Source organism: Canis lupus, chromosome 17, assembly GCF_011100685.1.
Source record: "Canis lupus familiaris isolate Mischka breed German Shepherd chromosome 17, alternate assembly UU_Cfam_GSD_1.0, whole genome shotgun sequence".
NCBI classification, from domain to species: domain Eukaryota; kingdom Metazoa; phylum Chordata; class Mammalia; order Carnivora; family Canidae; genus Canis; species Canis lupus.
In genome coordinates, this window is record NC_049238.1 from 21,657,082 (window position 1) to 22,693,223 (window position 1,036,142).

Here is a 1,036,142-nt window from a genome sequence, read left to right on the forward strand (position 1 = left end):
TCTGATTTTTACTGGTTTGGATACACTCCACATAACAGCCTTAGTGAGTTTTTAAACTTGTAAATCAGAGCTCGTTCACCAGCTCAAAGCCTGCTGGTTTCCCATTCCACTTAGAATCCAAATCACTCCCTCCTTGTCCCACAAGGCCTTCTCCTCCTCCTGCCAACCCATTTAGCCTCTTCTTCCCCTACTCCTTTGTTCTCTGACCATTCCCCAGCTAACCTTTAGCCATATTGACCTTTTTGTTCCTGGAACCTAGTAAGCTCATTCCCATCTTAGGACCTTTGGATACACTGTTCCCATTGCCTGGAATGGCTTCTTCCTTGGGCTTTGCAAGGTAGGCTTCATTGTATCATTTAGGTCTTAACCTACATTTCACCTCGGAGGTCCTTTTCCACCTAAATGCACTTTCTGTAACATCACTGTGTTTAGTTTTTCTTCATTGCAAAGCAGATTCAAAGTAGATTGAAGTATTAGTTGGCCAGCCTACTGCTCACTTGCAGGTATGCATTTCAAATTATCTTTATCAGATGATTCACTCTCTAAATAGTCTTCAGGCTCTCAAAGCCTCACTTGGAAAGGGACAGACGTAAAGCAGCAATACACCAGATTCATGATCTGGGATAATAGGAATGAAAAAGAAACGTATGAGATGGAAATTATCCACTCCCCACTTAGGTAACTGGGACAGCAAAGGCAGGAGGGAAATTAACAGCAGAATACTAAGATTCTAAATCCCTCTTGCTTTCTAACTCCTTATCGAGCCTTGGTATGTATTTTCCTACGCTTTTTGGCACATTTTTGCATCTACAGAGAATAAGGCTTCAAATTTGTGTTGGTTACCATATTTTCCAGATTCAGTCTTTCTGTATTTTCGGCTCAAGAACTGAAGGTTAAGTTACCTGCATACTATCTAAAATTCTACTTTCTGTATTGAAATTGGTTTTATTATATCCATACTAGTATGAATGAGATATACAGAAGCAGTAGTAAGAGAAAAGTGATGAAACAGGAAATCCGTTACTGGGGAAAAGTCAACGGATACAGTATAATCTAAGGTTTTTATTTCTAATAAGCTACACATTAAAAACATTGTTAAAGGTAGACGGTGAAGGCATTGAGGGAGAAAAAAACGTTTTACTCCACAATTTTAAAGGAATTCATTTTTGCCTAGGCATGAAACTGAAAACTCAGGAAAATTATTTTGAAGTTTTTAATCACTGACAATTTCTGGATTACATAAAGTTGACTTTATTTTCCCATAGAGGAGCAATGTTAAAATGTGGGATTATATTTCTGTACTAGGATTCAGCATGCAAATAAATAACTAGTCTAACCGTCTATATGTCCTCAGTGCAAAAAAATTTTTAAAAACTACCATAAAAGTCTTACTAATTAAAAATATTATTTCCAGTTCTTCTAAATTAGCAATAAACTTCTTTGGCTATGATGGATACTGCCACTGCACAAAGCTTGTTCTTCTCAATAGACATAAATATAAGGCACTTTTAATTATAAAAGGCATTTCAAAATGTACTATCAGGTACACACATAGTAAGAAAATGTAGAAGTGACCTAAACCTGAAGTACTTATATTTAAGTAATCTTACTCGTTGTCTTAGAATTCAGAATGTTGTTAGGGAAATAGACGGCACAAGACTCTTTACAGTTGTCCCAATATTTTAAAACGTTTTTCACATATTTTCCTGAAATAAGTAGAGGCATTCAGTTACCTCATTAATGCTAGATGTATTTCTTGACAGAAAAGGTTTTTCAAAAGTTAAGAGTTGACCTAATATCTGCTCTTCCCTTAATTTACTCAAAGCTAAAATTGTAGGGGCTGAGCATTAGACAAAAGGTCATTCTGCCCAGTGTTTTTTTTTTTTTTTTTTTTTTGCCTAGCTCTTAATGAACATATTGCTTAAATTACTTTTCCACTCTTGACAAAACTATAGAAGCAGCTGCCTGTTCAGTGGTGCAAACTTGAAAAAGACCTTAAAAGCATTTTGCCTTTTTTTTTTGTTGTTTGTTTTTTTTTTTTTTTTTGATCACTTTCCCTTTTCTGTGTGGAGCTGGCCAGGAGGCATGAGGATAAGCAGTTTGTTTACAGAGAGGAAGGTATTATATAAAGTCAATCTGAAATGCTACTCTTAGAAATCTAACTTGGCCACACGAAATAATTCACACCACTGTCTTCCTTTCACTACCTCCAGGTGGTCTCTTGAGCTAGTTTAATGTACTGGTGTTTGGGAAATGGTGTTATCTAGAGATTTGAGGAACATCCCATTTATTAACAAGATCTAATTAAGGAAAAATCTAATTAAAGGAAGCTGGTGGCACAAATATCCAGCAGTACTGCTGGAAAAATGCACCTAATATTTCACACTAACACATCATGATGGATACTTTGCCATAGCAATCTGAGATCCTAAAGCCTTCCTAACTAAGTTTATGCAGCCATCGGTTTATAAGAATACTTGCTCCAGTCTTTATTTACGCAGTGTTATTTTAGGAATTGGTTTGGATTAATCTTTGGTTTGGTACTCAGAGGTTAATGTGGTCCTTGGAGCATCCTGTCCTGGGCACCAATTACGCCTTCTTTGCAATCGTTGCCTCGCCCGGATTAAGCCCTCCACATACCACTGTTCCAGCTGCAGCTGCTGCTTCTGATTTTCTAACTGGCTTTTAGTAGCTTGCAACTCCTGGCACTGCTGAGTTTGCTGCAGTAACTTCTTTTGTAACTCCCGGTTCTCTCTCCTGATGCCACGGTAGAACTCAAAAGTATACTGCTTTGCTTCCAACTCCAAGGCCTGGGCCTTCCCGTCAAGCTCCTTTCTTTTCCTCTTTCCCAACTGCCCCATGTCTGGCTCACTCAGTTGTTTCTCTAGAAATGCTTTTTCCTGGAGTAACTGGACCTGGATTTCCTGTTTCTTGGCATCTGTCTCAGCTGGGGTTTTCTTTTTCTCGTCCTGTAATATCTGGATTTCTCTCTCCTGTTTCTCCTTTAACAGTGAAATTTTCCTCAGTGTCTGCAACTGCTGCTTTAAGTTGCATTGGATCTTTTCCTTCTGCAAAAGCTCCCTTTTAAACACTGAAGTTTGTTTCGCATATTTGGAGGCATAGTCTCGTCTCCTTTGTTCAATCTCCTGACTTTTTTGTAAATAGCTGTTCCACAGCTTTTCAGGCTGCATTCTATACTCTTCAGTTTTGTTGGTTAGATATTCCAGGAAGAATTTGTTTTCAGTCTGGACAAGTAACTTCTCAGCATATAGCTGCTTGGTTTCCTCCATTAGTGACTCTTGCTGGCTTTGAGCTTGTTTTATTTGGTTGTTCAGCTTTGTCATTTCCACCACTGCCTTTTCTTTAAACCTCATCTCTGACTTGCTTAGCTTCTCTGGCTTGAAAAAATCATTTATTAAACTAAGATACGGTGGAGAGGAACTCCTAGAGTCCTTAGCAAACCTGAAGGAAGAACAAGTAAGACATTCCCCCATCAATTCTTTTTTTTTTTTTTTTTTTTTTAATTCTTTTTTTTTTTCTTAAGATTTTATTTATTTATTCATTAGACACACACACACACACACACACACACACACACACAGGCAGAGAGCCTGACCTGAGACTCCATCCCGGGACTCGGGGATCGTGCCTGGAGCCAAAGGCCGACGCCACACCGCTGAGCCACCCGGGCTGCCCCTCCCCATCAATTCTTAATGAAAGTTTAGTAAACACAAAATGCACAAGTATACTTTAATTCACATGAGAAAATATTTTTTGAGCACCTATTATGGTTCTGCACTCTGCGAGGCACCAGGGTAGAGATGAATGAATGTGGCTTACAATTTACAAGCACGCATTCACTACAACCCCCGTAAGGCATTCCCTCCGTTTTAGAGAGGAGAAAACAAGTTCAGAGAATTTAAACGACGCCAGCAGTGGCAGCGCGTGGGTGTGAAACCTCGAGTTTAAGATTCACTGAACACTGCAGTAGCCACAAAGGGCGACGGGACCCGCTGAGGTGGGCGAGAGCAGCAATACATTTCCCGGCTTTTCCAGCCCCTTCCCGGTATCCGGGGACACTTCCGTGGAGGGAAAAGCGCCCCTTTCAGTACCTACTTGCTCCCGGAATCCGAACGTCCGTCTCCAAGGCGACGGTGAGGCTCACCGAGGGGGACCGCCAAGGAAGGAGCGCTCGAGTCAGGGGCCCCCGACGCGCGGACGCGGCGCCCCCTTGCGGAACGTTTCCGCAGTTTCTCGGTTCTGTGCTCCCCGGGGGTCGGCGCCGCCCAGCAACCCCCGGGGTCGCACTCCGCCCCAGTCCCAGCCTGTCCAGCCCTGAGCTCCTGAACCTCGTCGGCTGCCGAATAAGGCCCAGCAGCCAGTTCCCCGGCGGCTCCGTCCCCCGCTCCTTGGGGGCGGAAGGAGAAGCGCACTCTCCTCATTTGCGACCTGGGGGCGCCCTGCCTTGGGGACCGCATCTCGTCTTGCCCTCCTGGGGACCAGAGCGTCGTCTCTCCCAGACCCTTCGTTCCGTTGCGGCGGTGAGCGCCTGTCCCCCGGGTCCTCCCCTTCCTCCCCTGCCCTCCATTTCCCCGCCCCTGCCCCTGCCCCTGCCCCTGGTTGGCCCGGAGGCGAGGATGCTCTGGCGAGCGGCCCGCCCCTCCGCCTTCCCCGGCCGCGCGGCGGAGGCTCTAGCGTCCCTTGCGCGGCCCGCGGCGGCACGGAAGCCTCTCTAGGTGCGCGGCGTCTCTATGGTGGAGCGGGCGGAGCGCGAGGAAGATGGCGGCGCCCGCGGAGGCCGCTGAGGAGCGGGCTTCGGGGGGTCCTCGGCCCCCAGTGTGTCTGTTGGTGTTAGGAATGGCGGGATCTGGGAAGACCACCTTTGTACAGGTGACGTACAGGGCGCGGGAGTAGGAGGTGCGCTCGAGAGGTTGTCAGTGGTGGGCGGAAGGCCAGGGGGACCTCGAGGACGCGCTCGCGAGTTGAAGGGGATCCGCGTGGGGCTTTCAGGACCTCGCCAGCAGCTCCGGCCCCGAGCCTTTTCGGGCTCTAGCCTGGTTCGGTTAGGGCTCTCTTCTCCGCACCCTCAGTTCGTATTTGCTACAGCTTGCCACGTTGTTCTGGAATCGTCTTGCCGCTGACACTGCCGCCCCCTGGAAGGCGGGGGCTCCCACGTCGCCGGCAGTTAGTGCGGTGCTGGCGCCCAGGCCCTGGGTGGGGATTACTGCGGTGTGGCTTCTTGCGCGGCTCTTCCGTCTCGAGCGCTGGAGAGACCGCGATCGAATTTGACAAGGTTCCCGCTTTATCGGAGCTGATGTTTTAATGGGAGTGATGGGGAGAAACCTCACACGAATCAAGTGATTAAGTGATCGACCGACAATAGGGGAGGCCCTGTTGGCGGGACGATCAAGAAAAGAAAGCATTTCACCTGAGAGTTGAATGCTGGAGGCGGATCCTGGGGACGAGCGTTTCAGGTAGAGGGAGGGACACGTAGTGCAGAAGTCTTCAGCTGTGATCCATAAAGGAATCTCGGCCCCTTATCATTCCCTCGGCCTCACTCCACCGCTCTTCTCGCGTCTCTGCAGAGGCTTACTGGACATCTGCATAGCCGAGGCTCTCCACCTTATGTGGTTAATCTGGACCCGGCTGTACATGAAGTACCCTTTCCTGCCAATATTGGTGAGTAAACTGGAACAGAACTCTGAAGTTCTTCAGAAAACCAAAAGCCTCCAGCCGGGCAAATCTCTAATGCTTTCATTTTTCGTTTTCTCTAAACTATCTTTCATTTTCCTTGAATTTCCTAAGACTTCTAAACCATTTTCTTTGTTGACTCCTTTCCCTAAGTATATTAGTTTCCTTACCTCTCACTCTCGTGTCTCCGCTCGTTCTGATCCGAGGGTGGCAGGCTATTGTTACTTCATTTGTATTTTTTAAACATCTTATTTCTTGGACAGCCCGGGTGGCTCAGCGGTTTAGCGCCGCCTTCAATCTAGGGCGTGACCCTGGAGACACGCAACCCCCGGGGTCCTGTCTGTGTCACTCGTGAATACATAAATAAAATCTTTAAAAAGAAAAAAAAAAAGATTTTCTTTATTCGTGAGAGAGAGAGAGAGAGAGGCAGAGACACAGGCATATACATAGATATGCATATATGCATTGTTTTGGGGAAAGGTTTCCGGTTATCATCAGACTTCCAGAGAAATCTGTGACTCTGACAGAAATTAAGGTTGAATATGATGCATTGTCATGATTCTTGATTGAATCTAGGAGCCTGGGATCCCCGGGTGGCTCAGCGGTTTAGTGCCTGCCTTCGGCCCAGGGCATGATCCTGGAGTCCCGGGATGGAGTCCCATATCAGGCTACCTGCATGGAGCCTGCTTCTCCATCTGCCTGTGTCTCTGCCTCTCTGTCTCTGTCTCTGTGTCTCTCATGAATAAATAAATCTTGAAAAAAAAAAAAAAAGAATCTAGGAGCTTCCTGATTTTCAGGCTGTCACTGTGCTAATCCTCTCATTTTTTGTCTCTTAATTCTGCTAAGCTACTTGGACCCTAATCATACTAATAAAGGAAAATCTTGTTCAGGAGCAGAGGTCATTTTGGGAAGTTGGGGAAAAAGTTAGTATCTTCTTGCTTAAAGGATGGACTTCTATCTGATGATAGATGACTAGATAAGAAGATATATATGTGTGTGTGTATATATATCTGACTGGTAAGAAGATATATATATATTTGTAAATAATATATATATATAAATATATGTTTTTTGTAAAATTACTCAGCCATAAAAAAGAATGAAATCTTACCATTTGGGACTACATGGATGGACCTAGAGGATGTTATGCTAAGTGAAATTAGCCAAGACAGAGAAAGACAAATACCTTATGATTTCACTTACATGTGGAATCTAAAAAACAAAGCAGAAACAGACTCACAGATATAAGAAACAAACTGTTGGTTACCAGAGCAGGGAGGAGTTGGGAGTGAGTGAAATAGGTGAAGGGGATTAAGAGGTACAAACGTCCAGGTACACAATAAGTCAGGGATATAACTTACAGATTAGGGAATAGAATTAATAGTATGATAACTTTGTATGATGACGCATGGTAACTAGACTTGTGGAGATCATTTTCAAATTTATAAAAATATTGAATCAATATGATGTAAACCTGAAACTAGTAAGATACTGTATGTCAGTTACACCTAAATTTTAGAAAAGATGGAATTCAAATAGTTGGTAGAGTCTGTAGGCTGGTAGACAGGTTTAGACAGTTAGATATTACTGGATGCATTAATTCCCTTTGAAAAATCAGGTCTGCATTACCCCTTGCTACCAGTAGGCAGTTAGTAAGAAATAAACGTTTTTTCTTGATTTAGCTCCCTTTTTCTTTGCGTGTGATCACTGCTAAGGTACTTAAGTTGTATAAAACTTTTCCCCTGGGGCTCCTGGGTGGCTCAGTGGTTTAGTGTCTGCCTTCATGCTCAGGGCATGATCCCAGAGTCCTGGGACCGAGTTCCACATCTGGCTCCCCTTAGGGAACCTGCTTCTCCCTCTGCCTATGTCTCTGCTGCTCTCTCTGTGTCTCTCATGAATAAATGAATAAAATCTTAAAGAAAATCTTAGAGAAGAAAAAAAAAAAAAAACCAACTTGGCTACATTACTTAAAAACACACACAACACAGGGCAGCCCAGGTGGCTCAGTGGTTTAGCGCCACCTTTAGCCCAGGGCCTGATCCTGGAGACCTAGGATCAAGTACCACGTCAGGCTCCCTGCATGAAACCTGCTTCTCTCTCTCTCTCTCTCTCTCTCTCTTTCTCTCTCGTTAATGAATAAATAAAATCTTAAACACACACACAAAACTTCTCTCCTCGTCTCAGACTGTTTCTACCATAACTTCTGAGCCCGTAGCCTAACATTTTTCATGGATTGCTTGCCAGTTACCAAGTAAGGAAGGAAACCAATGTGAAGCTGGGGGGATTAGTAGAAGAGAATGCAGACAAGAGAAGCCTGAAAGGCTGGTTTCAGCTTCTTGTTGGTAGGAAGATACTTGCAGGGCACTTTCTGCCTTTCTGTTCTTCTCTTCACGATCTTGCTTTTTTCTGTATCACAGTTCAGTGACCTTAGCTTAAAACTTTAGAAAATCGACTTGAAAAGTAACTGAGATACCAGGAGAGAAACTTATTTTTGTTTTCCTCAGAGGAAGCAGAGATGACTTGAGAGGCCCATTGTCTAAGGATGTTATAGGTGGAGTGTCTCAAACTATATTGTGTCCATGTGGGTTTTTTTTTTTTTTTTGTAAGATTATTTTTTTAAGCTTTTTACTTATTTATTCATGATAGACACAGAGAGAGAGAGAGAGCGAGCGAGCGAGACAGGCAGAGACACATGCAGAGGGAGAAGCAGGAGAAAGGAGCCCGACGTGGGACTCGATCCCGGGATCTCCGGATCACGTCTGGGCCGAAGGCGGGCGCTAAACCGCTGAGCCACCCAGGGATTCCCTTGTTTCTATGTGTTAAATTCCATTGAATTCTTCTCCCCCCCTCCCAGATATTCGTGACACTGTGAAGTATAAAGAAGTCATGAAACAGTATCCTTTTCTGCATCTACTTCATGGAGTCATCCCTAACTAGTTACTGTCTGTATTTTGTGGCTTTGAGAGTATTCTGCATTTTCTTTGTGAAATATACTAGCAAAAGCATTTAACTGCTTTAAAGCAATTTACTTAAGAGGATAGAAAGATGAGTGAGGAGAGGTATTATAGGTGATTAGACTATTACACCTTGTGGTTTCAATTTTCTTACCATCTTTCTAGACTATGGGCTGTTGTAATTAGAAAGCACCCAGAGTGGGAGGCTGGGTAGCTGGTGCCATGCCTTGCTTCCACAAAGTAGTATTGCCCTGGAGGCCACTGCCTCCTCTGATTGGGAGACTCTCAAATGAGTAGGTTTATTTAAGAGCATTGAGTGTTAGTACATGCTGTATGAAATGTGTACTTTCCTTGCAGGTAGATGTAGCTGGGTAGACCAATAATAATCAGCAGGTTGACCAGTGAGGATCAGAGCAAGGAGTGTGATATCTTCAGTGATATTTTAAGACCTTAGCGTCTAATACCATTAAGCTGTCAGTGCCAAGTGCATCTGTCTGTTAGATTTTGGTCACTTTAATCTCTTCATTTTGCCTAGGCATCCCCAGAATGATAAAGGAATGAGGAAGATGTTGATACTGAAAATTCCTTGTGAGGTTAAGTTTGTGTGGTATATACTAGTCAAGGATTAGCTGCCAGTTTCCATTTGTGGAACACTAAGGTTACGGTGCTATGTGTGTGAATAATATCCTAAGTGTGAGTTTCATCACCTAAATTGATCTGTAAGTAATTTAAATCCTCAACTTGGTGTCCAGGTACGGGCTTGGGCCAAACGGCGGTATAGTGACCTCACTCAATCTCTTTGCTACCAGATTTGATCAGGTATGTCTGTTTTTACTTTTATAGACATGACTGTGTAGAAACCTATGACTTTTTTTTTTTTTATTAAACAGATGACAGACTTATTTTTTTTTAAAGATTTATTTATTTTTGATAGAGAGGGGGGTGGGTGGGGGCAGAGATACAGGAGGAGGGAGAAGCAGGCTCCATGCCGGGAGCCCGATGTGGGACTCCATCCTGGGACTCCAGGATCACGCCCTGGGCCAAAGGCAGGCGCCAGACCGCTGAGCCACCCAGGGATCCCCAAAAACCTCTGACTTTTGAATGCCTAGCTTGCTCACATTGGGAAAGAAGAGCAATAAACCTGGATATACATATGGAAAATAAGTAAACATTTTGATAGAGAAGTAAGTTATGACAGGATAATCAGTATTGTGAGACACTTCACATTTAATATTGGTGATGGCCAATAAAACAAAAATCTAGGTTCTTTTCTTGATCTTGGCTTATAGTGTCACCTTGAGGATGGAGGGAAGGATTGGGGAGTGGGAGGGGTAGCAGGCATGGAATGGAAAGATAATGGGGCTTTTTTACATGTGACAGATAAATTGTCACTGTTTAGGTTTTTCTCCTACTTCTACAAGAGTGGTGTTTTGTAATCATGAATTTTTTACCCTCATGTCACTCCAAGAGACAGGCTGTTAAACATTTTATACCAAAGTACTAAGAGATATGACCCGAAAGTGAGAGATCGTCTTCAGCTTCTCAGGACCCTGCAGTACACTCTGGGGTGTTGGGGTGTGTCAGTGCTGCTGATGTGACTGTGTTTCCTTAGTTCATGGAGTTTATTAGTTGGTGTCCTAAGACTGAGAACAGAGATTAGAGATTCAGTAGTTGATAGTTGCTTATAAGGTGGGCCGCCCTGGAAACGGTGATTTTTGTATTGAAGATGGATCCTGTTTTTAATTGGCATCTTTTTTCTTTCAGGTGATGAAATTTATTGAGAAGGCCCAGAACATGTCTAAGTAAGTGCTTTTGGCTTAACACCTGTTTATTACTCTGTAGTTGACGTGTCTCCAGGATTTCAGGATACCATCGGGCTCTGAAAGGGTGTAGATAGAGATGAAACCATTAGAAGTGAAACAAAAAGGTGGGCAAAAGAAATCATTAAGATGCTCTACAGTGATGAGCTAAATTCAATAGTATCCTACCCCCAATCACTGTCATATATGCCCACGGCTTCCCAGGAGGTGTTTTAAGACTTTGTCCAAATTCAGTTGTCTCCCTGCCTTCTCTTGGGAAAACACATTTGTTGGCATTAAAATCTCTGAAGTACCTTTCTAACCCTTGTTTAAAAATAAATCTTCAGGGGCGCCTGGGTAGCTCGGTGGTTGGGTGTCTGTCTTTGACTCAGGTCGTGACCCCAGGGTTCTGGGATTGAGTCCTGCATCGGGCTCCCTGCAGGGAGCCTGCTTCTCCCTCTGTTTATGTCTCTGTCTCTCTCATGAAGAAATAAATAAATCTTTAAAAAAAATAAAAGACTATATGCTCATTATAGAGAATTCAAAACCTTCCTTCAACCCCCCCACCACGACCCCAAGAAACCAGATGGTTCCCCAAGAGATTTGCCTTCTGGTTTTGTTTATCTCTCATTTTAACACAGTGTGTTTCTAAAACGATCATAGTTTCTTCTGTGATAATTTGCAGCAATTTGTAGACTGCTACTCCTGCCTGGTTATCATGAATACTGGACAGGTAGTATATGTTTTAAGGGCAGTGGGAGGAAGTTAGACTTGACAGTGTGAAGAGGTTATTTCTTCTTGGATAAGCAGATGTTCAGTGTTACGTGTGCTGGAATATCTTTCAGTATTTCACAGGTGTGATACTTCTCGAATGGTTGTTCTTGATACAGATATGTCTTGATTGACACACCTGGACAGATTGAGGTTTTCACGTGGTCAGCTTCTGGGACAATCATTACTGAAGCCTTGGTGAGTATTCAAGGACTTGTTAGACTAACTGGAGAGCTAAACTGGTTAAGCATCTTTTTATTGAGTGGGATGCTATATGGGAAGTTAGTTGTGGAAGCTCTTGGCACCCTGCCTAAAGTGGTTTTCCCTTGCTAAGGAAGGTGGGAAAAGAGTTTGGAGATAGGTCTTGAGTCCTTTGACTAAGGCTGTGATTATTTTGTGGCTTTAGGCATCCTCATTTCCCACAGTTGTCATATACGTCATGGATACATCAAGAAGTACCAATCCAGTGACCTTCATGTCCAATATGCTCTATGCCTGCAGGTAATGGATTGTTGGTGGGCCATGGTATTACATCAAGGTAGGAGGCCTCCTCTTTTCTTTTTTATATTTGAGTCCTGAGTGCTTACCAACCTGGATTTGTGCTCATTCAGATGTGCCCCTCAGTTTAGTAGTTGTGAGCTGGGGAGAGATTAGATGAGAAAAGAGGCATATGTGTTAGCATTCTCTTTGACCAGCTTCTCATCTTCCCCCTTTGCTTGTTACAGAAACAGGTAGTGTATGAACACGAACCTTTTGGTAGTTGCTCGCAGTTGAATGAAACGAGTCTAAATAGAATAGAGCCCTCTGATCTAAATGTTCCTTTTCTGTGTTATGACATGTAGACTTAAATTATAAAATGAGAGATTGTGAATAAAGAGATTTATCTATGATTCCAAAAAGCACAAGTTTGCCCCAACTTGGTGTCATTAAGGACAGAGAGACATGGCTTACTAGGGTATGTGAGTGCATTCGACATAGAGCAAGGGAAATTATTATGAAATTTGAGAGAATTTTATTTGGTGGATACATAAAAGCCATCACCAGCATTTGTGCCTTCTCCTAAGACTAGGGATATACCTTCTTGGTGGATGCAATAAATTGTAGTCCAAATAGAAATCTGATGTCTGACAGCGTTGTTTCCATATATATTGTTTAAAAGAGACAATTATTTGGTAGAAACAACCACACCAAAAAACCATACACAGAAAACCAGATGAATATCAAAGCATTATTACTCCAAGAAAGAAAGAGAACGTATGTGTGTTGTTTGCCTAATGGTAGCGGTGAAGTACCTCTTCCTCTTGGGAGAGTAGAATGTGAGGGCTGTGTCAGGATGGATAGCTATATGTAGCGTCTGAACCCATTCCAGTTCTCGTTACTCGGTTCTAGCAGACTGACACTTGGGTAAGCAAGAGCTTAAGTGCTTTCACTGATAACGTCTTGATGTTTGATTTTCAGCATCTTGTACAAAACCAAGCTGCCTTTCATTGTGGTTATGAATAAAGTAAGTGGTTCCTTCCTTTTGTGGTTTAGTATTTCTTTTTCATCAGAAACCTTGTGTTATTGGAAGGTTTAGGGGTTTGGGTAGGTGAGGATTTTCACATGTCGGAGAATAGATTCAACTTAACTGAAACAAAGTCATGAGCGTTTGTAGGAAAAAGATTCAGTCGAATTAAATGAATATTTATTACTGGCTCTCCTCAGAGTAATTTAAAACTGGATAGAGTAGCCCCTCAATCATAGTGTATAGGTTATCCCTCAGAATCACAACTATGTATATGGGGGAGGGACTGCTTGTTAATTGGCAGAGCAATTAAAACAGAAAACTTCACTTTTCTTGAGTCGACAGCAAGGATTCAAGAGAGTACATGACTTCAGAGCCTAGAATGTGCTGGCATCTACTGTGGTCATGGTCACTTGGCAGTGGATAGTGAAGGGTCGGCTTCAACCAAGAGAACACATATGTTCATTATTTACAGTAGCCGTGGTCCTTTATGGTTTGTTGTAGTGGAGGAGGAAATGGGAGAAGCAGAGAAAAAAAATACGAATAATTGCTTTGTGGTTGGCATGTAATTAAAAATTTTTTGACGTTGTTTGGTATCTAAACACACCTCTGATTGCTGATAATTGTCTTCTGTTTGGTACAGACTGACATCATTGATCACAGCTTTGCAGTGGAATGGATGCAAGATTTTGAAGCTTTCCAAGATGCCTTGAATCAAGAGACTACATATGTCAGTAACCTGACTCGTTCAATGAGCCTGGTGTTGGATGAGTTTTACAGCTCACTTAGGGTAAACTTTCTCCTCTGCTTATACTGACAGTCCCTTCAGACATTCTCTTAACCATAGGGCTGGCGTTGAACCTATCTTAGAAAAGAAGTTTGGTATTTTCACAAAGCATTTAAAGCATTACTTATTAAAAATTGGAGGTTTTTCCCACCTCTTCTTTTGCATGTTGCTGTCCAGTTTTAAAACTGGAAGTTTAAAAGATAAAGTAGAGGTGGCTGGCTATTTTTTTTTTTTTTTTTTTAAAGATTCTATTTATTTATTTGAGAGAGAAGAATAAGCGCACATGAGCAGGGGGAAGGGCAGAGGGAGAAGGAGAAGCCAGCTCCCTGCCGAACAGGGAGCCCGACATGGGCCTCTATCCCAGGACCCTGAGATCATGACCTGAGCCGAAGGCAGATGCCCAAACTATTGAGCCAACCAGGTACCCCATGGCTGGCTCTTAACCTCAGGGTCATGAGTTCGAGCCCCTCATTGGATATTTACTTAAAAAAAAAAAGAAGATAAATAAGATAAAGACCCTACCTTCAGAGTTTATGATCTAGTTCAAAGAGAAGGGTACATACAGAATTGAAACATATATTGTGGTAAAGATCTTACTAAGATTGGAGGTTGGGCCTGATGCTGCTGAGGGGCAGATCACTCTTGAAATGAGGGATTTTGGAGGATATAGCATTAGAGGTATGCTTTGAAGGAAGGGTATGATTTACATAAGCAAATGTGAGTCGGGATGGCAGGGAGGATGGTAATTGCTCAAGCAAAGGCATTGAGATACTAATTTTTTTTTTAAAGATTTTATTTGAGAGAAAGAGTGAGGGAGAACATGAGCAAGGGAAGGGGCAGGAGAGGGAGAAGCAGACTCCCTCCTGTGCAAGGAGCCTAATGCCGGGCTCCATCCCGGGATCTTGGACCATGACCCGATCCAAAGGCAGACACTGAACCGACTGAGCCACCCAGGCACCCGATAATAATTTTTATAGAGAACAAGCAGTGGTTAGATTTGACAGGGAATAGATGAGAAGCCTCGCTGTGTGTTTCTCCTAATTTTCTTTTTATCCAGCCTTCTCTTTTCCATAAACTTCTTTCCATGGCTTTTGAGTATGTTTCTTAATGACGTTTTAGTAAACCAAATGGCACAAGTATACTTTAATTCACATGAAAATATTTTTTGAGCACCTATTATGGTTCTGCACTCTGCGAGGCACCAGGTAGAGATGAATGAATGTGGCTTCAATTTCAAGCACGCATTCACTACACACCCCCGTAGGCATTCCCTCCGTTTTAGAGAGAGAAAACAAGTGTCAGAGAATTTAAACGACGCCAGCAGTGGCAGCGCTGGGTGTGATGAACCCTCGATTTTAAGATTCACTGAACACTGCAGTAGCCACAAAGGGCGACGGGACCCGCTGAGGTGGGCGATAGCAGCAATACATTTCCCCGCTTTTCCAGCCCCTTCCCGGTATCCGGGGGACACTTCCGTGAGGGAAAGCGCCCCTTCAGTACCCTTTGCTCCCGGAATCCGACGTCCGTTCCCAGGCGACGGTGAGGCTCACCGAGGGGACCGCCAAGGAAGGAGCGCTCGAGTCAGGGGCCCCCGACGCGCGGACGCGGCCCCCCTTGCGGAACGTTTCCCAGTTTCTCGGTTCTGTGCTCCCCGGGGCGGCGCCGCCCAGCAACCCCCGGGGTCGCACTCCGCCCCAGTCCCCAGCCTGTCCAGCAGCCCTGAGCTCCGAACCTCGTCGCTGCCGAATAAGGCCCACACCAGTTCCCCGGCGGCTCCGTCCCCCGCTCCTTGGGGGCGGAAGGAGAACGCACTCTCTCATTTGCGACCTGGGGGCGCCCGCCTTGGGGACCGCATCTCGTTTGCCCTCCTGGGGACCAGAGCTGTCGTCTCTCCAGACCCTTCGTGTCGTTGCGGCGGTGAGCGCCTGTCCCCGCGGTCCTCCCCTTCCTCCCCTGCCCTCCATTCCCCTGCCCCTGCCCCTGCCCCTGGTTGGCCCGGAGGCGAGGATGCTCTGGCAGCAGGCCCGCCCCTCCCCTTCCCCGCCGCGCGGCGGTAGGCTCTAGCGTCCCTTGCGCGCCCGCGGCGGCACGGAAGCCTCTCTAGGTGCGGCGGCGTCCTATGGTGGAGCGTGGCGGAGCGCGAGGAAGATGGCGGGGTGTCTGCCCGCGATCCCTGAGGAGCGGGCTTCGGGGGGTCTCGGCCCCCAGTGTGTCCTGTGGTGTTAGGAATGGGCGGCTTGGAAGACCACCTTTGTACAGGTGACGTACAGGGCGCGGAGTAAGGAGGTGCGCTCGAGAGGTTGTCAGTGGTGGGCGGAAGGCCAGGGGACCTCGAGGAGCGCTCCGCGAGTTGGAAGGGATCCGCGTGGGGCTTTCAGACCTCGCACAGCAGCTCCGGCCCGAGCCTTTTCGGCTCTACCTGGTTCGGTTAGGGCTCTCTTCTCCTCCCCACCCTCAGTTCGTATTTGCTCAGCTTGCCACTCTTGTTCGTGGAATCGTCTGGCGCTGAACACTGCGCCCCTGGAAGGCGGGGGCTCCCACGTCGCCGGCAGTTAGTGCTGTGCTGCGCCCAGGCCCTGGGTGGGATTACTGACGGGTGTGGCTTCTTGCGGCGGCTCTTCCGTCTCGAGCGCTGGAGAGACCGCGATCGAATTGACGTTCCCGCTTTATCGAGCTGATGTTTTAATGGGAGTTATGGGGAGAAACCTCACACGAATCAAGTGATTAGTGATCGACCGACAATAGGGGGAGGCCCTGTTGGCGGGACGATCAAGAAAAGAAAGCATTTCAACCTGAGAGTTGATGCTGGAGCGGATCCTGGGGGACGAGCGTTTTCAGGTAGAGGGAGGGACACGTAGTGCAGAAGTCTTCACTGTGATCCATAAAGGAATCTCGGCCCCTTACATTCCCCGGCCTCACTCCACCCAGCTCTTCTCGCGTCTCTGCATACTCGCTTTAGGGACAATCTGCATAGCCGAGCTCTCCACCTTATGTGGTTAATCTGGACCCGGCTGTACATGAAGTACCCTTTCTCCAATATGGTGAGTAAATGGAACAGAACTCGAAGTTCTTCCAGAAAACCAAAGCCTCCAGCCGGAGCAAATCTCTAATGCTTTCATTTTCGTTTTCTTAAACTCATCTTTCATTTCCTGTTCCTTGAATTTCCTAAGACTTCTAAAACCATTTTCTTTGTTGAACTCCTTTCCCTAAGTATATTAGTTTCCTTACCTCTCAACTCTGTTCTCCCCTCGTTCTGATCCGAGGGTGGCAGGCTATTGTTACTTCATTTGTATTTTTAAAACATCTTATTTCTTGGACAGCCCGGGTGGCTCAGCGATTTACGCCCGCCTTCAATCTAGGGCGGACCCTGGAGACACGCAACCCCCGGGTCCTGTCTGTGTCACATCTGATACATAAATAAAATCTTTAAAAAGAAAAAAAAAAGATTTTCTTTATTCGTGAGAGATAGAGAAGAGGCAGAGACACAGGCAATACATAGATATGCCTATATGCATTGTTTTGGGGAAAGGTTTCCGGTTATCATCAGACTTCCAGAGAAATCTGTGACTCTGACAGAAATTAAGGTTGAATATGATGCATTGTCATGATCTTGATTGTCTAGAGCCTGGGATCCCGGGTGCTCACGGTTTAGTGCCTGCCTTCGCCCAGGGCATGATCTGGAGTCCCGGATGGAGTCCCATATCAGGCTACCGTGCATTGAGCCTGCTTTCATCTGCCCGTGTCTCTGCCTCTCTGTCTCGTCTCTGTGTCCTCCATGAATAAATAAATCTTGAAAAAAAAAAAAAAGAAATCTAGGAGCTTCCTGATTTTCAGGCTGTCACTGTGCTAATCCTCTCATTTTTTGTCTCTTATTCTGCTAAGCTACTTGGACCCTAATCATACTATAAAGGAAAATCTTGTTCAGGAGCAGAGGTCATTTGGGGAAGTTGGGGAAAAAGTTAGTATCTCTGCTTAAGGAAATGGACTCCTATCTGATGATAGATGACTATATAAGAGATATATATGTTGTGTGTAAATATATATCTGACTGGTAAGAAGATATATATATATTGTAAAATATATATTAAATATAATGTTTTTTGTAATACTCAGCCATAAAAAAGAAATGAAATCTTACCATTTGGACTACATGGATGGACCTAGAGGATGTTATGCTAAGTGAAATTAGCCAAGACAGAGAAAGACAAATACCTTTGATTTCACTTACATGTGGAATCTAAAAACAAAGCAGAAACAGACTCACAGATATAAGAAACAAACTGTTGGTTACCGAAGCAGGGAGAGTTGGGGAGGAGTGAAATAGGTGAAGGGGATAAGAGTACAACGTCCAGGTACACAATAAGTCAGGGATATAACTTACAGATTAGGGAATAGAATATAGTTAGATACCTTTGTATGATGGACGCTGTAACTGAACTTGTGGAGATCATTTTAATTTATAAAATATTTAATCAATATGATGGTAAACCTAGAACTATTAAGATACTGGTATGGTCGTTTACACCTAAATTTTAGAAAAGATGGAATTCAAATAGTTGGTAGAGTCTGTAGGCTGGATAGACAGTTTAGACAGTTAGATATACTGGATGCATTAATTCCCTTTGAAAATCAGGTCTGCAATTACCCCTTGCTACCATTAGGCAGTTAGTTAGAATAAACGTTTTTTCTTGATTTAGCTCCCTTTTTCTTTGCGTGTGATCCTGCTTAAGGTACTTAAGTTGTATAAACTTTTTCCCTGGGGCTCCTGGTGGCTCAGTTTTTAGTGGCTGCCTTCATGCTCAGGGCATGATCCCAGAGTCCTGGGACCGAGTTCCACATCTGCGCCCCTCGGAGCCTGCCTTCTCCCTCTGCCTATGGTCTCCTGCGGCTCTCTCTGTGTCTCTCATAATAAATGAAATAAAATTTAAAGAAAATCTTAGAGAAGAAAAAAAAAAAAAACCAACTGGGCTACTTACTTAAAAACACAACACACACGGGCAGCCCAGGTGGCTCATGGTTTGCGCCACCTTACCCCAGGGCCTGATCCTGGAGACCTAGGATCAGTACCACTTCAGGCTCCCTGCCTGAACCTGCTGTCTCTCGCTCTCTCTCTCTCTCTCTCTTTCTCTCGCGTAATGAATAATAAAATCCTAACACACACACAAAACTTCTCTCCTCGTCTCAACTGTTTCTACCATAACTTCTGACCCTTAGCCTAACATTTTTCATGATTGCTTGCCAGTTACCAAGTAAGGAAGGAAACCAATGTGAAGCTGGGGATTAGTAGAAGGAATGCAGACAAGAGAAGCCTGAAAGGCTGTTTTTTCAGCTTCTTGTTGGTAGGAAGATACTTGCAGGGGCACTTTCTGCCTTTCTGTTCTTCTCTTCAACGATCTTGCCTTTTTTCTGTATCACAGTTCAGTACCTTAGCTTAAACTTTAGAAAATCGACTGAAAAGTAACTGAGATACCAGGAGAGAACCTTATTTTTTGTTCCTCAGAGGAAGCAGAGATGACTTGAGAGGCCCATTGTCTAAGGATGTTATAGGTGGAGTGGGGTCTCAAACTATATTGTGTCCATGTGTTTTTTTTTTTTTTTTTGTAGATTATTTTTTTAAGCTTTTTAACTTATTTATTCATGATAGACACAGAGAGAGAGAGAGAGCGAGCGAGCGAGACAGCAGCAGAGACACATGCAGAGGGAGAAGCAGAAAGGAGCCCGACGTGGACTCTATCCCGATCTCCGGATCACGTCTGGGCCGAAGGCGGGCGCTAAACCGCTGAGTCCACCCAGGATTCCCTTGTTTTCTTGTGTTAAATTCCATTGATTCTTCTCCTCCCCCCCTCCCAGATATTCGTAGACACTGTGAAAGTTAAAGAAGTCATGAAACAGTATCCTTTTTCTGCATCTACTTCATGGAGTCATCCCTAACTAGTTACTGTCTGTTTTGTGGCTTTGAGAGTATTCTGCCTTTTCTGTTGTGAAATATACTAGCAAAAGCATTTAACTGCTTTAAAGCAATTTACTTAAGAGGTGAAGTGATGAGGAGAGGTATTTATAGGTGATTAGACTATTACAACCTTGTGTTTCAATTTTCTTACCATCTTTCTAGACTATGGGCTGTTGTAATTAGAAAGCACCCAGAGTGGGAGGCTGGGTAGCTGGTGCCATGCCTTGCTTCCACAAAGTATGATTTGCCCTGGAGGCCACTGCCTCCTCTGATTGGGAGACTCTCAAATGAGTAGGTTTATTTAGAGCCTTGAGTGTTAGTACATGCTGTATGAAATGTGTACTTTCTTTCAGGTATATGAGCTGGGTAGACCAATAATAATCAGTCAGGTTGACCAGTGAGGATCAGAGCAGGAGTGTGAATATCTTCAGTGATATTTTAAAAGACCTTACGTCTAATACCTTAAGCGTCAGTGGCCAAGTGCATCTGTCTGTTAGATTTGGTCACTTTAATCTCTTCATTTTGCCTAGCATCCCCAGAATGATAAAGGAATGAGGAGATGTTGAGTACGAAAATTCCTTGTGAGGTTAAGTTTGTGTGGGTAATACTAGTCAAGGATTAGCTGCCAGTTTCCATTTGGGAACGAAGGTTACGGTGCTATGTGTGTGAATAATATCCTATGTGAGTTTCATCAACCCTAAATTGATCTGTAAGTAATTTAAATCCTCAACTTGGTGTCCCAGGTACGGGCTTGGGCCAAACGGCGGTATAGTGACCTCACTCAATCCTTTGCTACCAGATTTAGATCAGGTATGTCTGTTTTTAACTTTTATAGACATGACTGTGTAGAAACCTATGACTTTTTTTTTTTTTTATAACAGAGATACAGACTTATTCTTTTTTTAAGATTTATTTATTTTGATAGAGAGGGGGGTGGGTGGGAGGGCAGAGATACAGGAGGAGGAGAACAGGCTCCATGCCGGGAGCCCGATGTGGACTCCATCCTGGGGACTCCCAGGATCACGCCCTGGGCAAAGGCAGGCCCAGACCGCCGAGCCACCCATGGGATCCCCAAAAACTCTCTGACTTGAATCCTAGCTTGCTCACTTGGAAAGAAACAATAAACCTGTGATATACATATGGAAATAAGTAACATTTGATAGAGAAGTAAGTTATACCGGATAATCAGTATTGTGAGACACTTCACATTTAATATTGGTGCAATGCGCCAATAAAACAAAATCTAGGTTCTTTTCTTGATCTTGGCTTATAGTGTCACCTTGAGATGGAAGGGAAGGATTGGGGAGTGGGAGGGTAGCAGCATGGATGAGAAGATAATGGGGCGTTTTTACATGTGACAGATAAATTGTCACTGTTTGGTTTTTCTCCTACTTCTACAAGAGTGGTGTTTTGTAATCATGAATTTTTACCCTCTGTCACCTCCAAGAGACATGCTTTAAACATTTTATACCAAAGTAACTAAGAGATAATGACCGAAAGTAGGAGATCGTCTTCAGCTTCTCAGGACCCTGCATTACACTCGGTGTTGTGTTGGGGTGTTTCGTGCTGCTGATGTGACTGTGTTTCCTTAGTTCATGGAGTTTATTAGGTGTTTTGTTCCTAAGACTGAACCAGAGATTAGAGATTCAGTAGTTGATAGTTGCTTATAGGGGGCCCCTGGAACGGTGATTTTGTATGAAGATGGATCCTGTTTTTAATGGCATCTTTTTTCTTTCAGGTTGATGAATTTATTGAGAGGCCCAGAACATGTCTAAGTAAGTGCTTTGGCTTCAACCTGTTTATTACTCTGTAGTTGACGTGTCTCCAGGATTTCAGGATACATCGGGCTCTGAAAGGGTGTAGATAGAGATGAAACACATTAGAAGTGAAACAAAAGGGTGGGCAAAAGAAATCATTAAGATGCTCTACATGATGATCTAAATTCATAGTTCCTACCCCAATCACTGTCATATATGCCCACGGCTTCCAGGAGGTGTTTAAGACTTTGTCCAAATTCAGTTGTCTCCCTGCCTTCTCTTGGGAAAACACATTTGTTGGCATTAAAATCTCTGAAGTACTTTCTAACCCTTGTTTAAAAATAATCTTCAGGGGCCCTGGGTAGCTCGTGTTGGGTGTCTGTCGTTTGGACTCAGGTCGTGACCCCAGGGTTCTGGGATTGAGTTCCTGCAGCGCTCCCTGCAGGGAGCCCCTTCTCCCCTGTTTATGTCTCTGTCTCTCTCATGAAGAAATAAATACTCTTTAAACAAAAAAAGACTATATGCTCATTATAGAGAATTCAAACCTTCCTCAACCCCCCACACCACGACCCCAAGAAACCAGATGGTTCCCCAAGAGATTTGCCTCTGGTTTTGTTTATCTCTCATTTTTAACACAGTGTGTTTTCTAAAACGATCATAGTTTCTTCTTCTGTGATATTTGCAGCAATTTGTAGACTGCTCTCCTGCCTGGTATCAGGAATACTGGACAGGTGTATATGTTTTAGGGCAGTGGAGGAAGTTTAGACTTGACAGTGTGAGAGGTTATTTCTTCTTGGATAAGCAGATGTTCAGTGTTACGTGTGCTGGAATATCTTCAGTATTTCACAGGTGTGATACTTCTACTTCTCGAATGGTTGTTCTTGATACAGATATGTCTTGATTGACACACCTGGACAGATTGAGTTTTCACGTGGTCAGCTTCTGGGACAATCTTACTGAACCTTGGTGAGTATTCAAGGACTTGTTAGACTAACTGAGCTAAACTGGTTAAGCATCTTTTTATTGAGTGGGCTGCTATATGGGAAGTTTAGTTGTGGAATTGTTTGCACCTGCCTAAAGTGGTTTTTCCCTGCTAAGGAGGGGAAAAGAGTTTGGAGAAGGTCTTGAGTCCTTTGACTAAGGCTGATTTATTTGTGGCTTTAGGCATCCCATTTCCCACAGTTGTCATATACTCATGGATCATCAAGAAGTACAACCAGTGACCTTATGTCCAATATGCTCTATGCCTGCGTAATGGATTGTTGGTGGGCCATGTATTACATCAGGTAGGAGGCCTCCTCTTTTCTTTTTTATATTGTGAGTCCTGGTGCTTCCCACCCTGGATTTGTGCTCATCAGATGTTGGCCCTCCAGTTTAGTAGTTGTGATCTGGGGAGAGATTAGATGAGAAAAGAGCATAATGTGTTAGCTTCTCTTTGACCAGCCTTCTCATCTTCCACCCTTTGCTTGTTACAGAAACAGGTAGTGTATACCACGACCCTTTTGGTAGTTGCTCGCAGTTGAATGAACGAGTCTAAATAGAATAGCGCCCTCGATCTAATGTTTCCTTTTCTGTTTGTGTGACCTGTGACTTCATTATCAACTGAGAGATTGGAATACAAGGATTTATCTTGATTCCAAAGCATGAAACTGAAAACTCAGGAAAATTATTTTGAAGTTTTTAATCACTGACAATTTCTGGATTACATAAAGTTGACTTTATTTTCCCATAGAGGAGCAATGTTAAAATGTGGGATTATATTTCTGTACTAGGATTCAGCATGCAAATAAATAACTAGTCTAACCGTCTATATGTCCTCAGTGCAAAAAAATTTTTAAAAACTACCATAAAAGTCTTACTAATTAAAAATATTATTTCCAGTTCTTCTAAATTAGCAATAAACTTCTTTGGCTATGATGGAGTACTGCCACTGCACAAGCTTGTTCTTCTCAATAGACATAGAATATAAGGCACTTTTAATTATAGAAAAGGCATTTCCAAAAATGTACTATCAGGTACACACAATGTAAGAAAAATGTAGAAGTGACCTAAACACGGAAGTACTTATATTAAGTAATCTTACTCCGTTGTCTTAGAATTCAGAATGTTGTTAGGGAATAGACGGCACACGACCTTTACAGTTGTCCCAATATTTTAAAACGTTTTTCACATATTTTCCTGAAATAAGTAGAGGCATTCAGTTACCTCATTAATGCTAGATGTATTTCTTGACAGAAAAGGTTTTTCAAAAGTTAAGAGTTGACCTAATATCTGCTCTTCCCTTAATTTACTCAAAGCTAAAATTGTAGGGGCTGAGCATTAGACAAAAGGTCATTCTGCCCAGTGTTTTTTTTTTTTTTTTTTTTGCCTAGCTCTTAATGAACATATTGCTTAAATTACTTTTCCACTCTTGACAAAACTATAGAAGCAGCTGCCTGGTCAGTGGTGCAAACTTGAAAAAGACCTTAAAAGCACTTTGCCTTTTTTTTTTGTTGTTTGTTTTTTTTTTTTTTGATCACTTTCCCTTTTCTGTGTGGAGCTGGCCAGGAGGCATGAGGATAAGCAGTTTGTTTACAGAGAGGAAGGTATTATATAAAGTCAATCTGAAATGCTACTCTTAGAAATCTAACTTGGCCACACGAAATAAATCCACCACTGTCTTCCTTTCACTACCTCCAGGTGGTCTCTTGAGCTAGTTTAATGTACTGGTGTTTGGGAAATGTGTTATCTAGAGATTTGAGGAACATCCCATTTATTAACAAGATCTAATTAAGGAAAAATCTAATTAAAGGAAGCTGGTGGCACAAATATCCAGCAGTACTGCTGGAAAAATGCACCTAATATTTCACACTAACACATCATGATGGATACTTTGCCATAGCAATCTGAGATCCTAAAGCCTTCCTAACTAAGTTTATGCAGCCATCGGTTTATAAGAATACTTGCTCCAGTCTTTATTTACGCAGTGTTATTTTAGGAATTGGTTTGGATTAATCTTTGGTTTGGTACTCAGAGGTGTTAATGTGGTCCTTGGAGCATCCTGTCCTGGGCACCAATTACGCCTTCTTTGCAATCGTTGCCTCGCCCGGATTAAGCCCTCCACATACCACTGTTCCAGCTGCAGCTGCTGCTTCTGATTTTCTAACTGGCTTTTAGTAGCTTGCAACTCCTGGCACTGCTGAGTTTGCTGCAGTAACTTCTTCCGTAACTCCCGGTTCTCTCTCCTGATGCCACGGTAGAACTCAAAAGTATACTGCTTTGCTTCCAACTCCAAGGCCTGGGCCTTCCCGTCAAGCTCCTTTCTTTTCCTCTTTCCCAACTGCCCCATGTCTGGCTCACTCAGTTGTTTCTCTAGAAATGCTTTTTCCTGGAGTAACTGGACCTGGATTTCCTGTTTCTTGGCATCTGTCTCAGCTGGGGTTTTCTTTTTCTCGTCCTGTAATATCTGGATTTCTCTCTCCTGTTTCTCCTTTAACAGTGAAATTTTCCTCAGTGTCTGCAACTGCTGCTTTAAGTTGCATTGGATCTTTTCCTTCTGCAAAAGCTCCCTTTTAAACACTGAAGTTTGTTTCGCATATTTGGAGGCATAGTCTCGTCTCCTTTGTTCAATCTCCTGACTTTTTTGTAAATAGCTGTTCCACAGCTTTTCAGGCTGCATTCTATACTCTTCAGTTTTGTTGGTTAGATATTCCAGGAAGAATTTGTTTTCAGTCTGGACAAGTAACTTCTCAGCATATAGCTGCTTGGTTTCCTCCATTAGTGACTCTTGCTGGCTTTGAGCTTGTTTTATTTGGTTGTTCAGCTTTGTCATTTCCACCACTGCCTTTTCTTTAAACCTCATCTCTGACTTGCTTAGCTTCTCTGGCTTGAAAAAATCATTTATTAAACTAAGATACGGTGGAGAGGAACTCCTAGAGTCCTTAGCAAACCTGAAGGAAGAACAAGTAAGACATTCCCCCATCAATTCTTTTTTTTTCTTAAGATTTTATTTATTTATTCATTAGACACACACACACACACACACACACACACAGGCAGAGAGCCTGACCTGAGACTCCATCCCGGGACTCGGGGATCGTGCCTGGAGCCAAAGGCCGACGCCACACCGCTGAGCCACCCGGGCTGCCCCTCCCCATCAATTCTTAATGAAAGTTTAGTAAACACAAAATGCACAAGTATACTTTAATTCACATGAGAAAATATTTTTTGAGTACCTATTATGGTTCTGCACTCTGCGAGGCACCAGGGTAGAGATGAATGAATGTGGCTTACAATTTACAAGCACGCATTCACTACAACCCCCGTAAGGCATTCCCTCCGTTTTAGAGAGGAGAAAACAAGTTCAGAGAATTTAAACGACGCCAGCAGTGGCAGCGCGTGGGTGTGAAACCTCGAGTTTAAGATTCACTGAACACTGCAGTAGCCACAAAGGGCGACGGGACCCGCTGAGGTGGGCGAGAGCAGCAATACATTTCCCGGCTTTTCCAGCCCCTTCCCGGTATCCGGGGACACTTCCGTGGAGGGAAAAGCGCCCCTTTCAGTACCTACTTGCTCCCGGAATCCGAGCGTCCGTCTCCAAGGCGACGGTGAGGCTCACCGAGGGGGACCGCCAAGGAAGGAGCGCTCGAGTCAGGGGCCCCCGACGCGCGGACGCGGCGCCCCCTTGCGGAACGTTTCCGCAGTTTCTCGGTTCTGTGCTCCCCGGGGGTCGGCGCCGCCCAGCAACCCCCGGGGTCGCACTCCGCCCCAGTCCCAGCCTGTCCAGCCCTGAGCTCCTGAACCTCGTCGGCTGCCGAATAAGGCCCAGCAGCCAGTTCCCCGGCGGCTCCGTCCCCCGCTCCTTGGGGGCGGAAGGAGAAGCGCACTCTCCTCATTTGCGACCTGGGGGCGCCCTGCCTTGGGGACCGCATCTCGTCTTGCCCTCCTGGGGACCAGAGCGTCGTCTCTCCCAGACCCTTCGTTCCGTTGCGGCGGTGAGCGCCTGTCCCCCGGGTCCTCCCCTTCCTCCCCTGCCCTCCATTTCCCCGCCCCTGCCCCTGGTTGGCCCGGAGGCGAGGATGCTCTGGCGAGAGGCCCGCCCCTCCGCCTTCCCCGGCCGCGCGGCGGAGGCTCTAGCGTCCCTTGCGGCCCGCGGCGGCACGGAAGCCTCTCTAGGTGCGCGGCGTCTCTATGGTGGAGCGGGCGGAGCGCGAGGAAGATGGCGGCGCCCGCGGAGGCCGCTGAGGAGCGGGCTTCGGGGGGTCCTCGGCCCCCAGTGTGTCTGTTGGTGTTAGGAATGGCGGGATCTGGGAAGACCACCTTTGTACAGGTGACGTACAGGGCGCGGGAGTAGGAGGTGCGCTCGAGAGGTTGTCAGTGGTGGGCGGAAGGCCAGGGGGACCTCGAGGACGCGCTCGCGAGTTGAAGGGGATCCGCGTGGGGCTTTCAGGACCTCGCCAGCAGCTCCGGCCCCGAGCCTTTTCGGGCTCTAGCCTGGTTCGGTTAGGGCTCTCTTCTCCGCACCCTCAGTTCGTATTTGCTACAGCTTGCCACGTTGTTCTGGAATCGTCTTGCCGCTGACACTGCCGCCCCCTGGAAGGCGGGGGCTCCCACGTCGCCGGCAGTTAGTGCGGTGCTGGCGCCCAGGCCCTGGGTGGGGATTACTACGGTGTGGCTTCTTGCGCGGCTCTTCCGTCTCGAGCGCTGGAGAGACCGCGATCGAATTTGACAAGGTTCCCGCTTTATCGGAGCTGATGTTTTAATGGGAGTGATGGGGAGAAACCTCACACGAATCAAGTGATTAAGTGATCGACCGACAATAGGGGAGGCCCTGTTGGCGGGATGATCAAGAAAAGAAAGCATTTCACCTGAGAGTTGAATGCTGGAGGCGGATCCTGGGGACGAGCGTTTCAGGTAGAGGGAGGGACACGTAGTGCAGAAGTCTTCAGCTGTGATCCATAAAGGAATCTCGGCCCCTTATCATTCCCTCGGCCTCACTCCACCGCTCTTCTCGCGTCTCTGCAGAGGCTTACTGGACATCTGCATAGCCGAGGCTCTCCACCTTATGTGGTTAATCTGGACCCGGCTGTACATGAAGTACCCTTTCCTGCCAATATTGGTGAGTAAACTGGAACAGAACTCTGAAGTTCTTCAGAAAACCAAAAGCCTCCAGCCGGGCAAATCTCTAATGCTTTCATTTTTCGTTTTCTCTAAACTATCTTTCATTTTCCTTGAATTTCCTAAGACTTCTAAACCATTTTCTTTGTTGACTCCTTTCCCTAAGTATATTAGTTTCCTTACCTCTCACTCTCGTGTCTCCGCTCGTTCTGATCCGAGGGTGGCAGGCTATTGTTACTTCATTTGTATTTTTTAAACATCTTATTTCTTGGACAGCCCGGGTGGCTCAGCGGTTTAGCGCCGCCTTCAGTCTAGGGCGTGACCCTGGAGACACGCAACCCCCGGGGTCGTGTCTGTGTCACTCGTGAATACATAAATAAAATCTTTAAAAAGAAGAAAAAAAAGATTTTCTTTATTCGTGAGAGAGAGAGAGAGGCAGAGACACAGGCATATACATAGATATGCATATATGCATTGTTTTGGGGAAAGGTTTCCGGTTATCATCAGACTTCCAGAGAAATCTGTGACTCTGACAGAAATTAAGGGTGAATATGATGCATTGTCATGATTCTTGATTGAATCTAGGAGCCTGGGATCCCCGGGTGGCTCAGCGGTTTAGTGCCTGCCTTCGGCCCAGGGCATGATCCTGGAGTCCCGGGATGGAGTCCCATATCAGGCTACCTGCATGGAGCCTGCTTCTCCATCTGCCTGTGTCTCTGCCTCTCTGTCTCTGTCTCTGTGTCTCTCATGAATAAATAAATCTTGAAATCTTGAAAAAAAAAAAAAGAATCTAGGAGCTTCCTGATTTTCAGGCTGTCACTGTGCTAATCCTCTCATTTTTTGTCTCTTAATTCTGCTAAGCTACTTGGACCCTAATCATACTAATAAAGGAAAATCTTGTTCAGGAGCAGAGGTCATTTTGGGAAGTTGGGGAAAAAGTTAGTATCTTCTTGCTTAAAGGATGGACTTCTATCTGATGATAGATGACTAGATAAGAAGATATATATGTGTGTGTGTATATATATCTGACTGGTAAGATATATATATATTTGTAAATAATATATATATATAAATATATGTTTTTTGTAAAATTACTCAGCCATAAAAAAGAATGAAATCTTACCATTTGGGACTACATGGATGGACCTAGAGGATGTTATGCTAAGTGAAATTAGCCAAGACAGAGAAAGACAAATACCTTATGATTTCACTTACATGTGGAATCTAAAAAACAAAGCAGAAACAGACTCACAGATATAAGAAACAAACTGTTGGTTACCAGAGCAGGGAGGAGTTGGGAGTGAGTGAAATAGGTGAAGGGGATTAAGAGGTACAAACGTCCAGGTACACAATAAGTCAGGGATATAACTTACAGATTAGGGAATAGAATTAATAGTATGATAACTTTGTATGATGACGCATGGTAACTAGACTTGTGGAGATCATTTTCAAATTTATAAAAATATTGAATCAATATGATGTAAACCTGAAACTAGTAAGATACTGTATGTCAGTTACACCTAAATTTTAGAAAAGATGGAATTCAAATAGTTGGTAGAGTCTGTAGGCTGGTAGACAGGTTTAGACAGTTAGATATTACTGGATGCATTAATTCCCTTTGAAAAATCAGGTCTGCATTACCCCTTGCTACCAGTAGGCAGTTAGTAAGAAATAAACGTTTTTTCTTGATTTAGCTCCCTTTTTCTTTGCGTGTGATCACTGCTAAGGTACTTAAGTTGTATAAAACTTTTCCCCTGGGGCTCCTGGGTGGCTCAGTGGTTTAGTGTCTGCCTTCATGCTCAGGGCATGATCCCAGAGTCCTGGGACCGAGTTCCACATCTGGCTCCCCTTAGGGAGCCTGCTTCTCCCTCTGCCTATGTCTCTGCTGCTCTCTCTGTGTCTCTCATGAATAAATGAATAAAATCTTAAAGAAAATCTTAGAGAAGAAAAAAAAAAAAAACCAACTTGGCTACATTACTTAAAAACACACACAACACAGGGCAGCCCAGGTGGCTCAGTGGTTTAGCGCCACCTTTAGCCCAGGGCCTGATCCTGGAGACCTAGGATCAAGTACCACGTCAGGCTCCCTGCATGAAACCTGCTTCTCTCTCTCTCTCTCTCTCTCTCTCTTTCTCTCTCGTTAATGAATAAATCTTAAACACACACACAAAACTTCTCTCCTCGTCTCAGACTGTTTCTACCATAACTTCTGAGCCCGTAGCCTAACATTTTTCATGGATTGCTTGCCAGTTACCAAGTAAGGAAGGAAACCAATGTGAAGCTGGGGGGATTAGTAGAAGAGAATGCAGACAAGAGAAGCCTGAAAGGCTGGTTTCAGCTTCTTGTTGGTAGGAAGATACTTGCAGGGCACTTTCTGCCTTTCCGTTCTTCTCTTCACGATCTTGCTTTTTTCTGTATCACAGTTCAGTGACCTTAGCTTAAAACTTTAGAAAATCGACTTGAAAAGTAACTGAGATACCAGGAGAGAAACTTATTTTTGTTTTCCTCAGAGGAAGCAGAGATGACTTGAGAGGCCCATTGTCTAAGGATGTTATAGGTGGAGTGTCTCAAACTATATTGTGTCCATGTGGGGTTTTTTTTTTTTTTTGTAAGATTATTTTTTTAAGCTTTTTACTTATTTATTCATGATAGACACAGAGAGAGAGAGAGAGCGAGCGAGCGAGACAGGCAGAGACACATGCAGAGGGAGAAGCAGGAGAAAGGAGCCCGACGTGGGACTCGATCCCGGGATCTCCGGATCACGTCTGGGCCGAAGGCGGGCGCTAAACCGCTGAGCCACCCAGGGATTCCCTTGTTTCTATGTGTTAAATTCCATTGAATTCTTCTCCCCGCCTCCCAGATATTCGTGACACTGTGAAGTATAAAGAAGTCATGAAACAGTATCCTTTTCTGCATCTACTTCATGGAGTCATCCCTAACTAGTTACTGTCTGTATTTTGTGGCTTTGAGAGTATTCTGCATTTTCTTTGTGAAATATACTAGCAAAAGCATTTAACTGCTTTAAAGCAATTTACTTAAGAGGATAGAAAGATGAGTGAGGAGAGGTATTATAGGTGATTAGACTATTACACCTTGTGGTTTCAATTTTCTTACCATCTTTCTAGACTATGGGCTGTTGTAATTAGAAAGCACCCAGAGTGGGAGGCTGGGTAGCTGGTGCCATGCCTTGCTTCCACAAAGTAGTATTGCCCTGGAGGCCACTGCCTCCTCTGATTGGGAGACTCAAATGAGTAGGTTTATTTAAGAGCATTGAGTGTTAGTACATGCTGTATGAAATGTGTACTTTCCTTGCAGGTAGATGTAGCTGGGTAGACCAATAATAATCAGCAGGTTGACCAGTGAGGATCAGAGCAAGGAGTGTGATATCTTCAGTGATATTTTAAGACCTTAGCGTCTAATACCATTAAGCTGTCAGTGCCAAGTGCATCTGTCTGTTAGATTTTGGTCACTTTAATCTCTTCATTTTGCCTAGGCATCCCCAGAATGATAAAGGAATGAGGAAGATGTTGATAATGAAAATTCCTTGTGAGGTTAAGTTTGTGTGGTATATACTAGTCAAGGATTAGCTGCCAGTTTCCATTTGTGGAACACTAAGGTTACGGTGCTATGTGTGTGAATAATATCCTAAGTGTGAGTTTCATCACCTAAATTGATCTGTAAGTAATTTAAATCCTCAACTTGGTGTCCAGGTACGGGCTTGGGCCAAACGGCGGTATAGTGACCTCACTCAATCTCTTTGCTACCAGATTTGATCAGGTATGTCTGTTTTTACTTTTATAGACATGACTGTGTAGAAACCTATGACTTTTTTTTTTTTTATTAAACAGATGACAGACTTATTTTTTTTTAAGATTTATTTATTTTTGATAGAGAGGGGGGTGGGTGGGGGCAGAGATACAGGAGGAGGGAGAAGCAGGCTCCATGCCGGGAGCCCGATGTGGGACTCCATCCTGGGACTCCAGGATCACGCCCTGGGCCAAAGGCAGGCGCCAGACCTGCTGAGCCACCCAGGGATCCCCAAAAACCTCTGACTTTTGAATGCCTAGCTTGCTCACATTGGGAAAGAAGAGCAATAAACCTGGATATACATATGGAAAATAAGTAAACATTTTGATAGAGAAGTAAGTTATGACAGGATAATCAGTATTGTGAGACACTTCACATTTAATATTGGTGATGGCCAATAAAACAAAAATCTAGGTTCTTTTCTTGATCTTGGCTTATAGTGTCACCTTGAGGATGGAGGGAAGGATTGGGGAGTGGGAGGGGTAGCAGGCATGGAATGGAAAGATAATGGGGCTTTTTTACATGTGACAGATAAATTGTCACTGTTTAGGTTTTTCTCCTACTTCTACAAGAGTGGTGTTTTGTAATCATGAATTTTTTACCCTCATGTCACTCCAAGAGACAGGCTGTTAAACATTTTATACCAAAGTACTAAGAGATATGACCCGAAAGTGAGAGATCGTCTTCAGCTTCTCAGGACCCTGCAGTACACTCTGGGGTGTTGGGGTGTGTCAGTGCTGCTGATGTGACTGTGTTTCCTTAGTTCATGGAGTTTATTAGTTGGTGTCCTAAGACTGAGAACAGAGATTAGAGATTCAGTAGTTGATAGTTGCTTATAAGGTGGGCCGCCCTGGAAACGGTGATTTTTGTATTGAAGATGGATCCTGTTTTTAATTGGCATCTTTTTTCTTTCAGGTGATGAAATTTATTGAGAAGGCCCAGAACATGTCTAAGTAAGTGCTTTTGGCTTAACACCTGTTTATTACTCTGTAGTTGACGTGTCTCCAGGATTTCAGGATACCATCGGGCTCTGAAAGGGTGTAGATAGAGATGAAACCATTAGAAGTGAAACAAAAAGGTGGGCAAAAGAAATCATTAAGATGCTCTACAGTGATGAGCTAAATTCAATAGTATCCTACCCCCAATCACTGTCATATATGCCCACGGCTTCCCAGGAGGTGTTTTAAGACTTTGTCCAAATTCAGTTGTCTCCCTGCCTTCTCTTGGGAAAACACATTTGTTGGCATTAAAATCTCTGAAGTACCTTTCTAACCCTTGTTTAAAAATAAATCTTCAGGGGCGCCTGGGTAGCTCGGTGGTTGGGTGTCTGTCTTTGACTCAGGTCGTGACCCCAGGGTTCTGGGATTGAGTCCTGCATCGGGCTCCCTGCAGGGAGCCTGCTTCTCCCTCTGTTTATGTCTCTGTCTCTCTCATGAAGAAATAAATAAATCTTTAAAAAAAATAAAAGACTATATGCTCATTATAGAGAATTCAAAACCTTCCTTCAACCCCCCCACCACGACCCCAAGAAACCAGATGGTTCCCCAAGAGATTTGCCTTCTGGTTTTGTTTATCTCTCATTTTTAACACAGTGTGTTTCTAAAACGATCATAGTTTCTTCTGTGATAATTTGCAGCAATTTGTAGACTGCTACTCCTGCCTGGTTATCATGAATACTGGACAGGTAGTATATGTTTTAAGGGCAGTGGGAGGAAGTTAGACTTGACAGTGTGAAGAGGTTATTTCTTCTTGGATAAGCAGATGTTCAGTGTTACGTGTGCTGGAATATCTTTCAGTATTTCACAGGTGTGATACTTCTCGAATGGTTGTTCTTGATACAGATATGTCTTGATTGACACACCTGGACAGATTGAGGTTTTCACGTGGTCAGCTTCTGGGACAATCATTACTGAAGCCCTGGTGAGTATTCAAGGACTTGTTAGACTAACTGGAGAGCTAAACTGGTTAAGCATCTTTTTATTGAGTGGGATGCTATATGGGAAGTTAGTTGTGGAAGCTCTTGGCACCCTGCCTAAAGTGGTTTTCCCTTGCTAAGGAAGGTGGGAAAAGAGTTTGGAGATAGGTCATTGAGTCCTTTGACTAAGGCTGTGATTATTTTGTGGCTTTAGGCATCCTCATTTCCCACAGTTGTCATATACGTCATGGATACATCAAGAAGTACCAATCCAGTGACCTTCATGTCCAATATGCTCTATGCCTGCAGGTAATGGATTGTTGGTGGGCCATGGTATTACATCAAGGTAGGAGGCCTCCTCTTTTCTTTTTTATATTTGAGTCCTGAGTGCTTACCAACCTGGATTTGTGCTCATTCAGATGTGCCCCTCAGTTTAGTAGTTGTGAGCTGGGGAGAGATTAGATGAGAAAAGAGGCATATGTGTTAGCATTCTCTTTGACCAGCTTCTCATCTTCCCCCTTTGCTTGTTACAGAAACAGGTAGTGTATGAACACGAACCTTTTGGTAGTTGCTCGCAGTTGAATGAAACGAGTCTAAATAGAATAGAGCCCTCTGATCTAAATGTTCCTTTTCTGTGTTATGACATGTAGACTTAAATTATAAAATGAGAGATTGTGAATAAAGAGATTTATCTATGATTCCAAAAAGCACAAGTTTGCCCCAACTTGGTGTCATTAAGGACAGAGAGACATGGCTTACTAGGGTATGTGAGTGCATTCGACATAGAGCAAGGGAAATTATTATGAAATTTGAGAGAATTTTATTTGGTGGATACATAAAAGCCATCACCAGCATTTGTGCCTTCTCCTAAGACTAGGGATATACCTTCTTGGTGGATGCAATAAATTGTAGTCCAAATAGAAATCTGATGTCTGACAGCGTTGTTTCCATATATATTGTTTAAAAGAGACAATTATTTGGTAGAAACAACCACACCAAAAAACCATACACAGAAAACCAGATGAATATCAAAGCATTATTACTCCAAGAAAGAAAGAGAACGTATGTGTGTTGTTTGCCTAATGGTAGCGGTGAAGTACCTCTTCCTCTTGGGAGAGTAGAATGTGAGGGCTGTGTCAGGATGGATAGCTATATGTAGCGTCTGAACCCATTCCAGTTCTCGTTACTCGGTTCTAGCAGACTGACACTTGGGTAAGCAAGAGCTTAAGTGCTTTCACTGATAACGTCTTGATGTTTGATTTTCAGCATCTTGTACAAAACCAAGCTGCCTTTCATTGTGGTTATGAATAAAGTAAGTGGTTCCTTCCTTTTGTGGTTTAGTATTTCTTTTTCATCAGAACCTTGTGTTATTGGAAGGTTTAGGGGTTTGGGTAGGTGAGGATTTTCACATGTCGGAGAATAGATTCAAACTTAACTGAAACAAAGTCATGAGCGTTTGTAGGAAAAAGATTCAGTCGAATTAAATGAATATTTATTACTGGCTCTCCTCAGAGTAATTTAAAACTGGATAGAGTAGCCCCTCAATCATAGTGTATAGGTTATCCCTCAGAATCACAACTATGTATATGGGGGAGGGACTGCTTGTTAATTGGCAGAGCAATTAAAACAGAAAACTTCACTTTTCTTGAGTCGACAGCAAGGATTCAAGAGAGTACATGACTTCAGAGCCTAGAATGTGCTGGCATCTACTGTGGTCATGGTCACTTGGCAGTGGATAGTGAAGGGTCGGCTTCAACCAAGAGAACACATATGTTCATTTATTTACAGTAGCCGTGGTCCTTTATGGTTTATTGTAGTGGAGGAGGAAATGAGGGAAGCAGAGAAAAAAAATATGAATAATTGCTTTGTGGTTGGCATTTAATTAAAATTTTTTGACGTTGTTTGGTATCTAAACACATCTCTGATTGCTGATAATTGTCTTCTGTTTGGTACAGACTGACATCATTGATCACAGCTTTGCAGTGGAATGGATGCAAGATTTTGAAGCTTTCCAAGATGCCTTGAATCAAGAGACTACATACGTCAGTAACCTGACTCGTTCAATGAGCCTGGTGTTGGATGAGTTTTACAGCTCACTTAAGGTAAACTTTCACCACTGCTTATACTGACAGTCCCTTCAGACATCCTCTTAACCATAGGGCTGGCGTTGAACCTGTCTTAGAAAAGAAGTTTGGTATTTTCACAAAGCATTTAAAGCATTACTTATTAAAAATTGGAGGTTTTCCCACCTCTTCTTTTGCATGTTGCTTTCCAGTTTTAAAACTGGAAGTTTAAAAGATAAAGTAGAGGTGGCTGGCTATTTTTTTTTTTTTTTTAAAGATTCTATTTATTTATTTGAGAGAGAATAAGCGCACATGAGCAGGGGGAAGGGCAGAGGGAGAAGGAGAAGCCAGCTCCCTGCCGAACAGGGAGCCCGACATGGGCCTCTATCCCAGGACCCTGAGATCATGACCTGAGCCGAAGGCAGATGCCCAAACTATTGAGCCAACCAGGTACCCCATGGCTGGCTCTTAACCTCAGGGTCATGAGTTCGAGCCCCTCATTGGATATTTACTTAAAAAAAAAAAAAAAAAAAGAAGATAAATAAGATAAAGACCCTACCTTCAGAGTTTATGATCTAGTTCAAAGAGAAGGGTACATACAGAATTGAAACATAATATATTGTGGTAAAGATCTTACTAAGATTGGAGGTTGGGCCTGATGCTGCTGAGGGGCAGATCACTCTTGAAATGAGGGATTTTGGAGGATATAGCATTAGAGGTATGCTTTGAAGGAAGGGTATGATTTACATAAGCAAATGTGAGTCGGGATGGCAGGGAGGATGGTAATTGCTCAAGCAAAGGCATTGAGATACTAATTTTTTTTTTAAAGATTTTATTTATTTGAGAGAAAGAGTGAGGGAGAACATGAGCAAGGGAAGGGGCAGGAGAGGGAGAAGCAGACTCCCTCCTGTGCAAGGAGCCTAATGCCGGGCTCCATCCCAGGATCTTGGACCACGACCCGAGCCAAAGGCAGACACTGAACCGACTGAGCCACCCAGGCACCCGAGATAATAATTTTTATAGAGAACAAGCAGTGGTTAGATTTGACAGGGAATAGATGAGAAGCCTCGCTGTGTGTTTCTCCTGATTTTCTTTTTATCCAGCCTTCTCTTTTCCATAAACTTCTTTCCATGGCTTTTGAGTATGTGTGCTGTTTTGTTTTAGCTTCACCCTTTGCCAGAGACTTCTTGAGGTATCTAAACTTCTTTTATGAAGATTTTATGACATTTGAACAAAGTAATATCTACACCATTTAAAAATACACAGTTGTTTGCTCAGTGGCATTGATGCTTTTGGCAGGTGGTGGGTGTGTCTGCTGTTCTGGGTACAGGCTTAGATGAACTCTTCGTGCAAGTCACCAGTGCTGCAGAAGAATATGAAAGGTGAGGATGAAGGAAAAATCCTCTTGATGACATTTTTAGTAACCCACAATCTGATACGATAGCAGTTTTGCCAGGCAAAGCATTTGGGTTTCACAGTGTAGGTATTACATTTGTCATTTGGATGTGTACTGGATCTGTGTGTGTACCCTTAGGGATAAGAAGTCTCCATTAACCTTCTTTAAACATAGTGTACAACTTTCACTGTATTTACTGATTAAGAGCAAGAGTCTTCAGACTTTTCATTTTTTGTTTTTTAAAAAATTTTTAAGAGATCTTATTTACTTATTTGACAGCACAAGCAGGGGAGGCTGCAGGCAGAGAGGGAGCGAGAGAAGCAGGCTCCCCGCTGATTAGGGAGCCCAATGCAGGGCTTGATCCCAGGACCCTGGGATCATGACCCGAGCTGAAGGCAGATGCTTAACGGACAGAACCATACGGGCGCCCCAGACATTTTTTTTTGCAAAAAGCCAGATTGTAAATATTTCAGGCTTTTGTAGGCCTTACGATCTTTGTTGCAACTCTCAACTGTCATTGTAGGGCGAAAGCATCCGTAAACAGTTTGCAAACGAATGGGCATGGCTGTGTCCTAATAAAATTTATTTACAAAAATAGGCATGATTTGGCCTGTTTGCCACATTGGCTGACCCTGGATTAAGAACATAGCCTGTGGAGTCAGACAGACATGGGTTGGATTTCTGTTTTCTCCACTGAATAAATGGGTGGCCTTAGCAGGTGTTCATCATTTGTACATCAGGGATAGTAGCATTTTATTGTTAAGGTTGTGAGCGTTATTTGAGAAAATATATCTGAAGCACCTAGTATAATGGCTGACACATAGCAAGCACATTTTACGATAAAGGATTGTTGTTACTGTTATCAGGTTAATACTGGAATTCTGTTTACTTAAAGGAAAATGTAATCCGAACACTTTCCTTGGGGGGTGGCATGATAATTGGCTTCCTTTGGCTTCATTTGTTAGCAAGATTCTAACAACCACATGGTGATTTTTAGACACATTATTTTGATTTTGATTCATCAGAGAAGGGGTCTTTCTGTGTGTTACCAAAGCCTCAGGACAGACCCTTTTGTTGTTGCCCAGATAAGCCACATAATTACACATTGAGCTTCCTGAGCCCAACAGGCCTACCTTCTTTTATTCATCACTGTGTTTATCCAAACAAATGATGAGCTCATCAGACATGAACTCCACAGAGTTCATCTTTCCCGGCCAGCAGTTTTTTGTCTCTTTGCTGGTTTCAGAGTGGGGACAAGCACTTTGACTTTTAATTCCATAGGGATAGAATATCAGTGACTAAGACTTGTTCCATCTAACATTCAGTAAAGTAAGGTCTTCTGTTACTGTCAGAGCCCTAGGAACATGGAAATGATGTGGAGGCGGGCAGGACAGATTATTAAACACAGGAATTTAGAAAGTGTTTTCTCTCTCCAGGGAGTATCGTCCTGAATATGAACGTCTGAAGAAGTCACTGGTAAGAGAGGAGGCTATGTGTATGTTTTGGGCCACTAAAAAAGAACTTTAAACCACGCACTAATCCTCCTGCCATAAATACTTTTTGGGGGGCTATCAGTGTATGTTCTACGTGTTTGTTATTTTAAATTAGTAAACCTGTATGTGTGCTGTCTAGATGCAGGAGGGCCCCTTAATTGTTTTTCTTCTCTTTATGTGAATTTCTTAAAGTCTGATTTTTCCTGTTAGATTTGCTAAGCACTTCCTGGGCCCCACCCCACTCCTACTCTAAGCTGCATTTAAGAGCTGGTTATAGAATTTTAAGAAAAAAGTGGTTCACAGTGCTTATTCCAAATAATCGCTTGGCCTGCCCCCTTCAGCTCCATTGGGCCCCTTATCACTGCTGAGTCTGCTTGACGGTTCTTTTGATGGGTTCTTGTGACTAACTTCTGCAACCCCTAATTCATTCTGCAGAGCCCTCCAGTCTGAACTTGTGCTATCTTGATCCACACTGCTTGGTGTTTCTGTATCTGCTATCTCTTACCTGCCTCAATGTCTAAATAGCCTCTAGTGTTTGTGTGTATACTTAGTCATCTCCTGTTACAAGTCTGGCGTCTAATTCAGGGCTCCTATTTTTTTTTCCCTAAAGATTTTATTTGATTTATATTTATTTTGTAGAGAGAGAGGGTGTTACCTGGGTGGGGAGGGTGCGGAGGGAGGGAGAATCTTAAGCAGGCTCCATTATCAGCTACACAGATCATGACCTGAACCGAAATTAAGAGTTAGATGCTTAACGGACTGAGCCACCCAGGCACCCCCTAGGACTCCTTTTTTAATATGAAGATATTTTTCTTTGTGTGTACAGGCCAATGCACAGAGCCAGCATCAGAAGGAACAACTGGAACGCCTTCGGAAAGATGTGGGCTCTGTAGCCTTGGACACAGGGACTGCCACAGGTACTGGAGGGTCTCCTGGTGTTAGGAACTGAAAGGATGATATGCGTATTTCCACTGAGCAGGAAGATACTTCTGTTTAAGAGCGAGAAAAGGATAAAAATATAATGTGTTTGAGATTGATCAATGTATTTATCTATCTATTCTACCGCTTTTGTTTTGTGTGTGATTTGCAAAGGTAAACTGGACGTTGTATTTAACTATACCACTTTGAGTTCTTCCTCTTCAGGTAGGTTTTGCTTTACTTCAGCTAGATACTTGATGTCTTCTCTATTTTCTTAAACACTTTACAAAAAACCTAAATTAGTTAACATACAGTGTATTAAGAACTTGAGGGTAGAGTTTAGTGGTTCATCAGTTGCATAATAGCACCCAGTGCTTATCACATCAAGTGCCCTCCTTAACGCCTGTCCCCCAGTTACCCCATCCCCCCACTCAGTTTTCTTAAATACGTTTTTTGCCTTCCACTCTCCTCCCTTGTTTCCTGTTTATTTTGACCTACTTTCAGATTAACAGAAAAATTGTGTGGCTAGTAGAATTATTACTATGTAGCATTCAACCAGATTCACAAAATGTCAACATTTTACCACGTTGCTTCATTGTCTTCTTCTCATGATGTATGACTTTGTATATAAGTATACATTTGTAAACAAAACATGTTCCTTTTTTCAGAGTCCTGTAAGTTATACACTTATTTTTCAATATTATCCTTGATACTTCTGTCTGTATTTCCTAAAACAAGGATATTTTATATAAGCTCATTACTAGAAATTAGGAAATGAACACTGCTACTGTCGTATAGTGTGTAATCCTTATTTAGGTGTAGCTGTTTGCCCTGTACAGCAGGAGAAAATCCTGGATCTGCGTTGCATTTAGTTGTCTTGTCACTCTCTCCTTTAATCTGGAATGTTTCTTTAGACTTTGTGTTTCACAGCAGTGATAATTTGCAAGTATGTGGGACAGATATTTTATAGGATGTTCCTCAGCTTGGGTTTGACTGATATTCCCTCAGGACTCAATTCAGGTGGCTCCTTTTTGGCAGAACTTTACAGAAGTGGAATTTGTGACTTTTCCATGCATCACATCAGGAGACGCATGATGTTGATTTGTCCCATTGTTGGTGATGTTAATTTTAAGTACTCAAAGTGGTGTCTGCCAGGTTTTTCTATGAAAAGTTATTTTTCCCTTGATAAGTATTTTGTGGGTGATGCTTTGAGACCCTACGAATGTCCTTTTAATTCTCACATGTTTACCCACTAATTTTAATATCCATTAATCTAATAGGGATAGTATCGTTTTCTGTGATGCATGTTGGAAATATTTTCTCGCTGTTTGTCGCTCGTTTTTTGACTTTGTCCATGGTGTTATTTTTCCTGGTGAAAATTTTTGTTTTGTTTTGATGTAGTCAAATTTACTTGCCTTCTCTTCACTGCATCTGGATCTTGAGTGATAATTGGGAATCCCTTACTTATACTGTGTTAAAGAGGAATTCACTCATGTTTTATTGTAGTACTTAATATGGAATCATTGTCTACATTTAAAGATTTTTATTTATTTGAGAGAGAGAGAGAGAGAGAGAGAGAGAGAGAAAACGTACCAGTGTGAGTAGGGGGTAGGAGGAAAGAGGGAGGGAAAAGGAGGAGAGACAGAATTTGCTCTGCATTGAGCATGGAGCCTGACATGGAGCTGAGTCACACGACCCTGAGATCATGACCTGAGCTGAAACCAAGAGTCAGAGGCTTAACCGACTGAGCCACCCAGGCAGCCCTTGTTCTCTGCCTTTAGATCCCCGTTCCATTTAGAGTTTCTTCTGTGGATGGTGTGAAGTATAGGTCTGTGTTACCTTTTTTATAAACAGTTGTACCTGCCCTATTTCTCAAAAAGTCTGCCTTTGCCCCAGTGATCTGAGATGGAATACTGAAGTTCCATGTGTACCTGGGTATATTTTTGGACTCCCTGTCTTATTCTTCTGGACTGTCTGGGTCTGTACCACACTGTTATAATTATCTAGGGTCTTTATAGAATGTTTTAATGTCTGCTTTGGCTAGTCCTTTTTCATATTTTTCTTTTTTAGCATTTCCTTGGCTATCGCATGTTTATTTTTCCACATGAACTTAAGCATCAACTAATTTAGCTTGCTAAAAAAAAAAAAAAACTTTTTGGTATTTTTTATTGGTCTTGCATTATGTTCATTAATATAGGGAAAACTGACAGTTGTCCTATTGAGTCCCCCTATCCAGGAACAAGGACTATGTTTATATTTTCAAGTGTACTTTTGTATTTTTCAGGAGTTTCTTCCTCATGTGATTTTTGCATAGTTCTTGTTAAAATTTTCCAAGGATTTTATCTTCTTCTAGTGTTGAAATGGGATTTTGTGAACCATTGTATCTTGTAATGGGTTGTGTTTGTGTATATGAAGGTGTTTTATTTCCATATATTAGTCTTTTTATTTTGCCCCTTTTGTGAATTTTTTTGTTTTTAAATTTTTTTAAAGATTGTTTATTTGAGAAAGCGCATAAGGTGGGAGTGGCAGAGGGGGAGGGAGAGGAAGAAAGAATTGGAAGCTGGCGCCTGGGTGGCTCAGTCGGTTGAGCGCCCGATTCTTGGTTTCAGCTCAGTTTATGAACTCAACAAGAGTGAGGAGCCCAGTGTGGAGCTTGAGCCCATGACCCATGAGATCATAACCTGAGCTGAAACCAACAATCGGGCACTCCACTGACTGAGCCACCCAGGCGCCCCTGTATTTTCTTATTGTTTGAATTCATTTTGTCATTGATTCTTAGGGGCTTCTAGATTGGCGCTCATATTTCGTATGTATGCACCCCCACCCATCCACACTTTTGGATGGACTGACCTATAAGGAATGAAGTACTACTCATGAAAGCTGTTGCTGTATCTTTGATAGTCAATGCAAAGCAGCTTGGAGGGGGAGGTGCTGGACTGTGGCTCGTTTCCCAGTTAAGTGAACTGGCCTGGCCATCCTCGCACACCTCAGCGACATAAGCATCTGTGTGCTGCGCTCCTTTGAATCACTCAAGAATATGTGAAGCAGGGCAGCCTGGGTGGCTCAGCGGTTGAGCTCATGAGCCCAGGGCATGATCCTGGAGACCTGGGATCTCGTCCCATGTCAGGCTCCCTCCATGGAGCCTGCTTTTCCCTCTGCCTGTGTCTCTGCCTCTCTCTCTCCCTCTCTGTGTCTCATGAATAAATAAATTAAAAATCTTAAAAAAATATGTGAAACAGTAAGTGTTCAATCTGCTGCAAAAGGTCTTTCACACTCAGATAACCTGTTAAAGGTTGAAGACTTGCAGTAAATTATTGGGGGAGCATCCCAAGTATAGTTAGGCACCGACTGAAGTTCTGACTGTTAACACGCCATGCCACCGTCCGTCTTCAGGGCCGCAGGCCCCCAGAGATCTGTGTCTCTTGCTGTTGTCACTGTTGGCCTCCTCAATCCCCAGCTGACTTTTCTCTGACGAGCCTCCTGAAGGCTCTAGGATATGTGGCATCATGGAGGTTCTTGTAAAGCCCAACCCTTGCAGGCTGAATTCGACTTTACTTGGGACTTAGCCCTAGTTGAGTTTCTCGGAGTAGGAAATTAGTCTCTAAGAGTAGATTCAGTTTCCCATTTTCCTCCTTCCCTCTTTTTCTTGAATAATATCTGGGCTCCTTTGCTGCCTGCCATTTTACCATCTGTTCTCTTCAGACCCTCAGAACTTAAATTTCCATCTGGATCTTCCTTTACCCTGACTCCCCAGCACACTGCATCTGCTCAGATGTCCTTAGTCTTCATAAGAAAAACTATAGCCTCTTCTAGGAGCTAGTAAGAATGAAAGAGGGCAAGCTACTTGAAAATTATTTTCTTCAGCTTAAAAAGAGCACCTTGGGGTTACGGGGATCCTGGAAGCATTTTGTGAACTATACTACTGTAAAAGTTAAGTGGTATTAACAATAATACATTTAGAAAAGGTAAAATCCTGCATTTATATTTATCACGACCACTTTCATCCTGCCAATTTATAACCATAGTCACTGAATCAGAATCATCTTTTTGAGTACATATAGGTTCATGACATGCTACTGATTGGTGTTTTCTCTGTAGACAGCTTATCTCCTGCACTTGACCCTTCTGACTTGATCCTGACTCGGGGAACTTTGGATGAAGAGGATGACGAAGCCGACAGTGATACTGATGATATTGATCACAGAGGTGAGAGGTGGCTGAAGTGGCTCATGAAGAGAGTAGCTGCTCATCCCCATCATGTTTGCTCGGGAGCTTCTTATTCAGAGAAACCTTACACATGCAGCCAGTGATAGGGGAGAGAAGAGATGGCATTGGATATAGCAGCAGGAAAGAGTTCATGTATTGAGAGTTCCTGGCCTCTACTGAACGGTCAACATTGAGCTCATTACAGGCTTTTAATTAGTCTTGTGTCTTCTCATCTTTAGCTCGAAATCCATTTGAGAAATGATGAATTTTTGTTTTCTGTAAATACTCTCTTAAGAATACATAGGGGGTGAGGGGCAGCCTGGGTGGCTCAGCGGTTTAGCGTCGCCTTCAGTCCAGGGTGTGATCCTGGAGACCCGGGATCGAGTCCCGCATTGGCTCCCTGCATGGAGCCTGCTTCTCCCTCTGCCTGTGTCTCTGCCTCTCTCTCTGTGTGTCTCTCATGAATAAATAAATAAAATCTTTTAAAAAAAAAAAAGAACACTTAGGGCGTGAATGCATAAGGGGCAAGAATGCATAAGGTGGCCTCAGCAGGGTTCCATCTGGCATAGTTTATGGACTGTGATCAGAATCCGTTTCTTGAAACATTTTTCGGTTCTAGCTACGACCAAGAGCAAACCTCTCTTTGCCGTCCAGTATGCTGGATGCTAACATCAAATGGCTCATTGACTCAGACTTATTGAGGTATAATTTACAAACAGTAAAGCCCACCCTTTTTAAGAGTTTTTAGTTTGCTGAATTTTAACAAATATATGTGCATTAGTAACAGCCATCATAGGTCAAGATACGGAATACTTCCACCACCCCCAGAAGTTCCTCATGCTTGTTTTTATTCAGTTCCCTTTCTGCACACTTAGTTTTTGGCAATCACTAATCTGATTCCTATTCCTGTAATTTGCTTTTTTCTAGAATGTTGTATAATTGGAATCGCAGTGTTTTAGCTTTTCGCGTTTGACTTTTTTCAGTCAGTGTAATGCTCTTGCAGTCCATCCTTGTGTCAGAAGTATGTTCTTTTTACCGATGAATAATAATATGCCATGATATGCCTTTTACCATGAGTGGTCTATCCATTCATCAGCTGATTGCCATTAGGGTTGTTTCCAGATTTTAGCTGTTACGAATAAAGCTGCTGTATATATTTCTCTTGGTTAAAAATACCTAGGAGCGGGACCTCATTTTAGTTACTTTATGAGGGAGGTATTCTCCCCACTCATAGATGAAAGAAATTGTACGTTTTGGGCAACATGATAAATAGAGCATGCTTGTAGAAGATATTTCTTCTTTGGGAGAAGTAAACACTTAGTTTATTAGAAGCAGAGTACTGTTTCTGATGGATTAGTGACAGCAGCTCTAATCTACCATTATCTGATACCTTTCTAATGGGAAAGTTAAGAATTGACCTTTTTTCCTTGCAGTTACAGAGGAAAGCCGTGAAGAGCCAGCATTCCAGAATTTTATGCAAGAATCAATGGCACAGTACTGGAAGAGAAACAACAAGTAGTTTCTAGAAGTCTGAAATTTTGGAACCCTGAAGGAACTATCCTAACCTCTGATGGGGGCTACTATAAAGGACAATTTTGTTCAGAGTAGCAGTGTTTCTCTTATAGGGAAATTTGACTCAGATGCAGCCAGGGATACAAGACCATTGGACCTAACAGGCTTCACGTTTTATCATTTCAACTTAAGTACTTTTGCTGCTGATGGATGGAACAGAGAGAACTTACTATTCACCTCAAATCTCTATTAGGCTGGATCTGTACTCTACTCTCCCGTCTTGCCCTTGACCCTGTACCATGAATTCCCCTCCTTTTAGCAGAAAGGGCGAGAGGAATCATGAGCTTCCCAGGGTGGCAGCAGTCTGCTTGGCAACCAGTCAATGTTGGCTACAAAAGGTGCCTCACACGAAGTACCTCATTGTAGAATAACAGGTTCATTGAAGAAGGTGAGCAAAACATAGGATTAATGAATAAGAATCCTGCTTTGGATGGTGACTTGGATAAAGAGTTTTAAATTTTAACTTTAAGTCTGCCTGTCATAATTTCAAATAAGAAAATTATGTAATTGCAAGTAGGTTCGCTTCTATTCAACACAGGTTTAAAGCCACGTGTCCAAACCTGTCTCAGTAAAAGAGGGGATGTTTACTAAAGTCTCTCTTGTAAATAAACCAAGTAACTGAGTACAGAGCCAGGCACTGTTTGTATTATACATTAACCTTAAGGCAAAGTATCTTTTGTAATTTACTCAAAGGCCATGGATTTGGGTCAGGTGCATATTCCATATATAAATAATGGCCTTGGTAGGGTTTGCCCTGCCTCCACATTCTTCACAGGACACAGTAAAACTGCGTTTCTCTCAGGAAAGTTTATCCCTGCCTAACCTGTACTCCAGTTCAGTGGTTCTCAAGTGTGGTCATTGGATCAGAAGCATCGGCATGACCTGGGGAATTGTTAGAGACACAACACTCAAGATCTGAATGAAACTATGGGTGTGGGACCTAGAAATCTGTTTTAATAAGTCCTTCAGAGGATTCCCATGTACATGAAGTTTGAGAACCACTGCCCTAACTACCATAGCCTGTGACAGTTCCAGGCCTTGAGAATCTCCAGTATCTCAAAACGACCTGCTATATCAGAGTACCTAACCTTAACCATCTGGTGCCTATTCTCCAATGTAAATATTCCAAAAAGTATTTTATTTTGCCATTAAGTATTAATTTCAGTGTTCTATACCTGTCGATTATAAGCCTATATCGATCTATAGGTATCTATACTTAGAGATATTAATTTCAATATTCTATATCTAGAAACCACTAGGCTAAAATTTTGAACGGTTCAAAAGGAAACCATCTGCAAAGCAAGACTCTGAACATATTTGGTTTTTCCCTTTTAGTGCCTTTGAATACTTCTTTAAAAAATAATTTGTCTGGAGGTGCCCGAGTCGCTCTGTTGGTTAAGCATCTGACTCGATTTCAACACAGGTCTTGGTCTCAGGGTCGTAAGTTCAAGCCCCATACTGGGTGTGGAGCTTACTTAAAAAAAAAAAAAAAAAAAAAGCCCTATTCCTTAAGCTCTATTTTATAAGGACAGAGAGAAAGTCTTCCTTATCTTTGTATACCTTGTACAAAAACCAATACATAATTGGTGTTCAATAAGTGTCTGCCAACTGAATGAATTAAATGCTAGATGACTACTTAATGGAAACTGCCTGATATCTGCTTTCATAAATAGGGAAAGATGAAGCTAGGTGTGGATGGGAGTTTAGAGAATTGTGTTCAGGATTGTGCAATTAGCAAATTTATAAATTATCTGAGATTTTTTTAAGTTTTTATTAGAGAATGTGCGCGCTTGGGTGGGGAGAGGGGCAGAGAAAAACAGACTCGGGGCTTGATCTCAGGACCGCAAGATCATGACCTGAGTCAAAGTGAGATGCTTAACAGCCTGAAAGCTACCTAGGTTACCCTGCATTCATCTTTGTTCTCAGTGCCTCAGACATTTAAGGCATTCAGGAATATACTAATTAAAGCTGTGCATTGATTTTGGTCATTTAAAAGAGTGTGCAGATTTCAAAAGACTGGTATTCTGCACCCGGAAAGCAAACTTGAGCAGTACTTAAATGCTGGTACCCGCTATCAAGGCATAAAGCACACATTTGTTAATTACCGCTAACAATTCCAGTGCTAATCATTCACTTAATAAACAAATGACTGAGACCATCAGATGCCAAGCAGGGCTGATCCTGTGATGGGTAACAATGTAAGGTTGAAGACATGATGTAAAGGAGAGAGATGTGTACCGCTAGCCTTTTAGCTGCCTAGCCAGCAGGAGCACAGTGCAGATGCTGAATTCTGGTAAAGGGATGGACTATTGTCCTCTGACGGCCAAGTAGATGCAACAAATATAACTAGCACCAGTCTGTCCTTGGACAGGTCCTGTTTGCTTTGTTCCCAATGCAGAAAATGAAGGAAACATACATGGTAAAATATTTTTAAAAATCTGAATGGAAAAATAAGAAAATGACAGAATAAGGGTAGATGGAGTGAAGTCTAACGAAGAAGAGGGGCGCCTGGCTGGCTTAGGAAAGCATGTGACTCTTGAACCTGGGGTCGTGAGTTTGAGGGGTAAAGCTTAGTTGAACAAAAAAGAAACGATGCAGACGAGATGAGGGCTGTCTGAAGAAACACCACAGACCCCTGGTTTTGTGAGACATCATGCACAGCAAAACGTGTTTCAGAAAGACTACTGATCGATAAAGGGGGATTAGCTATTTCCTGTTAGGTTTTAGTACCAGGTTCCCAATGATTTGGCCCCAAAGTGAAGCAAGTTCAGTGAAAACACTGACATTTAACATCAGCATATATTTACTTGTGAATCTCTTCAAGCATAGCTTTGAGGTTTGATAAGAATCTCAATCTGTACGATATCCCTGCAATATAGAGCCAAGCAGCAGGATTCTTCTCAGTTGTGCAAAGACAACAGTCCGGGACAGTGCATTGGTCTCCCGGTTACCATCCCGGTATCGTGAAGTGTCTGTGAAAGGTGGCTTGGTTGTAGAAAACTACAAAAACTAGCTGTAAAAGTAAAACGCAAACCTAATTGGTTAAAGTCAGCTCCAATGAAATCGGGAAAGTTCACTGTGTTTAAGAGTAAGAGTCACGTCACCTTTTATGGAAACAAATGTAATACATGAAGCTTGGAGAGAAAGTCTCCCCTTTACCTTTTATATTTTCCTCATCCTCTTCTTGCAGCGCTGGTTGAAAACAGGGGAGGACCCCATGAGGCTATCAGTGGAGTGGGAACCGTAGCTGCTGTCTGAGTCATCAGGACTCTGAGGGATCCCGGCTTCACTCATCCCGGACATGGGCTCCTCGAAGACATCACTGCCCAGCACGCCATGCCCAGACACATTGCCTTCTTCACTCTCTTGAGGCTCCATTTTCACATGGGCCAGATTCCAAAGAGGGGAAGCATTTACCTCTGTGCCTGGCAATGGAAGAAAATACAACCAGTGGTAAGCCAAGGCTGGAACACAGCAGACAAATATTTCATCGGGGCAGATTCCTAGCCTTTGAGCTCAGTCTTCAGTCTGAGTCTACTTGACTGGAGATTATGGTGGTCATCCTCTGTTCCTAAAACTAATAATTCTGAGTATTTTCTTTTTTTTTTTTTAAGTATTCTGAGTATTTTGCTTTCCACTTCCTCCCCTACTTTAACCCCACCTCACCCACCAGCCATTTCCCTTAAATCAGGGAAGTAAAACTATGTAGGTGGAAAGATTCCCTGTCTCATGGCCCAAAGGCAGGCACAACCACAGGCTCTTAATCAGGTGTTAAGTTGCTTCTTTCCTTCCTTCCTTCTATAAGGCTGTCCTGTTTTCCTGCCTTTTGTTTGGGTCCCCGGTCCTCTCTCACAGTATGAACTTAACGATTACTACAAAATGCTGGCAGCAGTTCCTAGACTGCTGAAGAGTGTCATGGCTCCTAAATCTGTAACAATTTCTCTTTGGCCCTCCTGTCTCTGTTCTAGCAAAGCTGTTCTGTGGTTATTACCTCTTTCATGGTGAAAGGCTCTCTGGCCAACACTAAAAAATGTGGCCTTGGGCGCCTGGGTGGCTGTTGGTTAAGTGTCTGACTTTGCTAGGTCATGATCTCAGGGCCCTGGGATCAAACTCAGCATCGGGCTCCCAGCTCAGTGGGGAGTCAGCTTCTCCCTCTGCCCCTCCTCCCACTTGTGTACATGTGTGCGCCCTCTCCCAAATAAAAGCTTAAAATGTTTTAAAAAAATAATGTGGCCTGATTCTGTTTAGGATTTGTTACTTGTATCATTTGTGCATTGATGAAGTGACAATTTATATTTGAGTAGAACTGAGGATCGAAACTAATTTGCAATCTGACAGAAGGATCAAGTATCCTGGTTCCTAGGGTGATCACAGAGTCTGTCTGGAAAAGGCCAGCTGCGTCGGATTGGATAGCCCTATTTCAGTCCCTTTCTGGTCGAATCTTTTGGGGGTACTCTAGCAAGGAAGCCCAACTATTCAAACAGCCTTGAGCAATTAGCCTTCCTTCATCTGTGTGGAAGTTGTCTTACTGAGTACAAGCATCAGGAAAGACAAATACAGCACACTAAGTACGGGATGAAGGGGACATCTGCCCACCCAGCTGGGTCAGCTAAATTAGCTCCAGTACTCAACAATAGAACACCTATTGCATCTACACCCTAACTCGGAATTATTTTAAAGAATGCCTGTAAAGTTGTGCTAGTCCTCCCTTCACTAATTACAAAGAAGAATGTTGACATATCTAGATCAGTGAGGCTGTATTTGTTTTTTTAGGCTTTCTATTTTCTTGCCCACTCCCACTTTTTCCTCTCCTCTCCACAGTTTGATTCCAAAATGCCAGAAGTGCTGACATTGGCAGATATCCCAGAATCACAGTCAATTGTTTTCTTACTTGAAGCCTGTGGTGAAGCCTCAACTTCCAGGTTAGATGGGAAGCGCTCACTCTGAGCCCCGAGGACTCCCATGGGCAGTGACTGGTCTCCAGAAGCAAGGTCAGCCTCCAGTTCCTCACTGACAGGGAATGTGATGTCGCTCACAGGTTCTTCCTTGATCTTTACAGGTTTAGTGTCCTCTGTGGCCTTCTCAGGGTTGACCATCCTTTCATACTCCTCAGATAGTTGCTTACTAATCTGTTGGCAAGCAAGAGTCAATCTTCCAAAGAAATGTTAAAAGCAAAGTGGATGGTTAGCTTGTGGCATCGCACGTAAAACCAACATAATATGAATAAAGCAACCACTGCCAAAGGAAAGAACTGGTTTTTTGTTTCATTGTTTTAAAAGAGATTTTTATTTACTTATTCATGAAAGACACACACACAGAGAGGCAGAGACACAGGCAGAGGGAGAAGCAGGCGCCATGCAGGGAGCCCGACGCAGGACTCCATCCCGGGACCCCAGGATCACGTCCCGGGCTGAAGGCAGGTGCTAAACCGCTGAGCCACCCAGGGATCCCCTGATTTTTTGTTTTGTTTTTTACTTTTTTTTGAGCACAGCAGACACATGGAAGGAATTTGTTGAAGGTGCTGAGTTTGCATTTGTAAATGAGAGAGACACAATGAAGAAAAGTTGTTTTAGCAGAGAGTTTCTTATTAATTAATAAATAGTTGCATAAAGGTAAAAGAGACTTTGTTAAAGACAAATCAGAGTGGGGACAAAAGATCACATTTTTGGCTGTAAAAACTAATAGTTGAGATCTGTCCCCTAGGTGGATAATGAAGGGTATAGGAAATCTGGATCACTTAGCAAAGACTGTCAGGTGTTAAAAATCCCTAATCGTATTTTAGATTTGGGGAAACCAAAACAATGAACAAATGACTTGCTTAAGGCCACAGGGTTTGAAGAGATTAGGTAGTTCTGGCTGCAACCAAAAATGGTATCTCTATCCCTTCTTCTGCCCTTGGGCAGTATCACTTCACTCTGTTTGGTTTTGCTTTTTATAGCACTTAATGCCACCTGAAATTGTTTTGATCACTTTTTATTTACTTGTTTTTGTTTCTCTCTTTAAGAATGCACGCTCAAGGGACTTACCTTATTAACTGCTGCTGTCTCACATATGCCTCACTCACAAAAGGCACTCAATAAATATTTATTGAATAAAGCATGGTAACCATATTCTCTCAGACTCCATATTCCTGTCTATAATTTTTTTTCCAGCAGAAGTGTTATCAAAAAATGTGGCCGCTCATTGACTAAAGGAGGCCCCAGGGTCTGGCCAGGTCAGTGATGAAGTCAAGAAAACACAGCTAGGGCCATGAGGAGAGCAGGTCAAGTCCACTCTATTCCAAGCCCCTGTGCTCTGTTCCCTAGGGCAAGTATGGGATCCTGCTGAACACCCCTAGATTACACCCAGTTCTCACAGGGTGACCTCACCTGTAGCATGTAACTGTGATAGTCCTTGATTCGGTGCTGCCAGAACTTCTGGAGGGAGAGCACACTGCCAATGCCCACTTCATGGAATACTTGCTCCATAATGTCAGGGAAAGGAGTCTGCCCCAGCCGGGCTTCCCGATCCACAGCGAAGCGCAGCAACTTGGTGAATTTAAGGCAATATTCATGTGCCACATCAGTAAGGGTCTCCAGGACACTTTCATTAGCACACTCGAAGCCTGCATGGGCCAGGATTGTGGCCACTGCCTGGTAGAGAAGCTGCCGGCAGGAGTGCCAGCTGAGTTCAGTCACCGGTTCCCCTTTCCCGCTGAAAGGCGAGACATGGCAGTGTTACTAGTGCTCTTGCAAAGGGCTGACCCATCCTGTCTCCCTAGGAGTTTTACAATTTTAGTCAAACCACTGGCCCAGCTTTCTAGGGGAATTCTATGCAGTTACAGAGCCCGGTTTATCTTGCTGCTACACAGGGCATGTCTCAACAACCCACGATCATATCTCTGAGCTCCTCCAATTACATAAAAGTCTTAATAGACAATACATGTCCACAATAAACAATATAAAAGTGTCAGGTGAATATAAAGTTTCTTTTATCAACTGCTCAGTTTTGACTACTTTCAGGATGAAAAAAAGTTTATAGCTCAGGCACTGTTCAAGAGTGCTCTAATTATTTCACCACATAGCTTCCTCATACGCTGGATGATACACGGAGTTTCAGAAATTCAGTCCCAATTAGGAGATTCTTATACAACTACAACAGACCATTTGTAAAACTGGACAAGCAACTCAATTTCATAAAAGCAATTTAAAATGTATACAGTTTACAAAGCATTTTTATCCTATCCTGTGCACAGTGGGTAGTAGATCCATATTATGATTCCCATTTGGCTGCAGGTTTCAGAGGTTGAGGTTCAGAGGTGCGGACCTGCCGGAAGTTGTTTCGATATTATCAGAAGGTGGAGCTTCTGATTTCAGATCCCATGTTCTTCATAATACACCATTTTACTCCTAATCACTGCTGTAGAAATCTTAATCTAAGAAATAACTTCAAAAAGGTCTCTGACCTCCTAAAAATAACTTTTAACACATTTCTAATCAATACCTGTCTCCTGAAAATTCCTATCTTCTGCCTCCCTCTGACAAATAAGAAAATGGATAAAATCAGGTATAGAAGATTTCTTGGGCAGCCCAGGTGGCTCAGCAGTTTAGTGCCGCCTTCAGCCCAGCGCCTGATCCTGGGGACCCGGGATCGAGTCCCACGTCGGGCTCCCTGCATAGAGCCTGCTTCTCCCTCTGCCTGTGTCTCTGCCTCTCTCTGTCGCTGTCTCTGTCTGTCTCTCTCTGTGCATGTCACTCATGAATGAATGAATAAATAAATAAATAAATAAATAAATAAATAAATAAAACCTTAAAAAAAAAATCTTTTCCCTGGTCCATACTTGGCATGTGTCACTATGTGCTGTACAAGAGGGCTAGAGGAGCTGTGTACCCACTTTACTACTATCTGCTCAGAAGCAATTACTGCAGTCCACATAATAGTTGGAAAGCAAGAAAACCAACTGCCAAATAAGTTTTCAAAGATTATTTGAGAGTGTGTGTGAGCAAGTGGGGGGTGGGGGGGAGCAGAGGGGGTGGGAGAAAGAACCTTAAGCAGGTTCTGCACTGAGAAGGGAGCCCAACATGGGGCTCATCTCAAAACCCTGAGATCATGACCTGAGCTGAAACCAAGAGTCAGACACTTAACTGACTGAGCCACCCAGGTGCCCCCCAAATAACTGTTCATTTACTATTTCCACCATCATTTCCTATAGCTAGTCTCCAAAAGCTAAAAGGGCCAAAAGCAAAAGGCCTCAGAAATGCCTAATAAACAGCTAAACCAGTATTGCTTTATTTGAGTAACACATGGACTTACTTCAAAGGAAAATAATTCTTTCAGCACCCCATAGCTGATGCAAATTATTTTTGCTAAACGTTTCTTAAATATGTATAAAACAAACTAGTATAAACTTCTGATGTTAACAGCTCTTCTGAATTAAAATTAGAAGTTTGTGATTGGAAGAACAAACATGGTTGAAATAACTATACTACCCAAAGCAATCTACGCACTTAATGCAATCCCCATCAAAATATCACATGCATTTTTTCACAGAGCTAGAGCAGGGATGCCTGGGTGGCCCAGTGGGTTAAACATCTGCCTTCGGCTCAGGTCATGATCCTGGGGTCCTGGGATCAAGTTCCTACATCAGGCTCTACTCATCTGGGAGCCTGCTTGTCCCTCCCCCTCTGCCCCAAGCTCCCCTTGGTCATGCTCTCTCTCTCATTCTCTGTCAAGTAAATAAATAAAATCTTGAAAGAAAAAAAAAAAGAACATTCCTAAAATTTGTATGGAAATACAAAAGACTTCTGGTAGCCAAAGCAAGCTTAAAAAAGAAAAGCAAAGCTGGAGGAATCACAATTCCAGACTTTGAGTTATATTACAAAGCTGTAGTGATCAAGACAGTATTGTGCTGGCACAAAAAAAAAAAATGGATGCATAGATTAACAGAATAGAAAACCCAGAAACGGACCCACAACTATGATCAGCTAAACTTGCACAAAGCAGGAAAGAATATCCATTGGAAAAGAGACAGTCTCTTCAACAAACGGTGTTGGGAAAACTGGACAACAATATGCAAAAGAAGGAAACTGGACCACATTCTTACACCATACACAGAAATAAATTCAACATGGATGAAAGACCTAAATGTGAGACAGGAAACCATCAAAATCCCAGAGGAGAACACAGGCAGCAACTTCTTCGACATTGGCCATAGCAACTTATTAGATATATCCCCTGAGGCAAGGGAAACAAAATAAAAAATAAACCATTGGGACTTCATCAAGTTAAAAAGCTTCTTCACTGTGGAGGAAACAACCAAACTAAAAGGCAGTCTTTGGAATGGGAGACGATATTTGCAAATGATATATCCGATAAAGGGTTAGTATCCATCCAAAATCTCTAAAGGACTTCTAAAACTCAACACCCAAAAAACCAAATAATTCAGTTAAAAAATGGACAGGAGACATGAATAGACATTTTTCCAAAGAAGACATACAGATAGCTAACAAACACGTGAAAAGATGCTCAACATCACTCATCATCAGGGAAATACAAATCAAAACTACAATGAGATACAGATCACACCTGCCAGAGTGGCTAAAATTAACACCACAGGACACATGGTGGAGACATGTGAAGAAAGGGGAACCCTCTTACACTGTTGGTGGGAATATAAACTGGCGCAGCCACTCTGGAAACGGTATGGAGATTCCTCAGAAAGCTAGAAAGAGAATTGCCTTACAATTGTGCTACTAGGTATTTACCCAAAGAATGCAAAAATGTTGATTCGAAGGGATACATGCACCTCCATGTTTACAGCAACATTATCAATAATAGCCAAATTACTGAAAGAGCCAAATGTCCAATGACTGACAAATGGATAAAGAAGATGTAATATAGGGATCCCTGGGGGGTGCAGCGGTTTGGCGCCTGCCTTTGGCCCAGGGCGCGATCCTGAAGACCCGGGATCGAGTCCCGCGTCGGGCTCCCTGCATGCAGCCTGCTTCTCCCTTGCCTGTGTCTCTGCCTCTCTCTCTCTCTCTCTCTCTGTGACTATCATAAATAAATAAATAAAATCTTTAAAAAAAAAAAGAAGATGTGATATATATTTATATATGTACGTATATACACACAGTGGAATATTAGCCATAAAAATGAATGAAATCTTGCCTTTGCAATGGCATGGATTGAACTAGAGAGTATTTTGCTAAGTGAAATAAGTCAGAGAAAGACAAATACCATATTTCACTCATATGTGGAATTTAAGAAACCTAACAGATGAACATAGGGGAAAAAAAGGAAAGAGGCAAAGCATAAAACAGATTCTTAACTATAGAGAAGAAACCGTTGCTGAAGGGGAAGCAGGCGAAGGGATGAGTTAAACAGACGACGGGTATTAAGGAGGACACTGGTGATGAGCAGTGGGTATTGAATGTTAAGTGATGAATCACTAAATCCTACACCTAAAACTAACATTACACTGTATGTTAACTGGGATTTAAGTAAAAACTTGAAAAAAATGAGAAAGTTTGATGCAAAACTACAAAATTCTAAATAACAGCATCAATTTAATATGATGGCAATATTCTTAAAACTAAATTGCCTTCCAAATGTAAATATGGTACTGATCACTACAGAGCAAGTTTTTTGAAGCTGTATCTATATGAACATGTGAGATGCATGTAATGATAGTTACCCCTACCTTTTTCACTATTCCAAGGACTTCAGAACCTTCAATTATACAGTGTGCACCAGGACATCATTTGGTCAACTGGAACTGCAACCCTTACATAGTAATAAGTCCATTTCTGTTCTTTTCTCACTACTTTGGGACAATTAAAATAGTAGTAACTATTATCAATAACAGATGAAATTAAGTGGTATACAATATTACTTACATATATTTTTTCCAAATATATTTAACCTTCAATCTAATCTTGAGGAAATAATCAGCAAACCCAGTGAGTGGGACATTCTACATCTAAATGACCTGAACTCTTAAAGATTAGTATCCTGTGTTTTAAAAAAGGGGAAGCTAGTTTTTTTTTTTTTTTAAGATTTTTGTTTATTAATGAGAGACACAGAGAGAGAGAGGCAGAGACACAGGCAGAGGGAGAAGCAGGCTCCATGCAGGGAGCCTGACACCGGATTGGACTCGATCCAGGGTCTCCAGAATCCTGCCCTGTGCTGAAGGCGGTGCTAAACCGCTGAGCCACCCGGGCCGCCCAGGAAGCTCTTCTGGTTTAAAATTCATTAAATAGGGGCGCCTGGGTGGCCCAGTTGGTTGAGTGTTTCACTCGTGATTTCAGCTCAGGTCATCATCTCAGGATCTCAGGAAGGAGCTCCAAGTCAGGCTCTGCACTCAGCAGGGAGTCTGTTCTGGGATTCTCTCTCCCACTTCCTCTGCCCTTCCCCTGCTCACACGCTTTCTCCAACAAAAACATAAACAAAAACAAGACACTAAACAGCTAAATGAAAATCATTTTTAGGTTCTGGATTAGAGGAAAATTTATTTATAAAGGATATTTTGGAGAAATCTGAATATGGACTTAATAATTGATATTATATAATTAGTGTTCATTTATTTTGGTGTGATATTGGTATTGGGGTTATGTAGGAAATTTTCTTTATTCTTAGGTTAAAGTGAACAATTTAGGGGTGGAAGAATACTTAAGAATTAAGGGGTGAGGGATCCCTGGGTGGCGCAGCGGTTTGGCGCCTGCCTTTGGCCCAGGGCACGATCCTGTAGACCCGGGATCGAGTCCCACATCGGGCTCCCGGTGCATGGAGCCTGCTTCTCCCTCTGCCTGTGTCTCTGCTTCTCTCTCTCTCTGTGTGACTTACATAAAAAAAAAAAAAAAAAAGAATTAAGGGGTGAAATACTGAGATATGTGCAACTTTAAAATATTTGGCAAAGACTGTACGTGTATATATTTACAATTGTTATGCATTTATTTATGTGTGTATGTGTGTGTATACATGCTTATACACATGTGAGAGAAAACAGATGTGGCAAAATGTTAACAATTGGTGAATCCTGGTAAAGAGTATTTAGCCATTTCTTGTACTATTATTTAAATTTTTCTTTGGTCTGACAAATTTCAAAATGAAAAATAATTTTTTGGCACCAGATGCAAACTTACACACTGAAATGCAGTAGTAGCATTATATCATAAAGCAGTCGTTTAGAGGATATGGAGCAGGGCTTCTCAAACTTAAATACACATATGAATCTTCTGGAGATCTTGTTAAAATGAAGAATTTTTTTTTTTAAGATTTTATTTATTTATTCATGAGAGACAGAGAGGCAGAGACACAAGCAGAGGGAGAAGCAGGCTCCCTCTGGGGAGCCCAATGTGGGACTCAATCCCAGGACCCCAGGATCATTACCTGAGGAAAAGCAGATGCTCAACCACTGAGCCACCCAGACGTCCCTAAAATGAAGATTCTGATTCAGGAGGCTGGGTAGGGCCTGAAACTCTGAATTCGTAATAGGTTCCCAGGTGATGTTGATGCTCCTAGTCTGAGACCAGATTTTGAGTAGCAAGGATCAAGAACATTTTTACATTACTTCTAAAGTGATGTTATCACAATGAAAATATAGCTGGACCCTTGAACAACATAGGGGTTAGGGGCACCAACTCCCTGTGCAGTTGAAAATCCACAAACAGCTCTGACTCCCCAAAACTTAATGATTAACAGCCAACTTTTTTTAAAAGTGTATTTTACCTTATTTTTTTAGTAATCTCTATATTGATATGGAGCTTGAACTCATGACCCCGAGATCACGATTTCACGTGCTCTTCTGTCTGAAACAGCCACGCACCCCAATGATTTATACTAGCCCACTACTGACTGGAAGCCTTAGTGATAATATATAAAGTTGATTAACACTTCTTTTGTATGTTTATATGTATTATATACTGTATTCTTACAATAAGTCAGCTAGAAAAAAGAAAATCGTAAGGAAAATCCATTTCTAGTACTGTACTGTAAAAACATCCACATGTAAGTGGACCCACACAATTTAAACTCATGTTGTTCAAGGGTCAACTGTACACAACTTAAAAATTCTTGTATAGAACTTATGGATTCCTAATAATATGAGAGTAAATCCATGAATCTCAACTTGAGGATACTAACCTAAACCCATAATATACATTTTAAATCAAACAGAAAGACTAAACTCTGAGGACTGAGGCCATGGCTTCTTTAACATACTAGTGCAGTATCTTGCTCCTAGTAAAATGTTTGGCATGTAACAGGCACTCAATAAATATTTGTTACCTCAAAAGTAAAAGACACAGACTCCGGATATGGAAGATCAGGATTCAAGTCTTAGACTTCCTTCCAATTACCTGAGCAACTTTGGCCATGTCGATTACTCTTATACTCCGTTTCCTCATGGAATTAGGACTGCATGCTTAACAGTGCTGTTGCGAAGACTTTTTGGAAAAAAGAAATAGCAAAGCCTTGTCTTACCGATAAAAGTCACTCTCTGGGTCACTGTGCCGGATCTGGAATGGTGCATTGGGATTCTTACAATCTATAGGCAGGAGGTCATCAGGAAGAGGAGGTGACCCAGGGCAAGAGGGAAGAGGTTCACTCTCTTCGGTCTTTACACCTTCTGTCTGTTGCTGACTCTGGGCCTGAGCTGTGGCAATGAGATTGCGCAGACGTCGGTTGTGCTGGATCAGCTGAATAGTATGGATGGTGAGGCTGCATGGCTCTGAGGGGATGTCCAACATTGTAGGGGGCTTGGGCTTGTTGGCTGAGGGCTGGTGCAGTGGTGGGTCATGGACTTCCACTAGACGGAACTCCCGTGGGAGCAAATCAAAAGAACTTCTGTTGGTCTGGCTTGATGAGATGGGTATCTCTCCCCAGTATCTCAACATTTTGGAATAAGAAAGGAAGAACCTTCTAGATAAATGTAGTAGTGACCTAAAAGCAGTGTTTTTAAATCTCTAGGTTATAGGCTTCTATAGTAAAAAAAAAAAAAAAAAAAAAGTGAAGTCTAGCCAGTTATTTACATAGAAAGTAGGCTGTTCAAGACCACTCAGAAAATGTCAATGTCAGCAACACTGTAGGACCAAAGATGTTCTCCCTGAAGAAATTAAGAGAAATATAACTGTTAGATGCCATTCATCACAGTCACATACAATGACAATTCCTACTGGACTGAACCACAGGTGGAATTTGGGTCATTAGTAGACTAAAAGCTGCAATGGTATTGGGAGGGCTAGTGTCCATGTTTTCAATATTACCCCACTAACTCATTACGAGAACTACCATCATGCTCAATCCTGAACAATCTGCAAGGCAAGATCCTCAAATGAGACCTGGAGTATTTCTCAGGGTATCTCGACACATCCGTCCTGAATCAGTAGGAGAAAGGGGGGTGGGGTGGGGGGTAGAGTTAAAGATAGGAAGAGGTGGTTCTTACTATGTGTGTCAAACACAGGCAACCTTTTCCCTGGTCCCGATGAAAAAATCTATTGACCAGTAATCTAAATGGCCTTACGCATTCAGCCTCTGACATATATACAGAAGAATCTCAGTGATTTCTGCTGCCTCCTAATTGGTATCCCTTACTTCAGTATCTCCCTGTATCTAATCTATGCTCCAGTGCTGCTAGACTTCATCTTTTTAAGACTCCCATCTAACAACTTCTCTTTGCTTACTGGAAAAAGTCAGCCAGGAGTCTTGGAGCTACCATTCATCAAAATCTGCAATCTGACTTAACCCACCTTTCCGGATTCGTTGCCCATATGTCTCTTCAAGTTCAACAAACGTTTATCAAATGCCAGGCATTATGGAAGAAGACAAACACCACTGCAAGATCCCTGACCTGAGGTGAGGGAGAGAAATATATAAACAGAACATTTCAATATGGAAGTGTATGGTAAGGGCTGTTCTAGAGACACAGACCTGGTGCAGTGAAAGCACAAAGAAGGAGCTTCCTGGAGGAAATTTCCACCCTGGTTCTAACCGTATCACGACTATTCAGTTTCTTGAGCATGTCATGTATTTCCAGTTGACCCTTTAAGTGGTGATCTCTGCCAGAAATGCCCCTCCACGCACTACATCCCTGGCAGACTTGTATTCGATTTAAGTATAGTTTATAAGTATAGTATTTAAGTATAGTTTAGGTCACCAGTCTCCATCACCGCCCCAGGAAATCTCCCTTCCTTATATTCTCACAGCACTTCTCATGTCTTCACCACAGCATTTATACCTGGATTGAAACTAAGACTTCTCTCAGTCGAGTTTGTCCTTCCATCTACCCCCATGATCTTTGTACAGTGTCTGGCGCACAGTATATTTGGCATTTGTTGCGTGCTTACCATGTGCCAGGCTTTGTCTTTACTGTTTAATTCAATCTCCACATCTATCCCATTTTTCAGAGGCAGAAGCTGAGGCCCACCGTCTTGCCCAACGTCGCAAATGACGGAGGGAGAAAATCAAGACAGGCTCCAGAGTCTGCGCCCCTAACCACTACACTATGCAGTCTCAGTAACTGGCTTCCGAAAAAACAAAATGAACAAAGAAATGGGTCAACGAAGGGACCAAACAGAACAAAATAAAACCTTAATTTCACCGAAAAGAACACGAAGAATAAGTTCAAAGAAAGCCCCGGTCCTCGGCAGCTCCCAGTCAGGGTGAGGAGGCGCAAGGGCCTGGAGTCATTGATGCCGGGCGGGGCGGCTGGGAGACGAGGAGGTCTGGGCCTGGACCGTGGCACGGAAGCGCGACTATTCACTGCCGCGTCACGGGAGTTGGGCTGGAAGACTGCACGACTCGGAAAGGCCTGAGGCGAGGGTCGCCAGGCCCGCGAAAGCTGGCTAGGTGACGGGTGGTCCTAGGCTGTCGGAAGCGCTTCTCCTCACGCAGGATATGCCACAGGAAGCTATTACGACAGGTTGCACCCTCTAAAGATGTCCCCATTTTCACAGCACCTCGGTCTCCTTTTACTGTTTTTTCCTTCCCGTGATGTTGCCCTCTTCGTAACGTCGTGTGTGGGTGGTGAAGGAGCAACTCCGCCATCGCTGCCCAGAGAAGCCGCTGGGAGCTGAGAGAGAGAGAGAGAGAGAGAGAGAGAGAGAGAGAGAGAGGAGAGGCGGAGAGGCGGAGAGGCGGAGAGGGAGAGGAGAGAGGAACTTAGAGACTGCGGGGGTAGGTTTCCCAGGAACAGATTTTGAGAGTGCACCCGCCCGAGGATGGCTGATAGTCCCTCTCCGTCCGAGTCGCTGGCTTCGCAAGAGCGCAGTGATGACTTCAAGAAACCAACCCTGCCGGTGCCCCCGGTCGTGCGGGGCAAAGCTCCGGCCACCAGTCCTTCGAACCCTGAGGAGGTAAAGAAGGAAAGGCCCACGGCGCTGCCAGAGCCCGACCCCGGGGAGCCCGACGTCCCGCCAGTCCAGCCCGACAGCGGGGACACCAGGAGTCCACCGACGGAGCAGCCGCGGCCCCCCTCAGCGGCTCCTTCAGCTGGCGGCCCGGCCCGGGCTCCCCCTTACCGGGAGCCGCCGTGGGGCGGCCCCGCCTCGGCCCCCTACAGCCTAGAGACGCTCAAGGGCGGCACCATCCTTGGCACCCGCAGCTTGAAAGGGACGAGTTGCTGCCTCTTCGGGAGGCTGTCTAGCTGCGACGTGTGCCTGGAGCACCCTTCGGTGTCCCGGTACCACGCCGTGCTGCAGCACAGGGCGGCCGGCCTCGAAGGAGAATGCGACGGCCAAGGGCCGGGCTTCTACCTTTACGATCTGGGAAGCACCCACGGCACTTTTCTTAACAAAACCCGCATCCCACCCCGCACCTATCGTCGCGTCCACGTCGGGCACGTTCTTCGCTTTGGAGGCAGCACCCGGCTCTTTCTTCTTCAGGTAAGTAGAACAACGTAATGCGGAAATCTCTGGAGTGCACCGGCCTGGGTTCCAGAGTTGCTTACGCTTTCTGTGAAGAAGGAGGTTCTCCCCGTCCCCGAGGACAAAGTGGGGGAATCTGGCTCCTCTGCGGACACGTGTTCCCGTTGCCATATTTCTGAAAGTGACTCCCACACTCCTGAACTCTGAAAGAATTCTTTCGCTTGGTTCATCAGGGACCAGAGGAAGACCGAGAGGCAGAATCCGAGCTGACCGTAACGCAACTGAAGGAATTGCGCAAGCAGCAGCAAATGATGTTGGAGAAGAAGATGTTGGGAGAAGACTCGGATGAGGAAGAAGTGGACACCACCGAAAGGAAGAGAAATACTAGTAGTCAAGATGATGAAATGGGCTGTACCTGGGGAATGGGTAAGAGATTAAAATTGCTGCCGGAACCTAATATTGTAAATTCACTACAAGTGGTATGTATATAGAGCTCTGATCTTGATTATCATCACTGGAGGGGCTGGAACTACATTCAATTTTTTTTTTTTTTTTTTTTTAATGATAGTCACAGAGAGAGAGAGAGAGAGAGAGGCAGAGACATAGGCCGAGGGAGAAGCAGGCTCCATGCACCGGGAGCCCGATGTGGGATTCGATCCCGGGTCTCCAGGATCGCGCCCTGGGCCAAAGGCAGGCGCCAAACCGCTGCGCCACGCAGGGATCCCCTGGAACTACATTCAATCAAAAACCATGGAATGTTCAGTGTAGGATAGTGCCTCATTTTTTTTGTACTTTATGTATGTAAATTCCCTGAAATGTGAAATAGCTGATCAGAGAAAGCTTGTCCCTTGGCCAGAAGAATAAATGGAGTTTTCTATAATGCCAGGCAGTTTGGAGGATGGGTATTCAGGAACCAGGAATATAAAAAGAAGATCATCTTAATGTAGTGTTGGGAAGATTGGATAAATATGATGAAATTACTTCGTAAGTGTAAAACAAAGCTAGAAACCCTAAATATGCTAAAGTAAGGGTTTAGAGAAGGGAGTAATCACTGAGGACTTAGACGTGCACTGTCCAATATAGTAGCCATTACCCATATGTGGTTATTGGACACTTAAATTATGACTAGTCCAAACTGACTTGTAACGTAAAATACACACTAGATTTAAAGGCTTACTGTGAAAAAGTAATGTAAAATATTCGTATTATTTTCATATTGATTACATGGTAATAGTTTTACCTGATTTCCCCCACCCATTTTTTTTTTTTAAGATTTCATTTATTTATTCATTAGAGACACACACACACAGAGAAAGAGGCAGGGGCACAGGCAGAGAGAGAAGCAGGCTCCATGCAGGGAGCCCGACACAGGATCCGACCCCAGGTCCCCAGGACAACGCCCGGGGGTGAAGGCAGCAGCAAACTGCTGAGCCACCCAGGCTGCCCTGATTCCCCTTTTTAATGTGGCTACTAGAAAATAAAGTTTTTTTTTTAAATTTATTTATGATAGTCACACACACACACACACACAGAGAGAGAGAGAGGGAGGCAGAGACACAGGCAGAGGGAGAATCAGGCTCCATGCACCGGGAGCCCGACGTGGGATTCGATCCTGGGTCTCCAGGATCGTGCCCTGGGCCAAAGGCAGGCGCCAAACCGCTTGCGCCACCCAGGGATCCCTAAAAAAGTTTTTTTAAAGATTGTGTTTATTTAGAGAGAAAACAGGTGTGAGCCGGGGGAGGGGCAGAGAGAGAGGGAGAAGGAGAGACAGTATCTCAAGCCGACTCTGCACTGAGTGTGGAACCGGATAAAGGCTCCCCACTACCCTGAGATCATGACCTGAGCTGAAATCTAGATTTGGACCCTTAACCACCTGAGCTACTCAGGCACCCTGAAGATAAAAAGTTGCATGTGTGGCTTTCATATTGCTGTTGGGCAACACTGACTTTAAATTTGAGAAAGTTTTTAAGTTTACAAACAGATGTGTCTTGACCTGGAATTTGAAGGAAAAGAAAATTAGCCCCCAGGAAGCTTAGTATTGAGGATCGTTTTCAGGGCAGGGATTGATGATTTTTTTTTTTTTAAGATTATTTGTGTTTTTATTTGACACAGAGAAAGAGAGAATGAGAGAGAGATGCACAATCCTGGGGAGTGGCAGGCAGAGGGAGAGGGAGAAGCCGACTCCCCGCTGAGCAGGGTCCTGACTCAATCCCAGGACCCTGGGATCATGACCTGAGCTGAAGGCAGAAGCTTAACTAACTGAGCCACGCAGGCCCCCGGGATTGATGATTTTAACCCAGTAATGAGTAGACCAGCCTATATGGCAGATATGGTAAATATTAATAAATTATAATGGATACAGAGTATTAGACCCAGCTGTTAGAGAGCAGGAATACCAGAGCAAGAAGCTTAGGTTTTTTTCCATGGACAATGTGGTAGGTAATTTTGTTTTTAAAATATAGTGATGGAGGGCAGCCCGGGTGGCTCAGCGGTTTAGTACTGCCTTCAGCCCAGGGCGTGATCCTGGAGATCCGGGATCGAGTCCCACATCAGGCTCCCTGCATGGAGCCTGCTTCTCCCTCTGCCTGTGTCTCTGCCTCTTTCTCTCTCTCTGTGTGTCTCTCATGAATAAATAAATAAAATCTTAAAAAAAAAAAAAAGACTTCGTTTTAAAAAATAAAAAAATAAAATAAAATATAGTGATGGAGAAAAAAAAATAAGATGCCATGAAAGCAAGTTTTAATTTGTCCCACAATTTAGAAAAACTAAAGATATTTATACTAGTGCTTTTGTGTTTGCCCCCTTCTCCCCGACCCCTCACCTTTCTTTTCATTGATAACTGTATGTTTGTGCAGGCTGAATGGAAAGTGGGTGTCATTAAGATAGTCTCTTCTTATGTCTGTCTGTTCTTTCCCATGTCCTGTAGGAGAAGATGCTGTAGAGGATGAGGCTGAAGAGAACCCCATTGTCTTAGAGTTTCAGCAGGAAAGGGAGGCCTTTTATATAAAGGATCCAAAAAAGGCTCTCCAAGGTTTTTTTGACCGAGAAGGTACGTAAACAGATTCTGACCCTGCCAGTAAAAGGTATCCATTGCAGTGTTGTTTTATAGATCTTCAGGGTACTTAGAAATGCTGTATTTTATCTGCTGTTCTGCTGTTCCTCTTAATCAGTTCTTGCCCTATGGTCGATCGCTTCAGGTTTATTTTGAAAATAGTAAAAGTCTTGTTAGTTCTTCCCATCTTGGAAAAAGAGACTACTTTTTTTTTTTTTTTTTTTGACTTGTCCCATTCTTCTCAAAAGATCTTAGACTTGGGTGGTGGGGAGATTGTCCTAACGTCTTAAATTTTTTTGTTTCTAATCCATCTGATCTTTTATAATCCTTAACATGAATGTTCACTTTATATGATGTAAGGGATGTTTCCACAGAGGATTGTTTCAGTAGTGATGCTTTGAGAGAATATCTCTGTGTGTTTATGAATATGTATGTGAACTGGATACATTCTGCCCTTAATATTTATGCTTCTAAAAACCAGGCAGTTATGAGAAATTAACTACATCTACAACTTAAATAAGTGTGAAAGCTGCTATATAGTGGATAAAGCCATTTTGGGGGAGTTTTGATCTGTTTGCCTTTTTTTTTTTTTTTTTTTTTAAGATTTTATTCTTTTATTTGAGAGAGATAGAAATAGCAAGAGAGAGCACGAACGAGCAGAGGACAGAGGGAGAAGCAAGCTCCTGTTGAGCAGGGAGCCCGACATGGGGCTAGATCCCAAGACCCTAGGATCATGACCTGAGCTGAAGGCAGATGCTTAACCAACTGAGCCACCGAGGCACCCCGATCTGAGTTTGCTTTTCTTTGCCTCAAGCTCATCCTAATTTTTAAAAAATATTTATTTATTTTAGAGAAAGAGAGCAAGTAGGGGGAGGGGCAGAGGGAGAGAGATTCCTGAAGCAGACTCCCTGCTGAGTGTGGAGCCTAATGCAGGGCTCTATCCCAGACCCTGAGTTCATGACCTGAGCTGAAATCAAGAGTTGGCCCCTTAACTGACTGAGCCAGCCACCCAGGGTCCCCAAGTTCATCTTAATTTTATTATTCAATGATAATCCCTAGGAATAAGAAGTGAAATGCTTTGAAATTTAGTATTCGGTGTGGCATGGGAATTTGATATTCTTATTTAACCCTTCCTCTCTTTTCCCTTTGTCTCAACTAATAGTTTTCAGATGTTATTAAAATTGTTTTGCCTTTCTTCCTCCCACAGGAGAAGAATTAGAATATGAATTTGATGAACAGGGGCATAGCACTTGGCTCTGCAGGGTGAGGTATGTTCTGTTCTCATTAATGTCCATTTCTGAAAGTGGCCAATTTCAGGTTGTAGACAACAAACCCAAAGAGTAACTTCAGTCTTATTTTTAGGGTATACCTGAATTTGGGCTTTGATAATTTGGCAAATGGAGTGGGATGGGTCAGAGGTATGAGGAAAAGATTTGAAGTCCAACCTTGGCAAGATAGAACAAGATGAATGAGAGATTATAAAAGCATGTCAAAAAATAACTATTATCACAGCATATTAGTTTTTTTGGTGAAAATTAGAGCTTAGTGTTGTGCTGTGATTCCCTCCAAACCAATATAGATTACCTGTGGATGATTCAACTGGAAAACAACTGGTAGCTGAGGCCATTCATTCAGGAAAGAAAAAAGAAGCAATGATCCAATGTTCACTGGAAGCTTGTCGAATCCTTGATACTTTGGGATTGCTGCGGCAGGAGGCAGGTATGTGGAAGTCTTTTTTTTCTTTAAAAGAAAGAAAGCAGAGGAGACAGAGAGGGAGGGAGAAGGAGGAAGAGGGGGGGAAAGAGATAGAGATGGACAGAGACAAAGAAAAAGAAAGAGAAAAGGAAGGAAAATTTAACACAAGGCAATAAAATATCTTTCAGGGGAAAGTGTAAACTGTATAGAATTCTGTAGTGAAAAGAAAAGATTCCATATCTCAGTATTCAAAGGAAGCCATTGTATATATTCTCCTAGACATTTTTTTATGGGTATAGATATATGTTCAGAATTAGGTCCTTTAGGGGGATCCCTGGGTGGCTCAGCAGTTTGGCGCCTGCCTTTGGCCCAGGGCGCGATCCTGGAGTCCTGGGATTGAGTCCTGCCTTGGGCTCCCGCCATGGAGCCTGCTTCTCCCTCTGCCTGTGTGTCTACCTCTCTCTCTCCCTATGTCTATCGTGAATAAATAAATAAAATCTTAAAAAAAAAAATTAGGTCCTTTAATAAAAGTAAGCACTGGATAGCCCGGGCAGCTCAGTGGTTTGGTGCCACCTTCAGCCCAGGATGGGATCTTGAAGACCCTGGATCGAGTCCCACATCGGGCTCTCTGCATGGAGCCTGCTTCTCTCACTGCTGTGTCTCTGCCTCACTCTCTCTCTCTGTGTCTCTCATGAATAAATAAATAAAACATTAAAAAAAAATAAGACTACCAATGACTCATAACAGAATACACCTGTTCCTTGCCCTGCCCCTCCTCAGTCTTCAACTTTAGAAGGCTTTTTAACTCTTTCAGTTATTCCTTTTGGCATTTAAAAATATCCATATTTCTAAAAAGGAAGAATGTGCTGCTTTATTTTGAGTCATTTATTTTAAACATCTACTGACTCTGTTATATTAGTATTTACATGATTATGTTTATGCAAATATTAGTCATAACTCAGCAGTTTTTTCTTTTGTTTTTCCTAAAGTTAATAATTATGTGTGTTTTTTATGTATTTGGATTTTATAGCTCTTGATCATTCTTCCCACACCTTTCAATAACCTTTAAATATATTTTCTCACATCGTCAATCACATTAAATAATTGATCAGTTCTGACTTTTTTGGAAACATTTCTCCTAAAGAGCACTATTTTTTTAGGACTTAGTGCTCTCTGAATTGCTGCAGGACTGTCAACTGGACCTTACTTTGCTGTTATCCTTGAGATTTCCTTTGTCTTTTTTCAGGGTTAAATTTTCTGTTTCTTGATTCCCAGATTCTCATGTTTCTTGGTGTATTCCTTGTTTTATTGGAGTATTTCTTTCTATAGTTTTAGCAGATTAAAAAGCTGGTACTACAGTAGAGGGCATGGATGATTATAGTCTTCAGTGGATTTCACATCTTTCATTTTTCTTGATCTACTCTCATTTTGGTGGAAATCCTCTAGTGGATTCCTCAGAAAGGATGTATAGCAAGTAAACTTTATTAAATTCTCCATTCTGAAAATATAACTATTTTAGCTTTACTCTTGATACTGTTCAGAAACATTTCTGAAATTAGCCATTAGTCATTTAATCCCTCTGTTTTCTCTTTCTCTCTGGAATTTTGTTACTAGATATTGAACATCTTAGACTGACCATATAAGTTTTCTTTTTTCTTTGCTTTGTTATCTCAATGTCTTTTTGTTCTTTCTGGGAGATTTCTGCAGCTTTATCTTTCTATCTCTAGTTTGCTATCAAGATTTTAATTTCCAAGGTTCATTTTTGTCCTTTGAACATTCATTTTTTAGAAAAGATTTTATTTATTTATTTGAGAGAGAGTGTGCAGGCAGGAGTACGAACAAGGGGAGGGGCAGGGGGACAGGGAGAGAAAGAGATAATCTCAAGCAGAGTCAGCACTAAGCACAGAGCCAGATACAGGACTTTATCTCATGACCCGAGCCAAAATCAAGAGTCAGACGTTCAGGATGCCTGGGTGGCTCAGCAGTTGAGCATCTGCCTTTGGCTCAAGGTGTGATCCCAGGGTCCTGGGATTGAGTCCCACATTGGGCTCCCTGCATGGAGCCTGCTTCTCCCTCTGCCTATGTCTCTGCCTCCCTCTCTCTGTGTCTCTCATGAATAAATAAATAAAATCTTAAAAAAAAAAAAAAAAAAAGGCAGATGCTTAACTAACTGAGCCATCCAGATGTCCCTGAATATTCATTTTAAAAACATAATATGCTATCGTTTCATGGGTTGTAAATATCTCATCACACTGCTAATCTGTGTCCTTCAGATTGCTTTTCTTTTTTGTGTGTGGTCTCTATCCTGCACATTCGAGGTGTTTCTCAGGGCACCTGGGTGGTTCAGTGGTTGAGTGTCTGTCTTGGGCTCAGATCGTGATCCCCCCGGGGTCCTGGGATCGAGTCCCACATCGGGCTCCCCTCAGGGAACCTGCTTCTCCCTCTGCCTATGTCTCTGCCTTTCTCTGTGTCTCTCATGAATAAATAATTTTAAAAAATTTTAAAGTTTTAGAGGTGTTTCTCAGTTGTATAGTTCTTGGTTGTAGATTCTTATTTAGGGACAAAAAAGGTGCTTGACAGCTTGGATTATATAGGTGAGACTTCCTAATTTTGAGCAATAATAATAGAATGATGTTGGTGGGCCCTTTATTGGGGAATTCCTCATGTAGTGTCCTTAGGTTTTTCCTCTTCTGCTGGCAGGATTCCTCAGAGAATATTATTCCAATCTCCTGCATGAAATTCCTGGAGCTAGAGGCTGGAAGATAGCTGAGCAGATTCTCAATATCCAGCTATTTTCAGGACGGTACTATTTTTAGAATATAGTACCCATGCTCTTGTCAACTGGTCAGTCCACAATGCAGACTTTCCATCTTACCCTTTCTAGAGATTAACTTCTGGATTTTTTTCTGGGGATGGGAAGGAAGTGAGCAGGCAGGGAGGAGAATCTATTTCTCAACTAGCTTTTACTCTGTTCTGCTTATTTTAGCACTACTATCCATCCTCAGTTCCAGATCCTTTTGTAGATTCTGCAGTATCATCAGATTGGTTCTCAGCTTTCCTCACTATTGGTTTAGAGTTCATCTTTATTAGTTCTGCTAAGTTAGTTTCCACCTGTCTGTCTACTTAATAATTTCCAAAAATGAAATGTTACTATCCCTTCTCTCATTCTGTCTGATTTGTAGGTTTAGTATTTTTATCTTTTTGTTTACTTATTTTTTAAGGAAGCTCTTTACCGAGCATTGGACTCAAACTCACAACCCTGAGATCAGGAGTTAGGTGCTCTACCAACTAAGCCAGCCAGCAGCCCCAGTATATTAGTGTATTTATTTATTTATTAAATTTGTGTTTTTTAAAAAGATCTCTTTACTACAGCTTTAGTGGGATATGAGGAGAGAGTAAACTTAGAGATGTGTGTTTAATGTACCATCTTAACCTGGAAATTACGAAGTTTATATTAATAAGGACTGTTTTGGTTGTAAGTAATAGAAACCCAATTCAAACTAGCTTAAGGGAGAAAAGTTATTGGCTCTAGAAGGTGGGAAGAGTAGCTTACAGCATTGAAGGAAGAACTGCGTGAACCAGGACTTTTAAATTCTGGTCCTATCAAACTAGAACTGTCAGTATCACCAGGATACTATAAAAGCTGTCTGTGTAAATCTGATCAGTTTTATGAGTCCATGGTTTTATTTTACAGATAGATTCTTATCCTATGCAGAAAAGCTGACTGCTCACAGCCTGAATTTATATCTTCCCTCTTTCCTAACTTCATTGGAAAGAGAGTCTTTTTTTCCTTATATCTAAATATAAATATAAGGGAAAGATTCTTACTGATTTGGCTTTGGTCACTTGAGTACCCCTAATCCAGATGGAATGGGGGAGGAGTTTTCTAGAAGAAAAGGGATACTTTTACCAGAACAAGGGGAATAAGATGGCATAGGGTAGACAAGAAAGTAATAGGTCCCGTAGTCCCCTATTATAAGCTTTATACATTTTCATGGTTACAAACAATGTTGCATTGATATCTATAGGATAAATTTCTCTAGTGGAATTGCTGGTCAGTTGTGTTTTTATTATTGACAGATGTTGTGATATTGACCATCAAAAAGGTTGTATTAATGTATATTCCCAACAGTTGTTTGAGAGTTCCATTTCCCCATACCCTTGCCAAATTGGGTATTATTAATCTTTTTTCTAATATATAGGTGAGAAGTGGTATCTCATTATTTTAATTTGTATTTTTTTTCTTTTTTAAAGATTTTATTTATTTATTCATGACACTACACAGAGAGACAAGAGAGAGGCAGAGACACAGGCAGAGGGAGAAGCAGGCTCCATGCAGGGAGCCTAACATGGGACTCGATCCCGGGTCTCTAGGACCACGCCCTGGGCTGAAGGCGGTGCTAAACTGCTGAGCCACCCAGGCTGCCCTAATTTGTATTTTTTAATTATTAAAAAATGTTTAACATCTTTTTTTCACCATTTGGATTTCTTTTTCTGTGAACTGCTTTCATTATTTTTAAAATTTTCTTTTGGATTATTAGCCTTTTCTTTGTTTACCTTTTTCCTTTTTTAACTCATTGATTTTTGAGAACTTCTTGTTCACTAAATAAATTAGCCCTTTGTTTTAATTCTTTCATTGTGGTAAAATATACATCACATAAAATTACCATTGTAAGTATTAAGTGTATTAAATACATTCACATTCTTGTGCAACCATCACTACTGTCCATCTCAGAAGTTTCTCATCTTCCCCTATTAAAACTTTGTACCCACTGAACACTAACTTCTTTTCTTCCTTCCCCCAGCCCCTGGTAATTACCATTCTACCTTCTGTCTCTGTGAATTGAACTACTCTAATTAACTCCTATAAGTGGAATCATGTGTGTCTGGTTTATTTCACTTAGCATAAAGTCTCAACCCTTTGTTTTTATATGTAGTTTGACAGCTTATTGAGTCTTGCAGTAATTGATATTTTAAGTTGCTTACCTACTTGCCTTTTTCTTTTTTTAAAACTCATTTCAGGGGATCCCTGGGTGGTACAGCGGTTTAGCGCCTGCCTTTGGCCCAGGGCGTGATCCTGGAGACCCGGGATTGAATCCCACGTCGGGCTCCCGGTGCATGGAGCCTGCTTCTCCCTCTGCCTATGTCTGCCCCTCTCTCTCTCTCTCTGTGTGTGACTATCATAAAAAAAAAAAACAAAAAAAAAAACTCATTTCATTACCATTTATTTTATCTCCTAGTATCTCGAAAAAGGAAAGCCAAGAACTGGGAGGATGAAGACTTTTATGATAGTGATGATGACACATTTCTTGATCGGACTGGCCTCGTTGAAAAGAAGCGTCTGAACCGAATGAAAAAGGCTGGGAAGATTGATGAGAAGCCAGAGACCTTTGAATCATTGGCAAGTTTTACTTATAGAAATAGCTGTGGTAGTTCAATTTTTATATAAGATAATATATTATTTAAATTTGTTTCAAAATTTTAATTTTTAAAGCAATAGCATTAAAAAAAAAAAAAGCAATAGCATTGAAATCTGGTAGTGAAGTATAACTTTCTTGATCTGTCAATTTGTTAGTAATAACCAGTCTTATCCAGGTTGGAAAAAAGTTTGGCTTGCTGCTAGCCTCTGTCTACCTCTAGGTAGATACTGATTTATTAATGAACCTTCTTTGAATATGATTAACAGCATATCCAAAAAGAAAGGAAAATTTAGACATTCTGAAGTGAAATCAACTTCAGACTTTTGGCAGTCAAGAATTGTGAAAGGAATTTTGAGGAGTATACTTTATTAATAGTCTTAAACAGTATATCCTTTATGAAATCGTCATAAGATGGCATGTGTTTTCACTATATTAAGTAGTATTGAGAGCTTTAAAACATTACCTAACATCTATTTTTTGATTCACCAATGAAAACAAATGCCTTGAGTTCTTTCTTTTGAGTAACAAGTCTATATTCTGTACATTCAGTTTAATTATGAATTAATTCAGAAATTAATTCAAATTAAACACGTGAAAAATGTTAGCTCCATAAAATTCAGATTTAAGTGGATTTCTGAATTAATCCTCTTAAACAAACAAAAAAATCCTCTTGTAACAATAGTGAAAATAGGAGGAAGACAGGAAAGCTACCATATTTTGAGAGAAGAAAAACATTTGTTCACCCTGTTAATTTGGGTATTACAGGTTGCAAAATTAAATGATGCTGAAAAGGAACTCTCTGAAATTTCTGAGAAACTGAAAGCCTCAAGCAAAGGTAAGTTAATGACCTATTAAACAAACATGTATTGGGCGTCTATCATAGGTACTATACGCTATATGCTTGTCAGCACTGAGGCTAATAAGATCTACAAAATATGGAGCCTTTCTTTTTTTTAATTTTTTTAAAGATTTTTATTTATTTATTCATGAGAGACACAGAGAGAAAGAGAGGCAGAGACACAGGCAGAGGGAGAAGCCGTCTCCATTCTGGGAGCCCAATGTGAGACTCGATCCCAGTTCTCCAGGATCACGCCGCCTGGGCGGAAGGCAGGCGCTAAACCGCTGAGCCACCCAGGTGTCCCTGGAGCCTTTCTAAGGAGCAACATAGCATCTTTGAATGAGAAAGAACATTATAAATTATTTGGTTTAAGCTCTTTATGTAATAGATGATGAAAATGAAGCCCATTGAGGCAAAGTGATATCCCAAGGTCTTCAAATTATCACCTGTTTTCTTATTCCTAATATGAATAATGTCCTCTATCCAGCTTTATGTTAGTGGATTTTTTTTAAAAGGATTTATTTATTTGAGAGAGAGAGTAGAGCGGGCAGAGGGAGAGAGAATCTTAAGCAGACTCCTTCCTGAGTGTGGAGCCTGACATGGGGCTTGATCTCATGACTCTGAGATCATGACCTGATCTAAAATCCAGAGTTGGATGCTTAACCTGTTGAGCCACCCAGGTGCCCTTGTTAGTGACTTTTCTATGGAAACTTTGGCTGAATTTTAAAATATTTGAGGCCATTTTTCTGAACATGTATTATGCTTTCTTGGACAGCTCTATCAGAGTCACCATCTCAGGACTCTTTAGATGCATTCATGTCAGAAATGAAATCAGGGAGTGCATTGGATGGTGTGTCCCGGAAGAAACTTCACCTGAGAACTTTTGAACTTAGGAAAGAACAACAGAGACTTAAAGGGTTGATAAAAATTGTAAAACCAGCAGAGATTCCAGAGCTGAAAAAGTAAGTCTTCATTATAATTAAAATTTTAAGAAGGCATGTTTGAATAGATAACATTTTGAATTATATCATTGTTTTCTTACATAATCATTACAGAATAGAAATAGAATGTAAGAGGCCCTTTAAAGCACAGGAGACAGTGATTTCAGAGTCAAAACCCATTTCATTTATGAAATATAGACTGCTATGGAATTTTTAGAGAAAACTCTATTGATTCTTGTTTCATTGGAAGACTCTGAATTTTTTACTTAATCTTTTAATGCAGAGTAAACTTCTTTAAAGAGCAACATGCACAAAAGATTAGTATCCCCAATATATAAAGACCTTTGAATGAGTAGACAACCATCTAGCAAAGAGAAAAATGGGAAAGGGGTATTAACTGACAGGCCACTGAGAAAGAAATAAACATAGCTCTTAACTATGTAAAAAAAGTGCTCAATCTTGCTCATAAGGGAAATACAAATATAATAATGTAATCTTTTAATCTATGATTTTATCTTATTTTTTATTTTTTAAAGATTTTATTTATTCATAAGAGACACAGAGAGAGGGGGAGAGAGAGAGAGAGGCAGAGACACAGGCAGAGGGAGAAGCAGGCTCCATGCAGGGAGCCCAATGTGGGACTCGATCCCAGGTCTCCAGGATCACGCCCTCGGCCGAAGGCAGCGCTAAACTGCTGAGCCACCCGGCCTGCCCTAATCTATGATTTTAAAACCCCAGAGGAAATAAAAGTACAGATTGTCATTTTAGCACTTGATTTGTCATTCCTAAGAACCGGTTGATAACTTTAATATATTTAAATACTGTGTAAAAAATATATTATTTATTTATTTATTTGAGAGCGAGAACACAAGGCAGGGGAGGAGCAGAGGGAGAGGGACAAGCAGACTCTACTGAGGACCTAGCCCTGATAACAGGGCTCAATCCCATAACCCCGATATCACGACCTGAGCTGTAATCAAGAGCCAGATGCCCACTGGACTGAGCCACCCAGGTGCCCCCCTATATTTAAATACTTTAAAGTGGACTTTCTTCCTTTAAAATGGGGGAAGGCATAATCCCCTAAAGTTGATTTTATTGGTTAACTTTGATTTTTGTGTAAATTATTGGAAGAAATTAACCTAAGTCCATTTGCAGAAATCTAGAAAATTTTTGAGTAATTTGTAAATAGGATTTTGGGAATAGTTTTTCCCAGACTCGGCTTGTATTTGTGAGTGTATGAATGTATACGTGGTGTGTGTGTGTGTATGTGTGTGAGAGAGTGAGAATAAGATCCAACCTTTCAACTTGACAGTATTTTCAAATTTTGTTCTATGTGGTCTCAACAAATTTTGAAAATGTTGAGTAGGTTGTTGGAAACGAGCAATTCCCAATGAGCACAATCCAGGTAGACATCTCAAAAACTGGGTATTGCCTGGGTGGGATGACTCATTTATGAAGATAATTAACTCTGGAAAGTTTCTTATTTTATTTAAAATTGTGCTGTCCTATATAGCACCCAATAGTCTCCTGTGACATTAAAATTAAATGAAATTAAAAATTCAGTTCTTTAATGAAGTAATCACATTTCAAGTTCTCAGTAGCCACATTGTAGCTAGTAGCTTCTGTATTGGACATTGTAGAAGTAGAACATTTCCATTATTGCAGAAAGTTCTGTTGGACAGTGCTGCTTTAAGTAGGCTCCATGCTGGGCGTGGAGCCCGACTTGGGTCTCAACTCACCATCCTGAGATCCAGACCAGAGTTGGGATCAAAAGCTGGCCACTTAAATGACTGAGCCACCAAGTGCCCCGTGGACAGTGCTGCTTTAGATTGTGTAAGCATTTAGGCAGCCCCTTTCCCATATACAAAGCCTATAATTTGATGCTAGGGACATTGCATAGATAAGTATCTAGATATTAGAAGGCACCTTTTTTTTTAATAGAGATGTTTTTGGAGCCCTTGATCATCTGTACAGAAAATTAATCCCCAAATTACTAGCAGATTTTTAAAAGATGTATGTATAGTTTGGATATTTCATACAGTGATTCCTAGGTCAGTCCACAAAAGTCTATGACCCAAGTAGTATTTCATTTACTAATAGTAAGGAGGGGAGTTAGCACTCAAGTTAGACTCCCTGGCTTTCATTCTTAGTTCTTTTCATTCTCAGCTCTTTGGGCATTTTGAGGCAAGTTATGTAATTTCTTTGACCTTTGCTTCCTTCAGCTGTAAATTAGAAGTACTAATGATGTTGAAAGATGACATGAAGAGAGGTGTCTGGGTGGCTCAGTCAGTTGGGCATCCTACTCCTGGTTTTGCCTTGGGTCAGGATCTCAGGGTCATGGGATTGAGCCCCACGTCAGGCTCTGTGCTTAGCAGCAAGTCTGCTTGGGATTCTCTCTCCCTCTGCCCCTCTCGCATTCATGGTGCTCTCTCTCTCTTTTTTTCTACTAAAATAAAATCTTTTTAAAAAAAGGAAGATAACATGAATAGCACTTGACAAAGTGCCGGCATGTATGTATTATTATTGTCATCATTGTCCTATTTTGCTTATACCTAGCAGCTATTTATAACATTGTGTTTATGGAGAAAGGATAAAAACTCCCAAGACATAGAACAGGTGAACATTAACATTGAGTTTTAATTCTAACTCCAAAATCGTTTCTCTTGGTAAGTCATCCCTGTGAGGGAGGGTATGCCAACTTCCTCCAGAGCCTCCCTTCATGCTGTCTGCGTGTCTGCTTAATTTCTCCTCCCTTTCCTACATTAGATCTGTCCTTTAGATGTGTATACCTTCTCTCTCCTCTTCTGACTTGAGGGTTGAACTTCCAAACTTTCTATCTAACATTTTTCCCGCCTGACCCAAGTAGCTCTTGATTGCGATCCCATCTTCTGTCTTTTCATATCTTTGGGGTGTCTTTGCTCATCCTCCAGACCAGCCAAGCTATTTAATAGAGCTGAAAAATATCTGTGTTGTTCTTGACTTTGTCTTTGTATGCCAGAATCTTCCTGAAGCCTTTGAAGAGGGCCTGTGAAGGATAGTATTTGTCAAAGAGTCTTTAAAGCCAGCCAGGCAGAATTCTTCTGGTGGCCTTAGCAAGGCAATGGGTGTGTCTGTGGTAGAGAGCATGCGGCTAAGGCTACGCTCAGGAACACTGCTGAGGGGATAGGACTTAGGTAGAAGAAGGCAGTAGTGGCATATGGGGCTTTAGCATGGAACGGCAAGGTCAGTTTCTCATATGGGTCCCTGTGTGTCTGGAGTGCCATCTCGATCCCTATATTCCAGAATGCAGGCCTGTCCTTCCCTCTCTCTCCTCATGCTATCTCGCCTACTCTCTGAGTGTCTGGTCAACTCAACTGCTATCTGTTTTGTTTTTGCTCATTTCTTGTTTCCCTCTGCTCTTTCTTAATTTCTACAATCTCTTGTTTTTGCTCTTTTTCAGCTTTACCCTAGTGGTCTCAGCTATTAGAACTCTTTGGCAAAACAAAACAAAACAAAACAAAACAAAACAAAAAAACCCTCTCTTTGGCCATTGAGAATGGTGACAAGCTCATTAGTTGTAAGGTCTCTCATATGTCTTTGTCATTACTTATCATGCAGTGTAGCTCCTACACACACTTTTTTTTTTTTAAACTTCTGTGATCAGAGCTTTTGTGTGTGGTTATAAGTGTGAACTCCAGGTAAGTAAGACACTATGAATCCTCTTGAGAGGTTGGTGGAAAATAGGGCTTTACACCATGGACTCATCCTGCCATTCGGTGGCAAGGAATGGGGTCTTGCCCCTTTGTCAATGACCTTTGTAGTCAGTATCATTTTATGAAGGTGAAGGTGAAGTCGTGGCATATTACAACTTACTAAAGTCAGACCCTCATCTTGCTCTGAATAGCCCTGTCTGTGAGAGTCAGCATTCAGATTCTCTTGGCCTTTTCCCATTTGTATGCTTAGATGTTCATTTTTTGGAAATTTTTGTTTTGCCAAAAGTTTGTCATCGTCCAGGGTGTTTTTAGATAAAATCTTGGCCTTGCCAGAATAGATACGTATAACTGTTCTTTCTTCTTAGGACTGAAAGTCAGACTACAGATGTGGAAAACAAAGCTAAAAAGCTTACATTGCCTCTTTTTGGTGCCATGAAAGGAGGAAGCAAATTCAAATTAAAAACGGGAACAGTAGGGGTAAGTTGTGGGTCATGGTGTTAAACTTTTAGCTCTCAAGTCAGTTTGCATTAACTGATAGGTACATTGACCATCAATTTATTAATTAGTGACAAATGTTGCGTTTAAGAAGTGTTTCTTTTCCTAGTGAGTGGATGTTGTGGCATTTAGACTCTGCTAACATATGTGAGTCACATAGTCCCTGCACCTGGCCCTGCCATATGATGTTCCCTACTTCATTTAATCCCTCTAACACTTCGTGATGTGTGGGAATTATAACCTTTCACAGGTGAGGAAACAGGGTCAGAGAGGTTAAATATGAGATCACATCATCATTAAGTGACTAGACCGGCAGTCAGATCCAGGTCCACTGTTTCTTGAGTTTCATCATCTTTCTACTATCCTCTAATACTTCACTGGTGAATATTTTTGCTTTATGTACATCACTTTTCAGAGATTCAGCTTTTAAAAGATCTTCATCACCTAAAGAGCTGAACCTTATGTATTAGTGTGTGAGAGCTGCCCTAACCAAACCACAGACTGGGTGGCCTAAACGACAGAAATTTATTTTCTCACAGTTCCGGAGGCTGGAAGTCCCAGATCAGCATGCCAGCAGGGTTGGTTTTCCGAGGTCTCTTTCCTTGGCTGGAAGATGGTTGCCCTCTTCCTGCATCTTCTGTGCACTTGTACCTCTTAGAAGAACACCAGTCATCTTGGATTAGGGCCCCACCCTAACGCTTTCTTTCAACGTACACCTTTAAAGAGTTTATCTCTAAATATGGTTACCTTTTGAGGTACTGGGGATTGGAACTTCATGAATTTTGTGGGGCCAGAATTCAGCCCCAAGCACCTTGAATTAGGGCAAACTGCCCCCTGGTGGCAGAAGCCTGAAGTCGCAGGTTGACCTGAGATGCAGGCTTTTCTGTGAAGGTGGAAGAAGGGAGGTACTTGTGTTTTAATTAGAGGAAAAAGTCTTTACTAAAAAGCTCTCTTGGGCAGCCCCGGTGGCCCAGTGGTTTAGCGCCGCCTTCAGCCCGGGGTGTGATCCTGGAGACCTGGGATCAAGTCCCACATCGGGCTCCCTGCATGGAGCCTGCTTCTCCCTCTGCCTGTGTCTCTGCTTCTCTATCTCTGTGTCTGTCATAAATAAATTTTAAAAATCTTTAAAAAATAAAATAAATAAATAAAAGCTCTCTTTAAGGTTTACTGAATTAAATCCTATATTTAAAAAATGAAAAAAAAAAGATGCGTTCAGTATATACTTTGGTACTTTTTCTCTATTCCTTAAGCTCCAATCAAATTTTTCTAATATTTTTATTAAAAGGTCTTTTAGAATACTTGGCTTTTTATTCTTCAAGAAATGTCTTTAGGGGAAAAAAAAAAAGAAATGTCTTTAGGGGATGCCTTGGTGGTGCAATCTGTTGAGCGTCCAACTCTTGATTTCAACTCAAGTCATGATCTCGGTTGTGAGATCAAGCCCCAGCGTCAGGCTCTGGGCTCAGTGCAGAGTCTGCCTGAGAGTCTCTCCCTCTCCCTACTGCTCTTTCTCTTCCTGTCTCTTTCTCTCTGTTTATCTCTCTCTAAAATAAATAAATAAATCTTAAAAAGAAAAAGAAATGTCTTCACAATCTGTTTTACTGATTGACATGTCTTATTTCTTTGAAATTGTGCTAAATCTTTTTTTTTTTTAATTTTTATTTATTTATGATAGTCACACAGAGAGAGAGAGAGAGAGAGGCAGAGACATAGGCAGAAGGAGAAGCAGGCTCCATGCACCAGGAGCCCGACGTGGGATTCGATCCCGGGTCTCCAGGATCACGCCCTGGGCCAAAGGCAGGCGCCAAACCGCTGCGCCACCCAGGGATCCCGAAATTGTGCTAAATCTAAAATGAAAAAGCTCCACAAATAATCTGTTTCTTAAAAATGTGTGTCTGATTTTCCTCTGCAAAATTTTGTGATGAATTAAGATCCTTTAACACCATGAGGGGTAACAGGACAGAATTCTTGCAGCTGACATTCACCTGCAATAAATGTTTTTGTTCCCTACAAGCTGTTTTAAGTGTTCTGTACTTAATATTCTTTTGACCCTAGAAACTAATAGACCTGTGTGTTAAGGGTCCATAGATGGATAAAATTTCATATGCAAGTCCTACTTCTGGCAGACTTCTGCAGGGTTCATCAACCTAGAGAGGTTAGATATACACATTTAGCTTAACCTCCTTAAAGAGATTTGTTTCTTTGTCATTATTTGGAACTATTTTTTCATGGTTTTTTTTTTTGTTAATAGAAGTTACCCCCCAAGCGTCCTGAACTCCCTGCAGCTCTGATGAGAATGAAGGATGAGCCTGAAGTAGAAGAGGAGGAAGAAGAGGAGGAGGAAGAGGAAAAGGAAAAGGAGAGGGATGAAAGGGGGGACATGGAGACTGGAAGCAGTAGGCTGCAGCAGGAGACAGAGCTGGAAGAAGCAGTGCAGGACACAAGGCCTCCTACTGACCTCATGTGTTCTAAAGAAACAAAAACCCATGGTAATATTTTTCTTCTCCTTCCTTTGGTGTTCAGTAGGGCATTTTCATTAATTGTGCATTGTTTTGAAAAGCCAAGCCAGTTCTTGCTTGTGCATTTTGACTCTGTGGCACTTGATGATATGTAATACAGTGGACTCTGGAAACATACTTTTTTGCTCTTTGACTGTCAGTCATTATTTATCATTGCCAAATAAGGAGGGCACGCATTTCCTGTCTATTCCAGAATTATGGAGCACTGAAAGCTGTGGAATCTGAAACCACAGCTGCTGTGGAACAATCCTGAGCTGCTGCCATTGTGTGATTAGAGGGCAGTAGAAGAGGGTGCATGATGGAGCCTAATCAGTAGTCTCAGTGTAGACCTCCCCTTAGTCATTGTTTTCCCCATCCCTAAAATGGAGGCTAAGCATACCTGTGTCCACAGAACACACTTCCTAGGAAGTATGATGCATTGTTCATCTTTTTGCCCATGGTACTGGCAGAGAACCCAGCACAGTCTTCACTCATCTCCGCCAAGGCTTGATGACAAATGACAAAAGAGGGAATTGGTTGGTTTTAACTATGTTTTCTTCTGATTATAAGAGAAAGATGTATTCATTTTAGAAACTTCAGATCCTACATAAAAGTCCAAAGAAGAAAAGAGAACTCTCCTGCAATCTCATCCCCAGAGATCATTGTTCATTTTTTAGTATCCTCTTGTCCCTTGTCAACTGCAGGAGTTATTTCCCTGCAGGGTGGCCAAACTGCTTGGAATTGTTAACACTTTGTAGAAAATAGGGAGCATGAGGAAAAACAGAACAGAAACTGACATTAAATTTTTTTTTTTTCTGACATTAAATATTTATGGGAATGCATGCCATGTCTACTTCCAGAACAAACCAGGCTTGTCTGCATAAAGTGCCAGGCCTGGTATGGAGGCCTTCTCCTGAATCATCCTCAGTTGGTTGAGAAAAGTTTCTGTTTTTTCATCTGTGAGAGATCTTTTGTTTTTGTGTTCTCCTTTGCTTAGTTATTGGCAAAATGCTTAGCCTTTTCAAACAAGGTACTTACACATACTCTTTTAGAGTCCAGTCTTTGATCCATACATTGTGAGGGTGGCATGTAAGGTTAGCAGGAGGGGGAGTAATAAGTGTTGAATTTTTTTTGTTAAGAGACCAAAGAAAATATGTGTATGTATAAAAATGGTAGGTTTTTAAGTTTGGTAAAGATACATTAATGAATAAATCTGCAACTGCTTAGGGATTACTCTAGGCCTCTTTTTTATTTCAATATTAGGATCATATTGTACATGCTATTTTATAACCTTTTTTTTTCTATGTCTTAAAATATTCTTCTTTTTTTTGTCTTAAAATATTCTTTTAAAATGTGGAGTCAATAAGGAGCATAGTGGTCCATCACATGCAAGTGCCATAATTTATGTAATCACCTCTCTATTGTTAGGCCTGTATGTTATTTATTAAATTTTGCTATTATAAACATATTGTGTATAATAAATCTTGGTATCCGTCTTTGATTATTTTCTTTGAATATGTTCCTGGAATTAGAATTTCTAGGCCAAGGAATATGTACATTTTTAAGGCTTTTGGTAAGTAGTGCTGAAAAGTTTTACCTCAGAGTTGGCCAGTTTTTAAAGTGGAAAACTGATTTCTCTGTTAAACATATGGAGGCACATTTTTTTGCAAATCTAATTAAGGTTATTGAAGCTAATGATAGTAAAGCTGGATGATTATGTATTTACTTAGCTTTTCCTGCTTTTGTTTTTGTTTTCTTGGTTCCCCACTATGAATTAAATAATAACAATATGCTCTGGTTCTGCATTTTATAGAAAACATGTCTCAACTCACCCAACTGGAACAGATTAAAGATTATCAAGAGATTAGTGAAACAGCTGCATCATGTGAGGAACCCTCAGGCAAGTAGTGTAGCCGACTCTGTTGCTGCTCTGCACACAAGCAACCAGCTGGTGTCAGAGAGAAGTTGGCAGCTGAGCTGAAGCAGCAGGAGAATGGCCTTTCAGACACTGGGGAGATGCTCTTGCAAGGGCCTTCGACAATACTGGAATATATGAGAGGTTATGTGTGGTGCCATCCCAGTTGCCTTTCTTTATTCCTTTTTCTGCCTCTTGGGGTTCCATCTCCCTGACCTACAAAATTCCTACTGCCTTTGTGCTTCCCTCTGTCCATGCAAGGCCCTCCATAATTTTCCATCTCCCAGAGATGAGTCTGTGCCTATCTTGGCAGTAATTCCAAAACTATTTAAAGAAGTTGGTTGAAAGGTTGTCCTATCAAAAGGACCAATTTTGAGGCCTCTGAGTGGTGTAGTTGGTTGAGTGTCTAACTCTGGTTTCAGCTCCGGTCCTGATCTCGCGAGTTGTGGGATCGAGCTGGAGTCAGGCTCTGCACTCAGCGCAGAGTCTGTTGGAGACTCTCTGCCTCTGTCTCTCCCTCACTTGCGCGCTCTCTCTCTCTCAAATAATCTTTAAAAAAAAAAAGAGACTAGTTTTCTACTGCTTTTAACTGTAATGGTTGAACTGTAGAATAGTAAAATCAGCCCCATTTTCCTTGCCCCCCTTTTTAAAAAAGATTCTTTTTATTTGAGAGCAAGATTGAGAGAGAGTGCATGAACAAATTGGGGGAGGGACTGGGGGAGAGAAGCAAACTCCCCACTGAGCAGAGAGCCCTGCGTGAGGCTTGATCTCAGAACCCTAGGGTCATGACCTGAGCCAAAAGCAAACACTTAACCAGCTAAGACACCCTTTTCAAATGGTGCAGTTGTATTCAAGCTTGTAGAACAGCCTTAGGATTTGAAAACTAGGGTTATTAGCAGAGAGAAAATTCTCTAAAGATAGATAGTCTTTATAATAGAAGAAAAAAAATTTTTTTAAGATTTTATTTATTCATGAGAGACAGAGAGAGAGAGGTAGAGACACAGGCAGAGGAAGAAGCAGACTCCGTGCAGGGAGCCTGATGCAGGACTTGATCCTGGGACTCCAGGATCATGCCCTGGTCCGAAGGTAGGCACTAAACTGCTGAGCCACCCAGGGATCCCCAATAGAAGAAATTTTTGAGAATTTGTTACATGTTTGCTTCAATTTTTATAATGCTCTTTTAGGGGGAATTTTTTCTTTTCTGTTTGACTTATTCTGAAATAGCTATTGCCTCTTGTTTTTCTTTTTCTCAAATTAGCATCAAAGAATAAATATGAGAAAAACAGAGATGAACTGAAGGAAAAAAAAGCTCCTGGTCCAGGCAAAGTAAGTACTTAGCCATAATCTTCATCTCTCTAGAAATAAAAGTGAATCCCCTTGTCATGGACCACATTCAGAAGAGTGAATTTTTAGGGATTGTCTTAGTGGAGTTCCCAATTGCCTAATCTAGAAATCCAGGCTCTCTTTTATTTTTGAATTTTTATGTTTTGCATTCTCTATTTTTGTCTCCATCCACATGGTTCTCTACTACTGTACATATACCTCTTTGATGAATTTGTGAATCTTTGTTCATATCCTTTTATGCCATACAAAGATGTTCACATAATATATTCTAATTTGACTGTTTATTACATAGAAGATAGAATGTAATGTACTGCATGGAATTTTTTTTTTTGCAGGAATTTTTTTTTTAACCCATTGTGGAAATCACTGGTCATCAGTACACCAAGAGCTTCCTACTATGTGGATACCTAGCCAATCCCCTGTGGGTGGATACTTGGGTTGTTTTTAGTCTTCCATTGTAACAGTGCTATAATGAATAATCTTGTGTATACATAATTTTGTATGGATACAGTAAGTTCCCAAAAGTGGGATTGCTAGATTGTGTCAGGAGGTCCCTAAGACCCTCAGGCTAGGCAATTCACAGAAAGCCTCACAGGACTCAGTACGTGGTTGTGCTCACAGCTATGATTTACTAGAGTAAAAGGATACCAAGCACAGTCAGCAAAGGGAAAAGGCCATGGGGCAAAGTTTGAGGAAACTAGGCATAAGCTTCCAAGAGCTCTCTTTCATGAAGTCACACAGGATGTATTTAATTCCCCTAGCAATGAGTTGTGACATCTTATGAAATGTTGCTAACCAGGAAGGCTCTTTAGAGACTCAGTGCCCAGGATTTTTACTGGGGACTGATCACAAAGGCATCTTCTGCCTGACATGTACTCAAATTCCATTTTCCCAAAAGGAAAGTAGATGTTCAGCATGAGTCATATTGTTTTTATAGACAGTTTAGGCGCAGTGAGCCACTTAAGGTTATCAGGTAGTAAGAACCCTGCTGAAATCCAAATCCTCAGATACCAAGTGAAAGCCAGCATTGTAAATAGGCCTTTCAAGGGATAGCAGTCAGGCTTGCCCTGTTAAGTCTTTTCTGTACTTCGATCAAAATACAAATGTCAAATTTCCCTCTATGAGGGTTATACCATTAGAACTCATACCTCTGTTAACAGTCCCTTGTAAAAAACATCACTTCACTCTCACTGGCTGAGAATCAGCTTGTTGAGGCTTTACAGGAAAAAGTTAAGGTTCAGAGAGAGAGTATGCTGCCATTTTTTGGTTACTTATGTCAAGTTAATTAATGGAAGCTTTTCTCTCTTAATTTTTATTTGCTGATAGGCATAGGGACAATAATTCTTAGAGTTAAAATTCTTTTGAGTAAAATAACCTATCTTTTCTTCACAGCTTCCAGCAACACTTTCCTCCAAATATCCAGAAGATGACCCAGACTACTGTGTGTGGGTCCCACCTGAAGGTAGATTGTTTTCTATTACTTTTCTTCTCTTCTAAGACTTACATATTTATATTTCTGAATAGGTAATGTATGTTTAAGGTTCAAAATAAAGTTTTATAAGAGTATATGGTAAGATGGAGCGCCTAGGTAGCACAGTTCGTTAAGTGTCCACCTCTTGGTTTCAGTTCAGGTTGTGATATCAGCGTCGTGAAATCAAGCCCCATGTAGGGCTCCTTGCTCAGTGCAGAGTCTGCTTGGTATTCTTTCTCCCTATGCCTCTGCCTCCCATTCACTCTCTCGTATTCTCTCTCTCCCTCTCTCTTTTTCCCTCTCTGCCTCTCTCCCTGTTCCCCTCTCCCTCTCTGTCTCTGTCCTTCCCTCTCTCTCTCTCTTTCTCTCTCAAATAAGTAGGGGCACCTGGGCTGCTCAGTTGGTTAAGGATCTAACTTTGGCTCAGGTTATGATCTCAGGGTCCTGGGATCGAGCCCCACATCTGGCTCCCTGCTCAGGGGGGAGTCTGCTTTTCCTTCTTCCTCAGCCCCTTCCCCTGGTCGTGCTCTCTTTCTCTCTCAAATAAATAAATAATCTTTAAAAAAAATCTTAAAAGAGTATGTAGTGGGAAAGTTCTTCCTTCTAGGGAAACAGAGTAAAAGATCTAAAAAGACATAGCTACTAAATATAATTTGTGGATTCTGCTTACATCCTTATTTGAACAAACAGCCATTTAAAAAATTATATACCAGTCAGATAATTTTGAATACTAGCCAGATATATGATGATACTAGAAAATTATTAATTGTTTTAAAGTGTAGGTGATGTTATGTTTTTTAGGAAAAGTCCTTATCTTCTAGGACTAAGTACAGAAATGTTTACAGATGGAATGGTATTTGGTATTGCCTTAAGATAATCCTGTAGAGATAGAGGATGAGGGAGCATGGAGGGGGTAATAGATAAAGTAGGACTTGCCACATATTGATAATTGTTTTAGCTGGGTGATGAATGGAGGTTCATTACAATTTTTTCTTTACTTCTGCATGTCTTTCACATTTTCTTTACAGTTAAAAAAACAACTGCTAGCTTTGCCTCAGCTACTCAGTGTTTTCCTCTAAAGCCAGCCAAGTATCCCTTTCTTATGAGTTCTTATATATGTCACATAAAATGCTTATGTGAGCAATAAAATACATAATATTTCACCATTGTTCTTATACAAATAGAAGCATATTCTATACTTTGCTGTCTTGCACTTAACACTATATGGAGATCCTTCCATAGCTATTTATAGATTCCTTCTTTCCCTCTCTCCCTCCCTGTCCTTCCTTCCCTAGTCCGTCCGTCCTTCCTTCCTTCCTTCCTTCCTTCCCTCCTTCCATCTTTTCTTCCTTTCTTCCATAGTTCTTTTTTATGGTATAGATAATACCATTACTTATTTATTCAGTTCCCTCAATGAATATTTCCTGTGTTTCCAGTTTTGCCATTATAAACAACTCTGCATGGAGGGACCGGGGTAGGGGGATGGGGTAACTGGGTGATGGACATTAAGGAGGGCACATGATGTAATGAGCTCTGGATGTTATATAAAACTGATGAATCACTGACCTCTACCTCTGAAAACCAATACATTATATGTTAATTGAATTAAAAAAAAATTCTGCAATAAGTAACCTCTGAAATACTTTTGCAAGTGTAGAGGTTCATGTGTAGAAAAACCATAAAAGTTAACATGCTGGATCAGAGGCTATAAACATATTTAAGACATTATAAATTTCATTCTATAGAGACTGTACAGCTTATGTTCAAGATCTGTTTGAGAACAGACCCTGATTTTTCAGAACACAGTTCAGGCACACTTTTAAGGCAGTATATGAGATGCTTGCTCTCCATATGGTTATCATAGGTTGCTTTTTTTATGGATCAGGTTTCTAATATACTAGTAGTTAATAGAAATTTTGTTACAAGAAATGTTTGCTTTTTATTGGCTAATAAATGTAAGGATAGAAGTGAAAAGAGGACCATGTCTTGAAGTCATATATGCAAAAAGGTAGAGTTCTAGAATAGAAGAAACTTTTACTTTTTAGCCCACTAATGTCTGGGTATCTTTTCCCTCCTGACTTTGGGAAAGTGAATGTGTTTCTTTCTTTCTTTATACTCTGATCTAGGCCAAAGTGGAGATGGCAGGACCCATCTGAATGACAAGTATGGCTATTGACTGCTTCAGAATCCTAGAGGAAGATCTTGTGGACCATGTGACATAGGATATTTAGGGTACTATATCAAGTTGAATATCCAGAGAAGGAGTTCAGGTGATCTTTTGTAAAATCTGGTGACTGGCCTTTTCTTCCACTCTTGGCTCTCTAAATTTATCTACTCATCTGATGCCCTTGAATTTGGCATTTATGTTTAAAAGTGTTTGTGTATGTATGTAAAAACCATATATTTGAGAATTGGTAAAGTGAGAGACATAACTCTATTAAAAGAGAAGAAGATGTCTCACGTTTGGGTAAGGCCACAGTGTCTTTCATTAAGTTTTAGGGACTGTGCTTCACTTGAGGAATAGGGTGCTTCTGTCAGTTAGACCCTAGGCTTCACTGATACAGTTTCCTCAAACAAGTGTTGAAATATGAGGTCATGCCATAGTGTGACCCTGGGTGCCCCAGTCATTCCTGGAACTAAAAGTAGATACAGAGTGGGGGCGTCCTACTCCCTCCTACTATCATCCTCCTGCCAGGTTTGAGAACAGACCCTGATTTATCAGGACACAGTTAGGACCTTAGTACCATCTTGTGCACTCAGGCACTAGTCTTGATACAAACTCAGTTCTTGGCATGTCCTGTACTCTGACCAATCAGATTAGTCACTCCTTCTCCCGTGCGAAGGTGCAAATAAGGTCATAGAATGAAAAGTTGGATGTGTTCTACCCAGCGTGAGGCTTCTCACCTCTATGGAGAGGAGAATAAAAGTTCTTCCTCTCTTGAAATACAAAGAAATGTGAGAAAATATCATCCCTCCCTCCCGCCCCCCCCACCCTCTTCCCCCTCAAAGGTTAATGAAGGCCTCACTTCCACAGGGAATGAATGAAAGCCTAAGAGTGGCAGCAAGGTGGAAAGTTTGTAGATTAGGCTGGAGGCAGATCCAGTGAGCAGGCAGGAGAAACTCTGTGGCCCAGCAAGAAAGTGGATGAGGGTGATGTTTTCTGTCTTTTATATGGCATATATAAAATGTGGCATATATTTTTTCCATTATATGGCATGCATGAAATAGGCAGGGAGCAGTAATAAGAAACTTCAGTTACCCTGACAGATATAGGAGGTCCGGTCTACTGAAAGTGATGCCTTTCATTTCTCAATGAACAATACCAATATTGTATTATGAGAAACTATTATAATTTTGGACTTCATTTAGACCAACAGGGAAGAACTTGATATAAGAACTGACAGGAATTTGGGGGCAGAGTGACCATGCCATCTTAGGTCCCAGCCATGTTATTGATCCTCAGAGGTGGAACTCTTCATTCAAACAAAATCGTGTGTGGGATCCTTAGGCTTGAACAGATAAAAACATCTGTTCTAGTTTAAGTGTGGCCTTGGAGATGGGATCTATAGATTCTATATAGATACATACCCACAGGCATCCTCTCCCTCTCCCCTCACGGTGTTCCTAAGGAATCCTAGGGGCTCACAGAGCATCATCTATTTAGGAAGGCAGATTTCTAAGTGTTCTGGAGACCCCGAAAGTGAATAGGTTTCCATATGCCAAAATACACTTGATCTTAGCCAAAAGGACGAGAAGCGATCCATATGCCAAAATAAAACATAAATCTGTTACTTGTACAGTGAACATCAGTGGTCAGTTGAATTTGGTTGAAAAGATGTGCTCATGAATCTTTACTCCCTTTACTAAATAGGAGACTTTGGGGACATCACTTAAGTCCCCTGAGCCTCAATTCTGTTATGTGTGAAGCAGGGACAGTAATGCTTCCTGTTCTTTGAACCTTGGATTTGTTCTAAGGGTCAAATCAGATAATGTAGTACAGGGCTTTGAAGGTACTAGTAGTTGTCACTCATTACAAACAGGAGACAAATCCTGACCTGTGGGCCTGGCTCCTCATCTGAGGCAAGAGACTGGATAAAATTAGTGATTCTCAACTGTGGCTGCGTATTAGAATCACTTAGGGAAATTTGTTAAGTCTTTCATTTTAATACTTGGATCCCACTTTAAATCTTTTTTTTTTTTTTTTTAAGATTTTATTCATTTGTTTGAGACAGACATAGTGCCTGAAATAGTACAAGCAGGGAGGAGAGGGAGAAGCAGGCTCCCTGGTGAGCAGGGAGCCCAATGTGGGGCTGGATTCCAGGACTCTGGGATCATGACCTGAACTAAAGGCAGATGCTTTACTGACTGAGACACCCAGGTGCCCCCTTAAATCAGTTTAATCAGAATCTTTGATGTGATCTCTTTTAAAAAGCACTCCAGCGGGCAGCCCCGGTGGCCCAACAGCTTGGTGCTGCCTTCAGCCCAGGGCGTGATCCTGGGGACCCGGGATCGAGTCCCGCGTCAGGCTCCCTGAGTGGAGCCTGCTTCTCCCTCCACCCTCTGCCTATGTCTCTGCCTGTCTCTCTGTGTCTCTCATGAATAAATAAATAAAATCTTAAAAAAGAAAAATAAAAAGCACTCCAGATGATTTTAATGTGCAGCCTAAACTCTACAGCATGGTCAGCAAACCTTTTCTGTTAATGACTAGATAACTTTAGGCTTTGCAAACATGCAGTCCCTGTTACAACCACCCAGCTCTGCTATTGGAGGGCAAATGGCCTAGGCAGTACACAAATGGATGAGTATGGCTGTGTTCCAATAAATATTTATAAAACAGGTTGGAGTCCTGATTTGGCTTGCAGGTATCATTGGCTAACCCCTGCTCTAGGCTAATTCATCTTCAAGGACCCATCAGGCTCATGGTGTTTACAAGGACTTTAAGAAGTAATGTGTGCCTCCGTTCACAGACACTTGAAAAGTTTCTGTTCAAAAGGCTAATTATCCCCTCCTAAACTGGGACGTTGCAATTTTATGATCACCAGAAATCAAGGTAATCCCGTCTCCTTTTTAGTCATTACAAAAAATACCGTAACAGCAAGAACATAATATGTTAACTAAATGCAAGGTGTCCCTGGTCAGCTGTCCTGGTCTCCCCAGGACATCTTCTCTAGATTTAAAGAGCAGTGGGAAGCCATTTGGGTGTTAGTGATGGTGAAATGATCAGATTTGGGTTTTTAAGAGAACATTCAAAGTTACAGTGTGGAGGAAAGAGGGAAGAGGACAAGAGGATGCAGGAAGACAGGTTAGAAGTCTGCTACAGGGGCACTTGGTTGTGGGCTTAGTGGTTGTGCATCTGCCTTTGGCTCAGGTCGGGGTCCTGGAATCGAGTCCTGCATCAGGCTCCCTGGGGCGAACCTGCTTCTCCCTCTGCCTATGTCTTTGCTTCTCTCTATGTCTCTCATGAATCAATAAAATTAAAAAAAAAAAAAAAAAAAGTCTGCTACAGAAGTCCAGGTGAGAGATTGTAGCAGCTTGCACTAAGTAAAGATCAAATGCAAAGAGGTACAAGGGTCCTAGCAATATCTTGAAAAGTGGAATAGCTGAGACTGAGTGATGGATTGGTGGGAGGAGGGGGTGGAGTTAGAGGAGAGTAAAAGTTCAGTTTTGGACAAGTTGAGCTTGATGTCCCATTGAGACATCTAAGGAAATATGTCAGGAAAGCAGTGGATTCAGAAGTCTGGATCTCAAGAGAGAAGGCTGGACAACAACTTCTATCAGGTGAGCCTAAGAGTCAGGAGGGGTTTAAAGACCAGTAGGCAGGCAAGGAGTTTACAGCACACCCCAGTTTTGGATAGCTGATTGCCCTTTTTTTTTTTTTTTTTTTTTTTTTTTGGTATTGGGAGCACTTTTTCTTGGTATGGAAACTCATTTATTGGAGGTAAAAGGTAAAGTGTCAACAGTAAGCAGCGTACTGGAGAGAAAAAGAAGTATATATTTAACATTAAGGCAAGTCTCTTTGCTTTAGGAAATTTCTAAGGAGTTTGCAGTGCCTGGTACATTCAGATGTTTGTTGAGTGCCTGCCTTAAATATTTTTCCTGGAATTGCCCCAATCTAGGATAGGAATTATGAAGCCTCACTGTCTCCTTGTAGCCCAACCTTTACCGGTTACCACTTTGTCGAAACTGGATGGAGTTAGCTCTTTTGGGAAATATGACACAATTCCCAACAAACTTGAGGCTCTTAGCTACTGCCTGGGCATCTGTTGCTTTACCATTGAAATGCTGCCACCTTCCAGATAGGGTGTGACAAGTAGCCAGCAGCTGTGGCCAGCTTCCTGAGAGTGGGGAACCAGAGGGAACCCTGCCAGCCCAGCCCTGCTGTAGTCAAAAGCAGGAATTCAAGCCCCTGGGGGGCAGCTGCCTTCCTATACAGGGTCTAATCCAACCCTGTTTGGACCCAACCAGGTTCAACAGACTACTGGGAAATGACATAAAATACTCTCCCTGACCTTTGGGAAGTGGGTCACAGCATTAAACTGGCCTGATCTCTTCTGTGACAGGGTGCTCTTTGATCCTGAGATTCCTTGCTTGTTGTGGGCATTGAGAACAATTTTTAAGATTTCTTCTCTGGTCTCACAGCAGACTTTACTCTGTTTTGTTTGGTCTTAGAGGTTTGGCACAACCTTAGTCCAGGGTGAGACTGAGGCTTCCATTCCATGGGAGACCAGAAGTTTCCCTTCCCACAGTAAGACCTGGCATTGATGGAGGTGGGTTGGAGGGGACAACATGGGAAGGGACAGTAGTTCCCCCCCAAAGGTAGCTCCATTCTCTTCATCTTCCAAGTCAGTTTTAACTATTTCTGCATGTAAAGGTTTTAAGATTCATTTTTTCACTTGCCCACTGCCCTGACCCAAGCTTCACAGAGGTCCTTTCTTCTTGTCCCTGCCTCATCACACTCTTCTCCACACACCCGAGTTATCCTAAAATGCATCCCTGAGTAGGATCCTGTGCTCTGATATCTCAAAGGTTGGGCCCCTGTTTGGCTAAGTTGATTAAGTGTCTGCCTTTGGCTCAGGTCATGATCCTGGGGTCCTGGTATCGAATCCCACATCCTGCTCAGCAGGAAATCTGCTTCTCCCTCTACTCCCCACTGCTCATGCTCTCTCTCTCTCTCTCTCTCTCAAATAAATAAAGTCTGAAAGAAAGAAAGAAAAAGAAAAATCTCAAAGGTTCTTCAGTCTCCAAAGGGTGAGGTCTAAATTCATTTGAGGCTTTAAAATCCTGGATTGTAAGGTCTTGTACTTTCTGATGATCATACACCCCATATTACCCTTGTCCCTTCCTTTCTGCCACTTGACCAGGTGTACCTGATGCTCTAGTAATTGATTATTTCCCCAAACACTTTTAGCTTTTACTTCTTCCTATATTTTCTATCAAGCCCTGCTGTATATGGCCTTAAGCTTCAGTTTCCTGGTCTATCAAATTGAGAAAATAATGCCTCATAGTTTATGGAGATTAAATAACAGATGTTTATAAAACTCTTAGCTGTCTTGATGCATAATCAACTCCTTCCAAATGTAGCTATTATTAGTATCACTGTGGTCTTCCTTGCTCATAACTGCTCATGCCTGTTATTTTTTTTTTAAGTCCAGCTTGAGTCTCAGTACCTTCAGAAAACTATGATTCCCATGGTCGTCATGAATCTCTCCTTTCCCACCAGCCTTGTAGCATTTTGTTTTTTACTTCTATAATGGCCCTTACTCCTTTGGCCTGATCTCCATTAATTATATATATGCTTGGGTTATTTACATTTGTAAGCTTTATGAGTTTTTGAGGACAGGAATGATATATCTTGTACCCCACTCTCACCCCTTGGCACCTATCAGTTCACAAAAATGGACTCAATTTATGGTTGTTTTAAATAAGTGGGGGTTGGAAGTTCTGGTCCTGGCCCTTTCTACTCTACTCTGGGTCTTCCAGGCAGAGAAAGGATACCTCTGAGCTGCCTTCATTTCCAAGCTCTTGCTCCAGACAAACTGGACAATCCAGGAATTGACCATTTTAGTAGTCCGTTAATGGAGAGGGCCTAGATTCCTGTCCCACTTGGGGCAAAACCAGGCAGAACTACCCCTTCCCGTCAAAGAGCTCTGAATTCCGGCAGCTGGCTTTAATTTGGGCTTTAAGTCCTCTGCTGGGCCTGGAAAATCTTGATCTTGAGGGTTGGCTCTGATTTCCTCAGGCTGTCACGCACATCCCTTCGAAAGTTAATGCCGCAGTGTCAGAAAATGACCACAAGAGGGCAGTAGAGACCCATTACTATGCCATCAAGTTACGTGCTGGGCTGGAAGCAAGAAGAAAATGTTTCAAAGCAGAAAAAGGAGTACAAATCAGAGAAAAAAATAAAAATTCTGAAAGAGTTAGTCAGCAAGCTGGCTTGGGTCACCAGTGTCTTCCTGGGCCCAAGACCCGAGAGCAGCAAGTTAGTCACGGATGCTGGTAAGACCAAATGGTACTCCTCAAATCTCTTCCCAGACTTGTTGCTGGTCCGTCATTTCACCTTGAGAAAGTCATTCTCCAGTGGTAATGAAAATATTCTATGGAGGAGTTTGGGCATTGCCTATTTAGTTCTTTTTTTTTTTTTTTTTTTTTTTTTTTTTTTTAAAGATTTTATTTATTTATTTATTCATGATAGTCACACAGAGGGAGACAGAGAGGCAGAGACACAGGCAGAGGGAGAAGCAGGCTCCATGCATCGGGAGCCCGACGTGGGATTCGATCCCGGGTCTCCAGGATCATGCCCCGGGCCAAAGGCAGGCGCCAAACCGCTGCGCCACCCAGGGATCCCTGCCTATTTAGTTCTTAACACACTGTATTACAGCTTTATGGTTTTTTACAGAGGATTTTTCATTCCATTTCCCTCCATCTTTATTGAGATATAATTGACAAAAATTGTATATAATTGAGGTGAACAACTTGATGTTTTCATATATTATGCCCATTTTAAAAATCTGAATCTCTTGTCAGTCTTAAAAGGTAACAAGAAGAGATATTATCATCTCTGTTTAAGGAAATTGAGACTCAGAAACATGAGGTGACTTGCCCAAAGGCATGCCAAGTTCATGGTGGAACCAAGTCTAGAGTTTCTCTGATCCCAGATCCTTTTCTCAGTCTTTATAGTTTTCAGTTGTTTATGTTTGTAAATTCTGAGTTTTTAAGAGCAAGGACTGTATCTGATTCATCTTTATGTCTTTGAATGGTGTCCCCTTTAATTTTTAGGACTGTGATTAGGTGTGTTGTATAAGGTCCTGCCCCTTAGGAGTTGGATTCCATGGTTTCAGTTTTATCCTCCATGATTCAGTAACTTTGTGATTTTGAGGCATAGCCATTTCAACAAGGGCAGCCACTTGGCTGCCAGTCTGTGAAGATCTATCCTTAGTAATGCAGAGTTGATGTAGGACAGTTGGACAGTTTCTCAAAGAGTGCATTGGCATCCCTGGTGTTATGAGAATTGACTTTAAGATATGAGAATGAAAATGTTTAATTTTAGTAGCTACACATATAAATATATACACATATTACTTATGCATAGATACAGATGCACATATATTGTTGCTTAGAATAAAGTCAATTTCTAAAGTGAATTTATTTAAAGAAGAGTGTTAAATAAGTAATATATGGTGGTATACAGTAGTCAAAAAGCATGAAGCAGGTGTATCAATCACTCAAATTCAAGGAAATGTTGTGAAGTCAGAAGATGTAACTAGAGTCACACAATTCAAGTCTGGCTCTGTGACCCTCAAACCACATAACCCTGATTAAATTGCTGACCTTGAATGAGCTTCTATTTTCTCATCTGCAAAGGTGGAAAAGAATTCTAGCCCTCTTTAACTCAAATGAGAACTAATGAGAGCACACTGAAGCCTGAGAAACCCCTGTGCAAATGTTCAGTGGTGCTAATATCCCAATTCCCTGTTTTACTGAGGTTTATCTAGGATCTTTTCTCTCTCTCTCTCTCTTTTTAAGATTTTATTTATTTATTCTTGAGAGAGGCAGAGACATAGAGGGAGAAACAGGCTCCCCACAGGGAGCCTGATGCAGGACTCCTTCCTAGGACACCAGCATCATGACCTGAGCCAAAGGCAGACGCTCAACCACTGAGCCACCCAGGTTCCCCTCTCTCTTTTTTTTTTTTAAGATCGATCTATCTATTTATCTATCTATCTATGATAGAGAGAGAGAGAGAGAGACAGGCTCCATGCCGGGAGCCCGACGTGGGACTCGATCCCGGGACTCCAGGATCGTGCCCTGGGCCAAAGGCAGGCACCAAACCGCTGAGCCACCCAGGGATCCCCTCACTCTTTTTAAAAAAATATTTATTTTTTATTTGAGAGAGAGTGTATGAGTGTGTGAGTAGGTGGAGGGGCAGAAGGAAAAAATCGCAAGCAGACTCCCCACTGAGTGCGGAGCCCAACCACTCAGGCTCAATCCCACGATCCCTGAACCAGAATCAAGAGTCAGATGCTGAACTGACTGAGCCACCCTGGTGCCCCAGGACCTTCTCTTTACTGCTGCAGAGGATGCCTCCTAATTAGCATCCATTTCCCAGGATCCCAAGGACTGAGTTCAGTTCAGTTAGTTGTCCACACCTAGGCTGCCATTCTAAAGATCAGGAGGAGGGAGAGGCTGGAGAAGCCTGGAATCAGGGCAGAAACAAGCCCCAACACATGTCACTGTTTGCTTTGTCATCCTGATTCAATGACCTCATACAAGGAAGGGAGGGAGCAGAAGGAGCTGTTCTCTTCCAGATACCTAAGGAGGCTTCTGACATCTACTGTTTTCCTTGGCATGAAAGGAGCAGGCGCTGGGCTGTGATTTTTAAGGTCTGAGCTAATCTTGGAAATGAAGGAGAACAGCACCTCCCACAGCTGGCCAGACTCTGCTTGTTGGGGAGCTGCCTGGAGTAAAAGGGCAGAAGATGACCCCAGGGGCCAGGAAGGATCATCATCCTCACACACTCATGCATTCCGTGAACACTTTCTGAGTACCTACTATGTACCAGGCTTTTTGGGGAAATGAAGCAGCCATGTGTACCAAAGGGCTGCATAGGACCTTAGGGTCACATTGTTACCACTAGAATTCCTTTTGTCACCCTTAACCGATCCGCTCTCCACCCTAGACTTAATTAAGGTTTAAATAAATTAAGTTGTCACCAAAAACTGCATTTATTAATTATTTACTTTTAAGTTTTTGGTGATTATTTATGTAACTGCAAATAAGTAAATGCGTTTGATCAACACAAGATAATAACTAGCATTACTACACCGAGTAAGTATCCAGTCAGACAAAAGCAGTCAACATTTTAGCTATCTTGTTTATCCTGGTTGAGCTTTTTAAAATTTGGAAAGTGGCTGGCCAACTACCTGAGGAGTACGTTTTGGAAGTGGCAACATAACCACGGGGTTTTGAAAGAAGCAGGAGTTCAGCAGAGATAAAGAGGGTGCTGCCAGGAGAGGGGCCAAACAGCCCCACACTGCTGGTGTACCTTCTCTGCCCTTGGGCCAATGGAGTGGATCAGGCTGTGGCATGAACTCAGTGAGTGGAAGTGGGTTTGGGAATGGAGCTAATGAGGGTGGAGATGAGAATTGAAAATTTTATGGTCAAATGTTCTGTCTTTCCACATCATGGTTCTAGAGAAACTGAGGCAGGAAATCCCACTGGAGTCTCTTTGGTTCTCAAGGGCAGAAGGGAAAAAGACAGCAAAGAACAAGCCAAAACTCTGCCCCAGAGCTGGCCTGAAACCTGTCTCCCACCCTGGCTGCCCCACCCCTTTGCTCCAATAGCAGACCATTTTTCTGTGATTTTTTGGCTCATCTCATAAATGTTCCAGAGCCAGAACAGGCTGTGCCATGGCTGAAACAAACTTGTTGAACAAATAAACAAGGCAGGCTTGCAGGGCTGGGGAAGGCACCAGACATGGGCCCCCAACTGGATCCATGGTTTCTGGCAAGTCTGTTCTGAGCCTGGGCCTTTGCTTCTTCCTTCCAACTTGAGAGGTGGGAGCATGGGATTTTTAGGGTGCCTTCCAGCTCTGTGATCTAAGCAAACTGCCCACAGAGGGGTAAATGTCTGAATTGCAAGTTCAAAAGAAACCTTCCTTTTACATAGTATAGCTAAGGGCTGGGAAAGGGAAGATCTCCCCATGGCAGATACTGAAACCAAGGGATATCTATTCCCCTGTTTACTCAGCAAACACGGAGTGACCAATCTGTGCTGGATATTCTGCTGCCCCAGTCCCTCAGGGGCATTCACAGCGTCCTAAATGCTCTAGCAGAGGAGAGAATGTCATAGTTCCTTGCATGTGCTGAGTGCTTGCCCACTTCAGGGCCTGTGCTCCTGCTGCTCCCACCACCGAGACTGCCAACCCCTCCCTCTTTGTTTTTCAGTCTCGGCTTAGATGTCATTTCCTTGATAAGGCTTTCCCTGACCACTGTATATGTGGTAGGGTTCCCCAGCTCTCCTGCCACTCCATTACTCATAGAATTTATGGCAGTTTGTAGTGCTATGTCTGCCTGTTCATTTATTTATTTGCCACTGTTTTGACTACAGTATAAGCTGCATGAAGAGCAAGAATTCTGTTTGTATTTATCACTTCTGGACTCTTAGCGGCATATACTTGTAGAATCTGAGACCAAAATGTTGACATGTACCAGATTTTTTTTATAGACTACCTCATTTAGTCCTCTTGACAACCCTAAGAGAAGAGCATTATTATTCTGTACATTTTAGTGAAGGGACAGAGTCTAGGGATGTTAAGCATCTTGCAGCTGACAGGGCTGGGTTTGGACCTCATCTCATGTCAGTCTCTTTGGACTTCACACGAGGCTCTGACTTTTTTTTTCTTTTTTACTTTTTTATTTTGAAATAATTTCAACTGACCAAAAATCTAGACTAGTACAAAGAACTCCTGTGTCCTCTTTACTCAAGTCCACCGATGTGAGCATTTTGCTATATTTGTTTTAATATTCCCTCTCCTGGCTTGTGTTTTTCCATGTTTATACTGATTTTCCTTTTTTGAATGATTTTAGAGTGAATTGCAAACATTATACATCTTTGCCCTTAAATACTTCATTGTAAATTTCTCAAGAACAAGAATTTTGTTTTACACAAAATCAAAATCGGAATTTACATCAATATGATGCCACTACTTAATATATAACCCATATTAAATTTGTCCAGTTGTTCCAGTAACGTTCTTTATAATGATACTTTTTTAGTCTAGGATCCAACCCAGGATCACACATTCCTTTTAACTGTCTTATCCCTTTTGTTTTTAATTCAGAACAATTCTTCAGCTTTTCTTTTCTCTTTCATGACATTCATATTTTTCCAGAGTATAGGCCAGTCATTTTGTAGAATGTCCCTCAGCTTGGTCTAGTCTGATGTCTGCTCATGATTAGATTCAGGTTAGGCATTTGTGGACAGGAGTCTCACAAATGTGATGCTATGTCTTTCGTAGTGCATCCTATCAGGAACCACTTGATGTTTGCTTGTTTCGGTGTTGGTGACATTAACTTCAAACACTTGGCTAAAGAAGTGTCTGCCAGGTTTCTCCACTGTAAAGTTACTGTTTCTCTTCCTTTATAATTTTTTCTTTTTTAATTTAAATCCAATTAATTAACATATAGTATATTATTAGTTTCAGAGATAGAGTTCAGTGATTCGTCAGTCTTATATAATACCCAGTGCTCATTATATCACGTGCCCTCCTTAATGCCCATCCCCCCATCTCTCCTCCAGCAACCGTTTGTTTCCTATGATTAAGAGTCTTTTATTGTTTGTTTCCTTCTCTGATTTCATCTTTTTTTCCCCTCCCTTCCCCTATGCTCCTGTTTTGTTTCTTAAATTCCACATATGAATGAAATCATAATTCTTTTTCTGATTGGCTTATTTTGCTTAGCATATAGTACTCTCTAGTTCCATTCATGTAGTTGCAATTGTCAAGATTTCTTTTTTTTGATAGCTCAGTAGTATTCCATTGAACGTATACACCATATCTTAATCCATTCATCTGACAAGGGACATCTGAACTCTTTCCATATATTAACTGTTGTGGACATTGCTGCTATAAACATTGAGGCGCAGGTGCCCCTTCAAATCACTATGTTTGTATCCTTTGGATAAATACCTAATAGTGCAATTGCTGGGTAGCTCTATTTTCAACTTTTTGAGGAACCTCCGCACTGTTTGCCAGAGTGGTTGTACCATTTAGCATTCCCATCTAAGAGGGTTCCCCTTTCTTTGCATCCTTGCCAACATCTGGCATTTCCTGACTTGTTAATTTTAGCCATTCTGACCAGTGTGACGTGGTGTGGTTTTGATTTGTATTTCCCTGATGCCAAGTGACGTTGAGCATTTTTCATGTGTCAGCCATTTGTATGTCTTTGGAGAAATCTCTGGTCATGTCTTCTGCCCATTTCTTGATTGGATTATTTGTTCTTTGGGTGCTGAGTTTGGAAAGTTCTTTATAGATTTTGGATACTAAGCCTTTATCTGATAAGACATTTGCAAATATCTTCTCCCATTCTGTAGGTTGTCTTTTGGTTTTGTTGACTGTTTCCTTTGTTGTGCAAAAGCTTTTTATCTTGATGAAATTCCAATAGTTCATTTTTGCCTTTGTTTCCCTTGCCTTTGGAGACTTGTCTAGCAAGAAGTTGCTACGGCTGAGGTCATAAAGGTTGCCGCTTTTGTTCTTCTCTAGGATTTTGATGGATTCCTGTCTCACATTTAGGTCTTTCATCCATTTTCAGTTTATTTTTGTGAATGGTATAAGAAAGTGGTCCAGTTTCATTCTTCTGTTTGTGGCTGGCCAATTTTTTCAATATCATTTGTTGAAGAGACTGTCTTTTTTCCATTGGATATTCTTTCCTGCTTTGTTGAAGATTAGTTGACCACAGGGTTGAGGGTCCATTTCTGGGTTCTGTATTTTGTTCCATTGACCTATGTGTCTGTTTTTGTGCCGGTACCATACTGTCTTGATGATTACAGCTTTGTACTATATCTTGAAATCTGGCATTGTGATGCCACCAGCTTTGTTTTTTGTTTTTGTTTTGTTTTTTCAACATTCCTTTGGCTATTTGGGGTCTTTCATGGTTCCATACAAATCTTAGGATTTTTGTTCCAGCTCTGTGAATCTCCCTTTATAATTAATAAGTAATTTAAGGTGAGATATTTTAAGTCTGTGCATACTCTGCTCTCACTAGACTTTTCCATCCATTGATGATTCTTGACTGAATCAATGATTAGTATGGCAGTTGCAAAACGGAGATGTTGGTTTTGATTGTAAGGCTGGTATCTTTATTTCAGGATGATAGGATAGGCTGGAAGGGAGACAGGGAGCTGGAGACAACATCTAATTCTGTAAAGAGTTAGTTTCTCAAATGTCTATTGTGGAAAATAGAAGATGACTGGTATTTACTTTCTAACCCTGCTAACTAAAAAACTAAAGAATCAGATTGGATTTTTTAAAAGATTTTATTTATTATTAATGAGAGACAGAAGCAGAGACATAGGCAGAGGGAGAAGCAGGCTCCCCTCAGGAAGCCCAATGCGGACTCGATCCCCTGACTCCAGGATCATGCCCTGAGCCAAAGGCTCAGCCACCTAGGCATCCCAATCTTTTATCATTTAAAATACAGTCTGGGGTCGTCTGGGTGGCTGGTTGAGCATCTGCCTTTGGCTCAGGGCATGATCTGGGAGTCCTGGGATTGAGTCCCGCATTGGGCTCCCCACGGGGAGCCTGCTTCTCACTCTGCCTATGTCCCTGCTTCTCTCTGTGTGTCTCTCATGAATAAATAATCTCTTTTAAAAATGATAAAAGATGTTACTTCCTAATAAAAGAATGATTTCCACTTATGTAGCACTTATTAAACTCCAAACACCATTGGAGCTACTTGGCAGACACTGTCACTAGCCCTTTGTAACAAGTCTATGATGTTACCTCCAATTTACTGATGAGGAAACCAAGTCTCAGAAAGGCTGGGTATTAGCCTAAAGTCACACAGCTAAAAAGTGGAAGAGTCTAGATTCCAACTAAGATGTGTTGGGCTACAAAACTCTTACTCTTTTTGGGAAGAAGAAGCTCGGTGAGGTCATGACATTTAGCCTTGACACACATTCTGGGCAGATCAGTTTTCTGCCCAATTCCCACCTTATGGATGAGGTTAGGCTCCCAATGTGGATGTTAAACCTGGGGATCCGAGTCTTGCAAAGAGGCTGGTGAGGCCCCAGTGTAGTTATCTTCTGGCCTCAGCCAGGGATTGCAGACCGTGAACAGTTCCTTGGCTGGGAGTGGCCTGAGAGGACCTCCTGGCCTGCTCTGTAGCCATCCCCCATTAGCCCAGGTGGCAGAGCCATCCCCAGACATTGAGTCATCAGTTCCCCTCACTCAGCATTGCTATATCTCCTGTGCTTAGAAAGGCAGGAAACTGAACTCCAGTACTTTAGAAAGTCTTTAAACAATAAGCTTGATGAAAAGGGGATTTTCCAGTTAACCCTGGAGAATTTCTGTTAACCAATATCTTACTGTAGTCTAGTTCTTTGAAATATGGTAATCTATGTTCAGTGTGTGTGTGTTTAAAGATTTTGTTTATTTGTGAGAAACACAGGGAGAGAGAGAGGCAGAGACATAGGCAGAGGGAGAAGCAGGCTCCCTCTAGGGAGCCTGATGTGGGACTCGATCCTTGGACCCCGGCATCACAACTTAAGCCAAAGGCAGATGCTCAACCACTGAGCCACCCGGGAGCCCTGTTCAGTGTTTTTATGGTAAATCTCATTTTTAAAAATTGTATAGTAAATCTCACTAACTAGACAATTCAATTAAACAGCATTTCCGCCACCATTTAGGATAAGCTGAGGAACCACAGAATTACCAAATTGAAAAGGCTTTGGGATCATTTAGTAGGATCCTTCATGTACAGATGAGAAAACTGAGGCCCAAGGGTATACAGCTTGTTACTGACACAACTGTAATTTAGAAACTCCCAGCCACAGTGCTTTCTCCCGTGTCAAGAATAATTATAAAGCAGGAAGCCTTTATGTCTGGAGTTACCTATAGACTGAATTTAGCCTGAGGTCATGTTTTGTTTGGCTTGCACGGTGTTTTAAAAGTTGGGAAATTTCTCATAAAAATCCAAATCTGTTTCTTTTGAAAAGCTGGAAAATCTAGTTATACTTGGCCCAATGGCAATGAATGAGGACTGAGTAGAAGCAACCACTCTAACTAGGGATATGGGATGTAGATGCCATCTCCTTTCACCCTGTCATTGTATAACTGGCCTATTTCATCCATTTCATGACCTACTGGCCCCTCTAGGCATTGGAATTTGGGTTCTCTGCTTTATGGTGAGGGCATTCCTTGGTTAATAAAGAAGAGGGCTGAAGTGGTACAGACCAAATAGGGGAGATAATGAGGAGTCAGAAGCACTTGTGTCAAATACCAAGGTGCAACACCAGAGGTCTTGGCTCATCCTGCACAAGCTTAGGTCAGGGGCTGAGAAAGAGCTCTAGGGTCTTTTCCGTTTAGGTGAAAAATGTAAAACATGAAGTTACAATAGGAGAGAGATCACCTGGCAAGATAAGATGTACTGGCAAAGTGACTAGAACAGGCAAGATGTCCTAAAGCCTTTCAGATGGTTGAGAAAGCTATAATGGAGATAGGTCTTGACTCCCAAGTTAACAGAACAGAGAGACTATGGGTAGAAAAACTAGCCAGGAAGCTACTACAACCATCAAAGCTGAAAGCTAGGTTCAAGTGAGTGGAGGTGGGAAAGAGAAGGAAGGGCTGGATGCCAGGGAGATCCCAAAGGGGAGACAGACAGGATTTGGTGCTGGCATGGAGGTGGGAGGAGAGGAGAGAAGAGTACCAAGTTGATGGCACCTTTGTGCTGGGGTGACCAGGGGGATGTTATGCCTCAAACAGAAAAGGGAAAAAAGGAGGGAGAGCTGACTTGGGGGAAGATGAAGAAATCATTTTTAGATGATAACAGGGCTTACATTTACTGTCCCAGTGGACAGATGAAACAGACTGGAGCTCAAGAGAGGTTAGAGCTGGTAGAGGAGATAGCTGAAACCACCAGGGTCAGTGCCACCAAAGGGCAGAGGGCACACCTTGGGGAACTGATGGTGATGTGATGAGCCCTAGGCACAGCGACTCTTTCAAAGGCATAGAGGAGGAAGGGAGCCAGCATGGAGAAGGAGCAATAAGAGGTGGGAAGAGAGCTAAGCTGGGGTATTACTGTAAGAGAGCTTGAGAATGGCCCTCTGTAGTGTCAGAAAACACATCCAGAAGTTAAGAGAGCAGAGACTGAGAAAAGGTCCCCAAACTGGACAATGAGGAGGCCATCAGGCTAAGAATGCATATTTAGGCAGTAGACATGACTCTCGCACTCTAGAGACATTGCACAGGGCTAGGAGAAAGAGCTAAGGGGGGATGCAGAGGGGACCTTAGGGAACAGGGAAGAGGGGAGGGAGGCATGTCTGTAAGTGGTAGGGAAGGTTTCATCGGAGAGGAAGAGATTGAGGATCCCTTTTAACACTTGTGGGAATCAAGAGCAGCCAGATTTCAAAGACTGATTTCCACGGTAGCTGCTCTGTTTGCCTGGCGATGGGCTTTTGACTTCTCACTCATCATTCTGGAGATAACTCATCTCCCATCACTTCCTTATTTTGGACTCATTTTTCCTATTGGCATTAAAAAAGACAGAAACTTCATCGAGTGTTGCCTGCTCTGAGGGGCAGCAGACAAAGTCCAAGTGATTCAGTGAGAAGTAAATGGGCTCCTCCCTTGACAGGGAAATACCTTTGAGAGTTGCCTCCCTTTGCACTAGCTCATGTAGTTCTGTGAGGGAAGCTTGATTAATAGACTTCCCATTGTGCAAATCAAGTGGAGGCTCAGGGAGGCCAAAGCGCCAAAGCTACTAGGTGTTGGATTCCAGTGCAAGTCTCCACAAGTCCAAGTGTGATGTCCTTTCTACCACCAGTTTGGCAGGACCCAGGGAATGAACTAGACTGGAGATCAGAGGCGTGCCCACCCATCCCAAGTAAGCACTTTACACACTGACCTCCCATGGCCATTTGGGGGTGAAATCCTTGCACATGCAAAGCGACTTTTTAAAACACATTGAGGGGATCCCTCGGTGGCTCAGCAGTTGAGCGCCTGCTTGCCTTTGGCCCAGGGCATGATCCTGGAGTCTCCGGATCAAGTCCCACATCAGGCTCCCTGCATGGAGCCTACTTCTCCCTCTGCCTGTGTCTCTGCCCACCCCCCACTCCCACAGTGTCTCTCATGAATAAATAAATAAAACCTTTAAATAAATAAATAAATAAATAAATAAATAGATCACACTTTGAATATAAAGAGGCAGATCACAGGAGAGGAGAGGAAGAAGGGAACAGTGAGTTTGGGAGGAAACTGGCAAGAGGAACTGATCTATGGGATACTGGGGGCCTCTGAGCTGAAGCTTTTGACCTGGGGTCCTGGGACCCCTAGGGTTGCATACCCAACTCTGACATTATAATCACAATTGCAGGGTCTGTGTGTGGAGGGGGGAGGTTACATATGGACACATTCTGGGAGAAGGGTACATAGCTTTCATCAGATTCTCAAAGGGGCTTTTGTCCAAGAGAAAATTGAAAACCACTGATTGCAAAGCTACAGGGGACACAGTGGTATAATTTATACCTGGTCCCCGTCATTTTTTTCTAAATCCTTGCCCAGAAATACTCTAACTAGCCTTTCATCGGGCACAGGGCAGGGAGGAGGGGTGTAAGGCCCTCCTCTTAAAGCCTCCTTGGGGGCAGTTGTGGCAGAGTGACTCCCTCAAAGTCTCTGGGGTGCAGGGGTGGCCACCCAGGGAAGGGTCGAGTTGGTGCTTCCAGGGGGCGGGAGGGGGAGGCTGCGGGAGCTGAAGCGGATGTCACGGCTTACCTCAGAGCCCGAATTAGAAGGCTGAAAAAATCACAGCAGGAAATAATGTGGTGCCTAAAATAGAAGCATCAACTGGGAGAGAGGCCGGGGAGTAGGTGGCATTTGAGGCTCCTGCCGAGTCCTCCCCAGCGGCTGCCTGACTAGTGCTTCGGAGGCGTGCGTGGATGCAATCAGGCCAGAAGAGGCCAGAAGAGGCCAGAAAGGCCGAGGCTGCTGTTTCTGCTGAGGAAGGAGGACTCACTGTTCAGTAAACAGTCACACTGGGGATGGGAAGGCGGAGCTGCCCTTTCTGGCCTGGAGCCCCACTAGTTTCCCTGCTGGTTCCTTCTCAGCTGCCTCCTCCTTCCTCTCCTCGACAAGCTCCCCTCCCTAACTTTGGTCTTCCACCTTCCCCACTGCCTCTAGCCTCCTCCCCACCCACTACCTTTCCCTTAATCCTCCCTTCCCTCCTCTTCTGGTTTTTCCCACACCAGCCCCTCAATTTCTACCCTCTCCCCCAAGACACTGCCCATTTTGCTCCTGGCCTCTGGGTTTCAGGCACCTTGCTGTCTTACCCAGGAAGCTGCCTGGAGGCCTTGGTGTCTTCCTAGGCAGTCCAGTCAGAGGTCATTCTAGCAGCAACAGCCTTCAAGGTCAGCCTCCCTCTGTGTGATTGCATGACCCCTCCACCACCCCTGACCCAGGCAGCATCCCCACATCTGTGAGACTGTCAGAGCCTGGTGCCTGCAGAAAGGCTGGCAGGGAAGTCATTGCTTCACCTGGACCACTGCCTCCAGAGGGGTTGAGCAGTAGCAAAAATTCTGCCTACAGACCCAGACTGGCCCTCCTTCCATGGACACATCCTCAGAGGGGACCCTCATACAGGTTCCTGGACTGCCTGTGAGGTTTACCAAGCAAGGGGCCCGCTGCTACAATGCTGCCTGAGACCAACAGCCACATGCAAAAATAGTACCTGGCCAGCACTTATATATTAACTCAGTCCTTGCAACAACCTCCCACTAGAAAAGTAGGTACTTTTGTTATTCCCATTTTCCAGATGAGGAAACTGAGACAAAAAGGTGAACTAACTTGGCCATGTTCACAGAGATAGTTGGATGGAAGAGTCAGGATTTGGGCCCCAGGGGCCTGACTATGGGGTCCCTTCAGCCAAATTTCACATGCTATTGCCTCTTAGCTTAGTGCCCTTCTACTCAGCTTTTCTTTCTAAAAATGATCTTTGTTTTGTTAATTATTTTTCCCCTGAAAATAAGTATAAGGTATTTGAGATTCTAAGCATTATGGATGTTTGGAGATTTCAGTGCTTAAAAAAAATCAGATATTCTTATTTTTACTTCTCTGGGTGTTTTTCCCCCCCAGCTGTTCCTCTACTGAAAATAAGTGCTCTCATTTTTGCCATTTTCAAATGCTGTGCATCTTCATCACCATCTGGAATGGAATGGGCATTCATTCGTGCTCAAGTGCACTGCCCACACACATACATGCGCCACTGGTTCCCTCCCGCATTATGCCTTTGTGTTGCTCTGGGCTTAGTCGCTCATGATTTGCCAAACACAAATCTCGGGAAATGTATGTGGCCAACGTGGCTTCACATGGGCTTTGCTCCCTGGAGACTGGGAATGATTGGAATAAATGGTAAGAAATAGTGGGTAAGGTTGTGGGAAGGAGACTAAAATGTCAGAATGAAATAACAATGTAGTTAACATTTATTAATACTTACTAAATGCAAGGCATTATCCTAAGCATTTTACAGGAATGATCTCACTGTAACACAATAACCTATGTTAGTAGTATCACCCTATGGCATTAGTAGTATCAGCACCATTTGACAGAAAACTCGAGTTCGGGGAAAGGCTTAGGGCTTGAGGTTCTCAGTGCACTGAACCAGCACTCTGCAGATTAAAAGGAGGTGCTAGTTTTTGCAAGCTTTTTTTCCTCCAAAAATATCCGGAAATATCTTTGTCATCATGCTAATTTTACAAGTAATATGCTCACTGTGAAGAATTAAAACAACACAGAAGTGTACAAAGTAAAATATAGAAATCCTTCCCCACAATGTACCTCTGCATTGACTTTGACACACTTCTACATTTTAAGATGCCTGGTATCACACTATCATGCTCTTCAGTGAACATCTTTGTGTGTGGGCAGTACACACTTGATTATCTTTTCAAAATTCCAGTGGGGAATCGGTGGGCCAGAATTTATGAACACTTATATTTTGGTCACTCATTGAAATATACAAGTTGTGGTTTTATTTTAAGCCATGGTATGCAGTGAGAGGTGAAGATGCAGTGCAAATAGGCCCCGCATTGCTAGTGGCAGTTTAATGAATACAATCTTAGAGAAAACAGTTTGTTGACATGTGTCCGGAGACTTAAAAATGTTCACACTTTGTGAATCAGAATGATTCCACCTATAGGAGTCTAACCCACACAAATTAATAAATGAAAAAGTAATATTTAGCATCATGAGAGCCAAACTTTGGGCATAACTTAAATATCTTCCAATAAGAGAATGGTTAAATAATAACTAGGAAAAAAAATGACAGCCATCTTTTTTGTGGGAATACTATATGGTCATTAAAAATGATGGTTATGAAGACTAGTAACCTGGAAATGCTTAGAATGTAAAGTCTAATGAAAAGAAAGTTCACACAGTTACATGTATAGGTGATTATAATTGTGTAAAAAGAAACCATAAAGAGATAGTAGCAGAATGATGTCAATGGTTATATTACAGTGTTGGGATTAGGGTGGTTTTTGTTTTTCATTCTTTCTGTAATGTGGTTTTTTTTATAGCAAAAATTATATTTATTTAAAGGCCAGAAAATGGATGGAAATTGTCAAAGAACTCTGCTTCCTTTCTCCTCTCTGGATTTGAGTTTCATTTTCTGTAAAAGAAGGAGTTAGACTAGGAAGGACTGCTAACTCATCCCAGTTCTGATGTTGTATATTCTCTGATAGAAGCAGGTGGCTTTTTCTGTTACAGATTTGAAGCCAAAAGTCAGTCTTCACACCAAAAACGGATAGATCAGACAAGAACCTGTTTTGTAACCATTAGCTTAAGCTATGATTGCATATGTCAAAGTCTTCATTTTCATTCAAAGAAGAAGAATGTTATTTAAATCTATGTAGATGTATGCTTAGGCTCAGTGTTTTCATGGGGAGTAGGGGGCCCCAGAATTGGCAGTCCTGGGACTAGATGTTGAGCAGTCACTTCCTGGCCCATCCCAACATTGAAGGGCTGTGTCTAGGGAATGAGGTCCCTCATTCCCCCTCCTATGACCCAGGATGCCAGTGGTGTGTGCGGCAGCTCTCCCAAGGCCATACTGGCCCACTCCTCTGCAGTGCAGGGCCTGAATGGAAACTGTTTCCCCTCCTTGGTGGAGGGCTCCTTTTAGGTAAGAATTAGGTTTTTATCCCTGATATCTGAACTATAAATGAATGAATGAATGAATGAATGAATGGGAGATAGAGTGAAGAAGATCCATCAAATGGGCGGCTGAGGATTTCAGTGAGGCTTTGAAATAAGTGAGGCTAGCAGTCAGAAGAAACATGTGGTGAGTTCATGGATTTAGAGTATTGAGAGAGAGAGAGAGAGAGAGAGTGTGTGTGTGTGTGTGTGTGTGTGTGTGTGTGTGTGGTATGTTTGGAAAGGGGCAAGGCTGGAATACCTCTCTGCTGGCACAGCCTTCGTCAGAGCCCCGAAAAGGGCTGAGTGGGCTCTGACTCAGCTCTGTGACTCACTCTCTGCATTGCCGTCTCCATGCTCTGGGCACATCCTCTGGACCATTTCAGCCCAGCTAATAGTGGAGGAGGGCGAGATATAGGCCAGCACCTCCAGATGACTCAGTCCTGCTGAGCTGGAAGGAAGGGGCCAAAGCCCCACTATATCCTGCACCCTCATCACCACCCCTGCCTCTCCAGGGGTTCCCATGCAGCCCAGATCTCATGCATAGATTATGGCTGTTCCACTAAGGTCCCTACCCAGGCATTACCCACCCACATCCCCACACCTCCCTGCTTCAACTGCCACAATTTCATCTGAAGTTAGCCTTAAGGAGGCTTATAAGACTCTTCCACACCACCTAACTGCCATTCTATTCTTTACTTCTCATAAAACTTTTCAGTTTACAAGATAGTTTTGCATCCCTTTTCTCAACTGATTCTCTCTGAGACCTACAAAGCCTGGCAAGGTGGCAAATTATCACCATTGTGCAGGGAAGGACATGGAAAGCCAAAGTGAAGGACATAATAGAAGGAAGAGTGAAGGGCATGGAGATGGTAAACAGAGGCATGCTGAGGAAAAGACAGAGCCTGCAAAGGAACTGAAAGGCATTTGGGTGGACAGTGGGCTGGGGAGGAGGGATGATCCTGGCTGGTTTGTGACACAACAAGAAATGTGGCTGCATGGGGGCAGAAGACAGACAAGGTGTTTTGACTTTATCTGAGACCAGTGGGAAAGCATTGAGGGTTTTTAAGCAAGGGACCCTGAATGTGGTGTGGCAGGGACTTGGAGCAGGGCAAGCTAGTAGGCTGTCTGCTGTGGAGGTGAGAGCTGGTGGTCTGCCTGTGGACAGCAGCTTCTGGGATGATGTCACCCCTGAGTAAATTGTATATGCTGATTTCTACGGTAAAGGGCCAGAGCTCTAAATAGATGGTGACTGGAACAGGGCAGTAGATGAGGAGGCTCAAGGAAGAGGGAGGAATACTACGGACCCCAACACTTAAGAGCTGAGCAAAGGCAGGTACGGCCCCTGTGGCAGTACTTTCACAGGAGGAGCACATGGTGCAATGTTAGGGCACCTGCCCACCAGTGCCCTCCATTCTTACGGACAAGACGCTGTGAAAGAGACAGGTTACTCTTGTCTCATAGAGGTTCACAGGTGAAATGACCTGAGCGGACCTCTCATTCTTCCCTCTGTCATGATCCTTCTGCCACCCAATGCTTGGCTGCATGGGTCACCACCCAGGAAGTAAGAACACAGCCTTTGCAGGCAGCCAGGAAGTGGCTTCTCAGAAGAGTTCCCAGAACAGCCAGTGGGCTGTAGCTGCAGGCTCTGAAAAGGGGCTGGATTCCTTGAGCCCTTTTAACCCTGGAGATTTCGGGAAGGGTAAGGTTTCCAGATAAAATATGGGATGCCCAGTTGAATTTGAATTTCAAATAAATAACACATAATTTTTAGTGTAAGTATTTGTCAAACATTCCTGGGGGTAGGGGAGGGCGGTGCCTGGGTGGTGCAGTTGGTTAAGCGCCTGACTCTTGATTTTGGCTCAGGTCAGGAGATTGAGCCCTGCATTGGGTTCTGTGCTCAACGTGGAGTCTGCTCAAGATAGTCTTTACCTCTGCCCCTCCCCCTGCTCTCTCTCTCTCAAAATAAATAAATAAAATCTTTAAAAATATTCCATGGGATATACTTATATTTTTAAAGTATTTGATTCTTATCTGAAATTCAAGTCTAACTGGATGTCTGTCCTATTTTCTTACTTGCTAAATTTGGCAACCGTTGGGGGTGCCTCACTGCCACTGCATACCAGGGCCTTGGGGATTTTCCTCTGCCTGAGACCACGTTAAGAACAACTTCTGCATCCCTAAGCCTGCCTGGGGCTTAGGTCACCTGAGGAGATAAGCTCTGTCCCCAGCAGCCTCCAGCTTCTGGCTCAGCCTAGCCACTATGGCTTCCCACCTGGATGGACATCCTGCTGCTTCCGATCATGGGACCTAACAAATGAGGTACCAGGGCTGTCCTTTGGTCAGCAGCATTTGCCAGGGTGTCACATCCCGGCCCAGGAGGTGGCCCAATATGTAAGCTCTGCCCTGGGTCTAGGGGATGAAGGTAGGAGGTCAAGGTTGGGGAGATGTTTCAGAGGCTTCCTGATAGGAAACACCACACCTGGCCTGGGCTTCACAGAGTTGAGGGGCTGTCACATGTCTGACCTCATTTGACCCTCACCATGTCCTTGTCAAGTGAGCAAGGAGGGTACGTGAAGCTGCCTTCTTTATAGATGAGGAAATGGGCTGAGAGATTAAGTCTGCCCAGAGAGCTCAGGCTCCTCTTAGCATAGAGCAAAGTGATCAGCCAGGATGCTGCTTCAAGAAGTATGAGAGTTGGGGACACCTGGGTGGCTCAGTGGTTGAGTGTCTACCTTTGGCTCAGAGCATGGTCCCAGGGTCCTGGGATTGAGTCCTGCATTGGGCTTCCTGTGGGGAGCCTGCTTCTCCCTCTCCCTATGTTTCTGCCTCTCTCTCTGTCTCTCATGAATAAATAAATAAAATCTTAAAAAAAAAAAAAAAAAAGTATGGGAGTTGGCACTCTTGGTGAAGTTCTTCCATTTTCACGGTAGGGGGCAGACCTGAGGCCATGCTCTAAAAACTAGATGGACAAGGCCACAGCCCTACTCTGGCCCTAAGCACAAAAGGCAGGCTGGCAGCTCTCACTGAAGAGCTTGGAGGGCTTCCTTAGGACATATCTATACCCCTTCCTGGGCATGCAGTGGGCAGCGGAGAAGACCTCCCTGAGGCAGCAGGATGGGTGCTGAGTACTGTAAGTGAGGATGTGGGTCATTCACAGCAGAGTCTCAGTGAATGTTGAGCCAGACTTTGAAGGAGGAAGACACAATGGTGTGTGTGGCTGAAACTGCATATGTGAGGAGTTGTATGTATTTATTCGAGAAATATTTTCTGAGCATCCACTGTATGCCAGACACCATTCTAGATCCTGGGGATACTAAAAGATAGAATAGATGTGCACACACAGATGCCTCACAGATTGTTCTCTCTTGCTTGTGAGTTGATTGTTTTGACCTCAGCAAATGTAATGAGGAATTGAGCCCCTTTACCAGCTTCCAGAAAAAAATCCTTTTCTACCAAACATGGGTGGGGGGCTTGTTTTACTGAAGATTTCCTGCAACAGGGCAGGAAAGATGTTTCATTGTGTGAAATCTTCTCCCAAGGCCCCCTTTGGCCCTGCAGCTCCCTGGCCCTATACCTCCCTCCCTCTGCCTCCCAACCCTAGCTTTCCATCTGGCCAGCCTTTCTCCAGCAGTTTCACACAGACCCCAGTCTTGGGAGGGAAGGATTTTTGTCTCTTTTTTGTCTCACTGTTTGGCCTTGAAGGACATGGCCTCGATCTGCAGGGGCCCCTGCTTTCTGATGTAGAGATGTTGTCTCTATCCCATTTCCATTCCACTTCTCAGAATTATTCCAAGTGAAATGAGCTTATATATGGAAAGACTTCCTCAGATCTCTAGCACTGTGGGTCAGGTCAGCCAGAGACACACTTGATGGCATCTTGCTCAGTATTAGATCAGCCTGGGGAAGACCAGGCCCTCGTGTTTTCTAAACTCAGGAGATGATTGTCCTTATGGGAGTAAAGGCTCCCTTTATTTTAGATTAGATGGGGTTTAGCACCTTGTTCTCACTCTTGTTAATAAAACAATAAACACACACTACCATCAAAAGAACATTGACAGCCTGTGTTTATGTGTTTGTGTTGTGTCTGTCACTAAAGCAGCAACTGCAATGTAGATTTTTAACAAAATGAGTTTTCCCTCAGTGCTGGGGATTATGATAATTAAGAAAAAAAAAGAGCAGATTCTTTTACTGTGTCTTTTCAATCCTGCTTTCTCTTCCTTTTCTTCTTTTCTCTTTCTTCCTTAAAACAGAGGTGTTGACCTGTCTGTTAATATGACCTTGGGGAACACCTGGGTGGCTCAGGAGCCTGCTTCTCTCTCTGCCGATGTCTCTGCCTCTCTCTTTTTGTCTCTCGTGAATAAATAAATTAAATCTTAAAAAAAAAATTTTTGACCTTGGCCATCTCTGACAAGGCCAAGGTAGATAAACTGGATTCCAAGAGTGCTGGTGCTCACACTGCAAAGGCTCTAACTGGGGAGCCCGGCAAATGCTCTCCTTCCTTCTGCTGTTGCTGGGGGTTTTAGCCACTTGTCTACCCTGCCGTCCCCTCAGAGGTCTGCAGTGTGATCTGGACCCTGAATGTGGTGCCTCTGGTGAGCAATGTGAGCCCCATATTGGGTGTAGAGGTTACTAAAAAAAAAAAAAAAAAAGTTTGGTCTATTGGCTGAAAGTAACAGGAACCATTCTAATTAGCTTGAGCCCCCAGGGGTAAGGTGTTGGCTCACAGAGGCTGACTATGGAGCAGAGAAGGAACAACTGGGTTCCGGGAGTGGACACCCTTGGGACTTGCCTTCCCCTCTTGGGTGTTGGTTCATCCACAGCTCTCAGGGCTGTGCCAGAGAGAGAAGAGAGAGATCTACCCACCAGCTTCAGGTAGGAGGCTCCAGCAAACAGTGACATATCATTTTTCAGTTGTTGGATTTCAAAAATGTTAAACTTCGATGATCTCAACTATTGGTGAAAGGATGAGGAAATGGGGACATTAATGCTGGAGGGTGGTGTAGGTTGTCCCAGCCACTCTGGAGGGAAATGTGGCACTATGTATTATTATTTCAAATGTGGGTACTATTGATCTGATGGTGCCACTTCCCAAAAATCCAGATTAGTAAATCTCACACATGTGCATAAGGAAATAAATGCAAGGATGTTTCTTGAAATGCTATTTGTAGAACAAAAATAGGAATAACTTAAATGTCCATCTAAAGATGGACTGTGGTAGTATATTTTATACTCCAAAAATGGTGCCAGACACCATTCTAGATCCTGGGGATACTAAAGGATAGAATAGATGTGCACACATGGATACCTCACAGATTGTTCTCTCTTGCTTGTGAGTTGACTGTTTTGTTGAAATATGTACTGACATAAATCCCTAAGACATCTTAGCAAATAAGAAAAGTAACTTGCAGAATGATGCATATAACATGGCATCACTCAAGCATAAATGAAAATGAAAACAAGACCTCAAAATAATAATAGATATGTGTTATTTGTATGTTTTTTTTCACATATATTTCAAACTGTATCCAAACGCTTACAAAAAAGTGATGAGGAACTAAGATTAGGGTGGAAATTGAAGGAAACTGTCAGGTTTGAAGTTTTTCAATGATAGTGTATTAGTGTATAATTTATTTAAAATTAAAATTGAAGAAGAAAGAATGATGGAAGCATCCTAATTGGTGTAACTTGGATCATGTGATTATTCCTAGACCAATCAGTGGCCAAGGGGCTCCTAAGGTTCTGTGATGCACCCCAGCTGGGGTGTTCACCCCTGTGAATACTGGGACAATACTCATGATTGACAGTTCCTTCTATAATTACATATTGTAGTGGGGAAGAGCCCATTCCCTCAAAGAAGGGAGATGCTGTTCTTTGTTTTTTTTTTTTTTTTTAGAAGGGAGGTGCTGTTCTGGGCAGACAGAATGGTAAATCTCTGTAGTGAAAGCATTTGGGCCAGCATCATCTATATGGATTCATGTATGTGCCATCAAAGACTAAAATGCTTCATTCAATATATTTCTATTACAGTGTGGAATAAGGATTTGTATTCTCACTGCTATATTTCCAGAACTCGTGAAAGTTCAGGTTATATAGTAGTTGCTTGGCCTAGCAGATATTGGTTGAATAGAGATACCACTATTATCATCTATGATTATTTTAATAGTAATCTACAAATGGACCAGCTGACAGAGACAACTTCCCCCAAATGCTCTCAGTAGGGACAGAGGGAAAAAGGAAAAGGAAGTCAAATTGCCAGCTCAGGACTCCTCCCAAGGCCAGGGAGTCACCAGGACACACACCTGGGACAGTTTGGCAAGGACCTGACAGAGGCAGGGGGTTGTTCAGGGGGAATGTCTGCAGCCCAGGCACTCATCCTTCTCATGGTTAAGTTGTGTTTCCTTTCCAGGCTACTCACTTTGCAAATGCTCTCTTAGCCTGTGTTATAGCCTCACCAGGCGTGGAAGATGGGGGCCACAGTAGAAGAGAAGATGGCAAAATGGCTTGGTTACCCAGGGTGGGTGACCCTTGGGGGAGCCACTTAAGTTATCTGAATTCTTTCCTTATCTGCAAAGTGCGAATGATATCATAAAGAATCTCTCCCTTAACCAGTGGTAAACATGTCCCTCCATTATCCATTGGTAAACATAGAGGCATCAGCTGAAACCCTGAGAGGTCTTGTTTTCCTGAGAAAGCCCACCATGGTGAAAGGAGTCCCAAGGATTGAGCCTTGGGGGGTGCCCCCAGCAGGGAAGGAAGGACTTGTAAAGGGCACAGTGAAGGAGGAATAGGTGGCCTCAGGGGAAGAATAACCAGGAGCTTAAGGTCAGGGAAGCTAATGATGCAGAGGGTTCCAGAAAGGGGGCACCAGCAGTGTTATCACTGGTGCTGTCAGAAGGAGGCCTCTCTATCAAGAAAATGCTTCCAGAAAACAAATGAGTGAAGCTGGAAGCCAGCCTGCAGAAGTGGCAAGAAGGAAATGGCTTCCAGTTCTCTTATCCCCACTTCCCAAGACTGGGTAGTCCTTCCCCTTCTTCCATTCTCCTCCTGGGTGCTGGCTCTGCCTGAGGAAAGAGCTGGTCGCCCCAGGTCTGCAGGCATGGAAGACTCAGCTCCAAGCCTCAGGCCTGACCCAGCCCTCATCACCCCCTCTGCAAGAGAACTGGATCCTGCTGGGTCCTGCACTCACCCCACCCCTCTATTCCAAATAGCCTGAGATGCTGCCTGGAAGGGGGTGACCAGCTAGAATCCTTCTTCCCAGCCTGGCCTCCCTGGGCCCAATGGCAGATGAGCTTCCTTTAGCCAGGTCCAGAGTGTGTCTGCTCCAGGACCCCTCTGTATCTTGGGCCATGTGTTTACTCTTTTTGGGTCTTTCCCCTGCCAAGTAGGTACCCCCAAGCCCCGTGCCTCTTCTGCTACAGAGTTTCCAGAATGCCTCTCATCTGAGCACTTTTCCTGAGTGGAGAAATAGGATGATCTTAAGACAAAGCAAACAAAGTATTATATAAACATCTACATAAATGTATAATTTATAAATGGTATAATATACATGTCTATATGTTTTATATTTGGGGATTGAGACTTTACCATAGAGATACAATTTTGTATCCCTCCCCCACCTTTTTTTCACAGAATGCCAAATCAGAATCATTTTTCCAGGTCATAGAAAACGTGTGAAGGCATTTTAATTAAGGCCAGGAGAGACCAGCATGGAAATCCGTGTGTATTTGTAGGCAAAGGAGGAGGTGTGAGTGGAAAAAGAGGCTTAGAGATGCAGGGTGACAGGTCAGGCAAGAGCCCAAGTGGAGCCTGAGCTGGGAGAGAGGGCACCAGGGCAGTTAGGGCTGGAGGTGTCCTGGATCAGGAGGCAGGACACCTTTCACTCTCACTCCTGAGCTTCGGGACCCCCTACAGACCAGGCAGTGAGTCCACATTCTTCAGCTTTGGTGGATTTTCTGGTTGGAGAATCATGAGAATTTAAAGTGTTGCCACTAAACAGATCTAGTTGCTGACCCTTTGAATCTTGGGCTGAATTTGGCTTGGCTGAGTCTTCCATAAGAAACCAATGGGAGCTGGAGGTGTGCATATCTGGTTGAAACTAGAAACCCAAGCCAGGCAATCTATTAACTAAGCAGATCCCAGGACACATGTTCAGACGCCTGTCCTTCACTCCCCAGTGCTCTGTCCCCTCATCAGCCCTGTCATCACTGATCACCTCATCATCCCACAGCTGAGATTCTGCACCAATAAACACCTCCACCCTTTGCTATGGTCATTACCCAGCATTTGATGAGTATCATTCATTCTGTCAACAAATATTTATTGAGCATCTACTGTGTGCCAGACACTATGTTATGCTGGTGTTACAAGACATATCCTTGTCCTTAAGAGGGTTGCAACTAAACAGAAGCTAGCTCAAGGAACGAAAGGGATCACCAAAACTTTGGCTGGGTAATAGACCCCTCTCTGAACTGATGACAGCTTTATACACCTCCCCAGAAAAACACAACATGCTTGGAAATTTGCCTACTGTTGAAGGTGGCAAGTTCCCTGGAAGCCCATTTACCTTTTTTTAAAGATTGTATTTATTTATTCATGAGAGACAGACAGACAGAGAGAGAGAGAGAGAGAGAGAGGCAGAGACACAGGCAGGGAGAGAAGCAGACTCCATGCAGGGAGCCCGATGTGGGACTCAATCTCGGGACCCCAAGATCACACCCTGGGTCGAAGGCAGACGGTCAACCGCTGAGCCACCCAGGCATCCCCCATTTATGATTTAAACATCTTTGTTTCCCAAGTTGTAAATGGTTTATCTGATTTAAACTTCTCATTCTGTAGATGGGGAGACTCAGACCTAGAGAGAGAAATTACTTGTCCAGGGTCATGCAGTGGGTTAGGGACTGAGTCAGCCTTTGATGCCCGGACCACTGGCTCCCCAAGCACTGCTCCACCAGGCTTCTTCTGCCTTCCCTGTTGGCTGGGAGAACCTGGCTGGAGAGGGGTCCTGGGCCAGTTCCCTTTTCAGCTGTCAAACCTGGGGCTGCCCAGCCTACAGGCCTCCTTTTCCACCACTTTATTGCCCCCTCAGGGATGTAGGCCAGTGGTCAGGAGTCCCTTGAACAGTTGCTCTGACCCTGACTACCTGACTGGTTCCTCCCAGACATCAGGGGAAATGTTCTGCAGAGAACAGGATGTGTTTTCCTGCAAAATCATTTGTCTCACAAGATGATTTGCATACTGGTAGGGATACAAATGTCATTCCCTGCCCATTTCCTCCCTAGGGAAAAGTGTTCCCATCACAGCTTTCCCCTTGAAGGACAAGCCCAGCCCCAGCCCCAGCGGACAACTTCCTGCTGGAGGGATTCATACATTAGCAAGGGCTCCCAGAAGTAAGAAGTCTCCTTTCTTGCCTTCTCCCTCACCCCACTAGGCTAGAAGGGGCTCTAGTCTCTAGCTTTGACAGATGGTCTGCTCCTGTGATCCCCAGGACCCTAGGCATCTACCTTGTTCTTTAGAACACTTTCTTGCAGATAAATTACTGAAAATTCAGCTACTGGAAGGGAGGCTTGAGGTGATGTTAGGTCAAATATAGTAACACATACTTAGTGCTTATTACACACCAGACATTGCTCTAAGCAACTTAACTGTAAATTCATGGGATCTTCACAGCAACCTAATGAACTTGGTTCTATTATTTTTTTCCATTGTCCATATGAGAAATCAAAGTTCCAAGAGGTTAAATAACTTGCCCAAGGTCACAAAGCTGGTGAGCAATACAACCAGAATTTAAACACAGCCAATCTGCCTCCTGAATTGAGACTTTAAATACTGTGTTATAAGAGGGAGAATTAGAAGGTTGAAGGTCTATCTAACCCTGGAAGGCTGTGCTGTAGTCTAGAAGCACTGACATGGAGTCTTAGGTTCTCCTATGATCTGATCTCAGCCACCTGGCTATCCCTCCCTGCCTTCTACCACTATGATCCACTGCCTAAACAGTCTGTGAACATGCCCCAGCTGGTCCATACATATTGTTTCCTCTACCCGGATACCACTTCCTCATTTCTCTTTCTGAAATATCTCTTTTTCTACTGAGAACCTCTAAAAAACCCCTCCAACATCTGTAGACTGAGGTGGGTAGTCTCATTTTTTTATTATTATTATTTTTTTAAAGTGGCTCTTATCATTTTGCCTTCCAATTATTGGCTAAGTCTCTTTTGCTCCTAGACTTCACTCCAAAGGGCTAGATGTCTGTCATTCATTTCAGAATCCTCAGCACTAAACAGCAATTGATATGTGGTAAATACTCAGCAGATGTCTGTTATGTATAGTGAACAAAGTATGTTACAAAATAATATGCACAGGGGATCCCTGGGTGGCTCGGTGGTTTGGCGCCTGCCTTCGGCCCAGGGCATGATCCTGGAGTCCCGGGATTGAGTCCCATGTTGGGCTCCCTGCATGGAGCCTGCTTCTCCCTCTGCCTGTGTCTCTGCCTGTCTCTCTCTGTGTGTATCTCTAATGAATAAATAAATAAAATCTTAAAAAATATATACACAGTATACTAAATATTGTATTATGTTTACTCTAAATATATCACCACCCAGATCAATCCCAAATGTTAACAATGATTTTCACAGAATTTGGGGGTTACAGGTGGTTTTTATTTTTTTGCATGTCTGTATTTTCCAAAATTTCTGTACTGATCATGTATTACCTTAATAATACAAAAGGAAAAATAAATTATTTGTAAAGTATTTTTGAATGGATAAAGCTAATATTTATTGAGCATTTACCACATAAACTGAGAGCTATATACAAAGATTAAGAGCCATACATGTACTGATTCTAATACAACAGTTCTCTTTGATAAGTACTATTGGCATAATTACCATTTTACAGATGAGAAAACTGAGATCAAGAGTTGAGCCTAGCCAAGTGCCCCCACATATTATTATTATAACAGTTTTAGTGAGGTATAATTCACATTCTATACAACTCACCCATTTAAGCTGTATGATTCAATGGCTTTTAGTGTAATCACAGATATATACAGCCATCACCACAATTTTAGAACATTTTTATCACCTCAAAAAAGAAGCTCTGTACCCTTTAGCTAACTCCCCCCAACTCACCCCAGCCCTAAGAAATCATGAATCTACTCTCTGTCTCTATAGATTTATTTGCCTATTCTGGACATCGCATATAAATAGAATCATATATGTCATTTTTGTGACTTGGTTCTTTCACTAGTGTAATTGCTTCAAGATTCATCTATATTATAGTTTGTATCAGTACTTCATTCCTTTTTAGAGCCAAATAATATTCCAGTATACAGATATATATATATATATACTACATTTTATTTATCCATTTGCCAGTTGATAGACATTTCAGCATGTACATTGTGACTATTAGGAATAATACTGCTCTGAACATTGGTGTACAAGTTTTTGTATGGACACATGTTTTCATTTCTCTTAGGCATATACCTAGGAGTGGAATTGCTGGGTCATATGCTAACTATATGTTAACTGTTTAAGGAATGATAATATAATTATCATTTCTTTTTGTTTTTTAAGATTTATTTATTTGAGAGAGAGCAGAGGGGGAGGGGTTGGGGAGAAGCAGAGCGAGAGGGAGAGAGGAACTCAAGCAGACTCTGTGCTGAGTGCAGAACCCCACACAGGATTCCATCCTATGATCCATGAGATCATGACTGGAGCTGAAACCGAGAGTCTGACTCTTAACCAATGGTGAGACCCAGGTGCCCCTATAATTATTATTTCTAAACCTTATGAGAGTAGGTTGCAGATGTGTCCTTTTATCCAAATACTTTGGAGAAAACAAACCAAGAACTTTTTTTCCCCATTTTTATCATAAATTTCAATAATCAAATTTAGGAAATTTAACACCAATATAATATTACCATCTATGATATAGTCCCTATTTAAATTTTGCCAATGACTTCCTTTATGGCAGTTTTTCCTCTGATCTGGATGCAGTCCAGGGTCACCCAGTGCATTTAGTGGTCATCCTCTTTAACCTTCTTTAGTCCCAAACAGTCCCTTGGCTCTGTTCTCTTTCTGTTGCTCTGGAAAGAGCCCTCAGTTTAGTTGTTTCTGAGTTTTGGGTGGATGAGTTTCCATTGTCCATTTGGTAGGCACTGAGGCCAAGCTGTGTAGCTGCAGAAGAGAGGAAACATGGCTGGGCACACACCTGACCCTTGTAGTCAGACCTGGACGCAGGGACCTTAACTGTGTGGAAAATTCCTCCCCTGGAGGATCTGCTGGGAAGTGCCTCAGGAAAGAAAAGAGGCTTTGTGGGGGGTTCTTCCTCAGCCTTCCGAAGGAGCACCTGAGAGAGGGAGGGATATGACTCCTGACCATGTGCTTCCTCATGGCTGCACTCAGGGCTCCTGAGGGCTAACCAGTCTGAGCCCAGCCTGAAAAAGACTGCAGTGAGGGACACCAGCACGTCCGGGAAAGGGCAGAGGGGGGAGACCAGCAGTCCCAGTGCTAGGAAGGACCTGCCCCTTCTGGGAAGGACCCTGATGCAAGTGCCCACCCACCCCCACCCCCTCAGCCTCGCCCTGCACTCTTGCTTCCGGCAGCCCCAGCTTGATTCTCTGGAAGGCTCCTGGGGGAGGAGATTGCAGCCTGATTCTAATCAGAGCACGAGATAGAGATTGGGAGCTGGAAGGCAGTTTACTTCGCTTGGCTCTGAGCCTGCTTGCTCCACAAGGACTCCCAGCCAAAGGCCCCACCAACCTTTGCAAGAGGTCTTCTCAGAGTTCTGTCAACATTATTGAGAAGAGCATAATCTTTAGTCCTGCCCCACAGCTGCCAAGCAAAATTCTACCTGAGTCAGCCCTCTTTCATTTGTTCTTAGTTCATTCATTCATTCATTTTGTGGTTGAAGATCCCTGTTCCTCATCTTCCCTCTCCCTCTTGGGAAAGAGGCTTAGTGGGGCTTTCAAGTGGCAGGCCTGCACCGGCCCACTTCTGTTGAGAACATCTGTCCCCCCTCAGCCCCACCCACGGCCTTGGGTTCAGACCACCCCAGGGCTGAACTAACCCCAGCTCGGTTTACAATGTGGGTGACAGACACCACTAGGGAAAAGGCAGAGCCTTAGGGAGCCAGGAAGAAAGGACTAAAACAGGGAGAGGAGGAAGGAAACCCATACTTCAAGCACACAGTGTGTCAGGAGACCTGTAGGAACGTCATTGTTTTCTGAGTTGATGCTCAGATATCCTGCAGACATGCTCTATTCTGTCCTCACAGAAAATTGGAAAAGTTCACATGAAAATACAGATTTCTGATTTTTCTGACAAATAAAAAGATCTGGGAGCCCTGAGCCTGTGTTCCACATGGCAGCCATGACTGAGTCAGGAAAGCTTTTTGTGGGAATTCTCATCACTAGTTCCATCACCTGCCTGTTCCCCCAACAGCACCTGTGATCTCATTCAGGCCTTCCCAACTCCCGTTGAAGAACATTAACCCAATTCTATACATGAAAAGAGCAAGGGGAGAGGTCAATAGCGTATGGCCCTAGGTCATAGCCAGGGAGAGACAGAGCTGGGAGTCTTATCCCTTTTCTTCCTGGTCAAAGAGCTGGTATTCCCAGCAGCAGTTGGATGGACTTCAGATGTAGACGGCAAATGAAAATCTGGCCACCCAGATCTGGGGCCTCCTAGGCCACTGCAGAGTCCTGAGCTTGGCTAAACAGCTCTTGGCTGAGCCTCTGGAGAGGCAGTGCTTTACCAGAGCCTGGAGCGGGAAGTGCTTGGTCAATGGTCTCACAGCAAATATGGACAGGAGAGAGGCCTCAGGCACCTTGGCATGGGGGCATTGACCTCTCTGTGGTCAGTCTGGTGGTTGCCCTTCCTGGCTTCTCTCTCTTCTCTGGAAACAGACTCCCTTTGGCAGCATTTTTCTGTATTTGGCCTTTCGGCCACACATGGTGCATCCTGATGGCTCAACAGTGCCAGAACCACTGTAGTCTGTAAATCACAGCACAGTCCAGTCCAGTGAGGCTTCCTTGAGCAAAGCACTCTTTCTCTTCCATTGTATATTCTCCTCCCGGAAAGGCTGGCTGACTCTTTTCTTAGATGGGCTTGGCCAGTCCACCCTAGCAGTTTCTAGGAATGAATGGAGGGGCAGCACCTTAGGGTCATGGGGCATCAGAGGAGGCAGGGTAACTGCTAATGAGAATAGTTCAGTTGTGTATGACACTCTATATAACCATTTCACATCCATATGTATTTCATTCTCATAATTTTATGAGCCAGACAGGGTAGAACTGGCAAATATGATCATCTACGGAAAGGGCACAGAATATTGAGTTACCTTCTCAATTCTGCTACTTACCTTGGGCAAATTCACTTCATCTTTCTTAGCTTTTATTTCTCATTGATTTTTTTAAAAAGATTTTATTTGACACAGGGAGGGGGAGAGAGAGAGAGAGAGAGAGAGCACAAGCAGGAAGAGCTGTAGGCAGAGGGAAAAGCAGGCTCCCTGTGAGCAGGGAGCCCAACTTGGGACTTGATCCCAGGACCTTGGGATTATGACCTAAGTCTAAGGCAGATGCTTAACTAACTGAGCCACCCAGGTGCCCTATTTCCTCCTTGATTAAAAAAGATAATAATCTCTCCCAGGCAAGGCTACTCTGCTTTATAACTCCAGGGAGTGCTATTCACATTAAGTACCAAGAGATAGGTCTCCTTGCTACTATGTGATGGGCCCCCTTGCAATTGTTCACAGCATGAAACTCCTCATGTGTATGTTGTGAAGATTAAGTGACATGATTTATGCACCAGCAGCACAGGGCCTGCGAGATAGTAGGTGATTAACAAATGCTTGTCAAGTGAATGAACTGCTCACTCAGTCATGATGCCTTTTAAGAGCAGCTCACAGGAAGAAGGAAGTAGTGCTGGCTCCCTGTGGCTGGTGTTGCATTTCCTGCCCATTTTTCTGTGACTCCTGCCAACTTGCCCTTTGTCCCAGGCCTCTGGGCTCCCAGCCGGCTGGAGGCACAGACTTATCTATGGGGCCTGGAGAGCTGGGCCTGGGCCGAGTAATGACCAGCCTTCCGCTCACTTGAAGTTTCCGTTGGGGGGCTGGAAGCCACAGCATCCAGATGGCTAATTGCTTTGTGCCTGTTTCTGCAAATCACAGTGATTCACTGTCCCTGCTGAAAACATGCTCTCTTTTCAAAGATTTAATGGTTTCCAAAATTAATTTAGCCTCATCTGTTATCCCCCTGCCCTTCTGCACTGTCCCCTCCTCCCAACACCCTCCTCCACCCCAGGATGGAGCTTTCTGCTCCAGAAAACTGGCTTTCACTCTGTAGGGTATAGTAGAAAAGGTTGGGGAGCACAGAACACTTTCCAACTTTCCAGGGTCACCTGAGCAAATACTAAGTGTGGAGTTTTTGAGTAGAAGCCCAGGAGGGAAGGGCTTGTGTGAGGAGCACTTCTCTCACCATCCTACGTGTTTTTGGCCACCCAGCTCAGGTATGACTGATGCTCCAGAATCAGGAACTCCAAGAAGCTCCCATTTGCACTGCTTTGCTTGTAAAACTCCCAGACATTATCTGTTTTCTACATGTGAGAGACATTGTTAGTTTTGTTTATTGTAGACAGCTCATTATGGGTCCATGAGACCTGGAGGCCAGAGCCTTGGCTAAGAGAGCAGAACTTTAGGGAATTTACTTTCATCTGATTCTGACTTGTTTCTTGCCCATCTTTGTTTTTTTTTTTTTTTTTTTTTTTATTGGTGTTCAATTTACTAACATACAGAATAATACCCAGTGCCCGTCACCCATTCACTCCCACCCCCCGCCCTCCTCCCCTTCTACCACCCCTAGTTCGTTTCCCAGAGTTAGCAGTCTTTACGTTCTGTCTCCCTTTCTGATATTTCCCACACATTTCTTCTCCCTTCCCTTATTTTCCCTTTCACTATTATTTATATTCCCCAAATGAATGAGAACATATAATGTTTGTCCTTCTCCGACTGACTTACTTCACTCAGCATAATACCCTCCAGTTCCATCCACGTTGAAGCAAATGGTGGGTATTTGTCATTTCTAATAGCTGAGTAATATTCCATTGTATACATAAACCACATCTTCTTTATCCATTCATCTTTCGTTGGACACCGAGGCTCCTTCCACAGTTTGGCTATAGTTCTTGCCCATCTTTGAGTCTTTGTTCTTCCACAGTAACACAAAGATAATATAATTCCTACCTCTGCCCATTATTCATTTATATTTATATTTTTAATATTTTTTAGATTTATTTATTTTAAGATGGAGGAGGGGCAGAGTTTAGGGAGAGAGAGAGAACCTGGATCAGACTTCTCCCTGAACATGGAGCCCAATACAGGGATTGATCCCATGACCATGAGATCATGACCTGAGCCCAAATCAAGAGTTGGACGAGCCACCTACTGAGCCCCTACTATTCATTTGTTTAATAAACATTGATCCTTTCCATATATTAGGCATGTTCTAGAGGCTGCAAGTACAGTGGTTAGAAATCAGCATAACTCAACTCACAATCCGGAGTGGAGAAAGGCAGGCCCAAGGCCAGCAGGTGAATACACGTTATGTTAGGCAATGTCAGGCATCTAAGGAAGCACCAGTCTGGCAGAGCCAGAAAGGCTCCCTGGAGGAGGTGATGCCTGAACCAAGTCCTAAATGATTAGAAAGAATTATATTGAAGAAGAAAGAGGAGGAGGAGGAGGAGAAGGAAGAGGAATGGAAAAGATGAGCCATGTTCTAGGTAGAGGAAATAACATGTGCAAAAGCCCCAAGGCAAGGGAAACCATGGTCCATACTAAGGATACAAACCAGTTTGGTGTGACTGCCTGTAAGAGTGGGAATGTGGCAAAGGTGGCTGGTAACAAACATGAGGCCAGAGCAGCAAGGCTTTCTAGCACCTTATGGAATCATTTTAAGCATGGTCCAATGCATGTTTTAGAGAAATCATTCTGGCTTCAGTATGGAGAATTGATTAGATGAGATAAGACAGCAGTAGGAAGGTCAGGTATGCAACAATTGCATCTACAAAGCATTCTAAGACCCTGGTGAGATATTGTTAGCCATTTTTTATGAGAAAAATGAACAAAATGTCTTTATGGATTTGTAAAATTCTCTCTGTAACTTTTGGATTTTGCTTTATCTATTTGAAGGCTGCATTAAATACATTCAAATTCCAGTTATTCTGTCTTCTCGGTGAATCATTCCTTTTATCAGTATGAAATGTCCCACTTTGACCCTTACAATATTTTTTATCTTAAATTTTATTTTATTTTGCCCATCAGTAAAGGACTAGTTGAATCATTTGTGTTATATCTACACGATGGAGTACTATACAATTATGAAAAAGAATGAGTGCCATCTCTATATGCTTCTCTAGAGTGATTTGTAGCTTATGTTGTTAAGATGAAACAGTAGAGTGGAGGATATATGTATTGTATGCTACTGGTTTTTGTTTTTTGTTTTTAAAGATTTTATTTATTTATTCATCAGAGACACAAGAGAGGCAGAGACACAGGCAGAGGGAGAAGCAGGCTCCATGCAGAGAGCCCAACATGGGACTCAATCCCGGGTCCCCAGGATCAGGCCCTGGGCTGAAGGCGGTGCTAAACCGCTGAGCCACCTGGGCTGCTCCAGTATGCTACTGTTTATCTAAAAAAAATTTTGTCTCTGTATGTGTTTGCCTATATTCTAAAAAGGAGAATAAACCATAATATTAAAAAAATAAATTAAAAACTAAAATGGTTCTCTCTGGGAGAGAGACTAAGCACAGAGATCACTGATAAAAGCTTGACTTCTTTGTTTTTTTGTTTTTGTTTTGTTTTTTTGTTTTGTATTTTAAAGATTTTAAGAAAAAATTAAGTAACCTCTATACCCAATGTGGGGCTTGAACTCAAAACCCTGAGATCAAGAGTTGCATGTTCTACCAACTGAGCCAGCCAAGTGCCCAAAGCTAGATTTCCTTGAATACATGATGTTATGGCCCTGACTTTGGAGCCATATAAATATTTACATAATTATAAAACAATTAAATTAAAATAGAAAAAGTAATTTTAAAAAAAGGAAATGAGGGATCCCTGGGTGGCGCAGCGGTTTGGCGCCTGCCTTTGGCCCAGGGCGTGATCCTGGAGACCCGGGATCGAGTCCCACATCAGGCTCCCGGTGCTTGGAGCCTGCTTCTCCCTCTGCCTATGTCTCTGCCTCTCTCTCTCTCTCTCTCTCTCTGTGACTATCATGAATAATAAATAAAAGAAAAAAAAAAAAGGAAATGATACCATGTATCAAATTGGGGGCAAAACTCAGGGAATTGTTTCAAGAGACTTTAAAACCCCAAAGTTTGAGGATATGACTATAGAAGAAGACATACTATGGAACAATAACCAAAAGCCTTGTAACAATATTAAACTTTTTTGGGTAATCATATACTAACTATATAGTTAGTAATATTATTAAGATTATTCTGATACTACTATATATACATAAGATGAAGCAAATAAACAATTATGTTAAAATCATTAGCATCCAAGATTTTCCAGGTAAGAGAAAAGATAGACACAAATATAAAAATCAAGGGGTACCTGGGTGGCTCCATTGGTTGAGCATTTGCCTTCCACTCAGGTCATGATCTCAGGGTCCTGAGATTGGGCCCCGCATCAGGCTCTTTGCTCAGCAGTGAGTCTGATTCTCCCTCTCCCTCTCCCTCTGTGAGCTCTCTGGCTCTCACTCTCTCTCAAATAAATAAATTAAAAATCTTTTTAAAAAAATCTAATAAATTAAGCAAAAATCCAAAATTTGAATTGTAAATATAAGTATGTTCTTATAATCAGTTTACTTATTTACTTAGTTTTTTAAAGATTTTACTTTTAAAAGACCCAATATGGGGCTCAAACTCACAACCCCAAGATCAAAAGTCACATGTTCTACCAACCGAGCCAGCCAGGCATCCCTGGACTTATAATCAATTTAAAATAATTTCCCAGTGAGGTCAACTGAGAAGTCCTAGAAACAATAACCAACCCAGTAACAATGAGCACCTCTAATTCCTAGACTGTGACTTCTAAATACCACATTTTACTAAGACCAGGGCTCCTTGGAGGAAATGGCTGATTATAGGAGGATAATGTACAGTGTGGAAAAATTTGCCAAACCAGATAGAAGGAAACTGTCAAAGACAATTAGGGTCTTCTCAAAAGAACTACAGCATCAACTTGAAGAGGCTCTCGTTGGCCAAAGATGGGATAATTTAAGTGTCAATAGCAATGATAGCTTTACTGGATTAAAACACAGAAAATATCTTAAAGCCTGAGTTAATATTATTGTCAAAAAAATAATTAGTCACCCTGGGAGGATCCTATGAAAACAGCTCATAATTCTGAAAACTGGTAAAAGAAAAAAATTAAGCATTTAACCTCCTTCTTATATGAACTGTATCTCAGGGTGACCAAAAGGCTGATGAAATATTCCTGCTAATAAATAAAAAAGGAGTAAGAGATTTAGAATATCATTTCATAAAGTACTAATAATAGATTTAGCAAAGGCCATGATCAATGTCCAATAAAAATCACAGAGAGAGATATCTGGATATAATGTGAGTCCTGATAGAAGTATACAACACAATCTAGTAAGTATTCTTGCCAAAAGCTGAACCTGAATCAAATAAAAATGCCACATACTAACCAATTCACTGGAAATACAGGGTATAAAGAAAGATGTAAACAACGCTACTGTTAATCAACAAAAATTCACCTGAAAAAAAAAAAAAACAAAACAAAAATTCACCTAAGTTTGAAGATCTAATTAGCTTTACTAAGTGATTCATGAGTTAGGCAGCATTCCATTTAGCAAATAGAGGAGTGCTTCCAGGAATTATACAAAATGGAGGGTTTTTATAGGAAAGGAGCATGGGGCAAACAGCTATTAGGAATAGAAAAGAAAGCATTGTTTCAGGCAAGGTCACCTTTCTTTAGGGAGAAGGGCTGGGGGTCTTATCTTGCAGATTATCTCACCTTCCTTTGGAGGAAGGAGAGGGACCATATGACAGATTACCTCATTGGTGCTGACCAAAAAATTCCAGATGGATTGGTTTAAAATTCCACTGCTGGAGAGGTCGAAACTGCAATTAAATCTTGGTTTGCTGTCCTGGGGGCGAGTTACTCCACCTTGGACCTGTGGTTTTCTTTTGACACTACAAAGAGGCAATCAGCAAAATCCAGACCATGGGAAATTCTATTAAAAAATGACACAGTTCCATATATATATAGATAGATATATAGATATATAGATAGATATAGATACATATTTAATAATATATAATATTTAATATATTCATATATCATATTTAATATATACATATAGAATAAAAAGGGAGGGACCCTGAAAATTAAATGAGACTTAAAAGATATATCAAATAAATGCAGTTTAATATTAAAAACTAATGTAAAGAATGTTTAAATGTGATACTATAACCAAGAAGCAGAAGCAACCCAAATGTCCATTGATGGATGAATGGATGAACAAAATATCATATACACGTACAATGAAACTATTCAGTCTTAAAAGGGAAGGAAATCCTGTCACATGCTACATGGATGAACCTTGAGGACATTACTTTAAGTCAAATATGCCAGTCTCAAAACGACAAATATTGCATGATTCCACTGGTATGAAGTATCTAAAGTAGTCAAATTCATAGAAACAGAATGTAGACATGGTTACCAGGGACTGGAATGGGGGTGGGGCAGGAAGCGGAGGTGTTTAATGAGTACAGAGTTTCAGTTTTGCAAGATGAAAAAGTTTTGGAGATCTGTTTCATAACAATGTGAATATACATAACACTACTGAAGTGTATGCTTAAAAATGGTTAAGATGGTAAATTTTATGTTATGTATTTTTTACCACAACTTAAAAAAATAGGTTCAAGGCAAAAAAAAATTTAAGTGTTATAATGACATTGTGGTTATTTTTAAAGAGAGTCTCTTAGCTGTTAGAGACACATACTGAAATATTCACAGTTTATATGATAAGAGATCTTGGATTTGCTTCAAAATAACCCAAGAAAAAGATAGGGGAGTGGGTGGGGATACAGTTGAAATAACATTCCCTAATTATTGAAGTAGAATAATGGATAAATGGAGTCTCATTATACTATTTTCTCTATCTTGCTGTGTCAGAAAATTTCTATAAGGTGTTAGTCAGCTTTTCTGTGTGGACAATTCTCCAAATCTCATTATCAAAATTTAGGGAGGTACTCACTTTCAGGTGCTGGATGGTGGCTCAAAGTTCATTTCACATCTCAAATGGTCAATTTCTTTTAGTACAGGTTGGTGACTCTTGATAATGCAATTCTCTCAAAAACTTTAAAAAAAAAAAACTATTTGATTTTAGGGAGCTCTGTATGTCCATAGTTGTTCCCATAAAATTTTTGGAGAATTGCCTCTTTCTAGATTTCACTGCAAGTATTTTGATTAATCAGCTTCTATAGAATCCTGTTTATACTCTCTTTTTTGTCCAACTGAAAGGATTTACTGGGGGCCACCTTGTTCTCTTTAGAATTGTTGGCTTGTGGGTTTGTTTGTTTTTTTAACCTTTTCCTTCAAATAAGTTATTTGCTGGGGGATCCCTGGGTGGTTCAGCGGTTTAGTGCCTGCCTTTGGCCCAGGGCGTGATCCTGGAGTCCCAGGATCGAGTCCCGCATCGGGCTCCTGGCATGGAGCCTGCTTCTCCCTCCTCCTGTGTCTCTGCCTCTCTCTCTCTCTCTCTCTCTCTCTCTCTCTCTATGTCTATCATGAATAAATAAATAGATCTTAAAAAAAAAAAAGTTAGTTGCTTTATTTTTTCTAACTCTAAATGGCTCAAGGGGAGAGGTCATGGTATTTATCGCATGTTTCCAGTGTGCTATGATGGCCCATGGGAGGGTCTAAGGAAAAACATGCCATTGAACTGATAAATGAAAACTTATTCGGGTAACCAGTTTTACCCTTAGACTGTGAATTTACTTTTAAAATTAAAATGCCCTTGTAGTTACTTCAGTACTCAGTGAGGTGGGGGAGCACCCCTTAACCCAACTCTTTGTTTTGCATGGCAATATTGGTGGAACAAGATGGGTGGGGATGGCTGGGAGGTGACAGAGAAAACATGCAGCTCTTCTCAATGGTCATGTCCAAACCCATGGCTGTTGGCCCAAAGACTATCTCCAAGTTTGATCCCTCCTGGCCTACCTTCCATATTAGGATTCATCACCCACTCACCTCTCTGGGTGCTGGTTTATGCAGACTTCCTATATGAATAGGTGGTTTGGGTCTCTGAAGTTTCTCCCACTGCCTTGCCTGTGTTCACGCATGTGCTCTCTACAGGTCTGCATTAATTACCAGTATTGCTTCCAGTCCTGATACAGGGCCATGAAGTCTGGCACTGTAGAACAGGAAGCAAAATAGGCAGAGCAGACCATTAACTGGTGTGCTGGGGTCTCCACCTTCCTCATCCTCTTGTCTTGGCCTCTTGAGCCCAGATGTGGCCTTGAGCTCAGATTGAAATCCTGGGGAGTCTTAGAAGGCAGGAGGATGGGGCAGCCTGGATGGCTCAGTGGTTTAGCGCTGCCTTCAGCCCAGGGCCTGATCCTGGAGACCTGGGATCGAATCCCATGTTGGGCTCCCTTCATGGAGCCTGCTTCTCCCTCTGCCTGTGTCTCTGCCTCTCTCTCTCTCTCTCTGTGTGTCTCTCCTGAATAAATAAATAGAATCTTAAAAAGAAGAAGAAGAAGAAGAAAAGAAGAAGAAGAAGAAGAAGGAGGAGGAGGAGGAGGAGGAGGAGGCGGCAGGAGGATGGGTCCAAAGACACACTCCTGGAGTGGTGGCATCAGATCTGTAGGTGACCCCTATGACAACTGGAGCTCTTCTGTGCCTCCCTTAAGGAAGCAGCCTCTCATGGGGGAAGCATGGTTGGGAGCTGGGTCCACTGCCTGTTCTCATTGGCTCTTCATCTAGTTCTACTTAGCAGTTTTAACAAAAATCTTTGCCCAAAAGCTGTCTTTTTTTTTTTTTTTTTAAATTTATGATAGTCACAGAGAGAGAGAGAGAGGCAGAGACACAGGCAGAGGGAGAAGCAGGCTCCATGCACCGGGAGCCCAATGTGGGATTCAATCCCGGGTCTCCAGGATGGTGCCCTGGGCCAAAGGCAGGCGCTAAACCGCTGTGCCACCCAGGGATCCCCAAAAGCTGTGTCTTAATTGACTTTGTTGCATGCAGGATTTTGCTGCTTTATTTCTGCTGATCTTTCAACCCTCCAAGTTCCCAAATTCTGGATTCCCTGTTAATCTTTCATCCCTTCTTGAAAACCAGCTAATCATCTTCTAAACCTTTTTCTGTCTTGTGGAACATTGTCAAATGCCTGTAGTAATAATCAAGATACACTACTAAACATCCTGTTTCACAGCCTCTTCACTTGAATCTACAAGTTCATTAGGTACCTAAACCTTCCAAATGATCACAAATGACAGCTTTTCAAATGTTGCACCACCGCGACACGTAGGCCACCATTTTTTTCGGCTTCCAGTAAAATTTTCCTCACTACCCTTTACCCAACTCCAAAGCCAATACCACATATTGTAATGTTTTCTTTTTCCTTTCCCTTTTTCCTTTGGTATGGCAGCATCTCAATTCCATGTAGCAATTTCTGTATCTGCTTTGCTGGAGTAATAAACGTACCACACAGAAGAAAAAAACTAAAGAAAAGAAAGCTAAAAATCCATTTTATTTGACAATAATATTGAATTAAAACCAGCTTTTTATTGGTTAATATTTGCTTGGTTTATCTTTTGCCATCCCTTTATTTTCATCTGTTTTATATCATTGCTTCAAGGCTTATTCTTCTCTTATACAGTATCTAGCTGCATTTTGATTCAGAGATCTAACTGGAAGTATTAATTTGTAATTAATATATTAAATCTATATTTATTGAGATTAATGATATATTTTGGCTTTTTTTCCCTGCCATTTAAGAAAAAATTTCTATCCCAGAATTCTCATTATAGGAATCTTGCCTCGTCTTTTCTTTTTTTAAAGATTTTATTTATTTATTCATGAGAGACACAGAAAGAGAACAAGGCAGAGACACAGGCCGAAGGAGAAGCAGGCTCCATGCAAAGAACCCGATGCAGGACTTGATCCCAGATCTCAGGGATTATGCCCTGAGCCAAAGGCAGATGCCCAACCACTGAGCCACCCAGGCAATCCCTTTTATTTTTTTTTAATCCCATATCTTTTATCTTTCTGGCTATGATCTAGGAGACTTCCTCACTTCCATATTCCAAATCACTAAAATCTACTTCAGACTAGAGTTGCGGAACATGAAACTGTTTATCCACAGTTTAGAATTGGCCCCTCAGCAACAGGTACCCACAACTCACATTTCAGTCATCTGTCCCTTTTTCCTTCAGTGTCATCCCTTTTAGTGTCTGGGACCAGGATCACAGGCAGCTGACACCTTTGGCTTCTTCTTTTCATTGTCTATGTGAATAATAAATTGTCTAAATCTAAAAGTGGCCCATTATATCTTTACTGGTTGAATCAATCAGGTCTTGGCCTTGCCTTGATTCCCATGCATGAACATGACAGATACTGTCTGTGGATTTCCTCCATGGTAATAAAAGTTTTAGTTTTCTTACATTTTCCCTTCTTTCATGTTCCTGTATAAGTACAATATGATTTTTAAAAATTAAATCGGTAGTCAATGTCTATTTTATTATGACTGTAAATTTTATTTACTGCTGAACAATATTACAAATTATATTCCTTCCAACTTTTTGGGTTTTTTTGTAGTTAACAGTTGCCATAGTTTTTCTTTTGCTTAGTTTCTTTTTAATAACTATTGCTAATATTTAAAGAATGTTTTCTAGGTATCTGTTAAGCATCTAGTGATGTTTCTTTCCAAATGTCCAAATATATCAAATAATCTATGACTATCTTTCCTGTCATCCACCCCTGGAGGTCTCCCTTTTATGCCCTCTGTCATCTTGCTTCAATTTGGTTGGGTTGCTCTTTATACCTGGGACTCAGGAGTCATCTTAGGACTTCCTTTTATCAGTCTTATCCTTTGGATTGTTTCTCTGTTTTCTGGCATCCCGTTGTTCCCAGTTCTTGGCTTAGTCTTTCATTTCACTGAATCATATCCTTCACTATCTTCCTAAGAAAAGGTGTGTGGGAGGTACAAATTTTGAGTTCTTACGTATCTGAAAATATCTTTATTTCACACTTGTCCTTTATTTGGATAAGTATAGAAGTATAGGATAAAAATGATTTTCACTCAGAACTTAGGGTGCCCAACACTACTGTCCTCCAGCATCCTGCACTGCTGTTGAGATGTCTGATTCCACAGCTTCTTACACCTTCATACGCAACATGATTTTTCTCTCTAGAAGCTATTAGGTTATGTCTTTTATCCTGGCATTCTGAAATTTAAAATTATTGCCTTGGTATTTTTCCTCCATTCTCCTAAACATTTAGAGGATACCTTTAATTTGGAGATTTCTGTCTTTTACTTCCAGGAAATTTTCTTACATTATTACTATAAAAAAATAATAATAATTTCCTATATTTTGTTTTCTGAAACTGAATACTGATGTCAGAACACCTTAAATAATCCTCTAAAACTCTTTTCTCCAAAACTAATTTTCACTGATGTTTTTATTCCACTTTCTGGGAGATTTCTTCAACTTTATTTTTCTGCCCTTTTATTGAATCTTTTAATTTATCTATCACATTTTAAATTTCAAATTGTTTTTGCTCATCCTCTGATGATTCCTTTTTCAAACTACCCAATTCTTTTTGCATGGAAGTGCATCTTCTTTTAGATCTGAGGCCATTAATTAAAGGGATATATAAAAAATATTTTCTTCTCTTCATCTGTTTCCTCTGAGTTCATTTTATGTTTTTAATGTTTGTTTTGCTTTGGTCTCTTTCTTTCATGTGGGTTGTTTCCTGCAAATTTGTGGTGATCCTGGGCTATACAGTTCTTTAAAACACAGAGGCATCAATGTGGAGATGCAAGAGGGATTTATTTGACTGGCAGGCTTCACTCTTAGGCCATTTCACTGGGAGATCATTTCATGGAGAGAAAAGTCATTACTTAGGGGATTTCTCTCTGGAGCTAGTAAATATTTTCCAGTGAAGAATCCTCCAGTCTTCTACCCAGGGGACATATATCTGTCAGTCTCTTTCTGGGTATGGGGTAACGGAAGAAGTCTGGCAGAGGGTCCCAATATTAACCAGTGAACTTACACTCGATTTCCCTGTTTACAGCCAGGCAGCTGCATTTCTACTGTTGCTGGAATCACTGAACTTGGAGATTCTCTGTTTCAATTTCTCTAGAGAAAAAAACCCTCTAGTCTCTTGTAGGGACATAATTGTCTGACTGTATGGGATTAAGAGGGGATTTAGAGTTGTCATTTCTCCACATATCTTTTCCAACCAATTCCCTAGTGTTTAGCCCATGCTTCAAACCCACTTTTGCAAAATCCTCTGCCTCTGAGTTCCCCATCTCTCTGGGCTGTACGGGTAGAATCTGCTTCATCATCCCCATCAGTTCCCTCTCCAGGCCTTTTTGAGTCTTAGTTTTACTTACTCTATTAATTCAGTTACCTCTCCTTCAGTCACTTTCAATCATCCCCAGATGCTGAACTGACTCTCTTGTCTAGATTTGTCTTTGTCTAGACAAAGTTCTCAGAAGCCACTTTGGCTGCAGTGAGAGATGAAAGTATCTGTTTAATGGTGTGTTCCCATATTACCACATACCACATTGCCCAAGGAAACACTGCTATAAATAGTACTTGGTCTCCTCACCAGTCCACCACAGCCTAGTTAACCCAGATGTGATGGGACTTAGTAGGATGAGGAGAAAGCAGAAGAACAGATAAAGCAAGGAGAAGAAAGGAAGAAGAATGGTGGGGAAAGGATTGTAATATTAATAATAATGTTTATGGGATCCCCGGGTGGCGCAGCGGTTTGGCGCTTGCCTTTGGCCCAGGGCACGATCCTGGAGACCCGGGATCGAATCCCACATCGGGCTCCCGGTGCACGGAGCCTGCTTCTCCCTCTGCCTGTGTCTCTGCCTCTGTCTCCCTCTCTCCGTGTGACTATCATAAATAAATAAAAATTAAAAAAATAATAATAATGTTTATAATCAATGACTTTCATAATTGCATGTGCAAAAAACTTCCAATTCATGGTCTCACTTATCCATTAATTATAACAACTCAAAGAAGCATACTCACTTAAACTATCTTATATGTGAAATTGGCTTTTGTGGGGTCTAGATTCAGGGATAGACACATGACATGAGCTGGGCCAATGAGAATTGGCCCTGGGATTATTACTAGAAATATTGAAAAAGAAGCATGTTCTCTTTTTCTTTGGATTGTAAAATAAGTATCAGTGGGTGTTCAGTATATCTAGTTATTTGTTTGTTTGCTTTTCCTCTATATGCATAGAGGAAGCTCTGAAGGAATATTCCAAAATGTTAACATCGATTAATTTTTGGTGGTGGGATAACTGGTAATATTTATGTATTTATTTTTAAAAATAATTTAATTATTTATTAATGAGAGACACGGAGAGAGAGAGGCAGAGATACAGGCAGAGGGAGAAGCAGGCTCCATGCAGGGAGCCTGATGTGGGACTTGATCCTGGTACTCCGGGATCACACCCTGAGCTAATCCACCCAGGCATCCCAATATTTATGGCTTTTAGCATTCGCTTTGTGCAATGGTAGTATCGTAACCAATGAAGTTTATCCGAGGCGCAATTATTGCTAATATGGCTTTTACCATTTACGTATTATTTATATTTTCTATAAAGTAGTATATTACATTTATATTAACATGAATTTTTCTGTTATAAATTACTGTTTTTAATTATAATATATTTATGTTATAAAATAATATAAATACATAGTAATATATTTACTATCTTTGTAGTATATTATTATATAAATAATAGATGAATGTAATTTTTACACTAATGTAAGACAGAAGTGCAAATACCCATTTATTCCTTTCTTTGGTTACTGCCTTAAACCCAATTCCCTATGGCTGGCAGGACATGCATGCTTGATCCCATGATGATCGAATTTCCTAGAACAACTTTTTCAAAATTGAATATTTTACCTTATCAAACTAAAGTATTGAGAAAAAAGAAAATTGTCAACTAAATTTTAGCAACTAAACATTTAGCAACTAAAAGGTTCTACTGGTTTGTCCATATCCCAGCAGACCTTGAGGCTACTAACAGAACAAAGTTGAAAGGTGGGGAGACCCTGCTCTCCCAGAGGGGTTCTCACTCCACTCTGGGTGGGCTGTGGCAGGGGGTTTAGGGGTAGATGTGCCAGTTTTACATGACTTTGTGGTCTTTTCGGAAAGAACTCAGTGGGCTTGTCACTGGCTTTGATGGTCTCAGTAGCCCCACCAGAGAGAGGAACAGATCACAACCCCCTAACAGAAAAGGAACAGCTCGGGGCCTGGCTCAACCCTTCCCTGGCTTTCCTCCTCTAGGGTTTGTGAGTCCTCCTGGGAATCCCACACTGACAAGGAGGCCCTCCCAGCTGGCTAGGACCTCAGTCCTCTTTTCCACAGCCCAAAGGGGCCCCTCCCACAACTCCCCAAGGCACAGCTAAAGCCAGGCTGCAGCATTTAACAAAACTCCCCCTAAACCCTAAAGAGATAGGAAAATACCTTCTACAATTAAGATGCAGGGCCCCTAACTTCACATCATACCGAATTGCTTTGTCTCTTTTCTAGAATAGATTGAAATTTTATCCTTGCGTAACCCAAAGACCTATTAAAATATTTTCCTGAAAACAAAAGGGATTATTCCCACCAGAGCAATCTGCTTCCCCCTCCGCAGGAGACAGAGGAACTGGTATAAACCCCAGCCCATGCAGTTTCCAATAGCTGTTTGGCCCCTTTTCTTGCCATTGCTGCTTCCAGAAACAGCAGCGCCCACTTTCTGTATGCTCCGCTGTCTGCCTGTTTGGAAACAAGTCTGACTCTGAAAGAGGGCAGGGATTTGGCTGGCTGGGGACTATGGACTATGCCAGAGACCCAGGAGAGGGGCAGCAGGCCAGTGGCCAAAGAAACCACCAGTGTTCCCGAGACTGGGGCTTTAAATCTTGGAGTCAGATGTGGGGAGGGAGCGCTCAAGGTGTCAGCTAGCCAGGAACTCCGGGATCTCTGGTGACCTCTAAATGTAAAGGAGGCACCTGGAACAGATGACCTCTCCTGGCTCTTCCTGCTCCAAAAGTCTCCTTAGCTCAGTGAGGTCAGTGAGGCAAGGGACTTGTTCCCCTGTTGTAGGTTTCCACTGGGCTCTTCCCAGTTTGCTTCAGTGCTGCCAGAGTGCAGCCCTCCCACCCCAGAGTGCCTACACCGCCCTCCTCCCCTCCCAAGGCTTCTTAGCTTAAGATAACAGTCTTTTGTTCTCCCAGTGACTCCACACCCAAGGGGAGAGGGTATGAGGAAATCTTAGGAAAGTGTATCCTATCTGATGAAGGTAAGAGGCTGCTCCTCTGCTCCGTGCCTTCCAGGGGAGTTTGTTCTCAAGGGCCCCCACCCAGTTCAGGAGGCGTTTCTGGGCTTGGCTTCCTGGCAGGGGAAGCTCAGAGGCACTGGGGGCGCAGAGGGTGGCAAAATACCTTGGCCCATAAATTTTCATCTTGGGGATACATTAGGGATTTTTTTCGCCAGAGAATCCTCCAAGGAGAAGGTGGGTGTCTTCTAGTGGCTTCCCACCAGACCCCTGATTGGGTCTAAACTTCTTAGCATGGCATCCAGGACTCTGCAGAATCTTGCCCCAGCTTTCCTTGCCAATCCCAACTTCTGCTATCTCTCCTCAGACCCGCTGGGCTCTAGTTACATGGAACTATAGTTATTCCCCTGAAAATGTTATGCATTTTCACACCTCTGTGACTACTTTGCATATACTATTTCCTCTGTCTGGAGTGCACCCCCTGCCACTTCTCTTTGAACTCCTACTCATTCCTCAAGACCCTGTTCAAAAGTCAGAGGCCTCTTCAAAGCTTGCTTGACTCCCCAGACAGGATTGGTTGCTCTGTGCTCCAAGGCATAGGGTTCCCTTTCCTGGCTCATCACTCAGTAAGTACTTATTAGGATTTGCATGTTTATCTTACTCTAGTCGCTCCTTCAGGGCAAGGACTATGTCATTCACCTTTGTAAATCCAGTGCAGGGCCCCAATAATTCCTCAGGCAATATCTGTGTAAGAATGAACACCCAATACCGTTTCTGCTGGATTTGTGGTATTTTTGAGTGGCATTAAGAGAACACTTCTGTCACCATGGGTCTCCCTGGCCCATAGTGCCATCTCTCCAGACAAAGGTAATATATTTGTGAATCTGAATATTCACACAGCATCAGTACAGCAATCCTCAGGTAATTTTACATCTGATTTTATTTTATACATTAACTCTCTGGGTGATTATTATAGTTACCATCATAAGATGAAGAGACTGAGATGTCAGGTGATTAACATTGTGTTCAAGGTTAGAGTACCTACAGAGCAAAGCTGGGACTTAAACCCTGGTATTCTGGCTGCAAGATCCACAAGACCTCTGCCTATACCAGAGATTCTCAGTAAATGGTCTTTGAATCAGAGCAGCATCATCTTGGATCTTGTTGCAAATGCAAATTATTGGGCCCTGCCCTAACCTACTGAATCAGAAACTCCTGCGATGGGCCCAGCAGTCTGTTTTCACCAGCCCTGCAGGTGATTCTGTTACATTTTTCAAGTTCAAGAACCCTGGCCTACACTATAACTGTGCCAGCAGCCCAGAGCTGGAGCCAGAGGAGGGCGCTCCAAGGCAAACTTTCACCTCAAAGCAGTCGCGGCAGCTGGGATAGGGCAAGTAGCAGTCAGGGTAGAAGGTAAGAAAAGGCAAGGACTGAGTTAGGAGACAGAGTTCTAATCCCACCAGCTCTGCAATTATTAGTTGAGTGATTCTGAGCACTTCTCTGGGTCTCAGTTTTCTCATCTGTACAATGAGGATGTTGACTAGCTGATCTCAAATTTATGTTCTTTATGTTCTGTTATTCAGCTCTCCTTCTTTGGAATAATATGTTGTCTATGTTAGGAATGGAACGAAGACAGAGTATGAGTGCTCATTTTTAATGGATTTTTCCCATACTTGGAAATCAACAGCCCCAAATTCCAAATGCTTGGACTAGCTACCTTCTCCTCCTTAGGGGCAGAAAGTTCAGAGCAAACATTTGAGTCGACTCATGAAACTTCATTAGGCGAAAAAATAGAAAACTGTCTGATGGTATTGGTTTGGAGCCCTTCCACTGAGACTCCTCCACATGGGCCTTCCCCCCTCGCTGATCCCTCTCCTGTTACCTGCTTCCCCACTGTGACTCTCCCATACCCTCTTGCTCACAGGACCATCTCCCTGTTCCGCTAGTGAGCCTGTGTACATTTCCTACCCCTTTTCATGGGGCTGCCCAACTCATAGGCTCTCACTTACCCAACTTTTTTGAGGAAGGTGAGGTATGATGTGTCAGGGTGACTTACTAGGTGTGCCAGGGACTCGATGGCCCAAGGTGGAGTCCTATGGTCACGCTGAAGCCCTATCTTCCTGGTTTCCTATGGACCTGAGGGCCTTCCCTGGAGCCCCCCCCATAGTGGATGGGCTGGGCCCATAGGTACCACATGGTACTTGGTGGGGCCCAGTATTTACTGGCAACTGGAAAACCTTTATACATCAGGATGAAAAAAGGAAGATTGTTTCTTGCCCCTTTGAGATGATTATGAAAATTTGAGACAAGTAATTGTACTGTAAAAGTAGAACCCTGAATCAGAGAGGTGGGTAGTCAGCAAGAGTGCATGATTGAACTCTCAAGTCTGGGGGGCTATGAGAAGGTGGGCAATTTTAAAAACCAGCCAAATAGTATGTCACCTTTGGCATAATCACATGTGCCAGATAAATGGCCTGAGTGTCAGTATCACACTCAGACTTTCAGTGTGAGTTTTCCAGAGTCCAGGAAAAGCTTAAAATGCAGGATGTCAGGTGTTGCCAAGTCCTTAGGTTAAAAGCCAAAGAAGGTGATTATTAAACAGGGCCCCAGAAAGGACAGGAGCTTACTGAGGCTGTACTCCTCGGCTGCAGGTAGCTCAGTGAAGCTGGATCCCTCCTAGATTGGGCATCAGTGGAATCATGCAGGTTAGTAAAGAATACGTATATTCTCCAAACTCACCAAGTATACATGAAGTATTTTTGGTTTTTATATGTTAATTGTGCCTAAGTGTTTTTTTTTTTTTAAAGAATGTGTGTGAATTTGTGTGCAGTTCTAATGTACCCTTTAAATCAGCACACCTCGTCAGTAGTGGCTGATTTCCACTCAATTCCCTTGAGTCCCGTGTGAACACTTTCTGTGGATGGCTACTCCTTTCCACTCCATTCTGAGCCCTGTCAAAGGGGCCCTGATAGTTGAAGTGCAATCTGGAAACTGCCAGTCTGCCTCAGTGGTCCTGGCACCTCCCAGGATCCAGGGGGCTTGAGGGCCTGGGCAGATCCAGGCATAGTGTCATCTCACTGGGACTGCTTCAGAATGGGTCCCTCCTCTCTATCACAATCTGTTCCTGCCCCAACTCAGCCTGATGTTGGCCTGTTCTCCTGTGAGATCTCCCTCTCCTCCTCTTCTGCATATGTTCAGAAGGTGTGTCAGCTTCACTCTTTAGAATCTTCTAAGCATCCTACTTGCCAGCTTATGTGACTTCTGAACATTCATTTCTGGTGCTGTCTTCCATCCGCAGGTTGGCCAAGTCGGAACACCGTGGTTCTTTAGCTGTTCCTGAAGTGGTGCTGGAGCAAGGAGGTGTGGGCCAGAGTCGGAATAAGCTGATGCAATCTAGCTGTGTGGGCCCCCTTCCACCCACTCCACCCTTCCCCCTGCAAATTATGTTACTTCCCTGGGCCTCACTTTTATCATCTGTCAAAGGAAAATGTTGATTCAGATGCCCTCTCAGGTTCTCCTGCTCTAACATTCTGAAATCCTGGAGCCCAACCTGCCTAAAACAGAAGGCTCCGATCTGAGGTCCTGCCCATGACCCCACCCATGCCCAAGTGGAGCTGGAAGGGAGCACATGCAGTGTCAGGACAGTGGGGAGGACTCTGGGCCAGTTGAGCACTTGCCTTTCATGGACTAAAGTTTAAGGAGCGCCTGTTGGGTGGGACCTGGCTGGAAGGAATGAGCCAGCCTCCCCCAGATTTCCCCCTGCCTGAGTGCTTGCCTCATAGACTGTTACTTCACCCTCCTTACCACTTCCCAGGGCGGGGAGGGGAAGGGCAGATGGGCAGAAGCTGATGCAATAGAAGACAGGTGCAAGCCTGTGTGGTTCTTCGAAGACAGAGCAAAGGTCAGCTGGGCCGGCCCACCTAGGCTGCAACTGCAGAGTTTCTCCCTTCCTTCCCTTCCTTCCTTCCTTCCTTCCTTCCTTCTTTCCTTCCTTCCTTCCTTCCTTCCTTCCTTCCTTCCTTCCTTCCTTCCTTCCTTCCTATATATATTTTTTTGGAGTTTGATTTGCCAACATTTAGCATAACACCCAGTGCTCATCCCGCCAAGTGCCCCTCTCAGTGCCCATCACCCAGTCACCCCATCCCCCTGCCCACCTCCCTTTCCACTACACCTTGTTCGTTTCCCAGAGTTAGGAGTCTCTCATGTTCTGTCTCCCTCTCTGATTTTTCCCATCCATTTTCTCTCCTTTCCCCTTTATTCCCTTTCACTATTTTAATATTCCCCAAATGAATGAGACCATATAATGTTTGTCCTTCTCCGACTGACTTACTTCACTCAGCATAATACCCTCCAGTTCCATCCACATTGAAGCAGATGGTGGGTATTCGTCGTTTCTAATGGCTGAGTAATATTCCAGTGTATACATAGACCACAGCTTCTTTATACATTCATATTTCGATGGACACCGAGGCTCCTTCTTCAACCTTGACTCTCTCTTGGAATGGAGTTTACTCTCTGGTGTCAGAGCCAATAGTTGATACTATTGGTTAGAGTCTCTTCACATCCATTCACTTGTGGTGTTCTAACCTGCAGAGAACATCCTTGCCTGCTAGTACACACACACACACACACGCACACACACACACACATGCACACACGCACACACACATGCACCTGCCTGGTGGGGGCATCCGGAAGTGAGATAGTTGTTCTGAGTATGTGCTCCCATTGCTCTTCTGAGAAAGTAGGGTCAGTCAGAAGGATGAGAGAGTGTCAGAAGATCTGGAAAATTCCTATGTAGCCAAAGTATCAAAATAGGCCTAGGCAATGCCATTTCTATTCAAGACCCTATGTATCAAATAAATGAGACTCTGAGCTACTTGCCTATCTCCCAGGGATCTGCATGCCTTGGACACAATATAACTCTTTTAATCTTTAATTTTTTTTTTAATTTTTATTTATTTATGATAGTCACAGAGAGAGAGAGAGAGAGAGAGGCAGAGACACAGGCAGAGGGAGAAGCAGGCTCCATGCACCGGGAGCCCGATGTGGGATTCGATCCCGGGTCTCCAGGATCGTGCCCTGGGCCAAAGGCAAGCGCTAAACCGCTGCACCACCCAGGGATCCCCATCTTTTAATCTTTAAAATTAAAACAAAGTCTGCAAGGGGAAAAAAAACAAGGTGCATCAAATCCTTTATCAAGTCCTTGACAGAAGGAAAAATTACTAAATATTACACTCAAACTAGCTTGATAATGAGTAACTATAGTTTCATGATAAATGAAAATAAAAGAACATTGTCTTACTAAACTCAGCTTCAAGGCTGCACATTCTGCTCACTAGGCTCAAGAAGTATAGTCTAAGTACATTTAGGCCTTATGTGACTCATAATCATCATAATTTACTTTGCATTTATAATGTGCCAGACATTGTGCTGAGCAATATACATGAATTCTCACATATTATCCTCAAATCCTAGGAGTTGGAGTCTATTATCATCCCTTTTTACAGGTACAGAAATTGAGGCACAGATACTTAAGTAACTTTGCTTAAGGACACAGAGCTGTTAAGCGGTTGAGATGTTAATCTGGTTCCCCTGACTCTGAGCTGTTTTTTTCTTCTTCTCATAAGCATCTGGAAAACTTACCTATGCAAATAAAGGATTTAAGTGAGATAGAATCCTTCAAATTATAAAAGGATTCCCCAAAATGTTCTCTAAATTCCAAATTCCCCTATAACTTCAGTCAATAAAATCCACAACTTTATTTTCTAGGAGCTTATTTTATTTCCATATTTTAAGGAACATAGTTTTTGAATATAACAGACTTTAGCTCTTTGGGGGTCACTACCAAACTTCTCATCAAATTAGTTAATTCCAATATGATTAATGCTGGTAACAGTTGATTTATTTTCTAATGGGTATTGAGTAACTGAATTTAGAAAGGAGCTTTGGCAAGGTAGTTTATAATTTAAGTATGAATTTTATAATTATACATTTGTATATCTTCACACATAATCAAATTTAATCAAATAAATAACCTGAAAGAGTGAAATTATGGCGTTATCACAGTGTAGCAGGAGTTGGGGGCTTTCTTCTTGAATCAGCCATCAACTTGATTTATAGATGTTTTATCTCATTAACCTTTATGTCATAGAGCTAATTGGTGATGCTGGGAACTGCAAAACACAGTTTTGCAGCCATGTAGCTCTTTCACTCCATTGTGTACCAAATTAAACTGGACCCAATTATTCTGAATCATAGAAGCCATCTCTGGAAAAACTTTGCCTCCTTTATTTCAAATGGTTTACTGGAATGAGAAACAAACTTGATGTAAACCATGTTTTTTCTCTTTTGGTCACACACTATTTTATATCAAAACCTTCTGAGTCCTTCAAAAGCTCTTCCCAGAGAGGCAAACATATGCAGATTGTTCTGACCTATCCCTGTTTGGGTAAAGTTGTCCTGGGACCCCATGGTGGGTCCTGAGGATTTTACTGATGGCCTTGCATGTGCTGATGGGCATCAAGGCAGCTATACCTTGAAGGTATAGCTCCCTTCAAGGCAACTCCATTTGAAGGGCTACCATCATAAGGATGGAGAAAGTTCCTCAGGTTCTCACAGTGCTCTCAACATTTTTTTGCTCCTGTTCCCCATTTTTACTTTTGGGATTGAGCCCGGGAGGCACAGGTACTTACAGCCTTTCTCCCCCACTAGCCTTCTTTGAGAGGATTCAGAGCTGCTTGGCCTCCCATTCTTGTGGCTGGATTAAGGTGATGGCTAGGATGGATGGACAATGAGAATCCATAGGCTGTATTGATTTATACAGGAAAAAGTATGAAGCTACTTTCTGGAGAGAGAATGCACTGGGTGTAGCTCTCAAGTGGGATTTTGAGTGAGAAAAATGGCCACTTCTTCAAGAAGCTTAGCAAAGATTTATGCTTTAAGGCATTTGGAGTTCAACTTGTGTTTCTTTTTAAAATATTTATTTATGAGAGAAAGTACACAAGTAGGGGGGAGGGGTAGAGAGAGAGGGAGAGAGAGAATCTCAAGCAAGCTCCACACTGAGCTCAGAGACTGACTTGAGGCTTAATCTCATGACCATGAGATCACAACCTGAGCCAAAATCAAGAGTCAGCCACCTAACTGACTGAACCACCCAGGTGCCCCAACTTGTGTTTCTTTTGAATACACATGAAGATGGACCTTCATCAGGGAGGAAGAAGGCTCAGGTTTATTCAAATTACATTTCAAGTCATTTTCTGAGAGTGGAAACTGGTTTGAGTAGAAAAATCCAAGACAGTGGCTTACAGTGGGGTTTTCTGAATTTGCATGGGCTTAGAACAGGACTGTGAAGTGTGGGAAGTTGTAAGAGAGGGGCCTGTGGGAAGATATATTATCAGGTGGAGGCCCTTCACCTTCCTTAGATTTGTGAGTGAAGCTGAGGTTTCCTTTGGGAGTGATTTCACATGAAGAGTAAACCTCAGACTTAGTAGTAGTAAGTAGTAAGTAGTAGTAGTAAGGTGACACCAAATGTCAATTTCTTTTCTTGGTTTAGTTTAAAAATGGACTGGATTGTTAACATACAGAAGAATTTTTCTGTGGGTTCTTGCTCCTTAAATGCCAAACTGATGTTCTAATGCCATTTGACATGTCTCTTGGGTGAATGACTCAACCCCAACCTCATGGACCCTCCACAGGCTCTCCTTCCCTCAGGGGTGCAGGTGTGTCCCCACCTCAGTTGGAGGCCAGGAAACTAACCACAATCTCCTGGCTCTGAGACTGGAGGCTCCTGCCTTGGAGGCAAAAGAGGGTGTGAAACACAGGCAGGCAGGATCCCAAACCACAGAAGCTCAAGTTAGGTCATCTTTGTGAACATGACAACTTGCTATCTTTCTCAGTCAACAACAACAACAAAAAACACATAGACTCATTAAAAAATGGCTTGGAAAGACAGAATTTGCATGACTTTGGTGACTTGCCATTGAGCGCTATTCCAAAGCAACAGAGAACTAATTAGCCAGTCCTTTTCACGAGCCAAGAAAAGTGCATTGGTACATTCATACCAGTTTGTTGCAGGGACCGTTGAGTACCAGAGTTTAAATCACTTGTCTGGTAGCCAGTGAGTGCAATGTCTGATTTCTTGTTCCCTCTTCATATGTACCCAGCAACTTGGGGGACTCTGTGCTCTAGGGGAACTATTTCAAAGCCCTTGGAGAGGTTGCAGAGACACTCATGGAATTGTCCCTCTGTAGGACTGGGCTCATTGAGGCAGTTAGAAATTAGGTTGAAGATCAGGTTAGTTAGGAGATAGCAGTGATGGAAAATTATTCTTCTTCTGAAAATAGTTATTCATGGGAACTTTGCCATGACTGGTATGGCCATTAATATGGTCATTTCACTTTGCCTTAAACATGGGATCCAGTCCAGGGTGAAGGGAGATGAACCCTTAGGAATGCACAATGACTATTTACCCAGTTTACTTGTGGGAATCAACCAAATGAAGTGACTTGAGAAAAACAACACTGCTTTAAAAAGCATTCTCCTGTATTCACAGTATATTTAGAATAATCATTAGGAAATAGGGGCTGGTATTTTGAGGAATCTATCAAAAATCTTCAGCCCAATTTGTTGCTAGGGCAGAGTAAGAATAAATTTACTTCACTGAAATCCTAACTGCTACTGTCAGGGTTAACCAGAAAGTCTGGATAATGCTACACATAGAAAATACAAACACACTAAAAAAAAAAAAAAAAGAAAAGAAAAAAAAAGAAAAAGAACAAACAGAAATGTTTTCTTTTCTAGACTGGCACCCCTGAAGACTAGGAATAATAATCATTTCAAATATGAGTTATTAATACATTCCTCTAAGGCCAGTTAATAACAAATACTGTTTGTTCTTTGTAGGATTTAACATTTGCCCAAACTACTTATAGCACATGGAATTTGGTCTTAACCCACAGAGCCACACTGGTTGCCTTTGACCCTGGCATGTATCTTATTGACATCTATTTTGAGCAGAGGAAATAGAGTAATAGAGTTGATGGTGAGTGTACTTAATTCTTCCCATGACAAACGTGTTTCAGGCAGCTTCATGGAATTACTCCTACTGGGCCTGGGGTTTCTCTGGCTACCTACCTCCCCACTGGTTGGTTCAGTCCCTGATTCCTATAGCAGATCTACTTAAGAAGGCTGGTGTATTTTCCTGGTTGCACTATTCTGTAGCCTTTTAATTGCCTCAGATGAGACGACTTAACATGCTCTTGTCTGCTGTGGCCAGAGATCTGCTCTGGGACAGCTTCAGAACCAATCTTTCCTGGGCAGAGGGCCAGACAGACCTTGGCCCTAGTAGTTAGCATCAAGTAATGGTGGTTCCTGCCTCCACTCTGGCCCTTGCCTAACTCCAGAAACTGGACTCTTACATTGTCCATTTACTTTATAAATATTGATTGACACCGCTCTGTGCCAGACCCACAAGCATGGCAGTAATTAAAACAGATGGAAATCCCTGCCCCTCTGACTGTTTTTTTGTTTTTAAGATTTTATTCATTTATTCATGAGAGACGGAGAGAGAGAGAGAGAGAGGCAGGCTCCATACAGGGAGACTGATGTGGGACTGGATCCTGGGTCTCCAGGATCACGCCCTGGGCCAAAGGCAGGTGCTAAACCACTGAGCCATTCAGGGATCCCACCCCCTCTGACTTCTACTTCAGTTTAAGAAACTGAGTCTTGTTCTACCATTATTATCCCAAATTTCAATTGTGGTTCCCTGGTCAGTAAGGCACTTCTAGAATAGATTTCTCAAGCTTTAATGTGCATGCAAATCACCTGGGGGATCTTGTTAAAATGCAGATTCTGATTCAGTCAGTCTTGGGTGGGGCCTGAGATTCTGCACATTTAACAAGCTCCCAAATGTTACTGCTAGGAAGCTGCTTAGCTTACGCTTTGAGTGGCAAGGAGGTACAGCTAGCAGTCTCAGCACCATCTACAAATTTGTTAGAAATGCAGACCTTCAGGCCTTGCTTCAGACCTATTGGCTCAGAATCTGCCCTTTAACAAGATCCCCAGGAGCTGAGAAACAATAGTTTAGAACAATGACTCCCAAAGCACATGCAACATCAGAAGCTACAGGTGACAGTTATAAAATACCTGTGGGTCTCGTTCGCCCATCTACCGAGTTGTATTACCTGGTAAGGTAGTGAACAACCCAGGCGATTCTGATGGATACCAAGTTTGAAACCTCCAAAGCATTTTCAGAGCTCAAATTTCCGAGCTTCATGGGACTTCACAATGGAAACAACTTTAGAGATGACCTGATGATAATCATCTGAGATCGTGTGCTCCTCTGAGGTTATCCTCACATAAGTCCCAGATAAGAAACTGAGGCCAGGGTTTGCCTGGGTGGCTCAGTGGCTGGGTATCTGCCTTTGAATCGGGGTGTGATCCCAGGGTCCTAGAATCGAGTCCTGCATTGGGCTCCTTGCCAGGAGCCTGCTTCTCCCTCTATGTCTCTGCCTCTCTCTGTGTGTCTCTCATGAATAAATAAAATAAAAATCTAAAAAAAAAAAAAAAAGAAAAGAAAAAGAAACTTGCCCAGGGTCCCATGGTTATAAATGGCAGAGTCTGACCTCCAGCACACTTGAAGTTCTCTTCCTACCACCACCCTGCTTCCTATCCATGGAGGGAATGACTTTTTTTTTTAAGATTTTATTTATTTATGCATGAAACACACACACAGAGAGAGAGAGAGAGAGAGAGAGAGAGAGAGGCAGAGACACAGGTAGAGGGAGAAGCAAGCTCCATGCAGGGATCCTGATGTGGGACTCGATCCCGGGTCTCCAGGATCCCACCCTGGGCTGAAGGCGGCAGAATGCCTCTTCTTGACCATGACCCAAACCTTTCCCTCCTCCAGCAGCCAGTTTCAGCCCATTACCTCTAATTCTCCATACCTGCATAGGTGCTTTACTGCCATCCTCTCCCCACCCACATCACCCATCAACTAAACTACACATTTAATTTGTTGACTTTCCCCAAAGACTGTTACTGTCAGCCTTTTGAACTTTTTTTTTTTTTTTTTTTTTTTTTTTTTTTTTATGATAGGCACACAGTGAGAGAGAGAGAGGCAGAGACACAGGCAGAGGGAGAAGCAGGCTCCATGCACCGGGAGCCCGATGTGGGATTCGATCCCGGGTCTCCAGGATCGCGCCCTGGGCCAAAGGCAGGCGCCAAACCGCTGCGCCACCCAGGGATCCCTGTCAGCCTTTTGATAATGTTTGCAGTCCTTCTTGGGGACAGGTGGGAAGGGTGTTGTCCTCTGGACTTCCATCCATCTTTCATGAAGGCAGCTAAACTTTCTGCTCTTTGTCTTCCATTTCAGCATCTCTGAGAAGTGTTCTGCAGCTTTTTTGGATGTATGTGAACACCTCCTCTTTGCTTACAGCTTCAAGACTTCATCAGTCTTTCAGATTGGGCACTTTCTCCCCTCCACCCTGCTCAGGGAGGTGCTGCTCACTATGCGAAGTTAAATGGACACCCTTGGAGCTTATGGTCTAAGATTGGGGACCTGGCTCGGCGTCCACATACTCCAGCATAGTACTTTTCAATCTTGATTGTACATTAGAATCTCTTAGGAAGCTGAAAAAACTCGATGTGTGGACAGCACTCAGATTGATTAAATTAAAAACTCAGGGTGGGAGGTAGGAACCAGTAGTTTATAAAGCTCCCCAGGTGATTCCAATGTACAACCAAGGTTGAGGGCCACTGGAAAGTCCAGGTAAAATTGTTTCTAGACCAGTATATGCGCATTTCCTGGAAAAGCTAAGCCATACCAACCAGGACCTAAGCAGAATACACCTTAGATGATTCCAAAGAGGTCAGAGACCAGAAAATAAAAGAAAAAGAACAGAACAAAATAAAACAAAAGGATCACTAAAGTGAAAAACAAATTTTAAAACAAAGTAGTAAAAATAAAAATAAACTTTTTAGCAGATTCTCAAAGATGTCTATGGCACCTTCCTCCTTCCCTTTCCCCACTTCAGAAAAGGCTCAGTGACCGGTCTAAGATAATAAGTAGGAAGAACTTACCAATTGTCAAGGAAACGCCAAATACATGTGTTAATTTAAATAAATCTGCATTAATATACAGAGCAGAGAAAGTCCCTATTGTTGCTTCATAAATGAAGAGGACATTGGGAGTGTTCTGGTTGGTGGGATGAGAGAGTCCTTACCTCTCCCAATTAGCCAGGCATACCATGTGATTTCAGATGCTGCCAATCTAGGGGTCTGATTGCATCACTTAACTCCCCCACTGCCACAGAACCAGACCCTGACTCCCAACCACAATATCCTAGTTCCTTCGTGACCTAGCTCCAGCCATCCTTTCTAGCTCCTCTCCCTCACTTCTTTAAACACTAAGCTCCAGGAAGATGCTCACTGTCCAGCGTTTAGACATTGTGCTTTTGCTTCTATTCTTTCCCAGGTTCCTTCCATTCTTGGGGTGGACCTGGGTGGGGAGGAAGATTGAAGAGACAGAGGGAATGGCGGATGCATGTTCCCTGAGTACAGAAGGTGCTCAGTTCATATTTGTCAAAGTGAGTAGGGCAGCCACCTTAGGAGCTCTTGCCTGCAGGGTTAGAGGGATGATGTGCAGAGATTCAGAAGCTCTGGCCTTCAGGGGACTTAAATGCCAGTTCGGGGAAGCAAACCAATGAGGAGTGCAGGGAAGTATAATAGGGGTGGAAGGGTGAGTGGAGGGTGAGGAGAGACTTCATCCAGAAAGGGACGAATACTTAGCAGGCCCCAGTGAAGAGAGATGGGACTGAATTAGGAGGTCAAGGCTAGATTATGGAAGGCATTGAGGGCCAACCTGAGGACACCCACCACACAGATTTGAACCCAGCTGGTGCCCCCTGGGCTTGCCAGCCTTTAGTCTCACTCCCTCAGGAAGCCTTTGCTGTAATACCAAGCTGTGGAGGGATAGGGCCTAATTCTGAAGCTGTCTCATCTGCCTGGAGGTGTCTGTACTTGGGAAGGTGCCAGCATTGTGCAGGGAGCCCCAGCCTTCTCCTGCAGAGTCTCCCTCCCTACACTGCCCATGTTCCCAGGCCCCTGGAATAAGTCAGGGAGCCAGAATCACTGACCCCGTAGATAAGAATTGTGACTGTACTTCCCAACCATAAGTCAGGTGGGACATAGGTATGACAGTAAGTTGGACAATGGGATTTCTTGGAACAGTAGAGGAGGAGGGGAATAGCTTCTAGATCTTGGTTTTGAATTCCAGCGCTAAGTGCTAGGAATGCAGTGTTCAGCAATGTAACACAGGCACTGTCTAAAACTCTGCAAAAGTATATGTTCAATAAATGTTCTCCTCCATCTGCTTTCCTGGACTGAGAATCCAGGCTAAATAGCTGTACTTTTCCCCAACTCGGCACATCCCTTCCAAAGAGATGGGTGCCCCTCCCCTAAGGCCTTCATCCCTTCCACTTGGGCTGCCAGGATTCTCTAATTATTCTACACTTTAATAAGGCACAGAGGGCTCATTATGTAGATTCAGGCAAAAAAACCCCACCCACCCAAAAACCCACCCCCAAACCCAAATCATGAATTGCATCTGTATTAATAAACATTTTAATTAATATTATCAACTGCCAACAGAGTGTTACATGTAGATAACAGGTGGATGCAGGTTGAAGTAATGAGACTAGAAAGCCACTGCTTCCTTTCTACTCCATTCAGGAATTTCAAGAAATAGTTCATTTGCTATCTCTTTTTATTTATTTATATATATTTTTAATTTTTTAAGTGGGTTCCATGGTCAGTGCAAAACCCAATGTGGGGCTCAAGCTCATGACCATGAGATCAAGACCTAAGCACAGATCAAGAGTCAGACACTCAACTGCCTGAGCTACCCAGGTGCCCCAATATCTCTCTTTAAAATTTTTTTTTTTATTTAAGTAATCTCTGCAGCCAATGTGGGGCTTGAACTCACAATCCCGAGATCAAGAGCTGCAATCTCTTCCAACTGAACCAGCTAGGTGCCCCACTGCTATCTCTTTTTAAAAACAAGCTTGTAGGAAGGAGCAAGCTTGGGTGGGTGGCTTAGTCAATTAAGTGTCCGACTCTTGATTTCAGCTCAGGTTGTGATCTCAGGGCCCTGAGTTTAGGATCGTGAGATTGAGCCCCACATCAGGCTTCACGCTGGGCATGGAGCCTGCTTAAGATTCTCTTTCACCCTCTGCCCCTCCTGGCTCAGTGCACATTCTCTAAGAAAAAACCCCCAAACTCCCACAAGCTTATAAATTCTCCTGAATGCTAAAACTATTGGTATACCCTTAATATTGTTTGCTATTTAAACATATTTATTAATTAAAATTTGTATGGTACCTCTCATCTCAGACTCATTTATTCGTTCATTCATCAGATTGTCAATAGATGTGGTAGGCACTGTATTAGGCTCCAGGATACAGCAGTAAGTGTATAAGACTTAGTTCGTTCCTGATCTCAGGAAGTCTACATTGTGGTGAGCAAGACAGATAATAAGGAAATCAACAAGTACAAAATAGTAAATGGTGAGAAGTGCTATAGGAAAACATAAAGTGAGGTAAGGAGAATAGGGAGTGTGTGTGTGTATTGCTTTCCTTCTGTGGCCAGGGAAGGCTTCACTGAGTGGGTATTTGATTGACAGAATTTAGAGATTGATTACATATAAGGCATGAGAGAAAGAGGAATTAAGTTGGCTCCTGGGCTTTTTACTTGAACAACTGGAAAAATGAAATTGCCATACACTGATACAGGGGAAGCCTTAGGGTTACAGAGCAGGTTTGGGAATTTGATTTTGGACATAAGATGTCAGTAGGCAGTTAAATATGCAATCTGGAATCCAGAGGAAAGGTTAAGACTGGAGATATAAATTTGAAAACTTCAGCCCCTAGCTTTTCAAAACCCAAACTCAGGTGTGACCACTAAGGGAATGAGTGGACAGAGATGAGATCCAAAGACTGAGCTCCTGGCATGCCTCCATTGAGGGGTGGGTGAGGTGAAAACAGAGAAAGAACTGCTGATGAGGAAGGAGGAGAACCAAGAAAGTGGACACCTGGACACCAGGTGAAGAAAGTTTTTCAAGGAGGAGTGGAGGAACCGTGTAAAATAAAACTGATAGATACTGAGTAACATAATGCTGGAGAATTGACCATGGGACTTGGTACTGTAGGGATCACTGGGGCCCTCATTAGAGTGGCTTCTGTAGAGAGGAGGAAGGAGGGGAGGCAAAAGTTTGATGTCAAATTATGACAGAGAGAGAGAGATGTTGTCTTAGTCCATTGATTAGATACTGTTTTGGAAGAAATCAGCTATAAAAGACAATTTGAATATGGACTAGACATTAGGAAATTATTGTTAATTTTTGTAGGAGAGAAAGTAGTATAGTTATAATCTTAGTCTTGACAGATACCTACTTAAATGTGTAGGGGTGAAGGGTTATGATTTCTGCAATTTACTTTCATATAGCTTAGCAAAAAAACATATAAAATATACTTATTTATTCAGTATACATAGCAGAATGTTAACATTTGTAGAACTGGGTATATGGTGTCTTCATTGCACTATCCTTTCAACTTTTTGATATGCTTGAAATGCTTCTTTATAGAAAACTTGGGGAAAATACAGGGTCTGAAACTCATTGGTGGCAAATGGATTTTTAAAAAGACAGCAGGTGCCTCTGATATAACATCAGGGATGAGAATCACTGATCCAATGCTCCACTGAACATGAAACTGAGGTGTGAATAGCTGACTTTCCAAAGGACAGAACAAAGGCTAAAATGCATGTTTCTTGGCTTCCAGTCCTGGGTTCCTTTCTTATATATCCTCTAAAGGGATTTCCTAGATAAGAAACCTGACCTTGAACACCTAAAACTCTGTCAGCAGATGAACTGCACAAGGTAAGGAAGGATTTGGGCGCTTAGAGGGCACTCAATTGTTAGAGTCAGGTTATTAAAAGATTGAAAATCATTAGATGGTGATAAAAACCTATAAGGTACTAAAAGGCAAGGACAGCTGCAATTTATTTTTATTTTTATTTTTTAGAGATTTTATTTATTTATTTGAGAGAGCGAGACTGCACACATGCACAGCAGGGAGGGGTAGAGGAAGAGGGAGAGGGAGATGCAGACTCCTTGAGGAGCAGGGAACCTGATGCAGGCCTCCATCCTAGGACTCTGGGATCATGACTGGACACTTAACTGACTGAGCCACCCAGGTGACCCAGGGACAGTCCTAATTTAAAAAAAAAAAAAAGGAATAGAAGAACTAAATTTTATTTTTAATTTTTCCCAAGATTTTATTTATTTGAGAGTTAAGGGGGTGAGAGTGGGAGAGAGAGAGAGAGAGAGCATAAGCAGAGGGGAGGGGCAAAGGGAGAGGGAGAAGCAAACTCCCTGCTGAGCAGGGAGCTCCATGCAGGGCTCTATCTGGGAATCCTGGGATCATGACCTGAGCTGAAGGTAGATGCTCAACCAGCTGAGCCACCCAGGTGCCCCATGAAGAGCTACATTTTCTTTCGAATAATTTTATTACTTTTTGTGAAGAGAATCCATGAGATTGAATTTTATTTCACGTTTGTAAGATTTAATATACAGACAAAATCACAGATTAGGAAAAAAATCCAGAAGTCCTGATTATTGGGAAATGAGGTTACAGATGCTCTTGGTGTTGAAAGAGCCCAGGTTCCTTGCAGAGAGACGTGAAGAATTGAAGATGCAAATTAGTAGTAGGTCCCAACGTCTAGTGGGAAAGGCATGAGTCTCCATACAAGCCCTGTGTTGGAATTCTGACTCTGCCATTTACTAGTTTTGTGACACTGAACAAGTTACGTGAAGACCCCAAACCTGTTGTCCAGCCCCTCTTGGAGGTACTGTAGCAGGTGCAGCAGGTGCTCGGATACAGCAGTTAACAGAAGATGCTCAAGGTGGTGCCCTCTTAGAAATCCAACAGATTAAGGAATGGGGGGTCTTCAGGTGGGAGTTCTAACTCTAAAGAGACTGAGAGCAGCTCTTAACCAGGTGGAGATGAAATTGGTTGGGGAGAGGCAAACGAAGGAAACTTTTTTTTTTTTTTTTAGATTTTATTTATTTATTCATGAGAGAGACAGAGGCAGAGACACAGGCAGAGGGAGAAGCAGGTCCTCGAGGGGAACCTGATGTGGGACTCGACCTCAGGACCCCAGGTTCATGTCCTGAGCCAAAGGCAGATGCTCCACCACTGAGCCACCCAGGCGTCCCCAAAGGAAACATTTTAAGGAAATACAGGGGGGACCTGATAGCCTGGAGCAGCTGAGAAACACAGTTCCTATGGCTTTAAAGCAGGTGGTGGCGATTATTTAATGAAACAAGTGTGTAAGGACCTAACTCTGACCCAGAAGTAAGAGGAAGGGCCTAGGGCGCGGACCTGAGCGCTTTTAAACTCATTCTCTGGTAGGGAAGGGGATTCCAACCTCCAACCCCACTGGAGTAAGACGCCGGGCCTGCAACGAACTCAAGCCACCGGTGGGGGAGGGCCTGAAGATTTATATGGGGGCGTGGCCTCGGGCAGCTCCCGACGTCCTCTTCCGGGACAAGGTGTGTGCCCCGGAAGCAGTTGTTTGTTGAGCGACTTTGGGCCCGTTTCGGAGATCGCGGGGGTGTTGTCACCATGTTCCTGTCCGCGGTCACCTGTGAGTGGGGCTGGAGGCGGCGGCAGGGCCTTCGGCGAGGGCGAGAGGCAGGCGTCGGGACGGTGCGGGGTCGGGGGCACGCGGCGGCCGGGAAGCTGGCGCTGCGACTCTCCAGGCTTTCTGGACTACAACGTCCGGCATGCCCCGCGGCGCGCCTCCCCTTTGGGGGCGGGTGGTACTTGGAGGAGGGGGTCTGCGGCGCTGGTTCTGGGTCCCGTTGGGGTCCGACGCGGGGACTGTAGAGTCTGAACAGCAGGAGCGGGGCGCTTTTCCCCGTCCTCTGTACGGACATGTTGGTACAATCCCTGCATGTCCGAATTGGGGGAAAAACCTCAGAATTTTTAGTTCACTTGCTTCGAACTCTGAAGATGGGGAAATGGCCTGAGCCGGGCAGTGATTTACCCTAAGTCAGAACAGCTGGGCTCTCGGTAGTTTCCCTCCTCCACCTAATATGACGGTGGTTCCAATTAGCGTCGGCTAACTTGTCAAACCAGTGGCTTGTTCCATTGCAAATATTTTGCACTTTAGGAGAGGAACATACGGAGCAGATCTTAGAAAGATTTGGAAAGTAACCGGTCCACCTGAAAAGAGACTGTGCAAAGCATTATATCCAGAATTGTGTTGGTCTTCTTGGATCTTTGTCTTCCTTCTAGAATCCTAGCGGGAGCTCTACAAGCTAGGGAGTAGTTGAATGGCAAGCCATGGCCTACTTCGTTACTTACATATATGTATTACAGACATTTCTATGAACTTTGCATAAAAAAGCTAATAAATTGATATTTTCTTTTCTCTTTCAACCTTTCCTCTCTGCAAAAAAGTTGCCAAGAGCAAGTCAAAGTAAGTAAGGTTTTTCTTTCTTTCTTTCTTTTTTTTTTTTTACTTGTTTATGTTCAATTTGTTTTTCCAGCCACTGCCAGTACTTCCTTAGGTTTAACTAAGCATTTGGTCTGGATTTTCTGAAAGTTGGTTTGAGGATTATTTACTTGGGGAATTGTTTTGGCTCTATGAATTCTTTCAAAAAATATTTTCCCTTCTGCCCAACGACCTACTTAAGTGAGTGTTTAAATAATTGAAGAAGCTCTTGTTGTCTTGTTCCTAAACAAAACATCAGGGTTCCCATGCTCTCTTTTTGGACTACCACCATATTTCTGTGTCCTCAGAGGGAGGACCCAGGGCCATTTGTCTGGATCCCACCCACTACAGGAATCAGGCTGAACAAGCTGTGATTTGATTGAACTACAGTCAGTTTTAATGAGTTTTGTAATCCTTTGCATTCATGGAATGAGCATTTCAAAAATAGCAAAGATGAAAGATTCCACACTATACCAGAGAGACTATAAATACCAAAGTGGCATCTCAAAATAAATTTTGTAGACAATAACTGAAGTAAGATTTTCTGTGTTAAAAATAGGAAAATTCTTTTCCAGGAAAAAAAAAATTGGAAAATTCTAATGCAGCCTTTGCTTACAACCCAAGACACATCACAGATCATAAAACTAGGTATTTTGGATTAAAGTTAATGAAAAACATGTAAGTTAGTGTTTTCTCCAAGATAGCTTTTATTCATATTGCTTTTCCCACAATCCAGTTATTTATGTTAGGGTTTCCCCCTCCAGGTTCTTTAGGAACCTCCCATGCCTTTGGTTTCTTTAGAGTCACTCCCTGCCTCTAATGTTCTTTGTATCCTTCTTGTGACATCTGTCAAATATGTCTTGCCTTATAGACCTTGTCTACACAACTCACCTTCCTTACTGTACTGTTGGTTCCTGGCGGGGGCAGCTATAGCCTTTTAGAACTTTGCAATTCCTGTAGTGCATTCCACAGAGTAAGCACTTAATAAGTATTTGTTAAATCTTTTTGAATGAATGACTAATTATTGTCTTTCTTAATTAGCAAGTGTATGCCTCTTATGTGTGAGGCACTGTGCTAGACATCGAAAAGGAGACAAAGATGTGTAATGTATTGTAGGTGCTACAAATTCTTTTTGGAGTTAGATGAGAAATAAAATAGCATGGTCTACACAGGGAAGCCAGACACATGAAAAAGTAACAGTACAAGGTATTAAAAGGTCTAGTGAGGCAAAACATGAACTTTATTCTTTGGATGACTATAACTTAAAATATGAAGGGGAACAAGGTTTTGCATGTTAGCAGTGTAAAAGTTCCAATCCCTTTATTTTGTCCCTTTCTGACTACTCCTATTGCACATCCTGGAAGAGAGGGCTCTTTCTTGAGATGGCCATCTTCACAATTTCGTGACTGGTCACCTAGCATTACCAATACTTTTGCAAATTCACCCCTCCTGACTTCTGCTCCTTCCAAGAGGTGGGTGTCTGAGTGTTCCCACAATGTGGTTTGATTTTTGTTGTTTGGTTAGTTGATAACCAAGGCACTCTATAATGAAACAAACCTTGGAAATCTGAGCCATTGAAACTGTGGTTTATGGAAAATGTAGGCTGTCTTAGAACTGAATCTTCTTAGGGCTAAGTGATATTCCCACAACTAATACTACTGTACAGAGTTCTCACAATACGCCATCCTCCTGTGACTGACTTTAGTCTATTTCCTCAGCTTGTAATAGCCTCTTTTTAAATCTTAGAACCATTCTGGTGAAAATGCTGAGCCAAGCTGGAACAGGTTACTCCTTCAACACTAAGAGAAGCCGACTACGGGAGAAACTCACTCTCTTACATTATGACCCAATTGGTAAGATTCAGATAAATTACTCCAAAATAAATTCAGATGCTTTCAAGGTCTGCTGCCCTTTCCAGAATGAAGCTTAACATATCTTGGCAGTTTTGCAGCCCCTTTAATTCTGTAGCATTCAGTTAGCAAGTGAGTTTTGAATGTTTACTGTAGTGCCACTTACTGTCCCAGGTGCTGGGATATACCAGGACACATTCAAGCTTAGTCTCCGCACTCGTGGTACTTATAATCTGGTTTGGAAGGGAGAGAAAGAAAGAAGAAAATGATGTTCTTCTCAGTGCTTTGAGAGACACAAACGGGATGCTGAGATACAGCATAAAGTTGGGAAGAGGCAGATTTCACCTCTATTCTATCCTTTAGATAGGTTTCTTTCTGGGAAGGAAACCAGCCATGTAAAAAGTATAGCTGATACTGTTCTGGAAACAAAGAAAAGAGTATCTTCAGAAAGAAAGGAACTATTCTCCTGGGATCATCTGACAGTGGCAAGCAGTTAGGTCAGTCCAGATTTGAATTTAAGAAGTATGGTATCTGTATATTAGTGCTGGAAGATAAGAAAAGTCCTTTTCCATTTTATACCCTCTGCTAAAATGCAATAATAAATGGTAACTTTAAATGGTCTCAGTAAGGGGCACCTGGGTGACTCATTCGGTTAAGTGTCTGCCTTAGGCTCAGGTCATGATGCCAGGGTCTTGGGATTAAGCCCCACATTGGGCTCCTGGCTTAGTAGAAAGTCTGCTTTGCCTTCTTCTCCCCCTGCCTGTGCTTTCTCTTTCTCTCTCTCAATAAATTTTTTTTAAAGGTCTCAGTAGATAGAAGTATTTGTCCAAAAGAGACAAGTGTTCCCAAGGCCAGATTGCCTGCTTACAAACAAAAGACAGCAGCTGATTGCTATTGGTAGGAGCCCAATTTTGTTTTTGGATTTCATGAGCAGATTTATATAAACTAGCAAACAAATTATTTATTTTAAAACTCCAGGCCATTTGTTTCATTTTTGTGTCCTGGATTCTGAACAGTCTCTTTATAATTGCTTCTTAATAAGAACTGTACTGGAGCTTCTGGGTTGGTGACCGTGTAGTGATTGTGGGAGGGTGACCTGCTGGGAAAGGGCATAGAAGCTTTGTGCCCCTTCCCCATACCTTGCCTCTGTGTGTCACTTTTGTCTGGCTCTTCCTGAGTTACTAATCCCTGGTAGCTGCTATCAAGATTTTTCTTCTTCTTTTTAAATCATGCTGTATTATCTTTAATTAAACATAATTCCAGTCACATCACCTGCAGACCATTTTACCCACTGCTCTGGCTGCCAGTCTCTAGTCTCTCTCTCTCAAGCAGTGGTGAGGCAGATACCCTTTCAATGGGGAAAGGAAATGGTTTGTTGCTTTTGCCAATAACAAAAATGTTGGAGAGCCGGGTGGCAAAGCTCTGGTATTGGTATCTTTCACATGAACTACATCAAAAGAACCAGGGTGTCTGTCTGTTGGTAATCACACCAATTCTTCCCAGGTTAGCACCTCCAGTCACCATACACAGATTACCAGTGTCAAACTTGATGAAATCAGTAATCTTTCCAGTCTCCAAATCAGTCTGAATGGTGTCCTTCACCTTGATGAGCTCAAGATTTCACATGGTGTGAGCATCATGGGTCACCAGTTGAGGGATTCCTTTTGTCCCAACAAAGATCTTTCTCAGTTTGCACAACTTCTATTTGACCTCCTCAGGTGTGATGTGATGAATAGCAAAGCATCCCTTGGGGTCATACATCAGATGGATGTCTTGTCAATGCTGGTGACATCCATAAAACCAGCAGGGTAGGTTATATCGGTTCAGACCTTGCCATCAATCTTAATAAAACGCTGCAAACAGATCTTCTTTACCTAATCTCCTGTTAGGGCATACGTAAGTCTGTTCCTTAGGAAAATGATGAGTGGGAGACATTCTCTGAGGTTGTGGGGACCAGTAGATGGATGAGAAGCAAACACACTGGTCAGTTTATCTAGCATCTAGTGCTTTGGAGCTGCACATGCTTCAGATGCTTCTTGAGACCACGAGCCATGGCTATGCTAGGGCACAAAAAGAGAGCAGAATTGAGTTGAATTGTAAGACACCCAATTGGTGATCAGAATTGAACTGGTATCAGAATCCTATTCCCAAAATTAATCTCTTATATAATGAAAGACAGTTACTTAACCTCATAATCAGCTTTTTCATTAACTAAGACCTCATAGACTCTTACTTCTGGCCGAGATGGAATAATAGGAACGGAATTTCCCTTCCCCCCCTGGAAACAACAAAAGGACAATAAAGGCAATAAAAGACAGTGATCCCTAAAAGAAAGGAAACAAACAAGTGCTTTGAATGATCAAAAAAAAAAAAATGGAAAGGTCTGTCTTACCTATACAAATCTCGTATCTTCAGATGTCATGAACACAAGCACCTGTACTCTCCAGGCAATGTCCATTTTGTAGATGAGAAATCTCTTGTCAAGAATCTTGATTAATCAAGGACACACAGCTAAAATATGTTTAAACAAAGATTTGAACTCAAGACTGTCTGACTCCAAAGCCTGGGCCCTAAACTACTCTATGTAGGGACCTGTTAATGAGAGGTTTCACAGGAGGTTAAACCCAGCAGTGCATGATGTCTGGGCAGGCTCTAAGTGTGAATCCTGGCTAACAGCTACATTTTACATTCATAGCCACCTTCAGAGTCTGTACAGAAGGTCTCACAACCACTATTGAACCGTTCATTATGCTGCATTCATTAATGTCTAAGAAAAATAAAAATATCACCTTCAAAATAAGCCCTGTTGTCAGCTTAAAATTGGATAATTTCCATTCTTCAACAAAAGTAAAATTCCCTGCTGTTTTTATGGTGTTAAAATTTTTGGTCATTCTTTATCATAACATAAAAGAGATTCTAGGTTTGTACCTGATGATTGGGAGTCTGAATTTCAGGGTGATACCTCATATGGTAGAAAAATTACTAGAATGATAGAGTATGTGTCTTAGTCCTTTTGGGTTGCTATAACAAAATACCACAGACTAGGTGGCTTATAAACAACAGAAATTTATTTCTCAGAGTTCTGGGCCTGGGAATTTCCAAGATCAAGGTGCCAGCATGGTTGCTTTCTGGTGAAGGCCCTCTTCCTAGTAGCCTGTGGAAGGGCAAGTAGGCATTGTGGAGGTCTTTTATAATGCGTTACTCCTGTTCATGAAAACGTCCTCATGACCAAAGTACTCCCCAGAGGCCCCCACCTCCTAATACCATCCTGTTTGGGGTTAGGATTTCAACATATGCATTTGGGGTAGGGAGACCACAAGTATTCAGACCACAGCAATATGATACTGAGTTGGTGTGGTATTTTTCTCCCTCTGATTTCTTTAGATCAGCTGATGAAAACTCAGAGTGATGAACTTTAAAGTAATTGTTTTTCTAGCATTAAGCTCCCTTAGAGTTTATTTTTAGGAACTTGTCCACTGTTAACAAATGTTACTTGAATAACCTTTTATATTTTCAGTATGAAAATGTATCAGGATTTTCATACTTAGTGTAGAAGTGTTAGGAGCTTATTATTAGATTGATTTTAAGTTTTGAGATTGGGAAAGAACACAACCATGAGCAGTTCTGATCATAAGTTGAAAGTGGGAGAAACAGATTCATATATAAATTTCAAACAAACTGTTAGAGCTTTTCTGATAAGGGATGGTCTAAACCTTGACCGCACAACTTTGTCTTTTCTGAAGAAGAAAATGTTCTGGGACAGTGGACTGCTTGGCTTTCTGCCCACCTCCTGAATACCCTGCAGGCCAGAATGATGATGTTCGCCTTGGGGCCTGCCCCATTGCCCAAGGTACCAAATAGCTTGGCAGTTCTCCCAGCATATATTATTGCAGTGAGTAAATGGTTAGTTTAAGGGTAATGTTTTATTGGTCTACTTTATAAAGGAAACAGAAGAGTTCCCAATTATTTGAGCATTTCATAGCATACTCTGGCTAGAACCAGTTTGTGTCTTTTCAGACTCCTTTTCCTCATATAAAACTAGATGCTCATTTGCAACGAGGAAGGATTAAAGGCTGAGGCGTAAGCTTATTTAACTTTGCTAAATATATGAAGGCTTGGGATCCCTGGGTGGCGCAGCGGTTTGGCGCCTGCCTTTGGCCCAGGGCGCGATTCTGGAGACCCGGGATCGAATCCCACGTCGGGCTCCCTGTGCATGGAGCCTGCTTCTCCCTCTGCCTCTGTCTCTGCCTCTCTCTCTCTGTATGACTATCATAAATAAATAAAAAAAAATTAAAAAAAATATATGAAGGCTTATCGTAAAGAAAATGAAAACTTGTCAGTTTTGATTCCTTGGATGACTAAACAAGACAATATAGACTTTAATTGAAGCAGAATAGATCTAGGTTAGATGTAAGGAAAGAGTTTGACAGATTCATTCTTCTATGAATTAAGCAGCTAATATTTTGACAGAAAATTATGTTTATGATTATGGATAGCAATGTGTCCTTTCAATTCAACTGTATACCTGACAACAATTCTGTGAGGGAGGTGGAGTTATCCCCCTTATAGGGAAGCAAGCTGAAAGCCGAGCATTTTGAGAAATTTGCCCAAAGACTCATAGCAGATATAAATGTAGAGCCCAGGTTTATTTATTTATTTATTTTAAATTTTTATTTATTTATGATAGTCAAAGAGAGAGAGAGACACAGAGAGAGGCAGAGACACAGGCAGAGGGAGAAGGAGGCTCCATGTACCGGGAGCCCGACGTGGGATTCAATCCCGGGTCTCCAGGATTGTGCCCTGGGCCAAAGGCAGGCGCTAAACCGCTGCGCCGCCCAGGTTTAAACCCAGTTTCAACTCCAGGCTCCTACTTTTTCTATGAAATGGACCTAAGTTAACCTTCCTGTTATTATTTTTGAAATCGGGGAGTGCTATAAGGCATTTTAAGAACAATGAAAACCTTACTGCCCAGCACTAGTCCCTGACCTTTCATCCAGGCAATTAGTACTTTTTTAAAGATTTTATTTTTATTTACTTATTTTATTTTATTTTTTGTAAATATTTTATTTATTTATTCATGAGAGACACAGAGAGAGAGGCAGAGACACAGGCAGAGGGAGAAGCAGGCTCCATGCAGGGAGCCTGACGTGGGACTCGATCCCGGGTCTCCAGGATCTGGCCCTGGGCTGAAGGCAGCACTAAACTGCTGAGCCACCTGGGCTGCCCTTCATTTACTTATTTTAGAGAGCATCTGCACATGTATTAGTGAGGGGAGGGGCAGAGAGGAAAGGGGAGGGAGAGAGAATCTTGAGCAGACTGTGCTGAGCATGGAGCCCAAAGCGGGGCTTGATTTTTTTTTTTTTAAAGATTTTATTTATTTATTCACAATAGACATAGACATAGAGAGGCAGAGATACAGGCAGAGGGAGAAGAAGGCTCCATGCCAGGAGCCCGACGCGGGACTCAATCCCGGGACTCCAGGATCGCCCCCTGGGCCAAAGGCAGGCGCCAAACCACTGAGCCACCCAGGGATCCCACGGGGCTTGATTTCTGACCCTGTGATCATGACCTGAGCTGAAACCAAGAGTTGAACACTCAACTGACTGAACCATCCAGGCACCCCAGGCAATTAGTACTTTTGTTTTGGTTTTGTTTCAGAGAGCTATACTCTGTTATGGTATTTTCAATAATGAGATTTTGGTTATAGTTTTCATTCTATTACCATACTACAGAATCCATATTTGGATATATTAAGGCATCTCTGGAAAGTATAAGGTTTGATGTGTATTTACTCTTCTAGCCAGACTGCCTTTTCTTCCTTGGTCTGCTCAGTTCTTGTTGCTTTTTTCTTTGGAGTCCAGCTCTTGTCTGGTCTTGCTAATCTTCTGCAAGAGTGTTCATTAACTGGGTGAAGACTTTGAGTGCTTTCCATGCTTTGTTCCTTGCTTTTTTTAATTTGGATATTTCACATTGGGTGAGAAATGACTTTGTGGGGTACCAAATGTGCCACTGATTGGCTGGTGAGCCTTCCCTTGGCTTCCTTCCCATTTTCTCTAGGTTTCTCTGGCCTCTGGGATTGAGGAACTGAGTTTGCAAATCTGCTCCATCCCCGTGTCAGAGGAATAGTAAAATAAGAAAAAGGAGAGTACTTGTAGTCTGATAGGTATTTTTATTTAGAAATGGTGATGCTTTTAGTTTTCTGCTACAACTCATTTTTCTCTTACAGTGAAAACAAAAGTCCTCTTTGTGGAACAGAAGAAAATACGCTCCCTCTAAACAATGGATTGAAAATGAATTTGATTTATAAATGAGAAGACTAAGGGCGGGATACTGATTCAGAAATTCTGCAGTGTGTAATAAAAGAAGAGGAAATAGCACGGAATCACTGCCTCCTGTGATTTGAAGGCCATTGTGAAGAAAAACAATGTACTGAAAGAAAGTTCTTCATATTAGGACATATATCATTGCATCACATTTATTTATCTTTCTGGATATTTTTATAGCCCTTAATAAAAAATATTAAAATAGCCTGTGCTATTGTCTCTTAGTGATGTTTTCCCCCACTCTTTGAAATAAAAAACAACTATATTACTAAAGAATAACCATTGTTTCATATAAAAGAAAGTTTCCATAATGAAACTTGTGCAAGACTTTCCAGTCTGCTCCTCTTTGTACTTCATAGGAAAGGCAGAGTCACTCTCCAGAGTGATCTTGAAAAAACTCTTGTGTGATATAACAGGGTAATGCTGAACAGGAATAAGAAGTGGGCCAGCGTTGTAACACAAAAGAAACCATGAGAACTTTTGTTGTGTGCTTATATAATTAGGAAAAATGCCATTGGTCCAATTCTCAAACTTAGGTCACTAAAGCAGTATCTAGGAGTTTCTAGGAATGCTTTGGACTCCCTTTATCTTCTAATTTCCTTTTTTTTTTTTTTTTTTTTTTTAAAGAACTATAGTATTTCCATAGAGACACAGCTAGGACTTCTGCAGCATGGTACCACACAGCTAACCAACATGGAAATTCCACTGATAATCCCTAATGTTCACGTAAAGTAAGACTGCCCTACCCAGATCCATATACTTTCTCAAGCTATTGTTTACTACAGATTTTCAGAATTATTCAGTTTTCTTCTTTTAAAGATTTTTTTATTCATGAGACGGAGAGGCAGAGACCTAGGCAGAGGGAGAAGCAGGCTCCATACAGGGAGCCTGATGTGGGACTCAATCCGGGACTCCAGGATCACACCCTGAGCTGAAGGCAGGCGCTTACTGCTGAGCCACCCAGGCATCCCAATTTTCTTCTGATCACATTTCTGATTGAATATAAGAAGGATCAGCTTCTGTTTTGAGTTGTGCTGGTTCATATCCTACACCATTTAAAGCATTTATGTAGAAGACTGATGGTGTGCTCACCATGACCCCAAGCATGAGGAAACCAGTGTTCCCTCCCTGTGGCCCACCCTGTCTATGGAGGATACGTAAGAATGGCTTTGCCTTTCTGAAGTTGGAATTAGATGTAGACAGTTGTTGACTTTCAGGGGGCTTGTGGTATTATAGTCCATTAGCTATTTTCTGGCATCTTTTGTTAAAACTCTGCCTCAAAGTAATAATAGGTGAGATCTTCGCTTTTTTTTTTTTTGGTTGAAACTATATATATGATACTGGGTTACAAGAAAAATTGTTCACCTGATCCTGGGCAAGCCTGACACAAAGGGTCTGTGACACACAGGAATCACCATTAAAAACAAAGCAAAACAACAGCTTAAAATCTGGCTTAACAAATGATTCGTCCCTTCAGCACATGAGCTTAATGTGGCCCACAGGTGGTGTTTACGTTTTTAAAAAAATCAATTGCTGATACAAACATTGATAAAATTTCAATGAACATCCAAGCTTCTGGCTTCCCTGGCAAAACAAGCTTTGGCAACACTAAGGCTGAGTATCAGCTGTCCCTCTTAGGGACTGCTTGAACAGTCCATGTGCCCCCTTTATTTAACATTCTCTGCTCCGACTCTAGATATTGTTATCCACAACCCTTGATCTATGGTGGACACACAGTGTTCATAATCTGTTGGCTAGTGAGTTTGCTGGTTCCTGCTGGTGCTAATGTTTGTATAGTTCCCGGGCATGGGATCTTAATTTTGGTTGGCTCTTGCAAATACATAAAAAGCAAAGAAATCATCATTATAAAAGAATAAGTGAAAGCTGGAGGATGACTTCATAAATCAACATATTTGCAAATAAAGGAGAAGAGGGTATTTTATAGTAAGCTGCTGGCTAAGAGGAGCCACCTCCCTCCCCCAAGTACATTTTATTTCCAGGTATGTTTATTTTAGGGTTAGTAGTAATCAAAACAGATCAAGTGGCAGGTCTTTTTTGTATGGATAAGATGACTGTGTTCCTGCAGCCTGGACGCTGACTGCAGCGATGAAATTGGATCTCTTGAGCATTTCTTCCAAGGACAGATGTGGGTAGTAAGCCAGGTAGAAGGCCAAAGCCCCCACGAAACTGTCACCAGCACCCTGAAATTAAAAGCATAGTTGTGGAGATAAGCATTAGTCACCTGGTGTCCAGATTGTATTTTAGAACTATTCAAGTACACTTCTTATTTTAAAAGATTTACATAAAAGGTAAAAGGTAGTACACAGGTTCCATATACCCCACATCCAGGTAATGTCTAGTAACCCCTGGTAATGTGCTACATGTGTCATAATGGTGAAATAGTATTGATATTAGTTGAACTCCATACTTAATTAATTTGGATTTCACTAGTTTTGCTTAATGTCCTTTTTTTTGTCCCAAGATCTCCTCCAGGATACCCTATTACATTAAGTTGTCATGGCTCCTTAGACTCCTATAGGCTGTGAAGTTTCTTGGACATTCTTTGTTTTTTTAAGATTTTGTTTATTCATGACACACACACACACACACACACACACACACACACACACACAGAGGCAGAGACACAGGCAGAGGGAGAAGCAGGTTCCATGCAGGGAGCCCAACCTGGGACTCAATCCCCAGTCTCCAGGATCAGGCCCTGGGCTGAAGATGGGGCGCTAAGCTGCTGAGCCACCCGGGCTGCCCACATTCTTTTTGATGACCTTGATAGTTTTGAGGATGGGTCAGATATTTTGTAGAATGTGCCTCAGTTGGGATGTTTCTCTCATAGTTAGAGTGTGGTTACGGTTTTTGGGAGGAAGACCACAGAGGTGAAGCGTCATTCTCTCATCACATATATCAAGAGTACATACTGTCATGGGGACTTGCCACTGATAATATTAATCTTGATTACTTGGCTAAGGCAGTCTTTGCCAGCTTTCTCCACTGTAAAGTTACTTTCCTCTCTCTTTACAAGAGAAGTAAGTCATTAAGTGTAGTCCACACTTAAGGGGAAGAGCAGAGTATTATTTGGAATTCTCTATGGGAAATTTGCCTCCCCATTTATTCAGCCACCTAATTATATCTGAATGAACTCATGGGTCTTTTTTTTTTTTTTTTTTTAAAGATTTTAGGAATCCCTGGGTGGCGTAGCGGTTTGGCGCCTGCTTTTGGCCCAGGGCGTGATCCTGGAGACCCGGGATCGAATCCCACATCGGGCTCCCGGTGCATGGAGCCTGCTTCTCCCTCTGCCTGTGTCTCTGCCTCTCTCTCTCTCTCTCTCTGTGTGACTATCATAAATAAATAAATTAAAAAAAAAATAAACCCAATACTTTAAAAAAAAAAGATTTTATTTATTCATGAGAGACAGAGAGAGAGAGACAGAGAGAGGCAGAGACATAGGCAGAGAGAGAAGCAGGCTCCATGCAGGAAGCCTGATGTGGGACTTGATCCCGGGACCCCAGGATCATGCCCTGTGCCAAAAGCAGGCACTAAACCGCTGGGCCACCCAGGGATTCCCCTCATGGGTCTTTAAAATTTTTTTTTTAATTTATTTTTTGGGCTATAATCCAGTACTACATTATTTCATTGCTCAAATGTTCCAGCTTTGGCCATGGGGAGCTCTTTCAGTTGGCTCCTCTGTCCCTTTGATATACCCCCATTGTTTTGTTTCTTGAGTGTTTTACTTTCTGATATTTTAAGATACTCCAGGCTCATCTTTTATTAGTCCCTGCTTTAGCCCTAGATTTAGCCATTTCTCCATTAAAATGGATGCAGAACAGGGTGAGAGCTATTCAGATACCATTTTCAAACTAAATACAGGGAAAAAACAATTGCTTTCCCTTTTCTCTGAAGTTCCAAAGGTCTGAGTTGGTAAAATATATATATATGGGCCCATAGAAATAGAAAACACTAAAGAAAGTCTGTTACTTCTGCCTCAGGCAGGGTAATACCTAGTTATGTGTTCATCTAACAGATATATTTAAATTAATTTAAATATGATTATACAAACTCACTTGAAAAATCATTCTGATATTTAATAGCTTTCAGGGTCATTTTCCAGTTTTTCCCAGTTTGTTGTTCCTTATACCCAAGGGTTTTCTTTTTTTTTTAAATTTTTATTTATTTATGATAGTCACAGAGAGAGAGAGAGAGAGGCAGAGACACAGGCAGAGGGAGAAGCAGGCTCCATGCACCAGGAGCCCGACGTGGGATTCGATCCCGGGTCTCCAGGATCGTGCCCTGGGCCAAAGGCAGACGCGGAACCGCTGCGCCACCCAGGGATCCCCTACTCAAGGGTTTTCATAACAAATCTTGAGGTTATACTTCAGACTTCAGTGAAGAGCCTTGGCACACAAGATTGTTCCAGTTGCAACTAAAGTATTTAATGAGCTATATGCCCAGGACAGCGATGGGTGCTGGTAAAGGGGTGGATTCCCTTTAACCCATTGTGGATTAAATGCTAAGTAGTATGGCAGAGTTTATAAGTGCTGTTGGATTTTTTTTTAAGATTTTACTTATTTATTCATGAGAGACAGAGAGAGAGAGGCAGAGACAAAGGCAGAGGGAGAAGCAGGCTCCCTGAGGGGAGCCCGAAGTGGGACTCGATCCCTGGGACGCTGGGATCATGACCTGAGCCAAAGGCAGACGCTCAACCACTGAGCCACCCAGGCATTCCTATGCTGTTGGATTCTAAGAAAGAGTTTGAAGACAGCCTCCCTGAAGAAGGGAGTTCTTATAGACAAGACAGATTTATAGAGAAGGCAGGCCTCAAGGAACAAAGACACATGAGGAGGAAGGAAAAGAATGAGCTCATGAGACAGTGAATGGCTTTAAGGAGAATGACATTTCCCCTTGTTTACACAGATAAAGCAGTCAGTATTAAACTTGCCAAGGAGTCATAGTAACCCAGGTGTGAATTCAACACTTTCCTTCCTCCCATAAATGTTTTTTGAGTGCCCAAAATGTGTCAGGTGCCACACTAGATGCTTTGCAATTGTTTGTATCAGTCTTTCCTGACGGAAACAATGGAGTAAGAGAGACAGGGCTCTTGCCCTCCCTCAATACAATGTTTACAAAACTCACACTCCCGCAAGTGGGGGTGGGGAGGGGAGAGGGACAGACTCCCCACTGAGCTGGGGGCCCAGTGTAGGGCTTGACCCCAGGACCCTGCAGTCATGACCTCAGCAGAAGGCAGACGCTTAACTGAGCTACCTAGGTGCCCCAATATTTGGTTTTCTTTTTCTTTTTTTTAAAGATTTATTTATTTATTTATTCATGATAGATAGATAGATAGATAGATAGAGAGATAGATAGAGAGATAGATAGAGAGATAGATAGAGAGGCAGAGACACAGGAGGAGGGAGAAGCAGGCTCCATGCTGGGAGCCGGACGTGGGACTCAATCCCGGGACTCCAGGATCGCGCCCTGGGCCAAAGGCAGGCGCTAAATCCCTGAGCCACCCAGGGATCCCCCAATATTTGGTTTTCTTATTTACAAGGCAAGGGGACAGTATTTTTTTCTTTTATGTATCTTTTATATTATTGCTTAAGGTTATTGTTATGAGCTGATAATATTTTTCAAAAAAATTTAAGAGAATAAACATACTTCATGAATAGGTAAGTCATATTTATGTAACTCTTTCACCTTTAACTTGTAGCCTGACCAGTGCAAAGGCACAGGGCTGAGGGGAAACATTTTAGCATCACTGACAGAAATCAGTTTTATATACTCCTGTTGGCTAGTGGAGTTATTTAGCTGCAGACAAGGTCTTTAAGAATGTATAAAAAGCATTGTACTTCTGTCTGAAAAGACTACTGAAATAATTTAAATTGCTTCTCATTATAGCCAAAGCCAGGGAAACAGTGTTTGATAGAACTGTGTGTGTTGGAAGCATTTAGGCAATGGTGATTTTCACAACTTGATTTCCTTTCATTCTTAGTGCTACACACTGTGTTGATAGAAACTACTTTATTAAAAATAGTCTCTCCACATAAAAAACCTCTAAGTTAGGGATGTCTGGGTGACTCAGCGGTTGAGCACCTGCCTTCGGCCCAGAGTATGACCCTGGAGTCCTGGAATCGAGTCCCACATCGGGCTCCCTGCATGGAGCCTACTTCTCCCTCTGCTTATGTTTCTGCCTCTCTCTGTCTCTGTCTCTAATGAATAAATAAATAAAATCTTAAAAAAGCCCCTCTAAACTAGATAGCTTCATTGATAATTCTAGCAAACATTTAAGTAAGAAAAAATACTAATTCTACCCAAATTCTTTCTGAAAGTAGAAGAGCCAAGGAAACTTTCCAAATAAATTTGTAGGGCTAGCATTAGTGTGATACAAAACCCAGGTAATGATAATTCAAGAAAAAAAAAAAAAAAAGACAAAGCAAATCAAAACTTCTCATGAACTTAGATGTAAAAACCTTAAAAAAATTTTAGTAAACTCGTGTGTGTGTGTGTATGTGTGTATCTCATGAACAATAGGGCTTATCCCAGGAATGCAAGATTAGTTTAACATTAAAACTAATTACATTTAAAACTAACATTAAAAAATCAGTGTACGGGCAGCCTGGGTGGCTCAGCGGTTTAGTGCGGCCTTCAGCCCAGGGCGTGATCTTGGAGACCCGGGATCGAGTCCCACGTCGGGCTCCCTGCATGGAGCCTGCTTCTGCCTCTGCCTGTGTCTCTGCCTCTCTCTCTCTGTGTCTCTCATGAATAAATAAATAAAGTCTTAAAAAAAAAAATCAGTGTAGTTTTACTATATTAAAAAGTTAAGAAAATTTTAGTAGAAACAGAAAAAGCACTTGACAAAATTCTATACCCATTAATGATAAGAATTCAGCAAAACTGGAATAGGAGGTATAACTTGATCTTCTTGATAAAGGGAATTTATGAAAAATCCAGTGAACTCATGATTAATGAAAAAGATTGAATGATTTTCTCCTGATATTGGAAATAGATCAAGGATGCCTGTACTCACTACTTCTATTTGACATCATACTAGATTGTAGCCAGTGCAATAAGATAAAAAAAAAAAAGGAAAGAAAATAAGATAAAAAGAAAAGGAAGAAGTAAATCTCTTTCTTAGCAGATGGCATAATCACCTATGTAGAAAATCATAAGAAATCCAGCAAAAAAGCTACTAGAAATAGTAGATTTAGCAAGGTCACAGGACACAAGGTCAATATAAAAAAAACAATTGTATTTCTATACAGTAGCAGTGAACAATAAGAAGTTTAAGTAATCAAAACATAACCACATTAGCATAAAAATATTAAGTAGGTTTAAATGAAATCTGTGCAATATAAATGAATATGTGCAAGATTTATACATTCTTACTATGGAAAGTAAAAGAGATTTAAAAAATTCAAATAAATGGTGAGATAAACTATGTTCATGAATTTGGAAAGCCCAGTATTGGTAATGCATCAATTCTTCCTAAACTGATGTATAGTATAGATTCAGAGTAATTCCAATAAAAATCCCAGTTAGCAGTTTTTAGAAGTTGTTAAACTGATCTCTAAAATTTATATGGAAATACAAAGGACCTAGAATAGATAAAACAATTTTGAAAAGAACAAAGCTAGAGGATGTAAACTGATTTCAAGACTTACCATAAGATATAGTAAGCAGACAGTGAGATAGTCATATAAAGACAGACATTGTAGATCATTTGAACAGAAAAGAGTCTGTTAAACAGACCAGCAACTTATTTTTAACAAGGTAATTCAGTGGAGGAAAGGATAGCTTTTTCAACAAGGCAATTTAGTGGAGGAAAGGATAGTGCTGGAAGAAATGGATATCCATATAGAAAAACATGAAACTTCACATAATACACAAAAATTAATTCTAAATGGGCATAGACTCAAATATAAGGGTTAAAACAACAACAACAACAAAAATCTAGGAGAAAACCCCCATATATCTGATAAAGCATTCTTATATTTTAATAGTACAATCCAAAAAGACAAAAATCCCAGTAAAAATGGGCAAAAGTATTGAACAGAGATCTCATCAAAGAAGATACATGGATGGCAAATAAGTATATAAAAAGATGCTTAACATCATTGAACACTAGGGAAGTGCAGATTAAAAACACAATGAGATAATACTGCTTACCCGTTAGAAAGGTTAAATAAAAAAAAAACTAAAAATACTGACTTTTGTTCCAGTGGAACAACTAGAACTCTTATCTGTGGGAATACAAAATGATACAGACACTTTGGAAAAGAGTTTGGCAGTTTCTTACATTATTCAGCATAAACTTATATAGCTGAGCAGTTCTACTCTTAGGTGTCTATGTAAGAGGAATGAAAACATATAGCACACAAACATTTATATGTGAATGGTTATATCAACTTTATAATCATTCCAAGTGGGAAACAATCCAGATGTCCTTGAATGGATAAGTGGGTAAAAAAAAACTGTGGTGGCTTAGCAGTTTAGTGCCGCCTTCAGCCCAGGGCATGATACTGGAGACCTGGGATCGAGTCCCACATCGGGCTCCCTGCATGGAGCCTGCTTCTCCCTCTGCTTCTTTTTTTTTTTTTTTTTTTTAATTTTTTTATTTATTTACTTATGATAGTCACAGAGAGAGAGAGAGAGAGGCAGAGACACAGGCAGAGGGAGAAGCAGGCTCCATGCATCGGGAGCCTGATATGGGATTCGATCCCGGGTCTCCAGGATCGCGCCCTGGGCCAAAGGCAGGCGCCAAACCGCTGCGCCACCCAGGGATCCCTCTGCCTGTGCTTCTGCCTCTCACTCTCTCTCTGTGTCTCTCATGAATAAATAAATAAAATCTTTAAAAAAAACCCCCAAAACCTGTGGTACATCCGTATGGTGGAATACAACTTAGCAACAAAAAGGGAAAGACTGCTAATACAACATGGATAAATCTCAAAAGCATTATCCTAAGTGAAAGAAGTCAAACACAAAACACTACATATTATATGACTTCATTTACATGAAATTCTGGAAAAGGCAGAAGTAGATGACCAAAAAACAGGCCAGAGGGTAGAGAATATCAGCTCCACAAGGTCTATGCAGGGAACTTTCTGGAGTGATTCAAAGTTCTAGAATTATGATTGGTAGTTCAATGCCTCTACATTTGTCAAAACTCATTGAATCATACACTTAAAATGGGTGAAATCTTATGTATGAAAATGACATTTCAATAAAACTGATTTTTTTAAAAGGCAGGGTTGAGGGGTGGAGGGCACTGAGTCATACAGGAGTGTAATATAAGGTTTGAAAACTTTGACAATATCTAATATGATATCTAATAGATAATCGATAATATGATATCTAATAGATAATAGATATCTAATAGATAATAGATATCTAATATCTAAGTACCCTCACCTTATTGCTGATTAAAGTGCATGGTTAAGATAATTTTTGAGACTTAATTGTGGGCCAGTGTTAATTGTCATGATTGGCATATTAGAACCTACTGGGCCTTATACTGTGGGCCCTAATTCCACCTCTGTTCTTCACTACAAATGTTTCTCTCCTTGTGCTGTGGCTTTGTAGTCAGATTTGTATTGAATCTCGGCTTTGCCACTTACTAGCTCTGCGACGTTGGGAAACTACTACAAATTCTCTCTGACTTAGTTTTCTCATAAATAATGAGGCTATTAATATCTCATAGGAATCTTGTGACTCTGTCATTCCTTACTTCTCAGTTTTCTTACCCAAATTCAGTTCACCAAACTCATGTTGTTACTTTAGCTTAGCCTTTCCACCTTACTCTCCTGACCTCTTTGCTCTTCTGCATATTCGTTCCATCTCCCTGCCCTTTGTCCACCCCACTCGGTTCTGTCATGCCCCCCTTTTTCTGTCCACTCATGAAGTATGATTATGCCACTCTTCTTTCCCTTCTCATGTCTTCCTGCAAAACCCCTTTCTTTCCTTTCTTTCGAAGGGCCTGCTCCCTTGTGTCTTCTCGTGACATCCCATTTTGCCACAGCTACTTAAAAACACTTTTTTTTTTTAAAGATTTTATTTATTTATTCATAGAGACACACACACACACAGAGGCAGAGACACAGGCAGAGGGAGAAGCAGGCACCATGCGGGGAGTCCGATGTGGGACTCCATCCCGGGTCTCCAGGATCACACCCTGGGCTGCAGGCGGCGCTAAACCGCTGTGCCACCGGGGCTGCCCTACTTAAAAACACTTTGATTATCTATGTGTTCAACCAAAAATCCCCATAAAAAGTTCTGTTTTCTATTTCCTGTTTGCCTTTGTAAATAGTGGGGTGTAGATGAAAAGTTCAGGTCCATATCAAAAAAGAAATATGCTTGCAATGAGGCTGACCCATCCACAAATGCAGAAGTGATTTATTTATTTCTATTTATTTTAAAGATTTTATTTATTTATTCATGAGAGACACACACACACACAGAGGCAGAGACACAGGCAGAAGGAGAAGCAGGCTCCATGCAGGGAGCCCGACGTGGGACTCGATCCCAGGTCTCCAGGATCAGGCCCTGGGCTGAAGGCGGCGCTAAACTGCTGAGCCACCCGGGCTGCCCGCAGAAGTGATTTATAGAAGGAATAGATAATAGGTAATCTGTTAACACAATCATTTGAAAATTTATTAAGAATTCATGAGTCTGGGGTGTCTGAGTGGTACAGTTTGTTAAGCTTCTAATTCTTGGTTTCATCTCAGGTCATGATCTTGAGGTGGTGGGATCAAGCCCTGAGTCGGGCTCCGTGCTCAGTGTGGAGTCTGCTTGGGACTCTCTCTCTTTCTCTATCCCTCCCCCTACTCTGGAATAAATAAAATAAATCTAAAAAAAAAAAAAGAATCCATGAGTCTATACTGATTTTAAATAGATAAATGAAAAAATAAATAATGTAGAAGGGAAAACTCTTCCTTAAAGTAGAATGCCAATTAGTAAATACAGAAGTTTGATGGTGATTTTTCAGCCATCATAGTAATAACTGATTCAGGGAAGAATCATCAATGGATGCTTTTAAAACTGCTGGATAAAGGTTTGATGAGGACACAATATTTGCAAGTCTGAAAGTATCTCCATACAGATTGCCTATTCATAACAGATAACTGTCTAGTAAAGAGCCCTGGGAGACAGCACCTTGACCTAGTGAGCAACCTACCAATAATGAGACAAACTGCTGTCACAGGTGCTCCCCGATATGGGGCTTTGATGAGGACATAATGTCACTTGTGTAGTATTCCTGCCTAAAGCGAGTTCTCTAATTCAGATCATGGGGAAGCCCTCGACAAACCTAAATGGTGAAAAATTCCACAAAACAATGAGCTTGTGCTTTTCAAAAAAAATATCAATATCAGGAAAGACAAGGTTGAGGACCTGTTTCATAGTAAAGGAGCCCAAAAGACCATGACAGTTAAATGCCATACATACTCTTGGACTGCCTCCTGGACCAAAAAAAGTTATAAAAAAACACTTTGAAAAAAAAAAACACTTTGAGACATTATCGGACTAGGCATATAAGATTATTTCAGTGTTAGGTTGTAGTTTTGTTATGTCCTCGTTCTCAGGAGTTCTATACTGCAGTAGTAAGAGGTGAAGAGTCATGATGTCTGCAAATTGTTCTCAATGGGTTCATCCAAAAAGAAGTATATTTAAGTGCTCTGAGAGGCAGCAATAAAATCACTGGTGAAACTCCGCAGCGTATATAACTACAACTTGTCTGTAAGCTTTACTTAGGTAAGCAAACGTTTTAATGTTTTTAATAAAAGAAATTTTACTAAAGACATTTTAAAAATCAACATCACCCTTTGTGAATTTACAAATGAGCCGATTTCAGCCTCTGAATAATTTTCCTTTTTCTTAATTTAGTTAAGACATCGACTCCAGGTCAGGGTGAATTGAATTGAGAGATGCTCCTCCCTGCATTGAGAATACCCATCTCATCCAGGCGGTTTCCCTTGCAGTGAAGGACTAGGCAGTGACATCCATCTGAAAGTCAAGGGGACTGGGAGGAACTTTCTGGCCATGACAGTGACTGCAGAGGACCTGCGGTCCGGGATGTTAGGGGTAGCACTGTGATGACAGCGTCCAGTGCCTCATGCCAGTCCCACAACTGGTCTGCTGTTTTCCACCAAGAATCTCGACTGAGGTGACACCAATATGATGAAGTCTTAGGAGAGGTCAGAAATCGTGTCTAGTTCTTTCCTTGACTCCTCAGAGTTTAACAGTATGTGCTCAAATACAACATACGCTCATATACGGTATATGCTCAATGACTGCCAATGGGCCGGTTCTCAGCTGCCCTGGTCTCCACCTTCTCACCAGAAGGGAGGCGGCAGGCAGGGTGGTGGTGGGTTTTGCATGTTCTTTACAAAGAGGGCAGCAGTGGGGCCTCTGAGTCCCAAAACACAAAGAAGTAGGAAAGCTCTTGGAGGACAAGAGCCATCAACTCCATACAGACATGCAGCAAATACCACCTTGAAAATCACCTTATATCCAAAGATGGACAAGCCCTTTGAAATTTAAGCATGAAAAGGGTGGAAAACTAAGTACTCCTTAACCTTCACAGAGGTGTGGAAGGGTGAGGAAGAAGTGAACTTTCACCATTTGCTTTGCATCAGGAAGCAGCAAAGCTGGGTACTTAATATACACACACAGGACATTTCATCTTTACAACAGCCCCCTGCCCCCTGCAACCCTGCGGGGGCCTGATTCCTAGAAACGTGAAATCATTCTGTCCCAGGTCACGCAGCTAGTGAGTGGCAGGGTTGCTGTTTGCATCCAGACCCAGCTGACTCTGTGTTCTGTTCACATTACACCACAGGGAGACTGTGGGAGGCAGGGAGAGGGGAGGGAGGGAAGGAAATTACGAAGTCAAAAGAAGCTCTCTCCCTTCTATCTCCTATTGCACTGCCCTTCCCTTAGGACACCATGCTGGCGACTGTTTTGTGTGCAGGCCTCCAGTCTGGGACAATCTGAAGACTCTTTGAGGGCAGAGGCCACAGTGCTGTCCCTCTGTCCCTCCCACTGCCTCACCCAGTGCTTTGGGTTGACCTGACCTGTTGGACCTAATTTTGTTGTGTTCTTTTCCAAGGTGGCCAGATGACTCGCTGAACTACATGTGACTTTCTTTTGTGTCAGTGAAAATGGAGGTTAGATTGCCACAGCCCAGAGTTACTTGAGATTCATTCTCATTGTTGAATCTATTTATATCACAAGGCTTTCAAGTGCCAATAAATTCCTCGGCTGTTGATTCACATCTTCAGTATAACTATTTTTATACATTGGTATGATTTTTTTTTTAATGGAAAGTGCTTTAAAAGTGGAAGCTGCATTGTATCACTTTGATTTTCCTGTAAGTAAAGTACTTTCCAATCAATCATTCTTGGAATAATGGAACGATTCTCATTGATACAACATGATGGTTTTAACCTTTTACTGAAAATTATTTCTGTGCCAGAAGGGGTGATGGCATAATTCATCTTTCTTCCATAAAAATACCCAGGTGGCTACTATTCATTGCCTTTTGCACAGTGGTTTCCTCTTAAGGAAGAGCTGCTCTTACAGGATGGACAGGCCTTCTGAAATTCCTATTCTCCTGAAGGCCTTCCCACTCCTGGCTTTGGAGGAGTCCTGGTCTGTGGCATCCATGGGGGCAGGTGGATTATCAGTGGAGTGAAAGAACAGCAGAACATGCCCTCTGGCCTACCCGAGCCTTCCAGTGGGGTGAGCAGGTGCAGAGGCCCAGGCGGTCTGCAGGCATGGTGGGGTAGGGAGCATCACACTCATGAGCAGCTAGGGAGAGGTCTCCATTGGGAAAATCTGAGAAGTGGGGGTTCCTGAGGGCAGCTCCGCAGAGTTGGGGTGTGGGGCGGAGGTGGGCAGCCTCTGCCCCTAGTACCTGGGGCACTGTTGCTCGGGAGGTGGCCACTCATTTGGACCAATCTCTGTCGACTGTCCCACTGCCCCGTGCCCTCCTGGAGCCCCTGACTATGACCATAAGTCTGCTCCCTCACTTCCCAGCTCACTTCCAGTCTCTCAGGGCTCTGTTCTCCTGACAAGAAATGGGAGCACACTGATAAACCTCACGGAGCTGGCAAGAGATGCCTGAAGAGGGCCGATGGTGCCATCCCAGCAGAGCACACCCACGTGTTGATCCAAGTCCAAGTGGTCTATGTTAGCTCTTTTGTCTGAGGTTCTGCTCAATCATGCTCTTGGCCAAGTGCCGTGCATATTATGGCCTTTATTTCACAAGAGCCTGTGCAGAGGTAGGCGCAGTTGGGGCCGCAGTGAGTGGTTCTGCAAGGTGGCACTGCACCAGGGTGCCCAGGTTGGGGGCGGGGACTGTGGTCCACAGGCCATGCTTGGCTCCTCACGCCATCTGCCTGGCCAAAGGGGCACCTGCTTCAGGTTTGCACAAGTGCCACAGAGGTTGGCAGCAACACTGAGGGGGTCCTGATTTTAAGACTGAGGACACTGGTATTCGAGGAGGTTAAATAACTAGCCCAAAGGAAAAATCAAGGTGGGAAAGGGCAGTCAGGAGTTGCACCAAGGTCATCTGTGTGGAAACCCAGCAACAGAGCAGGTGGAGAAGCTATTTTGAGAGAGAGAGAGATTGGGCTTTTGGCTACGGCTTGAATTTTCCTATTTCCCCATGGGAAGGTGTAGGTTTTCTATAGCCACGAAGAATGACAGGGATGACAGAGTAGGGATAGGGAATGTCTAACGATGTTCCTCTGTGTGGAGTCCTATTTTCCTCAGTGTGCTTGGGGCAGGAGCAGAGAAGAGGCTGTGACCTTGCATTGCCCTGGTCACGTGTGGGGGAGAGTGGGAGTGCAAAGAAAGCTAAGATTTCAGGAAACACCACCTCAGATGAACAGCCAGATAGTCTAACCTGGTTAAGGAAGGAGGAGAGGTCAGGAGGGAGTCAAGAGGTCAGAAGAAAACAGAGGGGGCTAAGGACAGTGAGATAAGCGTAGGAGAGATGAGAGAGCTGGTTGTGCTCAGAGAGTAGGATGTGAGGTTTGTTCCCATATAACGGAAGTGAGGCAGATATTAACCATTTCCTGGGAGTCTCTTGGGAGTGGGAGGTTGGACGGGAGGTGAAGAGTCACTGGAAGTGAGGGCACCGGGGAACTGTAAGCCTCGGTACTGGTTCACCATCACGGCACTGAAATCATCTGGTAGGATGGCAGCAGTGGGGTGGAGAGAAAGATGGTGATGCAGGTAAACAGAATGGTCAGGAAAGGACGTCAAGGCATTGTAAGTGAATTGCATGAGCCTTGAAAATGCAGGATTCTCTACGGGAGGGTAGGTGAGGGATGGCTGGCAGCTGCAGGGAATGGGCTTTGGGATCAGGAGCAGCTTTCACCTGCAAAGGCTGTATGGGGAGCTGAGGATTAAAAGGAGCTTGCTTATGAGGAGTAAGACTGCCAGAGGGCCAGTGGAAGGTTCAGGAGGGAAGAGAAGGACAGAGCAGCAAGGGACTCTCCTGGGTCCTGTGTCTCTCTGACTCTCCTTTGTTTCTATCATGGGGCCCTTTTCCTTCTCCTGAACTAACAATACTGGCATTCCCTGGGGTTCTGTCCTTGGCCCACTGTCTTCTCATTGCCCATCATTTCCAGGGTGCCTATACTGCTATGCGGTTAAAGTTTCAACTGTGATGAACACCAGGAGTCCTAAGTCGATATCTTTAGCTCACACTCTCCGCTGTCTTCAGATTCATGTATCTAACTCCTCATGATCTGCTTGACCAGTCTCATGGCCCCTGCAGGCAACTCTAACTCGGCATGTCCCAACTGAACTCATACCTCTGCCTGAACATGGGCTCCTTATCTTTCCCACACTGAAAGTCTGGGGGTCTTCTGGATATCTCCCTTCTATAGAACTAATTAGTCACCAGTTGCCAAGTTTAAATCCTAAATATTTCTCAAATCTCTCTCATCTCCATCCTTCCTCTCATCACCCTACTTGATGCTCATGTCACCTCTAGAGGACTGCATGAACTCTCTGACGAGTCTCCCTGCCTCTAGTCTGGCCCCTTCCAACTCAGCCTCCATACATCTGTAAACCTGGCCACCTCACCTCCACGCCTAAAGCCCTTTGAAAGTTTTTCATCGTCCGTAGGATACATTTTAGCTCTTCAGCATAGCACGCAGGAGGCTCTCTAGCACACTTGCCCAATTTCATCTCTTACCTCTTCCTATTCACCTATGGAAACGTAGGTCTTCATTCATGGAAATATCTTGCTTGGACTCTTCCCTAGACTAACTCCTACTCATCTTCTAAGACTCCACTTAGGTATTCACTTAGTCATCACATGTTTACTCACTGACCCCACATTGAAAGCACTGTGTTTCCCCTGATCCCATGAGTCTGGGTAGGTGCCCTCCTGCATGCTCCTGCCCTCCTCCTTGGTCTTCATCCCCTCAGACTAGCTCAGCACCAGGCTCACCACTGAAACACATGCTGACTGAATTGAGGACTGTCAGGAGAATGGGTGCTGAGTGATCAGTTGAGGAGCACACACTGTCCCAAGAGTGCCCTGTAGCAGGGACAACAATGAGACAGACTTGTGAAAGTCCTAGTTTGCCAAATTCTAGGTGATAGAAAACTGGATGAGTTAGAAGGCATGATGGGTATTAAGTGTGTTTGGGATAAAAACCATGTGATGAAAATCCCCAAGGTAAGAATTTGTCAGGCGGCTACAATAGATCCCAGACAATCTTGCAAGAATGATGTCATCACGAGGCTTCATTTCTTAGGAATCTGTACCCACACCGGATGACTCATCACCCGAACTGCTGACGGACCCTAACACTCAAAACCCTCACATTCTTCCTCGATGTCTTAACACATTCCATCTGATGAGTAGATACCACTTTCCTTTCTTTTCAAAACCTCTCCCTACACACAGCTATTCAAAGCTCACACTGTGGACCCGAATTCCTAAGCCAGGCTTGTGGTTTTAGAGGCCAGGGAAAAGGCAGATGGATGAAACATGACTAAATCCCAAATCAATGCACTGTTTCTTCACAAGAAAGAATATTGCAAGGGGTTCAGGAAACAGAGATAGAGAACAGTGTCAACCTGCCAGGACTCCTGCCCCCTTCCACCCACGCAGGCAGGGCTGCACCAACGTTGAGACGGCTCGCCCTCAGGCTAGCTAGATGGCAAGTCCTGCTTTGCTCTGGCTTCCATGTCCTGAGAATGGGCTCCTGCCTTGCTCCCATCTGCAGGAGGTTAAAGCATGAACATCTGGCGGGCCTGGGGAAGTAGAAGTCATTCTTTATCCTTAAAGTGCTAATCGTGGACCGGCAGGAGATATCATGTCATGACCCTCGGGGAAGCAGCACAGAGGGAACAAACAAACCTGCATTTTTATTAGCCATGTGTCATCTTTTAAGAATGGTAAATTCATTATTTTTATACCTACAGTGAAGCCCCCCTGGACACAGCTGGGAAAATGTTTACACATTTTCTCAGCTGGAACAATGCAGTAAATGGTTTGGAATCAGATGAACCTGAATTTATGTCCTGATTTCACCACTCCGGCAAGTTACTCAATCTCTACATGACTATCTGTAGAATGGGAACCTACCTCATGGGGCTATTGTAAATCTTGAATTAGATAATGCATATGAAAGGCCTAGCATAGTGCCTGGAGCAGAGCAGGTGCTCAACAAAAGTGGGATGGACTAGATGGCATCATCTCAGCAGCCCTTCATTTGTTAACGTTTTTGGAAATGAAAGCCCATGACCTAGGTCAGAAGGGGCCAGACAAGGGTTCTAAGGAACAAGGAGGGTCATGATCCTATGGCATGGCCCTATGGGTTCTAGGAGGACGAGTTTATGCCATGACTAGCTTTATGTTGCAGGAATGCTCTCACAGCCTGGAAGAGACAGAAGCCAGTGTCCAGTAGCTCTTAATTACAAGGGAGGCCAGGCTCCAGAGAGTTCTAATAGTGGCTGCCTGTATGTGCCAGGGTCTGGGATATCCATCTCTCTGTGGGGGAAGAGAGATACTTTAGGAGACTTATAGAGAGGCTGCGAGGAGGAGATTAAAGAAATGTCAAGTGAAGAGTGCAAGACTGGAAACCTGGTAAATCTTATGCTTCCATTTGGGGTGAAGGAACACAGGAAGAGCAATGAGTGAGGCTTCTGGGAGAGGCCTACAGCTGGGAGGTTTGGAGGACAGCACGGGAAGAGGGTAACCCACTGGCAAGGGAAGCTGTGCCCTTCCACCAGCACTGCTGCTTTGATGAAGGATCCTGTTTTCTATCACAGCAAGCCAGTCGCCAGGCAGAGGGCTGCTGCCCAGGAGGAGGAGGTGGTGGCAGAGCCTGGAGGATGGCAGGCAGGCCGAGCAGATGGCACAGGGACAGCGTGATTTTGGAGGAAACTCCTCTAGTTGTGCTGGAATCCGAAGTCAGGGCCCATCTTGGTTAGTGATGGACACGGGGTCACCCGATTCATCTTCTCCATGTGAATGATCACAACACTCACTCAGAGTGTGAGTTGAGAGAGAGAGAGAGGCCCTGCCTAGACCATTCATTCCATCCAGGGCATGGACTCTCAACTGGGGCGGTACATCTCAGAGAGGGGTGAAAATTCATGCTTGCATGGTAGGGAGAGGGTTGTGGTGAAAAAGTTTTCTAAATATTACAGTGGTCTGTGGCTCTCTAAAGGCACAGTACATAAATGTATCTATCTAGAAAGAAAGAGCATCTGTGGTACCAAAATTTCATAGGGGAAGATGATAAAGAGGAAAAAAAATACTAAAAGGCTCCTTGAGGTGGATGGGGATTACCCAAAGATAGGTGTCTGGGTCTGGTGTCCCAGAGAACTGCTGGTGACATTGTTATAATCTGCTGGTGTACTACGAAGCCCTAACCAGTTAACTGTCTGACTCTTGATTTCAGCTCAAGTCATGATCTCAGGGTCATGAGATTGAGCCCCGTGTCAGGCTCCATGCTTGGTGTGGAGTTGGCTTCACTTTTTCTCTCTCCCTCTGCCCCTACCTCTACCTTCTTTCTCTAAAATAAATAAGTAAATAAATTTGAAAAAGAAAAAAAAAAGAAGAAGGAGCCCAATTTGCAATCTCCAAATTGCAAGACACACTGAGCAGGTGTTAGTAGCTCCTTGCTCACTGTCTGCTGAGCCAGAAATCCCCACATTTCCCAGTACTTCCTCTCCTGTTTGCCTCAGTCAGGTCTCCATGGCCACCAGTGAGCCCTGGGCAAGCCCCACACTGTGGTGTGAGGACTTTCCAAGGAGATTAGAACTAGTGGAGGCTGGCCTATCTTCCCAAGGTAGGAAAGTGTAAAGGTTCTCTCCTAGGCAGACAAAAGTAAGTCTGAGGAACATATCATGAAATAGGATGCTGCTTACACAAGAGCCCCATTTCATAGTTCAGTTCTGAATATCTCTATTTTCTCTTATCAGTGCATACTGACATCATAAGGATGAGATCACATCCTTTCCAACCTCAACCTTCTGGCTGTCCCATCCAGATCAGTTTAGAAGCATCAAGATGGACAGTGAGAATCCTGTTTTCTTATCACTATTGTGTAAGGGCTGCTGATTTTTATTCTAAATAAACCTGAGGGAGCATGGACAAATCATTATGTCATAAATGCCCATGACCGTGGCTTCAACTATTAGCCAGCTTTGTTTGTTACATTTAAATTTCAATTATCAGGCTGAGATAGTCAACTTTTAAAACACAGTGTGATTAAAGAAAGACAAACCTTTCCTGCCTTAATATATTTCAAGTGATCATTATTTCATCTTAATCAAGTATGAAACTGCATGCAGCAAAGTATTGATGATATTTATTCCTGTCTTTCATTTTATTTTATTTTTTAAAGATTTATTTATTTATTTATTTATTTATTTATTTATTTGACACAGAGAGAGACAGAGCGTGCACAACCAGGGGGAGCAGCAGGCAGAGGGAGAGGGAGAAGTGGACTCCCTACTAAGGAGCCCAATGTGGGGCTCAATCCTAGAATCCTGGGATCCTGACCTGAGCTGAAGGCAGATGCTTAACCAACTGAGCCACCTATTCCTGTTTTTTAAATAGGCACAATGTTTTCCCAGCTCTACAATTTATTAGCTATTTAATTTAAAAAACACCAACAACACTTTTTTGGGGTATCTGGGTGGCACAGTCGGTTAAGTGTCCACCTCTTGATTTTGGCTCAGGTCATGATCTCAGGATTGTGAAATGGAGCCCCACATGGGGCTCTGCACTCAGTGCAGAGTCTGCTTGGGTCTCTCTGTCCCTTTCTTTCTGCCTCTCCCCTCCCCCACCACTACCACAAATAAATAAATAAATCATTAAAAAAATACTTTTTTTTTTTTTTTAAAAGTCAGCTCTAGACCCAATGTGGGGCTACAACTCACAACCTATCGATCAAGAGTCACATGCTCCACCAACTGATCCAGCCAGGAACTCCTAAAACAGCTTTATTCAGATATAATTAAATAGCATATAATCTGCCCACTTTAAGTATACAATTCAGTGTTTTTAAATATATTCACAGGGTTGAACAACCATCACCACAGTCTAATATTAGAAATTTTCACCCCCACCAAATGAAACCTTGTACCCACTAACAATCATACCTCCTTCCTCCCTGATCCCCTCACATCTAGGAGTTATTACCCTGCTTTCTGTCTCAGTTGATTTGTCAAGTAGGCACATTTTTGAACAAAATCATTTCATATTCTAATTCCATAATTAACCAATAGCTTATTATTACATAATCAGCCAATAATTTAATCACATTTAACCAATTCAATTCATACCTAATCTCTTGATTTTAGCTGGCACTTTGTGTGAAATGTGAAGTTGATGTTGGCCTAGTGGGAACTGCTCTGGGTTACTAAAACTGCATTCCTAATAAGCACTAAGGCAATAGATTTAATTTCCTGCCCAGGTATGTTCACTGAAGTGTCAGTAAAGTTTTTAGGTGAAATCATAAATGCATCAGGAACTTGCTATTAAAGAATTCCTATGGTGAAGGTGTTTGGAAAGGCTAATCTCTAAGGTACAATCCACCTACATTCTCTCCAGCACAGATATGTTGACTGGTCTGGTTTTGAACTCTTGGCTTATATAGATTTGGTTTGCCTGAGGGGTTTTCTTTTTGGTCCTCTCTGCAACAATTACTGTGTGGCAGTGGACACTTAGCATCATCCTTCTTCAAGGTCACAACTCCTTTGCATAGCGCTGAAATGGGTGGTTTCAGGAAAGACCCTTCCACTGCTAACAGGAGACAAATTCTGGTCATGAGAGCTTCCATGCCCACATTCACAGTCTGTCCTTACCAATCATCGTAGAGCTTTCCATGGAAAACAGCATGTCTGAAAATGGGTATATTTTCTAGACCTTGTAGCCATTTATCAGGCAGTAGTATCCCTCTCTTAGCATCAGATAAACTATTAGGCTAAAATGGCAGAATCAGAGGCACATCCACAAAGATGATGAAGTGGTCATTACATAGATAAAAAGGTGGATCTGGCCAAGGGAATTATAACTTTTTCCAAGTCTTCACCCTGGTATAATGCTTAGATCACCAGAATCCTGTCTGCAGAATAACAATGACTTTCATTTTTTCACAGTACCAAGAGCATACCAACATGCTTTATGGAGTGTGTTTGCAGATGTGATTCACTTTGAATCTCATTACAATCCTGTGACGTAGGTCGGATGCGTCTTTCATTTTCCAGATGAGAAACCAAGTGTGAGAACTTGCTTAAGGTCAAACGGCGAAGTGGCGGGAGTGGATGCCTCAGCTGAGGTAGATTTCTGCAGAAGCAGTCCTCTGGAGAGGCCAGACATGTACTCCAACTTCGCTCAAAAAGATTTAGAAATTTTTCTTTGGAATACTTTCCAAGTCTGTAATACATCTTTGAATATCCTCAATGGAGGCAATATTTCTTTTTTTTTTCAGAGGCAATATTGCATCTTCAGTGGTTCCCAAACTACAGTGAGCATCAGACTTACTTGGAGGGCTTGGTAAAACACACATTGCTGGGCCCACTCCCATGTTTCTGATCCATTAAATCTGGGGTAAAGCCCAGATGATATTCCTAGGTGATGCTGATGCAGCTAGTCCAGCACCGCATTTTAAGAACCACCACCCTAAGGAATTTATTTCTAGAAAGAGTGAATCATTTAAAACCAAGTCTAGTAATTAGTGGGAGATCAAGCTAGGGAATTCCACCATTGGCCAAGACAGTAGGCAACTACCAAGACTACCCACCAGTTCTGAGGGAAATTTGAATAAAGAGCTCCAAGAAGGTTCTAAATAATGGCAGTCTGGTTGGACTAAATGTGAAGCTTCCCAATATTACTACTTTAAAGGGGATTTCAGTCTTTTGGATGTGTGCTAAAGAAGTTTTCTCTTGCACCGTATTACATATGTGAGATATGTGTTATCAACTCTTTCTTTTCCCAGCTTTAAGAAAAGAAAAGAGACCATGGAGGTGACACCCACATTAGGGAGAATCAGTATCAGGGAAGAATTAATAGCTATTTACAGCAGATGACTAGTCAGACTGGTGTCTCAGGGGTCCTTTCTAGGCTGCAAGCATGATTGGCGTGGAAGATGTGGAGGGAAACGTGGACTCTTTCTACCCTGACTGCTCTGTTGAGATTAGAATGGAAAAGGTGAAAAGATCTAATTTTGGATGCCAAAGACAAACATGCAACATTTTATGGGAAAAAGAAAATTCCAGCAGGCAAGAAAAATGAACTGTATTAGGTACTTAGGCTGGGAGTCAATCCTTCGTTGTGTCACAGAAGGGGAAAAAAAAGAGGCGGAGGACTGCCTGAATATTCGTTCTAATTTTATTTTCAATTCTACATTACATTAAACTCTCCTTGTACTCCTCTTTAATTTACAGCAACTGCTGACACAAATTGGTGTGCCTTCTCTTCTTTGACATCAGTATTTCTCTTGAATTATGCATTTCTATCTGGAATGGGGTTTGGGGGCTAAACCCGTCTTTATTTTATGGGTAAAAATAGAGAGGGATCAATTGGGGGTTGAGCGCAAAACCAAAGTAAGGTGGGGCCAATATATGTTCAAGGTAGCATCTCGCTGCCCCCAAATGACTATAAATGCTATTAAAAAATAACATCAGTCTTTCACTTTTTAGCATATTGGTTAAAATTCAACTACTAGGGGCACCTAGGTGGCTCAGTCAGTTAAGTGTCTGCCTTAGGCTCAGGTCATGATCCCAGGGTCTTGGGATTGAGTCCCATATCAGGCTTCCTGCTCAGCGGGGAGTCTGCTTCTCCTTCTTCTTCTGCCTCTTCCCCGGCTTGTGTGTGCCTCTCGCTTGCTCTCTCTCTCTCAAATACATACATACATACCTAAAACTTAAAAAAAAAAATCCTACTACTAGAGAATAAGAAAAATTCTATCAACCTCCATCTCAGAACTTCCAGATTCTACATTAATTGGTACCTTACACGTATTTGGTAACCATTTGTAAGAGTACAGATGATCATAATAATTGTATCAATTCTATTTGATCTATGGTGTACATTGGTTGTACACTCAGAGATTAGCACAATGGGCTGATTTGGCTCCATTTTTGGTAATATATGGCTCCTGGTCCAAGTCAATCAGTGGTTCATTTTGACAGAGGTCATTTGCTGGCTCCATTTAGGGCCTTATTCAGTGTACACTTAGTTTCTGGTTTTTGAGGTTTCTGGGCTGGCCAATCAATTGGTAATGAAATGGGGAATCAAAAATTTATATTTATTTATTTGAGAGAAAGAGAGAGAGAGAGAAGGGAGGAGGAACAGAGGGAGAGAGAAACGAGGGGGAAGGAGTCTCAAGCAGATTCAACACTGAACACAGACCAATGTAGGGCTCAGTCTCACAATCCTGAGATTATGATGACCTGAGCCTAAACCAAGAGTTATACACTTAACCAGCTGGGCCACCCAGGTACCCCAAAATGGGGCATTTTGATGAAGCTATTTTGAGGTAGCACTTGCATCAAAATGACCATATGAAAATGCAGATATACTGTGTCATATTACCATGTAACATACAGAACAAACATCCCTGTTCCCATATCCTTTTTTGCACCTCATGCCTCTCTCAGCCCATGCCTGGCCTCTGCCCTAAAAACAATCCTCAGCCATCTCACAAAACCTTTCATCTTTAATCCTCACCCATCACACACTCCACCCCAGCAGTGGGATTTAGGGATGAGGTGAAAGTCTTTGCTTTGTACATTGCTTGATAGTTTATTTTAATTAATTTAATTTAATTTAATTTAATTTAATTTAATTTAATTTAATTTATTCATGAGAGAGAGAGAAGGAAAGAGACAGAGACAGAGACACAGGAGGAGGGAGAAGCAGGCTCCATGCTGGGAGCCCAACGTGGGACTCCAGGATCACTGTCTGGGCCAAAGGCAGGTGCTAAACCACTGAGCCACCCAGGGATCCCCTTGATAGTTTAGAAGAGAGGAGAATTTTATGTTTCATTTATTGTAGTTTAATGTGAAAAATGTTCTTGAATCAGTATGGCCACATGAAAGCAGCTTGATCATAATATTGTTTGGCTAAAACTGGCTGTGCCCAGCAGCCCCGGCATGATGTCCCTTCCTCTCTAGAACAGCGACCAATGGTCGGCTAGCTTCAAGAACAGGTGAGGGTCTACTGTCAACCTGGGAGGGGTTGGCCTAGCCTCTCTTCAATCTTAGGGGCAGAGCCGGCATGCGCTCAGCAGGTGCTGCTCTGAATCACAGCCCTTGAGGCTCTTCTGTCTGGCTGTCCACAGAGAATGGCCGGTGGAGACTTGAAACTGGTTAAAAAACCCCATTCTGGCCTTTATTCTATCATTAAAGAACTCCATTATTGGAATGGAATTAATGAAAGAGAAGCAGAACCCTGAGTGTGAGCTAAAACTGGAATAAAGAAGGTCCATTCTTTAGGCAACATTAATGGAAGCTTTGTATATAAATAACTTTATATATTGGTGACTAAGTAGCACTTACAACTAAAATGTCTGTGAGTGATTCACCAGGTTCTAAAGGCTGGCCCTGCCTTCTGTGGCCAGTCATCTTTTTTCTTTGTGACTCCACTATTCTAGACAGAAAACAGTTAACCCAATCTGATTTAGTATCTCACAAAAGATTCTGCTGAAACATTTTCTGCCAAATGTTCGTCTTCTAACAGCTGCTTTTTTATTTCAGTGAGAGGTACTTGAAATAAAATCATTGTTCTCTGGGCAAATTGCGTGCTACATAATATAGAGCTACCCGATTATTAAACAGTAAAGACATGTGATAATATTAGCTCCAGCCACAGGTTCCACTTCTGCTGATGCACAAAATTTTAAGTAATTAGTCATTGCACAATATTGTATTTATATCCTTTTTTTGCTTGAGCTGTTAGGCCACAAAATCGGTAGGCAGTTGCTGTTATAAAAGGGTTCTCTGGGTTATTTATAATGTTTCTGGTTCCTTACAGTTGCTGGTTCACTCTTGGGTCTTGAGCTAGTTGTACATTGTGGAAATGAAGGTTGGGGACGCCTGGGTGGCTCAGTGGTTGAGCGTCTACCTTAGGCTCAGGGCATGATCCTGGGGTCCTGGGATCCAGTCCTGCATAGGGCTCCCCATGGGGAGCCTGCTTTTCCCTCTGCCTATGTCTCTGCCTCTCTCTCTCTGTCTCTCATGAGTAAATACATAAAATCTTTAAAAAAGAAAAGAAATGAAGGATGGAACTGAACAATTGTTCTGGGAATCTCCCTGCTGAAGGATGAGGTGGATGATTCACAACAAACTGTACACCTAGGCTGGAAGAGCTGGTGTTTTGTCTACACAACCCAAATTCATCACATGCTGGCTGATTTGTCACTTCATCAGAGGGAGAACATGTAGTTACATGAAGGCTGTGTTTGTATCTAGAGAAATGTCTCAGGCACAGGTGGTAAGGGAGATAGCTCAACCAGAATTGTGTTGCAAAAGAGTTTCCTTCACTGTTTCCTTCCTGTTTACTTTAAATGAAGGATAAATTTCTGCTCTAAATGCTTCTCTGTTGCACAGATCAGTGATTCCACAGAATGGGGCTGGCAGGCAGCCAGACATGCCCAATGGAAGGGCATGCAGGGATCACCTGAGCATTTCATTTTATTTTCCGTAAACTACACAGCCATCTTCTGGTGCCATCTGCAGAGAATCACCAATGATATGGACTGTTTCTAATAGGAGTAGGTCTTAGTCCTTAGGTGAGTCAAGGCTCAAAAGATGTTGACAACCACTGACACTGGTAGAATGATCTACTGGTTTTGACCATTAAATAACCATCTTACTTGGCCCCCCCACCATTTTATTTTAAGAGAAACGAACTACCATTATGTTCTCTGATTCTTAAGAGTTCTTAAGCTCACTTTTCAACATCCCCTTGTCACCTCCCTAGTCCAGGCTGCCATAATCTGTTACTAGATAGATCAGTGCAACAGTCTTTGGGTGGTTCTTCCTGCCTCCAGGATTGTAATATCCAATTTATTCTTTTTTTTTTTTTTTAAGTAGGCTCCATGCTCAGTGTGGAGCCCAATGAGGAGCTTGAACTCATAACCCTGAAATCAAGACCTGAGCTGAGGGATCCCTGGGTGGCGCAGCGGTTTGGCGCCTGCCTTTGGCCCAGGGCGCGATCCTGGAGACCCGGGATCGAATCCCACGTCGGGCTCCCGGTGCATGGAGCCTGCTTCTCCCTCTGCCTATGTCTCTGCCTCTCTCTCTCTCTCTCTGTGTGTGTGTGACTATCATAAATAAATAAAAATTAAAAAAAAAAAAAAAAAAAAAAAGACCTGAGCTGAGAACAAGAGTTGGATTAACTGACTGAGCCATCCAGGTACCCCTCCAATGTATTCTTTATAAGCAGCCATGTTAATCTTTTAATAGAGTAGAAATCTGATAAAATCTATCCCTGCTTAAACTCTTCAATGGCTCCCTGTTGCCCTCAGGAGAACATGTAAATTTGCAGTTGTGGCAAACGAAGCACTTCACAGCCTGTCCCTGTTACAGCTGCACCTACCTCATCCTTTTCCATTCTCCCTTGTACTATAAGCTCTTTTCACAAAGAACTACTTGAAAAGGCACAAACATTGACAATTCTGGGATCCCTGGGTGGCGCAGTGGTTTGGCGCCTGCCTTTGGCCCAGGGCGCGATCCTGGAGACCCGGGATCGAATCCCACGTCGGGCTCCCGGTGCATGGAAGCCTGCTTCTCCCTCTGCCTGTGTCTCTGCCTCTCTCTCTCTCTCTCTGTGACTATCATAAATAAATAAAAAAAATTAAAAAAAAAAGAATATTAAAAAAAAAAGAAACAAAAAAAACATTGACAATTCTTAGCTCTGGACCTTTCATGAGCTGCCGCCTCTGCCTGGATTACCCTTCCCCAAGCTGACTTATCCTTTAGCTCATCTTCCCTTGCCCTCTCATAGCAGGGTCACAGGCTCCTTAGGCGAGGTGGGCTCCTCAGCTGCACTCCCATAACACTGTACGAGCATCTCCATCACGGCACTTCTCATTCTGACTGTGGGCTACAGACTCTTCCAGACTCAAGTTCTTTGTGTCCAGAGACTGTCTTATTACACCAGTGTCCCTATGATACCAGTGCACACCTGCTATTTACAATGAAGAAAATGAAAATATAGTGTGCTAAGTAAATGTGTGCACAGTGGGGCACTTCTCACCTTGTTTTGCTATAAATTCCCACAGTGGTCTTTCTATTTCTTAAAAGACTGTGACTTTCTGTGTTTAAAGGACTGTGTTGGCAGCCCCGGTGGCGCAGTGTTTTAGTGCCGCCAGCAGCCCAGGGTGTGATCCTGGAGACCCGGGATCGAGTCCCAGGTCGGGCTCCCTGCATAGAGCCTGCTTCTCCCTCTGCCTGTGTGTCTGCCTCTCTCTCTCTCTCTATGAATAAATAGATAAATAAATCTTAAAAAAAAAATAAATAAAGGACTGTGTTTTCTGTGTTTTCAGTTCTCAAGGTCACTTTTGTTTCATTGACCCTGGAACAAGAATAGGTGACAGGCAGCCTCAGGATCCCAAGCTTCTCTCTCTCTAGCAGTTCTTTTAAAAGATTTTATTTATTTATGAAAGAGAGAGAGAGAGAGGGAGAGACTGAGAGCATGCAGAAGGAAAGGCAGAGAGAGAGGGAGGAGAGAGAGAATCCCAAGCAGATTCCCTGCTGAGCATAGAGCCTGACGTGGAGCTGGATCTCACAATTGTGAGATCATGACATGAGCTGAAACCAAGAGTTGGATGCTCAACCAACTGAGCCACCTAGGTGCCTCTCTCCCTAGCAGTTTTAAAATATGTGAAGAATAGAAAAGAAATGGTCTAATATATACCTTCTAGGGGTTCTAGAAGGAGAAGATTGAGGAAGAAGGAGAGGCCATGATAAAAGAGAGAATGCTTAAGAATTGTTCATAACTGAAGAGAAACACAAATAGTGAGATTCAAGAAAAACAGAGTCACGAGCAGTATTAATAAGAATACATTCAGATCTGGGCTCATTGTAGTAAAACTGCAGAATGACAAAGATCAAGACAAATTCTTACAAAATCCTACCATTCTTCTGTTCAAATGTGCATCTAAAAGCTAGGTTCTGACAGGCTGTGTCTTCATAGCACTAAGGATCCTAAGCCAAGAGGTCACATTGTGTTCATGACATTTTATTTCTTAAAAACTACTTGAAGGAAACATAGCAAAATATTAAGAAATAAAGCTGGGTGGTGGATCCATGAGTGGTCATGATCTTGTTCTCGGTATACTTGAAATATTTCACAGGGCACCTGGGTGGCTCAGTATGTTAAGCATCTACCTTCAGCTCAGGTCATGATGCTAGGGTTCATGGGATCGAGCCCCACATCTGGCTCTGCTCAGCCTGCTTCTTCTCCCTCTGCCTGCTGCTTCCCTTGCTTGTGTTCTCTCTCTCTCTCTCTCTCTCGGTCAAATAAATAAAATCTTTAAAAAAAAGAGAAATATGGGATCCCTGGGTGGCGCAGCGGTTTGGTGCCTGCCTTTGGCCCAGGGCGCAATCCTGGAGACCCGGGATCGAATCCCACGTCAGGCTCCCGGTGCATGGAGCCTGCTTCTCCCTCTGCCTATGTCTCTGCCTCTCTCTCTCTCTCTCTCTCTCTCTCTGTGACTATCATAAATAAATAAAAATATAAAAAAATTTAAAAAAAAAGAGAAATATTTCACAATTTATAAAGAAGGAAGGAAGGCAGATGGCAGGCAATCTGATTGGCCTTGGGAAGACTGTGGGGAGTGGTCAATGTAAGTATTTGATGCAAATTACATTTCATGTATCTACACAATTAGATTCCCACATGCTAAAATTAAAGGATCAGACTAAGTAGAGAAAGATTTTTTTTTTTAATTTTTAAAGATTTTATTTATTTATTTGAGAGGGAGCATGCCCAACCACGTGTGGGGAGAGGGGCAGAGGGGGAGGGAGGATCCTGAAGCAGACTCCCCGCTCAGTGTGGAGCTCAGCTTGGGGCTCGATTCCAGGATCCTGAGATCATGACCTGAGTCGAAGGCAGACACTTAACCTACTGAGCTACCCAAGTGCCCCAGAAGATGGTTTTCTTAACTGGGAAAAGGACAGTCACGTGAAGTCACTTAGCAAATGTACCTGTGATTTTTCTTTTCCTAGTTTTCATTTGTTTTGACCAAAGGAAGGAAAGGATATAAAATTTTGTTTTTAGAGACACTTTTAGGTGCAGTGGCCATGGCCCCAACTCACTGGGCTCTACAGCTTGGCTCCAGAAGGGTTTTCACCTCATAATTTCAGGTCTACCCAAGAAACATGTTCACACATTGGAAACCACTATAGTCTATAGTCCTGGCAGTTTTGCTCCAGAGAACGAGTGTAGCATCTTAGGATGTAGGCAAGGAGGAGACATATGATCACACCGCTATCAAGGAGCCGGAAGAGGTGGAGGGTAGAGGTAGGAAGCTACATGTCTTCACTGTGAATGGATGAGGAAGCTCCTACAACCTTAAACTGTCCCTTCTTACTGAGACAGGGACTATTTCCTGTCCTTTCAAATAGGTTGCATCAAGGCCCACAGAACACTCTAAATCTAGATCTAGACTTTGCTTTCTTGATTTTTGCGGAGGTTTTAACAGTTGTTGTTGTCTTTTTTTCCAACATCTTACCTCCACCTCCATGCCCCTCTTCTCCACTACGATGGCTCTTTATAACCTCTGGGTGGATCTGAGTTCTGAAGCAGGGCCAGGGATCCCAGCTGCCGGTTCAGGAGCCCCTAAGATGTCCAGCACTAGGCACATGTACATGTGTGTCCGGGTCTGGCCATGGGACGGTACTTTAGGAAAAGGGAAAACACAGCCTTGTATTTGGCCCTGGTCCAATTCCTCAAAGTGAAGATGACATTTCTGGTAAGCAGTTACAATTAGATTTTTAGAGCCCTGGGTTTTCAACTGATCACATGTAGGATTAAGAAAGATAATGTAAAATATTTAATTCTGCTTGATTAGCCAGCAAATGAGGTGATCTGCTGATACGTAAGTAATGGAATAGAGCTAATACAGACCCCCGGGCATGACAGATGTCCTGTGCCTTGTCGATCCGTCTCTTTAGCAGTTACCTTGTCCTATGTCCTTTCTTTATATTCAGTTACCTTCTTTTTGTCCTCTTCATCTTTTCTGGCAGCCAGAGTTCACTCAGATCATGTCCATTTACTGATATCATTCCTAAGGTTAAGATGATTATTTCAGAACCTCAGCTGGGTTTTCTGTACTCTGTGATGCCTATTTTGAGATGCCATTTACCCATGTAACTTAATTGTTTTGGTCTGGCCTATCACTGCAGGTGAAACAATTTATGTTTAAAAATGGGAAACTGGGTATTTTGTTTTCATAACATTAAAAAAAAAAGCATTTGTATCTGAGATTTTTTTCTTTCCCTTGGCATATTCAAAGTAGAATTTAAGGACTATAAGGAATCCTGGAGATCCTCTAGTCCCCTGAGAACAGTGGGGCTCAGCGAGGCTAAGTGATACACATACTAGTTACTTTTCCAGAAGGAACTAGAACTCTTTCATTACTTCAGGAGGGCTTGTTATTATATGCCAAACATATACTAAGCACTGAGATTGCCCAAAAAGGAACTCTCTGAGCTGGACCTTTAGGACGGATGGGAGTCTGCTAGGCAGGGAAGGAGGAATGTTTTTGTCTTTCCTTAAACTAGAGAGCTAGTTTAGGAATGTTAAAAAAAGAGAAATTATAGGGGTCCCTGGGTGGCATCAGTTAGGCATCAGTTAAGCATCCGCCTTAGGATCAGGGTCATGGGATCGAGCCCCAGATCGGGCTCCCTGCTCCTTGGGAAATCTGCTTCTTCCTTTCCCTCTGTCTGCAGCTCCCTGTGCTTGTGCGTGCTCTCTCTCTCTGTCAAATAAATAAATGAAATTAAAAAAAAAAAAAAAGAGAGAGGGGAATTATATTTTCCCTAGTTTCTCCACTTAGCAATTCAGGCCCCTATTTACAGAAGTTTCATGGAAAGATGATCTAGCGATTTTCTCCAGGAGTGGTGCACCTCTCCTTCACGTTTGATGACTCAGTGACAAGAATGAATGGAAGTGATCTGTGCCTGAAACTTTGAAATTCAGACTGGAATGATCCTGCCACCCTACTATCCATGCAGTCCAGCTCCTTGTTCTGTACAGGAGGATGCTGGAAGGGGATGGCAGTGGGAACTGGGTTTCCTTCCAGTAATGTACAGAGCCAAGGTCATGCCCACTTTATGTACTGGAGGGTGGTGCAAGCTCTGTGCAGGCTTCCTGGTACCCCTACATGATCCAGGTACAGTGAACAGACATGTAGGGATCTACTAATGAGCATCTAAGAAGTATTGGGTGCTTACATGTGCCAGGCACTGTTCCTACATGGGTGCCTGTTCTTAAGTGAGGCTGCAGTGTACAGCACAAAGCAGGCAGTGCCTTTGCAAGATCTTGGCAGTTTCTGAAAACCTAGAGAAATGGAGTGATTACAGAAGCCATTGATTCTGATTACAGAAGCCACTTGTCATGACAAGTGACAAGGAAAGTCAGTGCCGAAATGCCATAAAGAAGGGACTGCAGGTAGGCAGACTGCCACAACATCAAGAGGCAGAGTGGTGTGCCAGGGAGTACTCAGATATAGGCGTTAGACAGACAATTCCTTCAGGTCATCAACTAATAGAGACTGAGAAATGGGACAAAGGCAAAGTCTGGAATGTTCAATATATTATTAATTGTGGGAATGAGGGTTGAAGAGATTAAGATATGTAAACTGACCTATTCAGAAAGAAAACTTGACCATGAGTAAAGCTTCTCTGAAGATCTGCCATGCATATGAGTGATGAACAGAAACAGTGCAGCTTTGACATTTATTCTGTTATTTCTAAGGAAAACTGTATAAAATAATATATTTTTGAGGGAAATTGTTTCTTTAGGAAGATTAAGGAAAAAAATCCTGTCAAAAGTGTGTAGTGAAATATCTAGACCTAAAGAGGCCTGGATCTAAAGGCAATGCAGATCTATTTCTTTGGTATCAGGTGTCCATTCATTCAGAAGTCGTCTTAAGTCAAAGGGCTACTCATCCTACTTATATAGAGATTTTGGAATGCTTGAGAGATTCTTTATGAAACCAAGAGTGCACTTGGCCAATTACTGGCTCCTTTGTGAAGATACTGCTCAGCATACTCTTTGAGAAATATCACCTCTCTTGTTAGATGTGGCTCCAAATAGTTTTTTGCTCTGTCCCAAATCATATATCCTCCCAATTTCAAAGTAATACGTGAAATAATAAATGAAATACTAAAGCAATTCAGAAGAATATGGAGTAGAATGTATAAGCCCTCCTTTATGACACCTGCCTCCTATCCCCTTCCCATGAGCAATGATCATAATGGTTTGGTGGGTTTTTTCCCCCAGATTTTTAAAATGTGCTTTTATTTATGGATAGCTAGAGTTATTTTTTTAAATAAATAGCACCATTACTATTATAATTTGAATTTCTTGGGCGGCCCGGGTGGCTCAGCGGTTTAGCGCCACCTTCGGTCCAGGGCCTGACCCTGGAGACCCGGGATAGAGTCCCACGTCGGGCTTCCTGCATGGAGCCTGCTTCTCCCTCTGCCTGTGTATCTTCCTCTCTCTCTCTCTGTGTGTGTCTCTCATGAATAAATAAATAAAATCTTAAAAAAAAAAGACTAATTTCTTCTACTGATGATTATGTAGATATGTCTGATCAATTTTTGATTATTACAAAGCTAGAATAAATATTCTTTTAGAAAAATTTGTATATATGGAAGGAGGGTTGGGGGATGGGGTAACTGGGTGATGGGCACTAAGGAGGGCACTTGATGGGGTGAGCACTGGGTGTTATACTATATGTTGGCAAACTGAATTTAAATAAAATATTTAAAAAAACAAAAAGATAATCAGCCTTCAGAAAAAATATTTGTATATATGAACATTTCTGTAGGATAGATTCTTAGAAGATTTACTGGGTCAAAGGGAAAGCATATTTAAAAAATTGGTACTGTCAAATTCCCCTCTGAGGTAAAATTTACACTCCCATCAGAATTATATGATAGCGTGTGCTTCCAGTATATTTGGACTTTGACATTATCAGTCTTTAATTTTGCTGAACTGATAAGCATTTAAAGGGGGGGAATCTCACTGTGATTTTCATTTGTGTATTCTTGACTTCTTGTAAGGTTGAACATGATCACATTTATTTTCTGATTTCTTCAGTGAATTGCCCATTTACTAGAGAAATGGTTGATCTTTTTGAGTAGTAGAGGCTTCCCCTAACTATACATGTTAATCTCTGCTGGGGCAAATATTCAAATTTTCTGTTAACAGATATTCAAAAGTGTGTGAATGAGTCTGGAAAAAAATATGGAAGGATTTGTACTAAGAGGATAATGGTGGATGGGGTACCTGGCTGGCTTGAGCCAGTGGTGTATATGACTCATGATCTTGGGTTGCAGGTTTGAGTCCCACACTGAGTGCAGAGACTACTTAAAATCTTTAAAAGGATAACGATGGTTACATCTAAGTGGTAGACTCATGGGTATTTTATTTTCGTCTTTATCCTCTTCTATGTTGTCTGTTTTTTTCTCCTCTTGAGAACTATGTATTAATTTTATGAGTGGATAGGAAAAAAAACCCCAGTAGGCTGATAAATAGGGCAAAGATGGTCTCAAGGCCATTCTAAAAGATAATTTTCCAAGATGCTTTGAGTGGTGACAGTATCAGTAGATACTTAATTTTCCTGAGGTCAAAATGTAGAGGAAATGACAGTTACTTCTTGGATCATAAATTGATATGGCAGTTAAAGTTAGCCTTATTATTTTATATTTACCTCTTCAGCACCCAAGATTCTATCACTCTTTACCCACAGTATTTTCCTCTCCCAACCCCTTTTCAAGTCCTGGCAATCAACAGTGAGGGGAGCTCAAATGATATCTTGGCTACAATCTAAGTTCCTGGACAGAACTGTGCAAAGGCTCTTTTCAAGGACAGAGTGGAGTATGAGCTGCAAAGACCCCTCAAAAACCCTACCAATTATTAACAAATGCAAAGAACGTATGTATTCATCAGAAAGAAAGAGTGGTTTGCTGGGGAAGCACATTTTAAGGAGCGTTACAGAGACTAACATTGGCAGTGTCTGTGTAAGAAACTGAGGAGTGAAAAAAAAACAAAAACTGAGGAGTGTTTAGTCCTCTCAGTGAGACCATGGCTAAGTAGGAAACACCTCAGTTTGCCCGAATTTAGACACACCTCTTAAGAGCTCTAAATTCATGGGTTCTAGTGGCATCCAACAATAGTAGCTTGCCCTTCCACTTGCAAGGGGGAGGGAGCAGGAAGAAGACGTAGGTTGGGGGGGGAAAGTCATACCAAGATGGGAACCCGGCCCTTTGAATCTGGGTTTCCAAAGGCTGACCTGTCATTCTGAATGGTGCCTCAGAGGTAGATCAATGGGAGCCAGTACTCAAGAACAGCCTGGATGGCTGAAGGCCAGATCCAAGGATATGGGGAATATGCTAAGGAGAAGTTACCTTGGAAAACTGGAGGTAACTCATCAGTCATAGCAATCATTGTACTTTCATGAGTGCTTCCATGCCAACTTTAAGAGAAACTATCCCCACATCCTATTGGGGCAATTTCTAGTTCAGGGCTGACTCTCCAAGCCCTGAGTTATCTGTTGGGGGCATCCATGCAGCTGGCTGACATTGCCTAGTGCCTCAACCAGCAGCTGCAAATACTACAGGACTCAAATATAATGGATAGAAAAAAAGAGGAATCAAAAGGAGGTAAGAGAATCCCTATGCCTCTGGCTTTTGATCACTGTCAGCTTGTGTGTATACCCCGAATTATGATGATTTATTATAAGGTGAGTGATTCTAGGGAAGATGGCTTTAGTCTATGGGTTGAGTTCTTAAAATCAGAGGAAGAATGCAGATTCTAGGACTTCACCATTTACATGTAGAAAAGCGATTTCTATGTCAAGAGTTTTATGTAGCTTGTAGGCCATGGATAACCAACATTATATCACACTAGAATGATAACCCAAAATATTACCATGTTTAAATGTGTGTGACTCTTGACTACTGAGTGATTATTTAGTGCAATGAACACAAGAAGGCAAAGCTCCCCTAACCTTCAGCGTGGAGGACAGCACTGAGAACACGAGGGCCGTGGCATTTTGAGGCTGAGATACCCTCTAACATAGAGAGGTCAGAGAAGAAACACATCTGTCATGTCTCCTAATCTCAGCTGAGGACATCTGTACTACCGGCACCATCTCACTGTCATACAATGGGAAAAATGGATATAAAAATAGAAGTGATACAGCCAACTATTAACACGGAGGTAGGGTGAATAGAGCACTGCACTAAGTGGGAAACGACTCCTTGTAGGGCAGGCTGCCTGACTCAAGGGGACAATGTGAACCAACTAAAGGTGTTTCCACCATCCATGCCATTCCCGACTGATTGATTGATTGGATTTTGGCCAGCTCGGTCGAAGTGTGATTGACAAAAATTGTATACGTTTGGGTTGTACAACATGATTTTTTTTTTTTTTTTAAGGTGTGCATCGTTGAGGGATTAGTAGGAGGAGAAAAGTGAAGTAATAAATCTCTGGAGAGCAAGTAATGCCCTCCTGACAGAAAAGTGAAGGAGCCCATTTGTTCGGGAGAAAATGGCTCCCTGGGAGCTCTTCACCTCACCCTGTGAATTATCAGCTCTTTATTAAGACTTATGAAGAGGCTGAACAGTTGTGTGCAGAACAGGCAAGGATTTTCATAATGACAGTGCAGGATGAGAGGACAAAGATAGCATAAAGAGGCTGAGGGAGATTCTACACCCAGAAAATAACTACTCTTGTTTCCTGTGTCACCTCCGCTCCACTGGGGGGACGCTGAGAGCCCATTGAGTAGATTCAGTGGAGCAATGAAGTGGAAAATTCTTTATCACAAGAGTATCTGCTCATTGGTGAAGTGCCTACATGGATCTTTGTATTACTGTTGTCTGACCTTTGTTTTCTAAATTGATATAATTCACATATCATAAAACTCAGCCTTTAGAAGTGTACAATTCAGTGGTTTTCAGTATATCCACAAGGTTGTGCACCTATCACCAGCATCTAACTCTAGAACACTCTCCCTACCCCAGAAGGGAATCCTGTACCCATCAGCAGTCACTCTCTCTTCCCCCTCTTCCCAGCTGCTGGCAGCTATCAATAGACTTTCTGCTCCTATAGATTTACCTTCTCTGGACATATCCTCTACATGGAAGCATATAATATGTGGCCTTTTATGTTTGTCTTCTTTTTAAAAAGATTTTATTTATTTATTTGAGAGAGAGAGAGAGAGCAGGAGTGGAGGGGCAGAGGGAGAAGGAGAGAGGATTTCAAGCAAATTCCATGCTGGGCTTGGAGCGTGACACGGGGCTCAATCCCAGGACCCTGACATCATGACCTGAGCTAAAACAAAGTGTCGGATGGTTAACCGACTGCACCACCCAGGCACCCCTATGTTTGTCTTCTTTCCCTTAGTATAATACTGTCTTAGATGTTCATCTATGCTGTAGCCTGTATCAGTATTCCATTTAATGGCTGAATAATATTCTTTTATATGTATGTGCCATAATTTGTTTATCCAATCATCTGTTGTTGAAAGTCAGGTTGTTTCCAATTTGGGGCTGTGAGGACTAACGCTGCTATAAACCTTTGTGTATAAATTTTTGTGTGTTTCTATTTCTCCTGGGTGTATACTTAGAAGTAGAATTGCTGGGTCCTATTGTTAACTCTAAATTTAACTTTTTGAAGCACTTCCAGACTGTTTTCAAAGCATTTCTGTTTTCCCTTTCTACCAGCATTAAGGCTTCTGATTTCTTCATGTCCTAGTTACACCTTGTTATCATCTGTTTTTTTATTCCAGCCAGGTATCAAGTGATATCCCACAATGTTGCGTCATTTCAGAAAAAAAATCAAATCCATCCATATATATAGAGTAAAAATACAAGGCTTAAAGAGTAAATGTCCCATCTCTCTCCAGAACCATTTCCATGAGGCAAATACTTTAAATTCCTTTAGCGATTTCTTCTGGTATTTATCTTCTCTTCCTGATAATATACTTCTACTGCTGTTTCTTAAGATCAGTTTCTGACACTGGGACACCTGCACCCCGATGTTTCTAGCAGCAATGTCCACAATAGCCAAACTGTGGAAGGAGCCTTGGTGTCCATCGAAAGATGAATGGATAAAGAAGATGTGGTTTATGTATACAGTGGAATATTCCTCAGCCATTAGAAATGACAAATACCCACCATTTGCTTCAACGTGGATGGAACTGGAGGGTATTATGCTGAGTGAAATAAGTCAATCGGAGAAGGACAAACATTATATGGTCTCATTCATTTGGGGAATATGAATAATAGTGAAAGGGAATAGAAGGGAAGGGAGAAGAAATGGGTAGGAAATATCAGAAAGGGAGACAGAACATGAAGACTCCTAACTCTGGGAAATGAACTAGGGGTGGTGGAAGGGGAGGAGGGCAGGGGGTGGGGGTGAATGGGTGACGGGCACTGAGGCGGGCACTTGACGGGATGAGCACTAGGTGTTATTCTGTATGTTGGCAAATTGAACACCAATAAAAAATAAATTTATTATTAAAAAAAAAAGATCAGTTTCTGATACTCTCTCTTGACTTCCAACCCTGGAGGATAGGCATTCAGCTCTCTTCTCTTCTTCCAGGTGCACAGAGACACACACTCACTTTATCTTCCATCTTCAAAACAGGATTACAATCTCCATTTTTGGTTAAATCAATAATTGGCACTTGCACTGTTATGACTGCATATTCATAGCCGTGTGAAAGGCAATTATATTTACTTAATCATACTTTAACCCTCGGACTGCAGATGACATAGAACAAAAAAATTTGCCTGTTTTTCATTGCCACAGTTTTCTGCATCTTAATTACTACTTTATCTTCAAACTTTGCAAGAAAACTAAGAATCTCTGGGCATACTCAAACACATGGATATTCCACTGTTTCTTTCTTTGTCCTTTCCTGTATTTGTTTTTGACTCTGGGAGACATTCCTCCAGGGCTCTCCACTCCTGCTCTCACCAGGATGGCCCGGTTAGGGGCTTGCTGCATTGCTGGGGCCCTGGGACTCCCCTTCATTGTCCTCGACTTCTCTCCTTGGTAGCCTTGCCTGATTCCTAAATCCCGTGTTTCCCGCTGTCTTGTTTTTATCCCTCAGTTTACAACAGTGTATCTCCAGTAGCTTCTTTAGTCCTCCATTCCTGCCTTCGTTTGTGTTAAACAGATATTTTTAAGTGTACCACTATAATTCCTTTGTTTCTTTCAGGGTTTTTTTGTTTTGTTTTGTTTTGGTTTTTTTTTAGTGATCACACTGGTGATTCCAGTGAACACCTACCTTAAAACAATGTAGTTTAGATGAATACCAACTTCGTTTTGATAGCATACCAGGTTGTTTATGGCTACTTTCATGCTACCAGGGTGGAAGTGAGTAGTTGTGACAGAGCGTGTATATATATAAGGCCTGTAAAGCCTAAAACTTGACTGGCCCTTGATGGCGAACACTCGTTGATCCCAATCCGGTGCCCTCATCTTTGTGATCCCATTCTCTGCTTCCCGCCTCCTAGCATTAGTAATCATTTCTTCTCTGAGCTCTCACTGTGTTTCCCCTTTCCTGAAACCCAAACATTAACTGCACATGCTAAGAAGGCAAATAAAAGGGCATAACAATGTGTGAGAACCTCCCTGTACACATCGCTGTGTTTAAGATAGATGCTCAAGGCACAGTCCATCATGATCTATGAAATCCAGTTCTTCAACATGAAACGGCTCTGAGGATAATGACTACTGAGTCAAATCTGAGGATTTCCAAGGCTGGTTTCCTCATCACTTGGTCCCATGCCCTGGCGGTGCATTTTCACACACTTGTTCTGCGGTGAGCAGGGCTTGTTTTTGTCTGACCAGCATCTACTTCCCATCCTCTGAGAAGAGTTCTTTGGTTTTTATGTGATATCCAGGGATGGGGACATGACATGAGGCACCATGTAGGCAGGTAGCTGCCAGAACCACTCCTTGGAGGGAATCTGCTTGAGCTCAAAGCCCAGCACAAGGCAGACAGAGAACAAGGAGAGAGTGAGCAAGCCCCTGGGACGTGGCTTCGCCTCTGTGCTCGGCCCTGCCTTTGGACCTTCCACGTAGGTGCACCAAATCAATCCCTGTTTCTGTGGAGGCCCCTCTGATTTGTGCTTTGGTGCTTATGTACCACAGACACAGACATTGGAAGCAGAGGCTGAGTCTTTCTTGGGGAGATATGTAGGCCCGACATCTTCACGAAGACCCTTCATTTTTTAAGTGTATTTTTTGCTCATCATATGCATTTTATTTTAAGTAAGTTTTATGCCCAATGTGGGCCTTGAACTCATGAGCCTGAAATCGAGTCACATGCTCTACTGACTGAGCTGGCCAGGCAACCCCCCTAGGACTCTTCATTTTTAGCAAAGGAGAGTAAACTCTTCTGCTCTTGTTCAGGACCTGGACTAGTTTTACTCTAATGCAGGGTCGATTTGAGAACTATGAAGGAACCTCTCAAATTCAGGTGACTGCTTGACAGAACAGAAAAACACTAATGGTTTCTAAAATGACTCAGTATGAAGAAGATGACAACATCAAGTACAGTTTATCAAATACCCGATCACGCACACTGTGAAAGGCAATCAGGGTGTAATTTCAGGTTATAAAAGCATTCCTTGTACTAATCTGTTTTTCAAAGCATATTCGCACCCATGACTTCATCAGATTCTCTTTGGTTCCTTTCTGATACGTGACCCACATTTTCAAGTATTTTCTAAGCATAAAACCAAAGTATATTTTATAAATAATTACATACTAACTTCTTATAAATAAGAACCTTAAAATGTTTATTCTTCTTCAGCTCTAGTTTTGCATCTCTGACACTTATTTACTTTGCTAGTCAGCTCTTCTCTTTTTTTAAGTTAAAAAAAAAAACTTTTAAAGTAGGCTCCACACCCAATGAGGAGCCCAATGTGGGGCTTGAACTCATGATCCTGAGCTGAGATCAAGGTCAGCCACTTTAGCTGCTGAGCCACCCAGGCATGTCCCCATCTCTTCTCCATTGTAGGCCACAAGCAATTTTTATTTTCCCGGTTTTAGAGGGACCCTGAGCTTCTTTTTTTAACCTGTTTCCTTTCTACTCCATTCTGGGCTGTGACTTATCTACTTAACCTGCTTATCCTTAATGCAGCACCTTACACAAGAAATGTCTGGAGTCCACAGGCCGAGTTTTGAACCCCTATCTCTGTTACAACCTAGCATTACGGTCCTCAGCAAGTTTCTAAATCTGTAAAACGAGGACAGTAACTTGCATCTCATAATTGTAAAGATTATATGAGACGTATGCAAAAGAGACACAGCAAGCATGCAGTAAATGTTAGCTGTTATTGTCTGTTGACTAAAATAATGATTTCTGCCAACCCGTGCACTTGTTCTCTCCACACGAGAGGCTTGTAAGAACCAGCGATTGCTATATCATCTAAAATCTAAGCCCCATGAGACAGAAGTTTTGTCTTGTTCATCACTAAAGCCCCAGCACCTAACAGATGACTGGCACATAACAGGTAGTCAGTACATATTTATTGAATGAATCAGTGACTGAGTATAGGTAATACAGGTATTCTGCTATTGCTACTCCAATTTTATGGATGAAGAAACTGAGGCTCAGAGAGGTTAACTGACTTGTATAAATTCCCCCCGCTGGTTAAGGAATGATCAAGAGCTAGTCCTCCTGCCCGGTTTTTCTTCTCTTCTATTGTATCACTTCCTCAGGCCCTTATCTTATGATCCAAAAATTCAGGTGCAGAATCTTTGTTACCAAATTATGATTTTCAAGGAGGCAGAGGTAATTTTGAAATTTTAAAACCTACCGTGGTATCCACAGGCTTGACTTTCTCAGTGGGAATGTGCTTTGGGACAGGTTCTGTCTGTGACAGCATCACGCATCCTTCAGCACCTAAGGTGACGATGACCACATGGCAGCCCCTCTCCATGAGCACCAGCGCAGCCTTCCCAGCGTCTGCAGGGCTGCCGACTGCCAGGCCAGTTAGGATCTCAGCCTGGAATACATAAAAGTGAAAGGAAAAAGCAGTGAGAAAAGTGACCTGGGTCCACTTCCAGATTAGATTTGCTCTTCTAGAAAACGTCTCCCTTCTTTTGCATAACAACCAATGCCATCGGGAGCTTTGATGCACACTGGCTCAAGAAAAGAAATAACCCAACAACAATGACAACAAAAATTAGCTTTCAAGGACACTCTTGGGACAACTGAGGAAATTTGAACGTGGCCCTGGATGTTAGATGACAGTATATTATTATTGATAATTTTCTTAAGTGTGAGAATGGTATTGTGGCTCCTCTCAGGAGACACACACTGAAATATTTAGGGGTCAGGTATCATGTTATTTGCAACTTACTCTGAAACGATTCGAGAAAAACAAAAGGAAATACACACGAGAGAGAAAGCAAAACAGCAAATGTTAACAACCATTTGGGCGGACAGTCTATGGCTATCTGTTGTATTGCTCTTTCAGCTTTTCTGTGTGTATGTGTGATGATTTTCATCAAGAATTCTGGGTGGCTCAGCGGTTTAGCACCTGCCTTCAGCCGGGGACGTGATCCTGGAGACCCAGGATCGAGTCCCATGTCAGGCTCCCTGCATGGAGCCTGCCTGTCTGTCTGTCTCTCTCTCTCTCTGTGTCTCTCATGAATAAATAAATTAAAAATCTTAAAAAAAAAAAAGAATCAGGGAGAACAAAGAATTCTACAAAAGAAAGGCAGAGGGGAGGGGAGGCAGGAGAAAGGGAGGGACTGCTGCCAATGATTTTGATATAAATCATGTCTGTAAATTTCACACCTAAGGCCGTAATTCTTCTAGGCCCCTCTTGGGCCATAATGCCTTTCTCTTATTACTAGTCACAGCTTCCCACGTTTGCACAACACCCATTTCTTTTGTTTGTTTTTGTTCAAGAAGATGGAAGCAGAGCAGGAAGGGCACTCCTGTGTAGCAGAGAGAGCACTGTGCTGACATCCAGATGCCCACTACTTACTGACTCTGGGACTTTCCCCAAGTCATATACAATCTGTAAAGTTAGGGGCTGGCACAGGACCACAGTTCACTCCCAGAAGGTAACAAAGGCTCTGCCTGTAGTAGGGGCCCTGCTTCCTCATCCCCTAGGCACCCCTCTAGCATCTCTGGGGACCCTCTATGGTTCTGAAATTAGTGGCTGTAAAATTACTGGACTAGATGAATTATAGGATATTTTTTGACTCAAAAAGTTTATAGCCAAATTGTCTTTTCTGTATCCTATTTCTTCCTAAGAAAGAGTCTGTTTCTTCCTGTGCCTACTCTGAACATGCCCAGATTAACCTTTCCTATGGCCTGTAAGTCACCCCCACTGTCTGTTCCTTTGGTCTTCCCCACAGCAAAGGTTTCATTAACTTGACCATGTGTCCTTCCTGAACCATCTTTTCCACAGACCTTTTCTGTCTGCGTTGGCTATGCCTTGAGGCCACCTTCTATTTTCTTTTCATAAGTTTTTCACTGATCTTCATTACTGAGATCACTTACATCTGTTGAGTTAGATGGTATATTTGCAGAAACATGGAATTCTTGTGGTTTCTAAAAACCTGTTAAAAACTATTCTTTTATGAAAAGTTCCTAAATGTAAAAAAGTAATACAAACACCCATGTACCTACCACCTGCTTTTAATAAATCTTAATGTGTTATTTTATTTGCTTCAGATGTTTCTCTTTAAAGAAGGTGAATCATGCCTTCCATAGATACTATTTAGCAATGTGCCTCTTCCCTTAACGTAATTTCATTTGTGTTGATATGTGTAGCTCTACTTCTGTTTAACTGCACAGTTCCATACAGTACAGATATATTACAAATATACTACAGTTTAAAAAGATCTATTCTCCTTTTCATGGACACCAATTTTTCCATTTTCCCCTTTTACAATCAGTGAAGTATTGGATATTCTTTTTTTTTTTTTTTCTAATTTTTATTTATTTATGATAGTCACAGAGAGAGAGAGAGAGGCAGAGACACAGGCAGAGGGAGAAGCAGGCTCCATGCACCGGGAGCCTCATGTGGGATTCGATCCCGGGTCTCCAGGATCGCGCCCTGGGCCAAAGGCAGGCGCCAAACAGCTGCACCACCCAGGGATCCCATCCACATTTTTTTTTTTAATTTTTATTTATTTATGATAGTCACAGAGAGAGAGAGAGAGGCAGAGACACAGGCAGAGGGAGTATTGGATATTCTTATCATGTATATGTTATCTGTCTTTTTTCCCCTCTGGCTGTTTAAGAATATTTTTGTCTCTACTTTTCACTTTATGCAGTTCCATTAAAATGCATGTTAGGAGGGAGTTATATCTATTTATCTCAGGTGATACTTTTTTAAAAAAGATTTTATTTATTTATTTGAGAGAGCATGACAGGGAGCAAGAGAGAGCATGAGTGGGAGTTGGGGGGGAGGATCAGAGGGAGGAGAAGCAGACTCCACATTGAGTGGGGAGCCTGATGTGGGACTCGATCCCAGGACCCTGATATCATGACCTGAGCCAAAAAGAGTCGGACACCCAATGGATTGAGTCTACCATGAAACCACTGCAGAGGCAGGATCAGCCTAGTGGGAACCAAAGCGTGGGATTCCCCAACTCAGAGAGAGCAACATGAGCCTGCAAATGAGGAAGCATAATGCTCAAAAGTTATCCAACAACATCAATAGTCTTGGATGAATTTTCCCAAGACAAAATTCAAATAATGAAACAATGCCAAGAAAGACTTTAAAATAAGTATGATTGAGATTCTCATTCATTAAAAAAGGAGATGAAGACTCCTAACTCTGGGAAGCGAACTGGGGGTGGTGGAAGGGGAGGAGGGCAGGGGGTGGGGGTGAATGGGTGACGGGCACTGAGGGGGGCACTTGACAGGATGAGCACTGGGTGTTATTCTGTATGTTGGCAAATTGAACACCAATAAAAAAATAAATTTATTATTAAAAAAAAGGAGAAAGTAAGTGTGAAAGAGAAACAATTGAAGCAATGATATGTGAATATAAAAACCAATCAATTAGAAATCTTGAAAATGAAAAAACACCTTTGAAATGTTTCTATTATTACACTCATTAGGAAAAAAAAAACCACTAGAGGATAAACATTAGAATAGAATGAAGAATTAGTGAATTGAAAGAGAATCTTGATCAATTCACCTACAAGTGAAAAACTCAATTCACCTAGAATGTATCACAGAAAGAATTTTTTTAATATTAAAAAGAAATTTAGAGAAATGAAATATAGCTCAAGCAATTCTAACATACATCTAGTTGGAGTGAAAGAAGAGAAAGGAGGGAACTAGAGAGAAACAATATTAGAAGAACTGTAAGGTGTTATCAAGAACTGAAGAAAGGCATGGGTCCTCAGATCAAAAGTAGATTAAAAGTACTACCCCTGCCTTTTCAGTGGTTTCATAGTAGCATCTATTAGGCCCCTGAGGGTCTCTAAACCAGAGCCAAGTTTTATATCAGCAATATGGAGTTCCTGATCTGCTGTTATTGGAGATATTGCCAATCTAGTCACATTCCTGGTCACCAGGTTAGCAGTTGGCCTGATTCCTTCTTGATCACAGGCAGTACCTCTGTCCTGTCTCCACAGCTTGGTAGCTTTACATAATGCTGTAGTCCGGGTAGCAGGCTTAGCAACTTCCTCTACTTTTTTTGGTTAGCAGGGGAGTCTCAGCCTAGCATATCTGGGTTCCAGCAGTGGGCACTGCTCCAGGCTCCCATGAGGGGCACATTTTTAGTGCCTATTACCCATTGGAGGTCCCTACCACCTATACCTGCTTCTAGCACACTCAGGGCTGAATGCTCTAGGATTCTGTTCCCTTTCTGATCTGTGGAGTTATCTTGTTTCTGAGCTTGTATCTTTTCATTGTCTCTTTGTGTATTTATTTATCAATGGTTTGTCTGTTAGCAGAGAGAGGGGTTTTTTTTCCTTAAAGAGAAAGAGAGAACAGGGAGGGGGGAGGGGAGAGGGAGTGAGAGAATCTTACGAAGCCTCTACACCCAGCACGGAGCCCGATGTGCGGCTTGATCTCATGATCCTGAGATCATGATCTGTTCCAAAATCAAGAGTTGGATGCCTAACCAACTAAGCTCCCCAGGTGCCCCCAGAGAGAGTATCTTAAAGCATGAATTTACATTATTATCCTTTTTAGAAGTCATCCATAAGAATCTTAATTAAGCTTTTAAAGTTTTTCTTTTTTCCACTGAGTGTCTGAGATCAACTTTCCTAAAGACCAAAGTTTGTTCATTTGTTCATTCAAAAAGCATTTACTAGGTGCCAACTATGTGCCAGGTACAATATAACAGAGTTACATAATTTCCAAAAATAATTCTATCAATTTATATCACACTATATATGCTCTTTTCACACTGTGACAAGGACAATCTTATATTGAAACGAGGGGTGCAAGGGTAGACTTTCCTGCCTCAGTCAATAGAATGGGCCAGAAGAGATACTGTGTAACTTCAAAAGTGATGTCATAAAAGGCAACATGTCTTCTGCCTGATTCCCTCTCTCTCATCCTCTGGATACTGTATCTTGGAACCCAGCTTCCATTGTGAGGAAGCCCAGGTCCCAAGGAGAGGTCCTGTGTAAGTGTTAAGTGTTCTGGCCAAAGGCCAGCATCAACTAGCAAGCATGGGAGTGAAGCATGATTCCTGCTCTCCACCCTTGAGTCTTCTAGGCCCCAGACATCATGGAGACAGACAAGCCATGCTGTGCCCTGTCTCAATTCCTGATGGACAGAAACTGTACAGGACACGAAATAATTACAGTAGTCCCCTCTTATCCACCGTTTCACTCTCCTTGGTGTCACTTATTCGTGGTCAACTGCTGTCAGGAAAGTAGGTAATCCTCCTCCTGTCATATCATCAGAAGGTTAATAGTAGCCTACCTGCTGTGTCTCAAGCCTGTGTCACTCACCTCACTTCATCTCATCATATAGGCATTTATCACCTCACATCATCACAAGAGGAAGACAGGTGAGTACAGGATAGTGAGATATTTTGAGAGAGAGAGAGAGAGAGACCACATTCATAAAACTTTCATGACAATATATTGTTAAAATTGCTTTATTATTAGTTATTATTGTTAACCTCTTCTGTGCCTTCTTCATTACTTAAACTTTGTCAAAGGTATGTATGCATAGGAAAAAAACATAATATTTATCGGGTTCAGTACTATCTGTGGTTTCTGGCATCCTCTGGGGGTCTTGGAACTATTCCCAGTGATAAAGGGGGATTACTATATTGTAAGCCCTGAAATCTGGGGGTAATTTATTATGCAACAGTAGATAACTATACAATTAGGATTACCCATTAGGAATACAACAGTGAATAAGACAGATGTCCCTAGCCTCACAGGACTAGTAATTCAGTGGAGAAGATAGAAGTATTGAATAAGTAATTTGAGCTGTGATGAGTGTTTGAAGAATAAATATAGTGCTCTCCAAGTATGCAGCAGGGAAATTTAAGCCAGTTGGCAGTGGAGAGTAATCAAACTTCTTATTGTGCAATAGCTACTATTTCCCACAATCCCTTTCTCCTAGCACAAGGCCTGGCTATGGTGGTTGCTCAAAAATATTGCATAACCTGTTGTGATTTGTTAAAATTAGTTTCCTTGTGGCAGTCTTCTTTTTTGTTTACTTCATGTTCTGAGAGATAAAATTAACAAAAAGGCAGGTCGGGAAATCCTGGAAACATTCATGCAGCCTTCTAGAACCACATGGACAATTACTATTATAATTCTTTAATTACTAACTTTCTCTCTCTTCATGTTGCATTGTATAATAATATGTCCTTCTTCCCAATGTGGAGAGCAAGCTCTGGCCTAAAATGGTTTGGCCTATAAAAAGGAGGAATACTGAAATTTTCTTCCTAAAATGCTTCAGAATGGATGGCACCATCTGAACATATTGATCAGTATTTTATGCAAATCTATACATTATGATCCTCAGGTGGTCTGAGAGGGCCCTCTCCTAACAGAGTGGCCCCCGAGGTCCTTCCTGTGGTATCAACAGGGAGCCTACATCTGTACACCCATGCAGTCCCAGGGTCTTCACAAGAAAATGTAGCAAATGCTCCAGGGGTCGTATCTTAATTAGGGTTGTTAGGCCAGCTGAATTTGAATTTCAGATAAATAACAAATAATTCTATAGCACAAGTACATTTAATATACCACTTGTTGTTTATACGAAATTCAAATTTAACAGGGCTTTCTGGATTTTTTTTTTTGCTAAATCTAGCAACTCTAGTACTAATTAGTCCACAGAATGTAGAACAATTTAAAAAGAAAACAAACCACCAATAGCTTGAAGGCAGGGAGGGAACTAAAAATAGCTGAGGTTTGATAAATGCCAGATTATGGAGATGACTCAGGAAATCGCCCCCCCCCCCCAACTCACTAATTTCCTTTTCTCTACACCCTAGTTGTCTGACAATTGTTTTCAATGGGCCCAAGAATTTACATGCAATCAAACTGAAGTGGTTAGTTCTGCCTCTGCTTCATCCACTTGCATGAAAGTCTTTGGCTTCTTCTGGAGGGAGCAAAACCTTCCATCCTTACCTCAGTTTCATTGCAGCAGAACACATCTGAAAGTGTGTAGAAGCGAGGGTCCAGGTCAGCAATAGCAGGAGCTGGATTGAACAATGTTTTCACTGTAAAGAATGGAAAAGGGGGTTCAGTGATCATTTTTTAACATGGTGCACTTATAGACAGTAAGGGAAATCCCATGTGCAGCATTTTCCCCATTAGATGACAAATTGACTTAGAAAAGTCTGAAATCTCAATCTCTGTGGTGACCTAGTCCCAGCCCCTTTTTATTTCCATTTGCTCCCCTTTTTTTTTTTCTCCCTTTTTCACTTTACAACATTTCAACTTCAAGGGCAAGCAACAGTATCACAACCAAGGTGATTACAAAGTTATGTCAAAGGGCAACATAAAATTTTAAATGCTGTGACATGAAAGGACATGTATGGATGCGAACATTCAGGCTGGTGAACATTTTTGCTCATAAATCCATTTTCCAGGAAAAAAAAAGAGATGTTTGGAAAGAAGTAATGAAGAGATAAAAGAAATTTCCTGGTAAGAACAGGAAGTAGGAAGTTCATTTACATATGTAGGTTTTGTACACCTATGCATGTCTTCCAAATATATCACAATTACTCATGCAAACATGTACTTTTTTTTTTAAGATTTCAAGTAATCTCTACACCCAAGGTGGGGCCCAAACCCACAATCCCTAGACAAAGAGTCCCATGCTCCACCAACTGAACCAGTCAGGCTCCCCAAATATACACTTTTCACAGAAGCTTACGTTCTTGGCTTCTATGAGCAACCTGGAAACATAAAGAAAGCTTGAGAATGGAGGATAAATTCGATCTGAGGCTGAAAGCTAGCTCAGACTACGAGCCTATAAGAGAAGGATGGATGGGGATAGCAGACAGGGAAAATGAGAATGTCATAGCATTACAGTGTTAGAAGAATATTTACATTTTTCAGAGGAGGAAAGTGAGCTTCAGTGAGGTCTAAGGTCATACACTGGGACACAGTTAAGCTGGGTCCCTACCTGGGGTCCTCCAGCTTAAAGTCCAGTATTTGGGGGATCCCTGGGTGGCTCAGCGGTTTATCGCCTGCCTTCAGCCTTCCAGGGTGTGATCCTGGAGTCACGGGATCAAGTCCCATGTCTGGCTCCCTGCATGGAGCCTGTTTCTCCCTCTGCCTGTGTCTCTGCCTCTCTCTCTCTCTCTCTCTCTCTCTCTCTCTCTTTCTCTCTCCCTGTGTTTCTCATGAATACATAAATTAAAAATCTTAAAAAAAAAAAAAAGTCCAGTATTGGTTATCTCTAGGCCAGGACTCTGTTTATAGCAGTGCAAACCTTCATCCCCATTTATAGTATTTTAAAACAATGTTTGATGTGGAATTTTGAAAATATATATATATATACATTTTAAAGTCTTTAGAGATTACATTCACAGGAAGCTCCCTCTTTGTCAAAACACTTACTTATCCACCAGAGGATCCAACTAAATTGGTTGGTCTTCTTTTCCTCTACCCAGGTCCACTTATGTGTTTAGCGACTCCAATCTACTATGGACTCACAGAGTAAAATCTTCTACCTGCAATTCTCAGAGACCCTTCCAGAACAGCGGCTCACAAACTTAGCTGCACATCAGCATCACTAGGAGACCTCATAATGTTGTGCCCGAGATTGCAAATCCAAGAAACCACCGAGGAGCCAACACAGATGCAAACGCATGAGGGTTTATTTACAAGCTTGGGTCCAAGTGTACCTGACACAGCGGAGCAGGGACTTGGACCCCGAGATTAAGAGGGGTAGCAGCTTTATAGGGGCCAGTGGCCCATGGGATATGCAGAAAGTTGCGCAGTCATGTCAGTCCACATGCAGGTGGCCAATGGAATTACATCTTACCCTATAGTATCCATTTGAGCTGGCCTATTACTTTGGTCAGAATTGGCGCGCAGTTTTGGCTGGCACAAGGCAGGGTTACATTGTTATGAGCCGATTTCCGATTAGGGTGTGCCCAGCGGCTTGACTAGGGTGGGGCAGTGCCTTAAGCAATAAGCAGGTCATGTGGGGGTGATACAGGAGGTGGCAGGTGCAGCACAAAATGGAGTTAATCCTGCTCTGCTTGTCCAGGAGTAGGGGATTTTTGTTAAATTTCCTGGGTCCCACAATTAAAGTGCATGACTTTTAGGCTCCACCTCAAATCTGATTAGAATCTCTTGGGAAAATTCGCACATTGATGAGTTGTCCAAGTGGCTTTTCCACAGCTGTCACAGCACTGATCCATTCCACGTTCTTGGGTAGATGCTTATCAGCACATGGCTAATGGAAACTGTCCACTACTGCCTGGTGAGGCTAGCGAGTTTGCTTCTACACCTTCCTTGGTCTTAACATTTTGGTTTGGTTAGTGGATCTTGTCCAGTGGTTTACAGGCTAATGCTATTCTCACATTTTCATTATTTTAGAATCTAGAATGTCCATCCACAAAAATTCTATGGTATATTTTTGGCTGCTCATATTTTTGTACAGGTCATTGTGCAGCTTAAATTAGAAACTGGGTGTAAAAGCCCTCTGTAAACTGTAGAGTGTTGTACAAGTGTAAGGGATTATTACTGTTATTATATTGTCCTTCACACACAGCCTAACACCCCCGCCTGTCCACCCATCTCTTTTGCCTTCTGTTGGAATTCATAGCCTGGCAACAGTCTCTCATTGGTCTTCCCGTTTCTGCAAGGTCTTAGAGATGTCAATTATGCGTAAAGGCCCTCCATGCCCAGCATTCCAACACACCCATTTACTTTTTACAGTTCCAGAACAAATATATTGCTCCCTATTTTCCTCAAACGGTGAAATGAAAAAGCATTGCTCATGTATTGTGATCTCCAATCTGCACGCAAAGGCATTTGAGCACAGGGTAGAGCAAGCTACCCGTATGGAAAAATAGCATTGAGCTACTCTTATTAAAGTTCCATTTTATCTCAAAAGAGCCCTGATCTGGCAATTCCTTTTCCAAATCTCTCCCACAGAAACACATAGGCATGCAAAGTGATGCTCAGCTAGTTTTTAACAGAAAAAAATAAAAAGAAACCTAAGCTTCTATCAGACAGGATTGGTTAGGAAAAAAATAGCTCTAAAAGAATACTCTGCTGCTGTTAAAAAGAATGAAGGAGATCTCTGTTTTGTCACAGAAAATTTTCTATAATTTATATGTGAAAAAAAGGAAGTTTTTCTTTTTTTAAGATTATATGTATTTATTCATGAGAGACACAAAAAAAGAGAAAGAGAGAGATTGAGAGAGAGAGGCAGAGACACAGGCAGAGGGAGAAGCAGGTCCCATGCAGGGAGCCCAACGCGGGACCGGATCCCAGGACCCCAGGATCAAGCACTGGGCCGAAGGCAGGAGCTAAACCAGAGCCACCCAGGGATCCAAAAAGAAAGTTTTGTAATAAAATCTTTAGTATGACTCCTCCTTTTTTAATAAAGCAAAGCATAATTGTATGTGTATTTACATTTATACACTTGGACAGAAGAGAAAAAAAAAAGTCTGAGAGGTTACTCACTAAACTAATAAGGATTAATTCCAAAGGGTGATGGGAATAAATCTGACCAGAGATTACCTGGTGTACACCAGGCAAAGACATCATTCTTAAAAGATGTGTAATATCTTACAGCAAAAATCAAGTCCATTGTGAATGAAATGATATAATGTTTGGCTGGTGCTTCAGAATATAACCCAAGGTTGCAGTGGGAGGGTGTGGAGAGTAGTCAGTTAGGGTATAAATGCAACAGGATTGGCCATGTGTTGAGAATTATTGAAGCTAAGTGATAGTATATATGGGTTTACCCCATATAGTCTCTGTATGTCCACATATATTTGAGATTTTCCACAATAAAAATAAATTTTATTTTTATTTTTTAAAAGATGTATCTATTTGACAGAGAGAGAGCAAGCTAGCACAAACAGGGGGAGAAGCAGAGGGAGAGGGAGAAGCAGACTCCTCAGTGAGCAGGGATCCAACACAGGGCTTGATCCCATGACCCTGGGATCATGACCTGAGCCAAAGACAGATGTTTAACCAACTGAGCCACGCAGGCGCCCCTAAATACAAATTTAAAAAAAATAATTACACTGAATTTTAAGCAATAGAATTGCTGGAACGAGAAATCCTACAATTTAATTTGACCATAAATATTGTATAAAAGTCAATCAAATCAAGACACCTGGGTGGCTCAGCAGTTGAGCATCTGCCTTCAGTTCAGCATGATCTAAGAATCAAGTCCAGCATCAGGCTCTCTGCAGGGAATCTCCTTCTCCCTCTGCCTATGTCTCTGTCTCTCTCTGTGTGTTTCTCATGAATAAATAAATCAATCTAAAAAAAATGAATCAAATCTTATCTGCTTATTTCCCTATTGAAGGAAAGCATTTTGACCAATGCTGGATGGTAATAGGCTGGATACCTAGGCTTAGAGTCTGACTAGTAAAAAAAGTTAGGGGAAAAATGAAAATGCCATAAAGCAAGGACTCTTCTTTGGCTCATGCTACCAAAAATAAACATAAACACTTTACCATGGTGAAAAAAATGTGAAGAATGAGTAGATGTGGTTAATCAAAGAAGAATGCACATTTGCAATAGATAAGTTGGGGAAAATGATGCCATCCTGGAACCACGTAAAACTAGAGACACAAGATGTACCATGGAGTAGTGTGGAGCTGCAGAGGGCACTGACCACACCCAACGTAATCATTATTCATTACAACATAAGGTGGGCTAAACTCCTGGTTGTCTTAACAGCATGCCAAAGGCTGGCACAAGAATGTCAGTGAGGAGCTGCATAGGTACAGAGCCAGGAGAATGAGGTGGAAGCTCTTTTTTTTTTAAAGGTTTTATTTACTTATGAGAGATGCAGAGAGATGCAGAGAGAGGCAGAGACATGAGCAGAGGAAGAGGCCGGCTCCCTTCGGGGAGAGAAGCCTGATGTGGGACTTGATCCCAGGGGTCCTGGGATCACCACCTGAGCTAAAGGCAGATGTTCAACTGCTGAGTCACCCAGGCATCCTGAGGTGGAAGCTCTTACCAGTCTCACCATGGAGGGCATGAACTGGACAGTTGAGAAGGCCATAATAACTTAGCTCAGAGAAATAGGAAGAAAGTCACCCTAAGTAAAGAAACTGTGGAAAGATTGGGGTAACCAAAACGCTGGCTTGGCAGTCTCCCTCTGGGGGTTGTTTCCTGTGAGTTGAGCAGCGGAAACACTCAACACTTGGGCTATGTGCTGGACAACGTCACTGTGAAAGTCAAGGTGGCCAGCCAAGAAGTTTGGTTTGCCAAATAGAAAAGGACTCAAGTGTCATTAAAAGATATTTTGTGTCCTACCTAGAATTTGATCTTGGCGATCTTACAATCTCAATTATTTATAATTGTTCCAGTAATGTTCCATTTGCTTTGAAATGGATATAAAGACCAGACCCGACATGCATAATTTCATCACGAGCAGCTGCAGCACCAGCTCTGCTGTGGGCCTGCCTCACAGCATCATGACCTAGAGAGGAGGGGGCCACTGAGGGCCACTGGTGCTGTCCATTTAAAACCAATGCTTTCCTTTAGGTGAAGACAAAACAGAGTTCTGACACCATATATTCAGAGATGGGGGGGAGGTGTCGGTTTCCTCTGTATTTTTAACAACTATATATAATCCAGTCATACTATGTATGTGCTTAATTCAGATAAAGGAGCTGTGATAATAAACCCAGAAAGGAGGAGGAGGAGGAAGAGGAGGATTATTTTACCTCCTTTCTTGTAGGTGGAATATTGCTGATTAGCACATAGGTAGTCTCACGGGGCAATGGACAGGACACGAAGTGCTCAACGTATCTCTAAGCTTTGCCTGCTCTGCTCTCCATTCATATATCCTGACAGTAAACAGCTGCAAGAGCTCTTGGACCAGTACTGTTTCACAGAGGCCTAGAACCAAGAACTGACTGACTTGCATGCGGTCCCCTATTTACTAAGGGATGGATTCTGTATTCAAACCCAAACTTCATGACTCTCAAACCAGTGCTTCCTTCATTGTATCACTCTTCTCTGACGTGAGAATGAAAACACATTAAATTCACACACACACACACACACACACACACACACACACACACACTCATGGTTATAGAGAGTCTAAGTGGTTCTGGCTGCTTCACCAAGTGAAGACCAGCTGAATTCTGGTCAGAGGAGTCCATGTGCATGTATTTTATGGGAGCAGGTAAGAGATGCATCACAGAAAGTAGTCTAGTGTCTCTGAGATGTGAGCTTCAAAAACACTCAAAGCTTAGGCTACGTGTTGAACAATATTACAGTTTATGGGTTTTACTTTTCTCCATAAAGGCTCAGTTCCTTGGAATCAATGCGGTGTGGTAATATTTAAGGCGTGCTCTAGGACACAGAACTTGGGTCTTGGCATCTGAAATCTGGGTTTCTACACTGACCTTGGGTAATTACTTACATTTTCCTAGTGTATCTTCTCGCCTTCATTTTGGGAGAATGATGCCTGCCATATCTTTGTCATGAGGTTTTTCAAAGGTCAATATATATGAAAGTACGTGGAATTAATACTTAGACATGCTGACTCTTAGTAAAAATGTGGAATCGGCTAGTGCTAGTTTACCATCACTACGCCTGCCCATTCCCTTCCCCCTCTTTTTTTTTTTTTTTTTGGTAGGCTTGAACTCATGACCCTGAGATCATGACCTGAGCTGAGCTCAAGAATCAGACCCTTAACTGACTGGGCCACCCTGGCACCCCATACCACTGCCCATTCCTGATGCCCTAGGTCATCTAGCTCAATTGATAGAGCTGGCTAGCAGGTGATGGAGGAAGCATTTTTGGACTCCACCCAAATGACAGCCCCAAGGTCAGGCTGTCTGCCCATTGGGATAATTCTAGCCTTACCTGTGAAACATATTCAACTCTGGTGGCTTTACCTTTCTCTCCTCTACAAGCTGGTTAGTTAACCTGAAACTAGACTAAGACAAAGGGAAGAGTGATCTCTGAGAAGCAAGGGAGTGTAGGAAAAGCAGTTACAAGAGACTATGCCCCAACCTGTAAAAGGAAAGACAGGAGCATGAATGAAGTGTCATGTTGTATTCACATTGCTCAATTCAGATGAACACGGTGTAGGCAATGCTCACCATAAGCATTAGACTCTATCTGTGACACCCTGAGAAAATGTAACCAAATGGGTTTTTGGCTTGCTTAGAATTCTTTCTGACAGCTTTGAGTCCATTAAAAATACATTAAATGTCAATGAGAATTTACCACAGCACGTTGTTTTGCCAAGAGGAAAATTTGTTAAATCTGGACATACATTTAAAAATTCTCTACAAAATCATTTCAAGTAACTTACTTTCCATTTATTGCTTTGTAGAACGCTGGAGATTTTGGGAGAAACCACTTATACAAACACACACACACATACATTTACTGTTCTTTTTCTTCTCTTTTTTAGTTTTGTATCTTGATGAGAAAGTTTTATGTGGAAAATTCAAAGTGGTTCTCTCTCTTAAGTCACAGAATTACGGCTGCAGTATCAAGAGGAAGCCATTGTTTTAGAATGGCTATGATCTATTTTGATTTTTTTTTGATGCTGAGATCAGGATATTATCCTAATTTAAATTTCAAGAGAGAAGTGAAAAGGAGAAGAAATTTGGGATTCGTTTAGATATATTACATCATGCTCAGCATCATATTTTATTTTGTTTCATTCTTAGAACAATTCTGTAGGGGAGTATTTCTATATGCTCTTAACAAACAAGGCTTAGAAAAACTGGATCATTCTAGAAACACCTCAAAGCTAAAAAGGAATGGAAACGGGATTCTAACTCAGAAGATGCTTTGCCCACCAGTCAATGGTGAACAAGAAGTAAACACAAAGAAACTCTTTGGATTTTTAAAGAGTTTGTGATTTGCTGGGGGTGGAAGCAGGGAGTGAGCAGGAGGGCAGACGAGTCAACATTAGCCACACGTTGATAATTGTTGACACTGGGTGAAAGATTTTGTTAGGCAATTCTACCTGCCTTTGTGTGTTTGAAAATTTTCAAAATTGAAGGTCAAAAACCAACTAACTGCTCAAAGGACATTGACAACATAGAAAATATTACACGTAAATAATTTTTTCTGGTTTATTGAACAGAGATGGAGTTTTACAAAAAAGAGAAAGAGGTAATCTTTAATTCCTAGAGACATTTATCAAAATAGACCTACCAGGGCAGTCATTGTACATGACATGTAACTTGACCTCTGCTTCTACTTTTGGGCTATGGGCTGTTTCTGAGGTTCTAGTCACTACTTGTTATCATCTCCACTAACTAGATAGAAGATTTATATTGTAGGGTATCAGTAGTGCTACTCAGGTTATTTTTTACCCTGTTTGTAAACTTTCCTAGCTACAAGAAGATCGTGAATCTCACAGGTGGAAGAAAGGATATTTTACTACAGGGAAAGTATTGCTTTGCTTAACTTAAAAGGCTACCTTTTATTAAATTAACAGTGATAAAAGCTTTTCTAGGGGGGCACCTGGGTGACTGTCGGTTAGGTGTCTGCCTTTGGCTCAGGTCATGATCCCAGGTCCTGGGATCAAGTCCTACACTGGGCTCTCTGCTCAGTGGGGAGTCTGCTTCTCCCTCTCCCTCTCCCTCCTGCTCGTGCTCTTTCTCTGTCAAATAAATAAAATCTTTAGGAAAAAAAAAAAAAAGCTTTTCTAGGAAGAATAACAAATAGGTAAAATCACCTCCATTGCTGTGGGCCATCGTCAGGGCTTCCAAAGATATTTCTGGAATTATTTCTAACTGGCAGATCATGACTTTGGCTTTGTTAATGGTCGTAGCTGCTTTCTTCAGGTCTTCAGTATTCAAAAGTAAATTTGCTCCAGCCACTATAATGATGATATTCTGGCCTATAAAGATTTTCCACATATTTATATTAAAAAACAAACAAGGCTAAGTAATGATATTCTGCAATGTTACAATCACCCTTCCAAAGTCATCATGCTAAATGTATTATAAGTATTAATTTTGACATTTTTAGGTGATTCAGGTGAAATTCTACATTCCTACTGTATCTTCTTTTATGATACCCCTGCTCTGTAAAACTGATATTATTCTGACAATTTTGAGTAAAATCTAAAAAATAATTCCCCTATCAGTATTCTTATATACAAAGAATACTAGCTGGGAAGAGATATATAATATACTTTAAAATGGTTGGTACAAGGCATCTGGTAAACATTCCGAATCCTAAATGACAGATGTCATAAGGATACATATGGACAGGAGTGTACTTTCCCAACACTAAAAACTAAGGCTCTGTGGTATGCAGTCAGTTCATGTGTGTACCCTAGGGTATTCTGAAAATCAAAACATATTTTATAATATCTAACAGATGGGAAATTGTGTTAGATAACCTAAGGTCGAGAGAGAGAGATCTGACCTATGCTGTACCAGATCAAACAGAAGCAGGAGTAAAGAATCTTACATACTTATCACTTGGACCTACTCTCTACAATACCACCTAAATGGGGAAGGATTAGGGTGCATTTTATCTGTTAGGTGAACTCTTAAGAGCTGTGCTGTCCAATATGAGAGTCATGAGTTCAGGCCACACGTGGTTGTTAGCACTTGAGATGTGTCTGGTGTCTCACATCTTAAGTGAGATGTGCTTCAATTGTACAACACACAGCAGATTTTAAAGACTGAGTACAAAAAAAAAGAAGGTAAAATATCTCATTAGTCTTTAAGAACATTTTGATTACATGTTGAAAAGACGATATTTTAGATATATTGGGTTAAGTAAGTATATTAAGATTAATTTTACCTGTTTCTTTTTACTTTTTAAAATGTGGCTAATGGAAAATTTAAAATTATGTATGTGGCTTGCGTTGTATTTCTTTTGGACAGCACTGATCTAGAGGGACAAGTTGTAGCAGTCTTTTTTTTTTTCTTCTTTTGTGCTCCAGGCTGCTTGTGATGGTCTTGTATAGACATGACCTAAAATTACCTCTGAACACAAAACACATGCTAGCCGATCATCTTACCACAGATGTGTCTGTTGGCCACAAGGAGGACTTAATAAAGTGGGGATGGTTCAGCATAAACCCAATCTTGGTACTGGAAAAATTCAAGTACCCACACACTGAAAGATGGCATGTCTCCTTCCTTTTCTCCTTTGGTGACCTCATTCCTTCTGCTAGAGTCAACTGCTGCTTCTGTGTTGCTGACTCCAGAAATCTATGTTTCTGGCCTAGCCTTGGCTGATGAGCAATAAGACCAAGACTACAGCTGTCTGGTAGACATTGCCATATGGCGAGATCATTCATGCCTCAAATTTAACTTGTCAAAACTGAATTCCTTACTTTACCTTGGTACTGATTCCTTCACTTAAGGGAGTTGATGGTCCCCTCTCAGGGTATTTGTGTTAGCTCTTCTATGACAATCTATATTCTCTATATATTTACATATGTGTTATGTAAATCAGACAAGTTCTAGCATAACAGGCATCTAATACACGATATTAAACTAATCTTTGCATGGGAAGTGTAGTACCTTGCTACACTGATAAGCAAGAAATGGAACTTGAAGATATTCCTAGAACACATAAAAGAAGTTTAAGACAGGGAATGAGGGGCTGTTGGCAGCAATAATTATTTAAGATGTAGCTTAAAGGAATGAACATAGACTGTCTATTGTTAAACATTTTATCTTCTTTAAATATAACACATATTTTCATTGTTGTTATTGCAACTTTGGGATCACTAGAATAGAGTGAAACATACCATACCTTCTGTGAGAAACAATTGTTTGAAACTCTATTACAAATCAAAGACATATTATGACAAATCCTAATTTCACAACATGCACGCTGACTGCCTATAATGCATTAGGTTCTGTCTGAAGTGCCCCATGAAATGTCTGGTCCTTCAGAATATTAATTCTGAATTAAACAATTTTACATAGTTTTTATATATATATACTTAAAGTAGTTGGCAGAAATTATGAAGACTTTACTTGGGGGTAAAGGGAAGTTACTGTTTTTATAGACAAATATTTCAACTGTCACAAGGCCCTGTGACAAATATAGTTGTATATATCGACTTTCGAGATTTGATTGCCATTTAAAGAGCAAACAAAATTGAACACAAATGATAAGTTAGAAGTAATTAGTTGCTGCCATTTGCTCAGTAAATATTCTATAAATATGATTCATTAACTTCCTTGTGCACCTATGTATTTACATTTATTTACCTAGTATAACTGAAATGACAGATGAGAATACTTAACTGCTTTTAGAGACAAATATCAATTCTGAGTTCACATGGAGGGTAATGGGATGCTTCAGGATATAAATATTATTTTGAGGCAATTTAACACTTCCTATGTATTGGATGGACAATTTTATATTTGAATGATCAAGTTGGGAAGTATAAATAAAGGGAAATATTCATAGTTAGATTGGAAAGACCACACTTGAAGCCTTGGAGTGGTGGGTATGGTAAGAAATCCATAGGATTAGGGTAAAAACTGATGCTCCTACTCTAGTTGTGGACATGAAATGCTTCATGAAATGACACTCCAATATGCGAAACACGTACCTTCGTTATTGACAATTATAGAAGCAGTTCCTGTAGCAGCATCTTGAGTCTGATATGTAAATTCTGAGAGAAAAAAGAAATTACAATCATGTATATACAGCCTGGCATGGATAATCTATTTTAGCAATTTCAATGCACCACTCATCTTTGGAAAAACTTTTTAACCTTTAACCATCTGGAATGATAAAAGAAATAAGTAATTAGCACTAATTTATACCCATCACCTATACATCAAGGAAGACAGAAGCCTTTACACTCAGTTGCACCTTTGCTCTACATTAGTAACAACCCAGCAAACCTACCCCACTCTCAATCTGCCCAAATTATTCATAGCATATACATCTGCATTTTTCTAGACCACCATATTTCTTTTCTTCAGTGAAAGAAATGACAGAGTTGAGTGAGAGATTAAAGGTCAAACCTATACAATGAACTTGGTTGCGTTTCTTCATAAACTTTGCATTTCATCAAGAATCATGGTCTGGAGCATCAATGGAAGTGTTGATCAGGCGGCCTTTGGCAGCAAAAAGCCTTGAAATGGAGCCAGAGACCTGCATTCTACTCCTGGCGGTAGCTCCAACTAGCTGTGTGCTCTTGGACACATTGAGAACCAATCTGGCCTTCAGTTTCTCTTTTGTGCAATGATGGGATCAGCTTCAGTGGTTTTGAAGATTGTTTCCAGCCATGACATTCAATGACTTTTCTTAAAATATCTTTTGTGAATGCAGCACCTGTTTTTTCCTTGTCACCTGCTTTTGAAACATTTCTATGAGATGAAGGTTTGTAACCTCCTATCATTTAATTCCCATCTGGAGGAATGTACATGAAAAGAATTAACCAAACAACATTTAAGTAAGATGAGACAAAGCTGTGCATAAAAATTCTCTGGCCACCAGAGGAGGATCTAATAATTCTATTCTATATTCAACTGTTCTTGTAACCAGATCCCAGAGGAAAAGTCATAAAAACTAACTTTAAAAAAGATGAAATTTTACCTGTAGAAATATCGTTCTGTTTTAAGTTTTCTATATAGTCACTGCCAAAAGAATCTTTGCCAACCTGTACCAAAGAAATGATGAATGTTAGATCTTTTACATTTAGTAAAATGCTACAATGTAGTTTTTAGAATACTTAGCATTTTAAAAGGGCATATCTGCACAGTACTTTATAAACATTAGCTAATTAATCTTCTTAATGTAAGATGCTAAACTTGGTTTCAGCCCAAAGAATTGTCCCACTTACATCCTAAAACGTGAAGCATTTAATGAACTTTGCTCTCATTTTGGTCTGTTCTTGTGGAACCTCCCACTGAGACAGAGCTGTCTACCATCAACAGTCCTCAATATTTATGAAGAATCTCAGTTGTTTGTACTTCACTATAAATGAGGGCATCTTTGTAATGACTTGCCTGTTTTAGAATCTTATCGGACATGGGATGGCGGCATAGTTAGACTGGAAAGAGAAGAGGGAATTTAAAAAGCCCTCACTGGTGGGTCTGGGAAGCTCAACGGGTTAAGCATTAAGCGCCTGTCTGCCGGTCTTAGATCAAGTCGTGATCCCTGGGTCCTGGGATCCATCTCCTAGTCGGGCTCCCTGCTTAGCAGGAGTCGGCTTCTCCCTCTCCTTTTGCCCCTCCCCCTCTGCTTGTGCTCTCTCTTGCACTCTCTCTCTTGATCTCAAATAAATAAAATCTTTCAAATAAAAAAAAAAGCCCTTGTTAACTTGGGTAACTCAATATAGTGTAAGTCTGTGGCTTCCGCATCCTAGCATGTATTCTGATAATGATAGTTCAGTTTTTCCCAATCATTGATGCTATGTTGACACATTGTTATCACCCAAACTCCATAGTTTACATTAGGGTTCACTCTGGTGTTGTACATTCTATGGGTTTTGACAAGCGTATGTCATGTATCCACCATTATAGTATTATCCAGAATGGATTCACTGCCCTGAAAACCCTCTGTGCTCTGCCTATTAATACTCCCTTCTCTGGGATCCCTGGGTGGCGCAGCGGTTTGGCGCCTGCCTTTGGCCCAGGGCGCGATCCTGGAGACCCGGGATCGAATCCCACATCGGACTCCCGGTGCGTGGAGCCTGCTTCTCCCTCTGCCTGTGTCTCTGCGCCTCTCTCTCTCTCTGTGACTATCATAAATAAATTAAAAAAATTAAAAAAAAATACTCCCTTCTCTCCCCAAGCCCCTGGGAACCACTGATCTTTCTACTGTCTCCAGACTGTCATACTGTTGGAATCATACAATATGAAACTTTTCCGACTGGCTTTTCACTTAGTAAACCCATCTAAGTTTCCTCCATATCTCCTCATGGCTTATCACTCATTTATTTTTGGTGCTAAAAAATGTTCTGCGGTATGGACATACTGTAGTTTATCCATCCATTCACTCACTGAAGGGCATCTTGAGTTGCTTCTAAATTTTGGTAATTATAAATTTTCATGTGTGGGTTTTTGTGTGGATGCCCTCCTATTGTGTTATTTTATTTTAACTTAAGTGGAGGTAACATACAGTGTTTATTAGTTTCCTCCCATCTTAATTTAAATTCTAATCAGCTGTCACCATTTAAGTATTAGGCCACTTCACAAAAACAAATTCCCAGGAGGTCCTGAAAATTTAGAGGTTCTGGCAACATCGGGCCCACATTCCTGTAAGGCAACCCAGCTAGAACTGCCCCAAAGGTGAGCACATGATCTCTAGTTGACCACAGCCTGCACCTGGCCTACTGCAATTAATGTTACTTGCTTGGCACCTGTAGGCTTGTAGGGTGGCCACTCCTGAATTTCTATTTTGTCCTGTAGGGAGTGCTCACTACCTCAATGGATCGTGTATCTATCTGGGTCTCAGCCACTCCTGGTGTGTTTTGCTTTTCCACATAAAATTGCTTTCCTCGGGATATATCAATAGAAAGAAACCTAGAGATTTGCTTGGGTTGAGAGCCTCAATGAGTGAAGAGAAGATTTTGGACTATCTAGATCAGCGGTTGGAAAATTTTTTCCTATAAAGGTACACATAGGTAGTAGTTTAGACATGGTGGGCCAGATGGTCTCTTTTGCAACTACGCAATTTCGCTGTGTGAAAGCAGCCAAAGAAAATCTGCAGACAAATGGATGTAGCCTGTGTTCAAATAAAACTTTATAAAAATACATGGTAGGCAAGATTTGCTTCCTGAATGGTAGTGTACTGACCCCTGATTTAAATGTCACCTCTGAGAACTTCTTCTTCAAAGAACACTTTCCCTGTGCTCCTTCCCCGGCAGAAATGCTGACTAGGCAATAATTCTGAACAATATCCAATAATTTCTTTTTTTTAATTTTTTTTATTAAAGGTTTTATTTATTCATGAGAGACAGAGAGAGGCAGGGACACAGGCAGAGGGAGAAGCAGGCTCCCTGGAGGGAGCCCGATGCAGGACTTGATCCTAGGACACCAGAATCATGATCTGAGCCAAAGGCAGATGCTCAACCACTGAGCCACCCAGGCGTCCCTATAATAGTTTCTTATTAGCAGATTTTCTATCTCTACAATGGAGAGTGTCCACTCTAAAGCACTGCTGTGGGGCAGAGTTCCCCGGGGAAAGGAGGTCATCTGTCAAAGGTTTTCTTCATGGAAGATAGGCCACGTATCTACCAAAGCATCCCATTTCTTAGGTCAAAGATTCATACCAGAAACAAATTGTTTATTTTCTCATCTCTCTCTCTTTTTTTTTTTAAACATGTATTTCTCTCTTATGAGCAATTAAGATGCCATATAGTTGGGAAAGCATCATTTTAAGAATGTTGTAGCGATTAAAGGAAGGCCATTCCTAGGCATGTGGGGCTTGGTACAGATTAGAGCAAAGAAACTTCTCTCCCTTTTCCAACCAGTTTAATATAGGCAAAAATCTGTTTTTTTCTTTTTTTTTTTTTTTAAGATTTATTTATTTATGATAGACAGACAGAGAGAGAGAGAGGCAGAGACACAGGCAGAGGGAGAAGCAGGCTCCATGCACCGGGAGCCTGACGTGGGATTCGATCCCGGGACTCCAGGATCGCGCCCTGGGCCAAAGGCAGGCGCTAAACCGCTGAGCCACCCAGGGATCCCCAATCTGTTTTTTTCCAGGCAAAATCTGTTTCAGGTGAATTTCAAAGGCATGTTTGGTAAATGGTATAGTGATCTATTCATTAGGAAGTGCAGGGATTAAGAAGAATTGTTGGAAAGGAGGAGAAAACCAATGAGTAGGCAGCTTTGCCTTCCAGAAACTGTTGGAGGGAGGATAAGACTTACAGAGGCACCTGTCACTCCAAGTGGAGTATCACGTGCATCCAAGGCATAATCAGGAAGGGACTGCATGCTCATGGTAACTGCATTTTGCAGGGTTGCTGCAGTGGTATTTTTTATTTTTATTTTTTAAGTAGGCTCCATGCCTGGAGCCCAATGTGAGGCTTGAACTCATGATCTGAGAGATCAAGCCCTGAGCTGAGATCAAGGGTCAGAAGCTTAAAGGGCAGAGACCCCCTTGCCCCCCACCCCCACAATGGTGTTTTAGAGGTGGCAAAGCTGTCTGTCTGCTTCCTACATGGGAATCACCTGAGGGGGCTACATCCTTGGAGATGTTATGGTTCCAGATTTATTCCACTAGTGATTTCCTGGCAAACCTGTTGGCTGGCATCCTAACCTCTATATGAGAGTGGAACAAAATACTTTGCTTTTGCCCTTTTTGATATTCCCATGACAAAATTAAAATCTGGTAACTAAGGTAGCCCAGGTGGCTCAGCGGTTTAGCACCGCCTTCAGCCCAGGTGTGATCCTGGAGACCGGGGATCAAATCCCACCTCAGGCTCCTTCCCTGGAGCCTGCTTCTCCCTCTGCCTGTGTCTCTGCCTCTCTCTCTGTGACTATCATTTTTTTTTTTTTTTTTGTGACTATCATAAATAAAAAAAAAATTAAAAAAAATCTGGTAACTAAAAAAAATAATGGTAAAGTAACAATACCCGCTGAGGATCAAGAGAAGTAAACCTTAGCTCCATTAACTTTGCCTCGGGGTCATGGTAACACATTACAAAGTAAAAGAAGTGGTAAGAAGCCTATAAATAAACCACAAGAGACTCTTAACTCTAGGAAACACACGGAGGGTTGCTGGAGGGCCGGGGTGGGGGATGGGGTAACCAGGGGATGGGCACGAAGGAGGACACGTGATGGGATGAGCACTGGGTGTTACCAGGTATGGATGAATCACGGAGCTCTACCTCAGAAACTAGTAATGCACTATATGTTAACTAACTGAATTTAAATCATAATAATAAAGGAAGAAGCCTACGAAAAGGAAGGCGATATTTGCATTTGTGTCCTGGAAGTCAGAAGCCCCTACGTACTTCCTTTTTTTTTTTTTTTTTAAGATTTTATTTATTTATTCATGAGAGACACAGAGAGAGGCAGAGACACAGGCAGAGGGAGAAGCAGGCTCCATGCAGGGAGCCCGACGCGGGACTCGATCCCAGAACCCCAGGATCACGCCCGGGCATGAAGGCAGATGCTAAAAAAAAAAAAAAAAAAAAAGAAGGCAGGTGCTAAACCACTGAGCCACCACAGCGTCCCACCCCTTTACACTTCCAGTGTGGCTTGGGACAAGCCACTTTAACCGCCTCTCAGCCTCAGTCTCCTTATCCAGAAAGTCAAAGCACATTTGCTGTGAGGGTAACACGCGTGAAGCACGTTTACAACTATAAAGGATTAAATAACGTCTCGGGAGTCACTGTCATGGTCCCCATCCTCCTCATCACCACGGCAGTACCACTGCCACTGTGGCCGCTTCCCTGGGGGGAGGGACAGGGCTCCTGCTGCTCGGATTCAATCTTATAAACTACTTTCCTGCCCATCTGGTTCCCCCTAACGTTTCCATTTCTTCCTGTTGTTCCCTATCTTCTTTTTTTTTTTTTTTTTATTTATTTATGATAGTCACAGAGAGAGAGAGAGGCGCAGAGACACAGGCAGAGGGAGAAGCAGGCTCCATGCAGGGAGCCCGATGTGGGATTCGATCCCGGGTCTCCAGGATCGCACCCTGGGCCAAAGGCAGGCGCCAAACCACTGCGCCACCCAGGGATCCCCTGTTCCCTATCTTCAAACAGAAGAGTACCTGGTCATGGAAGCAAGCCCATGGGTGCACTGAATTATTTTAAAAATAAGACTGCATTACTGTTATTAAAAAACATAACATCTCCATTAATGGTGACATGAATGCTGTTTAATTAACCATGTATCTCGTTACTTCCATAAGAATAACAGAGCCAACTGCGAGCACGTCTGTGTCTTAGACATGCGTATTTATTATATCGAAATGTGGGCAAAAAGAAGCAGAGATCTGAGTCCTCCTTTTTCCCCCTGCATTACAGAGTTGCACAAATGCTTTGTGCAATGTCATACTAAAAGAATGCCATTTCCCGTTTCCCCACCCTCAAACCTCTTGCACAATCATTTATTCTGCTGGATTTGCTTTTAAAAAGGTTGAGAGGGGCAAACACCTTCCAATCCCCTTTGCCTACTTCTGACTCAAATGTAAGCCTCTTCCTCAGTAACTGGAAATTGATAACCAGAAATCAGAGTAGAACCTAGACGAAGGTCATGCATCGAGTGCCATTGAGAGTTGAGTGAAAAGTGTCCTGAAAAATCACAGTGAATGATACAAATGGAATGATTTGTAATGAATGTGAATGAAAATCGTAGTGAATGACTTAAAATGGTCCTTGAAATAAAAAGGACTTGACATAATAATATCATAGAGGAATCTTCATAGGTATTTTGGGGGGCTTCTCCATATACCTGGTCACGTTTTGTCTATTAAATTGATAAGAGAACTTTAAGTGTAAGTATCTTGGTCATGCAGCAAAATAGAGCAAATGGGAGTCAGGAAACTTGGAATCAAATTTCAGTTCTGCCATTATCAGGCTAGTTAAAATTCTTTATATTTTGCTGCAAATTGTTGCAACTGAGCCAGGTAGAGTGGGACTAGGGTAGGAGATCAGTAGTTCTCGGCCTTCACTGTGCATTAGCTCCCATGGAGCTTAGACATCTTGGTGCCCAGGCTACACCCCAGATCAATGAAATCAGACCCTGTGCAGAGAAGGGGGGACCGTGGCACGCGCCACAGGTGATTCCAATGTATGCCTCCAGCTGAGGCCCACTGGATTGCAGGATGAAAGCTGGGAGAGTGAGTGCGAAGCTTTGTGTGGAAGTAATGAGGAGGAAGAGCGCAGTCCTGCCTGGCCCTCTGTTGGGAAGTCAACTAAGTGGGAACACAGTGTGGCCTATAGCGTCAGCCCTGGGGCAAGGGGCCCAAGAGTGCCCAACACTGTGATCAAGTTATTGTAAAACTACACACGTCCCTACGCTTGTGTTTGCTGACTCTGGCCTCATTTTGATGTCACCAGGCTTGCTTCCCCTTGCTTTGTTGGCTTCTCTAACACTCCTATCTGGCAAAAAAAAAAAAAAAAAAAAAGGTTGGATATCCCTGTTCTACAAAGTGGTCAGTAGAAAGGCACTATTAACTTAATATTATCATTTGACTGTGTTAAGACACAAGGTGAGTACAATACATTTGTGTCAATTTCCCTGCCCTCTGAGAACCTAGACGTCCTTTCCTTTCTCCATTTAACCAAACTTCACCTGTTTTTCTTTCTCTTTTTTAAAGATTTTATTCATTTTTTCCTGAGACACATAGAGCGGGAGGCAGAGACATAGGCAGAGGGAGAAGCAGGCTCCCTATGGGGAGCCCGATACAGGACTTGATCCCAGGACCCCGGGATCACAACCTGAGCCAAAGGCAGATGCTCAGCCACTGAGCCACTCATGCGTCCAAAGTGCTTCTGTTTTCTATCATGGAGAGCTCCTGGAGGGAAGTAATTTCAGATTCCTGCTTCCCAGGGCCCAGCACAGACCTTTATCCACAGTGGGGTTGGATAAATGGGACCAAGTTAAATGTGGGTTTCTGTACAGGTTAATCTGGTCCCTCACCTATTTTTCAAGTGCAACTTAAGGCCTCCCTTCCCTATTCTAGCCCTTCTTAATGCTCTCATTTCCTGGAACTCCTAGAGCATTCCTGATAGATACTAGTAAATATTTAATTGAATACCACCTTATATTTTTTGCCTAAACAATCTTCCTAAAAATCTGGCCTTCCTAAAAGCTTATTGGAGACTCCAGTTTAGCATATATTTATCCTTCCTTAAGCCCTGTGCATGAAATGTGTTCTATTAAGTATTTGGTCATCCTTAGTTGCCTGTCTGTTTATTTTCCTTGGCCTAGCTTGTCATTCTTAAAGGGACAGGACTACAGGCACTCAGACTATCCTAGCTGGGGCTGCCAAAAGGTCCTCTACAAGGTTTTGCTCCTAATAGCCCCTTGGAAGGCACTCCTATACTCTTTCGGTAGCAGCAGTGAAATTCTTTTGGGCAGGTTTCTGGGAAAACCACATAGTCTGAGGTAGCCTGTGTAAGCCTGTTCTGGGTGAAAGAAGCCAGGTCTTCAGCAGTTATGGACAACCACTTGCACTTAATCTAAGGCAACTCCTAGAACCCCAGAAGCTCTTTAGGAAATCCCAGGCTCAGGTCTACCTTGAAGACTGTAGAGTCATGCAGTTGGATAGAACTTTCTGCAATGATGAAATGCTCTCTATCAGTGTTACCCCAAACAGGCACTTGAAATATAGCCAAGTATGATAGAGCAACTCAATTAAAAATTTTATCTGAATTACATTTAAATCTAGCCACACATGGCTAGTGGCTGCCATCTTGGATAATGCAGCTATAGAGATGTAAATTAGAATCAAGGGAAACAGGACTGTGTGTATCAGGAGTAGGAGCATTTCCTCCAGCTAAGGGCACTGAGGTATTTCCTTTACTTTTACCACTGAGAAGGCTCCCTTTGCGTTGAGGGAGAGCCTACCAGTGGCTTCCACAGTCCAGAACTGTGATCTAATGCTGAGGAAGGTAACTTTAGTTAGCACTACAATATAACGAACATCCACATTTCAAAATGGTTGAGGAAGCAGCTGCTTGGAACCCCTGAATGGTAGAAAACATCTAAAAATTCCATCTGTCAATATACAGTTGAGGTAAATAAAACCTAGAGGCCCAAGATATCTAAACTGAAGTCACATGAAGTTGAAGATTTCTGCTAAAAAAGTAGTCACATATATTAAAACAGGTTATCAGTTTTCAAAGTTAGAATGCACAGAAATATAATTAACACTAAAACCAAGTTGAATGCAGCTTAATATTTGTGACTCAAGACATTTTGTGACTTTTCAGTGCCTGAGGGTAATGATGAACAGCAGGTTTGGGAGACTAACATGAATTTCTTGTCATGTAACAAAACCTGGCAGTTGCTTTTTTGAATTAAGTCTCTCATATTAACTTTTTAACCTGTCACTTGTGGCTTTGTCATAAAAGAGGACAGAAGAATACATATAATTCCAGTTGCTTAAGCTAGCTGATTGTTTAAATCCTATCTAAATGGAGATAATGGCCTTTAACATAAAAAATTAATGTTACAGTCACTATTGAGTCCTGTTTATTTGGGAGTAGAGGTGGATAGGAGGTAAGAGGTGGTTGGTGGTAACCCCAATTTTGTTCCATTCTTCTATAGGAGACACTTATTGTTTATTTGCTTGGGGTCCTAGGGTACCCTGTGTTTGGACATGTGGCCAGGGACTCCAAACAATATAGCCAATATTGTCCTCCAGCAGAGTTCAGGCAAGGACCGATTTCACTTCATTATATATTACCTGGAAAGTGCTGGTGACTACTCATTTGATCTTTGAAAACTAAATCTTAATGCGTATCAGTTAACAGTCCCACAGTAATCTGACAATCTAACCTTTTTTGGTTAAGATGATGAGTACTCTAATACACTGCTTTTCAAAGCCATCTGTGGTGAAGGCTTTTTTTTTTTTTTTTTTTCATTTTCAATCCATTGTGGACTAATAATTCTGTAAAATATAAAAATGAAATAAACAGAAGAGAGTCCTACAAAACACAAGGCTTAATTTATTATTACTATTATGTTCAACAGCTATAAGATTATTTTGTCAAATGCTCTGCTTATAACTGCTTACTCTCAATTTCTGTACCATCCAGACCAGTGACAGTTTGCAGCCTGGCCTGAATTTCAGACTTTGAGTAGTGTGGCTCTAACATACTGCCTCTGTCACAGAGCTTAATATATGCCCATTCTGCAAGGAAAACACACATCCGCTTGTATTACAGAGGTTTTTCTTTTTTTCCTCTCTCTTTTTTTCTTTTTAAAGTAAGCTCTATGCCCAGTATGGGGCTTAAACCCACAACCCCAGGATCAAGAGTCATGCATTCTACTAACCGAGCCAGCTAGGCACCCCTAGAGAGTTTTGAGAGTGTCATATTCCAGGAAAGCAAGACCAGTAATTTCTTGGAAGTTCTCCCACATGGCTGATTTCAGATCTGGGTCATTTGGGCCCATGCCTGTTCAGGGCTTCTTCCTACCACATAAGAAGTAGGGTCTTTAGGCTCAGACTAGTCCACTACATCTTTTTTTTTTTTTTTTTTTTTTGATTTTATTTATTTATTCATGAGAGACACACAGGGAGAGAGAGAGAGAGAGAGAGAGAGAGAGAGAGAGAGAGAGAGAGGCAAACATAAGCAGAGAGAGAAGCAGCCTCCTGTGGGGAGCTCGATGTGGGACTCGATCCCAGGACCCTGGGATCGCGACCTGAGCGGAAGGCAGAGGCTCAACCACTGAGCCAGGCACGTGCCCTTAGGCCACTGAATCTTGAACTCTTTATTCTACTACGGCGCTCCTGAGCAGCCAGTTTTGGATATCTGGAAATAACTTCCTCCTCTCGAACATTTAGCTTCAGTGGAAGGGTGGAGGAGGAAACACTTAAGAAAATTGTGTGAAGTCCTATGAACAGTATTCTCACAGGCTCTTGCCCTGCCAGCAGACTTCGTTTTTCTATGATACCTGCCTGGATTTGTAATCTGAAAATATCACTTCAATTATCCTTGGATTGTGGCCTTGGGCCCATGACTCAGGTGAATACTGACTGTGTCACTCTTTAACGACTTGAAGTGTTTCATCATGACATGTTTCACTGGATGCATATTGACAGACTCTTGCTTAATAGTCCTTGTCACAATATCTTGGCAAATAATTCCCCTGAGCTCAATATCAGCTGTTTTGCGTGTGCCATCAAACAATCTTACTTCACCAGAGCTTGTATTTAGGTTTGTTGTGGGGCAGTCATAGGTAAGTTAACATTGCTAAGAAAACCGGAGGCAATTTTCTACCTGTTTTTCTTTTGCTCCATCTGTTCATTTTTATCTTGAATCATTTCATGATTTTGGTTTCTACTTGAAATTTGTCATCTTTGACAAACTGCTATACAGCAGGTTGGCTAATTCTGCTTAATGAGAATCTACTGCACCATGGACAAAAAAATTATCATGATGAAGGGGTAACAAACAACAGCTTCTATTATAAAAATTTTTTTTCTTTTGAAGAAGTCTAAGAATATTATGCCGTTTGTTTAAGCTTAAAAAAATACGTGTCTAAAGATGCCAAGTTGGGGACGCCTGGGTGGCTCAGTGGCTGAGCATCTGCCTTTGGCTCAGGTCATAATCCTGAGGTTCTAGGATTGAGTCCCATATCGGGCTCCCTCTGGGGAGCCTGCTTCTCCCTCTGCCCATGTCTCTGTCTCTCTTTATATCTCTCATGAATAAATAAATTAAATCTTTAAAAAAATAAAGACGCCAGGTTGTCTAAGCAAAGTCACCCCGTGGGGTTTTGGCTGCAGCCATGCCTTCTTATCCTCTCTGTGCGGCCACCCAGGAGCCCAGCGCCAAATGGCCGCCGGCTGCGTCAGGGGCATCGCGGATAGAAACAGCTTTCCCGACCGTACAGGTGTGAACATAAACTGCTGGATACAGACCAGAATAAAACAAATGGTACCATTGCTTTATCAAACTCCCGACTGCAACGATTCCCCAAAGACAGCCCTCTGCTGTCTATTCCTCTCATATCCACTCCTGACGGTTGTATGATTCACTTCCTAAGTTCAGTTCCACAACTCAAATATTTCTATTTTGCGTTTCTTTTTGCCTCAAATTCAACAGACCCAAAATAACACCAATCTCAATCTTCGAGTTGGATGAGATCCCAGGGGACATCCAATTTTGACTTTCATGGCTACATGAATAGCATTTATGAAGCTTCCAAGAGGGGTTCTCTAATCTCTCCTTGTATGGCTCCGGCTCCAGGGAACTCCTCTCTTCTCAGAGCAGCCATTTTTGGTACTTTGCTTCCAACACCAATTCTCTGTCCACATTTTCCCAGCCAGGAAATAGCCTCCTTTTGCCAGTTCCCAAGCCCCGTTAAGTCAGCACCATCTGATGACTCCCCAGACCCTTCATTTCTAATCAAGTATACACTGGTCAGGCCTACTGCTCCCTCTCCTAGCCCCACAGTTCCTAGCATGGAACAGGTCATCAAAAATTAATGGCTGATAATTGACACTGGAAATCTATCAAGAATTCAACTTTAGCAAATGTGCATTTCTTACTATGAATCTTGTGCTTTAGGTGATGTTTTTGACCAAACAGCCAGATGAGAATTTTATCACATCAATCATAAATTAGAAATAAACTACACTTCATTAGCAGATGAAAAGATAATTGTATAGCTTGTACATCATTTAAAGACTCCTGTGGAGAGAAGAGTGCTGTATGTAATGAGAAATGACATTTCAGAGAAATTTTGGTAAGACTGACCCAGATCACAGGAGCGAGCTCATTCTTTTAAATTTCTCAGGTTTTTCTTATCCTTTACTGTGCAGACTTGTGTCTAACTTCCTGAAGATAAACTATCTTTCGTGTTATACCAGTAATGCTAGCATCTTAAAATTTCACTAAACACGCAAACCTTGAACCTTTGGAAGCCAATTTTATTTTCAAATGATTTCAGTCAGGAGAGAAAGAGGGACTATTGGATTTTACATATCATTTCCTTACATACTTGCAAACAGAACTGTGCCTAAAGATTAGTTATGCATAGTTCATTAAGGCCCAGGTTCCTTTCTGGTCCAAAAGCTAGCATTAGAAGACCTAATTTAGAGATGAGTGGATCAGCAGTTATTAGACCAAGTTTCCAAAAGCTGTGTTGCAGCAAAACCTGCTAAAAACAGGATGACTTGTGCTGTTGTGAAGCCAGACTATAGAAACTCAGTGGAGTAGGCGAATTCCCCTCACTTTTCAGCCTTCACTTAGAAGTTCATTAAGTTAAAGGAATGCAGCATTAAGTTATTTGCAGCATTAAGCTACTTCCCAGAAGACTCAGGGAAGAAACTATTATAAAGGTAAGGAAAATTACTCTCTATTTAAATCTTTAACAATACAAAACAGATATTCACGTAAGTACCTGGACACACATGTTTACAGCAGTACTGTTCACAACAGCCAGAAGGTGGAAACAGCTCAAGTGTCCATCAACAGACAAGTGAATAGACAAATTATGGTCTCTACAATATTATTCAGCCACAAAAGGACTAAAATAGATAACATGCTATAGGGTAGATGAACCTTGAGAATATCATGCTAAATAAAAGAAGCTAGACACAAAATGCCATGTAACCTATGATTCCACTTATAGGAAACATCCAGAATAGATCAATCCATAGAAATGGAATGCAGGTTGTTGGTTGCCAGGGCCACGAGTTTGGGTGGTGGGAGGATTGGGGGAAACTGCTTAATGGTAAGGAGTTTTACTCTGGAATGATAGAAATGTTCTGGGACTAAAGAGAATCATGGGACGCCTGGGTGGTTCAGTAGTTGAGCATCTGCCTTGGCTCAGGGTGTGATCCTGGGGTCCCGGGATTGAGTCCCACATCGGGCTCCCTGCATGGAGCCTGCTTCTCCCTCTGCCTATGTCTCTGCCTCTCTCTGTGTTTCTCATGAATAAATAAATAAAATCTTTAACAAAAAATAAAAAGAATCCTGGTTGTCCAAAATTGTGAATATACTAAATGCCACTGAATTGGCTGCTTTAAAAAAAAAAAAACAACAAAAACCAATCAGCACAAGTCTTAAAACTGGACTCTGGCCTCTAGAATCCTCTCCACCATACTTTACACTTACCTTGCATACCATGGATGTCTTTGCTCCAAGCCTGGCAGCTTGGACACACTGGTTGGCACCTTTCCCTCCAAAGCCAATAAAAAACTTATGTCCGTGGATGGTTTCTCCAGTTTTTGGCAAACGAGAAGTGAGACTATCATAGTTTAAAAAAGAGAAGGAAAAAAAAGGCACATTGGTAACTGCAATCAATTTAAGTTCTTCAGAAGAGAGAGAGGGAAGGTTCTCTGATGGAGCTCCAGTCTTAGCCTGCAGAAATGCAAGCAGAAGCAGAGATGACCTATTCCTTTAAGGTAACATTCAGTAGTTCATGGCATCACTAACCAGAATGAATCTGCTGACAGGATGTCTCCCCCATTCCCAGTACCACAGTCGTGCACTGTAGCTCCACTTCAGACCATGGTTTCTAGTGTCTACTGCATTAGGGGTGCTCATGGGTGCCTCTTTTTTCTTTTTTTTCTTTTTTAAGATTTTATTTATTTATTCATGACACACACACACACACACACACACACACACACACACAGAGGCAGAGACACAGGCGGAAGGAAAAGCAGGCTCCCCAGGGGGAGTCTGATTTGAGACTGCATCCGAGGACCCGAGGACCCCGGGATCATAACCTGAGCCGAAGGCAGACACTCAACTGCTAAGCCCACCCAGGTGTCCCAAGTGCCTCTGTTTTCTATCATAGGGAACTCTTGGAGGGAATTAACTTCAGATTCCTGCTTCCCAGTACCCTGCACAGACCTGTATTCACAGTGGGACTGGATAAATGGGACCAAATTAAATGTGTGTTTCTGTACAGGTTTATCTGGTCACTTTAACAAAAAGTAGGAAGTTTACCAGGATTCTGGTAACCATGATCAGGACTTAAGGAGAAAAGGGGAAGTGGCAGGTCTTGGGCCTAAGGAATCCCATTTGTTTCCCTGCAGGTGGGGTGGGCATGGGTTATTGTTTTGATGGCAGGGTCAGGTGTTAATCCCAGGCCATCCTGTAGACCACCCGTTTCAGGTCCTGACTCAAAAACAGCATCTATTTTTTTAAAAAAAATAGAGTCTAGAGAGCTACATTTAGCTTTGAACGTTTACTATAGGAAGTTTCAAAAGCAACTAACTCTGTTTATAAAACAAGAGAAAACAGTATACTGACTTCCCCACCCCCATGCCCTCATCGCAGATTCAACTGTTAACTTCTAGCCAACCCCGTTTCAGTCTCTACCTGGTGGACTTCTCCAAGAACTAAGGATTTTTACTGACCTGTTACCTCCTAGTGAGGGCAGTGCTAAAGGACACAGAAAGTCAGAGTAAAAGATTTTCTCCAGGGTAGGACTCTCATAACATTAAAGTAGAAGATGTGAGGAAACCACCTCTTTGAAAGACTCCGGAGATGTGGAAATGGAAAGAGTCCTGCATGTAAGGGTGAGTGAGGGAAGATGGGTGTGAGTAGCAGGCGGACTGGATGGCTACAAAGAAGCAGGCCCAAGGCCAGATAGAGCAGATGGAGCCATGGCAGGTGTGACTAAAAAGGTTAATTCGCTTTAGATGAGGAAGAAGAGCCAAGAGACAAGTTCACAACAGTAGGTCAATTGAGATCCTACCCTGTTTGGGCAGATTTGAAATTTATATTCACTTCCCCACCTAGGCTGTGACCTATCTGAAACCAGTATCTGATGCCTAATATTAGAGTACCAGCATGATGCCAATTCCAACAGGTCACTCACAGCCTGTTTGTCATGCAATGACCTCTGACTGATGCCAAGAACACTTGATGGTGTTGGCAATGACCAAATTCAACCTGTGTACCTCCTGTATGTAGCTCTAAAAGTCTCAATAAATTGGCTAAACTACTCCATTCCCTAGCAGTGCAGTGTCAAATATGGTTCTTTGAGATAAACAAGAGACTCATCAATAATTTGAAAACATTCTATTCCACTCCGCCCCTTTTCAGTTCTATTTTTATCTCCTATTCTAAATGCATTTATAGTACCGATGAAAAAATATCCATCTATAAGGTTCACTTCTGAAAAAGGTACTCAATCAAGAGAAAAATGGTTTTAATGTAATGTTATTATCCTGTCATTTAATTTAGCGATGACAAGTGATGATGAGATTTTGATTTGCATCAGAAATCTTAAACATTTTAGGATTCTGTTATGAACAGGCAGTGATGAGTAATCTGCGCGACTGAGTAACTATGTGAATTCTTGGCTTATTGATGCTGCTACAAACAACACCCATAACAACCTTAAAAAGAAAAAAAAAAATCCAATGTGGCTAAAAACAGGCCAAATAACTTAATTAGTAAGATTGTCAGTAACGAAATTTATGACTTCCACTATATTTATACTTAGATATGGGTCACAATTCACTGGCTTGAATCAAGTGTATTTTTTTTTATTATTGGCTGTGGGAAATCATGAAAAATAGACCAGCAGATGATTATTGGGATGTATATATATATGGGATGGAGGAGTGAAATCGGGGGTACAGTGTGTATTTGTCTGATGTGGGAACAGATGGCTGGGATTGAAACTCCTTTCTAAACAACTTGTATTAACACAAGCACTATACTAATTTAGCCATCACTGAAATGTCTCCCTCCTTTAGAATTCTACTCTTTTCTTTCTGCATCTTTTCCCTATTCTTTCTTCCTTCAGTTGGGAGACTTTCCCTGAATAGGGACAGGGCCATGTCTGTTATGGTCTCCATTTTATCCAGAGTACCTGCTACTTGGCCTGGGGTTAACATGTTTCTGAGTGAGTGAATTTTTTATTTTTTTCTAATTAAAAAAATATTTTATTTATTTATTCATGAGAGACACACACAGAGAGGCAGAGACATAGAGAGAAGCAGGCTAACTGTGGGGAGCCCGATGTGAGACTCAATTCTAGGACCCCGGGATCATGACCTGAGCCAAAGGCAGATCCTCAACCACTGAGTCACCCAGGTGCCCCTGAATACATTTTTTTAAAGACTTCCCTTGTCTTTCTGAAGGGTAGCAGAACGTACCACTCCAAAATATAACTGGAGGAGCTCAGGACATGCTGGCCAGATATGTCACTTTGGTATACGGATTATGTTGAGCTGTAGGCACTTGGAAAGTAGCAAATGCAGAGAGAGGCTTTCTCTGAACTGCCCTTTATCTGCCTCAGGATCAGTCCCCCAAAAAGGACTCAACAGCCATAAATCCCCTCCTGGGAGTTTCATCAACCAGCAGGGATGGACTCCTGTCACAGACTAGAAGTGAACATCACAACCAGACAAATGTTCTCACATTGTCATATCTCCTATTTATTCTACTGAGGATGAGTTCATCTTTCATAAGTCATTTATTCTTTCCTAAGAGGCCTCCCCCTTTCTCTCCCTTCCCTATTAAAAACCCTGAATTCTTAATCACCTTGGGGAGTTACTCCTTTTCTCCTGGGCATCTTCCATTTATACGGTGGGGCATACAGGTTAATACATTTGTTTTTCTCTTGTTCATCTGTCTTTCATTACCAGGGTCTCAGCCAAGAACTGAGAAGGGAAGAGGGAAAATTATTTTTCCTCCCCTATGTTTCTTCTCTGTGTCTCCCCTGTGTAGCAACCATTTCTACTTCTGAATTGCAGATGTGGAGGTGTTGATGAATGGGAAGGAGGAGACTGGCAGGATGTTCAATTAGCTGGCAGTGACAATTCCATGTTTTACCTGACCTTGCCCATTGCATTCCCAGTATTAGTAGCACTCCTGTCCTATAAGCAGGAACTGTAACTAGAAATCAGACTATCATTCTTCATTCATGTGTTAATTCAACAAATGTTAAATCAGTGTTTTCCAGTATACCTCTACAGGACAAAAGCAACTCGCTGACAATGTAATAAACCCTAACCCTGATACAAGTAATAGATGAGTGAAAAAACAAAACAAAACATGTCAGAGCACAAGATTATTATGATCTGATTCATGTTTTTTTTCTTTTAAAGATCAAATTGGCTTTATTTTTTTTTTAAATTTTTTTTATTTATTTATGATAGTCATACAGAGAGAGAGAGAGAGAGAGAGGCAGAGACACAGGCAGAGGGAGAAGCAGGCTCCATGCACAGGGAGCCCGACGTGGGATTCGATCCCGGGTCTCCAGGATCGCGCCCTGGGCCAAAGGCAGGCGCCAAACCGCTGCGCCACCCAGGGATCCCCTCAAATTGGCTTTATTAAGCAATTCATGAATCAGGTAGCATCTAACAAGAGGAGGGGAGCTCCCCAACTTATGTTTTTTAAAAATAAAAAGCTATATGTTCTCATAATATGTAAGTGCATAGAAAATGAACTGTTAATGACAAGTATCCATGAAAAGGGTGGAGAGAAGGAGCAAAAGTTCATGTTTTACTTTATAGATGTATAGAGGTATATGCAACAAGCATATACTTGTGCATTAGGAGGCCATTTATTACTACTTTAGATTCATTTGGCTTCTCAGCATCTTCTTAAGAGCCAACAGCTCTTCTTTGGCTCCAGCTGGCTTCTGGCAGGTGCAACCTAACACAGCCTTGTCCAGCGCCACTCTCTTTCCACTCCTTTGTCATGGTTCCTGGCTCTCCTGCAGCATTGAGCAATCAGTGAAACATGTCAAGTATCTTTGTATAGGTTTTTCTTGCTCCCTGGATTATAGTCCTGTGCAGATTATATGCTGTTAAGCCTTTGTCTTGTGCCCTTTCTGTTGAACCCAGACTAAGGCAGTTTCCTGCTTACTTTTTTTTTTTTTTAAAGTAAATGAACTGGAGTGGAAAGTCGAGTTGAGAGCAACTAGTCAGTTACAGGGATGTCTGGGTGGTTCAGTGGTTGAGCATCTACCTTTGGTTCAGGGTGTGACCCTGGGGTCCTGGGACCCCTACTCCTGCATTGGGCTTCCTATGGGGAGCCTGCTTCTCCCTCTGCCTGTGTCTCTGCCTCTCTCTCTCTGTGTCTCTCATGAATAAACAAATAAAATCTTTAAAAAAAAAGATAGTTACAGACAGGCAGAAGCATTTCTGAATTATAAATCCCAAGTTACCTTGAATTAGGTTTTCCTATCTCTTTCCTTATTAAAATCATGAAATTAAGGTCTGGTTCAAGAAAGGATCTGCACAAAACACCATCCTCTAAATGAAAGCATTGCTATGATTTGCCCCAATTCAAACACAAGGTTTAGCAGGATGCCATGGACAAATTAAAGTGCTCAAAGGAAAATAAAAAGGAAGCAGTTCTGATAGCAATACACTGTTACTACCATTTAAAAGTTAAAAATAGTGTCAGTTTCTGAATGAGGGAGAAAACCCAAACAGATAAAACCAGTCATAAGAAATATACTTGAATTTAAAACAAATTTGTAGCTTTAACTGTCAAATTTTAAATCTGCACAGGAGGAAACACTGCTAAATGTTCATAGACAGGGGTGCCTGGGCAGCCCAGTTGGTTAAGCATCTACCTTGGGCTCAGGTCATGATCCTGGGGTTCTGGGATCCAGTCCCGCACTGTGTTCCCTGCTCACCGGGGAGCCTGCTTCTCCCTCTCCTACTCCTCCTGCTTGCGCTCTCTCTCTGTCAAATAAATAAATAAAATCTTAAAAAAAATGTTCATAGATGGCTCTGCAGTCTTCCAGGCCCTGAGAGGTCACATGGCTAGAGCCTAGTTGTATGAGGCAGCAGGCCTGAGCCACTTACTGATTGTATTACCTTTGACAGCTTTTCCCTCTTTGAACCCGGTTCTTCTCTTGCAAAACAGGTTTAATAATACTTGTCAACTCCTTAAATGCCTGGGTTTTGTGCTCTGAGTTATTTCACTGACAGGTGTTATCAGAACAACTAATCAATTGCTTTTAGCTTCTTGACAATGATGTGCTTGTTACAGGTTCTCAGAGATGATTCATACCAAAGGAAGGAATGACCTGGTGAAACAGGGCTGAGAAGTCTTTTGACCAAAGAGGTCACACTATCCTGGCTCCAGCCAAAAGTCAAGGAATATGCTTCTCTTTGGCTTTCTGCTTTCCATTCTTTCTTCTTCAGGCTGCAAGTGTCTGACACACTGTATGCTTCCCTAATAGGGGATTGTACTATTATTGCCCAATTAAAATTCATTACACTCATTTATTATTCCCACTGTCTGTACTCTTCAACTGTATCTATTCTTCTCAGCATTTGTGTATGTCACATTTACAGGAATGAGCATCATTTCCAAATCAACTTAGTGATGCCTCTTTCTAGCTCTGTTAAAAAAAAGAAAAAATCTCCCAACTAAATCTTCATTCTGTGGTTCCTAACCCTAAATTTGCATACATAAGATTTATTTAAGGGAATGAAAGCTGCATTATGCTTTAAACCGTTTTGGTTTCTTTTTTTAAACTGATTTGGAGTACTAACTCTTATCCAGCTAACCAGTGGAGGGCTACAAAGTAGTTTTGCCTGAAGATGTAGCTATTCTTTTCTTTTCTTTTTTTAAAGATTATTTATTCATGAGAGACACAGAGACACAGGCAGTGGGAGAAGCGGGTTCCCTGCAGGGAACCTGATGTGGTACTGGATCACAGGACCCTGGGATCATGCTCGGAGCCAAAGGCAGACGCTCAACCACTGAGCCACCCAGGTGTCCCAAGAATGTAGCTATTTTTGAATTTATAATAAGATAGTTAAGAAAAATATTGGTCACAAGTGGCCAATCTGTCAGAGTGTCATATTCTTGAACCATATATATTTCAAAGATTTTATTTATTCATTCACGAGAGACACACAGAGAGAAGCAGAGGCACAGGCAGAGGGAGAAGCAGGCTCCATGCAGGGAGCCTGATGTGGGACTCGAACCTGGGTGTCCAGGATCACTCCCTGGGCCGAAGGTACTCAACGGCTGAGCCATCCAGGGATCCCCTCTTGAACCATATTTATTTAAATTTTGCTTATGTGTAAAAAAGTGTGCTAGGCATAGGGAGAGCTAATAAAGAGGAGTATATTATGGACTTACATGGCTTCCTTCCTTCTCATCTCTGGCAGATGTTACCTCCTCAGAGAGGCCTTCCCAGACCACCTTACAGGAGTTATCCTTATTCCTAATTTTTGTTAAGTATTAATTCAATCTGACAAAGAATACTATGTTTCTGGATACAGCTTTTTAATTACTTATAATTGTGTTAGTTCTCTATGTCCCAATCTTCCCCAAGGTGATGTGAGAGGAACTTCCAAATAATGAAATCTTTAGAGTTTATATAGGAGCTGACATAGCTGTTGCTCCTTCTCCCCTGCAGAGTGGAGGAGAGGGGGAGGGAGAAAACAGGGCCTAGGGACCGTTGCTTTGTAATGTAAATGAGTGGGGGAGGGTTGTCTCTAGATTTACAACTCCTAGAATGTAAATAAATGTGTCCAAGGAAGAAGTTCCTAAATCTCTCCAGAGGTCTCTGATTTGGTTTGCCATTCAAACATTCTTTAATCCTGGTGCTAGCGATCTTTGCTCAGAAAGTCCTCATCAGGCAGAAATGTGAGAACATTCATGGAGCGTTGCTTCCTGACGATTTTCTTCAGATCAATATCACCATCTGACATTATAATGCTCATTTATTTCCCTCCTCTCTCCCTACCTTCTTCTGGATTAATTGTATTCCATTTCATCTTCTTTACATTCAATGTAGGGCTGGAACTTACAGCCCTGAGATCGAGTCGCATGTTCCATCTGAATAAGCCAGCCAGGCACCCCTCCCTTTTTTCTATTTTTTTTTTTTTTAAGATTTATTTAATCATGAAAGAGAGAGAGAGAGAGAGAGAAAGAGAGACATAGGCAGAGGAAGAAGCGGGCTCCACACAGGGAGCCCGATGTGGGACTCGATCCCAGGACTCCAGGATCACACTCTGAGCAGAAAACAGATGCTCAACTGCTGAGCCACCCAGGCATCCCTCTTTTTCCTATTTTTCAAAGTGATTGACGGGCAGCCCGGGTGGCTTAGCGGTTTAGTGCTGACTTCGGTCCAGGGCCTGATCCTGAAGACCCAGGATTCAGTCCCATGTCAGGCTCCCCACATGAAGCCTGCTTCTCCCTCTGCTTGTGTCTCTGCCCGCGCACCCCCTCCTCCGTGTCTCTCATAAATAAATAAATAAATAAATAAAATCTTAAAAAAAAAAGTGATTGATCTAAGGTTTAAAACGAGCATCTTTAACTTAATACAGCTTATTTTCAGACATTACTATGCCACTTTACTTACAAATATAATTTACAGTTGTATTTCATTTCCCTTCCTAATCTTTGTGCTATTATTGTTACATATTTTACTTCTATATGATATAAACCTTACAACACTGTGTTTTTACTTAAACCATCAATTGCCTTTTAAAGAAATTAAGAAATGGAGGAAAAAAGTCTTTGTATTTGCCCCTGTATTAACTGTTTCTGGAGCTCTTCATTCTTTTGGGTAGATCTGAGCTTCCATCTAGTATCATTTCTGTTCTGCCTAAAGAACTTCCTTCAGTGTTTATCGTAGTGCGAGTTTCTGGTGATAAATTCTCTCAGCTATTGTTTTTCTATCTTTATTTCCCCTTCATTTTTAAAGGATATAAAATCCTATGTTGACAGTTATATATTTTAAAGATTATTTATTCATGAGAGACACAGAGAGAGGCAGAGACATACGTGGAGGGTGAAGCAGGCTCCCTGTGGGGAGCCCGATGTGGGACTTGATCCTGGGACCCCAGGATCACACCTTCAACCAAAGGCAGACGCTCAACCACTGAGCCACCCAGGGGTCCCAACAGTTGTATTTTTAAATTTTTTTTTTTTTTGTATTTTTAAATATTTCTTTAAATAATTTTTTCTTTCTGGCTTGCATTATTTCTGACAAGAAGTCTGCAATCTTAGTTCCCTTATATGTAATGTCTGGTTTTTTCTTCCCCCTCTGGATGCTTTTAAGAGTTTGTTTATAATTGGTTTGCAGGAATTTGATTACAATGAGCTTTGTGGTTTACAGGATGCTTATCCTGCTTGGAGTTCACTGACATTCTTAGATTTATATATTTATTTATAGTTTTCATAAAATTTGAAAATTTTTCAGCTATTATTTCTACAAATATTTTTTGCGCTTCACCTACTCTTTTTCTTCTTAGACTCAATTACACAGACTCCTTGTCTCACATCACAAAGGCTCTGCATTTTGGTCATTTTTTCTTGTGCTTCAATTTAGATAATTTTACTATCTTCAAGTACACTGATAATTTCTTTTGTAATGTCTGCTCTGCTGATAAGCCTATTGTGAATTTTTCATTTCAAAAGTTGCATTTTTCATTTCTAAAACTTCTATTTGGTTCTTTTCTATATCTCCCACTTTTCTCCTCACTACATTTATGTTTCTCTTTAAACCACTGAGCATTTTATAATGGCTCTTTTAAAATCCCTTTCTGGGGCGACTGGGTGGCTCAGTTAGTTAAGTGTCTGTCTTCGGCTCAGGTCATGACCCTGTGGTCCTGGGATTGAGCCCCACATCAGGCTCTCTGCTTGCCAAGGAGTCTGCTTCTCCTTCTCCCTCTATTGCTCTCCCTGCTTGTGCTCTCTTGCACTGTCAAATAAATTAAAATCTTAAAAAATCCCTTTCTGCTAATTCCACCATTCTAGTCATTTCTCTATGTCAATTTTGATGGACTTCTCTTTCCTTGGTTATGCATTATGTTTCCTTTGCATGACTATTGATTTTTTTTTTAATTTTTATTTATTTACGATAGTCACACACAGAGAGAGAGAGAGAGGCAGAGACACAGGCAGAGGGAGAAGCAGGCTCCATGCACTGGGAGAAGCAGGCTCCATGCACTGGGAGCCTGACGTGGGATTTGATCCCGGGTCTCCAGGATCGCACCCTGGGCCAAAGGCAGGCGCTAAACCGCTGCACCACCCAGGGATCCCATGACTATTGATTTTTGAGTGGATGCTAAATATTACAAGTGTTGCACTGTTGCATGTTTTAATTTTGTTGTGTTTTTCCAAAGGGTTGGACGTTGCTTTTTTGGGCAGCTAAGTATCTTGATTCTTTTGAGGACTGCTTTTGAGATTTATTAGGAAGAGTTTAGAGTAGCCCTTACTTTAGGGCAACTTACCCTTTACCCTTTACTAAGTTGTGGTTCTTCTGGGATCTCTACTGAATGCTCCAGGGGTTCAATAAGGTCTCTGGCCTAATGGAATGTAATACCTCCCATTCCTGTATAATTTCTGGGAAATGTTCAATTTAGAGCTCTCTAGTAGTAGCCAAGCTTTGTGGACTTTCTCTCTGTGTATGTCCATGTAGAATTTAGCAACAGACTCACGGGGACTCCTATGCAGATTTCTGGACCTTTATCTGATTAGCTTTCTTTTCCAGTATATGTTCCCACAAATTCTAGTCACCTCAGTCTCTGTAAGCTATGAACTCAGTTTCCTCAACTCATTGATATTGTCAGACTTTCCTTGAGTTTCTTCTCTCTGTGCCAGTCAGTAATGTGCCTCCAGGACTCACCTGTTTGTTTCCTTTCTTGGCTGGATAACATGTCTGTTGTCCAACATCCGAAACAGAAACAGCTGCTGTTATATATATATATATATATATATATATATATAAAATTCCATTTTCTTGTTGTTTATGGTAGGAAGGTAAGGCTGGTACTAGTCACTCCATCATGGTGAGAAGTAAATATATTTTTTAGAAGATTTATTTATTTGAGAGAGAGAGATAGAGAATGCACACAGTGGGGAGGGGCAGAGGGAGAGAGAGAATCTCAAGCAGACTCCCTGCTGACCACGGAGCCTGACACAGGGCTAGATCCCAGGACCCTGAGATCATAATCCAAGTGGAAATTAAGAGCTGGACACTTAACAGACTAAGCTACCCAGGTGCCCCCAGAAGTAAATATTTTTGAATGAATGGTCTACACTTTAAAAGACATTTATAGAGACAATTGGGACGACAGATGCCTGTGTACACAGTAAGTCATACAGTGAGATGAGAGAGTGCACAAGTGCTGTGTATGACTGTAACCCAAGGAAAAAAGTAAACTAGATATTAAAAAGGAATATGGTCAGAATAAAGGAAACAAAAGGGGGCCACATCCTCCTTTATCTCTCTAATACAGGACTGAAGACTCAACATAGAAGGTACCAGGAGAAGCATATAAGTAGTTAGAAACATACTTAAAATTTAAAATGTCATCTGATGTCAATAAATTGTTTTGAATAATTATACAGAGACCTCCAGGCTTCCCAGCTGAGCAAAGTTCTGGACAAAACCAGAAGCTTAGGTGTGCCTGGGTGACTCAGTGGTTGACCATCTGCCTTTGGCTCAGGGCATGATCCTGGGATCCTGGGATCAAGTCCTGCATCGGGCTCCCTGTGGGGGTGGCCTGCTTTTCCTTCTGCCTGTGTCTCTCCCCCTCTCTCTGTGTCTCATGAATAAATAAATAAAATCTTTAAAAAGAACAACAAAGAACAGAAGCTTGGATAGAGAGGTATAGAAAGAGCTCATACAGGAGGTAGAATCGGCGAGAGGAGAGGGCAGGAGAAATATGACTGTATGGGGGGGGGATCAGTGAGTGGGAACTGAACAACAGGATGCAGTAAGGTATGTGGGAAAATCAGGATGCAGAAAAATAGAACAGAAAGGGAATTGGTGAGACTAAAGCTTTCATCAAAGTTCCTGATGAGACACATTTTAATTAATTGAAGAAGGCAAGCAAAGTATGACTACTGACAAATTAACTACAAAACCGGCATTTTATTTTCTATTTTGCCAATTAATTACAGTAAACTTTAAATTTCAAAATGACTTCTGTCACCACATTGTAATTATCTAGGCTACTTCTTCCTGCCATCTGCTGGTGTAGGTTAAAGAAATACACATGGAATTAATTTTACCCTAAGCAAAATATAATTAGAAAGATAAATCAGCATATAAAAAATAATGTATTCTGGAATCAATTATTAAAAATGTTAACTTATCTACGATTTTTGGGTTTTGGTGCTCATGTTTCTTTCACATTCCCATCGTGAATAATTAAGAATGGATTATATTTGAGCTTCACGATACATTTTGTAAGATGGCCTAGAGTAGGCATTAGTCTCTTTGGCAGCCAGTGAGCTATGTGAAATGTCATTCTTGTTCTTTGAGCCTTTCACTGGTCCCCATGGCCAGCGAATAAAACCCAAACACCTTGGCATGGTGATAAGGCCTTTCCACATCATCTTAACATCTGATGCTCTACCGACTTAGTAGCTGCTGTCCCCAGCATACCCCGTGTATACCCACATCCGTGACTCTACACCTTCTGTGTTATTCCGGCTGGCCAGAATGTACTCCCTCCTCTTTTTTTTTTTTTTTTTTTTTTTGTGGGGTTAGCACTTGCTTATTTGCTAAACCTTGGCTCAGGAGGCATCCCATCCAGGCACTTTTCCCTATACTCCCACAGACCCTGCAAGCACTTACTGCATCACACTACAATGATCTCTGTGTCTACCTTCTTCTTTGGACTAGAAGTTCCTCTGGAACAATTACCATTTTTTTCTAACTGCAGTATCCCTAGCACTCAGCATAGTCCCAGTCTTTCAATAGTGTGCACAAGTAACCAAAATACTGGAGTGACATTCATCACGAAGCCCACCCAATCTTCCTCTCCTGAGAACGTAGACACTAGGGCATGAAGAGCTGGCAAAGGAATAGGTTACTAAAGGAACTTCTTTGTAATACCACATGGTAGGTGTGCTTGCTTTGTCAAATGTTTACTTTTTCATGTGTTTTCCTTGAAGGGGCCAAAGTAGCAAACTTCTCGTGAATGATCTCTTTTGATGTTAGGGCATTTGGTTGACAGAAACATGTTTACCGAAATACTAATTTAAGAGTTGCTAACTGATATGCAACTTTCAAGACCAATTTAAGGAGAAGAAAGAATAATAAAGGATATTCCTGTAAGATTGGGAATGCAAGATACTACTCAGGTCAACAGCCCTCTGGCTTTGACTTTACTGAAAATGTGATGTACAAGAGATTTTTCTGTTCTAAATATGAAAAGTCAAGAGGCTTCTGGTAGAGTGCGAGGCTAGAGTTACTGTGATATGTTAGACACATGCAACTTTTTTCTAGGCATGGTATACATTTTCAGCCTTTTTTCTTTTTTTAAAGTAACCTAGGTCCTATGTTTCATCCATCTTGGATCAAAAAGCTTCTAAATTCACTTATTCCGCCATCCAATTAAAGTCTTTTGAGAATTAAGCAATCATTTCCTGACTTGCCAGGGATTAAATTTAGATGCTTGGTTGAACATGAGCCTTATCTCTCAAGCCATCACTTTTAATTGGAGCATGTAAAAGGATAACATAGGGTTTTAGTTGACATCATAGTCTATTGCCATGGAAATGTAAACATGGGTTTGTACTAAGCTTGTCTCAAAGCAAGTTTTAGGGGTACAGAGAGACTGGGAGACAGGAGATAAATTATATAAAAAACGTATGCTGTAGAGATGTTGGAATGCCCTTGTAGTTCAAACCTTTAGTGATCTCATCTTGCCTTATGGCCTCAACTTTCCTCGATACACTGATGACTCTCAAATTTATTTCTCCAGTTGGTCCTATCCTCTGAACTCCTGTATCTGTCTTCTTGATGGCCTCAGTTGGATGTCTAACAGGCACCTCAAATCTCACATGTGTACCCTGAACTCCTGATACTGCCTTCTTCCTAGCCAGCTTGCTCTGCTCAGTCTTCTGCATCTCAGCAAAGGTCAGCTTCCCCTTCCTCATGCAGAGGCCACAGAACTTGGGAGTAATACTTGCCCCACCTGTCATCCTCAGCAAACCCTGTCAGCTCTGCCTTCAAAATGAAGATGCTCATTTCTCCACACTTGCACTACTTTCAAGCTACCATCATTTCTTGCTGGAATTATTGCAAGGACTCCAGTCTCCCTTTTTTTGCTCTTGCCTTCCTTTAGTCTGTCTGTTCTGAGAGAGCCCTCACAGTGATGATATTAAAATTAGATCAGATCACTCCTCTGCTCAAACCCTCCAATGGCTCTTCATCACTAATGATCTTTGAATCATTAATTGCCCTTCCCCTCCCATTTTTTCTTCTTCAGCCACACTGCACTCCTTGTTCATTGATCATAAGAGGCATGCTTCTGCCTCAGGGCTTTTGCATATGCTCTTACACTGGGTATCTGTATGGCTTGTTTCCTTTTCTCCTTTATGTTTTTACTCAAAATCATCTCAGTGGGGCTTTCTGTGGGCAATGACCTAAAATTACTACTCCCATCTCCCTTTCACACCTTATTTTCCTTCTTAGCATTTATTTAACATACTATGCATTTTACTTACTTCTAGTGATATTGTTTCTTCCATTAAAATAGAAGTTCCACGAGGCAGGGATTTTTGGCTGTTTTTCACAGCTGCATCCTCTGCACTTAGGGAAGTACTTGACATATATGTAAAGTCAATAAATATTTGTTGCATGAATAATTTAGAAGATGGGTGATAACCGTCATAAGAAAGATTAGTGAAAGCACGATTAACAAAGATCTGTGAGCTTAATGTCTAAAAAAGTTCATTTGTTGCTGGGTTTTCAGGGAAACCTGTCTTTGGTGGAACTCTGACTTAATTTTCCACAAGCCTGACTTATCTTTGCATTGTGGAACTTCAGAGATGAGTATTCAAAAACAGAATAATGATAAACATAGGTGGGTATTAAATAATGTTCATTGTCTGCCATGTTGGATGAGCTAATGATATTTTAAAATTATTAGTACACAGAGCTTACTATTCATAGCAAACTGAAATTACACATGAAAAAAAAGTTGCTCATTGATTGAATTAGCAGTGTCTGGCACACAGTAATGTAATATATAAAGTGAATTGGATTGGATGCTGTCCAAGTGGGCTTAGTTACTGAAGTAGTTTTATTTCTCAAGTGATTACAGAATAAAGGCACAAGTGTCCAGGTTGGCTCCAGTTAAACTAAGAAATTAAGTAAGAGACAGTCATGAAGATACCATCTTAGGCTTGAAAATTATAAATCCTTAGTTGTTGTTCTTGATCAGCTTACAAACAATGAATGCAAACACTACAAGCTTTCAAACGAACTGCAGAAGAAAAGGCCAATAAAAACCAGCAAGAGTTAGAGGTAGAATGATATAATGGAAAGATAAAGCTTGGGAAATGTGGGTTCCAGCTTTCACTGTGCTACCAACTGGCTGTGTGAATTAGGGTGAGTAATCTAACGTCTCTTAGTTTCCTCACCTGTAAAATGTGGAGAATGGACAGATGGGCTTCAGTGATCCCCCAAGCTCTAAGTATTGTAAGATTTTTTTTGACTTTAAGCTTTAATCACTGTGGTAGGTAGAGTAAGGTCCCCCCAGTCTCTTCCTCCTGGCGCCAAAGATGTCCACATCCTGACTCCCAGAACTTGTGAATGTTACATTACATGGCAAGGGAAATTAAGGTTAATAAGCTAACTTTAAATAAGCATATTACCCTGAATTATCCATTTGGGCCCAATATAATCACAAGGGTTCTTATAATGTAGAAGAGGAAGGCAGAAAGTGCGCATTAGGGTGATGCCATGTGAGGAAGACTTAACAGACATTCTGACTTTAAAGGTAGAGGAAGTGGCCATGAGCCAAGGACTGTGGGCAGCCTCTAGAAGCTGGAAAAGGCAAGAAAACAGATTTCCCTTAGAGCCTCCAGGAAGGAAATCAGCCTATAGACACCTTGATTTTAGCTCAGTGAGATCTGTGTCAGACTTCTGACCTCCAGAACTGTATTAAATTTGTAACATTTAAGCCACTAAGTTTGTGTCAATTTGTTATAGCAGCAAGAGAAAACTAACAGAATCATAGTATGTACCATAACTAGCAAAGCTGGACCCACATTTATCACCCATGTAGAGTTTTATTTATTTTTTATTTTTTAAAGATTTTATTTATTTATTCATGAGAGATACAGAGAGAGAGGCAGAGACACAGGCAGAGGGAGAAGCAGACTCCATGCAGGGAGACAGACGTGGGACTCCATCCCGGGACTCCATGATCACGCCCTGGGCCGAAGGCAGGTGCCAAACCGCTGAGCCACCCAGGGATCCCCATGTAGGGTTTTAAATACAAATTCCATACTCAGGTATTTTGTAAAGGTCTTCAGAGGCAGGAGTAATCAGCAACCATAAGAAGTGTGCAGAAAAGCCGTGAAACAGTCTCTAAGGGAGTAAAGTTTTTGCTAGTGATTTATGAGGAGTAGAAACCTGGTTATTTTACAAGGGGAAAATGGGGAGAGAAGAGGTATTAGAAAGGCTATATACAACATAAGAGTTTATTCCTTTATGAATGAAGGGCTGGGATAAAAAAATTTTTCTAAATTTTTCTTTATTTTTTTTTAAGCTAGGTAGGGGAGGGGGAGGAGGAGCTGAGGGAGAATCTTAAGCAGACTTCAGCCCAGTGCAGAGCCCCTCTGGGCTCATGACCTTGAGATTATGACCTGACCTGAAATCGAGTTGGATGAATCACCAACTGAGCCATCCAGGAACCCCAAATTCCTCTAGCTCTTAAATAAGATTTCAAAATTCCAATAGATGCTACATGAACTTTTGATACCCCGCCCTTCTCAAAGTATGAAGAGTATTCATTTTAAAAGTATAACTATCCTTAATGTCTGATGGTCGAGCTTCACAGAGAGCTCAGACTTTAAGAAGAAAGTGATTCTGAATTTTAACCCTGACACTTATTCAGTACGGTGCAGGGGAAAATTGTTTAGCTGACTCTTTTGCCACTGCACCTATAAAAGTATGTTTTTTGGCAATCGTCATACCTGCCCCTACCAGTCTCTCTCCCTTTCCACTCTTGGTCTGGAAATTTGATAACCTAGCTTATAAACATTTTAAGCAGTGTTAAGACTAAATTGGTTACATACAGACCCTTAGAACGATTTTCTAAGTAAAACATAGGTGGTGCAGAGATTTGGTGACTGACTTATTTTCCAAAGGCCTTTTTATTTATTTCCAGGCTCTCTTCTATCCTTTGGAAAGGCAAGGTAGGTTTCAGGACAGATGAGGTCTTCCTGTAGTATGCCTGACCATTTTTAAGTTTTATAATGTAAATATAGCATATCTGAAAAGCCATTCATAAAAATATTAAACAGAAGCAATCTGAATGGTAGAATTTTCTTGGAGTATCTGATTTCTTTTTACAATGAACATATATATATATATATATATTTAAGATTTTATTTGTTTATTCATGAGAGAGACACAGAGAGAGGCAGAGACACAGGCAGAGGGAGAAGGAGGCTCCATGCAGGGAGCCCGATGTGAGACTCGATCCCGGGGTCTCCAGGATCATGTCCTGGGCGGAAGGCAGGTGCTAAACCGCTGAGCCACCTGGGCTGCCCTATATTATTTTTTTATAAACAGAAAATCCCTTCCTTCCTTCCTTCTGTCCTTCCTTCCTTCCTCCCTCCTTCCTTCCTTTCTCGCTCTTTCTTTCTTTTTTTTTTCTTGACTAGCCTCTAAGCCCAATGTGGGGCTTGAACTCACAACCCCAAGATCAAGAGTCATGTGCTCTACCTACCGAGCCAGCCAGTAGGTACTCTGCCATTTTCATTAGAAAAAAAAAAAAAAAAAAAAAAAAAGAAAAATTAGTAGGAGGATCTCACCATCCAACCTATTTTCACTTGGCATATTTTCATTATTTGATCTTTTTTTTTTTTTATGGTTGTAAGCATTGTGTTTATGGGCTTTTTATTTCGATTCACACTCAGGTTGCCTTAAGATAACCCATATGCGGATACATTTAATACTGAAAAGCAAGGTGTAAATACGAACTATTGCGGGAAGGCCAACAGTCAATAGGACCCCTGGTCTATACATCCAGGTTCAGATGCATAGTATCCAACCTGGTTCATGTCACTTTCCTCCACTGGATCCTCACACAGACCCTGAGAGGTAGGCACGTCCCAAGAGATGGAATGACTTGCCCCAAAGTTACTCGGGCTAAGTCAGGGGTCAGGTTCAGCTGACTGCTCAAGACAACGGGAGGGCGGGTTCTTTGCAGGCGCTTCTAGCAACAGTAAGAGCTTTCCATACACCCTGGCCTCTGCGATCCCCGACTTCAGGTACCTTGACAAACTCAAACTCTGCCTCTTCCGCGCCAGAGAGGCAGGCTGCGGGCTCGGGAGACCCCTAGCTCACCCCAGAAGCGGGCACCCTCCATCGCCAAAGCCCAGGCGCCCAGCACAGTCCGCCCCCCGCCCCCCCCCCCCCCCCCCCATACCTCCTCCCGCGACCGCGGGCTCGGCGTTCAGAGCCGCACTAACCTGACCAGGTCGGTCATGCAGGAGCCCACCACTACCACCGCCGCCACCTCCTCCGCCCGCTGCTGGCCGGGATCCCCAGCCGCCGCCATGGCCCAAAGGAGGCGCTCTCCACCCCCAGGGACTGCCCTCTGCCCTCTGCCCGACCCCGCACCCTGCAACGCCGCTGCGACGCTCCCTACGGACGCGCGGGCCTTCCCGACGGCCCCGCGGGTCGCCCACCTGACTGCCCGAGACAACCCCGCCCCAACCTCCCTCGGTTCTTCCCGGGACGGTCTCCCCGCACCACCTCCCGTTACGGAGCCCTCCTGACGCCTCCAGACCCCACGCCGCTCGCCGCCCGCGAGGCCGGGGCGCAGGAAGGGCCCTTCAGGCACTGCGGGGACGCCTTTCCGAGCGCCCGGCTCGGCGCGTCCGGGGGCGCGCACGCCGCCCGCTCCGGGGCCGCAGAGGGGGCGGGGCGGGCGGGGCGGGACGTCCGGGGCCGCGCACGCATCCGGCTCGCGGTGCGCGCGCAGGTCGGTGCGTCAGTCGGGGGCGCGCTCGGGTAACCTGTACCCCACGTAGTCGCCGGTTACCGATCGGACTAAGTTCCAGGTACCTGGACTGGGGCTGGTGCGGGGAGGTTGGATCCCGAGTCGCACAGGTGGCCCGAGGACCGTGATTTAAGTATGCCCAGGGCTCGCCGCCTCTTCCTATAGAGAAGGCCCCCGTTCTCAAGATGCCCTGCTCATCCCCATCACGCTGGTCCCCGCAAGAACCAGCCCCCAAGGCCACAGGCTGCTCTTGGCATATCTAGCCCGCCCCCCTCCCCACCCCCGCTCCCTCGTTAACCTCAGACTCCTTTCTCCTGCCCGCCCGACGAGGGGATCATACAGTTTGGGAAAAGGGAGAGTATCCCTTTATAGATGGCCCCTAGAGAGGGGTGGTCATTCCTTGGGTCTGAGCCTACTTGTTTTTCTTGAATGTTGCCCCTGGAGAAATAGCTTCCCTGCTTAACTTCCCTCGTGCGCTGTATGACGTTGAGGTGACGCAGCGGGACGCCACCCCTTTCCGTTCCATGACGTCAGCAGGGCACATGTTTCCGTGTTTGTCATCCTATCTTAATTGCGCGATAGTGGACGATGCCTTAGACGTCTTTGTAGTCCCCAGGCTGCCCATCCGAGGACCTTAGGCGACCTTATTTTGAGCAGCAGACCCTGTAAAAATGGTCTCTCTGCATTTTCCTTCTGTAATACGTCAAAATCAGGAAGTACAAATTGCTCAAGTAGCATTTAGGGAAGGTGGCCACTGTAAATTTGTGCCTAGCTGGGATCTGTTGTAGGAGTGTAATGTGTAAAATCCACTATGGGGGATGATTCCCCGTCCATGTCCCTGGCTCAAAAGGATCACACCCAAACTATCATCTTTGGCTATTTGGTGACTTCTGGTTTTGGAGCATTTGTTTCCCCTCTGTCTTGGAGAAGTCACTACACCGGTGGTTGAAACAGATTTTAACGCTGCAGGAAGTCTTGCATTGTCAGAAAATAGTATTGTAGTTGTTCTGAAACAAACAAACAAAAAAATCATTCCTTCAGGCGTTAGTCTAAGGTCATGAGATTAGCTGAGTTGGGATGGGTTGTTGTCACCTTAAGTAAGTATAGTTTGGCTTTTGGTACAGGTCTCTTCCCTGTAGCATTTGACTGGTGAATCACTCAGGCCAGCTTTGGCAGCAGACCAGTTGTAGTCAAATGTGTTTCTAGTGGTCAAACAACCATGAATTCAAATTCATGACCTTTTGTCTGTTCCAATTTTATAAGGTGTACACTTAGATGACTTTGATGCTTTTCTCTTTGGTGATTGCAATTATACATGCTTATGTGAGACTCCACATGCATAGTGGACTTTGAGGGACATCTGTATTTAAATTCTGATCTTTATGCTTGCTACTTTTGTGACTTTGAGCAAGTTACTACTCTTGTTGAGCTTTAGTTTTCCTTTTTTTTTTTTTTTGAGCTTTAGTTTTCCTGTCTGTGAAATGGGGACAGTAATAGAGAACAGGGTTGTTGGGGGTAAGTAAATGAAGTTACTGGTGGAGATGGGAAATATAGGGCCTGATACTCAGTATATTTTTCAGAATGTGTTGATTCTGTTTCCATTTTTCATAGAAATGAGAGGTAAAATAATGATAGGTATTATGGGAAAAAGCATGGAAGAATAATTTTGTAATGTAGGTGAGATCCTTTTGCTTTTTTTCCAGATGAGTATTTCTCTGTTTTGCATATGATCTATATAAGCATCCTTTCAAGAACTGTGACATCAATGGATAGAAATAAGAGTGGAAATGTTGCAGAATAGGAAAGAAATAAGCTTCAAAATGATATTATGGGTTAGTATACTGTTCAAAGACAAATTACACAAGTTATCCCTATCATCTGTGGTGTGCGAATTCTAATACCTGCCTTACTGTCCAGGATTGTGACGATTAACTGTGATAATGTATTTGGCGGTTCTTTACAAGTGGTAGTGTTATAAAAATGTACAACGTGATTTTTATGATTGATAATATAGTGCACTGGGTGTTTATTCTTACTTTGTAGTGACGATGGAGTGGTGAAGGGAGGTCATCTGTTAAGTGGCTGGAAGAGGAGTTTGTTTTATATTTGCAGAAAGGATGATTTGAGTACTGAATATAAAGCTTTTACTGCCTCAAAGGTACTTCTGGTTGTCATCACTATATCAGGTCACCAAGTTATTTATTTATTTATTTATAAGATTTTATTTATTCATGAGGGAGAGAGAGACAGAGAGAGAAAGAGAGAGACAGAGACATAGGCAGAGGGAGAAGCAGGCTCCACGCCGGAAGCCAGATGTGGGACTCGATCCCGGGACTCCAGGATCATACCCTGGGCCGAAGGCAGGTGCTAAACTGCTGAGCCACCCAGGGATCCCCACCAAGTTATTTTTTGAAAGATCACTGCAGTCCTTCCCTTTATTACTGTCTGAAGTGATTTAAGCAAGTACTGGTTTTCAACATTTATTTTGGCAGAAACCTGTAAGTCCTCATATGGTAAAATATATGAAAACTAGAACCAGAACATCATTTCCTTGTAGTTGTAAGAAATTAATTTGCTTTTGATGCGAGATTATCCTTTCAGATTGAAGAAGGAAGTGATTATTAAAATGGACTTGTTCACCTCTGAAAGTAAAGGTTTTCATTTAGAAGTCTATTTAGAGGAATTCATTCTTTCCCTCCCTTAGCCCCGTGGGTTTCCAAATAATTTAGATATGCTTTATTGGTTTTACTTCTGTATTTTCAAGTGTAAGGACTTTTTAGTGCCTGAAAGTCAATGATTTTTAGATCCATGTTAGTTTGTGTTACTCAATATCAAGATAAGTATATATTTTCATGATTTTAAATAGTTTTTTTTTTTTTTTTAACTACATATGTTCCTGAGATACATTTTCCTCGACCAGGTTTTTTAAAGGCATATTATCTTCTCTCCATACCTCAATATTTCTCTAGCTTTTGTCTCTTTATTTACTTATATATTAAAAGCTTTTTATTGGGTGCTTAGCCTATGCCAGGTACTTTTGTTAAACACTAGGGATTCAGGACAGAGTCCTTTCCTGGGAGAGATCACAAAGCAGGTCAGTATAGCACACTGTGGAAGGATAGTGTATCAGAAATAAATAATTTTTAGGAAGTAACAATTTTAAGTGGGTTATGCTTTTTCTAGAATTTTATACAGTATTATCAATCAAGTCCTTCCTGTGGGGACGCCGAGGGAGTGGTTCCTGACTTAATGGTGTGTACATCTTGTGCGTTGGGGAGAGGATTGTTAGCAAAGGCTTCTTAGGGCCTCAATCAAAGCAGGAAGCTGCCAGTTGTAGAATAGAGCAGGGCAACTTTAAGCAGTGTGGGGTAGCATAACAGTCAGCTTTGGAAAGTAGGATGGAACTGGATTCGAAGGGTTGCTGCTTTTCTCCTTTCTCTGAAAAGCATTGGTATAGTCTCTGTCCTAATGAGGTAAGCAACAGAGGTTTGGTTTCTTCTGGAGGGTCATTGGAAAAGGCCACTCCAAGATAGGATATGCAGTGTTTATTTGTGCAAGAGAAACTTCCATGTGCTGTGCCAGTTTTCAGGACAGTTGTTTTATCTAGTTCCTTTGAATACTCTGACCACCATTCTTTTCTTCTGTTTCCAGTGGTGATTTGCAAGTCAAGCTAAAATGTCCCCAGAAGTGGCCTTGAACAGAATTTCTCCAATGCTCTCCCCATTCATATCTAGCGTGGTCCGCAATGGAAAAGTGGGGCTGGATGCTACAAACTGTTTGAGGATAACTGACCTGAAGTCTGGGTATGTACCAGAACTAACTCAACTGATGGATCAGGCCCAATCTACCCTTTACCTAATAATAAACTTTTCTTACTAGATTCATAAAAATTGAACACCATAGAAATTCATCAAGTCATGATCTCATCACATGTTGATGCAGTTGGTTTTGTCTAGTACTTGATGTTTTGTGTTTCAAGTTGTTTTATTTGTGTTGTGGGCCATTGCTTTATAATCACAATGTTTCTCTCTCTCTCTCTCTCTCTCTCTTTTTTTTTTTTTTGGTGTGTCTCTTTGTTAACAGTGTGCTATGTGGTTTTTAGCAAGTATGTTTTCCATTCGTTGATTTGTGTTCTTGTTATGTTTGCTGCAATCCAGCATGTACTAGAAGAGTTGGGTTTTGGAATTCTGAATCTGATATTATTTGGTAATCTCTCCTGATAGGAAAATTATAATAGCTAGCCAGAAGAAGTCATTTTTCACAATGAGGTTGGAACATACTCTCACACCTGGAAATGCTGCATTAAAAAGCCCTAACTTTTTTTTTTTAATTTTTTTTATTTATTTATGATAGACACACAGTGAGAGAGAGAGAGGCAGAGACACAGGCAGAAGGAGAAGCAGGCTCCACGTACCGGGAGCCCGACGTGGGATTCGATCCCAGGTCTCCAAGATCGCACCCTGGGTCAAAGGCAGGCGCTAAACCACTGCGCCACCCAGGGATCCCAAAGCCCTAACTTTTTATTTCAAAATAAATAGTTACAGAAAATTTACAAAATATTACAGAAAATTAATGTTGCCGTAATGCAGCATTACTGTTGCATACTGTTAATTGTTCTATGGGCCTTGTTTGAATTTTGCCACTTTTCCCACTCATGCATGTCCTTTTCTTGGTCTAGGATCCAATCCAGAATACAGGCTGAATTTAGCCATCATATCTTCTTGGTCTTCTTGACCTATGACTGTTCCTGTCTTTCTTTCTCTTTTATGATTTTGACACCTCTGAAAATAGCCCTGGTTATTTTGTAAAATGTTGCTCAGTATGGGTTTATCTACTGTTTTCCCTTTATTATAGTGAGAATTGCATCCCCCTCCCCCCCAAGAGTACTACAGAATTGATGCTGTATCGTTTTCACTGCCTTAGGTCAGGGAGTACGTAATGTTCATATGTGTGTTAATGGGAATGTGAACTTTGACTACTCAGGTAAGATGGTGTCCACCAAGTTTCTCCACTCTGGAATTAGCTTAATCTTCCCTTTGTCATTGGTAAGTATCTTGTGGAGTGATGCCTTGAGACAGTGTAGATGTTCCCTTCCTCTTTGTACTTTTGTCCACTAATTTCAGCGCCCATGGATGGTTCTGGCCTGGAAATGTTATTACTATGGTGCTGGTCTAAGTGATTTTCTTAGACTCCCCTCACATTTTTTTTTTTTTAATATTTTATTTATTTATTCATGATAGTCACACAGAGAGAGACAGAGAGGCAGAGACACAGGCAGAGGGAGAAGCAGGCTCCATGCAGGGAGCCCGACGTGGGATTCGATCCCGGGTCTCCAGGATCACGCCCCGGGCCAAAGGCAGGCGCCAAACCACTGCGCCACCCAGGGATCCCTCCCCTCACATTTTTTAATTTGAATTCTACTGTAAAGAAGTGCTATCCTTTCTCTCTCAATCACTTATTTATTTATGTCAGTGTGAATATTTAGGTGTTTTTTTAGTCTGTGAGTTATCATCCAAAACTGTCTTCATTTATATTTTTGCTGAGTTGTTCTAGCTTTGTTAATGGGAGCTCTGTCAAATTGGCATTTGTGTTTTTCTGACATAACCCCATCAGCTTTTGAGCACTTTCTTACTAGAAATATGTTGCATTCTTGATTCTCTTTTAGCTTCTCTTTTAGGCTCTTTTGCCTCTATACATCTAGCTATTTTTTGACTGAGCTGAAGACTTAGATATGAGGATATACACTTTCTTCAGCAGAAAGATAAAGAAGACTAAGTTAGTTGGATATTTTATTGCAAAGTAGGATACTTTTTTTTGTAAGATTTTATTTATTCATGAGAGACAGAGAGAGAGAGAGAGAGAGAGAGAGGCAGAGACACAGGTAGAGGGAGAAGCAGGCTCTATCCAGGGAGCCCGATGTGGGACTCGATTCTGGGACCCCAGGATCACGCTCTGGGCTGAAGGCAGGCGCTAAACCACTGAGCCACCCAGGGATCCCCCTGGAAAGTAGGATACTTTTTGAAAGATCTGGCATTGGGACGCTTGCCTGGGTGGCTCAGCAGTTAAGCGTCTGCCTTCGGTTCAGGGCGGGATCCCGGGATCTGGAATCGAGTCTCACTTTGGGCTCCTTGCAGGAAGCCTGCTTCTCCCTCTGCCTGGGGCTCTGCCTCTCTCTCTCTTTCTCTCTCTCTCTTTTTCTGTGTCTCTCATGAATAAATAAATAAAATATTTTAAAAAAATCTAAAAAAAAAAAGATCTGGCATCATCTTTAATCAGTGGGTGAGGGGTTTCTTTTGGAAGCGACAAAACTGTTCTAAAATAATGGTGATGGTTATACAATTCTGAAGATATGTGAAAGATGACTGAACTGTGCACCTACAAGGGTGGTTTTTTGGTATGTGGATTATAGCTTAGAGAAGCTGTCCTCAAAAGAAGCCAAACCCATGAAACAGGGATGTTCACTGTCCCAAATGGATAGGACATGGAATTAGGTCTTCTTGAGTTTGTCACAAACATTTTTTTTTTTTAAGAGATGGCAAGGACATGACGGGACTGATCGCCAGAGGACTGGGGACTGGTTTATGTAAGATGATGTCATCTGAACTCCTTACTCCTTCTGTCTGTATCCTGAGAGAACAGTTGGGTTCATCAACATGAGGTCACCTTACTTCTTTTCTGCAGACGCCTTCTCCAATGTCCTCCAATTCCTAAATGATTAGTTGCTTAGGTGCAAATAGTGAATCTGATGATACATTTCAAATGAATCCACTAGAGCTAGCTCGGTCTTGACTAGCTCTGTGAAAAATATTTGAAGTGGCCTTAATGGCATTTAGTGTTTATGGAATTTGCTTTCTTTAGATTTAAAAAAGGAATGCAAATACCTCTATCTACATTAACAAAGTTGCTATGCATAAGACGTTATTAATCTAGAGCATTAGTGATGCCTTTTATGTTGTGCTTGTCTGAAAGATTTGTGAAAGTTCTTTGAAATCTCATTAACAATTCTTTCTTCAATCCTTCCATCAGGCAAAGTGTGCATTCCTCAAGTTTCTATAGCAAAATACTGGTGGGGTTTGGGAACAGAACGGCTCCTTTTTAGTGTGTCACTTCTGGCATTTCCCTTTCTTCTAAAAGAAGAAGCACTCATGATTGCAAGAAACAGGGTGCACATTTGTGATTTCTGTGAACTTGAAGGGGCATACCCTATAGGGCACAGCATACACAGAATTAGTCTTGTTTCTATATATGGCTCCTTGCCCTTAAAGCGATGAGGTCTGAGGATCTATATTCTAGATCTACTCATAGGAGTAATAGATAGGTAAGAATCTTTTCAATAAGATTTTTTTTTTAAAAATAGCAACTCATCTTTATTTTTCTAATGGCACCTAAATCTTTCTACCTTATGTACATCTATGTGTGTGTGTGTGTGTGTGTGTGTGTGTGTGTGTGCTTCTAAGCTCCATTGCTAGACTGTCACGATGTTAAGGACAGGATTCTTATTTAATTTATTTTTAGGCATCCTTAAGGTTGGCTATGGTACCTTTCACAGATAGTGTAGCAAGTAGGGGTTGAATGATGAATAGATAAGATGTTTTCCTAGAGAAGTTGCCTGGTTTGGGGATCATAGTAGTTTGGACTTCTGGCTTGGAAATCTGTCTATTGGTCTGGTAGTTTATTGCTTAAATTTTATTATCCATCATCCTTTAAAATGTCATTCCTTGACAAATGAAGTGATATTTTTGAAATTATAGTGAAGTGTATTACAGTACTGGGTTTTAGTCTTTGAGATAGAGGGGCCAAATTTTTATTTTAGGGAATTATTCCATGAGGCTACTGACTGTTTATTAGCTTTTTGGTCTGTGTTAATTGGATCACAAGCATGTGCTATTTGTAAGATGCCATATTTTTGTCATTTTTAGTGATATACTAATCTCAAAGATGTCTAAATGTTCAGTGTTCTGGAATGGTGCCTGGCAAATATAAGAGAAGAAAGCAGAGGGCTTACTGCAACCTGTGGCAGCCAAGCCTTATTATCTTTTTTCAGCATATCACAGTGACTCAACCTTACTGGCACATGGCTGTGTTTGGGGCATCTGCTATGACATCTCATCCGCCCACAGCTACCTGTTGCATTTTTTGTTCATGTTCTGAATTTCATTACTTAATTAAAAATAGATACTCAGTGTACTTGGTTACTAAATAGAACAGTTTTAAAAGATGAATGCTGCAAACTTTGAATACTGATCTCTCTTTGGTGTGTTGGTCCCTCTGGCGGGCTCAGCCTTTATTAGTTTTGTACCTGGAAGGAAGCTGCTGCCCAGGAGGCAATAGTTTAATTTTGAAGATGGGCAACTTTTAAACATTTACTATCTAGTTGTTTACTGGGCTTTCTTTTTTTTTTTTCCTTAGGTTTTAAAAAAGTTTTAAATTTAAAAACATTTAACAAATTAAAATTTTTAGATTAAAAAATTTATTTATGAGAGACACAGGGAAAGGCAGACACATAGGTAGAGGGAGAATCAGGTTCCCCGCAGGGAGCCTGATGTGGGACTCGATCCCAGGACCCTGGGATCCCTACCTGAGCCAAAGGCAGATGCTCAACCACTGAGATACCCAGATGCCCCTCACTGGGCTTTTCCATTTCACTTTCTTTTCTGTGATCTTTTTCCTTTTCTCCTATGCGTATCTTTATACCTTCTGTATTCATTATATAAAAATATATCCCTAAACCATACATAGTATTATTTTGCATGTTTAAAAAGTTTATACAAATGATATCATCCAATGTGTGTGTGTGTGTGTGTATGTGTGTGTATTCTTCTACAGCTTGCTTGTTTTGCTTAGTAGGAAGTTCTTGAGATTTACTTATGTTAATACTTATGGTTCAAGTTCTTTGGTTTGCATTGCTGTGCATATTCCATTGTATGAATACACCTCCAATTTTTTTTTTTTAAGATTTTATTTATTTATTCATGAGAGACACAGAGAGAGAGAGAGAGAGGCAGAGACACAGGCAGAGGGAGAAGCAGGCTCCATGCAGGGAGCCCGACGTGGGATTTGACCCTGGGTCTCCAGGATCACATCCTGGGCTGAAGGCAGATGCTCAACTGCTGAGCCAGCCAGGCGTCCCTACACCTCCAATTTTTTATTTGCTCTCCTACTGATTGATTTATATCTTTTCTTTTGACAAAAAATGCCATAATGAACATTCTCTCACCTTTGTATAAGAAAAAAATATATATGAGAATATTTTCTGAGGCATGGGTTTTTGAACCGGGTGAGTTTATCCATTGGTAGTTGTAAAATCAATTGAGTGAGTCACTCCAACATTTTAAAAATGAATGAGAATAGTATGGAAACTATCAGAATGTATCACGCATAAAAAAATAAGCACTGTTTTGTGGATTTTGCTTTCAGTTAAGTAAGTATATATGTACTGGGTTAGAATGTCAAATATGTGTGTCATGCTAAAAAATTTTGAAAGCGGAAAAAAAAAATTGGAAGTGGAAAAAAATGTTTGAAAGCTCACCCTCTAGAATATATTCCTGGAATAAAATTGCAGATTCTTATGATATAAGCATTTTCTAGTTTATTTAGATATTGCTACATTTTATCAATTTCCTTCCACAGGAATGAATAAGAGTTCCCATTGTTCTGTAGTCTTAACAGTACTCTGTGTTGTCAGACTTAAATTTTTGCCAATCTGATGGGTATGAAATAGAATCTCATTATGTTTTTAAGTTGTATTTCCCTAGTTACTAGTGTAGTGAAGAATCTTTCAAATCTTTATCACCTATTCAGGTTTCTTCTTTTAGGAATATCCTTTGCCCATCTTTTAAGTGGGTTGTTTGTAGTTTTGTATAGATTTTAAATCATTCTTTGTGTATTTTGGAAACTAGCCTTTTATACATATAACTAGCAGTTGTTTGTATTACAAATATCTGCATTCAGTCTGTGGTGTATAGCATCTTAATTTTTATTTATTTTTTAGCATCTTAATTTGATGCTACTGTTGCCCAGAATTTTTAATTTTAATGAAGTCAAATATATTAGTATTTTCGTTTTTATTATTTATTTATTTATTTATTAGTTTATTTATTTTATTTTTTATTTTTTAAATTTAAAAATTTTTTAAATTATTTTTATTATTTTTTTATTTTTAAAATTTTTTTTAGTTTTTATTTTTTTAAAAGTATTTTCGTTTTTATTTATTTATTTATTAAAAAATTTTTTAAAAAAATTTATTTATGATAGTCACAGAGAGAGAGAGAGAGAGGCAGAGACACAGGCAGAGGGAGAAGCAGGCTCTATGCATCGGGAGCCTGACGTGGGATTCGATCCTGGGTCTCCAGGATCGCACCCTGGACCAAAGGCAGGCGCCAAACCGCTGCGCCGCCCAGGGATCTCTATTTTCGTTTTTAGATTTACGCTGTGTGTGTGTGTGTATGTGTGTGTGTTTGTGAGAGAGAGGGAGCTTTTCAAGAAATTCTGACACAAAAGTCATATATCTATCTTCCTGTAAGGATTTTAAAGTTTTCCTTTTTTGGTTTTCAAATAGGAAGTTTTTCTAGGGCAGCCCTGGTGGCGCAGCGGTTTAGCGCCGCCTGCAGCCTGGGGTGTGATCCTGGAGACCTGGGGTCAAGTCCCACGTCGGGCTTCCTGCATGGAGCCTGCTTCCCTCTGCCTGAGTCTCTGCCTCTCGCTCTCTCTGAATAAATAAATAAATTAAAAAAAAAAGAAACTTTTTCTATAAAATATGTTGTGAGATAGGGATATAGTTTTTTTCTTCGTACAGATCATTGGTTGTCCTACCATCATTTATTGAAAAGGTCATCCTTTGGCTGTGGATCTGCAATGCTACCTCTCGTGTCAAGTTTATGTCATATGTGGATCTGTTTCTGTTTGATCTGTCAGCCTCATTGTCCTTATGCCAGTTGCACACTGTCTTAACTATTACAACTTTATGCTATGGCATAATATAGGAAAATTCATCCATCTTGTTTTGATTCTTAAAAATTGTCTCACCCATATATTCTACATATTTTTTTTTTTTTAAGATTTTATTTATTTGACAGAGCACAAGCTGGGGGAGTGGCAGGAAGAGGCAGAGGGAGAAAGGAGGCCCAATCCTAGGACCCTGGGATCATGACCTGAGCCAAAGGCAGATGCTTGCTTAACTGACTGAGCCACCCAGGCACCCCTCTAGATACTTTTTGATAACCTCATTTAAATAGTTGCATAACCATCCTATTAGGACATTTGCAAATTCAGTTAAAAACTCTTCTTTTTGGGATCCCTGGGTGGCGCAGCGGTTTGGCGCCTGCCTTTGGCCCAGGGCGCGATCCTGGAGACCCGGGATCGAATCCCACATCGGGCTCCCTGCATGGAGCCCGCTTCTCTCTCTGCCTGTGTCTCTGCCTCTCTCTCTCTCTCTCTCTCTGTGACTATCATGAATAAATATATAAAATCTTTAAAAAAAAAAAAAAACTCTTCTTTTTAACTCATTGAGAAAAGGAAATGAAGGGAAACTGACCTGATGAAGGACTAATTGAGAATTAATGGTCAGGAAAGCTCTCTGAGAAAATGACATTTAAGTTGAATCATGAAAGATGAGAATAATTCAATGTGAAGAGCTGGGAAAATTGATGTAAAAAAGGGAATAATACTATGTGTAAAGGCAGGAGAAAGCTTTACATGTTCAAGGATCTGCAAGGCCACTGAGTGTTGGAATGTAGTGAGAGACCGTGAGAGGGAAATGAGATTCTAAAGATAGTCAGGGGCCAGATTATGCAGAGCCTGGTGGGCTATATTAGGAAACTTGGGTTTTATTCTGGGTGGAATGAGGAGTTATTGAAAGATTTTAAGCAGAATGACATGATCTAATTTATATTAAAAAAATCATGGTTGTTATATAGAAAGAGGCTTGTGGAGGATAAGGTAGATTAGTTAGGTGTCCATTTGAACACTAGGCCATGTGACAGATGATGGTGTCTTAGAATATGATGGGGGCAATGCAGGTGGAAGGAGGTGAATATAAACTAGTTAGAAGGTAAAAACATGAGGATATTGAATTTGGGGTTTGAGAGAGAATCAAGAATGACTTCTTTCTTCTTAACTTGAGCAAGTGGGTAGGATGGTTAGGCAGTCAACTGAGATGGGAAAGATGGGTGGAGGAACTGCTTTTATTTGAATTGATTATTGTCTGCGTCTGCCATGCAGTTATCATTGTAGGTTGTCTTTTGCCTCTTTCCTCTGTTGAATCTCATATCTTGCTTTCTTGTTTTTCCCTCTTGCTTTATTGGAACATGCACTCCAGTAGTATCCCAAGAAAGGGAAAAGAGAAGGTTTATTTTTTGAATTCCTCAAAGTCTGAAATGTGTTTATTCTACTTTTAAACTTGATTGATAATTTGGGCAGGTATAAAAGTCTAGGTTGCAAATTATCTTCCCTTCAAATTTGGAAGGCCTTGGTCTGTAATATTGGGGACCCTCAACATATATATTGTTGTAGTTTCATGGATGCAGTGCCTCCTCTTCTCTGTGAGGATATTAAGAATTGTTTGTTTTTAAAATTGAGGTATAATTGACTCTGGTTTTAAAAGATTTTCTCTATATCCTGTGTTCTCTGTTTTGGTCACTTTACTCAAACTGATGATTCTTGGCTGTCTATGCCTATTGAGGGAGAATGTAAAATGTGAACTTGAAGCTTTTTGTGCATAGGTGGATTTCTTAACTACTGAGCTTCACTGTAGTGTGATCATATAGCACCTTGGCCTTTTTATTAGATGATTGCCAGATTAATTACCTGGAGATCTTTTCTCTGGGGCTATAAAAAAATAGAAGTGTCTGTATGGATGTGTATATTCCTATGTGTCAGCAAAATTCTAACTTTTGGGTCAGAGTATATAAATTTTAAGATTTCTGATACATTTGATGTATTCTTCTTCTTGGTTCTGGTCTCCCAGAGAGACACTGACCTGCATGGCTAGTGCTCCAGCTGCCCCAGCTCAGTTTGGCCCCAAGCCAACCTATTTGCTGAATGCAGCTGCATGCATGAGCCAATGAGAGGCCAGCAGAACTGACCAGCTCATTTTTTTTAAAAAAAGATTTTATTTATTTATTCATAAGAGACACAGAGAGAGGCAGAGACATAGACAGCAGGAGAAGCAGGCTCCTTGTGGGGAGCCTGATGTGGGACTTGATCCCAGGACCCTGGGATCATGACCTGAGCCGAAGGCAGAGGCTCAACCACTGAGCCACCCAGGTGCCCCCTAATCAAACATTTCAAAGTAGATCCACCTGCTGTAGAAGTGATGAAGAGGGGCACCTGCCTATGTCTCTGCCTCTCTGTGTCTCTCATGAATAAATTAATAAAATCTTTAAAAAATTTTGATTAGGTAGAAGAAAGAATGGGCTTGGAAATGTCAACTTCTTTTTTAACAGATTCTCTTTTCAATAGTTATTAGAGATTGAACCTTGGCTTTATTGAGCAGAGACATGCAACAGTTTTCAACAGTGGGTTGAAGAAGCCTGCATCTTTAGCCTCCACTAAAGTGGGGAGCTCTGTTGGAGGGTGGAGAGCTAGTATGGGCAGTGGATGGGTGGGGTTGTGAATGCTACAGGGCAGAATTTTGGCTAGGGCTCGAGGTGCTTATCTAGGCACCACAACATCTAGAAACACAGTGAACAGTGCACAGTGTTGATATTTTGTCTTCTGTTACAGTATCCAGTTTATCCTCCAGAAATTACTTCCTTTTTTTTTTTTTTTTTTAAACTCAGAGAAATATAAATTCCTCTATTCCTCATGCTCTAGTGCATAGTATTTTCTTCTTAGATCTTTAACTCAGGTAGCTTGCCTGTCCAGCTGCCTTCTGATTATAATAGTATAATGTAGTAATGTCAATAATGTTAATTAAACAGTTAATGGGTCTTTTAACATTTCAGAGAGCTTTCACTTATTTTGTAGTTAGGATTTTTTTTGGAAAAAGTCAAAGGGTTGGTATTGGCCTTGGGTCAGTAAACTCTGAAATCATTGACCTTAGGAACTTGTGCTAGGATTCCACAGTCTTCCCACAGAGACTAGAGTGATGAATGCTGGGAGAGATCTGGCTTTGCAGTTTTAGATGATTATGAATCTTGGACTTTTCATGCCCTGCAGTGACTTCATTTCAGAATGACTTTGTTTGGTATGGAAGTTGGGGAGAGGAAGAGGCGAAGGGAAGTAGCCAGTCTAATGTGTAAATGAAAGGAGATGGAAGATTCATTTAATTGATTCCTAGCTCTACTTTGTACTAATCAAGGGAACAAAAAAATCACTCTGTACTGTTATCTTTTGTCTCCCGTATTCTATGCAATTTTAAGGTGGTGTTTTTTGACTGGTTTCTGTTTAATTAGAATGACAAATTTACAGAGCTCTTTAAGATTAGAAGAATAGCGGGGCTCTTTTAGTTCATGTTGATAAGCACATGTTAATAAGTTTGTTTCAAGACTGAAAATTAACTAATCCTGAGCTCTTACTTATGTGTTAAAGGACCTCTATGCCCATGTAGACAGCCCCCTTTTTAACTTCCATGATACTTGAATAATCTTGCTTTCTGGTGCCCTATTCTTGAGAAATAGTTTTGTAATCTTCCTTTCAGGGCCCCATTTCCTGAGTAATGTGGTTATCTTTCTGATGGCATGTGATGAAAGTTGTTTTTCCCGTTGGCCTTGCTTCTCTTGACTTTTTGAAAAATGTATCCTTTTTGTTTTCTGAAATAGTTTTCATCTCAACCTTTGCTCTTGCCAATTTATCGATAAGAGCTCTTGAGTCAAGTGGAAGTTTAGGAGAATGTTTTGAAGTTCTTCTGTGAAGTAGGTACAATGCCCTCACAATGATTGTTTTTTCCATCTATGGACTACTTAGACTTTTTTAATCTAAAAAAAAATTTAAAAATTTCGTGTTTCAGTAAATTATTAACATGTAGATTCATTTTGGGGCTTAGCACATACTTTTCTTATAATATGGTAAAACATACATATTATTTACCACGTGCATCGTTTTTATGTGTACGGTTCAATGGTATTAAGTATATGCATGTTGTTGTGTAGCCATCACCATCGTTTATCTCTAGAATCTTTATAATCTTGCAAAACTGAAACTCTATGCCATTAAATAATAACTCCCCGTTCGTCCTTTCCCCCACCCCTGGAAATCACTATTTTTAAAAATTTATTCATGAGAGACATAGAGGCAGAGACATAGGCAGAGGGAGAAGCAGGCTCCCTTTGGGGAGCCTGATGTGGGACTCATCCTAGGACACCGGGATCACACCCTAAGCCCAAGGCAGACGCTCAACCACTGAGCTACCTCGGTGTCCTGGAAGGAAATCACTGTTTTATTTCTTGACTACTTTAAGTACCTCGTATAAGTGAATTATGCAGTATTTGTTCCTTTATGACTGGCTTATTTCACTTAGCATAATGTTTCTAAGGTTTTGCCATGTCGTAGCATATGTCAACATCTCATTCCTTTTTAAGCCTGAATAATATTCTATTTTTTTAAAGATTTTATTTATTTGTTCATGAGAAAGCGAGAGAGAGAGAGAGAGGCAGAGACACAGACAGAGGGAGAAGCAGGCTTCCTGCAGGAGCCCAATGTGGGACTCGATCCTGGACCCCAGGATTAGGCCCTGAGCCAAAGGCAGACGCTCAACTGCTGAGCCACCCAGGCATCCCAATATTCCATTTTTTAAAAAAGATTTTATTTATTTATTCATGAGATACACACACAGAGAGAGGAAGAGACATAGACAGACGGAGAAGCAAGCATATGACCCCGAGATCATGACCTGAGCAGAAGGCAGACGCTCAACCACTGAGCCACCCAGATGCCCCTGAATAATATTCTATTGTATGTATATACCACATTTTGTTTTTCCATTTACCCGTCGATGGATACTTGGGTTGCTTGCACCATTTGACTATTATGAGTAGTGCTGCTGAAAAGGTAGGTGTCCAGACATCTGTTGGAGTCCCTGTTTTCAGTTCTTTTGGCCATATACCCAGAAGTAGAATCACCAGATCATATGGTAATTCTATGTTTAATTTTTTGAGGAATCACCATAGCATTTTCCTCAGTGGCTGCATCATTTTATATTGCAACCAGTAATGCACAAGGGTTCCAGATTTTCCACATTCTCACCAATGCTTGTTGGTTTTTAAACGTTTTCTTTGTGTTTTTAAAATAAAAAAAAATTTGTAGTTATCCTAATGGATGTGAAGAGGTGTATCATTGTGATTTTGCATTTTCCTAATGACCAGTGACATTGAGCATCTCTTCAGGTGCTTAGTGACCATTTGCATATCTGCTTTTGAGAAATGTCTATTTGAGTCCTTTGCCTATTTTTTTTTTTTTTTAATTTTTATTTATTCATGATAGGCACACAGTGAGAGAGAGAGAGGCAGAGACACAGGCAGAGGGAGAAGCAGGCTCCATGCACCGGGAGCCTGACATGGGATTCGATCCCGGATCTCCAGGATCGCGCCCTGGGCCAAAGGCAGGCGCCAAACCGCTGCGCCACCCAGGGATCCCCCTTTGCCTATTTTTAATTGTGTTGTTGGTAGTGAGTTGTAGGAGTTCTTTGTATAGTCTAGATAATCAATTCCTTATCAAATATATGATTTGAAAATATCTTTTCCCATTCCATGGGTTGCCTTTTAATTCTTTTGATAATATCCTCTGATGCACAATATTTTTACTTTTGATGAAGTCCAGCTTATTAATTTTGTTTTTGTTGCCTATCCCTTTGGTGTCATATCCAATAAATTATTGCCAAATCCAATGTCTTGAAGCTTTTCCCCTATGTTTTCTTTTAGGGGCTTTATCATTTTAGCTCTTCTGGTTAGGTCTTTGATCCATTTTGAATTTTTAATTCAAAGTTTTTGCATGTGGATATCCAGTTTTCACAACAGTATTTGTTGAAAAGATAGTCTTTTCCTCCATTGAATGGTTTTGGCACTATTGTTGAAATTATTTGACCATATATTTGAAGATTTATTTCTGGGCTCTGTATTTAGTTGGTCTGTCTTTATGCCCATTCCACAGTCTTTTGATTACTTTAGCTTTGGTAGTAGGTTTTGATATCGGGAAGTGTGAGACTTTCATCGTTGTTCTTCTTTTGACAGATTGTTTTGGCTATTCAGGATCCATTGACCTTCCATATGAATCTTAGGATGGCTTTTTCTATTTCTGCAGTTTGTTGTTGAGATTTTGATAGGGATTGTTTTGAATCAATAGACTCTTTTGGGTGGTATCACCATTGAACAGTATTAAGTCATCAATGAACACAGGATGTCTTCCCATTTACCTGTGTTTTCTTTAATTTTTTTCAGCAGTGTAGTTTTGAGTAGTTTTGAGTACAGTATTCTTTTTTTTATGTGGTTTTGCTTTCCATGGTTTCAGTTACCTGCAGTCAACTATGGTCCAGAAGCAGGTGATCCTCCTCTTGACATGTTGTTAGATCAGTAGTAGCTTAATGCTACCTCATGATGCCTACCTTGTTCACCTCACTTCATCTCATCATGTAGGTATTTTATCATCTAACATCATTACAAGCAGTAGGGTGAGTGCAGTATGGTAAGGTATTTGAGAGAGAGAGACCACATTTGCATAACTTTTATGTGAATGTGTTACAGTTCCTTTTTCTCATTAGTTTTTGTTATTAATCTTTTACAGTACTTACCTTATAAATTAAACTTTATCATATATATATAAAGAAAAGAATATACATAGGGTTTGGTACTATCTGTGGTTTCAGGCATCTGCTGGGGGTCTTGGAATGTATTTCCGGTGGATAAGTAGAGTCTACTGTATCTAACCCTTGCCCTCTAGGTTAAGTTTATTCCTGAGTATTTTATTCTTTTAAAATTGTTGTTGTTGTTGTTGTTGTTGTTGTTGGATACCCGTTTAATGTGGACGTTCAAGGCCTGGGCAGAGTGAAGAGTGCCCCAGAATTGGGCAGGCAGGCAGGGTGGGTGGGTGGAGGGCCCACACCTGATCCCGGGAGGGGATGTCGGATGTTGGGGGCTGGCCCAGGCATGCCAAGGGGAGTAACAGAAGGGTGTCCAAGGCAGGCAGACCCACTGGGGGACCTGTAGGCCAGCCCCTGAGCAGGTGTTGAAGCCAGGTGGTGAGTGCCTAGGCCAGAGCCTAGCCCAGGGAGGCAGGGTTGGGGCTGGCTGGGAGCTCCCAAAACCTAAGGACTGGCATCAGGAGGGGCCTCCCCAAGCTGTTGCTGGAACTCAAGGCGTGTCTGCCAGTTGGACTCAAGCAGCTCCTGGAGGTGGGCATGGAGGTGGTCATTCTTCTCCTCTAGGTGGTCTAGACAGGAGTTGATCTGGTCCAACATGGAGTTGATGGCAGCATATTCTGCTTCCCCGAAGCCGTCGTCCTCGCCTTCCGCGCCCGCCTCCACCGGCAAGGCCAGGTCCCCGTTGGGGCCCGACTTTGTGGGCTCCGGCGCCGCGAGGGTCCCGCGGACAGCCGGCGCTGGTGGAAGGTGGAGGCGCGGGATGGAACGCGGCGCCGGAAGAGCTCTTTTAAAATTTTTTTTAAGAAAGATTTTTATTTATTTATTTATCAGAGAGAGAGAGAGATAGAGAGATAGAGAGAGAGCAAGCAAATGTTTACAAGCAGAGGGAACTGCAGGCAAAGGGAGAAGCAGGCTCCCTGCTGAGCAAGGAGCCCAGTGCAGGACTCAATGCCAGGACCTTGGGATCATGATCCAAGCCGAAGTCAGACACTCAGCTGATTGAGCCACCCAGGCATCTGTCTTTTTAATACTATTATAAATGGGATGTTTTATAATTTTCTTTCCAGATTGTTCATTGTTAGTGTATATAGAAAAGCAACTGATTTTTCCATGATCATGTATCCTGCAACTTTGCTGAATTTATTAGTTCTGATTGTGTGTGAATGTGTGTGTTTGTGGACTCTTCAGGGTTTTCTGTAAGATCATGTCCTCTGCGAACATATTTTTTCTTCTACCTTTTGGATGCTTTTTATTTCATTTTCTTGCCTAATTGCTCTGGTTAGGAGTTTCAGTACTATTTTGAGCAGAAGTGGTAAAAACAGGCATCCTTGTCTTATTCCTGACCTTATGGAAAAGGCTAGCAATCTTTCACATTTGACGATTGGAGTTTTTTTCCCCCCAATTCATGCTTGATTTAAGCTTTTGGCTGAGGAGGCAAACTAGTTAAGTACTGTGAGAAAAGTTAAAATAGTACTGAAATTGTGAACTTATTTTTGAACCGTAAATTCTTATGAAAATAGCTTCTGTATAGGAATCTGCCCCCAGATTTAAGCCAGAATACATGGGTGGAGCGCCCTCACGGTTTTAGAAACAGCTGAGGGTCTTAAAACTCAAAGAGGCTTTTTTCCCTTTTCAGTGTGTATAAGAACATAGATTTGCATTCACACTATTTTCACTCTTTTACTGTAAATGTATCTGAATATATACTGTTTGGTGTAGGGCTGAGAGAATAGCAGTTGAGAACAGAGGGAACAAACATCTGCAGACAGTTTAGACTCTATGCCAGTGGCTTTTAGTGGCCTTCTACCTATAAAATAATCACAATAACGGTAGTAGGAATATTAGCTGCCGCACCAGATCCTGTCCTTGGCATATTACGTCTGTTACCTACTGAAATCTCACATTGCCACATGAAGTATAGATTTTAGCAACCTCATGTTACAAGTGAGGAATGGGTCTTGAAATGTCCAGGTGAGGGTCCCAAGCTATTCTGTGGCAATGCCAGGATTTGTAACCGAGCTTCTGGGATGCCTGGGTGGGTCACTGGTTGAGCGTCTGCTTTACGCTCGGAGTGTGATCTCGGGTCCCGGGATTGAGTCCCACATCTGGCTCCCTGCGAGGAGCCTGCTTCTCCCTCTGCCTATGTCTCTGCCTCTCTCTCTCTCTCTCTGTGTCTCTCATGAATGAATAAATGAAATCTTTAAAAAAAGAAAAAAGAAACTGAGTCTCTGATTATATAGCTCTGCAGCTTTCCCCTGAATTTGTTTTTGTTTTGTTTGTTTGATTTTAATTCTGTAACTGCATCTTAATTACAAGGTCCTTTAATTAGGAACCTTGACTCATTGTGGTCAGCACCAAGAAAGTGCTATAATAAATTAAAGTACAGTCCTTCATATACATTTCTTTGGTTGGTTAATTTGATCTCTGAGATGCTGATATCACTTCTCTGGCCAGCCCCTCTCTTAGCACTGTCTCCTTGTGCTTGATTTTCTTAATTTTTTTTTTTTTTTTTTTTTTTTTTTTTTTTTTTGATTTTCTTTAAAGGTGAGAGAGGGCTGTGCTGAATTTGAGCCAGGCTTTTGTATGGGTAACACTGCTTTAGAAGGAGAAGAGAGCCATTAATTGATAGACCTGCTTCTACCAAGAGTAGAAGCCTTTTAATTGAGAATTAGTGACCTATAAAATATTATTCATTGTTAATATTACTGTATTAGTGCATAGATCATGCTGACATTGGTTAACTCAACAACTCTATATTAAGCAGTAAGGGCAATAATAAGAGCTATTATCATTCATAATGCTATTATTGTAATATAAGTGCTTTGAGAGATATTATCATACTTAATCCTTATAATAATCCCCTTAAGGCAGATGAGGTAGCTGAGACTCAAGTAAGTTAAGTGACTTGTTCAGGGTTGCCTAACTAGACCATTCCATCAAAAGCAGGTCTCCCATGTTTTGCTCCATCCCAGGCTCTGTCCTCTTGCCAATCTCAAGCTTTTATTTTTATATGTATGTCTATATTTATTTGTTTTCTCAAAGAAGGCAGGGGCCTCATCTGGCATTGCAGCTGTATCCTCAGTACCTCACATAGAACCTGGTACATAGTAGAAGCATAGTCAGCATAAAGTTGGGAATCTGAAAGTAGATTTCATAGTTCCAAGTCAGGGCTGTGTCACAGCTGTCTTTTGGGGTAGAAAAAAATAATCAGCTAAGAAGTGGTTAGTTGTTGCTATTCTCTTCCTCTGGACATTAAAGGTTTAACCTCCTTGATTAAAACCTTTTTTTTTTTTTAAAGACTTGGCAGTTTTTTTTTTTTTTAAATTTTTATTTACTTATGACAGTCACACAGAGAGAGAGAGAGAGGCAGAGACACAGGCAGAGGGAGAAGCAGGCTCCATGCACCGGGAGCCCGACGTGGGATTCGATCCAGGGTCTCCCGGATCGCGCCCTGGGCCAAAGGCAGGCGCCAAACCGCTGCGCCACCCAGGGATCCCGATTAAAACCTTTTTATTGAAGTATGGTATATATTTAGAAAAGTGCTTCTAATCCTATATATATTACTCAGAGGGTTACCAGAAACTGAACACATTTGTGTAATTGGGACCTAAAAGAAAAGGAACATTACCAGCACCTCACACATCTTCTGGTGTGCTCCCCCTCCCATCAGGCACAGAATAACCACCATCCTGCCTTCTAAAAGCAGAAGTTGGTTTTGCCTTCTTAAAAAAACCTAATATAAGTGGAATTTGTATCCCCAAAATGGCATTTTGTGTCTGGCTTCTTTGGTTTGGCATCATGTTTGTGAGATTCTGTACCGTTGCAGATATATTCCTTCTCCTGGCTGAGGAAGGAGTGGAGTGTTCCACTGTGTGAACATACCAGTTTCCCTGTTCTGCTATTGAAGGACATTTAGGTAGTTCTGAGTTTCTGTCTTTCATGAAAAGTGCTGCTGGGAATATTATAGTACATGTCTTTTGGTGAATATATACATGTCTGAACCCTCTCGATTTTAAATTAAGAATAGGATAAATGAATATTTAAAATTCTTTTCAGTTCCATGTTGTAATGAAGTAAGGCAGAAGGCTAGGAAGGGAAGAGAAAAGGCGATAGAGAGGGATAGAGGGGAGGCAGAAGGGTAGTGTGAGGGGAGATGAAATCAAGGAAGAGGAAAGGAATATGGAGAAAGGGTGAAGAGGAGCAGAGGCAGGGGTCTGGCCATTGAGAGGGGCTCCTAAATGCAATGACCAAAAAGCCCTGTCCCAATTTTGGGGATGGGCTTCAAGGTATTACCACTTCCTGAGATGTTCCTCTGGTGCTTCCCATCCACATCTCTCAAAGGCTCTCTGGCCTCTACTCTACCCATTTACCCCTGTCTGTGTGGTAGATTCAGATCTCCAAACAGACCATGTCTGTCGTATATATTTTTTTCTATAAAAAAATGAGCAGTAACTGAATTTAGTTTTTGGGAACAGTATAAAGCTCTTTTTTCCATAGGTTGTCTTTGCCCTTAGTAGGTCTGTGAGGAATGTTTTTACAGTCTCTCCCTAAAATGTTATTTTTTTATTTATTCATGACAGACACACAGAGAGAGAGGCAGAGACATAGGCAGAGGGAGAAGCAGGCTCCCTGTGTGGAGTCCGATGCCAGACTGGATCCCAGGACCCCGGGATCATGACCTGAGCCAAAGGTAGACACTCAACCACTGAGCCACCTAGATGCCCCTTAAAGTGTTTTTTAAACACATGAGGATAATGCAAGTCTCAAAGAGGTTAAGCAGCTCCTTCAGGGTTACTTAGCTGATAAGTGATGGAGGCCAGGACCAATTCCAGGTCTTCTTTACCAGATGTTCTATATTTTTTTTAAAAAATATTTTATTTGTTTATTCATGAGAGACACAGAGATGCAGAAAGGCAGAGACACAGGCAGAGGGAGAAGCAGACTCCATGCAGGGAGCCTGACATGCGACTCCATCCTGGGACTCCAGGATCACGTCCTGGGCTGAAGGCAGCGCTAAACCGCTGAGCCACCCAGGCTGCCCTGTTTTGTATTTTTTAAAGGAAGCATTGGCCATCATGTGATTAAGGAACAGATGCCTTATAGTATGTACCTAGGTATTAGGTTTACCTAGTCCTACTTCTTATTTTCTGGATCTTCCTAAGGACTAGGAATGAATTAGACTTCTATTCTGGGTTCCACTTGATATTTACCCCTCCATATGCTATTCTATGTTGATTTTTTTTTTCCCTCTCAAATCTTTTTAAAGAAATTACACTGTATTTTACCAATCCTATTTTTCTCTCATAGCTCCTCTGTGGTGAATTAAATCTGTTTTAGTTAATTTTTTAAAATTTTACATATATTTTTTAAGTGGGCTGCTTACCCATTGTGGGGCTTGAACTCATGACCATGAGATCAAGAATCACATGCTCTCTACCATTTGAGTTAGTCAGGCATACCCTAAATTTTTTTTTTATTTTAATTTTTTTTTTAAATTTATTTATTTATGATAGTCACAGAGAGAGAGAGAGAGAGAGAGAGAGGCAGAGACACAGGCAGAGGGAGAAGCAGGCTCCATGCACCGGGAGCCCGATGTGGGATTTGATCCCGGGTCTCCAGGATCGTGCCCTGGGCGAAAGGCAGGCGCCAAACCGCTGTGCCACCCAGGGATCCCCCCTAAATTTTTTTAAAAATACAAAGTCCTATATGATATTGGGCCTTCTTAACAAAAACAAAAACATAAACAAAACCAAAAACAAAACAAAAAAGCGCATCTGGCCAGGAAAAGTCAGGAATCACTTGTTAATATAGTATACAATGGAATTGGTTTTCTAGCTACCTGTATTGATCTGTATTTGTGAAATATCTTCAGGTATGAATGTGAAAAATGCCCCCCCCTTCCATTACTGGCTAGAATTCAGATAGAAATTGGTTCGGTGATTGAGAGTAAACCTTAAGCGTCAGGAATAGTTCAGTTTTAGAACTCATTTAGAAAAGACAGCTATCTAAAATAGCAGTGTTTTTGAGGCAATAATTTACTATAAATGGGCTAGATCCCAGATCATTTGACAAGAGTTTGTAGATGTCTACAAATTAAAAATTGAGGGGAGGGAATACAATTTCATAGTTGGTACTGGGATAGAAATTCAACACATGCAGTTATTTTATGGTCTGTCACTGATTAACTCTTTGACCTTAAATTATCAGACTCCCTCCCCCCCCTTTTTTTTTTAACATTATTTAAGTCATTGAAGAGTTGGAGGCATGGTTGATATTTCAAATCTTAACTAAAAGCATATAATTATTGGCACTGTAGAATAATTTCCTACAGCACATCACTGTGTATTTATTTAACTTTTCCTAAGAGTATTACTCACCATACTTTAATGTAATAAAAATATCTTTAAGAATTGTTTGTTGGCAGGTTTTTATAAATATATTTATTAAATCCATCTTTATACATGTTTATGTAAGAAATAAAAGAATATGTAAGTCAGAAGAGGATTCTGGAGACCAAAATAGTTCAAACGGAGAATTGAAAGTCAGGTGTGTTGGCAAAATTGCCAAGATAAGCAGTCTTTGAGGATGAGTGGAGGCCTGGCATTTAAAACTGTGCTATGCTATCTCTAGACTTTCTTGAAAATGATGATTGACTACCATGGATTGTGCCAGCTATCACGTTGCAGGATTGGGTGACCCTCCCAATTCGATGGATCATCAAATTAGTTAATATCTTCTTACAAGGGATGAATCCAGGAATATGTTGGAGCTACATCTGGATGCAGATGAAGTGATGTTGCAAGTTCTGAGCAATCAAATAATCGGGTGATAGATTTTGAGCCATGAACTGTGATATTACTGACAATTAAGCAGAGATAAACACCTCAATAAACTGGTAGGGTTTGTTACTGTGGTGAGGAAACCAAGGTGAAGAGGGAGATTGGGGGACATCAAAGTGAAATAGTTTATCTTCTTCTCCAAGGACCTTCAGCATTTAAAGGACCTTTTGAGAAGTTTTCTCAAATTGTCTTTGCCAAAAGATAAGTATTTTAAGATTTTCTGATCTGTTACCAACTGATACTTTTGCAAAATATAGTAGAAATGAATTACTAGAAAAGTGGAATAAAAAAGACATGAGATACAAGGCTGGGCTTTTTAATATTCGATTCAGCAGACTTAAAACTCATCTTACATATTGCTGGAAAAGCCTCTTACTCTCATTTTCTCTGCTTATCTTATTATGGGTTAGTAACAGTTTATAATGCACTGTCCATGGACCCCACTTTGAGTAGCATGGTCCTAGAAGGGTTTCTGCATTCTAACAGTCCGGGAATTGGCCTTTGTAGAATTATGTTTGAGAATAGAGATAAGTAATTCCTAACTACACATCTGAGATATGGCAGTATTTTCTTTTTAAACAATATGGTAGAACAAATATGGTAGAGGGTTGTAAGAATGAAGATTTCTCTCAAAATTACTAAAATTTTCAATTGGTCGGGTCAGTAAAAACTGAGAGAGCATTGTTATTTTGTTTATGTTACCTGCGTGTATACCTAAGAAGTATAACTTGAGTAGGGAGAAAAGACCCAGTACAGTCTTTTCTGGGTAACCATTCTTCCTTTATTCATGTACATCTTAAAGGTCAAACATTGTTTTGCTATTTGCTTGTTAAAGCTGTATATGGATTTATATTTCTAAGTAGGTGCACATCTTAACACCAGTTCAGTGACTCAGGTGGCATTTCAGTTGTTCTCTAGTTTTAACTAGATAAAAGATTTAACATGTTTGGCACGTTAAGTCAACTTTTATTACATTGTTTTTATTAAAATATTCTCATTTTATCTTTAAAGGTGGTTTTATATAGTTCATAGAAGAATTCATTTCTTTTTTTAAACTTTATTTCTTTTATTTTTAAAAATATTTATTTATTGGGGTAGCAGAAGGAGAGGGAGAGAGCATCTTAAGCAGACTCCTTGCTGAATGTGGAGCCTGATGTGGGGCTCAACCCCACCACCCAGAGATCATGACCTGAGCCAAAATCAGATGCCCAAGATGTCCAATTGACTGAGCTACCCGGGTGCCCCAGAATTAATTTCTTTTTAAAAAGGTAATAAAGATACGGTGTTGGATTCAGAAGTCATATTATAGTATAATATTTTCATAAACTATTTGAGAATTATAGAATTTCAGGATTAGAGGCATTAAACTCTAGTGACCACCATGTGCTAAGTGAGCCCCTTCTAGGCTTCCCTGCCAGGTGACTGTCTTGTCATAGGAAGGCCCCCTGACACCCAAGGCAACTTGCTGGGCAGCAGATACTGTTAGAAAGGACTTTCCTATATTGACTAAACCCCTTTTTTTGTGTCACTTGTACCACGTGGCACAATACAGAACAAGCTTAATCAATCCTCCATGTGACGACACTTCAAATAAATGAAGTGTAGCTATCGTGTGTTATATTTTTCTCTTCTGCAGTCTGACATGGAGTCTGCTGATAACCATATAATTCATGTCCTTTTCAGCATCCTCACTGGCTTCTTCCCATTGAGATCCAGTTAGTCTCTGTCTTTCTTCCAGTGTAACACCTGGAACTGAATGACGTGAAAAGAAAGAATAAATAAATAAAAGAGGAGAGGATCTGTATGGTTTACTTGGAGAAGTGTTAGTAATTAGGAAAGCCAATAGGAGGCTAATGCATAAATATCTGGAAAAAAGAATAAAGAATATTTCCCATTACATCCAAAAAAAAATCTAGAATTCCACATATTTTGTAGAAGATCCCAAGAATGAATTCATTGAGAGCATCATTTTAAAGAACAATAAGCTTTATGCCAACTCACCATTCACAAAACATTGATCTACTAAGTAGAGAGAAAATATTATGTGACTCAAATCTAAAGATCACTTGTGTCTGTCAATGAAATGCATCAGCATGTTATTTCTTCTATAGTGATAACTTACAGGAGGTAACTCAGATATCTGTCAGGAATTATCTGTAATATATATATATTTTATATATATATAATTATAACTTATATAAAATATAATTATAATTATATATATATAATATATATGTGTGTATTTAGTCAAGAAGATATTATTTAACTGTTCTAGTGACTTTAAAATATAGAATATATGTAAGGAACTTACTTGATACTTTCTGATAAAATGCCAGTATTTTAGACTGTATTTTGAATGTATTTTGAATCCCTGGAACTATAGATTTTTAGGTTTTGGCAATGGCCATGGTTTTTTACATGTATACTAATGATAATTATTTAAAAGTCTTTGTGATTAAATTGCATTATTTACCTGACATGCCACATTTAAAAAATCTCATTTAGCCATAAGAAAATAAGGTAGTTTAAAAAGTATTAGAGTGAGGAAGATCATTCTATGACAAGTCCACAAGCCATAAAACAAAAAAAATAATAAATTCAAATATATTTAAAAAAAGTCCTGACCAGTAAAAAAGACATAAGAAAGGAAAAGCTATTTCTTATTTGTGTAGAGTGTATACATATATACATACCTATATACATAGTTATTTCCCTTTTATGGGTCAGTAACCCACTTTGGATTTAAAGAAAACTTTTTTAGATATCAGCTATAGGCAGAATATACATGAATCTTAAATCTAGCAAAATGTATGCAATAGTTACCTTTTCTGCTTTTTTTTTTTCTTTTTGTAAAGGTTTTATTTTAAAGTAATTTCTATACTCAGTGTAGGGCTCAGACTCATGACCTTGAATTCAAGGGTCACATGCTCTTCTATCTGAGCCAGACAGGTGCCCCACGTTTGTTTGTTTGTTTTTTAAGTGTAACACCTACAACTTAGTGAAGTTTTCGAGTAACAGTTTTGACTAATGTGGAGTAGAGTACTGTTGTCTTCATTTTTCTGGAAGCTACATTCTTTGAGGATGTATTGGAATGAGCTGTGTGTTACAAACCATTGGTAGATTGTGATTCACTGGATGTTATGAAATCACTTTAGTGGGTGTTGATTCAAATAAAAAAAAAGAAATAGAATTGAACAAAATATCTGCATTTCACGTAATAAAGCTAAGTATTAAAGCATACTTGTTTCAATTTATATACACACTAATAAACATATGTATATGTACATATATGCATATTACATATACGTGTACCAAGTGGTGATATAAAATAGTGATTTAAAAGTTTCTTACTGTGTAAAAAAAGTTTGAAGGCCTCTGCTCTAGACCAGAGGCTTTCCCTCTTTGTTTTTTCTCTGACAACTCCTTCTAGTCTCTTTTTACCCTACCACTTAGATATTTCGTCTTTATACTCTTCTGTGAGTCTCCTGCTCCGTGCACTGTGGGATCCATTAGATTTACTTTTGGACCTAGGAAAATCATTTTATTGCTCTGATTCAATTTCTTGTTAACTGGATTCCCTCTGAGAATTTTTGTCTGTGAAATGAAGAAGGCATAGTAATTGAGGCAAGAGAGTCAGTTGAAGTTTTTTTGTTTTTTTAAATTCTGAAAATTATCAGCCAAGTGAATTAAGGGTTTAATGAAAATAGTGTTTGAAATAGACTCTCCCATATTTTTGACTTTGCAGTTTGTGCTTTTGAGTAATCATAATAGTAAGTATCTACTATGTGCTATGTTCTGTTCTAAATACCCTGTGTGGGACGCCTGGGTGGCTCAGTTGGTTAAGGGTCTGTCTGCGGCTCAAGTCATGATCCTGGGGAAGAGACAGATTGCTTAACTTGAACAGGGCTGAAAAATTCGTAGTGTGTAACGATAGTATATCAAGCAGCAATCTAAGAAAAAAAATCCCCCCAAACCATTGAAAACCTCAAAATACATGGGTGCACATTTATCCCGTTATCCTCCAGTTCCTGATAATGCTCATAAAGCAGATGCCAAGTCTTTTTGTAATCACTTAATTAGAAGAGTTTGAGGATTTAAAAAAACTTTTCTTGGTGCACCTGGGTGGCTAAATCAAGTTAAGCATCAGCCTTTGGCTCAGGTCGTGCTCCCAGGGTCCTGGGATTGAGACCTGTGTCTGGCTCCCCGCTCAGTGAGGAACCTGTTTTTTCCCCCACTCTTTCTCCCACCCTAACACTGCCCCCCCATGCTCTCTCTTGCTATCTCTCTCTCAAATAAATAAAATCTTAAAAAAAAAATAAAAGACCAATAAACTTTTCTTCCATCTTTAGAAGACACCTTTCACCAACAGGAAGGAGAGTCCTGTAATGGCACTTCAGAATCTATTAATTCCCCTCTTTCCTTCTATTTCTACTCTTCCACTCTCTTTTTTCCATTTTTTTCCCCTCTACCTTCTCTGTTTCCACTACAGCTCATTCTAACGCTTGTTTTTTTTCCTTCTCCTCGTTCTTCCCCCCCCCACCTCTACCAGTTTTCCATCTGTTTTTTTCTGTACCCTGCCCTTGTACGGTTCATGTTTACCCAAATGTATTTTTCGTAAGAAAAGCATATACTGAGTACTTAGTGAGAGGTACTGTGGAGATGCAAACATAAATGAAGCAAACATCAGGAAAGCTAGTAAGGGAACCATCACAGTTCTTCTAGTTCGTTCCCTTGAGAATCTGAGCTCCAGGCCAAGCTACTTTCCTCCTTCTCTCTGAGGAACAGGAATTGAGATTGGGATTTTGATACATAATATACAAATGGTATAAAATATAAAGCCTCCAGAATTCAAAGAATTGGGAATACATCCATTTAGGACATGTTTTGGGTCAAGGGATGAAAATGGTGACCTAAAAAGTTTACAGGAATATTTTTACTGAACAAATTAAAAGTTTAGTATAAAAATTACTTTTTATAAAATTATGATGCACATTAAATGTATAGAGATAGTATGTAAGTTGGCCTTGTCCCCGGGGATTTCTTTTTTGTAAAGATTTTATTTATTTGAGAGAGAGCATGGGGGAGGGTGGGGGCAGAGGGAGAAGCAGGCTTCCCACTGAGCAGGGAGCCCAGTGTGAGACTTGATCCCAGGAGCCCGGGATCATGACTGGAGCCAAAGGCAGATGCTTAACCAACTGAGCCACCCAGACGCTCCCCTGGTATTTCTTATAACATATATTAATGGAAGAATGACCAGCATTCCCACAGTTGGATAGGAATCAGTTCAGGATATTTATGTAATTTGTTTTGACTTTGACATGACCTTGGAGTGTGCTTGTCATCACCAGCTCCACTTGTTCACCTGCACTGTTTATGAGGCACTTATCAGGTGCCTCCTGTGTGCCAGCAGGTGGGCTGCTGGGCACTAAAGGATCCAAGGTATAATAGACTGTTTCATTACAGAGCTTTCAATTTAGCTGAGTCTCTGGCTCCTTGGTTTTGTCCTTACCTAAGGACAATAAGTAAATATTTTCCCTCTGCTACCCAACTTGACTGGATCTATCCAACTCATTCTTAGAGGCCAGTCTTGTATTCCAGTGAACCTTCCTTGATTACCCCAGCTAAAAGTGGTTTCTCTGCTCTTGCAACTTCTATTGTGCTTATTTTCTTTAACCACTAATTTGGCAATTAATCATGTTAATTGCTTTGTGACTTGTATCTGTTGTAGTCTTGAGCAGTTACTTAAATTGTGCTTGTTTGACTTTCATGGGTTTGATTTTTGTCTTCTGATTTACAATTTGAGGTTCTAGAGAATAGACTCCTTTCTGTACTCTTGTAGCTGTAATCTCTAAACTTTTTGATTATGCACCTTAAATAATTTATGAACCCTCAATACATGTATACTTATTTAATTATAAAATATACTTATGTTATGAAACATATATAAAATATAAATTAGAAAGAATGACATAAAATGAAATAAGCAATATTGTAAAAGTAATTTATATTACTTATAATATGGTATTTTCACCTGTTATACCCAAAAAAGAAATCTGCAAAAATATATAGATATTAATGAAAGAAATGCCATGTTGGCTGTATACACTATGCCATAAGATCAGTTTTTAATCCCACTTGGTAGTGTCAGTTTGATTTTAACCACTCTGATGGGTGTGATGTGGTGCCTTATTGTAGATTTAAATAGCATTTCTCTTGTGACTAATTAGGTTAAGCACTTTTTCATGTTTATTGGCCATTTGGATCCCTTTTTATGAAGTGTTTTTTCAGGTCTACTAACTTCTAGAGAAAAGCTTTTACCAATTTACAGGAGTTCTTTATATATTTTAATATCAATGTTGTATGTTTCAAATATCTTCTTTCTGTGGTTTGTCTTTTCACTATTTTTTTTTATGAACAGAAAATCTAATATTAATATAATCCAGTTTACTCATCTTTTCCTTCATAGTAGTACTTTTTGGGAATTTTTGTTCACCCCAAGTTCTTGAAGATATTTTTCTATTTACCCAATTAACCTTCCCCCATTATCTCCTAAAAATATTTTGCTTTTGCTTTTCCCATTCAGAGCTTCAGTTCACTTGAACTTGATTCTTATGAATGGTATGGGGTAGGGATTAAGTTTCATATTTTTCCCTGTTAGTATGTCCAGCCAATTCAGCACCATTTATTGAAAACAATTTCCTTTCCTTACTGTGCAGAGATGCTTTTATCGTAAATTAAGTGTCCAGGAGTGGCTGGGTGGGTCAGTCAGTTAAATGTTCTCCTTTGGCTTGGGTTATGATCGTGGGGTCCTGGGCTCGAGCTCCACATAGTTGGGCTCCCTGCTCAGCGGGAGCCTACTTCTCCCTCTGCCTGCCACTCCCCCTGCTTGTGCTCTCCTCTCTTTGTCAAATAAATAAATAAAATCTTAAAAAAAAATTTAAGTGTCCAGATACATGAGGATCTGTCTCTGGACTCTGTCTTTGTATCAATACCAATATTTTTTTTTTTTTTTTAAGATTTTATTTATTTATTCATGAGAGACACAGAGAGAGAGAGACGGGGGCAGAGACACAGGTAGAGGGAGAAGCAGGCTCCATACAGGAAGCCCGATGTGGGACTCGATCCCGGGTCTCCAGGATCACACCCTGGGCTGCAGGCGGCGCTAAACCGCTGTGCCACCGGGGCTGCCCCAATACCAATATTTTAATTACTAAGATTTATAGTAATTTTTAATATCCAGTGGAGCAAGTTCCCCAATAAGTTTTTTTCCTTATTGTGGTAAAATATACATAAAAATGATCATTTTAACCATTTTTAAGTTTACAGTTCACAGCATTAAGAACATTCACATTGTTGTGCAACCATCATCACCATGTATTTCCAGAACTTTTTCCTCTTGCAAAATTGAAACTCTGTACTCGTTAAATACTATTGTACCCTCCCTCAGCTCTTAGCAACTACCATTCTATGTCTTTGAATTTGATGACCCTAAGGATCTCATATGAATGAAATCCTATAGTATTTGTCTTTTTGTAACTGGTTTATTTCACTTAGCATACTATCTTCAAGATTTATCCATGTTATAGCATGTGTCAAAATTTCTTTCCTTTTTAAAGCTATTAAATAATATTCTATTACACATATATGTCACATTTTGTTTATCCATTCATCTCGATGGACACTTGGGTTACTTCCAGTTTTGGGGTATTGTGTATAATCCTGTCACATTTTTCTTCTTCAAGAGAATCTGGTCTATTCTTGGTTCTTGGTATTCTATTTACATTTTAAAATCTGCCTCTCAGGTTTCAGATTAATTGAGGGGAACTAACATCTTTTCATTATGTGTGTTTTAATCATGAACATACCTATATTCATTTATTTTCTTCTAATAATAGCTTTCTATGTAGAGATCTTGTACATCTTTTGTGACATTTCTATATATTTGATAGTTTGATGTTATTTTTGATGGCCTCTTTCTAAAAGATTTTATTTTTATTTTAAAAAAGATTTTATTTATTTGACAGAGAGAGTGAGAGAGAACACAGGAGTAAGGAGAGGGGCAAAGGGAGAGGGAGAAGCAGCCTCCCTGCTGAGCAGGGAGCCCAACACGGGGCTGAACTCTAGGACCCTGGGACTGTGACCTGAGCTGAAGGCAGATGCTTAACAGACTGAGCCATCCAGGTGCCCCTAAATGTTTTTATTTTTAAACTGATTGTTGATGGTGTATAGATATGTGTATATAGTCTACAGTTGATTTTTGTGTATGTCCTTTGTCTAGCAACTTTGCTAAATGCACATATTTCCAATAATGCCTATGAATATTTAAAACGTTTTCTAGGGAAACGTTAGCAGCGTTTAGCGCCTGGGTGGCGCAGCGGTTTAGCGCCTGCCTTTGGCCCAGAGCGCGATCCTGGAGACCTGGGATCGAATCCCACGTTGGGCTCCCGGTGCATGGAGCCTGCTTCTCCCTCTGCCTATGTCTCTGCCTCTCTCTCTGTGTGACTATCATAAATAAATAAAAATAAAAAAATATGTATTAAAACGCTTTCTATATGCACAGTCCTATTATTTACACATAAGTATAGTTTTATTTCTTCCTTTCCAATATATATACCCTTATTTTCCCATGCTGCTCTGCACTTGCTAGGATTGCCGGTATGATGTTGAATAAAAGTGTTAAGAGCAGATAACATCTTGTTCTCTGTCTCAAAAGGAAAAATGTAACATTTTGTTATTAAATGTGATCTTGTTATAGGTTTTTTTTGTAGATGGTCTTTATCATATTAAGGAATAGTTCCTTTTTTTATCCTTATTTTCTTTTTTTATCCTTATTTTCAAAGAGTCTTTAAAATCATGAATAGATATTTAATTTTATCAAATATTTATCCTGTACTAATTGAGATAATCCTATTAATTTTCTCTTTTATTCTCTTAACAGAGTGAAGTAAGTGCACATATTAGAAAAGAAGAAAGGTTGAACATTAATGAACTAAGCATCTGTCTCAAAATATTAAGATTTTCCCCCTCCCAGTTAACTGTTAAAAATAGTTTTTGAACCTCTCATTCCTACTGGAATCATACTGTAAATTAAACCATGTTTTTGTTATAGGAACACCTACTAACACTTAAAAAATGTTCCTTACTTTAGGATTGAAGTCTATCATTTATAAATGGAGATACAGCATATAAACTGGGAAGAACAGTTGATGCCACATGAACTGGCAAACACATTTTTTTTTGAATATTTTAATTTTATAATTTTTAAAACATTCTGAGCTGAGTCACATATTTTGGTAATGGCATTTTAGAATCCTATGCTAAGAATTGAATCCATCACTTTCTAGTAGGGCCTAGAAATAGATTTCAGGCTTTGGAGATGTAGAGGATATATTTGGTGTATCAGGAACATCATATGTCATCAAGCAAATAGTGCCATTCTTCTGAACGATGTAAAAAAATCTCAGTGCAATGTTTTTTGGTCCTCTTTTACCTATTTTAATTCATGAGTCCCTTTGTAGAAAGCCTAAATTTGACCCAGCAGGTTTTTGATGGGCCATAATTCCCTTCTAAGGCTGAGAGTGTAAGATCCTGTGAGTCAGAAGTTGAGATGGCTTTGCAGATCGGATGACTGTTTTGCAGATGATTTGGTAGCTGTTGAGATAGCCTGAGGCACTCTTCAAGCTTCTTTGCTGTGCCTTTCAGTCTGGAAGCTGTGATAATTTTGAAAATGCTTTGGTCTGAGTGGAATCATTGATGATAGAGTTAACTCAGAGGAAAGAAATTCTGTAAAATGAAAAGGTTGGTAAATATGAGCTAACAAGAATCCATTCTAATTTGTGACTTCACATTCATGTAGCAGCCAGTTATTGGTCTTTGAGCTGATCTTGTTTCATAGTTACCTGTGATTTTAGGTTGCCAAAGCTGAGGACTTCCTTCTCAGCTGCTGGTGAATATTGTTGGTTAAGCACAAACGTCATTATCAAGAAAACAGGAAGCTATGTAGGAGAACGTGCCAAGTGGTAAATTAATAGCGTAAAGGAAACTGACGTAGACTCAGGGAAGGAACCCTGGACTCATCTACTTTGTTCTTTTCTGATGGCTTGGAGAGGAGAAATGTTTTAAATCATTCTTTTTCCAGAAAGCATATCGAATAATAGAGTTAGTATTAAATTAGAAAGCATGTATTTTGCATTCTCTTAAAAATGCTAATGTCTTAAAGGTTGTAGAATATTTTTGTATAACTGTTAATCAAGATTAATTCTTGGCTGTCACTAAAATCCTATAAACTGTAGTGAAATTGCCAACTTTTCCTGTTTGTAGCAATACCTTAATAATTTGAGTCAGATCTCAGGAACTATGAATAAGTAATAATTTAAAGGTGATTCAAATCCAAATTTACTTTCACTGTTTGTTTAAAGGGCTTGCTAAATAAGTTAATAGTGTTAACATTGCAGAGCCTTGTTTAATCAAATTAGGAGCACCTTGTTCCTGCCTTTGCATCATTGATTTACATGTGTATACAGTTCTTATACTTATTACTGATTAATCATTTTCATTTCACTGAAGCTTACGTGATAGAACACTCTTTTTTGCAACATTCTGTCAGCTTTCACTTTTTATTATTTTAGGTACTTCATAAAGTGGCTTTTATTGACAAATTTATAATTCACATTTTTTACTAATTCTGATGGTTTCCCCTTTAATTATTGAAAGATGATTGAGAGTTTAAGAAAATAGGCCCTGGGGGATCTCTGGGTGGCTCAGCAGTTTAGCACCTGCCTTCGGCCCAGGGGGTGATCCTGGAGACCCAGGATCCAGTCCCACATCGGGCTCCCTGCATGGAGCCTGCTTCTCCCTCTGCCTATGTCTCTGCTTCCCTCTTTGTGTCTCTCATGAATGAATAAATAAAATCTTAAAAAAAAAAAAAGAAGAGAATAGGCCCTGGAGCCAGACATCCTAGGTTTGGATCTAAGCTCTGTCACTAACTAGCAAGATACTGTGCCTCAGTTTGCTCATCTGTAAAGTGGAGGTAATAATAGCATCTTTCTCTGAAGGTTGCTTTGGGTTTGAATAGTTCAGTCTAATTAAAGAATTTAGAATAGTACCTGCCACATAGCAAATGCTTTATAAATGTTAACACCTTTTGTCATTATTTATTGTGAAAGTAGAGTAATTTTAGGAAGTGACTTTAAATATAAATTCTGGGTCACACATACAGCCCTTCAAAGGGAGGACCTTTTACAAATAATCGTACTTTGGTGTCAGAGGTGAGGTTAAGAGCATCTTCCCAACTCCAGTAAAATCATTAGTTTTTGTCATGAAAAGAGCCCAAGACTGGGAGTCAAAGTTTATGCATTCACTTAGCAAACCTTTATCTCCATGCATGGTTGATGGAATATCCATGTCCCGAACACCAGTGCTGGCTGCTGGAGATTTACAGATGACCAAGGATGCCTAAGTCAGAGAGACTGAGATGTGACCAGAGCACCCTGGAAATGGTTCCTGGTCCCCATGTTCTCACTAGCACATGTGAGACCCTTGGGTTTCACTGTCATCATCTATAAAATGACAGTTTTGAGTTTAGTGTATGATGTTAAGTATGTGCTATAATGTCATTAGTGCTAGATGCTTAGTATGGTGCTAGATGCTACACTAGGACGTTATAAAAAGTATAAAACTGTTTTGGTACTATGAATCCTATGATGTGGTTGGGAGGACAAACTACAATTGGAAAATAGATAAAGAATAATCTTGGTAGTCATGTGATTAGATGTAAGATAAGACATGGTAGGGACAAAAGTATATGGAGGTTGTACTGCTAAGCATTTTACTGTATCTGTGGTTAGCTGGATGTAATTTCTGTAATAAAGTACCATAGTAAACTACCGGTTCTGATGTGATCAGGGATTCCCACTTGATAATTCCCACTTTTGGAATCTGTAGAATGTGGTAGTTTAACTTCCTCTAATCTCCCAGGTGTTAAACTTTAAAATGGTACATTCCCAGTATATTGAGGTAATTCCAATTTAGTAAAAGATATATTTTTAAAGCATAGTCTTCATGCCAAAATTTTTTTTTCCCAATCTAATGCCGTGATGTTTTTTGTCTTCATCATTGTTGTATTCTGTGCACCTAGCATAGTGCCTGACAAGTGGTAAGCACTCGGGAAATTTAGTTCAGAGACAAATTGAGAGTTACATTTTGATCGTCAGAAATTTTTAAAAATCATTTAAAGTTAACTTATTACTTAAAGATACTCAGTTTGGAATGTTGGTTTTTAACTCTTAGATCTGTGTTAGGACAAGTTGCCACTTTACAAATATAATTTTAATGAAGCCAGCAGCTGGGTTATTTAGTAGCTTTTTTGTACTTATATAAGGAAATGATTTTCTAGATGAATGAACTTCTCTACTATATTAGTTATCTGTTGATGACGTCTGATTGCAGCATCCTGGGAGACCTTACACCAGAACTGCTCAGTCAGGCCATTCCCAAACTCTGACACAATGAAACCATGAAGGATAATAAGTATTAGCAGTGTGAAGTTTTGACATACAATATAAAGACCTCTCTATATATTTTACTTGAAGACTTCATCAGCAGATTACCCTTGCAGTTTTTCCTTCTCACTAAAGAGTGAAGCTCTTTAGAGGAAAAAGATAAGTCAAGCCATCTAGTCAAATATAAAATGATCCAGTTAACTTTAAAATATTTATTTAAATATAAAATAGTCCATGTTCATCATAAAAATCAAAGCAGCACAGAAACGTAATCAAAGAATGTTGTAAAAATTACCCCAAATCCTGCCATACTTTGGTGACTCTCCTTCTGAAATCTGTTTATGTGGATAGACACACACACACACACACACATACACACACACACACACATTTCTCTTTTCCATAAGTGGAATCTTACTGTTCATATGTATTCTTTGATCTTTTTTAACCCATGCCCTTTCTTGAGTAACAGAAAAACTAATGCCGTCCTTGAATGTGATTTGAAATTTCATAGTAAAATATATATGTGACCAAAACCAACTTTATTTATGTATGTATTTATTTATTTATTTATTTAGATTTTATTTATTTATTCATGAGAAAAACACAGAGAGCGAGAGGCAGAGACACAGGCAGAGAGAGAAGCAGGCTCCATGCAGGGAACCTGACATGGGACAGGATCCCAGGTCTCCAGGATCACGTCCTAGGCTGAAGGCGGCACTAGACCGCTGAGCCATTGAGGCTGCCCCAAAACCAACTTTAGGCAGAAGTAATTTTAAAGAAGGGGAAACATTTTAGTTTAATCTTAGAACCTTTAAGTAACATGACATTGGTTTATTTCCCATAAAGCTGTTTAACCTGGGTAATATGGAAGATAGAGCGTAATAGATAGGTAAAATATTTGTTCAACATTTCATTTGAGAAACTGAGTGCTGTGTAGGGGAGAGAGACCTGCTAATGGCAGCGTAGTTTTTGCCCTGTTTCCTTGAACAGTTAAGCTCTTGGCCCTAAATTCGTATAGCAAAACAGAAACCTGCAATTAACTAGAGATTAGCCATTTTAACTTGGGAATGCTCTCTGGGGAGTATGGCCTCTGCTCTTGTCCCCACACCAAGTGAGTGATCTTTTCAACAATACACAGCACTCACTCTGAAGTCAGTTTTGGCAGATTTTTCTTCTGTCTTCTCTGTGATGTTTTCATGGCCCTTATGGATTGGCTGGCCTACCCATTACTCTGGCTCAGTTTCCATATATGATTTGGCTGTTGTCTCATACCATCTACTCTTGATTGCCCTTCTTCCTAAACTTGCTTCCCTCCTAGTTGACCTTCCTGAGTAAATCCACATCTTTCCATTGGCACTGCTGCTCCCCTAGTCCAAGTATTCATCATCTTTCTTTCCTGAAATGGACTCCTCTTGGTTTTTGTTTGACATCCTTACAGTCTCTTTGTCTTGTCCTTAGAGTAGGCAGGATGATCTCTTAAAAAGCACAAAATCAGATACTATTACTGTTCTTAAAACCCTCCTTTGGGGGGATCCCTGGGTGGTGCAGCTGTTTGGCGCCTGCCTTTGGCCCAGGGCGCGATCCTGGAGACCCGGGATCGAATCCCACATAGGGCTCCTGGTGCAGGGAGCCTGCTTCTCCCTCTGCCTGTGTCTTTGCCTCTCTCTCTCTCTGTGACTATCATGCATAAATAAATAAAAAATAAAAAAAAAAACCTCCTTTGGGCTTGGAATAAAATCTGAATTAATTGCCACCACCTACAAGGCTCTGCAAGATCTGTCCCTTGCTTACCCCTTGTCCTGATCTCTTGCTGTTCTCTCCCTTATTCATTCACTCTGCTTTAGTTGCATCGCTCAGACATACCAAGATTTCTTCCCCGAGATATATCAGACTTTTTCCTGCCTTCACGCCTTTGCACCAGCTGTATCCTCTGCCTGGAGGGCTCTGGCCCAGAACTGGCCCTGGTGGGACCCTTGGTGATAGTTATGTAGGTTTCAGATTTCACCTCCTGGGAAGGAGGTCTTCTCTAGTCTTCCGGGGCAATATAGCTCCTGTTCCACTGCAACACTGGTTTATTTTCTTTACAACATTTAGCAATCTTGAACCATCTTTATTTCTTTGTCTCTGGTTTATCCCTTCTTTTTCCCTTTGCCAGAATGTAAGTTCCATAGGACTGGAGATGTTGTCTGTTTTGTCCACCCTGTATTCCTCACACATACAACAAACCTCAGTAAATCTTTCTACCCACCTAGGTGAAAAAAAAAAAATCAGTGAGCGAATCACTCAGGTGGAGAAATGCACTTTTTAACACCCTAGGGTGTCTGGAGCCAGCTGTTCACATAGGAAGGGAGGAGGGTGAAGGGGCAGAGCATAAAGCACTTTTTAGTCCTAGTTAAAGCATAAAGTAAATAATCCAAAAGGTGGTCCAAACAGTGAATATAACAACTCAGAAACTGAGTTCACATTGAAGAAGGACGAGTTATTCAAACTAGAATCAAATTAATTGTGAGGATTTCCTGTACTATTAATAGCTTCAGTTGCTAAGCTATGTAAGATAGGTAGATAATTTGATCTTCAAAAAGAGATGCTCTATTGTGAATGGTGTTTATTTTTTATTGAAAAATAATTTTAAAGCATTGTTCTTTGAATATATGTAAGAGAAGAAATTCTTAGTGTTGCTTATAGGGTCATTTCTATCATTAGATCATAGTTTATATTTCATAATGCTTTAATTTATGTGTTTTCCAATAACTGCTGTTCTAGGGGCTAGAAAAGATTATACTATAAGGGAAATATTTTATTATTTTTTAAAGATTTTATTTATTTATTCATAAGAGGCACAGAGGGAGAGGCAGAGACATAGGCAGAGGGAGAAGCAGGCTATACACAGGGTGCCTGATGGGGGACTTGATCCCCACAGCGGGGATCATGCTCTGAGCCGAAGGCAGACGCTTAACCTCGGAGCAACCCGGGTGCCTAAGAGAAATATTTTAGTACCTTTAATAAAATGTACCCCAAATAATTTTTTATATTGAACGGTAAAGGAGATGTGTTCTTAAAACCTGTAAGAAATTGAAAGAGGTTACTGTGCAGTTACTAGAGCAACTTTGTTGTTTCATTTGTAAACTGGTGTTTTTTAATTATCCCCTAAAGATAAGAGGAATAATCATCCTAGTGATTTATGTTAAATACATCTGAGTTAAACTTTCCATCTGGTCTTTTCTCTTTCACACTCAGATAGTTTTGGGAAAAAGTAATGGTAAATCTGAGATCTGAATTAGTTTTTTTAAGTCAATATTTTTTCTTTTTTTTTTTTTTGAGAAAGAGCACATGCACGCATGCCCAGGCTTTTAAAATTTTTTTTAATTTTTTTAATTAATTAATTAATTAATTAATTAATTTATTTTTTATGCCAAGCTTTTGAGTGGGGGAGGAGTACAGGGGGTAGGGAGAGAGATCATCACAGGCAGACTGCACTGAGCCTGGAGCCCTATAGGGGCTGGATCTCATGACCCTGAGATCTTGACCTGAGCCAAACTCAAGAGCCGACACTTAACCAACTGAGCCACCCAGATGTCCCTTAGAATCATCATTTTTTAACTTTATTTTTAAATGCCTATTGCCTTCAAAGTGGCCATCTAGGGAAGTGGTACATTTACTCTAACAATGCTTCCGTTCATTAAAATACCCTTTTCAGAGATGCCTCATAATCAGTATTGGAATTATGAAATAATTTTGCACTTTTTATTTATAATTGAAAAACCTGTTTTTAAAAACTAAATGAAGACTTATAATTTTCTCAGTTGACTTCATATTAATATTATACTGATTTATGAAGCCAGTACTGCTGTTATGCAGTTAAAGTTATGACTTGTGAGATCATGAACAAGATCTTGTAAATCTATGGAAAGAAAGAAGAACATTGTATAACTTTGTGGAGTAACAGATTGAAAAGAAACCAAACTCCGACTAATTCAACCCCTTTTAAATTTGCAATTTATCTGAAACCAAGGGCAGTGCATTTGTGCTCTGCTGTAGATGGAAGTCACTGGGGTGCCAAATCCAGAGGAAGCACCTTACCTACCTTTGGGGAGAGAGAATGATCTGGTGTCAGAAAAAAAGTGGACTCTTTTGGTACTGAGCGAAAGAGGCTATTTAAAGTCTGTCCATAAAATTACTATTGCAATTCTTGACATTAAAGAGTACAGATCTGTTTTGGATGATACACTTCCTTTAAAATTCAAGATACACTTATTGGAGAGAGAGAAGTAGTTGAAGCTTTGTTGGTGTTTGTCATTAGAAAGCATGTAAGTTTTATTGTGAGATAAATGGATTACTTGTTTTGGGGCAAGTCTTATTGTCTTGGCCTCCTTGACCATCAAGCGCTTTTATTTTGTTTATAAGCCAGTGTTTTAAACTTTGACCTGTAAGGCTCACCTTTTACTTACTTTATTAAATATCACAAATATGTGGACTTTTTAAACAAAACCTTTTCTTTTCTTTTTTTAAAGCTGCACATCATTGACTCCTGGACCCAACTGTGACCGATTTAAACTACACATACCATATGCTGGAGAGACATTAAAATGTAAGTAAATGATGACTATTCTATTGAAATTGTAGATTACAGTGCTAGTTGTCTGACTTTGTGCTTCCGTTTTTATTTCTGGCTAAGTGTTATCACTAGGATTTACCACTTTAAAAAAGTTTGTCTTTCAATCCTAGTTCTATTCAAAGTAAGGCAGTTGTCAGTGGTCAAAGTGACCTGTTTGCCTGAGTGCCTGAAATAGGCAGTCACCGAAATTTTAAATTTTTAGGTCAATGTGATAATTCTTGTATTTTTGTTTTTCTCTATTGGCAGATCCAATGTAATATCCCATAGAGAGAGTCTACTGCTTTAAGATACCTGGTTATTTAGAAAATATATTTAGATAGAAATGGGTGCTCTGCACCACTCCTGGTAAGTCCTTCCTGGAGCCAAGGCGGCCAAGAACCATTGTCATTGATGTACTTCTGATTGCTACCTGAGCATAATAATCCTACTCTAGAGGCTCTTTCACAGGTTAGGAATGCTAACAGGTTTCTTCTTTTATAGCAAGGGTCAGAAATGCAAATGGCTACCACAGCTGAACTGGTAACAGAAATGAGGGGAGGGCGCAGGCTTGGTGTGGTGGGGCACACCTACCCTTCTTGAGGGGACTGCCTCTGTTGATTTCTCTGTTGAGAAAAAAGGGAAATCCAGATCAGTTTTGGATGCTGACTGCTTTTTCAAAAATTAAAAACAGCATGAGCCAACATAATGCATGTCCAACCAAATGTGTGTAGGGTGTGGCTGGAGCTCTTGGACCACTAGTTTGTGACCTTGATAAATAGTAGGTGAGACCTACCCTTGGATTTAGTCCACCATCCACAATACCTGCCTTGGTTGTATCAGCCCTTTTCTGCTGTTATGACAATTGCTGATGCTCTAGCCCAGTGTGGAACTAATGGTGGCTTTGGTCACTCAATCTCACCAGGAATTTTCTCTCTTAAGCATATTCTTGTAGTAAACAGGGTATTGGGATCTCTCCATTCTTAAAAAGAAGAATAAAGAACATAAATATTCAAGATGGGACAGATGAGTAAATAGTGCCTTTCAGACTGTGGACTGTTTTACAATTACAGGCCACCAGGGGCCACATCTTAGTATTCTGTAGAATCACAAATGAAGTATTAAGTGAAAAATATAGGACATGCTAACTTGTGAACCTGGCATTGTTAGATCATTCTCTGGAAACCATTAAAGTACATAAGAATTTCAGCTACCTGAGATAAGATAGTATGACATTCTAGATTGTGACTATTTTTGAAAAAAATATTAACTAAATTTAAAAGAAACAAAGTGAATCATTCACATGGTAAAAAATGTAAAAAATTCAGAAATTTTTTACAGATGAAAGCAGTAGTCCTCTGTGACATTTCTTCCCAAGTCTAGTCCTCTTTCCCAAGGGAAGCACTTAAATTTTGTTGTTGTTGTTTCAGTATGTAGTTCTTCTGGGGATGATTGCTGTATGTCTAAATAATGTTTATGCCCTCTGTTTCTTTACTTGCCAATTTTAGATATTGTTATCTTTTGACTTCCTGCCCTGATACACGAGGCATCAGCCCTGTTTTCACCATGCTCTTTATCTTTCTCTTTCCTTCCCTTTAATGTAGTTATATCATCACTGTTGGTTCCTATGTTGGTTACCCTGTGGCTAAACATTTTTCCTTTCTTTTTTTTAAGGATCTTTTTGAGCATCGTATGGTACAGTTAAATGAACAGCCCCTAGAACATTCTTTGTAAGTGGCACACAGTTAGCACTGTTGTTATGTAAGCACAGTCTCTGGGTTAGTATATTTTTATTTAGTTTCCCGTGAACCAGAGAGTGTCTTTTTGGCTCCTTACTTGTGAGATGAATATATTAGCTTCTGCCCTTCTCTCCATTCCTCTTCTTTCACCTCCTAACTTTTGTATTATTTTCCTTTGGTAGTGTCAACATTAATAACTTATTGTCTGTTTCAAAGCTAGAGTTATCTTCTGTGCTTTGTTTATAAATTGCTTGAATGAATGATCTGTAGGCCTCCTCCTATTCAGTTATCGCTGTGGGGTTTACCTGCTTTATTTATTCTTTTGGATTTGACCATGTTTTGTAGAGTCTGTGTATTGAAAATTCTGTGTTTTGTGGGATTAAGGCATAATTGTTGGAACACAGTCAGATACCTTGCTTTGATTCCATTCCTCTCTCTACTTTTCCTGTAGCCTTTCTGAGAATTTTTACTTAACCATAGTTGTAATTAGGTATCTTAGTTTCTAAGAGCTCTTTTTTGCTCTTGCTCTCTGCTCCTCTTTCACAAAGTCTTGTTCTTATTTTTTTAATACAATGTCTTGAAAGCTTTCAGAGAATGTAACTTTTTAAAAAGGTTTTCTTAATTATTTAAATTTTCCCCAGGGATTGTATTTTTGTTTGTTTATCATTTTCCCTTCTCTATTATTCTGTAGTCTTTCCTTAAATAAGAGTTGGGTTTTGGTTGTCTGCTTACATTTACGACAGACAAAAAAACTGATTAAGACTTCTGTGTGGGTGAACCAAGCTTATTCATAGGTTAATGGTAGGTAGGCTGCCTCTTAGTATGAGAAAACCCTATGTGTTGTGTCAAGGAGTTCACCTGTTCCTGGCACTCCCTTAAATCATTGTTTCTTTAGAAAATCCCCTACATTTTTTTAGGAGGGGGCATACACATGGCTACCATGCCATTTTTGGGGAACAGGTATCATAGACTATTCCCCATGGAGCTTTTCATTAATTTTCCCATTCTTGGCCCCATTTTTCATTCTTTCCTTTCTATGTACTGGATGACTACAAGTTTCTATGGGTTTACCAGGACAGATGGCTTCCCCCTCATCAGTAGCATTTTTCTCATATTATTGTAACCAGAGCTTCCCTGCCCTGTCTCATTAGTTACTACTCTTCCATCTGCATTCTGCCTCCTAGGCATTTGTTGAAATTGCTCATCTACGGATTGCTACTCTTTTCCCTTTCTCTTTGCTTGATATTGTTTTGGATTCTTATTTTCTCTGTTTCATTATCATTTAATGGAAGGGTGGGTCTTACAAAGGAGAAGAAATAAATGTGTGTGTAGTCTACAGTCTTGAACCAGAAATAATGTTAGATATTGTTATCTTCTTGTTAGATATTGTTATCTTCTCAAAGATCTTAATTGCTGTATGAATTTGTGTTAGAAAGCATTTACTAATATTCTATATCCTGTCATTACTGTAAGATTTGCACAGGAAACCTCTTATAACATTGATGATTCTGGTATTTGGACTGATATTCACCATATAAGTTAATTATGTCCTATTAAGCTACTGCTGTATGTAATCATATGTACTAGGGACTTAATTTAAGCCATAGAATACTCTGTAATAATTCAGTAAAAAAATGAACTTTGTATATTGAGGTTCTTCCACATTAAGGTGAGTCCGTATTCTAGCCTTACACAGCCCATAGCCAAATAAAAGGAAAAGATACTTGATTATGCACTATATTTATAAAAGTCCATTCAATTGGAAGAATGAGTGTAGTTTTTTTCTTCTGAAATTCTGGACATTCTTTAGGAAGGCATTCTAAAGGATGTTGGTCATATGATTAAGTATAGTGTTAGAATCCCTTGCTTTAAAAAAATTATCTGTTAAACCCTAAAAGTGGTATACTTTGAGGTACCACAGTGCTTCACTATGGAAGCCAAACTCTAAACCTTTTAAAATTTCCAGATGGAAATTGTTTTTTAATGGCTTTTAAAAATGTGATAGAATTGTCAAAAATAAATCAACTACATAAAATTATGAAACACAAGTCACTGTTCTCTGACAGTATGAAAATGGAAAAATTTACATGGAGAAAATCAAAACAAATACACAAGCCTTTTGATATAGTTGAAACTTAGGATCAGTGGAACCATCTTTATTGACTAGTGTTTTGTGAATCTACCCACATAAATTTGTTCATGTCACTAATTATATAGCAAGATTATTTTACTTTCCTTAACTTGTGTAATATTTAGGTTATAGTTATTTAACATTTCTTTCTTTCCAACTCATTTTAAAATTATTTCAAAATTATTTTTGTTTCCAATTTTTTTTAATAAATGTTTTTGTGAGGAGTTTGTAGAGTCATTATGGGTTGATTGTAGTAGTAATGTAGAACAATTATATATTTTATTAGCTTCAATAATTAGTATAGGTTTATTCTGTGTATGGTTTGAATCATGGAAACAGATAATTTACCGTTTCAGCCAAGTTTATTGTAAAAGAAATTATTCAGGGCAAATCATGAATTTGCAAAGAATCATTTTCCCTTCTTGGAGAACATGAAGATCTTGCATTGCTTTAAAAGTAATGTTAGACTCACTCCTTTTTCTTTTTTCTTTTTTTAACTCCTTCATTTTACTTTTAAAAAACCTGGCAAGGCCAAACACTTTTTACATATGTTTTTACTCCATCAGTTTTTATAACCTCAAATATATCATCTCCAAGATCAGTAAGGTCATAGTGGTTAATTATCACAAGATTTGTGATTGAATTCCACCTCCTACAACCAACACAATGTTCATCTTCAGATAATTAACTCTCATACTCTACAACAAATATTTTAACGCATGTTTTCGAAAACAAATGTACAATACTGAAAGGTTATATAGTTTAATAGTCCTTGGAAAATAACACTCTCAGCCAACAGAAAAGCTCTTTGCCTTATTTAGGAAACAGACCCAGAATGAGACTTAATCATGGTAGTGAGAAATTGAATAAGTATCAATTTAAATTATATTCTGTGGTAACTACTAGATAAATATTTTTTAACTTTTACCTTTTTCTTTTCTCAGCACAGGGTGATGGCTAACCCAGGACTTTACAGTGTCAAAGCTAGTTATGTAAACAACTTCTTTATCTAAAGTTTCTCACTAAATCCTGTGGTGGGTGGTTTCAACTATAATTTTAACCAAGGCTGAATCAAAGTATTTGACACTTATAGTAATTTTATTTCATAACTTTAGTTCAGTGAAGTTAGAGATAGAGACTGTTTTGTTTGTTAAATGATATCTTCAGGCCCTAGCCTAGCAAAGATACTCAATTCAATCTTTGTTGAAGGAATGGAGTGAATGCATGCATACATGAGTTAATGAAGCTTAGTGTTCACATTTTTGTTGAAGTATAGTGTTATAAAGAATATGGCATTCTATTACTTGTATCAGTCTTTTACCAACAGAAATTCAGTTTTTAGAAGTTATTTATTCTGAAGGGAATTTGTAATTGTATCACTGCTCTTCATAATTCAGAAAAAAGGAAAAACAGAGTACTTTGTAGATTTGGAGTCTGTATCAATTTTGTCTTTTATGTATTTCACTTTGCCTTAAAGTAGATTAATGAAAATAGCATGTAACTAAAATTTATAGTTTGAAATATTTTATATGTTAGAAAACAGTTCTATAAATAAATGTCTCCTCTGTGAATAAAGGAAACTGTGCAGTTAATAATGAGAATGAAAGACGAGGGAGAGGACATATTTCTCCCATGAATTCGTGAATTGATGCCTACAGAATTACCCACATTCAAAATTAAATCACTGAAATGAAAAAGACCAGAAGATTACAGTACATTAGGAATGATGTTCCTGTTTCTTCAGCTCTTTCAATGTGAAGAGACAACTGTTGGTCAGTGAAAGAGTTGCCAATTTTTGTAAGATTCTCATGCAAGATAACAAAGAATGTCTGAATTAAAGAGAAGTCCTTGAATTTCACAATTATATAGAAGAGACAGTTGGCACTTGAACAGGATTGAAAGAGTGAATCTTTGGTAATCAAGACTGACTTAAGAAAATACATGTTAAAGTGTAGGATGGTGCCACTTTATTTATTTATTTATTTTTTTAAAAAGATTTATTCATGAGAGATGCACAGAGAGAGGCAGAGACATAGGTAGGGGGAGAAGGAGGCTCCCTATAGGGAGCCTGATGTGGAACTTGATCCCAGGACCGTGGGATCATGACCTGAGCCAAAGGCAGATGCTCAAACACTGAGCCACCCAGGGGCCCCAGGATCATGTCACTTTAATGAGTGAAAATCTACTAGTTATAACAAAACTTAGAGAAAGAGCAATGAGCTTCATAAAAACGCATATTTGTAAATATAGCGGCCCTTGTCACTATATATAGCACTTAACTCTTAAAGAAATTATTGTTTGTGTTTTTGTAGACCCTATAAATATGGCAGGGAGTGAGGCTGTTTTGTTATTTTATTTTCAATCTCTAGCTTATTGCCTGGCATGTAGAGGGACTCGTTTAATAGGTATTAGTGGAATGCATTAACCATGTTCATTCTTTGGATCTGGCAATGATGAGGTTTAACGAAGAAGTGACAGAACTTTGCAGTATTCTCAATTTTACAATTTCTTTGAATGGCACCACTTACATAACTATATAAAGAGATTATTGAAATATTTTAAGTGTATTGAGCAAGTTTGTGGCCAGTGAATCCAACTGTTTGCTAACATTGGTTTCAAATTTAAAATTATCTTTTGTTTAAAATTTGTCTTTTTCATACTAACAATTTTTTCCTAATCAGGGACTGTTTGGTATAAGAAACCCATTGAAAGAAACATAAAGAGTTTGTTTGTTTTTCTGAGGAATTATATGAATTCCATGGTGCCCAAGGGCAGGAAGTATAGCCAGGTCTCAAGAGGGACTAGAACCTGGGACTAGCAGCAGGATGATAGACACCACTGCAGACAGTCAGCATCTGTGTCCTTGTTTGTCTGGCTCTTCCTCCTGTAGCATATCTTATTATTACTTTATTCATTTTATTCTTTCCCCCCTTCAGATTTCTCTGTTTCTCCTCACATAAAGTGGAAATGGCTGAGCCCCTTATGTGGTGACTCAGTTCAAGGCCACAAGAGACAGCCTTATGGTCTTTGAGTCTAAATTCCTGTGAGAGAAAGTCTGATTGGCAGCTTGGACTGGATATTCACTCTTGATCCAGTGGTTTGACCAAGAGTTCTGGGTTATGGTTACAAGGGGATAGTTTTAGCACAAGGTAGACATGAGCTGGGCAGGTACCCACAGAGGTATCGATTACACTGTTACAGGAATTCTTTCTAAAGAGCTTCCAAATGAAACTATAGACATTTCCCTTTTGTCTTTAACAATAGAAGCAGTATGGTTGTTTATCATTTGAGAGGAATGATGAACATTTCAAAGCCATTTGCTACAGAGTGAAGAAGTCATGCCAAAAAATTATCTCCAAAGGTTTTGAAGTGGAAAGACTTTCCCAGAGGAAAAGCCTTTTTTTTTTTCCAGAAGAAAAAGTGGAAAAAAAAAAAAAAGGATTATGATTTGGATAATACTTTTTCTCCCATGTCCTCAGAGGGACATTGTAAAGTTGCTGTTCATTTCCAAGGCTTTGATACTGCATCACTGCATTTAAATTTGTATGTTTTGGGGAATGCTTACAATAAAATGAAATCAACCTTAGAACTGCTATTTTTAAGTGGGATGTTTTGTTACACAATGGTCAGACGTATACAAGGATTTTTACAGACACGTTGCAAATAGTGTTCCAGAACTTCTATTTTATTGGATCTTGAAACTGAACTTCATGTTTGATTCTGTCTCCTTGGTGGCTTGACTGCTCTGTGTGTGTGTGTGTGTGTGTGTGTGTGCGTGCGCGTGCATTCACACTGGGCTTCTTGTACCTTGGATCTGTTACATACTGCTTTGTCTTAGGCAGATCCATTTGTTAACTCAGAATGTTCTTTTTCCTCCCCCCCGGCCTTTGTCCTCTTAAGATCTTTCTTATGCAGCACTGTAGAGACACTCAGGGTTCTGACATTGACAGCTATCCAATAAAAACTGAACACTGGGATGGTAGCCCTGAAGGACCCAGTGGTATTGTGGGGAGTGTTGCCCCAGCTGACAAAGATATTAAGGTCCTGTTGATTTTATCTTATCTAGAAGAATTTTGCACTTTGGTTTGTTACTTACTATACCTTGTGTTTTGAATTTTGACTGTAGATCCAAAAGCTGGCTTTAGTGGCTATAGCTCTCAGCACTCTTTTTGGGCTGACAGTGTGATTTCTTTCTTACATTGTTTAAAATAAATAATCTGTTTGGAAAATAACTAAGTAATCTTTCTGCCTTAACCCTGTCCTCCTCCCTTTCAGTATTTGAGGACTGAATCCCTGAGCCTAGTATTCACGGCTGTCAGAGCCTGCCATTCCCCCTTCTCTGCCCCCACCGTTGGAGCTGAGCTGACTACAATCCATGTCAAAAGCTCACCAACAACCAATTTGCTCATTGTCCTTCTCCAATACCCCTGTCTTTCCAGTTTCAGCTTTGTTTACACCGTTTTGGCATTAGTAGGTTGGGCCAAGGAAATCATAAAGTAGCCTGTTTTGGTGGCATATTAGGTTCTTCATTTGCACTCACAAATCTGCTGCTCTAATGGATGTGCTCTCTCTGGAGGCTCGTTGGCTGGCACCCTTCTTGTCTCCGAGATCACCTGCAGGGAGAGTAGGTGGTACTCGTTTTCAGTCTGACTTGTTACAGTTGAGCTAAGTAAAAAGTTGGACACTATGTCCAGGGACTTAGTATTTTGCATCATGCTGAGAGGCATTATAATTTTCCTTGGTAGCATAGTTCATTTTACTTTTATTTTTATCTTTTTAAAAGATTCATTTACTTAAAGATTATTATTATCTAACATTCACGGTATTTTTAGAGGCTAATTAGGGAGGCAGGTCACCTTTGATATAGTGAATGTTCTAAAAAACGCTCATGAAAGGCAATTAAGAAGTGCTAATTTTGTGGATTAGACATGATTTCTCCTGTAGATTTTGAGGATTCCTTTGTCCTGGTATTTCAGAACATTTTCTTTTCTTGGAATTCATGGAATGTTAGAAAAACTTCTGATTAAAGTTTATTAAAAAATAGCCGATAGATAATTGTTAAAATAACTTATTGAGCATTTATTTTGTAGAGAGGTAGGCTTATTTATATACATGATCTCATTTAATCATACAGTAATTCTGAGGTGGCAATTTTTTTTTTTTTAAGATTTTTAAATTTATTCATTCATGAGAGACACAGAGAGAGAGGCAGAGACATAGGCATAGGGAGAAGCAGGCTCCATGCAGGGAGCCCAATGTGGGACTCGAACCTGGGTCTCCAGGATCATGCCCTAGGCTGAAGGCAGAGCTAAACCGCTGAGCCACCGGGGCTGCTCTGAGGTGGCAATTTGTATTCCTTTCTTAAAATATTAACTTTATTGAGGTATAATTTCCATATAATAAAATATACCTATTTAAGATGTATAGTTCAATACATTTTGTCAGTTGTAAATACCCGAGTGACTCAACCATAGTCAAGATACAGAACATTTCCATCCCCCAAAGATAGAGAACGTTTCATTCCTTCTATAAGTTCATCTCCTCCACCACCATCCCTGCAATTCCTGAGCGTTCTTTCTGAAACTATAAAACAATTTTGCCTGTTTTAGAACTTCATATAAATGGAATCATATACAATGTAGTTTTTAGTGTCTGGCTTCTTTCATTCAGCATAATGTTTTTGAGATTCATCTATGTTATTCCTTGTATCAGTACTTTGTTTCTTTTATTGCTGCAGTATGACATTGTGTGGATATATGTGCCACAGGTTTTTGTATTCATTCATCTAATGAAGGACATTTGCGTTTTCAGGTTTTGGCTATCATGAATAAAGGTGCTATCATATTTTTGTACATGTCTTCTGTGGAGAATTATGTCTTAATTTTCTTGGGTACCTACCTAGCAGTGGTATTGCTGTGTTGTAAGCTACGTGTATGTTTATAAGTAATTGCTAACCTGTTTTCCAAAGTGGTTGTACTGTCTTACATTTCTACTAGTAATTTATGAGCAATCTAGTTATTCTATATTTTTGCCAAATTGGGTATTATTATTAATTATATCCATTCTAGTGGATGTGTAGTGGTATTTCATTGTAGTTTTATGTGCTATTGGCTATCCATTTATCTTTTGTTGTGAATGTCTGTTGACATCTTTTGCTCAACATTTTGATTGGATTGTTGGGCTTTTTGTTGAGTAATAGGTAGTCTTTATATTAGTCTAGAAAGAAGTTGTTATTTTGTCAATATTTTCTTACAATCTGTGGCTTCCCTTTTTATTTTCTTAATGATGTCTTTCCAACAGCAGAAGTTTTTAATATTGATGAAGTCCAGTGTAATAATTTTTTCTTTCATAGTTCGTACTTTTGGTTTTTTAAGAAATCTTTGCCTTAAAAAAAAAAAAAAAAAAAGAAATCTTTGCCTACCTGAAAGTCTTAAGGGTTTTTCCTAGGGAGTTTCATATTTTTACTTTTGACGTTTTGGTCTATGATCTATTTTGAATTAATTTTGACCATATATATGTTAATTAACCATTTAAGTGTGAGTCTATTTCTGGACTTTATATTATTCCACTCATGTATCATCTATCCTCATGTAATATAAGTTACCAAAATAACTTATATTATTCCACTCATGTATCATCTATCCTCATATCCACTGCTTCAATTACTATAGCTTTATAGGAAGTCTTTAAATTAGGTAGTGTAAGTTCTACAACTTTTTAAATAACTTAAAAAAAAAGTTTTGGGTATCTTAGGTCCTTAGTATATCCATAGAAATTTTAGAATCAGCTTGTCAAATGTCTGCAGAGATCCTGCTGAAATTACATTGAATCTGAAGATCTGTATGTAGAGAACTCAATCAAGTGTTCCAGTAGATGAAAATGATAGCCTCTCTATTATTAGGTCTTCTTTAATTTCTTCTGGTCTTATAGTTTTTTCATGAATAGGTCTTGAAAGTTAGTCTTTGTTTTTTTTTTTTTTAATTAATTAATTAATTAATTAATGATAGTCACAGACAGAGAGAGAGAGGCAGAGACACAGGCAGAGGGAGAAGCAGGCTCCATGCACCGGGAGCCCGATGTGGGATTCGATCCCGGGTCTCCAGGATCGTGCCCTGGGCCAAAGGCAGGCGCTAAACCGCTGCGCCACCCAGGGATCCCTAGTCTTTGTTTTTTAACAAGGTTTCTTTTTTTTTTTTTAAGCTTTTATTTGATCCTTGATTCGAGGATTCTGAGATCATGACCTAAGCTGAAGGTAGATGCTTAACCAGCTGAGCCACCGAAGTGCCCCTTGACAAATGTTCTTAAATTTACCTCAAAATATTTTATATTTTTGAGACTAATTTATAGCACATATAGATTTCTTTGAATTTTATCTAAGTCTTTGTTGCTAATCTATTGAAATATCATGGATTTTAGTATCCAGACCCTTGTATTGTTTCTGTGTCTTTAAGTTCACTTATTAGTTCCAGTAACTTTTTTGTAGGCTCCTTATGTATTTTCTTCAAAAATAATCATGTTGCTTGTGAAAAAGACAGTTTTGCTTCTTCCTTTCCAATCTGTAGGATTTATATTTCGTATTCTTCCTTTATTGTACTGAATGGGCTCTCCAGCATAGTATTGAGTAGCAGTGATAAAATCAGACATCCTTGCCTTATTTCCAGCCTTAAGGGGAAGGTGTTTAGCATTTCATCACTAAGCACAACTGTAGTTTCCCTTTATTAGTTTGAGAAAGTTGCCATCACTTTTAACATGCCGAGAGTTTTTATTATGAAAAGATTGTTAATATGTTAAATGCTTTTTCTCTATTGGGATGTATTATCTCTTTTTTTTCTATTAATATGATGAGTAAACTGATTTTCAGCTGTTAGACCATGTTGCATTCCTAGGGTTAATCGCACTTGATCATTATGTATTATCCTTCTTACATATTGTTGGACTTGCTTCATTCATATTCTTTTAAGGACGTTTGTATCTATATTTGAAGCTATTATTTTGTACTTCTCTCATAATTCTTTTGTATCCAAAAGTACAAACTTCCAGTTATAAAATAAATAAGTCTTGGGGATGTAATGTGTAATAGCAAAGTTATTATAGTTCTATATTGCATATTTGAGAAAACACAAAAAGAAAGCCAATAGTGACCTTACCTTAGCATTTCTCTTTTGATACCATTCACATTAATACCAATGATAACAACCCTGCCCAAACAAAACAAAACAAAACAAAACAAAACAAAACAAAACAAAACAAAACAAAAATCCTTGTTTTCCTTCTGCCTTTGGCTACAGGGCTAGGTTGTAAAAGGAAGGGAACAAAATGTTTTAGTAAGATCATGTCTTTAGTGATGGGGAATTAGAGCCATAAAACAACAACAACAACAACAAACAACTTAACCAAAAATATGGCAAAATACGAAGGTGGTGGCTAGAAGACTTAGGCCATTCCAGGGAGTTTTGTAGATTTGGGATTGTAGATGAAGACCAAATACATCTACTTTGTGAGGGGAACGAAAGACCAAGGGAGGAAGTAGAATTAGCTTGAGGAGAGAGAGAATTGTTTTTTTAAATACACTCTTATGCGGTCTGAATAAAATTTACGTTTCCCCCTTCCTGGGGCCTTAGAAATTAGAATCTTTTCATAGTACTGTCATACTATGCTTTTGATAGTGGTGCTGTAAGCCTAAGTTGATGTGGTTGTGTTCAGTATATAGAAAAGTTACATACAACTCATCTCTAGTTAGTTCTCCTTTTGTACTTATGCCTAAACCTCTCCATCTGGAGAAGTGCCAATTTACCACTAAATTTAAATAAATAAGAACATTTCTCATCAATAGGGGTGGCAAATTTAGCCCCTCTTTAGAGCACTGAGCAATTTATGACCATATGTTAAATACCATAAAACAGCTTTAAAGACTTGGTCCCTGGCCATTGCCAGATTGCACCGTAGGAGTACAGCAGCGCTGCGAGGGACTGGGAATGTTTCCTCCGGCCCTCGGAGGCCTCAGTAACTCACTGATGTCACAGCCAGAGAGGCCTGTTTTCAAACATTCCCTTTATAAAGGTGAAATACTAAAAGATTCCATTTTGGCATTTGGGTGCAAAGAAGGCAAGACTTCTTTTTGATTCTTAAGGGTCAAAATTAATATGGAAAGTGTTGTGTGGGAGAATGAGTAACTTGGCAGCAGTGAGTCCAGAAGGCAAGTCTAGGAATAGGTAGTAGATATCCTACTCATTCTTTTTCTTGGAGCATGAACTGGACTTTTATAAGGTATAAGCAAACCAAATATCACATGTTTCTAAATTGTTTTCCTTTTGCCAACTTTTATGGCATTAATATTCATGTTAAAAATGGTTATTAAAATTTTGTCCCATAGCTCTGCCAGTTGTGAGGATTTCTCTTCTTCCAGGAGGATGACTCATTATTTGGTGAGCTCCAAATATTAGTTTTTCTCCTTACCATCATCACAGGCTGTGAATCATTGATGGCATTCAGTGGGCTCGTGGCTGAGGGAATAAAGGGCTGTGCCAGCAAACCTGGGAGTTTTGATCAAGTTGTGCTGCAGGACCTCAGCTGGACTTTTAACATGTGTTAAACTGCTGGTTCAGGCAGGGGGCAGTGTTAATAAATAGGACTGGGCACCAAAAAGCTTTGTACTAGATTTTTCTCACCATTTTTTTTTCTGAAGGATAACTCTCCCTACAAAGGGAGATGATGAAATTTGGCTGTCAGAGGTCCAGGATTCCTAGCCTTCTTGACTATGCAAGTGTCAGCCCAAGGGCTGATTTCCTGTCACTTCCCGTGTGGTTTGTGCTACATCCTCTTCGCAGATCAGTATTTTAGGTCATCGATCATAACTGCTATCCTGCAAAATCTTGGCAATTTGATCTCAGTTTACAGAAGGCAGCTGGCATACTTCTCTAGGAAGTGCAGCTGGAGAGTCCCAGCTCCCTCTTCCTAAGGCCAGGAAGTACACTATTGTTACTTGTTGCTGCTTTCTTCCTTTAAAAGAACAAAAATCTTCAAACTTTGGCAAATTCTGAAAGTACCCATGACAGTTTGGGATGACCTTTTCCATTTTGTTGGTCTAGGGCAAAAACTTGAGTGATCTCTGACATCATCTGTAAATCTGGTGTGGTTTTCCCATAACACAGATACATATATTAGTGAGATTCCCACCCGCTCCCCACCACACCATAGATGAAGTCATGCTGAAGTCCTTAGAGTCATATCAGGGTATTTGTTTTGGGTTTTGATTTTCAAGGGTAGTCTAATTGTCTAATTACTTAGGCCATGCTGTTGCTTAGTTATTCCTCTCTGTTTCTTTCTCCCAACTCTGGGATTTTTCTCTTCCTGTAAGCAGCATCCATGAAGACTATTCACCTAGGGTCTGACTTGAGTATTTGCATTGGATTTTCAAACCATATGGAACACAGAGATATTTAAATCACATTTCTTCACTATTTAATATTACAAAAAAAGTATCAGTTGAGTTTTTCCCAAGTGATCATGTGTTGTGGAATTGAGAAAGGGAGCACCTTTCTTCATTTCATATGACTCAGCAGTCACAGTTTGGCAATTTGATTTTGTTGATGTAGAACAAGAATTGCCTTTAGCCCAGTTCATCTGGGAGAAGAACCTGCTTGTAAAGAGAATGCAAACTCATGCATGAGTTATTTTACATAGTAACCTTAGCAATCTGTGTGGCACAGATCATTTTCCTTTTTCCTTTTTTGTACAAACTCTGTTTTATAGGATTCAACACCATCACTAGTGTACCTCTTGGTGTCCTTTGTATTCTGTTTTTTTTTTTTTTTATTTTGGTTTTTAAGATGAATGGAGGGCCAAGGAAAGATAAATTGTGATGCTTTACAGAAAAAAAGTGAACACCGTGACAATGGATTTGATGTCAGATTTACAGACATTAGGCAGTATCATCAGAGAAGCCTCCTGAATTCTGCTAGTGCACTGAGGATGGCTTGAAGGAAGAAATTTGGATTCAAGACGTAGGAGAATTTGATATCTAGATTATTTGTATCAAATCATATCTGTAGTTCGTGAGATCGTGTGTTGTTAAACTCTAGGGGTGGGAACCCCTTTGAACTCTAAGGTCCGTATAACCCATGGAGTAATTGATCAGGAAATGTTTGTTTATTAAATGAGTGAAACCAGGACAGTAAAAGATTATGCCTTGTGTGGAAAGTCTTAATTGGAAGGATACTAATTTTTGTGACCTTTCAATGGGATAAAGGGGTATCTAAAGATCTGAGAAAGAGCACCATAGTTTCCTTATTAAGGAAAGGGAAAGAAAACTAGGAAAGGTTATATACGTTAATCAGGTTAATAAACATATTTAGAAAGAACCCGGAAAAAAAGACTCACAAAAGTAGTTTAGTAACACTTGGGCTAGAATAGGACTAACCACTTTTACTTTGTAAAGAATGACTCAAGAGATGAATGTCTTACTATAGAATGATGAGAATAGTATTAACTTGGGAAGAAAAGAATAAAGTTGAATCTATCCTGAGGATAGCAGAGCATTTGATTCTGTCTTTGAGATGGATCCAGTAAGCAGATAATGAAATTAGTTAGACATAAAATTATTGCTTGACAGCATGCCCGAAATCTCATAACTAAAGAATGAATGCTACTTAATGTCAAAATCAGAGCATTTTGCCATCTTAACATGGAGCAGTTAGGATGTAGAGGCCCTGTAGAGCAATTGTTTCTTCTGTGGTTATTTATTTATTTTTATTGTTCTTATCCTCATATTTTTCCTTCCTGTAATTTCACTGTACTTGGGTAAGACAAGTTCCAGGCAACGGCACCCAAACGTCAGATTTCTTTTTTTACCTGCTTTCGCAGAGTTGGCTATCTCCCATACAAAGGAAAGGAAGGAATCTACAAACGTCAGAATGCTTTCACTTCTCCACCCCACCTGCCTAGTAGCAGAGCACCTATCCACCCAGTCCAAATTCTGAAGCATGGTATTGGAGGGCCTCCATTGTTTGGCACCATCATAAACTTTCCAGCATTCTATCTTCTCCCAAACCAGATTACTTTTTGATAGTTTGCCTCTAACCTTTGTTTTCAACTCTGCTGTTTTCCCTTCTGAACATCTTGTTCCTGTTAGTGTTGTCTACTCATCATTCCTAGGGGCACATGATTTTCTGCTCCCTCAGTTTTGCTAATTCTTTTACCCGTGCCTGTAATTACCTTCTCATGTTTCTTTATGTCAGCCTACTCTGGGCAACAGAGAGTGGACATTTTTAAAAAGGATTAAATGGAGCATGACTTTAGATGAAATATTTAATGAAGTAGAATTCTGTGTTGGATTGTCCAGAGGTGGCCACAACTGAATCTCCTGTCCCACATGCTCTTCTGTACTGAGTGTCACCTTGTCACTCCTCGTTCAGGAATTGGAGTATAGTTTTCCTCCCCTTGATTCTGTGTGGGCTTATGATGATTTTGACCAATGGAGTGTGATGCAGATAATGTTGCATTAATTTCTGAGGCTATATAGTTTCTGACTTCTCAGAGGAATACTGAGCTGTGCATAAGAATATGTCTGACTGGGGCACCTGGGTGGCTTAGTCAGTCAGTTAAGCATCTGCCTTGGGCTCAGGTCATGATCCCAGGGTCCTGGATTGAGCCTCACTTCTGGCTCCCTGCTGACTGGGAAGTCTGCTTCTCCCTCTCCCACTGACCCTCCCTCGCTCATGCTCTCTCTCTCTCTCTCTCTCAAATAAATAAATAATCTAAAAAAAAAAAAAAAAGAACATGTGACTACTATGAGGTTGTCATGTTGCCAGGTAGCTGTGCTGTGTGGGGAGGCCACTTGTAGGCATGTGGTTGGCAGGCTTGGGCTTTGAGTTACCACAGCCCAGGTACCAGACACCGGAGTGGAACCTGTATTGAACCAGCTGAATACCACTTAGTGATCTCAGTGCTACAAGGGGCCACCTTGTAGCACTATCTGCATTCTGCTTATATTTCTAACCCATGGAATCTGTGAATATAATAAAATGGTTGTTGTTTTAAACCTCTGAGTTGGAGGGTAGTTTGTTAGGTAGCATTAGTAATTAGAACATAGTCATTGGAGAACAGGAGCAGAAGAGGAGCCTGTAGGAAGATGGAAAAGATGGGTGTAGGAGCAGACATACAGAGGCTCAGGCTCCAGAGGGAGGAGGAGAAAACCAAAGAATTGGAAAAGAATTGGGTAAATTTTGAGGAAAAAGGGTGGAGAATGCATATCAAAATTTATTAATTGTAAATCATTAATTATATATTAATTGTATATATTAGATATTAAATGCATCAATATATTATTAATTATATATACAGTTATTAATTGTGAATATATTTGAATATATTTATATTTATTTTGTATGGAGCTAGGGTTGAGGTCACTTACCAAAAAGCAGAAGGTCTGGAGAGGGTCTGGCAGCCTAGTGGAGAATATTGAAGACCGTATAGATTATTGGCCTTCAGTTTCTTGCCTTTAGCAAATACTCTTGTGAGGGAAAATAGAGACTTCACCGTCATCGTGAAGTGCTTTGAGCCCTTCAGAAGAAGTAAAAGTGATTCTTTCAGAGGAGTGCCTCAGGCCACTGTGGCTCTTTGTTTATGAATTCTGAACCTCAACATGACTCTTTAGGGTTTCAGATAACCAAAGCCGCTAGTGGTTTGGGGAAATGGAAGGGATCCTACCTTTTAAAGCAGGGAGTTTGATTTTAAGTAGCAGCTTTCCTGAGAGGAGGAGAACAAATCTCCCATTCTAGTTATGAGCTTCAGCGGGCTTTTATCCACACCGAGGACTCAGCAAGTGTTGTTAATTGAGTGGTGGAATGGCTTATGTAAAATAATTGTTTTCTGGAGCATCCAAGGGTCTGGCCACCAGCCACATGTAAGTCAGTTTGTTCCTCTGAAGGATTACATGCTCCACGTCTCCATGTACTCTTAAGAGTCTGGCAATCCTGGAAGTTTTAGAAGGTTTTAACCATGTAGTAGACAATCTGATTTGTTGTTGAAATCTTGTAATTAATTTTATACTGAGCAGAGCTACTCTAGAACCTCATTGAACTACTATTACTGGATAAAAGAACACTACTTTCATGACAGGGTGACCGTGGATCATGGATCAAACCTTTACTTCATGGATTATAGGCAGAGTATATGAAATTCTATGGTCTTATAGCATTTGCCCTCATGCCCTTGGAGATTCCACTATATTTCACTTGGTCTCTGTTAGATGCTTTTATTTCACCATTTCTTAATGTTTTATTTTTATTTATTTATTTTTTTTACTGTGTTGGAGTGACCTTGGCACTTCTGAGCTGTTATGACTTGTGTTTTGCGTATTTCTCCACCCTTTCCCTGAAAATTGCGGTACATGTAGATAACTTGCTCTTACAGACCCTGCTTGATTTGTTTCTTTCTGACTTGCGAAATTTTCCTGGCAGGAGCATGACTGTCTTTGTCCTTTGTTATCATCAACTTAGATTTAAATGATCAAACAGAAAGTGTTGTCATTGTGATACCATTGCTTTTAAAAAACTGCTTGGGGGCCCCTGGGTGGCTGAGTGGGTAAAGTGTCTGATTCTTGATCTCGGCTCAGGTCTTGATTTCAGGGTTGTGAGTTCGATCCACGCCTGGCATGGAGCCTACTTAAAAAACAAACAAACAGCTTATTTTCTGTTGCTTGATTTTTTATTTTTTTCATATTTTCAGTGAATATTGGCTAGACTTTGTGCACCTTTAACTGTTTTTACTCTGGTAGTAGATTTATTTGTAAAAATATTTTCATTCATTGTTTCTGAAAAGCATTTTCTTATATCTATTTTTGAAAAATTTCAGTTTATTCATCCTTATTTTTCAGCATCCTAAATTTTCATTCATTTCCATAGATTTCCCCCACTTTCGCTTCTGTGGCTTAGGGACTTGCTTTTGTTCATTGTTAGACTTGTTTAGCTCTGTCGTGTGTGAACTCAAAGGATCCTTCATGCTGTCTTTTTTTTTTTTTTTTTTTTTTTTTAATATCTTTCTTGGGCCAGCTGCTGGGCATTTCAGAATTATTTGACAGTAGCAAGTATTATTCAGTGTTTTTTTTTTTCATGAATTCCACAGGGTAAAGCTAGGTTTTCATAAAGTTTCTGAAAGTTTATGAGTGGGCTTTTGCACGACCTTCCAAGCTCTGTTTGTGGGAGCTGGAGCACAAAGTCTGGCCAGAGAATGTTCTTTGTGCGCTAGTTTGGTTCTGCTGCTGGGGCTCCGGTTTGCGCCTGTGGCTGCAGTCAGCAGAAGTCACATTGTTCAACAATGAACTCAGAACTGAAAGGAAGATTGGTGTGGTTTCTTCTCCCCCAACACCCCATCTTGCATTCTGTGGTTATTTCTCCTGATTTTTTGGCAAGTGTTACTTGTCTGTGTCAAGCTGTGCCACATCAGCCTTAAATTTCTGCTTTGTATAATTCAGTGAGGAATTAGAAAGAAGTATTTACAGTTGTATAGCAGTCCGTATTTTCCAAAGTATTTTTACTTAAGTGATCTCATTCTAAGCTCCCATATAAGGGAGGGCTCACAGAGGCTTAAGTGACTAGCAGCCTGAGGTCACATAACTGGGAAGTCAGGGACCCAGAACTCAAATCCAGGACTTCCGAGTATAAGCCCAGTGCTTTTCCCACCATAACGTGCTGGGAAATAAATACCGTTTTTTATTACCTTACGGTAACTGTGCTTCTCACAGTAGAAGCAGATTAATAGCAAATCAACATGAATAATCAGTGGCTCACAGAGAGAAAGTGCAGCAGGAAGTAAAAACAAGCAATAGCATCACTCAATAGGAAGTAAACACAACATCAGATGCTAATGGCATGTGCCATACATCACTAGGAAAGATTTGGGAAATTAACTGACAAACTTACACTTTTGTTTTTGTGTAGATGTCTCTTGGACACTTGTGGATGGTTTTCTTTCTGAGGGCAAAATTCCCAAGAAGAAAATTCCTATTTTCCCGAGAAAATAGGGTGAGAAGTTAATCGGGTTTATGAGCGATAAAGGCTCAGTTTCAGCTTTGAGAGAGGGGATAGTATTAAATGCTATATTTTACTCTATGTGTCTTTTAGGCTAATTAGACTGTGATCTGAAGTTATCTTGGAGGCCCTGACCTAGTAACATGGCTTTATGATTCTGTTCTGTTATCTCGCCTCATACGTCTTTAACTCTCTTAATTATAGCTTTCTGATATAATAAAAACTGTTGTTTAACTTACAGTCAGATCACAAATTAAAAAAGTTATGAACCACTTTGTAAAATCACTTGGGTGATTTTTCTTTAACGTGGAAAAGATGAGGGAGGAAAACTTAAAGGCCAAGATAATAAGGTGGATCAGATTATATAGCTTAATTCTTTGGACATTTGTGAGTGAAAACATTGAGTTTTCATTTTAAAATGTACTTAAATTTTATTTACAAATGAAATTATCAAAAGATTTTAACCTTAGCTTGTACTTTAGGGTAGAGTCTAAGTGACTAGCTGATTACATACCCAGTTTTATTTTATTTTATTCAGAAGAGATCTGGAATAAATTAGATAGGATCAAAGTCAAATGTAATTAAAATAGAATATTCTCCCCTCAACCTGTTAGTCATGCTACATTTCCTCTTAAGAGACCTGGATTTGTCAGAACTTATGTCATCATAATAATTAACTAAAGTGAAAGCATTCTATTTTTAGAGCTAAAGAAGCTTTGATGCCATCTATTTTACTACCTGTTGTAGCAGCTTTACTGGTAGTGTCCTTGGTAAGTGAGTCTATAGCTACTATCATTAACTAGGATCTTATTATTCAGATGTTGAGACATTACAATGCTCATTCAAAAAATATTGTTGTCCTAGGGACAGAACAACTTTATTTCCTCATCTGTGTGATAGTTTATGATACTGAAAGGAGAGCTCAGTAGAATTCTTGTTTAAATTAACTAGCCATATCCATATTCTTTTTATAGTGGTGATCTTTTTGAAAAATGGAATTGTTAGAATTGCCAAAGAGCCATCAGGGTGGAGAAATTGTGGATAGTGGCAACAGACTACAGATGAAGAAAAACATGGTCTCGATATTTAGAGAAAAGGAAGGAGAGATATATATTCTTAAAATTAGTCTAATTTTTATATTGGCATTTGGCAAGAGTCAAGACCGGATTATTAAACAAATGGTTTGAGAGCATTTGAAACATGTTAAGTCTTTGGTAGCCAGCATAGGTTTACTTAGAAACAAGTTATGTCAAACTAACCTAATTTCTCTTTTGGTGGTTGATCAACTGACATAGCAAATCATTTCAGCAGGAAATCTGACCATTTCTCTGTGTTGTTTCCTGGATGTTTTATGTTTTTGAACCAAAAAATGATATATTGATTAATCATTGGAAAGTCTTTAGGGTCATATGTTTTGCTTTTTTTTTTTCCAGTATATTTGTGAACGATATTGACATACTTGTTCAACTTGTAGAAGAGCACATGTGTAAAGAGATTGATCTGTGGTATGTGACAAGTAGGCTATCCCAGTAGGCTACTATATTGGATAGGAAACAACAGGATGAAATTTAACAGAAAATGTAAAGTCCCTTATTTAGATTTCAAAAATTACTTGCATGGGTAGATGGAAGCAGTTACATGAGGAAAGATCTGGGATATATAGTATGAACCACTAATGTGATATCAGTATGAAAAAAGCTAACAATCTTGTTCTATATTAACAGAAACATCCTGTCTATAGCTTGGAATGAGGTTCCTGTGCAGAGCCTGTGGCATAGCAGGCCATATATAAGTGCTATGTTGACATTTGTGCGCCACAGTGTAGGAGACACATTATCAAACTAGTGTGTGCTTGACACGTTAACAGTGCCTGAAGACACTAGCAATACTAGTTTTTAAAGATAGAAAGGACTGGAAATGGAGTCTCAAGAGAGATTAAGTCAATTGTCCAAGATGGTATTAGCTAATGGCAGATCTAGTTTTCTACTCTTAGTACAGGATTCTTTCTACTCATCACACTTTGCTTTTCCAGAAAGTAAAACCAGTATTACCAGGGAGAAGTTATTAGGAAAGCAGCTTTCAACTCTGCACAAGAATTTTTAATAATTGGTCCAGGTCTGGGGCACCTGGCTGGCTTAGTAGGTAGAGTGTGCAACTCTTGATCTTGAGGTCATGAGTTTGAGCCACGTGTTGGGTGTAGAGATTACTTAATTTAAAAAAACCATAAGGGGATCCCTTGGTGGCTCAGCCGTTTGGCGCCTGCCTTTGGCCCAGGGCGCGATCCTGGAGTCCTGGGATCGAGTTCTGCATCAGGCTCCCGGCGTGGAGCCTGCTTCTCCTTCTGCTTGTGTCTCTGCCCGCCCCCCCGTCTATCAAGGATAAATAAATAAATAAATAAATAAATAAATAAATAAATCTTTAAAAAAAACATAGTAAAAAAAATTGGTGTTGTCTTATAAGGAATTGCTTTGAGAAATAAGTTTTTTGTTATTGGAAGAATTGAAGTAGATACCATATAACTTCTTTACTGGAAATATTGTGTGTTTTAGGGGATAATTCTGAGCTGTCTGAGCTATATAGGGGTGAGGTAGGATGTAGCAGGATGAGGAGGAGAGGGGGGGAATGAGGGAATGAGAGTGGGGTTCAGAGTGAGGAAGTAGTGTTGGTAATTTGATTTAGAAGCTTAATCAGATTCAGGTTCATTTATTAATTTTTTTTGGCAAGAATATCTTACAGGGTCACATATTCTTCCATTAGGAGGCCTATAATGTCTGGTTGTCTTTTGATGTAACAGAGCCTTTAAATGGTCATGGCTTAGATTCGTTAATTTGTTAAGAGTTGCAAAATGGTGATATTCTATTATCTCTTCCTTACTTGTTAGCTGAAATATTTCTATAAGAAGAAGTTTTTCCTGATTAACTATTTGGTACTCCTAAGTACAGTTCCTTTAGAAGGTGAGAAGAAATGCTTGATTCTTTTTTTTTTTTTTCTGGTTTTAAAATATTGCGTATGTTTCTTTGTATCTTCCAAAGATAACTCTAAATATGGTTCTTTAGAATATTGTCGTTAACTCATGGGTTTGAAGTTCAATGTGTTTTAGCCCATTACACATTATTATTATTGAAGTTTGAAGTAACCCATCTTTGGCTAGTGAGAGAGACTCTTCATGATGTTCCTGAGTCTTGTTAATATGACCCCAAAAGCCTTTGATAGCTTTTGTGCTTTCTGGCATGACCAGATGTTCCAGGCTCATCTTGTGCTTTTTTCATTCTGGGCCTCAGGCCAGCCTCATCACTCTTCCTCATCCTCCAGGGGAAAGCAGGGAAGCAATTTCTTGTATAAAATTGTTGGATTTTGCACAGTTGTGTGTCTGTGTCTAGTGAGTTGTTAAGCCAGATTCTCTGAGGTCTCAAGCTATGCTTTGGTTTGATTAAATTGGTGTATCAGGCATCTTTGATAGCTTGAACCATTCTCCTCTGTTGGAAATAATTTTGTTTCATCTTTTATTCCTTTTCTTGTCTTTTACCTGCTGCATTTCTTTATTGGTTGTGGGATAGAAATGGAGGTACTGAAGCCCTGTCTTATGGCAGGGAACTTGAGTGGCCCCTACTGAGTGCTCCCTTCTTATGAGGTCATCACTGAATGAACAGAACTGTCAGAAATGAGATTTTGAAAAATCATACATAGCCATGATTCAGTATTAGATGTGTCGTTTCTTTAGGAGCAGAATATATTTCTTTATTGAACAGTCAAACTTTTGCCTTGGTTTGGATTCCTAAAACACAGAGCTCGTGACAAGGATTTGGGTATGTACAGCTTATTTGGGAGATGATCCCTGGGAGCACAGTGAGGGAGTAGGGAAGAGAGATGGGGAGGAAGAAAAGCCAGAAAAGGGTACATAAATGAGTGGGTTATTAATGTGGTCAGAGGGGTTAAATCCTACTTCCAACTCCCCAACTGTGTATAACTCATCTCAGCATTGTCTCAAGAAAGGCAAGGAAATTGTTTATATTTTCACTCTCATCTCTTGTTCTTAGTGTCATTTACTTTCAGACATTGGGGCTTTCTCCCCCCCCCCCCCCCAAGCTCCCTTTTAGGCCAGATAAAGTTATTTGAGCTGGGTGGACTATAGCTATGGCCAGGGTAGGGGTGAGAGTGTATAGGGGTGAGGTAGGATGTAGCAGGATGAGGAGGAGAGGGGGTAATGAGGGAATGAGAGTGGGGTTCAGAGTGAGGAAAAAGTGTTGTTCCCCAGAGATTATTAATATCTGGAGACCCTTTTTGTTGTCAACTGAGGAAGGAGGAGCATGGTACTGGCTGGCATATAGTGGGTTGAGCCCAGGGATACCACTAAACTTCCTACAATTCATAGAGCAGCTGCTTTCAACAAAAAAAATCATCATCCAGTTTCAGATGTCAATAGTGCTGATTTTGAAAAAAACAGATGTATGGGAATCCAGAGCTGCAGATGACCATGGGGATGGGTGGACCGAGGGAAAATAGCTGGGGCGTCAGTGGTATCTGCTCTGCTTCCATAGGTATACCGTTCTAGGTCTCCTGCCCCTCTCCTGTTGCTCATGATGTTCCCTTCATATCCTCGCTTCTGAATCCTTTTTATTTTTTAATGTTTGGGGTATATTCTATATTATTACACTTTTTTAAAATTTCACTTTTTTATAGAAGAGTTCAATAGGTTTTATACAGTTTTTATTAGAATTGTTTGGGTTGCGTAATATCCAGCTCAAGTGCCACTCTTTGATGAAGCTGTCTCTTTATTAATTCCTCCATTTTCAGAATTACCATGGAATGCTATTTGTGACATTTCTTGCGACACTAATCAATTTTTACCCTCTACTATTTTTTTCTCTGAAATTGTAAATTTTTATTTATTTTTTATTTTTTTGTTTTTTAAAAATTTTTATTTATTTATGATAGTCACACACACACAGAGAGAGAGAGAGGCAGAGACACAGGCAGAGGGAGAAGCAGGCTCCATGCACCGGGAGCCCGACTTGGGATTTGATCCCGGGTCTCCAGGATCGCGCCCTGGGCCAAAGGCAGGCGCCAAACCACTGAGCCACCCAGGGATCCCCGAAATTGTAAATTTTTAAAAAAGATTTTATTTTATTTATTCATGAGAGACACACAGAGAGAGGCAGAGACATAGGCAGAGAGAGAAGCATACTTCCCACAGGGAGCCTGATGTGGGACTGATTCCAGGACCCCAGGATCATGATCTGAGCTAAAGGCAGACACTTAACCATTGAGCCACCCAGGTGCCTCTCAAATTGTAATTTGTAAAAATAACATTTCTCTTTTTTTGTTTTTTTGTTTTTTTTTTGTTTTTTTAAAAATAACATTTCTCTGATAAAATTTTTGAAAGAATTGTATGTACAATGAGTATCTGTAAACCCTTTATCTAGTTTATCAGTTGTTAACATTTTGCCAGTTTCTCTTTCTCTGTACTCACATGCATATGTGCATATGCATGCAGATACAGATACCTATATATCAATATATCTGTATATCAAAATATCTTTGCTGAACCATTTTAAAGTAAGTTGTAAACATTTCGATACTTCACCTTGAATGCTTCAGTATATATCTCCCAAGAAAAGGATATTTTTCTTTTGTAGAATCTCAATGCCATTATCACACTCAAGAAATTTAACGTTGATAGATTAAGATTATTTAGTAAGTGGTCCGTGTTTATGTTTCCACAGTTGTCCATTAATGTCCTTTTAGCTTTTTTCCCCTGGTCTATGATCCAGTGAAGGATCATGTATTTCCTGTTTGTATCTATTGAATTTTCTTTAGAACAATTGTCTTTTTTTTTTGTCACTCATTATATCAGTGATTTTAAAGAATTGAGGCTTGTCTGATTATCTCTTCATGGTTGTATTTTGGTGAAACATTTTTGTCAAGCTTTCTAGATAAGTGATGTTCTGTCCCCTGGGCAGTAGTCACAGGGCCCATGATGTCCCGTTTGTTCCATTGTCGGTCTGCTCAGTTTGACCCTGTGGTTAAATGAAGGTAGTATCTGCCAACTTTCTCCATTCTAAAGATACCTTTTTCTATTGTAATTTATTAGTAGTCTGTGGGGTGATACTTTGAGACTATTCCCCGGTGACCTTTTGTCCAGTGGTTTTAGTATCCATTGATGATCCTATCCCGAATCAATAATTCATTAGTGTCTGTAGTTATTTTTATAAATGTCTTACCTCTAAGATCATATATCCTAGATTACAAGCTTTATCCAGGGCAGAATCTCTTAACTTCTGTGTTACTGACACTGTGTGGAGTGATTACGTATACTTAATAGTTCTTGAGGTATTGAATGAATTAATAAGTGAAGATTATTTCTCTAGAAAATGAGAGAAGTCTTCTTTTATCCTGTCAGCTTAATTCCAATCTTTACAGTCATGTGTCCCTTTTCTTAAGCTTCCTCAAGTCTAGAATAATCGTTACCACTTTGTTTACATTGCCTCACATTTCAGGAGTTTTTCCATAGTGTTCTCTAAAGGACATGTCCCTTTTTCTTTTCTATAAATGCAGAACTGCTTACATTATACATTTAAACTAGCCTTTTTATGTATCTCTCTGACAGTTAGTTCCCAGAAAGTGAAATGTAAATACAGGATCATGTAGAGGCTATACCCAGATTAATGGCATGTGTATAAAAATCAAGCTTATTTGCTAAGGTTTCCTTTACTGTTGTTTTCCCAGTGTCTCATAATTTTGTGACAAATCATCATTACTGATTTGTTATAAAATTATCTTTAGTTACTAACTACCTTTTAAAACTATAAAAAAAAATCACAGAAAGGTTGAGAAAGAGTATTTTCTTTTTATGGTGTCAATGCATTACAGTCATTAAAAAAGAATTGGTAATAAATTGTATTAATGAAACAGTTTGTGAATATGCAGTAGAAAATTATTAAGACTAAAATTTTCTACAGTAGAATATTTATTATTCAATAAAGTAATGCTAATTCATAGCATTTGGCTTAAGATATTGTTATTTTATGCACTGAAATCAATATATAAAACACAAGGTTAAAGATTCGTTTAAAACATATTATAACATCTGAAGATGGGACTTTATACCCCTTTCCTAATTGGTTCAAGTTTCTAAGAATCAGCAACATAGAAAATTCCCTCTGATATACCTAAGAATCATGTAGCTTAATTTCCTGAGAATTGTCTTATTATAAACTACTGAAATAATGGAGCCTGTTTAACTTGGAGAAAACTAAAAGAACAGTCATTTGCAGATGGATTTGGGGACGGCCACATAGATTAATGCTTAGGGTAGGACCACCCTTAATAGATAAAAGTGATTTGTAGGCATATGTATATTTTCAACACATGAAATGATTTTTTCTATCAACTAATAATTGCTCAGCAACAGAAAGTGCTGCCTAATGATGTAGTGAGCACATTTTACCAGGAAGGAGTCATAGAAGGTTACATGACTTTCCCTTCATTCCCTTTGTTCTCTTCTTTCTTTTAATTTGTTCCTCTAGATCTGTGCTGCCTAACATGGTCACTAGTAGCCACCCGTGGCAATGTAGTACTTGAAATATGATGAGTCTGAATTGAGATGAGTTGTATGACATATCATATTCTGAACCCCTAGTTCTAAAAATAATGTAAAACATCTCACTAATTACTCTGACATTGATTCGTGTTGAAACAATACTATTTTATATCTATTGGCTAAATAAATGTGTGTATTTAATTAGTTATTTTTATGTATGATTATGTATTAAATATTGATTTATTAAGAATAATGATCAGTTCTAGATAAGAAGGTGTAAATATTCTCCACCTTATCTCTCTCAGCGGTTGCAGTGAAAAACCGTAGGATACCTGAAGAATACATATAGCAAATATCTGAGAACCCTTGAAAGTAAATAATTGCTGACATACTAAGAACAAAAATCAGAACTCAAGGAATGACACATATAAAAGTTAGTTTTCTGTGTCCTGCCCCCATTTTTTTCTTTCTTATCTCCTGGTTTAGACCCTAGGGTACCCTAGATCCTAGAACTATGCCATAGGCATCAACAGAAAAAGCTCCAGTGAATACTCTTTCTCTTGGGTCATAAGACCAAAAGGAGGAGGCCCCTCAGGCTTATCCTTAAGCTGCACATGTATGGAACCAGACAGAATCAATATAGCAAAGCCATTGAGAATTGATCTATAAGTGTAGACCATTGCCTAGATCCCAGACTGGTTTCTGGGTAGCACACACTTGGAGAAAACCAGAATAACATTAAATGGCTTTGAAGACTATACTGACATTTTTTTTTTAAGATTTTATTTATTTATTCATGAGAGACAGAGAGAGAGAGAGAGAGGCAGAGACACAGGCAGAGGGAGAAGCAGGCTCCATGCAGGGAGCCCGATGTGGGACTTGATCCCTGGTCTCCAGGATCATGCTCTGGGCTGAAGGGGGTGCTAAACCACTAAGCCACCCGGGCTGCCGTTTCTTGTACTTGAATCCAACAGAAAAAAAAAAAATGTATGTGAAATGCATATGCATTTATGACCAAGTAGATTTTATCCTGGGAATAAACCTACAGCTAACATCATACATGATAAAAGACTAAATGTTTTCCTCCAAGATTGAGAAAAGGCAAGGATGTTCACTTTTATAACTTCTATATAACATTATACTAGAAATTGTAGACAGTGTATTATGGCAAGAAAAAGAAATAAAAGCCATACAGATTGGAAAGGAAAAGATAAAACTTTAGCTTTTATTCACATATAACATGTTTGTCTACATTGAGAATCCCAAGGAATTTCTAGAAACCTTCTACAACTAATAAGTTTTTCAAAGATGTAGGATACAAGGTCATCATAGGAAAGTCAATCCTATTTCTTTTTTTTTTTAATCCTGTTTTCTTTATACTAGCAAGAGCGATTAGAAACACAATTTAAAAATAGTGCCATTATAATAGCTACCCTATAAAAAAAAAGGAAAGGAAAAAATAGATTTTTAAAAAGATTTATTTATTCATGAAAGACACAGAGAGAGATAGAGAGTGAGAGAGAGAGCAGAGAGGCAGAGGGAGAAGCAGGCTCCATGTCATGCCCTGGGCCAAAGGCAGGCGCTAAACTGCTGAGCCACCTAGGCATCCCAGAATAAAATAGTTATAAATCTAATAAGATACGTTCAGGATCTATATGTAGCAGGTGAGAGGAATTCAGTAAATGGAAAGATATCATGTTCATGAATTGGAAGACTCAATATATTTAAATTATTTTCTCTGAATTGATCTACAGTTTTAATGCAATCCCCATGAAAATCCCAGCAGGACTTTGTAAGATATTAAAAATATTATTTTAACTCAAGAAACAACAGATGTTGGCAAGGATGTAGAGAAAGGGGAACCCTCTTACACTGTTGGTGGAAGTGCAAACTGGTGCAACCACTCTGGAAAATAGTACGGAGTTTCCTTAAAAAGTTAAAAATAGAACTACCCTATGACCTACCAATTGCACTACTAAGTATTTATCCAGAGGATACAAAAAAAATTCGAAGGGGCACATGCACCCCAATGTTCAGAGTAGCAATGTCCGCAGTAGCCTAACTATGGAAAGAGCCCAGATGTCCATTGACAGATGAATAGATAAATATATATATACATAATATATGGATGGATATGAATGGATATATATACACACACACACACACACACATATGCATACAAACATACACACATACATAATGGAGTATTACTCAGCCATCAAAAAGAATGAAATCTTGTCATTTGCAATGATGTGGATGGAACTAGAGGGTATTATGCTAAACTAAATAAGTCAGTCAGAGGAAGACAAATAACATATGATTTCACTCATATGTGGAATGTAAGAAACAAAACAGATGAACATAGGGGAAGGGAAGGAAAAATAAAATAGGATAAAAACCGAGAAAGAGGCAAACCATAAGAGACTTAACTATAGGAAACAAACTGTGTTGCTGGTGGGGGATGGGATAATTGAGTGATGGACATTAAAGAGGGCACTTGATGTAATGAGCACTTGGTGTTATATGCAACAGATGAATCACTAAATTCTACCCCTTAAACTAGTAACACACTACATGTTAACTAAATTGAATTTAAATAAAAAATTAGAAAAATATTACTTTAAAATTTATTTTGAAAGGCAGAGGAATTACAATAGCCAAAATAATTTTGCCAAAAAGAAAGTTGGAGGAGTCAGACTATTAAATTTTAAGACTGATTCTCAGGGCCAGTGGTATTGGCAAAAGATTAGATACCAATCAATAAAACAAAATAGTCCGGTAATTGAACCACATAAATATGGTCAGTTGATTTTTCACAGTTATGCAATAGCACTTCAATGGAAAAAGGATAGTATTCTTGACAAATGGTGGTAGGACAATTAGGTATTCATATGCCCTCCCTACCCCAAAGAAGGATCTTGACCTGTATCTTAAACCATGTACAAAATATAACAGACCACATTTTGAAATTTCAAACTATAAAATTCTGAGAAGAAAACATAGCAGGAAATTTTTGTAACTGGAGGTAGGCAATGAATTCTTAGATATGACATCAAAAACACAATCCTCATAAAAAGTTGATAAATTGGTTTTCACCAAAATTAAAAACTTTTGTTCCACTGGAAATGCTTTTGAGGCATTGAACAGATAAGACACACTGGGAGAAAGTATTTGCAAATCACATATCTGACAGAAGACAAATTTCACCAAAGAAGATATACAGATAGCAAGTAAGCTCATGAAAAGATGCTCCACTTCATTAATCATTAAGGAAATGTAAATTAAAACCATCGAGATGCCATGACACATGTATTAGAAGGAGTGAAAGTGAGGACAGTGAGAACTACAGACTGACCACATCAGGTGTAGGTGAGAATGTGTAGCAATAGAAACTCTCATGCTTTGTTTGTGTGACTGTTAAATGAAAGAGCCATTCTGGAAAACAGTTTGGTAGTTTGTTTTAGGGCTATACTTTTTCCCATGACCTGCTGTTTTATTTTTTTATTTTTATTTTTTTAAAAAGATTTATTTATTTATTCATTCAGAGAGAGCGAGAGATAGGCACAGACACAGGCAGAGGGAGAAGCAGGCTCCATGCAGGAAGCCCGACGTGGGACTCGATCCCGGGTCTCCAGGATCACACCCTGGGCTGCAGGCGGGGCCAAACCGCTGCGCCACCGGGGCTGCCCATGACCTGCTGTTTTAGAATACACTTTTTCATATGCCTACTGATTCCACTCTTAGGTATCTAGAAATGACAATCATTTCTCTAGAAATAGAGATTTTATGTTTACACAAAAACCTGTACATCGATATTTGTAGTTGGAACTAGGGGGCAGCCTGGGTGGCTCAGTGGTTTAGCGCCACCTTCAGCCCAGGGCCTGATCCTGGGGACCTGGGATCGAGTCCCACGTCAGGCTCCCTGCATGGAGCCTGCTTCTCCCTCTGCCTGTGTCTCTGCCTCTCTCTCTCTCTCTCTCTCTCTCTCTCTGTGTCTCTCATGAATAAATAAATAAAATCTTAAAAGCAAAACTGGAACTAACTCAAATGTCATCCATTGGGCAAATGGATAAACAGACTAATAAACAGACTACACCTTCATAGAATGGAACACTAGTCAGCCATAAAAAGGAACAAACTGCCGATACATGCACTTATATATATCAATATATTTGGCTACACATTCTCAAATCTGTGCTAGGTGAAAAGAAGCCAGTTTCAAAAGATTACAATCTATATGATTCCATTTGTATGACATTCTGGGCAATGTGAAATTGAAGGGACAGAGAACAGATCAGAGGTTGCCAGGGCAGAGGGATAGTGGGAAAATTTAACTACAAAGTGGGAAAATTTAACTACAAAGGGATAGCAGAAGGAAATTTGGGAGGGTGATATAATTGTTCTGTATTCTCGTTTTGGTGGTTTACGCAAATCTATGTACATGAATGTACACATGAATCTATCACATGAATCTATACATGTGATAAAACTCATGTACACAAAAAGGGAGAATTGTACTGTATATAAAATTTTAAAAAATAGCTTAAAATTTAATTTCACCCTTGTATTTTTTTTTAAGATTTTATTTATTCATAGAGAGAGAGAGAGAGAGAGACAGGCAGAAACACAGGCAGAGGGAGAAGCAGGCTCCATGCAGGGAACCCGATGTGGGACTCGATCCCCGGACTCCAGGATCATGCCCTGAGCCAAAGGCAGACGCTCAACCACTGAACCATCCAGGCATCCCACTCTTGTATTCTTTTCATGTGGCTACTAATAAGTTTAAAACTAGGTACATATTGTATTATATTTGGTACATTGGTATTGGAATGTATTTGGAATATTGGTATATTAAGGTACACTTGTATTATATTTCTGTTATATAGCATAACTTTAGAAATGCAAAGAAGGATTAGATATAGTCTCAATCTAGAGATAGGAATTTGTAGAAGGAAGTCTCATAAGGAAAGAAGGCCAATTTAAATGACCTGTTTTATTTGTCCCCACTTCCATCATTTCTTCTACAGGTAGTTTTTGAAGACATGTTTCTTGCAAATTATGCCAACTCTCAGATATGATAATTCTTTATAGTTTCTTTCCTTGTTACAGGAAAAGAAATTCTACCTCTCAAAAAAAAAAAAAAAGAAATTCTACCTCTCAAGACAAAATCTGTGTTGTACAATGGAACATTGACACTGTCTCTAAATTTGTAGGACAAACAGAGTATATCTTTGAGGCACTTGGTAAATTTCTTCGTGATATCCTTGTGATGAATGTTTAGTCTCATAGTGTTATTGGGTAAATATTATTTAAAAGATTGTACCCAAGAGGTACTGATTAATTGAACTGTGGCTGCCAGAGAGGGAGTTTTCCAGAAGCATGCTTATATCTGTTTATAACTCAGAACTGGGAGTGCCAACCCAAAATTGGAATAGAATCTAAGAATATTGTAACAGGCTGTAAATAGATAAATCTAACAAGATTGAAATATAATAGGGATAAATTTAAAATCCTGAAATGGATTCTGAAATTCAGCTGTCCAAATTAAGAATGAGGGATATGTGGCTTAGCAATAGTGTGTATATAAAAGTCTTCGGGCTTTTAGTTGATAGGAAGCACAATACAAATCAACATTGATGTGGCTGCCAAAAAAGTAATTTCAGTTTGCCATGGTATTTATTAATAGAAGTTTAGCATCTAAAATGAAGCCATGGGGTTTTTTTCTCTTGATTCTGTGTTCTTTAGAGTGCACCTGGAATCTTATGTGTAGTTCTGGATTATCCTGGAAGAGGATTACTGACAAACTGGCACATATGAAGAGAAGAGAGAGGACAGGGCAGTAAAGGAAATTGAGGCGATGTTATATGAGGAATAATGAAAGAAACTGGAGTATTTATTTAGCCTGGCCAAGAGGTGACTCATGGTGGGGTTAAAAGAGAGGTCACAAGGACTGCCTGCAAATCATTGAAGGGCTATGATATTAAAGTGAAACTAGAATTGTTTGTTAAATTTTTAAGATCCAATGGATGACATTTTTGAAGAGAAAGAATTAAATTTAAGTGTAAGGAAACATTATCAAGAGTTGCAGCTAACTCTTGGAAATGAGTCCCCTCTCAGAAGTCTTTTGTAAAGCTATTGCTTGAACCTACTTTTCCATTGAAAATCTTCATTACCCTGGCATTTTCACAAGATTCATATCTGACTCTTATTTCCTATTCTTGGAGTTTCAGTAAGTTATCATTTTATCCAACAATTGATAGGAATAATTCTTTGATCATTCCAAAAACTCCAGTTATTTACCATTTGAATTGTTTATTTGAAAGTTGGTTTTCCTGGCACTTAAACTTTAAGACAGACAAACCAACATGATAGTATTTCACTGGTGAAAGAATAAGGAAAGGAACATGTGGATAAGCTGTGTACTGTCTGTAACTGGGGAGCAGGACATCTGGTCGATCCTGCAGATCTGGTGATTGGGCTTTCTGGAGATGGTGCTGATAGCTTCTAAAGATTGTCAGCCTCCAAGGTATAATGTGAATCAAAGCTATCTTCCACCTGGAACTTCTGTGATTTCATGTAAATGTAATATCATGAGTAATGGTAAGTCTGTATTTTCAAAGGGAGGAACTTGTACCTGTTGGTCCCACTATGGTAGCCTGGGCAATTTTTAGGGAGTCATGAAAAATAAGACCTGAAACTACCATTTTGTTGTCGGGTGGTCATAACACTTCTAGCCATTCTAGGTGTTTGTTTCTTTACTTTTTACTTTGTTTTTTAACCTCACCTTATATCACTTCTTATCCTATTTTTATTTCTTTGTACTCTTGCCTATTTTTTCATTTTATGGAAAGTTGAAATAAGCAGTATCCAAGTAATGTATGCTCTGTGTTCATATCATCTTCTCTAGGGTGAAATCGAGGAAATACAATGTTATTGCTCTTCTGTATGATTTGTGTTGGTCTTTTCTCTGCCATCTCTGCCTTGAGGTCAGGTACTATGTTTTCTCCTTCCTGTATAACTCCCCAGGTGTCCAATATGTCCCATCTGTGCATGGTGGGTTTTTAATAAATGTTATTGACTGATTTACTGACTGTTCACCATAGCAAGAAAACAATGCCACGTTTTATTCCAAAGAGGCTATCGTGTATTGAGGCAAAGTGTTTCAAGAGTTCTTTGAGGTTGAAGGTAAATATCTGAGAAATTCTGAAATGTAAGAGTGTGAGATTCTGAAATATATTTAAATTACTTCCTTGTTTTGAAAAATGCTTGAATAATGTTTTTTCCTGTATGCAGTATAGTAATTTCCTTTTTTCTCTCCAAAGAGATCTTTTTAGTTGAAGATGTGCTAATCTGGTATACATTGTTTTTTTAAAAATTATTTTGTATTCAAATACTTTTGACTGCTTTAGAAATTTTTAAAAATCAATAAAAATTAAAAATCAACATTCTCCAATATTTTCCTTTAAAATGGAGCCATTTGGGGAGTGCCTGGGTGGCTCATTTGGTTAACTTCTGTCTTCTGTTCAGGTCATGATCCTGGGGTCATGGGACCCAGCTCCACATCGGGCTCCCTGGTCTGCCAAGAGCCTGCTTCTCCCTCTCCCTCTGCTGCTTCTCTTGCTTGTACTCTCTCTCTGTCAGATAAATAAATAACTAAAATCTTCAAAAAAGGGCCATTTGGGGACTTTTTTTTTTTTTTTTTTTTAAAGTAGGCTCTTTGACCAGCATGGAGCCCAAGGCAGGGCTTGGACTCACTACCCTGAGATCAAGACCTGAGATGAAATTAAGAGTCAGACATTTAACCAGCTGAACCACCTAGGCACCCCTGGGGGATCTTCTTGAAAAATAAAGTTCTTTGTTAGTATTCATCGTATAAAAATATTCTTTGCTTTTAAAAAGGGCTCACTGTAGAGTTTATTTTTTTTTTATTTATTTTTTTTTTCACTGTAGAGTTTAAATGGAAAACTTCCCAACTGTATTTTCAAGATGATTTTATTTATAAAAAAATAAATTAACTCATAACCATTGAGTAAACACTTTCTAATTTATTTGTATTTAAGTCAAGATTAAAGTGGAACAAATTTTTACATCAGATTAAAAAAACATCTTTACTGAGATATAATTCTCATAGCATCCAACTTACTCTTTGAAGGATACAATTCAGTGGCTTTTTAATATATTCACAGAGTTGTACAACCTTCAATATTAATTTCGACATTGATTTTCATCACCAGTAAAAGAAACTGTGTACTCGTTATCATTAGCAGCCCCTCCCCGCCCCCCACCTCTGGCAGCCATTAGTCTACTTTCTATCTCTATGGGTTTACATATTATGGACATTACATATAAATGGAATTATTCCATAATTATACACTATTTGTGGACTTTTGTCTTTGACAGTTTTCACATAGCATAAAGTTTTCAAGGACATCCATATTGTAACATGTATCAATACTTCTTTCTTTATAGCTGAATGATAGTCCATTGTATGTATTTGCCACATTTTATATCTACATTGATCAGTTTATGGACTTTGGGTTGTTTTACTTTTTGGCTATTGTGGACAATGCTGATGAAAACATTCATATGCAAGCTTTTGTGTAGACATGTTTTCACTTTTCTTAGGTATGTACCTAGCAGTGGAATTGGTGGGTCATAAGGTAACTCTATATTTAACATTTTTTGGAACAGCCAAACAGTTTTCCAAAGTGATGGCACCTTTTTATATTCTCACCATCAGAGTATGAGGATTCCAGTTTTTCCACGTCTTCACCAACACTTACCATTGTCTTTTTGATTGTAGCAATAATAGTTGGTGTGAGGTAGTATTAAATTGTGTTTTTTTTCTTAAGATTTTATTTATTCGAGAGGCACCTGGGTGGCTTAGTGGTTGAGTGTCTGCCTTTGGCTCAGGTTGTGATCCGGGGGTCCTGGGATCAAGTCCTGCATCAGACTCCTTGGAGGGAGCCTGTTTCTCTCTCTGCCTGTGTCTCTGCTTCTCTCATGAATAAATAAATAAAATCTTAAAAAAAAGAATAACATTAAAAAAAGATTTTATTTATTTGAGAAATAGAGAAAGAGAGAGAGCATGAGCAGTGGGAGGGGCAGAGGGAGAAGGAGGAACAGAGGGAGAGAAAGAAACAGACTCCCCACTGGGCAGGGAGCCTGATGTGTGGGGCTCAATCCCAGGACCCCAGGATCATGACTTGAGCCGAAGGCAGATGCTTAACCAACTGAGCCACCCAGGGCCCCCCCAAATTGTAGTTTTGATTTTGATTTCCTTAATGACTAATGATGTTGAGCATCTTTTCTTGTGCTTATGAGTCATTTCTATATCTTTTTTGAAGAAATATCAAATATTTTGTCCATTTTAATTTTTAATTAATGAAAGTTCACCTTCTTTCTTTTTTAAAAAACATTTAATTCTGGTATAGTTAGCATACAGTGTCATATTAATTTGAGCTGTATAATATAGTGATTCAACAATTCCATACATTAGTCAGTAACAATTCCATACATTACTCAGTACTCATCAAGATAAGAGTACTCATAATCTCTATAGCCTATTTCACCCATCCCCCTGCCCACCTTCCCTCTGGTTACTATCTGATTGTTCTCTGCAGTTAAGAGTCTGTTGTCTGTTTGTCTTCCTCCCCCCACCTTTGTTCATTTGTCTTGTTTCTTTCTTTCTTTCTTTTTTTAAAGATTTTTATTTATTTATTCATGAGTGACACAGACTGAGAGAAAGAGGCAGAGACACAGGCAAAGGGAGAAGCAGGCTGTATGCTGGGAGCCCGATGCGGGACTCGATCCCGGGACTCCAGGATCATGCCCCGGGGCCGAAGGCAGGAGCTAAACTGCTGAGCCACCCAGGAATCCCCTGTCTTGTTTCTTAAATTCCACATGAGTGAAATCATATGGTATTTGTCTTTCTCCGATTTATTTCACTTAGCATTATACTCTCTAGCTTCACTTGTGTTGTTGCAAATAGCAAGGTGTATACACACACACATATCTTCTTTATCCATTTATCTATTGATAGACACTTGGGTTGCTTCCATAGTTTGGCTATTGTAAATAATGCTTCTTTGCCCATTTTTAAGTTGAATTATTTCTCTTTTTATTGTTTAGGTATAAGAGTTCTTTATTTATCCTGGATATAGGTTGTCAGATAATGTGATTTGCTAAATCATATATTTCCTCTTTTTCTGTGGATTGTCTTTTCACTTTCTAGATAATGTTCTTTGAAAGACAGGAGTTTGAGATTTTTTCTGAGGTTCAGTTTATATAGTTTTTCTTTTGTTGTTTGTGCTTTTGATCTCATATCTAAGTAAACATTGCTTAGTTATGAGGATTTATTCTTATATTTTCCTCAAAGAGTTTTATAGTTTTTGCTCTTACACTTAGGTCTTTGATCCATTTTGAGTTAGTTTTTGTATATGGTATGAGTTAGGGACTCAGATTCATTCTTTTGCATGTGGCTATCCAGTTGGCCCAGCACCATTTATTGAAAAGACTCTTAATCTGTTCAGGCTACTATAAAAATTACCTACACTGGGTGACTTAAACAAATATTTATTTTTCACAGGAGTCTGGGAAATCTGAGATCAAGGTGTTGGCAAGTTCAGTGTCTGGTGAGGTCTACTTCCTAGTTTATAGACAGTTTGTCTTTTCACTTACCTCACATGGCAGAAGGGGGCAAGGGAGCTCTCTTGAGTTTCTTTTATAAGGGCATTAATCCCATTCATGAGGGTCCTGCCCTTATGACTTAGTCACCTATTGAAGGCCTTCACCTCCAAATGCCATCACATCGGGGATTAGGTTTCAACATGTGAATTTTAAGGGGATGCATTCAGTCTGTAGCAGACTCTTTTATTTTTAAAAAAATTTAAATTGTGGTAAAAATAACATAAAATTTGCCATCTTATTTTTGTGTATATTTCAGTAGTGTTAATAACATTCATATTGTTGTACCACTAATCTCCATAACCCTTTTCATCTTTAAAAACTGGAATTCTGTACTAATTAAACAGCTTCTAATTCTCCCCTTCTGACGGCTCTTGCTAACCACCATTCCACCATTCTTTCTATCTCTGAATTTCTCTATTCTTGGTACCTCATATGAGTGGGCTTATAAAGTATTTGTCTTTTTGTGACTGGCTTATTTTCACTTACCATAGATAGCATCCTCATGTTTCATCCATATTATTTTAAAAGGCTGAAGAATACTCCATTTGTGTGTATACCACATTTGGTTTATTTGTCTGTCAGTGGACACTTGGGTTGTTTCCACTAGGCTATTCTGAATAATGCTGCAGTGAACATGGGTGTACAAATGTCTGTTTGAAACACTGATTTCACTTCTTTTGAGTATATACCCAAGAGAGTAGAATTGCTTGATCATATGGTAATTTTGTTTTTAAATTTTTGAGGTACCACCATATTGTTTTCCACATCAGCTATACCATTTTACATTCATATCCACGGTGTACAGGGGTTCCCATTTCTCTACACCCTCACCAACACTTGTTATATTCTCTCTCTCTCTCTTTTTAAAATAGTAATCATCTCTTTTTTTGATAGTAGTATTTTTTATGAGTGTGTGGTGGTGAGAAGACACTTTTTACCCTATTGAATTGTCTTGGCAGCTTTGTCAAATATCAATTGACTATAATAAAATAAGTCATAGGGATGAAAAGTATAAAACAGGGAATATAGTCAATAATATTGTAATACACTTGTCAGAGAGTATTTTGTAATGTATATAATGTATATAGTGATTATTGAATCACTGTGTTGTACACCTGAAACTAACTTAATATTATATGACAAAAATACTTCACTTGAAATTAAAATATTCAATTGACTATAAATGTGAAAGTGTTTCCAGACTCTGAATTTTATTCCATTGTTCTTATGAGAGTAGCACACTTTCTTGATTACTGTGACTCTGTAATAAGTTTTAAAATTGGGAAATGTGTTTTCCAATTTGTTTTTTTTCCAAGATTGCTTTTTGGCCATGCTGGCACCTTTGCATGTCTGTCTGACATTTAGGATAAGTTTGTCAATTTCTACAAAAAAGCCAGTAGGGATTTTGATAGGGATTGCATGAAATCTGTGGATTAATTTAGATAGTACTTCCATCTTAACAATATTAAGTCTTCTGATCCATGAACATGAGATGTTTTTCCATTTATGTAGGCCTTCTTCCATGTCTTTCAACAATGATTTATTGTACAAGTTTTGCACTTTTACAAGTAATGTCTTTCAACAATGTTTTTGTGTAAAAGTTTTACACTTATTTCACTAAATTTATTCCTAAGTATTTTATTCTTTTTGGTTCTTTTTGGTTGTAAATGGAATTTCTTTTAAAAATTTCATTTCTGGGTTATTCATTGATAGTGTATAGAAGTGCAGTTGGTTTTATACATATCTTGTATCTTTTTTTTTTTTTAATTTTTATTTATTTATGATAGTCACAGAGAGAGAGAGAGAGAGGCAGAGACACAGGCAGAGGGAGAAGCAGGCTCCATGCACCGGGAGCCTGATGTGGGATTCGATCCCGGGTCTCCAGGATCGCGCCCTGGGCCAAAGGCAGGCGCCAAACCGCTGCGCCACCCAGGGATCCCCATATCTTGTATCTTGCAACCTTACTGAACTTATTTGGATGTGTGTGTGTGTGTGTGTGTGTGTGTGTGTGTGTGTATGCCTTAGGATTTTCTATATGCAAGATCATGTCATCTGTGCACAGAGATAATTTTGCTTTTTCTTTCTGATCTGGATGCCATTCATTTTTTTTTTCTTGCCTAATTGCCCTAGCTAGAACCTCCAATCCAGGGTTGAGTAGAATTGCCAAGAGTGAATTTCCTTGGATCAGATTTTTAATCTGTAGTGTTTTGGAAATATGTATACTGACAGTGATTGTTTGAGAACTTGTAAATCCAGCTTTATGTCCTCTTGTAGTAACAAAAGTAACAGACTTCTATTGGAATTTATAATGCTGTTTATTTTTTGAACATTAATAGACAATAGATTCTAACTTGACTTTCTCCCAAACTTTGATGCCTCTCCTTTTTAGCTTTATAAATTTGTTTTCTAAGTGTCACTAAAGCAAGCCAATTGTGGGACTTCTAAAAACATATCTCTGATGTAAATGTCCTCTTCAGGAATTGTGAGTACTGAGTATAGTTGAATAAGAATGAATAATCTTCTGAACTTTATTCCTATTATAGATTTTTGTCAGTACTTAGATATCCAATTCAGAGAATAGAATTTTTTTTTCATGTATTAGAGCATTTCTTGAATATACTCTGCATGTTACACTTTGACCATTGGAAATATGAAATAAATATAAGCATGTTTATTCTCTGAATGCTTGCAAGTTATTTAGGAAGATCAAGCATATGTACTTATCTTATACTGCTCTGCATTTGTGGTTCTGTGTATAATGTTCCTGGCTCCCTAACTAAATGTAAGGTCCTTTAAATTTTTTTTTATTTTCTTTAATTTTTATTTATTTATGATAGTCACAGAGAGAGAGAGAGGCAGAGACATAGGCAGAGGGAGAAGCAGGCTCCATGCACAGGGAGCCTGATGTGGGATTCGATCTTGGGTCTCCAAGATCGCGCCCTGGGCCAAAGGCAGGCGCCAAACCGCTGCGCCACCCAGGGATCCCTAAATGTAAGGTCCTTGAGGAGAACCATCTTTGTATTGACACAGTGTCATAGTGCCTCACATATGCCATGTGTTTATTATGAATTCTTGAAATTAACAGAACAGGAAAAACCATATAATACTACAATGAAATACTGAAGTGAATGGCATAACCAATCAGTACTGTTGAATGTCAGGGGTAATGATGATCAGTGTGTACTGGATTTATTAGGAAAGTCTTTATGCAAGACAAGGTAATTAAATGGACTCATGGTTGGAGCAGGGTTCAGAATTTTTTTTCATTGGATTCATGAATGTATGAACTAGGTCATCTGGGCCTGGATAGAGCTGTTTGCAGCAGGAAATACCCATATGAGAAACATTTTGGAGGAAAAATTGAGGGGACTTGTTTTCTAAGAGTATAAAGGGTGTGGGTAAGGTCAAAGAAGACATTAAAGTCACAGCATGGGAGATTAAGGAATTCCTAGAAATAGAGAAACCAGCTAGGGGAAGAGAGGAGTGGGAAAAGGGACAGTCATGAGCATGATTTTAGACTTGCTGAGTTTGACATTAAAATACATAGTATGTAGTTAGAGGAAAGAAGGCTCAGATGAGAACTGAGGTCAGCGTATCATTGAATATCATTATGAAGATATTGTTTGAGAAGGAAAAATGATTGGACTGATAGAATTGTGTGTGCATGTACACACATATACATACCCTTATATGCTAGAATCCAATATGTGTGTTTGATTGTTGATATACTAATCTACGGGTTGGCATTAGCAGAATGATGAGTACTGGTTCTTGGGTAAGCAGGGGAAAAAAGCTAAAGGAGGGGACAGGAAAGGAACAGAGGTAGAAGAACTTAACACAGATTTGCTAAGGAGACGCTGTAATTTGTCTTGTATTTCAAAATGATATTAATAATAACTAGTAGAACTCTCATATCACTTACTAAGTGCTTGCTGTGTGCCAGACACTGTGATAAGGCATGCTATCTCTATTTATCCTCACATCCAGTTTGTGATATCAGTACTATTAGATTCCCTTTTACTGATAAAGAAACTAAAGTCTAAAGAAGTTAAAATTTGCCCAAGATGAGTTGAGCTAATAAATAATTAGGATACATTGTGGATGATATAAAACTGACTTTCTTGATTCCAAGCCAGATATTCTTTCCATTATACCAAAGGTTTATGTGTTTAATTTCTTCAAGGTAAAGTCTTTATCTTTAGAGAAATAGTCCCCACTAGAGGCTTATTAATTAGCAGGTAGTGACTGAACAGTAACATTTCCTATAGAAAAATCTGCATATAATTTGGATGTGGCTGCTTCTGCTTTTCTGCTTGGGTGTTTGTATTTATAATGTGATAGGAGATAAAACTTTTTTGATTGCATATTGTGAATATTTTATTTTTTATTTTAAAGATTTTATTTATTTATTCAAGAGAGACACAGAGAGAAGAGAGAGGTAGAGATACAGGCAGAGGGAGAAGCAGGCTCCTCGCAGGGAGCGTGATGGCAGTACTCGATTCCGGGAGTGGGATCACACCCTGAGTCAAAGGCAAACTCTCATCTGCTGAGCCACCCAGACATCCCTATTTATTTTATTTTTAAAGATTTTATTTATTCATTTTAGAGAGAGATTGCACATGAGAGTGGGGAGGAGCAGAGGGGGAAGGAGAGAGAGGGAGAAAGAATCCCAAGCAGACTCTACACCTTATGGAGTGTGGAGCCCTATGGATGGGGGGGTGGTTTGGGAGTGGGAGGTGGTGGTGGCTTGACCTCACGACCCTGAGATCATGACCAGAGCTGAAACCAAGAGTCAGATGCTTAACTGACTACACCGCCCAGGTGCCCCTGTGGATATTAATTTTAAAAGACATTATCAGTTCTCTCATTTGAAGAATTAATCATTCAGAGAGTGCTTCTCAAATTTTTTTGTTAAACTAATATAAACTATAAACTAAACTTCTTTTAGAAGTGTTTCTGATGTATGCCTCAGAACATTCGTAAATTAGCAAGGAAATAATAAGGGCCTGATGTTTTCTTTTTTTTCAGGGGACATCATTTTCAATGCCCAATACCCAGAGCTGCCCCCTGATTTTATCTTTGGAGAAGATGCTGAATTCCTGCCAGATCCCTCGGCCCTGCATGTGAGTACTGCAGGCTTGTTTCGGACGATCTTTATTTGTTGAAGGAAAATAAAATTAGCTTTTGACAATTGCTTGAAAGATAAATTTGCCAAACATGTGGGGTTTTTTTCCACCCCTTTTTTCTCTATCCTCTGCAATAAGTACAGCTCTTCCTGTTCCAAAATAGTTTAAAGAAAAGATTTTTTTCATTGCAGTTCTACTTTCAGACTATTTTGAATTCAAATCTCTAGCATATTGGTTACAATATTTTTACTTCAGCCTAAAGAGACATGTTGAAGACATTTCTTTATTTTAATTTAATATTTCATGCCTGCAATCAATTTTCTGATGTTTACTAACACTTCATCACAGAGCTTGTTAGGGGAGTGTTTCTTGGCTCTTCAAGAGGACTTTTTTTATATAGAAGTGAAAGTGGCAAATTTGGACTTGTATCCATATTATCTCATTATTATCAGAAGGGTAAAGACCAGATTAAGTGTTCTTGATTAAGCAAGACCAAAAACTTTGTAGTTAAAGTAAAATGTTTCTGGGGTTAAAAGCAAGGAAAGGAGTGGTGGTACTTGTCAGAGCACATGTGGTTTACATAAAAAATTGTGTGTTTCACATTGCTGGTGGAGAAAAACATGTGCCATTTTGTTTAAAAGGTCTGACCAGACAAAATGTCTTTCTTTCCCAAGTCCAGTTTTGCTTTGATGCCTATACTGTAAGAGGGTTTTGTTTTTCAAAACTATGTTCTTTGCTTTGTTTTTTGGATACATTTTGTCTCAAAGTTTTGTAATTAAAGATTTTGATGACTTACTTTGAAATTTTGCCCTCCTCCCTTTTTAAAAAGGGAAGTGTTAAATGGGAAGTATGAACCCAAACCTAAAGAATGATCTTAAATTTTAGAACACAGCTGTAAAAATGCAATTGGCAAGAGTAGGGTAGGTTTGTTGCAAAATTTTTAGTAATTACACTCAAACTGTTAGTTGATTTTTAAAAATTTGTGGTTTAAACATGATTCCTTTAGATACTATATGTTGCATATTCACCTCATATTGAAGCTGAGGGGTTATCTAGAGAAAATGAGGCAGAAGTATCTCTACAGGCCTCTTCTGTGTTAACACTGCCAGTGGAGGCTAGCATATGCTAAATGCCAAAGATGTATTGTAGGCTAAGTGCTCCAGGAATTTCAAGAAGGTTGTCAGAAAAGGCTCTGTAGTAGGGGTGAGACTTGGACTCATTCTTGAAGAATGAGTGGAGAGTATGGCAGAGAGCATTTCAAGTAGTGAGAGTGACATAAACAAATGAAGCATATGGTATGTTATAGAAGAAGGTAATGACAGGTTTGGTGAAGTGTAAGTCAATATAAGGAAGGGCTAGGAAAGTTTAGAGAGGGAAATTGGACTGAGATTGTGAAGAGCATTGAGTTTTAAGTTAAGAGTCACAGAAGGAAATGATAATTGGAGAATCATCTTGCAGCAATGTGGTCAACATAATGGATTAAGGAAAGATTGAGGATCAGAATTGAGGACTGTTGCAAAAATCTGGAGGAGGGAGAAGGAAAGGGCTTTGAGCTAGGATGATCCAAGAGGGAATACTCTGAAGGAAAGGATAAGAAATGTGTTTACAACTTCTTTTTTTTGGGGAATTGCCTTTAAAATTTGCAAGACACATCTTCAATAGTGATAACTATTGTGAGAGCATAGAATTTAAAAGCCAAAAAGGACTTTGAAGTTCAACTTATTCCACTTATTTTAGTATTGAGAAAATTGACCGAGAATTATATAATTACTTAATTGTGTCAGAGTTGATGTTATAACTTTACTCTTCTGATATTTAGTCCCTGAGTGAAGTTTTCACAGATGTTTTTTAGATTAGCTTAAGAGGAACAACCAAAAAATAAATAAAAGAAATCAAAGCACTGTATCTAAAAGAGAGATTACAAATCTAGGGGAATACTTTCTCTTTAGCTGTAGTCAATCTGAGCACTCAGGCAGGCTATCCAGTGCTTCTTCATGGACCAGTGGTTTGGGTAAGCCTAGTAGAGCAACCAGGGTATACCCTCCACCAGCTGGTGAGGTCCTCCCAGCTCTATAGGTGCCCTTTATGTTCGTTGTCTGTCATCGGCTAACACACTAGGGCAGGATACATGTCAGCAGACATTTCTCTGAGCATAGCATGCCTCTGAAGGACTTTTCACTCAACAGTTCACAGGCTGTGGTTTATTTCTTCAATTCAATTCAGCCTTTCTCCCCCTCCTTCCTGAAATGCGCAGAGCACAATCACTAATAACCTGGTTAGTCTGTATATGGTTCTGAATGAAAGGGAGATTCTGTATTTTATCACCCATGGAGGAGAGAGCAGAATGTCTAGATTTTTCTCTCTGAAGTACTAACTATAGGAGGGAATAAATATGTACCCTTAGGTTCTGGGAGCAGAGTCCATAGTCCAAAGTAGTTGCTATGGCAAATATGGAATTTCCTTGAAGCTTCTGGGTTTTATCTTAAAAATTAGTAAAAATTATTTTGCATTTGATTCTATAATATACCTGTACTTTTTAATAAAAATTATATTAAATTATAAATATATGAGAAAAAAACATGTCCCAGTTTGAGAAATATAATTTTTGAGAATATGTATGATCTATTATTTATTCAATTTATTTAAACCAGCTTCTTTTTATAAAAGGGTTTGAAGTAACTTAAATAAAGGATACACATAAGGTTAATAAAAATATATGCGACGTACTCTAATCCATCAGATGGAGCCACCTCTTTTTAAACTTAGGCTTTTCATTCACAGAGATGAGTTTCATTAAGAACTTTGAGATCCTGAGGTGAATGGAAAATACTAGATAGAGATACTAGATCCAGATAAATATGAGATAGATACCAGAGATAGGTATCTCGTAGATATTGGGGAACCAGAAAATCATGGAGTTGTAATTGTGGTTGTCCAATGGTTCCTACTTCTGGCTATCCACTATATAATTTAGGAAGCCTGTTAAAAATACAGATTCCTGGATCCCACTGGAATCTGAATAAGACCTGTTAGGGAGCTGAAAAGTCATTAAATTCTCTGGGCCATTTCTATGTATTAGGTGAACTGCCATTGGGAATCACTGATTGAATCCATATTTTATAGTAACATCTCCAACAGAAGGCCCATTTGTCTTTGTTTGTTGTATTTCCAGTGAGGTATTATTTTCTATTTTGGGGACAGCTCTATTTTTTTTTTTTTTTAGATTAAAAGCTTTTTTGAGGCATAGTTCATGTGCCATATAATCTACCTATTTAAAGTGTATAATTCAGTGGATTTTAGTATATTCATAGAGTTGTTCAACCATTACCTTATTAAATTTAATTTTTTAAATTGAGGTATAATTGACATTTTAATATTATATTTCAAGTGTACAACATAATGATTTGATATTTGTGTATATTGTGAAATGATCCCTATAGTGTCTAGTTACCATCTATCATAATCAGAGTCAAATTTAGAACATTAGCAGTCACTTCCTCTTCCTCCACACCCCTACCCATATTCACTCTAAGCATTAACTGTTCTCCATTCCGTCTCTGTGGATTTGCCTGTTCTGAACATTTCATATTAATGGAATCATATAACATGTGGTCCTCTGTGACTGACCAATCTCATTAGCATACAGTTTTCAATGTGTCATATATCACTCCTTCATTTTTTATTGCTAAATAATACTACATTGTATGCATAGACCACATTTTATTTATCCATTGTCAGTTGATGGACATTTGGGTTGTTTTCATATTTTGGCAATTATAAATACTGTTGTTGTATGGGCATATTTTAATTTTTCTTGGATATATGCCAGGGAATAGAATTGCAAGGTCAAAGGTACCTATGTTTAGCTTTTTAAGGAACCGCCAGACTGTTTTCCAAAGTGGTTATACTGTTTTATATCCATGCCAGCATCTAAGTGTTTTGGTTTCTCCACACCAACACTTGTTATTGTCTGTCTTTTTTATTGTAGCCTATGGAGTGGTATCTCATTGTGGTTTGGGTGTGTATTTCCCTGATGGCGGATGATGTTTTGCATCTTTCCTTGTGCTTATTGGCCATTTTTATACCTTCCTTGGAGAAATATCTATTCAAATCCTTTGCTCTTTTTAAAAATTAGGTTACTTGCTTTTTATTTTTGAGGTATAAGAGTTCTTTGTATATTGTATCTCCATATATGCCAGAATTTTTTCCATTCTATGGATTGTCTTTTCACTTCTAGGTAGCATTGTTTAAAAGACAAAAATTTAAGTTTAACTTATCTATATTTTATTTTGTTGCATGTGCTACTGATTTTATATCTAAGAAACCATTGCCTAGTCCCAGGTTATGAAATCTTACTGTTATCTTCCCTTAAATACTTCTGTAATTTTTGCTCTTACATTTAGGTATTTTGGGCATTTTGGGTTAATTTTTTTGGGGGGGTTAATTTTTGTATATGGTATGAAGTAGGGACCCCACTTCGTTTTTTTTTTTTTTTTTGAGATTTATTTATTTTTTTCAGACAGGGAGAAAGAGTACATGGAGGGGCAGAGGGAGAGGGAGAAGGAGAGAAACAGACTCCCTGCTGAGCACAGAGTCTGATGTGGGGCTTGATTCTACAACCTGTAAGATCATGACCTGAGCCGAAATCAAGAGTCGGACACAACCAACTGATCCACCTAGGTGCCCCCCACTTCATTGTTTTATAAGTGGAGATCCAGATGTCTAGACATAATTTATTAGAAAGACTATTTTTTCCATATTGAGTTGTCTTGGCATTCTTAGGGAAACTCAGTTGACTGTGAATGTGAGGATGTATTTCTGGACTGTCAATTCTATTGCTTTGATCAATTCTATTGTCTTTTGACCTTATATCATTCCACACTGTCTTGATTTGCTATGACTTTGTAATAAGTTTTGAGATTGAGAAGTATGGGTTTCCAACTTTATTCTTTTTTTCTAAGATTGCTTTATGGGTCCCTGCATTCCCTAGGATCAGCTTATCAGTTTCTGTCAAGAATCCAGCTGGAGTTTTCATAGGAATTGCATTGAATCTGTAGCTCCAGCTAGAGATTTACTATTCACTATTTTCATTCACTTCTGCCTGGAAATCCCTCCCCTCATTTAATCTGAATAGTTTGTTCTTCTCCTATCTTCAAATTTCATTACATCAGAGAGGCCTTTCTTGATGTCCCTCTACAAAGTAGTGGTAGCACACTCCCCCATTACTCTCATTTTTTATCATGGCACTTATCACTATTGATAATTTTTTCCTTGCTTATTTGTTTGGTATCTCTCTGCTAGGATGACCAATGGCTGATGGGTTTTCTGGGATGTAGTACCTTCAGTGCTGAAATTGGATAGTCCCAGGTAAATTGGGATGGAGGGTTACTCTTGTTTCTTTACTGGAATGGAAACCTCATGAGAGAATGAATTTGTTTTCTTCACTGCTATGTCCTAATAACTAGAAGAGTGCCAGGTGTGTAGAAGTGTGCAGTACATGTCTGTTAGATTTCCTTTAATGTTGTGTATTTCTTAGGGGACTTGCTGGTTTCCAAGATTAGAAATATGTTTTAGATGGAAATTTCAAAATAGAAGAAGAGATTCAGTTTTAGAGAAACTGGGAGATAAAAATCAGCAGAATCTCTGAAGCAGTGATTTTCATCCTTGGTTTTGCAATGCCCTGTGGTATGTTTGGCTACCTCAAACGGCATTGTGAAATTCTTTCCCCCAAAAGTAATAATGATAATTCACTTTAATTTAAAATAAAATTGCATAAAGGAGGAAGGGTGGTTCATAGATTTAAATGAGAAGGACATGTTGCAATTATAGCAGAACTGGAAACCACTGATATCTGAACTCCTAGTTTGGAGAAGGTGAGGGTGATTTGGGGTTTGGGACAAACATCTTCAGGCTAGGAATCTAATGCTACTAGTTCCTTCACTGATTCTGTTCTGCTCATATGGAATGTATGTGTAGGAAGAATGCCAACACCTTGTCACTTCTGCCCTACTGTTCACTGTGCTACCTCCAGAAGGACATATTTAGAATGTCTCCTTGCAAAACAGTGCCTATCCCCTCTGTACATGAAATATGTGTGAAGAATACACTTTGCTGAGGTGGACTGCATGGCCTGCTACTGAAAAATACTGCCAGATGTGTGGTTGCTGTTCCTAGACACTTCCCTGTGTGGTAGCCTATAGCCTATTTAAAAGCAGAATTCTGTCATTTTTCAAATATTTATTTAATGCCTCATTTGAGATCTTTAAAAGACGCAACTGTAGCCCTAAAGCTGAACATAATGCTCGAGACAGAGAAGCAAACTGAATTGCAGCCTGAGGTGATATGTGCAGGGGTGGAGGTAGATTCATGTCGTGCTGTAGGGACATATGGGAGGAGAACTTTACCAGCTCCCTGTAGAGTGTCAGAGACTTAGAAACATTTTTTTTTTAATTTTTATTTTTTAATTTTTATTTTTTTAATTTTTTTTTTTATTTTTTTTAATTTTTTTTTAGAAACATTTTTTGATTGTTTATAAATCATCTGTGTTTTTATGTAACTTATAGTCCAATGACGTACCTACAGAAAAGTGTACAAATCACAAGTGTGTTACATAGAGAATTTCCAAAAAAGTAAACATAGCATGTAACCAGCACTTAGTTCGGGAACAGAGTATTTCTGGTTCCAGAAGCCCCACTCACTCCCCCTTCCTTCACTGTGATCACTTTGTGCAAGAGTAAACACTCTGCTGACTTATATCGCCATTGTTAATTTGCCGCTTTTTGATCTTTCTACAAATGGAATCAAACAGCATGTACTTGTGTGTCTGACTTCTTCCGCACACCATTTATTTGTGAACTTCATCCCTGTGGTTTATTGTTGTTGTTTGCTCATTCCATTGTGTGAGCATAGCATGGTTTATTTGTCCGTTCTAGTAGTGATCAACATTTGGATTCTTTTCTGGTCTTTGCTGTTGTGAATAGTGCTACCATGAATATTCTTATGCATGTTTCAGCAAATATGTGTGCATTTCTGAGAGGCATACACTGGAGGGTGGACTTGCAGGTCATGTGGTGTAGAGCGCTAAGGAGAGGATTGATATATACACCTGTGCATACACACATATAATTTTGAAGGTATGTGGTATAAACTAGGCTTTAAAAGCAGTTATACAAAACCAGAACATCTTGAAAGTACGAACAAGGTATACTTAAAAGGAGTAGAAGAGAACTCTAAAGAATGCAAACATAGCAGTTGTAGAGAGCAGCTACTCTGTGGCTGAGAGAGAATACCCAAGAGGTAATGAACTTGGAAGGCCCCAGGTTGAGGTGCCATCCTCCTTGTTGGAGCTTGGGTGTGGCTGCAGCCCACTGGATGTTAGACCTACCTGTGCTTGGGGGTACTGTAGGCCAGAACTGGTGTGGCCTGCTGGGTTCTGGTGGGCCAGTAAGCAGGCTGGAGGGTCTCCTGCATACTGCTGGCAGTTGCACCATAGGAACAGCTATGAAAAGTACATCAGAACCAGGATAAGGAGCTCCTTCCTCTGTTATGCTTTGCCCTGTTCTTCATCACTTTCTCTGGACAAGCTAAACATTGCACCAGCTGGCAAAGGAGAAGTGTTTGCAGGTTCCAGTCCCGGTTTCACAAACAGGACAAAGAAGAGTAGATTTGGAAGATGAGTGGCAGTACATGAATAACTAGCACAACTAGATAATGCCAAACTTCTCTTCCAGTTTATTGTTTTCTGTTGTGTCTAATCTGCTGTTAAATCTGTCTAATGAGTTGTTAATTTTAGGTCATATGTTTTTCAATTCATAATTCTTTGGGGTAATTTATTCTTTTCATCTCTAGTTTTCTTCATTTTATTGCACATGGTAATCATATTTATTTGCAAAACCTTATGAGCCAGTTCTGCTATCTGGAATATCCTAGGGTCTATTTATTTTGGGTGCTTTTTTCTTTAGTTTTCAATCATGTGGTTCTGTATTTGGCATTTCTTCAGTTTTGAGTGAATGTCAGACATTCCTGTTAAAAAAAAACAAACTATAGAGGCTTCAGATGATGTGGTTGTCTTATAGAGAGAGGGTTCATTGTCCATTCTCATAGGCAGAGAGTGTTGATTGCTCGATAACATTAATGCAGATGAGGACTTTGCTGGGTTGAGGCTGATGTATCTTTGGCAAGGGTCATCTGTCTGTGGTTCGTTGCAATTTCTGAAGCAGAGTTCTTCAGAGTTTTTTCTGAAGGTCCAATGGAGTGGCCAGTGTTCCTAGCACATTTAAGTGCCTTGGCCTATAAAATATTTTAAAGTAGAATTCCACATCATTTATCAAATATTTAGACACACAAACAGTGTGGATCATTGCCCCAATAGATTTGAAATCCTAAGGTTTATATTTTAAGACTGCTGATAGCTCTGCTCTGTTTTTCAGAGGTACTTGCTTAATTTTAGCTTTTTGCCCACAGGCTGCCCCAGAATTCATCAGATGTCTTTAGGGTAACTAGCTACATGTTTGAAGTCTCTCGAAACTCTTGCCAAAAATTGTGATGACTTTTCTGAGTCCAGCAGCAGCTTTGTTAGTGTGCAAAGCCTGGATTCTCAGCCTCTCTCCTTTGCCTGGAATTTGCAAATGTCCCCAGGGTAAAAGCAGAAGTAAGTTGTCTTACATTTTTTAGAACATACAATTTTACCCTTTACTTTCATAGCAAAAACAAAAAACTTTAGTGAACCATAAAATACTATTCTCTTTGTTGGCAAGAAAACAGAATTACTAAAAATTATCAATTTATAAAAATGTTTGACGTTCATAAAAATATTCAATAGCATTAATTAATAAAGTGTTAACAGTCTACTTCCTTTTTAATGAAAACCTACATTTTAAGTTCTGGTAGATTTTTCTAAGATAGAAGTAAGGGTAAACATTATTTAGAGGTGGCATATCTAGTTCTATTGAATTGAATGCAGCTTGGATTAAAAGGATGCATCAATGTATTACCCAAGTGAACATGGGAAAGTTACTAGAAATTTTGATGCAAAATTGGTTTATGTGCTGATGAATTATCTATTTGTACTTCTACCATTATCTGTTTTTACTTATCAGCCATGGAAGCATTTTATGAAGTAGGAAGAATGTTGATGTTATTCTTTGTAAGATGTACTTCCTAAGAGGAGATAGTGGAAGGCCCTGGTTTAAAGATGATGATTTATGATTTCATCTATTTTTCCAAAGGTATTGCTATTATAACCAGTTGTAGATTAAGGAGTATTAATATATACACATGTGTATATACACATATAATTTTGAAGGCATGTGTTATAAACAAGGCTTTAAAAGCACAGTTGTAGAAAAACAGAACATCTTGAAAGTACAAACAAGGGACATTTAAAATGTTCACTCTCATAAGACAAATGGAAAAAAAAGGCAAACTAAGTTATTTTTTGAAATCCAATGGCAAATATAACATTTAGCAGATGTTACCAGTTTTGATTTACTCGATTGAATTTGTAAAAATGCTTTTGGGAAAATGAGGTACAGAGTTGCATGTGAAGCATTTCAGCTCAAGAATTTGCTTATCCGGTGGAGTTATTTAATAATCGGCTTTTGGATTGTTCGTTGTCTTTGGTTGGTTGTCTTTGTCATCCTCTCTTTATCACCCCCTGTCCTCTCCTGCATTTTTCTCAGAGTTGGGTTTTAAAATTATGATAATGTATTCTTATTATTAGTAACACACACACACACACACACACACACACACACACACACAGGCGAGTGCCAAGAAAACAAACCTATAATCGTGCACAATTTAGAGATGAGTATAGTTACTGTGTTAATGTATTTACTCCCAGTGTGCTGGGTCTGTGTCACATGCACATGTGTCCTCTGCAGTTGTATTTTTTTTTACTTTATATATTATCATAAGCATGCCTTTGATGACATTACAGATTTAAGATTGGCTTCTATACTATTGACCTGTCTCTGATGGTTACTAGTTCCCCAGGCAAATAAAGATGTATCTCAAACCAGTCCCCTCCCTCCCTCCCTCCTTTCCTTCCTTCCTTCCTTCGTTCCTTTTTTTTTTTTTTTTTTTAAAGATTTTATTTATTCATGAGAGAGAGAGAGAGGCAGAGACATAGGCAGAGGGAGAAGTAGGCTCCATGCAGGGAGCCCGATGCAGTCCCAGGACTCCAGGATCACGTTCTGGGGTGAAGGCAGGTGCTCAACTGCTGAGCCACCCAGGCGTCCCCCCCCCCTTCTCTTTTTAAGATTTTATTTATTCATTTGAGATAGATATGGAGAGAGATAGCATGAGTAGTGGGGAGAGGCACAAAGAGAGGGAGAAGCAGACTTCCAGCTGAGCCAGGAGCCAGATGTGAGGCTTCATCCCAGGACTCTGGGATCATGACCTGAGCCAAAGCAGATGTTTAACTGACTGTGCCCCAATTTGTGAATTCTTAATAACTAATAATTGGTTATGGTTAATTACTTACTAAAAACAATTCATCATTGTAAGTCTGATGTCTGTGATCAGATTCTACTCATGTTTCTCTTAATAAGGGTGGAACGAAATTTTAGTAAAACAACATAGACTTGTTTTTGGCCAGCATCTGTATGGCATCAAGAGGACCTTGGTTTATCTGGAGAAACAGGACTTAATTGTAAAAAAAAAGGCAGGGGGGGGGAATATTGTAGCAAATGGCAGTATGTTGTCATGGCACCTTATACTACATCTGGAGCCACTACTATTTTGTGTAGTAATAGTTTGTTTCTGTTTTTGCCTTTTCTCAGAGCAGAGACTATATCCTACTCATCTTTAATTTCCCCAGCACTTATTTGTGGTGTAGGTACTTAGTAAGCACACACTAACATTTGTTTTTTTTAATGAATGAGTTTGCTAAGTACCACAATAAAGGCACAGGAGTTCTGATGAAGTAGTGATTATTGAGACTGTGGTGATCTGAGGCTTCATGGAAGAGGGAGGGTTTTAGCTGGATCTTTAAGCAGGGGGTGGAATTTAGAGGAGCGGAGGTAGGGGGACAGAGCTTACAGAGAAGCATCACAAACTGAGGAGAGCATATTGGAAGCACTGGGCAAACCAGTTTTGTTAGAGGAGAGTTTGCATAAACATACTAGAAAATAGAGTTGCAGAAGTAGATTGAGGTGAAATCATAAGGGGTCTGGATTACAAAGCTAAAGATTATTCATTACTAGTTTAGGCTCTGATTTTAAGAAACTATTGAAGCCATAGGTTTTGTTTACCTTTTAAAAAAAGTATGGTTTACTAAGATATTGAAGCCTTTGTGAGGTGTTCATGATCTAAAGATAACATTTTTTTCCCTGTAGTATTGAGGATTACAGAGATTTTGATACCTTTACTTTTTAGCCACCTGCTGCTAAGTACACTTCTGGAAATAGTTAACTTCATGTGTAAACGTTAGTTTTTCAGAGAAGTCAAATTTTTATTATATATTTTTAAAGAAAAATGTACATTTAATTGTTGATTATATTCCTTCAGAATCTCAAATTGATAATTTTATATTCTCTACTTGTTTCAGAGGCTGGTTTTACAACTCGTTTGCTGTGCGTGCTTTGGTATACAGAGCCTGATGAGTGAATAAACGTTAATAAACTTTTAATTTTAGAACTTTTCATTTTAGAATTTTGAGATTTAGAGTTACAAAAGTATTGCAAAAATAGTACAATGTTCCTGTATACCCCAAGTTCGCCTGTTGTTAACACCTTACTGTGATTCATATGTGAACATTAATGAACTAATATTTGATACATTATTATTAACTGAAGCCCATACTTATTCAGATTCCCTTAGTTTTTTTTCTAATGTTCTTTTTTCTGTCTAAGATCCCATCCAAGGTACCATGTTACATTTAATCTTTATGTCTGCTTAGGCTCCTTGTAGCTTATGGCAATTTCTCAGACTTTCCTAGATTTTGATGACCTTGACAGTTTAGAGGAGTACTGGTCAGCTCTGTTGATTACTGGGGTTGATTATGCTGACCAAGGTATTTAGTATTTATGTGTGTATTTATTTAAAACTTAATATTAGTACCAGTCTCACTGGTGGCTGTTGTGGGAATAAAGAAAGTAACATTTGAATGGAAAAATGGAAATAAAACTGGAGGTATGGAAACCAAAATGACCAAGGTCAACATATAATCATAACTCCAGAGGGCTTAGCAAATATTTGTATTTTTCAAAGAAGTCCTCTAGTTTCCCTATACAATTTGAAGCAGCTTATTCTGATTTTTGAGGTTACATTTAAACTCATATAAATGTAAAGTTTTGTACTTATAGAAAGTCTTTAGGCTTGGGATTATTTTGCTGTACTTGGGTTATCTATGGTGTTGGGAACATTAAAAATGAAAAGAGCCTTATAAATTTGAGCCTGGTTCTAATGTATGCTTTCTCCAACATTTTCAAAAAGCTAAAAAAAAAAAAAAAAAAAAAAAAAAAAACCTCGTAGCCATTTAAAAACATTTTTCAGAGAAATTATCTGCATCCGGCTGAGAATTTTATGCCAAACTGCAGCCCCCACACAAGCTTTGAAGAGCCAAGATATTTAAACCTGCAAAGTGCCAGCTCAACCCTTACGCTGGTCTGATGTAATCATTTAACCACAGAATGATTTGTAGCCTTGAACTGACAATGACTCAGTAGACCTTGTATACATTAAAAAAATGTTTTTAATCATTGGGATTATGAAATACCATAGAAGCACAGTGTTATTATAAGCAAAACATTAAACACATTTAATGCAGTTTCTTAACTGTATTTCAGGAACATTTATGAAGAAGACATATTGAAAAGTAAAAAATATGGATTATTATAGATTTTTAAAAAAAGAAAGGCAATAATTACTTATAGTATCTAAATAGGCTACCAGAGATCATCACTAATTTTAAATCAAAGGGGTCCTTTAGGAGATTTGAAAAAATTAATTGGTAAGAATAATGATTAATATAGCAGTTGTCTATAGTTTGTGTGTTTAAGGATACATTTAATTAATTAATTAATCAATTACTTTTTAAAGATTTTATTTATTTATTCATGAGAGACACACATACACACACACACAGAGAGAGAGAGAGAGAGAGGCAGGGACACAGGCAGAGGGAGAAGCAGGCTCCACTCAGGGAGCCTGATGTGGGACTCGATCACGGGTCTCCAGGATCAGGCCCTGGGCTGAAGGCGGCACTAAACTGCTGAGCCACCCAGGCTGCCCTAAAGGTACATTTTAAAAGGGTTTATTTATTTTCTTGATTTGGAGTTGTTTGCAAGGTTAGCATGAACATGAGCTCAGTCAGCCACTGTAGGAATTACTTTGAAAATGCAAAATTTGTTCCAAGGAAGTTTGAGTTTAATTTAAAAACTAATTTATTATATTAAAAGTATAAGTTAATTATTTGTTTTACTTTCCACTCCTACTGAGGTTCTACTCCTGAGCCCCAAATTCATTAAATCCACTCACTTTAAATTAAAAGCATTTCAGGGTAAGGAAAAGATGAAATAACTATTTCAAACATTTGAGCTTATATGTTTATATTGATACATGAATAGAACTGAATAGAAATAATGCTGAGACATTAGCTATAGATTTATGTTGTAAATGTATCTTTTCTAACTCACAGTTAATAAACCATGGCACTTTAATATTTTTTGAATGAGAAAATCCATAATGGTAATTTTCAAACTTTTAATACTAAAAATAAACAGTTGAAATACTATTCATTAATCTAATGACTTTAGCTTCTTGAAGAGAGCCTAGGAACCATTTCTTTATTTTTTGTTAATACTTTTTTTAGACCTTTTTTATTTATAACCATTAAAATTGTAATCTAAACTTTTATACTGTTTTACAACATGTTCTGTGAGAATTTTTGTTTTCTAAGAAAATAATGTAGTAGAAGATGTTTATAAAATTTAAGGTAAAGGGTTAATGAAAATTTTGAAAGTTGAGAAACTCCTTTAGTCAGATTAAAAAGTTAAGATTAGTTTAATAATACAGCTCCTTTTTTTTTTTTTTTTTTTTTTTTTTTTTTTTTTTTTTTTTTTTTTTTTTTTTTTTTTTTTTACTTTTAGCATCATTTTAAGACTGTAAATTTGTAACTAGCCATTTTTGGAAATCAAGGCATAATTCTTAGGTACAATTCTTAGAAATCAGAACAAAACAATATTCTTTATAACTATAGAATTGCCTCATTTAAAAATACTTCGCATTATGGAGAATTTCAAAGGAATACAAAAGCAGACAGTATTGTATAATGAGTCCATACAAAAGCGGACAGTATTATATATATAATGAGTCCTTATAGGTCTATCACCTAGCTTCAAGAATTATCAACTCGCAGGGAGGGTTTTTTTTTTTTTTTAAGGATTTTATTTACTTGAGAGAGAGAGAGAGTGTGTGAGCACAAGCAGGGACAGAGGGAGGGAGAAAAGCAGACTCTTTGGCTGAGCAGGGAGCGTGAGGGACTGGGGGCTCAAGACGGGGCTTGATCCCAGGACCCTGAGATCATGACCTCAGTCAAAGTCAGGCACTTAACCCACTGAGCCACCCCAGGCATCCCTACCATATTATTTTGAAGTAAATCTCGTATATTATGTCATTTCATCTGTAAGTACTTTGGTATTTGCTCAAAAATATAAGGGGTCTTTTATTTATTATTATTTTAGCATACAGCATTTTATTAATTTCAAGTGTACAATGTCAGGATTCAACAGTTCCATATGTCACCTGGTGCTTGTCACAAGTGTATTTCTTAATCCCCATCATCTATTTAACCAACCCCTCAACCTCTCCCCTCTGGTAACCATCAGTTTGTGGTTAGATTTTATAATTAAGAGTTTGTTTCTTGATTTGTCTCTTTTTCTACTTTGCTTGTTTGTTGTTTCTTAAATTTCACATATGAATGAGATCATACAGTATCTGTCTTTCTCTGACTTACTTTGCTTAGTGTAATAATATACTCTAGTGCCATCCATGTCATTGCACATGGCAAGATTTCATTCTTTTTTATGGCTGAATAATATTCCAATATATCTATATCTATATCTGTATCTAAATCTATCTCACATCTTCTTTATCCATTCATCAATTGGTGGATACTTGGGCTGCTTCCATAATTTGGCTATTGTAAATATGCTGCTATAAACAGAGGGGTGCAGCTGTCCCTTTAAATTAAGCTGTCCTGCCCCCGTGGCTCAGTGGTTTAGTGCCGTCTTCGGCCCAGGGCATGATCCTGGAGACCTGGGATTGAGTCTCGCATCGGGCTCCCTGCATGGAGTCTCTTTCTTTCTCTGTGTCTCTAATAAGTAAATAAAATAAAAAAAATAAATTAAGCTGTCCGTTTATTACCTTTTGGGTAAATATTCAGTAGTATGATTGCTGAATTATAGGGTAGTTCTATTTTTAATTTTTTGAGGAAACTCCATACTGTTTTCCAGAGTAGCCGCGCCAGTCTGCATTCCTACCAACAGTGCATGAGTGTTCCTTTTTCTTCATATCCTTGCCAACACCTATTGTTGCTTGTGTTGTTGATTTTAGTCATTCTGACAGGTGTGAGGTTATAAGGAATCTTTTAAATCTTTTATTTTATTTTATTTATTTATTCATGATAGACACAGAGAGAGAGAGAGAGAGAGAGAGAGAGAGGGGCAGAGGCAGAGACACAGGCAGAGGGAGAAGCAGGCTCCTCGCAGGGAGCCCGACGTGGGACTCAGTCCTGGGTCTCCAGGATCATGCCCTGGGCTGAAGGCGGCGTTAAACCGCTGAGCCACCTGGGCTGCCCCTATAAGGAATCTTTTAAAAGACGTAGCCAAAATACTATTACCTTGCCTAAAAAATTACCAGTAATTCCCTAGTATCATCCAGTAACTAGTTAGTGTTCAAATTTCAAATTGTCTGAACCAAAATCTGTACATTGTGATTGTTAAAGTCTTTTAAGTTTCTTTTAGTTGATAAATTTTCTCCATCTTTCTTTTTTCTCCATCTGCAGTTTATGGTTGAAGAAGCAGGGCATTTTTTGTGTGCAATTACCACAGACTGAATTTTCTTGATTGTATCAGGCCCTGGCATAGTTTAACATGTTCATTTGTTCCTCTGCCTTTCTTATAAATTGGTAGGTAGATACATGCCTCCTATTTCATGTACCTTTAACCACCTGGTCATAATCACAAACCAAAAATAACACCTACCCCTAAAAAAAGAGAGGTTCTTAATTTTGTAACACCCATCATAGGGACTATGTGCTGTATTTTATACATGAGATACAGAGGCATCTTTAGTTTTTATTTAGATAATTGTGTATAACATATGACTAAAGATTAAGATCTACAATGACACAGGCTATGTAGCAAAATGAGACAAATGTGTGTATAGTAATTTGAAAAGAACTGTAAAAAACAACAAAGATTCTAAAGGTGCATTATCTTAGAGTTATTTAAGGACAAATAGCCCTATCCACTTAAAAAACTCCTTATGATACCACTCTTAAAAAAGGCAGCAGTATAATACATTCTCATAATAATGAGCTTGATTCATCAAGAAAGGCGAATTATATGTAATGTGGCTTAATTTTAAAGAGTAACAACCACAACTAGAGAGTCAACAGTTTGGCATCTCAATGATTGAAGAATTATATATTATAGTTGTGAAATGTGCTGTTGTGGTTAATCTGCAATCCTCGTTAATAATGCATGTAATATGTACACAATAAATATAGGAACCGTATGTTAAAAATCATAGAAATTCTGTTTATCAAGAATAACTGGGAAATATGGTATACTGATTAATCAAATATTAATACTCTAAAAGTTTACTGGATAAGTCATATATGGATCACCAATTCTTTTCAAATAATTGAATTTTTATAAAATACCCTTTCCACTAAAAGTAGAACATGATATGATCTTTCTTTGATGACTCAGAGGATTTTAAGGGTTTATCACATCAGAATTATTATTAACCTTGATTATCCCTACATTGTAGCTGCATAGTTAAGTTGATTAATGTAGATTTCCAAAGTCATGTTAATTATCAGAGAATTATTACTGGATTAAGGAAGTCTGAATGGGCTTTGTGACTGGGGTATTCACAGAGAGTCAAATGAAGAGACGTATAGGAACCAATATTCATGGGTATATATGTGTGGGTGCATACACGGTTATGTTCACCTGTGTGCACATGTGTACATATTATGGTTAACTTTATGATGTATATTGTTAAACACACACGTATATGCTAACTTGTGACATGTGCAGCCATTACCACTACTAAGGAAGCTGCAAATTGAAGGAATTTGATCAAAATTTACCAAGAGGAAATTGGCTCCAAGGCATTATGATTTTGGCTAGAGAAGATAGTATCCTGGCACTGTATACTCTCTATTTCCTTGTGAGAGCTCCAAGATTAAATGAATTAGCTACATAGAGGCAGATGCTTGGTAGTTTTCTGGAAGCACAATTATAAGGTTTATGAAAAACAGGAAGATCAACATCTCATGCAGGTTTTTTTGAATTGGGAACTGATTTAATGTGTTATTTTGTATCCATTAGACCTTGTCTATTGAGCCATGATAATTTGTTTTTACAACTTTTTTTTTTTTATTTTTTTTTTTACATCCTTATTTTAAGTGTGCTAACCTTTGGAAAGAAATGATATCCTGAAATGCTTTTAAGATAATATTTTTCATACTGTTCAAACTTTTCATGATTGCTGACTATAATTAGTCATGTTGCAATATTGTATTTTCAGAGTTGCTCTTCAGTCTTTCTTGCCTGCTTCTGCTCAAAATGCAGATCAACTTAACTTCCACTAGCCAGTATCTTTCTTGACCCTGGAAAAATTTTGAATCCTTTAATACATTTAACTTAGTTTATAATGAATTGAATAGTAGTGATCATTCACTTGACAAGTAATTTGAGTGTCCATGTTCAAGAGCCCGTGTCTAGCCTAGACCTTGCACAAAGATGAATGGTGCTGTCCCTGTTCTCAGACCACTGACCACTTATGGTCTAATAGAAGGTAAAATGAAATAACTGTATAACCCAGACATCATTTATTTTACAAACATTAATGAGCACACTGAGTAGGCGAACTTTCTTTTTATCTTTCAGTTTCAGTGCCTGAGAAACTTTAGCCATTTATTCTCTTGCATTTTGCTTATACTAATAAACACCTTACGTATTTACTGGTAACAAATGAGGGAGCCATGGGAAGAACTAAAAATATCTTTAGGAAATGCCCTAAAATCTTAATTAAGGTGTTGCAAACTCAGATGCCTAAAGGAGCCAGCCAAGTAATAAAAATGAGTGAAAAACAGAGGTATAAAGATAGTTTTAATTGGTGGAGATTGTGACCTACTGAAGCATGTACACTTTGTCTAAAGATATTAAAATAAAAAATTCATGTGGTTCAAATAAAGCATGTCTGCAATCTGAGGCTGCCAGTTTGCAACCCCATTATAATTCCTTAATATTAATGGAAACATTACAAAAATATTTGAGGGAAAAGATGGTGATTTAAAATTAAATACATCCAGTTTAAGAATGATCACACCATTTAGAAATCTATTTGGTGCCGGCCCCCCCCCCCCCCATCTTCGGTGACATTAAATTAGGGATAATGGGATTTTAGGAGGAGCCTGGAAGATATTGATATAGGCAGGTGAGGGGATCAAGTTTAGGAGGATCATTAGTGTAGGAGAAACAGAAATGAATAAGAATGGTGTTGACTTCCCACTGCTGAAGACTCTTTTCTTCCTGGATATGGAAAGCCCTGAATTCCAGGTGTTAATCATTAGAGGTAGGTCAGAGGTCTGGAGACATTCTGCTAATACCTGGGAAATGTGTGAGGCAACTTTAATGGAAAGTGTTAGTGGATGGAGCCTTTTGCCATCATTTAGACAGTGGATCTTACATGAAGGCTTAATGAATTTATGTGAAATTTGAGTCTTTGATCTCTGTGAGAAAAGTCATCAGAAAGATGATCAGATTTTCTGGGTTTCTGCCTTGCATCAGAATGCCTGAATGCAATTCCAAATCAGGAAGCAGATTATCTAGGGCCAGGGAATATGTATTACTCAGGTCCACCAAATCAGTGTCTCAACGGGTAGGACTCGAGAATCTGCCTTTTTAAGATGCTTCCACGGTTATTCTGATGATAGCCAGGATGGGAACTGAAGCTGTAGATAGAAAATTTTTCATTTACTTGCTGGAAGATACCAGGTTTTCTTGGTCAATGAAGATTGCATATTTACAGCCCTCTAATAAGGGAATTATTTTAATTGGTGGTTAGTGATAAAAAGAACTCCAATCTGTTGGATGATAGTGAGTTGTCAGCAATAGAAATTGGTAGCTTGATATATTGGAGCTTTGTTCTTGAGGCATTTCTTTGGAGGGGTACACATGATTATTTACCTGAGATCCAGGGATGGCTTGCCTGGATGGTCCATTTGAGATAGATGCTTTTCTTTAGTTGGCTGTGAGGGGCCCCACAGCTTTGAAAGAACTGATAAGAAATGGCTTTGGGGGCTAGAGAGGGATGGTGAGTTTAAGGAAATGAAAATTGATAAAACTGAGTAATCGTTGTATATTGCTAAGTTTACAAATGCTTCAAAGGCAGTCACTATGACGGCTTTGTGGGGAGCCCTGTTTTAGTCTCTCTGGAGAGGGAACATGTGCAAAAGACACAAAGGCTAAACTAGTCAAAGGTACACATTTCAAGCTTGGCATGGAGCCAGCATTCGTGAGACACCACAGAATAGTTTATATGTTCTGGTATGTTTCAGTCAACCAGAGGAAAGGTAAAAATAACTCCTACTTACATGACCATAAACCCAGGGAAGACCTCCTCTCTAAGCTCAGTGCTGATAAAGTACTGTGCCGCTGCTTATTGTGTACAGCCCCCAAACACATGTCAGTAACCAGAATGTCTTTATCTGGTCTTGAATGGTTGCTCATTTTTCTCCTCTACACCCTTCAACAGGAATATTGGCTTTTACAGAAGTCTTACTTTATTACCCACCCCTCTCCCCCATCTAAAACCTTACTGGTGTTTGAAGAGCCCTATTTTAAGATTCATTTTATCTTAAGTTCATTGACTGAATTGTAATATACACGGGTAGAGTCTTCCATCTTTCCCTTATTCTTTCCTTTTATTTATTTTTCTCTTAAGAGAAAAGATTGTAATCATTATTGGGTAGTGAAAATTGGTTGTTCTTCTGTGTAGATTTTTCTGCAGATAATGTAAGGAACAACTTAACTTTTCTCTCTCGCAGAAGGTATCAGGACCCAAACTGAATCTATACTTTGGATTATAGTTTTCTTGAATTGTTATATGGCCCAGTAAGAGTTCATGTCCCTCTCCCTCTGTTTTCTCTCTTGGAGGAGGTAAAATATAGATATGGTGTTATGGTATATCAGCACTCTTTTATTCCTCCTCCTCCTTCCTTATCTCCCTCCCCCTCTTCCTCTTTCAAGAAAATCTAACTGTGAAATCTAATTGAATTGATTGAATTCAGTCTTCGTGAAACCGGCTTAAACAATAAAGGAAATTCATCAGCTTACAGATCTTAAAAGACCAGGGGTGGGTTTCAGATAAGGCTTGGTTCAGTGGCAGAAATAATGTAATTAAGGGACCTAGTATCTTTCCGTTTCTTTTCTTTTCTGTTCTGCCTTTTCTGTGTTTTTATTCTTAGCCTCCATATCCACCCAGCAGCTCAGTCCCTTCTCTTGTGAATACAGAGTTGTTACTCCAGTTCAGACTTTATATTATCCTACTGTGGAAAGAAAGAATGCTTTTATTTCTCAGAAATCTCAACCAATGTCTTCATTTTTCTCACTGGGTTTGATTTGGTATGTGCCCATAGTTGAATCAATTATAGATGCTAGGTGCACAGGAAATGCTGATAGGGTTAGTCAGTCAGGGCCCATGAAGCTTAGAGTGGAAGGTCTCACTCAAAACCCCCACTTGAGAATGGGGAGGAGTGGTTTTCCAAAGGAAATCTGTGTTACCAGAAGGAGGGAAATGGATGTTGAACATCAAACCATAGGTGTCTACTAAATGTAGATTTTGAATAAGGACATTATATGGACAAGCCCCTCCTGGGGCTAGGAGGTAGAGTTTTTAGGGGCAAGGGTAAAGACACTGAAAGCTTCTATCACCCCATACATTGTATTTTTGTGGATATCTTTTCATTTAGTTAGTGTTACTTTGCATTGCTTTTTTCTTTCTTATAGCTGCTTGTGGCTGGGATAACAGAAACAGCCTGGGGTAGCCTCCTTTTTAGCTGACATTTTTCTCATTTCTACACAAATTGTGTTACCAGGACACTGGTGACTTTAAGACCACTGGCCAGGAATGCCCAAGACCGGGGTTTTGACTAAGAGGAGAGGCATCTGGCAAGTCCACAAGTCTGGAATTCAGTCCAAGGAGCTCAGCTCAGGTCAGGAGAAGCAGTGGTATAATATAAATCATTGTAGCCCAGAGGCCAAGTCTAGCTAGGGAAATCCTCTAGGGCAGGGGTCAGAAACCAGGTGCCAGAGCCTGCAGGTGTTTCTCTAGTTAAAAATAACTTGGTTGAAGCTCTTTGTTCTGTCTTGTTCCATATCGCCCAGTCCTATGGGTCTTCTTGTGATTATAGAGTTGGAAAGAAATGAGAATTTGCCCTGAGGTCTGGTTCTGACTGAGGCAGGCAAAGAATTACTGTTTTGATTCAAGTGAATGGATAGGACTCCTAAGATGTTGTGACTCACCTATGGCTAAAAAATAGTGCCACAAAGGGTCACTAAGCTTGAATGATCTTTCACTGTGATATAAATAATTTGCTCCAAGCTCAAAATCTATGGGCAGAAGTTGGGATTCGTAACCCTCTAAGTTTAAAAGGCTCCTGAAGACATTTTCTAATGAAAAACGAAACCCTAACAAAGTGTTTGCTTTAACTAAATGATTGCAGTTAATTTCTTGTAAAGAAACACAGAAGCACACATTAACTTAAAATAAGCTCACACTGTTGTTTCTTGTAGTACAGCCAGGAAAACCAGTAGCAAGCTGTCTCCTTCAAAATCACATCCCTGGATGATATTCGAGCAACCTGGACAATTTAAATACATCCCTAGGAAAAACAATTTGAATTAAGTTAGAAATCATATGTGCCAATTTTCTTTCTGCTATTGCAGTGTTGCCTTTTATTCTTGGAATCTGAGTAGCATTGATTGAGAAGGTATGAGGCATTAGTGACTCAGGTAGATATCAACATTCATTTCAGAGGCTAATTCAAAACTAATTTGGGTTTCAAAGGGTTTTTTTTGTTTGCAATTGATGGGATTTTGGTGAGCTGGATGTGTGCTCAGCTTAAAGGGATTTAAATTTATGCTCTTTAAAATACTTTGTTGGCCACACAAAAGGATTTTTGATAATTAGGGCTTATTAATCAAATTTTAGTCTACACTGATGTTTTATGCAAAATTGAATTTATTACTTACTCATACTTTAAAAATACTTTAAAAATGTTTTTAAAATCAAAATTAAAAACATTTTTAAAAGATTATATTATTTATTTGAGAGAGAGAGATAGTGACAGAGGGGCATAAGCAGGGAGGAGAGGGAGAAGTAGGCTCACTTCCCACTGAGCAGGAAGCCTGATTCAGGGCTCAATCCCAGGACCCTGGGATTATGACCTGAGCCAAAGGCAGACGCTTAACCAACTGAGCTATCCAGGTGCCCCTTATTCATACTTTTTTGATCAAAAAGAGGTATAAAACTTGAGCATTTTGGCCCCAAATATATTTGATTTTATATTCAGAAGACAGCAGCTTAAAGTTGTGTGGATATAGACAACATCTTATGGAGGAACTAGAATGGATTTAGTTATTATTCAAGTCCTCATTCTCCAAAGTGCTTCTATTCAGTGATGTTGATGTTCCTAGTCTTAGGTCTTTTATCCATGTCATAGAAAAGCTACCATTTCTGTTCTCTAAGTGGTTATACCATTGAGAGAAGAAAGGCTAATAAAGGTTTTGTAGAGGGTACTTTTTCCCTTCTTTTCAACCCTATTGTGCCTGGGTTTCCAAGCTAGAAAAGAATCTGCTCTCTGCTTTCTTCCTCTTAATAAACAAGAAAGGCTGGACAAAAGGATATGGCTTGAGATTCCTTCCCTCCCTGCTCCCTTCAACCCTTGTTTCCTGTCATCTATCTACCTCCAATTCCAAAGAAAGAAACAGAATTAGAGGCCTATTTCAAGTGGCAGTTCAACATGACATTGGGCTGCATGCTGGTCACCTTTTAAGAAGAATTGAAAGGTAATGTTACAGTAACTTCTGATGGGCAAGAAGGGATATTGCAATTCTTTGAATTTTCTAAATGGAACCAAAGGTATAATTTTATATATAATATTTAGATATTAAAAGTATGCTTACCTGTGAAAGAGACTGACTAAGCAAAGTATACCAGTTCCAACGATTCTGACACCCTAGCACAAAATTGGGATGATAGAAAAATTCTGATGTGATATGCCAGTGGGTCATCTGTCTGTAGATATTTGAAAATTCTCCAGAACTCTTCTGTTAATTTAAAGTTTTGCTTATCTATCAACTGTGGGTGAGGCTGTCTATTGAACAGCATTTCTAAAGTTCAGATTTAAGATCCCATATTTTGCTTTCTTTGTGTTACAAGTCTTTCAGTTCTATCACTGGGAAAATCATGTGGGAAAGTGATTTTTCAGCTACAAAGATTGATTGTGGATTTTGTTTGGGACATTACCTTCGTCCTTCTCAAGGATATATAAGTGTCATGTTCTGGACTGACATACAATCAGGATCACTTTACCATTACTAGCCAAGAGATTCTGTTGATTGTAAGCCATAGAATGGACTGCTGTATTTTATCTTTTAGGGCAATACAAAGCCCTTTTAGAAAGATCCTAGGTCACAAAAAGTGAACAACATAAAAAAAAAAAAAATCAGGGAAGTTGGTTTTTGGTTCTGAGGCAGAGATCAGAACCTTGGAGAGCTCTAAGAGCAAGCTAGGGAGAAATCACAGCCAGAAGCTTCCATGGCTGGCCCAGATAGACTAGATTTTTGGGGAAGATGACAATTTCATTTTGTTTATTGTCAAGATATGTATGATATAAGGTGACCGTTCCTTTTACTCTAGGCATGAGCTGTGTATTTGTAGACTAATTGGTGACTTGGGGCTAATGTCTTAAACTAGAGAAAATGCATTTCTTCAGCACATCTTGTAGGTCTTCTAGGTTATTTTGTGAGTTTGGATTCCTCTTATCAGGGCTTCTGGTACCAAGATGAAGATGGTCATAAACAGGAGGGGCAGAGAAGCATAAGATTTCACCAAAGTATTCACTATGAATTAGACAAGATCCATTTTTTCCAGGAGAATTTTTTTTTTCAGGTGATATCTTAGGTAATAAAGCCTAATTAATTAATTAATTAATGATAGTCACACACAGAGAGAGAGAGAGAGAGAGAGAGAGAGAGAGAGAGGCAGAGACACAGGCAGAGGTAGAAGCAGGCTCTATGCACCGGGAGCCCGACGTGGGATTTGATCCCAGGTCTCCAGGATCGCGTCCTGGGCCAAAGGCAGGCGCTAAACCGCTGCGTCACCCAGGGATCCCATAAAGCCAAATTTAATTAATAACAGCTTTAAACATCATGGCAACAATCTCAGATCTCCGACTCAATAGGCCCTACTTATAAGGATGAAGATATTTATTAGAGTAATTGAAAATCAACCCACAGGGGGTTGCAAAAATGACCCTATTTAATTTTTTGCTTTCCTAGTATTTATTTCTTTGAGTAGACTACAAATTTTAGTGGAACAGAATACAACTAGTGTACTCTCCCCTTCCACACACTCTGTTTTGTTTTTAACACTTGAAATTTCTTGAAAATAAAATCTCAAAAAATCAACTACCAGTTAACTATAAGGGATATGACTGGGAGTGCTGTGTTGTCTTTTTTGTTAGTGGCATGACTATAGATGTGTGGAAAGTAGTTACATGGAAGTGGGAGTAGACCTGCTCTGAGTAGTCCCAAAGTTAGCTTCTTTTAACTCGGCTTCTCTGTCACTGAACCTTAAATTTCATGTTATGTTAACTCTACTGTAATAAGTTGCTATATTTTAAGAAAGTATAAAAAAAGTTGAAAATAATTTCATTTAAATTATTTTAGGTGATGTGTTAGAGGAGTTATAATGTACAGTGTGGATATTCATTTTTAATAATACTTGGTCCTTTTACAAATAGGTCAGTTAGAAAATTTATTTTTATTTTTTGTATTCCATAGATGAAGTGACATTTAAAAAATTCATGCTGTCCAGTTACAGTTCTGTTAGAAATATAAAATGTCATCGGTCATTTCCTAAGAATTCCATTCAGAGGAGTATAACACAAAAAAGTTTTGGTTGAGAGAAGCATAATAAATTCCTACAACTGTTGCCATTACATTTTGGCATATTGCAGTAGCTTTCTGGAAATGTTCTGTGAGGTTTGGAATTTAAGAAATAGTTCAAGGTTACTTAGAGCATATTTATTTAGGGTTAAGTGATGCAAGATTTGTTCTCCAGAAGGCTATGGAATTGGGTAACTTTGAGTTGATAAAAAGAGACAATTGAAGTGTGACCTTATAAAATATGTAAATGCCAAGTGGAATTTCTTAAACTTTGAGACTGAAACACAGTTTGGAATGAAATATTTGAAGTCTGCTATTCTATATTTAAAAATTTATAGTTTTCCATTATGAAAGTATGTGCATGTGTTACATATGTGCACATATATACATACATATGTATAACAATACAATTAGAAAATTTGGAAAATACAGAACATTAGGAAGAAGGGAAAGAGAACTCTCCTAAATAGCCCCCAATTGTAGATATCAGTTGCTAACAAGGTACTAAATTCATTTCTTTGGGGAGATAAAGGAGGAAAATAAGCAAATTAGCAAATGAGCCCTGGGACCCATCACTGCCTATAATAAGGGAGAGAAAAGAAATTCTTTAACAAAAATAAATCTTATAATTTTTTTTTCATTAACAAATGGAATTATACTTCATACAAAATTTCACACTATCTGACATTCAGATAAAATAGAAATTGAAGCAGATTAACAATATGTGAAAAGTATGCAACCTTATTAATAATCAAGGAAATGTAATTTATTTGATTTTTTCTTTTTCAAAAGCCTCTTTCACTGAAGAAATAATATATACATGGTAAAAGAAACAGCATTTTTCCAATAGCATAAGAGAGCATCAAGAACAAAATAAGTCTCCCTCACAACTTATATTAGATCCCCCCCATTCCCCAAGAAGACTGCTCTTATCTCCCAGAAAGAGTAGCACTGGGACTGCGTAAGGCACCAATGTCTGACCCTTTTTGGGTATTACTAGATCACCTCTAGCTTTGCTCACTCTGAACCTTCTCCCCTATTCTTTTAAGTTACATACTCTGGCTCCCATGGTTCCACTGGCCTCTGGAATCAGGTGTTAATTTGAACTCAGTAGCCTGACTTTTACTCCAAGGTGGAGCCTTAGCCTCATAAATTGTCTCTTGCTGTCATGGGACTCATGATTTGGCCAGGTCCTCACTTTTTAAGCAAATAACTAGTGCTGGTAAGGATGTAGTTTAATGGATACTTTGACAGATGAGGGTGAAAATTGATACAAGCAGGTTATATATATATTTTTCAAGAATCACAAAAATGTTCAGTCTCAAAACCCACTATAAGTCCTATGTCTTTTTTTTTATATAAGTCCTATTTCTGAGAATCTAAGAAAAAAAAAACAAAAATAAGGGAGGGAAAAAGCATCATAGACAAAAAATGTACAGTCATTTAAAATATCATGAAGCTATAAATAACCTAAATGCCTAATAATAAGAAATAGTTGAAAGTCTGTAATGGTCACTCAAAAGAATAATGCATCTAGTATGTGTATAAATACTGGGCAATAGCATAAAAAATACTATTAGATACTGGCAAAATATAAATGAGGACAGATATAAAACTGCATATATATTATGATCTTAACTTATTTTTCTTAAGATTTTATTCACAAGAGACACAGAGAGAGAGAGAGAGAGAGAGAGGCAGAGAGAGAAGCAGGCTCCATGCAGGGAGTACAATGTGGGACTGGATCCTGGACTCCAGGATCATGCCCTGGGCCGACGGCAGGCTCTAAACCGCTGAGCCACCCAGGGATCCCATGATCTTAACTTTGATTATCCCCATCCCTTCCTAAGCCCCTAGACCAAAACGCATCTGTGCATAAAAATACATTGTTTCCCAACTTCTTTCATGATTGATGTCCTTGTGTGTGTCGACATTTGCCCTGGTATGGCTCAGAAACCATATTATCAGTAAGTGAGATGTGAATTGGAGGTGATCTAGGCCTCTAAAAACGGTATTCCTCATTATGTTTCTCACATAAGGAAACTGACAAGGAACTGTGGATTGGTTGGGCATGTTCAAGGTTGTGTGGCCACTGATTTGGGAGTATACAGGTCTGATGAGTGTGTTGATGAAGGTTGAGGGTCCCAGGAGCAGGAGCTTCCATCAAGTTAGGTGGCCTCAGCAGAGGAGCCAAAGTAGAGAACCCAGAATTAGCACTAGGTGTGAGATACATCGTGGCTGTAGAGAGGCAGGTGCCAATTGTAAGGTTAGAAACTGATTATTTCGGTGAACTGAAGAGAAGGTTTGCAGATTTGTATTCTACACTGTCACTTATCCACACACTTGAATATCAACAGAGTTCTTCAACCTTCCTAGTTAACTGACATGACACCTCCCTGAACTGCTTTATCAATGTTTAAGGAGAGTAAAATTTCATGGTAGTAGTTAATTCTTTTACTTTTGTTTATTTACTTTTATTGGGCTTTATCACTTTCTTCTAATGTGTTTTTCATTCCTCATTTTTGAAATCTCTTTTCTATTCTCTTTGATAATATGTGTCCTGTGCTTACTCCTTGTGGCCATCCTCATTTCAGATTTCTTCTTTCATGCATGACCAAAAATAAGTAGAATAGAACTTAGTATGTATAGAACAATATACATACACACACACATATTAGTAATATAGAAGGAAATACTTATTTTTATCTCTTCTCTGAGGACTCACTCTTAATCTACGCCTTGAGCTACAACCACCTCCCCACCCCTGCCCCCACTCTGGCCTGCAAACTTCCCTGAAGTAACTTTGGACATTTTCTCTGTCTCTGCTCAAGAGAGTGGAAAGCTCCAACATCTGCCTTGTTAGACCCTTTTTCAAATGTCCTACTCTTAGAAGTGATCACAATCTTGTAATTGTCTTCTATATTCTCCCCGCCCTTACTTTTTTTTTTTTTTTAAAGACTTATTTACTTGAGAGAGAGAGCATCCACACAAGTGGAGGAGAAAGGGGCAGAGGGAGAGGCAGAAGCAAGCTGAGCCTGATACGGTGCTCAATCCCCAGACGCTGAGATCATGACTGAAGTGGAGGGCAGACACTTAATCCATTGAGCTAACCAGGCACCCCTGTGTTCTTCCCTTCTAAACAAAGTGGTTCAAACCACAAATTACAAAAGTGAAAGTGGTCATGTAGCAATAGTGGGGGGATTTTTATCTTGTTGAGCCTATCTGTACCTGCCCTCATGGGGATGCTTTTTGGCTAAGTTATTTCTCAGTGAAGTGTGTGCTGAATGGCCAAAAAGATCAAATATATTTCCATGTACTGGGAGATTGTATTTTAATGGGAAGGGATTTATTGGCATATTTCTATGCATTTAACAATTAGGTTGAATTACTTGAAATGAATTCAAATTGTTAAGAGATGTTTGCCAACTTATATCCTTTTATATATATATTTATTGTGGGATATAGTCTGGAACTTGCCAAACAGCTTACGAAAAATGATAGAATTTAAAAAGTACAAGTTGAGGCAACTACACTGTTTTCTTTTCGTCCTAGAACAGGGACTTGACTACTTGACTAAGAAATGGAAGATTAGGGGATCCCTGGGTGGCTCAGTGGTTTAGCGCCTGCCTTTGGCCTGGGGTGTGGTCCTGGAGTCCTGGGATTGAGTACCGCATGGGGCTGCCTGCATGGAGCCTGCTTTTCCGTCTGCCTGTGTCTCTGCCTCTCTCTCTCTCTCACTCATGAATAAATAAATAAAACCCTAAAAAAAAAAAAAAGAAAAAAGAAAAGAAATGAAAGATTGTATATTTTTCCTATTAATGTTTAATGATGATCGCTGATTTCCCTATTGTTATTTGGTGCTTGTAAATCAACCTACTTAGTAGACCAGAGTAATTGCTCTCCTTTTAAAGGATGCATTTTTTAACCTTTTGTTTGTTTTCTTTTGATAGAAGACTTTTCTGGTGAGATAAGTTATGATATTAATGAATGTGATTATGTAGTACTAAATAAACATGTCAACATTTGGAAGATCTGCATAACTCTGTGAATCAGTATTTTCTAAATGACCAAATGCATGATGGTACAAAATCATACATTAAGTAGAAGATACATTTAAAATGCAGGATAGATGAATGAATTTAATGTAAGAGTATGAAATGTTTATTAATATAGTTTCAGATTCCATATTGTAACTAATCCTTAAGAAACTTCCACTTGTTGAGTTTTGGTATAGTATTCAAGAAGAATATATCTAGAATTATTTGACAAGGCTATTAAAATACTCCTTTCTTTTTAAAGTACATATTTGAGTGAGGCTGGATTTTTTTCATGTCCTTCAGCCAAAACAACATATTGCAACATTGAATGTAAAAGCAGATATGAGAATTTAGCTCTTTTATTTTTATTTTTTTTTATAAATTTTTTTATTTATTTATGATAGTCACAGAGAGAGAGAGAGAGGCAGAGACACAGGCAGAGGGAGAAGCAGGCTCCATACACCGGAAGCCCGACGTGGGATTCGATCCCAGGACTCCAGGATCGCGCCCTGGGCCAAAGGCAGGCGCTAAACCGCTGCGCCACCCAGGGATCCCCTTAGCTCTTTTATTAAGCCAGACATTAAAAATATTTGCAAGAATGTAAAACAATGCCATGCTCTATTTCTTTTGGAAATCCTAGTGATTCCATTACAAATGTTTCTATGTTAACATGTAATAGGTTGGTTATTTTAAAATGAATTAATAAATATTTTTAAAATTTCTTGATTTTCATTTTTAATATAGTGAGTTTAACCCTTATAATTCATCCACACAGAAGCTTGTTGGTGTTCTCAGTACTTTTAAAGAGTGTAAGAAGTTTCCAAGACCAAAATGTGTAAGAACCTCTGGTGTAGTGCTTAAGCAGTGACTTAGAGCCAAATTGCTTAAGTTTGAAACTCAACTTGATTGTTTAAAAGCTCTGAACAGCACTGGGTGATATTCTATATGTTGGCAAATTGAACACCAATAAAAAATAAATTTATTAAAAAAATAAAAATAAAAGCTCTGAACAAGATATTGAACTATTTGCCTCATCTATAAAGTGCTGTAGTAGTAGACCTGGTAAGGTTGTGATATGGATTAACTTGAATATACGAAAGGTTCTTAGGATTTATATAGCACTTGACAAGCTATATAATTATCACCTGTTGAACACTGGTAGTGTGACATGTGTTCTCCTTTATTGATGCTAAATTTCTAGCTTTCTAGAGATTGGGTGTTTTGGGGTATTAACATGGTCTGTTATCAGTAGAGTCCAAGATACTTGCCACCTTTTCTGTAATCCTTTTTCCTTCAAGTCAGTGGTTCTCAATCTTTGCTGTGCATTCAGGTCACCTGGGGAGCCTTAATTAAAATAAATACCAAATACACAAGACCTCAAAGTGGACCTCAGAGTAGGGCCCAAGTATTAGTATTTTTGAAGCTCCCTAGGTGATTTCATTTCACAGATTGGTAACCACTGCTCTAGAGTCTGACCCTCTGCCTGGAGATTCTGTCTTCCCCTCCATGTTCTCCAATCAATTGGGGCCTATTTTTCTCTCACCCTCTTTCTACCACTGTGCCTGGAGGTGTTCTTCTTGCTCTTCAATGCTGCTGCCAAGGAGACTGTCATTCCCTTCTCCCTAAAATTCTCTAAATACATGATTGAATATTCATATAAATGATTATTCCGAGGCAGGCACCCTTTTGGTGGTACTCTACACCTTGCCAGTCCCAGTTACAGACCACCTCTGTTCTTGATTGTAACCATCCTGTTCTCGGACCACAGCTCCTGTCTTTCCAGTTCATTCTTTTTAGCATTTCTTCTCCAGCAATTCCTCCCTTCTACTGATTCTTCTGTTAGTATTTTTAAAAATTTTTTTTTATTTATGATAGTCACACAGAGAGAGAGAGGCAGAGACACAGGCAGAGGGAGAAGCAGGCTCCATGCACGGGGAGTCCGACGTGGGATTCGATCCCGGGTCTCCAGGATCGTGCCCTGGGCCAAAGGCAGGCGCCAAACCGCTGTGCCACCCAGGGATCCCTCTTCTGTTAGTATTAATCAAATGCATTAGTCTTTTCATTCAACCCGTAGCACTAGTGTGGGATTAACTGCCAGTGTTACTGCCAGACACCTACTGATTGACCTAATTGGAGGAGCAAAACTTGCCCTAAAGAGCATCAGCCCACCAGGTTCTTATTCTATTCACTACCCTTGAGCTTGCAACAGCCCTAGTTTCAATTTCTGTATTTTCTCTGTTTTAAGAATACCTAACTCCTGCCAAACCCAGGACCATTGGTCCTGCCACCCTTTCACTAATTCTCACCCCCCTTAGAAACTTGCTTGGCTTTTTCCTGGCTTAACGCCCATGGTCCATAACTATATTCATTCTTTTGCAAGCCCTCTAAGATCTTTGGCCTCTCTGTTGTGCTTTTCTGGCAAAGTCTCAGGCTTTGTTAAATACGAATTCCTCTCGATCCACTCCACATTTACACCCAGGAAAGACATTTATGCTAATAAGCCTCACTTATAAACCATACCTCTAACCTCAGTGGAGCTTTTAGCGCTCTCTGGAATTCCTCCTACATTTCTCCAGTCCATTTAGTCTACCAAATGACTCTTCTAAATGACTCTTTCACACTTTTCTTTTCAAACTTCCGGTATCCTTTCCTTCTTCCCATTTGATGACCTTCCTTCCTGTTTCAATGAGAAAAAAGAAGCTCCAGGGAGAGAACTGCCACAAGCTCCTGTCACTACACGGAACAGTCTGTTGGCACTTACACTCATTTATTTGGCTTTTCCTCCTGTTCCTGTGGATGGGTTCTCTGTGCTCATTGCTAAGGCCAGCCCTCTTGGAGATCCCATCCTTATCTACCCATTTGCTTTCTTTCCTCCTACTCTTCTGTCTCCCACCCCTACCTTATTTCCCCTCTTTCTCTACATGGACATTCCAGCAGGTACAGACATCTGAGCAAAACTTTCCCTTGACCCCACACTCCACACTAATTACCAGTTCAAATTGTCCTAACTATGTGCGCTTTCTACCCATTCTTTCTTAAATGCTTGACAGTTATATTTCACTTTACCGAAGAGCACCTGTTGAGGATGCTTTTGATGGGCATGTCAGTGGGCCCAGAGGTCAGCTCTCAGGCTTCCTTAACTCACCTTGTCAACACCATTTCTTTTTTTTTTTTTTTTAAATTTTTTTAAATGTTTGTTTATTTATGATAGTCACAGAGAGAGAAAGAGAGAGAGGCAGAGACACAGGCAGAGGGAGAAGCAGGCTCCGTGCACCGGAAGCCCGATGTGGGATTCGATCCCGGGTTTCCAGGATCGCGCCCTGGGCCAAAGGCAGGCGCCAAACCCCTGCGCCACCCAGGGATCCCTCAACACCATTTCTTACAGCTGATCACCTCTTTCTCCCTGAATCCTCCCTTCCCTAGGCTTCTGGGATGCATGCTGTATAGTCCTCAGTAGCATTTATGACCATCTGATTTATTTCATTGTTTGTTGTTTATTTTGGCCCACTAAAGTGTAAACTCCTGGAGAGCAAGGGCTTGGCTTGTTTTCTTTACTGCCTAGAACTGTGGCTGATGCTTAATAATAGACATTTGATACCTATCGTTGAATGAACGAATGTGAGCTTAAAAATGACTATTTACCGGATCTTATTCTAACCTCAGCTCTTCTCCTGCTCGTAAGCTACCATGGCCATTTCCTTCCTTCTCTGAACCTTGCATTTTCTAATTTATTTTTCCCTCTTCTCTACTCCATTTCTAGCATTTCCAGTGTAAACCATCACCAGTGTGCTTACATTTCTGTGGTGCTCTGGTGTTTACAGAGCATTTATTTATATCTGGTATTATAGATGCAGATGGTCTGTGGATCTGGGTTGAATGATGCTAGCGTAGAACGCTGGATTTATGTGCAGATTGAGAAGAAATAATATTATAAGAGAATAAGAAGGAAATTAATTCTTCTAGGGCTAAAAATGATGGTCTTCTAAGATATCTAGATTTCTTGCTTTAGTACTACGCTGCTTTACACTTTACTGTTTCTGCCTCATGATGGAATTCCTCCTTGATTTTTTGCAAGGATTTTTAGAAGGCAGGAGAATTCAGGAAGCTCAAAAGACCCTTCTAACTTCAGTTCTGAGTTTTATTGCTAATTAAATCTGTTTCTTTTAGATTTTCGTAACTCTTTTCCTCTGTGTTGATGTGCTCATGTGATACTGGATTTGTATCAGAATTCCTTTTTAATTGGTCTTTTACTTATGCCTTCTACAGAACCTTGCCTCCTGGAATCCTTCGAATCCTGAATGTCTGTTACTTGTGGTGAAGGAACTTGTGCAGCAATATCACCAATACCAGTGCAGCCGCCTCCGTGAGAGCTCTCGTCTCATGTTTGAATACCAGACATTACTGGAAGAGCCACAGTATGGCGAGAACATGGAAATTTATGCTGGGAAGAAAAACAACTGGGTAAGGTTTTTTGAGAATGGGGGAAAAAAGGAACTTCATCTGTAATAAAGTAATCAATTGAGATGTTCATTTATAGTAAACCCCAGCCATTTCCTTAGATATGGCTTTGGTTGCCTGTGTACTTTCTATAATTTAGAATTTGAAGGGACTTGAATGTTCATCTGGTTCATGGTATTCCTCAAAATTATACCTGGGGAAGTTTGTCAAACTTGGAGCCTCATATCCTCAGCTTCAGATGTTCATGAGTCAAGGATGACACCTGAGGACCTGCCTGTATAAAAGGGTCCTTTGGAGGTTCTGATGCAGGTCACACAGGCCATATACTTGAGACACCAACAAATGTCCCTTTTAATGTAGAACGTCTCTAGATTGCAGTCAGATAAGAGAGGTTAGTAACTGGAGATAGCAAGCTTGTATGGAGCATTTTATAATCTCTTTTTATAATTTCTTGACTTCGTAGGATCTTTTAAAAATGCAAGTCGGAAAAACAAAAAACAAAAAAAACAAAAACAAAAACAACAACAACAACAACAACAAAATGCAAGTCGGATCAAAGCTCTCCTCTGCCCAGAACTTAAATATTTTCTATTTTTCTTACATGGTAAAGTCAAAATCCCTCCAGTGAGGTATAAATGCTCTACATGCTTCCCATCACCACCATCCTCCACCCATCATTGCTTCTCTCACTTCATTTCTTACTTCCCTGTCTAAAAATTTTCAGCTGCACACCATATTAGCACCCTTGCTGTGCTGCAGACACACAGGAGTGCTCCAGCCCTAGTGTCTTTGTGTAGCTTTGTCTTCTCAGGCATATTTCTCCTAGATATCCTCATGGCTGATACCCTTCCTTTTTAGTTTTTACTCATGTGTTAAATTCTCTGTGATGCCTGTGTTAACACCTCCATTTTTTTTTTTTTTTTTAAGTAGATTCCATGCTGGGCTCCCAGCGTGGGGCTTGAACTCATGACACTGAGATCAAGACCTGAGCTGAGATCAAGAGTCAGTCACTTAACCTGCTGAGCCATCTGGGTGCCTCAACACCCCCAGCTTTTTTGAACAACTCTTTTGAGATATAGTTTACATACCATAAGTTCACCTATTTTAAGTGTCCGATTCAGTGATTTTTAACATATTTGCCAAGGTGAACAACCACCCCTAAAATCCAGTTTGAGAATGGTTCCATCACCCTGATAAGATCCCTCATGCCCGTTTATGGTTAACCCTTTTCCTATCCCTACCCCAAGAGAAAGTAGTTTAGTAGTTTCTGAACTACTTTCTCTCTGTATAGATTTTCTTCATACAGTGGTATCATATAATATGTGGTCTTTTGTGGCTGGCTTTTTCACTTAGCATAATATTTTTGAGGTTCCTCCATGTCGTAGTATATATCACTGTGTTTTCTTTTTGTAGCTGAGTAATTCCATTGTATGGACATACCATATTGTGTTTATCCATTTACCTATTGATGGACATTTGGGTTGTTTCCACTTTTTGATTATTATGAATAATGCTACTACAAACATTCATGTGCAAGTCCTTATAATACCCCCACTTTGTAAAATATTTTATTTTTTTATTTGAGAGAGATCATGAGCAGTGGGGTGGTAGGGAGCAGACAGAGAGGGAGAAGCAGACTCCCCACTGAGCAGGGAGTCTGGCTTAGGGCCTGATCCCAGGACCCTGAGATCATGACCTGAGCCAAAGGCAGATGCTTAATGGACTGAGCCACCCAGGCCCCCTGCATAACACTTCTTTTTAACATCATATCTCATACACCCCCACCTTTATTCTGCTCTACATTGTTTTGCATTTTTTTAAACATACCATATAATTATCATGTTATATTAATATGTAGTGCTGCATAAAATAGCCATTCCAGAATTTAGTGCCTTAAAACAACAACGTTTATTACCATGGTTTTTGTCAGGAATCTGTATAGACCTTCTGTTTCTGGGTCTCTCATAAGCTGAACTCAAGGTACTGACCAGGGCTGCAGTCACCTCAAGGCTCAACTGGAGATGGATCCATTCTGAGTTCATTCATGTGGTTGTTGGTACCATTTAGTTTCTTGTGAGCCTTTGGATTGAGGGTCTTAGCTTATTTCTGCCTGCTGGCTGGGGTTGCCCTCAGCTCCTTGCCTCTTCACAGGGCCTCTCCACAGAGCAGCTTATAGGATGGCAGCTGGCTTCACCAGAGCAAACAAACAGGAGAGAGAGCTTGTGAGTAAGACAAGATGTAACAGTCTTTATGATCTAATCTTGGAAGTGACATCTCATCAGGTTTGCTGTGTTCTGTTTGTTAAGTCCAGTTCACACTTGGGAGGAATTACATGAGAATGTGAAGACCAGGGACCATTGGGAGCCACATAGAAGCAACCTACCACACTTATTTATTATGTTTTTTTATTTGTGTGTCTCTCCCCACTGGAATATAAAATTTCACAAGGCAGGGATCTCTGTTCTGCACACTGTTGTATCAGAAGTGCCTAGAACACCGCCTGCCACATTATTTACATTCTATGAACATTGTTGAATGAATAAGTGAATAAGCCTGAGTCTAGTTAACCTAGAATAACTTATTTAGGTTCCCTTCTCCATGTTAATTCTTTTAGGTGTCACTTAGTCTTTCTTAAGTTAAATATACCTTTTCTTATTTTATTTTTCAGCCTTTTTTTAAAGGACATGTTTCCCAAGGTCTTATACAAGATCGATGCCTTTGAATTAGTAGGTCTAAAATTTGTTGTTACAGATTGTCTTGGTCAGCTCAAGTTTTTTTTTTTTTTTTTTAACTATTTTGTTTATTGTGGTAAAGGGCACATTAAATTTACCACCTTCACCATTTCTAAGTGTACAGTTCAGTAGTGTTGAGTATTTTCACATTGTTGTGCAATTGATCTCTAGAACTTTTTCATATTACAAATTTGAAACTGCCCAGTAAGTACCGTTCCCCTTCCTTCTAGCCTTTGCCAACTACCTTTCTACTTTCTGTTTCTATCATTTTGAGTCTTTTAGATTCTTCAGATAAGAGGAATCATGCAGCATTTGTCCTTTTGAGATTGGCTTATTTCATTTAGTAATGCCTTTGAGGGTTCATGCAGGTTGTAGTATATGATAAATTTCATTCCTTTTTAAGATTGCATAGTATTCCACTGTGAAGATATACATGTTTTGTTTTATCCATTTACTCACTGATGGACATTTGAGTTGCTTCCACCTCTTGGCTACTGTGAATAATGCTGCACTGTATAAGGATGTGCTAATACATCTGCAAGATCCTGCTTTGAATTCTTTTGATTATATCCCTAAGAGTGGGATTGCTGGATCATATTGCCAGTGCTATTTTTAATTTTTGAAAAACCTCTTTACTCTTTTCTATAATGGCTGCACCATTTTCAGTTTCCACCAACAGTGTGCAGAGTTTGGTTTTAAACTATTGATGATTTTGCAGCTTGAATCTGTTCACATGGTTGGTAAGGAAAACTTTACTGAACTTAGTTTATCCTCTCGTCCTAGCATTTTTCTTATTAAATAGTCATCTTATTCTCCTCTCAAAAACAGATGTTAGGTTAATTTGGCATGACTTCTTGGTGAACCTGTGTTGTCTGTAGTGCTGATTGACTCATTTGAAAATGGGAATCACTGTCAAACTAATTGGTCTTTAGTTTTTAGGATTTTCCTTCCCACCCAATTTATCCTTTGAATATTAAGGCTGAATTTAAGTATATCCAATTTTTTGGCACCATTTCTGATCTAAAACATTTAAAAATTACAGTTGACCCTTGAACAACACAGGGTTAGGTACACCATCCCCGCCCCCACCCATGCAGTCAAAATCCATGTATAGCTTTGGACTTCCCCAGAACTTAACTACTAATAGCCTGTTGTTTGACCAGAAGCCTCACTGCTAACATAAGCACTCGATTAACACATATTTTGTATGTTATATATATTACATACTGTTTTCTTATAATAAAGTAAATTAGAGAAAATAAAATGTTACTGAGAAAATTTTAAGAAAGAGAAAATACATTTTGGTCCTGTACTATATTTATTGAAAAAAATCTCCATATTAATGGACCCGTGCAGTTCAAACCTGTGTTGTTCAAGGGTCAACCTTATATTTATTGGCTCAGCTAATATTTGTAATCCATCTGGAAGTTGAAGTTCAAATTCATTTAAAGCATCTAGATAGTTTATAGTGTTTTGAAAACTTCGTACTTAATGTTGATTCTTTATTCTTCACTTAAAAAACCTACTGCTGTACTTACCTCAGTTTATTTTGATTTACTGTTGAATAATTTGTAAACACTAGGGCTGTGAGTATGAGTTCAGGGAAAGTAACTGAGAATCCCATAACAAGGCAAGGTGGACAGGTAGAGGTTAAGCTTATAGCAGAGCGGGCCTAGCAAGGGCCTAGTAGAAGTGGGAGCGGAGATTGCAGAAATAAAGAGGTGTACGGGTTGGTCACTGGTCAAGGGACAGAATATAAAGGTGTCTTAAGGGATGAAACACATTCAAACTTGGCAGACTGGTTCAGGAATGCATTAAAGAGCAATCTGCTAATAGATTCCAAAACTAGACCAAGAATCTGGACAATAAACACAGGACCCTGGCAGAAAGAAAGGAACTTGATTTTGAGCCAAGATTTTTTGATTCTGAGACTGTATGAGTTTCCTTTTGCTGCTATAAAAGATTACCACAAACTTAGTGGCATAAAACTATACAGACTTAATATTGTTATAGTTCTGGATGTCATAAGTCTGAAGTGGATCTCCTTGGGCTAAAATCAAGGTGTCAGCAAGGCTGTGTTCCACTTGGAGACTCTGGGGGAGACTGTTTCAAGGTCCTTAAGAAATTGGCAGATATGCTCTCAGAGATATCTTGTGAAACTGTGGAGCAGCAGAAAGATCCTAGAAGACTGTAGAAAGTAAAAATGTGTTGGAGATTTTTAAAAGAAATTACACTCAGGTTTTAAGTGGATGATCTGCAAACATTTAAGTTAAAATGGAGGTAACTGGATGATGGGCATTAAGGAGGGCATGTGATGTAATGAGCATTGGGTGTTATATGTAACTGTAACTGATAAATTCCTGAACACTGCATCTGAAACTAAGTATGTACTATATGTTGGCTAATTTAAAATAAAAAAGTAGGAGGAGGGGCAAGACGGCGGAAGAATAGGGTCTCCAAATCACCTGTCTCCACCAAATTACCTAGATAACCTTCAAATTATCCTGAAAATCTACGAATTCACCCTGAGATTTAGAGAGAACACCTGGAATGCTAGAGTGAGAAGAGTTCGCGCTTCTATCAGGTAGGAAGACGGGGAAAAAGAAATAAAGAAACAAAAGGCCTCCAAGGGGGGAGGGGCCCCGCGAGGAGCCGGGCTGAGGCCGGGGCGAGTGTCCCCAGGACCGGAGAGCCCCGTCCCGGAGAAGTAGGAGCTTCACCAATCTTCCCGGGCGAAAAGGCGCTCGCAGGGAGTTGGAGCAGGACCCCAGGAGGGCGGGGATGCCCTCGGGCTCCCTGGGACAGTAACAGACACCTGCGCCCCAGGGAGAGTGCGCCGAGCTCCCTAAAGGGCTGCAGCGCGCACGGCGGGACCCGGAGCAGCTCGGAGGGGCTCGGGCGGCGGCTCCACGGAGAGGGGGCTGCACGGCCCGGGAGCAGCTCGGCCCGGGAGCAGCTCGGAAGGGCTTGGGCAGAGGAAGAGGCTCCCTGCGGAGGGGGCTGGCAGCCGGGAGCGCGAATCTGACAGCGCAGGACCGGGGGCACAGGGCGCCGGGACACAGCCCAGGATCCGGCCTCCCCCAGGGACAGGCAGAGGCCGGGAGGGCACAGGACAGCAAGGACGCTCCTGCCCAGAGCTGAGCAGATGAGCGGCCCCGCCCCGGAGCCTCCAGGGCCTGCAGACCGAGAGCTCTGGAGCTACTGTGGGAGCTGACTCCAGGGCTCCAGAGCTGGCCCCGCCACTGCGGTTGTTCCTCCTGGGGCCTCACGGGGTAAACAACCCCCACTGAGCCCTGCACCAGGCAGGGGCACAGCAGCTCCCCCAACTGCTAACACCTGAAATTCAGCACAACAGGCCCCTCCCCCAGAAGACCAGCTAGACGGACAAGTTCCAGGGGAAGTCAAGGGACTTAAAGTACACAGAATCAGAAGATACTCCCCCGTGGTTCTTTTTGTTGTTGTTGTTGTTGTTGTTTTGTTTTGTTTTGTTTTGCTTTTTGATTTGTTTCCTTCCCCCCCTTATTTTTCCTTTCTTTCTTTTTCTTTCTCTTTTTCTTTCTTTTCTTCCTTTTTTTTTCTTTCTCTTTTCTTTCCTTCTTTCTCTCCTCTCTTTTTCTCCTTTTCCCAATACAACTTGCTTTTGGCCACTCTGCACTGAGCAAAATGACTAGAAGGAAAACCTCACCTCAAAAGAAAGAATCAGAAACAGTCTTCTCTCCCACAGAGTTACAAAATCTGGATTACAATTCAATGTCAGAAAGCCAATTCAGAAGCACTATTATACAGCTACTGGTGGCTCTAGAAAAAACCATAAAGGACTCAAGAGACTTCATGACTGCAGAATTTAGATCCAATCAGGCAGAAATTAAAACTCAATTGAATGAGATGCAATCCAAACTAGAAGTCCTAACGACGAGGGCTAACGAGGTGGAAGAACGAGTGAGTGACATAGAAGACAAGTTGATGGCAAAGAGGGAAACTGAGGAAAAAAGAGACAAATAATTAAAAGACCATGAAGATAGATTAAGGGAAATAAACGACGGCCTGAGGAAGAAAAACCTACGTTTAATTGGGGTTCCCGAGGGTGCCGAAAGGGACAGAGGGCCAGAATATGTATTTGAACAAATCCTAGCTGAAAACTTTCCTAATCTGGGAAGGGAAACAGGCATTCAGATCCAGGAAATAGATCCCCCCCTAAAATCAATAAAAACCATTCAACACCTCTACATTTAATAGTGAAGCTTGCAAATTCCAAAGATAAAGAGAAGATCCTTAAAGCAGCAAGAGACAAGAAATCCCTGACTTTTATGGGGAGGAGTATTAGGATAACAACAGACCTCTCCACAGAGACCTGGCAGGCCAGAAAGGGCTAGCAGGATATATTCAGGGTCCTAAATGAGAAGAACATGCAACCAAGAATACTTTATCCAGCAAGGCTCTCATTCAAAATGGAAGGAGAGATAAAGAGCTTCCAAGACAGGCAGGAACTGAAAGAATATGTGACCTCCAAACGAGCTCTGCAAGAAATTTTAAGGGAGACTCTTAAAATTCCCCTTTAAGAAGAAGTTCAGTGGAACAATCCACAAAAACAAGGACTGAATAGATAATCATGATGACACTAAACTCATATCTGTCAATAGTAACTCTGAACGTGAATGGGCTTAATGACCCCATCAAAAGGCGCAGAGTTTCAGACTGGATAAAAAAGCAGGACCCATCTATTTGCTGTCTACAAGAGACTCATTTTAGACAGAAGAACACCTACAGCCTGAAAATAAAAGGTTGGAGAACCATTTACCATTCAAATGGTCCTCAAAAGAAACCAGCGGTAGCCATCCTTATATCAGATAAACTAAAATTTACCCCGAAGACTGTAGTAAGAGATGAAGAGGGACACTATATCATACTTAAAGGATCTATCCAACAAGAGGACTTAACAATCCTCAATATATATGCCCCAAATGTGGGAACTGCCAAATATATCAATTAATAACCAAAGTGAAGAAATACTTAGATAATAATACACTTATACTTGGTGACTTCAATCTAGCTCTTTCTATACTCGATAGGTCTTCTAAGCACAACATCTCTAAAGAAACGAGAGGTTTAAATGATACACTGGACCAGATGGATTTCACAGATATCTACAGAACTTTACATCCAAACTCAACTGAATACACATTCTTCTCGAGTGCACATGGAACTTTCTCCAGAATAGACCACATACTGGGTCACAAATCGGGTCTGAAGCGATACCAAAAGATTGGGATCGTCCCCTGCATATTCTCAGACCATAATGCCTTGAAATTAGAACTAAATCACAACAAGAAGCTTGGAAGGACCTCAAACACGTGGAGGTTAAGGACCATCCTGCTAAAAGATGAAAGGGTAAACCAGGAAATTAAGGAAGAATTAAAAAGATTCATGGAAACTAATGAGAATGAAGATACAACCATTCAAAATCTTTGGGATGCAGCAAAAGCAGTCCTAAGGGGGAAATACATCGCAATACAAGCATCCATTCAAAAACTGGAAAGAACTCAAATACAGAAGCTAACCTTACACATAAAGGAGCTAGAGAAAAAACAGCTAATAGATCCTACACCCAGCAGAAGACGAGAGTTAATAAAGATTCGAGCAGAACTCAACGAAATCGAGACCAGAAGAACTGTGGAACAGATCAACAGAACCAGGAGTTGGTTCTTTGAAAGAATTAATAAGATAGATAAACCATTAGCCAGCCTTATTAAAAAGAAGAGAGAGAAGACTCAAATTAATAAAATCATGAATGAGAAAGGAGAGATCACTACCAACACCAAGGAAATACAAACGATTTTAAAAACATATTATGAACAGCTATACGCCAATAAATTAGGCAATCTAGAAGAAATGGACGCATTCCTGGAAAGCCACAAACTACCAAAACTGGAACAGGAAGAAATAGAAAACCTGAACAGGCCAATAACCAGGGAGGAAATTGAAGCAGTCATCAAAAACCTCCCAAGACACAAGAGTCCAGGGCCAGATGGCTTCCCAGGGGAATTTTATCAAACGTTTAAAGAAGAAACCATACCTATTCTCCTAAAGCTGTTTGGAAAGATAGAAAGAGATGGAGTACTTCCAAATTCGTTTTATGAGGCCAGCATCACCTTAATTCCAAAACCAGACAAAGACCCCACCAAAAAGAATTATAGACCAATATCCCTGATGAACATGGATGCAAAAATTCTCAACAAGATACTAGCCAATAGGATCCAACAGTACATTAAGAAATTATTCACCATGACCAAGTAGGATTTATCCCCGGGACACAAGGCTGGTTCAACACTCATAAAACAATCAATGTGATTCATCATATCAGCAAGAGAAAAACTAAGAACCATATGATCCTCTCATTAGATGCAGAGAAAGCATTTGACAAAATACAGCATCCATTCCTGATCAAAACTCTTCAGAGTGTAGGGATAGAGGGAACATTCCTCGACATCTTAAAAGCCATCTACGAAAAGCCCACAGCAAATAGCATTCTCAATGGGGAAGCACTGGGAGCTTTTCCCCTAAGATCAGGAACAAGACAGGGATGTCCACTCCACCACTGCTATTCAACATAGTACTGGAAGTCTTAGCCTCAGCAATCAGACATCCAAAAGACATTAAAGGCATTCAAATTGGCAAAGAAGAAGTCAAACTCTCCCTCTTCACCGATGACATGATACTCTACATAGAAAACCCAAAAGCCTTCACCCCAAGATTGCTAGAACTCATACAGCAATTTGGTAGCATGGCAGGATACAAAATCAATGCCCAGAAATCAGTGGCATTTCTATACACTAACAATGAGACTGAAGAAAGAGAAATTAAGGAGTCAATCCCATTTACAATTGCACCCAATTCTTAAACCTAGGAAATTAAGGAGTCAATCCCATTTACAATTGCACCCAATTCTTAAACCTAGGAATAAACCTAACCAAAGAGGTAAAGGATCTATACCCTAAAAACTATAGAACACATCTGAAAGAAATTAAGGAAGACACAAAGAGATGGAAAAATATTCCATGCTCATGGAGTGGCATAATTAATATTGTGAAAATGTCAATGTTACCCAGGGCAATTTACACGTTTAATGCAATCCCTATCAAAATACCATGGACTTTCTTCAGAGAGTTAGAACAAATTATTTTAAGATTTGTGTGGAATCAGAAAAGACCCCGAATAGCCAGGGGAATTTTAAAAAAGAAAACCATATCTGGGGGCATCACAATGCCAGATTTCAGGTTGTACTACAAAGCTGTGGTCATCAAGACAGTGTGGTACTGGCACAAAAACAGACACATAGATCAATGGAACAGAATAGAGATCCCAGAAGTGGACCCTGAACTTTATGGTCAACTAATATTCGATAAAGGAGGAAAGACTATCCATTGGAAGAAAGACAGTCTCTTCAATAAATGGTGCTGGGACAATTGGACATCCACATGCAGAAGAATGAAACCAGACCACTCTCTTTCACCATACACAAAGATAAACTCAAAATGGATGAAAGATCTAAATGTGAGACAAGATTCCATCAAAATCCTAGAGGAGAACACAGGCAACACCCTTTTTGAACTCAGCCACAGTAACTTCTTGCAAGATACATCCACGAAAGCAAAAGAAACAAAAGCAAAAATGAACTATTGGGACTTCATCAAGATAAGAAGCTTTTGCACAGCAAAGGATACAGTCAACAAAACTGAAAGACAACCTACAGAATGGGAGAAGATATTTGCAAATGACGTATCAGTTAAAGGGCTAGTTTCCAAGATCTATAAAGAACTTCTTAAACTCAACACCAAAGAAACAAACAATCCAGTCATGAAATGGGCAAAAGACATGAACAGAAATCTCACAGAGGAAGACATAGACATGGCCAACATATACATGAGAGAATGCTCTGCATCACTTGCCATCAGGGAAATACAAATCAAAACCACAATGAGATACCACCTTGCACCAGTGAGAATGGGGAAAATTAGCAAGGCAGGAAACCCCAAATGTTGGAGAGGATGCGGAGAAAAGGGAACCCTCTTGCACTGTTGGTGGGAATGTGAACTGGTGCAGCCACTCTGGAAAACTGTGTGGAGGTTCCTCAAAGAGTTAAAAATAGACCTGCCCTACGACCCAGCAATTGCACTGTTGAGGATTTACCCCAAAGATACAGATGCAGTGAAACGCCGGGACCCCTCACCCCGATGTTTATAGCAGCAATGTCCACAATAGCCAAACTGTGGAAGGAGCCTCGGTGCCCATCGAAAGATGAATGGATAAAGAAGATGTGGTTTATGTATACAATGGAATATTCCTCAGCCATTAGAAACGACAAATACCCACCATTTGCTTCAATGTGGATGGAACTGGAGGGTATTATGCTGAGTGAAGTAAGTCAATCGGAGAAGGACAAACATTTTATGTTCTCATTCATTTGGGGAATATAAATAATAGTGAAAGGGAATATAAGGGAAGGGAGAAGAAATGTGTGGGTAATATCAGAAAGGGAGACAGAACATAAAGACTCCTAACTCTGGGAAATGAACTAGGGGTGGTGGAAGGGGAGGAGGGTGGGGGGTGGGGTGAATGGGTGAAGGGCACTGAGGGGGGCACTTGACAGGATGAGCACTGGGTGTTATTCTGTATGTTGGTAAATTGAACACCAATAAAAAATAAATTTATTAAAAAATAATAAAATAAAAAAGTAAAGATAAAAAAAGAAAGAAAAAAAGAATGCAGGAGTCAAAACAACAGTCGGGTAATCAAGAAACAGTCATGGTAGTTTATTTTGCCCTTTTAAGGAAGGTGGATGTTGTTGAGTTAGATTCTCTCTCTCTCTCTCTCTCTCTCTTTTTAATGATTTTATTTATTTATGAGAGATACAGAGAAAGAGGCAGAGACATAGACAGAGGGAGAAGCAGGCTCCTTGCGGGGAGCCTGATGTGGGACTTGATCCCAGGACCCTGGGATCACACCCTGAGCCAAAGGCAGACACTCAACCGCTGAGTGTCTCACCCAGGTGTCCCAGATTATCTCATTTTCAATAAAACATTCTATTATTCTCCCTTAGTATTCTACTGACTGTATGTTCCTTTCTTGGTTGGTTGACTCTATGGAAGAGCTACACCTAAAAGATTGGATATAACTCTTATTAGCCATCAGGTGTCTTGTGGAATGTCACAGTGCTTTTCCTTGACCCTGTTTTTTTGTTGTTGATCACTGTTTTATTAGGACATTGAAAAGCATGCTTTTAAAATTTTCTGATAATGTGGAGTTTGTAAAGGTAGTTGTTATGAAAGACTACAGAAATCCATTTAAAATGATTTTTATATTTTTCTGTACTGGAATGCTGCAGCGAAACCATAGATGCAGTTTGATAAGGCTAAATCAGTGCAGGACTGATGGGCATTCACGGAAAGTATACTCTGCTAGTTTCGGATAAGAAAGGCAGGACACAAGTCTCCGCTTTTCGTTCTTGAAGGTGTTAAAATCCAGTTCAGAAGACTCAACATAAATTTGTAAAAAATGAAATAGCAGTGCCGGATCAGTTGTCTCAAGTGGAAGTACAGCTCGTTTAAGAATTTAGAAGACCTGGTCACTGAGGAGTGAAGTGACAATGGAAAGCTGTCCCCGATGAAGTGGAACTGGCCAACGCCGTAAGGACAAGTGGACACAGATGGCAGGATGGGTAGTGGAGGTCAGTGGGTAATGGTTGGAGAATAACTTATGAGCATGACATCCATAGGGAACAAGAATTATAAGCACACATGTATGACTGGTTTACTTATCAGTAAATCACATTTCTCTCTCTCTCTCTTAAAGATTGATTGATTTAGAGAGTGCTTGTGTATGCATGGAAGAAGGGAGGAGGATGAGCAGAGGGAGGAGAGAAAGAATCCTCAGACTCTCTGCTGAGTGTAGAGCCAGATGCAGGGTGCAATCCCACAACCCTGAGATCATGACCTTAGCCAAAATCAGGAGTTGGATGTTCAACCAACTGAGCCACCCAGAGCTCCACATCTGTTATCTCTTATTGGAATATTGAAGCATGAAGACTTTTTATATGAAATAAATTGATGTTTATTAATGAAAACATTAGTATGCTCTCTAAATAAAACACCATGAGATCAATACATCTTACCTGCCTAAGTGTAAATCCATTTATTTTGGTTCTCCTGATACGACTAGTCGATTTGATAAATACTCTCTGTAATGAATCTAAGACTATGCACAATTATTCAATACCTTTGTATTATAAAGTCCTGTATTCTTTTGAGAGGATGAGGACTGCTTGTCTTTACCTTTGTCATCACTGAATATTTCCGTCTGCTGCATATATTAACATTCTTAACTTTCCATTTCTGCTCTAAAAGTGAGGCTCTTAAAAACCCAAGATGCCACTTCCATTTTACTGCCAGCTGGCAAAAGGAAAATTTTAATAGCCATGGAAAAGAGGAAGAGGGTTCTGATCTGTCAGCCTTCTGACAAGCCTGCTAATTTGAAATTCACTGTTCCCTCCATACCACCTCCAAGACAGACACTCTTCTTCCTCCTGCTTCAAACTTCATCTAGAAGGTTTTAGCAAGTGCACACTTGAAAGTAAACATTTTTATGCAAACCAAAAAACCCTTTATTCTCTGCTTTTGTCTTTTATGAAGTCATTTCTCTTCTTGCTTTGCCCATCTCCTTGAATGAGTAGATGTTAGTTTTGAACATTGTGTTCTTTGCCTATGGTGGTTTTATGATTTTTAGTAAGCACTGTTGTTTTTTTTAAATCTGGAGAAAACAGGTGATACTTTGGAATGCAAGGTTATATGTTTAGAATGAACAACTCTTATGTGCCTGCATGGTCAGAGTTCTTTTTTAAGGTATAGTTATTTATTTATGTAGAAATAACTCTAGACTCACAAGAGGTTGAAAAATAGTACACAGTTCTTGTGTACCCTTCACCCAATTTCCTCCAGTGGTTGCATTTTACATGATAGTACAGTATGGAAACTAAGAAGTTGACCTTGGCACAATGTATGTGTATACCATTTTACCACATGCATCATTTCCTGTCACTACCACTGCAATGGAGATATAGAATTATTCCATCACCACAAAGATCTCCCTCCTGCTATCTGTTTGAGCAGAGTTAGTTTTAAGATTAGAATTCTAATTTTGATGAATGCCACAATATAAACAGCTATGAAGATCATATATACTGTTTTGATAAGATATATCAAATTAAAGGTACATTATAAGTTTTCTCAATGGGTAAAGTATAAGGTGTCATTTTATATTACATATATATATCTACTGCCTTGCTGGCATTTCCTGCATGGGTCTGTTATATCTAAAGAACCATTGTTTGTTACTTGTAACAAAGCACAGTAAAGAAATTTGTGATTTTTTTTCCTTTGGCTTTTAATTCCCAGAACTCAGAGTTGGTTTATCATACCTAATATTTTGATCAAAGACATTTTTCTTTCCTGCTATGAAATGAATGTTTTGAGATGTTCCACAACCACATATTTTCACATTTTTTACATATTAAAGAATACCAGTGGGTGATCTGTGAGATAAAACAGTGTTTTGGCAACATTTTTTTCCTTTTGTGGGAATTTTCTTAATAATGACATATATAATAGAGAATGTGAAGCAATTATCTTTTTTTGTTATTGTAGTTGACCCCAAATCCCAGTAAGAATCTAGGAATCTATGGCTTATAAATTAAGCTCTGGCAGCATTTAAGAATATTGTACAGAATAGAAAGGAGCCATTCCATGAGGAGCTCCTCATTTGAGTTAATGACCTAGACTTCTGTCATCACCTGCTGTGATGTGACATTTGAAGGGAAAGGATATGAAGTTTGTTAAAAAAATAAACTGAGGCATATTAAAATTTTTAAGAGCTTATTTGAGCAAACATCGATTCAGAGGGGTTAAGAGCATTCTGCTGATAAAAGCTTGGTGTTTCTCTTTTTGTAGAGAAGATACAGAAGCAAAGCTGGGGACTTAACTTGGCGATAGCCTAAGTGGTTGCACTATTTGGGAAAGCCCAGTTGGCTGTTTGTGATTGAGTGTTCTTAATTTTGAGGCATTTATAGGAAATGACTGGCTTAGATTTCAGTTTGCTTAAGTCAGCTACCACAGCATTAGAGCTACCTCAGTCTTGTGGGCTCCTTGTTTGATTACTTTTGTAACAGTAGGTGTCAGAGTGTGTAAGGTCCTTCAGAGCGGAGGCCAATACAGAAGAAATGTGTTGGAGAGAGAGTGATCTGAAAAGTGGAAGCTTCAGATTCTAATTCTATCATTAGTTTTATGTACATGTGACTATAGGTTTTCCCCACGTCACTTTCCTGGAGCTAACTCCCTTGTCACCCAACTTTGAGACAAAGATAAATTAGAACCTGTATGTGGGAAGCAAACAGAATTAAGCAAACATGGGGTTATGTAATACATGGTATTATTATCATTAGCATCCTCTTGTAAATAGTTGAGGGCTCAATAATTGATATGATATAGGGGCTCAATTATTGAGCCCCTATGATAGTAGGGGCTCAATAAATTCTAGGTTAGTGATTGTTCCTCTGTTATCTCTGAGAATTCTGTTAATCATAAAGTACCATATGTGGACTAGTAGAGGTTGATGTTGCTAAGATGCAGATAAGGAATGGAAAGCAAGGTGAAAAGGGAAAGTTACTTTTTAAGAGAGAGAGAGAGTGGTACTTATCTTTCCAGGAGCAGTTCTGATGGAGTCCTGGGCAGAGGAGAGCAGATTGCAGGATATCAGGAGTGCAGGTGGAGAAAAGAAAGTAAAGACCATAGGTTTCAACAGTTTTCAGAGGAAGAATGAATGCCATATTATCTGGAAGAGGCAGTGGGGTCCCGTGATCCCTCCCCACTACCCAGATGACGAGTATCAGCGTTCCTGTTAGGAAAGTTCCAAGTTCATGGTACTTGGTAGCTCAAGTAGATCTTCGGGTCTTTGTGACAGAGAGTATCTAACTTAATGTGGGGATTAGTATTAATGGAAGAATGTCTAGAACTGTGTGGTCCAATACAAGAGCTGCCAGCCACATTTATATGGCTGTTGAGCACACGCAGTGTTACTCTGAATTGAGATGTGTGCAAATGTAAAATACATACCAGAATTCAAAGAATTCATACAAAAATGATCTCGTTAACAATTTTTATATTGATTATATGTGAAAATGAGAATATTTTGGATATATTGGGATATAGTATTAAAATTGTTTTTACTTACGGTTTTAAATGTGGCTATTAGAAAATATTAAAAATCTTAAATTACATATGCATGTGTAGCTTACATTTGTGCATTGTATTGTCTTTCTCTTGTATAGAACTGGTCTAGGATGGTGGGAGGGGAGGACCAGAATGCTAAGAGGGATCAAAATATCTGGAGGGTCTGGAAGCATGTGGCCTTTTTGCCTTGGGCCATGAGGATGGAGTAGGTGTTCTGGTGATGCCTGTTAGCCATATGTAGCAGGGGATCCAAGGAGCTTCTCTCCTAATCCCTGCTTAATTTACGCTACTTGGGAGTTACACCCTAAAGGGATTTGATTTGTAGACTGGGATAAACTTGTGCGAAAAGGGTGTAGCGTGGTAGTCAGCTGTGTTATACATACTTCTAGGAACTGACAGATTTGTTTGTTTTTGTTGTTAACCACATGGAACTATTATGAGTTGAACATGATTTAAAATAAATGAACCCATGACAGGGGCTCACATTTTTATTATTTTTGTAATGGATTTGTTATATTGAATTTTGACCTGTATGTCAGTAGGAGTACTTAGGATCTTGCTCTAAGTAGTTTATATCTCAGGTTGTGACTTCATTCCCAAGAAGTAGTATGTGTGTGTAAGTACCTAAATTAAAGACATTAAAGGTGAATATGATAGCTTTTTCAATGTTACTGACATTATAAGGGAATTTTATTATTATTTTTTAAATAATAGACATACCATTAGGGAATTCACATTTCTTTTAGCAGTAGGGTGCATCACATGGAAAAGATCCAGTTTTATGAAAGCAGATGAGAGACACAAAGGAAATCCTTTGCCTGCATGTTACAGAGCAGCATCTGAGGAAGGACTGGAATCATATCCCTCGCTTTTGTTCGTGAGGCCACATGTTTGTTCTGAAACCTTGGGTGCCCTGCCCCATTTCCTAGATGACCATTTGGATGTAGGGAGCAGTCTTAACACAAGGACCTACAAGGGTCTTCAAAGGACCTGCTGCCCTGAGTTTTTAATGCTTTCTTTCCATGTAGTAAGAGGAAAAAGGCGAAGAATCCTGTCTTTGAAGCGTTCTATCAGGAAACCCCTCAGAGTATTTTATGGCTTTGGGAGAGTGTACACATAACTTAACCCCCTCACTCCTAAAAATGTTTCCTAGCTCTTCAGTTATTTTCAGTGAATTTATGGTACCACTAACTCTTTTACTATAAAGAAACGTGGAGGTATTGTTGATTAGTTCAGAAGGCACGGAAGCCAAACAGAATTCTTGCCTGGCTGTTCGGAGTTAGCACTGAGAAAGTGAAGTTGGTTTCCTTATGAGTAACTGGTGTGTCACACATCAGTTTTTTCTCATATTATCTAGCCAAGAGAATCAGAAAGTGGTAGGCAGAGAGAAAGTAAGATAAAGCACAAAGCGAGCAGAGATAAGCTAGGAGAAACTGCTGAGGGTATTAACATCTCTTGAACTGAGGCTGGCCTGCATTTTTAGTCTTAGGTTCTGTGAGATGCCTCATATCCTTTTAAGAAAGTTTGAAATGGAATTCCATCACCTAAGATGCAGAGTCCTAACTGAATTACTTCCAGAGCATCTGGTGAATATCTCTGTCAGAGCATCACATTATAGTATTTTGTTCATCTTCTCAGAGTGGACTTTAAGTTCCATGAGTACAGAGGCTCTATATTTTGTTTGTCTTGAGATTTCCATCACCCCATCTGCCACCAACCTGGCACTTGGCACAAGTAAATGTTTGTTGAATTAATGAATGAATGAATGCATGAATTATGAGCATCTCATTATGTATACTTTTAATTGCAAATTCCTTTTTAAAAAAGATTTTATTTCTTTATTTGAGAGAGAGAGAGTGTGTGAACAGGGGGAGGGGCAGAAGGAGAGGGAGAATCTCAAGCTGACCCTGTGCTCAACACAGAACCTGACCTGGGGCTCAACCCTTATGACCCTGAGACCACGACCTATGCTGAAATCAGGAGTTGGACTCTCAACCAACTGAGCTACCCAGGTGCCCCTGCAAATTACTTTTTAAAAATTTTTGAATGGGGAATAAATTCATATTCTTGAAAAATCAAAATCTTTGAAAATACATGTAGTGAAAAGTCTCCTGTCATTGTCCTGTGTCCACCCAAATCAGGGCCACCTTCTTTTTTTTCCTCTACTCCAGGTAAGCACTGGTATAGCTTTTTTCTAATATAGCTTTTCAGAGTTTCTGTATGCACAAATAAGGAAATACAAATATATATATATATATTTATATATATATTTTAATACAAATAGTATTTTAATACAAATAGTAATATATATTATACACTATGTTCGGCATCTTGCTTTTGACCTAATCATAGCTCAGGGACTTTTTTTCCCCAAATATAGAAAGCTCCTTTATTCTTTTACCTGACATTCTGGCCTGTCATTTTGCATGTGTTCAAGTATATCTTATTATCAAGTAAGATAAATAGCTAGAAGAAGAATTGCAAGATCAAAGAAATTGTGTGTTTATAATTTTATCTCTGAAATGCCCTCCATAAAGTTAATACTCATTTCTTAACCCAGCAGTGATATATGAAAGCAATTATTCCTCCACAATATTGTCAACAATGAATTAACATATTTGTAGATTTCTCTCAAGTTCCACTTTGCATAATGGCTCGGTAGCTCCTGGACCAACACTTTCACAAACAACAACTGTAAGTTCTGGACAGAACATAAAGACATGTGCCTGAAGATGCTGGATAGTGATTGAAATCAGTTAGATACTGGATAGGAGTTGATACTTGGAAGAGGAGAAGGCGGAGTTTACCGAACAAAATCAAAACATCGAATATACATGGAAATGGAGTACTGGAGTGAGAGGAAGGAGGGAAATATTTGATAAAATAATGCTAGATATTTCCAAATATAGTGAAAGACATAAATTTACAGATTCAAGAATCTCAACAAATCCTAACCAAGAAAAATGCAAGTCAGAATACTGAAAACCAACATAAAGAGAAAATCTTAGGTGATCACAGGAAAATGACTTTTTGTAGGTGAGCAGTTATTTGAGTCAACACTGATTTGTCATCAAAAACAGTGGAGGTGAGAACACAGTGCAGTGTTATCTTTAAAGTGCTGATTTCTGCCACTCTGGTGAAAAATGATACTCAGTTTAGTTTTAATTTGTATTCATTTTGTTATGAATGAGGTTAAGTACTTTTTCACGTTTAAGAGTTTTTTGTATTTTCTATATATTCGTTGCCTGTTTTTGTCTTGGATTTTTCATCTTTTTTTCATTAAGGTCATTAGCTTGGATGATAGAGTTGCAAATATATTTTCCTCTGTCAGTTGTTATTGACTTTGCTGATGGTGGTTTTTTGCCATCCACAAAATTTTTATATTCAGGCTACCAAATTTACCTATCTTTTCCTTTTTGGCTTCAGAATTTAAAGTCCTATTTGAAAGGCATTCCTTAGTGTTTTCTTTCTTATGCTTTTAGTTTTGTACACTGAAATTCTTAATCTACTTGGACTTTATCCTCATATATGATGTGAAATATGGATCTAACTTTATTCCTAGGTGGCAGTTCAGTTGTCTCACATCATCAGTCATACACTAAATGTATTTGGCCTTATTTCCGGACTTAACTTTTCTGTTTGTTAACATCAGTATCACCCTCCTGTAATTACTGTGTCTTTAGTCTCTGCTATAACTAGCCCCTCTCATTGCTTTGCTTCTTTGAAGTTTTCCTGACGGTATTAATTGTTTATTTTTCCATATGGTCTTATGACTTGGCTTTCTAAGAGTTCCCTCAATGTAATGAACCCCAAAGCCTAGACAGGTCTGGTCTTCCTGAAATATCAGAGCACTTTGCTCTTTCTTGGATAGATTTTTTACAGGTTGTAATTTATAGCAGCATTGTTTTGATTAATGTCTGACTCACCTGCTAGATGATAAGCCCTAAGAGGGCAGGGGCCTCTTTTACTCATTATATTTGGAATGCCTTATCTAGGGCCTGACACTTTTTAGGTTCTTAATCCATAGTAATGAATGGGATGAATGGATCTTGAGTCTTGAGGTTGGCCTCTGACTCTTTATTACTCTTTGAGTGGCTGTGGGCAAATTTCTTGACTGTTCTAAGACCAAGTTTTCTCATTTCTGAAATAGGTATAAGGGAATTTATATCTTTTGAAAAGGGTTTTGGGATAATTAAATAATATACTTTAGAAAACAATTTGTAAAATGTGAGATATTATGAAATCCTAGTTAGACTGACTTTGGCTTTCCTTTTCACATATAATGGGAAATTATGTATTTGCCAAGGAACAGGCTATAGATGGGCTACAGACTTGGGCTATTGGTTGTTAGAGTCCATTTGAAGAATCACGCTTACCCGACTGTCACCCTGTGAAAGCTGTAGTCATTCTTGAGTGTTTCTTCACTTTTGGCTATCTAAGTGGTAGAAGCAGTCAGTTTTGTATGACAGCTTGTTTGTTGACAAGGGAACAGCCTCTAAGAAAGAAAGGGAAATTTCCCTTTACAGAGCATTCTGGGTTTGGAGCCCATTCCCCACAAGATGTCTACCTGTCACTACCTGTCACATGACACAGATGCTATTACCAGAAGAAAAGCTTAGACCTAATAAATTGCCAAAACTCAGAGTCTTGTTAGTTTAAGGAACTTGCCAATGTACTATAACTTGAAAAAAAAGGAAGGATGCACATATTTATTGCTAAGCTGGGGAAATTGCCATTAAAGCAGTTGGCAGAATGGCTGACATTTTAACAGTCATAGGTCAGATAATTTTCCACATCTATCCAAGAGAAGATTTGACCAAGGACTGACAAAAAAATCAAATTATTCTGTTCACTTGGCTGCATCTAAATGTCTCATTTTCAGCTTACAGGAAAGATTGAAATGGAAGCAATTTTTGATGTTACAATAGAGTGGCCGTAAATTGCTTGAATAGCCGTTGGAACTTTGAATATAAAAACACAGAAAAAGTCATCTGAGGTAGAACTCAGAATGGATTTTTCACTTATATTTTGCTCCTTATATAATTTATAGCTTAAGTTTTATATTAAGACATGCTATAAGTCAGCATTTCCTTAGTTACACAGAAGGAGATTACTTCCAGGTCACAGGGAAAATCCGTGGCAGAACTGAAAACTGAATTCTTGAGTTGTAGTATCCAATGGTTCCAACACTGTTAGAAACAGATGCTAAGTTTTCTTTATTCTCTCAATGGCAAAATAAAGAATGTATAGTCCGCTGGAAAGTTGGAGATCAAAAAGCACTTTCTATGGTTTCCAAGAGCACCAAATTCCTTTCACGGTCTGAAGGTTCTCGTATTATGAAATTTAGTTGTGTAAATTAGCCCATTGCTGATAAACAGAAAATCCTGTTAGTCCTTGGATCAACTTGCCTTTTACTATGAGTTTAGTTGTGTAAATCAGTCTTTTACCAATAAACATAAATTTATATTCGTTCTAGGATCAACATTTTGAGAGGGGATAAAGAAGGGATTGTCAAAGCATTTTTAAAGGAATGTTGGTCTAAAATAGCAGGTAGAATAAAAATATATTGTACAAACTGAAATAGGGCAAAAGAGCTAAAATGTAGTACTTGGACTAAAATAACTAGCAGTTCACATGAGTCCAAGTGCTAAGTACGTAATTATATTTCCCATTACCTTATATGTACAAGACTTCTTTTAATTTTTAAATCCTATATTTTACCCCTTTTTATTGTTTTCAAAAAATATATAGAAGAACCATTGAGTCTAACAATGTGAAAGTTTTGAGAGTGCCATTTTAACTGACAGATTGCCATGGTATACCAGTAGGTAGAAATGGCTATTTATTGATTGTAAATAGTTTGCTTCTCCAAATTGAAAATGAAGATGAATTGAGTTTGATTCATTATTGTCTGTCCAACTAACTCCCTTCTGCCACCCCTTGTAATTCCTTGGCACTTTTGAAAAACCTCTCTCAATATCCCCAGGATTGACTTAACAAAGTTCCATATAGATGTAGTAGACATTTTGGTATTTACTAACGTTATGAGTGATTGTTGTACATCCCATAGGGGTTAGGAAAAGAGAGTTTCTGGGTGACCTCTGATCAGTATTAGTGCTTGTTTGCTCCAGTAACACTGACGTCCTTGGTCTATCTAGGCCTGCTCCTGCATCAGCTCTTTAATGCTTTCTGTTTTCTTTGCCTGGGATGTTTTTCCTCTACATTCTACATGATTTTCTTCCTCACCTCCTTCACATCTCTGCTCAATTGTTACCTTGTCGTATTATTCTATAAAGGAGCAAAGGAGGATCATAATCTGACTAATGTGTCAGAAGGGTTGCTGTGCCTTATGGAGACAGGAGCAAACTTCCAGATGAACAGTGGCTGAAGCTGTCGGGGGTGGTTGCAGTGATCCAGGCTAGAGATAGCCATGGCTAAGATCAGGTGGTTGTACTGTGGTGAGAGATAGACTAAGGATCTAATTTGAAGGTAGAATCGACCAGATTTGTTGCTACTTTGAACTGAGGATGAGCGAGAAAGAGAGGAGTCAAGGATGCTTCTGAGGTTTTTTGCCTGAGGGATTGAAAGAATGGAATTGCCATTTACTAACATGAAGACCAGATAGTAAAGGAAAGAAATCAGGAGTTTGGTTTCATTCATGATAGTTGGATAAATGAAACAAGTTAGGGAAAGGTCTGGGAGGAGAGAGAACATTTGGGAATCATCCGCGTATAAATGGTATCAAAAGTCTTGGGCCTAGATGAAGCCACCTGGGAAGGGTATAGGAAGGAGGGAGATCTTGAGGCTGAGCCATGGTGGGACACTCCAGTGTTCAGAGGCTTGGGAGACTGTAGGGAGGGCTGGTGATGTAAAGTAGAACCAAGAGAGGGATCCTGGAAACCAGGGAAAAATGTTCCAGGAAAGGAATAATAATCAGCTGTGTCAAAATTCTGCTGAGAGAACAAGTAATAAAAAATGAGCACTGAGAAATGCCAGTTGGATTTGGCAGTGGGGAGGTCCTTGGTGACCTTGATGAGTTATTGGGGTTGTCTGGTTCAGGGGGAAAGGGTGACAGGAAGAGTTTCCAGAGAGAATAGTAAAAGAAGAAATACAGAGCAGTGCTTTACAGGAGATTGTAAAGTAGAACAGAGAAATGAGATGGGACCTGAAGAAAGATATGAAGTTATGAAAGACTTTTTATTTTTTATTATTATTATTTTTGGTAAAGACTTTTTAAATGCTGTTGGCATGCTGATGGGTAAAGAGGGAAAAATGATTATACAAGAGAAAAGATGGGACAGTAGTTGGGAATTTATTTTCTTGGATGAGTGTCCTTTCTTTGTAGCACTGTACCAGCACTCAAGGAAGACCTTTCTTTCTTTATTTTTTTAAGATTTTATTTACTTATTCAGAGAGACACAGACACACACACACACACACACACACACACAGAGAGAGAGAGAGAGAGAGAGAGAGAGAGAGAGGCAGAGACACAGGCAGAGGGAGAAGCAGGCTCCATACCGGGAGCCCGACATGGGACTCAATCCCGGGTCCCCAGGATCACACCCCGGGCTGAAGACGGCGCTAAACCACTGAGCCACCAGGGCTGCCCTCAAGGAAGACTTTTCTATTCTTCCCACACACCCCAAATTCCCACTGGGCTATATGTCCCTCTTAAAAACTCCCTTTTAATTCTTAGTGCTTTACGTTGTCCCTACACTCACCTTTTTCAGTGTATAAGGAAAGAATCATACCTAAGAGGGGGTGTTGTGGTGGAGTCCTCTAGGAGATTAACAAAACACCAAAATCAATACCTTTCTAGTAATCTTGGACTGTAATAGAATGCAATAATTGTATTAGGTTCTTTCACAAGCTTTTTCCTCCCACCCACCCTGATGAATTGTAGATCCTTAGGTAGCTCTTAACTATTCTTTCAAGTAGCCCACACGTATCGGCGTGCCATACTGAGTATAGCTGCTTAGCTCCCAGAATGCCTCCTATTTCTCACCACTGGCTTTTCTGGTGGCATAGTGGCTTCTGTGGGTCTATCTGGCCTGCCTCAATTTTGAGTCTGTCCATTCAGTTCTCTCTTTTCTGCTTTTTGTGTCATGGGGTTAGGCTTGGGGCAGTGAGAAAGTGCTCTGTCCTTAGAGTTCCATGTAAGTTAAAAGATGTTGTAAGCAGGGCAGCCCTGGTGGCGCAGCGGTTTAGCGCTGCCTGCAGCCCGGGGTGTGATTCTGGGGACCCGGGATCGAGTCCCGCATCAGCCTCCCTCTGCCTGTGTCTCTGCCTCTCTCTCTCTCTGAATAAATAAATCTTTTAAATATGTATATATATATTAAAAAAAAAGATGTTGTAAGCAGAAAACAATGAACCACCACGCAGATGGTAGTTACCACTTTTATCTTTTGAGCTCAAGGTTTATATTTCTCTCGGCATTTTCAAGGTTTTAAGTCACAGTTTAAAAATGACAGCCATTTGCTAGGGTATTTGTAAGAGAGGCGTGGTGATTAATATGGAATCTTCCATAAGAGGTGTGTAGGTATGCTTGTGTGCCTTCATCTGCCGATCTAAGCATTTGTAAATGCTTGATGTGTTTAAGCATGTGTTTTAGGAGTTTGAGGTGCTTGTTTTTTTTTTAAGAGGGAAAGGAAGTAGAGATATTGGGAGCTCTTTAGTATTCACAAAATATAAAAAGGATAGAGATCCGCTCTTCAGAGCAGTTCTGGATCATCCCCAAAGTTCTTTTTTCAAACATGTCATAGCAAAACCCAGTATGTTAAAATCCGAAGCTGACCTGCAGGATTCCAGTGAAAGAGGTTGGAAGACCTGGGATCGCATCAGTTCATCACCTTTCTCTGTGGCCTTTGCAGAGGTTCCCAGAAACCCCTAGGTGTCTGATAGCCCAACTGGAAGCCCCCTTCTCCACAGTATGACAAAGCTTTTTTTTTTTTTTTTAATGTGATACCTTAGCCATTTCCATCATTAAAAAAAAAAAAACTTTATGATTTCACATCATCATAAATTGAGAGGAAAACTCTTCTTCTATATGAGTTCTTTTTTTTTTTTTTTAAGTAGAAGTCATCATTTAAATGTTTTAAGGGGATCCCTGGGTGGCGCAGTGGTTTAGCTCCTGCCTTTGGCCCAGGGCACGATCCTGGAGACCCGGGATCGAATCCCACGTCGGGCTCCAGGTGCATGGAGCCTGCTTCTCCCTCTGCCTATGTCTCTGCCTCTTTCTCTCTCTCTCTCTCTCTCTCTGTGACTATCATAAATAAATAAAAATTTAAAAAAATGTTTTAAATCTCTAAACCTCTGTATATCTTTATATATGGAGACTAGTTCATAGAATTGCTGAAAAAGATTAGTTGATGGTAATGATGTTAATAGATTTTTCCAGGAGATTAGAATCTTATTTGGGGTACCTACTGATAGACTGCTTTATATGGGTAGATGTTTGACCTTTGTATGTACTTCCAGACACACTATAAGGGATAGTGATATATGTCAGCGCCTGTGGGTTATAAATCTTAATTGTCTGACTGCTTTAGTAAAAAGAAATGAATCAAAGGGAGAGGTCTGTCTATTTGCTTGAATTAAAAAAAAAATCATACATTCATGTATTCTTTCTACACTTAAAAAAACCAAAAAGGTAATGAGACATTATAATTTTATTGCATGTTAAAAATGCAGATTTAAAAAATTCTAATTATGCTTTTAGTAGCTAATAATTTAAGAATTCTTTTTGATCTTCCCCTGCTTTTCCAATCTTCTTTTCTTGCTTAATGTTAGGAACCCCAAATTGAAAATACCTCCAGTTTGAACAGGTTGAACTTGTGGCCTTGGCTATAATTGTCACTTCACAATCAATTTCTTATTTTAATCTTATTACACCTTTTGTCCTACAGACGGGTGAATTTTCAGCACGTTTCCTTTTGAAGTTGCCTGTGGATTTCAGCAATATTCCCACATACCTCCTCAAGGTAAAAATATGTGATCTCAGTATGATAATGTAAAGGAGCTTTTAAAGTAATTATTTAACTCTGAATATTTGTATGATTGGCTTGTCAGCATTTTCAGATAATGCATTTATTAAAGGTATTTATTATATGAAGATTCACTGAATTTGTTATGTAAAAACTAAAATAGTAGTCCTAAAAGTAATTTCAAAGTGAATTTTCCTTATAAGGTAAAATTTGTATAAGTAAATTAAATTTTGGGGAAAGTCACTGTTAGTAATCTTACTGGGAGGAAAGACTCTCATGGAAATTATCTAATAGGCATTCTGTCTTTAGGTAGGATTGCATATTAACTCTGTTGTGCCAAAACGCATCTCATTTTCCTTATTTACGTCAGCAGTTCATCTCAGGCACCTTCATAGCTGGTCTGTCCAGAATTGATTTAGACCAGTATATATGGGATTCTTTAAAATGTGATTCAAGCAAGGTATGGCTGGGAGAGTAGCCACTTTAGGGCAGAGTCTGCAGGTGCTTTGCACAGGAGAAGTAGAGTCAAGTGACTGGGCTATGGTTAGTGTGATGGAAACCACATGGACCAGGGAGCAGGTTCTGAACAGAAAGTCTTAACACAAGACCTGGGTTCATCAGAAATGAGGATTTCGGTTCTGATTTAAGATATGGTTAGCTGCCCTCAACCCCATATTTCTAACCTGGAGTTATATGGCTTTAGTGTAATGTAAGAAAAATGTCTGCCTTCCTAATTTGATGTTGTTCAGAGAGTTAATGGTATTTATTACAACCTAGAGAAAAGATAGAAACCTTGTACAAGTTTTCCTATATATTCCAATATATTTCCTATGTATTGTGGTAGTCACGCTTAATATTAGATATTAATCTTGATAATGATTGGAAGCATGGTCTCGTGGAATATAGACTATAAAAAAAGATTAGGGAACACTTTTTTTTAAACATTCCACTCAAGGTGGGGAAATTGTTTTCTTTTCCCCTAAGTAAAACATAGGATTTTTGTGCCTCATTAAACTTTCATTTTAAGTTTCTAGTTGACTAGTTTTCCACTCCATATCCAAATGATTATGAAGTCCAAATGAGAATGGAAGTCAGCAATTTATCTTAGTTTCTCCACACTCCTGTTGTGGAAAATATACATATGAGATCTGTGATTACCAAGCATAATTAATTTGGTTTAAGCAATTACTATGCTCTATTAGAGTAGCAAGCAGTCTCCTTGGTAACTCTTAGAAGGCAGATTCATTGACCTCTGTATATTCCAGATAAAGCTCTATTTCAGCTTATTAAAGTCAAATTCAGTAGTATATAAGAGTACATTATTTGTATAATCACTTTAATCCATAATTTACAGTTATAGTATCTTTGTTTTGATTTGTTGGGCCTTATCAGTTTAAATGGTTATCTTGCTTATTTGAACCTAGCATTGCCTCTTCTTATATTCCTGAGGATCAAAGGAAAAAAATGCTTCTTGGAATATAATCTAATTTTTTTCTCTTCAAAATAAAATTTCCATATTTTCTGTTTTAAGAGTTCTAACTTTATATTATTATGTTCTTACTTTCTTTGCTGGTCAGACAGGAAAAAAGTGAGACCTATTTGGCAAAATGGGAAAGTTTTTCCCCACGCCCCCAAAGTATGATGAAATGACATTTCTACTGCAGATGAAATGCCTACATTGCAGTATTGATATCTTTCTGGACCTTTAGGCCATGCAAAGAGAGCAAAGCAACAAGGACAAAAAAAAAAAAAAAAAAAAAAAAAAAAAGGAAGCAAAGAAAGCGACTCTTATATAACACAAAACATCCGGGAAAAAATACCTGCATCCCAGAAGGCATCCAGAATACCTGTTGAAAGTTTTAAGATCTAAGTTCCTAAAGTTTTATCAAAACCTTAGAACATTTGGCTATACTATTCTTAAAACTAAGTTTGCATCAGGAGCTGATTTACATATTATTAGCATTCCGATACTCCTACTCTGATTATCAGGCTGCTGTCCAATAGTCTCAGTCCCCAAGTAAATTCTTTATGAGGATACTGTTCACCAGCATCAATGTATTTTTACCTTGCCATCCCAAAGAAATGAATGGTGAAGTAGACCTTTTAAATATTGGAATAGCATGAAGTTTGACTGCATACTGATTTGCTAGAGTGAGATTTCATTATGCCACGATGAAGCCATCATCCACTTACAAGCATACCTCTTTTATCTACTAATAGAATTTTTTGATGTTAGAATGAAAAAAGCCATTAAATAGCCAGCGATTTTACTTAATATTATGCTTTAGGTATATATGGTTCTTATGTGGAATAGAGTGAATTTATTCTGAAAATGAGTACTGACTTCAGTGTCTAAATTTTATTTTTGGATGAGGTAAGTCAGTAGGTTAGATAAATCATTTACATAAGAACTCAGTAAAAAAAAAACAACAAAAAAAAAACCAAAAAACACCTCTGTATTAGGGTTTTTTATCTGTAGATGGTGGAAATCCAGCACAAACTACTATAAATGAAATGGAAAATGTAGTACACATCCTGTACTTCCATAGTCTACATAGCAGGAAATGTATCCCATGTTGAATCATCTACAGATAGGCATGGATCAGTTTCCCCAGGTCTGTCCTACTTGGGCCAGGTCCACGCCCTTGAACTTCTCAACTGATAGGTTTATATTGCGAATCTGTGGTCCCCAGAATAAAGGGGAGATTATTTGAAATGACAAAAGTGTAATATTCACTACAGTTACTAAACCAGAGAAAGAGTGTTTTATACCTGTATGTTTTTTTTTTTTTTTTTTTTTACCTGTATGTTTTTTCTTGAAGAACTGGTCATGAAGCTGAATCATATATCATTAGAAGATGCTGCCCTGATTTTATTCCGGATGTGGTGAAAATTGACTTATGTGTATTCTGTCTTTATTCTCATTCTGAGAATTATTAAACTTGAGTATATGATGGTGGGAAAGCATTTTTTTTCTTCAGGAAAAGCATACTCCATTGTGAGATAACTAAGGAAAATTTCTAGTTGTCTACTAAAATTTTTTATCATCTGAGTCAGAAGTACTCAGAAACTCAAAAAAAACAAACAAATTCAGAAACTCGGAATATAGTGTTTTGGGAAGAGGAGAAGCTTACTTGTACACATGGTATGTGTGTGAAACTAGCCCCTTAAAATAATAAGTCAGTTTATTTAGAATATAGTCAAGTTAAATTTTTATAGTTAGGGACCCCTCTCAGTCGATGATACAGAAATGTCTAGGAAAATTGCAGTATCTCACTGCAGTAGAGGGCTAAATAGTAACCATTTCCTGCTGATAATGGATGTGACAAACATAACCTTTAAAGAATATCAGTGCTAACTTTTCTTTGTTTGATAAGACCATAATTGTTTATATAGTTGTCTTAGTCCATTCAGGCTCCTCTAGCAAAAACACCATAGACTAAGTGGCTTAAGCAATGTACATTTATTTCCCACAGTTCTGGAACCTGGGAAGTCTAAGATCAAGTCAGCAGAAGATCCATTGTCTGGTGAGGGCCTGCATCTAGGCTTGTAGATAGCCATCTTCTCCCTGTATCCTCACATGGCCAAGAGAGAGCTTCTCTCTCCAGGCTCTTCTTGTAAGGCTGCTAGTCCAATTCTGAGGGCTCCAGTCAAAGGCCCTTCCTCCAAATACTTTCACATTGGGGATTAAGCATCAATAAATACATTTAGGGAGGGACACGAAAGATTCATTTTATAGCAGTAGTCTAAGTAGTTGCTGGAACTTCTCTACACCAGGTACCATGGAGCCCTAGCCCAGCCCAGAGGTAGGACTGTAACCAATTTACTATGACTGAAGTGCTTCGACTTCTAATTTCTACAGGAATCTTCTTGGCATCATTTAACTTCCCTCAGTCTGAAGGACTGCTTGCTGCAGTCTAGTCCCACTATGGTATATGAATCATGATACAGTATAGATATGCAGTGAAGGTGACAGAGCTGAAGTTGGCCATCTATGTCAGGAGGTAAGGTTCCCAGCCTTCTCATCCTTTAGAAGCCACTGTGGCTATGCTGATGAGTCAGAGCACACTAAGTGCAGGGTTGTGGAACACAGGTTCCTGTGTCTAGCAGAGGCAGAAAGTAGCAATTATGATTGGGTTATCAAGGACAGGCAGAGAGTCTCAGGGAGATCTCCAGATTGGAATCATACATGGCTTAAGAAGGTCATTAACATGGAGGAGAACATCTAAGACTACATGCGTGCTGAGGTTATCCTGTAGGAGCTGCCTCCTCAGCCTGACTGTGACTGGTGGGTTCACCAGCTTACTCAGTCCCCTTTCTAATCACATGTATGTTCGAAACTGCAGGTGCTCACAAGACCAGGCAGGTACCGAGAAGGAGTGAATCTGGCTTGATAAAATACAGGAGGAAGTGGTGAGAGCTCCAGGGAGCCAGCCAGTGTGTGCTTCATGTGGAGCAGCAGCTACTGTGCAGCCTCACAGTTGTTCCCATGTGAAAATATGGGCCTCATGTTGCCAGATATGCAGATGTTATAAAAAAGAGCCTGGAATCTCAGTTTTTGTTTGTTTGTTTGTTTCTAGTATGAGAAAATGGCTGCTTTGTAAGTGATGGCAATGGATAAATATTTTTTTAAAACACTGATGGCCAAACAGAATGCCTCTGTGTGTTGGCCATGGGAGTTCTGAAGAATATCTCAGGTAGATAAGATATAACTCCCCAGGGCACAGGGCAGTCATTGATTGCTAGACTATGAGAACAGTAGATGGACAAAATGTACAGTAGTACATTTTGCCTTCAGATGTACAGACGCTGATTCTGAACTCAGGAACCACTCTGTATTTGTCTGTGTTCTCCAGAGAAGCAGAAAAAATAGATTATATGTAAGAGGAGACTTACTACAAAATTGGTTCACAAGGTTGTGGAGGCTGAGAAGTCCAGTATGTTTCCTCTGCAGGCTAGAGAACCAGGATAAGCCCAAGAACCAGGGGAGGAGAGGAGGCACTGATATAAGGCATGAAGTGTGAAGGCAAGAGAACCAGGCGTTCTGCTGTTCCAGGGCAGAGAAAATGGACTTTCTAGCTCAAGGCAGGAGAAGGAAAATGAGAGGAGGCAAGCGGGAGGAAGAAGGAGGAGGAGAGAGAGAAAAAAAGAGGGAGAATTCATCTTACCTTTTGTTCTGTTTGGGCTCTCAAGGAGTGGGTGATGCCCACCCCCATTGATGAGGGTGGATTTTCTTTACTGTCTCCTGATTCACATACTAATCTCTTCCTGAAATACCCTCAGAGAAACAACCAGGGATCATGTTTTACCAGCTATCTGGGCATTGCTTAGTTCTGATAAGTTGAAACAATGTTAACCATCACATACACATTCTGTTCATAAGGCTGGTGAATTCATGACTGGAGCCACTAACTGAAAGATAACTTAAAGTATATTTTCATAGAGCAGTTTAGGCCTAGATTTTTGGGTATTCTAGGACATAGAAAGTATATTTTACAATTATCTCAGGAGGTACGTATTGTGTTTTCTTTTGGGATGTATGATACTCCAGAATTCTATTACATATTTATTGGATACTTTTCTACCCCGATTGCTATCATGTTAAAGGATAGAGATCCATATGAAGTGGCTTGGTTCCCTGAGATTATTTTAGGAGTCTATGGAACCAAAGTAAATCTGGAGAGATTGCATCTGTTCTGCATGGTCTTGTCTGGGGGGAACTTGTAACAGTGTGCAACAAGTGCCAGGGGCCCTTGGGTTCCATTAAACTCTGGACGATGCCAGTTAATTTTAATCAGTGGTTCTCATGTTGGGCTACCCTGATACTGGCCCTACATCAGGTCAATGAAACTGGAATCTTTGTCAGTAAAGCTCAAATATTCTTATATTTTAAAAGTTCTCCAGGTAATTCTAGTGTGCACCCAGGGTTAAGAACTTCTGCTCTAAGCAGAAGCTGTGGCTTTCTACTTTGGCTCAGTAAACTCAAATGTAAATGGATTTATTGGCACAATGATGGCATGACTGCCACCCTGTCTAACACCTCCAGCCTCATTTATTAATGGACTGGCAGTGCTAAGCTTAGAAGGGTGAGAGTGAGGAAAGGGGACTAATTGGTATTGAATACATACTGTTTGTAGGAACTGGACTAGGTGCTTTATGCATGTTATCTCCTTTAATATTCTCAACAACTCTGCAGGGTAGTTTTTCCCCTGCATGTTTTTAAATAGATAAGGACTGCAGGCACCATTATGTAAGTGATCCAGGTAGCAATTTGTGGAACTAGGATTTGGATGCAGATTCCTTGGCTCTAAAGCCAGGGGTCTTTCCAACATACCACACTGTAGCAAGAAATACTCTGTATAGCTAGATTATTTTAACTTGAGTCATCAGAATGGTAAACTAGGACTCTTTAGATCTGTCTGAAGTAGAAAGAATAAAGATTGAGGAAGGATGCTAAAGTGAGAGCTGCAGTGGTCTGTGTTTACAGACTTACTTTGTAAAGATTTACAAAGATCTTTAAAAAAGTAAATCTGTCTGAAGTGTTTTTTCAGAGGCAAGGTGTTGATGTGCTCTGTGAAGCCCTGAAATGGGTAGGACAAAGGAGGAGGGTGATGTGGATGTCACTGAGTCAGATGAAAGTGGGGGATGCAGTGCACAGGGACTCCGGGGACAGCAGAGAGAAAAGAGAAGGTAGTCCTAAAGGAGTAAGGTGGAAACAGTGGTACAGAGACGAAGGTGATGTGGGGGAGCCGGAGGCAGCCTCTTGTGGTATGTAATTCTGAGTTAAGACGGCTGGAAATGTGAAGGGATACTGAAGCTCCCTGCCACTGTAGGAGAGTTTAATTGTGTTAATACATGAGTCATTTTGTTTTAACTGGAGTAAGGAGGTCAGGCAGACTTGGAAATGGGGATGACGCTGGAGCAGGTAGAGGCTGAGAAATTAGTGAGGAGGCAGAGATGGGATCCAAGCCCTTCTTCTCTTTCCTTGACTTGTGTTGTAGAGTGATGTTAAGGGGGATCTTAGTGTGACCCACTGGGGTGGCAGAAGGAGAACCTTGAACAGAGGTAGCTCCGGAGCCCCTCCTCTGCCCCAGCATCCTTAGCTGCTTACAGCTGCAACACAGTGTACAGAACGGGCTTGGCTTCATCCCCCTATTGATCTATCTGTCTGCCTATGAATGTATCCTTCCATCATCCATCCATCCATCCATCTATATTCTAACCCTGACCCTGACCCTGACCATATTGGCTTGACTTGGTTCTTCAGTGCAGTACTACTGTGCAGAATCCTGAAGAATTGATTTTGATTTAAAGTGATAGATTCAAATCCTTGAATCTGTCAAGGATTAGACAAGCAAAAAAAAAAAAAAAAGAAAAAAGATAATTGTAGGCCTTTAAAAATGTACAGATTATTATAGATTGGAATGGTTAGAGAAACCTTTGTGACCAAATTTAGGCATAAACTAGACTTCCTAAAGAGGCATAGCTTTTAAAGGCAGGAAAGGGAAGAGGGACAGTTAAGTTGGGGCTGATCAGTTCACTCATGGTGGGACTGTGGGCATACTTGATTTAAGGTACAGGGAATAATCTAGACTGGTAGAGAAGTTTCTTGCAGAGAATAATGAGAGAAAAAGCTGAAAAGATGAGTTGGAAAGATCTTGAGTGCTTGAAGAATTACTTCAAACTTCATTAAACAGGTAGTCTTAATCTCTTTACACCTGGATTTTCATGGTAATAGCTTCCTAGTTCATTTCCTTGGCTCCAAGCCCTCCCTTGTCCAATTTCTCTGCAGTGTTACTGCTAGAGTAGTCTCCTTTAATCTTCTCTTGAAACAAATGATGGTTTCTTCTTGGATCCTGCTTTCAGAGCCTACCCATCCATGCAACGCTGTTTTATACTCTTCCCCAGCCTGTGCTGTTATTAATCTGAAATTGGCAGCTCTCCTCATTCTCCTCCCACTACTGTGAGGATTACCATGCTATCACTCACAGCCCCTATTCTCTATTTATTTATTTTAAAGATTTTATTTATTTATTCATGAGAGACAGAGAAGGATAGAGAGAAAGAGAGAGGCAGAGACATAGGCAGAGGGAGAAGCAGGCTCCCTATGGGAGCCCAATGTGGGACTCGATCCCAGAACCCCAGGATCACTACCTGAGCAGAAGGCAGATGCTCAACCGCTGAGCCACCCAGGTGTCCCTGAAACCTCTACTCTTTAATCTTTCCCCAGATTAATTAGATTATTACATTAATTAATTAATAGGTTAATATTTTCAGAGAATTTACTTAATTGTCGTAAGAATATAGGGAAGCCCAAAGAAGTTCCATTTACTTGCCCAAGACCGTTAAATGTTTATTTGGAGCTAATGACAGACTATCTAGTCTTAATTTTTGTCAGCTGGAACCAGAGAGGAGCTAAGTGATTTAAGTGGAGAAGAAGGCGAGCATGTGGGCAGCCCAGGTGGCTCAGCGGTTTAGTGCCGCCTTCAGCCCAGGGCGTGATCCTGGAGACCTGGGATCGAGTCCCATGTCAGGTTCCCTGCATGGAGCCTGCTTCTCCCTCTGCCTGTGTCTCTGCCTCTCTCTCTCTCAAATAAATAAAATCTTAAAAAAAAAAAAAAAAAAAATAGGGTGGGGGGGATCATGAAACCCAAATGAGGAAGTGTAACATACAACTAAGGGAAAGCCAAGACCTGAACTTGGAGGACCTGATGGAAGAAAGTTGTCATCTAGGTGGAAGTACTGCAGGAGCCCAGAGTTGTGTAAGCCAAAGATTTTAAAATGTTAATGAAGAAGACAATGCCCAAATGCCATTGAATGAACAGGCCCAAGGAGGAGGATTTGGCTGGAGTCACAGGGATGGTGAGAATAGGAAAGATTTCAGTGTTAATGTCTGAGAGAGACCAGATTGTTGGTGTTCATGAGAACATAGATGAGGAGATATACTCAGTAGGTATTAGACAAAATGAGTCGTGGAAATGGGATGGAAACTTGAAAAACTGAAATGACTAAGTAAATTGTGAAAAAGCACAACTGAAATGATAGCATACTGGCTAAAAGAGTCATAGAGAAGGCTTTTCAAGAAGTTGCTTTATTTATTTATTTTTTAAAAGATTTTATTTATTTATTCATGAGAGACGCAGAGAGAGGCAGAGACACAGCCAGAGGGAGAAGTAGGCTTCCTGCAGGGAGCCTGGTGTGGGACTTGATCCCCGGTTTCCAGGATCATGCCCTGAGCTGAAGGCAGACACTCAATCACTGAGCCACCAAGGTGTCCCAAGAAATAGCTTTAATTCATGACAGACTTGAATATGATAATCTTACTGGTGTTCTCTCTGAAAAATTTAGAGGGAATGTTGCTGGGGAAACCTGTTTCAAGTGGTGCTTTGGTCCTTTCATATGGTCAGGGAAAATAGGTAACGGTGTGAGTGTTGGAAAATGTGTGTGTGTGACAGTCACATTTTATGACTTGTCATCAAAGATTGAGTTTTCATAAGTTCACAGTTTTGAAATTTCTCATTCTTCTCACCTTCTTTTAGGACCAGGGGGAAGATTTTGCATTCTGTGCACTCAAGAAAAGAGAATTAGGCTGATTAATTTCCCTGGGTGGTTTTTTTTTTTTTTTTTGATAAATTCTTACATTGTCCTTTATTATTTGGAATTGTTTGAAAGTCCATTTAGTTTTACATATTGCTAGGAAGGAAACTGATAATCTCCCCAAAATATTCTCTTTATTTGACATCCAGCCAGCTAGTTAGGGCGATATATATTGATTATAGTCATTTCTCAGCAAGCATAAGATAGCAAACATTAAAAAGTTTTCTGATCCTGATAAATGACTATAAATTCAAAGACTGACCTCACAAAGGTTTTTCTCTAAACCACAGATTAAATGATGGCTCAGAATTTGAGACCTTTTAGTTTAGGGAATTTTTTGGCTCCAATAAAATCACGCTTTTAGAAATAAAGATTACTTTAACTCATTTGTGTGAAATCTGGTTTTAAAGGAAAACAGTTTGTCTGCTGCTTGAAAGACCATAAAGAATTCACAGGGAACCCTCATCTTATCTCAAAGGAAATAGTTTCTGTCTAGTCAAATAGGAGCAGACATACTTTTATAAAAGTGGGAGTGTGTACCTGGAAGAAAGTACTGTAAAAGTAGGGTGCTGTTTATTCTTGTAATAAGGCTGATTTATCAGTGCTAAGTTGGAGCCAAATTTAGCATTTGAGACCTAACTGCCAAGAAAGTAGTGAGATGGTCTGAAAACTTACTGTGCAGGGAACTTCCTTTTCTTCCTTCATGGAGTAGGAGACCCCTGGCTGCTTTTAGTTCATTGCCCTTGTTCCACCCCCCTCTTCTAGAGACAGAAGCAGGGCTCAGAGAAAAATACACTGTAAATCAGGGGCCCCCAAACGTCTTCTCTAAAGGGCAAGATAGTAAAATTTTAGGCTTGCAGGCCATATGGTCTCTTTCACAACTACTCAGTTCTGCTGTCACAGCATGAAAGCAGCTACAGACAATATGTGAATGAATGAGTGTGGCTGGGTTCCAATAAAACTTTATTTTCAAAACCAGGCCCGGGGCTGGATTTGGCCTGTTGGCAGTTGTTTGCCAATCCCTTCTCTAGACTCTGGAGGGGAATATTTTCTTCACAAAGCACTGGGAACAGCATGGAAAGATAAGTAAAGGGATTTGGTTCAATGAGGATGAGTGGTTTTTAATACCATGGTCTCTTAGTTTATATTTTACAAGTATCTTCAATGTGGTTGAAGGCTCCCTCTCTCTTTTCTTTCCTCGTTTCCTTTCCTTCCTTGTTTCCTTCCTTCCTTTATTCCATCTGCTTTTATTTTTAAGTAACCTGTTAGTAACATATAATTTACTAACTTCTCTTCCAAGTCTTAATCTCCCTGCTAAAATATGGTCAGGCTCTGCACACCCACCAAATTGTTGGATACACTAATGAGATGATGAATATGATGGTATTTAATGTATGTCTGAGCTTGGAGTAGATGCAGAATAGAAATGGTTTTGATTTTATTGAGTCATTGAATTATATTTCAAAGTATTGAATGTATTGTGGACTAGAAAGAGAGTAGGTATTCCACTGAGAGGAAGATAAATTATATTTGTTGCTTCTCTCTTCCCCTCTCCTGATTTTCCTCATCTAGAATTCAAAATCCAGGTTTACTCTTGCTCCAGATTTCTAGATAAGATTTATGGTAGTTCTGACAATAGTATATTTTCCTACTAAAAATGAGCAGTCACAGCTGGCTCTGTGAACTTCCTTTCTTTGGGTGTTCTTTTATAGTTTTATTTGGCCTTTATTTTTTATGGTGTGTTTGTGTTTTTGTTTTCTAAATTAGAATTTTAGAATATAGATGTATGTCAAATGATCATCAGTTGACCTGCTTTGCTACCCTATCACCATATGTGGTGATAATCCTTCAAGTATAGTCTGTTCTGCTACAGAGCATGCCTTAGTACCATGAATCAGTTCATACATGGTTGGTAGTGGAAGCATGTCAGTATAATACAAAAGTTACCACAGTTGATTTTTCCTCTCACGTTAATATTTTGACTACTAAATAACAGCAGCTGAATCCAAAGGACGGCAGTACAGATGAACACAGCAAGCTGTGGGGGGATGTGATGTTGCACACAATGTCCATTCACTCCATATCCTTCTACTTGACTCAATTTTGCCTTATACCTTGTACTTAAGTATTTATCGCATGGTTTCCCCTGTTCTTTGTGAAAAGAAACAAACTCAAGGCAGTGAGCCAGAGCTCTCCCTCTCTGATGTCATTACAACTTGCTTCTCCACAGGTTGAGATAATGTCCCCCAACTCTTTCCTATAACTAAGCAGTCCAACCTTTCCTTGTAGTCCCTTTCATGGTTATCTTTGCATTTTCAGGAGTCTTATATTTACTGTAATAATTGTTTATTAGGAATATGGCTTGGTGTTTTAAGGATTTTAATATTTTTAACTGGAGTTACTTTGTGGTTACAAAGTTATATAGGCAACTGTAAGGTAAGCCTTACCATATTTTTCTCATCAACCTCTTATTCTTAATATATAGTTTACTAGAATGCAGATTTTTTTTAAATGAATGAATATATAATGTTGTAATAGAAAACACCTATAGGGGATCCCTGGGTGGCTCAGCGGTTTAGCACCTGCCTTTGGCCCAGGGCGCGATCCTGGAGTCCCGGGATCGAGTCCCACATCGGGCTCCCGGCATGGAGCCTGCTTCTCCCTCTTCCTGTGTCTCTGCCTCTCTCTCTCTCTCTATGTCTATCATAAATAAATAAATCTTTAAAAAAAAAAAAAGAAAAAAGAAAACACTTGTATTTTCAACCTGAGATTCTCTTCTCTTATAGGCTAGGCATTCTTAATCCTTTATACTTTCAATATATATATATATATTATAAGTTTTAAATTCTTCTCTATCCTCATGCTTCTCTTTAGGAAGTGTGCCAGATTGCTAGCATCTCTCTTAAATTGTGGTGCCTAGAAAGAAAAAAGCACAAAACATGAGATAGAATTGATCAGGTCAGTGTTCCATTAGAACTCTTCACCGTTAGTTAGTATTTATTGTGTTGGTAAAAAACCCAGACCTCCTTGTTTTTGTTTTTTTTTAAAAGATTTTATTTATTTATTCATGAGAAACACAGAAAGAGAGAGGCAGAGACCTAGGCAGAGGGAGAAGCAGGCTCCATGCAGGATGCCCAATGTGGGACCCGATCCTGGAACCCCAGAATCACATCCTGAGCTGAAGGCAGAGGTCCAACCGCTGAGCCACCTAGGCATCCCCCTCCTTGTTTTATTAATCTTGTTTTATGCAGTTGGTTTTTAAGACAACATAATTATATCATGTTGTCTTTTTGAATTTGCTTGTGTATGGGGGAGGTATTACTACCTTTAACCACAAAGGGAGGTATAGATTTGAACCAGGTGGCACAGGGATCAGAGGATGTGATTATTATAGGTGACCATTTTTAAATCTGGAGTTGCTTTTCTCTGTGGTGTTTTTTTTTCTCTATCCACATCATGAAGGCACCCCTTGGTACTGAAGGAGATCAGTTTCTCACTGTCATCTGTTCTCGTGAATCCATTTTCATCAATCAGCAACCTTATACTTTAAAATAAAAGTAAAATATGGTAGGGGCATAAGATGACTTCATAGACAACAGTAATGCAATTCATAATTATTCAAGTAGTACAAGGGAAATACAGGGTTCTTTTAGTGGGTTGATGAGAGATTACATCTGGTTGGGAGAGAAGTGACGTTTGGGATGGGCCCTGAAAGATTGTTAGTATTGATAGAAGCTAGAGACAAAGAAGGAGCATGATTTCGGCTCACAACCATAGCACATTTGGAGGACAACAGAGCAGTCCGGTTTCTCTAAATCGTAGAACATGTGTCCAAAGTAGGGGAAGATAAGTAAGGAAAGGCATTTTAAAGATACAGTGATACAGATAGAGCCTTAAATATTCAGCTAAGGAGTTTAATTGGTTGTTTTTAGTAGTACTGTGATAGGGATTGTCTTTAGGAAGAGAAATCTGCCAGTAAACAATGTATAACATCATTGGGAAAGGGCCTGATAGGGTTCGGAGGATTTGAATGGAGTACTAAAGCTCCAGGTGAGCCACTTTTCAGACTTGCTGAGGTTTTGAGATGTGTAGTTGAAGTGCTTGCTCACCTAGCTCAGCGATCAACCTGGAAAAATGAGGGAGAGGAAGGAGTTCAGTTGGAACCTTCCAGGCAGTGCTACCCAAAGTTTATCTCTTTTGGTTAATGATAAGTACAGAATTGAGAGTCTTTAGAAACATTTAAAGCAGTTTGATGGAATAATCATATGTCTGTTGTCTTGTAATGATAAAAATATTGGGTTTGCATTTTGATGTTTTAAATTTTTTCTTTTTCTAATAACTCATTTTTAATGTTTTGTATGAAGCCATCAATCTGTGAAGGATTAGGAAAAACAAAACAAAACAAATGATAACTGCTCTTTCATTGTAGGTAGTTTGAGAAGCCTTGCTCTAGCCCACACTGTCTTCTGCAGCTCCTGGCTGCTGTTGCCTCTCCTATCCTGAGTCACAGCAGTCTTTTAAATATCTTGGGGTTTTTCAGGTTTATTCTTTCTGCGGAGCTGGGTTTTGTATTCACTGTTACCCAGTGTTGTTCTCCCCTTTTTCTCATTATAAATGTATTCCCAGGATTTGGAGGAGGAGAAGGAACCAGCAGCCCTTGATTAGAATGATGTTTAACATAGAACTGGGAGAGAGGGATTTTTTTTTCTCGTGTAAAATATTTTAAACAGATTTTAACAGCATACTTATATTTTGATGTTTCATGATAAAGTAAGGTCACGATGGTTCCTATCCTCTTTCTCCCATTTTTTGAAGACCCATTTTCTTTCTTGAATCCATTGACTGTGGCTTTGTTTTTACATTCTGCCCATATTGTTGGAAGAGTGACACCCAGAAATAAGGTTGGTGTCATTCTCTGTTCCAAAATCGCTTATAAAAGGTTTTGGCTCTCTTGAAGCAGGATGAGATGATGATTTAGGTTTTTCAAGTTTTGTGCTAACTCTAAAAGTAGTCTACAGTGACCCAGATGTCTGTTCAATATGTGGATTGACATCTTAACATAAAATCCTGGAATACTGATGATGATGGTATTCTTAATCTCTATTCTATAGACCAGGGCTTCAGAGGGTGTGGTCTTGGAACTCTCATATCTCTAAGATCCTTTCAGAAGGTCCATAAAGTAAAAACTGTTTTCAAAATTAAGATTTTTTTACTTCATGAATGAATAGTGGAGTTTTCCAGAGGTACATGTTATGTTAGTATGTCATCATTACTCTGATGGCCAATGGCATATTTGCTTGTATGTCCTCACATTTTAGAAATTTCTCAGTTTTGGGACCCCTGGGTGGCTCAGCGGTTGAGCATCTGACTTTGGCTCAGGGCATGATCCTGGATTCCCGGGATCAAGTCCTACATCAGGCTTCTTGCATAGAGCCTGCTTCTCTCTCTGCCTATGTCTCTGCATCTCTCTCTGTGTCTCTCATGAATAAATAAATAAAATCTTTAAAAAAATATCTTTAAAAAAAGAAATTTCTCAGTTTTATGAAAGTGTGTTCAAGAAGACATGGATAAATGGAATAGTCTTATATCTATCATAGTTAAACTCCAGGCACAGATGACTTCTGATAAGTTTTACCAGTCATTTAAAGAAGAAATAATACCAAATTCTACACATATTCTTTTGGAAAATCGAAAAGGAGGGAATACTTTTCCAGCTGATTCCATGAAGACAGCATTGCCTTACACAAAAACCAGACAATTAGAACAATATTACAGATGACTCCCATGAATATAGATGTAAAATTCAAAAGGAAACCTTACCAAAATACAATATTGTATTAAAAGGATGATACATCATGATGAAGTGGGGTTTATCCCAGGGATGGAAAGTAGACTGAATATTAAAAATCAATATGATTCACCGTATTTTTTTAAAAGATTTTATTTATTTATTCATGAGAGAGAGAGAAAGAGAGGCAGAGACACAAGCAGAGGGAGAAGCAGGCTCCATGCAGGGAGCCTGACGTGGGACTCAATCCCGGGTCTCCAGAATCATACCCTGGGCTGAAGGTGGCACTAAACCGCTAAGCCATCCAGGCTGCCCTGATTCACTGTATTAACAAACTAAAAAGATCACATGATCATCTTAATAGACATAGAGAAAACATTTGACACTTGATGAAAACTCTCAGCAAACTAGAACTGAAAAGGGACTTCTTCAACCTAATGAAATGCATCTGTGAAAATCCTGTGGCTAGTATATTTAATGATGAAAGATCAGATGCTTTCTCCCTAAGGTTAATAGCTAGTTGGTTAATAGATGTTTACTTTCATCCATTTTATTTAATACTGGAGATTCTGGACAGTGCAATAAGCCAAGAAAAAGGAATAAAAGGCAGAGTAGAAAGGAAGAAACAAAACTGTTTTTATTCACAAGTGGTATGATTATTTATATAGAAAAGCCCAAGGAATCTACAGAAAAGCTGTAGTGAATAATAAATGAATTAAAAAAAAGTATTTATTTATTTATTCTAGAGAGCGTGTGCGTGAGAGAGCACAAGAAGTGGGAGGGAGAGGGAGAAGCAAGCTACCTGCTCAGCAATTCTGGGGGCTGGATCCCAGGGCCCCAGGATCATGACCTGAGCTGAAGACAGATGTTTAATTGATTGAGCCACATAGGCATCCCAATAAGTGAATTTTTTAATGTTGTAGGATGTAAGATCAACATATAAAAAATCAGTTGTGTTTTTATGTACTAACAACAAATAATTTAAAATTGGAATTTTAAAAATATCATTTATAATAGCATCAAAAATAGGAATTACTTAGGGATCAATCAACAAAAGATACAAAAGACCTGTGTGCTAATAAGTCAGTCAGAGAAAGACAAATACCATGTGATTTCACTCATATGTGGAATTTAAGAGACAAAACAGGTGAACATAGGGGTAGGGGAAAACAGAGAGAGGGAAGCAAACCATATGAGACTCTTAACTATAAAGAAAGAACTGAGGGTTGATGGAGGGAGGTGGGTGAGGGATGGGCTAAATGGGTGATGGATATTAAGGAGGGCACTTGTGAGATAACACTGGATGTTATATGTAAGTGATGAATCGCTAAACTGTGTACCTGAAACCAATTTCACCATATATCTTAACTAACTAGAATTTAAATAAAAATTTGAAATAGAAGAGTGCCATCTTAAAAACAAATATATAAAACCTTGCTGAGAGAAACTAAAGAAGACCTAAGCTAATAGATCTGCCATGTTCATATGTTAGAAGGTTCAATATTGTAAGATATCAGTTCTTCCCAAATGGATATATAAATCTGACCCAATCCTAGCAGGTCAAAACCCAGCCAGCATTTTTTTTCAAACAATCTGATTCTAAATTTATTTAGAAATAGGAAGGGCCTAGAATAGCCAAAACAATTTTGAAAAAGAACAAAATTGGAGGACTTCCACTGCTTGATTTCAAGACTTACGCAAAAGTTGCAGTAATTAAGACAGTGTGGTATGGTTTTAAAGAGATAAATAGATCAATGTAACAGTTTAGATCAATGTAACAGAAGTAGAGTATCCAGAAATAACTCACACATGCATAGACAACAATTTTTGACAAATGTGGAAAGACAATTCGGAAGAAAAACAATGATCTTTCTTAAAAATGGTGCTAGCACAATTGAACATCTATACCAAAAAGAAACTTCAATCCATACCATTGAACCATATAAAACTTAACTCCAAACGGATCAACTTAAATATAAAACCTAAAACTAGAAAATATCTAGAAAAAAAAACTGCAATAAAGCTGCTTTTTAAAAATCTCTGTTTTAAGTTCTGATATACTAAATGTCAAAATAGATAACCCACATAAACAAGAGATTTTTGGAGTTTTCAATACTTGTGCAAAGAAGGTCCTGAGACCAAAATATTTGAGGACTGCTGCTATAGGCTTCATAGCCTGTTGTATTTCCTAGTGGATTTGTAGTGTAATATAAACATGCTTCATGGACCTTCTGCATTATCAGTCATGGTAATTGTGCTAAAAAAGTATTATCAGCTCCTACTAATGTAAAGTAAACCTGAGATCATTAAAATTGCTCTTTAAAATCAATTCTACTTGTAAGCTGCCAACTTCTAGGTTTTAGCAAAAGTATGGTCTGTGTAGGTACATTTGATGAATACTCAAATGTAGAAATTTAGAGTGCTTATCCCCTTTTGTATATCTGCCATTTTCTGTTATGACTCAGAGCCACTTATCTATTCAGGGTATGTGGTTTAGTGTTACAGCTAGCATTTAGAGAGGGATTTTGGTCAGAATCTTGCCACTGATAGGGTAGTGCTACATAAATTTATATTTAATCCTCACTGCTGCCATACAAGGGGGTATAGTGGATATCTGGTATCTGTTGTTGTCTGCCTGGCATCTCTCTTCCCCTTTTTCTTGTAATACTATTCCACATTCATCTTCTTTTCCCTGTGCCATCCATGTGATTCCACTAGGGCTGTACATTACAGTTCCTCTTCTGCCTGCAAGGGATTAGTCTAAGAGCTGGGTATATCATCCAATCTGGCCCAATCAGAGTCTTCCAAAACATTTGAAAATTGAAGTCGGAAGAGAAAAACTTTCTGTGTTGTGATGTTTGTAGGCTGGGATAAATTGAGTCCATAACTGTAGGCAGTCATGTTCCTTACCATGTGGGAAAGCTTCTAGGTCAAGCAGTGCTCAGGAGAAATACAATGTGAGCCACATGTGATTTCTAGTAGTTACATTAAAAGAATTAAGAAGAAACAAGTGAAATTAATTTTAAAAATGTATTTAACTTATATTCAAAACATTTCAATATGTAATCAAAGTTAAAATTATTAATGAGATATTAGATGTGTGTGTGTGTGTATATATATATATATATATATATATACACACACACATGGAGTATATGAAGTCACATTTTGGTACTAAGTTTTTGAAACCTGGTGTGTATTTTACTCTGTACCCTCTCAATTTAAACTTTTCCTATCTGAAATGCTCCATAGCCACATTTGGTTAATGGCTGCCATATTGGACAGTGCAGCTCTACACAGTGGGAGTGAGGCAACCCAGCACAGAAAAGGAAGTAAAAATGAGAGGTAGAGACTTAGAGTATTGTCAGTAGTGAGGTTTTGGTTTTAGTCCTTGAAGTTTGAGGAGCTGTCTTGGCTTTAACTCCTACTATCAACTGTCCTTTGGAATCTGAGCTTCTTTCATAGTTTTCTAGTAAATAAGCTTTTTAGCTTAAGTGAGTATGATTTGTGTTTTTGTCATTTATAACTAGGAAGGCATTTTTATCTCCTCTTTTTTTTTTTTCTTAAAGGAGGAAACAAGCTGAGAGAAGTTAAATGGGTTACCCAGGGTTATCTTAACTGTAGACTGCAGGTCATGGGTTTCAGTTCAGGTTTGTCTTATTCAAAAGTACATGTGCTTTCCACCCTCAAGAGATTGCATGGGAGCTAGGTGTAGAGCAGGCCGTTTGCTCTGGGGAAAAGGATGGAACTTTACTCTTACTCATGCAAGCCCAATACAGTTCTCTCTAGTTTTTGATATAATGGAATTATGAAAATACTTCTTTTTTGACAGGAACTTCTTGGTGGAAATGCATGGTAGTCCTGTCAACACATTCTACTTCCACCCCTTTCTAAAAAGTGACTTCAGCAAGTCACTTGTCAGTCAGTGGAACCAACTCCAGTCCTGCATATCTTGTGGACACATCCATGCCGCCCTGTAGATTGGTGGAGTAATCTAACCTTGTTTCATTTAAAATGCATTGTAGCCTGTCCAGAAAACTTTATTGGCACCACTAAACAGTTATGTCATTAAAGAACAGGATTTATAAACTCTGATAAGGCCAACATCTATTTTCTACCCTGAATAAAAATTAAGCAAGTTCTCATAATAAGTTTCGAATGGTTCAGTCTTTTCTAGTTGCTGTAAGTGATGTTGCAAAAAACTGGAAATCAACAAGAGGCTCTTTTCTGTATTTCAGAATCATTCATTTGAATGATTACAATACTCTAATATTGAGTTGACAGTTGATCCATTTTAACAAATTGTCATAAATCCATATGTTGAGAATTAATGTGAATGAGGCTTGAGGTTTTATGCTAGGACACCCAGGCAATCCATAATTGCAGTAAAAAATTTGTACTTGATGGCAGATAGCTCAAAGTTCAAGTTAATTTATTTACCTCATTAGCACACTATCAGATATTTCATTATTAGACAGTGATATAACAGTTCTAGGCAGTTTAACTTACTTGGGCATTGTAACATAAAGCTACCCCAAATTAAAATCTGCAAAGCAAGTGTACTGTCTGGTTTTTGAGTCTGCGGTCTGAACCTACCATCCCCATCACATCTCTCACTCCAACATTGCATCCATACCTCTTTTATACCATGTATTAAGAGAAAAAAAAAGTGATAGTTTCACATTGAGAGTCTTCCCATTCATGGTCTTATTGCACCACGCTTGTTCTCACCTGGAGTTACTAAAGCTTGCAGCCAATTCTTGGTGTCCTAGGAACTCTGTTCATGAGATCCTGCCATGACAAGGGTGCCCTTTCAATACTGGTTCTCCTTTAATCTCCTCTCTATTTTCTAGGGTTAAGTAGTCTGGTTTTTTCCTTTCTTAGATGTAGAGTGTAGGAAGGGAAACTACATCTACACATATACCCAATTTGGAGGGGCTTCTAGGGTAGTTGGCAAAGTTCTGTATCTTGATTCGAGTGGTTCTTTCAAGGATGTCTGTTTTTTAGTAATTCACTCAGCTATAGATATTTTTTGCAAAGTTTTCTGTATATGTATTTTTGAATAAAAAGGTAAAATAATAAAAATAAAAATAATCTATTGACTGTAGAATTTTCTATTTGCTCTGCCTTAGTCTTTTGCTAAGAAACCCAAGGCTGTGGGATCCCTGGGTGGCACAGCGGTTTGGTGCCTGCCTTTGGCCTGGGGGCGCGATCCTGGAGACCCGGGATCGAATCCCACGTCAGGCTCCCGGTGCAGGGAGCCTGCGTCTCCCTCTGCCTGTGTCTCTGCCTCTCTCTCTCTCTCTGTGACTATCGTAGATAAATAAAAATTAAAAAAAAAAAAAAAAGAAACCCAAGGCTGTGAGAGTTGTAATATTGTAAGAAAATCTCCTTTCAGAGCCACCCTTAGGAAGGAGTCCATTCATCCATTCAACACTTATTGAATTGTTCCTGTGAGTCAGGTACTTTACTTGATGCTGAGGATATATATATATATATATATATATATATATATATATATATATAGTGTGTGTGTGTGTGCGTATTTGTATGTGTGTGTATTTATATTCATATCTGATAAACATGATAAATGTGATCTGTGTCCTCACTGTGCTTTTTAATTATGTCAGTGATATCACAAGTTGAAAGTATTTATCCTTTAGTATACCATTTGAGAATATTGTAATGATTTATATTTTTATCTGAAGTCATTGACATTCTTCTTGCTAGACATTTATCAGTAGGTAGCACAGAAGTTATCTAATGCTGCATAATAAATTACTGTGAAACCTCTTACTGGCTTAAAACAATAAATATTCATTATGTCATTGTTTCTCTGGGTGAGGAATTTGGGAATGACTTAGCTGAGAGGTTCCAGCTCTGAATTTCTTGTGTGGCTACAGTCAGAATATTGGCAGTGACAATGGTCATCTGAAGGTTTAAGTGGGGCTGGAGAATCCAAGGTGGCTTACTCTAATGGCTCTTGGCAGGAGGGCTTAATTCCTCATCACATGGGCCTCTCTATAGGCTGCTTGAGTATCCTCACAACATGGCACCTGACCTCCTCCACAGCAAGCAGTCTAGGAATGTAAGAAGGAAGCTGCAGTGCTTTTTAAGATCTAGTGTCTGAAGGTGTATACTGCCACTTTCTTTTATTCACTTCATTAGAAGTGACTTAAGTCCTACTCACGCTTAAGGGAAGGAGAATTAGGCTTTCCTCTTGAAGGCAGGAGTATTAAAGAATTTGTAGACATATTTTAAAACCAGCACAGGTGATAAGTAGGTAAGTAGGTCGAGAGATACAAAGATAAACACTAGGTTCTAAAAGCTCACAAGCATTATGTTATCCTTTTATCTCTCTACTTATTTGTATTAACGTTGTATTTCAGCCATACTAGAAAATTAGCCTGAACTTTTCTTACTCTTTCTTGGTTTTTGTGTCTCCCTCAATCTGGAATACTTTATATTGCATACAATTTCTGTTAAAATCTTCCCTATGATCTGTGGCTTTCTATTGCTGTCATGTTTGGGAGGACTGAATGTTTGAAGAAGGGCCTAAAGGTAGACAAATATGACTTCTGTTCAAGGAGAAACAAGATTGTGAAGTAGGGATTGTCAGATTAAAAGACTTGAATCTCATTTAGCACATGCTGAAAAGTCACTTAACATTTGAAAACTGAGGCAGGATACAGTCAAGGTTTCACTGGCAATGACAAAGGGTGACAAGGAGTACAGGTTGAAGGAGACTGCAGTCATCTAGAAGTAAAGGAATAGACTGGAGCAGTGCAAACAGGAAGGAGGGGCTGATGTTTGTAAAAGTTGAAACTCCTACTGGCAGAATTAGTCTCAGTCACCTCTAAATTTCTCTATGTTATATAACACAGTGCCCTGAACATACTATTTCCTCAGTAAGATGTCACTTGAAAAATAGATATATGTCTGTGTGTATAGTACATTAAAATGATTGAATGATATTATAGATGAGTTCTTATATTATTCAAGTGAACCCTAAATTTTCAACTGATTTTTAAAAAGAAACATGATCTGTAATTACAGCAATTAAAATCCTAAATCTAAAGAAAACATAAAAGGAAATGTAATCCTAGAAGTCATTCTATTTTTATTCAGAACCTATATTTTATTTGGTGTGATGAGACTAGCCTAATAATAGAAACTGACTTCTGATTATATAATAGCCCGCAATTATTTTTATGGTTATTGCATTCCAATATTCTTATGCAATATTTACAATGTACATGTGTAGCAGGGGCACAAAATAAAAGTTCTAACAATCTTAACAGTAAGTCAGAATCGAGTCACGCAATGTAACATTTGTGAGCTTGCTTGGCTGATGCAGACAACCTTTGTTAAGAATGCGTAAAATACCAAGTTTAAAACTGTGGTAGATTTGGAGTTTCGAGTTCTAAAATTTAATTATCCCCCCCCACCCCATAACTAATTCTGCCAAGACATTTTGATATTGGTTTAATTGTGAAGGTGGGGGAAAACTCATATTCAATTTTGAGAAAAACAAAATGTCTTAAATACTATATGAATGTGCTGAGAATTTCAGCAGATTATGGCTACAAAAGATTATGATTCAGCCTGAAAACATAACCTATGGAGAATCATCAACTGTTCAGAATGAGCTCTTCCAGATGACAGATCTTACGAAGAAAACCTGCCAATAAAAGAGAGAATGCTAGAAGAAGAAGAATCCCGTTGACTTTCAACATATGGCCCCGACACTGACATATTTTATAGTTTTTAGTGAATAGCAACCCAAAATAACTGGGTTGATAAAAACCAAAGAGAGAGAGAGAGAGAGAGAGAGAGAGAATGCGTGAATTTAAAGAATTCTTCTCTGATTTTTTCTTTTCACTTTTATTTCAGAGGATGTTTTTAATGGAGTCAGTAGGTATGTGTCTGTGTACAGGGGTGATGAAAGGGGTACGGTACCTCTTAATTTTCACCTTTTAGGATAATAGAGACTTCTAGCAAACTGAAAATAAAAACAAATATCCATGTAAATTTATGTATTAGTGAGAACATGCCCTCAGTGTCTCTTTTCCTCATTATTGTTTCTCTCAGCTATATATTCCCTGCATTTGTTCTTTCCTTCCCCTCCATTCAGGCAATCCCTTGTCTTTCTTTAGTTAAATCTTTCTTCAGTTAAATCTTTCAAGTACTACTTAGAAAGGGGCCACTAGAGTTGGTCTGGTTTACTTCCTTTTTGTTAGGTAGATTATATAATATGTCTTAATGCTCCGTGAGGTTATCTCTTGTTCATTATTACTTTCATTTGATAAATATGGAGTACCTGCTATGTGCCAAGCACTATACTAGAGAAACTTATAGTTTACGGGCCAAATCCTGTCTGATATATTTCCAGAGGTTTTTGGTATATAATGGGTCAAAGAATTACAGTGAGTTAAGTTTGTAGGTCAAGTTTCAGGTCAAGTTTACTTTTAATATTTCCTTCTCTGAAATGGAACTGATCCAGATAGATATTCCCTCTAGGGAGCTCTTCGTTTCTCCTAAATTCCATTAAGATTGTCCTGCTGCCCTGAGAACTGTGGTGCTAATTTAGAGCAGGATTGGCCTAACAGGAAGATTAACTGCCAGGTCACTGCAAAGCAGTAGATAAAAGTAAACACACCAAAATGTCAGCATTCCAGCTCTACTGCTTACTAGCTCTGTGCCTTGGTTTCTTCATCCAAAACAACAACAACAACAACAACAACAACAATAACAATAACAACAACAACAACAAAACTCGAGCATATAACTACCTGCTTCTGAGAGTGGCTGTGAAGGTTAAGTGAGTTAATGCAAGTCACCAGTTAGTCCAGTGACTACCACAGAGCACTCCCTAAATGTTATCTGTTATCATTCCTGTTACTGTGATTGGGATCAGAATTAATTCTTACAATAATAGGACAAATATTTACTAATTGCTATTACTAATTATTATGGTCTATACAACAAATTCAAGCCTGTATGTTACATGGAATAAACTTAAAAGAGTCAGACCTACTTTAAGGCACAGTTTCAAATAACTTCATGAAACCTAACTATAGTCGAATTAGTTCTGTGGTCTGGTTTTCTTTATTGCTTTAAGAAAAAATGTTCAATTGACAAAAAAGCTTTTTAATAAGTCTTTTCCTGTGTGTTCTGGGGCCTTCTGCAAACTTTCCCCTTTGTTAGCTAACCTGACAGGTTTTATCTACCCAGAGACCTCCTGTTCTAATCCCCCACACATGTCTCTTTTACTTTGGAGAGAGGCTGCTCCATCATTTTCCACCTCTAATGGCCATACCTTGGCTCTCTTCAGAAACCCCCACGGAAGTTTTTATTTTGGTCAGTAAAAAAAGAAAACCAAAGCACTAAATCCTGATACGAAGCATCATTCCTAACCATCCTATACTCAGTTCCAGGAAAAGCTCGCTTACTACCACAGTCTTTGAAGTACCTTCCTTATCAGCCTTAAGTTGCCAACAACTTGGGTTGGCACCAACAAAGATGTGATCTTAAAGCGATTATGTGGGTCTCTCTTTACATGGACATTTAAAACCATCAGAGCAAAACAGTGTTTCAAATGTAAAGTTCATTGAACTTTACCCTGAAAGTTACACTCAAGATTTGTGCACTTGACTTTTGTAACTTACACTTCAAAGAAAAAGAGGTGTTTATTCAGTTAAATTCTGTGCTAGAGCTTAAGCTTATAGTCAGATTGCTTGTGTCTGAACTCTGTACCCACCATTTATTGTGTAACATTGGCAAGTAGCTCAACCCCTCCAGCCTCATTTTCCTTAATTATAAAGTGAGAATAGTAGTCTCTGTCCCAAATATCACCATGTGTTAGGGTTTTGTCTTAACTCCACATGCTTCATCCTAATCACAGCCACCTTTCTCTCACTACCCTGAGTTTTAGAAAGAAACCCTGAGATTCCATTTTAGGTTCATCATCCAAGTGTGCATCTCTTAACTATAACTGAGTTTTACCTATTGTTTTAAAATTTGATGTGTCTTTTAAGTCTCTTTCCATCTACAGGTTCCTCCTTTCATTCTTTTTCTTTTCCTTACAATTATTTGTTGAGGAACCCAGGTAATTTACTTGAAGAGCTTCCCCTAGTCTTAGATTTTGCTGATTGCACACTTATTGTGCAGTTCCTATGTATTTTCTGTAAGTTGGCAGCTGAAAGCAAAGGCTTAATCAGATCTGGGTTCAGTGCCTTTGGCAAGACTATAGGTGGTGGTGTGTTCTTTTAGCATGAGGCATGTAAATCATCATCATCTTTCTATGATGTTAGCAGGATTTGGTGCTTAATGCTTAGATCCTTTAATTCATTGAGGGTCACAAAAGGGTGATACTGTAATTTTTTCATCCTGTTTTTATTTATTAGCTAGAATAATTTTATAAGGAGATGATTTCTCTCATCTACTATTTGGTTACCCAGTGGTACAGTTCATATAAAAAAGGCAGGGTAAGTGCTTGATTCTTTCCTATTATTTGCCCAGCGTTTAAGATAATGAATTGTTCTGTCACTCTTAGAAGTTGACTGATTGTCTATATTCAAATTCATTTTGAACTTTGGACTTTAAATATATTTGATGGATTGAAATTCAAATTGTCCCATCTCTGGCCAGCAGTAATCTTTTCAGGTTGGTGTCTGAGTCCCTTTGGAATGATCCTAGTAGTAGTCTTTGCTGTCTGGTAGAACAAGATGAGACTCATCTTGAGTATATCCTGACACACATCTGAAGTCAATAATTTTTCTAAGAAACTCTGATTTCTTTTAGCTGAAAATATTTCATTTTCATGTTAGGCTCTTGGGGTGTTTATTGCTACTGGGTTGACTATAGTTTTTAAGCCTTTTTGTGGTACAGAGCTAGGAAATAGGTATTTAACATGCTTAAGCAACTTCAGTGATGAAAAATTTCGAATGTACACAAAGATAGAGAGGACATTATATTGTGTCATTAGGTAACCCATCACCTAGTTTCAATAATTACCATCAGAAAGCTGATCTATTTTAATTCTGTTCTACTTTTCCTGCCCCCATCCTGGATTATTGGGAAGCAAATCCCATACGTGATGTGACTTTACTTATAAATACTCTAGTTCATGTTTGGGTTTTTATGCTATCCTTTGTCTTTCCTTCTCTTTTGTGAAGTTGAACCCTCTTTTACCGACCTGGCTCTGCTACTTAGCGGGTGGGTCTTACTTAAACTTTCTAATCCTCCATATTCTCCAAAAAAGTCATAATTTAACTAATGGCCCAGTGCTAGGTATTAAGATTGTTCTATTTTTTTTTCGGGGGGAGGAGTGGGACTCTTAGTGCTACAGTGAAAATCTCTGAGCACATATGAACAATCCTATTTATTAACTTTGGTTAAAGAAGTGGCATTGCTGGCTCAAGGAATATACAAGGAAGAGAGAGCGAGAAAGAGAAAGATCATCTATATAATATACATCTTTAATATTTAATACTTATTTATATTTACATTGTTTGTATTATATATATTTTTTCTTCCAGAAGATTGTATTGATTTACTGTCCCTCTGAATTTTACAGTTAGTATTCTAAGGCTTGGTTACACTTGGGAGTAAATTGCTTGGACCCTTAGGAGTTGAGTGGTGGACAATTCATAAAGAGTAGGCCTGGATTTATGGGGACGGATTGCCATTTAGCATTCTTCAACTCCAGCACTACTGACATTTGTGTCAGATCTTTTGTGAGGGGCTGCCTTGCGTGTTGTAGGATGTTTAGTAGCATCCCTGACCTCTACCCCTCTACCCACTAGATGCCAGTAGAACTCTCTCCCTGCCCCCCAATTGTGACAACACACTGTGTGTTTCTCTAGACATTGCCAAATGTCCCCTGTAGGGCAAAATTCCCCCAGGTTGAAAAACCACTGAATTTTCCCCCCTAATTTGGTTTCTGTAATGGAAATCTGTTTGTTAAATTTAATTCATAGTCTCTGCATCCCAATAATTAAATTCCTGTAAAGTAGTTAAGAAGTATTTTCTCTTTTTTGTCACAGTAGTCTCAGGGGAGAAAACAGTCTGAGTTCAGTTCCTTTGGTAAGAACTATGGGTGTTCTTGCCTTATTCCTTTAACGGTAAAGAAAATTCATGGGAATTGGAATGTATCGAAAACTTATTTATGAATGACAGTGTTCTTTTGTTCCATTTTGGTCACTTATGATCTAACATGTTCTCTAACTGGGGTGGCATCGTCCTGCTGTGTTCACTCGCCTCTGTGAAGCTGTCTGCTGGGGGTTTGCCACCCTCCCCATGTCCACTTCAGTGCATTGAGGGCCTGTTTTACCCCAGTCATGATGGCTTTTTGCTTCTTGTCTATCTGGCCATGATCTCACTTAAGAGTTTTAACTCACTCCTCTTCTCCTCTCCCAATCACAAATGAATTCAATGTGCGTAGTCTTGGAACTTTATTTCAGCTTTTGGAAAATTGCTTATGTGGTGTTTCCATTGGAATTGAATCTGGTGAAGCTGATAGAGACCAGATCTTAAATGTTGTAGCTAGCAGATTGCATTTCGTCAATTGTACTTTTGAAACCTGTTTGAAATGGTATATTAAGAAATAGGAATCATTTGTTACCACAACATTACTTTTGCGGCAACATTACTTTTGACTCTGGTGGCATGACAACAGAGTCCTTCCCTGACCTTGATTTCCTCTCCAGGACTCTAGCCTCTGCTTCAGCTCAATTAGTACTAGGGATTTAGGATTGCAAATGCATTTTCTAAAGGAACAGCCACTTACCAACTTTGGGAGGTGCTTGAACCAGGTGAAAGGCTGTGCCTTCAATTGTGTAACATTCCCAAGTGATCAAACCTCCTTGACCTTCAGATTCTTCCTTGCACTCGCTTTCAGAAAATTTGATAGCTGTGCTTTGAACTCTGATTTTCTCTTTATTGAGTTATGTGTAAACTCATATTTACAACTTGTTTGCTCAGTTTAACATCTCTTGGCCCACACAGAGTTCCCTCTAGTCTCTATTCTACTATGGATTCCACTGGTAACACTTAACATTTCTTCGTTCAACAGTTACAGAGTGCCTTACTTCTCAGAGCAAGAGCTAGGGCCAGTGCTTTTGGAGCATATCAAGAGTTAGCCCTTTGTAGATTTGTGCATAAGTTCATGGATAAAACAGGATTTTGTCTTCCCTAACTCTTCCAAAGAAACAATGCCATCATACTATTAGTAAATCTTCAGTACACTGATTTCGCTTTCTGGGACTTTTGCACTCTCTGTTTTCTTTACTGCCCTCCATGACATTAGTAGGGATGAGGGAAGATGAAAAACATGGAGACCTCACTGGAGGGAATGGTCACCCAAGCCATGGTCATACCTAGACTGGTGGAGGGTACCTGTTCACTACCCAAAGTTTCTCCATTAATTTAGATTAATTTGGAATTTCAAGCTCTTGTTTGAGATGTAAATTTTCCTTGAATAGTAAACTTTATTTGTACTTTCAGCACAGACATAACCAAATAGATATTTGAGACCATGCTTCTGCTAAGATTTTTTGGGAATAGGAGGTTTGCTACAGACCAGGAAAAAGGACAGCCATTTTTGAAGAAGCCCCCGGAGTTTCTACCTAAGGTAGTCATCACAGATTTTCTTAATTCATGGACCTTGGGACCACATCTTCATTGAACCCTATAGGTTTTCCATACCACTGAGTTATGAAGCCAGCTGTTGCCCTTGCCTGCCTCCATTTTTAATACAAAGTACACCCAATATAGCTGATACAAGTTTTAACAAGTAAGCCTTTTTCTTTCTTTCTTTCTTTCTTTCTTTCTTTCTTTCTTTCTTTCTTTCTTTCTTCTTTCTTTCTTTCTTTTTTTCTTTCTTTTTCTTTCTTTCTTTCTTTCTTTCTTTCTTTCTTTCTTTCTTTCTTTCTTCTTTCTTTCTTTTTCTTTTCTTTTGCTTTTCTTTCTGTTTCTTTCTTTCTTTTCTTTTCTTTCTTTTCTTTTCTTTTCTTTTCTTTTCTTTCTTTTCTTTTCTTTTCTTTCTTTTCTTTTCTTTCTTTTCTTTTCTTTTCTTCTTTTTTTTTTTGCCTTTTTCCTGATCACAACAGAAACTGTTTGGATCTAGCAGAGTTTGCTGGGATACACAGTTGTCTGGATTGGACCACACCTCTGCTTGAAAGTGGAAAGGGCTGCTTTTTTAAAAAATGCAGATAAATTGGCCTTCAAGCTCCTAACAAGTTGGGGATGGAGCTTTATAACTGTGGGGCCCCACCCCTGTGGTAAACAGTGACTCCCTAAATCATAATGGTGTTCCTTTCCAGGCAGGGAAAATTTGTACTTAGTAAAAAAAGGATAAAAGTAAGGATACATTTGAAACCTTCCTATTGCCATTTCAGATTGTAGTTACTATCAGACAAAGACTCTCAGTGTGTGTGTGCATGTATGTGCATACACAGGATATCTGTTTGGGCTCTATCCCTTGCTTTTGATTACCAGACAAGTCTTTGTGTTCTGAAGGTTTGGCAGGTTATGGCAGTCATTGTGACTAATTATTTGAATGCAGTATACAGTGTTTGCGACTTGTGCTTCAGAGATCACTAATAGGCAGCTAACTCAAATAGAATGTTCTTTAGCATTTATGATTCCTATAATAGAATAATTGTTTTTACTTCATTTGCATGAGACTATTTCCATATTTTCTCATGTACTTTCCCTTTTTACTATATAAATTTTATATTTATATGTATATTTTATATTGTATAAATTGTATACTATAGATTATTAGATATAATTAAATTAACTTGAGGTAGAAAATTTCACCCCTGTGGTAAAATTTTAGATTAAAAATGTTTTTGAAAATAACCTGTTTCAGTAATTTAACATATGGTTTGAGGTCATTTGAATCTTAGATGACCACTTAACATTTTTAATACAGAATTTTATCATGTATGAAAGTATATCGATACTATGAGCTCCTCAAAGACAGATTCAGTATCTTATTCATCATTGTATCATCAATACCTAATGTAGGTGATCAGCAGTATTCATCAGTTTGATGTATTCTTTCATTAATTGGAAATTGGTAGTGGGAGAAATGACTTAGAAAATCTATAAATAGTCTCTCAAAGGCTATCATCATTTTAAGAGAGCCTAAGCAGACCTCTCAGCCTTTAGCTTTTAGAGACAAATGCTAAGATTATCCAGAGATTTGTCTACTTACTGGCAATAGAATTAAATGTAATTAATGGGAGTGAAGAGACTGGTTAGTTATACAAGAACATAAATGTTTGGAATAGCAAAGTACAACCTTCTAAATTTGAATATCTTCTTACAGCATGTGTAAGTAAAGTTTTTCCTCTTTAAGGACTAAAGTTTTAAGAGAAGACTGCTGCTCTTTGTTCCTGTATGTTTTATGAATTTAAAATATTTTTATAGAGTGTATAAGATGCTATTAAGATTGTAGTGACTTTTGGCTTTTATTTCATAGTATAATTATCTTTGATTACAGACTTCAGAAAAGGTAGTGTATGGAAGAGCTGTTTATCTCAAAAAAAATTTCACATAAGATACTAGAACTTACTTTCTAAAAATAAAGGCTGTTCTTTTTGAGGTATTTAAACTTTTTTTTTAAAGGACAACCGTCTTTAGTTTTGAGGAACAAGTATTTTTCAGCATGGTTTATTGTGAATACCCAGAATGTCTAGCAGTACCTTATTTGATCATATCACTTCAGTTCCTTTCCTAACCTCCCTCCCACTCCTTCAACCCCACCCCAAGGCAAATACTCAGGAAAATACAACAAAGGCAGCATATCATGTTACCAGATTTCCTTTTTGTACCAGAGTGCCAATATCTTGGGAAGATAGGACAGTGTTAAATGTAGTTTTCAACAAATCCATTTTATGTTAAGAAAATTAAATATTAACAGATTGATGACTTGAGTAACTGGGTAGATGGTGGTGCCTTCGATGGGGAGGATAGGGACTGGAGAGGGATACAAGTTTGGGGTGGGTGAGCAGGTTGAAGGGTTGATCAAGCATTCCAATTTGGACATGTTAACTTGGAGCTGCCTGATAGACATTTGGGTGGAAATGTCCAGTAGGATATGAAAGTCTGGAGTTAAGAAGAGTGGTTGAGGTAGAGATATAATCTTGGAAGTGTTTAGCATGAAGACTTTTATATCTATTGGAATGCCTGAGGTCACCTGAGGAGAAGGTAGACAGCAAGGAGCCCCAAGGCCTGAGGAATATTTAGAAGTTGTGTAGAGGTGAAGAAGTCAGTAAAGGAGCCTGACAAAGATGATTGTTGAAATGGTATTAAAACCAGGAGAGAGTAGATTGCAGAAGTCAAAAGAGCATGGTCAACTGTGTCTAATGCTGCTGAGTGATGAGGAAAACAGTGTTAACAGTGTGGTGGCTAGCTTGCTTGTTCTTTGTTCATTCATTCATTTGTTCTTAATTAGTATTCATTGAACAAGTGGTTTTTCAACTTAGATCTTATATTCATATTTGTAGCATGAACCAATTTTTAACCCCTTTGTCAATTGAACATGCAAATTAACATATATTCTCAAATAACTTGGGGAATATTGATTTCAGCTTCTCTAAGTAAGAGAAGTTTGCAGAGAGAAAAAAAAAATGGCAATAAAGAACATTTCTCAAAAAGCCATCAAGTGTGCCACATTAGTCCCAGAACAGAAATTTCAGGGTGGTAGATAATTGGGAAGGGGATATAATGCGGTAGGGAACCCAGAGGCACTTCTTTTGTATTTAATGCCTTTCTTTATCTGTATGGTGGGTAGGTTGGTATTAATTATATCTGTCTGTATTATTTCATGAAAGAAAACACACATCTCTCTTGAGAAAGTCATCAGAATTTGGTGACTCCAATGATAGTGTTTCTTTACTTTCTTTTTGTCATAGTACAAGCAAGGCAGGAATTAGAAAGAGGTAAAATAAAAGCTATTAGCTTCCTTTACTAGGAAATGTAGCTTACTACTGAAAGATTTTATGATTAATTATGGAATTGCAATATTCTTTATGTAAACTTTATCCTGTGTGGTAACTAGTAAATAAGTATATTACTGTTGACCATTGTATATGTTTTTAACTAAAATTTTGAGCTCTAGGCCCTTGGTTAGTATTTTTCCTTTATAATTCTTTTCACGGGAAACTCAGGGTCCATTATATTATTATTATATGTATTATTTATGGTACTTGTTAAGCTGTATAATTCTTTGTAAATGTAAGCATTACCTTTAATTTGAAGTAAAGGTAGGCGGATTTTATTTTATTGATTGAAACAGGTTCAAAGGCTAATATTAGAAGGTAAACTGTTTATTTTATGGTGCTCAAATGGACCCATTTTGATGAAGGCAGAATCATCCTAATGTTTTTTGATAGTGGCATAAATAGTAAAAGTTATTTTATACTATTTTACAAATGTGTCATCTAAAAATCAATCATGAATTTAGGCTTATAGTTAGCTTAATGTTATAAATGTATTTCTACAGATTTAGTGTACACTTATTTTGCATGGTGAATTCTTAAACTATAGGAGCTCATTATTTAAGAAATTGTTCAGGCAGCCCCTTTATGAAGCAAATAACTTTTTGTAAGCTCACATTTTCAGATTACATTTTTCAAAGTAGTTAACATTGGATACCCTTTATCATATTTGTCCTTGATTAATCATGTGACTCTAGGGAACTTAAGAAACCTCTCTTGAGTTTTAGCCTTCTTATCTTTAATTCCAGAATTACTTCAGATAATCTCTGAGGTTTGGCCTTGAATTTCTGTGATGCTCATCTTAAAAATAACTACCATTCAGCAATTAAAAAAGTTATTAAGGACTTGTGTATTCTTTAATGAAAGCAGTATTATTAGAACATGGAAAATTTTTTTTTAAAAAGTGGGATTGATCTCAGCAGCATAGATTTGTTTTTTGGGCAGACTACGTAAATAAGGCAGAGGAATCCACAGACTACCTGCCTCAATTTAAGGGGAAAAACATCTCCAAAAATAATGGGCAAGAGAGTACTGCTTTAGATGAGCTATTCATGAGCTGATGGCTTTTAAAAAATATTGTAGTAAAAAATATATAACATAAAGTTTACCATCTTAAACCACTTTCAAATATAGTATAGTGGTTTAAATACATGTACATCAATGTGCAACCATCACCACCATCCATCTTCATACTCTCTTCATCTTGCTAAACTGAAACTCGATACCCATTAAACAATAACTTCCCATCCTCTCAACCCTCCAGCACTTGGAAAACCCTGTTCTACTCTTTGTCTATATGATTTTGACTATTCTAGTACTTCACACATGTGCAATCATATATTTGTTTTTTGTGATTAGCTTATTTCATCTAGCATAATGTCATCAAGGTTCATCCATATTGTAGCATATTGCAGTTTCTCTCCTTTTTAAGGATGAATAGTATTCAATTGTATGTATATATCATGTTTTGCTTATCCATTTATCTGTCAACAGACATGGGTTGTTTCCATATTTTAGCTCTTGTGACTAATGCTGCTATAAACATAGACGTACATATATCTTCTAAAACCCTGTTTTCAGTTCTTTATGATATATTCCCAGAAGTGGTATAATTGCTGGATCAGACAGTAATACTACTGTCATGCTGTTTTGTACAGTGGCTATACCATTTTGCATTCCCACCAATAGTGTAGAAGGGTTTCTGATGGATGTGAGGTGGTATCTCTGATTTTGCATTTCACTAATGATTAAGGCTTTTGGCCTTTCATACATCTGCTTTGGATAAACCCCTCTTCAAGTCCTTTGCACATTTTTGTGTTGGGTTGTTAATTTTGTTTTTGAGTTTTGGGAGTTCTTTATATAGTGTAGACATTAATCCTTGAACAGACATCGGATTTGCAAGTATTTTCTTTCCTTCTATGGGTTGCCTTTTTACTCAGTTGACACTTGTTTGATGCACAAAATTTAAAATTTTTATGAAGTCCAGTTTATCTATTTTTTCTTTTGTTAGTTGTGCCTTTAGTATCGTATCCAAGAAATCATTGCCAAATCCAATGTTGTGAAGCTTTTGTCCTGTGTTTTCTTCTAAGAGTTTTATTGTTTTCAGTCTTGCATTTAGGTCCTTGGTCCATGTTGAGTTAACTTTTGTATATGGTGTTAGGTGAGGATGCAGCTTCATTCCTTTGCCATGTGAATATCCAGTTTCCCCAGCACTTTTTTTTGTGGTGGCTGTTGAATAGAGTGAACAAACAAGTCATCCTGTTTGAGATGACCTGTTTGAGAGACCAACCCATGCCCTTCAGTGCTCAATGCTTTATAGACCACATTGTTCAAAGCATGATTTAAAAAGATAGAACGTAAAAAAAAAATAAAAAATAAAAAATAAAAAAATAAAAAAATAAGATAGAACGTTTACTTTTAAACCATGTAAAATTACCTTGACATTCTCATTTTAAGTAGCTCTCTATACACATATTAATTTTATTATTTCATTGAACTCCTTATTTGATTAACGAGTGACCTGATGCTGTAAACATTTGTTAGGATGTGTCTGCCCTGGAGATGTATTAAGCCTGGAGCATGTAAGGCATCTTTTCCCCTTCAGTGTTAAGCTAGGGAACTATTGTGATATTGTGATTACAATTGTCTCAGAACATTAAGAACCTTAGTCTGGATCTTTTTTAGCCATAAAAGGCAATGTATCATGCTTTCCTGTTTTGCATGGATGAGAAGGGAGTAAAAAACACTGAAAGAATTTTTATTGCATAGAAATATTTCCTTCCTAGCAGTGTGTGAAGCAATAATGAGCCTAAAAAACAATCTTATGTAGTGGTGGGAGAGGAAGGCAGGGAAGCACGGTGCAGTCGCACAGACCCGAGGGCTGGTCCCCAGCGCCTGGCTCCAGCCAGATCTGCTTCTCCGTCTCTGCACAGCGCTCTCTCCTGGGCTCGGGCCTTGGTGTCCTGTGCTCCTTCTCATGGCCCCTGAGGCAGGGAGGACGAGTGGTAGCTCCCTCTCTTCTAGAAGAGAAACTTGTCACAGTCTGTGGTACAGATAATTGGTGCAGACAGGCTATGGCCACACTTCCCTAATTGCCACTCTGTGGCTAAGATGAGGGAGAAGTATCCATTGTAAGTTGGGATGTTTTCTGGGAGGCAAATGACTCAGTACAAAGAAGGTTGCATTTCGTGTCTCCAGTGTCTTCCAACTTGAACCTGGAAGACTGGCACACTGCATGAGGCTGGTGTGCTGCAGCTGTGGATTCGAGAATGGCCTGCAGTGGTGGTCACACTTTGCATGTCTTAGGGGCCCACGTTTCCCACCCACCTCATTTACCTTGGGATCTCCCTCATTTTTAATACTATCCTACCCCTGCTTCTTTCCCCTGTATCTCCCTCATTTCATCCCTAAAACAGCTGAGGTTGCCAAACAGAAATAAAACAGAAACAGGACAGAAATGTTTTAAGCCAAATTCAAAGAGACCCGCCATTTCTTTAGTTTGTGCCTCACACATGCTGCATTCTCCAGGTGTAGAGATGATTCTGGTACCGAAAAAGCACAGGAACATGTCTTATTATGTGCTCTTCCAAAGATGTTTTTACATGCAGTTTAATTCTTAAACAGTTATGTACCATGTATAAGAATTAAAGTACTAATACATAATATGTTCTGTACTTTTTACTAATGGGTTAACGGTAACATTGTGGAGACAACCCAGAGTTTACCGTTTTCTTTGGAGGCGAGGACACAAACATGGACACAAAGCAGTAATTTCACGACAGGGCCGTGGCCTAGTGCCGCTCCAGGAAGGAAAACCCAAGCCATTCACTGTGACATCAATGATGTGAAAGTGGGGAGCAGTCATTCTTCAAGCTAACATGTCTTCAGTTTGGAGTTAAAAGTGGTGCATTCCTGAGAAGATGCTACAGTGCCTTCTCAGTGCAATGCAAATAAATATGTGCTGCTAGATCTTGGATGTGGTTGAGAATTGGTATTGCATAGCGTTAAATGAAATGTTTTAAAGATAAAGGAGTGAAGAGCAGAACTATGGGAAGTGGGAATAGTTAATACCACCTGAATCCATCAGTGGTCAAGAACAATGAGGGCTGCCAGGTCCCTTCTGGATTCCAGTCCCAGCTTTGTCATCGACTCTGACCTTGGGCAGGTGTTTAAGTCATTTATGCCTTAGCATCCTTTTGTCTAAAGTGAGTGCAGCATCTTTATCATGGTCCAGTTGTAAGGATGAAATAAAATAAGGCATGTACCATTTCACCTAGTGCCTGGTGCAATATAAAGGCCTTAGAGAGTAATAGCTGAGGAATTTGATAGCTGTTATTTTTGTGGTACTTTTAAAGGCTTTCAGAGTATTTTACTAATAGACTCTAAGCTTGATTAATCCAGCCAACATTACAAGAATATGTTTTATCAAACACTCTTCTAAAGGCGTTTTTTGAATGCAGTTTAATTTTTAAACTATTCTATATTGTGTATAAGAATTAGAAAGTACTAATACATAATATGTCCTGTGCTTTTTAGTAATGAGTTAATAGTAACGCTATGGAGACAATCTAGAGTTGGTTCTTTTCTTTGTGATTTCATCTGGACACATACCTCCTCAATCCTAAGTCATATCTTTACTCCTTTATAAGGCTTCTCCTCTTGTCCTTAGTGAAAATTGATTGTTCCCTCTTCTGTGAAGGCCTCATTTTTCCCGCTTCTGATTCACTGAGAAAGTATTAAAACATTGTCATTTGTCTACTTGCATCATTGTCTTCAAGTAATCATTGCTCTCTCCACCTGCAGACTCATCCCTACTTTATCAATCAACCACAGTACCTGGGATGTATCTTTTCTCCATTCTCTACCCTCCACATTACCAGTTTTGGTGTGTGAGATGAAGATCCATTCATTGTTCTTCAGCCTGCTAGGGTCTTCCTACCTCCATCTCTATTCTCCACCTCCTCTTTCCTGTGTACCTTGTGCTTCATCATCACTGTTCTGTGTCCGAGATCTCAATACTCTCCTTGATTTGCAGAGTCTTCAACTGCTGCTGCCTCTTGCATTCAGGTCTGTGATGCTGGGTCTTTGCCTTGGACCATCCACTCCTAGACACTACTGATTCCCTGCCCAGCTTGTCCCAGAGACCTGCCAGGGCCCTCCTAACCATGTGCTTGGTCCACTGTGATAGTCACACATGCTTTTTCTCTTTTTGCCCTGTGATGATAGAACATTTTGGAAGAAAGTCCTAGAACCACACTGATTTGGTCGATTACATATTTGTGATTCTGATTTCATTTTAGGCCTTTATTATGACTTAATGTAGTTTCTTCTTAGTAGCCCATTCTAATAAATATTTTCTATTTCCCTATGCCTCCAGTTGTAACTAGCCACCCTCCCTCTTGGGAGGTGATCTTCCGTCTTACTTTCCTGAGATTATTGATGTTTTCTGCTGCTGTGTGTGTCCCAGGGAAATTGATGAATAAAATATTACACAGCAGCACTGTGTCCCTGAGGTCTGATCAGGTCTGGAAGTAACCAGATAGTTGGACAGTTAGAAAAAGAGTAACACACATAGCCCACCCTCCCTTTCTCCAAACTGATAATGAAGGAAACAACCCTGCCTAATTTAAGTAAAACTTCATTATTATGCACTTGGTAACCATAAATTTGGTTACCTTAAAGGTCCTGCCCTTTCTTGTGGTGTAGGGTAGAGCAGGATGCAATTCTATAGGTAGCATGGCTGTCTTTTCCTCCTGATTCCAGAGCTATGATAGCTGCTATTATACCCATGAGTGATAGAGATGCACTAGCAACCATTCAGAATTTTTATACTTGTGCTAAAGAAAGATTTGGAGAGGGTCTAAGGCAGGAGAGTAGTAGCAGGTATGAAATTGATTAAAGTAATAGGCCTGGAAAGGCCTCTCAGTAGGGTGTGTTAAGAGGAAAATCGGAGCTGCGCTTGAAGGGGAGAAATATCATTTGGTGAGGTAGTGTGCAAAGAATATCGCAGGGATGTAAGTGGTAATGTTGGCTGGAGAACAGGCTGAGAGCTGGCCTTGACTCTGATAAGTGACGAGGGCACAGGGCATTTCTCTAGAGTGAAATGTAAATGTCAACATTCCTTATACATAGAATTTTCATCATTTTATTTTTGTGTTCAATTCCATTTGAAAGTAGAACTTGGATGGGATCTACAACTCACATGATTCCTTTCCTCCTTTCTGTACTTAAGGGTCTTTTTTTTTTTATTTTAATGTACTTATAGGTCTTGAAGGAGCTGATGGGTAGGTAGAAGTAAAGAGTTTTATCATGCAAGAGTTCTTGGATGTCTCCATCAAGGGTAGTTTCCTGAAGAGATAGTGTTGATGCTTTATACATGTGTTGTCAGCATTTTAGTCTTTTGCCAAAAAATATAATCCCAGAGATTTGATTCATTGGAGGAATCTAGGGGGCCAAGTTGTGGCCTCTGACAGGTCTGGGACAGTAGTTTAGGGGCTATGGTCCATGGTCCATGAGAACTTGGCCTGAAAAGCCCTTCTTTCTCACAGACTTAGGATACCATGGTAAAGAGACAAACCTAGGGTAATCTTAAAAGTTCCTGTTTTTGACTCTTCACCAGTCCCATGTAATTTACTTAAAAGGACAAAATGCATTCAGGCACTCCCTAATGTCACTTTATGTAGTATAGTGTTAGAAGCAAATCAAACTAATTTCTTCTTTATTTTTATTAAAAAAATAAAAAGAAGATTGCTCTTACAGAATGAAAGATAATAGCAGAAACAATTAAAGGAAAGAATTTTTATAAGAAATAACTTTTCAGCCTCTCTCCTTTGTGCATTTCCTAACTTGAATACTGCTTTTAAATGTCATTTATAATCAGACATAACATAAGGAATGTTTTAAATACCAAATTTCAGTTTGGGATGAATAGAACATTGTTTGTGTTGTGTCAACAAATACATAAATATAAATTGTTTTAAGGTGCATATTAAGCTTTATTGGGCAAAGAGATAAATATTTTGTCTCTGTTACTGCTTAACTCAAGTAACAGTAAATCTTTTAAGTCCACAAAGACATGAATCATTGCACAATGCATGGTACATTGTAAGTGTATTCTCCAGAAGAGATTTATGCATCTGACTTTTATGGCACTGAATTTCAAAACCTCATAAAGAAGTCATTTTTAGAGAAATGTCATGCTGACCTGTGCTGAGCAAGAGGTAAAATTTGCCCATGTGATCAACTTCATTCCAACTTGACTTGAAGAGTTATAGTTAGAGTTGAATACTTGCATATTGCAGATACTCAGTAAAATGTTTGTTAAATGAATATTTAACACATTACTCAAGTTATGTATTAGTGATTCCTCTAAAATTCGAGATTTTTAGCCCCAGTGACTGAAACTTGATTTCTTGTGTAGCTTGTTATCAATCCTTCCTTTGGGGCTATCAAAGAGAACCTTAATGTTTTTAGGACATTACTATGGCATCATCACAAACTACTTGTATTTGCTTTAAAAATTCATATCATAGCATCTTTAATATATGGCAGTTTTAATATTTTGGCATCTCCTACACATTGACTTATCAGGGAAGATTATGTCTTTATTTTACTTTAAATGAAGTACTGTTTTCAGAGATGATTTCCTTAAATCCATCTGCACTGAAAAAATGTAATTAATCTGACATTTTGTAAAGGTTTCATTGAATTATATTCTTGTCTTGTGCTGTACAAGGATAAGCACATATACATTTTCAACTAAGATTAGCTTTAGGATGTGTTAAGGAAAAAAGATAACAGTACATATTTTATGATCAATATATTTTAATTAGTCAATTTTCAAATGAGCGTGTCCATCTGTAAATTGTGGATAGGATATGCCCAAGTGCAGAGAAAAAAAAAAAGATTTAGAGCTTAGACAAATAGAAGAAAGAATTTTGAATCTGTGTAAAGCTCATGTCTAAGAATAGGCTGGTTGGTCTGTAACCCAGTGTACTCTAATACATTGACGCAGCCCCCCCAAATACAGGGAAAATTGGACTCGGGCTTTAAAACCCTTTTGAGGTTTCAGAACAGGTTTTCTTTTTTCCTAATTAAGTTATTTCTTAACCACAGTGAGTTAATTTAGACCCCAAAAGAAATATGCCTCAGTCTTAGAGGAGCTTATAGTTTTCACTTTACAGAGGGACAAGTTTATCTATAAATACTTGCTTAATGCCTGTGGACACCTGTTTCCAGGTTTAAAAGAATTTTTTTCAAGTCTCGCATCGCATATAGTTACTTTTGTGACTGAGTAAGGTATTGTTTTGCCTAAAGAAGGGAAAATGTTGAAATATGTTTTCAAGGGCCTTATCTATTTTTCCTAGTACTATGATTCTGTTATTTAACTACTCTACTATAAAACTTCACTTAGAAATAGCAATGTAAGAACTTACCTAGGGTATTCTTTTTTCCCTCTTCAAATTTCAAAAAGGTTCTTAAGCACAAAAATGTTCCTAAATGTCTCCAATAAATTCATATTCCTTGATTCCAACATAGTTTCCTGAATTGTTTCTGATGGCTTCATATGTCATCAAAATATATGTAAGAGTTAACTCTTTAATCACCTACCTTCTAAATTAGGAGAAAACAAATGTTTTTTCCTCTGCCACCATACTTTATTAGCTTCCTGATATATATTTTTGTTTCAAGAATAAGAAAATAATTTTAATATCCATTTAAGCAGATCTTAATTAGCAGAGAAGCAACCTTGCTGTTTAAACACACCTATAGTTCATTATGGTCTATTTGCCTGTTAATTTTTTTCTTCTTTAGTGTGGATGAACAGAACATGTTGTGTCAATAGATCATTGTAACCCTTTCAGTATGGAGACTCCTGTCTTTCATTTCTAGGAAATTATATTTTTCCTTTGAAAATTTGCTCCATTCTACTTTCTTTGTTCTCTTTCTTTAGAACTCCATTTCGATATTGAACTCTAGATTACAGTTTTTTCCTTTGTTTTCTTATATCTCCCCTGGTCCTCTTTGCATTTTTTATTCTGCTTTCTGGAAAATATCTTTGACTTTATCTTCAATTTTTCCATTGAATTTTAAAATTTTACTATCATTTTTAATATATTAATTTTTTAATTTTAATTTTTCTCTTTTCTTGGAATTTCTTCTTTTTTGTTTTGGAGGCTTTCCTCAAAAATCTGGTGGTTCTTTTATATTTAGGATATAAATATAAAAGTATTTTTAGTAAAATACTTTTAGTATTTTGAGATACTAAAAGTCTGAATAGAAGCTATACAAGCTGTGTGTGTGTGATAGAGGGAGTGAGATTTGTGTGTTCATGGATTGTAGAGAGAGGGCTTGTCACCTGAGGGCCTAACTATGAAAAGATTAGGCAGTTAGCTGTCTTTTTCACTGAGAAATCCTTAACTGCCACTATCAGTAGGTTTTTCTTGAGAGTGGATTTTAAAATTCTCCAGAGTATAAATTTTTGGTCTCTTGCCTGGGGATGGAACGTGGGGTATAAGATATATAGGCCTGGCTGCTTACATTCTAGGAGTGAATTTCTGGTTTCAGCTCTGTGATGTAAAGGGCTGGAACAACATAAGTCCCATCCTTACCACAAGAAAACAGCTGGACAGACAGATTTTTGTGAATGCATCAAAGAACTGAAGTCATAGAACAAAAGGCCATCCCCAAATCCGAAAAGAGACGGAGGCCCTCAGCGGGACTTATGAGATAAGCATTTGCTAACCTGAGACACAGTCGCTGGATGTTTGTAGAAGGTTAAACTAGAAATTTTCGTCAGTTGCTGGAAGCCAAGGCTCTTGAGAACATGAAGTTTCTGGGGCCCACAGTCCTAGAAGGGGCTCTCACTCTTTTGTAAGCTTATTCATACAAAGGCCTTGCCCCTGGCCTCAAATTCCACAGAATTGAGTACCTCTGTCTTGCCCTTTGGGGCTTTCTCTGTGTAAAAAAGTGAATGGGAATTTACTTCTTATCCCTATCACCTCTGCAGTTTAATCTGTCATCTTAGCTAGAAGTCTCCATTGCAGTATATTATTACCTGAGAATAGCCCATGACAAAGGAGAATATATAGTAGATCTCTCTTTCTAAAAATATATGACTTATATACACACAGATCATAGATTGTGTAAGATGTTTTTCTTTTGTTTTAAAATTTTTCTATAGTGCTACAAATAAATGTTTAAGAGGATGCAGCCAAGAGAAATATCCATTATTCACTACTGCTTAGAAGACTCTCTTTTGTTTGTTTTCTTCAGCTTGCTCTCATCTAGGTATCAAGGATAGTAAACATGTAGCATTCTAGTAAAACTTGTCATTTGGATATGTAAGGTGGTGACTGCAATAGTTCTTTATAGCTGAACCCCCAGGACTGCCTGCAAGCTCACTGTTAGGGTCCCCTGCCTCATGTTAGGTCTTTAAGTTAAACTGTTCTGGAGTTGCAGGTGTGGATGAAGATGGCCCTTGGGCTTGTGTGTTTATTCCATTCTCCCAGGAGAGGAGACTTTTGTAGGACAAAATGGTTATTGAATTCCCAGGAAATTCTGATCTGTTTTCAACCTTGATGGTAACTGAGGAACTTTAAAAATTCCCAGTACTTAGGTTGCATTCCATATCAATTAAATCAGAATCTCTGGAGGGGGGACCTAGACCTTTCTAGTTTTTAAAACTCTCCAAATGATCACAGCTAATAACATGGCAAGTCACTGCTCCAAAGGACAAATTAAACGTTTTTGTTCCTGTGTAGCCATCAGGATTTTCGGGGCTAATCTGAAAAAAAAAAAAATCTCTGTGCTTACTATAATCAAAATAGGTACCTCGGGGGGTTCTGTAGACACTTCATGCCCTTTGACTATCAGGGCACACTTGTCTGTGTGTGTGTACATCTGCCTTAATGTGACCTGTCTTAAGCACTGAGAGGAAAGGCAGTCTTTTTCTTCTGTTTATCATTGTATCCCAAGTGTCTAGAACAGATTTTGTTGTTCTAGTAGATTATCAAAAGATACTTATGAAAGTAACAAGTTCAGCCCTTTTTTACTGAAAATGGGAGATGGCTATTCAGCGACTACCTCACTCTGTAGTCCTTGATTTTTAAGAAGTCTGCCAGCCCCGGGGATCCCTGGATGGCTCAGCGGTTTAGCACCTGCCTTCGGCCCAGGGCGTAATCCTGGAGACCCGGGATCAAGTCCCACATTGGGCTCCTTGCATGGAGCCTGCTTCTCCCTTTGCCTGTGTCTCTGCCTCTCTCTCTCTCTCTGTGCCTCATAAATAAATAAACAAATAAACAAATAAATAAAATCTTAAAAAAAAAAAAAGAAGAAGTCTACCAGGCCCAGTGAGGAAGGACCTCTTCTTTATTCCCATAGTGTGTGTATAGTGAATGTCCATAGTTTGCATAGGCATTGTGCCTAGATGGACGTAAAGCTTGGAGAACCAAACCTACAGAGAAATAACAAGCATTTCAATATAAAAGTGAAAACCACCTTACGTTTCCATTTCACACTTAGGTTTTGCCCATCTCTGTCTTCTATTCCCTGTTGTTCATGCAGGAGGCTGAGATGAGTTTCACACATTCCCAGATATTGCTAAGTAATTTTCAAGAACAACTTTAGGGCTTGATTTTCATTCTTTTCACGGTTAGATTCTTGGCCAGAGCCCAAATGATAGATTTCTAGGTATTATAACAGATGACGAAATCCACAATTACATTTGAAGTTTACAGCAAACAACCTGATGAGAAAAAAAAAATGGATATTCCTATTGTGCTTATTTTACAGATGAGGAAACACTTTTAACTACTTTGAGCTACTCGCTCGGACTCGTAACGGGTATAGCTCTGGCTTCAAATCTTATGAGTGAGAAGGATTAATATTCCACTTGTTAGGTAATGGCAGACTGGGTCGATTTTGTACTTCGAGTATCGAAGTTAAATGCTGTTAAAAACATTAGTCACAATAAATTAGTTTCACTGCCATTAATATTTGTTTTAAAATTACTACCAGTAATCATTGTTAAACTGTGGGTTTTTAAAATTCGCTTTGTTTTGTTTTTGGTGTGTGTGTGTGTATTTAGTAAGTTAGTATTGTTTTATAGAAAGATATGGGGACTTGAAGGTGTGCTCATTGCGTTGGCAGAGCCACAGATACTACACATTAGGCTGTGTTTTTCAGTCTCCCATTTCCAGGTAATCTTAGAATAATTTTCACCTGTCTTTGTTAACAGGAATTATACCTACAATTTCTTAAATCCTAATGCGTGAGTAAAAGATAGTAATCAAGAGATGGCCAAATGACAGAGTGCTTATATCCTGTATTCAGAATTTAGGTCCTTGGTAAGAGTAAATTACCTCTTGTAATTTCTATTCCAGCTGTTATTTTCATGTCTTTATTGTCTTTCCTGTGGGTATCACCTATCAGAGTATTTAATTTGGGGCTTGAAATAGAGAAGTATGCTTCTAGCTCAGGGTCATTCCAAGGGGGTTATACTTCTTTAAGGTCTGTTCTTTAGGATAGATTTATCTTCAGGTTTACCTCTGGACTTATTTATGTGTAAATTATATGTATAGCCAACCAATGGGCCCTTAGCAGAGTAGAGTGATTTTGTTATCTGGAATTAGAGGACAAAGTGAAAGTCCAGATTTGCCATTTGCCCTTAACATTCTGGACCTGTTTTCTCACCATGAAAATTAGAGTAGTACTATTTATTTTTCTATTTTCCTGGGTTTTGAGCACTCAAATGAAATGCGTGTAAAACATATTCTTAACTGCCAAGTGGTATATAAATAATAGATATCATTGTTTTTTCATCAACCATATGATAATATTATTTTCCTCATTCTTGAGCCTTTTTTTAAAAAAATAGGCTTCATGCCCAGTGTGGAGCCCAGTGTGGGCCTTGAACTCATGATCCTGAGATCAAGACCTGAGCTGAGATCAAGAGTCAGATGCTTAACTGACTGAACCACCCAGGAGCCCCTCATTCTTGAGCCTTAATAATATATTTTCCCCTTGTTATACTACTTTTGTAAATTTAATTTTCCAATTTCAGATTTTATATAAAGATAGGAAAGTCCATTTATCTTCGCATCACCTTTAACATCCATCAGAACCTCTTGTTTTCCAACCCTACAAAAATTAAAATGAAGCCTTATTCCAATCAGGACCTTGCTCTGATTAAAAATGGTGTGGAAAAAAAATACTAGCTCCTTTAATACAGGGTCTTTTATCCGAACGGATACATAATGCTTATGTGTTACTGGCTCAGGGTTTCACAGTGTTTTCCATCGCATAGGAAGGTCAGGTTGACTATCCTGGTAGGGGTGGATAGAACAGGAGGAGAAGAGTATTTGGGTGATTGTAAGGATGGAAAGGAGTAGAGATCTCAGTTCTTCTCTACTTGTGTATGGGCTGGTGTATGGGCTGACTAGGAAAAATCAGTTTCATCTCTACTTGTGTATGGACTTAGGTATGGGCTGACTAGGAAAAGTCATTTCTCCCTTTGGTGCCTATTTACTCATTTTTTAATATTTGAAGATGTTAAAATTGGTGATCTACAAAGCTCCTTTCAGCTTTAGACTTCATTGAGTCTGTGACCTAATATTAAGGGAAGGTAACCAAACTGAAAATAATAATAAACTTAGGGTAGTTTTCTTTCTCAGAATCAGGGAAGTATAAACATATGAAAGGTAAATAAATAGAAATATTTGATATTTAGCACCATCCAAAAATTACCTCCTTGTCTCTGAAAGGTAAATGATTAGCACCAGGGAATATGGAGTTAAAGTAAAATATGGCTTAGTTTTCTCCTTATGCTACCTTGGGAGAATAATATTTTGTCAATACTTTGCATATAATTGCTTATATAACAGTTTCTCTAATAGTTTTACTTACAAAATTTAGCAACCATTCTCTGAATTTGGCATTTTCAGTCTACACATTGCTAAAATCAGCTGTAAATTTTAGCCCATTAGGGTATTTCAATAGGACTGGTTATTATGAGGTCAGAATAACTCTTACACCAAACCTATCTAGGATACTATAAGAATAGAAAATTACAAACCATTATCCCTCATTTGTGAATATAGATGCAGAAAACTTTAATAAAATATTAGCAAATAAAATTGATGTTATATTTAAAAAGGTATTATTATACATCAAGTGGAGTTTTACCCTAGAATACAAAGTTGGTTTAATTTTCAAAAGCAGTGTAATAAACTACATTAGTACAATAAAGAAGAAAAATCATATGATCACCTTAGAAGAAACATGAAAAACATTTGACAAAATTCAACACCCATTCACAGTATAAGAAAAGAAAAAACTCTGAGCAAACTATGTATAGAAGTCAATGTCCTCAATCTGATGGAGGGACTCTACAGTAAACCCATAACGATCGTCATACTTACTGACTAAATGTTGACCATGTTTTTCCCTAATATCAGGACAAAGGCAAAGATATCTGTTCTCACCACTTGTATTTAGCGTTGTGCTGGATGTGCTAGTGAGTTCAGTAAGGCAAGAAAAACAAAAAGACATAATGATTGGCAAGGAAGAAGTAAAAATGTCTTTGCAGACATTATAATTGTATATGTAGAAAAAATGAAATCTACGAAAAGGTTATTAGAACAAAAGTTAAATTTAGTTAGGCACAGGATACAAGGCTAGTATTAGAAATAATTTATTATATTTGTTTTTTTAAAAATTTTTTTATTTATGATAGTCACAGAGAAAGAGAGAGAGAGAGAGGCAGAGACACAGGCAGAGGGAGAAGCAGGCTCCATGCACCGGGAGCCCGATGTGGGATTCGATCCCGGGTCTCCAGGATTGCGCCCTGGGCCAAAGGCAGGCTCTGAACCGCTGTGCCACCCAGGGATCCTATATTTGTATATGCTAGTATAAAAACTAGAAAATAAAATAGTACCATTTAAAATAGCATCAAAACCTGTACAATATTTAGGAATATATTTAATAAAAGATGTGGAGGATCTCTACACTGAAATCTGTATCACTGAGAAAAACTATAGACGTAGGTAAATGGATAGATAATATTGTGGGGTAAGTCCTAGGAATTGTCAAAATTCCTAGGATGGTTTGAAATAGGGGCATGGTTAAAGAATGGGATAAAATGGATTTTTAATTTTCCCGTAGTATTTTTGTACCTAATCAATTACATTCAGTCTCCCCCTTCCCCCTCCCTTCTTCTTTCCCTTCTCCTTTTCTCTTATATACATACACACAGCACCCTGATCATTTGTACTTATTTCTGCCACCCTCACAAAGGGCCGGGATCAAAAAGATCATGTCTTTGTGTTCATATTCTCAACATCTGGCATAGTCTCTGGCATGTGGGCACTGAGTAGGCTATGTAAAGATCACCGCCTTTTTGCTGGTAATATCTTCAGGTCATTCTTTATAGTTACCATTAAAGTATAAAAGGTAACTTTTGAGGAACTGACACCTTTGTTAAAATGTAATTTTTCCTTGTTCAGTTTAGTCTTACTGAGTTTTAATTATTAACAAATCTTTGATCCAGATTTGAAGAAGAATCAGTCTTGTTCTTTAAATTTGTGTATCATCAAAAAACTCTCATGAAGAGTGTTTAATATGGTCATCCCAACAATTCCAATTCTATGTGGTAGACAATTTTTGTTTGTTTTTCCCATTCTTAGAGGAGGAAACTGTGTCAGAAATGTTGAACAGCTTGCTCAGGGTTTCTGAGCTAGTAAGTAAAGCTGGGTCCTGAACCCATGTCTTTTTTTTGGGGGGGGGAGGTAAGGTTTTATTTATTTATTTATTTATTTGTTTGTTTGTTTTTATTGAGAGAGAGAGAGAGAAAGTGTGCTTGAACAGAGGGTGAGGGAGTGAGAATCTCAAGCAGACTCTGTGCAGAGCATGGAGCCCATTGCAGGGCTTGATCTCACAACCTTGAGATCATGACCTGAACTGAAATCAAGAGCTGGACACTAAACCGTTTTAGCTATTCAGGTACCCCTAAACCCATGTCTTTTTACTTCAAACTCATTTTTCTTTTCTGCACTACACCACTCTCTACCCTCTCGGTTGAGACATTCGCCTTTCTTTTGAAGACAGCATGTCATGAGCATAGTGTCGGTACTCTGCTACCTCCCTTCTCTGCATGGCCATCCCCTCTCTGCGTTTGGGGTCTAGAGCAGGTTACGATGTATACTTGTAAAGGGAATAAATTTCCTCAAAGAGTTAAAAATAGAACTGCCCTATGACCCAGCAATTGCCCTGCTGGGGATTTACCCCAAAGATACAGATGCAGTGAAATGGCAGGACACCTGCACCCCAATGTGTATAGCAGCAATGTCCACAGTAGCCAAACTGTGGAAGGAGCCTTGGTGTCCATCAAAAGATGAATGGATAAAGAAGATGTGGTTTATGTATACAATGGAATATTACTCAGCCATTAGAAATGACAAACACCCACCATTTGCTTCAACTGGATGGAACTGGAGGGTATTATGCTGAGTGAAGTAAGTCAATTGGAGAAGGACAAACATCATATGGTCTCTTTCATTTGGGAAATATAAAAAATAGTGAAAGGGAATAAAGGGGAAAGGAGAGAAAGTGAGTGGGAAATATCAGAGAGGGTGACGGAACATGAGAAACTCCTAACTCTAGGAAATGAACAAGGGGTGGTGGAAAGGGAGGTGGGCAGGGGGATGGGGTGACTGGGTGATGGGCACTGAGGGGGGCACTTGATAGGATGAGCACTGGGTTATATGCTATATGTTGGCAAATTGAACTCTAATAAAAATATTTAAAAAAAGAAAAAAATTTAGAACATTAATTCCTTTTTGGTTTCTTGGTTCCCTTTCTGTTTTTTTTTTTTTTAATTTTTTTCCCTTTCTGTTTTTAATTATCCTTAATTTGGTTTTGTGGTGATTTAATAATTCCTTTTTCCACGTGTTCATTATTTTATCCCTCCAGCAAATGTTTATTGACCACTACTACGTATTTTAGTTAGGCATTGAATAAGATTGGGACTGAGCTCTTGAAGTGCTCACAGTTAGTGGAGAAACAGATAAGAAATCACTCATGAAAATTAAGACAAAAGTACAAGCTTTCGTATGAAATATTTGAATCCAGTATAAAAATTGAACATTAACACTGCTGTGAGAGGTTGGTAGTATGACTAATAGGAATAATAGGAATAATAGGAAGTCAGGAAGTGGGGAGGGTTAATTTGTGAATTGAACCAAATTCTTATCTCTCCTGAGCCAGGTTATAGCCAAGAACATTTTCTAGCCTATTCAGGATAGGTCCAGGTTGGATTATCAGAAAAATGGGCTGGCCCCTCCTCAAATTTAATTTAAAAGTTTTAAATTAGAAGATCAAAACAACACAAGTATCTACCTGTATGTTGAGAAATATGTTGGGGTGATAAAGTTATATTTAAATTTAATATTAACATCTGTATGAGGATGACTTATGGTCACTACAGTGAATGCTTTATTAATTTGGAGAGCTTTTAGATCTTGTCAGTGGTTGTGCCTGGCTCGGAGTAGGTGCTCAGTAAATCTTTATTGAATTTCAATAAATTTAGAGGCACTTGAAACATTTAAATATAGATAGGAAGAGAAGATTGTGCTAGCCACAGAATACAGGGTCTGACCTAAGTATTCAGTTTTTAAAACTTATAAATGTAAGCATCCTTACTTACAGGTAATCAAAGAATCTGATAAATACTTGACTGCATAATTACAAGGTAAATGTAGGTTAAGTCATGTAATTATAGAATATTAAGAGTAGAAGAGCTTCAGAAATCATCTAGTCCAACCTTAAAATTAATGTAAATAAGTGATTAATACATTTACAGGACTCAAAAATTGAAATATGTAAACAGACATATATTGGAAAAAATTCATTCCCATCCCGGTTCCATGTACCCATTCCCCTTCTGGTCACCTCTAGATAATCACTTTTATTACTTTCTTATATATCCATTGTTCCAGAATTTCTTTATGCACATGTGTGTGTATATTATGTTCTTTTTTTTGTATATTATGTTCTTATATATGTTTATTATAACATAAAATTTTTATATTATATATAACATAAATAGATTTTATATAAATATATAACATATATATATTCAATAAAATTTTTGTATTATATATAACATAAATAGATTTTATATAAATATATAACAAATATATATTCATAAAATATATTTTATATTAACATATATGTAATTTTACATAATAAATGTAATATATAAACATAATTTATTATTTTTTAAAAACTTTAAAAAAAATTTTATTTATTCATGAGAGACACAGAGAGAGAGGCAGAGACACAGGCAGAGGGAGAAGCAGGCTCCATGCAGGGAGCCTGACATGGGACTCTATCCCGGGTCTCCAGGATCATGCCCTGGGCTGAAGTTGGCACTAAACCGCTGAGCCACCTGGGCTGCCCTAATAAATATAATTTATATATAAAATTTATGTTTATATATATATACTTATATAATCATATAAATATAAAAATATGTTTATATTATATATACATGAACCCTATATTATTATATAATATAAACATATTATTATGTTCTTATGTATTATATATATTCTTATTTATCTTTCTTATACAAAAGGTGGTATACTGTGTATACACTACTCTTCACCTTGTTTTTTTACGTAACAAAAGTATCCTGACAATCTTTTCATGCCACCATATAGCTCCCCCTTTCTTTTCTCTTTTTTTCACGAATGCCTAATTGTCTATTGTGATTATATCATAGCTTCTTTAATCATCTTCTATAGACTGGGTTGTTTGTGGACTTTGGCTATTATAAATAGTGCTGTAGTTGAATGAACCTTGTGTATGCATTATTTTCTGTGTTTGCTGGTATATTTGTAGGACAAATTCCCAGAAGTAGAATTGCCAGGTCAAAGGGTAAATGCATTTGTAATTTTGATAGGCACTGCCAAGTTTCCTCCAGGGTAGTCTTTTCATTTTATAGGTGTGGAAACTGAGGCTTTTGGAGTTAAGTCACCTACTATGAGTCGCAAAGCGAGGACTTGTCTCTGGGAGGTCTTTCCAGATCAAGTTTGGGTCAGATGCATTTCCTCCATGCTCCTATAATACCCTTTATGCTCCCCCCCATACAAAGCCTTTATGTGTTGTAATTGTTGATTTATTTACCTGTCTTCCTGTGTGTTTGTCATTACAGCCCTAATACCTGGCATGGGGTCTGATAGGGAATAGGTTCCTAATAAATATTTATTGAATGAATGAATGGTAATAAGTTAGGTCTTCTTTCATAGTACCATGATCATTATATTCCATTTCACATTCTTAAAATCAACTTAAAAAAAAAAAAACCACATCAGCTATACAAATAGATGCAGGATATAAGAGAGATGTATTTAGAACTGTTCATGTGAAAAAGATTTAGGGCATTTAGGATTCATATGTAAAGAATTTGGGAGTCAGCTGTCAAAAATCTTAGGTAATACAAGACTTCATTAATGGAAGTGCTGTTTCCAGAACTAGGAGGTGGTAGTTCCAAAAGCTGTCTCTGAGGCGCTAAGTAGCCTAATTCTGGGTGCTGCATTCTAACAGGTATTTAGATGAAGAAGACAAGTAACAGTGGAAGGTGAATAGGATAGTGAGACCTCTGAATTTCCACCAAGTATGTTTGAAGAATTAGGGTTATTTATGTAGGCAAAGAGACAACTTAAGGAAGGTCTTCTGTTTATATGTGTTTTGAAAGGCTTCATAAAGAACAGAGGATTTTTTTCTGTAGTTTCAGAGGGGAACACTGGAGCTATTAAGTCCAAATGATGGATTTGCAGATTTCAACTCAGTTGAGTCCAGAAGTGAATGCCTTGTGAACTGTCATAAAAGTTCTGGCCTTTGTATTCTCTTGGTGAGGAAGACTGTGTCAAGACTTGTATAGACTGGGAACTAGCCCAGCTGATACAAAGACTGTACCACTCCAGGGAGAGATATCTTCTAGGGAGAGACTACTAGAAGTATGGTGTTGATTTCTTTGAGGTCCATTCCAGGGGGTTGCAATGTCAGGAAAAGTTTCTGAGGAAATGGAAGAGATGTTGGAAATAGAGTCAGGTTATGTGCATGAGGAAATCAGTACCCCTGTCAGAGCTAGGTTTCAGTTTCAGGAGATAACTAGCATGAGAACCGCTCATGCCCTTGGCCACCGGTGAAAGGTATGTGAAAGGTTGCACACAGTAAGTGTAGTCCGATGTCCACGTGGCTATTAATGGCTAACTCCATATTGAATACTGGATGCAAGTAAGAAGAGTAATTAAGAAAGAATATCCTTTATTGAACACTTACTATGTGGTGGGCATTTTACAGTGCTCCCAGTAGTCCAAAGAAGTAGATAATAGTGTCCCTTTTTATAGATAAGAAATCTGTGAATCAAGAAACTTAAATAACTTGTTAGGGTCAGATATCACATAGTGCAGTCTGGATTCAAATCCAAATCTGTCCTCTTACTCCCTGCATTCATTGCCTTTCCCTACATTATTCACTGATTAGGAAAGAGCCTCTGAATATGCCTGCTTGGGGAGCAGAGTAAATGGGGGCCTAATAGGAAAGTATTTAGGTGAAGCAGAGGTTGAATGTCTGACATCTGTCAAAAATGCCATTTTTCTAAAAATTGAACTACACAAATCTTGGAAACCTAATTCATATAAGTTTAGACACTAGAAGCAGGTAAGTTACAACAGTTTTTAGGTATTGTTGATCTGAAAAAAAAATTTATACTATAGTGGGAAAAAAATCTTTTCCTCCTTGGTAGGGCTGAGGGGGGGTACAAAAAGAATACTAGATAGTCTAGGCTTTGGGGTGAGCATGGGGGTTCAGGCAACTAATTTCCAAATCCTTTCACTTCTGATATTACTGAAACATTCCTCCAACTGTTTCCATGTACATATGGTTTACATAGTGCCATTTTAAAGTAGTTCTAGAACATTCCATTATGTTCCTATTTCATAGTTTTACCAGCCATTCTCATACCATTAGATACTTAAATTATCTCTCCTTCTTCCAGTCTTCCTCTTCCTGCCTCCCTCCGTCTCACCCAGCGTTCCTTCTTTCATTCCTTCCTTTACTTTCTCTCTCTTCTTATTTCTAGTAGTGCTGCCTTGAACATTTTATACTCAATTCTGTTGTTTTATTTTGAATTATTTCCTTGGAATAATTTCCCTAAATAGAATTATTGGGTTAAAGAAAGGAAAAGCACAGTTTGTTATATATTTCCAGATTGCATTTAAGATTATACCAGGAGCACTTGGATGGCTCAGTGGTTGAGCCTCTGCCTTTGGCTCAGGTCATGATCCCAGGATCCTGGGATCGAGTCCCACATCCAACTCCCTGCAGGGAGCCTGCTTCTCCCTCTGCCTATGTCTCTGCCTCTGTCTCTCATGAATAAATAATTTTTTTTAAAGAAAGGTTATACCAATTTATAGTATAGTTGACCCTTGAACAACATGGGCTTGAACTGTGCAGGTCCACTTATACACTGATTTTTTTCTAATAGTACTTTAAATGTACTTTTTCTTCCTTATGTTCTTAGTAACATTATCTTTTCTCCAACTTACCGTATTGTAAGAGATCAATTCATAATACAACATACAAAATATGTTTTAGTTGACTATGTTGTCAGTAGGGCTTCTAGTCAATATGTTATTAGTAGTTAAGTTTTGGGGTAGTCAAAAGTTATACATAGATTTTTCAGCCGTGTTGAGTGTTTGGCACCCAACCTCTGCATTGTTCAACTGTATTTCCGACAGTATGGACATTATCTCCATGATTAATTAAGATTCTTTTTTTTGTGTGTGTGTGTGGGGGGGATAAGTCTGGCCCAGAACCTGGCCCTGGAAACTAAACTGATCCATTGGGTAGGATGGTAATCCAGGAAGGTAACAGTACCAGATAACCACAAGACAGTCAAACTGGCAGAAAGAGAGACCAATTACAATAATTGATATTTTTATTTCAGTCCCTAAAAGCATGGACAGAGCAAAGTTGGGCCAGAGTTATATAAGATCTCTGATGCCTGGCAGCAAAGCACCTAGGGTCAGGAAAATAAAACTCAGGTTTATTTACTGTAATGCATAGAAAGTAAGTTGTTGACCATATGTAACCAGACGAGACCCACAAAAGTAACGAGAATCTGGGACTAGCTGGGGAGGTAGATGGGGTTATAGGATTAGAAGGCAAAGTTTTGTGTACTCCAACCCTGGCATAATTGGCTGTCTATAATTTTTATTTATTTTTGCGAGGGTAATATTTATATGATAATGCCTTCAAATGATTTTTTTTTTCAAATGGTTTTATTGCCTTGTCAAGTTGTGCTTTTTTTTCTAGGGTTCATGTCCTTGGACCACTTTTTCAAGTAAAATCTGGCTATTGACTCTTTTTATGTATGTGCCGTGGATAGTAGCATCATATCACATTTAGCTCTTCTGTTCTCTCTTTTAGATATTTAATACTATATTGGTATATTTGCTATTTGATATATTTGAGGGGATAGATTTTTCTTTATATTTGAAAATATCTTGTCTATGATGATATTCTGCTTTTTCTGGCTCTTCCATGGTTGGAATAAATATGCTGTCCTGTTTTTTTGTATATATATCTTCACTCTTTAGCCTGCACATATGGTATAAGCTTAAACTCTAACTTACTTCTTTGCATTTCTATTCACTCTTTAGTTATTCACTCACATTTTTCCTTCTGTAATAAAATTGCTTCTAGATTATCATGTACTAATAACACTATGCTTTTATTTATGGATTCTATTTTGAGGGTTGTTTTTTTTTTTCATTTCAACCAATACTGTACCTATTTTATTTTATTTTATTTTATTTTATTTTATTTTATTTTATTTTATTTTATTATTTAAGATTTTATGTATTTATTCATGGGAGAGAGAGAGAGAGAGAGAGAGAGAGGCAGAAACACAGGCAGAGGGAGAAGTAGACTCCATGCAGGGAGCCCGACGTGGGACTTGATCCTGGGTCTCCAGGATCACACCTAGGGCCAAAGGCAGTGCTAAACCGCTGAGCCACCTGGGCTGCCCCTATATCTTTTTTAAAACATAATTTTTCTTTTGTAACAATTTAAAATTTGATAGTGTGAAACTGGTATCATAACTTCATTGTCCTTTGGGTATTTTTTCTACTTTTCAAATACTTTTTTTTTTTAAGTTTGAGTAGTTGTGTATGTCCTTGTACCTGGATAAATGTTTCTTATCACACCATCAAAGCAGGAAATTCAAGGGGTAGGGGTGCATTGCCATTTGACTCGAGTACCCTAATTGCTGAACACACACCCTTAGAAATGCTTTTTATTTTTTGTTTTTTTCCCAGAGAGGAGGTGGGAGGGGCAGAGGGAGAGAGAATCTTAAGCAGGCTCCATGCCCAGTGCAGAGCCCAACAAGGGGCTAGATCTCACGCCCCTGAGATCATGACCTGAGCTGAAATCAAGAGTCAGATGCTTAACTGACTGAACCCCCAGGTACCCCACATGTTTAGAAACGCTGTTCTGAAATTCTTAGTATTGATTCTGTTTCATGCTAATCATTTGATGGTACAGAATTGAAGATAACTAGAAATTACTGCTTTTCATCATTGTCTTTACTCTTCTCAGAGGAACCTTTTGAGACTATTGTAAGAATTAATTTGATGATGATGATGGTAGTAGTAGTAGTGGTGGTTGTGACAGCTCTTTCATTGTTTCTTTTGGATAGAATCCACTGATCAATATTAAAACATCAAGTTCTGTAAAATCAGTATTTTATTTGATTTACATAATAATTTAGGGAATGTTGTCATCTTTACTGTATTTAGTTTCCTCAGCATGGAGCAAATTATATTTCTCCATTTATCCATCTTTCTGCCATCAGACTTTATGTCATCTTTGAATAAGCCTCTAATTTTCTGATTTAAATTAATACACACTTACTGAATATTTTATCAGTGTTAGAAGTGGGATCTCTTCCACTATTTTCTAGCTGTGGGCCATGATACATAGGCTTGTAGTAGTTTGAAATGGATTTTTTAAAGATTTATTTATTTATTTATTCATGAGAGACAGAGAGAGAAAGAGGCAGAGACACAGGCAGAGGGAGAAGCAGGCTCCCCACAGGGAGCCCAATGAGGGACTCGATCCCAGGATCATGCCTTGAGCCAAAGTCAGACGCTCAACCACTGAGCCTACCCAAGCATCCCTGAAATGGATTTTTATCCTGTAACTTTGCTGAAGTCACTTAACACTAATTATTTAAAATTGATGTTATGGGGTTATATAGCATATAACCTTATTACTTAATGACATAGAATCATTTCATGTATAAAATATTTTTTCTTTCCTTTCTGTGGTTATACTTTTTAATTCTTTTCTTCTCAAATACCTGATTGCCCTCTTGCTTCCCTAAGAACTAGGAAAAAAGGGTATCCGATTACCCTGTGAAAGTTGCAGCCAGCACATAAATGGATAAAGATATTAATATGTGATATTCTCTTTGGAAGATGAAATGGATTCCAGGTGAGCAATGTTAGACCTGTTTGAATGTGTTCATGTTTCTGAAGAAAGAATCACTCAAACCAAAGCTAGGGAAAGAATAGGAAAAAAGAATGTTGTAGAGTGAAAGTTTGGCAGTAACTATTCCAGCATAACCCAGAATAAAGGATGGGTTAACCAGTAAATTTTGAATAATCTGAAAGTGGAGATGGACGCAAAAGGATGTAACTCAGACATAAGTACTCTTGGTATCCCCATTGGTTCCACTTACAAGTTTATCCCAAGAGTAAGATTGGTGTATCAGCCTTTATTAAAATGCATTTCCTCTAACTCCCCTTCTTCTGACCCCTTGCTCACCAACAGTCCACATGGATCTTCCTCATTGTAAGAGAATGAACACACTGATCTTAGGGGCTTGTACTGTTCCATTCCCTAGTGACTGTGATTTATCATTACAAAGTAATAGACTAACCATATGTGGGAAAGAATGCACTAACCATATGAACTTAGAATATTTTAGTACCTAATTAATTTCCCATAGTGAATTAATGAGTTAGCATTCTGGTTGTATGTCACCTACCCTTGGTGAATGGCTGGGCAGTTGGTGTGCAAACAGAATTGTGTGTACCTTCTGAGCTCAGAAGGTTTACCAGGAACATAAACTAAACTCCTGAGGCCTCTTGGAGAGAACCTGACAACTTGGTTGTAGTGTTTGCACTGCCAAGGGGCATGCAATGGTTATTTTAGTTTTCTGTGAGCATTTACTGCAATAGTAGTAGGATTCTTGCTAGTTCTCTTCTTTATGTCGTGAATTATGTTATTTCCCTGTGTCCAGTCATGCAGCCCAAGTATAAATTCTGCTTGTTCATATTGGAAAATTATTTCAATGTGGTTTGCATTGATTTAATAAGACATTTATTTAAGTATTAGAGCCATAATTATGTTAAAAACCATTGTGGGGGCACCTGCCTGGCTCAGTTGGTGGAGTGTACAACTCTTTATCTTGGGGTTGTGGGTTCAAGCCCCATATTGGGTGTGGAGATTACTTAAAAGTAAAAAAATCTTTAAAAGAAACCCATTATGAATGTCTTGTTTGTTTATGGAAAATAAGAGTGTATTTGCCTAATGAAGTAGCTTGAAAAACACAACATTCTTACCTATTTTTGGAAAGTTTAGAAACATTCTGCAACAAACTTATTGGCTATAGACATTTTTTAAAAACAATAATAAATAAAGATTTTATTTATTCATGAGAGTCAGAGAGAGAGAGAGAGAGAGAGGCAGAGACACAGGCAGAGAAAGAAGCAGGCTCCATGCAGGGAGCCTGATGTGGGACTTGATCCCGGGTCCCCAGGATCACACCCTGGGCTGTAAGGCGGCGCTAAACCGCTAATCCACGGGGCTGCCCTAAAAACAATAATTCTTAATAACATTTCTTTTTGTTGTTATAAGTTGTTCATTTAAGTTTGCTACTTCCTGATACTTCTCTTTTATTCTCTTTAATTTTGAATTATCTATTTCTATTTAATTACTACATTTATTAGCATATAACTAAAACTTATAATGCCCTAATTTAAAAAAAAACCCTATTTTCTAATGAAGAGTTCTGATTTAATAATAGAGATTTTTTTCTCTCTTTTGGATTGGTTGCAGGTACTTAGCTTCTCTGTTATGTTTCTTCTGCTCTTAGTTTTATTTTTTGCTCTTCCTAATTTTAGTTTGCTATTGCTTCTTTGCTCTTTGTAAAGATTCTTTCAGAGAAATCCTTTTTAAAAAAATATTTATTTTTTGACTGGGAGAGAGTGAGCAGGGAGAGAGAAGGAGAGAACCTCAAGCAGACTCCCCACCGAGCATGGAGCCAGATGCACAGTTCAATCTCACAACCCTGAGATCATGGCCTGAGCTGAAATCAAGAGTCGGATGCTCAACCGACTGAGCCACCCAGGTGCCCGTCAGAGAGATTCTTGATTGCTTTTTTATTTCTTTCTTCAGTAATTTAGACATTTGAAAACTCTTTTGTTAAAAGAAGACTGCTTTCCTTAGGATGGCTGCCTGACTTTAAAAAACCCTAATGGGGGAATCCCTGGGTGGCTCAGAGGTTTAGTGCCTGCATTTGGCCCAGGGCGCTGTCCTGGAGTCCCGGGATCGAGTCCTGTGTTGGGCTCCGGCATGGAGCCTGCTTCTCCCTCTGCCTGTGTCTCTGCCTCTCTCTCTCTCTCTCTCTCTCTCTCTGTGTGTCTATCATTAATAAATAAAGTCTTTAAAAAAATAAAAAACCCTAATGGTTATCATTCAAATAAAAATTCTTGCCAAATTATCTAAAAAAAAAAATGTCCTATTAGTTGAAAATATCCCCTTTGGAGGTATGTGTATGGCCATTCCTACTGTCAGGAGTAATCATCTGAGTATTGCCTTCTGATCTTCAAACTTGGATGATTTCCTGCCATGTAACTATTTGATTATTAATAATAGGAAGCACAAAACCTGCTGGAAGGTGAGACTCTGCCTGGAAGAGAGAAGCTATTACCTGTTGGGATTTTTGTGCTTGCAGAAAAACGGCTAGGAAGTTAGTTGCCAAATGAGAGGGCAGATGGTCTGTTGGTCCATGACTTTGAATTCAAAGTCCAGGGGCTGTGTGTAGGCCTGGCCAAGCAGGTTGTGGGTTCTACGGGGTGACAGTTGTAGTACCACTCATTTATCACAGTCAGGAGGGACCAAATGAGAAAGCAATTCTGCACAGACAGGTCAGGATTTGCCAACAAAGAGTGCACAGAGATGGCAATAGACAAGTATCATTTCCAGGGAAATGGAACAGCCCCCTTATGCATCAAGAGCAGGAAACAGGTGGGCCAGCTCTCCCAAGGTGACCTGAGATTACAAGGATAGTGATGGTGGCCATAGTGGTGGCTACCCTTTACATATGTCATTACCGATACAATAATTTTATAACCTTTCCCATTTTACAGTTGAGGAAATAGAAGCTAATCCCAGTTTTAAATTATTTATTTATTTATTAAGTTATTTACCCAGCCAGGTTGACATAGCAAGTGAGCAGTGGAGCTGTGATTCTTACCAGCCTAACTCCAAAGCCTGTGATCAACCACATTACGTTGCCTGGGCTCTAACACGCAGAGACACATTCACACGTGATTCACATGATTGACACAACAGGGTTGTAGCTGCACCAAGGATTGAGGTTATATGTTTTCCAGGTCTGGTTTTTCCATACTTTATTCAGTGCGTGTTAACAAGAACTGGCAGGTCTGTGTTGGCAGGTAGAGTGAGGCAGGGTCTTCCAAATTCCCATCCCTGAGATGATTAGAATTCTCCTGCTTCTCTGCCTAATTCTCTCACCTGTGCTAAAAGTGATATTTTTGTAAGTTTTTGGAGCAGAGGGCGGACTGAGATAAAGTCTACCTTCCCAGGCTGGCTGTGAATCCCAGGGCCTCCTTTGTGGTTGTCCTGCTTGCTCTTCCATATTAGGAATCCCATGTAGTATGCTATAGTCTGGTGCAGGCAGACTGGGAAAAGTATTTATCTCACCCTCTTAGGATTTCTACTGTTTGGTGCATGTTACATGATGTTCACAGTGTTAATTATTAGCATCCCTGTTCATGTATATGGCTTATAAGTAAATACATGCAGACATACTGATGTGGAACCCAAACACTGTTTCCTGATGGGGTATGATTTTAAATGTTTGGAGATCAGTACTCTAGGGCAATAGATTCTAAACCTGGCTGGGCAGCTCAGTCTCCTGGTATGAAAAAACAACAAAATAAAACTCAGATTTCCTTGACCCACTGGACACTTACTGAAGCATAATCTCCAGGGGTAGGGACCAGGAATATGATTTTTGACAAATGTCAGAATTTGAACCACTGTTCTAGGGTATGGTCCCTCAAAATCATACTTGGAGTTGCTAGAACAAATGTTGGTGCCTACTATTATAAATAGACTTTTGGAAATCTGAAGTGCTTTGAATACTGTGAATTGGCTTACTTGTTTATTGTTTGTTATCCCTTGTTGAAAGGTTAGCTCCAAGAGGAGTTCACCACTTGTTCCTAGAATAGTGCTGGACACATAGGAGTGAGCACTCAGGAAATATTTGTCAAATGAATGAATGAATAATGAGATCCTTTTTCCCCGCTCTGTGTTTGGGTAATACATGTTGCTTCTTTCCTCAACTACCAAAGAATGAATTAGTTTCAGCTGTGCTGCTGTCAATTTGAACACTGATGACGTCCGTGGTCATTCCACTGAACTGACTGCAACTGTTTAATGTTCAAAAATTATATGAATTCTCTTATTTTGTCATATTTTAATACCATCAAAGAAAGTAGTGGAAGTTGGGAGGTGATGCCGAGATCTGCTTTTATTTCATTTCCCAGTTCAAGTCCCTGTGTCTTTAAGGAAAGGGCCAAGCTACAACTTGGTCATTCTCCAGATCCAAGAGGAAATGGATTGTAGCAGTTGTGCCTTTGTAGAGCAGATGTTTTGGTTGGAAAGGCCATCAACCAGCTGACTCATAATAAATCCTCAATTCCAGTAAATTCCCAGTTTTTAGTTACAGTAGGTAGGATGCAGGAAAACAATGTCTTCCACTTTGGGATCTTTGAACTTGTCTCAGATATTACCACTATTCCCCGTGCATCACAGTGTGTGAAAGAATGAAATGCTCAGGGAGGTTAGAACAATTCCAGGAATAGGCTCAGTCAGTTTTTAAGAGAGACCATTGGAGGTAAACCAAAGCCACTACCCTCTCTGACGTAGTATTAACGACAAGAAGCATAACTGCGTTGAGTTTTCTTATAAGTTTCTGTGTCAACATCATTTCCAGGTTACATTAATCTGAGTAATCTATAAACAAGCCTATAGTTCTGTTTGTTTTTTTATGGAGAGGGTTTCCTTTTTCCTTTTTCATAAACTTTATAAGTAATTATATGGTTTCTTATATGATATATTTAATTTTAGAATATTTGTTGTCTGGGGAAAATTTACTGCATACATATAAGCTTTTCAAAATTCTACCAAGACTTTATGTCCAGTGTTCCAGATGGATAAATCAGAATTACAGAAATATTAAATATGTCATATTTTGCATTATGATCGTGGTTGAGAGAATTTATTATTGACTTGGTAAACTGCTGTCTTAATCTCCTCCCTCTGCTTTCATCTAGGAGTCAGTTTCTTTTCACCATTGCTAAACCAGTTCTTCACAGAGATAGATGGAAGCCTTCAAGGTCCTGTTGCTTCTTCAGAGGGCAGCAGTTCTACTGCTTCTAGTCAGGGGCCTGGCTCTGGGTTCGGAAAGCTTCTCAGGCCGTCTCTTCCACTAAGTGAAACATTTAAAGTTTGGGAGTAAGCAGTTCCCACTTGATAGAACTCCTCACATTTCCTGAGTTGGTCTTTGGCTTTCTTATTCAACATCAAATTATTCAGAAGTAATACTATTCTCTTTATATTCCCTCTGTGCCATTTGTCCTTTCCAATTTTAGCAAATGAAGGGGTCATTATATACTCAGTAAGCTCATTTAGCACAGTACATGAAGAGAGCATCTTTTTACCTTCGTATTTTAAGGCACATTTGTACATCTTTGGAATTGCTGTATGTGTCTCTCATTGAGGGAAAAGATAGTGTCCCTGAGTGCATCATGTATTACATTCAGTTGTGATGAGGACCAGTGTGTGGGAGAGTGAGAGTAAGGAGGTAAGAGGCAGAAGATTCTGACTACAGCATAAAGTGGGAGGGTCAGAATGGTTAGTTCTCTGAGAATGGCTCTCATTCTTCTTGGTGCTTGCACAGTGATTGGCATGGTGCCATGTGCCTACGGAGCAACTGGATCCCAGTGGGAAAAGCATGGGCTTTGAGCTAGAAAGGACTGACTGTGTGCTGATGCTCTACTTTCTAGTTGAAGACTCTGGACATTCTACTTAATGTCTTTTAGAAAATTTTAAATCTGCAAAATGGAGATGATACAGTATCTGTCTTAGAGGGTCATTGGTGATGTTCATTTCAGTGTGATATATAGCACCCAGACACAAATAAGCCTTATTAAGCCATTTTCTGTTAAGGACCATTGCTAACCTAGGTTTGACTATTTTAGGCCTCAAATCTCGATGCCAGCATCCGGTGGAGGCCAGCCATTCCAAGTAGATAGCTATAGACAAACCTAGCAAGATTCCTTAACTTGGTGAAAATTGCAATCAATATCGGGGGAAAATAGCAATTTTGGGTGAATTACTAAACCCATGTTATGATTTGAGAAATATGCCCATTTTATTATGCACTAAAGTATAAATATGTACCATAAAATTTTAAAGTATGTTTAATGGGTTTCTGACTTAAGATTCCAGCTTCTCTCTTTCCTTTCATTCCTAAGAGGATAGGGTCTTTATATAGTCAGGTCTGGATTTTATCATCTTCCAATTGTTTTCTTTTTTTTAATTTTAAAACAATATCAAATTTATGATAGAAATATAAAAACAGTACAAAGCACTTTTTTTCTTTAACCATTTTAGGGTGAGCTGTGGATGTGATTGATGCCTGTCACCTCTAAATACTTAGCCTGTATTATAAATAAGGATATTCTCTGACATAATTACAGTATTTGGTAGAATTATATATAGCCATAAATATCAGGAAGATAATGTTGCTATAGAACTACCATCCAATTCTGAGACCCCACTGATATTTCACCAATTGTTCCAGTGGTTTCTTGATGGCAGAATTCCACTTTGAATCATGTGTTAGATTCATTAGTTATATCTCTTTAGCCTCTGATAGTTCCTCAGTTTTTCCTGGATGTTTACAACATTTTTGAAGACTATAGGCCAATTACTTTATAAAATGGCTCCAAATTTGGTTTTGGCTGGTGTTCATAAAGATTTTTTTTTAAAAGACTTATTTATTTGAAAGAGAGAGAGAGTGCATGTGCACATGAGCAGAGAGGAGAGGCAGAGGGAATGAATCTCCAGCAGACTCCTTGCTGGGTACAGAGCCTGAAGCAGGGCTTGATCTCACAACCCTGAGATCATGATCAAAATCAGAAGTTGGATCCTTAACCAACTGAGCCATCCAGGCCCCCCTTCATCATGATTGGATTTTGATTATATGTCTGTGGCAGGAACATCACAGAAGTGATGCTGTCCCTGTCTCATTGCTCACTCTCAGGTGGCACACCCTATCTCTTTGACTCATTACTGATGATGTGCTCACGTGGACTTCTTGTTTCAGATGGTGTCTGTAAGGTTCACTCTGAAGTTATTTTTTTCCCCTTTGTAGTGGTACATATTTTGGTGGGGTGGTCCTCTGAAATTACATAAATATCCCATTTTCATCATACATTGTCGACACTGCACAGGCAGCAGCAGGTCCAGCTGTGGTTTATTTGGGGGAAAAGCCCAGTTTAGTTTGTTGAGGCATTAGGAAGTTTTTTTTGCTCTTGTGTTGTTTTGTAATATAGTTCATTAAGCCTATTTTGGATTGTTACACACATTTACTTGTACATTACCAACATTTAATTCAGTAATAAACCCAAGAAATCTAAGAAGCTAATGGCCAGACCTAGTCCACTATCTTAATTGCTTTCTTTCTTGCTTACTTAGTATAAACTTTTTTCAGTAAGTTGAATCCACATTCCAACATGAACTAGAAATGTTAAGCTGTTAATAGCTTCTTCCCTGGAGAATTGCAACTTGCTGGAATGCTTCAGTACTGTCATCATCATTTATGCATCGTGAAATGTCACAATTTGTGTTCATAAGCACGAATGATAAATGTTTGTTAATTGGCCTATCATAAACCTGTTATTAGTTTAGAAATGAAACAAATAGTCCTCACTAACTCAAGTCAGTGATAAAGTCTATCTCAGTTTATAGTTCCCCTAAGTCTGGTCATCAGCATCCTATAATTAGTAAAGTTCTTACAAAGCCACCCACTCAATAGTTATGCTAAACTCAACATTTATAGTTTTACATTTTGGGAACTTTTAATATAATATATTCTTCCTCATATGAATCTTTCCACTCTTTTCATAATTCCCTCCTCTTTGGGATCTTACAGTTCCTTTTTAATTCACACAGGCTTCATTTAGTAAGTGACAAAGAGTTTTCAAAGCAAATTTGGATATAGCAGAACGATAGAATGAAAAAAAAAAGCGTTGATGCCCGAAATCAGTAGTCATGGGTTTTGGTTTCAGCCCTGTGACTAATTAGCTCTGCACATTAGACAAATCACTTCCCTTATCTCAGTTTCTCCATCTGTAAATCTGTGAAGTGTGGGTGTTGAAATCAATGGTTATAAACTTTATTTTTAATATACTGGCAACATTTTTACAAATGCAGTCTTTCTTGAATGCCCAGTATACAGAATAGATAGAATTAGTAACTGCTTTTAAGACATATACTCTTAAGGTACAGTAACCCCTAGTTTTCCCCTAGAACACGGGGTAACAATCACTGGAGCAGATCTTTAAGGAGCTTCTTATTACCTTTAACATTCTCTGATTTTGTTTACCCTTCACTTATATCATTATACCCATGGCACAGTTTCCCCATAATCACTAACCCCAAAGGGCCAGTCTCAGCAGTGCTGGCTCTTTCCTGCATGTTCTCTGCTCCTCCATAGAGTATGGATGTGGCTAGTTGGAAGAATATTTCTACTTTTTAGCTTCCACCACCATTCTTTCCTCCGTTTAACCTTGAGTTTTTGGAAGATGTCTTAGATACTTGTTTTTGTCTTAGAGACCATCTATTCTCCTCACCCAGTGGAGAAACATCACAGTTTGAATTCTCCTGTTTAATCACAGGATGGCTGTCTCTCCATTTTCAGTTCTCTCTTCACCTTCTGACCCATTTTCTTTTCCTTAAGTGCCAGTTCCTTCCCTAAGCCACTGGTTTTCAAACTTGAACACGTGTAGAAGTCAACCAGGAATTTTAGTGTCCCGCAGGTGAAACTGATGCTCTTGGTCTGAGTAGCAAGGTTCCATTCATCCAGGCTTCAGCTGCCTTCTGTTCACAGATGTTGTGCCACACCTGCATTGCAAGTCTGGTACTGGCCCTTTGGCCCTCTGCATTTTGAATTAGATAGCCAGAAACATGGAAGGGGTAGAACTGTCTTCATTGGAAAACATCCAAAGCTGCAGGCTGGAAAAACCAAAATGTCTTTCCCTGCCTTTTATCACTTTAATAAGTTTTTCATTTTTCCTCTTGGTTTACCCATTACTTTCCTGCTTTCTGTATCTCCTCTCTTGTAAGAACCTAAGGCCAGGAAAGAGTCTGATGGATTCATTCTTAATACATAGAAACAACTGATGAGTTTTTCAGCCTTCTAGGGCTTTTGATGATTAAACATGCACTACGTTACAGGATCCCTTATTGAAAGAGAAGAAAAAAACTTTTCATACCTTCATGTGTTTACATCTATCTGCCTCTTAGAGTTGGAGGACTGATCCTAGCAGTTCTTTTTTTTTCTTCCCTTATTGTGTTTATTAAAGTGTCATGTACATGCTAGGTACATCATAAATGGGTATTGACTTAGTGATAGCACAGGGTGTATTGTTGGAGGTTTATTAGAAATGCCAAAAAGAAAAAAAAAAAAAAAAAAAAAAAAAAAGAAATGCCAAAAAGATTTTTCTTACTTTTCTGTTCTGCAGGGTTTGATCTGTTAAGTGTTTGAACTTGAATTTTCCTCTTATTCCTGAGGTGATCTGAACCCAGGGGTTAATGGCTCATTCTGCCCAATGTACTCCCGCTGATTACTATTGGAAAGTTAATAATCTACATAGGCTTTTTCTACTAGGGAAATCTACTTGTGGAACCTACGTTTGGATCAGTAGTTTGTTGGCAAGCCCGTGGAGTTATTCTCTCATACAAATATTCATATACTTGTTCACCAAATACTTCTTGGGTGCCTGTTTTTGTGGTGGGCACCATACTAGGCACTGGGAGTCCAAAAAAGGAACAACACAGTCATTGCTCTGGAAGGAACTCACTCAGAAATAAGAACACATATGCAAATTACTTTAAAATACAAAAGAAATCACTAAACATTAACATTTATAAAGGGTGTAGCTAAAGACCTGTGGGATGTCAGAGGAGAAACTGTTACATTAGAGAGTGGGATTAAGGAAATCTCACTACAGGACACGGCATCCAGATGGGACTGGAAGGTATACGTATAGGAGATTGGGGGGTTAGAAGAAGGAATTCAGGATTGAGGGGCAGAGTAGAGACAAGGTGAATTGTGGGCAGCTGCCTTGGTTAATGTGTGTCAACATGGGTAGGGAAAAGACAGCTCAGAGGGGCTTGAATGCCAGGTCACTGTAGATGTAGGTGGGCTTTGGAGGTGCAGGATTTTCTCTGCTTCTCAAAGCTTGTCTTCTGTACTAAACCTTTCCTCCAGCCAGTTGCAGAGGGATAGGGCTTCAGGCTTTTTCCAGGTGTTTTTCAGAGCTCCTTTCTGCCCTTTAGGTTCTGTAGATAAAACCAATATGCAAATTGGGAGATCTCTGGTTCCTTCAAGGAGAGAGAGTTGCTGGTAGGATCTATTCTCTGTTTTAACACCTGTGGTTTGTGATTGTCTTCAGTTAATGAGGGTGTGGTGCCAGGTGGCTGAAAGAACTTGGAAGTAACCAGTTGCCTAGTTGCCATGGGCACCTGGCTGTTTGAGCCAAGTGGCTTGCTGGGTGGGTGGGTGCAAGATGTTATGCACTTCTAGGGTTCCTTTTCCTTCTGTCCTCACACACAGAAGCACCTGGGAAGAATCTCTAAACCCTATAACCTAAAGCAATTTGGAGAGGAAGGGGGAGGTAGCTCTAATAGTAGGAAAATATCATGGTAATGGAAATGATATCAGGCCAAGAGTCTGGAAGCAGTGAGAAAAGTGAAAGTAACATTTATTGAACACCTTCTTCGTGCCTGCTTCTGTGCTTGGCACTTTCACATTTATTTGCCAAAGCTAGAGACACCTGTTGCTTTCCATGATGTCTTCATTTAGCATATCGTATGGAAAAAACAAAAACATGTAAACTCATTGCAAAAATTCTTATTTCTATCACTAAAAAATCACCATTTTTATGCAGTTTTTACGTTGCCTGATAGATTTGCAAAACACTTGATGTATTCACATGGCATGCTGCTATGGATTTTCTGCCTTTAGAATTGGCACTTCTGATACCTTTTTGTTCACTGGTGAGGTCTAGGGGGATATAGAGCAGTGCAAAGTGTTCCACCTACAACCCAGGATGAGCTAGTGTCCATCAGGATGAGAAGCAGTAAGTCCAGAGAAAGAGCCTTGTTGCAGCCAGAGCCTGGTGCTGCTAGCAGATTGCTCTAGCAAAGCTTTCTTCCGGTATGTGCAGAGGCATGCCACTCAGCTTTGTCCTAGAAGCCCTTCCTGGGTTCTGATTAGGGCCCGACATTCCATAGTATGTAACAAATAACCCAGGGATGAAAGTCTCTTTTTAGCACTTAATTCTGTAGATTTAGATTTGCCGTGGTTATCATCTATATTAGTTTAATAATTTATAAGAGAAAATGTTAGTTATAAGTAAAGGAAAACCACTTCATACTGGCTTAAGGAGATACAGCAATTTATTAGCTTTCCAAAGCCAGGAGAAGGTTGAGTTAGCCAGTCCACAGTATGAGTAGGATGTAGCTGGACCAAGAGCCTAAGAACGAAGGGTGTGAATACTGTGCCAAGACTCTCTTGTCATTTGTCCCCATGTCTCTCCACGTGTTGGTGTTCTTCTCTCATATTATGCCTCGCCTCTTCCACGTAGGAGGACTGTGATTACTGACAGTTTCTTTTGTCTCTGCCAAGGGACTGGCCTCCACTTGACTCCCAAGTTCATAAATCTTGAAGAAAGGACTGGCCCCTCCTTGGACACATCAGCTGGTCTAGGGGCTGGGAACAGGCAGCTTTATCAAGAGCACTAGAAGAGAGAGAGGCTTCCCAGGAGAAAGAAGGTGCCAGGCGAGCCTTATCACAAGTGTTCATTATTTCACTGACTGCTTTACACCTGTGCTTATATTGCTTATAAAGAGCTATGTAACCTCTTTACATAAACGCCTTTGTGGGCAGCCCAGGTGGCTTGGCGGTTTAGCGCCGCCTTCAGCCCAGGGCATGATTCTGGAGTCCCGGGATCAAGTCCCATGTCGGGCTCCCTGCATGGAGTCTGCTTCTCCCTCTGCCTGTGTCTCTGTGTCTCTCTCATGAATAAGTAAATGAAATAATAATAATAAAAAAGTCTTCATTACCTTTTCTTTAAGTGACAGAGACATACAGGGGATGTGGTCAGTGGTGATCATATTTGTTCTGTGACTGCTTAAGTAAAACTCACTGTTGTTTTAACTTGTTTTCTTGGGCTCTTGGATAAAAGTCTGGTGCAAGGTTTGTATCAGTAGGTGTGTATAGAATCACAGCTCAGAGGATGTCTGAAGATGTGGTTCAGTATGATTTGTAAAACAGTTGCAAACATGGATGTTTATTTTAATAAGCTCAGCTCCTTTTTGGACTCATTAAGGACACAATTGCTAGGACAACAGAGAAAATCCCATATTCCAGATTCTCTAGAAATGTTTGTTAGTAGAGAAGGAGGTGGAAGCAAGGAAACATATTTTGCTTCTAGCCAGGACCCTGGCTTACCTCAGAGGTCCCCCTTGCCCCCCCCCCCCCCCCGCCTTTTCTAGAGCAACGGCTCCATTTCACATACCTTTTAGAGTGATAATGCTGTGACTAGTCAAAGAAAGTGGGGGGATCGTAGGCTGTGTCTATTAGGTAGGGTAACTGATGGGACAGGATTTGACCTGAAGTGAAATTGTGATCATTATTATTTTAAAAGAGCCAGGATTTTTTTCTCCCGAAGTTTGTTTGTACAACATGTGTTTCAATTTAGCTTTATAAACAGAAGCTATAACCAAAATGTTAAGAGTAAGTACAGCTTTGCTAGCAGATTCCTGCATGAACGAGAGCAATGAAATGGTCTTTGTTTATGAAAATAATAAGCAAGATATAAATTTTAAAAACCCCTAACCCCATACTGTATCATGACATCTAGTATTAATGAACTCAAGATGTCACTTTTAGAAAACATGGGTAGGTGACAGCAGCTCTATCCTGGTGTCCTGGACTCACCCTCCAAAAGCTGGCTATTTCAGGAACATTGCAGTTTTCCTTTCCTGACCTGACAATCAGCTCTGCCCATTTTCAGAGTATAGTTAGTTAATCATAGAATGTGCCTAACCATACATAAATTGAAAAAAAGTTGACATTATAGCCTAGAACTCTACGGGCCTTCTTAGTATTCTTAGAGAAGCCATCCTTCCTTCTTAACTGGCTCTGTGTAAAGATGTCAAATGAATACATTTTATTTGGCATAGTGACCTTTAATAGCTTTTAGTCTTTATATTCTTAAGGATTTTAATTTCTTGTTTCATAGTTTTAAAAAGTAAACATTAGGGGCACCTGAGTGGCTCAGTCAATTAAGTGTCTAACTTTGGTTTAGATCATGATCCCATGGTCTGGGGATCGAGCCCCACATCAGGCTCCCCACTCATTGGGGAGTCTGTCCCTCCCTCTGCCCTTCCCCTGTTCTCTCTCTCTCTCTCTCAAATAAATAAAATCTTTAAGAAAATAATTTAAAAATAATAAGTAAACATTAAAATAAATAAAGCGTATACTTCGTAATTTGTTTTGAATACTCAGGACGTGCCTGGTATAGGCTGGGTAGTTTAGTTTGGGTAAAAAGGGAATAATGGTTCCTTAATATGGTCTTTTGGAGCATATAGGATTTAGACACTAAATGGAGAACAAGTCAGTATGTGGTAAATCTCTGATATCTTTTCTGCATATGGGTTTTCAAGTTTTATATACCTTTCTCTGGGAATTAATAGTCCATTCTTTGTGCCCAGCAGCATGCTAGGGGATATGGCATTGTAGTTAAGAGTCCAGGTTCAAAGTCAGTATATGGGGCTTCAAAACTCATCTTTACCATTTAATCTCTCTCAGCCTCAATGTCTATATTTGCAAATGTATAATAACAGTACCTACCTTTTAAGGTTGTTATGATGATTATATGAGATAATGCATATAAAGCACTAAGCAAAATGACTACTGAGTGAACAATGAATAAATATCAATTCTTATTATTAGGCATAATAGGAAGTAGGAGATCTCTACCACGCCCTCAAGAAATTCACAATCTATGGAATATAAACTACATACTGTTTAAACAACAAGAGAAATTCATGAAGAACATAATGAGAACTGCCATGGGCAGGCATAGATTACATTGCAGGTCAAAGGAATCTTCATGCAGCAAGTGAATTTACAATGAAGGTTAAAGAAATTAAAACCATGGCAATTAAAAGGAGAGAAAGAGCTTTTTGATAAGGGGATGATGGCTCCCATGAAAGTGTTAGTCAAGATCTGGTTTTTAAAAATGGGGGGGAGTGACCTAGCTTGATTAGACTACACTGGGAGATTCTTTTTGTTCCCATTTCCATTTGGAGAAACCAAATCAGAAGTAACTCTTTTATTTTTTTATTATTTTAAAAAACATTTTATTTACTTATTCATGAAAGACAGAGAGAGGCAGAGACATAGGCAGAGGGAGAAGCAGGCTCCCTCATGAGGAATCCTGATGTGGGGCTCGATCCCAGGACCCCGGGATCACGACCTAAGCCAAAGGCAGCCACTCAACCACTGAACTACCCAGGTGCCCCTGGAAGTAATTCTTTTAAATGCTACCTTCATCAGAGATATCAAAATATCAAAGAAGTTCTCAGCCAAGAACTAAATATTTGGTGGAGAAAGGCTGTAACTAGGCTTTCGGAACTCGTACCTCTGTGCTGTACCCCCTTCTGCATGGAAAAGAGGAGGCTCAGGGTTGTGAGCCACACCAAGGGCAAAAGAGGCAGACATGACACCTGCTTACTTCACTTCCTCATCTATTTGACTCAACTTCCTTATTCTTGGATTAGTTTTGCTTTCTGAATCTACTGCTTTCCCTGGCACTTGTACATTTCCCAGCACTTTGGTGAAGAAGTGGTGACTTGATTTCCAAAATGACCAGTGTCATTATTAGACAGAGACTCCTTAGCACTGAGACTAAGGTCTTACAGACATTATTTTCCTTGTTCTTCAATATTCTTTTGCTTAAATTTAATTCCATTTCTGACATATTCATTGCCATGTCTTAATGCCAATAGAATCCAAATTTCAATTTTGATCGAGGCTGCTTCTGTTGGTAAATAACACAGTGAGCCAAGAGATCTTTCTGTCTTGAATCTCCTGTCTTAATGAGAATCTACTGCTGAGTCCACCTTTCACCACTCTCTTTAATCTTCTATTCCCTCCTCTTTCCTTTTCCCTTTTCCCTGCTTTAATTTTTCTTCATAACCTTTGTAACATGCTATATATATTTTACTCACTTTGTTAAATGCATTAATGAATGGTAGCACTGTGAGAGTCTTATTCTTTTACTTGAAGAAACTTGACTTTGAAAAATCTGGATTTATGTAATTTGATGATTAATCCATATTATCAAAATACTGGGGCCTCTAAAGTACAAATCTCACTTAGTATTTTTTTTTAAAAGATTTTGTTTATTTATGTGGGGCTCGATCTCAGGACCCTAGGATCATGACCTAAGCTGAAAGCAGACACTTACCTGAATGAGCCATCCAGGCATCACTCACTTAGTATTTTTCAAAATAAGATTCTGTTTTGGAAATTTTCAATTTGTTTACAGTGTTTCAAAAACTGATAGCTTTTGTATAATGAGATGCTTACTGAGACCTAGTTTTTAGTCACTCTGGGAATCATGATTAGTCCTGGATCTAGTTTAATACCCTTTAAGTGTAACTCAAAATGGCTCTTACTTGATTTTTGACATACTGTATGATGACTTCTTTATAGTCCTTATGTCTACAAACTGGTTCTGCTAGTAATGGTTATAGCTTTGTTTTAAGCCTTTTGAATTGAGGAATACAGTGGCTTTTTTACAGTCTTCTTATGTGAATTGTAGCTTGTAATATTTATTGTTCAGCTCATGTCTATCAGCAATAGTTAATTGGTAGTTTTTACCTATATTGACACTCAACATATAGGGGCTTGTTTAATGGCTGCTAGCTTCACTTGGAATTAGCATGTCAAAGGGGTGCAGCATAATGATAAATTGTGCTTGTGTTTACTTTCATTTCCAAGGCTAATCCTTGTTTTTTCCTACACCCTTTTGATACTTGTAAAGAGCCCCAATTGAGAACAGTTATATGAATAAGCCATTATGACCTACACAGAATGTTACCTCTTATTAGTAGGGGTGCAGCCTTTGCTTATATATGGCTCAGATTTGAGTTTTCTTTAACAAAATCTTAAGTAGTCATAGATTCAAGAAAACAGGAGGTAAATATTGAGAATATTTTTAACTGAAAGTACTTTCTATTTAACCCCATCATTTACTCATTCTCACAATCTTTCCTGCATTTATTCAGTGCCCCCCCCCAACCAGTTTGTCATATATGTGCTTTTTCAGACATGTTCAAACAAACAGGAGAAGCTCCCAGTCTGCAAGGAACTCACCACCTAGTGACTATTCACTATAAGCCATAGGAACCCATTTCTGTTCTATAGCCAAGTGCTGAGCAAAATCCATTGTTAAATCTCAGCAAAATATCATGGCCATTATTGTGTTGCCATCTGTATGTCAGCGCCTGATAGACTTTTATAAAGGTGCAAGGCAATATTCTTTTTTTGCTTCAGATTCGACATCTTTCCCCCCATTTTAACCTGCTGCAGTTTCAGATGGTACAGAAAGCAAGCCTTGAAAATGTATGCTTGGGCATTTTTAAATGTCCCCTACTACACTATAACCTCCCCCTGCTTTCCAAAATGTTGCCATTAGTGGTTACAATAATCATCTGTAATGTTAGCTTCTAAGAACCACAGTACAAGAGCTTCTTTTATAATTCCCCAGATGGGAAGGAACACATGTACAAGCCTGTTAGGGTTGCAGAAACTGGAAACAGTACTGTGTGGATTTGTATTTTTGGAACTCTTTGGGCTTATTTAAGCAAACTTAGGGATCCATTAGAAATCGAATACCAATTTGGGGGGAAACTCATGTGTCACACCGAGGCAAGTAAATTACATTAAGAGTGGTTCATAAAAGGAACTCCTGGAAAAACTGCTTTCCTATTGAGACTAATGTTTCATGTACTCTGCAGGATGCCAGGTGATAGATATTGATTATAGAAACCAGGGTCATTCTATTTGTTGGGAGGACCGTCTCTGAGCATTTCTGTTCTTGCTTCAATAGCAATGAAATAAAAAGTCACAAAGTAGGGAAAGGAAATAATTATAAATTATCCATATGTATATGGAGTGAAGCTACTAAGTACAAAGGTTTTCAGTGGCCTCTACTTTTTTGCAGTATTGTTGTTACTATTTTTAACTGGGTTTTGTGACTTGTAGTCAGAGTTTTGACCTTTAACAACGAAACTCAATCTGAAAGTCAATGTCAGTTCTTTATTACCTTACTTTAAGGTGACCAATATACCTCTAAAGAGGACTACTTCAATCCTTGGGTTATAAAATGAATTTGTCTTCCTGAATGTATTTTCTTTTTTTTTTTTAAATCTTTTTAAATTTTTTTTTAATTTTATTTATGATAGTCACAGAGAGAGAGAAAGAGAGAGAGAGAGGCAGAGACACAGGCAGAGGGAGAAGCAGGCTCCATGCACCGGGAGCCTGACGTGGGATTCGATCCTGGGTCTCCAGGATCGCGCCCTGGGCCAAAGGCAGGCGCCAAACCGCTGCACCACCCAGGGATCCCTGAATGTATTTTCAAACTCACTTCAACCTTAGTTTTAGATACTGTATGAGTTCTGGAGTTGTATTATATAATTACATAGTTTCTATTTGTTGAGACTGTATTTTAAAAAATTTCCACCCTCATTGTACAGAAAGGAACATTCAGGGTTGAATACTTTATCATTTGTGAAAGAGCACGAAATGGTAGATAAACTCAGATTCCTAATCTTGGCTTTCCTTCTGAAATCACTAGTTCTAGAACTTTGGTGTGTTACGGTGGGGGGGGGGGGGGGGGGCGCAGGAGCAAGGAGTCAGTCATGAGTTTCCAGACCATTGCTGAAGCAACTTTAGTAAAGCAGGTTCCTGAAAAAGCACCAGGTGTGGAGAAAAAAGGTTAGAAATTAACATTAATTTGTTTACTGTTGTATTCATTTAGCTCACACAGAGTGGATTCCAGGCACTGTACTAAGGTCTTTCTCTATATACTTCCTAAATCATACAACCTAAGGTTTTATAAACCTACATGTAAAAATAAAATGTTAGGTGAGATGCTAGGGAAGTAGTTAAATAACCTTAGAGTTACTGTCCAGATTTAAGTCTTTAGAAACCTAAATTTCCTGTGCTGTCAGAAGAGTCCCTGAAGTAAACAGTCAAAAGCTGTACTGAAGAGAAAAAATTTATAACACATGTGATAGACCAAGGTTAATAAACCCAATAAATAGCAATAGCCAGAAAAGCCCAAGAGACTTTAGGACAAAGGGTTTGATCAGAGAAGTTACAGAAGAGATGACCAGTAAGCAAATTAAAAGTTGCTCAGCTTTAGTCATTGGATCTCAGCTGAGACGCCATTCTCCAGTAGCCAGACCGCCAACATTAAACTGCACAGTGAAAACAGCTAGTGTTATCAGCTTATTCAGGATGAGCTAGAAACAGGCTCTCTCTCCTACTGATGCAAATTCAGGAGTCCAAATGTAACTTGCTGTAAAATTTTAGAAAACTAATCTTAAACTATTAAAATGTAAAATCTTCATAACCTGTGATCCAATCAGCTCAGTTTTAGTTATCAATTCAGAAATATAAGTTCTGCCAGTAGAGGATACATATATATCCTTATGTGATCATCTTTATTGTAATACTATCAAATGGCTAAGAACTACAAACAACCTGAATGTTGCTAGGGGAATGGTTAAAAAAAATAAATAAATCCATGCCATGGAATATTATGTGGCTATTTAGGAAGCAGTTGGTAGAGTGATCTGTATAATACAATTCCATTAAGGAAAACAAAACAGAAGGTTAAAGAGCTATTTATATGCAAGTGTGTATGTTTTTATGAGCATAGAAAAAGCTGCTTGAGGCTCCATACACAGTTAATATTGGTTACTTGTAAAAGTGAGGGGTGGAAGAGCTTTTCCTATATAAACTTCTGTATGGTTTGACTTGTTACAAGCAGCCTAAATTTTGTCACATAAAACCAAAAATTAATTGAGAAGCAAAATGATAAAAAACACAAAATGTTGGGCGCCTGAGTGGTTCAGTTGGTTAAGCATCCGCTTTCGCCTCAGGTCATGATCTCAAGAGTCCTGGGATCGAACCCCGCTTCTTCTGCAGGCTCCCTGCTCAGCGCGGAGCCTGCTTTGTCCTCTCCGTTTCCCGCTCTAGCGTGTGCATGCACTTTCTCAGTTTAGAAAAAACAAAACACAAACCATGAGAAAGAAGAAGGGAAGTGGTCCCAGAGACAGAAGGTCAGGAGAGTATAGTTTCTTTGAAGCAAGAAACAGAGCATCTGCAGAAGAAAGAGATCATCCATGTCAAATACTGTTCAGAGATCAGGGAAGATAAGCACAGAGAAGCATTTACTGTGTTCCGTGGATGCCTTGGTGAGGGCAATCCCAATTACTTAGTGGGGTCAGAAAGCTATTCTCCTGTGCTAAGAAGATAGTAGGAGGGAAGGGAGTAAAGACTGGAAGTGCAGACCCCGTTTTCAAGCAGTCTGTGAAAGAGAGGAAGGAGATGAGAGAGAAAGCTATATAGAGAACCAGCATGATTCTTTTCTTTCTTTTTTTTTTTGAATTTTCATTAAAAATTTTTTTAAGTTTTAAAAAATTTTACTGATTTATGGGAGAGAGGGAACATGAGCAGCGAGAGGAGCAGACTCCCCGCTGAACAGGGAGCCTGGTGCGGGACTCAATCCCAGGACCCCAGGATCATGGCCTGAGCCAAAAGCAGATGCTTAACCAACTGAGTCACCAGGCGCAAAATTTTTATTTTTTCAAGATGGGTGAGACTTCTGGTTCTTGCCTCTTTGTGTACATGCTGCACACGCATCCTCTAGGCACAATAGAAGGCAGAATGAGGATACTGTCAGAGCTGAGCTGGGTAAATGTGATGACCAGCTTCCCATAATGCAGGAAAGGAAGGAGTGAGGTTAGTTTTAGACCGAAGGAAGGACCCTGGTATCTGAGATTCTCAGTATTCATGGGCAGTGATTCTTAAAGTCTAGATGGGACCCTCCTAGGATGACAGCTGGGCCCTCCAGAAGACCTAAGAACCAATCCAGAAACATATGCCAGTTCTTACCAGTTCTTATGGGTGAAAGATGTGCAGTCCAATTAAATTTTCCAAAAATTTATGTTTGACATAGAGCCACTACCAACCAAAAAGTAAAATGATTAAGAGTTACTAAAATCTGGTTTTCACAAAGTAAAACCATCATGCTACTAGAATTTATTCTAATTCAGTATTTTATTTGGAAATCTGGCAACATGCAGTGCTTGGCAATAATCGTGAACCTATAAATCCCACAGTTTTGACTCAGGACACTTAGATCAGGGTTGGCTTGAGTTGGTTATGACATTCAATTATCACTGTTCTTGCTTTTAATTATAAATTATAGGAAGTTTAGCTTTATCATTACCAGTTTCGTTTATTATGGGTTGTTAATCTTTCAGTGTTTCTTTGGTACATATTGGATCAACAATGTTTTTGTCTTATAATTTTCTTATAACCGGGCTTTTAAGAAATGTATGTCTTGTGGTTCATATGTGAATCATCCACAGTCGTTTTGCGAAGTAGATGTGTATGTAACCCCCTGCCATTTGCTTGTGTGGTACCATAGGTCATAGTGATATGTTTCTTGGGAATTTTTGCTCTTTATATAACTTACAACATACTCTTAAGGTATAGATAATAAAATTACCGGGTATTTTTAGATTTTGTTGTTGTCTTATGACATAAATCACATTCATAACTCCGATTCTTTCTATAAAAAGAAAATTATAAGCCATTTATATATATTATAAAAATTATAAGACATTACATATTATCATTAGCAATGTTTGCTGCAATTTGTTAACTGTGTTTTTGACCAATTCGTGCTTATTGCCAGATTCACTTTTCCCCTCTTGGAATGTGGGAACAAATGAGATAGGTGGGAGTCTTTTCCTAGCTGTGATCAGCTCTGATCAGAAAGTTTGAAAGCCATAACTCTAGAGGAGTGATTGGCATGTGGCAAAGGATGTGCAGAGCTGCTAAATGCAAATCCAGGTACCTCACATGCTCCAGCCTCAATGCCAGTGGACTGTGAGCTCAGCACCAGGAAGATGTTATAAGAGCAGGGACTGATGACAGTGTGTTTTTTACTCCCTACTTAAGGATGTAAATGAAGACCCTGGAGAAGATGTGGCTCTCCTTTCTGTCAGTTTTGAGGACACCGAAGCCACTCAGGTGTATCCCAAGCTGTACTTGTCACCCCGAATTGAACAGTAAGTATCAGTGTCACTAATTTTATATAGCCTAGTGTTTCACTGTGTTAGCCAGACATATCTTGCTAATTCTTTTACCACTCTTGAACTCTTGAAATAATTTCTCTTGAACTCTTGAAATAATTTCTCCTTATTGACTTTTGTTTTCTTAAACATGAGTTGTATCGGGAGTTTAGAATGCCGAGTAGATGCAGTTAGTATTTGCCACTGCAATCTTTGGATGAGTCTTAGTTGTGCAACTTGTGATATGAATACTGTACCTTTGTAGAGAGAGATGAGTAGGCAGGCTGAATCCGAAATTGCGACTCCTTCCAAATGTTCCCTGAGTACATATGGTTACAGCCCAAAGAGGACTGCTCAACAGTGTCCTATCCAATTTCTTATATTTTTGTGACTATTATAGTTATTTGTAAAAATGTAACTAGTCTCCTGTGAATATTAGCAACAACTTATTCGGAGGTTAGTAATGGTGATATTAAGAGCAGAGAGCTTTAAAAGAGGACACTTTTGAATTACTCTTCTGTGTCTATGTAGCGCTATATAATTTTACACAACATTCCTGCTCTTTGGCACAAGGAGCTTGATACTGCATTTGTGTTTTAGCCAAGTATCTTTACTAGTTGGTAATGCATTGTATGAGGACTAGCCTCACAAAGTGCTTATTGTTGGTTGAAATGCTTCAGAAGCTGATTGAACTTCAAAGGAAGCTGAGGTTCATTGAAGATAGATTGTTATGCAGATTTGGTCAGGAACTTGTGATAGGACAGATTTTTTCATCAGCAGGGAGAGTTCTTACAGATTTTGACTGAAATTTATGATTAAAATTCTGTCAGTTGGTCAGGGTTGGCTGATTTCTGTCTGTGAGATGTGGTCACCATCCAACGTTCCTACACTGAGTCATTTTTACTCCCTCTGGCACTAGTTGTTCTAATTCATGGATCATGGACATACCATTTTATGCACTGCTACAAAATGTATGGGTTTACTGTCAAATATGGATGACTAGAGGCATCAGCTATCTACACATTCTCTCATTTATTTGTATACATCTGAGAGCACCTAGGACAGGACTTTACAGTAGCAGGTATTCACTGAATGTTTTCATTTTTAATTGAAAATACTAACCCATATCAGTAAGACACCAAAAGTGTTGGAGACAGTACGATGAGCTGGTGGCCAGGGCTCGCAGGTCAAGCATATCCAGTTTAAACTAACCAGGTCCTGCCACTTACCAGTTGGCAAAACATTTAACATCTTTGAACTTACTTCAAAATTGAAATAGTGATACCTATTTTATAGTGATATTTTGAAGATTACATTAAACCCTCTTCTTAAGGCATTAATTGCATTGCCTGGCACTTAGCAAGTAGGAGCTATTAGTATTGTTATTATCGATATCATTCATAGGAGAAGAATGCATGAGTGAGCGAGTGGTTAGGACAAGTTAGGGCAGGAAAGGAGAAGATGGGTCAGTAAGTGAACAGAAACTAGTTCTAAGTAGTCACTCTGTACACACGTGATAAATTAAGAAGATATTTTGGTGATGAGAAAAGAGGGATCTCCATGAAACAATCACAAGATGTAGGTAACAAGAATATATTGGTTAAGCTGCCGACAGCAATTTGCCAGCTTGGAAAAATGATTTTCCCAGCACCCATATTTTTTTTTTTTAAGTTACTGCCCCTAGGTTGCAAAGAAACTTGCTAATAAAATATTTCCCTGTCTAAAAATCTGTGCCATCATGTGATAAATTATCAGAGAAGGTTATATTTTAAAAATTATTTCCTCTAAAATCTAGCTTTCTGTGTGTCCTCCCTCTTCTTTATGTTAAGAACTGGCTGCATCTTACATTTCTAAGTCAATTTCTTCGGCCTTTCTCTCCAGTAGGCTGTCGTTCAACCAGACTCCCTCACTTGAACTTTTCTTAATTTACCTGTGTGCTCTTGCCCACGTGCCTTTGCTAAAGCTGTTACCTCCGTGTATAATGCCTTCTCCAGCACCCTTTTCCTGTTGAAATAGAGCTTTCCAAATGCCATTTCTACCATTTTTCCTGAGCACCATTGGGCTGCCTTCTCTAGCCATCCCCTGAACTCTTATAATACTGAATTTGTATCAGTTAGAATCTGCTCATCACAGATTTAGTTAGTGATGTGTATTGGTTTTCCCATCTTTTACTAAGTTGCTACTCAGGGACAGAAACAAGTCTTTTCATTTCCTTAATGTCTTGCTGAAATGCAGTGCCTGGGGAGCAGAAGCCTGGTTGGCAGTGTTCTGGGTCAATCAGTAATTATTACAAGAAAACTGGAAAATGCTACACTGAGGGGTTTTACATTTTTTCCTGATTGATGCAGATTCACTTTGTAGAACCGCCTTTGTAATAACCAATGAAAACTGCCAAAAGTTCTTACATCCTTGAGTAGAAGTTTTAAAAATTAGGTTTTAGAAAAAAGGTTAAAATGGAAAATGGTCAAACTGTGCTATGACTTTCTAAGGGCTTACATAGTTCCAAGTTATTAATATCTTTGTTAACTCATGCAGAGTGTTCGGAATATAGAATGGAGGTAATGTCATTTCAGTAGGGCCAAGGTCATAGGTTGTTACATGGTACTGGGTACTGGTCTTTAATATTGCGTTAAGCTCTCATTTGTTTTCTGTGTTCATACTGTCCTATCAACTCTGAGCCATCTAAGCATTGATTATAGACTCAGACTTGGAAAGTGCTCTCAGGAGTCATGGAAAAAGCATCCCATGTGGACCCGCCCAAAGCCAGTGCCAGACGCTTGCCCTCAGCCGAGGCTTGTACTCTTTTTGGCTTTGGCTATGGCTCTTTCTAGGAAGTTCCAAACCCCATGCAGTGCATTTGACAGGCAGGGATCCAGGCCTGATCAATGTGGGTCAGTGATTATGTGGATCGATGGCCTGATCCACATTAGGTGAAAATTGGCAAGAAAAGACTTGGATTCTCTCTGTCTGCTCTCCATGGGTGTGGAAAGATATCTTGAGCCTGGAAGATACGTTATTTCAGTCTGGCTAATGCCCCTCTGCCCCAGCTTGTCCATGAAGTAGGCAGGAATATTATGCTTACACTAACTAGTCTTGGAAGTAGGAAAAGGCTACTTTGGGTCTTGTCTTCACATGTGGGAAAAGGGATCAATTTGCTGTACCCTAAAGATTTCTAGGGACATGGTTGCCAAATGTCCCCAAATTAGATGATCCTCGCAAAAGGGAACATCTGTCAGAGCCATGGGATTGGAAACTCCCAAGTGTATTATAATTAATGAAGCTCTAAAATACAGTCTCATTTCAAAAGTCTGTCTTTTTGCCCAGGATCCTGGAAGAGTTCTCTGGTGTTTCTGGAGACACTAGAACCTGACTTGGTGCTTTTATGGTGTTTAGATGTATGTTATAACTGGTTTCCCACTATGGACATACACCTTGCAAAGTAAAGCTTCTGAGAACTTCGTGTTCTTCTCACACACAAGGCATTTATGAAATACACTTATTTCAGGCATTCTATACATTTGTTTTCCAAGGAACCCAAGCCATTCAGGTAAATGAGATACTAAGTAGTATTCATTAAATGAAATAAAACAACTAGTGGTCAGTTATGCAAACTAGATTTTGGTTGAATATGAAGAGAAGAAGAGAAACCCAGTTTCTAAACTAGTTGCCTTTTTTTTTTTCCTGGCAGACAAGCTGCCCTTTTAAGATGACATCATCAGAGCTGGCACCAAACCTGCTCTACCTTTCCCTCCTTCTCAGACTGTTGGTTGTTCCAGCAGTGACACCAGAGGTGAAACGGGCAGTTCTCTTTCCCGAAAGGTGTGGGCCCATTTCTTGGCTTGAGCCCGTTGGTGGGAGTGGTTTGAAGAAAACCAGCTTGTCACTCCCTGTGCTGTTCCCACTCGGTGCATAAAAAGAGGATTTCAGCCCCTGAGGCAGACCAGGTGGCATCTTTCACAAGTACAGAATTTGTTTTTAGAACTTTTTGTTGTTAAGTTACAGTCCGCCTTAGAAATAAGTACTCAAAGCTTACCAGCCCACAAATGCTCACCATTAGGGAGCCCCGGGTGCCTGCAAATACTTTCAGGCATCGAAAGCACAAGAATTGACCGAATGTCAGGCCCTTGGCTGGGTGCTTCGGAGGGTATCAAGATAAGTGAGATAAGGCTGTGCCCTTATTAGTTTGCTTGTAAGATTGTAAGGGAAATAAGAACAAATATGGCAAATCCCAACTTGTATTTAGGTAGAAAAGACATGATAAGACTTGGCATCAGAATCCCCCGGTTCCTCCACTTACTACCTTGCAAGATACGTAGCCTTTTTGAGCCTCACTCATGTCATCCTGTGCAAAGGTGGATAAGTCCTAACTTTCTGTTTCATCTCATCCAAGGGGGACATATCTAAAAGTGCTTTCTGTAGTGTCGGCACATGGGCAATGCTCAGGTAGTGCTGCTTGATTTGTATAAATATCAAAACTAGACTTTTTAAGTACTGTGAGAGTTCAGGGCAGGACGAGATCACAATTCCATTTAACTTGGTGGAGAGGGGACTTTTTGGAAGATTTTGGGAAGCCTGGGCTCTTGCAGCGTAATGTGGAGCATGATGTAGCATTTCTAGAGATTAAACACATGCTACTGTGAAAATAATAAAAATATATTCATTTAGTACTTTCAGATATTTAACTACTTTCACTTTATCATCTCATCTGATTCTCATGATAGTATTCCTTTTTTTAAATTTTTTTTTTATTTTTATTTTTTATTTTTATTTTTTTCATGATAGTATTCCTAATGTGTGTTCTAGAATACATCTCTTTTGCTCTGTAACATGGAGTTCTTAGACCCTTCCTGATCTTTTCTGCTGACTCTTCTTCCTTTTTCAAGCCATTAAATTATGTTTCCCATGATTTCATCCCCAGAGCTTTACCTCTTTGTGGACAATCCCATTTCTAATCTCAGCTTTTCTCCCTGCTTGCAGATCTGCTTTTCTAGCCACTTGATAGGCATGTGTTCAGTTGACACCTGAAATGGGAAGTGTCTGAAACCAAACTCCTCACTCCTCCAGTAAGCCAAGGTTTCTTCTTCACAGCCCTGTTTCTGTTCAGGATACTCTATTTCTGAGGTGTCCAGGTGCTGCATCTGAATGGCATTAGCCAACCTCTGTTTTGTATTAGAAATATCCTGTCTCCATTAGATCTGTCCCTCTGGTCATTCCTACTCTCATTTCCTAGTTTAGTCCTTTGGTTGCCATGTCTCCTGATGGCCTTTTAACTTTTCTTCCTATATTAGTTTATCCAGCATGGAGCTGTCCCTGTCTTCCTGAAGGAAGTCACATAATGTTCTGTCCCTGCTCTGCACCATCAGTGCCCCTCTATCACCAACTAAATTAAGTACACCCCTCTCGGTGTGGCCTCCAAAGCTCTTTCTCTTATAGGCCCAGCTGATCTTTCTACCCCAGCCTGGGTTCTGTGTCCTGTTGTTCAGCCAAGCTGGTTTTCTGGGATTTCCTGTGAACACACCTTGTATTTTTTTTTTTTTTTTCACTCCCATACCTTTGCTTGGGCTACTGCCTGTACGAGAGCATTGACTTTTATTTCCCTTTCCTGTAGAATTTGTCAAAATTCTGTCTAGCCTCACAGATCTTCTCAGTCCCCACCTCCTCTATGGAACTTTCCCGACCACCACCACCTGCCTCGCCAGCAAGACTCTGCTTTTCCCACCTGTGTTTGTGCCTCTGTTGTCATACTGTTTCCCTGGATAGCACACTCCTTAAGGAGTTTCCATCAGTTGAGGGCTGGTGAACCACAGCCCCTATGCTGCCAAGCTAGCCCTGTCACTTGGTCAGCTCCCACTGACAGGAACCCCTGGCAGATCGGAAGGCTTTGAACTTGTTAGATCTCTGTGCTACAGAGGCAAGTGGTCTCCAAAGTGCATGTGTCTTGTGGCCCAGCCAGCCAGCTTATTTCCCTTATGGGTTCCTGGTCATGTTTCCTAGAGGTAGAGCTTCATTTCCTAGGAGTGGCTTATCAACTGAATCCTGAAAGTAGTAAATATGCTTTTGAGCTTATGCAACCTACATCTCCTCCTGTTGTGGCTTCTCCAGCCTCTTTCCCCTGCCTTCACCCACAGTGTGCCTAACCATAGACATGGCCTCTTGGAACATTTCAATAGCCTGTAGTCCAGAAAGGCTGGGCTGATTTAAAATTTACCTAACAGGCCTAGGGAAAGGGTTGGGAGGAGCTGAAGATTCAAGTAATACTTAGAATTATGGGTGAGAATTAATGAAATGATACATATTAAATTTGAATAAATCAGAGAAAATAAGTTTTTAAAGCAATGAGTGAATTCAATATCTTGTGATTTTATTTAAATTTAGTACTGAATTCAACATCTTAAAGGGATGGAGAATTTTTGTTTCAGATTCTCAAAAGATTTTTTAGAATAATTAGAAAAATTGTGCATATCTAAACACAGATTTTAAAGAAAAGATAATTCCCTGTCCCCATTTTTTTAACCTATATCAGTTGTCTCAAGAAATAATACTCCAGATCTCTTGAGTGATTTTGTGTCAGGATTTAAGTAATAGAACATCATAGTAAACATAGTTTAATTTAGCCTTACTCATGTTTACTTGAGTCACTGAGATAATCCTATAATAAATATTGTGCTCCTGGAGGTTCCCCCCTCCCTTTGATAAATATATAGTCCTGAATATAAGACAACCAGCTGTCAGGAGAAGATGTGTATTTGGTTTTAGTGGAATGAGCTATCTTAGCCTGTAGGGATTTGAGATGTTCGTTTTACTAGTCTGGGAGCAGGGCCAAAAGGGTTCTTCGTGACTTCGAATGGAATTCTGAAAAGTCAGTTCAGCGAGTTTTCATTAGTGAATTTGGCCTTTTGTCTTGCCAGTGCCTCCTGAAAGATCAAGAGCTCAGCCTGCACTTTGAAACATTACCAAAACGAACCAGAACGGAATTTAGTTGGGGGAGAAAATCAATCAGCCCCCAAATAGCATATTTTTGGAAACATTCTGGTGTAGAACTCCCACCTCCCCAGCTGCCTGAGTTGGTGGTGTATCAATGTTTTTATCTAGCTTTCTTTTTCGTCAGAAAATATACATTTAGCAAGAAGATGTATACAATAAGTCCATGATAACTCAGATCTCACTGGTATATGTTTCTTAAACTTCTTTGCCCCTTAAGCTCTGTCTTGGATTTATTTTGTGTCTGTGGGCAGTTCCTATGCCTTGTTTCTCTCAAGTGCTATTCTCCTGTCTACAGCATAATGATTAGCTTTAACTTAAGATTTAACATGTCTTCGTTTGAAAAGTCAGCCTAGCACCTTTCTACTAAATATCTCAAGGATTTTGTGCAGTGTTTTTTCTGTAATGAAGATGAGAATTTCATGATTTTCAATTTTTTACTGTATTTCAACAGCAAAACTCTGTGCTGTTTTCTGTAGTGTTCATTTATATTTATTCACAAGTAGGAAAATGATTCCTCAGTGGAAGGCCTGAGATGTAGAATGGTAGTTAACAAAAATACTAGGTTGTGTTACAGGTAGAAGCAGAGAAATTAGCAGAGAAAGTAGAAGAGGAAATGGTTTAGAATGTTCCAGAACTGATGGAAGATACCAATCCTCAAATAAAGGAAATACAGTGAATCTCAAATAGGCTAACTAAAAAGAAATTGACACCTAGACACTTCATCTGAAGTTGCAGAACACCAAAGATTAAAAGTTTCCAAAGTTCACACACTATGTTTAAAGGAATAGCAGATTGATTGACATGGACCCCTTTGAAAATCTGATGAGAGCCATGGACTTTACCACAAAAAAAAAACGTACAAAGAAAGTTTAAATACAGTTTTGAGAGTAACACACCTGCCCCTGAAGCCAATTCACAAACCTCATTTGAGGATCTGTGTTCCAGATTTCAGTTCTGCATTTTTAATGCCTTCTATACCATCTCATGCTAGAATAATTGCTGAGGCTTCAGATTTAAATTTAAAGAGTAAATTATAATCCAGTACTACCCATTTCCCCTTCTCCAAAATCTACACTTTCCCTGTGTTCTTCATCTTCATTAATGGCTTGACTAGCCTTGTACCCACAGCAATGAAATGTAGGCATCCTATTTTTGACTTTCCCCTCACCATAGTTGCCCGTATGTACACAACTGCTGGTTGATTTTGCCTCCATGGTGTCTTGTGTTCATCTGCTTACCCTTTCCCTGAAACAGCCCTGTATCAAGCCTGTGTATTTTACTGTTTGCCACAGTAATCTTTTGAAAGCAGAGCTCAGCCCTTGTCACTCCCTTGCTTAAACACTCTTGGTATCTCTTTACAAGACAGGAGTGTGTGTGTATGGGGTGGGGGTGGGGGGGACCTGCATGTTGTTGTCCTGTCTGAGCAGCCTCAGTGCTTAGCACACTCATAGCTGCCTAGATACCATGTATCCCAGACTCCTGGACCACACACAGGTGATGGAACCAGGGTTGGGTACTTCTGGGGATTCTCCTCAATTTTTTTTAGAAGTATAGTTACCATTGTTTAACAACAATTTTTATCCAATATATTTAGATATTTTGTAGCAGGAGGATGGTAGGTTATTGAGTTGGCCATGCTGTGAGATATGCTGCATTGTGTCTTGATCTAGTTTTCCATAAGAATTGACTGTGATTGTAGATGTTCTTTGAATGACATTCTGTAATATTCTACTGCTTTTTCCCGTTCTTTTTACCTCTTGTGGTTTTTAGTAAAACGTACCCCTTTGAGATAACTTATCTGAGCTACTGTCGTCTCTCAGCTGGACTATTGAAATACTCTTCTAACTGGTTTTCCATGCCTTGTCTCCCCACTCCTAACTAGTTGCTAGACTGCAGGCAGAGCAGGCTTTCTTCACAAATCAGATTTCATCATTCTTTATTTTTTTTTAACTATGTATGTATGTATGTGAGAGAGCAAGAAAGAAAGCAAATGCATGAGCAGGGGGAGAGTGGCAGAGGGAGAGGGAGAAGCAGACTCCCTCTTGAGCACGGAGCTTGATGTGGGTCTCCATCCCAGGACCCTGGGATCATGACCTGAGCTAAAGACAGAGGCTTGGCTGACTGAGCCACTCAGGCACCCCTCATCATTCTTTAAAAAAAAAAAGAAATCATATTTTTCTTCATAAATGATCACTTCAGCTTTATCACACTGAAGGTTTTTTCCTGTATCTACCAGGTGTGTGTGTGTGTGTGTGTGTGTGTGTGTGTGTATACATATATAGTGTGTGTGTATATATTTATTTTAATGCCACCTATTGTAGTCTTTGATCTCATTCTACCATTTTTTCCTTCATACTGTCCTGAAATCTGAATTCCTCCAAGTCTTTACTTCTTCCTATCCTGTTATTTTAGTTTCCTTCCCCTTTAATTTTTTTTGTCAAACCTTTGGTGGAAGAAGAGATGAATATGTAAAAAAGGTGACATAAAATTATAAAAAAGGTGGCCCTCAACACTCCTGTGTGGCAGTTTTTCCCATCCCTCTCAAGTGTGAGGACTAATTTTTAGTCAAAACCTTTTCCATGAGGGGGCCCCTGGATGGCTCAATTGGTTGAGTGTTGGGCTCTTGGTTTTGGCTCCAGTCCCCATGGTGATATTGCTGAGGCTTCAGATTGGGCTCTGCACTGGGCATGGAGCTTGCTCCGGATTCTCCCTCTCCCTCTGCCTCTCCCATGCCATGCACACATGCTCTCTCTCAAACACACACACACACACACACACACACACACACACACACATCTTTCCATGATGGGCTCTGCACTGGGCATGGAGCTTGCTCCGGATTCTCCCTCTCCCTCTGCCTCTCCCATGCCATGCACACATGCTCTCTCTCAAACACACACACACATGCACACATACACACACACACCTTTCCAATGAGGATGGAAGGAGGGTTTGACTATAATTGGGCAGCTCAAGATTTTTTTTTTTAAGATTTTATTTATTTATTCATGAGAGACACACACAGAGAGAGGCAGAGACACAGAGGAAGAAGCAGGTTCCATGCAGGGAGCCCGACGTGGGACTCGATCCCGGGTCTCCAGGATCACACCCTGGGCCGAAGGCGGCGCTAAACCGCTGAGCCACACAGGCTGCCCAGCCCAAGATTTTTAAGGATTGCTTCAGCACGATGGAATCGTTTAGTAGTATGATTGTGGTGGTGGATATACAACTCTGTGCATTTATCAAAACTCAAGAGAACAAATTTTACTGTGGTTAAAAGATAACATTGAAAAGCATTTCAAAAGTCTGTATAGATAAAAAGTAATCTTTTAGTATTTTGCGTGAATAAATGAAATGAATGCCTTTTAAATGAACCTGCATTTTATTAATCACTTCAGTGTGTGTACATATTTGAAAAATGAATATATATATATACACACTTGTGTGTGCTGTAGATGTGTGTATGCATATATGTATATACACATTCATGTACCTATTTTTATATGTATCAAACATAACACGTATGACATTTATTCGGTCTTCAGCTGCTTGGTATTCAATAAATTAGTGAACCTTTTGTATCCTTTCAAATCAGTGTAAGGCCTGATAGTGTCCCGAAGCCACCAGATTGGGAACATTTGTAATAAGGGATGTTTAATAAATGACCATTTTTCCACGAATTCTGTTGTTTATATGTATTGGTATTTGTTTAAATAAAAGATCATTTTAACTTATTTCTTGCTCTCAGAATAGCTAACATAATTACTATGTTTAGAAGCAATTTTTACGCTTATTGTTTTGTCTCTTAGTGGAATGACAGATCCACAAGCGCCTGGTTTTCTTAGTTTAGCTCACAGTGAGGACAGAAGAACTCTAGAAGGAGCAAGGCTCCAAAGTGTTGAAACTAAGACTTTGGAGCTCTCCTCTTGTGCTTGGGCCTTGACTTGCTTGAAGCTCTTGTGATTCACAGCACAGCACTTCTTTTTCTAGGGCTCTTAGCTCTCAGATGTTCCACTCTTTTCTCAGACCAGTCAGTAGGTTTCTAGCTACACAGTGATCTCTGAATTGGCCTATTACATTCATAAAATATCTTTCACTTGGTTTTCAGATCCAAATGTGGATATGGATGGGGGATATGACAGTTGGATTATGGAAAAAAGTCATCTTGCCTCATTTTCTTAAAGAAGTATATGGTTTGTTATGTCAAGAGCATGGTTTCAGAGGGTAATTATTTAATACCAAAAGTAATGGCATGATTCTTGATTACAAGTGTTTGGTGTGAGTAAATAATAACTAAGACTCTTAATCTATAAAATTCACATAGGCAGCGGAACCCCTTATAGTATTGTTGAAGGAAAGGTCTAACACTAATGATGTCAGATTTTACTGTGTGAAGCTTTATTAAAGAGCATATAATTTGATTCTGGTATGTCTGATTTTGCTTCTCATAATATGGGGCTCATAATTATATTGGAGTTTTTCTGTACTTATTAAAATTCAGACATGCTGTCTTTCACTAATGACTTTAATGAATGGAGAAGCCTTTAGTTTAAAACAAAACAAAAGATGAGTTAACATAATATTGTAAATAGGACCATAACAGGGAATGAACATCCTGTCTGTGAACATTGTATGTTATAGACAGCTTCACCAAAATAGAGGCCATTCTTGAAAAAGACTAAAATCTCCTACCTTGCCAGATTTCAGCTAAACCAAACCATTAATTTGAAGAAGTTTTGTATCCGTGGAAAACTTATTTTACTGACAGCCTTTTTTGCCTTTTTTTCCTACATATGAAGAGCTTTCCCCTCCTACTTTTTAATCCCTCCCCTCCCTACTCCACCCCAGCCTTTAAAAAGGATGATGTAAGATTGGGTTGTTTTGTGCCAAGTTTTCATCCTGGAACAGATTTTTATAGCCATGTTTCTCTGAGAAGAGGAGTTTATGACCAAATGGTGATAATACTTCCATGTTTTCATTTCCTCCTCTGACCTAGTACTTTTTTCCTAACTTTGGCGGAGTTTAATGTGACCAATCCAATATGTGTGTTAAAGCCAAAGAAAATTATTTTGGAAGCTTTTAAGTTTTCATTAACTGTAACACAATCTATGATTCTTTTGTGAAAAAAGCAGATTATGGAGCATATAATTATTTGAAAATTTTAGAATTTTCTCTTTGTACAATAAGGAAACCCTTCAGATTATCAAGGCTATTACTTGTTTTGGTGACTGATCTTTATTATTTCCACTTGTTTAGGATTCACTGTTCATTAACTTTTTGCTAACTCCTTCTTAAAAACACAGATAAACCTGGGCCTCTTTGGTCTTGGTCATTGGGGAATTTAATGTTAGAAGTCCAAATGGTAGGGCATCCCAGGTGGCTCAGCGGTTTAGCACTACCTTCAGCCCAGGGTGTGATCTTGGAGACCCGGGATCGAGACCCACATCAGGCTACCTGCATAGAGCCTGCTTCTCCCTCTGCTTGTGTCTCTGCCTCTCTCTGTGTCTGTCATGGTTAAATAAATAAAATCTTAAAAAAAAAAAAAAAAAAGGAGTCCAAATGGTAGAAAAACATGTGAATGACATGACTTAAAATACATTGGCATAGAATGAAGCAATCTTAAAGGTAGATTTCTATGTACTCACATAGACAGATTTCTGAGTTAAAGAAAAAGCAAGTATCGGAAAGATGAGTAGAATCATACATTTTTTAAAAATATATATTTATTTATTTATTTATTTATTTATTTATTTATTTATTTATTTATTTATGATAGATAGATAGATAGATACAGAGAGAGAGAGAGAGAGAGAGAGAGAGAGAGGCAGAGACACAGGAGGAGGGAGAAGCAGGCTCCATGCCAGGAGTCCGATGCAGGACTCGATCCCGGGACTCCAGGATGGCGCCCTGGGCCAAAGGCAGGCGCTAAACCGCTGAGCCACCCAGGGATCCCAGAATTATACATTTTATGTTAAAAAAGAAAGCTAGGCCTCAAACCATCATGTGTATTTTCTAAAAGGGAGTATGTCTATGTGTGGGTGTGTTTGTGTACACTGGATACTAGCAATAGCTAATACTCGATGAGCACTTATGTCACATTTTTTAAGTATGCTCTACTCATTAACTCATTCATTCCTCACAATAGCCCTATAATCGTAGTTGGTTACTACTGTTGCCCCTATTTTATAGGTGATGAGGTTGAAATTCAGAGAGGGCCAGAACTTGGATGAGTCACATCCCCAGCAAATGGTGGTAGCACCATTTGCATGTAGGTAGTTGGACTCTAACAGGTTTGAGGGTAGAGATCAAAGGGAACTTCAGCTTACTGGTAATGTTTTGATTCTTTTCAGTGGGAATCTAGGCATTTTACTTACAAAATCAAAATTCATAGAAAAAGAGTCCAATTGGAAGAAATTTATTCGATATTTGATGGCTTCCATACTTTTTGGTGGAATCTGTGTTCTTCATATAATAAATGCTATTGGGGCTTCTGAACATTTTGCAATTGTCTGAAGCACTATACTATAATCCCTGTCATTTCCTACAGGGTCTCTCAACTTTGGCACTGTTGACAGTTTGGGCTGGATGGTTCTTTTCTGTAGGGGACTTTCCTGTTCACAGGTGTTTAGCAGTGTCCCTGATCTCTGCACACAAGATGTCAGTAGCCCTCCCCAACCTCTCCCCCCACACCCCCCCCGACCCCCGTCATGACAGTCAACAATGTCAGTAGTGTCCCCTGAGCAAAAGGTGGCAGGGGATGCATAAATCAGTCCCAGTTGAGAAACACCAATATAGTCTCATTGCCCTTCAGGAACCTTCAGAAATCTGTACTTGTGCTGAGCTTTAGAAATATCTTTACTTCACACTCTCAAATTGTTTTCCTTTATGTTTATATAATAGTTGTCATGCCAAGGTCATGCAGAACAATTAGGAATTGAAATAATGGATCCTTTAGTACTCTTCAGTTATTACCCCATTCCTGTCTTACTCCTAAACTCAAAGCCTTTAGGAATTACATATGTCACGTGTGCTGTACAGCCCACTTGCTTTTAGGGTCTCTCTAATTCACTATCTACCTCCTGTCATCCCTCAATCTCAGAAAGGAGGACCACAGCTCTCTACTTGGTACCATATGTAAGGTATGTTTCTCCATTTGTATCTCTCTCTCTTTTTTTTTTTTCCTACTTTTCCATTTGACATATGAGTATGTCCCAGGTCAGTTCTCAGTGTCCTCACAGATTTTGGTGATCAGAACAGTTTTGTATGTTTACACTTTAGAGCTGGTTTTTATAACCTTACTGGAAGGATCCCTCACCATTTAACTTCCAAAGGACTAATATAACTCAAAGATCAACAGGGCACAGAGCCCAATTCTGCCTTTTGCCCAGACTCCCCACCTTTGGGAGATAAATGTAGCTAAGCCAGAAGCAGAATCTTCACCTCTGACTCCACAGCTGCATTACCCTTTATCCTGGCCCACCAGGCCCTCCCACTGAGATTAAGTGTTTAGTGGCATACAAAGGCAGGCATTGGCTAAGAACACTGCTTTACAGGAAGACAGATTTGGGATTAAGCCTGACTACCAGTCTCTGGTATGTCACCCAGTGTCAGCTATTTAACCTGTATAACAGTTTCTTCATCTATAATCCTCACAGAGTTTTTGTCAGGAGTGGGTGAGAAAATTGGATGTATAAAGTGCTCATTATAGTGCCTAGCACATCATAAACCCCTGATACACGGTAAGTTGCTCTTCTTAGTATTACTGTCATTGTCAACATTATCATCATCTTTGTCCTCCTCTTGAAATGTTCAGAGACCCCAGTTTTTGAAAATTCCTCTCCAGATGGTAGGGACTGAGACCTTAAGATAATGTCAGCCCCTGAATTCATTTAGGGCAAGCTAGTGGGGAAGACAGAATAGATATCTGAAATGACAGACAGAAATGACCTAAAGATTTCTCTAAGGGAGCAGCTCTTGACTTTTTGGGGTTACAACCTGAGAACCCCTGACCCCCCTCCTCCCTGAGCCCTGACTACTACAGATTATTTTGTATATTCCACAGAGGATTCACAGACTTCCTTATATACAAGCCCAGACCCTTTAGGAATCTGCTGCCCTCCATTAAAAATCCTTTCTCTGAAGTTTCTTCTTGAGATACCAATCAGTGAGATGGCCACTGGCCACTGCAAGGGGTAAGCTGGCTAAGGACAAGAATCACAGGCAGGAGCAATCCAGCAGCCACTGAGCACTGGCTGCGAGAGATGCTGTGCCAAACATGTTGCAAACATTATTTTATTCAATATGCATGGTAGGAATTGCTGGTTCTCAATCACACGTGTGAATTTTGCAGCACAAGAAGGTTAATTAATTGTCAGAGGCCAACAGTGAGTATGTGGTTGGCAGCATCAGGGCTCAAACTCTGATTTGTCATTTTCACAGCCTTTGCTCTTACATGCTACCTAATGCTTCACAGGGATTGCTGTGCTCCAGAATATGGTACACAGGACACCTGCATCTGTGTGAACTTTCGAGTTAGTTAAGAATGGATTCCAGAGGACAGCCCCATTCTGAGTCTCAGGTCTGGGAGTGGGTTCTGGAACCTGTGCTTTTAACAAGTACCAGGTGATTCTTAGGCTCACTAAATATTTTGGGAGGCACTGGTCATTCCAGTGCCATGTGGCTTCGAGAGTTGGACAGAACTGAAACAAAGACTTTGAAGGGCAGACAAAAAGAGCTAAGAGTATGCCCTACAGGTACTCATATCCTTAAATACATACTGCTTTTGTTTTAGATCAACCCTGGCAGTTTTAATCTCGACCTTATGGTTTTCAATTAACTGAGTCCAACCTTTCTTTTGCTGAAATTTTGGCTTCCTACACTATCTTCTCTTCCTGACTTTCATCACTTCTTAAAAGTTGTGTTTTCTCCCCATTTTTTTTCTTTCCATTTTTTAATGATACTTACCCTTCCCAAGGCCCATGAGAAATGTGCTATGTCTGAATGCTGAAATTGTCACTCTGATTTTCAGGCATCTTGTCATTCTTTTCTTCTGCTTTGTCTTGGTGCACTTGCCTTGCTTTGTCATTCTTTTCCTGTACTTTGCCTTGCTATTTTTTAAATAGCAGCTTTATTGAGATATAATTTATACACCACACAGTTCATCTATTTAAAGTAGATAATTCAGCATTTTTGAGTATATTTACAGAGCTGTGCAGCCATCACCATAATTTTAGAACATTTTTATCACCCTAACAGAAACTCCATACTCATTAGCAGTTATTCCCCATTTCCCCCTAGCCCCCAGCAACTACTGATCTACTTTCTGTCTCTGGATTTGCCTACTCTGGAGATTTGTTAGGTAATGGAGTCATGTAATATGTGGTCTTTGGTGACTGACTTCCACACTTGCAGAAGTGTTCATCTGTGTTTATCATGTACCGGAACTTCATCCCTTTTTATTGATTACTAACACTTCATTGTATGGATACATTTTATTTATCCATCCATCAGTTAATGGACATTTAGATTGTTTTCATCTTTTTTCTATTATAAATAAGCTACAAACCATTCATGTTACAAGTTTTTGTGTAGACAAATGTTTTCAGATTCCTTAGAAGAATGTTCACTCAGGTCTTTTTCCCATTTCTTAATTGTATTATTTCTGTTACTGAATTGTAAGAGTTCTTTATATATTCTGGATACTAGACCTTTATCAGATGTGTGATTTACAAATATTTGCTCCCTTTCTGTGGGTTGTCTTGTTCACTTTCTTGTTGGGTATCCTTTGAAGTCCACCACTTGTTGAAGTTCCTTTTGGCTAGTATTCTTACCTACTTCCTAATATAACCATATCTTATAGTTTTCCCATGTGCGTATTTTCAACCTTTTCTATGTTAGATCATTTATCTCCCTGGTTGAAAATCCAAATTGCCATTTCTTTATTTTATAACATTTAAACATAAAATTATAAACCTAAAATAACTGATACAGAATTCATATCCAGAATAAGGAACTTAAAATTAATAAGAAAATGGCAAAAAAAAAATCCTATAGAAAAATGGCAAAAAGTGTGAACAGACACTTCACAGAAAAGGAAGCATGAATGACTAATAAAATATGAGCAAATGTCTTACCAGTGGGCCACTGTAGACTGTTGAGTGGCTGGAACTATTGAGTGACTCTGGATTTTGCTCAGCCTCTGAGATTTTTTTAAAGATTTTATTTATTTATTCATGAAGGACACACAGAGAGAAGCAGAGACATAGGCAGAGGGAGAAGCAGGTTCCCTACAGGGAGCCTGATGCTAGACTAGGTCCCTGGATCCCAGGACCATGACCTGAGCCCAAGGCAGACGCTCAACCACTGAGCCACCGATGTGCCTCCAGCCTCTGGGGTCTTAAGACTGAACTGGGCTTTCTAAGTCTAAAGACTTAGAAATTTTTCAACCCCCTAGTGAGACCATTCTGATCCTGGCTTGGAAGCTAATCTTAAGAACTCATATATTGGTTAAATTCCCAGCATTTGGAGGAATTTTTTTAAAAACTGGCACAGGCTTTTAAGTTCATTTTTAAAGGTGCTCAAGATTCCCCTGAAGGAGTCCAAGGACTATGGAAGCCTTCTCATTTTAGCAGATTGTCTTGGACCCAAAATTGGACCCACAACAGAATATAGTAGCATCTAGAGGGTCTACCCATCCCAGAGCTAAACATCTGAATCCTTTCTGGAGATCTGAAAGGAGGGATTTTGTACTTAATGGCTGGCCTTTACATCATCTCTAACTGCTCATTTGCATGACAACTAGAAACTCTCACTGAGCTGAAGACCCTAACTTTGGACCAGGGGCTTCCGCACTCAAACATTATAGTAGCCCCTGGCAGATTTACCCTGGAGCTGAGCCAGCGTGGTGCCTCCTGCACCCACCTATTTTTGGAACACTGTCCTTTCTTAGAGATTAAAGTTGCTTTCTTTTTCATTTTAACAAATCGTTGAAAAATTTTCTGTCATTTGCTTAAGTTCACGTCTTTGTCGTAGAATACCTCATTAAACAGATTAAGAACTTTACAAATATTAGATTTTGTTTACCCCTCCCTTTTTATCTTTTGTTTTTGAAGAAGAAAAGACCAGTGACAATGTATTAAAAATTGATCATTTTCCCATTAGGAAATTCTTTTGGTGATGCGACACTCTCTCCAATGCGGATGTTATACTCCTTTTGTCATGTGATGCTGTCCTGTGCAGGGGAGGACACTTAGCACCCTTGGTCCCTACCTGCTGCATGAATGACCCCTGACTAGTGGAGGCCACTTAACATAATCCCATACATTTCCATATGCAGGGTGCTGTTATTCCAATTGAGAAAGAAAATAATAGGCTTTTTTTTCCTTTGAGTGCCAGATTACAAACGGAACACCTTACTGGGTTGTTTATATGAGAATCTTATTCCTGTTCTTAGAAGAGGTTTCTAGGAATCCCAGAAGTACTTGACTCTTACTCTGTGGTTGTCTGGCCTGTTGGTTTTAGATCAGGATCTCATCCCTTGGAGTGTAGTTTCCTGCAGAAAGCGTCACATGGCCTGAGCTAGCACACTTTAGGTTTGGCTCTTCCTGCCCTGACCCTTTCCTGATAGAGTGCCCTTTGAGTCTGACTGCACAGAGACACCTGTTCTGGCACCACAATCAGGTTGTTAGGGCTATTCTTTAAGCTTGCTAAGTTTTTCAAGTGTGGGCAGCCCCCTACTAATAGGTTACATTTCAGATTGCATGCGTATGTTGATTATTTCGAGTCTGGGACATGGTTTGCCATAGAAACCATTCAGTACATAGTTAGGTTACCAAGGAAACTAGACGTACTAAAGAAGTCCTTGAAGCCATAGTGCCTGCCATGTGTATCACCACCTTTTGAGGGACAGAACCCAGCCCTCTTTCTTTCTCTTCAGAGGCCAGTCAGTTGTATACCCTGCCTTGCTGGGGGATGGCTGGGAGCCAGCAGTGATCCAGTCATGGCAGATTGGGCAGGAGTGTTTCACACAAAGGAAATCCATATAACAAGAGGTCCCCAAAGCCCAGGCATGTCTTCTTTCTACAAAGTATGAGTGCAGAGCAAACAACACCTGAGCTGTCACTCAGTTCTAGCTTGTTCATCTGGAACAGTGCTAAGCAGTTTCCCTTCATTCCTTATGAAACCCATTCCACATCCCAGAGCCAGGAGAACTAGAGCAGAGCGAACACAGAGTGGATGACGTACTTTCCTATCTTCCTTAGGTTTTCAAGTGCTTTGGCAATACACCGTTGTCTCTGTGAGCCTTAGGAGGCCCGTCCACAAAAGCTTATTACCCCATGGTATAGGTTCTTCAGTATTAATTGTGAAGCATTTCCCTGTTATATGTCACTTATTACAGTAAAGATAGGAATTGTGAGAACAGTAGGCCTATTGTACTGTTCAAAAGACAGCATGGTAACGGCATTATTGCTGCCATGTTTTTATTGTCTTTGTTAAAATTAAGCTGAATCTAACCTCAGTGTTTGTCAAGCCTGTTTCTCCCTAGCCCTGTCCCCTAGGGTGGTGGGTTACCACCGGCCTGCCAAGCACTGGGTACATAGTACTCAGCCATTGGGTATGACTTTCCTGGAGTCTTCACTGGGTGCCTCCTGGTCAGGGTGCTGGTCATCACCCTTCCAGGGCATCCTTATTTTCATCTTTTCTTGTATATCTTTGCATGCTGGTTAGTAGCAGTCATTTAACTCTAAGTTGCTAGTGTACTTCCTACTTTAGAAGCACACTCTCCACTCTTCCCTTTGCAAGCGAGGTAGGGCTGGTAATGTAATTCCTGTTTTCCAGGGTTAAAATCAACACTCGGGTGCCTTAAAGGACCTGCCCAGCTCTGGCAGCCCTCCTGGTGGGTCTGTAGCTGGCGCCCGGGCCTCCATGGGCCCTCTTCCCATGCCTTCTCCACAGCACCCGTGCCCTCATTGCCTCCTCTAGCTCTCCTTATTCCTTACCCGTAGCTCTCTTCACAGTTGCTTTTTTTCCCCCAGAGTGAAACATCTAAAGCTCCCAGCTCTGGCTGCTCTAGTCGGTGTTCTTCGCCCTTTGGCCCTAGTATACTTCTTACTTCAGCAAATTAGCACCTGAGGACAAGCTCCTGCTGTAGCATATTTATTAGTGGATTGGCACCTTTGCATATTTTATAAAGTGAATTAATGCCTTCGGGTATTCATCTTGGTGCTTAATAATCATATTTTGTTATATACAGTGTCTTTTCATCAGAAGCATATATTATCTTCCATTATATAGGGGAAGTTAACTAGTTAAATTGCTTGTCTAAAATCATTTTTTGAAGGGGGGAGGGGCAGAGAGAGAAGGAAAGAGAGAATCTTAAGCTGGCGACGGGGAGCTCCATCTCACCACGCTGATATCATGACCTGAGCCGAAATCAGACGCTCACCCAACTCAACCACCTAGGTGCCCCTGCTTATTCAAAAATCTTAACAGTAACAGCAGAAAAGGGGAGAAAGAAACTAATTTCTTTGAGGAGCCCATGTGAACAAGATACTGTACTAAGTGCTTTAAATTTATGATCTCATTTCATCCTTGCAAAAAAACCTCTGAAGTACATAGATAGTATTTTAGGTTCTGCAGGTGAAGAAACTGTAGTCCAGATAAGCTAAGTAACTTATACTGCAAGTAAAAACTACAGGGAATATTAAAATCTGGCTTTCTCTGATTCTAAGGCTTGTATTCCATCTGCTGTGACACATACCAGCTCTTGGTCAAAGAGCAGCATTTTCGGCCCTTATAGTAACAAACAGAAGTGTGCTTGGACACATGGCAGGGAGGGAGAAGCCAGAGTATAGTCTTTTCTTTTTCCTGACTGCGACCAGAAAGGAGCGAACTCACTCCTCTAAACATCGTGGATCTGTGGACAAGTGCTCTGATGTAACTGAGGTAAACTAACCACGAGCAGTCTATAAGTGTTTCAGTGGCTCTTAAAGAAGCACCCTTCTTGGACAATCCCCCATGCTGAGCAGCTAGAAAGTCACTTGGAGAGTCACTTGGAGAACCAGAGAAGGAAAGGCATCCGAAGTCCAGACTGCTGTGTTCTGGCCCTGCTTCTGTCTCTGACTCCAGCTGTGTGACCTGACGTTGGCAAGTCACGTCACCTTTGTGGGTTCCAGTTCCCTCACTGGCAAAAACGTGGGAACTGAGCGGAATGTCTCTCCCAGCATCTGCAGCTTTACCATCATCCATAGAAAGTTCTTTATCATGTTGGTAAGAAAAGGATCCTTAGAAAACAAGACTGTGAGAATGATGGCAAACCTCTGTCGACTCAGCACCCTTGGCAATTACAGCTTTTGAAAGAGCACCGAGTGTGAACAACTCTTAGAGCTTTGACTGTTTTAAAGAAGATAGAGGCCACAGAAGGTAGTGTTGTAATTATATTTGTGAGTAAATAGTTATTGATTATTGAAGATCGGTGAATAATGTTGAGGGTATTTAAGCGTACTTGTAATTTTTGGTTCTACTTTTAGTTTCCAAAACATAGATGAGGTTTTAAAATTTCTCTTGAACACTATGTCTGCAGCATTTTGGCTGATTCCAGATGACTTGTGATGCCTTTTTTATGCCTGCATGCTCTAGGCAGAGTGACTGCTTTTGAGGCAATGGCAGACTTTTTCATTATGCAGACTTTTCTACAATAATTCTTAAATAGTGAGCTAAAACTAATAACTATTACTAATATTTACATAATAAATATGAGAAAAAAATCACAGTTTAGTGTAAGATAGTTCAAAATACTTTGATACAATTTGGTCCCTTCCATAATAAACTAAAATTTTAAACCTTTGCTACTTAATCTACCTCTGGATTTCCTGAAGTGGAATATCCAGTTCAGATCTTTTCTTGGAGAAGAGAGCTTCCAGGTCTGATGTCTTCTTGGGACATAAAGCATTTTAGGTGTCTGTGGTTTTCACAAATTTCCTCACTTTTCATGGGCACTGAATACTTCAGCAGAGAGTTGGGTAGGTTTGTGTTGTGTGGAGACCAGATTATTTATACAGCATTGTAAATAAGTAATAAACCTGATCTTCCAGAGGCTGTTTTTATTTTAAAAGAATGATTTTATAAAAAGTAATTAAAAATGAATCTATCATACTAGAATATATAAGAGTTTTCTGAGGATATATGTCCTCCTGAGGCATTTTAGCTGTAATATGCTGTACACAGCACCGCTCTTCTGTGTGCTCAGAAGACCCACACTTAGAGTTAGCAACCCCCCTTGTAAAGTTTAAACTCTTGCCTTAAATAATTTAGAGTGAGAATCCACGGACCCCTAGGGCTCTGCCCTGGCATCCTGGAACTGCCAAGTCATGTGCTTAGGACTTTGGAACTTTCTTGCCATGTTTTAAATGCTTCTGAGTGGAGCTTTCAGGAACTCCACTGTACACTGGGCAGCTTCTCAGCTCCAGCCAGTGGCCTTGATATCAGCTTCCATTTCTCTCTGCCCAGGGAAGAGCTCTCTCAACTAGGGGATCTTCCCCCTTCCTCATGTCTAACCTGGACCTTTTTGTTTTGGACTAGAGGCAGGAGCTGGGTGGGAAGGAGGCTCTGGGAGGCTTTACCTGCTTCACAGTGAAGGTGTCTGGGGTGAGTGGTTGGGGAGGCAGGAACTGGTGAGCGGGGTAACAATTATAGAGAACCCAGGATGCATGAAGCTGCTCATCCACTCTGAAATCATGCTAATACATTGGCAGAAATATTGGCATGTTGCTTTGTGAAAGTAGTATGATACCAGAAAACCAAAACCAGTATTGTAATCATTAGTGAATTTTTCTTGCTAGGGTAAGGAAGGGAAGGCTTCACAGAAGAGGTAGGATATGAGCTGAGTCTTAAAGGACAGTTGCCAGCTATCAGCTACAGATCCAGTTGATTTGGCCAGTGGCTACACCAGGAGTTGAACGTGAAGTTTATCCTATCTTTGCCTGTAGTTCAGTCTGTAATTTAGTAGGGAGGTGGGGTCTATAGATAGTTCTGTTGCTCTGCAAATCCGCTCTTTACTTCATTCAGCCACTTCTCTTCTACCTCTACGTGTCTTTGTAATAAAAGCTTCCAGGAATCACTTGAGCAGTTTTGTGTGTTATTCTTAGTGGGTAACGCTTCGAAACATTAACACCTCATAACATTTCACTGGGAGTTGTTTTTTTCTCCCCCATGACTTTAGCATTTAAGAATGTAAAGACACATTAGGATTCTGGATCCTGTTTCTTGGATGCTCCTCCTTACAGAGGCTTATTCACAAATGCGTTTTTTTTTTTTTTTCTCTCTCTCTAGTTTTTCTTTTAATAGGCATTAAATTGGTCCATTGTTTGTCACACCTGTTCCCCTGAGCTGCTAGTTGGTGGTTTTGAAAATACAAAGTGTATAATAATCACCTTTGCTTCCTAAAAGACTTTCCTTCTGTTCATTTACATGTGGATTTCTTGATATTGCATTTTTGGAACAGTTTCTCAATTCAGCTTCTTTTTATTCAAGACTTTAGAATGAGTAGTCCAAATCTCAGCCACTTAAATTGCTCTTTAATCGAAGCTGTGTTGAAAAGTAATTGAAATGTTCCACTTTGTGTTGTCATCCTTAAGACCTCTAAATCTTTGTTGAGTGTGTTGAATTGGAATTTCATTTTTTTTTTATTAGATGGCTTTCTGGAACCTCAAAGCAGCACTTCTAAGAGTGTGGTCAGCAGACTACCTGTACCAGTCTTGTAACTTGTTAAGAGTGTAGATTCCTTGAACCTACCCCAGACCTACCAAATTAGAATCTTGATGGCTGAGAAGCCTGCATTTTTATTAACTTTACAGGTGGTTGTATGCATACAGACTTCTGCTGTGAAGTTGGCTCAACATTCACTTATTTGGGGTTTATTACCAAATTTTCTCCAGGACATACACGGTTGAATTCTAGTCTTTGTACAGTCTCTCTTTGATTTGATTTCTATGAAGAACAATCTTAGGAAGGCATAGGGTCCTACTTTCCCTGGTGTTCAGCAGAGCTGCAGAGAATACCAGGTTGCAACACTCTTGTCAAAGCCCAAGTCACCTGGACTCTTGCAGACCTATTGTGTATGGTGCTTTGGAGGTATTTGAGAGCAATGGACCCAGCTCATGATGCTTGGATATCACTTGCCTGGGTCATAGAGGACCACTTATACCTTAGACATTAGACTATAGCTAATCTAAGCTGTGGAGCCTTATAATAATAGTAATTAACATAATGACACTTTGTATTTCTCAAGTGCCTGTGGGCTGATGGCCTTACAATGCCATATTAAACACAGTGTACAACCTGCAGCTGAATACAGAAGTTCTTCTTAGACACTTCTCTTGGATAATGGCATGTTCAACTTGGAGAAATTGAATATTTCTAAGGAAACATTAGCGATTTTAGCGGGAAGTGAGGTAGTAAGGGGGGTAGGGTGATAGCTATTTTGGCATTCCAAGGTCTATCCTGGGTGAAAACAACCCACTTTTGGTTACTTTAATTATTATCTTTAATAACAAGAGGTGTTTAGCTAGAAAACACCCTCATTTTTCCTATTAGCTGTTCTGTGGATTTTACAAGTCCCATTCCCATATTCCTTCTGGATCCTTTATACACCCTTCTTTTCCCTGGCCCTCATTATTTTGTAATCATTTAGAGAGAGAATGTTAAAGAACCTTCTAGAAGGAACATTAAAGATTTCTATGATCAGACCCCTTTGTTTTATGGGGCAAGATAATTGAGACTGGAAAAAATGAAGGAAGAGTCACCCCAAATGGCCCAAAGAGCTTAGCTTAGGTATGGGAGATAGGAACATTTAAGTTCTAGTTATTCTCTATGTATGGCGTTGACAACTATGATCATGTTTTGTTTTGTTTTAAGATTTTATTTATTCATGAGATACACACAGAGAAAGGCAGAGACAGAGGCAGAGGGAGAAGCAGGCTCCCTGTAGGGAGCGCAATGTAGGACTTGATCCCAGGAACCCGGAATCACGCCTGAGCCAGACAGTCAACTGCTGAGCCACTGGTGCCCCACTGTTTTTCATTATATCCTTAGACCTTGTTTGTCTTAGAGTATAAGTTTGTGTCCTTTTACCAACCTCTCCCTATTTCTTCCACCTCCTAGCCCCTGGCAACCACTTTTCTGCCCTGCTTCCAGAGTTCTTGTATTTGTGTGTTCATTTGTGTATCTTTTCTCAACTGAGCTGGAGTCTATATTAAATGAATACAATTTAAAGTTGAGACTCAGTTTGAGTCTTTCAGAGATCCTGTTTAGTTATCAGCATTTTGCCTTCCCTTTTTTTTTTCTTTTATATTCTTTTTTTAAACCTCAACTTTTGACCCTGTGGTAGTCCCTTACCATTGCTGCTTTTTCATTTTCCTTCCATTAGCTTTTTCTGTATGCATTCTATCCCCTTTCCTCTTTCTTTTGCTTTTATGAACAAATCCTGTCACAACTTAGTAATTAAATATCCCAGAAAATAAAACTGAATAAATGTTTTAAAATCCTAAAGATCAACACTTTAGGAAAAGCAGACTTAATTGAAAGATAAAGAAAAAAGAAAAAGTACTGGGAGACTTCTGGAATATTTGAGTTTGTTTTTTTAAGCAGTTCAACAGCTGTAGAAATAGAGAATTCTTCATTATCACAATCTTTAGTCTTCATCTGCTCAGCCACAAGTGTCTGTATAACCAGCACTGCTCTTATGGGTGATTTATGGTGACCTTTGTCTTACAAATAAAATGAAAAATAATTTCTAAGATAACAGACTAAGAATTTGAAGAGGATAGAAAATTTAATCATTTATTCATCAAATACTTGATTGATAGAGAGGGGTCATCTCCTTATAGAGTACACTGTATTTTTTTTTAAGGATTTTATCTATTTATTCATGAGAGACACACAGAGAGGCAAAGGGAGAAACAGGCTCCCTGGAGGGAGCCCAATGTGGGACTCGATCCCAGGACCCCAGGATTATGACCTGAGCCAAAGGCAGATGCTCAACCACTGAGCCACCCAGGTGCCCCTAGAGTACACTGTATTTTAATGCAGACTGATGAGAGGCCTGGTGGTTTATGCAACCTGCTCTTCATCTTCATAGTAAGATGACTGAGCTAAAGGTACTCTGTACATATAAGAAATGCTTGGGAAAGATGGAAGGGGCCATGCAAAACCTTGTAATTTCTTATTCAAAACAGCTCAGTTCTATAAATATTTACTGGGGATCTAGAAAACAAATATTTGTATGCTAAGGACCAGGTGCTGGAGATACTGAGCTATAGAGAGAAAGGTAGAAACAGTGGGGGAACATAGCAAATTCATTCATTTCTCTGGGGAAGCAAAGTAGTCATGGAAACACCAACCATGTAGTTCCCCATACTAACCACCAGATGGGACTCTCAGCCATAGGCAGCTCAGTTGCTCCTCCAGTGGGCTTCCTATTGGATAGTAGGGGGAGAAGGTGTGGAGGTAGTTGCCTTATATGCGGGTAATCCACAACACGAGGCACTGTACTGTAGGCAAAATATTCCCTTTATTGTTTTTATCTCTCTGAGAAGAAAATTAGAGTAATTTTATTAGATTTATTTATCAAATGATGCTAGCTACTATTAGCTCTTCCTTTTCTGATGTTTACAGATTTAAGTTTTGGGGCAAGTACAGATATATTTTTCTGAGCATATGTATCAGAGTTAAGAGAGAGCATGAAAAAAGTTATTTCCTGTTTTCTCTGACTGGGATCTTGCCTTCTTAGTTAATTCCTATTCCTTCAAGACTCAGCTCAAATGTCCCCTCCTCTTCGAAACCTTTCGGCACTCTTTTACCAAGCAGAGTTAAGAACGCCCTCTTTCGTCCTCCTATGTGGCTGTTTATGGTCTATGATAGCTCCTATCTCATTGAATAATTTTTTTAATGATATTATGTCTGCCACTAATTAGGAGATTCTTGAGACTATGTATTATTTCTTTTTCTGTGTCCACCATTGAGTACAAAACCGAGTGCAAAACCTCACAGGTATTAGTCACAGAGTAAGCAAGTGTGAAATATTCATGAACTGTACTTTCTATAGACTATTTAAAGAGTATTAAGTTATTAATAGTTACTGAGAAGTCTTCCTCGGGGTTATAAATAAGCTATCAGGAGTCAGCTTATAAAATAATTGATTCTAGAAAACTTCTAGAAGGAAGCATTTATCTTAAGAGGGAAAGGGTTATAGGATTACGTCCAAGGACCACAAAATATGAAAGGCTTATCTTACTTGAGGCCTACTCCCATTGCAGCAGATGTGTGGAATTTTAAGACTTACTTGGAAGTTTAATTTTGTGGCTTATTTGGAATGCATTTTCTTACTACTTTAATTGAAAAAAAAAAATAGGTCCTTTCCTTAAATGAGTTTAAGTAGTCTAGGGATATCTTTGAGTAGTAGTCCAAATTTTATTCTATATTATAAATTTTTAAGAGGATCTTAATGGGAAAATGTGATTCACTTCAATCAATTCAAGTGATTGAAATCTGTTTTATAGCCAGCTTTTCTTTAAAGTGAACTATGTATTTCCCTTTAGAAAACAAACATATCCGTCTATAATTTTTAGACTTCTATGAAAATGAAAATAGCTCTTTAACTTAAGACTGTAAGACTTTTCCTTATAAAAATAACATCCTAATAATTTCCCTGTGTATGGAAAATTTCAATTTCTCTAATCTCGACTGGAAAAGTTTCTCCAAGGCAATTTAGAAAACTAAAGAAAAAAGTATTTCATCATCTTCAGCAAACATTTATCAAGTTCCTGCAATGGGAAGGTCATATTACCAGTTCCTTGGAAAAACCCCACTTATCCAAAAGTGAGACTCCTAGCAAGCCCCTGGAAAAGAGCCTTGATCCCTACATGCAGAAAAAGGGAGTCTGAGTAGCTACATAACCTATTTTAAAAATGCACTCAGCTGTTTTGTTTTATACTGACCTGGAAACTTGGTTGGTCTATTTTTATAGCCATAGTATATATGGAACAACAGATTAGAAGGCAGGTAGGCTGCAATGGATAGACTTGCTTTGAAAGCAGCAGGAAAGACAACTATACAAAGCAGGAAAAATAAAAAATACAATATGTTAACTGACATCCTCAGAGGTGGTTCCACACCATTGATAGTGTTTGTACTAAAATCCATTAATTCTGGTAGGCAACTTATTTAAGGATATGGGCTGTGGGGCCAGACAGGCCTGGGTTCTAGTCTCACATCTACCACCTACTGATGATACAGTCATGAATAATTTACCCACCATTCAGACTGAGCTTTTCTTCTGTGACAAAAATATCATGAAAACAACAAACCATAAAGATATCTATCACAAATATAACAAAAGCTGACATTTTTTTCCTGTAATAGTTGATCAGAACACTTTATCCTTTTGTAAAAGGATAAGGAATAGTGCCATTTAGTTTCCAAAAGAAGAAATAAAACAGCTAATGAATATAGAATATTTGCTGTCACCTAATGATTCCAATATTCAAAATTTAAATGATGTAATCTCTGCATCAGGTTTAAATCAGCAGGACAGTAAAACTATATAGACAAGCTCTAAATGAAGAAGCTCAGTTAGAGAGAAAAGACAGAGATCCAAAGGAAGAACAAAGTGACTGCTTGTAGAACGCTCATTGTAGCAGGAAAATTTAAACATGCTGGTACACACACTGTTCTCCTCATAAGATAGCTCCTGCTATATGGCTCCCAGTGGCGCTAACACTATCCATAGCAAAGGTGGTTTCTGGGAAGGGACCACCGTCACCATTCTGTATCTCCATGTTACTACTCTGACCCCTATAAAAGCTTCCAGGAGCAGTCTCCTCTTAGGACTGACAATCTTCACATGTCTGTTTGTATTCTCCACTTCTTGGACCTTTCTGTTCTCTGTGTCCATTATTTGGAAGCGGAATTCTTACTCTTTCAACATTACAGAGAAGCAGTGAGACTTCTTCCTCCCCTGACTATCCAACTAGCTTCATGCAGCTTGAGTCTGTATTATTGCTATTATTGCATGTCTTACACCTTGAATTTTTACATAGAGATTGTGGGAGGTTTTTTAAATAGAGAAAAAAAAGTTAAAGTTGGCAGAGTAGGGCATTTTTGTTTATTCTCCATGAATGCCATTGTTATTTCTTTCTCTGTTTCAAGTTATCACCTGTGGCTTAAGCTGTCTGGCAGCCTCACTTCTGCTTTAGTTCATGCCTGGAAATCGTACAGGTATGGAAAGCAATTTGTGGAGCTTTGGAATCATCAGTAAGACTCTTTTCATTTGGACAGCTAGAGGAGCACACATTTCATCGGAAATTCCTGTATTCTGAGGGAACTGATTTATGGCAAAGCATTGCAGGAGTTTGTGATGAAAAGATGTAGAGTTCTTTATTCTTTCAGCCAACATCATTGGAGTGCCTGGCATGTGCCAGGCGCTCTCCTAACATGGTTGGAGTGGAAGTCAGGTGTGTGGAATAAGGGTGAAGACCGCCAACCCTCAGAAAGAATGTAGTCGGCCGATAGAGACAAGCACATGAGTTTCTAGCTGGGACAGTGATGAATTCTGTGCTGGAAGTGTGCACACAGAACCAGCTGAGCCCAGCCAAGAGTGCTGTGAGTTCTGTGTAACTAAAGGCCCAGGGGCCCACAGAAGGGGTACTGAAGGAAGAATGAAATTTTCCCGAGAGGTGAAGGAGAGGACAGATGTTCCGGGCAGAAGGGATGTGCGAGTTAGGCCCAGAGGCAAGAGTATGCCTAGCATGGTGCATGGAACAACGTGGATGTCTAATCATGAGTGATCCTGGCTGTAGCTCACTCACATGCTAGAATTTAGTTAGGTAAACAGTAACAATCTAGAAGGGTTTCACATCTTCCAGGAAGACAAAAACAGAAAATTACTGGGTTTTAGTGTGTTCCTTGTCCCTGGATCATGTGCCCAGAGCTCACCATGTGTTGGGGCTGGAGTGGACACCCCTCCAGTCCCCTGCGCCATCCCCAGCCAGCTGTGGTCAAGTCCCTCTTCACACATTATGTTGAGAGCATTCCCCACTCCCTTAGCCTCCGTGTGGCGTGGCGGAGGCAGTGATTTAGAGGAGCCCACACCTTGCACCCATGTGTGGTTATCACCCACACACAGTCACACAGATGTGCTTCTTTGTCTTTCCTTCCAATGTTTCAAATAAAAAAGTTGAGCCCCTGCGAGGCACTTTCTAAATACTTGATGGCTTTTGGAGGCATGAGCACTAGCATCTAGCATGAGCACATCCTACCAGCTCATTTATCCAGAGAACTGAATTCAGTGAACATGGGAAGGAGGGACACAATAAATTCTTTCTTTACAAAAGAAAAGTAGGTGGTGGTGGTGGTGGGGCATCTCCTGAGGCAACAATATGGGCAGGTGAGCAAAGGCTGTGATTTGGTGGGTATTTGAAAGTGACAGTGGTGAATTGGGGAGTCTGGAAAGGGGAGAGACTTGTGGTCTAAATGTGTCAAACTCAGGCACATGAAAGATCTGTAGCATCCATGCTTTTTTTTTTTCTTTTCACGTAATGTTACTTAGTCAAACTTTTGGAGACTATTATAATGTTAAAAGTACCAGTGTGGCTCTCTTTGAATTTGTTAACAGTGGTTTATAATCTGATGATCCTAAGTTTTCCAGTTGTTAAGAGCCAGCTTTTCAACAGATTCCCATTAGAGAAAAGGCTCATAACTGAGGAATTGTTTCAACCGGCTAGACTTCATCAGGGAATTATGGGTAGGCAGTTTCTTTTTTAAGTGGCTTATAAAGCATTTGAAAAATGTCGTTGTGGGGTAGAGAGCACATGTCCAACCATTGTCCTTTTTTGGGGAGGGACACTGGTTGGCACATTCTTGTTTTATGTCGCCCGCACCCCAGGGCTTCTGTGTGACTCCTTGGGGGCTTGGGATGGCTCTTAGGGTCTTAGGTTGGTGCTGGAGGAAGCCAGTGATACTATCGGGGCTTGACCAGGTTTGTAGTGCCAGTGACTCCAGAGCTTGGGCCTGGGGATGGGGACCACAGTTGGACTGGGAGTCAGTAGAAAACAGAAATGAGACGTGGATTAGATGAGGATAAGCCATTTATTTCCCTCATTCTCAGAGAGTCTCTGGTTTGGCCCAACCTCCCAAAGTGTCTCAAAGGGCCTTTTTCCTTTTATTCTGGAACTACTTAGAACCCAAACTCTCCTACTTTTCAAGCAGGGGTTAGCCAGAGCTCTGTGGCAGACCTGCCCAGGATCTTATCCCAAACCCCGTGAGCAGGGCTGAGCCCCTGCATTCAGAGTATAAAAGGGAACACAAATGGGTGTGTCCTTTTTGGCACTCATCCCCCTGCAGTTTGTTTTTTTGTGGTCAGAGAATCTTGCACAGCAGTTACTCAGTGTCAAGCTGGCACAGCTGCAGCTAATTTAACCGGTCATCTGTTGAGTGAGGTACTATTTCCATTTGTGATTGGGGTAAACTGAGGGATGAGAGCTTTAATTATTTGATTTAAAGCCAGAGATAGACTCCGAGAGAACCAGGACCAAGCATTTGGACATCCTTTCTTTGCTTTCAATTTCAGACATACTTTACTAGATTATACCATTCCCTGTACCCTTAATTGGCATAAGTTTAAATTTTAGCCACTGCAACCATCACCTCATACCAGTTACTAATTCCTTAAATGAGTACCAGTTTAAATGAAGCCTTTTGAACTTACAGTCAAGTGCCTAGGAGTTGCACTTGTTTAAATAGAAATTATTTAGAAATTTGAAATGGCATACTTTTGCCTTTTATCATGGTTCCTCTAGTAGTGTTCAGGCCCAGAAGAAAAGTGCTGTCTTTGGGTACTAAGTACTAAAGTCTCTGGGCAGTAAAGATAAAGGGTGTTTGGAACATACTCCCCTTTCTGTAGAAGGATGCATGTGGGGAACTGGAACTTGCATCATGGTTAGTGTGTAGACTCCAGAGTCTGCCAGAACTGGCTTTGAATCCTGCCTGCCCCAGCTGGGTAATACTGGACAAGTTCCTTAAGCTCTCTGTGTGTCCATTTTGTCCCTTGAGGACAGTTGTGAGGATTCAGTGGGTTACAGCTACGGAAGCACCCTAGGGGCTTCGGGCTCTACTCCACACAGGAAGCACACGGGGAACAAGAGCTCTGCCTGGGGTGGCCTACCCCGGGCCAGGCTCCTCACTAGGTGCCATGACGCACATTCCCTTTCCATTTCCATGCAGTCAGGTAATCCTCTTCCTTCCACGGCTAGAACAGTGTTAGTCAAATGTGATTTTTTTAAGCATCTTGACTGAATATGACACTGCATCAGTGACATTTTGATAGCTGTCATTGCATGGTTTAGTTCCAGCATCTTTCAGCACTTTCAGAAGCATCAACCTTTACATGTTGGGGCTTCTCCAGCAGCAATTATAGCCACAAATGAAGAAAAGCTATACATGTTCCCATCAAATATCATTGAGATTTGTGTCACAGGCCTCTAGTGACAAAGACTTATTTAGCTGCTAGATGTCAGCTCTTTTTTCCTTCAGATAAAATTAAACTGTGGGGGTAACCATTCAATCCATGAGAATAAATTGCCTTTCCAATCATAATTCTGTAGAAAATCAGAGCTGGCACCAAATATCTTGACTTCTGTATAGTTTTGTTCTTGTAAGTGTATGGATGGATAGAGTGGGATGCCCCAAAGAAAAAAGAAAAGAAAAGAAAAGAAAAAAGAAAAGAAAAAAGGAATTGTGGTTTTTGACCAGCTTATGGCATTTCCCTCTGGTGAAATCCTTGCTCTTACCCGCATGCCATCTCAGCCTGTAGCTGTTCTGCTTTCTCCATGACCTTCATCTGAATGTGAAGCTCTGAGTGCTGGTACTTATTCCAGCCAACTCAGTAGGTGGGCCAGGATAAGTTTTATAATTAGTTTCCTTAATGGCCCCAACTGGCCGCTCTCAAAATAATTGTGTTAAATATGGCCTCTTGTGTTATGTGGGCTAAGTCAATAGCTGGCTATCTGCAGGGCTTTAGGACATGTAGAGAGCTATTTGCCCCTGGGAAGAAAAGAGCATCTTTCTGGACTTGAGGCAGGTCACAAAAAGGTACATCTGGAAAACAGTCGCATGTGGCTTAGATGGTTAAGGCAGCCCTTATGTCGACTCACGCTCCTTAGTAGATCACACAGAGCCAAGAGCAAAGATCTAGGAGAGGTGTGTAAGGCAGCCATCCTTGCTTGATAGTTAGGTGCCATATTTAGACATCAATGATATGTGATGAGTGAAATACTGACATTGCTAGGCCTTCGAAAGGGAAAAGGGAAGTGAATCAGAGGGCAGGCAGAGCAAGAAGAATTTTGACCACAGCCAGAAAGAAGGATAAAAGGAGAGGCAGAGTGTATCCCCACCTGACACGGTGTGCTACTTCGAAGTGTGGAACATGGTTTGGATGAGGTAGGCTGGCAGAACTAGCCAGAGGGCCCCTGAGTGGACCCACATAGCCGAAAGCTCTAAGGCAAGGTGTTCCAGAGCCATGAGAATGAGAGCTAAGGCCATGTGGGGGTGTTTCCCTTAGGGACACTGCCCATTGAAAATTGCTAGGTCCTCCCCATTTAGTTTCATCTCTAGGCCCACAGCTGCTCACCTCTAGGCCCACAGCTGCTCACCTCTACTCAGTCAGGAAGGCTGGAGATTGGTGTAGAACTTTTCCTGGAGCTGTCTTCTTAATAGGAAGTCCTAGACTTCAGGGACCAGTTGCAGGGGTGCATCTGGTGCAAGGAAACAGACGCTTTCAACTTCTACTTCGTATCTTGATACCGGAGATCATAGAGATGGAAAACAAATGCAAATCCCACTCCATGTGGTATGTCTGGCCACCTTCATGTGGGCAGTAAGAACTGGTGGAACCCCAGTCCAACACTGGTGGAAACGCGGCAGGTAGAGCAAGGCACTTGTGCACGGATGGATGGATGGCATTTATGCTTCTCTTCTGTGTGGTATTCATTGTTGTCAAACACAACGGAGTGAAAGCTGCCCCTCCCAGCCCCGACTGGAGTTTGTGCAGTGTGTCTGGGCCTAGAGCAGGCCTCCTCCTGGGCCGCCTTGTGGGCTGCCTGTGTCCTGAGAACACAAATATAAACCTCGGGCACATGAGGACATGCACAGGCCGCGGAGCCTGTCAAGGGCTCTGTCATGTTCCGAACGAACAGATGTTTATCCCACAACATTTTTCTTCTTGGGGTTTGTCCAATGCCTTTAAAAAAAAAAAAAAAAAAAAAAAAAGCTGTTTACTCTAATTATTCCCTTTTGCTGCCTTTGCTTGTTTTGCTTTGCTCTTTTCTTTTCCCCATACATTAAGGACTATTCGTGTGAGGAAATTCTGCCCAGCTGCTTTCTGGAACAGGCCATTCCATAGCTTAAACCAGGAACCCTTTGTTCTTGGATCGGAGTGGAACTCAGATTGCCTTGTCACATGTATCTTGGCGCTTCTTTCCTGCAGTTTATAGGCTTTTTAAAATCTATTTCCTTTCTACCCCAAAGATGATCAGCTTCCATAACTTTTCTGAACATAAGTAACTCCAGATCCCTTCCTTGTCTCAGGTTTTCTCCTATGGTTCAGACAGTCCTTTATTAATAAGCACATACCGAATTTCTGAATACCATGGCACTGTACTGGGTATTAAAAGAGAAATTGAATTTTTTTCTTGTTCATTGGTTTGTTTGTATTTCCTTTATTCAAGAAATATTTTTTTTAGTTCCTCCTATGTACCAGGTCTGTGCTGGGTGCAGAGGAATCAGCAATGAGCAAAACAAACACGGTCCTTGCTTTCAGGGAATAACCAGCATGGTGGTGGTGGTGGGGCGGGGAATGGGGGAAGACATGTAAAGAATTAATAACAATTCAGGGAGATACAGGCTGTAAAAGTAGTGCTCAGGGTTCTTTGAAGAATGGAAAGAGTGTTAATTGGTCCTGCCTCAGGCATCAAAAATAACTTTGCAGAGTACCTGACATGTGAGAATATTCCAGAGAGGGCAGCATATCCAGAGACAAGGAGGTATGAAAGTGTGTTTGGAAAATGATAGTTCAGTGGGTTCAATATCTAGAGTGCAAAAAGAGAGGACAGAGAAGATGAAGCTGGAAAAGTAAGATGGGTAGCCAGGTGGCGAAGGTCACATGACATGACACATTTAGAAATCTAGAGTTTGTCTTACAGAAGATGGGGGTGGGGATGTGAAGGGCTTTTAAGCAGAGAAAATACATACTCAGTGTTAGGAACTGAATTGTGATCCCCCCAAATTCATAATGTTGAAGACCTCACCCCTAATATGTTAGAATATGACTGTATTTGGAAGTAGGGTTTTAGAAGAAGCAAATTAAGTTAAAATGAGGTCATTCGGGTAGGCCAATCCAATATGACTGTTGTCCTTCTAGAAAAGAAGAGATCGGGACACACACACACAGACTGTGGAAAGACTGTGGAAAGACATAGGGAGAAGACCATCTAGCAGCCAAAAAGAGTGGCTTCAGAAAAAGCCAGCCCTGCCAGCACCTTGATCTCAGACCTCTGTCCCCCAGAACTGTTAGAAAAGGAAGTTCTGTTGTTTAAGCCAATGATTAGTGAAATTATTCAATTTAATTTATTTATTTATGTTAAAGATTTTTTTTTAATTTTTATTTATTTATGATAGTCACAGAGAGAGAGAGAGAGAGAGAGAGAGAGAGAGAGGCAGAGACATAAGCAGAGGGAGAAGCAGGCTCCATGCACCGGGAGCCTGACGTGGGATTCGATCCCGGGTCTCCAGGATCGCGCCCTGGGCCAAAGGCAGGCGCCAAACCGCTGCGCCACCCAGGGATCCCCTTAAAGATTTTATTTACTTGTGAGAGAGATAGACAAATAGGCAGAGGGAGAAGCAAGCTCCCTGTGGGGAGCCTGATGTGGGACTCAATCCCAGGACCCCGGGATCACAACCTGAGCCAAAGGCAGACACTCAACCACTGAGCCACCCAGGTGCCCCAGTGAAATAATTTTGAAGAGAATATTTACATAGCTTAACAGTAGAAAACATTTTTGGGTACTGTATTCTTAAGGATCTCGGAAATACATTTGTTTATAAGTAATCTGTATTACCTAATGACAGGCCATTTGTTAACCAGTTTGCTAAGTCCCTTTGGTAGATAACGTTCAGTCGGTCGGCTGAGATTCAGTTACTCTGTGTATTCCAAAGTACTTGAACTATAGTACCTATAACATCGAGAAGATAATAACATTCAGATGCTGTTTTTCTTTGCACTTATTTAATCTGTGTTTCTACGCCATGAATTGGGTACCATTAATATTTTCTCATTGTCAGGGGTGAAATGGAGGCTTAGAGAAATTGCTAAATTTCCCAAGACCACACAGCCAGTGAATGTTAGAGTCACATTCTTCTATTTATATGAATCAATGAGCGTTTTCATTAATACTTAGAAAGACTTTCTTGGACCTCATTCAAGAGCTTTTTGCTGCAGAAGAACTCAAGGAACCCAATGTAACACACTTAACACCTAAAAGGTGTGCTTCTGTAGTCTAGACTCAGAAGATACCTTTAAAGAAAGTCCAACACGGAGTTAAACCATTTTGCCAGAAAGGGATGGAATGGCCCAGTAGGATGGATAAATGATATCCTTTCTATCTTTGTCTAGTATAAAAGTTGTATCCTTTGTACCGAATTAAATAATTTCACCAGTATCTGATTTCCTTGGAAGGCCATTGCTCCAGCCTTCTGCAAGTGTAAGAAAAGTACAGTTAGGACTTATATAAACCCTGGCCTGCCACTTCTGGGGGAATTCTGCACATAGCTTGGTGTGGTATCATGGGGGTTGGCCGGTGTGCTTTGAACAGGTAGTGATCACCCCTAGTGGCTCTGAATTTTTTCCTTTCGTTTATTTCTAACTCTCCCCCTGTTTGAGGGCTTTGCAAGGTTTGGGGGCATGTGAAAATGAAAGTTTGTGGCCCAAGGTCCTTACCTTCCTGTTCAGTACATTGCTGGAACTTATTCATATATTTATGATTCTCAGAGGACAAGAAGCGCAGTTCTGAACAAGATTCTGATCTCTGAAGCTAGTATCTTGAATGAACTTAAAGGATCTCTCTAAAAGTTGAATGGCTTCAAGTCAGACCTAAAATGGAGACAGGAAGATATTAGTATCCTCACTTTTTTTTTTCCTCCTGTTTTATCTTGGTGGATATCCGGTAACTTCACCTCTCATCCAGGATAATTAGTGTCAGTTCTAGTCCTCATGTCAGTCAATTCAGCCAGCCTTAGAGCGACACTGCAGTATGGGTTTTGAACAAACTGATGAAAGATTGAGCTTAACTCCAACGTGTGGGCTTCTTATTATCTTAGTACTCATATTAAAGACCTGCCTAACTGTATTTTATTATGGGTTTATTTGAAACTTTATTTTTTTAAAACCCAGGTAAGGATTGTGGGTCATTTTTTTACGGGCTCTTTGGAACATAATATTGAATGAAATTTTCTTTCAAGTGGTAGTAGTAAAATAAACCTGAAATCTATTACTTTGATTGTAGGTGTCTTTGGTTGAGGGGCGAATCACTTCTATTTTTAAAGATGTTTTTGTTTTACTCTAAGTATGTGCAATATCAATGACATTGTTACTTCTTACCCATTCTAGAAGATAACTTGACAGTATGTTAAAAACCTTGAAAAAAATGGATACCTCTTGTTCCAGAATTAATACAGTTCTTACCTAGGTGGAACCTCTTTGGCTTAAGGCATTTATTCACCTGTCTTTATGAGCTCTTCAAAGAAACAGTCTAAATGTCCAATAACAAGGGGTTAGATACGGGTATTATGACCTATCCATATAAGAGAATCCTGTCAGCCATTAAAAAAAAATGACTAATGGCATGGAAATATATTTCTAGTACACGGCATTACAGAAGTCTTGGTATACTGTTAAGCTTTAATAACTTCAGAAGTGTAAATGCTTCAATAATTTTAAAAAATTATTTGAAAGTTTAATTCTTAAAATTTCTTTTACGTTTCACTTTTTGAATTTGGGGTGATTTTTAATTTTTTTGGTTTCAGTTAATATTTATCAGACTAAAACAATAAAAATTAATTTGTTTGAAATTGTATAAGTAATGTATATTTTATAACAATAAGCACAAAAATTATAAAACAAATGATAAGTAGGGGTGATAATTTCTTAAAGCAGACTTTTAAAGTGGTAAGTTTAGCTTGCATGATTCGATTTTTGTAAAAAAATATATTCTTGTATACATTGGAAATAAAAAAGGAAGGCCATACATCAAAATGAATAGTAGTTTTCTCTGGGGTGGTGGGATAATGAATTGTTTTAGTTTTCCTCTGTATTTTTATCTATTTCTCCAGTTTTCTACAATGAACATGTATGACTTTCTATTCAGAAAGTCTTATTTAAATATTTTAAAGAGGAGTCAGTATCCTGACTCCTTTGATATCCAGCGTATCACAGTTAATGTGTATGAAAAGCTAGGAATATTAACTCCATTCACCAAGTGCCATTAAAGTAATTAACTTAACTTTTAATGCTGAAAATAAAGAACAACTGAAATATAAGAAATATTCTTCCTTATAGCTATAAGCTGTTTCTGTTTGATAGTATCAACATTTTCTAGAAGTTATTTTTAGATTTTTGTGAACTACAACAGAATAATATGAACTTCAACAGAATTATATAAATGTAGAAGGAAGATTGGAGGGCTTTTTATTATTATTGTTTTGTGTTTTATGGTTCTAAGCAATTAAACAAGGATTCATGAGTAGAAGCAATAAAGGAAAAGAATTTATCTTTGTAAGAAATTTGTTTCTCTCTCACAGTTTTAAAATATTGTTAAAAGAAAAATCAGTGTATCCATTAAAGGATATACAAATTAAAAAGACATTAAAGTGAAGTAAAAGATATAAAAGGATATACAGTGCAAAGTACATTTGTACAACCCCAGATCCCCTAGATTTGTAGTCACTCTTCTCCCAAAGTAGCCAGTGGACAAGTATGCACATCCTTCAGGAATATACAAGGGTATACGAATGTATCCTTTCACTTGTCTGATATCAAACTATACACAGTATACTGTAGCCTGTTTTTTTTTTTTTAACTTAAAAATATAGCATGGAATCATTTTGTATTAAGCCAGATAGGTCCACTGGATGGTTATGACATACTTTATTTAACCACATCCTTTTTGATGAACATGTGAGTGTTTTTGTTTTCACTCTTTTGCCACTATCACTAAATAGGAGTATCTTTGTACTTACACTGAGGAGTATTGTTACAGTGGTCACAATCTGTCGAACAATCAGAAGTGGTGATTCCTCTAGTACTTGATAGTTTTCGAAGCTTTTCTTTTGTATTACCTTATTTGCCTCCCTTGGCCTTCAAAATAGTTAGTTCTCCACTGTTGGGGGTGATCAAGCATCAGAGGCATTTGCAAGGTTGCTGTAGAGATGAGGTCACTCATTTAATGGTCAGGTGCCCTCTGGCCCAGTTGCAGGGAGGTGAGGCAGTCCGTTTGTGCTCTTGCCATAATAAAGGCATATGTCTTTTAGCAGTTGGTGTTTTCTTACTAATACAGACTGAAGACAAGGGAAAGAGGAGGGAAATCCCATTGTATGCTAATCATTGTTCATCTTTAGTGCCCTATGCTCAATTTTAAATGGACTACTCTAGTGAGAATTTCATTTACACCTTGCTTGTGGCGCTTCTCAATTCCATAGTAATTAATAAGTTATATTGTTGATACCATAGCTGGGTCTCCTGGGGTGTGTGTAGCACCCGGAATGTTTACTGATTTTTATGAAGCTCATCACAGAAAACTATAGATTGGGACCTTGTTTTCTTCAGATTTCAGAGTTTGTTTCATTTTCTTCTCTTCAGCTAACTTAGAAACAGTGGCTACTTGATTTTTTGTGTGTAATACTTTTAGAACAAAGGACTTTCTTAACATGTTATATGCTCATCAGAGTTTTGCTCAGGGATGTAATCAAAAGGGAATGGTAAAGTCCCAGAAACTCAGGGAATGAAACATTCCTAAAGATTACCTACCTCTTCTATGTTCAGTTTATTTTGTTTTGAGCTGTGCATTGACAGTATTCAGCATACTACCCTTAATGGAACTGGCCATTCTTTTTTTTTTTTTTTTTCTGGCATCTGATAGTATGATCAGATGAGTATGTTTGTTCAGAGCTTTGGAGAACAACATCTGTGATAAACTGCATGAGTCTGTTCTCCCTTCTAATTTTTTGATGTTCATTGTATCAAATTTTTCTTATCAAAAAGACAAAAAGGTTTTCATAAGAGTCTGAAGGATCTCCTCTGGTTACAGAACAGGGAAGATGCAGTAGTGCTTCGTGGCTGCCACCCACGTTTAGCCCCAACACACCTACACTGCATGTGTCTGCTGCCCTATTCTGCTTCATTGGCTCCTTTGGACAGGAAGAACATCGGAAAAGGACTGGGCGAGAAGTCCAGGGCTGTGGCACTCTGCTTCTACATGTCTTTTTCCTCAGGACATCCTGGGTCTGTTCTTTCTGTCAGCTTATACTTCCAAGCAAAGAAAACCTTGTCTTGGCAAGGTGTGGCTGCTCTCAGAGTACTCTGGATGAGTGAATATGTGTGTGTGTGATGGTGATGGACAAGTGTTTCTGTACTTTCTTACTGAGTAGAAGAAGAAATCAAGTTTCAGGTATTATCATCAGAGCAGTCCAAATGTGTTTTCTGGACAAGTTAAAGCAACTTTTAAAATTTATTTTTTTAAATTTTTATTTATTTATTCATCATAGTCACAGACTGAGAGAGAGAGAGAGGCAGAGACACAGGCAGAGGGAGAAGCAGGCTCCATGCAGGGAGCCTGACGTGGGATTCGATCCCGGGTCTCCAGGATCGTGCCCTGGGCCAAAGGCAGGCACCAAACCACTGCACCACCCAGGGATCCCAACTTTTAAAATTTAAAACCTCATTTATTATTAGCTCAGGCTACTGTAACAAAATACCATAGAATGGGTGACTTAAACTCAGAAGTTAATTTCTCACAGTTCTGGAGGCTGGGAAGTCCAAGTTCAGTATAGTCAGTTTCTGGTGAGACTTCCTGGCTTGCAGATGGCTGCCTTCTTGCTGACTTCTTCAGATGGCAGAGAGAGCAAGCAAGCTCTCCAGATCTCTCTTTTAGGACACTAATCCCATCAGACCTGGGCCTTGCCCTCAGGACTTCATCTCATCTAATTACTTCCCAAAGACCCATCTCCAAATACCATCATGTTGAGAATTAGAGCTTCAGCAGCACATGAATTTGAGGGGGACACAGACATTTGGCTTCTGCCTGAGTTAGCTTTGTGGGGCTTGCCCTCGTACAGGTTATTATTTACTTCTTACAAGGCCCTAATTGAGCAAAAACTAATGATATATAAATACATGACTCTATTTACTCTTAATCCCTTTGGTGTGTATAATTCACAAGCCCCTAGGCCTCACAAGACCTCAGGTAAGGGCCAGGTAGGATGCCAGATTCCCCAGATCCAAATAGCCTCAGGAAGGGGTGAGAATGTTTTAAATTAGCTGTCTGAGATGTCCTAGTGTTCAGAGCAGGGGGACGGTGTACTTGAGTCATTAAAAGCAGCCACAGTGACCCAGCACATCTCTGGTGATCTGGCTCCCAGGTTGTTGAGTTCAGCAGGGAGCAAGGCTTTTGGATCACACTGAGTGTGGCTCTAATGTCTGCAGACTGATTTCATGCTGGGACCACAGTGTCCCTAATCTTTTCTTGGTGATTTTAGATTTTTAACTCAGGTCTGGTTGTTGGATTGACATGATATTGTCATTTCTGTTTGATTTATCAGTGCATCATTTGATGATGAACTGCCAAGAAATCAATGACAACTCTGTATTGCCAGTGAAAATTTCAGGCAGCTTCAAGCATTCATGTACAGGTTGGTACATGACCTTTGGGTTTGCAAGTCTTGGATGTTACCCAGGAGAAACAAAAAATGAGGACAAGATTGAGAAATAGGATTTATAAAGGTTAAGAGAATTAGGAGGATGAAGAGAAAGATTATAAACTCCCTGTGTACAGGTATTTGAATGAAAAACAAAGTATTAAGGGACAGGATCCCTTGCTTTAGAGTAGAATGACACCTTCCAGCCAGTTTATGAAGCACATCTCACTAAGGAGTTTTAATTTTCCCATTAATCTTCACAATAAAATCAGAAATGTGGTTATCCATAGGACTACATTCTAAACCTTTGGGAAGGCCTACTAACCCATTTATTCATTCATTAAACAAGTATGTACTGGGCATCTACTTTATACCAGCCACTATTCTAGGTACTGGGGAGGTAGCAGTGAACGGAATAGATACGAATTCCTGTTGGTGTGGAGATTATGCCCTAGCTGGGGAGACAGACAATAAAATAAATAAGAACATGGTGAGAGAGCAAGGAAGAGGGATGCAATGTGGGGGTGGAGGCGCAAGATGAAGTTGCTATTTTGGATATGGCGGTCAGGGAAAAGCCTCACCAAGAGAGTGACATTTTAGCAGAAGGAAGTACAAGAGTGAGCCATGCATCTGTCTAGGGAAGGAGAATCAGCAAGCATGGAGGCTGGGATGGGAGTTTACTAAAAGTGATCAGGGATCAGCAAAGATCCCAGTATGGCTGGAGTAGAATATGTGTTGAGGCTGGGGGTAGGAGGTTGAAGGTGGAGTGTATGGGAGTGGGGAAGGTGAATGATGTGATCCATCATTTTAACAAGGTCACTCTGACTGCTATCATGTGGATAGATGAAAGGAGCAAGAGTAGAAGCCAGGAGACTAGTTAAGAGGCTCCTCCAAAGTCCAGGTGAGAGGTGATAGTAGCTTTGAGCTGAATGATAGCAGTAGAAGTGATATTGAATGGCATGTGTCTGAATATGCTGAGGCAGTTGAGGATTTGCTGGTAGATTGGATGTGGAGTGAGAGTAGAACTAGCGTTAATTCCAGGGTTTTCGTTTCTTTGTTTGGTTTTTATGGGTTCAGCCAGAAGAATGGAGTTATTCTTTACTGAAATTAAAAACTCTGTGGTAAAGCAGGTTGGGCTTTGGGGTGGGGCTGGGGAAGATCAGGGGTTAGGTTTTAGATAACATTGAGTTTGAGATGTCTGTTAGATCTCCAAGTGGATATGTCAGTTAGACAGTTGGATGTGTGAATCTGGAGCTCAAGGGAGAAGTCTGGTCTGGAGATACATATTTGAGAGTTGTTGGTAGATAGGTACCATTTAAAGTCTTGATAGTAGATGAGCTCATGTAGCAAGCAAGTGCAAGATGGAGAAGAGAAGACTGAATCTGAGCCCTGGAGCTCCTACAGGAACTAGCTCCAGGCAAAGTTGATTGTCTAAGTCAGGGGCCAGCAAACTTACTGTAAAGGACCCTATAGTCAATAGTTTATGCTTTGTGAGCCAACCCTTCAACTCTGCCAGTGTAGTGCAAAAGCAACCATAGGCAATCTATAAACTAATGAACATGGCTTTGCATATTTAGGCAGCAGGCTGGATTTCGCCCATAGGCCATAATTTGTCAACCTTTGATATGTTCTAGCACTTGTCTTTGTACCAAGACTTTTCCTGCTTTCTTAGACTGTAGACTTTTATTCTAATAGTCCATTTTGAGTAGACAGCCATAGTGTGTGATAGAACCAGTATATAACCTGATACATTAAATTGGTCCAGCCTGATCTAGTCAGAGAAGTCCTAAATTTCAATATTTTACTTTACTTTAAGTTCTGACCCTTTAGTGTATTTTAATCAGTTGTATGAGGAGAATGCATAACAGTTACTGGAGATAGGAAGACAGTAAAATTGACAAAGGTGAGTTAAAGAAAAAGAAGCCAGTCTGCAGCAAGATAGATTTAGATTGATTTAGATTGTGTATAAATAACCTTAAGATAGTCACAGTTGTTAAATAATTTACCCAAGATAATTCATGGGATAACTACCTTAAAAGATGTTTGTTTTCTTTTGATTTTGTTTTTGTTTAAAGGTTCTTTCTATAACTTGGGGGGTAATTTGGATTTTATAATCCAAAGACCAAAGCATTAAACACATGGCAATGAGTTCTATTTTTGACTCCTGATAGTATCTGTTCACTTAGTAATATGCATTTAAGGTTCCTTCATGGTGCACCTGGGTGGCTCAGTTGGTTAAACATCGGCCTTTGGCTCAGGTCAGGATCCCAAGGTCCTGGGATCCACCATGTCTGTCAGGTTCCGTGCTCAGCAGCGAACCTGCTTCTCCTCCTCCCTCTGCCCTTCCCCTTTGCTCATGTTCACTCTCTCTCTTTCTAGAAATAAATAAATAAATAAATAAATAAATAAATAAATAAATAAATAAATAAATAAAATCTTAAAAAAAAAGATTCCTTCATGTCTTTTCATGGCATGATAGATAATTTCTTTTTAGTGCTAAATAATAGTCCACAATCTGGATGTACCACAGTTTATCCATTCACCTACTGAAAAACATCTTGATTGCTTCCAGGTTTTGGCAGTTATGAATAAAGCTGCTATAAATATCCATGTGCAAGTTTTTGTGTGGACTTAAGTTTTTCAGCTTTTTTGAGTAAATACCAAGGAGAATTGCTGGATTATGCGGTAACAGTATATGTAGTTTTCTTAAGCAACTGCTGAGCTCTTTTCCAGAGTGGCTGTAGTGTTTTCATTCCCACCAGCAATGAATGAGAGTTCCTGTTGCTCCACATCTTCACCAGTATTTGGTATTATCAGTGCTCTGGATTTGGGGTCTTCTTTTTTATATATATATATATTTTTTTTAATTTTTATTTATTTATGATAGTCACAGAGAGAGAGAGAGAGAGAGGCAGAGACATAGGCAGAGGGAGAAGCAGGCTCCATGCACTGGGAGCCTGACGTGGGATTCGATCCCGGGTCTCCAGGATCACGCCCTGGGCCAAAGGCAGGCGCCAAACCGCTGCACCACCCAGGGATCCCTGGGGTCTTCTAATAGATGTGTAGTGGTATCTCTTTTCCTTATGACAGATCACATGGAACATCTTTCCGTATGCTTATTTGCCACCTGCATATCTTTTTTGGTGAGGTGTCTGTTAAGGTCTTTGGCCCACTTTTTTATTTGGTTGTTGGTATAATTACCTGTTGATGTGTCTTGATTGGTTGATTGGTTGGTTTAGGAAACTGGATTAGGAGTATATTTCCAAAGAATGGTCATTGGAAGTATAGGAGAGCCTTGTGACTATCTAAAGAACTTTGAGTAATAGTAATAGATGTTGAGTAGTTGAAGTTATGCAGTCCTGTGTCATTTTTGAGAAATTAGTCCATTACGATGGCTCTAACATAACTGAATTTATCACTATGTATTGCTTATCTAGACAGTAAATATATATCTTTTGATGGTCAGTATTTAAACATATTGATGCCAGCAATAAAGTTCTCACGGACTATGAAAGCCATCTGGGTTGATCTGGGACTTTACTTTTGGACTCATTATTCTGGAGCCTCAAATGGTTCAGTGATATTGGGAATCTTAGAACCTCTTCTGAACTGTTGAAGAAAGAACCAGTGTAAACCTACTTTGAGTTGCATAAGAACTTCCTCTCTCCTCCGTTCAGCCCCTTTTTGTTTCACCCACAGCCCCAGGTTGTCTGGAGAAGGCCCCGAGATGTTGTCTCAGGTTCAGAGAGGTTGTCCTCCCAGAATCTGTCTCTCTTTGCTTTGGGGGAGGGTGGAATGTGTGGGAATGTGTCAGAGCTGATGGCCCCCCACTTGGGGACATAGGTTCTCCTTCTACTAGATGATATTGCACGGTCTGTGTAGAAACACATTACAGGGCACTTAAAAGTGGAGTGAATCCATTACATTTTAGTGGGGCTTCTGTCCTGAGGGTCTCTAGATTTCTGAACTATGACACCCATAGAATCATGGTTCACAGCGCGGAGTTGAGACACCACTAGGGCACCCCATCGACTCCACACAGGTGATAAAACTATTGAACAGAGACATCCCTCCCATGTTTAGAGTCACGTGACATACTAAATGGCAGTGGCAGGACTAGAATTATGGTGGGTCAGTGTCAGAAAGGATTTGGATCATCTGTATTGTAGTTCAGAGTTCCCAGGCTTTAAACAGAGGACCAGGTTGGGTAAGGGGATCCGCTATGGGGTTATTACAAACACTGCAAACTCTATGTACAGCAACTGTTGTTTGCAGACTAAATAAGTGTCTAACATCTGTATGCCATTACCTTAAGAATCAATGCTGGCTCTGCTGTGATTAATACATTGGAGTTTTGTTTTCAGCTGTCATTGCATCAGAAGTATCTTTTTATCATTGTGTATTTTCTAATCGCACAGATTTTTAAAATATAACTGCTGTTATTTGATTAGCCTGACAGAGGCTTTGATGCATTAAAATGTCCCTCATGCTTGAGAAGATTGAGAAATGCAAATCCAGCCCAACCCTCCAACTTACTTTACGGGCTAGGACACTGAAATCCAGAGGAGATGGTCAGTAATAAAGTAGGGACTAGATCCTGGTTCTTGCAGATCCAAAGGGATTATTGTTTTGGTGTTTTTTTAAAAGTATGTCATTGATGGTTCCCATTAATGCAAAGCACTCTTATGAATTAGGAAAATTCCTAAGATATCCTTCTTCCCTCAGTATAAGTGAAGGTCGCATAATGAGGCATGAAACAAGCAAGCCATAGCAACACATTATGACAAAGGCTGGTGCCTGGCTTTACTGTAGAGAAGCTGAACATTTCTCCAGCCCAGCAGCCAGCCGCCTTATCATGGAGCCAATCACCAGTTCAGACAGCATTTAAACAAGCCTGACAGGTGTTTGCTCCGTTATAAGCCTTACACAGATTCTGCAGTTACACTGTCAAGCCAGCCGCACGGCTTTTCATATTACTTTTGGATAGAAGATGTTACACAAAAATAAAGTACATTGATTTGTTTGTGAGAGCTGAGGGTAGACGCCAACATCTGTTAACCAAATGGTGATGGTGTACAAAATGCATCTCCTGTTTATGTGTGTGTGAGTGTGCTCTAAAGAAAGGATTTGTCTTTCTTGGGAAAGCCTAATCTCAGAGAGTTACAGTGTAGTTATTTGCTCACAAAGACACACACATACTCTCTTTCCTTTGTGCTCTTATTCACACAAAACTTAACTCCCGGTGTGTTGAGCAATGGTTTGCATTTGAGCAAAGGAGGTAAGTGTACACTTGCTCAGTTGGATCAGTAACTCCTTAACTATTTAGTCTTCTTTTGTAAATGAGATAAATCTCTGGATTACTGAGAACCTCAACCAAAGATCCAGGGCCATGACTTGTGAAGATTAACCTAGACTGACTTATATTCAATTGCCTTTGCCTCCCTTATTCTAAGGAGTTTCAAAATTTCATGAAACAATTAGTATGTAATGTCTTATATAGAGGAAATGTCTACTATGAAATCAGTCATTGGATGCATCTCACACACTACTTTGAGAGGTGGCTTTGATTAAGTCACTTGTTTTCTTAAGGGTTTATCTTGATAATTTTCTTTCATGGTTCATAACGAGATGGAAGAGATTTATGCCTCTACTGTCCTGAAGTTTTTGTGTTACTCTTTTATCTTTATTGAGGCCAAAAAGAATAAAGTTGTTTAAATCACTGGTGACTATAACTCATTTATGTTGAGAGATGGGTCTTTGAATAGGTTAAAAAAGAATATATAGGCAGATGTATAAGGTGCCTGTCAGCTAAAAAGACCCACCCAGTTTAGAGTAACGTTAATGTATCAAAACCTCATTTCTTATCAGAATGTAGTTATATTAGAACAAAATTCCGGAAAGAAACTCATCTGCCTGCAGACAGAGCCATGCACCTGAACCCCAGGTGGGTGTTTGTGTTTGGGTCTGTTTCTAGGTGGAATGAGCTCATGTTCTCCTCTTACCGCAGAATTGTGCAACACTGACACACACCTGTGTTTTGATCTTTAAAATCTGTCGTGCTTACATGTCAAGCAATTTTAAATAGCTTCATGAATGATCCAGAATGCATGTCTGCCAGAAACATCGTTAGGCACAGTTTTGTAACTGACTTGGACTCCTCTAATTTTAAGCTTGAGTTACATTCAAAATATATTGGGTCTCTAATTCTAGTCATATGCCTGAGACTTTAGTCTGAATGCATATTAGTACCCAAATAATCCCCTGGGTGGGGGTCAATGCATGATGTCTTTTCAGTTATTACTAGAGTTAGTAAGCTTCTTAGAGAGTAAAGCAGATTATTTGGCTCACCACATTTCTTTTATTTTCAGTATTTATCTTAAATACTTGAAGCATTCTTTTGCCCTTTTAAACATCTTTTTCATAAAAGTTATTTTAAAATGGTTCAATAATAAAGTGCCTACTATGACCTGAGTCGCTCTGACATGCAATATCACTGATTTCTGTCTGTAAAGGCTGGTGCATAACCCAAGATAGGTTTAAGTGTGGGAAATGGTAAAGAGGAGCGAAAGGAGGAGAGCTGAAGACAGGGCTTTCTTTCTTTAAAAAAGAATGAGTCATGAATGCAAATTAAGGCATTTCTGTCATGTCTGCAAATCCATGGTTAATTCCTGCTGTAGCCTAGCACCATATTTTCAGGGCAAAAGGTTGATGTGGTAAGCGTTTGAAGAAGTATTTATTTTATTTTCAATATTTTATGAGCAATTTTGGAAACATAACAAAAGTAGAAGAGTAGAATGAACGTCAGGTCCCCGTCATCCTGCCATTCTATCTGTGTCTTGTTCCCCCTTCACTTCCCAGTCCCGCCTCTCCCTCTTCCGCTGCATGATTACCACACCAATCCAAAAATGTGTGGTAAAAATGTTTGTCTTTTAGGGGGACATTTTAGAGGACTTTATCATCACCCAGAGAGAGCAAAGGGGAGGTGAGACAGGAGAAAAGAGTGGAGAGAAGAGGTAGAGGGAGGCAGGTCAAACTGGAACAGTAGTAAAGAAAGGTGGTAGCTTCTCCTCCTTGCTCTGTATTATTTATTGTAACATCACAGATCACAAGGACTTGGACGTTTTCATAATGGGGAAATAGGTGTGCGTAGCTGGCTTTGTGGTGCATGAGCCTTGACTGTTTACCTCTCTCGTGCGAGTACCTCTGCAACTTAGCCCCAGGAAAGGGGGCTACTGCCAAGGAAAGTGGCAGTGGCAAGGTGCAAAGGTCCTAGAGACCCATGGAAGTGGCGATTAGAGCGTCTCAGGGGCAGGATCCATGTCTGTTTCGCATGGCACAGTTGTGACTTCCACTGTGCCCGGCAGGTTTTGTTGAATGAGTGAATTCTTCTGTCTGTAGAGCCCTCTGCACATACAGTTCCTTTCCATAGTGCTTTAAAGACAGAGCAAAGTCACAGGAACAGGTTGTGGGATTCTTTGTGCTTTGAGTCTTTTAGTATAAAATTCTATCTGTCCTATTTATTGTCTATCTGAAATCTAAAAAAAAATTCTTGATAATGGCCTCTGGCTTTTACTAACAGAATTGAAACACACATCCATAATATAGTTATAAGCATTCTTATATAACAGGACCGTTGAGATCATTTTTTAAAAGATTTTATTTATTATTTATTTGAAAGAGAATACACAAGTAGGGAGAGGGGCAGAAGGAGAGGGACAAGCATGCTTCCCAGTGAGCAGGGAGCCCATTGCAGGGCTCCATCCCAGACCCTGGGATCATGACCTGAGCCGAAGGCAGAGGCTTAATCTACCCAGTCACTCAGGCACCCCAGGTTTATTTTGTAAAGATGCTTCTTTACTATCTTTGTAATTTAAAAGGACACGCTTCCTTTCACCCCACCCCTGGCCCAGGCAGTAGACATGAATTCTTTGGGATTGAACCTGAGGGTTGCTTGGTAACAGAAATAAAATGCAAATCTACCATTGATTCTTCATGTCATTGGGTCTATAAATATTAGCAGATTTTATAATGAGGCCTAGTGGATTTTGAACTAATATTTCTGATTTAACTTTGCTATAATGGCACTGTTTATTTCTCCCATTTATACCTGTTTATTACTATATATTCCTGTTTTCCTTTTTCAGAGAATAGTGGATGGGATACCCCTACCACTCTGTAGTGAGCTTGGGCTGGGAAGCTAGCCATCTGACTGCCACAGCCTTTCACTTACACACTCTGTTATCTGCAGCTTGTGAGGTGGATTGAGATGGTTGATATGGACTAACTCTGAAAAGTTGAAACTTGCATAAGATGATAAATTGCAAACATAGAATAGAGCCTAAGTATCTTATTTGCAAGTCTGATGTTTTAATGTCTGAACTACATGACTGGAGGAGCCATAACACAATGCCCACCTCATATATCTGCTCCTCACGGCTCTCATGTGATCATTTCTGGGCATGTATCCCTTTCTCCATTCTACCTTCATATTTGTCTATGTCATGGCAGCAGAACATTCCAGCCATCTAACTGGCTTTCCACTTAAAATACGCAGTTGACAACTTCCTTAAGTCCTTTTTTTTTTTTTTTTTTTAAGATTTTATTTATTTATTTGAGAGAAAGAGAAAACACAAGCAGGGCAAGTGGCAGAGGGAGAGGGAGAAGCAGGCTCGATCCCAGGACCCTGGGAAGCTCAGTCACTTCCCCATACCATGTATAAAATTGAGTTGAAGGCAGCCACTTGATGGACTGAGCTACCCAGGGACCCCCCTCTTATATTCTTTGTGGTGAATAAGCTTGAACATGATTTTCTTTGGAGAGGAAGGAGGAACTCTACAGGTCAGGGCTTGAAAACATATTGGTTATAGTCTTAAACTGTACTGAAAAATGGTTAGGGCCAGTATCCAGAATCCAATAATGGACCTGAAATCACTGAAAATAATTCTTGGATATGGAAAGGTAGAATTTGGCCCATATCTTATAAATAGCTGCCTGTATCTTGTAAACAGACTCAATCAAATGCTAACATCTATTTGTCAGAATTGTGCATACCAGGGACTGAAATGGAAAGTGGACAGAAGCCATCGTGGAACTAGGCTTCCCCACAGCAACAGACCCTGTGGCCCCTTGAGAACTGCCAGCTGGACATGGAGGGCATGGTCTCTGTCATGCTTTCCTTCCTTGCGAGCTCCCAAAGGACATAGAAGCAAATCCACTGTTCCCTGAACTCCTTAGTCCCTAGGCTACAGTTGAACAACAAACATATATTTAATATTGGTTTTTTAATTGCTTAATTCTAAGTTTTCATTGGATACAGATAGACTGGAGTTTCAAATGGTTTTGTTTGGTGAACTTTATTAGTCCTTTCATTAAAAAAGGACTTTTTCCTGTTTGTTTATCAATATTCTGGATTTGTGGATTTACAAATAAATATAAATTATAGTTTTTACTCCCAAGAGGCTTGCAATTTAGTTGGGCAGCTGAGATGTGTCCAAGAAACAATAAAGAACACAGCAGCATATGTGACAATGTTAAGTTGTGTGATACAGTCAGATGTAAATGGGCTAAGTAAGTATGACAGTGAGAGCAAAGGGAGAAGAAGTCATCATGGGCCAGAGTCTTCAGATCCTCGTGTACAGTAATGACACAGAAAATGCTGGCTGGACAGAAGGCTTGGAGATTAGAGATAAACAGAATAGAAGGAAAAGTTCATATCTTCCCTTTGAAAATGGATTGTTGTTAATGCCATTTATGAATAGCCTAAAAATAGGAAGTACTCAAGGAACATTCAACAAAAGAGGCATAAAACCTGTATGCTAGAAACTGTAGAAGGGTAATTAAAGAAGACCAAAATAAATGAGAAATAAATTATCCATGGATTATAAGGTTCAATAGTAAGATGTTAGTTTTCCCCAAGTTGATCTATAAATTCAAGGTAATCCCAGTCAAAGTCTCAGCAGATTTTTATTTGTAGAAATTGAAAAGCTGGTCTGAAATATATGTGTAAATGCAGAGGACCAAGAACAGCCATAACAGTTTTTAAGAAGTGCATGGTTGGAGTAAGGACTTATATACCTGATCTCAAAACTTACTGTAATGTTACAATAATGGAGGTGAGGTGGCATTCATATAAAGAGAGAAAAATAGATCAATGGAATAAAATATCGAGTCCAGAAATATATCCACATATATATGGACAATTGATTTTTGACAAAGGTACTAAGATGACTCAACAGAGAAAAGATAATCATTTCAAAAAAATGATGCTGGAACAGCTGGATAATATAAGCAAAAGATGAACCTCAGTCACTTCCCCATACCATGTATAAAATTAACTCAAAATAGATTATAGACCTAAATGTAAGAGCTAAAACCATAGAATATCTAGAAGAAAATGTAGGGAAAAAAACCTTAGTGACTTTGGGTTTGACAAAGTTTTCTTAAGTATGATACACAAAAGTATGTGAAATAGAAAATAAAAAATCAGTAAATTGGATTTCATAAGAATGTTTGCTCTTCTGGGTACCTGAGGGGCTCAGTTGGTTGAGCATCCCACTCTTGGTTTCTGCTCAGGTCATGATTTTAGGGTTGTTTGGATTAAGCACCTTGTCAAGCTCCATGCTGTGCATGGAGCCTGCTTTATGATTCTCTCTCTCCCTCTGCTCTCTTCCTTGCTCACTCGCTCTCTCTGTCTCTCTCTCTCTAAAATAAATAAATCTTTTTAAAAAGTTTGCTCTTCAAAGACAATGAAAACAAAATGGCAAACCAGCAGACTCAAGAGAAAACATTTTCAAAATGTGTTTGACAGAGAACTTCTATCCAAACATACAACAAACTCTTACAACTTAAGAAGACAATTCAATTAAAAAATGGGCTAAAAATATTTGAACAGATACCTAGTCATTGGTGAAATGCAGACTAGAACCACAGTGAGAGAATACTACCCACCCACTGTAATGACTAAAATTAAAAAGACTGACCAAAACCAAGTGTTGACAAGGATATAGAGGAACTAGAATGTTAATGAAAATTTTAAATGGTACATCTGCTTTGTAAAGCAGTTTGGCAGTTTCTTGCAAAGTTAAATATACACCTGCCATATGACCCAGTAATTTTCTTCCCAGGTACTCAGGTAAAAGAAATAAAAGCAAATGTCCACACAAATATTTGAAGATAAATTTTCATAGCCGCTTTATTTATAATAGTCAACGGTGGAAACAACCCAATGTCCATCAATGGGTGACTGGATAAATAAAGTGTGTTATACCTATACAATGGAATATACTTACTCAGCAATAAAAATGAAAATGTCAGGCAGCCCGGGTGGCTCAGCAGTTTAGCGTCACCTTCAGCCCAGGGCATCCCACATCAGGCTTCCTGCATGGAGCCTGCTTCTCCCTCGGCCTGTGTCTCTGCCTCTCTCTCTCTCTCTCTCTCTCTCATGAATAAATAAATAAATAAAATCTTTAAAAAAAATGAAAGTGTCTTTGATACATAGAACAGTGGATGAATCTCAAAATAATCATACTCAGTGAAAGAAACTAGACAAAGAGTACGTACTATGTGATCCCATTTATATAAAAGTCTAAAGGATGCAAACTAATCTATAATGGCAGAAAGCAGATCAGTGGTTGCCTAGGGATAGGACTGGTACAGTTGCAGGAGGGAGAGATGATAAAAGGTAAGAAGAAACTTTTGGGAATGACGTATACATTCATTATCTTGATTTTGGTGCTATTTCTTGAGTGTAACATGTCAAAAGTCATTAACACTGTTCACTGTGAAGATGTGCAGTTTGTTGTATGTCAGTTATTCTTCAAAACTATAAAAAATGTATTGATTGCTTATTATCATCGTTTTCATTTGATTAATAACATCAAAGAGGTATTTCCAACAAGAGCTCAGTGTCCCATTGATGTTGGCAGGAGATTATCCAGTAAGCCAGGTAGAAAAGCTAAAGCAATCACAATTTGTGGGTCTTTGTTAACTGCACTGGATTTCTAACTCCTGTTTTTAGCTTGTGTTTGCCTTTGTTTCAAAAAAGGTGCTGTAGAGCAATAGTTCTGTTTATGGTACCTATGGAGAATAAATTAGGTGCATTATAAAATTACATTTTTATTAGATTTTAATTTGTTCAAGATGGAAGCCAATAATTATGCACTCTTGAGCCCTTGGCCCTCAGGTGTTAGACAAGGTGCTGGATTGATGCCCTGTGCCAACTGGATGCAAGTCAACCCTCAACAAGGAGACTGGAAGCCTAGTCTCTGGCTTTGCCACTTAATAAACTCATGACATTAGCAAGTCATGTGTTGCAGAGTCCCAGTTTCCTTATGTGTAGTGAGTCATAATAATAGTTGTCCTGTCTGCTTTCCAGAATTGATAGAGTTATGTGACCACTCTTAAAAAGCTGTAAAATGGCATAAAAATGCAAGGGGTTATTGTTCCTTCTGTTGTTATCTTACCCGGGATCTCATTGCTTAATCATTGCTCAAGAAAACCAAATTACATAATCTTTGTAATTAACAAGGAAAAGAACGCTATGTCATAATACTACTTCTGTGTAGAAACAGATGATGTCACTCAAACATATGACACTGTTGCAGTGGACACTCCACCCTGTTCCTTCAAAAGCAATTCTTTCTCTTGTCCCTTTTTTCTCTTCCCTCCTCTGCTTACTTCACTTAGTCAACAGATATTTGCTAAGCACCTGCCAGGTGTCAGGTCTTGTAGGCAACAGAAATAAAACAGGGAAGAAAACAGATGAGTCATTGCCTTCGAGAAGCTGGCATTCCAGTGAGGAGCTGTAGTGCAGTTTGATAAGTGCAATAATAGGAAAAATGGGGGGTCTGGAGCACTTGGGAGGACTCCTGACCCTGATCTGGGGAGTCAGAGGAAGGGACATCCAAATTGTGACTGGAGGATAAGTGAGGGTGTAGCCATGGAAAGAATGGGAAAGCATGCTCCACTTGAGAGGAATAGCCCATGCAGAGCTGTAGAGGAGAACCTGGTGTGACTGGAGATTGGAAGGGAAGGAGTATAGGCAAGAGGTGGAGTTGGGGGCTTCCTGAGATTGTGTTGGAGCCTGGAAAGCCATGGAAAGAGCAGCCAGGAGCCACAGAAGGGTTTAAGCAGGATTGATTTGCCAGTTCCCTGTCTCTGCAGGAGGCTTCCTGCTCCCAGCGCCCAGGTCCCCTGTGGAATCCTGCTGGTGGTCTTCAAGATGAGGGAGGCCACGGAACTACGTCTAGGCGAGATTTTTTTGGATAGAATGTATTTGTGGTAACCAAACCAACTTGGTTTACCTTGTTTGCCGGAGGAAATAGAAACCTCTGCAAATAAACAGTGACTATTATTTACACTGGTTAATAAAACATACTTTTCAATGTTTCCCTCATAGTTTGCTGTGTGGTTGTAGCAGAGACTTATTTTATTTTATTTTATTTTATTTTATTTTATTTTATTTTAATTATTTGATCATTTTATTTATTTATTTATTTATTTATTTATTTATTTTTAGAAATTTATTTTTTATTGGTGTTCAATATGTCAACATATAGAATAACACCCAGTGCTCATCCCGTCAAGTGCCCACCTCAGTGCCCGTCACCCCCACCCCCCGCCCACCTCCCCTTCCACCACCCCTAGTTTGTTTCCCAGAGTTAGGAGTCTCTCATGTTCTGTAACAGAGACATTTTAAATAGGGATGCTCTACCAGAGAGAAAACTGTGCTTGAGCAGAGAAGACCAGAAAGATTTGAATACAGGGGAAACTCTGAGGTCAAATGCAATAAGATTTTTTTTTTGAATGGTAGAATAATTAATTTCTGTTCCCTTTTCTTGAAATGTCACATTGGCATTTTTAAAACAGCTCAGGGAAGGTGTGCTAACTTTTGCAGGCCTTGGGGATACTATTAAGAATGCGTCTGCAGTTTATGCTTATTTGTACCTGTACTGGTCTTCCTTTTATCTCTCTATTTTAAAGCTGAAAGTTTCTTTGGACAACATCTCACACTATACTTTTCAGATTCCTTGGTCTCTTACAGCTAATAATAACATATAATCTTTACAAAATTTTCCCCAGGTGCCAAGATGGTTTGTTGTTTCTTTGTTTTTATATTCAGAATTCTGTCTGGGGAAAAAAAAAAAATCTCTATAACCTGAGAATTCCGAAGGGCAAAGAGCAAAGGGCTCAGGGCCTATTAGCCTGGGAACAGTTTCCCTCCTGTGGGTGGTTAAGTGGGTGGGGGAAGAGTCTGTCAAGAAAGTCTGAGTTTTCAGGTAGTGAATTGTTATTGAACAAAATATTGGTGTCTGTTTAGTACCGTTCAGATGTGAACAACCTGTGTGCATAAAAGTGACTGTTATTGGATAAAAGGTCTCAGCAAGCATATTTGACACAGGCCTTTAGTCCACTTTCTGGCAGAAATGGGAATGCCAGGTTGAACGGAACACTTTTTTTACACAAAATAGTTGCAAATCCAGGACTGGATAGTATGGAGGTAGCTTTGTGCCAGTCTAACACACACATAAAATATTAGTTTGAGCAAGAAAAAAATAGTATCCCATGACGTATCCCAAATATACTGCTAGAGCCATTGCTAATACCTAACACATTGGAAGATGGTTTGCTGTAAGCTCTCATACTTTATATGAGTGTCATCTACCATAGCATTGAGCTCTCACAATAGGGAAGAATCCAAAATTAAGATGTTTTTGCATTAAAATTTCCATTTTTTTAGGGTTAAGCATGCACACTGTACTCTGCCATAATTTGACCTGTGTTTGTGAACTTGTCTTCAACTATTTTTTTTAACTATTTTCTTCATCTCTGAATTGGCATACCAGTTTACTAATTAAAACGTAAGCTCCGGGAGAAAGTAAGACTGTATTCTATACTTTTTTTGTTTTAAAGATTTTATTTATTTGCTTGGGAGAGAGACAGAGATAGCAAGAGAGAGCACGACTGGGGAGAAACAGGAGAAGCAAGCTCCCAGTTTGGCAGGGAGCCTGATATGGGGGTCCATCCCAGGACCCTGGGATCTAACCTGAGCTGAAAGCAGATGCCCAACCGACTGAGCCACCTTAGTACCCCCATATTTCTGAAAAACTGCATGGTAGGTAAAGGAGAAAACATTTTTCTTTTTTAAGTTACACTGACTTTTCATTCAAAGCTTCAATGCATATGTATCCCTGATCAATTTATTTAGCCTCTCTGAGCCTGTAATGTTATTGTAAAAGTACAGCTAGTAATTCGTAATTTACTAGGCTGAACAAAGAAGAAATAGTGTATGGGGAATCCAAAATGGAAGACTTTGTGCTTTACAAGTACTTAGAATGCGCTTCTCTCCCTTTTACAAGTACCAAAAACAGTTGTTATGGAAAATGGCAGGGTGCATCAGCTTAGAACATTTCTCCTTTACAATTATCTGCATTCCCTACCCTTGAACCTATATGGGAGGTGAAGATGGGGTAAAAGAGATTAATTAGATAATTGCTATTTTTGTTAGCAGTCATCAGGAAATTATGTCTACTGCAGTCATAGTTTTAGAGCACCAGTAACCAAACCCAATTCTGTGTCAGAATCATTTGAGGAACTTGCTCATGAAAAATATATGTTTCAACTTCTGTTTCTCCCAGTATGTGTTATTAAGTACCTGAACAAAAACTCTCTGACTAAAAACTCTAGAAATGAACTAAACAAAAATTAAAGCTGAAAGAAAGTAACACAACCTCAAAGGCCAGAAATAATGTTTAGGCAGGAGTCCAATAGAATAGATTAGCATTAAAGTCAGCTTTCAACACAAAGACATCTGCTTAACCATTATGTCCTTGGACTTAAGTTCTCATAACTTATTGGATGTTGAGAACAGGAGCCAAATCAAAGGTTTTGCCCAAGGTAAGGATTCCAGTAAAAGGAATTTGTATAAAATTGGGACCCTAAAGTACAATACCCTCCATGTAAGGATAAATGGGAAAGGAATCTGTACTACGGAAGGGGACAGCAACATGCCTGCCTTGGTGTTGTGTAGAAGAGAGCCAAAACTCCCTTCTCAGAATTCACAATCACGGGCAGCCTTTAAGCAAGCTTACCGCCTGTGTTCACACTGTCTGAGGGCCTGAAAATCCTCAACAAGAGTCTTCTTTAATATAGCTTTGGCTTGTGGGTACCCATGCTGCCTTTTTTGCTCCATATCCAAAGTACCTGCTCCCTTCCTACCTGCCTTGCCTTTAGTTCCAGTGACTAAATACTAGGAAAGCCTAAGAGTGGATCTTCTTTTGACCTTCAGTTACTAGAGTTTATAGTTGGCTGAAGTATTTTTCATGAATATGAGTCTTACCTAAGGCCTTTAGGTAAGCAAAAACCCACTATGGCATCCACAGTCATTGGTCTTGACCTACAGTGTACAAGTGGGAAGGGGGAAAAAGAGAAGAGAAAACTTTTTTATCCCCTAACTATATTAAAAATCAGTCTTAAGCGTAACAACTGTCTCCTCCAAAAGCAATCCTAAAGCAAGCCCTCTGTGGGCTTTAGGGGTGAAGGTCAGGGGGTGTGGTCTCAGGATGTGGAGATTTTGGCCACAGGACTGAGAAGAGAGCATCTGATCTAGGTGAGACCGTTCTAGGGCAGCCAAAGAAGGAGAAAGACAGTAACTGGGCCCTTGGGTGCCCCACAGGGTGTATCTCACCAGGTACCCTGGGATTGCAGATTCAGGAATGCCGCTGTTTAGGTGAGATTATTAAAGGTAGAACTTGAGGTTGGTTGGCTTGAATTAGTGTACCTGTTTCCACGGTTCTGTCCCAGCACATCTTTTATTGCCTTCCTTGTTTTTGTGCTTCTTGGATTCATTTTTATAATGCAGTGCTAATCCCTCTACTGGGTCAGCAATGAGGGCAAACGATTGATTTTGGAATCATTGTGCCAATTGGTGTAATCCCAGAAGCAAGGTGGCATGTGTTACATTACATGCTGAATTGACTTGTTGGCCGACACACCACCTCTGCTCTTTTATTACGTGCTTGTCGCAAGTCGCTTGTTTTATGTGCATATTTTTGGCTAGCTGGCACAGGTGAGTGCCACTGGCTCTTCTTTCCCTAAGCCTGTATTTGCTGTTTGGTTGGCTGTAGGTTTTTCTAGCAGATGACAGTCTTTATGTCTAAATTTAAAAATTTCACAAATGACTTTGTTCATGGCTATACACCCAACTCCTAGAATTGTTTGGCAAGCAGTAATATGCTCAGTAAATTTTTTGAATAAATTATTATTTTGTACACTGCAGTTAAAGTTCAGAAGATAAAACTGAAAATAGGTATTAGCTAAGAAGATAAGGAACTGGTATTGTAAGCTTAGGTTGCAGAAGATTCAGGGGTTGTGTTGTTCTTTCAGTTGGCAGTGAAGCAGGTAAGGAGCAGAGAGCCAACTAGTGTGTTTGGTCAGAGTCGGCAGATTGAGCTGGAGGAAAGTAGCAGTGTATAGCGACTGAAGTTTGAAGAACCTGCAGATTGATGAGTTTCTTACTAAGATTTGGGAGCCTTTGTCAGTAGGTATAGAACCAAGTACCATGGATGGTAAGACCTAAGTAAGTGTTCTTTATCCAGAATTGACATGCATACAGAGTATGGGGTAGAGTTGGACAGTTCCTAACACCCTGTTAATTTGCAAAAAATATTAGGAAACTCCTGTTTGTTCTGTACGTGTTAATAAAAGTGAACTGCTAATCACAGTTTGCACTGGTATCTTCGCTTCTCAGTGTGTGAAATGTGCCTTTTAGGGAAATACTCTTGTTGATCTTCACAATTGAGTTACTGTCTACTTTCCGAACAACCTTTCCTAGCTACTGTGCCATTGACAGTGAACAATTCCAAGAGGAGAAGGCAGGACTAAAGATTGGATCTTTCCACTAAATTTCTTTCCCTCATAGTAGTTATTGCTGAGTCTTCTGTATTCCTTTTTCACGGATCATCATTTGCCATTGGCCTCTAAGTCCAAGTGTCTCTGTTGAATATGTTTGTATCTTATTACCCTCTACTAATGGAAGGCTAACAAGGTTAATTTGTTAGAGAAGTGAATGAAATATAATGTTATCCATAGATATGAACCCTCTTCTTCACTCCTGTAGATAACAGCACTATATCATTTCAGATGGAAGGAAGCACCGTGAGCTCCCCATTTGTGACTACACCATGCACACACTCAATCAGTAAGGGGGTCAAGTGCATGTCAGTAGGCATCTGGGAGTTTGCCAGAGCAATTAATCAGCCTCATCATCTATAAATAATAGTTTAAATAACTTCCTTTTCTTGCTCATTTGAGTAAAACAGCCAGTCAAATGCAAACAATAGATAGCATCATTGACCTTTCCAAAAATAGACTAAGACTACAAAGTTTGTCTTTCATGATTAAAACCTCCAAGCTGTTTGCATGTTTCCCCAGTTTTGTGAATTTTTTATGGGGTGGGAGATAAATTTCAGGAATAACCAAGGAGCTCTTATGTTCCATTAAAAAAATAACACAGTATGCTATTCTGTATTAAAGTGTCATCTTTTTGTGGTTATTGTTTTGTTTTGTGTTTGAGGATTTAACTATAAGGAAAGAAATCCTGGTATACAGCACAGTAACAGAAATAAACAAGAGGCCAGATTTCAGAGATGAATTTGAATTTCATGTTCTTTGGTCCTAATATCACATAATGATTGTTTTTACCCAAAAATACCATATGGCTAATGTAGACCCAATCTCCTCAACATTTGTTTGCTGCCTTACCCACAGATTTTCATTTATATTTCTTCCTTCCTTTCTTTCTTTTGAATGTATGGAGCTTTGAGTAAGATGCAAAGAGAGATGATATGTTTGAGGAACTCATTGCCCACTCAGAGTGGATGTGATGTTGGCCTAGGTATTACATGGCACTCTAAATCTCTGTGCATACAGAGCAAGCAGCCTTTGATTTACGGCTGCAGTGCTCACCAAGAGATCATTGCTAGTTTTTCTTAAAAACTCTTCTTTTGTGGATTTTCAGTATGAAGGGAAGGGGAAAAAAAAGAATCAAGGACAAGTGTGGCCAGACTTTTAAGATTTGGCTCTATCAGGAGTTCCATCTCCATTTTGTAGCCTCAACTAATCCTCCACAGTTTCTTGCCAGGGATTTAAGTCTTAAGACTTACAAAGATGCTGGCAAGCAACTGCAGTGCATCAGCAGGAACAGGTTGCAAAATGAAGACAAAGCCTCTGGCAAGACATGGAGTATTGATAGAGACCAGGCCACAAAATGGAACCAAAGCCCCAAAATGCTGAAAGATCACTGTGGTCACCGCACAGATACAGAGACGGGATGTTCCTCCTCTTGGGGAGTCATATAGGGTGAGCCACCATGCTCAGTTGGCCAGAGGAACAATCAGGAGCAGCGGGCCAAGGGCACCCTTTGCCAGAGGATGTTAAAAGCTTTTAGGACTGAGAGTACTCAGAGGTCTCAGAACAATCTCTGGATGCAGTTCACACCTCCACTCTGATAAGGACTGTAGAGCAGTTGGAAAAGCACTGCTGGGTCAGGGGATGAAAATAAATCCTAGAGAAGATAACAAAGACTTAGTTAAGTACTATTTTATGGAGTACAGTTCATGAGCAGGGTGCTTACTGTATTGTTTTTTTTTTTCTTTTTAAGATTTTATTTATTTATTAATGAGAGACACACAGAGAGAGGCAGAAACACAGGTAGAGGTAGAGGAAGAAGCAGGCTCCATGCAGGGAGCCCGATGCGGGACTCGATCCCGGGACCCCAGGATCATGCCCTGGGCCAAAGGCAGGCACTAAACCGCTGAGCCACCCAGAGATCCCCTACTGTATTCCTAATACTGGATTACTTTAGTCTTGCTCTGTTAGTAGTCTGCGACTTGGGCCCTCCTCTGCTCATCCCTGCCTCCTCTCCTTCTTCCCTCTCATCTCCATTTGGGCCCCCTCCTTCCCTTTCTTCCCCCCTCCCTGTCCCCTCTCCCTTCTCATCTGACTGAAGAAGTAACTTATCTCAGTAACTTTATCAAGGAGTGCTTATATTCCTGCATGGTTGAGTACAAAGTTCCTCAGGGAACAGAAAATTCTGCTTTAATTCCAGCACCCGGCTGCTTCAAAACACAGCAGGGTGCATTGAGTTTGTCAAAGCTGGACTTGGTGATGTTGCTCTAGTTTTATGTGGTGGGAACATTTTAGTTGGGGCTTTTGTTGATTTAATACATGCGCCTGGGGAAAGAGTAGGACATGGCATTAGTTACCTAGTCGATGACATTATCTTTAAATATCCCCCACCCCCTGAAAATTTGGCATATAAGTACAAATAATTTGGACTTTCATCCTTTCTTTAGATATGATGAAAGGAGAGAGAAAGAGAGAGAGAGAGAGAAGAAAAGAGAAAGACAAAGTCTATAAAACACATAACATAAATATATATGCCTTTAGTGCTTTAAACATGGGACAAAACTACTCCCATTTTTTATTGCAGTTGATTGTGGCAAAGTATCAGCTTGTATTTTGTACCTTCACCTCACCTGTGTCCTTACACTCCCCCACAGAGAGAATGCATTCTTATTGATGAGTCACTGTGGGACACATCCTGTCTCATGTATAGGGTAATGATGTGCCAAAATTAACACGTACCAAAATTGGGAAAGTCAGAATGAAGTGTCAGAATGAGCTAAGGTGACAGGTAGTACTTTGACCTTTATAATGAATTCACTTAATTTTACTTCTAAGTCTCTGTAAATATGTTCTGCTAGGGCTGCCTTATATTTTAGGATCTGGGTTTCTGGCTTCAAAGCATGTATCAATTAATTCTACACAAAAAGTGCTCACTTCTAAAGGCTCCTATGAAACAGTTTTGGTTTACTCTGGCAGCTAAAAAGCAAGTAACAACAGCAGTATTTTTTTTATTTGCCTCAGTCTTTTCTGTTTCAATTCCTGTCATTCCATAGCCTATTTTATTCTATTCTATTCTACATCAGTTAGTTATTTTAGGAAGAATTTTGTGGTGAGTAACAACTAATTCCTCCCAATGATTTTCTACCTTTATGTGGGGGTGTGAGTATCTGTGAAACTTTGGAGCAGAATCTGAATTCCTCATACTGGTTTGTCAATATAATGTGTTATCATCACCACCAGTTAGGGCAAGGCCCTGCTTTTGCCTTCTTTTTATTTCTTCACTTCTTATCTCTGTTCTGTTTCCTTACCCTTAATAGTATTCTTGATATGCCCTTAAAAATATATAGTGTTATTTTGTGGACTTTACATAAGTGAAGTTTATCATTTACATTGATGATATACTATGGTTCTCATTTTATTTCTCATGTTCACTAGGCTTTATACTTTTAAGATCTTAACTCTTTGGGGCACCTGGGTGGCCCAGTCAGTTAAGTGTCCCACTCTTGATCTCAGCTTAGGTTTTGATCTCAGGGACAAGAGTTCAAGCCACATATTGGGCTTGAACTTAAGTAGGGTCAAGCCCCAGTAAAGGGTCAAGGAGCCCACTTAAAAAAAAATCTTTCCTCTTAATTTCTATGGCTTTTTTGTTAAAAAAAAAAAAAAAAAAAAAAAAAAACTTTGTGTTTTCATTGAGCTAGACATTGGTATATATGGTATGAAGATTATGATGTGTAGGCCAGTGTTTGGAGAACTCAAGAACCAGCCTGATCCTTGAGACCAGAGTAGTTCCGTAGGAACTTTCCAGGAAGCATGATCAGGGGGTTGAGGGGAAGCTCAGCAGTCACTTACAGCGTGGACCAGCACTTGAGCCATCTGTAGGGATCATCTGACTCTTTGGAATATCTTTCCTCAGCATACTTAGGAACGGGGTTGTTTCAAATGCCCACATTAGTGCAGAGAGATCACATTAAATTCTAACTCAGACTGAATTTTCACTCTGTAGGAGATTTTTGAATATAAAGATCTTGTGTTAGTTGGCCTGGACCATGTCATTACTTCTTGTCAGTCACACATGAACAGAGTTGACAGTGTCTCTTTCAGGTTGTGTTGGCAAAAACAAAACAAAACAACCTTTTAAAACAAACAAACAACAGCAACAAAAAAAACAGCTCTTTTTTTTACCAAATTGTCCAGACCCTCTCTTCTTCAGCCAGCCTGGATTGCTGAGCGTCGAATTGAAGACACCTACCCAGGATAGTCACTTGTGCACGGAGCCAACTTTCCATGAGCTTTTGCAGTGATAAGACACAAACATCCAAGAGACTAATATGTACAGCATTACCTAACCTATCCTAATTCATAAAGTGTGCCACTACTATTAACCCTCACTTTATAGGTAAAGAAGACACAAGAGATTAACTTGTCCACATTTCTCATGTCCTAAGTCTGACTCCAAAACTCAACATCCTAGCTTTAGTAGTTCTTCCTATAAAATTAATGCAATCCTAAATTTAAGTTGGCTTAGATGCCAACCCTTGTGTAGAATACAGAGCGAAGCTAAGTAACTGCTTGTTTTAATTAAATAGACATTACAATCTGAGGCATTTATACATACCTGACTTAGAGCTATAATGGACAAATATACTAGAGTAATTTGGCTACTTTCAGAGGAGTAAATGTTTTTGCCAACACGTCAATTTTCAAAATTGATAAAAATTATATTGCTGACTTCTTTTTAAGTTGGGCAGTTTGTTCAGATTATTCCATGGAAGCAGAAATTAGAACTCAAGAAAGCTTTCAAATAGGACAGACATGGAAGGAAAGATAAAATTGTGAAGCCTGAAGGGGTTTCCAGGTGAAAGGGTCTGCAGTAAGCAAATGCATTCATTTTCCAGTATGTATTGAGCACTGACTGTATGCTAGCAACTCTTCTGCATACTTGGGATACATACCTGAACAATACAGATAAAAAAAATCTGTATCCTCATGGTGCTTGTATTCTAGCAAAGGTAGGAAAGAAGTATTTGCAAAGCTTCCAGGTGGCAATAGAGGAAATGCAGCTCCGAGGTAGATAGGAACCTTTGAGAACCTTGAGTTCCAGCCCGAGTAATTTATATGTAATTTAGCTGGAAGTAGAGATCAAAGAATTTCCTAGAAGGATGACCTATTGGAGTGGTGGACCAAGACTCACTTAGACAGATGAATTTAGGAATATTAGAAAGAAGGATCTAGAGTAACCAGAATTGTTGATGTCTCTTCTGAGTCTCCATTTTTCTTCTGGGTTCTTGATGGTGATGGTGGTGATGGTGATGCTGCTGCTGATGGGAAGATGGTGAGTAGGGCCTGAAACCTCAACAGTTCTCTTCTTGCCCATCTGCTCTTCCTGCCAGGCTAGTGCCCTTGGGCACATCCCTCCTTAGAGGAAGGGGCATCTGTTTGTCACTCATCTTCAAAGGAGAGGGGGTACATCTTTTTATAATCTGCATAAGGATTCCTTATGTGCTTAAGAAGCCTGGAATAGGCAGCAGTGCTAGGATTTGACTCCAGTCCTACCTAACTACTAATCTGGTGTGATTTTGCCACTGTTTACTGCTATTACAACAGTTACCCCTACTACTGCTATTACTACTACTAGCTTGAAGGAGGAGAAGAAACAAATAGCGTCTGACATTCCTTGAGAGCTTGTTGTGTATGCTGGGCACAGTATTCAGTGCTGTCCATGTGTGATCATCTGACATCTTCCTAGTGTCCCTGGGGGACAGGTCCTGATAACTAGCTCCCTAAGTGGCAGAATGGCGGTTGAAGCCCATCTTCTTGACTCCAAATCTGAGGGCTTCCCCACTATCAGACCTCCCCTGAATACTTGAGGATGAAGTAACTCAGACAATAAAACTGCTACACTGTTAGAAATCAAATAAAACAACAACAGATTTTTAAGCAACAAACGAGCAGTACTCTGCCATAGTAGGTGCTCAGCAAATGTTTCACATGGTTTGTACACACAGCCATCTTGAATGCTGGCATTTGAGCGAGGAGAATAGGTTAAATTAGAGGACACTGTAAAAGTAGATAAAAATTGTGAAAATTTTTTTTTTAAGATTTTATTCATGAGACACACACACAGAGAGACAGAGAGAGAGAGACAGAGAGAGAGATTGAGAGATTGAGAGAGAGGCAGAGACACAGGCAGAGGGAGAAGCAGGCTTCATGCAGGGAGCCTGACATGGGACCCGATCCCGGGTCTCCAGGATCACACCCCGGGCTAAAGGTGGCGCTAAACCGCTGAGCCACCAGGGCTGCCCCCCAAAATTCTGAAAATTCTGATGGTGGTTTCTGGACACTCCCAAAAGAGCTTAAGTTTGGTGGGATAGGCTGACTATTCATCGGATCTAATTTCACTTCCTTTTCCATACCACGAGTATATATCTAGTTCACTACCTATGACTGGTAGGCTTCTCCTCTGTGATTTAGCTCCCTGGTCTCTGCTACTACTGTTTATATTTCTGTTTTGTTTTGTTTCTTTGCTTCACCGATGGAACAAAGGGAGAAAATACCTTTTTCCTGAGACAGTTCATCACAAATTATAAGCGAGAGGGGAAGGTGTTAAAGACTGTGTGCACACAGATTTATGAGAACAGGATCACTCAGCGGCAACAGACTTTACTGAGCTGCAGGAGGAAGACACTTGTGGGCAGGTGCCTCGCTGCAGATGCTGCTCCCTGGGGTTAGTGGTAATCCAGGAGAGCCTGGACATAATCAGGACAGACTCAGGGAGCGCAGCTCAAGATGAGGTGTCTGAATGAGGTGGGCCATTTACATTTATGGAACATTTCCATAAAATGGAACTGGGTGTTGTTATTAAAAAAAATAAAAATAATAAAAGCTAACTTGTTGAGTTTGGTTTAGAAGTACTATACGACAATGGTTTTGAGACCTTGGACATTTTTTAGGTTAGTAGAAATACTCCCTTTCCAACCCCAGTTTGTATAACTTAGAATCAGAATCCAGCCTGGTGGACCTCTATTTACTTACTCAGTCTTCCTACTATTTAGAAGCGGCCCTCGAAGCATGGCCTTCTAGACAAATACTCCTTTTATTGTACCTTTCCTTCAATTTCAATTTCTTTGGCCTTTTTTACCCCTTGCATACCTGCTTCAGTGCTTACCCTCATCTTCTATTCTTCAGATCATTTTTTGAAGTTCCCAAGCAGTTATATCTGTCTTACAGTTTTATCCTCTCAGTACTTGCATGGGATTCAGCAGACCTATCTGGGTGAGCAGGGCCTCTGGAGCCCACCAGTGGGATGATGGGATAGCACCCCCAAACACACATATTAGATACATCCTTTCATGATGAACTGATTATAGGTTTCACTCCTTATTTTTCTTTGTTTCCTGGTACCCTTTCTTTGCTAGGAAACCAGAAACACGGAATAGATGATTCTAGTCATAACTGCTTTCATTGACTGTGTTCTCAGGAAAGTAACTTTTAATGTGTCTGGTCTCAGTTTCCTGAAATATACAGTGAGGCTAAATTATATATGAGAGTCCTTAGTAAATTCTTTGCAGTAATAAGTTTTGACACTCAAAGCCAGGAGAGTTGGTTACAGTTGCTGTCACACCCCATTCCCACAGCTCAGAGAGCCTTTTCTGGTCCAAAGTGGGCACCATAACAGGAAATCAGCTTGTCTCTCCTGATTCTTCCTCAGGAGGTGGAGTTAGGGTGATGGTTACTTTGTTTATCTCAAAGGCAGTGGTGTTTTCTGTAGGAGCTACCTTGGGTGGAGAAGGTTCTGATTACTATTAGCAATCTGCTAAGATTGGCGTCCCACAAATTGGGGGTGGGGACTCTGCCAATAACAGAAACTTTGGACTTTAGCCTGATCCTCAGATTCCTTGTAAAGGGTGTGGCCTGAGGGAAAAGGATTATCTTGATAAGGAAAAGTAAAAAATTTTAAATTTCTAGACACTGAATTATAAGCATTGCCGAACGAGAGAGAGAGAAGGGAAGGCCTGCCAGATGAGTAGAAGATGATGTATGTGCTCTAATTGTATTGTTATTGTTGTCACATTACTCATTCATTCATTCAGCATACGTTCACTGAACAGCAATGTGTCAGATATTTGTCTAGCCACTGTGGGTTCTTTGTTCCTCAGGGCCACTACTGAGGACTGTGTGGTTTTTTTTTAGATATTTGGCCCACAGTTAGGGTTTCCTGCCATTAGAAAGTAGTGATTTTTTTTTTTTGATCATGATACATAATCCAATTCTAGGGATTGAGACATAGTTTACTTAAAGATTCTAATATGACTTTTCTTTATAGAAATAAAATTATTTCATAAAATAATTATATCTTGAATTCTAAGAGGAAATATTGCTGTATTAAAGTAAATAATACAGAGAAATCCAAAAGAAAGCAGGAAGTCTTAGTATAATTAAGTGCGTTATTCACATACCTTTAACTGTTCTAATTGTTAACCCTGTGGTTTCATTTCCATGGTGTCACCATTTTTTCCTTGTACTTCCTTCTTTTCTTTTTTTTTTTTAAGATTTTATTTATTTATTCATGAGAGACACAGAGAGAGAAAGAGAGAGAGAGAGGGAGAAGCAGGCTCCATGCAGGGAGCCTGATGTGGGACTTGATCCCAGGACTCCAGGATCATGCCCTGAGCCAAAGGCAGGCGCTAAACTGCTGAGCCACCCAGGGATCCCCTGTACTTCCTTCTTTAAATGTAGAAATCTCTAGGCTTATCCATGGTTCATTGGCTCTGTAGCTTCCCATAATGTCATTCCATTTCCTAAAAGCTGAAGTCTCTTAAAAAAGAAAAGCCTGCAGGGGGAGCTAGGGTAGGGGAAAGCCTTTCTTCTCTGGTTCTTCCGGCTTTCCTTTCCATTATTAATTTATAAGGTATTCACTACCTATTACGTGCCTGGAATGGAGCCAAGTCCTGTAGCTACAAAGATTAATAAGAAAGATGTGTTTCCACCCTTGAGCTGCTCCACAGTCTAGGGAGGGAGAACGGCATATGAAATAGTAAGTTATACTCTGCTGTGGAAAGTGCTGTGTTTGAGTTATGAACAAAGTACACTGGAGGAATAGAAGAGAGTGCTAGTAACTTCCTGAAAGGGCATAGAGGTTTTACAAAGGTATGATGATGGTTGAGCCAGATATTAAAGCAAGCCATGGAGTTTGCCAGGAGGCAAAGGTGGTAGCAGGAGACAGTATTTCACCTTTATAGCTCAAAAAAAAAGAGAAAGATGCCAAAAGCATGTATACTATGGTGACTTTGTTTTCAATGAAAAAAGGAATTATTTTGTTTTTCTGAGAGAGAGAGAAAGAGGGAGGGAGAGAGAGAGAGAGAAAGAATGCAAGAGAAAGGAAAAGCAAGACAAGTAAGCCTCCCTCTTCCTAATAGTGTCAATTGAATTTCCTGGATTAGGTGTTCCATGAAACTAAAGTACAGTAGCAAAGCTTAGTCATTAAATAATTTTGACCAGTCCCTTTGAAATGAATCTCCAAAAAGAAAAAAAAAACTTCCTCAGAGCACATTTCTTGAAATAATTATATTTCTTCTAAACAAAACATTTTAAACATGTAAGCAGAATACTGAACATAAATTTTGGAACAAAGATATAAAGTGATTTCACCTCAGTGTTAAATCTCAATTTCTTATACAAATGTAGGACAGTGGTACAAGACAATTCAAATATTTCAAATCTATTTTCAGAATGCAGTCTATATAACTTGGAGCTCCAAGGTTGCCATGATACTTTTCTTGGATCAATAATAAAATGAATTAGCATCTCCTCAGCAAATAGTAGCCAAAACCTTCAGAGAATACCACAGAAATTCATTTTCATGTCTCTTGAATTTCCTGTTGGTCATCAAAAAGGAGTAATCAGGTTGGTTTTGGAAACTGTTGTCTTTATGTTGATTTAGGTTAAGACTTTAAAAAAAAAATTTTTTTTTTAAGAGGTGCCTGGGTGGCTCAGTTGGTTAAACATTTGACTCTTGATTTCAGGTCAGGTCTTGATCTCAGAGTCGTGAGTTCAAACCCTGCATTGGGCTCCATGTTGGGCCTAGAGCCTTCTTTTAAAGAAAAAAGAAAAAGGAAAAAAATATATATACACACATAGTTCTCAAGCATACACAAAACCAAAAAACATAGTATAATGGACTCCAGATAGTTACCCTTCATATTTAACAACTTTTGTCATGTACTGCATCCATCTATCTTCTCTTCAGCATCTTTTTAACTTGCATTCATTTGCGTGTTTTATGCATGTATGTGTGTAGCTCTATGTAATTTTATTTTACATAGTTTCATGTAACCACTATCATAGTCATGAACCAGGGCTCTTACATCACTGCAAAAGAATTTGTTTATGCTATATCTTTGTTTCTGTATTATACTTAGGAAGGTAGGTAGGTATTTATTTTATGGGAGTGATTATAAATGATACTGTGCTTTTAATTTTGGTTTGGATAAGTTCACTGTTGGTATATAGTAATATTAATTTTTGTGTGGTGATCTTGTATCCTATAATCTTGTAAATTTGTATATTCTACTGGCTTTTTGTAGATTACTTGGAATTTTCTACATAGACAATCATGATGTCTGCAAATAAGGACAGTTTTATTTTTCATTTCTGGTATGTTGCCGGTTATTTTATTTGTTTGCCTTATTGCATTGCCTAGAACTTCCAGTACTGTTGAATAAGGGTGGTAAGAGGCAACATTCTTGCCTTGTTCCTGATCCTAGATGGATAAGTATTCGGTCTTCACTATTAAGTATGATGTTTGCTGTGGAATTTTTCTAGATTTTCTTTATCAAGTTGAGGAATTTCTCCTTTATTCTAAGTTTGCTGAGAGTTTTTTTCACGAATGCTTGTTGGAATTGGTCAAGTGTTTTTTTTTCTGCATCTATTGAAATGCTTATTTGGTTTGGCAATTGAAATCTTCCCCAAACACTCATTGCAGGCCCCATATTGCCAGTAGTTGAATAACGTAATCTAAAGAGGAAGATTCCAGAGAAAGCAGTCTGGGATATGAATTTATGTTATTGTTAATTCTGCATTGATGAATATCAAGAGGAATTGATCAGATACTTGTTGAAAATCCGGACTTTGAAATTCTTTCCTTTCTTTGCATTGCTGTGATATTTATTGAGGCAGGTGTAGAGCAGAGGTTAATAAGAGTATGCACTTCGGAATCCAACTTTGTTCTAATGTGACCTTCATCATTTACTATGTGTGACCTTAGGCAGACCACTTGTCTAAGCCTCAGCTTCCTCTTCTGTAAAATAGGGCTAATAACTGTCTCATGTTGTTGTGAAGATTAAACAAGATAACATATATAAAATGCTCAACTCATAATAGGCATTTAATAGTGTCAGCTGCTGCAGTCATAGTTGTTTCAGTATACATATATTTTAACAATAATTCATTGCAGTCTCTCACATTCAAAGCATTGTGTTGAGCATTTTAGTTGAGACAGTTATATGAAGTGCCAATTCAATCTTAGAAGATTTGATTTTCAAACATCCCATGTGTTAGAATAAATGAATGAGAACTCCCTTCTATTCCACCCATCCAAGACCAGTCATTCCTTAGCTTCTCACCCCTGCCCCTTTGCACCTGTCCTGTCTTTCTCACTCTCCCCTTTTTCCTCTCTCCTCCTCACTTCCCTGGTTTTTGGTAGCAATCAAGCTGTCCTAGGTGAACCAGTTTCTACTCTTGTCAACTCTCATTTTACCTCATTTTACTTTTTCAGTTTTTCATAGTTCCCCTAATTATGTTTTGGGCCATCTTTCTCTTTAATCTCTTTTGTTCCCTTAAAGAATCTCAGGATAGCCTGCAAACCTCAGGGCAGCCCCTCTTCATGGCTTGTTCTCTTATTTCTCTGTCCCTAATGACCATGATTATGACTAAGCTCTCTGAGAGACACCTGAATCCAAAGTAATAATAATCAAAAAATTAGTGATATTAACCTCTAAAAGCCTTGATGGTGCCCAGAATTCCTTAATAGAATCTGCACTAAATTTTCCACTTGCCTCTTCATTTTCTTCTAATTAAACCTTCTTTTCCTCAGATAAGGACATTAAGATAAATTAAAAGCTTCAATTTAATTTTTGTTTAATTGCTACATTTCAAAAGAATTCATTTCTATTATTTTCTCATTGCAAGTTTACAGTATTTCTGCTACTCTCTGAATGTTTAAGAGCTTTAGTGGATTGGCCTATGAGTATAACCTTTACAACAATATTTCTAAAGGAAAATGCATCCCCTGGCTTCACAAACAAGTCAACTTTGGGAACCCACTTTGTTGGTAAATGGGACACTCCCTGTACTAAATGTTCCAACTTGTAGAGGATTGCAGTCCTTTCAGATATTTTAGAGAACCAAACCAGCCTGTAAGTGCAGTATTTGGTTCATCCTCCTTGGAAAGAAAAACCATCTAATTAGAGTTGCCATGACAACTCTGTTTTCCCTGCAGTATAACAGACCTATTGACCTGAAGTTGAGGTTGATGGAGCACATGTACATGTGGGTGATAGAAACCATCATCCAAGATCTTAGAATATTGGCTCCCTTTCCCTCCTAGCTTCTTTCCTAATTTATGCTCCTAACAAGCATTTATTAAGTACCCATTGTGTGGAGAACTTATATAAGCCCATGAAACATCTACATAAGAAGAAAGAAACAGTATAAAACTCTCATGGAGATAGAATTAAATCCAGACACCTTACGATCACCTTCATACTCTAGCCCTTGCCAGTGCATTTGGCCCTTCTACTCCTGCTCACCCCTGGTGCTCTCTGTTTTGGCCACATCGACCTCTTCCTGAACTGCAAGCCTTCCAGGCTCATTGCCACCTTTGGGCTTTTGCACATGCTCTTCCCTCTACCACAAAGACTCCTTTCCGCCAAATGTTTACTTATTTGGCTCTACTTCATCATTTGGATTTATTTAAATTTATGTCCTCAGAAAGGCTTTTCCTGATTGCTGTAATGTTGCCTCCCACTACCTTCCCACATACCTAGTCATGCTCTTTGACATTATATTTTGATTTCTTCTTAGTGCTTTCTATTCTTTTTACTTATTTTGTTATCATTTTATTATTGCATTGTTTGTGTCTTATATTGAATGTCTCTTAGTAGAAACTCTATGAGGGCAAGAGTGGTATTTGTCTTGTTCTCTGCAACATCTATCTATTAATATTTGTTGAGTGAGGGAACCCTGGGTGGCGCAGCGGTTTAGCGCCTGCCTTTGGCCCAGGGCGCGATCCTGGAGACCCGGAATCAAATTCCACGTCGGGCTCCCGGTGCATGGAGCCTGCTTCTCCCTCTGCCTGTGTCTCTGCCTCTCTCTCTCTGTGTGACTATCATAAATAAATTTAAAAAATAAAAAAAAAATTTGTTGAGTGAATGAAGAGGAGAGTGATTGAACTCTAGAAGAAGAAAGTCAAGAAGTCTTGAAAGAAAGTCAAGAAAGGCTCCAGATTGTCTTTGATGCTCAGCAAGTGAAATAGCATTATTTTTTTCAACTATCCTTCTCTATTTTTAATAGATTAACAGCAAATTGCTTGCTTATTGTGCAATTCTCTAAGAAGCCCCCCTCCCAAATGAATGTGTTACTGAAAAAAATATATAAATAATAAAGTGATTAAAAAGGAAAAAGAAAGAAAAGAAAGGCTTTGTGGACTGGCACTCAAGTGTTTTGGATGATGGATGTGGTTGGGCAGGAATAATGGCCAGAAGGCATTTTATGTGTGAGGAATTACCTGTATTCATAAGTGCCGTGTGGAAGTTGATAATCATTAAGATAATCAATGAGAGCATCTCTGAGTGGCCCGCTGAACTGTAGTGGAGACACCACTGGGAGAGTAAGCATGGAGGAGGCTGGACATGTGCAATTCAGAATGTTCAGGTGGGCTTGAGATACAGAAGTCATCCTACATTCAGGAAAATAAATAGTGGGTCCAAAGTAGAAAAAAACAAAAGTCTACCATGCAGAAGCAATTCTCTATTTGAAGAGATATGTCTAAAGTTATAGAATCTTGGAGCAGGGGTGGCAGGTAGGAAGAAGGAGGAGCCTATTGGCTTAGTGACCTAGAAAGTTTAAAAAGAGCCCCTTAGCTACACTTTCCTCCAGAGCAAGTTGGTCTTTTAAATAAATTAGAAGTGGGACTTTTCAAACATTTGACAGTAGATGACTACTAAATGAATGTATGCCCATTAAATGAATGTATTTTTTAGTTTGGTTTGAATGTTGATTCTCTTTCTTGTCAAACAATTATTGTACCTAAATATTGGAACTCAATGGTAGTAAGAAGTAGCCTTTAAAACTATGTGTGAGCCATTTGCTAATACCTCACATGATTCTTTAATTCACTTTTCACAGTAGCCCTGTGAGCTTTGTTATGATCCCCATTTCATAGATGAGCAAACTGAGGCTTAGGGAGGTTTTAAACAACTTGTCCCAAGGTCATTATTCTCAGTGGCCAAATTGGATGCGAAATCCTCATGGCCAATGTGATTCCAGAACAAGGGCCCTTAATCGCCTCATTTTTCTGGCTCATTCACACTTTAGGCTAATTTTTGTTAAGTTTTTATTTTGTATCATGTTATATATCTCCATGCTTTTATTTAGGATGCTTTCTTTCTAAAACTAAAAGTTCAATAAATCCACAGGTATTCATTGCTTGCCTACTGTATACAAGGTATTATATAGTGTATTAACATTAATTGAAAAATCACCTAGCCACTTTTATATTGTGTTCCATTAGAGAAAATTGAACTCATATTTTCTTTCCCTAAAATTGTCTTTGCATGTCATATAACAGCAGATCAAATATGAGCATAACAATTTAAAGGATAATTTATAGGGGTTTTGGGGTAACTATCTATGTTGCTACTTAAAACTGGAGAAAAAAGTTACAAGAACGATGAACTCCCTTATAGCTTTTACCTGGTTTTACCAATTATTTACATTTTGCCACATTTTCCTTGTCATTATATAAATGTATATTTATATATTGTGGTTATTTTTTAACTCAGCCAGTTAAGAGGAAGTTGGGTACATGGTGCACTTTACCCTACCTGCTTCAGAAAGTATTTCCTAAGATCATGGGCCTTCTCTTCCAGCTACAGTGCAGTTATCAAATCAGGAAATGTATCATTGACACAGTACTATTATCTGATCCACAATCTGTATTCTAATTTTGTCAATTGTTCCAATAATATCTCTGTTGGCTATTTTTTACCCTGGTCCAGGATACAAGCCAGGATCGCACATTGCCTTTAGTTGTCATGCCTCTTTATTTTTCTTTAGTCTGGAACAGTTTTTCAATTTTTATCTTTCTTGACCTTGACAGTCTTGAAGAGTACAGGCCAATTATTTTGTTCCTCATTTGGGGTTCATTTGATGCTTTCTCATGATTAGATTCAGGTTATGAGTTTTTGGCAGCAGCACATATACACGTTGTGTGTCCTGAGTGCATTATACCAGGAGGCACATGAGGCCAGTTTGCCGCAGGTTTGGTGATGTTAACTTCGATCACTCGATTAAGGTGGCGTCCGCAAGATTTCTTTAATGTTACTAATTTTCTCTTTGTAACTAAGATTTCTTTAATGTTACTAATTTTCTCTTTATAACTAATAAGAAATTTATGGGGCAATATGTTGAGACCATGTAAATATTCCCACCAGACTTTGATCCACTAGTTTTAACATCCATTGATGATTTTGTAGCTTCATTTTTCCTTCTAAATTTATCAGTTGGCTTTCTATTTTAAAGAAGAGCTTTCCTAATTTATTTATTTACCCATTTATCTACTTATGTCAGAAAGATATACTGATTCTATTCTATTTAATGGGACATACGCCATTTCTATCATTATTTTGTTGCATAAAGAAAGGTAACCTCATGTCCAAAAAGAAATTATATTTTGAGTGCTGTATTAGATTTGTATTGCTGCTATATCAGATAACCACAAATGTAGCAGCTTAAAACAACAGAGATTTATTATCTTACAGTTCTATAGGTTAGAAGTCCAGTATGGGTTTCACTCGGCCTAATGAAGGTGGGGAGCTGTATTCCTTTCTGGAGGCTCTAGTGGAGAATCTGTTCGCTAGTTCACTCAGGTTGTTGGAAAAATCCAGTGGCCTACACTCAGAGGACTGAGGTCCATGTCCTTGCTGGAGGTCAGCTGAGGGCCTTTCCCGGCTTCTGGAGGCTGCCTGCATCCCTTGGCTTATGGCCATCTTCCTCCATCTTCAAAGCCAGCAACAGGTCCCTCTTGTTTGCACTGTTTTCTAGGTCTCCTGTGGTGACATCTCTTACTTACTCTTCTGTTTCCTTCTTCTACTTTTAAGGACTCATGTGATTAGATGGAGCCCACCCAGGTAATCCAGGATAATTATGTCAAAGTCCTCAACTTTCTGTAAAGTCTGTTTTGCCATGTAAGGTAACATATTCACAGGTTCTGAAGACTGGGGCTTGGACATCTTTTGGGAGCCATTATTCTGCCTATTGCAAATGCCTACCCTTGTTCCAGGCTTATGCTGAGTTTCCTTCTATTTAATCAGAGAAAACATCAGGCAGAGGATTATAAGCAAAGAAACTATTCAGTGAGAGATTGTTTCATATTTAGTAAAAGTAACAGGCTTATAGTCAAAAGTAGGGGCTGGGAAGAATATATAGTATTAACAGGGCCTCAACAACAGGGCCTGAAGGGTTAGGCAGGCTGCAAAGGAGCCAAGCAAGCATGTAGGGCTTAATGTCCAAGTGTCTCTCTTGCAAAATGAAACTGTGGTACTGTTAGCTGCAGGAACTTCCATGCATGCAAGGCTGGTGAGAAAGATCCTAATATGGTGGACAGGCATGGCTCCGTTTCCTGAGTGTAGCATCTCCTTTTTCTCAGCATCTAACACTCCTGCTTCTTAATCATGTGCTTTCACTCTTTCTTAATTTTGTGCCAAGAAAGTTTCTATACTAAGATTGGATCTCTCAGTTGTTATAGGATTTCTAAAGCTTTCTTTATTTTTTTCTTTTTTTAAAAAAAGAAGATATTATTTTTTTATTTGACAGAAAGAGAGATTGAGTACAAGCCGGGCGGGGGGTGGATCGGCAGAGAGAGAGGGAGAAGGAGGCTCCCCATTGAACAAGGAGCCCAAGGTGGGGCTCAATCCCAGGACCCCAGAATCATGACCTGAGCTGAAGGCAAACAGTTAATTGCACCACCCAGGCACCCAGAATAAAGCTTTTTTAAGTAAGACAGGCTCCTAGGTTTCTGAATCCAAAAAGCTACCTTCCTGTCTACACTGCTACATTAAACCAGGGGATAATGATAGAACCAAAAAAGATTTGAGAGTTAGTTGGTCCCATCTTCCCTGTGCATATAAGAAAATGATACCAGGAAACCTAAGTGATCACTAAAGCCTCCACAGCCAGATGGTCTGTGGTATGAGGCAGAGTATAGAGCAGTGGTGAAATACATGGCTTCAGGAATTGAATGGCTGGATTCAACTCAGTGTCTATCATTCATGGATGAGTTAATGGAGTCAATTGCTTAACCTGCCAAGCCTTACTGTGTATCTGCAAAACATGTCAACCTTAGAGGGCACTTGTAAGGAGTAAATAAACCTAACAAATGAAGACTTTCAGTACAATGTCTGACTCATGGAATATGCTCAGTATGTGATAACTGTCATTACTGTTCTAAATAGTAGTAGAATTCAGATCGTGCTGGGGGCACCTCTGACCTGTGAGGGACCACCCTCTGCCTCGGGACAGTGAGCCTCAGGCCTTCCATCTCAATGAAGAGGCAGAGGGGAAATGTGACTTAATGGAAAATATATTATAGGTAGATATAGTATTTTCACAATGCTGTTCCTTTTAGCTCATTTTGGGTTTTTGTTGTTGTTTTAATGTAGCCATAAAAATGGTGTGATAATACTATTCTGCAACTTGCTTTTTACTTTAACAGTCATGGTCATTTTTCTGGTCACTGTCATTCTTCCCTAGTGGCTACATGGTGAGTCCACTGGAAGGTTCACTTTAATGTATTCAGCAACTTGATGGGCGGATGTTTCATGTTGAAACTCGTTTACATTTGAGATTTAGTTCTACCCGTATGAACTTGTCATGCATTCTCTCTGAGCTCAGTCCTCACCCTTCTGAGGAGGCTCCCGTCTCCAAATATGTCTGATCAATGTGTGAGTCTAGAGGACAGTTGGAGTGTATGCTGCTCAGGTGATGAGCATGGCTGCAGCTTGAGTTTGAGGATGTGATGTAAGTGAACTTGACAGCTCCCCCTGCTCAGAAGTGATGCTGAGCACCATTAGTTCCTAGCAAAATGAGAAAGCACCCACAAAACTCAGTTGTCCTCAGTTGACCACAGCTCATACTGAGAAGCGTTCTCTGTCTGTTGGGGAAAAAGGGATGCTGATGTGAGCCTGCGGTGCCTCCTCTTAGTGGTTGGAGGCTCTGCCGTGACCTGCTGAGCCCTGCAGACTTTGATGCTCAGGATTTGCCTGGTGGCCTCGAAGTTAGGGACCTCTCCCAGCCCTTCTGTTTGAAGACTGTTCATATCCACAGGACTCTGTGGGATTGTTAGTGTGGGAGAGTACCAGGACTCCTGAGAGTTAAGAGTGTCTGGATGTGCACCCTCACACCAAGAGGTCCACTTAGCATGTCTTCCTAACCTCTAGGTCGGGGTGAAATTACTTCAGACCCATTGATGCCCCGATGCAATCCTGAGACAGAGTCAAGCTTGAGTGGCTGTGGTTCAGCCATACAACTTGTGAAGTAAGTCATATTTGCATTTCCCTCTCTGCTGTTAATATTGCTCTGTTACTAAGTTTTGAATGTTTTAGTTTGGAAAGCCTAAGAAAATCAAAATTCTGAAGCAATCAAGAAAGTGAGTTTCACACAAGTTGTTAGGCCAAACCCAATTATACTTGGCCCAGTGAAATTGGTATCATCCTTGTCTGCATTTACCAGAACCCATCCCCATCCTAAGTCTCTCTCCTTCTGTTGCATCTGTGCCAGTGGGTTAAAGGAAGCAAACACATCTGCCTTGTGGGGCAGTCAAGCTCCCCACAAGCCCAGACTCCCCCCAAGCTGCCGGGACCCACACCGGCGCGTGCCTCTTGGGCCTCCTATGGCTTCTCCTCAGGCCTGCCCTGCAGTCTCTGTCTGGGCATGTGCAGGCCCTTGCTTACTGTCATGGCTATTTTGAAACATCTATTTTAGAGAATTTATAAAAATAGTGTTAAACCAATGGATTTCTTTTTAAGTAAGAGACACAGGTAAATAAATGGTGATATTCAGAAACAGGCTCCCAGTTCTGCACAGATGGATATTAACAGAACTGAACTCCCACTTTATCCATTAGTAAGTAAACAATTTGTTTAGTAAGATAAAATGTTTTTTAAATGACAGGCATCTACCAAATGCGTGTTATTTCTGTTAGAATTCTGACTGTGCTCAGAGCCTCCTCAGTCCTCATCTCTGCAGATTCCCAGATGTCCTTTCTCGTCATCTTTTCCTCAGTTCTCTCTCCCCAGTGTGCCCCAGAAAATGGCTCCCTCTGCATTCCAGGTGACTTTGGAGCACACTGCCTGGGGATAGCAGGAGGAGATTCTTTGGGGGGTAGCAGTACTCCCATCCATCGTCTGTGTCCTTCTTTGGTAGACTGGTGACATCCTGTCCGCACATTTGTGGACATTTCCTGGGGCAGTAGCTGGCAGCAGGACCAGGCACCTCAGCTGCAGCAGCAGCATGCAGAACAGGGGGAGGGGAGGTGCTTCTAAGCAAGCACCTGCCCGCAGTTCCCACTTCTCTTCATTGTCCATTGTCTTAACTTTATCATACTCTTGGACATACTGGGCAGCTCTGGTGTTGTGATGGGGAGGAGGAGCTGGAAAGCGGATGAAAAGATTGATGGGCATCTGAAATGACATGGGCAATTTGGCTCTTCAGGGTGGAGCTGGGGCCAGGCTGACTGCTGCCAAATTGCAAGGCCAGCGGTTTTACCTGTTAGCTGTGAAGGTCTTCGGCTCCTTAGGATACAAGACTTTTCCTTCTCTATGTTTGAGACAGAGATTCTCATGTTGGGTTGGGGGCAGTTGAAAAATCTATACTATCAGTCCATATCAGAACCAACTACAATACAAGGTGTTTTGTTTTGTTTCAAATCACACATTTCTTGACTCTGAGGTTCTAGTATGCTACCCTGGAATAGGGATGAGTGAAGAAATGTTTCTCCTACCCCTTCCGTTCTCCCCAAGAGCATCACCAGAGGGATACCCATTACGTGGGTGTGCTGGAACAGATAAAGGTGGAGAATCAAACCAAAATCACAACAAGAATACTTACCTTCTTTGTGTTATGGTTGGTGTAGTTTACCAACTGAGTCACAAAAGATAAAACCACTATGTCAAAAGTATTCGATCTCTAAGTGGTATTTTCCTTTATGACCAATATTATTAGCCAGCTGTTGTTAAACTTTAGCTCTAACACATATACCCCGAGGAAATGAAATAGTGACTTCCAAAAGTTTCGGAATTCTGGCACCTTATTGTTGTCCCTAAATGGTTTTTGTGTTGTTGGACACATGTTTTAATTTCGAACAACAGCAAAACCACACTTTAACTTTACACAAGCCCTTTTCTGATAACTGTAGATATCATGAGTGTCACAGAGCCAGACCTAGGAACAACTGCCACTAAGCTGAGCAGGTCATTTATTTATTTATTTAGATTGAATATTTTGTTACTTTTTATGGCTAAGTTATCGTCCATTTTATTTACCCAGTCCATTTCTCACTTACCTCCCCCGATTAGATTACATCTTTTAAATTTCTGCAAGTGACTTCAGTCTAACCTTTCCCTGGCTTACTAAAATTTGGGGTGTCTCCAAATTTTGTCCAGTCATTGTGCTTGGAGCGATTGTCCCTCTTGTGATGGCAGAGGATGCCTGAGTAATGCCCAGGACACTTGCCTGAGGCTTCTGCTTACAACCCTGAGCTTCTCACAAAACGTTGAAGGTTTGGCCCACATACCAGCAAGAAGCCAACATCCCCATCCTAAGTACAGGCCTGGCCTAAGGTTAGCAGTAAGACCAGCATTTTGTTGCTTCATTTTCCTATTAAGCTCTGGGTTGCTGATTGAAGCAAAATTCCAATGTATTGACACACCACCACATTGTTAACACGATAGGGAGGATTTGATTATGGGAGAACAAGTCCAAAAACGGTAAATTGAAGAAAAAAAAAAAAATCTAGGGCCTTGCTTCTCAAGGCAGCTTTTGTGGTTGCATTCCTTTATTTGATGTGGTTCCCTCCTTCTCCTGTGCCAAACGGTGCAGTGTGGAAAAATGATGAAGTTGCAAGAAAGGGCAAGGGAGGGGTCAGGAGGAGATAGGGAGTGAACTGTTTAGTAACAAGAGAAAGAAAACAGAGCTTAGGGATCAAAGACAAAAATACCTGTTTCTCCAAGCAGGAAGAAAAAAAGGAACGCAGGATTCCTTTCCCTGTGCTTGGGTCCAGACCGAGACCACTGTCAGCTGGCGCCTTTCAGGCCAACCCAGAGCAGGAGGCAGGCAGGCCACAAGCTTCAGATAGGTAAGAAGAGCAGCAGTTTGAGAAAGTCAGAGCTTAGTGCCGTGGGTTACAAGGAACAGCAGGGTTAGCCAGGGAAGGCCCCAGGGAGAGGGGTGGAGAACAAAGCTGCTTTCCATCATCAGATTATGAGACTGAACACGTTTTAACACCAGCCCATCTTGGAGGCAAGTCCTAAGACAAGCATCAGAATCTAAATGAGGAAAAATGTTTCCATGCAAGAGCAGGATTTTATTTATTTACAATTTTCAAGCTGGGCAGCTTTTCTAATTGTATGGTTTGTGACTACCCAAAGTGACATTTTCTGAGTTTTAAAATTATCTCTTTTTGCACTGTGAAAAGAGCATATATGATTCATCTTAATATTTCTGAGGATCAGTCACCAACTAACAGCTAGTATTTTGGGTGGGAGGAAGGCTTTTGTAGGCAGCTTTTTCACCTAGCAAAAAAGTAGAAAGCACCAGAATATGCCTCAAGCTTCATTTGAGATTATATAAATAGCTCTCTTGCACAGTTCCAATCCAGTATCATTATGAGAACTCCCACAGTCCACGAGGTGCCTAATGCTCACCTCACCCTTGCCTGAGAGGGACTGATGCTTGTGGTTGCCCTGCTGGGCAAATACAGTTTTTAAGAGGTTTTTAAGAGGTTTGGCCTGAGCGACTGCTTTTCATTTTTGCCAACCCAATCCAGGGCTTTTAACCTATATTTCTTCCTGGATAGATCCCTATTTCCAGCATCCCTAGAATTGTCAAATGATCCTCTGATCCTAGATCAAGAGTCAGCAAAACTACAGCCACTTTGTCTCATGAGCTAAGAGTGACGTTTTACGTTTCTTAGATGGCTAGAAAAACACTTAAAGAATAATATTTTGTGATTTGTAAAATCTACATTGCAGCATCTATAAATAATTTCATTAGAACACGATGTGTCACCTGTTTACGTATCGTCCGTGGCTGCTTTCATGCTGCAGCGTCAGAGCTGAGGGGTTGCGACAGAGACATTGTGGCCACAGAGCCGACACCATTTACTGCCTGGCCCTTTTCTGACGAAGTTTGCTGACCCCTATCTGAGGCCCTTTCACAATGACTGTTTCAGAAAAGATGTATTTATTGACTTCTAATGTCTGTTTTGGAAATTTGACTCCTATCTCTTTCCCTACATTCATTTGACTTTAAGACCACAAATTCTTAATTGAGTGCCTACTATGAATTTGACATTATTATTGTTTCTCGTGTTACAGCAGTGACCAAAACAGTCAGAGGTCCCCATGCTAGTCAAGGGTACTGAGGGGAGACAATAAACAAATCCCCTATGTAGAGTGTCTTCGGGACAAACATGCCATAAAAAAGGCAAAACAAAAATGAAGGGATACCTGTGATGGAGGTGAATTGTTATAAATAGCTTGTTCAGGCTGGGAAAAGAGCAGAAGGACTGGGCCAGTTGACTGAGGTGGGAGCATTGCCATGGGGGCAGCCCTGGACTCTCTAGGGAGCGAGGAATCTAGATGAGGAGTTACAGGAGACAGGGCTGATTGAATGTGGAATGTGAGAGAGAAGAGGCAAGAATGACTGAGGAGGAGCCAGTAGGCTGGAGCTGCCATTGGCTGCAGTGGGATGAGGCCAGGAGCAGGAGGTTTTACAAGTGGGCCTTGCTTGTGAGTAGGTCAAGTTGGAAGTGCACTTTAGACATCCAGATAGAGGCAGTGAGTAGGCAGTCGGCTCTGTGAGTCCAAGTTAAGGGAAGGTCCAAGCTAGGATATAAATATGAAAGTTGTCAGTGCAAGAGAGGTATGTGAAGCATAGAGACTGGCTGAGATCAGTCTCCAGTTGCAGATGTCTCCTTCTCTCCAGGACACCTCTCATTCTGTGACTATAAACAGAATTTCTTCTCTGACCTCAAATTTTCTTTCCTGCTCAGGTCACCACTGGCATGCATCAGGATCTACCACTGCATCTTCTTACTCCCTCTCCAGGCAGATGCCCTTTCACCAGCAGCCGTCCTGGGCAGCCTGAAGCGTGAAATACGCTTTTCTCACAGGTGCAGAAGCTGCTCTCTGTGGTCCAGGACCCATGGTCCGCTGTCTGCAGAGTCCCTAGCCTTTGATCCAGGGCCTTGCCTTGTTGAGTAGAATCCGTGGCCTTCTTACTTCAGTCCCCAGTCTTGATTAGACTGTTCCTTCGCCTTGTCTTCTGATTACCCACATGTAACTAGGCTGCCTTTTGTCCATGAGTAATCTCAGTGGTAATCACCTTTTTTCTAGTTATTTCCATAAGTATCTTATATTCCCACATTAGACCTTAAGGTCCTTTGTTTTCTTCATCTTGTCCACAATGCCTTTCAAATTGTCAGTGACGTAATGCCCCAGGGATGGGAGGCAAATTTGCTCTTACCACACCCTTCCCCATTCCCAGCCCCAGTTGTACACCCCAGCGTGAGGTACAGAGCAGTGGTGTGAGGCCAACCTGCTCTGCATCCATAGGGAACCTCTTAAAATGCACATACCAAGGTCCCATCTCAGACCCACTGAACCTAATAAATCAGTTTCTCTGGAGTGGTGCCTGGGTATCTTGAGTTTTTTAACAGGCTCCCCAGAGTATTCTCACACAGTCCTGACAACTACTAGTGCAAAGAAAGGATTACAAGATGGGTTTCACTGTTTCCAAGCTGTAGGACCTTGGGCCAGTCATCCATCTTAAGCCTCAGTCTTCCCATCTCTGCAATGGGTGTAATAAGACTTGCTACCTACTTTGTAAGGCTGTTGTAAACCAAAAGAGAGAGAGAGAGAAGAGCACTTTGGAAACAAATTGTAAAGTGTATGTCCTGGCATTCTGGCTAATCTCATCTTCTGGTATCTTTGTTTTTGTGTATGCAAGCCTAACTGCAGCTTCCTACAGATTAGTTCTTAGAGCACAGAGACTGGTAATGTGTGCATGAAGTTGCCTAATGCTCTTTGTGTGCCTGAGGCTCTAGTAAAGAACAGTGAAACAGGAATCAGGTGGATACCTTTCTCTGCCCCAGTCAGGCAGAGGCATTTTTTCCCCCTCATTCTCTGCATCTTCCTTTGAGCATCATTAAAACCAGTGTGCAAGAAGGTGGGAGTTATAAAAATGCTTGTGGATTTAGCTGACGATAACTATGATATGCATTGAAGTATGCATTGAATTTTTATTAGCTGTACTGAAGTATAACTGACAAAGTTGTAAGATATTCAAAGCAGACAATGTGACGATTTGATATATGTATGTATTGATTTTTATTCCAGTAAATATGTTATAAAAGTACTTCATAGGAAAAGTAACCTATGCCCATATACTAGCAGCACAGTAAAGCCATTCCCTGGGGCCCCAGAGCTGTAAATTGCTAACAAACTCATAGTAAATGTACTCAGCCCCAATGCCTGGTGTTTGAAAATAGTTCCATCTCTTAAAGAAACTGTGGTGGAGTCAACTGCAGATAACAGGCCCAGGATCAAAATGCAACAAGAGGGGAGAAGCTTTTCTCTCACTTCGTCTATTCTTGTCTTGCGCGCAGCCAGGCATCATTGTAAGTAGTTCATACCAAACCTTAATAGAACATCTGCTAAGTCCATTGTTGTTTTGGGGGATTTACTTTAAATGCTTTTCCACATGCTGACGGAATCCTGATGGTGGACATCTGTTAAGATTACTGTCCCTGGAAGGCTTTTTAAAAATGTTAACAAACTTAAAAAACACATTTCTGAACAAAAACTTGGTTAGTGTTCATGTCGTGAGACATATTCTGTTTGCAATTACAATATTCCCAATTTTTGTATTTTTTTTAAATGTCAGGTTTCTTTGCTTGCACGCCACCTCCTATCTGCTGGAAATGGCCCGGCCCGGCAGGTCCTCTGGCCCTCAGAGTTCTTCGGGGTCTCCTGGGGTTCCTTTGCTTAGAATGAAAAAGGCCTTCATTGCTTCAGTTCAGGTACCTAAATCAGTTTAATAAATGTTCCTGGAAACGGCTTCAGTGGATCAGCCTGAACTACCCCAAGCCACAAGTAGCCAGAGGAACCCGACATGTGGAACCAGGTGTCAGGCCCTCAGATGGATTTTTGTGTCAGAAATGACAAAAGTGGTACCTAAAGACCTGAGGCATGGTAGGTTTAGGTCAGAGACCCCTGGATTTAGATGCCTCTCTGCCATTTGCCACCTCCATGACCTTGGAGAACTTCTATAGCTTCTCTAAGCTCCAGCATCTGGAAAATGGGCTAACCCCTCTGTCGCAGGCTAGTGTGAAGCAGAGATGATGTTACGCAGGAGGGCACACATCATAGTGCCTGATACCTAGTGCTTTTTAAAGGGAGCTATTACTCCTCTTCCATCTTGTGGAAAATTCATTCACAGTACCAACAAAATCCGTTACATTTTAAACTCTTCATGTTTACTGTGCCTAAGTAGGGAGCAGCTGATTCAAATTGTCCATATAGTAGTCACTCTATAATAATTCCATAACTTGCTAAGTAATTTCATTTAACAATTTGAGCTTCTTTTCAGATTTTGCTCCAGAGGAACATTTTCCTGGTGTCTAATCATATTTATCATTATCTCAGTTCCATTTTCATATGTCCCTCTAAAAACGGGAAACAAGAAATGGGATACAGTATTCTAATAAGGACCTGATATATACTGCAAAGAAGCATGTTTAATGGAAGTACTGGGTTAGTCATAAATGCAGTATGGCCAGGCCTCCATCCGTTCTTAGTGAACCCCTCATCCAGTTTGACTCCCCAGATTTTCTTCCTGTAAACTTATCACTGTGATCTCTTTTTTTTTTTCTCCTGTTACACTCATTGAGAATTTTCAATTTAGAATTAGACCCTGGTTTTATCTAACTGACGTATCAAAAGACTCTTGAGATGGCTCAAAGTTGAATCTATAAAATGAGACGACGGCTAACAGCAGCTCTAGAAAATTCTTTACTAACACAAAGAAAATCCAGTTGAGGGAAACAGACCAACCAGAGTCTCTCCTTTATCTACCATCTGTGCACTTCTGGGTTTTCAGAAGCTATATAGGACTTTTTTTCTTTCTCCTACAAGTTAACTTGTTGTGACATATGATATTTTAAGATAAGAACAAATGAGATGACACAGTGATGAGTTTTAAAATATAATTTTTGGAGGATAATTTCAGCCACTTCTACCACTGTTTCAGGACATAGGGAAGTTAGAGTTTTCAGTTTTTCACACTGTCTTTCTGTGAAAGAATTTCTGATGAAAAAGGATGTAGACTCTGGAACCAAGACAACTGGGTTTTGAGTCCATCTCTGCAGTTTACTTGCTGGGTGACCTCGGAAAGATACTTAGATCCTTAGAACCTCAGTTTCTGCTTCTGTAAACTGGGTGAATTAGATCTACTTGGCCGGGTTGTTATGAGGTGGAGAGGTAATGAAATGCATAGTAGAGTGCCTGGCAAAAGCAGATGCTCAATAAATAACATTGACTCGTGTTTTGCTGTAATGGCTCTTCTGGCAGGCCACCAGGAAGCATACTCTGACATTATAGAGTGCCCCAGATTCTTGAGGGCCCTGGCATTCCTCTACCTTGAAGGGAATTAGCTGTGGTGCCCTAGTCACAGATCCAGAATGGGAAGCTGAAGTCCTTAACAGAGTTAGGCATACAGTTAGTGTTTGTTGAATTGAGTTGAGATGAGTTGAATTGAGTTCCCTTAGGATGTCTCTTAACCTGGGGCCTCCTGGTAATTTGTGTCCATCCATCCATCCACCGTCCTGGAGGGTTCCCCATGACAGTGCTTTACCCCCCAACACTCCCCTGCATCATACTGTGGAAGAGGCAACCAGGTCATCTTCCTGTCCCTCAGAATCCTATTCAGAGGCACAGCAAGATGATAATGCTGATCCAGTTGTCTCTGACGGGTCCTAGACATAATCTTTGACCATGGTGTACTCAAGCAGGAGACATTTTAAAGTCTCTCTTAGAGTGCTTGGTTCTATCTTAATATTACTGTAATTCTATTTATCTCTTGAAGGAGATGGGTCTTTTTGAGAGTAGTGTTATGCCACTGCACTGATGAGAAAATTGAGTAGAACCAAACAGAACAGACTTGGCGGAAGCAGGAATTATAACTGAAGATCACTGGCCCTTCTGGTTTTCCCCAGCACCAAGTCATGTTTTGTTCATTTTATTTGACCCGTAAGGTAAAACCCCCAAAGAGAGGAGGGAGTCACCGTTCCATAATGGGTTAAAATCAAACCCCATGGTCCCAAGTGAGGGCTTCAGACAAGCTGACTCCCTGCGTTTTTCCATGTCAAAATGCTCAAAAATACTTCCTTTGTGCCGTTTCACCGTAGCCAAGTCTTCAATATTAGAAGTGCTCTGAATTTGCAGAGGGCCAGGTTCCCAAAGGGCTCTCTATTAGCTATATCTGCATGAAAAACAATTGCATCAATACAGTGAACACAGACAATTTTTATATTTGACTTTTAGACCCAGTTAGACAGACCTAGAAGTGTTTTTCTGGCTACCTTTTGGGATATTTAACTCCGTTGTTGGAAAGGCTTCTCAGACTCTGGCCTCATCCTTCTAATTTATATCCACAGATTTGGTTTCAGGTCTAAGAATTAGCAGCTAATTTCTCATTTCAGTCCATGAAGAGACAGAAGGTACTTTCTCATTGAAACAACCCCTGCGCCCCTTTGTCCTTCCAATTTCAGCCCAAGACACAGCCACCATTCTAGTTGACTTTCACTTTTTACTCTGTTGCTCCCCTCCCCCATCTGGAGATCAGAGGAATGGACAGCAGTGGTCCCTTCCACCCCTGCTCTCCCTTCCTGGCCCCTCCAACCACCCCCCCCCCTCCCCGGCCCTTCTGCACCCTACCCTGCCAGGAGCCACTCAGTCCAGCCCATCCTCTCTGCAGCCAGCCCTGCATTCCTGGGAAGCACCCAGGGAGCCCTGCAATCTCTGCAGGATGCTGAGCTTTCTGTTATGCCTGCTCCACCCAATAGATTTTGATTCATGAATATTAAATAATTAGAGATCACCAGGCTGGACCTCCATCCTACACCCTTTAAAAACATAATAGCTTTTTTATTTCATGACACTTGACTTTATTTATTTAGCATGATCAGGGCAACATTCAGGCTATAACAGGCCTGTTAAATATTTACCCACAAGGCGGATATTTATACGTGAATCAGCAGCGCTTATCAGTATGTGACGCTGGCAGTCAGGTTCAGTACCCTCACTAGCCAAGGACCTTCTGAGTTAAAGGGGGCAGTAGGTGTCCTTTTAAAAATAAACTCTCATTGAAAGCAATCCTTCATAGATCTGAAGCACTGCACACATTGAGGCTCACGCCGCAACACCAACTCAGGCATTCACAAGTCGATGTGACAGAGGCATTGGCCCCTCACGTCAGAGGTCTAGTAGCTGTGCTTGTGTGAAGGTTGGAGTAGGAGAGGCTGAGTAGGAACAAAATGGAGTGGAACGCTTGCCCTGCTGCCGTGTGGAGCACAGTAAGAAGAGATAAGCTGTATCCCAGGGCCTGCTTCAGTGTGAGTGCTTCTGGAAGCCCTGTGGCATCACTGCAATCCTGACCCAGCTTGCTGGTAGCCAGACCCCCTGTTTCTTCCCATCCTCATAGCCCCTTCTGGAGGAGAATCCCCCTGCAATCAGGGAGGCTCATAATTCAGCAGTAACAGCATGGACTCTGGCAGTAGGCCACCCCAAGTTCAGATCTTGGCTCTACCATTTCCCCGTTGTGTGAACCCAAGGAAATTTCTTCTGCTCCTGCCACCATTCCTTCTCCTGTAAAATTTGAGTGATAATTCTCACCTCACTTAATTGTGGGGAGGATTCAATTAGGTCATGAGAAAGCACCTAGCAACAAGTGTTTTAGCTCCTGATAGTCACAGAAGCAGAGTGCAGAGATGGACCTGGTGGCCAAGCCGCCAGCCTTTGGATTTCTCCACATCTCTGCTTCTTTTCATCATTATAGGCAATTTTTTGTTTAATGACTATATTTCAGAAGAGGAGAAAGTCTCAAGTTTAGAGGATTCCCTACAGACTATTTTCATTTTTTTAAATTCAATTTGATGAATGATTAAGAACTTATACTGTAATATTGTATACAGTTCAAAGCCCATTATAATCAATTCCAGGAAACTGTCCAAATTATTTTATTTTTTGGAATTTTATTATGCTAAAGATTGTTCCTCTAAGTAAGCTATGAGAAGCCTGGATCTTGATATGTTCTATCTTATACAGATATCCCCGCCCCCACCCAGTATGGTCAGCATATAAATATTGGATTTATTTCTCTTGTACTATAGAATTTTCTTCTTAATCAGTTTCTATCCTAATGGAGTCATTAGAACCTTCTGGTTAGAAGTGTGCCCTCTGTATATTTTTGCATACAAAGGAGAGGACAGAAACCCTTCCTCCAGTTCACAAGAAGTCATAGGAATTTTCCTAGCCTCCTTTGGAGTTTAGGCTCAATCTCATCCAGTATCTACTCTGAGAGTAGCAAACGGAAGTGATGTTCTTGCTGATTCTGTGCAGTTGCAGACTGTAGATGATTCATTAATGTCATACTTAGTCAAATGCTGTCTCATAATTTTTTCAGTTGTCAGAGATGTGCTTTTTAGGTCTCATCCGAATAGAAAAAGTCAACAGCAAATATTTCCACCACATGTTGACTTCCTCACATCACCCTGGATTTTATTCATGTGTTGGGGCTTTTTCATTCCATAAATAAATATAATAATCATTTCTACTGGAAAAATTAATTTCAGAAATCTGTGGTCAGTAGGGAGACAGGCTGGGTCTGGGACCCTTTCAGTACTGATATTGTGTCCTATATTGCAAACCCTAGGCTAAGTCTGTCTGCTCTAAACTGCTTAGGAATGATCTTCTAGATTGTTCTTGTGAAACACTTTGCTTCCATTTAAGGCCTTGTAACTGTGGGGATTTGGTTAATGAATAATCATAGCATTAATGGATATTAGGGGTCTTTTTATACCCATCATGTTACAGAGGTAGTTTAAGAGATGGTTTTACAGTAAAAAACCTATACATTAAACTAAAACTCAAATAAGAAAAACAAATTAGGACCAAAGAAAAGTTAGAGTAGAAAAGAAGATGAAATCGAGAATAAGAATGGGATACGCAATGTATACTGTGAGATTCTGAACAGTTTCTTTAAATAATCATATGCTGGTTAATTTAGACTGAAAAGGAATCTCCACAAAAGTCCTGGAAACTGTTTCTGGATCAGCATTGTGTCTTAGTGCTTGGATCGATGATTTTTGACTGCACCTTCTTGTTTAGATGGATTGAATGTCAGTGTTGACTTGGAACAGTTGCTGTCTTCCTACCCATATTGGCCCAGAGACACGGGACCGGGCAGCACAGTGTTTCAGAAGATGTTTGGTTAACTGCCACCATTTAAAACTTGAGACATTAAATCATCTGGCTTTCTGGCTTCACGTGAAAAATAAGGGTCCACTGAGACCAGGCTTGTGTTTGCGTAGGGTGGAGGCAGAGGTCAGCCGGAGTCGAGCAGTGGATAGCCCTCCCCACTGTGCAGAAACTCTGCAGTTCTCTGAGCTTGTTTGTATCAGCTGCCTGGGCCGGGTCCAGCCTGGAGTCTGCAGCCTGGTCCTAGTCCACCAGCCTCACACTAAATGTGAGGAAGCTGTCCCCGGCAGCCCAGCTGCAGGAATTCAGTTCAGCTCAGTGTACAGGTTTAAGGAATGACTGACTCCTCCTTGCCCAGCATAGGAGGGCACAGAATGGAGAATATGAAAACATGTGTCTCCATCATAGGTCCAGCCCATTGGCATTAAATAGGGCATTTACAATCCACACCATTCAGGGTGTGCTAATTCGTCCTGTCATGTAGTCATGGGTAATGTGAACATTCTGATTTAACAGAACAGATTAACATAAAGAAAGGTAACCATAAAGTGAAGCCCATTTTCCCATCCTCATTCATCCAAGCGGTTGGTGGGCAGACCTTGAGAAGTGAAACCGAATCTGTTTGGGGGTGTCACTTCCTACATTGCTGGAGCCCTAAGAGAAGTGTCCCTTGTACTCTTGTCCTTTCAGCGCACTTGGAGGCTCCTCAGCTCTTCATATCCCAGCTTTTCCAGGAGGAGGATGTCTCATTGATTATGTGCCTCAAGTATGCCACCTACTCACCAACAAGGTAAAGAAGCAAGTCTCCTGCCTCTCCGGTTGCGAGGCTCTTCCCTCCGGCATAGCCCCGTCCCGGCGTTGTGCTGTGAGGGCGCCCTCAGCTCCAGCTTTCACCTGCGCTGGCCTTTCCTCCTTCGAACTACAGTTCATCCATTTCTCTCCTAGTTCTTTACACCCCTTCTTCCTTTTCTAAGGATTCTGACTTCCTGTTCCAATCTTAACCTTCATCCTTTAAACTGCTACCTCTTCTTAAATTTCCTTTATGTCCTAAGTTTTTTGCTAGATCTTGCACCTTTGAACTCCTCCATATCCCAGTTATCTGGTGCATGCACCCGTGGGTGTGTGGGGATGTGTGTGTGTGTGTGTGTGTGTGTGTGTGTGTGTGTGTGTGTGTGTTTGCCACTAGTTAGCATCAAGGTAATTCACCTGAGCTGCCTTTACCTCTTTCTGCTTTTCTATGCCTCACTTTTTACTAGTCAGCTCTTGATTCTCCATGTCACCTCTAGGAGCAGTTTGCCAGAGTCCGGCTCTACTAGGGGCAAGCTTTCCAGGTCAGCTGGTCCAGTAGGCAGGCACGTCAGGTTATCTAAAGCTTTCTCTTAGCTTCATGAATGAGTCATTACATTCTCAAGTAGCAGAGTTTACATTAATGGCTATTGTCAGATATTTCTAAAAAGTATAAGTATATACATGTTAATATCCATGTAGTGTTTTTAGCTAAAACCTGGAGATGTTCATCTACAAGCAATACTGACTTTCTTCTCCCACATTGACTGACTCAGTTTGCTTTATTCCCAAACTACTGTTTTCTACGCTCCTATTGACTTATTCACATGGCTTGGAAAATAAATCTTTTGTTTGTCTCTTTCTTTCAAAAGATAGCTCATCTCTATATAGGAAATATTTTTAAAGTACAATAATATTTCAAAGGCTTCAGTATTATTTTTTTAAATGTCAGAGAAACTAAAATCTGGCAACTGTGCAGTCTGTGGGCTTGGCACAGATTCCAGGGCATCTCACTCTCTTGGAGTGTTGCTTCTCATTGGACCAAATTCCCCCAGCCTCTGCCCTCCTTCAAAACTGATCGGAGGAGAGAATTCTTATTTACATTGTGGGACTTTGCACTGCCTTCAAATCTGTGTCCCAGTATTATAGAGAAACATGCAAATTTGGTCTTCCAGAACTGAGAAGAAAAGCCTTTTTTAAAGCTCTCCAATTGAGATTAATTTCTAGTCATACATTTTCCTCAAAAAAAATTATGTTACCATTTTCCCAGAAATATAAGAATCAGTCTGTTTTTCTTATCTGGTTCCCTTTCATTAATTTTACTTGTCTTTTAAAATTGATGTTCTTATGCTTGCTACAAACGAGGACAGTATGGGCTGCTTTTAGAAACAATCTCTTCAAATGAATTTCCATAATTACATTGGAATCTATCTTTGTAGCCAGTTTTGTTGTGGGTTTCTGTTAAAATGGTTTTCTGTTTTTAAAATCAAGTACACAGAACTGTTTTCATCCCTTTTTAAACAAAGCCACTTAAGCAAACTTATCATCTGTTTTTCTTTTCCCAAAATAACATTTCTGATCCTGCATTAAGCCTGCAAAGTAAGCACTGTTTTTATAAATTGACATAAACCCCTATTATATAAATAGAATTGTTTTACTTTTAAAGGGTACAAAATGGCTATCACTACCAATTGTGTCAAGGTTATTTCAAGCACTTTATCTCAAGCTTTTGTTAGCCATGGAAACTCATTGTGGCTACAGCCAATATAAACAATTTGGGGGGCCTCTTTCTCCCCTATTTCTTTGAGCCATTATGAGGACATTATGAGGAATGTATTTTTGTGTTAGTAGCTGATGAGTATATGACTTTCAGATGTCCAGCTTAATATGTTCACAAATTTTTAATAAAAACTGTCATTTGGTGATAACAAGGAAATATAAAAAGGCAAAATAAAATCCCCTATTTAACACTCCTTTTTTGGATATTAGGAATTTAAAAAGAAAGAATTGAGCATTGTCCTGCCTTTTCAACGGGAGCTGTAGTTCAGGATAAAATAGCCCCCATTTGATGAGAGGATACTCTTCTTTACAGATAATTCCAGCTGATAAATGCACAAGAAGTGATAGAATTCAAAAAAATCAGTTTTTTGGCTCTTAATGAAATAATTGATTCAGACAAGGATATCCAGTGGATACTAAAATTATGAGGTGAAAGGTTAAGAAGGGGACTAGGTCTTCACATGCTTTGAGTAATATGCCCACAGGCTGCTCCTGGCAGCAAAGGGGATACCTCCCTTTACAGTGGGGGTAGTCCTGCTGTCGTCACCTTAACCAGTGATCAAGCCCACTATCATCTATGAAGTTTTCTTGCCCAAAATATTTAACCTGAATCTAATTACACCTTTAGTCTAACTTCCAATTTATAGGAAATATAGGGAGTAGAGGGAAAAGGAAGGAGATGACCAGAGGGTCTAGAATGCAGAATATTCTGCAAGACAGCTAGGCCAACCTTTTTGAAAAGTCAATATCATATATGTATGTGCAATATCACACACACACACACACACACACACACACACACACACACGTGTACACACCCCAAGAGGTACTTTTATTCTATACTAAAAGACTTTCTAGATTAAGTGCCTGATCCTTAGTTATACCCTCAATTATACCCTTCCTTTTAAAAGAATATTTTGGAGACAGCTGGGAAATTATGAAAATGCACAGGACACTAGACAAAGTCCAAAAAATGATTGCTAAATTTGTTGGGTGTGATCATGACACTGTGGCTCTGGAGGAAAATGTCTTGTTTCTCGGGAGTACGTGCTTACATATCTAAGGGCAAGCAGTCATGGCGTCTCAAGTTTCCTTTGACTTGTTTCAGCAAAGATAGACCAATAGCTTGATCAGGAGGTAGGTGGCTGGATGAAGCAACTAGACAAGATGTTCACAGTTGTTGAATATGGGTGACGGGAATGTGGGGATTCATTTGCCATTCTTTCTATTTCTCTGAGTCTTTGTAAGTGTTTTGTCAGAAAGCATTTGGAAATTTCTGACTCCTCAGCTTTGTGTTCATGTTCCAGGTGCAGTATGTGATTCAAGGGTACCACAAAAGAAGGGAATATATCGCTGCTTTCCTCAGCCACTTTGGCACGTAAGTTTCTCCATGTTTACACCATCTACCAGCCATGGCCTCACATCCCCATGACCCTGATGTGAGAGCTTGATTAAGAACATAACAGTCTGTGCTTATGTATGCTAGCTTTTCAGTACCATTTTGACTCTTTCTGGTATGTTGCATACACAAAAGCTCCCAGGAAGATCACTTTTAGGATTCTTTGCTAAAGAATAGAAACAAATATCTTCCTTGGAGCAGCGTCATGCTGTAAGCCCAGCAGTAACAAAGGCAGCACTACCTGTTTGTTCTAGAGCTCTTTACACATGCCTAGCACTTTCACCTCCATCTGCTCCTAGGAGTCCCAAGTGAGCCAGGTGGGCTTTATAGGCACAAGTGAATGAAGAGTGCCCTGAAACTTTAAGAAGCCTTGTAAACTGAGGGAAGTCACCCACCTACAAGAGATAGAGCCAGGGTGGGAGCCCTGGTTCTCAAGACTCAGGTGTTCTGACACAGGACTCCTGCTCACAGCTTGCCACCCGAATCTAGGCAGGAAATCCTGCATTAGACCCAAAAGCAACGACTCTCACTTGGGATTAGGAATTGGAAGAAGGCACAGAGAGGGACGAGGAGGCATGGGACTGCAGGTATAGGGGTCACCTCTTCCGTGGCTCAGGTTCCTTAAATGACATCAGAGGCCTTATTGAGCTTCTGCTTAGAGCTTAGCCCAGTGGCAGAGGGAACATGTTTTCCCCATAGTCGTCTTCAAAAGGTGGGGGACCTTCTACCCATTCATGGGGACTGAGCACTAAGGGTGTTAGTGGTCTGTTTATATCCCACCTTATTCCGGAGAAGGCTTATAAATATAGAAAGATATATATAGTAACACAAAATTAAAAATTTAAATAAGGAAATGAATAAATTAAGGCCAAAAAAAGTGGGAATAGGGAGGAGCAGATGAAATCAAGAATAAGGTTAGCCATTTCCTGGGATATAATTTTGTAAACCATGGTGTAATTATGGGCAAAATTTCTAACTCCTTAAAAACAATTTTAAGAAATTTTCTCATTATCCATAGTGGAATTTTTTATGCCTCCAAAATAGAACTGTCAATATCTTAAACAGTGTGACTGTCACTTGCCATGAGTCTTTAATACTTAGGATTTTTTCAGCTTTATGAACATTTTGAGAAAGTACTTATGAAACAAAGTGGTTAATAAATGACACTATTGGTCTTCTAATTTTTGAGGAAGATTATTTTTAGTATATATAATTAAAAATGAAGGACCTAGGACAGCAACCTCCCAAGTAGGGTGCACACACCTGAGAATGTGTGTCTCCCCTCACTCCATTAGCACAAAAGAAAAATATGAAAACCGCATTTATATCTTTTAAAAAATCTCATTCTTGGGGCACCTGGGTGGCTCAGTCCATTAAGTATCTGCCTTCTGCTCAGGTCATGATCTCAAGTTCCGGGATCCAGCTCCATGTTGTCGGACTCCCTCTCCCTCCGCCCCTTCCCCCAGCTCATGCATGCGCTCTCTCTCTCTCAAATTAATAAAATCTTTTTTAAAAAGCCAAAATAGGAATCCTTTTTTAACATACATTTTGTCTATGTCTTATGCATATAATACAGTAATATAGTAGTACCTGTATGCAACTACTAAATCATATATGCGATTCAGTATAAATTAAGTGATTTGCCTGAAGTCACATTCTTATTATATTGCTATACTGTATGCATAATGAAAAGGATTCTATGCTTCTTTTTACTTACAGCATGCAGGATCTGAAAAGCTTAGATAGCAGTGTTGTAACATACTGCGTTGATTACAAATTCATGAAAAAAAATTTAAACTGGTGAATGAAATTGTTGACCTAAGTCAAAGATCTGAATGCTACACCAATAGTCTTTGAGTAAATCACTCAGCCTTTTGAGTCTTAGTTCCTTTACATTTACGGTGAGTTCTCTGTTCCTACTTGAAGTGAGAGACCATCAATACTGACGGTCTGATGCTCTGGACTCTGCCAGGGAGATAGCAGATGCCTCCTTGTGTGGATGACAGAGATGATTCTGTCTGTCGTCGTGTGTGGCTAGCATCATCATGTTATGGTGATGTCTCCCAGGTGGAAGCTCTGGTGGAAAATGGGAAAGGCGAGCCTATTAGGATTTCACCCAGGCCCTTCCATGGTCCTGGGCTATTCTCTTCAAAGCATGACACGTACCCTGTGCGTCTCCCATCTGAACCAGCGCCTACCCAGCTAATGTGGCTCTTGTCTTGAGCCTGGTGGGGAGGAGAGGGGACGCAAATGAAAGGATTCCAAGTGCTTTAGAAGAAAATAATAGAGACTCCTAAACTAAGTAACGTTGTCATTGCTCATTACTGCTTAGTGCTTAAATGAAAGTAAGACTCATCATCACACAGACAGTAGTGTCATTGCTGACCTTATGGCTTCATTTGTCCTTTTACTCATAACTAGTAACCAGCATTTGCATGGCATTTTATGCTTTATCTTACTTGTTTTTCACAATCTTGTAATGAAGCTTGAAAATATTATTATATTTGTTTTACAGATGAGGAAACTGAGGCTCCAGAGGTTAAGTGATTTGCCTGAAGTCACAATAGTAAATGTAAAACTGTAACTTAAACGTAGATACTGTCATTCCAAACCCCACATCCTTCCTATGATAACATTCACTTAACCTTAAATGCATCTCAGATTCAATCACCATGATTTTATGAATGTATTCTTTACTTGGTTCCATCTCTTTTATGCCCTTTTTTTATGAGGGTTTCTTTCTTTGTGTGTGTATGTTTTTTATCACTTAGAGGTGTCGTGGAATATGATGCAGAAGGCTTTACAAAACTCACTCTGCTGCTGATGTGGAAAGATTTCTGTTTTCTTGTACACAGTGAGTACACTTTTGCTGTGAGCATGCCAGCATACATTTGCAAATATACTAAACCATATGTAATAATGACCGTGAAAACCTTTAGCATCTTGATGTGGTTCCTTTTACTTTAGTATATTTACCACATGATCTTAAAGAGAAAATATCTCTAGAGCAAGGGTTCTCAACCAGGTATAATTTGCCCCTCGGCAGATGTTTGACAGTGTCTGAAGACATTTTTGATTGTCATGATTGGGCAGGACAGAAGTGGGGATTGTTCTTCTGGCATTTAGTGGGTAGAGGGCAGATGTGTTGCAGGACAGTACCCCAACAACAGCAAAATCATCAAGTACAAAATGTCAGTAGTGCTGAGTTTAAGAAACCCTGCCCTGTGTCCAGGGTTCCAGATTCTTATTTCAAAGCATCTTTCCAGCATGAGATTCCAAAACTTTCAGGATTATTCAAAACATATTTGCTTTGATCATATGGCTATCATCGTTAAATGAAAATAGTACAACTTTGATAATATAATATGTAAAAGATGAGACAAGTTTGAATGTATTCCCATCATCACTTTTTAGTTTTATTCCACAGATAGGCATATTTAAATGCTTGTTCTGTTACATTAATCAATGACTCAAAAAACTTTAATCCAGCTTTCTCCCTCTCTTTTTTAAACTAATTTATTTATTTGTGATGAGGTGGGGGGCAGAAAGAGAGAGAGTCCCAAGCAGACTCTGCATTAAGCGTAGAGCCTGATGCGGGGCTTGATCTCAGGACCCTGAGATCACAACTTGAGCTGAAACCAAGAGTCGGCTGCTTAACCAACTGTGCCACCTAGGCCCCCCTGGTCCAGCTTTCTCTTAATGGATAATTTGGAGCCTCTTTTGTTTAATTCTTTGTTATGTAAGAATCATTGACCCATAGTACCAGGTTCCAGTTGCAAGTCAACCAAGACCTTTATTCTTTAGTAATTTGATGTGCAAATTTAGTAATTTGATGCCTAGTCTTCAAGCCAAAGACACAGAAGTTCCAGCTCTCCCAAGTCAAGTTTCAGAAAAGCAGTGAACTTGAGTTGGCTTCACTTAGTGGCTAGAACTACCCTAGACCCTTAATAAACTATTCCAGGAAGAGGAGCTTTGGCTCTGTTGAGCCATGCCATGGGACAGCATAAAGGCATTGGCTTGGGGGTTTTGTTTCCCCAGCAGACTGACATTCTTGGTTGTGATTTGCTTAGGCTAAAAAAATGGTTCTTAAATTCATTTGTCTTACCCCATCTCACACCAACAGTGAGGGAAGAAAGCCTCTAATACCACGGTATAATCTGCACAGAGAAAACTGAGAGTTGGCCATCTTTATAAGGTGTTTCCTAATGATAAACACCTTGCTACATGTGCTTCTTATTGAGCTTCTGCTCTGTAGTGAGTTATGTACTGGGACCATCTCTTCAAATGCATCTGAAGAATACAAGCATATTGCTGAGTATTAATTATGTGCACAGATTTTTAAAAAATTGGAGAAGTAAGACTTTAATTTGGGTGTTCCTCCAACTAGTTATGTGATATTGTTCAAATCACTTCTCTCCACTTTAATTTCCTTATATATACACTGGGGATCTGATCGTTAAGTCCTTTGGAGACGTTTACATATGGAGCTTAACCCATCATACAAGGCCACGCAGAAGAGGGAGCCTCACGGTCAAGGTCTCCTAGCAGTCTCTTCTCTGCCTGTCATCATCTGTGGCCCTACTGGTACTTCCAGCCACCACTTTTGGTTCTCACCTTATGTGTTGCTCTTTTGTTTTTTCATTCAGAGCCTTAATTCCTTTGTGAGATCTCATTTCCTATTTGCCATGTTCACTTTACACACCAGTAATTCTGCCTCTAGCCTGGTAACTCGCCCCCAGATCCTGATCACATCGTGGGTCTGTCACCACCCTGGACAGTTGCCTGGTTGATCCAGTAGGTGTGAATCCCCTGGCCCAGTTCATCAAGAGGGGCCTGTACCCTGTGTCAAATGGCAGTGGCAACAGAAGCCTCACCCAGTGGCTCTGAGAGAAGGACACAGAAGGAGGGACAATTGCAAACATTAAATTAGAGGAATGCTCAACTAAAGTGGCATGAGACCTCAACTCTTTAAATGAAATTTACTTTGGTTTTCTAGCCATGATTCTACTTTCAAAAATCTTGATGTCAGATCATATCAGAGAGAAGGGGAAAAAGCTATCCTTGGCATTGCTCATTCTCACCTGTGTCTTCCATGTGCAACTTTAAAAAAAAAAAAATTTATTCATGAGAGACACAGAGAGAGAAGTGGAGACACAGGCAGAGGGAGAAGCAGGCCCCATACATGGAGCCCTATGCGAGACTCAATCCCGGGATTCCAGGATCACACCCTGGGCCAAAGGCAGGCGCCAAACCGCTGAGCCACCCAGGGATCCCCAATTCACATGCAACTTAAGAGTCACTCTTCTGGTGGTGGTGCACAAGAATGATGCACAGGGATGAAGGAGCACTGCCCTCCCTTACCAATGCCTTTGGTGTTGTAGCAATATCCTGTTCCTCTGGGAGTTCTTTTTCCCGAAGACTGTTTCCCCTGGTACCATTTGTCCAGTATCTCTTACAGCCCCTTCTCTACTTTCCCATCTTAGCTTTTCTTTTTTTTTTTTTTTTTAAGATTTTATTTATTTATTCATGAGAGACACACAGAGAGAGAGAGAGAGAGAGAGGCAGAGACACAGGCAGAGGGAGAAGCAGGCTTCATGCATTGAGCCCGACGAGGGCCTCAATCCTGGGTCTCCAGGATCACACCCCAGGCTGAAGGCGGCACTAAACCGCTAAGCCACCGGGGCTGCCCATCCATCTTAGCTTTTCTAAGTCAAACATGTAACATGTAGTCCCAAAGTCATATTTTCACTTAGTTTTGGTTGCCTTCTCCAGAAACATCAAACCCATGGGCACTCTTTGGAACGATTACAAGGACTTGGGGATTTGGTTAATTTACTTTTTTTCAGAGTGTTTCCTCAGGCTCTTATTCTCTCCTTCCCCAGGCTGCTTATACCTTGCCTCTCAACATCACTGCTTACACGCATGGCTCTTTGGCAGATATGACTTTGTCTGTGAATCAGGGGACTTGATGCTGTTTCCTGCTCCATCACTAATACACAGCCTGTCCTTAAATAAATGAGTCCCACCCGATTGCTTCTTATATCTAAAACAATAGGACTTGCTCCATCAGAGTGAAGCTTGGTTGGATAACATGTTTTATTTCATCATGCAGTTAAGCATCTGATACTTTCCTTTGGAAATTATCTGCTTACTTGGTCACAACATCCAAGGGACCACTTGTTCCCTTTTTTCTTTCCATCAAGATGGGGGAGTGAATATGGGGTGGCAGAGAGTTAGTGATAGAACACTGCTGTGAATTATTCTGAGTTCTCAAGAACATGAGGAAGGAAGGAGATGCCTAGAGATGTTGCTAGTCTTCTGTGGCTGGCTCTGCTGCTCCATGGAGAGTGAACACCTGGCAGGACACCAGATCACTTCCCTACCCTCCTTTCTTTCTACCCCTTCCCCAGGACTAGGAAGAAGACTGTCACTAGAGCAGGTCCTGGTAATAATTCTGAGCATTTTGGATGCTAGAGAAAAGAGGCACTCCTCTCTTGAGGCAGATGACTCTGACCTCACACTTTGCTAGAGTGTGCAGAAGCAAAAATGCCCCCCTGGAAAACATTGTACGTATTCTGGGATGTCTCACAAGACACTGCAACCTCCAACATTCTGATGGTTTCAGGAGTGGAGATGTGGCCATGATCATGGCCGTGGAGTTTTCATCCATTTATTCCTCTTTTTTTTCTTTCCTTCATTATCAGTATACTGCAAGACTTGGGATCATGCAAGGATCAGAGTGTTCCCGTACAAAACTGTTTTCAGGAAGGTTTCCTGGCCATTATCTAAGAACTGTTTGTAGTGGTTATAGAGGTAATTCCATATTTGCCAAACTCTAGGGGTAGATGTTATCTTTAAGCCAGAACATTTTCGGAATGCTGGGTGACAAGAGAACCAGACAGCCAAGCATGGTAACACAGAACAAAAGCAACCACTGGGAGAAGTGTCAGCTCTTCATGGTCCCAGTCAGCTGTGCTATAAGTAGGTACAAGAGGAGGCAGCTGCCTGTGGTAGCAGGATTGCTTAGAAGTAGACGGTATTAAAAAAAAAAAAAAAGTAGACGGTATTGAGATCTGTGACTCCTAAGGCAAGTGAGAGAGTGTGTGTTTGTATGACAGGTTGTCTTTTCCCATTACCCATAAATCCTTGGTAAGTGACCCTTTGAGTCATCCAGCCTGCACCAGAGGCCATGTCTCCTTGGTAAAATACCTATTATTTTAAATCTGACCATTTGGGCTGTTCCATTTAATTTTTTAACCTCTCTACCCCTAACCCAGTCACTTTAACCCAATTCAACTGAGTTCTAGTTTTATTGAGAACCTCTCTGTGCTTAGTACAATGAAAGGTCCCAGGGGATATAAGTAAATAATTCAGCCTTGACCTTAAGACATTCAGAGCCTGGCAGAAGAGTTGGTGAACTACACAGTGCAGGCCAAAGCCCACCCTCAGCGTCTTTTCATATGGCCCTCAAGCTAAAAGTGGTTTCTGGGTTTTTAAAAGGTTGTTGGTGGGGAATCCCTGGGTCGCTCAACGGTTTAGCACCTGGCTTCGGCCCAGGGCATGATCCTGGAGTCCCGGGATCGAGTCCCACATCAGGCTCCCTGCATAGAGCCTGCTTCTCCCTCTGCTTCTCTCTCTCTCTCTCTCTCTCTTTCTGTGTGTGTGTGTGTGTGTGTGTGTGTGTGTGTGTGTCTTTCATGAATAAATAAATCTTTAAAAAAAAATCGTTGGGAGTGAGGGGAGGAAGAACAGAAGACAAGGATGGTAAAGCCTAAAATACTGACTCCTTGACCCTGTACCAAAAAAGTTTGCAGCCCCAGGTCTAGTTGATGAGAAAGGAGACCAGATAATGGTGAATTACAGTGGTATGCATTTTTTAAAAGAAATCGTTTGTGAGCTTGCCTCCTATATGCCAGACACAAAGAGACCAAGGGCAGAGAGAGAGCTTCATATGTTTTATATATAAGAGAGAGATGTAGGAAAAGAGAGATCCTCTCTAATGGAATCTAATGAGAAAGACAATAAAGAAGTAAACTATCAAATAGGCACATTTCAAATGCTGACACCTCTGTAACAGAACAAAGCAGGAGTCTACAAAAGAGACAAAAGGGAGGTGTCCTTGGTCAGGGAAGACCAGTCCTAAATAGAATGGAGTGGACTCATCTCCTTGCCACTGAAACAAAGTCTTGTAGAGTATGTAGCAGTGACAAGCATGATGGCTACTAGATAAATCAGTAAAACCAAAATTGTGAGGCTTTTCAGAACTTGCTTAGGTTTTTGGATACAAATCACATTTTTCTATAAATAAATAGATTTGAGGAACAAATCAGAATCATTAAAGTGGTTAAAATCAGGAACCACAATGTTATGTATTAGAATTCATTTCAAAGCAAATCTATGGGGTCCCTGGGTGGAGCAGCGGTTTGGCGCCTGCCTTTGGCCCAGGGCGCGATCCTGGAGACCCGGGATCGAATCCCACATCGGGCTCCCGGTGCATGGAGCCTCCTTCTCCCTCTGCCTGTGTCTGCCTCTCTCTCTCTCTCTGTGACTATCATAAAATAAAAATAAAATTAAATTTAAAAAGCGCAAATCTATGAAAAGTGTAATATTATTTTAGAATTAGTATGATTACTTCAGATAAAGCATATATAAAGATTTGTGACTTAATTTTTATCATTTCTAGTATGAATAATAGCTATCAAAGCAGCAAGAACTAAAATCGATTGTGCATAAAAAGTGAAACTAATCAGCTCTCTTTATTCTTCAAAGAGATAAAAGAATATGGAAAAAGATAAAAGAAAATCCACTTTCTAAAATAAAATGCCTTTTTGCTTTGATTATGAGAACTGTTGGTCCTTTAAATACTTTAAACATTTTGGTTAATTTTTATCCTGGACTTCCTTGAAAGTGGTTAGCTCTGCTAGGTAAAGTGGTTTTCGTCTTTTGATTACATACACAAGCACACCCTGTTCACAGTTTACAACCCGAATAGCACTAGAACTTTAGCGACCACTGTCACTATTTTGATTCAAATTGAAACTCCTGTTTTATCTTTACAGTCTACTTCTAGAAAGCCTTTCTCTGCAGTTTCTGACACTGGTTTGAGAATTTATGTCATTAATCTTCATAATATTCTTGGGAATATTCTTTTCATTCTGATACCTTGGATTTATGTGACACCTTTTTAATGACCTTAAAGGATTTCTTGTAAGGAAGGAGGTTGTAAATCAGATGCACCATGTGGTCATTTCTTTCCTTGTACCCTCTCATATATATTGTGTGTTTCCTTTCCATTGTAATTACTGGATCAAAGTAATTGCTAAAGTGAGTTTATCTGATCAAAGAAAGGGCATTAAAATGTGGTGATTTTGACTTAATGTATGCAGCTGCTTTGAAATTAACACATTGAAATCCAAGAAGGCATCTAAGTCAATGAAACAAAGGAAGCTGTTTACAAAGAATAACTTTTATAATATTGATCCAGTTCATTATACCCTTTTCTTAAAATCAACTTTAAAGTATTATTGACATTGGTGGAAACAGGGGCATTATTTTGGTGCAGAACTTCTGCTGTTGTTAAAAATAATAGGAATAGTAAAAATAGTTAATGTGTGTTGAGCATATACAATGCTCTAGTATTGCTCTAGTATGGTTCTAGTAATGCTCTTGTATTTTGCATATACAGTATTGTGTTGTTCAAGCCTCATAATATTCTTCTGAGGATAATTACTAATGTTACTTCATTTAACAAATGATAGAAGTGTGGCAACAGAATTGTGACAGAGCTAGGATTTAAAATCCAGGAACTGATTCCAGAATCCGTGTGCTAAACTGCATTACTATACTATTTCAGATAATTGGTTGGCAGTACCCCCAATGAGTTTTGAAAGCCCTTGGAGCTTCCCAGAGAACCTGTAAGCTCTAGGAACCAAAGTGTTCACCCAGGCTCTGGGAGATATGTGTAGACTGTCTCATTTCTCAGACACATGAATGGACATCTCACCAATGACAATATTGATCTGAAGGCAGCAAGGCATGAAGCTGGTGTTGCTCCTCCTTAGTAATGATAGGCTTTCCAGCTGTAAACCTCTGCCTAGCAGCTCAAAAGATACCAGCTTGAGTAGAGTTTCACTCTGTGGCCATAAAAAGCTAAACCTAATGGATTAATCAAAGAATTAGCCACCTATTGATTATCTAAAACTAAATTTAATGTGTTTAGACATAGTGCGTGTGGTCAGTTATGATGGCTCATTATACAAAGTCCTGCAGTTGCAAAGCCTGCAAAATTGGAGTCAAATAGACAATGTAGGTGTGAGAGTAGCCCAGGTTCTAAGACAAGAAGGAGTGGTAAGAACTTGGCAAGCTGCATACCCCTTTACATGATTTTGATTATTTTTTTCTAAAATGGAATGTAAACCTAACATTTCTGTGACCTGGATTTATCCTAATGGCCTATGAATCTTTTTTTAGAAAACACTTAAAAGAAAAAAAAAAAAAAAAAAAGAAAGAAAGAAAACACTTTTTTTTTTAACAGTATGGAGGTTTCTCAAAAAGTTGAAAATAGAACTACCCTACCACCCAGCAGTTGCACTACTAGGTATTTATCCAAAGGACACAAAAATATGATCCAAAGGAGTACATGCATCCCATTGTTTATAGCAGCAATGTCCACAATAGCTAAAATATGGAAAGAGTCCAGATGTCCATCGACAGATGGATAAAGAAGATGCAGTATACATATATATGGGGAATACATATACAGTATACATATAATATGCATATATATATACACACACACACACACACACACACACATATACACAAGGGAATAAAACTCATCAAAAAGAATGAAATCTTGCCATTTGCTATGACATGGATGGAACCAGAGAGTATTATGCTAATAAGCAAACTAAGTCAATCAGAGAAAAACAAATACCAGATGATTGTAGAATTTAAGAAGCAAAACAGATGAACATAGAGGCGGGAAGGAAAAATAAAATAGGAAAATAGAGAGGGAGGCAAACCGTTAAGATTCTTACCTCTAGGAAACAAACTGAGGGTCGCTGGAGGGGGTTACGTGAGGGAGAGGGGTAACTGGGTGATGGGCATTAAGGACGGCACTTGATATAATGAGCACTGGGAGTTATATGCAACTGATGAATCACTAAATTCTACCCCTGAAACTAATAATATACTATATGTTAGTTAAACTGAATTTAAATTTTTTTTTAATTTTTAAGCAAAAAAAAAAAAAAACTTTTCATTATAAAAATGTCAAACAAACACAAAAGTAGATAAACCCCCGTGTGTCCATCACCCATGTTGCAGCTTTGTCTACCTTGTTTCATCAATCCCTTTCTCCTTTTTAGTTTAATTTTTAAATTTTTCTGGAATATTTTGAAGCAAATGTGAAATATTTCACTTATAGATACTCAATATGTATCTCTAATATATAAAGATCTTTTAAAAATATGTATCCAAAACATTATTAGAACATTACAATACAGTAACAAATTGTAGTATTATTTAATATCATCTAATAGCCAGTCTGTGTTCACATTTCCCCATTTGTCTTAAGCATTTTTTTTTTTTTACAACTGATTTGTTCAAATCAGAAGCCAAATAAGTCAGGACTCATGAATCTTGAGAATCTTTCCTTAGAAAAGAAGAGATGTGAAGAAAATATGGAGTGAAGTTATTAAAAACATCACTTCACTCATGGGCCTATAGAAGACAAGGTCTGACATTTGTTTATCACTTTGATTTCAAAGTGCTTTTAATTACTGCATTTAAAATATGAGTCATTGATTCTCTGTGTCAGTTCTGAATAGAATTCTTAGCACTAGAATGAATGGTTTGGGATTATCTAATACAGGGACTTCTAATGTTCTTGTGCCAAAGACTCCTTTGGGAAACCCTCTAGAACCATTCTTTGAACAGTGTTTTAAAATGCATAAAGTAAAATATATAATGCTACAAAGGAAGCCAATTCTATTAAAATACTATTACCAAATTGTTAAAAATGATTTAATCATATGGTTAAAAACATATGATATGAGATATGGGCTTCTTTGATGACACCTTGAATAACAATATCCAGTGGCACATCTAATAACCCTTGTAACTTTGAGATAGTGATGAGCATAAAGAATATTTTAAGATATGGGCAACACCTGCAGTGTGATTAGAAGCATCTGTGATTTCTTTTGATAACAAAGTCAAGATACTGCTAATACTGCTGTAGATTGTTGCCTACGTTCATAATTGGAGGAAACACTAAATTTAAGTTAAAGGTAGTGAATGTGAAAGATACACTTTTTTCCTGTGCAAGTTCCCCCAATGCCCACATTTGATTCTAAGACTTTGCAGAGTAGGAGGCAAAGGGAGGTGTGTGGATCTGAGATTGAGAATCTCAGAAAATTCCCTGTATTACAGGGGTAGGTTGTGGCTGAGTACCTAACCCCAAGCCATGCATAATGTTAGGGAAGAACAGGACTAGAAGCCAGGTTCCTATATTCAATTAAGCATTTTCCCTGTTTGAATGGCTGAATTCTAAGATTCCTAGGTAAGGTCAATGTAGATACTTTTGCAGCAGTATGTGGTCAGTATTATGTTGCTGATATCTTAATACTATCCTGAAGAACTAAGTAATGTCCAACATAAGGAAAATACCGCAAAATAATACTCATTTAATTTTTTAATGACCTTCCTTTTGTATATTATATGCTCCCTAATTGTACAAGTTCAACTTTCCTAAGTCCATGGGACATTTTTCCCCTTTTTGAAGTATAACTTTATACTTTAACTTATAGTAAAACTCACCCATTTTAAGTGAATACTTTAATAAATTTTGTCAACCACATACAGCCACAGAACTAGCATCATAGTCAGGATGTGGAATATTTTCATCACCCTACAAAGCTTCCCATGTGCCTTTGCAGTGGATTCCCTCTCTTGACGTTCAGCCCCAGGTAGTCACTGACCATTTTATGTTACTACAGTTTATTCTGTTCTATAACAGAGGGTATAGAATTTCATAAAACTGGAATCAAATAGTATATGGTCTTTTGTATGGGACTGCTTCCACTTAGCATAGTGTTTTTAAGATCCACCCATGTTGATATTTCATTCTTGTTTATTACTAAGTAGTAGTCCCTTTTTCCATTCCACTAGTCATCCATTTACCAAGTTGGTGGACATTTTGTTTCCAGTTTCTGCCTATCAAGAATAATGCTCCTCTGAACATAGTTTAAGTCTTTAAAAAAAAAAAGATTTTAATTAGTTATTCATGAGGGACACAGAGAGAGAGAGAGGCAGAGACATAGGCAGAGGGAGAAGTAGGCTCCATGCAGGGAGCCCAATGTGGGACTCGATCCCGGAACTCCGGTATCACACCCTGAGCCGAAGGCAGACAGACGTTCAACCACTGAGCCACTCAGGCATCCCTCTCATTATGGTTTTAAGGTACAATTCCCTAAGGGCTAGTGATGTTGAGCACCTTTTCATGTGCTGTTTACAAAGTAAGTTGTTTTGTAAAATGTCTGTTCAAATCTTTTTCCTGTTGTAATTGGATCATTGTCTATTTTTGAGTCATGAATTCTTCATATATATTAGATGCAAGCCCCTTGTCAGTTATATGTTCTATGCATTTTTCTTCCAATCTGTGTCTTGCCTATTCATTTTTTAACTGTTTCTTTGAAAGAGCAAAAATTTTAATTTTGATTAAGTTCATTTTATCACATTTTCATTTTATGGTTGTGCTCTTGTTTTTAAAATTTTAATTCCAGTATTAGGTAACATACTGTGTCATATTAGTTGCCGGTATAGAATATAGTAATTCAACAATTCTGTACATTACTCAGTGCTCATCATGTAAGTGTACTCTCTATCACCTAGTTCACCCATTCCCTTCTCCCACCTCCTGTCTGGTCACCATCAGTTCTCTACAGTTAAGAGTCTGTTTTTTGGTTTGTCTCTTTTTTTTATTTGTCCATTTGTTTTGTTTCATTAATTCCACATGTGAATGAAATCATACAGCATTTATCTTTCTCTTTTTCATTTTGCATTATGCCATCTAGCTCCATCCATATCACTGAAATGGCAAGATTTTATTCTTTTTTGTGGCTGAGTAGTATTCCATTGTATCTATATACATTACATCTTATCCATTATCTATTGATGGACATTTGGGCTTCTATCATAATTTACCTTTTGTAAATAATGCTGCCGTGTTGGGGTGCATATATCTTTTTGATTAGTATTTTCATACTCTTTGGGTAAATACCCAGTAGTGGAATTACTGGATTATGTGGTAATTCTGTTTTTAATTTTCTGAGGATATTCCATACTGTTTTCTGCAGTGGCTTCACCAGTTTGCATTCTTACGGACTGTGCTTTTAGTGTCCTACTTAAGATGAAGTTCAAAAAGAATTTCTAATCTAGTTCAAAAAGAATTTCTACATTGTTTTCTTATGCAAAATTCATAATTTTAGCTCTTACATGTAGGTCTGTGGTCCATTTATTATTGTATAGAAGTACAATTGATTTTTGTATATTGACATTTAGTGGATTCCTTAGAATTCATGATCATGTCACCTGCAAATACTTTTCCAACATGTATTTCCTTCCTCTCCGCTCCCTCCTTGTTAGTATTTATTGTCACAATACAACGACTTAAAGAAGTCAGGGTTGAAGGGACTGGACTAAGTTTCTTTATTTAAGGGAACTTATGTAATTTATGTTTAATTTTTAATTTTTTTAATTTTTTTTTTCTTTTATTTTTGTTCTTTTTTGTGTCCTTTTTGCTTTCCTTTTTGCTTTCCTTTTTGCTTTCCTTTTTCCTTTCCTTTTTCCTTTCCTTTTTCCTTTCCTTTCCTTTCCTTTCCTTTCCTTTCCTTTCCTTTCCTTTCCTTTCCTTTCCTTTCCTTTTTTCCTTCCTTCCTTCCAGGGATCTTCAGACCTGACCTGTTTGTTGATTTAGTCCATGCACCATATATTGAGCACTTGCTCTTTCAGGCACTGTCAAAACTCTAGGGATACCAGAATGAATGCCACCTGCTCTGAAATTGCTCAGTCTAGTGAGAACATATAAAAACAAATGCAATCTTAGGCATCTACCAGACATTTTGGGAACATAGCTCCAACCTGATAGCACAGGAGGACTGTAAGAACATTTCAGGCAAAGGAGCTAGCATAAACAAAGGCACTGAGGGGAGAAATAGAGTGAGAGACTGTAAATCATTTAGAATTTCTCCAATGTGTATTGGATCCTGGGGAACTGTGAGAGATTGAGCTAGAGGCTGTCAGAGCCCAGAACTCAGAGAGCATTGTATACCAGGCTGAAGAGTATAGATCTTATATCCCAGGGATAGCAAGGAGTTATTGAAGTGTGCTCAGTAGAGAAGTGGTATGTATTTTCTTTTTTTTTTTTTTAAAGGGGGGGTACTATTTTGGTATTATCAGGAGATGATTTAGGCAAAAGATAATTAGACCTGAATGAGAACAGTCATAACAAGGATAAAGGAGAAGGAACACTACTTACAAGGTTCGGTTTGGGAAGATGAAAAAAGCTCTGAAAGTGAGTGGTGGTGATGGTTGTATAGCAAAGTGGCTATACCTCATGCCACTAAACTGTACACTTCAAAATGGTTATATTAGTTATTTTTATGTTAATGTATATTTTACCACAATGGAAAATGAAAAAATCAAAAAGACACAATTCGTTAGTAGGCAGGCATCTTACTGGCAAACTTTCTTCAGTCTCAGTCATCATGGTGTTTGTCTCTAATTCATTGTCAATCAGAGGTTACTTGTGATAAGAAGTGACCTCTAATGATAGGTAGTAATAATAATAATAATAATGCCATTGTTCATATATAAATAATATTGTTTGCGGAGTGCTCATTCTGGGCAAAGTACTGTGTTAAGTACTTTACATTCATAATTCCATAGAATTCTCTCAACAGTCCTGTCAGATGGCTCCTTATCTCCATTTTACAGTAGAGGAGAAACTAGGGCATCTAGAAGTAAAATAATTTGCTGGATGTCCCATAGCTAGTAGTGGAAGGAAGCAGCATTAGAATTAATACCTTTTCATTCCAGAACTCTTATTCTTAACGGTTCACTAGAGCATACTAGTTCACATGGTGGAGCACGCCACTGGTTTGGGAATAGGCTACAGATGGGCTGCTGATTGCTTTAGTTCTTGTAGGAGCTGGATCCCATGTTGGCAACCTCTGCTGGCCTCACACATTTTTCCCAGGGTGCCATGCAGTCACACCATTTTTCCCATGATGCCATGATTTAAAAAGAAGCTGAGGAGCACGGTGTAATGCTATGTTGTCTTTTCTAAAACAATTAGGAGACCTTAGATACGTATACTACGAGGAGACTCCCAGCCCCAGTCTGCATGATGGGTAAAGAAACTAATCCCTAGTTCCTTTCTGCAAATGAAGTCCCACAGTGTTCTCCAGTGTTATTTCTGATGTACCCAGCTGTTAATCTGTCTCTTTGTACTCTGAGTCTTTTGAGCCCTCCAGAGTGTTAAAAAGGTAGATTAGGATCCCCTGTCTCCAGAGAAACCATAGCGCCTGCCAGTGACCAGCAAACTTTGCATACAGGTGAGCCTAGAGAAGATCATTGCAAAGAGGAATCTGTGAGTGTGATTGAGGCCAGGGAATTAACATTCACATTTTAAACAACCTCCGCAGTCTCTGATCTAGACCATTTTTCCCACTGTGTTTCCCAGTAAAGAGACAAATTTAGTTCCTTGCATCTTCCCAGTTAGTATTTCAGGTTAGACACAGAGTCTTACTCAGCTTTATAGTCCTGAACATTTATAGGACTGGGGTTTGCCTTTTTATGTACTCCCAGGTGGCAGGTGCATTTAATTCCATGAACACTTAAGCATATTTTTTTGTGCCAGGCACCAAGCTGAATACTAAAGATAGAGGGCCGAATGGGACATGTTCCTTTTCTAAAGAAATTCACAGTCTAATGTACTCAAAATTCCGTGAGGCTTTTCCCAATGAAGATTGTCTTAAAAAAAAAAAAAAATCTCTTTGGCTTTGCTAAAATTTCTTCTTTCTCATTTGGCTGTAGTTTGGAAACCTCATATGTATTGTAAACTGTCTCCTTTGTCAGACAAATTAAAAAGAATTTGCAAAGTTTATCCTTAAGCTCTCGTTTGATTGAGACCTCAGAAATGAACTGTGGTCTGAAGAAAGCATCTCCAAATGGTGCGTAGCCTTTGTTTTATGTCGGAAGAATGAAGTGGGCCAAAACCCTCAGTTCAGTCTGTTCCACCACAGCTAGTCAATGAGAAGGTAGACCCTAGTTGATGGGACAGCTCTTGAACACTGTATTTACAAGAAGATGAAAACATGCTCTGTTGGCCTCTAACCAAGAGGACCGAATACTTCAAAAGACCCATTATTCTGGAAGATGAACAGCCCAAGATCGCAGCAGACTCAGTGGACTCCACAGAAAGTAAACAAAAAGAGACTGTCTGCTCTAATGTTCAAAGACAGTTTACTCCAACAGCATCCATTGTTTCCATTATTCCAGAGATCATGGGGGCTGCAGAAAACCCAACACAATCAGAAAGAATGGCTTCTTGATTTCAGCTTTCCAAACTTGATTCTTTTAACAAGTAGAAAGTCCTTTGAAACAACCCAGGTTGCACTTTGGTACCCTGAGAATGTTAGTTGTTTTCAGCCATGTATGAACCACGGAGGTGCTGGTGAGTGACTAGAGTGTTGAGTGGGAGTAAAGACCTCAGTGTCTATTCCTGGTTCCATTTTGTCCTGGCAAGTGTGTTAGGTCAGCTCAGTCTCCCCACAGAAGGTAATAATATAATTAAATCAGTTGTTTTTCTTCAAGTGGGCTAAGGGGCAGAAAATGGAAGAGCAGGGGTGGCCACTGTCCTGATTCACCTTGCACGACTCCTGTGTATTTCCAGTTTGGGAGAACAGGAAGGAGGTAGGGCTTAGCCAGAATTTTCAGGCATGTGTGGGCTTGTTTTTGCACATGCGTGCACACACACAAATACACACACACACCTCAGTGATGACACTTAGCTAACTTAACACTCCTGGAACTAAGGCATGGGGAAAAACAAAAAGTAGCTGTCCCCCCCCCCCCCACACACACACACACAAAATACAGGGACCCTTCTAAGAATCTTCCTTTTTAATTTTTTTATTTTGTGGTTTATTTATTTATTTATTTTGTGGTTTGAATGGGCAGTATAGTCACCTAATTTTTTAAGAAAATACACACTATGAAAAAAAAATCTCTCCTTCCCCCTTGCTTCATCCATCTTGTCTTCTTGTCACTTTTTTTTTTTTGAAATTGACATACAGTGTTACAGTAATTTCAGGTGTATAGCATGTTCGTGTACATTAGCTTTTTAAAATTCTGCTTTGCAGAGTTTCTTCACACAGATAAATGTTAGAATATATTCTTAATTTTCTTTCCTCTTGCATGAAAAGCATATTACATGTCCGATCTGCACTTGGAACAAGTACTTTTGAGGTCTTGTTACCATGGATGTGCAGTTCCTAACCTCCCCTCAATCTCAGTTCCTGAGTTAAGACAAAGGCTCAGAACCTGCAGCTTTCCAGCTCTTGTAAATTTAGGTGGGATTTATAATGCTTCTGTCACTCTCAAGTGGTTATTAGAAATGTCTCTTCAATATCTGCTATAAGACTTTACAGTATTTCAGAGTACTTTCCCACTTACTATCTCATTTAATTTGAAGCTCCCTGAATACCATGGAGTTGGTAGAGCAGGTATTACCCTTGTTTTTAAGGTGAGGAAATTAAGGGCAAAGAGTGTGCATTGGGTCACACATGGCTCTAAGGGCCATTCTCATACCTAATGCCACTTTTCCTATTTTCTGAAAACAAGAAACTGCTTTCCATAGTTTTGTTAATACTTCTCCATATCTACCACATAGTCTTTCATGGTTTTTAAAAATTTTTTTATTTTGAGATCATTGTATAGTCGTCACATCTAAGCATAAGAAATAACCAGACAGAGAGATGTTGTGGTACCCTCTACCCAGTTTCCTCCAGTGCTGACATCCTAAACAACTGCATTACAATAGCAACAACCAGAATATTCACATTGACACTGTTATGGGGCAGAGCATCTCCATCACCAGGAGGATCCCCAGTGCCCAGGCCAGTTCCTATTCCCCTGCAGTTTCCATTAAATCAGCCACCCTCACCCACTGATTCTGTGTTGTTCATACTCCTAGTGTATGGTATGACTTGATGGCTGTTGGGGAGATTATTCCCTGCAGAGAAATCCTGCAAAATTATATCCTGATCCTTCCCAATGAGAGGCAAGTTTTCTGTATCTGGATGTACTAAATCCTGTTTCTTTAGAAGTGTCCCAGACCTACAAAGATGTAACCAGATCCAACATTTCAGCAAACAGAAGGGGAGGCTTGTAACAAACAGGAGTCATTGCTCTATAGTTACCCCCACGGGCACATACTCCCCTTCCAGGGCAACCACATTACTTCATAAACATGGCACCTCTTCTTTATCTCAGAATGAAAGACCTAAAGGAAGCACCACAATAATAGTTGCCAGCCAGGATCCATTCCTTATCTGGCTGCTGTCAAACTATCTGTAAATAATCAATCCAGAACAGTCCTCCAGGTTGTTATTTTCTCTCCCACTTCTCTTCTTCCTAAGATTTGGCCTTTACAGTCTCCACCTTTGGAGGGGATCCTGTGCTCCCTGTACCTGGAATGAGTCAGCATATGGATTCATACCTGCATTTCCAGGGTAATGGACTGAGGTTATCAAAAAACCCAATCTGTCCAACCCTAGATCAAAATCAAGGCATTTTCTAGCAACCTAGAGAGCTGTATGCTGGAACATACAGTACAACTCTTTTGGGAAATACCTGGCTGGGGCAAAATGTTCATTTCTCAGACAGCAAAGCCTTTGTAAAAGGGAAACAGACTCAAAACTGGGTGGTGATGAGATAAAGATGGGCCACTCCTGTTGGAATGTTTGTCGTGTTGGTGGGGAGTTTGTTGAACAAGGTTTCTACCTTATCTGTCTCTTTTAGATTTATAGCTCCAGAGCCCACAGACAGGAGGCCACAGATGTGAACACAGGCTATGGAAAGATTAAAAACAAACCTAGGCTTTTTGATAAAAGTAATCTTGAGATTTTTTGGATTTTGTTGTTTTGTTTCAGGGAAGACACGTTAGAGGCTCTAACAGAGCCTTGACTAGCCATACTTAGCAGTACTTGGCTAACCATGTAGATTACAAAATGCTGGAAGGAATACTGCCTTGGTGTTATTGATAGCAAGCATGGTATTTCCCATTACTCTGCCCTGAAAAACAGGGTTAAACCCACTATTTTAATTCAGCTAAAAGCAGTTTAGACCGGCCACTGTATCAGGTATGTGAATAAGATATGGCCCCTCCCTCATGGAACCTATAATAAGAAAATCATCAATATATCTTACTGTTCCAGAAATTAATATTAAAGTTATCCCAGAGAAAGGGCCAGATCGAGGAACAAGCTCCTCAAGTGGTGGTGTCTGGCACCTCCTTTGCAGCCTTTCTGCTGTGGAGGAGGTTTGGGCTTCTGCTATTGGTCATGGGCTTCTGCTGTGCAGAGGGTTTGGGCTCCTGCTATTGGTCATGGATTTAATTGTACCTAAACCAGACACCACCTTTGTCTTCTGCTCCTGAACAAAGAGTCATCCTGCTGTTCACCCAGATGGCTTCATTATTGCTTCAATCTGTTGATACCTTCTGCTCTTTCTATGGAAGAGAAAGTGTCTCAGCCCTCAATTCAGTTCACACTAATCATGGTCATATGGAACACTCATATGAGACAGTCACTTTGCTAGATAGTTTATGTGCATTATCTCACGTCATCCTTATAGTACTGCCATATAAAAATCATGATTGCCATTCTACAAATGAAAAGGTAGAAAGCAGAGAGGTATAGCAACTTGCCTAAGATCCCACAGGTGATAAATGCAGAATGATTTAAATCGGGTCCCAACTTTTCAAACTCTTGAGCCCTTTCTGCTCTGCCTTGCTTTATCTTTCACAGTGATAGGTTGCTATTATCTCTTGATTCTTAAAGTGATATGCTCTTGCTCTGTTTTCCTGGGTTCAGGAGTCAGTTATGCAGGGGGTACATGAACACAGAGTTGATGTATACATATTACGTTCCAGAGTCTTGTGTGCGAAAAAAGATGTAGAGCATCTCTGGCTTTTTCAGTGAAAAGATGGGAAGGTGGGCATTCACAGCTAGACCTCAGTGGAGTGCCTAACTTGTTTGGTAGTGTTTGAGATGAAAGGAGCCTGCTTCACACGTATGGAATTCTTCAGAAGAACACAGACCCAGAGGCTTAGAGTTTTCACCCATCTAACTTGAGGAGGTTTTTATAAATGCAGGGTTGTTGCATGTGTTTGATTTGGTTGGGCCTCAACCTGGACCACAGCCACCATCTGCCACCAGGGCCACTTCCTGGTGCATCAGGGAGATTGTTCCTTCAAGGTCTCACCCACCCAGGCAGTGACCCAACATGACCTCCTCTCCTCATGACATGGGCCCTACAGGGATGGCTGTGCTTCCAATTGTAGTGATGTGACTTGGTCTCAGTCTTCAAATAGTTCCTGGTTTTCTTTTCCAAGAAGTTTTGAGAGGTCAGCCTGTCAATATGTTGTAAAGGAAATAAGCCTCTTAAGTGTCCATGCCCTTTATCCATTTTGGTTGAGCTGTAATTGAATATTTAAAGTTGCATGTACAGTTGACCCTTGAACAATGTGGAGTTGGCAGTGCTGACCGCCATTTAGTTAAAAATCCACATGATTTTTGACTTCTCCAAAACTTAATATCAAGTAGCTTGCTGTTGACCAGAAGCCTTACCAATAATATAAATTGTCAATTAACATACTTACTATGTTTGATGTATTATATACTCTGTATTCTTACAATAAATTAAGCTAGAAAAAGAAAATATTATTAAGAAAATCATAAGAAAGAGAAAGTACATTTGCAGTACTGTTATTTATAAAAAAAAAAAAAATCTGCATGTAAGTGGATCCACACTTACCTGCCTATAAGTGAATCAAGCCCCTGTATTCATAGGTCAGCTGTATTTAAGGTATATAGCTTGGTGTTTAGATATACGTATGTACTATGAACTGACCCCCAGGCAAGCTGATTGGTCACGTACCCCTCACCTCACAATAACCATTTTCTTCTATGTGTGTATGAGTGGTGGGAACATAAGATCTACCCTCTTAGCAGATTGCAAGTATATAATATATTATTATTAACTTAAAATCCCATGCTGTACATTAGGTCTCCAGAACTTATTTATCTTACAGAACTGAAACTTTGTGCTTTTTGACCTGCATCTCCCCATGTCCTCCCTCCCACCCAGTCCCTGGCAACCACCATTCTACCCCTTGCCTCTATGAGTTTGACTATTTTAGATTCCTCATATAAGCAAGATCATGAAGTATTTGTCTTTCTGTAACTGGCTATTTCCTATAGCCCGATGCCCTCTGGGTTTATTTGTTTTTGTCACAAATGGCAGGGTGTCCTTTTTGAAGGCTGAATAATATTCCATAATGTATATATACTAAATTTTCTCGATGTACTCATCTATTGACAGACATGTAAATTATTTTCCTATCTTGGCTATTGTGAATAATGCTACAGTGAACATGGCAGTGCAGATATCTCTTCAAGCTACCCAGAAGTGGGATTTCTGGATCATATGGTTAGTTCTATTTTAAATGTTTTAGTTTGATGCAATCTTACTTGTCTATTTTTTCTTTACTTACCTGTGCTTTTCGTGTCATATCTAAAAAAACCATTGTCCAAACCTGTGCTTTTGGTGTCATATCTAAAAAAAAAACCATTGCCCAAACCAATTGTCAAGAAGACTTTTCCTTATGTTTTCTTTTAGCAGTTTTACAGATTCTGGTCATAGGTTTAGGCCTCTAATCCATTTTGAGTTGCTTTTTGTATATGATTAGCTAAGGGTCCAATTCATTCTTTATGTAGTTATGCAGTTTTCCCAGCACCATTTGTTAAGGAGTCTGTCCTTTCCCCCCTTGTATGTTGTTGGTTACCTTGTCAAAGACCAATTGGCTGTAAATGTGTGGATTTATTTCTGGGCTCTCTCTTCTGTTCCATTGGTCTGTGTGTCTGTTTTTGTGCCAGTACCATACTCCTTTGATTACTGTAGCTTTGTAGTATCAGGATGTGTGATGCCTCCAGCTTTGCTCTCCTTGATGAAGATTGCTTTGACTATGTAGAATCTTTTGTGATTTCATATAAATTTTAGGATTTTTAAAAAGATTTTATTTATTCACAAAAGACACAGAGAGAGAAAGAGAGAGAGAGAGAGAGTCAGAGACACAGGCAGAGGGAGAAGCAGGCTCCGTGCAGGGAGCCTGATGTGGGACTCGATCCTGGGTCTCCAGGACCAAGCCCTGGGCCGAAGGCAGGTGCTAAACCACTGAGCCACCCAGGAATCCCCAAATTTTAGGATTTTTAAGAATTTCTGTAAAGAATGCCAGTGGGATTTTGATAGGAATTCCATTGAATTTATAAATCACTTTGGATTGTATGGTAAATGTCTATGCCCTTTGCAGCAAGAGTTCCATTAACATATTGAAGCTGAGGCAACAGTACGGAATTGGAAAGGATTTTAGATAAATACAAAAAAGCATGTGTCACCCCCAATCTTTCCTTTCTGAGACCATTAGTTAAAAGGGAAACACGAAACCTTGCAGGTTAAGTATATAGTGTAATATTGGATGATTCTGTTTATAAATCTCAAAATGGCAAGTTTAAAATGGGTTTTCAAGTTTCACAGATGTGGCTTAAGCTTGGTAATTGCCTGTAGCTTATGACATTTATGCTAATCAATAACATTTAATAATTTTAGATGATCGCTTATCCTATTCTAGGAACATGATAGGAGATGATTCCTACTGTTAAGGGCATTAACTTTCAGTTGACATGGGTGTAGAGAATACAAAAACCATAGATATACATTCTAAGAGGGGAGAAAGAGAGAGAGTTGTGTTAGCAGTTAGAGAATTGGGAGAATTCCTTGGAGAAAAGATGTAAGGAGTTTTAAGATTTCACTATGAACGAAGGGTAGGGTGTGATGAACAGGAGAGTAAGAGGTTCTTTGCAGTAGTTAGTCCAGTTTACTGTTCACAAAAGCAGCAATTGAGGTCTATGACCAAGCAATATGTTCAGAACCGTCATTCCATAAGCTTAAGAGAAATCAGACACTTAACCCCTGATAACTTTAAACAAGCTAAATTAAATAGCATGGTTTTTGCTTTGCTTTTAGAATTGTGTCAGCTTGGTTTGATAATGTGGATATCTCCTGGGAAGATGGTCATTAAGGCAAAATCTTTTAAAAGTTGTAGCTTTGAGGAGGGAAGTAGAGGGTGAACCCCGCAAAATAAAGGGGTAACCTCCTGCTTAGGCAAAAGCTCAAAGATAAGTAGAATGCCTCAACTCAAAGATTCAGTCCTCAGTGTAAGTCAGAACAGTCAAATGAAGGTGTGGTTTGATAGAAGTTTACTTCTATTCCAAAGGCTGGTTTGGAGGGTGTAGCAGAAAGCTGAACTAGACAGCGGTTTATTCAGTTTGGTTCAGTGGCCACCACACAAAGTAAACAAATAGGTCCTGAGCCTCTCCAGAGTCAGAAGTCTGAGATGATACTCCATGGTGCCTGCCATTAAGTTGCTCACTGTCAAATGGTGAAGTCTGTGAGACCAAGAAAGCCCACGGTGGGGTGGAGACTGCCAGGTTCTGCGGGAGACTGCCATTCTCCCTGGCAGTGGAGAAGCCTTCACAAAGACACTTGAAGTGGGCACTGGCATGGCCAAGGCAGCACGTGGAGTAATGAGCGCTTTGGAGACAGGAGACCAGGAGGGCCCAGCAGCACCCACTCCCACTCCGAGCTGGGAGAGCCATGGCCCCCAGCACAGGAAGTCATCTTCCCAGCCACTGCTCTCCACATGTCTTCTGGAATCCCTTAAAGCTTATTTTACTCTGGCTGGCAAAGATCAGAGCTAAGAGCTGATACAACATCCCTGTGTGGGAGATAGTTTTTACCAGATTCTCAGGATTGAACATCCGCTTCACCCAGCTCTTAATGACGGGACCAGACCCCATGAATAGCCTTCAGACCAGGGTATGGTGTGTAGCTTCTCCTTCTCCTTTAGCACCTCCTTTAGTCCACGTGGGCCCTACGTGCTGCAGCACAGTGTGGTATGTGGCTCCAGCACCGACTCAGCATCACAACCCCCCAGAACCTTGAAAAGGGCTGCCACCTCCACACGTCCTTGCCTTTCTCCATCCCAGCCCCCTCTCCACTACTGAGTCAGAATTAGAGGCAGGGGTTTGGTGCTGTACTCAGGATTTGTAAGGAAATCACTCAGTTCCTAAGTGAATGAGGCACAGGTGAGCTCGCTTGACAGCTGCACAGATAGTGGAAGGAACATGCCTCACAGCCACAACACCTGGCTATAGTTTCCATGCTCACCACGTCCTGGCCCCCAGACTGTTCCGCATCTGTGAAATGGGACTGCTGCTTCTCCTGCCTACCTCACAGGGGTTTTGTGATGGTGAAATCACACAGAAGCAAATTGGAAACAACCACTGCAATAAAGTGCAAGGTATTATTTATCCCGGTGTTCACCGTTCCCATGTCCCCACCCTGGAGGATCCGACCGTCACTTCACTTTAGGACAGTTTCACTAGCCAGCTGATTTGTCCCCTGACCCTATACCCTGCCATCAAATTACTGTATTGAAATACCACTCCCAGGGGCACATGGGTGGCTCAGTTAGCTAAGTGCCTGTCTTCGGATCAGGGCATGATCTGGGGGTCCTGGGACTGAGCCCCATATTGGGCTCCCTGCTCAGTGAGGAGCCAGCTACTCCCCCCCTCTCTCTATCCCTCCTCACCACTTATTCTTTCTCTCTCTCAAATAAATACATACAATCTTTTAAAAAAGAAAAGAAATACCACTTCCATTTTGTGTCTTCTCTGTTCAGAAGTGCCCGCTGGCCTTTCTCAGTAGGTAGGCTTACCTTGTCCATCAGACTTTCTCTCTTACTCAGCCTTGGCCTCTTTGTTGTCCCTTCCTTGCAGTCTCTCCTTAACCTCCATATCTTTCTTTCAGCCTTTCTTAAAATCTGTCCTCTAACCTGATCACCTCCATCTTGATCCAAATAATGTAGTTATGAGACTTTAACATATATTTTCTGGGATGATTTTTTAATTGTCACATGTATTTGCTTCATTATTCTAGTTAATTTGCTTGCCAAGGTCCAAGACTACATCAGAGTGACATTTTACGCTGTGAGGTGATTAAGCCCAGTGTTCCACAAAGGGTTAGGCAGGTGGCAGGGACTCTGCAGCCCTGTGCCGAGGCTGGGCAGGGGCAGGGGTGAGCCTGGAAGTCAGAGCACACTTGCAGCCTGTGACACACTTTCATTTCCAGGGCCACTTTTCATCATCACTACCCTGGAAGGCAGTGGTTATTTGCCCCATTCAACATGAGAGAAGAGAGCCTTAGGTGAAGGAATATCAGTTTTATGGGGTGAAAGGGAGTCAAGGGGACCCTGTGTTCTCAAGGGGAGCCACAATGTAGCGTAGCCCACAGGTGGGTGTGAAAGTGAAGGACCCCCTATGGGTCAAGGCCTGTTGTTGGCCAGGCTGGGGCTGAGGCCAAAATAGTGAAAAACTAGTGAAGACCTAGCAGATATGATGGGTCCAGACAGGCTGCAGGGCTGGCTACTTACCAGGGGGAAGAGCAGAGTCCAGGTGATTCCAGCTGGCCTCCTTGGGAAAGGCTAGTGAATAGGAGTCAGGAAGGATTTCAGTGACTCAGCCTCTTCCCTGGTGTGAGCCAGGCAGTGGGCTTGGCAGGCCATTTCCTGGGGAGTTTTCACATGGACCGGTGATTTCATCTTTGTCTTCTAAAGCACCTCCATTCCCTGGGAGCTGTTGTTTATAGGGCCCTCGAACTGAGCCACGTGGTCTGATTTCTTAAAGGAGAAGCTGAACTGGCCTTGAGAACTTTGTAGGCCTTGAGTTATCAGTAATTTTGTTCTTCACCAGCACTGATAAGAAACCCTTCCAGTCCTCTCTGGCTTCAACCAGAGTGCAGTTTAACAGTGCTTTGACATTTCAGTATTGCTACCTAATTTATGAAGGCATGAGGTCCATGCAGGTAACCTGCTCCTGCCTCTGGTTGAAGTCGTAGTGCTTATTGCCTAACTGGGACAGGCCTGGGGTGCGGCTGCTGAGGGCTGGCAACACCAGGCCCAGAAAGGCAAGCTGAAGACCAGCAGGCAGGCCTGAGGGTTGGACAGCTACCTGGCAAATGGGTGGAGACCAAAGCTGAGTTATATAGCTAGAGAATCCAGGGCGTGGTGAGGGAAATCAGCCACTGGGACAGCAAAGATGAATGTTGAATACATGTGCATTTATTAGCGTGGCTGGTTCCTTTGTCAAAAACATCATAAATTCATAGTTCAGGATTTTAAATAAGATTACTGATGTTTCTTTTTCAACAATCTATAAGCACCCCCTCACCAAAAAAAAAAAAAAAAAAAAGTGCAGTCTTTTGATTCATCTTAAATCTTAAATATTAAGATTTTTTTTAATTTTAATTTTTTAATTTTTGAGAGAGAGACAGAGAGTGTGCCAGCGGGGGGTTGGGGGAGGGATAGAGGTAGAGGAATAAAATTGAGCAGAGCTCAATCTCATGACCCTGAAATCATGACCTGAGCTGAAATCAAGAGTCAGATGCTTAACTAGCCACCCAGGCCACACCTAAAATTTTTGTTTGTATAAGCTGTTAGAAATGGCTTTCATGAGACTCCCCCCACCTCAAACTTCTGCCCATGTCAGAGGTTAAGAGCAAACCATATTTTCATTAAAACATTTGATGAAACCCTCCTCCCTTCCCTAAGTCTACCAAATTTTGATCTCAAAAAATAAATAAATAAATAAATAAAAGGAAAAAATGGGGCTAATATGACAGTAAGATTTGTCCCTTTCCTAGTAAATATTACAATTTAACTGGGTAACTTGTGGAAGCTTGTCAGGTCGAAGTGACTCACTTGCATAGATGAAGTTATTTTTAGAGATATAATTTGTACTGTTTAGAAAAGAATAAAGAGATGGTAAAAGGCTAGATCGCTCATTATAGTTTACAGAGCTCATGAACCCAGCATCCATGCAAAAGATGACTAAGCAACGGGTCGGTTGGTACTTTCTCTCAGAATTTTACAGACGTGAGTCACCCACATTAGACTGCAGACACAGCATCAAGGTACCTGTGTGACTCAGCTCCCATTTAGAAAGAGCACTAGAATTCAATTCTGGTATACTTTTATAGTTAAGTACCGAGGAAATTACATACCACAGCAAAATATGTCTTTGTACCATGCAGCCATCGGATGTTTTTAGCAAGGATTGGTGTATATTCATCTCTGGCCTTTGCAAGACTCTATTTGTGACCCATGGTAGCGAATATGCCCATTCAGTCTGTTGCTGTACATTGCTGTGCCACCTTCTTGATGTTTGGGTCCCTGACTCTGGTGCACGACTGTCCTCAGTAGAAATTTCAGCTTCACCCTTTCTGCACTAGGATGTCCGGCATTCAGATCCATCTCCTTTAACTTAATGTGTGTGTGCATGTGTGAAAATCTTTAGCATACTATATTAAAATGCTGGTTTTTATGAATTGGTAGAAAGAGCCTTCAGAGGCTAGCTCCTGTGCCCATATCAGGGAATTAGAAGAAATAAAATCACCTTTTTTTGAAGTATATTCTTAGTTTTAAAAAAAAGTACATGTGTACACACATTGATAAAAATTATCTCTACAAGTAGGCAACCTAGTCAAAGCAAATGCATCGTTCTCTCTGCAGGGCTTCTGTGTTGTTCTTGGCACAGGGCTCTGCTGGTGAATGACTCTGCAGGTGTCCCCTTACACCAGGCTTGGCCCCCGGTCATTGACCCACACTGATGATGCAGCCTGATTGGAGTTAAGCCCTCAGAACATGACCTCTCCTTTCAAATATACAGAAAATGCCGTTTGTGGTTCATAGACATAGCAATAGATTATTCATAACCAACCCAACAAAGAATTTTCTATGTATTATAATTATTTTTAAGATTTTATTTATTATTCTTGAAAGACACAAAGAGAGAGAGAGAGAGGCAGAGACACAGGCAGAGGGAGAAGCAGGATCCACGCAGAGAGCCCAATGTGGGACTTGATACCGGAACTGCAGGATCACGCCCCGGGGCCAAAGGCAGGCGCTAAGCTGCTGAGCCACCCAGGCATCCCCTATTTATTGTTTTTATCAAAGAAACGTGAACATGGTTACAAAAGCAATATTCCAGAAAGACAGATAATGAAAAGCAAAAGTACCCTGCCCCATGCCTGCTCAGCAATGATCACTTTTAACTCCTGTCAATGGGCCCTCAGCCCTGTGACTTTTTCATGCCTCACCTGCATGTAGCACCATCAGTAAAAATGCCGTAGCGTGCAAAGGTTAAAAACTTGGTTCTCTTGTCAAAGAAAAAAGCCTCATGTACCTGCAAGTCAATCAACTCAGCAAGCACTTGAGCATCTACAACGGACCAGCTTCTGTGTTAGACCCTGTAGTCACATAAATGGGTAGGTGTGCTGCAGTTTGCAGTCAGGTCGGGGAGGCAGGAATGTAAGCACAGTAATGAAGCTACTGTGTAGAAACACTGTAACGCAGATGTATGCTACAGGTGGGTAAAACCCCTTCTATAAAGTTTTAGAGAATATGAATAATTCATAAAATTGCATGTTTGGGTGCATGAGTTAAGGCACTAGCAGGAGATGAGGTGGGAAAGAGTGTGCCTGGTTATGCAAAGCTTTGTATGTGAGGAGTTCAAAGTGTATCCTGTTACTCTTGGAGAGCCGTGCAAGGATTTTAAACTTGTGGTGTTACCTCAATAATGCTATAGGTCTGCTAGCAGAGGGGAGGAGGAATTCAAGTGGGAGAGAGCCTGGGGTAGGAAAACCCTTTGGGATAACTAGTCCAGACAAGGTAATGGGAGGTACTGAGACAGTGGAAAGTAGGAGGAAGAAGAAAGGTCAGGTCCTAGAACTACTTCAGAGATAGCATCAGCAGACTTAAGGAGAGAGGGATTGCAGAATCCCACATAATTCCTGGCTAAGCTAGCTGAATGGTGAGCAGAAACTTAACAGGACCAGAATGTGGGGAGAAAGACAATGAGTTTGAATATATTGCATTTGAGGTGCTTATGGGATAAGCAGGTGGAGATACTCAGTAAGTAGCCAAAAATGTGAGGCTGGAGTTTGGAAGAGCCATCCTGGTGGATGCAGGTGTGTAGGCCTTTTGGCCTGGCCAGTGTCAGTAATGATAAGCAGCAGGGGAGGGTGAGAACCCAGTGAGAGGGGTACTGGGAGGGCCGGGCTGCAGTGAGCCGAGGATAAAAAGCATTTGCGTTGGTAATTGACATCCTAGTGCACAATGTTAGAGTAGTAAAGGACGATGTTAGAGTAGTAAAGGACACATGTGCCTCCACATAGGCGGACACCTGGTGTCAGTGGGTTAGGGGATTAATGGACACCGAAGCAGTTGAGCCAGACCTCTTGCAGAATTTGGAAAAATGGAGAAAAGTGAATGGGAAGTAGCTGGCAGGGGTGGTGGTCAAGGGGATATTTAGGAGATAAGGGATTCTTCAGCATGATGAGAAGGAACTAGTGGAGGAGGTTGAAATTTAGAGAAGAGAGTTGAAAGAGCAAAATCCTAGAGGTAGCTTAAGAGTATGGAGCCTGAGACACAGTTGAGGAATAAGCTTTGCAGAAGAAGGAGCTCACCTCCTCTGAGACTGGAGGAAAGGATGCAGACCTTGTTAAATAAGAGGTATGGGGAGGCAGGTAGGGCCAGAAATGGAGATAGTTCTCCTTGAATGTCCATTTTCTCTAAGGAGTTGAAAGCAGGACTATCTCCCAAGTGAAGATGTCAGGAGCGAGATTAGGGTTTTTGAGGAGACAGGAAGTTTTGGCATAGTCATCAGAGCCAGTACAGCAAACCAAGGGGTGTTTCCGTATTACATTTCCATATTACTAGCACCTAACAGTGCCTGGAATATAAGCAGAGGCACAGCTCTCTCTGAATCAATGAACTTTTGGGTCAGAGACAAGGATTTCAGAAGTTACTATTTTGGGACTGGAGCACAAATAGATGAGAAGGTTCGGGGTGTGGCTCCAGGGACATGGGTGCTGGGTGGGTTGCCCTCGAACATGATGAAGCTGCACTGGATGATTACAGAGATCAGAATGGGGAGCAGGCTTGAAGCAGGTGTCAGTGTCTAGTTAGTATGTAACCAGGAGCCTGAGTAGACAATAGCTAGAACAATGGACAGAGGTGAGGTACCCAAATGGTAGGAGCTTCCGATGGGGACGCTTTTCTCAGAGGAGAGGCTTGAATGTGTAGGCAGATCTGGGCAAACAAGTAGCTTCTCCTCAGGGGGTGGCCATGATAGCCAGATTTCACCTGAGATAAGAGGTGGCAGGAACACTCTGAGAGGAAGTGAGAAGGTGACTCCTGGAGCAGAAGCAGAGGTAACCAGGATGTGGTTACAGACTGGGCATTTGTCCTAAGAGGGGACAGAGGGCATTAGGGTATGTCAGGAGGACAATTTTTTTTTTGACAGATGATGAGCCTCCCTGGGAGGAGGTAGAGGAGAAAAGAGGTAAGTCAGGGTCTGCACAGGGCTAGCCCCAGCCGCACGGAGAGGTGTGGTAGACAACTTGGCACTGTTCAGACAGACCCTCGGGGGGCCACAGTTAGCCCGGTAAGCGGGTAGCCAGGAATGTGCCAGGAGACCTGCTCCGGAGGCTCCGAGTATGGGCTGCAGACTGTTGCTTCGGACCTGATTAAAGAGACACAGAAACTGAGAGGAGACAGACATTTGCAAACCTGTATAGCAATTTGACATTGCTGCCACAACCAAACACATAATTGTTTATTCAGTTACTCAGTTTTATTTTATCAATGACAGATGGGAAATTAAAATGAAATTAATTCACCGCAGCGAATCTAGGAAGCACAGCCCTACAGCATTCCTCCCTTAGTATGAGCTCTGGTGTAAAAACCACTCACTCCTCAGATTAGCCTTGGGGGCCTGTCGCTCCGTCCCAGTTCTTGCAGTCCCAGGGACCAGTACAGCCTGTCTAAACATAGTATTTCTTGGCCATAGAGTTTGGCCCCTCATGAGCAAAACACAGACAAGAGTAAAACACTCATCCACTAACCGTCCTACCCAAGCGGCCCCTTGGAGCTTGGTTTGCACTCCGCTTCTCTGCCACGGCCATGTGAACGGGTCACCTGGGAGACCAAACCGAGTTGTCCCTGGACCTGTGGCTTAGCCAGAAACCTCAGGACAGTTCAGCAAGGATGCACATCAGCAAAGCAAAGCCATTGAGCTCACCATTTACTTCTTATTATCTGCTAAGGAAAAATGGCACATTATGAGACACAAAGAAGACAAAATCAGTCTCTCTTCATCCAAACCCCAGACTGTGTAATGCAGCAGCCTCCTACTTTGGACTTCTCACACGGTACCATGAACATTTGGCTTACTGACCTTTCCCAATGATGAACTTTCTAAGGCAGAGTTCATTTTTCCTTCATCTCGAAATCCCCTTTGCTTGGCTCAGGGGTCAGTCAGGGCAATTCAAAGTCTTGATAAATCAAGGTACAAACTCACATACTCTTTTCTTGTTTGCCTCGCAATCATGCATTTGGTCCTATTCTCATACCAAGTCATAACTGATTTTTAAATCATTAAAATGCCATAGGTCATACTAATGCTAAAACTTGAAGTGGCCAGGAGCAGTCCCATGGTCAGGAATGTTCATAGTCACCATCTTTGAGGTTCAGACAAGCAGCGCTCTCTCCTCTTTTTGTACAAGTCAGAAACTGCCCTTCCACTTAAACCAGAGACATACACATATACCCACACGTATAAATGTAGATACGGTGTGTGTGTGTGTGCGCGGGCACGTATGTGCATTGCATGCACAGACATGAGATATGGCACCACCTATGAAAGCATTCCTCTAGACTTGGGCTTCCCACACCTCTCCTCTGGAGCTATATCGGTGCCTGCCCATGCACTCCTTTGCAGATTTCTATTTAACTTTTCCCTGAGCTAAGTTTGAGTGATGACTTAGTAAGTTGAACATTTAAAGAATCAAACCTGTTTTTCCATGAAACCAATTAATGATATACCTCAAGTGAACCATTTGGCTTATGGAAACAAAAGAGTTTTCCATCACACAGAGGATTGGTAAGGGGTCATGAATAAAATGGGGCAGGTAAGAATAGCTATTTTATTGTAAGGGCAGCAGGCAGGCTAAATGAGAAGGTTAATTGTTGAGTCCATATCAGGCTCTCCTGAGGTGTGACCAGTTGAGGGTATTTATATTAAAGCTCTTTGGAACTCCCCTCTCTTTTCTATTCCCATCTGATTCTTTTCTTCTGTCCTTAAGTGTTCTGTGTATATGAACTTCAACTTTTGTTTTCAAGTCTTAGTCTTTTAACCAGAGCCTGATGGCCTGTACCACACCTTCTTTAGAAGGAAAAGCTAGATAGACCTCATCTGAACTGCCCCCTGATTAGCTTTCAAAATTATATTTTTACCTAGGAGACCTTGGTTAGTTCAAATGGGCTAGAACAGGGGGTACAATTAGGGTAATTAAGCTGGCGTCAGTGTGTAAGACAGATAGAAAAGCAATTCCTGGAGGCAGAGGAAACATATTGAACTACTTCAGGTGTGAATGATTAGTGTTTGCAGCAGACCTAAAATGGTGGGCGTGGAAGGCTTAATACAAAGTGTATTCAGCTGTTTAAAGTAGGATGCTGGTTTTTAAAATCTACATCCCCACTTCTTTCTATCTATGGTGGAAGTAGACATGGCCCTCAGGTCCCTGCAGTCCCCTTCTGATAGGACAGTGCCTTGTGGACAGTCCTCTGCAGGACGTGGTGTCAACAGTGAGCCTCTCCAGAGATGAAGAGTCTCAGGTGACAGAATATTGGCAGCACGTTAGACCCAACCTGGATGTGAGTGAATGAGGAGCAAGCGGTGGCTTTTATTTCAGACATGCAGTATGATTCTTCCCCAGTCGGTAACAGAACACTCTAATGGCACTGGAGCCACTGGGGTCAGAATCTAAAGACCTGAATCTGAGGTCCAGCTCTGTTCTATAACTGTAATTCTAAACAGACTGCTCTCTGTTTCTGAGTGTCCGTGTTCTGACCTATAAATGGGGTAATATGCCTAGCTTGAAAAGTACACAGGAGACAGTGTGTGTGAAAACATATTTAAGCCATAAAACTTATATCATGGCATTCACCAGGCATCTGGAATTATCAGACTGAAGTGCGGGCGAGTGGTCAGCGAAGGATATGGAGATTTTGAAGTCATCAGAGAGTATCGATAGTTGGGACTTTCTGGGACTTTCTAAAGGAGGAAAGCTACAGGCCAACCCTTTGGGTTAACAAGTCCCTCAATTGAGCTTTGGGAATGAGGGGCCATTAAACAGATGGAGAAAAGGCAGTAAACATTTTAAAAGGGAAGGAAGTAGCAGATCAATACACTGTTATGGAAACCATGGGAGAAGAACAGAAATGAGTAACAGAGTCAAATGCCACTAAAACCCCATAGATATGAACATAAAATACTTTCCCAGTCAAAAGGAAAAAAACAAGGAAATTGAAACATCAAAAATAAAAAAGTCTTCAAAGTCTGAGATCATTGTACCCTTGAGCATAATTTGTAAGGTCTGAAAGACAAATGCCTCCTATTCCTTCTTGAGGTCCATTGTGACTGTACATTGCCAGTCCTCTTTCTCCATTCTTGTACGTTTTCTTGATCAATGCCCATAGCAACCCCTGGCTGAGATGGCAGATGAGCCAAAATGCCCGAGGAGAACCTCCTTCCAGAATGTCCAAAACAAGCAGTAAATACAATTTGGTAGCACCTGCAGTGGAGAGAACATGGACCTCAGACCCAGGCAGGCTGAGAGTAACCCATCTTCTTCATGGCTGCGAGTAAGTTCTACTCACCCCAGGGACAAGCTTGCTTCCTCGTGACAGGGGGCAAGAGAGAAATCATGTGGCAGAAAGCACCCAGCATAGTGTGGGTATTTGATACATGTTGACTTCCTTCCTGTTTCTTAGCATTAAAAAAGTGTATACTTAGGGCAGCCCCGGTGGCCCAGTGGTTTGGTGCTGCCTTCCGTCTGGGTTGTGATCCTGGAGACCCAGAATCGAGTCCCACATCAGGCTCCCTGCATGGAGCCTACTTCTTCTCCTTCTGCCTGTGTCTCTGCCTCTTCTCTCTCTCTCTCTCTCCCTCTCTCTGTCATGAATAAATAAATAAAATTTTTTAAAAATGTATATTTATTAGAATGAAACACAAACATTAAAAACTACCACAAAAACAAACTGCCTATGCCTAATCTCTGCCCATGTGGCAAGAGATTTTTCAGAGTTGGCGTAACGACGAACCCAAAGTCTGACTAGAAAAGTAGCTGTGGTAGCTGCAGTCACTCAGCTCCTGCCAGGAGAAGTGCCAGGTTATGAGTGGCATGGCACATTGTAGCTCACGAGATGTGAGGTCCTCGAGATGGCTGCTAAGGTGGTTCACCCTTCCGCACTGCAAGCCGCTCAGTTACCAATGCATACATGATTCCCAAGGCCCCTTTCTGCACTATTGTTTAACAAGTGTGTCCTCTGTTTGACAGGACATAGAGAATTTAAAGTCAATATCTCACCTATCTGCAGCTCAGCTCTCCCCTGTGAGCACACCTGTCAAAACACAGCCGAGAGGAAGGGAGTTGGCTAAAGAGAGGCCACAAAGTCTATGTATTTTACTCCCAGGGAGCCCTCTAGGCCTGGCTATTATCCCTTCAAATAAGCTGGCATGCTAGTTCCCACATCTCCAGCAGCTTTGCTGCCCATAGACGGTCCTAGCATATAGGTGTACAGACCAGAGAGCCCCAGCTGGGAGGTTTAGGTGGAGGCAACCAAGAATCCACAGACAGCAGATGTTAGACAACTAGTATAGGGGCTGGCTTGCTCATGTCTGGTGTCGTGAACGTATGGCCCACTCTGAGAGTTCATATTTATAACTTTCACTCTGAGCCATTTAGAGAGGGGTATGAGACAAGTAAATGTGAAGTTACTTTAGAAGGATTTTTATCAAAATCAGTAAAAAGAAAGAGCAAAGTTTTGGAGCTTCCAAGAATAAACCCTCGGTTATTGAATGTGAATATGCTCCTCTCAGGATCTAGAGCCTTGCCTTGAAAATGATCTTATTCCTTTACATTTGAATGTACAAGCCAAGCAGCTCACTCGGGTCAAGGGCTTGCCTCCACATGACCATCTCTGCTTACAGTTTTTCTCTTTTCTTTGAGTTAGTGAGATAGGAGAAGAGGAACATTTAAAAACATCATTTTAGGCAGCAATCATATCTTCATCTCAAATGACGTTTCTGATGAGAATTGCTATCAAGGAAGAACATTAATTCGTTCCCATTCCCCTACTGCATCTCCCACCCGTTCTCACAGAAGAAATAATGACCAAGATGCTGGCTCCGAAGTGGTAACCACTAAACAAAAACATGGAAATTCACAGACTAAATAATAATATTTAAATATATGAAGACTGATTATATTTCTGGTCTTTTTTTCCCAAAGAGCAAAACCACTTATGAATAAATAGTTTAGGTGTGCTCACTTTAGTAGCACATATATGAATAAATAGTTTAGCAAAAAAAGAAAAAGTTTGACTTACAGGAAGCACCTATGAGAATGAAGAGAGTAAAGCAGTATCCAAGCAAAAAAAGGAAACCATCTGGCCACGTTTTCATCAGGCTGCCTCTGTCTTCAGCTGGTCTCTGGTTCGTGGTCAATTTTTGCTACAAAACCCCATTTGACCCTAGATACTCCAAAGTTTTTTTATTTAAAGGAAGAAGATTATAGAATTCAAAGTGAAGAGTTCCTAAGGACTCTTGAATTTGCCTCAAATAGAAATATGGTCAGAACTAAGTTGGAAGCTTAACTGAAAGAATTTGGCTACTTTTAATCTATGAGGTGGTGTTTTCTCAGCTGGAAGTCAGGTTGGAAAAAGAAATTATATAGACTCGGGTTTGGTTGGTTGTTTTTTTGTTTTTTTTCTAATTGCTTCTAAGAGAAAAGTGAGTAATCACAGGTCTCATTTATGGGTATTTTCTATGTGCCAAGTATTCTATATATATTCATTATATCATGTAAAGCACTCAACAGCCTTGCAAGGTAGGTATTATCCCATTTTAAAGATTAGAAAACCTAGACTCAGGAGTTTAGTAAATTGCCTGAGGTCACCCACGTGGTAACTGGGAGAGTAGGAATCAAGCCCAGATCTGTCAAATTCCAAAGATCATATTATTTCCAGTATGCCGTCCTGTTCTTGATTCCTTTTCGGCTCCAGATACCGTACCACATGCTTTATTTCCAACCCAGAAGTTAGAGTTTTTCTTGGTTGATGGATGAGGAGAGAAGCTCAGAGGGACCAGTTAGTATGCCAAAGCTGTACAGCTACTAAGTGGAGCCCAGTTAGCCACATACAGAGCACGTGCCTTCTTCACCTGAACATTCAACTTCACTTAGATAAGCTATTTCCTGTCCACCTCACCAGATGGAACTGAACCCAAAGCAACCAAAGAATGCAGTGGCTTATCTTTGGACATGTCCAGGACAAATATCCCATACCACCTCATCTAGTGGGTCAGACATTTTCCTATAATTTTAATGTCCCAGCACAGTATAAATCTGGAATGGAGAATGCTTAGGAGGTGCAATGCACAAATAAAAAACAGGCTAGTGGAAAAAAAAAAAAAAAACAGGCTAGTGGAGGTTTCTTTAGATCAAAATGACATGGGGACCCGGGGTTCTAATCCCATCTTATGAGGAAGCACATAGTCACCCTTGAGGGGCATGGTTTCCAAGCACTGCCAGATATTTGACTTAAACTGTATCCAATCCCAGTCTTAAATCCAATCCCAGATCTCAGGCCCTACTGTTTGGATTGTCCACACAGAAAGTCAGAGTTGTTTGAGAGAAAATGGAGGACTCCCATAAATGACCAACAGCCCATCATCATCATGCTTTTCCCTCAGAGCCTCCCATGACTGTAAGGGACGCACAGGTAAGCTTTAAGAGATGTTTTACAAAGAGGAATCAGTTCCTATTCTAAGGAGTGCACAACTGCACTCCTATAATAATAAATAATACTGATCCTTGATTTGTGCATTCTACTCTCCATTCTGGAAGATTTACACTATGCTTGAGTATTTAAATTATAGGACAACTCCTGGCCCTCTGGAGTGGGTGGGATGGGACATTTCCTCTAGGAATGTCCAAGGCTAACAATGCTTATAGAAAAGTATCCACACTCCTTTGCTTTGTGTTCACAACTGTGCACACTTTGACATCTTGATCAAGAGCCCCTCTGCACCAGCTACTGTGTTCCTGGCCTTTGTTCCCTGACTACCCTGCATTCCCTCACTCTTCTCTGTTCTGGCTGCCCAATACTGTTCCCTCTGCTTGGCATCCCCTCATGCCTGTGTCTCTGCCTCTCTCTCTCTCTGTGTCTTTGTTTCTCCCTCTGCTTCATCAAGAATCCTCCTGTGGTACCTGGTCAAAATCCACTTGTCTTTCAAGTCTCTACCCATTCAATAATTAGGCTTCTGGAAGCTGGGTTTTTATTTTTTATTTTTTTAAAGATTTTATTTGTTTATTCATGAGAGAGAGAGACAGAGATATAGGCAGAGGGAGAAACAGGAGACTATTGTAGGACTCCATCCCAGGACCCCGGGATTATGACCTGAACTGAAGGCAGACATTCAACCACTAAGCCATTCAGGTGCCCCTGGAAGCTGGGTTTAAAAAAAAAAAATTTAGAAAGGGGGAGAGGGAGAGAGAATCTTAAGCAGGCTCCACCTGAGGCCAGAGACCAACTTGGGGCTCTCTCACCACCCTGAGATCATGACCTGAGCCAAAATCAAGAGTGAGATGCTTAATCAGCTGAGCCCAGGCGCCCCAAGGATTCTGGAAGCTTTTACACACCCCATACCCCATGGTGGTTACTACCTGTACAATAAGCCTTGTCACTCTCTCCCTTCCCGAAGTCAGTGATAATCAGGTGCATGCTGGCACTGCCAAGAGGAAGGCCCAGCTTGGGTCATGTAGCTTTCCTAGAGCTGGCTCATAGGAAATGCTCCAGGAATGCTTATCACATTGGATACTCGTTGCTGTTTTCTCTAGAATATAAAGCTCATAACTAGATCCTTTGATAAAACAAGATTAGTTTCAGACCTTTTTTTCTTCCTAAGGCTCTGTTAGTCATTCTTTAGTCTGGAGGAGTCACAATATTTGTAAATTTGTACCTGGCAGGATGTTCCAGTTTTTCAAGACTGGATTTTAAACTGACCAGGGTCAGTCCCTCTACTTTAGCTATTGTAAATGTGTCCTTTTCCTTCTAGTCATCTACATTCGGTACATTATCCATGAATTTTTTTAATTACAAGCTTATGGCTCTTTAAAAGACCTTGCCTAGTTTTTAATGCCAACGCCTTTGCATTTGAATATATTTTGATTTATTTAACAATTCTTTTCATCAGATTCTTCCCTAATTTAGCCAGATTTCTTTTCTAATCCTTCCAGGCCAAGAGTTTATTTATTGTGACTAAGTTGTTCTTTTTTTTTTTTTTTTGTGACTAAGTTCTTTTAAAGATAGAAGTTAAAACAGTATTAAATGCTATTTATGGTGTTCTCTGTTGCTTGATTTCTCTCTGCATCTCATAAAAACATGTTTCCTTTTTTTACATGTCTAGTACAATCAACGTTTCCTCACTTTTATGATCTATGCCAGTCAATCACTAGTTATATATCAACCAACTACTCTGTGTCCAGCCCAGTGTTATACATGTGAAAGACATAAAATAACAAATACATTGAATTGTTAGCCATCCGGCCATGGCTGGATTATGTGGCCACAGAGGATGAAGAAACCACTGAGCCACAGAGCAGGCAAGAAAGGCTTCCTATAGAAGGTGGGACCTAGACTGTGTCACAGAAGCAAGAGCCGGTTGAGAGATTAAACAAGGAGCCAGGCCTGAGGAAATGCTTTTCTAGATTGAATATATATTACTAAGACATTCCAGTGAAGAACATACCACAGTGTATTTATCCAGTCTCATGTAGCTGGACACTTAAGATGTTTCCACTTTTTGTTGCCACAAACAATGCTACAGCAAACTTTCTTCTAGATGTCTTCTTATGCACATGGTATAGTATTTTAGGAGTGGAATTCCCAAATTATGAAGTGTGCATCTTCACTTTTATTGTACAAGAGGTTGTAAAAATCTGCATTCTCATCAGTGAATGAGAATTCTCACCACCTTGACAACAACTTGCGCCTTGTTGGGTTTTAAATTTTTTGTCAATCTAATCGGTATGAAATGAGATGGCCTTGAGGTTTTATTTATTTATTTATTAAAAGATTTTATTTATTTATCCGTTCATGAGGGACACAGAGAGAGAGGCAGAGACACAGGCAGAGGGAGAAGCAGGCTCCATGCAGGGAGCCCGATGTGGGACTCTATCCCAGGACTCCAGGATCACACCCTCGGCCAAAGGCAGGCGCTAAACCACTGAGCCACCAAGGGATCCCAGCCTTGAGGTTTTATTTTTTTTTTTTTTTTTTTTTTTTTTTTTTTTTTTAATTATTTTTTTTTATTGGTGTTCAATTTACTAACATACAGAATAACACCCAGTGCCCGTCACCCATTCACTCCCACCCCCCGCCCTCCTCCCCTTCTACCACCCCTAGTTCGTTTCCCAGAGTTAGCAGTCTTTACGTTCTGTCTCCCTTTCTGATATTTCCCACACATTTCTTCTCCCTTCCCTTATTTTCCCTTTCACTATTATTTATATTCCCCAAATGAATGAGAACATATAATGTTTGTCCTTCTCCGACTGACTTACTTCACTCAGCATAATACCCTCCAGTTCCATCCACGTTGAAGCAAATGGTGGGTATTTGTCATTTCTAATAGCTGAGTAATATTCCATTGTATACATAAACCACATCTTCTTTATCCATTCATCTTTCGTTGGACACCGAGGCTCCTTCCACAGTTTGGCTATAGTGGCCATTGCTGCTAGAAACATCGGGGTGCAGGTGTCCCGGCGTTTCATTGCATTTGTATCTTTGGGGTAAATCCCCAACAGTGCAATTGCTGGGTCGTAGGGCAGGTATATTTTTAACTGTTTGAGGAACCTCCACACAGTTTTCCAGAGTGGCTGCACCAGTTCACATTCCCACCAACAGTGTAGGAGGGTTCCCTTTTCTCCGCATCCTCTCCAACATTTGTTGTTTCCTGCCTTGTTAATTTTCCCCATTCTCACTGGTGTGAGGTGGTATCTCATTGTGGTTTTGATTTGTATTTCCCTGATGGCAAGTGATGCAGAGCATTTTCTCATATGCATGTTGGCCATGTCTATGTCTTCCTCTGTGAGATTTCTGTTCATGTCTTTTGCCCATTTCATGATTGGATTGTTTGTTTCTTTGGTGTTGAGTTTAATAAGTTCTTTATAGATCTTGGAAACTAGCCCTTTATCTGATATGTCATTTGCAAATATCTTCTCCCATTCTGTAGGTTGTCTTTGAGTTTTGTTGACTGTATCCTTTGCTGTGCAAAAGCTTCTTATCTTGATGAAGTCCCAATAGTTCATTTTTGCTTTTGTTTCTTTTGCCTTTGTGGATGTATCTTGCAAGAAGTTACTATGGCCGAGTTCAAAAAGGGTGTTGCCTGTGTTCTTCTCTAGGATTTTGATGGAATCTTGTCTCACATTTAGATCTTTCATCCATTTTGAGTTTATCTTTGTGTATGGTGAAAGAGAGTGGTCTAGTTTCATTCTTCTGCATGTGGATGTCCAATTTTCCCAGCACCATTTATTGAAGAGACTGTCTTTCTTCCAATGGATAGTCTTTCCTCCTTTATCGAATATTAGTTGCCCATAAAGTTCAGGGTCCACTTCTGGATTCTCTATTCTGTTCCACTGATCTATGTGTCTGTTTTTGTGCCAGTACCACACTGTCTTGATGACCACAGCTTTGTAGTACAACCTGAAATCTGGCATTGTGATGCCCCCAGATATGGTTTTCTTTTTTAAAATTCCCCTGGCTATTCGGGGTCTTTTCTGATTCCACACAAATCTTAAAATAATTTGTTCTAACTCTCTGAAGAAAGTCCATGGTATTTTGATAGGGATTGCATTAAACGTGTATATTGCCCTGGGTAACATTGACATTTTCACAATATTAATTCTGCCAATCCATGAGCATGGAATATTTTTCCATCTCTTTGTGTCTTCCTCAATTTCTTTCAGAAGTGTTCTATAGTTTTGAGGGTATAGATCCTTTACATCTTTGGTGAGGTTTATTCCTAGGTATCTTATGCTTTTGGGTGCAATTGTAAATGGGATTGACTCCTTAATTTCTCTTTCTTCAGTCTCATTGTTAGTGTATAGAAATGCCACTGACTTCTGGGCATTGATTTTGTATCCTGCCACGCTGCCGAATTGCTGTATGAGTTCTAGCAATCTTGGGGTGGAGACTTTTGGGTTTTCTATGTAGAGTATCATGTCATCGGCGAAGAGAGAGAGTTTGACTTCTTCTTTGCCAATTTGAATGCCTTTAATGTCTTTTTGTTGTCTAGCCTTGAGGTTTTAATTTGGAGTTCCTTTACTTGTTCCATTCCTTCAGGCCAGCAAGCTTTTATTAGGAGTCTTTCCTGTGTCATGTTCTGTTCCAAATTCTAGAAATACTCAAATAACTAATCCCTGACCCTCACCCTTAGGGGCTCACAGTCTGAATGATTCTTACCCGAGGAGACACATCAGAATCATTTAAGGTGCATTTTCAAAAATCAGAGGTCTGAAGTAGGGCCCAAGCAGCTGTACTGTTGATTCCATGGTGATGTTGATGCTTACTTCCAGCTGAGAACCTCTGATCTCGTGGGAGGAGAAGCCTATACTATTTAGTCTGGGCTCGTCTATGTGGGCAGGGTGAGAGAGCCTCACTCTTCACTGGCTAGTACTGTGGCATCCCTTTTATCTTGAGGTTCTTCTTATAGTTTTATTTGAATGTCTCATTAGGTGTTGGAATGATTCATTTGTATCTATAAAGTACCTCAAAAGCAAATGCTAAACAAAACATAAGCAGAGACCAGATTTCCTGTAACTCCAGCTATCTGGGACAACTGTAAACCTGGAAGGAAACAAACAAACAGATACAAAAGGAAGAGGAGGATACTGTCCCTGAGCAGTGCTGGAGGAAGGCACCCTAGACTCACACCGCAGCATCTGCTTCCATGGCATGTTCTGGTCTCGGGATGGACAGTCGGCTGCACCCAACTCTTCAGAAGCTGAGACACATGTGCAATAGAGTAGACAAAGAAAAGAGAAGAGGGAAGAGAGAGCTATGACATTGAGAGTTGGCCTTGAAGAGAAATGGTAAAGCAAAAAGGAGCTGTCTGGGAAAAGGAAACAAAGTAGAGAAAGTTTGTTAGGGAGCAGACAACATGTCACCCCCTAGCAAGCCCCGGGGACCTCAATATGCTGTTCTAAGGGCACATCACCTCTTACTAGTGGACAGTTTAAGAGGTCTGGCCCTTAGGTAGGAGGCACTGGGAAGGAGCAAGCTAAGTCTTCCTTAACACTTGAGGCTACCATGTATAATTATTTTTTCATGTGTTTTCTGTCAACAAGAAAAGGCTAAGCTATTTCCAGTGTACTATATATGCTAAAACATGAAGATAATGTACAAAGCTTAGAAAGTTCCATCAAAATAGTTAAAATGTACATGCTATGAGCATTTATGCTATAGTGAGAAATTTCATGTATATGGAACAGTGTATAAAGCCAGATTGAAAACAGAACAAACTAAGAAGAAGGGAGAAGAGGAAGGGAATGCGTATTTATTTATTACCTGCTCTGCTTTTGTCTGGTCTTGTCAGTAATGCTGAGAAAAGAATTATCCTCATTTTACAGATGAGAACATCAGGATTCAGAGAGATGAAATATTTTGCCTGTGGCCTCACCACTAATAAAAGATGGGGCTAGGAATTAAACCCATTTCTGTCTGACTCCAAAGGCTGTGCTTTTTTTTTCCACCACACCATGCTGTCTCCTTTCATATTAGGATGTTTAGAATTTACAGTAAAATTCAAGAATCAGACTTTACTTTGCTAATACCAAAACCCCACAGGTAACCTGTCTCCATGATCAAATCTCACAAAAGATGAGACGCCTGGGTGGCTCAGCAGTTGAGCATCTGCCTTCGGCCCAGGACGTGATCCTGGAGTCCCAGGATTAGGTCCCACATTGGGCTTCCTGCATGGAGCCTGCTTCTCTCTCTGCTATGTCTCTGCCTCTCTTTCTCTGTATCTCTTATGAATAAATAAATAAAATCTTTAAAAAAAATCTCACAAAAGATCATGAAAATTTGAAGCTAGTTCAACAAAATCTGGCTAATATTTAGTCTCCTCTGTCACTTACATGTAAGGCAGGGTTGGTAAAATGAGACACCATTTAATGTTTAAGGTCATGGGTAGGGATACTTCAGAAATGGAAGACTTTACTTTTATATTTCTTGTAGGCAAGTGCTTTGGATATGTGATGTTTCACTTTCTAGTGCTTAGAATCCATGCATCTCAAAGGGTTAGTGTGCAGTTAGTAAGATGGTGTCAGTAAGGGTTGGTCAGTTAATAAATGGCAGACTTTGCTGGGTGGTTGTGGGACCACTGTGGGAGTAGCCTGAGAATGGGCTGTGAGCAAACTGTTTTTAGAGAGAATTGACCTCAGATAGAGTCATCATTGGAGGGGAGTTTACAGCAAGTCAACATGGTGTTCAAACTCTCTGCTAATGAGGCTTCGAGGAACTGGAGAGTCTACAGACTCCTGAAAATGGAAACACCACCGTAACCACCACAAAGTGAAGGCATGAGTATCTTCCCTACTGACCCAAGAACACGGCAACATACTGTTTGGAAGGTTTGGAGAAATGAAATAACGGCTGACTTGTGAATAAGGATGAAAATATCCGATGATGTGACTCCCAAGGGCAATTATGGTTAACCCCTCATTTGTTTGGCATTTTCAAGGATTGAACTGTCCCACAGAACTGAATTTTCCTGACAACTCAAACTTTCCTATCTATGTGCCTTGAGTGTTTTCAACCAGGCTTGGTGGAAATACTTCTGAAATTGGTTATTCACTTATCCTGCATTCTTGAACAGAAGCTGTAAGAAATAGCATTTATTTAGATGCCTCTGACTGCAAGTCTGAGAAGACCTGATTAAAAGAGAAGTCTAAGTAGTTAGGACTTGTGATGGTCTCACGAACAAGGAATCCAGAACTGGGCATTCCAGGGCTGATGAATTCAATAGCTCAGTGATGTCAGGCTGACTTTCCCCTCATGGTCACAAGGTGGGTGCATAGCTCAAGCCTCAGGGTCTCACATGACAACATCTAGGCAAGAATGAAATGGGGGCTTCTCCTTATACATGTCTTTACTCAGAGAGGAAAATATTTCTTAGAAGACCCTTACTCGAGTTCCCCTTGGGTCTCATTGGCAAGACTGAGTCACAATTCCATGCCTTGGTCTTATGGAAGCCTGAGAGAGTGAATACCTAGCACTTTTGGACTCTGAAATGGGAGGAGGGTTCATAGAAAAGAAGGATGGAGAGGCGCCTGGGTGACTTGACCGGTTAAGCATCCAACTCTGGATTTCGGTTCAGGTCATGATCTCAGCATCATGAGATTGAGCCCCACATTGAGCTCTGAGCTGGATGTGGAGCCTACTTAAGATTTTCTCTTTTCTCTCCCTATGCCCCTCCCCATCCCCCCAAAAAAGGATGGAGAATGGCTGTTGGTTGGGGTCCAAGAGTGTCTGCTAGGTTACCAAGATTGGGAGTGAATATCACTTAAAGTTTGTAATGGCTCAAGGGATGATTGGGTTTTTTGTTATATGCTGAATGGCCCCAGACTGGGATTATTTTCTGTTTCCTAAGTCTGCTTTTTTTTTTTCCCCAAGTCTGCTTTTATTTATTATTCTCTCTCCTTCCTTTGCATCAACTGCGAGTTATCATTACTTGCTGTTCATTTATCTTGTCCTAATCTTGCCATAATTCAATTTTTTTTTTTCTGGAAAGATCATATAATCAAACTTGTGAGGACTATGCCTGAAATGTTCTAAGTGAGCATCCGACAGCTGTCCTGAGTATCACATACATGATGTAGCATTGCCTCTGGCTCTTCAGGGTCATTTTTCCATCGTGAGGCCTTTGGAGAAGTGACACATTTCTAGAGTCTTATGAATTTAGGTACAACCCTAATGAAGTCGTCTTATGGTGAAAGGATGAGCATTTGGGGACAGTTAAGCTTGTTTACAAGAGAAAGCAAAACTACATCTGTCCATCTAAACCCCAGCATGGTTTAGAGAGAGGCAGCAAAGTTTACTGGTGCATATTCAGCTCCCTCTCAAAGCCACATGGCTGCCAGTTGCCTGGAGAACACCACTAGCCCTGGGACTGTGACCAGTGGAACTCCCCACCTCAGTGACTGTCCAGCATGAGGCAAGCTGGTGCAGAGCTGCGTGATTCCTGCCCTCTGCCAGGGCAGCAGGGCCCTGTGAGGGAATCCTGTGAAATGCCCAGGTTGTACAGGATCAGAAGTGTTTGGCAGTGACTTGTTCCAACAAGTTCTTAAAGAAAGTGATACTTTGGAAGTGGTTATTGAAATTGTACTGAACAAGTGAGGCCCATCCCTTCTGTGGATCCAGAGCTGACCAAAATTCAGTCTCTGTCTACAGGAAGAAGGAAATAGGAAGCAGTTGTCAAAATAGCACTGATGATGAGTAACTGAACCAAATGGAATGATTCTCCTCTGGGAATCAAACTGGAGCTGGTAGGTGGGTTGTGTCCAAAGGAGTCCAATGGTTAAGATGTTCTGTTTTGATACAGCTAAAGCTATGAGCCAAACTGCTTAGAACCCTGGGAGTACCTTCAGAGCAAGTTAGCTGTTTGAAGACCTAAGGTCATCATTTTACTATGTATCAGAAAATCATGAGTGAGGGACTCCTGGCTGGCTCAGTCAGCAGAGCGTGTGGCTCTTGATCTCAGGGTTGAGTTTGAGCCCCACATTGGGTGTGGAGATTTCTTAAGAATTAGATCTTAAAAAGAAAAATCATGAGTTAGCTCCATAGGCAAACGTTACGTGGCAGAAACATTTGGGGATAAGGAAAACAAGCTTTGTGGGTTTTTTTTAATTCTGACTAATTTGTATCATTCAAATCATTCTTACAAGAAAAATGCAAAGTATTTCTCATAAATATTTTAATTCTTAACTCTTTATGCAGAACATTTTTAAAGAATCTATCCTTTTATTGACTGTTGATGATACAGATAGATATAGTTTGGTTAAGTTGAACAAGATATTTCTATTTTTTTAATTTTATTTTCTTATATGTAGATTACCGATTTCATTTCTTAAGGACTCTGACCATTCCTGCTTCACTGATCATCCAGCTACTGTGTTCAAATTTTAATATTGGCTTCAACTATGCTTTTTTAGAAGAAGCTCCACAGAGAAATAATCATGCAATCAGTGTTTTTCTGGGATCACGGTACATATCAGCATGTTACTGGCTGGCAATTTTTTTTTCCTAATCATAACAATTCACTTGCCTGGGTAAATAAATTTGCATTCACATTTTTGAATTGTTTCTGATCTTAATTGGGCATTTAGGGGGTCAAAGTGGATGGTTCAGAACTAGGTGGAAAAATCATTTTTCAGCATGTCAAAATACCAGCAACTCATTTTCTACCAAACAAAATAACAGGAACAAAAAATATAATGTATTCCAAAGCCCAGAAAAGCTGGTAGCTTGACAATCATGAAGACTGTGGTATTCTCTGTATTACTTTGATACTGAATATGACTGTACTTACTTTAAATTGGTAAATTATTGCCATTGAATTCTATTATTCAAAATGACTGCATTTTTGAAGGGAAGCTTGCATGTTAAATACTTTTCACCAGTGCTGTTGGCAATTGCTCTGGGGGTTAATGTGAATCTTGTTTTATATTTGGAAACTTAATATGTAATATAAACAATTGAAGTCAAATTAAACTATATATGAATAGGCATTTTTTTCTAAAATTAATCAGAGGAGATGCAGTGAGTAATCAGAAAAGATATAAACTTAATTTTAGAAGCAGTATTTATTCAGAAAGACTAAGGATGTTACAAATCATGCTTTGTAATGTAAAGGGACACAAAGGGGTTTTCTGAATTGAATTATTTATAATTTGAGTCAGTCTGTTTTTCATATTTTGTATTGTTCCTATATGTTACTAAATCTCTGCTTTGGCACAAATAGGCAAGTGCTAAAACTGCATTGAGGCACATGGAAAATGTGACTTACGAGTGGACGTTCACAGTATTGCCTTTTTTTGGGGGTTGTGGTGACTCATATGTAGAAACCCCCTACAGCACTGAGTCAGAGTCAGATATACTCAGTGGTCTCAGAGGCCACTGGACATTTTTCTATTTCTTGTTTTTTGGATTTTTTTTTTTTTAAGTTTGCTGCAAACCTGACTTTTCCTTCATGAAATCATTTTGGATGCTGAGAGGGCCTAGCCCAGTCAAATGTCACCCTACCCTGGCATGATGACAGATATACAGCTATCTAGTATGTATTTTCATATATTTGCCTCATGTAACCAAAAAGATGAATCTTGTATGTTCTTCACAGTAGAGGCTTTAGCTTCCCAAATTGTATTTATGGCACAGTGAATGTGTTGTGTTGTGAGCAGGTTGTACCAGTATCATGAAGAGCAGGAGGTAATGGGGCCCAATAGAAGGAGCTCAGGATTTACACCCTGGGACTAGATTTGAGCCCTACCTCCTTTGCACCTAGCTAAGGCATTAGCAAGTTAATAGACCTCTTGGAGTCTCAAGTTTGTTCGTCTGTTAAATGTACATGGTAAAAATAATGTCTGCTTCATGGATTTGTAAGTCTCAAATTAGATAAAATATGTGGAAGTACTCTGTAAAGCTAGGAAATTCTATACACATTTTTTCTCATTATTATATTTTCATAAGTTAACGTGCTTATTCTTTGCCCTGGAAGTGATAACATCCACATAACTATACATTATATGCCTCGAGGAATGTGCTATTGAAACAGTGTGTTTGTAATCTTGGCTTGCCTCAAACTACAAAGAGGGAGTCCTTTTACTTTTAAAAATTGAGTTAAAGGACCCCAAAATGAACAGACAAAAGCACATAATACTTGTTAGCAGCAAACATTGGAATCAGGCTGCACTCTATCAGTAGACATAATGCAGTGTTCAGATGAGTCCCTGTTGGCGTTCCATTAAGGAGCCCCCACTAGTTTAGGAACTATATGTGGTAACACATCTGGAGAAGCTTCAAACTGCTGAGTAGCAGAATTCACTGCTTGATTGGAAGTAAAGTGATAACTTTATTTTTTCTGGTGGTCCAGTGGCCATATCCTATAAAGTAGAAAGATTATCACCTGCTCTCTGGCTCCTCATCCCAAATCCATTCTTTAAAGACAGCCTCCATCCCACCCCCTCCATCAAATTCTAGATGAGGAAGATACTGCCCAGCCTTTGAAGAGTCTATGATTTAATAGAGTCTTAAAACAGATAATCAGCTAACTTCTCTATGGAATACTGGATGAAGTAAGTGCCATAGGAGGAGTTCACATGGCTGGGAGTGCCCAGCTTCTGTGAACACTTTATAGCATTTGGTTAGCATCCACACACTTTCCTCATATTGGTTAAATTTGAGTGTGATTTTCATTTATGTACCTAGATTGTAGATTCCTTGAAGGCAGGGAAGGCACCTTGGTATTTCTTGTTCCCTCCCTCCATACCTTTTACCTAAACCTCAGGCACTATTTGTGGTTCGGATGGTCTGTACCCAACACTCAGGTTTAACCCATACATTTAACCCCTAACTTGTCTCTTTCTTTCTTTTTCTTTTTTTTTTTTTTTTTTTTTTTTTGTGTGTATGTGTGTATGTGTGTGTGTCTTTGCAGTCGACCTGCCCCTGTTTTTCCCTCGAGACCAGCCGACTCTCACATTCCAGTCCGTCTATCACTTTACCAACAGTGGACAGCTTTATTCCCAGGCCCAAAAAAATTATCCGTACAGCCCCAGATGGGATGGAAATGAAATGGCCAAAAGAGCAAAGTAAGTGAATCCATCGCTGTTTCTTACAAACAGGAGCATTTCGTTTATCTAGTCCAGAAATTGGCGACCTACTGCCTGCAGGCTAAATCCTGTCCCGCACCTGTTTTTGTGAGTAAAGTTTTATTGGAACACAGCCACACTCATTTCTTTACTCATTTTGTATGGCTGCTTTCATGCTACCATGGCAGAGTGAGAAATTGCAACAGATCACATATGACCTGCAAACTCAAAAATATTTGCTGTTTGGCCCTTTACAGAAAAAATTTGCCAGCCTCTTATCCAGACTCATCAGGTAGATTGTTGTTGTTGTTGTTGTTTTAATGTGTTACAGGATTTATCTGAAATCTACCAGTCTATTTAGAGTAAAAGTACTAGAGGAATTAAAGTTGTGGGTAAATGGTGTTGATGGTGAAGATGTTAGCAGCTACTTTCATATTTTTTTTAAATGGAAAGTTTCAGCTGACAGTAAACAAATAGAATTTCTGCTTAGTAATCAATACATGGATCCAATACCAAGTTTTTCACGTGGAACTGTCATGTCTCTGAAGGAACAAAGTGGCTATATACCTCATTGCATCTCTACAGCCATTGCCCAAAATAGGGCCTGTGTCTTCTTCATCTGAATAAATGGCTATGCAAATAGCTTAGAACTGTTAGAATCCCTATGGAAGTAGGCTGGCCATGTGGTAGAAGTTGAAGTTAGCTAGAGTTTGGGGCTTAGAGATTTAAGTACTGCACGTGAACCATCTGCAGAAAGTGTTCGTAAGTCATATGAAATAGGTAAATGTAAAAGTATGTTGGTGTTTTATTGGTCAGACTTTAGTAACTGGAATGCCACTTCATGAACCATGGTCTCCTAGAGGAAAGTGACAGTAGACAAAAATAAGTCATGGTTAGAGTGGCAGGTGGTTATTACTTTATCACTTTGAACAGCCATACAGTCACCCCTGTGATCCCAACTAAGGAATGATGCAATCTACAGAATCACACTGTGAAGAATATTAAATATCTTCTTCATTCACTCATTCAGTGTTTATTGAGCATCTCTCATGTTCCAAGCAGTGAGCTCCATGCTACAGATGAAGTGATAAACAAATTGGATGTAGCCTGTGTCTCCATGAAATTTACAGCCCAGCAGGAGAGATGAAAGCCTTTATCAAGCCAAACTTCTGACAGTTTGTTTTTTTCTTTTTTTTTTTTTTAAGATTTAATTTATTTATTCATGAGAGACACAGACAGAGAGGCAGAGACACAGACAGAGGGAGAAGCAGGCTCCATGTAGGAAGCCTGACGCAGGACTCAATCCCGGGACTCCAGGATCACGCCCTGGTCCGAAGGCAGGAGCCAAACCGCTGGGCCACCCAGGGATCCCCCAAGTTTGAAATTCTGTTTAAGGAAAACAACAGATATATGCAAATATGCCTAATAACAATGATTAAGCCTTAGATATCTTGAAACAGACTTGAAAAGGGCGATTAAAAAGTAAGTTTTAGATTTGAGGTATTGCAGTTGTTTCATTTTCTGGGCTTTCCCTGTGTATATACAAGATCTGCCCTGAGAAGATGGGCTGTTATTTGTGGTATGTGCTATGGAGTCTGAACCAGACATGTCCTTGTGGTTTCCATGGCAAAACTGTGTGTGTGTGTGTGTGAGTGTGTGCATTTCTTAACTAGACATTTTAGCATGTATGAATTGAGTCTTTAAGAAGTTGCAGACCACAAGCCTATGATTTCAGTATAGGAATATCGTAAGTGAAGCCTGTTTATCTTAACAGATTGGTTCAGAGTTGCAAGAGACATTTGCTTTATGTTAACACCAGTCTAAAGAAAACATCTGAAGTAACATTAAAAAAATCTGCTTTCTACTGTAGTGAAGATGGATTCATTTTAAATGTAATAAAAGAGAAAGCCAGCCACTCATGCTAGGAAGAAGAAATAGTTTAAAACTCTCTTCTTAAAATGAACTGAGTAACTTTCCTGGGTTGTATCAGAAAGCCAGGTAATGGATAAACATAATCAGAGGACTGTCCTGCAGGACAGGCTTGAGATTGTTAGGGTTTCAGAGAAAGGACAGAAAGAGAGAAAGGTCAACTGTAGCATTCCTTACACGCCCTGTTTCTTTGTCCTGTGAAAATATTGTATGTGCACAGTGCGTAAAAGGCTATAATTCACTTGGAGAGCTCTGCCCATGACATAAACACTCTCACGGTTTATGAACAGCAGTAGAGCCCTTTGAGTGGAGTCAGCTGTTTATTCCCTCTGGTAGAGCAAAATTCTAAACATGTGAACTCAGAAAGGATGCTTTCTGGCACAGACCAGAGTTTTTCTTATGACATGTGCTTCTTGCTCAGGGCTGTCCAGCATATTCTGTCCTCGCAAGTGAAATGCCCTCTACTGGGTGAGCACAGGCTTTGGGGTCATGCATGCCCATGCCCAGCTCCTATTACAAGCTCTTACACAGAGCTGATCAAATAAGCTCTGTGGCCTTGGGCAGGGTTATTAACCTTTCTGAACTTCATCCTGTAAAACATGACTTACATACTCCTCCCTATTGGATGGGCTTGATATTGAAGGGTCAAGGAATGAACATATGAACAACTTCTGGGTTTAGCTTCTGCTTTGTCCCACAGTGCCTTTACTCATCACTTCTTCCCACCCTCTTCCTGCCCCTTCAGATCCTTCAGTGTTCTTCCTGTGGTTTTCTCCATCCATGCTAATGTGCAGGCAGCTTCTTTCTCTCCCAAGCCTCAGTGGACTACTGGTCGTGTACAGATCTTCCTCAGCTTATGAAAGGGTTATGTCCCTAGAAACCCATCGTAAACTGAAAATATTTATAAATTGAAAATGCATTTACAGGGCACCTACGTGGCTCAGTGGTTGAGCGTCTACCTTTGGTTCAGATTGTGATCCCAGGGTCCTGGGATCAAGTTCCACATCAGGCTCTCTGTAGGGAGCCTGCTTCTCCCTCTGCGTATGTCTCTGCCTCTCTCTCTCTCTCTCTCATGAATAAATAAGTAAAATCTTTTTTTTTAATTTTTATTTATTTATGATAGTCACACAGAGAGAGAGAGAGAGAGAGAGAGGCAGAGACACAGGCAGAGAGAGAAGCAGGCTCCATGCACCGGGAGCCCGACGTGGGATTCGATCCCAGGTCTCCAGGATCGCGCCCTGGGCCAAAGGCAGGCGCCAAACCGCTGCGCCACCCAGGGATCCCTAAATAAGTAAAATCTTTAAAGAAAGAAAATGTATTCACTACACCTAGCCTACCCAACATCATAGCTTAGTGTATGTAGCATGACCATAAATGTGCATGGGACACTTAACCACTTGCCACCATTGGGCAAAATCATCTAACATAAAGCTTATCTCATAAAACAGTGTTAAATATCCCACGGGATTTACCAAATAGTATACTGAAAGTGTAAGACAGCATGGTTGTAAGAGTACAGAATGGTGGTAAGTGTATCAGTTGTTCACCTTTGGATTGCGTGGCAGACTGGGAACTGCAGCTGGCTACCACTGCCCAGCATCACAAGAATCCTGCCACTTATCACTCACCTAGGAAGGAATCAAAGATCAAAATTCAGGGGCAGCCCGGGTGGCTTAGTGGTTTGGCGCTGCCTTCAGTCCAGGGCGTGATCCTGGAGACCCAGGATCGAGTCCCACATTGGACTCCCTGCATGGAGCCTGCTTCTCCCTCTGCCTGTGTCTCTGCCTCTCTCTCTCTCTCTCTCTCTCTGTCTCTCAGTCTCTCATGAGTAAATAAATTTTAAAAATCTTAAAAAAAATCAAAATTCAAAAGTATTGTTTCTACTGAATGCATATTGCTTTTGCACTACCAGAAACTCAGAAAGTCAAGTGGAACCATCTAAGTCAAAGACCAGGTATACTCCTTTTAAATCTCTTTTGTATTATTCTTTTTCACATCTTTATATTGTTTCATTTCCGTAATCAAATTGTGAGTTCTTTGAAGGGAGGGCTTTGCATATATATCTTGTTAAAGATATTTATTGCAGTGTAATTTACATATAATGAAGTGGACAGATTTAAGTATATCTTTTGATGGGAGTTCTGACAAAGGTACCTTCTATCTTTTCCAGAACACTGTCTGATTTCTATTACATCTTAGTTTTTCCTTTTCTAGATACTTCTTATAAATCAAATAATACAGATTGTATTCTTTTGTGCCTTTTGTATCCAACCTAATTATTTTAGATTTGTCTGTTATAGCATTCCTTTTTTACTGCTGAGGAATTTCCATCATAGGAATATACCATAATTTATTAATACATTCATCCACTTATGTATATTTAGGTTTTTTCCGGTGTGGGGACTTTATGAATTGAGCTGCTAAAGACATTCTTAAGTAAGTCTTTTTATAGATGTACAGTTTCAATTCTGTGAGTAAATAAGTGGGAGGGGGTGTGTGTTTGATTAACTTTATAAGAAACTGACAAATTTTTTATGAAGTTTTCATGCCAGTTTATACTCCCACTAGCAATATATAGTATTTCATTTGTTCCATATCCTCTCTGAAACTTGGTATTGTCAGTCTTAATTTTAGCTGTTCCAGAGGGGATGAAATGAGATCTCATTGTAGTTTTTAATCCTAATTTCTTGATGATTAATGATGTTGATCATCTTTTCATGTGCTTATTGGTATGTCTTCTTTTAAGAAGTGTCTGTTCAAATTTTGCCTATTTTCAATTAGGTTGTTGGTCTTTTTATTATTGAATTTTAGGAGTTATTTATATGTTTGTCATATTTATGCATTACAAGTATGTTCTCCCAACCTATGGCTTGCCTTTTCATTTTCTTAATGGTGTCTTTTGATGAGCAGAAATTTTTATTTTTAATGAAATTGATTTTATTAGTGTTTTCTTTTTATGTTAATGCTTTTTGTAGCCTCCTAATTATTTGCCTACCACAAGATCATAAAGAGATTCTTCTATGTTTGTTTGTTTGTTTTACAAGCTCTCATTTTGGTTTGACATTTAGATCTCTGGTCCATCTCAAATTAATTTTTGTGTATGGTATGAGATAGATGCTGAAGTTAATTGCTTACATATATCCAGGTATTCCAGCAAAATGTGTTGAAAAAAGTTTTTTCTTTCTCTGTTGAATTACCTTCATGCTTTTGTCAAATTAAATTGACTATATATGAATGAGTCTATTCCTGGATACACTGTTCTGTTTCCTTGGCCTATTTTTCTGTTGGTATACTAATACTAATATTTCTTAAAATCAAGAAATATAAATTCTTCAACTTTTCGTTTTTGAAGATTGTTTTGGCTCTTCTGGGTCCTTGGTATTTCCATATATGTTTTAGAATTAGTTTGCCAATTCCAACTCCAACTTCCCCTCAAAAACAAAAAACCCAGTGAGATTTTGGCTGGTGTGGCATTAAATCTATATATCAACAAGGGGGGAAATTTACATTTTAACAATATTGAATCTTCATATTAATGAGCAGTTTTCTCTAGGTCTTCTTAAATTTCTCTGAGAAGTGTTTTGAGATTTCAGTGTAGAAGTCTTGCATCTTTTAAGTGGTTTTGCTTTTATTATAAATGATAGTTTTTTTTTTTTTCTCTTTTTTTTTTTTTTCTTTGTTTTTTTTTTATTGGTGTTCAATTTACTAACATACAGAATAACACCCAGTGCCCGTCACCCATTCACTCCCACCCCCCGCCCTCCTCCCCTTCTACCACCCCTAGTTCGTTTCCCAGAGTTAGCAGTCTTTATGTTCTGTCTCCCTTTCTGATATTTCCCACACATTTCTTCTCCCTTCCCTTATTTTCCCTTTCACTATTATTTATATTCCCCACATGAATGAGAACATATAATGTTTGTCCTTCTCCGACTGACTTACTTCACTCAGCATAATACCCTCCAGTTCCATCCACGTTGAAGCAAATGGTGGGTATTTGTCATTTCTAATAGCTGAGTAATATTCCATTGTATACATAAACCACATCTTCTTTATCCATTCATCTTTCGTTGGACACCGAGGCTCCTTCCACAGTTTGGCTATCGTGGCCATTGCTGCTAGAAACATCGGGGTGCAGGTGTCCCGGCGTTTCATTGCATTTGTATCTTTGGGGTAAATCCCCAACAGTGCAATTGCTGGGTCGTAGGGCAGGTATATTTTTAACTGTTTGAGGAACCTCCACACAGTTTTCCAGAGGGGCTGCACCAGTTCACATTCCCACCAACAGTGTAAGAGGGTTCCCTTTTCTCCACATCCTCTCCAACATTTGTTGTTTCCTGCCTTGTTAATTTTTCCCATTCTCACTGGTGTGAGGTGGTATCTCATTGTGGTTTTGATTTGTATTTCCCTGATGGCAAGTGATGCAGAGCATTTTCTCATGTGCATGTTGGCCATGTCTATGTCTTCTTCTGTGAGATTTCTGTTCATGTCTTTTGCCCATTTCATGATTGGATTGTTTGTTTCTTTGGTGTTGAGTTTAATAAGTTCTTTATAGATCTTGGAAACTAGCCCTTTATCTGATATGTCATTTGCAAATATCTTCTCCCATTCTGTAGGTTGTCTTTGAGTTTTGTTGACTGTATCCTTTGCTGTGCAAAAGCTTCTTATCTTGATGAAGTCCCAATAGTTCATTTTTGCTTTTGTTTCTTTTGCCTTCGTGGATGTATCTTGCAAGAAGTTACTATGGCCGAGTTCAAAAAGGGTGTTGCCTGTGTTCTCCTCTAGGATTTTGATGGAATCTTGTCTCACATTTAGATCTTTCATCCATTTTGAGTTTATCTTTGTGTATGGTGAGAGAGAGTGGTCTAGTTTCATTCTTCTGCATGTGGATGTCCAATTTTCCCAGCACCATTTATTGAAGAGACTGTCTTTCTTCCAATGGATAGTCTTTCCTCCTTTATCGAAAAATGATAGTTTTTTTAATTTTATTTTTGACTTGTTTCTAGTATATAGGAATACAAATGATATTTCTGTATTAACCTGGTGTCCTGTGGCATTGCTAAATAAGTTAATGATTACTACTAAATTCTAGTAGCTTTTTTGTAGTGTCTGAGTGTTTTTTACATAAACAATCATATCTGTTAACAGTTTTTACTTTCTTATTTCCATCTTTATTATTTTTGTGTCTTTAATTTTTTTTTTCTTACCTGCTTGTACTGGATTGGATCTCCAGTACAATGTTGTACACAGTGATAATAGCAAACATCTGGCCTATGTTTCATGTTAAGATTGAGGTTAGCATAGGTTTTACATAGATGTCTCTATCACATTGAAGAAATTCTGATATTCCCACTTTGCTAAGAGTTGTTATCATGAATGGGTATTGAATTATTTAGAATGCTTTTTCTGTATCCATTGGCCTGATCCTATGGTTTTGCTTTATTCTATTAAAATGCTTAATTACATTAATTAGTTTTTGAGTATCAGACCAACCTTGTATTCCAGGGATAAATAAATCTTCTCAGTCATGACATTTTATCCTTTTTTATATTATTAGATTTGATTTGCTAATGTGTTAAAATGTTTATGTTTTCATTCTCATTTTCATGGGTGATATTGGTCTGAAATTTCTTATGTTGTCCTATCAGATTTTGATAAAAGCACCATGCTGGCTTCATAAAATAAACTGGAAAATTTTCTTTCTACCTCTGTTTTCTGAAAGAGTTTATGTAGGTTCAGCACTGCTTTTTTTAATATTCAATAAAGTTTTATTTATGGAAAGAAATTCAAAGAAATCTTTACTAAATATGGGGATATTTATTCATCTTTGTTCCTTGTGTTAGTTTTAGCAAGTTGTGTTTTTTAAAGCAAGTTATCCATCATGTCTAAGTTGTCGAATTGATTGGCATGAGATTTTTTATAATATTCATTCTTTTTCCTTTTAATGTCTGTGGGCTGTAACTTTTTTCATTCCTTATGGTGAAAGTTTCTGGTTCTTTCCCTCCCTTTTTCTTAAAACAGTCTAGCTAAGGGTTTATCAGTTTTACTTATCTTTTGAAAGAAAGTTATTTATTTTATTAATTTATGCTTTTATTTTTATTATTTCCTTCCTTCTATGTATTTTAGTTTAATTTGTTCTTCTTTTTCAAGCTTCTTAAAAATGGAAGCTTAGGTCATTGATTTTAATTCCTTCTTCTTTAATATAAGCCTTTAAGGCTACAAATTTCTAAGATTTGCATTAGCAAATCTGATAAATTTTAACACATTTTTGTTACTTTATTAGAAATATTTTCTAAAGAAAAAAATATTTTCTAATTTCTCTTGTGAATTCTTTTTGAACCATGCATTATTAATAATTGTGCTTGAATTTCAAGTGCTTGGGGGTTTTTCTAGATATCTTACTTACTGTTTCCTAATTGAATTCTGTTTTGATGGAGATCATAATCTGTATGATTTCAAGCCTTTAAAAGCTATTGAGATTTGTATTGTGGCCCATTATATGGTCTATCTTGGTAAATAATCCATGTGAACTTGAAAAGAATGCGTGTCTTGCATTTTTGAGGTATAGTATTATATATACATATTAAGTCAAATTATTTCTTACTGTTATTCAAAATGTCTATATCCTTACTGTTATTTTTTGTGTTTAGTATTGGTTTTTGAAAGGAGGTGTGTTAAAATTTCCACCTGTGATTTTGGATCTGTTTATTTCTCCTTTTAGTTCTTTTTTTTTTTTTTGTATTTTGAAGTTTTGTTATTTAGGTACATACATACTCAGAATTTTTATATCTTTATATCTTGATAAATTAGCCCTTTGATCATTATAAAATGGCCCTCCCTGTTTCTGGTAACTCTCCTTGACTTGAAGTCTGCTCTGTCAGATTTTAATATAGTAGTACCAGCTTTCTTATGCTTATTTTTTGTACAGTATATGTTTTTTCATCCTTTTTCTTTCATCCTGTGTGTCTTCATATTTCAAGGAAACTTTCTGTAGGTTGGTTTTCTTTAAATCTAATTTGATAATCTCTGCCTTTTAATTGGAGTATTGGTCTATTTACATTTTATGTAAGTAATGAACTGATTGAGTTTAAGTCTACCATCTTAACTGTTTGTTATTTAATTTCATTTATATGTTTATGTATGTATTTTGTATTCCTTTGTTCTTCCCTTTGATTTTTTTGAGTACTTTTTAGTATGACTTCTTTCTCCTATTGTCCTCTTAGCTACAGCTTTTTGTATCATATTTGAGTTATTAATATACTAAAATATATCCTTAATTTGTCATAGTCTACCATGAATTAGTATTATAACACTTCAAGTATAATGTAAAAACCTTAAACACTGTTAATTCCCTTTATACTTTCTACTATCCTTTGTGTTACTATATTCAAATGTTTCACTTCTACATATTTTGTGAGGCCCATAATACATTGTTGTTACTTTGGCTTTTAACAGTGAGCTGACTTTTAAAGAATTTAAGAAAAGAAAGAAAAATCACATTCCACTTTATTCTGTAGTTCCCAAATAAAGGACATGGAGACTCATTTCCTCCCCAAAAAACCCCACTAATTTTTAAATGTCTTCCTGGAACAAACCATCAGAGAATCATACCCAACCTGTATGCAGGGGACATTGAGACTCGAAGTCATCAAGAAAAGAAAGCTATACCTGCGTAATATCCAGGCACCTTTGTCTACCCTGTGGACTTCATCATTTACAGAGCACCCTCACACACCTTCATGGGATCATCGCTGCAGCCCTGTGTGGGGTACAGTGTAGAAATCCTCACTGTCCTTCATGCAGATAAAGAAACTGAGGCTGGAGTGATTAAGTGACTTTCCTAAGGGCACACAGCTAGCTTCTAGTAGTCAGGAAATAACACAGAGCTGTGACTTTCTGCACATCTGTCCCTAGGCAGACAGATACAGTTCCCCATTCTTTTTACCACTTGTCTGAGCCTCCCTCTCAGAGGCCTGGTACTTGAATAACATAAATACAGAGAGGAAATGCATGTGGCAATTAAGAGCACTGACCCTAAAGTCAAGACAGCTGAGTTGAAACCTGTTTCTGCCACTCACTAACTGTGTGACTTTGGGCAAATTCATAATCTCCTTGAGTCTGTCCCTTTCTCTATTAAATAGTGAAGCTAGTTTTAGAGGGTTATTATGAGTATGAAATTGTGTGTGTGATTTTCTATTGTTATTTTTTTGAGACTTATTTATTTATTTATTTAAGAGAGCACAAGCAGGGGGAGAGGGAGAAGCAGACTCCTTGCTCTGCAGACTCAATCCCAGGACCCTAGGATCATGACCTGAGCCAAAGGCAGTCACGTAACCAACTAAGCCACCTAGGTACCCTGTTTTCTATCATTAATTAACAGATTATTATACACTTAACAGTTTAAAATAGCACAGTTTTTTTTTTTTTTATCTCATAGTTTCTGTGGATTAGGAGTCCAGTACAACCTTCCCGGGTCTCCATTCAGGTCCTAAACAACTAAAGTTGTTGGCTGGGGCTCCTATCTCATCTGAGGCCCAAGGCCTCTTCCACTCTCATTCAGGTTGTTGGCAGAGTTCAGTTCCTTGTGGTTGTAGAACGGAGATACTGGTTTCCTTACCGACTGTCAGCTGGAGGCTGTTTCCTGCCACATGGCCCCTCCATCATTGAGCCAGCAGCAGTGCTGTTTCTAGCCTCTGACTTTGGTGTCAGTGACTTCTAGACTCAGACTTAAAGGGTTCTTTGATTAGGTCAGGCCTACCATGAATCTCCTTTTCCTAAAGTCATCTGTTCTGTGTAACATAACAATCCTGATTATAGAAATGAAATCCACCATTTTCATAGTCCTGGTGATTATTATTCAGAGGGTGAGGGATCTCAGGGTCCATGTTAGAATTCTCACCATACAGGGTGATATAGGTGAATTGTCCAGCAGAGGGTCTGGTCTGGCACGTTGTGAGCACTTGGTCATTGTTCACTCTCAACATCACTATCCCTGGAGAGAAAAAGATTTTTCATTAAAAAACATCACAGTCAGCACTGGATCCAACCAAACAGTCCCCTAAACCTCAGTGACTTGGCCAGAGATTTTTAGATTCTAGGCTGTCCCATACATGGCCACTATCACCTATGGTTGTGTCTCCTGGGTGCCAGCCCAACCAGCTTAGAAAGTTGGAAAAATCCATCCTTCCATTGTTCAATCTACATAAAGCCAACTATCACTTGGAAAGAAATCTGAACTTACTAGTTACCTATGTTGGCATCTTATATAGCTGTTGATCTATCATGATGAATGATTCAGATGGTCTTTTGTAATCCTTTCTAGTCTGATAAATCTGTGAATAGATGGAATGAGTTTTCTGTGAGTTTAACATTGTGTATAACTATCAGCTTGATCCTAGAGGTCTAAGTAGTTTCTTAGAATAGGATTTAACTCCAAACCACCCACTGCAATGGTTTGTCACAAATTAAATCCATTATATAAATGGAATCACTTGAAGCATATTTCAAAAAATAGCTTCTCAGTCAACACATGGGAGTAATTCATGAACCTCCTAAAACCATTTGTTGTTTCCCTTCGTGCCTCAAGGTCAGAAAGAGATGTTATTTTCTTATTTAGAAACCTATCCAAGTGCTCCCAAAGCAGTCCTTAATTCCCCATATGTTCTTCGCCATGCATTCTTTTATTATTTGTCATCAAGTTGTCTTTGCAGAATAATTTTCTCTTTCAAGGGTTTTGTTTTTAAAAATCACATTATAGACTATTTTTATAGACTAGTTCAGTTACCTTTTGTTGTTAATACCTTCATATTCCCTAAGACAGTTTTCTCCAAATTTGTCATTAGCTGCCAAATGCTTCAAACCAGTCTTATGCATTAGCCCTCTAAAGAAACCAGATAAAAATAGATCTCCTCTCTTTGATTCCAGAGAAGGGGGTTAGATGTCCCCACCTGATTTACTCCCCATCCCCACCCTTACTGTGGTTCTGAGGCCCCTCTGGGTCCCTCAGATGCCATGGAACAGTGTGGAAACCCCATTTCAAAAAGAGTAGTTCACAGTGCGGTCACAGGAGCCCTGAGGCCTGAGAATTCTTTGGGATGAGGGGAGGGCTGCGGAAGGGGTGTTGAAGTGTAAGTGGTCATATATGAGCCTATGTATGTGTTTGTCTCTCCAGAAATCTATTACTTGCTTCTTTACTGCCTTATTGGTAGCTCCGTAAGGCAGCTCAAACTATGCTCTGTTTCTGTTAAGATTTCCTTACAGAGTCCGGCCTCTCTCTGCAGTCCCTGTGCTTGGTCAGCTGGCCAGGGGACACCATGACTTGTGTGACACCGATCAGTGTTACGAAAAACCCTAATGGGGACTTTGCCACCTACTCTTTCTCCCTGGACCACTATCTTACCCTTCTCCCACTTCCTTGGCCTCCATCCCTCCTCCTGTTTATAGCTATATTTCTAGAATTCTTGTCTATAGCCAAGGGTAGGGGGATGACCCAAAAGATAAGAATTGTGGTCAGCTGTGATTGCTCACCCCTACATCCCCTATGCAAGGGGGAGTAGCTGCAGACCTGATCCACTCTGGGCCAGAAGAGTCATTGGCAGAAGGGAAGGCACTGAGGGGGGCAAAGCCACCAGGTTTGAACTCCCATGAAGCTGTGCCACAGTGATAGATCCCACAGTTCCAATGCTGCAATGATTCATAGGTTTTCTTTCTTACTTTATTTTGCCTTAAGTTCCCTAGGAAGAATTCCCTTTAAAAAAAAAAAAATCCCAACCTCGTATTAGCTGTCCTCCCCTCTAGAGAGAAGAGGGAATTTTCTGGCCTGGCCAGCACTGCTTGGGCAATCAGGGTGCCCTGGGAGGATGGGAATAGAACCACGATGGAACTGGGGAGGCTGAGGTCACACAAGCCTTCCCCTCACCATCATGCCCTGGGTTCCTGCATGGGCAAGCGTGCCTGGCCCTCCCTAGGGTTTAGAAATCTAGAAGCTGTGAAGAGAAAAGTAAAGCAAGTAAATAACACGGAATTATTGGGTCCTTGAACTCTCAAAGAGAATCATTTTGAAAAGTATCTTCAAGGGATTTGGTTTGTTTTTCCTTTCGGAAGAGAGAGCAACAGAGATGAGGAATCCAGATCTGCCTGCCATCCAGGCATCCTCTCCAAATTGCGTAGGTCAGAGAGAACATGTTATTTATTAGAACCTGACATCTGTTGCTGTGAAACGATAAGCTCCTTTAAAAAGCCTGGCCATCAATTACTGCTAATAGAGCCCTCATCCCAGGAGAACTGCTTACCGTCCTTCCAGCCTACACCAGCCAGGAACCAGGCTGTACCAGGCACAGAACGTTTACAGCCCAGCTCAGCCTCCTCACTCCCCTTGGGCTGGACCCCTCAGGCCATCTTTTAGAGGCTCTGCATCTGTGTCCCTGGCTTCCTTTGATTCCATTTTTTGGCCTCTCTGAGGTCTGCTTTAAGGACTGAACCTTACCCCCCTTCCCCTGCCATCCTGCCATCCTGCTATCCTGCTATCCTGCTTTCTCAGTGGAAAACAGAGCTAGAGTTTATTTTCTGAGTTCAGTTGTATAAACTGAAGAAACTTCAAGAAAAGAGTAGCTGGAAAGTCACTACATCTTTGTTGTGGAAATGAACTTTAGAAGTACCCTTGTAAAGCTACCAAGTGCCCAGGGGAGGGCTCAGATGACCCCTGCCAGCCACTGTGAGAATGTGGTGATAACCAGATACAGCTACTTCCTCATTTGTGAGTTATAGTCATTTATTTTCTTTCTTAGAAAAATAGGCAGATGTCTTACAGAGCCAAAAGGAAAGGATAAGGGAATTGGTTTGGATTTTTATAGAACACCAAAGTAGAAACATACATTTATCAATGGAACCAGAGTTGCCTTTGAACTGTTGGAAGAAGAAATGTAACAGTAAGTAAAGACAATGTGAAGAACAGTGGCCTGAGAGTTGGGAGACCTCGGTCTCATCTGGGCACAATTACTAATTGCATGTGTGATGTGTGATCTTGGGAAAGAAACTTCATCTTGGGCCTAATGCCCTCCTCTAAAAACATTGGGCTAGGAACTAATGATCACTAAGTTCCTGTACATTCGGGAGATTTTAAGTGAAAATTGTGTGTAAGGTAGTTTCGCATACTTTTTTATTCGTGTTGAAAAAATTCCATCTCTGTTGCCAGAGGTCAGACACAAATTGAAAACATTACTAAATGGAATTAAGTACACTCTGTACGTGATGCTTTTTTGTACAACCCATATCTGGTATTTATAGAACACTTCAGTTGCGGAACGTGCACACATATGCCCTGAACACACACCCAGTAAAATACTTCTAGATGTAATACACTTTCAGATGTCAAGTTAAAGCAGCTTCTTGGGAATTAGGCTTGACTGTTCAGATGTACGTGTTGGTTTGACAGGTGCCGCCAGGGCTGCTCAGGGCTGTCATGTGTGATGTGAGTCCAGCCAAGGCAGGAGGGCCGAGTTGCTCATTTCTATCACTTCTCATTAAGGCATGAAGCCTAGAAAAGAGGGAAGCAGCAAAGAACAGTCAGGCCCGTCCATTCTGTGCACATCATTAATGACAAGCAGAGGCCTTGTTTCTTCAGAAATGGGATTCTCTCTGGCCTGTTGTCAGATCATTCAGCATAGGGGACACCGGTGAAAATGAACAAATGAAAGATTCATGACTTGCCAAAATGCAGCTTTATAGAGGTGAGCAGAAACAAGGAGCAGATACTGGATACTGAGGCAGTTACCTCTGCTCAGAGATCAGCAGAATAGCCAATAGCAGAGCTACACTGGGTGGCCAAGCAGGAGTGTATCCAGGAAGGTAGGTGTGACAGTGGGGACCAGTCTCGGAACATAGAGCTCAGAAGGAGCCTTAGAAACCATCTAGTAGAGCTAAGATTGAGTATGGTAAGCATTAACCATTGTGATGGGAATAAAATGAAATAATTGGAATATGACCCTTAGCACAGCATTTGGCATAGACTTGACATTCAATTCATCATTTTCATTTCCTGGAAAAACTTGCTCAAGGCCATACAGTACCATGATTAAGAACACTGTGCCTCGGCTCGCTGGCCCAACCCAAGCCACCTCTGACCTCCCACCTTTACTCTGCCTGTTGCCCACTCCCTTGCTCACAGAAGCAGTACAGTGAAACCAAGGGCTGGAGGTTAGCATGCCTGCATGCACACACCCATCCACCTACCCGATGTGTGGCCTGGCCGTCTTCCTGGTGGCTCACCTGGGAGGCTGAGGTCTGCTGTGGCCAGGGGGAAAGCCCAGGGTATTCTTAAGCAGAAATAGCTCTTCTGGGAGTATAGAGACCTTGTACTGAGTACCTTTAAGGGAAAGTAAACATTCCTGTAGCTGAACTTATCACTAGAATCAGTGGGCAAAAGAAGAAAGGGAATGTTGTAATGGAGCGGGCCTAAAGACAGACGCTGCTTCACAGCCTCCACACTGCAGGAAGGCTGCACGTGGAGAACAGGATGAAAATTTCCAGTGACTCTGATCTTCCCAGACAGACAGAACCCCTGGCACTTAGTCATACCTCAGAGAAGATGGAAGCCAAGAAAGCAGAAGAGCCTGGAGTGATCCAGGGTCATCCTCTATCCAAAGTCCCTTTTGAGGAGCAAAAGTGGTTTGCCTCCTGGTGTGCCCTAGGTGGTCAGGGCTGAGTTGTCAGGTAGAGACACCGTGGCTGTCAGGAGAACAGGCTTCAGGGCAGCCACGGTTGTAAGAATCAAGTGTAACAGTGGTTTCTGCAGTTAAGTTACTACTCGTAATTCATTCAGCAAACATTTAAGAGTTACATATATGATATACAGAGTATGTGCAAAGCACTTGAGACCACAGCACACCCGGTTTAAAGAGCCCCAACTACAAAGCCTGCTGATGAATTTTGGGGGCAGTCAATCACTGGGTGACATTCCTTTCTGACAATGGGGCCATCCATGGTATTAACTGCTTGGTATGCTGGGTATGAGTCAGAATGGCAAAGTGGAAAGCTCGGCTGCTCTTCTAAAAATCAAAATTAAAATTTAGAAGACCAAAATTTCCCACTGGTGGTCATTTTAGGGATCAAATAATCTTTAAATGGACAATGTTTCAGTTATCCTGAAAAGTGAAATTTACAGGAATATATCTGTAAAACCACAACTGTTGTTTTCTCCATAGAAATGATAGTGGATCCCCCAGTCTCTCCTGATCGTCTGATAGATTACGATGATGATGATAAATGTATACTGGGTGCTTGCACTGTAACAGCACAGTTCCAAATGCATCATAGATTTTTAATTCTTAAAAATCTCATAATAACCCTATGAAATCAATACTGCCAGTATGCCTATATTATAGATTCTGAACCTGAGGCGCTGCAAAGCCAGATGACTTGTCCAAGGTCACAGGGTGACATAGCCCGGGAACTAAGAATATACCTCGAATTTCCCAACTTTATGACTGCATTCTGTTCTTATACTGCCCTGCCTCTCTTCCTCCCAACTCGGCCAGGCAACTGAGCTCAGCATTCTGTTTAGAACTGCAGCGTGTCCAGGCTCTCAGCCTTGGTTGACACCCAGGTTCAGAGTGCCTCAGTATGGACTTGCAGATACATTTTTTTTTGACTTGCAGATATTTTGATTAGGCTTTCCCCAGATCACCAGCACCCTTTCATCCACTCATTCATTCATTCATTCATTTATTCAGCAGATGAATACAGTAAACACTGTATTCAAAGTATGTATCAGACACCATGATAAGTGATGTGTGGGACCCAGTCCCTGCCTTCACTGAACCAGAGGAAGGGTAGAAACTCTACATAAATACCTCTCTTATAAGGCAGCAACATGTGCCTTGTGCAGGTGGGATATGCAGTAGGAGCGGAAATGAGATCTGTTTCCCGAGATCAAGGAGGCTGACATTGGAGTATGGGTAAGATGGGACAGAGGGAGGAAGTTCCTGCCAGAGGGAACAGACTGCCTGAGGCCAGGAAGCATGGGGGTTCTGGGTAAGCCAGGATACACTGAAGAGGTAGCAGTAGATGATGCAGGAGAGAAGAAGAGAAATGAGGCACATAGCAGTTCTGCAGGGTGGAGGGAACATGTTCTCTGGAATCAGACCAACCAGAATTCAGATCCTGGTTCTGCCACTTTGTAGTAGTATTTTTGTTACCCCTGCAGACATTGGTTTTCTCATCTGTACATGAGGGTAATAGTCCTCTTTCACAGAGGATTGTGAATGTTAAATGGGAAACTGATTGTAAAAAGCCTGGCATGGGATCCCTGGGTGGCGCAGCGGTTTAGCGCCTGCCTTTGGCCCAGGGCGCGATCCTGGAGACCCGGGATCGAATCCCACATCAGGCTCCTGGTGCATGGAGCCTGCTTCTCCCTCTGCCTATGTCTCTGCCTCTCTCTCTCTCTCTGTGTGACTATCATAAATAAATGAAAAAAAAAATTAAAAAAAAAAAAAAAAAAGCCTGGCATATTGTTGGTGTTCAACTAATGGTAACTATGGTAATTAACTGTCATGCTAAGACATTTGACCTTTTCTTCTGTGGGCAGTAAAGGTTTTCTTAAATTCATGAATTACATTTTAATACAGTGTTCTGCCTGGGAGTAGATGTATAAATCATGGTAGGTCCTTCTTAGCCTTGGAAACAGTAACAAAGGTGGAAGAAACTAAGTTCTATGGTCACATTGGTGGAACACTATAAAGGAATGTTTGCCTTGGGTCCTTTCACCCCTGCTTTGCCACTTCTGTGCCCAGGGCTTTCAGAGACCAAATAATTTAGTGTAAGTAGATCCCATGCAATATTTAGGACACACTTATACTAAAAGGTTATTTGTTGTTTGCCTGAAATTTAAATTTCATTGGGCATCCTACATGGGGAGGGACAGCCCAAGAATCAGTCAGAACCATCTGTGTGGCTTTTTGGGGAAGGGAACTCACCAGTCTTCTAGGTTTCTCTCTTGGGTAATAAAGGCTCTGCACAGCTGGCTTTAGGCAGTGCCTTCCAGCCACTTCTTGGGCAGAGATGTTAAATGCTGGTGGGTGCCCCTATGTGTTTGGGGGTGGGAGTAGGGGTGATGTGGGTTGCCTTGTACCAGTCTTCTCATATCCCCACCCTCTTTCTTCAGAAAAGAAAACCATTTGTGCAAACAGTTGGCAGAATGAAGACAGCCTTTGTGGTCTGATAACTTGTCTCACAGAATAAGTGCAGGCTCTCTTTCACAGAGTTTCTCTTCCAGGAAGATTGCTTAAGGTGGGAACTTCAGCTGTCCCTTGTGGTATGACTTGAGGTGGCCAGAGCAGGCGTGATGGTAACTGACCAAGTACCCCCTGCTCTGGAGAGTCTGAGGATCAGAGCCTTGGAGCTAGAGGGCAAATCCAGCTGCCTCACCTCTTTAGTATTAATTTTAAGGGAATTTGAAAATTCCAGTGCACTTATTTAGTTGATTTCTGAACATCTTCTCTGGGTTACCTTTTTTTTTTTTTTTTAAGATTTTATTTATTTATTTATTTATTCACGAGAGACAGAGACACAGGCAGAGGGAGAAGCAGGCTCCATGCAGGAAACCTGACATCAGACTCGATCCTGGGACTCCAGGATCAGCCCCTGGGCTGAAGGCGGCGCTAAACCGCTGAGCCACCCGGGCTGCACTCTGGGTTACTTGTTAACAGTTGTCTCCAGATCTCCCATCTTGAGTGGCCTTTGGTGCTGCCATAGCCAGCTTTATGCTTGACTCATCCTGTCCTTGAGGCCGAGTTCGCTAAGCCCCTAAGAGTGAGATCACTACTGGTAGGGAGTTAATGCACTTTCTAAGACCAGCCTGATCTTGGCCCTCCCCTTGGTGCCTCCTTGCTGATCCCTTTGCCCCCCCCAACCAAGTGCTCTGCGGTTGAGATGGAAAAATCCACCTTAGAGCAGATGGCATTTAACCTCAGTTTCAGAGGCATAATTTGTCCCCGTAACATGAGGTGAAAATTAAAACAACGCAGGGCGTAGGTTTGAGCTGAACAGCGCCCTTGGGCTTAAGAGTGACTTTGACCTATTCCTCCCAGACCAGAATGATTATCCAGCTGCCAGAGAGTTCTTAGAGGAATCACTTTATTAAATGGTGTCACCAGTGAGGTGGTATTAGCCCTAAGACCGGCTTTATCTGCACACTCTGAAAGTAAACCTGACCGTGCAGGCAGAGCTTGCCCACGTGGAAGCCCGGAGCAGTGATCATGGGATCTTCCACTCTTTTCATTTTCTTCTTCTTGCCACAACCTGTCATGAGACCTAAAAAACTTGTTTTGAAAATGCTTGACAGCCAAAACAACCTGTTCTCAAGCCCTAGACAAGAGGGTTTGTCCTCTCTGACCATTTACGTCCTGTTAGATGTTTGACTAGCTGCTGACTGGAAAAAATGAATTTTCTGTTTTCTTCTCATATTGTTCACAGACAAGTGCCAGTGGCTTCACAGGACCTTGTTTCCCCTTTTTTTTCCACCAGAGACATTTTAAGACAGGGCCTGAGTCTCACTGATGAATGAACTTTAGCAACATATACTTAGAAGGATATAACCGATGGTTACATCTCTGCAAGCTGAGCTTGATACGTGGGTTGTCTTTCCCAGTCCTATTAGGCTTTAACCTGTGATTTTCCACTTTCATTTCGGTCCTCTCTGAAGTTAAATGTGAGAGCCCAACTCTCCAGTTTCCCCAGGGGCTAGCTTGGCCTTTCACACACCCAGGGCTCGAAGGCCTGCGGCAGTATCTCTTTTCCTCCCCTCAGGTCATGCAGGTCTCAGTTTGGGATGGTCTTGGGTGGGTCCTGTGACGGTGAAGGAGTCACTTAACTCCTTCTCTGAAAAGTCTCAGGGTTGGACTTGAATAAGAATTGGCAAACAACAGCCGGTTGTCTGTTTTTATAAATAAAGTTTTATTGGAACATAGCCACACCTGGTCATTTACATATCATCCGAGGCTGCTGTCAATACAAGGGCAGAGTCAAACTGTAGAGACAGAGTATATGGCCTACAAAACAGAAACTAATTACCATTTGACCCCTTTACTGGAAAAAGTTCACTGATCCCTGGACTAGATGGTCTTTAGGGTTTTCAGATCCAGGTTTCTATGGCTTTTGAGCTTGGGGAGGCAGTCTTTTTAATAACAAGAGTCCCCGAAGTAACTAATGAGGGACTTAACTCCACTTGTAGTAGTTTGTTTCTGTAGTAGTTACAACACAAAACATGCTTTGGGATTGTTTAAGTCTACAAACGATGGGGACTTATTCTGCTGTTTTTACTTTTTATTTTGCTACGTGCCTATGTTGATCTGCTGGCTCTGCCATCCATGGTGTTCACCAGTTTTAGAAAAAAGATACCCCAGCTGTGCAGGTCTGATAGCATTCAGTGGCATGGTTCAGGGTAGGACACCATTTGTACCCCATGGAGGAGAGCACTAATTTTTTGGCGTGATAGCCATGGCAGTAAAAGGGAGCCAAATACTGCCTTGAGAACCTGTGTGGCTGCCCACACCTGCCCTACCCCCTTTCTGTCTGTCCATGAGTCTGGGCTGTAGGATGGGGTGGAGTAGCCCAAGTCAGGTAGGTTCGTGGCTGTGGTGAGAAAAACAAATGGGTCCTGAAGATGCCTTAAAAAATTCAGAGACTAGGAAAGAACTAATCTCTTTCATTTTCTTCTCTCATTAGCAACCCAAACAAGATTCTAATTTATAAAATTTGCATCCTAGTGACATGCATCCCCTGCATGTAATAGAGAATCCAAAGTACAGAAATGAATGATCCTCTTCTAGGGCCACGCTGGTCTATAAAGAACTTTTGTGCTAACTAGAAAAGGTGCCCCCTTTGGGTTGGTGCAAAACAGAGTTCAACTAATAGCTTTGGGAATTAAAAAATTAAAAACCCTGTCTGTTTCTCTGGGCATATAGCCCTGGGAGAGCACACAGCTTAGCAAGTAGAGCATGGAAGAACTTTTGGCTCCCACTTGCTCCCTTGGCCAGTCAGATGCCTTTGTGCAGAGTAGAAGCTGCACTCCCAAATGTATCAGCCCCTCTTGATACCTGATATCTTAGATATCTGTGGGACCTCCTCACAGAGGCCCTGCTGGCCAATGACAGGTTAACACTGCTTGGCCTTGGTTTCTGAGGCCACGGCAGCCTGGGCTGGCTCCTGGCATGCCCATTTTACCTGTCCCTGCCAGCGGTGCTTCATGGCAAGGGTGGCTCAGAGCCTCAGGGCTGGCAGAGGGGCGTCCCACCGCCAGAAGCATGAAGACTTGGTCCCCTCCCAGCAGGCATCATAGAGTTTGATCTACTTGAGGTGCATATTGAAGAGCCCACGTCCTGGCTCTTCTTTGCCAACCTGTGACCTGAAACTGGCTCTCAGCTTCAGGAATGCACGTGACTTTCAAGAGTTGTATCTCAGAGGTAATGTGCGAACAGCACAAAAAAAAATGTGTTAAGAGGTCCAGAAGACGGCAGCCCTGATGGCTCAGCGATTTGGCACCGCCTTCAGCCTGGGGTATGATCCTAGAGACCCGGGATCGAGTCCCACGTCAGGCTCCCTTCATGGAGCCTGCTTCTCCCTCTGCCTGTGTCTCTGCCTCTCTCTCTCTCTGTCTGTCTGTCATGAATAAATAAATAAAATATTTTTAAAAAGAGAGGTCCAGAAGAGATGAGCGGTTGGAACTGACCTCACTCCCGAGGCATTGGGTTACATGTCGCCCGGTGTGTGCAGTGACACCATTCCATCGGGGCACCCCTCCTCCGCAGGGTGTGTCGTCAGAGTGGTTTTCAGAAGGTTGTTATGAACTCTTCATGGGTGAGATGACTTTGTGGTCAGATATGGTTTCCAGCTTTCAGCTCACATTGGGAATTGTGTTCGGGCCAACCGTGTGAGCAAATTTTGAAAGATTCCTAACCTGCCCTTTCCATTCCACATCTAGTAGCGGTTCCCAGCAGTTCAGAGGCTAAAGGATTGGGAAGAAAGAGAAACTGGGAGCCCACTATAGCTCAGGACTTCATATCTACTTTCTGTCCCCTTTCTTGGTTCTGCAAGGCTGCTGGGAACAAGAGGGAATGGTTTGTCATTGTCTCAAGCCCCTAAAATGTGCAGAGCTCTCTGCTAAGGAACAGAGCTCTCTGTGTCTAAGCACTACTCTCTGTGCCCTAGAAAGATGCCAGAGAGAGGGAAGGAGTGGGACGTGGGCATCCGTGCTACCGCACCCTGTGGGGAAGGGTAATGGTAGCCCAGTGAAGCCAGGCCTGGGGAAGAACCCTGTAGTTAATTTGGGACCAGAGGCCCAGGAGCTGAGAAACAGAAAGCTTACACTTAGCAAATGTTTCTGATTTTGAAAACTTACTACTTCACCTCAGTAGGCTCACAGTGATGCCCCTCGCTTTCAGCTGCAGATGCTCTGCACAGACATGGGATTGGGGTTGGGAGCAGCTCTGAGCTGGGCCCTTCCGGTGGCCCATCGTGACCCAAAGCCAGTTAGTAGAATGGGAGTGCCTCAGCACCATGCCCTTTTTGCTCCCAACCTGTGGCCTCAGGAGGGCACAGAAGATCTTCCCGGGTAGGCTCTGTGCTCGCATGGGGCACTTGCTTGTACCCGGAGCCCCTGTGCCTTCACCACACAGCTGACCTCCTGCAGGTTACCTGTTCTCTTCAAGTCTTGTCTCCTCATATATCTAGGGAGGGGGTAGAGCAGTGGTATCTCTTTCATACACTTGATTGTTGCTTGGATTTTAAGATTTTATTTATTTATTCATGAGAGACAGAGAAAGAAGCAGGCTCCCTGTGGGGAGCCCGATGCGGGACTGATCCTGGGACTCCAGAATCACGACCTGAGGGCAGACGCTCAACCACTGAGCTACCCAGGCACCCCTGTTGCTTGGATGAAAATGAGGTTATTTTCAAAGCAGATTATAAACTATAAAATACCAAGTATCAAGGTCATTCATTCGCTTATTCAACCAATGTCAAATGCCTGCTAGACTCCAGCACTATTTAGGCAGTGGTCACAGGTATTCCAGACCCTCTTGTAAAGAGGAACTGTGCCAGCAGTGCTTCTTGACTGGAAGTGAAGCAGGAGTTGCTCAGAGTGTGTTCCTGCAGCCATGTCGGGGGAGGGGAGGGCGGGAGGAAAGGAAACTAAAATGGTTTGAGCTCTTACCACGTGCCTGGCACAGCTTCCTCATAACAACCACACAAGTTGAGTCCTATGGGAAACACTCGGAGATTCAGGGTGGTTAAGTAGCTTTCCCAGAGACACACAGGTACCAAGGGACCGATCCATATTTGAATCCGGATCTCTCTGACTCCAAAATCCACATTCTTCCCTCCGAAGCAGGTAGGGATGGTTAGGGGGTGCTCCTCTTGCCACAGAATGACACACTCTCTCTAAATGCTCTGATTTGTCTTCTCTCAAATATCCCCCAGATCAATGACTCAGGCCAAATCCTGGTCAAAAATGATCACCCCTGATTCTGGCCAGAAAGTGGGAATCATGTGAAAGCAAAGCAGAATGAAGCTATATCACCACAAGCCAAACCTCATGTTCATGAGGGTCCAGGTTTTAGGAAAACAACAGCCTTCGATGCACGCTCAAAATTCCTTCTGTGGTAAAGCCCCATGAGAAAAATCTCACCCAAACAATGTACTCTTGGCAAAAGGAGGGTGGGTGTCTTTTCAGGCATAAAGCTACCAGCAAGGACCCAGAAATCAGTCAAAGGAGTTGTTTATTAACCCCAGGAGAGCTAGCTTTGGGAAACAAACTTAGCAAAGGATTTCACTTACCCCCATCATGAGGCCTGTCTTGCCTCTAACTCCTTGGAGAGGAAAGGGGATCACGGAACTCTTGTCCTGATGTCAGTTCCCGGCTCAGCAACTGGCACATCCTTTTCTTAGGTTTAGCACCAAGTATTTATTCTGATAAAGAAGGGTTTAAAAAAGAATGAACAAGGTCATTATCTGGCTTGGTCTGCAAAAACCAGTCCCTGCAATCGACAGTTACTGCCTAAACTTAATAGATTTAGGAAAAAAGGATATTCATTCACTGTTAGTCAATCATTTGACAGAAAATGAGAGTATTTCTGTGTCACTGAGGTACAGTCCCCCCAAAATGAACACAGAGGTCCCTAGTGTCTACACCAGAGGGGATGGGGAATCTAAAGAGCCACTTCAAAGCTGAGTAGACCCAGGGCTCCAGAGCCAGCAACATTCCTGCCCAGGACTCCTGCCCACAGTGTTCAGGAAGGCAGCCTGGCCCTGGGGCCCAGAGCGCATGGTGGAGGCTCAGCTGCCCTGACCATTCAGTTCACGAGGGCCCCCTAAACCTTGGCTGACTGTAAGCCACTGTGCTCCGCTCGAGGGTGGTCACAGAAACAGGCAGCATGTATACAAGAGACATCAACCTGCTCAAGCAATTCAGGTAGGATGTTTTGTTCCAAAAGACACAAGTAGGACCGAGGGGCAGGGGCTCCCAAGGGACAGATTTCAGTTTTGAATAAGGGAAAACAGTATAACTAGTAGACATGCCTTTAAATAATGAGCTCTCCTCATGAAAGGTATTCAGGCCAGGGCTAGAGGATCATCCCTCGGAAGTACTGTTAGGGCAAGTCCTGCCTTGGGCAGCATCCCAAGATCTCCTCCAACGTGTTTCTGCTTAGTACCAAATGAGTGGCTCAACAATGGTGCTATGGCTTCAGAGGCAGGACAAAAGCCATGGCTGGGGTTGACAGCCACCGGCTTTGTGGAGGGCCTGATGATCATGCCAGGCCTTGAGGGTGTGCAGATTTGGTAGCAAGGGAAGCCGCCAACATGTTGCACGGTCCAGAAAAGTTCCCTTTACCTGCAAAGCAAATGAGTGCCTGCTTAACTGGCTCCCAGAGTTGTAAAGGGGAATTAATTACTGTTTGTGATACACTTTAAGATTCCCCGATGAAAGACCTTGTATAAATGCAAATTATTATTATTGTCATTAAAGGTGCTAGACGTCTGGCCTGCTGGATAATGCCCTGGCATAGCTCTGAGCAGAAAAGAAAGCACACTCCAGGTAGAAAGTTTGCTCTGGTTGTTCCAGAGCAATAGCACTAAGAAAGAGCGGGTCACAGAGGGCTTGGCTTATGACTATGAAAGTGAAGCCACTCAGCTCCTGACCAGAATTAGCATGCAGCCCTCTGCTCTGGGAGTCACGCGTCTGTGTGCCTCTGAGGGCCAGGGCCCTACTCAGATTCATTCCTTGATCCCTGTAAGATCCGGCCCCATGACTAGAGCAGGAGCTAGCCATGAATGAGCAAAAGTTTGGCTGTCTGCTGTTCTGAAGGATGAAAGGAAGATGGCCAGGATGGATGCTGGCCACCCAATCTTGGGGTCCTATGTCAGATCTAGAGACAAAAGGGAGAGATCTAGAAACCTCAGATGTATGATGTCTCCAATGATACTTATTAAGGCTTTGAGAGAACCCCTCTAGCAAAGCATAGGGAGAGGTGGCTAATTAATTACTGTTTCCACTTAAAGACACTGTCTCTGGGTAAATTGGTTGGATTGCTACCAAAGGATGATGATGATGATAATAATAATAATAATAATAATAATAATAATAATAATAGATAATAGAGTATTAGACCTGGAAGTGAACTCAGAAGCCATCCCTTCACTTTACAGATAAGCCACCTGGGGTTCAAAGAGGTGAGATAGCCCATCCCCAGTCACATAGCAAGTTAGAGGCAGAGCTGGGATCACACTTCAGGCCTCCCCATTCCTAGTCTACAGTTCAATTATATCAAGATAGTAATACCTCCCATTTTCCAGCACTTTACAGACATAGTAATTCTCAAAAACCCTGGAGAGTTTTAGGATGCCAGATGACTGTAATATTAAAGGATCTTCTGGGGTTCCTTATTTAGAGAACATTTGTGATGCCTGTCATGTGCACCTGGGTAGATCGCACATGTCTTTCTTGTACTTTCTTTCCCGTCTCACGGACATTCAGGGTAGGTCTCCTTCTTCATTAGGGTGCTTTCATACTTCGAGGAACCAGAGGGACAAGCAGAGGGAGGCCAGGTTCATCCCTTTATCCCTTGTTATTGCAGTCAAAATTCTACTGCAAAGCCACCCGGTGCAGGTCCCTAGGAGGGGGACTGAAGAGACCAGTCAGCACCTCTGGACACAAAAGCCTCTAAGAGGGAGGGCCGTTTAGAGGGGTTTGCAAGAACAAATGTGGGTGTAACGGGAGCTGGCAATAAGGAACTCTCTAAATTCATTACTGGGCTGTGGGCAATTCCAGTTTTAATAGAGGAAACTGAAATATAACTAAAGTGATGTTTGGGAGGGGAGGCTCAGCAAATCAAAGCACTGGAGAAATCCTGTAGTGCACTCCCTCACTGTGTAGACAAGGGTTCTGACTCAGGGTCATACAGCGGCCCAGAGGTAGAGCCCTGGATTCCCTACTACATCACTAGCTCTTTTTCCTCTGGAAACCATGGCTCTGTGGAAAGAATGTTTACTTTGGAGTCAGGCAGCTCTGCATTTATAAATAACATTGCCACCAATTACCTGTGTGATCTTAGAAAAATTACTTTGCATCTCTGAATCATAGATTTCTCATTGGCAAGGATAGATAATAAGGCCTACCCAGTAGAAGGCCCAGGAGGAGAAGTCAACGTAAAATAATACAGATGAAAGCAGCACGATATCTAGCATGTAGTAGGCACCCCCCTCCTTTATACTTGCAGCTTCCACGGTTTGTTTGGTTTTTTAACCGCAATCCACGGGAACACATTTATCTTATATCCTAATCCAATATTTATAACTCAAACAAAAGTTTCATGAAAAACTACTTTCCCTTGCCGCATGTGATACACTCTGATGTTATTTTGTTTCATTTGAATGCCAGTCGGGACCCACTAAATTGATTTTACAATCATCACACCCATCATTTGAACGAGCCTATTTGATACCACGTGTGGATCTCATTTACCCACATTGCATGTGTGCCGGCCCTTTCCTTCCAGTCCTTCCTTCCTGCCCTTGCTGTCTGTAACTGGCACGCGGGCCCAGAGCTCCCTGTAGACAGCCGCGCAGGACCCCGGGCTTGGCACAGAGGAGAAGGAGCCCTGCAGAGCAGGTGAGCCCCTCTGCCTGCCCTCTCCCTGACCGTCCGCGGGGCACTTGACCGAGAGAACCCGTGAGGCCTTCCACCTGCCACGGTTCTGCCTCCCGCCAGCCTGCTGGAGAATGCCGCTACTCTCCCAGCCCAGCATTGCCTACCTGAAGTTTCTGTGAAGGCCCCTGCAGCCCAGCGGGGCGGGGAGGCCTCGGGCACCCTTTCCCATTACATAATTTCTTCTTTTGGAATTCTGCTCTTCCGTCTGTAAACCCCAGAGCCAGATGTCTGGGAATAGGATTCCAGCTGTCAGGAAAGGGGATTAGAAAGGGAAAGAAGAGGCCCGTGGCCATCCTTGCCGCCCCTCCCTCAGGTGTGCATGGGACATCTATCTTTGAGCACCCCGCTGTGCAGATGAATACCTGGAGAGGGGGGGGCAGCAGCAGCCACGGAAGACATGAACTGCGGCCTCCAGATGCTGAGAGTCTAAGTGGGAGAACCCAGATTTCAGCAGACACCACTTTATTTTTTTTTAAAGATTTTATTTATTCATGAGAGACAGAGAGGCAGAGACACAGGCAGAGGGGGAAGCAGGCTCCATGCAGGGAGCCCCGCATGGGACTCGATCCCGGGTCTCCAGGATCACGCCCTGGGCCAAAGGCAGGCGCTAAACTGCTGAGCCACCCAGGGATCCCCAGCAGACACCACTTTAAAGCCCCAGGGACATTCTCTAGAGAGGACAGGATTGTTCTGTGCCCCCAAAGACTTGATTTCCTAAGTGTCAGTCTTCTGGAGGTCAGCGCACTCTTACAGAGGCTGATGCTGGGCAGTGTCGAGCAGGAACCTCGTGGCACAATGCCCACTGGAGTGTGACTTGGGGCTGGGACCTACACTCAGCGTGGCCAGCTCAGCGGGGCCCCTGAGCACTTCCCTTTTGAGGTCTATCCTTTGGTTTTTCCCTCTTCACTGACTAAGAGCTGGGGGTGGGGGGGGGGTAACCTGTGACCTTAGCAGTGACTCGCTGCCATCAGGCGGTCAGCTTCTCCTCAGCGCAGGTGAGCACAGAAGCAGCCCTTGCCCTGGCAGGGCCCACGGAGGGACCTTGGCACCCTCCACCGGCATCCACACAGCCATCTGCCGGAGCCAGTGCTCGGCTCCTGTTCGTGCAGCCTCAGGCAGAGCAAGCAGAAGACGGGTGCCCGCTGCCGAGGCCCCTGCCATCTGAGGCACAGTGGGCAGGTGCAGACCGGGACACAAGGTGAGCACAGGGCTGTGGCTCTGCTCTGGGGCCCCAGGCAGTGCCCTCTCCTTAGCTCCCACACTCACTGTCTGGCTTCGGGTACACCCCGTTATCTCAGCCCACCCCCCCACATGGGGGCCCCGCCTTTTTCAGCGGCCACACCATACCGATACCCTCTCCTCCCAGCCTATCCTAAAGTAGGTTCAGGATGGATATGGCATCAGGCTAAGGGGAATGAGATAGGAGGACTGGGGGATCCCTGGGTGGCGCAGCGGTTTGGCGCCTGCCTTTGGCCCAGGGCGCGATCCTGGAGACCCGGGATCGAGTCCCACGTCGGGCTCCCGGTGCATGGAGCCTGCTTCTCCCTCTGCCTGTGTCTCTGCCTCTCTCTCTCTCTCTCTCTCTCTGTGACTATCATGAATAAATAAAAAAATTTAAAAAAAAAAAAAAAAAGATAGGAGGACTGGCCCAGATTCTGCCCCTAACTCCTGGGCCTCTGGTCAGCCTTGGGGCAGACCTGCCTGCCTGCTTCCCTCCTTCCTTGCTTCATGCGCCGAGCTGGCATCGCTTGCTGTGAGGCCCAAAGGAAAGTGAGCCCTACTGAACATTCAAGGTGGACCATCCCCGGATTCTGCCCTTGGCTCACAGAGAAGACCTATGCTAGCAGCCGTAATTATTGTATGCCGTGTTAGAGGAACCACTAACTTTTCTGGCCCTCAGTTTTCCCTTCCCTGTCATGATTGAGCTGTAGGACCTCTGAGTTTTCCTTTTGTTCCAAAATTTTATAATTCTAAAGCCAAATGTCTACATTCGCTTGAGAAATATCTGTTGAGTCGCTGTGTGTTGAGCCCTGTATGCAATGCTGGGACACCAAGCGGGATGAATGTGACCATGGTCTGCCCTCAAGGAGTGGATGGTGGCTGTGGCAGGGTGGTTGGAAGAGGACAGATGTGTGCGCGCAGGGGTGGAGCCTGGTGGAGGTCAGGGGTCCTGTGGCTGGGGGCGGCTCGGGGGCCCATAAGGGCTAGCCATCCCTCCCCATCATGAGGCCAGCTGACCCCTCCTTCCTCCCTCACCTACTCATCACACGACCCCAGAGGAGGCCAAGGGGACAGAGACACCTGCAGCCCCTGGGAGCAAGAAGCCGGCTGCAAGCTGCCGTAGCCCGGAGCGACTGGCCAGGCTCCAGAGGGCCTCCTTGGAGGGCCTCAGAGGAGAGAGAACCACTAGGTAATTTTGATGATTTTAGTAAGCATTTAAAAATACCCTGTGATTTAGAAGGAGCCAGATTTCATCCCAATACTTTGATGTCTAGGTTCCTGGTCGGTTGTTTGTTGAAATCCTCCTAAAACGGCATCTGATTTAATTCAACACATACTGAGACTACAGTTCCAGCCGCCGGCAGTCTCACAGGCGAGGAGCCCGAGCTGTACAAGATGTAGTCTAGACACCAATCTAAACATTCCAGACTCAAGGCAGACCGTGGCTGGGCCTGAGGTGGGAGGCCCCGTGTGCCATGGAATCCAGCAGAGGGGGGATTAATTCCAGCTGAGGCTGAGGGCCATTGCATGAAGCCAAGAGCACGTGAGGCGAGGTGCCCAGTAAGGTATCAAGCCTCTGCATCTCAAGCATGTTGATTTTCTTGTTTTGGAAGTTTGAACCCCCTAAAAATGAACCAGGCATCTTCAGGGATTGGCACATTTACGGTGACTATGTGAACCAGTTACAACCACTTGTTTGTTCCTAAAGCCCACACCAGAGAGCCAAGCTGATGTCGCTTGGGGCACAGCCACAAAATAAGCTTCCATTGTGCCAGTCGCTTGCCCACCAAGTCACTCAGAGCTGGATGGGCAGTCTTCACCGGGGCCTTTGGAGGGTTTGGGGTGAAGGATATTGGAGTAGAACCAGGTCTCTTTGTAGAGATCCTATTTTAAGGATGACCCCTATGACACAAGTAACCCCAAATGAGTCAGTGTGTACAGTGCCCATCCAGGACAATGAGGACAAAGCAAGACCACGAGAAATGATTAGCAGGACTTGTCTCACACTATTTACAGGACTGCTTTGATTTTCAGACCACAATCGGTTTTCATATGACTGATTAAAAACATGTGCCAGTTGAAGTCACAGCTGCAGAAGAAAAGTGGAAAAAGCAATGAGCCTTAGATGTTTTGGAACTTGCCTCTATTTGCAAAAATGAATTCTGACTTGATTTATATTTCCTTGATTTCCTGACAATGAGGGTCATGTCCCTGAACCACTTCTCCCACCCCACCCCTCTCCACCACACGTTGGCCTGTCTCTGGCAACATCATAAAGCTCATCTCATGATTGCCCAGAGAAAAGTATTTGAATTCCAGCAAGAGACTATGGAGTTCTGTTTCAGAAGAAGATCATTGTAATTTGGAAAATAAGAAGTACCCCAAAAAATGAGGCAAAAGGCAGCAAGGCCACGGGGTCTCCCATATGGCCCCTTATGTGGCTGTGGAGTGAGAAGCATCATTCCAGGGGCGCCGAGATCAGGGTACCAGTGGGCAGGTACCTTCCCTGAATTCCCAAAGCTTCTGTTTTCTGGCCTGCAAACTGAGAGCAGGGCTTCCTGCCACACTGGACAGGGGCGTGCTTAACCTGCCTCCTGTAGCTCCTTCCCTTTCTCCAGAACCCTTAACCTCTTTAGGCTTTCTTTTCTGTTTTTGCTTTTGTTTTCTTAAAGCTGTATCGGTTCAGATGTTCAGGTGTTGATCTCATGGATTTCTGTTCTTTTGAAAAGATCCATCAAATAAATATGGAACTATAGTTCCAGGAGGGAAAATCCCTGTTGATGAGCCTTTGTTGGGCAGAGTTCCTAACTCCCTTGCCCTGAAGGCCTCTGAGGATTTCCCTGATGTTCCCTGTCATAACTAACTCTTCAGGGTCTCCAGAGCCCCTTCCCCAGAACGCGCTAACACCTTGTTATGGCACCTCCCCTCGGTAGGAGGACAGAGGGGCACCTGAGGAACCAGCCTTCCATCCTTTTTTGTGAAGTGCCTGTGGTGCCACTAAACATCTTCTTGGAGCCCTGCGGGGTTCTTCGCTGATCCTGTCTTATTGGTGAAAGAGCATCGCAAATAGTAACAGCCGCCACCGCAGCCTGACCGCACTGCCGCCATCTGTGACGTGACTAGGGCTAGGGCCCCAACTTAACAGATGAAGAACCAAGACCCAAAGAAGTTAAGTGGCTTGCTCAAAGTCATCTTAAAACCATAACTGGATGGCATTAAGAGATCATCAAGTATAATCTTCCTGTTACAGGTGAGGAAACTGAGTCCCAGTTCCAGATGACACAGCAAGCCAAAGCCTGGACTGAACACATGTCTTCTGCTTCATGACTCAATACTCTTTCCACTTGACCCACTGACACCCCCTTACAACACATATTACCGCCCCTTCCTGAACAGAAGGGGGACCCAGCCAACTTTGACGGCCCCATCATGGGCAACAAGAGCCCTGTGATTCTTAAATATCCCTCTAGTTCCCAAACCACACCCTTGACCAGAGCCTCGCACAGAAGCACACCCAGCAGGCTCGGGCAGAGACAGCAGAGCCTGCAGGTGACTCTTGGTGCACAGCTCATCCTTAGATAACCCAAGTGTGCCACTGGCAGCTCTGGACTGGATTTCAAGAGATACACAGTGTCCCGACAAGGTTGGCTGGGCGTCCAACCCCGACACTGGCCATCTCTGTGCCTGCAAGTGCCAGCTCAGTGTGATGAGCGAGAAGTTATCCAAGAAGCCATGGCTGAAAGGACGAACTGAGGGTGGGACCCAAGGCCCCTCTTCTGCAGCCACACATGCTCCAGCTGTTCCCACAGACTCAGAGCCTCTCCCCTCAGGCCCAGCATGGTCCCCATGGTAACAGTTGACATCTATCAGTCATCTCTTAAGCCAGGCACCAAGCCAAGGGCTGACTTGGACCATCTCATTTAATCCTCACAAGGATTACCCTTCAAGGCAAGTTAAGGTTATTTTTCCCCTTTTATAGTTGAAGAAATTAAAGCTAACGAGGTGAGTCACTTGCCCAAGCGATACAGCCAATAAGGAACAGCACCAGGCCGGGAGCCCAGGTGTGGCTGGCTCCAGAGTGCACGCCACACACCCGGCCTTGTCCTTCCTGGCCCACGGCCTGCAGGACCTTGGAGATCACCAGGCTCAGCTCCCTGTGCTTTGTTCATGAGGAGGGTGACACCTGGAATGGGGAAGGGATTTCCTGCTGAGTGCCCCCTTCCCTGTTGCCTGGCTCCTGGTCGGAGGGATCTGGCTACCTCGCTCCTTGCCTAGGAGCCAAGGCCTGGCCAGAGCTGCTCTGAAGTCATGGAAAACCTACCCAGCTTCGGCGGGGGGTCAGTTCTTGAAGTTTTATTCTTTTCACCTGAGACTCGGGAATTGGCCAGAGCTGTGATTTTTTAACGCCTGGAGGAAAGAACCGAGACCAGGGAGGGAGGTCAGGACCTTACTTTGTCTTGAGGCATATTTAGCTCGAATTTGGTCTAAAAATAAATTCACTTCCAGTGTAAATAGATAGAATGATGAGTTTGACCGACACAGGGCCTCTCCCCGCAGGTCCTCTGGGCCAGTCAGTGGAGGTGAGGAGGCCTGCCCTCCCCCGCCCGAGGTCCACTTACACTTCAGAGCTTGCCATCCACTTTGTCTTTGGGTCAAAGAGGTTTTTAAAAGGTGACGGATAACTAGTGCTTTTGGCAAGCTATACCCTAGGCAGGTCTCCGTTTTCTCTGATAAAAAGTGAGATAAATGAAAACAGCACTTAAAAAAAAAAATCTGTAAATGGGTGGGAGCCAGTCACCATTTCCCCTTCCTCCTCCTCCCGCTCCCTGGACTGACTTGTGAGGAGCCAAGCGGAGCAGCCCTCACTGACAACAGCTGGTAGCCTCATGCCTCTAAATAGCCCTCCTCCACACTGCTTCCCCTTGGCGTCACGCAGCTTGCCCTGGCAGGGAAAGCCCAGGACAGAACAGGAAACTTCAGAACTTTCTGAAGAAGGAAAGAGCTTGCTCTAAAGCATGCTCCCTCTTGCCAAGACCTTTAGGCCTAAAGGAGCTCATATTGCTGCAGCCTGGACCCCCGAAGTTTCTAAGGGAAAACTGAACTGATCCGATTTGCTTCAGGACTGGGACTGTGTGACTCTGGTGCTGCAGGAAGGGAGAGGGAGGGGTAGGGGAGGAGGAGAGAGATAGGGAGAGCTCCCTGCCCCAGCAGCAGCCGGCCCCCTCCACTCACTTCATCAGGTGCCTGTTGCAGGGCCAACTTCTACCTCAGATGGGGGGACACTGCCCTGCCCATGGGTGCCGGTGTCGGCCACACTCCACGGGATACTTGAAGCAGCAAAGCAGACGCAGTGGAGATTAGCAGCAGCCTGTCAGTCTCTGTCCCTTGAGGATGGGCCACCAGGCTCTCCTCCAGTGGATGCATGCATGTCACTGGGCAAACAGCAGCAGATGGAACGTGGGTGAGAATGAGTGGCCCACACATCTGGGTGATGGCAGACAGCAAGGTCCCTTCCCACACTATCCCGGGCAAGCGTCATGTCAGGGTGGGCTCGTCACCCCTGCTCACTGTGGGAAGCAAAGCTTCCCTTGCCCTGTCAGCCTGGCTCTAGGCCTGTGGCTCTCCGGACCTCAGCGCCATCCCTCCCGTCCATAAGAATGCGTATAGTGGTACAGCTGGCAGAAAAGGGCTTTGGACTCGTAGGTCTCAGAGACAGTGACAGTTTGGCAGGCTCAGGACTGTGTCAGACAGGATGTGCATGGAAGAGAGTGCTTTATCTTTCTTTCTCACTAACTGCTGGCATAATTTGACATTGGAGAATGGGCTGCATTTTTTCAGTCCCTAAATATCACATTTGTCCACTCTCTGAGGCTACTCTCACCTCAAACAATCTGTAATGGACACACCTTAACTCTATTGCAAACCAGTAGCCATCGGTAGTGATGTCACCTGTAGCCACTAAGTCTCGCTGAGTGTTGTCTGTCGGCTGGCCTGTGGGCTCATGGGGAAGATGTGCTCCCCGCTTGCCTGGGACCCGCCATGCAGCCTGGCAAGTACAACATACATGCATATGTGGCACACAGTCTGGGGGAAGCACAGAGATTGTCTTGGCAACCAAGCGAGACCTGATAGGAGTCAGGGCATTTGGCCTGAGCATGAATTTCCCAGAGGTGGGAAATAGCACAAGTGAGGAAGAGCAGGTGGCCAGATTGGAGTTGGGGGCTTGCATCCTGGACCTTGCATGGGCTTCAGGGGTTCTGGGACAGGATCCTTAGCTTTCTCAGCTTCTCTAGGGAGGGGTGCATGAGCCTGAAAATGTGGTGGAAGGACAAAAACAAATTAGTGACATGTTGGAGCCAGAGAGTGAACATCATTGAGTGCCAGGCTGCAAGTCTGGGGAACACGCAGGGTGTGTTTGGGGTAGTGGCAGAGACCCATACTTGAAGAAAATGTATTTAGTTGCAACAGAAAGGCCAAGTAAGCCTGAATCCAGGGGGCAAACAGCCTTCTGCACCAGTTGTGTTGAAAGGTAACAAGACCAGGAGCCATGGGGTGTCACAGAGCATAGAGGGACATGGTGGAGGAAAAAGAACCTTCAGGAGAATTCACCACAAGGCTTTAGGAGCGGTGGAAACACGGCTCTGTTACAGAAGTACGAATGGGCCAAAGCGCATTCATGACAACATTGAGGAACCCTTCACTTGGAGCACACTGGCTTAAACTCCAGAGGTGTCCAGGTCAGAGTCCTGCAAGTGGCTGGAATGTGGGACCGGAAGTGTGGCAGAGAAATGAGGGCCCAAGGCCCAGATGAGGTGATTCTGTGCTGAGTGAGTTGTGTGAGCCTGAGCAGAGCACCATGTGTGAGGGATCTGGGGGGCAAGACAGGAGGATTCCAGAGAGGGGGAGCTCACGAGGAGGCACAGCAAGGAGCAGGGAAAGGAGCCCTAGGGTGTGGAATGTCACCCGGGAGGACACCTTCCCAAGAGAGGAGCCCTCGCATAATGCTGCACAGAGCCTGCGGAGGCCAGGGTGGCAAAAGCCAGGGCAAAGTGGTGACATTTGAAAGCAGTTTCGGTTGACTTGGTGTCAGAGCAGCGGGGCAGGCAGTCAGGTGTCACATAACTGCATAGTGGGGCCCCAGGGCCTTTTGACTTATGCGGGGCTACTTACCCCTGCATCGAAGGAGCCCTGTTAGGGGCCTTTGTGGTCCTGGTGATGACAGGGCCTCTTGGTGGCCCGTTCTGATTAATGTCCTTTTTCTGAGTGAGCCGCTCTGGATAAGTTAGGTGTGACCACTCTGGCCTCGTGTTGAGTCAGGGGCAGGGGAGAGAGATGTAGGTGGCAAGCTCGGATGACCAGGGGCAGGAGGTTCCCACCCCTCCACTTTCTGCCTCCCCTGCTGTCTTTCCACAGAGCTTTGGGTTCCTAGCTCACAGCAAGCCATCCCTGCCCCCAGTCCCTGATCCCACCATGCTGCTGGCCCACAACGCCTGTGATGCCGCCTCCACCTTCCTTGGTCGTGCCAGCCCAGCGCCTCACGGTACCTCCATCGGTGCCCTTACCGCCTTGACTGGTGTTACTGATGTGTTTATCTCCTCCTCTAAACTGGGATCTCCTGTTCTGCAGGGGCCCCATCCGGCTCCTCTCGCAGCCCCAGGCGCCTCATACCATGCCTGGTGGAGCGGGCCCACGTCACATGTGGAGTTCATCTCCATGGATTTGAATCTGGGTTCCAGGAAGGCCAGACAGTCTGCCCCAGATCATGTCAGCTGTCCGTGACTGACCAAGGGTCTCTCGATTCACAGCCTGGCTTTCCTGCCAGTAGACCAAACCGCACATATGTTTGGAAATAAATGGAGACTGTGGAACAGTTAGAAACCCTTTTTATTAGACCCTCTTTGTAGGAAGTCAAAGATCCAACGGAGTGAAGAATACAACTCTTTCCATTTAAGCCACAAAAACGGCTAGGCCACTGGCTTGGCCACTCTGGCTTGTGGCGGGGATCAGGCCCTTGTCTCTGGCCGAGGAGAGGCAGAGGGAGCCTGAGTACTGATGTCTACTAGGAGCTGGTGTCCGGGGAGGGCTGGGTACAGGCCCTTTAAGCAGCCTGTGCAAGATAGCACAGACGTGAAGTGCATGTCCCTCCCTTGGAAAAATCCAGAGGGTTTTGCATCAGCAGGGAAGGGAAATCCAACCCAAGATGCAGGAACAATAAATAACAACTGTTCTGAGTTAGGCCGAAAGCTCTGAGTTGCACTTTTTTTCAAGTTGTTTGCGCTAACCACATTTTTTTTTCTCCCCCTCTTTCCCACCAGGGCTTATTTCAAAACCTTTGTCCCTCAGTTCCAGGAGGCAGCGTTTGCCAATGGAAAGCTCTAGGAAACACCAGTCTGGAGAGGCGGCCAGCCAGACTGCTGTGTCCACATGCGTGTCAGCACATATGGCCGCTTCCTGGAAGCCGCTTGGAATGCCTTCATGGCAGCGTTCTGCTCACACCGTGGCTTTGCACGCCCCGCCTGGAACCCAAACTGAAGCTGGCTGGCGGTGACCTGGATCCTCGAGCCCCCACCTCTGGTTGCTCCCTCTTTGTTTCCTTCAGTATATTTCTTAGTTGGAAGAAATAAAATGACAAATAATGACACAGTATTTTCCCGGGGAAAGTAAGACATCACAGATGCACACACCCTTATTCCAGGAAGGCCTTTGTCTCTAAGACCTCCTGTCTTTGCTTTTATTTTTCCCTGAAACTAATGTTGTGTATGTGTGCATGTGCGTGTGCATGTGTGTGTGTGTGTTTTACACCCCAGCATTTCCCACTTGGGGTAGTTCTCCATTGGAAAAGGCGCTGCCTGAATGAATCTGACCACCCTGCGTGGTTTCAGTCACCCACCCAGCCAGGCCCAGGGCTGGTGCTCAGGACCAACTGGGATCCAGCACAACCGCCGCTGCCCCCCTCCCCCCAGCTCCCTGTGAGCGCACCATATGCACAGAGGCAGTGATTAAAGTTTGCCAAATGTGCCACCTCCGTCCTCCCCTCTCTCCAGTCCCCCCTCCCGAGGCTGGTGGGAGAGCTCTTTGGGCTCATGCAGCCTCGTGCAGATCAAACCTGTAAGACAAAGGTTGGGTCTTGTGGGCCATCACTGACATGTCTGTGGCATCCCGGCTCAGGCCCGGCAGCTCTGCAGCCACCCAGGAGCAGAGTAGGGGCAGATACCCTGAGGAATTTCCATCTTCCCTGTACTTCTGGATTGTCAGAGCCAGATGGAGTCTCGGAACTCCTCTCGTTTTCACCCCCAGTCCTCTCCCCTACTGCTTCCACAAGCGCAGAGAGAAGTTAGGCCCAAGAGCTACAGAAACTCGACAGGCAACCTGGGAGTAAAGCTGGAGCTGGGGGCCAGGCTCCCCCCATCACCATCGCACAGCTTCCCTTAGCTTCCTCACCAGCGAGTCCAGCCAACCTGACCACTTGACAAGATGTACAGTTTCGCTTAGCATTGTCGCGTCCTGAAGGCTTCCAACATGGGCAAGTGGGACCTCAGTGCAGAGGGGAGAGAAGCAAGCGTCTGGCCTACCTGGGCAGTGCTCTTCCCTGGGCACCCGCCTTCCCGGGCGAAGGGGAAGCCCTGGCACACCTGTAGGCTCTCACGGGCCTCTCGCCATTCTCTTGGTTGAACCAGGTTTTACCTTGTGAGCCTGAATGGAAGCCAGATCAGGGCCCTTGTGGGGACTGGGAGGGCTGCCTCTCCTTCCTGTATCCTCGAGCACCCAGGAATATTCCCAGGGGGCAGGAGAACAGCTCGAACAGACCTCCCCGCTGGCTACCAGCTGGACGACCGCCCAGCTTTGGGCTCTTACGGCTGTGGGTACTTTGCCCCCTGCCCTGCAACCTTGGGAACTCCCATGACAAGAGAACAGTCCAGTGACCTGTGTCCACACCCCAGCTCTGCCATTTGCTGGCTCTGTGGCCTAGAGGAAGTCCCTTCTCTCGTCCTACAGGGACTTGGCTCATCAGGAACTCCCAGGGAGCTGTTTGAAGAGTGGTTGATCAGGCCTCCACTGCACCTCTGCTCAGTCAGTTCTTACCAGCCAGGGCTGAGACATCTGGGTTTTGATAGAACTCCCGTCGTGATTCTTCTGAGCCTTAAGCCAGCTGACCACCCTGGAGCCTCTTCTGTCCCCGGTCATTGGACTGCCCACTCTTCCTCAGTGCAGCGGTGAGCCAACTGTCACTCTCTTTGTCCCATGACACCATCACTTAGGGTTGCTGTGACCCTCTCCCCGCATGGAGGGCCATGGATTGGGCTCTCAGCCCGTAGAGCCAAGAGTTGACGAGTCAACTCAGTAGGGGACTCCAGGCCAGTTCCAGCAGAGGGTGGTTTGGCAGTTGTGGGACGGGGTGAGGTCACGTGGCCTGGACCCTTGGCGTTTCAAACAGCCAGTTGATAGAACAGCCAGTAGTGGGCAGTGTGACCTGGGGACAGCCCTCCTGCCCCTGCCAACTTCTAGGGGTGCACATATGCCCAGGCCGGCCGGACCATCGATGATATACCCATGCTTCTGCCAAGTAGGCACAATCTGAGCAGGAAGCGCTGTCACACCCTTTACCTCAGAGCATCTCACAGCAGACCTGTGAAGTCAGCAAGCCGGTAGGGTAGCCCCTGTTCCACCAATGAGGAAGCAAGATCAGAGAGGTTAAGTGAGTTACCCACAACCACCAGCCAGTCAGTGCCAGAGTCAGGATCCAACCGAGGCTCCTAGCTGAAGACCCAGTGCTGCTTCTCACATATGTCCCCATCACTGTCATAAAACAAACTGACATCTTTGCTTTCCCAGTGAAGGATGATGTGCTATGTATAGACTCGTGAGCACGAGGATTATATGAATTTTAGACACTTTCATTCCCCTTACCACAGGAGGAGGGTTTGGGTTGATTTTCTCAGGAGGAACCAAACAACAGAAGGTGACAGTGGCCACTTCGTGTTTCTAATACCACGGATCCAAAAACCAGTGTTTGTGAGTTTGAGCTCTACCCTCACCAGCAGCAGAAGCAAGTGGTGCCTGTAAATGGGTGACAGTCACCAGTGTGTTTTTAAATCCTTCTTGCTAGTTCAGCCCATCATCGGGCATCATACCTGCATACAGAGTGCAGCCCAGGACTAATTAGTAAGTGCCTATAAAATGCTTTGAAGAAGAAAAGTGCCATATATGAGAGCACATTATTATTACCTCATAAATCCTGTCACCAGCTTAGTCAACCCTTGTAATTTCAGTTGAATCTTGAGCTGAGCACAGACAAGGAGAAGGTCTGGGATGCGTTGACTGCTATTACCTGGGCATCTCCCGGGGGCCCTGGGGCGGAGGCACAGGGCCCTGGACGGCCAGCCTTGAGCCTTCTCCCAGCCTCTCAGCCTCCTGAGGACCCGTCGCCAACAGCCCGATGGGGCCCCATGACAGAGCCACCGTGCTCCTGGGGACAAACTGGAAAGAGCACGAACCTGGGGAGAGACTTCTATTTGAATCCTGGCTCTGCCCACTTAGTGGCTGGTGAATATTTAACAAGCAGTTCTTTAGCGGTTTAAAAAAGGACAAGAAAAACAGGAGGGGCCCGATTTATACTGTTTGCCAGTTTCGACGGTGTAAATACCACCCCCCCACCCCCCCGGCCGTGACCAATTTCCAGCTACCAACGTGAGGTCCTTGGATGCAGACCTGGGAAGAGCAGGGAGGGTGGTTGTGGGAGCCTCCCCGGGGGCAAGCAGACTCCAGGGCAGATCTTCATTGGGTCTCTCTGAGTTTTGTTTTCCTCATCTGTAAAATGGGAGTAAAGATCTGCCTCCTAGGGTTGTGAGAATAAAATCAGGAATGTACAGAAGGCACCAAGTATGGTGATTGGCGCACGGGGAAATTTGATAAACGGTGGCTATTATGATCGCAGACCAGAAAAATGATTTTCTGATGTTGACATTGGCCTTTTTCTGAAAAGTCAGAGTGCCCCTGTTAAGAAGTCCTGCCAATGAATGTGGCCTTTGGAAGAGTGACTCTGTCTGGATGACTAGGAAGACAAAATGATGAATCATGTGGATTTTAACGAATGGGAGAGGATAAATTTCTGTGGGAGTTCCCACCGCCGCCACCGCCACCACCACCACCCCCCACCATCACCACGCTGGGGCGGTGGGGCTTCAGGCTCTGGGGAGCGCTGGAGAGCAAACACCCCGGTGACCTGCTTCTGTGCCCCGGCACCTGCTCTCTCACAGGCAGGAAAATCAGAGCAACACAGGTCACTTTTGCTTCTGACTCAGTTTCAGTTCCTGATGACCACAGACTCTTGTTTTGGAGGCACAGCCTTGGTAGAGAAATAACCACACTTGGTTTGCTTCTTGCTCGGGCCTATAAATAGTGCTGGTCCCAGAATCTGTCCCAGTTCGTTGGGGACTGGCCCATCCCACAGCTTTCCTTAGCGTGAACGTTAAAAACATCATCTTGTGGTCAGACGGCATCTAATCCTGTTCGTGGCCTCATAATCAATGGATTGGTGCTTTTAAAAATAAAAACAAGAGAAGAAACCTTGCCTTTTAGTTTATGCATCTATAGTGCTTCTGTGCAGGGCCTGTAGAGTGAAAGGAGAGTAGATCAGATGCCAAACAGAAACAATGCTGGATGGGTGGCCATGGTGTTGGTGACCCTTATCAAGCTCTAAATGACATTCCATGCTGGCTACTTTTTATACGTTGTCTTTTTCAATCATCAAAATGACTAAATGAGGTAGATTATCATCCCCATTTTATAGATCAAGAAACTGAGCTTCAACGAGGTTAAATAACTTGTGTAAGGCCAGGAGGCTGGTGTTCTTAACTATTCATTCATCCCTGCTACTCTCTCTCCCTCCCTCCTACCTTCCCTTGCTTCTCCCTCTGCTCCCTGTCCATCCCCCTCCTTATCACACAAACACAATGAGCCCAGGGCTCTGCTTCTTTCCACTTCCCTTATCCAGCTTCTCCAAATGGAGGGAGATTTATTGTCTACTCTATAAAAGACATTCATGTCCTGGTTTTTGACATTTTCTGGAGGAGGAGAGGGGCCTGGGGTGGTCAGGCAAGGCCAAGATCAGATGGAAGCATGAGTCAGGCCAAGATCTGCAGGTTCCAAGGCTAGACTTCACCCCAGGGGGTTCTGTGTGTCTGTGTGCACTCACCCAGAGGATGCTTTGAAGTAGTCTTTGTATAGGCAGATAGGCCAATCCGTGTGGTTACATAAATATATATATTAAAATATATATACACACACACACACACACACACACACACACACTGATTTTCAGATGAGAGTCAGGGCCAGCCCCACAGTTGAAAAAAAATCTGACTTTGTGCCATGTTCTCAGGTTAAAGTCCAAAACACACTTGGTTGGAATAATGGCCTAATATCAGGGGAAAATGAGATGAAATGGCTGTGGCAATTATTAAGGAAGATTACCAGGGTATTTCCAAAGGCACAGGATCCATGAACTGATTCCAGAGCAAATATGAAAGAACTCCAAGGGTTATTTCCTAACATAGCTCACGTTCTCCTTCTGTGGGGCACCCACATTGCTCCTCCATTCATCTCTGACCCCTTTGGAAGAGCCACACTTTACAAGTCTGAGAGGTCATGCTTGGGGTCATGACGAATTATGACTAATTACAGTAATAAAAGTAGCCCCACAGGCAACCCAGGAATGACCAGAATGACCCTCCCTGCTCTGGGCCAGCTGCCCTTGCACCACTGTGGGACGAGCAGCACGGCATGTGGAAGGTGTGACAGATACACATTCCTCCAGAACGGAGCCCACCACCTGCTTCTTCAGTGTCATCAAGGAGCAGTCCTTCTACATAAGTCTCTTCATTCCAAAGTTTCTCTCTGGAACATACCCTTTGATCCCTTTTAGGTTCCACCCAGGGAAATCCATCCCTTTCAATTCCACGATCACACTTTTGCCACCAAACGAGACTACCCGGCTCCTGGTGACCTTTGGCTGTCTGGGCAGGTGCCAATAGAGCAGAAGCTCAGAAGGCAGCAGGTGCCTTCTAGAAATAAGGTGGTGGATGGGTGTTAAACAACAGAAGCCCTCTTGAGGGCCACGCATGAGGCCCCAGGCCTTGTTCTGGGCCCCGCACATCCATCACCTTTCTGGTCTCTGGCCATTAGCAGAGCTCATAGGCCCCCACTGTAGAGAGCCGGAGGCGGGTGGCAGAGCTCTGAGCACAATCTCTGGGTAGGCCCAAAATCATGTGAGTGGAACAACGCCCGCAGAGTAAGAGTGCCACCTCCCCAGGGTACAGCCTTGGAGTCTTCTGGGTGTATATGTGCGAGTAGGTTTATGGAGGGATTTTACCTCATTTCATAGCCCAGCAGGGGGCTGCTGTCATGCCTGGGGACCCGAGGTCTGGGGCCAGGGTCTGCCTCTTGGGGCCAGACGGACCTGGGGGAAGACTCCTTCACTCACAACACAGCCCGAGCTTCAGATGACCCTGATGGCCCCTATCCTGCCTCAGTGCCCACTCCTGACACTCAAGCACGGGCCCCCATGGGGTGAGGAGGGTGAAGAGTCCTCCCTACACCAGGCCGTCGGCCTGCGTGGGCTGGTGGATTGCACCACCGGACGGCTGCCTCCACCTCTCCCGCACCGTCCCACTCCTACTGCACCCAGGCCGCCCCCCGGGTGCCTCCTCTGCCTCCCCTGGCATCAACCCAGTCACCAGGACAGCAGCCCCCCTAGCCTGGCCACTCGGAGTGCTGGCAGTCAGCAGCCAGCAGCCATGGGGCAGTCGCAGGAGACCCAGCCCTTGGCTAATTGGCTTGTTGTGGGAGATGAGGCCCGTGGGCTCTGGAGCCAGCCGGCCTGAGTCACCACTTACCAGAGGCGTGAACTGGAGCAAGCCACTTGACCTCAGTTTCTTTCTCTGCAAAATGGGGCTCCTGCCTACGTCATGGGCCTGGCAGAAGAGCTCAGTGATTTGGGACGGATGTCACGCTGAGATCAGCCCCGGCAGGTGGGGAGTGCCCAGAAGAGCCTGTCTTAAGTCTGTCCATCTTTCTCTTTCACATCCTGACTCTTAAGCTTCAACTGGCCACCAAAAAAAAAATCCTCTTTGGCCCCTGCCTGACAGGCATGTAGACAGCACTCCCTCCCCCCGTGTCTGCGGCACTCTGGCTGCCAGCTGTCGCACCCCCACCCGCGCCCCCCGTCCGCCTCGACCCGTGCCACCCCCGGAGCCTGTGCCCCCTGCCAGCTCTTCACGGCCACCAAGACCCCTGCTTTCAAAACATGGTGTTTATTAAACTACAGCCATTAAGTAATCATTTCCCCCCTTTTAACCAATGACATATACTTGCTTGCTAGGGATTCCAAAGAGCGCCAGGGACTGGAAATTACCTCACTGGACGGGCATGTTTCCAGACAAAACTAGAACATTTTATTAGCCAGGGGTTCCTTCTCTCTGGTAAACATATAATAAACATTAGCCTTCCTTAAAAATCCTTACTGTTGGTCCCAGATCCCCCACTTAGTGCCTTCCAGGCCTCCGGTGGGAAAGCCTGGTCTGGCCAGGCCGGGCCCTGGACTGAGGCCGCGGGGGTTCGCAGGTTATCTGGAGAAACAGGATGAACACGCAGCGTTAACCATCCACGGCTCACGTGCGAGCTTCCCCGGTCTTGACAGGCGGCCCGGAGAGGAAGAAGCAGGTTTCCAGGGCTGGAGAAGGGAGTGTCACCCTGAAACCCTGAGTGTCCCACACCCCTGAAAGGGGGACCAGGCCTGCAGACGCTGAAGGACGAAACATTGGAGCCATCCTAAGCCAGACCGCCTTGACCAAGACGGGCTTAGAGCCAACAGGACACAGGTGAGCCCACGAGTGTGGGCTCAGACGGGTTAGGACACACTGAACAGGTGTAAAATAGAGCAGAAAAGCAGTGTGGAGCCAGGCAGGCCTCCGGCCCTTCCACGCGTTTACTGAGCACTTTCTGTGTGCCTGGGGGTGGGAGCTGCTTCCAGGGAGAAGCAGGGATTGAATCCCATTTATACATTCAACAGACCTCTGTGGAGCACCCCCTCTGTTCCTGGCGCTGGGACTGTACAGATGATAAGGCCAACCCTGCCCCCAAAGAGCCAGAAAGATAAGGCAAGTACACATTCCCACTGCTGCGGGCGGTGGTGGTGGGGCGGTGTGGGGAGGAGCAGTGATAAGCCGTGTGGGAGAACAGCAGATCTGCACAGCTTCCTTCCAGCCCAGGCAAATCAAGGAGGGCTTCCTAGAGGAGGGTCAGCTGGGCACAGATTAGCTTCTTGGCTCCCAAAGTAACTCCTCCCTTTGCCTCGTGGTGGTGGTTGGGCCCTCTGGTGGGCTCTCCAGCTGGGCAGAGAACATGATGCCTAGTTCGCATGCATTCAGCTATTTATTGAGCATCTACTTGGTGCCAGGCGCTCTTCTGGTCACTGGAGACAAAGCAAGGAATAGAGCGTGAGGATGCTTGCCTGGAGCTTCGGCTCCCAGCGGGGAGAGAGAGAGCGTGGGAACGAGATCCACCGTGCACTGCGGAGTGTGAGGCACGGTGAGTGTGAAGCAGAAAGGAGTGGAGGTGTGCTAACCGGGGCGCTCAGGGAAGATGTGAAGGGGGCAAGGCTAAGGGGCCCCCAGAGCCCATGTATCCCCAGGCCCCGGTGTGGGGGGAAGCCACTCAGTGGAGTGGGGCCCTGACTCTGGAGCATCCACGCGTGGCAGGCGCGGAGCAGTGAAGCAAGCAGGCAGGGCTGAGTCCTGGCAGGCCGCCCTCCGATCACGCGGGGCCTTAACTCTGCCTCGTCTGGGCGGTAATGAGCCCTCTCCACAGGCTGGTTATGAGAGTAAGGCCGATAGGGACTGGGGAGGCCCCGGGAATGGCAACACGTCACAGCTACGCCAGCAGTTTGCCACTGCCACCACTTACTGCAGAGTCCCTGTCGCTGCCAGGCAGGGGCCCGGGGGAGGCGCCCTGAAATACCACGAACCGCACAGGAAATGGGTGCCGATGCCCGTCCTGCTCTTGCTCCCCAACCCTCGGCCTGCCCCCGAAGCATCAGCCAGCAAGCCGGAAAGGAGAAGAGCATGCGCTTCCACGGGACCCGAGGTGGGCAAACGGGGTCCCCAAGAAGAGCCCCCGTGAGCCCTGCCTGGAAGCTCTGCTTTTCAGATCCTGGATCCTCCCGGGGTGGGAATGACCTGGAAGGTGGGCACCTGGACAGGTGCGGTAGCCAGCGGCGAGCTCCCAAACCGCCCTGTCATTCCCAACAAAACTGTCATTCTTGATGTCTGTTTCCCCCTCTGGAAAAGGAGCAAAAACCAGCACCCACAACCCATCCTCCTAACACAACCATGTTTAATGTGTGTTTGACACTGAGCAACAAATATTCTGTCCCTACTCTGTGATGGGAAATGATTTCCAAGGTATTCATGGTTAACACATTCAAAAGCAATAGAATATAACTTTGTAGCCTGTTTTGCTTTTTTTCTTTTTTTTTTTAAGATTTATTTATTCATTCAGAGAAAGCGAGAGAGAGGCAGAGACACAGGCAGAGGGAGAAGCAGGCTCCATGCAGGGAGCCCGACGTGGGACTCGATCCCAGGTCCCTAGGATCACACCCCGGGCTGCAGGCAGCGCTAAACCGCTGCGCCACCAGGGCTGCCCCCTGTTTTGCTTTTTAACATTATTTCCTAGATATTTCTTTTTTAAAAAAAGATTTTATTTATTTATTTGAAGGAGAGAGAGCACAAGCAGGGGGAGGGGCAAAGGGAGAGGAAGAAGCAGGCTCCCCACTGAGCAGGGAGCCTGACTGATGTGGGGCTCGATCCCAGGACCCCGGGATCATGACCTGAGCCGAAGGCAGACACTTCACCGACTGAGCCACCCAGGCGCCCTGTATTTGCCATCTCGCTACGGTCTTCACAACCATCTTGGGAACATCTACCTCATATTTCTCCATAGTTCACATACTGCTTCCCTTCTTTTTGGCCATTTGAACTATTTCACGAGTTTCCCTATTATAAATATATTCCATGAATAATTACTTAAACCTACTCTGGGAAAGGCACTTGGACAAGCTGAGCACAGGGCAGCCACTTAGCAAGCAACAGGAAAAAATGAGTATGGTGAGGGGCCAGTTCATGCCTCAAAAACTTTAGAGCAGTGGAAAATGGGAGAATGTGCTAGAATAATCTGGCAGGGGAGGAGGAAGCACTGAGGTCGGTGCCTTTGGTGAGACAACGAGGAGGGTGCTGGGCCTCCGGGCTGAGCTGAGGTGGGGAGTGAGAAGTGAGACAGTCATAGAAACAGCCCAGGAGGCCTAGGTGTCCAGCCGCTGCCAGAAGAAGAGGGGGCCCTTGCAGGCTGGTGAGCAAGGGAGGGATAGGATCAAAGCGGTATTTCAGGAAGGTTCATTGGTGTGGTGGCTGGAGGTGACAGGGCAGAGGCAGCCTAAGCTGGAGCTTATGAGGGAACCTTACCTCCAGGTGTGGCAGGGGAGGGTGCTGGAGCGGAAGGTGCTTCTGGAAAGTTGGGAACCAGAAGAGATGGAAAGGGGGAAAACATTTGATGACAGCCCCTCAAGCTTTGACACCAGAGGGCTCAGAGCACGAGAAGCCAGGCTGCTGATGCCCAGGCCGCGGTGGGGAGTGGCCGGGAGTCGGAGCCCTTCTGCCTTCACCACGTGGCTTCAAGCCCTGGGAATGGAAGCAGCCTGGGCAGGTGGCACTGGGACAGGCCTGGGTGGGGGCCCCACGGAGAGCCCTGAAACCTGCGTCTATCCAGACGTGTGTGGGCGCAGAGGTAGGAGGGGAGGAGGAGCTCTGAGACTGAGACCAAAGGGAAGGTGTCAGGGCCTCAGAGACGGGAGGGATGCCTCTGCCAGCCTCCTACCAGCCAGGGCTGATGGGAGACCCGGGGGGCTTGGCCTGAACACAGTCCAGAACCCCGACTTGGGGTGATGAGCCCATGTCTGGAATCAGAAATGAAAATCCTCACTAAGCTACACTCTGGCTACCTGACCTTCACCTTTGTGAACCTCAGTTTCTTTGTCTGTAAAATGGGATGATAATAGCTCCTACTTAACAGGCTGGTTGTGCTGATTGGACGAGTAATGGACATAACATGCCTGCGATATAATAAGCAGCCGTGGATGGGAGCTGCTGTTGCTATTATTACTGTCATTAAGGAGCCCTCAGCGCCCCCTCCATGTCTAGCCCAGCCACACCTGGCCAGCGTGGGAGGCTGCAAGGGGCGGCTTACGGCCTCCTGCTGGCCACCTCACTCAGGGCCAGGGCGCCAGCCACAGGCCCAGCCCCTTGGCCAGAACAACCTGAGCCTCCCTTGGGAAGGGCCCAGGCCCAGGCCTCAGTGCTGGGGCATTCCACACTCTAGTCGAGAACACCTACGAAGTGCCGGGCTCTGTGCTGGGCACTGAGAACTCCAAGAGGCCTCATATCCAGCCTGTCTGCAAAGACCACACAGAGAAGCAACTCTGTTCCAAGGGTGTTCTGAGAGAGTGTATGTGGTGGAGGTAGAGATTCCAGCTAGGGCATCAGACAACGTGACTTGGGAGAGGTGGCTCTTGTCTGCCCCACGGGTTCTGATGGGCAGGAGCCGGGAGAGAGCATCCCAGGTGGAGGGAACAGTAGGGGCTCAGCTGAGGAAGGGCACGTGGCCCAGCGGCGGGATGATGATGGAGATTCCTGTCTGGAGAGCCTTCTGCTCTGTGCCAGCTCCGGGGGCAGAGCCTTGCTCACACCCAGGCTTGCCCTCACGTCGACCTTAAGAGGTAGAAGTTTTTATCCCTATTTTACAAAACAAGAAAATGGAAGCCCCAAAGAGCGACTACCAGGCTCGTAATAGTCACTACTAGGACTAGAACTCAGGTCTGCAGCTCCCAAACTGTAGGCTCTGTCTCACAGGCCACAGGTTGTGGGGCGGGGGGGCGGTCAGGGGGACGGGGTCTGAGAGCAAGAGGACAGGCACTGAATGCAGAGGCCTTTGGCCACACCTGCATGATCCAAGGCTGTTATCCACTTTGGGAAGGGTTATGGTGTCCCCCCAGCATGAACCCTCAGAGGCATCTCCCTGTGACCCTAGACACCCAGGCAGTGGGTCTGGCCTGCAGCCCAGCCCTTCCCACACTGGCCACACCCTCATCCCCCCTTCTTGTCCCTCTGGGCCAGTGCTCAGACCCCTGATTCCTGGCTCCTGCCCTCTGTGGGAAAGGCCGATGGCAGAGAGCCTCACGCGGGGCCATGGGCAACCTTGACTCTGGCATTTGTCAATGGGTCACCCCACATCCTGGCTTCTAAGGCCCATCAAGACCACGTGGTCCAATGCTAACACAGGTTAACTGTGTTACACGAACTGAGGCCTGGGGAGGGATAAGGATCCAGGATGGGCTAAGACCTGATCTGATTCCCCAAATCAGTGTTTCTTCATCTTTCCTCTGACTCGCCCAAGGCAAGGACCAAACAGGTTGGCCTGTCCCCATCAGAGCCAGCGTGGGGTGGGGGTGGGGGGGTGGGAATGAAAACCTCAGAGGCCCCATGACAGCAGAAGGGTCCTGGATCTGCAGGGGACCGTACAGGTCAGGATCACCCCTTACAGTGAGGAAGGAGGAGGTGGGTTAAAGCGTGGCCCCAGCCCCCATCTCCTCAGCTGGCCTCGGCCCAGGCCTATAGCTACCCAGACAGGAGCATGTTTTTGCAGTTTGCTCACAGGCCCCATAGGGACCATCTGCAACCCTGATGCACATCACCTGCCCTGGTCTGGGAAGGCTCACTGGCCAGTTCGGGGAGTGACTGTAGCTCAGAGCCCCTCTGCCGGGGGCTGGGCGGGAGGGGGCTTTGGCACTTAGAGGGCTGGCCCTGCTCTGGGCTGATTTCCTCTTTCCTCCTGCCTGGCCTAGGAGCAGAGATCCTGCTTTTGTTTCCAGAGGCCAGTCTGACCCCCAGTAGTGTTTTCTCATATTGTGCTCATTCCCGCCAGGGGCCCCTGGCACCTGCTTTGGGCTCCTGCCTCTTCCCACTGGTCCCTAGCCCCAGCCTGTGCAAAGCCCCCTCTGGGGCTGCCCTTACCCCTGCATGCGGGGTTGCCACACCTGTTCAGCCTCAGTGGGCCGGGGCTCACCTCCCAGAGTTCGGGCCTGGCTCTGAGCCCCCGTGGGCCTGATCGCCTCCCCAGCATACTGTGTGTACATCACTCCAGCTCTGACCCAAGTATGTGAGGCCTTGCTGGCTTCCCTCTGCTTTTCTGGCTGTGTGGCCTTGGGCAAGATCACTCACTTGTGTCCACCCCTCTTGCTCACAGGATGCCGTGAGCTATGGACATGACAGGTGACTGTCCGATGCCCGGGATGCCTAGACATCCCGTCCCACACCTCCCCTCTCTTGCTTTTCCTCTTGGCCTTCCCCGCCGTCCTCCACTGTGAGGCTCAGAGCTGCCCTGGCCACCTGACAGTGGCCAGTGACCAGAGGCTGAGGAATGAAGCTTTGTGTGACTCCTTTCTTGCAGGGCTCAAAGCACTTTATAAGCACGAATCTCCTTTATCCACTCTGGCTGTTGTCTTGTTTGCTCTTTATATTTTATGATCAGCTGAGGTGTCGTGTTTAATCCTCGGGTAAGGGGAACTCGCCAGTCAGAGGATGCCTCCCCCGCCAGCGTGGCAGGGACCTGGGGGTCGGCTCCCACCCCAGCTGGGGCTTAACTCTTGGCTGGCACCTGCCTCTGGCTGGGAATTTGTCCCCAGCTCCACACCAGCTGGGGATGTCCCTGGAAGGCCACTGACGGGCCGTGAGGTGGGGACACCAGATGTGGCCAGGAGAGCACTAAACACAGAGGCAGGAAGTCTGGGCTCTGGCCGCTGTGGCCAGGTGACCTGAAGCCAGTCACCTGGACTCTGAGCCTGGTTTTATTGAGACATAGGACAGCGATAATGAGACTCCTGAGAATATCAGATGGAGGTCTGCAGGAGGGACGTGTAAATGCTAAAGTTCTGTGCAAATGTCTGGGACAGTGCTCCCACCTATAGTGCAGGGGCTGGATGACCCCATGGGGACGTCAGCCCAGGACTCTCACTCGAACTCTGAGATGAAAGGAATTTACTCCCTCCTTCCCCCACAGCCATGAGCCTGTGCTTCTTGGCCCAGGTGGCCAAAATTGGGAAGGTGGGGGCAGATGGATCCAAAAATCAGCCTCTAGTGCCTCCAGATAGATGGCCTGACCTGAAGGGCTTCCTTCTGCTGCTCCCTGCGGTGGGCCGCTTGTGTTATCAAGAGCTCTCAGACCGGGGATCCCTGGGTGGCTCAGCGGTTTGGCGCCTGCCTTTGGCCCAAGGCGCGATCCTGGAGTCCCGGGATCGAGTCCCGCATCAGGCTCCCTGCATGGAGCCTGCTCCTGCCTGTGTCTCTGCCTCTCTCTCTCTCTCTGTCTATCACAAGTAAATAAATAAATCTTTAAAAAAAAAAAAAAAAAAAAAAGAGCTCTCAGACCCAGGCAGGCCTTCAGAGCACATCCAGATGGGTGGTGTCGGCCCCACTGTGGCCCATCCGCTGCAGGGTGCCTTGCTGGGCTGGTGTTCCCTGCCCAACGGAAGAAATGCCTTCCCTGTGTACAAAGTTGCTCTCTACTCGCCAAGCCTTATCTCTGGTGCTGAGCCTGCAAGGAGGCAAAGGTGCCAGGTGTCTAGTGGAGGCCCTGCCTGCCTGGGACACTTTCCAGGGCACGCCACGACAGGCAGCCCAGCAGGGCAGGAGGAGATGCCCAGCCGCCACCACCCCCCTCCACAGTGGGCTTGCCTTGGCATCAGAGCCACCCCGGAGCTTTGGGAAACATTTCTGCACTTACTCCTTGACAAATCATCGTCATGACAATACAAGGCCCCCAATTCCTCGTCTGCATTTCCAAACTCCCCACAGTACTAAAACTCAAAATGTTTTAAATAACTTATTTGGCAGCAAAACCTGGCCCCCTCAAACATTAGGCTGCCAGGAGTCTTTCTTTTTCCCACTTACGATGAATGTTCACAGCTGTTAATGAGGAAATACTCATGTGTTTGATCACAGGGTGCTGCCAGACCTCACTGAATTAGATGTGATATTAGAATATGCACCTTATGACCTTTCTAAAAATTCAAAAACATATAATCTCTGAAACAGAAATGGCCAAAGGTTTCAGATAAGAAATCATGGCTGTGTCATAACCAGTGCTTAGTATCGGCCTCGCAATATCCCAGACACCATGCTAAGCACTTCACGGGTAGTGATGCTCTTGTCATCCCAACAACTCAACTTATTTCCATTTTATAGATGAAGAAACTAAAGCCTGGGAGGTTCGGTCACTTTGCCCAAGTCCCATAGTTAACTCCGGGTGGTGTCAGGATGTGCATGCAGGCAATCTGGCTGCTTGCTGTTGATCTTGCTTCGCCCAGGCAAGGAGATTCAGGCCCAGAAGGAGAAAGCAACTAGCTCAGGGTCCCCAGTGAGTGTGAGGTGGGGCTGGGCCTAAATCCTGGAGGCCCCCCAAGCAATGCCTGCTCCTGCTGATGGGGCCGACTGTGGGGGGCAGTGGCTCCCCCAAGCAGCTGCTCAGGAGCTCCCAGCCTGCTCCGGGTTAGTCTGTCCAGCCCATCCGGGAGGAGTGCAAAATAGAAGAAGTTCCCGTGGAAAGTTTTAAGATTTCACTGGATTGAAACCAGATGGCCATGTGCAAACAGACCCCACCAGCAGGCACAGGGTCTGGGCATGTGCTGAGCTCCCGTTGCCAGTTCCCAGCCTACCCCGGGGTAGGAAAACTGCCCCTTTCAGAGAGCCAGTGACAGGATGCTGGACAGCACAGGCCAGGCCTCTCTGATGGGAAGGGGCAGGAGATCCTCTCCTCTACTGGGAGCAAAGCAGCCCTGACACTTGCTGGTTCCAGCTATTTTATGGTTTCTGAAGCTGGGTGGGAGCTCTGGGAGAGCACCTCCCCCCATTTTTATAGGGTTACAGTCGTTCCTCTGTTCTTCCACTGACTTGTTCTCCTTCGAATGAGTTCATTCCCTCACTGGCACACCTAGGTCCTACAGCAAACACAGGGAACATCCCAAGTGAGGCGCTGGCTGTAGATGCAACACGAGGGATGCAGCCTTGCCCTTTGGAAAGCCCCAGTCACACTCAAGAGTCGTCTCAGCAGGAGCAAGGGTTTATGCTGGGAACACAGGAGCAACCCCAGGGTGGTCATGGAAGGGGTAAGGAGCAGGAGAGCCCAGATGGAAGGAGATAAAGGAACGTTCTGGGCCAAGGGATGGCCTAGGTCCCTGCAGTAGGCTCAAGGTGCTCAGAGAGCACTAGCAGTGAGACAGGGACCGGGGGTTGGCATGGGCCCCATGAGCCATGCTGAGGATGCTGGGAGGCAGGAGAGGATTTCCCACCTTTCTGGATCCAGGGTGGTCCAGGACAAACCCTCTCCTGCCACTTGACAGTGGCCACGTCAAGCTCCTCTGAGATGGGCACTGGCTCTGTCACCTCGGTAGCCCAGCCCCTGGCCTAGGGCGGAGAACTTTAGGAAGAGATTGCTGACGATCTCCCCTGTCCTAGAAATCAGTGTGCTGCTCCCAGAAGGATGAGACCACCAGAGAAATCTGAGTCTGAGCTGGGGTTTATGGCATGTTAAGAAATCATCATCGTTAGCATTATCAACAATTGCTAAGACTCGGCATTGTGGTTATGTAAAACAGACAAATAAGCGCAATCTGTTGGAGATAAAAACTGAAGTATTTATGGGTAAAATTATCTGATGTCTGGTATTGTTTTAAAATGAAAAAAAAAAAAGAAGTGGGATGGGAAATAGGAAAGATAGAATATGCTGTTGAGTGTTGGGGCTGAGTGGTGGGCTCATGGGGGGTCGTGACATTCTTGTGTTATACCTTTTGGGTGTTTGGATTTTTTTTATGATTTTCATTACAAGCAGAGAGAGTATGAGTTTCTAGAGCTCCTACCCTGCAGAGCGATTGCACCCGGCAGATATGACCTCACTCCTCCCACCTTGGAAATTGACGGAGTCAGCGATCCTCTGCAGCAGGGAGGTGAGAGCGCAGGCCCAAGTCGATGGCACCCCAAGTGGCCTGAAAGACAACATTATCTCTGACCCCCACATCCAGTCACTGGTCTGGCTGATTCCCCCTCCAAAATCTGCATACTGACCCCATCTTCTCTGCCACCCGTTCCTGCCCCTGCCTGGCCTGCAGCCCCTGGCACTGCCGTGTCCCTGCCTTCATCCATCCCAGGCCCACACTTGGCAAAGACAACAAATGGACACTTAGCCGTCTGTGGGTTTGGCACTTCGGAGGCTGACGAGGCCCCGCCTCCAGGGCTCCCAGGTTGGAAGTGCCCAGGGATGGAGCTCCACGTGGTGTCGTGCTCTTTGAGAGCAGATGTCAGGTCGCAGTCGAGCCAGGATACAGAGCGTTGGGATGGAAGGCTTTCAGAGCAGCTGAGGGGCTAGTCCCTGGTGGCCGTCCTGGTCACCTAGGGGTATGCTTGCAGCCACATCAGCCACTGCACATGAGGTTGCCCACACGTCTGGCTCCTGCGTTACCCGTGCTCGGCTTGTGAGCAGGGCCCAGAGCAGGGATGGTGCCCACCTCTCGGGCACCTCGCTCATCCTAGGTCCCAGAGCCAGGGGCAGCAGCTGGCCAGGTGACTGCCGGGTGGTGTGGAAAACGCGACCCACCCCCCTGAGCAGCCCCAGTGAATCACCGTGCCCAGGAGGAAGAGCGGGGAGCATTCTAAAGGACTACAGGAGACAAACCTGCTTCCCCTGGGGTCCGGCCACCAGCCTGAGTCTGGATAATTGGAAAAGTGTTCCTGCTGATTCCTGCAATCTCCACCCAGATAGTTAATGAAGAAAATGGCTTTCCCGTGCCTTCTGAGCAGCCACACACAGCCTGGGCAGGCCCCACAGGGCCACGGAGGCCCAACAACTTGGTTTCCCAGGCCCCTCCCACCCAGAGCAGGGCCCAGGAGGCAGTTTCTCAGTCACGAATCAGCCTGTGAGGCCGGCTCTGAGCCTGGGCCTCCCGCCAGGAGCGTGAGCAAGGGGGAGCTGGGCTCAGAAACCGTCCCCAGCGCCCTTGCTCAAGGCTCCCTGCCCTTGGCCTCGCCCCTTCTCCACCTCTGAGCCACCCTCGGGCAGGGCTGGGCAGTCCAGCGCAGGGTGCTGCTCCCTCCACTCGGGGGGCCCAGAGAGCCACTTAGTGGAGACCCAGCTCCTGATGGTGGAGGAGCAGGAGATGGGTTGACGAGGGGAGAGGGGAGGGGGCCAGAGGCAGAGAGGAGCTGCGGGAGCTCTGGCTGTGGAACGGACCCCAGGGGGGCAGGGAAGTCTCTCCACCCCCACAGGGAGCACAGGCAGAGGAGGCCGGCAAGCAGCTGGGGCCACCTAGGCGAGCCTCGTGATGACCGGCGATGGCTTTGGGGACAGTGTCTGGAAGCTCCAGAGGCTCTGCAGCCAGCCCAGCCTGCAACATGGACACTGAGCGTCTTCCAGACTAAGCTCCAGGAGTCCAGGCCAGGGACAGAGAGGGCCCTGCTGGCTCCCTCCCCGGCTGAGGGAGACCACCCACAGGGCCTCTATCAGCTCTCCTACTCTCCAGGCCTCAGGCTCCGCCCACAGCTCCCACTGTCTCCTCGGAGTTGGCTACTCTAACTCAGGCCTTCCTCCCTGGAAGGTCCCAACAGCTGACCCAGGGAGGCATCTGGACCACGGGGAGGGATGTGAGGTGGATGGAGAGCAGAGGACAGTGGCACAGGGCCAGAGAAGCTCCCGCCTGCGCTGGCCTTTGACCTCGAGGACACAGCCTTCTGCGAGCCCACGCTTGAACTAGGGTGGCTGCTACCACCCGGCACTCAATTTGCCCTGCTCCGGTCTTGATCTGCTTCCAGATGCACCCCCCTTCCCAAGGCCCTGGGCTCCATCCCAAAGGAACTATTTTCTGCTCCCCCTGAGTCCTGCACGCACCATGAGTCCCAGCTGACCGTTGGCTGGCCCTGGTGCCCCTTGTCTCCGACGTGCCGGTCTAAATCCTGCCTGCCTGTCTCAGGCCCTGGCTCCCCTGCATCCCCTCCTCGGCACATCAGCCACTCAACATGCTGTTTTGGAATGTGGGTCCTTCTGCTTCGGGTCTGACCTACTGGTGTTCTGTGGGCAGGACCACAGGCCTATCATCTGACCGTCCCGGATTTGAATCCCAGCTCTGCCATTCCCTATCTCGTCACCTTGGGCAGGAGGCCAAGGCTCAGTTGCCTCATCTATAAAATGGGAATAATGGCCACTTAACAGGTTGTTTTCCACAGGCATTCAATGAGACATACATGAGACATGCTTTGTACGGGGCTTGGGACATAGGAATGTACCGTGGGGCAGATACAGTGACTAACACCACTGTGGAGGTGGGGGCGGTGGCCATTGTTCCTGTCACTGTACCTGAGAAGACGGTAAGTTCCCTGAGGATAGGAAACCCTGTTTTTTTTTTTTTTGTCTCTGTTTTCTCTCCCCTCTGGCCAGCCTCTGTGTTCCCCAGAGGGCCCTGCATAGTGGGCATGACTGGCACAGAGTGGAGGCCCCATAAGAATGTGGATCAAGTCGAAAGAAATGGGACCCCACTGGATCCATTCCCCAGCAGTGATGGATCCGGACCGGGATGCTTCGGTGTTGCGCTGGCCATCTGCAGCCCCAGCCCGACGCCCAGACTCCCAAGGAGGGCCCCCTCTGTGGGTGCCAGCGCATTTGGAATGGAAACGGTCTTGTCCTGTGCATCGCAGAGACATCTGCTTCTCCTAGAAAAGGTAGCATCTTGGCTCCTTTCTACGTAGCAAACATTCCTGAACACCAACTGCGTGCCAGACCCATTGCTAAGCAAGGCCTCGGGCAGATCCCGAACCTCTCTGAGCTTTGGGTCTGTCATCAATCAACTGAACACTCTATGTATTACCTGCTTCAAAGACTCGTTGGAACATTAAATGAGATTATAAAAAGCACAGAGCCTGAGACAGGTGGGTATTCCACAGACGGAAGCTGTCCCTTGCCCATCCCCCAGCCCTGGCACCGCATACCCCAACCCCTTGTCTGGTTGGCAGCAAACAAGATTGCGGAGGGGCCTTTGGCCTGATCTGAGGAAGGGGGCGCTGTCTGCCCTGGCTCAGGCAGCTCTTGTCCCCCTGTCCTGTGTGGATAGTGGCTTGGAGTTGGGTGCTCTGGCGCATGGGGCCTGTGAGGTCCAGCACCTGAGTCCTACGTTTGGAGGGCCCTGCCCAAGCCTACACTAACCAAAGGCCTGCTGGAGGGCCACCCCCGCACCCCCGCCAGCCATCGCGAGGCGCCCCCCGCCCCTGGGCCAGGCCTGCGGTGCCTTCCCTGGCGGGGCCACAGCTCCTGGCTGTTCCCTGAATCTTCAGATGAGGAGCCTACACAGGCACCATTTCCCCAGGACCAGCGACTCTTGGAGCAGTGAGGTCTCTTCTGGTTTATCTGGAGGAAGGAAGATGACATCATGAGGTAAACCACACAGCCTGGAACCACGAGGCCGGGTGCCCCAGTGATGTTTGCTTTTCAGCAAAAGTCACTCCTGTGTAGAGGGGCAGAGAGCTGAGCCTTTCTGGTCAGAGGGTGGCTGGGAAGACAGAGGGAGATTTTCAAACACGGAACCACAAGAACAGAGAGGGCTCCTGGAGAGGACGAACGTCAGAGCCCAGGCAGGGCGGCTTCCTGGGTGCTGTTGGGGCGGGCGGGGGGGGGGGGAGATCACCACCTCTCATGAGGGCCTGGGCTTGGCCCCTGAGGGTCTGAGGATCGTGTCTACCGTGGTGGTCGTGATAGGTGACAACCATTTATGTGGGTCCCTTACCCTGTGAGCTCCTCAACAGCAGCCCATGAGATCAGACCCTGTGAGGATGGTGTGGTCCCCACGTACGGATGAAGCGGGCTGGGGCATCCCCTGCACTGTGCTTTCAACCTCAAAACTAGAAAGCTTTTTTTTGCCAACAGGCTGGGTGTTTGCCCAGAGATTCTGGCTTAAGCCCCAACCCTACCTTCCGTGACCTGAAGGAAGCCCCTCACCCTCTGCAAGCCTTGGTTTCTTCATCCTCCCAAGATTCTGACTCACAGGGAAGGGGTTTCCTAAGGTGAACCCCATTCTCCAGTCGCATGCCATTATCTTGTCAATGCTTTGAGCAATGTTCTCTGAGGAAACTGGCTCCAGAGAAGGCCTAGGCACTGACTCATGTAGGTTAGTGGGGTGACTGGAGAGGGTGCCCTCTGTCTAGTGGGGGCCGGTGGATAACTTGACTGAGGACAGCTGTCAGGAGAGACCAGAAGACTTGCTTCTCTCAGGAATCAAGGGCTGCATGAATTGGGGTGGGGTGGGGGTGCCTGAGGGTGTGTCTGGGTGGGAGAGTAAGGGTAGGCGTGATGCCCACAGGGGTGCATGAGATCCTTGATCCCACAGCTGAGACCCGCCATATGCGCTAACCTGCCCCAGGCCCTGGCCCTCACCTCGACGTGGGGCCACAGTTCGGGCTCTGACCTCCTCAGAGAGCCTGCAAAGGCTGCGTCTCAGGCAGAGGACCCAGTGCCTCCCCCACAGGCCTCCTGAGACTGATGTTTCCTCACTGGAGCCTCAACTGTTTGGGCTAAGGCTTGCCCTTTTTAGTTCTTTTCTCTCTGATGCAAGTACCTCATGGGAGAGGCAGCACCTCATAATCCTCTCAGGGTGCAGAGAAACATAGAGACACCCAGCACCAGCCTCTCATTTTACAGAGCAGAAAACAGACCGGAGAGGGGAAAGGATTTCTTCATGGCCACTCAGTTAGCTGAGGGCAGTGCAGGAGCAAGAACCAGGTTGTCCTCTCTCTGCTGTAGGGTTCCCCCCTCCCCAGCACCGCTGCTACCATCCTACTATGAGTTTCCCATCAAATGGTCTCCCAGATGCCACCAGCTGCAAGCAAAGGGAAAGCTTGGGGATGAGGAATACTGGTGGTATGGAGCTGAGGGAGCACCGCTGGGGGCCTGGGGAGGCTTCCAAAGAGACTAGGCCTCTTTTGCCGCTTTCCCAGAGCTGACTCAGCACCTTGTGTGTGAGGATTAGTCATAGCAATTGCTTGACCCCAAAAGTCGTAGGTCACTGGGTTGGTATCACAATGAAGCTTTTCTGACTCATGGTCGGGGATGACATGAAGCCCCGGGGGACCAGCTAGAGATCCTGCTGGCTCTGCCAGATGCTCTGGGGTCTCTTTCTTACCTGGTGGCTGAGACTCTACAGAGGGAGAGCTGTAGGCAGTGAGAAGGGCAGGCAGAGAGGCAGGCAGGCTCCCGGGGTCCAGCCTTGCATTGGAGAGGGGAGAGGGCTTCTCTCCTCTTCCCAACATCAGTCTCCTTGTCCATAAGATGGAAAGTCCAGGGGATCCCTGGGTGGTGCAGCGGTTTAGCGCCTGCCTTTGGCCCAGGGCGCGATCCTGGAGACCCGGGATCGAATCCCACGTCGGGCTCCCGGTGCATGGAGCCTGCTTCTCCCTCTGCCTGTGTCTCTGCCCCTCTCTCTCTCTCCCTGTGTGACTATCATAAATTAAAAAGAAAAGAAAGAAAGATGGAAAGTCCAATCAGATGATGTCTGAGTTTCTTCCCAGCTGGTTTCAGCCTCAACTGTTCTTGGGGAAGATGGGTGGGTTGAACTGTGCCTGTGCACCTCTCCTAAACCGAAGACCTGCCAGAGCTTGGAACCCTCTCACCCTGACTTCTTATGTCCTCTGAGGCTCACTGGGGCCAGGCTGCCTGACCCTCAGAGCTCACTCTCGGCTTTGTGCTCTATCAGCAGCAGAGCCTCCCAAACCCCCAAATCCCACTGACTGGTGCTCCAATGAACAGAGCAAGGCCAGAGGAGAGCAAGGAACTTATCTGAGGCCAAAAGCAAGCCAAGGACGAGGACGTGCCCCTTGCATCAGCTGCCTCAGTTAGTGCCTGAAGGAACCCTCTTGTAGGAGAGCTACAAGTAGTCAGGTGAGGACTCCTCGGAACCCCCCTCCCTGTCACCCCCACTCCCCACGGGCACCAGCATCAGTTCTGACCCTCCAGCACCAGCACCACCACCTCACACTCCTCTTTTTCCTTGGTGCTGGGGTGGGGGGGGGGCGCTTTTCTCACACACTTATTCCTAGAAGAAGCCAGTGGGGAGGATGCTCGAGGCTGGCAACCTGTGTGACCATGACCTTGACAAGGGCTAAGCTTCTCTTCTTGCTGAGCTTTGGTCCCCTGGCAGCAACAGTGAGGATGCTAATACATCTTCCCCTAGGGTTGTTGGGGCTTGAATACATTTGATACTGTAAAGTGCTGGGAGCAGGGCCTGGCACATGAATGCTCAGTAAATGCTATCATTCATCCATTTACTCATTCATTCACTTACTCTATCCTGTCTGTTTCTAAAAAGATTTGAGATGACTCACAATGGCAAAGATGGATATAATAGGCCATTAAAGTAGAGTTTTAAAAATACAAGCCTAGGTTTGAGGAGAAGAGAGCAGCCCCAGAACCCTGGGCGGAGGGTGCTGTTACATCTGAACATGACTTCCTGGCAGCTTTGTCCACAAGGTAATGCTGTTGGGATCAAGTTCTCCTTTTCTGATAAAAGGGAGCCTATCAGCCTTTCAGGGGAATAGGTTTTTCTGGTTCAAACTTTATAATCACATGAAACACACTTTGGTTAGCCTCCCCGTCCCCGCACTGTGATCTTGAATTAACCCCCTGAGGACCTCAGGATCTTCTCTTCCTCAAGTCCATTCCCACCTCTAGAACCTGAGAAGCCTGGGAACATGCACTGAAGCTAAGCCCTCGGCTGTCCCAGGAGAAAGGGGGCTAGAGGTGGCAGTTCCTGGCATCAGTGGAACTCTGGGAAAAAGCCAGGTCACTGAGACATGAAGGGCCTTCCCTCTGATGCATGTGAGCCCCCCTCCCAGGGGCCACTTCCCAGCAGCCAGAGCAGTCAGGGCCCCGGGGAGGGGAGCTGGGAATGGTCACCGAGAAATCCCAGGGCTGCCCACACACTTCCCCTTCTCTCAAATGCCAGAAGGATTCCTCCCGCAGGCAAGGGGAAAGGTGAGCAAGGCTCACCCCATACTGAGTCACTGGGAAGATTAGGGGACCCAGCGGCAAAGGGTCTCCTTCCACCTCCTCCAGAACCCCTAAGGGGGAGCATGTTTCTAGGTGTGGCCTGAGACCATACCCACAGACTTAGATGGCACCAGAGAGTGGAACCCGGAAAGCTCCCCCTTCCCTGCCCCCCAGGTGCCCCCAGTGTACCTGCAGGGTCACTACTGCCTGCTTCCAAAACTGGAGAGTCTCCTTCCTGTCCTGTCCCAGCATGCTCTGCCTCGCTGATGAAAGAGAGCCCCAACTCTCATCCACCTCTTAGCTCTGGGATTCCACCTGAGGGACCCCCACGTCCCTTCCCAGTCCAGGCCCCTGGGGTGTTTTCCCAGCAGCCTGTGGGCCTTTGGGCCGTGAGAGGAATCTCCCCGCTTATGTTCCTCACTGCAGGGAGCAGGCCGAGGAGCTCACTGCAAAAGCGCACCCCTCCTAGGACTGCTGTCAGCTGGGGCTCAGGCTACAGCTGCCCCCAGCCCCCCAGCCCTGTTCTCCAAGTCAGCTGGGGGAAGCAGAGAAGCTGGCTCAGTGCTGGCCTGGGCGCTCTGCCTCTTGGTTATAGAAATGCCTTTGGCGACAGAATGGTAACCAACCAGGACATATGATTCGCCCACAAGGAGGTCTGCGCATACACTAGTCATGAAATAGTTTGCCCAGAGGGATTTTTGAGGGCAGAGGCCAGACATGAGTGTGAGGGAAGTCCCAGCTGGTCCTTGGACCCATCTTTTAAAGGTGGTATCACTAGGAAAGGTGGTAATGAGGAAGGGGTGGGGTCTAGATTGGGACAGGGTCGGGTTTGGGCTTGGGGTTAGTTAGAGGGGTGGTGGGTGGAGTAACCAGTCCCTCCTCTCCAGCCCTCCTTGGTCCTCATCACCTCTTACCTGGACTGTGGCTATAGCCCTCTCTGGTCCTCCCTGCCCAAGCCTTGAACCTCTAATCCATCCTCTCACTTTCTCTGCCCTGTGCCCTGGGCGATCCTTAGACATGGCTACCAAAGGCCAAGTCTCTCCCTGGCTGATAAATCTTCAATGGTTTCCCATTATCCATGGAAAACAGAAGACCTTGCAGTCGACCTCAACCATACTCCCCAGCCGCCCTTCTCAACATGCCCTAAGAGAACCTTGGGCTTCAACCAGAGACGGAACTGTGCCTCTTCAGGCTCCAGGTCTCACCTTCCCCTGGACAGTCCTCTCTTCCTTCTCAAGGCACAACCTGAGTCCTACCTCCTTCAAGAGATTTTACCTGACCATCCCATTGTGATAGAGAACATTCTCTGACTTCTTGACATTCATTTGTTGGGTGAAGAGCTTAATTTTGGAGCCTTAAACACCTGGGTTAGAACACCAGCTCAGGGCTAATCCTATTAACTTTTCTGAGCTTCCACCTTCCACTCAGTAAATGGTAAGAAAGCCCACCCTGCAGGACACCTGAGAGTACAGGAGGTAGAGGACCATCTGTTACTTTGGCCGTCTCAGTGTCCATTCCTCTTCCTTTTGGTGATGTTATTTGGATTTGCTGTTGGATATGTGGTCCAGATAGGGCTGACCTTACTTTCTGGTTCCACTGTGAGCACATGACCCAGGCCTGGGCACTGAGAATATTCCATTGCCCTAGCCATAGAGACAGGTTCCTGGGAATGGACATGTGACTCAAGCCAGGCCAGGGGGAATTGTACTTGGGATTTTAGCTAGAGTTACTAAGACTTTCTTTCCATCAGAGTTACTAGCTAGAAACTTTAGCCACTATGTGGATTGAACCGTGTTCTCCAAAAAGTTATGTTCAACTCCTAACCCCCTTAGAATGTGATCTTATTTGGAAATAGGGTCTTTGCAGATGTAAGCAAGTTAGGATAGAGTCATATCACATTAGGATGGATCCTAATCCAATGACTGGAGTCTTTATAAAAAAAGGGAAATCTGGACACAGAGACACACAGGGCCAAGGCCATATGACAACAGAGGCAGAGGTGAGAGTGATCTATCCACAAGACAAGGAACACAAGGATTACCAGTCACTACCAGAAGCCAGGAGAGAAACGTAGGACCATTTTTCCCTCAGAGCCTCCCGAAGGAACCAATCCTGCCAACACCATGATTTCAGACTCCTGGCTTCCACAACTCTGGAGGATAACTTTCTGTGTATGAAGCCACCCAAGTTTGTTACAGCAGCCTCAGGAAATGAACACAGCCACCACATGGAGAGACTGTGCCTGAGATGAGAGCCAATGCTGGGGACATAAGGGCAATGGATTTGGACTCTTGGCTCTGTGACAACACTTGGATCCCATGGAGGTTGATGCAAGAAGTCTAGGTGAGCTGATACATTCTCAGTTTTATTTATGCCATTTCGGCTGAGTTACTGTCTGGTTCAACAGAGAGAGGCCTAATAGAGAGGTAATGAATATAAAATGCATAGTATGGCGTCTGGCGGATAGGAAGCACTGGGCAGTGACGATTGCTGTTGTCTCTAGCCCCAACTGGACCAAGAGCTCTTCAAGCACAAGGGTCACTTTCTTGTCTGTGTCTCGGGCTGGGTTCCCTAGAAGCAGACTCTGAGATGCGAGCTAGCACTCAGATGTTTCCTAGGGACTGGCCTTGGGATCAAGCTCCATGGACAAGGCACAAAGAAGCAGGGCTGGGCAGAGGGAAGGCAAATAGGGACGCCCAACAGCAGCCTCAGCCAGCATCATGGGAGTTCTGGAACTAGATCTGGGAAAGAGTGAAGCCATGAAGAAGGGGTCTCTGCAGCTGACGCCATCCCTGGAGGGGTAGATGGCTGACCGGTCCTGCCACTGGCTGGGGAAACAAATCCTTCACCAGAGGGGACCTGGGTGGCCATTGTGGTGCCACCTCACCACATTCCTTCACTCATTCATTCATTGATTCATTGATTCATTCAAAACCTAAGGTTGATGTGGGGCAGTCGGGTGGTCTGGTGGTCTGAGTTGGTGGAGTCCTTCAGGAGGAGGGTCCTGGTGGTGGTTGGGGTGGGATCAGAGCATGATGGAAACACCACGATGGTGCTGGAGGGGCTATAATCAGGTTGGGTACGGTCGGATAGGTGGTGTGGCCTCACCCAATGCCTGGCATGGAGCAGGTGTGGAATGAATGAATGGGGTGCTGTGGGCCACATCCCAATAACTTGTCCTAAGAACTGTAGGCTCCTGAGACCATTAAGTTTCTTTCTTCTGTTGATTTCTTTGCGTAATGGGTGGACACAGGAGGCTAATGAAGCCTTTAAAGCCTCCTTTGTTGAGTCTCTCCTGCCTCCCCAGGCAGCTCTTCCTACAGCTGTGGTGACCCCAGGTCCCAGCTCCAAACCCAGGTTCCCACACAGGCTCCCCAGACGCAGGGCCCCATGATCCATACGGGCTGGTACCCTGACTGGACCAGCCCCCAGCCCAGCCCAGCCCAGCCCCACTGGAGAAGTCAGGCCCTCCTTCTTATAGGAAGAGAAACCAAGACTCAGAGAGGAAGCTCCTTGTTCAAAGTAACAGTCAGTGGTTGAGCCCGGAAGCGGGACCCACTTCTCTCTCTCCTCTGCCTTCCTCATGTGCAGCATAAACCGCAGCTCAAAGCACACCCCTCCCTCCAGGGGCCGTCCAGCCCCCTGGGTGGTGGTGGGGGGCGGTCAGCAGGTGCCCCGGGGCTGGGTGTGGGAGCCCCGCCCCCTCACGGGGCTTCTCCAGGAAGCTGAGGGCCTCCGGAGGCTCCTGCATCTGGCCCTGCCCCTTCCCCTCCGCAGGTGAGTGCTAAGTGGAGGCCACACAGTGAGTTGTCGTTGTCGGTGGGGGTGGAGCCCAGTGGCTGTCCTGTGTTCTCTAAATTGCTCCCCTCCCTAAGTTTACATAAAGCCCTTAACCATATTTTATTTTATCTTATTTCCAAATGGTCTTAACAAAGAACAACACAAGGATTGGTTTTATTACACCGCTTGACCATAAACTTCTTAAGGGCGGGTTGCCAGCAGTGAAGGCTGGCGATGGGAGAGGCAAATCACTTCACCTTTTAAAGTAACCCAGACCGCTGTTTAAGAAGGTGGTTCCATTAAAAAAAAAGGGGGGGGGGCATTTTGTTCTGTGAGCACCTGGCTGACTTGGATGTGCAGAGAAGGGTGTAGAAGTCAGGTGGGAGGAGATGGGGAAGCTGAGTGGACTGCCTAACAGAAGACTGGAAGGGCACCCAGGGAGGGGGGCGGAGAAGGCACCCAATGAGGGGGAAGGAGAGAGGGCACCCAAGGACGGGGAGGACACCCATGGAGAGGGGAGGACACCTGGGGGTGGGGAGGAGGGGAGAAGGCACCCAGGGGTGGAGAAAGGAGGAGAGGGAAGAGGGGAGACGGGGCTGGAGGAGCCTTGTGAAGCTGAGGTCAGCAGAGGGGAAGGCAGGTGCAAGACTCCCAACAGTGCAGTGACTGAGTGACTGGAAGGGCATTTGAAGAACCTCAGGGAGCTACCTGCCCGTGGAAGCTGTTTGCTCCTGTGTCCTCCAGTCCACTCGGCAGTCAGAGCCTCACCCGTTGCCTCTAGACCTCTGGGAACGGGAGGGGGCTCTGGATGGAAAGAGAGGAAGGGGCAGGTGCCAGGCCTGGGTTATCACAGGGTGGCATGGAGAGGGAAAGGCCGGGCAGGCCAGAGGCTGAGGGGCCCCCACTTCCCCCAGCTGCTCCGGGTGGTCTGCAGAAATCCTGGGGAGGGCCCTGCATTCCTCCAGGCCTGGGCCTCCACACCGGTTGACCTCAGGGGATGCGGGACCCAGCTGACTCTGGGTCACACTTAAATTTTCTGGGTTGCTCTTTTTTCATATCTCCCTGTAGGAACTACTCTTATCCCATTCGCCACTAGAAGCTGCTAGGGCCCCCAAACTGTTTGTGGTCAAACTGGGGTCGAGTCCAGTCTGTTCCTCCCCGTTCCCCAGAGTCCAGCCTCTGCACTCAGCTGCCTGACCTCACCCCACCCGAGCGCTGGGCTCACCTCGGCTGCTCACTAAATACTGCGCCATGTATGTGGAAGGGTTGCAAGCACTGGCGCCACAGATCTGGGTTCAAATCCTGCTCTGGTGCTGAGCAACTCTGTTACTTTAGGTAAGTCAAATTCTCTGAGCTTGTTTCTCATCTGGGAAATGGGGGTTTTGATGCAGGTACATGCTAGATGCTGAAGGAGTGTTAATATCATCATCACTATCACTCCCCAAGCAGAGGCCCCATGGAAGCCCTCCCCCAGGAGAGGCTCATCTTGCTGGGGGAGGCCACCCTTCCTGCCCTCAGTTCCTGCCCCCCTTCCCCGGCTTTTATAGAACAAGGGTCCAAGTTCACCTTGGTTTTCCCCGCATGCCCTGCCCTTTGCGGAGTGAGAGTCCTTCCCAAGGGGAGAGGCAGCCCTGGCAGGGACCCTGGGAAGGACCTGTGACCACAGGAGCCTCCAGGAGGAGCCTTTGGAAGGAGGACCATGGCCGGAAATGAGCCGGGTGAAAGCCTGTGGTAGTGGCTGGTTGCTTAGTTCCCAACTTAAATGGGGAAGTACAGAGACCACCCACCTAACCACAGGCTAAGGACCTGCGCCTTTTCTGTGCCTTTCCATATTCTTCTGCCACAAAGTTCTCAGTGTCTGGATAGTGTTTCTGGATCTTGGATGACTGATTATCGCCTGTATGGACTGAAAATCCTGCTCTCCATTCCCCTTTCCTTCCTGCTTCTCTGCCCGGGCCCTCCCTGGGGACCCCTCACTCTTCGGAGTCCTGGGCAGAGCGCGCTGACTGGACTCAGACAGCCTGTGGTTTGGGCACTGATGCACTTCTCCAGCTCCGGGAGGTGTGGCTACCCATTTTACAGACAAGTTTGCCCAAGTCCCTGCAGCTTGATAATGGGTGCTGGGCTTCATGCCCGGGCACTGGCCGATGCCAAAGACATCCTGAAGGATCTGGAAATGAGAAAGGGAGAGGGAGGAAGAGGGGAAAGATACCCAGTTTTGCCCGTAAGCAGAAAATGTGTCAATCACATTTCTTGGGCAGTGTCTGCAAATGCCTTTTAGCATCACTTGAAGAACATTTAATTACTTGGTACAAATAATAATAACAGCGGTGCTTCTGTTGGGCTTACTTTGTGCCAGGCACAGCTAATAAATCACAAAACTGAATGGGTCCTAGGGTTGGGATTAGAGAAGCTGTCCCTCTCACCCCTCCAGCAATACTTTTGGCCATCCCACCAACACTGTGAGCCACACCAGCCTCCAGGCCATGACACCAGTGACTTTGGCACTGACTCTTTGCCCACTTCTTGGGTTCCACCTGGAGATATTTCAACACCCAAGTGGGCAGTCTATCCAGATCCTTGCCTCACACTTTCTTGACCTCTCCAACCCCTGGGACTTTCAGCTTTCCTTCAGTAAGCCACCCCCTGCCCAAAATCTGAGACTTGACTCTACCTAGAAGGGGTCCATTCTTCAAAATCCCCCCTGAAACTGCAACATGCTGTGTATCCCCTCTCCCTTATGCCTTATGGGGCCCTCCTCTACCTCCTGTCTCTTATTTCTCCTTCCTTCTCCCCTGGAGCTCCAGGACCCCACACTTCTGTCACACAATCCCTTGCATTCTGTTTCCAGCCCACTGACACCACCAGCATCCAACCAGATAGTAAAACAAAACAAAACAAAACAAAACAAAACAGGGGAATGCTAGGCTCTTCTCACTTAGGCATATTGACACACAATTTCTAAATAAAATATTAGCACATGGAATCAAGCAGTATATGATAAAAAAAAGTACACCTTGACCAAATAGAGTTTATTCAGGGAGAGTGATATGGTTTAGTGCTGTTAGATTTTATACTAGAACACATATTAATATATCAAAAGAGGAAAAACAACTTGGCTGTTTAGATGGATGTCAAAAAGTGTGTTTTATAAAATTCAATATCCATACCTGCTTAAAAAAATAAACTCTGAGCAAAATTGAAATAGAACAATCCTTCCTTAATATGGTTTTAAAATATCTATGTCAAATAAAACGATACCCCAGTAGCAATAAGGCATCAAGAACCCAGATCTCAGTTTTAAAATACCATTCCCCACTCAAAGGAACCAGAGAAATAGCTGATCCCAGGGCTAGAATAGGGGAAATATAAGATGAGATCAAAACATCTTTTTTGTGCCAGATGGTCTAAGAGTAATGGAGACGTATCAAAACAACACAGGAGTCTGCCTGAAGGTTGGATCTGGGACAATGAAAGGATCAAAATAAATAATTATAGTAACAGATCATAACCCCTTGATTAAAACAGGGTCCGTGACTCCATATTGATATAAGTGAATGAGTGACAAAAAGGAAAACTCCTCTTTACCATAGAATGCCAACTAATAAATGTAGGATGAGTGATAGAAACAGATATTCACCATTTGGCAACCATCATAGTCGTGGTTGAATAAGGCTGAAGTCATCAAAGGATGCTAAGGCTGGTGGGCAGAGATTTGACGAGGAACAGGATATTGGTGTAGTCTTGGAGTGTCTCCCCACCACATACTTATCTAAGACAAAGGGAAAGATGGTGAGTTCATGGTGCAGAAACCTGACAGGCTCCAACCTGACCTGGTCATCAGGGTTACAGCATCACTGTTGGTAGGATGGGTCAGGAGCACATGCCCAGATGTGACACCCTGAGCAGAGCACAGCATCTTGTATTGGTTCCATTCTCACCAGGCATGCACGGCCTGAAAGCAGACACGAGGAAACTCTGGAGAGACCCAGATTGGGGGACATCCTGCTGAATGAATGGCCTGTGCTCTTTAAGATGGTCAAGGTCGTGAAAGACAGGGAAAGATTGAGGACTTGTTCCAGACTGAAGGAAACTAATAAGGCATGACAACCAAAGCGAGTCAGGATCCTGACTTGGATCCTGGACCAGAAAGGCATATGAGGCATTGTTGGACAGTTGGAGAAGTTTGGATGGGGTCAATGGATTGAATGATGGCATTGCATTAATTTTGCTTTCCTAATTCGGAGGGTTGAATGATAGTAATGACAAGAGGGTGCTGTTTGGGGAGAATACAGACTGGGGTATTTTGGGGTCATGGGGCATCCTAGGTCTACAATTTGTTCTCAGAGGGTTCAGAGAAGAAGAGGTCTATGTAGACAGAGAGAGAGACACACACAGAGGGATGGCGTGAATGCGCTACAATATTAACAGAGAATCTGGGTGGAGGGGATATAGTTCTTTGTAACTGTTCTTGAAATGTTTCTATAAGTTTCAAGTTATTTCAAAATAAATTATCAATAAATAAACCTAACATTCTGAGTTACCCTGCAGATGGCTTTCACGCAGCTCTGCCAACAGGTGGCCCGCAAATGCGTGGCACCCAATACTCAGGTGTTCTTGACTGCTCTCTGGTTAACTGCCCCTTTGATTCCTGAGACAGAAATGCCAAACTTTCACCCCTGGCTCGGGCCCCTGGCTGGCTGTTCCAACCTCCCCTTTCGTCAGGTGAGAGATCAGAGGCCATCCTGAAGGGTCTCTTCGATTCCCCTGACTTATCACTCCTTCGCCACTCACCTGGCTAGACCCCTGGTTTCCTAGATCCCTCCTTTTTCCCTTGTTTTGGGGGGAAGTATATTAGATAACAGCTTCCAGTGAAAGGATTGGCTGGAGGTCATCTTTCTTAAGATCTGGCACACCTGAGATTCTGTACGTATTTTTCTACCCTCACACTTCATTGATAGTGTGCCTAAGTATAGTCTGGAGATGATTTTCCTCCATAATTTGAAAAGCAGAGTTCCATTGTCCTGCTGCTTTCAGCATTCCTGTTAAGTCGGATTTCATTCTAATTCCTGAGCCTTGGCACAGGCCTGTTTTCTTTCCACTTGGGAACTTTTAGGTTCCTCTCTGTCTCCATTCGGAAATTTTACAGTCATGCGCTCTGGTGCAGGGCACTAGCTTAGTGGGGCGGGGTGGGAGCCTTCATACCGGTCAGCCACATCATTAGTCCTGGGAAGTTCTTCTTGTATTATTTATTTCTTCAATTACCTACACCCCCCGCCCCCCTACAGTTTCTCCACTGTCTGTTTCTGGAGTTATTTATAGGCAGATGTTGAAACTTTGGGATTCACGCTCTTAAGTTTTTAATCTTTTGATTTATCCTCTTTTCTCACTTTTTGCCTTTTCATTCAGATTTCTGGGAAAGTTTCTCACCTTTACTTTCTGACTTTTCTATTGGATTTTTAAAGGTTTCCAGCACCTTCATTTCAAAGAGCTCTTCTTTATTTTCCAATGAGACCCTTCGATATCATCTTGTTCTGATTTCACGGGTGCAGTAACCTCTGTCAGTTTCCTGAATATGATCGTCCATTTGACAGAGGTGTCACGCTCCCTTAATAGTCAGGTTTTTTTGTCCTGTTAGTCTGAGCCAGGGGCAGGCTCGAAATGCCAGGCTTTAAGTCAGAGCCTCTGTTTCGAGGCCTCTCCTTTTCACAGTTTCCCATAACCTCTGCTTTTCCCTTTCCCCTCACCAAAACTTACCTGGCTTATGCCCATTTTCTTAGCAACCCGCTGCCACCTCCCAAGGGAACCTCCAGAGAAAGACCCCTACAAAACCAATTCTTAGAGCAGGGACCTGGACCCTCCTTCTTTCCATCCACATCAGGGTTTTGTTGTGCACAGGGTTTCATAGGAATTTCTGGTGACTGAGAAAAACCAGTGAAGGAAGTATTTGGGGTGAGCAGGACCTCCCAGCTCCCTCCCTGTGGTACCAGGTACCCCTCTCTCCTTGAAGAAACAGGTCTCAGAGGACAGCGATGTGCACAAGCTGCCCTGAACCAGCCTAAGAGAACCACCTGTGTCAGAGTTTCAAGAATTTGGTGAGCCGGTTGATGGCACATGGGTGGCTTGAAGTCAGCAATGGTAAGGATTTCCACCATGGAAGTTGGCAAATGTTACCTGTCAGGTTTTCTTTTGGTTTTGTTTTCTTTTTTTGAGAGCCTTTTATCTTTTTAAAAGAGATTTTATTTATTTATTCATGAGAGAGAGAGAGAGAGGCAGAGACACAGGCAGAGGGAGAAGCAGGCTCCATGTAAGGAGCCCGACATGGGACTGGATCCCAGGTCCCCAGGATCACGCCCTGGACTGAAGGCGGCGCTAAACCCCTGAGCCACCGGGGCTGCCCTTGAGAGCTTGTTATTAAACATACCAGCATATCACTGAACATCAGTGTCCCTCATCTAGTGCTCTGGTTCCTGGGAAGTGGCGTTGTGAAGCAGGACAAGCGCCTGGCAGCCTTGCTGGGGATCCATGCTCTGAGACTGGGCCTGCTATTGAATACCTCTGCAGCTCATTACGTTAATGCATTGATTTGACTTTATGTACTGGGAACCAGAGCTTATTATGCAAACAATTGCAACCTGTCTTCAAATTACTAGCTCTGGGGCACTTTAAAAAAATAATAATCACAGATCCACATAGCAGAGCACCTAGGAGCCAACCACAAGGACTGGGGGCTCCTGATTGTCCCAGAGAGCATAATAGGCCTCCTCCAGAAAAGGCAGACTGTGGGCTCTCTTGTGCATTAAGCCCTCAACAGGCCTGACAGTAGGGCACCACCCACCTCATCAGTCTTGGAGCGTTGTGTTTCTTCTCCCTCTTGAATGTCCCTGAAGGGATAGCTTGGTAGGCTGGGCCGGCCTTGGTTACCCAAGCCTGAATTTGATCTTGCCCCCAAGGTGACAAGAGGAGTTTGAGAAGCTAAAGGAGAAAGGGAGAGACTGTGCCTAGAGCCCCATAGCAACGAGCTGCTCTGGCTCTTGACTTTTCCTGTCCCTTCATAAGCCCTCTGCTTTCATCTCCTACTTCTGCCTTCCTTCCTAGCCCTCCCCCAACCCCGCCTCCCACCCCATACCAGCTTCTGGAGATGGGCTGTCCTGAGCATCCTTCCTGGAACAGTGTGATGAGGAGGGAGGAATCAGGAAAACAGGTGATGAGGTACCAGCTCAGATGCTCACCAGCCCCTGTGGACCAGGGCTGATTAGTTTAAAGGAAGATGCCCAAGTGTACCCTGGAGGGCTGGAGGTAGAAGGGTCATGGTGGCAACAGATTCTAGGAATAGTGAGGTCATTGTTACCCCTTCTGCCCTGCTCTGACTTAATTTCTGTGTCTTGGTTTTCCCATATGTGAAATGGGACTAATCACCCTCAAAACACCCCTGCAAGGTACTAATTACTGTCTGTCAGAGACTTTGAGATCTTTGGATGGAATATAACAGTACTAATAATGGATAATAACACTCTGTCCTTCTCTAGTGCCTTTCATCCCTGGATCTCAAAGCCTTTTACAAACCTTAATTAATTCTCACAACACCCCAGTGCAGGAGGCTGATGGTCATTAGCTCTATTTTACTGGTGGGGAAACTGAGAGAAGCCAGGGGATTGGCTTGAGGCCACACAATAAGTTGGCAGCCCCATGAGGGTTGGAACTTACAGCCCCCGGCCCCTGGGAGCAGCTCAGACAACATGGACTGCCACCCCGCCTAGCAGGGAAGCCGATGGGGCAGTGGCAGGGCCTCCCGACCGACTGAGGGGAGTCTGAGCCACTGAGCTCTGGAGAGACCTGGGAAAGGACAAGGAGGCCCAGAGACATGGTTTTGCTGGCTTGGCCTAGCAACTGGGGAAGAGAAGCAACCTCTGTAGGGTGCCCAGTGTGTGCTGAGGCCCTGTACAAGGCACATTTGTAATTTGGTCTCATTTTGCCTATGAGTGGGGCAGACTGGTCCCATTTCACAGGGGAGCAAGCTGGCTTATGGAGGAGCCAGCACTTCTTCTCACCCACTGTGGACCACAGGACGTGCTTTTGCCTTCTTTGTCCAGAATTATGCCACAAGTCATCCAGGCAACCTCATGTACTGTCGGCCACCGTTGCAGAGCTGAGGTACACGGAGGAAAGCTGACTTGCCCTAGGGTGTGACCTTGGTCAAGTCATGCTCTTCAACAACTTCTCCCTCCCGCACCCCCAACCCCCCATGGGCAGTGAGGTTGAATGAGATCATGTCAGGAAGGACTTTGAAGTGCTGGAGGCAGCAGCCTAGGGGAAGATGAAAGCCTTCTGTCCTGGGCTCTGTGTCATCCCACAGGGAAGTTCTCAGAAGAATGGAAACAGCAGGGTTACCTGGGATGACTGGGTATCATCTGGGGACACTAGGCCCATGGGCTTCCTTCTGGGCTCAGGGGCAGCCTCCCATGCCCTGCCTGGGGGTCTCTCTGTAAACAACCATACTTCCTGGGATGGAAGGCTGAGCGGTGACCCTCCTTGTACATAAAGGGCAGGACGGGTTTGAGGCCAGATCATGTGACTGGGCAGCTAATGTCCCTCTCCCAGGCCCAGTTCTCCAAGGGAGTTACCCTAAAGACTTCTGAGGCCCCTTCTAGCTCTCATAGTCCCCAACACCCTGGCTCAGCACCACTCTCCCCAGAATCTTTTGTTTTTGATGATTGCCGCTGCATGAGCTCAAAAATTTTACTAGAAAGCAGATTCATTCAGAGGACAGTGGCAGGACCCTTGGGACAAGAGCAGGGTGTCAAGAGACCTGGCTCTGGCCCTTGGCCCTCACAGACATGCTGTGTGCTCTGGACAAGGGCCTCAGTTTCCCTGTTGGGGACATTACAGCAGGCAAGGAATGTCAATGGAGTAACTCCAAGGCGGCTTTTGGAGCCTAAGGAAAGGGATGCAGGGAATGGCCAGCTCAGCCTTTGTCTTAGAGAGAGGGTGAGGGTGCAGAGGGCACAGGGCTCACGGAATAGAGCAGGTGGGGTGCAGGGCTTGGGGAGAGGAGAGTACAGTTATCTTCGGGGGAAAATGCTAAAAGCTCCATTTGTGCTTTTGTTCACAGCCTGCTGAACCTTGACAGAAACGCCGTATAAGACACGGGTAACCTCTTACCTGAGTTAGTGAAAAGCTTTTGCTCCCACGTTGCTTTTTTCAATCTCCCCCACCCTGACACCTGTGAGAGAGGTCTAGCACTCCCAATTTACAGATGAGGAGACAGAGGCTCAGGAAGATGAAATCCCCTGCTCGGTAGGAAGGGCCGACCCAGGCATCGCTCTCTGAGACTTGCTTCTCTAGAAAGTTCTGCTTCACAGAGCCCCTCCTCGAATCTATGCAAGGTAGGCCTATCCCTGGGGTTGAGGCCCCAGAGCCCACTTGTTGGACCTTTCCTCCCCCTGAGGTTCCTTGGGGTGGAGGCCTGGCCTGTTGCGAGGAATCTCAGATGGTGAGTCCAGGGTGCGGCCAGCAGTGGGCGGGAGGCGCTGGAGGCTGCTGCTGGCTGGGCAGGGCAGGGCAGGGCGGGCACCGGGAACAGCGTGACCTGGACGGTGTGACCTATGATAATTGAGCGGCAAGCAGTGGCGGTGGCGGCAGGGAGGCCCCTCTGTGCCTGCAGGTGGCCTCACCGAGGCTGGGGTCCTCTGGTGCCTCCCTCTCTGCTGGTTCCCCTTTGGCCACTACTCTGCAGCTTCCAGGAGGTGATGTTCTTTCTCCCTCCCAGCAGATCTTCACCCAAGAGCCTGCTCAGACCTGCCCTCCTTGCAAAGCGCGGTAGCAACTCCCTGGGGCAGAAAATGTCTCTTGTGAAAGCAAGACATGAGTTTAATTAAGCCCTAAATGTGCACAGTTGAGCCTGAAATTAGGGTGGTGAAGGGAGGGGAGGGCCAAGGCAATCAAGGACAGGGGGCTTCAGCCCAGCCCTGCCCTCGCTGAGCAAAACAACCCTGCGAGCAAACATTTACAGAGCCCGAGGGCTTGGTTACAAAACATTTCTGACCTAGAAAGGGGTGAATGCCATGTTCCCTTCCCCCTGAACATGGATAGTGGGTCTGCAGAATTTGGAGAGTGGAGAACAGGGGCCAGCAAGTAAAGAGAGGCCACCTCTGGGACTGTCCAGGGTCTCGGGGGGGCGGGGTTGGGGGCCTAGCAAGGCTTCTGCTGTGACCAGAGCTGGGCAGGTGGGAACCCCTTCCCACCCCTGAGGGCCAGCGGGGCTCTGGGTGAGCCAGTCAGACCATACACACAGGTGTCCCAGGGTTGGGGCTCCTGCCCAGCACTTAGCTTGGCTCGCACAGGTGGGCAAATCTCATTGTGCTCCCTGAGGAGGAAGGTAGCCGTGGCCAGCCCTGATGTGGCCAAGTGGCTGGGCTCTTGGCTTCGGGGACAAAGTGCTGAGACTTGCTTCATGAACAACCATGGGCATTTGGGCAGTCGGCAGCCTTGAGGGCGGGGCACTGGCTTCAGCCCCTGTCTCTGCTGTCCTCAGGTCTCCCCAGATTGCTGCTGAGACAGTTGAATGCAGCTGCCTCCTTTGCCCTGCAACTTGGGCTGGCCTCACTCTGCCAGGCAAGATGAGACGGGCAGACGGGCGTGTTATCGCTTGTCCCTGGGCACTGGCGGTTGCGACAGAGCCCCCGAGTGCATGGAAAAGTGCACGCGTGTAGCAGACGAAAGGGGCAGGTTGTATGTGGGGCTGCAGGCCTGGCCCTCCTCTCCTGGGTGTGTATGAGTGGTGGGGGGAGGGGTGCAACAGGCCTATTTCTGTCACAGAGGGGGGGCCCCAAGGACAGCAGGTGCACCTGGCTTGGTTGACACAGAAGCTGCTCTTTATGGCCCTGCTTGTTAGGCCCTCTGATCGCTTAGTGGAGATGGTCTGACCCACCAGGGCTTGGACGCTGCTCACGGATTTCTTGACTTTAGGGGACATTCTGCTTCAGAGGCCAAAGCGGGTGGCCAGGGGAAGCACCAGCCAGGGTTCAGACACTCAGCTGCCTCTGTTTGCTGTTCCTTTTTAAAAATTTTTTAAAAATATTTTATTTATTCTTGAAAGAGACAGAGAGAGAGGCAGAGACACAGGTAGAGGGAGAAGCAGGCTCCATGTAGGGAGCCCGATGTGGGACTCGATCCCGGGACTCCAGAATCACACCCTGAGTCAAAGGCAGACGCTCAACCATGAGCCGCCCAGGCGTCCCTCTGTTTGCTGTTCCTATCTTGGATCTTACACGTGGGGGGCTTCCCCTCCCCGGGACAGATGGGAAAGCCTGGCACAGCCTTCCTAGCATGGAATCACAGGTGTCATGCGGGGTGGTGACTGGTGGTGGGCAGAGGGTCAGGACAGACCTGAGGACCATTCAGTGATGCAGCCTGTGACCACCTGTGCTTAACTCCCCTTGACAGCATCCCCCTCTCCATGAGCCTCCTGTGGCTGCTGTAACAAGTGACCACAAACTTGGTGATCTTAGACAACAGAAATTTATTGTCTCATGGTTCTGTAGACCTCATCAGGTCCAAAATCAAAATGTTTGCACAGCCTCTTCCAGCTTTGGGTGGTGTGGGCATTCCTTAGCTTTGGTGACTTCACATCATTGCCTTCTCCCCTGCTTATGTATCATCTCCCTCTGCCCCACTCTTATGAGGACACTTGTCATCGGATTTCAAGTCCCTCCAGATAGTGTAGGATGACCTCCTTCTCTTGAGGTCCTAAACTTCATTACAGCTGCAAAGACACTTTTTCCAAATAAGGCCACATTCACAGTTTTCAGGGATTCAGTGGTAGAGATTTCTTTTGGGAGGTGGGGGGGACCACCATTCAACCCTCTCCAGTGGTCAGTCAGCCAAAGACAGCTTGGATACCTCCAGTGCTGGGAAGCTCACTACCTCATGAATTGGCTCAATTCACATCCAGACAGGTCTAATTATTTTAAAGTTCTTACTGTGTGGAGCTGAACTCCTGCTCAGGAGGAACCTCTATCCATTGGCCCTACTTCTGGCCTTCAGAGCACATAAAATACTTCTAAATAAAATTGCTATTCCTACTACCCCCTGCCCCCAGCCACAATGTAAAAACAAAACTCAGACCAAGTATGAGCCAACTTGGTCCTAAAGGACAGGGACAGCATGTAGACTCTTGGGTCAGGAGACCTAGACTCACTGGTGGCTCTGTTCTGAGAACCTTGTTCCTCAGTTTCCTCTCTAGAATGCCTGTGAGCTGGCCCCATCTTCTATTTCCATGGGACACCTTTGGGAAATGCATCCTGGGTATTCAAAACTCACACTGGCATATTAAGGCTCTAAGAAGCCCTGAGTAGAGACACCCATTTGAGCCAATATTTTCCAAACTAATTTGAAAATAGAGTCCCTTTATCAACTACCATCTTCTTTTATCACCCTGCAGAACTTCCGGGCTGCTTTCCGGTCTCTGCAATGCCTGGGGGTCCACAAAGGAAGGCCAACCAAACCCTTGAGTTCAAGTTCATGGTCTTTGGTTCCCATCCCCAGAATTGTTGCTAAACGTTTTGTGGGAGGTAACAACACGATCCATTACAGGATGAGAGGCAAGAATCTGGAACATGAGAGGCCCCTCCCTCAAGCCGCAGACAGCTGGTGGAGGCCAGGCCATGGGTCATGGCTTCCTCCCAGGGGCCCCGGGCCTCTCTGGCTCCTGCCTGGCACCGCTGAGAGACCGGGGCCTGCGGGAGGAAGGAAGCCAGGGGAGGAAGGAGCATCTCTGCTCACCCCCAGGATCCAGACCTCCCCTGGACCTCAGACTCCACCCGCTCAGTGGCCCCCCACCCTCCCCAACTGGGGAACACTACCTCTTAACCAAGCTCTTGCACAGGAGCTTCTGCTGAAGGTCCCAATGAAATCCGTCCTAAGTTTGCTGGGGGAGGGGGGGGGCGGGAATCTCAAAGAAGTTGGATCTTATGTAATGAGAGCAAAATGTCAATCTGCACTTCCCCAGGGAAGGGTGCTCCTGGTCGGGGAAGAGGATGGGGAGCTACACCTGGGCCTCCATCCCCTCCTGTTTTCTAGATCCCAGAAGGGGCCACGGGGCTTGGATCCACCTTCAGAGCCCATCAGCTGACAGGCTCACCATGCTCTCCGACGGAGTTGGGACTATTTATTAAGTGCCCGTGTATTCGCCACGATGCTAGCTGCTCTCACACATAGAGGACTTAATCCTCACCAACTCTAAAATTTTACTGGTGTAAATTCTGGGGCCTAGGGACATTTAGTAGGTTGATAAAAGTCAAGAGGCAAAGCAGTGACAGGACCAGCACTGTCTGGCTCCCAGTCCTACCCCACAGTGTTTGAGGTTGTTCAGCAAGGCAGCCTCAGGATCCTGATGGTGCGGACAGTTCTCCCTCTAGTCTGGCCTGAGTCTCTCCTACCCTCGCCTGAGCTGGATCTGATGGAAGGACAAGGTATAGGTTGGATCTCCTCCCAGCCCAGCCTGGAGAGACATCTGTCCTCTGGTACAGGTAGCAGCCTTCCAGTTACTGGGGTGGGGAATGTTTGCCTTCTGTTCGTGAAAAGAAATAGATGTGATAATAAATACATGCCCAACCCAGTGCTGTAATCAGTGTCCCTAACAATAAGACTCTGTGTTTGCCCTCGGCTGTGGGTTATATTCATTGGCTATAGTTACTTCTCAGGAGCCTCAGCGCACGTCATGCAGGGCGGGGCCCAGGCATACTTACCAGGGGAGGGAGCGAGCCTTCCCATCTTAAGCTCCTAGAGTTCACCCAGGAAAGTGAGGCTCCTGCAGACCAGCCTCAGGGGCACCCCAGATTGAAGTGAGGGAAATGTACCTGGCTCCGGAGTTCCTGGGGCAGTGGACATGGTGCCTTGCACTTGGCATCAGAAAACCAGTCGGCTCTGCCTCTGCTGCCCTGGGTGACCTGAGGCAAGCCTACTTCTCTCTCGGAGCCTCAGTGTCTACATCTGTATAATGGCTGGTGGGGAGGGGTGGGTGGAGCCAATGATCTCATGTTCCTTCCAGCTCTGACATTACAGGACCCTGTAGCATGAAATTGCTTTTTTTTTTTTTTTTAAGATTTTATTTATTCCTGAGAGACACACAGAGAAAGGCAGAGACACAGGCAGAGGAAGAAGCAGGCTCCCTACAGGGAGGTAGTCACTCAACCACTGAGCCACCCAGGTGCCCCTCTGTGGAATTGCTTTGTGCTTTAAGTGTATGGGCCCCTAGCTGCTGGGTGGAAGACCTTTGGACCCCAAGAACTCAAGCTCTTCCTCTGGTGGTGGCTAGATGTCCATTCCTGCCTCAGTTTCCCTAAACCCTTCCCATCTTTGCCACTTTCTCTAGCTCCCACCTGTATGGAAATTCCCAGTTTGGGAGACATTTTCGGAAATATCCCATGGGAGCCTCACCACAGCCTTGTGAGACTAGCAAAGAAGGGAATGCTATGCTGCCAGCATTAACCCATGCCAGCCCATCCCGTGTTGTTCACTAAATCTTCCCCATAGCCTCAGAAACCCTTTTGGGAGTAAGGCAGATCGTAAATAAATAGATGGTGGGTGGATATTTATATAAAGGCATACACGCACAACCCTCCCCATGGCCCTGAGCTTATTACCATTGCCACATCACAAGGGAGGAAAGTGAGGATCAGAGGGATTCAGTAACTGCTAGGGTCCCTTGGCTCTCAGAAGAAGCAGGATTTGAACCCAGGTTTCTTTGATCCAAGCCCATGGCCCTTTCTGTCACCTTGAGCCATGCACAGATCAGCAGTCTTCACCCCACTTTGCAGATGAGTGAATTCTGGTGTCTAGAGATGAAGTGACTTTGTCGAGGTTTGGCAGCTCTGAGTAGCAGACCCAGGAATCAAACCTTGTCTTTTGTCTACAAACCTAGGGCCGCTTCTGGAAGCATCATAGCTGCCTCAAAACAGAAATCAGTGGCGTCCCTCCCTCCTTCCCTCTCTCCCTTCCCCCCTCCCTCCCGCCCTCCCTTTTCCCTCCCTCCCTCCTCTGCTTCCTTCTTTCCAGGAACATCTCCTACCCTCTCAAGAGCTTTCATGTCCCAGGCAGGAAATTGCATGATGTGCTCACTTGTGCAGATAACAGAGCCACCACTCCCCAGGCTCAGTGTGTCTTTAGAGGCACAGGTCCCACAAGGCAGCCCACATGCCCGGTGACCCAGGGCAGCTGATCTGTGGGGTGCCAGGGGGGGGCCTGTGCTGACACCCAGGGGGAGTGCTCAGTAGGGGTTCTGGTGGCACCCAGCTCATTCTGTGTGTGTTGTACTTAGGGTGTCTGGCAGGGTCTGTGCAGGTCTGCCCCTGCACCTGAGCATTCCCCAGAGAGCTGGAGTGATGGGCGCCACTCAGATGGAAGCACTGAAGTCAGACCTGGCCTTCCCACCCCCTGGCCTGCTCTGGTCCCCCTCTCTGGCTCTCTCCTGTTGGTCTTTGCCCTGGGTCCTTCCCACTCCTCTCCATCCTCTACCCTGCCATCAGGGTGATTAGCTTCATGAGATTTTTCAAATTCAGGGCTGCAGCCCACACATGTTTCCCTTGATTTATGGGGAGAAAAAAGGGGCTACCCCGAGGGTAGCATTCAAAATTGTTTGGAAAACTCATGCTTAAGGCATACGTTAGATAGTTAGATCGTGTCTTCTCTCCTCAAGAAACTGCCAATGGAGGAGTCCTGTGTACTTCAGATTGCTCTCTGTCTCATATATATCACAATTCAATCTCTCCTCCTCTCACGTGTGTGTGTGTGGGGGGGGTGGCATTTTGGGGTAAATTTATTGAAATACAAAACATACACCCATTAAAGTGCACAGATGATGTGCACAACTCACTGAGTTTTTGTAAAGCAAGCACACCTTTGTAAGTCTGCTCCAGCCAAGAGACAGAACCGGGCTAGTACCAGGGGTCCTCAGGCCCCCCAGCCTGCCTGACCCTGTGAGGGCAACCACTGTCTTGACTTCTAACATCATAGACTCACTGTGCCTTAAAAAACCTTTATAAAATGGAACCATACAGTCAGGATCATTTTGTCTCCGGTTGTTTTTGATCAACATTATATTTGCTAATTATGTACGTGTGTGTAGTACATGCATACACATGTATTTACATGTGTGTACATAGATATATACCTGTGTATATGTGCACATACATATATATGTGTGTGAAAAATACATAATTCCCCTTGCTGAAATATTTAAGAACATTTTTTAAAACTGAGGTATAGGGGGATCCCTGGGTGGCGCAGCGGTTTGGCGCCTGCCTTTGGCCCAGGGCGCGATCCTGGAGACCCGGAATCGAATCCCACGTCGGGCTCCCGGTACACGGAGCTTCTCTCTCTGCCTGTGTCTCTGCCTCTCTTTCTCTCTCTCTCTCTCTCTCTGTGACTATCATAAATAAATAAATATATATATATAAAAATAAATAAAACTGAGGTACAGTTGACATGCAAGGTTACATTAGTTTCAGGTGTACACCATAGTGGGTGATTCAACAGCTCTATACATGGTACTCACCACCAGTGTCTTGCTGAAATATTTTAACTCCAAACCAAAATGTTGTCTTTCATCCCTGTGTCCTTTAATATGTATCTAAAAACATAGATATTATCTTACAGAAGCACAATGGATGTCACCATCCCACCTAAAACAATTTGACAAAAGTCCTGGGCCCCGTTTATTTTCCATCTACTACCCCAAATTGTGTATGTACAAAAGCAATTTCACAGATCCTGGTGAAGCTCTGACCCCATCACTGCCCCTGCCTCCTTTCCTTGTTCTACAAACTGGTGTGTGTCAGCATGGCCTTCGAACGAAATCCAAACTCCACGGCCAGCCACAGGCCATTTCCAAGTCTGGTGTGGAACTCACAGAGTCATCAGGGTCAGCTGATTCAGATTCCTATCTGGTTTTGAATCCCTCTTATGACACCTACAGAGTCCCAGCCTCTTTCTGAACATCTTCCCCAAACTTCCCGTGATATTTTCAGGCAGTCCTGCCTCCCCCAACACCAGCCCTTAATCCTTGCCTCATCCTTTGGGGCCACAGGGCATAGTGATAAGCCTAGCTCCTTTCCCACAGGGAATCCCTGGAGATATTTGGAGCACCTGCCTGGACTCTACACTTTAGGCCATTCCCCTGGGCCCAGTCAATCCCATCAATTTCTTCTTGCTCCGGCATAGGCATGCTTTCCTGAGCCTGACCCTTCCAATGCTGTCTACTCTGCACCCTCCCTGACCTTCACCTTGGCAATATCCCATCAGACTCCTGTGGGCAGTGTTACTGCCACCACCCTCATGAGGACTTTTCAGATGTGTTCCATCTGCTACATTCTCACCCTCTGCATTAACTAGAGGACCCCAGGAGCTCTCTTGTGCTAATTGTGTGATGACTTATAAAGCTGTTTGAGGATCTTTCTCATCCCTCACCAGATTCCAAATTTTTGGAGGACAGCCACCTCTTTACCTGTCTTTCTTTTTCTTGAGATGTCTGGCAAACAGTAAGTGCTACCAGTAGGTGCTCTTTATGTGCTCATAGGTATGTCATTAACTCTCTTAGTGGCAAGTTACAGATCTCCAACTCAGTTGCTCTGGAACAAGCAACCGGGTCTCCTGTTCCTGGCTTTTCTTTGGGCTCCACTTCTATCCCCTGTAGCCCCAGTATGTGGAGGAGAAAAGCAAAAAGCCTGGCCCAAGGGAGTCAGGAGCCCTGGGTACACCCCTCCTCTGCACTCAAGGTTGGTGTGACCTTGAACCTATGACTTACCTGCACCTCAGTTTCTTTATCTGGAAGATAGGACCAGTACCGTGGGCCCTGTCTGCTTCACAGACTGTTGAGAAGATCAGATAAAACCCTAGCGGGTGATGTGTCCGTGTGTGGAGAGATGGATGGTGTGTAATGGCCCAGTGCCAAGCTAATAGCAAGATTCATTAACATCTTCTGTACCAGGAGTCTGGGGCCTGGATGCACATGTTCAAATCCCAGCTCTGTTTCTGTTTTGCTCTGAAAGTTTGGATGAGTTTACCTCTCTTGACTTCAATTTTTCTCATTTGTTGACTGGGAATAATAATTATGACTACCTCATAGAGTACTTGTGAATATTAACAGAGTTAATATCTATGACTTAATTAAAACATTGTCTGGTGCAAGGTAAGCCCTATAAAAGGTTTTTATAGGTGTCACCATTGTTACTGTGGTTCCCCCAAAACTATGTGTGCTGCTCCTTATTCTTCTAACTAGATTGGGAGCTGCCTGCGGGCAGGGCCCATCCAGTCTTCAGGCTTCTCTTCTCCTCCTCCTTTTCCCAGCACCAGCCAGGGGAACCCTGGGGCTGGCCAAGGATGACTATGACAGCCTGGCAGGGTCCTGGGCTCTGACCAGATTAGAAGTGGGTGGAACTTGCCTGGAACCTCCAGCCTGGGCATGGCACAGAAGGGGAAACCCTCACGCTGCAGCCGAATAGCTCCTTTCTCCTGGACTTCTGGGTCTTTAGAACAAGAGGGTAGAAAGTTATGTTCCAAGCAGAACCTGAAGATGCCCAACAGACTCATTTTGGACAAGTGAGTGGCAGGGAAGGAGGCTTCCCCTTTAGCCTTCTGTAACTCCCTTTACCCTAAGACAGACCCTATGTTCAGTCCAATTTCTTGGCAGCAGATGAGGAAGCAGAAGTCCAGAGATATTAAGAGACTTAACTCCAGGTCACACAGCCAGGTGTAGCAATGTCATCCTTGGACCTCGTTTCCCAACTGGGACCCCAACACTAAGCCGCCTCTCCTTGTGCAGCAGTGAGACCTGAAATGATAAATGATAGAAGTCCTGTTCCTCCTCTGCAGACCCCACAAACATTCCTACCAGTGGTAACTTCTGTTCTAACTCCTAAAGATATTTCTGAATAATAGCACTGGGCTCTCTATCTCTGGAATGTACCGGCTTAAAAAAAAAAAAAAAAAAAAAAACGAACACCTGGGAAGTATCCTTTTCTTGCCTGAGTCTTTCTGGAGGCATTGACTACTCAAGTCTCCTGGGGCCATAAGCAGGTGGCCAGAAAGGCCTCCTTTGCATTTGCTTTCTGAAAAGTCTTGCACAAACTTCAGTATAACTTCAAATGTGGTCTGAGGCAACAAAAAGGCTTTGTTGTTGTTTGCTTTTGTGTGTTATTGAAGGCAAAAATATAGTGCCCTAACCTTAGGGTAGAGCTTGATGAATTTTGAACAGGTGACCATGACCATCAGCCCGATGCAGCACATTGCAGTTTTAATATTACTATTCTGACGGCCTCTAGAGTGAGGGTTTCTGGACCTTCTTGTTTTCATTTCTTCTATTAGGGTATGTCCTGTACATGAAATGGGAATTGTGGTGGGTGGAGGTACGTGCCACATCTCAGAACACTTAAGCTGGGAGGGTCCTCCTTGGAATTTAAAGGAGGCCACAGGGGAGGGAGTCGGCACTGTTTATTCACTCATATCTTTTGATCTGTGGTTCCCAACTTGTCTTCTGCCCCCCACACCTGAGGGAGAGGACACATTCCCTTAGGATTAGTGACTCAGTGCCTCCGTACAGTTTAAAGGGGGGGAGGAGGTGCAGTTTGAAAAAGGGGTGCAAGTTATTCTGATGCTCATCCCCACTCAGGGTGAGGCATGGGACCCACTGGTTGCCTTGCATCCCTCCCCCAACCCCGCAACTTGAAATGCCGCCTAAGAGAAGACATACCTGGGTTTAACAGCATCTTAATACTGGCTACTCCCCAACTTGCTGTGTGTGCCTCCCCCACACCCACCAGATCCACTGTTCACCTTTCTTTCTTTCTTTCTTTATTTTTTTTTAATTTTTTTTTTAAATTTATTTATGATAGTCACAGAGAGAGAGAGAGAGAGAGGCAGAGACACAGGCAGAGGGAGAAGCAGGCTCCATGCACCGGGAGCCCGACGTGGGATTCGATCCTGGGTCTCCAGGATCGCGCCCTGGGCCAAAGGCAGGCGCCAAACCGCTGCGCCACCCAGGGATCCCCACTGTTCACCTTTCTTTGCCCTTCTATATGTCCTGGTCAGGGGGCTGCCCTCAGTGGACTGCCTTTGGCTAGAGATGGGGTACAGGGATGAGAGAGAGGGGTCTGGTCTCCCTCCCTGACCCCACCCCCTCCAGGGCTCTCTGGCTGTGGCTACTTCCCTCTGTGCTGCTTGCTGGCCCTCTTCCATGGCACAGTGCACACCGGGCTCTAATAACACTATTTCCTCCCCTTCTCAATCTTAGGGGTGGTCACAGTTTCCAGCTGTTACTAGGCTCTGGGTGCCAAGGCCCCTTGTCTTAGCTCTGGCCCCATCTCTATATGGAGATTCTTCATAAAAGCCTCTTCCTTGGGCAGCCCTGGTGGCTCAGCGGTTTAGCGCCGCCTTCAGCCTGGGGTGCGATCCTCAGACCCAGGATCAAGTCCCATGTCGGGTTCCCTGCATGGAGACTGCTTCTCCCTCTGCCTGTGTCTCTGCGCACCAGCCCCCGCCTCTGTATCTCTCATGAATAAATAAATTAAATCTTTAAAAAAAGCCCTTCCTTTGAGCCAGCTGGGCTGAAGTCTGTGTCCTAATAGACTCCTGACTGATGCAGAGATCTTCAGACAAACCCAAACGCTTCCATATTAAATAGCCATCGATTATAAGATGCACTGCCTTTCAGAAATGTTCAAAGATCACCAATATGTATGGTGTACCACAGAGAAATACTGGCAGATTTGCTTAGGTATGATGTATAGAGGACCATTTATCATGAAGATGTGGAGCTTGCCTCTGACCTGTCAAGGCTGGGAGCAGAGGTGATGTGCAGAGCGCTGGGTGTAAAGTCAGGTGGGACGGCTCTGAGCAGGCTCTGACACCCACAGGCTGGGAAATCTTGAGTAGGCTGCCTTGCCATTCTGTTCCTCTGCCTCCTCTTTGGCAATCCGGAGTCACCCCCGCTGCTGTCGCGTCCCTGGCAGGGCTGCTGTGTGAGGACAAGTGAGGCCATGTATGTGAAAGGTCCTGTGAACCGTCTCTCAGATGTGTGGGCCAGTGCAGCCCAGAGCAGGCAGTCATTCGGATTTGAGTCAGGGAGCAAGCTTTGTGCTAGAGGGACAGAGGAGGAGATGCAATTGCCACTGCCCGGCAGGGAGGTCCCAGGGACCCAGAGAGACAGTGAGAAGAGAGCCTCAAGCGATGATCCTCTTCTCCCTATCCTTTTCTCTCACCTCTGCCTCCCTCACCCGGCATGACCTTCCCCTATTCTGAGCCTCCGTGTGAGGCTGTTTATTTATTCAGCTGAGAAGGAGCACCTCTAAGTGCAGGAGAAGTCATGCACCAAATAAAGTCCATGCTTTCTGAAGGACCAGTAAGAGAGAAACAAAAGACAGACCAGTAGGAGGCAGGACATGCAGCGTCCTGGGTAAAAAACGAAGAGCCTGGTGTTATAGAGGCTCCGCTGCATTTCCAAGTGGATCACTAACCCACTGACCAAATCTCCTGGACAAGTTACTAAATCTCACTTTCTTGCTCTGCAACCAGGGACTAGTAGCCACCTCAAACGTTTTGTTGGGAGGACTGCATGAGACAATCCCTGTAAAGTCATCAGCCTGATGCCTGACTCTGGTTGAGGGCTCAGTGAAGGGAGGCCTCTGTTCCTCTCGTATGCTATATCCCAAGGAGCCAGAGGCCCCTTTCTAACTGGGTGATCAGAAATGATTCCGCAAGAAGGAGGCAATAAACTGGCCTCGGAGGCTGAATTCTCGGTTTGACATTCACAGTTTGGCTGAGACACCAGGCTGACCATGGGGGCCGGTCCCTGCAGCAGCAGGGCGCAGCTCTGCTCCTCTGGCTTCGGGGACTGAGGAGGTGAGGACGGGCCGCCGAGCGCAGGCCTCCCGGCGGGCAGAGGACACAAGCTCTGGAGCTGGGGAAGACCGGCATCAAAGCGCCCCGAGGCAGGCCCGGCGCACCAAAGGGAGGCTAGCGACTTGCATCAGCACAGATTCCGTGATGCTCTGCAGACGTCTCGGTGCTGCTGGGCTTTACGGGAACCCACAAGAAAGGAAAGGGCCGGGGCGCAGGCAGGGCGGGGGCGGGGGCGGGCGAGGGCGAGGGCGAGGGCGCGAGGGTGCGCTCGCCCGCCCGCGCGCTCCCGGCGGCGCCGGCAGGGGCCTGGGCGCGCCCGGGACGGCGGAGGCCGCGGAGGAAGCTCCCGCTCCCTCTCCCCCTCCTCCTTTCCCCCCGCATTACTGGAAGGGCTGTGTGGGAGAGACCCAGAAGCACCCGGATTTTCGAGCGCGGGGTGGGGGAGGGACGGGCAGCCGCCGGTGCTCAAAGGAAAACCAAAAGTGCATCTTCGGTTCGTGCCGCTTCGGCACGCGGCTGCCGGCGGGAGGGTCCCGGGCGCGCCTCGCTTTGCAGCACCCCCGGGAGCTCGCTGAGGCACCTGGGGGCCGTGCGGCGCAGGAGAGGACGGCGAGGCGAGTGAGAAAGTGTCACGATTTCTTTTCCTGCGCTCTCCCCGGCACCGTCCCCACCCCCAGTTTTCTGGTTTTGCCACTGCCGCTGGGGAAAGGGCTGATCGGTTTTGCGTCAAAGAACTGCATTTACTCAGTCCTGCTGGGAGAGGCGCGTAAACACCCAGGCAGGCAGGACTCAAGGATGAAACGACAATAACAAAACCAACCGCGCCCCCCCCCCCACCCCCCGCCCCGTCCCCGCGACCGCGGTGCACATCCGCCGGCCACACACCTCTCCGGGCCCGCGGAGCTGGGGACTCTGCCCGCAGGGCGGCGGCGGCGGAGGTGCGAGGGGTCTGGCCAGCCTCGCCTCGCGCGTCCTTGGGGATGGAGCTCGGGACAGAATGTGTTTTATAGCTGTAAACAATGACCCCGAGTATTGTTTGGGATTACCGTATCTTGGGGCCAGTGGGGCGGCCAGATGCCGCCAGCCGTCCCGGAAACGCCAGCGCTTTATATAGAGCCCCGGGAAAGCTTTGAGTTCCCGGCTCTATTTTTCTTTCCTAGCAACTCCCCCACTTTACAGATAAGGAAACTGAGGACCGGATCTGTGACGTGTTACAACGCACAGCGCTTCACAGAGTTCACGGTCTTCGCACATCTTCCCGTCGGGTCTTCACGGGGACCCTGTGGGGGTACAGAGGGCGCCGCTAAGAGCTGGGTAAAGCGATGCGTGGACCAGAACCCAAGCATCTTGACTCCTAGTCCAGTGCTCCCCCGATCGTCTCTGCAGAAGAACTGAAGTTCCAGAGCTGACAAGGGCCCTAGAGGGTCACCTTTCCCGGCCCCTTCATTTTATAGGAAGAAACCGAAGCCCAGAAGGGTTAAGGGACTCTCCCAAAGTCGCACAGCTCGTAAATAGCACAGCCTGGCGTTCGTACTCCGAGGCCTGTGCTCGTTAACCCGCACCTCGCCCCGCCCCACCAGGCGAGGCGGGAAGACCCAGGAGTCCAGACTCCTTGCTCCCAGAACTTCCCTCCAAAACAGCTGAAGACTTCGTTGGGGCACACCCTCTCCCGGGCCTCCCTCCCTTCCTCTTGTATTTTTTTTTTTTTTTTTTAATTCCTAGCAGTCGAAGTTCGCTTCTAACGCCCGATCACTATTAGATGCGTCCTAATTGTCCCATACAGAGGGAGGCCGGAATATCTCGACCGGTTAATTTCGTCTTCAGGGCTACTCCTAACAAATTAATTGTAGGGCCGGAGGGGGGGAAAAAAAAAAAAAAAGTATGTGTGTGCGTGTTCGGGGTTGGGGGAGGGAAGCAGTGGGCAGCCAGCCACGTAGGGACAAATAGGCAGGTCGGCCCCGCCCGGCGGCGCCGCGCCCCGCCAAGGCCCGGCCGCAGGGCGGCGCGGGTACCCTGCGCGCCCAGGGCTCTCGCTGCACCGGGCGGCGCCGCGGAGGGCGCCGACGACCGCGCTCGGCCGCGCCCTCCCTGAGAGCGGCTCTGCGCGCCCGGCTCCCGGCCTCGCGGTGGCGCCGCACCGGACCGCCCGTCTCGCTGTGCAGGCTGTGATTATTTTGTAAAATCCGGCGCCCGGGCCCGCGCGGCCGCACTCTGGGGGCCCCGCCCCGCGCCCCTTCCCAGGGCGGTGGAGGGGGGAGGCCGCGGCGCGCTCGGGAGCCGGCGAGGGAATCCCTCTCCCTCCACGTCACCCGAAAGCGAGGGAACCCGCACTCGCGTCCTCTAACGCAAATGACCATCTTTGGCAACGTGCGCCAGTGGAATAGACCAAGGGCGCTGGGCCCGGGGGTGCGCGGGGGTGGGGAGGGGCGGGGGCCGCCTCGGCGCCCCCGAGCCGCGCCGCCCGGCCGCTGCGGCCCCGCCACCGCCTTCTCCCCGCGCGGGCTGTGCGGCTGGCGTCAGCGCGGCCGGGAGCCGGGGCACCGAGGGGAGCGCTGCGCCCGCCTCCTCCCGCGCCTCTTCCTCCTCCTCCTCCTCCTCCCCCCCCCCCCCCGCCTCCCCGCGCGCTCCTCCCTGCAAGGTGGAGTCTGGGGTTGACGTGAGTGAATCCACATGGTACAGGGGCTGGAGAATAAAGAGTGTGGAGTTGAACTCGTGCCATTGTAGTGACTCATCTCGGGCAGAGCGCAGGGGCTCCGAGCGCAGCGACGAGCAAGTGAGCGGCGCTCGGCGGGCCCGGGAGAGAGGGAGAGAGGCGCGGCCGGGCGAGGCGGCCCGGTCCGGAGCTGGGCGCCGGGGAGGGGTGCGGTGGGGCGCCGGGGCGGCGGCACGGGCAGCGGGGGCCGCGTCCTCCTCGCAGCGCAGCCGGCACCCCGCACGCCGGGCGCGGGCTCCCTTCTCCCCGCAAGTGTCCGAGCGGCTCCGAAACTCCGGCGGCGACTCCGCCACAGGAAGTTTATTCTCAGCTCCTTTTCTGAAAGGAGGAAATAGAAGTTTCTCCCGGCGGGCAGCCTTTCTTTTCGCTCTTTTCTTTTTTCCGCCCTGTCTGAAGTCGGGGGCCCCCCGGACCTGGCAGGCGCGAGCCGCCGGGCTGCCGTTTCCCTCTGATTTCCAGCTTTGGGTCGGGCCGGCCGTCCCGGCTGGGCTCCGGCTGGGCTCCGGCTGCGCGCGGGAGCGGGAGGCGCGGGGGAGGGACCGGGGGACGCGCGGACTTCTAGAGGGAGGGACCGGGTGGCCCGCCGGCCCCGCGGCGCTCCGGGAGCAGAAGCGCAGCGCGAGGCCCTCGCGAGGCACGGTCCCCGGGCTGTCGCCGCCTCCCGCCCGCACCCGCACCCGCACCCGCACCCGCCGGCGCCGGGGAGACGCCGGGGAGACGCCGGGGAGCCGAGACCAGAGCCCCAGGCGCGGCCGCGCGGAGCGAGCGCGCAGCAGCCGGTGCGCGGCCGCGGCGAGGGCGGGGGAAGAAAAACACCCTGTTTCCTCTCGGGCCCCCACCGCGGATCATGTACCAGGATTATCCCGGGAACTTTGACACCTCGTCCCGGGGCAGCAGCGGCTCTCCTGCGCACGCCGAGTCCTACAGCAGCGGCGGCGGCCAGCAGGTAGGTGCGGGCCCCGGGTGCACCTGGCGGCGCGGGCGGACCCCCGCCCTCCCCTCGCCGCCACGGCCTCCTTTGCTCTCTCTCCCCCCGTTTTTGGCGTGGCGAGAACATTCCTACCGGGTCACCGTTGCGAGTTTTGGATTCTCCTGTTGTCCTGTATACCCTTCTTCTCCCACCACTTAAAAAAGAACAAAAAACAAAAAAACAAAACTGGAGCGAGGAGTGGGCTAGAAGAGCCGGCAAAACGTTTCTTTTCCTCACACTACATTTACCCAGACTCGCTCCTAGAATTCCAACCCCCGCCCCCCCAGCGTCGCCCTCGCAGGAGCCTGGTAACTCCGCTCCCAGAAACCCCTCCCTCCTTCCCCCCCACTTCTCCGCGGTGGGCGAAACAAATCTTTGCCCCCACTGGCCCCTCCCGACATCCAAGGACACTATTCCTGTGGGAAAGCCCTCTCGCCCCCCCCCCCCCCACCCCGCTCTCCATCAGTCTTAATTTCTGAAAGAGGTTAGGGATTCGGAAACATGGTTGGGCTCCTTCAAGTAATCCAGAGTGAGGGCGAGGGTTGTCGCCCTGGGAATAGGGTGCGAAGGTCAGGGGAGGAGGAGGTCAGCCTTGAGAGGCTCGGGGCCTGCCCCTTTGTGTCCCTGCGCCCATCTCTCTCCTTGTTAGGGTCAGAGAAGGAGCTTGTGCTGCCGCCAGAAGGGGCACCTTGACGGTCTGGGGGGGTACCTGGGGCAAGGACGCCTGCAGAGAGAAGTGGGGGGTGGGGGTGACGAGACCTTTGCTTAGGCTCCTGGGTGGTTCTGGAAGCGGAAAAACAACTCGTTTCTAAAGCAGCCGGACTGGTTTGCACTGGAAGGATTGTGCCTGCGATCTGTGTCTATAAATACCAGAAAGGTGCTGGTGGGGTGGTGGTGCTGGTGGGGTGTCTGCCCTCTGTAGCAGCCCCCCGCCCCCGCCCCCCCCCCCCCCCAGGTTTCAGAGGGAGCTGGCTTAACAAACACGGCCACTACAACCTGAAGCCCATCTTGGTCAGGATCTGCGGAGTGAGTCTCTAGCCAAGTTGGCTGCAGCCAAGAGTTGCTCTGGTAAGGCAGTGGCCTTGGCTTCTTAGAAGCCAGCCAGCCAGGAGGGGCTGGGGTGGGCTTAGCCCAGTGGGGTGGATCCTGCCAGAAAATAAAATGGAAAAACGGCTCTCTTTGGGATCTGAAGAGGGATACCTTGTTCCAAAGTGATTCCCCATACTTGGTGAGTCCCCTGAATGGCTTTTCTCTATGTTCCCTGCATCTCCATAAGCGCCCACTCTAGAGAACCTAGTCTGTGCATTGAGGGGGTGCATTCAGCACCCCTTTAATAATGAGCACCAAGGTGATGAGTTTTAAATCTTGTCCTAAAAGCGATTTTGTTTGCTTTCCAGTCCTGTTGGTGATTTTAATTGAATCCAAATATCATTAGGCAATGGGTTGGAGTCATTTATACCCATTCCCTTACTCTTCAACAAGCTGCCAAAACATCCCTCTCTTCCCTGGATCCAAAAGAGATCATTAGATATCTTGTCCCTCTGCTGCTGTGGGGTTTTGTTGTTGTTGTTGTTGTTGTTGTTGTTGTTGTTTTGTTTTATTTTGGTTTTGTGGCAGTTATCACTGTAATATGACAATCTTGCTGCCTGGCTTTGCCCAGACCCTGGGGCCTGAATGGGAAGTCAGACCGGACATCAGTGGCCCAACTGAATAATCTGTGTCACTAGGGCTTTGAGCCCAGGATGTGAGCGGAGGCAATTCCCTGTTTTGGAAGAAAATCAGACAGGAAACCAGTGCTAGGAAGAAGGAAGAGAACTCAGTCCAGCAGGGTGTAATGGGGCCTCATTACCGAAGCAAAAAGCAGCTGTGGGCTAATTCCTAGCATGCTGTAACACATGAGGATTTTGCAATTAGTAATAACTAGTGCACGGGCTTCTCGCATATACGCCTGCCTGCTTGGCCCGGCAGCTTGAGTGAGGTGCCTTTCAAACCAGAGGGATTGGCAAGGTAATGCGGCTTTGGACAAGTTTCTCAGCCTGTCCACTCCTAGGGAAGGGGGTGGGAGGAGCGGGGGGGAGGTTTTTCCATCCTGGCTCCAACTTGGAGCAAAGCTGTTCTGTGGTCCTCAGGATTGACTTGAGAGGCTTTTGTTAACTTCCCAAGTCTGTGCTAGGACCCCACCCGATCTGGGGCTCAAGGTAACTTTATTACATACCAGATACAACTTGTAATCACTTTATTTCTCTCTGCTTCCTTGAAGGGGAGGCTTTCCTGGCATTTAGGGCTGGGCCTTCCACCTTTGTGGCCTCTCAGTGGACCAGTCGGTAGAAGAGAGAGGGTTCTCTGGTTTTTCCCTTGGGCCAGTGAATATAATTTTTTCCTGATCTGTTTGTTCGTGGGGCCTCATATTCCCGATAGGTTTGTTGCTGTGTACTCAACCCAGAATTTTCTTCTCTCTTAGCTTAATAAAGCTTGATTTTAACACATGGCCATTAGTTCCAGGGACTTCGGAGGGGTGGGGGGGGGGCAGATAACTCTTTGTTAAAACCACTCTTCTTGTATATGGCAGGAACTCGAAGCATGAAAAATATTTCCTGTTCCAGTTATAGTTTTAATCTCAAAGGTTGGTCATTGGCGATTTTGTTTTGTCAATAATAGTTGCATACACCTCCCCCTCCTGGCCTTTTCTGTTTATTGTTGTTGTTTTCTCTCTCTTCTAACTTTCCTAGGAAAACACCTCCCAGATATATGCCCTGCCTGGCTGCTCGACTATTACCGCTTCAGAGCCTGAGCATTACGCAATCAGCCAGTTACACAAACACAGGTCATTTCATAACTTGTTTTCATCAGCTGGGCCCCCTTTTAATGAAAAAACAAAACAAAAACAAGACCCAGAACTTTTCCAAGGCTGCCATTTGTCTGTTCCTCAGATAACTTGTGAAAATAAACCAAGAGGGACCGTTCCTTTCTGGAATCAAGGAATACCAGACTAGCTCTCGTCCTCGGCAACCGCCCTTTCCCAAGAGACAGACAGACAGACACACACACACACACACACACACACACACACACACACACACACAAAATTCCCCGGAGTGAACTTTTGCCAACTGTACCAGGCTGGGACATTCCTCACATCAAAGAACTTTTACCAGAAATGACTGTGATTCCCAAGTCTGTCCCAATCACACCTCTTTAGTGCCCCCTACGGGACATTCTTGGAAGAGCTGTCTGGGGAAGGTATTTTTCCAGCCTCAGACAGTGTTAACTTGGTGAGTTTTCGGAATTCTTAGGATTTTTTTCTTTTTAATTCGGGATAAATAAATGCCATATATTTAACAGTGGTTCGCTAGGAACTGCCAGACTTTGAAATGCAGTTTTTTTAAAAAATTTGTTCTAAATAAAACCTGGTTGAAAAAGGAGTGCTTTTTTTTTTTTCTTTCCCTATTTCGATGTTGGTCTATTCTTTAGGGTGCCGGGAACAATGTCTTCAACTTCCCAAGGCTTGTTTTCTTGACGTGTTTGTATTAGGACCCTGGGGATTGTTTGGGAGGGGGGGTCTTCAGAATTGGTGGAAGGTGGGAGGTGGATATTAAGGGTTTGGTGCCCCTCTCCCCCCCCCATTTTTTTTTTTTTTTGTCTTTGATCTTGTAGATGTTGTAGATTAGGATCAAACGAAATGTTATCCCAGGAATTTGTCTGTTCTACTGATTCTTGTTGGTGGAAGTCAGTGTCACTTTTTCATCAAAGTGAACTGGGTAAAGTAGCAGTCATGTATTGTCTGAGTGGCTGTTGAATTTTCCATTGCTTTATTTTTGCCTGCATTATTGTTCAAGGTGTCAAGTTAGGAGCCTCTTTTTTTGTTTGTTTTGTTTCTATCTCTTTTTTTTTTAAGGATTTTATTTATTTGAAAGAGCGAAAACACGGGAGGGGGAGGGGCAGAGGGAGAAACACGCTCCCCATGAACAGGGAGCTGAGCCGGGGACTGGATTCTGGGGTTTGATGCGGGGGCTCAATCCAAGGACCCTGGGATCATGACCTGAGCCAAAGGCAGACACTTAACTGACTGAGCCACTCAGGTGCCCCTTTTCATTCCTACCTTATGCAAACACGCCAGAACTTATACACCCAGGTCACTGTGGTGCTCTTTGTAATTATTCCTGGAGGAGCCTAACCACTTCTTTGACTGCTGTGGCTCTGTCAGACTCACGTTTGACAACGCCCCTCTTTTGGAATCGCCTTCAGCAGATTCCTTCAAAAACCGTCCCTACTCACAAATCTTTGTCCTTTTGAGGGTGAATTTTGATATTTGGAAGTTACTGAAAGATGGGACATAGAAGGAATCGAGTCTGACATAGAAGGCACTGGTGATCCAGCTGGGTCCAAAGCACAGTGGGACCCCGAGGCATTTTGATCTTGATTTCAAGAGTCCGCCTGGGAGAGCAGTCACCAAGACAAGGCACAGCAAAGTAGGCACTTTTGCCATCCATACTTTAGATTTTTCCCCCCTCTATTAAACAGGAATTAAGGTACTGGTTTTGAGAATTCATTGTGCTCTATTTGTTGAAAGGGAGGAAAAAAGCCTCATTACTTTGTGGACATGTTGCATGCGGTGTCTTTTGATGGTCACTACATTTCAACAGGACAGCAGCTGCTTTGATTGAGGCGAATAGATCTGTTCCAAACCCCACTCGGTAACTCTATCCCTCTGACTCACTGGGCCAGAGAAGGAAGACAGGCATTCTCTTGCCCACCACCGTCTCTCCCTGGCAGTGACTTGGCCAGGCTCACCCTGCTGTGGTTGAAGGGAAGATCAGATGCCATGCCCTTGCACTGAGTGCAGAAGAGGGTACCCAGAATAGTGAGAATTCCACCCCCCCCAACCCCCCCCCCCCCCCACTCCCCTGCCATGCTTTAGAGCTGGGCTTCTGGCCGGAAAGAAACTGGGGAAGCTGGGAGGTAACTCCGTACCATCCACTTTGTTCCGTCCCTTGTTTTTCTTTTCTTCCTTGCTTTGCTTCACCCTGGCAGTTAGGACGAGGGGGAGAGGGTGGTTCTTCCGAGAGAAGCTGGGAAAGAGAGGAAGCTGACAGGAGGCTGGTCACCTGAGAGAGTGTGTACTTTAAAATTTGGGGGAAATCATGAGTTCTTAGGAGCTATTTCCACTGTGACACAAGTGGCTTTCTTCAGCTAGGAAAGGTCCAAGTGATACCCAATGCAGAATCTGTGAAGACTGGTTGAATTCCATATAGAAGGCTTTGGAGAACATCCCCGGTTTAAAAAATAGCATTGGAGTCAAATTGGACCTTGGTTGGGTGTCCTGGGGTGTTTGAAGCAGCAGTTGTCCTTTCTCCTCTTCCCCCGAGACAATCTCTGGTGATTTTGGAGCTTTTCTTTTCCCATGCTGCAAATTTTATTTTATTTATTTTTAAGATTTTATTTATTCATGAGACACACAAAGAGGCAGAGACATAGGCAGAGGGAGAAGGAGGCTCCCTGCGGGGGCTCTGATGTGAGACTTGATCCCAGGACCCCGGGATCACAACCTGAGCTGAAGGCAGATGCTCAACCACTGAGCTGCCCAGATGCCCAATGCTGCAAATTTTTGAAAAGGGGTTCTTAGGAGAAAGAAGCCAGTCCCTTTCCAGACAGGCACAGTCATACCTGCCTGCCTGCTGAGACAGGTCACAGATATTCATGGGGTTCATGGCTTGAGAGCTTGAGGGCCCAGTCTAGAATCAGTGTGATGGCAAAATGCCTGGCTGAGTGGATGGGCCAAGAACACCGATCCTCAGTGCACCTCAAATGCCATTTCTGCCCAGCTCAGGAGTTTTGGGGCTAAGCCCTGCCCATGTCTGTAGGAAACGGGAACCCAAACCCTACTTCCTAGATCCTGATGGAAAAGACTGTGGTTGTGACCCTTATTTTTGAATCCAAGGCCCAGCTGTCAAGTTCAGGAAGGTCATTTTCCCAAATCAAAAAGTGTTAGGCTGTAGGGACTGTTCTGACCTGATGAAGGTGGGTGATTCTAGGGCTCTGTGTTCTGAGCTGTGTTCCTTATAGGTTGTGAGAACAGGACTGAACAGCCCATGGCACCCTTACATCCAGGGACTTCAGGATAAAGAAGGGTTTTTATGATGCCCACAGACCCACAGCAAAGCTTATAAGGGCTCAGACTTCAGCTTTAGGGTATGGAGATTCAAACTGGTGAGTGAGACTCCCTGAGTTAAAGAGAATGTTCCTCTCTCTCTCTCTCTCTCTCTCTCTCTCTCTCTCTCTGGCTTTCTTATTTCCTTTCTTATTTTTTTTTTCCCCGACCTGAGCATTAGGAGAGGGCATGGTCCTCTAGAACAGGGGTCGGCAAAGCGCGGCCCAGGTATTTTTGTAAATAAGGTTTCATGGAACACAGACACACCTGTTTGTTTATACTGTCCGCCGCTGCTTCCACGCTAGACGGCAGAGTTGAGCGGTTGCGACAGAGACCGCGTGACCCACAAAGCCCAAAATATTTACTATCTGGCCTTTTACAGCCAAAGTTTTGTCAAACTCTGCTCGAGGAGGTCGGTGGGGGCCACTTTGTCCTTTTATAGGCATCCCTGCCCACCCAGAAGTCAACAGGATGACACAGTCAAATAAAGCATTTGGAGGCTTTGCCAGGCTGGAATGCCACTTGGCCACCCGGCGTCTTCCATCCTGTCCCTGGAGGGGGAGAGCTTCCTTCTAAGGGGGCTGGAGGGCCCCAGGGGGTGCCAGGGAGGTCCAGGGTCCCCTCCTCTAGCTCCCCACCCCTACCCCCGCCCCCAGGACACACCTGTGCTGCGGCAGGGCCCACTACCCTAATGCTTTCAGCAGAGAAACCCCATCTTGGTGTCTGTTCAGTATCGACCCTTCCACAGAGAACCATGACTTATCCCAGCATGACGTTCGACTGATTTCTGGGCCTGTTGTCAAAGAGTGTCGGGCTGACTCCCAGGACCAGAAACTCCTAGCCTCACCTCCTCTCTCCTACACCAGGGTAGCTTTCTGGGTAATACCTCTGGAGCTGAGACCAGGCACAGCTGCTAGATCTCCTTTAAACTTGCGGGATTGTGGGAGCGTCTCAGAGAGGCTCCTCCAGGAGACAGAAGCCTTCTGGATCACAGCCCCAGGCCCCTCTGGGGATGGGACATTTTTCTCTGCACTTTTTAGAGCCAGTGTGTTACCCAGATGGCTTTACCTCTCTCTGAAACAAGTTGTACCTGCACTTAGAGGCAGTCATTACCCAGTGCCTTGTTTTTACTGCTGTCTTGTTTTGTCTAGACCAAGCCATAGCTGCACGGAGTCTGGCTGAAGGCCGGGAGCAGGTTCTATGGACCTAGCGCGGTGGGCCTGCAGAGGCCCCAGAGGGACTGAGAGCCGGCTACTTAGTCCCCAGGGGCCTTCGCCTCCGCGCTGTGCTTCAGGCTTTTTGCTTGCTTCCTTTAGGCTGAAACAGGAGCTCTTGTTTGTGGAGATGCGGAGGGAGTGAATTTTCTTGGAAGGTGTCCTGAGAGAAAAGCTGACAGTTCCCTCGCAGAGGGGCAGGGTCACATTAAACCCGCATGCTGGATGCCTCAGGTGTTCTTCATACCCGGAACCTAACCTAACTCGGGGAGGAAGATGGAATAAAAATGTTGGGTGCTTCCCAGGAGTGGGAAGCTGGCGGTTTTTCCTGGAGCCACCCCAAGCGGAGCGCGGAGACACCGGGACGCGCCATCATGGCGGCGGGCAGGGGAGGATGGTGCCGCGGCCTTTGTTTGGCGCGGGGTTTCTCAACCCTGGCTGCACGTTAGAATCTCCTCGGGCATTTTTTAAAGAAAAATACCTTATCAGAACCCCACCCCAGACATGTTATTTTAGAACTCTAATGGTGAGGCTGGCTCCAGCTTTGGTGTTTTGAAAAGGCTCCTCAGAATGTTCTAATAGGCAGCCACGGTTGAGAACCACTGGTGTGCTTTTATGGCCGGTGATTATAAGGGGCTGCTTGTAATGACAGTGCAGTGAGTTTGGTGTTCGGATTCTCCCTCACAGACAGGCAGACAGTCCTCCGTGGTTTTGCGAAGGCCTCAAATCCAGGTCTCCTGCCTCCAGGTACGGCGCTGACTTCCCGCCACGTCCTCGCCTCCCATCCCGCCGCCCAGGAGAAACGTAGCCGTCTGGGCCTCTGGTGCTTCTGCACACTCGGCCACGCTCACGTGCCTTCAACACTCTGCCCCCTCAAGGCCTGGCTCGGTTGTCTGCGTTTTCTCCTTGAAGATCATTTCCCACTTGGATTCTTCCTCGTTCAGTGCATCCTTCCTGCACACACACACACACGCACGCGCACACACACACACACACACACACACACACGGCTCAGCTCCTGATAAAAAGCCGAGTTGTCTTTGCCTTCCATGATGACTCAGAATCTTTTGTACTTCTCTTAGAATTCCAGAATCTGTTGCATGGGTAACTTCACAGAATCCCAGAATTCGTTGCACAGGTGGCTCTCCTCGTGGAATCTTGGAACTTCTGGTTCTGGATTGTGCTTTCTTCACTGGGCCCCTTGCCCTGGGGCTCCTGGGCTGGGGGGGGGGGGGCGGTTTGAGAAGTGAGGCAGAGACATTCATTCCACCACCCAGATGGTCAGGCAGCTGGCAGGAGGGGAACGAGCAAGGAAGGGTCCCCAGGTCCCTCAGTTACTGTGAGGTGCTCTAAGCTTCACTCTATTAACACAACAGGAATCCAGGTGTCGTCACCAAGGACAGAAACAATGGTGGCAGCTGGCCTTGCTGTTAATACTTCTACTCCTGGTTGGGTCTGACCAGGCCAAAATAGGGGGGATGCTCTAGCACCCATGCCAATGATGGCAGGATTTTATCTGGGGTTGGGCCTATGAGGCCTTCTGGGTGAGAGGGATGGTCTGTAGGGGCTCTTGGCAGGGATGAGCTGATGCTCTGAGGGCAGTTGGGTTTGGTACCAGTGCCTGGGCCTGGATTTCGAGGAAGAAGAAAGCCATGCACAGCAGCTTGTGTTGTACCACGTTTGGGAACCTTGGCCTCTTTATCAAGCTGCACTGTGTTTGAATCCTGACCCCCATGCTTATGAGCAGGGTGGCCTTGGACAAGCTACTTAATCTCTCTATGCCTAAATTTCTGCCTCTAAAAAGGAGATAATGGTAGTTCTTACCTCAGAGTGAGAAGTAATCAGATAATTGAGGTCAAACACTACCACAGTGTCTGTCATTTAGTAAGTGCTTAGTAAGTGACATTGACTTTCATCATGTCACCCACCCGGTTAGGGAAGAAAGAATTTGCAGAACCCTTATGTGGAGACGGGAATCACCTGAGGGCAAGCACTCCCCGAGGGGAGCTTTCCCCTGAAAAGCTGGAAACCTGAGAGGGAGTGTGTGTGGGGGCAGGGAGGTCCTTCCCTTCTTTGGCTCACTTTCTAGTAGCCTGCCCTGAAAAAAGGCCGAGACCAACTGCTAAGGAGCGTGACCCATTTTAGTGTTTGTACTCTGTCATCATCTTATATTTTAAATAGAATGCTTCCTGCAGTATGTTCCGGAGAGTTCTGCAACATGATCTGGGCATAAGTTGAGAGACAGGAGAAAACTCTGAGCTAGCAGCACTGATGTTTCCCACAGACACATCTATGAACACAGATATGTAGGTAGAGAGAGCGTGTGTCTACTCTAAGCAACATGGTGGTCAAGGGCCGGGAGGAGGACAAGGACTTAGAGGGAAATCTGGCCACAAATGCTACCACTTTTCAGTCTCATGAGTTGAAAGGCAGCTTTTTGTGGACCTGGCCTCACCCTGGATCGGGTCACAGCTCCATCCTACACCTATTTGGGAAGTAACAAAAGCAGGTATAATAAGCTTCCTGGTGATCTTCGTTGTCCCAAAGCTGTAATATGATTACATCCTCATGAGCCACCTGGAAATGGGGTCCCGAGGCCCTCAGGGGAACAGATTTGACATGGGGCCTCAGGAATAGTTAAGATCCCGCTCATTCTTGCATGTCCAGGGAAGCCCACCCAGTGTTCTGAGCTTGGCCCCACAGGCACTGACTCTGCTCTCCCTCCTGGCTCTGCTTGTCCTCTTCTGCGGGGTACTTACTGACTCAATACTCTGTTTCTCCTCATTTCAGAAATTTCGGGTAGATATGCCTGGCTCAGGCAGCGCCTTCATCCCCACCATCAACGCTATCACGACCAGCCAGGACCTGCAGTGGATGGTGCAGCCCACAGTGATCACCTCCATGTCCAACCCGTACCCCCGCTCACACCCCTACAGCCCCCTGCCGGGCCTGGCCTCTGTCCCCGGGCACATGGCACTCCCAAGACCCGGCGTGATCAAGACCATTGGCACCACCGTGGGCCGCAGGAGGAGAGATGAGCAGGTACAGCTCAGGTCAGGGTGAAGGAGCCACCTCGGTGGCTTTCAGAGCCTCATAACATGGAGTGTCTTTCCGTGTACCGGTGAGGGGCTGAGGCAGTGTCCTGGGAGCACTGAGGACAAGAGGGAGCTCGGGACTGGGGGCCCGTGACCCTCATTGTTGGAAGCAGAGCTGGAGGCCCAAGACTCAGGCCTGGCTCTGTCATCTTGCTCATGTCCCTTAGCATCCCAGAGTCTCAGCTTCCTCAGTTGCAAAATGGGGATAATGGTACCTGCCAGACAGGACTTACTACCACGCGGATGAGATCACATGTGGGAACACACACTGTATGTGGTAAGGTGTCAGCAGATGGGAAGGATTGTTAGGGCCTGCCTACAGCTGTGTCCTTCCCTGATCCGTGGCAGAGGGGCTGCAGGCCAAGCGGCCAACCAAATTCTGGCCGGGAGCTCTGGTGGATTGGTCCTTAATTGTCACCTGGTATCTGTGCAGGTGAAACACTCCGCAGACCCAAAGGGTCACCCTCCAGGCCCACCGTCCTTGGCATTCCTGCTTGGTTTCCTAGGCCTCTGGCTTGGAGCAGGATCCCATTTTGAATACTTGGAATGCCCGTCCTAGAAGTGCAGTAACTCAGGGGTCTTTGGAGTCTGCTCAGCTGCTTCAGCTAACAGCGTGTGATGGGGGGCAGGTCAGACATCAGCTTTGTCCTCCCCTCAAAGGGCTCCGCTCTGAGAAAGAGTCAGCCTGGCAGGGAGGGACACCAGAAAGCTGCTCTCTAGATACTGTCTACATACTCAAAAGCATGTCATCTGTGTCAGTAGTGAGCCAAGATAACGACAGGCCCCCTGATTCCCAAAAGCGGAAATCAGAGTCCTGCATAATAAGAGGGGATGAGCCTTCAAAAAGCTGCCTCTGTCGTCCTTCACAGATGATGCAACCAGAGCCTAGACAAACCTGCCTGGGGCCACTTGGCAAGAGAGTGAGGAAGTCTGGACCCAGTTCCCTGGACTCTCTGTGCGGTGCTCTTTCTACAGTACCATGCCCCCATGGATCCAGGGAAGGGAAAATACTTTAGCAGTAGGATCCCTCTTTGAAATGAAATATTAGCCTGGAAAATCACTCTTATCAGTTACCACCATCCACTTGCATTCTGGGATCCCAGGTCCACAGTTTCCCAATACAAAAACCTTTTGCACATGGGCTGCTGTGGAGAATCATGGATCCAGGGCCAAGAGTCCCCAGGGTGCTTAAGATGACAAGGGTTCCTACTCTGAGGAACTGGAAGCATTCACAGGATCTCCATTCCTCTGAGGACAAAGCTGGGCCTTGCATCCCCTACACACTGGTTTATTCTGTTAATGGCAGGACCCCACAGGGTGATGTGGAGAGTTGTGGACACTCTAATAGTTGCTGCTTGCAGTTGCTGGGCTTCTGCTCCTGCGGCAAGTGGCCGATATCCCCCTCTCCCCCACTGTTACTTTCCAGAATTGTAGTTGTCAACATTGCAGTAATGGTAATCATACTGTCCTTTATAAAATATGCTTCCTTCAGGAGCCCAAGGTGTCAAGCTTTACAGTCACTGATGAGCTGGTACCATGTTATGGAAGTGACCCCTAGGTGAGAGCCAGTTTTGTGAGGGACTTTCGAGCTAGCAGGACAAAACGTACGATGTGCTGAACATTCTCCATTCCTTTCTGGGCCAAGCTCACACTAAATTTAGAAGCTTGCATCCGGATGGGACTTAGGAGACCAGCTTTTCCAATTTCCCCTCTGTACCCATTTTACAGATGAGGACACAGAGGTCTGGAAAGGAGAAGGGTCCCGTCTAGGGTGACACCGTGAGTTAGTGGCAGAGCCGGGGCTGGGATCCACCTCCTCTGACCTTCAGCCCTGTGGTTTTCCCAGCATACCACCTAGGCGTGCCTTAAGACAATCTGTCTGGAGAATTTCCTTCCTTTTCTGAGAGGGAGGGAGAGAGCCAGGAGCATTTTATCCCACATCACTTAGGAATTCAGACAATCATCCAGCAGCTCACAGGAGACCTGGGCAGTAGCATCCTGGAACCTTGGCTCTTTGGGTTCCTAGCCTGAGGGTCTTCCTCTGAAGCAGACTTCCGCCTTCCTGACCTCTGCCAGGGAGAGGAGCCTGTTACCCAGAGCCAGCATGGTGCCTCGCTAGCCTCCTCAGAGCTTGCCCAGAGGCTCCTCTGAGGCCAGTGGTGGTGACTGAGAGGGTGGGGAGCAGAGAGTGTGTGGCTTGTGGGTAGGTACGTGGTGGCACTGACACACTAGAGTTGTAACTCTGTTGGTGTCACCACCCCTCAACACTTCCTATGCTGACAGCTCCCGCTAGCTGCCTCATATCTTACAGATAGGGGAGAGACTTCTAGGCTAATCAGGAGGCCAGAAGTTGTCCGGAAGCTGCCAAGGGGGAAGGGAAGCTAAAATGTACTACAACCATCTCTTCATCTTTTCTGCCCATCGTCAGTGAAGGATGAGGGGCTTTTCTGGGCCTCAAGGGGAGCCCTGGTAGACCTTTGAGTAGAGAACCCAGGACTGCTCAAATGCAGGACTGCAGCAGGGCCAGCAGGCTCTCTTGGTAACTGTTGGGCTCAGGTTGAGACAGGTTTAGGAGGAGCAAGTACTGAGGACCTCAGCCAGGTGGCCTCATGACCTCAGCTGGGCAGCCAACCCACACACAGAGCAAAAGGTATCCAAGTGGGTGAACTCTGGATCTCCAGTTCATCTGGACTCTTTCAGGGCTCTGAGAAAGCATCGGCAAAGGGACCTCTGATTTATATCTTTTCCCTTCCAGCACTTTCTAGTAGAAAGGGCTTTCACACTGCATCTCATCTAATCAAGACAGAAACTTTTTGGAAGATAGGACAGGTCCTAGCAATCCCATATTTTTTTTTTTAAGATTTTATTTATTTATTTATTTTATTTATTTTTTTTTAATTTATTTTTTTATTAGTGTTCAATTTACTAACATACAGAATAACCCCCAGTGCCCGTCACCCATTCACTCCCACCCCCCGCCCTCCTCCCCTTCTACCACCCCTAGTTCGTTTCCCAGAGTTAGCAGTCTTTACGTTCTGTCTCCCTTTCTGATATTTCCCACACATTTCTTATTTATTCATGAGAGATACACAGAGAGAGAGAGGCAGAGACACAGGCAGAGGGAGAAGCAGGCTCCATGCAGGGAGCCCGACGGTGGGACTCGATCCAGGGACTCCAGGATCACGCCCTGGGCCGAAGGCAGGCACCAAACTGCTGAGCCACCTAGGTGTCCCGCCATACCATATTCTAAATGGGAAATGAGGCTCAGTGATTTGTCCACAGCCACACAGAAACGTCGTATCTGTGTTCTGCTCTCAGGCCGCCGTGGACTGCTCAGAAGAGAGGATGTGGAGCCTCTGGCTTTCTGGGGGGAGGTGGAGGATTTCCGAGGCTGGGACTGAAGACAGGGCTTGAGGATGGAGGTGGAGCCAGGACGAACATGGGCTCTAAGAGCAGGCCTTTGGAAGGGGCCAGGGAGCTAACAGGGCCGTTACCAACTGGGCGGGCTCTCTGTGCCCCAGCTGGAGGCCACTGCAGGTGACAACAGAGGCAGTGAGGGTTGAGCTGGGCCTGGCTCTTAAGCCCAGTGCGGTGCCATCTGGGAGGTGGTGAAGGGGCATGGGGAAGGTGTCCCGGGAGTGAAGGAGGCCCCAAAGGCAGACGCAGGACAAGGCAAGGCAGGAACACAGCGGAAGCCCTGGGAGACAGGGACCTTCCTGGCGGTTGCGGGAAGCTGGTAGGTCTCCCTATAGCCCACTAGGCTTCCTGCCCCCACCTCGGGGGGGCCACATGGGGGCTGGGGGTGGATTTGAAAGTTGGGAAGGCAAGGTGAGCCTCTCTCTATGCTCTGGTGGCCTGATGCCTCAGAGAGAGGTTCTTTCTGAACAGTTAGTTGACTGGCTTGCTTCCATGCCAATGTTTGGAGCATTTGATGTAAGACTCTGGCATCTTGGTTGGGGCCACGGAGTTTCCTCTGTGTAGACAGGGTGGGGATCGTCCTCTCTGATGCTGTGCCCTGCTTTGCCATCTTGGACATGACAGCAATAGAACTGCAGGCTGTAGCGAGCACTGTGGACTCTGACCTGGGCCCAGCCAGGGCCACGACTCCCTCCCTCAGGGGGTGGCTGGCAGTGAGGCAACATCTCTCATTGGGGCACCTCTTCTCACCTCCTCCAAAAGTGGCTTTGGCTTTTTCCCCCCATGTTGTCCGTTGAGGGTAGGACCCAGATCTTATCCCACATGCAATCTTCTAAGCCCCCCAGTACTGTGCTTGGCACATAGTAGGTATGCTGTCATTGTCTGAGAACTGCATGGGATGGCCTTTCTTTTGGAATTATTTTCTGCCTTGGCCCACAGCCATCTCCTCGAGTCACCTCAGCCAGCGAGGGGCACTGGGGTCACAGGAAGGGCTATATGTAAACAGAGCGTCAGCACTGTGTCGAGGAGCAGAGTTCTTGCCCTAGGGCATGAGTCACAGGCCTCTATCCAGCCTCCTTGTAAGGAGCTAGATTGTAAACTCTGCAGGGGGATTTTTGTTCATTTGGTTCTCAGATAAATCTCCAACCGCTCAAACCATGCCTGGCACATAGAAGTTTCTCATTTGTTGAATGAATGGATGTGGTGGGCAGCAGGATTGAATGTGCCTGAGGGCTCCTTCTCCTTTTGCCTGTCCTGTCTAGCCTAGCATTGTGCCAGGCACATTAGCGAGTCCCCCAGGTTGAACATTGAGCAGCTGGCACTCTAGGGAAGGCAGAGGAAGTTGGGAGTGGGGTGGCATCCTTGGCTTACCCCCTGGCAGTAAAACATTCCCCCCCTCTCTAGGGTGGTTCTTACTGTGGGCCTAGCTACTTAACCAAATGGGGATAATGAGGCTTGCAGAGCTGGCAGGGTGGTGGGGAGGAGTAATTAGCCAGGGTTTGGAAGAAGCTATTTAAATGGGTGGGGCCAGGCCTGGCTGGTATGAGGGGACTCTGGGGAAGAGGCCCCAGCTTCTTCTCTCTGGCCTTGGCACTGAATCAGGGCTGGCATGATAAATGCTACTATCTTGCCTAGGCTGATTAGTCCCTGACACATGGCCACCCTGGCCTCCCTTCAAACATGGGATGTCACCTTCCAGGGTAGGTTCAGCCCTAAGTGTCCTCCCTGGTGGCTACAGCAGTGAGCCACGTATTCTGGAACTGCTCATGCCAGCCACCCTCCTCTCGCCTTTTTCTCCCTGCACACTCAAAAAAGGAAGGGTTTCTTTTTTTTGTATCTTTAAAGGTTTATTGAGTTATTTGAAAGAGAGAGAGAGAGAGAGAGTATGCGTGCACACATGAGAAGGACGGACAGAGGGAGAGGGGGAGAGAATCCCAAGCAGGCTCTACCCTGAGCACAAGGCCCAAAGTGAGACTCGATCTCACAACCCTGAGATCACTGGTGTGCCACCCAGGTGCCTCTCAGCAGAGTTTCTTAAAATACAGTTAGAAAACAAAAGCTGGTGGAGCATTTACTCAAACCTAATCATGGTCCTTGACTTTGGCCTCTAGCTATCCCCTGAAGAGGAGGAGAAACGTCGAATCCGGAGGGAGAGGAACAAGCTGGCCGCAGCCAAGTGCCGGAACCGACGGCGGGAGCTGACGGAAAAGCTGCAGGCGGTGAGGAGCTCTGCGTGGCGTGGGAGCACTTCTGGGTGGACAAGAGCAAGAGACCTGAGGCTCCTGGCCTCCCACCCTCTCCTTGTCCACTAGTGGCCTAGAGATGAGTCAGGGTGGACAGAAACAGCCCTTCTTTGAACACATGGGTTTAGCACCACCCCGATTAAAGAAGAGAGAGGGAAGGGGAGAGGGAGGGAGGGCCCACCAGCCTGGGCCCAGGGAGGGAACCGACTTAACGACTCAACAGCGTCCTGGGGCCTAGCACCCTTTCTTACTGAGCACCTGAGCGGTCCCTGCTCTCGGACCTCCTGGGGCCCATGGTTGTCAGATGGTAGAGGGTGCTGGCATTGCTAGGCCCTGGGAGCCAGCGCAGTCCCAGACCTACCCCCTCCAGGGCTGTTTCCCATGGTTCCTGCTGCCCCCATCCCTACCACCAGCAGGAGTGGCCAGATCATCCAGAGTGATCCAGTTTGGGCAGGGGGAGACCTGCTGTCTGGGCCTCTTGCACCTCTGCTGGAGTTTGAAGCTCTCTGGGTCTCATGGAAGTGAACTTGGGCCAGCTGAGTGGTACTGTCTTGGGGTTTTCTCATATCCTTCATGGGCAGAAGGATTCCCCACCTCTGCTATGAGCCTGAAGCTGTCACCTTGATAGCTCACTCTGCCCATGTGAGTCACTCTCCCCTGCTGCCTAATTGCCCACACCTGGGGGCCGTGGCCCTGCCTTTCCCTCTTAAAAGCCTGACCTGACCAACTTCACGTAACTCCCTCCAGGGCCTAGCCCTAGGATGGGCTGAATGGCGTGTGGAGGAAGCCCAAAGCCAGGACTGACTCTTCTGGGTGGAATGTTTTCAAAGCAAGGACATGAGAGAGACTGTTGACGGTCCTTACGGTGACCAGGCCTGGGAGGGGCTTTGGAAATCACAAATTACCTTGCACCTCCTGTGTGACTTTGAATGCTCCTGGGACCATCCACCTGCTTATAGCTTCCCTTGGTCCATCCGGGACTCGGAGCCCTCCCTCTTGGGGATTGAATATGTACTGCATGAATTCCCCGTGGCCCACGGGAGTGTCCGGTGGAGGTGTGTGTCTGAGCATTGGCAGGGCAAGCAGACGCTCTCTGTCACTAGGTGAAGAGATCCCTTAGTGACCAGATATCCCTGGGTAGACTCCCCCAGTGGAGTCCTCCCACCACTTACCTTCTAAGGAGCCAGGTCCTCTGGGTCGAGCCTGGGTGCTCCCTACACTAGCCCCAGAATAGCCCCTCCTCCAGGGCGCCCTGCTTTCCTCTTCCCTCCCTCCCCCAGAAGCCTCACACCCTACTCCCCCGCCGCCCCACCCGCCCTAGCCACCCAGGCCCCTGAGCCACATCCTCCACAGGAAACCTCTCAGAAGCTCATGACGTTCGTCAGACCCTTGAGACAGATGGAAACTTTTTTTCACTGTGGAATATGCTGTACACTGCTTCGTGAAGCTCTGGCCCATATCATTGCATTCTTGAACAGGAATCTGTGTTCGGGGAAAAGTGGGAGGAGGCCCGTGACACACACCTCTGCATCTTTCATACCTGCTCCCTCCACGTGCTTTTGCTGCTGCTCTCTGGCTTTGCGTCAGAGGAAGGGGCTGATCAGGTTCCTTGCGGGGGGACCCTGCCATCCTCACGTGCCTGCTCGGAGCCTGTCGGGTTCCTCATCTTTTAAAGCGCGGGGACTGAACGGAATGTTCTCTGAGGGTTCTGTGTGCCCTGAATCACATGCTTCAGAAATTAGAGCAAAAAAGGGAAGTGGGGCAATGACAATTTAGCCGGGACTGCTGGAGTGCTTCCTGCCAGCCTGGCGCCGTCCTTGGCTCGTGTGTGCAGCTTAGAGTTCAGTGTTTCTGTATCCACAGGCAGGCTGGATGGGATTGAAGGAGTGTGAGAAGGAGAGAGGGCTGAAACTACATGCCATGCTCCCTTACCCCACACCTCACTGTAACCCTTCAAGGGTAGCTGGGGGGCAGTTCTGGCAGTGAGGTACCAGAGCGTGGTAGCAGATGGACTCTAGAGTCAGATCTGTCGGGGTCAAGTCTGGGCTGCCCTACCTGCTTGCTCTGTGACGTTGGGCAGACTACTAAACCTCTCTGAACCTCAGTTTCCTTGTCTGAAAATGATGGAAAATATCTGCTTCAGAAATCTTCTGGAGGATTGTTCTGCGGTGTCTGGCACAAAGTAAGCCCTCAATCGTGGCAGCTATTTGTTGTTTCATCCTTCCTCCGAGCCGACTTTCCTCCTTTCTCAGTCTGGAGCTTTGGACATGAAAGTGATCTTGAGCCTCCAGGTCACTTAGAAGCAGTGGGGTCTGTGGCCAGGGTTGTGAGCTGGCTGCTTTCACCGTTGGTCCTCTGAGCACAGTTATGGTTTTCCCTTTCTCAGCTGGTTTCAAACCTCCCACCCCTAGCAGATCTCTGGCCAGTTCCTGTCCCTCACACACTTCTCTTTCCCCTCCTGCAGGAGACAGAGGAGCTGGAGGAGGAGAAGTCAGGCCTGCAGAAAGAGATCGCTGAGCTGCAGAAGGAGAAGGAAAAGCTGGAGTTCATGCTGGTGGCCCATGGGCCCGTGTGTAAGATCAGCCCCGAGGAGCGCCGATCACCCCCTGCCTCTGGGCTGCAGCCCCTGCGTGGTGGGGGCGGTGGAGTGGGTGCCGTGGTGGTGAAACAGGAGCCTCTGGAAGAGGACAGCCCCTCATCCTCGTCAGCCGGGCTAGACAAGGCCCAGCGCTCTGTCATCAAGCCCATTAGCATTGCTGGGGGCTTCTACGGGGAGGAGCCCCTGCACACCCCCATCGTGGTGACCTCCACGCCTGCCATCACTCCGGGCACCTCGAACCTCGTCTTCACCTACCCCAGCGTCTTGGAACAGGAGTCGCCTGCGTCACCCTCCGAGTCCTGCTCCAAGGCTCATCGCAGAAGCAGTAGCAGTGGGGACCAGTCATCGGACTCCTTGAACTCCCCCACCCTACTGGCTCTGTAACCCAGCTCCCAGGGGGTCCTCGTCTCTGCCTCCTTCCCAGGGACCAGCACCTTCAAGTGCTCCAGGGCCGTGAGGCCAGGAGGGGGACCCTGCCAGAGAGCTTCCCAGCTTGAGGGAGACCTAGGTGGGTTTGGTGGTGAGGCGCCGGAGGGCTTCAGCAATCTCTTAGAAGTCACAGGACCTCCTCCCTCGTGCATCCTGCAAAGCAAATCCTGTTTCTTGAAAAGCCTTGGAGAACTTGGTTTGGTGGACTCAGGCATCTCTCCAGCTTCTGAAGAGCCTGCAGCGGGTGTGGACCAATCCTGTGCCATTGTTACGCTGCATCTCTGGAGTGACGGTGTCCTTCCCCACCCTGCCCGGCATGCTCAGTGCCTTTTGGTTTCACCTTCCCTCTCTTCACCCCTTCCTCCCCCCCAGTGTCAATTTCACTTCCTCTTGGTTTTTATCAAATTTGCCATGACATTTCATCTGGGTGGTCTGAATATTAAAGCTCTTCATTTCTGGAGATGGGCAGCAGGTGACGGACTCTTCTGCTGGGGCTGACTTGTCCAGAAGGGGACAGTCAATGTGCAATACAGAACCTTCCCTCCCTTGACACTCCTCGGTCCACCACCATCTCCAGGACCACCAGCAGGGCTCCCTGAGCTCTCAAGGAAATGCTGCCACCGCTGGGAGGCTCCGAGGACCCTTCCTCCCCATCCTCGGAGACAACTTTTTGGAGGAGCGGCTTGGCCAGAAAACAGGGTGTGAGTGAGACAGCCGGGGCGCAGGTTGGGCTTGCCAAATGCCTAATTACCAGGGCAGGAATAGTGCCAACAAGCCACGCAGGTGTCCTAGGCAGCTTCCCTTACCTGGTGTCTTGAGCAGGACGTCTCCTATAATTACTGCCTCGCCATCCTGCCCCTGGACCCTTCTCTCTAGACCAGGGAGGCGTCCCTCCCTAGGAACCACATGTCGCTCCAGGTCCCTACTGGCTCTGCCCTACCCCAGCCTGGCTTTCGGGGTGACGCCACCCACGGAGATTTAATGAGCGTGGGCCTGGCCCCTCCCCAGATTGCTGCCAGGTGGCCCTTCCGGAAGCCTCAAAGGCACTTTTGCAGTGGATGGAAAGGTAGGGGAGGAAGGAGGGAGGCAGAGTGGGATTTGCCTCTCAGTGAGATGCCAGGCCTTTTCTACCTTCTGTGGTCCCCTACAATCTGATGGAGTGCTTTCTTTTTTATATACTCCGTCCCCCACAGTGCTCTGCAGGTCCGGCCAGCCAGCTGTGAACCGCTGGCCCAGAGCTGTTGCTAAGGCTTGGGGCTTACATGCCATTCCTGGGGGCTGCTGAAATCAGATAAGATGTATTGCTTCCCACTGCTGGAGAGGTGCCCCCTTCCTGTGGGGTGGGGAGTGGGGAGTCCCCGACCTCCTGCAAGAGCACAGCTCAGCATGGTCCCTGCTTCCCACCCCTCTGAGCCTTTCCCTCCTGAGGGCATAGCTCTGGCTGACCCTCTAGGATTGGCCTCTGCTGGGCTAGTGCCCTGGGGGAGACCCCGCTGTTGTGATTCAGCTCTAGAGATCATTGTATGATAATTTAAAATTATATAGATATTATTTAAATCAAACCCAGTGGGGGTTAAATTTCAAAGTTCGTCTGGGGGAGGGGAGAGAGAAAGAGATTGAGAGAGCGCTGTGACGCGTTAGCAGGCCTCAGAGCTGGTCCTTCCTGCCCATCCCCTCTCCATGCACTAGAATGGAACACGGAATGGAGCAGCAGATGCTCCAGATATACAGCCCGCTATGACCTGAAGGGATGCTTGGAAGGTTAGGCCATGCAGAGAGTGGAGATTTAAAAAAAAAAAAAAAAAGGATTTTGTCCAAAAATCCCTTAAAAATGTTATTTCCCACATTCCTTGGCTATGAGGCTGCCCTCCAGGTTTCCCAGAGGTTCTGGGAGGGGCACTCCTTATTAGATTGGGCAATTGAGTTTCTGGCATCTTTGATTAATTGAAGACACAGAAGTCAGCCAGGAATAGCAGGAGGTGGGCAAAGAAAACCGGGGTGTGCTCAGCTCTGAAAGGCTTAATCATCTCAAGAGGTATTTGTGGCCAATTGCGAGCTATTTGCTTCTTTTCTGCATATATATACATATATATTTGCATATATATGTATACATATTTCTTAAATGAAGCTGCTTTGGTGTTTTATTTCTAAAAGACCCTTTGTGTCCCACTTTGCACAGCACTGATCCCAAGGCAGGACACAGTCTGTGACTCGGGGCCAGGCTGGACATTCCTGAGACAGTTTGGCTGTTGTTCAGATTTCAAGCTGTGTTGGCTTTGGGACCAGCAGAAGGCCAAAATCTACCAATCCATAGGCCTTTAGAAGCCTCTAAGCTGTCCCCTTCAGGACTCTCTGGCTTTGTTCTAGGAGGTAGTGTTTGGCTTCCCCAAAGCCAGAGGTTATTTGGGGAAGGCTGAATATTCACCCTTAACTCATGAGCACGTCTTTCTTTTCTTCTTCTGGCTTGTTCTCTGAGTTCATGCACACACACCATTGTTCAGAATTACCAGACGCCAGGCCTGCTGCTTTCTCCTCCGTGGCTCCAACTAAAGGAACAGCTGCAGTGGGGGTGCCTTTGTGCTTGGGCTGGAAACTGCTGTGCTTCTCCTGTGTTCCCAGCCGTGAGGCAGCTGGTGTGAACTCCAGTTGGGCTGCAGGCAGCTCTGGGACGGCATAGGGCAGGCACTCCTTGACAAGCTAGTATGCACCACACAGTCCTCTCTGCCACCTGGCTGGCCTCTCTGGGATCAGTCCTCTTCCTGGCTGAGTGGTTGGGGACAGCTGCTGACACAGGAAAGAGAGGAGATCCCAGGTGAAGCTTAGGCAACTGCTGGAGCCAGCTGTAAGCAGAGAATTCACGGGGGGAGTTTTCAGAAAGAAATCATTGTTCTGCCTGTGAGAAAGGCCAGGTGTGTCCACCATGGCCAGTCAAACAAACAACTCAGCCAAGAGCCATCAGAGGCTACTGCTTCCTTTTTCTCAGGCTTTGGGGAAGAGTCTCTGCTCTGCTCCCACTTGGCTCTGAGTCGAAGGGAGGGCTCAACCCATAAGCATTGGAACTTCTCTCCCCTTACCTTGATGGACCAGCAGTGCTTCTGCAATCTCACCATTTCTCTTTCCGGTCGGTCTCCTTCTGGATCAGATATCACATGGCCCCTTTAAGAAGGAAAGGAATAAGCACCTACTCTGTGCCAGGCACTGTGTTAGGCACTTTTTGTAAATATACCCTCTTTAGGATAAGACTAAGGGATGAGGGTATCCCCTATTTAAGGCCCCCAAGTAATGGATGAATGAAAACACTTGGAGGTGAAAAGGTCTTTCTTCAAAGATCTGAGGCAAGATTGCCTTCAATCTGAGGTTGGTTCTCAAAGACACCCCCCTCCCCATATCCTCCCGCCTCCAGACTTCTGTTCCCTCTCCCTCGTGATGTGCTCCTTTGCACTCCTCAGATGGTTGGAGGGGTAATCTGAGTCCTTATAGAATTTGTGGACCAATAGGATATGTGACGTGTGTAACTTTCTTTTTAAAACTTAAGTAAAGGGGTCTTGCTACTTTCTGCTTGTTGAGTCTTCTTGGCATTCATCTTAAAAGCCAGCATCTCACTATTTATTGACAGGTTGGATGTGTGCGTGCGTGTGTGTGTATGTGTGTGTACATTTCCAGGTGTGCCTCTTGCTACTTTTAAAAATTCAGTCATCCCACTACTAATTTGACATCTTTTCATGCTTCTAGTGTTTTGGCCATACATCAACAGAGGGCTTTCATTTTCCAATGCTGATGTGTTCAGGAAAGGCTGGGTCAAATTTTGAGTGGGGGATAGGAAGGGGAGGGGGAGAAGAAATTGACATTTATTTTATTATTTATTTAAAATGTTTACATCTTTGTGTTGTACCAAGCCTGATGAGAAACAGCATTAAAATACTCGGTTCCTCTCTCCCTCTCTTTCTTCATTTTTTTAAAAAAAAATTAGGCTAATGATGCTTTTTTTGTTTCTAAAATGATTTGTGACATGTGCTGTATAAACTGTATAAAATGGTTCTGTTTTTAAAGATGGATTGTCATTCCTCTGGGGACAGTGGTCACCAAAAAGTCTACATTGTAAGAGAATACAAGGAAAGATCCTGCCCTGTTCCTCAAAAATTATTTTCTCTGTATGATTAAAAGTTTATTCCATTTATTTTAGTTTGTGGTTACTTGATGTGGAGGAAGAAAATATTCGCCTTTGTATAAAGAATAGGTATCAGGGTGTCTTTTCAGCAGTGAGAGATGTATATATCGTATTTTGGTATATAGTGGAAAAGCATAAGCTCTGTGCATCTGTATTTGAGATATGTCAATGATGTGGAGTAAAGTCTGCTATAAGATTCTGGAGGCAAACAAGTTGTACAAGATTCCTATAGCTCTACGGGGAATTGAATTACCTTTCTGAGCATCTTCTTTTCTTCTTCTCCTTCTCCTTCTTCTTAAGTATTGGTGAAATGGTTCCATTGGAAAGGCTTCCAAATAGGCCTCTCCAAGCAGGACCACAAGCTCAAAAGTCTTTGTATAGCTTTGAAAATTGAGGAGTAGCTCTGCTCTGAAGCATTTCTGGTGGTGTTTTCTGTTGTTGTTTTGTTTTGTTATTTTACTGTAATACAAGCCTACAGTATTTGCACTAAAGAAAGCTTGTTAGACAAAGCTTGCTGCTATGGAAGAAAGAACATATTAAAACCTTTTTTTTTTTTTTTTTTTTTGGTTAGCTTTTCCACTTTCAATTGAGTAGTTTTTGTAGAATAAAATGAATTAAGATTGAAGAGCCTCTGATGGTTGGTTTATTCCATCCTTCCCCCCCCCCCCCCCCCCAACCTCTCCTGTCACTTCTCTTTTTCTTCTAGGCTTTTCTATTTTTGGCCTTGGGGATGGAATTGGTCTCTCTGGTGGATGGGCAAAGCAGGGAAATGGCTCTGCTGGAGCCTCTTTCTGCAACAGGGTGAGGTGGGCCAGTGGTTGGCATGTAATGCTGCCCCGACTCCTTTCTCCTGCTTGTCCCCTTGACCCTCTTTCAACCCCTCCTAATCCTGTTCCCCCTTCTCAGGGCCTCTCAGCTAGCTGCCAACTACTGCCAAGGTATGAGCCAATAAAAGTTCAAGGTCCTGTCCCTTCCTGGGGGTATTTTGTTCAAACAGGTTGGCTCTGGAAACCCAAGGATCTTCAAAGAACCAATTAAATGTATCGCTAAGATTGTCCAGGTGAGCAAATGAGATCATGTGCGGGAAGGGCCTCTGAAAAAAACGGAGGCATGCACATAAGTGGATGATCCCATCTCCAGATTTTCTTCCTGAAGAGACCCAGGTTGTTAGATGAGGAACTGAGAGGTGTCAGCCCAGACCCCATTGCCCAGGGTAAAGGGAGCACATCTGTTCAGGGCCGCTCTTCCCTTGCAGTGTAGATGATAGGGAGGCAGGGCTATCGTGAGTTCATGCTTGTAGCGGTTGGCAGCTGGCTGAGAACTGGCCCCTGACGTTGCACCGGTCACTGCAAATCTGCTTCGGAGGAGTTTGGTGTGCGGGACTCATTCTCTGGAGGACCTGAGAGCATGGGACTGGGCATCAGATGAGCCCTAAATCCCCAGCCTGTGGCCACTACTCAGTGGCTGTTGAGTTCTGAAGAAAGCCATTTAACTGCTCTGAGCCTTTGTCTCCATGTCTGGAAGGGGGGAGGGTAAAGAAGGTACAATAAGAGGAGGATGAGGGTAGCCCCTCCTTTCCTTCCTGAGAGGGCTGGGCCCTGTGGGACAGGGCACTCAGAAGTTTCAGTGCCCGGCCTTCTAGGAACTTCTTCTGCCCAAGCAGACACCACGGAAAGACGTGTCTGTGTTTTTCTGCACGGAGGCTGTGTCCCCCGGTTGCAGAAGTGTCAAGGATTGCTGGGAACATTCACATGCTTCTGTCGGCTTCAGGGACTATGCTGCCTGGGGAGCAGCCTGTGCTCACGTGTCTCCGCGTGCCTCTCATGCCTTGGCACTTCCATGACACCTTCCATCTTCCACTAAGATTTCAAAACCTCCCTCGTTTAAATTTCCATCTCTTTGTCCACATGGCAATTAGAGAGGTCGATGATTGCAGGCACTTACGAGGTGGAGTCCTATGCCTCTTTGGGCAGCTATAAATGCCTTAAAAACATCTGGACAGATTTTCAGGTTTTTAAAATCTTTTTAAAAAGCTTTATTTGAGAGAAAGAACAAGGGGTGCAGAGGGAGTGGGAAAGTCTCAAGCAGACGCTGTGCTGAGCACAGAGTCCAATGCAGGGCTCGATCTCACAACCCTGAGATCATGACCTGAGCCAAAACCAAGAGTTGGATGCTTGACTGATGGTGCCATCCAGGTGCCCCCACCCCGCTTTTTTTTTTTTTTTGAGAAAAACAGTAAGGGGCCACCACCATTGGGTCCCTAGACCTACCAGGGTCTGCGGGAGAATTTTGTAGTCACTGCTAAATCTAGGCTATCCTGGTTCAAACCCTATTGAGTGACTTGGGTTGATAGTAAGCTGTCCTGATGACATGCCCAGCAAAGTTGGAGTTTCAAGGATTAGTTAGCATCCTCTCCCCTGGAAAAATATGTTGGTGACAGATTCCTGGGACTCTCCTGGACCTAGAGGTCTCCAGGCGCACAGAACTTTGTCACCAGGCTTTCTCTGTTCATGGCACTGCCACTACGTAAAGGGAAAGGAATTTTCCCTGGAGCCAGTATTTTCCAAGACATTCAGCAGCATTTGTATCTTGGGCTCCTGAATGGCACCATGTATGTGAAGGCATATGAGAAGGTACAAAGTGCTGAAATCAGGAGGCAACATAAGTGTTTAAAACCCATAGACCTTGGTTTTAAAGTTGATTGGTGTAACCTGATTATAGGTATAGCCATTGGGTTCTTGGGTTCCAGTGCCACATTTGAAGTGGAAGGGTGCAATTTCCCTTGGGGCCCCATGTGTTTAAAGGATGGAGGGGATATTTGTGCACAGGCAGCCCAGCCCCACCAGGCCCCAGCAAGAAGGAGGCCAAATGGCCTCCCCTCCCAGTCAGCCTCGCTCCCGATCCACGATGCTGCTCTTGCACCTTGGTAGATAGTCTGTTCCACCTTGGACAAGACAACACAGCTGTTAGGACAAGTCTACCCCACCCTTGATACAGTCAGCCTTTGCCTTTATAGAACCTACCACAAATGGAGACAAACTGCTAGCACATGACTCTGCCTTGTGCCCAGGCTCCTTCTCTTTCCTCTCCACTGGGCCCTGGTGGACAGATGGCCCAGTCAAGTGTCCAGAGATTCTATCCACAGTCTGTGGGTTGTTGTCACTGGAACATTCCACTCATTTAAAGGAAAAAATAAAATCCACCACAGGTTCCACCTTTGGAACTAGAGAAGTCCTTCATCAAACTAAACACACCTTACCAAGTCCTGGTGTCAGCCAAAGGAGAAACAAAGGAAAACACAAACACTCTGCAGCGTGTGGCCTGTTTGTAATGGTGCTCAGCTGAGTGTCTCTGAGGACACTCACAGGACATGGCCCTGCTTATACATGGCGGGACCCCATTCCTTATCCAAAGGCCAGGTACAGGATGGTGGGGCCTTGGATCTGGGGCTGTTCAGGAATACAGCACTGCCTTGTCTTGTAGGACATTCAGAAAAGCATTCAGTAGTATTTAAAGTCACATGTGACTTTTTTTTGTTAGGGTGAAGTTCACATAACCTAAAAGCAGCCCTTTCAGAGTGAACAACTCAGCGACATTTCCTACCTTCACGGTGTTGGGCAACACATACTCCTCTCTAGTTCCAAAACTTTTTCTCACCCTAAAAGGAACCCCAAAAGGATCCATCGAGCAATTTCTCCCAATTTCTCCATGCCCCCTTGTTCCTGGCAACCACCAATCTACTTTTCTGTCTCCATGGATTTATAGTTAGGCAGGATTTTTCAGAATCAAAATGACTTATTTTCTTAACTAGAAAACAATCAGGAAACATCAGCATGGAAAATAAACTAGTAAGTATGAATAGCAATATAGTCTCCTTGTTGTAGTGTTTCATAGGTTTCAGATGGCTCCACACTCAAGGTCTCTTTCAGAAGCCCAAGAGACAAATGTTACTGAACATGTTGGAAATTATCAGCTCCAGGAGAAATTCCTTTTGCCTTACGCAGTGGCGTGTCTGGTACACTGGCGAACACAGTCCCTACCTTGATCTGCTGCATAAGGCCTGCATTTGTTTCTCAAGTAAAGATGGAATAAACCTAAAAAGACAGACTTTGTTCACTGGTGAAAACAGACATCTTTTTCATGTAAGCATGCAGGACAACTGCATTTAAATTAATTCTCAAAAGTGACATGTAGACAGAGACCATATTTCTATGGATATGAGGGAGAAAATATCTTATTCATTTAAAAATATGTGTGTCCCTACTAAGTGTGGGACCCCATGAAGGTCACCACTGGGGATACAGCTGTATAGGACACTATACAGGTGTCATAGAAGGCAGTTCTTTGCGCTACAAGCATTGTCATGTGATATGTCAATTAACTACAAACTGGAAGCTTCCCTCAAGATTCTAGCCTGATGGGAGTGAAGGGATGGGGAGAGGGCAGGCATTCTGGACACAGAGGTTCTGGGTTTTGGCTGTGGCAGGTGGAGGTTTCAGAGAAGAGTCGGCAGGGGAAGGGCCCTGGGCTAAAAGAGGGAGCCCATGTCTGAATGCCGCATGATTGCAGGCACAGAGGGAGCCCTCAGAGTAATGACACTTCCTGGTGCAAAAGGAAAGTGGGTGGCAGCTCTGGGGCCTGGAATGGAGTCCCTAGCATCTGAAGCATGGGCGGCTTTAGGGCATGATGGAAATTTAACCTGAGATCCTGAGGGCCTGACAGTTTTGGCTCTTGTCATTAGTTGGTCAGGCAGGCAACAGTCCTCATGCTGGGGAGATGGAGGTGATAAGGAAGTGTGGGCTTGTATGTGGGTGCATGCCCCCCACACACCCTGCCACTGTTAATGAGGAGGGATTCAAGTAATTACTGAGTCTATAAACGTGAGAAGGTTTATAAAGTGTCCTGAGTGCAAGCACCACTGGAATTTTCCCTAATCTAGGGAAGCTTCCCAAAACTAGTGGCATTTAAGCCAAGATCCCCAAAATAAGTAGAAATGAGAGCTTTTATTTTGAGGTGTTGGGAGCTGCAGAGCGGTATTACATGGGGAGTGACAAGGTGACATCTCACTCTAGGAAGCTGAATGCACCAGAGGTACAGAACAGGGGTGGGTGGTGAAGGGGAGGAAGGAGGCTGGGAGGGGTTGGGTGGGGGTGGGGGTCCATGAGGAGGCCCCACCCACAGCCCTCTGGAAGCCAGCCAGAGCTTGCAGTGGGGTCAGAATGGCAAGAAGGTGCTCCTGGGGAGTCTAAGAGATCTGGTTCCAGGAGTAAAACCCAGAGGAGCAAGAGGTCACAGAGGAGGAGTGGGGTAGGGGCAGGGAGGCATGTTAATTCGGGAGCGTTCGGGGTTGGCAGGTGCGGACGCTCTGCTGAGCGAAGATGGGCCTGCGGCGTGGAGCCCGGGCGGCCGGACGCGGCCTAGGGCCGTCCTGGAGAGGAGCCACACACAGCCTCGCACACTGCGGCCACCGCCGTTAGTGCTCTGCTGGCCAATTCTCTCCTTCCTGGGAAGGGGCGCTCCAAGGGCTCCTCTCTCAGATCTTCGCCAACCCCCTCACTTACCACGATGACATCATGGCCACTTCGCAGAAAACGGAGGCCCTCAGAAGGGGATCTCCTCAGCCTGTCATCGCTAAATCTGCAGCCCTATCAGCCCGGCCGCCTTCCGTCCTGCCCCTGCTTTAGCAGCCAGGCCCCCCCCTGCTCCCCCAGGCTTACAGCCCCCCCCCGGGGCTTGGGGGGCCACGCGGTCCTTGCTCTCAGGGAGCCCCGGGAGCCCGTGTCCTCCTCTTCCTCTTCTGTGGTGAACCTTTACCTCCCCAAGGGCCCCTTGCTTTCCCACCGGCATTAAACGAGGTGAAGTCCTACCCATCTTAATGCCAAGAAGCTCCCCGGCCCCCCCTCCTGGTGCGGCTGCCCGGCCTGGCAGGGCCTTGGAGGAGGTATCTTCCATCGCTGGGCCACTTCCTCACCCCCTCTTCTCGCCACCCCCGCAGTTGGCTGCACCCCCAGGGCCCTGCCACTGCCTCCCCTGACGGAATCCCAGCCACGGCCACCTGCCTCCCCTTGACCGTGGCACAGCCGCTGGCCCTGCTCCCTGCTCCCTCTGGGGTCTGCCGTTCTGTCTTTCTGTCTCCCTCTCCCCACGTGTGACCGCCTCGGGGCAGCACACGGCCCGGTCCTTCTCCCCTCCCGAGCGGGTTTCCACTCCGAATGTTCTAGCCAGCCCTCCTGCTTCCACCATCCTCGCACTTGCCATCCCCTTCCCGGGACAACGACAGCCACCCCCACTCTGCACACTCTTGCCCAAACTGATTTTGTGTGTTCACAGCCTGTTTCCTGCTGCTGCGGGATCTGGGGCCCTACCACCCAGTTACGTAAGTCTGCTGCTCAAAGCCTAGCCTAGAGATGTATCAGTTAGGATTCCTTTCAGCTGCCTGTAACCAAGCACCCAAATGAACGGACCCTTGGACACACAGGGTTTTATTCCCTCCTACAAAAGTCTGGAGCCAGAGGTCAGGGGCTGGTCTGATACTTTCACGAAGTTGTCAGGGGCCAGGGTCCTCCAGCTGTCCTTTCTTGTCTATTCCCAAGGTGTGAGCTTTATTCCCACGACCCAATTTCCAGAAAACTCTGGCCATTATATTCATTTTCTAAGAAGCAGTATGAAGGAGTGGGAGAGGAGTATCCTCTTCCCCAATTTTTTTTTTTTTTAAGAGAGAGAACCCGAGCAGGGGTGGGGCGGGGAGAGGCAGAGGGAGAGAGAAAATCCCAAACAGGTTCCACTCCCAGCGGGGCGTGAAGCCTGACATGGGGCTATATCTCACGACCCTTAGATCACAACTTGAACCAAAATAGAGAGCTGCTCCCTTAATTGACTTAGCCACCCAGGCAACCCCCCACACTTTTATTTTGACTCCTTCCCTGAGAAACCTTATGTTCGTATCTTATTAGCTAGAACTTCTGTTTCTATGTTATTAGCTAGAACTTACTCCTAAGGCCAGAGCTAGCTCCAGAGAGTCTGAGAAGTGCAACCTTAAATACAATCTCAGTAATAAAACTGGGCGTTGTGTTAGTAAGAAAGGAGGGGAAGACAGATACTAGGGTAGGCAACTAGCAGTCTCGGCCATAGTCAGCCCTCTGGCCACCTGAAAATTCATGTCCTCCCCTTTTTCCATGCATTGAATTGTATCTTTCCTTCTCCAGGTGAGACAACCCCCAAAACTCATGCAGATCAAGGTCTGGGATTATCAGGCGACGTGCAATCCTCTCCATGGGCTTCAGGTGTAGCTCCACATGAGAACAATAAACTAAAAGACCCCACTCTACACCGGGTGGAATGGGAACGTGTTCACTACAGTAAAGACCCTCACTCAGGAAAGGGAGCACATCATGAGCTGTTTCATCAAAACCATCTAATGCTGGAGGAATAAAGACCTCCCTCCTGGCAGTGGAGTACAGTGCTTGGTTAGCCCCTCAGGCAGCCCTTGTTCTCATCTCTGGGAAGAGTTCTTTCATTCATTGTCTGTCTCTGGGCTTTTCCTTCTGGGAGGTTCTTCCTGGCCCGTCATCCCCCACAGCTATGCTTGAAATGGGTACTGGGAGCTTCAGAGAGTTCACAGTCTACCTGCTGCTGCTGTAGGTTCTGGGGCCCAGGGACAAGGCCACAAGGAACCTGCTGTTAAATGACAGGCCATGGCCAATACTTGCTCAGTGAATTTTATTTTTTGAAAGTGCAGGCTTTCAAACTATCTACTTCTGGTTAGTTTTTTATACAAAACCCACAGCTAAAGATTGAATGCAGCCATCATTTTAACATGGAAACCCAGGGTGGCTTGAGAAGACTAAATTCACCCTGCGTGGGGCTTGAACTCACAACCACAACAGATAAGGTTAAATTCAAAACTTCCCTGTGATTAACCACACGGAAGCTTACTTTGATGTGAAGACCTCTAGATAGATATGTAGAGAAATCACCTCCCACCCCCATCTAACACACGTCTGCTTGGGACTTCAAATGGAAGATGGATGATTAGGACACACACCTGACTTCCTCCCACACCTGCTTCCTCTCTCGCCTCCTCCCCAATATCCTTCAGACCTAAGAGCGGGGCTTTCTCCTCTGTTTTCTTCCTGAAGTAAAGTTCTACCATCAGTCCTGTCAGACTTGCTTCTCAATTGATATCTTGAAGAGGAAGTTAAAGACATCCAGAATACCCTGTTTCTTAACCAGTGAATGTCTCTCTCAAGACTTCTGTCTGGCTGAAAAAATATCTATTTTGGCTGTCAGAAGCTAAATATTACTTGTCTCCTTTGCATTTGTTTCTTTGCTAATCCTAACTTCACTTCCAAAGCAAGCAGATGATTGCAGTGACCAGGAGGAAGGTCACATGAACAGAAACACAGAAGAGAAATGCCAGTTATTCCATTTTTCAAAATACGATCCTGCTTACATCATTCAAGACTTCCTATTTGACTTAGGGTAAGTCCAAAATGTGTAAGAGTGTTCTTTGGGGTCTGAACCTCACGTATCTCCCAGCCCCATCTTGATCAAACTCCTAGCCTCATACTGTGTGCAGCAATCACACTAGATTTTTCTTAGTTCCTTCAGCACATTTTGCTCAGGACCCTCCTTTTAAGCTTTTGTGTAGTCTGGAAAGCTCTTTGCCTCTCTTTAATTGACCAAATCTTGTTCATTTCTCAAGTTTCAATCTAAAAGTCACCATCTTTGGGAGGCTTTCCCTGACCTATGGCATCCCTCAGAATACCTCATGCCCTTGTGACTATTGAATTAATTATTTTATTTTATTTTTTAAAGGTTTTATTTATTTATTCATGAGAGACACACACACACACAGAGAGGCAGAGACACAGGCAGAGGGAGAAGCAGGCTCCATTCTGGGAGCCTGATGTGGGACTCGATCGCAGGACTCCAGGATCACACCCTGGGCCAAAGGCAGGCGCTAAACTGCTGAGCCACCCAGTGATCCCTGAGTTAATTATTTTAAATGATATTTTAAGTACCTCTGTTTTCCGTTGAAACAGCTAGAGGACAAGAATGATGTCTGTTCTGTCCTCCTGGCACATCATCAGATCATCATAATCTCTATTCTTGACTAGAAAGATGAGTAACTTGAATGTGAATCTGCTTAAAGCCCTTCCTCTTTGCACCCAGGTGAAAGCCATGCTCTGTCGTGTAGTTTCCAAGGCCCTGAAAGCTCTGGTCTCGTCTCTTCTCACCTGCCTCCCCCTTCCCTTCAACATTTATCTAGACGGAGATGTCCTTCAGTGTACTAAAGCAAGGGAAGCTTTGCCTATGAGGTTTCAGATATGCTATGCAGATTTGCATTCATCCTTCAGCTCTTAGCTCTTAGCTGCATTAATTGGTTGATTGACCTGTTCATTCAGCCTGTTCCATGTGCTGGGGACTGTACTAAGTCCGGAGGAAACAGGTGAAGAAGACAGTTGGGGGCCTCATGTTCTCTTCCCTGACCTCCTTCACCCCAAGGCTGGGTTATGCATCTCTTCTATGAGTTTCCCTGCCTCTCTGAAAAATCCATACCATTGCCTGATCACACGGTTGTAAGGACTGTTTCCCCATCTCCTCTGCTAGCTCATGAACAATTTGTTGAATGAATTAGGAACTGTCAAAGTCCTTTGTTCACAACAGTTAATAGAAATAGGAAATGGCACAGAATGGATTAACTGGATCACAGACACTAAGGGCAGAAGGCACAGGGCACTGTGGACAGTGGGGCAGGGTCAGAGGCAAAGGCAGCCAGAGAGGTCTCTACTCTTCTTCCTTCCTCAGGAAGTTACAGAAAGTGTGGTCTGAGACGTGTGTGGAACCAGACACAGATTCTGTTTATTCCATGACCAGGATAGGTAAACCCAAAGAGGCAAATGGTTGGTGGTTGCCAGGGGTTGGGAAGAAGGAAGAAGGGAAAGTGACAGCTTAGTGGGTATAGGGTTTTCTCTGGGTGGAGGGGTGATGAAAATTCTTTAAAGCTGGGTAGAGTTGGTTGCACAACATTCTGAATATACTGAATGCCACTGAATTGTACACTTTTAAAATGATTAATTTTGTTATGTGAATTTCACCTCAGGAAGGAAGGAAGGAAGGAAGGAAGGAAGGAAGGAAGGAAGGAAGGAAGCAAGCAAGCAAGCACAGGCAGACTTGGAGTTGGACTGAGGGGTGGGTGTGGGGACCATTTCTTTTCCTCTGCCAGTCCCTGATGAGGGCATGGTGACTCCTAGGACTCTAGGGCTGGCTGAGTCGGCTCTTCAAGGAGAAGGGGCTTCCCAGAGCCACCTGGTTCTCCTCCAGGTACAGGTAAGCTTGGAACACCTGGATGCTGGCCCCTGTATGTACCTGGGTGTCGTGCAAGATCATCACAAGCCTCTCAGATACAGGGACCAGACAGACAGTGGGCTTTCCTGGATGGGACAGAAGAGGATACATCTGCAACAAGAATCAGGTTTCAGGGATCCCTGGGTGGCGCAGCGGTTTGGCGCCTGCCTTTGGCCCAGGGCGTGATCCTGGAGACCCGGGATCGAATCCCACATCGGGCTCCCGGTGCATGGAGCCTGCTTCTCCCTCTGCCTGTGTCTCTGCGCCTCTCTCTCTCTCTGTGACTATCATAAATAAAAAAAAAAAAAAAAAAAGAATCAGGTTTCAAAAGCAATGGTGAGTAAGTGTGAATGTGTTTGTGAGGGCAGGAGATTGGCCTGTCTGGCTGATGGGCAATGTGGTCAAAGGGAAACCGCCCACAGTGTGGAACCAGAAGGATTACTTTTTGGTCCCTGTCCTGCCAACTAATGGCTGTGTACTCTTAAGCAAGGCCCTTTTTATTTCTGAATAAAAATAAAAGCCACAATCATTGCTGGTGGGAACGCAAAATGGCATGGCCGCTTTGGAAAACAGTTTGATAGTCTCTCACAAAGCTAAGCATATTCTTTATGAACCTGACATGGTGCTCCTAGGGGTTTTTACCCAAAGGATTTTAGTATATGTGCTGTCGAAGCGAGCATGTTTTTACCCAAAGGAGTTGCAAACACTGCACACAGGTGTTTATAGCTGCTTTATTCATAATTGTCAACCAAGATATCCTTCAGTTGATGGATGGAAAAACAAACTGTGGTCCATTCAGATAATGGAATATCATTCAGCGCTAAAGAAATGAGCTACCAAGCCATGAAAAGCCATGAAGAATCTTAAATGCATCTTACTATGTGGAAAAAAAAAAGCGCCAAACTGAAAATGCTACGATGCTGTATGATTCCAACTACATGGCTTTCTGGAAAAGGCAAGACTAAGGAGATAATAGAAAAATCAGTGGTTGCCAAGGGTTAGAGAGGAGGTAGGGCTGGCTAGGAGGAACACAGAAGTCTCGAGGAAACCAAGCTACACTGTGCGATACCATAATGATGGGGAGATGGCCTCCTATGTTCGTCCAAACCCATAGAATGTGCAGCACCAAGAGTGACCCCTAATGTAAACACTGGGGTTTACACAATGATGTGTCATTTGTGGGCTGACGTGACCAACGCAGGTTCGTGGACAGTCAGTCGTACTGCTCTGTGTGGGGCCATGGGCTATATGGGAAATCTCCGCGTGTTCCTCTTAGTCGTGCTGTGAACCTCAAACTGCTATAAAAAAATTGTTTTAGAAAATGGCCCTGACAGCCCGGGTGGCTCAGCGGTTTAGCTCTGCCTTCAAGCCCAGGGCATGACCCTGGAGACCCTGGATCAAGTCCCACGTCAGGCTCCCTGCATGGAGCCTGCTTCTCACTCTGCCTGTGTCTCTGCCTCTCCCTCTCCCTCTCTCTCTCTCTCTCTCTCTCTCTGTGAACAAATAAATAAAAAATCTTAAAAAAAAAAAAAAAAAGAAAAGGGCCCTGAAAAAGAAAAACTTCTCACTGCTGGGTGCTGACTCTGCATGAGCAGGGTGCTGAGCACAGCCCATCCACTCTGTATTTAGTTCTTCTAACCATCCCCAAGCAATAGATGGGGAAGCTCAGGCTCTGACACACTGGTCACCTGTTCAAAGCCATGCAATTAATTGGTCATTACAGAGCTATAAGTGACGCTGCAGCCCCTGCTCCTGGCCACGTCTCCACCTCAGTTGACTGTGGAAATGATGACGATGGTGATGACATCCCCTGCCAGGGTGGTTGTGAGTAGCACATGAGCCCTGGCTGCCAAGTTCCTCTGTAGAGGTTTCCATAGAAGTTATTATTGTATTAAGTGGAAGAGGGAGAAGCTGCTGTGTAAAGGATGTGTGTAAGCTCGGAAAGAGGAGCTCAGGGTAAACTCAAGACAGCCACCTTTCTTAGGCCTGTGAGAACAGAACAGAGTGTGCGTGTTATGGAGGGTGCCAGGGCTCCCACCTCTGCCCCTCACTCTGGTAGTCTGGGCCATCCCTGCCCATTCTCTGCCCTCCTGGCTCCGAGCCTGGCCCTTATGGCCTCTCAAGAATCCAGGTGGCTTCCCCTGACTTTTCATGCAGAGGATGGAGTACAGAGCTGGCCCAGAGGGATCCAGTGTGGCCTTAGCAGGTGCTCAAGGCTTTCCCATGCCGGGTCTCTCGTTAGCTGAATGGCCTTGGACAAGTTACTTAACCTCCCCGAATTTCCATTTTTCATCCATAAAATGAGGATTCGGATACCTACAGCCCAGGGTTGTTGGAAGGATTGTGTGAGATAATGTACATAAGGTGACTCAGGTGTAGTAAGCCCTGCGTAACGATGAATGGGATCATTATGCAGCCATCCTTCTGTATTACGACATCAAGGAGGTGGAGCCCAGAGAGTAGAAGCAAGTCATTCAAGGCTGCACAGTTTGCAGTGGGCACGAGCTTCCTCTACGATCATTTCCACCCCGGCCTTGGTCAAGCCTTTTCTTAGAATCCCTAACCCACGGGTGAATTGATCCCTGCATTTCACACCTGAACAATGCCCCTCACTCTCATTGGGCAATGGAATCAGAAAACTGCAGGCTGCTACCGTTTCCCAGCTCTGCCACTCCTTAGCGAACCAGGGTGGTTTTGTTGAGCTCCTCTGTACTGAGGCTCTATCCCGCTTCACTTTGTGGAAGATAGCTGGGCTCCGAGGGATCAAGACACCCCTCCTCTCCTCGTGCGATTTTAATATTCCAAAGCCCCTTGCCTGCAGCCAACCTCCCACCCTGCCTTTCCCGAGGGGACACAGACTCCTCAGCATTTCTCTGACTTGACACCCGTCCCCACCTTCTCAAAAGTGCTACCTGACATACAGATCTTCTGTCCAGTTAAAGTGAATTGAAAATAATTCTATTGGGAATTTTTCACAATAGTCGCCGAGATCCTGACACACCTCGGCACTGTGAAACAGAGCTCTGGCTCCTGTAAAGCTTTCTCTGATACCCCAGTGCCCTCCATTTACTGACCAACAGCCTTTGCCCTGGGCAATCCTCCCTGCTGGGGTCTCTGCTGCTCTGGAACCCTCCCTCCTCCTTCTCTTCCCACCCTAGGGGCCATGGCTACTGTCATTCCCTGCCCCCAGGGCCAGCGCTCCCTTCCCTTCCTGTGCTAGCAGTGCTGCTACCAGGGTGACCCCATGGGCCCCAGGAGCAGGGGTGAGCCAGTGGCTGGTTGCAGGTAGAGACATGGTAGTGTGGAGACCCTACAGGGGCTCTTTGCGAGGCCCAGCTGGGACATCCATGGAGAGTCCACAGGAATGACCATGAGCACTAATGCAACAGGCCTCCCTAGGCTCCAGCTGTTCCAAACACCTAATAAACAGTAATCTATGAGGCAGATACTATCATTACCCCACTGTAGAGATGGGGAGATTGAGACCCAGAAAGGTTAAGTAACTTGTTTGAGGTCACGCAGCTTGAAACTGGCAGAGCAGAGATTTGAGTCCAGCATCTGGGCCAGCATGCCCCTTGAATACTGGGACTGGCCACCCTCTAATCTAATCCCACTTCCCCTGTCACCTCTCCCCTCTGCCACTGACAGGTGTCTCAAGTCGTGTCTGCAGTGACATCCTCAGGACACAGCTGCGTTCTCTCTGCAAGTCAGGACAAGCACCTGCCATGGATGGAAGCCCCTCGGCTTGCTTTCCCCCGCCCGCAGATCCAGCCTCATCCCTGTGTCCCCCTCAAATTCATATGTTGAAGTCTAACCCCGCCCAGGTGATGGTATTGGGAAGTGGGGCATTTGAGAGGTGATTTAGGTCATGAATGGGATTAGTGCTTTTTTTTTTTTTTTAATTTTTATTTATTTATGATAGGCACACAGAGAGAGAGAGGAGAGAGGCAGAGACACAGGCAGAGGGAGAAGCAGGCTCCACGCACCGGGAGCCTGACGTGGGATTCGATCCTGGGTCTCCAGGATCGCGCCCTGGGCCAAAGGCAGGCGCTAAACCGCTGCGCCACCCAGGGATCCCGGGATTAGTGCTTTTATAAAAGCAGCCCCAGAGATACCCCTCATCCCCCTTCTACCATGTGAAGACACAAGAAGAAGTCAACAGTCTATAGACCAGAGAGGGGCCCTCACCCATCATGCTGGCACCCTGATCTTAGACTTCCACCCTCCAGAAATGTAAGAAAGAAATTCTGTTGCTCATAAGCCACCTACCTGTGACATTTTCTTAATGGCAGCCCCAAAGAACTAAGAGAAGTGGCTTAGTGTGGTCACCTGGTTATCCTGAGCCAGGTCTGTGGCCAGGTGCCTCGGGTACCACGTGGAGACCTGTAATCAGCCCTGAGGTGGCAGGTCTGGGGTCAGGCCTGGAAGCACCCTCCACCCCTAGAGAGGCTGCCTGAGACCTTGACCTACAACCCACACCTGCCTGGGGGCTGAGGATATGAATGGGGCACCCAGAAGTATAAGGTGTAGGGTGAGGGAAGTTATTGCCTCCAGCACTGGCCCTACTTGTCCCCTCCTTCATGCCTCCTTTTCTGTATCAACTGCTCCAGGAACAGACCCTGCCCAGCCCCCTGCCACCTTCTCCTATGTCCTTTCTCCTCCAGTCCAGATCCTCTTACCCTTCAACATACATAGCCTTGGTCCCCTTGCATCCCATGAGGAGGTACCCACAACACCACTCAGCACAGGACTCAGCAGGTAGGAGTTCAACAGGTGTGAGCTTCCTTGCCTTTTACCCATCACCTCTGCAGGGATCTGGCCACAGCCATGCAGCCGAGTAGTGTACCTTGAAGCCCCTTATCATGGGTGACACTCCTCTCCCTCCTCTCTTCCTAGGAAATACCTTCTCTTTCTTCAGAACTCAGCAGAGGTGTCACTTACGGCAGTGTCACTGAGGGGCCCTCACTCCAGCTGCCACCATTGGCTCACACTTCTTAGAACACCTACTGAGAAGATTTGATGCTATTGATTTGTTTGATGTCTCTAGACCCAGGTACACAAGGATGAGTACACATCTCTTCCTTTTTGTTTTGAATTATTTAAAATTTCTAAAAATTCCACAAGTAATTCGTGAATATGCACATAATGTAAAAAAAAATGGTATACAAAAAGCATAAGCCTTAAGTCCCTCCCCAGAAAATATTATAGTTAATAGTTTTTCGTGTTTCTCTCTGTATAAATCGATTTAGTATTTTCTTACATATGTGAGATTTACCCATACGCATTGTTCTGTGGCTTGCTTTTGTCGCTTAATAATAGACTGTACAGGTGGTAGGCAGAATAATGCCTCTTCTCCCAAAAATGTACATGTTCAAATCCCTTAAATCTGTGAATACGTGACCCTCTATGGTTAAAGGGACTTTTGCAGATGTAATTAAGTTAAGGGCCCTGAAACAAGAAAGTTATCCTGGATCATCTGGGTGGTCCCAATGTAATCATAAGGGCCTTTATAAGAGGGAGGGAGGAGGGTCAGAGAAACATAGATTTGAAGATTCTACACTGTTGGCTTTAAATTAGAGGAAACAGACCCAGACAAGGAAGGCCAGTTGCTTCCAGAAGCTGGAGAAGGCAAGGAAATGGATTCTTCTCTGGAGCCTCCAGAATGAATGCAGCTCTACAGAACCCTTGATTTTAGCCCAATGGGATTTTTGACTTACAGAACTCTAAGATAATAAATTTGTACTATCTTTTTTTAAAGATTTTATTTATTCATGAGAGACACAGAGAGAGAGGCAGAGACATAGGCAGAGGGAGAAGCAGGTTCCCTACAGGGGAGTCTGATGTGGGACTCGATCCCAGGACCCCAGATCACAACCTGAGCTGAAGACAGATGCTCAACCACTGACCCACCCAGTTTGTACTATCTTAAGCCAATAAGTTTGTGGCAATTTGTTACAGCAGCAATAGGAAATTAATGTGGTTGTATGCAGCTGAGATAAACCATAATATTTATGGTAGTAATTAGTATTTACTGAGAGTGTACTATATGTCAGATGCTGTTCTGGTGCTTGAGGTGGTGTATTAGTCTGCTCTGGCTGCCATAATGAAATGCCAAAGACTGAGTGGCTTAAACAACAGAAATTTATTTTCTCAGAGTTCTGGAGGCCGGGAGTCCAAGATCAGGGTGCCCACGGGGTTAGTTCTTTCTGAAACTTCTCTCATTGGCTAGCAGATAGCCATCTTCTTCTTATCGCTTCACATGATCTTCTCTCTGTGTGCCCATCTTTTTGTCTCTTCTTCTTTTTCTAAGGCTACCAGTCAGATTAGATTAGAGTCCTACCCTAATGGTCTCATTTTACCTTAATCGCCCCTTTAAAGGCAGACACAGAATAGTTAAGTTACTTGCCCAAATTTACACAGCAAGTAAGTGGCAAGGCCAGGTCAGGGAATTGCCTGTCCATAGACTCTGCCCATTTTTCTATGAGGTGTTTGTTCTTTCCGGTTTGTAGGTACATGGCAGCTCAGTAAGCATGGATCAATTGAAGGAGTGGGAGCAGCTCCCAGGATTCCTAAAAGAACATGGGTCAGGCTGGACCAAGCTTCGGCGCCCCCACCCCCAACCTCTCCAGGTTGGCAGTACATGCCTCCAGGGAAAAAACAAAAACCAAGCAGGCAGTGAGTGGCCATAGAGGATGGTGGGGGTGGAAGGTACCGCCCTCTATTCATCAACTGAGCACAATCCTGGGAGACTTTCTGGAGGAGGGGGATAGTCTGTGTCTCCTAACCCTCAGAAACTGTGGCAGACAATTCTGTAGCTTGGGGTATTCCATGGATAGTCGTGGGGTGCTAGTGCCAAATCTCTCCACCTGCAATTCCACATTCCAGATACTCAAGTGTCCCAAGGGAACTCTTCAATATGAAAGATCCAGGACGGCTGCAAAAAAGAGATGGCCAATGACTCAGCCAGCTATCTCCTGGATATGGGTAGCGGGCCAACACTCATGGCCAAGGCGGGGCTTGCCTTGACCTGGCCTGACAACTCATTTTGGTCACTGTGGCAAAGGGGACAGCTGCCATGAGGCTTAGACAGGTCTGTGGCTAGCTGCCCAAATCAATGAGAATGCCCCAGTTACCTCTAGAGAGGGCAAATAATCATGGCCTTAATACACTCACCCCTCAGAGTGTGGAGGTCCAGAAGAACCTTCCCATGGCAGACCTTGTTATGGTTTGGGGGCCACCATACTCACTCCCAGCCCTACTTCTTGACTCTTTCCCTCCATTTCTTCCTAGTGTCTCATAGCAGGCAATAGAAACACTCAGCAAAAACTCTGTCTTGATCCAAAATGGCACTCATTAGGGGAATTCTGGGATGCAAATAGAAGGTGAAATAATTCCCATTTCATCATAGGCTCTCGGTATGAAGTGTCGATATCATGTAGTCCATTCTTCCCACAGCCTTCTAGGCTGAGTTTCCTATATAACATTTTTAGGGCAGAATGGCTACTTAGTCTTTGTGTGAACTCCTCCAGTGATGGGGACCCTATCTTACAAAGCAGCCATTTACATCCCCAGGCAGTTCTCATGGCTGTAGAATTCATCTTTACATGGTCCTTCCTTACACTGTGTTCCATCTATTTCTTTCTTTTTCTGTTCATAGTTCTCACAGAAGATGGCCATTCCCGGTTCGTTTTCAGAGATTTGAAGGTAGCGTCAGAGTCACTTCCTCTGAGAAAGAACATCATGGAGTTTAGCAGGAGGAAAATCCAGTCCTTACAAGCCTCAGGGAAGGTTTGCCCTCAGTTTCAGACATGCTACGGAGAAACTGCATTACTGTCCTTCTCTGTGGACCCGGGTATGGTCCAGAGCAACAGTATGGTGGTCCTCTAGGCCCTTTGGACTACAGACACAGAGCAGACATGTAGCAGATGCATAGCCTTGCTAGCTGGGAGAACCTCAGCCTATTGTCTGAGTCCCAGTGGAGTGTTTCTGGGTCCCTAGGGCTGGAAAGAAGGACACGGTGTCCTAGAAAGAGCGCTGTTCTCAGAACTTGACCACCAGGTGCCCAGTCCTGGTTCTTCCACTTCCTGATTGGGATCCTTTAAGCAAGTTGCTTAAACTCTGAGCTTTAGTTTTGCCCTCTGTAAAATTGGAAAATATCTCATTGTATTGCTATGAGGATCAAATGACATCATGTATAGGAAAATGCTTTGTCAACCAAAACACACTCTTCAAATGGTTACCCAATTCAAGTGGTTGGTAAAAGGGCTTGTAGAGCCTGGAGGTTCTTTGGTCTGGGCCTTCCTAGTGGAAGAATGTCTAGGGCAGATTTGGTTTTAAGAGGACTTCTGATGCTTCCGCAAGCCTGTGGCTGGTCTTTGGCACCTTGAGGGGCTCTCTACTGAGGGCTCATGGCTCCCATCTTGCATGACCCCTACAGGGCCTCTGTATACACATCTCCAGGGAGGACTCTGGCCCAAGTACCTTAGCCTTGGCTTTGGAGACATGGAGAAAGTTGGGTAAGCTTCTCAAAATCAAGGTCTGGTGTCGGGATTGTGCAGAAGGTGCAAGGCAAGGTCCCTTGGCTCATAGTTGGCTTTTTACTCTTCTCAGGAGGCCCCAGGGCTGACTGGCCAGAGCTGCACCTGCCCAGCCTCTGCCATGGCTCCCTGCCTAGCCTTTAATTTAGACAGATTAATTCTAATTCCCCAACTTGAATCGGTTTTATTGAGAAAAACAGTGGAGGGACTAAGAGTCAGGGAACACAGCCTAATGACAGTGGAGGGATTATGAATTGAGAACATCTCATTTAATCCAACCCCCTCATTGGACAGATGAGGCCCTAGGAGGGGAAGGCTGCCCTAGGCAGGTAGTGGCTGGGTTGAGGTTTCTGTGTTTGTTGTGTTGGGGTTTCCTGTGTCCCAGGCCAGGGCTCTCTCCTGGCAGCTTCCATGGCTCTGCACAGACGCTGTGCCTCCAGCCTGTGGCCTGGACTCCATCTGGGCTCCCCAGCAGGCCCGAGTCCGTGACTTGGCAGAGATGACTGCCACCCTCACCCTCCCGGTGTCATGGGACCATAAAGGCCAGGAGCCTCCACAAATAACAGCATGTTGCCACCTGCCTAACCCCAATCCGGTTTATCCTGAGTTAGCAGAAGCGCCTGTGAGATGTACTTCCCAGGTGGGGCCGGGCTGGGCAGCCCCGGCCTTCCTCATGCCACACAGTGCCCGGAGGCCAGCAGCACTGCAAACAAGGCTGAGGGGCGGGCTAGAGGTAGGGGAGCCAGGTCTGGGTGATCTGGGGGGCTGCAAGCTGAGGTGGGGCTAGGGGGAGAAGTCAGCCTGTTTCATGGGGCACATCCCTACTCCCAGGGGGCAGCACCTATCTTGGGGGGCAGGAAGATGGGCCGGCAGGGGCCTTTGCCCAGGCTAGGCTGTGCTGGGGCCTCCTCTCTCTGCCTGCCCGTCCTCTCCGCTTGGGCTCCCCAGCTATAAAGCAGGAACAAGTCCCATCCCTTACCTGCCTGGAGGGACATTGAGCAGGAGTGAGATAATGTCTGCAGGCTCAGCCCTCCACTGAGAGAGGCAGCGTCTGAACACACGTCTATTTTTACTGCCTAGAGCTCTGCTGGCTCCCTCCGGGGGCCCCTGCTGCTCCCTGGCCCCCAAGGAGACGGAGCCGGCCAGTGTGTAGGCCCCATGGGCCCATCCTAGGCATAGCAGAGGGAGCCTCTGAGCTCCAGCACCCAGGTCTCCCGGCCTGAGCCTGGATTAACTCCTCACAGCCCATTGTTCAGGGCTCAAGGAGCCGCCGCCCGCTCCTGGCATTCTGGTTCGACCAGGAGTCTGGGCGGCGGGGCGGGGCTGGGGCCTAATGAGCAGGGTGTGCCCCGAGGAGTTGTTAGGAGCGGGGTGACAGCTGTGGGCAGGTCCCCACTCACGGCCGGTGGGCGGGCCGGCTTGCACAACAGTCACCTGTGCGAGGGGCACCGCATGGCATCTTTGCCAAGTGTTTATTTTTAAAAAACAAATACTCATCTTTGGTGGCAAGGGTGGGGAATATTTCTACATATTTAAAGAACATCAGGCTAACACTTTTTAACCCCTAGATCTATTGTCTTAAGAGAGGTGATGCAATCGGTAGGGTTTGCAGCGCAATACAGAAAGGGTAAAATGCGAAAACTGTTCCTGGGTTCTGGTCTCCCTCAGCTAACCCCCTTGCCCAGGATTTTCAAAAGCAAGGGGCTTCTGCAGTCACTGGGGAGTCGTGGGCAGGCGGGGCTCAGCCTTGGCCACCCCCACACCTCTGTCCTGTCTCTGTGGGAAAAGTCAACTGCAGCTCGGCCCCCTGCCCTGTGGAGGGCTTCCCGGGCCTGCCCGGGGTCCGCTCAGGGGCTGGCACCCAGCTCTGGCGGCTCACGGAGTCTGGACCAAATGGGTCCTCCAAGGGACGACCGGGTGGACTCAAGGCGCAGTTTGCCATCCAGTGTCTTCAGGGGACACGGTGCTGTTTTCAAGACACCGTGCTGTTTTCAAGTCCAGTGTTTTTTTTTAAAAAAAAAAAAAAAAAGATTTTATTTATTTATTCATGAGAGACACAGAGAGAGGGGCAGAGACACAGGCAGAGGGAGAAGCAGGCTCCATGCAGGGAGCCTGATGTGGGACTCGATCTCGGGTCTCCAGGATCACGCCCTGGGCCAAAGGCAGGGGCCAAACCACTGAGCCACCCGGGGATCCCCTGTCCAGTGCCTTTGAGCACAGGTTTGGTGGGTGTGTGGGAGTGGGTCGCTGGAGGACTGCAGCCGAAGCACATGTGTCTGCCTCTGCAGCCTTGCCTTCGGGGTCCTGCTGTTCACTGTGGGGTCTCCAGTTGAGCAACGGGGTTGGGGAATCCGAGGCCTCGATGGGCCTCTGGCTGCGGGGAAGACCGAAGGCAGGCAAGCCCGAAGAGCTGAGGTGGTAAAAACGGCCTCTGGAAGCTCAGGTGGATGCCTCTGGGTCCCACAGCCCAGGGTGAGAATCTGGAGCCCCAAGACCTCTGTGTGGCATGGGGTTGGAGGGGGGGTGCAGGGGTGGAGTCCAGAATAGAGGTCTGTCCTCTGGGTTCTCTTCCCAGTATCACAGGCGCCTGGGCTCCAGGGAGCACAACTGCTCAAATCTCCTTCATCAAATAGCTTCGCAGCTCGCTGTGGGGGCTCTGAGGGGCCAAGACCAAACCTTCCTTTGGGGAGCTGTTGCCAGTACGACTTTCAATCTAGCTCCAGCTCAGATCTCTCTTCAGAGCCCTAGATCCTGCTGGGCTGCGCACCTGACACTGCTCACCTCATCTCCACAGGCAGCAGGTGGACACCATCACCTCTGCTGAAGTAAAGTGTAGACCTCTTTCCTGTCCCCCACCATCCCCTCCCTCAGTCCCTGTACTCCCCACATCATGGCCCCTCAGGCTCTAGGACATTCTAAGCTCATACTTCCATCTCTGCAACACACTGTAGTTACTGTTCTTACCTCTATTCTTTCTTTCTTTCTTCTTTCTTTTTTTAAGATAATTTATTCATGAGAGACAGAGAGAGAGAGAGAGAGAGAGAGGCAGAGACACGGGCAGAGGGAGAAGCAGACTCCCTGCAGGGAGCCTGATGCAGGATTCAATCCCAGGATCCCAGGATCATGACCTGAGCCAAAGGCAGATGCTCAACCACTGAGCCACCCAGGTGCGCCTCTTACCTCTATTTTCAGATTTATTTTAGAAAGTTAAAAGTCCCACCTTCCCTCTTCTGGGGAGCAAACTTCAGCCAAGCCCTTGAAATCTGTCTCTGTGGAGGGAGCTTCTACCTCCAGCAAGGGAAGGGGGTTGTCAGAACCTGGAGGTTAATTGTTAGGGCAGGAGACAGCCACAATTGGAGGGGTTGGAATAGAAAATCTAGAAGTATCTCCAATCTTAATTGTAAGACTGCCTTCAGTGAGGTGAGAGGGGCAGAGGCTATGCCTAATGTAGCCCGAGAACTTAGGCAAGTCCACTCTCCATCCTGAGCCTCAATTTCCCCATCTCCAAACTGGGAATGATGGAGTCCACCTCCCAGGGTACTGGGAGGACCAAGTGATATAACCATTGCAAAAGCTTTAACACCGAGCTGGCATGTAGGAGATGCTTCATAAATGCCAGCTCCTTTACCCTCTCCCACAAGGCAGCTGTCCACTCCAGGTGCCCCCAAAACACACAGTTGCCCCAGGGCACTCAGGACCCATGAGGAGGTGGGGGACCCGGCAGCAGGGGTGGTGGGGATTGTGAAAACCGGGTGTTAACAAATTGCCCAGCACCGCGGCCCTCATGTTTGCCTCCTAATTAGCCCGAGTTAATGAACAGCATGATTCATGATTCGCTGCTTCTCGAGGGTGCCCTTGCTGTTTGCCTTCCTCCCATCTGGGCCGCACAGCTGCTCCCACCCCCATGCCACCGCCTGCATCACTCCTCAGCCACACGGCAAGCCTGGACGTCAGCCGCATGCGGGGGATTGGGGGATTGGGGGATCAGCTCTCCTCGGCTCCCTGGGCCCTCAGCCCTGCCCCAGTCTGGTTCCTGAACAGGCAGAGGCAGGGAGGGCATCTCAGCCAGTGCTGAGGGACTCAGGGTAGAAAGTCCTGAGCTGGTTCCTGGTTCCTATACCCCCCCTTTTTTAAAAACAGATGATCGACTTGGCATAGGCCACATAAGGTACTATGTGTGGACTCCAGGCTCTCAGGCTGAGGCTGCTGAGGCTCATCATGGCACCCTCACCTGCCTTCCTTGGGCCCCACCACACCTGACACACACCCAAGGCAGGGCCTTCTCCTCTTGGTACGAGCAGATCTCTAGGGTACCGGCTGGGTTTGCAGGGCCCTGTTCTCAGCAAATGAGTTCATGAGAGAGGCCTCCTGAACCTTCCACTTTGAACCACACTCCTTGACTATGTGAGGTGATATCTGGCCCCTGGAGCAGGGTGGGAGTGGGGGAGAGCAGAGGTGAAAAAGACCCAATACAGAGACACAAGAAATCAGGCTCCTTAGGATGAAATTCATCAGGAAGTCCTTCTAGAACTTCTCTCCCCCAGTAGTACAAGGTTTGTTAGGTTGTTTGTGATAGCATATTTTGCTCGTTTTTATTGTAAAAAAACATAAAATTTACCTTATTTTTTTAAAAAAGATTTTATGTATTTGAGAGAGAGAGAGAGATTGAGAGAGAACTAGAGAAAAGACAAGTGGGAGGGAAGAGCAGGCTCCCCACTGAGCAGGGAGCCTGATGTGGGGCTCCATCCCAGGACCCCAGATCATGACCTGAGCTGAAGGCAGATTCTCAACCAACTGAGTCACCCAGGTGCCCCCCAAATTTACCTTATTAATAATTTTTAAATGTACAGTTCAGTAGTGCTAAGTATATTCACATTGTACAACCAATCTCCATAATTTTTCATTTTGCAAAACTGAAGCTCCATATCCATCAAACAGAACTCCCCATTCCCTCTCTCCCCAGCCCCTGGCAACTGTTTTTTTTTTTTATTGAAATACATTCTACATACGGTGAGATGCATAGTGTAAAATCTGGTGACTTTTGAAAGATGCATATACCTATGTAATCTCATTTCCAATCAAGATACAGCATATTCCCATCACCCCATGATGTTGTCATATTTCCCTTTTAAAAAATTTTGTTTTTCAGTCTTAAGTATAATCATAGTCACCATGTGATGATGATTCCCAGAACATTAGACGCCCAGAACTTTTCTGTCAATCCCCCCACTGCCATCCCAAGGCAACCAATGTCCTGATTTCTATCATCATGGATTGATTTTGCCTGTTCTAGATCTTCGTAAAAATGGAAACATCCCATTTGTACCCTTGTGTGCTTGTCTTTTAACATAATATAATATTGAGACTCAGCCATGTAGTATCTATCAATAGATTGGTTTATTCGTTTCCATTGCTGAGTAGTATTCTGTTATACAAAGATAACATAACTTGTTTATGTACCCATCTATGGATGGACATTTGGGTCATTTCCAGTTTTCCTGCTATTATGAATAAAACTGCTGTGAACATTTTTGGATGATTTTTCTTATGAATATGTGTTTTCTTGTTTCTTGGATAAATACACAGGAATGGAATTGGTGAATCATCAGGTACGTGTATATTTCACTTTATAAGAAACTGCTAGACAGTCTTCCAAAATGGTTGTACCATTTTACACTCCCATCAACGATGTATGAGTTCTATCTAGTTGCTCCATGTCCTCACCAGGATTTGGTATTGTTGCTCTTTTTAAGTTCCGCCATTCCAGTGGGTGTGAAATGTTACTGCACATTTCCTAACACAGAGATGTTGAGCAATTCTCAATTCGGTTATTGGCCACTTGTAATCTTCTGTGACATGTCTGGTCAAGTCTTTTGCTCTCTTTCATTTATTGTTTTTGGGATTTTGTTTTGTTTTTTGGTCTTTTTGTTATTGATTTGTTAGTATTCTTTCTATATCCTGGATACCAGAACTTTGTCAGATATCTATTTGGTGAATATTTCTTTGCAGGCTGGCTTGTCTGTTTTTTTTTTTAATAGTGTCTTTTGATTTTAAAAAATTTTGATGAAGTCCAGTTTATCAAATTTTTTAATAGTTTGTGGTTTTGCGACCTTTCAGGATAACTTTGCCTGCTGTGAGCTCATGAAAAATTTCTTCTCTGTTCCCTTTTAGAAGCTATATATAGTTTTAGGTTGTGTGTTTAGGTCTGCAATCCATTTCAAAATAATTTTTGAGTATGATGAGAGGTAAGGGCCAATGCTCATTTTTTAATAGCTGAAAATCCAGTTGCTTGGATATTAAAAATTAATAAATTTCCTGTAAAATTAAAAAGACTTTCCTTCCCCCATCAAATGGCATTGGTGTCTTTGATGATAATCAGGTGACCACATGCATGTGGGTCTACTTCTGGACTCTTCCCTTGATCCCATTGTCCATTCTTATGGCAATACTGCACTATCTTGATTACTGTAGCCTTACTGTAAGCCCTAAATCAGGTAGTGGAAATCTATGGGATAGCGAGTATTTGAAATACCAACCCATTCTCTCCAGTATGTATCCTTGGCCATTTTCACCACTCAAGCAATCATTTGCTAATTGCCAAGGGATGTGAGAGCAATCCCAAGATGCAGGGCAGAAAAAAGAGGGGTGCCTTCTGGCTTTGGTTTTGAAAACCTAAGTCCTTAGGGGAATAGAGACATAAAGTTTGAGGGAAATGGCATGCTAGCGAGCACACCCCCTCCCTTCCTGCCCTCAACTTCCAGTTAACAGCACTTCTAAGATGAGAGAAAAATCTCCTAGACAGTATAGAAGGAATCAGAGCAACTATGCACCCCTAAATCCAGGGTCAGGATCTCAGGAACCATGGGGACCTCAGGGAGGCATGGGGAAGCCTTGCAGAACTCTCCCCCCACCCCCATCTCTGATAGCCTAGGAGCAGCAGAAGAAAGGTTGGGCCCTTACTGTGGCCTGGAGAGAGCTGAATCCTGAAATTGTTAGTTGGAACAATGGCCATCTGAGCAGAGGTTTGGACAAGTGGCCCTGAGGAAAGTCACCCCAGCTGTTTTGGCTCTCTGTAAACCTCCAGAAAAATCAGTCTTGATGCTAAGAAAAGGGAGAGGAGTCATGAATCGACTGTGATTAATGTTCTGCTACTGTCGGGGCAAAGGTGTCTTAGCTGAGTTACAGGAAAAGAAATAGCTCTTAAACACCACTGAGTTTGCTGCTTAAGACTTATTTTGGCTTTACATGGATCTTCTAAAAAATTACATTTAAATGACTAGGCCTAATGATGGGGTGTCGGGGTGGCTCAGTTGGTTAAGCATCCGACTCTTGATTTCAGCTCAGGTCATGATCTCAGGGTTGTGAGATGGAGCCCCAGGCAGGGCTCAACTTCTGCACCCAGCATGTAGTCTGCTTGAGATTCTCTCTCTCCCTCTCCCTCTGGCCTTCCACCATGTTCTCTCTCTAAAATAAAAAAATTAATAAAATCTTAAAAAAAATAAATGACTAAGTCTAATGTTAATAAAGAGTATGGGGTGGATGGGATCCATCCTTTCTAATGGGAGAGTACTCTCTGGAAGGGATTGGGGGGCCCTGGCCAGTTGGGTTGCCAGCCTTACTTGTGTTCCAGCTCCTGCCTTCAGGATGTCAGACTTGATCAAACAAGTCATCCTTACAGTATGTTCTTCTGAGTTCTAGTTCCTCCATCCTGAAACACCTTGATGAAGTCCTTACATTTAATGCATCACTCTTCTGTTGAGCCATTTGAAGAACAACACGGTGGGTCCCAAGCAATACCTCAGTATCCTCATGGATCAAATCTTGGGGGATGAGCCCTGGTCCCCACCCAGGAGTGATTGCTTGGGAAACTGAGGCTCAGAGCAAGGACACCATCTTGTCCTGGTTGCAGAGGACACTGAGGTGGGGCTGCCTCAGCCTTCAGAGTCCTGGCGTTTCTTTCCGTCCCATCTATGTCCTGTCCACACCCATACTAGGTATGGGGAAACTGATGCTTCAGCCCTATTTATTAAGTGCCAAGACAGTCTAGTTTGCGTGTTGTTATGCTTATATTAGCATGTTCAGCCTGTACCTTAACTCCAAGAATGTAAAAATAGGCATTTCAAAATGCATGGAATTAATACATGCCTTTGCTGTGATTGCATTTCTGCCAAATGCTCAGAAATGGGACACGTGGAAAATGAAAAACAGACCAAAATTATTTGCTTGACTGGCACCAGGGATTAGGGTATACAGGAGAGTATAAACACACACACCCACCGCACACGCACCCTGCAGTTCAGGCCCTGGATTAGGGCCCTTTCAAAGGAGTCAAGGCTAGGCTGCCAAGTTCAGTTGCCCTGGGCCACTCCGTGCTGGGGTGAGGCCAGGGGTGTTTGGGTCAGAGAAACACAGTGTCCTGGAGCTTAGTGAGAGCCCCTGGCACCCTGTCCAGGCCTCCTAGACAGGTGCTGGGGCAGTACCCCCAAGCTGAGAAGGCCATCACCACTCAGGGGCTGGAAAAGAGGAAATGGTCAAAGGACTCCTAGTTCATCCCTAAATAAAGCTTAGCTCATCTCTAGGGTCCCACGGCCCCCCTCCCCAGACTCCTGGCACATGGCTAAACGGCCCTGCTCAAGGGAGCATTGAACTCATTCACCCTGCCAGCAGTTGGGCCATGACGTGCTCGGCCTCTTACTCATCCTGAAGTCATCAGTCATGTTTCCAGGAGTGTGAGTAATTCAGGGATGGGGGGAGGGGGAGAACTCCCAGGTGGGGGTGGGAGATGTCGAAGAGGCAATGCAGCCCAGACGAGCCCTCATCCTTCTTACTCCAAAGCTGGAAATGCTACTCTTTTTGAGACAGGGATGCATCTTCAATCTGCTTTAATGTGTGGACTGTGTGTGTGTCAACGCTGGCAGTTTAAGGAAACTGGAAACCAGAGCAACAGGGACATCCCCCTTCTGCCTCTGGCAGCTGAGGAAGTCGGGTAGTCCAGACGAGGGATGCTGGTACGGTGACTTTTGGACTTGTTAATAATATATGAACTCACAATTTTCTAACACGTTGTTTCCTTTGTCCCTCTGAGGGCATTGAAGCTCAGAGAGGTCAGGTAAGTGCAAACGTCCCACCACTGGGAGAGCCAGGAGTGGGAGTAGAACCAAGGTGCCTTGACTAGTCCAGAACCTACACCTCTGGACGCCGAGGGCTTCCTTTGGCCAGAGGTCTTGACCAGCCTTTGGACTTGCTTTTCCCGCAAGGTCAGCTTACCACAGCTGGGCTTGGCCTGGACCCCAACAGTTGTCCTCCCCACTTCCTCACAGCGTGCTCTCACAGAGGTCCCAGCGGTGGGTGCTCCTGAGGAGGTTCAATCCCAGATCATTCTTCCCTCCTCCAGCTCTGAGTCTTGGCTGCCTGAGGGGTGGAATGTATTCCAAGGGAGTGACAAGTGGAAGGCACCCTGTGCCCAGGGTTTCTTACATTCCCTGGCACGCTCCCCCTGCCAGAGAATGGTTGTAATACATCCTTCATTCCCTGGAAGAAGAAACCCTGCAGAGAGCACACCTGGAGAAGAAATTTCCATTTCTTGAGCACCTACAATGCCCCTGGACGTTGTGTTCTGTTTTACATGAATTATCTTCTTGGATCTTCACAAAAATTCCCCGTGATGCAGGTAGTAGTATCCTCATTACACAAACTAGGAAACTGAGACCTCAGAGGTTGTATAACTTGGACAACATCATCCAACTAGTAAGTGAAAGAGGCAGAACTTGAATCCAGATCTGACAGCTAAACGCTTGCTCCCCCTGAATCATCCTGCCTCAGAAAGTCTGCTACAGCATGGGGAGTACATCCTAAACCACCTCACCTCGGATACTAACCTCAGATAGAGACTGAAGGGACACTGTCATGGGAGAACGACTTCTTGAGATCAGAGCCTCTTATCAACTGAATTGTGTCCCCCTACTCCCAATTCATATGGTGAAGTCCTAATGTGACCAAGTTTGGAGATAGAGTCTTTAAAGAGGAAATTAAGTTAAAACGAGGTCATAGGGGCCCCAATCCTATGTGACTGGTATCCTTATAGGAAGAGGAGATGGGGAGACAGACACATATGTAGGGAAGACCACGCGAAGACCCAGGGAGAAGGCAGCCATCTGCAAGCCAAGGGGAGAGCCTTTAAAAAAAAAAAAAACAAAAAAAAAACCCAACCCTGGGCACCCCGGGTGGCTCAGCGGTTTAGTGCCGCCTTCAGCCCAGGGCGTGATCCTGGAGACTCGGGATAGAGTCCCATGTCGGGTTCCCTGCATGGAGCCTGCTTCTCCCTCTGCCTGTGTCTCTGCCTCTCTCTGTGTGTGTCTCTCATGAAAATAAATAAAATAAAATAAAATAAACCCAACCCTATGGACACCTTGATCTTAGATGTCTCTCTCCAGAACTGTGAGAAAATAAATATCTGTGTTTAAGCCATCTGGTCTGTTATGGAAGCCCTGCAAATGAATTCTGAGCCCCTTTAAAAAATCACCTTTGTGCTCCTAGCCGCTGCACACAGTAGTGCCGCTGCACAAATCCATGTGTGTCGATCCACTGAAGGAAGGAAATGCTGTGAACACCGGGCCTCTCCAATAGGCAGAGAGAAAAAAAAAAAAAAAGAGAGAGAGAAAAAAAAGATAGGCAGAGAGAATTCAAATTTTGATTTTTGTAACCAGCCTCTTTCCTCCTGTTGAAACTTCCTGTTTCTGAGGAACAGAGATTTTTACAGATCCCAGAGGACATCCAGTAAACCCAACAGCTATTACCAAATAATTCTGGTTTTGATGAGCTCAGCGGGTATGAATCAGAAGCGGCAGAATGCGTTTCCTTTGAAATACAAGGTTAAACGTTAGAGGGAGAAGCAAAAAATATGTTTAGGGATTTATTGCCAGCAAGGAAACACTGGCAATGTTGGCACCTCAGGCCAGGTGGAAATGGTCTCTCCTTCCTTCTGTGTGAACAGAAACCACCGTGGGCCTGAACGAGAGGGATGCTGCTATGGCCCACAGGGAAGCCACCTCTTGGTATCCAGGACCCATCCTCATGGTTCTCACCTGGGTCTCCTATTTGTAAAAGAGAATTCCAGGGGGGAGGGTCCTTCCTGGTAGCCCTCATCATCTTGGAGGGCTGCGGCCTGCAGGAGGACCTGGCTTCAACTCCCTCGGGAGAGAGCCCCGGAGCTTCGCCCAGACATGGGGGTTTGAGGCAGGGAGACAGCACACAGCTAGCAGCTGCCCAGCCCTTGACTCAGGGAGCCGGGCTCCTGGCCCTGCCATGGAATGAGAAAGGGCATGGCCGAGAGGGCCCCGGGCTGGGGCCGCACTTCACAGTGAAGCCTGGCGGTTTTTAAAGGCGCCCCGTGAAACTGGCTGTGGCCAGAGAGGAGCTGTAAAACATGGGAAGGGAGGTCAAGCCGGAGGTCCTAAGGAGGCCTGCTGGGCCGGCTTTGGAAGCTCTGACAGCCCTGGCTTCTGATTCTGGCTCCGCCGCTCCTTGGCAAACTCCACTGTCTCCTGCACCTCAGCCTTTCCACCCATCCACCGAGGGATGTTGGATCTACCTCCGAGGGGGCGCTGGAGGGTGGCGTGGGTGATGTGTGGTGGCGCCTCCAGCACAGGCCAGGCCCCTGGAGCGCTCCATCCCTGAGACCCTCGTCTCCTGAGCAACCTGGGCATCCGTCTTCCAATCACTTGCTTAACCACATGAAGAGTGTCCACTCCCGGGGGTGGGGGGATCTGACCACACTCCCCTGGGCTCTCCCCTTCAGGGGGCCTCACCACCTGCAGATAGCCCTGAACTCCTTTAAGACCTGCTTCCCTCACCTCTTCAAGCTCCTTTCTTGCCATCTCTCCCTTCACCCTCTCAGGAACCACTTACAGTTCCCCAAACCTCCCCTGTCACCGTCCGTGCCTTCGAGCACGAATCTCCTCTGCCTGAAACTCCCTACCCCTCCCTCCTTCCCCTCCCTCTGTCTGGCTCCTGCCTACTCCTCCCACGGAGACTTATCCCAGACGACATCCCTTCCCCACCCTCCCCTTCCCTCACCAGGCATCTTCCCCGGCAGCTCCCTCTGAGAAAAGGCTTGCCCCCTCCCCCGCCCCCTGCACACCTACACTCTGCAGGGGAACTTCCTTTCCTGCCAGGCCACAAGCACCCAGGGCCCCGTCAGCGTCAGCGCTCTCTCTCTCTCTCCCTGCTGCATGGTCCAGTGTCTGAAACATAACAACAGCTCGGTAAACATGTGTTGATGGAATTAATGACTTACTAAATGAATGACTTCTGGATGCAGGGGCTAGGCTCATAACTGAGTCACAGGGACCCACTCACCATGCTTTGCCCCCACCCACTGACCCGGGTGAAACGCTCCCCATGATGACATCACTAGCTACCCTCAATTCTCAGAATCACCCATGCCTTCTTCTTTCTTCTCCTTTTGCTCCTGTTTGCTTCTTGGCCCCTCCCCCTCCTTCCTTTTCTTCCTTCTCCGGGGGCGGCACATCTAAATAAGGCAATGCTCCCCCAGGCTCCGTGTATTGTCATGGTTTTCACCCAGTTATGACTCTCGGGTAATGGTGTGATAGCATCTGGAGATCAATCCCCAGATGAGAGGTGGGACAGACAGAATTCCGTGGGACACCTAGGGCTGGACAGACACAGAGCCTGTTGTAGATGTGGGCCTCTCATGCTCTTCAGCTAACAGAGGGGGGACCTGGAAGGAGCCAGGTGGGGGAAGGAGGAGGAGGTTTGACATGAGCCGTGGAACCTAGCAGAAGGTTTTGGCCTCTTAAGTCCTCCCCATTCTAAGGCATCTCTGGTTCTGGCATGGATGTGGAGGGGGTACCCACCCCTGTGCCCACACTCTCACTCCAGGCTGCCTACCATTCTTGGGAGAGGGCAATCCTCCCCCAACCCAACACAGATGACTAGGCGGGAGGTCAGAGGTGACTGTTCCAGTCACGAGCCCCAGCCAACCCCAAAGACATCACCACCTCCTTTTTTTTTTTTTTTAAGATTTTATTTATTTATTCATGAGAGACACAGAGAGAGAGAGAGGCAGAGACACAGGCAGAGGGAGAAGTAGTTTCCCTGCAGGAAGCCCAATGTGGGACTCGATCCCAGGACCTCGGGATCATGCCCTGAGCCAAAGGCAGATGCACAACTACTGAGCCACCCAGGCGTCCTCACCACCTCTTTTAATTCCTTTTGTCTCCTTTTGCTCCTCCTTTCCTTTTCCCTAAGATACAACCCCCTCCGCCCCAATCTCGTGAACTGTCCATGTGTGTTTCGGCATAAGTAATGAGGGCTGGTCGTCCAGAGAGTTCCTCTAGATTGCCACCGTTTCCTGTCATGTACTTTTCCATGAGAATGAAAAAAATAAATTGAGATCCTGTTTCTGGAAAGTTGGTGTTTAGAGGATCATAGGACAGATGGGATGTTTGTAACTCTTTTTTTTTTTTTTTTTAAATACCACAAATATTTGAATAGAAGGCAGCTTCTGAGACTGAGAAAAAAATAATATTATGACAAATAAAAAAGATCCTACCTCATGTATCCGGTGGAAAACGTATGGCAAGAAGTGACCCCCAAGGGTTGGTTTGTAAATAAGTAAAACTAAATAAACACAAGAAAGGTAGATAAATCAAAAGATATTTCTTTGTAGATTCTTTTTTCAAAATTATTTATTTATTTATTTATTTATTTATTTATTTATTTATTTACTTGAGAGCAAGAGAGAGCACATGCATGAGTCAGGGGAGGAGCAGAGGGAGAAAGAATTCTAAGCAGACTCCCCACTGACGATAGAGCCCAACACGGGGCTCGATCCCATGACCCCGAGATTACGACCTAAGCTGAAATCAAGAGTTGGATGCTCAACCAACTGAGCCACCCAGGCACCCCAATCCTTGATAGGTTTTTTTTTAAGATTATTTATTTATTTATTTATTTATTTATTTATTTATTTATTTATTCATGAGAGACACACAGAGAGAGGCAGAGAGAGACACAGGCAGAGGGAGAAGCAGGCTCCATGCAGGGAGCCTGATGTGAGACTTGATCCCGGGACCCCAGGATCATGCCCTGAGCCAAAGGCAGACATTCAACCACTGAGCCACCCAGGCGTTCCCCTTGGTAGGTTCTTAAGGGGCAGGGGGACACTAGTTGGCCACACAGCAGCACCCCAGCCCCACCTTCTCACACTGCATTCCTGTGTCTTCCTGGAGGGGAGCCACGGAGGCCAGGGTTTGTGTACATCATCCCTCTCCCAGTCCCCAGTGCCTGGCATAGGATCTGGCACAGTAAGTAGGGTGATCCTATAATTTATCATCCAAACTGGGACACTTCAAGAGTGAAAGGAGGCTATGAATAATTGTGTCAGGACAACAGTTGTAATTTGGGATGAATGAATGAATGATTCTTTAACAGGTTGAAACTATTGGCACTGAGGCATCTAGGGCTGCCTACATCCATTAGTGTCACGGTCCAGTAGAAGATTCTGCTGCGTGTACCACGTGTACCATATTGCCTTTTAAAGCCTGTCTCGGTCTTTCTCCTGCAGATGAGGACTCCCACAACAGAGCTGGGGCTGAAGGCCATGCTGGGGCTGCTCGGAGCCTCCTCCACTCTCAATGCTGCTCGCCTGGCTGCCAGGCGCTGAGCTGTGCGCTTTCTGTTCTTTATTGCCTCGCATCGTCACACCAACCTTACGAAATAGATACTCTTATTACCTTTTGCAGATGAGTCACCTGAGGCTTAGAGGAGTTAGATGATGTGCCCAACATCACATAGCTACCAATGTCAGAGCTGCAACCCATGCCCAAGTCTGTTGGACACCAAAGCACTTTTAATAGTTCCCAGCCCTGCCCTTGGCACAGCCTTCTTGGAGAGAGCATGGAAGACAGAGGTCCAGGGCGTCCTGTTTAAAGGAAGCAGGCCTGCTCGCCTCTGCTCTGTGCCTCGATGCCCCAGTCAGTGATCTCAGGTCCATGGCTGGGGGGAGTCATCTCCCCTCTGGGGAGATGGCCCCAGCCCCAGGGTTTTGTCTAAACAGGAATAGTTTGCCCCTCTGGAGGCCAATCCTGGGTCCGACTGATTGCAGGGCAGAGTGCTGTGTGGGGTACTGGCCAGGCCAGGATGGTGAGAAGTGAGCTCTTTCAGGGTCACAAGCCTTATGGCCCCTCTAAGGGAGAGGACGCTGAGGTCTGAGCATTGTGTCTGAGTTCTCAAGGCTTAGGGAGGGTGGACCAGGGGGAGAAGGCAGGTCCCTGCTCCTAGCCAAGTGCTCTATCAGCCCTTCCACCCCCTGCCTCCTGCCCTCTCTATTCCCACACCCACCCTTTGGAGGGCTGTGGAGTTTCCTTGCCACTTGACCTATCTTTTTTTTTTTCCCCCAGAACAGCTACCTACAGCCCAATCCCAACCCATCAGGACAGCAGGCCCTGTGGTCTGAGAGGTCTCCAACCCAGGGGTGAGCCATGCTGTGCCCGAGATCCTGGGGGAAAGGCTGGCAGGGGCCTGGCCAGGCTGTAGTGGAGAAGGGACCAATGCCAGGAAGCCTCTTCCCACCTAGGATTTCCAGGTCCCTGGGAAGAGAGGGCTGTGCCTGCTGAGGAGCTCTGCTGTGTGGATGGGGGGCATGAGAGGAGCTGGGCCAGGCTGGGTCTAGGCCAGGAAGGGCCTCAGGCAGGGCTCACACCTCACCCCCTCACCTGTGGATTCTGCTCCCTAGAGTGGCCAAGCCCAGGGCTGCCAGGCACCTGGAGACTCAGAAGCCAAACACAACTGACTGGTGCCCTCTAGTGTCTGCCTCTCGAGGCCCCGGTCCCCTCTGGGCAAGCAGGTCCATCACATACCACTGCCCCGCACCTGCCTGGGGAGAATTCCCACACCTATCATTTATCTTCCACACCAGGTCACTTCTGAGACTGAGAGGGGGCTCTGTTGATGGTGCTGCTGGGACAACAAACATAGCGGGACTGCGCGGGCCAAGTCAGGGCATTTGGTCACCCCACCCAGGTCAGAATTGCCCCCACCGCACAGTAGCCACCAGAATCATCTCTGGGAGCCACCCCATTAAGGAAATGCGAACACGTGTGAAGTCCTGAGCACAAGGCCTGGGAGAGTAGGCAATCAACGAACTTGTGATCAATAAATAACTATTAGCTACACTCGGCAGTAATCACCATCTGTTTCGTTGAGCTCCGGGGCCCACTTAGAGGGGAAGATGGGAAAAGCTGCATCCCAAGCTCCTTCTTGGGAAGGAGCAGGAAGGTGGAGTCTAAGTTCTGAAGTCCGGCACATAGCAGGAGGGCAGGTGCTGGGGCTCGGCGCGCCCTGACTGATGGAGCGAGCCCAGAATATCAGCCTGTGCTTGATCAGACCTTGCTGTTTCAGGCCTTGCTGGGGAGTCCAGAAGGCAAACTGCCCCTCCAGCAAGAGGACATTTTGACCCAGTGCCTCTTCCCACTGGTTTTGCAGATGGGTCCTCCCTCTTCCCACCTATCCCGCTTGCACCAGCTTTATTTATTTTTAAGAATTTATTTATTTATTCATGAGAGACACAGCGAGAGAGAGAGGCAGAGACACAGGCAGAGGGAGAAGCAGGCTCCATGCAGGGAGCCCGACGCAGGACTGGATCCCAGGTTTGCACCAGCTTTCAAGATGACTTCTGCTCTGCTGGGCACCCTCGGGGACGAACACAGGCAAGTGTGTGGGCCACCACTTGTCCTGGCCTCTACCCCACCTCCCTGCCTCCCCGCTTCATTTCCTCATCGCTGCCTCGTGGTTCCTGGGGGCAAGGCCTGGGGGCGGTGCGATGGCTGCTGCCCGCCCCCCCTTCCCCTCCACCCAGGGCTCCCTGCTGTGGGCGTGGGCTGATGCAAGCTGGCAGCTCCTGTGACCCCTGCACCAGGTCAGGCCCAGTACAGGACTTGAGTTTTACCCTAGGGGAGTTGGCAGCTGCGAGGGAAGCAGTCCGGGCGGGCGGAAGGCTCCAGTGGTCAGAGCCAGGTCAGAGGGCCTGCAGCAGGCTTTGGAGTGCAGGAGAGGGAGGGCGCCTTGGGCCCAGGGAGCAGAGAACATTCTGCGGGACGGGGACAAAAGGTTTCCGCAGGCGGAGGTGGGTGAGGGCAGGACAGGGGCTCCCACAGGGAGGACTCTGCGTAGCACTCTGTGTGTAGGTACGATCCGGGATGACATGTAAGTGACTCTAGCGAAGTCAGCAAGATTTGGAGCCGGGTAAATGTCATGTTGGAGAGTTTTCCTTGGCGGAGGGGCGAGGGGCAGGAACGTGCCTTGTGCAGGAAAGGGAAGAAGCTTCCAGTTGGCTTTTGTGTTCCTCAAACCAGTTTGCCCACATCCTTGGCTTCTGCGTCCTGAGAAGGACCTGTCTGAAGCCGTGCGTGTCTGGGCCTGCCGGGCAGCGGTGCCTACGTGAGGCTAGCCGGCTCTCTACATCTCCCCTCGAGGGGTCAGCGGCCCCGTGGGAGTGGAGGGGCGTCTCTGCCCCGCCCCCCGCTGCTCGCCTGGCCCCCCACCCCCAGCCAGCAGCCATGGGCTCAGCTCCAGGCAGCCTCCAGCACAGGCAGCGCTTCTCTGTCCCTCCTCTTCTCTCCTCAGGGCCCGGCTCAAACACTAGGCCTCCTCCCCCTGCTCACGCTCAGAGCTCTGCACCACCAGCAACGCACACAGGCCCTGGGCCTGGAACCGGAGAAAACCTGGCTCTGAGCTCAGCCTCTGCCATCTACCAGCTATGTGGCCGCGAGCAGGTCAAATGCCTGGAGCCTCAGTTAGCTCATCTGCAAATTGGGGATAATGACATTTAATGGGACTTATCTCACGGGGTTGTCATGAGGAGCACATGAGATGATGCATGTGCAAACACTTTGCGGAAAGCTTTACCAATGCAAGGGATGATTATTGCTGTTTTCATACCACACATGACCCAACCAACATTCACCCAAGGAGGGAAATGCTAGAGCTGTGCGTGCTTCGCACCCTCGGTTACCCTACTGTGTGCCAGGCCCTGTTCTCAGTTTGTGGGATAGACAACCAAAAAACCCCCAAGATCTTGCTGACTTGGAGCTCACTTTCTAGGGGAGGGGCTGCCCCGCCTCCCTGTCCACCCAGCATGCGTTTGGACCTCTTGCCTCCACCTACAGACCCAGCCTAGGAGGTCAGCGGTGCTAGGAATTCTCTAGGAATTCTCTTCCCCTAAGTACCACCCAGTGGCCTAGCAGAAACCCTCGGGTCATCCTGCCACTTGCCGGACCACTCAGAGCACTGCGGCAAGAGGAGAGCAATTAAGTCTAATTGCCCATTTTAAGATGGGGAAGCTGGGGTCCAGAGAAGTTTAACTGCCTTGCCCCAGGTTACTCAGCTGGTCAGGAACATAATTATTCGGCCTATCAACAAACACTTGTTGACCTCTTACTCTGTGACACCCACTGTTGTCCACGCCAGGGACAGTCTTTGCCTTGGCGGGGCTTACATTCTACTGGAGTAGAATGTGTCAAAGAAATAGGTAAGCAAGTAGCTCATTTCAGGCAGTGATGTGTGCTGGGCAGAAAGCCGGATGGGATGGTGGTTCCGGGTGGAGGCTGGGGGTTAGGGTGCTCAGGGAGGACCTCTTGAGGAGGGGACATTTAAGCTGGAGTGGAAGTTTGCAGGATTCCAGAGAGCTTCTCCCTACTTCACTAAAAAGGCAAAGGCATAGCAGTTGTCTCTGCCCATGGGGAAAAAAAAGAAGCATCAGAAGAGAGAAAGGGGCTGTGAGGTCTCCTGGGGAAGAGCAGAGCTTTCTGAGCCTGGAACCACGTCATTGGTGCGAGGAGCCAGATAGCAAATCTGGCGATGTTCTTGTTTTGTCTTGTTTTGTTTTTGGTAGACTTTATATTTTAGGGTGGTTTTAGGTTCACAGCAAAATTGAACAGTGGGTACAGAGTGTTCCTGTATACTCTGTGGCCCCACATAGCCCCTCCAACCTCCCCCCCACAGCCTCCCCACCAGCAACACCGCCCATCAGAGTGGTGCATCTGATCCAGTGCACGAACCTCATTGATGCATCATGATCACCCCACATCCGCAGTTTTCGTTAAGGTCCACTCCTGGTGCTGTACATTCCATGGGTTCTGACAAATGTATGACAACATGTATCCATCGTTACAGCATCATACGGAGTAGTGTCACTGCCCTAAAAATACCCTGTGTTCAACCTCTCTCCGCCTGCCCCCACCGTCCCTGGCAACAATTGATTTTTTTCCAGAATGTCCTATCCTTGGAATCCTAGCGTATGTAGCCTCTTCAGCTTGGCTGCTTTCACTTGCTAATTTGCATTTAAGTTTCCTCCATGTCTTTTCACAGCTTGATCGCTCATTTCTTTTTAGCACTGAATTAAATTCCATCGTCCGGATGTAGGGGCTGCTTTTGGTTTGGTTTGGCTTTTTATTTTTTTTTTTTATTTTGGCTTTTGTCTAGCTTCTCCTGAAGCACGTTTAGCCTGCAAGTCCTTCCCTTCCCCAGTGATGGGCCTTGTGGCCTCTCTGCACCCCAAGGCTGCACCACCTCCAGTGCCCAACAGGTGGCCACAGCACCCTGTTTTGTTTTTTGGTAGACAATGGCTACGCAGGACAGCAGGACAGGGTTCTTGGGAGGTGGTATGAGTGAACAAGGGAGAAACTATGGCTGCTCCCCATGGGCCACCTCTCTCTCACTCCCCTGCCCAGGCAACTGGAACAGTTGAGCTACATTTCTGAGTCTGGGGAAGGAAGAGGACCTGGAACATTTTGCCATTTGTTCTTCAAGGAAGGAAAAGTTCTAGTGCCTGGCGCTCACACAGTCTCGAAGACCAGAAACTTCTAGGAAGTCTGGTCCTCACAAAGGGATCTGATCCAAGGAGGTAGTTCTCTGTGCAGACAGCCCTGTGTGCACGGGGGCAGCCTCCCTGGGGTAAGGAAAAAGGATGCTGGTATGTTTTGATCTTGGGACTGGCAGCTAAAAGGAAAAATACTTCTGATGAAGGAGGCTGCTATCTTTTGTCAGCAAGATTGAACCATGGCCACAATGAATAGATACACAAAATGGAGTGTGTGTATCTATGTGTGTGTGTGTATATATATATATATATATATACACACACACACATGTGAGTATATATATATATATATATATATATATATATATATACACACACACACATGTGAGTATATATATATAATGGAAATGATTCAGCCTTAAAAAGGAGTAAAATTCTGTTAAATGCTACAGTATGAATGAACTTCAGAAATATTTTGCCAAGTGAAATAAGCCAGACACAAAAGGAAAAATATTGTATGATTCCACTCATATGAGGTCTCTGGAGTAGTTAAATTCAAACAGACAGAAAGTAGAATGGTGGTTTTCAGGGGCTGGGGCTGAGGAATGGAAAGTTATTGTTTAATGGGCACAGAGTTTCAGTTTGGGATGACAAACAAGTTCTGAAAATAGTAGTGATGGTTACCCAACATTGTGAATGCACTTCATGCCATTGAACTGTACCTTTAAAAATGATTAAAATGTTAAATGTCATGTTACACAGATCTTCCTCCATTTACAAGGGGATTATGTCCTGATAAACTCATTGTGATTGAAAATATCCTGTCAAGGGGCACCAGGGTGGCTCAGTCGGTTGAGCATCGGACTCTTGGTTTTGGCTCAGGTCCTGATCTCAGGGTTGTGAGATCGAGTCCCGCATCAGGTACTGTGCTCAGTGTGGAGTCTACTTAAGATTCTCTCCCTTTGCCCCTCCCCTCACTTGCACATTCTTGCTCTCTCTCTCACTCTCTCTCTCTCTCTCTCTCTCAAATGAACAAATCTTGAAAAGAAAATTTAATATCCTAAATCGAAAATGCTGAACATCATAGCTTAGTGTAGCTGAACTTAAATGTGCTCAGAATACTTACACTAGCCTAGAGTTGGGCAAATAATTGGATACAAAGCCTATTTCATAATAAAGTGTTGAATATCTTATGTAATTTGTTGAATGCTATACTGAAAGTAAAAAAACAGAACACTTGTATGCTTACAGAGGGTTGTGAGTGTGTTGATTGTTTACTCTCATGATCCCGTGGCTGACAGGGAGCTATAGCTGGCTGTCAGTACTCATTGTCACAAGAGGATATCTGCACATCATTGACCTGAGGAAAGATCAATAATTCAACATTTGAATTACAGTTTCTACTGAGTGTGTAGCACTTTCATGCCATCATGAAGTAGGAAAATCATAAGTTGAATTATCATAAGTCTGGGACCATCTATATATATTTTATCATAAAAAACTTTTTTTGTAAAACTGATTGAATCAGGATTATAAAGTCCACAGAGTTCAACTTGTTCTTTCACCATTGTTCATACACACATGCACAACCCCCCCAGCCCCCAACACAAACACACCCCAATTTGACATGGAGTCCTATATTTTCCACCAAACACTTCAAGGCTGGAGATCTCACTACCTTGAAAGAGCACTGACCCTCAAGTCAAAAGACCCGTATTGGTGTCTAATAACTGAGCCTTTGCTTCCTCATATATAAATAGGGGAAATAATACTTGCCCTATCCTAGTTACAGAATGGTCACAGGTATATGCAAGTACTTTGTGAACTCTTAAGTCCTCCATACCGATAAAGGATCACTAGGTTATAATCCTGTTGACCTTACAACAGCCAGGTTTTCTTCCCAGCAAAATAAGTTTATTGAGGACCCATGGAGGAATTGCCATTCAGAACAAGCAAGCTACAACAAAAGCCCTAGGTAAGTGGGCAGAACATAGGAGAGGAATCCTCCTTTATAGAGTAAAAGGGGGGTTGTTGGGAGGGGCTTGTTATAAATGAAAAGTCCATTGTAGTAAACTGGGGGTTTGAAGTGTAGTGCCTTTTCACTGGCTAAGCTGTGAGTCTCTCATTGGCTGGGTTGTTGCCAGACAAGGAGAAAATCTTCCTTTCTCTTTCAGTATGGTAAAGTTGGCTTCTTCTGGTTTGGAATTTAAGGTACATCTTTTCCTTTGGGTCTGCAAAGGGGTGTGAGTAGTACACCTTGAGAGCTCCTCTTTCTGGCCTTCCAATTCCATTTTATTTTATTTTATTTTATTTTATTTTATTTTACTTTATTTTTTGAAGATTTTTGTTTTTTAATTTATTTATTCATGAGAGGCAGAGAGAGAGAGAGAGGCAGAGACACAGGCAGAGGATGAAACAGGCTCTGGCAGGGAGCCCAACATGGGACTCAATCCCGGGTCTCCAGGATCACGCCCTGGACTGAAAGTGGCACTAAACTGATGAGCCACCCGGGCAGCCCCACTCCATTTTATTTTTTTTTATTTTTTTATTTTTTTTAAAGATTTATTTATTTATTTATTTATTCATGATAGACATAGAAAGAGAGAGAGAGAGGCAGAGACACAGGCAGAGGGAGAAGCAGGCTCCATGCACCGGGAGCCCGACGTGGGATTCGATCCCGGGACTCCAGGATCGCGCCCTGGGCCAAAGGCAGGCGCCAAACCGCTGAGCCACCCAGGGATCCCCCCCACTCCATTTTAAATGAGATTCCCTTGACTCCGTTTCACAATCCTTATTGTCTAGGTCATTGGCTCCAGTTGGGGACAGCTCTAGCTGTTGGGAAGTTCAGGCAGAACTGTAAAGCAGAAAAGGTTGCACTTGGTATCACCTCACCTCTGTCATGTCTTAGAATGTCCCTTTCCTTTTTTGTTTTTTGAAGATTTTATTTATTTATTCATGAGAGACATACACACAAGCACACACAGAGGCAGAGATGCAGGCAGAGAGAGAAGCAGGCTTCATTCAGAGAGCCAGTTGTGGGACTTGATCCTGAGACACCCTGAGCCAAAGGTGGACGTTCAACCCCTGAGCCACCCAGGCGTCCCTCCTTTTAGCAACTTCATACTCCATCTAACCCCTTATAATCATGAACAGTCTAATCGTGATGCTACCTCCTTCTTATAGCTTATACCTTGGAACTATGTTAGGAAAAACTGTGTGTCTTCTTTACTCATGCTACTATCAACTTGCAATACTTCTGACACCAGATGTGTGGGTTTTTCCTGGCACTGAGCGATTCTGCAACACCAGCGTGTCCTACAATTGAACTCAATTCTGACATTGTCTACCTGGAGAGTAGCATCAGATCCCCCTAGGTTAAGGGCTCAGTCCTATAAGACTACCCCCACCCCTTCACTTCAGATGCCAGTTGAAAGTCCAGGTTGTCATCCACGCTTCTAACTGATCAGATAAATTCAGAGATTTCCACAACCCTTTCTTCAGGTTTGATTAATTTGCTCGAGCAGACCACAGACTGAGCTCAGGAAAACAGTTTATTTACTGTTTACTGGTTTATCATAAAAGAATATGATAAAGGATACAGATGAATATCCAGATGAAAGAGACGCATAAGGCAAGACACGTGGGAAAGGGTGAGGAGCTTCCATGCTCTCTCTGAGCACTCCACTCTCCCAGCACTTCCATGTGTTCACCAACCTGGAAGCTCTCCAAACCCCTACTTTGGGATTTTATGTAGGCTTTATCACATGGGTGTAATCAGTTATTAACTCCATTTCCAAACCCTTTCTCCCCTCTGGAGAATGGTGGGCTGGGTGGGGTGGGGGGCGTTGAAAATTCCAAGCTTCTTCATCATGGTTTGGTCTTTCTACTGACTAGCCCCATCCAGGAGCCCACCAAGGGTCACCTCAATAGAACAAAAGACATTGCTGTCTCACCAAGGAAATTCCAAGGGATTTAGGATCCCTGTGTTAGGAACCAGGGTCAAAGATCAAATGTTAGAACAAAAGATGTGTTTAAGAAATTACAAAGGTTTTAGGAGTTCTGTCCCAGAAATCAGGGGTAGAGACTAATACATACATTTTTTATTATTTTGTAGGAACCAAGATGCCACCTTCTCCAGAAAGTCTTTCCAGATATTCCCTTCCCTCTTCCTTCACCTGAACCAGATGGGGTTTGGGGAGCTGTGTGATGAAACGAATATATAAATGAAATTATAAAGACCTAGGTTTGAATTCTGCCATCATTTACTATACATGCAACCTTGGCAATCAAGTGCCCTCTCTGAGCCTCAACATCTCTCTGTAAATTAATGGCAGCAAATTATTTAACAGGATGGTCATGAGGATTAAATGATATAGCATAGCCAAAAGTGCTAGAAATGGACATGCTCAGGAAATACTAGTTTCCTTTTTGAAGCTCTCACAGACCTTTATCTGAACTTTCAGCTTTGTATTACAGGTATTTGTGTCATTTATTCACTCATTCAACAAACATTTAAATAAGAAGGCAACAGGTGTTATAAAGAAAACTAACATAAGATGAGGAAGGAAAAGAACGTGTATTGTGTTGTTAGGATGGTTAGGAAAGATCTAATGGATAAGGCAACATGTGGACAGAGAACTGAGTGCATAAGCCCTGTGGATATCAGAGTAATGGGGTGAGAGGTAAGTCCCTGAGGCAGGAGCATGATGATGTGTTTGGGGAACAGCAGACAAGCCAAGGTGGCCAGATCAGAGTGAGCAAGAGACAGAGGGAGGAAGGGCAGAGAAGTATTAAGAGCCACACCACATGGTGCCTTTGTAGACTATGACGAGGACTCTTTTTTGTTTCTTGGTGAGGTGAGAAGCCAAGGGAGAGTGTTAACCAGCAGAGTGAAAGAACTGACATAGGTGTAGAGGGTCCTTTAGCTGCTATATCATATGCCATTGACTGTATATGGTAGCAAGGGTTAAAATAGGGAGGATTGATTGGCAGGCTATTGCAGGAATCCAGGTGAGAGATAGCAGTGGCTTGGACCAAGAAAGCAAATAGAGGTAGGAAGAATGGTCAGATTCTGAATATATATTGATTTGAAAGTAGAGCTAAAAGTACTTGCTGGGATATGAGAGAAAGAACTAATGCCAAGAGTTTTTTTGCCTGGGGAACTGTGAAAATCAAGTTTTTATCACTGAGATAAGCAAATCTACTAGAAAAGCAGGCTTGGGTGGGGCAGAGTGGGGATGAGAAATTTGGTTTTGTATTTACCTTGTTGTTTACCATTTCCTATGTTCTTCATTTGTTTCTAATGGTCCAAATTTCACTCTTACATTATTTGCCCTCAGCCTGAAAACTTTCTTTAGCATCTTTTGTGTGAATATTTGCTAATGGTGATTTTTTTTTTTTTTTTTTTAGTTTCCCTTTATCTGGAAATAAAGTCCCTTTGTTTTACCTTCATTTTTGAAGAATTTTTTTCACTGGATATAGAATTCTGGTTTGGAGCTTTTTACTTTCAGTTCTTTAGAAATGTTGGTCCACAGTCTCTGGCCTCAATTGGTACTTTTCTTTTTTTCAGCTTTATTGAGGTATAACTAACAAAATTGTAAGATATTTAAAGTGTACAACATGTTGATTTGATATCTCATTGTGGTTTTGATTTGCATTTCTTTGATGATCAGCTATGTTGAATACCTTTTCAGGTACCTCTTGGCTATTTGTCTTTTTCAGAAAAATGTCTATTTAGGTCCTTTGCCCATTTTTTTCAGTTGGGTTGTTTTTCTGCTATTGAGTTGTAGGAGTTCCTTGTATAGTTTGAATACTACTCCTTTATCAGATATTGGTCTCCATTTTTTGATGAGAAGTCAGGGTCCTTTGAGTTGTTCTTCCTGCCTGCGTAGGAAATGTAATTTTTTTCTGCCTACCTTCAAGATTTTCCCTTTATCTTTGGTTTTAAGCAGTTTGACTAGTGTGCCTAAGGGAAGTTTACTTTGTATTTATACTATTTAGTATATCCTTGTCCTCTTGAATCTGTAAATGCATGTCTTTCACCAAATTTGAGCTATTATTTCCTCAAAAAAAATTTTTTTTTTTTTTTCCATTTGGTAGTCTCTCCCTTTCCAGAGAAGAGTCAATTACATATGTTAGACATTTTGGGATCATTTCTTAGGCTTCTGAGGCTTTGTTAATTTTTTTCTCCAAGATCTATTTCTCCTTGTTCTTTGGACTGGATACTTCCTATTGACCTGACTTCAGGGTCTTTGACTCTTTTTCTCTGGTGTCTTCACTCTGTTGTTAAACCTTCTACAGAATTTTTAAATTTCAGATATGTTCTTTTTCAGTTCTAGAATTTTCATTTAGTTTTTAAAATAAAGTTTCTTTCCCTACTGAGGTTCTGTATTGTTTCATTTGTTATAATATGTAATCCCTTTCTTCATGAAGTGTAGTTATAATAGCTACTTTAAAATTATGATCTGTCAATTCTAACATCTGGGGCATCTCAGGGCCAGTCTCTTAATTGTTATTTCTCTTAAGAATGGGTCATAAATTCCATTTTCTTCATATGTTGAGTAGTTTGGTATATCCTTGACATTGTGATTGTTAAGTCATAGAGACTCTGGATTCTGTTATAGTTTCCTCTCAAAGGCTGACTTTCAGTTTTTTGTTTGTTTGTTTGAGCTGGCAACCAAGTTGGTTGGATCAAAGTGTAAATTGTTTCTTGGGTCATAGCTCAAATCTCAATTCAGTATTTTTATTTTTATCTGGGCTACTTAAGCCTGACTCATGCACACATGGTTCAGAAATTGGCCAAAGATTTGCACAGAGTTTATATACAGAATGTGTGGTTCTTTCTTTCTGGCTCTCTTTGCCTACATTCCTTCCCTCACTTTCCAAAGACTGTGGTTGCCTCAAACTCTATACTTTGCTTCTTCAGACCAGAAGTACTGCAGGTTTTCTATCATTTATATCTGCTCTGTGTGAACCTACTGTGTCCTGTCTTTAGGTTAAAAGTCATAAAAAATGAAAAGTCATCCTGTGCATTCATTTTTCCAAGTGTTGACTCCTCTCCAGAAACTCCATGTTTTGTTCACTCTCCAGGGCCTTCAGGTAGGCCCTGTTTTTTGATCTTTTTGTTCAGAGTTTGTCATTGTTATCTGCAGGAGTTTGTCTACTAGAAGCTTATTGAGCTATCCTGGAACTGGATCTGTCAGTATTTTTGTTTTGGACACATCAGGTTTGAGATGCCCATTGACATCCAAGTGGAAAAGCCAGTTGATATGCACCTGGAGTTCCAGGAAGGAATAGTTTAACATTTGACAGGGTACAGGTGGTGTACAGTCATGGAAGTGAATAAAACCAATCAAGATATGAGTAGAAGAGAAACAAGCCCACAACCAAACCCAGGTGCATTCCAGGTACATGATGAGGAAGAATTTGCAAAGCAGATCAAGAAAGAGTGGACAGTAAGGGACATAAAATAAGCGTTGTCTTGAAGTCCAATCTAAGAAAGTATTTTTTAAAAAAGGCAAAGTAGTCAACTGTATTAAATGCTGCTGATAAGTTAAGATAAATATTGAAAACTGACTACCAGATTTAGCAATATGAAATATGAAATATTTCAACATTATATTATTCAAATATATCATATGTTAGCAACATGAAATATTAATATATTGCTAAACCTGAGAATAGTTGTTTTGTGCAAGTGGTAGAGTGAGAACTCAATGAAATCAAGAGTTAGAGTCTAGGAGCATGGAGAATTCTTTCAAGGACTTTTATGATCAAAGAGAGAAGAAAAATGGGATTGAAGCTGGAGCAAGATTTGAAGTCAAGAGAAGTTTTAATTTTTGACATTGGGAAAAATCATACCATGTTGATATGCTAAAATAGAGCATAGTTGAGAGGAAATAACTGGTGTGTTGAGAGAGAGAGAAGAAACAGGATCCTGTGCACAAGTGGAGACCAGTCCTTAGATAGAATTATGAGCAGCTCATCCATAGCAGCTGGAGGCATGTAGAGATGCTGTTGCATATTGGATGTGATGAGGGTGACGAGGGGACTAATAGGGGACCTAGCCTAAGGGGAACTCAAAAGATGCAGCAGGTCAAAAAGAAATCTCTTTATTTCCATTTTTAAGAGAGAATATGCCTGTGAGTGGGGTGGGATGGAGGAGTACAGGGAGGGAGGAGAGGAGCAAAGGGAAAGGGAGAGGAAGAATCTTAAGCAGGCTCTATGTATAGCACAGGGCCCAACGCTGGGCTTGATGTCACAACTCTGAGATCATGACCTGAGCCAAAATCTAGAGTTGGACACGGCCACCCAGGCATCTCTCCTTTGTTTTTTAAACCAGTTTGTACTGGATTTTGTGTGGCTTAGAACCAAAATCTTTCTAAATGATAAATGTGGGTTTTATACATGTTTTTAAAAAATGAATTATTATAGAACAGAGTGCTATTATTATAAGAAATGACTACAAAGTAATGAAACTTCATTCTAATAGACCAGAAATTCTAAGTCCAAATGGGTTTTGCCATTCTTTCAGTTAGTTCTGAGGAACAGCTCTGAGGAATATTGCCACAATTCAAAATATTTTTGGACACTGTTTTGCTTTGAATTGCTTTTAAAATCTGAGTTATGTGTTTTGAGTACTCTCAAAGACAACAAATCATGTTTTTTTTGTTGGTAGATTTGATGTTGGATATAGACAAAACTAGCTGAAGTAGAGTCTAGCAAATATCCAATTTAGACCAAACGTTTTCCACAGAAAGTCCAAAGTACTCCAGAGCCTGAGCATGGAAGAGAAAACAGTGCTCATCCTTTGGAGTAAAAAGTCATCTCTTGGATTCCTCCCAGTAAACCTGCGCCTGTTCAACCTTGTAGAATATTTTCAGCAGAAACCATACTGCTAATGCCAAGGAAAATAGTCAGTGTAAACTTCATTTCTGATGTGAGGAAGTTAACTTTTCTACTTTGAGGTTGTATGTCAGAGTCTCAATGCAGTTACTGGTCATCATTCAACTGTGTGTGAGGCAAGAGAGCCATGGAAGGGCTTCACCTCACTGATCTTTCACAGTGAGTCTAGCGAGTCTCCATCTTCTTCTTCTTCTTTTTTTTTTTTAAGATTTTATTTATTTATTCATGAGAGGCACAGAGAGAGAGACAGAGAGAGGCAGAAGGAGAAGCAGGCTCCATGCAGGAAGCCCAACGTGGGACTCGATCCCAGGACTCCAGGATCACGCCCTGGGCTGAGGGTGGCGCTAAACCGCTGAGCCACCCAGGCTGCCAGTGAGTCTGCCTCTTTAACAAAATTAAAGCCACAGCAGGCATTGTTCTGATAATTTCCTCCCAAACTTTGCATTCTTCTGAAGGAACTATTCAAGCAGCACTTGGAAGTATGAAATGAGAATTAGACTAGGGTCAGAAAAATACAGGTTTAGTTTTGGTTCTTCTGTTTATTGGGCATGAAACCTTGGATGAGAAACAGATTCAAACCTCAATTTCCTCGTCTGTAGATAGTAGTAATTCATATTCTACCCACCAAGAATGAAAGGGGAGAAGTTTACAAAAGTACCTCATCAAGGGGTTGTAGTAGTAGTCACGTTGTAATAGTCAAGGAGTTAGTTGGGTGGGAAAGGGGAGAGAGAGAGGCTTGATGTTTCACTTGCAGTGAGAAAGGTCTCCATCCTTTTGTTCTCTGAATTTTGTAATGTATCCATATAATACCTATTCCAAAAAATCATTAAAAATGTAAGAGTTTTTGATGATTTATTATTTGCATTTCACTATAAGACAGACACATCCTAGGGTCAAGTTACATGAGTTATACAGCATCCTGCTTTTTAATGCCCATTCAGGGAACTCACCATAAATCAGAGCAGATGGAAAAGGGCTTTTGACAGAACAAATTCCAAAGTGAAATTCAAAAGGCATGGCCTAGCTCTAGTTTTTGTAAAATGGTATCTAAACAACCTGTTCCAGTGCTTAGATGACTTACAATAGGGCACTGCTGCCATACAAATAGTGATGGTTGGGGTATCTTCCAGAAAGGTCTTTGAGGGGCAGGCAGTTACTGCAGGGAGAGCAGCTCAGCAAACGCTGCCATAGGTCACACCATTGTTCTTTGTTTGGTCAGTTCCTTTAGTCTGCAGATAATAGAAAATAAGCCTATTCAACAGGTTAAGTAATTCAGGAAGCTGGAGGGAGGGGTTTGAATTGAGCTAATTCGTTGGCATAACTCAGGCATTTAGGCAATTTTAGGCAAAACATTTGGGGCTGAAATGGGAGAGTCAATGAAACAGATCTGGTAATGGGGCAGATTCCATAGATACAAGGGGCATAGAAGCTTCTGGCTTAATCCCGGGGTGAGGTGAGTAGTGTGGTCAAGATGGTGGCTGCCATCATGATGCCGTATGTCTACAAAGTGGCAAAATTCTCAGGGAAATGATCTCATTCAAGAATATGGGCAGCTTCTTTCTGAGGAAAGTCAGGGATCTTCCCTGTGTACACTGCCCCTGCCTCCTCAATTGGGAACATAACCCATCAGAGGTTGGTTCTGGACCTAGCTGTCACCTTGCCCTAATCAGGACTGCACTTGGTGACCATCTTGCTCTGAGCCTGACCAGATAAAATTAATCTGAGACAGGATTTGGCCCACAGAACAGGGTTGCTCCCATTCTGTTTCTATCAAAGTAGCTTTCACACTTTTTTCCCACCAATTTTAGATCATCATTCAGTGCACACACACCTATGATATTTATACTCACACATTATTGAGACCAAATTTTAATGGAGCAGTTTGTACTGATTACTTGTGATGAACACTGATACCTTTCTATTGTGTGTATGCATTTTGATGCTAGTTACAACCAATCAAATTGATTGCATAACTCACTAATGGGTTCTAATGAGTAATCTGGAAGACACTACTAACCGTATAAGCTAGTCAGCTTTGGTCTGTCTGGTTCTCACGTGGTGTGAGCCGTGTAAGCATCCCAAGAAGGCTCATACACAATTGATTATCTCAGCCTACCTACCCGTTCCTATAGATCCACATATACAAACTCCAGAGTGTATTTACATAAATGTATGCTTTGTCCTCCTGGAGCTGACCTCAAACACATGCACTTTTCTGCACACTGAGAGCCACAGAGCCGAGCTCACCACTTCATTCCTTGGTTCTCTCTGTCTTTTATACCCAGCATCCCAACTTTCCCAATTGGTCCCTGTGGGAGGTCTTTGAAGTTAAAATATTTGAATCAAAGAATGTCAGGGGTGAAAGAGACCTTAAGAATTGTTTAATACAACTGCCCCTTTGATGACTTTCAGTTTGTGGTCTCTGTTTACATTCCTCCAGAGACAGAGAGCTCACTACTTACTTCCATCTTTGGACTACAATCAAAATTTGTCTTCCTATGGCCTCCGTTTCTTAGTTTTTATGTCAAAATTAGTGAGTCAACATGTATACTTGAAACAATGCCTGAAATATAGTAAGCATGAAAGATTTCTTACTGGAGTTATTAGTAATGGTTATATGAGTGCTATTGACAGTAGTAACTAGTATCACCCCATTCTCATATGACTGCCCTTTATGTTTAAAGGAAAGAATCAGGGATCCCTGGGTGGCGCAGCGGTTTGGTGCCTGCCTTTGGCCCGGGGCGCGGTCCTGGAGACCCGGGATCGAATCCCACATCGGGCTCCCAGTGCATGGAGCCTGCTTCTCCCTCTGCCTGTGTCTCTGCCTCTCTCTCTCTCTCTGTGACTATCATAAATAAATAAAAAATAAATAAATAAAGGAAAGAATCACATCTCTTGGGGCTTCTCTTTATCTGCTAAACAACCCGAGTTCCATCAGTCCCTCCTGTTATAGTGTGGTTTCCAGGCCCTTCCCACATAGCTCACTGTCCCTCTCCAGATACAGGCAAGTCTCTAAGAGGTTTGATGCTTCTCTGAAAACACCAGCCTTCAGAATTGGATACAAGACTTCTCATATGAGGCCATCAGGACAGAGAAGAGAGACTCTCACCTCCTGTGACCTGAATGCTTGGAGGCTAATAATGCTGCCCAAGATTATTAACAATCCACATCAGAGCAGAAGGAGAGAGACCTGTAAGTAATGGAGGAGTGGGAGGGGTGGCATCCCTCCCTTCAGATCGCATCCCTCTCAGGACATTAACTGGCATCCCGAGAGGACTCAGGTGTGCAGGAATGTGGATAGCCCTTCAGGAAGAGCTGGATATCCAATGGCTGCACCAGGTTATCTCAGACTCCAGCAGCTGCAGGGAGATGAGAGGGAGTGAAGGGGCTCTGATGAGCCTGGGAGGCCCGTGTTCCAGCTAAGCAAGGAAGCATTTACCCTGCTCAAGCCACTTGTTGCCAGGAATGTGGGTCCCTGACTGTTTTGAGATCATTCAGATTTTCAAAAAAAAAAAAAAAGCCAGAATTGTGAAGTTTTAAATATAGAATCATCCCATTCTTAAATGTCAACTAATTCAAAACTTTTTTCAAAATATCATGTGAGGCATCGGTGTTCAGTCTAAGCCAAACCACTGTTACCCTCGGTTCTCCCCTGTTCTCTTCTTGCAGAGCTGGGGCACTGAGGCCAGGTGGAGCCTGGTGACTGGTCAACTCACATTTTAGTGCAGTTCTTCAGATGTTTCTCAAGGCACCGGGGCAGCCAGGGCCAAATTCAGGAAAATAGCTATGTTTTCTGTGCCGAGTGAGCTTGCCTGAGTCTCACACCTAGTGTTTTCTGGGCAGGTGGAAAGAGCAGTTGAGCCTGCAATACCATGTGGAAGAAGGCTCTGAGTGGAATCCAATCCCCCACCCCCTAAGGGGCAGGAACATTACTGCTTGTAAAGTATCTACCAACTAGTTGGTGGAGGAGGAAATTAGGCCTTTCTTGGCCTCCAGCCTCCTGAGTGACTTCATAGTCACCTTCCCAAAGACTCTGTTTGCTTATCTCTTTGCAAAGTAGTGAACTTGTAAATGTTTCATGTGTTTTCAGATGTAAAACATGCAATGGCATGGAAAAAGTAGTTGCTTATATAATTTAGACTCATTATGAGATCTACAGAATCAGACTTTTAGAACAAGAAGGAAGGTTTCACCCAACTATCTGGTCAAATCAGGTAAACTGAAGCAGGGAGTAATTTGTCTGGAGTCTTGCTGCTGGTTCACTGGTTCCTCTATTTCAGATAATCCTCCCAGCACCTTGAGAAAGTGAACCATGGTGGCCCCTCACCCCAATCCACCCACTTGCACACTGACAACTGGCCTGATCAACTCACTTTAGAGATATTACCATATTTTACGCAAAATGAAAATTTCACATAAAATAATGAAAATGTTAAGATTATTATTTTATTTCAAAATATCATTGAAAATATTAATAAAGCCTCCATTCATAAGCAATGCATGAAATAACATGAGTCCCCCAAAGTTTTCAAAATTCATCACAGATTACATAATTTGAAACCTCTGGCAGGCCGAGGAAATTGTCAACTGTTTATGCTATGGTCACATGGTTGATACAAATTTAGCTAGTAAACAGAAACTACTACCATAGGTCGTCAGGATTGGTTTCAATTTACATGAGCTTAAAAATGTACGGGTTTTCAAAATGCATCTTTTACATAAAATGAACTGCCTAAAACTCCACTGAACAGGTTTTATTGCCCTCTCCTTTGGACAAAGTCTACTCTGGCCTGAGAGCTCTCGGTGATGTGGGAGACATTGCTGGCTGCCTTCCCCATAGCCATTCCTCCTTCCTACCTTGTGAGTAGAATCTCAGTTTTGTTTAGATATTGATCAACAATATGCCCAAGGAAGGCGGTATCAGCCCTGGGAGGTGAGTCATGCTTGGTCTAGGCCAGTCATGGTAATCTCTTGCCAATGATTGGTTTAGGAGTGGTGATAATGTGACCCAGTTCTGCCTAGTGAGACCTCATGAGAGAGTGTTGGCTGGAGAACTTTGGGAGCAATTTCCTCTGACAAAAACAGACATGCATACAGACACATTGAAGAAAATTGCATTTTCTTTCTACCTTTGGACATTGTTATATAAAAATGGGGTGCTTAGAGATGTAGCAACCATTTTGCAACCATGAGGGAAAGCAAAGAGAATCATCAAGAGCATCTGCTATATGCCAGGCTGAAACATTTGTTTTATAGTGACAATAAGAGTGACAAAGGAGAAGACCCAGACATGGGAAGGTGAGGCATATTGAGCCAGACCTCTGAGCAAGCCAAGACCTAAGCTGAGATGATATTGGGCTCCTACTCTTAGTCCTTAAGTTCCTTCTCCTACACTAGATTGTGAAAGAATATACTTGGAGTGGGAGCAGAGGGCACTCAAAAAGTGTGGGGATGCGGGAGTCTCAGAGGGTCCCATGTACACAGGGAGGCATGTGTGGAACACTGCGTGTGTCATGTGCCATATCCCATAGCAAGTTTGCTCTGGAGAAGACACAAGAGGTATGCTGTGCCCCACAAGTATGCATGGAGTTGTGTGATAATGTGGAATGCCCCTTGAAAATTAAATCATTCATCAAGTCACTCAGTCACTTTACTAATTTGTAACATGCTGACTTTGGCTCATACCCTGTGCTGCTTCTCTAGGAGAGGAAAAGAAGCAGAACACAGGCTTGTTGCCTTTTTGGAGCTCACAGCCCTGGATAGGGAGAAGAAACATCATGCCAGCAAATAATTAGGAACTAAGATGGGACAGATCAAATACCAGCTGAAGGGACCAGGCAGCTAGATCCTAGGGGTTCACGAGCAGAATGGTCCCTGGAACCTGGGTAGTCAAGAAGGGTTTCATGGAGGTGACAGACAAGAAGACAAAGGGTCAGGTGGTAGAGGTTTGGAGCCTGGAAGACAGGGAGAATTAAAGAGTTTGGGATGTCAGAAAAAGGAGACTCATCTTGCTTCCTCTTTACACCAATGAGAGAATTTTAAGTTCTAAGTCTTAATCTGCATTCTAATCCATGGCTTCATTCATTCTAACACTTAATAGACATCTTAATAGAAAGTTGCAGGTATGTACAGGCAGGTACGTGTGGACAACAGGGGCTATTGGGAGGCAAACCCCTCAAGGAGCTCTGCCTCCATTTTGAGACAGATCTGTGATCAGCCAAAGACTGGAGCTAAGTGCTGTCACGGGGAAGACACAGCGTGCCACTGTGCCTGGCCAGAGAAGGGACACCAAGGAGGGTTGGGGGAATGGCAGGATGGTTTTACAGGTGCACAGATTGAAGTTTATCTTGGGGTTCTAGGGAATCCTTTAGGCTGGTGAGACTGCTGGCCTGCTGACGAACTCAGCCCCCATTCAACTTTCTATTAAGATCCAGTTCCCTTGGACAAGAGCTCACCGTTGTCTCTTTGAGCAGATGGGACACCCCTGATCAGTCTGGTTATTTTGGTTTCTCATCTCAGAGGAAGGTGGCTGAAGGAGGAGAGACTCTGCTTCACCACCCTGAGAAGATTCTCTTTGCTGCGAGTTGTATGGACATCGGTAAGTAGACACCTATCGTCCTGGGGTGAGAAAGGGTGTGACCAGACAGTGTGGGCCCATCCTTCGCACACGTTCCCTTGTAGGCAGAGCTTGAGGTTGCTGGGAGGAGGTGGACAGTTGTCAGTGGCCCTGTGCTGCCTTGGGAGCCTGCCCCCTGCTCGTGGGGGATTGGCAATGTTAACATCTCTAATGGATAGAGGTGGCTCCGTGTGAGGTCAAGTGGTGGGAGAGAATATCAGGAGTTTTGGGAAGGAAACTCTGAGCGTGGCATTCAGTTTGCAGAATATAAAGAGATGAGGCCATGCTGAGTGGCCAAGCTGGTAAGGTAGGATCCATCGAGGCACAGCTTCTTCTCTGGGCATTGCTGGAGGTCATCTCTGCTTAGCCAGGCCCATTCTTGCCCAAGGTCATTGTACTGGACAGACAGGAGGAACCAGGAAGGGGCCAAAGTGGTCCAATGCCCAGAGATAAGGTGTGGGATGAGACGATGAGCTGGTCCCAGGGTGAGAGTCAGGTGCTGGCCTCTGTTAGCTTTGGGGCATCTTCTGCCACAGGAAAATGTTTGTTCTTCCTAGGACAAGTCATTACAAGTCTGTCAACAGTTTCCATTCAACAAATCTCTTTTGTATAGGACTCAAAAAAAAAGGGAGCTGTTGCTTTAGAGGAGTTTGCTGCCAGTTTGGGTGCTGACAGAGAAGACCCAAAATGTTCTAGAGCTTCAAAGGAGAGTGAGATCATAGCTGGTGGGAGGGGACCAGAAACAAGCTCTGATAGTAAGCATTTCTGAGTCCCTGCCAGTCGCCAGGTGCTGTATGGAGCACTCCACATACAGGATTTCATTTTATCCTCACCTCTCTGAGGAACAGATCGTCCCTTCCGTTTACAGATTGGGAAACAGGCTCAGAAGACATGAAGCGACTTGCCCAGGGGCACAGAGCTGGCAAACAGCCAGAGATTGAGGTAGACTATCTCTTACTCCAAAGTGCATATTCTTCTTACGTGTTTTGCTTGGCTGCCACGGAGCCAGATGGTCTGAGATGAATCTGGAGAGTTGGAAGGAACTTGTCAGATGAAGACAGGAGGAAAGATGCGGAGGCAGTGTGGTACCAGAAGTGTGTGGTGTGGCTCAAGGGGAGTCTTTGCAGATAAGGCCAGAGGGAAGGCTTAGGCTCACTGTGGAAGGCCTGGAGGGCCTGGGCCAGGGGCTGTGCCCCTTCAAGAGGCCACAGGAACCCCCTAGTGGAGGGAAGAGGCCCGATGACAAAGATGGGAGGTGAGGACTGAGAAGGGAAGAAGCAAACCAAGATTGGAAGAAGGAGAGCACTCTGAAGATGTGGGCTGGAGGCAGGAGGAAAGGGGAGGAGCTGCCCCCCTCCTGTGGGCAGTGGAGTCTCTGAGAGAAGAGCCGCCCAGAGAAGCCTGTCCTGGCCTGAAGGTGCAGCAGCCCGACCTCAGGGAGGGGCCCACAGCACCCCCCAGCTCAGCGAAGAGAGTGAGAGGCCCAACGGGAGGCGGAGGACAAGAAGACGGAGGAGAAGACGACGAAGGGCCTGTGAATGCTCAAGGTGAGAGATGACCTTGGTGGGTTTGGTTGGAGGGATGATGAAGGGACAGAGTCTGGTGAGAATCAAACCACTGATACTCAGGTATTTCCCTCAGACCCAGTCCTGCCCAGCCTGCCATGTATCTGTGAGCCTATGTTTCTGTTTCTTGGTTAAAGCAGAAGTGACTCTGGGGGAACAGGTTCCTATGGAATGATGTCTGCTTTTGTTTATCCTATGTGGCGTTGGATCTGCGGTGCTGGGGATGCACTGGGCCAGTGCCCTGGGCCCCGATGGAAGCAGCCATGCCCATACCACCCCATGTCTGAGAGTCCCCACCCCCCCCAGTCAGACCTGCCAGGCCAAGCCCTTATCTGTCCACTCCTGGCTGACCTCTGGGCCTTTGCTCACCCTCCTCTGGTTGGCAAATGTGATTTTTTTCCAGAACTGGCTCAAGGTCGGCCTACTCCAGGCAACTTTCCCTCATGGGAAAATCTCTTCCTCACGTACTGGCTGTGTGTGTGCATCTATATATTTTCTCCTCTCACTTTGAGTTTCTAGGTTTTGTTTTTCGTGTATGTTCATCTCATATCCCCAAAGAGAGGACAAGGACCACATCTTATATTCTCCTTTCATGTAACACCCTCATCCTAAATTTGGTTCACACAAGGCCTCACACTTGTTGAGTAATGGGAATTCCCTTCCACCTGCACATGGGCCCTGTGGCTCTAGGAGTGTGATCCCCAAACCCACCAGGAGGGCCTGCTGAGATGCAGGCAGGGAGTCGGGCGTGGGAGATGCTGAAGCATGGATCACCTTGATGGTTCTCTGGAACGAGGCTCAGCAGGCGGGGGGCGGGGGAGGGGGTCATGGTGCTGATCCAACCCTGTGACATCACTGATGGGCAAACAGCAGTCTCAGGTGGAGCACAGGTGCCCAGGGTCTCTGAGAAACACCACTGTGATCAGCAATGACCCTCTTTGCTACCACTCAGTTTCCCAGGCCTCAGACGCTGAACTCTACAGCATCACCATTTTGGAAAGGCCTCTCTCAAAGACACAAACCTACTTCTCTGGCCAGATTTTCCTTGTCTCCTTTGCAGGTGTTTTTCTTCTCTATGCAGCCATTTTATATCAAAGTTCCTCCAGAGGCAGTCACTGGATTTTTCTCTGTCCCCCTCTCTCCCCTCTCCTGGGCAGATGCAGCCTAGCACTGCTAGAAGGACTGCGTCTGATGCCTGCAGAGCTCTGGCCTTGAGTTCTCTTCTGAGTCTCCCATCTGTCTCTGTCCCTGCCTCTTTGGCACCTCACACTCAGTACATCCAAATCTGCATTTGTGACTTCCCTCAGCATTCTTCCCCAGACCCTATCCCTGCGCGGCGATCACTGCTTAGAACACGAACTGCCGTCCAGGCCCCGGCCCCAGCTGGAAATCCAGCATCATCTTTCCTCCCTTCTTGCACACAAGCCATCAGTTTTATATCCTGAACACCTCTTTACCCACATCTTCACATCTCCACTGCTGCCAGCCTGCTTCAAGCCCCCTCCCCCTCCTGCTCCAGGCAGAGAGGGGAGTGGGGGGCAGTCTCGGGGTTGGGGTCCTTAGCTCCTTCCATTTCTCTCTGCCATCCATTCTCCACACAGCATCAGACACCTGCTTAAAACATGAAGCAGATCCTCTCACACACCTCCCGCCCATCCCTTAAAACCCTTTATTGGCTTCTGGTTTCTCTTAGGATAAAGGCCCAGACGTCTCCAAGGCCTACCTGTCCTGCCTACACCTGCCTGCACTGTGCATTGCAGTCCCTGTCGCCCCCACCCTGGCCTTTCCCTTTCTGGAATTCCTGGAGATCCCCTAACCACAGAGCCTTGAAGCGAGCCTGGGCACATGTTTCCACACATTCATTTGTGAAACTAATATTTCTCTTCCTGCCTGCCTTTACAATATAAGCTCCTTGAGGCCAGGGTCCTCACCTAGTACATAGAAGTAGCTCAGGAAATACGCGCTGACCCTTAGGCCTTTCTCAGGGATGACGATGCTCCTGGGTTCCAGGCAGATCAGCAGGCTACGCAGGGCAGATGCACATTGTTCCTGGGATAGGCATGGTGTGGACACCTGGGCCCAGCATCCAGGCCAGTGAAGGGGCAGAGTAAGGCTCCCGGGAGGTGATGGTCACAGGGAAGGAAAGAAGATGATGGCCTAGGGACTTGGCCTTGAATTGAGAAAAGAGTTATTTCCGAGCAATATGAGAAAGGAAGAGAGGAACCCTGCTTTAAGCCTTTATCACAAGGTGGGTGGCCCTTATATTCTCTCTAAATCATTGCCACATGCTAGAGACTCAGTCTCACCTTCTTTCAAGACACCTGCCTACTGGGACAGTTATGAGGAGCCTTGGAGCACTGCAGCAGGTGGGGTCTTCCTGGTTGAAGAGACAGAGAAGGGCTGCAGGAGTGAAGGCTCAGCATGGCCAGGGCAGGGAAGGAAAGGTCGCCAGTTGCTGTTGTTCCAGAAGGCTGGCTGGGCTCCTAGGTGGTATGCAGCTCCCGGGGTCTGCTCCCTGGAGGATCTGGGGAGCTGGTGAAGCGCATTCATGACACTGAGTTTGACAGTCTTCCAAGGGACAAAGTGTTTAGATCACTCCTGGGCTGCATCATGAACCTAGAGAGGCCAAGTTTAGGCCCCAGGCTTGACTCGGTTCACATTTGTGGAAGTGCAGGTTGCTAACCCAAGTAAACAGGTGAAAACCCTCAGAGAATGCTTTGCCCAAGGTGCTGCGCCCATGTCCCAAGCGGAAAGTACCTTCAGTCTCTCCAGTCAGGCCTTGCAAACCTTTCTGTGGACCTATTCTTCCCTGCAGGGAAACTCAGGCAGCAACCACTGCTTTTCTGGTCATTGTCTTGTGGTGAATACCTTGCCAGTGGGATATCACAACTCCAAGCTCCATTCAGTTGAAAGCATCTCCCTCACCCAGTTAGGCAGAGGAAGTTGCAGGCACAGAGGAAGAGTCTAGTTCTCTGGCTTCGCCCTCCATCCCCTTCCCCCTTCTAGGAGAGGAGCGGCTGTTCCTTGGGGGCAGGGGGAGGGGGAGAGCAGGGGACAGCCTGCCTGGCATGTCACAGTTGTGTGTTGCATCAGTGCCTGCAGGTCCAGCCGCCTGCGGAGCCAGGTTCTCTTTGTGGGGGAGTCTGTGGTCACTTTGGAGCCTCTCCTGTCACTGAAGCTCTTTTATCTATGGTTTCCCGACAGGGGCCAGGCCTCCTGTCCAGTCACACAGGATCTCTCTGGCTCCACTAATCCTGACTTCATTCCTTCGCAGTCCTCTTCTATGGGGGTCCCTAACTGCCCCCTCCCCCCATACCCATCCTTGCTCCACCAAGCTTTGTGTGATACTGTGACTCATAATAAGAAATACATGTTTAGCGTTCATCTCTGTTCCTGTCACCCGGCTCCTAAACCCCTTGGAATTTCCTAAGTAATGTGAGCAGATACAGGGTTATCTTACATTATGTTAATAAGGTGATTTTTGGAAAGCCCCTAGGTCACCCTAGGCTGGGAGCTAGTTGCCAGGGGAACGAACTCCGTGATTATTCCCTGCCCTCCCCACCCTGCCCCACCTGCCAGGAGAGGAGCTGGGCTAGAGACTGAGTAGTTCAGTAACCAATGGCCAATGATTTAATCAATGGTGCCTGTGTCATGAAGCCTTCATAAAAAAAGCAAAAGGAGGGGTTTGGAGAGCTTCCAGATTGGTGAACACATGGAAATTTGGGGAAAGTGGTGTGTCCAGGCAAGGCGTAGAAACTCCATGCCCTTTCCCTAAACCTTGCCCTTTATATCTTTTCCGTCTGGCTGTCCCTGAGTTATATCTTTTTTTTTTTTTTTAAGATTTTATTTATTTATTCATGAGAGACAGAGAGAGAGAGGCAGAGACACAGACAGAGGGAGAAGCAGGCTCCCTACAGGGAGCACAATGCAGGACTCATCCCAGGATCACGCCCTGAGCCCAAGGCAGACGCTCAACCACTGAGCCACCCAGGCACCCCAAGTTATATCTTTTGATAACAAACTGGCAATCTAGTAGGTAAAAATATTTCTCTGAATCCTGTGAACCACTCTAGTAAATTCATTGAGCCCAGGGAGGGAGTTGCTGGAAGCTGTAATCCCTAGTTGATGGGGGCAGAAACACAGTGACAACCTGCACTTTCTGGCATCCAGAGTTTGTCTATGGGTGGGGAGGCTGTCCCATAGGACTGAGCCCTTAACCTGTGGAATCTGAATCTATCTGCAGGTAGATAGTGTCAGAATGGAGTTGGATTGTAGGACACCTCCCTGGTGTCATGGAATTGCTTGGTGTGGGAACATCCCTGCACCACCTCTGGTTTCAGAAATGTGGGATAGTCGCATAGACAGTAAAGGAGACACAGGGAAAGGTGAGGTTTTCCAATACCTTGGAAGCTCACATCCTTCTAAGCCAGCCCTCCCTTCTCTCAGTCACTCCTGCTTACTCTGAGGCTTTCAGGGGTTCCATACCACTTCCTGTGCTCCTCAGATTCCAGGGGACATGTGTCAAATTCTTTGAGACCCTCTACCCTGGGCTTGGAAGTGGGGGTGATGCACAACCCAGAAATAACTTTCCTTTGGGGAAAGCCTGGCAACACACCCCATCAGTCTCAGAAGGACCTAGAGGTGGGGCATGGGCTAATAGTGGCCTGATTGATCTGACTCTCACAAAGAGCAGAAGTGGTCTAGGGCCTCAAGTTAGGAAGCAGCCTGTTTGGCACCTCCTGAGTTGTTCTTGGCTATTGAGTGAGAGCTCTGCCCAAATGCCAAGACAAAAGGAAGAGTCACCAGTATCTCCCTATTTCATGCACATCATAAAAGGCAAGGATGTGGAAAAAAAAAAGTTGAAGCAGGAGATAAGGAAAGTACAGAGAGTCCAGAGCATGAGAGGAACAAGCAGAGGTTGGGAGGGAGAAGGCTCAGATGGAAGCCTTGAAGAAGACATTAACCTAATATGTTCAATCTAATCTACTGCCACTGCCTCGTGTCCTTTCATAAAGTCTTTCACCAACCTTGAAGGCAGATGAGGTGGGAAAACTCCCGAAGGCAACTGACTCATGGTATAAGTAGCAGAATTTGGATGTTTAAGTCAATTCATCTCCTAGAAGGTCTCAATTGTTCTTTTTCCCCCTTAAGATAATTTCTAGTTACACAAGTACTACTGGAATACATTATTTATATTAAAAAGTTTAATAAAACTGTAATGATAAAGACCCCTTGTACCACCAAGCTTCCAGTGGTACTAATGGGATAACTTGGTATGATTTTTAAAATCTCTATATAGGCCTTTTCATTTATATTTAACACATATACACACTCGTATATATACACATATGTAGGTTCCCATAGGAAAAATAAAGTATTTTTAGGGTTTTTTTTTTTTTTTTTGTTTTTGTTTTTCTTTTTTAGAAGAAAAAACTGTATGTACCTTTTGGCTTCTTCATTTCTCCACTTAACCTTATACCCTGAAAAGCGTTGTTGGTAGGTGTGGCTCACCCCATTCTTTCCATTACTATATAGTATTCTATAGTGTGGATATACCACAGCTCATTCAACCATTCCCCCACTGATGGACTATTTAAATATTCCCAGTATTTTAACAAGGAATGCATTGTTTCAAAGGCAGGAATGCAGCAAGATCTTCATTGGCAGGTCTCAGGATTCAAGAGGGGCTTACTTGGTAATGAGAGGAGACAAGCCAGGATGGTGGGGAAGGCTACGTGTTAGCAGTCAGGAACCCTGGGTTTGACCACAGATGTGTTCTCAGAGGGTAAGCCTACTTCCTCCTCTAAGTTTCTGTTTCCCCTTCTCTAAAAAGGGGTGGGATGCCAGTAGGTTCTCAACCTTGGTTGCTCATCTGAATCACCCAGGGACCTCTCGATAAAACAAACAAAAGATAAACTACCACAACAAAAACAGTGCCCGGGCCCCAGTCCTAGATTTCTGATTCTTTCGGTCTGGGACAGGGCTCTTCCATCTGTCATTTTTTTTTTTTTAGAGCACCCCAGGAATTTCTGATATGCAGCACAGGCTGAGAACCACTGATCTAGACTAGGGCTTCTCAAACTCCAATGTGCCCACAAAACTGATTCAGAGGGTCTGGGCAAGCCTGAGTTTCCACCTTTCTAACAAGCTCCCAGATGACCCCAGTACGGCTGGGCCATATTTTGAGCAGTCAATCCTTCACATTCTCTTTCAATGTCTGTTTTGACCACCCTATTTCCATACTGACCTCAGCCATTAATTGGCCCATTAATGGCTGAGGTCAGTCTCTAGAGGGTGCCTGAGAACTCAAGTGCAAAGCAGTTTGGTGCCCCAGGGCCATGTAGGGCAGCTAGGGAGGCCCAGGGATTTGGACCCAACTGATAGTATTGAGCCCAGAAGACAGCAGGCAGTGAGCTGGCAGGGCTTGTGAGGTTCAGTATCAGAGCAGGTGTTCCTGTCTCAGCCATAATTTTGGCAACAGTTGGCCCAGGGGCTTCCAAAAGGAGGCTTCAGTTTCCAAGTCTGCCTCCAGACCTATTCCAGGTCTGAGCCAAACCACAAGGAATTTAGGGCAGGAAGCTGTCACCTGGGAGGACACCTACCTCTAGGCAACTGAGTTAGATACCAGGAAGGGGGTTTCCCTCTAACAAGACTGTAGATAAGCTGTCTTTTTTTCCCCTAGTGTCCCTACTGTTTACAACATTTATAGGCATCTTGATCAGTGGGAACGGGGGTGTCAATTAGAATTAGGACCATCTAATTGTTTTATCTGCAAAGTCATGCTTTTTTTTTTTTTTGTGGGGGGGTATGTTTTGTGTTGTTTCTGTTCCAAAGTCCTTTCAAAGTATTTAGCCGGATGTTTTAGACAGTGGGGCTCTCTTCCATTCTGCTTTTTGCTTGCAAACCAGGTCTCTGATTTCAGGTTTAACCTGTTTGCAAAATGAGATGAGAGGATTGCTGTTACAACAGCTAAGAAACAGACTCCTGAACCTTATTGGAAGGTCATTTCTTGTCTCTAAAATCTCCTTTTGATTCATCTTTTCTCTACTTACAAGACTGAATCAAGCTCCAATAATTTTTATGTTATTTTTTAAATAGACTTTATTTTTTAGAGCAATTTTAGGTTTACAGCAAAATTGAGAGGAAAATACAGGGAGTTTCTATCCCCCTCCCTGACGGCCCCCATGCACAGCCTCCCTCACCATCAACATCACCCACCAGAGAGGTACATCTGTTCCAAAGTTCATGAACCTGCACTGGCACATCATGATCACCCTGCGTCCATAGTTTTCATTAGGATTCATTCTTGGTGTACATTCTGTGGGGTTTGACAGATGTATAATGACGTGTATCCACAATTATAGTAGCACTGCCCTAAAAACCCTCTGTGCTCTGCCTCTTTACCCCTCCCTCCTTCTTCCCCCTGGCACCCAGTGATCTTTTAACTGTATCCATAGTTTTGCCTTTTCCAGAATGTTATAAAGTTAGAATCATACAGTGCATAGCCTTTTCAGATTGGCTTCTTTCACTTAGTAATATTCATTTAAGTTTCCTCTGTCTTTTCATGGCTCAATAGCTTCTTTGTTTTTTACTCCTGGATAATATTCCATTGTCTGGATATACCACAGTTTATTTCTCCATCCACCTACTGAAGGACATCTTGATCGCTTCCCAGTTTGACATGTATATGTATGTCATATACATATGTATAGCAGCTTATGTATAAAGCTGCTATAAACATCCATGTGCAGGTTTTTGTGTGGACATAAGTTTTCAGCTCTTTTGTGTAAATACCAAGGAGTATGATTGCAAGTATGTATGCTAGGAATATGTTTACTTGTGTAAGAAACTGTCTTCCAAAGTGGCTGCATCACCAGCAGTGATTGCCACCAGCAATGAATGAGAGTTCCTGCTGCTTCACATCCTTGCCAGCATTTGGTGTTGTCAGTGTCCTGGATTGTGGCTATTCTAATAGGTGTGTAGGGGTATCTTATTATTGTTTTAATTTTCATTTCCCTAATAAGATGATGATGAGCATCTTTTCATATGCTCATTTGCCACCTATGTATTTTCTTTGGTGTGGTATCTGCTTAGTTCTTTTGTCCATTTTTTTTAAAGATAGATAGATAGATAGATTTATTTATTTATTTATTTATTTATTTATTTATTTATTTATTTATTTATTTGAGAGAGAGAGAACAAGTAGGCAGAGCGACAGGCAGAGAGAAAGGGAGAAGCAGGCCCTCTGCTGGGCAGAGAGCCAGATGCGGGGCTCAATCACAGGACTCTGGGACCATGACCTGAGCTGAAAGCAGACGCTTAACTGACTGAGCCACCCAGGTGCCCCTCTTTTGCCCATTTTAAAATCAGGTTGTTCTTTTTTTTTTTTTTTTTACTGTTGAGTTTTAAGGTTCTTTGTATATATTGGATAGGGATATCCTATGTCAGACATGTCTTTTGCAAATATTTTTCCCTGTCTGTGGCTTGTCTTCTAATGCTCTTGATTCCAATCAATTTTTATAGGAAAGTCCAAGAAGTCACTTTGAGTAAACTCTGACCTGTTTTCCGGGCTCTCTTGAAGCTTGCTGGCTTTACATGCATGTGGGATGCCTTAAGTTTAGCCCTGGACTGGTCTATTCAGCTTTTCTCATTGATAATTTAGCATTTGATTTTCCTACTAACATGCCAATTAGTTGGCTGAGATTGGATTATAGGCCCCTGAGAGATTCTGAATTCTTCGGGTAAAGATGTGTCTATCTTAATCAGGGTTTAGGGAAATCTCAGACAATAGCTCTTAGTTAGCTGAGACCAGGGTTTAAACTCTATGGTTAAAGGCATTTGTGATTCTCAGTCAGGATATTTTTATCCTCTCAAATGAGCAGTTCTAGTTCAATTATTTTTTCCTCAAAGTGTCCGTTGTAGGGCCAAATCATCTTTAGTGGGGTTCTGCTATTAGGAGAAGTATGGTAATAGGGGAACCCGTAAGAAGCAATTTTTCCCAGAGAAGGACACAGGTTAGACTATGTGAAAGCTCTTGGTCACTATCAGTTGAAAGTTAGTCAGTTGAAGTTGTTCATACATCCTTGTGTCTTGGGCCAGCTGCCCGTGAACACAGCCCAACCATCTGAGTCCCCAGCAGGTGGAATATATCAGAGAGAGAGAATGCCTTCTTTGAATCAAAACCAAGCTCTTAGGACAAATGGCCAGGATGAGAGGACAACCTCATCTGGTTTTATTGGTGACCCACAGCAAAACTGGTCCTCAGAGGGTGCTGGTCTGGGGAGAACTGCCAACTCTTCAGTGTATGAGCCCACCTTAAACAGACAGCTTATAGGCATGATGCTTTTATGCCGTGATGTGATTCTCCTCCTCATGACAAAACAACACTAAGGACACGGACAAAACAAAGGGACAGGGAGAAGCAAATCACTAGGGACACAAACCTCAAAGGGAACATTAATTAAATAACAATACCTACCATCTGATAAGTGAATAAAACAACAAAGGAACTCAACCTAATGAGGGTGGAGTTGAAGCACAGTGCAGACTTGCTTGTTGATGTGGTCAGTGTTCTGTGGTCAGAGGGAGGCTGAAGAGGCCTTGGTGGGCACCACACCTGGGCAACAGCCAAGGTCCAAGGCAACAAGCAGGTCAGGCTGCATCTGAGCTGCAGCACCAAGATTACAGCCAAAAATCAAACAAGACCAGAGACAAAATTAGCCAAGGCTGTTTATTTATAAACTCACAGCCACAAGGGAACCATCTGCAATCACTTACATTTCAGCAGGGGTTCAAAGGTGTCTGAAAGGAGAGTAAGTTTTACAGAGGGAAAAAAAAGAGGAAATACTGATAGTCTCTGGCAAGCAAGCATTTTACTAATGTGTGTGTGTGGGGGGGGTGGATTTTTGGAAGCAGGGGAGACTCTAATTGACATTTGGCAGTCCTTGATTGGCTTGCTATCCATAATTTACAAGACTTGGGAAATTTTCAGGTTTTTCTGTTCTTTTAGGAGGACTATTTTAAGAGATTTCTTAACTTTGGCGGGCATAGGAGGCTATCTGGCCCAGGCAGAGGCCAAGCAGGGTCCCCTTCCTTTATAGTCATGTGTTGCTCTTGATCCCAAGAGTGCAATTCTTGGGACAGTTTCCTACTGTGTGCAAAGCCACTATATTAGGGACCATGCAAGTGGTACAAAGAGAATGAAGCACAGGTCATACCCTTTTTAGCAAAAGAAACAGCTCCAACTGGCCAGCTTTTAAATACCAGAGAAGATGAAGTAAGCTGTATAATGGAGCTCCAGAGAGGGCAGGAGTGTTCATTTACTGTGAAGTAGGACTTGATTCTGTTCATTGGGGACCCCAGAGAAGTAACTGGAGCAAGACTGGGCATTTTCTTCCATGCAGCAATTGTTGAGCACCTGCTGATGTTAGGTCCTGTGCTAAAGGGACACAGCAAGAAACCACTTGGTCCTTGCCCTCCCATGGAACTCATGGGTGGACAGACAGGATAGACTTAGCGCACTTGGAATTACTTGTTCTGAGTATTGGAGGAGAAGAACAGGGGGCCAGAGGAGCATGAGACAGGGCCTTACATCAACTGGACTTGAGAAAACATTTTGGGAAGAAGTATTTACACTAATTCTGAAAGGAGAGTCAGTGAGGCCAAGAAATGGGGAGGAGAATGGGGTGGCCTGAGTTCCAGACAGGGGGAACAGCCTGTATTAAGGCTCTGGGGGGTGGCAAAAGGAAGTGAAAGGAAAAAAAAAAAAAATTTAATTAATTAAAAAAAAAAAAAAAAGGAAGTGAAAGGAGGCCAGTGGACCTGAGGTCAGAGAAGAAACCAGGAGTGGGACTTGAAGCTGGAGAGGAAGAGGAAATCAGGGCCTTCTTAACCATATCAAGACAGTTGGCAATTGTCCAAAATGCTGTGGGGTGTTATTGAAGGGATTTATGCAAGGCTGTGACATTGGGCTCACACTTTGAAAAGATTATCAGGCTGCTGTGTGAGGAAAAAAAGAGTAGACTTAGGAATAGCTCTTGCAGCCATTCAGGGGGGCAGAGATGGTGGCCTGGGCCCATGTAGGGGCAGTGAAGATGGAGAATGGTGAGTAGGTTCACTAGGTGATTTAGGATATTGAATCGACAGGACTAAGCAATTGATGATATCTGTTAGGGCTGAGGAGAGGGAATTTTCCAGGACTGTTCTTGGATCTGCCTACAACCCCATTGCCCTTTCCTATAAGAATGCAGATGAGTGGAGGAGGATCATATATTCAGTTCTCAATTCCTCAAGTTTGAGGTGCATATGAAACATCAAAGTGAAGATGTTGAATCAGTGAATGAATTTGCAGGGTTTGAAGGTTAGCAAAGAGGCCTGGATGGAAATTGAAGTGTAGAAATCATGGGCACATAGATTTATTTTATTTTATTATTTTATTTTATTTTATATTATTTTATTTATTTACTTATTTACTTATTTATTTATTTATTTATTTATTATTAATTCAATTTGCCAACACCCATTGCTCATCACATCATGGGGCACATAGATTTTAAATGAATTTTAATTTAAATGATTTTAAATGGGGTGTATGTGTGAGATTGCCTCGAGAGGCAGACAGAGAAGGATGCAGGCCAGATTTTTGAGGAGCTCCAGCAGCAGAGGAGGGGCTGGCAAAGGAGGTTGAGAAGGCACAGCTGTGAAGAAGAAACCAGAAAACTAGACACATAGAGACCAAGGACAGTTTTCTGAGAATAGGAGGAGAGGTCGGCTGTCAAATGTTCCTGAAATGTTAAGTAAGATTAAATCTGAGGACCTTGCTATCCATGGAGTTGAACAAATTGTTGACCATAGAACATTTCTGGCAAAGCAGTGGGAGGAGAAGCCACACCAAAGTGAGGAGTTGAGACCAAATAGTGGAAGATATTCTGAAAATTCACCTCAGGGATGGGATGGGTGAAAGATTGGGGTGGCCAGCCACCAGGGATTGGTCCTGGAAGAGATGTTAAATTTCAAGAACATGGAGCCTCACTCTGGTTCAGGAAACATGGATCTCAATGTCAATAGAGAGGAACACTTGGAAACTTGGCTCAAATGGCTCCCAGAAGCAAAGATGAAAGTGAGTGGGAAGTGGAAGGATTCATCCAGGATTCCTACAGAGACCACACCAAGATTCCAGCTGCCCTTGAGAGAGCCTGCAATCAAGTCCCACATTCCCACATGTTCCTGGTCACACATGCTCCTAGGAAGCCTTCCAGGGTCGATGGAAGAACTGAAAAAAAAACAAAACAAAAAACAAACAAACAAACAAAAAACCCACACAAAAATGAAGAAGCATCTCAGGTTAAAGGAACTGACCTTTGGAGCAAAAAAACTGGTATTAAAAATCTCTCTTCACCACCTGCTCTGTGTGATCTGGGGCAAGTTTCTAAACATTTCTGTGGGTTATAAGACATATGGAATATGAAAATTTGTTTTCTTCACGTTTTCTCTTTTGGATGCTAATCCTCCAGTTATGAACAAGGCCATTCCTGAACCCAAGAAGAAAGGAACAACAAGCTGGCTTGCCTCAGCCAGCAGTGCCCAGAGGCAGAGACACAAAGGTATTCCTTCAGGAGGAGTGGGGAAACAAGCTGAGGTGTCTACTGGACCAGCCTGGCTGTCCTGATGGCCAGAGCTCAGCACAGATCCCACCATGACCCCAGCCCAGCCTGCTCATACGCATGAGGGTCCTGAGACAGAAGGCCAGCCTTACTCTCTTCCCTGCCATAGTCCTCACCCCAAGTGGTGCAATCAAAGGTAAACACTGGGCCTGCCCAGAGACCTGGCAAAACAAGTACACTTGTGCATCATCATCATTATCAAACTATTAACACCACGTGCAGCGTGGGTGTGGGGCTGAAAGCCCAGTGTGGTAGCAAGCAGGTGACACCATGCCACAGCAATCCCCTGCCCACAGCCAAAGGCCCGGAGGCTCCATTCTGGAGTGGCAGTGTGGTTGGAGGGACATCCCCAGCTCATAAGCTGCCCTAGCACGTGGTGGAGAAGCTGTCTTCCTTCTCTGGATCCCTAGTCCAGGAGAAGCCTTCCCAAGCAGATACTCTGCTCTGAATCTAGGTCAGGGAGGCATGTGGGGTCAATGCATGATGGTTGGAGCTGCAGGAGCCAGGAGCCTTCCAGCATGGTCTGAAACATGAGAGATTCCCAGGAAAGTCTGGGAGACTTTGGTTGTTCCCTTTGGATTTGAAGAATGGATCACAACTCTCACGGACAGGATATAAAGGGATTTGAGTAAGAGAAAGATTAGCCACATAGCAGAAGTTCCCTGAGATCCCCCTGGTTGGCGGAGGACTCCACCAGCTCTGCTACATGGGGTCTCAGCTCTAGAAGACCCAGGGGAGAGCTTTTCCTGTGTGCTAGTGTCCACTGGCCATGCCAGCCAGCCTATCGTCATGGAATCTTCCTTCCCAGAATGAAGATGTCTGGGCTTTACGTGGTATCTGCTAGAGTGAGGTCTGTGTGGAATCCCTCTAGCTTGAACTTGACCACTGCTGGGCTGTGATGGAAAGGGCAAGCTACCCTCAGTAGTTAAGCAGCCTTGGGCAAGTCACTAATCTTCTCTGGGTTTTTAGTCTCTTACATGTAAAACTGGACTGAAAATTCATTGCTGCAAGTGGTCAGTGATTCCGCGCTACATGATGAGTGGGAAAGAGCTCCAGAATTGAATTAGGAAATCCAAAACCTAGTTCAGGCCCTGTCTCTTTCTTTGCCTCAGTTTCCTCCTCTCGGCAACAGGGGTGGAGGGGACTGACTGGGTGGCTATTAAGGTACAGGTGCCCTCTGACCAGTTCTGACCTCATCCCTATTTCTTTCCAGCCCCTGGGTGGGATTCTCCTCGGGAGGGGAAAGGAGGTCACAGCTGGGCTGGGACCCAGCAGCTGGGATGGAGCAGAGCATCCCTGTTTGGTTCTCTGGTCCTCTTGAGGTGGTACCAAGGAGGATGCCTATGGTGCTTCCACCAAGAGGAGCCACATTTCCTCCACAGGTTGATGAGGGCCATGGCTGGGTGGTGGTCAGGCGGGGTGGTCCACTCAGACTCCTCACCTAGGAGGGAACAGTCACACTGCCAGACTCTCCTGCCGGACTTGGTGTATGAATCATAGGCTGTTCTCCACCAATGCAGAATGAAGAGCCTTACCTGGGCTTCTTTCCAGAAGAGACTCTTAAGACCATTTCACCAGGAGCATCTCTGTCATGCAGAGAGAAACTAATAGATATAGAGGGAGAAGACTTGGATCAGAAACTCCTTTTTACAACCTACCAGTTGAGTGACTCTAACTGAGACTTTTAACCCCCTGGGGGAATATAGCTAGTATTAAATAAGATGACATTTATGAGTTCAATTAGCCAGATTCCTGGCACCTAGTAGGTTCTCACCAAATGCTGTTTAGTCTTCACCTAGAGGTAAATGTAGTAAGGGGTACAGATGGGCAAAGAAATTGATCCCCCTAGGGGCCCACCAGGAGCAGGGCCTGGGGCTGTCCCAGACCCCCAGCTAATTATCCAGGGCACACATTGTCCTATCTGCTCACCCTATGTGCTGTGCAAATATCACCACCATCCATGTGTGGGGAGACATAAAGTTTGGGAAGCTGTGGTGGGCTGAATCTGGAGATCATGGGAGAGGTGAGAGAGGGGAGCAATGGGCAGTGTAGCTGTGTGACTTAGAGGATGTCACAGCTCGGGCTGTGAGCTCCCCATCTGTGAATGGGGGTCAGTCAAGGGCACTACCATTTTGCAGAAATGACTGTTGCAAGAGGGAGAGTACCTTGTATGCTTGAGTAGACAGCTCATCTTACCCTTTCCCCACCTGCCATGGTCCTATTCTTCACACTGTACATCAGTGAATGGAATGTATGTGTCAAACTCACAGATCAGGAAACTAACACATGCGGAAGAGGATATGGCTGCAGATGATAATGGGTGATATGGTTGATCCAGGACTTTAGCCCTGGTGGTCAGTGACTGGGCCTCTCCATGCACCAGAATCTGGCTCTTTCCAATCTACTCCCTGACCTCTGAGAGATAAGTCCCAGTGCTCCCCCTCTCCCTGCGTTCCTATGGGGTTCTTCTCGGGAGAGGCCACCTGGTCAGTCCAATTGTGTCAGCTGTGGTAGCCTGTTCGGGCATCAGGCCATGCCCCGTAGACCTCTGGCTTGTCTGCAACAGCAGAGATGTAGCCCTCTCCATCCTTCAGTGCTGGGCTTCAGGCAGCCCTGGCTTCACTGGAGCAGGAGCTCAGCCCTGGCTACACACTGGAATCCATCAGTGAATTTTAAAAATGACATCTACAGGATGTCTGTAGGTGAAGTCTTAAATCTTCCCAGGCGATTCCAATCTGCAGCCAAGATTGAGAACCATTGCATAGGAGAATAACAGTGTGACCTTGGGGGAAGAGCCACAAGTGTGAGCCTCCATGTTACTTCTCTGTTGTTTTTTTCCATCATGCTTCATGGTATTGGGTCCATGTGCTTCCCTTTTTCCTCAGTTTTCTATCCCAAAACATAATTTTTACCCCTTTCATCTTTTCTATTCTGTCCCATTGAGCTGATCTTTTTTATAGTAGTCTTGGTGTCTTCCTTTTATTCTGCTTTTCACTTATTTATTCATCCAACATGTAGTGAATGCCTGCTACCACAGGCAACCTACTAGCTGCTGGGAATAGCAAAGAACAAGAAGGCCAGGTCTGATGGAATGCATGTTCTGCTGGGATTTGCCCTGTTTTTCTTTCTCTTTTTATTAATAAGGCTGGGATATTTGAAAAAAAAAATTTTAAGATACGTGTTACTAGTCCCTTCTTAATTTTGCCTCTTATTTTTACTCCTTAAACTTCTTGTTTGATTATAAGCAAAGCCTCTGCCCAAAGGAAATTAAACAAGCTCAGTTACTTGTGTTGGACAATGTTTGCATGTGTGTGTACACACAGGTCTTGTGTTGTATCAACAGAGGAACACTGGCATCTGGATGTTATTTGTGTTTGGAGATTCCTAAGCCAAGCCTCCTTGTACTTCTGTGCCTGGGAAGGCTCTTGGAGAACACAGCCTTGATTAAACTAGTTGTCTTCTTACCTCTGAAGAATACTCAACCAACAAATAAAGATTAGGTGAGGGTCTCTTATGCATAGGACATTGAGCTAGGTGTTCTTGTAGGAAGAGGTTCTGGAGGTGCCCAAATGGCAATAAGCAAAAGGCCCAGCCTCTCCCTCAGGAATCCCACCAAGGATATAGGACTATTTCCACACAGAAGTACTGAGTGATACAAGGCTGTCATGGTGAGGGCAAGTAGGCACTTCAGAAAAGCCATCATTTGGAGAAGACAATTCTCAGGGTATTACTGGCACCAGTGCAGATTATTCTGAGATAGATAGTTTCACCCCTCCTACAGTTTTGGTGTGTACCTTCCCCTTCAAGCTGTGGGTCTTCTGTAGAATAGGCACCAATGAGAACCCATCCTGTCCTAGATGATAGGCCACCAACATATACTTTCCATCACATTGGCAGAGCTCACTCAGGAGACAGGGTCTAGGTTTGCCTCGTTAAAAAAAAAAAAAAAAAAAAAGGGATCCCTGGGTGGCGCAGCGGTTTGGCGCCTGCCTTTGGCCCAGGGCGCGATCCTGGAGACCCGGGATCGAATCCCACGTCGGGCTCCCGGTGCATGGAGCCTGCTTCTCCCTCTGCCTGTGTCTCTGCCTCTCTCTCTCTCTCACTGTGTGCCTATCATAAAAAAATAAATAAATAAATAAATAAAGGACAATTTCACTTACTCTCTTCTCACAACTGCTAAAAAGTTTGAATTGTACTTTCTTCCCAAGGCTCAGAGCCAATCATAGGCATTGTCTTAGCTGCTAGCATAGGGAATTTGGTGGAGCTGCATCTTTAACCAGAGAGAAGAACAAACCTGTTTTTTCTTGGAGCATAGGGATTTCTTTATGGAACTGATCTACTGCTGTCTGAGGGAGTGGTCTTCAATTTCTTTTTTAATGGCCCATATTAAGAAATACATTTTGCATCACTGCCTGTGACTGAAAGGAGTTTCCCAAAACATCACTTACCCTTACTGTATGCAATGCCTTCAGGTATTTTATATTCTATTTAATTTTTTTAAATTACTGATGAGTCCACCAAATTAAATTCATGGGATAATAATAGGTTGTAACCCCAGTTTGGAAAACACTCTTCGGAAGCCACTGCTGCTTTAATCCACATGGGCCCTGAGGCCAAGGCTTGGTCTAGCACCCCCTTGTGGATTTCTTGACAACTGTAAGCACCAGGCTTGTTCAGTCACCAAGATATCCGTGTGCCTGTGCCTTTCCCAAAAGGAACATCTGCTGATTGTTGCTAACATTTGAAATGAAGCATCTTCCCTCCTCTGGGATATGTCCTCTTAGGACATCTTAGTAGCAAAACTCAGAGAAGAAATGTTTGTTAAAAAGTGATGGAGCTTATTTCTGGCTTTTGACAAGTACTGGCCCCTGTGTTTTCACAGCTGCTAATAGATCACATAGATGCATCTGCTCTAAATAAGCTCCTCATGCATGTGAAGAGCACCCACAGTGCCTGGAAAGGGTGCCCAAGAGGTGTTAGTCCCCCACTGCCTCACAGCTGATAAGGATTCTTTGATGTGTTGACAGGACTCGAAGATTTCTTATATTTAAGAGAATTCAGTCTGTCCTATAACAAAATGCCTTGCAAAGGTTAAAAGTATTTTTAAGTCACTTCTCAATGTCTCTAAATGTAAAATAGGTTAGAGATTGATGTGCTTGCCAACCCATTTGGGCCATGGTGGTTGTACAGAGAAGCATTAAGTGGTGGAAACAAATACATGCATTGTAAAGCCAAGCTATTTCTGCCCATTTCCCATGATGTGTCCCATCCCACCTCCAACTGGCCCAAGCTAAGTGGGGGCCAGTGACCTTTCATTCAGTCCAAGTAGGTTCAGGCATGCTCCTTAAAGCTGCTGGTGGCATAGAGCTGGGAAGGACTCCTACCATCCTTAATAGTGAGTCTGTAGCTTTGGGTCTCTTGTTGGGCTTGTGGGCAATTAGTGAAGATAACTAGTGTCCAGTGTTCAGGAGCATCTGTGCCCAAATGGCCCCTACATACCACTCCTTGGGTATATTTTTTTCTTCCTTACATACTCTGCATGTATTCCTCTCTTCTGGGCTCTGGAACGATCCCATGGCCAGCTGGGCCCATTGTAGCAGTGCCCACACATGCCTGGTGTGACCTGAGCCCTCTGTGCAGCTCTAAGGCTGAGGCTTTGGCACGGCTAAATCAGTGGTTACCCACAAGTCACATTATATTGAACAGATTAGAAAGGAAGACAACATCTTAATGTCAGAGAGCCAGGAACAAAAGGCCGCCACTTAGATTTTACTTTATACTCAAGACAACCAACGTATAACTATGATTTGAAACATACTGAAAAAATGTCAGCAGATCAAGATCTGAGGTTGAACAAGCTCCAGACTCCTAGCTGGAGCTCAGAAGTCTGGCTCTCGGCCTTGCTACCCTAACAATGGCCAGAATGCAAGGATAATTTAAATATATTAGTCCGTATTACCCAAAGGCAAATGTTACTTGAAATTTATGGAAAATATTTGAATTTCACCCCTCAGGTATTTTGGCACCCAGGCTTTAAATTCCAACTCTTTCTGCCCAGTTTAGACCCTTCCCAGCATTTCAACTTTGATTGCCCAAAGCAAAATGCTAATTCTGTCAAATGAGTTCCAATGGCTCACCTCTGGCTTGTATCTCTCAATTCAACATGCAGACAATCGATGTGTGGCATACACATCAGTCCAACACTCCTGGCCACCTGTGGCTTTGGAGGTGAGGACAGAAATAAACCTCTCTGAATCATACAGACCAGGGAACCCAGCTGCACTCCTCAGACACTGTGGGAACACATTTCACAATAAGATGTCACATTTAGGAGGGAACTTTAGGGTTTACAGTTGTTACAAAGTACTTTCACTCTACCTATGGCTTTTATCTCCATAGCTTACAGCTGAGAAGGAAACAAAGCCACGTTAAGGGACTCACCCAAGATCTCACAGCTATTGTCAATCTGGGATTCCAGTTCTATACTTCCAGTCCTAAGCTCCTCCAAGCAGGCCAGAGCCCTGACACTGGTGATCTTTGGATGTTCATGACCTTGGGAGGCCATACTGAAGAGGCTATGTGGTCCCAGCCCTTTGATGCCTTTGTCTAGAACATGCTACCCATCTTTGACCTATCTGCTTTGAGAAATCTTCTGCCTAAATGTTAATATTTATCATTTACAGCTGGCCACTGCCCCCTTTCAAAGGTGAACATAGTAAAATTTATGACAGGTGTGCTATCAGACAACAGAGAAGCATAAAAGCACAAGAAAGAGTGGTAATCTCCATCTGTGCAAATGATTCATCCAAGGCTGGGACACCTGACGGATTCTGGAATGGGGCTGCAGCCACACGTTTTCCTCCTGGGGCTACTATTGCTTCTGGGGCAAGGTAAGTCTGCCTTTTGCTCAGAGGGCAACCAGTGGGTCAACCTGCTGGTGTCCCATGTTGCTTAGGCACAGAGCTTGAGAGAGGAACATATCTTTCTCATGCACAGGTTAGATGCATGCAGGTTGGAATGCTAGGGTTCAAGTGCCGATGGCTGTGGGGCAAGAGGCAGGTCTGGGGCTAAGTGAGGAGTGCTGATGGGCAGTAGCTGAGTGGTGCAAAAAAAAAAAAAAAAAAAAGCCATAGGAGCAAGGAACCACTAAGATCGGGGTTCTAGTTCTCTGTGTTGTGCGGCCTTGGGTGAGTTCTATCTCCCTGGACCTTGATTTCACCTCATCCTTAAAATGGGAATACTACTATTTTATGGGCTTTGCTTTGTTTTTGCTAGAAGGACAGAGGAAGGCAGGCTCATTAGCCTGACTCTAGCTAGACATCTTACACAATTTGTTTTTGGGACCATATTTGGCTTTCTTTGGTCCTGAGTTGAAAGCAGAGACAAAAAGTAGGGAAGCTGGAATCACAGCATCCTCACTATTTTGGGCTAATAGCTGTGGGGGTGGTGGTTGAGCTTCCTTGACCAGCTGCTGATGTTCAGGTCAGAGTTCACATTCATCAGTGGTCTGGCCATTGTCTGTTTGATATTTAATTTCTTTATTTCTAAAGTTTTCAATCTTGTGCTCTGGTTTCTCTTCAGATCATATCAATCTTTCACCTTTTATTAAGAGTTTTTAGTCTTTCCCTTCTGTGTGTCCTTTATGTCTTAAGAACACCTCTCCTATATTGACATCATGACATTAGCCTGTATTTCCTTCTAAAACTGCATAAATTTGCTTTTCTCATTTGGGTCTTTAATACATCTGGGATTGATTTTTTGTGACTAGTGTAAGAGGGGAACCCAATTTTACTTTTTTTTTTTTTTTTTCATGAAAATACAGGTTATCCCAGCACCATTTATGGAGAAGTCCATTGTTTCCCTACTGCTGTGAAGAGCACCCTCTGTTCCTATACAAAGGGCTTGGATGTGCTTGCAATTGTTTCAAAACTTGGCTTTATTCATTTGTCTACCCCTGTGCCAATGGCACATTGTCTTAATTCTTAATTAAGCTTTATAGTAAGTTTTATTATTTGGGAAAAGAGGTCTTTCTATTTTTTTCTTCTTAGAAATGACTTGACTTTGAACTTCCATATAAATTTTACTGTCACTTTCTACCCCTAAAAAGACAATTGGGATTTTGATCAAAACTGATTTGAGTTCTATATCAAGTTGGGGAAAGCAAACATCTTTACGATACTGAGCCTTCCAAACCAAGAGCATGTTTAGATCTATTTTCTTTAATGCTTCTCAAGGTTTTGTAGTTTCTTTGGTGAGGTCTTGCATACATTTTGTTTAATTTATTCTTAGGCATATGATATTTTATTGTATGATAGGTGGATTTTAAAATTTTTATTTTGAAATGTTTATTGGTATATAGAATTGATTTTTATGTGTTGATTTTGAGCCCAATTGCATTCTTATAAATTTTAATAAGTTATCTGTATATTCTTTTGGATTTTTCTCTATACTCAATCCTGCCAATAATGACAGTTTTGTTGCTCTCTTTTCAATCTATATACTTTTTCTTTCTTTTGCCTCCTTGTACTGGCTCCACTACAATTTTTCATGGAAGTGATCCTTATTCCCAAGTTCAAAAAGAAAATGTTTAACAGGGGATCCCTGGGTGGCTCAGCGGTTTGACGCCTGCCTTTGGCCCAGGGCGGATCCTGGAGTCCTCGGATGGAGTCCCGCGTCCGGCTCCCGCATGGAGCCTGCTTCTCCCTCTGCCTATGTCTCTGCCTCTCTCTCTGTCTATCATGAATAAATAAAAAATAAAAAAATCTTAAAAAAAAAAAGAAAATGTTTAACATTTTGTCAGTATGTATGGTGTCTGCTATAGGCTTTTCTGCAGATACTCTTTATGAAACTAAGAATATCTATTTTATTACTAGTTTAAGAGGTTTCTAAAAGAATGATGAGTGAATGTTGAATTTTACCTAATACTTTTTCTGCACTTATTGAGATGATTATATGATTGACTCCTTTAAATGTGTTAATGTGATAAATTGACTTATCATTATTCATTTTTTTCAGTCATTACTTACTAGATTTACTGAAGACCATACATTGTATTTGCTTGCCCTGCCTTTTCTACCTCTTTTAATCTAGAACAGTTCTTTAGTCTTTTGGTTTGTTTGTGGTTTTGTGTCACTGAAAACTTTAGGCTATTTTGTGTGTGTGTGTGCACTTTAATTTGGATTTGTCCAAAGTATTTATTCCTTGCTGGAATCAGATTAAACTCTTTGGGCAGAAATACAGAATAGATCATGTTGTGTCCTTGATGTAGTACACTGGGGATACAGGTGATGTTGGTAAATGCCCTAATTGGTGGCATTAAATTGGTAACTTGGCTAAAGTGCATCTGCCAGATTTCTCCCTTGTTAAGGAAACTTCCCCCAGGTGATTTATAAATTATTTGTAAGGAGATACTGTGATATTATGTGACTCTTCTTATACTCAGTGGTTTTTCCATCCACTGATGATTCTTGCCTTAATCGATTATTACCAGAGTGACTGTAAAATGGTGATTTAAAAATACCTCTCATTCCTTCTAATATTGATAGTTTGCATTCCCTATTTAAAAAATATTCTCTATCACACTCTTTTTATATTCTTTTTAATACAAAATGGATTTATGGATTCTTTTATTAATCAGGGCATTATAATCCATTCAAATCATTATTCATTATTTTGATGTAATTACAGATTTGGCCAGCGAAGTCTCTTCACACTGTCTCCTATGTCCCATCCATTTTTAAGCTTTTAGCTATATGAAACAACCTATTCCAATGAATCTTGTATTTTTCCTATCTTAGCCATGCAATTAGCCATTTCTTCAAGGTTCCAATTGTTGGAAAATTTTATTTAGAAACCAGGTATCTAGGTGGTAGGGATGTTCATTGCTGCTGGAGTGTCATTATGTCCAAGCTCACTCAGTGGACAGATCTAGGAAGTACAGTTTTCTTTTTAAAAAACAAATGTAAAAAAAAATGTATACAGTTTATCTCTAACTTTAGTTAGAATTGGAGTTTCATCTCCTTCCCTCATTTCAGACTGGTTTTTGTCCTTCCCTCACAGTGCAAACCAAGGTTACAAAAACATGAATAAATCTATTCATTTACTGAGTCCTATGATACATACAATATAACATTAGAATCACTCTAACAATAGGGGCACCCGGGTGGCTCAGTCAGTTGGGCATCTGAGTTGCTCAGTGAGTTAGGTGATGAACTTGATTTCAGCCTAGGTCTTAATGTCAGGATCATAATTTCAAGTCTCACATTCCAAGTCTCACATGGAGCCTACTTTAAAAAAATAAAAAAAAAAGAAGAAGAAGAGGAGGAAGAAACAACAGCACCACCATAATTTCTTTGCCATTGTTTTGCCCTTAGAGTATATCCCACTCAGGGTGTATGACCAAAATAGTTTCTTCAAAATCACTTGAATTAATTCTTTTTCTTTTGTTTTCTTTGTATGGTTGTATCATCTATTTGACATATAGTTTGTTTCTTTTTATATTGTTATAGAATTTCTCCCATTTTTGTTGATTTTACTTTATTTTTTGAATATATAAAACATAGTTGTGACTTTTGAACCATATTAAGGTGAAAAAATATACTCAGAGAAGTCCCATCCCATTCTCTCACCCTTCCTTTCATCCCATTTCCACCTATTCTTTTAAGTAATTTAAAATTTCAATTACATTGAAATTACATAAAATTTCAATTTCATTATTTTCATATTCTTTCTGTGTTTCTTTTTGCAAACATACTTTATCATTTGTGCAAGAAGTAAGACAAAATAATCTATAATTTTTGTATCTAAATTTTCTTCACTTAATATATTCTGAAATTATGTTGCATACATTCAAACCTTTTTCATTTTTTTCCAACTGTAGAATATTCCACTCTTACCATATATTCAATGAGTCTCCTAAGTGGGCATTAGGTTATTTCCAATATTTTACTATTATAAGTAGTGTTGTCATGAATAATCATGTGCATATGTCTTTTTCATGTTGTTGGAGGTATAGCTTAGGATAAGTTCCCAGACTGAGATTTTTGGGCCAAAGGGTAAATATACATAGTTTTCTTAGTAGAACTCACAAATAAAGCCATCTGGGCCTGGAATATTCTTTTTTGCTAGATTTTTGACTACTGATTCAATTTTTTTTTAATGGCTATAGAATTCATATCTTTTGTTTCTTGTTAATATGCTTTGGAAAGTTTTGTTTTTCTAGGAATGTGTCCATTTCAAGTAAATTTCCAAGTGTTTTATGTAAATTTATATAGAATTTCTGTTTTTAACTCTTTGATATCTGTAGCTTCTATAGTCACACCCCCTTTTGTTTCCAATACTAGCTACCGGTGACTTTTTCCTTTATTTTTGATTCCTCTTGTCAGAGGTTTGTCTACCTTATTAGTTTTTTTGCAAAGAACTAATTTTTGGCTTTATTGATCTATGTCATAGTTGTCTATTGCTGTGGAGCAAATCACCTTAAATTTTACTCACAAATGGCAACCATTTTATTTGCTCAAAATTCAGTGGATCTTCAGTTTGGGAAGACCTCAGCTGAGACATTTTCTCCCTGTTCTACATGTGTGGGCCTGACATGGAGGATCTATAATGATGTGTTCTGGGGACTTGGTCCTGGTGTGTCTTCGAGCTCCTCTATGTGGCCTTCCTGTAAGGGGAGCCTGGGCTTCTGTACCTGGTGACTCAGGGCTCCAGATTAGCAAAAATAGAAGCCACAGGGCCTCTTAACTCTTAATGCCCAAAAGTCATCTCTGTCACTTCTATTGGTCAGTGCAGGTTTCAGGGCCAGCCTGGATATAAGAGGAAGGAAATAGACTTCACTGCTTGGGTGGAGGAGTAGCAAAAGTCACATTGCAAAGGGGTATATAGGCTGGGAGAAAATGTCAGAGCCATCTTCGGAAAAACATACCACAGTTGAAATTGTATGTTTGTTTCCTATTTCATTAATTTCTGTGAATTGATCTTGCATGGCGTTTAGAGTATATCTTGAATCTGTGGCTTGATATCTTTTAGAAATTTTTAAAATTCTCAGCCAGTAGCTCTTGAAATACTGCTTCTACTCCATTATTTCTGTCTTTTCCTTCTGTAGTGCCAGTTAAATGTTTGTTTGGTTTTCTTTATATACCACGTCTCTTAGCCTCTCTTCCAACTGTACCATCTTTTCTGTCTTTCTGTACTGCATTCTAAGTAATTTATTGTGACACATGCCCTAATTTATTCATTCTCTCTGTTGCTGTTAAACCTGATCCTTGAAGATTTTGAAAATTGGTTTTATTTTTCAAATTTAATTTACATTTAGTTCTGTACCAAATTTACCATGTTAGTTTTTAAAGTAATTTTGTGTTCCCATAAATATCAAATTTTCTTTTCTTTTTTAAAAACATAGTAGTTTTATAATTTTGGTCTGATAATTTCAGTATCCAAAGTCTTGGATCTGTTTCTGCTCTATTTTTTTTCCTGCTACTTCTTGCTCCCGGATGCTTTGTTTCTGTCTCCATTTACTTCTTTTTTTATTGTGTGCTGCTTAGACTCCTCCAAAACACTATCTGTGAGACTCTTTGGGACCTAGGATGAATATGCCTGTCTTCTGAAACTATATAAATGTCATTCCATTGGGCACTGGGGACAATGACATTTGAGGATCCCTTCAAATGAAAGTCACAGGGTGAGGTTCTCTAGAAGAGCCAACCAAGCCCCACAGTAACCACTGTACATATACAACAGCTTCCCTCTAAGAAAGATACTCTCTTCTCCTCATTTTACAGATAAGACAACTGAGACTCAGAAATTAAATAACTTCCCTCAAAGTCATCTAGCTATAAGTACAGGAGCCAGAATTCAGTCCTGAGACTGAATCCCAAGCCAGCGCTTTTCCCCACCACCCTGCATTACAGGTCATAATTCGGCTTTCATTGAAGCTTGGAAATGGGCTCAACAAACAATACACATAGGAATAGGTTCCTTTTATGAAAGTTTGGGTGTATAAAACTGAAAGCATTATCTCAAAACTACAGCTTTGGCAAGAGATCACTGTATTTAGTAAAGTATAATATTTTGCTAGAATTTCATTTTCCTAAACTGGTCAGTGGTTCCCCAGGAGACTGTCCTTGCCTTGGTATGTACCCACTCCAGGCCTGTCACTGTTAAGCCAAAGGTGGGAGCTGGGTAGACACATCATGTAAGGAAAGGAATACCTCTTCCCTTATTAGAACAAGTAAAGGGGCACCTGGGTGGCTCCGTCAGTTAAGCATCTGCCTTGGGCTCAGGTCATGATCTTAGGATCCTGGATTTGAGCCCCACATCAGGCTCCCTGCTCAGTGGGGAGTCTACTTCTCCCTCTTCCTCTGCACTCCCTCCATCCTGCTCACTCTCTCTCTCTCCCTCTCTTTCTCTAATAAATAAATAAAATATTAAAAAAAAAAAAAAAAAAGAAAGAGAAAAAGAACAAGTAAAGCTAGTTGACATTTGTTTTCCAGGGGCCTAGAGTCCTTCCTGGAGGACTTTCAGGCTTCTAGAAATACTCTTTCCAAATAAGGGTAGAAAGCAACACTGGAGAACTTCTGGTAGCCCAGATTCTTCCAGTTATTGATGAGAGAGGGGCAGGAACTTGCTAGAGTCCCTTATCTAGTTGGTGGCTGAGCCATCCCTGGAACTCCCTTGTCAGATTCTCTTTTACATCAGATGCCTCAGTCCCCACCCCTACCCCCACTCCAACCCACTCACTTGCCTCCAAATTCCTGCTCTGAGCAGCATGCCCAGGTAAGGGGTTTTTCTCGGCATGGGGCGAGGGGGGGCCTCAGGAGTCCTCCTTTCCTGGGATGTCATCTGTACCTTATAGATTTTAAGGACTTTATTGTCAATCATCCTTTTCATCAGGTTGCATTTTTGCTACTGTCAGTTAACTGTCTGAGCACCCTCTAAGTACCAGAGTTGAGCTGAGTCTGGCTGGTAGATAATAAACCAAAGGAAGGAACCCTCTGGAGAGAGAGCACGGATTTGCATAAAATCACTGGAGAAGAATTAAGTACCAAAATAGATGAAGCAGCTGTAATAAAAGCAACAGGCTTCGGAAAACGGAGAGGTGAATGTGGGCTGGAGAAGTTTCATGCGGTGGTGGGGGTGGGGGTGCAGCTCCAAGGGCTGTGTGGGATCAAGATAAACCCAGGCATGCAAGTGGGGGAGCAGTGTCCTCAGAGGCAAAGTCAGGGCTCATCACACCTCATGCAGGGGGCAGGGAGCAGGTCCACTGAGCAGCGGCAGAGTTGGTGTGGGGGAAGGATCTTGAAATTCTAAGACCAGAATGATAGAGATTATCCTAGTGTCTTTTGGCTTAAAGAGACTTCTAAGAGGATTGTTTCCAATCTCTCTCTCTGTTTCTCTCTCTCTCTCTCTCTCTCTCTCTGACCCCCTTCCCCCTCCCCCTCTCCCTTTTTTAATATTAACAAAAACTGAACCCTTGGGCAGGGCAGGTTAAGTGACCTGCCCAAGGTCGCCCAGCAAGCCTAGAATTTGGATTTGCTATCCTGGGAAGTGGGGAGCTATTAAAGGTTCTTCAGCAGGGGAGTGGCCTGATGCAAGTGGTATTTTGGGCAAGATGAGTCTGCCAGCTTCAGACATAAAAGGTCATGCATGGAAAGAGGCAGCGCACTGAAGAATTCATGTGACTGGCTCCAAGAAAGAGGCCCAGAGTTTGCTTGGCTCTGGGAAGGCCACGTGCCTTTCTCCTGCCTCAGGCAGCCATCTTTCCTGTGTTCTTGCGTCTCCATGAGGACAGTGGTTCTCAGGGCCACTCTCTTTTTCATAGCAGAACCTCCCAGTTGTCTCTGGGAGAAGACCTTCCTGAAGGGGGGCAGGGCAGGGGCAGGGACCGCTGAGGTCCCCACATGGCTCCTCGAGATTCCCCTCCTATTGGAGCCCACTAATTGCTGCTATATCCCCACATCTACCTCTGAGGGTCTCTGTTTCCCCTGAAAGCTCTGGCTGGGGCTGGGAGTGACCATGGAGGAGAGCAGTATGGGAGGGAGGAGTCAGGGCTCTGACCCACAGCCACTGAGGTATCACTTGTTCACCTTCACTATGGGGCCCTCTTCTTCAGGTGCTTCTTCCTGGCTCTGGGTCCACCTCAATTGCTCCCATGAGGAAGCTGAGGAGGAAAACACAACCTACAAGCAAAGCATTCTTCCTCTGAGGTCCTGTAGTGAGCCAGGGGCAAAACCTCGAGTCCACTGTGAATAGGCTCTCCTCATAGAACTGCTCCCTTGAGCCTTCTCCCCTCTCCTGGGGCACAGAGTGTATGATGTTGGGTCTCGGTGGGCATCAGGAAGTGGAGACAGGGAGGGGCCCCTGGCCTCTCCCTGGGATGGAATCTGTCCTGGGTGGTGGTGTCTCCTGTGGTCACCAGCTCATAACAGGGAGTGTTTAGAGAATGTTGGTTTGGGACTTCCCAAATCATCTCTAGTGTGTTTTGTACAGTCATCAGACAAGAGGGATGTGTCTGCCCAGAGGTTATGACAGCGTTAGTTCTCTATCATTCTTTGGTATCCACATGATAAATTGAGTTTGACTGATGAGTTAGGGCAGCTCACAAAACTGGTCTCATAGACATGACCAAAGAATAAATTTCCATCTACTGAGAACTCGGGCTACAGAACACAATAAGCCTTTTAGAACCTTCTTTCAAAAAGACTTCCGTCCCGAGGAAAGCATATCAGACCAGGTTAAGGAAAATTGAATGCCATGCCTTGGCTGTAGTAGGAACTTGCTGAGTGATCTTTGCCAAGTTTGCTAAGCTTTCTGGGTCTTAGTTTCCTGAGACATTCAATGTGATGATATCAAAGACCAGCCCACCTCAACCATTCTAAGGTAAGTATCCAGAGGTTAGTCTAGCTACTGAAGAAAGATTCTCTGGTTCTCAATGTCACCTTCCACCGATTATGGCATGTGACCACCAAAGCAACACAGTGAGGGAAGGACGAGGATATCCTGTGACCCTTAAAGCCTGGGGAATTCTGGGGTTGGAGCAGCAACCAAGCATGACTCCTGGTTTTTGACCCAGCACCCCCATGTAGTCATGTGTGGCGCTTGCTCACAGGTGACAGCAGCATTCCACAGGCCCTTGGGTGTGAATGGGAATGAAGTGCTGCATGCAGTGACCGATAAAGCCCAGAAGATCTGCTTACAGTCCAAACAGTACAGGGGACAAATACTGGCTGACTTTGGCCCGGTCACGAGGACCACTCCCTGCTCCGCGGATGGCAGTGCAGGCCTGGGGCCAAGCCCCTGCCCTTGCCGGTGTGGTCCATGTGAGCTGGTACAGTCACCTAGCCTCTCTGAGCCTGTAAAAAGGTTGACAGGGTTATAAACCCTGCCACGATTTATACTCTAGGGTTGCTGTGAGGATGTTACACTTTTCAAAGAGCCTGAGAATTTAATATACACTAAAGAGTGACCTTAATTCCCCATGTGTTGGCCATGAAAGTGCTCCCCAACTGCCCAGGGCAAGCGCCTTCCTTTCATCCAGGGAGACAAGTCACCCGTAGCATGAGTTCAGCCCTCTCCTACTCACACAGGAGTTTCTGTTCTTTGATCCTTAAAACAAACTCAAGAAGAAGGCCAGGAAACCAGTCGTATCCACATTTTATAGGTGAGGAAGTCCAAGTTCAGAGAGATTAATTCTTGATCAAGGTCACAAGATGGCTGTCTTTCCTCAAGGCAGGGATGGGGGTGGAAAATTGTGCCCCAGACACAGTATAAGTGGAAAAACATGAAGGAAATCTATAAATTAAGAGAGCATGAGCTGTTTCAATTTTGCTTTTGAAATCACCCTACTTAACCCTTGGCCAGCTGTTGGGCTAACACACTTTGGGTTTCCCCAAAGAATTGGGGCTCTCAACCTCAAAGGCACGTCGCTCAAAGGACCTTAAACACTGCTGGTGCCCAGTATACCCAGGCCCCACCCCAGGCATATCAAACCTGAGTGTGTGTCTTGGGAGGTAGGGGCTAGGCAGCAGGTGATGGATTGAGAACCTCTGCTTCAGAAGGAGCTTCCCTCAGGAGACTTGTGTGTGACTTTATCTAGCGGGGCCTGCTGCTCTAATGGCTCTTTGTTAGTTCCAGGACCCCACTGGTCACGGCTCTTCCTACGTGGCTGACTGATCACAGCTGAACCTGTTTCTTCTCATGTGCACAGATGTCTTTCTCTTTCATTCCCATCAGGGTGGAAAAATACATGTTTTTTTCCCTTACTGACCTTTTGAGATGAGAGTTATTCAGGGAGCTCAAAGCCCTTTATAGATCCATGAGCTTGAGGCTAAAACAACCTTCCAAACGAGAAAAATCCATGGGGTTCAATCATGCCACAAGTGCTTTGATAATTTCTTCCACAATATCTTGGGGTGCTATGGGAATAGGCAAGAATTTTTCTCCCCATTTGCTGGTGGGAAGCAGAGGGCCAAGTCACCCCAGGGTCAATGGGGACAGCACCCAGAGGTCCTGAGTTTCCAGCTGAGTCTTCTGGTCTGAACATTTAATATTTAGAGTTCGGGCACCATGACCCCTGGCAGTAACCATGAACAGTTCAGATCACCAAGTTAAAAACCTGAACTCTGGACAGCCTGGGTGACTCAGCAGTTTAGTGCCACCTTCAGCCCAGGGTCTGATCATGGAGTCCCGGGATCGAGTCCCATGTCGGGCTCCTGGCATGGAGCCTGCTTCTCCTTCTGCCTATGTCTCTGTTTCTCTCTCTCTCTCTCTCTCTCTCTCTCTCTCTCTCTCTCTCTCTCTGTCTCTCATGAATAAATAAATAAAATCTTAAAAAAAAAAAACCCTGAACTCTGTAGTTATATGAGGAAATCCCAGAATATTGAAGTTAGTATAGACCATTTTTCAGACTATCTCTCTGATACTGAAATTATAATAATCACAGCTTCTGCTTACTGTACTTTTACCAGTGTCAGATACTGTGTTTTACGCTTCCGTGCATTTAATCCTTCAGGCAGTTCCACAAGGCCAGTGTTATCAAACCTCATCTTTAGGTGAGGAAATAGAGGCATGGACAGACTGACCAGACCAGGGGGTGACCAAGCTCCTAACATCCGCCTGGTATGTGTGTCATCTGCTTGCCCTGATCCCTCACCTCTGCTTGGACCAGTGCCCCAAGGGGCCCATTCTTGTTCCAGTAGCTCTGGTGATTCTCCAAGAGACAACCCATCTCCCCTGATCCACTCCTGGTTTGGGGGTCACATGGAATAAAGCTAGCCCCTCTTTAGATGCTAAAGGAAGGTCTTATACACCCCTCTTCAGCTTTTCTTCTCTGGTCTTCCCCAGTGTGTTTAAATAGACTATCTAACTATTTATGTTTCGATGTGTCCTATGTGTTTTGTGATCTTTTCTCCTTCTTTCTTGCCTCCTTTGGACTACATATTTTTACGGTTTCACTTCCACCACCCTACCCTGCCCAACATGAACTTGCTGATTATACGTGTTTTTGTTGTTCTTGTGGCATTTACAATCACAACATGCATCCTTGACTTATTAAAATTTAATTAAATGACTACTTTCATCATTTCCCAGATAAAGGAAAAACCTGATTCGTGCAACTCCATTTACTCCATCTGAATCTGCCCACACGGCAAGATGTTACATATGTTTTATAGTCCACACTACATTATTCTTATAGTTTGTATTGGGGGTGGCAGATTTTTTTCTTTAAGTGACCAAATGGTAAATATTTTAGGTTTTGTGGCTCATACATGGTCTGTATCACATATTCTTCTTTTTCTTTTTCTTTTTTTTAACCTTTAAAAACAAAAAACCATTCTTCTCTAGAGAGCCATACAAAAATAGGCTGTGGGCAGATTTGACCTATGGGTCATAGTTTGCTGGCTTCTGTTTTATACAGTCAATATTATTTTGGATTTATCTACATATTCACTCTCTCTGTACTTCATTCCTTCTTACATTGTCATGCTTCTATCCGAGGTCATTTTCCTCGTAACATTTGGAATGTGTCATTCTGTCGTCCTCTGGCCTCCATTGTTTCTGATAAGTTGCTGTTAATCATAATGTTGGTCTCCTGTGCGTGATTTGCTTCTGCTATTCTTGAAATGGTTTCCTTGGCTTTAGAATTACACCTAGACACATCCATTATTAAAGTATCTAGGTAAAATTGTCCTTGTGTTTTTCCTACCTGAAGCTTTTTCTTTTTTTCCAGCTTCTTTGATGTGTGGCTCAATATTTTTCTTCAAATGTGGGAAGTTTTCAGCTGTAATCTCTTCAAATCCCTTTCTGCCTCTTTCTCTGCTTCTTCTGGGACTCCTTACCTTTATGTTTTTGTGTTTGGCAGTAGCTACAGATCTCTGAGGCTCTGTTTATTTTTCTTCAATCTTTTTTTTCTTCTGTATTTTTCAGAAATGTAACTTCTATTGATCTTTCCATCTATCTTGAAGCTTACAAATTCTTTTTTTCCTACCATTTCAAGTCTGTGGCTGAGCCAATCGACTAAATCTTTCGGTATTGTATTTTTCAGCTCTGGATTTCCTTTGTTTTAATAACTTCTGTGTGTTGAGTCTTTAATCTTTATTTTTTTTTCTTTAATTCCTTGAACATATATATATAATAGCTGCTTTGAAAACTTTGCAAAATCCAACATCTGGGCCCACTCAGAACTGCTTTTCATTGACTGCTTTCCCCCCCTCCCATCCCCGAGTACAAGACTCACTTTTCAGTTTGATAGCATGTCTGGTAATTTTTGGTTGCAAATGTTCAATAAAATGTTGCAATTCTGGATTCGTTGGAGTTTTCTGAGGGTTGTTGGTTTTTTAGTAACTTGCCAAGACTTAAACTTTGGAATAGACCTCCTTCATGGTGTGTAGCCACTGATGTCTTTGATCAGGTCTTAATTTCTTATTTTTATCTCTTTAACCTGGCATCCTAGGAGCCAGCCCTGGGTCTGTACAGTTGAGTGATCAGTCAGTGACATGGACAGGTCATGCTCAAACACCTTGGGTTTGTAAGTCTCTATTTATTGGTCTGTGTGTAGGTTGGGGAAGGAACACAAAGATTCAATCAATTCTCAAATTTCTCTTCACTTAGGGTTCTTTCAGGTCCTTCTGGAACATATGTAGATTTCTAGCTAACCAGGAGTAAGTGAAGAGCATATTTTGACCTTTCTCATTTCCTGGATTGCCCCATTAAATATCTGATTGGCTCACCTCTTACTCTAACTAGAAACAAAGCACCAAGCTAACAGAGTTGTGGATGTTACATATTTATTAGTCTACCACTTTTCACTATCTATTGTCTATTGGTGGTGGTATTTTTTTTTTAATCTCTCTTGGTTTCTGTTTATTTGGTATTGTTTCCAGGTAATTTTTTTAAATTGAAAGCCAAGCATTAGAAATATAATTTCATGTTGTAGATGGTGCTCTCTTCCTTCATGAAGGCAGACAGGTAGGGGGGCAGATCACCTTAATCTAACTGGGAATAAAAATGATTCAAAGCAAACTTCTGTCTATTTGAAGGATGTCTATCTCAAGATGCCATTTTTCTGTTTAACCTTGATGATCTTTTCACAGAGGCAGTACAGATCAGGGATTGGTTGGCAAATAATGGCTGATGGGCCAGATCCAGCCTTATGAACGTTTTTGTATGACCTGTGAGCCAAGAATGGATTTTAGATTTTTAGATTTTTTTTCACGTGAATGGCCACTTATTCCAGCACCGTTTGTTGAAGACACTGTCTTTTCTCCATCGTATTGCCTTTGCTTCTTTGTCAAAGATCAGTTGACTTTATTTACATGTGTCTATTTCTGGGCTCTCTATTCTGTCCCATGGATTTATTTGTCTATTCTTCTGCCAATAGTGCATTGTAGCTTTATGGTTGGTCTTGAAGTTGGATCATGTCATTTGTCTGACTTTTTCTTCTTTGATATTCTGTTGGCTATTTTGCCTTTTCATATAAACTTTAAAAAATCAGTTCATTGATATCCACAAAGGTTTTTTTAAAAAATTTAAATGGTTGGGAGAATTAGTATCTTATGACACATGAAAATGATATGAAATTCAAACTTCATTCTCCATAAAGTTAATTTGTTTACATATTGTGTGTGACTATTTTTGCACTACCCCAGAGCTGTCTCTGAGTAGTGACAGATAGTATGGTCTGTAAAACCTAAAATATTGACTATTTGATCCTTTACAGAAAATGTTTGCCAACCGCTGATTTGGATCTTTGGCCATGACTTATACCTAGCTTGTTGGCTATGAACACAGCTTGCAGAGTCAGGCTGCCCATTTTCAAATCCTGCTATCACCATTGCTAACTGTGTCATCTTTAAAATGTCATTTAACCTTGCCAAACCTGTTTTATCTACGAAGTGGAGACAATAGCGTTTATCTCATAGAGTTGTAGGGATTAAATGAATTATTTCATGTAAGGGCTTAGAATGCCTGGCCTATAGAAGCTGCGTATAAGTGTTAGCTGCCATACACATTTTTATCCTGGCTTAAAAAATATTATCAAAATAGTCTCACATCTCTGCCCTGCTAATCCATCAACCCCACTATTCCCAGAGTGATGGATCATCTTAAAATATGCATTAACAAATTAACACTCATCTTTCTGAATATCAGAGTGGCTCCCTGTTGCTCATAGACAGCTCCACAGCCCAGCTGCCCTCCTCTACCCTCCTCTATCTGCTCTCCATTCCCCTTCCCTCCAGTTACAAACCTGCTCCAGCCTTTTCTAGCACACCATGCTTATCTGCAACTCTGTGCCTTCCCATCATATGGCTCTTTCTGCCCAGAAAGCTTTCTTCTGGGAATGTAAAACTTGCTACTGAAGTCTGGGGGCAAGTCCTAGCCATTATTCCTGCTACAAGCTCCAACAAGGAAATCGGTGCCTAATCTTACAGAGGGCAGGAAGTGAAATACACTCTTGCTGCTTGTGAAACTTTAGATAAATTCTTTTCAGGGTCAAAAAGGAAAGCTGCAGAAGAGGGTGGAGGTAGAAAAAAAAATCAAGCCCTCTCCCCCAAGACAGGGGCCTCTTTGGCACTATCTCATGCAGTTCAGGATTTCTCTCATGGTAAACCCTGACAAGGAGCGTGCACCCTGGGCAGAGAACTGGGCAGGGAGCAGTCAGATGACATCAAGGACTGGGATGTCTGATTACCTATCAGCATCATAAAATATCTCCTGAAACTGATAAAGTAAACATGAAGATGACATAGCAACATGAAAAATGCTCACAATACAATATTAAAGGGAGCTGGCAGGAGTAAGATTGCATCCACATGGATTACAACGAAGTGGAAAGTGTGCCTGTTCCGGAACCTGATGATATACCCAGGCGTGTGAACAAATCACTTTTGGTTATTGGGGTAGTGGCACGGTGGGTGAATTTTTGTTCCTTTACTTGGAGTGCTATTTATTGTACTACACTGTTATTTGTGTATTTAAAATGTTTTATGAAAACTTTTTTTTAAAGATTTTATTTATTCATGAGAGATACACAGAGAGAGGCAGAGACACAGGCAGAGGGAGAAGCAGGCTCCATGCAGGGAGCCTGATGTGGGACTCGATCCCGGGTCTCCAGGATCACGCCCTGGGCCAAAGGCAGACGCTAAACCACTGAACCAGGCTGCCTTATTTTATGAAAACTTATTGGCTTATACACTTAAGATGAGTCTTTTATTATATGTAAATTATATTTTTAAAGGGTAAAGACAATGTAAATATCTTAAAAGACGGGCCCAAAGTAAGCTGGGATGAGGATAGTGTCTTTGTAGTTTCTCTACCTGCCTTTTTTTCCCTTCCACTTCACACTCAGCACGACCCCTCAGGACAGCTCCTGTTCAGCCATAGATGTACAGTCATGGCCACTGGGAATCCCACTGTTAGCTCTTAAATTCATGTAACACTTTAGGCAATGTCCACACCATCCTTTGCCTTCCCTCTTTTGTCCCAGAGTCCCCCAAACAACAGCAGGTATGTCCAACATTACCTTCCTCAAAAGTTCTGCTTTTTGTTAAGGAACCAATAAAATGATCTGTGATAATGTGCTAGATAATAAGGTGATACAGGGTTATTACTGACCTCTCCCAGATAACACTTTTGCTTTTCTTTCTTTTTTTTTTTTTTTTTTTTTTTTTTTTTACACTTTTGCTTTTCAAGCTGGGCATTCTGTCTCCATAGGCTGCATTAATGGAAGCATGTGTCCCAGACAATGAAAGTGATAGTTGGGACGAATGAATCTGGACTTTCCTAACACAAGGGACATTATTGACCTGGGCATATAGGTAGGGCTGGGAGGAAGGACAGGAAACTGTAAATCTGGGTGGGTGTTAATTTCAACTACATAATCTGAACATATTTGCTTTCTTTTAGGACCTACCCATGCCCATACCTCTCCTAGAGAGAACGCATTGGAAGAGCAGCTATTGCCAGAGGTGAGGGCTTTGTCCTGGTAAGAGAAGTGAGGGGAATGTGGTTCCTTTCTAGTGGGTAATTCCAATTCTTGATGCAAATTGGCAGGACCCGCCCTGAAGCCTGGAGGGGGTGGGCTGGATGAATTGCTAACCCTCCCTCCCCACCCCCGGGATAGTCGGGCTGCCTGGCACAGCAGAGGTGGCACAACTATATCTCCTGGAATTTGAGGTTCATCACTCTGCAGACTGAGCTGGTGGTTCTGAGAAATGTCCAGAGAGTTATAAATGGGCTTGTTATCTCTATGAACTTTGAAGCAGATGCTATGAATTATCTGAAGGCATCTGGGTGAGGTCTTCCCAGAATATCCATAAGATAAGAGTTGAGAATAAATTCTTTATCTCTTACAGAAATTAGTAATTCAAGAGAAATTAACTTGTGTCTTGTGACAGTGAAATGTGGTCAAGTACTTTATTTACTGCATATTTTCCCCTGTTGGAATATTTCTCCTCCTTCTCTTGATTCTGGGGAGAAAACATGATCTCCCTTCCCAAGGCTTTCTGTGAGATTCACAGAAACAGAGGCTGCTCTGGACTTGCATGAATATCTGAGGAGGCCCGAATGGTCTTGAGGACCTGAGTACTGGTCACCCAGTCCCTCCTCTGCTCTCAGCAGCCTAATCTGATGGGAGCTCAAGAGTTACCATTTTCCAGTTCACTGTTTCCAGCAGCATATAAGCATAATGCCTCCTATGCCTGCTTTTGTGTAGATAATCAAAAGAGAGAAAGTAGATAATATAAAAAAAATATGATAGCAAAGAATAGATTTTTTTAAACTTTTTAGTCTATTATATCCTGTGTCTCTTAATTATTCTTTTATTGTGACAAAATATACATAACATAAAATTTACCATTTTTACCATTTCTGGGTGTATAATTCAATGGCATTAAGACCATAACATTGCTGAGCAACCATCACCACTCTCTGTCTCCAGATCTTTTTCATCATCTCAAGAATTGATTTTTATCCTTTTTTGTGTTCTCCCTGCCCCCCCACCTCACCCCAACTGCTCTGAGGCATCCTTACCTGCCACTTGCTAAGGTCATTGTCAATAGACACCTGTCCCCTTTTACTAGGTGAATAGAGTATGGAGTTAGATGAACATGACTATGGGCAATCATGATTGCTTCTGGATTTTGAGCCCAGAGAGAACAAGTACATGGTCAAAGTACACCGAGCTTTCAGGACCTGCAATATTTCTCCACAAGGCAGTTGATGTTTTTACTATTTGGTTTCAGTTACAGAGCCTGAAGAACTTTCTATTTCCATGCAACCCGAAGAAGTCAGAATCTAGTGTGCCTCCAAAGTCAGGTACGTGGCCCTGAGCCATGAGCTTGGAAGGCTGGCATCTTCTCTCTGGTGTGGCCAGCAGAAGTTCCGACTCTACTCCTCTTGCATCTTTTGGCCATTCGGGCCTCTTCGCCAGCCCCCATCCTTCACTCTTCCCCCTCTCCCCTCAGCCGTTTCTGTAGAGGGACAGGAGCGAGCAAACCAACACGGCTCCACAGGTGAGGGCAATCTCCCAGAGCTCACCTCCAGGGATGCAGATGCTGCCATGGGAGCTGTGGGTTGGGGCTTGGTCATTCACCTGCCCTCCTGGATTTAAGCTGCAGTGGATGCCATAGACATTTTCTCTAATGGGCTGGATTTGTCTAACACCTGGATAGTATGAATGTTGCTCTTGAGCTGGCTGTCTTCTCTGGCTCTATCCTATGAAATGGCTGCATCACAGACCGCATTTAATGGCTTTGCTTATGTTTGCGTTGCACTAACTTATCAGAGTTTCCAGTTAGGCGTGCTAGTCTTACTCCTCCGTTATATAAGGAGTGTAGCTAGAAAAAGAAATCGGTATACCTCTTAGAAAATGGTTTCTTTAGGCGGTTTACTTTTAATGGCCCTGTAACATGATCAGGAGGTCAGTGGTTTCTAGGGAGACTTAATTCTAAAACTGCTGGTGGCCTGGGTGGGTCACGGAGGCTTCCTGGAGGACCAATTTGCATATAGCTTGCATCTGATGTTTATATGTGTTCACAGACTTTCAGTGGTGTTCTCTGTCACTCTTCAAGTTAACATGCTCCCTTTTGTATCCAGGTGGTTTTTGTTTTAACTTACTACCCTCATTAATGGGGGCCCAGAAATGCAGAGCCAAGGGATGGAGGGAAGCCAGAGGAAGAAGGAAGGCCAGGCAGGAGGGAAAGAAGGGCCATGAGAGACCTTCCATGGGACACCTGTGGCTTGCAGAAGAGTGAGCCTCCTTCCAGCAGGTTCCTATGGCTCCCAGTGACCTCCTGGTCTTCAGCTTTCCATTGCCCTGGCTGACAAATCTTCAGCATCTGTCCTCAGGCTGGAGGATGTGGGTCTGGCCCTCCCATTTGGCATCTTTGGCTCATGTAGATCTGACCTTCTTAAATGGGTTTTTGTTTTTGCAGTCCACTCTGTGAGACCTTCTGATATTAAATTTGTGGCAGCCATGGGCAATGTGGACACAGTAAGTATTTCAAGGAGATGAAGGTGGGAGTCAGTTTTTGGGACTAGGAGCCTTAGAATGAACTCCTGGTTGCCAGGCAGGGTGTTTCATTTTGAGAGAGAAAAATATTCTGAGTTGGGGGCATTCTAAAATCTAGAGTCTGTGTCCTTTTTTATTAATCAAATGAATGCCTCCCTTTACATTAGGATGAGGAAACGTTCAGGGTTTCTCATTAATACATTAAACCAGCTGATAAATTAAGTCAAAGAGCACACAGAATTTTATTTTATTTTATTTTATTTTATTTTATTTTATTTTATTTTATTTATTCATTTATTTTTTTTTTGCACACAGAATTTTAAAAATCATTTCTTAAGCTTCATTTATGAGATAAAGAAAAAATATCCTTACCTGCTTGGTAAATAAATCTTTGCTAATAAATTTTAAGTGGTGTACTTTATACGATCGGGTAAAGGAGAAAGAAAGCAATGAGAGAGGTGGAAAGAATGAGGAGAAAGGGGACGCCTGGGTGGTTCAGTGGTTAAACGTCTGATCCTGGAGCCCTGGGATCCAGTCCCACATTGGGCTCCCCACAGGAAGCCTGTTTCTCCCTCTGCCTATGTCTCTGCCTCTCTCTCTGTGTCTCTCATGAATAAGTAAATAAAATATTAAAAAAAAAAAAGAATGAGGAGAAAGGGATAAGCAGAAAGAGATGGTCTGGAGAGAAGGGGGTTGGAGAGCAGAGGGGAATGCCAATGTGATTCCCAAGTCAGTGCTGGCTTCTCACAGCCCCGCCTGGCCTCTTTCAGGACGGGTCCACAGCCCTGCTGCCCCAGTGCCAGCACTCCCGTTGACCACAACACTGATCAGTCGAGTGTTCTCTGCTCCTCCTCAGAGCCCCACTTCACCCCTGCACCAGAACATCCCTCCACCCCGCCAGTCCTCTCCAGGGTGTTCCTCCCTCTTCCACTTACTCAGGCTTCTTCCCAGTGGCCCTCTCCATCCCTGCGGCAAGCTATCTTCTCTGTCCAACCCCACGTCCCTTCCCCTGGGTCCCACCTGCCCCCTCCCTGCAAGCCCTATCCCCCTCCCCAAGCACAGTGCCAGCCCTCCAGAAAGAACCAGACTTGCCATTAGAAAACAGACCAGAGGCCCAGTGGAACCTGGCAGCAGGGCTTCCCACCCTCATCTGCCCTATGGGTGCTAAGCATGACTGTAAGGCTGTGTTGATGAGGGTGAAGGTGGAGGTCTACAGGCAGGAGAGATGTGGAGGGGGAAGTAAAGGAGAAAAGAGACTTCACGTCATAGCACATGGAGTTTGTTGAGCCCATGTGTCCCCATGTGCCCGAAATGTAGGTGACACCAGCTGGAGGACTGGAGCACTCTGCCATCTGGGTAGGGAATTCCCTGAGATGCCCACCACATCAGGTTTCTATAGTTGTAGCCATCTACAGTTGGTGACTTCCCTTCTTTGGTCACAGCTCAACAGGAGCTCTCTTGCTCATGAATGACACAGACCCCAGGGATTCTGCCTGTCCCTCAGCTCCCCTGTCTCCTCCTGTGAGCTGGCCTGGCCTCGAATACAGCCCCACTCCACGATGGCCTCCCTATCCCAGATTGTTAGCACCACACAACTGGCATCTCAGTCTCCAGGGTGAGACCTGAGAGCACGGTTCCTAGGAGGCTGCCTTCCTATGTGCCCAGAGACCACAGCTGTGAACTTAGCCTGGTTTATAGAAAGTATCAGACAGGGGGAAAATCATGGAAATTGATGAATTTAGGGGAAAAAAAAGAATTAGTAATGCTGGTGCTTATGTATGTGTGTATGTATGCCCGTCCCAAGGTCCTGGAGCTTTCTGTAACCGAGGTACAATCTTACCTACTTATGCCTGTAGCACATGTTTGTTTAATTGCTCTGGACAATGTTTTCCTCATAGAACTTTAAAGATCAGACTTGCAAATGCTTGTAAAAATTATTTGCAAACTAACATATGTGATATATGTTCAGTATAAGAAAAAAAACATACACACACACATATAAAATAACAAATTAAAGATCTCGTTTGATCACCTAATCTGCCTCAGTACACTCACACACACACACACACACCAATATATAGGATGAGAGAGAGAAAAATAAGATTAACCTGCAATATACTATCTGTGACTTGTTTTTTGTTTTGCTTTGTTTGCTCAACTAAGAGCTCTAGACATTTTCCCTGCCAAGGAGGTTACAATCCACTCTGTCAACTTTCTCGAAGATAGAGTTTGTGTCTTAATTAGGTTTGCATCTCTAGTACCGTAGCATGCTCAGCCAAGGAAGAGTATGGCTGCCGCGGGCAAGATGGAGACTTGGGAGTCTGCTGGGTTTGTCCCAGCCTTCCTTTTCTGTGACTTCTCACTGAGCCCTTCCCCCATCTCCCCCACCTTGTTCCTCTTGGTCTACCCTTTTCTTCCTCTCATCAGCCCCAACAGGCTTGTTCTGGGCAGGAGCTCTGCTATCATTCAGATCCCCTTTGCTTGGGCACAGGCCGTCCCACTTTGCCTCAGCCCAGGAGCCATCCTCCCTCCTGACCTCACCTGCCTGGCATCTCGGCTTATGATTCCTGACTAGCACTGTAGTGCAATTTTTGTTCAACTTTCTGCCTTTCCCTGGAAATTTTGCCTTTCAAACTGCTTATTGAGTAAAATACGACATCCCACTTAGAGGAAGGTTGTGGTCAGCCTGACCTCCCAAGAAGGCTCCAGAGTTGTGACCCAGTTTTATAGGCTGGTTGTCATTTGAGCTGGGTCGTTAAGGCCAGACAGGCTCTTTAAACAGAAGCAGCAGCAGACATGGGTGTAGGCAGTGTGGGTACAATTGTCACCTGTCACCATCGCACCTGGAGATACTGTCTTCTAGGAATTTCAAGAAAGAAAATTTACGTCAGAACCTGTGAAAATACTGGCAATAGTTAATACATGCTGAATACTTTCTATATACTGGGCATGATTCCGAAGTTCCCTAGGACCCTGTAGAGGAAACAGTCCCCAGGTGGGTTAGCAGGGTCTGTCTCCCCTCAGTCCTACAGCCAGGGACCCTCTTTAGCAGATGGTGTCCTGTGCTGTCCAGCATTTTATCAAGAGGAAACCAGAAGCTTACTTTGTTGGTTCAAAAAAGACTTAGCAAACAAATATTTGTTGAGTACTTATGATGTATCAGGCACTGTTCTAGGTCCAAGGAATATAGTCCAGGACAAACAAGACAAAATTCCTGCCCTCGTGGCACTTACATTTGAGTCAGGGAACTAGGCAATAAATAAAATTTCATATTAGGATGGTCATACAATAAAACAATCCATTTTACATCTATGTAGAGGTTAACAGTCTACGTAGCTGCATTTAACTCTAAGCTCTCCTGTGCCTGTCTTCTGTTCTGAAGAAAACACACCTCTGGTCGCTCTAAGTTCTGGTACAACATGTTGTGGAGGAAACTTGATATTTGTCAGCAGATTTAGGCTTTGGATCCATGGCTTTGGATCCATGGATCCATGGTTTCCCTTTTATGGGTGGGAGGGAGGGTCTGACCGGCGACTGGTGTCTCACAAGGACAGGCTCTGCTGCCTTCCCTGGCTGGGTGGTTCATACTTCTTATCTCTTCCAGGCTCCAGACTCCGGGATCATCAACCTGGAGAAGCAAAACTGGTAACTGTCATGGAAGTGCAGAGCTGTAGAGCTGAGAAGGGCCTCACATAGGATCTTTTCTCATTTCTTGGCCTTGTTGACGGGGAAACCCAAGGGCTGGGGAGGAGATGGTTTGCTCCAGGCATTCTTGGGAACAGGTGGCAGAACAGAGACTAGAATCTAGCCTCCTGCCTCCCAGTCCAACGCGCCTGTGCCCACAAAGCCCCCTGGGTCCTCTGGGTGACTGGGAAGAAAAAATGGGAAGGACCAAACACAGAGCTCTTGCTTCCTACCACCTGTCTCCTGGCTCTGCTCTGGGGGACCTGGATCTATCTCATCCCACACCAGGGGCTGCATCCCCTTCCAGCACTGGGCCAGACTAGAGGAAACTCCACCAAAGCTGTTCACTCCACTTTGGTGGCTTTATAGCCATCTGCAGTGTGTCTCTAACTCTGGGAAGGGTAAATCCAGAACCAGAGCAACGCTGAGCCACAGCTTGTTACGAACTAGACCCCACTAGTTGAGGGAGAAGGTTGCTGAATGCAGTCTGATGCTTGCATGTTTGCTTTTACTTGCAGGACTGACCCAAGGCCACAGCAGGTGTGCATGGAGGTGGTGACAGGTGAGTCCTGTGTCTTCAGGGCCAGATTCCAGATTGTCCCGATCCCTCTGAACACAGCAGCATTTTGCTTAGTGAAGAGACTGTACCCTATTGCCCATCTCATCATGGAGCCTGAGAAGTAGGGAGGCATTTTGAAAGGACAGAGAGAGAGTCTGAGTATAAAAAGTCAAATACCCTAAAAGGTGGGCAGGGTGTGGGGAGGGGCAGGGTGGTGCCAGGATGTGTGAGAAATGTGTCAGAGGATCTCTGAGCAAAGAGAAAGCAGGAGACATTAGATTAAAGGGCCTGTGGGAGACATCAGGGGTGTCAGCGTCCTGAGACTCCTTCTCCCCAGGACCACAGGGCTAGACTTCTAGCACTTCCTCTAGGGAAACCATCCACCATTCTCCCACCCTTGTCCCTGCACCATGAAGATCCAGGTCTCATTTCCAGTCTATTTCATTTCAAGATAAGTCCCTTACTTATAAAATAAATATGTCAGTTGAGTTCAGGAAAATGAAAAGAAGAAAATAAAAATTAACTGTAATCCCACCACCCAGAGATGAGCATTGTTAACACGTTGGCCTTTTTACATGTACATGGGCTTATGAATATGCAATCTGTGGCCTGGTGGTTTTCATTTACCATCAGAGGTCCCTCACGACTTTATTAAGTCTTTCCGAAACCCCCAAGCCCCTAATGCCAGCTGAATTAGCCTAGTGGGATGTTAGTCACCTATGCCTGGTGCTCACGAGTCAAGAACAGGGAAATCACCTTTCACTTCATAATTAGAGCAAAAAGCCTCTGGAGCTGACACTCCAGTGAGCACAATGACAAGTGAGGTAGACAGTGTCTTGTCAATCCCGCCCTCGAATTTCTCCAAGGGCCCAGGAATTATTAGGTTCTCTGCAAAGGACAGGGATGAGTAAGACACTGCCCCTCCTCTCAGCCCTCACCATCCAGCAGGGAAGGCTGAGGCCAGGTATCTAGCCCTCCAGAATCTGATTGACAGGTGAAGGGGATATTGGTGGCCAAAGTGGCAAGAGGTTCCTCTTGCAGAAGCTCAAAGCGTCCCAAAAGAGGCCTTTAATGACTTAGTGACTGTCACAGCTCTGCCTCGGTTTGGCCCTATTTACCTATCAATGGTAGGAAAAAAGAAATGTAGTGGGGAGGTTGGGGGGGTTGGGAAGATGGGATGTAGTTTAGACTCTGAAGCACAAATACCACTGCTGCTTTGCCTGACTTGTCAACTTGACCCCACTGTTGAGCCCCTTGTCCACATGGTAACGAGTCCTGACTGCCCCTCATTCAGCAAGGAGTGACCAGGAGTCCCCTGGCCAGAGCTGCCGCCAAAGGCAGGATGGTGAGGGCAGATTTTGCACCTGCATATTCACAAAGGCAGGACTCCCCTGTAGCTGCTGGTGCCTCCAGCCCACCTAATGCTCAGGGAAAGTGGGAAGGAGTGGAGAGCCGGACCGGGAGCTCAGCTGGGCAGCTGAGCAGGCAAGAGGAGCCCCTGGTCTGCCCAGGAGAAGGGGCTCCAGCGATATCCAGGCCAGTGCAGTGGTATGCTGGGTGGGCCCACACTTCATCTGGCTCAGCCCGTCTGTCCTTCTTCAGATCTAGCCACATCCTCTCCCACCATGGCCATTTCACAGATGGAAAAACTGAGTCTCGGGGAGGTACACAGACTTTCCCAAGGATATAGGAGGAGTCCATGGCACAGTCCCATTGAACCCAGGTGGTCTGGCCCCACTGCCTCTGCCTTTTGTTGTGACCCCACTGGAAACTAAGAGAGAGGCAACAAGGACAGACGAGGCACTCGGCAGGACCTAAAACAAAATGCCAGGAACATTTAGGCAGAAAGATCCACGGTCACCTCTGATCCCAGAGGAGTAATACAGTACAAACACTTCTACTTTGGAAAGCAATTCTCCTCCAAAGACCTAGCACCAGGAATCCTGTTTTGCCATTTGCTCTCATGACTTTCCTGAGATGTGTGTCATTTGCTCTCACAGATTCTCCCCAGGCACCTACTTGCGTGCACATTCACGTGCGTGTGCACATACTGTCCCTGTCGTCTGCCCCTGGCCTCTGAACTTCTTGTTTTCTCACCACCTGTGGGAAGGGGCTCCTCCTTCAGGTTGTCAGGACTTAGGAAGGAAGCTCATTAGTTTGGGTTGAGGACAAAGCCCGAGTCCCATATGGCTTAGGTGGCCGCCCAGGCTGGCAAAGCCGAGAGACTGGTCTCCTGACGTCCTGCCTGGCTTTGCCACCACCACCCTGTCTGCCGCTGCACAGGGCCGGCTGCCTTCTGCTCCCCCAAAGCCCCAGGCGCGTCTGGATGGGGGCCACTGGAAAGGGGTGCGGGGAGGCCTCTCCTTTCCATGACACTCCCTGCTCTGCCCTCTCCTCTCTCGGGAGCAAGATGCAACTTAACTGCTCCTGACAGCACTATTTTTAGCGGTCCTCTGGCTGTCAGCTCTGGGACGTGTGTTCCCTGGAGCTTTCCCGCCCTGCTGTCACTCTCAGGAGGAGAAAGGGGGGCTGGGAGACAGCCTCCCCGGGTCCCCGTCCCAGCACACTTTCCCTAACGAGTTGATGGCGCACGACAGTGAAAAGCTTGGTGTTTGAAAGCTCTGGTTCAAGCCCCAGCAACTTCAACTTACCATGAGACCTTGAGTGGTTTGCTTAGCTTCTCCCAGCCTCAGTTTCCCTTTCACACAAGGCACTCACGCATAAGGCACCGGCTTGGCCTAGCCCTTGATAGATGGTAGCTTTTAGCTCCATTCGCTTGCAGGGCCCCACTCCGAGGCTGACTTCACAGCTGATGGTGGTCGTGAAAGGCGTGCTCTGCAAAAGCGGCAGCCTCCCTGGCACCTCACCCCACGGGCATCGGCCTTTACAGGTCTCCTCCAGCTAGCAGGACCACAGCCTCAAAGCAGCTCTCTCTCTAGTCCTTTCAGACATCATCAGATATTTCAACCCCTCTGTTCTGACGCCTGTGTGCACACCTGGGAAGAGAGTGGCACCCCACACTGGTGTTGAGTAAGTCCCACTCTGGCTTTCTCTGGGGTCATGTACTCCTGCCTGTCTTCGGCATCTGGGCAGATCGCGGGGTGGCGAGTGTTGGCAGAGTTAAAGAGGCTTAGAAATAAAGGTCTGAATTAAATCAAAGTCAAAATGCGTCTTGTGCACGGATTTCAATCTGTCTGATGGGCCTAATTTAAAAAATAGGTCAGCGTCTGCCCTGCAGGAGCCAGGGGTGGTACACTGTGGCCCCAGGCTCTGAGACTGGCACCTGCACTGGGGCCAGGGGCAAGCTTCCAGCCCTCAACAAAGTTTCGTCCAACTGATTTCTCTCTCTGCTCCCTCCCTCTACGCAGAGACTTGCAGGTGCAGGCAGAAGAACTGGTGAGGGGCATGAAGGAGAACCAGGTGAGGACCCATCTCACAGGGCGTGGGGCTGCCCGTGGCCGCTGCGAGGTGATCAAGCCCATCCACCGCGGCCGTGGCCCTGCTGCCACTGTACCCTGAACCCAGGAGCCAGTGTGGCCTGGCTCTCCAAAGATGCCCTTCCCATGGCGATTCTCTGGAGCCCATTAGAACTCAGAACTACCCCTAATGTTCCCAGTGTCATGCTGCCGAAGTCAGCAGATAAACACAACTTCTCACTTAGGGAGATAGGCGAGAGCTGGGGGTCCAGGGGGAGACAGTTTGAGTGTGAATCTGAATTCTCGGCCCATTAACTGTGATGTTGGATAAGACTCTTAACTTCGCCAGGCCTCAGTTTCCCCATTTATGAAACGGATGCAATAAAAGAGCCTGCCGCACAGACTTAGGATAAAATGGGCTGTCAGATGTGCCTGGTACAAAAGCATTGCTCAGTGAAAGCCTGTGGTTGTCACTGTCATTGGGGTGATGATTGCTGCTATTACCACACTTGTTTTAGTTCTTAGGTGGAAGTCCTGTAACTTCCAGGCTGCGGCCTTGTTACCTGCTCTCCTAGCAGTTCAGACACTCTTTACTGGGTAAATCATATACGTTTGTAATAAGCATCCTCTGATCATCTGTGCCCTCCTTATGGGCAAGTACCTAATGAAGGCAAGCCTTGCTGCCCAGCCAGCTGTATGCAGGCCCTGAGCCTAGACCTCCGGAACCAAGAGCAGATGCTGTATGAGCCAGCCGTGCATTCATCACAAAGTTCAGAGGTTAAAGCTAGGTGATTCTAGGTTCTCCAGGAACAGTGATGAGTACAAGACCTGTTCTCTCTACTGAGAGGATCCCAGAATTTCTGGAATAGTCACAACTTTCTGGAAATGACTACAAGATCCTGAACTCAATCCCATAATTTTACAGATGAGGAAACTGAAGTCCCCAGAAGTCATGGGACCTGCCCAAGTCCACCCAGCTACTTAGAGCTAAAATCTAAAGTGCCCGAGCCATAGTCCAAGTATCCTCGAGTGCAGCATGTTGCCTCTTAAGAGACAAAATGAAAGTTTATTTTTTGTTCTGAAATTAATACATGGTCATTAGAGGAAAAAATCAGAAAACACAGGTAAACAGAAGGAATATTAAAACCATCCTTCAACCTTATACCCAGAGATAATTACTGTTAACAACTTGGTGCATGTTTCCTTCCATATTTTTTCTAAACATATATATCTGTGTATGTTTTATTAAACAGGCATGTTACTAGACGTGGATACTTTTTATAACCTGCTTTTCTCAATGTAATATGTCCCATGACAATAATTACATTTTCCAGCATCATTTTAACAGCTACATCTTATGAGTATTCCACAATCTACACAGCAGTCCCCTATTTTGGACATTTATGTTGTTTCCAATTTTTCATGCCTATAAACAAGGCTTCATCACTGCAACTAAAACTTTCATGTATCCTCATTTCCTTAAAATATATGTTAGGAAACGGAATTATTAGATCAAGGGGTGTGCCCTTAAAAAATAATTGTTGATTCATTTTGCCAAATTGCCTTCTTGGTCAATTCTACAACTTTGGACTCCTACTGTGTTACTTATTCTTTTGAAAAGAAAATCATAAATACAGTTCAATGGGTATGGGTCATGAAATTGAACGACTTGAAAATTTTCTTTTGATGCCAGTTCTCACCATCCTCTTTTTATGCTCTTGCCCCTTTTTTTTTCAGCAACTTGATTTTCAAAATGACTGGAAGCTCATCACTGTGTTTTTCAAGAACTCAAGCCAGGGTCACCTCTGTTCCTCTGCCCAACAGGTAAACCACAAGCCGGGAGACAGAGGGTTGCAGGTGCAGGGGTGGGGGCAGTAGGAGTGACCCTAAGCCTGCCTGGTCTACAACCTGTCTGGCTGGGCCTGGTGGTAGCTATTTCAGAACTTGAACAACAGATGAATAAATAGGTGTCCATATCTAAAGGCTCAAGGAGCCAGACACAGGAAGAGTCTTTTTAACATACCATCCTTCATACCAGGAAAAGGAAATTGAGGTATAGAAAGGCTGAGTCAATGATCATTCTGTGATAAGGAAAATCAGCTTCCTAGTTAAAACTCCTTTGCCTCTTATGACCCTGATTGTATCTAAGCGCTGAATTTGGGAAATAAAGCAGGATATGTGTGCTCTTGTCACCTGTTGGCCAATGGCCTCTAGTGATAAGGGGAAGCTAGTGTTTTTGTAGGTAGACTGTAACTTCCAGGCCCTTTGGCATTCCTGGGAACAGGGCATGAAATGTGTGGCTGTGCTTTTTATTTATGTAGGTGACTATCTACGACTTAAGTCTTTCTTGGAGATAAGTCCCAGTTAGAATTAGTTGAAAGTATAAAGGGGGGCTTAGATACCCAGGTTATGGTGGCACATAAATGGCACACCAGACCCTTCTTCAAGAACCTGAAGCCTTAGGTGCATAAGCCACTTGTGGCAGACCAATTAACTGCCCCTGTGCATTCAGCCACCACCCAGGGCAGCCACCAGGCCGTGGCACAGGCTTGGGTGGTTTCTGGAGGTGCCGTCCTCTTTCCTGTGCCCCTCTCCCACAACATAAACTCTTGCCTTCCCCCAAATGCCCCATGTTCCCATGGACTCCTAGCCTACCATCATCTGCCCGCTTCCATTACTGATGTTGGGTCCTGGGAGAATGCTGATGGAGGCCCACGTTCCCTGACCAGCTTTCATGGAACAATATTCCTGCAGATCTCCTGGGTTTGTAGCATATAGACCTTGAAGCCTTATTTCCCTACTTTACTCCTTGTTTTCTCCAGCACCAAGTGAAATTTATACGCCCTGTTTATTCTCTGCTCTGGTCACTATACACACCAACATTTATTCATGAATTTATGCATCCGGACATTGAAGTGCTCAAACAAGCATCTAGGCATTGCTTCATCCCTCTGCATATCTACTCACCCATCCATCAGTTTTCTACTCACGCATAAATCCATCCTCTCTTCTTACATGCAGGCATGTGCTCTTGTATTTTAAGGAGTTTGTTTACACCAGCATTTGTTTTTTCAAATGTTTGAATGCATTCATTGATGCTTATACTTATTCATGATTCCTTAAAGATAAATACACATTACTTGTATTCAAGCATTCCTATGTGGATTCTTGTGTCCTTTCATGTATATGTGCCTTTAAGCATTCTTGCCTACATGACGCATTTCTGTGTGCATGTACGCATTATGCACTATTCACTTTTATTTTTAGTTGGACAATGAACAAATGCTTTTGCCTTAAAAAAGAAAACATTGGGATCCCTGGGTGGCGCAGCGGTTTAGCGCCTGCCTTTGGCCCAGGGCGTGATCCTGGAGACCCGGGATCGAGTCCCACGTCTGGCTCCCGGTGCATGGAGCCTGCTTCTCCCTCTGCCTGTGTCTCTGCCTCTCTCTCTCTCTGTGACTATCAATAAATAAATAAATAAATAAATAAATAAATAAATAAAACCCGAAAACATTAAAAGTCAAAGCTCAAATACCCATTTACCACTACCTAAGGAGTTTCTAAAGCAGGGCTTGCCATTGGGGTCAAACCACACAGGTATCCCCAGGGTTTCCTGGGGACGATGGGCAGCAAGGACCTTTCTAGGCAGAGACTCTTGTGAAGGGACAGTGTGATACTGAATGTCATGCTTAGGCTGCAGGAAACAGACAAAAGACTTTATCGCTGGCTATGGCAATGAAGCAGGCTGGAGTGGCCTTGAGAGGACACCTTTGCGGGTTTGGGAGCTGCCCTTTGTGGCTGTTTCAGCCTGAGTGATTGACAGCTGTCTCCCGAGTCCCTGCCCGTGTCCCCCTGGGAGACAGAACAGACTGGCAACTCAACTCAGTCTCCCATGTCTTCCTGTCGGAGCCAAGTTGCCTCAGGGGACAGCTGGTTTGCAGGCTGCTTAGGAGTTTGTCTCGTTGTAAAATTCATTATTAGGGGTTTTTGTTTTTTTGTTTTGTTTTGTTTTTTTGTTTTGTTTTTTACCCTGAGAAGGTAAACCAGGGTGATTTTTGCGATCCTCTCCTTTGTTTATTTTCATTACCAACAAATAATTGGGTGGGGTAGGAGTTGTCTTTAAATACCCTGTAACAGAAGCTGGCTCAGATTCTTTCCCTGAACCCTTCTCTCCCTGGTGACCCATGTGGCAGGGGAAGGTCTGATAAAAGGGTGCCATGCAGAAGTTTTGAAACCCATCTGTGTCCTTAAATCCTTAAATCCAGAGTAGTTGGGTCTTCCCTCCCTCCTGGTGAGCTTTAGAATGGCCCTGACCTTGGTTTGCCCTTTCCTGACACGGAACTGCCATTTGGGGGAGTCTTTTTTTTCCTGGTGAGTGATGGGTCGGGGACAGAGTGGACAAAAATCTGGGATCAGACTTATTCCCAAAGGCTAATGGAATCACTTTTATCTGAGGAAAATCTGGTCCCAAAGGGGAACCCAGTTACTCTTGGATTTAAGGACTCAGCTGGAGGAGAGAGAGGAGAGGGCCAGGCTGGCAGGAGCCTGTATATCCTGGGCCCCACGTACCCCTGTCCACCTGCACTCAGCACATTTCTCCTCTCCCAGCAGAGGCACGCGGCAGGAGGCCTGGACATGCTAGCGGGGGTGCTGGACTACCTGCATCAGGAGGTGAGACTCCCCAGGGCCCAGGGCCCATAGGCCCAGAGCTGCCCTTCAACGCAGACACCTTGGGCAGCCAGGAAGAAGCTGCCCTTTCAAGGGTTGATGGGGCAGCTTCCAGTTTACTCTCCAATGGCCTACAGGCAGATGGAAAAATGGACTCGGGAGGGAGCCCAAGACCCAAGGGAAAGGCAAAGGGTATGAAGGAGCCTGTCTTCTCACCTTTTAAGGAAAACGTGGGCCAGGGGTCAGGTGTAGAGCTCTTCATAATCCAAGAATATTTCTGAGCGAGACTTCTAGGGAGGAAGAAGGGAGAGACACAGTCCCTCCCTGGGGTGTCAGAGACCTGCCCCTTTCCTGAGGCCCCTACAGTCCAAGGGCCTTCCTTTTCTAATGGGACCTTGATGAGCACTGCAGTCCTGAGAATCCAGGGGAGCTCTCACCCCCACTCTCTACTCCCTGGGGAGGCAGCTTTTCTCTCAGTCCCACTGCCACCAAGATATTGCTTCCCTATTGACGCTGTGGTGGGGAGATGCCCTGCCACCATGACAGATGGATGGTGAATGACACCTTTTTGAACGACAGAGCTGACCGTGCTGGCTATGTTGGCAGCTTTGGACAGACTCCAGCCAAACACCTCCCAAGGAGAGGTCCAAACTGTGTTCAACCAGACACCAAAAAGGCTCAAACCCAGGGTTCCAGAGAAGCTCTTGGGGAAGCAATGATGACCTTGCAAATGCTCATCTTTTCTCTTATATCCTCCTAGGTCCCCAACGCATTTGTGAACCTGGTGGATCTCTCTGAGACTCTGGTGGTCTCTCAATGGGACCAAGGGACTCAGCTCAGGTAAAAAAGGAAGTGAAATGAAACCAGCATTTGTTCATTGACTGCCATGTGTCAGGCACAGTAGGGGGCACTTCCCGTGCATCGATCCTATGAGGGCTACCCTACCCTTTATTCTCCCCAGCGTGTGCCTCCTTCCTTCTCTGGAACCTCGTAAGATTTCCAACTTCTCCTTCTACTCTCCTTAAGCAACTCCCAGGGTCCCCCCCCGCCCCCAGCTCCTTTCTTCCCCCATGGGCAGCCTAAATGACAGACACTGCACCCATGCTCTCATTTCTGGTTTGCTTTAACTGGCAGCCCCATGGCAGAGCTCTGCAGGTACTCAGGGGAGACCTCGAAGCTTTCCAAAGTGGTGGCCCAGTGGTCCTATCAGGTGAGCCCACTCTGTAAGACTGGCTGTTGGCCCACAGGGGCGGGTGGTCCGGGAGGAGAACACGGATGGTGGGAACAAGGAGGGAGCAGGCTTCTTAATGTCAGACTTCTTCCACTGAATTCAGGACTGAGTCAGGGAACAAAGAGAGCCTCTCTTCATTTCCCAGCGATGCTTTGATATTCCCTTGTGTAAAGTGGGGACTAAACATTGGTGTGCGGGTGGGGAACAGTGGTGGCACCTAAAGTCAAAGTCAAGAACTTTGCAGATTCATTCTGAAATGCTTTTGGTTGTCATCACCACCTGTAACTTGTATCCATAGCTGGCGAGTTGGTTTTGCCCAGGCTGGGCTTGCTCCCCAGGCCACAGCCCCTGGGAAAGTCAAGATTCTAGAAGATGAGCCATTCCAGTTTAGAGAAAGGGAGCCAAGGGAGTGTGGATGGCTCAGTGACACCCTCATCCTGTCCACCCTGTCCACAAACAACTCAAAGCACAAGTTCCTCCTGACATGTGTTACCATGATTATTTTTATTTAAGAAGGAAGTCCTATATGAAGCTGTAAATGGCTCTTCTCACTTTGGAAATGATATTTTTGGGGTGGTTAATAGCACCTCCTCTACGGAACCTAGCCCTTGAGAAGAGCATGGGAGCCCTAGTGTGTGCTGGCCTGGCATGTATTTCTTGAGCTCCCAGAGAATATATTTCAGGTCCATCTTTACTATTACCTGATGCCGAGGCTTCAGAGGAAAATGAAAAGCTGATTTAGTTCATCAAAGGGTGCAGAAGTGTGAGATAAGGGGGAGCTTCTGAATAGTGTCTAATTCAGAACAGCACAGATGAGTGATTCTGACCTCAGGGCCACTCAGAACTCCCTGGTCAGAGAATGGGGCAGGCTGGGGCTTGCTGGTGCTCTGGATACACACCCATACTCCCTTCCTCAGGAAAGCTGGAACCATCTCCTGGCCTCCAGCAAGTACAACGAGCAGGAGTCCTTCGTGGTGGTTTTCCAGCCTTTCTTCTATGAGACCCTACCTTTGGTGAGTGAGAGTTGCCATGAAGAGCCTAGACCAAGCTCCCCCTCCCACCCTCACCTCCACAGAAGCCCCGGCCGGGCTGGGCTTCCCCAGGCCTAGCATATGCAGTGCTGGGGGAGAAGTGCTGTGGTATCCTCTTATACCTTCTTGACAATTTCCACATGGAGCTTGGGTAGCCCCATGAGGCAGGTTCTTAGAGGCAGAGCAGCCCAAAGGTAGGGCATGGACTCGAGCCAGGTAGGTCCCGGCTCTGGAACCAGGGCCAGCTGTGTGACCTTGGGCAAGTTGTTTGCACTCTCTGTGCCTTGGCTCTTCATCTGTAAAACCAGGGCTGTTGCTAATATTCTCTCCCTCTAGGGCGATTATCAGGATTATAGGATTAAATGCGTATATGGAACTCAGAGCAATACTGGTTCTTGGGAAGCCCTTAGTCCCTCCCAGCTATTGTGACTATTCAGGATAGAATCTCTTGGGCAGCACACCATGTTCTTCCCTCTGCACACTCTACATCCATCCCTGGGACGGAGGGTACTTGGAGTTGCCCCATTCCCCAGGTCACTGGGCAAGTACCTCTTGCCCCACTGGGGCTGCCTGGACCATGAGCATTATGGTGGGTTCACACATGCTCCACAAGTTCTCTCTGAGGCTTTAGCACCATGTGTCTGTGACATTCCTTCCCTCCAAGCTTCTGGATCCTGCCAGTTGGAGTCATTGTGTCCCCTCTAGGACCTCAGTGATGCTCCGATAGTGGTTTAAAAGGAGGAGGAATATTAGTTCCCATCTTCCCCGCACTCATTGAGACCACACACAATTAACTTCCCTGGCACCTCCCCCTTCTGCTGTTTGGTTCAATATGTACAGCTTCACAATCACAAAGAGCAGCCAGGCATCTGACCTGCCTCTGCAGGCCCTCCCTCACCTCTGAGCCCTGACCCCAGACAGGGTCTTATAAGTGCCTACCATTGTTGGTGAGGATGGGGCTGAGAAAGAGTCTGGATGAGTCAGGGCCACCCCGTCTCTGCCAGGGACAGCTTCAAAGTGCACATCAGGTCACCCCATCCTTAGAGGCGCACAGGCATTCTTATTTGATTCTCTTTCAGGAGCAACCACTTCATGATCCCAGTACACTCGCCTTGAATCTCTGGAACAGCATGGTGAGTGGCTGGGGGTCCCAGGGGGCCACTGTGCCAGCTGGGGGTTTGACACACAGCAAGAGACCTCCACCGCCATACCAACTGTGCCACTACTCTGATGAAGGGGCTGCAGGGTGCCTGCAGGACCCCAAGACGATGATTGGGGGCCACCAAGGACCCTTCTCATACTGAAACCCAGCTCTGACCTCCTGAGGTTTTTTACCTTCTCATCCCAGGGCTGGGCCACTGCAGTCCGGCTCTTTCCAGAGGCAGGGGTGGCTCCTCTGAGTCTATGCAGGTGACTTCACTTGGAGTGGGGCACTGGGGATCCGGTTCACATAGCAGTTCCACCACCTTGTGGCTCAAAGGCCCCAGGGTGTTGCCCATAATAAGCATGGACTTTGAATGATGAAGACCTGGGTTCAAGGCCTAATTCCACTCCCTCATAAGCTGTGTGAATGTAGAGCCTCAGCATCCCTTCTACAAACCCCTGATCATAACCCCTGACCCAAAGCTGTATCTGTGACAGGCTTTCCCCAGACTATGAAAGTCCCCTAGGGCCAGCTGGGGTCAGTCAGAGGGTGGGATATAACGCCAAAACTGAAAATTTCCGGGGCACTGGACAGAGACCTGATTTTGCCATCAAAGTTGCCCTATTTTAGAATTCCAGTGATAGAGAGTTGGTTTTCTTCCTCTTTGGTTTGAAAATTTTCTTCCACCTTCTCAGTTGATGTGCTGTGCTAAGAACCATGGGCAGGTGCCATTCAGCACACATTAGCCAGGAGCAAGGAGAGCAGACAGGGTCCCCAGATGGCCCATAGCAGTGAGTTCACACCATCCCTTAGAGGAGATATCGATTTCCTTTTTGATTTCTTTGCATAAGGACTCTTTAGTGGGCCTGACCCTTGGGTGAGATATTTCCCCAGAAAACCAGTCTGCTTCTGGGATGGGCAGGAAAAAGGAATGTGACCCTTCCTGCAGGCACTGCCCTCCCTCCATTCTCTCTCCAGGGGAGAAGGGCTGACTCCAGCTCAGCCAAACCTCTCTCCTCCTCCTCCTATGACAACTCTCTCCCGAGCAACAGAAAGGCACCTACAACATGCCCCACCCTATGCTGGGTCTGAGAAAGATAACAAAAGACATGTCAGATGGCCTCTGCCCTTGCTGAACCTAGGCTGTGGCTGGGTCAGGCAACCCAGAAGAACAAGAGTAAACTTGAACTCAGCCAGCGGTGATGTGCTAGACCACGTGCCCAAAAATGATGTGGGCCAGAGATCAGGAAAGCCCCATGGGGATGGGATTCCGGTGGGCTTGGTAGGATGTGTCAGAGGAGGTCAGGGTGGACATTCCCAGGCAAGAGGACTTTTGTGAGCAAAGGGCATGGAGAAAAGAAGGAGTCAATGCATTAGCAAGAGGCTAAGTATGAGGGTGGTCTGCTAAGAGAGGAAGCATGGAGATTCTCAGGTCCCTGAGAATGTACAAAGCACCTCGAAGGCCAGATAGAGAGAGAGAGAGAGAGAGCAGATCTAGAGAAAAGGCCCCTCTCCCTCCTCTCTATTCCTCTCTCCTCACTGCACCTCTCTCCACCGCCCCCCATTACACCTTCATCTTGCTGTTGTCATTGGTGGCCATGGCAGCAGTGATAATGAACTGCCCTGACTGAACCCGAGGGCCGTCCTGCACATTCACACAGGCACATGGAACCACAGTGCCCCATGACCCACTTGAGGGTGAGGACGAGGATGAGCCTAGGCAGGCGCACAGATGGGAACAGAAGGTTTCACACTCAAAGCCAGAGGACTAGGACATGCTAGCTGTCATGAGGGCTCAGGAGGGGCAGGCAGCTTTCCTGGGTGCGCAGGTACCCCCACCACCTCCAGACCTGTCCAACCAACATCCAGTCATTTCCCACTGAGAGCTCTCGAGGTCCCTGCAGCCAGGCCAGCGGAGATGCGGGAGCTGCCCCAGCTGTGTCTGCCCCTGGCTCCCTCAGGGGCGCAATGCAGATGGTCCTTGACTCCCAAAGTGAGTGCCGCAGCTAGAGTGCGTGGGCAGCTCCTGCAGGCAAGGATTAATCCGTAAGAAATTAGGACTGTAACAGGTCCAGCCAAAGCAGCCTGGGTAAAGAGCCAGAAATCCTGAGCTCTGGTTCCAGCTGTGTTTTTGGTTGTTTCTGAGGTGAGTCATGTGGTCTTTCAGGCCTCCATTTTCTCCACTTGCCAAAGGGGCGTGGTGACCCTCAGCCAACCTCAGAGGGCTGGGCCAAAGTACATGAGTGCTTCACCCTTGGGTTCACCCCTGTGTCTGCTCAGGAGCATGAGGCGGGCAGGAGTGTCTGCCTCGACCTCCTTCGGTCTCTGCTGTGTCGGGTTTCATTGAGACCACAGAGATGAAAGCGAGGTATGTCCATCCAAGGCCAGGTTCACTGACTCAGAAGGCCACTCTCCTCCATGGGGAGCACAGAAAGGCCAACACGATCTCTGTGACCACGGGGCCTCCAGTTCTGCTGCTCCCCTCCCCTACCATGCCTCAAGACACTTTGGAGGGAGGGGGGTGCTGTGTAGGCTTGCACCGGCATCCAGCATCTGCTCTCCCCAGCCAAGCTCCAGGGTACAAGTAAGCTCTGAGGGCCGGCAACACACCTGCAAGAGCCGGGGTGAGCAGCCCTGCTTCTGAAACACCCCTGGAATCGCCCCAGCACAGCATACCCCCAGACTGAGGCTGAGCTTCTGGCACAAAGCTGGATGATTTTGTGTTGGAGACATCACTCATTCCCTTGGCCCCTTCTGCCACCGCTACTGCCTCCTCAATAATTTCTGATTATCCTTATGCAATGCTAGTTCTGAAGAGACCTGCCCTTGGGGAACTCCATTTCCAGATCCTTGTGGCCATCACAGACCCCCCCTCCACCCCACCCCGCTGCATCCGGAGCCCCCTGCCAAGTGTTGGAGCGGGGGCGGGGTGGGGCGGGGCTAGCTGAGAACCCTCAGGAACTGCTCAGCTGAGTGGCAATTCTCCTGGGAGACAATGTCTAAGGTCATCCCTCCCACGTTCCAGTTAACTCCAGTGTGGTGGGGAGGCTGTGGGGAAATGTGGGTGATTCCGGGGCTGACAGGTGGAGCTCTCAAGAGCACGGGGGCCAGTGCCCACCATCCTCAGAGCCTACGTGCCCTGCAGCACAGAGTGGTGGGAGGCAGGAGAGTGAGGGGACGTCTGCACTGGCCACATCTTTCTGCATGCTCTCTGAGCACAGAGAACGGCAGAGAGTCCGAGTGGGAAGGAAGTAGGAGACTCATAAAGAGACAGTTGGGGAAATTCTCTTAAAGGAAAGCGTCAATTCAGGCCTATGAACTTCCTGTCGTTAAGATGCTTAAAATACAGACTCCGCTATGTCCATTCCACCAGAATTAGTAAAACCTGACTCTCCCAAACTTTCTTTCCAGACTCTCTTATTGATTAGATTAGAAAGATTGGAGGAGAGAAGGCAACAGGCCACTGGACCCTCCCCCCCCCCCCCCCCCCCTTGCAGAGAGCAGCCTTGAACATTCTGGGTAGGACCTCCCATTTCTAGGAGTATCTACCTTCAGAATAAAACTGAAAGAAAGTGGGAACCCCAGTTCCTCCTCCAGCCTTTGAGCTAAAGGGTTGCCACTCCTTTTCCAAAAGGTTAAGTTAATTACACTCTCTTATCTGACTTTGTCCATTTGGGTGAGGAGCTAATCCCAAGAAGGGTAAAGGTCTCTCCTCGCTTCTTGTTTATGGGGCACAGATGCTAGGATAAGATACTGCTGAAGGATCTAAAATCCTCATGGAGGATGGCGAAGCCCATGGCTGAGCCAGACAGGGCACTCCATCTGGTAGCCTCCTGCCTTTTGTGTCCTTTGTCAAGTCATTGGAAGAGAGGTGAGGAACAAAGGTGCACAAGAGCCTAGTACCTGTGGGCAGTAGGGCTGACAGGAATCAGGAGTTTCCCAAGTGGTGGAATAGCAGATGCAAAACGAACCATCTTCTCTCAAAGCCACCTTATCCTTTAAGTGCTCACATGTGTATAATGACTATTTAGAGGTAACAAAAGGAACTTTAGGGGTGTCTGGGTGGCTTGGTCAGTTAAGTGACCGACTCTTGGCTTCAGCTCAGGTCATGATCTCAGGGTTCTGAGCTCAAGCCCCACATCAGACTTCCTGCTCGGTAAGGGAGTCTGCTGCCTGCTGGCCGAGGGTCACACTCGGAGAAGTGCTGGATGAATGAGCCTCTCTCAGTGGTACCCCAGGATGTGGCCACCTCTGCAAGACTTCTCTAAGAATCACTTCCTTTTCCAGATGGAGCCAGCAGGACAGAAAGGTGAGCCATTCAGTGCAAGAGAAAGAAGGCCGGTGAAATGTCCTTCTCAGGTAGGCCAGAACTGGGGAGGGGAGGGTGTCTCTTGCTGAGTTGGGGAGAGAGATGAGGTCACGAAGGAGTGGGCTTTGCTGTGACATGGGTCTTCCCTGGCTAAGACATTATCCCCATTAGAGTCTTGGCTTGGCTCTTCTGGTCTAGGCACAGCTTTACGTACTTGACACACCTAAGGTTTACACCTGTGGGTCAGGAGAGCCATATTAGCAGAACTGAGGCCCCTTCTACACCTGTAGAGGGCATGGGCCCAAAGCCGTAGCTTACCTGGTCCCAAATGTGAGGATGGGTGTCTTAAATAATGTGCCTAATATATAGTAGGTATTAAATTAATGTTACTGAATAAATGATGAGAAAAGACAAACTGAACATAGGAGAATTCCTTTACATTTAATGCTAGTTAAATTTTTGGCTTTCTTGCTGAATTGGTAAGTCTTGTTACTGGGCTGTAAGAACTATATAATTCACCCATTTCCCTCTTTGCCTTGGCTGCCAGGAAGCCTAAAATTAAGTTCTCTTTTTATGGAAATATGTATACTTTGCCTGGTAGCATGAAGCTCAGGTAGCAAGAGAGGTCAACTGTGGCAAATGGGCAATTTCAAAGCATTAAATGAGTTTCTTCAGAGAACTAATGAGCAGTGCAGAGAAGAAAAGCCAGAGAATGGTTTTCTCCTCATTTCAAGGATGGTATAAAAGTTCCAAACTGGTCAAAGCCATTAATGGATGATAAAGATGATTGAATGATATGGATTTCTAGGTCATGGTTACAATGTATTACCTTCTTTTGCAGGAGAATCCCTATCTGTTCACCTACAAGAACAGCAACTACAGGCCCAGGCTGCTAAAATCTCATGAAAAGATTGAGGTACGGTGATGTTTTCTGTGACTGGAAAATGTGCAAATGAACCAGGGGCGGTACCCCTTGCTGAGTCTTTGGAACCTTCCACGTGGTTCTCTAAGTTCTGGAACCCCATGAGCAGGCTGGAGATGGTAAAGGGTCAAGTCTGTGGCTGCCCCCTGGGTGCTTGAGGAAGGTCTGCCTCACAGCTCCACCTCAGCCACCAGCATCCTGAGGCTTCAGAGGCCTATTGGGGTGCTCAGCCATGCCTGCTTCCTGTCTATGCTGATGTAAAACAAGAATCCTCAGGTCTTCCCCAAATCTCTGACAGGTCCTTTTAAACTCATCTGAACCCTAAATCTGAGGAGAAAGTTAAGAAAAAACAGAGAAATGTGGTAAAGTCTGAAACCACTCAGCATGGAGACCAAAAGTTGGTGCATACCTTCTGGGGGCCGCCTCCCACTTTATGCCTCACTTGGTGCTTATCTCATGAGTCTTTCTCTGATATTTCCTGTCAAGATTAGGTAGGGCACCCTGCACTCCTCTGAGGAGCCAGGAAACACTTGAAGGCTTATGTCCGCATTCTCAGAGGCCTGGCGACCAATGCAAGTTGAGACAAATTTTGCACTAGAGCTATCCCTGCCTGCCTGTTGTATAAAAGAGGGTGAGATTTACTCCAGGTGGCAAAGGCAAAGCTGACAGCCTGGGTTCCCACCACAAAGCCTGAGAGATATAATGTGAAAGATTGTTGACTTATCAACATGTCCCATACTCTCTAATATCTCAGCAATGAGGGGATACATTTGGGAGGCACCATGGCACCATGAAGTGAGAGTACTGGCTCTGGGTTCAAATTCAGACTCTTCCACTTACTAGCTCTATGTCCTTGGGCAAGGCACTTAGCATCTTTGTTCCTTGGTGTTTTTAAATCTGTGAAATGATAGTCACAGCCCTATCTCAGAGTTGTCATTAAATTATAATACGTTCATAAGTATGAAGCACATCTACTAGTATCTGTTCTGCCTTGAGTTCTATAAGAGGGTTGCTATTATTGTCCTCTGATAAGAGGGAGCAACACATTCTCTTGGGGTACATTTACAGAATACCTTCTCTGTACCACTAGAATACAGGGGCTCAGAGCAGGTGCCTTGTCACTGTTTGTTGAATGACTAAATGGGTAGGTATATGGAGGAGTACCAGGCTTAAGGGATAAAACCACAAATAAAATACATTGCTTGTTCCAAGGAATTCAGGCCAGTGGAACCAACCAGCAATTGTAACATAGTGTAGTGAGTCCTATAAAGAATCCATGGGTATTCTGGAAATACAGAGGAAGCAACCAACCAGAGAGAGTTGACAAGGCTTCCCAAAGAGTACAAATGACCCCAGCCTTGAAGGATGACTAAAGGTAACCAGGTGGATGGGAGTATGGGAACATGGAGGGAGGGAAAGGAAAGAGAGAATGGAGATAAACTTGGGCAGACACAGAGCATGAGAACAGGGTCAAGAGCTGATGGTTTAGAATGTCAGGGTCCTCTTGGGATGTGCTAAGGAAAATGGACTTCATGCTGATGTCAAGGCAGAAGAAATGTGTTGTTGTTTTTTTTTTTTTTCAACCAACAAATTTTTATTGAGCATCCACTATGCACCATTCTGGGCTATAAGGATACAGTACACGAAACAGACAAAAATCCCTGCTTTCACTGAGAATTTGGATGGGAGGGTGGGGTGGCTGGCACAGTTGTATTAATGTTGGGGGAGAGAGAATGTCATCTTTATGGGCTCTGAAGGCTGCAGATGATGCAGTATTTTAGGCAAAAGTAACACAGGCCCGGGCATAGGAGAGGGGACAGGATGGGGAGCATTTAGGAAAGGACGTCATGGACGCTTGGATAGGAGCGTTGAAGGAGAGGGAGGATCTTAAGGGATACCTAGGATTCTATGTTGACTAGTGTTTTCCAAATAGAGGCTCTGCTTCTCACCTAGTTTCCTACATTCCAAGATCCTATTTCTCTGTGCATCCCATTGCAGGTGAGAGATGGAATGGAAATCAGGTGCCCTGACAAGGACCCCTCCGACACGATTCCCACCTCAGGTATGTGGTTCAAATCAAGCGATTTTTAACCTCATTTGATGCCTGAAATCATCAGCCTAAGAGCAACTTTAACAGTCTTTCCACACAGTCTGGGATACACCTGAGAGGTTTTCTCCAAGGGCAGAGAGAGCTCTGGGTGTATATTTGTAAGTGCATTCTTGTGTTTGATTATTTTTTTAACTAGAATAGGATAACACCATTATCAGAAAGCATTTATTAACATTAACTGTGTGCCAGGTCTTATTCTGTAAAGAGCCCAGTGTGAGTTGTGTGAGCTGCTGTCATTGTCCCAGCCTTTAAGCTTTGATGAAGTGAATTTGTTTTCCAAAAAGCAAAAGTATCTTTAAACAGGAAGCAGAAATAACCAGTCCATACTGCATGTCAGAGCTTTATACAGGATGCACTCAAACACTGCACAGAACAGGAAAGCATGCCATCTTATAAACATGCTGTTCTCACTGCTTCTCGGTATTTCCAAAATGACTGTTGCTGGGCTATGAAAATGAGACTCGTGGAATGTTCCAGGCAGACACCCTCCCCAAAAGGGGGGCTGTCTCAGGGCTAAATCTTTTCCTCCAGGTGAGCCAACCTCAGAGTGATGATTGTATGTGCATGACTATGGGCAGTCATGGGGGTCAGGGGTGCTGTATGTTGATCTGCAGGACTCAAAACATTAGCCCAGGAACATTCCTGCAACAGTGCGATAGGTTCCCATGCTTGGTCCTAGACGGTTACTCATCTGTTCATTGATTTATTCGTCTGTTCATTCATTTATTAGATGATTGCTGAATGCTTCCTAGGTGTCTTCCAAGATGGAAAATTAGGTTTGGAGATGTCACAGTGCCTAGCAGGACTCTTTCAGGGATGCAAATCTTTCTAGTCAGACTTCCTTTTGTTGAGTGTTAGTAGAACAACTAACTGTCAGCCTGCCCTTTCATGCATTCTTAGCTCTCCACACTCAAATTAAGCTGTATGACTGGCAAGTATGTTAAAAATGCTTGTACCAGAGCTTCAGTATATAACCAGCTCTTGTTCTAAGTTGCAGAACAATGGAGTAGGTGATAAGGCTCTTATGTGCACACATATTTAGTCTTTAGATTTTTCCCTCCTTCATATTTGGCAACAACTCATTCCTGTTTGTTAGTTTACTAGTAGAACTTTAGCAGCAGAAACAAATTATTAGTTTCATACATAGGCCTTCTTCTAGCAAAACCCCCAAACATGTATGTGTGTATATATATATACATATATGCATATATATGTATTTATATATTCATATATATGTCTGTACATACGTGTGCATGTATGGTAGACAGAAAGGGAGAATTTGAATGATTTAAGCACCATGCTCTTTACAGAGAAATGGTCTCTATCTCCTTTGTAATCTTATCACTCTGAGAGGATAAGCTATAAAGCATTTTGCAATCTGTCCAAATTATGCTCCTGTCATGTCAATGATAACCAATCCATTAGAACATATGTCAACATCTAAAACCAAATAAAATGTGAACCTCCTCTTTATTCCCTGTCCCTGAGGATTATTGTGTTTATTGGCATGTAAAGATACAAGCACGAGAAATCTTAAGACCTTGAGATTGGAAGATACTCTAGTGATAGGGATTGTCTGAGTAAGCAAATGGATAGATTTAGGTCTCCTTGATCTAACCAAGTGCACATGGAACCAAAATGCTGGCTCACTCCAGCTGGGCAGCAGCCCTCCTGAATGAGAGTAGGAGGGCCTACCCTTCTAAGTCCTGCCTAAAAGGTGTCATTTAGGAAAATGGCCATAACTAACTGGACAATAATGAAAAACACATTACAGTGCGTGATCTGTGATTGGACATTTTAACCATCCCTGTGATTGTTGGGGTAGTTAAAAAGACGTAGCATGGGGCCACCTTATTGGTTTTCCTTGATAGTTGTCACTTATCTGGTGAGGTCATTCACTCCTCTGGAGATCATGTTTGTGATTTCTAATTGAGGTGATGGCATCTGATGCATACCTACAATCTTATCTTTATACCTCCAATGACTCAGCACATAGTATGAGCCCAGTAAATCTTCACTGAATTGATCTTAATAAGTATTTTTAATTCAGCTAATCAGCAGTTCTGAGTTGAAAAAGATCTTCAAACCTACTAGATCAAAGTGCCTTCCATTTAAACAACTTTTCACTAAGACTCTGTATAAAATAACTGTTTTGCCTTCATAGTTCTTTTCAAAAACCTCTCTTGTCATCATCTTCCCTAGTGTTTCTCTCCAACAGCCTACAGACACACTGAGCTAACCAAAAGTGGTGTTTCAACTTAAGGTACTGCCTTCATCAACAGGACACAGCCCCCAGCAACCTGGGTGCCTTACTCATTCCATCTGGAGCCCACAGGTGATGAACCTCCTCTTCCACTAATCTATGAGGCTTTGGAATGAGATATATAGAGTTAATGTGATTTTTTTATACCTAATTGGTATTTGGTAGCCAGATAAAAATAAAAACCACCAAATTTTCCTCCCAGTCAGTGCATAGGTGCACTTTGTTGAGTGCTATCTCCTGTGGGCTTTATAATTTTGTACATACTTGCATCATTTTCTATTACTCCATGGCCTGCCCCTAACATAGTTGGGATGACTAAGGAAAATATGTTGGACCTGGCAGCTGACCTAAAGCTTTCTCAGTGAGAAAAAGAGTAGCATTTTGCAAACAAAAGAGTAGCAATCTGGACCCAGGACAATGGTTCTTGGTTATCTGTGGAAGTTGGCTATCTTGAAGCTAAGCTGCTGATTCCATGCAGAGGGAAAAATTCATAGTATTTGAAAATAGAGATTCATAAATAGAGATGCCACAGTCATCAATAGTATATATTCAGAAGTTCATTTACATTCAGTGAAGACCTTGATTCCTTTCTAAGTCCTTGATGTCATTTATTTTACCCATTTGACTAAAATGAGCTATTCAAAAGTTGATTTGAAAAATGCCAAGTTACAGCACCAGGGTGCTCGCTAAGGGTTTCCTTTTGTTGTGCGCTGGCAGTTGAACATCCAGTGTAGACTCTGCAGAGTCTATCTTCACCACCTGCTCATGGGTCTTGGTATGTAACCTAACCTGGGACTAGGAAGTAATGATGCCCCACAGGGATTAATAGCCTGTTTGTCCCTCGGTGGGACCAGTCTACTGAGCAAGTTCAAAATCACCCGAAGACCCTTGGATGAATAAGTATTTCCTTTCCCTGAAGTCTCCATCATTTAAAGCTTTGAGTAAAGGCTCTGACAGAGAGCCTCTAATTTAGCCTATAATTCAGCTTAGCACATGTCTTGAGCTCCTACATCCAAGGTGTGTATTTTTTCATATAAACCCACACTAAAGCACTTCCAAGGCAGAAACAAGGCTTTAACATTGTGCCAGCAATTTACTACCATTGCAGAAGGCTTAACCTAAGTCCTTAAAATGAGAGAGCACATGGGTTGGGCAGTCTTAGCTAACAATGAGGAGAAAGCTGGTTTTTCAGATAATGGCTCCAGGTGGTTCAAGCTATTGGGTTGTACCAGACAAAACTCCAGAGTGTCAAGTCTTTTCCCTATTCTATAGTCTACTATTTCCTTGCTATTCCTGACATTTCATCATAGTTTGGCCTTCTAATAAGAGCCCCCCCTCTGTAGAAATCTTGATGAGTTATTGATGTATTTATCAACTCCTTTCAGGGTAGTGGACAGTTTGTACCAGATAATGTTTAGCTAATCAGCTCACATAAATTTAATCTTATCTCTAAACAGTTCTTTCTCCAAGGAGAGCAATTGCTGAAGTGCTTTGCTGTGTTTCCAGGCTGTGTCTTTGTCATACATGATGATATTAACAAAGCTCAAATCAAGGTCTACAGAATATTAAACAAATGAAACATGTCGGGCTCTATCTTAATAAAATTCCAGATAAGCCAGACTCCTCCCACTTATGCTTGGATCATTTGGTTTGTTATCTCTCAAAGGAAATCCTTCAGGACAACAGGAGAACCTCCCCCCCCATCAATCTGTCTACACATACATACACACCCATGGATGTGGACATGCATGTGCATATGTATGTGTGTATGTTTCCTTAGCTAAAAATTTAGGTGATAGGATGACCAGTTTCAGCTGCCTCTTTAGCAAACTGTAATGTGCTTTTGGAGAAAATCTGTCCATCTCTTCCACATTTTACCATCTTCAAAGATTTCCCCTAACCTTTGCCCGCTAGCAAGTGTTCACAGTATTCACTGTGTATATCATACATTATGGCAACAAGAATACAGTGATTGACTGTCATCACCAGGAACTAATTTAAGTGCTCCAGAGTTGAGGGAAGGAGGTCTTATTTTCTGTTTTGTTGCCTTTTTTACCCATAGCCCAATTTCTTTGAGAAGAGGTCATTTTAAAGTTCTCAGGCTCAACCCCATGGATGTGTGCTAATGTGTGCAGCTGGCTTTGTGATTTGATATTGTTCTACTAACCACATATCCTTAGCCCACCCCCTCCCAAGACCTACTAAAGCAGAACTCTGAGGGTAGGAACCGACCATCTGTGTTTTAACAAGCTCTCCAGATGATTCTGATGCATGCTCAAATTTGAGGACCACTAATCTATATATTTTGCATACACACATTCACAATTATGTATGTGTTAGTTTACATGCTGTCATAGGAAGAAGCAGGGACTTTTACTTTTCCAGTGAGAGCATATCCTCAGTGGGAGTGACAGCTCTCCATCTGCAGACAGCATGGAAGTCAGGTAGAAAAGATGTCTCCACGGAAGGAGATAAGGCTTGGAGATCTCTTCGAACATTGTTTCCGCTGAGGTTAATACAGCTTCTTGTGCAGGTATAATTCTAAAACCATGATTTGGATGTTGATGGGTGAAGTGATAGATAGCCCAGTGGGTCAAAAGCATCTGGTTCTGTTTCGCTGGATGTGTTACCAAATGATTTGACAAGGAAGGGCTGTCAAGAAGGCCTCCATGCAGACATTTTTCCATCTTAAGCAACAGACCCCTGAGATAACAGGTTTCCCCCACCCCCACCCTGGAGTCATGGGCCACTCCCTGGTACGGATGTTGTATTAGATCCTCCCAAGGCACGAAAGTTAACTGACAGTTTAGTGAAGTATTGCAACCACCAGAGACAATTGAAAGTACATCGGAGAGGAAAGATGGAGCCAGGCAAAGTTAGGGTGACTACAGGACTAAAGTACTCTGGGGGAGTGGGGAGTAAGTTGTGATTTGAGGGGGCAGAGCTTCATGCAACATAGGACCACAGAGTTGTGGTCCTCCAAGTGCACGTGGATTCATGTTCACACGTGTATAAGGTAGAGGGGTAGAGAGCTACCGTACAGGTGTATATATGCAAGTAATTCTCCATATAGCAGTATTCATGTGGCTCTCCTAGCTTGTTAGCCAGGCATAAAAGGCCCATGGCCCTAACTCACCTTTGCAATGTGATTTTGTGCTAGTCTCCTTTACAGACCCTTCACTGAAGCCAGAGTGTACAACTATCCATTCTTTACAGACATCACACACTTTACCATACCACATGCATTTTTTATGCTTTTCCCTCCATCTCCCACCTCACTCTCCCCCCATCCTCATCTCATATTTTGCACATTCAAATACTACCTTCTCTGTAAAGCCTGCTCTGAACCACACACCCCACAGGGGTAAATCATCCTGCAACTTCAGAACTTCTTATCACTTTATATCTCTCAGAGTTTATCAGTTTATAAATAATTATAACTGGGATGTTTCTCATTTCTTCCCTAGCTTCCGAGTTTCTTTAGAGCTCTCTCCGTTTCTGATCACTCCGTAGTCTCCAGAGCACCCAGCCACTGCTTGGTGGTATGTTTGTCATGAGTAAATAGCTGTTTGGCTACATTATAGTACATGTGCAAACTCAAAAGATGAAAAAAAATAGAGTCAGGCTGTCAAAAATAGTATAGTGATTTCTCAAAAAGCTAAGCATAGGATTATCTTATGGTTACCAATTCCACTCCTCTGTATATACACAAAATAATTGAAAACAGTCATTTAAATAGTGCTTACACATGAATGTTCATAGCACTACTACAACAGCCACAAGATGGAAACACTCAAATGTCCCACAGCAGATGAATGGATAAGCAAGATGTGGTTATATCCATACAATAGGTTATTATTTAGCCATAAAAAGGAATAAAATATTGGCATAACATGGATGAACCTCAAAATCATTATACAAAGGGGAAGAAGCCAGACACAAAAGGGCCAAATGGAATTTCATATATAAATGGAATTATATATGAAATAGCCAGAATAGGTAAATCCATAGAGTGCAAATTCATGGTTGTCAGGAGCTCAGGGGAGCACAGAGTCAGTGCTTTATAAGTGCAGGTCTCCTTTGGGGGTAAAATGAAAATGTTTTGGAACCAGATAGAGGTCACAGTCATCAAACCATTGCAAGTGTGCTAAATGCCCCTGAATTGTTGATTTTAAAATGGTTAATTTTATGTTATATGAACTTCACCTTGATTTTAAAAAACGAGTCACTGGTAGAAAAGCATGTTCCTTTTCACTTTAGAAAAACTGGGGGAATCCCTGGGTGGCTCAGCAGTTTGGCGTCTATCTTTGGCCCGGGGCGTGATCCTGGAGTCCCCGGATTGGGGATGGATTCCTGCATCGGGCTCCCAGCATGGAGCCTGCTTCTCCCTCTGCCTGTGTCTCTACCTCTCTCTCTCTATGTCTATCATGAATAAATAAATAAATAAATCTTAAAAAAAAAAAGGAAGAAAAACCGAGCTAATTTTTTTAATAGGGTGATATTAGATTTTCTCCCAATTATCAACAGATAAGGTTAAGTGTTGGTTAAGTGTTGAATAGGTTAAGTGTTGGTTACATCTTTACCACAATTCCTGCCTTACTCTCAAGACCACATTCCAGGGGCTGTTTCAGGCATCAGGTTTCACTGAAGGCCCCAGACTCCCCTCTGAAAGAGGGTCGGACTTCTTGCCTTCTTGTTCCCAAGGCACCAAAGGAGAGAGAGGGAGGCTGCTCCATGGCTGCTACTGTTGAGTCTTGACATGGATGGGCTCTTAATATCTCTGTCCAAGCTGAACTGCCATTACAAATAGACTTTCTCTCAGTTTTCCTGGAAGGTCTTCATTCATTTTCAGAGGAGATAAGAACCCCTGTCTGCCATTAACTCGCAAGTGTAATCTCAGTTCACAGGCTGAAACCGGCTGACATCAAGGTAATTGGAGCCCTGGGCGACTCTCTGACGGTAAGTTACCCCGACTGTGGAAGGATGGGGCACTGGGGAGGAGATCTTGACCCCTATGGGAGCCTGGAGAGAAGAACTCTCAGCTCTGGCCCCTCTCTGGTCTGGCCCGCCTCCCCTGGACCAGCATTTGTGACCCATCACCTTTCCCCAGGCCTGTCCTAACCCCGTATTCCTCTCCCAGCGATGGAATGAGGGAGCGAGCAGGAACGGGGGGGACCTCAGAGGGAGCAGCTGTGATAGAAGTGACTCAGCCCAGATCTCCCAGCCTGGCAGTGGTGGGCAGATTGGACTAGGTCTCCCCCACAGTGTGGGGCTCCTTCCAAGACCTGGCACTTGTCAGGGAGGAAATTAAAGGAGGGTGAAGAGAGGATGAGACAGGAGCAGATGCTAATGGAGTAGGGGGAGGGATGAGGGGAAGAGAGGGAGGTACTCCAAATGATCCCAGCCCACCTCTGCAGCCACTTTGTGGTGACCCCTCAGGCCTGCAAAGTGCTATCCATGAAAAGCAGGATCAGGCTCTAGGGAGACTGGGTGGAGGTTCCTAGAGGCTCCCAGACATGAGCTTCTGTTCATTAGCCGCTCATTATAGACAGACCCAGCTGCTGTTCTCTGGGTCAGTAGAATTCAGGGCCTCCAGTGGAATGTTGCCCAAAGACCAGCAGATACCTTTCACATCTGTGGCCTGTTAGCATTTGATCTATCTCATTTGGCATCATCAATGCAATCCTATGAAATATGACTCTCCTTCAAATTAACCCATAAAGAAGATAAAGCTGTGCAGGTGAACTGAGTGCCTGCAACACATAGCTCACAGGTGCTGAACCAGCACCAGCACTCCCAGTCCTGACTCCCAAGTCCAGAATCCTCTCCCTGTACTATAGCTGTGTCCTCCGTGACCCCTCAGCAACTCTTCACCCCAACCACGCTACTGCTTGTAACTTTCCAGAAGGATAAGCAGGCTGGTCCTTAGCACTGCTTCTCCCAACCACTTCCTGCTGGATGGGGCCCCCTATTGGTTCCCCCCATCCCCTGGTCTCCTTGAAGTGCTCTCCGGATAAGGAGTCATCGAGAATCAGCACAGCTCCTCAGGACTTGCTGGGAGGCAGCATTTGGAATGTGACATACATGGCAGGTGGCAGAGGAATTGGGCACCAGAGAGCAGGGGTCACACCCCAGGCGCAGGGGTGGGGTATCTCTCATGGAGGCCAGCCTCCCCATCACCCCCCAGCTGCCTGGGAGGCCGGTCTTCAGCTTGACTGTTGCAATGGTCCTGCTTAGAAATAACAGGTTTAGACAAGGGACAGGAACCTGCAGGATATGTCAGATTGAGGTTTTAAAAGCCCATGTTCTCTCTTCAATTGAAGGGCAGGGACATGGCATTTTATTTTCTTACTATTTTTTAAATTGTATATATGTGAGATATAGTGATATAAAAAGATTGTGATATGCTTCCTTTTATGATGTGTTTAACAACTTTTAAAAATGAGGCAAATGGGATCTTGAAATATATCCTTTGGAAAAACGGACACGGCTGTCTAATTTTCAGAGCAATTTTGCAAGCCTAGTGTCACCTGATCTGGGTCTGGGCAGGGTTTCTTACGGTGAGCCCAAGGTGTGGACAGCACCAGGATTCCTAGCAAGAGCTCTCACTCATCTCTGTCAAGGCAGGATGCACATGGAGAAAGGGGAATGTCTAGATTCTAGAGAGAGTCCAGGCCTTCCCAGCCAGAACCAGAACTTTCTGACCAGCGAGCAGGGAGACTCACCCCTCAATATTCCCTCTCAGGCAGGTAATGGGGCCGGATCCAAGCCTGGGGATATCTTGGATGTCTTGACTCAGTACCGAGGCCTGTCCTGGAGGTGAGTGAAGATGTGGTAAGACCCTAAATGACCCCTTTGCTGCAGGGCAGGGGGGGACCCCTAAGCATCACAGAAAAACAATTCCTCTAGCAGACAGATGAACCACCTAGCCAGTGTTTTTCAGTGAGACACTTCTGTTTCACTTTAAGGAAGGAACGTAAATCTTCCCCAAACCACTATATTCCCAGGACAGGAACTGAGAGCTAAGCAGGGGGACTTTGGGGGAGAAACATTTATGTTGGGTTGAAAATCTTCCCAAGCTTTCATTTCTCCCTCTGGGGCATAAGCTCAAAAGGAGGCAGTGGCTTTTGAAACCAGAGCCTAGCTGCTTTCTGGACTCTGTGCAACTGTGAGCAAGTTACTTAACCTCTGTGAGCTCGTCTCCTTATCTTCGATGCTGAGATAATAATACTGCCTGAGCACCCTCATGAGGATTAGAGTTTAGGCATCCAGCACGGTGCCTGACACAAAGCAGATCTAAATGGTAGCTGGCATCATTATTGAAAGGCCTTCATTTTAGAGATGAAAAAGTGAGGCGCAGAGAGGACACGTCACCTAAGATCAAACGGCCAGATGGCAAAAGAGCAAAAGTAGAGCAGATGGTTCCTGACCCCTAATCTGGCACATTTCCCCCCATCGTGACTGCTTCATGCAGGCTTGCTCCTGCTCTGGCTGTAATCAAATCCAGACTGCCACAAGCTGCAGTGAGCAGGACTCCTGCTTTGAACACCCCGCTCCTGCCAAGCAGGAGAGGGCAGGTTTGCTATTTTCTCAGCCGGGAATCTGGCATCTCTGGCCCCAGACTGAACCTGAGTGTTGAATCCCTGGCATCCTCCCTGGTGACGCTGCACAGAATTAAACCCCAAACATTCTGAGACCCTTTAAAACGTTCCCAGACATACTTGGCAGAGAACGGGGTTGGGGGGCGGGAGGGGGGTGGATATGGAAAAGCAGGGAATCCAATAAACTCTGGAATGTTGCATATTTTCATGCCTAGAAACCCATCCAACTCTGATTTCCTTGGAATTTTAGAAGTAGCTTGGAAGATGGGTTGCATTCTAGAAGACACCGTTTAAGCCAAACTGGAAGAGAGCGATGAGGGCAAACCCTTGCACTCTGTTTTCAGTGATAACCCCATGACCAGCTGCAGTGGCTGGCGGGGCTCGATTGGGCTGGGCATCCAGGGAAGGGTCACTTTCCCCTTAAAAGAGGGGTGAAGGGGGCCCACTGCATTCCCCTGCCCCCAACGTCAATGCTCAAAGTTAAAAAATCAACAAAGTCTGCTGAGCTGTTTAAATCCGTTTCTTGGCTGGATTTGCAGGGGGGACGAGGGAGGGGAGGGGCTGTCCTCTGGTTTGCTTTTCTACTGAGATAACGAGGGAACCACAAGTTCCAGGCCCCGGGGGTGTGTCTCAGGAGGAGCAAGGACTGTCTCCGTAGCGGCTGGGCTGAGCGGTTCCGGCGCCGCTGCCATTCTCAACCTCCGTTTTCTTTCGTTCTGCACCACAGCGGAGGAGGCGATCACAACCTCAGCAGCGTCATCACCCTCGCAAGTGAGTCCGCGCTCCGGCTCCCCGGGCTCCTGCGGGCGGGCGGGCGGCGGCGGCGGCGGCGGCGGCCCCGCGCGGCTCTGCAGCGCCTCCTGGCGGCGGCCGCGGGCTCGGCAGGGAGCGTGGCGGTGCCGCTCGGCCGCCTTCGCCAGGAGGCGCTGCGTCCCCAGGCGGTCCCCCGCTCCGCCCGGTGAGCATCCCGAAAGCTCGGAGGGATGATTTTTTTTTGTTTTTTTTTAAGAGAAATTGTATTTGTCCAAGGAAGGAAGAGACTAAAAGAGGAGAAGAGAGTTCAGGCTAATTCTTAGTGGAAAGTAATTAATTATAGGAAATGACTCCAGAAAGAAGGAAAGGGAACCCATCTCATTCTGAGCCTGTCATTCTGAGCAGAGCACCTTTCTGGGAGGTGTTGATCTGGGCTGGGGCTGCATTAAGCACCACTGCATACAAAGATGTTGAGTTCCTGTGTGTCACTTTAGGAAAGGCCGCTATTGCCGCAGTAAGAGCTGGAATTACCTTGCGCAGGCCTGTGCACACACAGTGGGGTTTGGGGTCAGATATTTTCCTTCACCTGCCACCTGCTGGGAATTTTTTGCTTTTTTTTTTTTTTTTTTTTTTTTTTGAAGCCTGAGATACATTCTCTGAATGGTCTTCAGCATCTTTTTATTCTCCTTAGTGCATGCACATCACAGCGCTTGTTCTGAAAGCACACATGCACGTAATGTTATCATTACATTATTTCCTCTTCAAATCTTCTAGCTAATAATTTTGCCTAAGAAACTTAACTGGTCCCGTTCTCATTTGCTTTTCTTGTCATTATCCCTTTGTAATATATCTTTAAAAGCTAAGAAATTATTTGAGGTTTAAGGCTCTAAGACTTTGATGATAGAGACGGCTTCTTCTCCACATTGGCGGGACCGATGGGGCTTCATGAATGGTTATCTGTTTTTGCTATTTGCAAATCCTGTTGAATGCAGGTAGGGTACAGTCCCATGGCAAAAGTCCTCCCTGTATTTATTGCCAAGGGGAGGTGGTTTGGGTTGCTTCTGTGAGTGTGATTGGTTCTGCAAGCTGGCCCAGCATACACAACAGCTTGCTGGGCTGAGTCCCCTGCTATTATTGTGGATAAGACAATTGGAAATGGCTCAAGACCTTCACTACAGTGATTCACAAAGGACTGAGACGGTGTCACCCCTCAGGTGAACTCCCCCTGACACACCTAGCCCAGCGATGTGTTCATACGCTTCCTTACTAGAGTTGTGAAAGACAGTTTGATCATAGGGGGCTGGACATTCCCCAGGGAAATAACTACATTAAAATGTGTTTGGAAACATACGAGAACATAGGGTTAGAACAGAAGCTCAGTTTGACTCCTGCTTCAGTTTAATCCTGCAAAGACTCCAGTTCTGGATGCTTGGGAAAGAGGAGCATGAAGCAAGGTCCCTGCCCTTCTGCCATCATCACAGTCTCTTTGGGGACCTGTCTCCCTAAAGACAGACTCATGTACCCACAATTATAGCTATGTACAACGTTTAAGGGAAAATGAGTAAGAAGGTGGTTAACCCTGCCTTCTGAAAAGGGGTTTTAAGAACTAGAATTCATCAGGTCAGGAAAGGGGATGGGACATTCCTGGCAGAGATAATGGCACGTACCAGCAAGTTCTCACTCGAAACAACGTGTGGTGCCTTTCTATGATATTCCAGGTAAGTAGCTAGCTGGCCGGTGATGGATTCCTCCCGCAATGGGAAACCTCGGACAAATCCATTATTTACAGATTGCTCTAGTGATTCACAGCTCTCCTTTCTATTGAGTAGAAATCAGAGTAACTTCTGTCCATTGGATACAATGTCCCCAAAGCCGGAAGGAGTTCAATGCCTATGTGTTGTGTAGCTCCTGTTGCAGGACTTGGTTCTAAAAAGCACTCTGTTGGATGGCGTGATGCCTGAGAATACTGACTGGAACCTAGCACATGCCTTTCCCATGTCCTTGCAGATTGTGAGGTAGGGGAAAGTGCCCTGTATTGGGGCTGAGAGAGCAGAGTTCTGGCTTGGAATTCTGTGACTTTCAGCTAATCTCCCAGCCTTCCTCAACTTTGGGTCATCTTTCATTCAGTCCATGAGCACTTGTTGAGTATATGTGAGAGTATGAGGTGTATACAGACCCTGCTCTCAGGAGTTTTCAACCAAGATGGGGAGATGGAAAAGTGAAAAGTCAAGTGTAGATCCAGTGTGATAAAGGTATGAGAGTGCATGAGATTGAAAAGATCAACCAAATGACAGGGCTTTAACCAGACTGATCAAGAGGGGTGTGAAGAAGAGACCTCAAAATCAGGAACAGAAAAGGAAACATTACTACAGAAATAAAAAGGATTATGAGATGATTTTGAACAATTGTATGCCAATAAATGAGATAACTTAGAGGAAATGGTAAAATTCCTAGAAAGACACAAATTACTGAAACTGGTTTAAGACAAAATAGAAAATCTGAATAGATTTATAACAAAGAGAATGAATTTTAAAACTTCACACCAAAGAAAGGCCAGGCTTTTCCGGCTTCAGTAGTGAACTCTATCAAACACTGAAAGAAGAATTTACATCAATTCTTAACAAACTCCTCCCAAAAATGGAGTAAGAGGGACTGCTACCCAATTCATTCTATGAGACTGGTATTCTCTTAATAACAAATAAGGCAAAGATATCACAAGGAAAGAAAACTACAGACCAGTACCTCTTTTGAATATATGTGCAGAAATCCTCAACAAAACACTAGCAAGCAAAGTAGAGCAGCATATATAAAGGATTATAGCCCAGGACCAAATGAGATTTATCCCTAGGAATACAAGGTTAGTTTCAAGTAAAAAAAATAATATAAGACACTGTATAAAAGCATAAAGGACAGGGGTGCCTGGGTGACTCAGTTAAGCATCTGCATTCAGCTCAGGTCATGATCTCAGGGTCCTAGAATTGAGCCCTGCGTCAGGCTCCTTGCTCAGAGGGAAGTCTGATTGTCCCTCTGCCCCTCCCCAATGCTCATACTTTCTTTCTCTCAAATAATATTATTTTTTTAAAAAAAAAAGCATAAAAGACAAAAAAAACTACACAATCATTACAATTGAGGAGAAAAAGTATTTTACAAAAACTAATATCCTCTCATGGTAAAAACACTCTACACACTGAGAATGGAAGGACATTTCCTCAATCTGATAAAGGACATCTGCAAAAGCCTACAGTTAACATCATGCTTAATGGGGAAAGGCAGGATGTTTTCCTTCTGAGATCAAGATGTATACTCTTGCCACTTTTATTCAACATTATGCTGGAGGTTCTAGTCAAGACAGTTAAGCAAGAAAATAAAAGGCGGTTGAGCAAGAAAATAAAAGGCATCAAGATTAGAAATAGAATAAAGCTGTTTGTAGTTGCAGATGACATGATCTTAAATATAGGATCCTAAGGAATCCACTAAAAATTATTAGAATAAATGCATTCAGCAAGATTTCAGGGTACAATGTCAATATGCAGAAATTGTTATTATTTTTTAAAGATTTTATTTATTAATGAGAGACAGAGAGAGGCAGAGGTTGAGAAGCAGGCTCCATGCAGGGAACCCCACGCGGGACTCGATCCCAGGTCTCCAAGATCACGCCCAGGGCTGAAGGCAGCACTAAACCGCTGAGCCACCCGGGCTGTCCAATATGCAGAAATTAATTGTATTTCTCTACATTGGCAGTTAACCTAAAAATGAAATTAAAAAAAAAAACATTCCACCTACAATAGCATCAAAAGATACTTAGGAATAAGTTTAACAAACTAAGTATATCCTTTATACTCTTAAGATTGCTAAACATTGCTGAAAGAAATTTAATCAGAACTAAATAAATGGAAAGACATCCCATGTTAATATTATTAAGATGACAATATCACCCAATTTAATCTATAGATTCAATATCATTTCTATCAAAATTCCAGCTGGTTTCTTAGCAGAAATTGGTAAGCTGATTCTAAAATTCATAGGGAAATTTAAGAGACCCAGAATAGTCAAGATAAACTTTAAAAAGAACAAATTCAGTGGACTCACACTCCCTAATTTCAAAATTTATAAAGCTGCAATAATTAAGACAACATGATGCTGGCATAAGGATAACCATATAAATCAATGGAATAGAATTAAAAGTCCATAAATAAACCCTCATACTATGACTAACTCATTTTCAACATGAGTACCAAGACTAATAGGGAAAGAATAGTCTTTTCAATAAATGGTGCTAGGATAATTATATAACCATATGCAAAAGGATGAAGTTGGACTCCTATCTCATATCATATATAAAAATTAATGCAAAATGGGTCATAAGCTTATATGTAAGAGCTAAAATTCACTGTTAGAAGAAAATATGGAAACAAATCTTCATGACCTTGGGCTAAAAAAAAAAAAAAAAAACCTTCTTAGATATAACACCAAAAGCACAAGTGACAAAAGAAAAAATAGATCGGACAAAATTAAACACTTTTGAGTTTCAAAGGATACCATCAAGAAAGTAAAAGGAGGGCAGCCCGGGGGCTCAGCGGTTTAGAGCCACCTTCGGCCCAGGGCGTGATCCTGGACACCTGGGATCGAGTCCCACATCGGGCTCCCTGCATGCGGCCTGCTTCTCCCTCTGCCTGTGTCTCTGCCTCTCTATCTCTCTGTCTCTCATGAATAAATAAATAAAATCTTTAAAAAAAAAAAAAAAAGGAAAGAAAGTAAAAGGAGGGGCACCTGGGTGGCTCAGTGGTTGAGCATCTTCCTTTAGTTCAGGACATGATCCCAGAGTCCCAGGATCCAGTCTCACATCAGGGTCCCTGCAGGGAGCCTGCTTCTCCCTCTGCCTATGTCTCTGCCTCTTTCTCTTTCTCTGTCTCATAAATAAATTAATAAATCTTTTTAGAAAAAAAGTAAAAACCTGAAGAGTGAAAGAAAATTTTGGAAATAATACCTGATAAGAAACGTATCTAGAAAAGAACTCTTATAACTCAAAAATAAGATAATTCAATTTGGGCCAATTAAAATGGGCAAAGAATCTGAGTATACATTTCTCCAAACAAGGTATACAAATGACCAATAAGCACGTGAAAAGATGCTCAACATTAGAAACCATCAATGCACACCACACCATTATGAGATACCATCTCACATCCACCAGAGTGGTTATTTTTTAAAAGGTGAAGGTTGGTGAGGCTGTGCAGACATTAAAACCCTCATATGCTTCTGATGGGAAGGTAAATTGGCACAGATCCTTTGGGAAAAGATCTGTAAATATTTCAAAAGATTAAACAGAGCTATCAAGCTATCATATGATCCATCATTTCTGCTTCTAGATATATATCCAAGAGAGAGTCACACAAAAACTAGTACAAAAACATTCACAGTATCACTATTCATAATAGCCAGGAAAGTAGGAACTATCCAAATCCTTCAACTGATGAATGGGTAAATGTGACATATCCATTTGAGGGATTTATTTGGCAATGAAAGCCATGAAGTGCAGATCTATGCTATAACATGGATAAACACTGAAAACATTATGTTAAGCCAAAGAAGCCAGTCACAAAAGACATGTGCTATGAATTCATTTATATGAAATGTCTAGAATAAGCAAGGCTATATGAGAGAAGGTAGATTGATGGTCACCACAGGGTTGGAGGGAATGGGGAGGGACTGGTACTGAGTACAGTTTCTTTTTGGGGTGACGAAAATGTTGTAAAGTTGATTATGGTGATGGTTGCACAACTCTGTGAATATACTAAGAGCTATTGAACTGTACTTCGTGAATATTATGGTATGTGAATTATATCTCAAAAAACTATTATGTATTTAGGAAACAGAAAAAGAGGGGCATCTTGGTGGCTTAGTCGGTTGAGCATCTGCCTTCAGCTTAGGTCATGATCCCAGAGTTCTGGGATTGAGCCACAAGTCGGGCTTCCTGCCTAGTGACGAGCCTGTTTCTCCCTCTCCCTCTGCTGCTCTCCCCCTGCTTGTACTCTCTCTCTGTCTCTGTCTCTCTGTCTGGCCTCAAATAAATAAAATCTTTGCAAAGAAAACGAGAAAAATGCATGATAGAAACACCAAATCCAGGCTCACGTTTATCCAACAATAATTCATTAAGCACCTGTGTGTGTTGCCCATGTGGTTAAGCATCAGCCTTCTGGACACTTTCTTTCCATGTTGAGAGAAGAGTTAAGTTAAAAGTTTTAAGGGTGAGAGTTCCTTGTCTGTAACATGCACTGGCACTTATCAAAAGAATTTGAAGATGATTTGGGGGTAGTTACTAAGCATATCTCTTCTTTATATTTCCAGATATTCTCCGGGAATTCAACCCTTCCCTGAGAGGCTTCTCTGTTGGCACTGGGAAAGAAAACAGTCCTGGAGCCTTCCTAAATCAGGCAGTAGCAGGAGACCGAGCCGAGTGAGCAGGGGAGCCTTGGGGGGTGACCACACAGATCCTCTGGTGATCCTCCAGGGGTTTGGCCTGGCCTGGGGCATATGGCTGAAGGCTGGGGGGCTTGGTCCAAGGGAAAGGTCTGGGGGTCAAAGACCACACTGGGTGGGCTCTCCTGGGGTGTCCCTCCCTGTGGGACACAGAAACCTACTAGCCCAACCCCACCCCAGGAACTAGTCACAGTTTGCTCTGATGCCAGATATATACTTTGAGCAAATTACTTTGCCTCATCTCTAAATCTCATGTCCACAGAAGACCGTGGTATTAAGGGCTCATTTGGAGTTCCAGTTTTTATTACTCCATTAATGCTTCATCTTTTATGTCTTCTTCTCCATCCCTTCCTCAGACATACTTTCCAGGCAGTCTTTTCAAGCTCTACACTTTGCATCCTTCCTGGTCTATTGAAAGAGCACTCCTGGGAAGGAAGCCCTGAGTCTGAGCCCTGGTGTACATGTCCTACTCCACCCCCACCCCTGCCTCCCTAAGCCCTAGCCTCCAAGATGGGGCTGGCTGTGAACCTCTCCCACAGGGTGGTTATGAGGCTCAATGTCATGTTGAATGTGAAAGTTCTGGGGGCCTGTAAGTCACATACACCTATTGGGTCAGGATGGTGGTTCCAGCAGCAATGCAGCAGGGTTGCAGGACTTACCCAGGTAAACTGTTGATGAGCAACGGAACCATCATGTTACAGTCCATGCACACTGGATGGCAGGTTCCCAAGAGCAGGATAGGCTTTCCTGGGCCCTATGCCTCCATTTCTCTCCATGGTCCCCAAATGTGAGATGCTCCTAGATTCGCTACCTGGTCAGAGAAAAGTGAATATCACACTCAATCTAGGAAAAATATGGGAAGATCATCTCTGTTTCTTAATCCTATTTTTCTTCCAAAATAATCACAAACCTCCTTAACATATAGTCCCTAGGAATTCTGTGTTTGGTTCCCAGATTTTCTGACATCATCTGGCCAGCTCTCAACACCATCCTGAATCTACAAGCTATCTGAGTAACTCTCATTTATTCATGACCGGAATAATACAAATTGGAGATTTTACAAAACCTAATCAGTTTTATAAGGAATTCTGTGGCTTTGAAGTTTTCCTTTTGGTGGGGGAAGGGTCAAAAGCTACCAATTGACTGCCTAAAATTTTTGACTTTAATGTTACCATAATTTTGCTTTTTTTCCAAGCATACATCAGCTAGTGGTATCCAGAGGGGCATTTCTAAGCATGATTAGGTCAGGGAGGCATCCAATTAGAAAACCTTGGTGGAGAACATAAAATTCATGATTTGTGTGGCCCTGGATTTCTGCTGCTTTCCTCAAGGCCATAGGGCCCTTTTGTGCAAATAACCCATTTGTCCAAGCACATCTTGGACCATAGGGAGGAGTTAGACATTATTACTCCCATGTTACAGGTGAAGAAACTAGAACAAAGAGGCAAAGTGGCCTGAACAAATGCATCACCTTGACCACATGGCCGATTGTCCTTGTGCCCAGCAGGCCTCCCCCCAGCTCCCGTGATAAGCCCTTGTACATAATAGCAGGGTCCAACATACCAGGCACCTTCATATTTACTAGCCCTGTGTTCCGTGCAGTCACTGTTAGTAGGTGAGACATGCAGTTATTCTTAATGCTGATATTGAGGCTCAGAGAGGTCAAGTAATCAACAGACTCTGGTCCCCAAGGCATGTGCCCTGATGGCTTTAGACATACAGATAAGGAAACCAAGACTCCGGTTGGTTAAGTGGCTTACCCAAAATCCCCACCTGGGGGTCCGATACCTAGTCCCTTGTGACTAAGACCAAGCCGGCTGGGCTAATAGTTAAGATATGACAATGACTGTTTCCTGCCGGGATGGTGCCAGAGACTAGGGATGGTGGTGGTGACAGTGGTGGTGGTGATAGAAGTAATTCAATGGACCATTTCTGATATGGATGCTCACCACATGCTGCTCTAGGTTCTTTATTAAATCCATCCAACAACTCTGTGAAGAAGGGATGCTTACCCTCCCCATCTGCCACAGGACCAAAGCAAGGGTTTGTAAAGTTACCTACTTGGTGAAGGTCTCACTGCTGGAGCAGGAGTCAGCCCCATGCTGCCTGACACCAACCATGGCTCTTACTCCATGCAGCTGTTCTGCTCTTCTCATTTGCTGCTCCTCATGGCCCTTTAAGATAGAAAGGTTTATCTCCATGTTTGAAGTTTTTTGGGATGGGGAACTTAAGTTACATTCCTACAGTTAGCAGGAAGCAACCAAATGTCAGACCCAGGTGTGTCTGACTTGACCATGTCACCTTGAGGGTGAAGGTACCCTTGAGGTGAAGCTCGTGGCACGTATAGAATCAGTCCCATACCCAGCCATTTCATGTCATGCATGGCATGCACATGCAGCCTTCTGTTTGCCCCGAATGAGCCTGGCTTAGAGGAGACAGTAGGCCAATGAGGAAACATCCACCAAGTCACCCCCTCATAGGCGGAATGTTTAGCCCTTCCCAAATCACAGTCACAATTCCCCCACCCAGCCCTCCACCTCCAGAGGGACAGGAGCATGGCCTTCAGTCCAGCTGTCCTGCTACATATTCATTCCTGCTATCTCTCTGAAGTCCCCTCCCTGACCCTGCTTCATAGTCCCTGCTCCTCACATGGTGTTTTTGCATGTGTGCCCACAGGGATTTACCTGTTCAGGCCAGGAGGCTGGTGGACCTGATGAAGAATGACACGGTAATTCTGGGGGAAGTGCCACCTGGGGCTGCTTGAGGTAGCATTCCCCGGAAGAGGGAGTGAGCAAGAGAAATCTGTGAGGCAGGGCTAGCCCTGGGGTAAAGGATGAGGCCACGTGGATATCCAGAGAATCCACCTTTAGAAACAAGGGATCTGGGATCCCTGGGTGGCGCAGCGGTTTAGCGCCTGCCTTTGGCCCAGGGCGCGATCCTGGAGACCCGGGATCGAATCCCACATCGGGCTCCCGGTGCATGGAGCCTGCTTCTCCCTCTGCCTATGTCTCTGCCTCTCTCTCTCTCTCTCTCTCTGTGACTACCATAAATAAATAAAAAATATTAAAAAAAAAAAGTTAAAAAAAAAAAAAAAAAGAAACAAGGGATCTGGCACCTGTGACCTATGACCTCAGGACCCCAAAGCCAAAGAATAGAAAATATTAGTGTCCATTAAACCCTCTGGTATGTAAACACCCATCCCTGCCAGTGTTCAGCACTTTGTAGTCTTCTTGACTTTGGAGCAGGTCACTAACTTGTTTCCTATTCATTTCAGAAGATAAATTTTCAGGAAGATTGGAAGATAATAACACTGTTCATAGGAGGCAACGATCTCTGTGATTTCTGCAGTGACCCGGTGAGTCTCCAGGCCCTTATCTCAAGATTCCCTGAGGGAGAGATTTCCACACCAGGTGGCTAGAGCAGTGTGGCAGGGTTGGGACTTGGGGCTTGTGGCCTGGGATTAACCCCGAGACCAAGAGTGCATTCACCTCTGTTGAAAGATTCAACAGAGCTGGTTATGAAAATTGATTTTGATTAGGTTTCATTACAGGGAATCTGATCATATCATTCTAGAAATCAAGATAACATTCCAAGGATCTAGGAAAATCAGGTGTATCTTCATAGAGATCATTGTAAGTCAGCTCCTTTTTCCGGCACTGACCTGCCTTACTGTCTCTATTTTGGATGGAAAAGTTGATTTTCTAATGCAAGCATTTAGACAAGGTTCAGAGCCAACTCATTCCAAGCCGAAGGGAACTTCAAGAGCGAGGCTGCTGTGGGTGTGGTGCTTCTTCCTGGAACCCTGGAATCTCTGGGCTGGAAGAAACCCCACAAATCCTAACCCTATTGACCACTCTCCCACCTGTGGCAGGAAAATGCCTTTCCTAGACTCTAGCTGTTTAATATTCCCAGCGATGGGCAGCTTTTTAATTTGCCCTAATTAGTATTATAAGCAGGTAAAAATTTTTTTTTGTAGTGTTTCTTTGTTAAGCCCAGATGGGCCTTCTTATAACTTCTGCCTTTTCTGCCTATGCTGGGCATGCCCGCACCTCTTCTCCATTCAATTCAGCTGACTTTAAAAATAATAGGTTTTTAAATTTTTTTTTATTTTATAAGCAATGCACAGTAGAAACACATCAAAGCACAGAGAAAAAAATACTTTCCATAATTACAGCATCCAGAAATACCATTGCTAACATTTTGTTAAGTGTCTGTGAAAATGGAAAACTTGCTTTATTGTTTGCTAAAAATAGCGTCATTTTGGAAATATTGTTTGGTGGTCTGCTTTTTTTCAGTAGCAATCCATTGGGAAGATACTCCTATGTCAGTAGTCAATTTTCCATAAAATAATTCCTAATGACTGTAGCCCATAACCAATATTGGCTATGCTTAACTGTCCCCAATTATTGCATACTTAGCTTATATTGCTTCTAATTATGCCTGTTATAAATAACAGCAGGAGAAACATCCATCTTTAGATGCATCCACGATTGTTTCCTGATGTATATTCTTAGTAAGACTTTGAAGCAAGACAATATGTACATTTCCCCTAATGTTTTATCATGAAAATTTCCAAACATACTGAGAAATGGAAAGAATTGTGCAGTAAGGGCCCATATACCCACTGCCTAGATTTTATAGTTGTTAACATTTTGCTGCATTAACTTAACATATATTTATCCATCCATCTTATTCTGGGCGGACTTTGCACATTTTCAGTGCTTTGGATACGGATTGCCAAATTGCTTCCAGAATGTTGGTATCAGTTATATCTACTTCCTCATGCTCCATCTGTCCTTGTATGTTATTTGTTTTAATAGCTGCTAATCTAATAAATGAAAAACCTGTATCTTGTTTTCAAGATCCGCATTTATTTGATTAAGGAGGAATAAACCTTTATTTCACTTGTTTAATGCTCATTTGAATCTCTCCTGATTAATTCTATATGACATCTTCTGTTAAGGTATTTATTATTCTCTTACTGATTTCTAAAAACCCCTTGTATTAAGTAAACTAACACTTTCTCAACTATGTTGCCTAATTCTTATTTTCCATTTAGTTGTGTTTATAGAATTATCTGATAAACAGAATGTTTTTAATGCCTAGTAGCATTTGCTGGGTGTGTATAGTATGCCAGGCACTGTACTGGGAGCTAAGCCTCAAGGCTCTGTCCTCAAGGAACTCACAGTTAGAGAGGGAGACACAGACAATTCACCATAACATGATAAGGACAATGTCATGGTGTGGTTGTAGTGATACTCATGGAAGAGAACCCTGAAGTAAGAATTGCCATGGGAATTGGTGTTTTGTAGGGAGGAGAGTCAGGGGTGTATACGGAGCAGGAGAACTTCCAACTAGAGCTAGAAATGAGGACATAAGCAGAAAGAGGACCAGCAGAGCAAAATTTAGGAAGTAGAGAGTCTTGCCTGAGCCTTGGGAACTTCTGCCCTAAGGGGCAATCCTGCCCCCCAGACCCCTCACAGCCTGCTCTCCTGGCATCAAAGTCACCAGAATCTGGGGTTTTCAGACTGTGATGTGACTGGCTCACCATGGGCCTGGGACTGTCACCGAAGCAGGTAGGACCTCACTTCTTGAATGCTACAATTTTGATTCACTTGGTAGGCAGGGCTTTTGGTTAGATTTCAGCCAGAGAAAAGGGTTCTACTTAAATAAAAGCCACCAAGTATGGAGATACAAAGAAATATGATTAAAATGTGTTTATGCTTTGGAAAGGGGGTTCACAGGATCCTCTTCTCCTACCATTATCTCCTTAAGTGATTCAATTGGGCAGTAGATCCCCAGGCTTTTGAGGCTCTAAGCAGAAGAGCTCAGGCCATAGGACCAGAGAACATTCAAGTTGCAGGAGATCTTAGAGGTCCTGTGCTCTAACACCCCATTCTAGAGGGCCCCAGAGATGTGATATGCTTTAGCTAAGTCCCTACATCTGGTTAATGTGAAGTGGATTCAGAGCTTTCCATAACTATGCAGGAGAAAAAAAAAAAAAAGGTTTCCCTGGGGGTCACAACTATGACCAGCACAAGAACAGTGGGATTGGTATGGAGGCTGGCGGCCCCAAAGGCAAACCTTGTGTTTCAGTGTTACCCATTCTGGCTGAAAATCAAGAAGGACGGGACCCAAGACATGAAGTGGCCCTGGTCCACAGAGAGATTGGGTGGTGAATGGTTTTGGACCTTTCCTCTTCCTGCAGGTCCGCTATTCTCCCCAGAACTTCACGGACAACATCAGGAAGGCTCTGGACATCCTTCATGCTGAGGTGTGTAGGCTGGACTGTGTGGCCTCTGAGCAGCTCAAGCACAGTCCTTCTTGGGTCTCAGGCCTGGCCCAGAGGTAGCTCTGGCTTCCTGCCTCCCTTTCTGTGGAGGCCAGCACTGACCATGCTGTTGTCCTGGTCCTGGAAGCCTGAACACATAGGTGTCAACTGGGGGAGGCAAGACAGGAGAGATGAAGGAAGTGAACCACATGAAACACCGCAGATCTGGTATCCAGCAGGAGGGCTGACCCTGGGCCCAGATGAGAGACTGGAGCTGCCAGTCTCAATCTTCCTGGGGACTGGTCTTGCCTTTGCTCAGGTTCCTCGGGCATTTGTGAATCTGGTAAAGGTTCTGGAGATCATCAACCTGAGGGAGCTGTACCAGGAGAAGAAAGTCAACTGTCCAAGGCTGATCCTCAGGTGAGAAGGAAGCTTTGCCCTCTGGTGCCTAAAGTGCCATGGGACCCTTAGCAGAAAGTAACTTTGATTGTTAGAAAGCCCAATGGCAGATGGGAGAAGAGTGCTAAGACCACCGCACTTTCTAACCTGACAAAGCCTATTGGGTTTTCGTGACCCTGGTGAGGGCTTCAGCTACCCTCAGAGTACGTGCTTACAACCCAATCGCACTCCTATTGTCCTGGCAGCTCAGGACACCGTCCAATCCTCCCAGGAGGGAAGAGTCAAGTGTGAGGAATGGAGTGGGCCGGTGTGGGCCAGGCTCCCTGGCCACCACAAGGTGTGTCCAGAGCTTCCCTCTCCTTAGAGGCCCATCTCCAGGACAGAAGGAGCCTCTCTGATGTGGATGTTCTAGGCACTCACAACTGTAGGACTATTGTCACTTGTTAGAGGAGAGCGTGGTCAAATGGGAATCCGGGAACAATCTTCCCTGAGGACAGAGAGCCCTGATCCTGGAAGGCCTTTGAAAGGCCTTCTTCATCCCCAGTCTCCAGAGCCAAACAAAGGTGGCTCCCTCTCTAATATTACACATCTCCATGACCTTCAGGATCAAGACAGCCTTCTAACCCAAGCACGAACGTATCAGCATTCTTCCTGTAAGGCCTTCCGTGGACTGTTAGCCTAGGTCCCGATGGCTGTGCCCCACCCCAGCTCTGTAGCCCTCTACGGGCCCCCACGGCAGCCCCGAGACACCACGTGGTGATTATTCATGTGCCTCTCCCCTACAGCCCTGACCTCTGTCTGAGTCATGCCAGCACAGCACAGGGGCTCCATGGCTGTTTGCTGACTGACTGAATGAATAATTCACAAGGAAGAGATTTGCCCTTGGAAATTAAGGGGTACCTTGGCTGCTACCCTGAAGATGCATGTCAAACCTCACCTGGGGGCCCAGACTGCATAGCCCCCAGCCCCCCAGGGAAGGCCTGAGGACACCATGAGCAGGAGGATGGCTGCGGGATGACACATGCCTATTAACGCAGCTGGTGTCAGGCGTGCTATATTTTCAGCTGCTGACTCATCCTCTGGCTCCCACTTTCTCCAGTCACTGGGCCACACAGGGGGTTCAGTGTATTCATTTCAGAGCAGCTTACCCCAAAATTTCTTACGACCAGTCACTGCAGGGTTTTTAGGCAATTAAAGCTAATGGTTCAGAAAGCTAACGGATTCGCCAGGTCTGTTCTCAGCTCTGAAATGGCCAAGTCACTGACTGTCAGGTTAGGCAGCCTCAGGGTCACCTTGTCCTGCTGCCTCTCTGCTGTTCTGTCTCAATGGTTGTGCTTTCCTTGGAGACACGAGTCTACTCTGAGCCATCCACACTGTCATCCCCTCTCCCGCTTCACCCACCCCCTGGACCCAAAGCCCAGATATGCAAGATGCCAACCAGAGGAGAGGTACAGACTGGACAGAAGCAGTTTAACCAGGGATTAAGAGCTCAGGTTCAGACCAGACAGGCTTGAGTTCAAGTCCTGGCTCCCACACATAGTATCCGTGTGACTCTGAGCAAGTACTTAACCACACTGAGCCTTAGTTTTCTCACCTATAGAATGGGGTTGATAATACAACTTCTTGGATAGCTAAGAGGATTAAAGGGGCTAATCCTATAAAGCTCTTGGCATGGTAAGCATTAGGATGTGTGAGCCCCTGTGTTGATTGTGGGTGTCACTGTTAGTATTTAAAGGTAGGTATGCCTTATCTGTGCTGCATGGTCTGTCCTCATTCATTCTGCAACTCAGCTCTGTAAGTCACTCCTGCAGATGTCAGAAGTAACTGTTTCATTTTCATGAGAAAATGCAGTTCTGGAGAACTTTCTCCAGCTTCACCTGGCACAGTTGGCAGGTTAGCCAGCCGGGACCTCCACTAGCACAGACTCCTGATACCTCCAAGTCAAATATATTCTCAATCTCAAGTCAGTGTCATGCATTCAGATGGGGATCTTGGTAGCATAAGGCCTACTCTTTGGTTTGATCTGCAGGAATCTGTGCCCCTGTGTCCTGAAATTTGATGATAACTCGACAGAACTGGCCTCCCTCATTGAAGTGAATAAGAAATATCAGGTAAGCTGGGAAAGTGTCCTAACACTGAACAGGAACTGCTGTGTGGTTTGATTGCACTGGTTAGAAAATGAGGTCATGCTTATGTTAACTTGACCCCAACCATCCAGTGTGAGGTGTGAGGTTACCACTGACCAGTTTGCAGATTTAAAGACACCCTGAAAAGTCACAGGGACTGTGATTCAGTTTATTCACCTCAAGCTGTAGAGCCAAGTCACTGAACACACTTCACCAAATCTCAGTTCCTGGCCTTACACACACACAAAACATTTGTCCACGGAGAATGTGTGTGTGTTTCTGACTCCTGGCTGAGAAACCCTTTCCACCTAAGACAGTCTAGAGGATTCAGTGAGATAACATGCATTTCCTCTGCCCTCTTCTCCCACGGAAACAGGTGTTTTTGAGGTACACAGAGAGAAAGAGAGTCAGCAGATGATCTCCAGACATCCTGTGGTTTGTTCATTTTAGGCCTTTTTCCGTGCACTTTGACCAGAGCAGCTGGCTCCCTTGATTATCTTGAGTTTCCCCAAAAATAATCATCCAGTCACTCAAGAGGGCAATGGTAGCCTTCTCGCTCTTCTAGAGTAAGCTACAAACAGCTACCAGGGTGGATCCATCCTTCAAATGCATGGATTCCTTGGAGCAGAACCACTTCCCTGCTTTGAGGCAACTGCACTCATCAGGGGTGTCAGGCCTCAGGGGAACGAATACTCTGGGTGACTCCCCAGCTGCACTTCCTTCTGCTATGGGCAGGCACCTCTCTGCCTCTGGTGAGGAAGTCCATGACCCGCACCAGGAAAAGGAAGGCAGCCAAGGCGATGGCCATGAGAGCAAACCTATTCCAGGTGGAATAAGTTCTTGGGTGCAAACAACAAAAACGTATGCAATGCTAGTGAATTGAAGCAGTTGTATTATTTAAGCAAACTGTCTGGAAGAGTTAAAAAGCTTGGATCTGAGGCTGTGCCACCAGAAATCACCGCATCATGAAATTCTAGAGGTCAAGCCATGAAGATCAAAATCAGGACAAAGAACTAGTTCAGTGGAGACACCCTGCTTCTAGGAACAAAATGTAGCTGCCACCCTCAGCAGAGAGGATTCTGTGCTGTCCATCTTCCTAGCACTAGTTCTGGAGGGCCCCTGGCCATGTACCTAAGCCCTAGTGTGAGGGTCATTGGGAGAGCCAGCATTTGTCTTTCTCACCCTGTACAGTGGGGGGCAGGCTGCTCTTATATAGTGGAGTTTTTCCAAACATAGGAAGTGGATTCAAATGCTGTTCCCAGATCTAATCTTCATTACTACTGAGATCTAGGAAAAGTTCATGGTCAGCAACAGGAGGCCATCATGCCTGCTCTCAAAATCCTCTCCCTACTTTCTGCAAAAGCTATGGCTCCCATCACACTCCGCGGAGGTGATCATTGCTATTAATAATCACCATATGCCAGGCATTCTAGGCACTATTTCTTTTCTCAGGAGGTGCATGGTTCCACTGTGAGCCATTGTGGCTGATCCACAGAGTAAGCAGTAGCATTGGAAGGGATGTAAGGGCTCATCGAGGCCTTGCCAAACATTCTTCATTTACAGGAAATGAGGAAATAGAGGTCCAGAAAGGGAAAGTATCTTGCCGAAAGTCACACAGCTACTTAGTGGCTTTGTGCTTTCTTTCTGGCAGACCCTGGGAAAAGTACATGGTGCCTTCTGAAATTACCCCACTAATGCTCCTGACTTCCTTCTCCAGCCAGTCTTAACCCCAAATGGTAGAAATCTGGTAAACTGTGAAATGGCAGAGGCTAACAGAACCTGGAGCCAGAAATGGGATTACTGGTCCTCCTGGAACCGAGTCCAAGTGGGAACTATGAGAGCAACAGCTCTGTTACCCTCCTGGACAGGTGTGAGAGTCTCAAAGAAGTGCATGCAGGAGCATGCATGCTCACGCACGCACACAATGCACACGTGTTATAAATGGGTGTTAAATGTCATTGCTGATTCATCTTTGATTTTCTGAACAAATGTAGGACAGAATAAATTGAATGTAAGGATTATCCCTAAAAGACATTTAATCAAATTCATACCCTGTGCCCCGCCCCTGCCCCAGTCTTTAATCAGAAGCTCTAAAAGGAGATCAAGCTGAAGGTCTTAGGTTTTTCCTTATCTTTCTCCACTCCCCCGCCCCCCAAGCCTAGGTCAAATACATGCAATTGCAGTAGGGGTTGGGCAAGGTGTTGAGATAAAGGCTGATCTAAAAAGTAGCTAGATGGTTCCTGATCAGCTGAGATTTTGCTACAGATTGATCTCAAGGGGCAGACTCTGTTTAATTATTTGGCAGAGAAAGAGATTGCACCAAGCCCGAGCAGATGCAGGGCTGACCCTCACCCTCCTTTGCCTCCCACAGGAAGGGACTCACCAGCTGGTTGAGAGTGGACGATATGACACAAGGGAGGATTTTACGGTGGTTGTGCAGCCATTCTTTGAGAAAGTGAACATGCCAAAGAACTCGGTAAAGAAAGCAAGCGTCGTGGGTAAAGGGGAGCCACATGGTGCCCAGTCAGCTCTGAGTGTCACTATCATGTGTATTGGATGTCCCTATAACGTGGCCCCTCCTTTCTGCCCTGTGTCCAGGAGGGGTTGCCTGACAACTCTTTCTTTGCTCCTGACTGTTTCCACTTCAGCAGCAAAGCTCATGCCCATGCGGCCAGTGCCCTCTGGAACAGTGTGGTAAGATGACTGGGGTGGGGGTGGAGGGTGAGAAGGATTCGCCCTCTGGAGTTTCAAGAAAGACTCTGGCAGAGGCCCAACACTCAGGCCGTGTGATTCCCTGCACCGTAGTGATGACAAACCCCAGTCCTCGTGTCCCTCTGCACTGCCCCAGCCTTGACCTTTCCACTCTTGCCCCCTTTTTCCACTTCTTGTTTTAGCTGGAACCTGTTGGCCAGAAGACAACACAGTATAACTTTGAATACAAGATCAATATCACATGTCCGAACCAGGTAGTGTGACAAGTGCGTCCTTGCAATAGGTCTGTTGGCCTGAGGCATCTTTTCCAGGATTTTAAAGTCTCTTGGGTTTCTCAGCTCATTTCACTCCCAGTTCCCACCCCCACCCCAGACTCCAGGTAATCATCTACAGAGACCCCTCTGGTTGGACCGTAAGGGGTGACAGCCCCCGGTGGCTGGTGGTTCCTAGTGTCCCGTTGCCTCTCCATGTCCCCAGGAGCCCGAGCACGAGTCTGGGCTGCACTTAGCAGGGCACAGGAAAATGGAAGCACCATTCAGCTCTCATTTTGGAGACTAGGGGTAATGGAGAACATCAAGGCTGGGATGGAGCAGAAGGACACCCTGTCTCCATGTAGCCACTGCCTCCATGGCAGGATAGAAAAGCAAGAAACTGAGACCTGGAATAATATCTGCTAGGGCGATGGGGGTGGTGGGCAGTGTGTGGGCTGGTCAAATGGAAGCTAGAGCTAGGAAAGCCAACATGAACTGGGAAGGCAAAGCAGAATCAGACTGGGAACCTCTGAGCTGGAGCTTACATGGGACAGGACATCAAGGCACCTGACTTTCTTGCCTGGCAGGGTAGGAGTGGCAGGGGGTGGCAAGGGGTCTAGGGAGAAGGGGACACACACAGAAGCAGAAAGCGGTGCTCTGCTGGGAGAGGCAGGGGCAAGGAGGAGAGGGAGGAGATACGGGGACCCCAGGCAGCTGGGTGGGAGGCGGAAAGCAGACTGGCTCACCTGGGAGCCACTGCAGGATTTATTCTACTTGTTCCTGCGAGAAGGCCCAGTGCATCCTGGGAGGGAGCCCACGGCAGTCAGCCTGGCAGGGAGGGGCTTGGGAATGTGGGCAGGGGAGGCCCAACGGGTTGTGCAGGAAGCAAGCGGAATTTGCTGGAGTTGCTCATCGCCCTCTTCTCACAGTTCTGGCCGTTTCTGAGCACCTACAGGAACAGAGTGCAGGTACGGGCTTGTTTCTGCCTTTTGGCTCTCTACCCAGCACAGTGGGCAGCACCTGAGCTGGGACTGGCCCAACAAGGTGGGGTGGCATTGTGGGCAAGGGTCCTGATGGGCGGCCGGGGGGATTGATGCTCTTCTGACCGGGCAGTGGGCAGAATAAGCCATATTGGTAACAGCCCAGGTGGAGACCAGCCAGTCAGACCTCTTCAAAGACATAGGTGAAGATAGTTTCCTCCTCATGAAGCTGCTGCAGAAGCAGAGGGGGCAGGGGCTGGGGTGGGGTCACTGTGTTGATGCTCTGATTCTTGCGCTGGATGATGGGGGGCAGCCTGAACTAGGTCAGCTGATCCCCATGTGGGATCACCTAGGGAGGCTTCTACAAGTGTCCTTCCAGGGTGGGACCCAGGAATCGATCTGTTTGGTAAAGCTCTCCGAGCGAGTGTGATGCCCAACCAGACTTTCTGGACCCTTTCAACCCTGAGATTCTACGATTCATTCTGTGCCTTCAGGGTTATGGGAGCGAGCTGCCATGCAGGGACAGAGCCCCTTCTGCCTCGATGCCCACCTCAGGTAAGCCCCTTATGATACACCAGCACCCACGGCCCCTCCGCAAGGACTCAGAGACCAGTGAGTGCTCTGACAAGACTTGGCTGGTGCTTGCCTCCTATCTGAGTGGTTGCCTGGGACAGGTCCCTGCCTTGTCCCCCTCTGCCCTGCAGTGACATCTTTACCCCACAGGACCCAAGGTGACCAGGCCAGGAACTGTTTGCTGCCCTCTCAATTCAGCCTATTAGTCGGCGGTCCCCATACGCTCCCCTTTATTGGCCCAGCCCAGTGATGTGACTTCACTGAGGCCCAGAGCCGGGAGTGGGGTGCCCAGGGAATCCCAAGAGCAAGCCAGCTCTGCAGGGTGTCCTGTGGCCCCAGACTCTGCAATTACTGCTGCCTGCAGTAGGACCAGAAAGTTCCTTGGAGTCTTCAAAAGAGATTTGGGACAGGGAAAGTCCTGGCATGATTATTTCTCAGATTCTTGGTGGAAATCCAGAATGCAGTTCTAAATGGGCTGAACATCAGACCCTGTACCACATCTCAAATGGTCCATTTCTCACAGGGTCCTGCACTTGGGTCACAGCAGCCTCCCACACAGCCATTGCCACTGAAGTGGTAGCTTCCACTCTGCCCTACCTATTGTCCATCCATCCACCCACCCCCTCTCCTGCCTCTCTCTCAGGACCTCTCTTCCCATAGGTCCAAGATCTCTCTGTTGGGTCTCTTATGGGAAAACTCGTCATATGACATCTGCTTCTGTGGCCCAAACACACTTGTGGGCTGCATTTCTGGTCTTATTTAAGTAGGAAGCTCTAGACTCTGACTACAGGTTGCTTCCCACCGACTCAGGTGTGTCTCCCTGTCTTTCCAGTACACACCCTGAGACCAGCAGATATCCAAGTAGTGGCTGCTCTGGGGGATTCTCTGACGGTAAGGACTCTTGGGCCCCAGGTGGGGTGGGAGTGGCTGTACCAGTTCCAGGGCCTGCACCCCTGACTTCCACGTTACCCTGCCCCTCTATCCTGTCTGTCCATCTAGTGGTTTGATTTTGTAGCCACTTTCTCAATCAGCTGTACAAGGGGAAAATCTTTTTCATGAGTGAACTGAATTGTCTCAGACAGTGGGGTTTTTGAACACCTGATAAGACTTTTTTAACAATTACAAAAACATGTCATTTCAACTTAAAAAAATCTTCTAAACCTACCTGTGTGGGTGCCCTCTTCCCTTTGGATTGTGCTTTAAGAATAGCTCAGAGCCTCACGTATATTCCCGCTTTGCACCTACATGAGAAGCAGCAGTCTCCACAATTGTGGCTAAAGCTCTGCTCCTAAGTTCCAAAAAACAGGACTCTCTGATCATCCCAGATGACCACTTTCTGGCAGCACTTCTAAGGCTATAAGATTGCTTCACAGAATGCTCCCGAGGGACAGAAGAGAAATGTGAAGTTTGAGAAGTCTGTCCACTCCCGCCCACTCTAATCTAGAGGCTCCTTCTTCATGCTTCTAGGGCAACTTTAGGAGCATAACGCTGGTAGTAATAATATGGCAGTGTCTCGCATGTGCAAAGCACTTTGGAGTTTTCAAAGCTGTTTTTACATCTATGATCCAATTTGGTCATCAGTACCATCCCATGAGATCAGCAGGTCATGTCCCCAGTAAGGAGGCAGCTGAGACTTAGGGAAGGCAGATAGCTGGAAGGGAGTGTGGTGAAATGCAATCCTGGTCTCTGACTTCCAGCCCAGGGTCTGCTCACACCGCACAGTGAGTGTGTTGGGCACTGCCTGCGTCCCTTTCCTCTGACTTGCTCAATTTCCTATGGATTTTGATGTGTTTTCAAAGGCTGGCAATGGAATTGGCTCCAAACCAGATGACCTTTCTGATGTCACCACTCAGTATCGGGGGCTGTCATATAGGTAATGTTAACCCTCCACTTCCCCCCATCCAGTGCTCGGTCCCAAAAATTGGGTGAAGGGGTTGTCTCTTGTAAATGCATAAATATTAAAGAGCAATGACCAGATCTGGAAGGGGCTTTCAAAAGGAAAACCTATGTATTTCTGCAAAATGTGGCCACATGGTGAGTGGAGAGGATGTATTTTATTGTGGATAACTTTTTTTCTTTAATTGTGCAGAAAAAGAAAACCAGGGTTATTGCCAGACTCCTGGGTCCACAGATCCAACATGAAATGCACCCGAAAAACACCAAACCTCTGAATCTTCACCTGCCTGTTTGCATGTATATGCACATGTGAAGATCTCCGTCTGTCTGCTGTCTATATGTATTTATCTGTGTCGTTCTGTACTCACGTCTCTGCCTTTACCTATATGTACACATCTGTCTGGAAAACCCTGAAATACAACACACCACTTCAGGAGGAAAGGACGGAGACAGACTCACCAGCCCTGAGCCCTTCCCGGGTGCCTGCACCAGACTAGACACTGAGGCAGGTGTGCGAGGCGAGGTCCAGGAAACATAGGCAGATGCTCATGCTCAACTGGCAAGTGCTGAGCCTGGGTGGCTCAGACAGTTGAGCATCTGCCTTCAGCTCAGGTCATGATCTCAGGGTCCTGAGATCGAGTCCTGCAACAGGCTCCCTGCTCAGCAGAGAGTCTGCTTCTCCCTATCCCTCTGCTTCTCCCCATTCATGTGCACGCTCTCTCTCTCTCAAATAAATAAAATCTTGAAAAAATAAAAGATGCCTGAGGGCTACAGGAATAGAGCAGAGGGAGTAGGAAAGCTCCCGGAGAAGGTAGGAATTGACAGATTACCAATTAGATAGATGAGAAAAGGGGCGTTCCAGGTAGGAGGTAGAAATGCTCAGGGCAAGCCAGGTGAGTGGTTGGCTGTGGGTGGGTGTTCTTCAGTTTCTTTCTTTCCCAAAGAAGTTCGTGTTTATGGAGGTTTCGCAGTAATTGGCAATTAGCCCAGAATTCCAAACAAGTAGAACAAGGCCAGCCAGGAGAGGGCAGAGTGCTGAGAAGTTTTGCAGCCAGAGAACATGCTTGCCTCCTCCCTTTCCTGCTAAGTGAATTCAAATGGAACATTTCTTCCAGAAAAGTGAGAAGGAACAGTGTGGGGACGGTTGAGTCTATGGCTGTTCTCTGGCCAACCCTGAGGCCAGCCCCAGAGGGGAAGGTCTTCCCAGGTGGGGGTGCAGGAGAGAGGACCTGGGGCATGGGTAGCAGGAGGACCAGCCTCTGTGGTCCTAGCAGCTCCCCAGCCCCCACCTTTCCCCATCCCCACAGCTGGATTGAGGGCTTCAAACGGGCTGGAACAGAACTGGACCTTGCCTCAAACATTACTGAGGCTGTGAGCACAAAAGAAGCCAGAGGGGAAGAAAGAAAGCAGAGCTATGACATACAATCCAGAAACAGCATGAGCTGGTGCCAGCTGTTTGGGTTTTGCCTAGAGAAGAGGGTGGCTTCAGGTCATGGTGTGGGAAATCACACCTGGTGGTGTGGTACGGGGAAGGGTGGTGACATGCTCCACCCTACAGCCCAATGGGACAGATTCCTAGGATTCAGATACAAACAGGCAGTCTTCTGCTGGCAATGGAAACATTCAGCCTTGCTCTATTTCTCCCTCTAGGGGAGGCCAGGTGAGGCCTGATGTTTCAGTCTTCTGGTTCTAAGTCTTACTGAATAGCCTTGCCCACTCAGTGGCTGCTGTGCCTTTATACCCCCTTTTTTTTTTCTAAACGTTTCAGATACCTGCCCCAAGATCCACTCGTGTTAATGATGGAAACTGGGTCAGAGCCTGAGATACAGTTTGACACTTGGGTGAAATAGACTAGTGTTTCCCAAAGAGTATTCCATGGAACACCAGCCCCCTACAGGTTCCTGAGCAGAGCAAGATTCTTCATATTGGGGAGGGAACATTACTCACTATATCCTTCTTGTGGAGAACTCACATGTATGTTAGCATATTTAACGCTCTGAGAAGCCTTCCCTGAAGAAATCTGCTTAAATTGTTACCTGTTTAATCCAATGTTTCTCTTAATCCTTTCTTTGTTCACAAAACCTATTAGCATCCCCTGGGCAATGTCCATCTAGTAGGCTGACCTGAGAAAAGCAATTTTCTGAAGCCATTGAAGTTTCTTATTTGGAACAATAGGCAATGAGTGATTCCAGGTAAATTAAGAATATAATTTGAGTCTCTTCCTCCAAGGAGACAAAGTGGAGAGGTGGGGACTGCATAGAGTCAGACAGGGAAGATGACCCAGAATTCTTTGGAGTTGGGTTGCCATGAGCAGGACCTGTAGGAAGAGGCTTGGCCGTGACTATTTCCAAGGCTCCTTGACCTGAGAAAACCATACAGCAGGGACAGGTGCCAGCTTTGGCTAGTTTAACTGTGTGGCATGCCCAGAGGTCTTTAGAGCATTGCTTTTTCTTCAGTTGTTATAAATAAGTGTGCCTTTTTGGTATCAAAGACCAAAATAAAATTTGCTTACCAAAAAAAAAAAATGTTTAAAAATTAATTACATGTTCAATCTCACTGAAATTCCTTCCACAGATGTCTTGAGTATCTACTCTGTAATTCTCTGTGCACAACAGATGACAATAGATGAACAAAACCCAGGCTTTGAGCTCATGGTTTAATATAAATTACATTAATCAGAAGGATCACATACTAACTAGCTGTTTCATATGGGTCTGTTTTCTTTCACATGTCATATAGTTCTAATCAAAATGAGGGCTTAAATATTTTTGTGTCCATATTTATTTGTGTAATTCTCTTTCTCCTAGAAATGTTCACTCAGAGATTTCTGTAGCCTGTTGGTCTTGGTCAGCTACAGCATCTAAAACAAAGATGCTTTTAGACAAGAAATGACACTACAAAGTACTTGATGTGTGTGTTTCGGTATATCCCCATGCTTGTGGATATATGCTTATTGAAGAAGAAAAGGAGGCTGAGTTAGAACACAGTGATTGGAGAAGATACATGGATTTCTAATTCCCTTTCAAGTGTAAAGTGTTCTGATTAGAAGCACTTAGTCAAAAGAAAGAAGGATTAGGAAGCAGCTAACACAGCAAGCTTCATGCACAGTTGGAGTAGAATCAGAAGCTCAAACAAAGGTCCGACCACTGGCCAAGTTAGTTCAGACATGGGATGGGAGATGGGAGAGAGACACCTGAGTGAGGTATAAGGGCAGGGCTCACCGGGCTTATTTCTCTCTACCGCCTGGGGCTGCGGAACCTCTGACTTGACCATCCTCGTATAAAACAGTCTTCATTCCAAGCAATTCCTTGAATGAAGAACAGCCATGACTTCAATTCATGGCCCTGTCCTCAGTATAGACTGGTGGGCTGGATGCTAACGCTGTGTTCTCAAAATCTGTTGACCTGGAATAATATGCTGGCATTGAGGAGGGAAGTGCAGGAAAAAAGGAAAAACAGTAAATACATTTGAACATTGGACTTTGTTAAAATAGAAATACTTCTCTCCTGGCCTCCCATATGTATTCAATTTAAATGCATGAAAGGAAATGTAATTTTGAGTGTGTCTTAAGGTTAGCCTGAGCACCATGAAATTAGATTCAAGTACATAAAATCAGGTTGGGCATTGGAAGGCAATGAGAGGCCATCCCCTGAACCTCCCAGTGGAATTTAGCTCCCCACTGGGCAGAGGAGAGCTAATCCATTTTCCAAAGGTTTGCAGCTCAAGCTGGTTTTCAGTTACCTTTCAAAAGTTAATTAACCCCAATGTACTTCAGCTTCTTCCTCTGTCAAATGGGGATAGTTGCATCTGTATCAGAAGCTTGTTTTGTCAGGAGGTTAGGTAACTAATGTAGAGAATCTAGTACATGCTGGGCACCTAGTATATCCTCAGCTAAGTGCTTTCCTTCCTGACTCGGTGGGAAAAAGAAGCAGCTCTTTTTTGCCTTCAAATTCTGGACTTGGGCAGAACTAGCCATCTAGGGAATTCATACTTAGAGTTTCTCCAATACGAAGAGTTCAGAGGGTCTGGTGCATCTTACAGGCACCGGATGGCATAGGCACTAAGAAAGGTGGGGTGCTCTTTCATAAACTCTCTCTCACTGGTTTGCTCACTCCTTACAGTTCAGGAGGGGACAGCTCCCTGGAGAACGTGACCACCCTACCGAGTAAGTACCCACCAGGAGCTTGAGTCTGTTCACTGGTTCCACCTGATCCTCCCCCTTTCTAAGAGTATCTCTCAGCTAAGAAAGGAGGAAATAATCTTTGCATACTGCCATTGAGTTGGAGGAGAGGCTCACTGACAGGTGGGTATCATATACACTCTCTTTGGAGCCCTGAGGCCTGAGTTCAAGCTCTGGTTCTTCTTTGTGCTTGCCAAGTGACCTAGAGCAAGTCACCAAATACTCTGAGCCTTGGGTTTTTTCCAACTGGCCCAGAGGGTGCAGAGACCATCAGGTGAGATGGTGAACATTCCCTGTACTGTGAAGGAAGGGAGGAAGAAAGGCAGGAGGGGTGAGGAGGGAAGCTGAGAGGGGCTTGCAGCCTTGGCCCACCATGTCATCAGGTCACTTCCTCTCAGAGAGCCCCAATTCCTGCCAGACACACCCTCTCCCTCCCCACCTCCCCTGGCTGCATGTCCTTAGTAGTAAAGCCTACTCTGAGGATCCTGCCCTTCCCTCTTAAATTCCCTGTGTCCTGTTCCTCCCCTTCTCTTCCAGATATCCTTCGGAAGTTTAATGGAAATCTCACAGGCTACGCGGTGGGCACGGGTGATGCCAATGACACAAATGCATTCCTTAATCAGGCTGTTCCTAGAGCAAAGGCTGAGTAAGTCATCTGGGGGAGGGGGGCCTGTGGGGGAGAGAGTGGGAGGCATGTAGTCCCCTTTAAGATTGTAATACTGACCTCCATATGCAAAGGGGGCATTTCTCCCTTTGCAGCAATGATTTGAGAGGTCTTGAGCCACTCTCTTCCCTGGCTGCCCCTGTGACTAAGGCAGTAGCAGAGCGGCCAGAGAGGCTGGAGCTGGGACAGGAGGCATGTCCCTAGAGGCTGAACTCCTGACCTTGCTTCATGGGCAGCTTGTTCTAATCATTCAACTAACTTACTAACCTTATCCAACTTGTAATACTCACCATGGCATAATGGTGTTAGAGAGATTTGCTCTCCAAAGCCTCACAAGTGGCAGTTCCCTGAAAAGATCAGGGAGTGCCAAAAAGTGAATGAAGAAGCGGGAATCTCCATCCCTGGAGGCTTCTGGGGCAACACGTTATAGCCTGACCCTAGCCCTGTTATGGAGCTAGTAGGAAATGCGACTAAGAACCCAGAAGCAGCTGAAGCAGGACTACTTAATTCCCCATGGTGATCTCAGGAGGTCCCTCACCCTGTTCCTAGCACCCCAGCAGCCTGAGCTTCCTTGTTCTAAGCCCAGTCATCTGGGCCTCCAACATGCTGGCACCTTCCAGCCCAGGCCCACACTCTTCTAGCTGATGGGCACAGCTTTTCCAACCTGCTCCTCCAACCTGGGAAGACCCTTCTTGGCAGCAGAAACACCTGAGGACAGATGGACCCATCCACAGGTCCCAGGAAATCACCGTGCCAGGGCTCCATCTCACCCAGACCTATAACAAGGGCTTGAACTAGTGGGGAGCTCAGGATGCTTGAGACCTAACCTTCCCATGAATTATAAACGCAGGCATGTGTAAGCATATATTTATTCCCCACCTCTTTCTAAAAGAAGCATCTGGCTAAGTTAATGAAAAAAACAATGGAAGTAACCTGTACGTAACTGAGAAAAATCATAGCCAGTGGTGGTGGGGAGTGGGTCAAGATGAGCATTTTTGTGATTATTATACCTGAACATCAAACTGTCAGCTTCCTGGCAGCCAGGGGAAAAAGAGGAAGCATGCTAAAACTTCATGACTCTACTTTCATAATCTATACCAGTCCTTCAAAGGAGATGAATGGTTTCCTAGCATGGAATCCTAAAAGACAGGTTGCATGTGGAGTCCTTGAAAGGAGACCATGAGTAACAAGTACAATTGACAGTACCCTCGACTGCAGCTTCAGGACAGACAATTAGCTTTGCAAAGAGTTGTTTGTTGTAATAACTCTCTGGACCAGACAAGTAGTTCTTTGTTGGGGTCTCTGGTAGTTCACACAATGGAGATAATGCCATGGAAACCTCCAGTCCAGAGCCTTTAGGAGAAAAAAATCCAGACACTATTCCTTAATAGGACCAATTTCCTCTCCTTTTCAGGGAACTTATGAGCCAAGTCCAGACTCTGGTGCAGAGGATGAAAGATGACCATGTGAGTCGGATTTATAGTTATTTTTAAACACTAATTTTCTAACCCACTGAAGTCCCCACATGGAATGCTCTGCCATGAAAACAGTGAGCCACTGTCAATATAAAAGGCATTTAAGCTGTGGTAGGACAGCCCGTGTCTGAGGCCCTGGAGGAGATTATGTCCATAGTGATGGGGTGTGGGTGGGTAGGTTGTCTTTGATCACAGTGATCTTGAAAGTCCCTCCTGATGCTAAGGTTCTGTGGTCCATAAATAAGCTTCTAAAATTCTTTCAGCTCTGAGATTCAGATTCTATTCTTTTGAGTGGGCAAGGAAGTCCTAGAGGGTTGAATGGATTTCCTAGAGCTGTGGCATTGTTTGTTTGTTGGAAATCATCAAGCATTTTCCTCCTTCTATATAGAGAGTGAATTTCCAAGAGGACTGGAAGATTATCACAGTGCTGATTGGAGGCAGTGATTTATGTGACTACTGCACAGACTCGGTAAGGGGGGCAGCCAGGCCTACTCATTGCTCCTGATATTGACCAAAAGACCTTAGATGTGCTCTCTGAGAACAGTCTCTAGAACCAACCCTGGGACTGTCCAAAGCCTGTGTGTGTGTGTGTGTGTGTGTGTGTGTGTGCGCGCGCACGTGCGCGTGCCTCCTCTTACCCCATGACCCTCAGGTTTTTGGTTCTAATTCCATGTCCCAAGTGGTATGAGGTAGCAGGTGGCAAATATGGTGCTTCTGCTCCACTCTTACAATTTCTGAGAATTCAGGAAGTGGGGAGATGTAAACCCCAGCAGTAGGATGGAGGACCCACACATTCAACTCTTAAACTAAAGCTCTGGCTGAAGGTTCCAGTCTTCTGGTTGGCCCATCTTTGATAATAGCCAGTAATCAACTGTTCAGGTTCTAACATGATGAGCTGGTCACAGCCAGAAGCCAGAGGGAGGAGAAGTCCTTGGGATGGAACCAGAGGGGTTGAAGTTGAAGGCCCCACTGCTCCCTCTTCTGAACCAGCTCCTCCTCTCCCTCCTGTGCCCTTCCAGAATCTGTATTCTGCAGCCAACTTTTTTTATCACCTCCGCAACGCCTTGGATGTCCTGCATAGAGAGGTGGGTAGAGGGTCTGACAAGCTGGACACATGCATGTAGAGGGTAAAGGTGGTTGGGGAAAGAAGGTGAGAAATGCCCTCCCCTGAAGGAGACAGCCAAGGGTGTGGACTCCTTCCCTTTCCAAAGATTGGGGCCTTAGGTGCCCAAGGAAGCCTATTCCATTTGGAATCAGCACAGAAGGATCTCAGGCTTGATGAAAAGAAGGCAGCTGGTATGCTAATTGTCCCCTCCATGACCTGACACATTCCCTGGTGGCAGCAGCAGGGTGGCTCCCAGGCTGGGCCCCCCACACTATGCCATGGACTGTATCTAGAGCAACCCCTCTCTGGTCCTGCTCCCAAGAGCTTATTCTTTTTCAACTCCTGACTTAGGCAAACTGTTCCAGCTGCCCAGGGAGAGCCCTCCAACTCCCACACGCTTCTCTGGGTGGCTGAGTCTCCAGGCCTACTCAGCAGAGATGGTCCACGTTTGGCTAGAGGGAAATGGCAAATCGGGCACCTAGCTCAGCACATTTGAAGCTCACTAACTGATGGCTGAATGGAGCTGAACTGTCAGCATTTAGACTCACATCTGCCATATTGTCCCATGCCAGGAGGTGTCATTCTTGCTGCAGCTAGTGTGGGTGGCATAGCCTGCAGGGGCCCTAGACAGTGATCCTGTGTAGGCAGTGATCCTGTGTAGACGCCTTCCCAAAACTCCACTCAGGGACAACTGAGCTGGAGTTCCATAGGGACCCTAGAGCTAATTCCTACTTCTCAGGATCCTAAGGCAGCTTGAGGAAGGAGCCCCCAGAGCCCCCTCTCTCACCTGCAGCCTTGCCCTTAGGTGCCCAGAGCCCTGGTCAACCTCGTGGACTTCATGAGCCCCAGCGTCTTGAGACAGGTGTTCCTGAGCAATCCAGACAAGTGTCCTGTGCAGCAGGCCAGGTAGGCAGGGACTGGCTGCCCCCAACCAGAGAAACTCCCATCTCCTGGTCTAGCTCTCATAGTGACTCCTCGGGGTCTTTGAGACTTGGTGTATCCATGTGTCCAAGTCTGCAAAGGGGGGCATATGTCAGGACCATCCCCTTCTGAGGAGTTGGAGGTGGGCCCCAACCTACCCAACCTCAGGATGCCAGGAGGAAGCTCTGAGATGGAGCTTTGTGTGACATGGGAGCCACAGGGGAGAGGGTCAGGACGGGGACAAAGGCCAGTGTCTGAGACCCCACGTGGCCCAGCTCTTGAAAAGGGGAAACACATAGGGTCGTATACGTATATGGTCAAATTGAAACAGAAAGTAGAGAAACTATCCACATCATTCAGTTGGCTTTATGGGAAAGGAGCATACTGGGGACTTCAGAAAGGGGGTGTTTTGTTTCTTAAGTCGGGTGAGAAGCGCACAGGTATGTGTTTTATTAACCTTCATACCTTATATGTACATTTATTTCTCTAACACATAGTTTTACAGAAACTACCGTGTGCCCAGCACTACTCTCAGGGCTCTAGAGGTAATATCTGTTTGAACGTTAGATATATTTCATGAGCCTGAAATAATTCCTGATGAAATTCATTCAGATTCATTAGGAATGGACAATTCCTAATGAAGGTGGGACACTAATGTGAACTAAGCAGGCATCTGAGGGCATGAGCATCGGAGACCCCCAAATACAAGTTCCAATACCATAGGATACATTTTAATTTTATCCTGAGAAATTAAACATTGACCTTTCATCACCTATGTTTATTTGTTCAGCATAATTTCCTGCAGGCCCAGAGCCTGCCGTCCAGCATTTGCACTCTCTCAGTAGGAGGGGGAGCTCACTCACACACCCCTGGGACCTGCCCCTTGAGACTGTGCACCGGGGCCTCAGCGCACAGTTGCTCTCAGGCCAGGGCTCAAGCAAGTCACTCCACGCAGCAGAACCAGTTTTGACCAGAGCTCCAGCTCTGACCAGAGCTTCAGCCCTGGGTCCTCCTTCCCACCCCCCTATCTCTGCAGCGTTTTATGTAACTGCGTTCTGACCCCTCGAGAGAGCTCCCAAGAGCTGGCCAGGTTGGAGGCCATCACCCAAGCCTACCAGGTGAGACCAAGAAGGGCACCTTTTGGGGACCTCTCCCCTACCCAATCACCACACCCACACTCAGGGAAGGGAAGAGCTAGTCAGGGTTTGAGGGATGTCACCATCTGAGCCCTTCCTCTGCCCCACCTGGCTGAAGTGTCTCAAGAGCCTCAGTTAGAGTGATCCCAAAGGAATCCAGGTAGAAAAGCCTTTGTGGCCTGTGTGCCCTTGGTGGCTTCATCCTGTGCTTGGCCTAAAGAGATCAGTAGCTCTGGGTACTCCCGGGGTTGGCCTTTTTCTTCCCTGCACCCCAGGGGCCCCGACTGCCTCCACTGCTCCCCCAGCCTCCCTGTCTCAACAGGCAGGATGCAAATAAGGGAGGTTGCAGGTCCTGAACCCCCAGGGCCTCTCTGAAGACTCTTTCCAGGTTCTTCTCCTTTGTGGGACTTCCTACCTCACCTTTCAGAGCTTGTAGTTCACTTAAAAGCAAATCCAAAAGGTGAACCAACCTGTTTGCAATTCTCCAGAAAGAGGTTTGCAATCACATGTGTTTGTATTCTCAGGGGAAGGTCTGAGTCACCCCCTTGTCTAGGAAGATGGGGGCAGGGGTGCTAGCCACTGCTCCCTGGCTCTCTAACCCTGGGCTTTCAGGCTACCCAGGCCAGTGCTGACATAACCCTGTGTGTGTCCCCAGAACAGCATGCGGGACCTGGTGGAGTCAGGCCGCTACGACACCCGGGAGGACTTCTCCGTGGTTCTGCAGCCCTTCTTCCGCAACATCCAGCTCCCCATCCTGGCGGTATGCTTGCTGCCCTCCCCACTGGGGCTCCTGGGAAGGAGGAAGAAGAAATTCAAGGCAGAGATGCCGAGGGCTTTCATGAGCCTGTGACTACGATGGGGAAAGACACTGGCAGCTATCTAGATGCTGGTCTGGTGGCACAGCCCCCCTTGAACTCCTGAGCTATGCTCCTAGAGGCAGCCTGATGTGGGATGTTCCCATGACCACTGAGAGCAGCCTCCACTTGGTTGAGCACCTACCACGTCCCAAGCCCTGTGTTTGCCCTAAGCAAAGTCTTCACAATGACCTTCTTCAGCCCCATGTAACAGAGGTTCAGAGGTGTGAAGTATCCTTCCTCAAAAATATAGGGAATAAAGGACAGAGAGGCATGATTTGAACATATCCAACTTCAGATGTATTCATTTTCTGCCACCCACATGCCACTGAAGTGCTAGAGGGTAATGGGGCCCTGCAGCCCCTGCCCATGTTCTCCCCTTGACAACATTGAGCAGAAGAGCTCTGTGAGCACGCTGGGATGGGGACTTGGTTCTCTCCACCTGGGCCTCTATTCTACGGGCCTCACCTAGTTGAATGGAAGCTAGAAGCAGCCTCGGGCACCCCAATCACCTCCAGAGAGATGAAGGTGGCAGCTGCCCTGGTGTCAGCTTTGCCCGAGCCTGTCCCCAGAGCTCTGCCCCATTGTCCCCGCTGAGACCACTGGAACCAGCTGGCCAAGGGCTGGGAAGTAGCTTTTCCTTGCTGGTTGGCTGAGACTTCCTCAGGGACTAGGATCTCATCCCCTGGATGGTGGCATGGCTAGGGCATTGCACAACTGTGCCTAAAAATAAATATGATGCTTTTTAAAAACATTTAAAAAGGGGAATTATAGGGCCCGAAAGGAGGGTGGGGGGTTGCAGTCACCCATGGCTATTAGTCTGTGGGATTATTCTTACCTTCCAGTGACTTAGAGTTTTTCCAGGGGGAGGGGGGCACTGTGTGGCCAATCCCAGGGGTCAGGCTGACCACCTGTGGCCCCTCTCTCTGCCCACTGTACCAACAGGATTGTGAAGAAATCCATTTCTCTCTTTCAGGATGGACGCCTGGATACATCCTTCTTCGCTCCAGACTGTCTCCACCCAAGTCAGAAATTCCACACCCAGCTCTCCAGAGCCCTTTGGGTCAATATGGTAACATAAGTGGGATATCCCTGGGTTTGGGGGGCTGTAGTCTAGCAGAGCACCATCCCCTATGGAATGATGCTTGTTCTTGGATTCTTTTTGCAAGTAAGGTATAAAGGAGCTGTGGCTGGCACCCCTGTAGAAGTCTATAGAACCAAAAATATGGAGTCCTTAGGATTCCAGGATCTCCTTGTGCTTTGAGCTGGGAGGAGGGACTCCCTGAAGAATGCCAGCAGACCTCCTCATGCTTGTTCAACATCTTCTGTGTGCCAGCAGCTGGGTGAGGCCACATAAACCATGTTATCTAAGGCTCTTGCCAGCCCTGCCAGCCGAGTCCTAGGAGTTTCTGAGGATGCAGTCCTGGAGAAGCGGAGAGGGCTTGCCCAGTGTCCCCTAGCACAGCAGGAGAGGAGGCCAAAGCCCCTGCCATCAGGTGTGAGCTCTCCCCACCCCAAGGTGCTGCCAGGGAATGCTCACTTCAGCTGGTCTGTCTTTCTTCCTCCGTAGCTTGAACCGCTGGGAAGGAAAACGGAAACCCTGGACCTGACAGCAAATATTGCCCTCTCCTGCCCCACCCAGGTAATGGGGGAGCACCTGCTCTGCGCCCCCTCCAGAGACCAGAGCTCAGACCTGGCCCTGCCCTGGTCCTGCACTGCAGCTCCCCTGCTGGGCACAGGAGAACTTCAGAGGGTGGGAGGAAGGCCACAGGGACTGAGGAGAGGAGAGGGTGCAGAAGAAGCACTTCTTTGAGGATGGGAGAAGCAGGTGGAAGGGAAGCCTGAGCCCAGGCAGAGGCAGCGGATTAGGCAGAGAGCTGGCGGGGGCGGAGGCGCCAAGAAGCCGGAACTGTGGCAAGAAGGCTCACTTGGGCAGCAGTACTTGGGGCCGGTGGGCACGTCTGACTGCAGGTCAGAGGCCTCCGTGAGAAGCCAGCTAGCTCTGAAGTTGTGGTTAGTGGTCTTAGAGCCTGGAGGGCGAGTTGCCCGTGGGGACAGGGTCAAAGAGGAGAGCGGCACAGGGCACCAGGGAGCTGTGTGGAGGACCAGCCTTGCCATGGGGGCGAGGACTCAGCTCAGGGCTCCTTTTAAGGAGGAAAATGTAAGTGGTTGTTAAACTTGATTTCAGGCCTAGGGTGGGGGCAGGTTCATGTTCCCACTGCTTTCAGCTCCCTTTCCTAGGCCCTGTCTTAATGGCTTTTTAACCAAATAAGGCCGAAGCCAGAGGGCCCTCAGCGGCAGTAAAAAGCAGAAGGACCTGACCCCGTCTGGGAGGCTGGGTTTCCCTCCTGGGTCAGCCTGCCTCAGCCCTCCCGCCCTCCTGGCTGAGCACGGAAATGGACCTGCAGCTCCCCCCTGTGTCTGCCAGGGCTCCAGAAAGAGTGGGCACCCCTGCCCACACCCATGCTTCCTATCCGCTGCCTCCCCCGGCCCAGCCTCCTGCACCATCAGGAGAGCAGGGCCCGTGGGAAGAAGGGAGGGAGAAGTCAAGGCCGTGGTAGCAAAGGGCTCAGTTGCTGGGTCTAGGGCTTGTAGCAAAAGAATAATTAAATGATGTGACATAGATGCCTCCAGTCCAGTGGTCAGATGGGGCCAGAGGGCCGGGACAGCGTCCCAGGGGGCCCTACTGTGCCAGGTGTGGACTGTTTAATTACTAGATCCTGAGCATGTCTAGGAGTTTCTAGGGGAGGGGCCAGGTGACCTGGGTAGCGGGGGGCATTCGGGGACTCAGAGCAGTGGCTGTAAACCATACTGGAGGTAAGTATTCGGGTGTTTTAACAACCCGTATGGCCAGAGTGAACATAAGCCGTGGAAAATCCTCTCCAATCTGTCAATTCTCCTTCCATTAAACAGTCGAAGTATGAACAACCCACTCCAGGGGGCCGTCCCATGCTCTTCCTCCCCATAAACATTAAGTACCTGGTTGGAGCCTAGGCACTGGGTCAGGGAGAGGCCTATCACCGTGGGCCTCCAGGTGACCTGGGTCACTCTCCACCCCAGATCAGGCAAGGAGCCCCCAAAAAGGTGCCACTCCAACCAGCATCTCAGGCTCTGCTCCTCCTTTTGGACGGAGCCCGACTGAGCCACTGGTAAGCAGAGGAGAGAAAAGCCAACCTCTCAAAACCGAAACCACAGAAGCCCAGCCCGGGAGAAGCGGTTGCCAGGCAACCCCCTTCCAAAAGGCTCCATCTGTTGGCCAGCCCAGCTTCGCCGCCAGGCAGAGCAGCACTCTGCGTTCCTCCCGTCCCATCTGCTCCCCCCGTGCGCCTTAGAGCTCTATAAAAGTCCACCAGCATCTCCGTGTGAGCTGACAGGGGCCAGGCAGCACATATTTTAGTCCTTGCTGTGTCTAAACATAGAGGCACCAGGCAGGACCCAGCGGGGAGGAGGGGGGCCGGACGGATGGGAGCACCGGAGAGCTGTCCCAGCCTCCTCCCTGCTCCTCCCCTGCCCTAGGCCCAGGCCAGGCCGGGCCCTTCACAGTGCTCCCTGGGTCTCTGTGAGACTTTCAGGTCGGACCGATGACCGTCCAGCCAGCTTTTGACGAGCCTGCCTGTGCGCTGTGGCTGTCGTCGTCCTGCGGCCCTCACTGCCTCTGCCCACGCCCTCCCTCACCCGGCAGCCGCTGCGGCTCCTCCTGGGGCTTAGAGGAAGCCACCCGAAGGCCCACGCCTTCTCTCTCTGCTCTTGCTCCTCGGGAGCCTTGGTCGGTGGGGACCCCTCCTCCCTGAGATGCGTCCCCGCTGGTCGCAGAGGCCCTGCCGCGCTGATGGAGCTCCTCTCCTAGTCGCTGTCCCTCTTGGTCTCGACAATGGGGCGTGCGCCCAGCGTCCTGTCCCACCTCCGTTCTGGTCCCTCTCTCCGCGTCCCCTCACGCTGAGATGGGCCCGGTTCCCCGGCGGCCTGGGGAATGTCCGTGCATCGCACAACCTGCGCCTTCACCTCTCCTCTCTCAGACGCCTGCTCTGTTCTTCGAACCTTCAAGAGAGGTTCCCCTGAGATGCCCTGGATGGTGCAAGGTTGCCCAGGAGGCAGCTTCAATGCATTATCAGGGTATCGGCCACGGCAGGGAGCCAGACGGAGACATCGGGAGCAGGGCACAGAGAAAGAGAGAAACTGAGATAACTTTAAGTGCCGCTTCACCCAGTCTTTCGTCTTGTATGACTTTACTGTGTAGCAAGGTTTGTATTTTGCATTCCATATGGGGCGGACACTATTGCCTTTTGAATGCTTTGGACTTCTAAATTTTTCCTATCCTGCCTCACCCCACCATCACCCCAAACTCAACAAACAGCCATTCAAAAAGTAATTTTTGAACAAGAAGTGTCAAAACAGGAGTGAAGCATTTCTCTCCACAAATTCTCTGATCCTTAGGACTTCCCTATTTCTGTTCATAAGGTGGTGGTTTCCACAGTTCCACGGGTATGGGACGTCAGGTGCCCTGACAGGACTCCCCCTAGCACTCCCACCCGTCCCCTGCCCCTTTCCTACTGCCACCACCCCAGGCCACAGCCTCATCACATTGTGTGCTGACGGTCAGGGTCACGTAGCCCTTCCCATCCCAAGGACCGAGAATTCTATGACCTGAAGAATCTCAGCAGGGAGGGCCTTGGAGTCGTGTGTCCTGCAATAGCTGAGTTACTCCACTACATCCCTCCTGAGGCCTCACCACAGTCTTAAACTTGAACTTCCATATTCTCAAAGCAGCGTTTTTCAAAATGCCAAGGGGCTGCCCATTAACAGATTGTAAGATCAGCCCAAGAGATCATGAGCCAGCATGCTTGAGTGGGATGGGATTGAGAAGTGTCAGAGGGCATTCCATACCGTTACAGCCTGCTTCCCATGACCACCACCGCCCTTCCCCTGCGCCTTCCTATCAGGGCCCTCAACCATCTATCCCAGACAAGCCTTCCAAGCCCTGTCTCGTGCAGTACCTATGTCCCCTTGGAATGGAGGCTCCCTGGGGATTGGTGCCTGGGCTCGACTGTACCCTCCCAGTGTGGTCTGAGCAGCAGAGAACAGAGGAAAAACGCCACTCCTTCACCACAGAACTGCACACCTAGTAACACAGCCAAGATGAACATGACCTTCTCTGTTACAGGCCACTGACTCACACTGCTGACTCACGTCAGGTGGCTGTCCTGGCAATGCCCCCCACCACCCATCACCACCCAGGCCGGCCACACCGTCTTTGTAGAAAACACTCCTTGTGCTGGCATTCAATCGGCTTCACTTTCTAGCTACTGGTGGTTACAGGTCTAGCCTAGGAGACTCACACTAACTGGAATCTCTTCTCCACTCTAACTGCTCCACTCTAGGCCCTTCTAAACCACTCTGACTCACACATGCACCATGGAGTCAACCAATGGTCAATGAAACAAACCCCCAGCACCCTGGACTACTTATCTGCCACTGCCCTTGACCTGTTCTCATTGTTCCTGCTCTGGTTTCCCTCCCCACAGCATTCCAGTGTCTCCCTAACCTCTGACCCCTTCGACTTGGCCTCCTCTCTCTGAGGGCCCCTCCCCCAACCCTTGGGTCATATGACCAGATAGACTCCCCAGTTTGGCTTTCAGCACTTCTGGAAGGGCAGGGGGAGTCTTGGCCCTCTGGTTCTTCCGGTGCTGCCACTCTGTGACTAGCCCTCTGTTCCCAGGCAGAGCTCCCTTGACAAGGGGGGAGAACAATCATGAGTGACACTCCATGCACCGTGTCTCCTATTTGAGATCTGTATGTCCCCAGATCTTGTAGCTGTTCCTCTGCACTTACTGGACACACTGGTCCCCAAGGTTTCACGGCCTCCTAGCATCTCATGTTTGCTGCCCGACTGGCTTGTAAGCCTCTTTTTATCCTCTATTCTAGCACCTGGGGCAGGGCCCTGAACACATGGGGGCTTACCCACATGGGTCAGTTTTTTGTAGAATGCTCCCACACTGCCCTCCTCACATGGGAATGCTCACGGGGGCTGCTCAGTGAGCCACAGTGACATGCCATTGTGAGTGCTCCTTGGCCTTGTACACTTCCCGCCCTTGGCCCTCAGTACTCCCCTGGCCCGAGATTCAGCTCCGAAGGCCAGGACTCAGAGGAAAGGAGAGACGGATGGTGTCCCAGGGAGCCAGGGCCTGTGCCACGGGCTGGGAGTGCCAAGGCCATGGCTGAGCCCCTCTCTTCCTCTTCCTCTCTGCCTACCCAACAAGCGTCTTCACTGGCCTGACTCCAGTGTGAGGAGTAGGTCTGACTTGACAGGCCCTTACTACTTGCTCTCTCCTGGACCTGGCCCCTCCCCCAGCCCAGGCTTCAGTTGCTCCCCATCTATAAAATGGGGGCTCTCGGGAGAGGCAGGTTGCAAGCTCAGATGCCATGCCAGGCAGGAACGTGATTGGGTGAACAGCACCGTGTATGGGACCAGAGGAAGGGGTAGGGCCAGAACTGAAGACTTCTTAAAGCATTCATACTCTTCTCTCCTCCTCCACCACATCCTTCTTTTTTTTAACACCAGGCCCAAATAAAGCAGAACAAAGCAAAATGTCTCCTGCCTAGGTTGAGCCCACAGGCAATCAGTTTTCAGGTCCTGGATCTGATCCCCAGTGCCCTCTGCTCCAACATTTTAGTTCTTCTTTCTCATTCCCGTTTTATTCCCAAATGTTAGACACTGAGCACATCTTGTCAAAGTGCTGACAGCCCAGGGTCACTTGCTGATTCCTGGTCTCGGTCTGATTAATGCTTTCTTGCTTCATCTCATTTTCACATTTTCTCATTACCTTGCTTTTCCCCGGTTTCTCCTTTGCCTGCGTTTCCTTCTTCCTACTACAACTAACCCTCCCCTGCAACTGAATAGACTTGATCTTGACTGGGCTTAGGAGCAAACCGATCGCGAAGTAGGTGGGTAGGGAACGAAGAAGATGTTTCACAATAAAAACATGGCCTAAATCTATGAACCCAACCATATGAATCTAACCTGAAAGAGAGTAAGACACAGAGTTCTGAGGAGGCAAAAAAAAAAAAAAAATTATATAGATAATATTTTCCAGAAAAGACAAAAATGCCATGATGTGAATCTCTTGCCAGAAAGACTGTGAAGGGAAGAAAACAGCTCACTTTGAGGATTAGGTGGATGTTCCATTGCTAGGATAAAAGGCAAACCCTAGAGCCCTGAGTAGAACACACATGGAACACTTCTGAGGCCATTTATTGTGCCCCCCTTGCCAGAGCTGTTATGTAGAACCCTCTAGAGAATGAATTAAATTATGTTTATATGATTCTTACTATTTATATGCAGGAAGAAAGAAATGTTAAATAAATCTGGATGACAGGATTCTTAGTCCCCTTTCCTAAGTAATCTTCGATGCTGTCCGATAACCTCTCCTTGCGGTTTCTGTTCTCTTGTAGAATGAGCCCTTCCTGAGAACTCTCCGGAACAGCAACTATACCTACCCTACCAAGCCGGCCACTGAGGTAAACCTGACACACATCTGCCTCTCTCAGGAACAAAGTATTTCTACCTGCCTGTGACTCAGGGGTGTGGTACAGAGCTTAAGCAGAAATGTACCTTTCTTACGTACTGGAAATTGGAATGTAAAAAAAAAAAAAAAAAAAAAAAAAAATTCCTGAACCATGAAATCCCAGGATTGTCCTAACATGTTCTCAAGTGCTTCCTGAGATCAGCAACCAACTAGAGGAAGTGCCTGTGGATTGGTTTTCTTCAACCTTTGCACAGAACTCATTCCTGATTAGGCAGCTCAGCTTTTCAAGAAGGGGTGAGGGGGAGGCAGTGGGTATGACGCGCCGTAACTTCTAGCAAGGTGGAAACTGATGGGAAGAATCTTCATTCTTGGCCCAGTAGGAAGCTGACACATCCCCAGGTGGGTCCCAGGGCTTGTCTGGTTCAAGTCAACCATTCTAGCTCTGAGGAACCCCAAAAGATGCAAAGCCCATGGCTTTAGTGACTGCTATTCCAAAGATGGCCTGGGAGATCCTGGGCCACACCAGGCCTTACAGTGCAGGCCCGTTCCAGACCAGAGCTGTCAGCCACCAGGACAGGGGCTCAATCAACAGTTTCAGCCAAGTACCTATGGTATTTACAGTCTCGTGCTAGGGGCTGGTGGGAATTCTTGGGAAGTTAGAGGTCATTCCATACTGAGCATCTTCTCTGTCATCATACTGGCAGTGTTCCAGGGAGATAGAGCAGGAGACCAGATGATGAGTCCTACCCCTCAAGGAGCTTACAGTCTGCTGGAAGAGGCATCCAATAAATAGCTCAACATGACCATTTCAGCTGTGGGGACAGCTGTGAGGAAGGTGGTGGGAGAAAGCATGATGGGCCAAAGGAGAGACGCCAAGTTCCCACGAGCTATGCAGGTCAGGTCTCTCTGAGGAGGGGAGATGTGAGCTGGGATGTGCACAATGAGAAGACTCTGTCCATCTGGAGAGCCAGAGGTGGAGTCCCAGGCAGGTGTATGAGTGCAAAGGTTCAGAAGTGAGACTCAGCTGGGATATTAGAGGAAGAGAAAGAAGGTCAGAGTGGCTTGTGGGTATGCAAATAAGGTGGAGAGTGGGGAGAGGAGATCAGAGGGATTGTCAAGGCCCAGGTCACACGGAATCTCAGTCTCTGAGAAAGAAGGTGGGGCTTCAGGTGGAAAGATGTGGGAAACCACTGGAGGTCCCAGGAGAGGGGGACACCACCTGGTACACCTTATTAAAACATCTCCCTGACCAGTGTGGAAAATGGATTGAGAGCAGCAGGAATGATTGAGGACAGAGCTTTATAAGCCAGCTGGAGTACTATGAGACTAACTTATATGCAACCATTGGAGGACTGTTAGATGCTGAACTCTGGGGAATGAGCCATGAGAGCTTCATGGCTGAAGTAAAACCACTGCCCAGCTTTCCTGGATCCTCTCTCAGCCCAGTGGAGGGCTTGTCCCAGGCAAACCATGGACCAAATCCACTAGAACTGAAATGTCAGCTGCATTTGTCAATCCAGCACTTCTTTCTTTACCCTCTTATTGATTTATTGGGTTCCTACGTGGGGTAGGCACTGTGCCAAGTGCTGGGTACCCAAGGTGAGCAGAGTGGGTGTCTGCCCACCCTCTTAGATCTTACAGACTCGCAGACCTTTACTTCTGCTGCTAAGAGTTAAAACCCAGGCCGAGAAGGTGTTGTCGCTTACATCTTGCCATTTAAAGTAGCCCCCGACAGGCAACATCAACATTACCTGGAACTTGTTAAAAATGCAGAGTCCTGAGCACCGCCTCACCTCCGGAGACTATGGAGTCAGCATCTGCATTTAACATCAAGACCCCCTCCCAGGGGATTTAGGTGCACTGCTATAGAGTACAGGGTGGGCTTCTCCCCTTATGACAGAGGAGCATGCTCAAAGTCCAGCCTGTGTCTTAATCTGCATGGGATGTGCATGTCTCTGGCTCACCAGATATCTGAGATACTTCTCATGTTCACGGCTATGGAACTTTTTCTTTTCAACTACTTTTCCCTGGATATTTGTCGCCTGCACACAAGTGTGTTCTTGATTTCAAAAGAATTTCCACATCAGCCTGATGAATTGAACAATCTCTTGGAATAAACTAAAGTATATCAGATTAAGCAAATAATTTTTTTAAAGATTTTATTTATTCATGAGAGAGAGAGAGAGGCAGAGGGAGAAGCAGGCTCCATGCAGGGAGCCTGATGTGGGACTCAATCCCGGGACTCCAGGATCACGCCCTGGGCCTAAGGCAGGCGCTCAACTGCTGAGCCACCCAGGCATCCCAAGCAAATAATATTTATTTGTTTATTTTTCCAAGCAAATAATATTTAAAGGGCATTTCATTATTTGCTCCCTTGGGAGAGGAGACTTTTTTTTTGGGGGGGGGGAGGAGGGAGGAGACTTTTTGATAAGGCTTGTCTTTAACATCTTCTGACTAAACAGAAGAGATGAGTTCCCAAAGCCTCTGGCAATCACATCCCCAGAGAATCAGTCGCACAGTTATCACCTGCTTGCAAAGCCTTACTGTGCATTCAGCACTGGGCTTGTCCTTCAGCCCCTCCTGGGGACATGCAAGTATTTGGGACTCTAGGGAAGAGACTCTATTTCTCCTCCAACTTACTAACACCGGTCATTTCTGTGCCTCTGCTTCCCACCTCATCCCTTCCTCCAGTACCTGGAAAATGTGCTCTGCATCCCAGAGACAAGGGAATTTGACTAAAGGCATCCAGGCTACATAGGCACTAACGTATATACACATAAGGAACGGGTTGGCTATTAAGTTAAACTCGCAAAAACGTAGATGCATGTATATAGAAGATGTGCAAAAGCCAGGAGTTTTATAATTATAAAAATTTCATGGTATTTTCCTAAAAATATTCCAATTTTTGTTGCAGCCCAGCATTATAATCAGTGTCCATTAGCTTCATTGTTAAACAGCAACACCAAAACCTATGTGTGATCTTCTATGAGGCATCCAGGTCTACATTCCTTTGGGAGATCACCCATGTAGCACTTCACTCTTCCCCCATCCCTTTGCTCTGGCTGCCAGCTCCACGTAAGTTGAGATGGGAAAAGCTGTATGAGCAGCATACGTGTGCCCCACGTATAATGTGTTTTGTGCATAGGGGCGGGCAGATGCCCAGTTTCTCCTAATTCCCCTCTCAGACCATCTATAATGAACAGTTTTTGCCCACACATGATCCCTAGGGGGGCGTAGTTCTAGCCTCCACCAAAAACTCCTTAGTTACTTCTCCTTGTTCTCAAGCTATCCTCCCTGCGCAGTGAGTGCTGGGCATTGTATCTTTCCTCCTGTTAATTTAGAACTGGGGCAGCGACTTCCTGTGTACAGAGTGGACTCCTTCCAACAGTGTCCCCACTTCAGGTGAGTGAAAACATCATCATTACCCCCTGCAGCTAAGGACTTGGCTAAGTGTCGAGTTGGTGGGACACCTGACAGACACACCTCAGGGCTTTGAGGCGAACTTGCAGATTCCCATGCAATGCAGCCCAGATCGTGGGCAGCCCACGAGAAGCCTGTGACCACCTGGGCTCTCCACAGCTCACACTTCTCGTCTCCATTTGTTTAGTCCCCGTGGCAGGCCCTAGGCCTCCTCCCCCAGCAGGGAAGGTACAGTCAGGGATGGTGTCCCATCTGCCTATGCTCACAACTCCCGCAGCTAGCACCTCCCTGGACCACCCCAGCATGAATGTGGCTCCTCTCACAATGGACAGTAGCCATCAAGCCCATTATCTTCAGTGCCTTGGTTGCTCCAAACGGATGAAAGAGGCAAATTGGCTAAACCTTAGGTTAGAAAGAAGCCTATGGGACTGGAGCAGAATCTGACTCCTAGGCAAGCATATACTTTAAAAGGAAGACTCCCCATGACCATCTGTCATTTTGCCCATCTCCCCTAGTCCACGTGCTCCGGCCAGGAGACATCAAAGTGGTGGCTGCCATGGGTGACGCGCTGACTGTGAGTACTGAGCTGGGACGGGCCCTGGGCACCCCGGAACCCAGCCAGGCCCTGCACTGAATGCGTTCTTTCTCCACACTGGCTCTGCGTTCAGCATTTAGCTAACAAGATTGAGAACCTACCTGTGTCAGGCACTGAAATACCACCAGGCAGCCACAAAACCTCACTGGGCAATCTAGAATGTTCTTCCCTCTGCCCTTTGACAGACCTGTTCAAATATCAACTCTTCTATGACACTGTGCCCCTCCATCCCTGCTTCCCCGCTGTTTCCAAGCATTTCATCTGCATGTTATGGCAGATTTATCTGAGAATGCCCGCCTTTATCAGGAAAATCATCTCCAACTACCCAGGCTCACAGAGTAGGGGGTGGGAGATTACCCACACACTGCCCAGCGCCTCCCCACCCCATTTTAAGATGTGTTCTTTGGAGTAGAAGGAGCCCAATTCCTACATATAGTGTAGTTTCTCTACACGAATTATATTAGCCAACTATGTAGCTATTGCTCTACACAAGACATTCTGCTAATAATTCTGAGATGTAGTCATAACCCTTCAGAAACTTGTCAAGCTGGGAAAATAAGCAATTTATGCAGAAGGAGATACGTAATCATGTAGGTGACACATAGGCTTTTCAGATCGGGTTCTTGTTTCTAGAAAAACAACTTCCCCATGTGTGTGTGAACATGGTTAATTTTGATATAAACGTGGAGAAAGCTCTGGGAGGATATAGCCCAGGGTCTTAAGCATTAATTAGCTCTGGTGATGTGTACATGTGGGTAAGGGGCAAGGAAAGGATCTAGAACCTGTGGCAGAAGGTGAGATGAATAAGGTAGGGGTAGATTATTAATGTTTAAAGGAATCTTTGTATCATTTCACTAGCTATGGTGAATATGTATTTTGTAAGTTTCAAAGAGGAATTTCTCTTTTTTTAAGTTAAGGCATTTAGAGAAAGCTACATACAGGAGATAGAAACTGAGAAGGGATGGGAGAAGGAAGAGATTTAAGGGCTGGAAAAGAGGGAGCTCAGCATTCACAAAAGGGATAGAATGGGTGGCAACTGAGTAGGGCTGGTCCAAGGCCCTCCTGTTTCAGATTGATTCGCTTACACCTGAGGGTTTGTGTGGACCAGAAAGCAGAGACTGAACTAGGGAAAGGAAATGGGAACCAGACTATGGTGAATTGAGAATGTTAGTGAAAGGGTTTGGCTTGGACCCATGGGTAAGAGAGACCCACTGAAAGGCAAAACCCAGCAGGGGTTGGGGATGTAAAGAAAGAGGTGGGCTCAGACGAGCTGGTGGGCACTCCAGTGGGAAGGGAAGATGGAGACAGTGGGGTCAGGTGGGAGGCCAGAGTGCTGTCCATGGCAAGGAGGTGAGAGCCTCACCTAGGAATGTAGCACAGAGGACAAAAAGAAAGGGTGGAAGCTCGAGAGGTTGGGAGGGAAGAATCTTGGTCCTTCCAGGCCTTAGGTACTAGTTGTGTGTAGAGGAGGGGGGAGTCCAGACAATGCAGAGATCACATGGCCTGGAGAAACCTTGGTACCATCCTCAGAAAAGATAAATCCAGGTCCCAGCTGCTCTGCCAGGGTCTTGGGGGCCCTTCTCAGCACCTTTGGCCTGGGCCTGGGCCCAGCACAGTTCTGGAGGCTTCTCTCTGCCTTTCATAGACAGCATTCAGAGCCCGATCAAGCAACTCCAGCGACCTATCCACATCCTGGAGGGGACTCTCTTGGAGGTGAGGATGTTCTCCACTCATTTTCAATTGATGATGTTCCCCTGGGCACCCCTCCAGAGATGAGCCTGGGTTCCCAGGCTCTGGCCCTAGAGGCAAGGAGGCTCCCTGATGCTCCTGTCAGTCCTGAGCATGGTGGGAACCACATGCCGGGGGCAGACTCAGAAATGTTCTGACTTGGAAATGTGATGGCTGATGGAGTGGCAGGCCAGGGTCATCCTAACTCATGTGCTTTCTCTTTCTCAGCATTGGAGGGGACGGCATCTTGGACACCCACACCACACTGCCCAGTAAGTAGCAACATTGAAGTGCCATTGCTACAGCTGGGCCAGGGCCTCCCCCAACCCCGAGCAAGGGCTGAGAAGTGATCTGCAGCGAGGGAAGTCAGCCAGCCCTGAAAAGACCCAGAATCAGCCTACCCCACCCCTGAGCCCCAAGGCCCCCTTCCCCTCTCACCTTTGCTGTCTGCTTCACCCTTTTAAAAGACATTTTGAAGAAGTTCAACCCTCACATCCTCGGGTTCTCCACCGGTACCCTAGAGGAGACAGCAGGGCTGAATGTAGCCATGGAAGGAGCCAGAGCTAGGTGAGTAGCTGTGGGTACAGGAGGGGGCAGAGGAGAGCCTGAGAGATCAGGGTGGGGAATGGGAGGAGGAGAGAAGGGTGCTGTCTGGGAGCCTGGGCCCAGATGGGCCATGAAAGTGGCTGTGCACAGAGCCCTGCTGCGTGCCCGACCCCTCACGTGGGTTACCTCCCGGAATCCTCACACCTTTGAGGGGGGTACCAGCAGGAAGACACTGAGACTTAGAAGGTTTCCCAAATGGCCCAAATGACAGGCCCCCTGGGCTGTCACCCCGGCAGCAGGAGCACCTGCTGACTCCAGCCAACCTCCTGGCCCCAGGGAGGCTGGGAACCAGTGTGCAGCCTGCTGAGAACTCACAGCCCGGCCCCATGGACAGCCACCCTCCCTCTCTCCACCCTCACCTCGGAACCTAGAGTCCTTGAGTCTGAGAGAGCTGTATTTTGACACTGGGGGGTTAGATGTTAAGGCCCCCAGAACAGCATGGTGGCTGTTTGTTTTCACTCCGATTTCTGTCGTTGACAACAACCCAGATAATTAACGCTGGAATGCCTGACAGAGTTCATTGATTTTTCTGCACAGAGTGTGCTGGGTATTTGCTTTGTAGAAGGATTGCTGCGCTCAGATCACCAGGGAAACGACACTGGCTTGACTCATTCTGTTTACACGGAGCGTTCCTTTCCGACGTGGTAAGGAGGGCCCCACGCTCCGAGTGAGTCTCTGAGCCACAGGAAGCCGGGGCAGTTCCTCAACGTCAGAAGCAGGAAGAACTTATTTTTCTGCAAAAGAGCTGGGCTTCACAGGGCCATAAAATCAACATCTCATCACTGTTGTTGCTGTCATTGTCACCACCACCACCATCATCATTCTACTATTAATTACACAGCCCGGCTCTATTAATCAGGGGCGGATTCCTCAGCCTGCTGACATTTGGCCCCTTTCTTGCTTTACTTCTCTTACCACCTGCTCCTTTGAGTGCTGCTCGGTGCCTCCACCAGGAGCCAGGGAGGGGAGGTAGCTGAGACTCGCAGCTCCTTGCTAGCATCTCTGATGTCCAGTGATAAGGGAAAGGGGAGCAAGCCATTGACTTAAGTAAGCAAGGTTTGAAAGTTGTTCTTAACCCTCCTCTCTCTGCAGTGTCATTTAGTATGGTGCCAGATAAGGATGAGTGCCCCTCAAGAGAAAGATAAATACCACAGAAGGGCAACTGGGATAATGAGACCTGGGGTCAGACCGTCTGTGTTCAGATCCTGGCTCCACAGACTTGCTAGCTCTGTGACCTTGGGCAAGCCACTTATCGTCTCAGTCTTAGTTTCCTCATCCATAAATTTGAGATAATAATAGTACTATTTCTCAGCGTTGTCATAAGAATTAAATGAGATTAATGACCTACGGAAAATACAGAGTATATTATCTAATGCATGTACCCCCCAAAAATATTTGTCATTATTAGGAATATTTTAGTTTCAAAGGTTTTTTTTTTAAGATTTATTTATTTATTCATAAGAGACACAAAGAGAGGCAGAGACACAGGGGGAAAAGCTCCCTGTGGGGAGCCTGATGTGGGACTCAATCCCCAGACCTGGATCATGCTCTGAGTCGAAGGCAGACGTCCAACCACTGAGCCACCCGGGCATCCCTAGTCTCAAAGTTTTTTTCAACATCTAACTTCCATCACTCAGTAAGCAAAAAGTCACAGAAGTCTGCAAAGGACTGAGCCCCAAGGTAGTTACTAAAAGATATAAAAGGATCAAAAGGTGAATTCCTTGCCTATTCAAAGAGTTTGCTGTCTAGTTTAAGGAGACTAAACAGGATGTAACTTTTAGAAAAAAAGTGTTGCATATGGCAACAGTGCAGACTGCAGTGACTTTGTATTTCCGAGTAGTAGGAAAGAGAACAGTGTGATGTGTGAGCTGGGCAGCCCAAATACAGGTGCAGACCCAGAGGGAACCCCAGGACTCCTGTCATCCAACTTCCTCATTTGAAAGATGAAGAAATTCGACCCTAGCAGGGTTCCGTAACCTGGGTGAGCTCACACAGCAAGTTAGTCACCAAGTTGGAGGAGAACCCAAAACTTCCAGAGCAGTGCTCTTCACTCCAGGACTGGAAAAGGAAATAGAAGAGGTGGATAAAGGTGCTGAGAGAGAAGGTTCACCAGGGAGGTTGGACTTGCTCTGAGCCTGTAGGGTGTGAAGAACACAGCTGGGAAGAGGGGAGGAAGTGGGCACTCCTAACTTCCCCTCACACTCATGAGGGCTTATCACCCATGACTTCCCCTTCTCACATCTTGAGCCTACTGGAAGGTAATAGACACTTCTGGGGTCCCTTTTACCCGGGACAGGCTTGATTTCTAGCTTCCCAATGTATTGCATCAATAGCAATAATCCGTGGGCTGTGATTCTGGATATATAAATGAGAAATAGGGGCAGGGGAGGTACCATGTGTGCTCAGCCATGTGCCCAGCTCATCATGGACAGGCGAAGATTTAAAATACCCATCTTCTACCAGTTACTGCTTTTATGACCCCTTCCACAGGAACCTCCAATGGCTGTGCCCCTTTTCGGACATAGCTTTTCAAATACTTACCTGTTTTTAAAAACCAGGTTTATTGAAGTATAACTTCTCTGCACTTCACTGCACATATTTAATGTATACAATTTGATAAGCCTGGCATATGTACATAGCTGTTAAACCATCACTGGAATCCACATAACACCTATCACATCCAAAAGTTTCCCTGTGCCCTTCGTTTTTTTTTTGTTTTGTTTTGTTTTTGTTTTTGTTTTTCCCCCTGTGCCCTTTGTAATCCATCTCTCCCTCCTGCTGCTCCCATCTCTACCCCACTCCCTGGGCCCCAGGTAGCCACTGACCTGCTTTCTGTCTCTAGAGATCAGTTTCATCTTCTAGAATGTTATGTGAATGGAATCCTCCACTAGGTACTCCTAACTTCAGTCACCTGGCAAGTCATTTTGAGACGCACTCATGTTGTGTGTATCAGCACTTCATTCGTCTTTACTGCTGAGTACTGTTCCATCAACATGCTTAGCTCTTACCCAGAGTGTTCATTTTCCATATTCGTGGCAGACATCTGGAAGATGAAGGGAAAGCTAATCCTGTCCGGATTTGTCTCCCTGGCCCCCTCCCCCCAGCTTCTTGTGCTGGCAGGGAGAAAGATCTAGAAGATGGGGAATGGTGTAGAAGTCCAAAGTAAGTAGAGTAGAAAAAAGGATTAAAGGAACAGAGAGTGGGATTTAGAAGTGAAGGTTAAGGAGTCATGACGCCTGAAAAGAAAAAGGCAGAGGGATAATTTAAGGCTGTGACTTTTTTCAAATATACAAAAGGTTATTTTTAAAACAGGCAGCCGAATAAGATCTGAACAGTCTCAGCTTGCAGTGAAAGAGCTGAGTGGAATGTAAGGGATCATCCCTCCGGGAAAGCTGACCAAATCCCAACCCCAGTGGCTGTGGGGGAGGACCAGGCCTGCAGAAGGAGGTTGCTGGATGCACACTAGCCCTTGGCAGGGTCTGCATCTGTGTGGCTTCGAGGTCCCTGGCCAATCTTCAATTTTTACTAGGTTGAGATTTCTTGAGACTCGAAAAGCCTTAGGATGCATTCTGAAGGAATAAGCTTTATATGAATTTCTCTCCTTGAAGCACCTGTGTCACCAGGCCCAAATCCTACAGCCTGAGCTCTTGCTTTGCAGCCAGCTCTGAAGTTCCTTTCTCTTCCTCATCTAGGGACATGCCGGCCCAGGCCCGGGACCTGGTGGAGCGAATGAAAAACCACCCCGTGAGTACAGGACCCTGGGCCACTCTGAAAGGGCTGTTTCCAGCTATCTGGAGTGGGTTGCATTGGCCCCAAAAGGGCCCGCTCTGCACCATTTAAGCCCCTGCTGGTCTTGAAGAGGCATCAAATGAGCCTGGGGAAGCAGGCCTTACCACCGATGCACCCTGTCTGCTGCCCCTTCCTGACCCAGGCTCTGTACCCCACCCCGAGGCCATCACAGGAGAGAGCGGAGCTGGCCTTGGCCTTTGGCAGTTTCCCACCTTTCCCAAGAATTGGCTTTGCGGAGCCCTATTATGTAAACTCTGAATTCTAAAAATAGGCTGCTCATTCCAATCCTTCCTCCTTCCCGCTCACCCAGCCCCTCGAAGATTTCTCACTGGCACTTGTAAAAATGCTTTGTGTTTAGGCCTTAGAATTCAGAATTCAGCGCCTGGCAGGACTCCTGTTATGGTGGTGGCTTAGCCGAAGGCAGGCTCCTTGAGGGCCTCCCCGTTCCCCCCACCCCTTCCTCCAGGCCAGGTTCTTCCTCCTGTCTCCACCAGTCCCCTCTCCCTGGACTCAGACCAGAAGAGCTCTACCAAGAGGCAGTTCGGGGCTTGTGTTTCTAGTTCCATCTTTTGCCTCCTGCTCCTTTGAAGGCATTTAGATCACATTTCATGGGTATGTTAATACGTTCCATGATGTACTGCAGCTTTCTTAGGATTTCAAAGGAAAAATAGTCATCCTCCCCTGTGTAAGCAGGCACACACACATGCACACACGAAGCCTGCTCTCTGGAGCTCCTTGCCAGGCACCAAGGTGAAAGTCAGAGACCCTCTACTTGGTATCTTTTCTCCACTGGGGCACAAGAGGGTGAAGTGGGGAGCAGTGCTGTCTAGCCTGGTGACCATCACTACATATGCTCCCCCTCCTCCGCCACTACTAAAGTTTGGACTCAGCGCCTTCTGTCCCTTCAGGAAATCGACCTAGAGAGTGACTGGAAGCTGATCACGCTCTTCATTGGGAGCAACGACATGTGTCATTACTGCGAGAATCCGGTAGGCCCCTGCCGAACGCCATGGAAGTTACCCTGGCCTGCTGTCCCAGGCACCCCACCCTGCCTGGGCAGACCTGGGCCTTTCCCACTGCTGAGTGGCCCCTAGGACAGTGGCTGCATTGGTTCCCCAACTCCAGAAGTGTCTAGATGCACCCAGTCTTCAGGCACTGCTCTTATGTACACAAATACTGTTCTTTGGTATCCAGTGCGTAACTAGCAAGCCTCACCCCACATGTGCTGGAATCCCTACCCATTTTTTGATGTTTTTATGGTGTGTGCGTGTGCACATATGTGCAAGGAGAGGCTGAAACGATGTCATCGACAAGGCTGGATAAAATTAAACCAGTCCCAGTAGGATGGCTTGTTGCCCCAAGAACATCGTGAGCAAACCGGCCTCAGCCAGCCGGCCTACAAACCTATTCCTGATGTTGTTTCTATGGGGAAATATGTCCAGACTTAAAGTCTTTGGGGAGCTGTAACTTTTGGAATACATCTTGTTCAAAGTTGGGGATGTCCTGTATTTTATTTGGCCAGAAAAGAGCAGCTGCCATAACTCAGACACCTCGGTAGAATGTTTGGAGTCACAGGCAGGGGAATAAAGCACGTATCACTGCTCATGGCTCAGACCATCTACTGAAGTCTGGATGAGAATTACCCTCCCCCACTCCGTAGCCTCTTCCCCTCTAGCCTCTCCATTACTGCCCAGCCTCTAGAGGCAGAAATGACCCAACCTCAAGGGATTAAATGCCATTGTGTCCTGGACTCAAGAGGGTCCAGGAGGCCAGAAGAGACCCCAGAGCTGCCTGTGGACACTTGGTAACAGGAAAATGCTTCTACTATCCCCAGAATACCAGCCCCTCCTGCAAAGTCAGATTTGTACTCCTGAAAGCATCTTTTTGTGGAAAAGACCTGAAGACCACCACCAGGATTAACTCAGGTCATGTTTTAGGAACTCAGGCTAAATCAGCCTCCAGTCGAGAAATGGGTCAGAGGAGGAGACTCTTGAACCAAGTCAAAAGGATAGAAGTTAGGGGGAGGTAATGGGGCCAGCATGGGCCATTAGCCCAAAAGAAAGAGTGTGCACTTCTCAGGGCACAGACATGGTTCAGAGGCCTGAGGCTGGTGACAGATGGGACCAGAGAAGAGGCAGGGCCCAGCACGGTCAGAGTCTGCCTCTGCATTTGAGATACTGTGGATAGAGGTGGGGTGGGGATTATTCACGGTGGCTAGTAGGGGGTCAAAGGAAGACCAGTATCCCCCAGAACAAGGGCTGGGCTTCTCAGCCTGTCTGGTACCATCCTAGCCCCACTGTGCCATCACCCCAAGCCCTCTTGTACTTGTCATAAGACCACTACCCTGGGGTTGACAAGAGCCCCCTGCTCTCTTCACAGGAAACCCGCTCAGCCGAGGAGTATGTTTGGCATATCAAACAGGCCCTGGACATCCTCTATGAGGAGGTAGGGAAGAGCAAGAGCCGGTGTCTGGGTCCCATTTCCTTCCAGCATCCAACCTTCTCCCTCACTGGGTACATCTAGGAAAGCTGTGTTCAGTGAGACACATGCTGAGCAGAGCCCCCCTGTGAGCAGACACCTGGAGGGGAGATAAGGGAGCAGGGGGCGGGGCAGATGCCAAACTCCTCTGTAAGAGAGATTCTGACTGAATTAGACTGTATTGTTGGGTGGCGAAGAGTTTGCCTCTGGAGCCAACTGGCCGAGTCTGGAGCCAGGTACGGTGGCTTCCTAGCAATGCGACTTGGGCCAACCAGCTTGTGTCTCAGCTTCCCATGCTATAAAGTGAGCCATTAAAGAAGACAGCAAATACAAGTCACATCCCCTCCTTGTGGCTCAGTTTCTTTATTGGCAAAACAACTGGGGAGGAGGAAGTTTGATTGTAGCTGAGGCCCTAGGTTCCTTCCAGTAGTAACTGATATCCCCCACAATGGCCTGGGGACTAACAGAGCTCGTCCCTCTGCTCCCCACAGCTTCCAAGGGCTTTTATCAACGTGGTAGAGGTCATGGAGTTGGCTGGCCTACACCAGAACCAAGGTGGGAAATGTGACCTGCCCCTGGCAGCTCAGTAAGTACACAGTCCCAGGGCGAGGGCGCCTGGGGACAGCAGGGCTCACAGATGCCACCATAGGCAACCATTGCGGGCTTAGCCAGGTGATCCTGTCCAAAGGACAGACCTTGGCAATTAGCCAGGGGCCTGGAAAATCATTTGGAAATACCTCTACAGTATTGAATGCCTACTGTATGCAAGTCACTTTATTTCTCTGGACCCCAGTTCGCTTTGCTGTAAAGTGAGAGGCACAGACCAATGATCCTTTAGGCCCCAATCATGGTCTCTGATTCCAAACTCCAGTGATTGCTCCGTGTTTGAGAGACAGCCTCGAACCAATGAGCTTCGGAGACAGCTGAACGTCTGTATCTGGCTCTGCCACTGAGGAGCTACAGGATTGCGCACAAGCTACATAACTTCTCTGGGCCTCTTGCTCATCATCTGTCAAATCTTGCAGAGTAGGGAGGATTGAAAGAAATGCATGTGATGTGTTTGGTCCCTGTGGGGCAGCCTTTCAGTATTAGAACAGCCTTGAAAGCCAGGCTTGGGTCTAAGGTATGTTGTACAGGAGACAAATTTCTGGCGAGGGCTGGCATTTATTAAAGCTCAGCTGTGATCCTGGAGGGAAGCTGCCATCTTCTGAGGCGACAGGGTCACCCAGAAGTCCTGTGGCTGTTGCTAGGGGAGAGGAGATTCTGAAGGGAGCTGAGGAGTCCTACCTGGGGTCAAATGGATTTGCTGGAGAGGTGACCAGCCTGTTCCCATTCTTGTTGGGCACCAGGTGGTACAGCCAATAGCTGGGAGGGGTGAATGGTCCCTCCAGAACCTTCAGATCTTCCATTCTCCCTGGTCAGTGTGTCTCAAAATAGTTGACCCTCCCAAGAGACTCCCCACTCTGGAGCCCCAAGAGTAAGTCCTAAGCTGCTGGAGATGGAGCTGGGAGGTCTGAGGAATGGGAAGAAGATAAGGCTATCATGGCTGTCTTTCCAAACCTCCAGCCCTTCCCTGGAGGAAGCCCAGGCTGGGGCAGGAGCAGCCAGGTGGCAAGGAGACCCAGATATCAGGTGCCAGCTCTCTCACCTTCTCTTTAAACATGCACTTGCTACCCCCAGTGCCCCTGAATTAGACTGTGACCTGGTTCTGGGAATCACCCAAGGCTCTGTTGTGGGGGCACCTGTGTATTTGCCATCCTCCCAAGCAAAGAGCACAGGGTCCAGGCCTCCTTCCTGGGGACGTGGGGTACTAGCAGCAGTCAGCCAACCGGGTACCTGTCCACAGGAGCAATTGCACCTGCCTCAGACGTTCCCAGGAGAATTCTCTGGAGCTGCAAGAACTGAAGCAAATGAACTGGAACTTCCAGGTGAAGCTGTACCCCTCTCCCCCGTTCCTGTCCCAGCTGGGGGCTCCCTCTATTCCCAGGGAGCAGGGGTTTGCTGAGAGGAAGGCTGCTCCCTAAAGGTAGATCATAGCCCCTGAAACATTTCTCAAGGTGAAGAGAACAATCTCCAAGGGGAAGCTGCAAGAAGCCCTGCCTCCCAGCCCTGGGGACTGGAGTAGATTCCACAGGCTGGGCACCATCCCTCACCCAGAGGAAGGAGGGGAAGTGTCCACGGCCCTGTTGGGCTCCTTCCCTCCCTTCCTCAGATCATAAGGCTTAGCCCAGCCCTGCTTACCTCCGTCCCCAATTCTGTGTCCACCTCTGCTCATGCTGTCCCCTCTTGACAGCGCCCCCTCTTCTCCCCCGAGCCCTGCTGTGACCTCTCCACCTCATGTGCAGGGCATGTCTTCCCGTCTCTTCGGAGATGCTTCCCCTGACTAAACTTTGCCCTCAGGTATCTCCCCATATCAGCTTCAGTCTACCTTCACTGGCCCTGAAGCCCTAGAGGGTTCTCATATTTTTTGCACTGCGTCTCATTTTTCCAGATTGACTGTTAAGCTTCTCGAGGAGAAGCACATCTATCCTTTTGACACAGCCGCTCATCCCCCACGTTCACAGGCATTTTGGGGAGCTGGTGTTGAAATGCTACCCATCTGAGCTGGATCTGAACTGGAACCCCATGTTCTAACTCAGCTCTTCATGCAGCAAGAATAGGGGATAAATAATCCATTCACCTTTGGCCCAAGCAGTCTGCTCACACTCAGACCGAGCCTCAGAGACTTTGAAACAGAATGGGTGGTGCTCATGCCTGGGTGCAGACGAAATGAGCACATGCATGTGCGCTAGAGGATCCCTTGAAGTCACCTCTGGCTAGGGTGGGTCCCCCCATCACCACCAACCCCAGGCAGCAGGACTAGAGCTCGTCTGCCAAGTCCTGCCAGGGGCTGAGGAACCTCTTCCCCATCCACAGAGTGGCATCTCCAGGTTGTCCTACTGGCCCCAGTACCTGCAGCGCGAGGACTTTGCGGTGGTTGTGCAGCCTTTCTTCCAAAACACTCTTGTCCCCCTGAACAGTGTAAGCTGCGGGCATTTCTGGAGGGCGCATATGTAGAGGCTCTTCTTAGGTGATGTACTTCCTTCTATAGCTGAGCTTTTTCTGACCATATGGTTCCAAGAGGGTTCCCAAGGGGTTGCTTTTTCTGTTTTCCTTTTATTTTTTTTTTTTAGTATGATTGGAACTTGTAGTTGGAAAGAAAAGGAGAAAATTAACAGTGACCCAGCTCCCCGGGCATGGTCCTGCTATTTGCTCAATTTGGATAGAATGGAAAGCTTCCTAAAGTTTTTTTCTCATGTATTAGGGCAGGGATGTAAAAGGAAAAGGGATGGACTGTGGGTAGATGCAATTCAGGTCTTTTTCAAAGTTCCAAAATTGAGGAGTTTTTCCATCAATATCTCAGCCAAGTGGCAGCAGAATCGAAAGGAATAATGCCCAGGACACCTGCAGGGGTGGGTGGTGGTACCTCTGTTCCCCAGGAACATAATCCCTTTGCTTTTGGTCACAGAGAGGGAGCGCTGACCTCACCTTCTTCTCAGAGGACTGTTTCCACTTCTCAGAACGGGGCCATGCCGAGATGGCCATTGCGCTCTGGAACAACATGGTGAGTGCCCCATACGCCGTGTCCAAGAGGGCAACCCAGGGGTGTTGACCATTCCCCAAAACAGAAAACCTGCTGGCTCCTTTCTCCCCAAAGCTCGAAATGGTGGCACAACTTATTTGTCCTGACAGATCCAACTTTTTAGCAATTCCCAGTACTGGGGCAGGGGGTACTGGGGTGGTGGTGGTAGACAATCTTGTAGTCAGATAAACAAGATGAAATTGGCTTCAACCCCTTCCTATCTGACTTTGGGCAAATGTTCTCTCTTTGATCCTATCAATATCTGTTAAAAAAAAAAAAAAAAAGAAGTGAAAATGACACAGATCTCAGAAAATTGAGGTAACATGTGCATAGCACCCAACACAATCCTTAGCATTCAAAGAATGCCAGGCCCCATTACCCTAGTCTCAACATGTTCCCAATGATTATTTAAGCATCAAAAAGAAAAGAGCCACCCAGCCTGTTTCCCCAGGCTATCACCTATTCCAATCTTTTCTTATGAGGATCATGGGGACCGTAGGAAATGCACATACAGCTGAGGGGCCACCTGGCCTTGTGCCCTGCCTCTTCGGGCTGGCCACTCCTCTGCAATCAGCCCTGCTGGCACAGAGCTTGACCAGTAACCCCAATAGCTGTATCCTGTTGCACAGAGCAAATGAAATGCCTTTCCAATCCAGTGGCTTCTTTTGATCTTGGCTCAGCGGGTAACCCAATCCCCACCCCAACCTGCATTCCCCCATTTCTCCCATGGTGACTAAACAAATCCACACTCTTGCTTTTACTGCAGTTTCGGGCTGGCTGCCTCTCTGCCAGGATTTCCCTGTGCAAATATTCCCACACCTGCCGCCTCATCCGGCAGGCCCAGCGCTGCCTTCCCCTTAGCCACACCACCTCCTCTCCCCAGAGCAGCATGCCAGCAGGTTCCATCCTTGGCCCAGTTAATCACAGACTCAGCCTTCCTCTCCCTTTGTTTTCCTGCTGTTGACACCACATTCTGCCCACTGCTAAAGCTTTCGTCACACTCTGTCAGCCCAGGACTCGGAACTACAGTCAAAACATCTTTGAATTCCCTCCCACCCAACCTCCACGGGGATCTTGTTCTCCAAAGTTTGCACAATATCATTCCTGAGAGCAGTTTTGAAGTCCAGTTGTCCTTCACTGATGGAGTCCCATGACTTTAATCCCTCTCCCCAATGAGTGGGTATCTGTGCACTGATTTGTACCCCCCCCCCCAAGAGCTCAGGGGGATCCACAGATTCTTTTTTTTTTTTTTTTTTTAAGATTTTATTTATTTATGAGCGACACACAGAGAAAGAGAGAGGCAGAGACACAGGCAGAGGGAGAAGCAGGCTGCATGCAGGGAGCCCGACGTGGGACTCGATCCCAGGTCTCCAGGATCATGCCCCGGGCTGCAGGCGGCGCTAAACCACTGCGCACCACTGGGGCTGCCCAGATCCACAGATTTTAAGAAGAGCCTGAGATGCTAAAGCCCCTTCACCTTTCCTTCTCAGCATTTCCATCAGGGTAGGCGTGGTCTTCCTACCTGCGGCACTCCCAGCCCACGTAATGCCCTGGTGCTCCAGGAGTTTTCTGGGGCATGATGACCAGATCAATGACCTGAACACAGTCAGGCCTATTGGTCTTGGTTTCTTTCTGCATGAATTAACAACACAGCTCTAGTCTCCTCTTCCAAAGCAGCTGGGTGGTTCTCCCCATTGGCCCAGGCCTGAGGCTTTTATACATAAAGGCAAGTGGGAGGGGATAAGGTAGGAAAACAAAAGGTGAACGCTGCCATGGAGCCATATTGGTAACACTACCCAACCGGTTAGTCCAGGGCTCCCAGCCACCATTGTCCTACCCATGCCCCTAATTTTACAAAACAAAGCAAAACTAAATTGAAATCATCTAAGAGTGTTTTATCCTGTGCCATATAATTTGGGGGAGTAATTATATAGTCCAGTGTTTTCATCCCAAACCATCGCAGATATAAACCTATTACATCATGCCAACTTTTCAGATCACTTCCTTCTGGTGACCCCTAGAGTGACATATAGATAAGCCATTGGAACTCGAGAAGATCTTGCAGAATGCTCTGGAACTAGGGAGCTGAAGCATTTTGCCTGGGATCACACAGCCAGTTCTCGGCCAAGCAGGGATTAGAACCCACGTCAAATCTCCTAGTGTCCTGGCCACAGCACCCACCAGCCTTCCCACCCCCAACTGGGTCAGCACATATATAACCAGTGAATTCACGTCTCACTCCAAGAGTCTGATGACATAGTGTCTGCAGGCTTTGGCCAACACTCACAGGCTACCCTACTGCAGCAACAAACACACTTCTAGACTATTTCATCTCCTGCCCCTCTGCTCAACAGATTATGCCTCCTCCGGAGACCTGTGCAAAGCCAAATCCAGAAACACCAGTAGCACAAGGCAGTGTTTTCATCTTCCTTTTTCCTTCTTCTTCTTTTTTTCCCTTTCTTCCTTCTTTTCTCTGATGCCTATTTCCCACTGCTGCCTTTTCTTCCCTAAAAATCTTGCTGTCCTCTGACATTTGCATCACTCTAGGTGCTGAGTGACCTCCTAATTGATGACCCTGACTCTAATGGTTAACCATGCCATTAGAACAGCGATGCTCAGCTCTGATTAGAGGTTAGAATAATCCGGAGGTTATTAATACTGGCAGTCAGTTTGGCATAGCCATTAAGGCTGAACATCTGGATTCCCTTTGACCCCGTGATCCCATCCCTGTGTGTATCCCCAACAGAAACATACACATGGGCTCAAACAAAAGATGCATGCTCAAACAAAAGAATTTTCACAGCAGCGCCATCCATAATCCCCAGGCAGGATGCTCCCCAAATGTGCACCAATAGAATGGATCATCAAAATGTGGCATATTTATGTAATGGAGTACCTTACAGCACAGAGAATAAGCAAACTTTAGCCAAATGCAACTAGGTCTATAAATTTCAAAAACAAGCAAATTAATATATGGTCTTTGGGTGGGGGGAAAGATAGTACTGGAAAAGAGTGGGAGGGGAGCTTCTGAGTGCTGGTAATATTCTGTACCTTAATTTGGCTGCTGGTTGCATGAGTTCCTTCATTTTACCATAATTTATCAGCTGTTCATCTATGATTTATACTTGTTTCTATATATAAGTTAGCTTCAATAAAAAATTGACTTTAAAATGATAACCCAAACACCACACTATTTAGTGCCTGGACGTCATCTCCAGAAATTCTGGATTAGTCTGGGGTAGCACCTGGGTTCAGTAGGTTGCAGAAGCTCCCCTGTATTATTATTATTGTACAGTGTTTACAAGCCACTGCATTAGATCTCTTCACTAGGGCAGCCACAGCAATCTGTTTAATTGAATATCTGACCAAACTTCCACGGCCTGCCCCTCCCCAAAGGGGAAAGGCCAGGCCCCTTAGCATAGCACACCAGGCCTTCGGAGACTTGGCCCCAATTAACCTCTCCAACAGTCACTCCCACACCCCTCTGATTGGCAGTTGGGCAGTCTAGTGAGGAGTGAAGTTTCCTGCACCACCCATGGTATCTCATGGGTCTGTGGGTCTGCTCTTGCTCATCCCCTTATTGTGGACTGCCCTTCCAACCTTCTCCTCACTAACTCGTAGCCACTTGAACATTCAAATCAGGTGCCAAAACAAACAAACAAATCAGGTGCCAGCTCCTACAGGAAGCCTTCCTTGAATCCCCAAAACAAACTAGAGGCCCACCCAGCTCACCACACCTTGCCCCAGCCCTGTTATTTGCCACATGGTTGGTATCTGCAGTATCTGGCTTAGGAAAGGTGGGTTCCAGGAGAAACAACTTCATTTCCTGTGGCCAGCCCCAAGCCTTCTTGCCTGAGCTTCTCCACTGAGGACTCTGACTCCATTTCTTCTACACATTCCCTTACCCATTGAGCATCACTATGCAGTGGGGACTACCCCAGGTGCTGGGGAACGGAACATCCTTGCACTCATGGGGAAAGGACAGACGAAATGCAACACATCAGTAAGACTGTCTGACTATATTCAGAGCTTAAAAAAAAAAAAAAAAAGGCCAGGTAATGTTACAGTAATGGTAGGTTAGAGGGAGGCATCACCAAGTGACATATGAACTGAGAACTGAATATCAAGGATCTGCCAGGCCTGCAGAGGTCTAGGGCCAGAGTTCCAGGCAGAAGAAATAGGACCTGTGCGGGCCCGAAGTCAGGAATGAGTTTGAAGTGCCTGAGCAGCATAAGGGCCAGTGTAACTAGAGGGAAGTGAGCAAGGTCAGAGGGGTGAGTAAGAGTAGGGCCAGGTCCTTGGATGGCTTCCAAAAAGGGAGCCAAAGGATCTGGTTTGCCCTCTGGCTGCCATGTGGCAGGAGACTTGAGGGAAGGAAGAGTAGAATTAGATCAGGAGGTGGCTAGTGGAGCCCAGGTGAGAGATGAAGGTGGATGGGCCCAGGGTGATGACACTGGAAAAGGAGAGAAGTGGTCAGATTTGAGATAGATTTTAGGTGAAGTAGAAAAGGGAGGGGAAAAAAAAAAAAAAGGAGGTGGGTAAGGGGATTGGTTAACTAGGTGATGGGGATGAAGGCGTGTACTTGTGATGAGCACTGGGTGTTGTATGGAAGTGTTGAATCACTATATTGTACGCTAGTATTACACTGTATGTTAATTGGAATTCAAAAGAAAAGGAACAAATGAGAACTCCTCCATTTGGGGTCAAGGAAATTGGGTAGATGGGTGAGGTGGTGGAGAGAAATAGGCTTGGGGGCAGGGGGAGAGAGAAATCAGTGCAGTCATCAAACCCACATGATCTTTATCTTCCTCTGTGCCAGTTAGTTCCTGGGCTCGTGGAATGTCAGGAAATCAGCCAACCCAACCTTGAGCATCTATACTGTCACTCGGTAGCATTTCCTTTACAATGAGTATGTGCCTCCTCAGCTCTAAGAAAGTAGAAACAAGGGGCACCTGGGTGTGGGACGTCTGGGTGGCTCAGCAGTGTAGCAACTCCCTTTGGCCCAGGGCATGATCCTGGAGTCCCAGGAACGAGTCCCAAGTCGGACTCCCTGCATGGAGCCTGCTTCTCCCTCTGCCTGTGTCTCTGCCCATCTGTCTTTCTCGAATAAATAAACAAAATCTTTTTTTAAAATAAATAAATAAATAAATGAATGAATGAATGAATGAATGAATGAATGGGCAGCTAGGTGGCTCAGTCTTAAGCATCTGCCTTCAGCTCAAGTCATGATCCCAGGGTTTTGGGATAGAGCCCCACATTGCATTGGGCTCCCTGCTCAGTGGAGAGTCTGCTTCTCCCTCTCCTTCCCCCTACTCATGCTCTCTCTCTCTCTCTCTCAAATCTTACAAAAAAAAAAGAAGAAAAAAGTAGAAATGATACATAAGTAAACTACTCCTGCTCAGCATGCTTTCATTTCATCTTCTCATCTGATGCTTGCAACAGCCGAATGTGGATTGTCGGGCAGCTTGGGAGCCTGCGTAGCACCTCACAGCTCTTAGCAGCAGAGCCAGGACCCCAAGGGGTGTGTCCACTGCTCTGCCAGTCACCGTGTGTCTTGTTCAGGGCCAGAGCAGCTGTGGGACAACAGAAAGCAAGGTCACGGGCAAGGTGTGGTCATTAGCTGACATAGCATCCTTTCACTTTCCTCACAGGCAGTCCCTGGGGGTCAGGAGCAGAGGGGCTCATGGACCAGGCAGGGAAGCAGATTCTAAGGGTAGATGCTACACCGTCAGGATTCTCAGTGCTGGCCATGTGTCAGCGGGCAGGCTGTTGACTAAGGATGCTGGGAAGGGGTGAACGGTGGCTTCTAGCTCACTCTCAGAGGATCTCAGGATTAAAAGTATTAAGCAGAACCTCTCTGAACAAAAATTGCTCCAGGAATGTTTCAAGTAAACCTCTATATCTATGTGAAAAACATACCTGGTAGTAGCTCAAGGGAGAAACTTCAATTTCTTAAGGTTGACAAGCCAAGAATAGTAACCAATATGTTCTCAAAGTTTTTCTGAAAGTGACTAGCCCCACACACTTAGAGTTGATAAATATGATTACCACCATTTCATAAAATTGCAAATGTGGTGTGTCTGTAACCACAACCACCCAGAAAGGAAGCAGGAGATGGAAGTTCTGGGTCAAGCCTTCCTACATACTCACTATGGTGGGACCGACCAGGGTCGGTCTGCTGGGCCTCAGGGTCCTCCTTGGTCAATCCCGGGCACATATTCAGGGTCCAGAAGTCAGGTCCAGCTCTGGCCCAGGGCAGTTGGGATCTGCTGTGAATCTTGCACTTATTGCTGGTGTCAACCCACCCTTGCAGAGGGAGGGAGTCAGGTAGAGATGCTCCTCCAACTGAAAGGTCTACCTGCAGTGGAGGAAATCATGGTTTCCTTTCCTCAGCTGGAACCAGTGGGCCAGAAGACAACCTCCAACAACTTCACCCACAGCCGAACCAAACTCAAGTGCCCCTCTCCTGTGAGTAAATGTCCTAACATCCTGCCTGTCCTGTCCAGTGTGAAACAGATGCTTGGGAGAATGGGGTGGTCCCCAAAACCTCCGGGCACAAAGGAGGTCCCTGGGTGCTTTTACATCAGGCACTTCATTCACTGGCACCATTCTCAAATCTCACCATTCATCCTTGTCCCTGAGACGTCACAGCTCCTCAGGGTGTGGGATAAAAAGAGCAATAGGTCTCATGGGTGCAGCACTCATGAGAGGAAGATGAATGGGCAGTGGTGCAGTAGCAGGGGGGTGGGGGGTGTGTAGAGAGAATAGACATTGTGCCTGTCCTGGGAGCCTGTACTCCTCCTTCCTCCCTTCCCCACACATTCTCTCTTACTACCCTCACCCAGACTTCTGACCAAGCTCCTAATATGCTCCCCAGCTCTTCCCTCCTTTTCCTGTGCATCCTGTGACCACTGCCAGGCACTATGTGGCTTACATAGAAGGTCACTCAAGTCTTATCAAGGCTGCTTGAAACTCTTCCCTGGTCCCAGCTGCCCACAGGAGCATCCAGAGGGGAGGCCCAGCTTCCTCTATGGCCATTGACATGTTATGTTCCTAGAAAAAAGGGGAGCTTCCCAGACAAGGCCCACAATTCCCAGGTCTGTTCTCTCACCCCACCATCTGTTCCTCCTGGAGGCTCATCCCATCTCTGCCCAAGGGAGACAGCCACAGCCTTCCAGGCTCAGGTGCTGCCCAACTAGACTACTGTTCCCTTCCCTCACCCTACTGCTGCTGCCTTTGAAACACCTATGTTGGTCTCTTTCCTGTTTATACCTCTCAAAAGACATGACCCAGGCTCCTTTGTGATGTGCTTATTTCTGAACGTGGCCAATGGGACCATGACTGTGGTCACATCTTAACCCTTAGGCACTCTCTCAGCTCCTAACCAGAGCTCCATATCATGTTCCTCATGGAGGAAGGAGAGAATCCAGGGAGGCAGAACCAAACATCTCCCCTCGGGGCCTTCCTCATGCTTGGTCCTCTAAGCAGCTGACTGTTGTCCCTGCTCCTGGGGAACTCCTAAGGGAGGATGGGCACAGTGGTGGCCTAGAGGAAACAGAGGTGGGGGCTCTGCAGCCCCCAGGACTCTCTTCCTTTGGTCACCTATTGGTTCCCAATCTTTCAAAATCTGGTTGACAGGAGAGGAGATGCTGGTGAGAAACTGAGGGAGGTTAGCTAGGTATTGACCACTTTGCAGACCCATCCTCATTCAGAAGGTTTGGGCACAGTGTAGATGCAGGAGGCTTACAAACTGGGGGATGAATGTGAAAACATGCAAGGTTATCACACCATCACCAGGATAGGGACTAAGCAAGCTTGATGTGGGCAGATGGGTGGCTTTCCGAGGCCCTTAACCCCTGACCCTCTCCTTCTCCACAGGAGAGCCCTTACCTCCACACCCTGAGGAACAGCCAGCTCCTCCAAGACCATTCTGAAGCAGGCCCCAACGTGCTCTCCTGGGCCGTGCCTGTGGCGGCAGGAGGCGGCCTTGTACTTGGTGTTGGCACAGTGATGGCCTGGAGAGCCTTAAGAGGTCACCAGAGGGAAAATCCTCCAATAAGCCTGCGCACTATGAGTTTCTAAGCCTCCAGCCACATGCATGTGCTCATCCTAAATTCCCCAGCCACACTCCTCACCAGCCCTCTACCTCAGCCACCTTGGCCACCACAGAGAGCTTCAACACCTGGTGACATAGGAAGCCAAAGGGACAGTCACGACTCTTTGGGGCCTGGGGCCTACGCTCCTGGAATTGCCAAATTTAAATAAAGGCCAAAGCCATTCTATTCTTGGGTTAGCCTGTTTGAAGCTCTCACTTTCCATCTGTTGTGCGACGCAGGTGTGCAAGCTCTAGTCTTTCATTATCCTGTCTCAGCTGGAGCTGCCCCAGAGATGGCCAACCAGAGTGCAGACCTGCCTCTGTCAGGCTGGGCACCCCAGGAGCAGATCCTCCGTCACCGAACCCACTATTTAAAAGGTGGGAAAAATGCTGGCCATCAGGTGGTGGCTAGAATATTGGAGCTGGCTGGCCATCATTCAAGTATAATCGAACACGAAGCTTTTATATACTCGTTTGGGACACAAGATAATGTGGAACGCTGTGGTACCTCCAAGGCTGTGGTACCTGGCTAAGAAGACAAACTCCTTCCAAAAAAAAAAAAAAAAAAAGGCAAGAAACTCCATGTTGCATAGTGCAATGCTGTTCTGGTACACTGGTAGGTAAATAGGTCTGATCGCTCTGAGCATAGGAGGAGTTCCTTGAGGAAAGTTATCTGGAAGAGAAAAACTGAAAGGTCTTAAAAAAAAAAAAAATAAAAGGATTGGACATGAAACTTAATTTTCTCATTTAACTGATTTTCTCAAGTGCTAACCTTAGGAAAGAATTGCTCTTGTTACACTACCAGAATTTGGGGAATACTCTAGAGAGAGTCCAGTAATACAGGCTACATTCATCAAGCCCCTGGTAGGGCACAAGGCCCTGAGCTGGAGGTCTTACACAGATTCTCTCTATGCTGCACAAAATCCCAGGGAAGGAGTGAGGAAAAATGGAGGTGCTAGTTGCACAATATTGTGAATGCACTAAATGTCACCAAACTGTTCACTCTAAAATGGCAAATTGTAAGTCGTGTGTATTTCACCTCAAAGAACACAAAAGAGAATTCACTATCATCTGCATTCTAAGTACCTCTCTGATTCCAAAGCTTGAGATGACAAAAAAACAAAACAAAACAAAACATTAGAAAGCCCAGACATAGGGATGCCAGGTGGCTCAGCAATTGAGCATCTGCCTTCAGATCAGGGTGTGATCCTGGGTCTGGGGATCGAGTCCCACATCAGGTTCCCTGCAAGAAGCCTGCTCTCCCTCTATGTCTCTGCGTGTCTCTCATGAATAAATACATAAAATCTTGAAAGAAAGAAAAAAGGGAAGGAAGGAAAGAAACAAACAAACCCGACATACCATTTGAATGTGTAGCCTTCAGAGCAAACCCCATCACCAGCCAGTTTCTCATAGCTCATCTGTAAGACTGGAATCAGAATAGTCATTCTGCTTGCCTCAGCACTGCTGGAAATGCTCTGCAACTCTAGAATACTGCACACATAAAAGGGGGTTGTTTTCTCCTTTGTGAAGAGTTGGGATAGGATCCAGATCGTCAGGGGAGTAGAGAGGTCCAGAGATGGGTTTGGGAATTGGGCAGGAATGTATTAATGAAGACTGCCTGCCTTCCCTCCATCATCTTATCTCTTTGGCAAGCAGAACAGAGTCTCCAAAGAACCTAGATCCAGGGCCAGTGTTCATTTGGGCTTCAATTTCTGTTTCTGTCTCTGGGAACAGCATACCTGTCCCATTTCTTCTATGGACCAAAAAACACAATGACTGAATCATACATGTCCTATATGTGACCTGCCACATCCCAACTTGTGCCCCTGGCTTGCCATGGTTAACAGCAAAGATGACCCATGAATTCCAACAGTCCAGCACCACCATGCCCTTTTTTCCTATTCCTCTAGTTTTCATTCCTCCAATAGCTCCCACCTCAAGAATCATGGAATTCATAACCACAAGTCTGTCCTCACTTGGGTTGGAATTTATGATACCTGAGTAATCCAGGAGCCCCTAGTCTAAAAAACTAACCAAAAAAAAAAAAAAAAGATCCTAGCCTGGTGACCAAGGATACACATGGCAGAAACAGAGATATAAGCATGAGCCAGGCCCTAAATTCCCCCCCAAATACATACTAAAAAGCCAGAAATTTAAAATATGTGAGTCACTACTTGTACCTGGAAGTAATCTATACACATTGAATGCATGCCATGTTCCTCCCCTTTGGGAAAATGATCCATCTAGTGGGGATAACACCCATGGCCGCACCATGAATGAAGCCACCAAATCCTGCTCCATGGTGCTCTCCACAGAGAGTTTTAAGTTCAAAAGAGATCGGTGTGGATTAAACTTCATCAAAAGTCTTCTCCATGAAGGACCTGGAAACTTGAACTCTGAAGGATGGGAGAGGACTTGGTGAGAGGCAGCCAAGAATGGGGTTTAGGCTAGACAAACTCCATCTACATGGAGAAGCCAATGAGTGTGGTGTGCACAGGGGATAACAAGCCGGAAAAGCAAGGCTGGTGGATCCAGACACAGCCGGATTAGGGGACACCATGGAAAGGAGTTCACAGCGACTCAATTCTTGCAATGGTTGTACTGTCCGACTGCATTGGATTTATACGAAAGAGTAGTACAAAGAAAAATAATACCAGTAAAAGCTGACAGAGTGCTGACACTACGAAAGACACCATGGCACAGGGTCATTAAGCCTCACATCCCTATTATCTTCCTCTTTTCCTCTTTAAAACAACTAAAGAGAAAAAAACCCAGATTCAGGGAAGTGGGAACTGGCCTAGAGTTATACTTGCATTACAAAATGGACATCCATCCAAATGAATACTGGTGTCCAGGTTGGGGGAACAACCCGGAAATACAAGACAGGTGATTCTAGAAGGGAAGTAAGCCAAGTTGTAAATAAGTGTGTTGTAAAATAAAAACCTAGCCCAGGGGGATATTATCCTCCCAAGGCTGGGATGACACCACCAGGAGTTTCTCTACTTCCAACTGATCTGAAGAAGCCTGCCATTTCCAGTTAATAATCTAGGATTTAAAAAATTAAACTGTAAGGACCAAGATTTATTTTCCTAGAGGATGTGTGGGGTTAGAGCAGCGAGCAAATCTTTTAATTAGGAAAAAAAAATTGAAGAAACAAGGCCGTGAGAAGCTATAGACGCAACAACTGGACATTTTACATAACAGTAGTGTTAAAAAAAATTTTTTTTAATAAAAAAACAGTAGTGTTGAAGACAGCCCGTAAGCATGTTTAGAAAGATTAAAGGCAAAGGAATTTAAAACATGAAACCAGAATAAGGCATTTTTTTTAAAGGCAGAAACTGAGAACCAACAGAATTTCCAGGACTCAAATATATTGGTATTAAAGACAAATAAACTTCAGTAGAAGTATTCAAATAACAGATCAAACACTCAGTGAGTCAACATTTCTTGTGTATTTTCTGTATACCAGGTACTGTTTTTAGCAGCCGGTCTTTATTACTCATTAATTCTGACAATAGCCCTATGAGGTAGGCACGACTATTAGCCCTACAGAGATAACTAAAACAGATTTGTGTCTTTTCAGTCTTTTTGTAAGAATGAAATGAGATTAAGGGGTGCCTGGGTGGGCCATTTGGTTAAGTGTCTGCCTTTGGTTCAGGTCACAATGGGGGGTTGGGGGGAGGGGGTCCTGGGATAGAGCCTGGTCAGCGAGGAATATGCTTCTCCCTCTGCCCTTCCCCCACACCACTCTAGCTCCCTCTAAAATACTAAAATTAAAAATCTTGGGCAGCCCGGGTGGCTCAGTGGTTTAGCACCGCCTTCAGCCCAGGGTGTGATCCTGGAGACCCAGGATCGAGTCCCTGCATCAGGCTCCCTGTATGGAGCCTGCTTCTCCCTCTGCCTGTGTCTCTGCCTCTCTCTGTTTCTCATGAATAAATAAATAAAATATTAAAAAAATAAAATAAAATTAAAAATCTTTAAAACAAAAAACAAAAAATACTCCAAAACAGGTATTCAGTAATTAACTCCCTTCCCATAATAGCATTAATTCTAATAGCTTATTCAAGGGGCTTTATGAAACAACCATGATAATAAAAACAAATTTGGTACCTTACAATTTACAAAGCACTTTAATACAGTCTCCTTTGACCCTTACAAAGACTTGGAAGCAAAATACAGTATTGTGAAGAAAAAATAGCCCAAACTTGGAAAGACAGCAGAAGAGTGACATGTCGAGGTTATTAACAAACTCATCTAAGAAATATTTAGTTATCTAGAATATACTTGCATTTGACTTTGCTGTTTACTATTTGATTAGAGCCCACATACTATGAAATTTCTGTTGACTGTGGATTTCTGACTGATGATAAAAAGATTACCTCAAGGTTACAGTTTTATCACCCTGTTGGACATTAACCAGTTTTGTATCTATTAGCAATATCATTTCAGCATTTCTGTGACCAACTAACAATGTAAATCTCCAGTCCTCAAATTCTCCCTTGATCCAGGCTTAGCCATCTCAATGATTCTCACATTAATTACTGAAAGTCTTTGACACGTGTTCATCCTATTGTTGCATGAAAATAGCATTTTTAATTTTTTAAAAATTAAAAAGGAATGGCTTTTAAAATAACTTATGAGAAAACAAATTTTTTAAAAAATTACGAGAAAATGTATGAAACCTAAAGTATCATAAAAACCTAGTAAAGTTGAACAAGTGGGAATGGACGCACCAGTAAGTCCATCTCTAGGTAACAGTTCCCAAAGAAAACATTTGCAAACACATCTCTCTCGGGAGAGAATATTCACAGCAGTGTTTCATAAGAACAATGAAACTGGAAACAGATCGGTGTCCATCAACAGCGGATTGGGAAAATAATTTACGGTATACTAACCCACTAGAGCATTTATGCATCAGTGAAAAATGAATCTTGACAGTTGCATTCATCAAAGCAGGTGAATCTTACATACAATGTTGAAAGTTTTACAAAGAATACATGTAACATGATTCTACTTAAATATGGAGACAGGTAGTGAACATGATCAAGGAAATCAGTGTAACAATATCCTAAAAATCAGTAGTTACCTTTGAAAAGAGGGGATAGTGATGAGGACGGATTCATGGAGGACTTCAGGGACACTAGAATTGTGACTTCTTAATGTGAACTTGCTTGATAACTGTTCTTTAAATTGAATTTATGTGCATTTCCAACTTTTTCTGTACATATATATTTCATCATATGTTTGAGTTTAAAAAACTGAGGAAGACGTTTTATACAAGAACTGAGCTAAATTAAGTTGCCTATTTATTCATTGACCAGTTGGAGGGAGCCATTTTAGGATTTCAAGCCTGAAGACATACCCAGAAAAACTTCCACTTTCCCAGCCAAGGTGGAAAGGCTGTTCCCAAGGGTCATATAGAGAACTTAAATGAGCATTCATCACAAAGTCGCCACAGCGAAGGAAACATAAGTCAAACTTGACCTTGGAAAAAAGGACCCTGCATCAGGGCAGGCCCCAGATTCAGCTGGCCATGGACCCAGCCTCCCAGGAGCAGGCCGGTTTGGGGCCAGCACCCCAGCAACAAGGCACTCGTGCATGGCAGCAAGAGCTTACCAGGCTTCAGCAGGAGGAGGCCACTCAAGTGCATACGTCCTGTATCTCTGTGCAATGTCCAGAAGACTTGTCACTATGAGCTAGTTCCACAACTAGGGCAGCTGGCACTGTGACAGACCAAGGGACAAGGGAATGTGTGCCCTCCTGAAGGGGCCCCAAGTCCACCTCTGTGGGGCCCTGGCCATGCCACCCCATGACAGGCGGACAAGTGTGCTGCCATCAGGTGCTCTCACATGGTTTGTGTGTGTTGGCAGCGGGAGGGGGTGGGTGGCGGGGCAGGGCAGGTATGGGAAAGAAAGGCAGGACAAAGACAGGTAGGGAGAGAACAGACACTTCCCCTAATTATGTTCCTCACGGACAATGCTTCCATCATTTAAATTGCATTCTTCATGACCAACTAAAGCCTCAAGCACAGCCAGGCTCGGTGACTGAAGAATCCACCACAAGCAACAGGTAGGAGAGCAGGAGTTCAGACAGGAGCAAACAGGGTTTGACCCTGGATTATTAGAAATAACCCTATTTCTTCAACTGTAATCAAATAGTGATAATGTCTACTTTAAAAGGCTGTTTATGAATTAAGTGAGAAAAGATTCTGGCAGAGGAGCTGCTTGATGAACAGGAGCTGCATGATGCTCCTCCCCTGTGTACGACCTGCGCTGGATGTCTGTCCATGAGTCCTACTATCCCTGCCCTCGGTGGCACATCGCCTACTCCAGTTCTCCATACATTCTCAACCTGAGCCTGGAATGAAAGGATTGGCCTTCTGGCAGAGGCTCAGTCTGGAGCTGGCACCAAAGGGGAGGCTGTAGCCCTGGGTCCCACCCTCAGAAGTGAGCAAGGCAGCCCCAGGGCAGGCCTCCGGCTCTTCCTTTCAGAGCATCCTTAAATTCAACCTTAACTTGTCTTTACTGATATTCCAGAAGGCTGATGGTATGGTCTCCTCTCAAATGCTATCATCTTGGGTTGGCCCTGCACTTGGGGAACATCCCAGGATCCAGGATACGAGGGGAACAGGCTCTCACTACCTGTTCCCAAATCACGTGAGCGGCAGCTGCCTCCTCTGCCCACTCTGGCATATTAGAGTCCCCTGGCAAAGCCCAGACTTAGGTGAAGTCCATTTCTAACCTCTACTTCAAAGGTCAAAGTGGGCCTGGGGTTTACAGCCATAGCCGCTGGAACAAGCTGCCAAGCCATCTCTCCCCAGGACCAGCCCACCCTGGCCTAGCAGCATTGCTGGCTACATAGTTCAGTGTCAAGTCCAAAATTAAAATATGAGGCCCCTCGTTGAGAATTTAACAATTTTAAGATGGTGATAGCAGAGCATTAAGAGCAGCATAGGGCCCTTCTGGCAATGGGGTCCTGTGTGACTCACAGGTCACATGCCCACAAAGCGGTCCCCGCCCCTAGAGCATTTAGTGCCTTGTGCTCTCAAAAGCCAGAGTGACAAACCATCACTGCACCCCTGGCCCCTGTCCAAGGGGAGGAGAAAGGAGGCAGCCATGGGGTGTCAACCACCCAGAGAGCTAGGTGCCCAGGGCCCCATGGCCCAGCAGAGCAGGCCCCACACAAAGGAGGCCTACAGGGCAGCTTGGTTTTTTCCACTTGCTAGAAAAATAGCTCAGAGCATATCTCCTGTGACCAGCAAATCAATGATAACGTCATTATAGATGGAGGCTCAATTTCGACCTTTTTTCCGGTTCTATTTTTGTAACTCATTTTACACAGTAGGGGACATGCTCAAGATCTCTTTGGGCCTCAAATCCCCTGGGGAGACACAAGAACATAAGCAGTTTCCCGAATTGTCCCCAGGGCAGTCCTCCTTCCAGAAGGCCTCACTGGCACCTGTGACGCCAGCCCCAGGCTGGCTCTGGATCCCCCCGAGTGCTATGGGAGTTCAGGGAGGTGCCAAGCCCAGAGCATCACCCGGCACCAAATGAACACTCAACAAATTTAACTACTATTATTCATATGAAGCTCCTCTGTTTTTTATTTCATTTGCTCTCGTTGCTCTGCCAAATGGTTATTTATTCCAGCTTTCCATCCCCACCTCACCCCCACCCCACCCCAGTTGATGTTTAGGTTATTTCTAGGACACAAACACTGTCACCAATAAGTGTCTTCATTCACTTAAATCAGTCAGCCAGCCTGTCAGCCTATGGAACTGAGCCCCATTCTCACATGTCCTGGGCAGGGCATTAGGAAACCCCCACGAGGACGACACAGGTCACTTTCAAAGGTTTTATAGGCTGCTGTAGTGCCTTTATACTACATACCTACAAATGTTAGCACATAGACCCCAGTGTAGACACCCTTATTTGTAAGTTATAGATTTAACTATACCTATCTTAAGACAGTCACAAAAATAGAAAATTTTAAAGATAAAAATGAAATACCTATTTTGCTCTTGGGCAAATACTAGTATTTCGAGGGGGGGGTAGTGTTTTGATTGAATAATTTCACTGATTTTTAAAAATCTTGATTTAAAGCTCTGTAATGTAACTATTCATAGGTCTGGAATTAATTTCATTGCTGAACTTGCTTTCAAAGGTTGTCCTAGCTAAAAAAAAAATATCTGGCAAAGATGGGTAGCTCCAAATGGAAGACAGACCTTGTTAGTTGTACTAAATCATGATTCTCATTCAGTTATACAAAGATTTTTGTTGAAATGTCACTAATAAAAGATCCTTCTACCTGATGTCCATCTTTTTATCTAGCAACTTCTAAGGTGTCCTATTTTTCACAAATGGGTTCAAACCACATAGATACTCTTCATGTTGAGATTTCAGAAACGGATTTATAAAGTTTACTTCTTAGTTTTTGTTTAACTTACAAAGTTTTTAGATGCTCATTATGGTCAGCTACAGAGCAACATAACAGTCACATTTCCAAGCATCTGTTTTCTTTTTCTTTTTTAAAAGATTTATTTATTCATAAGACACACAGAGAGAAGCAGGGACATAGGCAGAGGGAAAAGCAGGCTCCCTAAGGGGAACCTGGTGCAGAACTCGATCTCAGGACCTTGGAATCATGACCTGAGCCAAGGCAGATGTTCAACCACGGAGCCACCCAAGTGCCCCACCAAACATCTGTTTTCAAATCAACTCCCACCTCTACCTAGGTTTTTTTTTTTTTTTTCTACCTAGGTTTTTTAAAAGCACCTTAGCATACCACATTCCACAAGTTACTTTTGAAAAGCAATCACTTTCTCCCCTTTTCCATAAAGTGAGGGGTTTTTTTCCTAAAATATTTGCCAGGTGACCTACTGACAACCAATTGTCATCATACAAAAGGTCAGCAAGTTTGAAACAGTTGCCTATTAATAAAAAAATGCATAATTCATCTTCAAGTTTGATGGCTCTTTAAAGCATGTTGCCAAAATACTTTCATGGTGATTTCCCAGCTCATTACAAAACATTATAAAGATTCTCTTATACTTTAAAATCTTGTTTTTGTAACAATTATCACACTCATGATAGGCTATCTCATTTTGGGCACTCCTGGTTTTGCTGCACTAGCTCACCAATGAATGATAGGGTGAAAGAATTTCACCAGCGGTGCTGTATTTGTATTCTTCTCACCCAGGAATGTTTATTCTAGTCAAAGAAATAACTACTTGTGTGAGGACACTTCCATGGTTTTTCCAAAGCATTATTTTATTAAAGTAGTTTTCTATTGAGAATATATCTTCACTGATACATTTTTAATGGTACATGAGCGCACATGTGCGCGCGCGCGCGCACACACACACACACACACACACACACAGCAACTGTATATAAAGCTCAAATAATCCAACAAATACCATAGGCTAAGATATGTTGGTTTTTTTTTAAATCCCTATTTTATCCAGATGCCCAACACTTCATAATTTGTTCTAACACTTGGCAATGTTTTCTCTGCCTCTTCCAACAGTGTATGCAGACAAGTACCTATTCCTTTTGTGCTGTGTGGTTTCCCTGGTTTTATTTTAGTCCTTATGGCATGTGGCTCTTTGCCTCTGCTAGAAAGAAAACTAAAGGGAAAAAAATACCTCTAAATGTCTTTCATTGCATTTAGTGAATTTTGTGAGGTGTTGAATTCAGAACCTAGGATTTCAAACATCGCTTTTAAAAGTGTAGTGGTTTGTTGACATGTACCAAATGCCTAGTTTCTAAATATCTTGCTAATCCATATGGCTTACATCATCAGCCTATATCTGAATGTACTGTACACACTTAGGGATGGGTTTATCATCATTAGGGAGGGATGTATATAAAAATCCATATTCAATACAGACTTTTTGATAATTTCAATGTTTTGTTTTCTCATCGGATCTGATGAGATCATCATTTGTATTTCATAACATGCTATGGAGAGCCCTTTCTGTCAGGGGCTATTGGCCCTGATATTTTTCTTGTTGTTTTAACTCATCTGACACCTTGTTGTCAGACTTCAATGCTCATTCTATTACTTGCTATCTTTCTGACCTCGGAGGACAATCATCACAGCATTTTTTTTTTTTGGTATATTTTTTATCGGAGTTCGATTTGCCAACATATAGCATAACACCCAGTGCTCACCCTGTCAGGTGCTCCCCTCAGTGCCCATCATCCAATCACCCCAACCCCCTGCCCACCCTGTTCGTTTCCCAGAGTTAGGAGTCTCTCATGTTCTGTCTCCCTCTCTGATATTTCCCACTCATTTTCTCTCCTTTCCCTTTTAGTCCTTTCCTTATTTTTTATATTCCCCAAATGAGTGAGACCATATAATGTTTGTCCTTCTCCGATTGACTAACTTCACTCAGCATAACACCCTCCAGTTCCATCCACGTTGAAGCAAATGATGGGTATTCATCGTTTCTAATGGCTGAGGAATATTCCATTGTATACATAGACCACATCTTCTTTATCCATTCATCTTTCAATGGACACCAAGGCTCCTCCCACAGTTTGGCTATTGTGGACATTGCTGCTATACACATTGGGGTGCAGGTGTCCTGCTGTTTCACTGCATCTGTATCTTTGGGGTAAACCCCCAGTAGTGCAATTGCTGGGTCATAGGGTAGTTCTATTTTTAACTCGTTGAGGAACCTCCACACAGGTTCCGAGAGTGGCTGCACCAGTTCACATTCCCACCAACAGTGCAGGAAGGTTCCCCTTTCTCCACATCCTCTCCAACATTTGTTGTTTCCTGTTTGTTGATTTTCCCCATTCTCACTGCTGCAAGGTGGTATTTTGTTGTGGTTTTGATTTGTATTTCCCTGATGGCCAGTGATGCGGAGCATTTTCTCATGTGCTTGTTGGCCATGTGTATGTCTTTGGTGAAATTTCTGTTCGTGACTTTTGCCCATTTCATGATTGGATTGTTTGCTTCTTTGCTGTTGAGTTTAATAAGTTCTTTATAGATCTTGGATACTAGCCCTTTCTCTGATAGGTCATTTGCAAATATCTTCTCCCATTCTGTAGGTTGTCTTTTGTTGACTGTTTCTTTTGCTGTGCAGAAGCTTTTTATCTTGGTAAAGTCCCAATAGTTCATTTTTGCTTTTGTTTCCCTTGCCTTCATAGATGTATCTTGCAAGAAGTTACTGTGGCTGAGTTCAAAAAGGGTGTTGCCTGTGTTCTCCTCTAGGATTTTGATGGATTCTTGTCTCACATTTAGATCTTTCATCCATTTTGAGTTTATCTTTGTGTATGGTGCAAGAGAGTGGTCTAGTTTCATTCTTCTGCATGTGGCTGCCAATCTTCCCAGCACCATTTATTGAAGAGACCGTCCTTTTTCCAGTGGATAGTCTTTCCTGCTTTGTCAAATATTAGTTGACCATAGAGTTGAGGGCCCATTTCTGGATTCTCTATTCTGTTCCATTGATCTATGTGTCTGTTTTTGTGCCAGTACCACACTGTCGTGATGATCACAGCTTTGTAGTACAACTTGAAATCCGGCATTGTGATGCCCCCAGCTCTGGTTTTCTTTTTCAATATTTCCCTGGCTATTCGGGGTCTTTTCTGACTCCACACAAATCTTAAGATTATTTGTTCCAACTCTCTGAAGAAAGTCCATGGTATTTTGATAGGGATTGCATTAAATGTGTAAATTGCCCTGGGTAGCATTGACATTTTCACAATATTAATTCTTCCAATCCATGAGCATGGAATATTTTTCCATCTCTTTGTGTCTTCCTCAATTTCTTTCAGAAGTGTTCTGTAGTTTTTAGAGTATAGATCCTTTACCTCTTTGGTGAGGTTTATTCCTAGGTATTTTATGCTTTTGGGTGCAATTGTAAATCGGATTGACTCCTTAATTTCTCTTTCTTCACTTTAATTGTTAGTATATAGAAATGCCACTGATTTCTGGGCATTGATTTTGTATCCTGCCACACTGCCAAATTGCTGTATGAGTTCTAGCAATCGTGGAGTGGAGTCTTTTGGCTTTTCTATGTACGGTATCATGTCCATCACAGCACTTTCAATCCCTCTACACTGGATCCACCCTGCCACCACCTGCCACCACTCATACGGTATGTGATGTGTGACATTTAACACTGAGGTTAATCCTCAAAGTATTAAGAAGGCTAATATCTTATGTTAAAAGGCATAGAAGTAGCAATTAATTTTTCTTCCCCACATCCTAATGGTTCATCTCACATATTTCACTTTGGGGACAGTTCTCAAATGAAATGTATTATGTCCCAAGGAGCGATTTAACAGAATACCACAGTTATCACTACAATCCATTTCTCAAGTATTCTTGCAATGCGATGTGCTTTCCTAAATGAGAAAGAATAGTCTGAAGTTAAAGCTGGTCTCTACTTCTGCTTAATGGGACGCGACCATGAAGTGCCCCTGGGGTCAGGGTTGTCTGTCCTGGGTAGTAGGCATGAACCATAAGAACTCCTGAGCCAGAAGGAGAAGCAGACAAATAAATGTAGTGAATGCTATAGGAAAAGGGCACATAAAGACCCACATGAGATCAAATAAGGAGAAATTCAAGAAGACTAGAGGCTATGGGACCTTTGAGCAAGCCTTTTTGGAGGGGTGTAATTTCAGTGAGAGGAAGACAGCAATGGGAGAATTGCAGGATAGATGGTGAAATATTTAGGGAACATGAAGATATCCAGAACCGATCAGAAGGAACAAAAGTTGGGGCACCTGGGTGGCTCAGTTGGTTAAGCATCAAACTCTAGATCTCAGCTCAGGTCTTGATCTCAGGGTCTTGAGATCAAGCCCCATATACATGTTTGTATTTACAAACATAGGGCTCCCCAGCATGGAGCCTACTTTAAAAAGGAAAAAAAGAAAAGAAAAGAAAAGAAAAGGAACAAAAGATGAAGTAGGTTTCTCTTAAGGACCTAGAATGTACTCTCCTACATTAACATTGTACAGTGTTTTCTTGAAAGAAAATGGGAGTTTTTTTTTTTTTTTTTTTTATGATTTCCTTGGTAAGAAACAGTGTCTCTTAGTGTTATCCTCCTTAGCACTTGAGTCTGGAAATTGTGAAGAAACTTGGAAGCCATGCTAAGGAGTTGAACTTTGTCCAACATGCATTTGACAGTATCTTATAGGTGGTAGGGACAGATTGTTTTTAAGTAGAGGTGAGACAGGATTAGATACCTCTTACAGAATTCTTGAGGATATGCTCAAATATAGTCCAAGTTCCAGAACAACAGAATCACCTAGAAAGCTTGTAAAAAAAAAAAAAAAAAAAAGCAAATTACTGCACCCCACCCTCCTTCTTCAGAATCAGAATTTCTAGCAATTTGCATTTCAACAGACTCTCCAGCCATTTTTTTTGCCCTGTATCATCATCCCACTGCCTCTTTCTCACCCCCAAATAATTCAGGCACATATTAAAAATTAAGAATAAGTACATTATTGTTTTTATGAAATAACTGATTGGCTTGAGACAGGATATATCAGCAAGTTATTACGTTTCTAACTTAGCATTCCTGATAGTTACCTAAACTCTAGGTTTAAACTTGAAATTCTGTGTTCACTCCTCTTCCAACTTTAAACCTATTATTGTTGAAACAGTCTAGTTCGTCCCCTTCTAAACTTCCATCCCTCTCCTTTACCTCGTTCTGATGTTTTATATACATCATGTGGCCAAAGCCCAGTGCTTTACCTTCTAACATTTTGATCTTCACAACATCATCATGATGAAGATTTTATTAGTCTCATTTTTTTTAAGTGATACTGAAGCTGGACTGTAGTAGAACAGAAGGCTTATCCAAGGTTATGGGGTTAGTAAGTAGCAGAATTAGGATTTGAAATCTGACTTTAAAACCTGTGCTCTTGACATTAAAAAGACTAACAACCACAAGTGTTGGCAAGGATATGGAAGATCCAAAATTCCCATACATTGTTGATGGGCAGGCAAATAGCACAATGATTTTAGGCAGCAGTGTGAGTTTCTCCTCGGGTTAAATGTACCCTTGTTGTATGACCCAGTAATATATTCCTGTACTTCCCCCTCCCCCAATTAAACCTACATCTACACAGGGAGTGGTACGGTAATTCTGATCACAGTTTTATTCATAATAGCCCAATATTGGAAACTACCAAACAGCCCGATGGATGAATGAGACAAACATTACAGTAGATCCATACAATGGAATACTATTCCACAACGAGACAGAATGAACTACTGAGCCTCACAACAATATGGATGGATTTCAAAAACATTAAAGAAGCCAGATATCAAAGAATACATACTCTGTGGTTCCATTGTATAAAATTCAATTAAGGGTCAGACACATCTACAGTGACAGCAGGTTCCCTGGGCTGGGGGCAGGGTATGGAGTAGAAAAGAGCATGAGGGAGAGAACTATGGGTGATGGGACGGTTTTATATCTCAATTATGGTGGGATGATGATAAAACTCATTATTAAACTGTATGTTTGAAAATGGGTTCATTGTAGCACCTCAAAGGAGTAAATTAAAAAAAAACAAAACAAACAAACAAACAAACAAAAAAAACCACTTGTGCTCTTGCCCTAGACCACACTGCCTCTCTTTTTCTCACTCTAGCCTGAATCACATACCTCACCCTCAGGCTGAGGGAATAGTCTAATGTGTCGTGGCTTCTACAATGGAGACCCAGGAGGCTGCACAACACAGCTGCCCCTATAATCTTACACCAAAAGAAAACTTGGTCACGCCCAAGTTTATTCCTTTATTGAGCTTTATTTTTTTCCCCTTTATTTAGCTTTAAATGTAGTTTAGCCTGAGGCCTCACCCATCAGGAGCTTTGTGTTCCTTGTTATCTGTGCCAAGGAACTGAAAGGCAGAGTTGCCTGGAAACTTCTTCACACCGGGCTAGCAGGGCAGCCCCCTCAGAGAGATGTGCTTGTTACTCTGCCACTATGTTCCCCCTCCCCAACCTCCAGCCAAGAAATCTTTCAGTGGGACCCCAAGCCAAAAACAATTAACAATGCTGTTGCCTATGCTAGCCTCCTTCTGAGTATCTCCCAGCCTGGAAGGGGCCTCTGGAAGGCAGGAGGAGGGCATATCCTCCATTCTCTGAAATAAAACACTTTTTTAGCCATCCAGAGGCTACTTCAGGTAGTACCTTCTTGACTTCTCCAGCTTCTCCCTGACGGGAACACTGCTCCCTTTCCAGTCTCTGAATTTGCTTATTTCCTTAACTTCCGATGAGCGGCTTAATTTTACTGCACATGATATTATCTTCATCACTAATTGCTTTGTCTTTTTCTTCCCTAATGTCTCTAAGAGGATAGGGGGTTTTTTACTGCTATATTTAGAAGGCAATGGTATTATAAATGATGGACTGATTGATTCCACCTTTACCTCTGGAAAAATGCCTCAAATATTAATGTTTGTCAGCTCTAAAATGCTATAGCCATACCACAGAAATACAAAGGATCATGAAAAACTGCTATGAACAATTACAGGTTTCCTCTGCCATCTAAAAACAGTGTTCCTATGAAAACTTTCATAAGCCAAAAATGGTATAAAGCAAAGAATTATCAATTATTTATAAGGAAAAAAATCACTTGCCACTAATTTATTTGAAAAAAAATCTGAGCATTCCCAGACCCAAAAAAATAACATCTCTTAGGCTTTTCTAAGACTATTGAAGACATCTTGCTAATGGATGCACAAAATAAATTGAGATGAAGCACAGATGCTCACAAACACAGTGCGAAGTTATGGCAGCTTAATGCTGTGATGCTGAGTGCAGTTCCCAGGGAAGGAGCTTGGCAGTGCTACTCTCACTGCTTGGGGTACTTGCAGTCTCTATAATGGCTTACTACAAAACAAACACTGAATGCTATTTTTGCTTTTTTGCCTTTTTTTGGTAAAAGTGAAAATCCCCTTCAGATTTCTGTTGGTTAACAAAAAAGTTACTAATGTAGGCCTCTCATAAAAACAAAAATGGCATAATTCAAACTTTCAAAAAGAGGCTGGGAGGGTGGGGAGTTGGGGGACACCTGTATGCCAACAAATTAGACAACTTAGAAAAAAATGGATAAATTCCTAGAAACATACAACCTACCAAGAGTAAATCATGAAGAAATAGAAAATCTGAAGCGACCAATTACTAGTAAGGGGATTGAATCAGTAATCAAAACACTCTCAACAAAGTAAAGTCCAGGACCAGATGGCTTCCTCTGGTAAATTCTACCAAATATCTAAAGAATTAATATCAAATCCTTTTCAAACTCTTTCAAAAAATAGAAGAGAGGCCACCTCCAAAGTCATTTTATAAGGCCAGCATCACCCTGATACCAAAGCCAGACAAGGATAATATGAGAGAAAAAAAGAGAAAGAAAGAAATACAGGCATATATCTCTGATTAATGTAGATGCAAAAATCCTTAACCAAATGCTAGCAACCTGAATTCATCAGTACATTAAATGGATCACGCACCATGATCAAGTGGGATTCATTTCAGGAATGCAAGGATGGTTCAACACCTGCAATCAATCAATAGTTACATTAACAAAATGTAAGATAAAAATCCTATGATCATCTCAATGGATACAGAAAAAGAATTTAACAAAATTCATCATCCTTTCATAGTAAACACTCTCAAACTGGGTATAAACATACTTCAAAATTAAGAGCCATGGGATACCTGGGTGGCCTAGTCAGGTAAGTGTCTAACTCTTGATTTTGGCCATGTCATGACCTCAGGATCATGAGACTAAACCCTGTGTTGGGCTCCATGCTCAAGAAAGAGTGTGCTTGAAATTTTCTTTCCCTCTATCCCTCCCTCAGCTTGCATTCTCTCTCAAATTATTTTTAAAAATAAAATTAAGGGCCATACATGACAAGCCCATTGATAATATATTCAACCATGAAAAGTTAAAATCTTGAGTACCTGGGTGGCTCAGTGGGTTAAGCATCTTCCTTCAGCTCAGGTCATGATCCCAAGGTCCTGAGATTAAGTCCCACATCCAGCTCCCTGCTCAGCAGGGAATCTGCTGCTCCTTTTACTGCTCCCCCGCCCCCATCTGTGTGCTCTCTCATGCTCACATTCCCTCTCTCTCAAATAAATAAATAAAACCATAATAATTCAAAAATGCTGACTTAAAAAAAAAAGTTAAAATCTTTTCCTCCAAGATCAGGAACAAGACAAGGATGTTCATTCTCACCACTTTTATTTGACATAATACTGAAGTCCTATACAGAGCAATTAGGCAAGAAGTAAAAGGCATCCAAATTGGAAAGACAGAAGTATAATTGTCTCTATTTGTAGATGATATATCAGACATAGAAAAGTCTAAAGACTACACAAAAAAACGTAAATACAGTTGAGTTTCAAGATTTAAAAAAAATCAGTATACAAAAATCGGTTGTGTTTCAACATGCCAACAAACTATAAGAGAAATTAAGAAAACAATCCTCTTTATAATAGCATCAAAAAAATTAAATACTTAGGAATAAATTTAATTAACCTAGGAAGTGAAAAGTCTGTACACCAAAAACTATGTGACATTGATGAAAGAAATTAAAGACACAAATAAATGGAAAGATGTTCCATGCTCATAGATTGGAAAAATTAATATTGTTAAAATGTTCATATTATACAAAATGATCTGCAGATTCAATGCAATCTTATCAAAATTCCTATTGCATTCTTCACAGGAACAGGAAATCAATTCTAAAGTTTTCATGGAACCATAAGAGATCGTGAATAGCTAAAGCAATCTTGAGAAAAAAAGCTGGAGACATCATGCTTCAAATATATTACAACTGACTTCAAACTATACTACAAAGCTATGGCAATCAAAACAGTATGGTATTGCCATAAAAACAGACACCTAGAGAAATGGAACAGAATAGAGAGCTCAAAAATAAACCCATGTATATATGGTTTATAAGAACTGAGAATATGCAAAGTGGAAAGGATAACTTCTTTAAAAAAAATAGTGCTGGGAAAATGAGATAGTCACATGCAAAAAAAAAAAAAAAAAAAAGAAAGAAAGAAAGAAACTAGACCCTCACCTTACACCATACATACAAATGAACTCAAAATGGATTACAGACTTGAAAACCTGAAACCATAAAACTTGTAGGAGAAAACAGAGCAGGTAAATTTCTTGACATTGGCCTTGGCAATGATTTTTTTTGGATTTGACACCAAAAGCAAAGGCAACAAAGCAAAAACAAACAGGTGGGACTACATCAAGCTAGAAAACTGCCCACAGAGATGCCCATCAACAAAAGACAACCTACGGAATGGGAGAAAATATTTACAAACCACATATCCACATATCCAATAAAGGGTTAATATCCAAGATGTACAAGGTACTCCAACTTAGAGCAAAACAAAACAAATAACCCAATTTAAAAGTAGGAAAAGGACCCAAATGGCCATTTTTCCAAAGATGTACAAGTGGCCAACAGGAATGGGAAAAGGTACTCAGCATCACTAGTCATCAAAGAAATGCAAATCAAATCACAACGAGCAATCACCTCATACCTGTTAGAATGACCATGACCAAAAAGACAACAGCTAACAAATGCTGGTGAGGATATGGAGAAAAGAGATTCCTTGTACATTGATGGTGGGAACATAAACTGGTACAGCCACCATGAACAACAATTTGCAAGTTCCTCAAGAAATTAAAAATAGGAATCCCTGGGTGGCTCAGCGGTTTGGCGCCTGCCTTTGGCCCAGGGCGCGATCCTGGAGTCCCGGGATCGAGTCCCGCATCGGGCTCCCTGCATGGAGCCTGTTTCCCCCTATGCCTGTGTCTCTGCCTCTCTCTCTCTCTCTCTCTCTCTCTCTCTCTCTCTCTCTCCTCATGAATAAATAAATAAATCTTTAAAAAAATTAAAAATAGAATTACCACATGACTCAGTAATCCCACTTCTAAGAGTATTTCAAAATGAAACAAAACCGTTACCTCAGAGATGTATACTCCCATATTCGTGCAGCATTATTCACAATAGCCAATGTATAGAAATAATCTCAGTGTTTATTGACAATTAACAGATCAAGAAAATGAGATACAGGGAGGCCTGGATGGCTCAGTGGTTGAGCATCTGCCTTTGGCTCAGGGCGTGATCCCGGACTCCCAGAATCGAGTCCCACATCGGGCTCCCTGCATGGAGCCTGTTTCCCCCTATGCCTATGTCTCTGCCTGCCTCTCTCTCTCTCTGTCTCTCATGAATCAAAAAAATCTTTAAAAAAATAAAAACAAAAAAAGAAAATGAGATACATGCACTCACATACTCAAATATTATTCAGCCCTAAAAAGGAAGGAAACCTTGTCATTTGCAACAATATGGTTGAATCTAGATGGCATTATGCTAAGTGAAATAGGCCAAAGAAAAACAAATACTGCATGGCATCACTTATATGTAGAATCTTAAAAGTTTTTTCAAGGTCAAATTTCTAGAAAGTAGAAAAGTGATTCCTGTGGCTGGAGGTGAGAGAAACAGAGAAGTTGGTAAAAGGGTAAAAATTTTCATCCAAAAGATGAATAAGGTCTGAGGATTTAAGGTCTAAAAAAGTAAGTATAACTGATAACACTGTATTATGTAATTGAAGTTTGCTAAGAGATTAGAACTTAAATGTTCTCACCAAAAATAATAAGATGTAAGGTGATGAATGTGTTAATTAAGTTGATGGGGAGGGGTCCTTTCACAATATATATCAAGGCTTTAAATATTTTACAATTTATCAGTTATACTTCCATAAATCTAGAGAAAAAATGCTGTGACTATAAACCAACTGTTCTCACAGCTTCTCATTTAGTTTTCTCTAGACCAAGTGGTTTGCGTGTGTTTCCTGCCTGCAAAATCTCAAAAGGGAGAATTGTGAAATATCTCACTAGGGAGCTTAACATAAGATTTCCTTTTTCTTTCCTGGAACAATTGCCAAAATCTTACTGACATAAACTAAATGAAGTTTTTTGCCCTTTTTGCCCTTTGTCAACTGAGGCCATGTTTCTCAGTCCTTTTATCCAGCAGTGACTTACAAAAAGTGCAGCAGATCAGACATCTGCCCTTTTTCAAACCTGGCAATGAATTTGAATCTACTCTGTTTAATTCACACATACGGGGTAGAGATGGATAGAGGAGTGAAGACTCCAAGTCATTGTTTCTGTTGTGACTCAAGTGGGCTCTGGAATACACTGAATCTTGAATGCACTGTGGCTTTTACTCTGACATGTAGGGGCCCAGGCCTGACCATGTCAGGGGGGACATACCAGGGGACATACGCAAAGACAAGCTGGGGCTGAGCAGAGACACAGGGGTAAGGCTGGAAAAGCTGCATCAAGCAACATGACAAGAACTGCAGTTAGTGGTTAAACTGGAGACAGGCAAGGTGACCAGAGCTAGGAGATGAAGGACAGGGCAAAGCAAGGGAAACCAGAAGGAGACACTTTGGGATAGAAGCTCAAGCAAAAAGAACACGAGTGGTAAATACATGGGTGGAAAAACCCTGAAGGACCAGTTTTATTTTGCTTCCCAGGAAGACAGTCTTCTTAGAGGTTCTCTCAAAAGGTCCCTCCCTAAAAAATTGGTAGCATGTCAGGAGGAGCTAGGGTTAGCAGATAATCTACGAGACGCTCAGTTATATTTGAATTTCAGATAAGCAATAAATAATGTCATAGAATAAGTATGTCCTATACAATATTTGGGACATACTTATACTAAAAAAAAAACAAAAAACAAAACAAAACAAAACAAAACACTGCTTATCTGAAATTCAGATTCAACTGGGCATCCTGCCATCCTATCAACATTGGGAGGGACAAATAATTAAGCTTTCTCACTAAAGAAAACAAGACAGAAAGCTTCCACCCAAGTAGTGAGAGGTTGGTACAGGCATTTTGAAAATATAAGCACCAGAGAGAGGGTTTGAGGAGAGCAAGCACGAGCATTAGGAAGTTGGGGAAAGAAAGAAAATAAAGTGAGAAGAAAGATGTAAGACCAGGGGCAGAAAAGTTCGGTGATACCAACTTACAGGGTATGGGGTTACTTGCAGAGGGATGCAGTAAGCCCAGGCTTACACTTTGAGTGTGGACGCTCTCCCAGAGAGAAGAGGGAGTCAGCAACCCAAGTAAGGGCAAGCAGGACAGCCTGGATCGAGAAGAGAAGAGTAACTCACTGGCTGTGTAATCCTGAACCATCCTGTTTAATCCTTTTACCTTCTCAGGCCTCATTTTCTCAGCTCTAAAATGGAGATTTAAAAAGTCTTATACCCTAACTCTTGCACATGTACCACTTTAGATTTGTTTTGCCTTTCCCAGAATTTCACATAAATGGAGTCAGAGTAGGTGCTCTTTGATGTCTGGCTTCTTTAGTTTTTTGTTTTTGGGGGAGATCCATCCATGTTGTGATTCTTTTTCATTATGTTCTTTTTCACTACTAAGTAGAATTTCATTATATGGATATATCATAATTTATCCCATTCACCCATTGGACATTTCAGTAGTCTCCAGTTTGGGACCATTGGGAAGAAAATGGCTATCAACACTGTGCATAAGTCTTTGCAAATAGATTTCCCTTTTATTGGTTAATACCTAGGAATGAGATTGTTAGGTCATATAATAAGGGTACATTTACCTTTAGGAAAAACTACCAAGCTTCTTTCCAAAGTGGTGGTACCATTTTGTTTGTGCATCAGCCATGTAATGAGGGTTCCATTTTTTTTTTCCACATCCTCACCAACACTTGTTAGTCTCTATTTGAAGAGCACAGTTTTCAAAGTCAGACAGACTTCAAATTCTAATTCTGCTGCTTGTTAATCCCATAACCCTTGGATAAATCATTTGACCTTACTGAGTCCAGTTTCCCCACTTTAGAAAAGAGACTATTCATCCAATGGAGTTTCATGTGACAAGTGGGAAGAAAACAAAGTGTTAAATTATTTAGTACACCTAATTATATCCACTTTGCATTTATTCAGTTAGTCTCAATTCTGAAGACCAATTTGTTGGAAGTTCTAATTTAAGAGCCCTATTAAGATGCCTTTGTATAAAAATTACCTGAAATTAGATGCAACCTGATGCCCGTGGGCTCACCACAGTGGTACCCCCAGATTCATTCTGCCCACACACCTATTCCCAGGTAAGGAGGGGAGGCACTTACCCCCCAAATCCTAGTGTCTATACTCACCTGGAGCTTTCTCTCTAGCACTGGATAATGGGGAAATTATGGGACTTTGAGTAATTAGCCAATTTCTTAAAACTTCTGAGCCAGTCTTTTTACATGTAAAATGATATTTACTCCACAGGATTATTGAAGATTAACATCTGACAAAATGCCATGCAAGGATAATTTCACTTCCGAGAGAAAGAGAGAGAGAGAGACAGAGACAGTACACCCAGATAAGGGCCTTCTGAAAACTGATCAAATGGCAAATACAAGTCCTTCTTCTCACCTTTCCTAGCCACATTGGAGGTGTTGGGCTTCTGTGGCAATAGGCAGTTGAGAAAGTTCACTGCAGAAGGGTCCAACATCCCAGTATCCCTATTTGGTACAGAAGAGAGGGAAGTAGGACATCAGAGGCCAAGCCAGGGAGAGGCAGACAAGACCCTGACCCCTGGCAATTCCAATTCAGTAGGGCTGATGTGAGCTCCAGGCATCTCCATGTAAGCAGGCCTCCCAGCTGACTCTGATACACAGATGTGGGAACTATAGACCAGTAGATTCTCAAAGTGTGGCCCCCATCAACAACCTCAGCATCATGTGTGATCTTAATAAAATGACAGTTCTCAGGCTCCATCTCAAACCTATTCAATCAGAAACCCTGGGGGTGGGACCCAGCAATTTGTGTTCTTAAAAGCCTTCCAGTTAATTCTGATATGTGTTCAGGCTGAAGAACTAATATAGCAAGCCAGTGACCACTAAGGACCTTCCCAGTACAGAAGGGCTGAGGCCAGAGTGGGAGAAACAGGAAGGGAACAGCTTCCAGAAAGAAAGATCAGGGAGTACTACTGGGTCCAGGCCAAATGGCTGTGGTCACACATAAGACAAAGGCTGAGCCAAAGGGACAACAGGATCTGGCTGTCCCCCTGCTTCACTCTTTGCCTCTGGTTCCTGCTCATTTGGGTGAATAAGGTAGGCAGCTTATATGCTGGTGGTCAGAAACAGAGTGAGGTCCTTGGGCTTTGTTGAAGTTTTATTCTGAATTTCAGTGGAGTTAAATACATTGGTTAGAGCTGCCAACCCCAGTATATAGGACACTAAATACTAGTCTAAAACGTATCAGACTGTGATAACCAAGCTTTAAAAAGGCATAGGGGGGAAAAAAGCACGGGAAGAAAACATGCCAAGTTAGAGACCAAGGCGTGGGCTAATCTTAAAATCACAATGGCATTTTCCCAAGTTCCTAATCCTAACCACTCCTTCCAGCACACTCAAGAGGAGCAAAAGGGCTAGGGTCCCGGTGTGGGAAGCAGAAAGTGTTGCAGGTGTGGCCACTGGCCCAGCTGAAGGAGGACAGGACAGAGTTTCCCCAAACTGTGTTCCAGGAAATGTAACAGGTGTGGCAAGGTCAAAAAGAAGAGGGGGTGGGGAGAGAGTGTTCAAAAATATCTGGGGGCAGCCCCAGTGGCTCAGCGATTTAGCGCTGCCTTCAGCCCAGGGCCTGATCCTGCGGACCCGGGATCGGGTCCCACGTCGGGCTCCCTGCATGGAGCCTGCTTCTCCCTCTGCCTATGTCTTTGCCTCTCTCTGTCTCTCATGAATAAATAAAATCTTTTTTAAAAATCTGGAAAACTGTTTTCAACAGCTCTCATTTAGGGATTCCCGTTGCATATTTGCATATTAAAGGCACTGAGAACTCCTGTAATAAGAGGAACCTGTTTAACTTCATTTGATCCAGTATGTCCCTTCTTTATTAGGTGCAGGCTCTTTCTTCTTGACGCACTCAAAAGCATCCTATGGAACAGCATTCTGGAGGTTGGCTTGGAAAATACAGCTCTACAAAAACTGTCTGCTGGAACTTCCTTGCTGTTCACCTCCTGGTTCTCGCAGTACAATCCATCAGCCTGCTTGCCTTTCCCACGTGGAATCAGACCAACCTAAACACGTAGACCTAGTTCCACCTTGAACAGGAAGTCTAAAAACAGCTTCTGCTTTATGCAACCCTAGTAAGTATCAGGCTCTATTCTTGGTATTCTTGGTCTCTTGCCTAGGCACCTTTTTTTTTTTTTTTTTTTTCATCCAGACTCTGTTGCCAGACATGTGTCCTTGACATTCTTCCTCCAGAATTCTGGGCCTGGGTTCTTAAAACCCAGACATCAGGCCTGACCGGCCTCCTGCCCCTGGTGCTTCCAGACCTGGGCCCAGCCTGCCAAGCAGCATACGCTTGCCTGTTGCTCCCCTAATCAGCTATCTCTGGGTGTGACCTCAATCCTTCTGGCTCCCAGTACCTGAGCCCTTTCATCTAGAAGCATTCCTGCCCCTCCCCTGGGTGTTCCATGTCCTGTTCTCACTTAAATGCGGACTCAGCGATCAGAGTACTTTGTTGGTTAATTTGCAGTTGTTTTTCCAAAGGGTTGTCTTTTTTGGTAATAAAATAAGGAATGACAGTTGCTGATAATAAATCTGCTAGGGCGTGGACAGAGCAGCCGGTCTGAAGTCTCTGCTGGCTGATGACACTGTATCCAACCAAGTCAAGAGACCACTACAGCACCAGCATATGACCAAAAGAGCCCCAGAATTGGGAGCAGTTTGCGTTCGGAACCTACATCTGTGACCTTAAGTCAGTCCTTAACCTCTTTGAACTTCAGTTTTCCCATCTATAAAATGGGAACAATACCCGTCCTGCCTACCTTAAAAAGAGGTATGACAAGGACAGAGAGGAAATAAAGTACTCCAGGCTCTTTGAAAGTTTTCATTGTCATAACAACATAACGCATTTGTCACCAGTACTTTATGACTCAGTGCCTTTCTACTCACATTACAGGCTCAGGACAGGGGTGGGGTAAGGGTTTTAAGATACAAAGGTCTTTCAAAGATTGACTTTATAAACTGAAGTTATAAAGGGACAGTAACTTTGCTGACCATGTCCCCCAGCCACCCCACTAAGAGTTTAAGTGAAGGGACCCATTCAGTCTGCCACTTTGGCACAGAAGTCTAGCCATAAACCCAAGGGGATGGCCACTGGACCCAGGAAGATTGGAGCTGCCTCTCCAACTGGATAAGCACTGTGCCCAGGGTAGGAGGACTCTTCCCTTCTCCCTAGGGAAGCGTCTCTTCCCTTCATCCCTTGCCAAGGCAAAAGCCACAGGCCTATTGATAAACTGAAGTAGAAGAGGGATGCGGGGACCCCTTGGAGGAGACAGTAATGGGAGGTGACAACAATTGCTCTGGAATCAAAAAACATGGAGTCCCAGCCTTGCTCCTGACTAGGAGACCTCAGACCTAAGACTTAGTTTCTCTGGCCCCTATACTTCTAGCTGGAAAGAAGGGTGCCCGCCCCATAGGTTGATGGAGAGGCAGTGTAAAAGCACCCAGGGCACTGGGAGTACAAGGCAGAGGTGGTGCCATAGTGCTGCTAGGGGAGGGAGCCACTGCAGAAGTGGCAGGGACAATGGTGGTAGAGATGGACATGATGGTAGCTGTTTATAGCTGAACTGAATTCCAGAAGAGAATAATTGGGTCTGTCCGAAATCATCAGAAGCAATAGCCAAGCCAGAAAGAGAATCTTGAATGTCAAAGGATCCGCACCACACCAAAGACCCCTAATGAAATGGCCCTTGGCCACGCATGCCCATAGGAATCTTAGTGACCACCTTTCTGGAGTCTAGGAAGGCTTTGGTCACAAAGGGTACTCAGTGGGGACAGTAGGGTACAAACAAACCCCTCAGCTGCAGAGATGACCCAAGGCACCCGCAGGGGGAGGGGCAGAAATGCCTGCTTTCTCCTTCTGTGTGGTCCCGGGGTTACTGGACCACAGAGCTCAGCAGACTGCAGACGAGGTCTGGAATAAAATTCTATTTGAGTCCCAACCTATAATCTTCTACTTTCTGGTGAAGCAGGCTTCAGCCTTTATTAACACCCATCCAGTGAGGCCCTGTGGGAGGCATTACTTCTGACCTCAGAGGAGGACCAGGTCAGATTGGCAGAGGAGGACTGGCCAGCTCTTAGGAAACATACTCTGCTGCTCCAAGTATGGCCCAAGGACCATCACCTGGGAGCTGGTTAGAAATGCAGAGTCTCGGGCCCCACTCCAGACCTACTAAATCAGAGTCAGCATTTGAATAACATATTTGAGGGTGTCAGTAGGGCTGGTACATTCCTTCTGGAGGCTCCAGCAGGGAAATCTCTTTCTTTGCCTTTTCTGATTTTTTAAATAATAAATTTAGTTTTTATTGGTGTTCAATTTGCCAACATACAGAATAACACCCAGTACTCATTCCGTCAAGTGCCCACCTCAGTGCCCGCCACCCAGTCACCCCCACCCCCCGCCCTCCTCCCCTTCCACCACCCCTAGTTCGTTTCCCAGAGTTAGGAGTCTTCCATGTTGTCTCCCTTTCTGATATTTCCCACTTATTTTTCTGATTTGTAAGGCAACCTAAATTCCTGAGCTCTAGACTCCTTGCTCTATCTTCAAAGACTGCAGAACATTCAAAATAGAAAAAAAAAATTGAAGGACATGAATACAGTGAGCTAGGTCTTGACTTAGAATCCTTTAGTCCCTGGTGTGCTTTTCTATAATATTAAATATTCACTCCTGCTCATTCAGTAGATATTCAGTATGGACCTAGCTCATGGCAGGCATTATGCTAGACCCCAGAGACAGGGCAGAAAACAGTGGCACAGTCTAGGTCCTGAAGAGCTGGTGGTGGGTGTTCCAAAGAAATGGAAGTCAAGGCCATGGTCATAGCCAGTCTGCTGGGGCATGTGCTTCCCTGGCTGTATTCAGGGAGATGCCCAGAGCTACCTTCCCCTGTAGATATCCATCCTTTACTGTTAACAGCAGAGCACAAGGAGCATTTATGACTGCAGGTGCTAGAATTGGTACTGTGCATACAGTAGGGACATACTATGTGTACACAGAACTGAATTGCTCAGTTCTGGCTAACTGCCCTCCCATTCTCTCCTTTAGCTCTTCCTCTCCTCCCTTCTTCCTCTAGAATTGTCCTGCCCTAAAGAGGCCTCCTTTATCCTTTCCTATCATACTTTCCCCCTAGGTCTTCCAAAAATCTCCACCTACATTTTCCAGGCTGTGCATCTAAAACTGGGGATCCAACAGCTCTCAAGAGTTTGTTGTAAGCCGGGATGACAAACCACACACATCATATACCTCTGACACAAGGGCACTTAGAAACACGCATAGCTTTGTAACGTGATTCTTCCTTTTGAAGACTCTTCAGCTCAAATGCATAGCTGGGGCAAGCCAACCACTCGCCCACAGGCGCCAGGACGCTGGGACGCCTCCAGCAGCCCCCGCTCCCCAAAGATTAAATGCAGCTGTAAAGCTCTGACGTGCCAGGCAGCCCTGCAGCTGGAGGAGATTTTGAAGGTCCAAGGGACCTCCCCCTTTCTGCTAACAGCAGCAAACGCAGCTCAAGCTCTGGGGTGTGGGGGAAAGCACAGAGGGAAAGCCGATCAAGCAGCAGTATAATCCAAATGCACATCCAGGCTAGGAGGCAGGAATTTTAAAAATTCATTCCTACAAAAGAGAGGAAGATGTTGGGTTGTTCCAAAGTGGTGGCACTGAACAGATGGCCAGTCCAAGCACTTGAGCCCACAGCCCCCTGCTCCCCCCCCCACCCCCACGCAACCGGAGCTAGGCTCCTTGTCCAAGATCAAGGCTGTGGATGAGGCCCAGGTCCCCACCCTCCCTGTGATTGTGATGGATGTTATGTGACTCCATCCCCAGAGGACTGAACCTGATCTCTAGGGTAGGATATCTGGCATAAATTCTGTCTCACTAAAAGGAAAAGAAAATTGCCTCTGGCTTTCCAAGTAAAGGAAATATAGACAAACTCCTTTTCCCCAAGTCCCTGTTTACAACAAAGCTGACGTAAATGAACTCGTGCGTGTTTACCCAAGTCATTTGCGTTTTCAAAATACAGAGGAGCTTGAGAACTGTGGGATGCACGCAGGCTGGGAACGAGGAACAGGGCAGAGAACGAGAGGGAGCGAGCGTGGATTCAGAAGCTCCGTGAGGAGGAGGAGGATGCTCCACCTCCTTTATCCTCCTGACTGCAATGATATTTATGAGAAAGGTATGATGGATCCCATTTGAGAGAAGGGGACAGCCATGCTCAATGCTCAGTAAAATGAAGAGCAGTTCCCTTGAAGCACCCAGATTCATACAGCAAAACCAAGATCCAGGGCCTGCTTGACCTGACTCCAAAGTGCTTCCCTCTACAACCTGCTGTGTTCAGAAAGCCAACAAAACTCCAGAAGCCTCCCTCGGGGAGGGCAGAGGTGAAGCCATACAGGTGGAAGGTAGGCTTGTAATTGAAGCTTGGAAAATCCATGACGTCCTTGGGAACCTAATTGATAACCTACCTCACGTTGCCAGGCACTGGAATTGGGGCTCAGGTGCTGGCAGTCCTGCCTCCTGCAGGCCCTGACACCGCTCATCGGCATAGGCCAACTGTGGCAGGTGTGCAGCCTCTCCTCCACCAGCCTCAGGGTGCCCTGTAAGCTACACATCTGCTACGGACACCCACGTCAGACAGTTCCCACCCGATTTCTTATGTAGCTCCCATTTCAGGCCTGGAGCCCCTGTCCTTTTGGCCATCCGAGACACAAAGCCCTGCCCTTGCTGCACACAGCTCCAAACCCGAGGGACTTCTAGGTGGCTACCTCCCTACCCTTGCTTCTCATCAACACAGAGATTTCCCTTTGTGTGGCCCACACTTGGGCCCTAACACACCCTCATCATTTGTCAAATGCAGTTACTAATGTGGACACAGCAAGTTTGGGCCACCTCCCCCAGAATCCAACTCCACAAGTGGGTCACCCTCCCCTCCCCAGCACCCACTTCCACTGCTGAGATCCTGGCATCCCACCCAGTCCAGCGCATGAGCCAGAACCATTCACCATACAGCAGACACCCATGGTGACTTGGCTACAAGAACAGAGACGTTATTTAGCATCGACGTGTAAAACACACAGGACAGAGCTTTCACTGCCCGACAGTAAACATGGTTATGGGATTTAATCACACACTGGGACTATTAATGGTTTTTCACCAATACCTTGTCATGAAATGATTTATTGATTTTAGCATGCTGCATCTAACACAGGCACGCTACTCCCTGACCACATGTCATGGTGATAGCCTACTCATCTTCTCATCACCAGAATGACAAAGCCCTGGGTGGTAAAGGTGTGAAATGAATGCCCAAAAGCCCAATCAAGCAGACAGTGCCTGTGACCTAACATCCAACTGCATCCCCCAAGGGAGGTGATGGCCTGCTTCACCATAGACGGGTAATGAGAAGTATAAAAGGTGTCAGGCATACTGTCAAATCTGGAGAACTTGCATTGCTCATTGGCAGTGTCTGCTCAGGCAAGGCAGCTCTAAAGGACACGACCAAAGAATAGGGAAGGAAACAGGAACACTGATGGCCAGGCAGCCTAGAATCTCTGGCCTGTACTCAGGAGCACAAGTGCAAGCTGGCCGAGAGACCAGTATCTGCTCTGGCCCAGCCTGCACACGGGCCTTGGTGTGCCTGACTAGCAGTTCCAACTGGCTGCCCTGCCCTCCTCCTCACAGGGGGGCCCACCAGCTTCCTTACCTGTTGCCCCCCTGGCTGGCCCGGCTCCTTCCCTTGGGATGGGCCTTCTCCCAGGAATCAGTGTGCCACAGAAAAACAGCCCACACTGCAGACAGGCCAGGACAAACCTCACCAGCCCTCCCACAACACTCACCACGACCCAGAGAGATGGCCAGCTTGTGCTTATTGCCCTTTTGCACTCTTACCTGGGCACCTACCAGAGCAGGGCTTCACAGGATCACTTGGAGAGCTTGTTAAGGCACGGATTGCTGGGATCCATTTTAGTGAGCCTGGGTGGAGTCTAAGAATTTGCCTTTCTAACAAGCTCCCAGGTGATGCTGATGCTGCTGGCCCCAAGACCACCTCTGGAGAACCACTATGCCAGTGAATGCCTGAGTGTTTGGCACAGCAGTATTCACCACCCTACAAAACCTGCCAGTCCTGCACCCAAGATGGAACTAGATAGGAAAACACACAAACAGCTCTCCCCTCTTGTCCAATACAAGACATTGTTCATTCCAAGCAAAGATCTGGCTCTAATATTGTCCTTGAGGTCCTGTCTTGGGACAATCAACAATTAGATGAGAACTTATGGCACTTTAAAAACATGCCACCTGGGATGTGCCCCAAGACAAACTTCTTTTTTTGTATTTGAATCGATTTTATTTATTTTAAATTCCACTATAGTTAACAGTGTTATATTAGTTTTCAGGTGTACAACATAGTGATTCAACAATCCGGACATCACCTGGTGCTCATCACAAGTGCACTCCTTAATCTCTACCACCTGTTTCACACATCCCATCCCGCTCCACCCCCCTCCCCCACCTCCCTGGCATGTTCTCTATAGTTAAGAGTCTGATTCTTGGTTTCTCTCTCTCTCTGTTTATTCCTTTGCTTGTTTTTGAATTTCACATATGAGTGAAGTCACATAGTATTTGTCTTTCTCTGACTCACTTATTTCACTTAGCATTCTACTAACTCCACCCATGCTGTTGTGAATGGCAAGATCTCATACATGCAAAACCCACAGAGAACATCATACTCAATGGAGAAAAACAAGCTTTTCCCCTAAGATGAGGAAAAGGACGAGGATGTCCACTCTCACCACTTTTATTTAACATAGTACCGGAGGTCCTAGCCACCGTCATCAGACAACAAAAATAAATAAAAGCATCCAATTGATAAGGAAGAAGTAAAACTTTCACTGTTTGCAGATGACATGATACTACATACAGAAAATCCTAAAGACTGTACCAGAAAACTGCTAGAACTGACCAATGAATTCAGTAAAGTTGCAGGATACAAAATCAATGTGTAGAAATCTGTGACATTTCTATACACTAAAAATGAAGCAATAGGAAGAGAAATTAAGAAAACAATCCCATTTACCATTGCACCAAAAAGAATAAGATAACGTAGAAACAGACCTAATCTAAGAGGTGAAAGTCCTGTTCTCGGAAAACTATAAATCATGGATGCAAGACACACTTCTTGGTGAAATCCCGGCAGCCGAAAATTCCAGGTTCTTAGCCTGCCTCCCATGTATTTACAAGGCTTGTGATTGACAGGGGGCCAGGCCACCTGATGGGGGGCAGCCCCACCTGAGGAAGGCATTCTCTGAAGTTCTTCTTCAGGCCTCCTCCTGAGATGCTGTTCTGCCTGCAATGAGCCTCCAGTATTTCATTCACTACCAAAGCCAAAAAACCACGGAGCTTCGTGCGCAGCAGGTAGCCTGATTGTGCCACCTACCCTGACCTCCCACATGCTCCAGAAGAGAATGCCGGACCAGGAGTGAAAGAATACAAGTCACTCACTGCCTGTGTGACCTCAGCCGTGTCTCCACATCACCAAATCTGTTGCTTCTTCTGTTAAGAGGGTGAACACACACACACAAACCTGTCCTAATTCATAAGGTTATAACAAATGGCATGATGATGTATTATGACATTATTCATCTTATGACATGACTCATTAGCATTTACTGTTATTTTTTCTAGGACAGGATTATTTACCCACAAGCAGCTTCCCCCCTTCCTCGAGGATACTCTCGGAGCCCTTCCTTTCTCCTATACTTTTTTCTCCACTGGTACCTCTATTCATCAAACACTTATTGAGCCTCTTCTCCTTGACAAACGCTGCCCCAAATACCATACTGCAAAAATGAAGCACACAAGATCCTCCACCTTTAAGAGCTCTCAGCCTAGTGGGAGTGATAGCAAATGTCAAATAATTCCATCCCAGCAGGATGTGTTGTTACAAGAGTGTGCAGAGGGCATTCTGAAGCAGAGATAGTTGCCTGTGGCAGCTCCTACCCAATAGTCTTTCCTTTTCCTTAGTAACAAAACTCCCAATTTTTAGTTTGATGTAGGGCCACACAGAATAACACTATGTATATTTTTCATCCTCCCAGGCAACTGGATGTGACCCTGTGACTAAGTTCTAGCCAATGAGATGTAATTGGGAATGGTGGGAGGATACTTCTAGGAAACCTCCTTAAACAGCAATTGGCATGTGCCCTTTTCCCTTACCCCTGCCTCCATCCTGTTGCCTGGAATGCAGATGTGATGGCTGGAGCCCCAGCTGCATCTTAAACCATGAGGATGGGAATGTTCTTAGGATGACAGGGCAGGGCACTGTAAGGGGTCTGGATCTCTGACCACTTTGTATACTGTTCCTGGGCTACTCATCTCCAGAATTCATTCACATGAGAGAAAGTAAACTTCCTATCTTATTTTTAAGCCATTATTATTTTGGGTTTTCTGACACAACTGAACCTAATCCCAACTAATTCAAAGCCAGATCATGAGTGGTCTGAGGACTTTGGACTTTATTATATAGGCAATAAGGAGCTATAAACAGTTTGCTGTGAAGTAACCTGATGTGGAGAAACAGAGGAAGAAGCAAGAGATATGACCCAAGAGGGAAGGAGATCATTGAGACTTATATCTATAGCTAGAAATGAGGAATCCTGATTTGAAGAGAAGGCAGAGGAGCGTGGTTTTAGATATATGGACTTTGAGGTGACTAAGGTGATTTAAAAACCCAAAAGGAACTGGAGATGGAGAAGTGAATCTTGGGGGAGAGGTAAGGCCTGGAGCTACAGATTCGAAATCACTAGTGTAAAAGTAATAGCTGCCATGCCACCACATGGGCGAAGCTTGAGGACTGTAGGTTCAGAAACCTCTCAGGAACTTCCCCCCAGGTAATATGAAACTGACCCCCATTAGGGAGGGCAGGGAGAGATCAAAGAATGAGGCTCCATGTGGGTAGGTGGCAATTTTAGTAACAGCAAGGGGAGTTTATGCTCGAGGCTTGTCTTGGGCAGCAGGAAGACCAGCAGAGCCCCGCACCCATCCTCCACATTTTAAGTTTACAAAGAGGCTCTAACCCGGTTCAGTCACATATACCAGGAAGGTGTTTTCAACATGGCATCACCATGTCAAGGCTGTGTCCTTGGAGCATACCTCTGGAAAAAGGAAAGGCAAGGGGAGGGCAGCTGGGTGGCTCAGTGGTTTAGCGCCACCTTCGGCTCAGGGCATGATCCTGTAGACCCAGGATGGAGTCCCTCATCGGGCTCCCTGCATGGAGCCTGCTTCTCCCTCTGCCTGGGTCTTTGCCTCTCTCTCTCTCTCTCTCTCGAATAAATAAATAAAATCTTTAAAAAAGAAAGGCAAGGGGAACTCACATTCCCAAAACAAGGGAAGGAGCGGGGACCCTGGAGCCCGGGTCCAGTTCACAGATCAATCAGCAGCCTCATCTTCTTGATAACATTCCCCAACAAGGAATTTATGCTGAGTGAGATAAGCCAGGCACAAAAAGACAAAAACTGTACGATTCCACATAGATGAGGGACCTAGTAGTGAGCTTCATAGAAACTGGAAGGAAACTAGTGGCTGCCAGGGCTGAGGGAGGAGGGGAGGATGGGGAGTCAGGACTTAGCGGCGGCAAAGTTTCAGTTTTAAAAAGAGGAAAAGAGGGATGCCTGTGTGGCTCAGTGATTGAGCATCTGTCTTCAGCTCAGGGCATGATCCCAGGTTCCCGGGATCAAGTCCCACGTCAGGCTCCCCATAGGAAGACTGCTTCTCCCTCTGCCTGTGTCTCTGCCTCTCTGTGTGTCTCTCATGAATAAATAAATAAAATCTTTTTTAAAAATTAAAAATTGAAAAAAGAGTTCTAGAGATGCATGGTGGTGATGATTGCACAACAGTGAGAATGTACTCAATACCACTGAGCTCTTCACGTACAGATGGTTAGGATGGTAAGAAATAAATACATAAATACAGGAAGGAAGGAAATATCTAGTAACTTTTAAGAGTAATAGCTGAAACCCCAAGAGGAAGTGAGGTTTCCTGAGAAAGAGGAAAAAGTGAGCCAAAAGGGCTTACCTTTGAGGAACAGAAGAAGGAAGCTGGTCTAAAGAAAGACAGTTGGCTTGAGAGGTGGGAAGAGAAGGAAAGACTTGATGTCACAAAAGAGAAACAGGGAGAGAATTTGCAACATGTTCGGGACTTTTGGATAGTGGCAACGAGAGAGAGATTGTTCAACAAAGTCTAGCCCAATTGTTTTGATAACAAAGGAGTCTCTGAGTTAGCACAGAGCATGAGCCTGAAACTGTGGGTGGTAACCATCTAAATTGGGTATTTCAAAGCTGATCAAAGCAAATGTCATGTCCAGCAAGACCCAGCCTGTGTGAAGAACCACCCAGGCCCCCTTCCATTGTAATCATTTTCCAAGTAAAAGGCTGAGTGCATGAAGTACACTGGAGAATGCATCAAATCAGAAGGCAGTTCCTGGGCTATTATACAAACTCAGAGATGCAGAGTAAAAAAAGTCCGCAGCATGCTGGGGGTTAGGGGATGCCGAGGAAAAGTGGGGTTAAATGGTCCCAGGGAGGAGAGAATTCTAGAAAAGTATCTTCACTGTCTCCAAACTGCTCCCTCGACTTTGAGTCAGTCTGGGGAGGTGACCTTTAACATTCGGTTCATCTGTGGTCCCTTTAACAACTTACCTAAGGCATATGAAGAAAAACGAAACAAACAAAAACCCCTTAGCTTTATGTCTGGGAACAGAATTCCCCATGGAGCCGAGGTGGGAGGGGGGTTCACTTCAGGCGGCAGGTGTGACTGGAGGCGCAGGTTAGCAGGAGACAGTGAACAAGAGAGAAAGTGAAGTGGAACTGTGCTGGTGCCCGGGGAGAGGACAGAGCTGGGGGGCCAGCAGCACTGCAGAATCACCAAAGAACCTATAAGAATAAAGGTTTCTTCCAGTCCATTGTTTGTAACTCTGTAAGGAAAACACACTCCTCTGGCTCCTCAAACTTTATTAAAGAAGGGAGATTTGGGGCCCCTGGGTGGCTCAGTGGTTGAGCATCTACCTTTGGCTCAGAGCATGATCCCGGGGTCTGGGATCGAGTCCCACATCAGGTCCCCTCCAGAGAGCCTGCTTCTCCCTCTGCCTGTGTCTCTGCCTCTCTCTGGGTCTCTCATGAATAAATAAATAAAATCTTAAAAAGAAAAGTGAGAAACAGAGGATGATTTCCATGTTAGCACACCTTGGTAGTGTGCCCTTTTGGGAGAGGCCCAAAGCCAGAGCAGAGAACAAGAACTCACTGGAGACAGGAAGTTGGAACCAGAAGTGCCCATGAGGATGACAGCAGGAAGCCCCCAGGCAACATCTGGGGTGAATTACCATAGAGGACACAGGGCTCCAGGAACAGCTGTGGTGGGGCTTGGATTTGTTGTAATAGCCAATCTCCTGGGCAATAAACCGCTTGTATCCTTATTCTCCCTGGTCTGGTCTCCTTCATAACAAGTTACCGAGGATGAGGAAGTGGTTCACACAAAACTTAAAGATCAAAGAAAAAGAGAATTTGGGAAAGGTCATCAAATTTGCAAAACAGCAAGTCACTGATGACATTGGAAGGAGGATTTTCCACAGGAGTAGGTCCAGGGTCACTACAGATAATGATGCAGACGGTGCACTGCACATAGGCAGCCCATCTGCAGGGCACCACTCCCTTCCTAGGCATCACAGAGTGGACATTCATGACAATTTTCCAGCCAAAGGGAGAAAAGTGTCTTTAGGAACGCATCCCTCTTTTTAGCTGGGATAAAGCTGGCTGATGGGCTGGCAGCAGTGTTGGTGGGGACAGAGGCAGTTGGCAAGAAGGTTATGAATGCATTGCTAATAAAGGAGTGAAAGCCATGTATTTGGAGCTCCTATACAGGGGTGTATATTATTTATCAATTGCTGCATAACAAATCACTTCAAAACTTAGCAGCTTAAAATACAAAGATTTCTTAGCTCATAGTCCTGTGAATCAGGAATCCAGGAGCAGTTTAGCTGAGTGATTTTGGCTCAGGGTCCCTCATAATGCTGCAGTAAAGCTGTCAGCTGGAGCTGCATTCAAGACTCAGCTGGGGCTGAAGGACCCACTTCTGAGCTCATTTATGGGGTGTTGGCAGGCTTCATCTTCACAGGCTGCTGGGCTGAGGGTCGCAGGTCTTCGCCACACCATGTGGGCTTTTCCAGAGGGTTGCTCACAACATGGCAGTTTGCTTCCCCCAATCAATTGATCCAAGAGACGGAGGGGGAAACTAGAGAGAAGAGATGGAGAGGGGAGAATCTGATTCTTTGAGTAGGTCAATAATTCCAACCTGCATTCAAAGGGAGGGGATTACATAAGAGTATGGATCCTGGGAGCTGGTGATCATTGGAGGCCATCTGGGAGGCTGCTGATCAGAATGTCTTTCTTCAGAAAGAAGGGAAAATCTTTCTCCCACCTTGGGAGTGAAATCAATAAAAGACAAGAAGAATTTGGGAAAAGTTTCAAGCTCACTTTAAGCAGGGACTAGAATAGGCTCCAGTTAGTGACCAGTGCTGAACTGAGCCAGATGGCAGAAATAATTGCCAACGGCTGCCCCTCAGCAGGGTCCGGTCATCTGTTCCATAAGGTTTTAGCTTCCGTGCCCACGTGAGTTGTCCGCATCTACTTTCTGTGAGTATAAAGAAATTTCATGAATGCCAACAAAGGTTTCTAATCCAGAGGAACAGCCCATGCAAAAATCTAAAAAGGCATTCAAAGAAAACAAAGCATCTCACAGGTCAGCTTTGTTTCTGCTTTCTGTGTGGGCAGACCTGTTCTGAGGAAGCATGGAGGGAAGAAAATACTCCCCAGATCGGCTCGTAACAAGCAGCACCTGTGTCCCACACCTCCACTATCTGGAGCTGGCCAGCTTTCCCTAGAGACACAAGTTCTGTGTGAAGAGTTTCTTATCTCCCCCTGACTCACACCCACCGTGAGACTCTCTTTGCTTTCTTTAAAATTTCGGGAGCACAGAGAAACACAGGAATAAAAGAGGTGTTCTCAACTTGGAACGTTCTATTAGACTACTGCTAACTCTTCTGGATTCTTTTAGAGGCTCCTGAAATGTCTGAACCACCCTGGAGTTGATTTAATTCATAAATATATATCAAGGGTCTGTTAGGATGGGTCAGCTCCAGGGTTGCCTCAGATGATGTGGCCCAAGTAGGGACAGAACTAGAAAGAAGGCCAAGCTGGTAGCCATGGGGGCAGGAAGTTATTGTGTGTGGGATTACAGCTGGAGGTCAGTTCATTAGGAAAGGCGATGTACAGTTACTGTGAACCCAAACATTTAAGGGCAGAAATTGACATGAGATCAAAGGGAAGACACACATAAGTTAGATTCTGTGTAATAGAGTCAAGGCTAATGCTCAGCAGCTCCAAGTGAACAGGGAAAACGTTAATACCTCTGGCCAGAGGTGCCTGGGTGGTTCAGCGGTTAAGTGTCTGCCTTTGGTTCAGGGTGTGATCCCAGGGTTCTGGGATCAAGTCCTACACCAGGTTCCCCACAGGGAACCTGCTTCTCCCTCTGCCTATTTCTCTGCCTCTCTCTGTATCTCTCATGAATAAATAAATAAAATCTTAAAAAAAAAAATACCTCTGGCCAAAGAATAGAGGCCAGGAACCAGCAGGCATTCCTAACAACAGGAGCCATGTGTGACTTGTTACCATCCTATTCCCAACAAATAGCACAGGGATAAATTCAGGTGCTCAGGCCAAGCAGAACACAATGGTGTGGGTTATTCATGTAGATACCCATAAATCATGATCTGGAGTCCAAGATGGGCATCAGGAAACTAGCAGGGAACAGATCCAAAGGCTGGGAAAAGCAGCTCATGATCCAGAACAGGTGGGTGGAGCCACCTAACAATCCCGACCAAGTTTTGAATGCTGGTTCCAGGGTATTCTCAGGATTAATTTTAGAATTAAATAATTCTAGCGGTACCTGGGTGGCTCAGTCAGTTGGGTGTCTGCCTTTGGCTCAGGTCATGATCCCAGGGTCCCAGGATCAGGCCGCCCCCCCATGGGGCTCTATGAGCAGAGAGTCTACTTCTCCCTCTCCCTCTGCCTCTGCCATTGCTCACACACTCATACTCGCACACACACTCTCTCTCTCTCATTCTCTCTCAAATAAATAAAGTCTTTTAAAAAATGAATTTTCCTTCCTAGAATTAATTAAAGAATTAAAGTAATTCTAGGATTAATCATTTTAAGCAGCCTTTCTGCTTCTACTAGACTGAGGACTGGATCCAGGTTTGTCTTGCTTATTGGGTATCCTCTGGTCTAGCACAAGGTCTTATATAAAATAAGTGCTCTGTAAATGTGTGTTGAGGAAAGCACTTTTCCCAGAAAAAAAGTGGGAATCTGCAGGGGTAGAGCACAAGTCTAGGACCAAAAAGGCATGGATCCATACAAAAGTAGAAATATTTTTCTTCCAGGTAAAAGAGAATCAGGGCAAGCCAACTGAGCCTGGACTTCAGATTGCAAGCAAGCAAGAAGATGCCAACCTTCTATTCCACATTCCTCAGCCTGTCCCTCCTGTGTCTTCTTTAGATGACAAGCCCCATGCACCTTTCCCAGGGCCTAATCTCCAGATTGTGGATACGTGTAGGCAGAACTCAAGCTAGCAGCTTCAACAAGAGACTGTGAAATATTTCCTCCACCCATAGCTAGGTGGGTGGCCTCGAGCAAGTCACTTAACCTGTCCTTCTTATATCTCATATTGTTTCCTCTTCTGTACTGGGCAGAAGCTTTTTAGTTTGATGTAGTCCCTCTTGATTTTTGCCTTTGTTGCCTTTGCTTTTGGTGTCGAACCCAAAAAGTCATTGCTACAACCATGTCAAGGAACTTATCCCCGATGTTTTCTTCCAGGGTTATCAACAGTCTTACATTTAAGTTTTCATCCATTTTGAGTTGGTCTTTGTGTATAGCATAAGATATGGACCCAGTCTCATTCTTTTGCATGTGGCTGTCCAGTTTTCCCAACACCATTTATTTAAGAAACTGTCCTTTCCCTATAGTATATTCTTGGCTCCTTTGTTGAAAATTAATTGACCGGGCAGCCCAGGTGGCTTAGCGGTTTAACGCTGCCTTCAGCCCAGAGCATGATCCTGGGGACCCGGGATCGAGTCCATGTCGGGCTCCCTGCATGGAGCCTGCTTCTCCCTCTGCCTGTATCTCTCTCTCTCTGTCTGTCTCTAATAAAAAAAAATTAATTGACCAAATATGCATGGGTTTATTTCTGAGCTCTGCTCTATTCTACTGGTCTATGTGTCCTTTTTTTTTATACCAGTACCGTATGGTTTTAATTACTATGGATTTGAAATGTAGTTTGAAATCAGAAAGTATGCCTCCAACTTTGTTCTTCTTCCTCAAGATGGCTTTGGGTATTTGGGGGCTTATGTTGTTCCATACAAATTTTAGGATTTCTTTTTCTATTTCTGTGAAAAATGCCATCAGAATTTTGATAAAGATTGCATTGACTCTGCTTTGGGTCAAACGGACATTTTAACAGTATTAATTCTTTCTGTCCATGAACACAGAATATCTAAAGAAAACCATCAACAAAATGAAAAGGCAATCTGTAACACAGGAGAAAATATTTGCAAACCGTATCTCCAATAAGGGGTTCATGTCCAAAGTATACAAGGAACTCACACAACTCAATAGCAAAAAACCAACCCAATTTAAAAATGAGAGAAGGATCTGAGTAGACAATTTTCAGAAGACATAGAAATGGACAACAGGTGAATGAAACGGTGTTTGACATCATTCATCATCAAGGAAATGCAAATAAATCAAAACCACAGTGAGATAACATCTCACACCAGTCAGAATGGCTAGTATCAAAAACAAACAGATAACAAATGCTACAGGGGTGTGAAGAAAAGGGAACCCTTGTCCACTGTTGGTGGGAATGTAAACTGGTGCTGCCGCTATGGAAAATAGTATGGAGGTTCCTCAAGAAATTAAAAATAGAACTACTAAATGAGCCCCACTTCTACGTGTATATCTAAATGAAATGAAACTAATATCTCAAAGAGATGTCTGCACTCCCATGTTCACAATAGCATTATTCACAATAACCAAGTTATGGAAAAAACTTAAGTCTGTGTCAGTGGATAAATGGATCAAGAAATGTGGTTTATATCTATAGTAGGATATTATTCAGCCTTAGAAAAAGGAAATTCTGTCATTTGCAAGAACATGGATGAAACTAGAGGGAATTATGCTAAGTGAAATAAAGCAGACAACGGATAGACAAATGGTATCACTTATATTGGGACCTAATTTTTTTTTCTAAAGGTTGAACTCCTAGAAAGGGAGAGTGGAAAAGGAGTTGGCAGGGATCTGGAGGTGGAAGAGATAAGGAGAGGTTGGTAAAAGGGTAAGAATTTTCAGCTATAAAAAAACAAAACAAAAAAAAACAACAACAGAATTTTCAGCCATAAGATGAATAAGGTCTGAGGATCTAATATATAACATGGTGACTGTAGTTGATAACATCACTGTATGACTGAAATTTGCTGAGAAAGTAGAATTTAAATGTTCTTACAAAAATAAATAAACATGTGAGATGAAGAATATGTTAATTAACTCGATGGGGAAAAGCCTTTCACAGGGTATCTGTATATCAAATCATCACATTTTAACTTTAGATACCTTATAATTTTTATATTGCCAGTAAAGCTGAAAAACAAAACTAAACTAAAAAACTATTTCCTCATCTATAGAAGGAAGGCTTTAGACCAGAAAGAAGACTCGGTGGTTCTCTTTCTTTTCTGATATTCTGTGATTCAATTATTCTGGTCTGTTTTGAAGAAGGATACGAATGAGGACTGACCCATCAGGAAAATAGGCAGTGGCTCACCAGCTTCTAAGAAGACATGGAGTGGGCCTAGAAGAAATGCCACATACACACCCTCTCTGTTCTGTTTCCATGGAGTTTGGTTCTCCTGGAACGCTGTGTCTGTGGAGGAAGGGAAGCATATTTCCTGTAGGCAGTTGCTTATGCTTCCTTGGCCCTCTGGAAAAGACGCAGCATGAAGAAGCCGAAAGCTCACAGGGCTTGAAAATGATAAGACCTGGATGTTGGTGCCAAACTGGGTGTGTGAGCTTGGCATCTCCATTTGCTCATCTGTAACGCACAGAAAACCTGCCCTGCCCACCTCACAAGACTGTTGGGAAAAGGCCTCTCCAAACATTAAGTGCTAGACAGGTGTGTAATATCGTTAGGACAATCCAGTCAAAATGTCTGATAGGACATGAGAAAATGTGGGGACAAATGGGCCATAGTCTAGAGACACATGGAGGACTTCTGAAATATTTGTACATTCTAGAAAATTAAGAAGAAAGCTGGTCTTTCTGAGTCTGTCTGGTAAGAAACACGCCATGGTTGTTGAACCAGTAAAATTTGGAGGATTGTAATTCCAGCTCTGCCATTTACCAGCCAAGTGACTCTGTACACATCACTTCACCTCCCTTGAGTCTCAGTTTTCTCATCTATAAAATAGGTATAAGGGACGCCTGGGTGGCTCAGTAGTTGGGCATCTGCCTTTGGCTCAGGGTGTGATCCTGGGGTCCCAGATCGAGTCCCACATTGAGCTCCCCACGGGGAGCCTGCTTCTCCCTCTGCCTATGTCTCTGCCTCTCTCTGTGTCTCTCATGAATAAATAAATAGAATCTTTAAAAAATATAGGTATAATATCCTTGCCCTTACTACTTCCCAAAGTTATCACTGCTCAAATAAGGTTATGTTCCTAAAAATGTGGCCCACTGTAAAGGTGCGCATATACTGGGCATCCGTGCTTCTGCAAATGTTCGGTACTTAGCAGGGGCTGAGCCAGTGAGACATATCCAGCCTTCAGCACCAGAGGCGGTGAAATAGATGCCTTCATAAGAGGATCTTTGGACAATTCTAAGGCTTTATCTGTGCCTAAAACTTTCCTCTCCTCCCGGGTCTGGAATCCTTCCCATTAGAATTACTCCTGTGGGTTGCATTCAGTTAAGAGACAGCCCAGAGCACAATGGTGTCCAGGCAAGGGCCAAGGAAGGGCTCGTATCCCATCTCAACTCCACCCAGCAGAGCCTGTTCCTACCTGGAATATTCTTGAACTGTCACAGACAGCCTGCCATAAGGACCACCATATATGTTACCTGGAAGTTAGGGAACAAGAGAACAGGGTTTAAATGAGCAACTGTTCCCTGGAATGGGAGAGTAGCTCTTCCCCTGCCTCCCATTAGTAACTAGAGCTCTGGGAAGAGAAAATTCTAACGAGGGAATCTTGTCTGCACCAAACCTTAGCTCTCAAGGAATTGAAACCATATAATCCAAGAGAGAGTAGTACAATGGGAACCAGGCAGGAAGCCCAACATTAGCCCTGGTTGCTGAAAGTCATGGGCAAATGCTGGATGACAGACCAGAGTAGCAAGGTGCTCATCTGTGTTCTGCAGGGAGGAAGCAGTAAAGGATAGCATGACCACCACCATCTTGCCTGACCTCATATTCTTGCTGAAGGTCAGTCCTTCTGGCTCAGGCTATGGGGGAAATCTACAGTGTGTGATAAGGAGCTGACCTCTGAGATGAGCTCTTAGCCTTCCCCCAAAGTACTTCTTAAGCACTTCCTGCACCGTTTTTTTTGGTAACAGGGTCAGACCCTGAGCACTAGGGAGCTTTGGTGAACAAGAATAAGGAGCTACAGCCACTCCAAGGTCAGAGTGTCCACGTGGACTCCGGTGACTTCCGTGCCCCTCCTTTCTCTCCAGATGAGACACCTCATTGTCTGAGGCTTGTGAATCCTCCAGGGAGAGCTGGGAACTGGACTCTGGGCAATAAACAGAGACAGTGAACACGCCACCAGGGGAGGGAAGGAGGCTTTCCTTCAGTGATGGCAGCACAATAGCCCAGGACGTAGCTTCCTATAAACCTTGGCAGTACAGCCTCGCAGCCAAGGGCACACTCACCTCATAGAAAGAGGGCAGGTCTTTGGCCAGGCAGCTTCTCCACTTTCTAGACAAGCTGACAGGACAAGGAAAGGGCTTTCATTTAGTTGAATGAAGGCTCTAACCTCACCCTGCCCTGTGTGTCCATTCTCTCACCTTTAGAGTCTGAGAAACTTATCCATGGAGAGAAGGCTAAGGAAGAAGACATGCATAGGGCAACCTGCACATCCTCCCTGAACCCCTGGTTTTGAGGAATGGGGAATAAAGGACTATTTATTATAAAAGGCCTTGTTGGTCTGGATGAAGGCCTGGAAGTGAAACCTTTACAGCATTTTCAAAGCTTCCCTCAATCTTAAAGCAAAATTTACCTTGGGGAGCCTGGGTCACTCAGTCAGTTAAGCATCTGACTCTTGATTTTAGCTCAGGTCATGATCTCATGGTCATGAGATTGTGCCCCTCATCAGTCTCTGCATGGGAGTGTGAAGCCTGTGTGGGATTCTCTCCCCACTCTCTGTCTCTCCCCCCAACTGTGGGCTCTCTCCCTTTCAATCTCAAATTTAAAAAAGAAATTTAAAAAATTTAAAGCAAAATTGATCTGAAGACCAGATCTTTTTAAGAACAGATATTATGTTAACACAACAGTACAGATGATTCTTCTAGTCCTACTTACAGTCTGTTCACATTTCTCATACTAGTATCTGTGCTTTTTGATAAGTTTGAACATCCACAGGGTATTAGGAAAAAGAAACACTGAGCCATGTTCTCCCAGTCATCTCATTTAGTGATTCTCTGACTTTTTAATCAGGGTTTCCCTTGAGGCTCTCAAAACACATCACCATGATGCAGGCCACTCTCTAATATTTATGGGGCCCAGGACAAGAGTGCAAATGGAGGCCCATACACATAGGTCTAATATTTAAAACTTACAGATAAAGCTAACAAACAAAATACATTATACCATCCTATCCTGACAAATACATATTCACAATGACTTAGAGTTCAAATGTAGAACTCTTCTTCTTCTTGGAATCCTACTATACAGAGAGAGCCTGTCCCCAAATGCTCAGCCCTGGGCTCATGGACTCCTTTTCCTATCCCTCCTCCCCTTGCCCATGTCCCAAACCACATGTCCAAGCTCCATCAACACACTCCACTAATAGCCATCCAGTTTGCCACTCTTTGACCCTAGGGGCGCATAGACTAGCCATACTGGCTTTGATCTCTGCCTTCAGTGCAATAGACATGGAAAAGAGGCCTGAAAAAGACTGGAAGCAGGTTTGAGGCCATTTGGGCAGGGAATTCTAGGTTCCCTAAAGATTCCCTAGGAATCTAGAGAATGTTCTCAAAGAGGGGCATGGACTTTAGTTAGTCATATTTTCTTGGCCCTGTGAACTCCTTACTCATAAAGAGAAGCATGGTTGAAGGAGGGTTGTAGTGGGAGTCCTCTAAATTCTAGAGCCAAGGGTAGGAGGGGAATCTAAGGGCATTACTGCATTGTTAAAATGCCCATACTACCAAAAGCAATCTACAGATTCCATGCAATCCCTATAAAAATTCCAATGGCATTTTTCACAGAAATAGGAAAATTGATTTTAAATTAGTAAGAAACCACCAACAAAACAAAACAACACCAAAGAGCCAAAGCAATCTTGAGAAAGAAGAACAAAGCAGTAGGCACTATGTTCCCTGATTTCAAATTGTATTACAAAGCTATAGTAATTAAAATAGAATAGTGTTGGGGCACCTCGGTGGTTCAGTTGGTTAAGAATCTGACTCTTGTTTTCAGCTCAGGTCATGATCTCAGGGTGTGACACTGAGCCCAGTGTTAAGATTCTCTCCTTCCCTCTCCCAGTGCTGTTCTCCCCACCCCCACCCCACTCATGCTCTCTCTTTCTTTCTAAAAACAAAACAAAACAGTATGGTATTGGCATAAAAACAGACACATAGATAAATGGAACAGAATAGAGAGCCCTGAAGTAAACCCATACATATATGGTCAATTATCTTATGACAAAGGAGCCAAGAATACACATTGGGGAAACGATAGTCTCTTCAATAAATGGTGTTGGGAAAACCAGGCAGCTACATCCAAAAGAATGAAGCTGGACCACTTTCTTACACCATACATAAGAATTAACTCATAATGGATTAAAGACTTGAGCACAAGACCTGAAACCATGAAACTCCTAGAAGAAAACATAGGCAGTAAGCTCCCTGACACAGGTCGTGGTGATGATTTTTTAGATTTGACATCAAAAGCAAAGGTAACAAAAGCAAAAATCAACAGGTAGGGTTATATCAAACTAATAAGATTCTGGTATATAAGAGGTTAATAATCAAACTATGTAAAGAACTCATACAAGCAATAGCAAAAAAAAAAAAATCCAATTTAAAAATGGGCAGAGGATATGAATAGATTTTTTACCAAAGAAGGCATACAAATACCCACCAGGAACATGAAAATATCACTAATCATCAGAAAGATGCAAATCAAAACCACAATGAGATATCACCCCACACTTGTCAGAATGGCTATTAACCAAAAGACAAGAAATAATAAGTATTGGTGAGAATGTGGAGGAAAGAGAACCCTTGTGCAGTTAGTAGGAATGTATATTGGTGTAGCCACTGCAGGAAGCAATATGGAGGTTCTTCAAGAATATAAAAATAGAACTACCATATGATCCAGCAATCCTCCTATTTCTGGGTATTTATCTGAAGAAAGTGAAATTATTAGCTCAAAAAGATATCTATACCCCCTTGTTCATTACATCATTATTTATAATAGCTAAGACATGGACATAACTTTAGTGTCTCTCAACAGATGAATGGATAAAGGAATCACACACACATGTATACACAATGGGATATTACTCAGCAATAATAAAGAAGGAAATCTTGCCATTTGTGACAACTTGGATGGTCTTTGAGGGCGTTATGCTAAGTGAGATAAGTCAGAGAAAGTCTAATACCCTATGATCTCATGTCTATGTGGAATCTGAAAAAAGACAGCAACACAGAGAACAGATTGATGGTGGGGATTGAGGTGGGTGAAATGGGACAAGGGAGTCAGAAGGCTGCAAACTTCCAGTCATGAAATAAATAAGTCATGGGGATGTAACGTACGGCACAGTGACTATTCTAAGTAACACCGCATTGCATATCTGAAAGTCACTAAGAGAATAAATCTTAAAAGTTCTCATAAGAAAAAAAGATTCTATAATTATGGATGGTGACAGATGATGTAACTAGAGTTATTGTGGTAATCATTAGGACTACATGCAAATATCTCATCATTATGTTATACACCTGAAATGAATATAATGTATGTTGATTACACCTCAAATCAAAAAGGAGGGCATTATTGTTATGTAAAGCCTTCTTAATCTAGGAACCCAGGGTGCTCACCCAGTCACCCCCTGACTTTGGGCATGCCACCTCAACCCTCTGGGGCCCAATTTCTTCATCTGTAAAATGTGGGTTTCAAGTCAAGAAGTTTTAAGTTCCTTTACAGAATAAAATCCTATACTTCCATTCTAAAGTGAGTTCCAATAACGCAGATGGAGGACCTGCCATAGGCCAAGCACTGGTGAGTGCTCCTGCACCCGTGATCCTGTTTCATACATGATTCCATCACTCCGCAGCCCCCTTCCCAGCCAGGCTAGTGCTCTGCCCAGACTAGAGATCCCACAGATGGCCAGACTAAACACGATGCCACGCTAAGTGTATGGGCCTCACCAGGGAACATCCACAATGCGAACAGACATACAGTCCACCTGCAGCAGTCCCAAGGGGCAGGGCAGAGAGGCAGACACTTCCTAAGAGCCCCAGGGGACAGTGAGTGCCTCCAGGCCAGGCTACAGGTGGGGAGCAGCTGCTCAGGGCTGCAGTTCAGACACAATTCCAAGCTCACAAAAAACAATAAAAAATTCCTGTGTCATATTAGCTCCCGAAGGTAAAGATCTGGGCCAGGCCAAGAGTAGTAGTGGGGAAAAGGAAGCTAAAACTGAAGGAGGCATAAAGGTCAATCCCACGATCCTTGTGGGAAGACTGAGGCAGGCCTACATGTGTTTGGAACAAGGCTTCTCCACCCCTTTTCTGTTTTTTGCAGCTTCTCTAGCTCCTCACAGCCACAAGCATGTGAAAACATCTCTTTGAAAGGCCCCTGTTCTTTTTTTTTTTTTTTTTTTTTTAAGATTTTACTTATTTATTTGACAGAGAGAGAGAGAGAGCACAGAGTGAGTGGCAGACAGAGGGAGAAACAGGCTTCCCAAGGAGCAGGGAGCCTGATGCAGGACTGAAGCCCAGGATCATGACCTGAACCGAAGTCAGATGCTTAACTGACTGAGCCACCCAGGTGCCCCGGAAGGCCTCTGTTCTTGAGGGCAAGTTGGCCCATACTCCATTTCTCTTTAGTTAGCTTGCCCTCCTCGGATCATGGCTATTTGACCTTGAGCAAGTTTCTTACTTGTTCAGCCCTCAGTTTTCTCAACTGTAAAATGAGCCTTCTGATGACTAGAGAAGACCTGTTAGTGCCTGACACAGAAGTGGTCAGTAATTGGTAGGTATTACTATTATTTTCCTCTCAAATGGGAGCAAGAAAATGAGAGGCAGCCTCTATGGAGACCAATCATCCTTGCTGTCTTCCCTAGAGGACAAATGGGCCACCCCTTCCTGTAGGACATAGGTCTTGGGCATGTCATGTCAGGCACAGGACAGCTTGTAGTCACACAGCCATCAGCCAGCCAAGCACACAGCACGTCCTGAGGCCTCATCAAATATTGACGCAGTGTATCAGGTCTTCTGAACACAATACGCTGCTTCTCAAACAGAAGCCTGACCTTCTCTGACCCCAGAGGAGGGTGAGAGCTTTTTAAATCCCTTAAGTGGCTGCCAATCTAGTAAATCATCAGGGGCAAACATCATGTGTGCCATCCCTTTCAGGGCAGGATGAAAGCTCCACTGCTGCTTTTAGGTTTTTCGGCTAACCCAGCTCCCCAAGAAGGGATGAGAAGATGAAAAGTAATGTTGGAAGCACCTCCTCTGTGCCCAGCACCAGACAAAGGGCCAGGCATGCACGATCAGATTCAATTTCCCACAGGAACCCTATAAAGTAGGTGGTCCTGGCTATAGTTTATAGATGAAGGCACTGAGATAGAAGGGGATTAAGTAGGCAACTCAACCAAGATCACATTTTTCCAGGGTGGAGTCGAGATTTAGATCTGCATCTAAAATCCATGTGCTTCTGCAAACACCACTCAGGATATGGGAACTGAGAGAGGGGAGAAATCCCTAGGGTCGGGCCCACTTAGAAAACTAGCCACAGCACAGAGCAAAGTCAAAACTGTAAGTTCTATTGGCCCCCACCAAGCAATCCCTGACCAGATCCCCTCTTCTGACCCTCAGAACCAAACCTGGTGTTCGGCTTCTTTGTAAATGAAATGACATCTATTTCTTAAGAACCCCCATTAATAATGCCATTAATAATAGGCATTTACTGAACTGCCCTGTGATGGGGTCCTGAGGTAGACTGGGACAGGATGGGACACAGGAGTGGCACATCCATTTCTTAGCACAGCTGAAAATCAGTATGGCCCTCGAGTTATTTATAATCTACTTACAAGTCACATGAATCATCATCATAATCAGCGTTTATTTATAAAATATATTAGAGTTTAGACATTAACTCCCCAACAGGGCACCGGCAAAGGAATATCATACCTCTCATGTGATCTTCATGACAAGCCTATGAGTTCAGTAGGGATCATGGTGAGGAAAGAGTGGTCACAGAGTAGTTAAGTGACTACCCCCCGAGTCCCACAGCTAGTTAGTGGCTGAGTCAGGATGTGAACCCATGTCTGTCTTACCAATTATATGAACCACCATTTTAGAGCTGGCCATTTTAGAGATTAAAAAATAAAAACAACGGGCAGAGAAATGAAGTGGAATGGCTTGCCCGAGGTCACACAGCCAGCCGGGATTTGAACCCACACAGTCTGGCTCCAGAGGCTCAGTACTTAACCACCCTTCTCTTCCCCCAAAAGGACTTAATTTCTCCACCGAGTCCCCCTCCTTGAGGAGCAGAAAACTAAGTTCTGTCAATTTGTGATTCCTCTTGCCTTTCTCTGAGGTGTCTAGAAGGTCTGGGGGGCTTGCAAAGCGCCAAGGGGCATCTCATGCTCGGGTTGGTCTGGGGTTCACTGACACATCTAGACCACAATCCACGTGTCTCATGCAAGTGCCCCAGCTTGTCTCTGCTCCTGTCCTCCTTCAGAGTGTTCCATCCTTGGGGCAGGGGACTCATTTCCCTATTCTGTGCCATGCAGGCCCAAGGAAGTTCTGTGAAGGCCTTGAATGATTTACCACAAAATTGTCCCCTTAGGGGGCCTTGCCACCTGCCTGGGGTTCCTTTTCTCTGGGCCTGCTGCTCTCAGCAGCCCTCTCTACCACCCCGGCTCAGTTCTCTTGTACTCACATAGATGTTTCCTCCTGACCTTCTGGCTGTGCCCAGAGTCCCCCCTGGTATCCTAAAGTTTATCCTGTCCCAAAACAAGAAGATGCCTTTGTGTCTTCTTTTGCCCTGCCATGTACATCCCTCCCTGGGGTGGGAGGTTCAGAAAGGCCAGGCTGCCTGGGGGTGGTGTGGGCGTTATAGCAGGAGATGGAAATGATTGGAGAGCAGAAAAACAAAAACAGAAAACTTTGAGTGATACAAAAAACAAAACAAAAAAAACAAACATAGTGAGGGAGATCTGAGAGAGTGAACTTCAGAATGCTTCACAGAATAAATGTTTTTAAGGGCAGTAGTATAGCAACTAAGCATCCATCAACAGAGAGGAGAAGAAAGACAAATATTTCTTCCTGGCAAGCCAAGGGGTACCAGTCCTCACAGAGCCAGAGAAATTGAAGGGATTTTATCCTATATGCTCAAATCAGAGCCAAGACAAGACTCCGAACATTTGTCATTCACAAGTACCTGCTATGGGCCTGGTCCTGGGGATGCAGTTGAGAATGACATAACACAGAAGATGTGCAGCAGGGGCACCTGGGTGGCTCAGTGGCTGAGCATCTGCCTTTGGCTCAGGGTGTGATCCCAGGATCCTAGGATCCAGTCCCACGTTGGGCTCCCTGCATGGAGCCTGCTTCTCCCTCTGCCTATGTCTCTGTCTCTCTCTGTGTGTCTCTCATGAATAAATAAATAAAATAAAAAAAAAGAAAGAAAGAAAGAAAGAAAGAAAGAAAGAAAGAAAGAAAGAAAGAAAGAAAGAAAGAAAGAAAGAAAGAAAGAATAGATGTGGAGCAGGCCCAGGACTGGTGACAGGCCAACAGGGCCAGCATTCCAGGTGGATGTCATGGCCATATGTCCTCAAAGCCACTAGCCCCCAGAGTGATGGGTAGCCGTGAGGCCGCAGACGAAAAGCTCCTGGAAGCGTGCCAGCTCACAGTGAGTGCTCCGCAGACAGCAGCTGCTATAATGATTATCCCGATTTTGAATCTTCCCTACTCAGGAGCCACATCACAGTTTGGGGTCACAGGGACACCCCTGCTGTAGGCAGAGGCCAGGCAGAGGAAGCCAGGCACACCACCTCACTCTCAGTGGCCCCCGGGGGCCTGAAGTCTCCCTGTGTCTGCAGCCCAGGGCCCCAGACATTAACCTTGGCTCAAGTACTCCAGGCCCCAGAGCCTGGAGAGAAACCTGCTTCCCAGCACGACTCCCACATTCCTTCTGGGTGGAATGCCTTTATATGGCCAGGTCCCAGGGGAGAGATTCCATTAACTCTTTACATACCTTTACAAAACCCCACAAAGGGAGAACAATTTCTCCACTATCCTCAGAAAATGCTGATGCCAAGAGAACATTTTTTATTTGATTATCATCCCATCTCCTCTTGATGAGATCCTGTAGTGTGAGCTACCCAAAGCGAGGATCTGTCTGAGTACTTAGGGACAGGACTGAATAATCTGGGGGGTGGGAGGGGAGTTAAAGAGAGTTTGTTTAACTGGGTTTAGTGTTGCATGCCTGCTATGTACAAAGCATGGTGTGAGGTATACAAGGTTGGATAAGATGAAATTCTTGACTTCAAGAATTCCTAATACAAGAAAGTAAACAAATCCTGGTGAATAAAAAGGAACAAGTCACTTCGTGAACATCATGGGCTTTAGGAAAAAGGAACAAGTAATGTGAAAGGAAGGTGACCCCCTTATCATCAGGCACTCATAAAAAGCCTGAGTTTTGAAGTAGAGGGCTAACTGGAAAGGGACAAGCCAAGTGTGGCTATTTGATACTCCCCCCACCCCCCCAAAGTGACTGGATAAGGTCAGGGCACGAGAAAGGATCCTGCTTATCTATGACACATCCTCCCCATCACTGTGGCTGCCCGACCCACCTGTATAACCCGGCCACCTTATCAGGAGCCCTGTCTGGCACAGCAAGTGAGGGTCAGCACAGCAAGGAGGGTAGCAAGCTGGCTCCAGGTCCTTTTCAGGAAAATGTTAAAGTTCAGGCTATCACTAGGCTGTAGCAACAACAGCCTTCTAGAAGGCCTCCGTGGTGCCAGGCACTCCCTACCTCAATCCACAGTAGATAGGACTTCCATTCTGAACTCTAAAAGCCAATTTGAATCATGTCATTGTCAGTGTGTCCCCTGCCCTGAACCTTCAGTGGCTGCTTCCCACTGCCAAGCTCCTATTTGAACTCCTCAGCCCTATATCTAGTGCCCTTTACCATGTGACTGAAGTTTACCTTTCCAGCTTCACCCCTCACTCAGGCTGGTCCCCGGCCTACAACATTCTCCCCTGGCTGCACCTGTTGAAATCCTACCCTCACTCTCAGAGCCAGTCTCAAATGCCCCAAGGGGCTTCCCTGGCCCACCCCTCCCCCCCTCTCGCCCCCTCCCCCCACCTCCTGAAATGACCTGATATTTTATACCTGTCTGGTGTCACCTGTCCCACTCGACCTGGTATGGGGCCTCCCTTACTTACTCCACTCTTTTGGAAGCTCCCTGAGGCCAGTTCTCTCTCTCTGAGGCCCAGATCTGCAGGCAGTAAAGGTGCTTTTATTGCCTCGAGTCTCTTGCTATCCGTGTTCCATCCACACCTGTTCCCTCTCACAAAGCAAGGGGTCAAGGCCACTGAAAGACTGGGGAGATTCTTTATTGGTGATGTTGCTGTGGGTCAGCTTTGACCTTTGCATAGAATGAAAATGCTATCAAGTCCTAATGGGCCCCTCCTACCTCTCCTCACCTTGAATAGCTTGGTTTATCATTTGGTATAAAGTGAATTGATTAGGGACTGGCCGGGCATTCCTCCCGTGTTGACTTCTGGCTCAGAACTTCCACAGGACATCGGCCCACTCCTGAACCAAGGAAGCTGTGTCTTACCCCAGCTTTTCTTCCCAGACAACTCCTCTGGTTCTCATCCTACCACTCTGACTTCTCTCCAGGGCCCTCTCCCTCCAGCCTCCAAGTCCCCTTGGTCCTCAGCCCTCTTCCCTTCCTGATGGTCTCTCCCTCCGAGGATGGACCCATTCCTTCAGCGTTGGCCATCTCTTCCAGGTTGTGGTCCTCAAAACCTCCAAAACTCAAGTTCCTATCTCCCAACAGCCTTCGGGCATTGGTGCTGGTACATGCAGAGAGCATCGCAGACTCAGCATGCTGTTGCCCCAAATACCCCAATCCAAACTGAACTCTTTCTCCTCCTCCTCCTATATTTTCTTGTTTTCCAGTGTGAGTGGGCCCTGGAAACCCCACCCCTGTCCTCAAGTGCTCTCAGAAGTGAGCACTCTCCAAATCCACTCCTGAGCCACCCTTTCACCTGACTGTGCCTGTTTCCCCTCCGGCCTGGCTGCTGCCACTCCTCCCTCTTCTTCGGGCCACCTCCCCCAGCACCATGCACAGATGCACCCCTTCCCTGCCTGTCCAACTTCTTCCTGTGTCCCAGCAAGGCATGGGTTCCCTCCTTTTCCAAGTATGTCTGTAGGCTGACAATGGAGTAGCAGACTGCCCTTCAGCCAGGTCCTACGTCCTCACACCGCTCACCACTCACAGCACCCCTGGCCAGGCTCGGGTACATCTCAGACTGACACCATCAGTGTTCCTAACTGGAAACACCCTGGACCAGCTGTAACCCCTCCCTGTCCCTCAGGGTCCAACCCAATCTCTCTTCTGGTACAATGACTCTGGCATCTCCCTCTTCAGTCGTAGCACCCTTGTTCATTATCAGCCTCAAACATCCATCCCATGATTATTTCCTCCCTCCACAGGCTCCCCTGAGCTATGCTCCCACTTCCATTCCAGCACTGAGCACTTAGCCTTGAGTCTGTATCTCCCTCCACACTGTGAAGCTGGAGATGGGACTCATCAGTCTTGTGTCCCGAGTGTTCTACAATGGTCTTTTCATACGATAAGTGCTCAGTTAATGAAGACATCCTAAATGGCTGCCTGCCCACCAGCCGTGTGCTAAGTCAGAAGTGAAGTACCAGGTGAACCCAGAACACCTGTCCTCTTAAAATGGCTGAATATGGACCTACAAGATGAGTAACAGCAGCAGGACACCAAGGGAGAGCTTCAGACTGAGGGCTGTAGGACTTCTAAGAGAGAAGAGATGACCAGAGACTGGGGCTTCAAAGGCATCCAATAAAACAGTAGGTAGAAAGAGTATGAGGTTAATGCAGAGAAGAGAAGGAGAACAGAAAGGACAGTTGAGGAGGCAAAATGGCACAAGGCTAATAAAAGACAGTAAGTAGACCTGTTTGGGGAAGCCAGGACAGAGAAATGGGCTGGAGTCCAACTGCAGAGGTGGATAAATACAGGCTGATAACAATAATTTAGCTAACTTTTATTGAGTAACTACTAGACTAATCTCTGTTTTGTTCCCAAATTATCTCATTTATTCCTTACTACCTTCTGAGGTAATTTCTGTGATGATACCCATTATACAGATGAGGAAACAAAGGCACAGAATGGTCATATTACTTGCCAGAGTCACATAGTGATTAAGTGGTAGAGCAGGAGTTCAAACCCAAAGCGTTTGAGGCCAGAGATCTCACTCTTATCTGTTATCTTCAATAGCCTCTTGGGATGATAAGACTTGGTCTTTATCCTGACGAAGCATGGAGATATTAAAAATGGGCAGGCAGGAAGTGGAGAGAAAGAAGGGTGTCACGGACCCACAGGAAGTTGGAGTGTTCCTCTACAAGCACTCTATAGTTTAAATTTGAAAGGGAAAACCCAAGTCTATGGGGTTGATTGAGAAGCAAAAGGCAAAACAATGCTGAGAAAGAGCCCTGAACTTCCAAGTGAAATCTGAATTTGAATTCCATCTCAGTACTGATTCAGGCAACTCAATCCTTTCTTGGGTACTCAGTTTTTCCATCTGTAAATTGATAGAACTGGGGTCCCTTCCAGCTCTGAAGCTCTGTGGTTTTTATGAGGATTCTGTGATGTGAGAAGATGGCTACCTGAGTAAACCCATGGCATAGGATCAGCCAAACATCCTTTGGCTCCACTTCAGCCCCACACCCTTTATGGAGCCTTCCTGATATACCCTCTAACTCCAGTGCCCTTATTTGCACCACACATTGGTCACATGGCATATGCAGCCTCATGATATTGCGGGATTTTGAGGGTTGTGTCCTCAACTAAACCCACAACTCCTGGAGGCCAGTATGGTCTTGTATCCTACATCTCTGGGTTCCTCTCTCAGCATCTAGTTCTGTACATAAACATAAGAGATCTTTAATAAAGACACTGAATTTTTAATAACCTACAGGGTCTGTAGGCGCTAAGGTTACCTTCTCTGTATTTTTAGGTCAATCTTTATACCATACACCAATGAACCAGGATACATTCCTGTGACAGAGTTCCAGCCTGCGTGAGCTTTGTACCCTTGCTACAGTCATAGACCCCGTAGGCCAACCAGGGACACCTGGCTGGCTCAGTGGTTGAGCTACCTTTGGCTCAGGTTGTGATCCCAGAGTCCTAAGATCGAGTCCCACATCAGGCTCGCCGCAGGGAGCCTGCTTCTCCCTCTGTCTATGTCTCTGCCTCTCTCTCTGCATTTCTCATAAATAAATAAAATCTTTAAAAAACAAAACAAAGACCGAGCAATGCCACTTCTTAGCTGAGTGATTCTTAATCCCTTTAAGCATCCTTCATCTGAAAAACCCAACTAGTAATACCTACTCTTAATGGGGTGTGTGAGAATTAATAAGACAATATGGGTAAATGCATTTTGTATTCTATGAAATTCTATCTAAATATAAGGTAATATAAACTCTCCAAGGCCCTGAACTGGGTTCAGGCCCTGACTTCAAAGCTGTATGACTTTGGACTAGCCATTTAACTTCTAGTCTCTTCCATTGTCATATGCATGCTCTTCCCATAAAATTTCTGTGGTCCAACTTGACATGCTTTCCCACCCCTCCCCACTCCAAGGCTCTGAGCCTGGCTTAAGAATCCTGATGCCTACGCAAGTAGAATGAATGCTTTCTTTTTTTGGGCCTTCAGTTTAGATGATTCACGCCTTACCTGCAACTGGCTTCATTCTGATTATATATCTGTCTTCTCCTCCAGACCAAAGGTCAGCAACCTTTTTCTATAAAAGGTCCAGATAATAATGATTTTGGGGGTGCCTGGGTGGCTCAGTCAGTTGAGCAGCCAACTCTTGGTTTTGGCTCATGATCTCAATGTCATGAGATTGAGTCCTGCCTTGGGCTCTGTGCTTAGAGCTGAGTCAGCTTGGGATTCTCTCCGTCTCCCTTTGCCCCTCCCCCCACTCATGCACATGCACACTTTCTCAAATAAAAAAAATTTTATATACTTTTTTTTAAGATTTTATTTATTTATTCACAAAAGACACACAGAGAGAGGCAGAGACATAGGCAGAGGGAGAAGCAGGCTCCATTTAGAAAGCCCAATGTGTGGGACTCAATCCCAGGACCATGGGATCATGCCCCAAGCCAAAGGCAGACGCTCAATCACTGAGCCACCCAGACATCCCTCAAATAAAAAAATGTTTTAAATAACTACTTTAGACTTTGTGGGTCATATGGTCTCTATTGCAACTACTTGATTCTGCTCTCATAGCATGAAAGCAGTCATAGACAATATGCAAATGAATGGGCATGGCTGTGTTTTAATAAAACTTTTACAAAAACAGACATGAGAACAGAATTGACCCACAGGCCATAGTCTGCCCATCCCTGCTCCATACTGTCAGTTTCCTAAAGTACTAACAAGATTTTATTTACCTCTGAGCCTTCACTTGCGGCCCTGAGGCCAAGCCCAGAGTCCAGCCCCAAAAGGTCCTATATAATTCATAAACTAATAAATAGCACATATAGTAGTAGTAGTGTCCTTTTATTGAAGCCCTATCAGATGCAAAATACTCAGAACTCTGTAAGGTGGGTATTTATCATTCTATTTCACAAATGAAGAAAATGAGGGATTCAATAATTTATCTGCATAGCTGGTCAGTAGGAGAGCAGAGATTCACTCCCAGGCCTGTGTGTAGGAAAACCCCCATGCCACACTACACGCACTGGAAAACCTTAATTGGATTGAATTTGAGTGGTATGGCTGAGTTAGGTATCTTCTAGCTCTCCCAGCAAAGTCAGCAAAAGGATCTTCAAGTCCCAACGTGGCCTCCCGCACAGTCACAAGCTACCCCACCTGGTAGCAGAGAAGCACGTGTTGCTCATTTGTCTTCTCTTCACTTGCCCAGAGCCAGACATCACATCTGCTCTGACACACCCAGCTTGGCAGTAGGCATCCTGAAACCACTCTGAGCATGAACAAAGCCTGCTGGGGTGGGAGGGGGCTGGTTAGAGGTAGAGGATGTTTGGCCCTTTTGTGCACTAAGAAACAAGCTTCCCAAACACTCTCCCTCAGGAGCCCAGAGAGTAGGAACCACTGTGAGTGACCTCCATGCTGATGGCTTGGGTCCACCATTCCAGACTTTTCAAGAGCCAAAAAGAATTTACAGAAGGAGGAAGAGCAGGAAGTAGAGTCAAGGGCCAGATCTGAGCCCAGTTACCCAACTTGCCTTTCTCCAATTTTCTCCAACCCTTTCTCAAATCATAGTTAGATCCCACGCCTTAAAAGGACAAAGATAGTGGGACACCTGGGTGGCTCAGTTGGTTGAACATCTGACTCTTGGTTTTGGCTCAGGTTATGGTCTTATGAGTCCTGAGACTGACCTCGCATGGGGCTTCTCTCTCTCTCTCTCTCTCTCAAATGAATAAATAAATCTTAAAAAAAAAAAAAAAAAAAAGGTAGGGGGGTAGCCTGGGTGGCTCAGCGGTTTAGCACCACCTTTGACCCAGGGCCTGATCCTGGAGACCCGGGATCAAGTCCCCCGTCGGGCTCCCTGCATGGAGCCTGCTTCTCCCTCTGCCTGTGTCTCTGCCTCTCTCTCTCTCTCTCTCTCATGAATAAGTAAGTAAAATCTTTTTTAAAAAGGGGGGGGGAACAAAAACAGAAACTGAGGAAGCAGGTTTAAGGAATAGGACTGAAGATAAGGATCATCCCTTATAAGTAAATGGGCTCCCACATGCTCTAGGGGTAGGGAATGTGTGAAGAGTCCAGGCTGAAAGTAGGTACTAGAAGGTGAGGCTTGGAAGTATTCAACAGAATTTCATCACTACCTGTCTAAAACACCACTAATGCATTTTGGCTCAGGCAACGATGATTGTGATTTTGGAAAAGTCCCCTGAAGCAGTGGTCAGGAAGACTGGAGGCCAGGAAACCAGTTGGGAGGCTGTTGTCATAGGGGAGCTATTTGGAAGCCCTGAAGCAAGGGGACACTGGGAATGGAGATAAAGGTCCAAAGATCTTTGCCAATACTACCCACACTCTCCACTTGTTCTTCCACTTCTATATTCTTTCATTCGTTCAACAAACATCATTTGAGTCCTGCTATGTACAGACAATGTGCTAAACACAAATACACCTGTTCTACTCTCTCTTCCCCATCTTTCCCTTTCCTTTCCTCCCTCTCCTAATCTCTCATTTTTTCACCAGCTCCTTGCTTCCCTGACATCCTCTTTATGATCCATTCCAAAGGGAACTCAGGAGCTGAGGCCCCACACCCATCTTCTCCCCAGGGGCAGGGGACTGGAGGCAGGGCCCTCGCAGAGTCACTGAAGCCCAAGGGCCCGTTACCTATACAGAACTTCTTCAGGGGCCCTCTGAGCCTCAAACTGAGCAGCATGTGGTCTGGCAGACCAAATAAATGTACTGAGCTCCCCTCATCTGCTTTAAACATATATACCATAGGGGTATATAGCCACCACCTGGGTGGCTCAGTGATTGAGCATCTGCCTTTGGCTCAGGGCATGATCCTGGGGTCCTGGGATCAAGTTCCTGCTTCTCCCTCGGCCTATGTTGCTGCCTTTCTGTGTGTGTGTCTCTCATGAATAGATAAATAAAATCTTAAAAAAAAACACAAATATACACCATACAACCTTATTTCATAATCGACTAGAAAAAGACAAAAGTAAATATACCACTTCCTCCAAGGTAATATCATTGACCTAACCCCCTACAGTGGTCACTAAACAAAACTGGTAATTAGGGTCCAAACAAGAGAAACCACTGAATATTTTCAAGAGTGTTTAATGAGAGGACTTAGTTACCTGAATGACAGAGGAGCTGAGGATCTGCCAAAGGATGATGAAGCATCCCCTAGCAGCTGGAAGTGACTCCCATCCCTGAGGACCCAAAGGACAAAAAGAGGAAGGAACCAGAGACTCAAAAATGGGTGACGGCACTGGGGGTTATTCTGTATGTTAGTAAATTGAACACCAATAAAAAATAAATTTAAAAAAAAAAGTTGCTGCAAGAAATGCTACGAAGCTGAAAGAGTATCAGAATACCCTCACTTCCCCCCGCCCCCGCCCCGTCTCACCCTCTAGTTACCCAACGACCTGGTCCAGTGGTCAAGCAGAGCCAGAAGCCACTGACATGCAGCCTCCTGTGGTCAGGCTCCCTGTGATTCAGAGCAAGAGACAGGCAAGGAACAGATCTGGGAGCAAATGGGCTGGTTTGGCCTTTCATTTTCTCCTACCATTTACCTGAGCCAGGCCCCCAGAAGCCCACTTTGCTTTGCCTTTGATCTACAAGGCTGGGGCCTGGGAATCAAAGAGAAGCCACCTAACAGCTTCTTCATTCTAGTGGCCAGATGCCATTCCGGGCTTCATTCTTCCAACCCCTTGGACGGTGTTTCTGGATTCTCAGCCATTTGTTTCTACCATATAGTCCTTCCTCCATCCTTCCTTCTTTCCTTCTTTTCATCCTTCCCTCCTTCCTTCCTCACTCACTCATCTGATCATGTATGAATAACTGGCTATATGTCAGGCCCTGTGCTGGGCACTGGGGACATATTGGACAATGAGAATTAATCCCTACCATCCAGGAGCTAATAGTCTAGTGACAATTCCATACAAAGAGAGAGAGAGAGAGAGACAATTGTAGTGCAGGTCCATATGTAACCCACTAAAGTGGAGGAAGGGATGGTCATGCTGCCGTGGGGGGTGGTCAGGAAAGGTTCACAGAGGAGCCCATGTTCAAGATGAATCTTAAAGAACATCTCACAGCTAAGTAAGCCCACATAGGGCTTTCCAGTAAGAGGGAACAGCATATGCAAAGACATGGAGGCAAGAAAGAGAATTATAATCTGGTGGGGCGGAGGGTATGACAGTAAGATGATGGGGTTGCATCAAATAGATAGACCGGGCTGGCTGCTGGAGGGCCACACAAGAATATCTCTCCTGGGATCTATCGAAAGCTTTTAAGTAAGAGAGGAAGCCTGTCAGAACTGAGCTGGAGAAAGATCCATCTGGCTGCAGTGTGGAGAAGGGACTCCGGTGGGACGTGAGGTTGGAAGGCCAGGGAGAAAGCTGGTGTCCATGCAGGAATCCACGCCTGTAAGTAAGTACGTAAGTAAGTAAACGAAGTCAGCATCACTGGGAGGAATTCACAAGGACCTTGTTATAATCAAGGTTTTGATTATCGTAAAAAAGAACCAAGGAAGGAAAGAAGAGGGAGGGGACGGGAGGGGACGGGAGGGGAAGGGAGCGAAGGGAAGGGAAGGGAAGAGAACCTGCTCAGAGAAAGTCAAGCTGTTTGCCAGTAAATCAGCTGTCAGAGGCTCAGGTTGCTAAGCTACAGGGAAAGTGGAACAGCCCGCGCTAAAAGGAGCTTTGGGGGAGGTGGGCGTGACCAGGCAGGTCGCTACCCCCTCCCGCCCAGAGCACCGAGCCTCGGCCGCCCTGCCCCGCGGCTCCGGGAGGGGCGCTCCTCCGCCTCCAGGAAGCCCCCGGGGGTCCGAGGGCTGCAGCACAGCAGGGAGGGGAGGCTTCAGGGCCTGGGCCGCTTCCGAGGGGGAGCTGGCCGTGCACCTGTCCTCACTCACCGTGGCTGTGCGCTGGGTACATTGGCAGTGCCCCGAGCTCCTGTCACTCTTTCATCTTGTCCTAAGGCCCTGGCATGTGGCCTTTCTGGATCTCTGCTTTTCTAGGTTTGTCCCGCGTAACTGAAATGGCTTTTTTTGTTAACTTCATCCAATGACTTGACTTCCACCACCTGTAGCTTCTTTTTTCTTTTTTAAAGATTTTATTTATTGATTGATGAGACAGAGAGGGGCAGAGACCTAGGCAGAGGGAGAAGCAGGCTCCATGCACGGAGCCCAATGTGGGACTTCATCCCAGGACCCCAGGATCATGCCCTGAGCTGAAGGCAGACGCTCAACCACTGAGCCACCCAGGTGCCCACCACCTGCAGCTTCTTAAACCAATTCTGAGACGGGGGTTGGTGTGGAGTGGAGAGAGCTGCATTGGAACAAGACAGCCAACAATAAGGGCTGTTTACCTTGTATGGCCTTAGATTGACGGCTTTGCCCCTGGAATTCAACCTTGAAGCCACATAGCTTATTGGGTCTGGGGGCTACGTGTGACCAGGAGCTCCAGGGACTCATCCCTTGGACTCTGCTTCCTTGTGCCAGGAACAGCACATGCCAACTCTGGGTTCCTTGGTAATAATAGTTGCCTATAGGCAGAATTCTCTGAAAGGTCAAGGTCAATCACACCCAACCTCCCTCTTCTACTCTAGCATACAGATGTCCCTAGAGCTTCTACTGGGGGGAAGGAGGGGAAAGGGAGGTGGTTCTCCTGGAGGTCAAAGTTCAGGGAGCAGAAGCCAGTGTAAGCTGCCTCCCAGGATCAGACTCTAAGCAGCCAGGGTAGGGAAGTGATGGAGTGCGTGGAACTAGAGACACCAGAGGAGCAAAAGACAGGAAACTGGGAGTCTTGTGGGGGTGGGGATTGTTGAGGGATGATGGAGTCAAGACCCAATTGAGGAAAGAAAGCCTAACAGGAGAGGTAAACTGAGTCACGAGGTCTGCAGATGACAAACGGCATGGAGTAGAAATAGGCTGGAGGAAATGATGAGGGCAGGGAGCATCTGGCAGAAGAAACGGATCACTGATGGCATGACCCGCTGAGCTCCCACTTGAGCAAAGGCTGGAGGGGCCCCAGTGGCACAAGGCCATCACTTCCCTGGTCCTCACAGATCCCTCTATCCCCGGTCTCAGAGGTTTCTCTGTTTGCACTTACTCCGATGGGGCGTTCTGCAAAGTAACTTCAGCGTGCGTCAGTTTCCTCACCTGCAAAATGGGGACAAAAGTAATCTCGATCACACAGAGTTATGGGAAGGGTTAAAACAGTTAATATATGGATCGTGCTTACTACAGTGGCTGGCACACGGTAACTACTCAATGCATGTGAACTACTATGCTTTTTATCATCATCTGCTTTGTATTTTCAGCGTGAGAGGAACAGGGCACCAAAAATGGAGGAGGCAGGAGCTCCTGGCCCATTCAGCAACTAGGGAAAAGAAGGCAGAGGTCAAATGCTTGCTAAGGCCATGCAACAAATGAGCGTTAGAGTCAAGGTACAGACTCAGGTGTGCTGGCTGCACAGCTCAGGTTCTTTCCACTGTGTCCATTCATGTCTCTTGGTTCCTCCCAACTTTGTTAATGACCTATGTGGGAAGTGGGGCTGAGAAGCAGCCTGGTGGGAAGGGCACAGCTGGGGAGACAGAACACCTGGATCCAGGGTCCTACTCGCTACCTGGGTGACCTGGGACATGTTGCTTTCCCTCTCTGGACCTCAGTTTCCCCAGGTGAAATGGATAACAGTAGTGTCCCTGAGGGGTGTTGTCAGGAGGGTAAAGCTACCATGGCGAACGCACCAATACGGAGCCATTTTCTGTGTCTTGTCATAGACAAGAAATGTTAGATGTTTCTAAACCTTCTTCTCACCACATGTGGGTCTCTCATTGCTTTGACCCCCTGTCTTGACCTCCTGCGCCCCCAGGGAAATCATTCCAACCACAACTTCTGAAATACCTTTCTGCCCTTCACTCATTCTCTGTGCTTCTATTTTCCTTCTCTGGAAGTTTCCAACTACTTTTGAGTTTCTAACCTTTGTTTGCAGTTAGTGCGTCAATCTGTGCCTGCATGCAGGCCCTCAACTGCCTCCCTCCAAGGACCAACCCAGAGCAAAATACAGGATTGGGTACAGCTGGTTTTCCACTTCATTGTGTTGTGTCTGTTCAGCCTGCTAGAGCCTTCCTCTGCCCAGCCCCAGCATGAAGTCTTTGGCTTTTCTCTCCTTCTCACCTAACCTGATGTCTGGACAGAATCCGAAATTCCTTCCCACTCAAATGAAAGTAACAGATAAGCACTAATACCTGCCAAAGAGCATTTATATTTTAACGAGGGTCAGAAGCCACTGCCCAAGCACTGAAATTCTCCCTGCAGAATTTTCCTTTCGTGCACCTCCAAAGATGTTTGATTCCAAGCACGGGCCTTCCCCCATTTGTGCAGGCCAGTGGGACCCACCTACACATAGGCCAGGCCCTGGCAATGTCTCTGGAATGTTTCCTCGCTTTGAGGGCAGTATTGTAGTCATGCTTGTCATGTCTATGATGTCTCTTATCTGTGTATCTCGAAGAGCTCTGGGAATGTTAATTAATGCAAGACACAGTCTAAAAAAGCAGACTTGCAGGCGGCAACCTCCAGCTACAACTGCAGTTCCTTTTATACTTAAAAGCCTCCATTAAGAAAGAATTCAAGGTTTCTGAAACCCATGTCAGCCCTCCTTTCAGCAAAGAGATAACATGCCCCGAGTGTTTTGGACTACAGTTTTAGTTATGTTCCCAGCTGATTACTCAAAATCATTTTGCTATCATGACTCTTGTTGTGTTAAGGCAATTGCATCAGTGTATGAGTTCAAGTTCCAGCTCCCAATCCCAGCTCATGACCTTTTCAGCAAGTCTTGGGAGCTTTCTGCCTCAATTTCCTTCTCTATAAAATGAGATGATAATGCCTATCTCTGGAGATTATTGTGAGCCTTCAGTCAGATAATATCTAGAAAGTACCTACCTAGGTGCCTGGTACTTACAGGTGCTAGTAAGAGTCAGTTCCCCACTCTGTCCCTCCCCACATTCCCAATCCCTTGCCACAGAGGCTGCAGAAAAATAAACAGAAGGACACATTCAGATCCATGTGTTCTAAAAAGAGGTAGAGTTTGATTATTAAAAACCCCAGACCCACATTGCTTTGTTTAAGACTTCACAAGTTCACTTTCACCCTTTCTTGCCCTTTGCTAAGAAAAAGAAGAAAGAGGGGCTCCTGACTCTTGGTTGCGGCTCAAGTCATGATCTGAGTCGTGATCTCAGAGTTGTGATCTCAGGGTCATGAGAGAGTCTGTTTGAGATACTCTCTCTTTCTCTCTTTCAAATAGATAAATCTTTAAAAAGGAGAAAGAGGGGGATGCCTGAATGGCTCAGTGGTTGTGCATCTGTCTTTGGCTCAAGTCATGATCCCGGGGCCCTGTTACTGAGTCCTGCATCGGGTTCCCCACAGGCAGCCTGCTTCTCCTTCTGCCTGTGTCTCTGCCTCTCTCTCTCTCTCTCTCTGTGTCTCTCATGAATAAATAAATAAATAAATAAATAAATAAATAAATAAATAATAAAATTAAATTTAAAAAAAAAAAACAGAGAGAAGAAAGAGTAAAGCATGAATTGAAGAGAAAGTTGGAAAGAGCTATATGTGCTGGTCATTGTGTTAGACGCACCAAAATAAACAGATTGCCTTGAACAAGGAGATCATTATCTACAAAGTGAAGCTATTAACCTGAGCTAAGCTGTGATGCACAAGGAAGAAATAGTCGAGTGTTCCTTCCTTGGGAAGCACCCTGACAATTTAACTGTCATCACAATCACAATAACATAAAAATCTTGTTCAGTTCGTTTTGACCTTCTTTTAACTGTGGTGGGTGCCCCACCATCCTAGATCTGGGGAGGTGAGGCAGGTCAATAACTACAAATGACTAACACCCTTTTGATTCAGGGTCAGAATAAGGAGAGCAAGAGTGGTGACTTAATCCAAAGACCGACTATGAAGTTACATTCAGAAGGCGAAGCAAGAAGTTAGGAGATGAGGCCAGAAAACAGAATCACAAACTGTGGATGGGTCCAGGATGGGGTGCTGGCTGGCTGGAGCGGTCAGTGCCATCTGATCTGGAAGTGCCAGGCTAGGCCAGGCATACTGCAGGAGCCCAGTGCCAATCCTGGAAAGGAAAAGGAGCCGGTGGAGGAGGAGCAGGGACCAGGAAATAGCAGAAGCTGAAAACAAGTAGAGCAACAGGTTAAGGTCAGAACTCAATGTCTGTAACCCCAGTGCCAAATCCAAGTGTGAGCCACGGCAAGAACAGAGTCCAAGACTCGTGCCCGGCGCTGGTGCACTTCTACCAGACTGGGAATGATGCGAGAGCAGGGGTCCCGCCTGCCTGGTTCATGGCCTTGAGCTCAGAGCCTTTGGCAGGCCCCCAGTAAGAGCTACATAAATACTACTTGTCCTTGCCATTGCCAAAATTAGCAGAAGCTCATGAATGAACCGGGTGAGAACACCCAGAGATGGAGTAAATTGAGGCTACAGCATCTGAAAGAGGGCCTTTCTCCAGGGGCACCTCTCTCCATCTCCAGGAGCTGGTGCTCAAAACCTGTAGCTGGATATGCCTCAGACCTTCCCTCTGTGCCTCCCTGTGTTTTCCCTAAGCCTTGTCCTGGCCTAGTTTCTGCAGTCGCCATAAGGAATTATGACATATTTGGAAGCTTATAACAGTTGAAATTTATTCTTTCCCAGTTCTGGAGAGAATAAAGAAGTCCGAAATCCATCTCCCTGGGCTGAAACCAAGGTGTTGGCTCCAGAGGCTCTAGGGGAGAATCCTTCCTTGCATCTTCCAGCTTCTGGTGACTGTTGACATTGCTCAGTCTGTGGCTACATCGCTCCAGCCTTTGCCTCTGGCTTCACACGGCTGTCTCTCCCTCTCTCTGTGTGAAATCTCTCTCTGATTCTCCTCACAGGGACCCTACAGTAGCATTTAGGGCCCACTTGGAGAATCTGGGATAACCTCTCCACTTCTAGATCATTAATTTAATCACACCTGCAAAGACTCCCCCCCCCCCTTTTTCTTAGAAAGTAACATTAAGTTCTAGGGACGAAGACCTGATATCTGTTGGGGAGCCATTATTCCGCCTCCACAGAGTCCAAAGCACCAGCGGCTAGGCAAGGATTCCAGCTTGCCTTTCCCTGGAGTGATGTAGCAGGGACTGGAGTGTGATGGGGAGGGGAGGAGAGCTGTCACCAGGGCAGAGGCAAGATGAAACAGGGCAGAACAGAGACGTGGGAGAGGCTGGTGGGGATCACATGGCCACAGGCAGGCTGACATCAGCCAAGCCATGGGGCAGAGTGGAGCTCAGCACCAGCATCTGGGCGGGGGCATGTTAATAGCCTCCAGGAAAAGGCATGAGTCACTTGGACACCCGGCCAAGGGAAGGAGGAGGCCAAGGCCTGCCTGATTGCACTGGTGGGCTCAGGGCCATGGTGGACTGCACTGGGAGTTGGGGGCCCTTGCCCAACCTCCCTCAACTGGACCCAGCTGGACTATGTTGACCAAGACACAGTCCCTGTCTTTGATAAGCTCGCATCCTAGTGGGGGAGGCTGGCATATAAAAAGTGCCTATTAGTAATGCACACATATCTATATGGGTCTGAGGGAATGCATATAAAAAGAACAGTTATTCTACTTGGGGCCAAAGAGTGGTAAATTTAGAAAGTTTCAAAGAGATGAGACTGAAAGTTCCAGAAGGAGTCTCCTAGGCAGAGGTGGACAAAGTCCAGTGGGGAGATAAAAAGCACATGGCAGCTGGGGAAACCAATCATGACTTTGCATGTTTTCTGATTTCACCTTCCTATAAACAAGTGGTTCCTTCCTCACATCTAAACAGGCAATCAAGCATTGCCAGGGTTTTATAATCACTGTGAAGCTGAAATATAAAACAGAATTCTGGAATTAGAGTGAGAAGACATAAGCTCAAATTGTGGTTTTGCCATTGACTCATCAAGTGACTTGGGCAAACCACAAATAACCTCTGAGGCCCGTTGCACTACCTATAAGATGAGGGCAGTAACATCTTCCTCAGGGGATCATTTCAGGATTAAGTGAAATAATGCAAGAGAAAGAGTCTGAAAATCAAATAAATGTAGTTTCCTTCCCTCCTGAGAGGTAAAGTAGTTAAGCCCAGTAGACCATTACTGGGGCAAATGCTCTTCCTGCTTGGGCTGGGACAGTGGGGTTACTGAATATCTTTATGGGCATTGAAGGCATCCCACCTTACCATGAACTCAGACTTGTTTTCTCAGTTGTATTTTCTTCCCCATTCTTGCCTTCATCCATGCTCACAGGAAACCACTAGGGAGGATCCTGCGTGGTCCTTTCACACATTTGTCCCTCTCGATTTTGCTGATTTGGGACTGCTCCCTCCTAAAAAGCAGGGGGTCTCTCAGTCATGGTGGTGTTAATAAATAAACACACACACTCTTGGCCTCAAGCATCAACTATCACAGTCTGGCACCCTGACTTCTTGGAAGCAGGGCCATTGCCCTCTACCATAGTTCCCTTGACCACGCCATCATGCTTCTGACAGCCCAATTTCAAGAGCAGCACCATTAAAAGGGCTGCAGGAGCTTCCTCAGGGGAGAAGCTAAGAGCATGGAATTTAGAGCCTGGGTTTAAGTCTTGGCTCATCCATTAAACCTCAAAGCCTCAGTGTCTTCTTCTGCAAAGTGCAATACTGATACTCATAGGGACACTCACAGGAATGTTGTAACGAATAAATAAGATACTTATAAATTGAGGGCATCAGGGTGGCTCAGTTGGTTAGCGTCTGATTCTTGATTTCGGCTCAGGTCACACAGGGTTGTGAGATTGAGCCCTGCATTGGGCTTCACACTGAATGTGGAGCCTGCTTAAGATACTCTCTCTCCCTCTGCTCCCACCCTACTTACCCCACACCCTGGCTTGTGCATGCACACTTACTCTCTCTCTCTCTCAAATAAATAAATAAGAGAACCCAAAAAAGATACTTGCAAATTATGCAGGACAGTGCAGGGCTACTATTAACTGGGCTGATGGGAAGGATTAGGAACAGAAAGAAGCAAATGTTTTTAGAAAACCAGTAGAAAAAAGAAAGAAGAAAGAAGAAAGAAAGAAAGAAAGAAGAAAGAAAGAAAGAAAGAAAGAAAGAAAGAAAGAAAGAAAGAAAGAAAGAAAGAAAGTTGGAGAGGGGATGGTGATACCATGCTTCCCACTCTCCCATGATTTCTTGTGATTGGGGCAGAGGGGCAAATCCAGTGAGTTGTCCCAGGGAAGGTAGGTGATACATGAGGCTTTTCCCAGAGCCATCTTTTTCAGAGGCTCAAATGGAACCTGATATTCCAGCTCCTAGAAAGCCATTCTCCTGACAAAGGCATTAAGTCTCCACCAGTTCTCTGATAAGGCAAAGAAGTAACAAATGAAGTCATTAACATTGTTGCTCAGAATATTTAACATTTCCCTGGAACCTGAAGGAATGAAGCAGAGGGCAGGTAAATTTTGACGGAGTAAGTGTAGTGGATCAAATGATGACCTCTAAAAGATATGCCAACATCCGGAACCTATGAATATGACTTATTTGGAAAAAAGAGTCTCTGCAAATGTAATCAAGTCAAGGATCCAGAGATGAGATCATCCTGGATTATTTGAGTGGGCTCTAAATCCAAGAAATGTCCATAAAAGAGATTCACATGGAAGAAGGGAGAGAAAACACAAAGGGAAGGCCTGTGGAGCCCTATGAAAATGGAGATATGCCTGCCTCCCCCATTAGGATGCGAGCTTGTCAAAGACAGGGACTGTGTCTTGGTCAATGTGGTCCAGCTGGGCCCAGTTGAGGGAGGTTGGGCAAGGAGCCCCAGCTCCCAGTGCAGTCCACCATGGCCCTGAGCCCACCAGTGCAATCAGGCAGGCCTTGGCCTCCTCCTTCCCTTGGCCGGGTGTCCAAGTGACTCATGCCTTTTCCTGGAGGCTATTAACATGCCCCTGCACAGATGCTGGTGCTGAGCTCCACTCTGCCCCATGGCTTGGCTGATGTCAGCCTGCCTGTGGCCATGTGATCCCCACCAGCCTCTCCCACGTCTCTGTTCTGCCCTGTTTCATCTTGCCTCTGCCCTGGTGACAGCTCTCCTCCCCTCCCCATCACACTCCAGTTCCCTGCTACATCACTCCAGGGAAAGGCAAGCTGGAATCCTTGCCTAGCCGCTGGTGCTTTGGACTCTGTGGAGGCGGAATAATGGCTCCCCACAGATATCAGGTCTTCGTCCCTAGAACTTAATGTTACTTTCTAAGAAAAAAAAGGGGGGGGGGGAGTCTTTGCAGGTGTGATTAAATTAATGATCCAAAAGTGGAGAGGTTATCCCAGATTCTCCAAGTGGGCCCTAAATGCTACTGTAGGGTTCCTGTGAGGAGAATCAGAGAGAGATTTCACACAGAGAGAGGGAGAGACAGCCGTGTGAAGCCAGAGGCAAAGGCTGGAGCGATGTAGCCACAGACTGAGCAATGTCAACAGTCACCAGAAGCTGGAAGATGCAAGGAAGGATTCTCCCCTAGAGCCTCTGGAGCCAACATCTTGGTTTCAGCCCAGGGAGATGGATTTCGGACTTCTGGTCTCCAGAACTGGGAGAGAATCCACTTCTATTGTTTCAAGCCACCAAGTTTGTGGCAATCTGTTGCGGCAGCCAGGAAGATTAATAGAGGCCCCAAGAAGTTGATCTTGCTCTCCTGGTTCCTTTTAACACTGCCCCCCTCCCAGTTTGACAACTGTCTTATTTGCCTCATGCCTTCAGTTTCTCTTGGCCCCTTTCTCTAAGGACCTGGAACAATAACCACCATTTATTCGGTATCTACTACGTGCAAGGCGCTAAGCCAAGGGCTTCATGTGGCCTGTGTCACTAATCCATCCAATAATATAATGAGATGGGTAGTGAGGCCCAAAGAAGTTAGGTAACTTGTCCCGAATGGCACAGCTGGAAAATGCTGGAGCTGAGATCTAAACCCAGCTGTCGAACTTCAAAGCCTTTGGCCGCAGCCCTGGAGCCTCCCACCTAAATGGGGGCCTTCTCTAGATGACTGTCAGTTCCCCAGAAGCCCATTGGCACTTCATACAAGTAACAAATGCTTATTACATGCCAGGCATTGTGCTCAGCACTTTATATACATTATTATATTTTTATTGTCAAAGGAACTCCATGAGGTTAAGAGCTATTATTATCCTTTTTTATAGACAGGGAAACTAGAGTTGGTGGTAGAACCAGCACCGGGCTCCTGGGGGTCCTGGACCAGTGTCATTTCCTCTGATCGGCTCTGCCTCCCATTTTCACAAGCACACTGGGCTGTAATTTGACTTGGACTCAATTCAGACTTCTGAAAGGCTCCCGTGTTATCCAAAGCCTGGAGGATTTCCATCAAGTGTATGTGTGGAGCTTGCTTGTTAGTTTCCAGAGAGTTCAAAACACCCACCATGCCACAAAAATATTCCACTGCCCAGACATTCACAAACACCCTGCCCACATTTTCAAAAGTCTCTCTACCTAGTCCTATCTACACCCTCCTCCTCATTAGAAAAGTTGAGAGTTACACCGCAAAATTAATATACTAAAACATTCTGCAAAATATGTATTATTATAACATTGGTCATTATTAATGATGGTTGTATAAAGATGGGTTGGAAGGGAAAAGTTAAAGATTACACCAAATATGTATCCCAACTAAAAAGCCTTAAAAAAGGAAAGTATCTTAACGGAGGCGAGTTGAGGGAATAAAGCCAAGGAAAAGGAGCAAATGAGAGGAAAGCGAGATTGTCCGTATTTATAAACCCTGAATAAACCCTGACTTATTTAGAGTCAGTGGTAATTTGCATACTTTCCTATGAAATGTCGAAAACCTTAATTGAAACAGCAAGCCATACAGCATGGCCAACAGACAGTAAAGTGCCTTTGGAAGTGAGTTAGGATTTCCTGGACCATCTTGGCTCTTTTTGGGGTTTGGGAAGGAAGAAGAGTCCAACAAAAGGAAGAACAAACTCTCCATGGTTGTCAACAGAAGTAGAATAATAAAAAGAGAACAGAATCAGGGGCCAAAAACCTGGGTTTCAGGGTTTGCTCTTGATCCATTCGCTGTGTGACTTTGAAGAAGACACTTCCCTTCTCTGGGCTTCAGTTCTACCTGTCTGCAGATGATTTCTGTGGTGCCTTCAAATTTCCAAAGGATATTGTTAATCACTAGAGAATCACAATTGTGTTTTTCATTTTATTTTTGTTTTCTTCTCACCATCTCATAAACACTAAGAGAATGAGTCCAGGAGATACGGTTCCTGCTGAACACACTCATCTCTCCAGAAAGCAAAACCACACAGACATTTGGCTAAAAACCTTCAGAAAGGGCTCTCACACCCAAACCCTAAACTCAGTGGAACTACCCTCACTGTGGCGGCTGGAGCCGCTTTGCTAGGGAGGAGGTCCACAGAGGCCTCTGTTTGAATCTCTTCATTGCAACACTCCCAGAAAGCCAGCCCTGTCCTTAAGTCTGCAGAGCAAACATTATCCTCTGCAAAGGCTAGAGTTAGCAGTCATCTAAAGTCAATGATACTCCTTGAAAGGAAGAGCTTTAATCATTCATCACTCTTCCAGTCCCTGCTGTCAAAATGAAAGCAGACATGAGGGTGGACCCTAGCATATCATGCCAGCCTTTCATCCAAAAACACCAAAAGCTGGGGGCAAGATTCAGAATTGTGTTTCACAGCTGATCCAGATCATAGTTTGGGGAGAGAAACACAAACACAGGGGACAAAGAGGCAGGGTTCTGGAGGGAGGGGACAGGAAGAAAAGGGTATCTCTGCTGTGCTTGCCACAGAGCTATGGGTGGTATTAACATGTTCAGAAAACTTTACCCAGATGTCCAGAATTTAGACTCACCAATAAGCCTTCTTGCCTTAAACATTTATCATAACTATTATATCTTGTTAATTAAGGTGCTGCTTCATTATTATGCTAAATATGCATCTTGCATGTACATCTTCAATCTCCACCTGGCTGGCAAATTCTTCAAAGGCAGAGGAAGTTCCACCTGTTTAGTTTCCAAGCCCAACAAGATGCCCAGTGCAGAACTGAGCCAAGACAGGCAGACCACCTTTGCCAGGAAGTCAACAGCAGTCCTCACTGTGTCCCCAAGGCCCCTCTCCCACCAATCCATCTCTGTCCATTTCTGTAAGCCACAAAGCAGTATTTCCTCCCCCAGGTGTGGGAAGACTAAGGAGGGCACTAAGGAAAATGTTATTAGGTTTCTACATAGCTCAGACTAGTCTATGCCCCATCTCAGACTTTCTAAATGATAATAACAATGATGATGACATTGTTCATTGAGTTCTTCCTTTATGCAGGCATCCCTAAGTGCTTTATCTTGCAGCACAGTCCTCATGACAATACTGTGGGAGAGCTACTTTTACCATCCTCATTGTACAGGTGAAAAAAAAAATTGAGACCCTAAGTGCACAGCTAAGAAATGGTAGACCCGGGACTCAGATCAGGGCTGCCTGATTTGAAGCCTGTGTTTTAAGATCTAGGATATTCTACTTTCTGAATTAGTTTATGAGTTCCTTAAGAGCAGAGATCTTGTCTTTTTCTTTCTGTACTTTCACAGAGCCTAGAGGAATCCTGAGCACTAGAGGACTCTTGGCATCTACCTGCTAACTGACTGGTGAGAGATCCATGCCCAGGGCAGTCAAACACCAGAGATAAGAGTGACAGAAGGATACAGAATGATCTTGCAAAAAGAGTTTAGGGAGCTGCTTAGAGCTAGGGCAATTTTGGGTAAAGGAGTATAAACACAGAGGCTCCCTATAGACAATATTCAGAAACTTCCAGAAAACCTTGGGAAGGAGAGTGGCCTTCTCTCCTCCAAGGAAGATTCTCCAAGGAATAATAAGGCATTCAGATATACCAGGGGCACAACAGGATTGGCTATGGGACGAAACCTAATTCAATGTCCTCATCATTGGTAGTCACCAGGGAGCCAGTCTTGCTCTTTGCAACAAACTTCTCATCTGCTATTCTGTCTAAATTATAGTTTAGAAAAATGCACAGTGCTCCTGTACTTCAGATTATTGGCAGAATTTTCCTTCCTTTTCCTGCACTAAAGATGTGTAGCACTGGGGCACCTGGGGGACTCAGTCATTTGAGCACCTACCTTTGGCTCAGGTCATGATCCCAGGGTCTTGGGATCAAGCCCTACATCAGGTTCCCTACTCAGTAAAGGACTCTGCTTCTCTTTCTCCCCCTGCCCCTCCCCCACTCATGCATGCTCTCTCATAAATAAATAAATAAATAAATAAATAAATAAATAAAATCTTAAAAAAAAAAGATGTACAGGATTGTGGCCCCATTTTCCTAATGGCTTATGTTTCAATATTTTATTTGTAAATCTGTTATTTGGAACTGAAAACACATTTGCTATCGGGAAACATGTTATTTAAGGAGGTTAGAATCTCAGGTAGGTCCTAAAAGTCTTTTTCTACCCATTATTAATAGTACTGAGTCTGATAGCACACATCACCTGCAAATAATCACATGCAATGGGAAAATGAATTCCTAATTCTACCTCAGTATTCTAGGACAGGACTCCCTCTAGCCCTTGAAATAGGGATTCCTGAGAATGAGAAGGTTGGTGGCAATGTGGTACCTTATAGCTTTCTAAGTGGATTTGGAGAGGAAATCAAGAATTGAGGGTATAAGGTCATGCCAGCCTTATCAAAGAGGACACATCTGGGATCCCTGGGTGGCGCAGCGGTTTGGCGCCTGCCTTTGGCCCAGGGCACGATCCTGGAGACCCGGGATCGAATCCCACGTCAGGCTCCCGGTGCATGGAGCCTGCTTCTCCCTCTGCCTGTGTCTCTGCCTCTCTCTCTCTCTCTCTCTCTCTCTGTGTGTGACTATCATAAATAAAAATTTAAAAAAAAAGAAAAAAAAAAAAACAAAGAGGACACATCTGCTGAAACAGAGTTTACCAACACCCCTGATATTTGTTGGCTCAGGATAGCACACATGAGGGTATAAGTCACACTATTGACCTCCTTCAGAGCATCTTAAACTTCAAAGAGATTTCCACCATACTCAGCCTGGTAAATCCCTGAAGGAAAGAGATCAATCATCTCCCAGTTCCAGCTTCAACCCAAAATATATTATTTCATGCTGAGGGACAGGGGTTTGAAGAAGAAGTGATTCCAAGAAGTTCCTTATTTATTTAAAAAAATCATAATGGCTACTATTTATAGTACTAACTTTATGCCAAAGGCCTCATAATTTATTATGTTTTAATTTATCAGATTCTCATAACAATCCTATGTGTAGCTTCATTATTAACTTCACAGGGAATATAAGAACAATGAGGTTTAGCATGACCAAGTAACTTGCCTTAGATCATATGGCTAGTCTGTGGAAGAATCAGGATAAAACCCCAGACTTCAGGCAAATTGAATTTAAATAAAATATTTTTTAAAAAAAGAAAAACCAACCCTAGGCTCCAGGCTACTAAATTACTATGATATATTTGTTTTTCCAGAAAAAAAAACCCATAAAGCAAAGTTTGCCATAAGTATGTTAAAAATATGTATTCATATTTAAATGATAATCTTAAAAAGCGATGTAAGCATATCGCGGATCATTGAGCAATTCAGTTATAACACAATTTAATGGCTCCTGTCACAATTTAATGTCTCCCTTTTCTGTTTGTTTATGATGCATTTCTAGCCAAGAGAAGACCAAATACCATTATGGCATACTGAATAAATGAGGGTTTTGCAGTAGATTCAACAGAGACAAATTATGGGAGAATTGTTTCTTCATGCAGTCACACAGCAGATAGTACAGGCATGCCAAACTCTCAAGGATTGCCCCTAGGTACCATCCTCACATTGGAAGCAGACACATTACATGGATTCCATCTTTCTGTATACAGCATTACATACCATGTGGACTCCTCATTTTGAGAACCAGCAACCTGGCTGTTAAACTGCTTTAGTCCCCAGTGAGAATTGTTAAGAGATAAAGTTTTTCTCCAGGTCTTAGCTATTCTTTCCTGATAATACAATGAGTAGTCATAAATATCTTCTAGAATTTTCTTACTTTCCTAGTTCAAAGGAGAAATTCTAAGAAACAAGAAGACAAACCTGCCAGTTCAATCATCCCATATGAGTAGCACATCCAACTTGTTTACAAAAATGAAAAAATCACAATTTGAAATTTATTACATTAGAAAAAGTGGGAGAGAAGGAAACAGAGAAAAAGCAGGACAAATAAGAGATTATAGCAATAAGTCCAAATAATCAATTATCAGTAATTACAATAAATGTAAATGGGAAAAACTGGTCTATTAAAAATACAGAAAATATTAGATTAAAAAACATTACAAATCCAGGTGTCCTTTTTTATAAGAGATTTACTGGACTCTAAGGATGCAAAAGGCAGAAAACAGAAGTAATGTAAAAAGACAGAGCTGGCAAACATCAAAAAAAAAAAAAAAAGAAAAGCTAATGTGGTTACTATTAATATCAGACAAATGAGTTTAAGACAAAAAAGCACTGTTAGAGAGAAAGTGAGTCATTACATTTTGATGAGGGTTTTATTTCATCAGAGATAATGTGACAACTCTAAATATATGTACTTAAAGTCACATAGGAGGAGGGGCACCTGGCTGGCCCAGTCAGTGGAGCGTGGAACTCTTGATCTCAGGGTTGTGAGTTCAAGCCCAATGTTGGGTGTAGAGAATACTTAAAAATAAAACCAAATAAATAAATAAACAAAATTCATGTAGCAAGAGTCATTTGAAATGAAAGCCAGGGAGAAGGTCATGACAGACAGGAAGCATCACACACCCAAATCCAGAGACATGGGAATACATCACACACACAGCTGTCTAAAGCACCGGATAATTACAATGAAACACAAAAGTAAAGCATTTGAAGTGGCAATGATGGCACATCTATGAAGCCTTAGTTTCTATAAGACTTCTCATGTACCAGAAAGAAAAAACGGACCCAGTTCCTCTTTGGCATAAAAGCAAAGCCACTAGAAAAAGAATGCTACATACATGCTTGGGGATTTGGGGGATTGGGATGGGAGGAGTAAAAAGAGCTGATGGTTTCATTTTCTCTGGCAAATCCTGCATTGTAGATTTGCAAAACCCCAGAGTAATTCATTCTGGTGATGTCATTTGAGGCTTGGTTGGTTGCACATCCTAAACAGCCACATGACTAACACCCTTAGGCTCTCACCAAGAGAGATGGAAACAAGATGGGCCACATTGCTCAGTCTCTGTGTGCTACAAGCTGCTGGAGTTCCTCACTTTCATAATTACAATGTGACTTGTGCCACGTAATAAAAAGTGGATAAGAAAGGAGAAAGAAAAACAAGTGTGAAAATGTTCATATTAATGCCATGACCTAATGCATCCATTTGATTTCAGCTGGCAAAGGAAGCAGAAGATCCAGTTTGACAAAAAAAGATCAAGCATAATTGCACAATAGGGTTCTGGGTTGGGAGCGTCCTTTATTTACTGTCAGTTTCTACCATGACAAGTAACTTGCTCAGGTACGATCAAAAACACTGTGATGTTTTTTAGCGGGTGGTTAAAGAGTCTTACAAAATAATATGCACTTTAGAAGAAGCTGCTTTTTAAAATTTCAGACCATTTAGACAATGTGCATCCTTTGAACGCAGATCCCATTTTTACTAACATTTTTAGCTAGGGATTCACCTAAGATGCAGTGGGAATCGACACTCATCACCCCCCCCCCCTTTTTTTTTTATTTTGGTGATAAAACCTGGAAACTGAGGAGGAGAGGCTGGAGGGATGGGAGGAGAGATTGTCTCCTTTTCAGATATCTTCAGAAATGTCCTTGTCTGCAAGTGAAACCTGGACTTGGATTTAATCACAACAGGGGTTATTTTCCACATCAGAGAAAGTGGAGACTGCGTCTCAAAACCAGTGCCCTGTTTGGTCTCCAGCCATCCATGTTTGTCCTCTGCACTGCAAGAGCTCCTATCCTCTCTTCTCTTCTTTGCTCCTCCCTTCTCTGTTCATTCCTCAGTCCTTGTCTTGCCCACAAAATGGCAGAACTTACGCAACCCAATACTTTCTGTAGAAGCTGCTTTGTTCTAGTAACTCAGTAGGTATTTATCAAGTGCCTCCCATGTGCCAGCACTGTTCTAGGTGCTAGGAGTATGGCCGTGAACAAAGCAGACAGAAATCCCTCTGTCGCTGAGTTACATGAGGGCCGTCAGGGAAGAAGTCCAGAGGAATTGTTTTCTGAGCCGAAATCTGAGTAGTGGAAGGAGTGAGCCCAGGGGAAAACACCTGGAAGGGTGTTCCAGCCAGAGGGAACAGCCCAGTGCAAAGGCTATCAGTGGAGCATTAGCTCTGTGCATTCCAGGAAAAGAAAGGAATTTTGTGAGCCTTTGCTAGGACCTAGTCACTCACACATGAAGGCCACTTGAAGTTGCTAGGTCGCTGGGCTAGAACCAAAACAAGTAGTACCTTGCAAGGGACACCTGGGTGGCTCAGTGGTTGAGTGTCTGCCTTTGGCTCAGGGCCTGATCCTGGGTCCTGTGCTGGAGTCCTATATCAGGTTCCCTGCAGGGAGGGAACTGCCCATGTCTCTGCCTCATGTCTCATGAATAAATAAATTAAAACTTAAAAAAAAAAGTACCCCTAATTCTGTGGGGAGGGAGGGCCTGTGATTCCAGGATGGGGTCTCTCTAAGAAAGGGGAATGGGACACAGTGTCCTTAAGTGAATGTCATTAGTTTAGGTGAGGAAGTACAGGGGTTTGGAAATCTGAAACAGGAGAAATTAGGGTATTTTGCCCACAGAGTTCCAGAGTTTGAGGAGAAACAGGAGAGAGAATCCTTGTGAGATGTCTGAGGAGAGAGAAGGAAGAACTGGACAGAATGTAGAGCACGAGCATCAGGTTTATGGAGGAGAGGAAGAGACGGGTGGGCTGGCCCTCACTCACATACACAGGCACTAGCACAACCACAGTGGCTGCCTTTTCAAAGTGTGCCAGGTTGAGGGAAATGAGCTAACCATGTCTTTTTTAATCCAGGAAACAGGATGGCCAAGCCTGTTTTTATAGACTGCATTCTAGCACCTTCTTCACATTTGTTCCCTTTCAGTAAACACAAAATCCACATGCCCTCTTGTAAAGTTATTTGGAATTTCAAAATCAATATAGTAACTAAAAACACAGCAAGGTGATTTCAGGATGTTTCTTCAAGTGACTTCTACTCACTCCTTCCTCCCATTTAGTCTGGACCCTCTGTCTTGCAAGACTTTCCTTGAGAACCCCTATGGAGTGGCTATAGCCTAGCAGTGTGGTCACATTTGCATACCACCCTCGGCTGCATTCATTAACTCAAAAGGGAAAGGAAAAAGTTAACAACTTAGTGAACTGCCAACACTTTGTCTTTACAAATATGTAGATGGATTTAGTCAAGTGAAGGAGAAGGGTGCTAGGGTGAAGAGAAAGTTTGCCTTGCTTGAGAGAGCAAAGCTAGAGACTCAGTGACTTAAAGTTTCAGATTAAAAAAAAAAAAAAAAAGAAAAAGCAGTTCTCACGAAAGATCTGGACTTTCTGACAGTGGAAGTAGCAAACACCCAGCACTGCAAGTGAGCTGTGTTATAAAGCAGGAACCTGCCCTGGGTCCCAGGTCCCCTCCAATACGTTTGTCCTATGAGGTGATTTATTTCTAAACACCACAAGCAAGGCACCGAGTGAGGGCATTGACAAAGACTTATTCTTTCTCATCAGGAATACCCACTTAAAAAGAACTATCAATGTCATTAGCCTTTAGAGAAATATAAATCAAACTCACAATATGATACACTTTCCACCAACAAGGATGGCTAAAATAAAAAAGACAGACAATAACAAGTGTTTGCAAGGATACAGAGAAATTAGAACCTTCATACATTGCCGGTGGGGATGTAAAATGGCACAGCCTCTCTGGAAACAGTCTGGCAATTCCTCAAGATTTCAACACAGAGTTATCATATTACCTAGCAATTCTACTTCTAGGTATTCACCCAAGGAAAAAAAAAAATGTATGCCTACACCAAAACTTACACATGAGTGTTCATAGCAGCATTATTCATAAGAGCCCAAAAGTAGATACAATTCAGATATCCATCAACTGATGAATAAATGGATAAGTAAAATGTGGTCTATCCACACAGTGGATTATTATTCAGCAACAAAAAGGAATTGAGTCCTGACACCTGCTGTAACATGGGTAAACTTTGGAAACATTATAAGTGAAAGAAGCCAGTCACAAAAGACCACATATTGGAGGATGCCAGTGATATGAAATGTCCATAATAGCCAAATGTATAAAAACAAAAGTAGCTTAGTGATTACCTGGGATCAAGGAGGGGAGGGGAAAGAGCAGGGAGGCATTCAAGGGGAGACAGAATGTCTAGTAATCGCTATGACTATCATTCTTTTGGGATGATGAAAATGTTCTAAAGTTGATTGTGATGATGGTTGCACAATTCAGTGAACATACAAAAAAACTGATATGTATATTTGAAATGAATAAAGTGTATAATATGTGAATTATATCTCAATAAGACTATTAACCAAAAAGAAAAAAGGGGGATCCCTGGGTGGCGCAGCGGTTTAGCGCCTGCCTTTGGCCCAGGGCGCTATCCTGGAGACCCGGGATCAAGTCCCACGTCGGGCTCCCGGTGCATGGAGCCTGCTTCTCCCTCTGCCTGTGTCTCTGCCTCTCTCTCTCTCTCTCTGTGTGACTATCATAAATAAATAAAAATTTGAAAAAAAGAAAAAAGGAAGGAAGGAAGGAAGGAAGGAAGGAAGGAAGGAAGGAAGGAAGGAAGGAAGGAAGGAAGGAAGGAAGGAAGGAATCTGGTACCAAGGTCAGAATGCAAATTGATTGATAGATCCCAGAGGAGTTTAGATTTGTGCTGGCAATACATGCTCACAGGAAGCCATGTATCGAGGGAAGACAGAGAAAGAAAGAAAGAACAGAAGGGAAGAGAAGATTAAAAAAGAAAAGGAAAGGAAAATAAAAAGAAAAGAACTGTCACAGCAAAATGGGAAGTAAAATTGTAGTGTAACTGTTATTTTTAATTTGTTTTTTTGAGAGAGAGAGCACACAAGCAAAGTGGGGGGAGGGAAGGGGCAGAGGAAGAGGAGAGAGAGAATCTTAAACAGGCTGCATGCCCAGTGTGGAGCCCACAGTGGGGCTGGATCTCACAACCCTGGCATTATGACCTGAGCAGAAACCAAGAGTCAGACGCTTAACCGACTGAGCCACCCAGTGACCCCTATATTTTCCTTGTGATGGCAGGATTTGTACCACGTAAGTGTATCTGCTTCTGAATTTTGACCCTGGAGGGGTTTTTAAGATGATTTCTCCCAAACCTCTCAATAGTACCACTCCGATATGCAGACCACAGAGACTCCTGCCCTGCACTGGCCCAGTGCACCTCATGACCCTAAACGTGTCTTCTTGAGATAACACCGTCCAGGACTCAGAAACACTGCTGGACCTCTCTTGCCCTATGTCTTCAAAATGAAAGAAGGTTCATGGGCTGTGTTGCTGATGATATTAGAAATAAAAACCGCTTTAGAAAAATTTGAGTGGTGGAAGCTCCTAGGTAAGAAAAGACAAATTAATTAAGTTATCAAATCCTTTGTCTCAAAGAGAATGAATGCAATATACCCTTGCATAGTGAAGTATCATTATCTGAGAGTGCTGAGCACCCCTATTCTTGCTTCTCTTTGTATTCCATCTCAGAGTCCTGTAGGTACTAGAGAATGAGATGAAATTCACAACAGTTGTATGCAGTGATTGAGGATATTTTGCAATAGCAAACAATTCATATTACTCTTCAAATATAAATACATAAATGTACCTGTAGCCCACATGAACCATAAGGCTGATTCTTTATATTGACAACCAGATGGATGTTAAACACTAGGATGGAGATAATTTAATTTGTATATAAATAAGATTTCACCAAATATTCAGAGTTCGATTTAACAGTTCAGCCATATTTAAATAATTTTTACTTAAAATGTTGGTGCAAAAAAAAATGTTGGTGCATTCATGTATTATTTTTTTTGTTTGTCTTTTAATTGTAATAGATAATATAAATATTTTTAAATAGTAACTTTTGAAAATATACAAAGTAACTATAATTTTGAAAATGCCATTCACCTGAGTTTACATTTTAATAAAAATATACTCAATTTTTAAATGTTTTCTAAACAATTACACTTTATTTGTAATCTGTTATCGCTATAATTTGAATACTAATTACATGAAAATCTTTATGTAACAACACATTTAGCAGTTTTGCTGAAGTGAAGAAAATAAAATAGATGTTGTACAATAAGTGAATGATTGTGAATTATTTGTCTTTTGTTACTCATACAATACATTGCTAGCTCATTCAGACATGTGCAAATAACTAAATGTACTCATCTTTGGTACAACTCATATTGCCAACTTTCAGCATATAAAGACCATAGCTTTGTAAATGTTTTTGGATTTCGTCATTGATTTGTCAAGACAGAAAAATATGACACATTTTAATTAACATCGTTTAGCTTTCTTTTTTTTTTTAAAGATTGTATTTATTTATTTATTCATGAGAGACACAGAGAGAGAAGCAGAGACACAGGCAGAGGGAGAAGCAGGTTCCATGCAGGGAGCCCAATGTGGGACTCGAACCTGGGTCTCCAGGATCATGCCCTGGGCCGAAGGTGGCGCTAAACCGCTGAGCCACCCAGGCTGCCCACATCTTTTAGCTTTCTGTACAACTTTTCAATGTGTGGATATAGGGTATGTGGGTCTCAGTCTGTGCCCTTGCTGGGCCTGTCTCCTGAGTGGGTTATCCAAGCAAATATAAGGGATGAGCTGGGGAATTTGAGGAATGGCCCAAATCTATGCCTTTCTCTCCAAAAACAAAAATTTCAGGAATTCCTCTGCATGGTTGTAATTCTCTGAGCACACTTAAAATTCACCTTAAAGGAAAAATGAACCATGCCCCACACCCTTAGAGATGGGAAAGGGAGTCTTTTCCTTTAGAATGAAGAAGCAGAGAGGAGGGAAAAGGAGGGAGAGGAGAAGCAGGGAAAAAACCCAAAGCAGGAAAGCACCCCAGGCACTCACACTTCCCAATGCTGGTGGCAAGGCCAATTTAGAGCCTCCCATCCCACTTCCCAGGGCCCCAGAGGCCAAGCTGCTGAGCTGAGAGACAATCTCCCGCTCAGGACTTGACAGCCAAGGAGATACTGCTCTTTGGTGCTGATCTGGGAGCTCCTCACCCTAATGGGAGAACTACAGCCCCAAGGACAGGCAGGCCAGAAAGATCAGGACAGGAATAGGTCAGAAGCTCTCACAAGAAAAATCTTAGCCTTGCTAACTCCTAAGACTCTTGTGCTAGGAAGAAAACCGTAATTCCCTTCAGGCAAATGAAACAGGAAAGGTACCCTTTCCTGCCTGTCAAAGCAGCTCTGAGCCAGGGAACTGGATGTGGCAAGAGGAGCCAGGGCTGGATCATAGCCTTCAGCAGCCCCCTTGTCCTGGCACCAAGCACAGGGCACAACTTGTCCCACCATTCATATGGCTCTGGCCTGGACAGAGGCCCCCACCTCTAGAGCAGGAAAGGTGACCTGACTTCTGGTGGCCGCACACTGGAGCAGTGATCCCAAAATTCCAATCCGTGTATCCCTGGGTTCCACTGAAGTGTGTCTGACTCCCACCCCAAAACCACAGGTTAGCCACAGTAGCTCCCCATCACCTGATGTGGAGTGTAGATTGTGTTCTTAGCTTTGTTTTTGTTTGAAAGAAGGGATTGTACACTGGGCAGCCCCAGTGGCCCAGCGATTTAGCGCTGCCTTCAGCCCAGGGCGTGATCCTGGAAACCTGGGATCAAGTCCCACATTGGGCTCCCTGCATGGAGCCTGCTTCTCCCTCTGCCTCTGTCTCTGCCTTTCTCTCTCTCTCTGTGCCTCTCATGAATAAATAAATAAAATCTTAAAAAAAAAAAAAAGAAGAAGAAGAAGGGATTGTACAACTTTAAAAAAAATTTTTTTTTGAACTCTAGATCTGGATCAGCCACATCATGATCTCTGGAGGCAATGGGAGAAGAGAAACCATGAGGGCTGCCATGGTGCTTTTCAAGGACATTAAGAGCCACTGGCTCTTGGCCCCTATGGCAACAGACTTGCTCCTCCTCTCCTTGACCTTACTAGGCACTGTCCTTTACAGTTACTTAGAATTGTTTTTGGACCTTGGATGAGGAGTCCCCTTGTAAATCCAAATTACCAGGTTTTATTAAACCTTTCACATGACAAAGCAGGCAAACGATATGTATTTTCTAAACATCCACACTTGAAAATTCTATGTATAATCCACTGTAACGTACAGCTGACAAAGCAACCATGACAGTCTCTCATCTTCCTGACTAAATTTAGAAACAAACATTTTCAGAATATGAAATTAAATAACAAAGGTCATAGGACAATGAATAATATGCTGTGTGTGGTTAATTACACTTGGTTCTAAAAAAAGTCATCCTAGCTTCTATATAAAAATTGCATGTGTAGTTATTTCAGTTTGAAATGTCAAAGGGTTACTTGGTTTCAAAGAGAAAATGGGAAAGTGCAAAGATATTTATATAATACTGGAAAAAGTATTTCTTAAAGAGTATGTAATGTTTAATTCTTTATGGCTTCCCTTTGTCCTTATAAATATGCAATTCTTTGTGCTATTGAAATTAAGGGTTCATAGTGTTTTCAGTCTTTTCAGAGAAAAGAACCAAATAATTTAGATACAGAAAAGATATGATTGTTTCCGAACAGTTACTAAATCTGATGAATGATTATAATCATAAGGCAGATAGAATTACACTTAATCTTGTTTCCATGAGGAGGTAACCTGTACTTTTAACTTCAAACAATGCTGTTTTGATGTTCCCTTAATATTTCAGTTCCAAAAGTGAAACATTTCTGGGATCCTTGAATGGAAATCACCTGTCTGCCCAATTTTTATTTCTGATATAATAACAGCAGGGCACCTCATTGTGAATGAACTCATTTTGATACTCAAATAAGACAAGCAAGCCATGTTGTTAGTAGCAATGATAGAAGTGATAGCTCTGGGTGGTCTAGCAAATGCTCGTGTGACTTGAGGTGTTCACCTAAAAAAAGATACATTGAGGTCAAGCTTATTTTTGCTTTTTTGGGTGATTCTGCCCTAGGAGATCAGAGAAGCAATTTTCCTCTATATTTTTTTATCCTGTTGCCTGAGAATTTACACTTTTGCTTCTTCTGATCGGTTTAACAAATGTTAATTGGACACTTAGGAAGTGCTAGACACTGTGCTAGGCATTAGGAATTCAAAGATTAAAAAATATAGTCCCTGTGGTCTAGGAGCCCTGTCTAGAGGATTCAAACAATGGGGCTACTCAATGGGAATACTTTGAGTTTAGAGGAAGGACTCAGTTTCTCCATCTGGACAACTTCTCTAGGGTCCATTCAAGCTCAAAATGTACATGATTCTACTTGACCACTCTAGGTTTCCTATTATTTCAGATAAGGTGTTTGATAGCTACACCAATGCAGCCACAATATTTATATACTGCTGATGCCAGGATCAGTCTTAGTCTACTCCAGGCTCCTCTTAACGTTTTGCTGATGTTACTACCGTACCTAAAGCCCCACAGTTACCTCTGACACTTGGTGGGAGGGGTGTTGATATAGGTGTGTTTTGCAGGTGCGGTACACCTTCAGTTTATCCTCATCTGGTGGAGAATGGTTTCGTCATCTTACTCGAGTGACTTACTTGCCACAGATTGAAATTCTAAAAGAATTTACTTGTCTTTATTCTTTTCGGAATAAATACAAGTCTGACACACTCCCCTCTTCTATTTTAGAAGAGAGAGGCCTTAAAATGGTTCTATCTTGTGATCTATTGAGTGGCTTCTTGCCAGTGAATGAGACTGATCCCAGCCACAGTCTCTTGGTTTTGCATCATCCAAACTTGTGGGGTTTGCTGATTCAGGAATCATTTTGTTCTTTATAGCTCTTCTGTTGGCTGCTTCTAAATAAGGAGAACCATTCTCCAGCTCAAGTTATAAAACTCATGTTTGTTTTGTTTTGGTTTGGCTTTTTAAATTTTATTTGAAGAGGTTTCAAGAAGATCCAAAGCAACATAAGATGAATTGTAGATCAGTGAATGTCAACTGCGGGTAAAAAGGCATAAGAGCTTTTTCAAACTACACAGCTTGAAAAACTGCTTCCACCCATCCTTGTCCATTGCAGTATCTGAGAATCACTGTAGCAGAGTGACAAGAGAAGATTAGAAGCTGGAACCCAGGCTCCATTTACATTTCTGCCATCAACTCCCCAACTGCTCTATGATCCCAGTTTCCCCTCTGGTCAATTATGCTTATACGTTCAGCTGCATATTTTGAATTTGATAAATCATCTACCTACCTCTTCTTACTCAGATTTCATGCTCTAAATGCAGAATTTATTTATAGATTCCAGAGGGGAGGTGGGTAGGGAAGTGGGCAAAATGGGTGAAGGGGAGTGGGAGGTTCAGGCTTCCAGTTATGGAATGAATAAGTCACAGGGATAGAAAGTACAGCATAGAGAACTTTTTTAAAAAAAAAATGCTTTAAATTCCAAAGAATAAAATATATAATGAAAAAGCTATCATGGAAAAAAATATATTTAGGCTGTCTCTATACTTACCCAAACAGCAAAGCTGGTTAATTAAGTCTTGGCTCCCCCCTCAAGGAAACAGATAGTCATTTGTAGCTGGAGGCTCCTGTTTCAAAATGAGGTCCATCTATTCATTGGGGTGCATTTTAGGTGTGTTATCCAAGCTTTGGGGGAAGATCCCTTTCCCCAGATAAATGGTAGAGACCTGACAACCCAGCAGAACCAATCAGTTACAGACCCATAGCAGGGTGAGTGGGTAGCTTTGGAGATCTCTATGAGAAGTCTCAAAGATCCCTTGGATTTGATACTTTCCACCAATTAATTTCCTGAGCTCATCTCATTCTGGCCAAGGGTATTCTCTCTTCAGCATTCTCTAGAAAGCCTAGTCTTGCCCTGCCCAACCCCCAACTTTAGTTCTGATAACCCTAGTTCTCCTGAGTACTCTAGGCGATACCTCTTGCCCAGCCCCTCCAGTCTGTATTTCCTTTCTGGGCTCATCTGTCTCCTCAAGGAGGAAAGCCCAATGTGTCCATTATCTGGTCCTTTTCAGAAAAAGTTTGTGACCCAATAGACTAAAGTACTTGTAGCTCCTCCATTGAGAACTTGCAGTTCTTGAGGATGCTCCAGCTGGAATATACTCCTGGCCTCTCATCTTTCCCTCACTCAGTGTCTCTTCAGAAAGTCATGTGAAGTATAGGATTGGTGAATTTGAGAGAAGGAACTGAGCTTAGGTCAGCCCTCATCTCCTCAGAGCCAGCCTGTCACAGGCAATATAAATTCTGGTTCACTCTCTGCCATGCAGCATGGAGCCAACACAAGTCACTTTGCTCTCAAACCCTATCTCAGGAGTAACTTCACACTAACCCAAGTTCACAGAAAATTCTGTATAGCCAAAGAAATTTCCATTTTGGGGATGCCTGGCCAGCTTAGTTGGTAGAGCATAGGACCCTTGATCTCAAGGTTGTGAGTTCTAGTTCTGCATTGGGCCTAGTGCTTACTTTAAAAATAATAATAAATAAATAAAAATGTATTCCATTTTAATGATAAATGCAACCAGCTAGCAGATGGATCCTCATAGGGGGTGCCTGGATGGCTCAGTGGTTGAGCATCTGCCTTTGGCTCAAGTCATGATCCCAGGGTCCTGGGATCAAGTCCTGCATTGGGCTCCCTGCAGGGAGCCTGCTTCTCCCTCTGCCTGTGTCTCTGCCTCTCTCTCTCTCTGTGTCTCTCATGAATAAATAAATAAAATATTTTTAAATTGTATTTATTTACTTTTTTTGTTTAGACAGAGAGCATGTGTGTGAAGCGGGGAAGGGAAGAGAGAGGGAGAGAGAGAGAGAGAATCAATCTTTCTTTTTTTTAAAAAAAAAATATTTTGTTTATTTATTCATGAGAGACAGAAAGAGAGAAAGAGGCAGAAACATAGGCAAAAGCAGGCTCCCCGCAAAGAGCCAGATGCGGGATCCAATCCCAAACCCCATGGTCATACCCTGAGCCGAAGGCAGACACTCAACCATGGAGCCACCCAGGTGTCCCAATAAAATCTTAAAAAAAAAAAGATGGATCCTCATATCAGCAGACTGGAGGGGAGGGGTGGAGGGGAGCATTTTCTCCCTATAGACAGGGAACAAAATGATTTAAATTCTGTACTTAGAGCATGAAATCTGAGTGAGGAGAGGTAGATGGATGGCTTATTATTTGCCACAGAGACCTGAGAGCTCAAGTCCTTGGGCCAAGGTCCCCTCTCCCCTAAACAGTATTTGGGAAGGTGCTCTCAGCTTCTGGCTTCTTAGGCTTAGGTTTTCCATGTTAGGCTGACAGCACCTCAGCCCACCACATCTATTCATCCAGGCTTTCTCCAAACAACTGATTAATTTTACACTTTTTATTTTATTTTTTTTTAATTTTACACTTTTTAAATTAAATTAGTCACATTCTGGTGCTTGCCATCCTAAAATTACCCTCAGGTCACCTTGGCTGAAGTTATAGGTGTTTCCAAAGTCTTCAGTTATACACAGGTTGCCTATCAGTTTACTCCTTCAGACTCATAATCTGTGTGAGTGTATGTGAGTGTGTGTGTGTGTGTGTCTTACTGATTTAACTCTTAGATGCACTCTCATTTCCTATTTCTAGGGGAAGATACTTTACTATTATCCCATTGATTGCCAACAAGGTATCTTTGAGCTCTTTGGAAAGAAAGCCTTATAGAAAGCCTTATAGTATAACAGTTTTTATTATGTCTTGACTCTTAACTACCTGAATTCAAGCACCTAAACAGTTTTGCCTTATTTCATATTTTAATAACTATTGAGATGGAGCTAATGATGACAAATATCTAGCAAAGATTCTCAACATAACTCATGGTTTTTAAACTTTTGTTAAACAGTCTTACACAATGAAGTCAATACATTTTTAAGATCTCTAATTTGTTTCCAAAGGAGGTGGGTAAAAATATTTTGCAAAGAAAGAGCCAATTGGATGTCTCTGACAATCAGAATCAGCCTCAGATCAGAAGTGACTTTCCCCACTGTCTTCCCTTTTTTCCTTCCCAAATATTTTCCCCGTGTTAGGCATGGTTTGGGGCACTATAGATGTAAGAGTGAAAATATCTAATAGAAGATTCTTTTTTTTTTTAAGATTGTATTCATTTATTTAAGAGAGAGAAAGAGAACAAGAGGAGAAGCAGAGGGAGAGGGACAAGCAGACTCTGCACTGAGCTCAGAGCCTGACCCAGGGCTTCATCTCATGACCCTGACCTGAGCTGAAATCAAGAGTTGGATGTTTAATGGACTGAGCCACCCCAGAGCCCCTAACAGAAGATCCTTGACCCAATGAGGCTTACATTTTAGTTGGAGACAGACTATAAAAATAAATAAATAAATGAAAAATATTAGCAACCACTAAGTGCTATACAGAGAATAAGACTGAATAATGTAATAGTGACTACTTTAGATGGGGCATCACTGAAGTCCTCTCTGAAGGGTAATGTTTAAGCTGAGACCTCAGAGACTGAGGAGCCAATCACAGCAAGATATGGGTAAAGAACATTACAGGTAAAAGAGGCCTGGGACAAAGGGGTGGAGCAGGTTTGGTGAGTGCGGGAAGGAAAGGGTAGTGCAACTGGAGCGTGGCCAGCAAGGAGGAGAGTGGAATACCATCTTATCCAGAGTATAGGATGTGGAATGTGTGGCAAATACCTTGATAATTTCCTCATGGAGAGCGACCATGGAAACTATAACTGCTTTACACTGCCTCATGTTTTTGCTCTATTTTAAAAATATATCAGAAGGAAAAGTGGGTGTGATACAGGTTGATTCTCATTTGTGTATCTTTTCCAGATTTACCAGGTGATACTTGTTACAAATCAGACAAATGACATTTGAGAAGAGCAAAAGGGCAAGGATGTAGAACATTCATCATCACGTGCCTTCAATATCTCAGTGATCAGATGTTTAAAAGCCAAGGATAGAAGGATATGTGAATGATTTTTGATGAATTGCAAGACAAAAACCATGGGAATGACTTTTTATGAATTGTTTTATTCAACTTGATAAACTTACCCTTTTGGGGAGATGTTGGTATCAACATTCTCATTCTCAAAATGTGCCTTCCAGCTTAGTGATGTGTGTGTGTGCTAAGGAAAGGATAAATCAGGCCTCAAAATGTATGTTGGCTCTGAGGTTTGCAGGTTCATAAACTCATTGTTCTTGGCTCATTCAGGAATTGATTCACATTAACCAGTTATAATAGATTGATTAATAAGGCACAATGCCATTTATTCATTACCTGTAAGAGCTAGAACCATCAGCTGAAATTCATGTCTGTTGGTCAGTACATACTCTTCCTAGTAGGAAAATCTATTAAGAAATCAAATTAAAGTCAGAAGGTTAAATGTTAAATATGGAAGCTGAACAAATCAAGTTGGATGTTTTGAATGGCAGCCTAACATAGCCTTTTTTCACTATGAGGACACACAGTCCCAGCTGGGCAAATGATCTACTATTCAGCTGGACAGTGTTTCTCCAGCACTGGCAAAGTTTGACTCCCAGTGTCTCATTTCTCTAAGTCTGGGCCACTGTTTCTCAAAGGTTAGTCAAAAGGCCACCTTCAGTAAATTTGCCTTGTGTGTTCATTAGACGCCTGGGTGGCTCAGCAGTTGAGCTTCTGCCTTCAGCTCAGGGCTTCATCCTGGAGTCCCAGGATCGAGTCCCACACGGGGGCTCCACTCGAGGAGCCTGCCTCTTCCTTTGCCTATGTCTCTACCTCTTTCTCTATGTCCCTCATGAATAAATAAATAAAATCTTTTTTAAAAAAGAAATGCATTTTTCTAGGTCCCATCCCACACTTCTGAATCAAAATCTCTGGTCTCTGGTTTTGGGCTAGGAACATGACCTAGATGACCCAGGGCTAGTTTTAACTAGTTTTCTGGGAAACCATAAGCACACTGATATTTTAAAAACACCGCAAAAAAAAAAAAAAAAAACAAAAAAAACACCGCTTTTTGCTATATAATTCAGCTATATAATTCAGGTTAAATTAGTTACTTAACTTCTCCAAGCCTCAGTTTGTCTGTAAAACAGGGATGATAATAGGTCTTATCTTCTAGTATTATTGCCAGGATCAAGTGAGTTTAGACACGCAAAGGTTTTAGAACAGTGTCTGGCACCTGGTAAGCCCTCAACACATACTTGCTGTTATTATTACCACCAACATTATTGTTCCCATCTTCACTGTCATTATTCAGCCCACTACATTCCTGGTTGATCACAGATTTAATTTTTTTTTTTTTATCAAGCAAAGCCAAGTTTACTGACTACTGTCATAAGGAACAGTGTGCTCTTGACAGACTCTTATTAGCCTCTCCAAAACTGTTTTTCATTGATGAGATTTCAGGGTTTCTGCTTCTTTTTTGAAAAATTTTTAAAGAGTTTATTTATTTATTTGAAGAGAGAGAGAGAGAGAGAGCACAAACAGGCAGAGCAGCAGGGAGAGGGAGAAGCAGATTCCCCACTGAGCAGGGAACCGAACATGGGGCTCAATCCCAGGATCAGGGTTTCTGCTCTTTAAGAATGAAAAAGATAGCACCTTAAGTCATTTCAAATCATGCAGCAGGATGGATTTATTTGGGGGAAGGCTTCTAATGGTATCTACAGTGTTTGACTTAAAACTTCTATGTGATCTCAGAGTTTGGTACATCCTAGCTCTGTCTTGAAAGTTCGATTGCATTTTACTTTGGGGCTTAAATTTCTGTCTACTGACAACAGCAACATACCAACTTGTTTAAAGTCATTTCCCTAAATGTTGTCACTTGATATGAATTAAAGAAATAAAGTCCTCCGGAATCATATGGGCCGAGTGATAAGGATTCTCATTACACAAGGTGGGATCTTGGAGACACCACACTGGCACACTTGGAAGCACAGTATCATACACCACTTTTGCAACTTGTCAGAGTTTGTAAATGGAACTTAGAATAGCACCATTCCTATCAACTCTCTCTTCATCTGAATACTTGAAAGCGGGTTATAAACACTAATTAATCCTCAAAATATCCCTGTGAAACAGATAATTACTAGTTGTTCCTGCATTTGAAATGGGCACAGTGAAGGAAGGGGTTAAATGGAATCAATTCTTCAGGTTAAGCTGATTCAGCAGCAAAACCACTCAGGGAGCTTCTCTCATCATAGCAATCTAAATAGTTCTGCAATTAATTTCCTCAAACTCAAGCATAACATTTAAAACCAAGTCATAGAAAAATGAACACGTTTGCAAAAACAAAAGTTAAAAGTCTAACCTGGGGAAGAGCCAAGGCCGGTATACCTTGGGTTAGCTACCCTGACTTCCTTTATGTCCAATCTGCTTACAGCGCTGGACCTTTTCCCCCTTCTAATTAGCATGGATTCTTGTTCCTCCCTCTCCTCTCCGCTTTGCAGTAAACTGGGAGCCTAGCTGTTGGTCTTCAGTAGAAGAAGCAGGTGTAGTTAACTGATGGAAGGTATGACCTAAACAGCCTGCTGAGAGCCACGCTTGCAGACCCAGGAGGCTCTGCCTGGCCTCACTCCGTTTCACTGGCGTGCTGCGACTGCTAAACATTGGCTAGCTAGCGGGTCACAGGCTGGCGAGGCCCTGAGCTATTTTTAGCTGGGTCCAGGGCTTGAGGCACTAAATCTGGATAGGTAGCTGAGATTCACTTCTAGCTTTTAAAAATAACTTCTATTTTTCACTTGTTAAAATTTATCATGTCTTCATTTTAGATTTTTTGGAAAATATAGCTGAGGAAAAGGTGAGAACATTTAGAACACATAGCAAAAAGAAAAAAGTGAAAATGTCCTGTAATACTCTTCATTGAAGTGTAATATACAGAGAAAGAGAGAATGAGGTGTACTAATCTTACATATACATACTGATGCACTTTTATTTAAGTATAATCTTGTTTAACCACCATCTAGACATCATAAAGAACCCTCCAGAAAATTCTTACTTCCCACTTCCCAGTCAGTATCCCTGTACCCCACAAGTAAATTCCATATTGACTTGTATTACTCTTGATTAGTTTTATCTGTTTTTGAGTTTCATATAAATGGAATCATACAGTAAATACTTTTCATGTCTTCCTTTTTTCATTCATTAGGATGTCTGTGATGTTCATCCATATTGTTACATGTAGCAGTGGGTTGGGTTTTTGTTCGTTTTTGCTGTCTAAAATTCCAATATGTTAATACTCTGCAATTTATTAATCTGTTCTCCTGTTGAAAGATATTTAGCTTGTTTCTAAATTTTTACTATTAAAAATAAAACTGCCATGAACATTTTGTTCATCTTTTTAGTGATCATGTGCACTCACTTCTGTTGGGAATACACCTAGGAGTGGAATTGCTAAGTCATAGGGTATTCAGATCTGGCTTTTGTAGATGTGCCAGTTTTCCAAACTGGTTGTACCATTTTACAGTCCCTATCACCAATGTGGGAGAGTTCTAATATTTATCCTCCCCAACACCTGATATTCTTAGTCTTTTTAATTTTAATTCTAAAGAGTATGCGTTGATATCTTATTGTGGATTTTATTTACATTTCTCTGATGTCTAATGATGTTGAGTGCTTTTTCAGATGTTATGGGACATCCTCCTCCATGAAATGCCTGTTCAAGTCTTTTGCCCATTTTTAAGTTGGGTTGTTTGTCTTTTTCTTATTGGTTTGTAGAATTCTAGTTCTTTGTTGGATACATATATATATATTTATATATTGTATATGCTTATATATTGTATATGCATATATATATGTATATCTTCTGAGTCTATGACCTACCCTTTCACAAAACTTTTTAATTTTGATAACGTGCAGCTTAATTGATCTTTCCTTTTATGGTTAATGTTTTTTGTATCTTATTTATTTATTTAAAAGATTTTATTTATTTATTTATGAGAGACAGAGAGAGACAGAGAGTCAGGGACACAAGCAGAGGGAGAAGCAGGCTCCTTGCACAGAGCCTGATGCAGGACTCAATCCCAGGACCCCAGGATCATGCCCTGAGCCAAGGCAGATGCTCAACTACTGAGCCAACCAGGCTTCCCTATATCCTGTTTAAGATGTTTTTGACTGCCCTAAGGTCATTAAGATAGTCTCCTATACTCTCCATAGAAAGAATAAGAACCATGACAGTAAAGTTCCTCCAAGCCCTAATATTCTAAAGTTTTATTTAATTGATGCCACTGATAGAAACAAAATAGATGAAGTTAAAAAACACAATACATCAGAACATAACATATAGGGATGACCAATATGTAATTATACTCCCTAAGTAATCTAGGGGAATGAATAAAAAGTTTGCACATTTGATTCCAGTAAATCACCACCTGGAAAAATGAAGAGGCTCATTAAAAATGCAAAATAAAATGATATTAATATACCACTGCCCACCTATTAAACTTACAAAAATAAATGGAAATGATAAAAACCCAGTGAGGTTAAATTGTGGAGAAATACGTTATTTAATGGCTGCATAACATTCTTATTTTTGCTGCATAATATTCTGTACAGAAAAATAAAACCACTGTTTCACTAGTTTCCTATTTACGTTGTCACTGGACAAGTCTTACTGAAGAACAATCTGTAAATACGTATAAGAGCTATAAAATTGCTCCTTTCAAAAAAAAATAAAAAATAAAAAATAAATAAAATTGCTCCTTTCATTAACTGATAATACCACTTAGGGAAATACACTACAGGGAAATGAAATGAAAATGAAAAATTTACACAAATATTAACAACTGCATTTTTTATTAACAAAAGTTTGGACATAGCCCAAATGTTGCCATCAAGAAACAGCTAAGTAAAGGGGGGAAAAGTCTTTCAAAGATTTGCTTATGTCTTTGTTCAACAAACATTTAAATGACTATTAAGAAGAGATAGATTATTTCTTTAAAAAGAGAATTACATCTAGTCTCATCCTTTATAGAACTCAAACTCAGAGAGATAGATGTAATAATTATAGGCAATGTGTCTTGAGGGCTTACTATGTAGGAGGTACTATTTAAGTGCTTTAGATGTATTAACTCTTACTATTCACAACAACCTGTGAGGTGGGTATTATTATCCCTGAAGCACAATGATGAAACAACTTGCTCTAGTATTCCAGCATAGGGAAATATCATTGTCTTTCAATTTAATCTCTGCTCATTAGGCCCAGCTGATAAGTAACAGGTCTGGGAATGAGATGGAGATTGGGTGGCTGCAGAGCATGAACTCTGAACCCCTGCACAAAATACCATTTTATTTTATTTTATTTTATTTTATTTTATTTTATTTTATTTTTTTATCATTGCCCTTTTAAACAGAAATAATGGAGAGATAAGTAGCAGTAGGTGCAAAGTACCACAGGAGCACTGAGAATGAACATGTGCATTTGGCAGGGGTGGAGGATGGAGGGTGGGCCAAAGGTGGGAGTCGATCAGGGAGGACAGAATATGGCAAAGTGGGCAGAAGCAAGTGGATTGTGCAAGGTGTTGCTTATTGTTTAGCTTGTACCTTGAAGATGATGTGCAGGGCCGAAAGGATGTGAAAGTGTGTGGGTGTGTGGGGGGGTGAGACCGGGATGTTTCTACAGCTGCCCAAGTGGAAAGAAAGGCCAATCTGCACAGAGGCAGTATCAGTGAGGATGAAGAAGAGGGACCAAATGATGTGGGCTGGGCCCTGCCAATACACAGAGATGTGTTTATGGAATAAGTGGGCTGGGGAAAGGGGAAGGGGGCAAAGAGCACAAAATGGCATATAAAATACTGATCACTTCTAGAAGTGTGCAGGCATACATATTGAACTCCAAGGGTGTAGACAAGGGGAGAGGAGGAACCCAGATTGAGGGCTTGCCAAGTCCTGATCTAGGTTCTTTATGAGTGTGACCTCATTCAGTGCGCCTCACTAGTTCTGCAAGGTGGACATCGTTATTCCTATTTTACTAGTGAGGACACTGAGGCAACTTAGATGAGCTGCCTGAGCAGTGTGGCTCGACTATGGTGGAGCTGGGGTGTAAGCCCTGGTCTGTATGATCCCAAGTGCCTGCTCTTGCTGCTCTATCTGGAACCTTCCTCATTCTGAAAGACAAGAGTGTAACACATTCTTTTCTTCCATGAAGTTTGGCTCTGGACAACTGAGGGAGAAATGCAAACCTGGAAAACTACCATGGGAAAGATTAGCTAGTGATCATCTTTGATCTACCACTCTCCTTCATCCCCCTATAAATCCTACACTACCAATTTCTGCTAATCCCATCTCTAAGGGAACTCTAGATGCTTCCTCCTCTTCATTTCCAGTGCCATCACTGTAGGGTAGTCTGGGTCAGCCCAATCCTGCCCAGGCTGGTCTGATAGCAGGCTAATTTACTTAAATGGCATTGTATCCTTCTCTTTCTCTAATCAAACATTTTGAGAAGGAACTCTTCAAGATTTCTAAATGCTCCTTCTGTTTCTGTTCTTGTATCCCTACCTTCAGAGTGATTAGGTCATACCGCTGCTCTCAATACCCAGTGGCTCCCCATTACATTTGGAATATAATCCTGGGTCCTTGACATGACTCCCTCTATCCAGCCCTTCTCTGCATCTGACTCTTCTTCTCAACCTCTCTGCCAACTTGCTGTTCTTCATCTAAGCCAAGCACATCTCCACCACAGGGCCCTTACACGGTGCTTCTTTCTGCTAGAAATAATCACCCCTCTGCCACCCACCCTGAAATCTGTACATGGTTCTCTCTCTCATTGTATTCAGACTGCTGCTCATTTGTTACATCTACAGACAGATCCTCCCTGACTGCCTTATGTAAAGTAGCATTCTTCTTTGTTCCCAGCCTCTTTCCCTGCTTTGTTTTTCTTCCTGACCCTTAACATCAACCCCCGCCCCTCCGCCCCCCCCCCCCCCCAATCCATCTTCTAGAGAACCAACCCTCCTGGTTTGCCCAGGGCATTCCTGGGTCAAGAAACTTTCAGTGCCAGAATCCAGAAAATCCCAAGTAAACTAGGATGGATGGATTACCCTATACCGCCCGTACCAGAATATAAACTTGATGAGGAAAAGACTTTCTTTTGTTCTCTGCTATATAGCATATAACTCAGTGCTTGGCACAGAGTAGGTGTGCTCAATAGATATTTATTGAACAAGTAAATACATAAATCATTTCCTTTTTCAAACAGCTTCTGGTTTAAACTCTCTGGCCCAGCATTCCAGTTCCTTCTTGCTGGCCCATCTTAATTACCCCACACTGATTCCTACCACTATGTTGGGGCACCCCCCTGCCCCAGGCACTCCAGCCTCCCTACACTTTCACAAAATTTACCAGAAATATTTCCTTTGCCTGAAGAACCCTCCCCTGGCTCTTCTGAGTTGGTCTCTTTGATATGTTTTGTTTTATTTTTTGAGATCTATACAAATGAATAGTGGAGGAGGTATGCATGGTTTCCTATCAGAATTTCCCAGGCCATTGTTTCAAAATATGTATCCCACTGCTGCCAATGCTGAGAATTAAATAGGACATCCTTGCTGGGAGGAGGGGAATCAAACAGCAGTGGTATTTTGCAAAAGCTTCCCAGATGATCCTGACAATAAGCACATAGTCACTTTATTTGAAAGGCACTGAAGTTAACTCCATAATACTCCCCATAATACTTCACACCCTGTTCACAGTCCCCTGGTTGTCCTATAAAGTCCTTAAATGACCTCAAAGACCCTCTTTCTCTTTGGAATTCTAAAAGGCTTAGGATCTGGACCACACTTCTGAGCCCTAGGCCTTCAGGCCTGGCATAAGAGTATGGACACATCAGGGTTGCTTATGGGAGCCCTCTCAGGTGTGCAGGGCAGGCATTCTAACCTTCCCCTGGCTCTGGCCGAGAATGACTCCTCCTTCCTTCTCATCCCTGAAGACTCCCACCCATTGTGAAATCATCTACCTTCTGCTCAAGCCTAACCTGCTATGAGCTAACCCACCCTGCTATAGAAGCAGATTGCAGCCAATGACCCAGCCCATCCCTCCATTCCTGTCTTCCCACTTCCTGTCACAACAGTGTACCAGAGGTGGTCCCTAACTAGCCCCAACCTCTAAGTCCCACTGCCTGGTTGTCCAAAGCCTCTGAGCCTTCATCCTCACATCTATAAAGGAAAATACTTCCTTCACAGGGTTTTCAGGAGGACTAAATATGATAAGGCCAGTAAAAATTCCCAGCACATGGTAGGAACTGCCAATCAGAAGCCTTCTTTCTGACAAAGGAGTCATGCCTGTCAGCTGGGCATTGGGAACCTGGCTCTCCCAGCCAGTCTGGGTTCTGTCGTAACAGAAGCATCACTATTAGAAGTATCCTAATGTTATCAGAATTTAGGATTTAGATTTATTCAATCACATTATCTGGCCTGAAATGTATAAGGGCCAGAACAACTTTTTTTTTTTTTTTTTTTTTTTTTTTTTAGCAACTAAAAAGTCATTCTTTGAGCTGGTGGCACTGTTGGGGCAAAATAGAAAACTGCTGTGCTGACTGTTGACCAGGCTGCCTTGGAAGACCAGAGGATGAACACTTAAATGAGAATGGGCATGGAGGCACATGGTCCTAGGCGATTCCTACACAGGAAGGAGGGGATGAAGAGAGTAGGTCCTTGCACAATGCCATTATTGCTTTCAAGTAAAAGTTAGAGAGAGTGGGGGTGGGGGAGAGAGAGAGAAAGAAAGAGAAAGCAAGAGAAGGAGGGAGGTGGGGAGGGGGAGAAAGGAAGGGAGGGAGGGAGAGATAGATAGCTATCTTGGCTAAAAATCATAAGTTTCAGATTCAAGTTTTAGTTTCATTATTAAGACAATGTAATTTAACCTTCCAGAGCTCAACTTCCTCAACCACAAAGTGAATGAGATAAAAAATAATAGTTTATTTTTTAAAAAGTTCCCAGCACATATGTTCATTCCCTTTTTTCCTCCTGCCCTTACATTCCCTGTCCTTTGGTTTGGAACCAACTCCTTCCTGGCAACCAAACCCCTAGACATTATGAGGTATCCATCCCCCTTATGGGATCAGAGGTACCCCAGCTTCCTTCATTCTCCATGCTGCCTGCGAATTACAACTGGAACTGTCTTCATGCCTATTGCACAGGATAGTGGAAAACACTGATAGATGTTTCCTGCCATGCCAAATTAGAATCCTCAGTGGCTTTTCCCCATAAACTTTGTTATAATTGGTGGTTAGATTCTGTATTACCATGGATACTTTCCTACAGTTACATTAAGGATTAAATTGATTTTGCAGACTGATCTGGGAATTTAACCACCATTTGTACCACAATCTCTGTGGGAAAATATATTCTGTGTTCCAAACAATTGACCTTTTGGAGTTGATCCAGTTCCTAAGTTGGGGACAGCCTGTACAATATTATGTTACATTTTTGGTTTCATTTGTGTGTCTTAGAATCAAAGACTTGTTAGAGCTGGAACAAATTTTGCTGATCATCTATTAATTAACTAACTCTGTAGGTAACAAAGCCAAGATTCAGAAAGAGAAAGATTTGTCTCAGGTTATTCAGCTACTTTGGTCACCCACCTCCAAGCCAACGATTTTCCCACTATCAAAATCATTTTGTGGTCATTCCCCCACATAGTCAGTAAACTACTTCAAAGTTGGGAAGATCATGTCTTTGGCAGAAAATAAAATACACTAAATGTTTAATAAATATTTAATTAGTTCATTATTCACTTTGCTTTAGAGGTCCACTCACTGTAAGATTTCCTTAAATAACAAGTACCATTAGGAGATTTCAATCATGAATATATAGTATTTATAAGAGACCATATTTGGTTTCAATAAAGATTTGAATAATAACTCGTTAACGTCCTATTTAAACCGTGTTTCCTACATAACAGGACCTATCAGTGTTCAATCAATTTTTTTACAGCTCGCAGACACATTTAGGTTTAGCTTTAGGAGATATATGCCATTAATTTTAACATGGTCTTAGAGAAGAGCTACTCATTTTATAACTACAGTAGAAAACTTAATAATGCTTTGTTTTATTTACCAACTGAAACAGACTTGTGAATCCATTCAGAATTGTAAACCTTCTCCAACTGAAAAGCTGACTCACACATAATTGGGATTTGCTGTATGAGAAGAGCAGCCATCATTAGAAACAAAACATTTAAATCGTTTCCTTTGAAACAAAATTTTACATGTTGTATACTTTTCTTCACCTACAAACACATTTTGTTATTCCCTGGTATCTTGAATAAGCAGGATGGGAGATCTCTTTCCCTAAAGAGAAAAAATTTCATACATGCAGATGACATGGTTTTATTGTAACAAGCTAGGAGTGACCTAAATAGACAGCTGGCCCTGTAATCTAATTACAAGAGAAAAATAAGGATCACAGATCAACTGTTCAAAAATTAAATAGTCTTCCTTTGTGGTAGCTCTCTTACAGTTAACAGTTCTATGTAGCCAGCTAACTTCTTTAATTACTAGGCATTTATTTTCAATCATTTTATCATGAAAGTTATACTAGAAACTTAGTTTAGGAGATGATGCTCCACTGAGAGTTCATATGTGTGTGTTGGGGGGGGGTCAGAATTGGAAGGGGTGCAGTTATTGGCCAAGGGCAGGGGAAGAGGCATTTGGTTATATCTGGCTTTATAATTTGAGGAGAGGACATGCCTTATGACTTCGCTGATAACTTTGGGGCTTGTTTATTCTCTCTTACGTGTCTTGACATGAAACCAAAAGTAAATCTTAAAAAAAATCTTGGCTCTGACTTGCTGTACCACCTCAGCCTGGCTCTGTATTTTGAGGAGTGGCTCCTCTTCTGATGCCGGTGTCCTTGTATAGTTTCTCAATATCCTTCAATTGAGTTGACTACAAAAGCCTATAATATTTGATATACAGAATCGATACCCTCAAGCTATATCTAGTAAAATTAGAACTTGCTGCCACTTTAGACTTATTAAAGACTTGATTAAGAGGAATCATAATATGGAAGGACAGCCCAATGAATGTCAATTAATTCATTTGTAAGCTAGTGTGGGTTAGTCAGGGCAGCAAAGAGCTGTACATCACTATCACAGTCTCCACATTTTGCTACCTAAATCTGTTTATTTTCACATCTTATTTGCTATTGGCCAATTTTGAAAGGCATATAAAAACATTGTTATGAAAGTCCATGCTGTGTTAACTAAAAGGAATAATGAGGCTGCTGTTTACTATGTTCCAGAGTTCCTCCTGTGAGGACAGTCCATAGGGACATCTCTCTGATCTCAGTAGAGTTATGGTTGGAGTCCTTTGAGCACTGGTCTGCCTTTGTCTAATGGGCACTGATGGGTTCCAGACATTTTCTGTTAGTAAGTACATATAAGATCATGATGTTATAAATACCCCAAATTATAATTCTCCAGGTCCCTTGATATCAGGAAGTCTAACTTTCCTCCACAGACATTTCTGAGATTACTCAAGGATATTGGCATGTGTAACCCAAATGTCTCCTTAAGCCCAGTGGTATACTGGTAAATGTGTTTTTTTTTTTTACTGGTAAATGTTTAACAACAAGCTATGTAGCAGAAATAGTTTTAGATTTACAGCATTTGCTAATTTCCTTAATGTAAATATTCCTCCCATGGCCAATATGACATCACTGAACATGGAGTTGGAAAAGAGATATACAGTATCATATAGTATTTCCCCCATACAGATACAACAGATATAAACAATCTCTAGGCTATACAGTACAGTAAAACGTAGCAAACTAAATAGGATATGATGAGTTTTGAATAACCATTGCCTTTGTTTCTAGTAATTTATTTGTAAGTCTATATAATTTTTAAATAATGGCCCTGTTTAACAGCTGGCTTGCAGAATTCCTGAAAGATTAACAATGGACTCCCATGAGTCAGTGTAAGCTGGTTCCAGCATACCACTATCTAAAGTCCCACTGGGCTGGGAGTCCCACTTAACAGTTTGCCCTTTGGTCTGAGATTAACAACACTAGTCTAACAAGGAACAGGGCCTTACCGTGGTAATCCCTTTCCTGACTCTTGCCACATATTCATAAAGACAAAGAGGCAATTTCCTATATGCAATCAGAACCACTACCTGTCAGTCCGCTGCTCTAAAGTCTTCTGGTTTCCAGGTATGGGTGCTCTACAGGGCTGCTGCCAACCACAGTGCCTGGTCCAACCAATGTCTATTACACCACTGGCAGCCTTCTCATGTCTCTGCTTCCAAGCTGCTGGCTTCCCTAACTGATGATCTCCACTCTGCCAATAGGACACTGCTCACATTCAGGTCAAGAGTCTCCTTAGTGTCAATAGCTGCCAAGTGGCGTTTCTCTCTTCTTGGTACCCACCTACCCTTGAACCTCATGGTGGCTCCAACTGCCTCTGTTGCTACTGCCTGTAACATTGTCTTTTCCAGCCTGCAGATCTCCAACTCTTACCTCTTCTTCTGTCCTCAATACCTTACCTACATTGTTTAAAGATTTATTTATTTGAAAGAGAGAGCACACATGTGTGCACATGAATGGGGATGGGGAGAGGCAGGAAAAGAGAAAGAATCTCAAGCAGACTCTCCACTGGGCATGGAGTCCTATGTGGGGCTCCATCCCACGACCTTGAGATCATGACCTGAACTGAAATCAAGAGTCAGATGTTTAACTGACCAAGCCACCCAGGAGACCCTCTTATCCACATTTTAAAATCCAAATAAACTTTGAAAACTGAGTTTCACATAAATGTGGCACCAAAACTCACTTAACAAAGTAGGATAAAATGGAAAGGAGATATTATCCCTATTTTATTTTATTTTTCCAATTTTATTAAATAGGATTATATTCAGGTATAAGACAGGAAAGTTCCATAGTTGGTGAAATTATAGCTGATTTTTATATTTTGTCTTTGTATCCTTCAATGACTATATTATATTCTGGAAGAAAAGGGAGCTGCTTTAATGGCAAATCTGACTTGTACTGATATAAGACATAATGTAGTCTTATTTATCTTACATGATGTGAATATTCATATGATTTTCTTTAAAAAAAATAGTGTTTCAGATTATAGTGAGATGCCCCAGAAGCTGCTGGGGTGTTAAGTAATATATAGTATATGAACCAGTTAAACTTCAAAATCTGAGGAATTCTGAATCTGAATTCTTATATAATTCTTTTGGAAAGAGATCCTGTAGAAAAGTTGGCTGGGCCTCTAATGATATAGCTCTTTCATTTTTATAATTGCCCTTTTTTTCTCAGGATTCCAAAGCACTAGAAAACCTGGAGAAGGGGATGTCTGTGCAGTACTCAGGACCACTCTTCAATCCCTTCTGACTCCCACAACTCTGCTGAGACTAGCTTCTCTCTGAACCACTTGTGGTGATTTCCCTCAAGATGCTTACTTTCTCCTTGTGTAATAGATTTTCCTCTGGGCGTCCCTTGTTCATTAAATGTTTGCATGTATTTAAACCCTAATCGTGGACAAGGCTCAAAGTTGCTTTGGTTTTTTTTTCATAGGATTCACGGGCCCCATAAAAAAATGGAAGATAAGCAGTCACTTATTTAACTGTTCCCAGCATCCTGTTACTCTTTAAGAGGTTCATGGAAGACATCTACGAAAGTGGGATCCAACTCCACAGCTGGTGTATTCAAATTCCAGTTCCAACTCATCTAGTATATTTACTCCACTTGCAACTGATCTTTTCCCTGGTTGCTAAAGAGTTTAGAATCATATTTGTGGCCTATCCCTAGCAAGCCAAGGGTTCCTTATGCCATGCACTTTGCATACAAAACTAGTGGCTTTATTTTATCTTTCCCACTTTGTTTTCTTTTGTTCTATTTTTCTCTGTACTTATTTTTAATTTATCCTACTGCATGTATTTTCATAAGCTATCTTAAATCCCTTCTTTTGATATAAAAGTGTTCTTTAATAGAACAAGAGTGTGATGAGCCATTTCTTTACCCCTAAAAGCCCCGAGATGAACTGGAAATAAGAGTCTGTGAAAACTACTCTATAATGGATCACCATTATAGCTTGTCACTTGTTCTACGTACAAGCAAAATCCCAAAATGAAGAAAAAGTTAGGGGGGAAAAAGGCATTAGGAAGTTTTAGCCCTAATAAGTCAACTGGGCCATTATAAAGCACTTGATTGGACAATGCTTCCTCCTTGCCCCTCAAAAAAAAAAAAAAAAAAAAAAAAAACAACCAAACAACAACAAAAAACCTATGGTTTCTACTTTCCAAGTTTGTGAGATGGTACATGCATATTTAAGCATCTCAGTTTACATATACTGAAAGGGAGTATATCACAATTGTTAAGAATGCGAACTCTGGCATTAGATGACTAGCTTTGAATCCCAGATCTGTCAGTTACTTGTGTAATTTGGGGCTACCTATCTAATCATTCTGTACCTCAATTAATCCCATCTGTAAAGCAGAGATAATAGTACCTACCTCATAGGACTAGTTTAAAGATTAAATAAGATAACGTAGAAGATGTAAAATACTGCCAGAGCACATACAGGAATCCCGATGTTAGCTAGAATTAATGATACGTGAGAAGAAAAAGCACTGGCTTGAGCTTGGGATAGTATTCTGTCTTGAGTTTCTGGACAAACGCCTTAGGAATGAGTAAAGACCTCTGATCTGACCACCCTCTTAGAACAGGCCAAAAACTCTGGCTTGCCTGGATCCTTTGCACGGCTACTCTTCCTCTACCTCTCTAGAGGCAGAATTATGTGTTAGAAAGAACACCTGGGCAACCAACCTTTCTGAACTTCCATGTTTCTTTGCCCCTCTCTTCTATATGCTAGATAATTGGTGGGTCTACCTTGCAGAAGCTTACAGTCGATTGCAGGAGATAAATGCATAAACAATTGCAAGGCAGGATGATTAAGCAATATAATGGAGGTATGAACAAGGAAAGCATTGGGGAAAAAATAGTATGCACGAGGCACCTGGGTGGCACAGTCACCGGAAGCACCTGCCTTCAGCTTAGGTCATGATCTGGGAGGATGGGAAGCCCCATATCAGGCTCCCTGCTCAGCAGGGAATCTGCTTCTCCCTCTCCCTCTGCTTCCCGCCCCCCCCCCCCGTCTCTCAAATAAATAAAATCATAAAAAAAAATAGTATGCACAAAGTGGACAGAAATATAAGATGTGTGGAACAGAGTACAGAAGGTAGGGAGCGGTTCCCACGTAAAATATTATTGCTGACCGTTCCAGGGCCCACTTTAACACATATTTCATCCAGGGACACTTGGGCAACTAGCCTTGTGGAACGATAGGGTACGATAGCCCTTATTTGCAATGTCAAACTTTTCCAGCATAGTATAACCCCTTCTGGCTCCCCAAACGCGCAAACTTGGGATTCCACCACGGGTAGTGTGGTCCACGTTTTCCGGTGAACGGAAACGTGACTTGCTTGCAACACTAGGGAAGGAAGCCAAGAAGAGAAAAGCGAGGCGGGAAGGGCCCAACAACGCTGCGTGCGGGGCGCCCCGGCCCGAGCAGCCGGGAAGCGGGAAGGTCAGCGCTGCCCCCGCGCGCTGCGCGGAAAGGGAGCTTCCCGGGCCGCAGCGAACCCCGCCAGCCTCGGGGCGCCTGCGCAGTGGCCGCGGCGATTCGGCGCAGCGGCCGCGGCGAGGGAGCGCGACGCACCTGCGCGGCGGCGGCGGCGGCGGCGGCGGCGGCGGCGGCGGCGGGAGAACCGAGTCCAGTGCGATTGCGCGAAGGCCTGGGCTGGGGGGGGGGGGGGCGGCGGGGGGAGGCCGCGGAGGCGTGCGCCGTGCGCCTGCGCGGAGGGCTGCGTGGCGCGGTGGCGGGGAAGGGCGGTGCGCAGTGAGTGGCGCTGCGGGTGGGGCCGTCGGCGGCGCTGGTGAGCTTTGCGGAGTTGGGCGGTGCCGAGGAGGAGGAGGTGGCGG

At 43.0% G+C, this 1,036,142-nt stretch overlaps 12 protein-coding genes, 4 long non-coding RNA genes and 2 pseudogenes across 57 annotated transcripts; 8 read left to right on the plus strand and 10 right to left on the minus strand.

The window, feature by feature from the left end:
• Window positions 1-1,199: 1,199 nt before the first annotated feature.
• LOC119877161 (coiled-coil domain-containing protein 121-like) lies at window positions 1,200-4,577 on the minus strand. 3 transcript variants are annotated; one of them, XM_038561114.1, is made up of 2 exons: window positions 4,117-4,577; window positions 1,200-3,462 (listed from the first exon to the last, which is right to left on the minus strand). In XM_038561114.1, exons 1-2 carry the CDS (start codon window positions 4,476-4,478, stop codon window positions 2,526-2,528), a joined length of 1,299 nt encoding a protein of 432 aa, XP_038417042.1. In that variant the 5' UTR covers window positions 4,479-4,577; the 3' UTR covers window positions 1,200-2,525. The 3 variants fall into 3 exon arrangements, with proteins under 3 accessions (XP_038417042.1, XP_038417044.1, XP_038417043.1); XM_038561116.1 differs by having other exon boundaries at window positions 4,113-4,418; XM_038561115.1 differs by lacking the exon at window positions 4,117-4,577 and adding an exon at window positions 3,783-4,106.
• Window positions 4,578-23,948: 19,371 nt separating this feature from the next.
• On the minus strand, window positions 23,949-26,222 carry LOC100688011 (coiled-coil domain-containing protein 121-like). 4 transcript variants are annotated; one of them, XM_038561109.1, is made up of 2 exons: window positions 25,762-26,222; window positions 23,949-25,142 (listed from the first exon to the last, which is right to left on the minus strand). In XM_038561109.1, the coding sequence occupies exons 1-2, from the start codon at window positions 26,121-26,123 to the stop codon at window positions 24,182-24,184; spliced, it is 1,323 nt and encodes a 440-aa protein (XP_038417037.1). In that variant the 5' UTR covers window positions 26,124-26,222; the 3' UTR covers window positions 23,949-24,181. The 4 variants fall into 4 exon arrangements, with proteins under 4 accessions (XP_038417037.1, XP_038417041.1, XP_038417039.1 ...); XM_038561113.1 differs by having other exon boundaries at window positions 25,758-26,061; XM_038561111.1 differs by lacking the exon at window positions 25,762-26,222 and adding an exon at window positions 25,428-25,751.
• Window positions 26,223-26,315: 93 nt separating this feature from the next.
• On the plus strand, window positions 26,316-49,238 carry LOC119877163 (GPN-loop GTPase 1-like). 6 transcript variants are annotated; one of them, XR_005372260.1, is made up of 15 exons: window positions 26,316-26,521; window positions 27,217-27,310; window positions 30,170-30,209; window positions 31,020-31,086; window positions 32,032-32,069; window positions 32,958-33,036; window positions 33,246-33,340; window positions 34,298-34,343; window positions 34,987-35,133; window positions 36,394-36,476; window positions 37,927-37,966; window positions 38,810-38,900; window positions 43,000-43,107; window positions 44,541-45,067; window positions 47,870-49,238. XR_005372260.1 is itself a non-coding variant. In XM_038561127.1 (15 exons), the coding sequence occupies exons 4-15, from the start codon at window positions 30,202-30,204 to the stop codon at window positions 44,624-44,626; spliced, it is 888 nt and encodes a 295-aa protein (XP_038417055.1). In that variant the 5' UTR covers window positions 26,909-26,924; window positions 27,015-27,105; window positions 27,217-27,310; window positions 30,170-30,201; the 3' UTR covers window positions 44,627-49,236. The 6 variants fall into 6 exon arrangements, 5 of the variants coding, with proteins under 5 accessions (XP_038417053.1, XP_038417056.1, XP_038417055.1 ...); XM_038561127.1 differs by lacking the exon at window positions 26,316-26,521 and adding exons at window positions 26,909-26,924; window positions 27,015-27,105 and having other exon boundaries at window positions 44,541-49,236; XM_038561125.1 differs by having other exon boundaries at window positions 44,541-49,236.
• On the minus strand, window positions 31,479-60,728 carry SUPT7L (SPT7 like, STAGA complex subunit gamma). 8 transcript variants are annotated; one of them, XR_005372259.1, is made up of 8 exons: window positions 60,003-60,571; window positions 59,406-59,506; window positions 58,141-58,762; window positions 51,048-51,372; window positions 49,571-49,808; window positions 47,839-48,104; window positions 33,431-33,478; window positions 31,479-32,146 (listed from the first exon to the last, which is right to left on the minus strand). XR_005372259.1 is itself a non-coding variant. In XM_038561122.1 (7 exons), the coding sequence occupies exons 3-6, from the start codon at window positions 58,551-58,553 to the stop codon at window positions 47,842-47,844; spliced, it is 1,239 nt and encodes a 412-aa protein (XP_038417050.1). In that variant the 5' UTR covers window positions 58,554-58,762; window positions 59,406-59,506; window positions 60,003-60,571; the 3' UTR covers window positions 31,479-32,146; window positions 47,839-47,841. The 8 variants fall into 8 exon arrangements, 7 of the variants coding, with proteins under 7 accessions (XP_038417050.1, XP_038417052.1, XP_038417046.1 ...); XM_038561122.1 differs by lacking the exon at window positions 33,431-33,478; XM_038561124.1 differs by lacking the exons at window positions 31,479-32,146; window positions 33,431-33,478; window positions 60,003-60,571 and adding exons at window positions 36,009-36,457; window positions 60,615-60,728.
• Window positions 60,729-60,774: 46 nt separating this feature from the next.
• On the plus strand, window positions 60,775-87,344 carry LOC475709 (solute carrier family 4 member 1 adaptor protein). Its single transcript, XM_038561108.1, has 14 exons — window positions 60,775-61,538; window positions 61,754-61,946; window positions 64,447-64,569; window positions 65,780-65,840; window positions 66,152-66,291; window positions 71,508-71,668; window positions 72,453-72,522; window positions 73,301-73,487; window positions 77,524-77,635; window positions 79,902-80,139; window positions 81,962-82,048; window positions 83,322-83,389; window positions 84,800-84,869; window positions 87,005-87,344. The coding sequence occupies exons 1-14, from the start codon at window positions 60,876-60,878 to the stop codon at window positions 87,052-87,054; spliced, it is 2,223 nt and encodes a 740-aa protein (XP_038417036.1). The 5' UTR covers window positions 60,775-60,875; the 3' UTR covers window positions 87,055-87,344.
• A 48,707-nt stretch (window positions 87,345-136,051) lies between these two features.
• On the plus strand, window positions 136,052-136,166 carry LOC119864048 (annotated as a pseudogene).
• Window positions 136,167-155,450: 19,284 nt separating this feature from the next.
• MRPL33 (mitochondrial ribosomal protein L33) lies at window positions 155,451-164,753 on the plus strand. Its single transcript, NM_001287068.1, is given in 4 exon segments — window positions 155,451-155,523; window positions 156,342-156,360; window positions 158,122-158,228; window positions 164,452-164,753. Coding segments are annotated over 4 exon segments (198 nt in total). The 5' UTR covers window positions 155,451-155,501; the 3' UTR covers window positions 164,502-164,753.
• Window positions 156,844-162,372, minus strand: LOC102153488 (annotated as a pseudogene).
• Window positions 164,754-165,143: 390 nt separating the features above from the next.
• Window positions 165,144-257,994, minus strand: RBKS (ribokinase). 7 transcript variants are annotated; one of them, XM_038561143.1, is made up of 9 exons: window positions 257,852-257,879; window positions 257,501-257,594; window positions 238,624-238,756; window positions 225,471-225,534; window positions 224,476-224,538; window positions 221,620-221,784; window positions 212,880-212,971; window positions 206,114-206,302; window positions 165,144-166,749 (listed from the first exon to the last, which is right to left on the minus strand). In XM_038561143.1, exons 3-9 carry the CDS (start codon window positions 238,633-238,635, stop codon window positions 166,576-166,578), a joined length of 759 nt encoding a protein of 252 aa, XP_038417071.1. In that variant the 5' UTR covers window positions 238,636-238,756; window positions 257,501-257,594; window positions 257,852-257,879; the 3' UTR covers window positions 165,144-166,575. The 7 variants fall into 7 exon arrangements, with proteins under 7 accessions (XP_038417071.1, XP_038417067.1, XP_038417069.1 ...); XM_038561139.1 differs by lacking the exon at window positions 257,501-257,594 and having other exon boundaries at window positions 257,852-257,994; XM_038561141.1 differs by lacking the exon at window positions 238,624-238,756 and having other exon boundaries at window positions 257,852-257,994.
• Window positions 256,590-663,232, plus strand: BABAM2 (BRISC and BRCA1 A complex member 2). Of its 8 annotated transcripts, none has more exons than XM_038561133.1 (12): window positions 256,590-256,701; window positions 261,087-261,238; window positions 299,080-299,156; window positions 342,315-342,409; window positions 376,131-376,325; window positions 402,240-402,314; window positions 480,718-480,827; window positions 572,450-572,549; window positions 575,632-575,702; window positions 578,495-578,577; window positions 626,021-626,174; window positions 627,380-627,666. In XM_038561133.1, exons 2-12 carry the CDS (start codon window positions 261,111-261,113, stop codon window positions 627,618-627,620), a joined length of 1,329 nt encoding a protein of 442 aa, XP_038417061.1. In that variant the 5' UTR covers window positions 256,590-256,701; window positions 261,087-261,110; the 3' UTR covers window positions 627,621-627,666. The 8 variants fall into 8 exon arrangements, with proteins under 8 accessions (XP_038417061.1, XP_038417063.1, XP_038417059.1 ...); XM_038561135.1 differs by lacking the exons at window positions 256,590-256,701; window positions 627,380-627,666 and adding exons at window positions 257,364-257,496; window positions 662,835-663,232; XM_038561131.1 differs by lacking the exon at window positions 256,590-256,701 and adding an exon at window positions 257,364-257,496.
• On the minus strand, window positions 275,442-279,592 carry LOC119869722 (UPF0184 protein C9orf16-like). The gene is made up of 2 exons (XM_038560635.1): window positions 279,520-279,592; window positions 275,442-276,008 (listed from the first exon to the last, which is right to left on the minus strand). Exons 1-2 carry the CDS (start codon window positions 279,590-279,592, stop codon window positions 275,671-275,673), a joined length of 411 nt encoding a protein of 136 aa, XP_038416563.1. The 3' UTR covers window positions 275,442-275,670.
• Window positions 516,914-527,512, minus strand: LOC111090554. The gene is made up of 3 exons (XR_005372262.1): window positions 527,364-527,512; window positions 517,858-518,010; window positions 516,914-517,093 (listed from the first exon to the last, which is right to left on the minus strand). It is a non-coding gene; the product is annotated as an uncharacterized LOC111090554 (long non-coding RNA).
• Window positions 662,386-666,150, minus strand: LOC119869729. The gene is made up of 2 exons (XR_005372261.1): window positions 665,746-666,150; window positions 662,386-665,177 (listed from the first exon to the last, which is right to left on the minus strand). It is a non-coding gene; the product is annotated as an uncharacterized LOC119869729 (long non-coding RNA).
• Window positions 663,383-672,087, plus strand: LOC119869728. The gene is made up of 4 exons (XM_038561146.1): window positions 663,383-664,733; window positions 670,589-670,676; window positions 670,976-671,106; window positions 671,505-672,087. The coding sequence occupies exons 1-4, from the start codon at window positions 664,420-664,422 to the stop codon at window positions 671,695-671,697; spliced, it is 726 nt and encodes a 241-aa protein (XP_038417074.1). The 5' UTR covers window positions 663,383-664,419; the 3' UTR covers window positions 671,698-672,087.
• On the minus strand, window positions 666,189-680,526 carry LOC119869730. Its single transcript, XR_005372263.1, has 3 exons — window positions 680,350-680,526; window positions 679,584-679,663; window positions 666,189-667,129 (listed from the first exon to the last, which is right to left on the minus strand). It is a non-coding gene; the product is annotated as an uncharacterized LOC119869730 (long non-coding RNA).
• A 35,287-nt stretch (window positions 680,527-715,813) lies between these two features.
• Window positions 715,814-739,376, plus strand: FOSL2 (FOS like 2, AP-1 transcription factor subunit). Of its 6 annotated transcripts, XM_038561148.1 has the most exons (7): window positions 715,893-716,030; window positions 717,010-717,122; window positions 718,624-718,677; window positions 718,784-718,878; window positions 726,207-726,458; window positions 732,040-732,147; window positions 734,636-739,376. In XM_038561148.1, the coding sequence occupies exons 5-7, from the start codon at window positions 726,222-726,224 to the stop codon at window positions 735,152-735,154; spliced, it is 864 nt and encodes a 287-aa protein (XP_038417076.1). In that variant the 5' UTR covers window positions 715,893-716,030; window positions 717,010-717,122; window positions 718,624-718,677; window positions 718,784-718,878; window positions 726,207-726,221; the 3' UTR covers window positions 735,155-739,376. The 6 variants fall into 6 exon arrangements, with proteins under 6 accessions (XP_038417075.1, XP_038417076.1, XP_038417078.1 ...); XM_038561150.1 differs by lacking the exon at window positions 718,784-718,878; XM_038561152.1 differs by lacking the exons at window positions 718,624-718,677; window positions 718,784-718,878 and having other exon boundaries at window positions 717,010-717,282.
• On the minus strand, window positions 731,660-733,830 carry LOC119869693. The gene is made up of 3 exons (XR_005372264.1): window positions 733,695-733,830; window positions 733,077-733,270; window positions 731,660-732,178 (listed from the first exon to the last, which is right to left on the minus strand). It is a non-coding gene; the product is annotated as an uncharacterized LOC119869693 (long non-coding RNA).
• Window positions 739,377-795,023: 55,647 nt separating the features above from the next.
• PLB1 (phospholipase B1) lies at window positions 795,024-931,988 on the plus strand. 7 transcript variants are annotated; one of them, XM_038561153.1, is made up of 59 exons: window positions 795,024-795,161; window positions 814,525-814,731; window positions 831,245-831,306; window positions 832,582-832,654; window positions 833,773-833,831; window positions 837,454-837,494; window positions 838,052-838,095; window positions 841,032-841,122; window positions 841,461-841,512; window positions 843,246-843,332; window positions 846,117-846,179; window positions 846,937-847,016; window positions 847,311-847,386; window positions 848,325-848,420; window positions 849,518-849,571; window positions 853,870-853,941; window positions 854,733-854,807; window positions 856,812-856,875; window positions 864,087-864,145; window positions 865,932-866,005; window positions 867,515-867,558; window positions 873,889-873,997; window positions 876,697-876,748; window positions 877,295-877,375; window positions 880,229-880,294; window positions 880,611-880,711; window positions 882,720-882,801; window positions 885,188-885,292; window positions 885,415-885,510; window positions 885,711-885,782; window positions 886,709-886,747; window positions 887,254-887,314; window positions 888,165-888,223; window positions 889,132-889,205; window positions 893,350-893,393; window positions 893,946-894,054; window positions 895,487-895,538; window positions 895,936-896,016; window positions 896,567-896,632; window positions 897,458-897,558; window positions 898,610-898,691; window positions 899,365-899,469; window positions 900,540-900,635; window positions 901,134-901,205; window positions 907,013-907,078; window positions 910,428-910,488; window positions 911,022-911,080; window positions 912,747-912,814; window positions 913,058-913,101; window positions 913,297-913,396; window positions 917,128-917,179; window positions 918,133-918,213; window positions 919,604-919,669; window positions 920,194-920,288; window positions 921,549-921,630; window positions 922,619-922,723; window positions 923,211-923,306; window positions 929,718-929,792; window positions 931,203-931,988. In XM_038561153.1, exons 2-59 carry the CDS (start codon window positions 814,638-814,640, stop codon window positions 931,404-931,406), a joined length of 4,419 nt encoding a protein of 1,472 aa, XP_038417081.1. In that variant the 5' UTR covers window positions 795,024-795,161; window positions 814,525-814,637; the 3' UTR covers window positions 931,407-931,988. The 7 variants fall into 7 exon arrangements, 3 of the variants coding, with proteins under 3 accessions (XP_038417081.1, XP_038417082.1, XP_038417083.1); XM_038561154.1 differs by having other exon boundaries at window positions 846,120-846,179; XM_038561155.1 differs by lacking the exons at window positions 795,024-795,161; window positions 814,525-814,731 and adding an exon at window positions 830,112-830,249.
• The last annotated feature ends 104,154 nt before the right edge of the window (window positions 931,989-1,036,142 follow it).

What these genes read in the sequence shown, in the direction of transcription:
- FOSL2 (XM_038561147.1), top strand. Translation starts at nt 715,932, where the DNA reads ATGTACCAGGATTATCCCGGGAACTTTGACACCTCGTCCCGGGGCAGC. An exon ending in GCAGCGGCGGCGGCCAGCAG is followed by an intron (nt 716,031 to 726,206) that starts GTAGGTGCGGGC and finishes TCCTCATTTCAG; the next exon opens with AAATTTCGGGTAGATATGCC. An exon ending in TGACGGAAAAGCTGCAGGCG is followed by an intron (nt 732,148 to 734,635) that starts GTGAGGAGCTCT and finishes CCCCTCCTGCAG; the next exon opens with GAGACAGAGGAGCTGGAGGA.
- LOC119869728 (XM_038561146.1), top strand. Translation starts at nt 664,420, where the DNA reads ATGACAAGAGAACAGTCCAGTGACCTGTGTCCACACCCCAGCTCTGCC. An exon ending in CACTCTTCCTCAGTGCAGCG is followed by an intron (nt 664,734 to 670,588) that starts GTGAGCCAACTG and finishes TACATTCAACAG; the next exon opens with ACCTCTGTGGAGCACCCCCT. An exon ending in CAAAGAGCCAGAAAGATAAG is followed by an intron (nt 670,677 to 670,975) that starts GCAAGTACACAT and finishes ACTTGGTGCCAG; the next exon opens with GCGCTCTTCTGGTCACTGGA.
- LOC100688011 (XM_038561109.1), bottom strand. Translation starts at nt 26,123, where the DNA reads ATGCGGTCCCCAAGGCAGGGCGCCCCCAGGTCGCAAATGAGGAGAGTG. An exon ending in CGCTCGGATTCCGGGAGCAA is followed by an intron (nt 25,143 to 25,761) that starts GTAGGTACTGAA and finishes TTCTTCCTTCAG; the next exon opens with GTTTGCTAAGGACTCTAGGA.
- LOC119877163 (XM_038561125.1), top strand. Translation starts at nt 26,411, where the DNA reads ATGGCGGCGCCCGCGGAGGCCGCTGAGGAGCGGGCTTCGGGGGGTCCT. An exon ending in TTGCTACCAGATTTGATCAG is followed by an intron (nt 31,087 to 32,031) that starts GTATGTCTGTTT and finishes TTTTTCTTTCAG; the next exon opens with GTGATGAAATTTATTGAGAA. An exon ending in AGTTTTACAGCTCACTTAAG is followed by an intron (nt 35,134 to 36,393) that starts GTAAACTTTCAC and finishes TGCTTTTGGCAG; the next exon opens with GTGGTGGGTGTGTCTGCTGT.
- BABAM2 (XM_038561133.1), top strand. Translation starts at nt 261,111, where the DNA reads ATGTCCCCAGAAGTGGCCTTGAACAGAATTTCTCCAATGCTCTCCCCA. An exon ending in TGCTGGAGAGACATTAAAAT is followed by an intron (nt 299,157 to 342,314) that starts GTAAGTAAATGA and finishes CTTTTTTTTCAG; the next exon opens with GGGACATCATTTTCAATGCC. An exon ending in GAAATGGCCAAAAGAGCAAA is followed by an intron (nt 626,175 to 627,379) that starts GTAAGTGAATCC and finishes TTTTTTTTTAAG; the next exon opens with ATTTAATTTATTTATTCATG.
- SUPT7L (XM_038561122.1), bottom strand. Translation starts at nt 58,553, where the DNA reads ATGTTGAGATACTGGGGAGAGATACCCATCTCATCAAGCCAGACCAAC. An exon ending in CCAGAGAGTGACTTTTATCG is followed by an intron (nt 51,373 to 58,140) that starts GTAAGACAAGGC and finishes CTCGCCTTTCAG; the next exon opens with CGGGAAAGGGGAACCGGTGA. An exon ending in GGCTTCACCACAGGCTTCAA is followed by an intron (nt 48,105 to 49,570) that starts GTAAGAAAACAA and finishes TTCCATTGCCAG; the next exon opens with GCACAGAGGTAAATGCTTCC.
- LOC119877161 (XM_038561114.1), bottom strand. Translation starts at nt 4,478, where the DNA reads ATGCGGTCCCCAAGGCAGGGCGCCCCCAGGTCGCAAATGAGGAGAGTG. An exon ending in CGTTCGGATTCCGGGAGCAA is followed by an intron (nt 3,463 to 4,116) that starts GTAGGTACTGAA and finishes TTCTTCCTTCAG; the next exon opens with GTTTGCTAAGGACTCTAGGA.
- RBKS (XM_038561139.1), bottom strand. Translation starts at nt 257,979, where the DNA reads ATGTGCCCTGCTGACGTCATGGAACGGAAAGGGGTGGCGTCCCGCTGC. An exon ending in TATAATTGTCAATAACGAAG is followed by an intron (nt 221,785 to 224,475) that starts GTACGTGTTTCG and finishes AAATCTTTATAG; the next exon opens with GCCAGAATATCATCATTATA. An exon ending in GATGGCCCACAGCAATGGAG is followed by an intron (nt 212,972 to 221,619) that starts GTGATTTTACCT and finishes CATTCTTTACAG; the next exon opens with TGAAAACATTGTTCAATCCA.
- LOC475709 (XM_038561108.1), top strand. Translation starts at nt 60,876, where the DNA reads ATGGCTGATAGTCCCTCTCCGTCCGAGTCGCTGGCTTCGCAAGAGCGC. An exon ending in AGGTTTTTTTGACCGAGAAG is followed by an intron (nt 64,570 to 65,779) that starts GTACGTAAACAG and finishes TTCCTCCCACAG; the next exon opens with GAGAAGAATTAGAATATGAA. An exon ending in AAGCTCCTGGTCCAGGCAAA is followed by an intron (nt 83,390 to 84,799) that starts GTAAGTACTTAG and finishes TTTTCTTCACAG; the next exon opens with CTTCCAGCAACACTTTCCTC.
- PLB1 (XM_038561153.1), top strand. Translation starts at nt 814,638, where the DNA reads ATGATTCATCCAAGGCTGGGACACCTGACGGATTCTGGAATGGGGCTG. An exon ending in TGAATCTCTGGAACAGCATG is followed by an intron (nt 849,572 to 853,869) that starts GTGAGTGGCTGG and finishes TTCCTTTTCCAG; the next exon opens with ATGGAGCCAGCAGGACAGAA. An exon ending in TATCGGGGGCTGTCATATAG is followed by an intron (nt 889,206 to 893,349) that starts GTAATGTTAACC and finishes CACTCCTTACAG; the next exon opens with TTCAGGAGGGGACAGCTCCC.
- LOC119869722 (XM_038560635.1), bottom strand. Translation starts at nt 279,592, where the DNA reads ATGGGTAGAGTAGAGGCCAGAGAGCCTTTGAGAGATGTGGATGGGAAG. An exon ending in GAGGAACATCTCAGGAAGTG is followed by an intron (nt 276,009 to 279,519) that starts GTAATACCTTGA and finishes ATTTTAAAAGAG; the next exon opens with CTCTTCCGGCGCCGCGTTCC.